Consider the following 1,153,433-nt stretch of genomic DNA (forward strand, 5'->3'; position numbering starts at 1 on the left):
CTGGGAAGATGAGCCCCCCAAGAGCATCTGGCTGTGAAGGCCAGTGGGACTTAGCTTTGAGAGTCTCAGGGGGTAGGGGAGAACCTACCTGCTGATCCTGGAGAGTCTCCCTGAGAGACAGGAGGTAACTGCAGCTCACCCTGGGGACGCAGACATTAGTGGCAGTCATTTTTAGAAGCTTGCTCTACCACGTAGACTGGTGCTGGCAAGTAGCACTTTGGAACCTTCCCTGTAGCTTATTAGCCCCAGGACCCAGCCCTGCCCTGGCACCCAACAGCCTGTACGCACCAGTGTTGGGACACCTCAGACCAAGCAACTAACTGGGTGGGAACACGGCCCCACCTACCAGCAGACAGGCTCCTTTAAGAGTCCCTAGACATTGCCCTGCCCACCAGAGGGTCTAGGACCTGGTGCCACACACCAGGCACAGGCACTAGACCCGGGATTCCCAGAGCCCTCTAGCCAGAGACTCAGGGACCCAGCTCCACCCACCAATGGACAGGGACCAGTCCCAGAATCCCCTGGGCCCTGGCCCCGGCCCCGGCCTCCAGGGAGACCGCTCTAGCCCAGAAATAAACCCATGAACTTATGGTCAGTTAATCCATGACAAAGGAGGGAAGACTATACAATGGAGAAAAGGTAGTTTCTTCAATAAGTAGTGCTGGGAAAACTGGACAGCTACATGTAAAAGAGTGAAATTACAACATTCTCTAGCACCGTATACAAAAATAAACTCAAAATGGATTAAAGACCTAAATGTAAGACCTAAAATCATAAAACCTAGAAGGCAACATAGGCAGAACACTCTTTAACACAAATCACAGCAATATTTTTTAAGATCTGTCTCTTAAAGCAAAAGAAAAGCAAAAGCAAAAACAAGAGGGACCTAATTAAACTTAAAAGTTTTCACACAGCAAAGGAAGCCATCAACAAAATGAAAAAACAACCTGCTGAATGAGAGAAAATATTTGCAAATGATATGACAGATAAGGGGCTAATATCTAAAATATATAAACATCTGATACAACATCAAAAGAATAAACAACCCAATTAAAAAATGGGTAGAAGACCTGAACATTTTTCCAAAGAAGACATACAGATGGCCAACAGACACATGAAAAGATGCTCAGTATTGCTGATCATCATAGAAATGGAAATTGAAACCACAATAAGGCATCATCTCACACCCACCAGAATGGCTCTCCATCAAAAAGACCACAAATAAATACTGGAGAGGATGTGGAGAAAAGGGAACCCTTGTACACTGTTGGTGGGACTGTAAATTGGTAAAGCCACTGTGGAAAACAGTATGGAGCGTCCTCAAAAAATTAAATAGAACTACCATATGACCCAGCAATTCCACTCCTGGGTATATATCTGGGGGAAAAAAATTACACTAATTCAAAAAGATACACACACCCCAAAGTCCACAGCAGCATTATTTACAATTGCCAAGATATGGAAACAAGTGTCCATCAACAAATAAAGGAAAAATACATGGTGTATATATACAATGGACTACTCAGCCATAAAAAAGAATGAAATTTTGTCATTTGCAACAACATGGATGAACCTGGAGGATTATGCTAAGTGAAGTAAGTCAGAGAAAGCCAAATACTGTATGATATCACTTATATGTAGAAATCTAAAAAAATAAAACCACCACATGGATTTCTATACTAGCTCCACCACTAGCTGTGTGATACAGGTGAGTCAGAAGGCTTTCGGTACCTCAGTTTCCTACTCATTTGTTCCAAGGATTAAGTTAATAAGTGTAAAATGCTAGAACAGTCCCTGGCACACAGTGCCATCCAGTCATCACGGTTCATTGTTGTTACTATTTTATTAGGGTTTTAAATTAAACTTGCTAAGGATCATGAAAACTAGGACTAACCTGACTCCTATATGCCATGAGTATCTTAACTGATAATCTCAAAACCAAGCATCTTTAAATGCTATAGAAGCATCTAGTTAAAAGATAGTTTCAGCAATTAAAATAAACTCATCAATATGAGAAAACTGCAACCCAAGCTGTTTTAAATGTTGAATCAAAACTTCAGTAATATATAAACCAAAGGGAAGAATCTGACTTTTGATTGTTGGAGAACCGTTATCAAAAAATAAGAGTTCACTCATTCAAGAAGTTACATGTTTGAGGGTGTTATTAAATGGTACTAACTCTACTTCCTAGAAATGGAACCTAATGACAGTAGACTGAGAATAATTAGGAATAGTTTATCAGTCTTTTTTTTTTTTCAAATGTTGTCAGATGGAAACATGTTTCTCTATTAATAAAACGACAGAGTAAAGATCAAAATTCAGATCATGGTCAAAGATAATCTGAAATTGAACTTCACCTCCACTAGGAGGCATTATAGACCGTTGTCTGAAACCTCCCAGAAAGGTTAGTCAGTAGTCTTCCAGAGAAGACAATTCTTTGGGGAGAATTAACTATGTAAATTATAGCTGCTGAAAACACAAGATGTAATACTGAATAATCTCGATAAAAAGGAAAAAAAAAATCTTAGTTGAAAGAGGCAACAGAACCCCCTAGTCATCCTCTCCAGTGGGTGTCTCCTGGCCTCTGCTTAAGAACTAGTGATGGACAGCTTACTACTTCTCAAGCAGTCATTTGTGACCAGTTCTGTTTGTTAGAAAATTATATTAAGCAGACTGTTTTTCTGAAATTTCCCCTTTTTGTGCAAACTCTGTCTTTTGAGGCCACAGGTGAATTCTTCCACTTGATCGCAGTTTTCAGATAGTTCAAAGGCTATCACATATCCTTATGTCCCTTGTCCAGGCCAAACTCTCCCAGTTCCCATAGTATGTCCTTACAATCTCCAGAGCCATTGTCATCCAAACTTAAAACATGACAATCCAGTTTTAAGTCACATAAAGAAAAAAGTCAATTTGGGGAAGCAAAGTGACTAGTGTCTAGTTAAAGAACTGGCATTACAATAGTGACTGCAGATCCAGTCTCAAAAATATAAGTTGTGCAAGAATTTTTATAGTGTGCTTTTTATTTTCATGACATTAAAAAAAATTACCAGTTATATACACAAAGCTCTTCTGTCATAGATTTTTCAATTTTAAGACCTTTTACAGAGTAAGACTTTAAGTTAGTGTTCTTCAAATTGAGGTATCCCTTGGTTCCATGAAAAACTGTTTCTTTAAAAATATATTAATGTTTGAAAAATACAGTTTTAGCATAACGCATGGGTTTTAATGCTACCCCACTTAAGGACTTACTATGCCTATTTGGCAAAAAGGCTATTACATTTATGAATTAGGGGGAACTCAGATTCAGCACATTGATATGTATTTGCAAGAGCAAACTCCAGTGTACAAAAAAAAAGTCATGTGTTTAATATCAACCTGATTGAATCTGAATCTGTTTCACAGGAGTGGCAGGGAAGCTTTCCTATCTCTGGTGCACACTAATGACTGATGTCAAAGCCCCATTGTCTCCTGAAGTCCAGGGCTCCTATGCTTCCATACTGTGTGGGGGAAATGCAGGTGTAGTCTGGGGACCAGCACTTTTCTGGGTGCAACACCCAGCTATTTCCTGGTGAGGTCATCTCTCCCTGAGGCAATGTTACCGATCCACAAGCAGTTTTCCCAAGACTCCTGGGTACCACCCTGTGCCCATCATCAAATGTCCTGTCCTCTCCTCACTCTCAGGCAATCTCCTCTCCCTCAGGTCCACTATTACAAATAGGAGGAATGTAGTCTAACTTTTTCCTTAAGCTATTATTAACAAGGTGAAACAGATGGGGTTAAATAATTTGCCTTACTTTAATAGCTTGCATTTGACATAATTATTTAAAAATGTTTTATCTTTAGGAAAGAATCGTTTATAAGTGGAATCTAAAAAAAGGGACACAAATGAACTACTTATTATTTATAACTTAGATGATTGATTTCCTGAATATGTGTAAGGACATTTGACTGTCCTTTATGATTGGGTTACTGCATTCTGTTGATTCTTATTTCGTGGTTGGCTTTATTCTTTTGATAACTATGTAAGTTTAAAAAGCTAAAGCTCTAAACTGTTCTTAGAAACAATGCAGTACACATATGTAAATCTTTAAAAAGTTTATTAAAGAAAGAACTTAAAAAAAACCTTTATATCTTAAGAAAAGAGTCAGATGCTTTTAAAGTCAGACCAAAGGAAACTGACTCTGTAAGTCCAATGACTTAAGGAGTCAGTGGAAATTACTTTGTTTCCTCAGCCTCAAAGATGATGTTCTCTTATTTGAGAGAAAAAAATCCTTACTATAAAAACACTCCTGTTCTGCAGTAAGAAACAGCAGAAAGGAAAAGAAGTAAAAAGAGAAGGGTATTAAAAATCCTCCAGGAATTAGTTCCAATTACTAGTCAAGCAAAGAGTAAGGGACCATTTATTTATTGAGCACTTACTATGTGCCATACATTAGAAGCTGAGACAGCACACTGCTTCCTTTATAAAGTTAATGACAAAGACTAATTTCTAAGAGTATGACCAGCAGGTTATAAGCTCAGAACTAAAAGTAGGCAAAAGCCAAGTATCAAACGGAATGGCAATCTTTCACCTGAAAGCAATTAGACAACTGGGACTGTTCCCCAAAGAGGTCCTGATGCCATTCTGATCCAATATCCTGTCAGTATCATCTCAAGGAGGTGGTGGGATTTAAAATTCAGGGAGTCAGTTAACTGACAAGCTTACATTTGTGATTATATTTTCTTATATTTTGCTTTGGAAGTTTTTTTGTTTTTTTTTTTACACTACTCTTATATCATGCTTATACGCTTTAAAATTTTTATTTCAGTAACACAGCAGTACAAAAGAGAGCTATAGTCTTGAACTCCTATTTACCATGCATATAAGCCTTGCTTTTTGGACAAGGCCAAATAATCCCTCCACCTGTGCAGCTTATCTGAATCATGGGCAACATCATTACATTAAAAATCTCTCCTTTACTGCATATGAAAGTATGTACCTACCCAGAAATCGTTTTGAAAAGCATAAACCTATAAAATGACAGCAAATTCCATAAGACATTTACCTTAGTAATTTAACCAACATAAACTACTAAACTGGTTATCTCTAAACAACATTGTGTTTGACTTTTTGTCCTCTGCTTTAAAAAGACAAAAAAAAAAAGCAGAAAAGGCAGAATAGTGATATAGTTATTCACTTATGACATTAACAACTCTAATTGTAAACTAAAAACGTGTGCAGGTGTGGGATTCTATAAAAGGCTTGTTATGTGACAATATAGACCTAGACCCCTACATTTTCTCCACTGGACAGATGAGTAGACTGCAGTCACATCACTGTATGCAACTTTAAATTATTAGTCTATGTCTGCAATCTTATTTGTGTGTTCCAAAGTGTACCAACTACATAACATGTTCTCAAAGGTGAAAGTTTCCTGCCCCAATCGAGTAAATTTTTTTCTTAAGTAAATTTGGTCACATAGTATTTAGAAGCCAGAATTTAAAATATGCATGCAATGGCTAGCCAAATTAATTTTTAAAAATTTTAATTCCATGAAAGGAAAATATAAGCAAAGAACGCAAATTATTTTAACTGCCAACATCTACGACAGATTTCACATGAACACTTTAGACTTACCATTTTCCCTCTGTGATGACAATTAGTTGGAGCTGAGCAGTGATGTCCACCTTACCAAGGGCATGAGCTCTGTCCCCAACCTCTTTTAGGTCTCCACGGTCCTGAGATCAAGTCAGTGGCTATTTACTAAGGTGCTCTGTGCTGCTCCACTTTTCTTAGAGAGAAGCTGAGAAAACTCACCAATGTACGAAAACAGCACAGATAAAGATAAATGGGAGAAAGTAAATGTGAAAGTAAATATTCCCGTATTTAATATGTAACTTAAGTGTGTCTAAAAAAGCATTAGGCCACTAGAAAACAAACTCATGGCTTGCCTCACTGATTTATATTATAAGCTTAGTTTCTGTATGCATTTTACATTGTTGACTTCAATTTTTTAGAAGTATTTTTTTTAAAAAAAACCTACCGTATCTGATTTCACAGGTACATGAGCACCTCTGGTTACAGAAGCATGAACTGTAACAAATACTCAAGTTGATCACTTCAACATTTTGTCCAATTCTAGAAAAGGAGTTTACTTCAAAAGAACATCTAGATTAAATGAGGTATTTTCTTTGCATGTTGTAGCTAGTAATGTTTATATCTGAGTAAATGATTGGGGGCCTTGAGAGTAGAAGCAAAGTGGCTTTTCCAGAAATGGAGTCTTCAATGGGCTCAATTTTCTGGATAATTGTTCTAACCTTCTGCGAAGTCCTAGATTTATAGCTTCAAAACTGATAGCATATACTTGGGACACAAGCTGGATAGTTCAGTCCCTATCACCAACATCAAAGATAGGATAATACTAAAAGTCCCACATGGACCCCAAGATTACATGACTGTTCTAAGAAAGGCCTTTCTTATAAGCAAAGGCTTATGTTTTTAATAGCTCACTGAAATGTGGGACACTTTCAGATCAGAGACTACTATTTAGAATGAACCCTAACTAGGCAATCATTTTGTCTAGTTAATTAAATCAGCAAAATCTGGAACTATACTTTAAAGACCAAATCTTATCTTCTTAAATTCAGGATGAAAATAATATGAATTTTAAAATTAGCTGCTGTAACTAATCAGAACATTGTTAATTTAGCAGTTAAGATGGGTACAAAGTATTTTTAAAAATACAAAAGGGAATCATTCCTAGTAACAGCTATGACACAAGACTCTCAGCTATGGGCAGCACACTGTAACTCCCAGGCATCCTACCATTAGGATTGTCAATTTAAAATGAAACTATGGCCTAACATTCAGTTTTCAGATAAGAGAGAGATGTGTTTAAGTTTCCACATTTATGAGCTAAGGACTCATGGGTGGCTCTTCTACTTACCAAACTATCAGCGGGATACTGCTGATGTAGTTCTTATCCAACTCTGGACATAGGATCTGGCTGCCATGCCAGACTCCACACTCGATCTGCCCCCTTCCCAGCTTGACACCTCTCATGCTGTCTTGTCTCATGGTGACCATTCTATACTTTGACTGATGTCCCACAATTCCCTGGAACTAATCTGGTTTAGCAGTGTTTGGGTATGGTATCCCCGACCGCAAAATCCATTCCAGCTGACTTCATCAACCTCTTCCCTTTTTCTATTCTATACAATGAAGACAGTCAAAAAGAACTGTAATACTATGGGCCTTCTCATCTCCATCCTCTGAAAGGAGAGTGGTTAACAGAGATAACTGCTGTCAATGAAAATAAACATCAACATTTGGCTTAGAATACCTGGAACTGTAATTATGTATATTAGGTATGCAGATCTTAAAATTTTTAAACTGAAAAAGTATAGGGTTATTACAGAGTTATTAGCTTCTATCTCCAATAAGAAATCAGTAAGTAAAGCAACTACAACTTATTTTTGGTGATCCCTAGATAACTTTGTGAAAATTAAGATGTACATATATAGATGATCAAAACTCAGAAAAGGTCAGAGTAATGAGTTTTCACTGGAAATGGTTCCTCAATGAATAAAGAAGCTATTGTAAAATTGATACCCAACATTTACTGAAAGTGAAGGGTAGCAAAACTAGTGAGTCAATTCCATCCTATTATAAAAATGGCCATTACATTGCTGAAGGGAAATTCTAGGCTTGCATTTTTTCCTATCACCTACTCTTTTCTTATTTGCTCTGTACTGAATATGGTGGGCTGTGGCCCCCTTTAACTTTCAATCTACAAAAAGCCATTCCTAACTCTCTATAAGATGATATCATGATACAGATCTCACAGATGACTAGGCCAGGTCAGCACTAGAAATGCAGCCATCCCTTGGCTAGCCCCAGGACATGGACCAGACTCGAGAGTCCTGTTTATAGGACAGAGTCATTAACTAGCTGATATTTCTAAGGACCCACAGTGGGCAATTTGAACATCTTTGTCTTCATCATTGCCAGGTCCACTTTGGCAAATACAGTTCTATCTCCAGATAACTTTTAATTACTGAAGTTGAAGATACACCCTCATTTCAGTAAAAACTCTAACCAATTATTCTATATCCTGTCTACATCAAGAAAGACATCAGTCACATGCTATCTATACCAGAAAGCACTAACAGGTTGAGCAAGTTAATTCATCAGGCTTTTAAGGATTTCAACCCTATTTCTATAATTTAGCCCTTATCTTCACACTGAGTCTTTAATGGATATAATAACCTCATTTTATAAGCCAGTGAAAATCAAAGAATGGCTACTCACAGACCAAAGGAATAGTCTGATCTCAGGTCAGTCCTTCTTCATTTGGTAACAACGGCAATTCCACTTACAGAAAACAGACTCCCAAATGTCAAAGGTTTAGTTTCATTAGAAAAATCATACACAAAATAAAAAATATATTTATCAAGAACAATAATGGTATTATTTCATTCATCAAATTCAGCAAATTCATTCAAAACATGAGTTACAATATAGAAAGAAAAATGACAGCATGAAGTCTTACACAACCAACTGATCTGAAAAACCAGTCCCTTAAAATGCAACTGCAGTTTCATTTTCCAAGCAGTCTTCTTAAGTTGAGGGTTTTCTGTACCTGATTTTACATTAACTTTTCTCCATAATAAGTTTAAAGCTGAATGTCGTTTCCTCACCAAGTACCTTATTCCCCAAAATGTTTAAACCAAGTACCTGATAACCAGGTGTCTCTGTTGCCTTTGATTATTTTATTTTGCTAAGGAATATGAAACTGCTATGAAAGTCAAGCCAAGGTCAAGTACACACCAAAGTTCTACCACTTGGGTATCTGCCCTCATTTGCTTCTTAGAAGTATGATTAAGAGTCATCCATACTTGCACAGCTGATTATGATGAGCATTTTTTTCTCTTTTTTTAAGTCTGCCTACTAGGTTCTCTCTCTTCCTCTGTCCACCCCTGGGAGCTCCACCTCCCTGATCCGATTTAGATTTGGAAGGAGGTGATATCGTTCCAAGTCTCTCAATTTCTTCTGTAGTCAAATTACACGACTTCAAGAATTTTGAAAAAGAAAGAAAAAAGAAGTCTCTTTTTATTGCTTCATTAAGAAAACATTAAAACCCTAACAGAAATTTACCATCTGTTCCAACTCCATTCCTTCAAGGCTCCCAAACAGCTTCCCGCTTGCTGTGACGGCAGTGGCAGGATGCCCATTACCAACTACTGTCAGCGCTAGTATGATACTCCAGATTGGGTCTTTTTTCACTGTTCACTTTCTTTCTAAAAAGCAAAAGCCTTGTTAATTAGATGAGCTCTATCAGAATAAATTAAGTCCCTGAAAGTGAAGGTATTCATGTTGTTCCATTCTGTTCAATTACATGCACATGACAAAAGACAGGATGACTCGTTTATCCTGGACAAAATTAGACAGTCACAACTTCAAGGGAGGTTGGCTAAAATATTCCTGCCGCTTAGAAAAACTAAAGCAAAGTGCAAGCTGAAATGGAGTTCTAAATGACATCTCCCAGTTGAAATGCAAACTATAAAAAGAAGGTAAAGGGGCATTAATAGGATCAGTGTCCTAAAAAACTATCGAGGTGGAAAGCCACCTCTGTGTGCTCCTCCACGGCCCCCCCTGAAGCCACCTCTTTCTCCTCGGAAGTTGGATCGATTTCTTTCTCTCCCACGGCCAGCAGAAGTTCCACCTCTTCCTCCTCCTCTGGGAGCTCCACCTCCTCGATCAGATTTAGATTTGGGAGGAGGTGACTTTGGTCGAAGTCTCTCAATTTCTTCTGTACACCCAGTCAAGTAGGAATTCGGGGCACTGAAGTAGGATGCGTATGTTTCTGCATTGTAGTTGCTATTTGTAAGAGTCGGTCCCACTGTAAGCCAGCCTGAAATGGAGTGGAAAAAAAAAGGTTACTTTTTTTTTTTTTCCAATTCTCTTATTGATCCGTTAGGAGCTACTTCAAATTTCCAATGCATTCTTAAAGATGTTCCTATCACTCACCCAACACTGATCTTTTTTTTTTCAAAGAATGCATGGCATTTAATCACAGTCATAAAGATTTCATATGTATACATTTTGTTTCTCCTCCTAGACCGTAACTTTTGTACCATAACCCTCCTCACTGTCTCCGTCCATGTTTCACATTCTGTGAGAACAGTACTTAGGAAAAAAAACATACACTACACTAAGTTTGGGCTTAGTGAAAATTTAATAAATTTTATATCACCTTTCTACTTGTAGAAATGGTACCATAGTTTTCTGATTAAAATCCTGAAATTAACTGTTGCCTCTACTCTTCCCAACAACACTAACCCAGCTAACAGATCTTAGAAATTCAACCACAACCATGTTGCTCCTATTCATTCCTATCTGTCCATTTCTACTGCCGCCCTTAAATTTAGGTCTTTATTTTTCTACTTCACTAGTCCCCTACACATTTAACAGACATAAAAATACACTGTAATGCTCTCCCAACATCTCCTCCTTCCAAAAAAGGAAAGCCTAAAGCAAAGCTTAGTTCATAAATATGGAATCTAAGCTCTTTTATGAGGCTTGAGCTAGCTTTCCAATCACACTGCTCATTAATGCTTTTCATAACACCTTCACTTGAGTAAAAGCAATGAATCACTTCAGTAACTGTTCCCATACTCATCATCTCTGCCTCTGTGCCTATTTTTTTTCCTATCCTGTCAACCTGTTAAAAAGTCCATCCTTCAACATCCACTTCAAATATACATCTTACGTAAAATGAAAATACTTTCTCTCAGGATTTCCATTACACATTGTATTTCTTTTGGTAAAAAGGTATTTCTGTCAACTACTTGCTAGACAATTTTGACTGTATAGGAATGACCTCTGTCTGATTAAACTGTATCTGGAATGGGAGGAAATACAAATTAACCGTAATGCCTGATAGAGACATCATGCTTGGCATTCCCTGAGTGTGGCGATTCTTGCTCATTGGAGCAGGATGAGTAAAACCTAAGAACTAGGTTCTTCATTTGAAAAATTAGGTTCACAATATTTCTACCCTATCATCATCAAGGTTATTTCTTAGACTATTAAGTCCATTATAAAATCCTATAAAATGTAAAATATTTTACTAAGATCACATTCTAGAACGTAGTAGCCATTTTTGTACAAAATTTTGCTCATTTAAAAAAGTCTTCAGTATCTAACAGTGCATAGATATAAGATTTATAATATCTGAAGAAAAAAAAAACCAGGTGAATCATACTGTATCTTTCATGTCGCATCTAGCAGATAACCTGACAGGCAGAGAAGCACCTCATCAGTTGAAAGAGCACACTGCACACCTATGTGGTCTCACTGACAATTGAATCTTTGAGATTTTTACTTGCTACCTTCTGGTTTGTTTTTTGGCACGTATGTGGTATGACACAACACACAAGCAAGGAATGAGAAAGAAAACTTAAAGATTTAATAAAAATAGCTAATACTGTTTCTTTCATGCTATATTGCCTCTTACATAAATACGATATGCACATCTTCATAGAATGAACTGTAAGGAACTCTGCCTCCCACCCACACGTTCTTTATTCCTAGTGTTTTATTATACTTTCTAAAGGCATTACTAAGAACCAAGTAAGTTTAAATTAGCCTAGCTTCAGCATATTTGACACACATAGCAATTTTTAAACCTTTCAAAGCAACAATATATAGTATTCCTATGGTATGTATGATATCCCTTAGACTATCTCCTTAAGGAAGAAGTGTATTTGAGATTCAAACCAAATAAGTTAAGGCCTTTAGCAGACTTCTCTCAATTGCTCCTATTATTATTTATGTGGTTAATCTCCAACTACTTAATAATCTCCCCAAGCAGATATTCTTTCTTAGTTCTGTTTTACTATAGCTAATATTAGAATAATTTTTCTAAGAATGGGCAAAGATAAAGAATCAGATGGTAGTTTACAAGCAAAAAATAAAATCTGCACCTCCAAGACTCTGTTCAACTGGCATAGATACAGACAGAAGGATATCCTACATGAAAGAGATAATGTATAATCTGAAGTGGGTTAAGTGGCCACGGCTAAATGGATGGAGAAAACCCCCACTATATTTACAGTTATAGAATATTCGAGTTACAAATACAAATTGGCATCAAGCAAAATCTCTATTTTAGTTGCTGCTTATGCTTACACCTATACTTAACAATGATCTATTCTCTCTACTCAGGTTCTTCTACTCATGCCTCTATAACAAAAAAACTTTTGATGAAAATTATGCTATAAAGCCATTAAAATGATTAAAACTAATTATTTTAAATGTAGAAATATATTTAACATAATATTGAGAAAAATACAAAATGACAACTACAGTTATGTAAAAATTTGTATGCACAGGACTGGAAAGTATTATGTAAAAAAAATGAAAATACTTTGAAGTAGTGAGACTGAATCCTTTTTCCTCTTCAAAATTTTCATTAATGTTATACTGACTTTTCACTTATTAAAAGATTAGCATTTGTTTGATGTTTGCTTTTCCTCTTCAAATAGTTTTGCTTTTTCTTTAAAGTCTTCTACTTCATTTAAACAGCAGTTGCCACTGGAGATTGTTCCCAGATTCAGGAGCTATTTTTGCGTAGGACAGGTTAATGATGGAAGACAAAAATCTGTTCATTTCCTCACATGCTAGAACCATAATCTTGATATTCAGTATCTATGGACATCTACACTTTCTGAAAAACACACCCTTCCAGTTGAGTATCTAGTGATGTTAGTTTCTTTTAAGCCAGTGAAGAGGAAACATTTGCTTGCCATAAGCTCTGCTGACAAAATATTTTACTTTGATAAAAGTAAAATCATCCACAAAAATCCAAACAAGATGTTCATGTATATGTACAGCGGAAAGCTATAAACAACCCAAAGCTCATTTTATAGCTGTATATGGTATGTATATAATAACTTATACATGAACTGTACATGTACTGAGAAAACTGGTTTAAAAAAAGTAAGAAAACTATGAAGTTTAAACCACAGCATTCCCACCCCTTTAAAGAAAAAATCAATAAACTACTTTAAATTAGAATTTAATAATTCAAGGATTCATGCTGCAAGATAGCCACTGAAGGTACAATAAAAGAATACCTAACTAACAGGCTAATAAAGAAAAATTGAATAATATAAGAATAGTTAATCAATCCAAAAGAAATAAGAGAAAAAGGAACATAAAACAGTTGGTACCAATGTAAAGCAAAACAGTAAGATGGTAATTTATGCCCAAATACATCAGGAATTACATTAAATATAGACTGACTAAACAACTCAATTGAAAAATAACGATAAACTAGATGAAAACCAACTATTTTTGTTCACAAGAGATACACCTTAAATGTATGGATATGGAAGATTATAAAGAGACGGATGGAAATAATACACCATGCAAACACAAGCCAAAAGAAAGAGGAGTAGCTATAATAATGTCAGATGAAGTAGGATTTAAAGTAAGAAATACTGGATATAAATAAGGACATTTCATAATACTTAAGAGGGTTAATCTACAAGGAAGGCATAAAAATTCTACATTTTATAAACACCTAACAACAGAATCTTAAATAGCTCTAAACATAAAACTGATAACTAAACAAAACCACAAACCCATAATCATAATATATTATAACATACCTTTCTCACAGAGTAAGTAAAATAAATCATTAAAGACATGGCCAATACAAACAGCACACAATTAGTAAATATTATCTACCAACAACAAGAACAATATACATTCTTTTCAATTGGACTTGCAATATTTATCTAAATGGGTCAAAAACAAATCTCAACAAATTACAGATAATTAAAATCTTATGGTGCATGTTATTTGACCACAACATTAAACCAAGAAGCAATAACAGAATGGTAACTTATGCAAAACAATTCTGAATAACAAACTGTCAGGAGGAAAAACATTTATTTTTAAATATAGCAAAGCCAAGCCTCACAAACATTTCCCATGCAAAATATTTCTTTATATAGAGAATATAGTTTTACTTTTCCTTTATCATTTTATACAATTTTATGAAATTCAAGACCACCAGTTCCTACAAGCAAAATATTTCCAAGTTACTGTGTTCATCAAAGCACACCTGAAAGAAACAGCTGATGGGGCTGGGGGGATGGGGAGAGGTAATTACGTTATGTATATAAGGCAACTTTAAGAATTACTTTTTTTTAGAATGAACATCAGAGTTTCTTCTAAATTCTTAGGTACTTTTAAGGCCAATTATTCTACTGTAACTTCTTCAACTTTTACTTTTTATGAAATGTAGATTAAAACAAATAAGATCCTGACTCCTTCCATCTTTAAACTTAATTTCTAGCATGGTAATGCCAAACAGATCGATTTTATATATTGTGACTGAAGTAATGCAATGCTCTTAAAAGTTACTTTTATATTTTCTGAGAAATAAAAGAAATAAGATGTACTGTTATTTCAACAATGATTTATAAACAAAAGCTGTGCCCTCTGAAAGAAAATCCTAGTCCCATAAGTTTACTTTTTACTCATTTTTTTTCAAAATAGTAAATTCACATTATACCGATTAAGTTAAAAAAAAAAAAAGTTAGAATTCTGAAAAAAGCAACATCATGATACATGTAAGGAAACAAGCCAGGTACATTAGTTTCTAATAAAGCTGAGATCTGTATTTCACAAATGCATGGTTATTTTCTGCAGGATCATTTGGTTGGTAGACTTAGTCCTATCCAAAAAAGTCAGTAAGACATTTGGTCCATGCCACATGGTCCCAAAAATTTAGTCCTTGCCAAAACATTCATGAGAAAATTCGGTCCATGCCAAATGATTTTGGACAGGGCCAAATATCAAGGACCTTTTGGCATGGACTTTACAAACCGATAAAGAATAAATGCTATGAAGAAAACGAAAACAGATTAAAGGGAAAAAGTGGTGGGAAGAGGGGAGTGGAGTGGGAAGCTGCCTAATTTAGACAGGGTTGTAAGAAGTCAGGTATTTGAAAGGAGAGAGGACCATGGAAAAGGACTGACAAGAATGAGCTTGGCAGGTGTGAAGTACAGCAAGAAGAGGAATCAAACACATTAGATGAATTTTATGCTACATAGCACTGTGTGCTATTTCTTAACATCTTTATCCCACAGAACTATACTGCTTTCTTTTTTCCCCTTACCTGGTCGAATTGTACTATCTCTCCCAAATAGATGAAGGCGTCTTCTACCAAGACAAAAATGTTCAATTATATGAAAAATTTCTACAGGCTTCTCTATATTGCCAATTTCAGGTTCTTCTGTGATAATCAAGTCAATGTCAACATTAGCATGAATGAAGTCCCCGTCTGTGCTACGCTTAACGGTTCCTTTGATCCCCATGAGGCAGTGTTCCTAAACAACAGTAAGAGCAGACCAATGAATCTCTTTTCATTAACAGTCATAGTTCATAACATTTTACATTTCTGATGTTCCCAATTCAAAAACAATCCTCGTTTCTCTGAATCTTTGGGATATGGTTCTAAGGGCAAAAGTACAATAAGAAAAATCTGGATCTCTGGATATGGGAAGATTGCCAGGGAAGCTAGGCAATAGAATATTAAACTTGGGGTCATCACATTTTAGAACTGAGTCAGTGACCATGGAATCTTCTTTCCATCTGCAACACTTGATAATAACTTGTTTTCAGCAGTTATGGAAACATGGCACTTGACTTTGGAATCTTCAAATGTTATACTGGGCCTCACATAATCCAAGATCAAAACTATCTACAAGATGTAAGCCTTTTCATATGGAGCACGGACTTAAAGGATGGACTTAAAAGGATGGATACAAACTTCTAAATACTCAACATAAGTAAATGTGAAAAGTCAGTTTCTCTCTCTCTTTTTTTTTTTTTTTTTGACCTCAATTCAATCTGGAATGATGGGAGTATGGTTTAAATAAATGTAATCTCACCTGACTGCATGAATTAATAATAGTAAGGATGGCTTAGATTCCTTTCAAGAGAATTTCTAGTCTAAAAATATCCTCCATCAGTGGGTCCCTGAAGAATGCAAGACTGGAGCACAAACTATTAAAGCCTGATAACTAGTAAGGCAGTCCTAAGAAGCAGAGGTTCTCAGGGGTGCTTGTTTAGGTTTTTAGGGTTCTTATGTAGGAAGAAGAAGCAAAGGGGAGAGAAGTATTTATCTAGCTGGCCAGCTATGAGTCCTGCTGCCCTTTCTTTACTAGGCCTAGATAAAAGGAAAAAAATCTGGGGGTCAGAAGTACCAAAAGCCCATATTTGACTCAGTATTACAGCAGTTTAGGACACACAGGAATACACACTGCCTTCTCCAGCACAGTATAGGTTGATCTAACTGAGTGAATAAAATATTTTAAAATTAACTTAGATGTATTACTTTACTGCTCAATGCCATTTTTTGTACAAGTCTAGGAGAAGGATCTTTCCACTAAAATTAATTAAAAGTATACAGTCATTTGGAAAAGCTTAAGAGAAAATAACGAAAATAAAGAAAACAAAGCAGTAATGGCAGTACCTTTGTTCTCTGGAAGACAGCCTTTGGATCTAAAGTCTTAGTCTTCCCTGGATTGTTTTTATTGGTTTTAATCCAACAAATATCTTCACATCTTCTATAACCCCACTTGCGTAAACACTAGAAATGAAAGAATTAAAAAAAAAATTCTTAGCTAAAAGAAATAAATAACACTTAAAATAACCAACCAGCATTAAAAACTTCCTAAAGATCTGAGCCACTAAATTCCAAGGTGTCACAGTAATTTTGTTTTAGTGCAGGAATAAAGAAATACTAGTCTTTAAATATACAGCCATTATACAGACTTCGTATATATCTTTTGGATATTAATGTAATAGATATAGTTAATATCAAAACATAGAAAGGATTACATAATACTCCAATTATTTAATACTACCTTCCACTGTCATCAGTAGAAAGTGGGTTTTAAGGGATAAAACACTCAGCCTCTCTTTAATCAAAAGTAATTCAAAAGATAGTTTCCTTCCTGCCACCTCAATTTTCTATCCTCTGACAAAGCTAAAAACTGTTGAAAACGCTCTAATCAATAACTCATTTTCAAGTGAGAGCCTTCTAAAATGTTATTTTTAATATATTTAATACTAAATCTCAAAAATTCAGACTTAAAATTGTTATGGATATTTCTTTATTGGGTAAATTTTACTTTCATCTTTTCACAACCTAGACAATAGAGAGATCTGAACCTTAGTGTTCTAGAATCAGTCACATGTGAACATGTAACAAATACTAGCTAACTCATCACTCAGAGTGGCATTTTGAGGCCTGTCATATGTAGGTGTTGGCTAGCTGCTCGGAATGAAAATGTGAGTAAGATATAGTCCTTATCCCTAGCTGATTTAAGAGCCAAGTAGGAGAAGTAAGTTAATGGTGGCACAATATTGTTGGTACTATGATCAAGTATAAATAAAGATATCGTGCAGCATAAAACACACTTTTCAGGAATGCTCTCATTGTATAAGCTGAGATACACCTCAAGATGAAACTTAAGATTTTTATTTTAAAATCTCAAAAATCAAGATCAGTATCTCTTCCAGCTGCTAAATATCTGTTCTGTATTGAATGTTCATTAAAATCCAACATGTCCTAATCAATTTACTAAAAGCTTGTCAGTATTTCTCATGCTGAATTATTTTTGTAATCATTTTTGGCCAAAATCTACTTTCACCGATATAATAAACTGCTGCATAAACAAGTAAGACAAATCCTCCTAATCAATTTCAACCTAATTTGGGGACTAGGGGGTTGGGGCGAAAGCTCCAAGCCAGACGTTAAAGCTAAAAAAGGTAAATACGAATATACCTATAAAAACATACAGGATGTTTCTCTCACTTCCTTGGCTTTTCTATTGCATCTTGGGGAGGTGCCAGCAATAAAACAGATACACAGTTGGAATAGTTCTAGTCTTACCATGGAGTTAATAAATGACAGAGGTAATGATGTTCTCCAACCTGCTATTTATATAAATACAAAGCAACTGCAGAATTTCAGGATTTGAGCACAAATATATCTCAATATAATCCTACTTAAATTCTTTATCTGTCAAATGGACACCTCCTAAAATTGCCAGGATTAAATGAGATCATTTATTGTATATCAAGTAATATGTCCTAAAAATGTAAAGTATTATCCAAAGACAAGTGAGGGAACTGAAATCCACAAGAGTAGTATCTCTTTACCCAAAGTTTCACTGTTGGACAACAGAACTGAGAGCAAAACTGAGGACTCCCAACACCTAGCCACAATGCTCCTATTATTCTTGGATAAAAAAGTTTGTATTATTTTGTTTCCATTTAGAATCCAAAACACTCCATTCAAAAAAAAAAAGTTCTGAAATACAATAAATATATGTACTTAAATTGAGATTTTGTAACTCCTCTCTTACTTTCATTCATTCATTTAAACTATGTGTTCCAGATACTGTGTTATTTGTCTTATCTGATTTGGCTTCCATCTGGAATGCAGGAGTTAATGCTATTCAGAAGCATACTTCTCAGCTACTGATAATGAGCAGTAAATGACACTAAGCAGCTTGTTTTTGAGCTATAATTTAGTTTCAAATCTCTAAACTGTTCTCTTCCTGCAGTTATAATGAATCATATTTTGATTTAGTCATTCCTAACACTAGTTAACTAAGGGGTACTGCTGCCTCTTGCACATTCTTTTCTAAACATTTTTCTTCTTCTGAGTACTTTAGTACTATTCAAGAAACAAATGACAAAATAACATTAATCTTCAGACTTCTTATGCAACATATCGTGTTATATTTTTTTCTTATGAATTTAAAAATCCACCAAAAAACACCACCTTACCACTCTTCCAAGGTCCAACCCCTCCCCGGAACCACACCAGAGAAAAATAAATGACCGAGGTGCTGCAATCTCATCAATCTCTAACTTCATAATCTGTAAGAAACCAAGACAATATTGCATAAAAATATGCAATCATCTCAAATCTATTTTCCCATTCATCCTAAATCCAAAAGAACCACCATTGAGATTTATCAAGACTTGGAGTAGATATGTTCTTTAAATGTACTCATTTTCACTAGGAAATGCCATGGGAAATAAATCTCATCCTTAAAACTTGCTCTACTGTTGTTTTCTTATTCTGTATTAGGACAACACACACACATGCACACATACACTACATACAACTTGATTTTATATGGAAAGAGGTAAAGGGAAACCATATTTATAGAATTATGTAGCTTTATAAGATACAGTTTAGAGCAGTCTGTTACTATTTACAGAAAAAGAAACTGAAATAAAAAGGGATTAAATTACCCCCAAGTTAGAGCAAAATTAAAACATAACAAATATTTGGGAAGGACTTGGTTTCCAGTAGAACAGTTCTAAAGAAAATAAATCAATTCACACATTTCATTATAATGATTGCTTTCAGTCTGAAATGTCAAAAAAATCGAGATTACAATTTGTAATGTGTTGAGTGTATCACATTAAAAAAATCTTCAATACTTAAACCTCTAAATTTTGAGAATACTGTATACTTATAAATATGACTATGAAAGCAACCATTTTATATGGTATTCTTTTCCTTTTAGCTTTCTGTCAGTTAAGAAGTCCCAGAGATCATGGTTCAAGTAAATATTTATTAATTTTATTTATTAAGAAAATCTTAACTTCTACCTGAGTAAATGATCATAACCATATCATCTATAATTTATCTAAGTAAAAAAAAAAAATACTTGACAGTAATAATGGAAATGAATTACAAAAGGTATAAACCTATTCAGTTTTATACTTCTTACTCTTTAAATCTTGATATCATCTCATCTAATATTCTCATAGGAATATGAATAATATGTAATACACACAGGCACACACATATATTCCTATATACATGTATACACGGTATTGCTAAAGGTAACTGATGACACACATCAGTGAAGAACATTAAGCAAGTTACTATCTTGACACTGCAGTTATAAATGCTAAATGTTGGTATTTTAAATAACTATCTCTATCCTTAATCAAAACACACTTACCACTACCGACTCTCTAATGTGAAAAAGAATACTTGTGCAACCCAAATGCCTTTCTTATTTATATTTTATTAATTACATTAGCTAACAGCACTTTCTTTAGGATATTATCACATGAAAGTTAAAAGCTTAGGGCTCTGGGGCCAGACAAAACTTTTTTCTACGCTTGAAATTCCTTTATTTCAAAGACTCTATTACCTTGTCATATATAATTGAATCTCTTGCATCTTCTCTGACCAAACCTAACTACTAATCAAAGATATCAGATTAATTTTTTTCAATTTTCCTTTGACTAAACAGAGACTGTTTTTATATTATTAATCAGTTTTGATGAGGATACAGTGCAATAGACAATTCTTAAACATTCCTGAAAAGAATGTAAATTTGTGCAACCTATCTGGAAAACTTCTCAGCAATAAATATCAACAGCATTACATCTTTAACCTTAAGTTATGGAGATACTATACACTGTACTTTTCTGAATTTCAACAATATACACAGATCACACTTATCAAAGGAGAGGAAAAACTTCTGTAAAGTAAAATAAAATAGAAATAAAAATGTAGATAAAAGTGCCGAAGGTATTGAACCTGCTAAGGGAAAGCTTCAAGGAAGAAAACCGTAGGTATATCTTGAAAAGTAACATTAACAATAACAACCATTAACTCAGAAAGGAGGTGCAAGATTCAAAGCAGCTTCCTATGAGACACCAGTCTCACAGTTTCAGTCCTTTCCCTACCTCTCTTGTGTTCAGTGCTCCCAATCACTCTCTCCTTGAAATGCTCTATTCCCTTGGCTTCCCTTACAGTCACACTCTTTGTTCTCACTCATCTCGGACCTATTCTTTTCACAACTCTTTTATATGTGTATCTCACATGTAAGTTTCCTGAGGCTTTACTGTCAATCCACGTTGTATCTTAATTGAGACACTAGCTCAAGACAAATTCATTTATTCTCATAGGTTTAATGTGGTAATCCTCTAAAATCTGCTTTTTGAGATGACCAGATCTGTCTGTCCTTCAAGTTTCATACTGCTGTTACAATCTATGCTTGAATGTCTCACATACACCTCAAAATCAACACATTCAGTATTACCTAATCCCTCTAACCCTGCTCTTCTTCTTAAATTGACTCTCAGCTGATGAAAACTCACCCCACTTATCCCAAGACTCAATCCTTTGAGTCATCTTTAACTCCTACCCTCATCCACTAGACCTCACCAAAAGTATCTACTAAACATTAGTGAATTTATAATCTCCTTCCTATTCTTACTACCATCACCCTAATTCAGGTTCCTTCATCTTCAAACGAGGCTACTGCAATAGCCTTCTAACTGCTCTCCCCTCTCCAGACTTCATTTTTTCTAGTCTATCCTCCTCCACATACTAATCTGACCATTTCACTAAACTGGTTAAAAACCTTCAAACTCCTTAATGCCTTTGGGATAAAAGTCCGACCCACTAAGACAGCATCTCAAGAGAGTCCCAATCTGTGTTCCAACAACATCAACTTACATACAGACCTCCCCCACCCATCTCTTTGCCTCCTCCATTCCTTCTGCTCTTGCTGTTCCTTCTGCTTGGAATCCCCATCCCACCCCTTCCTTCATCTGGCCAATTCAAACTAATATATTTACACTGTTCATGTGTCATTTCCTCTTTGTTTATGTTCCCCAGCTTCCTAGGCTTGGTCAGTTTTTTGCAAATTGTCTTATGCAGTCCTCTATTACTGAACTAACAAAATGATAATGCAATTACTTGTTTGGGTCAATGTTTATCCCATTAAACTGTGTGCTCCTTAAGGCCTAGTATATCATGTTTTTAGACTTATTTCTAGCTATACATCCAAGGACCCTGAGACTGGAATTGCCAGTCTACAGACTATTTATTCATTACTTGCTCAACTTTTGCCTCAAAAAGAAAAATGAGACTAAAGATGTCTTAATATTTGTTAATGTACCTTAGACTTTCAGCCATAATATATACTATAAATTTATATTTATGATTCCTAAATCATTAGAGATATTTATAATCTTATTTTCTGATCAGGTAATCATAAATTCATTTGAAAAATAAATAACTCATTACAATGTAGAAAGGTTCATCGTACATCATCCCAAGTCCAGCATTTTTCATTAGCAGTGATGCCAGTCTCTCTGTAATATTCTTCTAAAGGGGGTTCCAGAAGAATCACATCAAATTTGGGCGTTAGTTCTCTGATGTCAAAAGCTTCTATATCTGCTTGTAAGTACCTATTTGGTTAAAGCATAAAAAGTAAGAGATTTTTCTAATACTTTACAGATACTACAGAGAAATTTTTAAAATATTTCCTAATCACTGTTTACAAAGTGAACATGAGCTAATTACTGAATACCTTTTTATGGAGGGGCATCTTTCTTCAGTACAGATGTAAACCATCTACCAATGCTCTTCCCTAGGAAATGGATCTAATCACACTACAAAGTAAAATCCTAGTCCCCCACGAACATCCAGAACATAAACTTCTCTCATCTTTACATGGAAAATCCATATTGTGATGTAAATCTCTGAGCCCTTTTCTGTTATCATCTGAAGTTTCCAAGGACTATCACATTCTTCCTCAATTATTATTAAGTTAAACAACTAACTGTGAGTTTTCAATTCCTTTTAAAAAGAGCTTCTAAAGATGGACATAATTTTTTTTTTAGTTTGTTAGTAATATTATTTATATTAATCTTTTCCAGCTACTTAGTAAAAGTTACTACTAGCCTTTACTTAAAGGTTATTTCCACATAGTATCTAAGTATTTTAAACATAAATACAAAATACTTTAAATGTAAGAATATTTTTAAATAGGATGAATATTAGTCTGCTAATCTTTTTCCCCACAAACTCGTACTTTTTGTGGTTCTTCTAATCATTAACAGTATACATTTTAGCAAACTGTTAAACATACAGAATGCTCAAAGCAAGCTAAATATGAAATAAACAATGTCTCCAATTTCAAAGATCTTATACACGTTTTTTTGAGGGAAACATTCTGTTTAGCAAAGGTTAAAATGAATTTTTGTATTCCAAAATATTAAGAAAAGTATCCCTGGATGCTGAGTTATAATTAATTTTCATTTTCTTCTTTTCCTTCACTAAGCTTTCTAAACATTTTTTCAGTAAGTAACTTTTGAGAAGAAAAGTCATTTAAAAACATTTTAAGATAGTCAAGAATACAAGTAGTATGACTTTCCAAGAAAAAAATTTAGAGACACTTTAAGTAAATTAGCTAGAAAGTTGAAAAAAAAATTAAATGAGAACCCACTGTGTACTCAGCACTGGAGTTTCAAACTAATATAATTTTACTATACAGAAGAAAGTGTGTGTTAACCTTACAAAAGTGCTGAATTTTTTTTTCAAACAAAGCTTGCAGGATAAAAAGACTGATATTTTAAGCCTGAGTTGGGAACAAACCCACTTACATAGGAGGAGTGTTAGATTTAGCTATTAACTCATCCTTCAGCCTGATGAGTTCCCTCAGTTTAGGGTATTCTTCAAATCTGTCGGCCAAACCTGAGGAGGAAAAACAGTAAATTCTAAATGTCAATATAACTGAGTATCAGTGAATTTACAGGTGGTGAGCCCTCTCAGGAAAGCAAAACCACCTCATTATCCTCACATCCTTTTAAAAAAGTTAATTTAGGGTGTTTAAAAATAATTCATATATACACTTTATACCTAATGATCCTATCCCCATATGCAGGCAAACACCCAAATCACTCAGATGTTTTAAAGCCCAGATCAAGTCAATAAACAATTTAATTTCTCATATTTATTAAATAATCTGCTTATAGCACCAAGTTTAGCCATTCTGTTCTCAGGAAGAAAAAAATTTGTATCATGCTTTTTTTCCCCTTTTCTTTTTACTAAAAAAATTTCTTTCTCCCAAAGAACCTAGTTATTGAATCAGACTTTTACTTAGTTTCTTAGACAGTTACCCAAAGCAAAAAAATGAGGATTTCTTTTCTTTACTACTGATGATCTTAAATTAACTGATGATGCCTTAAGGACACAATCAATCCCAGAACAAATCAAGTTGAAAAGATAATGAATTCCTAATAGTAGATTACCAATCACTTCACTCACTCTGATTGCTTATCTAAAACTGTACTACCAATTCTAAGACTAGTTACTTTCTCTAAGAATATTTCCTATATCAATACTTACAGTTTTAAAGATCTCAGATTTCACATTATTATAAACAAAACCTCACATATATTTTCAAGCTGAGGACCTTGAAAAACATCCACAAGTTCCATAAAAGTTAAAAATAGGAGACTCACTATTCCCATATCCTAAAAAATATTTAAATCTTTGAGCCTCAGGAGAGATTTTAGATAAAACAGCATAATGCCTGTTTAAACAACTGTAGAGGTAAGTAGGGCTTTGAATATCAAGGATTCCTAAAAGTTCTTACTTGGGTTTTTTTTTCCCTACAAGAAGCATATTCATAACAATATGAATTATGTAAATATTTTAAGTTAAAAACCAAAAGTACATATTAATACCTCTAATGTTAAAGAGTAAAAAATGTGAAAGATTTTGTAAATCTTCCTTAATTGGTGGCTATAGATCAAATTGCAAATAAAACAAGTTTGAAGATTTCATTACAGTCAGGTTTCAGTCACAGTTGGGTCAGCTCTTAATCACCTACAAAACAGAAGGTATAACTTTTTCTCAATCTATAATATTTTCTTAAGTACATTTTCTTTGCCTTGGAGACAATGTCTCAAAAGCAGAAAGGCTGATAATGAAATTTGGTTATACAACTTATAGCTTTAACAAAAAATAGCTTTATTGTAGTTGACAAACAAAAAACTTATATATTAAACTTATACTTAATGTATACCATTTGATGAGTTTGAACATATGCATACATCTGTGAAAACATCACCACAATCAAGGTAAGACATTATCCATCACCTCCAAAAGTTACTTTGTGTTCCTCTGGTTTTTGTGTGTGTGTAGTAAGAACACTTAAGATTAGACCTACCCTCTTAAAGTTTTTAAAGTCTTGTTGACCATAGTCAACAGTACTGCTAACTACTGGCAATTTGCTATACAGCAGATCTCTAGAATGAATTCATTTTGCATAAATGAAAACTTTATACCAATTGAACAACTCCCCATTTTCCCTTCCCTCTAGCCCCTGATTACCACTGCTCTATTCTCTGCTTCTATGAGTTTGACTATTTTAGGTATCATATATATTTATATACATGTACTATTTTAGGTATCTCTATGAGTGCATGCATATTTGTCATTCTGTGACTGGCCTATTTCATTTACCATTATCATAACCTTTTGTGCTACATCTAAATTTTGCCCATGAAAACATTAAAATCAGTTTCTACATGTTGCTTACAAGCAAAAGATAAACTTGATTAACATCAAAATTAAAATTTTTGTGTTGCAAATGATAACATCAAGAAAGTGAAAAGACAACCCACAGAATGGGAGAAAAGACATGCAAATCATACATTTGATAAGGGACTTGTACTGCGAATATGTAAAGAATTCTTACAATGTAATAATAAAAAGACAAATTATCAATGAAAAAATAAGCAAAAGGATTAGACATTTCTCCAAAGTAGGTATTTAAATGGAAAAATAAACATATGAAAAGATTCTTAACATCATTAGTCACTAGGGAAAAGCAGATCAAAACCACAGTGAAATACTACCTCATAGCCACTAGGATAGCTATAATCAAAAAGACAGATAATAAGTGTCAAGGATGGGAAGGAACTGGAACCCTCACATACTGTTAGTAGGAATGTAAATGGTTCAGCTGTTTCAAAAAGCAGTTGGGCAGTTCCTCAACAAGAAACACAGAATTACCACATAACCCAGAAAATCCAATCCCAGGTATATACCCAAAAGAAATGAAAGTGTACAGCCACACAAAAATTTTACACGAATACTCATAGCAGCATAGTTTGCAACAGCTGAAAAGTGGAAACAACCCAAATGAATGGTTAAACAAAATGTGGCCTGTACACACAATGGAATATTATTTGGCAATAAAAAGAAAAGTACTGATATATGCTACAACAGCAATGGTCCTTGAAAATGTAAGTGGAGAAAAAACCCAGTCACAAAATATTGTATGATTCCAATTACATGAAATGTCTAGAACAGGCAAATTGATAGAGACAAGAGTCAATTAATGGTTATTGAAGGCTGGGGACAATTGTGGAAGAAGGAATGGGAACTGACTGCTAATGAGTTCTGGGTTTCTTTAGGGGAGATGAAAATGTTCTAAGAATGTGGAGAAAAGGGAACCTTTGTACACCGTTGGTGGGAATATAAATCAGCACAACCACTGTGGAAAACAGTACCCAGGTTTCTCAAAAAACTAAAAATAGACCTACCATATGATCCAGCTATTCCACTCCTGGGTATATATTCCAAGAAAATGAAAATACTAAGTGGAAAAGATACATGCACCCCAATGTTCATAGCAGCATTATTTACAACAGCCAAGATAGGGAAGCAACCTAAGTGTCCACTGACAGATGAATGGATAAAAATGATGTGATATGCACACACACACATACAAATACACACACACCCAATGAAATACTACTCAGCCATTAAAAAAAAATAGATTTTCCCATCTGCAACAACGTGAATGGACTTGGAGGGTATTATGCTTAGTGAAGTAAGTCAGAAAAAGAAAAACAAATACTGTAAGTTACCACTTGTATGTGGAATCTAAAAAATAAAATCAAACTAGTGAATATAACAAAAAAAGAAATATAACAAAAAAGAATATAACAAAAAAGAAATAGACTCACATATGTAGAGTACAAACTAGTGGTTACCAGTGGGGAGAGGAAAGGAGGGAGATCTAAGATACGGACAAGGGATTAAGAGTTATAAACTTCTACATATAAAATAAGCTACAAGGATATATTGTACAGCACAGGAAGTATAGCCAATACTTTTTAACTATAAATGGAGTATAATCTTCAAAAATTGTGAATCACTATTTGTATACCTGAAACCTATAAAATACTGTAAATCAACCATACCTCAATTTTTTTTAAAAAAGTTCTAAAATTAGATTGTGGTAATGGCTTAACAAACCTGGGAGTATACTTTTAAAAACTGAATTATATTCTTTAAATGGGTAAATTGTATGGTACATGAATTACCTCAATCAATTTGTTTTTTTAAAATGCAGAGATAATGCCTTTGATGAGCTTTTTGGTAGACTGGGCACAGCTAAGGAAAGAATTTGAACTTGAGGATATCTCAATAGAAACTTCAAAAACTGAAAAGTAAAGAGAACAAAAATTGGAAAGAAAAATAAAGCCAGAATATCCAAGGACTATGGGACAACTACAGCTACAAAAGGTATAATGTGTAATGGGAATATCAGAAGGAGGAAAAAGAGAAAGAGGAACAGAAGAAATATTTGAACAATAATGACTGAGAATTTCCCCAAATTAATGTCAGAAATCAAGCCCCAGATTCAGGAAGCTCAGAGAGTACCAAACAGGATAAATGCTAAAACAAAAAAACAAAAAACAAAAGCAAACAAAAAAACCCAACTATACCTAGACATATTTTCAAACTACAGAAAATCAAAGATAAAGAAAAAATTCTGAAAGAAACCAGAAAAAAAAAAATACTGTACCCATTGAGGAACAAAGATAATTATACCCAACTTCCTCAGAAACAAGAAAAGAGTTAAGTAAAATATTTACAGTTTTGAAAGAAATAAAACACCAACCTAGAATTCTGTATTTTGCAAAATTATCTTTCAAAAGTAAAGGAGAAATAAAGACTTTTGCAGACAGACAAAATTGGGGGAGTTTGTCGCCAGTAGACCCTCCTTGCAAGAAATGCTAAAAGAAATTTATAAAAAAGGAAAATAATACAGGTCAGAAAATCAGAACTACATAAAGAATGGAAGAGTATGGTAGCAAGGAATAAGTGAAGATAAAATAAAAATGAGGGAGACTAACAGAACTAAAGTGAAAGAAAGAAAAGAAGGAAAAAAGTAATACCACTTGATGGAAAAATGTGTACTAGAAGTACTAAGAATGGAAAGTGGAAGCCAAGCCAGGAAAAAGTTTTGTTAGAAATAATCCAAAAAATGAATAAATTACATGCATATAATCAACAGCTAGCCATAGCATATTCCCAATAAATCTGACATACCTACATCCCTGATGAAATTCTGAGGTCTGTGTCCAGTGTCTACAAAATGTTGGCAGTAATCATTATGGGGATTTAAACTCTGTGTTCCCTAAAAAAAAGTCAAAATTAAATTAATACCAATCACTCTGATGACAGATATACTAATTTTGTACTTTATTTTTTATTATGAGGGCATACAAAATATAAGCTGATTGACAGATTTTAAAAAACTGAAATCATCATTACTAAAATGATGGTATTATTCTTCAGTATCTACAGACATTAATAAGGCATTATCTCATCCTAAATGACCAAGCATCAGAAGAGTATTTCATGAATAATTTTAAATGATCTTTATATTATAATAATGATTCTTGAATAACTGAAAAAAATCTTGAGAACAAGCAAGTGTTTAAAATCTTTTCAGGCATAGGGCTGAAATGTAAAGATTTTTAGATTTGAAAATGATTTATTTACCTTAAGAAAAGTACTAGAATCTTTGTAAATCTCTTCTTCATATGGCAAATTCTCTTCCTCCTGCTGCATTTCTAATTCATCCTTGGAAAAGAAAGATTAAGGAAACATTTTATGTATAGGAGGAATATTTTATATGTTATAATATCTTGAGTATTAAGACTCACATAATTGTTTTATTTCCCTCAGATATAATAACTTTTTCAAATTACCATTAAAGTCAAACACTGAAGCTATTGCCTTCACATCATTAGCTCTAACTAGTTATGTTTACAATAAAATAAAATTTTCCTTTTCATTCTCATCAATAATTAGCTATAACTACTGTTTGTTGACTAAGTTATCTGAAATTATTTACCTCAGATATACTATAAATATTAGAATTTAGCCCAAATCAATTTGATTTCTACTGGATTGAACCATATAAAACTGCTATTTCTCAAAATATACTTAAAAAATGCTAAAATACCAGGAACTATATATGGTTTGACCTAATATAATCACAAATATTTAAGTTACATATTAGCATATATCAAAATGTAACACATAAGATAGCATTTAAGAAATTAGGTAATTATATTGTTGAAATTCCTAGAGACTTAGTGAAACTATTCATTCCCTTCTCTATTAAATATAGTTGCACGACAATTAATTTGAAAACAATGGAAGCAGGTTTTTTGTCCTTAACTTTCCTTTCCACTAAATATTGCAATTACAAGTTTAGGAGTTGTGTTTTTTCTTCGGCCTCTGTCAGAAATGGTTCTACACTTTATTTGAATTGTACTACCCCATATTGTTAATATGGAAAAATGCAACTCAAAAAAGAGTACTGTAGCCTCTTGAAATATGATTCAATTATCCAAAGTTTCTGATACATCTACCTCCTCACTCTTATTTAAGAATGCTATTGCCTAGTGCTTACTAGGCATTATGCTAAGCGCTTTATACATAACATACTTCTTGTGTTAAAATGAGGAAACTGATATAAATGTCTTTATTTACTTGATTCCATGTATGTCGCTGACAATTATTTTAGACATTCTAAAATTCAGCTTTCATCAAATTGTTTTCCTAAATAAGCATCTATGGATTGTAAGGATTTAGTTTTTCTTGACCATAAAACTGTCCCATTTTCTACTTGCCTTATATTCTTCCATTTTGTCTTCATCTGTCTCTCCTTCATCCTGATACTTACGTTTTGCACTTGGAGTATCATAGGAAGCCCTAAAAATTAAAACTGAAGTATCACACACAAATAAATACAAGATGAAGGGGGAGGGTATAGCTCAGTGATACAGCGCATGCTTAGCATGCACAAGGTCCTGGGTTCCACCTCCACTACCGTTAAAATAAGTAAGTAAATAAACCCAATCACCTCCTCCCAAAATAACAACAAAAAACGATCAAATATATACAAGATGTATAAATGTATGCATTAATCACAGGTTATAAAAAAGAATAAAGCAAATTTTTCCTGACTAAACAGTATCTAGTCACCCAGTTTATAAATCTTAAAGTACCACAACCTGATTAATAATTCTGTACTTTATTTTTATGAGAAAGCAATCAAATGAAAAATAAGCTTTAATAAGGCATGTACGGCAAAAAGAAACTTCTACATTACATATATAATCTGTCTTGAGCAAAACTGATGTTCAAATTGATAACTACAATACCGAAAGATTCTAAATGCTTTATGAACTATCAAACAAATGGCACTTTTAGGGTAAAGTATGTTTTTTTAATAAGAGTTTTTTGAATAAAATTATTTATGGTTCATAAGCTAATTCTCAGTCTAACATTCCATTTTCTAACTATCTTATAAATGAGAACTTACTATTATTCACAAAATGAGTATTTCATAATTCATGAATTAACAATAAAAACCAGTTTCTGAAATCTTTATGTTGATGCTTGCCGTGACAACACAATTCATACTTAGGTTACTGCTTATTAAAACAATGATCTTTTCACAATATTAACATAGCACTAAAAAAAAAAAAGTTATTTGACTGACCTGCAAGTTTCTCTTGTTTCAGCAATCTCTCTCTGTTCATCTTTGCTATTTAACACAGCACCAATGCTGTCAGCACTTTCGGCTCCCAACTGAGAGAAGGCAAAAACCAAAAATTAGATCACAATGCACTGAACAGTCTTTTCAGCCATTTGTAGCAGCATTTAATCTATCAAGTATTAAAAAAAACAAAAAACAAAACACGTAACTACCTCAGCAGGCAAATGGATTAATTACCATGCAGGAAAACAGGAAACACCCTGGAACAAAATCATATTAATTAAGAATGATTTTAACAGCTGAAAATATTTTATGCCTTCTGTTATTCTGAAATGAAAACAATTTAGCCAATTCTCCACTTTTAAAGTAAATAATAAAACCATAACTACCTCAGCAGGCAAATGGATTAATAACCTTGCAGGAAAACAGAAAACACCTTGGAACAAAATCATGTTAATTAAGAATGATTTTCACAGCTGAAAGTATTTTGGCCTTAAGTTATTTTTGAAATTAAAGCAATTAATTTAGCCAATTCTCTATTTTTAACGTAAATAATAAAACTGTAACTACCTCAGCAGGTAAATGGATTAATTACCTTGCAGGAAAAATAGAAAACACCTTGGAACAAAGTCATGTTAATGAAGAATGATTTTAACAGCTGAAAGTGTTTTATGCTTTCAGTTATTTTGAAATTAAAAAAGTTAACTTTAGCCAATCCACTACTGTTAAAGTAAATAATAAAACACAATATAGCAGTAGTAGCAATAACAAACAAACAAAAAAAAAGCAGCTAACATATAATGTTTACAGTGTGGCAGGTACTATGTTAAACACTTTGCATCCATCAGCTTACCTGCTGTACTTTATCCCATGCTGTAACAAATACTACTATTCAGTTTTATTCAAGCCAAGTTTTTATATAACGGTTACTGACACATAATAAACTTTATAAATACCTGAAAAATGGTCATGCAAATTCTGGTTGGCAGTTCATGAAATTTTGCAAAATACAACCAATGTAAACAAATCACTAGTTGGGATAAGCTTGGCTACACAGAGTGGGATCAATTCATGGAAACCATTGAAAGCCAAACCAAGTGTTGAATGCAATTTGTAGGCCATGAGGAACCACTTAATATTTTTAAGTACAAGAAGGGCATAAGGAAATCTGCATTAAATAGTCCCTTTAGCTCAAGAAAGGGGAGAAGCATACTAAAATATTACAGCTGGAAGTCCCCAGCCTTGATCTTAAAATATTATCACTGCCTCTTTAGACCACCCACTTCATGACTCCTCTCAGGCTTCTCCAGTGGTAAGTCTCTTCCAATATATCAACTGTTTGAAATTTTAACTCTTCCAAAAAATTTTCCTGACCCCTATTCTCTTTAATTAGAAGACACCATCTACTTCCCACTGGTGAAATGCTTTCTAACCTTCTTCCCATGACTGACTCCACTCCCTTCAAAAAGTAGATAATAGACTTTCCATTGTGGTAGCACTAAATACATTATTTGAATAATCACGACAATTGGTATCATCTGAAAGCATATATGATTTTTTGAAACAAGGCCACAAGTTAAATAAAAAGCAGGTGTAAATTGTTGGTGGTAGCAACACTTGCCACAATCATGGTCTGGGCCTATATACAGCATCTAGCATCTTCATCCAACAGTCAAAAGCACATCAATCAAATCATACACATTGGATTATGCTCTACTCTGATAGTTCATCAATCAACAAAAATTTACTAAAAGCTTACTTCGGGCAAGAAACGAGGTTAAGGCAGAAGATTAACCCAACGGGAATTAAATGCAAAGACTTAGCACGCAAACTGTTTATATCCTGTGTAACAGTAAGTAATATACAGCCGTGAACTCAATAGTAAAAGGACAATGGAAGCTCAGAGGAAGAAGAGACTAAACCAGGGAGATGAGGATAGGTTTCATCATGAAGTTCTCAACTGAGCTGTGCCATAGAGGACAGAGGGAAATCAGAAAAGACAATTGTAAAAAATCACAAAGTATATATTGCACAAATCATGTTCTGGAGAGTAATAAACCAGTCTGTCTTGCTCATACAGAGAAAAGTAGGTGAAAGAAAGGCTGAAATTAGCTGGTAAAATGGAAATCTGTCATTAATTATAGCAGACATCCTTACTTTTAGACATTACTCCAGAGAAAATATTGTAGACCTATTTCACAATGAAGCCACAATCTCAAGAATTAGGTGCTGACTATGAGGAAAGACAAGACACAAAACGACCATTTAGATAGTGAAAAGAAATTTAGGGGAGAGCAAGTCACTTTTACTTGTGTGAACTGCGGTAATTCACTCACAAAGGCCAAAGTTTTGTATCCCCCACCACTGAGCACCGTGCCAGACACTTGGTGGGCATTCCATTAAGGTTGCTGAAGACCAATCGTGGCGTTCGGTTTAGCACCACCACAATGACCTCGCCGCAAAATGGAAAACATCTGCGGCACCGCGGAAGTTGAGAATAAGAGACTAGGTAGGCCCAGGGATTAAGGTCGCGGCACCAGAAAGGACTGCAGGTAAGGAGGAAACAAAAGGCCAGGGGAGGTAAGAGGACGCCACGCACGCGGATTCACGATCCCTCCCTGGGCCGCGGACCTGCTGCGCGAGGAGCTGTCGCCGTAACTTCTGCCGCTCCCGGATCTCCTGCAAGCGGCTGTCCATGTCCCAACTCCTGTCTTCCACTACCCGGAAAACTTGGCAATTAGCGCACGAACCCCTACCCACTTATTTTTCCGAGTCTCTGGAACACAAGACCCTCCAGAAGCTTCAAATGCCGGGTACCCTATGTCCTTTCCTCAATAAATATTTCCGGCGCGGCCGGATTTGGCCCGACCGGCCCGGAAGTCCCGCCTCCTTCTGGACGCCCGCGATTGACGCCACCTGGAAGGGGCCCAATGAGGGTCCAGCGACTCTGGCGTGGGCGGGGTCTTGGAAGGCGTGGGCGGTGCCCAGCCTGGGCTGTCACAGCCGTTGCGGACGAGTCTCTGGTCTTCTCTTTTATCGTTTCTTTCCGGAGACACCAGCTCCCTTGGCGTATCAGTACTGTTTCCAAGTTATGGGTCGTTTGGTTGATTTCCTGTTCCATTAATTCCCCAGTTGCCAGTCCTGGCGTTTTAAAAATCGCCAGGTACCAGTTTTCTGCTGAAAGCACAAACCCTGACTACTTGAACCCTGGACTCTCATTTACTAGCTAAGCAGTCTTGGCTGGTTAATCACCTCCGTAAGCCTCGGTTTTCTCATTGGTAAAACGAGAGTTAATAAGAGTGCCTGCCTCACAGAATTGTGAAAACTGAAAGAATAAACAGAGCCAAACACACACCGCCATGGAGGTGTTTATTATTACTCAAATCTTTTATTACTTATTTTACCCTTCAGGCAGGGAACAACTGCATCTGCCACTGCTCTTCTCCAGAACTCATTAGCCCTTAAAAATGTTCCTGCTTTACTATAATGCGTTTTATGGATTCTTTTCCTTAGAGACATGAGTGGGTCGTAGTAAAATGTGTCTTGGTTCATGTAGAGGTTAGAGGCAAGGGGACCTCTTTTTGTGCTGATATATCTGTCTTAGCTGGAAATAAACCCTGGGATAGGAAAACAGCCTACTGAAATTCCCTGACTGGGGCAGGGAGCAAGGAAGAGGCGTGATGGTGATGATTCACCTCTCTTCGTTAGAAAGCAGCAAAGACCAAAGTCTTATATACCACGTTCATCATCTTATTCCAAATTCAAAGTGGCAGAAGCAGATTGAGACATGTTGCCTCAAGTTGAATCGGGAAATTGTGGCAAGTACCTACGAACATTAGTAACAAATCTTCATTCTTTGAGAGAGGATTTATTTTTTGAAAATAGAATTAAATCCTCCAGATCAAAACAGGCAATCAGTCTAGGCCAAAAGTGGGCAGGACTAGACTTTACTAATTGTCATGTATTTCTCAAGAACTAGCTCTGAAAGGCAATTTTAAAAGAGGAGTCCTAAAAATCCCTTGTGTAATGGGAGCACTACTTGAAAAAGTATGTTAACTTCCAAGGGCCTATATTGTAAAAGACTGTACTAGTTTGTACATATAAATTGAAGTGTGTTTCTTTAAAAATCGGTTGCATCACCTGCTAGTGATGTAAGCTGAGTATTAATTTGAACTATTTATCAGTGATGTGAATAGGTATTTTGCTCACTCAAATATTTATTGATATTTACTAAGATTTTATATGGCAGTCACTGTGATGGACCAAAGGTTTATCAAGTCTATCAAAGACCAAAACCAAATCAGTCAGTTTTTCTTTAGGGAGTTTACTGTCTAAAGGAGGGAATTTTTTTTTCTAGCTAAGTGCAGTGCAGGTTATTTTCCTGTGGTATTTGAGCCCTATACTCACCTAAAGTCTGCTCTGTGATAATGGTTGAGCTGGGAGTTTGCAAACTACATTTCCCAGCTTTCCTTGTCAGATGCCTTCTTGTGAGGTTCTACCGAGAACTCCGCACAGGCATAAAATCAGAAGGTGGAATGTGGGAAAGGTATTGTTCCTTATTTCTCGTACTCTCTGCTTCTGGTATCCAGGGGGAATGGCTGTGCCCTTTACAAAGTCTCAGAGCCAGTTGCAGCAGCCCTTTCTTAATGGTTCTGCTTTCCCTTTCCCTTTCCCTGCATATTTATGCAGCATCCACAGAAGTGAGTTTGCCTTGGGCTTTGATAATACCACCTCCACCTTCTACCAGCTCCAGGACTGGTAGCCACTTTCTGCAATTAGGAATTTCTGATTTAATCTCACCTTCTCCTTTTTGCTCTTCTAGCCTTCAACATTTCTTCATAGCAAATGCTGTCTCTTTAGCCTTCTTTACATGATTTCTGTTTCCCTGCCTGGAACCTGTACTGATAAAGATGCAAATGTATACTTTCTTATACTATTTACAAAGCCATTGGAATCCAGCAGAGGGTTGTTGCAGTTTTCACAGAGAAAGGAATATAACTCCGAAATCTGTCTCCCAACCAATGAATTTTAAAACACTACACCACATCAGCACACTTGTAGAACATGCCTATCATGACATTCATTCATCATGGCAACACGAGGGCCACTAGGGAGTGTATGTAGTAGGGAGAGGGGAGAGAAGAAATTTGGAAACTCTTTGAAAAAGCAGTTTCAGTTCTAGGCACTTATTTTAAGGAAGTGATAAGAGATCCACATAAAAATTAATGCAGCTCCTCTTAAGGTCCTTGAGAATGTCTCTTCCAAACCTATGTATCCAACTGCCTACTGTACATCTTATTAAAATGTCCTCACAATTTCAAGGTTAACATGGATATAACCTCAACTCATTAATCACCCACATCCTATCAAAGACAAATTTAATTCCACTCCTTCGGGGTTTTCTATTTCAGAAAATAAGATCAATATCCACCCATTTTCCTAAAGAAGAAGCACTCTGCCTCTCCTTCAGCTTCCTTATCTGCTCTGTGACTGTAGTTCTGCCTTTGACCTCAACCTTCACACACACACACACACACACACCATTCTTCATTTCTGCAAACACAACCTATGGATGATACATATCCTGATTCACATAGTAAGTGCCCTACCAGCTTCTGGTCTATCAAATTCTTCATAGAAATTTGTGGAAAATTGTGATTTTATCACTTCCAAATCTGCTCAAAAGTTTTACATGTTTCCTCAATGTCTGGGGTAGTGCTGTCCAATAGAACCTTCTAGAATAACAGAAATGTGCTCTCTGCACTAACCAGTACAGTAGCGACTAGCCATATGCACCCACTGAGCACTTGAAATGTGGCTTGGGTACCCAAGGAACTGAATTTTTATTTGGTTTTAATTAGTTAAATTTAAGTGGCTGTATTTGGTCAGCAGCTACCATGTTAGATGACCCAGGTCTAAAAATCTAAACCACTCAACATTGTATGCTGAGCAGTCCTCTGCCACCCTGCCCAGCCTCATTCTCTTCTCCTTTTTGCACCCAATTTTACAGGCAGATTAAAGTTTTGGTCTCCTTTGGTCTCCCAAACATACTTTCTTTCCTGTACTTTTTATGAATTTATACTAAAGCAAGAGGAAATTCTCCTAAATACAGAGAGAGGCTCTAAAATGACTTTAAAAATTACAACATTTGGTAAGCAGAACTTTTCAAGAAAGAACTAAAGAACTACAAATGAATGCTAGAATCTGTTGAAAACTTGCTTTCTCTCAGTGCCTTGTAAAGAACACTCAGCAGATGGTTATTGATAAACTCGTTGATTGAAGCTAAGTCTCTCTAACTTTTCTGAGCTTTGTTGGAGAGATTGGCTGTAAGTAGCTGTGTTGGAGAGGGACAGGAGACAGCCAGTTAGCATTCTACATCTTCTACATTATCCTTGAAAATTCACTTATAGCCGTTAGGTGCAGAAGGTTTCCTAGGATGTGCATTTTATTGTGTTCAACAGGACAACTGTTAAAACCTAGTCCAGCTGTGACACAAGAGAATATTTAACAAGCCTCATGTGTCAAATAAATAGACTACATAAGAAACAGGCATTAAGATGGCTTTTCTTATCACATATTAGTAGATTTTTTTAAAGAGTACTGTGATTAAAGCATTGGTTTCCTGTAATATAAAATAAGAAGAAAATTTCACAGGCTGTATGTCAGTATTAAATGAAAATATGTGGAGAATTGAATAAGTATGATCTACCTGGGGAATTTGCATAAAATATCCTTACTGTCTTTTCAAAATGACCAAATTGGGAGGAACATGAGAAAAGGCAAGGGAAAAAATAGAATAAAATAATGCAGGGCTAGTTTAAGTAATGTTAATACATTTAATTGAATAGATAAAGAAAAATATTTAAATGTTGGTGATGTAACGTTAGTTTGCTGTATTATTTGAGAAAACCTGTTCTGCTAGAGAGCACAAAACAGGATGGATGAATCCCATAGGTTGTGTTAAGTACAGATAACAGAGTGCAGAGTAAGCAAGTAGCTTGTGGGACACAGGCAGAATTTATAAGATATGCTAAGTATAGTTACTAAGTAACTCTGTAACCTGAAAGCTATAAAGCTAGACAGACTCAACGAAATATATGATGGAACAAACAAGAGTGTTATTTACAGATGGAAGGGGATAGAAAGATCAAATCACGATCATTCTACCCCTGGACTGACAACCCTGTCACCATTTCATCAGGCATCCTTGGTCATATTCTGGACTCAAATACGGTCTACCTAAGAATTGCTGATAGTATTTATAGCTGTCGGCAGGAATTGGCAAGCTACAGCAATGACCAGGCATATTTGTCACTGCTTCTCTTTACAGAGCAACTATGTATCATTGGCCCCCAGGTACCTTCTGTCTGTTGACCTTGCTCAATGTCAGTCTGTACCCCAGTTATTAATGGCGAAGGCTGATGTAGCAGAGAATGAGAAGGAAGGAGAGAGAGAGAAAACATGAAGATTGCATAATTTGGGATTTGTGTAGTATGGTGTTTCCTGTTAGCACCCTATCCTAAGTGTGTAATGTATCCTTTTTCCTCTTGCTTTAAAGGGATATGTGATTTGAGAATCTCCTTTTGATCTATGAGCCTGTCTGTCCCATGACTTCTGGGATAGCTTGGCTTGTAGTGTACTTGGAGGCCACCATTGCACCAAGGTAATAACCCATGACAACTTCTTCTAGAGAAACTTAAAAAAATAAGAACACAGGACTGTATAGTGTAAGCTGAAGTAATATGAGGAGGGTAAAGAAAGATTGTCACAAATTTGTAAGTTTTTCTTTAATGTTTATTATATTTTAAAGCATTTAAACTATCAAGAAGAGAGAAGAGTAAGAGGCTTTAAAAATACTTCTAGATAACTAGCAGAAAATGCATGTATAGTTCTACTTTACATGAATGTTTTTATTACTGCTATACAATTTCTGAAACATTCCCTGTAAATTAATTCCTATTTTAAAAACACTAAGAATTCAACTACTTTAAAGATCTATGAGATAAAAGATTTAGTTAAATGAAATATCCCTTTGGAATGAAAGTAATTTCCCCCTAATTTCTCTTTTATAATTTATTTTCTTTAACACGTCACTGTATTGCTATGTATTACAGAAAATGTTGATTTAGAAACTTGTCAAGGTCATACAAATGGCCAACAGACACATGGAAAAATGCTCAATATCACTAATTATCAGAGAAATGCAAATCAAAACTATAATTTGTTATCACCTCACACCATTCAGAATGGCCATTATTAAAAAGTCCACAAATGATAAATGCTGGAGAGGCTGTGGAGGAAAGGAAACACTCTGACACTGTTAGTGGGAATGTAGTTTGGTGCAGCCATTATGGAAAACAGTATGGAGATTCCTTAAAAAACTAAAAATACGCTTACCATATGATCCAACAATCCCACTTCTGGGTATATATCTGGAGGGAACTCTAATTTGAAAAGATACATGCACCCCATTGTTCATAGCAGCACTATATACAATAGCCAAGACATGGAAACAACCTAAATGTCCATTGGCAGATGACTGGATAAAGAAGCTATGGTATGTTTATACAATGGAATACTACTCAGCCATTAAAAAAATTCAATTTGCAGGAACATGGATGGATCTGGAGATCATCACTCTAAGTGAAGTAAGCCAGAAAGAGAAAGAAAAATTCCTCATGATATCATGCCTGTGTGGAATCTAAAAAAAAGAAGAAAAGAAAAAAGATGGTAATGAACTTATCTACAAAACAGACACAAACTCAGACACAGTAAACAAAGTTATGGTTACCAGGGGGAAAGTGGGTGGGAAGGGATAAATTGGGAATTCAAGATGTGCAAATATTAACTACTATATATAAAATAGATTAAAAAACCAAATTTCTTCTGTATAGCACAGGGAACTATATTCAATATCTTGTAACCTATAATGAAAAAGACTATGAAAATTATATGTATGACTGAAACATTATGCTGTTCATCAGAAATTGACACATTGTAACTGACTATACTTGAATTAAAAAAAAAAACAACTTGTCAGGTAAGTGAAATGCCTATAACAGCATGTAGGGTTTTCTCTAAGAAAACCACCATACTTACATAAGAAGTGAAATTGTTTATGAGGCAAATACTTCCTGGAGCTTACTCTGTGGTTTTATTAAAAGAGTAGGAAGTTTTGTGGTGTTCCTCATTGAAACTAATAGCCTCAATATTTTATACTGTTTTTTAATTTGTTTGTTTTTATAGCTTAATTCTTACTTTGAAGTTGAGTATTCTCTCCCTCCAAAATTTGAAATGTTAAAAACAACTAGAAGAAAGTGCATTCTGTGATGAATCAAAATAAAACCTATATTCAAAGGGAGATTGATAATATAATAGCATTAAGTGCTGCTTATTTTTTAATGATCTGTTTGGGATTTTAAATATTTATATCATTTTGTAACATATACACAAAACCAGTAGAAACAAAGTACTATTATAAAGAAATCCACTATTCTAGATATTTGGACCGTAAAAATACTAAAAATTATTTTTGTAACTTTATACCAAACTACCATAATGATGGATTTAGTTGTATACATTCTTTAAAACATGTGACATATTATTGTACCCAATGCAAATATTGCAATGTTTAGAATATTTAGAATTAAATTTCTAAATTCCAAAAAATTAAGTTTCAAATGAATATGAAAAGACAATCCTTGTATATATGCTCAAAAATAAAGATATTGAAACCAAATCATAGTTAACATGGTAAATCTGTTTCAGATTATAAATCAGTGCATCCAAGAGAAATCATTGGAGTTGCCTTACTTTCTCCATTCCTGGTATTCTCCGGGCATTTGTGTCAAATAACTTAGGAATGTGCAGAATTAGTATTCACTGGCTACTCACTGGTTGTTCAGAATTTCCTCTGATTTGAATCATCTCTGCATTTTTTTCCTCCCATCCATTTTTAGGTCAGATGTACAATAAATCAAAGCATGTTGATCCTAGTGAAATTTAACAGAGAAAAACAGCTTTGGCTACAGAAACTTGAAAAGCTTTACCGAAGGGGAAAAAATTGGACATTTTCTCATCCTGGAGAGAAACTAGATTCTAACTTAAATTTCCAACTGTAATAGTTTTGCTATTTCTCTAAAGGCTGAACCTTGCATATAGTAAGACTTACCTTAAGCCAAAATACATAGTTTCATATTTGTAGCACAGTAATACTGCTATGTAAGTTAACTAATTCAGGAAAACTGGAAATCATATTACAAAGAAGCAACTCTCACATCTATATCCAAGTCTAGGCTGCTAGTTGCTGAAAACAGATACTATATTCATACTAGGGTCGGGGAACACATGATTCTGTATATATGTATATATACACATGCACATATGCATATATAGCAATAGTAAAATTTGGAAAATTTTTGCTGAGTATATAGGAAGAAGACTTTTGTATTTAAAATATTGAATAAGGACTTGTAGTATACATTCATAAAGCAAATTAATTATTTTCTTCCACTGCCCTTTCTTTGAGGCTGGTTCTCTCCCTGTGGCTGGATACAAACTTAAGCAGTCTTCATGCTTTTTCTGGTTATTTTTATTTATTAGAAACAGTTATTTGATTGTTTAAGCTCCAGTCTTGGTTTAACAATCAAAATATGAGGTCAAAATTTAATTCCAGCCTTCAAGTTAAGGAATATCTCCTTACGTGGTCTCCAGGCCACTTGCAGGCCTGAAGCTAACACTTCCGGAGGTAGAGAAAGGAGGACACAGTCTGCTGCTTCTCTCTTTCCATTGGGGATGCTCCAGCTCCATCTCCTTCAGGCCTACGGACCCTCCCAAGGCTCAAGTGTGGGGGCTGGGGGGATTTAATGGAAGCCACTTACAGGAAAAGTTCTTACTAAATTGGTACTGTCTTCATGACCTAGCACTGACACATTTTGGACTTGGCAGATATTTAAAACTGACTCTTTCTGGTGAGCATTTTCATGGGTTCTTCCAAAACCCACTGTGCTCTCCCTGTGGGTTCCCATGACAAGAGCTGATGTGTTTCTGTTCCTGTTGGTCCTTGGCTTTATTTATTTATGTGGCTTACTTCTTCAGAGGACTATTCACCCCTCTTGGCCATACTTTTGGACATAAACTAAAAAGACCCCACTCTGGCTTTCTTAAGTGAGTGGCCCACATTTGGTTCATGGAAAATCTCATTGTTTGCCCCAAAAGACTCTGGGAGCAGTGATTTACTGCTGGAACTCAGGAAAACCAGATATCCTATTACTAAGTGGTCACTTTACCCCTTTTGTGTCTGCTTTCTGAGCAACTAGCCAGCCATTCCAAATGGGAAGTAAACTCTCCCACGTCTCCCAGAACTTAAGTTCTCCCAGTGGTCTCCTTAAAGCCTCCTTTCTTGATTTAGGTAAAGGGGGACTAGCCTCTACCTCTCTTCCCTGAGGGGAAGGGTGATATTGCATCACAACAACAGTAAACTCTGAAAACTCTCTCCTTCAATCTGTAACTCCTCATCATTTGAGAACTTTGAAGTGGGTTAAGTAATTCAGAGCCTTACAACCAATTATCCTCTACTTCTTGTATAAGCCCTACAGGGTGGTTGTCATCTTCACTTGGGAATGTTGTATTTACTCTCTTGAGGTCCTAGCCAAAACTCCCACAGGTACTGTTGTACACTTCAATGAGAAATATATAAGTATATATACACACCCTGTAAAATAGTTCAATTTTTAAATTAAACTTTTATTTTGAGATAACTGTAGATTCTCATGCAGTTGTAAGAAATAATAGAGATTGCATGTACCATTTACCTGTTTCTCCCAGTGGTAACAATTTGCAAAACTGTAATTCAGTATCACAACCAGGATATTGACATTGATAGAACACTTCTATCTCCACAAGGATCCTTCATGTAGCCCTTTAATAGCCACACCCACTTCCCTCACACTCCCACCTCCTCCCTTAACCCTTGGAAACCACTAACCGGTTTTCCATTTCCATTATTTTGTCATTTCAAGAATATTATACAAATGGAATAATACAGTATGTAACCTTTGGGGATAACTTTTTTACACTTAGCATGATTCTCTGGAAAATCAGCCAGATTGTTGCCTGTATCAATAGTTTATTCCTTTTTTATTGTTAAGCAGTATTGCATGATATGGATATACCGTGATTTGCTTAACCATTTATGTCCAATGACAAGTCTGATGATATGACCAATGAAGGACATATAGTTTTTTTTCCAGTTTTTGCTATTATTAATAAAGCTACTGTAAACATTCCTGTGCAGATTTTTGTGAATATAAGTCTTCATTTCTTTGGGATAAATGCCTGGGGTGCAATTACTGTGTCATATGGTAATTGCATGTTTAGTTTTTTTTTTTTAAACTGTTTTCCAGAGCATTTGTATCATTTTATACTCCCACCAGGAATGTATAAGTGGTCTGGTTTCTCCACATCCTTGCTGGCATTTGATAGTGTTATTATTTATTATTTTACCTATTCTGATATTTTATTTACATACACACACATAGTGTGGCTTACATACCAATATGATGAGAAAAAACACTGCAGACATATTTCTTATTTTGAAGTGAAAAAACTTTCTAATACTAAAACTATCTCATTGTGGTTTTAATTTGCATTTCCCTAATGAGTAATGATGTTGAATGTAATTTCATGTTTATTTGCCATCTACATATCTCTTTTTGGTCTCTTCATGTCTCTTTCCCATGTATTAACTGCACTATTTGCTTTTTACTGTTGAGTTTTGAGAGTTCTTTATATAGTCTAGATATTAGTCCTTTGTTAGTATGTGGTTTTCAAATATTTTATTTCAATTGGTAGCTTGTCTTTTTGTCCTTTTAGAAGAGTCTTTCACTGAGTGAAAGTTTTAATTTTGATGAAGTCTGAGTTTTATTTTTATGGATCGTACTTTTGGTGTAAAGTAATAGTTAACATTTTTGTCTGTGTGGAAATAAATACATCATCTTTTTCCCTCACTTCCCATGTCGAAATCATTGGCAGTTCCTGTAAGAAACAACTCTACAATAATAATCTAAATATATCTACTTTTCCCTGTTTTTACAGCTACCTCTTTTCTGTTTGTCTTTCAGACACAAGTGCCTTTTTACTCTTGGCCCCAGCATCTGCAGGTCCCTCCTCCAGTGCTGGTAGCTTTTCCTTAATAGGTCTCTCCACAGTCAACTGTTCTAAGGTGACTTCACTGATGACCCTATTCAAAGAAGCTTATGTTTCTTCTATCACTTTCTGTTATTACTCTTTTTCATAATTATTTTATTTTGCACTTGACTAGCTGAAGTTATTTACTTCACTTGCCCCCACTCAAAGGTAATCTATCAGGGCAGTGGCCTTGACTGTCATATTCATCACATCTCAAACACCCAGCACATAGGGATCACTCAATTAATATTTATTAAATGTTTAATATTTCTATTTTCTGCTCAACAAGCAAATTGCCTTTTGAATATTCAACTCCTGCTAGTGGATGCAGTATGTCCTCAAAAAGGACTATTTATAATATTGCTATTGAATTAGAAAAACAAAGAAAAGTGAGTTCTAGTTTCTGATAAATTCAACTCATGTTACCACTAAGTCATGTTTTTTATTCCTGGTGCATGAAGCACACAAACGATGTAGGACAAAATATATCTCAAACATATCTTGATTCTAACTGTAAGAGAGGATACCATTATTGTGTTTCCAAGTTCCAGAAACCGTGGAAATTTTTATCCTTTGACTTCACCAGTAATTCTATGATTTAACATAAGCAAGTCTGAACAGATCTTTACTGCTTAGTGTCTTGTTCTGTTAAAAGAATATAAAGCAAGCTTACCTCATCAAGATGCTATGTAAAAGTTTCTATTTATTCCAAGTACTGTAGGATTTTTGTGTCTATATTTGTGTGGAACGGCACATTTATTACATGGTGGTATCAAAAGACTTTGTGCCACAAAGGATGCAACATTCTTAGAGATACTAGGGGATTATATTACATATGTTCGATTAATTTGGGGGATTGTGTTGCAGATAAATCTAAAGATAAAATTGGAATTTAGCTAGACTGAAAAATTGTCTTAGATTATTTTAAATTGTGTTTTTAGAATACAACTCAGATATCTCAGGATAGCCTCAGTGAACTATACCTTATAAACTTAAAAGTTTATAAAGTTTATGTGTGTGTGTATATTAGAACATTGAAGACATTCCTTATTTTGAAATGAAAAAAACTTTTTGATATTATTAGTATTCATTTACTTGAGATCCCGTGGAACTCAACACAATAATAAAACACAAGAATAGGGAAAAAAAATCATCAACTTATCCAAGATATAACTCGGATTCTTAAATAATTCTAAAAGAAAATGAAATTTGAAATATACTATATAGTTTCATAAGATACATTGTGTATAGAGTTTTTAAAAGAATTTTAAAATGTCAAAACAGTCTTACAGTTACCTTAATATAACTAGGAGTATTTTAATAGAATTCAGTAAAATAAAAAATATAATTTAATTTATAAAATTAGAATTTTTATTTATAAATATAAAGTAGGCTTTTGAAATTCTGGAGCCATGAAAATGAACTAGCTTTATGACTTGGATAAAATCACCTAACCATTTTGTGTCCCAGGTTCCTCAACTGCAATTCAAAGGGCATGAAATAATTCAGTGGTTCTCAGACATTTTAGTCAAGGACCCCTTTATCCTCTTAAAAACTGGGAACCTCAAAGAGCTCAATTTATGTTCGTGAGGATTATATCAATCATTATTTACAAGGTTAGAAATTAAAACCGAGAAAAACTTAAGAAATTCATTCATTTAAAAATAACTATCCCACTATACGTTAGCATAAACAATATGTTTTATGAAAATAACTGTATTTTCCAAAACAAAAGATTCTTTTGAAAAGATTGGCATTGTTTTACATTTTTAAAAAATCTGTTTAATGTTTGGCTTAATAAAGAATGGCCAGATTCTCATATTTTTTCCTGCATTCACTTCGCTGTGTTATGTTGTTTTGGTTGAGGTATATGAAGAAAATCTGGTCTCGTGCAGATATCTGGAAAGGAATGTAAGCCTTTAAAACTTCAATATTCTTTTCAGATAATTATGGATATTCTTCTTCATACTACATGGAAACTTGACATGTGGTAATTTTTTAAAGCCTAGTTGCTATGTGAAATCTGAAATCATAGCAATGAATTTTTCATATCAAGAAGTTTGCCTTTTGTTAAAGTTTCATACCTTTTTGGGGAGTGGCTTGACAAAACTAATAAATGTTATGCCACCCTTTAGTATACCACTGAAGAATGATGTGATAAGAGTTTTTTTCCTTTATCTTTATTTGACTACTTTTCATTAATGAATATTCTTTCATTGTCTTGAAAATATTTATTTTTGGTGAATTTTCTCAAGGCTAGATGATAGATAGTTAAATAGATATCATAGATTTCATAGTAAATAGATATCTTAGTAAAACGACGAACACTGAATATCATTAAGTTAGTTAGAAATTCTGTGAGTCTCTTCAAACTGAAAGATAGAAGTAGATTGGTGGGGGAGGGGAGAAGGTAGAACATTATTATTAATATATTATTCTCAGGGTTATATTTTCAGATGCCTATGGACCTATATTGAATATCCTAGTGTGAACATCTCTGATGGGCAGGACAAAGAGGAAAGAATAAGAAGACATTGCCTAGATTTATAATAATAGTAGAAAATGAAACTTGTGTATTTGAAAGCCGTATGACTCATGGATAATTAGTATGTTTGCCTTGATTGGGCAGAGGAATAAGTAATGTTGCTAGCAAAAGAATGCATGTGTTTTAAAACAGATTCTGGGAGGATTTGAATGGCTGTATGTAGAAGACAGATGGATAGCTGATTAGCATAAAGTATTGCTTTAAATATATTCCTCCATCAAAAGTGTTAGAAGTCGATCTGAAATTTGCCTCCAGCAGTCAGTCTGGGAAAGGAGAGGAAATGTGAAAATGTGATTATTTAATATTCAAAGAGGATTGCTCTGCAAATCTGGAAAATACAAAGATTCTCTATCAAAAGTTTGCCTTTTGTTAAATTTCATGTAATCTGTGAGGCAGTGGTTTAAAAAGCATCAGTTTGTTCTGATAGCATTATCTCATTGTACATACTCACTGATTAAACCTTTTATTCACCAATAAAATGTTCCCTATCATTAATTTTCATCAGAACAATATACTACAAATGGTAGCTTGTAGATTCTGCTCTGTCATGCTTAACATATTGCATTATTCAATCGCTTTGGTATTCTCAGTATTAATCTTAGACTCTTAAATAATATCTTCTGGGTATTATGTCATTTCTATCCATATTGTACTTAATAAATCATAGCAATTTGAACTAGATAATTAAATGAAGGTTGAATACTATGGACTAGAATATTCAAAGGGCACTACTTTTTGTTGACCAACCTTATTTAGAAGGTTTCATGGATGTTTTTCTTGGTTAAAAATAAATGTTCAATATAACCACTTTTTCCTATGACTCACATTTTAGAAGTAATAAGATTTTCATTATTAATATATTGAATAATATTCTTTAAATCATAGTTAAATATCTCTACTAAAATGTGTTGGAACTTGTCAAAAATGTTCCTAATACAGTTTTTTAATTATATATATATAATTTTTTCAGAATTTTGTGACTTTTTATTCAATATTTCATGTTCTTTTCTAACTTATGGAAAAGTGAGTCAGTATACAAATGTTCTGAGCATATTAATGTTTTTCAATTGTTTTTCACGCCCTGGCAATAAATGTGTTTGGCCCTGTGCACTTTATTTTTTCCCAAGACATCTTATTAACCCCTTCCGGATACTGGAGTTTTTTTGTTGTTTTTTGTTTTTTCAGTAAGAGTAGGCCTACCTTACTGCCTTAAAGTGTATTATTAGGAACAATATATATCAACTTTGAAGACTCTAAACTGGTAGTGGTAACCTATCCTTGAGCTGGATCAATAGAAATGTTTTTCCTTTTTTTACATTTTATTTGTCTTCTGTCTCTGGTCAATACCTTTTAATACATCTGTGACATGAAGTAAATTGATCTGTAACATGTTTCTCAATTTATGTAGCTGATTTCATACATTTTAAACACTGTAATCAATCTTTCTAGTAGTTGCAATTTTTCCCTACTCAGGGAAAATGTTGGTGGAAAGTTATAGCCATATAAATATGGCTTTTATACCCTTCTAGCATTAATTTTATGTGCAACATTTAATTTTTTTCTAATATGCTTAAGAAAATGTAGAGGATTAGAAATTAATAAAAACTGATTAATTTAATTTTACTTTACAGTAAATTTAAGTCATTAAATTGTTTTGTATTTTTGATGATTTATTCTTTTTATGTTAATGTTACAGTTTTTCTAAATTTTCTATATTACGTTCACAGTGAAAAATCAGACTTTATTTTATTTTGCTATATGATATGTAAAATATAAGGTCCTAAACAACTGGAAGGAAATGTGCAAAATATAACCTCAATTATCTTGGAGTGGTGAGACTTAAGAATTTTAAGAACAGATAAACAAGATTATACTGTATAGCACAGGGAAATATACACAAAATGTTATGGTAGCTCACAGAGAAAAAAATGTGACAATGAGTGTATGTATGTCCATGTATGACTGAAAAATTGTGCTGAATGCTGGAATTTGACACAACATTGTAAAATGATTATAAATCAATAAAAAATGTTTAAAAAAATAAGAAAAAAAGAATTTTAAGAACATATAACTATTCTGGATAAATAAGGGGGAAATGTCTTTTAAATTTAATTTTATATATGCAAGTCTTATGTCGAAATAATCAGAGAAAGTATCCTGAACTGTTTTATTTTACTTAGTGGTGTAGAAATATACAGAAGGAAATCAGATGAAGATTACACTTGTGGAATTGAGATAAAGAAACGAAAATACTCTAAAATTCTTTCCTACTTTATCTGGTGAATATTGCAGTTAATTACTTTATATCTTTTCAGTGATTATTTTGCTGAAGACACAGATCTCACTTCTGAGAGTAGGTAAATAAACATAGTCAAAGACCAAAGGTATTTTTGCGTTAATGTGGCTTATTCCAATGCTTCAGGAATTAGCTTGTTTAAAAGTAATTTATCAAGTACATGAGAAATCATAACTTCAGTATGGCATTTCAGAAGTTCTACCTAAATATTTTAGTTAGGTATTTCTTTTTATAAGAAATATACCTCTTCAGTTTTGATCATTTTGACCCCAATGTTTTGGCCCTGAGGAAATATTAAATACAATTATTATAATTGGAGTACACAACTTGTGAACCAACTTAGACAATTTTCCAACCAGTCAGTACTTTCAACATTACACTACAAGCCAGTTAGTTCCTCCATCAATTTTCTATGTAACTTAGTTAACATTTCCAGTTTTCTCATTTTTAGTTTCACTTTCACTGAAGTTACTCTCACATTTTATAATCAATATTTTTAATTCATCTAAATTGATTTTTTTCCTAAATAAAATGAACCATAATTTTACTGTGAACTTTCCTTTTGTAACTGTTACAGCCATGCCATTTTTTTCTAGCCTAAATTTTACTTGATTTTTCTATATAAATGATTATTTTTGAAAAGATTATCTTGGAAAGAGTCACTCAATGCCTCTTCTCATAAGACATGAAGAAATATAAGAGACCCATGGAGAACTGTCTTCCAACAATAAGGCAAGAGGCCGAGAGGCTGCAGCTGTTCTGGTAAATTGACTGCTAAACTTTGGAATTAAGGGTGGCATCAATTCTTCCTTTTTTTTTTTTTTTTTTCTTGTCTATTTCTGTTTCCCAGAGGGGAGGGTATAGCTTAGTGGTAGAGCACATACTTAGCATGCATGAGGTCCAGGGTTTAATACTCAATACCTCCATTAAAAAAATAAATAAAAACCTAATTACCTCTCCCCTCAAATTATAAAAAACAAAAAAACAAAAAAAAACCCTCTTTCCTTCTGTGTGTCCCTTCACTACTGTTTCTTGCATCTAGCATAATGCCCCAGCACCTAATACACTGCCTGGCATAGAGAAAGCCCTTATTTTTTTGAAAGACTAAACGAAGGAATTCAGTTTCCTTTCGCTGCAGCAGCAAATTACCACAAACCCAGCAGCATAAAACAACACAGATGTATTATCTTACATTTCTGTTTCAGAAGCCCAGCATGGGTCTCACGGGGCTAAAATCCTGGTGTTAATAATGCTGAGTTCCTTTCTGGGGGCTGTAGGAGAGAATCTATCTTCTTGGCTTTTCTAGCTGCTTGAGGTCACCAGCATTGTTTGGTTCACGGCTCCCTTTTCTCCATCTTCAAAGCCAGCAACATAGCATCTCTCTGATCCCGCTTTCCTTGTCACGTCTCTTTCTCACTCTCTCCTTTTTTGGCTGACTTCCACTTTTAAGGACCCTTGTGCTTACATTGGGCCCACATGGATAATCCAGGGTAATTAATGTCAGCTGATTAGCATCCTTAATTCTATATGCAGCCTTCATTCCCAGTTCCCATGTAACATAAGATGGCAGCAGGTTCCAGGGATTAAGATGTGGACATTTTGGGGGGGGGGGGTCCATGTTATGCCTAAATCTTGCAGAACAATGCCTATTTTGGCCAGTCAGATCTAGCTAGGGGGCAAGGTAGCAGCAGAGAAATTTAACTGAAGAAACCACTTAGAAGGATGTTATAAACAGGGCAAGCTTGCTGTCTTTTGCTTATCTAGTGAACCCAGTCATTGCACTGTGATTTTAAAAATACCACTAAACTAAATGATGCATAAATATATTAAAATGATTATCCCTTGTGTTAGGATTATGGATTACTTAAGTGTTTTTTTTTAATGTTTTCTTATATTTACAAAGTTCTCCACAATAAGTGAGTTTTGCGTTTATAATGAAAATAATTTTTCTGAATTGCCAATCTCCACAGACTGCGAAAGTTACAAACACACAGAAAAGAAATAAGTGAAATCGCACATATAAAATTGCTATAAATGACAAAGGCTAAATACACATAATGACCACAAACTCAACATAAGTTTGCCAATAAACATATTAAGAACACTGTGGATCACATTTCAAAATATGGTAAGATTATCAAGTCATCCTGCTCTTACACTTGGCACAAGTTATTCATAGCATCCTACTTCTTTTCTGAATTTCTAGTAAATGTACCATGTAGAGGCATTAAAATGACTTAAAAAATTAGATGGAGTAAGTAAGAATTATTTCTTCTGATAAAGAAATTGGTGAACAATGGGTTAAAACATGGTCAGAGGACAAGAATAAACTTGGCAAGCACTGGGCTTCCTAGTGCTTGTCTCTGTCTTAGGTTGAGTTGTGAAGGGATCAAGAAGTAACCAGGTTCGGCTTCTAAAGATGCTCCCAGCTAGACTCTGGCTGCAGGTTATGGTTACTGAAAGCCCGCACATGCAAGTTTTGAGCCATTCCAGATGAAGCAAGGAATGTACCCCACTGGCTGATGAGACTCGGGTTTTGATGATTGATCCAGTACTTGGAGTGCCAGGGATAGGTGCCTGGAACATGGAAAACTGGTTTTATGCCTCAGTTTCCCTGTTCAGCACTCCTTCCCCGGACTAAGACTAGAGTTCTACCCAGAACCTCAGCCTGTCCCAGATGGACTGGATCACCAATGCTATGCCAGCACCAACCCTAGAGCACTGATTCAAATCTGTCCAGGACAGCTGAAGTCACGCCGTGGAGGGTATAATTTTCCAGAACCACTATGCTTTTCTTAAATATGGCTATAAGTTTTTTTCATTTTCAAAGTCATATAATTACATGACAGAACCTTAGAAAATTTAGAAAATAAGGACAAATTCAATACACAATACCCCAACCCCAACACAATCTTCTCATGGAGTTTGGTATAATTATTCCTAGAAAGTTTTGTATGGGTAGTCATTTTTATAAGCAGGTAGAGCAAAGTTCCCAGCTTGAGAATAAACTGCTTACCACAGAACTCAGATACACCTAGCATGTCCCTAGGTCCTGCTGAGACCTGCCAGGAGACAGAATTGGGAGGAGGACTCTCAGATGGGATTCCTTCCAGCCTCATTGACCCATAGATGAGTTCTAGGGAGAGGGGACAGCAACTAAATATCAAAAACCCTTCTCACCAACCAACCAACCAACCAACCAACCAACAAATGGAAGCCAGATCTCGTTACTGTTTGAGGCCCAGGTGTTACTTTATCACTAAAGTGAGAGAAGAGTGATTCTCACAGCTTCAGCAGTGAATGCAGTGGAACTTCTACATTAAGGGCTTGGGGACAGCTTCCTAGGACACTAATATGGGGGAGGAGGAAGAGAAGAAGCAAGATCTGATAAATGAGATGACTGAGTTCTTGAGCACACAGGTGATAACTTCTGAGAATGTGCAGAGATGGGCCTTTTGAAGAAGGACAGCCGGCCTCACAGTTGAAGATAGAGGAGAGGACTGTTACTGCGAACTTGTTATTCTGCCTCCAGACTGGAATGGCTTGAAGGAACTCGGGTCCATTTTGGAGGCTTTGGAGGAAAATGATATGCCAGTGCATTGTGCATGTGCTCCAACGACTGCTTTGTCCCCTAGAATTCATGGATATATTTGAGACAATGGTGCAGACGTGATTAGAAGTCTGCCCTGTAGGCTCCTGGAAGGCTGGGACTGTGCCTACCTCATTTTCTATCCCAGCCCTTTGCACAGTGCTGCACACAGGAAGTGCTCAGTAAACATGTGCTCAGTAAATGCCAAATAAATGCCAAATGAGGCCTGGTGCATTTAGTTACATGTGGAACACTCAGAGGTTATCACTGATTTGGGGAAACCAGTGAATGCTCTGTGACGAGGCTAAATCTAAAGAGATCCAGTGGACTGCTTTAAGCTCCTCAGAGGGTGGGAACTGATCTAATGGCCACAAATCACTTGTGTCCTTGGTGCAGATAATCTGCACAACTGTGATGGAATACCGTGGCTGGACGTGGTGGTTTTGCTCTGAGAACATTAAAAGAAGACTCTTTGTACAGTTAGAAACCTGAGAACCAGGTGCTGATGACCCAAGCAGGATGTCCACTGCCAGGAGGGAGGGTTTGTGGGATGAATGCTCCCTGATATGTCTGCCACCGCCGCTGTGTCTGTGTCCCTGGGGTGAGCTGCGGCCACCCCTTGCCTCCCCGGGAGACCGTCCAAGACCAGCAGATGATCTTGAGCTTCATGAGGTTAAGAAACTGACTTGAAAGCAGAAGAAACAGAAATGACCACCACATAAGACTACTTCATGCAGATTCTATGACTGAGGTTGTATGAGTCAGAGAAGTAAATTTAAACTCAAAATTTTAGCAGCTTAACGTAACAAAAATACTTAACTTCTAGGGAGTGCAAATTCATACACACTGTCTCAAGGGTAATTTGGTAATGTCATAATAATTCACCATGTGCCAGTCATTAAATGAATTTTCTCATTTGCTTTTCTCAATAGTCCTACATAGTCCCGCATCATGTACTAATATTAACTCCATCATGCAGATGGGGAACTGTGAGATGAAGTAAGTCATCCAAGAATGGACAGCCAGTGAGTAGCAGAGTGAGGCTTTACATGCAGGCAGCCAAGCTTTGGAAGCCAAGTTTTCAGTCCCTACACTGATCCATCTCTTTCTGTAGTGAGAGGTAAGGGCCCTCTGAATCCCTCTTCTGTGTTTTAGGAATTTGTTATAAGCACAAATAAGTATGTTTCTGAAAAGATTGGTGTTGCAACCCGGACTATAGTGGTGAAAGACTGTAAGCATCTAAAGTGAGGCAGCAGCGGGTGTGGGGGGAGGGTACAGCTCAGTGGTAGAGCACATGGTTAGCATGCACGAGGTTCTGGGTTCAATCCTCAGTACCTCCATTAAAACAAACAAACAAACAAGCAAACCTAATTATCTCCCTCTCCAAAAAAAATTTTAAAAGAAAAGAAAAAGAAAGTGAGCAGCAAATCTTAGATATTAAGCCTCTGCAGGTCCTACAGTCAGTAGATCTGATCACCTACCATGGGACTTTGTGCAAGTCACTGACCTGTTCCAAACCTCTTCTGTATTGGAACAGTAATGTGCCAACCTCACAGGAAATTAAAATAGGAAAATACTGCTTTCTGGATGGCTAAACTAAAGATGTGACTGCCTGCATTAAAATTAAAGTCCTTTAGAAAAATCTCCAAACTTATGATAATATAATTATATAAATAAAGCAGTGTTTTGCTACGAACATGATCAGTTCAATCTTCAGTGAATTATAGTTTGAGAAACCTAGAGGGAAATTGTAAAGAGTTAAATTTCTAAATCTGCAGCAGCTCTGATGAAACGATGGCTGTCCAGCCTGCCTCCCTCTGCTGTCTATCTGCATTTTTACATAAAGCAACAGTCTACGAAGGCAGAGGTTCTACAGGGTGTGTGGTGTGTGTCCACTAATACAAGGTCTACTGTTGTTTGACTTTAGTTCAAAGACGGAAGGTTACTTTTTTGGTTTCGATTCTAGAAATCATCCTATCTGGTTCTACACCACTTTGACATCCAGGTAATTGTTCATGTTCCACCACAAGGGTCGTAAAAGGAAGTAAACAGCCTTGAGGCAGTGATGTTTCAGACCAAGGGCAGCTTTGAATCTCACCTCTCTCACACTGGCCCACCAAGTGAAATACTGAGTTCTCTGTGTACTGGTAAAACAAAATGAAGGACACTTCTTTAAACCTTTTATCTTTACTGGAACTAATTTTTACTATTATGTTGTCTTTCTTTTCAATTTAGAAAGGTAATAAGAGAAAGAATTATAGGGGGAACTATGTTTCTGTTTCAATGTTTTGAACAGAGTAATCTGTTGAGTCTGACATTTTTTTAGAAACCTTGCACATGATTTTTAAATAAAGTTTGCTGCTTCTTAAGGCTCATTTAAAGAAACTTCAAAATACAAAGAAATGTATGAAAATTATCTTGTGATTTCTACAATTCAGTGGGACTTATTTAAGATTAAAGTGCCAGTAATAATTTTTGCTGCCCAGCGGAAACACAGAACCTAGATCAGATGGTCCTGACTATGTATAACACTGACAGTAGCGTGTAGGAACAGGCACTGTATTCTGGAACATGCTGCTCCTGTTTTGAAATTTTGGACAACTTTTAAGAGAGGGTTTTTTTCTCCATAATCTTTCTGAGATAGAGTCAAACTTAAAAAAAGATGTTTTTTTCTTTTATTAAAGTACTGTTGATTTACAATGTTGTGTTAGTTTCTGGTGCACAGCATAGTGATTCAGTTATACATTTATTTATATATATATTCTTTTTCATTGTAAGTTATTACAAGATATTGAATATAGTTTCCTGTGCTATACAGTAGGACCTTGTTGTTTATCTATTTTATATATAGTATCAAAGACTTTTTTGATCTCAGTCCGGATTTTATCCTTGGTGGGCCCCTGGTTTCTCACTGAAGATAGCCAGCAGCAGATGCAAAGGGGAGACATTGCACAAAGGCAAGAGCAGGCGGTGTTTGGTACCCAGGAAGAGACAGAGGAGTGATCAATATACAGTTAGGGGTTTTTGCACATCTAATTTTTGTTATTCAGGAAGTACTGCTTCTTAGAAGAAAAGTACCACAATTAGTCAGGATCCAGTCAGGAAAATAGGGCCCACACCAGGTAGTAAAATAGAATGTGATATAGGAACCTGTTACAAAGGTCCTGAAATCTGAGGCCAACATGAATTTTTGCACATAGTGTCTTTAACGTGAGGCTGTTTCTTTCATTTAGGGAAGAATGTAGTAAAAACAGAACTTTTTCAGTTATTTCTTTCTTAGGACTATTATTTTCCCTGTATATTTTTGAAAATATGTTTAACACAGTTATTCTAAAACCCTTTCCTTATTTACTTTTCCTACTAATGCAACTCATACTCTTTAAAATATATAAAATATATATATTTAAAAAATATAAAAATTAACAATGCAGATTTTAGAAATAAAAAATGTTGGGGGGGGGACTTTAAAATACCAATTATTCTATACCCAGAGATAATACTTTCAAATTTTTGGTTGAAAAATTTATAGAAAAATCTGTATAGTGTCATATAGCTTGTTACTAGCTTTTTTCCCCAGTGAACTTATTTTGTTTTTTCCCTACTTCATTAAATATTCTTCAGAAATTTTCCCTTTGGTGGGTTCAATATATTCCAGTTCTAAATTTCTTTACCCTTTTATTGCTTTGGACATTGAGTTCATTTCCAGCTATGTTATTTCAAATAAAGCTAAAATGTAAAATTCTTATAAGCTTTTTCCTGCCTCTTTGATTATTTCCAAAACTAAAAGGAGTCCTACCTTCTTTTTGTCTCTTCTTAATTTGCAAGAGAAAAATCAGCTCTACTTGTGCCTTAAATGACATGGCTTCTTAAAAGTTAAAGAAAATTGTAACTTTAACATACAATTATATATAAAAATAATCAATTTCAGCAACCTCAGGCTTTCATGCCCCTTAATCCCCTCAATAGCCTCTTTGTTTTCTCTTTGTTTTCCTCTTAATGAACCTGATATTCTGCAGTATCATCGTTCAAGAAAAAGAATCTGATTTTTTCATATAGACTTTCTACTTTATTCAATACTCTAATTGGAGATAATATTATTTTCTACTATTTCAATAAACTATATTTCAGCTAAGTAATAAGCTTGGATATATATCCTTATACTTGATATTGTTTCTGTGGGAAAATGTATTCAGAGATCCAAATGCATATACATAAATGAACTTTAACAACACAATTTGCTTTTAAGTAAAGGACTTCTAGTATCTCAAAAAGTAAACCATATTAATTAACCTCATTTCATAATTCATATACTACCAAATAGCATTGTGCTTGAATATGTAATTCATCATCTGGTCAAATATGACAAACCATCTTTTCTAAGGAATATATGTGTCTGTGTGTGTGCATTAAATATTAGATATGGTAGATTCTTTGAAATCTAGGCATTGGAATTATTAGCATGACCCTTAAATTATATTGATCTCTAGAAGGAGACTATAAACTGTATCAGTGAAGGTCCTGAGCAAACTATATAAAATAGCGTAGTCACCTCTGTTGTTACTGTCCTTTTGTCCTGCTTTATTTTCTTTTTATAACATTTATCACCTGGCTTATAATATATTTATATGTTTTATATTTTTTGTATGCCATCCTTCACTAGACTGTAAGCACCAGAACAGGACATTTCTTTCATTCTCTGTTTTATTCACAGGTACATAGTATGCGCTCAATAAATGTCTTATATGAGTAAATGACTATTATGTGAATAAACTGTAAGATTCTTTGTTTCCCGATTTGATACGATAAAAAAAACATATGACAAAATATTGAAAAATTTGTAAAGAAGCCCAAGTTTAAAAACTTGCAAGTGTCATATTTTTATTAGCCTTTAAAATATTGAATGTGTCACATCTTGAGTTAAATCTATACAAAAAAGAAATATGAATCTCAAAGCCTATATAGAAAATACATATTTTTTCTTTCCAAGTGAACTAAAGAGTTTTGTTTTAAAAAATATGAGAGGGACATAATTCTTTAAACCAAGTAGCACTGCTAATGACTTTAGAAAGTGGTTGCCCTGAACTTCATTGAAAGTCACAAATATGTTTTTCATCTAATACAGACTTCACTTGCTTTATTCTTAATAAGTTAAACCTCCCACACCATAGAAATTATCCTTGGACAATGCATAACATGTAATTCAAAATTTCTGAAAATGAAGAATTCTCAACAATTCAAAGATAAACTGCTTAGTCTTGTTTTTTGGAGGAGCAAGGCTACAAAGAAATAATAATAAGATGACCAAGGTCAAACCTCGTCTGGCTCCCCACCCCCAACAATTCTTAGGCATTTGTCACAGTGTTTAACAGAAGTTCCCAAAGGTAAATGGGGGAATGGAATTAGAATAGATTCTAAACAAATATTTATTAAGATCCACAACTGTATTCATTGTTAGTAACTGGACCTCCAAAGCAGAGTAATGAATTTAAATACAAAATAGCAGGAGTAACTTTTTAATATTCATAAAAGGAACTACAAGTTGGGTTGGAAACAGTAGAGAAAGAATCATCAAAATCAGTCAGTCTTACAACCGAAGACTTTGTTTCATGCATCCCTGAGAGGTGAGCTTGTTAATGTACCAATGCCTGCACATTTCTATTATCCCTCTTTTCTCTCTTTTTCACTCTACCCTTCCCCTTCCAGACCCCTTCCATCTCTCTCAACACAGCCACACCACACACCGATGCACATGCTTATCTGTTTTTGGTATGAAGCTATTGTCTTAATTTTATTGTTGGCAAGTTATCTTTACTAATGGATCTAGTTACAATTATTTCATTAGAACAATTACAACAATAGCTGCCTATTAGCACAGAAAGGCATAGGAATTAAAAAAGTAATTCCCTTTTCTTTTTCTAAAGTACATACCTCTTAACAAAAGCAATTATTTTTGCCATTTCCTGCAGATATCAGAATGTTCGTATCACTAAAGAAGTAAGATTTTTTGTTTAGTTTGGCCTCTGGAAACACAAGGAAAGATATTTATATCAAAGACCAAAAAACCACCAAGAAATTTTACTCAACAATACTAATGCTAGCAAATCTATCCTAAGAAAATATTCTAAAATATGGAAAATTTTGAATGCAATTATTGCTGTAGGCAAAAAAACAAAACAAAACAAAACAAAACAAAAAAACAACTCTGGCTAAATCTAGCAAATAGGAGAATTTGTTGGAAAGAGAAATCACAAATTTGATGGCACATTTGTAAAATAGCTTCAGGAATAGACAGGAGCTAAGGAACAACACTAGAGTAGGTCCAAGGTACAGGAATTCCTAGAATCTCTTGTCAGTGTGCAACCACTGAAATTAGTCAGTTCCAACTACTTTTTCTTTCTTGATTTCAGTATGCTTAAGATTCAAAAAGAGAGAAGGCTGAATTAAATAAAATCAGAAATGAAAGGGGAGATATTACAACTGATATCACAGAAATAAAAATACTATGATAATTATATGTCAGCAAACTGGATAACCTAGAAGAAATGGATAAACTCCTAGAAACATGCAACCTACCAAGACTAAAACATGGTGAAACAGAAAATATAAACAGACTGATTAACTACTTAGGAGATTGAATTAGTAATCAAAAACTTCCCAATAAACAAATGTCAAAAAATTCACTGGTGAATTCTACCAAACATTCAAAGAATTAATATCAATCCTTCTCAAACTCATTTCATGAGGCCAGCATTACCTCAATATCAACATCAGACAGGATGACACAAGAAAAGAAAACTACAGGTCAATGTTATTGATGAACATAGATGCAAAAATCCTCAGAAAATATTAGCAAACTGAAAAATTCAACAATACATTTAAAGACTCATACATCGTGATCAAATAGGATTTTTTCCAGAGGTGCAAATATCATTCAACATCTGCAATGCAGTCAATGTGATATATACCACATTAACAAAATGAAGGGTAAAATCATATGATCATCTCAATAGATGCAGAAAAAGCATTTGACAAAATTCAATATCCATGTATAACAAAAACTCTTAACAAAGTAGGTATAGAGGGAACACACTCAAGATAATAAAGACCATACATGACAAGCTCACAGTTAACATCATACTCAATGGTGAAAAGCTAAAAGTCTTTCCTCTAAGATCAGAAACAAGACAAGGATGCCCACTGTCACCATTTTTTTCCAACATACTATTGGAAGCCCTATCCAGAGCAATTAGGTGAGGAAAAGAAATAAAAGGCATCCAAATTGGAAGGGAAGAAGTGAAACTGTCACTATTTACAGAAAACATAATATTATACATTAAAAAAAAAAAACCCTAAACACTCCATCAAAAAACTGTTAGCGCTAATAAACAAGTTCAGTAAAGTTGCAGGATAAAAAATCAATACACAAAAATTTGGTGTGTTTCTGTACACTAATAAGAAACTAACAAAAAGAGAAATAAAGAAAATCCCATTTACAATTATATCAAAAAGAATAAAATTCCTAGGAATAAATTTAACCAAAAAGGTGAAAGACCTAGATATTGAAAATTTTAAGACATTAATGAAAGAAATTGAAGAAGACACAAATAAATGGAAAGATAGTCCATGTTCATGGATTGGAAGAATCAATATTATTAAAATGTCTATACTACCCAAAGCAATCTGTAGATTCAATCTAATCCTTATCAAAATTCCAGTGACATTTTTCAGAGAAACAGAAGAAACAATCCTAAAATTTGTATGGAATCACAGAAAAACCTGAATAGCCAAAGCAATCTTGAAAAAGAAGAACAAAACAAGGGGCATCATGCACACTGATTTCAAACTATATTACGAAGCTACAGTAATCAAAATAGTATAGTACTAAGTGGGGAGAAAACCAGACACATAAATCAATGGGACAAAATAGAGATCTCAGAGATAGACCAACACATATATGGACCATTGACTTATGACAAAGGAGCAAGGATATACAATGGGGAAAGCACAGTGTCTTCCGTAAGTGTTGTTGGGAAAACTGGACAATCATATGCAAAAGAATGAAACTTGACCATTATCTCATACCATCATAAAAATTAACTCAAAATGGGTTGACGACATGAACATAAGACCTGAAACCATAAAACTCCTAGAATAAAACATACTTGATAAACCCCTTGACATAGATCTTGGCAATAATTTTTTTAAAAAAAAATCTGGCATCAAAAGCAAAAGCAACGAAAGCAAAAATAAATAAGTGGAACTACATCACACTAAAAAGCTTCTACACAGCAAAGGAAACGATTAACAAAATGAAAAGGCAACCTACTGACAGGGAGAAAATAATTGCAAATCATCTACCTAATAAGAAGCTAATATCTAGAAAATATAAAGAACTCATACAACTCAACAGCAAAAAAAAAAAAAAAAAAAAAATCTGATTAAAAAATAGGCAGAAGAGCTAAATTGACATTTTCCCAAAGAAGACATATAGATGGCCAATAGGTACATGAAAAGATGCTCCACATAGTTAATTATCAGGGAAATGCAAATCAAAACCACAATGAGATATCTCCTCACACCTGTTGGAATGGGTGTTATCAAAAGGCAAGCTATAACAAGTGTTACAAGGATGTGGAAAAAGGGGAACCCTCATGCACTGTTGGTAGCAATGTAAATTGATGTAGCCATTTTGGAAAACAGTTTGGAGTTTCCTCAAAAAACTAAAAATAGAACTAACATACAATATAGCAATTCCACTTCTGGGTATTTAGCTGAAGAAAATGAAAACACTAATTCAAAAAGATAAACAACTCTACCTTCATTGCAGCATTATTTACAATAGTTAACATGTGGGAACAACCCAACCATCCATTGATAGATGAATAGATAAAGAAGATGTTTATATATATATATATATATATATATACATACACACACACATACATATAAATATTATTCTGCCACAGAAAAATGAAAAAAAGAAATCTTGCCATTTGCAACAACATGGATGGACCATTAGGGTATTATCCTAAGTGAAATAAGTCAAACAGAGAGAGAGAAACATTGGTATGATCTCTCTTATATGTGGAATCTAAAAAACAAAGAAACAAAACAGCTCATAGATGCAGAGAACAGATTGATGGTTGCCAGAGGTGAGGGATAGGGACGGGAGAAATGGGTGAAGGGGGTCAAAAGGTAAAAAGAAATTGAAAAGAATTATTTGAGAAATAGCCAATAAAGTCTTCTTATTCTATTCATAAAATTTCTTTATTTTTATCAAAAGGAACATTATTAATTTAGACTTCCTATAGGTATTTAGATGTAGAAGAACATGATTTATAGACTAATTCTTTAAAACATACTTTTATAACTTTGAAGTACACACAATAGCTAGAATCCATCTAGGAGAGGATCACAGAAGACCCATTGCTTCATTAATGGATTAAGCTGCTTTGTGATGACAATTTAAAATTTTCATTTTTTCAACAAATGATTATTGAATTTTTTCCTATGGCCAGTTTCAGAGGTAACTGCCAACATATAATTGTTTTATAGAGGTGGTTGAAAAGATAAATATTATAAAATGCTTTTTGGAGGCAGGTTTATATGCTTAATTTCTAAAGTATATTTTTTTTTAAAAAAGGTAATATCAATATAAATTTAATTTCACTCTATGAATTATGATGGTTATGCAGTCTGAATTAGTAAAACCTCAGGTTCTCAAAAGTGTTACCGAGGTTATTCTTGGTACAGGAATACCTTGTTTTATATATTACACTTTGCTTTGTTGTGCTTCAAATATAACTGTGGCAAACCTGTGTCAAGCAAGTCTATTGGCAACAGCATTTGCTAACTTTGTTTCTCTGTGTCTCATTTTGGTAAATCTCGTAATATTTCAAACTTTTTCATTATTATTATACTTGTTATAGCGATCTATGATCAGTGATCTTTGATATTACTACGGTAATTGTTTGGAGCAGGGGGCACCATAAACCACACTCATAAAGATGGCAAACTTAATAAATGTGTATTCTGACTGTTCCACCGACTGTCCATTCCTTTGTCTCTCTTCCTCTCTACTGGCGTCCTTATTCCCTGAGACACAACAGCATTGAAACTAGGCCAATTAATAACCCTACAATCGCCTCTAAGTGTTCAAATGAAAGGAAGAGTCCACACTGCTCACTTTAAATAAAAAGCTAGAAGTGATTAAGCTTAGTTAGGAAGGCACGTAGAAAGCCAAGACAGGCCAAGAGCTAGGCCCCTTGCGCTATATGGTTAGCCACATTGTGAACACAAGGGAGGCTTTCTTGAAGGACTACTCCTGTGAACACACAAATGATAAGAAAGCTGATACGGAGAAAGTTTTAGTGGTCTGAATAGAAGATCAAACCAGCCACAACATTCCATTAAGCTACAGCCTAATCCAGAGCAAGACCCTAACTAGGCTGAGAGAGGTCAGGAAGCTGCAGAAGAAAAGGTTTGATGCAAGCAGAGGTTGGTTCACGATGTTTAAGGAAAGAGGCAGGCTGGCTGACTCTGGCTGGTTATCAACAAGGGGCAAAAAACACCACCCTGTTGAAAACAGGACATTTTCTCTTATCCCGCAGCTGGCTCCTCGGTTCCAAGGACACAGCCACACAACAGGATGTTTTATGTTCCACGACTGCCGCATCAATCCCAAGGACGTACCCCTCTATCTCTTTCTTTGTTCTCTTTTTCCTGCGAAAGTTTCTATTTTAGGGCTGAGCTCCACGGGAGGAAAGAGCCAATAACAGAAGATGACTGGTATGAAGGGAAAATACTGCAAACCTTTATCAGTAAACAAAGAATGCTGAAGCCATCAAGTCATCAGTGGCTGCCCCCCCCCCCCCCCCCCCCGCAAATGAAGACAAGCCTGCAGCCTGGCCTCCAGCCACCCATAATGGTGCAACCTGAGGGGACTCAGAATAAGAAAGGACAGGATACTGGTCCTAGATAGCTAGATGCTTGTCAAAGGAATGAATTCAATAAGCCCATACGCCCATACGTTTTCTCCCTCCCATACACAGAAAAACGCTAAATTCTTTAATTTGGCATGTCTGGTTTTCTTCAGTTAATTAAAAATAATCTTTTAATGTTCCAACTATCTGGTCTTTGTTGTAAAACTCCTATATATCCTGGCTCCTCCCCTACCTCTTTGGAGCAGTCCCTCAGAGTGATCTGGGAGGCTGTTATCCAGGGCTCAAAGAGGTTTGGGCCCTCAGAAATGCCTGCCAAATAAAACACAACTCAACTTTTTGGCTGTGCGTTTATTTCAGTCAACACTGGCACCACTGGAATGAAGACAACGATAGCAGAGCCTTCAATAAAAAAGACTCCACACCCCTATTGAAGATAACCTCATTGTGTAGCCTGAATGTTGTCAGTGATCCTGCTGCTGCTCATCCTTTGGATGTTACTGATTACACTCCAAAATCGTGTGACACTTTAACTCAAGCAGCTCCACTTAAAAATAATTACTAAAATTATAAATTAAAATACACAATTGTTTCATGAGAAGAGGAAATGTTTTCAGACACTATGGTATCTATAAAATAGATTTTATCTAAACTGGCAATTGCATTTAAATATAAAAGGCATGAATCCTGCTATAAAAAGTAACATCAAAAGTACAATCTTGATTTCTTCTCATAAATTTTGGGATCTTGAATGCAAACAATGGTCATATGTTGCAGGAAATAGATCTTAGAAGTTAAGGTAAATTTGCTTTTCCAACTTCCTGACTGATTGCTGGACTGGAACACCTCTCCTCTCTCTCTCTCTCTCTCTCTCTCTCTCTCTCACACACACACACACACACACACAAGTAAAAACATTTTGGATACATTTAACTTAAAAATTTTAGAAAATGTGATAGGAAATTGTTAGTGGGTTAGCAATATACATTTCATGTCTTCAGAGATTCAAAGTGGGAAGACCCAATAGGCAGCTCTGTTCATTAAGAAAATAGTGGGATGTGACTCGATGAGGTAAAAAGCTTTGATTTACCGCACTTAAGTTCCATTTAGGGATACTTGTACAGCTGTAAAGTGCCTTTTGTGGATGTAGTTAGTCTATTTGATTTGTTACCATTTCTCTATAGGAATAAAGATAACATAAAGGGAGTCTCTGAAGAGGTATTAGAGACTTCAGTACTAGCCAACCATCTTTCTAATTATCCTTTTTCTCTTCTCTGTATTTAGACCACTTAATTCATTTAGAGTCCCCACTGAAACTCCCGCACACCCTCTACTGTGAGCCATCTGTGGAAAGACTTCCTCTATACAACCCATTTTGCATGATATAATGAAAGGGCTGAGCAGAAGGGATTTGTTAGGCATAATTTACATCTACTGCATAGTCAAACCTTAATTATTTAGTGGCTGATTGTCCATTTAGGGGATTATAAAAAGCATTTTGTTTCTACTCTGTCTCGCTGTTGCTAACCGTTTAGCCATTTCACTAATTATTGGCATGTCTCTTAAGAGTGATCTGGGGATACAGTAAAGCTGAGAATCACATTGTGATCCATCATTTTGCTACTTCTTAGAAGATCTAATAAAATCTTTAATGACTCAGGGGATTGAAGCTTGTGTGTAAATCAGTGGACTTTGATGTTTTCATTATCCGTGTTATTCTCTGTCTCCTGAGAACAATTAAAAGTTTTCTTTCTATATGTTGAAAACCTTAAGAATAAGAACAGGTATCTTAGTGGGTATCTTAGTTTATTCAGGCTGCTGTAACAAAATACCACAGACTGGGTGGCTTATGAAGGCTGGAAGCCTGGAAATTCTGGAAGCTGGAAGTCCAAGATCAGGGTGCCAGCTCTCTCTGGATTGGAGACATCTCTCATTGTATCCTCCTGTGGCAGAAGGGGCTAAGGAGCTCAGAAAGATCTCTTACAAAGGCACTAATTCCACTCATGACAGCTCCACCCTAATGACCTCATCAACTCCAAAATGCCCCTCCTACTAATACCATCACCTTTGTGGGATAGGATTTCAACATATGAGTTTTGTGGGAATGCAAACTTTCAGACCATAGCAACATAGTTATGCACATTTAAAATTTTAATGAGTATTGCTATATTGTCCTATAAGAAAGCTTTACCAATTTACACTTCCCATAAATGGTGTATGAGAGTGATTTTCCTCTCTAAACTTTTCCAAACAACACTATATTTTTTCCCAAGAAGACAGGTGAAATGATCTTTAACTGTTGAATCTTTCAGGTAATATATTTTTCAGAATACTTACATAAATGCACAAAGACATTTCCATTTAAAGGGATAAAATATATAGTAGAGAAGTTTGGGCAGGGGGAATGTTAGAGGGAGAGGAATATTAAATAAGGTAAATTTATTTTATTTTGTTTTTTAAACTATGGAATGCATCACAAATTTACATGTCATCCCTGTGCAGGGGCTTATGCTAATCTTTTCTGTATTATTTCAATTTTAGTATATGTGCTGCCATTTCAGTGATAGAAAATGTTTCCTTAGAGATGCATTTTACGTTAAAATTTTCTTTCAGAAGTTGAAAAATCAAGTGAAGAACTATAATTTCACATTGTTACAAATATTTAATATGAATATATAAGCTTACATTAAGTTATACTGTCATTTTAATATAAAATGCCACTAGTAGTTAATTCAGTAAAAACCATCCAGTTATATAACAGGATTATAAACTAACTGGAAAATTAGATAAAGGCTACTTGCTATTTTGTAAAATGAGTGAAAGGAATATTTCACAAGCTCACCGATATTCATACTAACAGTAGCATTTTCTTTCACCATCTAGATGCTTTTTCTCTGAATCATTTCCTTATTATAATTGTTTATAACAGACGACATTTGGAAATGGTCAAAATATTCAGCAAGAGGGCAATGTAACTGAATACCATGGAGCCATTAAAATGGAGGTTTCAAAGAAATTTTAATGGCAAGGAAAAGACTCTATGATATAATGAACATAAAAGTCAGAACAAACTGGAAGTACAAGGTGACTTCAACTTAGTATGCCCATGCACGACTGGAAAGAGAGAAGCTAGAGAGCATGAAGGAGAGAGAGGTAGAAAGGAAGGAAAGAAGGAAGGCAGGCATCTATAAAGCCTAGAAAAAAGACTGGAAGGAAATCAAGTCGACAGAATGTTAACAAAATTATCTGTGAGCGATGGCATAGAATAATTTTAATTATCTAAATTTTTCTTTATTTTTTGATATTTTCTATAATGTTAGTAATTTTTATTAGCAAAATTCCCTCCCTATTTTCTGTGTATTTTTTACACCTATATTTATGCACACTCATCAGCATATACTACAGCACTTTGATCATGTCATCTCTTCCACAAAACTAGGATTTCCTTGAGGAAGAAAAGCTTTTTTATTTATCTTTATACTCCCAGCACATAGTGCTTGACAAATGTTTCTTAAATTTTAACCCTTCAGAAACAGTGAAAAAAACTCACAATGCAATGAACACCTGTCAGAGTACTCATCCCCTGGTTCAAGTGTTAACATTTGCCACATTTCTTTTATCTATCTATCTGTCTATCTATCTTTCTATATCATTGCTGAAGTCATGACATGTCACCCTCACAGAACACAAACACTCTTCTACACAAACACAATACCATTATCACAATGAAGAAATATAATACTATATAATAACATTCTATTCAAATTTCCCTAATTGCCTAAATAATATTTACAGCTTTTTTTTGTTTAATCCAGGACCCAAACAAGGATCAGGCATTGCATTTAGGTGATAGATTTCTCTAGCCTCTTTTACTCTAGGAATGTTCTGGGTTTTTTTCTTTGACTTTCATGACCAATATTTTTTAAGCATCCAGGATTGGTCCACAATTTCAATTATTCTGTTTCCTCAAGATTAGAGGCAGTCAAAATATTTTCAACAGAAATATTTAAAAAGAGGATACGTCTTTCTCAAATACATCACATAAGAAGGCACATAATATCAATTTGTCCCATTATATTTGTTATTTTCTAATGTATGTTTTTACAGTTTTGTAACTCCTTCCAACTGCCGTCATGGCTGTATCTCACAAATTTGGATAAGCAAACTCATTTCATTCAGTTCTAAATATCAACTTCCATTGTCACTTCTTTAACCTGTAAATTACAGAGATACGTGATTTGACATTCCAAACAAATTTTCCGGTTTTTAAAATTATTTTTTAGACTTCATATTTTGAAATAATTGGAATTACTGGAAATTTATCTAACAGTTTCAGAAACAAGGCTCCATACACCCATAGTTTTGAGCCCTTCCTTGCTGTCTGGCACATCCAAGTATTTAAAGCTTGTACTTTCCCCTAATCTTAACCTGAAAATACACAGTATGCCAAGGATCTTGGCCCCTTTTATAATGGGATTTAAAAAACAAGATCTGGGCACTATGTGTTTTCTTCTTTGTGGTTTTAAATGAGTATAATGAGGCAGCCTAAGAGGGAGATGAGTGCCTGAATTTCTAAGTGAAAGCACAGGGTTCTGATTTGGACCAGCTCCGTTACTAGATGTTTAACCCAGGGGCATTTTCCTCTCTGAGACTTGGTTTCCTTATCTTTAAAATAATAGCAACAACAAAAACAATAACCATAACAAAGAAGTGAAGGATAATGGTATATGATTATTGTAATCTCATAGGTACTGCTCTAAATTCTTATATAGATACATTTAATTTTCACAATTGTTATTATATCCATTTTAAAGATGAAATAATGAGGATCATAATAAAATATTCACATCAAGAGGTTATGAGGATCAAATAAAATGAAATATGTGAAAGTCCTAGGTAAAAAGCACTATATATGTATATGATAGATATGTATGTGTATATTTATACAGTTGACCCTTGAAAGAAATGGATTTGAACTTAATCCACTTACATGTGGATTTTTTTTTTTCAGTAGTAAATACTACAGTACTACACGATCTGAGGTTGCTTGAATCTGGGTATGAGAAACTTCGGATTCAGAGAATAGCATATTTGGACGGCTAACAATAAATTATACAGATTTTGGACTTAACTGCTATGTTGTTCAAGGGTCAACTGTATATGATTACATGTAATCAATTATTTATTGATTCAATCAGTGAACATCTATCTATTCAGTATCTACTAAGTACCATATGCTACATTTATGCTAAGTATAAAATAAAACAATATATGTGTTGTTTATTTACATACATATTCATATGTTTTTACCCCACAGAAAATTTCTTTTAAAGTGCTGCACAATAGAAATACAATGTAAGTCACATCTGTTATTTTAAATTTCCTAGTAGCCATAGTAAAAAGGCTTTATTAAAGGTGAAATTAGTTTTCATTATGTATTTTATTTTATGCAATGTGTCAAAAATATTATCATTCTTACATGTAAATGGGGAACAATTATTAATGATATATTTTACACTTTTTTATATTAAGTCACAAAATCCATTGTGTATTTTATTCCTTCTTTTTTTTTAACATTTTTTATTGATTTATAATCATTTTACAATGTTGTGTCAAATTCCAATGCATTGTGTATTTTATGCTTAGCATATCTCAATCACAACAAGCCACATCTCATCCGTTGAACATCTCAGGTCTAAAGTAATATACAGAAAACTGGTTGGGAGATGAGAGAGAGAGAGAGATTTACCTTTTACTATATATCCTTTTGTACTTTTGATTTTTACATTCTGTGTACCTGTTGCCTATGCAAAGAGATTTGAAAAAGTAAATTAATAAAGTAAAAACGTCATGTTTTTATCTATGCATGTGCGTGAATTCTTCCACGTCAATGATTTTCAAGTGGGGGTGATTCCTCCCCCAATCCAGGGGACATTTGGCAATGCTGGGGATACTTTGGGTAGGTGGGTGAGGACCACTGGCATCTAGTGAGTAGATGTCAAGAATGCTGTTATTTATCCTACAATGTATAGCCCAGCTCCCCCCAATCCACTAATTAAGAATTATATGACCCAAAATGTCAATAGTGCTGAAGTTGAGAAACTTTGTTCTTGTGTATGTTTTAAAATGTAAAAATTTGTCTCTACTTCTTAGTAGGTATTCTCATGGTCCTGGGTGTACAAAGAGGGATCGCACCCAGCACCTGCATCCTGATAGCTTACAGTCTAGTGAGGAAGAGAGATGTAAGTAAGTACTTGCAGGAATGTGCTAAGTTCTAGAGCAGAGTAGAAACAAAGCATTAAGCAAGAACTAAAATAACTGTAAACATACACCTGCACTGCAGTGTTCATAGCAGCACTATTTACAATAGCCAAGACATGGAAACAGCCTAAATGCCCATCAACAGATGACTGGATAAAGAAGATGTGGTGTATTTATACAATGGAATACTATTCAGCCATAAAAACTGACAACATAACACTATTTGCAGCAACATGGATGTTCCTTGAGAATGTCATTCTAAGTGAAGTAAGCCAGAAAAAGAAAGAAAAATACCATATGAGGTCGCTCATATGTGGAATCTAAAAAAAAAGGAACATAAATACAAAATAGAAATAGACTCATAGACATAGAATACAAACTTGTTGTTGCCAAGGGGGAGGGGGGTGAGAAGGGATAGACTGGGAGTTCAAAATTTGTAGATACTGACAGGCCTATGTAGAATAGATAAACAAGATTATACTGTATAGCACAAGGAAATATATACAAGATCTCGTGGTAGCTCACAGAGAAAAAAAATGTGACAATGAATATATGTATGATCATGTATAACTGAAAAATTGTGCTCTACACTGGAATTTGACACAACATTGTAAAATTACTATAACTCATTAAAAAATGTTAAAAAAAAAAACTGTAAACATGCTCATTAACTAGAAAGCCACTTGTTTGAAACGTCAATTTGAATTGAATAGTTGGAATTGAAACATCAACTTCAGAAGTTATTTTTGACCAAATCCTCTAGGTTGAGAATGGAGCATTTTATTCAAAGGCTTTAATGTCCCTGTATGCCAATCTACTGTCAATAAAAGATGTCTGAGAGGAGCCCTTAATTTGGTAATAACATCTGTTACTCTATTTCTGTGCTTAGTAACACATTTTAGAACTTTAAATGGACTCTGACATATTTTAAAAAGAATGTGTAAGTCATGACTAATATCGTTGCTGAGAGAGATGGCTATATTTTATAAGAACAACAGTCCAAGGGATTACCATGTTTTGCATATTTTCTCCCACAAATGTCTCTGTTTTTCTGAGAGGCTCACGAGTTCAACCATATTTCATCACCAATCAACGAAACCAGAAAAAGCTCAGACTCTGAAATCTGTTGTCTTTGTTTAGGTTGTTTTAGAACCTCAGTGCTCTCATATTTTTGCTTTGGTTTAGTTTTTCACTGGTGAGCTCATGAGTACTGTACACATCTGTTTAAAGGTCAGAAGTAATCTCATGTCCTCACTGCAAGTTGCCTACACAGAGGAAGGCAGCTCAGGGCAGTGGTTGAAGCCCAAGCCCTTTGGCAGCTGGGAAGATCCAGGTTCAAGTCCTGGCCTCGCCTCTTATGGTGCAGCATATCACTTAACTCCACCAAACCTCAGTATCCTCACATAAAATGTCAATCTTGCAAGGGTTGCAGGATTGATTAAATGAGAGGACACATTAAGTTCATTTATCCTTGCTAGGAATTAATCAAGTGATGGGAACTGTTTTATCCAAATGGCGCAAAACAACAAGCAGACCTTTAAGCCACCGGTCAGAATAGAGCTCATGTGATTTCTCCACTAGAATTTATTTATGTATTTATGATCATCATTTTTCTTAGAAAACAAGTGATTCCTGATCTTTTTATTTGACATCTTAATTAAATGATGAAATTTGAGAACTGTTTTGGCACTCTCGGTTGAATTATTTCACATTTATATACATTATTCATTTCCTACCACATTTCACCACTGTGCTGTTAGAACACTGAACCAGCTCTTGTCTTATGATGTCTATGCCTCTTCCCGGCTAAGTTCACTTTGTCTACTTAAAACGCAACTTTTTTTTTGAAGATTTCCCTTGTGCCCTCATTATCTCACTAACCCTCACTAAATAGTAACCCAAATCTCTTTAGCAACAAGCCCATCCTCAACAGCTCAAGGAAATACGCTGCCGTTCTACAGACTTCATTTAGAGACAGAGACAAAGGCTTCTCGTTAATTGTTAGTTTCAACAAAGTGGTTGCAACGTTACTAAGGTAAAAAAAAAAATGCAGCTGCATTTTTTCATGCTTTCTAGAAAAGTTGAGATAAAATCTTATGATCAGACCACACATATTTTATAATTTAAATTTCAAAGAGGTTTTGTTTGATTCAGAAAGCCGAAATTGTAAATTTCATTTTGTTCCTACAAAAAGCTATATTGTAATCAATTATTTTCGTAGAAAATCTTACATTTCTCTTCTACTATGTCAAAATATCCACTGCATGCCTAACTAAAAGATGCAATTGTTTTGTTAATCTTTTAATGTGTTGATATTTTATACTACCCTACTTTAGTGATGGCAAAAACTTAATGAACGGATTAGAGATTAAAGTTAAATAACAAAGAATACAGGTAATTTCATTGCTTTTCTTTATTATGATCGATACTAATAATGATAATATGAATAGAGTAGAGCACAAATAAAAGGCAAACTAATTCTTTAATAGCCTAGTGACTTGAGACTGATAATTAAGGGTCTAATCCGTCAGGGGAGATGAGGAAAACTCCAAGGTTCATAGGTTTTGCATAGAGAGGGAGGGCTTGGTTTCTGTCTTCCCCTTTGCCCCACAGAGGGAAGATGAGATCCAGGCTCCTTTCACTTGCCTTCCTTCTGTTTTTCCCTTTATTCCATGCCTGAGGGGAAAATTTCAGAGCTGGTATGTCCATTACACGTTCACCAGATTTCAAAAGAGGGATTTTTCTCCCCCAGTGGTAGAGCACGTACAGGAACAAGGAAAATCCAAATGGAGCAGGGGAACAATTTCAGGCTGAGTAAGCTCCATAGAAAAGAAGTATCACCGAAATGGGCGTGGGAAGAGACAAAGAGAGCATTCAAGGGGAAAGCGGCTGAAAACAACGAGGGGAGAACCATTGAATGTAGATGTTTAGAAATCACCATAGAAAATCTAAAGCATCAAGTGGATCATTTTATTTTTTTCCCAGAAGAATGCGCTGGAGTCGATTCTTCATTCTTCAGTTCGGAAAGCTGTGAGAGAAAACTGTTGGCCACGTACCCAGAAGCACTGGAGCTGCTGAGCAAGCTGCTCTTTAAAAGCGTCTGACTCAGCCTGTTACTCACCTTCACTTCTTAGCTGGTCTTGAATGTTAACCTCTTCTCTCATTCCTTTGGGTGACACACCAAAGTGGATGGTTACCTTACAAAGCTACAATTAAGACTACTGGAGGTAGAGGAGAGGCCCTGAGGGTTCTTTTAGTCTAGCACAAAGGAATTTACCAAATCAACTGCTGGCAAACACCAAGAGCCTGAGATTGTCCTGAGACAGTGTTTGTGATAAGGGAGCTGCAGGGAGAGGAAAGTTTGCAGCCCAGAGGGTGTACTCCTGCAGCCATTGTTCTGGGCATGAATAGCTGAAAACCGCCACACCTAGGAAAGCAGACTCAAGATCCCATTTAAAAGGCGCACTCCTATAAGGGCGGGAGGGTGCCCAAAGTGAAGAATATGGAAAAGCAAGAAGTGCAGGGCTTATTGATTTCTTTTTGACTTACCTATTTTACATAGGGCTTACCTTAGTTTGATGTTAGTCAACAGCCCAGATTGGAATGGGACTGGATGTGACACAGGAAAAATGGGGTGAGAGAGGATGGCCATGTCCCAGTTCCCAGGCAAGTGCAGGGTAGGCCCCACCAAATGAAGGTCCTTGGCTTTGCACAGGAAAGAATTCAAGACGAGCCATAGTAGAGTGAAGGCGGCTCTATTCAGAGAGATGCACATTCCACAGAATGTGGGCTATCTCAAAAGGCAAGAGAAAGGCCAAGGAGATACACATTCCATGGGCAGAAGGAGGGTCGTCTCACTCAGAAGAGAGAGCAGCAGCCTCAGAGCATGGGATCGGTTGATTAATTGGTAAGATTTAGCTAGGTGGGGAAGAAGATAAAGGCAGTCATTGATTCATTCATTTATGCCTTCAAGAAATTATTTGTGGGGGGTGGGGGGTGGCTCAGTGGTAGTGTTAGAGCAGGCACATAGTTAGATATGAGCAGAGAAAGGGGGACACAGATCAAATGGCAGGGATTGGGCAGAAAGGACGAGCACAAGCCAAATGCAGGAAACCATACATTATGTAAGCACCAGGGAGTCTCTGGGCAAAGAAAAGCAGGAAACTTTGAGCTGATAAGTGGTCATATATTTCGAGGTGATAAGTGGTCTGGAGACCGACAAAGAAAGGTGAGAAAAGGCAGGAATTTCCAGTGTATGAATGTAACCTTTTGCTCATTATGCCGTCATTTCAATAAAATTAGCCTTGCAGATTAGAAGTACCCATTATGCAGCGACACCATGACACTTCCTATCCAGACTAAATAAGGACAAAAATCCTTCCTCCCTTTGGGAAGGTGGAGTTGGGGTGATAATCAGGGAATATGACCCCAAACCCTTCCCTCCCCAATGAATATTCCGCCCATTCATTTTTACACCCTGCGTAACTAACTTGCCAAAGAAACACAGGGCATCTGTTCACCTGAACCTGCCTGCTCTCCCCTTGAGAGTGAACTATCCATCCTTTAATAAATTCTCACTTTACTTTTTTAACCACTATGTCTTGTTTCTGAATTCTTTCTGAGACTGGGACCAGACAAGAACCTGGAACACCAGTTGCATCTACTGGCAACGGTAGAGTGTGTGCTTAGCAGGCATGAGGTCCTGGGTTCAATTCCCAGCACCTCCACCAAAATAAATAAGTTAATAAATAAAATATTTAAAGGAAAAAAAAACCCAGAAGTTATTTGTGAAGTCTCTACGCGCAGGCGCTCTTCCAAACAGCAGGGTTTGTGGGGACAACAAAAGTGACAAGATTCTTGCCCTAATGGCGCTTACCTTCCCGAGTGTGGAGTCAGACAACAAACATAGTAAAAGACAAAGATCATTTCCGATAGCAGTAGGTGCTATGAAGGAACGAGAAAAATTTAACGGGCTAGAGAGTGACTTAGGGGGAGGTTTGATGGCACGTGTTTTCAGTAGGGAGTGGAGAGACTTACCTGGGGATGTGATATTTGACTGAGATTTAGGTGTTGAAGAGCTGGCCCTGTGAAGAGCCACAGAAGGGACATTCTCTGAAGGGGGAGTAGCAAGTACAAGAGGCTTGTAAGAGCAATGAACTGGATACATTGGAAGGACGGTAACAACAACAATGAAAACACAGTGCCAAACACAGGGGCCAAAGAAAGTAAACAAAGGACAAAAAGTCCAAGACAAAGTCAGCAGGATAGGCCACACGGAAACAGTTTCTTTGAAATGCAAAGAGAATTTAAAAGGAAGATTAAAGTAGAGGACAATTTTGGTCTGGAGAAGATTCAGAAAAAGTCAGAATCCCTTACACCAGCACTGTTCTATGAGGGTCTAGAGGAAAGAGGGCAAGCCTGGGTATAGAGCCCCCATAAGGTAAAGACAAGAGCTAAAAACTGGGTGACACTCAGGGTCAGCAAACTTTGGTTTAGAAATTTGTGCTCCAGAAGAAAAGGCAAAACCCTTACTGCCACTGTTGGCAGTACGTAGGGAATCCCAGCGATCAACCCAAACTACAGTGTTGTCGGTGCCACAGTTGGTATCTGAAACCCAGAGGAAAATGGAGATGATTACCACAGATACAGCCATTAAGCAACAGCTAAAACTACATAGAGAAAATTTAATAGCCGAAGTGTTTTATATTTTTAATAAAGTAAAAATGTTAAAACTCCTGTGTGAGAACTTGAAAAATCATCAGAGCACAATTTAGTCCTTAGAGGTAATATTTCATTTGTTTTATGTTTCAAAGGCTTGACAACACTTTAATCTGGTCTGAATTCCTTTGTCTACCAATTTAAAAGGCAAAGAAAGTTCACTGCCTTCCCAAAGAAGCGGAGATTTTAATTAAGTTCACATTATTTGCTGGACTTCACATACACACTGGGTGAGATTTTTTTTTTTTAAGGTTAGTGAGCTCTTGAGGGTCTGTAACTTTTCCTGACCAGTTCTACTGCGGTCTGGATTGTGAAACTGTCTTGACTCAACATGCTCTGGGAGGGAAAAAACTGTTAGTCCTTTAATAATATTGAACAAACCTTGAGCTTAGACAAAGGGGAAGAAATGAAACAGAAAACATACTATCTGTTGAGTGTCCATGAAGTAGCCAACACAGCATTTTTCACGTCCCTGCACAACGTCACTTCGAGGTGGCATTGTCACCCCCAGATGCAATTCAGAGAGAAACTAGCAAAGGTCTGGGCTGTTAAATGGCTGACAAGAATTTGTATAATGTCCATTGGTTCACAGTCTACATTGCCCACAGGACAACACAGTATCTCTTTATTTAGATGTTAACAGTGACAATACAAAGAATTTATTTACTAATGCTAGGAAAAAATTAGTAAATTCAGCATATAAATGGTTACCTTAATTGTAACACCCACCTCCTTTTCCAATGGAAAAGTTACCTGTTAGACATTTGCAGAGTTGGTGATGGAGAAAGAGAGGAGAATAAAATGGACGGCAGGTAGGCAGAGCCTGCATGGAAGCCGTGGAAACAGTATCCATCAGAGGGTGAGGAAAGGGAATTTCTTCCAATCCCTCTGGCCTGTTATTATTCAGCAATTCATACAGAAACCTAAGGTGAGCACCTCAAAATTTTCAGAAACCAGCCATCTGTTTTTCCTTTCTTCACGACAAAATAAGTACAGAAGTGTAGGAGTTCTTTCAGGTGACATTTTTGTTTATGGATGAATATTTTCCCTTGGCAGAAGATTGCTATGCTTGCTCTTAAGTATCTAACCACTTGAGATCAGAGAGCCTTGTGTTTACTCAGCAGGCTGAGTCTAACTGTTACTGAACCCGTGACTTCACTAAACCATGTCTAAACTTCTCTGCCCTACCCTCTTCTCAGAAGACAGCCTAGTGACCTAGTCTGGGACCAAATACAATTGAAAGTAGTAGAGAAAAGCCAACGTTCTTTTCATATTCCTTCATCTGAGCTTTAGAGGTCCTTTCTTGTACTTGTTTTTTTAATAATAATATTAATAGCCATCATTTATCCAGAACTTCCTGTACAGCAGGTATTTGCTGTTATTGCATTATTTTATTTATTCATCAAACAATGATTGCCCTGAGGCAAGTATTAGTTATCTTCATTTTATAGTTGAAGAAACTGAGCCAAAAGAAGTAAGTGACTTGCCTTACGTGATAAGTACATAACTTCTTCAAAAAACGTTTCTGTTAATGAACAGCAGTTTTCAAATAACTATTTTTACTATTTTCAAGAAGAGCAGTTTATGAACTAATACTTCCCCCTTTTCTCTTTAATAAGTACTTTTTTGATCCCTTTCTCTCTCGAACAAATGAACAAAAGAGCCAGACCCAAATAAATGGTTTACAAAAATCATCCCCCTTAATTCTCATAACAATTTTAGAAAGCTTATAGAAGCTACGTAACTTGCCCAAATGGTCAAATTGACAGTAAACTACTAAGATGGATTTGAACCCAAGCTGTCTGAGCCTGGAGTTTGCGTTGATAATAGCCAAATTACGCCACTAAAACTTGCCTAGGTGATAAAATCATAACCAGGTCAGGTGTTCAGCTCAGTGGCCAGTGGTGGTTTCCCCTTAACTGTATTATTCTCCATTTGGTTTTTCAGCTTTTCAACAGGTTAGATCTATATATATTCAGCTGGTGCTAAAGTGTGAAAATCTACTTGTTAAATTCAGTCACTGAACTCAAATTAGACAAGTCCCTGATATCTACATTTCCATGGCTGCACAGCTGCAATTAACTGAAGTCTGATTCCAGCCTTCAGTTTAATACAGCTTTGTAGGTTAATGAAGTCTACTAAGATCTTTGCTTTGCCTTTGAGAAATGGCAAATTGAATGTCTGTACTGAAATTTATGGTGGAAGATAATTATTAGGATAATTCTGGTGAAAATAAGACTTTTCTATAACATAGTGGTTAAGGGCCTGCCTAGATCTGATCTTAATCACTTACTACCTGTATAGATTTAGGCAAGTTAATTAAACTCTCTAAGCCTCAGTTTTCTCTTCTTTTCTCTTATCAACGGGATAATAATGCCTGTATTACGAAGTTTGAGAAATATCAATATGTATTAAATGAATGGTTGATAATGTGGTTAGTGCAGGAACTTGAACATAGTAAGTGTCCAATTAATGTCAACTCTTATTATTTAACCTACATTGTGAAGACAGTTACTTTGACTCTTCCCCTGCCTATAAATTATATGCTGCTAACAAGCTTTGAATGTGAGGGTTCAATAGGCAGGCAAATCTGAAGGAATAAGGATGTATTTTTTAACCTAGTGTTTATTTATTAGGTTTATTGTTTATAATTCTTCTTGATACTCTGCTCCTTATTAGTTCATTTAAAGTTTGAGTTGGCATTCATGACACAGTTTAGTTTGGAACAAACCATGGTAGATACTTAGTGAGTTATACAAAAAGAGAAAATCTTGGCTCTATTATTTGCAAATAAAAAGTAAGCAATCATAAACATTCTCAAGCTGTACTACAGAGTTACTGAGGTTTAGGGAGAGTCAAGTATCCAGAATGAGAGTTTCTCTTTGAAATACAGATCTTCCTGGACTTACCACGGGGTTACATCCAGATAAACATGAGTTGAAAATTCCGTACATCAAAAATGCATTTATAACACCTAACTTACTGAACATCATATAGCCTCATCTACCTTAAATGTGCTCAGAACGCTTATATTAGCTCACAGTTGGGTAAAATCATCTATGCAAAGCCTGTTTTATAATAAAGTGTTGAATAGCTCATGTAACTTATTGAATGCTGTACTGAAAGTGAAAGATGGTCATTTTTCTGTGGTTGTGTAGGGACAGAATGGCTTTAAGTGTGTTGTTTGTTTACTGCGGTGATGGTGGGGCTGTGGTCCCTGCTACCCAGCATCACGAGATCATACCTTATAAGCTAGCCTGGAAAAAGATCAAAGTTCAAAATTTGTGGTTTCTACCGAATGCATATCGCTTTCACACCACCTTAAAGTTGAAAAATCATTACATGGAACCATTGTAAGTCAGAGACGATCTATGTCAGCATTGTTAATACCACCGCTTTCTTTAAATACAGCAGCATTGTTCATAACTTTTCTTTTTTCAGCTTTATAACTTCCCAAAATATCGGATCTGTTTATTTGCTTTTCCTGAACATAGTATATGTTCATTTTTGCTGATTTAAGTAGAACAATTTATTTTTCATTCATAATTGTGTGTAAGATTGTTTAATATTCTGCAACTTCACGAGCCCTGCAGGCTAGAGTGAAGCTGTATAAAACACAGCAAAATCTCAGCATTCTCCAGTATTTGCAAAAAGAGAAATACAGTGTGATTGTGTGAGTTCCCTGACTGATTTTGTATTTGTATGATTTACTCTGGTCACCAAAGTACTTTTCAGAAAATTGTTGTTGCTCCAAATTCATCTCCAGACACTTACAAATTGTGTTGGTCACACTCTCTTGAGTTATTAATTCAGTCCATTTTCTGAGGGAGTCAAAAAGAAAATGTAATGGGAAAATGCATGTTTGTAGCAAAATAAAGTGTTCTAAAAAAAGTGAGCTTTCTTCGTTTTTATTAATATTTTCCATGAAAACCCATTTAATTTGCAGGGGAAAAAAACTGCAGTCCATTGTGTCCTGTGCATTTAATTACAGCCAACCATCTCACAAAGGTAAGCCACTGACCATCAAGAGAGCTAGATAAGAGAACTAGATAAGAGACTAGAGTCAGTGGAAAATATTTACGGAGAAGCTTGTACTAAATAATGAGGATCCAGAAATGAGTAAGACCCAGTGCCTCATTCAAGAGCTTACTTAAGGCCAGCAAAAATCCATCCAGCCACTTGAGAGAAATTCTTCATTATTAAAAAGTCAGTTTATCTTTAAGTGATCAACTGGATGCTATGAAATTAGTGTACATTAAAGATCCGTTTACTCTTTGTCCTCTTTCTTTCTAAATATCAAAAATATTTTGAAAATAAAAGAATGCAGAAAATTATGAAACGCAAAATCATAGCTTTCAAAGATTGTTTTGTACCACAGTCAAAACTGAGAATCATGGCATTATTTATATTCTTAAAACGGATGTTACTATTCAGTTTTTGTGTGGCTTTTCAGTGTTTAAACATTTTAAACACTTCAAAAGATCTATTTCTTAACAGGTTTCTTCCTTCTGCTTTAATTATTATATGCCCTGTTGAGCTAGTTAAGTTTCAAAGGTTAATATTGTTCAAAGTTATTGTTGATTCTTTGAAATAATTTACCTAAAACATTTCTGGAGAAAAGCATTCCACAAGACCTATGTGTTACATTAACAGCCACTCTCTGGCAGATCAAAACCTTACTAGTTAACATGTCTTATTTTAGGCTCCTAGATGGAACCCAGCATCTTCCATATCTTCCAGCTTGTTCTTAGACTCATCTGTGAGCTCCAACAGAACTGATGTTATGTGCCAAATACTGTTTTTCTAGTTGATCGACTGACCATATTTCATTTTTCTAATGACCATTTGATAGCAAAGAACATTTAGTCATACACAGAGACTTTTTACACTGAGTAGAGGTTTCTAAGCCTTCTAAAAATAAAGACTAGTCTAGAGTAGCATCATATTTTTAATGCTCTGAGTTTGTTTTATTATACAACTCAGCTATAACTACTGCCAATGAGCCTCTGTTTCAAAACTGTATCTATCTTTCAGTCCCCAAATGAGGGCATATGTCCTTCACAATGTAACTGCTTTATGGAAGAGGGAGAAAAAAAGAAATTCTTTCTGATTTCAGCTCCACCAGTAAATTTTGTTTCTAGTTTTCATAGCAATGTTATGCATAAATGTAAGCCTTTTGAGTCTTTGGGGTTCGTTGGGTATGTCAGAAAGCAACAGTAATGTACGTAGCTAATTTCTTGGACAAGAAACTGTTGCATTACCAGATTTTGGGAGTTGTTTTACAGAGGGTGAATACAATTTAACTGAAAAAGTTTGTAACGTTTTCATCAAATTAAATCATGGCTATTTTTGTTTTGCTTTCTGTTACTTTGTCTTCAGCAATATTCTAATACAGACAGACTTACAAGTGATATAATTGCAGCCTTACAAGTGATACAAAGGCATCTTCCTTATCCAAATTCCTACTCTCCTGGAACTCAGTTCAGAGGATGCCTGAAAGTCCATAATTCGTTTGTCCACTCCATGCTTTCTTTTGTCCCTGTTAAAATGTTAATAACTCCAGCCCTGTTGACACATTAAGTCTTATTAGGCAACAGGTACACTTGGGAATCTTTTGCTAGGAGTCTGGATACCTAAATTAATTGATTAAAAAATTTTTTTTCTTGCAACCAGACGAAAAACAAGACCGAGTCTGCTAATATTGTAAACAGAGATTCTGGGGAAATTAAGACATCTTTGCTTATAGCTGACCCTGTGTTTCTGGTAAAGTGATTGTTTTATTGACAGTACACTGCCAAGATATTTGGCATTTGGAAAATTCTTACAGTCACACTACAAGTAAGTATCTGTTTAAATTCTCTGTCAATAGAGCAATTTTACAGAACATATCTGTGGTAGCCAGCCTCAAAGATGGCGCCTAGTGATCTCCACCTCCTGGAATTCACACCCCTCCTGCACTGTACCAGGGCTAGGTTACTATGTGAGTAATAGCATATGGCAGAAGTGATGGTATGTCACTTCTGAGATTAGGTTATAAGAGTTTTGGTCATTCTCTTGCTCTCTTGGATCATTGGCAGTGGAGGAAGCCAATGCCATGTTGCGAATGGCCTTATGGAGAATTCTAAATGTTGAGAAACTAAGGCCTCCAGCCAACAGCCTCATCAGTGAGCTTGGAAGAAGAGCCTCCAGCCCAGTCAAGCCCTTAGATAACTGCAGTCCCATCACCACTCATTCATAAGAGACTGAGCCAGAACCACTCAGCTTAGGCACTCCCAGATTCCTGACTCCCAGAAGCTCTGTGAGATAATAAGTGCTTATTGTTTTAAGCCACCAAGTTGTGGGACAAAAGTCTGTTACATTGCTATAGACATTAACACAATTACCCATTCATCATTAGTCTCTAGAATCTATAGACTGAAATACCTGTGAAATATAATTTAGCATGAAATTCCTGCCAGATAAAAGAATACAAACTAGGTGTAGTAAACTCAAATGCTTACAAAGTCCAGGCAGGTAGTGCTGAACTGAGGACTGTTTCTCTAAGTCTAAGGATGGAAACAGCTATAGACATTTATTGCTATGTGGGAATTAAGGTTGCAATGTTGCCAGATCTTCTGATTTTTCAAGATGCGGTAAGGGGTTAGGGAGGGATAAACTGGGAGTCTAGGATTTGCAAATACTGACTACTATATATAAAATAAATAGACAACAAGGTCCTACTGTATAACACAGGGAACTATATACAATATCTTGTGATAGCCTATAATAAAAAAGAATATGAAAAGAATATTTATGTATAACTAAATCACTATGCTGTACATGAGAAATTAACACAATATTGTAAACCAACTATACTTCAATTTAAAAAAAATGTAGTATACATAGGTTGACCTTTTCCCAAGTTCCCAGATAATTAATCCAAGCTAATCATAGCAAGTCTATCCTCCTAGCAGTGAATGTTTCAGGAACAGGCATGTGACCCAATAATGGCCTATAAGGTGTGAGGGGATATCTCCTAGGAAGCTTCTAGGAAAGATTACTTTGCTCCTGAAAAAGAGGCACAGAAAGAACAAGTCTCTTTTCCTCTTCTGAGCAGGGGCTCTATCTACATGTAATGTCTTGTTATTTGCCGGCAGTCTGAAGATGAAGTCAACACTAAGATGATCAAGCAGAGAGATAAAGGGCCTGGCAGCTCAATGGCATGGTTAGGCACTGAAGCAACCAACCTGGAGGACTTGGTGCTTCCTATTGCACCAGATCATATAGTCCTTTAAAATACCTGATTTTAAGCCAATTTGAGTTGAGGTGTCTCTTACTTGTAGCCAAAGCTTTCTAACAGATATACAAGGGAAGCTGGTAATCCATTATTTTGTGGATGAGCTACTGATTTTTAAATAATGCATGAAGTTTAAATATTTTTAATACTTGAATCTCTACCAAATAAAATACATCTGGATGGCATGCCCATCTTGCTGGCTGCTAGTTTGTAATCTCTCTCTCTCTCTTTTTTAAAACTAATTAGTTAATTTTTAACAAAGTTTAGGATTTTGTGGGGGATTAATTTTATTTATTTATTTTTTATTATTATTAAAAAAATTTTTTTTAAATGGAGGTACTGGGGATTGAATCTAAGACTCATGCATACTAAGCATGCACTGTATCACCCGCCCCCTGTGATCTCTCTTCTAGACAATACACTACCATATTATAAAAATTTTAAAAAGCTCATTTGCATTTTTTTAAGATCTCATTTGTTCAATGACTGCCATTAAAAAAATAAGATTTTTTTGGTGGGGAGCAGTTTTAGATTTACAGCAAAATTGAGGGGGAAGGTACATGAACTTCCCATGTATCTTCTGCACCATTCATGCATAGCCTCCTCCATTATCAGCATCCCCACCAGAGTGATATATTTGTTACAGCTGATGAACCTACATCATCACAACATAATCACTGGAAACCCAGAGTTTACAGTACAGTTCAGTCTTGCTGTTATACATTCTGTGTGTTTGGACAAATGTATAATGACATGTATCCACATTCAGAGTATCACACAAAGTATTTTTACTGCCCTAAAAATTCTCTATGCTTTGTCTGTTCATCCAGCCATCCCCTGGCCCATCTCAACCCTTGGCAACCGTTGATCTTTTTACTGTCGCAATAGTTTTGCTTTTTCCAGAATGTCATATGGTTGAAATCATAGTCTTTTTCAGCTTGGCATAATTCACTGAGTGATAAGCATTTAGGGTCCCCTTCATGTCTTTTCATGCTGAGTAATTCTTTTCAATGCTGAATAATATTCCATTGCTTACTGGCTGCCATTTAAAGGCCAATCACTATGGAATACATAATTCTTTCCATTGCAGAGTTTATAATGAAGAGGAGTCTGGAACAATGTGACTGTGATTGTGAAAATTCTGTGTGTACAGCATGCCAGGCTAACACACATTTCAAGAGCAGAATTTGGTTAGGGAAGATTTCAGTTTGAACAGGGCTTTAAAGGATATGGGAAATTTTGTCAGACTGTCAAGAGTTTTGGTAACTTTGTGTTTATTGCAAAGAGCCAAGTGTCATGTGATTGTAGAAACGTTAATGTAATCATAGTGTGGTATTTGAAGCAAGGGTGACATTGTTTTCCACTGAAATCTGCAATGGGCAAACATCTGAGTTATTGTTTTCAATTCTATGAGCTGCAGTTTACTGCCTTGATAATTGTCTTCACATACTTAAATGATAGTCATTTGTTCTTTGTCCAGCACTTAACATACTGTTTCTAGTTCTTACAACTTTGTAAACTAGAACTATCTCCACATTATAGACAGGCAAACTATATTTAAGAGAGGCTAGCAGTGATTGATGGATGACTGGGGAGCCAGGATCCCTAAATCCTATCTCCACGTCTGCCCGTAGGCCCCTCCCTCCCTTGCCCCAATCCTCAGGCAATAAGTTTCCCAGAGGGCATTTATGTGAGCAGGACAAGCCCAGGCAAACATAGGCTTTTACAATTAGCTGGGGCTTTTATCCCAAACTCCAAAGTAGTTTCCTAGTAGTATGCCAAAAGCCAAATAGCTGAAAAGCTTCTCTCTCTCCCTTTCAACCTCAACCCATGCCCCAATCTCACCTTTATGGTCCTTAAGATTGCAGTGATGAAGCAGGAAAAACACTAAGCAAAAGGAGGGAAAATAGTGCATTGATCATTTATGCTTATGCAGACTTCTTTACGTCTCATAAAATAATATTAATAAGGGAGTCTAGTAATGTGAATCAATTGCTTTTCTTTGGATTTGTCTGCTCCAAATCAGGGCATCTCTTTCCTGAAGATGGATAGAAGTAGGGGAGAAAGGAGTTGTTAGTGCCCTCTGCAGGCGAAGAAGATAATAAACAATTTAACAGGGATTTGAACTCAGGTCTGCTAGATTCTAGATTGACAACAGAATTTGGGATCAGTAGGAGGGTAGAACCAGAATTACAGCTAGATAAAAGTAGCTTTCCACCTAGAGGCAACTTCTGGCTCAGTAGATGGGAAGATTTTCCCAACAATTTGGATTTTCTAGAGATGGAGTGTGCTGGCTTCCAAATAGGAATTTCCCCCATCAATAGTTTTCAGGAAATACCTGGAAGTCCGCTTGTCAGGATGCTCTGGGAAGGATTCCTGCAACTAACAGAAAGTCGGAGCTCTAAGTCTTTTTCAACACACAGATTCTGTGCATCCCAGATCCCTGGCAAGCAGTCCTAGCCAGGCTTTTCTTTCGATCTGTTTACACTTTTCGTCTTTGGCCACAGCCGACTTGCAACCGAGGGACTTGAAAACCACTCATGATCCTTAGGTAAACTCCTCAGGAGAAGTGTTCTAACTCAAAATAGTTAGTATTTCACTGGCTTTCAGGGACTAAGCTTGTTGGGAGGAGGAAAGAGAGAACGTATCAGAGAGGACTAGCGCTCAAGTGAGCAGAGCTCAGGCAGCCGCACATTTGTCATCCATCTTCAAGGGGAGCTGAGGTGCAGCAAGAGCAGAAGCATGACCGAAAGGGGAACCTGGACAAATTTCTTACTTTGTTGAGGTAGGTTTTCTTAATCTGAGGGGTTAAGAACTCAAAAGCAGTTACTGAGGCTGCTCTACCATAGTGAGTTGGCACGGACTGAGTACTAGGCTCACCAGTTTACATGCATTATCTTAGTAACCCCTCACAGAGATCCATCCTGCTAGCAGATCACTGTCCGCTTTTCCCAGATGTTGAGCCTCTGGCTTAGAGAAGTAATGAAGCTTGCCTAAGATCCCACAGTGAGTAGGTGTGAGAGCCAGATGAACCAGCGATTTCAAGGCTGAATTCACCTTTTTCTTTTCTTTTTTGGGGAGATATCTATAGTCCTCATATAGAGTATGTATCATTTGGATAAGCCTGGAAATGAATCTCTAGAATTAATTTCTATACAGGGATTATATTAAAGTTAGATGAATTTTTAGAAATAAGTTGAAACTGGGTGAGAGAGGGGGTATAGCTCAGTGGTAGAGTGCATGCTTAGCATGCACAAGGTTTTGGTTCAATCCCCAGTATCTCTATTAAAAATAGACAAATAAATAAATAAATCTAATTACCTCCCTCCCAAAAAAATTAATAAAGGGGAAAAAAGAAAATAAGACCAAGAAAAAAATCATTAAAAAAAAGGAAATCAAAAAAGATTCTGTTTTATAAAATTCAACTTTAAACAATGAGGAAAATAGAGCTCCAATGCCCCCTTATGAACAATACGAATATGATTAGTCAGGCAGAAATTTTCTTTTGTCGTTGGACACCGTATGTAAGGTCAGCAGCCCTTATACAGGATTCTATATGTAAACATAGAACAGCTCCTGTAGTTAGGGGTCCTCAGACATCTTCTTGGCGGAGGGCTGGCAAAGACGAGTGCGACCAATACAAAGCAGAGGGATAAATTTTACCTCCACTGCCAGAGACCTCCTGCCACCAGAGGCCCTCTGCCCAAATAACTGAACAATTCACCCAGCAGTTCATTACTTATTTTCTGAGTCTTTCTTTCACTGAACTTTTAACTAAATATTATATGTTCTTTTATTGTATTTTCCCCTGCTCAAGGCCTGATTATGTTTTATAATTTCAAATCCTCACAGTTCCTAGACAGGGACTTATATTATTGATATTACTTGATATATTTCTTCTTGTATATGAAAGAGCAATGCTCAGTGTTCTTTTAACTAATTTTTTTCCCTGGGAATTGTACAAGTAAGTACTGTTCTTATGCCATATGTTTAAAACTTCTTAGCTTTTCCAAATGCAAGCAGTACCCAAATTGTGAATGGAACTTTTCCAAAAGTTAGTTGGTATACTGGTTTTTGGAACTCTAATATGCATCTTGGTTGCATTTCTGAATCGAACTACACAAGAGCTATACAGCCCATCATGTATGTGAAGTAAAATGATCTCCTAAACCACCATAAAACCAAATGTTCATATATAACAGAGTTGCCACAGGAAAGTACAGATGTGCAGGTGTGTCTGTGTCCCACCTCCATCCCCAAGACTGCACACCTTCCTTGCTGGGACGTGGGCAGGCAGACTCCCCTCATCACTTTCCAAGGTTTTAGGCTGAGAGGCTGGGGAGAGTTGAGCTCTTGGGCCCCGAATCACTGAGGTTGCAGAGGTGACAAGAGGGATTATGGGGGCCTTCTAAGTGTAGTGGGAAATGCCTGTAAGATGTCATTTGTTTCTTTCTGTTCCCTCTCCTTGCTCATTTGTTGCTGCTGAAGGGGTTGGAGGGCAAAGGAAAATCGAGGGGAGTTCTCACAGTTATAATAAGGTGTTATTGCCTCCCCCTTTCCTTTGGCTTTGATGTTGGTGACAGAGGGTCAGGAGACTCTGAGGAGGGAGCTTTGGCTAGGTAGTGCCTAATCGAGGCAGAAGGAAAGGATCTCTCCCTGCAAACACCCCCCACCTCCACACACACACACACACACACACACACACACACACTGTGATGTGCCTGTAGTGGGAGGGAGAAATACATCTCAGGGATTGGATTGGGAATTGGAAATCTTAAACAGCTGCATCTTGGTAGCAGCAAGGAGGAATGAAAGAAGAGAAGGAAGAAGGAAAAGATTAGCAGAGGAGGGGAGTAGTATGTAAAGAGCAGTTCTGTTTAAGTCATACTCTGCCTGTAAAACAGAGGGCAAAACCCACATTGAGGTCCCTAACTTCACAGTCCAATTACATACCTGCCATTTTATCTTCTAAGAAAGGTACGCTTAAAAACTTGAAGCGATTAAAACCAGATGTGGAATTTTCTGTGGGTAACTCCACTTTGTATGTGTCAGCTTTACAGTATGTTAAATGTAAGCAGACCTTGGAAAATCTCTTAGGTGTCCAGAGAGCTGGAGGAGAGGCCAGGCTGCACCAGGGTCCCTCCTTTCTGGACCTCAGACCTGAATTATACGCTATCTTCTCTTCTACTTACTTCTTTCTCATTATTTCCCCCTCTCTGAGGTACAAAGGTGTGTGGGAATTGGGTCTGCTTACAGACCCCCAGGAAGCCATGGGTACAGGAGCCACGCAGGGAAGGGTTGCAGATGGGTCTAAGCAAGGCAGCCAGAATCCTAAGATGAGCCTTCCCTGGGCCATTAAGTGAACGGCAGAAGGTCTGAAGGAAAAGGGTGACTCCTCTTAGAATTGTCACCTATTATACCAAGAATCTGTGATCGGTGAACTCTATTGACCCACACTAAAATAAGGAAACAACCTCCTCCAGATAATGTATTTTACCTTCACTCTCTTCCCCAAGTAGTTTTTTTGGTGAGGGGTGGTGATAATTAGGTCTCTTCCTTCCTTCCTTCCTTCCTTCCTTCCTTCCTTCCTTCCTTTTCTTCCTTCCTTTCTTTTCTTCCTTTCTTTCTTCTTTTCTTCCTTTCTTTCTTTCTTTCTTTCTTTCTTTCTTTCTTTCTTTCTTTCTTTCTTTCTTTCTTTCTTTCTTTCTTTCTTTCTTTCTTTCTTTCTTTCTTTCTTTCTTTCTTTCTTTTCTTCCTTTCTTCCTTTCTTCCTTTCTTCCTTTCTTTCCTTTCTTTCCTTTCTTTCCTTTCCTTCTTTCTTGTTAGGGGAGGTATGGGAATTGAACCCAGGAACTCGTACATGCTTGCTCCACTGAATTATACGCTACCCCCCCCAACCCAGGAGAGTTTTAATTATGCTTTTGGAACCAGAAAAGTATTAGTTAAAAAAAAAAATTAGTAGGTAAAATCATCTTGAGTAAAAACACCTTGATAAAGATTTGATAAATACACTCCTTGATTCCTAATATTATTCATTTGCCCATTCTCTCTGAAGTAAAATCAAATGTTTCACTAACTGGAGAGAAACATTTTAGAAACAGTAAGATGATTTGAAAACGTTACACGAAGATAGATTATTTGAGATGGGCGTAGGGAATTCACTCCTGTTCTAACTGAAATCCAGGTTTAAACAATAAACATTTAAGTCATGCTGAAGTTTCCTTCAGAGTACAGTATATTATCGTGCAGTAGTCCTTTTCCACACTGCAACATAATTATGCCAGCAAATAAAATATTACCTTCTTTATGGCCTTCCTTTTTCTTGTTTCACTTCAGTGGCATAGTCAGCAACAACTGAAAGGGGAAATCCTAAAATCTAGTTCTGTGATTTTTAAAAATTCTAAGCAACATTTTTTTTTTTTTTTTTTTTTTTGCGGGGGGTCACTAGGGAAGCTGTTGAAAGGGTTTTGCTAAGGTCGAGCCAACAGCTACGAAATTGCAGCAGGCAGAGTACAGTTTGGAGTGGCAAATGAATAGGCTTAACTCAAGTCCCTTGCCGGGCAGAAACGAGGCAGGTGTTAGAGGGATGGACTTTTTGGATAGGATGGAGACCCGAACGGATGAAGTCTTCTCTGGTTAGAAAGGAAATTTGGTATTAAGAGGGCCTCACTGAATCCCAATAATAACCAAACAACTGGTGGTATTTCAGGACACCGGGTGGAAAGTGGGAGGCAGGAAGCAGAAAGGCTCAAGCTACTTTCCCTGGGTGGGTTCAGGAATTTAATTTCAGCAAATGTTTATCGGAGCCTAATAAGTGTTGGCCACGGTGTTAAGCACTGGGATATACAGCGGAACGAAACATGGTCTTGTCCTTGAGGAGCTCACAGCTCAGTAAAATGGCTGCAGCATTCCGCGTGGGCTTTGATAACTTTTACCCCGGGACTTATCAGAGGAGAGTTTCAACTAAATCCACCCCCACTTTTCTTCTAAAGATTTCAGAACAGAGGAAACGAGGGCGGCACGGAGCTGGTGGCAGGCTTGGCAGCCGCCAGACACGGGACTATGGTGATGTTGCCAGCTGGCAAGGGGCAGCCAAGACCGTCCCCCGCGTTGGCACCTTCGGGCTTGGCTCGGGCAGTGAAGCCGCGGCGGTGCCAGCAGCTGGTCTGGCCGGGCCGGACGGGCTGACAGCCCGGAGCCGGGCAGGGACCGAGCTGAGGTCCGGCCCTGGGGCGACAATGCGTGCCTCGCGCCCGCAGCCAGGGGGCAGAGTTTCCGGGCTCGTGCCAATGCCGGCTACCTGGGGCTCGGGCCCCGCCACTGCCCGCCGGGTCTCCGCCTTCTCCTTCGCTGGTCCTCTCCACCAGCCCAGTCTCCGCGGAGCCCAAGATTTCCCCGCCCGCGACCACTCCCAAGGCGCAGGAGCAGAGGCGCGGCAGGGGACTCGCGGCGGGAGGCGAGCTGAGTAGAGGGAGGCGGTCCGCGCGCGGGGGACGGGAGGGGGCTAGAGTAGGGGATTCCAGGGACCCGCAGCCCCGCCCCCTCCTCTCCTCTACGCCCGCGGAGCCGGGGAGCATGGACCAAACCCCGCTGCTCTGGCACCATGACGCTCGCCCGCTTTGCGGTGGCTCTGATTTTCTGGGTGCTCCCCGGAGTGGTCAGCTTTGACCCGGTCCTCAGTTATCCCCTCCACCACCACCATCGCCATTCGCCCCCTCCGGGTCCCCAGTACCCCTATTACCTGCCTACCTTGCAGCGGCCACTGAGGACGCCTCCGCCTGCCCCTCTTCCGCGCGTCCTGCGCCCCCAGCCGGCGCTCCATGCCCCGCGCCTGCACGCCCTCCACGCGGGGCGCACGCCCGGGCCACACCCTGGGGGCTGCCCCGCTGGCGAGCCCTGGGTCAATGTGACAGACCTCGGGGCCCCTTGTCTGCACTGGGCAGAGGTGCCACCTTTCCTCGAGCGGTCGCCCCCGGCTGCCTGGGCTCAACTGCGAGGGCAGCACCACAACTTTTGCCGGAGCCCCGACGGCGCGGGCAGACCCTGGTGCTTCTATGGGAACGCCCACGGCAAGGTGGACTGGGGCTACTGCGACTGCAGACACGGTGAGTGGCCTCGGGGCAGCGGCGGCGACTCGGAACTGGCGGGGAACAAGCTTGGTTAGGAGAGGGCGCTAGGTGTTGAAGAGGGGGAGTGAGAGGGTGTGGGGTTGCGGGTTTGCGTTGCTCAGTGTGGTGTTGGGCTCTGAGTTACCAGCTAAGTACATTCCTACCTTGACTCTAAATTAGCAAAGCCGCTTTGTGTGTGAAAGTTGTCCGGGGTGATAGTTTCTCGGCAAGTTGCTGCGCTCTGGCTTCCTGGATAAGGTCGTGTTTCTGGCCACTGTTTGTATGTGTGTTTGTGTGCGCGCGTGCGTTGCGAGTGTGTTCTCTGGATCAGCTTGCCTTGAGAATTTTACCATATTTATCCATATTTACGGAGAAGAAGTAAAGCAAAGGAGGGGATACTTTCTAATTACTTGTTTTGGAAAGGGAAATATTAAATCCAATATGACAACCAATAACCACCCTCCCCCCACCCCCGACCCCCGTAGACCCGATTTGGGAAAATGTGGTAAAATTTCTGTCTTAACTCCCACCATTGACATGTATTTGAAAAAGTCTGGCAAAATATCCGGGTGAAAATACAGCTGGTCAAAATGCTGTTCACGGTTCTTGGGCACAGTACGGTAAATATCAATAGTGAGTGAAGAAAAAAGAAAGGGAAAGAGATAGGAATAGTAACTATCATAGGGCAGGAGCAACTTGTTATAGTCAAGTGCAGTTCAGGAATGCCCCTATTCAGCTGTATACCTTATTTGTGGACAATCTGGGTTAGTTGGTAAAGAATAAAGTTGGTAAGATATTTTGGTTTTGTGATAATAAAAGTGTCACATTAATATATTTAAATGCAGGTGAATAATTTGCCTTTGAATCATGCTTCGTTTTGAGTTGTTGGGGTTTTGTTTAAAATTCGGGCTTTCTCCCCCTCTCCTTTTATAGCTATGGAAGAAAAACCTTATGACCTTCAAAGTTGGATTTCCCTTAATAAATTTTTTTTTTGGCAGCTCTCCACCCAAGCTGTGGGGCAGAGGTTTCGTTAATCGTGACTCTGAGATATGTCCTGCTTTGTACCTTTTGGAGGTAATTTGGAGGTTAACTTTCACAGGGCCATTCTTTCCCTTCAGAAATTTTTATTTATCTGTGCCTTCAATTGCATTAGTGCTTTGAGTTAAAGGAAAGTGATGGGAAGGTTAAGATCAATTATCCTTCATCCTAGAGAATGAAGTCATCGCTCTACTTGTGTTTCACAGACAGAATGCCAATGTGGCTATAAAAAATTTGAGATAATAGCAAGCAGAGAGCCCTAGCATTGTTTCATTATTTACTGTAAGAGATAATTTGTAATAGAATCTCATGTTTGGCAAACATTGACAGTTTTTTCATTTTACTATTGTATTTCATATTTCCTATTATAATAGAAGTAAATGGAATTCAAAGTTAAAGCACTAGAGTGATCTATTGTGTTCTTTCTGATATGTAAGTGTTTTAACTTTATATTCCAGAGGAGAGTAGCTTGTCCTTTGATTCTCCCCAGCCTCTTGTATTGAAAAGAAATTTAAACCTAACAACAGCATGGACTGTTTGTGGATGTCTTTATGTTCATAGCTAATTGTCACTAGACAAAACTCCGAACACTGCTTAAGTCTGTGTACTTCCTGGAGTAAAGTGACTGAACACAAAAGAAGCAAAAGAAACCACCCAAGATGGGAGATAAATGCCTCCCCCTGCCAACAAATATAAAAACACAACAACAGCAACAACAACCAGGAAAGCAATCTGCTGGCTATGTAATAATTTAATTACTTTCATAGACTCAGTCTTGATAACCCATTCTGTCATTTATTCCTCATGTTCTGATTGGGCATAATTCATGCTTTCAAAATGACTGGCTATTCTGAACCATATAGCTTTCTTGGTTGTACATTTCCCTTAGGAGTGTGAACAAAGCTGTCATGGAGTGGTGAGAAGAATATGGAATTGTGCTTTAGAAAACACTGGTATCCGCTTTGGATCTGCCAGTAGCTACTCTGTGTTGAGTAAGATTCTTAACCCCCAGAGCTTTGGTTTCTTTATCTGGAGAAAGGCAGTTTTGGAATAGATTTATTGAAAAAACTTTCCCAGTTACCAAAACAACCTGGCCCGATAATAGCAGGTAGGATTTATTGAGCATTCACTCTGTGTTGGATGCTTAGCTAAACATTTTACATATTAGTCTTCTCATTTAATTCTCATAGCAACATTATAAGATAGTGGATATTTTTACTCCACAGCTTATTTTGTTCTTTAATTATATAAGCATGTAGAAATATCTGTGCTGTCTAATGGTCCTATTTTTGCAGCTTAAGGGCTAGTCTAAAAGGAAGGAGAAAGGAAATTATATTTGGTCCAGTGCACATGATTTCTAGTCTCTTATGATTTGAAAATATCTAGTTTTTTTTCTTTCTTTTCTTTTTCTTTTTTCTTTACGAGAAACAATTAGAACAAAAGGAAAGAAAATTTATTGTAATGAAATCCCTCCTTTAATAAACTGGAGACTAAAGTCATGTATCTGGTTACATTGAGAGAAATGAGGAAGTTGGTGCTCTTGAGGTGGAGAGTTGGTTGAAGGCTAGTGGAAGGGGTGGTAGGGGATCTCAGGTAAGCCAGGTGGGGCGTGGACACTCCAGTGGCTCCAACGTCTGAGAACGAGAAAGAGGATGCCTGGGCTCTCATTGTGTAAAACTTGCAAATTAGTAGTAAAGAATCATTCCAGGGATTGCAACACCCTGAATCAGCCCAGGGAACTAGTTCTCACAGTGAGCATTAGAACCACGTGGGGGCTTATTAAAATGCAGATTCCTGGGCTCCAGCCTCCCGAGACTCCGATTATATAAGCTTAGGAATCTGGCTCAGGAATGTGCATTTCTAATGAGCCGTCAAGATGATTAGTGCTGAAGACCCTTTGTCACAGTCAGGGAAAACCTTGGCATCAGAACCCACCTAAGCTGGGTAGTGGTGGGTGATCCTGTTGGCCGAGTCCACCATTCTGTGATCAAATCCTGCTAGGTTTAGGGTCAAGCATAAGTCAGCTATATGGTCAATTTTGTGTGGTTTTAGAAAATGGCCCCACTGGTTTTTATTTGACCAGTGTGGGATAATAACAACTGAGTTCACCAGGATATGATTATCAACTCAATGTGAGCCAGGTTTTATCACATTTCTACAGGAGGAATTAACAGACAACTGATTCCTCCCAACAATACCTTGTAATAATTTAGAGCTTCCTGACTGGAAAGGGAAATCACTTTTTCAGTCTCTGGTTGGCGTGGCTGGGCAACTTGCTTGACTGTGCTAGGAACTCCTCTTTGTTGCAAGTAGCCAAGTGGAACTCAGCCATAGGGGACTGAGGACTTATAGCTAAAGCAGGTATCTGCACGAGAACGCTTTAATGCTTGAGATTCTACCAGAAAGACTAATTCATAGATCTGATTTTTTGTCGTGTCATGCCTGTCTGTTCTCCTAAATCTCCTGATTCAAATAGAGATAGCTGATTTGTGGGACGGATGCTACTGTTTACAGGCTATACTCTTTGAAGTCCATCTGGTGTTTGACGTGAATGTTAATTAAAAAGTTGGCTGAAAGCTGTCCCTTTAAAATTTTTTTGAATGCTGCATCTTGATTCGATGTAGCAGGTGTCGAAAAACATTTATTAGTGATAACAGATTTGATAAATTTCCTGGCTGGATTTTAAATATTGAGCTCAATCTGCTTTTCAGGCTAAGGCAATTATAAAATAGCTTTGACTTGGGGCATTTTCTGACTCTTTACTAGTGTGAAGGTTTTTTTAAAGAAGAAAATTAGATATCCAGTTACTATTGCCTTTTACAAGTGATTAACTTGAAATATATATACATACACACACACACACACACACACAGAGTCCATATATACATATATATATAGTCTTTGAGTGTGTGTGTGTATGAAAGTAATCTTCGTAAACATAATTTGGTTTATAACTGTGAAGGCAAACCTAAATACCCAGCGATAAGGTACTACTCAGAGGTCCCTTCATTTGATGAATACTATGCAGCTCTTAAAGTGATAATTGCAAAGATTATATATTAAAAAAATGGAAAAATGCCTCTGACAATGTTTTTTGTAAAATTCTTATTTTTTATTGAAGTGTAGTTGGTTGACAACGTTAGTTTCAGGTGTACAGCAAAGTGATTGTTATACATATACGTTTATGTATTTATTTTTCAGATTCTTTTCCGTTACAGCTCATTACAGGACATTGAATATTGTTCCTTGTGCTATACAATAGGTCCTTGTTGTTTATCTGTGTTGTGTATAGTAATGTGTATCTATTAATCCCAAACTCCTAATCTTAGCCCTACCTCCCTTTTCCCCCCTGGTAACCACAGTTTGTTTTCTGTGTCCATGAGAGTCTGTTTCTGGTCTGTAAATAAAATTTATATCTTTTTTTTTTTTAGATTCCACATATAAGTGACATCATATGATATTTGTTTTTCTCTGTCTCATTTGCTTCACTTAATATGATAATCTCTAGGTCCATCCATGTTGCTGCAAATAACATTTCTTTTTTTATGGCTGAGTAATATTCCTTTGTGTATATATGTATACACACCACGTCTTCTTTATTCAGTCATCTGTCTATGACAATATTAAAGGAGAAAAGATGGATGCAAAATTTATATACATTACAACTAACTGTGAAAATAAAGATAGCTGTGAAAAATTTGGAAGAGAAAGCAAATGATAATTATGATTGTGGTATGAGTGTGGCTTGTTTTGTTAGGGTGGTTTTGATGGCAAAGAATAGAAAACTCAATTCAAAATAACTGAAGAAATAAGGTGATTTATTGTTCATATTACAAGAAATCAGTCTTCAGCATGGCACAGCACAGCTCTATTTCTCTGCAACTTTCTTGATTCCTTTATTCTCAAAGTGTGGCTTTTATCCTTAGGCTAATGGTTACTCTGGGTTTCATATGGAGCTAGAACAACTTGAAGAAGAGAGACAGGGCTCTCTCTTCATGTATGTCCCATTGAAATAGCAAGGAGACCTTCCCAGAATTCCCCTACAGATGTCCTCTCGCATTTCATCAGCCAAACCTGGATCACATGTTCCTGCTTGGCACTCTCTGGAAGGGAAAATACAATTACTACGCTTGCCTAGATTAGTGTTGACTTCTGAACACATGGGGATTCTCCTTTCAGGGAGAAGCAGGTGGTTATTGAGGAGAACCAACAGAGTCTGCTAAGAAGTGTGGTTGAGATTTGTCCTTATACAGGTATCCTCCACTTTTTGAAAGTTTGCTTTATGTCACCTCACTTTTACATAAGACCTCATTAGAACCTGTTTTTGTTAACCAAGAGAGATCCAAAGGGAATTTTTGCTTTTACGAAAAAAGGTGAAAACTGAAAAGAGCATTCAGTGTTTGTTTTGCAGTGAGCCATTACAGAAGCAGTGTGTACCCTGAGCAGTGAGAGTAGCACCGCCAAGCTTCTTCTCCAGGAGCTACATGCAGCATCTCAGCATCAGTCCCCATAGCTTTGAATTGTGTCTGTGAACATCTGGCTTTATCTTGATTTATTTTGTGCATCTGTTAGCAGATGTGTCCTAAGGTTAATTGCTTCTTTGCTTTATGCCAGTTTGGCTTACAAAAGGTTTCATAGGAACACTCTCTTTCGGATAGCAGGGTAAAACCTATACTGGGGAGATGGCCAACAGGCACATGAAAAGATGCTCAATATTGCTAATTATTAGAGAAATGCAGATCAGAACTACAATGAGGTATCACTTCACACCAGTCAGAATGGCCATCATTAAAAAGTCTACAAATAAATGGTAGAGAGAGTGTGAAGAAGAGGGAAACTTCCTACACTGTTGGTGAGAATGTAAATTGGTGCAGCCACTATAGTGGACAGTATGGAGATTCCTTAAAAAATTAAAAATAAAGTTACTATAGTATCCTGCAATCCCACTCCTGGACATATATCTGGAGAACCTCCAAGTGGAAAAGATAGATGCACCTCAATGTTCATAGCAGCACTATTTGCAATAGCCAAGACATGGAGGCAACCTAAATGTCCATTGACAGATGACTGGATAAAGAAGATGTGGAGTGTGTGTGTGTGTGTGTGTGTGTGTGTGTGTGTGTGTGTGTGATGAAATACTACTCAGCCATAAAAAAGAATGAAATAATGCCATTTGCAGCAACATGGATGGACCTAGAGATTATCATATTAAGTGAAGTAAGTCAGATAGAGAAAGATAAGTATATGCTATCACTTATATGTGGAATCTAAAAAAATGATAAAATGAACTTATTTACAGGACACAAATAGACTCACAGACATAGAAAACAAACTTATGGTTACAAAACAGGAAAGGGGGTAAGTAAGAGAGGTATAAATTAGGAGTCTGGGATTAGCAGATACAAACTGCTATATATAAAATAGATAAACAACAAGGACCTACTGTATAGCACCAGGGGCTGTATTCAATACCTTGTAATAACCTAAATGGAAGATAATTTGAAAAAGAATATATATATGTATAACTGAATCACTTTGCTGTTCACCTGAAACTAGCACTATATTGTAAATTAACCATACTTCAATAAAAAAGAAAAAAAATATGCATTGGGAAAACATAATGCAGTTAAAAATAGCTATAAGTACTTAAAAATTATGCTGTGAAATGCTTCATTCATTGTTTTAGCCATATGTAAATGAGTAACATTTAGACATTGATTTGATCAGTGAAACATATTTACTTGTTTTAAGATGCTATTTGCTGTTCTAGCAATTTATGTCTGAAACGAGTAATTCCATTGTTAAGAATATGAAAGTTAGTTCACTTGTTGGGTAAACATAGTTTAATTCTAATTTTTAACTTTTTACCCCCTGAATTAACCCATAAAGAAAGCAGTTCTCTGAAGCCTCCCCCTTTAGTCTGCATAGATGACAGGCACTCAGTTGTGCACTATACGAACAATTGTAGGCTGCCTTCTAAATGGTTGACATGCTGTTGTTAAAAAATCAGAAAATGTTGACTTTTGCCTCTTTTGCATCTTATTTTTCCAGAGCAGTCTCCTTCTCTCACTCCTCCTTCTTCCTACAAATCAGCATAACAGTATTAATAAAAAATTTATTGTTTGCAAAGCACTGAGGTAATGAGGTTTTCCCCCCTACAAGCCACACATGTACATTCAGTCTCATACTTTTTATTAGGATCATCAGAGGGACACAAAGAGAGGGAAATGCTGATTCTTGTAGCAGGGCAAGGGTAGATATCATTAAACATTTACTTAGTTCATACTGGGAGCAGAATTTACAAAAATAAAAAAAGACATCACCTGTGTTGTCGTCTGATTGAGGACACCCACTCTCTAGCTGAGATATCAGAAGAATATTAAGCATTTTTATTACCTTTCCTGTGATATGTACTCTGGGAGACAGAGAAGGAGGTTATCATTAAGTACAGTTTAATTTTGTCATTCAGTGCTGTACAATGAAATTACAATGTAATATCCATGCCATTTGTTTATGTGTGAATAGTTCAGAGACAAACAATTTGTGAAATTTTCTGCTAGAGTTATGTATATGCAAGTATTGTTAGTATACCATAACTTAACTATGCATAGAGCCTTCTTCTTTTGCATAATATTGTATAATGTTCTAATCCCAGGATAATCGATGAGATTTATAAATTTCTAATAAGCCCAATGTAAATGTGTAGAATCACTTATTCAGAGGATACTTTCTCATTTTGAGCTAGACCAATTCATAATTTTTTTCTCAGTACTAAAGGTATCTACATGAATAATAAATGAACAGTTATATGAATTATAGATGTGAACTAATGGGGGCAAATATAGTTCAGTTGGATATCAGTTCAGGAGAAAGCTCCATATGTTAAAAGATGCTTTGATTTCATTTTGACATGGGATGGTTTGAATAAAATCTATAATTTCACAATGTTAAACTGGTTTCAGTTATGGGTAAATATAATCATAGACAAAAATAGAATACCTTAGTACTGTCACATACGGTATAGGAAAAAAATAACATCAAAATGAACATAGCCTCCCCTACTGTACTTGAAAAATTCAACTAACAGCTTCCCAATTCAGTTGTTTTTAGGAATTGCGAATTTTTTTTGCCATATTTTGTAATTAAAATAGGAAATGATCATTTATTTTCCCAGTGTTGCCTTTGGTATAAGATATAAGATTACATTTAAGTCCTTTGTCAAATATGTGTACTAAATTGTCCAACATGTAATGGCCTCTTTCTATTCTTCTAAATAGCTCATAAACTGAAATTTCTGCATCACTTTCAGCTTTAAGCATACTTTTTGTCAAGGATCGGAACAATAGCTTACTATCACCAGCACAGGCGTTTCTGACTCCACCAGCATGATAGAAATGACTAAAATTAATTATTTTGTGCCTTTGTGAAGTTCCATAATCGATGAGAAAGGGTTTGTGTGATAACATCAATTTTCTTTTGCTCATTTATCAAATTGCAATTTTAAAAGATTTTAAAAATATTTATTATTAATTCTATTCAGAAAACACTGCTAGTATGGGCCTTTGTTTTTGCTGTTTTTCTTTCCTCTTCAAATGAGAGAATGCTATTCTGTAAGTGTATTTTAAGAAGTTAACTACATAGGCGTATCTTTTCATTTGGCTTATTTTGGAATGAGCTGTATTTAGAGAACAAAGATAGCTGACCTATGTTTCCTTTCCTAATACTTCTTTTAGGCCTCCTTGAAGTATGCTGTATAAAAAGGGAGGTTTTGCCAGCTGTCCAAGGAGGGGTAATACCATAATATCTCTATTAGTTTACTAGGTAAACTGTAATGAGTACCACAAACTGATGGCTTAAGCAACAGAAACTTACTATTTCACAGTTCTGGAGACTAGAAGTCCAAGATTAAAATGTCAGCAGAGCCATGCATACTCTGCAGGCACTCGGGAAGCGTCTGCTCCAGGGCCCTCTGCTAGCTTCTGATAGTTCCTTGGCTTGTGGGAGTGTAACTGCAGTCTTCAGATGGTGTTCTTCATATGTGTGTCTCTGTCCAAATCTGTCCTTTTTATAAGAACATAGTCATATTGGATTACAGCCTGCCCTAATGACCTCATCTTGACTTGATCATCTGCAAAGACCCTGTTTTGAAATAAAGTCAGATGTGTTCTTAGGCACTGGAAGTCAGTACCTCCACATCCTTCGGGGGAGTAGTATTTAACACGTCCCAACAGCCTTAAAAACCTAAACACCAAGGAGACTTGTGAAGAGAATTTTAATCTAGTCAGCTGTCCTCTAGACTACTTTGGATTGATTGAGACTGACAACGTGGTTAAAGAGTAGCCCTCTGGAATGTCTCTTTGTTTTGGGAATTCCTCTTTTTTAGCAGAGTTGTCCATAAAGTGAATTTCTGTAACAAAAATCTTTTGTTTCTTTTCCTTTATAAAACTGGAGGTATGTTTACATAGAAGAGAAATAATAGTAAACTAAAACGAGAGTAAGTTCAATGTTTTCGGCAGGGAATTAAGGTTGTAGAATTCTGAGTGTTGTGCATCGGCACACTTTGCCTTTAGGTAGTTGTAATACCAGCAGACTGGTACAGCTGACTGTTTTAAAAAAAATTTTTTTTGCAACAATTTGTTCCATGAACTCTAGGGGCTTCTCTCCATGACATGCCACCATGCATAGCTTTATCATTCCAGACTTTCTTCTATTACTGGGTTAGTCTGTAAATTTGTAATGCCTATTGTAGTTGACCTAAAACCTCTGTTTGAGACTTCAAATTTTAAATTATTGTTATTAGCACATTTCAAATATAGGAATCTGTAGAATAGAATATTTTCCATCAAATTGGCACATGAGAGGCTTGAAGACAGTGCAGCCTGGATTTACTGGGGTGTAGCTGGCAGATGTTAGCTGAGACTGTGAAGAACATTGCAAAGTGCTGGGCTGGAGCAGGAATGCGTGAGCGAAGGAGGATGGATCAGTTTTTCACAATAAGAGATTGTGACAATGGAACAATATTTGCCAAAGAATTTGGTGTAGAATGTATCTGAAGAACTTTATTGTTAGTGAGATAGCAGTAGAAATGAGTTTACCAGGCTATGACCTTATGACCTTTGTGGATTGCTTTATTGTTTCATCCCCCCTCCCCCCACATTGAGCTAAGGGTATTGCCTCTTGTAATTATACACCTACAAATTTGTGCAAATGTATAGTCTTCCTACAAATTTGTACAGCCCATGGGCCAAATACCCTGGAGGGTCAGCCTCAAATGTAGACCACCAGAAAGCCACTTCTCTCCTGCTGTGCAGTGTAGAGAAACTCTTCAAGTTTCTTAGCTTCAGCCTGGCTAGTTTGTCATCATGTAGTGTTTGGTAGATTAGCTGCAATATTTCAAGAAGAAAGGTTAAAACCAACATGGCAGAATGCATAAAGTGGTATCTGAAGTAGTAAAAGATGCTTATTACATCACAGGGTCTTTGCTAGGTTTAGAGACAAGAGGACAGTGGCAAGGGTGGCAGACGAGGAGATAGTTGGTCATGGCTCTGCAGCTGCTCAGTTGATTGGGTGCCTAGCTTCCTCATCCATGAATTGAAGGAAATGAATTACAGTTTTTAAGATTGCAACCATCGCAACCATTCTATGAGAATCAATGAAGCAAGAGCAAAGTAAAACCAAAACCAAACAAAAACTACTGCCTATCTTAAATATATGTAGTATGAATTGTGTGTTCATGTTTTATTGTTTTGGGCATATTATCAGGCTGATAATTTTTAAAAAGCTCTTTCAAAAATCACTAGAAGAATTGTGAACTTTGTGGAATTATGTACCAATAAGAAATACTCTTGAGTTCAAGGTAGATGATTACTCAGAATATTTTAGAGATGTTTATGGCCTTAAGGAAAGGATAAACTATGTGGAGGAGCACTACTAGGGTGGGTGTGCTTTGGGGAGGCTGGGGTTGGGAATGGATTCTGACAGAGAATGCATTAGTCATTGACATGCAAATTGCTCTTCCCGAATTGCAAATATTTGTATTCATTTGTTAAAGGAAAATTGGCTGAGCATTCCACATTTCTTGCCACATAGCAGATACAGCTAAATGAAGCCAGGCTTTCACAGCATGTTTGGAGCATCTGAGAAATGATGGTGGAACTGATAGCTGACCTGGAAACTATTTCTAGCGCTATCATTTTCACTATAATGATGTTATGGTAACAATTATACCTTATGCAGAGTTTTCTCCATCTCATTTGGAGATGCCTTATTCATTTCAATAATACACATGCATCATTTCTTCTTGACCAGTTCTTAGTGAGTTAGGCGTATTTTACATTTTATTATGATTATTTAACATGCATAAGTAGAGTTCCAGTTTGTTTTCTAGAACTTTCTTCCAGCCTTTTGACATGAATAATTTGGTGGTGGAGAGAGGATTAATAAACAGATAATAGATTAAATCTTATTTCAAATAACGTTTTTTTGAACTGACCAAATGAAATCCTTGAATTGAAATAGACTGCTGGCACTTGTAATGTGCATAATATTATGTGGGTCTCTATAGAAGACATTTGTGATTAAAAAATCCTTAAAGTTCAGGTAAACTCTTTAGACATATGTTCTACAGTTAACACTTTTCACTGAGCTAAACAGGGCTTTCTCTTGCTTGGTCTGAATTAAAGAAGTTTAAAGGAGGAGGGACAGCTAAGTGGTTATAGCACATGCTTAGCATGAACAAGGTCCTGGGTTCAATCCCTGGTTCCTCCACCAAAAGAAATAACTAGATAAACCTAATTACCTTCCCCTTAAAAAATATAAAAAAAAGAAGTTTAGAATATATGAATGACATTTAGGTTGTCTGCCATATGAATGACCCAAGCCCATGTGCTCTCTAGAAAAATTAGGATTTGGCAGTGCAATGTTTGCCTTCATTTATTATTGCTTTTTGTTTGAATTAAATGACACTTTGTATTTTCATAAGAAATAGGATATGTTTTTCTTAAGTACTTACATTTTTTAAGGATGATGATGTGGAAAATAATAGTGGTAGATGACTAGGCTAGTGCAAATGAAATTTGTGATGAATTGTGAATCTAATATTTTTTGAAAGTTATTGTAAAGCCATACATAATGAGTTTGAAATATGCTAAACATGCCAGAAATTTCTGGTAGAATTTAATTTCTCAATTTCTTTACATATGAAATAAAGGCCATCCTAAGTGACTTTTCACAAAATTTTGTGAAATTCTTAAGTAGTCCGAGTTTGACTCTATCTCTGCTGGTATCCCACTTGCTGCCCCTCAGGACCCGCCCTGCAAACCAGTGCCAATGAGAAGAGACAGTAAGCCTTTGATCCACATTTTTAAAAAATGGAAATATATTTCACAAACAACATTATGTTAGTTTCAGATATACTGCATAGTGATTTGACATCTGCATGCATTATGAAATGATCACCACGATAAGCCTAAGTAACCACTTCGATCCACACTTAAGGGATAAGACTTAAAATATTATTTTTCCTAGGGGTGCTTGAATTTTAATTTTGACTCTTTTAAGACTGAAAAGAATGACTCAAATAGTGGACTGTGGAGCAGCTAAATGGTGATGATATGTAAAGAGAAGTAAAGGTTCTTTCAGGGGCATTCGATTACACCAAAGCACTCTACTGAGTGGCGGTTTCCCTGAGACTAATATCAGGCAGTGTCTTTAAACACTTAACCCCTCTCTGAAATGATAGGTATAATCTTTCGAATTGTCATGACTATTGTTTGAGGCTAAAAGGGGGAAAGCATTTTATTCTTCATTAGTGGAAGAACCAGTCAGTTAGAAGGAAGGTATAATAACCAGTAACAGCTAATTTATAAGCAGAGCATTGAATTGTGTTTGTGTTTTTTATCTATGACCTCATGTGAAGATGGAGAGTGATGCATAAATGATAAGAACTTCCTTTGTGATGTGATCTTGTATTTGGGATGCAACATTAGACATTAGTCATACTCTTACACTTTTCCCCTTTGAAAATTACAATTGGACTTTTTATTTGCCTAGATAAAACAAAGTATCATTAGCAGTGATATCAGAATGTTAATTACCAAATAAAAAAAAGAGCCTGCTAAATCCTCATTGAAAGAAAGACACACTTTCTGTGAACGGTGGAGGCCAAATCTGGATCTGACTGGACCTCTCGCCACTTCAGTGGAAAAATCATGTTACCCAAGGACTGGTTCAGTGTATTCAAAGGATTATTTCCTATTAAAGGATTTTGGGATTCTTTTCCACTTCAGGGTCAGTACGACTTCGCGGTGGCAAAAACGAGTTTGAAGGCACAGTGGAAGTCTATGCAAATGGAGTTTGGGGCTTAGTCTGCAGCAGCCACTGGGATGATTCTGATGCATCGGTCATTTGTCACCAGCTGCAGCTGGGGTGAGTTCCCCCAACCTTGACCAAATCAGTCTGCTAATATCAGAGAGCAATGCTGTTTCCATCATTAAGGTGGAGAGGTTACATCTTCCTTCCTCATTCTCACTTCCCTCACTCTCTGCTCTGCAGAGTTGTAAAGGAAGAGCCCCTAATGGAAGGAGTGAGTTCTTTTACATATACGTGCACTTTACTACCTTTGCTGACTAAGAAATGGGCAGATGCTAAGTGGTCAAAAGTTAAAATCATCTTTTGGTCTTTGACTTTAACAAAATAATTGTTTAGTGCTAGGAAGCAAGAATTGTAATTTCTCAGTAGCCCTTGCAGCCTGAGGTTGCTTGGAATTTTTCTACCTGTTGACTGAAAAAATAGTGCACAGTGTGAGATCTGGGAGTTAAGTAAGGTTTTGTTTAGGGCCAGATGAGAACCATGGTCTGGGAGACAGCCTCTCAGATAGCTCTGAGAAACTGCTCTGAGCAGGTGGTGGGGGGAGGTCGGTGTGCATATGATTTTAGTGAAGGGGGTACATGCAGTCAAGCACACATTCTGGCAGAAGGTTGCTGCTAGTCACGAGGAGCAGATGTCACCACTAATGATTTTAGTGCTTTTCTAGATATGAGAAGATAGGAAAAATTAGGCTCATAAAATATCCTGAAAATACCTAACGATCTGAAGGCCTGTTCTTCCAGTTTTCCCAGAGCACCAGATGCCTCATTCCTGATCTCTGTCCTGACTCCTTTCGGGGTGTGTTGGAGGTCTGCGGCTGCGGTGGCTCATGACTTCATTCTTGTAGAACCAGATGACGAGTGACAATTTTCAGTTGGCAACCTTGAGCCACGCACACATTCCGTTTCTGTGTGTGTGCAGGAAGCGATGTTCACCTGTGCTCTTGTCCTGTGCCGGGTGAGGGGTGGTGCAGGTTTCTGCGCTGAGGAGATCCTGTGAGAGACGGCAGCTCCCCTCAGCTCCAGCAGCGTCCCCCATCCTGAGACGCCGCAGGCTTTTCCAAGACCCTAGACACTCTCCTTAAAACAGATCCATGTACGCTGACTTCCACTAGGCCCTACACCTTTGTGCCTCGTGCCAAGGGGCTTCACCACGAGCGGAAGTTTCCATTTTGGAACAAAAGGGCTTATTTTTGTTGTTATTCTTACTGTTCTGTTTTCGTGTCTCATTGATTTTTTTCTAAGTAGACATGCCATCTGTTTTTCCTGGCCTTTTATCACCAGAGATCTTTAGAAAGCATGGAAAATTCTTGTTATGAAAAATGCGGGTCAAAAATACTGAAAGAAAGATTTGCAATTTATAAATATTTTGGATTAATAATCAGTATCTAAAGTGATGACACAAATGAAAAGGTTAGTCAACTCCAGTCAAATCAGTAAGGATTTTAATTTGCCAGCTTCCTGTCTTCCCACTGGGAAAGTGGGAAATGAGTATTTAGAAAAGATAAACCTTGAGGGCATTAGTTTTGTTCAGACTTTTGATGCTATTAGAGCAGCAAATAGGGATAATGTACTTAATTAACTAATTTTTAAGAATGAGGTTTGGAATAAATCAGATAAAAGAAGGAGTAAGGCATATATAAAATAGACAAACAACAAGGACCTACTATAACAGGGGACTATATTCAATTTCCTTTAATAACTGATAGTGGAAAAGAATCTGAAAAAGAATATGTATGTATATCTGAATCACTTTGCTGTACACCTGAAACTAACACATCATTATAAATCAACTATACTTCAATAGAAAAAGGAGTAAGGCGGGAGCCTATAAAGTGTTGTGGTATTTAGGTTGTTAATTACTGATTTTTATCAATGAGTGTTTTGTCTGGCAAGCAGTCATTAGCAGGTGGGCAGGTCACGAGGTATGCTGGCTTGATGCCTTTTCTTTTGAGGGCCTGAAGACGGAACACATTTGTAGGCTGTACATATCTACTCGTGCTTGTATTACCTCTGAAAACCAGGGAAGAAAAAAGTTTCCTGTGAGAGTCTGACATAAGAAAACAAGAACACAGTGATGGAGATGTGAACCACAGCAGTAGGTTACTACTCTCTTGATTGATGGAAGAACCTAAACTATCTTTCTGCAAATATACACTTTAGATATAAGCCACTCTGATTGCTTCATTGCTTCTGTCATCTCTTAGTAACCCATTTAAAAAAAAAAAAGAATTACACAATAAGAGCAAAATAACCCAGTTTTATTGCTGTTAAGACATATTCAAATTTTAGATATTTCCCAAATAGTTACTGTTTGGTTAATGGAAGCTGTTGCATGGAGATAATTCTAGAGATTACCATGTTATTCAGATAAACATTGAATCTTTTAACATTTAGTGCCAATTTGTGCATATCAGAGGTTAAAATATGTAGATTAGATGAGTTATTATTTTATTAATTGGTTTCAAAGTCTTTCTAGCAAATACTATATAGCAGGTTTTAAAAATGTGAATGGGTTGCCTCCATTGCTATTATCCTGATTAGATGTAGTAATAATAATCATTGTGAAAATGCTAGCCTAAAATATTGGAGAAGGAAAGAATCTTCAAGCCTCTAGACTTCTCTTTTTAAATATTAGGAGACAGTGCTTAGAGAGACTTTAGAGTGATCTGCAGCTGAGTTTAGACTGGAATTCAAGTCCCACTGGGCCACAGGACATGCTTCTTCCACAGAGCCACTCATGCTCCCTCTTTCTATCTGCAGTATTTGCCCATTTCTTCTAAAATCAGCCATAGATAGTAAAGGAACATGTCTACCATTAGTTATTCAAGATTAATTAAAAAGATTGCCATAGGTAATCAACCCAAGTTCTGATCTGATGTTTCGATATCCTTGGAACTTACATAGCCCATTATGTTTTTCTTTTTCTTCCATGTCCATCTTTATTTCTTCCATTTAAAAATCCTTGTGCTTTGATAACAATTCACCTACTTTTGATAAACCTAACCTCAGTCACTGTTCTTCCAGAGGAAGAGGAGTAGCAAAACAAATCCCGTTTTCTGGACTGGGCCTTATTCCCATTTATTGGAGCAATGTCCGTTGCCGAGGAGATGAAGAAAATATACTGCTTTGTGAAAAAGACATCTGGCAGGGTGGGGTGTGCCCTCAGAAGATGGCAGCTGCTGTCACGTGCAGCTTTTCCCAGGGTAAAAAGAAATATTTATTCTCTTGTTTTACTTTTGTTGTGTTTTCAGCATGATTCAGTTAAACCATTTCCTAAAAGAGTTTAAATATGGACATCAGTCTGAATCATCATAGTCTATCTGCAGTCTAATGAAATAGTCTTCAGTAGGAGTGCATCTAACAATTGGATTTCCATTTGACTTCACTTTTAACATATTTTCTGTTTTATCTAATTTGCTGACAGGAATACTATATATGGTGTATAAAACACTTATTTTGGTAGTGGAGAATCATTATGGAATCAAGTTAAAAATAATTTTGAAGCCAAATATAAAATATGGCAACTGCAACTAAATATGTTCACTTTATAGAATGGAATAGAATTATGGTGCCAGGGTTCTCCTTTGAGTTGTAGGTAGCACATTCCACAAAACAAGTTGCTACCTTGGATAGGGGCTCCTTCTAAGCACTGTATACTAAGCATGAGGTGATTAAGGTACAGTTTCAGTGTACAAGTATGTGTATGTTCATATGAATGGAAGCTGAGGAGGGAACAGCTGCCTTTCAAAATGGCTGAGGGGTTTTCTGGGGACCATGGTTGTTTTAACATGTGACCACAACCTGATGCTACCACATTGTCACAGTATCCCTTTTTGCATTTTCCTTGGAGATGCCCCATGACCAGATATCTCAGGTCTTAGAATGCCAGCAGCCAGCCCAGGGCAATGGTTTCTGTTTGAGTGTAAGTATCAGGGGAGCAAATGAAAAGCTCCTACCTCAAAACAAAGAGACCTAGTTTAGGGTCATTCCAACAAATTGGTGGGAAGAACCAATGGAAGTGTTGCAGGATACAGTTCAGGTGTGAGCTTGGAGAGCTGCAGTCCTTTTGTGGGTGGGCAAGGTGCGTGTTAAATCTTGACGTCTTGTTAGTTTTTCCATTTTTTTTTTTTTAAATGGAGTTACTGGGGATTGAATTTAGGACCTCGTGCATGCTAAGCATGCGCTCTACCACTGACCCATACCCTCACCTCCAGTTTTTCCTTTTCTTCCTTTGCTCTCCACCTTTGGGGAGTGCTACTTTTGGCAAGTACATGTTTACACATTGCTACTTCAGGAATGATGTGAATTGGGCTCAACAGCGCACTACTTTTTGTGGATTATTGCTTGTATTCTGTGTTCGGCCTAATTGATAAAAATGTGTTTTAACATTTTTCAAGTAGTGAAGTAAGTAAAATCTTGGAAACAATCTTTTTTTCCCAGGCTCTCTACCTACTTTTTAAAAAACTCCTTCTTTTCTCTATAATCTATCCACTTGTTTATACTCTGGTTGCAAAGATAAATTTAAGGTTAGTTATAAGCATATATAAAATATAGAAGATTGAGATAAATTAGAAGTGAGAATGAGAAAAGATGCCTTTATGGTGAATTAAATGAGGATGTAAAAGCAAATAGCTCAGGTCAGCAAACACTGAGTCTACCTTAAGGCACAGCGGTAGACCTTTAATACATTCTTTCAGTTTGGAATTTACATTTAGTGACTTGGCATCTACTACTTTTCCAACACTTATCAAATGGAAGATCACATATGAGTACTGGATGTAGGAAATAGCAATCTAAATGAAACTGTCTGGGAGTTTTATTTATTCATAAGTTAAACCTAAGTCAAACACTTTACTGACTTCTCTTTCAGATGATCTTTTTGTGTGTTTCTTGTGGGGACGTGAGATGTTGACTGAATTTTGTCATTGAGTGTCTCTATATTTTCACAATTCCTTATAAAACCAGTAGAAAAATTACCTGTTTGAAAATAAAGCATGACATTAAAAATGTAAGGTAATAGGTCATAACGTTTTTAGGTTGTAGGTGATTTTAAATTTCCTCTTAAAAATTTTTGTTTTTCTGTTTTCTCCAAGCTTACCATGGTGGTAGGGAAAGGGAGGCAGAGAAGAATATAATGATTTAAGAAACTTACACATTTTTTCCATAATTTTTTCTATATTTTCCAAGCTTCCTAAATGAAAATACACATAAAACATGCAAATTTAAGTTTCTTATCATAATTTAGCCATCAGTAATTACAAGAAGCTAATATACAATGTTGAGAATAGTTATGTTTATTGAAGCTTCGTTTACCCTTTTACAAGGAAGAAGTGCCGGTGGACTTATGTAAGAAAACTATATTACGAATATCAGAATATGAGTATCTGCAACCGTTTCACTGATCTAAGTCCCTGCTCAAGTGTGATATTTGATTATAAATATGAATATCCAAATACTGTTTATTGACAGCTGCTTGCACTGTGAGGAATTAGAAGCATAGTTCATGGGGATAAATGATTAGCATTTGGCAAATGGTGTGACTAAATTTCCTAATAGAGACCCTGCCTGCTCTCTACCTTTTACCATTTCACATCCTTTATTCTAGAAAAATTAGACTGCCTTGCTGTTTCCCAAACACATACAGCTTTGTGCTTCTGGGCTTTTGCTTATGCTGTTCACTTTGCCTGTCTGACTTCTGAAATCCCATCCATCACCTTGGCCCTCTTCGGCTACCAGCTTCATCAGAATAGACTCCTTAACTAACCCCAATGGTGAGCAAGCACCCCTTACTTCTGAACCCCTGCAGGGTCTTTCTGATGGTCTCTCTTCTGCACTCATGTTGTCCACGTCCTGAGGTGTGAACTTCTTGTGGGTGATGTCTGTGCGGTGCCCCTTTGAATGCCTTGCACACAGCCGATGTGACACCTTGCACACAGCCGATGCCTAGCCTAATACCTGTTTATTAAACAGAATCGAATTAATAGATATTGCTAATATTTTTCCTTGTTTGAGGTATCCTTTCTAGGCTTTTCCCTATCACCTGCCAATCTAGTCAGTCAACAAATATTTATTACATGCCTTATGTATGCTGGGTACCTGAGGTACACGGATGAAAGGGAAAGGCATTCCCTGTGTCCTCAATTCTAGGCTGGGGGGAGAGAGAGAGGGGGGGGGGAGAGAGAGAGAGAGAAAGTCAGAAACTGACGAAGCTAGATCAGGGCATTGTAGGCATTAATAAGGACTTTGCAATGGGAAGCCTTGGGTGGTTCTTCACAGAGAAAATGAATCTAAACTGATTCACACCAAAATGAATTTCCAATATTGTTTTTTGAAGCTGCTGGCTGTGATGTCCACCAACTTGTTGTAATGTGTTAGATGTTAATTTTGACTTGATTTCTATGAACGTAAAAATAGTTCTGTGTTGAAAACAAGTATGTTATAGACATAAGTGCCATTCTTAATAATTACATGTTGGTAATTCTCAAGTTACTGTACATAAAAAATCAATGTCACCACCACAATACCATAAAACATCAAATGGGTTTCCAATAGCTGGAGTTTTGAGTGTGGCTTTTCTGGTTTCTGAGGTTGCTGGGGAAAAGTGAATTTAGACTATTTCCTCTTGAGAGCTATTTGATGAGTGTAATTCAAGTTGGAGTATTTTAATTGGTCGAGATGACCATAAAATATATCAGACATACGCGGGTATGGCCATATCACAGAAGTGGCTTGATGAATATTATTTAATGATGGAGAAAGGCAAAGAAATGGAATATAGCCGATCTTGTGGCTGAATGCTAATACGTAGGTTTAATTTCTTGTTACTGTCACACCGCGCAGGCCCCGCGTTCCCCGCCCTCCGCCTCGCTGGGGGCAGCAGCGCGCGTGAGGGCCGAGTGGAGCTCTACCACGCCGGCCAGTGGGGGACTGTCTGTGACGACCAGTGGGATGATGCGGACGCAGAAGTCATCTGCAGGCAGCTGGGGCTGAGGTTGGTTTTCCTTGTTCTTGTTTGCTTTTGCTTAAATTTCTGAGTTTATTATTTCCGTACGCCAAGGCAGGTGCTGTGTGTTTAAATTGCACATTTCTCTGAACAAATGGAAAAGGCCACCTTTTGATCTTTGTATGAGGCGTGTAGGCTCCCTGAAGAGAATGTCTGCTTACTCTTAGGTCTAATCCGTTTGTATCAGAATTCAGCTGATTTTCCACCCCTGAGAATCTAAGCTTTTTGCCACGTTTCATCAAGAACTTTTCCGTAACTCCCAGGAAATGACCGGCACTGGCAGCCGTCGCGACTTATCGAAGTCATATGATGAAACTGGTTGTTAGGTTTTAACTGAAGTTCTGTTCTTCTCCCCCAGATACTGCCTCAACTTTTGACCTTTGCTTCCTTATTTGTTAGGTGTGTGCTTAAACAAAGGATGTTTATTAATGTACAAAGGAAATAATTCCTGTACAGGATCCGGAAATGAAGCACGTGTGACAGCAACACGAAAATCAACATTCCATGCTGCCTCAGTTGTGACTATTTTGAATAGTATGTTGTAATTTTGTATCTTCTAAACCCTATCTTTAGTGATTCTGAACTTTGGTATAGCAAGCCTAGAAGTGTCTCTAAAATTGTATTAAAAAATCGTTTAAAAGTTGATATTTTACTTTAAATTTGAAAAAAATTATTTAGCACTTTCTGGGGGGTGGGGTGGGTTGATGGGGAGGCTTTTTGAGATAAAAGCTTCTCTGTCCATGTATCATTTTGTTCAATTAAGCATAATCTTTAGCCCTGAAGCATGATTTTTGAACCTTGAACCATTTATACTAATTTGTGTGTGTGTGTGTGTGTGTGTGTGTGTAGAGGTAATTAGGTTTATTTATTTTTAGAGGAGGTACTGGGGATCGAACTCTGGTCTCATGCATGCTAAGCACACACTCTACCACTTGAGCTATACCGTCCCCTCATTTATACTAATTTTTTGCAATTGTTTTTGCAACTGACCCCCCTCTTTTTCAAAACTGTGTTAATATTGACGTATTTTAAAGTAAAATATAGACATTTTAAGATTTTACCTCTAAATACTTCAGTATGCATCTCTTAAAGATAAGAACATTGTCCTACATAGCCCAATTATCATTCTCACAACTAATAGAAGTGATAATCATTCTTAAACTTTCTAATACCCTGTCATATTCAAATTCCCCTAGTTGTCACCACCATGTCCTCAACAGATGGTTTGTCTGAAGTAGGATTTAGTCCAGGACCTTGCAATGCATCTGCATGTGAAGTCCCTGAAGTTTCTCTTAGTCTCGAACAGCCTCTTGTTTTCCATGACACTGACTTATTGAAGAGACTGAGCCAGTTGTTCTGGAGAATATCCTACCTCCTGAGTTTGTCTCATTTCTTCCTCTCAGTTTACTCCTCTGGTTCTTGCAACTCCTGAAATGGGAGACTTAGGTCCAAAAGCCTGGTTAGAGCAAATCAAGTATTTTGGCTAGAAATCATCACAGGTGATGTGCACTCGTCTTGCATCTCATCAGGAATCACAGAACAGCTCTGGTTTTCTCCGTTGGTAAGGATAAGATTAAACACCGGGGTAAGGTGGCATCAGCCTAATCCTTAACCGTGAGGTTACATTTCCCCCTGTAACTGATTCTGGGACCCAACTGCTCTTTCATGGTTCATGAATGGGACAGGAACAAGCATGGAATGTCCTGTGTCCATGGGGCTTTTAATTACTGGTGGTGTATGATCTGACTGGTATGGTCATTTTCTTTGGGTGGGTCAGGAATAGGGCCAACCAGCTCTTTTTGAGAAAACTGTTATTCATTAAGTTTTGAGACTAAATTTTTAAAATGTTTTGACTAAGTCTCAGTTGTCAAGAACAATTTTTCTCAAATGTTTAGGTGTTGCTGTCAGAGTCGGCATAACATAAGATCATGAGCATGTGCCCTGTACTCAGAATGACCTGAGTTTGAGTCCTATTTCCAGAGATGAGAAAAATTGCAGACTATCTCTTAGTTGCAGTTTCCTCGTCTATAACATATTTCCCGTTGTAGAGGGTTTAGTGTTTAGAAAGCAACTAGCACACATGGGAAGTATATAATATACACTGACTATCATAGAAAATTTAAATGACAATTTAATTATATCTATAGTTATAGCAGTGATTCTAAAAATTTTTGTTGTATTGTGGAGTTCTTTCTTGAGAGCCAAAGGTTTTCTTTTTCACTGATATAAACAGTTCTTAAACAAAGACCATGTTGACAAACAATTGTCTGTTACATGACAAGAGTGTGGAGCTAGAATCACAAGGAAGACTATAATAAGGTCAAACACATGTGGGGATTCAGTGCAGTGTTTACATCTTTCTCAAGCATTGGCTCATTGCTATCTTTTGTATGAGGAGATTCATGTTCAGAAAAGTGATTAAAAGGATAAATATCTCCAGATATACAAAGCAGCAAAGATCCTCCACAAGCCTATGTAATAACCAACAATCCAGCTTGGTGGAGATTTGTTTTTATTATAAATACTCTAGGCTCTGAGCTGACATTGTTCATTTGCTTTTCTTTCACTTGATGTTTATACTTCTTTTCTTTTAAGCTTGCAGGAAAGCAATATTCTGCAACTGCTCTTCCTCTTGAATTTGTTTTGCTCACTTAAAGTAACAGAACTTTCAGAGGAAATGTTCTTTAATGGCACACGGTTGATAGCAGACAGAATAATTGTTGCTTGTCTCAATTTATGATTTGTTCTTAAGCAAATTTCATCTCAGCTGTCCTTGCTGTGTTGAATTCCCAAAGGGAAACTACATCATGCCTCCCTGTAGTGGTGGTTACAGTTTCTCTGTGAGATGCTGTCTTTGTTGACCCTCATCTTCTAATGGTGTCTGTAGATTTGGGTAGCTGGCAAGCTTCCTAAAACACAAAAAGAATTACTGAATTGAAGATACCTAAATTTGATTAACTGGAACTCAGAGAAAGATGAGGAGCAGGAAGGAAGGCAGCCAGATGTTAGAAAATTGAACTTGAGAATACATATGTACAAAGTGATGTTTCAGGTGGAGACATTTGAATTGGCGTTCCTTTTGTGCACTTAATATTAAAGCATTTCCTATGTTTTGCAAAACTCTTAAAAGTGTAGCTTGGAACTGTGACATCATATTTTATTATGTGGATATGCCATAACTTACATAGGAATTTACAATTTCTGGGCACTTTTTTCTTAGCCTTTTTTTTTTTTTTGGCTATAAAATTATCATATAGAGCCATATTATCTAGTGGTCAGAATAAAAATTCTTCTGGTTTAATTTTTTAAAAAAATGTTTCTTTCTTCTTTTTCTTTACTGTTTGTTAATTTTTAAAATACTTTATAAACATTGCCATAAAGATAATATGGTGGGTGGAATTATTGAGCAGAAAAGAGGCCTTATTTAACAAATGAGAAAGTTAGGCCTTCTGACGTTACTCAAAGCCCCCGAATCATACTGTGAATGAGGACCAGAATCTTGAGATTTATGGCCTCCAGTATAGGATTTTTTTCTATCATGTTACATGGTTTGCAAAATAGCCAGATGTTAATAAGAATAAATACAGGGAAGAAGGGTATGGCTCAATTGTAGAGTGCCTGCTTAGCATGCACAAGGTCCTGAGTTCAATCCCCAGTAATTTCATTACAAATAAACAAACAAACAAACAAACCTAGTTACCTCCCCTGACAACAACAAAAGAATAACTATAAATATAGGGATGAAAGAAATAGGGAAGTTAAGAGAGAAAAGTTAATTGCAGGAAGAAAATGATGATGAACACGTTTTAGGTAAACTGTATTTGGGGTGCTACTGGCACCTTACTGAAGGTGCCCCAGGAGAAGGTAGGATAGCAATGTGCTTCTGAGTCAGCTCCGTAGGCAGACAGGCTTTACCAGCTAGTGGTGGTGTAATCCTGGACAAATTATTTTGCTTCTGGAACTCAGTTTCCTCATCTGTAAATTGGGACTAATAACTTGATGGGGTTGTAGGGAGGTTTAAAAGAGTGACTGCGCATAAAGTTGTTAGACCAGAGTCTGTTGATCATTAAAAATGAATTTTTTTGTCCATGTATTACATATGTCACAAACTGATATTTGCAGTCAAAGGATCAATCCTTTATAACCTAACAAGTAATTATCCTGCACAATAGAATTGCCTAACTCTAGTCTGTGTCTATTCAAAGTAGTAGTTAAGCTGGGGGATTGAGTTAGTCAGATGGTACTATTTGCTCTTTTTCTGTGGAAAACAAACAAACTTTATATGAGTACAATCAGATTAGCTAAATAGGTTTAGGAATGTTTTGGATAAGGATCAGACAATGAATCAATTCCGTGTTTATTGGGGATTGCTGCTATGTATGTAGGTCAAATAGCTTTACAAAAAATAACCTAATAAATCAGTGTATTAGATCAGAGCACCCCTATTCCACAAATTTCTCTTGTGGTCATAGGGTAAGAAAGTAGGCAACACCGGGATTATTACGGCAAATGAACTGCCAGGCCTGGTGTAAGAAGAATTTCCATAAAATGAGGACAGAGAACACACAGCTTTATCGAATTCACACAGCACTTGTTTGACTTTAACAACGCATGAGCTGTATGTTGCTTTCCCCAGTATTACACAGTTTCTCAGATGGCCGCGTCATCCGTTTCTTTGGTGTTCTCCTGAAAGCCAGTGCAGCCCAGGGCACTAGGGAGTACTCGTGACCGGCTGAAGGAATGTACGTATTTGTAAATATTATCTTCTTGATTCTAGTAAACTTAAAACTTAGCTAGAAAACCTAGTTTGCATTACATTGTAGTTTCCTAGTTTATATTTCTTTCTTCGTTCTCAAATTTATTATACTAGTTTTTTCTGATTATTTTAATTGAACATTTTTGTGATAATTAAAATAATGTTCATAAACAATGGAACATATGGAAATATATAATGAAGAAAATAAAAATACCCAAGCGGTGTTTTAAGACTGCATTATAACAGAGATAACTTTCCCCAAAGTCACTGTTTGGGGCTTCTACGCTCCTATCCTGTGTCCTCCCTTAAGGAAGGGACACTGTTCAGAGGGAGATAATCAACCTTTTCCTTTTTCCTAGGACCTCTATCATATCATCTTTAACATATTTGAAATACAATATATTTCAGTTACTCTGCCTGGCCCATCTCAGGTCACTCCCAGCTAATGAATGTTTTAGGGTTAGTTTGTTATTTTTTCGTGGTGAATAAAAAACCTTTAGTTTGTAATCTTTTAGCCTAAATATTTAGTGGAAATATATGAATGATATGTAAGAATGCATTCGTATTGTTTTAATTTGACCATTATAAGACTGAGCATCTTACCATGTGGTCCACAGCCATGGGTATTTCTTTTGTAAATAGCCTGGTCCTCTCCATTACCCTCTTTATTTTAATGTTGGTTGTTTTGTCATTTATTATAATAGTGATAAGTGATTATTATTTATCTCTAGGAGGTTTTTTTTTTTTTTTTTGGATTGCTGTTACATTTTACAAATATTTTTACCAGCTTGTTGGTTTGCCTTTTGACTCTATGGTGTATTTTGCTATACAGTAGTTTAAATGTATGTGAGAAAGTTTAACTTTTTTAGCCTTTGTTTTCTGACTTCTGTTTTTTTTTTAAATCTTGCTCAGGAAATCCTTCTTTTTACCAAAGTTATAAGAACTATGTTCTTATTATTTCATTCTATTAACTTTTTAGCCATCTTTCTTCCTCCCTGTCTCCCTCCTTCCCTTCTTTCCTTTCCTTCTCTTTATTTAGGTCTGTAAACCATCTGGAGTTTATTTTTTGTTTCTGTTATGAGTTTGGGGTTAAATTTTGTATTCTCTCTTATAGGTCCCTGGTTTTTTAATAGCATCTAATCTTGGCTCAGTGAATTATACCCACTGAAATTTTCTTTAATAGATCGTTTTTCTTTCCTAGCGTTTATCTCGGGGCAAAGATCCAGGGAGGCTGTTAATCTGCCCTTCTCCTAAGCTTTCCTATCTGGCTTCCCCATGACCTACATTAGTCATCCTGTCTCCTCCTCCTCTGTTCTCCAACTTTCAGTGTTCTCTAAATCAGTTTCCATATTTGCTTTCATTAATCTCTTTCCTCTAGAGCAAGGGTCAACAAACTTTTTCTGTAAAGGGCCAGATCGTGAGTATTTTAGACTTTCCAGCTACTCAACTGTGCCTTTGTGTAGTGCAAAAGCTGCCACAGACAATAAGTTGGGAATGAGTGTGGCTTTGTTCCCATGAAACCTTATGTTTGGACAGTAAAATCTAACTTACATATGTGAAAATTACATTCTTGTTTTGGCTGTAAATTCTCAAGATAGTTATAATGTTATGAGAAAAGGGCAACTTAAGTAATGGGAAATAGATACAGTATCATTGAAAAACAAACTAAAAATAAAAATGTTCTAGTCTAAAAATTAAAAGGCTAAAAGAGGCTGAAAATGCAATTTCTGAAGTCATTAATCACTTTGACAGGCAGTTACAATCTTCAATGAAATCTGGAATTCTAGAATATGGTACTTCTTTGACTAGTGGGAGAAGTAAATTTAGTACAATTAAATTTGAGTGAAGAGATATTTGGTGGTATTTCCAGAGAACTGAAAATAAGAGTGGCTTAAACAAGACAAGGGTTTATTTCTCTCTCAAGAGACCAGAGATAATCAGCTTATGGCTGGTATGGTGGTTCCACAGTCATCAGGGCCTCAGGCTCTTTCGTGCTTACTGTTCTTTCATTCTTAAGTGTGGTACCTTATGGACCAAGACAGCTTCTCAAGCTCCAGCCATCACCTCTGCCTTACAGTCAGCAGGAAGGAGGGAGTGGAACATAGATAATTCCTGGAAGTGATACATGACACTTTTACCTAAATACCTTAATTATCTAAAATGGGTACCGAGTTTCAGTTTGGGGTGATTTAAAAGTTCTGGAGATGGATGGTGGTGATGGTTGCACAACAGTGTGAATGTACTTAATGCCACTGAATTGTCCACTTAAAATGGTTAAAATGGTACATTTTATGTTATGCATATTTTAAAACAAACTATGTCAGCTGGAAGGAAGGGAGGGTGGGAAATGTGATCTTTATACTGGAGAGCCATTGTCTTCCTAAAAATCGGAGGTTCCATTACTAATGAAGAAAAGGAGAGTAAATATTGGAGAATAACTAGCAGCCTTTGAAAGATTTCTCATGGCCAGAAATATAAAGGGCAACAAACAAAAAAAAAAAAAGAGAAATTGCACAAGTCGTATGTGACCTATGGAGTGAATTGATAAGGGGAAGTATGGATTAATCATGATTTTGGAAAGTATGGATTAATCATGATTTAACATTTGCTGGTAAGAAAACATATGTTCTTATGTTTGTTCAGTGGCATTGCCAAAGCATGGAGTCAGGCGTATTTTGGGGAAGGAACTGGCCCAGTAATGTTGGATGAAGTGCGCTGCACTGGCAATGAGCTTTCTATTGAGCAGTGTCCAAAGAGTTCCTGGGGAGAGCATAACTGCGGTCATAAAGAAGATGCTGGAGTGTCCTGTACCCCTCTAACAGGTAGGAGTTCCACCCCACTAATCTACTAACTCTTGACCCCAGCATTATTTGGGCTTACCTTCCCTTCTCCTCAGTTTAGGTAATATTACTGAATGAGCATACACATGAATCCCCCAGATAAAACTTTAAAATGCAATTGTACCTTAAAATGCTGTCTCCCTATTTCATAGATGTTTCTGAATTTTTGATTTAAGGCTACACTGTCCTCCTAAGCTAGATCAGAAAATATGATTTTATTGTAAGATATAGTACTAGTCAAAATCAATAGTCAAAATCAGTGTAATGATAAATTTGGGGTATTAGGTATTATAAAAGTTTAATCCATTTATCTGTTAACTTGCCTCGACTCTCAGAATGTATTTATAACTGGTAAAACTGTATGGATGGGATTATTGTTTAAAGCACTTCATTAAAGAACCAAGTTACCTTTGCTGTGCTCAATATTCAGACTATGCCAAACTGTAGTGTGCTTGTCAAGATACGTCATGTGTTACAAGACAGGAGTGTCTGAGTGCAAATGAGCATGTGTGAATGTACGTATGTTTTAGGGGAAGAAGAGGGAAAAGGACAGGCAAGAGAAGTTGGGTCATTACAAATTCATTGTTTCTACAGTAAAAAGAGCTTGAAGAAAAAAATTTGGGGGTTTAATTTTACTTTAGGAAAATCAAATGAAATACTTCTTAGGGCTTGTGAAATACCGAGGTTCTGCTTTTTCATTTACATAGTTCTATGTACACTGTTGTTTTTATTAGAATGACACATTTATATAAGATAGAAATATAAAATTTACACCAGATTTTAAGCCAGAGCACTTCATCTTCTTGAGCCTCCATTTCCTCCTCTTTCAAATGAAGATAGTCTTGTCCTGTCACTGTAATGATCAAATAAGGTAACGCTTTTGTAACAGTGCTTTGCAGACAGTAAAGTGTTACATTAATAAGTGTTTCTGTTGCTAGAAGACCTTCATTTACCTTAAGAGATCCCAGAGATTCATGAAAAGTATGACCTTAACACAGGATTATTCATACGTTTCATTTGGGGGCTTATTAGGTTATTTTGGGTGAAAATAGCTTTTAAATATACTTTTTGGGGAATAAATTTACTGTATTGTGTATCTGCTTCGAAGCTTTATATGGGGTTCTCTGGAAATTATTCATTGAATTCACAAGATTCAAATTCAGATCTGTATTATCAGTAAAAGAACAAGGGTGAAGCATGTATCCCAGTTTTTATAATTCATGAATGCCTAAGGAATAATACATGCATTGATATTATAAATCACTCTTTAAGCAGAACAGCTTATTCTGTCTTCATATTTCAGTGTTTTTTCCTTTACAGTTAAAATTTTGAACTATTTCCCAGTTACTGTGTTTTTTTTACTCTTTAAATTTAAATGACTGGTATCACTCATACTTAAAAAGATTGAAGCTATAGGAAATTTCCTAACATTATTTAATCCAGGGAAATGTAAATAACTACCTTGAAATTATCAAAATATATTTTTCTACTTAGAAAGTAAGAGTACAAATAAAAAGGAAAGAATATTTGTTAGGATCAATATGTGTTATGACTTACTTCTGAAACACTCCAGTGATCTCGGATCATTGAGCGCAGTTCTAATGTAAGTTTAACAAAAGGCACAGAGAGAGATCTGAGTAGGGTGATGTTTCTCTTGAAATTAAAATGTTGTTTTACCTTCTTTGGATAATTATTTGCTTAGTCTCTGTGTCTCCTTCTTGTCACAGATGGGGTCATCAGACTTACAGGTGGTAAAGGCAGCCATGAGGGTCGCCTGGAGGTGTATTACAGGGGACAGTGGGGGACTGTCTGTGATGATGGCTGGACTGAGCTGAATACATATGTGGTCTGCCGACAGCTGGGATTTAAGTAAGGTCCATTGTTATGAGGCAGCTAAATGCCAAGTTACATTTTTAAACGTCTCATTTTGTAATCCTTACTTATAATTTCTGTCATACTAAAAATACATACATGTTCTCTATCATTATCTACCTACTTAGCTTCATATCTACCTGTCTATATATGGAAGTTCAACAATTTAAAAAAAGCAACATTTTCTTTGATGATGAATAACCATATCTTGCTATTTATCTCATTTGCCTTTCCTACCACCACCCCTCTTCTTGGTTGGAGCCATGGATGACTTTTAGGTTCATTGTGTCTCTTCAAGTAAGACTGTATGCTTTGAATGCTCAGTTTTATTCTGATGCATCACTCCTACTGGATGTTGTTAGTACTGACATCACTGTGTCAGAAATCACAGAGAAGTCCAGTGTCAGATGCTTTGGTATTACATTATTTCCTTTCTCAGAATGGGCTGATAATTATCACTTTTATTTGAGAAAAACAGCTTTCTTGTCATGAGGTGACCTTTAGAACTCACCCTTGACCTCACTCTCTTAAAAACTGAGTATCACACTTTGGGCGCTATATTTCATGTCACACACAGTGCATTCCGGAGTAAAGACTTAAGTTGGTTGAAGTAACTGCAAATGATGCCTTTGAGCTAATATCTGAATGAAGTCCATGAATGCCCATTCTTTCTTGTTTTCCATATTTCTATGTCATGCTTGAAGTAATTGTCTCAAGCTTGAAAAAATGAGCAAAATTATGTCATTTCAGCCTGAGATAGAGCCAGTTGCAAATATTTACTAAACCTTAGAAATATACTTTCATTTGCGCTAGGTATGACTATGTTTAAACATATGTCTTAAAATATGTAAAAGTAATATAAAATGTTAGAGAAAGTTTGGAAAATAAAGAAAAAAAACTACCCATAATTTTTCCATTCTTACACCACCATTGCTATAACTTTGTATAACTTTATAACAGCTCTAGTGTGGATATATAATTTTTCCATCCATGCTTTTTACTTTTAGATTACTACAGTCATAAGTTTTAATAACATAATAACTATTGAATGTTTATATCATAATTTACTTAGTTAATATTTTCTGTTAAAAATAATGATATTATGAAGATATAGATGCATGTTATTGCACAATATTTTGAATTTGCATGGGCAGTGCAGTTATAATTATCGAGCCAAGGGGTATGACATACCAGGCAAATAAATATAGATGTTTATAATGAATAAGAATTACTTAATAAATACTGTTTCATCTGTGAGTGAATCTCTGTTAGTTTGAGAACTATATTCTGTTTTCACAAATTTAGAAAGATTCAAAAATACTATTATTTACTATTTGCACATTTTTCCTTATTAATGAAAACCGTTGAGTAACACTGATTTTTCTCCATATTTTACTTATTTTGGTTCACAAATACATTCAGTTTTTCTTGCATATACAAAATATCAGAACTTAATGGTTCTAAAAATGTTCTCAATAATATTTGATAATAGTTCTAAACAATTGTGTAGAATTAGCTTGTGCTACATTTAAATTTTAATTTACAGAGGAATTTCTGAAAAAAGAGTATACTCTTTTGGAATGAGAAAGAGGGTGAACTTTGGGTTTCTTTGTACAAATGAAATCTTGAAGTAAAATGACCTCTTGTTTTCTGTTGTATAGTTGATATGGACAGATGGTAATCAGATTGATGCATTTTGTGGAAACACGGTGTAAGTTGAAAGTGATAGCAATATGAGATTTAGGATAATTAATTTTCTAGCTAAGACTCGATTAATCAGCAAAATAGAAGTCTTAGGATGACTAATTAAAAGTTGCATTGTTTTAATTTATTAAAATGTTCATCTTGCTTAATAAATGTAATAAATAAGTTCATGGGGAAACAATTAGGATAATTCATGGGGAAATGATTAGGAAAACTCATCTTTCAAATGGGAAGATCTCTTCCTATTCTTCATACAGAAATAATTTTAAAAATCCAGTGATGGAAGTGATTGATGTAATATGAGTAAGAGTTTAATTACATAGACTCGTAGAACTGAAAGACACTTTAATTATCTTTTGGCTCAGGGATTTCTGGAGGTTTGGATTTTACAGAACAAAAGAAAATAACATTGGGGGGAAGATGAATGAAGGTACAGACTGACTTAGTTATCAATATTTAATTTTGCAGATCTTTCCTATTTCTACTGCATATATATTTATTATAATACATTTAGGTTTTTTTTTTAAATAATGCAGTGTTACAAATAAAGTCAATTGGAACACAAATATAATTTATAAACATTTAAAAAATCAGATTTATGTAATCTTATGAAAAGCTAAGAACATTGTCATTAATCTGATTTTGATGAGCTAAAGTCATGGATTCATCATGGATTGGATACAGTGCTTGAGAAATCACTGAACTAACACACACTTTTTTTGGAAGAGAGGATACCAAAGAAGCCTAGAGAAGCTAGTGAAATCAAATGAGCTCAGAGGGCTCTTCAGAGAATGATATAAGACAAGTGTTCTCACTTTTTGGCCCACTGTGTTATTATCATAGTCAGGAATTTGAGGTTGATCTCTTTGTCTGCATTCTTTCTGGTGGGTTAAATTGTAGACAGAACACAAAAATAGATGAGGGAAAAAGGATTATCCATCCACTAGTTACCCATTCACTCAATCAAAAATTGTTAAGATGATCAAAATAAGTGATGGACCAAAAACTGCTCTGAGAACTGAGTTCTCAAGATAGGAGATAGGACAGATACCCTCTAAAGTCATGATGCTTACTTAAGTTGTTCCTTGTTCCTTGAAACAAGAGACAGCAGTTGTATGCACAGTGTTTATTTTATTGCCACAGATATGGCAAACAAGCCTCTGCAAACTACTATGAAGAAAGCACAGGGCCCATATGGTTGGATGACGTCAGCTGCTCAGGAAAGGAAAGCAGTTTCCTTCAGTGTTCCCGGAGACCGTGGGGAAGGCATGACTGCAGCCACGGGGAGGACGTTGGTATTGCCTGCTCTCCCGATGGTGATGGACACAGACTCTCTCTGGGTGAGGACCTGCTACAACTTTAAAGCATTTCAGTAGCTACTGAGCCTCTATCCACTGGTCTGGAAAGTGGAGCATTTCTCATCTTTGGCTTTTTCTTAGTTTCTTAGTTTATTTTTTCTTAGTTTATTTCCCATAATAATCTAATTTTCAGTAATTTCCATGCAGAGAAAAATAATCTTTTGAGTCTTTCCACCAATGTTAAAAATATCTACTCCTAATTTTCTATAAGCCCAAGTTTCTCACTAAAAATGTTTATAATCACATGTACCTGAAAGATGGAATAAAGAAGCTGCAGTGTCTGTTCCCCCACTGATTAGTCACCTCTTCTGATTCTCATTTACCTTGAATTCTAATGAACTATTTGAGAAAAGATTAAAAAAAAATTTGGAAGAAATGATAGCTCTCTGTCCTACTGCCCATGATTCATTTCTTCTTCAGTCCTGAGTCTTTGTCTGACATTGGTTGCCAGCCATCCAGTGCTCCTGTCCTAACCTAGATCTTTCAGGTTTCCCAGTGGGCTCCTTAGCTGGATTTATTGGAGTAAGTAGCCCACTATCTTTTTAAGGTAACCTGTAACTGAAATACCATCAGCGTCCTTTATTACTTCCTAGTTCCAAATTTCTAGAGACTTACAGTTGGATAAAAGGTTAGCTCATCTAACAGTCTTGAATATTTATAGATAAAGATCTTTTTGTGAGCAGAGAGCAGCTACATATCCTTGACAGACTTAACATCTGATGAGGAGGGCAGAATAAATATGAATGAAAAATATAGAGGGAGATTTTCAAAAGACTTGCCAGGGCACTACCATAGCTCTGTTTTCTACCTATGCAAGTATTTTTTTGGTGCACAGATGTAAGAATAACCACAGGTGGGTCTTTTCACTCAGGCTTGAAATCAACCCCTTTTGTTTACTCCTGTTTTGAGACTGTGAAGCTGGACTCTTTATGTTATAAAATAATGGAATGTGTAGAATCCCACAGTATTAACTCTTTTGTATACTGAAATCAGTCAGAGTATATAGTTGATTCCTCGTGTACTCTAAACTGTGAGACCACAATGACTCACTGCCCTGATCTAGCCTTGTGCCCAGTGGAAATGCAGCATTTCACCCCATCCCTTATAGGTCAACTTTGTCTTTTTTCATGTGTTCTCCTCCCTTGCTCCTTTCTTCTTATGGAGGGTTTATAATCCTCCCAGGATTATGTGATGAATGGTTGCATGTGGTTTGGGGAGTTAGGGTTTATTTGCTAGAAACAGATCCTTTTAATGCCAGACATCAGGTGTTCGGATCATGGAATGATCTATGCAGGCACACTTGATAAATACTCTAGGTGATAAAGTATTACAAATACTACACAAAATACCATAATCTGAGTTCTCTGAAGACCTGTATCGTTAAATATATGCATATAGTTAGGACAACTAATCCTTTCAGTTCCCCTAAAAATCTTTTTATTTTTAGGATTATAGATATATTTTTAAAAAATTTAAAAAGCTGAGGGTGATCATTATTAATAAAATATGGGATCATTATTATGAATCTATTTGATCCTGATTTTGGGGTATATCTATTAACTACACATTTGTCCAAAGAACATGATATCTGAGCCAAATTATCCTTCTGGAATAGAATCAGATTACCAGTTATTCATCCAAAGAGATCATTACTTTCTCACTTATCAAAAAGGACTGTATAATTAAAAGAGAAGCTTAGAGAAGAAGATCGTGGAATTGTGATATAAACAATAGCATTTTAAAAACAACTGAGATTTTTTTAAATTTCTTTGGCACTGTGATAATGAGCTGTTGGACTATTACAGTCTTCAGCTATTTGAAGGGTAACTTGTAGACTTTAAATGTGAGTAAATTTTTCTCAAAATGAGTAATAGTTCAATAGATACTTCCTGTTTTTGGGTGTGTGGTAGATAGAATGCTCAAAAACAATACTGTAGGTCAGTAAAAGTAGTTTTAGTGAGAATGCAGTTAATGCCTATGTGAATTGGGGGAAATTTGTGGGATGGTAAATATGTGAATTTCTCATTTTAATATTGCATTAACTCTTAAGTTCAGAGTATTACATCTTAGCAGAGATTTCTTTCCCAGTGATATTGTCTCTTACTCAATTTTACAGCATAAAATTTGACTTTTTATTCACATTTATGCTAGATTTTATCTTTCTTCTAAGAAAAATATTATTTTATTAATAATTATGTATTAAATCAATATTACAGAAAAATTAAAGAAAATTATTGTAATCAAAGTTTGAAATATATAATTAAAGATACTGTATAACCATAGGACTGTTTAGTTTTCCCATGAAGTTTGTATTTATTTAAGATTTTAGAAATAAAACACGTATATTATTATTGCCATAACAGAAAGAACTTAAACAGCGAGGTGGTATTGATAGGATGGCTTCTGTCATTCAGTTTCCCTTCAAGCATCGAAAATCCAATGAATTGATAAAATAAATGGCTAAAATTAGATTCAGAAATATTGTATGTATTGTTTTCACACAGTATGCATCTTAGGCTTTAAAAATACTTTATCATTCTTATTTTTATATGACATATGAAAAACTGCCCATAAAACAACTAGGATAGAATGTGCATATGAATTCTTAATTTTGCACCAAAGATCCAAAAAATGTAAAAATTGAGAACTTTAGGAATTTCCTCTGTTTAAATTTTTTTTGAGGATCACTTTTTCACCTTGCTCCACTTACAAAGATCCCTCAAATTTCAGATACAATAGTAAGAAATGTGAAGTTTCAAATATACTGTGTTTTGTGACATCCCTAAAACATCAAGAATTTTAGCTAAAGTAAGCAGTGCATAGAGTCAGCACTCTGCAAACATTTGCTGATTTTAACTTTTCCCCATTGATTCTACTATGATGCCTGTTCCATGAAGTGAGTGTAATCAGGGGCAGGAATTAGCCAGCAATTCTGCGGGCAACAAAGAAGAATCAAAGGCGTCAAAGTAGGACGTGTCCGTCTTGCCAACAGTATTTTCCTTCAGTGAAAAGAAAAGAATTTAGTGATTGCATGTGTTGGTTTAAAAAAAAACTGAATCATACTTTGTTCATTAGCTGCTTCCTTCACCTGCTTAGTTCTGATAATTTCACCATGTTTGATTGTATTCCCTAAATCCTTATCAGTAAACCTTAGGGACCTCAAAGCTGGAGACTCTTCTAGTAACTGGGTAATCTAAAGTGTGTATATTAGTTGGCTTCAGTTTCTGTGACAAAGTATCCACAGACTGGGCTGCTTAAACAATGAGTATTTGTTGTCTCACACTTCTGGAAGCTAGATGTCCAAAATCAAGTTGTCCACAGGGTGGGTTCCTTCTGAAGGATGAGAGGGAAAGATCTGCTCCAGGCCTCTCTCCTTGGCTTGCAGATGGCCGTTTTCTTCCTATGTCTCTTCACATCATCTTCCTTCTGTATAGCTCCGTGTACAAATTGGATTAGGGCCCACTCACTATATTACCTCACAATTCAACCCATGATAGTATGCAAGTCATAGTGAGAGTTTTTAATTAAACAAAACCGTATTTATTGGTGTCGACAGAGATGTGTGAAAAACTCAGTGACAAATCACTTCATTTGCATAATTTAGATAAACCCCAATTTGCTAGAGATCAGTCTTAACTTTCACATCTTAGTAATTTTTTGGACTTAAGCCCTTCCTTTGGAATCAATCATAAATAGGACGCCTGAGATGGAAATTGTCCTTGTTGGTGCTTGCTTTTCTTTTCTTTTCTTTTCTTTTTTTTTTTTTTTTTTTTTTTGTCTTTCATCATTCAAGTTACTTGTACGTGCAGGTGTGTATCTAAAAATCCTAAAAATTCTTCCTAAAAATCCTAGTTTTGAAGTATAAATTTCTAGCTGTGTTCATGGATAAATGAGTAGATATAGAACAAAAACAACTCCAAGTTAATGTCTTTTATTGTCTAGAAGTTAGGGGTAGTAATACAATACACAGTTTTACAGTGCTATTTATTCGTTTATTCAGCAAACAGCTATTACTGTTCTCTATTATGCCAGGTGCTGTTCCAAGTGCTGGGAATACAAAGTTGAGCAAGGTCAGCACTCTGACCTCAAGGCTCCAAAAAATATTGCAAAAGTAGATACAGTTTTTTTTTAATGGATATTCTCTCTCTCTCTAACTGCTCAGCTGATTTTTAACTCATTTTAAAAAACAAGTAAGTGTTTTATAAAGTCCCTTAAGCTTTAGCATCAGTTTGCTTGCTTTGGCTTTTCTAATGCCTTTGAATCATGACTTAGGTTTTCCTATCAGACTGATGGATGGAGAAAATAAGAAAGAAGGACGAGTGGAGGTTTTTATCAATGGCCAGTGGGGAACAATTTGTGATGATGGCTGGACTGATAAGGATGCAGCTGTGATCTGTCGACAGCTTGGCTACAAGTAAGGGAAACCTAATTATTTGCAATCGTTACTTGATGAACGTTTCTGAGTTTTCACTCTTGTCCTTGCCAAAAATTAATATGATTCAATGGAAAATGCTGGCAGCATGCTGATTTGATTCAGAATTATAAAGAAATATTAAGTAGTAAATATCTAAATTTTTCTATTTTTTCATAAGAAGTATATACATTATGTTAGTCAAGAAATGTAGCTTTTGTCTAATAATAAACAGTCTGATAACACTTGACTATTCATAATACTCCTGTCAGCCAGAGGTGTTAACCTTTATTCTGTGATTTATGTTTCAACACAGTAGCCCTTTAAGGGATTCTGCAATTACTGAAATTACTGTTGGTTCTTGTCATTTGCAGTAATTATATCCTATAAAGTCACTGTGAACACTGAATTAGGAAATACTGAGCCATTGCTTCTAGAGCTGAGTTGAACCAAGGGATGTTCTGCCTTTTTGTTTTAGCTCTTGTGATTACAAGCAATTGTCCTTTTTGCAGTCTACTGGTGCCTTTTTTTTTTTTTTAATTTTGTGCCTTTTTGTTGATGAGTTCACTGTTTAAAATAACCCTCTGGCGTTTTGCTGAAGTGCTTTCTATCATTCCTGAATGAAGGAAGGCTGTGACTGCTTTACGGGGAAAATAAATGTGTTAGAAAGGCTTCATTCAGGCATGAGTTACAGTGCAGAAAAACATAGCACTAAATAAGCTGGGAAAAGGACCCTTATTTGCAGTTTGAGAGCTGAAGTCAAAAGGCAGTTGATCTCCTTTTGAGAACTCAACTGGGCAACTCTAGTGTTTTGAGACTTTACCCATGTCTGCAAATGACTATGAAAACTCTGATTTTGGAGTAGGAAATATATGGAACATGGTACAGTTTAGAGGATTATGAAATTTGAACTAATATACATAAATTGCCTAGCTCATAGTGTATTACTAATAGCAATTTGGATTTTAAAATGTATCCTTAATTATGCATCTATGTGTATCTTAAGTATTGATACATTTAACTGGTTATTCTTTTGCTGAAGACATCTTTTTTTAAAAAAGAATACATCTTTATTTTTGAAAGTATTTCTATTTTAATGAAAGTTCAAATGTTTTTTTCTAAAGTTTTAAGTCAGGATTGTTTTTGGTTGCTGAGATACTACTTCAATGTACTGCTCAGTTTTGGACCTGGTTGCAGTTCTAATTGTCTTCTGGTCAATGTGTCCATTATTTGTTATATAGATTTTCAGTATTCAGAATTGGTGGTGTGTAGAGGGGAGGGAATAGCTCACTGGTAGATTATGTGCTTAAGGTGCACAATGTCCTGGGTTCCATCCCCACTACTGCCACTAAATATATAAACAAACAAACAAACCTAATTACACCCCCCCAAATAAACATAAAATTTCTAAAAAATAAATAAATAGCCCCCAAAATTGGTGGTATGTGGGGTTGGGGTAGTAGACGAAGGTAGGAGAAGTCTGCATTAGATGCCTAGGTGAATTTAGTCAACAATTTAAGTTTCCTTTTTTGCTCACTGTATTTCTAACCTTGTTTCCTCCATTTGAAAAAAAAATTATTATTCTTACATTATATTCCCAGTGAATTTCCTTACCTAAAATCATTCATTAAAGTATATTGCTGCTTGAGACTGGTATTTTGGCTTACTTTTATTTTTATTTTTTTGATAGTGGTGATTTAGGACACCTGGTATTACCTTTGGAAACGAAGGAAAATAGGAAAGGAAAGATCACATTTGATCCTTGACTTGTGTGTCTAAGTCATGCTTAAGGAGAGAAAAAGTCTGTAAGAATATTAATCAATGCATTTTCACTTTGTTTTCTTTATACATTTTTCGTTGCTTTTTTACTTATCATTTAGTCCATTTTATAATCAACTCAAATAGTGAATTTAGGTGAGAAACAACCTAGATTAAGTGGACAAAGTTTGTAGCAATTTTCAATAATATTTCTGTAACTATTATCAAGAAAAGCAAAGAAGATCTTACTTTGTACTTGCTTTTTAAAATAAAGCCTCTTAATAAATCAGTAATTTAATGTTACTATAACAAATTGAATAGTCATCTTTTACGATCTACAGTTTGCCATCAAATAGTATTTACGAGAATCATTTATATATTTGACCAGTCTAAATATGCTTGAACGTCTTTATAATTTCCCACTGAGGGGAAATGGAATTTTATATAAGAACAATTATGTTCAATATGTTTCATATATGTATATAAATATTTTACATATAAGAGTTAAATATAATTGTAAATAGGTATGTGATTAGAATGAGACTCTTTCTCTCCATGCCAGCTTTGAATTATTAAAAATCTTTAATAAAGCATTTGTTCGTAGAAATCAATCCAGAAAACTTTGAAGCTGTCAAAAGGCTTGTGCTTTATTAATAAGAATTCCAGAGGCCTGTCTCTCAGCCAGCCATATCACACTTGAGGATTAGTCCTTGGAAACACTGAGAATCAAAATAGCATTAGAAAGCTTTCCCATAATGGGAGAAACAGAAATGAAGTAATGAATACCAGGAACGTGAATGGTAACTAATATAGATATATTTAGAGTGAACAGAAAGTAACAGGCACTCTTTAATGATCTATTACATAATGTCTGACAAAGTCTAGCATATGAGCACATTGTTTTTAGAGGGTTGAGAGAGAATGTGTTGATATCAGTAAACCTTGTTAAGACAGACTAAGTAGCCAGGATGGAAATTCCATTCTATTTGAACTTTGTGTGAATCTATTAGCATATGTTTCAATATAACATTGTTCTTGAACTGTGTATTTTTTAGAGTAGTATCTTTTAGAAGAATTTTAAAAATAATGTACCTTATTGTTGTAGTAAAGACCTAAAATTAAGTATATTTAACTTCTATCTTACATTTAAATAGCTGCAAAGACATTAATTCTGGCATGTTTGTATATGACATTTAAAAATAGAACAGTTATATAATCTTTTAATTATATCCAATAAAATAGAAATATCATAGTGCTTTGATACTCTATCATTCATTTAAAAAATACATGAACAGGTTCTTCTTTGATGTTCACAAATTTTACATAGTTCCTTTTTCTCCTTGAAATTGTGTTTTAAATTATCTTTCCCCACATAATCCTAATGTTATTATGCTTTTAAAAATGTGTGTGTGTCTGAGTACACACATGAGGAGAGCAAGAGAGAGAAATTAATTCTTCTAACAAGTTCCTGTTAGGATTTGATGGTTTCTCGTACACAACTAATTAAAAACAACAACAAAAAATAAAATTTGATAAATAATTATTAAACATAGGGAAGAAAAGTTGACCAAAGCTCCCATTTCTTAGACTTAGATAGGTTGGGTTAAAGGAGGCTTCATTGCTATCATTTATTTTGAATTGTTCTTTTGGCCACTTTAGAGGCTTTTAAATCTGGGAGCAGTACCCTGTGATCAGATATGGGATGAGTGAAAGAGGTGCCTTTCTTTTGTGAAATGGGAAAAGGGAAATTTTGACAGAGAGGTTGATCTTGACTTTAGCAAGACCAGTTTTAGGAGAGAATACACATAGATTTTCTTGATCTGCATATCGGTTCCTGTAAAGCCCTTACATCCCTTGGAAAGTCATCATCTACTCCTAGGAGCCCTTGATACCCAGTTTAAAGACTAATGTATTAGAGCGTATTGTCTTGTGGAAATTCTCAGCTGTGAATTACTGCACGCGTGTAGCCCACCGAGAAGTCCTTTCCCTTTTCTTTACAGATGACAGAGTCCTTAATTATTTTTTAAAAAGTCAAAGAAAAATTTATTAGATTTCACTATATCATTGAGAATGTCTTTAATTATGCACTTTTGTTAATGTTCTCTATGTCATGTATCTAAAGTGATACATAGTCTACACATTGATTGGTAAATTGCTAAGAAATCATCCTTTTGTTTTATTTAATGAGTCTAATTTTATTTTCTACCAGTTTACTTCCACCCGTCATCTACTTTTATGCTATTTATCATGCTGTATTGTCTGTTCTTTGTGTAACCTTCCGTTTTTTGATTTGCAAGCAATCTAATTTTCTATTTTCTTTCCTTCCTTTGTCTAGTGGTTTGGAATTTCAGCATTCTTATTGTTTTACTAGGAATTCTCTTTAAATTTTTAGCAAACACGCTGGCATATTTTCTTAACAATTTCAAAAACTTCCCCTTTCTGAAAAATATCAAGACATTTAGCATGCTGTTAGTTACTTTCTACCTCTGCTCATTCTCACTCCCCAAGCTGATGGGAATCATCTAGGATTAGTTTCAAGATGCTATTAATTTTTAATTTTCTTCAAATTATGCCTATTTGAATTTCAGGTTGCTTTACATTTACATGTACATATCAGCAATTATTTGCATTGTAAAAAAGATTAATAAAATAGCACTCTCTGGCAATTCCAATTAAAAAAAGGAGAGAATACAGGTAGACATTAGAGAAAAGGCATATAAGCACAAATACACAGTAGGTTAAAAAAATTGTAGAATACTGCGAACTACTTTTAGTTAATGGATTTGGAAATCTAGATGAAATGAACAATTATCTCGGAAACTATATTTTCAACAAAAATATACTTATAAAAATTGATACAAAAGATAGGAAGCCCAAATAGATTAATGACCAAGGAAGAAATGACTCTGACTTTTTGCTGGAGAGTTTTGACCAATCTTTAAGACAGATGGTTTCGAGTTATATAAATTATTGTAGAGCAAAAAAAGAAAAAAAGATGAAAATCTTTCCATTCATTTTATGAGGCTAATATAACTTTGTTTCAAGACTAGACAAGATAGGTACACATATGCAAAAGAAAACTATCCCAATCTCATGAATCTACATTAAAAATTCTAGGTGGGTATGGTACAGCTCAGTGACAGAGTGCTTGCCTAGTATGCATGAGGTCCTGGGTTCAGTGCCCAGTACCTCCATTAAATATATAAATAATAAACCTAATTACCCCACTACCACTAAAATTTAAACAAAATATTAGCAAATTTAATTCAGCAGTGTATTTAGATAACAATACCACAAACAGAGTCTATTGCAAGTATAGAAGAATGTTTTGAGCTGAGGCATTCAGTAGACGTATTTCAGTGTGTTGTTTATAAATGAAAACAAATACGAGCATCTTAATAATTTTGAAAAGATACAATAAAAATCAGCACTCCATCATCACATCCCTTAGGAAGCTGAGAATAAAATAAAACTACTTTGACTTTATATCACAGACAAACATCAAATAGGAATAAAATAAGTGTACCTGCTATTACTGCAATGACTCAATATTGTCTGGAGCTCCAATTTCATGAATCATTAAGAATTGAGGTATTGGTATTAAAGAGAAAGCCAAAATTGTTATATGAAGAATATGATTATTCACCTAGGAAACCCCAGAGAATCAACTGGAAAGACACTAGAGCTAATGTTTATTAATGTAACAATATAAAATATAAATGTTTTTAAAAAAGCAATAGTGTTCCTATATGTAATGCAGAAAATAAAAAGAAAAAAAATCTCATTTATAGAAGATTCAAAATTAAAAAAAAATTAGGAATAAACTTCACAAGAATTGAGGTCTATGTGAAAAAAAAAACTAAATCTTTCCTAAAGCTAGAAGACTTCGTAAATGATACACCACAACCCTGAATGGGAAGACAAAATAGAAATTAATCTATACATTGAATGAATGCTATCCTCATAGAGATCTTTTGTTTTTCTTGGTGTGTGTGTTGGCTGGGGAGGGTGACTTGACCTCCAAATTCACCTGAAATCAAATTCATGTGATGCTGGCGCAGAAGTAGGCAAAGACATCAATGATGCCAACTACAGCGGTGGTTAACAGTCTCGGTTGTTCATTGAAATCATTTTGGGATTTAAAAAATATTACCCATGTCTAGCCCCACTCCCACTTTACTTGAAGTCGTAATGCTACTTTAATTGACATCAGGTGGGGGTCAGGTTTTGCTTTATTTTAAAAGCTCCCAAGGTAATTCTAACGTGTAGCTAATTACTAAACTATAAAGACCAAGAAATGGCTTGGGTACTTATATGCATGGTAAATAAGTAGATTAAAAAGCCCTTTAAATCAGTAGGAAGAGTTACTGGGACAACTACTTTGGGGACCAAAATAAAGCTAGATCCTTTATTAACACTAAACAGAAATATATACCAGACAGATGAGAACTCTGATAGACAAAGTAAAACAGAAAACACCTTTTTAAAAATTGTTACATTTTAATTATAACATTTCAGATGTATAATTTGCTTTCCAAAGATGTGCCCTGTATTTAACAGTATATATCCAGAACACTAAAAAATGTTTATACCTGTTGAATAAAAATTCCACTTCTGGGAAGAAATCTCAGCTGTCCACCAAGATTTTATATAAGGATGTATATAATTATAAGAAATCTAAAATTTTAAAAGTCAGTGTGCAACAGTAGGGAAATAAATTCTATTTTTTCTACATTAAAGTTTGATGCAGAACCACCTGCATAAGAATCACCTGGGGCTTGTTAAATACTAGATCTAAGACCTACTTAGTTTGAAATCCACTAATTTGTACAAAGAATTTTTTTAACCATTAAAAATTATAGTTAGTATTTTCCCCATAAATGTGTACCTAAATATTAGCAGTGGGTTGGGATTTTTTTATACTTTTATTTTGCAAATTTGATAAAATGAGCTTTTATTACCTATAAAGCTATTAAAAGAGTTTTGTATAAAAAAGGATTTACTTTAAGAGTACCTTTAGAGTCACCTGTTGGGGACAGAGATCTTGCATGACCGAGCATTTCTGATGGGTTAAATCTTATTTTTACTTGTAATTATGTCATAGTAGCAGTTACCAATACAGAAGAAATGACAGGGTGTACTTTTGAATTTATTTATTTTTTGTTTTGTTTTTCTTTTGGAGGCGGAGGTAATTAGGTTTACTTACTTATTTACTTTTAGAGGAGGTACTGAGGATTGAACCCAGGCCCTTGTGTATGCTAAGCATGCACTCTACCACTCTCCCATAACGGGGTATATTTTTGAAATGAATGTGCTGCCAACTACAAGCATGTGAGGCCAAGTCTCATTGCTGAAAGGGGATTATTCAAGCAAATTCCTCAGATAATCCATATCAATAAACTACTTTGCCTGAGTTCCTTGCATAACTGTAAGGAAAGTATACTAACCTTATCTTCATTAAGTAGAATCTATTTTGATGTTAGAAGTCTGGTCCAAATTGTCAGTTTTAATAAGACAGTTTCTTTGATTTAAAACTTGTCTTTTGCCTGTTTTTCTATCGGGTTGTTGGTTTTTTTATTTTTTAAATGAAATTTGATAATTATTTGTATATTATATGCTATTCCCCTCTATTAGAGAATGTATTCACCAGCAAATATATATGTAAATATGTATTGCAAATATACTCATCAACTTTTATATTTGTCTTTTCACTTTCCTTTGGGTGGTTTTTAGCAAAGTGGCGTTCTTAATTACATTTTTTTTTTGAAATTTATCAGTCTTTTAATTTAAGGTATTCCATCTGTGTTTTGTTTAATAAATCTTTCCCTAACGAGGTTATAAGGACAATTTTCCTATAATCCAAATCTTAAAACCTTGCCATTCGTAATTACGCATTAACTGATCAGGAATTGAGTTTCGAATATGGTATTAGTTTGAAATATCTCATTTAAAAGCTTTTGTTTTTAGATATCTAAAGAGAAGCAATATATTATTTTAAAAAACAGAAAAAAAAGCTTTTACCAAAAGTAAATAATTTATTAATGATTTCTGGTTTTCTCTTCCTCAGTTAAAAATTTTACTTTTTTACTTCTAAAACAGGCTTTAAGTAATTACTTTTAAGAGAGTATTACGCTCTGCAAGGGAGTAGAAAATTTTGAGACAAATTTTTTCCTGCTTAAACTAGGGTTCAAGACTACATGAATTTTTTGTTTGTTTCTTATTTTTCTGTTTAAACATTTTTTATTAAAATTTTTTATTGAAGTGTAGTCAGTTTACAATGTTGTATTAATTTCTGATGTACAGCATAGTGATTGAGTTGTAACACATATATTTTCCTTTTCATATTCTTTTTCATTATAGACTATTACAAGGTACTGAATATAGTTCTCTGTGCTGTACAGTGGGACCTTGCTGGTTCATCTATTTTATATACAGTATCTGCAAATCCTGAACTCCCAATTTATCCCTCCACCCCCTCTTACTGTGACTTTTTCACATGCCATTAAATATGACATTCTAAGCAGAAGCTAAGATGTAATCAAGAGGCTGTGGGGTATGAAAACAAAGAATGTATAGTTGTTATCTCTCTTTAGCTTTTCTTGACAGTCATGAAATAAATGTTTTTTAAGCACATATAGATATAATTTCAATGTATAAAAGTTAAGAAATAATAGAATGAGAATATATGCTGTGATTTATTCAAATGTATGATTGACTTGGTTCTCCACATCCTCAAGAATGCTCTGTTTCCAGGGGTCCTGCCAGAGCGAGGACCATGGCTTATTTTGGGGAAGGAAAAGGACCCATCCATGTGGATAATGTGAAGTGCACAGGAAATGAGAGGTCCCTGGCTGACTGTATCAAACAAGATATCGGAAGACACAACTGCCGCCACAGTGAAGATGCAGGAGTTATTTGTGATTATTTTGGCAAGAAAGCATCAGGTAACAATAATAAAGGTAAGCCTTCTGGGGCCTCTACAAGTCAAAGAACATTAATCCTCACTTTATTATTATAAACAGTATTTTGATAACAAATATCCCCTTTCGTAAGAATATATTCAGACCCTTGTTCCTCCTGCTGGTTATTTAGAGGCAGTGGCTCTTGACAAAAACTTGCCTGGGTGAGACTTACAGGGAGAGCAGGGTTCAGGGCAAAGAGTGAATTTACAGGATTTTGTAATCTCTGGGATTGCCCCCTTTTGACATTTTCAGTCATTTCTAAACCTTCCATCTTTGAATATAATAAAACTGTCAAACTTTTTAGTATCCTTGAAGATTCAGAATTGATATTTATTTACATCATGAAAAGAAAGAAAGTAATGAAAATTTAAAGATGAATCATAGAAAGGCACTTCTGCTCTTATTAGTATCATAAACAACAGGGATAATTTTTAAAATTCATTGCAAAAGAAATTATTTTTTGTAGGTTTTATTCTCAGATTTTATAAGGAAAATGAGAAGTAATCTTGGATATAATATAGTAATGAATGTTTCATACTTATATAAATAGTGGAGTTAAAAGCAATGAGTTCAATTTTTATAAAACAAATAAATACTGCTTTAAACGAAAAGGGAAAAAACTAGCTATTTGGAAAAGTCTATGGTTATATTTTACGAAAAGAACAATCACTTATGTGGATTGAAAGTTCACAATTTTGATATATAAGATTTTCTTAAAATCAAATGCATCTATATCTGAGCATTCTTTTTCTGTCATCTTTTAACAACCATTAAAGACAATGCAATAAATAAGTTGGATGTTGTTAATATGATTCTTCACCATCTGAGTGTCTTTTGAGTGTAGAGAAGAATACTTCCAACCCTTTATGCTTTCTGCTTTGTTTTATATTTAAATATTTATATGTATATTAAATAGCTATATAATAAATTTGACTTGGTAAGTCAGTTTTTTCTAAGTATTGATTGTAACTTAATTTATTAAATGTCCTTCAATAATTTAAACTACAGTCACAAAGTGAGCATAACTAATTTTTTGGGCTATGTAAAATTTCTTAAGCAGTAGAGAAACATAAAGATTCAATCACTGTACATTTTTTTTTTTACCGTATTTCTATGTTAACCTATTTTAAAGTATGAAATGCCGAGTTTATTCTCACATTATTAATACACTTGTTTTCCTAGAGTTGTAGCAATACGTGATATCTTTCCATGGTCCTAATGTTTCCATTTGTCAAATAAAAAGATTTCATCTTAGACCAGCTGAATTACTGAATTGGCTTATTAACTCATTGATTTTGGGTGGAGGCTTAACACCTAGTAACTTCTATGAAGTGATTCAAACTCAAGCCATTGGTTATTGGTCATCTGCCTTAAATACAGTCTGCCACTTACACTGGCTTAGTCAAGCCTTTCCATATATCAATATGCTCTATGAGTAAATGTAAATTTATCTCAGAATTCCACCCTGGGAATATACTCTGCTCCTCTGAGTTACATTTGTTTATGGCTTGGAAGAGTGCTGTCTGTGAATTCAGAGCGTCATTGCCTCTGGTAGCCCTCTTGTTTTGTTTTGCATTTCTGAACTCCTGGACAGTCTGTATAATCAGCAGAGGAGGAGGTGTGGGTACCCACAAGGATGATGTACTGGACGGGGCCCCACCATTCAGCAGCCTGTTAAACCTCTTCAGAGCTGATTGTGGAAAACCTCAGAAAGTTCCTTGTCTACTTGCAGGTCATCATTACCTTGGTTAAATGAAAAAACCAGTTTTAATTTTTTTTGTAAGGATTTGAAGAGAGAAGGCATTTTAAACTTGAGGAAGTAGTAACAGGGGATTGTGTTGCTTGTCTTTACCCCACTGTGAGCAGTATGCAAGTTTGATTAAAAACCTCTTTCTGCTTCAGAGTCCCTGTCGTCTGTTTGTGGTTTGAGATTATTGCACCGTCGGCAGAAGCGGATCATTGGTGGGAAAAATTCTTTAAGGTAAAATCTTCTTCAGAGGAGATTTTCTGTATTACAGTTATTCATATACATACCAGGTTATGAACTGGGGGGCTTTCTACTATTAAATAAGGTATTTTACTTATTTTATTTCCTAAATTAAATACAGATTACACTGATAATTTCACCATCCTTGGCTTATGTTTGCTTTATATAGACCCTGTTCTTCAAATCACTGTTCCCTTATTTATGAGATGGATGGGTTGCTGAAAAGTTGTGTGTCAGAAACAAACTAATTTAACAGGATGTCTGAAAAAAATGTTTAAGTACAAAATTCATTTAGTTTAGAATGTAGTTCTCTTGGACTTGACTTATTTTAATGTAATTTTTAATTTATTGAATTTACTAATGGAAAACAAGCACTTTGCTTATTAAATACTTCTTCAGGCTGCTTAGGTGAGGTTGAGTGAGGAGGGAAGATCTGCTTCAAACCATGAAATATCAAGAAGACAGAAATTGTCTCCAAGGAGGTCGGAGATGGGTGGGGTGCATACAGATGCTATAAGCAAATCTTCCGGGGGGTCTGCTCAAAGTTGTAGGGGCATCCTTCTCAAAGCAGGAAGGGGTCCTGCACCCTTGAGTTCTTTTTATACGCCTTTCCTCTCACCTGCAAGCCTTCCGAGTCATTGTTTTAGTGGATGCTTTTCTGCCTTTTACTGATGTGTGGCTTCCTTTTGGCTTAGGGGTGGTTGGCCTTGGCAAGTGTCCCTGCGGCTGAGGTCATCCCATGCAGATGGCAGGCTGCTCTGCGGGGCCACGCTCCTGAGTAGCTGCTGGGTCCTTACGGCAGCACACTGCTTCAAGAGGTACGTGCCCACCTTTCCAGACGACTCAGTTTGGCTCTTATTTACCAGTTCTTCCAGCCCCTTCCTGCGCTCCAGCATGATAGACACTTGGGGTGTCAAAGCCAGGCTATAGGCTTTTCTGTCTGTGCCGGCCACACTGTGGGAATGAGGGAGGGAACAGAAGGAGCCACGAGAGCTCTCGGGAGGCCACTTGGGACCCTGGTGTTAAAGCAAAGTCTAGATTTAGGGAGAAGAGAAGATAGGTTTTTGGAGGAGAGGCTATGTTAGTGCTTCCTCCCAAGAGCATATCTGAGGATGAAATCACCTCCTCCCAGAATCAGAAGAGACCTCAGGTGATTTGATTATGAATGCTGAAGAATCGGGAGTTGAATTTTAGTGTTTTGATTTTTAGTGTTTTGATTTGAGTTTTGCATCCTTTAAATCTTCTTGATGTTTTAGATTTCTCTGTTCATACCTTCTAGAGAGTCAGGTTGCATCTTGAGTATTTCCGTTTGCCCCAAACATTTTATTAGTCCAGTCTGAAGTCTTCCTGGTTCAGAGGGGATGCCACGCAGAGAAAGTGTGTCAGTTACACAGCTCCTAGTGGCATCATCTGCTCTAGAATCTGCTGTCCTTTCTCCTGTACTGTCATTTTTTGTGGGCCCTGGCTAATGGCCACTTCCTCAGCTTGAATTTAAAAATATATACCAGTGCTTGGGAAATATTGATAATTATTGAAGCTATCTATCAAATGGAGAGAACTGTGCTCCATTCTGGGTGCCGTCCATGAAAAAGTGACGAGATGCACCAAGGAAGGCAAGCAGAAAGGAGAGATTGTGTGGAACCAGATTAAATTCACTACCTGTTGCTTCAAATACCACAGATGCTAATGGGACGATAATTTTTGTTTTAACATAGGAAAGAAGTCTGTTGTTTACTTTTTATTTCTTTAGCATTGGGACAGTTCAAAGATGGAATGGGCTGCTATATGTGGGAGGAAGAGTGGGCTCTGTTATGGGGTCTGTTCAGGCAGAGAGGCTGCATGTAGATAACGTGTAATGTTGAGCACGTGGTGAGGAAGCATGAAGCGTAGTTGAGGGATGGCAGGTATTAGTTAGGACAGTGGACCTGGAATTTGTGTAGTGGACTTGCACTAAAGAGGAAAGGAGAGATCTGGAATGCCAGGGTAGTGAATCTTTGTTTCCTTTCCTAGGCCTTGGGAAACCACTAAAGGTTTTTGAGCCTTGACCTATGATCAAAGAGGAGTTTTAGGAGATGAGTCATTTGGAGATGTAGGGGATAGATCTGAGGGGGGAAAGCAAGGTCATTAATTTAGGGGTCTGTGAACGAGCTTCAAATTATATGAAAAATATTTGCATGCATGCTTATATGCCTTTTCCTGGAGCGACTCAAAGTGATCCACGTTACCAAGCAATTAAGACTCACTGTGGGAGGAATAGGAGGGAGATTGGGTATAAGGCTGTTGCAATAATGATGAAAGGTAGAAAAGAGAAGGAGGGAAGGAAGGGAGAGACACTGATAGAAATCATAGGACTTGGTACTGGGTAACCAGAGCCTTGGATCCGGCCATCAAGACCAAGGTTGCAGTGCTAGTTCCTCCAACTGGTAATTGTTTAACTTTGTGGAAGTTATTTTAACATCTTGGAGCCTCAGCTTTCTCATTGGTAGAGTGAAGGCAATAATGTTCCACAGAGAGGAACAAATGATTTGCAAAGTATGTGGAAGTATTTTATAAACTGTAACATTCAAAACAAATGTTGGGGTTCAAAAAAAGGAATCAAATATTACTATTAGCAAAGATAGGGAATGCAGGATGATTTTATTCCACCTACTAGTGGGTAAGAATAAGGTAGGAAACTGCAGAGAAACAGAAGCCTGTCTTGGGCTTAGAATTTTTGTGAAATAATTCAGTACATTCAATTTAGATTATCTTCCTCTTGTTCAAGACTCCTTGTCTTTCGAGTAATTCTTTCCCTTCTAAAAGTTAGAGACTTAGGGGTTCAAGGCTTAAAGTATTAAAGTAAGGAAATTGCCCAAGAACTCCACTTGAGGTTGAAAACTTTGATCTGACTTTTGAGTTAAGGTCTTTTTTTTTTTTTAAAGGTGCATTTTTGGGTTTGCTTGTTTACATGTCATTATTTCTCCCTTGTCCAGCTCCTTCTAGATTATTGCTTAAAGTCAGTAATCGTCTCATTTGTGTTTGCAAACCAAGTGTCTAGTATCTTACTTGGCACATAGTAGACCCTCCTAAATGGTTGCTGCATGATTAGAGTGCGGGCTCAGTTGCCAGATAGTGGATATATTTAAGAATGTTGAACTCTGCAGAGGATGGTGGTATTTGAAACCTAGCTCAACAGATAACTCCTTCCATATGTCATTCTGAATTTCTTACCATTGTCTGCACAGTACAAAATACAGACAGTTGATTAAAAAGCAGAGAGCAGATGATGATATGCAGCGTTTTGGTGTGCTTTGGATAGAGTGCGAGACTTTTTTAATGTGAGTAGGGAGATAATTGTTTTCCAGGTATGTTACATATCCATCTGACTTAGTCTGTAACCTTTACCAGATTTCATAGACTTGTTTTGAAGTGCCTAAGGAGGCTACAACTCACATCTTTATTGCAGTAAGTTTATTGAAAGCCATAAAGACAGTTAGTTACCAGTGATTAGAACAAGCTCCAAATTTTGTCTTCTGGGTTCAGGGACTTTAGATTAAAACAACCCTCCTTTAATCAATCATCAGAAACTCTGGAATTTGCAAAACTAGATAGATTTCCTCTGGAACTGTAGACACTGTAGTGCAGAAGCAGTGAAGTCAGGTTCTGAGAGGTTACCTTTCTTTTAGATTTCTCGGGAGTCTAACTTAAGGCCCACTGGTAGGGGATTTAGATTTCATATTTTGAAATTAGCTCTCTCACTCCCTTTTTCTTTCTAATTGTATGTCTACTGCTTTAACTACTGGACTTCAATGCATACAATAGTTTCTTGTTCATCGGGATTGCTTTGGTGCCTAATTCTTGCAGCGATGATACAGACCAGTCCTCCTGAACAGCCATTTCTGAATAATAAGGTGTAGATTCCTGTCACCCTCTGTGTTATTTTAGTCTGTGGGATAACAATTTTTTAGGTTTATTTGTTTTCCCTTTGTAGAGTAGTCACTCTTTTATGTAATCCTATCAGAATAATGTAGGTATGACAGCCTGGGGAGGATGAGATCAGAACACAGTTGGTCACACCCACTGTCTTGTTACAGTCATCGTCTATAGAGTACTCTCTTTCTAGGATGAGGGTACTTTATTGGAAGGCTCACGGAGTTCTAGGAATCCAGCTCTATGTTCATAGCTTTCATATACTCTGAGGTGTCCAAAGCATTCTTTTATGCCAACTTTTTTTTTTTTTAACTTTAGGGCTAAACTTTAATAGAATGTGAAAGTTTGAACTATTACACATTAAACAAACAAAACCTAAAAATGACTGATTGGTTCAAAACGGTTTTATGGAAAAACTAATCTGTAACAAAAACTTGGCATTGAGTGTAAAGGCTCCACTGTTGGAGCAAAGCCTACAGAGGTTCCCAGGGGATAGGGCAGGGCAGGAGAGGGGACCAGACATTTACAATAGCAGGCATTTTCTCTTCCTCTTCTTGACGGGAGGTGGGCAGCAAACCTCTCGAAAGCTTCATCAAACACTGTCTTGAGGCCTCGCTGCATGAGTGCCGAGCCCTCCAGGTTTTTTTACAGCACCGATCTCTTTGGCCATGGCTGAACCCTGCGGGTAGGTGATGGGGTTAGTTTCTTCTCCTTCAGTTTCTCAGTCGTGCTTTTAGCATCCCTAAATTCAGGCTTCATCCCCACCAGGATGATAGGAGTGTTGGGACAGTGGTGTCACACTTCAGGATACCACTCTGCATAACCATTTTCAAATGTTGTAGGACCCAGAAGAGAAAAGCAAGTTAAGAAAACATCTGTGGGTAGGAGAAGGGACACAGTCAGTCATTGTCTTCTTGTCCAGCTGTGTCCCATAAGCCTGGGTTCTCTGGCTTTCCATTTACCATAACATTGGCAGACTAGTTGTCAAAGAAAGTGGGAATATATTCTCCAGGAAATGGTAGAGGTAGAGGTAGTTGGTGAATCACCATTTAAAGGCCTTCTCCCTCATTTTTCACATTTTTCTTAGTGTTAATGTAATACAGACTTTGGAATACAATATCTCACTGGCAATTTGAGGTGGAAACTTGGATAAAATTTTTTTTTTGTAGTTGCTCTGTAAATCTTGCACAATATAAATTGCTCACTTTGGCTATTTTCTACTCTAAATCATGACTACAAGTACCATAAAATGACCCTCTCTCTATGGTGGTAGGGCAATATAATTCACAGAAAAATTCCTGAATGTTAAACTAATTTCTTTTAATTGCTTATTCTAATAACAAACACCATTTTGGAGGGCATAATGTACCTGAAACAAGGACTCTTTTATTTCTGTAATTCTTCTGCAAATTTGGTCAAGAATATAGTTTTACCTAATTTTATCTTTTTGACTTTTAGCCTAGAAACACCAGAGCAGCTGGAAATTGTCAGAGACTGTTCCTCTTAAAATTGGAAATATCTAGATTATTAGACATTATAATTAGAAGGATGAGCCACAGAGGTAATGGGACTTACTTTTTAAGAACAAAATGTGCCAGGTAATCTACATATGTTGCACCATGACCTGGTAGATGGTAGAGTTCTTCGGAACATGGTCTTCGGTGATTTATGCATCATGACACCACTCATGCTAAAATCATTTCCCGAACACACACTACATATATATAATGTACAGTGCAAGGTTCTGCAGAGGTCACTGCTCCCTAAGCAACTGGAACCACTTACACAAGCAATTTCAGTCAACTGCTTTTTGAGTTTCATCCAGGCAACAGAGAAAAACAGATTCTAGTTGTAGCAGATGTGCACTGGCTGATGTAAAATACTGTCTTTTTGTAGAGATGAATCTATGTAGAGAAATCATATAGAGATAATGACCCTGCACCTGAATTAACTCTTCTATTTTTAATTCTAGAAATGTTTTGTTGTTGTTTATTTTAACTCTAAACTCTCAGAGAAGTTAGGATAGTGGATTTTACTAACTGATGTGTCTCAAATCCTCCTTGCTCAACCTTGTCTGGGAATTTCATCCAATTTTTATCTGAGGGGGAGTTGAAGGCATTTCAGCAAAGCAAACAACTGAATGGTATGTCAGCCAGAACCTGAAATGTTTGTTTTAGAAGAATTTTTGAATATAATAAAGGCTATCAAAACAACACAAGCTCAACTAGAAAGACCCTAAAATACATTGAAAAAGAGGATTCCTTGATATGTTTTCCTGAGAACCCTAGAACCTTAGTAAGTGCTTTCAAGTCCACAGCCATACGGGGAACCTCACCCAAAGTCTTATCCTTGAAGTGAATAATCACACCCACTAGGAGAGGTGACACTAGAAGACAAATACTTGGTTAGCAAACTCATCCTGTCTTGCTCTTCAAATTCCAAGCGTAAATCTAGTCTGAGAACAACTGGAGTGAAAGGATTGTGGGAATCACTGCTTAGGTTTAGCTGGTCCATTTCCTTAACTCCGGACAACTTTAAAAGTCTAGATACTAATAAGGAAGTTCATTTGACAAGAATGGTGCATTTTTCTTTCTTGTCAGGCAAATATTTTACTTTTATTCTCAGTTTAATATCAACTTCTGATTGGTGGGCATATTAATATGGGGGTATACTAAAAAAATAACTGCTGAAATCTGCTTGATCTGAGAATGCAGTATATGTATGGAATGTGTATGGTGTTTGCATTTTTACAATCTATTTGTAGTCTCTCAGGATGCTCACTTCACCCTGTGAAATTCCAGGCATGACGGGGCAGGAGTTATGCCCGTGCCTTTGAGTCTTTGGTTCAGTGGTTCTCAAGCTTGACTGTGAATTTGAATCACCTATGGCCCTACGTCAGCCCTATTAATTTAATACTCTCAGAGTTTGTGTGGCTTGGACATTTGTACCCTTAAAAGTAGTACAGGTGATTCTGATGAACAGCCAGCATTGTTGAGAACGTTAGATCTCTATGGGGACTTTTTTTTTTTTTTTAAATACAAACTTTTGTGATGGTGTTGTTATAACTTGGTGAGGAAGTGTCTTTTAGTTAAGTTAGGGATGAGAGTGTATGTATGTGGACATACATGTCTTCCAAAAGAAGTCATCTAATATACATTCCTTAGGAGCTTTCTCTGTGCCAAGCAGTTTGCTTGGTGCTGAGGATACAAAAGTGAGGACAACACAGTCCTTACACTGGAGGAGCATTTAAGTGGGGAGACCTGACATCTTAACAAGTCCTAGAAACTTTTATAAATGCTATGACGGTGCTACTGGGAGTGTCCAAAAGAAGGACTGGCCAGTGTTCAGGCACGGCAGGAAGAGCCTCCCAGGAGATCAAAGAGACTTAAAAAATAAAATCAGTTTTTGCCAGATTAGGAAGGGGGTGGTAATACTGCCAATAGTTTGAATAAGGACAGGTTTGTGAGACACTTCTTCAAGCCACTAAAATGACATAAAATGACAGGAGCACAGAGACCAGGGTGGTATCAGAGAGGTGGACAAGGGCCATTCTTCGATGGATTTGTATATCATTTAAGGAGTTCAAACTTTAAGGATGGCTTGAAAAAGTTAAACCTTGAAGAAGCAAGGCCATTGAGCAGACTGTTACAGTAATCCAAGCATGAAGTGACATATTAAGGCAAGATTGTCCAAGACTTTAAAACTGGCATATTTAAGAAAATAAATTTCATTGCTGTGGTAACGTCCTATTTCTTTGTTCACTGGCTAAAGACCCAATATTTAGATAATGTAGGAAATATTTATACAGCCAGTTTAGATGCAAGGATTATTTTAGCTAAATGTCACAGCTTTTTCAAAGAATGGAAAATATTTTTGCAATAAACCTTTTTTTTTTTAGCTAAACAGTAATGTAATATCTCCAAGGATATAAAAAGTTAACATATAAAGGGAACGTCTCATAACTCAAGCTTAGTTATAAGCAATCTAAGAGTCTGCATTAAAGAAACATAATAAAATAGGATGCCCAGCTAATGCCAAACTATTTCTCTAGGCCAGTGCTGTCTAGTAGAAATATGATGTGAGCCACAAATACAAATCATGTATGTTAACTGTAAATTTTCTAGTAGCTACCTTAAAAGATAAAAAAAACTAAATGGATGAAATTAATTTTAATGATATATTTAACTCAGTATATCCAAAATATTATCATTGCAAAATATAATATAGAAATTGAGGTATTTGATATTCTTATCTGTTTAGTTATCTATAAAATATATTTTATATTCTTTTTTCATACTGAGTATTCAAAACTGTGTGTAGTTAAGAAAATCACTTTTTATGTTGCAGTGTTGCCAGAGCCCCACATAGGGCTGTTAGAACTTACAACTTCCAGTAATATTATAGGAGTAAATGAAAGGTTTTATTTAGACTAGGCAGTCACTAGAAAATTTCAGCTTTTGAATACCACTTCTCTAAATTCACATTCAAGTACAGGCCTTATATCCAGTAGAAGACACTGAAGTTTTGATTAAAAAAAAATTAAGATGAGAGCTGTTACATGTATGTTTGTCCCTTTCAACAGTCGGATGCTAGCAGAAAGTAGGTGGTGAGTTGATGAAAACAGAGTCGGAGTTTTGGCAGATAAAAGGAAGGACTAAGTGTTTGCAAAACAGTGATTGTGGACTCCAAGCCTGGTAAGAAGGGTGTGAGAGTGAGATTGAAATGGAACAACTGGTGGGGTGGAAAGACTGAAGTCCAATGAGGCTGAAGAACCGTAGAGTTGAAAACTGTAAAGATAAGAGGTAGTCAGTCAAGTTTGAGATGCTTGAAATTGAGACTTTATAGATTTGTAGTATTTGCTGAATATTAGCTCTAGGTGGGGGGCTGAATGAATACACTCCCTGTAGCTCAGGAAGTTAGGGAGCTGAAAGGGAGAAGTGTTGGGAATTAAGTCATTGAGAATGTTTTAAGTAGTGGTAGAATGGGCTTGCTCCCTTAGCAAGGGGCTGTACTCTTCAGGGAGAAAGAGGAAGTGATCAGGAGGTGGGCTGCATTATGCATTCTAGGTTGGTGGTTCTCAGCTGGGGACAATTTGCATCCTACGGGACATCTGTCAATGTCTGGAGACATGTTTGGGGTGTGTGTGTGTATATGCGAGTGTGCACGCTACTGGCATCTAGTGGATAGAGGCCAGGGATGCTTCTAAACATCCTGCAGTGCACCAGACAGTCCCCTACCACCAAGAGTAATCTGGTTTCTGATGTCAGTAGTACTGAGGTTGAGAAACTGCTCTAGGCAGATGTATCAGAATCAAGGTATATTGGTTGAAAAACTGGCTGAGAACTCTCAGTTAAGTAAATATTGTGTTGCTATTTTAATTGAATAGTTCCCATGGAGAAAAGACACATACATTAAAAATATACATTCATCCATTCATTCATTCACTAAATCAACAAATGTGTGCTGCATTCCTGCGTAACTGGCATCACCATTCTAGGTATTTAAGAACAAGAAATACAATAAATAGTAAGTTAGGTAGTTTGTTAGAAAGTAGTGTTTTAAAAAAAAGTTAAAGTAGATCAGATTAAGGATATTGGGAATACTGGGGAATGGTAGGATAAACAAGGGTGGGTCGCAATTTCAAATGAGTGTCAAAGTAGGGCTCGTGGAGGTGATGTCCCAACGAAGATTTAAGGGATGAAAACACATTGGGAATATATGTTTCCCTGAAGATAGAGTTTTGGTTTGCATTCAGTTCACAGGAAAGGGGAGTCAGGTGGATTGTGCTAAGTGCTTTGTGGGGGATACAGTTAGATCAGACGTGGTTTCTGCCCTCATGGAACTTCATGATGAACTAACAACCTTGGAAATGACAGAAAAATGACGACAGCAAATACAGGGTAATTTTGCCCTGTATTTGTTCCTGTTTTGATCCTTTTTCATGGTGGGGAAATGACAGGTTAATGATTACCCTTTACTTTTCATTCATTTTCCACATTTGCTGCTTCTCAGAAAAGAATTAGACAGTAGGTAACCTGGATTAGTGAAATGAAGGAAAAAAAGATGACAGTGGGTTTAGAGGATGAGGCCGAGAGCAGAGAAATGGAAAGAAAGGTTAAACTTATAAAAGGGGTTAATGATTTGGAAGAGAGCCTTCCAAGTATCTCTGTTAACCTTCCTGGCTGACAGTGACCGATTTTCAGCCTCTGAAACAAGCCTCCCGTTTGCTCTCTCTGCCCCTCAGGTACGGCAACAGCACTAGGAACTATGCTGTCCGGGTTGGGGATTATCATACTCTGGTGCCAGAGGAGTTTGAAGAAGAGATCGGAGTTCAGCAGATTGTGATTCACCGGGCGTATCGACCGGACAGCAGTGACTACGACATCGCCCTGGTTAGATTGCAAGGACCAGAAGAGCAGTGTGCCAGGTTCAGCAGCCACGTTTTGCCGGCCTGTTTGCCACTCTGGAGAGAGAGGCCACAGAAAACAGCCTCCAATTGTTACATAACAGGATGGGGAGACACAGGTAACATAAATAACACAAAGGAACAAAGATCTGGGCACCTTTCAGTGTCCTGGGTTATCCACATATTTGGGTGTCCAATGGATAGCAAAATCTTAAAGGGATTTAGGCTTAGTTTGGAAATTCTGCCTAGTGAGATGCATACATGGAATTTGGATTTGTATCCTGAGGGTACTGTGGTTCCCATTAGAACTCAGGCCCTACCCCTACCAGCAGCCTGGCTGTCACATTTTAAAAAGGTTTCCCAGATGACTTTGATGTAGCTATCCCAACAAAGGAGCTTTGGGTTTTTTGGTAATGGAGCTCTTTATCGAACTAAATCTTATGGAGAATTCCTAAATAATGAATAGACAAAAGCAGAGCTGCTGAGGTTTAAGTGGAGGAATCCAACCCACTTGGGTTTTCTCCTTCACAACCCCCCACCATCCCTGAGCAGGAGTATAGTGTTCAGCTCATGTGTGTCAGGCAACTTCAGCTGGAATCTGATTCACTTTATTGTGTCTGTATAGGACGAGCCTACTCAAGAACTCTACAACAAGCAGCCATCCCCTTACTTCCGAAGAGGTTTTGCGCACACCGTTATAAGGGCCGGTTCACAGGAAGGATGCTCTGTGCTGGAAACCTCCATGAACACAAACGCGTGGACAGCTGCCAGGGAGACAGCGGAGGACCACTCATGTGTGAACGTTCAGGAGAGAGCTGGGTTGTGTATGGGGTGACCTCCTGGGGGTATGGCTGTGGAGTCAAGGACTCCCCTGGTGTTTACACAAAAGTGTCAGCCTTTGTACCTTGGATAAAAAGTGTCACCAAACTGTAAATCCTTCAAGGAAACCTCAGTAATATTTGAAGAGTCTGTTGGAGAGTTTTCAACATTAGCAGTCAGAGATACCAACTAATGGGAACTGAGCTCCATGTCTGTGTTGTGATAAGTTATGTACCCTTTGCTGCTTTTGAGAATTTGTGAACATTTTGGTTACAGATACCTCAGTGTAGTACCAATTACCCTGAAAGTAGCATTGTTGCCTACACAAATTAGTTTCAAAGGAGACTAAACCCATTATTCTCATTTGAGTCTTGTCTCTGTCTCTTTCTCAGCATCTCCCACACATTATTGTATACTGATTGTACAGTAAGGCTGTTTTTACATCTGTGAATTGAGAACTCCTTCATAATGGAATCGATATATATTCATATTAAGAGCTCACATTTGATTAAAAAAATACTCTTACTACACTCAAAATAAGAGGGACTGTTTTCCTGTTTAATTTTTGAGCTCAGTTTTTTTTTTAAGAGGCTGACAAGAAATCTACACACTGGGTTTCTCTAGCCTTTGTGAAGTGAGGAAATCAAGGGCCAAAAAGGTAAAGGAATTCCATTATAAACCTAGACTAGAACAGGATCAGTGTCACAAAACATTCCTGAATGAAACCCTTGTACCAAGCACTATAGCAAACAGAACATTCTAGCCACCTTCTATGTTGCTGGTAAAATTTAGAAAAATTCTGGTAACAAGATAAAAGAATAATGCCTTCAAGTTGTTAAATACACAGCCTAACTTACCCACCTTATTTGCCAGCATCATTTGCTGATTACTTTTAATCACTTCAAATTTTATAGCTTCGTAAAGCAAGTATTTCCTTAGCAGCTGCCATTTTCCAGACTATGATATAAGAGTGCCATCTATTGCAACTTTCGGGTAACTGACTTCAACCTGCAGATTTCCCAAGACTATTCTGGTACAGTCCCATCTAATAAAAATACACCTTTAAAAATGTTTTACCTGCCTGGATAGTGGGGAAAGCTCTAAAATAACTTAATTCATATAATGCGCTAGGCAATGCATTGGGTGGCTATGTACCTCATTGACAATTTGCCAAGATTTTATACTACCCCTGGTTTGCAAAAGCTTAAGAGGTCAAGGTGAGGCAGCTGATGGAAGGCTTTGAATCCAAACTCCGGAACAGGAAGGAGCCCCAATGCCGACAGCGGTGTTCCCCCAACTCCCTCACAACAGTTCTGTCCTAAGGGAAATTGTGCACCTCTACAGGGCCATTCTTGGTAGCAGTGCAGTCTGCCCAAATATAGAAGATAAGCCCCTTGGGATACTTGAGTAATCCTCCTCAGAGGTGAGAATGATTGCTAGTATCTTATGTCCGTCCCAAAATCCCAGATAATTTCAAACAATTTTTGTATATCCAAATTATAGATGCGTAAAAATAGGTGAAGAGGTGAGTGCAAACTAACATTAAGACGGGTTACACAATCCTCTTAAATGGCTAATCCACCATGGAGGAACTTCACCTCTTTCCTTTCTGCAAATTGTGTCCTTTTTGTAAATTTATAGCTTTATAAAAAACTGGTGCTAACCTAAAAGTGCTTTATAGGTTACCTGTTACAGAACTGCAATACTATGCCAGGTAAAATAGCATGAAAATGTTTGTAAAAGCTCATGAATCTGATTAAGGATAAACTTTAAGAATTTGCATCTAGACTTATTGAGGGGTGCACACTTGCACAAGAGCTTGGGAAAAACGTGCAATACAAGTGAGAAAATTTATTTTATTGAGTCTTTCTCATGGGCCACCCTTCTAATTAAATTACAGTGCTGGTATAGGCAATGTTCATACTGAAATGTTAACTAGACCCAAGATTGGCAAACTTAAAGGACAGGTAATTAACAGGCAGCCTGCAGTTTGCTCAACCTTAAAGTAGAATACTGGTCCGTAAAATATGCCTTCATTATAGCCAATTTTTTCTTGTGAAATATTTAAGTGTGACTTTTAAAGATACTAGTGTTCAGTGAACATTTGTGTAAATAAAATGCATAGCTTTTCACCTTGCATAGTTCCCTTAATTGTCTGTGTGGTATAAAATCACTGTGCTCTCTCCCTTAGGGGTAAGGTTTTTATGTGTAAGTGTTTTCCCCTAATGCTGAAATACCTTACAATATTCATGCTACTTCCAGAGTAGAACAGAAGGTAGTCTGTCCACTATTTCTAACTATCTTTGCACTTATTAATCATTCAGTCAGGGAATACTGATTATCTGTACAAATCAAGCATTTTTTTATTTAGTTATGACAAGGAAGCACTCATTTATTCTACACTTTAAATACCATATTACTTACAAATAATATTCAGGACTATACTGAAAATAGTTTCCAGAACATTACTCGCCACACTTGATCCCCAAGCTGCTGAGATTTAAAATCGTTTGGCAGTGCACCGCAGGATGCTAAATAAGACTTCACCCATGCTGTTTTGGATTTCTTGATACCTGCAAAAGAAAAACCAGCTTTGTAAAACTGTTTTGTGTACTTAACTCACGGTGCTGAGATCTTAGCAGCTATTTCAGTTACCTTCTATTTAGTTGGACATTTACTCTTTCAAATTACAAAATGGGCCAATTTTGGCCTTTCAAATCCTTAGCACTACGGGTTTCAGGTTAGCTAAGAAATATGAACAGAAAAAAATAAAAAGGGAACGTACCTTGTTATGTCTTCCATCTCTCACAGGAACAATTAGTTCAGGTTCCTAGAAACATGTGAACAAGTTAGATGTATGCCCAATAATCCAGCAACCTCCAGGTTTTAGAAGTGAAGAATGTTACTTGTGCAAGTCAGAATCTGATACCAATTAAATGGTGACAGCTTTGCCAATAAACAAGAATATGCTCTTCCATGGCTAGGAAGGGAGACTGCCACAGCTGACAGGTCCCAAAGACACATGGAGATCCATAATCCCAGGAACTATCAGCAAGCACAAATGCAGATACTACTCACCACCTGGATCAAACTGGCGGGTCATCAGGGCACGGTGTTACTATTAAATAGTGGCGGAGGAGATTCAAGATGGTCACATGACACCGACAGCAGAGCTAACGACTTCTACACCAGAGGCATCAGCTGCATTTAACCCTTGCCCGAGGGCCCACGGCCCACGCGCGCTAGGCTTCCGACTCAGCTCCCCGGGCTGCACGTGGCTGCCGAGCGAACTAAGGGACGTCTCAGTCTACTCAGGCTTTCCAAAACTGACCTCGACCTACCACTACAAGATTGCTGAATCTCCTGCATCTTAAACTAAGACAAAAAGTTCCGTCCCAAGTATTTTAGCGCACAAAACAAGAACGCGTACCTTAACCTAAACTAGACGCTCTCCGGATGTAAAAGACCGAGCCCTTCTGCACACGCTCTCTTATAGAGCTGATGACGCTATTCCGGGGAAGCGCCGCGAGGAGCGCGGCCAACGCGCTTTCTCTCTCCGCCCCGCCTCCCCAACCCCAAGCCCGCCGCGTCCCACCCACATCTGTGGGCCACTGCCTTCCTGGTGGCCCCGCCCCTTCCTCCGCCTCTTCACCTCCCCCGCCTATCCTCTTGATCTGTGCTGCTCACCTGGCCTCCGATTCCGACGCATGCGCACACAGAGCCGCCAGAAAGTTCTCGCGAGACCAGGAAATCCTCACGAGGGCGGGCGCCCGCTGACTGAAGAAAGTGGAACGGGTGTGCTGTTTCCTGTTTACTTCGGGGTAGTTACCTTAGAGGTCACCATTGTTACCGAAACACCAGGTTCGATAGTTCTCTGCTTCTTACCCTTTTGGTAGGTTAATTTATATGGAACTAGCTGTTTTTTGGTTTTTTTTTTTTTGCCTCTCTGCTAAAAAACTCCGTATCCTTCGTCTTCCCTTGAAATTGCTGTTCTGAAGCGCAGGTGTCCAATGGTCTGCAGTCAGTTTTTGTTTTATTTTATTTTTTTTGTTTATTTTTGGTTTGGGGGAGTCTAGTCTCTTAGGGAAAGCCTCGCCGACTTTTGTAAACACAAGAATAGGAAAAGGAAAAAGGATGTTAGACCCGACGAGTGTGTGGGAGACCCATTTCCGTGCGTCTGTACGCTTTTCCGTGTTGCCCTGTGATCCCAGTTTGTGGTCGGCGGGTAGCCGCTCCTGAGCTTCCGTCGGCTCTTGAAAGCCAGCGCCTGCCTGCTCTTACCTCCCCTGCCGTGCGTTTCTCAGAGTGCAGTTAAAGAAATGGTAGCGCTGCCGCTTGTGAAGGGGAATTACAGATGTGTAGGAACATTTTTAGCCTTAGGCATGTGCTCATTAAATGCCACTTCTTTTATTTTTTACTTTACCATTTTATTTTCCTCCGGTGTGAAAACAAAAAAAGAGGATGTGGGTAACACTTTTATTTAGTGGACCATTTGGGGCACTACGTTGCAGCAGTTGTAAGGGGTAATGTTTTCAAGAGGTCTGGTGAATAAAGTGCTACAGTAGAGATCCACGAAGCTTCATAGAATCACTACATACTTTTCTGGTGGAAAGAATTTAATTAGTAAGGGCAAAAGTTGCTGTTATGGTTAGGGTTGGAATGGACAAGTTTGTGGGACAAATTTTAATTTGATAGCATTAAAGCTTTTTCTAAGGCTGACCTTATCTTACCATATCTTACTTTTTCTTACTTCACCTTACTTCACTGTCTTCATCTAACTAGTGAATGGAAAGGACTATTCAGTAACAAGGCTTAAATACCAAATCACTGTGAGAAGTTTTGCCAAATTAGATTTTATTTAGAATCTCTAACTGACCATCTGTGTTATTTTGCTGAGGCTGGTATACAAAATACCACAGAGTGACTGGCTTAGACAACAAATTTATTTTCTCACTGTTCTGAAGATTAGAAGTCTAAGATCAAGCTGCCTATAGTTTTGTTTCTTTAGAGAACTCTCCTTGGCCTGTGGATGACCCTGTTTCTTCACATCCTCTTCCCTCCGTGTCTTTCTTTATCTTAATACCTTCTAATAAGGACACCAGTCATATTAGTTTAGAGCCTGTCCTAATGACCTCATTTAACCTTAATTATCTTTTTAAAGACCTTGTCTCCAAATATAGTCATATTGTCAGTACTGGGGTTTAGGACTTCATAATAAATTTTGGGGGACTCAATTGCAGCTCATACCAGCCACTTATCCCAAGCTGTTAAGATTTACTGAAGATTTAAAATCAATGTTTCCATTGGATTAAAGTGCTAAAACACTGCATGAAAGAGAGGGAGCGAGCGAGAACCCTCATATTTTTGTTTATGCCCTTTTCTCCATCTTGAATGTCTTCCCACATATTTCCCATCTATTTTTTCCAATCCCATTTTTCTTCCTAAAGTTGACAAAACAGTTATATTAGGTGTACAACATAATGATCTCATACTATTGTGAAATGATCATCATAGTAAGTCTAGTTAACCTCCATCCTCATACATAGTTACATTTTTTTTCTTAGGAGAACTTTTAAGATTTACGTTTTTAGCAGTTTTCAAATATGCAATACAGAATTATTAACTATAGCCACTATGTTGTACGCTGTATCCCCAGGACTTATTTATTTTATAACTGGCATATTGTACTATGAGTTTATTGGTTGTCTTGTTTCTCATTTTAGAGGAAGAGTTTTCAGCTTTCCACCATTAAGTATGATGTGAGCTGTGGGCTTGATATACATACATGGTATTCATTATGTTGAGGTACATTTCCTCTATACCCGCTTTGTTGAGAAGTTTTTTTTTTTTATCATTAGTGGATGTTGAATTTTCATCTGTTTTCATCTGTCAGAATCCTACTCAGCTTTAAATACTTTGCATTTTTAAATATCTCTTGTTCTATGAAACTTTTCATTACACCAACTGAATTTGATTTCTCCCTTTTTGTGACACTATACTACTTAACCAGCATTTTTCTTGTGGTACTTTATCATATTATAAACTCCTCGTGGTGAGGACTGCGTCTAACGCTTATTTGAGGTGCCTAACTAAGCAGGGTGACTCACATTAAATGGGCACTAAATTACACTGTCAAATGCTTTGAGGTACTCAGTATGTTTTTCAGTAATTGAGTAAGTTTTATATTTATTTTCAAAAGACGGTTCTTTCCTGGAGGTGGAGTTTAATCCCTCTTCCCTCCCCCAACATTGTCTTGCATATGGGCTGTGCTTAGTTACTTGCTTTCAAAGGGTAGGGTAAGGCAAGAGGGGAAAGCATAACTTTCCATTGGAGAAATCTTGCAAGCACTACCTGGGCTGGGTAAGAAATACCAGCGTGAGTGGTAAGTCGTGTTGATAGTGTGTACCCCGATAAGATGCGGTGAGAAGAGTGCTTCACCTCCTTCTGTGTTATTCTTCCTCAAAGCCCTAACCCCAGTCTAACGATGAGAAAAAATCAGACAAAATCAAACTGATGGACGCTCTACAAATTTCCTAACCTGTCCGGAAAACTGTCATGGTCATGAAAAACAAAAGTCTGTGAAACTGCCACAGCATAGGAGATGAGACGTAATGACTGCATGTGATGTGGTATCCTGGCTGTATCCTCAGGCAGAAAAAGGACTTTAATGAAAAACTAGAGAAATCTGAATAAAGTGTGGAATTTAGTTAACAGCAGTGTGCCAGTGTTGGTTTGTTAGTTGTGACAGAGGTACATGATATTGTAAGATGTTAACAATAGGGGAAATTGGAAGAGGGATGTGTGGGAACTCCCTGTTCCATTTTTGCGACTTTTCTGTAAATCTAAAACTATTTAAAAGTAAAACTTAATAAAAGCAATCGTACCTTTACAGTCTATTATGTTTTCATTTTAAGAAGTGGTGCTTTAATGATGATTTCTGTCTGTTAGTGTGAAATTTGTGGCTGTGACGGCCATATTTCTAAGTTTGGAGGAATTTGAGATCATACCTAATGAATTTAACCACTGTTTAAGCCAAATCTTGAAGGCTTAGAATAATGTAGTAATAGAAGAAGTATAAATTGTAAATAAAGGTTTAAGTATTTTCAAGGTAGAATGTGAGGTGAAGCTGTTAGACTGATAAAATGATGGACAGTATTTCATTTGTGCATTTGATACATAACTGAAACAGTTTGTTCTTAAAAACTCATTCTTCAAACTCTGCTACTTCTCCTTACTCTATTTCCTTTTTTCTTGTAGGGTTTTAGTATAGACTCGATGGTAATCATCAGGGAAACAAAATTTACATAACTGCACATCTCTCATGTGACTATTGAGATAAGTGGGAGGATATATGATCAGGAAATGTCCTGTGGGCTTATTTTCATCTTAAAATACTTAGGGTACTTAAACTTGCAGTTGGTGTGTACTAGCAATGTGATAACCACTGCTGAGAAAATTGTAATAAAAGTGTAGTGTTTAGGTGAGAGGAGATAAGAAGTTCTCCCCTATCTGTACTAGAATATTCTTTTCAGTTCTGAACACTTTTTTCAGTTTAACATTTACAAGACTCTAGCAAATGTTTGTTGAGCAGACATGACCCTTGCCTCAATACTACAATGGAATCAAGTCACTTACAGTCAGTTATATCAGAGTTTTTCCAAATTATTCAAAGCTCAAAACCTTGGAGTTATTTTTGATTTCTTCAATCCTTCACTTCCAATTTTTAGTGTGTTTCTTTATTATTCAGTGTATTTATTATCGACTGCTATGTATCAAATTAGCTTAAGGCATGGTGGATTAAGACAGTAAGGGTTTATCATCTTATATAATTTCTGCAGACTGGAATCCAAGAGCAGTTTAGTGCTCTCTGTGTATCTCATTAGGTTGCAGTCAGGAGGCTCACTGGGGCCGTAGGATCCTCTTCCAAGGTGGCTGGCTCACGATCTTGGCAAGTTAAGTAGTTGTTAGACTCCAACTCCTCATCCTGTGGGTCTCCATAGGACTGCTTGAGCATCTTCAAGTTACAGCAGCTGGTTTTCCCCAAAGTGAGTGATCCAAGAAACAAAGGCCCAATGTTTTTTTAATAACCTAGACTGAGAAGTTATACGCCATCACTTGTTAGAAGTGAGTTACTAATTTCGGCTCACAAAAAAGGAAGGGAAATTATGCTTCATCTCTTAAAGAGGGGAATGTAAATATTTGTTGAAACAAGTTAAAACTGCCTCAATCAAAATGGGTGAGGTTGTGTTGCAGTTACAAACTTCCTTCTTCCTACCTGCTCATTAAGACATTTCAGTTTTTATTTATTTTTTTACAGGAATCTTTCTTCTAGAACATCAGTGATTAGTCTCTTCCTTTTCTTGTCGTCTTTGATATTTATTCTTAGTGCCTTATGTTTTTAAAATTGTTCATCAGTAAATATTTAATGAATTCTTACTATATGCCAGGCCCTGTTCTTGGTGCTGGGACAAGAGCAGTAAACAAAACAGACAAAATGTTTTACTCACAGTGCTTGTGTTTTCATGGCAGAAAACAGACATAGTGAGTATTAGAGTTCTATCAGAGGAGCAGAACTGCTGGCCGAAGGTCAAATCACATTGTCAATTGGAGGAAGCAGGAAAATCGGCAACTGCAAGGATGAACTGGGATCCATGAGAATGGACTGGAATCTGCGTTGGTTTCTCCCTGGTTCCAAGGGTTCAACTTTGACTGTGGAGGTGATCTGCAGGAGGAGCCAGTCCTTTGTCATAGACCCAAGTGTTGCTGAAGTTTAAAGAGAAGACCTGGCAGGCGTTGAAGAAGGTCTGGGCCTGGCTGTCACCCCACACCTACAAGATGAGCTGGCAGAATAGGTGACAGTTTGCATGATCTGCAGTATTGCCTTGTGCCCACTGATCTTGGTATAAAAAGTATAAGAATGCTGTTCCACTTCCACCTTCCAAATCTCAGGCAAAATGTCTCTGTGGCCCATGCTATCCTGGAACTACTCAGGAGAAAGTGGAAATGTAGTCCTGCTTATCTAAGTTGACAAAATAAAAATTAACCACAGTAAATAAATTGTATGGTATGTTAAAGTCAGTAAATGCTGTGGAGAAAAATAAGGTAGGGGATGAGAAGTGCCTGGGGGGTAGAAACTGTAATTTTAAAAAGAGTGCCCAGGAACGGTCTCACTGAGAAGGTGACATTGAAGAAGATGAGGAAGTGAAACATACTGGTATCTGGAAGAAGAATATTCTAAGCAACCACTGCTTCCTGACTGCACCAAACCTGGTGTGGTAGACAGCCTTTTACAAGGCTCCTAGTGTTCCTCCCCTAAGTTACTCCCTCCCTTATGCAATCCCCTTCCTTTGAGTGGCAAAGTGATGAGACGTCACTTCTGGGATTAGGTTTAAGAGACTGACTAGTGTCTTGCTACCATTCTTTCTCTTGCCTTTTGGGCTTGCTTGCTTTGACGAACCAAGCTGCTATACTGGAGAGGCCTATGTGGCAAGGGACAGAGAGTGGCCTCTGGCCAGCATCCAGTAAGGAACTGAGGCTGTCAGACCAACAGCCTGTGAGGAACTGAATCCTGTCAACAACCAGGTAAGCAAGCTTGGAAGTGAATCTTTAACAAGCCAAGCTGTGAGATGACTACAGACCGAGGTGCTGATTGCAGTCTTGAGAAACGCTCAAGCAGAGAATCCAGCTAAGCCATACCTGGGTTCCTGACCGACAGAAAGTGTGTGAGATAAGGTTGTTTTAAGCCAGTACGTTTGGGGATCATTTTTATTCAGCAAGCAGTAACTCATATACTTGGTACAGTCAAGGAACAAAAGTGAGATCAGTTTGGCTGGAGTGGGGTAAGCAAGTAGGAAGTGAAGTTAGAAAGGTAATAGGCTACCTAGGGCCTTATAAGTCATTGTACAGTTTTTAGATTTCATTTTGTTTGTTTGAGTAAGCTTGGTAGCCATTGGTGACTTTTGAGTAAAAGAATGTTATGATATGACTTTGGATTTGCATGTTCTTTCAAAGGCCTACTGAGAAGAGAGAATAGTGGTGGGAATAGGATTGGAGCAGGTAGATTATTTAAGCTAGTGCAGTAATACAGATGAGAGAATGGTGTTGGCTTGGTACCAGTGGAGAAAATAAATGATTCAATTCTGGGTATATTTTTATGGTACAGCTGACAGTATTTGGTGACAGATTAGATATAGGATGTAAGAGAAAGGGAAATAGGGTGTGAGGAAAATGGCTTCACGATTTTTTGATTATTTGCTGAGAGGGAGATGACTGTGGGAGTAGGAGTTTTGTGGGGAGGCGTACTCAAGAACATAGCTTTGTACCTATTAAGTTTGATATGTCTTTTAGACATCCAAGTAGAGCTGTTAAGTAGGGAGTTGGTTATATGAGTATGGAGTTCTGGGGAGAGGTCTGGGCTGGAGAGACAAATATGGGAGCTGTCATGGTGGCACTTAAAGCCATGAGGTAGGATTCTAATGCCAAGAGACAAAGTATAGATTGAAAATAAGACCCAGTCCTTGGGCCTGTCAACATCTACCAAGAAAAATATCAGGAACCAGCCAGGGAGGTTGAGAAGTGAGGCAAGGATGAAAGCCAGTGGAGTGCTGTGTCCTGAAAGTCAGGAAGAAAGGTTTTCAAATAAGAGGGCGAGATGAACTGTTCATGGTACAAGTAAGATGGTTGTTGAGAAATGACTATTGGATTTGCAGTGTGGAGGTCATTTGGGACCTTGTTTAGAACTGTTTCAGAGAAAATGGAAGGAGAAGTGTCGGTGGCAATGGATTTGGATAACTCATTTGAGGTATTATAAAGGGGAAGAAAAATGGGGCAGTATCTCAGAGGGCTGTGGGATGAAGTGTGGATTATTTTTTAAGCATGGCAACATGTGAAGCATGTTTGTATTCTGATGGGAAAAATCTGGTAGAAATGAAGGAAATTGATTATGTAGGAGAGAGTTGGTAAATTACTTGGTTGAGGAGGTGGGATTGTGTGCACAAAGTAGGAGTTAGCCTAAATGGTGGTTCAAGCAGTTCATCCACTGAAACAGGAGTGTCTGGGTAAATATATTGGTAAGTGGGTCATGTGGTATGAACTTTTGAATGTCTTTTCCATTAATTCCCCCTCCCCCTTTTTTCAGAGTAATAGAAAGCAAGGTCATCAAATGAAAGTGCAGCTGGGGGAGGAAGTGTGGATATTTCAGGAGAGAGGGGAAGGTGTAGTTAGGGGCTAGTGTGAATAGACTAGGAAGTGTAGTAGGATTCCTGGGCCACATTAGGGGCCCACTTCAATACTTGTAATGAATTTAAATTCATTTAAATTAAAAATTAGCATGAGTATGTATTTCCTCCACACCAAGCTGTTACTGTTTTATAGTGTCTATAAAATAATATTTGTAAAATATTTAATGCGTTTATACTGGACATATTAAAATAAGTTGAAAATTGAATGATAACTAACTAAAATTCTCTTTTTTTATTTTCCCCTGTAATATACTTTATAGATGTTTCGTGATGTCAGACATTTACTCTAGTACTCTAAATATTCACATCTGTATGGGTGAAAAGATAAACTTACGTTTATGTAAAAACTCAATGGAAACAAGCATCCAATTTTTATGAGGCCACTAGGTGGCGCTGTTAACCTATTGTTTAGGTCTATTTAACCCAAGGTTTTAAATTAAATGCACTCATTTATTATTGTGCATGAATGTATAAATGAATGTGTGGATAATAACATGAAAATTTCAGCATATATAATGGCTCTACCAACTTACCCTCTGGACTCCACTTTTATATAATAAATATCCAAAGTGAATATTGAAAACCTTATTCCACTAAAAAGGAACAACTTTCCTCAGATGCAGATTCTAAGAATGTAATTGAAATAGCACAGATCTTTTTTTTATGTGAACTCGATGTGCAGGTTTTTAAAGTACTAAATTAATCAAGTGAAAATTTAATTCATTTTCTATTGTCTGAAGTGTTTAAGTTGATACATTTTTAATTTGGAGTGTATCAGAGTAGAAAGTGATTCTGTTGGAGAAATGACATATTTCTGCCCAGTCTACCAGAGGGCAAGGATGTAATTGTAATCATCTTACCTAAATAGTACTTGGTCCATGGTACACACTCAGTGAATGTTTGTTGAATGAGGAGACTGGGATGATGAAAGTGAAAAAAAAATTTCTGGGAAATTATATATACAGTATTCAAAAGGAAAAATGAATTGCCTGTTGGTATATCAAAGCAAAGATGACAAATTTTTTTTGGTTTTGATTTTACAGATCTTACCTCTGTATTTGCCAGAAGTTTTACATTGAGGATATTTTTTTTCTCTCCTGTGGGAATGTATTTCAAATTTTATAATGGAAATCATTTTATAGAGAAAATTTTATGACATTCTTTGGAACTGGTTTCTATTAGTCATTGTTTATAATTGAAATAGATCTTCACTCTCTTGAATCTCAGTATTAGAGGGTTGCATTCTTCATGAGACTGTAAGGACTATATTGATTAATTTCTGTTTGATCCTCAAAGAACTGGCAGGAGCTCTGAAAAATTTTAGCTTGAGCTGAATCTAGAAAACACCCTTTTTAAAAGAGTAACATTAAAGACTTCAGATGATATGTGAAAATACTCCAATTTACTATATAAGATGTTTTAGTAGTTATTTTTTAATTCTGTCCAAGTAGATTTATAGAAAATCATGTGGAATTAAAACCAGAGAAATTTCTTTTATATTTCTTTAATGTAAAACCCTTCTATTTGTATGATAATTTATATAAGTGTACAGTATGTCTTAGAAGTCAGAAGAGTCCTGAAAGAAATCCCTGGAATTCCGTACATTTGATAAAAGCAGTAAGAATTTTGGAATATTTCTCATTCTTTAGGGCACTGGACAGTAATGACTGAGAAGGCCTAAGAAGGAAAATATAAAGTGAGCAGACATTAAAGGGGCTCTGAAAAGAACAGTTACTTGTTATTACCTCCTTGAGGTAGTAAGTATAATAATAATGATAATGGTAATAGATAATGTTATTGAGTGGGCATGTGCTCATTAACTCATTTTATCATCAAAACAGTTGTATAAGAATGTACTGTTATTATCTCCACTTAACAGATGAGTAAATTGAGGCACAGAGAAATAATATGATAAACTGAAGGTTAGGCCTGGGATTTGAGTATAGTCTGACTGGCCCAGTGTCCACGTTCTTAACTGATATGTTTTGTCAAGGAGGAAGAACGATATTAAGTATAAGATAAATATAAATCTGAGCTCAAATCTCAGATTTTGACATGACTTCTTGTGTGACTTGGGAAAGTTATCCTTCCCAAACCTGTTTCTTCATCTGTAAGCTTGCAATCTCCCTTTTAGTATTATTGTTAGGATCATTTATATGAGTAGTCCAGAGCAGTCCAGTAAATGGAAAGCACCACTTAAGCACACATGATCACAATCAGGAAGAACTAATGTACACAGTAAGAATGAGAATGGGATAGGAATGAATTTCTTATAATGCTTATATAAATGAACGCCACATGAGTAAAAGTAAAAGACTAGAGCTTTTTTTTTGTCTTACATTTAAAAATTAATTTGCTGATTTTAATTCTTTATTAGGAATTCATTATTATCTAAAGTTTGAATTTGTTTCTTCTTATTTAAAAGAAAGACATAGCATTATTAAGTCTTTGTGTGGTTGGGGAAGTATATATATTTTAGTCAAATCTACTGATTTATAAAAAGTTATACTTTTTTCTAACACTTAACTATATGAAAATGTGCCATGTTAAATCTCACATCCTTTACCTTTTTTCCTTTGCCACTTATTTATTGCTAAATTAATTAATTAATTCAACAAGTATCTATTGAGCACCTATTGTGTGTCAGAGACTAGACACATAAATGTGAGGATACATTGGTGAAAGAAAATAGACAAATACAGTTGCCTTCATGAAGCTTATTTGAGCAGAAGAAAACATGTAGTAAAATTAGTTAATTTTATAGTTATAAGATTATAGGTGCTATGGCAAAAAAAAAAATAGATCAAGGTAACAGGAATTGGGAGTATAAGGGAGGGGGGAAAGGTGAAATTTTATGTAAGGTTGTTGGTGTTGGCCTTTTTTGAAAGATGACATTTGAGCAAAGACCCAAATACATTTCAGGAGTTAGCCATGTGGACATTTGAGGGAATGTCAGCTCAAAGGCTCTAAGATAGTCAGTGAGGAAACCGTTGCATCTGTTGCAGAATGAGAGAGGGGAAAGGACAGGACCTGAGGTCACAAAGGCAACAATGTCGGATCACGTAAGACCTGGTACTCTGACAGAAAAGGAGAGCTATTGCAGGATTTTCAACAGAAGAGTGCTCTGACCTAATTTGTAACAAGATTATTTTGGGTGCTGAGCTGACAGTAGATTATAGAGCACAGGGATAGAGGCAAATATCCAAGATAAAGGGGATGTTAGCTCAGAGCAGGGTGGTGGCAGTGGAGCTGGTGAGAAGTGGCTGGTTTTAGATAGAAACTGAAGATAGAGCTGACGGGATTTCTTGACAGCTTGAATGTGGGGTGTGCTAGTCAGGAGAGTGACTATCCCAACATATTTACAGGTTTTGCCCCCACTCAAGGCAATATTATATAAGGGCATGACTCTTAGGGTGTGTCTGCCATAGGATGGAACAGGCCGTCTTGTAGGGAGATCAGAATCTGCAGATGTGCTGCAGACTCATGTCTAGTAAATGCCTCCCCCAGCTCTTCTTAACTGAGGCAGAGTCTGTCAATACTCTTGACCCTTGTCATTTGCTCTTTTTCCATGCGTCTCCATTGTTGCTAATTGAACCTGGGGTATAATGCTTGTATAATGGGTATAAATTCCATGATCCACAACCTATGTAGAAATGTAGTTTCTTTAGTTTTTGCTAACTGTCTCCATTTAAGATATATTTCATCACTTTAGGGGTTTTAAATTCTGTTTTAGAAAAACCCAGTCAAATTCAGGATTCATCTCTCCCTTTCTTCTCAAGGTGGTCTTGGCAATGGACACGATGTTAGAGGGTGACACTTTGGCCTCAGCCATCATCCGTTTTCTGCTGGCATAGTATGAATCTCGTCAAGTGCAGTCTTAGGTAAGTGGGCTCTTCCCATGCCCTGCAGGCATCAGTCTCCAGGTCAGTAGGTGTCCTCTTGGTCCTAGCTACTGGGTCCCTTTGGATCTAAATTCTCAGAGGTTTCTACAGCTCCTATGGAGAATGGGGATTTTTATATGTTGTCCTGTGCCACTGTGGACACTGTGTAATCACTAGAAATACCATGTCCTGTTTCTACGATTTTGCTCCAATACCATTGATGGGCAGAACACACAGATGAGATTGCTGCTTGTCTAACTTTTAGATGGAAAGTAGGGCACAGCTTTCTCTCCTCTTGGAGCCTCAGTCTTAAAGAAGATCTGTCAGCCTTTCATTTTTAGGACTTGCTTTGGTGACAAGGCGGAGGGGCAAGGGGAGAAGAATCTCATACCCATGTCCCCCTCTCTTCTCCCTCCCTAGTATTCCTCCATCTCCAGCCAGGCAGCTTCTAGTCTGGGAGTGGAATGGGAAGGTGATAGGAGGTGTTGTCTGACTTTCCATCTGTTTTCTTTCTAGGTTATTTTTTATGGTTTAAGTTTTGGCTTTTGGTACTTAAATTACTTACAATTCCTATGCCCACTAGTGGTTCTCACACTCTTTGGTCTCAGGAACCTTTACAATTTTAAAAAATTGTTGAGGACGCCAAATGGCTTTTGTTTATAAGGGTTGTATCTCTCAGTATTTACTATATTAGGAATGTAAATTGAGGAACTAAAAAAACATTAACTTGAAAGCAAGAAGAGCAAGCCCATAATAAGATCATAGTTTTGTTAAAAAATAACTGTTTTCCAAAACAAACAAACAAAATTAGTGAAAAGAGTGGCACTGTGTAACGTATTTGCAAGTCTCTTTAATGTTTGGCTTCATAAAAGAAATCTGGATTCTGATATGTATTTTTGCATTCAGTCTATTTTGATATGTTGATTTTGCTGCGGTATATGAAGAAAATCTGACTTACCCAAGTACTTTTTGAGAAAGGGAAGGATATATAGCCTTTTCAGATAATTGTGGATATTTTTCTTTGATGCGACACTAAAACTTGACAAGTGGTATTTTCTTAAAGGATATTTGTAATGTGGAATCTGAAACCAAATCAATGAGCTTTTCATACTCTGCTACATTAAAAACTGTTAGTTTATCTTGCCCTAGGAATAGGTCTTCTACCATTGTAATGGTTGTGCCATGTATAATGATTTTTTAACCTCTTGCATTGGTTATTTGGAAAATACTGGTTTACGGAGTTGTGTAGATCTCCCAAATGTTGATACATTTCATTATTTACTATTAGAAAATCATTTTTGTTAATATCTCCATAAGTCTCATCAGAGAAAGTGTTTAAATAATAGTCTACCATTAAGCTCCGAGTAGCAGATACAAGTTATAATTTTCATTGAAAGCTCAGATTTTATCGGTGGCAATACCGTTAGTTGTTTTTCTTAAAGTGACAAGCTCACTGTTCAGTTTTTAAAAAAAATGTCTGCCAATTGCTCAAGTCTGAATAACCATATCTCCCTGTCAATCATTCTTTCAAGTAAAAATGATGTTCTTTGACTACAGTAGCTGTTTTTTTTTAAATTAAATAAATTGAATAAAAAAATAAAGTAGCTAGTTGAAGTTGCAACTCAAACAATTGCTCGGGTGCTTGTCTTTGAGACAGCTATGTACTTCAGTATGTAGTGGAGGTGCCCTAGGCATGTTTCATGTTTTGATGCAGAAAATATTAAAAAGACAGATACTCAAGGGTTGAAATTTATTAGTATTACTAATTCTTACTGCTTCATTAAGGGCATTCTTAAGTGAAGCTAACTTTGTAAATGAGTGTGTGTTGGTGGAGAATATAGTGATGATGAATGTAGACTGATGTTACTGACTTGATTTATGTTAAAGCACCAGCAGTTTTACCCATTACTGCTCTTGCAAGGTCAATGAAAATATCAACACAATGACAAACGAATATGATAAATTGGTATTATTTTGAAAACAGTTTTGACCTTGCAGAGTCCCTAAAGAGGGCTTGGGCCTGCCAGGGGTCAGACTAGATCTTTAGAACCATTTCCCTACAGCACTAAGTAAGGCTAAGCACCACGAGAGCTCTTCCCTGTTAGTTCATCTCCTGGATAATGTCCAACATCTGATGCTAATGTCAGCTGCTGGTTAGATCCGCCTCTGTGATCTTCCCATCCGATGGGATACTATTGGGGCTGCATATTTAGCCTTACTCTTTAATGATAGATTATTGCTGTTGTAATAGAAGTACTACATGCACTGGGAAATAACAATTCAAATATTTCTTCTTGGTCTCGCACTCTAGCCCGAACTAGCAAAGATAACTAACTCCCTTTTACCATTTTTGCTCATGTTGTGTTGATTCACCCATAATTCCAACCATTGTTGACCTTGATTTCTTAGTTTGTTATCTCTAAGCAGTATCTGTTGGCTCCCACATGAAGGAGGAGACATTTGGCTCCTTTGTATCATTGTTCCTCACTTACACTCCTGATTTTTGAGCATACATTTATATTTCTATTTTTGTTTCTAGTCCCTTTTGTTATGTTTGTGGCTTTGAATAATGTACTTAAATAGATTTCTGCTGAACTTACCATGGGCCAAAAGCAGACCAGAGTGTTTTCCAAAGGGAAGTGAGGGAGGAGAGGTTGAGTTCCTCAGACCCAGTTTCTGCTTCCAACTTTACCTCCTAGATAATTCATGGCTCCTGCCCTGTGGCAGAATGTGTGAGAGATAGGAAGAGTCAACTGTTACAATAACTGATGATAAAATTAAGCAAGGGGGAAAGCAGTTACCAGTGAGCACATTTGACTTCTTCTCTTGATGGATGAGGAAATTGATGACCCCAAAGGAAAAATGAGCTACCCAATGTTATTTAGTTAAAAACAGAGTCCAATCTATCCTCTTTGCTATTCCAGTTGTACTGAGGACATCCCTGTAATTAACTGGGAATCGAAGCAACATGGTTTTATTAAGTTGATCATAGGTGGAAATGAGAATTTGTCAATATTGCATGTTCATAGCTTTTTATTATTTTAAAAATTAGAATCTTTAACTTTTTATAAGTTTGTCAATTTATTCATTTGTATGTGAAACAAATGCTATTTTTTGATAGTATGTTCTTTGTGGACTTTTTAAAGTATTGTTTGCTTTGAAAGACAGAAATTAAGTTCTGAAAAGATACACCACAGCCCTAGGAGTATATATAGCATTTTAAGTTTGCATTTCTGTTTAGAGTGGTTGAAACTGAAAGAAAATTCAGATGCAGAATTTTATTTACCAAATAGAGAAAAGAAGACCAGTCTTCTCTGGTCCAATTATATAAATTATGCATAATATTTAAGAGCAAGATCTGGTTTCCATTTCAGTTATTGATTTGAAATAGAGCATTCTGGCATCAGAAATGCAGACAGCCGGCATTTCCTGACTTAATTTATTCCCTCAGAACCAAGAAACAGCTTGATGTAGACAGTTTTATGTAAGATTTGTCACAGTTCCTGTGTGCTTTGGAAATGTTTCACTTTTCATTCAGTTTATTTCAGTTTTCTGTATGCTAAAACGTGGGCAAATACATTCTTAACAATATCATGGAAGCTTTGTGGTGTGAGTATTTAATTTGTGAAATTTGCTTTGACTTCTGTGAAAGGGATTGCTGGGCAAATAAAATATTTGACCTGAATCTGGCAAGTGAATGTCTTTCTTAAACACATTTTGACACTGTTCATGATTCTTCTTTCTCTAAAGAGGAGATGATGAAAATATAGCAGGTTCCATTTTCAGTGATTCATTAATCTTTGTATATATAACTTTTGGGACTATACTGAGATTATATATATATATATATATATATAATAGAGATATAACCCAAAGATTAAGATAGTTACAAGATTAATGGAAGAAGGTAGAAGAGGAGCTTAAAAATAAATTTCATATGCTAATAAATAAGTATATAAATTCTCTGTTACTTTTGTTAAGAACACTGAATATATAGAGAACCATATAGACAACAGATTGAGGACAAAAAATAGCAAGAACTAATAGTAGCACTGGATGGGGAAAAGTGGCCCTCAAATTCTGTGAGGCCCCCTGGCCACAGGTGAGAGGCTTACTTGAAGCTGACTCTAGATTTTCTTGGGAATGGAATCAATGTCACACTATGTCTTTAGCTTTCATCCTCAAAGCTAAAATTCATGGCTTGACCTTGTGAAATTTAGTTTGCTTTTAAATAAAGTAAGTGAAGAGAACGTAAACATTTCAAGCCAACACAAGTAATTTCTTAAGGATTATCCACCTCAAGTATTCATTGCTCTTTCCATGACTGCCAACTATTTGGGGATGGGTGTGTGTGGTGAGATGGGTGGGCAGTAAGAAGACAGCAGCTATGTTGTAGGTGGTGACCAAGCAGAGTCAGCTCTGGCAGAATGGAATTCAGCTAGACAGTGTAATTTGAAAGCAGAGAAAGCCCTTGAGGTGTGAAGTGCCTCTTCATTAGTGGGCTTTTGGGCTAAAGTGTAACTTCTTGAAATTGCAGATGTCTTTGGAAAGCATAATATTATAAGTCATCATAAGCCACTAACATTGACAGCATTGGATTATTAACTGGTCATCAGTTGGCCCTGGAGTCGATAGAACGTATGATGGCATATTTAGATAGAAAGTTGGGAGTCAGATGTGTTCTAGATTGGAGAACTGTGTGTGGGGGAGATGATCCTGTGAGGAATCGACTGGTGCATGTGGACAGGATGGGCTGCAACATGAGAAAATCTGATTTCTAGAAAAGAAAGGACAGGAATAGAGAAAAGAAAGTTTGTGGAAAATGTAGGTAAATATCTAACTCTCCTGGTCCCCCCCCCCCCCCACTTTGTTTTGCAGAGGTGGTTTTGCTAGATTTTTAATAAAAGAGAGACTAGCTAATATCTTTTAAAGCTCTAAAGGAAAGAGTCCATTTTGGGGGGCAGAGCAGAGTACTGGGAGTAAGAAATGCTATAATTATTCAGGCTCTTAAGTCTGTTAAGTAACAGCTGTGTGGTTTGCTTATTCTCTGGTCCCATGAATGATCCTGGGACCTGCTTTTATGTATTAGAACTTAAAAAAAATACTAGCATTGATAAAAAGATCTATGAAAGGTTATTTATTAAAAACAGACTTACTGGTTTCCTACTGGGAAGTTTTCCATGCAGCTCTCGATTTTAAATTGCATTAGTGGTATCTATGTTTTATAGCCACCTCCTGCTCTGTCGCAGGCAAACACAAACCATCAAATGCCCACTTATTACCCGAAATCACCAGGCCCAAACTCTTCATTTTCTTATCATAGTTTATTGTTGTACATATGAGGTACCATGCTACTATCAGAATTATATCCAGGTTTTTTATTTTAAAAAACTCAGAGAAAAAAATGTTTCCAGTAATTATCATTCAATGTGAATGATGAGGATACTATAGCTATAAACATTGAAATAACCATTTCATTTCTTCCTGAGGAAGTTTCATATTTTAAGCAATGAAAAAGGAACTCTATACAAAGCTAGTTGAAAATCACATTATCTCTCATTCTTTTCTCATGTGTATTTATGTTACTTTCAGAAGAGCATAATAACCGGCTGGAAGATATAATGTAGAAAGTAGGCATGTTCTCTAGAATTTGATGTTTCCTTTCAGATATATGGAGTGGTCAAAATTCCTTTCAAAGGTTTGCTGCTCTCAGTAGCATAATACCTGTATTATGAGTGAGCACATTGTGGTATGATCTCTTCTTGTTTCTCCTCTCATTACACAAGCATCCAGTGTGTTTTTAACATTTCTTAAAGGGCAAACTGTGTAGTTGACTCAGTTTACCTAGATGAAATTATGCCAGTAGCTTGGGCTAGAAGTTTAAGTGCACATCTCATCCTTGAAACATAGCGTATCAGTTTTTCTTTTCTTTTTTATCAGTAGAAATGTTGTTGTCAAAATGAAAACATGATACTGTATGTAACTGCTGGGGCCTAGTCTCACTATGTTTGACCCTCTTGAGACGGTTTCTTAAATTAGTGGAGACAAAAGACCATGTTCATTTTCCCAGCATATTGAACATGTGCTGCTTCAAAACAGGCAGCATAAGCGTGAAGATTGAGTTTGACATATTTTTCCAAATGACTTTGATTTTGCTTTTCAGTCAGGGGTCTTAAAAACTGATTGTTTCTGCCAATAGCCTGTTTGTTGCAAAATCAGTGTGTCATTTGAGTTCATAACACTTAAAAATTTTCACTAATAATTATAATGTAATTTAAAAAATTTATAGTGAGTGGAAGGATCTCAAAATTTGTTTTCTAGTTAATGAATCATCAATAGAGTTTAGTTTTACACATTAAAATGACAATGAAAATATCTGGGCATATCTTTTTTTTCTAATCATACTTTTGATAACATTTTACAAAGGCTTATGTAATCATAGCAGGGAATTTATTTACTACTTCATTTCCTATGTGTACAGTATATTTAAAATTTAAGTAAATATAAACACAGGAAAATAAGCATGACATTTTATTTTTTGAATGTCTTATTAATCATATAATCATTAAAAATTTAAGTGTAAATATATTTTAAGAACTGTGCCTGGTTCATCTTTGTACTTCTTCCATTTAATTTAGTAGATAATCGCCAAATTTAACTATTTCCTATTATCTTCCATAAGAATGATGTATGAAATACTCTAAAAAAATGGGATTCAGCTTTGCTTATATTTTTCTGCATTGTATCATTGCAAATATCAGATTAAAAATCATATATTAATTTGTTTTTTGTAATAGATCTCTACATTACATATTTTCATTCTGAATTATCTAAAGAAATGTAGTTTTTCTATAATTTAACATAAGTAACCCAATATATCATCTAGAGAAATTGTCCTTAGTATTCATTTAATAGGTTTTATGCTGGGGAACATTAAAAAACAGTTATTTACATTGTAAATCAATATGTTTCTGGAGATGATACACACGTCAGATTCTATGCAAGCATTTCTATAGAACCAGTAAGGACTACTGGAGTTGATTTGCAGCTCAGAGAAAAGGGACATAAGTTGTCAATCATATATCTTTAGACACCTACAATTTGTGCTGTTAGAGGATTTGGTTAGTACACTTTAGATTATTGTTTACTGTTTTGGTATACTCAGTGTGTTTCTATTTCTCAACCAATGGCTTCACAACATATCTTTCAGTATAACAATTACGTTATGATAGAAAAGTTAGTAACTTTTGCATAAATGCACTAGACTATATGTATGAAAAATCACTTTTTTTTGCTATAGCACTTATCTTTTTTTTTTTTTTGGATGCAGATAAAGCTCATACGTAACTTTTCCAGTCTGCTCTAGCACAAATTGTAATTGACAATTCTTTCTAAATACTTCAGTGAATTTATATTTTGGCAAGCATTTTTGATGAGTATTACGCTTTGGCGTTTTATGCTACATTGTGATGCTTACTTTGCTTTTTTGTAGGACACTTTATAGAATCAAAGAATAAGAAAACATCGTACAGGCAAACAGCGGTCTAAAAATCTACAGAGACACAATCTTAGTTGATACATAAAAGTGTAAATATTACTACGAAATGGAACAGTTCTGCATCTGTGTTTGATATTTATACTGGTTGCTATTGATTTCCACATGAGTGCACAGTAGTCTGTAATAATCCCACAGGCTCAGACACCAGTTAAGAGAAAGGACCTGGGCCTCAAGGCTTGTAACTTTCTCTTTTTTGTTTCTAATCATCCAAGTGCCAGCACATGGAAGGAACTTTGTTCTTTTTTTTTTGTTTTTTCTCATTTGAAGAGGTATATTTTTTTACACAGCCTTTTGGTAGCTTCTGGAAGCTTTGGGAGAGGTGAGCATTACAATGAGGGCCGAGTCTCGAGAAGTTTCCTCTCAGTGCTATCTCACTTTCTGCAGCTCCTGTCTCAGCCAGGCCGGCAGAGGATGCCCCAGTTTGTACAGCAGCTTGGAGAGTTCCACGTTGTGATCACGATAGTAGCTGGACAGAAATGCTCTGCTCTGGGGCCAGAGGAGGAGATGAAAGGATATTTCATTTTGATTGTCAAAGTATATATTTTGTATACTTGGACAATATTTAAATCTGTATCAAGTACGCGGTACTGGTTTAAAACTGCTATAAAGCATATGGACTGTTTATTTAGCACAATATAAACACAGGGACTCTATTCTTCAAAATACATACTTTGCACATATAACGCTGTTTTTACTAGGGAAAGGGCTTTCCTACCAGATATGTGACCTATCTGTGCAGAGTTAAATGTTAAAACAACTAGACTGAGTTGCTAGAAATATAGCTGTAGCAACTGACTGGGCCTAATATTACGTTCTATTAAAATCATCCTGGCTTTGGAGAAAGAGCTGGTTTGGTAAATCTATAAAATCAAATATTCTTTTGTCATCATTAATTTACATTTATATTTTAAATATAATATTTTCTTAAGAGATCTTTTAAGGCATATACAAAGTACTGACTGCTAAAACAGTACTTTGGTAAACCTTAAAAAAAGGTTGTAGGTAAACAAGGTAAACCTATAACCTGGTATGTTTTATTATTTGACACAAGGAAGGGAAGGAATGCCCTGCAAACTATTCTGACTCACAAGGAGGCAGATTTCCCTTCAATAAAGACAAATAACTGAAATGGTCAGAAGTGGAAAGTGCTGATGGCATTTAGTGGGGTTTATATGCAGTTTAGATGACTGTTATTAGGAATGTTGTGAAGGGGGATTTCTGCATCTGTATCTGTAACCTCCCTGCTTTAGACTATTCTGAGATTTTTTAGTTGAGCTGAATCTTTAAAAAGTTTTTATTTAATTCCTGGTGTGCTGTTTGTTTTAAACACATAGAAAAATATTTCACCTTGTATTGATAATTTCACTATAACATAGTGATTTTTGCAGTAATTATGATCATTGGAACGAGACTGAACATTTGTACTATATTCTAACATCGCTGTGATCAAGGGAGAACCCAAACCTTTCTGTAGTTTATGCGTCAGTCTGTCTCATTTCTCTGTTTCTGGTCTTCAGTCATTAGCTCTAAACCACTGACAAGCCCAGCTGGCAGACCCAGGCCAGGGGACGGTATGGATAAATGATATTTCCCAGATACCCCACCCAGGGGCCTGCTCATCCTATGCCCTTTTTGCTGCCAGCCAGGTCTGGACTCCATGAATAAGCTCTAGGTCTTAATGCAGAGTCTGAGTTTCGAATTTACCCACTGTGTTCTCTCTTACCATCTCACTTTGCATTGTTCCTCTTTACAATGGAAGCCTTGTTTAGAAAAATAGCAGCCCAGGGCTGCCCAGCTCCTGCCAGCTTGCCCCCTAATATTTCCCATATGACAAAGGATTATCTAACATCTTAACTAACTTTGGAATTGAACCTTCTGGGTCCATATATACTACACATCCCTTTGGCTCGTACCTTTTAATACTGAGGATTATCTTACCTCAATTTATTGGCCTTTTTGGCATTATCTTCAAACCTCGCTGCTGGTATCAGGGCTGCTTTTGTAGTCACCCCCTGGTCCTGTGCCCCATTATGTGTGTATGTCTGTCCTCATAATCATGTCCCCATAATCAAGTACCCCTTCCTCTTGTTGCTCTGCTCCCTCATGCGGCAAGATAACTGATACAGGATTTGCAAAGTACACCATGCCCTATTTGAGAGTCTAATATGTTCAGGCCAGAAGTTACTAGGACAGAAATCAGTGATGTGCAGGATTCATCGTACACACATTACCTGATGATCATTCAAAGAGGGAACTATTTTAGATGGTGAGATCACAGATAATATATATGCTAATGTATGCTAATGTAGTCTACTTCATGAAAACTCGTGAAATTAACGTAATAAGAGGGAATAATAATAATATACACTTTTATCATATAAAATATGATAAAAGAAGGAATCACATAATAACTTCAATTATCAGGTTGTTTATTGTTTAAAGGATCTATCATATGCTTTTGATTTGGAGAGGTGATAGACTTAGTGGTTAATATAAAATGTCAGTTTTTATTCCTTTCGTATAATATATTTTGATCAACAAAGTCAGAGTGGAAGCAGGCCAACAACGTTCTTAATTTCCAGGATGAAATGCATCCTTTGATGTTTTAGAGATACTTGTAGGGAAGGGTGCTGGTGTTTTTCTGTAGTAGAAGGAGAACAAGCAGTGTGGTGACAGTTCTCCCTACTCTGATGTTCCACACGTTTATGTTTCTAGTACCTCCATGAAGTGTCCTGAGAGGTCACTATTTGTACGAAATCAGCTACTCTACTCCCTCAAGTAAACCTAGTATGTATGTGGTATTGTGATATAATAAGAAATACTTATTTGGTTTTTGTCTCTGGTTTCTGGCACAGAGCTCCTACAACCCTTGTAATTTCCTGAGTGACAGGGGTGAGAACAGGGGTGTCTTTTGTTATTTATAACAAGTTCCTTTAAACCTTACCTGAGTTTCTGAGTTTATGCTCATGAGGTGACTCTTATGGGCCCCTAGATAGCTTCATATAGGGGCTGGTTGCTAGAGGAACCAAACATGTAATTAGAGGGTTGGAACTTTCAGCCCCACCCTCTGACTTCTGGGGAAGGGGAAGGGCCTGGGGTTTGAGTTAATCACCTATGGCCAATTGCTGAATCAAGCATGCCTATGTGATGGAACCTCTATGATGCCTCAGGATTGGTAAATGCATCCATCTGCTCGGAGGATGGTACACCCCAGACTCCTGTGCTCAGGACCCTTCTGGACCTTGTCCTACATACCTTCATTTATAATAATAGGAAGTGACGTGTTTCCTTGTATTGTATGGATGGTTATAGCAAATTATGAAACCTAAAGTGGGGGTTGTGGGAACCCCTGGTTTGTAGCCAAGCTGGACAGAAGTATGAGTAACCTGGGAACCTACTACTTGCTACTGGAGTCTGAAGGGGGGCATTTTTGTGGGACTGAGCCCTCAACCTGTGGGGACTTTGCTATCCCTGGGTAGTTAGTGTCAGAACTGAATTAAATTGTAGGACAGCTAGTTGGTGTCTGCAAAAAATTATAGAAAACCCACACATTTGGTGTCAGAGGTATTTGAGAAAAAACATCTTAGGAATGTATTACGTTGTTGAGAGGTACGGAAATACTGATATCCTGAAAAGTTATGTTTTTCTCATCTTTCTCTACCACCAAATTTAGTATTATGTCCAGTATGTCTGTGTTTGATAGGAGTAAAGTGAAATGCTACGAAAGATGTTCTAGTGTCTTCTAAATGTTTTAGTTTTAATAAATATATAGAGAAATAGCTTTGACATACATGAAAACAAGGTATTTTATATTACTGTGTTGAAAGACTTTGGAAATCACCCTTGAATATTTATGTATAAGGATTGTTTTCATAGTGCTTTGAAGGTATATTTTAATAATCCACTGAAGAAAACTGGAGTTCTGAGAATGCAATTTGTTCATCAAAACAACAGGAAGAGCCCACACAATGCCTTTTCGATAGAATTTAATTATGAGCTTAGTGAGGACAGGCCCGATCTCTATCAGGCTGGAATAAAAAAAAAAGGTCCTCAGAGTCTTCAAGTATTAAAAAATACTCAGATAAGTTCAGACCATGTTAGGATTCTAAGACCACTATAGGATTCTTAGTTAACATAATGTATTAAACATTGTGGGAAAACAATACCAAATAATATTTAAATTCTTTAGTTAAAAATTTTTTTTTCACACAGTCAACCTACTTGCATTCTTATGTCCATACTGTATGTCAACTGGATTGATTACAAAATCAAAACAGTTAATAAATTTTAATATGTGTGAAATAAGCATTAAACTAAAACAAAATAGGGTTTACAAACTGGGAAAATGGTAACATTAAGTGATCACCATGTCACTATTCTGAACAAAATAAACATGAGGTACTAGACACCTACTGCAAAGTTTGGTTTCTCCATTCTCCAGAGCCTAAATTATCTGCTAGTATGTTAAACATTTGGGAAGTATATTCATTCTTTCATCTTATTAGCCTATTAGTGGTTCCAAGCTTAGCCTACCAGTAGTTAATATTATTATGCAGGCCACCCTTACTACTATAGAGTGACTTAGGCAGTGGAAAAAAAAATCTTTTGGTCCTATTTTCAATTTCCAGTTGATGTATTTCCTGTCTTGGTTTCAGTTAACATTTTCAGTGCTAAAATTTCTGTGTATCATTCTCCTTGGAATGAGATGTTGCCTTCTTTGTTCTGACTCAAAATGGCAAATTCTATTGTTTTCCTTTATTCTTACATGACAGGTAATATATCACTGGAAAAATCCAAACAAGCAACCTGGATGCATTCAAGTTCAAATGTCACTTTTAATTTTTATAAAGAATGGATTTTTACTTTGATCACTTTTCTAAGAAACTTGATTTATTATTATTTATCACTTTGCTTACTTAGTTTGTATTTTTAAGCTCTGTACTTACATCAGGATCCATTGGAGGGTATTTTCTTCCTTTGCTCTTTCCAAGGCATTTTGTTTTACCTTCTTCCAGTAACTGACACCAGAAACCTTTATGAGAATCAAACCTAAAAAAATACAAAATACAAAGCACAAAAAAGTATTTTTTTAAAGTTATAAATTATTTTATTACCATAAAAGGGCAGAATTTTGGGAATAAAGAAGGGGTGGGACGGTAAACCTTCTTCTAAAATTTTCATATGAAACTTTTGCCCTGAGTAATTATTGGTTAGTCAATTAAATTTTTTTCTTTTTTCTTTTTTAAACTTTTTTTTATTGAGTTACAGTCAGTTTACAATGTTGTGTCAAATTCCAGTGTAGAGCACAATTTTTCAGTTTTACATGAACTTACATATATTCATTGTCACATTTTTTTTTTGCTGTGAGCTACCACAAGATCTTGTATATATTTCCCTGTGCTATACAGTATAATCTTGTTTATCTATTCTGCATGTGCCTGTCAGTATCTACCAAAAAAGTATTTTTAAAGCAACTTATAAGATATAATGACCAAAAACATTAATCTTTTTATTTGGATAGTAATCTATAACCAGGGAAACTGGCATGTTTTTTGACCACATCACTTTGCATAAAGTCTTTTGGCATATTTCTGAATTCTCAGTCCATCTGTCATATTTGTGAGTTTGCCAGATTCCTAATAGAAAAATTGTCAGCAGAAGGTCTGCTATTAATAGAAATTAATAAGCCTACCTCCTTCATCTGGAAGGAAAAAGTTTTATAAATTGCAAGCCTCGTCTTTCCCTTTGCAGGGTTTAAAAATGACAAGTTAGTCTTCATCCATATCTATGGATTTACATAGTACTTGTACCATTCAACTGTAGGGTAATAGAAGAGAGAGGGTTTTGGTGTGCCACGGAGTGAATAATTTTAGGATTCTTTAGTTATAATCCAGTTAATTTTTTTCCAGAGCCACTTTCTTATTTTGGTATTCTGTATTAAAGTAATAACACCCAGAAATGAGGATTTTCATGGCATAATTATAATCAAAATAATAGTAGCACATTAAATTTATATTTCACTTTACCCAAGTATTTCATATAACCCTTTCTTACTTGAGCTCTCCTTATAACCTCTTGACGATATGGAGTATAGGATTTGTCCCATTTAATGGCACTTAGAATAGTGTTTGGCTCTTTGTGAATGTTCACCAAATGTTAGTTAAATAAAAAATGAAAAAGAAGGAAATGTTTGTCAAGGTTTATTTATTTTGGACTATATGCATTTTCAGTATGCAGGTGATGACTCAAGTTTAGGCCTCCAGACCCTAGGTCCAGGGTCTTTTCTTCACTGGTCTCTGGGTATGTTTTGTATTATCATTCATTATGAAAAAAATAATAATTTCTATGCTTGAATATAGAAGTGAAAGTAACAGTCAACAATGAGAATTCTTTCATGTTGCTTTTGTTATTCAGTGATTCTGCTGCTCTAATTTCTTCTTCATTAGGGAGAATTATCATTTAGGGCCACTTTTTCCTTTTGTCTTTAATCCATATTACTTCTCAGAATACTGCTTCTAACTTTTTCTTAAAACTACAGTGTGAACAATGAGCAATGGAAAATTGAAATAAAAACATTTAAATTAGCATTAAAACATGAAGTATCTAGGGATAAAAAAGAATGAAATTTTGCCACTTGTAGCCACATGGATGGACTTGGAAGGTATTATGCTGAGTGAAATAAGTCAGACAGAGAAAGACAAATACTGCATGATATCACTTATATGGGTAATCTAAAAAATACAACAAACTAGTGAATATAACAAAAAGGAAGCAGACTCACAGATGTAGAGAACAAACTAGTGGTTACCACTGGGGAGAGGGAAGTGGGGAGGGGCAAGATAGGGTAGGTGAGTAAGAGGTACAAACTATTAGCTATAAAATAAGCTACAAGGATATATTATACAACACAGGAAATACAGCCAGTATTTTATAATAACTATAAACTATAAATGGAGTATATAACCTTTAAAAATTGTGAATCACTATATTGCACACCTGTACCTCAACTATACTTCAATGAAAATATTATAGCCACTTTGGAAAATTATATGACCCACCAATCCCATTTCTAGGTATTTACCTAGAAGAAATGAGAATATATGTCCACACAAAGGTCTGTACACAAATGCTCACAGTAGTTTTGTTCATAATAGCCCCCAAATGGAAACAATCCTATGTCTGTCAACTGGTGAAAGGCTAACCAAATTGTGATATATCTGAAAATTGGAGTACTACTTAGCAATAAAAAAGAACCTAGTTACTGATAAGTGTAACAACATGGAGGAATGTCAAACGCATTACGCTAAGTGAAAGAAAGAAGAGTGGTTACTAGGGGTCAGGGGTGAGCAGAAAGGATTGACTGCAAAAGTGCATGAGGAAACTTTTTGGATTAATGGAAATGTTCTATATCTTGATTGTGATGGCATGTATACAACTGTACATGTTTGTCAAAATTCATCAAACTACAATTAAAATGGGTAGATTTCATTATATGTAAATTATACATTAATAAAGCTGATTTAAAATATACTATGATTGTGTGATTTGGAGTTGTTCTGCAGCTAATCTTGTAGACTATAACTAAAGCTGTGTGAAAAGAAGGCAAACCTCCATTTCTGCCTCTGCACTGCTTTGGGTATTAGAGACGCTAAAGGATTACTCACATCCCACTTATGCAAAGCCCGTTTCTGCTCATTATTAAAGCAGTTGTGTGAGATCAGGACACAACATGATATGTCTTCATGTTGTTTATACTGTTTTTGGAGTCAGTAAGGCAACTGAATAAATTGTTTCATGCTCAGAGACAGAAGAAAGGAGAGCATTAATAAAGACTATGATTGAAATAATCTATACATGAAAGCTGGAAAGCTCTAATACAACAGCATTTCTGGAATTCTGCTATTGATGTAGTATTTTTCCTGAACATTTTGTCTTTAGTAACTTCCATAATTGAATTCTGACTGATTTGAAGTATTCAAGTGATAAAATTTAGAATCCAGACCAGCTATTATAATTTTTTTAAATTAAAATACCTAACTATAGATTCATGTGTGAAACATGCACCATGCCTTATGTTAAAATGAACAGCCTTCTGACAGAATATTTCTTTAAGAAACACTAAACTTTACACATATTAAAGTTAAAAATCAAAAGAGAAATAGGTTTTTCTTTCACCTCTGCTAATTGATTACGTCTCATGCAGTGGGCTGTCATGCTCAGTTTTACTGAAAAAAATGTGTGCATGTGTAGCTGACACCTAGCCCAGATATCTGTATGCATAGGTTCGCAGGTGGCGGTATAAGTGTATCACAGTGGAAATGAAAAGGAGGTGAATGTAGAAGGGAGATCATATTTATTTTCCAGGTGGCCTGAAGTAGAAGGTGGAGGGATTAATGCTGATGAAGGATCTTGTGAGTTTGAGGACATAAGCAATTTAGAGCCCCTGTGAAGAAGCATGAAAGGAGATGGAGAAAGATCTTCTCCCACATCTGTTCAGATTAGCCTCAGTACTACTGCAATGTGGCAGAACAGCAAGGAAGCCTTTCTGTGTTGGCTGTGGCAGCTAGTTATTTCACACAGACACTAGTAATGGCTAGGACCCTCCTTTAAAGGCTTTCAGGAAGTGAACATTTTGGAGAAAATTCTATGTGCTGTTGAGTGTCTCTCCATGGTTACCCCTTCTTGGAGGTAGGGATACTTTATCATTGTGTCCCCAGAGTCTTGCACATAATAGTCATTCAATAAATCTTTGTTGAATTAAAGAATAAAACTAGAATGGACTGGTTCTTAAGTTTGTGGAATATCACCTGGGGACGTCTAGAAATAACTGGAAGACACTTATGGGCAGGGACAATCAAGATTCTCCAATGATTCAGCCTCCAACTGGTAATATCTCTATGTTAATGAAAATGTGACTTTAATTTTACTCTTGGGAAGGTGAATCCCAGGGAGCATTTAGATTACACTTAGAAAGTTCAAGAATGTTTGAAATATCTTTAAATTGAAATAACATGTCTGTGAAAGAATACTGAATTGCAAATAGTGCAAGTAAATTTCAAAGCCAAAACACCATTATTTAGGTGTTACTAATATGGAACAAGCACAGAAGTTTTTAAAAGTCTGTTCCCTCTCTATAAACAGAATTTTATGATGTAATGAACCATTTTACTGATACATATTTTATTTTTAGCAGCTGTTTTAGAAAAATTGAACTATAGTCAGTTTACAATGTGTCAATTTCTAGTGTACAGCATAATAGTTCAGTCATGCATGTATATACATATATTCGTTTTCATATTCTTTTTCATTATAGGTTACTACAAGATATTGAATATAGTTCCCTGTGCTACAGTAGAAACTTGCTGTTTATCTGTTTTATATATAGTAGTTAGTATCTGCAGATCTCGAACTCCAATTTATCCCTTCCCACTTCCTTCCCCCACTGGTAACCATAAGTTTATTTTCTGTATTTTAGCAGCTTTTTTGAGATATAATTTACATATCATAACACAGATTTTAAGTGTACATTTCAGTGATCTGTAGCAGATTTATATAGCTGTGTAGTTTTAGAACATTCCAGTTTTAGAACATTTCCACCTCCCCCTCCAAAATTCCTTGGAGCCCACTGAAGTTAATCCCTATTGTCACCCCCAGTCCTAGGCAAGCACTCATCTGCTTTCTTTCTCAAAATTTATCTCTTCTGAACATTTCCTTTTTTTTTTTTGAGGTGTGGATATGCCAATTTTTTAAAAATCTGTTAACCAGATTGGTTCCAGGTTTTGGCTATTATGAATAATGCTGCTGCGAACAAGTCTATGTGGATGTAGATTTTCATTTCTTTGGGGGTAGATTCCTAGGAATGGAATTGGATTAGTTATATGCTTCTGTTTAATTTTTAAGAAACTGCAAAACTGCTTTTCTAAAGTGGCCATATATTATACATTACTTTCAGTAACATATGAGGTTTCCAGTTTCTTTACATTCTTGCCAACATTTGGTATTGTCTTTTGGATTACAGCCATTCTAATGGTATTTCAATGTGATTTTAATTTGCATAGTGCCATGATTACATATTTATTAATGCAAACTGACAGTGTATCTGGAGATAGATTCTTTTTATAATAGTGTCTGAGACAACTTAAAAAGCTGATTTTAAGGTTTCAGTTTTTTAAAGGAAGTACTTTCTGTTATACTATTCATTAGTAAAAATTCACAATATTGTTTTTCTCTAGTTCTAACGTCTTGTGCCAATATGAAGAGCCTAATAGATTGGCACTGTAGGCTTCAGAGGACTCCTGCCTCACTTGCTGAGTGACTTTGAGCTTAGGTTTTCTGTGCCCTGGTTTTGGAAAAGGAGCAAATAATTCCTATTACATAGTGTTATGAAGCAATACATATGAAATAGTTAGAACTTATAAATGTATACTGATTTTGAATTGCTATAATCACTTTTAAAAACAAATTTGTAAGAAATTGGAATAAAAATTATTTTTTTTATTGCTTAGCATTTCTAGTTGCTGTTTCACAGGTTGTCTAGAGACCCAACAGATTTTCGCTACAATGGGTACTGCTTTTGCTATTAAAAAAAGTTTTAATTGGGCACAATTTTACTCAAACTCATCTGAAATGGGAAAGAATTCCCATTGATTAGAATATTAATTTGGTTGCCAGGGGAAGTGATACTAGAAACAAGTGAAGCAGCTTCAGTTCTTTATGATTTAGTTAAGCCCCATCCACAGAACAAAACAAAATAAAGACACAATCTTCATTCAGCTCCTGGCCTTAAAATCCTTACTGTTCATTTATTAGTTTTCATAGTAAATTATTATTAAAAATTCATATAACTCAGTCTGGTTTCATTCATGCTAATAAAGAGGTTAAATCACTGAGAAATAAAGATGTCTGGTTCAGGTATTTAGCTAACTAGTATTTGTAATTGTGAAGTGGTCATTGATGACTAGATATAATTGTGAATGGATATATTCATGGGAAAAATAAAAGTTTATAGTTTTCATTTTAGTTTATACAAATTAGCGAAATTCTATGCTGAGCATTATTTTTCCTATTTTTTTCTTAAATGATTAGACCGTTTTGAAACACTTGATGATACATAACATGCAAGCTAAAGTAATGTCAGTTTATCAATTCTATTTATAATTTAGAGATTAAGGTTATATTGAACAAGAATTATAAAATGTAAATTTACGTAATTGAATGAGAAAGTTCCCATTTATATATTTTAAAGCTTATACTGCTTATTTCAGATCACAACCACACTCAAGAAAATCAGATTTTTTTTACATCTTCAATATGTCCTCTAAAATCCTTGATGACGGCACTAAGTGATTTTAAGATATTTTAGACTACCCATGACTGTATGAACACTTTCTGTAGTGATTGTGAAAAGGAATAAATAACACTCTTAACAATGGAAATTTATTGCTGTTTTTCTTGAAAATACTTCTGAAACTGGATTTCTTTTTTAGTATTAAAGATAATAAGTTTATAGATTTCTTAAATTGGAGTACTCTTTTATGCCAAGATTGCATGGCAAACCTTTGCACAGACCTAGTTTCATTCATTTATTCTACTGTGTGCAAAGAACTGGATTTATGTGGTTAGTTGAGAATTCATATCTGTTTGGAGTTCAGTATATTCTTAGAGGACTTTAATTTTTTAAAGCAGCAAAGAGGTAGTTTTCATCACTAGTAGGAAAAATATGAAGCAACAAATGTCATTCCTGAGAACATACATTTAATGCACCCAGTCATCTCCAACACGTCCGACGTACCACAGAAACAATTTACCTGTACAGTTACTTCAGTGAGAGTAACTAAATTTTAAGGGCAGGATTCAGAGTAACTGCAAAGGGCATGGGTGAAGGAGGATTTAGACCTAAGTCAATGACAGGAAATTCCAAATATTCTACAACAGGTACACTGCTGGTTTTTACAAGGTGTGTCAGGCCAACGGATTGACAGGAAAGCATAAAAAGAAACTGAATGGCAGTACATTATCTCTATCAGCAGGGTGAGTGACTGGGCAGCCCTGTGGGACCAGATACTGTGGTTTCAGAGACTACACACATCTTATCTTGCTGCTTCACCCACTGAGCCCCCAACCAGGCTAGACAATCACATAAGGGGTAATTTTAGCCAGGTATATCCCAGGTGCAAAGTGACCCACGGTTCTTTGTATATAGTATGTTGCTTTGATACTAATTTCTCTTAAGTTTACACTCCCTTAACTTGGCAGTGGCAGTGAATAAAAAGCTTGCCGCTGAGATGGATGCGAAGGGGACAAATCCACAGCATGCAGGTCAAGGACCATTCCGTAAGAAAAAGAGATTATGTCTTTTTGGAATACTCCACTCCTTCTTCCTGAAATACAGTGCTTTGCTAGATACTCTATAAAAAAAAGACCACCCAAAGATAAGCTAACTTGAAATAGAAAACTGTTTAGAAAATAAAAGCTTTCTTTTCTAAGAGATCCTTAAAAAGATACAAAGCAGAAAGTGGACTTGAATTGCGAATTGAAGCAAAAATCACTCGGCTTTCTTTAAGGTCAAGCTGAAAGTTAAATACCTGAGGCTGGTGTCTGTGTTAGTACTTCAACTAAGCTCTACAAAGCTCTGATAGTACTCACACGACAGAAAACACAGAGGTCAGACGGTTAATAGTAACAACAAAGTAAATGACTCTTAGGAGGGAAGCTCAAAACTCAAGTACCAACTATTCCTTTGTTCTTGAAATCAAAATGTCTCTCTTACGTCTCTACATATGATTTGTGCAAGATGTACACAGTATTTGATGTTTTTCTGCCAATCTTTTACTGTAAGGGGTGGTGAAAGGAATCCTGCCTCTCACTTTCTAAACTGCTGTAGCATAAAGAGTGCGATGAAAAGAGGATATCAGTTGACCTATAGAACTGCATTTTATACTGTGAAACACAATGGATGAATTCCACAATAGAGTCTTACCTGGTTTCTTTAAAGCTCAGTCTATCACTCTAAAATTAAATATATATATATTATAGTGAGAGCCAGGCCCACGGCTCATCCAACTCAGGATCTAACAGTTAACTTGTTCCAGTTGCATATGAAATAGGAACAAAGGCACCCTCGTAACTGATTGGCAACCATTATAAATGGACAAAGCAAGGTGGAGGTCTGATGTAAAATGCCAGATCAAGTCCAGAGTGAGGATTAAGGTGAGGTAAGAGAGGCATCCACTCTCAGGCATCTGTAGAGTCCTGACAGGGAGTGCCTGCTTAAATCCTAGTGCCTCTCTTGCCTCACCCTGGTCCCCACCCAGATGAGAGTTGATTACCTAGGAAATTTAGATGGAACCAGTGAAAGAAAACCAAACAGGAGCTGAAGCTGCTGAGGCCTGACAAGGTCAGACCTACAGTGGGAAAAGACAAGGAAACAATGCAAGAATGTGTAAGAGTAATCATAGCACATTTGTGTCTGCCTATTCAGTCATCTATTGGGCTATTTCTTGCTGTATGACATTGTTTTTGAAAATTACACATAAGAGAGAGGAGTTCATAAATCACCCTTTTATACTTCCAAGACGTCCCAGTATTGTCTTTTAAATAGACTCAGACTTATTTTAAGTAGCCTCTTATAAGATTAGTTGTAGTCTTAAGAGTTACAACAGTTTTGTTCCTCTACTTTCCTTCCAGGGGAAATCTTTCATAGTTAGAAATCAATAGAGGATTTTGGACATTTCTTTGCCACACTGTTGAAATGTTCTTTCCCAAGTGGTTAAGGTCAACTGGAAAATAATCAGGAGGTAAGGAACAGGTAACTCAACAGTTGCATCACCAAACTACAGTTTCTTGAAAATCAGGTCTTTGCTGAAACTTCAATAAATTAATTAGAATATAAACTTACGTTAAAGCTTCTGAGTAATTATAATGAGGAGAAACGCCTAGAAACTTCTGGACTTCATCCATCACAGTAGCAGGATCTGTTCTTAGCTGTTGTCCATCGATAATTAGCAACTAAATTACCAAGGAAATAAAAAAAGACAATGCACATTGAAAAAAGACATGTCACCGTACAATAAAAAAAATTCTGCACTCTGAATTTATTCAACGAGAGACACTGTACCAAGGGGATTTACATGCGTTGTTGTTAAGACATAACCAGGCCATCCTCATTAATGACCTGGAATAAAAAATAAATCACACTAATGAAATGCACTCATGTTTTGTAGTCTGAGGAGTCCTGCAAACACAATGAAAACAAAAAAGCCATTTGAAGGTACCAAGAGAACTTAAGAATTGGGACTACAAAATCACAAGCGGAAACCAAGTTTAAAAAGAGACAAAAAAAAGATTCAAGTCGGGAAGGAGCATTGTAGGAAACGAGAGGTTATAAGACCAGGTACAGTGAGACTGAGGACTGTCACTTTCTGTGATTCCATTCAAAGGAGAAGCACTGTAAAGTTTTTAGAAAGCTTTGAAAATCCATTTGGAGTAAAAGATAAGACTCTCAGAGAACCTGAAAGGGAACGTAAGTTCCTCAACAGACTTAAAGTAGGAATTTGCTTATTACTCTGATGAAGAAAGGGGATGAACTAAGCAAGATAAAATGCCAGGAGCCTGGATGGAGGACCATAAAGCTTGGAAGGCAATTCTTGCTTATACCTCTTCTCCAATATTTCTATTTAGTTTATACCAACATCGTTCAATAGAATTTTCTGCGATGATGGACATGTTCTCCAGCTGTGGTGACTAACAGGTCACTACTGAGCATTTGAAATAGGGCTAATGTGATTGAGGAACTTAATTTTTAATTTTATATAATTTTAATAAAAATTTAAATAGCCATATATGGTTGCATATATGGTATCACTTTGGATAGCATGGCTCTAGACACTTAGGCATACCCCATGACTGATGTGACTGGACTGCTTTATGCAATCCAATGTAGGGGCTAATTTTGTAATCTAGGCAAAAGAGGGAAGCAGGGAAGCCAAAAAAAACAGAGGACTTATGAAAAATTCAGCAATGTGGTTCAAAGGGAAATAATGGCACTTAATTAAGCAAAACAGTGTTTGCCTTGTTAAGAGATTCTCAAGCTTTATTCTCAGAATAAGAATCAGGAGTATCACGCTTCTGAATCTCTTTACAATCAGGAAAGGTATGCACTAGAAAATAGGACAGGGAGAATTATCCTGAAATACTTCTAGAGAGAAAATTAGATAGTTTTTTATTTTTTTTTTTAACCTCTGCCGATATTCTTTGCCAGGGTCTCATTTACAACTAAAGAGTAAAAGCTAGTAATGTTTTATTGAGTAAAAATTTCCTCTCTCCTAGAGGCAAAGTCATCAACTTAATGAGATTGTAACATGATGTAAATTCTTATTGCTCAATACCTGAAAGGGAGGGAAATAAACAAGCCATCTCTCGATGTGGCTGGCATACCACCCTGGGACCAAGCATCTCTTCTGCAAGGCTCTAAGCTCGGAGGGTGCACGGGGCCCGGCTGAGATCACTTCGTAGAAGCTGAACTTCAGAGCTGCGGGGTCTTCATGTGATCGCTGATGCTATGATGAAAAGGTGGATAATGAAACTAACTTGAACCCTAGGTATAAATAATTAAAAACCAATCTCTGTGACAAGTCACAAAGCTAAAGGAAGGAGTGCCTCTCTGCTGGAGAGTTACTTGTTTTGCAATTAATAAAGGATGGAAATGTTTGCTTGGAGCATCAGGACTTAAAGTTATGACGCTGATGAGAATGTATTTTTGAGAACTATTTGGTTGAGGTGGAATTCCTGATAAGGATTCCTTCACCAATTTTACGGAGTCATTTCCTTCGTGTATATATTTTATTCTGCAAGTAAACTTTTGAAAGTTGCATTAATGCCCTCTTTTCGGCCCATAAGAAATCATTTGTTATGTCCAGTGAATATCCTTAATGCACAGAGCACTCTACCAGTTCTGCCAGACAGTTTTGCTCCATCTGGTAATGCAGTTTTAGATTAGAAAAGCCCTATCAGCCATATAAATGGAGAAACTACTGAAAACTCTGACATGTTCATTATCTGAAATCCACAGCTTTTATCAGGTACTACCTAGCATCTAAAAGCCAAGGTTATTTTACCTAATGGTAACCTTTGCGATGAATCAGAATCACTTATTGTACAGAAAATGCAGAAAGCAGCAATCCAAATAGGAAAGTGTTTCATAATAGCTCAGGCTAAGGCCCAGGGGTTTGAGGAAATCACCTTTTCCCTAAATTGACCAATAAATATTCAGGCTTAGTGGTGGGTTTGTGGATGTTTTTACCACATTGAGTTGAATAGCAAATTTGCCGCAATTGAGATTCAAATTACTATACTACAAACTCTACTAGACTTTGTTAAGGCCTGCGTTTTGCCACTGTGGAGTGATTTATTTGTAATATTTAGGACATTTTGTTAGCTTGCAGCCCTGAAATTCCTTTTTCAGCAAATTCTCAATTTTTCAAGGCTAAGTGGTTGCCACACTCCAATTTTCTTCTTTCTCTTTGAGTCAATTAGGGCTTATTTCTCTTTTCTCCAGATACCCAGTGGAAAAGGTAAAAGGTGCAAGATCAAATCAGTCAGTTTGCAATTTGCTGTATTTTTGACTTGATGGCTCCAGGAGTTTGGCATGACTGATTAGTGTGGAATTGTGATTTTGGCTTTCCGGGATGTCTCATTCCCTGTTATGCAGAGTATTATCAACATGCCTATCTAAGATCCCATTTGCTTTATATGACCTTTTCCCACTCTGTCCCAGCCACAAAACCTTTCCTGACAATCTTCTTTCTTTTGTGAACCTGGGGAAACTGTTTTTTTCTTTTTTAAACATTTTTTTTTTAAGTATAATCAGTTTACAATATGGTGTGAATTTCTGGTGTATAGCATAATGTTTCAGTCACGCATATACATACATATATTCCTTTTCATATTCTTTTTTATTATAGGTTACTACCAGATATTGACTATAGACATTGTATGTGCTATACAGAAAAAGCTCATTGTTTATCTATTTTATATGTAGTAGTTGGTATCTGCAAATCCCAAATTCCCAGTTTATGCCTTCCCATCCCCTTTCTTCCCTGGTAACCATGAGTTTGTTCTGTATGTCTGTGAGTCTGTTTCTGTGGAAAAACTGCTTTTGTTAAATAACAAAAGGACCCCATGCTGAGAAACTTTATTCTCTAATATCGACTGTCAGGGATGGAGATGTTTGAAATCAGTGAGGATGGAACCTCCTGCTCTTGCCTGGAGGATCAGAGCTCTGTGGGTCACTTTGATACAGAGAAGCAGCCTTTTTTGCAACCCCTGTGCAGTTTCAGATAAGAGATTTTTGGACATAACATTCCGCATTTATCTTAACTTTATAGTTTCCAAGGAAATAGGACCCTTCGTCTGCTTTTCAGCCCTGACCTCCCTATAACCCCTTGGACACACAGCCCTGCTTGCGCTATCAAATATTCCAATTTAATTTTACCTAAATTTTCCCCCTTACAAATCCTTCCCTTTTTTAAGGAAATGCCCAATAGTTCTAGTGTTCAGGCTCCTCTGCTGCAGCCTGTTAATATACCTAACTTGTGTCCCTGGTGGTCTTTATTGGGTGGGCTTTATCACTCTGTAGAAGTCTGTCACTTAATACTTTCTGATTTATACACTGGTTATTTTTACATATTTCTCCAATTAGACTGAAGGCAATCTTGAGCACCGCATCCATATTTATTAATTTACCTTCAAATCACACTTAGAACAATACTTTGCACAAGGAGGTCATTAAAATAATTGAATGAATGGATGAACACATGGACATTAGGAAGGTGGTTTTTAAATTACAAAACACGAATGATAATTAAGGATCCTAAAGACTAAAGACACTGACTGTTAATTTTGTTATGTTCTTATATTTAATTCTGACTGCTTTTTATTGAACTTTTTCCATTTGATGATTAATAAAATATCACTAGGACAGTTTTTTCATGTTATTTTTAATGATTTATTAAAATAAAAATGTATTTAATGTACAAGTATTATGATTAGAGTCTGTTAAATTATTTCAAAGTGATTGTTTCTGTGCTAGGTTCTGACCAACATCAGAAATATAACAGCAATGAGTATATAAGAAAGAGGCTTAGAACAGGGGACAATGGGTGGGCTTTCAGTATGACAAGTTCATATATATATTTATTTTTTGTATCTATTCTTTTTCAGATTCTTTTCCATTATAGCTGTTACAAGATATTAAATATAGTTCCCTGTGCTATACAGTAAATCCTTATTGTTTATCTATTTTATATATGGTGGTGTGTATCTGTTAATCTTACATGCCTAATTTATCCCTCCCCCTTGTTTCCCTTTTGGTAACCATAAGTTTGTTTTTTATGTCTGTGAGTCTGTATCTGTTCTGTAAATAAGTTCATTTGTGTCATTGTTTCAGATTCCACATATAAGTGATTATCATATGATATTTGTCTTTCTCCATCCAGTTTACTTCATTTAGTATGATAATGTCTAGGTCCATCCATGTTGTTGTAAATGGCATTATTTCATTCTTTTTTACAGCTGAATAATATTCCATTGTGTGTGTTTGAGTGCATGCACACACACCACATCTTCTTTCAGAGAATTCCTATATTTTCTTATATTTAGTTTTGCTATTAAGTTATTTCTTGAGTACAAGCAGTTATTTAAGTTCTTTTAGACTCAAGGTCATCAATCTATGGCCCATGGGCTAAATTTGGCTTGCTGTTTGTTTTCATAAATAAAGTTTCATTGGAAGACAGCTAAAGTCATTCATTTAAGTATTTTCTATGGCTGCTTTTGCAATAAAATGGCAGAGTTGAAACCACATGGCCTGTGAAACCTGAAATATTTACTCTCTGGTCCTTTTCAGAAAAAAACCTGTGACTTCTGCTTTGGGGAATCAGTTATATTCCTCATCTGTCAACTGAGATGATAAAAGCAGCATTATACACATATTAGATGAAAATAATAATTTTAGGTTACATTTTACTTTTCAAATGCAGATGTACAGAAGCACAGATATGTGTACAAGTATATAATATTTTGTTTGCTCTATTTTAATTTCTTCATTGCATTTATTAAATGCAAAATTAATAAAAACTTAAGGAGTAAGTTTCACCACAGAAACAGAGAAAAAATTATTCACGTTTCTGCAGATATAAACTAGCAAATCTTCTCTTTTATTAAATCCTAAGGTGGTGGCTACTGCTGAAAACCATCTTCTCCATACTCCGCTTCTACATGCTGTATTCTGTCTGTATTTTCCTTACCTGGTACCAGGAATATGCTCGGTCTGATGGGTCAATGAGAATGGTGATGATCTTGGCTTTGGGGACCAGAGAAGCTGCTCTTTTAGGAGCTTCCTCTGAGTGGAAGTAATTGGCACTCTTCTCGAACAGAAAGTCAGTAGTAACATTAGATGGGACAGGGAAGAAATCCATATACCTAGAAAAGGAATATTTCTCAAAATAAGACTCTGGTTTATATTCATACTCTGGTAACTGAAGATGTTAAAGGTGTCCCACAAACAAATTCATTTGTTTCCTAAACAAAAGCCTTTTTCTTTAAGGCATTTGTCCCACATAATTAGCAAGGAAAAAATATACAGGAACACTAACAATGTATTTTGAAAATGCTTTCCTAAATACATTTTTTTTTCTGCTTAATATCAGGAAGAAAGGTATGAGAACGAAAATGTACATGTAGAATGATCAAACTGCAACAATAATCAGTCTAGCTGTATAAAATGGATCTAAATACAGAACTGTTTTACAGAGAAAAATATGAGTGCTCAACCAAAAAGAAAACTTGATCAAAACAAATAATATGTACAGTTCAAAGGCATTTTAAAAGAACTTAGACAAAACATTTTTTTTAAATTCATCATAAGTAAAATAATTTCATTCCTACTAATGTATTATGCTACTGCTACATTCAACTATAAAGTACCAAAGTACAGACCAGATCTGGTATAAACACTGCCTATTTGGTTAATTTTTTCCGTGTATAGCCATTTATATCCTTTAGAATAATTATAAATTTTAAAAAGTATGTACATATTTCCAGATGAAAATCCTATCAAAATTTCCAAGGTCAGTTCCTGTATCCTTAACTGAGGTCAGAATTTAAATCACCAGCAGAGTGAACACAGGAATACCTGTGGCCTCAAGCTCAGAAATGTAGGACATAATAGATTTTATATAATATTCTATTTGTGTAAAATGTCAAATATAAATGAATTCAGCATATGATAATAGGTATTTCTGAAGCACCAAGGAAAATCTTTCAGAGGAAAAGGGGCCTTATTAGAGAGAACATGCAAATTTAACTTCGATATTCCTTACATTTTATGATAATGGCCTCACCCTCCACCCACACCCTCTTCAATTCATAAGCCACTAAGATTTTGGGCTACGAAGATAAGGTAGTTCAATAATTACTGAATGAGAGTCATTAACATATATGTGATGACTTCTTTTTGCAGTGTGCTGTTTTCTTTCAGTCACATAGTAAAGCTTCTAGTAGGATTCCAGTTGTCATATTACAGAGTTTGACTGGTACAACAAAGTGATATCTTGAAACTCAGGGCAGTACAGAAATCCTTTTATGTTTTCTGGAAATTGCTTTATTGGTGATATGTCATTCTGGAGTCCTTTTCTTTTGGGGTAAAGACATGCACAAAAATTTTTGCAAAGTTTGATCTGCTGTCTGTTCTGGTGTATATTCTATTTGTAGAAAGTGCCAAATATCAGGATACTTTTTAGATGCCCACACTGGTTCCAGGGGTGCTAAGGTCATACCAAATGTCTGGTGGTATCTTATTTGGTACAGGCTTGTCTCAATCTTGCTTATTCTGAGAAAGGCTCCAAAAATCACAAAAGAAGGGCAGAAGGTACTGAATTCAGTTAACTTTTAATTTTAAAAAACTGTTCCCAGTAGTCCTCAATATCTACAATACTTTAGGCCTTGAAAACATCATGCATTTCTGGATCTTGGACCTATAATGTATTGGTTTTCCCCTGGGCCAGAGGCTCACAGAGAAAGCAGGGTCCAGTTCTTGTCTGCTTGTGTGCTCATGTTTTTCTAGTATAGTGGCTGGTACTTATAGACTCTTGAAAAATGTCTGATGAATAAATAAGAAAATAAAAAGAGTTCAGCTTCCTATCTTCAGGGCGGAAATGGGTCCACATTTGGAGAATATGAATTCAGGTTGCTCAAAGAACTGGTGAGCAAACCAGAGTGGTTTAAAATTTTGGGTGTCAAAACTAAATGCCTGCCTCATTTGCTACTCCCATAGTACCTCAGCATTTTTTTTTTTAACTGAAAGATGTGATTTTTGTAACATTCCACACTTATTTATTTCTTAGGTTGACCCTGTATTTCCAAGTGATTTTACTCAAAGCCGGATTAAGATGTTTAGAGGTCCTAAATGTTAACAGGATTTGATGGCTCTCTATATATCCCTCCAACCTGCCACTGCATCCCCATGTAATTATAAAAAATAATACCAAACTGTAAAAGTAGAAAATTTAACTGTTCGCATCAAACAAACATTTTCTTAGGAATCCTGATCACAAATCTTAGCTATTTTATCTAAGATGGAGTTTTCTCATTTTCATTTGCCCTGCTTTGCTTGTGCCCTAACCCTGTGTTTAAGCTGCCTGTTAGTTAAGGCAGCCCTGATTCTACCCCATTCTCCAAGAACAGATCCTTGTCTCCAGATTAACTGTGCCTAGGCTAATTCTGTAAGTGGCCCTGATACACAGAGACACGTAATATCCAACCCTGTGGCTCTGTGGTCCTAAAGGGACTGCTGAGGGGCTGATGCTTCATAGAGAGGCAAGGCCAGCCAGAGGACAGTGGATACATTTGATGTCCTTGAGAGCAAAGCTGTAGTTATTGCTAATAGACTGACATTTGCAGTTACTATTACTTGTTATTCGTGTTAATTGCCTTTTATTAAACATATAATTTGTCAGTCAAAAGTATTTGCAGTTGGGATGTTTTTACTGATTTGTAATTAAAATCTTTCATTGCTCCTTTGCTTTCAACCTACTTATGCCATTTCTTTGTAAACTGCTTAAAGGACTTTTTGTTCCTGTTACAGTGCCTATACACTGGCTTATGAACAGCTTTTTTAAAAAAATTGAATATTCTCAGAGATATTCTTAAGTCCTAGGGAATCCAAGTAGCATTGCATTCCTCTCCACTTCTAAAGCAGGTTTTAATCACCCCCTTTAGTCCTGATGTTAACGTCATTTTATTCTACTATATACAAGCATATATATTTGAGTCAGTGGGCAAACAGCAGCTGAAGCAGTTGATGGTTTCTTGGTTCTCACAGCTGTTGCTTAACACCACCCAATTAATCAGTGTCAAGCACTGTCCTGAAAAACTGGCGCGGAAATACATAACAATTAAAATGTACGTAAATCCTAGTAGGTACTCAGATTATACTCAGTCCACTTCTTTAGCTTTGCATTTGGACTACTGACAAGCAAACCTTGAAGGGGTTGATATGTATAAAATAGAGATCATACAATTTGACAAGAGGGGCTAATATAGAACACCTTTCTGCTAAACTACATGCAAAATGTTTATGCTCATACTCTAGAATTATTATAAGAATTTACTCTTTTATACCACTTTCTGCCCAGAATTTATACCTTAACAGAAAGACTTCTAGATACATTTATGACTAACATGTTTGTTTGCCACACCTCTTCCTACTATATTAATATGTTTTGTGTATATTTGACATTTTAACTTTTAATTTTAATTTAACTCTTCTCCTAAGATGGTTGATGTATTTCTAATTTCAAGGCCAAAAATTAAATTTTGTATAGTGTTGATAGCTTTTTGATAGCTTCTACTACTCATGAAATACCTACATATGTCTAGTTCTGTTTATTGACCTTTTGTACCAAAGCAAAGTAGACAATTCTGTATGTGAATTGTAGCATCACTTTAATGCAAAGGGCACAAGAACAGAAAGCTATGAAAGTGCTTTCTTAAGAGTAGAGAGGAATGAAATTCCTAGGTATTAGGTATTTCTCTGACTTTATATCTGTGATTACCATCAAAGATAATTAATGCAAATTGAAATTCCATGTAAGTCTTTTGAGGCGACAAGTCCCTTCATAAAAACTGAGAAAAGTTTGTTATGAATAATTTTTGTGCTCCTTCATGTTATTCCATCAGTTTTCGAGGTGCAGAGGATAACGCTTATTTGTGGCTACAAACTTGTATGCTTATATTAAATATTAGCGCTAATTTTATACTGTGCACAGTACATATACTTTTAGATTTATACTAATAACCCATCTTACCAATCAATCCCCCTGTGGTAGTTATTTCTATTAAAGAACTGTACCTCCTCAAAGGTTTTTGGGCTGGGGGAGTTACTAAGGATGGAAGGATGCATAACCAGGAACAAATACAAAGCAGTGGTTCCTGAAAAGACAACAGAGGTTTGGAGATTAATTAAATGAAAACACAGTGTCCTACTATTAGCATTTCAAAGTCATTAATAAGCTAAATATTACAATGATCCAAACAGATACATATAAGTACCCCTTGAATTAAATTGAATAGATAACCAGCATTTAAAAGAAGTGAATTCTAAAATACAGGGATAGTGTGATGTGAAAAGAGGCCTGTTGCAGGAACTGGGAGGACTGCTTTGGACCTCAGCTCAGTCACTGACTTGGTCTGTGACTTTAGCTTTTAGCTTTTCTGTCTTGGCTTATTAGTGGAAAATCACCTGCTGTGCTTATTTCCTAGGCTTTCTCTGAGGACGAAGAGACATATTGTACTTAAATATATTTTGATATTAATAAAGCATCATATAAATGAAAGCTATCATTATTTAATATAAGATTATATTATCAAATTAATACTTGGGCTCCCCTATGAAGTTCTTCCTAGGCCTATGAAAGCTTATTAACATTTTTTTTCATTTTCATTTGTTGTATTTATTTATTTTTTACATTGACGTATAGTCAGTTTACAGTGTTGTGGCAGTTTCTGGGATATAGCATAATAGTTCAGTCATAGACATACATACGTATATTCATTTTCATAATCTTTTTCATTATAGGTTACTGCAAGATATTGACTATAGTTTTCTGTGCTATACAATACTAAGCTTGTTGAATTTGAGACAGAATTTAAACTTTCAGCAAGTTTAACTGTGAATATACTTACATACCTATAAAAAGTAGTGTCAAAATTGTTTAAATTGCTAAATTTGAAAAAAAATTGGTGCCCTTTTTTAGTGACATAATTAACAAAATTTGCATTTTTGGAAACAGAATGGCATATCACAGGTACCCATATAGATTTGTGACTAATTGGAGAACAAGGGTGTGATTTTTTTTAAAGTGAGCAATGTATTAAATTGTTAAATTAGTGTTTTAGAGCCTAAATTACAAGCAAAAGGTTGTAACTTAGTCATATTGCTACAGGAGAGATTAAGGCAGTCTGAGTTTAGGTGCTTAACCAGATGCTTGCAACTGTAACTGTGTTTATAAGATCATAATAAAAAATTTCTACTCTATGTATTCAGTATCCCTGAGGGAGAAATATACCCTCTGTTTCCACTTCTCTACTTTAACGTGATTTACATTCTTATACAATCTGGTGGAGCAGGACGTGTTAATTGCCTTCCAGGTCAACAGCTAGCAATGGCCTTATAATAGATCTCTCACTTGGAGAAATTACTGTTCTAACTTTGCTTAGTTTTAGTATTTTGCTGCTATCTGTACCAAATTTTAAATTTTCTCATCAGTCTGATAAGCTTTGTTTAGTACTGTACTTATATCTACCGTATCAATACAACAACAAAAAATTGTTAAAATAACTCCGTCAACAGCAGTATTGTCTAAAACAATGAGGTGGAAGAGGCAGTGTTCCTAGATTATATCTGAGCCAAACAATGAACATTCTATCTATGATCATGGATAATTATAGGGAATGAAACATAGCAATCCACGATAAAGAAGTAAAAATGTTCTTCACAAGCTTGACTTAAAACAGTGGTTCTCAAACTTTAGCATGGATCAGGTTCACCTGGAGGGCTGTTAATACAGAGAACTGGGCCCTATCCCAGAGTTTCTGATTTAGCACAGTTTGAGAATCCTTGACTTAGCAGAAATGTGGGACAAAATCCAAAACTTACTGGGAAACAAAAATGTTCCATTACTTAAAATCCATAGTACAATAAAGCTTTCTAGAGCATGATCTTTAGAGTCAGGTAACTTCTAGGATCAGGGGTTTTATTTCTAGCACTTACCAGTTGTGTGAACTTGAACGAAAAGTATCTAACCTGAGTCTTAGTTTTCTTATTTGTGTAATGGGGAAGAAAATACTTAGCTATCAGTGTTTTTCTAGGGTCAAGTGAGATAATCTATGTGAAAGGATCTAAATAGCTCCATATCTGAATATTAGTGAGGTATTTTTTAAAATTACAATTTTAATGAGATGAAATTCAGTAATGCATTTTAAAAATGGAAAAGAATATTGTTTGTAAAGATAGAATAGCTATTACAGTGAGAGAAAAGGAGATAAATTCCTTTCTTAGATCTACTGATAACATTCTTTTCTGAATTTTATTTTTAAGAACTGTCTTAGATTATGTTGTTTGCTCTTTTAATAGCATGATGAACATTAATAAGACAAATGGAAAATGAATATGATCTAATCATTTGCATAATCAGTAAAAGGTATACTGTAAATTATCAGTGGTCAAAAAATTAAGCTGTGAAAAAAAATTAAGTTGTGGTTTCTGAATTCTGTCTTTACCTACACATATTCTTGGGTCTGAATAAACTGTCCTGTGTGTGTGTCTCAACTACATAATCATAGACAAACACATTCAAAAAAATGCTTGAGTTTTTATATTTCTGTTAATTTCAACAGTGAAAAATTTGGATATCCAGATGATTATACATCTATGCAACATTATTCAGAAAAATACTTTTGGCAAAACTAAAGTTAAAAATGAAGCTCTTTAATTTTTATGGAACTGATATAAGAAGATATTTTTGTCTATTTAAAAATAATCTCATAAAATATCAATATGTACAACAATATAGATGAATCTCAAAAGCATTATGCTAAGTGAGAGAAATCAAACACAAAAGATTACACACTTCATGCTTCCGTATATGTGAAATTCTAGAAAAGGCAGAACTATAGTAGCAGAAAGTTGTCTGTGACTGAGATTGGGGTGGGGAATTTATTGGAAAAAGACATGGAGAAACTTTTTAGGGAGACAAAAGTGTTTTAAACCTTGAGTATTGTAGTGGTTACACCACTGTGTACAATTTCCAAAATTCATCAAGCTGTGCATTTAAAATGAATGAATTTCATTGCATGTAAATTATACCTCTAGAAAACTGGGGAAAAATTCAGTTTCTATAAAAAGGAGGTAAAAATTCCCTTCCAAAGGTAAACATCATATACAAATTGGAACAAACATTTGGAAACCCAGTTGAGTTTCAGATGACAAGTACTAATTCTGCCATCCAACCGTGATATTAACATATCTGCATATCTGGCGCAACACCAGAGGAAGCCTATCCTGCAGGGCTTTCTGTAGCAAACTTGACATGCCAAGCTTCAGAGAAGATGCTCATTAACGACAGAGCAATGTGATGACAGTGGGAGTTCACAGAGGAGACTTCAGTTTAAATGTTTTTCTAGTTGCTCCTTGACTTTAAATAAATAAGGACAAGTGAAATAAGGACAAGAGAAGTGTTTGCCATGTTTATTATTGTTTTCAGATTGATATTTGTAAATGGGACTATGAAAATGAACTGGCTAAACTTACTGTCTGTGTTACATAGAATTCTCCCCAATTATGTCTAAAGAAATGAGGAAAGGGAGTGTATTCCCCTTTGGAAGGGATGTGGTGAAATGACTGTTTTCTGTGAAGCTAGAAATGAAGAGCCCCAAATAATTTACTATGCGGGCTACAGCATGAATGTCTGGCATTTTAAAGCTTCTGCTGGGCTTCATTTTAATACTGATTCTTACAGAAACAAGAAGTTTATGGGGAAAAAATTGCACACTAGTTTAAGAAAATGTGTAAAAGATTTCTCCTGGGGATGGATAAATACCTTTCTTAGTGCAAAGTTTTGTTTATGTCTGGGAATTCTGCTTGTCAAACAACCTTTACAGACTTCTAGAAAATAGTCATCCCTGCAAGAAATAGTTTAGAAATAAACCATATCAGGAAAATGCTAGAAAGAGGCTAAAGTTCTGGACAAGTCAGAGGTATTTATTATGTCTCCATCTTGACTTTTGATGAAATCTTGCCAGTCACTCTCCAAACACATGATTAGTTTTGATTTTAGAAATGTTAATAACAACACTTTTCAATTAAGATCTTTGGGGAAAAAATAATATTTGCCACCAAACTGACTGCTGGATATTCAAACTGTGTGACATCTATTTTTATCCTTTCTACTTTAAAACTTTGGCAAGCCTTTAAGCACATTATTGAGCTCAATGAAGATTATATTAGAGAATAAAATGTGTTACACATTCATCAATGTTTATAGGAAGTTTGAGATGTCATTGTGACAAGAACTCATTGTCCAGTCATCAAGATTTTTACACTGTTTGGTTAATCATAACATAAAAAGTTCTCACCAGTTTTCTGGGGTCCTATTACCAAGAATTTTGGTAAGCGATCGCAGGTTTTTTCTTTAGACCAAATGTCTCTGTGGCGTTTGTCATCACAGGGATTCTAAACAGGAGAAGAATGCAGAGATGTATTTTTTGTGAGTGCCCATTGTGTACTAGAGTGTTTCATCTTCTGTCCTTGAAAAACGATCCAAGGAAACAAGGGTATGTGGCTCCTTCTTTTAAATGCAAGCCTTGAAGTGGCTTCATGGAAGATTTCAAATAACTCTTTTCCATCCTGAAGCTGCGTGTCTACTGAGGCAGTGGGGGAGGGGTGACATTTCCATTATGGGTTAACAGCCTCACAGCACTGAGGGTTTAATATATTTTCTGCAGTTGGCATGTCTGTGTCTTAATTTTGTGTGTGTGTGTGTGTGTGTGTGTGTGTGTGTGTGGTATCTGTTTTAAAACAGTGAGCGTTGGGCAGAGACTGTGCTTCCCGCTAACATAAAAGAAGATACACTCTCAGCATTCAGTAAGTAAGTGAAATATAAGGTGTCAAATTTTTATTCTAAGTAACTCTGTTTGAGCTTTCCTGCTGTGCTTCAAAGGGATATGGATCTCACAGTAATAATACTATTTAAAGAGATAGTAGATTCCTTTCAGCTGCCTTCAAAGATCAGTAAATGTATGTGTAAAACTATAACATTACAGACTCTGATGCCAAAAAGCAGTAAATTAGAACAAAAGGGTAAAATGAGAGTGAATTACTACGTTAGGGAATCTGCTTTTGGTCTATGGTACTTAAACCAAACTTACTGTGCAGGATGTATCTAGAATGTCCTTAACTTTAACTACAACGTACATATTATGTAAAGAATTAACAGCACCCTTAAAACTATTTCAGGAATAGGCAAATAGGACAACACTCTATTTCTATTCAATTATTACTGTAAATTTGAGCAGTTAAACAAACTTGCTTATTTAGTATGAGGCTAAAGTGAGGGTATTCTTTTTGACTGTTGTTCTAGGAAAAAAGTGGTTTCACCTAAAATAATAATGATTTCAGTTTAAATATAAGGGATTAAATTAGCAGGGAAGTTGCATGTCTTTCCAGGGGCTAACATTTTGTGATGTTTCATCATGTTTAAGATAAAAAATATGTCTTTTTTAATCTTAACTGCAAAATAATATGCAATGATAATTCTGTAATCACCAACTTTAACCTACTAAAATGTGTAGTTATGTTTCTTTTGGGGGTTATCTGTTTGTGTCCAGGAGGTGATAAGCTCAAGGTCAAACTAAATGAAGAGAATGTTAGTGCTGAGCTTACTGCAAGTTCAATCTGTGAATTTACTGATTTCTACTTCTGAAGATTGTTATTATTATTCCATCAGCTCTGTCAGTAACATTCTTTGGAGCCAGGTGGCCTGAAACTCGTTCCCACTCTGTCATATAGTAGCTGTGTGACCTTGCTTCAGTGTCTCAGTCTTTCTGTACCCCAGGTTCTTCACCTGTAAAATGGGGATAATAACTATACCTACCATATAGGGTAGATGTGAGGATTAAATGAATTAACATATGTAAAGAACCCAGTCTGACACACAATAAGCATGATGTGGTTAGGCGCTAAGATGATTACTTTCTCCAGGTCCAGGAGTGGGCAGTTTAAGCTCAAAGTATGTTTTTGCAATTCTAGGACACATGAGAGTATAAGTTTTGAAATCTGGGTTATGCCTAGAGCAGTCTGAATATGCCATATTTATGTGACATTTTCACTTAAGAAGCTCAATGCTTTTGCCACTAAGCGTCTTCCCCATGTCCAAAGTAATTCCTGACCAATACTTTTGAAAGCTGCCTATATTCTGCAGCTGCTGACGTGCCCTCTAGTTCAGAGGCAGTTCTCAGTTCTGAACTCATCTCACCTACCATTCTAACGTCATTTAGTCATTGGTATGGAATATGCTCAAGGCTAACAAGCTGGTAACCTGCCTAACACACTCCGAAACCATCTTCTGCTGTTTTAGCCTATTGCAATCTGCAAATTGATTCCTCACTCCTGACTGAAGACATTGCATCCACTGAATCCCTCACTGAGCTTTCAGAATTCCATAATTTCTAATGGGCATGCGCACAGAGAATTTGGCCCACTATGAAGTTTCTCAAATCTACTGACATTTTCAAAATGTACGTTATTTTCTCCTCCCAGATGCCTTCACTTTTCATATTTGGATAACCTCATAGAACTCCAAGATATGTCTGTGGGATTTATTAAGTATAGAAATTATTGACCCAATCCTACCTGCCAGAGAGGGTCTTTTTGATCAGGAAAGAGCTCAAAATATTTGTGAGCCAGCTGCACTGGAGGCAGAGTCTGAAGTCGCAAGTTGGTCCAGCTCTGCACGAAGTTGGCCAGATTCACAAAGGTATACAATCCCAGTCGGTCATTTCCATAGTTGGACAAATGGGTCATGAAAATGCTGATCTGAAAAAGGCAAATGAATTTCAGTGTAAACACATTATTTTAACCCTAGGGGGCAGTGCAATCATAGCAATGTTAGTTTTTCTTAAGTCTTTGCACAGGGTTTAGAATCATGACATGTTTTTGAATTTTGGACATATCCCAAATATTCTCACTATATTAATGCACACTGGAGGATTTGTTATTAGCAAGACCTAATGAGCATTTCTTGTCTGAAGTTTTAATGTATTTCATAACAAAAACTGCCTTATACCCATGTTGATGCAAGTAGATTGATGCCTCATGATATGTGAACTATGCATAATTCCAAGGCAGTAGGATCCCAGGAGACTGGGATTTTGTAATTTCAATCAACTTAATTTAGTTTGTAATGCAGTACGTAGAGTTAAGGGGTATAAATTATCAATGAATTGTCATTATTAGCATTAATTAAAAATGCTCTGATTTGTATTTATTAGAGGTCATAATGACAAAAGACTAGTGACTGAATTTCTACTAAAATAACTCTCAACTGTTTTCCGTCAATGACACTCTGAAACCCTTGTACATATGTATTGCATCTACTATTCCCAATAAGCCTCCTTTACCTCCTTTAAGAAAAGTTTTCAATGCTCGTCTAGATAAAATAAACTTTTCCTATGAGAGCAGGTGTCCTAGATTGAATCCATGCATTGGAAAAAATTATAGCAAACATGGGGAACTTTTTATTTATTAAAAAAATTTTTTATTGAAGTATAGTTGATTTACAATGTTGTGCTAGTTTGTGGTATACAGCAAAGTGATTCAGTTATATATATGTATATTTGTTTCATATTCTTTTCCATTATGGTTTATTACAGAATATTGGATATAGTCCCCTGTGCTATACAGTAGGACCTTGTTGTTTATTTTATATATAGTAGTTTGTATCTGCTAATCCCAAACTCCTAATTTATTCCTCTCTCACTTACCCCCTTTCCCCTTTTGTAACCATAAGTTTGTTTTCTATGTCTGTGAGTCTACTTCTGTTTTGGAAATAAGTTCACTTGTATCATATTTTAGATTCCATGTATAAATGATATCATATGGTATTTGTCTTTGTCTGACTTACTTCACTTACTATGATAATCTCTAGGTCCATCCATGTTACTGCGAATGACATTATTTCATTCTTTTTTGTGGCTGAGTAGTATTCCATTGGATATATGTACTACATCTTCTTTATCCAGTCATCTGTCAATGGACGTTTAGGTTGCTTCCATGTCTTGGTTATTGTAAACAGGGCTGCTGTGTATCTTATTGTAAACAGGTGCATGTATCTTTTCAAGTTAGCGTTTTCTCTGGATATATGCCCAGGAGTGGGATTGCTGGATCATATGGTAACTCTGTTTTTAGTTTTTCAGGGAACCTCCATACTGTGTTACATAATGGCTGCACCAATTTAGATTCCCACCAACAGTGTAAGATGCTCATGGGGAACTTCTTATAATAAAGTAAATTTGAATTCTGTAGGTTTAATTAAATTGGCAACGTGTAGAACAGAAATTTTTAAAGCTACTAATTTTAAGTGAATGCAAATAGTTTTTGTTGGTTAGTGTTAACAAGTGGAAATAATTCTGTATAAGATTTTCAATGACAATGAAAACCACTGTGGCATTTATGCTGCCATAAAAAGATCATAAAAATAATTCATGTGGTAATAATACTTTCCTAAAATATATAGCCATATGAGTGAATAGTAATAATGGTTATTATAATCATCATAATAATATAATAGACTCATTCATTAAGAGACTGTAAAAAAAACATTCAAGAAAATGTATTGAGGTAAAGTGGCAGAGATGAGAGAAAGGTCTGATATAATGAATCAGAAAAAAATATAATTACAACTATGAATAAGAGGAAACAATGATATCCTATATTCTACAGAACAAATCCTGCAGACTTTCACATGAAAACCTTCAGTGTGATCAAGGATATTTAATTGTGTTTCTATTCACTCTGCCTGCATATATTTTAAATCTTAGCACTTTCACAGACAAAATACTTTGAGGGTGATTTTAAATAGCTGCCAACAGACTGATGCAGTCATGGAATTGATAAGTAAGACTTTTGGGGTATTTGTGAAAAATTAATCTTTTAAAATTTAATCTTCTGGTTATTTTTTTATAGTAGCTTCAATTGTTTGACCCTCCCCACCTCCTTTTTTCTTCCAAAATTTATCAAAACAGTAGGCTATTGAGAGACTTAAGAGAATCATACTTAAATTTGGAAGTTCTTTTTTTAATGTCTGTTAGAGGCAGTCTTTCATCATTTGTTTTATATGCCACATTTTTTAATGGCGCCCAATAACAATGGCAAAATGATACTTCAAGTTTCCTTTCTATTAACATTTTTTTCATATAATGTAAAAAAAAGTATATGTTAATCTGGTTAGCCAGTAGTTCAAATTTCTTGCTTTATTTTTTGAAAGATTTATCAAAAAATCTATGTCTGTATTTCACTTGAATAATATCTGTATTGGACAGACAAAGAAAAATTTAGTGATACTGTGTGACTTCCTGATACTAATATGTTTGATCTCCCTTTGAATTTACTTTTCAACTTTGGAAAGCATTTTATGCTCTGACATTTACAGCAGAGTGCCACTTTTTTACTTCTATGAGTTTAGAAAGTGAAAAAGGCTACTTTCTCTGGTAAAAACAGAAGTGACCCAAAGTGAGTTATAAGCTAGCTAATGACATTGCTTCTGCTTAATACTTATAAGGTGTTGAATTTAATCTTATAAAAGAAAAGCTACTTAACCTCCAACCATGAGGAAAACTTTCCTAGGTTTTCAATTCTATTTTTATATATCTACCTTAACTTAATGCAAAGTGCACCATGAACAAAAGGAATGTTTCAAAGTGATGGTTTTGTAATGCGTGTCACCTTGCGACACTTCTAGACTTTGGACTCAACTTGGGATTTGCTTTGTGTTCTTAAAGAAATACAATGCTGTAAGAGGAGTATAATTGGTCAGGATATAAAACACTTCAGTTTCTTTTTAAACTTATTTTTGCAGGGTGAATCACAGTTTTCTCTTTACCCATGGAGTATTTATTGTATGTATGTTTTGCTGAACTAATAACCTCTCCAAGTTTTCTTTATTATTTTTCAGTTAGAAAGGTATGCGCAACAAATAATAGGACAGGTGCAATGAGAAGGTTTTGGTAAAAAAAAAATGACACAAATGAACTTATTTACAAACCAGAAACAGACTCACAGATATAGAAAGCAAACTTATGGTTACTAGAGGGGAGAGGGAGTGGGAAGGGATAAATTTGGAGTTCAAAATTTGCAAATATTAACTACTATATATAAAACCGATAAACAGGTTTCTTCTGTATGGCACAGGGAACTATATTCGATATCTTATAGTAATCCATAGTGAAAAAGAATATGAAAACAAATATATGTATGTATATGTATGATTAGACTATTATGCTGTACTCCAGAAATGGACACAATACTGTAAACTATAATTCAAAAAAAATTAGCTTGCTTTCCAGACAGTATTTCTTCTTATTTCTGTTCTGACGGACAACAACTGTAGTGTCACTTTACTTCTTGGCAGTTCCTTACCTGACAACAATTTCTGCACAGAATAGAAAGAAACAAAGAAGCAGCCTGAAAAGGTTGCCATTTCGGGGAAAGTAGATATTAGTCTTTCTCTAAAGAAGATGCCTTTATAATTTTAAGAGTGTTTCAGAACTTAGGGGTTTTGTTTGTTTTGTTTAAAAAAGGATTGGCTGTATCAGAGTAAGTTATCTTTACTATACATAAGGAATTCAATGAGAAGGAAAATGTCAAAAAAAAGGTAAATTGCATTTCCATGACAGGTTTTGCTGTAAGCACCCTACAAATAATTAGTTGTTATCCAAGACACTACCCAGCTAGTTAAAACTCAAATTGTTGGAAACTGCTAAAGTCATAAAGTTTATCTGATTAGCAGTTAAAAAAAATCTTTCTAGCTTGATAGACATAGATTTGTATAACAAGATACTTATTTATGATTTTTTTTCTGTAAAAGGTAAAAGGTAAGTATCAAATACCATCTATACTGGCATTTATGAGAAATGTAAACCAATTGTAAGAGTGTAGCTGAGAAAAGATATGGGAAGCTTTATCTACACTTTGCAGCCACGGCCACGTGAATCTAGTGAGTTCCGGGTAGCGGAGATAGATGAATCATTACTGAGAAGAATAAGGAGCAAAACCATGGGTCCTGGTGCAAAATCAGTTGAAAAAAAAAGTAATTATTCTGTTTTTTAGGGGGAGGGGAGAGGAAGTTAAGGTGTATAAAAAGTATGTTACTTACAACATTTATTATAAACTATGCCATTTCTGACCCTGTTGCTCAGTTCAAATCCACAAACATTTTTCTTAACCTATTTGCCACATGCTCCTCTGACTGGTTCACGGTGGGGCACGATTCTCTTTTTAAGTCTTGTTTGTGAAAAATTCAGAATTCAAAAGGCACAAAAGAGTTTACAGTAAAAAAATTTGCCTCCTACCTCTGTCCTTCAGCCAACCAGTTTTGTTTTGTTTTGGTATCCTTCCAGGTGACCAAAGATTCAAAAGCCTTAGCATATATACAGACCATCTAGAAAGTTTATAAAAGTTCACTGGGCCTTATCCTCAGAGATTCTGCTTTTCTAGGTCTGGAGGGTGCCCTGATACCTGCATTTTAGAGAATCATCCCTGTGTTTCCTGATGCAGGAGCCATTGGAATACCACTTGAAGAAAATGGGCCAGACCCATCGTTTATCCTCATTGAAAGGATTTTGTTCACCAAAAGCCATCATTTTCTGTAGTGGTCTTTTTGAACACATTTTACAAACAAACATGTCTTGTGAAGTTTATAAATACATTTTGATGTTTTAGACTTAGAGCTAACCCTGGCACAAAGAACAACTTAGTAAGTGCCCTTGGCTGTGACTTTGGAGGGCTTCCGGTTGGCTGACAAGTGTGTGGAGTTGCACAGAAGATTGCTTAAAAAAAAATCCCCAAAAAACTGGTCCATACAGACATGTACAATTAGTTCCCAAATCCCCTTCAATCCTGTTTATTATTATTATTTTTTAACCAAGCAAAATTCGTCTTCATTTCCACATGCATCTCTCAGATGCATATTATCTTACAACTTCTCTATGTAAAAGAATGCTTTTCAGCTTCATTTTTACTTTATTTCATAGCATTTAAAAGGTCCTGTGGAAGAAGACAAGCATACTGTAGTTAACCTCGTTAGGGGAAAAAATAAGGAAAACAGTTTATTTTTATGGGCTTGTGATCAAACTGTAGAAGTTTCATTTTTATTACCATGAAAACTATATGAGTTTCACCACTGTCAAGATACTACTTCATTACACGAGCACGTCTCTGGAAAATAAGTAAAACATTCTGAGGAGAAGGTTATTCTAATGAGACACTGGGCCTGAGCCTCCAATTCTGTAATTTCCCAGTTCAAACCTCTAATAACTCTGAATAACTAAAATTAAAATTGTAGTCTTAAGAGCTATTAACTCTTCTGAATTAACTAAAATTCAGGATGTCATCCTAAATTACACCACGATCCCAGGATACCTTTCCAGTCTTACCTGTGCTCAGGGCACCAGTCAGCTTGCCTTGCTTACTGCTCCCCAGTGTCACCTGGACACACCTACCTCCACGCGTTGCTTGTGCAGTGTCTTCTCTCCAGAATACACTGCCTTACGTTTATACTTATGCCAATCCTATGAATCCAGAGTATTACATCTACATTTTCAGATCTCTCTAGGCAGATGCAAATCTTTTAAAAAATTAAGCCCCCCAATTTTAGTCTTTTTGATATTAAAAACAATAAAAATTTTTTTTTGTTGTTGAGGGGAGGTAATTAGGTTTATTTCTTTCTTTAATGGGGTGATCATGGGGGTTGAACCCAGGACCTAGTGCATGCTGAAGCATATATTCTACCACCGAGCTATACTCTCCTCTCCATTTCTGACTTTTTTTTCACTCTAGCTTGTATTATGTATTTTAAAACTACTTTTATTTGTGTCTAGATTGTAAGTTCCTTGGGGGCTGGTGTTGGGCCTTTCCAGCTTTATTCTGTGAACTGCCCATGAGATATAGTATGTGCCTTGAGTCGGCACCAATAACCTTATGTTCATTCTGGTAATCCTTTAGCATCATTCAAATCATGTGCCTCCTCAGTGATTTATTTTTGTCTCTTCCAACTTTGGCCCCATTTGCCCTGTACTCTTCTCCCTGAACTCTGCCTGTTCCAGTCTCCACTTATTTTTTTACCGCCCACTTTCTTCTGTTTCCTGTGAAACTTCCTTCTTTTGTAAATAAATGGTATGTTTAGGTCTTTGACTTTGCATGGTGGTTAAGAAAGTAGGTTCTTTGATCTTAGCAAGTTATTTAAACTCTCAGTACTTTAATTTACTTACAGAAAAGGAAAAAAGGGGTATAATAATAGTAACCACCTCATAGGGCTGTCATGATGATTAAGCATAATAAAAACATTTGAAGTGCTGCTTGGCACACAGTAATTGCTTAATAAGTAACAGCTATTTGTTGTTGTTGTTGTTGTTGTTATGTTACTGTGGCTTTGAAGGAACATAATTTCTCATTTATCGCTTCCTTCCAGCAGCTTATCAACCTTACCTACACCTCTAGTCTCCAATCTCCTCATTTTTTCTGCATCTGTCAATGTTCATCTGATCACTTCCTCCACCGGGCAAGATTGTATGGTCCACAGTTTGAACTCCTCCCCCACCTTCACCCTCAGATTCCCAAAGTATCTTTCTGCTTTCAGTGTTCTACAGGTCTGAGACTTTGGATCAACTTTTCATTCAATTTCTTCACTCCCACGTATGATCTGTTCAGCACAGCTAGAGGGAAAATATACAAGGGGAGCTCTTCAGGTGACAGCAGCACATGGTCCCCAGTTTCAGTGGAATCCTCTGCACTGTGGGATAGTCTTTTTCCTCATTCTCTATCTCCTCACTCTTCAGTTCCCTTCAGCAGCTGTTTCAAACTCTCATTCTTCTCTTGCGGCCTTTACTCATCTTCCACTCTCCCTAATTTCCCTAGTTCATCATCCCATGATTAACGGGGAGTAATGGTCATTAGGCAGCAACTCTTTCAACTCCCCTCTCCATATGCATTTGTCTTTTAAAAAGTACCCTTGACACCTTCAGTGTCAGGCAGAGGTGTTCTATTTTGTATTCAAGACTAATATATCCTTAAGCGCATTTTACCCCATCTACTTTCAACTCCAGAGAAATCTCATTCTATCACTTATTTCTGTTTTCCGCTATTTTTGATCCTCTGGACTGGTCCCTCCCTAATACCTGAAAACATGTTTGTCTCTCCCATTGTGGGCTCTCTCTTGAGCTTTTTTTCTTTTCCAGCCACTGTTCTTCCCTGCCAAGCTCTTCAAAGGAGCAGTATTTAGGTGCTATCTTTACTCCTCATTTCTGTTCACATTTTAGTCCTTTGTAATCTGGCTTTTGTTCCCACTGTTCCACTGAAAATACCTCATCAAAGGTGAGCAACTCTAAATATAATATCTGCAGTCTTAAAAATCTTGTGTAATGCATACATTAAACACTTCAGATTCATGGGATATAATCACTGAAGTGATATCATCACTTTTTTTTACACATCCCTTTAACATTTATTCAGGGTGGGTGGTTTTCCCTTATCCTTGGATGAAGGCTGGTGCAGGCAGCGTGGTCTCCTTAGCTTCTTAGGTGAACAGAAAGCTCTCATGTAGCTTTAAGTTGCTAAACACGGTCCTGATTTAGTAGTTTAAATCTCCTGGTCCAGAAGATAATAAAAACTCCAAACTTGTTGCCATATTAAATCTTCTTCTCTCTCTCAGCTGTGACCTGGTGCAGAAAAGAATCTGCAAGGGAGGCTGGGAAGAGAGGCTGATTTATCCTTCTCCAGTGGGTGATTTTATTCTTGCTAGCTCAGGTTTTGGATTCCTTAGTGTTTGGGACATGGAGATGAAGCAGGGAGAGGGATGCAGGGAATTACTATGCGATTGATAATGTCATCAGATGGCATATGTTTAAAGCCATTTGAGATCTTTGGAGATACTCCTTCTAGGCCCCACCCATGCAATTTCCTTTACAAAGTTACTGCATCCCTGAGTCCTTTGTTAGGAGCCCTTTTAGAAGGATTCCCGGATAACATTCCTACTAAGAATTCCACATCTGGGCCCTGAGATGTTGGGGCCTTTGGTCTGACTTTGGAAAAGAGGGCACATACTTCTTAGATGTGGCCCCCTCCTCTTCTGACGCAGACCATTTTAGCCAGTCTCTTTCTCATGCTTTGATTTTCTGAGTCACGAGGCAGACACCAGCCTAACATGGTCCTCTCCTGCAGGGAACACATGCCAGGCTCTCTGATAGTCCCAGGGACCCTCACATAGGAGCCGAGATGAGCAGCAGGGCTGTCACTCACCCTCTGCTCTCCCCTGGGGAGAAAGCGGTGGGGATCACACTCCCTGCACAGCATAACTTTCTCTAAAAATCTTCCTCACAAATTCTCCTTAGTTTCCAGGAACTTGATCATTTTATCTTAGATGTAGCTGAGACATTTGAAATTTTTTCATGGTGGTCCCATTTACAGCTCACTTTGGTGCTAATAGTCTTCATATTTTTGTGCTGTTATAACTGTTTTATGCTAAAAATTACTTCCATTAATTTTATCACCTTGTCCAATGGGAGAAAAAAGCTGTCACTTTCATTTTTAAAGCTTAAATTCATTGAGTACCGTTTTTCTACCTGGCTTGTGCCTTAGTCATCATTTAAGAATCTCAAAGGAAAACTCAATTGCAGAATAATTTGGCAAAGAGCCCGTTTGAATTTGGGATTTGATAGGCCTTACAGGAAAGCTGGAAGGGTAAATCAATTGCTCTCCATTAGGGACAGGTTTCAAAGGTACAGGGATGAGGTCAATGTAATTTAAAGCAATTTAGCTTGGAACATTTATCTTTTTTATAACATTTCTGTCTCACTTAATTTTTCTGACTATACACTCAGAACTGCAAGTTCAGCCCTTTTATTACAAGCTAATGATTGATGATCAATTAACATTTCTGTTAGGTGCCAGAAGAAGTAATTCTATTGGTTTAATGCATTGCTATTACTTCGGCTGCTGAACAAATGTTTACATGCACAAGAGTGTCTCCAGCTCTCAGACCACCAATTTCCAGGGAATTCTGCGCCGTGTACCTTGGGTGTGCTGTTCTGATACTGAAAGACCATGGTGCTGTTATTTATAAACTAGACAACAGCTGTTCTTGTTCTGTTAGACTCACAAAGTGACAGGATAATGAATACAGTTACAGCTTATGATGGATTTAAAAATGATTAATTAAGAGAAATCCTTATTTAAGCAGCAACGTTGTACAAAAGTTATATTCAATTTTGCAATGAAAACGTTTTTTTTCCTAGCAGAAAACATTTTGCTTCTTAGTTTTAAAGCACTGCCTCCACAGCATAATGAAGATATAGAGAGGAGATGAAGTTAAACTTCCCTGAAGGTGTTTAATTTAACCAAAAAAACCTGACAGAATTAAAAAACAAAGACTCTTTAAGTAAATGGACCCGCACGAAAATCTGATTTTGGCTTATATGTGAATGAATTAAATTTCGGTAATCACAAAGATCAGCTTCATTATCAAGAGGCTTCAATGAATTGATTTCCTCATAACACTGAATTCACCCTTGGGAGGAAGTAAACAAACCGAACTAGTATATTCATTTTGTGAATAAAAATAGCTAGGTTTTTAAAAGCTAGGAATTAATTGTTGTCAAGTTTCTAAGTAGACAAAAACACCTAAAAATTCTTTTAAAATATTTATTTTAAGGCAGCCCCTCTAATAGTCATTTGTAAAATTTTGAAAGATTTTGAGAGTGTCAACTTTGTCCAGAAATTTATGTAGAGGGTGAAGACTCAAAGGATGAGGAAGAACAATACTAAAGATTAAACACTCACTAGATTTTAACAGAGTCACTTAGCTGTCTATACCTTTGGGGAGATAAAAAATACCAGGGCTTGACTGGGTCTACCCAGGCCACAGCTTACTGTTTTGACTGAAAAAAGACATTTTAAGAAATGAAGTTTGGCACAAGATAGAATAAGTGAAGTAGTTCTTTCAGAGCTTCGAAGGAGACCAACCCAGGTACAAAAGTCAGCTAAGGTACCATATGAAACTTAATTAAAAGCAAGATTTCTAGAAGGGCATTTCTGCTGAGATGGAGAAAGAGAAGAAATATAAAGGATTCCAAACCTTCATGATCAGCACGGGCAGAGGCCACCTACTGCCAAAGCCTCTGGCAGCTGGAGTGGGAACAATACCATGGTAGAGGTTTCTAACTCTAGAGGTAAAATGTGGTAAGACCATAAAAGATCATAACTAACCCAAATATCTACTTTAAAAAACTCTGTAGTAGGAACCCCCTACTTGGTCTATAATTTTTTATTACTGCTCTAAGTTACAAGTCCTTTAAAATAACTTATTTATAGATAAACTAATCTATACTACTGTTACGGAATAAGGGGTTACATTTTCTAAAAGTGAATTAGCAGAGGAGTCAGGTAAACCATTTGGTTAAATAGAACTGGAGTTTATCAACGTTTCCTTTCTGAAACTATCAACCCTTTCACATAGTAGAAACCACCCAGAACCACACCTCACGGGTACAAGGAGACTCAATGCGGCTCTGAAATCTGAAGTGTAGATTCAGTCTTCTATGAAAGGTCAACATTCTCATATTGACTTAAAGGGAAATCCTAAAAATATTGTTTGGATATTATTATTATTATCATCATTATTATTACAATCATACAGGCTTCAGACACGTCAGAATTCTGAAAGGACTACAAGGGTTTTTTTTTTTTTTTTAATAAATGGTTCCATTCAACACCAATGTCGAGGGAATAGTGCCTGCTAAATAGGAAAATTCACCTTATTAGGGAGGGGAGGTGGGTAACTGGGCAGCGAGGAGGAGGGCAGGACTCTCCTGTCTCTTCCAGCTATGAAGTCAATTTTCTATACTTTTCTAAATATTGCTCCCATTTAAAGCTTTACAGAGAACGCTATGATGACACTCAGTTGTGCTACTTGGGGTGAGTCAGTGAACCTCCAGATGTTTAGGTGCCTCATCTGTAAAGATGGGATGATAGTTATATTCCCCAAAGGCTCAGGCTGCATCACAAGACTTCTTAAATTCTCTTTCTGCTTATGGCACACAGACTAGTACTAGGCTGTCCGCACCTTTCTGTTCTTGGATGTCTGTATTCTTCCTTTATAAAAATTTGTCTGTTGCTATCAACTTCTGGTAAGTTCTTTCCAGCTCTCTAGGTACCACTCTGACTTCAGGCCTCACTGCTTCTAACACTTATTTTGGATAGGTAGTATTGCATCATATAAAATTCTAAAGGTGCAAGAAGGCATACAGTAAAAAAAAATAAATAAATAAAGTCCTCTTACTCCTGTCCTTCAGTCACTCAATTCTTTTACCAAGAAGCCACAATATCATTGTTGTGTGTGTTTCCTTCCAGAAATAGTCTGCGTATACCAAAGCTGGTATGTATATGTATTTCTTTTCTTCTTTTTTTATTTTTAAAACACAAATGGGAACAAACTACACACAATTTTATGCTTTGATTTTTTTTAACTTAAATCTTGGAAATTGTTCAGTAGGAGTGCATAAGGGACTTCCTTATTCTTACTGTATAGAAGTACTATAATCCTGCTCTGTGGATTGCTCTAGTTTATCCAAGAGTCCTTGTAATTTTACGCTACTGTATATAAACTGGCATGTGAATCTGCTTGCTCTTTCACAAGTATATCTGAGGATATGTTCTTGGAAGTAGAATTGCTGAGGAAAATGAGATGTGCATTTGGAATATTGATGGATATTGCCAAGCTACCTTTCATAGAGATTGAATCAATTTACACTCCTACTAGCAATTGGTAAGGGTAAGGCTTTCTTTCTTTTTGCCTGAAACCACTCTAATAACTTCCTTGCTTTTATTTCTCTCAACTCTATTACATCCCATATGCTAACACCAGAGACATTCTTCAAGGCAAAACTCTTTTGCTTAGAAAATATCAATAATTTCTTATTTTCCATTCAGTTAAACTCCTTTACCAAGCACTCAGAATCCTTGATAAAATAGGCCCATATTCCTTCCTGGGTCTCCTCTTCCATCACATACACTCTCTAAGGAGAAAACTGAGCTACTCCTTATTCTCCAATGCTCAGGCCCGATATTCATTTCCTTTGTAAAGAATGCTTTTCTCGCTATGTGTCTTTCAGGCTAAATTCTACCCACTTTTCAAGGACTATCTCAAATATTACTGACTTAGTCAAGATTGATCAGCCCTTAGACTTATGATCTTTATTCTGCTAATAGTCAATGTACTCAGAATAAATAAATACTTCTACCATAATCATTGACTTTTGGTTCAGACATAATTCAAACCTCCTTGGTTGTGTAGTTGCCTAGTTCACTGGTGACAGGAAGGAAGAGGTAAGAAGCAGGATGGGTGCAAGGTTTTTAGTGTGAGTGCTGTAGAAGGTGGTGGCAAGGAACACATATGCAGTGAACACTCACTATGTGGTGAATAGTATACATTTGTAATCTCATTACTCATAAGAAGAACCTTTACGGAGGTGGGTATTATGGTCCCCATTTTACAGTCAGACAAGCCAAATAGCTAGGAAACAGCTGAGTTAGGATCTAAACCCAGCTGTATCTAAATGCAAAGCCTGGACTCTCACACACTGCACTACACAGACAGATCTGGCCCAGGACAGTATCAAGAAATGGCTACTATCTCCAGCTGTATTTCCAAAGATGAAGAAAGAAAAACCTACAAAAGAACTGATATAAGAACATTAGCATCACTGACCAGAACCATCTATTGTAAAATGCCCTACACTCTGTGGATATTAAATTATTAGAGCACAAAGAGATAAGCAAATCACATGCAGACCACTCTGATGTAGAAGGCAGGGAAAGTTTCACTATATCTAGCAAGACTTTCATTCTGGTTTTTTTTTTTTTTAAATGACATGTGAATGGGTGAACTCTATCTGTAATGAACTCACTTGTCTGTCACTCTGTAAACAAGATAAAATGAGTAGGGGTGTGTGTATGTATGTGTGTTACACTCACTCTTGAGTATTTGTCTTTCTCTTTGAGTGTCTGTATGTCTTGAGGCCCATCTGCAAAAGTGAAAATTTTCCCTATTTACAAATAAACTGATTTCACTATAAACTGGGAGGTAAGGCCTACTCAACTCTAGATAAATGTTAAGCACATAGGAAATAGATGCAATGATAACATCAACAGTATTATTAAATTAAAAATAAATTAAACAAAATTAAGATAATATTTTCAGAATTAAGTTTTTTTTGAGTTACCAGAAAATGAAGGTAAAAGCCACTTTAATATAGGAGGCCAATCAATTGTACCCAAGAATAGAGTGGGTGAGTGAATGTTCAAAACCATTAGCTTTGTTGACTCTACTTTCAGATTAAACTTGATATAAATGACTGCTCATGGAAGAATTAGTTCAGCTAAATTTCCTTGCCTTCCAGACTTATCAAATCCAATGCTTTTAAGATCTAAATGTTATTCAAACATCACTTAATAGGAAGTGATAATATCTTAGAGGGTTTCTGTATCTATAGCTTACATACCTATATATACTATGTATACACACATATTATGTTATAAAATTACTATATATAATTTATGATAAATATGTAATACATAATAAAATTGTTTACCATTTTGATTTAATCTTGTACTTATTGGCTTTGACAGAGACTTACCATCTCAGATCTTATATATTATGGTAATTTTGGTACAGTTGATTACTTTTCCTGTTAAGATGAACTAAATTTGTTAAGCTTTTCTTATGTTTTCAAAATAATTAAAATGAAGAGACTATTAAAATGTTTTCGTTTGCATCTATATATGACATGAAGCAGAATGCTTTCTGGAATATTAAATAATGATAAAACATCTCTAATATTTCTTTGAAATTCAATAGGCATTTAAAAATACACTTTAGCAGCTGTGTCTATTATATTTCAATTATGTTTTAGTGCTCTTTGGAGATGTAATTAAATAGCTATTTCCCATTACATGTTTCTTTAGCATTGTTACTCCTTAAGAAACATAAAAAGCCAATAGGATATTTTGTACAGAAATTTGGTGATTCATATTTACTGTCCTTGAAGTAAAGTAAAATAGTGTTACTCATTTGTGCCTCATTTCATTTGCCAATTGAGTATGAATGCAGGGACAAAAAAAAAAAATGATAGAGAATAAGGCACCTCTTGGAAAATTTAAAGGCCTAGAGATGATCTGTAATCATTCAGCTTTCATGGTCAGAGGGCACAGGTGAGAATGCAGACCACCAACACAGACATGCTCATGGTTAGAGCAGATAAGTATCATTTCTTTCTTTGATATGGAGAATAAAAGCACATTTATACTAATCAGTCATGGATACTTGATATTGTATATTATTACATAATATTAAGTGTGTATGAGGAGGGAGAGTATAGCTCAGTGGTAGAGCATGTGCTTAGCATCCACGAGGTTCCTGGGTTTAATGCCTAGTACCTCTGTTAAAAACAAACAAACAAACAAACAAACAAACCTAATTACCTTCCCCCAAAATAAAAAATAAAAAATAAATGTTTATGAGTTAGAGTTCTCCAGAGAAGTAGAACCAACAGGATGTATGTGTGTATATGTATATATGGTAGACTGGTAGCCTGGAGACCCAGGGAAGAGTTGCAGTTTGAATCCACAGACAGTCTGCTGGCAGAATTTCCTCTTCCTTTTCAGGCCTTTAAATGACTGGATGAGGGCCAACCCACATTATGAAGAGTAATCCACTATGCTCAGTCTACTAATTTAAATGGTGTGCCATCTAAAAAAATATTTTCCCAGAAACGTCTGGAATAATGTTTAACCAAATATCTGGGTACCTTGGCCTACTCTGGAAGTTGTAAAATTAACCATCACAGAGAAGATGAATACTTTTATAAAAAAAGGTTTCATTTTCTTTTTCAGTACCAAGTGTAACATAACAGTTCATTAAACTCTTCTGTGTCATGCACGTTCTCCTTAGAACTAGTTTTATGACAGGTTTTGCTAGGAGAGAAGAGGGAGAGATGTGCAAATCTCTGCAAAACTAAAATTAGGACAGAGGTTCTGTGAGTGAAGAGGTGCCTTAGCCACCCTTTGACCAACCTGGGTCACTGGCAGGACCTCCCATTTGAGTCAATGCCTCTGTGTACATCTATGGAGGCTGGAGCCTAGGCTTCTGAGGGCCAAACTCAGTCAAGATTCTCTTGTCCGAGCCTGACATACATGGATCTGCTGGTCTTTGTATAATCATGCAGGCTTAGCCAATGAAAAATTTTAATTTTAAGGATGTGAAAATGCAGTTCTTTTAGTTTCATTTTCATCGGAGTTCCAAAGACAAAAGCTGTTAAGTCCTAAATTTCCAGAGTGAGATCCTGGATAACTTGTTTTCCCAGGGAAGTGGTTTATAAACCTTTGGCTACTCATCCTCTTGAGGATTGTTGTGACTAAAGAATTTGACAGGTACTTTGTCCCCAGTTCCTAGGAGGAAAATTCCAAACCCTTAGAACTTCCCAAGTGATAGACATTCTTTGTTATTCATGGTGAGTCCTAATAGTTTATGCTTTTGAGGTGACTCATAGTGGGCCCTACATAGTTTATGCTAATGAGATGACTCAGTATAGGGAGAGGCTAAGCCAGAAAGACCAACCTTGTAATTAGAGGGTTAGAACTTTAAGGGATATGGTATCAGATGAATTCCTCTGAAGGAGGGAAGGGCTGGAGATGGAGTTCAATCAAGTGGCTGGTGATTTAATCAAATGAGGCAATGTAATGAAGGCCCAGTAAAAACCCTGAACACCAAAGGTCAGTGGAGCTTCTTGGTTGGTGAACACATTGATGTTTCAGGGGGGTGATATGCCCTGATTCCACCATGAGCGGGCAAGGAAGCTTTGTGCTCTTTCCCCGACCTTGCCCTCTGTGTATCTTGTATAATAAAACTATCATCCTAACTGCAGTGCTTTCCTGAGATCTGTGGGTCTTTCTAGCAAATTATTGAGCCTAAGGGGATAGTGGGAACATCTGAATTTGTAGCCAGTTGGTCAGAGGGCTGGGTGGTCTGGGGACCCCCCCAGCCACTTTGGCTGGTATCTGAAATAAAGGCAGTTTTCCTGGTAATAGGCTCTTAAATCTGTGGAGTCCAGTGCTAATGCCAGGTGGTTACCATCAGAAGTGAATTGAATTACAGTACACTTTGTTGAGGTGGAAACAGAATAGGCTATAGAAGAGATAATATTGAAGTGGTTGAGGGAGTTTGAAAATTAGAAATGTTCTTTAATGAAAATGTACCATGAGTGGCCTCTTTCTGATGCCAATGGAGGAAGGGGTGCTATTTCTTCATCTCAAGGTTAGTGAACAGAGCATCAAACCGACACTGCAAGACTAATACATATTTTCCAGCATTATTTAGGGAACTACAAGTGAAAGCTTAATAGAAGAGACAGCAACTTTTAAACTAGAGAGAGTAGTAAAAGTGGGCAACACTTGGATGAGTAATAATTATCACTATATGAAACTGATTTGATATTGAGAAAAAAAGAAGGGAAGTAAATGGAACTGAGAGCAAAAGGAGCCTGAAGTTAGTAGAGGAATCAACACTGAGTGGAAACTAGACAAGATAAAGGTGGGAAAAAGAAGAAATCAAAAGAAGAAAATTATGGTTTCATGGGTAAAGGGAGTTTAGTTGGTAATACTGGCATGGATAGGCTATGAGATAAAAAAAAGGCAGGTAGAGTCAGTCGGGTGGAAGTCTTTGAGTACTCTCTGTGAGGCAAGAAAACAATCAGTGAAATCAAAAAGCTAAAATTGATGCACTGAATTGATGAAGTATCGCCATGTCTGAGAGAGGGATGCTGGTAAAATATGGGATATTGTAAATGCAGCGTGAAGTCCTTTGTAGATTGTGATGAATGACTAGGGTTCTGGTCATGGATTTCAGCTGTTAATCTTATGAGGGTCATGCGATGGTAGGTCAGGGCAAAAGAAATGACAAAATTATAGGTGGCAATGGGGAGGCAGGTAGAAAGGAAATCACAGCAAGGGATTCTTAAAAAAGCTACCAAAGATATACTCAAGGATATTTGCACCTGGGTGAGTGACTATGGAAGGGATTCTTTTGAAGCTCAGAGAGTCAAGGAGAAGGAAAAAAATTAGAATGAAAACTGTGCCGAACATTTGGTGAATGTTCATGAGTCTTCCTGAATTGGAAATGGTGGTGGGAGCATTTAAACACAAAAATTACATCTGATAGAAATGTTTAAGTTAGCATCATGCTATCAAAATATTCCATCTCCTTTCAGTTGGAAGCACAAATGCTCAGGAGCATACTGGGCAGCGCTGTTGAGATCTCTCTCCAATGATGGTTAGTTGGTTCACAGTCCAGCCAGCCATGCAGAGTTATGAAGATCTATTTTAAAATTCTGAACAAAATGGTGCGTTACTTCCTATATACTTCATCAGATCTGATTTCTCTTGTAAATATAAGTAGGGATCATTTGCAAAATAACAGAGTAGAATTTCCTGTGCAGACAGATGCTTTTTATATTTATAAAGCTTGAGCTGCTTTTTTTTTTTTTCTTTTTAATGCTCGGGGAAACTGGAAACTGATATGATTTTTCATATCAAGTTTAGTTTAACATATGGCAAAGAGCTGTATGAGACTATCTCCAAACTTTGCAGTTAACAGTTTCCAGCCTACACAGGAAGCGAAGCTGTGCTTCTGACGCATTCCCATTTTATGGGAAGACCGCAGACAACAGCCTAAAGTTAAACCACAAAAATTATGTTTATACAAAGCGCAGCATTCAGTTTAAACCACAGCAGCACAGAAAGCTTCAGTTGAGGCTTCAATTCCATTTCTAAGTTGTTCTAGCAAAATATTTCAAGGCATATTGATAACCAGGTAGCTCAGTAAGTCTATTCACATAAATAAAAAACAAATTCTGAGTTTGGATAGTGCCTCGTCTGAAGGGCCTCAGTTTAGTAATCACCTTGTATCTGTAAGTCTTCTACTAGATTCTGAAGTATCACAAAAACAAGACAAACTAACACCTCATCTACTCAGAACCCTTGGAGAAGAGAGCCAGGATGACCTTTACGCGAAATAATTTTTAGGGACTACATTCCTCCTGTATTACAGAGTATGTGGAAAATAAAGTACTGTATATGATAATCACCTCAGCATTGCAGAGAGTCATAGGTCTCGTAAAATTGTTCTGTACTGCCACATAGCTATGCCTTTTGAGTTCTTGGGTGCTTTTTAATAGGTGTTTTTTTGTGGGGGTGGGGTGGTCCTACTTTTTTGTCAGCTTTCATTTTCGACTGCTATTGCTTAGCATTTTTTTTCTTTTCTCTCATGTTCTAATGTCTGTGGATAATAGGTCCCTTAGGATGAGAAACCAGACTGAGAAATGTGGCTTCATTCTGTTTAAAAACTAGGCTATTCAAGGCTCTGGCTGTGGGCCAGGAATATTCTATCAACAAAGCACAAGGACAGTGGAAAGAATGAAGACCTTTCTCTTACTTTTTGTTTCTCTTTGGTCAAATTAGGGAATCTCTTTGAACTCCAGTTTCCTCATCTATAAAATGCCTCATAGAATTGCTGTTAAAGTCAAGAAAGATAATATACACAAAGCCTCACAGAGTTGTTGCTAGAATGAAATAAGGTCCCTTATAAAAAGCACGTAACACATGGCCTAGCACAGAGTAGTTCCCTAGTTCTTGCTGCGGCCCGTATAGTTGTTAAAGGGAAAAAGCAGAATTACAGATAGTTGAAATATTAGTTAGTGTTTTACCTCTTATCCTGTGGAATTTTAGAATATGTTAATTTTTGAAATTTGAAGTAAAGTACTTTAGATACTCAAGAAGTATTGTTGAACTGAATCCCTTAATATGATACTTTGTCTTAAAATAATTTGTATAAATGGTCATCCATAATGAAACTGATTTGGACATCCTTTACTAGTAGGAACTCTAGTGTTAGCACTTTAAAAATCAGTGCTTCACCCTTCTTTTTAAAAAGGTGATGAAAACTCATTAAAGAAAAGCTGTAAAATGCAGAAAAGCAGAAAGAAAAAAAATTCTCAATTTCTAACATCCAAAGATCCATTTCTTTTCAGTATTTTTATTTATAGTATTTTTAAACAAAATTTTGATACTTTATGTATAATTTTATATCCTATTTATACGTAATATATCTTTTTCTTCTCACATTACTGCCAAATTATTCATACACATAAATTTTAAAATCTGCATGGTAAGTGGACATAATTTATTTACCCATTTCCCTTCAGTTGGACATTATTTATTTCCATTTTCTTTCCTCATTACAATTAACACTTTTTTTCTGGTATCTAGGATAGGTTCCTAGAAGTGGAATTATAGTATTAAAGGATAGAAAGATTTTTTTTAAGGCTTTTGCCAAGTCGGAAAATGGCAATCCCAGAATTATAATTTTAGTACAGAGGACACCTAGCCAAGCCTCCCTGGCATTTAACTGTCCTGTTTCCTCCAAAAGAATGTCTCAGCCTTTTCCACTGTGGATGGCGATCTCACCTGGGGTTTGCTCACTTTACTGATACCAATGCTTTGAACACTCAGGTGGCCTGGTAATACTTTTTGAACTTTGACTTCTAATGCCTATTAAGTATCTAATTTCTAATAAGAGGGACCTATGTTGTTGTCATTGTTATTATTACTCCCAATGTTATTGACATTTTACAAAAGAACACAAGGGAGCACAGACTCTGCAGGAGAACCAAGGTGAGTACGCCCTTCCTCTGTTGTCCCAGAACCTACACTGCTCAGTGGCCCCTTATCTGCCCATGAGTTCCTGACACACTGAATTTACCAGCAAGCCCTACTTAACACAGGGTTCACTGGTTTGGAAGGAAGAATGTGGCCAGCCTACTCATCTTGGGAATCAAAAGGCCCAATTATCTGTGAGACTAATTCCTTCCCTGGAGACAGTATCATAAGACCTTCAGAAAGAACCACAATCCTGCTGAGACCTAAGGCCGAAACACCAGGAACAAATATATCCTATGAAAACATGGCTTCTGTGACAGCCTCCATCCAAGAGGGGAAATCACTGATGTCTGTGACAGGCAGCACCATGCTCTAGGGCCACAGGCAAGTGAGGTCCGACAGAGCACGGAGCATTAGCCAAAGGCAGCCAAGCAAGAAAGCCAGTGGATTAAATCCTGCAAAGTAAAATCTTGTTAAGAACCTACTGATTACTACAGGGCTTGCTTAGACAATCTAAACCTCAAATATCATACAAGACGATATGCCCTGGAGGTAAGATTAAGACTGGGTATCAAGCATCCTGAGTGGAATACCAAGTAGGTGAAATCCCAATTTGAATGCAACTGGGAACCTTCTTAAAATTTCCTGGCTGGCTCTGATTTCCCTTTCCTAAACCAAATCCTCAGGCATTTTTGGGATAGTGAGAAATGGCGTGGCTTCAACTGAGTTCTCTAGGGCTGAAGTTCCTACAACCAAGAAAGAAATGAGTAGGCAGGGAATTGAGGTTTCACATCAGGTTGGAAACTCTCTAAGATGCGCGCACAAGGATTTACGAAGAAGGTGTTTAAGAGGCATCAACTACAAAAGGACATTGTAAGCAACTTGCTGTTTCTCATCATGCCAAGTGCACTCAAGGGGCTTTTGTACTTGCTGTTTCCTCTGTCTGGAGATGGTATCAGGGAGGTAAGGTCTGGGGACCACATGGGATCTTGCAGGTCATGATAAGGAGATTAGCTTCTACTCTGAAGAGGGAGGTTTGGAGGATGTGAGCAGAGACGTAACGTAATATGACTTACATGTTATTTCCCACTCAATTATTTGAGAAGCATATTATAAACCTAAAGAAAAGCAAATAATTAGGACAGTGAACATCTGTACGTTCATCATCTATTCTCCACTTGCTTACATTTCACTACATTTGCTTCATGTTTTCTTTCTTTCTGTCTTAAATATACCTGTCATTTTGCTAAATCATATGAAAATAAGTTGCAGATATCAAGACACTACCACTAAATCCCTTAGCATGCATCATCTAAGAACACATACATTTTACTATAAAATCAAGTATCACCTCTTCTAGAAGACATAATTAATTCATATCATCTATTGCGCAGTCCAGATTTAAATTTCCCTGTCTCATAATTATCTGTGGTAAGTTATATTTTCCAAAGATGGCTTCCACAATCCTCTCTCTTCTAGGACTTTGTCATTCTCATGTAAAAAGGTGGAATCTAACCTTTGAATGTGGGCAGGCTTCTGTGAAGCAGAAATGCTGCTGTGACTTCTGAAACCCAGGCGATTCTGCTGCTGCCTTTGTTGCCCTGATGCTTCATGAGCCCTAAAGCCATATGACGGCCCCGAGGCCATCCTGCTGTGAGGAAGCCCCCAGAAGCCCTTGGGGAGGGATCCCATGACAAAGCCTTGAGACACTGTGAAGAGATGCCCTGCCAGCTTGCAGCTGCTGCAGCTGCCTGGATTCCAGCTCCAGTCACCAGCTGACTGCAACCTCAAGACACTGGAGGCTAGAGACCCCCAGTCTAGCCCCTCCTGAATTCTGACCTACAGAAACCATGAAATTAATAAAATAATTAATTTTTTTAGGCCATTGTGTTTTGGGGTATTTTGCTATCCAACGGTAATCATTAGAAAAATGACTTTGTGGGAAGGTATAGCTTAAGTGGTAGAGCACATGCCTAGCATGCATGAGGTCCTGGATTCAATCCCTGGTACCTCCTCTAAAAATAAACAAACAAAAAAAACAAACAAACAAACCTAATTACCCTCCCCACAAAAAAATAAAATTAAAAAAACATAAGAAAAGAAAAATGACTTTAATATATTAAAAAAAATTCAGGATTCAATGAATGCTTAATATTTATAAATTATATTAGGTTATTACGTCTTTTGGTTTCTTTTACACTAGAATAATCCCCCTTCTCTACTTTTTAAAAACATGATACCTTTTTGGAAGAGTCTGGGATGTTTGTTTTATAGAATTTTTGGATTTGTTTCTTCATGATTAGATTCCTGTTAAAAATGTACCGTCAGAAATACAAAAAGATATTTTTAAGTTCTTTTACTTTAAAAAAAACTGTAATTAAAAAAATATAACAAGAAATCTACCCTTTTAGCAAATTTTTAAATGTAAGGTAGAGTATATGCATATTGTTGTACCACAGATCTCTAGAACTTTTGTGGCTGAAACTCTGTACCCACTGAATAGCAACTCCCCATTTTCCCTTCCCCTGGCTTCTGAAAACCACCATACTACCTTGTTTTTATGAGTTGGACTACTGTAGATACCTCACACAAGTGGAATCATGCAGTATTTGTCTTTTGGTGACTAGCTTATTTCACTTAGCATATAATGTCTTCAAGTTTCATTCACATTATAGCATATGACAAGAATTCCTTCCTTTCTAAGGCTGGCTAATATTCCATTGTACATATATACCACATTTTCTTTACTCATTCATCTGTTGACAGACATTTAAGTTGTTTTTACCTCTTGGCCATTGACAACAATGCTGCAATGAACACAGGACAGCGAATATTTCTTTGAGATCCTGTTTTTAATTCTTTTGGAAAAATAATCAGAAGTAGGATTGCTGGATCATACAGTAGTTCTATTTTTAATTTTTGAGGAAACTCCATACTGTTTTCCATAGCAGCTGTACCATTTTGCATTCTCTTATTAGGGATTGTACCACTTTGCATACCCACTAGGATATACGAGAGTATTTGTTTTCCCTCAGCTTAGTTAACAGAATATTTTATCAGCTTTTTGAACTTTCGGCAATATGATGGATAAGAAATGGTATCTCAATACATTTGTCCTTGCATTTTTCTTCCTATGAATGAAACTGACATCTTTTCATAAATTTAATGACTTTCAAAAGGATCCATCCCTCTGGATGCCATATTGGGAAAAAATGAAAGCCCAGGAATGCAAAGTCTCTTGAGTCAAGTGAATTCTGTGATTAGGTACTTCCAAGGCAACTAGATTTTCCTTCAAATTAAAGGAACAGTACACATACAGGCATAGTAAGTTAATGTACTGTCATTCATTAGGAACCTACTATGCACCAAAAATTTTGCAGTCTATCTTGATTGTAAGATAGAATAAGACATGATACTTTCTATCAAGGAATGCACAAACTATTGGATGAGAAAAATAACTGATTATAGTACTGGGGGCAAGTTATGTTAGGGTTAGGGTTGGGTGCTATGAGAACACAGAGGAGAAACTGGAGAGTTGGGGGAAGTGTTCTATAAAAAGATGATATATGAGCTCAGATTTACTGGAAGGCATTCCAACCCAAAGCAGTAGCACTTTAAGGCACAGAGCGAGATAACAGGTCCTGTTTAGGGAACTATAAATTCTTCTCTATGGGTGGAATGAAAGGTATGTATATGAGATTATTGAAAGAAGAAACCATAAAGGGTAGGAGCCAGATTTAACTTTTTTTCCAAGTGAAGGATTTTTAAAATTTATCCTCTGTGTTATATGAAGCTATAAAAGGATTAAATAAGAAATAATATAATATTGATTTCTTTAACTTAATATCTATTTTCTTAGATTTCTTAAAAATATCCATTTCAATGACTTGAGTTTATCATACTCCTGTTTTTCTTAACCATAGAATCAAAAAGACTGAATCATGCTTTCTTGTGGTATTCTAAATCTCACAGTGTCAAGTAATTATATAATACCACAGTTAGTCATGAAGAACCTTGATAGAAAAATAGGGCTGATATAGAAAGTAGGAAATAAATGAAATAAAAAATGTTGAATTTATAAGTTTAAAAATCTAATAAAAATAAATTTTAGAAATTAAAGAATAAAGTCTTATCAATTTATAAGTAATGTCAACAAGTATTGCTTTAAGATAAAAAAGTGCACAGTTAATGTTCATAGTTCTTGAAAAGTACAGTCGACATTTTCCTTTAGCTATAACTGCTTATTATGGCTTTTTAAAAAAGCACTTATTTTTTTGGTTTTTACTCAACATGGAGATGGGTTGCTTTTTTCTAGATAATTGGCCAGAGATTTTAAACCATTGGCACATTTTCCTGGTGCAGACCACTGAGTCACATTTAGAGGTAATGTGTATCACATTAAGGCCAGTTTACCCAGGAGTGCAGAGGCACCGTGGTGTAGAGGTAGAAGCCCTAAACTCAGAGTCAAGAAAGATGGGGTTCTCAGCAGAAGAACACAGGAGTGACCTTGAGCCTAAAATGAGATGATTGAGTAGATGAGTTTTGTGGTTCTTTCCAGCTTTAATTGTCTATTATTTCATGTCAGGCTAATTCACCATCACTTGTAAAAACCTGCCAAACATTTAGGGCCACTTAAAAATTTCCTGGATCCTGAATTTCACTCTTTCTTGAGAGCAGAGAATCTGCCAGAAATATACTGTTTTATTAAAACCAGCCTTGTTATTACTCACATTTGGATATGCTGTAAGTCAAGTGTTGCCCCTAAAGCATAACTATCCTGGCATTTAGTAAATCATTTAAAAAACACTTAATAACCTTTTACTAGAGTTAAAACACTGATCTACACACAATAGGAAGAACAAAAATGAAACGCACATAAATCATTCCTGCCAGATGCCCCCTCATATAGGAGAAAAGATGTATATATACCCAAATAGCCATGCAGTGAGGTAGGTGTTAGGTGATATATGAGACTTACAGATAGGGAACAACTGGAACTGAGTAAGTATTAATTCTACCCCTGATATAGCACTAAATAAATAACTACATTTATATTCTTCACTGTTAGTGTTAGATAATTCTTTATTATTGTTGTTTTTAAGTGTGTGTGTGTGTTTGTGTGCGTGTGCGCTGGTTTTAATAGTAATTGATGTTCAATGTAGACATTTTACAAAAATCAGACAAAAGAAGACAATGAAAACCATCTTTAATCCTGTGATCTAGGGCAACCATTGCTAACGTTGTGTTGCATTCCTTCTAGTTTGTTTCTATGTTCATATCTAATTTTCTAGTAACTTACTTTTTTCAGTGAACATATCTGAATATCTACCTATGTCATTAAAAATTATTAAACGATATGTTTTAAAATGTCTGAATGTATTCCACTATGGCGGGGGCATAATTTGCTCTTCTAGTACCCCCACCCCTGTTGTTGGATATTTAAGTTCATTCATTCACTTATGAAATTTTTTTTTTTAAGCACATACTACATGCCAGGAACTTTTCCTAGTCTGAGGATAAGAGAAAACAAAACACAAGATGTACATGCCATCTTGGAACTTGCATCCTAAAAGCAAGACAGATAATAAAATGATGAATGTAATGAATTGGTCCTACCTAAAAGAGCTACTTACTTGAACATTACAAGCTTCATAATTAAGCTTTAGGCCTTCTCCAGAGAGGTTCAGCTTACTCCCAAATCTCTGGAATTGGCTGAGACCATACTGGTTTTTCCCACAATATCCAGATTCAGGTGAGACTGTAGTCACAGTACCTGCCCCCTCCAAGATTTTGCTGAAAGAACAGTCCTCAGGGAGCCCACTGGCTAGTCATAGTTTAGAATGGGGATTGGAGGGACTTGTGGGGGTCCATAATCATGAACAGTCATTTCACAGCAGGCCTGACTGACACTGGCTGACTCAAAAAAGTAAGCTGGGCCAGATTTCCTTGCTGGGGAATTTGACCTGAGGCACCACAAGAGGATGAGGCCCCAAGTTAGAAATGAAGCTGAATCTTATATGGAAAATGTTTCATGCAGTCACATTGGGCCATGGGTAACGTGAATTAATGAAGGTGCAGAAGCCATAAACAAGCAGCACTTTTGAGGCAGACAAAGAGTATGGAGTGTGGAGTTAGTAGTAGAAAAACAAGATACTCAGACACATGAAAAGCATCTGTTGTGTTTGTATTAAAGCACTTAGGCAAGATCAAAATCATTTTTTGGACCCTGAATCCGCTTTAGACTCAGAAGAACCCTTCAAATCCTATGGATCCTGAGTGTTCAGCCTTCTGGAATCCCACACTCGCATTAGCTGAGGTGACTGGAGGGACTCTCCAGTCCTTCACCCAGATGAACTCCATGAAAACAAGAGTCTGTACGGAAGAGACAACTGCATGTGTGCAGAACAGTACACAACAATACATAATTCAGCTGCATCCAACTCATGATACAGGCTTTACTTATGCTTTTGATTTGAGAATCATCAGGACCCAGATTTCCTTACCTTTTAGATTTACTGTTGTTTTTATTTTTATTTTTTTGTTTTTGTACCAGGTCATTAGAAAAGTCAATTTCTCTTCCTTAATATATGACAAATAGAAACTAGGTACAAGGCATCATGTTGAGGCACTGGGATGGTTTTGGAGTTAAAAGACACATTCTCTACCACAAGAAGCAAACAGCCTAATAGCAGACCCGCACTTACAACGCAGAGTAGTAAGTATTTTGAAGAAGTCTGTAGAGGATGTGGTGGGAACACAAAGAGGTGCTTCTAAACCAGAGTAGAGATGGTTTCCTGAGAAAGGTGACCCTTAAGCTAAGTTTTAAAGGATAAATAGGAGTTACCTCTATTTTAAACTCTCAATCAAACTAGAGTTCTCTGGTCACCAAGAAAGATACTCATTCTCATTGTTTTTTTAAAAATCCTACTGCACATTTGGGCTCATTTTCAATTCTCATACCTTGATCATAGGCCCACAATTTTCATGGCAGTTTTTGGTAATCTCTGATTACCAAAATTATTTCTCCATTTTTTTCTTCTGCAGTATTTCCCAAATTTGCCTGACCATAAAAATCACCTAAAGGTCATGATAAGTATGCAGATTCCCAAAAGTGTCCACAGGAGGTTCCGACGCATTAAGTCTAGACTTAATACTCGTAATTAGGCATGCTCGGGAATTATTTTTCTACTATTCAAAATTGTTTTTGTTGATCATTTATTTTTCAATAAAAGGTTTTCTGTTATTAAAGTGTTTTCCAGGATTAGAAAATAAGCAAAGAAAGAAACATAAAATTTCCTGTTAGGAAATAACATTGTTTCCTGTTAGATAGATTTTATAGACAAGCACATATTAAGTCCTATACATGTAAATTATAGGTTTTTAAAAAATTCAGTGTGGGTTAATATCTTCTTGTGTGAATTTTGTTGTTTTATTTTTATTGTAATTCTCTCATGTGTTACTCCCAGTTCAAAACATTCATCATATTCACTGTGTTTATGATTTCTCTTTGATTAGAGAAACACAACTTAGATTTGGCTTTCAGGGAACTGGGTAGGAGGGTAGGGAGAGTATGGTGGATGGATGCTGTATCAAATTGAGAAACATAGAGACAAAAAGTATTCAATAAAACATGAGCATAAGGGAATTAGTTGCTGTTTGTATGGGGTGTTTAGCAGTTTGATGAAGGAGGTATAATATTGCTATATTGTCAGGGATTTCTCCACTTGACTTCCAAGCAAGTGTAACAAGAATATGAATCTTCTGGCAATCCACAACTCTTCTGGATTATTAAGTAAAGGAAGCACTGACTTTATTATCAAGCATGTTGGAAGAAAGCAAAGCGTTCCACAGATATCAGTCGTTAATGACTCAATACCTACAGTCTTTTTATTGAACTAGAACATAAGCAAGGACTCAGAACGTTTTGTAATTAGAAATAAGAATACTGGAGCAGGAAGGGGCCATCTTTTTTCAAGGCAATAGAAGGTATTTATGGCTCCCACAAGAGGAACAATCATGTCTAATTCAGAACTATTCCATTTGTCACACTAATTAAGTATTATCACATCTTCCTAAGATAGGTGGAACTGGAAACTCATATTAAGATGGACAGTATACTTTTACTAGTGGTTTTTTAATCTAAGTATATATGTCATAAATTTATAAGGTTCTATTTATTGAGGGCAGGAGCAGTCATTGTCAATGAGTCTTTTTTGTCATCTTCATATATTTCAGTTCTTAGTACCCCCTTACATATTATTTTATATAGGTGTGTCAAGTAGACTTTTTCTCACATTTTTCGAAGTATATATGAGGATACTTGACGCACTATAAATTGATCAAGAATACTGTTTGTAGGTGTAGTACATGATTTGTAGAAATGTTGTGCTTGTGTGTCTGTAGCTAACAGTGACTCTGGGATAGTTCTAGTAGCACTCTACCCTGGTATATCTGTAAGGTATTTCTCATTACCCTCCTGAATCAGTCAACAAACACTTCAGAGTCTGATGGGGTCTAAAATCTGATTTGGTACACTGAGACAGTGTCCACCTCTCAGGGGCAGAGTCAAATTAGCAAAGCCAGTTGAAACTTATGAATAAAGAGATGGAGAACAGGAAATTATAGAGGAACTGAAATATTAAAACATGTACAATTAGAGGGTGCTCTCCTCGTTAACAGGTTACATGGGAACTATTCACCAACTGAAAGATTTATAAAATTGCATTGCAAATTACTGTGCCAGTGAGTACAAATCTATATAATTCCTATATAAGCAAACTCTAATCAGAAAGTTGCTGGTTAAGTTTAGAATCAGAAAGAGAATTAGAAGAATTGAATTCTTCGTGGTCCCAGGCTCAGATAGTCTGATGGGCCCACCTCCCAAATGCACCTGAACCTCAAAATCTGTTAATCAAAATCTCTACATCCAACTCACATCAGAGGTGTGTAGGCTTGTGACTCTGGAAATGCTCAGTTGGAGAAGGCCAAGGTTTTCTCTCTCCTATGCAGCACTAACATTGTCTTTGTAACTCTTTGTGTTAAATTTACATGGCTGACACTTTCTTCTTTAGCAGTGAAAAATACTTTGGTAACAGTAGAACATTTTGGGAGGGAGAATTCATGGGAAACAGGCCACCACTCCTCACTCTGTTCTGCAAGACAAACATCACTAACTAATGATAGCAGTCTTCCCTTGGGCAAAACTTGAGCTGAGTCTAGAAGTGAGCTTAACCATAAATCTCTAGGGAAGTACAGCTGCTTCCCAAAATTGGAGTTGGCATATCAGGTGAAGTTGATTTGGATTCCTTGCATATTTTATGGTGTCTGACAAGATGTGTCATTTATTTTGAATATCAGTGTTTATCTGAAAATAATTACCTAATGAAAGTTTCCTGAATCAGGAAAGAACAATTTTTGTGGAGAAATTCTTTTCCCCTTTATTCCTTGTAGATCCCCTCAGTAAGACAAACAAAATTGCCAAATATGATGGATAAAGTCCTGAAAAGTAGCAAGGTCTGCTAAACATTTAAAGAGTTTGTTCAGTTAGTTTAGTCCAAATTAGTGTTCAAGATTAACATAAATAAGCTTTATTACAAGAATTTTTTTCAATTAAGAAAAGGATTTGCTTTTTAATTAGTAAAAATATAATATTTATTGTAAATCTATTGAACATGAATGATCTAATTTTGAATTTCTTCCATGTTAAATAAAACTAATTTGGTTTAGAAAGTTCTGAAACTACAATACAACCAGGAATTTGTTAAGTGCCAAAGCAGATTATTACCTGTTCATAGTCCTATTGCTCTATGATGAAAGGAAATATAAAACATCAGAATTTTACAGATTATGGAGTAAAGGAGTCTTAAAATTATTGGTGAAAATGTTAGCATATTTAAAATATTTTAACTGAATTTTCAGTTCATAATTAGGCATTGGTTTAACTCTTTTGCCTATATATTACTGGCTGAATTGAGAAAATAGAGAAAAAGAAAGCCATATGAGATAATTCCAAAGGTATCTATTCTTTGTAAAGAATAGGAAGTTAGAAGAATCAGATTATTTCTGACATATAAATCAGAATTATTTATATTTTGGAGGTATGAAGGTTGATAAACTTCCAAAAGGCCAAATGTCACACGACCTCACATTGTCCTAATTTTTGAATACATATGCTGATTTTGCCCAAAGATGAGTTACCCTTACTTCTACCTCATTTTCTAGGAACTGAGAAATAGTTATTGAATACAAGTAGATGATGAAAAATACTTTAATATTTTCCCTAAAACCTATACAATTAAGGTCAAGAGAGGGGTCTTTCAAATTTTATTCTCTTTATCCCTATCTTATCCAACTTTCATGCTGATAGAATTTTTTTCAACATTTGGAAAATTACAGTTTTTTTGTCTTGAATATTGCTAATGTCAGGGACAAATTTACTGTAAATAAACACAGCTTTACTTTTATGTCAGTGGTTTTCAGAAGGGAAATAAAAAACTCTTCTTTTCCTTATATATCTTACTTCGATCAATTCTTTCTCTATACAACTTCATAATACTTGCCTCAAGCAGGAATAAGTACAAATGGTTCATTTTGGGGCTGGCACATTGGTATCGGAAGGAGGAACAGTGGCCCATTAAAACAGTCTGCTCTGTCCTAGCCTAAGGACCCAGCAAGACAAGAGCTAATGTGAATGTACCAACAATTACCATATTTGCTTACCCAATTCCTCTCCCATTTTGTGTCTACTTTTAGTTTAAATAGGAAAAAAAAAAAATAGAGGTAATGGTTACCTAAATGGAAAAAACCCCAAAAAACTAGTCCCATTGAGGATAAGAGAGTTTTATAGTTTATATTTAAATATAGATTTATAGTAAAATCTTACTCTGCATAAAAGCAGGAATCTCTGATTTTGATCACTTTACATGCAGAAGAGTGTTTGCTGGAGCACTTCCTTGGCTCTGCTGTAAGTTCTTATGTCATTACCACCTGTAGAATTAGTTTGCCCCCATTTCTAGATGTGGTTCCACTTAGTTTTTACTGCCGTCTTAGAACTGAGACTTCATATTGATTTGGCTGATAACTACCAAAACCCTGGCCTCTTTGTCATCTGCCCTGTCATTCTTCATTATTTATTTGGAAAATAACTCAAAGTACTTACTGGGTTGAGGACCACAGTGAAGAAAAGTTCACCTCCTTGGATACTCTTATCCAGCTCTTTTGGACCTCCTGGATATTCTTTGTAGAAAATTGTGTGAGTGAAAAGCCCACAGGTTTGTCTTGGAAGAACCTAAAAGAATGAACAAGTAAGGAAAAAGTTCCTTTCAACCAACTAATAAGTTGAAACTTAGCTTCTTTTTTTTTTTTTTTTTCTCATGGAAGATTATGACAAGCTGCTATCATTATTCAACTCTTAACGAATATCCCGAAAATCTTTCAGAATCTGGGAAGGTGGGGCTGACATCAGTATAGCTGGAATATTGAAGATTGAGTTGAAGAAATATGTTAAAACTAAAAAGGACGTTGAATTATTTTAGCCATTTATCTATTTTAAACCTCCAAGTCAGTACTTCTGTTATGAAGTCTCGTATGTTCCAGAATCTTAAGAAATAAAACAAAAGGGAAGTAAAAAGGAGACTTTAAAAATATTGGAATTGCCTATGTTACACTGTAATTCTAATAGGCAAAAATTTTAAGGATGTCACTTCTATCAAGTTCTACATGTGCATTAGAAAATGAAGTCAATTATTAACCTAATGTGATTCTTAGGAAATGGCATTTTAAATTAGAACAAATATTTGCGACACAAATCATAGTTTCTGCTCTAGTCTGAAAGAACTACTGCAGGCTGTAGTAATTGCCCTAAATTCTAAGTCTGAAGCATGCCAGTTCCAGAAGTATGAAAGACATTATGCATTTGATTAGTAATTTTTATAAAGAGTCACAAACAAAATGATAAAAGATCACTTTGTAAAAAGACTTCTCTTCATCCTTTGTATGTGAAAGCCATTATTTGCTTCAATTATCCATATTTGTGATAAGGACATTTTTTCAAATTCTTACAGCTTTCCTGGTTAAATATCAGTACAATTATAAAAGAAGGTGTGAACAAAAGCTGTGCAAGATGGTCCACTCTCGAGCTAGATTTTATAGAATGATTTCTTTAAGATATGCACTTGTCATTATATACTTGAAGTAGCAGAAAATTAATGAGTATACTTTGGAGAGATACAAGTTTTACAGAACCTTACCCAGGTGGGTCTTCTGCTTATTATCCTGAGCAAATTGATCTTCATGTTTTCGGTCTTGATTTTAAAGCATATTTGGTTCAGTAAGTGCTTTAGAAATAGTACCTGTATTGGACTCCTCATGCCTTGTGACCCTCTATACATATACTAGTTCTTTTTCTTTTATTTGAATATATATTATAATAAATTTCAATCTAGTCCTTGGAAAAATTTCCTAGAAAACATACTTCTCAGCTCAATCAGTACATTATATATATTGCTGTGTAATTCAAAACTTTATATATCCTATTTATTTTGGTAAACTGACTAAAGTTATACCTCTAGAAGCTATTTTATCTTGATGAAATAGTTAAAACAACTTCAGTTTAATTGCAGACTATTAGCTCTGATGATGTTTACATTTTAAAGCACTACACAGTTTCATAGTGTTATGCACAAAATCAATGACAAAAAAGAATAAAGTGCAAAGGTATCCTAGCTGAATCAAATATATTCCTTAACAATTCATGGAAATGTAATTTTCTAAATTAAATTTTATATAGCACTTACTCATTTATTTAACAAATACTTTTTCTAAACTCTATGCAAGTCCATGTGGGAGAACACAAAGATATATCCTTTCTATTTTTGAAGGAGTTAAGGTATGTTAGGGTAAAGAGAAATATGTCAAAGCCACATAATGAGATGCCCACATGTAATTAAATGCCAAGTTTACATTCTGAAAGTACGTGATTCTGAATTGCTTTTAAGATTCCATCTGAGTATTCATGCTTGAAAAACTATGGCAACATACAGAGCCATCTTTGGGATTTGATTGCCTAGATGATTCTATGCAAAAGAGAGAGAGAAATGAAAAGAAATGTGAGTTTTGTGTACTTCTCAAATTATTTTTGAGGGAAGAGAAAGTGCCAGGCTGCACCCTGCAACTCTGGGGAGGATCACCCTTGCGGAGAGGGTGAGAGTCACTGTGAGCCCTAGGATGGTCAGTGGACCACCAAAGGAAGCTGAGGAGATAATCTGAGTGTAAGAGGGTCATGCCCATTGCCTTGCTCCCTACACACAATGCTACAGGACACCAAACATGTTCCTTGAAACAGCTCTCCTGTGTAGAGAAGGAATAGGAGGGTTTTAGGCATTCTGTTGGGAACTGCCTTCTAGAATTGTTTCTGGGAGTGTAACACTATCATATTCAAACTCTGGGCCATTGATGAGCCCCTGGAAGCCTTATAGCTGCTGACAATAACTAGGAGATGGTTATGAAAGCCATAGCCAACAAGAATCTTGGCCAATGGGACTTCAAGCCAATATCCTGTTACCTAAGGCCTAAATCTGGGATAACTGCCAATAAATGTCCCCAGTAAAGATCACGTAGGAGGCTGCCAGCAGGATTAATGGGAGTCTCTATCAATAGGCATCTCTGTTAGAAAGAGTAAGCAGATAATCAGGATCTGTAGTTTAACTGCGTAAAGGTCTCTGGCTCTCTCCACAGTCACATTTAACAACCAGCGGGTAGGATAGAGAGTGCTGGTTTTCCATCAGTTCCTTATTGAGTGAGGATAAAACTTACCCAGTAGACAATGCACTAGGACAGAAGCCTCAGAGACTCTGGTTAGGGCGCAAACACCTTGAAATCTTGTAAGTTTTTATGTTCCTAATGTTACAAGATGATCTGTTACAGGAATTGGGAGGAGATCAGTGTAGGCCTGACTTAGGTACTGAGCTGCTATACATATGCCAAGGTGCTTTACAGTAAATTCTGTAAGTTATGGGACTTGACATTGAGGAACAAAGGGAATAGGAATAGGTAGAGAGTGGTCAGAAAGTCTTTCAAGGTGGAAAGAATGACAAAGTCCTGGACACAGCAATGTTGTTGTGGACCTCTGTGGCTGGAGTGAATCTGTGTGAGCTATAGGAAAATAAGAAATAGAAAGATAGACTTAGTTTAAATTGTTTTCAGGTCCCTGAAGAGCTTTTAAAGGGTATGGAAAGAACTAGAAGGAATGAGGTTAGGAAGGCCAAGATGAAGGCAGCATTTTAGAAGGATTAAAAGGTTGGCACTGTGTACACGATGGACTGCAGTGAGGGGTGGGGAGACGCTGCAAAGTCAGAACACAGTCTACACATGGAAGTCAGGGCAGTAAATTAGGCTGTGGGAAAGGAAGGAAATAAAATCTGTATTATAAAGGAATTATTAATGGACTGTACAGACTGATCGGAAGGATCCAGTCAGTGTGATGTTCAAATGGCAGAGCTGAATTAGGGACAGTAAGATGGCGTAAGCTGGTGGAAAGGGAAGATAGTAAGTTTCATTCAAGGCATTATGAGTTTGATTTGTGAATAGATCATAAAAAAGCACAGTTTCCCTCCTCTCATACAATAGAATATGGGTGTGATCCAGGTAAGGTTCACTCCTCAGTTCCCTGCTCTTTTTTCTTGGCAGTCTGTCCCCAGGAGGGCATATTGGCTATTGTCCTCTCAACTTACAGCTCTACTTGGATGACTCCAAGCCCTGTCCTCTCTCTCTAACTGCACAACCAACTGCCTGCTGAACATCCCCCACTTGGAAATTCTCATCCAAGGGCTCACAAAGCCATAAGAGTTTCCATGGATTGTTGCACAAAAGAAACCACAGGGACAGTTCCATCAAAGCAGGAACTCTGTTAGAGCCCCTATTACTGCAAGATTCATGCATTTACGTACAGGTTAAACATGTTTTCAGGAGAGACCAAAATAAACGTATCTCATGTGACATATCCAAGCAAGTCCCCTGGCAGTACAAGAAGAAACAGAAATAAAAGAGAATACCATTCAATAAAGTCCTTGAAGACTTAAGTTTACTGTTCTACTATGACTGCATGTGATTTAAAAATGGCAGGCAAGTATTGGTCTGCTTTTACATTATAATACAACCCAGGTCAAAAAGACTGGCAGCTGGAGGCACAGTGAGTTCATTTTCAGTAAAGGGGAATGGCAGACTGCGATGAAATGTGGCCATTATGTCCACATTGAGCATTTACAACAGGTTTTATTGAGGGGAAAGTTAAGATGGAAGTTGATCCAAGTTAAATGTCATTATCCAATCTGGAATTTTTGCAGATCTAGGAAAACTGTCTGAAAAGAAATCAGTTACACCTAATTTTAAGAGTAGACATCTGTTCAAACACAGTTTGACAAAGTTATAGGGCCTGAACATGTAGTGTTCTGCATGGCGCTCCTTCCCCGTGCGGCTAAATCAGAAGGCCCACTCCTAACTTCACCAGTTCTCTTTGGATTTTCTGAGTTGGGGAAAAGTGGGATTTAATTACTTACTTTGCGAGGTCTCACAAAGTATTAGGGAATAATATATCTTGACACTATACATTTGTCACCAGTGTAGAAACACAACACAAAATAGAGAAGCTTTGGAGAGAATTTGACAGTGTATATAAATGACTTAATTAACACCCCCTCTCATTTGTACTCTGTATTCTGATCTGTTAATGATTATGGAGGACATGTGGCTTCTTGCTGTAAATAGCTGAGTTTCTTTTTGGTCTGACATGATAAAGGGAAGGACATGGTTTGGCTTGTAAAAGAGTGGCACAGTTAATACAGAGAGAGATGGAGTTAGTTTTACTTGCTGAATAACCTTTTCAAGAAATGATGGCTTCTATAAATTATCCGCAACTTAGATGTAATGTTTCCTTAGTATTTTGATATCAGTGTCTGCTTTATAGCAGTAGTGTCAGTAAAAAACATTTTAAAGTTATATTTGAAGAACTGAAAAGAAGCTCCTTTAATTAAAACATCCTTTGCTTAGATAAAAATATGTTTCCTGCTTGTATGGAGCTTTTCTTAATGCTGGGGACTGAGGCACTGGGGATTGAATCCAGGTCCTTGTGCATGCTAAGCATGTGCTCTACCACTGAGCTATACCCAGCCCCCTATTATGCTTTTGATATTTTGCTCTTCTCTTTTGTTCTTTCTTCCAATGAAGAGTATAAATCTGGCAGAATTAGTTGTACCTTATGCAAACCAGGGGAAGCTTACCATAATGTTTTTGTGGATGAAGCCCCTCCGGTATCTGGCTGGTTTCAGGTGTGGATATTCTTCAGTGCTGGTGATTCTAATATTCCAAACCTTCTTCCAGGCCTCGTATAGCTGAACATGCACAGGGTAGACACCTGAATGGTGAGGGGCCACTGCGTAACCCATGTCAGTAGGAATGCCGTGCTCCTAAGACCAAGCAAGTGTTAGTTAGAATGTGGTAAGATTTTTTTTTAACTTATGATGATAGTTTTATTATAGCAAAAAGATACAAATTAGAACCAGCCAAAGGAAGATACACATAGGGCAAGATCTGGAAAGTCCCATAGGTGAAGCTTCTTTTTGTCCTCTCTCCCTGGAGTCCAGATATTACCTCCTCCTGGCTACACATAAGGTGTGACAATACTCAAAAAGACAATTGTCGACTATACATCAATAAAAAAACAACAAACAAAATAAGACAATTGTCAACTAGGTAGCTCACCTGAGCGTCAGTGTCTTGAATTTTTATTGAGGCTTCATTACAGAACCATGATTAGTTGAATTGTTGCCCATATGGTTGAACTCAATTTCCAGCCTCCTTCCCCAGAGGTTAGGTTGATGTCACTTTGCCTAAAGCACTAATCTTTTAGTCTTTTAAAAATTGAAATATACTCAGTTTACAATATTGTGTTAATTTCTGCTGTGTAGCATAGTGAGTCAGTTTATCTATCTATCTATCTATCTATCTGGTAAAATTAATGTGATAAATATTAAGACCTCTAGACTTGGTGAAGCTGGATAGCCATTCCACCAGTCTTGCTGGTGATACATTTATTGTTTTAGAAGTGGTGGGAAGGACTAGTGATTTTAATGAATAATGTGAAAGAGGCTGCATTCAGTGCATCTTGTCCCAGCCACCTGTTTTTCTAGTCTCTCAATTTCGGTTAAGTTAAATGGCAAACGCTTGCTACAAACAGCACTCAGCACTTATAAAACTAATATTTATTAGAGGGGCAGAACTCATTCTGAATTCGTTAGACTTGCTAACAGGATTTTATTTTGCCTGTAGCCCAGTTTCTACCAAGTTTGTCGCATTTCTGTTGGTCCCTCAGCTAGGGGGCCAGTAAGAGACAATGTACCCTGTCTCGATAGGAGCACACACTTTTGATTAAGAAATGTGGTCAAATGTTATAGAACAAATTTATTTGAAGTCAAAGCCCTAGTTACAGTGAAAGTAGAAGGTATTGAAAGAGCCAAACAATCTGGAAATTTAGTTGATTTGAAGTCCAGCAGCTTTAACACATAAAATGAGTCTAATTTAAAAAAATAGTTTCAAAATTACACACACACACACACACACACACACACACACACACACACACACACACTACTTTCTTCTGTTTACTTGGTCCTAATCAGGGCTGGAAATTCCAAAAATAAAATCTCTGGACAATTTTGGAGGGAGCTTGGGACAACTTTGTATAATTGTAATCATTTCTCTTCGTTTGAGATGGTCCATTAATCCTGATAGTCTGTTTGCAGAAAAGATGAACTATCTTTTATTAAAAGAACACTCATGGCTTCAGTAGTAGACGTGCATTTTTTCCTCCTGAATGATACTTTATTTTTCTATCTGTATTTTTCAATTGCTTTATAGTCTTCGAAATTTCCACCCAAACAGACTTCCTTTGAAATACTCATGGTTTTTCTTCATGCCAAAGTGCAATTTCACATACAGAGAACCATAGTAATGGGCTGCTAAATGCCTGAATTGTAGAAATATGCTACAGATGGATATGGAAGAAGTGGAGAAGGCATGGCTTTGTTTTTCAGTGTAACTAATGACAGGAGCTGAAGGACATATATGAGCACCTGAACACAGGAGGAAAATGGGTTGCCAATGGTTTGCCATTACCTAAGTGACTGTCAGACTCCTTCTATATGGCATAAGAGGCTCTCAAAATTTGACTTCAACCTACCTAACATAGCTTATCTCCTATCAGTGTTCATCTTCCCCACCCCCAATGATTCCCTTCACAGCTTTGCTGTCCATTGTGTACGTTGTCTACCCAGTTGGAATGCCCCTTTCGTCTTGTGAACTCTTCATCTTTCAAAACTCAGTTCAGTCAGCTGGAGTTGAGGATGCTGGAAAGGGAGCTGCTGTGGTGGTATTACAGGTAGAGTGGATTATACCTGTGTTTCTGAAGGATGAGAGGAGCATTTCATGTTCTTCATTTTATTTGCATCTTTGTAGAAATGACCACAACTAGGCAGTTATTGCTATATCATTTAGAATTTTGCTATAAAGTCAATGGAAATATCTCATTGCTTTTCCCCCTTTGTTTTTAGAAACTCAAACTAAAGCAAATTACTTAACAACACATACTTTCTGTGAGAAAAGTCAGTGAAGTATTTATCGGAAGTGGTTTAAGAATAGGGGTGCAGTGATAATGGACCAATTGAAAGAAAACGAATTTCAATCACAGAAATTTAGAGAAAAATAATGAACAATTGCAGGTTAATAGTTTTTAAAAGGGTAAAGGATGAAGCCAGGATGAAATTCACAGTAACAGGAACTACATTATAAAAGTCAAGTATCTCCAAGTTTGTGAGGAATTGTGCTGGTAGAAAGCTCAAGGTAGTTTTGAATGCCTGTTAGTGGTCACCTATGTCTTCAGAACACCGTGTAAGAAAAGGACGGTTCAGCACAGCAGACACATTTCCCTTATTTTGAAATATTCCCAAATATTTGCAAACCAACATATATCCAATTTTTGTTTTTATTTTTAGCTTTTAATACTAAAGAAATACTGAGATTTTTTAGTCTCCTCTTTTATTCACGTATGGGCACAGTGTGACCCAGTGGCAGAAAAACCCTGCTTCTGGAGTTAAACCTATCTGGCCATTTCAGTCTTGCATTTACCACCTGTGTGGCTTTGGAGAATGATTTATGACCTCTAAGCCTCATGTCATGGTCTCTCAAATGCTAGTCATATGAGTACTTACCTCCAAGGTGTTCAGAGGAAATTAAATCATATAATACATGGAAAGCATTGAATGCAGTTCCTGAAACATAATACACATTCAGTGGATGTTGTTTCTTATTGTTGTCATCACTGCCCTGCTTCCATTTTAAAATAAGCTATGATTCTACTTAAGTCAACTATAATGTGGAAGTTATGAAAATACTGGGCCATTCTTTTTTTTTTTTCAGCAGAGTTTCTGTGACTTCTGTCCCACTGTCCCTTCTCGGGCTTGCGTTCCCCTGATCTGTCTAAATACTCTGAACCAATGCCGTGTGGCTCTGGCCTGTGAATCACTGAGAGTTACAGTTAGTAGATAAAGGCAACAGAAATTGACCCCCAAATTTGCATTCAGTACCAGCGAGAACACCTGAAATCTTACTGCATAGAAAAGTTTGGGCTAAGACTGCAGCTAGTATGTTCTGTAAGGCAGACTATTATGTTTTAGAAGATTTAGTCATAATGCTAAATTCTTGACTGATTATTCTCTTCCAGATCTTTTAACTTGCAATTAACATTATCATTTTGTAATCTGGGGCAGAAAGTCTAAAATCGTAGACATTTCAGCCTAAAAAGCTAATTCTCTTTATCCTTTTCATTAATCCTTGATTGAAAGTAACATCTCAGATCTAGGAATTTTGTAATCTGTCAAGATTTCCATAGTAGAGGACATACACTGAAAAAACTGGTGAATATGGCTATGTTACTATAAAATGTATATGAAGTATTTAGAACATAAGTGGGATTGATTAGTCTCACAATTGAACTCGTCCTCCCCACCTCTCAGCTCTACCAGAAATGCTCCCTGCCCCAGTGTTCCTCTGTGTCACTAAGTGACACGATCAATTATCAACCAACTAGTTGCTGTGTCAAAAATAGAGGCTATTCTTGACACCTGTTTCTTCATTCGCTCATAAATCTAGTTCATTATCTTGCCCTATCATTAAAACTCTAGTATAAACCTTAAATCTATCCACTTTTCTCCAGTTCTGTCATCATCATCATCACGCTAATTCAATCTACCACTTTGTTCCCTGGCTCCTAACTCTTCCACCCATCTCCTATCTTGCCAGCTTCCAATCCACTGTCTACATAGCAGCCAAAGTAATACTCAAAAGACTCAGATATGACCATGGGACTTCCTACTCAGAATCCTTCTGTGGTTTCCCTTTGCACTTAAGAGAAAATACGGAATCCTTAGGATGGTCACGGGCCTTACCTGGTAGGACCTTGCTTCACTTTCTTGCCTCATTTTGCACCACTTCCACCCTTCATTGTAGTCTAGTCACATTAATCTTTGCCTAAAACTCACCAAGCAGTTTCCTACCTCAGGATCCACCCATATGTGGTTTTCCCAGACTGGAATTTCCCTCCTTCAGCTCTTCACCTAGATAAATGATACCTCTTTTAGGTAATTAATTCTGTCATATCTTCATAGAAGCCTCCACTGACAAGTTATAATCTATATAAAGTCCACATTAAGACTTGTTTTAGTAGCATTCATCTGGTTTTCACAGTACACAACATAGCTTGTCAATATTGCTTCATGTAATGACTTCTCAATGTTTCTCTTTCTCATTAACCAATAAGCTCCATGAGTTCTGGGTTCTGTTTTATCCACAGCTGTATGCCCAGTGTCTTGCCAGCAGCAAGCACTCAACAAATATTAGTGAACAAGTGTGTAATATTAGTGAAATATTAGTGATTCTGACCACCCTCTTCTCATTCTAATTTTTACTTTCTCAATTATCTTAACCTGTCAGTTCATCTGCAAAATGGACATATAGTGACTTACAGGGAAATTTAACACCTATGTAAGTAATACCTGAAAACACTTTTGAGACTATAGTTTAAAATTATTATTCAAGTGAAAAACAGACATTATTATGAATTTATATTTAAACCATACTGTATGGAATTAAAAATTGCAGTATTTTCCTAAATTGTGCATTCAAATGTTTCCAAATAGAGAATGTGAAGATGATACAGTTTTATCAAGCAAATGTGATGTGATATTTCTTAGAAAAATTTCCCCAAAACTAAAAGAAAAAAAGGAAAAAAATTGTCATTCAAGTACTTGAGCAACACAATAACTTCATTCCTGAAGAATTCATTGTTTATTATTGTCTTTGATATTTCTTTATTTAAATTCTTGCTAGTAATTAAGAATAGCATTTTACTTTTAATATTTTTCTCTATTTCCATCTTTCTAAAAAGACAAAACTTTTAAGTTTTCAAAAATAACCTGATGACTTGTTTCCTATTTCCGTATTTGTCAGATTAGCAAGTATACAAACTAATGTAATTAAAAAACCCATGATAGGAAATCAAACACACATTCTACACTCTATAGTAGAAAAAATCTAAAACTTCATTACAAATGTAATTTATAAATACTTCTAAATGCTTTTCTGTGGTTCATTTTGGTTAGAATGTCCCATTCCCTCAGTTCATGCTTTGGTTAACTTTTTCATGGTACTGAGAATTTATACTTAAAATTAAAATGGGCTTACGTTAAAGCTTCTCTGTGTTTACATTTGGTGGTATATTTTAGAGTTGTTTCTAGACAAAAATTGTTTTGCTTCGATTTTTAAAAGTGTCATCCTTAAAAGCTGTGGTTGTTTGAGATGTTATTTCACATAGAAAATAATACATTTTTACAGGTGACAGGAGTATGTTTGGAAAGTGGAATTAAAACCTTTCACATAAAAGACACTTCTGTACACACACACACATGCACGTATATACACTTACACACTACGTGTGAAGCAAAATTTATAAAACTATTCTCTTGAATTTCAGGAGCATTTTAAAGCTTTTAAAGACAATGTTGGTAAAATTAATGGACCACACATGAACCTGTTGGGCCTCAGGCACTCGAAGAAGGAGTTCTATAGCATTTGCTGTGACTTGGGGGAAGTAAGAAATGACAGTGATGGTGGCTCAATATATGTAAAATTACTATTTAAAGGAATCTTCCTTCTTCCCTAGACCCAAACCAGGCAAATCAGGATTTATCTGTAGGTGAAGGAATTAGGTTTGGTACTGAATGCTAAGAGTGTAAACATTAGAGTATGTTCCTGTGATAAATGATATTTCTGGTATGGTTTGAAGTGAAAGATCTTGAAAGAAATAATTACCTTAGGTAAGTATAGGAATCTGATTTTTCATTTTTTTAAATTGTGAAATTTATAAAGGGGTTGTGCAAGTAGTCACTAAGGTTCAGATTTAAAATTCTGTGTTTCTTTGACATAATCTTTGTGGTTTTAGAAGTGATCTATTTGGATGCTAAATATAAGTGCACTATTTTTAATCCATGATCAAATCTTAAACAAACATGTATAGTTTTCTTCCTATATATTTAAGAAAGTGAAAACCTCCTAAAATGTGATGGGCATATTTACATAAATTTGGTTAATATTTATAGATTTGGCCACTAGATTTCTTTCTAGTTTTTTTTTACAGGGTACTCTTTAATTCATAATATAAATTGTTTGCTGGCTGGTATGTGAAAATCTGCAGTGATGATCATATTTTTAATAGATTTGGTTTAAGAGTTTAAAATCATCCTTTGTTGGCAGCTGTTGTATAATTTAAAAAATTGGCTGGTCTTTATCATCCCTGGTTCCCAGGAGGTAAGCCCTAAATCCTTGGAATTTTCTGAGTGATAGGAATGTCTCTATTATTCATGGTGGGTCCCTGAGATCATATCTGAGTTTATATTAACTGGATGACTCAGTGCAGAGTTTAGCCGTGCCAGAAAGACCAACTATGCAACTAGAGAGTTGGGCTCTGAGCCAGGTTACATCAGCGTTTCCTCTAGGTAGGAGACATGAGTTGGAGACTGAGTTCAAACACATGGCCAGTGACTCAATCAATCATGCCTATAAAATGAAACCCCACTAAAGACTCTGCACACCAAGGCTGAAGTGGGCTTTCCTAGTTAGTGATATTCTTATGGTCCAGAAGCCCCAGGAGGATGATATTATTTGTCTCACAATTTGGATTTAAAAATAAAACCATGGCTATAGTAACGAAAGTTACATAAGTCTTTGGATAAAGGTGTTAATAATGAGCTCTTGTGAAACAGAGTGGCATTATGGTAACTCGTAAGACAGAAGTGTGACCTTATCACTCTGAAGTTACTCAGATCTGCAGAAGAGTCTGTAGTGTTTCATTAACTATATGCTCTTTTTTTTTAGAATCCACATATGAGCGATCTCATATGGTATTTTTCTTTCTCTTTCTGGCTTACTTCACTTAGGATCATTGACTATAATATACAGTGAGAGAAGAATTTTATTTTTCTCATATTCAAAGATAGCCAAACCCATGACAATAAAATGATCAAGTGTCTCCCAGGAAATCTTGGGGACGGGAAGCAGCTTAGTGTCATGGAGAAAGCACAAATTTAGAAGTCCTGGGCTCAATCTCAGTGATGCCCTTCATTCGCTGTAGGACCTTGGGCAGGTAATACTACTTCACCACACCTCAAGTCCTTTATTTGCCAAGTAAGGGTAACGAAACAAATTATCTCCCTGTGTTGTAGAGAATGAAAGATGGAAGCAACATTATAGGTCAATTACCATTTAATTTCCTTTCATCTAATTAACATTATTCTCTTTCTCATTGAAACAATAACAAATAAAACAAGGAAACAAAGGTAAACAAGAATCCTTCCACAAAACTCAGGATCTTATTTCAGAGAGGACACTCCTTAAAAGAAGATGCATTATCATTGTCAGTCTTATCTATAAAAGTTTTACCAAACCGTATACAGTTCTTCTGGAAAAAGTAATTGATATTATGTATAAAGTAGGAGGTAGACATATCCTTAGTGAATGATAAATTTGACAAGGCCGTAACAATGACATTAGCATGGTCCTCTTCAAATACTGCCCCAAGTTAACAGCTGAATTATTTGAAGAACTTAAATGAATTTAGTAAGCCAAATGCATTAAGAAATTCCAGAAACAGGTATAGAAATATCAAATCACTATGTTCTATAACAGGAACTAACACGGTCAATTATACTTCAAAAACAAACAAACAAACTCATAGAAAAAGAGATCAGATTTGTAGTTACCGGATGTGGGGGGGGGGTGGAGGAAGGGGAAATAGGATGGAAGTAGTCAAAATGTACAACCTTCCAGTTATAAGATAAATAAGTACTAAAGATGTAATATACAACATGATAAATATATAATGAAAATTGTTAAAGAGTAAATCCTGAGAGTTCTCATCACAAGGAAAAACATTGTTTTCTATTTCTTTAATTATTGTATCTATATGAGATGATGGATATTCACTAAACTTACTGTGGTAATCATTTCATGATGTATCTAAGTCAAATCATTCTGTTGTATACCTTAAACTAATACCACGTTGTATGTCAATTATATCTCAATGAAATGGGTAGGGGAAAAAACAGAAATTCCAGAAACAAGAGTTAAGCTAATAATTCAGTACCAATACAGAAAAAGGGTTACAAAAGGTATGTATACTCAGCTTTAACCTTCATTTTCACTTGTAACCTCTAAGGTAAAATTATTTCGTGGAGAGTGACAGATCTTCTTCTAGTCTTCCCTAATAACTATGTAATTTACTTAAAGTGAGTTTCCATTTAAGAGAGCATGCTGGTTTCCTCTCTCAGAGTTCCCTTCAGAATTTCTGAAGTGTCGCCGTATCTTTGTTGAGTGTCTCATAAGTAAACACATCACTAAAGCGTGCACTTTTGTAAGAATACTCAAAAGAATGATGTAAACACTTGTACTTTTCACAGGCCAGGCTAATTTTTTTTTAAATTGCTAAAATTTCTTCAAGTAAACACATGAAGGAGTTTGTAGAAATGTTAAAAGAAAGAAAAAAAAAGCCCCAAAGAATTTATGAAGCTTATTTTAGGCTGTAGCAAAGTAACTGAAAATAAAATTATCTAGAGGCACAATGGAGGAATTGGAGGGTTTAGTTTAATTCAGCTTTCTCAGAGTTTGAAGCCACGAATTTAATGTGGACCTTTGGGGGTCCCTGAGAGGTAATAAAACTGTAAACTATTCAGGGACAGGCTTAAATTCCCAAAGTACTTGCCAACACATTTAATCTTTCTGAAGATATGTAAGGTTGATTAGATCGGGAATCTTAAAGTCTGTATGGTACTATTAAAATTTTTTTTTAATTTATCTTTTTTTGAGGGGGAAGTGATTAGGTTTGTTTATTTATTTATTTTAATGGAAGTACTGGAGATTGAACCCAGGACCTCATGCATGCTAGGCACGTGCTTTACCACTGAATTATATACCCTTTCCCCTGGCACAGTACTAATTTTAACTGAAGTCATACTACTGACAGTATAGAAAAGTTGATATTGATCTTTGTTATAACTATTGCATATCCTCTGGTATTTATAATAGCCATCAGGACAGTTAACACTTGTGGTGCTGGTTGCACAAACACAGGAAATTACATGAATCATATACACAGCAATTTAAAAGAAAAACATTGTAAAAAGTCAGATTTTAATATTCTGCATTTGTTTAAAAATATAACCCTTCAGGAAGGTAATAACATTTTCGTTATGAGGTTTGTGTAATAGTGATCAACAACACTATCAATGGCATGGCAATTTGCAGTTATACAAAACATGCTAGTTATTCAGGCTTTGGAGGCTGACAGATCTGAGATCAAATCCTTTCTCTAGTTTCCACTGCCTGTGTGATTTTAAGAAAATTATATAAGCTCTCTGAGCTTCACTTTCTGCATTTTAAATATGACAATAACTAGGCTCACAGGTGGTTGTGAGGATTAATTGGGGATGTGGGGAAAGCACTAAGCACAATGCCTGGTAAATATCTGGATCTCAAAATGTTCTCTTCCTACATTTCCTCTGGAGAGTCAATAATCTTCCTAAAAACTGAAATGCTACGTTCTATTCATGTAGGGGAAACAGAATAATAGAACTTCAAGTTTCACAGCTTTCCCTGATTTGAGCATCAACTAAAGGAAAAGAATGGGGAATTGGGGAGATTAGTTTGGACGCTGTTGTCATGATCCAGGTATGGGAGAAAAAATTTGAAAGTGGAATGGGGATGGGAAATTTTGAAATGGAGTAGGATGTGGTACAAAACAATGAACTCATAGAAACTGGGGAATGATTGGGAACAGTGAGTAGGAGATATGAAAAAGCTAAAGCAGACACAAGGTTAGCAGTTGTGTGGATTTTACGCTCACTGACTGACTGATTATATTCAGGGATAATATTCAAGGTATTTACAGCCAGTATGCCACGCCACTGATCAGTCAGACCTGTTGCCAACTGCAAAGCTGGAGCTGAATGCTGGAGACCTGAGCCGGGTCCCTTTAGTTGCTGAGTAGTTGGGAGGTTTGGGACATCCTGGGGGAGGGCCTGCGATCCAGGTGTGGGGAGAGGTAGTAGTGTTGACACTTTTCAATATTGTAGTAACTAGCATGGCCATACCAGTACTTTTAAGTTGAATGTTAACGCTGATAACATATTCCTTAGTCTTCTCTCCTGTCTCTTATCTTCTCCAAGTTCCTTCAGCCATTCTCTTTGTGAAGTAATTATCTACTTTACCATATTGGTTATCGTGCTCTGAATAATGGCTAGTGTTTTTCTTAAACTGAGCTGTTTGCATTACTCTAGAAGTGATCTACCAGCTCAGAGCAGACTTTTTGCATCCTGATTTGAACTCTGTTTTTACTAGGACCGTTAGAATTATATATACTTGTTTTCAATATCAATAAAATGAAAATCTAATGCCCTTTTTTAATAAAGTGCTTCACTGAGGTAAAAATGATAAAATTCATTCTCTAGCTGGCAAGTGAACTAATTAAAAGATTATTATATATTCCTTGAGCCAGCAAGTCTTTCAATATATTTTAAATTACATTTTGATACTATAATCTTTATTTCCATTTTAGAAAAGTTAATGTGCTCACTAATCTAAAATGTTGCATAATTGACAGTAGACATTTCAGCTAATGTAAATTAGCAGGTTCTGCTGAACTTGGAAAAGAAGGGGGAAAAGGACACTATTTGAAAGAATAAAAATAGTGTAATCAAAATTACAATCCCAGGCAAGATTTTATGTTTTCAGGATCAGGACCATCATTCCATCACTACTAATTTTAATAGTATTGTCTGTAATAGTGTTAAGTATCACTGATATTGGCAGTGAATTCAATGATAAAATTTTCTACTAATTGTTTTATCACTAAAAATTAAACTACCATAATTCACAGAAATTTTAAATCCAATTCTTTGATTGAGAGTATATATATTGATGATTTTTTTGAGGTTTAAATGTAATAAATTGTTTTATTTTTCTAATGGAATTCTGTCCAATTTTAAAGCTGTACAATAGATATTTCAAACTGTGTTGTAGATCAATAATGTTACAATTGATCTTTGCCTCAGGAATGGTACCTTTCCAGAAAATCCCCTGTTGAAATTTAATTTTAATACCTGAAATAGCCCATATTTGATAACTAAAAATATTTTATAATCGACCTCTAAAACTGTATTTCCTGATAGTTATAATCATCAAATGCAAGTATGCTTAAAGGATTTGCTTGACCTTCCACAGTAAGTAATTAGACAGAGCTTTCAAAGCTAAATTAAAATGAACATCAAATCCCCTTGTGAGACAGAAGTGTCCACATTGTGCTAAAGGATAATAGATCAGATGTGCTTGCTAAAACTCAATGAAAATAACACGTGTTTGGCTGTAGATGGTGATAGGACCCAACCAAAGATGTTTTTTTAACATCATAGTCTCAGATTCTCTTAGTTGGAAAAGTACTTTAAATGTCCTTTAATTCAATCACTCATTTGAATACTGAATTTTATACATGACCTCCAATTTAGTTGTTTGAACACTCAGTTGCTTCTTAAATTTTTTATTTTATTCTTTTCAATGGAGCTTCTGGGGACTGAATGCAGGACTTAGTGCATGCTAAGCATATGTTCTACTACTGAGCTATACCCACTCCTACCCTGCAGTTGCTTCTTTGTATTTTCTCTCAGGACCTTCACTGGTAAACATTCATGCTTATTTTAAAATTTAGAGCCTCTAAGCTGCTGAAAAAAAGCATGATGTGGCCCAATTTAGAAATGCAATATTAGCACAGGTCAAGCTTTTGTTTGTTCCATCTAATAAGTTGACAGTTAAGGCAGAATTTCCTCCAAGATAGTTTCTTTGAATTAAAGTAGACTCTATATCTATATATAACAAATGATATTCAGACTTGTGGAAAGCTCCTCAGATTTAGTTGTTTGTCTCCTTTACCAACATTTTAGGAACTCTAGCTACTTAGGGAACCTATTGGAACCTAAGGGAGAATTTGCCCTATGAATTTCCCCTCTAGTTATCATTTCCCATGTGTTTAGCAGAACTACCAGTTATTCCCTTAGATTACCAGGCAAAAGAGAAATCTAGACTTATATCTGTGAATTAGTTTGGGAAGTTAATGAAGAAGTGTGGAGATCACAATTTTTGCAGTTTTAGAAAACCAGAATTTCTGGTTTCAAATTCTACTACTAGTGAGCTTCATAATCATTAATGTCACTATATTTCTCTGACTTTTCAGTTTACTTCTCTGTAGTGTGAGAGTAAATATTCCTACAATTAAAGGTTGTTGTAAGGATTAAAGGAAATAATACAGAATATATAAACAACTAAAATTAAACTCTTGAACTCTTCTTACTACATCTTTAAATTTAGCAGCTTTGTGACCCTAATGTCTTGATGGGAAGTAAGAGTTAACACATATTTTCAAAATGTGTAAAATTCATTAACCAAATGTCATTCCAATACAAAATAAGCTTCTAAACTTGAGGACTTTTTCCCCCTTACCTATCACTGTAAATACCTCAGGAACCAAGACAAAAACTGTAGATGGTAGTTTTATGATACTGAATATAATGATAATAAAACAACAGCTGTTATCTACTGCATGTTTGTTGTGTACTAATCACTCCTCCCAAATGCTCCTTTCCTCTTCCTTGTTGTTATGGCTGGGGAGGGACTGTTCTTGGATTCAGTCTCTTCATATGTGTCCTCTCCTGACAAAAAAGCTGACTGGTCCTGTATTTGATTAAACTTTTATGAATGTTCTTTTCTGCTTCAAGGACCATAATTTGGGTTGTCAACCTGAAACTAGGAATGACACTTTTGAGAAATGTCCTCTGCTTGGCACTTGGGGTTTAGGATGACCAAATTTCAATTTTGAATTACTCTTTCAATTCATCATGCCTTTTAGTTGAGAATTCTAAAAAAATATGGACAACTGTGCATGTCTGTTCTTACTGTATGTACTTTCAAGTATTTATGCTTGTTTTAAGTATAACCATAACCTTGGCATGCAGATGATTCATTCACCCAAGTCAGAATAGAACACCATTATTCTAGATCATGTTCTATTTTCAAGGGGTTATAATAGTGAATGTCACATCTTTCATCAAATGTACCTTGATAAACTTTTTAAAAGGCTACCAAAACAATAACAATAAACATAAAAACTTCCCTCCTTACTTCTCAGTCTATATTTTACTGTTACTTTCTTTCATTTTATGTATTTTCTTCTTTTACAAATTCCTTTCTTTTTCCACAGATTTAAAAAGAAACTACAATTTTCTTCTCCACACCCTCTCTTGCTGATTAATATTGCTAATATCAGCAGTCTTTTAGATTACTGAAGATGATAGAATTGATGTTTGCTGCATTGAGAGGATTTTTAGTGCTCTCTATTACAAATTGTGGCAATGTTTACCCACTTTTATTTGCCGTTTACTACTCTTGTTTATATTTTGGTGGAAAAAATTGTAGCTCTCTGTCTCACAGGAGTTTGCAAATACTGTCAAAACATTTTCACAATATCGGCATGGAGGGTACCATTTTTGCTTTCTTGACAAAGTATCAATGCATGACAAAGGTACATTTGAAGCTACCTATTTTGGAGAGTAGACTGAAGTTGAAAGACAAGCATTGGCTCCCGATGCTACCCGTAAAGTATCTTGTCTTCTATATCCTCAAGAAAAAAAACTCCAATACATTTTATAAATTCTAACCTTTTCTTGTATAAATTTGAGTAAGATACCATGTGGATCAACTATTCAAACATCTTAGGGTTTTAGAAGTTTATGTAGAACACATAACATGACAAGTGGACATCAGTACTTTCTTAAATTCTGATTAGCCAAAGAACTAATAGTTACATGGCTGTATTTCTCTCAAAGAAAGATCCATGAGTCTCATGATATTTGCTCTTTTTCTCATGAGACTCTGCTTTCTACACTGGCTAGAGTAATCTCAGCTCTATTACATCGAGTTTATCTTAAATCACAGGAATAACTCTATCCATTGCTTGAATCTTTCATATTTTACTGGGTGGCCAGCCAAAAGAGATGTTAACACTTTCATATGTTTGTGTGCCCATTAGAATAATTTATAGAAACAAAAAACACCCTACTACCTAGACACGTGCCTTATTGGCTTGTTTATCACTGTATACCATCTCTGCTCATTACAAGCACATTTTCTCATGTACTGTACTTAATAGAACTTGTACAAGTAAGTGTTACATCTGGAAAACTGGTGTTTTCACTAAGCCTCATTTCACTCCAGATTCTCCCTTGATACCTAACTCTTTTTTTCTTTTGGCTTTGAATCTTTTTGTTTATTTATTTTTATAAAAAATTTTTCTTTATTGAAGTGTAGTTGATTTACAATGTTAATTTCAGCTGTATAGCAGAGCAATTCAGTTATACATATACATATATATTTTTTCAGGTTCTTTTCCATTATGTTACTACAAGAAATTGAATATAGTTCAATTTCTATACAGTAGGTTCTTGTCACTTATCTATTTTATATATAGTAATGTGTATCCATCCAAACTCCTAATTTATCCCTCCCCAGCTATTTCCGCTTTGTTAACCATAGTTTGCTTTCTATGTCCATGACTCTATTTTTGGTTGGTAAATAAGATTTATATATATATATTTAGATTTGACATATAAGTGACATTTGTCTTTCTCTGACTTACTTCACTTAATATGATAATCTCTAGGTCCATTCATGTTGCTGCAAATGGTATTATTTCATTCTTTTTTTCTGGCTGAGTAATATTCCTCTGTGTGTGTGTGTGTGTGTGTGTGTGTGTGTGTGTGTGTGTGTGTGTATGTGTATGTGTCTGTTGATGGACATTTAGGTTGTTTCCATGTCTTGGCTACTGTAAGTAGTGCTGCTGTGAACCCTCTGAACTGTGGGTTTGATGTCTATATGGTTTGGCACTAGGTCAAGGAATAACTCATTTTGTTGGAGAATTGTTTTATGTTGGTATTTTGCTTTTGCAGTGCAGCAGGAAGATCCTTCTGGACAGGAGCCATGTTTTATGAGCTCTGACCACAATGTCATGTAACTAAATCTTATGAGTGTCTGGTGAAGTTCCTCTTAAATGAGACCCCTCTAAGCATTAAGTACCCAATACAAACTCAAAAGTCACATACTGAAAGGGGGCATTACCAAGTTGTTCTAATGGTCACATAGAAAAATCTGCTTAAAAAGTGCCAATATGCCAAAAACCTCTAAGACATTCTCAACATAAAAAGCCAGTCATTTCTATAGTCAGTTTACATTAGTTCATTGTTATGTTCAAAGTAAGTTACTTACTAAGGCGAATTTTTTGTTGAGAATCATCTGCTCCACCAAAGATGACTCATTATGGAAGAGGTGGGGCTGCATGTGGCTCCACATGTGTGGAAACCACCAGAACTCATCCACAGATCCCAACAGATGGTCATCCCCTTCATCTTCCTCTTCAGTTCCTTGGGTTGGGGGGGAAGAGGGGGAAGATTATTCAGTTAATTTCAGTTACACTAATCGTCTGTTTATCTGTCTATATATCTGTCTATATATCAATCCACCCATCCATCCAATTATATATTTAGAAGTTACCATTTATACTATCTTCAATACATATAATTGAACATGAAATGTAACAAAGGAAAATACATGCCTCGAGGAACAACCAGAGAGTGTGATACAGTTCCTTTAAAAGTTTTTAAACATGAGATATGGCTGTAAAATCACTGCAAGATGGACGTACAGAACCATTCCCAAGGATGTTAGAACTTTTAACCTTTAGCATCTTTGTGTAATTTGTAGTTTGGAGAGAATAGGGGCTGAGCAGGGAATGCAATCAAGGGGATGTGAGTGAGGAAATGTACAGCAGAGCCCCAACAGTAAATCGTTCTGATGGGTTGTGACACAACAGTCTCAACAAAATAATTCCATAATTTATCTGGTTTACTCCTTAAGTCTGAGATGCAGCTGCTCAGTCATATTTAGAGAAAACTAAGGCACAAAAAGGAGAAAAGGGGGAAATGTAGCAACTGTTATTGGGAAAACTAGAGAAAACTGAAGGGAAGAAAGAAGAAAGGATGACAGTGATGAAAAGAAGCTGAGAAGTGGTGAAGTCAGAGTGAAACCTTCCAAGCTGCTCCTTGGTGGTACTCCTGCTCCTCATGCTCATCCTTTCTGTCAAGTTCTTGGAAGCAGACTTTCCACCAAGAAACTTCTATTTCCCTGAAAGTCAAAGCTTTGTTGTTGTTCTTCTGGTTTTTCAAACATGGGTTTGTTTTATTTCCTCCATTCTCCCTGACCTGCAGTTTAGTTGCGTGTGGGAAGTCACAGCTCTCTTAACTTGCCTGCAAGGGTAGGAGTTTCTTTTTGTACTTCCCCAGGCACAGTTTGCTAAAGCATGAAATCAGAGCAGTGTAAGGGGCCTGTCCTGGCATAGCATAAGATGATTATTAATCATTACAAAATTAGGCAGCTGCACTTGAATTTCAGCCACAACACTGAATCTAATAAGGTCCTAGAATAGTGGATTCTTCACATGATGTCTGATTTGGGTGAAGAAACGCTCTCTCCTGTTTTCAATAGTAGTTCTGATGTGACTGGTTTTAATAGGATCCTACAGGCTAAAGATGGAGGATGGGCTGCTGCCCTGGCCCAGCCAACTGAGCCCAGTGCTTGTTACCACTGTTCTCTCATTTAATTTTTCCAAGAGAAGGAAGGCAGAGCCTACTGGCAGGAAAAGAATCAGATCTGATGATTTATTGGGCAATAAAGGAGATTTACCAAGGATAAAGTTGTAGTATGAGGCTGCTTGTTTGCTCTAATTTATGCAGGAGGGACAAGATTATATAGAATGAGTGGAATAATAATCCTTCAACAAGGACCGTCTTCAATGTCACTTTCCTATGCTTAGGTACTCTGCTGATATGAAGGAATTTTTTTTTCTCTCTCTCTAAAGAGCATCTTTAAATCTAATCTGTTTTATTTCCCTTAAGTTTTTCCTCTTCATCATACACTCCTGTTACCATAGTATAGTTGAATAAGTATAGCCTTTGGAGTCAGATGTTTTTAGGTTATTTGTAGGTTCCAACACATTTGAGTTGTGTGACTGTGGGCAAGTCACATAACCCCTTTAATGTTGGTATTCATGCAGGCAGAAATATGGACAGCAGTACCTATTTTATTCTTTCTGGGAACAAGTGTCTGCACAGTCCTGTCACACTGGGTAATCTAAAATGCCTATTTATTTATTTATACTTTTTTTCTTGAAGTACAGTCAGTTACAGTATGTCAATTTCTGGGGTACAGCATAATGTTTCAGTGATACATAGACATACATTTATTTGTTTTCATATTCTTTTTCATTATACATTACTACAAGATATTGAATATAGTTCCATCTGCTATACAGAAGAAACTTGTTGTTTATCCATTTTATATATAGTAGTTAGTATCTGCAAATCATGAACTCCCAGTTTATCCCTTCCCAGTCCCCTCCCCCCGGTAACCATAGTTTGTTTTCTATGTCTGTGAGTCTGTTTCTGTTTTGTAAATAAGTTCATTTGTGTCTTTTTTTTTTTTAAGATTCCATATATAAGTGATATCATATGGTATTTTTCTTTCTCTTTCTGGCTTTCTTCACTTAGAATGACGATCTCCAGCTCCATCCATGTTGCTGCAAATGGCACTATTTTATTCTTTTTTATGGCTGAGTAGTATTCCATTGTATAAATATACCAAACTTCTTTATCCAGTCATCTGTCAATAGACATTTAGGTTGTTTCCATGTCTTGGTTATTGTAAATAGTGCTTAAAATGTCCATTTTTTCCCCCTCCTATATTTCCTGTTCCTGTTTGTCTTGTGTCTCTTATGTGTCTCCTTTTGTGTGTGTGTTTAGCTGTAATACCGCATGGGGTGGAGGTGGGTCTCCCCTGAATGTTATGTGGCAGAGAGGACACTGTATTTAAGAAGTTAAGAACTGATCAAGCTATTGTATTAACTAATTGCCCTGATTAATGAGTCACCAACATCGAGCATTCTTGGGGCTTCTGAGTAACTATCTTATAGCTCAGGGAGGCCTTCTAGAGAGAACTGCAAAGGAATAGCAGATGGAGTTAGGGGTTTAGAATCTCTGATGACTCCAATCATGGCAAAGTCTTGGGTCCTGTTAGCTTTTAGGTAATAAATAAGGCAGCCCTGGTAGAGAAACACTGGTGACATGTGACTGGTGATGCCTTAATACTTTTTTTATTTTTATTTTTTGACATAGGGATGACATTTGGATTCCCTACAATTAAACATCTCAGCTTACGTATGCTCCTCTTGCTTAATATTTTGTATGTCCTCAGGACAGCATATTGATTAAAATTACAGTCAGTTACCTGTTGAAACTTTACTTTTCCGTACTGAAAACAGCAGATGTCTCTTGGGGTTTCCCAGTAAACAGTTCATTTCTGATTTCCAAATCCCCTGGGTAAAGTGAGCTGAGATTTCCTTGTTTATGAAAAGTCACCCCTCCTACCACCTTTAATCTCTATTCCTTGTCCTCTATAATTCCTATCTTTCCCTGCATCCTTGTTACCTCTATTCATTTTTCTAGTTGGCCTTCACCCAAAGCTTATTTATCAGGACATTGCAACAGATTTCAGAGTTCTTTGGAACGAAAGCTCAGGAATTTGTTGTCCTTCCCTGAATATTATGGTGAAATCTGGTATTAAAATATTCATACATTTTAATCATGCAGCAGTTAGACAAACGACGTCTGCCCTCTGACAGATTTATGTAAATTCATAGTAGGCATAATTGTACGCCTCTCTTTTTTTCTTTATTACTCTTTCTTATCTGATTTCCTTTAATCCTACTTTGGGGATGTTTTATATCAGAATTAATTATATTGAGAACAAGTGTCTATTGCTTATTACTTTAAACCTTATGATAAAAAGTAGCTGAAACAGTTGTTCATGGTTGGATTGTCCTGGCCTCTTGCCACTCCTTACACCCCCACTTTCCCTATTTCAGTCAGAACTGGAGAAAGAGAAATGAACTGGGAGTCAAATTCCACAATTTTAACTGTCATTTCTTAAGTTGTTACAAAACTATACTGAACTCTTATGATTATTGAAAATTATTTTATTATGTATCTATTTAAATAACTTATGTCTCTTCAGTATTTTATTTGTAGTATTTCCTATTCTGATATTATATTAAAAACACCATCATTGACTGAGACTGTGCTAAGTGCTTTTTAGGATCATCTTATTTAATTCTCACTCCAACCCTAGGAGCTAAGGACCTTGCTAACTCCATTTTACAGATAAGGAAATTGTTATTAGGAGAGGTAAAGTAATTTGTTCCACATCACTGGGAATGATGGGATAAATCCTGAATTCAGAGCCTAAATTCTTACCTAGATTACACATCTCCAGGGCCCTTAACTATCATTCATGAACCAAACGTGGAGTGTAAAAATAAGATTAGGATTTACTAATTCATATAACATTGCTCTTCACATTGTTAATGAATTCTATGATTATAATTAGAATTTACAAATACTATTGGCTCTCAGTGATTTGGGAAAATATACAAACCTAAAGAACCTATAGATAAGGGGAAGTAACCTTTGCCATTCAGCTTCCTTAATCAAGGATTGACAACTGAACAACAAAAATCCATTTTTTTTCTAATGCATAAGAATTAGGCTCTGACTGACCTAAAGTTAAGACTTTTTTTTAACACTTAACTAGCTATATGAACTTGTGCCCCTCTAAGTTTATGGGTTCTTATCTAGAAAACAAGGTAACATATTCCTTAACTCCTAGGATTTGATGAAAAGGTACATGAAAAGTGCTTAGTTAAGTACCTAAAATATGGTGTTGCTCACTAAAAGGGAACTAGGGAACTGTAATTTTTATTCCACTATATCTTTACTTCTCACAACATGCACAACTCCTTCAAAAACTAAAATAAATCAAACAAGATGAAACTCTCCTGAAATAAAGTCTACTATTTTGACACTGCTGTTTTCCTCCTTTTCAAGACTGAATAAAATAAAATGTTTACTAGAAACAGAATTACTCATGTAGAAAGAAAGACAATGTAATTCAATTAAACTTTACAATACCTAATTTTTGAAGGATTCAGAATATTGATTTTTATATCTGTTCCCATTGAAAACTGATCTGACTGGTTTTAGACAACCCTGGTCAAATTTCTGTGGTAGCTTTCCTACTGTATACAGATAAAAAAATTCTTTCAAGCCTTAGCCTATGTTCTACTTTCCCTGACTTACAGAGAGGACGTTCTTACTACGAGTTGTGGAAAGTACTCACAGCAAATAAGGAAAGAGGACAAGTCTTTGAGAAACAAGAATGAAGGAGAGCAATTGGCTAGAGTCATTCTTTAGCATTCAGTACTGGGCAAAACCTGAGTTATTAGGAGTGTTTTCTTATATTTCTATCATGTTTGGTAAAGAAAGTGTTAAATTATTCTTAATATTTAGAGTGATTTTCTTTCACAGCACAACATGCTCAAATTCTATTCTCTAACCGTATTCCATATACATACTAATAGTTCAAATAAAGGTGACTTTATTTTCACTGAATCATTTTTTCATTCATTCCCTTTCTTCAATAGACAGTTTTACTTGCTGGTGTGACAGCAGTAAAGCCTTTGTGGAGTGTTCATTTTAGTGAGGGAAGAAAGACAACAGATAATTTAAAAATAAAATGCATTCAGTATCCATTCACAATAGAACACTTCAGCCATCTAGAAATAGAAGAGAGCTTCCTTAAGTTAATAAAGAGTATCTATAAAATAGTCTATTGAAAGAATTCCCCTAAGAACAGGAACAAAACTACTGAAGTATTTCCCCTGAGGTCAGGAACAAGATATGAGTGTCACTATTACCACCTTTATTTAATATTTACTGCAGACTGAAGCTCGTGCAATAGGCAAGAAAAGAAACAAAACTCATAAAGCTCAGAAAGGAAGAAATAAAATTTTTACTCTTCAAAAATTATGTGATTGAATGGGTAGAAAATCCAAAAGAATCTATAAACTATAGAATTAATAAATGAATGTAGCAAGGTTGCTGTATACAAGGTCAACAGACAAAATTGTTTTTTGCATAGTTGACAGAGAAATGGAAAATAAAAATTTAAAAAATACACCATTTACTAGTGCATCAAAAAACCTGCCAAGGAGTAAATATAAAAACAATAAAGTTTTATCAAGTGTAATTAAAGAGGACCTATATATGTTAGGAATATGATATTAGAAATATGATAGGAACACTCAATGTTTAGGATACTAATTCTCCCCCAAATTAATTAATAATTTAATATAATCTCAATAAAAATAGTAGCAAGTTAATTTGTAGATACCGATAAACTGATTTTAAAATTTATATAAAAATTCAGATGGCCAAGAATTGCCAAGGCAATCTTGAAGAAGATGAACAAACTTGGGGGTTAGCAGATATTACAATGGCAGATATTCACATTAAAGTTATAGTAAACAATACAGTATAATGACACAAATAGATCCAAAGGAAAGGAGAGTCCAGAAACAGACGTTGTGGTATGCAGAGATGTCTTTAAACAGACACAAAAAAGGAAAAAAAGATAAAGTAGACTATAATGAAATTACTTTTGTTAAGCAAAAAGTACCAGTAGGGGTGTAAAAAGACAACCCACACATAAGGAGGAAGCATTAGCAACACATATAACTGACAGAGAGCTCATTAAGAATTGTATATATAAAACAGATAAACAGGTTTATACTGTATAGCACAGGGAAATATATTCAATATCTTATAGTAGCTCATGGTGACAAAGAATATGAAAATGAATATATGTACATTCATGTATGACTGAAGAGTTGTGCTGTACACCAGAAATTGACACAAGATTGTAAACTGCTTATAACTCAATTAAAAAAAAAAGAAAAAAAGAAAACCTCAAATAAAAAGAATATATAAAAAATTTCTACAAATCAATTTAAAAAAACACCCAGGTATTTCCAAAAAGAGGATATCCAAAAGGTCAATAAATATATGAAAGAAACTCAGTTTCACTACTCATCAGTGAAACGTGCATTTAAACCATAAGATGATATTTCTACATGGCCACCAGAAAGGCTAAAATTAAAAAGACAAACAATATCAAATACTGGTGAGAATGGAGAGCAACAGGAAAACTCATAAATTGTTGGAAATATAAATTGGTACAAGCACTTTGAAAAACGGTCATTTTCTTCTAAAAGCTGATTATAAGCATCCCATGTAACTTGCAGTTCTACTCCTGGTTGATAATGAACAGAAAAGAATTCTTATGGCCTCTGAAGGACAGATGCAAAAATGTTCTTAACACAACCATTCAAAAAAAGCCGAAGACTGGAAACAACCCAAACATCTACACTGTAAAGTAATGGAATAAAGAAATTTTGGTAAATTCAAACAATGGACTACTTTAAAGTAGTAAAAATGAAAAAATTACTACTATACATAATAATATCTGTGAAACTAAAATAACATTGACCAAAACAAGCTGCACACAGAAGAGTCCATGGAATATGATTCCTTTTAAATACCTCTCAAAGCCAGGCAAGCTAATTTATGATATTAGAAGTCAGGATAGTGGTTTTCTTTGAGGGAAGCTAGTGACTATAAGGCAGCATAATGGAGGGGGTAGGTGAGATTCTGGTAGTAGTGTCTTTTTTTAAATTCTTATGTTTTTGTTGAAGTGTAGTCAGTTTACAATGTTAGTTTCAGGTGTACAGCAAAGTGATTCAGTTACACATATACATAGATACATATATATATTTTCAGTTTATTTTCCATTATGGCTTATTACAAGAAATTGAATACGTTCCCTGTGCTATACATTAGGTCCTTGATTTTTAATCTGTTTTATATATAGTAATGTGTATCTGTTAATCCCAAAGTTCTAATCTGTCCCTCCCCTCCTTTTCCCCCTGGTAACCACAGTTTGTTTTCTATGTCTGCGAGTCTATTTCTGGTTTGTAAATAAAATTTGTATCTTTTTTAAAAAATTCCACTTAAAAGTGATATCATTTGATTCTTTTTCTTGATCTGCATGCTGGATACGCAGCTTTCGCTATATTTATTACTTATGCACTTCTATATATACAAATTATAGTTCAATAGAAAAGAAAGGTCATTAGAATGTGACATGGTGAATAAACTTTCAAACTATGAACATTTTGTGAAGGTTAAAAAGTAATAGGTTAAATGAAACTGAATAATATGAAGAAAATAAAATAGGAGAGAGTCACAGGGAACATAGGAAGGTGTGAAGAGGAGGGGTCATGATTTTAAAGAGAGTGGTCAGGGAGGCCTTAATGAGGACAGTTAAGCTCCTTTTTCTTACCTGTATGGTAAAATTTCCCTGAAAATCCCAGGTTGAACGTAAAATTTGTGATTTGTGCACGCAAAAGATTCTGAGTATCAAGCAGGGCCTGAAATACATAATTTAAAAAAAAATGTATCAAGTAGAGAATGGCATTGAGAGGATATCTTCCTTCAGCATTCAAAAAGTAAAACTACTCCTTTATACTTGAGAGAATTCAATGATGGAAAGTAGTTTCCTTATCACTTTATAGCTAGAGAGATGCTTTTGAGATTACATAAACCCATACATATATTTATCCTTTAGCTTGCAATAAATCAGCAAAGAGTGTCAGCTAGAAAAAGGAAATTAAGTGAAAAGTTGATTCCTCATGTATCAAAGGAACTAGTACCTAGTACATACAATACGTCTCCTTTTACCCCCCTCAGGGACATAGTTCACCATCTGCCAAAAGAGGGAAACTCTAAGGGGAACTATGCAAGAACATATGTTGAAAGAAACAGATTGTTATTTTTCAGATGCATCTCTTGTCTTCAAAATCCAAGACTTTTCAATCTTTAAGTCTTAGATCTCCCAAACATAGTGACTTTTCTTCAAGAATGGATATCGTGGTAAAGTAAATCTCTAATTTGCCCTTTCATTGAAAAACAGAGAGACAAACAGAATCCCTTACTTCCAAGAGTATTTTGAATCAGAGTTTTACTTGTTATATCCCATAAAGTATTTATCATGCTATGAGTATTTAATGGATTTTTTTCCTTTCTTCTTCTCCTTTTCTTTCTCATTCATATTTAAATTCCCATTCTTATATTCCTTCTCTCTCTGCCCTGCCCCCAAGTCCCTGCCCCAGACCATGGTAGTATCCACCCCAACTAGGCAGAAAGTTAACACTGAATGGTAGATGTGTAAAGGCTCTTAGTCACCACTTCTTTTACACATGAAGAAACTAAGGAGAAATGACTTGCTCATTTTTACAGATAAATTCATGGTAGATCCTAGGTTAAGGATATAGATCACCTGATTCCAAATTAGGGACTCTTTTTTTTTCCCTCTACTACACCAAATCTTTCCCCTCCTCTCCACAGTACACTGGCTGGGTCCACAACAAAACCTTTTCTTAATAGTGTAGCCAACACCTGGAAGTCCTGCCTCATCATGTTCATTCATGGTCTCAATCTTTTTGGGGGGATAAACAGATAGACATTTTATTCAGAGACCGTGCCATGATTGTATGCTTTCTCTGTGAATGCAAGTGATTCTCCTTGTGTAAAAGCAGAGGAAGAGAACTTTTGAATCTCAAATTTAAATTCATGTGACAAATGGTAAGTTTTGAAATTTAAGTATCTAAGTCTTCTTTTTCTATCCTTACTCTGTTTACATGAACAACTTCCTTTCATTTCACAACTGAACCATGTGATATGTGGGTCCTGAGGGCACTCATATATGGAAGGCAGGCCTGTTTGTGGACTTCCACACCTAACTATAGAAGCAAAAGGGTTAAACTGATGGCAGTGTCACTGGGGACTGGTTAGATCCCATCCTCACAAGGGCTAGGTACAGTTTGGGCAGGGGAAAGAGAATTTGGCTAGCTGAGGAGTGACAAAGTGAGGAATGGGACACACAACCTTGGTGTCAGGAGGTGTGGGGAGGGGTGCTGCCTGGGTGTAAGGGCTGAGCTTTTCTCTTTCTCTCCTTATGGAAGGAAAATCAGATAAGGGATCAGAAGGTATGGATTTAAATGCCAGCTCTGGGACTTAACAGTGCACTCACTAAGGCTTGGACTCAGATTGTCTCAGCTGGAATTCTAGATCTGTTCTTATTCAGCACTATGTATGTTATCAAATTTTCCAAGCCTCAGATTCATCGTATATAAAGTGGGAATCATAATAATTAACTAAAAACACTGTTGTGAAGATTAAGTCAGATAATTCATTTGTGCTTTGGCATAGTGACTAGTATATGATACGTGTTCAACAATTATTAGCTGCCACTCCTCTATAATTGCTGCTGCTACTATTACTACTATTAATATGGTTGTTGTTATTGTTAGTGATAGATAATAATATGTTACCTCTCTGAACTTTCCCTTCAGTTATTAAAAGTGAAGACAATTATCTAACTCATGGAATTGTGATGAGGAATGAATATAAAAGAGGTAATATATGCAGGAGTGCTTGATAAGCTCTAACAAAATGGCATAAAATATTAGGTATTGACATTATAATTACCAGCAATATATTATATATACATGTATATGTATATAATTACAATTATGTACATATTACTGATAATTGTATCTGTATCTATATAGTATGCATCTCTCATTTACTTCTTTCTTTACTGAAATATAGTTGGTGTACAATATTATGTTAGCTTCAGGAGTACAACATAGTGATTCAGTATTTAAACACGTTATGAAATGATCAACACCCTAAGTCCAGTAACCATTTGTCCCATATAAAGTTATTACAGTATTGTTGACCACATTCCTTATGCTATACATTACATCCCTCTGACTTATTTATTTTATAACCAGAAGTTTGTACCTCTTAATCTCACTCACATATTTTACTCATTCCCTACCTCATCCCTGCCATCTGGCAACCACCCATTTGTTTTTTGTATCTATGAGTCTGTTTTCATTTTTTTTTTTTAGATTCCATATATAAGTGAGATCATATGGTTTTTATCTTTCTCTGTCTGGTTTATTTCACTTAGCATAATACCCTCTAGATCCATCCATGTTTTCACATGGCAAGATTTCATTCTTTTTTATGACTAATATTCCATTGCATATACATATATATACCACATCTTCTTTATGCATTCATCCATCAATGGGCCTTCCATATCTCGGCTACAATTGTATACTGCTACAATAAACACAGCAGTGCAGTTTTCAAGTTAGTGTTTTTGTTTTCTTTGAGTAAATACCTAGAAGTGAAATTGCTGGGTCACATGGTAGTTCTGTTTTGAATTTTTTGAGGAACCTTCATACTGTTTTCCATAGTGGTTGCACTAATTTACATTCCCATCAACAATACCTGAGGGTCCCCTTTTCTCCACATCCTTGCCAGCACTTGTTATTTCTTGTCATTTTGATGATAGCCATTCTGACAGGTGTGAAGTGATATCTTATTTTGGTTTGATTTTGTATTTTCATAATAGGTTAGTGATGCTGGACATCTTTTCATATGTCTTTGGTCATCTGTATATCTTCTTTTGAAAAATGTCTATTCAGGTCCTCTGCCCATTTTTAAGTGGATTGTTTTTGGTATTGAGTTTTATGAATTCTTCACATGTTTTGGATATTAACTCTTTATTGGATATGTCATTTGCAAATATCTTCTATTCAGAAGGCTGCCTTTTCATTTTGTTGATGGTTTTCTTCAAAAATTTGGATTGATGTAGTCCTACTTGTTTATTTTTGCTTTTGTTTCCCTTGCCTAAGGCGATGCATCCAAAATATATTGCTAAGACTGATGTCAAAGAGCATACTACCTATGTTTTCTTCTAGAAGTTTTATGGTTTCAGGTCTAACATTTAAGTCTTTAATCTACATTGAGTATATGGTGTAAGAAAGTAGTCATTTGCATGCTGCTGTCCACTTTCTTCTACCCAACTGAACATTCTAGTTGGCTCTTCCTATCTTTTCTTCCCCTTAGATCTTAACTTTCTTCTTTATCCATCTTACTTCATTCATTTCATTCTCTTAATTTTCTCCTTTCAGTGGTAAAAAATATGGATTAAAAGTCCATTTAAAAATTATTTCTTGTGTGTTCAATGTTTTAATCTTAAGATTGGAATAGTTTTTCTTTCTGTCTCCCTGAAAATAAAATCCCCAAACTATGGAACTTGAACTTTCCTTTGTGACTCTAGATAATTTTTTAAAATTTATATTTACAGTATTTGATAGGAAAAGAATCCAAACAAAACTATCCTGTTCTTTGGACTTAGAAGCTAAATAAAGTACCTGTGAACTAACCTCTAAATCAACTATAATACATTGATTCAAATTATAATTAGCTCTGATTTTGCAGGTTTGATGTGGCATTTTACCCATTTATTTGATATTCTAGAAATAAACATTAAAACACATAAAAGATGTATTGAAGCAAATGGCAGATACTAATATCAAGAGTATGTATAGTGAAGAGGGAAACTTATTTCTAGATAATAGTTTATATACTTAAGCAGTAATATTTCTTATTTTTTATATTGCTTTTATGACCAAATTTTGGCAATATCTATGAGAACAATGTTATATATTTATCCATTATTTCTATATATATTTCAAAATATGCTTTTGTACCAGAAACTTGAGTACCAGCAATATCCTTAGATCACATCTTTTCTATTAAACTCTTCATTCCTGAATGGTTTTATGCAGCATTGTTCTATTTAAAACTGAAATAGTCTATTATTCCTATAAACAAAATACAAGATTGTAAAATGACTATAACTCAATAAAAAATGTTTAAAAAAAACACAAAATATAAAATGATATAAAATGATACTTTGCTATATTCTCTATGTGCAACATGTCTAAAATGCAGTGATAATATAAAAAATCTACTCAAAAGAACCTAAATTATTATTCTAATACCAAATTCAGAAAACCACATGTATTCTGGGCAAGAAAACTCTCTCTGATGTGCATAGTACTTTGGCCATGGAGGAGTTAATTAATCACAGCCACTTGCAGAGGTACCATTTACTGGTCTCCTCCAATCCAAGAACCCTAAGAACATAGATGTCTACTATCAAAGGTGGTCTGATTATTGAAAAGTGGTGCTTTATTTTTAAGTGTTCTAAAACTTTGTATATATTTAGGGTAATTTACAATTCCATGCATCAGTGATTATCTTTAAAGTAACACATTATTTTTTTCCAATTAAAAAAATTAAAGTCACAAATAAATCTACCTCTCAGGATAAATTAATATGATAAAAATCCATTCCATTTTAATCACTAACTACTTATACTTATGTGTATATAGAGATATAGATGTATAAATAAGTGAAATTAGAGCTAGAAAGTAAAAATTAGAACTGTACCAATTATGATTAAAAATGCAGAGTTGTGAATTTTGCCTTTTTCATTTAACAGTATATCATGTGCTTTCTCCTGTCACACTAACCTTCCAAAACCAAAATTTTTAATGGATGCCGAATATTACATCAAATGGGTATAGTATAATTTATTTAACCATTATATTCTATTGTGGTACATTTAGATTGTTTACATTTTTTCATGTAGTATAAATACTGCTCTGCGTATCAACACATATTTATATAGCAATGAAATAGCCATTTCTGCAGGAGAAAATAATTCTGCTTACTCTTCAGCAAACAAAACAATTTTTGAGCAAATTTGAAAATGCTTGTGAAAGCATTAAAAGAGTACTAGTTAATATTAAGTATTAAGTATTAATATCCAATTAACATTATAAAAGAACTGTATTATGAGTATAATTTAACATGAAAATTTGACTATTTCCAAAAGTATTTTTTCAAATTTGAATCTGTATGCTACCCCGTTAACTTAGTTTTTCAAGGCTTCATTCTACAAAGGCAAAAATACTTGTAAGCATTAGAATATCTAGTTGAAGGTTAAAAAAAAAAGGTCTAATTTAAAGAAACTGAGCTCTGAGAACTGAGCAAAATGGGAGATTTTATATGTCTTTGGGTTTTCTCTGACTTTCTTTAATGGAATGAATGTATCAATTAAAGTAAATTGAAAAGATAAAAGTTAAAAAAACAACTGCAAAAAAATTTGATGTGGAGATTCATGTTAGGACTTGTTATGTATGTGACATTCTGTGGGAAAACATCTGCTAATTTTTGTTTCTTATCTGGGCTTCCTAGATTATATTTTGACCTATTTTATCTTCTGTAAGTTAACAAAAAGAGTTGGCAAGCCAAATTAAGGCTGGCTGGGAAAGAAATTTTAGTGTTAAGTGTAGTTTTTCAGCAGGAGGCAAAAATATAATATTTCAGCACAGAATTTTTAGAGTTAAATGTTTTCTTAGTCAAGGAAATACTAAGTATATATAATGTACATAGATTTACTAAAGTAAATGAAAACAATTGGGCAGCTAATTATAAGCTCCTGTATCTATATATTTATCTACCTATCTCCGCCCCCCCCCCCCCCCGCAGGCGGCATCAGAGAAACTCATGGGTTTAGTATGAAGATCAAATGAGAAAATAGATACGTGGCCCTAAAACCTTTCTTAGCACACGTAAGTGGAATTTTAGCCCTAGGAATGGAATCCTCCATCCCTTCCTCAGTCAACCATTAAAAACTCCTTACCATCCTGTCGCAAAATTCCATCTTCTATTTCTTACTGTTGCCCAGCTGGAGTAAAATCAGGCATATGCCTAAACTTTTAAATGATATTTTCAAATTGAGCTTGACACTTTCGGAGTTGTCTAATCAGCACTGAGAATTCTGGACAAAAGATGAAGATGTTCCAAGTAACTATATTACAGTAACTTTTACAGGGCTTTGTATTTCTTTCTAAGTGACCTAGTGAATTCTCTGTTCTCCAACTCAATGTTCATGTATTTTATTGTTTGAATTATGTTAACAGGAAGGACAAAGGTTGTGTGAAAGCCAAGGAGAAAAGAATAACATAGTAATCTTGAATTATTTGGTACATACTTAAACTGGTTCAGAGCATACATTATACATAACCTCTAAACTATACAGGTGAGAGATGGTTTTGCTAGAAAATTTGTTGAACTGAAATTGGCAAATAATGATACATGAGTGGGGAAATAGAAAACAAGTACTGTTCTCACTAACCATTCATTTGAAATTGTTATGCATATTCTATTTAGCTTATGGTCGCTATAGTCAAAATACTACTGTACCTTTTTTAAAAGAATAGATAAACATAAAAAGTAATTCACAGTTCCTTACAATGCAGCACCTTTAGGAAACTATAAGCTTCATCTCATTCACTCAATTATACTGAAAAGGGTTTTTATGTGTTGCAATAAACATAATTTTAACACCTTAATAATTTATAAGACTTGCTTCTAGCAGCAAAGCAGAAAAGGAAGGAGAGGTACAGGAATCCATATGAGGGGACTGAGGCATCTCAACCCACCTATTTTTATTCCAGAGCAAATTAGGTTTATTTCAGCAGTTGCACAGTTATATTGGAAACCCCTTAAGTAGCATATCTGTTCTGCTTAAGAATGGAAAGTGCTAAATACTTTTTAAAAAACACTGAAAAAATGTTCCCTAGCCAACCCCCCACTACATAACAGTTTGAGTTATATGTTAATAAAATGTGCAATTGAAACTGGACTATAAATTCCGTGAGGTAGTGATTCTGTCCAGTTCACTTGTAATCCCTGAAGCCCAGCATGATGTCAGGAGCAGAAGGGCAAGTAGCTGTTTGTTGAATGGTGACATGAATGAATGTCTGATCTGACAGTGCAAAAAACTCTTAAAGACTTGACACTAATATTGTGGAACATTCTTTTGCTATTTTATTTTCATAAACTGTTTTGAATCTTGATGAATTAATTCAACATATTTCATACTCAAAAAGGTAATTATAAAGCATTTTCTTTTCAAATTATTTGTAAAAGTGCTAAAGTGAAAGCATTCCCTATTTCAGTGCTTCTCAAACTTCTATGTATATGAAGATCATCTGAGAGCTTAATAAAATGCAGATTCCTGGGTTTTAACCCAGAGATTCTGAACAGTAGTCCTGGAGCAGGGCTAAAGCATCCCAGGTGATTTTGATGACAGGTGACATCATACCACACTCTTAAGAATCACTGTCCTATTCCTTGATTTCAAATAGTTCAATGCAGTTTCTCATTTATTTATTTATAGGCATGCTTTTCTTTGAGAATATGAAATCTTTGATGCCTACTCTATAGCACAATTCTTGGTACACAGTAGGCATTCAGCTAATCAATGATTTTATGAGCCACATAAGTAATGGGTACTGTGAATTCTAAAATCAGAAATATTCTAGAAAAAAACAGAACATGTAGGTTCATCCAGAATTCAGTTTAGGTCCTAGTAACTATGTTGGCCCCAAAGCACTCCATCACAGCTAGAGTAATCTGGGTTAGAAATTATACAACATAGATTGTAGCCTCTAAAGTTTTTATTTTACGTCTTTATCAATTTTATCTTCTGTAGTTTTTCTAATAAAAATTCCTCTCAGCTGGGTTGGATGAACCCAGCTAATCAGGCTGCCACTTTAGGTAAAGGGTGGTAACCTAGGGTAACCTGCTCCAGCCTAGGGAAGATAAGGTGTGAGGAGGCAAGTGCTAATAGAGGATAGAGATGTCTTTTAAGAATCACATTGTCATGGGACTGTAAGATGGTTCAGCTGCTATGGAAAACAGTTTGGCCATTCCTCGAAAAGTTAAATATAAAATTATCATATGACTCAGCAATTACACTCCTAATTTTATACTCAAAAGAATTAAAAACAGGTGTTCAGACAAATATGTCTTCACACACAGCAGTACTATTCCCCACAGCCAAAAGGTAGAAACAACCCAGGGTCCATCAGTGGATGGACAGATAAACAAACTGCAGTTCATATATATACAATGGAATATTATTCATCCATAAAAAGGAATAATGTGCTGATACAAGCTACAATGTAAGTGAATCTTGAAAATATAATGCTAAGTGAAGGAAGCCAGACACAAAAGGTCACATACTATATGATTCCATTTACATGAAGTATCCAGAATAGGTAAATCTATAGAGGCAGAAGGTAAACTGGTGTTCCCAGGAGTAGGTAGGGGGAAACTAGGCATAACTGCTGAATGGGTATGGGGTTTCCTTTTGGGGTGATGAAAATGTTTTATATGGGGGTTATACAACACTGTGAATGTACTAAATGACACTGAAATGTTTATTTTAGAATGGTTAATTTTCCAAGAGAGTAGATATAACCTTTGTCTTTACAGTGGTAGATCTGCAGTGCTTGGCACATAGTAGGCTCCCAATAGCTACTTGTTGAAAGAATAAATGAATGGATGGTAATGCCACAATAATTTCCAACCAGAAGAGGAGATAATAACATTTGACTGAAAAATTTTGCAGGACAATTAAAGAGTAAATAGGGGGATGGTTTCCATGGAGAGGACATATTAAGGGTGCTCCATTACAAGAGGCACATTTTTAATCATGCTGCACAAAGTGGGTAGATCATCAACATTGGATGAGAGCCCTTGCTTTGGTAGGGGTAAGTAGTGCTCACACAAACCTGTGGGTTCTTCAGGTAATGAGGGCTGGGTTTGGTGGAATGAAGAACATTTCAGGGTGGCTTTAGATCAGATCATAGAACCTGTTTGGGATGGACTGAAATGCTTTTATATATATATATAAATTTTTTTAAAATGAAAGTTGGGGTAAAGGCACAAGTGTATACTTAGCAACTTAGTCCACTAGAGCCTAATTATAAATGCATAAAAAAGAAAAATGCCTGTGAAATCAAAACAACTGTCAGTATTAACATTATTGAACTTATTCTTTAATGAAGTGTTTTATGTGCTCATTTGGAATCACTTTATTTTACATTATAGGTCTTAATAAGCTTTGGGATATGGTTTCCAAGAATATAGCAGATAAGATAAATTCTGAGTCTACAGAAACTAACAAGGAAAGATGCTAAAGGACTGAATGGAAGAGTTAGGCAGAAAAAGTATAAATCACCACAAAAACTAAATACATAAACATATTAGACTGGAGGATGGCCTGACACATCTCCACAGCCTCTGAGGCTTCACTGCATTAGAATCCAATCACCGATCAATAAAAATGAGCATGATAGAGTTGAAAAAGAAAAGTTGTGCCATCAAACTCATAAGTCAACTTATTAATTCAATATACGTTCACTGAGTGCCTACTATGTGTCCAGTGCTGTGTTAGTGGCTGCGATAGTCAAATTAGACCCACCACTCCTACATAGGATATTTTAAGGAGAAAATGAGATAATATCTGAGAAGAGTCTTTTTACCCTGTAAAGTAACAAACAATGTAAAAAATATTAATATTGTCTAAAATAAGTTTTCTGGAAAAATGGTTTATATTTTTAAAGTAAAATGCGATTCCTGAATGACTTATCCATGAGTCAAGAAATTTCAGGCATCAACTCATTCTTCTCAGCCAGGTTTTCTGATTGTGAGGGGAACACTCCCAGCTTCCTTCTGCTTCTGGGCCTTTCCTCTTGCTGTTCCTTTTTTCTTCCCCATATAGTCACATCGTTGATTCACATTTCTTTTATGTCTCTGCTCAAATATTACCTTATCAGAGAGGCTTCCCCTGACCATCCTTATAAACTTGGCAACAACACAACTCCGCCCCCCGCCCCCGAGGCCCAGGCTTTCCTATTTCCGTTGTCCTACGTTACTTTCTCCACAGCGCTGTCAGTGTCTAGTATGTTTTATGTGCATACTCATTTATTGTTGTCTACTCCCACCAAGCATAAGGAACACGAGAGCAAGGGCTTTGCCTGTTCATTCACTGAAGACTGCCCGCTGCCTGGCGTGTGGCAGGCACTCATAAATACTTGGTGAGTAAATAAATGAATGAGTGGATGCTACTGAACTGAAATTTGAGCTGAAGCTGAAGTGAAATTCTAGAGCCAAAAAAGGAACTATAATCGAAGGAAAAAAATTATTTGGACCAGTCCAGCTTCTCTGAAACAGCAGTAAAAGCAAAAAGGATCGAGGCTTTAAAGATGGAAAGAGAGAGAAGGCCAGCTGACTTAGAGAGACCAGAAATAGAAACGGCCTAACATCCGACAAAGACTTCAAGCCAAGTCAAGCTACCAGAATAACTTACTGTGACTTTCTTACAACATTCTAATTGGGAGGCTATTCGGAAGGATAATAGTGTGTGGTTTCTGGAGGAAGACTCCTGGGCTTGAATCCCAGCTGCAAGGTACTCTGAGTAACTTTTCACTTTGACAAGTGCCTTTCCTGAGCCTCAGCTTTCTTATTTTGAAAAAAAAAAATGTGTGACAATACCTACCTCATAGGATTGTCTAAGTTTTGGATGATGTGATATGTGTAAAGAGCAGTGCCTGGAACATGATGACACAATAAAATGCTGGGTCCCTTGCTTGTGGCCAAACTAAGGATGCATCATGAATAATGATAAACACAGAGTAGAATCACAGAATATGAAGCTGGAAGAGATTTAAGAGACTGCCAAACCCAGTATTTTTAAAACTGTGGCACTGAAGAATCTATCTTTGAACAGGAGGATAAACACATTACTGCCAACCCCTCATACTCCTTGGACTTTGCTCTATAGATTGACGTTTCTTACAAAAAAAGGCATGTCTTTGGAGTCTTATCCTGTATCTGAAAAATTTCATCACCAGTTAAGTGATAAAACCAAACCAAACCAAGAAAAATTCATTTTTGTTACATTTGCAAAATATAATTCTACTCATTTATGTTATTTTAATTTTATCTTTTCATAGCTGATCCAATCAGACCGTCTCATAAACCTGTTCTACCTCATAAATCCTAGAATTTGGACCTGGAGTTATTTTATACTAAAAAAGCCTCTTTTAATGCTGGGATTAGTTCACAAGACTGAAAATTACTTACGTCTGATTAATTTACTAAGGGGAAGTACTTCTTCCTTTCCTGACTTTTTTTCCTTCCTTTTGAGTGAATAAAATTACGAAAAGTTACAGGTTTCAAATAAATCGTTAAGATCAAAGTCAGAAATAGTTTTAGCAGACTTCAGCATCAGGTTTTATAATACTTATTTGTTAATGAAAAAAAATAGTGGCTTGTTAGTAATACTTTCCCAGCCTTGGATGATTTCAAGTTTTTGTATTCGGTGAATGTTAGCTTGCTTCCCCTTCACAATTAGATGCCTTAGGACCAGCCTAGAAAACAAAAACAAAAAAACCTATATTCTATTTTGACCATTGCTTTAGTAACTGCAGATAGCTCTAAAAATCTGATTTCATCACAACTCTGAATAGTTATTAATTTGATAAGGACTGATTTAAAATACTATTTCCAATTCTCTCATTGCTATTATTTTTATTCTCCGTTAAAAAATTTTTTTACCACTGGAGATGCCTGTCATTTCTGTGATTTGACTGGTACTTTCATAGAAAACCCAAGTGGTGACTAAGGTTTTATTGTCAACTGTTCAACTTATTTTCAACTTCACTCAGAATAAGGGTGGGAATTGAAACCAAAGAAAGAAAGTGATGTAATATTGTAACTTTCCTCTAACATCCCTGATATGGTGAGTTTCCATATATATATATATATATTTCCTTATATATATAACCTGTGATAATATCTCACAGGTTGTACTTGGGGAAGCCTATTCTAGTTGAGAACTGTTAAGGTTGTCTCCCTTTTGCATTAAAATCTAGGCTTTCAAACTTGGAATTCTCTCTCCTCCGAGAAGTGAGGTAAGCCTGAATTTGGCCATAAGTGTGCACACTTCTGTCGTCATCTGTGTGCTGTCCTTTGTACCATAGACAGAAAGCCTGATATGCAGACTGAAAAGAATCTTTAAAAAGCAGTCATGCTCGGTGCACTGATTTATGCTTTTCAGAGATACCTTCAACCCCTTACCCCCAACCCCACCCAAACAGTCCAAGTATGAACACCGGAGAAGGTCTGGGTTGGCAGCCAAAGCTCCAGTTCTAATAGGTAGTGGTGATCTGTGTTACATACTGAATTCCTAGGATAGTCTGGACCTGATTACAGCTTCTCATGGCTGAGAGAAATCTTACCACCCTGAGATATCATGGCAGGGTGTCTGGACAACCTCAATGGGATTTTCTTTGAGGTTCCATGAACTTGTGAATGTGTGGGTGAGGGGCTGATGAGAAAGAAAGGAAGAGTATATGCAACACATGGGGCCTTCTGGGATTCTCTATCAGCTAGAAAGAGTTATGACTTTCCCAGCCTTTCTAGTGACCTTCACAACTGCAGCCAGCTCAGGGGTCCTACAGCCACCCCCGAGAAAAGTCAAGAGCTACAGAGGAGCCAACAGAAAGGAGTGACCTGGCACTCCATGTGTGCACATGTGCTTCCATGGAGCACTATATTTTGTGCCAGCAAGAGAATGATGACTGAGGATACTAGAGTGCTGCAATTCTGACTTTGAGATAAAAAGAATGTAACTTTACCTTCATATTATAGCTTATAATTCTCAAAAAAACTTTCACATATCATCTCATCTGATCTTTACAACAACTCAAGAGAGTCAGGGTAAGCACTTACTGCCACTTTACATTTAAGGAAAGTGAAGCTCAGATACGTTGTTAAGTGACTTGCTTAAATCCACATAGTAAATAAGAGGCAGGATGGGGGATTTAAACCCATCTATCCATATGGTATAAGCTGTCTTGTCTAGAAACAAGAAAACTAAAAATATCATGACTAATATACTTTCCAAGTGTAACATCTTATACAGACAAGTCTTTCAATTTTTTTAAGACTATGAAACAGACTTTCTTGTCACAAACTATGTCTTTTAAATCTTTCCATACTAATATTTTTGTAATGCTGTGGAAATATAATGTGTTTTGTTTGTATGTTTATTTATTGATCTGTATTCTCTCCTTGTATTCATATGTTCTTTTTCTGTGTGTGTGTGTTTATGTATATAATTTTTCTTGAGTATGAATTAGCCTGTCATTTATGTATCACAAAAAAAGCATTTAAGGTTGAAGAAGCTTAGACCAAACTGACAAAAGTATAGCAGTTAAAAGTTCACTCATTCGTAGTATGGAGTATATAGATTAAAGACTGATATCCTGAGAGTTAAGGTCTTAAAAGTGCTCTATTGTGATTTTCCACAAGCAACAATGGCTTTCACGTTGACACTGCATGTGATTTTCTGTCCTTAGGCTGAGCTGGTAGGCAGATTGCTTTTATGTAATTCCCGTGAAGCTGGCAGGAGGTGACTCATATACATAAATGCCTCTTTCAATCAGGAAGAGAGTGTCAGAGGGCCGGTGGGTGGTGTCTGAATGACTAAATTTTAAGATTAGGGTACTGAAAAAAATCTCCTAAAGTGAGGGTTTCTAGGGGGATGCACATGTGAGAATCTGGATCACATCAATGAATCAAAGGAAACTTTGATAAGATTTTATTACATTGTTGAATATCAGTCTTAACTTCATAACTCAATGTAAAGAGAAATTTCTTCAACTACTCGTAACTGAAAACAGCCCAGATAGTTTAAATAAGCTCTTGGAATGAAACTTGATTCCAAGATGCTCAAATTGAAATATTAAGTACACTGTATGAAAGGGACAGAGGAGTTATGGGAGTTATGGGTATAAAGTTATGAGGAAGTTACAGAAATGTTTGGAAATAGCCAGGTTGGAGGAGGAGCATGTTCCCGAGAAAATGAAGTGCCAACTTACTATCTCATTCAAGTAAAATAAAACTTTCCTCCAAATGGTAGTGGCATGGAACAGAATAAAAATTTCTGCTGAAATCCTTGAAAGGATTTCAGATAAATGCAAAGTAACAATATGGCCAAGTATCTAGCTAGTCCATAATAGCTGATGCTCTCAGGAAATGCTCAGTGGAACAGAGAAAAGCCAATACAGTAATTGAACTCCTAGGGAAAGCCGAACAGGTTGACAGAGTGAAATTTCATTTCATGGCTTTGTGTGTTCTGGTTTTCTCACAAGGCCATGTTATATATCTGTTGTTTTTTTCCTCTAAAAAGTTTATTTTAACGGGGGCAGAGCAAAAAAATCCAAGCGGGGACCATGTATGAAGTTGTTAATAAAAACAAGAGTGCTCATCGTGAGCAAGGGTAGGAGCCTGGATTCAACAATGTTATCAACAAAAGACTGCAATGTTTTTTTTTAAAAAAAAGTTATTTTTTATTTTTAATGAAGGTACTGGGGATTGAACCTAGGACCTCCTGCATGCTAAAAGCACGTGCTCTACCCTGCTATTCCCTCCACCCTGCTATTTTTTTTTAAACTCATTTATCTCCATATATTGTGTTGGCTGATTGGTTTTCCAATACTGTTATAACATCAGTTTATTATTTTCAGGGACTGTCTGATTACTTTCAATTACAGCACCAGAACATTTTCCCCTTCCATATCTGTTTAAGATTATATACATGAATTCTATTTTTCCCTTCCATATCTGTTTAAGATTATATACATGAATTCTAAATGCCTTCAGGCAGTTCTGGGACTGTTGTCTAAACTCTTCTATCAGACTTTTAAAAATTTTATTTTGGGGTTTTCTTGATGGGATGAATTTCTGAGAGAGCTAGGAGCATTATTTCTGAAGACTTCTGATATGGTCCACTACTGTCAGTGAAGATTTCAGAAAATACAGAATCTTAATTCTGCTGCAAATCTATAGCTAATTTTATTCCATGGTTAAGAAGCAATCATTACTTCCCCCAGCCTGATTTTTCTATGAGTTGCTCTGAAAGATGTGCAATTGATTTTCTGTGCAGAGTTGCTAAGAAAGAAAATTCCTATGGAACTGTTAAAAAGGCATATTTTCACCTTTGTTTCAGTGTAGCATTAAGAGTCTGTCTTTTAAAGTTACAAATGAGTTTGTATGATTTACCTGAATGAGGGTTTTATTGTTATTGCAGGGTTTTTTTAATTTACTTTTATAATGTCTGTTTAATATTGGCTCTTTAAAAAAAAAACAAAGACAAATGAACTTATTTACAAAACAGAAGCAGACTCACAGATATAGAGAACAAACTTATGGTTGGTTACCAGGAAGGAAAGGGGGTGGGAAGGGATACACTGGGAGTTCATGATTTGCAGATACTAACTATTATATATAAAATAGATAAACAACAAGTTTATACTGTATAGCAGAGGGAACTATATTCAATACCTTGTAGTAACCTATAATGAAAAAAATATGAAAATGAATATATGTATGTATATGTATGACTGAACTATTATGCTGTACACCAGAAATTGACACAACATTGTAAACTGACTATACTTCAATTAAAAAAAATAAAGTGTATTAAAGCAAACAAAAAACCCCGAACATACTACAGGAGTTATATGCTTGCATTTCTCAGAGATCTCACACTGTCATTAAGGTTCCTGAGAAAGAGCTGAAAATCACCAAAACCAGGAATTGTATTCAAAAAGAGTGAGAAAAACCATGCTGATTGAGCTATGGATCTAGCAATAGGCTGTGGTATAAAAAGTGGCATTTGGGGACAAGTATGGCTCAGATCTAGCAGGTTGTATATATTATTGTCCCAAAAGATAGGGAGATAGTAGAGGGAAGAAAGATTGAATGGTTAGAAATCAAAAAGGCACAGAGTCAGACTAGAGTCAGACAGGGTTTGACTCCTGTTCCATTTACAAGCTGTACTATGTTAGTAATGTCTGAGTCTCAGTCTCCTCTTTTGTAAAGTGATGCCTTCTTTCTGAGAATGCTATGAAGAATGACCGAAATAATACATAGAAGCACTAGATCAAATGATCAACGTAAAACCCACAACAGGCCTTCAAAAATGTTACTTCCTTTAAACAGTATGGAGATTCCTCAGAAGACTAAAAATAGACTTACCATATGATCCAGCAATCCCACTCCTGGGCATATATCCAGAGGCAGCCTTAATTCAAAAAGGCATCTGCACCCCAATGTTTATAGCAGCACTATTTACAATAGCCAAGACATGGAAACAACCTAAATGTCCATCGACAGATGACTGGATAAAGAAGTTGTGGTATATTAATACAATGGAATACTTCTCAGCCACAAAAAAGAATAAAATAATGCCATTTGCAGCAACATGGATGGATCATTCCAAGTGAAGTAAGCCAGAAAGAGAAAGAAAAATACCATATGATATCACTCATACGTGGAATCTAAAACAACAACAAAGACAAATGAACTTATTTAAAACAGAAGCAGACTCACAGACATAGAAAACAAACTTATGGTTACTAGTGGGGAAGGGTGTGGGAAGGGATAAATTGGGAGTTCGAGATTTGCAGATACTGACTGGCATATATAAGATAAACAAGTTTATACTGTATAGCACAAGGTACTGTATTTGATATCTTGTAGTAGCTTGCAGTGAAAAAAATATGAAAATGAATATGTGTATATTCATGTATGACTGAAGCATTGTGCTATACACCAGAAATTGACACAACATTGTAAACTGACTATACTTCAATTTAAAAAAGTAAAAAAATAAAATAAAATATATCACAGGGAAAACAAACAAACAAACTTACTTCCTTTTATCTCTGCCCATTCCCGACAAATGCTTCTACAGCAACAAAAGGCAAGTGAGCCCTCCCAAGGTATATTTGGAATTGGGTCTAATGGTGTCAGTTTAGTGAAGGTGGTATCTTAAGTACCTCTCATCAAACTGTACTTATAGCCAGTTCTAATTAATGCTAACATATCTGGGCAATGGACACTCAGTGTTTACTAGGTTCTGTACTAAGGATGGACCATCTCATTTAACCTCACTGTTGTGGATTATCTCACTTATTCTATTCAACAGGTAGATACTATTTATTATTTAATTCATTATACAGATCAGGAAACTGAGGCACACAAAGTTTAAGTAAATTGAGCAGAAGTTAAAAACTGAATTTTGATTCAGTTAGAAAAAGGAGTATGGGATATTCCTTTGCAAGAGGGCCATGTGATTTGGGGATTTTATGATAGCACTAAATCCAAATTAACTTTAAAAGCATGTATTGAAAACATTAATAAAATGTAGCACAAGTCCATGGAGAAAAGCTTGGGCGGTGTTGGGAAACAATTCTCCATGGTATTCTGGCATTCCTGCATGTCTTGTGAGCAGAGGCACTGACTGCCTTTGCTTGGAACTGTCTTTTTAAGGATGTTTATTGAGCAGACAGCCTTGCAAGATAGAGTTAGCATCTTCTTTCAGAGCAAAGGGCAAGTTTGCTTACTTCCCAGTATAAACAAGACCATGTCTACCTCCAGGGCAAAGGTCATGTAGGATTACTGCCCATTATGAAAGATTCGGGTTCTCCAACATTAGGATTCCTCCATGATGCAACCCACTGCATGTGTGGGTATCAATCATTCAGACCTCTTCACATCACCCTGCAGCAGCTGGGACTTGGAGAATAAGCTCAAATGTGAATACTCAGGCTACTGCTATTTCTGTGAGTGATAAAATACTTTCTCTTTGACTCAGGACTCTTGTCCTTTCTGTCAGCATCCATGAAACTGTGGCAGGCTGACTTTTTGGCTTACAAATAGGATGAAATCTCAGACCCTTCCCAATTCTTAACTGGCAAAAGGAAAATTGTACACATCTATGGACAGGAAAAGATCCAGTTTATTTAAAGTACTATCTAAAGCAACTGCACAAGGATGTATGTGGGAAAAATAATTATCCCCAAAGACTGTTTTACGATGAACTAGAGAGGCTTTGGGGTAAGAATTTGTGTGCGCATGCAAAAAAAAAAAAAAAAAAAAAAAAAAAATTAGGAGAGGGCAAAGAAAACATACTGCTTGAAACCATGGAAAACTAATAAATATACATGACAGTAAACAGCTTTCTAAAGACAGGTACACTGTGCTGCACATGATTTGTACAATTGCCCCTGGCTTAAAAATGAGCACCAGTACTATATTCACAAAAGCTGTTAAATTCTTCTGATGTTCAAAGCTGCAGGAAACTGTTTCATATCTTTATTCTCATGAAGCCAGTAGACTGCATTATAACTTTATGCAACTATTTTATCTGGCAAATTGAGTGGAGAAAGAAGAGTTAACTTACTATGAGTTATAATTCCTAGTTAATAAATTGTAACACACAACAGTAAGTAAAGAAACAATAGTTTAATGAGGATAAAGCAAAGAGGCATTTTTTCACTTTAAATGTACTTCATTAGCACAGTTCATCCTCTGGGGGGCAGGGAATAATGAGACCATACAGCCTTTGCCTCTGGATCTAAGTCTGTTTAAAAGCAACAAACAGTCTGATTAAAAAATGGGCAGAAGACCTGAACAGACATTTTTCCAAAGAGGAAATGCAGATGGCCAACAAGTATATGAAAAGATGCTCAGCATCACTAATCATCAGGGAAGTGCAAATCGAAACCACAAGGAAGTATCACCTCACACCTGTCAGAATGGCTGTCATCTAAAAGAACACAAATAATAAATGTTGGCGAGGATGTGGAGAAGAGGGAACCCTTGTACACTGTTAGTGGGAATGTAAATTGGTCCAGCCACTGTGGAACAGAGGTTCTTCAGAAAACTAAAAATAGAACTATCATATGACCTAGCAATTCTACTCTTAGGTATATACCTGAAAAAACCAAAAACATTTATTGAACAAGATACACACACCCCCAGTTTTCATAGCAGCATTATTTACAATTGCCAAGATATGGAAGAAACCTAAGTGCCCATCAACAAATGAATGGATAAGGAGGATGTGGTAAATATACATATATATACAATGGAATATTACTCAGCCATAAAAAAGAACAAAATTTTACCATTTGTAACAACATGGATGGGCTTGAAGTGTATTAAGCTGAGTGAAATAAGTCAAGACGGACAAATACTATATGATATCACTTACATGTAGAATCTAAAAAATACAACAAGCTAGTGAATAAAACAAAAAAGAAGCAGACTCACAGGTATAGAGAACAAACTAGCGGTTACCAGTGAAAAGAAGGAAGGGGCAGGGGATTAGGAGGTACAAACTATTATGTATAAAATAAGCTGCAAGGATATACTGTACAACACAGGAAATATAGCCAATATTTCATAATAACTATAAATGGAGTTTAATAACCTTTAAAAATTATGAAATTAAAAATATGAAAAATATACCTGTAGCTTATATAATACTGTAATCAACTATACTCAAAAAAAAAAAAAAACACAAAACAAAACCAAAAAGCAACAAATAACTGGCTAGCACAGAAGGAGCTCTCAGCACCAGCTGCAACTTGCTGCAAGCCAGATGAAGTGTGAGGCGCTGAGCCACTTGGCGGCAGTTCAAGATGGCAGCATCAGAAGATTCTGACTCACCTTCTTCCATAGACACACCAAGTCCACAGCTACATATGGAACAATTCCTGAAAAAGACCTGAAATCAGCTGAACAGTTCCTCCACAACAGGATAAAAGAGCCACACTGAGATGGGTAGGAGAGACAGAGATGGAGTATCACCACCCCCTCTCCCCACTGCAGTAACTCACAGTTTGGAGCTAGCCCATGAAAATGGCACTTTTCCTTCAGGAGTGAGAGGTTTGTGCCCGACATCAGGCACCCCAACCTTGGGGACCTACACTGGAGAGACAAGCCCCTAAAATGCCTGGCTTTTAAGACGAATGAGGCTTATGTTCTGGAGATTCACAGGACTGTGGGGAACTGAGATTTTGCTCTTAAAGTGCGCATGCACAGACTCATTGGCCCCAGGACCCAGTTCAAAAGCAACTGTTTGCAAAGAACCTAGATCACATGTGGAGGAGATTCATTTGCTAATCTTAAAGCATTTGTTGGAGGGGCAGGGGCCTCTTGGGACTTTCTCTGGGTCTTGAGGCACTTTCTTCTTTGCTAGCTGTGGTAAGCACGTGGTCGCAGCTCTCTCCTGCTGCCCCACTAAAGCCAGCAGACATGCCTGATTCCTGTGCTTCCCTGCTAAAACTGGCTGGCATGCCCAGCCCTGTACTCTCCTGCTATCTTGCTAAATCCCTGGGCACATGCAGTCCACAAAGGGGACACCCCTTGAACATCAGATTGACCTATATATATAAACATTCTATCAAAAAGCAGCAGAATACATATTCTTTCTTCTCAAGTACACATGGAACATTCTCCAGGACAGATCATATGCTCAGCCACAAAACAAGTATAGATAAATAAATTTAAAAAGACTGAAATCACATAAAGCATCTTTTTGGATTCCAATACTATGAAACTAGAAATCAACTACAGGAAGAAAACTGGAAATATCACAAATAGGTGGAGAATAAACAAATGCTACTGAACAACTAATGGGTTAGTGAAGAAGTCAAAGGAGAAATTTAAAAAAATACTTTGAGACAAATGAAAAATACAGTATACCAAAATCTTTGGGATGTGACAAAAGCAGTTCTAAGAAGGAAGCCCTACCTCAAGAAACTAGAAAAATCTCAAATAAACAATCTAACTTTACACCTAAAAATACTAGAAAAAGGAGAACAAATGAAGCTTTAAGTTAGTAGAAGGGAGGAAATAATTACAATCAGAGTATAAATAAATGAAATAGAGACTAAAAAGACAATAGAAAAGATCAATGAAACTAAGAGCTGGTTCCTTGAGAAGATAAACAAAATTGACAAACCTTTAGTGAGACTCACTAAGACAAACAGAGAGGGTCAAATGAATAACATGAGAAATGAAAAAGAAGTTACAATGGATACCAATAAATACAAAGGATCATAAGAGACTACTATGAACAATTACAGGCCAACAAACTGGACAACCTAGAAGAAATGAAAAAATTCCTAGAAACATATTCCAAAACTGGATCATCTTCATGAAGCAATTTTCCAAGGCTGAATCATGAAAATAGAAAATCTGAAAAGACTGATTGCTAGTAAGGAGACTGAATCAGTAATCAAAAACCTCCCAACAAACAAAAGTCCAGGACCACGTGGTAAATTCACTGGTAAATTCTACCAAAATTCAAAGAAGATTTAATACCTATCCTTCTCAAATTCTCCAGAAAAATTACAGAAGAAGGAATGCTTCCAAACTTATTTTATGAGGTCAGCATTACACTGATACCAAAACCAGACAAGGACACTACCAAAAAGAAAATTATAGGCCAATATCTGATGAACATATGTGCAAAAATCCAACAAAATATTAGCAAAACAAATACAACAGCACATTAAAAGAATCGTACACCATGATTAAGTGGGATTTTTATGAAGGATGCAAATATGGTTCAACATCCACAACAATCAGTGTGATACACCACATTAACAAAATGAAGGATAAAAGTCATATGATCGTATCAATAGATGCAGAAAAAGCACTTGACAAAATTCAACATTCAACAAAGTGGAAGAGCCCAGAAATAAACCCACCCATATATGGTGAATTAATTTACAACAAAGGAGCCAAGAATATATAATGGGGGAAAGGAAAGTGTCTTCAACAAATGGTGTAGGAAAAACTGCACATCCATATGCAAAGGAATGAAATAAGACTACCTTACATCACCCAAAACTATAAACTCAAAATGGGGTAAGGACTTGACTAGACCTGAAACCACAAAGTTCTTAGAAGAAAACATAGGCGGTAAGCTCCTTGACATGGTCTTGGTGATGATTTTTTGGATTTGATTCCTAAAGCAAAGGCAAACAAAAAACAAAAATGAGCAAGTGGGACTACATCAAACTAAAAGGTTTCCATATAGCAAAGGAAACCATCAACAAAATGAAAAACAACCTACTGAATGGGAGAAAATATTTGCAAATCATATACCTGGTAAGGGGTGAATATCCAAAATATAAAGAACTCATGTAACACTATAACAAAAACAAACAATCCAATTCAAAAATGGACAGAGGATCTGAACAGACCTTTTTCCAAAGAAGACACATATAGGTGGCTAAGAGGCACATGAGGAGATGCTCAGCATCCCTAATCATGAGTGAAATGCAAATCAAAACCTCACCCCACACCAGTGGGATTGTAAATTGGTACAGCCACTATGGAAAACAGTATGGTTTAACTCAAAATAATTAAAAATAGAGCTACAATATGATCCAGTAATTCCACTTGAGTATTTATCTGAAGAAAACAAGAACAATAATTTGAAAAGATATATGCATCCCTTATGTTCACTGTAGCATTATTTACAATGGCCAAGATATGGAAACAACCCAAGTGTCCATATGGATGTATGAAGATGTTTATACACACACACAGAGACATACACACACACTGGAATACTACTCAGCTGTAAGAAAGGAAATCTTATTATTTGGGACAGAACTTGAGAGTATTATGCTAAGCGAAATAAGTTAAACAGGGAAAGACAGACAATGTATGATTTCACTGGTATGTGGAATTCAAAAAACAGAACAAATGAACAAACAAAATAAAACAAAACTCATGGATATGGAGAATAGACTGGTGGTTGTCAGAGTGGAGGTGAATTGGAGGACTGGGAAAAATGTGTGAAGAGGGTGAAAAAGGTACAAATTTCCAGTTATACAATAAATAAATCATGGGGATATAATGTGCAGCATGTTGACTACAGTCAATAATATATTGCATATCTGAAAGTTGCTATGAGAGCAAATCTTAAAAGTTCTTATCATAAGAAAAAAATTTTGTCACTTTTTATGGTGACGGATGATAACTAGACTACTTGTGATCATTTTGCAGCATATACAAATATTGAATCATTATGTTGTACACTTCAAACTAATATAATGTTATATATCAATTATACCTCAATTTTAAAAAAGCTCAAATTACTACACATGTAACAAATCTCACTCAACAAATTACATATGAAAGATCTTGTTATACATATATTTTAATTTAGAAATAAGTAAATTTATATAAAACTAAACAGCACATTTTTATAACTCAATATACTTTTATATCAATAGATAACAATCTACCACTTGTATGCATCATTCAAAAAATAAACTGAATTTTATATGTATGTAATTGTGATGTGTACTGAGAATAATGCAAAAAATAAAAATAACTGCAAAAAACCTTCCATATGATGCAGTATAATTTGTGGGAAAGAAAAGGAAAACAAGATGTGAGTATGCAATTTATGCCAGGCATAACCTCATCTAGACTTCTTCAAGCTTTATGAGAAAGGTATTATCATCATCGCTACTTTAAAGGTGAGGAGACTGGGGTTCAGATTGACTGAGTAACTTGTTCGGGTCTCTTGACTTGTATGGATCTGAGATTTGAGCACAAGTTTGCTTTAGTCCAAAGACTCATTATCTTTTCATTTTACATCTTCCCTGTGCAATAGAGAAAGATAGATCCTAGGAAGATAAATTTATTCATGAGCCTGGATTCCTCTTTGGTTTTCCAAGGGGTCACTTTTTTTTTTTGCAATAAACTGGTTTCAGTTAATCTTCTTCCTTAGAGCAAAATAATTAATGTCCTCAATAACTAATCATCCATACAGTAACATGGAAAAGACAAGTTATCATTATAATGCTTTAAATATATGATGTTCAACAGGCATTGAGAGAGCTTCTGTGTATTACTCTGTAGTAGGGACAGAGAAAGACATGAAAAAAAAGTATGTTACATAATCTTACCTTGAGGAGCCTACAACAATCTGATGGAAAAGCATATATGTGAAATGTGAAATGGAGGACAGTTTGTGATCCAGAACTTCAAATGAGACTTTCATGAATTAATTTAGGAATAAGATGTCCTCTAAAAATAAAGTATGAGATAAAGAATTCATTTAGACTCTCATCCATTTCTATGACATCTAAATTTATCTGAGCTGTGACCTTAATGTTGAAGTGCCCCAGGGCTGGTCCTGTTTTATTCTCTTCTCTACTGTCTTTTCCTAGGTGATTTCATCCAGTGTCGGGGCTTTAAATACCATCAATATGCTAATGCATTCTCGACTTATATCTTTCCACCTGACTTCTCCCTGAACTCTAAGCTTGCCTGACCAACTGCCTGCACACCTCCACTTGGACATCTAAAAAACATCATAAGCAGGTCCAAAAGAGAACTCTTGATTTCCCCCGCTTAATAGTAATTAACACTATGAGACAGGCACTGTCCAAAGTACTTTACATGTATTTAATCATTTAATCCTTAGGACCACATCTATGAGATGGGTGTTGTGGTGGTTCTAATTTTACACAAAAGGGAACTGAGGCACAGAGGCTAAGGGACCTGGCCAAGGCTGGTAGGTGAGGAAGACGGGATGCCAGGTCAGCCAGTGTCCTCAGTGGATGCCCTCACGGCCCCTACAGGAGACTCCTCTTCTCCCCATGGTCCTCAGCTCAGGGAACACACCATTGTGAGGCCAAAACCTTAGGAGTTATCCTTGATTCCACCCTTTCTTGAAGCTCCCCATGTACCATCCCTTGGCAAGTTCTTTCAGCTATTTCTCCAAAACAGATCTCAAACCTGGTCTTCTCACCATCTTAACCACTGTTATTACTCACCTTCTTTCGTTATTTTCCTACAGTCCATTCTCCATATGACAGCCAACATGATTTAAAACCAACAAACCTAAATCTGACCTTATCACTACCTTGCCAAAGATCTCCAGTAGCTGCTACCTGAAATTAGAATAAAATCCAAACTCCTCTCAAGGAGAAGGGCAGGGATCTGCCCTTCTGGAGTAATCTTGCTGCAAGCCCCTTCCTGTCCCCTATGCTCCACTCCTACTGGCCTCCCATTCCTCGCTCTCGGCCACGCTAAGCTTGTTTCACAGCATCTCCCTTTGTGTGGAACTCTCTCACCACAGATCTTTTTATTCACTGCAGGCTTGTCTCTTCTTTCAGGTCTCAACTTAGATGTCAGAGAAGATGTTCCTATCCAGCTTCTCCCAAATCACAAGTCTCATAGTGCCCTGTCCCCTGCCCCCACTTCCTCTCCACTCTTGATCTCTCTTGTCTCATTTTTTTCATAGCACTACCTGAGAGTATTTTGTTCATTTGTTTATGTATTCACTGTCTGTTTCTTCTCTTCAGAGGGGTGAGATGTATGGGGTCAGTGAACTTGTCTGTCATGGTTACTGCCATCTCCCTAGCTTCCAGAAGAATGCCTGGCCCACAGTAGACACCAATTAATACTTTTGGAGTGGATAGCCAAAAATGGTCTCATTTTCTTCCAGCTAATTTTTTTTTTTACCTCTAAGGTATTTAGAAGAACTAGTTTTACTCATTTTAGAAATTTTTCCAAAATGTTACTCAAATAATCTCTCCTAGTACATGATATGTTCACATAAAAATAGCTTAAATTTATTGTGGGCCTACAGGAATTAGGCATTTGACATACACTGTCATTCTCACAGGCAACGTACATGCTGTGAAGTAGGTGTTGTTCTCATTTTAAAGATATGGAAACTGATGGTGCGAGGTTGCCCAGGGTTACTCAGCTAGAAAGGGAACAGAGTTGAGATTTGGACTCGGGTTGATCTGTCTGACTTTAGCTTCCAAGCTCTTTTCAGCAGGAATACTATGTTCAGCTATGCAACTGGCAAGAAACAGTAAATAATCAGAAAGATGAAGTGATGATGAGCTTTTCAGTCTATGAAAATGTGAAAGCCAAGTGGAGAATGGTTGAGATCTACAAATGGTTGAGGTTGAACATAGTGATCACAGATTTTGTAAGGGCTGGGAAATTTAATTTTATTTCAAATTAAAAGTAAGCTTACAGAACGGACTCTAATAACAGCCGGTAAAGAGTAATTATATAAATACCTTTAAATATTTTAAATGTTACGTTATAAATTGATAATGAGTTAACTCAGGGAAACCAGAGAGTCCTGGAATTATATCTCTCACCTGAGGAGGCTGAAGTCAGGGAGGCCAACCACACCTTCTCACATACACCCTTGGGTAGAGCAGTGAGGGGAAGCTTACCATGTGGATGGAGGGCAGAGTTCTAGCTCTTGGAAGAGGGTGTTCTGCTCACCGTCCTTCCCCATAGTTACTCTGTTCCAATCAGTTGGTGCTGGGCTTCCCTTAGTAATGTTTTTAAAAATCTCACAAGTTTGCATATTTGAAAACAAAGAAAATTTATTTTCATTTTGGACAAAATGAACAAACAAGCCTAGCCCACTCTAACTGTAGCTTCTAAAAGACAAATGTTCAAAGCTTCCTAACGTAAAATTTCTTTTCTTCATTCAAAAATAATCCCCTTGTTAATGACTTTTTTCTTTTTGGAGGGGGGAGGTAAGTAATTAGGCTTTTATTTATTGATTTATTTTTAATGGAAGTACTGAGGATTGAACCCAGGACCTTGTGCATGCTAATCATGTGCTCTACCACTGAGCTATACCCTCCCTCAATTAGTGATTTTTTAAAATCATCTGGTGGGGTACCTCTATCCCACCTATAATTCAGCCCGAACCTTTGTGATTCCTTTCATATCTTTGTATAAGCACATTCAGTTAGACTTGAAACACAAAGAATATGTCCCAAACTTCTCTCTCGCTCCCCACCTCCTGCCTGTCTTTCTTTGGTCCTTCCTCTTTACTCTTCCCCTCCCCCCACAAAATACCATTTCTCTAACCTCGTTCTTATAAACCTGTTACTCACGGCCCTCTTTGCCTCTGGAGTCATTCTTCCTGAAAGATCACAGAAGCAGTATACTTTCATTACTTTGTCAAAATTATCCACTGCCTTCCTCTTAGGCCATACAAAGCCATCTATTTATTAGAATCACTCCCTCAAATCATCTACTTCTTGTGCCTTCAAGTAACATCTACTCTGTTCATCTCCACAGGAAGTTTCACATGTATACATATTGACTGAAATACTGTCACACAGTCTTGGTGTATGGCTCAAAAATAAGTGAAAGTAGGTACTCTTCAAGCATGAGGTTGAAATCAATCATAAGACTATTAATTCTGTTATGGCCGCTTTCCATTATATATGTGCTTTTATATGTAGAATTAAATATTTCTATACAAAATTATTTTAACATGCTTTCTACAGAGGAAGATAATAGGGCCCATGTCTTTGGATTTTGCAGGAATAGTGAATACAATTTATTGAAGCCAGCATTTCTCCACACTTGCATGTCTGCCATCTACATTAGAATCATCTAGGTGAGCATATTGGACATAGATTCTTCTATTCTCCCCAGATCTACTAGGTCAAAATCTGTGAGTGTGGGATTGGGAAATCTGCAATTTAAACAAGCATTTTTAAATGATTATTTTGCCTTTTCTGATTTGGAAACTCATGAAAATAGTCTCATCTTGATGAATGATTAAATACATCTAAACATTTCCGAGTGAAAGACTGTTTAACATGAAACTAGTGGCAAATTCTAGGACTGTTCCTTTAAAAAATACTATGTAGCACTCTGCTTTTTGTTCATTTATAAGTTATAAGTCAATTCATCACTGGTGACTTAAAAAATATGTCTGTTTGGGGCTCATCAACAATAAAAATTCAGTTATAAATCATTGACTGTATCACATATGAGTGGCTTAAAGGGGTGGCTTATGTTCAGTAATGATTTTGCTCCTTAGAGGCATTCGGTTGTAATAGAGAACCAGTGTGAAAGCTGGGATGGCTTTAAAAGGAAGATCTGCAGTGTATCACCTTCCTAGGCTGTCCTTGCTCTTAAAGATGGTGCATTGACATTGTATCAATTTCCAAGCACACAGCATTGAACACCGGCCTCTGCTAAGGCTCTGAATTATCCTGAAGGGCCTCCTGTCACTGACATCCATTAGAGACTGATCCTATTTAGGGAAACAGAACTTTTTTGGGTGCAATGAGCTACTGGGTCTTCACTGAGAATGGCAATTGAGTCTTCGTTCGTTCTTGTGAAGTTGCAAGTGACAATGATTTTGGAGATCTAGTTATAGCAATAAAGTTCTAACAAGAATGAAAAATTCATCTCTCCTTTTCCATTATTCATTTGCCCCTCAGTCAGACCAATGACAATGCTTCTGTATCAGATAAGAGATAACAGAGATTGGGAAAGTATTTTCTCTTCTCTCTTTAATCCCTTTAAATGCTTACTATATTTCTAGAGCAGATGAGCAAATTATGCAAAAATATTTTGAATATTAACTTAAACTACTTATTTGGCAAAGCAAATACACTAGAGTTAAAATGAGTCTGCATTATAATGCCTTCTTTCTCTTGAAAATATTGTCAGATAATTTTTGTTAAAATTTTATATACAAAATTTCTTAAAGGTATTTTTCAGTAGTATATCAGAAATCCAATTCTGACAGGATACAAGTATTAACTATTTTGATGACAGCAACTTTAACCTTTGAATGGCTTATTGTCGAAACTACTCAATTCATTTACTCAAGGGTATCAAGTGAGTTGTCCTTCTATGTGAATTCACTTTGTTTCTTAGGATTCCTAAACAAGGAACAAGGAATGGCTCTGTTATATGTTGTGCTAGTGTATACAGATTATTGAATTCAAGATAAAGAGTAGTGAAGAGCTTCTTCTTTTTCTTCTACTTCTTTTTTTTTTCTTTTCTTTTTTTTTTTTTAAGATAGATCATTGTTCAGTGCCCCAACCAGCTGGCTTAATGTGTACATGCAGTTTTTTCTTATTTTGGAAAGCTGATTCTACTCAGTATATATAGTTCAGAGAAAAAAATAGAGACAGCAAGTTACGTAAAAATAAATATGTAAATCTAAAGGGGGAGAAAAGCATTGCTGTACCAATCCAAATCCCAGGGAATCAAAGCAAGGGAGCGAAAGAGAGAAAGGAAAAGCAGATGGACTAGAACTCCATTGTTGTTTTTGGACTGGGGTAATTAAAGGAGAGCTTCTGAAGAGGGAAAAGTAATAAAATAAGGACCCAGAAGCTGAGGTGGGTGCAGGAACACAAAAGAAGTCAAAGAGGATAAAATGGAAAGAGGGAAAAAAAAGTATAATGCAACTGGCAACCAGTCCTTAAGTAGCCGGTAGTCCTGGTAAATTGGCTTTTAAAATTGTTTTTTAATTAGTTTCATAATGGATATACTTTCAGAAAAATGACCTTAGAAAGTACTGAAACAGTGAATTGGTGATAATCACATATCTGCTCCTAAGGAGCAATCTTTGGAGAGCTAAATTTCTGAAACTGCCCAAGTGAATAAAGGGTACTTGCTTGCTGGTGTTAACCTGCAGAGTGTAAGGGGATAGGAAGAGTTTATGAGCACAATGATTTAATCTTTGGTTAATTACTATTGACTCAGAGAGCTAAATTAATTATTTGGTCATATGTATGTCACCGATGAGAACAGGAGCTGTCTTTTGGGGGATTGAGCAGCTACAAGAACTGCTGGTGTGATTACATGAAGAGCATAGTCTGTGGCAGAATATCCACAGGGAAAATCCCTTCCCTCCCCCCTGTTCCCTCCCCTCCGCGAGATAAACATGTGCTGATCCCTGAAACCCGTTATCTGGTGAGAAGGATCTTACAGATGTGATTAAGTTAAGGGCTCTGCGCTAGGGATTTATCCAAGTGGGCTAATCTAATTACATGGGTCCCTAATCAGAGGGAGATGGGGCTATGAAAAAAAGGCACAGAGAGATGTAACATTGCTAATTTTGAAGATGAAGGAAGGGAACAGGAGCCAAGAAATGTGTGCAGACTTTAGAAGCTGGAGAAGAGGCAACAGATTCTCCCCTAGAGCCACCAGAAAGGAACACAACACTGCCAGCACCACGAACTTAGCCCAGGGAGACCCACATGGGACCTCCAGCCTCCAGAACTGTAAATTAATAAATCTGGGTTGTTTTAAGCCACTAAGTTGGTGGCAATTTGTTACAGCAACAAAAGAAAACGAACACATAGCTATTTTAGTAATTGGTGTAATTAATAATTGTAACTATGAATTATTATTTATAATAATTATAATTATTAATATGGAAATGAAAAAGCACCTAATCTTTTAAGGGAAAAGTTCAGTATGTACCAAATGAGTAAATTAAAAAAATTTTTTTAATTAAAAAGTTTTTTTCTATATATATAGTTTTATTAAAGTATAGTCAGTTTACAATGTGTCAATTTCTGGTGTACACCATAATGCTTCAGTCATACATGAACATACATATATTCATTTTCATATTATTTTTCACCATAAGTTGCTACCAAATGAGTAAATTTTAATCCTTTAAAACTTTTAGTACACTTAGAAGTTTCATAAGACTAGTTGACTATGTTTCCTTAGTCTACAAATGTCAAGTAGGTCTCATAATTTATTCTAGATTAACATTGTGATTTTAAGATCTATTTAGTATCTGAGCTACTGTTTCATTACACATAAATGGTCTATAAAAGAATAAAAAAAATGTTTAGCTATTAATTCATTCTTCCTATAGACTAAGAGACAATATACTAGAATTTACTTCATTTTTAAAAAATTCATTTGTGTGCTCAAAAAAAATGTTAGGAATGCCTATATATAAAGCATATTAAAACACCAAAGGGACTGTAAAATCTGAGTATGTACAGAGATAAAAAGTTAAATTATCTGAATTATGGGCAATTTCTATTCTTCAGTTGAGTTAGCACCATAATTGTATCTGTCATTATTGCCACCCTAATTCAATCAAAACTGCTAAACTGATAATAGTTACCAGAACTGCGAAGTGCCTAGAAAGAAGACACTAGTTAATAGGAAGGTGAACTTGTTAGTCATATCTTCAAGTAAGATCTGCCTTGGCCAAATCATTGCAGTTACTTGAGTCTAAGGTATTTCAAGAAGTGATTGATGCTAATTTTTGTTCCAAACTTATAATGAAATCCAGGTCAAAGCTTCAGATATAACCCATCAAATTACAATAGATTCTATCTTGTATATAACTTGCTATAAAGTAGAATTTAGGAGGAAGGATTTGACATGGAAACCATAGTACTATATTAGGGTACAATTAGGGAGCAGCGTGTGGTGGGAAAGCTCAGTTTCTGGAGCCAGGTGGAGTAGCATTTTATATCCTGGAACTGTCACTTGCTGGTTGAAAGATCTTAGGCAAGTCAATCTTAGTTAGTTTGTGAACCTCATTTTCTTCATGTAAAGTGATGGTACTTATAGTCATTGTTTTATAGGATTTTTCTGAGAATTAAATGATAATAAATATAAAACACAAAACAATGTATGTACTTAATAAATGTTACCTAGTTTGGGAGTAGCTAAGTACCCCCAAATATATCATCATAAAATAATTACATCTTTTATGAGCCTATAAGCCATCAGCACAGAAATTCAAAAGAAAATATTTTGATTTTATTGTTTGATTTATTTCCAAGAATTATGGAATGTTTGAAAAAAATCAATCCAATGGAGGACATAACCCAATAACCGGCATATAGTAAAAGTTTCTCCTTTTCTTCACTTCTTTTACAGAAAATTGTGTTTCATTATTCATCAGTGTACTCCTCGAAATCCTTATCACAGCACCTAGTGACTTCCAGACTGAGCTGAATATATCTAGAACCTAACTCTGTACTCAGGATTTTCTTCTTGTAATTTTCTGCTTACCCAGTGTGTAAAACTTGTCATTGCCTAGTTGAACTTTAGTACTGCCTATGATGGCCCTGTTGTTTATCATGCTTGGGAAGGATTCATTGTATCAGACCTTTAAAATGCAATTAGTCACCAGATATTCTGTTTATACATTCATGGAGAGTTCAGTAACAGCATTTTGTATCCTTTAAATAATTTAGAACTCATTATCTGAGAATGCCATTTCATAACAAATAATTCTTTGATATTAACAGTAACAGAGATACAATCCATCCCACAATGTAACAAATTTAATAAAATGTTTTAAGTGTAAGTAGATTATGGATATGAAATAGTTTTTCCCTTTGCTAAACTATTTTCTTACTTCCCCATGCTAAATTATTGTCAAAAATTATTTCTGGAAAATTATTTCCTTAATATAATTGTTTTTTAGTTGTTAGCACACTATGGCTATTTGATTTTGATAATATTGAGAATGATGTATTTTCCTATATATTATAAATCACATTATATCAAATTTAGAAATAAGTATTCCACCAAACCAAAAGAAAGAGAAACATGTCATATACATTCATAAGAACAGTCCCAAATAGCCTAACTTTTGGACAATTATTAAACAATTAGGGACCAGTGGGATTCTGACACATTTTACAACCACAAACATTCAGGTGACTTCTTGGGAGCCCTATTTTTCCTAGAACAAGCAGCAATGGTTATCCATGAGGGAACAATCAACTAAGCATTGTAAACTCAACAAAACTATCTTTCAAAGACAAGGGCGAAAAAAGAAATTTGCATTTCATAAAATTGGAGAGAGTTTACCATGAATAGACTCTCATTAAAGGAACATCTAAAGGATGTGCTCCAGGAAGAATGAGATTCATTCATTCAGCAGATATATATGGAGCTAGGCACACTTCTAGCTGCTGGGGATACCTCAGTGAACAGACAGATGAGAAAATCTTGCTGTAGTCGAGTTTACATTTTAGTAGCCAATGCCACAAACCAACATAAATAAGTAAATACATATAGTATGTCCAGTAGTGTGCTGTTGAACCTTTAACAACTGGCTGTTTGGGAAAAAAAAAAAAAGCCTGAATTTGTAGCATTTGCCAATTTCTATGGTAATACTGTGCCCATGCCAAAATGTCGAACTACTGCCATGTTATTGAAGCTGGGAAGAGATGTACACAATTGACCTGGTGAGCATGTGTGTGCTGATATCAGCACGCTATTGATGATCATAGGTGGCAGGGGTGAAAATAGCAGGAAAAGATGAGAAGGTTTGTGGATTGCAATTTTAGAGAATGGTCAGAGAAGACGTCACTGACAAGGTAACATTGAGCAAAGACCTGAAGAAAGTCAGGAAGAGAGCTATGTACCAATTTGGGGGAAAACATTTTAGGCAGAAAGAGCAGTGTGTGCAACTCCCTGAAGCAAGAACTGGAACAGCAAGGAGGATAGGGAGGTGAAGAGTGAAGAGTAGGGGAGCAGGGCGTGTGACCAGGGAGTTAAGGAGAGGCTATAAAAGACTAAGAATTTTGGCTTTTAGGGTTGGGGAGACCGGAAGTCACTGGACGGTTCTGAGCAGAAGGAGGACATGAATTGAATTATATGTTAATGACATCACTCTGGCCTATTTATTGAAAAGGAATAGGTTGATCTAATCAAAAAGTTGATGGTAGTACAAATAATAATGTCTAATATCTGGGATTAAACAACAACATAGTTAACATTCAAAACAGGAATGGTTCATCAGTCAAAGGAGAGTGGACACGATTGGAGATAAAAGTACTTTGTACTTTTTGACTAAGGTGTGAGGATATTAATGTTAGCACTTGCTTAGCACATATGTTTACATTTCTTGAGAAACTACTAGTGGAGATAAAATATATATATTTCAAACCAAGAATGGGTAGAAAAAAGAAGAAAACTGACAATAAAGGCAATAAAGGACAGAGGGAGAGAAAAGAAGAAACAGAACAACTGGGACAAATATAAAGCACAAAATAAAGTAGCTGTGAAATTAATCACATCAATGACCATATTAAAAGTATGTAGACTAATCTTGTTAATTAAAAGTCAAATATTGACATAGTAGATAAAAAGCAAAATTCATAGAAAGTTGTTTTCAAAACTAATTTATGGGGGGAGGGTATGGCTCAGTGACAGAGCACATGCTTAGCATACATGAAGTCCTGGGTTCAATCCCCAATACCTCCATTTAAAAAAGAAACTAATTTATAATGTAAAGACAGAAGAGAGAACAAATATAAAGATGAGATAAAGTATAATTTTTACAGAATAAGTAAAAAAAGGTAGTGTAGCTATATTAGTATTAAGATAACCACAGAATAATAAAATATTAAATTAATATATAAATATGTACACATACACATCCTTAAATAGCATAGCTTCAAAATACATAATGTAAAAATTGACAGAAAAACAGAAATATTTACAATCCGCTATCAGAGCTAGAGAATTAAACACACCCAATTTGGTAACATCAAGTAGCATACCCCATTCCTTCCCCTCCCTCCAAAAGAGATCAAAACAGGAAGAACACAGAAGTTAGAACAACACAGTTAACAAAGTTGAGCTGATAGGTACACCTTGACTGGAGACTATGTTGTTGTCAAGTACACAAGGTATATTGTGTCTGGTCATAAAGTGATTCTAGCAAATGTAAGGTATTGGTATCAGACAGACACATGCTTCCAGAGTATAATGCAATTATAATGGATATTAGCAAATAAAAGATGAGAAACATCAGAGATAATGGAAAGGAATTTGAGAAATATGAGTTTGGAGGGAAAAAGAGATTGGTGCTATGAACGGGCCTTGACATCCATCCAGAGCATGGTCCATAGAGAACTATCTGGAGAAATTTGTTTCCCTTCTTTTTCACTTATGACAGAATAACTGATAGCAGTCGCCTTGCCCCTGCCAAACATTTGGAATGTCAGGTTCTTTCTCAATGATTTTCCGTAGCCTCTGGCTTGATCGCAGCTGGGGCAGGGAGGGTTCTCGTGAGAGGGTGAAGTCAGGCAGCACGGAGGTCCCTTCACACTCCAGTTCCAGCCCTGAGGGTCAGCTTTTAGCAAGATGGAGAAGTCAGCCAAGTCTGACTCCTAAGCCGGATACCGCTTAGTTCACGGGTCTGTACGGCTTCCTACTGCTATTTTCAGCACTTTCTTTTCCCTAGGCGCTCTGAGACCTTCAGTTAGCGTGGAAAAGAATGAAAGTCACTCCTGGCATTGTATCAAAGATTGAAGAACTGTCCTCTCTTATACAGCCACTTAAAAATGTAGATTTCAGGGGTAATCTACAACCAGCCAAATTAAGGAATAGTGAAGGGCGAGGGGACAGTGGGAAAGGTTGGGGTGGTGAGGAGAGGGAATGGCCGCGGGTCCCTCCAATCGGACTAGAGGCTCTTTAGTGTGTTCGGTTGCGGCCGGGCTGGTTCTTCATTTTCTCATGGATGTTAGAAAGTTTGTCAAAGTTAGAAAGAGAATGTGTGCCTATTACAGAAAGAGAAGGCGGGAGAAACAGGCGTGATCATACAGCTCTTCCATTTGTTCCAAGTCTAGCCGCAGACAGTTCTGTAAAGCCCTGAAAGTCCACTTTTATCAGAGTCTCCTCTCTTTGCCACTTCCCATCTATCTTAGGGGTGGAACGTTACATGAAATGGTGTAAGTCTAAAGCTCTAATGAATCTTAGGCCAAGAGCGAATTCATTCTTGTAAGAGAGAATTTGAATTGTTAGTATTCATTCGGTCGTGCTGTGCTTTCATGTGTAACTTTAAAATGCTTTCACGGGAGAAGCAGCTATTTATACACCACTTTCCCTCTCCAGAAGCCCTTTCTGTAAGCTTAGTCTCAGGAAGTTTGAGGATAGGTCTTAGAACACTAGGAACTTGAATATTCTAACATCACAAAACTAGTCCATGGTGAATTAGAGGCAAGCCTTGTCCTTGTAGTTCAATCACACACACACACACACACACACACACACACACTCCTTTTCCTGACTTCAATTTAATTGAAAGTAGTACTGCCACTTTTGAAGAATATTTTAATTGTCCAAACTATGTTCTTTGGTTCCTTAAGGGCTGTGGCTTGTGGGTTGTAATTTCTGCAACTAATGAAGACAACACCTTAGGTCTGTCGTTTATTTCCTTCCTCTTGAAGAGCCATATATTTTGTGCCACATCACAGTTTCTTCTGTTGCTTTGAGACTCTTTAAAACATGCTCATATTATTCAGTAGCTAGGCAGGTAAAAACTGTTACTGCATTGCTAATTCTAATTTTCCAATTAAATAAAGAAACAGATTTTTTTTTGGTTCCACGTAAGGAAAAAACCCCCCTCTTGCAGTGATTAGCATAGTAGTTAAAATTTATTTATATATATATATAAATATATATATAAATATATATGTGTATATAAATATACACATATATATATACACCATCCTTCTAATTTTGCAAGAAACATTCTATGTTACCTTCAATTTTCTCACATTCCTTTCAATTTTCCAAATACATCAAATAGGGAAAATAAAACACTTGCTCATTAGTGGTAATTATTAAATAAAAGAATTTGATTAAAATGTTTCTATGAATTATGTACTATTAATCACCACATCCATGACCTTTTCTTAGACCACCTGCTCTTGGACCTTCCTAGGAAGAAATCCTTCCCTTGCCTTGGATATGAAGACCTATCATTCCAGTTTGCCTGGGACTCTGAGTTTTAGCATTGAATGTCCTCAGTCCAAGCAAACTGGGATGGTTGGTCACCCCAACTGCAGTCCACCCTCCAGCTAACTACTCTTCTCCCTTTTATATCAAAATTTCTCCACTGAGTATGCCACACTCTCCTCCTCCTTATCTTAACCCTCTAATTTACTCCTGAACTTTCTGCAGCTGTGCCGCGGTCTTGATCACTCCATACCCTGGATTTTGTAAGAGCTCCCGATGACCTTTATCTTTTGCCAAAGGAGACTTGCCAGTTCTTCCCTCAATGGACGCTACTGTTAGAGTTTACACTGCTGGTCACACCCTCAATGAAGCTCTTCATGCCCAAGGTTTCTGTAGCATCATAGCTTTCTGGTCTCTGACTGTTCTTTTTGATTTTATTCATGGGATCCTCTCTCTCCACTTGGTTTCTGAAAGGTGATTTTCCTCAAGATTCTGCACTTGATCTTCTTAAGCCCTCATCACTCTATAAACCCTTTCCCTGGCTGATCTCACATATTTTCACGCTTTGAGCCATTCCCTATATAGAAAGATAATTTCAAGACCTATACTTTCTGCTCAGACTTCTCTTGTGAACCAACTACCTGCCAAACATCTATACCTGTATATCCCAGATGCACTTCAATAAAACTGAAAATTTTAATATGACCTCTAAAGACCTCCACGATGACCTTCTTGTTCTCTCCTCCTTCTTTGTTGTTGGAATACTCAACTGTCATTCACCTATGCTAAACTTTTAATGTAGTCCTTGACTATATGCTCTTTCAGCTCCACTGATCCAACTACCGAGTTGTTCAGTTTTACCTTCTGTATGGTTCTTAAATTGGTCCTTCTGTCTGCTTAGTCTCATTTCCTAGTTTCAAGAAATCTCCTTCTTTTCTCTGAATATCATCGCTCCAGCATCCCAAATCATCATATCACTACAGTCTTGCCTTCTAAATCTGTTCTGCTTAATAGGACTTAATAGTTTTCTGGTGCGCAGCACACAGTGTTGTGTTTCACACAGCATTACTTGTATAAAACCATGCAGGCACCTTTACTGTTGTACTCATGACATTGCAAATAGATCTACCTATTTATCACCCCTACCCCCCCCCCCCAGCAAGACAGTAGTAGTGTGCTCATTAAGGGGGAGCCACGCTTTTCCTTTGTATCCCTAGTGCCTGCCTCTGTGCCTGGCATCATGTGATTTGGCCATTTCAAGTCCTGAGCAGGCAGCTGCTCAGCACGATCTTCTGTACTTTCTGGGCTTCTGTAACTGTACTCCCCTCCCCTTCTCTTCTAAAAGGATGAGATCATGGTTTATGACTCTATTTACCTACCACCAAAAATACTTCATATGTAGTACACGCTTAATAACTAGTTACAGAATGAATCAATGAAAGAATGAATGAATGAGTGAATGACTATGTTTAGGCTATTGTTTGAGACACAATCATAGATACAGTTTAGAAGTGGTTAAAAAAACCAAATAATTCAAAATACACTTTCTTTTAAGCCTTTAGGTTGACTAGAAAATATATCCCCATCTAGGTGTGAGCAATTCACAAAATATTTTACACATATTAAATTCTTAATGAATGTATTCAGTAAGGTTTTAATTTTTTATACCACTTAAAAATGGCTTAACCTTTAGACCACTAAAGGCATTTTGTATTTTGTATAATTTTAGAGGATATAGTAGGGTTGGCATAAAAAACTCAGAGATTTATCTAGCATATTTTAAAATGGCATAACAACATATTTTGGCAGTTTTAAAGACATATTTCAGAAATAAAACCTTAAAAAACATTTTTGTCATAACATTTTGAAATGGAAAAATTAGGAAGAGAATTATATATTGTTTATAATTTTCAAGGACATAATCAATGTTTAAACTATCAGCTTGGTTTTAATTTAGCTACATTTTCAAAGACTATTTTAGAAGACTAATGAAAACTTAAGTACAACTTCTTTATTAATTCATTTATATTGACTTAAATGGAAGAGTTTATAATGTTGCCAAGAATATGAAGGTTTTTTTTTTCTTTTCAGTCTTCACACTCTCTTGTGGTAACATTTAATAACATTTAATGGTCCTTCTGGTATTCTTAGCTCATTTAAGTAGTATGATGAACATTACTATTATTTGCCAGATGCTTAGTGTCTGGAGAAAAGAATACAGTTTTCAACACTTTTTATCCCCATTGGATTTAGTTCTTTATATTTTACCAAAAGGTCAAAGCTGTACAGAAAAAAAAACTACGTATCAAAATCTCTCCTTTCACTTTTATGAGAAATCAATACATAGTATAATAGAGATAGAATCCAAAGGCATTTTGAATGGGAAATGAAGATAAATGAGGATCATTTTAATTTTAAATTCCATTCATATTAAACAGCCAGTTGTTTATGCAATACAATCCATCCACAATAATAACCACCTATCTTTGGATAATTGTTTTCTATCTAGAGGCAGCAGTTTTACACAATGAGACATCAAATCCAATATAAATGTAGCATGATAGGCTTCATATGTGTACCAGAGGTGTTCAATGAATTTTGAAAGTTAATGCAAACCCTTATGTTTCTACATGAATAAGTATGCTTGTGTATTCACAGTGCTCCATATTTAGTAGTGCTAATTTTTAGAGTTTCAAAAAAGTCATAAGAGAAAATGAGCTGCACATATGACTTCCAAAAATATCTGAACTTGCTACTTATAAGATCTTTAATTCTTGAAAATTTGTGGGAGTATTTATTTTCATTAAAACAAATTCACCTTGATTTCATATTTAAAGGGACTAAAGTCTTAGGTTAGTAATAGTTTACTAAGGTAGATAACTGCACTGGACAGTAATTAAACAAAGTGGTTTCCACTCTGTAGTTTTAAATACACATAGAAATATACAAAGAAATGCATTTCCGGATTCTGCCACACTCAGTCCTTTTGTACAATCTTCATTTTTTTCTTGATTCAAAGAAAAAATATATATCTAATTTGTTGTTCTAAGGCTGAGATATGGCCCCATGTCTCAAAAAGAGCTGAGGGTAGCCATCTCATTCCAGTTTGCCTAAGAATCTCCCAATCAAATCAAGTCATAAAACATTATGTCCCGGAAAATGCCTAGCCCCAGGCAACCTACTGAAAGATGAACCAAACTCTGACACTTTGAGATAAGACAGCCTTACCTTCACGTCATTGGTGTTCATTCTTGTACCTTCCTTTCCCACAAAGATATCATCAATATCCACAAGTATGTACCTGTCCAAGGACAATGTCAGCCTCTTCCCTGACAAGAAGGAAACAGCATCTATGAAGATGAGCTTGTGCAGCCAAAAGTTCAAGTTGTTGCCAAAAAGAACTCTTTGAATTCCATCATGGAGCCCCAGGTCATGTACAACGGTGGCATAAAAAGCACCTTTAGAGATGGGAGGAGAAAGGTTTTCTGGGGTCTTTACTTTGGCAAATATTACTGGTTGGTAGGCTGAGTGATTAACCTGGAAAACTGTCCAGTCACTTCCCGGTAAAGAACCTTTTTCAAGCTTAGAAGATTTGGTCACATGAAGCAACGGAGAATGAGGATTAATACAACAGCCTTTCACAGCAAGGTTTCCATAGAGAGAAAAAGGGAAACCTTTCAGCTGAAAGCTCTGTAGGCTCTTCTCACTGGTTTTGTGGAATCCAATGACGCCTACCCCATATTCGGCACAGTATTTATCCAAAAGGCTTCGATTCCAAGAGTCCATATTTATATACTTTAAAATATTCTCGTAAATAATGAGAATATATTTGCCTCTAGTTTTTTCTATAAGTGCTGGGAGATCCCCTTTTCCGGGAGCAATTTCAATGTGATACTGGAATCGACTGGATTCTAGAATCATAATGATGTCTTGACCAAGTGACGAGTACTGGCTTTCCACAAACACCAGCACAGTGGGGTCTGTCCTCGAGGCATCCGAGAGCTTCCCTGTCTTCACTTCCATTAGCCTATATGGTAAGTGCTGGAAGTCCCCGCAGTCTACTTCTGCAGCCATCTCAGACAGCTCACTTTCCTGCTTGTAGCCACTGTACAGGTAGTACGCAGAAATAATAATGCTCACCATACAGAATGTGGCAAGCAGAAGAACCGTCCTTTGAAAGTGTCTGTGCAGCTTCAGGATAAAACTCATGTTGTATATACTTTGCTCAGGCCGTTCCAACAGAAGCACCATAAACAAAATGAAAGAAGAAAAGGTGGTGTTTTGGATACTTCCAGTCTCAGTCAATAGTTTATGTCACCATTGCAGCACATTTGTGTCACTGGATCAGGACTCACAGAAAATATAGTCTGAAAAGTAGAATAGAATAGAAAATCAAACATTCAGTCTGCAGCATTAAAATGAGCGAGTTTTCATCCTGTTAACTGGTCCCAGGGGCAACCTGTTAGGCAGATGAACTGATGTATGAGAAGTAAGAATGCCTCTCTTTCCTTCTCCCAGATCTGGATGAGGACATGGGACGGGTAAAAAGAGGAAAAGGACTCCATTGAACATAAGGTCTCTGTCCCTAGTGTAGAAAAGGCATTGGGCTAACAAGGAATTTCCTTTTACTCACTGAGCTTTGCATCAAACTCTAGATCAAATAGACCTGAGACCACAGAGAGGTCACTTGAGCATACACTGCTACACCATGTAATACAGGCTCACGCTATTTGTGTTTAACTACATGTGCTGAAAATTCATAAAAGCTTGGATATATTTCATTAAATGCTACAATTAAGACATTAGTTTCTGCTTTTTGGAGAAGCTCAATAATTGTATGAAAAAAGTACTGTAAAAGTGTTTTCAAAAAACATAATGAAAACACCTGAAACTTCATGAAACACCTTGTTATGCTATAATTTCAAATCCTTTTCAGGTTTTAGTAACCTCTGAAAAATAATAGGAAAGAAACATGGGTGCTTCCTAGAGCAGAAGTTTATTTGAGTCTTCTTGGTCTTGGCACTTTTCAAGGAGATATCATGGAATACAGAAAAAGTTAAGAGGGGTCTGATTATTGTCCAGAAGGCAGGCTGAAAGCTAGCTGTAAGACAGCTGAAAGCACTGGTGGAGAAGATCATAGCTGGTGTTTTTCATAATATTAGGGTTTATTGCACTTCTGCATTTTATTCATTGCCACTTTGGCCCTGACACCCTCTGAGTAAAATGATAAGGTTAGAATAAATGATCACCAAGACTCTAAAATTTTCTGATATTCACCTATGAAATATGCAATGAGCAATATTTTGAATAATATATATTTATATTTATGAATAATATAATATTATGCATTATAACTGCCAGATGTTTATAGGATAAATATCCCATTTCCCCTGTAAATTATGTATTGTACTTTATTCATCCAAATATTTAGGGAATCTATATCATTCATTCAAATTTTTATGCGGTAACTATCTTTGTGTTTAAAATATAAATTTCAGCAGAATGAATTTCTTTAAAGGGTCTAGAATTATTAGGTAGAGACGGTGACTCAAATGACAAACAATAATGTATGGGTTGTTGATCAGAGACAAATGTCTGTCACAGGATGTGAGAAGAAAGATGCCATGGCAAGTAGGGGAGCATGTAGTCTGCAATGCAGGGAGGGGGGTGTTTTGTGTTGGATGTGGGGCAGAGCCTTGAAGGATGAGGGGAATATGAATAGGCATTTGAGATAGGTAGAACTTTTAAAAAATTTTTAATTAAGTTAAAAAAATTTATTGATGTATGGTTGATTTACAGTGTTTCAGGTATATAGCAAAGTGATTCAGTTATGCATATTTACATATAAAAACACATATTCTTTTTCAGATTCTTTCCCATTTTAGGTCATTACAAGATATTGAATACAGTTCCCTGTGCTGTACAGTAGGCCCTTGTTGTTTATTTTATATATAGTAGTTTGTATCTATTAATCCTAAATTCCTAATTTATCCCCGCCTTCCCTCTTTCCCCTTTGGTAACCGTAAGTTTGTTTTCTATGTCGGTGCATCTGCTTCTGTTTTGTAAATAAGTTCATTTGTTGAGACAGAGGGAACTTTACAGAGGCAGGCGTAGTACAATATTGGGCAAGGGACACTCTGATGAAGAGTTGAAGGAAGGAGTGAGGAGGACCTAAAAAATAAATTGTACAAAGTATGGGTAACTCAGATTACAGAGAGTTTAGACAGCACAGAAGTTCATCACTGAGAAATCCTGTAGGGAGTCACTAAACTTTCCTGATTGGGGAAATAACATGATAAAGATGAGATTTTCGGGGAAAATGGATTAATCAAGAATGTGGAAGATATTACAGAGCAGGGTTAAGAGAGTCAACTCTGGCAAGCCAGTACAGGCTCATTTCTCACAGTCCAATCATCTGTAAGTGATCACAGAGCAGAGTGAATGGGGGTGGGGACAAGTCTGAGGGACACCCCAGAGGGAGGAGGTGGGGGACTGGCTACGTCAGGGGAGGTCTGTGGCACACCACCCCTCTGTAAGGTAAAATGCCATTAAGTGATCTGACACGCTCTAAAAGAAATCCTACTCTTTTAAACACTTTAGCACAGGTTTAGGTGTAATTTAAGCAAATCAAAATTACCAGGACAACTGTGAGTTTTTCATTGTAACTGGAGTTATTTCATTTTGAAAAGTAATTGCACCTTTAAATTTAGGTACATGTTTATGAATGATATAATTGTCTGAGGTACAACAGCAGGATACAAAATCTCACATCGCTCTATGCCTCTGTTTCACTTTTAGCTGTAAAGTGTTTTTGGCTGGATACAAAAGGTCTTAGCACATTTTGCATTTCAGATGGCAGTGTCTCAGTTTGTTCCTATTGTCAGAAGTGAAAGATACATAACTCATACAGTTCTTAGCTGTGAGGAGGCAGAGTGGTGAGGAGTGTTTGCTCTCACTCTTTAGGATGGTTATTAGGAACCTATCAAAGCTACCTTCTCCGTGAGCAGGTATAAAACACTGAAAGACATGTCCTTTCCATTAAACGCTGCAAGTTTCCTCCTGAAGCCAAAGGGAATTCTAGTGTATGTCCCCGAGTATAGGATTCAGTCCACCATATTTAAATGGATACATTAAGATTCTCGAAGTCTTCTGCAAACCTTTTCCAACCACATATCTCACTTTGCTGTGGCCAAACTTAGTCTTTGGGGTGGACTTTCAAAATTTCCTGTCCCTACTGCAAACTTGACCATTACCAACAACAATGGGAATCTCTCTGTCTCTGTTAGCTCTGAAAATCTCAGGATGGACTTAACTGTCCATCCTGTTACATGACACTGTCACTCCTTCTTCTGCATTAGATGGCACTGTAGCAGCTTCTCCTGAGCCTTTCAGTGGTGGGGCAGCTCTAGGAAGACAGGGACGTGTGGAAAATTAAGCTCCTCCACACAGTTCCCCTGTGAAAACTTCTCAGTATGTGGCTGACATTCCAAATGTGGTAAGACCCCGCAGTCACACACAGCCACTGTGGAAAGTATCTCTCCTTTGTACTTCTTGGTGCTACTGTAATTAAAATTTTTTTAAAGCCGGTCTCCCTTGTCTAACTGTAAACTCTAGGAGGGTAGAGATAATGCCTCTTTTGTCTATCATTGAGCCCAGAGGCACAGAGTAAGCACCCAATGGCTATTTGTGGAGTTAGTTGACTACAGTGTCATATTAAACTCACAGGTTAATCTGACACTTCTGCTTTATTCTAATACCATAAATTATTTTTAGCATTACATATCACTATTAATAGGGTTATACTTACCTGTAAATTTGCTGGAGTTAATGTCTCTTTTATTTAATACTAAGAAGATATATTCATACCATCTCAACATGGAACAAAAAAGTAACTATGGTAGATGATAGATCTTCACTCACTCAAAGATACCTTTCAGTTAATCATTCTTCAAGCAGTTATCATGTATCCACTGAACACCTGCTCTGGGCTTAGTGCTGTACTAAGTGCTGGGGACACCACAGTAGTGATGTTAGGAATGACCGTCTGCAGAAGCAGGTCCCTATTGGAGGAAATAAGACTCGGGAAGCAACAGCCAGTACTATGTTGCACATAATAAGTAGTGGTTTGTGCTGTGCAGACTGTATCTGTTACAAGTTCTGCTAGAAAACGCAAGAGAGATAACTGAAACCTAGGAAAGTGAGGGGCGTCTTCTGAGAGACATGGTATGTTGGGGGACATGGCGTGCTGGGCCGGATTTGGATACGAGAACAAGGTAAACGTGTCAGGCATAAAAACCCGGCAAGGCTGAAGAAATGGTCACAGTGTGCTTATCTGAGAGTTAGACTAAACTAATTACAAGGCACTAGGTGCTGGGTTGAAGATGGAAATAATATTTCATTGGAAGAGGGCTGCGGACTGATGAACATCCTTGGAAATGACTGTGAACACAACAGTGTTGACTTGGAAACAGCACTGGATGTATCTGAACAGATGAGAGACAATAAAAATACTGTGTACAGATGATCCATTAAGCAGAGACATCCAGAACAGACCAAGAGCAGTAACATGAACAGAGAGCGTACAAGCCGCGTTGCACAAAGTGAAGAAGTGGGTGGGGTCAGGACCATCCCAGCCAAGATGGCGGGGGTGGTCTGAGTCCAGACTGAGGGGTTTCTCAGGGAGAATGGAAACAAAGAGAGACTTGGGAGGAAGGCAGAAGAGGACATGATTACTGGTTGGGGAATGGGCAGGCCAGGGAACTAGAAGAAGAAAAGTGCCAGTAATAACAACACCATAGCTTAGAGTGGAAATTGGCTTGAGCTAGTGACGGACTCTTAGGGCTCAGGCAGGTGACTAAGTGATGCTTGGGGAGAGAGCAGAATCACAATCTTCCACCAAACAGTTGGATGCTGACAAACAAGAAAGTCAAGGGAATATTCGAAATTGATGGGTCACAGGCAAATCTCGATATGCTGCACAAACTCAATTCCTCAGGAGAGCCTTTCTGACCAACTCCACTCCTCCCCCTTTAGACCAGGCCCATAGATTATATGGTCTAATTAGAATTCCTGTCCCTCTGGGGACTTTATCACCACTCTTACTAAATATTATTAGCAACATTATTTTTTAACGTCTCTCTGTTTTGTTAGCCTGCAATTTCCAAGGATATAGGACTCAAACAGGATCTTTCAAACAGGACCCAGGATAAAAACATTTTTAAAGGCCCACAAGATCAACAGGCAAAAACTTCAGTATAGTGACGACTGTGTTCTTGAAGGGCTCTCACAAAAGTATATTGAAAATGACAGACTTTTGCATGGTCTGAAGGGCTCTCTGAATAACCAAAGGGCAGGCACACTAGCCTGCATGTCAGTCTCCATGGACACAGCCATCTATCTTGGAGGTACAGAGATGACAGTTGTGGTTGAATATGGCTATCCATTTAATCCATGGTGAGGAGTACGCTGAATGACCAAGAGACTGTATATTAAATTTAGACTATCAACGGACCATTTAGGCAGGCATTTTGGAATAGTCACAGTAAATACAGGAAAGCTGCAAGGCTGGGCTAGTTACAAACATCGCCACCTCATCAGGATTTCCTATAAGGCACACTGAAGGGAATCGCATCACATGAGAAGGCAGAAGAACAACAACAGCAACACAGCAAGCACCAATGAACGCTGCTGTGAGCCAGCATGGTCTTGGGCCCTTTAAAGGCTAAGTAACATGCCCAAGGTGCCACAGCTTGTAGTAGCTGAACTGATTTTGAACTTGACAGCCTACATCAAAGATACCGTACACCTGGGAAGGCAACAGCAGCACGTCCCTTTCCTGGTAGGAACATGTAGGAGATGGATATCAAGCAGCTCTTACCTGTAGATGCTGCAGTTTCCTCATGAAATCGGGGATACTTGGGGTACCTACTTAATACGGTTTTGATGAGAATTATAAGATAAAAGCATAAAAAGCTCTTAGAAAACTGTCTGGCACAGAGAATGAATATACTAAATGCTACCTGTGATGATGATGATGATGATGATGATATAAATAACATGAAATAAGAGAATATCCTGAAGATGGCCAATAGAAATGGACCAAGGTTCATAAAGGGACAGCTACAAGTATTCCAGTGTGAGCAGAGTTGTGGGAAGTACAGGAAGTCCACCTTTGATGCAGGAATCTAAAGTCAGATGGGTCTCAGTGCAGAAGAGGTCCAATAAGAGGCATAACCAGCACCATGTCCATCCTTGGGCTTCTTCTAATTCCTCCCCCTTTTCCCAGATGAGCTCACATACTCCCTGGCTTTCATTACCATCTCTGCTCCCCAAATTCCAAATGTTTATTTGTAACTCAGACCTCCTTCCTTTGAGCTCCAGGATTTCAACTTGAATTATTAACTTGATACAATAACAACTCACAGTAGTTGTGCCTTTTCTGATTACACACCAGCCACTCCTTGGCTCCACTGGAGTCATGCAGAAGCAAACGCAACCTGTCCATAACTGAAGTTCTGATCTACCCTCTAAACTCATTTTCATCTTCTCATAACCACCTAGTGCTTCAACCTTGACACCTTCTTTTCCCTCGCTCCTGCTTATCTAAACAGAGCCAAGTCCTCTCATTCCTTTTTCCCAAAACTCATTCAACCCAGTGCACTTCTCTGCTTTTCCAGGCAATGTCCCTCTCACTAGAGCTACTGCAATGATGAGCCTTACCAGAAACACTTCTGGCCTCCCTCGATACTTTTCTCAGTCCAGCATCAAAGTACAAATCTGATTCCTTCTTCCCAGCTGAAAATCCAACAATGGCTGCCCATTTCACTTACTGATAAAACCCAAATTCCTACACATGTCCCACAAGACACTGAGGTATGCTTCCCGCTCTCACATTGCAGGCCTGATTCGACGGTGTGCTCCCCACTAAGTTCCAGGAAAGCGGGTCCTCTTTCAGTTCTCCCAAAGGGGTTACCACCTCTCTTCTGACTGAGGGTCCTCTCACTCTTACCTGCTGTTCTCCTTGTGTGAAAGTTTTCTCCCCTCTTCTCATTTGGCTTCATCCTCCAAATCCTATGGCTCTAAGCCTGTGTCCCCACCTCACAAAAGCCTCCCTGATCCCTCAGATCTGCTAGGTCTCCCTGTAACACACTCTCACATCACCATCTACTTAAACTCTGCAGCACATTCCAGGGTTATAATTAATCATGTGATTTCTGTGTACTTACTATTCCTTCATAGATTGGAAGCATCTGTAAGTACCTTCCCTGTTCACATCTGTATTCTTAATATCAACACACTGCTTGACGTAAGAACATCCCCCCTGAAGAGTTGTTAAAAGAGTGAAAAAGAGCCTCTGCTAAATTTTACAAATAGCAGCTGCATTCACAAACTAGGGCAGCCATGAAGTAAAACCATCTTCCATGGCAGGATACCTCCATCAGTCACACTGGCCTCAAACAGTCAGGGTGATAATATAAACACAGTGAATGGCAGTGACCACTTTGACCACAGCCATAAATCAGGCACATCCAGAATGTAGCTTTTATTGACTCTCACTCAAGTACCTATTTTTCCCATTCTGATATTTTTCAGAATTCAGAGTGGTTGGAGCTGTTTTGCAACACATCTGTTTTTACAAAGAAAAACATCTGTTTCCACCAAGGAAACATTAGCCATTATTTAATTATCTACCATTAATGAAAGGCAGAGGAAGCAATTATTTTTTAGAATCACAGGCAATACCATCTACAAAGTGAAGAACTGAATATGTACAAACATACATTTTGCAAAGCATTGCAAAATCTGCAAGGGGAAGTCCCAACTTGTCATTATAACCTATCTTTCTTCTTCCACTAACACCCACCATCATCCCAAAGTAAAAATCAATTTCTAAATGGAATAGAATCATGTTGGCAGTACAAGGAATGTGAAAAAAGATTGCCATCTGGAAAATGAGTATTAATAACTAAAGAACTTCAGGTTCTAACATAAATGAAATATTTTTAAAAGATCTTGACAATATTCCTCTTCCACAAAATTAGCTATATTTTATAGTGTTGAAAAATGCATTGGGAGGCCTCAAAAACATTACATGAATTTGCTAAGAGTAATTTAGTAATATTAAAACTTGACAAAGAACTTGCTTTTCTCTGAGAAAGACTGTGTGAAATTGTGTCAAATTAATTGAACCCTGCTGTGGTAGGCAGCAAGATGATGATTTGCATGGAGTACGACCAAGACTATATTCTGTCTCTGAACTGGGGTTTTTTTTTTAAGATGGATGTGAGAAAAACTGCACTTGGGGGTATTAGCTTTGCTTGATATATTAGATGAAAAATGACTTTCTATTGCAATTTTCCATCCTTCTTTTTATTTAGAAATTACGGAGGAAAGAATACCTTTTGTTCATGTCCCTCAGTGTTATACTGTCCAGTGAGGCAAGAGGAGAAAACTATCCCACTGTTGCTTGCCGTCTGTTCTGCCTTATGATTTAAAGGGGAAGTCTGCCTGGATCCTCTTAAATTGAGCTAGAACGTGTGCATCCAGGTGCACCCAACAGCAGGGTATTATGATTACTGCCAGTGCAGTTTTCAGGATATAATCTAACTCTTGTCATTTTTATCCTTCTTCAGAGTCCTGGGAATAAGAGGTTATTAACCCAGTCTCTCACTATTTGCCTGGACCATAAGATGTAAAGTTACAGATCAGTTTTTGGCTATGTTTGAGGGAGGGTTACATGAACCGGAGAAGCAGAGGCAGCCAGTCTGCAGAGACAGGGTAATGCAAAAGGAGCAGAGAAGAGCAATGAAAAGATGTAACGGGAAGTCCTGAGGCGGTCAGAGGTCCTAGTCCTGTTACTCTCTACCCTGTGGGTGTGTCAGTGAAGAAGTCAGACAGATTCTTCCTCTGTTACCTCGGGCATCTTTCAGAATAAGTGATCCTCAACCCAGTTGGGGTGGTAAGAGAGGAGAAAGTAATCACCTAAACTAGAGGTACACACCTCATTAGGGAAGGCACCACATGACATTGTCCTGGGAATGGCTTTAAGCCTGGCACAAGAGTAGGTGCTGAGTAAACATTTCTTGAATAAATGAATGATCATTTCATACAGCAGGGTAGAAGTGGCAGACATAATTGGACTGGTGTATGAATTTCCTATGTTATATCAAGAGGCATATCAATCACAAATATTTGAAACCTATAGACAGACAATGTAATTTAGTTGTTAAGGGCCTGTGCATTGGAGCCAGACTCAAACTGAATTCCAAGTTTACCACTTGCCAGGGATGTGATTTTAGATAAGTGGGTAACTTTGCTCACTGCCTCACCTATGAAGTGGAAATAATTACAGTATCTATCTCAGATAATCTTTGTGAAGATTACATGAGCTAAAAATGCATATGTAAAGTGCTTAGAACAGTGCCTGGTACAGGTAACCATTCTATGAATGTTAGCTGTTATTTTAATAACTTAACATATCTACTTCTAAAAACCTAGACGGTAGCACTTATCCTCAATAAGTTTAGTTTTGCATTATTCTTTAATCTTTTCTCACATCTATTTGTCCTACCCTCCAGAACAATTTCCACAGCATTGGCCAATAAAAAGGATTGGAAAGGCTCTCTGAGACTGATTTTCCACATGAGGGACCAAGGTCGAGAGCCAGCAAGGGAGTCGTCCAAGATTATGGCTCTCATGGCAGAACCAGGCCTAGACTCCAGATCTAGCTTCATGCTATTCTCCAACACTGTAACCAAAGAAAAAGATTTAAAAATGAAATAAATGTGAAATAGATACTCATCACTGAGGTGCTAAAAGGTTTTAATATAGGACTTCGATACTTGATTTTTTTTTGGCACCAGGTAGTGAAGAGTTACAGCCTTCAATCCTTTGTAGGAGTTTTCGTGAAATAACTTATCATACACGTTAATTGCAGCAGGGCCTGACTTTTTTTCTAGTTATGCAACTTATGTGAAATTGATGAAGAATGTTTAGTGCAACAGGAACAGATAAATCACTCACTGTGACATTCCAGAGCCTAAGAATATAGTTTTTTTTTAAAATTAAAAACAAAAAGACAGACAAACCAATTGATTTTCTAAAACCAATTCTTGGGTATTTTAAGAGACACTTCAATTATAAAACAATTTTGAGTATTGTTCAGACTAGCTATCTTTACAATGCAAGCTGTTACTTTTGTGGCCTGGCAGCATCCTCTAATCTGGACAGGTGTTCAGAGTTAGTGCATTTCATTGTGAATGCTTATCTCCAATAGCCACAGCCCAGGATAAGTAAACTTCCACTGTCTTTCCCCTATTGTCTAAACTGTCAAGCAATTAGAAATCCAAGGCAGTTATTTAGTTGAGAATCATGTTTTCATCACCAATTCCATTTCCTTGTTTTTGTAGTGCAGACAGATCACAAAGTATTTAAATATAGTTTTATTTGAATATTCCTCGAATTTTATTTAAATTTAAAAGTTGGCACTAATCACCAAACAGCAGTTGAAACTCAGTCAGGATTCAAGGAAGTCACATGAGTCCCTGAATTAAAAGAAATATTTGCAATTTCTTTATGGTTTTAAAATTGTTAAATGACAGGTCAACTTTAGAATATACAGATTCTAGCTCATACTGTCTTCTTCAGCAGAAGATATTGTTCAGAAGAAAGAATCTCAAATGCCTGATTATCTCTTCCACTGTATTTTTTTCAACAAACCTTTCAGTTACACCATAAAATACTCTTAATATTTGCTACAATCTTCAGAAACAATACTTTTCTCAAGGAAATGTATTAAAAGAGAAGCTATACTATAAGTGAGCTGAACTGAACTATAACGAATCTCTAGAAAGAGATGGAAATTTCATTTTATTTTAGTAACGAGAATTCTTCATTCTAAAGACTATGAAGAAAAGTAACTCACGTGAACAGTTTAATATCAATATTTACTTACAAAAAGAAAGAAGCCTCCTGTTTCACCATCAACACCATAAAGAAAAACAATGAAAATAACAGACAGATACTGTCTATGTTAACTAGAGAAAGAAAAGAGAAAGCTTGTTAAGGCAAGCCTCTTAATATCTTCAGTACTCTTTTCTTTCAAATTTATTTTTGAAATCTCCTTCTCAAGTACAATATTAATAGGGAGATATGGTTGAAGAAAAAGGGGGAAAATGCCCTTCAGCTGAATATCAGATGTTTGAGGGTTTCTCTTCCATATCATTCTGCTCTTGTGGTGAGTGGAATAGCTGATAATATGATCTTTTCTAAGAAAAAGAAAAGGTGGGTTTGAGATATGTTTCACACACGTCTCAGGATTTGATTTGTATTTTAATATTAAGAGGTAGCTGTTTACATTACTTAGGGGTGATTTCTCCCAAACTCTTCCAGATTACATATGTTGCTATACTCCAAAATGTTTATAAAGAGTATGGATAAAATTTCAACTTTAAATAAGTTTGTGGCTTAAATAGTTTCCAGATATTAGAAGAACTAGTTGGAAGATGATATAGGTAAACCCCTTAAAGAATGTAACTTGGTTCTTAAAAAAAAAAGTGGACATATTAAATGAAAGATATATGCATTTTGTTTTAATTTAAAGCTTCTACATTCAATACTTTAGCTATTTCTAGCCAGTTGCATTTAATTTAATTAAATGTATAATTTTAAATAATGTTTATAAAATGAATTGCATCAAACAGAAAAACATATTGAGGATCATTACTATATAGACAGGTAGTTACAGTTTAAATCTCTGTAAATTGCTTAAAAGTTTCTAGTCCATCAAGCAACAGACGTGTTCTGTTTAACAAATCTGCTGCAGAATAATTACAAGTTGTTGTTGGGGATCTTAAATAATTACAAGGGATCATCTCCTTAATACTTCAATTTTATAAAAGAGAAGCTTTAAAATAACACCAGAATAAGATATTTCTTTGTTTCACCTAATTTAACTAAATGCTCTATTTCTTCTATAAGGGTAAAATTAGGCACTTGTTCAGTTCTGAAATTCTTAGATTAATTAAAAACAAAGTTGCTACTGCTACATTTATGAATGAGCCATTAATTTATAGCATAAATAAACAGATACACTTACCTGGAATTAAAATTGAGAGATGCTGAAAACGCTTGAGAAAGTTTCAATACATAGAAAAGAAACTGTAACCGCAGTATCCACTACCCCTGGCTCAGGCTTTTTGGCTTTACAAGTGGCAGCAATACCAGTTCAGGCCCAATACCCTTGTGTTATGTAACATCTCATTAATATTGGCCATCAAACTGCTACCAAGCTGGTGAGGCACTAGAGGGCAAGAGTGTCACATGCAAGACCCGCCGCTAAGGGACAGGCTTTGGTACCACTTCGAGAAGACAGATGCTAACTAAGCTGATAAATAACACGATGCCTGAACGCAGCAGCGAACTTGTGATGTTCCTCAAAGAATATATTAAATGTCAATTTTCTGTCTAGCTGAAGGGTTAACAGGTTAATAAATATGCATAAGCAAATAACCACACCATGCAAAACTTTCGGGATTGTATTTACAAACCTACAGTCATCCAAAAGTCTAATTTTTTTTCATTATCTAAATAAACTTATTTAAAACAGGAGAGGAAAGGCTGATTCAATAAAACGAGCGGCGGTTTCAGGACCCCCTTCAAGCCGCGAGAAACTTGTCCTGACCGTGCGCGCCACCTCTGGAGTCTGCATCCCAAGTCGCCGGGTCCGGCTTCTGGGCGAGGACCGCCCGGTCCCTGGTGATTCCCTCGGGCTGCGGGCGTCCCCGGGACCCTCCCTCCCGGGTCCTCGGCCTCCGCTGCGGCTCTCGGGGACAATGCGGTGCCAGGAGCCGGGCGGGAACGACGCGCGGGCGGCCGGTCCCCGCGGACGCGGCGGGTGGGCGCCTCGGCCGGTCCGGGAGCGCGGGCGGCGCCGGGCGGGAGCGGCTGCGGGGAGAGCGCGGCGGGCGCGCCGGGGACTCGTGCGCTCGCTCCGACGCGCTCCGCGGCCCCAGGACCCGCCCGGCCGCGCCGCCGCCGCCCTCACGCCGCCTCCCCGATCCCGGCCCGCGCGCGCCCGCCCGCCGGGGGAAGGGGAGGGGGCGGGAGCCAGGGACTGGAGGTGCCTTCATCCGCCCGCCTCGCACTCGGGTCGGCCCCGCGGGTCTGGCCCGCCTGGGCTTCGGCTTGGGGAACCCAGGGGTCCCGCCCCAGTCGGCCGGTTCCGACGGCCACTGCGGGCAGGTTGGTGGCGGCCGTGAAGGATGAGACGGGTTGCGCCGTATGGGAAGTGGGTGCGGGTCCTTAGGCGGCGCCGGGAAGGTGGGGCGCACCCACATCGTCCCCTCTGGTCGCGCTCCTGCGGGTGACGCTTGACCTGGTAGTGAGCTGCGGGCGTCTTGGAGGTTGTAAGCCGGGAGGTGCCTCTGTTTGCTGGCTTTCTAAAGGCCATCTGCTCCAGCTCCTGAGGACAAGTGGAAGGCTAGCAACTGGAGGGACATTTTGGATACAAGGTGTAAGGTTACGCTCTTCAAAACTACAAGTTAATTAGGAGCCTCAATCGAAAGACCCCCCCCCCCCCCCTTTTAATTATCATTTTGATCCACTGACATAGCATATGTAAAAGTTTCAAATGTGGACAGGGGGTGGGTCTACTAACGATAACTTGTAGTGGGTATTTGTGGCTTTGCTTCCCAGCTCCTCATTCCTCTTCATGTAAACGATACTCTTTCTGGAGTCTCGAGCCAGCCAATTTACTTCAGGTGATGTCAACCACTGCTCTTACTCACTGGGTGACCCCCAACTCAGGTCTGGCCATTGGAGGCATTATGTCTTCCTGGTAGCTAGGACTGATTTACAGAGAAATGTGTGACCCCAAGTCTAGACAATCAGAGACAAAAAAGTACTGTTTTGGGGACTTTTTTTTGGCGCCCCCTTAAGGACGTGGACTCTCTTCTATGGGACTTTGCAGAATGAGATGTAATCTTCGTGTCACCAAGTGAAGTCTGGGAATGAAGCTACTACTCCCAGGTAGGCATACGAGAGTTGCGGAAAAGCTACACACAGGTAGGGATATTTGAGCTCTGAATCCAGCAGTGGCCGAAACAAGGTCTTCACTCTGGATATTTTCAAATATGAATCAACAAAGTCAGTTTTATCTTGAGGCAGCTGAGTTAAAATTTCTGCCTGTTGGAATTGAAAGAGACCCAAATGATACAGAAATTAAATATTTTGGTTGTTTATTAATTTCATGGAGGTGTTTGGATACTATATACAAGAGCTTCGATTAGATCCTAATGCTTGAATTAACGTGGAATTTTAAAAAGCTCAAAAGTTGTATATTCTCTTTGCTCTACATGATAAAAGAGTTAAGAAAGTAACTGAATCAATTACTCCTTCTGGAAGCCTATGGAAGTGTCAAGATGGTAGGATTCTTTTGCCAGGTGACATGTATTAGATTGGTTTTATTTATTTATATTTTTATTTTTTTGTGGTTCCTCCAGGAGTCTTGTGCCTTTCAGGAATTTTAAGAACCTACATTTATTATTTTTTTATACTTCTTTTCCAGAGAACCTGCTTTGTCATTCAAGCACCTTTACATTCATCATTCCAGTTTCAAAAAAAAAAAAAAAAAAAAAAAGAAAGAAAGAAAGAAAGAAAAGGAAAAAAAAAAAAGAAGAAAAGTAATTGAACATCTACTTAATAGCCCTGGGAGTACAATAATATTTTAAAAAGAACATAAAAGCAGGAAACTTCCTTGCCCTTTAGTTACTTACTATATATTCATATAAGGGTAGGTGAGGTCAGGGCCTTCTACAGGATTTCAGGAAATAGAAAAGATTCATGAGTTGATATATTCTTGAATATTTCTAGGTATATAGGTAGGTTCAGAAATTGCACACACTTTTTCTTCTTTCTTTTTCTGTCTTCCCTGCACAAAAACAGACAGAAAAACAGAAAACTTCTTATACGAAACGAGGTATTTAGTATTTTTTATGACTATATTTTGGGGTATTCTTCAGCTAGGTTTGACTAGAGGCACAGATTTCCTGATGCTTTGTGGAGAATTTCCACCTTCACCAGTGACTGCTACTTCTAACCATCTCTCCGAAAGTACAGACACTTTAGGGTTCTGCTGTTTTTTCCTATGAGATAGTCAAATCTTGTAGCTCTGTTCCACAAGTTTCCATCCGTGCACATGTGAAGTTGAAGACAGCTGAAGCAAGTTGGTATACCACCTGTATTTCCTTCCTGTTTACTTGCCCAGCAGAATGTAAAGAGTCAACCATTGGCCCCTGTACACCTGTCTTCTAATTCAGGAATATTAAGGTCAGGAATAATTTTTCCTCCCCTGAAAATTCCAATTTATGGAACACTCATTATAAACAACAAAGGACCTGTGGCAGTGGTCAAGGCAGAGGTAGAGAAGGTGATCTGGCCCAGTGCCTCACATTTGCAAAGTACCTCAAGTTTAGCATAATCTACAAATGAGCTTATATGATATTTTTTAATGTGATAAATGTGTTAGGTTTAGTTTAGACTTAATGGGATATACCACAGTTTTTGTATCTAACTTTGGCATATCTACTATTACTATTTACATAAACACTGGGGACCTCAAAAAATGGAAGAAGTTCAGGCTTCTGTCAACCTCTGAGAAGCCCTAAGACAATATTGAATATATTTATCAGAGACCCAGCTTCAGATCCAAAAGGAAGGGTCTGCAAATTAAATACCTGTGGAAACCATTAAGAAGAGAAAAAGAACAAAACTATGCACTTTTGTATATTAAAATATTCAGTCCTTATATTTAGTGACTCCGAAATAAGGCATTGAATGATGGAGATTTAACAATTTATATTTCATATAGGTTAAACATCATTTCTATATTTTGATAGATCTTTGTCCTTCATTTAAATACTTCTATGTGGAGATGATGATTATGAAAGAATTTGGGGAAATTCATTTCAATCTTCAGTCTTCTATTTTTCAGTGTCTCAATCAAAGCAATATATTTTTCTAACAAATTAAAAAAATGCAAGTGTTAATAAAGAACAAATAAGCATTTCTCACCTCAAATAGCTAGTAAGTGTAAGTACTACTTTTCCTGAAAAATATTCAGCTTGGGTTTATAGTAATTAATGACACTTAAGCTGCTGAAAGGAAATGGGATGAAGATTTAAAAGAAAACATATTCTAGCTAAGAACTGCTAACTCAGCTCAAGGAAATGTACCCCAACTTTCTTTAGTGTCTCAAGAGATGTTAAGTGAAGATAGATCAAAACGGAAAATCTCGACAAAGTGATTGGTTAGGAGGAGGGAAAATGGAAGTGGTATCCGGCTTCTCAAAAGCCCCAGAGAGATGTTTTACCCGCCTCTAAGACTTCTTGCAAACATGCCTGTGACAAGTGTATGAGGTTGAATGAGTAGTATGAGAATACTGCGTGTCTTATTTTATAAAATGTCAACTTGAGGAGTAATAGACTAGATTAAAGCAGTGGTTCTCAAACTTTAGCATGCATCTGGAAGGCTTATTAAATCACATGTTGCTGGACCCCACCCATAGAGTTTCTGATTCACTAGGAGTTGGGTGGGACCTGAGAATTTGCATTTTTCACAAGTTCCCAGGTGAAGCCAATGCTGCTTATCTGAGGCTACACTTTAAGATCCCTTGGATTAGAGCATTATTGAGAACAGATTGTGTCTTTCTGTGGGTCTATAAGTATGAACATTTATTATTATATAAATTATTTGGTTTTCAAAACTAATTCTCTTTTTTAATGTTAGCCATAATAAATACACAACAAAGTTAGGATTTTAATTGGCTTTCTATATAGTCAGTTAGGTAAACTATCAAAGAAAAGAAAATGGCTTGTTAAAAAAATGTAGGGCCTTTGGCATAGTAAAAAGTAGCAAGATTTGGAAACAAGAGAACAGATACTGCGTTCTTACCTCCTCGAGGGCTGCCTCCCTCACTGGTTCGCTTTATGTCTTCCATCCAGGTTCAGGGCTTTGCACAAGAGTGGTCATTTAAAACACAGGAAAGAAGAGAAAGAAATTATTTTCTTAGATAATAGGTAATGTTTTATGCTGTCCCTGATAAAGGAAATCACCTTATTATATCCTGTGATTAAAAACTGTTTTTATTCCTAAGCCAAAAAATACCTCTACATGTTATTTTCTGTCATTTCTGTTTAATTTTCAAATGCTTTGTCCTCAAAAATAGCTTTTTCCCTAACGTGCAACTAGGTTGAGTTCTGTGCTGATCATAATGGATGTGGTTAATTACAAGCCTTGGGTGACGACTATTTGGCAGTATAAACATACTCATATCTATAGGTTTAGCATAAGCTGTTGAAATAACTGTTGTTTTGTTCCATTTTAATGGGGGAATACAAGTAATCAGCAGATTGTAGAACATACTGTGTGAGTCTTCAAAGCTATCTCTTAATATTCAGGCAGGACCAAACATCATTAAGGTGTTTCTTTGATCTAGCTTGCAACATTAAAACATCATTTTATAGCTTGGCCTCATGCCATGTAGTACAAGAGAGATTCATTGTGAGAGTAAAATGGATGATTTCTGTTTCAATTTGTGTGAAAACAGGCTTCATAAAAAGACCCCAGAATACTTTCCCTACCACCTTAGTATGATGTTTCTCCGTTATATCTGATGCTTCGATTTCAAGAGGTTGAAGAAAATAATAAATATTCAAGAAGTAGGAGTTGTATGAATTAATTTTGTTTTGCTGCTTGGAAGGTATGTCTTTGAAATAGTGATATGAGAACTTGTTAGGAAAAAGGGAAATAGCAGAGAAAATTGAGGTGCCCTATACATGATGGATTGACAAATCCAATATTCTTAGGCTCGAGGCTTTTGGACTGAATTCTCCGCCAAACATTTGAATTAGAGAACTGTGAGTATAAAAAATGAAAATTTAATTGGGAAAGGGAAAATCTATGCATATGGTTTTTCTTCCTCAGACATGAGCAAGTACCCTCAGTAGTAATAGAAGAAATAGAAAATGGAAACTCAGCTCACTTGGCATTACATCTAAGTGCTTCTCAGCACCTTCTGCATTCTGAGAGAAAAGGTAGCAGATGCTCTCATTCATTTTTCTTAAAACTCACACTTGAAATCAAACACTTACACTTAAATGAAATGAAACTACTGAAACTTAATGGTTAAACCCAAAGTATTTTCCTCCAAATTCTCATTTTAATTGTTGGGAATCCATGATCATTTTATTTTCCCTCCACAGGATACAGCTCAGCCCTCTAGAAAAGATAAATAAGTATTGATTGGACAAATGAATCCAAATCTTAAAATGTTCTTTTCCTTAAGCCCTTTATGTAAAATACATTTAAGAATTAATCTTTGAAAGATTCCATTAGCGGCTTGTGCCTGTAGTTTTATATATAAGTTATACAGTTAGAACTTAATTCTCTTGTTGATCAGGGCAGGGAATCAGGTTAATGGATACCCTCTAAAGTTCTAAAACTTAGCCTTGTAATAGCCTTGTGTTTACAGCAAAAGAAAAAGTTTAAAATCAGGTTAAAGGGCTTGTGGTGGTAACAGAAGTATTTTTTATTCAAGCCTGACTACTCTGGGAGCAACAGCTTTCTGGCTCTTGTGAAAAATCTTAACTGTAGCTAAATATAGAAAACTGTTACTTTTCAGCATAGGATAGAATTTAAACCAAATGAAGCCAGAACCATGTCAATTTAAGTTATATTATTTTACAAATAATAAACTATGTATTAGCTTTCCTTGAAGTCAGTCTTGGTTATTTTATATACATAATCCGTCTGTGTCAGTTTTGTATAGCACCTTTGCCTAAAACCTTAACCGTTTTGACGAATAGTAATGATAGAAGCTCTACACAATAATAGCAACAGGGATGGCAATGAGAGAGAAAACACAATTAGCACTTGTCACATGTCAGAGCTTTGTATATGCTGTGTTATGTAATCCATGTGAAAGCTCGACGAATTTTAATGTAATTGTGTAATTGTAATGTAATGTATGTAATTGTGTAGAAGTAGAAAACCAAGAAGTAATGTTCTGAAGTCTAAGTGTTAGGTAGTTAGATAAGTGGGAGCACTGGGCAGATAAGGTGGAGGGGAGGAAGGATGGTCTGGAAGATGGTGGTGTGCCTGCCTTCAGCATAAAGATGCTTTATTTCCTCTAAATGAGTGCCAGCAAAAAACCAGTTAGAACCCAAAGGCTGCAACTGGGCTGTAGCAACAAGGACCTAACTGGATATGATCCAATGCTCATTGTAATATAATTAGCATTGGGGTTCAGGTCCTCCCCCTCCCCTGTGGGTTTTTCCGTGTGCATCGTGAGTAAGGACATGCACAAAAGGGGATGAGCATGACTAAGCACTCCAGGGTCAAGAGCCGTCAATCAATCAAGAGACCACTTGTAAACCAGGGTCTAAGAGAAAGGGCAAAGACCACTGCTATCCTCCCTTGGATCAGCTGGCTTCCCGTTCTTGTAGGTGAACTTTCCCTTTGCTAAGTAAAACCTTTAAAATTCATCGCTACACAGTGCTTTTGTCTCCCATCTGAATTTTCTTTCGGGTAAGACAAGAACTGGCATCTTTTCCCCTTCTCATTTTGGGGTAACATAAACATACTGATGATGACCTTTGAGGTTGGGTATGGGATGGGGAAGAGAGAAAAAAGAAAAAAAGACTGACAGAAATTTAATTCCGAAACTCAGGCTCATTTCATTATATTGTGATGCTTTCTCAATGGGTTGGTTATATTTAAACCATCAAATATGCATGGGGTATCTATACGTATGTATATAATGTGCTGCAGAAATACAGTGCTGAGCTAGAAAGACTACAGCAGCCCCTGACCTCCTGATTTTCACATTGTCATTACACTGCTAAATTCACAACTTAATTACAACACCGCTTGTAATTACCATGTACTGTTGTTAAGTGCTGCAGTGAAAACATAAGGGGTAATGAGAGTGAGAAAGGCAACCTGACCTAGTCTGGGAGGGGTGAGGGTGGTTAAGGGGTCAGAGAAGCTTACCAATGGGACTGAATTTCAGTGAATCATGATACCAAGCCTAATTTCATTCTTTCCCTTTGCAGGAAAAACCACAGAGGGACCAGGGTAATAGAGAGTAGAAGTGAAGGGTGAAAAGTTTATATGAAAGAGTTTAATTTCAATAGTCCAGCAATAACCTGTTTTGGAAAGGTCTCACTGCTTGCAACCACCTGACCCCACTTGTTATCTGAAGGATTGGATTGATTCTGTAACTAACATATATGTTTTTTACTTAAGCTTTTTTCTTCATGGTCACGTATTCAAATGTTAAAGCTCTTTCGATGTGCAGCACCCTTTAGTAACCTACTGTCCCTGCCTCTGACCTGCCTTCTCTTCCTGTCCTTCTCTCCTTTTCATCAGTCCTTTTGGTTGGGGTGAGGTCAGACACAGCAAACAGAGGGATCAGACAAAAGTCCATCAATTGCCTGGATACTTCTACACTTCTGGAGCTTGCCCAACATCTAGTATTTGTTCAACTGCATAATATACTCACATTTTTCAATAAAATTGATTTCTTGACAGTATAGTGTAGTATAATCTGTGTAGAGGTATACAACCTTGCCACCGGCTCAGGCTGTGCCATTTGCCAATTACTTAACTTTGGGCTAATCCCTCAACTTGCCCTGGTAAATAGAGTAATGGATACTCACTGAGCGAATTGAGAATGAAATGAAATATGTGAGAAAGTGCTATGAAATTTTCTAAGGGTTATATACAGACTTTTTCTAAAAACAGGGTTATCAGATTGATCACGTTTATAGGAATAAAAAAATAGAAGACTGGATTGAATTGATTTACCTGAGACTTAACTTTCAGTGTGCAAGTGAAATGTATATGGTTTTCTTTTCAAACACTTCTCTTCTTCTGAGAGAGTTTAATTTCTATTCTTCTACTAATCAAACTACAACTCATAGTAAATTTAGTAGATGTAATCAGAGAACATCATTTGGCCACCTCCTAATCTGTGCCAGTTGCCCCATCTCACTGAATTGCTGTAAAAGTTCTGATGAAAGGTCTCTGATTGGAAGGCAGTCTGTTAGTTGTCTCCCAATATTCAGTCTCTTCTTCCACAAAAATAGCACTTGTATCAGGACATATGGCTACTCAGAAAAAAGGTTGCATTTTCCAACCAGGTGTGGCTCAGTTCTAGCCAATGGGATACAACGGGAAAGATTATGTGATTGTTTCTGGGAAACTTTCTGTGGTGGACGGACACTAGAGAAGCCCTCATTATCTCTGTCTTCTGGTATTCAGGCCCTTGTATAACCCTCTCCATTGAATGTGGATAGGATCAGTGACTTGTTTCTAACCAATAAAATATGGCAAAGGTGAGGGCATGTCACTCCTATGGTTAGGCTGCGTTACATAGGACTCCATCTTGCCAGTAGACTAACTCTAGAGGCTCTCCTTCTCAGCTTGATGAAGTAAGTGGCCACAGTGGGGAAGCCCATGGGTCAAAGAATTTCAGGAGTCCTCAAGAAAATGTGGGAGGCCTCTAGGAACTTTGGGCAGCCTCTAGGAACTCAGGCCTCCAGGTGCTGAGGGCAGCCTCCACGCAATAGCCAGGACCCTCAGTCTTACAAACACAGGAAGCATATTCTGCTAACAATCTGGATCATCTTGGAAGTAGATTCTTGCCTAGTCGAGCTCCCAGATGAGAATGCAACCTGGCCAATCATCATGAAACCCTAAGCAAAGGAACTACCTAAGCTGTATCTGTATTCCTGACCCATGGAAACTGCAAGATAATACATACCTGTTGTTTAGGTTGCTAAGTTTGTAGTAATTTGTTGTGTGGAATAGATAACTAATACACACCTTCAGAGACAGCTGACATAACCCTTTGCCCTCTTTTTCATTTTCATGTATTCTTCCATCCTGTTGCCTTAAACTCAGCTATAACTTTATTGATCCAAGAGGTTAAGGGCCACATTTTGGGATGGGGGTGCCTTGAGCTACAAGACATCTAGGTTCCTGAGGGGGAAGGGGATTCATGTGAGTATAACCATTTATCTTGTATGAGGCATTACCTTGCCTTTTCTACTTCTTTTTCTATTATTCGATGTTGAACTATTCCAAATAATATAGTAAGTATTATTAACTGGACTTTGTTTCATTTTACTGTGTACTACAATAAGAATTCATGTTTATTATAGGAAATTTGGAAAGTACAAAGTATACAAAACAAGGAAATGATCACTTGTTACTTTTCACTTAGGGACCCACCATTAACATTTGGTGGATTTCTCTTTAGTATTTTGATGTAACTGTTGGAAAAAGAAGACTTATATAGCAAATATTTGTGACATTTAAATGTCATGACTTCTCTGTCATTAAGATAAAGTTTATTGAAATTACTTTAAAACATCTGTTAGCAATGTGAATAATTTAATCAAACAAGCATTTGGCAAAAAAAGAGACAAAACGTCCTATCTGGTTTTTTTTTCTTTTTATTAAATTTAGGCTTTTTTTTTTTAAGTTAATTTAGGCCATTTATTTTTGTGTTCAGAAATGTGACCTCAATAGCTAAACAGATAAGTCAGATTCCCAACCCCTGGCTATTGATGTAGATGTCTATTTTGGGTTCCTAAAATATCTAGATACTTTGCATTCACTGATGAATCTCAGAGTATTGTTTAACTTTGTACAGATATGAGCTGTGATTTTGCTAATATTTTCACATGCTAGTTAAAAATTTGTATGAACCTAAACTTACTATTCTTTATAGCCTTTTAAAAGTTCAAGACATGCTAATCTTAGTTTGAGAGTTTTCTTTAAAAAATTTTCAAGTCCAAGGTACTTAGTAGGTATTGTTCCTCTACATAATGAAGCCATTATGTCTATACAAACATGTCTCCCAAATCACCCCTTAGCTCCAGGCATACTGATCTACCCCAAATAAGCTTTTTAAAGTCCCCTCCTCCACACCTTTACTCAGCTCTCCAGGTTATAATGTTCTCACTTCCTCTGTACTTACCTAAGTGGACCCTTCCTTCAAATTCACTTGAACTCCTAGCTTCTTCACAGAATCTATATTGGATTAGGTCAGATCTCTGTGATTTCTCATTCTCCACCGCCAACCCAGATTATTTCCTCTCTACACTACCCAGATGACATTAAGAACCTACTGCTTTCTTATAATAAGACTTTCTTATCCCCACCTCTCTTCTGCTGGTATGCACAGAGTAGAGATTTGCTAGCCTTTTTGTTGGACAGTTAATTGATAAATATAGCCCAAGGCTCTATTAATGACTGTATTTTCCACTTATTAAAATAAATATGATCATTTTCAATGAAAAGCCTATAAATTTATTTCATGCACGGGGAAAGATTTAAGGAGAATATATAAAGGAAATATAAGGCTGCAGTTTGGATTCTGTGACCTTATCTTCTGAACTAAAGTCATGTTAAAGAAATAGGATTCGTCACTGTATTTCGTGTGCATTGTCCTGATGGAGGCAAACCTGTCCATGTAATCTTACTGTATTTCCTTTGGAAATGAGGAAAACTGAATAAAATGATGTGAGGAGTACAAAATGACATTTTTCAAAAACTCTCTGATTCCAGGCAAACATGTCAATTAGCACTTGGAGGCTTTCCTATTTAATAGTACTTCACAGAAAACAGATGACCAAATTGAGATGCTCCTCTTCTGAAATCCTCCCAGGGTGTGTAGCTGCGTCTTTATACTATAAGGCCACAGAAGCACTGATGGCAGGATCCCACGGTGCACATTCAGGCAAACCTTGTTTGATTGTGCTTCCTATTATTGTCCTTCACAGATACTGCATTTTTTTGCAAACTGAAGGTTTGTGACAGCCCTGCATGGAGCAACACTATTGGCGCCATTTTCCCAACAGCATTTGCTCACTTCTTTCTCTGTGTCACATTTTGGTAGTTCCTGCAATATTTTAAGCCTTCCACCAGCAAAATTATTATGACTTGCTGAAGGCTCAGATGATGGTTAACACTTTTTAGTGTGAAAGTATTTTTTAATTAAGGGAAGCATGTTGGTTTTTCAGACATAATGCTATTGCACACTGCCAACTAAAAATTGGCACTTGCCATCTGCCTCTATAAGGATTAAATCACAGGCTGCTGCAGCTACTGACCTGCAACACACCCTGAAAGGTGTTCAGGGTGGAGTCAAGAATGAGACACACTGTGCTCTGGGAAAAACTGGCAAAATATTTTCAGATTTTATGAGCCCAAATCCTTGCATCTCATATCTAAAAAAGCACTAAAATTGTTAATGGAGCCATCTGCTCCTCATGATTAGTAGTAACCCTCATGAGACTACCAGCACCTTCTGCAAAAATGTGTGTTTGATTGAAAATATCCCCCTCCACCAAAATCACACGTATACTGACCTTCCCTGCCACCTCTTCGGAGCAGTTCCTTAGAGCTATCTGAGAGGCTGTCTCCTGGGCTATAGTCCTCATTTTGCCCCAGATAAATCTTAACTCACTACTCTCACACTGTGGTTTTTTTTTTGTTTGTTTGTTTTTTTTTGTTTTTTTGTTTTTTTTTAGTTGATAGCACTTAACAGACTACAATTTAGTGTGAGCATAACTTTTATATGCACTGGGAGACCAAAACATTCATGTGACTTGCTTTATTGCGATATTTGCTTAATTGTGATGGTCTGGAACTGAATCCACAGTATCTCTGAGGGATGCCTGTACTTGAGTAAGTTGTAATGTTTAAAAAATTAATAAGTCCTCATAATTATATTAGAACTTAAAAAAAAACTGAAATGGATTTCCTAATTAGAAAATTTAAATATAGGTAGGATTGAAAAATGTGACTTAATAGTTTGCAAAATATTTTTATAATCCAATTTTATTAAACTCTTAGATGATTCTATGTATTAGCTACAGGTGAAGCAGAGGTTCAAGGTACAGACTTTCAGGGGTTCAAGTTAGTGGTAGAAAGAAAATTTAAACTCTGATCCTTTAACTCCTTTGAATAAACTTCTCTCATTCTTGTCAAAAGGAACTTTTATTTCTGGTAGTGTGACATTGTAAATCCATGCTATATAATTAAATTAAAGAACAGAAAATGCATTGTTATTTAAACTGCAAAAAAGCTGGTGATTATTCTAAATCCAACAACTCTGTTTTCCCTCTCACATTATGAAAAATAAAATTCTACAATGTTTCTTACATTTGGTGCAATTTTAGCTATAGTCACTTTTCTGCTTGATGAAGGTACAGTGAGTAGAGGATTCTGCCTCTAGGAAGGAGGTAAAATAAAAAGCTAGTGAAAGGTGTGAAAATTTGCTTTTTTCCTGTTTATTGATGACTTGCTTTATACATTTGATGTACAACTCCAGATTCCATTTTGTTGCTGTTTTATTTTCTAAGTTTCTATGTAAGGTAAAATAATCTAATGATTTGCCATTTTAAGAAAAAATTTCAACTTCAGAGAGAGGCAGCATTTTCTTTAATTTTTTTCTTTTAACCAAAGCACATTTAATGATAGTAACTCAAATGTTATCACTTGGGTGTTCCCAGGGTAGTTCTTGTTCAAGGTGTTGGTGTCCTTGTAAATCTCACCATTAGACTGTGGTTGTGTTCCAACCCAAGGCTCATGTTTTGAGTCCCCAGCTATATCTTTGACCAGAAACCACATATCAAATGTTAGTCATCTTTCTCTGTAGCCAGAACCACAGTAATATGGTTCTGGTGACCACTGTGTAGCTGAATAGGTAGAGTTGAGTACACCCAGCAAGAAAGGATGATATTTCTAACGACTGATTTCTGTAAATCATGGTTGAAACTCAATGGACACTGTGTAACTATTTCCAAATAATAACACCTTGTTTAAAAATGGAATTAAAAAATTCCATAAAAGTCAAGGACGTGATATGGCAGAAACAATATTGAACATGGAATCAAGGGTCCTGAGTTCTGCCCATTTATTTAAGTATTTCTCAAACATACTCTCTGAATCAGAATAATCAGTAATATTTGCTAAAATGCAGATCCCCCAAATTCTGCCTAAATGCATTAAATTAGAATCTTTGAAGGAGACATATTGGGAAGCTATATTTTTACCAATTGCCTTAAGTGATTCTCTATTCGTATTTGTTTCCTCAATTTTCCTTATTTTAAGTTTCTTTTATTTCCTACCTCTGTTGATCCCATTAGTCTTTAAGTACCATGTTTTTGGGCACAGTAGTTATTTTGTTTAAGTTATTATCACTTCTATAGATGAAAAAATTACAATCTACAAGTATAGTTAATGATTAACCTTAACAGCATTGTATTCATCTTTTATTTACTTATCTGCTCTTTTTGACATAAACCTTCAGAAAAATTTAGTGCTATGTGATTTCCCTTGCTCTTGATTTTAGAATATACAGGAATAACGTTTCTCCTCATAAAAAATATAATATTGGTGTTATGTTATGCCCTTCAAAGAAGATATATAACAGAGATGAAGGAGATACTCATACAATCTTAACGATCACACTGCCAACAAATCCTATAATGATTCCACAGTCAGATTTTATTTCAACAAGATTTTGGTACTGAAGAAAAGCCCTGAAAGTAAAACTGGAATGATTGAAGAGCTTTGAAGAGGGATGAAGAGAATAATAAAATGAAATTATTGAGGGAGGTACTAAAATCAGGGATGATGATGAATCTTCACTCCTCTAAGTACCACAGCTTCCCAAGAGCAGTGGATTCTTGTAAAATCCCTCCGAGTAGCATTTTAGCTTGATTAAAAAAATGTATATATATTACTTCTTCTTATTAACATCACGTCCCATGGCATCCTGGCTGAATTGTGGGGGAAAAAACACATAAACCCTTTGTAAAAATAAGGACACTGTAGTATGAAATAAGTTTTTTAAATGTGGAGGAAGAAAGGAGACTATAGACCTGAAATTGAGTGTGCTCTACTTGGTTGTCTGAGATAATATTTGAGGCCTGTGATTGAGACAAATCACAGTGTGACTGGTCCCCATGCCCCAAACATCTTCATATCTCATATGCCAAAAGTTTTACATTGGAAAGATCAGATTACAATTTTCCATCAAAGATAATGGGAAAAATATAAAAACAAACATTCGGCCTGAGGCCTTTATGCAACAGTAGGAAGAAAGAATATAATCTTTATGTCTTGGGAATAATGTGATTTCTGTAGATCAGTCATTTGTAAAAAGCACGGGCTGAACATTAATCTTCCTTTTCCCTCTATCATTTTGGTACTGGAACCCCAGGATTAAGTTTGAGATTTTTAGCTTTAGTTATTGGCTTCCAATTCAGGAGGAAATGATTTTCCTCATCTCCTAAACTGCAAAGTTAAAATAATAAAGAACTTAAATTGGAATACTAGATATCCCTAAGAACATTTCAGGGTGTGTTTATCACTGCTTAAATACTGGCTTATAACAACCAATTAAAAAAACAAATCACAGCTCTAGGGTTTTTATAGTGTCAGATGTCAGAAGCGTTGTTTTTTGAAAGTGGGTAAACAAAAAATTACAAAATATTTGTAAGAATGTATATAGCAAAAATCAACAGAATTGAGGCACTTTTTCCAGGTGCCCTCTTAAAAGCTCATCAATCTATTTCACCTCTGTTTATTGAACACATGATATTAATCAGCATGTTTTCTACAATGAATTTCCTTCTAATCCTTGTTATAATAGCTTTAAAGCAGACCTCTAAGGAATGCCCCAGTCAAAAGACAGAAGTATAGTAAAAGAACAAGAAGGAACTCAGGAATAAACAGTTGAGCTAGAGTTTCTAATAAATTATTAATTATTAAAAGTAATTAATTCATAATCTGCGTATTATATATGTTATCTACAGGCTAAGACTGTAAGGTTTTCACCTACCAAAAATGATTGACTGAATTTGTCTCTACTTCTGTATTACCTAATAAAAGATAGTTAAGGTAAATTTAGAACAGCTAGAATTTGAAGCATGTTTGTTTTATGTTTACTAAGCTATATTGTTTGCCAACATGAGGTCTTTTTTGAGCATGAAATTTCTGGTTACATCATGTCTAATTTTTGTAATTCCAGCAACCATTTGGAACTTGTTCCCGATCGTAGATTAGTGAAAGTGGATTCTGTGCCTTTAGCAAAGGAATATAACCTTTCTTTGTGTAACTGCTGTAATATTTCTTCTCTTTGACACCAACAATGTCCAAAGTACTCCTATCAAGGTACATATGGTACAAATGGAACAAACATGAAATGATTTATGCACTCTTGAGTGTGTCCTATCCCTTATTAAATGAAGACAAATTACTGTACTTTGCAGGGATGCATTCTCCACCCTCCTACCCCCTCCATAAATTCATTCTTTGTAGATTTCAAGAGCTCGGTCTTAGGTCTAATGGAAATGTGTTTTAACATACTACCACTGTTTTCCCACTTTCTGATGTCTGCTATGTATATGATCAGTGCAGTGTTCCTGTAGGGAATCTTGGTTGGATTCCATTTTGGACAGAACCCTGCATATATAGGTTTTAGATTTTTTTCTTTACATTACTTGTTCTTAGATAATTTCTACTGAAAGATTTCCAATGGTGTATGTGATATCCAGGGTTTTGATTTATATGCCTTTACTCTCTATTTTCCTTTTACATGTGTGTCATTTTTATGAGGTCATTAATGAACTTTCTACTAGGTCACTTCGGTTAAAGTACTTCAGTGCAAAGAATGGCTTTTAGGGATCAATAATTATGGTGAATAAAGTAATGTATTAATGTAGAAAAGGAGCATTTATATTAACTTCATAAATGAACACTATCTGGTCGTTTAATGGACAAGCTCACTCCAATCACTCTATAGATTATTACCACTCACAGTCTGCTGTTTTATCAGCAAATGTTAAAGCAAAGAATTAAGAATTTTTGAGAAGCCAAAGAAAGACGATGTGATCTCATCCTTAAGCCTCAGGGAAATATTTTGCATAAAATCTGTTTCCAGACGCTTGCTCTTAAGTTTAGGATTGTGGAGGTCCTTTGATTTTCCTTGTTTGATTCTGCCAATGTGCTGAAAGGTCAAACGGGAAAGACAATTAAGTAATTTGGATACTGAAAGGCTTATTGTTCTAAAATTAAGTAGAACACATTCCATTGCTAGAGAAGTGAATAGTTGTTTATATTTATGTAAAAAGGAAACCTTCAGCTAAATCTGTATTACAAATATGTAACAGTATAATTGTCAATCTATTTAGGAGCCAAAGATTTAATTTTAAAGTACTTAAAAAATCTTTTAATATTACTCTGTAATTGAAAGGCCAAAAACATGGTCTGATGTGAACAACAGAAGACGACCTCTAAAATTTTTGCAGATCAATTAACTGGACTTTATTTTTAATAACAATTCTTGTTCCTTGTGCAGCAGAAAGGAGGGCATCCAGTTGCTAAATGTGTTATCCAATTCTCATCTCATTTTAATAATGAAGCCATCAAAATTGGAGGAATTAACCAACTTGTTGAATTCTACATTTTAAGTAAAGCGATAGAACAATTCAAGTATTTTGAGCTGAAAGGAAAATCTAAAAGGCACAAAAATCAGAGGAAATTATAGATGAGATAATCCCCAAATCCAAAATAACGATACAAACTTTGTCTCCAGTTGCTTAGAAAAATCCTTCTACTACTTTTGTATATTCTGGAAAATTATCAATTCTTAACTTCTCAAAATAAGATTTCCTTCTTTATGTAATTATTGAGTATGTTCTAAAATGAATAAATAGCATTAAATTAAAATGTTCAATTTCAAAATTTTTTCAGGCACCAAAATATTTTATGTTTTACTTTGATTTATATTAGTATTTACTAATAATTATTGATTATCATTTCCTTGAACCTGTATAGTATCTGGGGATGATTAATGTATCCAGAGCTTTGTCTTTCATTCAGGAATATGCCTGCATTTGTTCCAATCTTTTCAAAAAATCTATCTCACAATATTTTTAAAGTTTTCTTCATAGGTCATTCATATTAAGCTTATATTTTCATATTTCATGTATTTTTTTTGCTATTGTGAATGTGGATCTTTTAAAATTATTGTTGATTATTATAATCTAAATATTTGGAATATTTCTGCTTTTTCATAATGTGCTATTGCATTTAGATCATTTTTAATCCATTTATTTGGTTCATTGCAGCTATGTAGAATATGCCTTTGATTTTAGCAAAACCTATTTGTCAATTTTGACTAGCAGTAATTTATAAGAGAAGTGTTTCCCACCAAAGGATTAGTCACACTAAAGACTACTTGTAGATGTTTCAAAATTATTTTTCTGTGTAGTTTTACTTGGCTACTTTTTTGCATTTTCTTAATAAATCTAAGAGTTTTATGGTTGGATCTCTTAAGTTTCCTAGGCAATCACATAGCATAAAAAACTGTAACTTTGATCTTTCTTTTCCAATTGAAATATATATTTGTTATTTTCTTTTTTGATTTATTTTTGGCAGTAAACAGAAATTTCAGGATAAAATTTTGGTATTGATAGGTGACAGTACTGGCTTGTTTCCAGTATGAGTAGGATACCTCTGGTATTTGGCATTGGGTAACTTTTTTTTTATAGGTTGTATTTATCCCATTAAAAATGGCAAATTTTACTCCAAGCTTAATATACTTTTCTTTTAATCAAAAGCCTTTTCAACATCTGAGATAGTATTATATTTTCAAATTTGATCTATTCATTTAATTATTATATAAATAATTCTTATTTATTAGAATACTCACACCTTCCTTCCTCCCTCCCTCCCTTCTTTCCTTCCTTCCTTTTCTTCTCCAGTAATCAATGCATTATGTACCTGCCATAGATTATTCTTTAAATGTAAACATTTTAATCTTTAACTATAAGTAATATTAGTTGATAAAAAAGATCCTTGATTGGACATTATTTTCTTTGGCGTATTCTTCAAAAAGTTATGTGAAACACTTACTGAGTTCTTTTTCAGAAACTATATTCTGTAGTACAAATCTTAGGAACTATGTTTGTTGTGCCTGACAGCTCTTCCAAAATGCAATTAAGGGTTTTTTTAAAGGACATATGGAAGCCTACCAAACAAAAATAAAGAACAGTTTTTGCAAATTACATACTTAGTGCAGAAACTTACCTCATTTTCAGCATTATAAAGACATATTTAATATCAGTCCACTTTAAAGCACTATTTTAAAGAAAAATAATGGGAAATAAAGTTAGATAACTAACATTAATGTTTAGATTTTTTTCAAATCTGGAACCCAATTTCATGACTATTATCTTTAAATGTGCTGTATTTATTATTTATTTATTATTATTATCTATGATTTTGGTTAAAGCAAACTACACAGAAAAATAATATCGGGACATCTGCAAATTGTCATTTGTGTGATAATCCTTTATGTGGGAAACACACTCTTCTCATAAATTACTGCTAAGTCAAAATTAGACAAATAGGCTTTTGGAAATCAATTCTACATAGCTGCAATGAACCAAATAAACAAAGAACTATCCAACTGCAAAAGCACTTGAAGGAAAAACAGAAAGTATGTGTTTTGCTGGTGGCAAATGAGAACATCTTGCCTTTGTAACCCTCTTAAGAATATTTTGTGTTTAGCTACAATTGTAAAGTTGAAGCTACATAAAATTTCCTGAGTTGTTTCGCAGTTATTATGAACCCAACCTATTAAAAAAACACTTTGTTTATTCAAGACAGCCATTAGAAGGAACTTTAAATGCATCTTATTTAGAAGATCAAGTATGTAGAACTATTCCAGAACTAAATGCAAAGGAAGGGTATAGCTTAGTGGTAGAGCACATGCTTAGCATGCATGAAGTACTGGGTTCAATCCCCAGTACTTCCATTAAAAACAAAAACCAATAAAACAAAGAAAGAAAGAACTAAATGAAAATACCATGAACAGAGTTATTTGACAGTTGAGTATATTTAGAATACTAGAATATACTTGAATATTAGATAGTTGAGTGTATTATAGGTATCACCTTTAGAAAAAAATAATTCCATGTAGTTGGCTATTTCATGATAAATTATCATGTTGATAGCAGTGCATGTTGGGATAAACTGAGGAAAGTTCTTTCTCATCTCATTTTTTTATAGCATCCCTGTGGCGTTAGGACTCATCACGAGGGTATCGCATTTCTACTTTTTATTTTGGAAAAGAAAAATTATCTGTTTGACCCAGTATACCGAGTCCCATGTTAAAATTTCTGGCATTAGTAATATTCAAAAGAAGGCAAATTTAAACAATAATGAGGCCATTTTAGCATCTTTTAAATTAGTATAGACATTAAAAATGATAATAACTGAATGCTGGCAAGTTCCCAATAAAGCTGATACATTAAATGTGAATTCATATACCTCTTGGAAAGTAATTTGGATATATACATATATATCCTACACCATAGAAAAGTTTATGCTCTCTGACTCTGTAATTCTACTATTGAGAATTTACCCTGAGGAAACTCCTCAAAAGAAGTTTTAAAAAAAGCTATGAACATAAAGAACCTTATTGCAACCACGATTATAGTGAAAAATCGGCAATAAGTTGAATACTAAAAACATGGTAAAACTTAAGTAAATCAACGTCTAGATGGATGATGTTATATTCTGGTGTCATCAAGTAAAAATTATGAAGATTGTTGAACATAGAAAAGTGTTTGGGATGTCAGGCTAAATGACAAAATGTGAGAAGCAAAATTTTGTGTACTCAAACCATGAACTCAAGTCCATATGTACGTATCCTGGAAAAAAAGCTAAAAACTGGCTTTAGAGAAGTAAATTATATATTTTTTCTTTTAAAATATATGTTGACATTTTAAATATGTGTGTTGCATTTCAGTGGCTAATTAGCCAATGGTTTATTGATAATTTATTGAAATATTCATGAAAAAGAATTCTTCCTGAAGTTCATAGCTGAAGCCCCATCCACTTTATATTTAACATTACGGCGTCATCACACTATCGAAAACATATGCAGAGTAGGATGGTTTCAGTGAATCTACTGTGAAGATATGTGTGATCTGACACATCACTTAAGTTTGCTTAGCTGATAAAATATGTTCCATATATTACATCTACATATATATAATTCATTATTTTGCCAAACACATTGGTATTTGCTTCAAACAAAATCGTATATATAATCACGAAGGTAGTTAAGCCTTAGAGTGATAAGTAAAATTGTAGAGCAGGGTTATAGTATTTGGTAAAGAAAAAGATGTACAGGGAAAATAACAAAATAAATTATTTATAGAATTGAATGAATACATATACATGCATGAACATATACATGTCGAATCACATTCTGCCCTTTCTCAGTGTATATCTGAGGTACTTAGGCATTTGGGAAGCTCAGCAATCATGTAGATCAGGCGTTGTAAACTCAAATCCTCCAAGGGCCAGACTACTGCACTAAGAAGCAAAGCTGTTTGGGTTTCGTTTACAGTTTGTGACCCATCCGAAGAGGGTCAGCATTAAAATGAATTTATATGAAGAAAATGAAAACACAATGGGTCAAGCAAAATACATTTATTTGCATGTCATACCCAGCTCAGAGCAGCTAGTTTGTGATCTTGAGTCCTAGTACAAATTCTATTTTATCCTATCCTATCCTATCCTAGAACTAAAGCATGACACTCTGAAAAGAGAAACGACTTGTCTAAGAGCACAGCAAATTACTCACAGGATTGCTTCTAGAACCCGGGCTTCTGAGCCTTTGGTTTTTCTGGTGAAACTGATTTTTTTTTTGGTTGGCTAAGGAAGAATTCTATGTTAAAAAGTAAAACTACAGAACATGGAGAATATTTTATTTGTATGGTACATTTAATTTTAGTGCTATGCTTCTAAAACTACTTTTGCCCACATCTCCCAAAACTCAGATTTCCCCTGAAAGTCAAATAAACAGCAACCTTACTTCTCTCATGTATACACATACAAACTGAGTGTGAAGTTTGCTAATATCTGCTAATTCTGCTAATATCAGAGCAAATGATTCCTTTCAAAATAGGGCATCACAAGGAAAAGTAGAAACCTGGCCATCTTTCTATAACCCAAGTGACATTGGCTTTTGAGACCCTATTTTTGTTTGTTTGTTTGTTTTTTTAGTGACAGCTTAAAGATTTATTTTTAATTTTTTTAAGTGACAGCTTAAAGATATATAGAGATAATTCACACACCACAAAACTCACCCATCTAATGTACAATTCATCAGGTTTCAGTATATCCAGTTACACAGCCGTCCTCGCTGTCTAACTCCAGAACATATTCTTTACCCCAAAGAGAAACACTATACTCACTGGTTACTCCTAATTCCTCACAAACCCTAATTTTTAAACACCCATTTACCTTCTGTCTCTGGACTTGCCTATTCTGCACATTTCATGAATTATAAGATACATGGCCCTTTGTGACTGGCTTTTTTCACTAGCGTGTTTTCAAGGTTTGTCCATGTGGATGTATCCGTGCTTCATCTCTTTTTATGGCCGAATACCATTCCATTGTATGGATATAGCACATATTTTTTATCTATTCACCAGTTGATGGACATTTAGGTGGTTTCTCCTTTTTGACCATTTTGAGTTATCTTGCCATGAACAGCGGTGTTCTAGTTTTTGGGTCACTCTATGTTTTCATTTCTTTTGGGTATATACTTGGCAATGGAATTACAAGGTCATTTAACTTTCTGAAGAACCACCAAACTGTTTTCATAGTAGCCGCACTGTTTTACATTCCCACCAGCAATGTATGGGAGTTCCTGTAGCTCCATAATCTCACCAACACTTACTGTCCAATTTTTTGATCATAGCCATCCTAGAGGCCATGAAGTCAAAATTGAGTGATTTTGCACTGTGGTTTTGACTTGTATTTTCTTAATGACTAATGTGTTGGACATGTTTTTATGTGCTTATTGGCCATTTGTATATTTCTTTGGAGAAATGTGAGACCCTATTTTGAATGGAGTTGTTGGTGCTGCCTAACTCATTTGTCAAATGTCTGCTCCAAGGAGGAGGGCTTCAGAATGTTGAACTCTGGATCTTCTAGCAGTTTCAGAATAATGAATGATTTGCAATATTATTCACATTTTAACATCTCTTATGTCTAATAAGTCACATTCTCTAACCCAACACAGTGCTTGCATTATAATTTTTTTCTCTCATTAACATAGCACTCCTAATTTTGCCAATCAACTCAAAGGCCCTCCGTTTACAAGAAATTTTCATATACATTAAGCAATGATTATCATAAAAAAATCCTTTAGAACCAAATACATAATTCTGGGTCTCCCTTCTTTAGTCTTCTTCTTTTTCAGCCTCATCTGTCTTCCAGTCATCAATAAATCTTCCTAAAACATGGCTTAGATTAGGTCATTTCTCTGCTCAAAAACTTTGAGTATTTGTCATTAGAGATTATTATCTAAGCCAATGGTTTCCAGACGATGAACACTTGGAGTACTGCAGTAAATTCACAGAGATGCCACAGAATTTTTGTAAAAATTGAAGGAAGGACAGTGTACATCTTCCTCACACTGTTGAAATTACTATCTCAAGGTAGTTTGCAATATTAATATTTGATTATGCTACAGTTCCTTTTGGTGACATCTTACTTTTTCAAAGGTGAGTTTTCAACAATTGCTGTGACAAGAAGCAAGTACCTCTTGGAAAACAGTACAGGACATGAATTGAGGATGGTGGCATCCAGTCTGATTTTGACTCTTTAGAAATTGTGCAGGGCCAGGAGGCATACACATCCCATTAGTAAAACTGTGATTGCTTAAGAAAGAAAGAAAATAGAATTTTTTCTTTAAATGTATATACACTTATTTTTTCAAATAATTACTAACTTGTTAGGACATAAATATATATTACGTTGTTTGAACCTAACTACTTAATAAATGAAGATATTAAGCACTTCTTTTGGTCTAGAGTTGCCGTGAAAAAATTACTGATACAAAAAGGGTACCAGGAACCGAGAAGATTTGGGAATCTCTGACTAAGCCTTTTAGCCTTGTGTTCAGTGGTTTTAAAATATTTCCCCAATTCTTTTAAATTTATGTTAGACTGTTTCCTTACTTTAGTACTCTTTTATTTCTTGAATCATGCCTTCATTGTCTCTTGATCCTGGTTCTTCCAGTCAGTACTTTGCATATGTACCTCCCAACCTGCACTTTTGCCCATATGCTTTCCACACAAAATATTAATTTGCATTTTGTCATCTCTTTTTCCCTCCCTTGTCCAAACAGGTTCTCAGGCTTTTGTAGATCCTTGAATAAAGAGGGAGAAGGGATGCCTTCTAGTCCAAAAGTAGAAGTTGTTTATAGACAAACTGTTTTCCAGATTTTGTTTTATTCAGAAGGTCACAGTCCTTGAGAGATTTATGTTTGGGATTGAAGGAGAACAGGAAGGGGACTGTGTTGAAGGTGGAGAAAAAAGAGAAAAGGAGAGTGTACTAGTTCCCTAGGGTTACTGCAACAAATTCACATAAACTTCTTAACTTTAAAAAACAGAAATTCATTCTCTTACAGTTCTGGATACCAGAAGTCCAAAATCAAGAAGTCAGCAGCATTGGTTCCTTCTGGAGGCTCTGAGGGAGAATCTGTTCCAGGTCTCTCTCCTAGCTTCTGGTGATTGCTGGCAATCCTTGGTGTTCCTTGGCTTGGAGACACATCACTTCATCCTTGGCTTCCATCTTCATGAGGTAACCTCTATGTCTCTGTGTCCTCTCTTCTTTTTATAATGACACTTGCACTGGATTTGCGGCCCACCCTAAACCCAGGATGATTTCACCTCAAGATCCTTAACTAATTGCATCTGCAAAGACCCTATTTCCAAATAAGGTCATATTCTGCGATTTCAGGGAAACATGGATATGGGGGAACACTAGTCATCCCACTACAGAGAGTGATACTCTCTGGGAATGTTAGGAGATTGGGTGGCACAGTGTGAAGAGGAATGAAGGGGTTCCTGTCTCACCAAGTAGAAGAAAACTTGGGTATCAGGACTCTGGCATAAACCAAGATTCTCCTGTCCAAACTTGGCATAGAAATGGCAGTCACCTGCCTGCAAAGAACCACACAGACTTGAGTCATATTTGATTTGAGCAAAGTAATTTCATGATCTTTGCACATTCGAGTCTGTAGAACATAGTATGTCACTACCCTAGTCTAAGACTAAGCTCAAATTCTCTTTCTCAGGGAAAACTCAGGCTGAAGTCATTCTTTTTCTCTTTGTAGTGATTTTGGTAATTAATACTGTGTTGCTTCATCTCATTTTTCCCTTTTGAAGTGTTTGCATTTTAAACATGTGAAACTATTTATCATTTCATGTCTTTATATTGTTTCCCTCCTATATTAGATTTTAGCTCCACTAAGGAAGGGACTGTGTAGCCATCATGATTCTTACCATCATGCATTCACTAGATGTGGATTTAATTTTTTTATACTTTATTTTTAATTTTTTTTCTGTTTTTAGCCTTATCTTTTTTTTAAACCTTTTTTTTTGGGGGGGGGTTGTAATCAGATATGTTTGTTTTTTCATTTATAATGGGGGTACTGAGGATTGAACCCAGGACCTCATGCATGCTAAGCATGCATCTACCACTGGGCAATACCCTACTCCCTTATGGACTTAAAATTTGATTTATGGCTTTTACCTTTTGTTCCTATCATTTCCTATTTCTCCTTTTGCTATAGTTTAAACATATTTCTTAAATGTGGTAGTATGTGGTATTTTTTCAATGCAAACAAATTATTTGAGGAGTTTTTTAACAAAGCGTTCAGCTGGGAAACATTCTTTATGATTTTGACCCACCCATCCCAGGATAAAAGGCAAGTGAAAAAAGTGGGTTTTGTTGTCTCTGTCCCTTGGCATCTCAGGTGCACCAAGATTGCTTTCTTTTGTGTTGAGCAGTGTTGCTAGTTGACCTTAGCAGTTTCTGAATTTCACAGTCTAGTTTGTTTTATCAGAAGTATATGGCAGTGAGCTCTGGGTAAGTGCGAAATGAATTACAATCTGATGTACAAACAGATCTTCTGGGGTTCAGTAGATGTTCTTATGGGGATACTCTGCTCCACTGGATTTCTTTCCATGGTGTGCAACTTTTATATCATGTTGGAACTCAGAATAATACAAAACTTAGGAAAAATTTTAATCTCAAAATGTTTAAGTCATTTTCAAAGAAAACTCAATTAGTCTTCCATGTCCAGGACAAACATATTCACTTTATTCTGTTTTATTTTAAGAAGTGGCAGACTTAAACAGAAAGAGAGAACTCCTGATATCAGTGCAACTTTTCTTCAGTTCCAGAACATTCTATGCTGAGAGTGGATTTGAATATCTCCCAGGAAATCTATAAGCCATGTTCTATGGGTAGACTGTCAGATTCCAGATCTGTCATTATCTTTCACTTGACACAAATATTTCTTGTTTAAATCTGGGAAACTTAAAAGACAGTAGTATCCTTGTTAAATACCTAACTGTGTTTATTTAACTGCACTTCTCCAAAATACTATTATTTAAAATATCTTTAATCAGTATAAAGAAAAGAAATATCTTAGATTTTCTTGCCAAAGTATACATTCTTTGCCACAAAGACATTAAGTATATTTTTCTCCTAATTCTAATGTAAAAACCCATTTTTCCTTAAATTATAAAAGTGAATCTACTTCTGTACATTTTACTAATTTTTAATTTCTGCTCCATATCCAGTCTGTACAGTAGAATCCTTCAGCCTTTACCTCTAGGAAGAACAGTGCCTAAGTTTTGAATTGGTAGCCAACATGAAATAATTGGTAATTTTACATGAAATTTGTTTTCTCTTTAAAAGTTGGAAAATCCAAAACCACATGGTTAACATTCCCCCAAAGCATTAATCTGATAGAATTTACTCCTTTAGACAGGTTCTGAAATAAATAAATTATATACTTAGTCCAGGACTCTGGGGTCCTTTCTGCCAGGACTGCACTGGCCCAGAGCAGGCAGGAAGACTTTTGATCCTAAGAACAGCTGCTCCTTGAGAAACTGGCTTTAGTGACTGGTTGCTGTCTTAATAGTCTTAATGATAATCTTAATAATTTGTCTAGCCCTTTAGTTTCTTTGTTTATACTTCCATAATACCCTGTGTTGTCTGCTAAACTCCACTGTGTCCACTTAGTGCTCTGTGATGTCCTGTATTCCTGAATTCTGCATGTGGCCTTTTTCAGACCCCTCCCCCTGCCCCTGCAGACTTGTACTCTGCCTTGTAATGATTTTTTAAAATATTGGTTTCGATTTTGTGGTCATAACTTTATTCTGAAATTCAGCTAAACTTACAGAGGGGATGAAGAAAATGGAACCGAAAGAGAGGTAAGAAGTAAGAGCACAAAGCAGCAGCATATGAGAGCAGATTCCCCAAATTTGGAAGGATTGGGTGGCTGTGGAAGAGGTCTACATTAGAAAAGTGGTGGTCTTCTCACTGGTCTTGGCTCTCACTGCTGGCTCTCCATGGCTTTGACAACCTCCTCCATGGGGCTCCCTTTCATTAGCCTACAGACCTTGTGGTTTCTGTCCAGTTAACCAGCAGGACAGATGAAACCTCTAGAAACCACTTGGATTGGGTCCAACATTTGCCTTCAACAAGGTGTCAGGGCTGATGTGCTTCCAGAAGTTCTCAGCAGCGTATTTCTCTTGGAAGATGGCTTTTCTACCAGAGTCATGGTTGCATGTGAAATCTCCACTCAGGTATGAAAACAGAGTAATCATTATGTAAATATAGAAATCCTTGTCACACAGCCCTTTCTCTCTGGTTCTCGGAGATTAAACATTTTTTGCTATTTTTAGAACATTGTCGGAAAAGACCTTCATCAAAGATGGGGCCTCAGTGTCAATAATAATACTGAACAGTAATACTGAATTATGCGACACTGAGTAGGTCCTGACTGGAGTCAGCCGAGGATTTATGTGGTGGCAGCTCTAAGAGGTAGATGCACAAAGGGCCTGGACCCCTTCTGGGGACCTCCACCTACATCTGTTATCTTCTTTTGGATGTTGTGCTCCCTCCTGGCTGGAATCTCAGCCCTGCTGCTTCTCAGTGAGGAAGGCTGGTCCCCAGGTTCAGTCTTCCCCCATCTGCTGTGAACTGCTCTGTCGTATACTTAGCTGGGTCAAGGGATTTAACAAACTTCAGGTCCCTAGATCTTGTGTTCTGGTTTCAAATTAAAAGAAATGGAGTGCATGAGACCATGGCACTGACCGTGGAAAAGTGACAATGGTTACAAGAGTGGATGGAGGTACAGTAAAGATTAGGCAGTGGGGAAATAAAAGAGGACTCTCTTTTGTGGGCTTGAAGGGAAAAGCATCAGTATGTAGGACTTTGTTTCACATGATCACTTTTGTAATTACACATGTGGTTTAATGTAAATACAAACGATTAACTGAAACCTAATAGAATTTTTACGTTCACTCACTGAGTCTTAAATGTTCCACATTGGCATGTTCTGGATCATGGCCCACGCCTGCTCCATTGTTTAGAAACCCAGTTTTCATTGGTGAGGAAATAGTCTCTGTGCATAAAATACTGAGAAGTATTAATAAAGAGAAGTAATAACTGAAGTTATGAGTGTTGGTATTCTGACTTTTATCAGCTCATCTCTACTCTTCCCACACAAGTTTTAGAGCTTGCACAGATTGAATGAAACTGAGTTTAATGGCTGATGTTGAAAATTTTATGTAAAAGTCCTGATATCTGTCTTTTCTTGAGAACACTGGAAGCTGGAGCCATGCGTGGTCCACACTCCCAGGCTGTCAGTGCGCCCCCTTAGGCCAGAGCGTGTGCTTCTATACCCTGAACATCGCAGCCCTGGACACTCCCTATTGCTTCTGGATTGTTCTTCCACTGGGCCTGCTTCACTTATGCTTGCTACTCACCAGCCACCTTCTTGTATTCATGTTGGCCTTCTGAGCCCGCTGAAAACCTCATGGTGTGTTTCACTTGTATTATACAGGTATTGCAGAAAACAGCAGCCTCCTTAATATAGTAATACCCAGAAACTCCAGTCTTCTAGGAAGAGGAATCAGAAGCCCAAAGCCCCAGCTTTTTCTTTATTTCCATGCGCTAGTGAGTTGTGCAGGCACTGCAGTCACCGACCCCAGAGCACACTCTCCCTGCTTAGTGGGCACTTGGCTCCCTGGCCACTTGCATGGACTTTAATTCTGACTTGAATCTTTTTCTTAATGCAACTGAGAAAACCTGAATTTTCAAACAGCTTACCCAATAGTGAGAAATAACCAAGAAAAGATGCAGCTTAGAAGAAGTCTAAATGTTCTTGTTTACAAAGGTATAGCTTGCTCCTTGGAGAGAACAGGCCCCATCAGATTCCATATGAGGTGATGATCACAGCTCCTGTTTTCTGAGTGCTTACCACCTCCCAGGTACTATATTGGGGTGAGATTTGTTTATTTGTTCACTAAAGCTTTACAAAAATCCTATAAGGTAATGATGTTTTCTCCCCTCTGCCAATCAGGAAACTGAGGTCGAGAGGCAAAGTAACTCTCGGTACATCATACAGCTTATTGACCAAAAAGCTGGGCTTTTATCCCAGATCTGATTCTAAAGCAGGCACTCTCTTATTTCACTACACTGAGAAAAATATTAGCTTAAGACTTTTCCTTCTTTGCTACAAGCCTCAATAGGCAACCAGACTGGCAGCCTCTTTATTATCTGTTCCCTCATCTGGCAGACTTGGTATCTTGAAATCCAGAATGAATGATACTCCTCACCTCTAGAAGAGGCTTGTCTTTCCAGTTGTGCTTTCTATATTGAGATGCATCCTTTTTGAATCTTTTGAGTCTTCTGGCCCCACCTGCAGGAGACTGGCCTTGTATGGCCCTGATATCTAACAAATGCAGTGTGCGTTTGTGCTGAAACATGTGGAAAGTGTTTCCTCACAGGTCCAGAGCGGGAGAGGGGAAGTCTGCCCATCCCACGCTGAAACCCGGGTGGGCTCGAAGGGGACGTGGCCCCTGTTGGAGGAAGGTCAGGCCTTAGTTGCTGAGTGTTCTCTAGAGGGCCAGGTGGGGTGTGTGGGGGCGGAGGGACAGGGAAGACGCTTTCCCTCTGGAGAGGCTCTTGGGCTTTCCTAGTTTCCAGGTCTTGGGAGGATCTAACACAGCAGCAGAAGCACTGTCTCAGAGCGATGGGAAGGCACATTTTAATTCTGTGTTTTCTGCCTTTCCCTTTCATTCACGTGTGATGGTGCTATGGTCTAAACCTGTTCCCCCCAGATTCATGTGTTGAGATCCTAATGCCAGCTGCGATGCTGTTAGGAGATGGCACTTTTGAGATTTGCTCGGGTGATGATGTGGAGCCCTTACAAATAGAATTAGTGTTTTTATAAAAGACACCCCAGAGAGATCCCTCACCCTTCCACCCTATGAGGACACCAGGAAAAAGGCCTACCCAGGCAGGCACCCTGATCTTGGATTCTCAGCTTCTGGAACTGTGAGAAATAAATTTCTGTTGTCTGTAAGCCACTCAGTCTATGGTATTTTGTGATAGTACACCCAGTGGACTAAGACAATGGTTATAAAGTGAAGCAGTTGTGTTCCTAACCCAAGGGCACGTGAAACCATTGTTCTATCACCCAGGGGGCAGGCATGGAGGAAAACCAATGCCCCAACAGCACACAGACCAGGTTGTGGTTGGAGACGCTCAGACAACACAATTCTGACCTGAAAGTAGCTTTTATGTTAAGGCTTCTAATATCTTTGCCTCTTTTTTCAGTGAAGGGTATATCCTGGCGTCTCTGAGTAGCAGGATCACAGAGAAGATGGAGAATATGAACAGAGAGGAAGAGCACAGCCATGTGCTGGGGGCCCACAGGGGTCCTGGGGTGATACAGCATTACTGACAAGGGCCATGTGGAGGACACTGTGATAAGCCACCCGGATTTCCACTTTAGGATTGAAGGGTTTGCTCCCCAGTTGCTAGGAATGCTGTAGGCAGAGAGACCTCAGCTATCATCCGTCTGCAGAATATGCTTCTGCTGAGAAGCAACTCACCCAAGGTCACAGTCCATTTCTTGGGTGGCCTGTATCCAATGATGAATTGACATGAGATATAAAAATTTTGGCCTTATCTCCTTAATTCAGGACAACTCTGAAGGACCATTCCCATCTTACAGCTTCCCAGAGAGTTGGCTGAGGCCTCTGCTGAGATTGCATCGATGCTCAGCCTCTCCTTTTGCCCCGTTCTGATGTTTTCCTACTCCTTTCCATAGATGTTGAGCCTAAGAGCACTTCCCAATAACCGTCTTACACACTAAACTCTGTCTCAGCATTTTCTTCCTGGGGCACCTGACATGTGACAGCCACAAACGGTGTGGAGCAGAGGGGGCTTCTCCATTCACAGCAGCAGATGGTCCAGGGGTCCACCTGGGTTGTTCTATGTGAGGAAAAGTCCATTAGCTGCAGAGGTGGAGAATGATTCTGCCTGGAATGATTACTGGCAGAGGCTTTGAAATGTTCTTGCGAGCACTGTTTCCTCACTTATTGTCCCTCCATAAGCTTCTGAGGGTTTTGGAAATACGGGGTAAGTTTATATCTTGATTTAGAGACCAGCAGAGGAGACCCAAGGATTTCTCTGCAGAAGACTACAGTAGATTCCATCTAGATCCCATCTGAAGTATGAAAATTTTTCTGATTACTCAGTCCATATTGGCTTCTCTTGTTTCTAATTCTGCACCTCAATTTGTATTTCAAAATTTGCTATGCACCTCTAGGCTTCTACTCTTTGCTATTCTACTGTGAAGTCTTGTCTTCCCAATAAATTTATGCATTTTCTAAGGATGTTTATTGTTTAGATTTATATATCTCCATCACAAAAAGTAGCTCAGAACTGGGCACAGAGGAGACATCAATAAATATTTTCTGATTAAGTTCAGATGAACCTCTCATTAATGGTTTGAACAATGGATGAGCATGTGATTCAAAAGGCTATATCATGTTGGGAGCAGAATTGGGCCGTTGGGGCAGTTTGTCAAGGAAATAGCCTTGGACCATTTCAAAAATTTATTTCCAAGTCTCTATTACTTGCTTTCTCCTCACCTTTGCCTCTTTTCTTTAAAAAATATTTTATTTTTATTTTATAAATTTCTGTACAGTATCAAAGCTTTTTTTTTTAAACATACACACCACCCCCCTCCACGCACACAAATCACTTGTATTACCACAACACAGATAACTGTTATTATATTCTTCCAGGGATTTTTATATTCATGGCTCTACATGTTTATATCACACACCTAAAGCAATTTTGGGCAAAGTCACCCTCATTCATCATCACTAATCTGACTGGTGGAAAATACTGCATCATCATGTTATATTGTCTTTCTTTTGTTACTGGTGAAATTAAACATTGTTTACTAGGTGTTTATTGATATTCCTTTCCTCTTATTGAGAACCTCCCGAGATCCAGACAATGTGCTAGGTCTCCTACACCTGTTAACTCATTTAATAAACGTCACACTTTAGCTGATGTTCCTTTATGTCCGTTCATCAGGAGACATCTTTCCTCCTACTGTGTTATGATCCGGTGATACAGAAATAAAAGTTGCTATATATTTTGTTCCTTAACAGCTGAAAACCCTGCTCAACTTACTGTTACTCCAGTGAGTCTTGTAAAGATGGATGTTCTCTTAGGAGTGAATTTCACCATCTTCCTTCTTGTAACATTTCAAGAAACTGAGCCACAGAGAATGTGAAGACCCAAGCTGCTAGGACTGGCTGGGGAGCTGGCCTGGGGTCTGGGCCCCCTGATTGCTGGTCCTGTCCTTTCTCTGTTACATGATTTCTTCTTGACACACATGGGTGCCATCCAGAGACTGATTGTAGGGAAGCCTCTAGATTAAAATTAAAATAACCATCATGAATAAAAAAGACAGGAACTATCAAGAAATAACTTGGTATTTGAGTACACAGTGCTTAGAGCTAAAGGTCATGCTTACTTCACAGCACAAGTGGAATAAGCTTGTTTGATGGGAAAATACACCTCTTATTTGGTTGGGGTGGCAGAGATGAAAGATTTAAATGGCCTTTAAAAAATATTGCTTTCCTGAACTCATAGAAAACATTTGTCAAACAGCTATTGCTCTTACTCTAGTAAACTATAGTTAGTAAAAAGAGAGCAAATAATTTGCATATTAAAAGAATGATAAATCAATGAGTAGCAAATACATGCCATGTAGTATGTATTTATCTTTCGCTGCTATCCAGTATCTGTTCCATTTCCAATCAATGCCTTGATTTTCCTGGGAAAGATATGAATTTCTCTTATTCTAAATACTACCTTTCAAACTTTTCCACTGCAGTTCATAGAAAAAAATTACATCACTCCATATCAAACAAATGCATATTTAAAACTAAGCAAGTTTCAACAAAAAATATTACTAATGGTGTTGCACTCTGATACTTTTATTTCTATTTTATGTTAGTCTATTCTTTAAAAAAGTTGCTTGTAGTCCATTGTATTGAGTGTATGGCCCACAAATGAGATATTATTTACAATTTGAAAAGCACTACTCATCTAATTCAATATGATTTGAGTGAGGTTGAGTTGATCTCAGGAGTGGCCAAATTACTAGCAATAGAGAACCACTGAGGGATGGGTAAATAACCCAGGCAGAGTCAATGAGATGGAAGGAAACTTTTGCTGGGATGCGAGGGTGTGACTATTGTAAACCCACAGGAACTTCCCTATCATCGAGGTAGAGTGTATTTTAGGCCGGTCATTGTGTGGAGCCTGAAGTGGATGCTTTTACTGCAGAAACAAGAGTGGAGATGTGGAAAGAAACAGATCCTGGTTGATGTTGTCGGAGTCTCTGTATCAGGTCTCTTTATCAGTCACATCTCTAGATAGTTTGGTTACATAAGACAGTACATTCCCTGTATTGCTTGCTAGGCAATCTCACAGGTGGAAATCTTTAATTGTATTTACCATTTTCCATTTGATTATAAAAGGACTTTTTTTTTTATGGATAACTTCTTTTTTAAAATTTCTTAAACCTTTATTTTTGTTGGGGGAGATAATTAGATTTATTTATTTATTCTTAGAGGAGGTACTGGGGATTGAACCCAAGACCTCATACATGCTAAGCATGTGCTCTACCGCTTGAGTTATACCCTCCCCAGGACATGATTATTTTAAGGCTCTAAATTACTGCTGGGAATTACTTACAGGATGTGGGATTAAATGATCCACTTCAATTCATTGCTTGCGTCAGTGAATTCTGAATCCAAAAACATCTCTGTGGCATTGACAGCTTAAGCTCCTGAGGAGGAACATGCTCTCTGAGGACTCATTCTTGGGAGAAGTGAGAGCTCTGCTCTGAGTACAGGAGTCACATCCATTAGGAATGAAGGTGATGCCACACTGGACATTCATCATGGACAGTTCAAGAAGACTGTGTGTTTCTAAAGACACAGTAATGGAAGTAATTGAGGGAACAAAGGGTCTGATCCTTCTGCTCCCAAGGAGAGAGGGTAGTGATTGATGGCATGGAGGACACATACCCAGGGCCATGATAAGGCTTTTGAAAGGATTACAGATCTGTAGGAGGCACCCTACATCACAAGTGCATAGGGCCCCTTTAAGCCTTGGGACGGTAGGAAATTACAAAACAGAAGGATATGTTGCTTCCCTTAGTGAATGGATGGTGTAACTTAACTTGAATGTTAATTTGTGTTCCAAGTTTGACAGAACAGAATTCACACATATCATACATAGTTTTGACTTCTATCTTCAGCCAACAGTGTAATTGAACTTTTTGATTTAGGCTGTGAAGTGAAAAGTACTTTTGAAATCTGAAAGTCATATTGGGAATGAAGGTGGTGAGACATCATCTCCAGTACTTACTAGTTTATAATCTTTGGTTAATTTTGGACTTTAATAAACCACTCAGACATATCTATTTATAAGGAGAGTACACTTATCTTCCAGAGCCTTTCTGGGAAAGCAGCACAAGATACAGAAATCATGCTTGAGGTTAGAGGTCCTGGCTTTGCTTGCTATCCTTGTGACACTTAGGGGCTCTTGCTGTTGCTACCTAGGAAATGAGGATAACACCAGTGCCCGTTCTGCTGATTTCACTTGGGTTATTATGGCCACTTGATGGAAAGTGCAGGTAAAAAGGCTCTGAAAACTGCAAAGAACTGTATAAGTAAAAGAAATTATTTATCTACCTTTACAGGAAGAAATCGAACCCTGCTCTTCCCAAATGCCCTGTCAGTATTAAAAAAGAAATTAAACAAATTGTTAATTAAAGAGGGCCAGAAGTGAAAGGTTCTCAATTTTTGCAAGTTCAGTATCCTTGATTCTGTCTGATAATGAGTATGTTATGGGACTTTTGTTTTTAGGTGACTTTGTCATTAATCTTGGCAATTAGTTACTGAAAATGTTAGACAGTCAAGGCTCCTTAAAGGGTTGGTGCAAGTACAATCAGCCTTTTTGTCTATTATTCTATTCTATCCAAAGTACAATCACATCACCTTAGTCAATCCTATGATGTTAGAAATAGAAAGGATTTTAGGGATTACAAATCCAGTCTCAGCACTGTGCAGATCAAAAAAAACTAACCAGGCAGCTAAGTGAGTGGTTTAAAGATACAGCGAATTTTTGAGAGAGCTGGTATTGATCTGTAGGTCTTTTGTTCCCAGTCTGAGGTTCTCCTAATGATCCACGTTGGTTCTCAAGGAGAAAACAAAATCCCAGCTACAGGGGTTGTAATCTGTGAGTTTCTCAAACCTAAATGCACATATTGTTTCTACTGTCAGAGGAAGAGCTGAGGTACAGAATGAAGGCCGTCACAGAGGATGAGAAGCAGCATCTCCTAATGTGTCCCGGTTGCAGAAAAGCTAGTGACTGAGCACAGGACCAGGGAGAAGAGTCCCATTAGGTGGCTGCTGATCATAAAGGCACCTTCAGTCTCAGAATAAAAGAATTAGAAAAATGATGCTGTTACTCCTTGTAATATTTTCTTTGCTCTGAAAGTTAGTGGTGATTTCTAAAAATAGGGGCTGAGGCCTGAAACTATGGGATTGTTTGGAAGTCCAAAAAGATTAATTAGACAGTATGGTTCCCTCCTGTATTCTGTGTGGGTAGAAACCTGTCCTTCACCACTTTGGGCAGGAATCTAGGATTTTCTTGTTTGGGGAAATTAAGCCAACAGACTCCAGGCCAGGGACAGCGGGCATAGCAGAATATAAGCAAGAAGTGCCGGACCAGAGATGATTTCATAAAAGCTTACATACTGAATAGTGAGACCACCCAGATATATTGTACCTTTTGGACTTGTGCCTCTTGGCAAATCATTGCTGGTAGGCTAACGCAACTCAACAGGTTCTTCCCTGGAGAAATTGTCTCCAGGGAAAGACACATGATTGCTGACATATGCAGATATCTCAACAAATTGGCAGGGTTCCACTAAACAAAATGCACCCACAAAGGTAGAACTTCCAATCTGATGGCTATTATCTCTTAAATATGAATAAATCAAAAATAATAATTAAACATTTGAGAGACGTCTCCAACATGAAATACTAAAACCAAAACCAAATCAATAGAAAATGGAACTCAGAGAAATAAAGACAATGCAGGGAGTAGAAGAATACTTAAAGGGAGAGAATACTTAATCATAAACATTCTTAAAGACTCACAGGGATAATCAGAGCATACTTACATATTAAAAGTCCATAGCTAATCAAAAAAATCTGTTATTTGGAAGAATATGTTGGCTAGAGACTCAGTTACTACCCAGCAATTTGGGGGAAACATAACTAGACAGTTTGTTAGCTTTTCAATTCAAAAAGACACTAAGTTGTGTGATGCCCATGTGGTGTGTCATCTTTTTATAATCAGTGATCCCATGCGGGGGAAACTATTCATGTTGCTTGCATGTACAAAATAATTTAACCTTTAATGTTAAAATGTGTGGCACCACCCAGAACACATCCATCATGCTTGCAAGATACTTTCAATATGAGGTAAATTACATAAAAAGTTAAATAAATCTCTCAGAAAGTAACCAAAATACAAAGAAATCTAAAATTGTAGGGAAAGAGGGCAAGGGGTTAGTTCAGTCGTAGAGTGTATGCTGGGCGTACACAAGGTCCTGGGTTTAATCCCTAATACCTCTGTTAAAAACAAACGAACAAAGTTGTAGGGAAAAGGTAAGAAGTTAAAAGAATTAAGACATTAAAAAACGTATTAAGAGTATCAGAAAAAGAAAGCAGAGGGGATCTATTTAGAAAAATATTGAAGAACTGAAAAACATGTATTTTCACATTCAAAGCTTTGCCATGCATACCATGCCATCTCACCAGATTCGACAGTATTGGTCATTAATTTATTAAAGATCTATGGCGTGTCCACTGTGTGCCAGGTTCTATACTAAGTCCAGGGATGAGGTGGGAGCCAGATTATTGGGAGCCTGTCCTCATAGAGTTTACCCTCCAGGGAGGCAAAGAGACAGGAATAAATCATTCCACCAAAAATTATAAAACTGCGATTGTGACATATGATAGGAGGAAGTACGTTGTGCCAAGAAAACTCTTCTAGGGGCTTTGACCTAGTCAGAGAGATTAGGAAATGTTTCCTGAGAAAAGAGTGGTTGAGCTGTAGTGTGAAGGAAGAGTAGGTTTATCTGACCACGGAGGGCAGGGAGGAGCATCCCAGGCAGGGGAAATTGCACTACAAAGGTCCCCTGAGATAAGGGAGCTTGGTGAGTGCAAGTGCCTGAAGGAAATCCAGTGTGGATGGAATGGGGAGGACATGTGCCGGCATGGGGTGAAATGAGGCCAGAGGTCAGAGGCCAGCTCGGGGCTGACAAGGCAGAACTTCGTAGGCTATGTTAGAGTTTGCCTTTTTCCTATGGGACCCCTCTGGCATTCATTGAAATGTTGTAAGCAGGGGTGGAGATGGAGTAAAATTTGTGTTACTGTAAATGTCACTCTGCTGGCATGTGTAGAATGGATTGGAGGAGGATCAGGGAGAGATACTGCAGTGCTATTAGGGAGATTTCACAGTTGCCGTACAAAGGATGATGGTAGCTTGGACAAGTGTGATGATGAGGTGAAGAGAAAAGGAAGTTCTTGAGAAATACATAATGGGTTAAATCGGCAGGATTTTATGATAAGTTATATCAAGGGTTGATTCTTTGAATATTCTAAGGAAAACAACTTGGCTTGTCTGACCAAAAAAGCCAAAGAGAGGGAAATATAAGTTAAAGACTTGAAAAATGTCAAAGCAAATATATGAACATATAACAAAAGTGTCTACAAAATTTACCAGTGGTGGAGGGAGAGTATATCTCAGTGGTAGAGTGCATGTTTACCATGCATGAGGTCCTGGGTTTAATCTCCAGTACCTCCATTAAAATATATAAATAAATAAACAAGCAAACATAATTACTCCCCCAATTTTTAAAAAAAATTTAAAAAATTAAAAAATTTTAATTGAATACATATTGTAGGTATTGTAATTCAATACACTAAGTTTGAAAATCTAGATAAAAGGTAAATTTTCTAGGAAAATAAAAATTACTATTTCTTTTCATGATTTATGACATCCTAGGTCTCCAAGCTAGAAATAAAAGACCCAGGCTCAATGGTGGCTTCTGTGAGGGGAGTGCGAGGATTTGGGTACAATTGTTAGTGTTCTAATCATGGCATCCAGAAACAGCTCTTATATGGCTCTTTAAAAATAACTTTGATTATCACTCCATGGTCCACATTTACTCCCCACCCTAGTGAATAACACACTTGGCATTCCTCTGAGGAGTTACTGGACAGAGGAGCCATGATCTTTGCAGCATTCTTTCCTGATTCAGAGCTTTAGAGATGTGCTATATTTCTCACGTATTTTTCTGACATTTCAGCAAGACAGTAGGGAAAGGGAAAACAATGTATATGTTTTTTAGTCCATTATTTTAAACTAGAAGGAGTAGTGGGTTTTTTTCTAAATATGTCTTTAGAGTTAAAATTCATTATTTTCGTGATGTTTGAAAATTAAATGTATATGATAATCTTAAATATTTCAAGAAAAATACTTCCCCTACATGTAGATTCTCTTTATCTTAGTAGTCTTATTTATGATAAAGTTTATTTTGACATAAGGAACATCACCATTACTTATTGGTATGCAAATATTATGTCTGTATAATTTAGAATTTGAATTTGTGGAATTAGGAACATAATTTAAATAATTTGAGAGAAAACAGTTCATAAAGTTGTGAATGCCAAAGAAGTTTTTGTGTCTCAGAACTTTTGGTTTCTTTGCTTTAAAAGATCTGGCAGAAATGAACTCCAAGTACAGCAGGATAAATAATTAAATTCCTCTTCATGCAACTACAAGGTATTTTGGAATAAAAAAACAATAACAACCATACAGCAATTTACATATTTTATAAGTTACAAATTTTGTGGTTGTACAAATCAATGCTGTGGTGTGCTAACTTGTCATTAAAAGGCTAACAGCAGCATACTGTAAAAAAATGATTTAGTTGAATGGTCCTGATGCAGATATACTTAAAATCCAATAGCTTTCACCTGCTTTCATAAATGGTGGTCTGACCCAGCACACGAAATCAGGAATCAGCCTAAAGCAGGAGGAATTGAAATATTTAAAATATCCACCCTATGCTACTAATTTGCTATTTGCTTCAAAAAAACCATGTTATAATGTATTCTGTATCTTCAAATATCATATTTGGGCCTCAGAAACTTTTACATGGATTTATTTAATTTAATTTTTCTGGAATACTCTCAACTATTTTTTTTTTTTTTTTTTTTTTGCTAGGAAATTATCTGTGTGTCACCAGAAGAGTCATGCATGACTCAGAGGGGAAAGGAAACCTTATACTTCTCTCTCCATCACTGAGGACCATCAATTTTACCTCCCAAATGTCTCTCAAATGTCTATGTTGCCCCCTCTCCCTGCATCCATTCTAGGCCGAAACCCCATTGACTCTTATGCTGGTGAAACACCCTTCCAATTATCCTTGAATCCATTTTGTCCTAACAAGCAATTCTTTAGGGAGTAACTAGAGTGACTTCATTACAATGAAAAATTTATTATGATGCTGCTAGCTTATCATTTATTCATTTCCCATGCTCTTGAGATACAATTCAAAATCCTTAGCATGTGCTATAAAACACAAATGACGTTGGGCGCTGAAGATATGATGCAGGAAAAACGGATGTGGGGCATGAGGACGGCTGTGTCCCAGGTCTTGGCTGAGCCCCTGGGACATGCCCTGCCAAGTGTGGGTCTTTGGCTTCGCGCAGTTAAGAATTCAAGAGCCAGCCACAGTTGAGTAAAGTTAGATTTATTCAGAGAGATACATTGAAAGGCAAAAGAAAGGCCACGAGGTGTGGGTGTTGGGTGCTCAGATTAAAAGTAGGTATGCACTCTATAGACAGAGTGTGGGCTGTCTCTGAATGGAGAGAGAGAGGTGGTGAGGGGCAGTGCTGCCCATTCTTATGGGCTTTGGTAGCTTCATATGCAAATAAGTGGAAGGACCAGTCTGACTAGCTTGGGGTAGGGGCTGGGATTCTCAGGAAGTTGGCCATTTCCCACTCTTTGACCTTTTGTGGCTAGTCTTGGGACTGTCATGGCACCTGTGGGCATGTTATTCACCATGCTAATTAATATAGTACAACAAGCGTATAATGAAGCTCAAGGTCTACTAGAAGTTAAATCTCCCATCATCTTGATCCTGAAGGCCTACTAGGGGTTGAATCTTTCACCATTTTGATGTTAATTGCTGTAGCATTCCTTGAATGGCTGTGCCCTTCTCCCTTTCTGTCTCATTCCCCTCCCAGAGATTTTACTCCCATAATCTTATGGGGTTGCAGAGGGGCGAAGGTCCGTCTTCTGAAACTGCTTCCATGCTGAGTAGGGGCGTTGACACTGCCTAATGGAGTAAAAATCTCTGAATGTCTAATCTAGGGGCCCCAGGGGCAGGACAGCCATTTTTTTGTTTGTTTGTTTTGTTTTGTTTTTTTGCTTTCGAGGTTTGAGGGTATGGGCTGGAATCTCCGCATAGCCATCATCTGATGTGGGGCTGCTGTAACCCACTGTTTCCACTGACTTCTGATGAATTTTCTTTAAGGTGAAGCACCTTTGTAACAACAATTTGACAGTCTGTAATGACAAAAAGACTTAAAAGCCATGGTTAAACGTCTGCAATCGATAGAGACTTGTCTGTGATTATTAGAATTATGACTGATTATATTTAAATTAACATATTAAAAAAAATCCCAGTTAATGTAGCACCTGAAAAAAACCCTGAACATCTTCATGGCACTTATTATGGTTTGTGATTATATATTCATTTGTGTAACTATTCCCCTCGCTCTGTGTTCCCCTTTTGTGATTGTTTGGTCATGGATTTCACTTCTACATACGTATAAATCTTGCAATATTGTCAGTATTTTAATTTTAGACAATTATTTTTTTAAAAGAGTCTTTAAAAAATCAGATAGAAATGGCTTTAAATATTTACCCTCATTTTTACCATTTCTGTAGCTTTTTATTTCTTTATGTAAATTGCAAATTTCAATGTGGTATCAAAGTCGTTGCCTAAAGAATTTCCTTGGATATTTCTTGCAGTGCATGTCTTCTGGCAATACATTTTATTTACTTTTGTTTGTCTAAAAAAGCCTTTATTTTGCTTTCATTGCTATAAGATATCTTTGTTGGGTTAAGATTTCTGTTTTGACAGTTTTTTCTTTGAGTATTCTATTTTTGACTGGTGTATTATTTCTGACAAGAAGTCTGTTGAATACTTTATCTGTAGGTAATGCTTATTATTTGGTTGCCTTCATGATTTTCTTTTTAGCTTTTTTTTTTTTAGCAGTTTGACTAGGATGTGTTTAATTTTAAAAGTATGTATTCTACTTGGGTTTCTCTGAGTTCCTTAGATCTGTGGTTTGCTTGTTGTCTTTCATTAATTTTTGAAACTTGTTAGCTATTATCTCTTCAGCTGTTCCTCCTGCCCATTGTCCCCATTCCTCCTCCTAGAACCTAATGGTACATTTATTAGGCCAGTTGTTACTGAACCTCAACTCTTGGATGTTCTGTTCTGTTTTTGGATTCCTTTTTTCCCTTATGTTTGGATAAATTCCATTGACCTATCTTCAATTTTACTGATTCTTTCCTTAGCTTTGCCCAATCTGATGAGACGCTCATTCAAAGAATGTGTCTATAATATCATGTTTTTATTTCTAGCATTTTCATTTGATTTATTGTCTTCATTATTCTGCTAAATTTTCCCATTTATTTTATGGGAATGTTATCATCTTTACCATAACAGGTTTTAATGTAATAAGCATAGTCACTTTAAAGACTTTGTTTATTAGTTCTAACATCTTGGTCATTTCCTTTTCTGTTAAACATTTTGTTTCTGGACTGTTTTTTCTTGATTTTTTTTTGGTGTGTATCATAGTAAATAACGTTTCTTTCTATAATGTATACCCCTTCTTTTCCTCTCTGGCCATCAGTTTTGGGGATTGAACCCATCTAATCAGTAGTTGAATTGGGTCTTGGTTTTTTTTATTGCTATAACCAAATTTAGTGCTCAGCAGACTTCAGATGCTTCCAGGCATGAACCACTGCTACCTTGTACTTCGGTTGGATTTGAGATACTGGATGGGTTTCTCCATGTTTCTGGTCTACTCTCCCCTTTGAGCAGTCTTGGCACACATGTGCCAGTGTGAGGGGGTTCTCCATCCTCTTGCCAGCTGGCCTCCAATAATAGACTCCTGTTGCTCATTCCTCAGTGTTAGGTTTATGGTTAGAATGATGAGTTCTCGCCTACCCTGGTCCAGCAGTTAATCTTAGGCAGGCAGGTGTACCTGGGACTCAGGTATATAATTTCTCAGTATTTCTCTCACAGGAGAACCAAATTCTTCCTCCTATCTCTATATATTTATGTGTGGATGTGTGCATGCGTGTGTGTGTGTGTGTGTGTGTGTGTGTGTGTGTGTCTGCGGGTGGTTGATCTTGGATGGGAGAGGGTTTCCTTCTGCTTTCCTAGTGTTAGCTGATGTTAGCTTTCTATCAGTCTTGATCCTAGGCCTGAGCCAATGTCCTGCCCCGGCTCCAGGGGCAAACAGCTGTTTTTTTCTACTCTTCTCCACTGAGGCATTTTGTCTTTGCCTGGCCCCTGAGAGAAATGGTTTACACCTCCTCTCCCAGTAGCTTAAAGCTTTTGTTTGGTGTGAGATAAGGGTCTAGGCACTGGGTTGGGTTTTATATCTATGTATCACTGAGGAGTCTCATGCAGTCTTGCAGAAGAGGATTTTTTCTCCTCTTGACTTAGATAGAGAAATGGAAAGAGAAATAGAAAGCTATTTTGTGTTGAAGTAGGTTCTATATTGGACACAAGTAGATTTTAAGGAAACACTGTTAACTGCAAGATGAAATGCATGGTCTTTCTGTAACGCTCTATTAAAAAAATAAGAAACAAAATAAGTCAAATAAATGGTAGTTTAGGACTCTTCTATATTGTTCAAAAAACAGTAATTTTTTTGTAATCTTGGAAATTATATGCAATTATTAGATAGTTTTGATCTTCTGTAATTGTCTAAGGATTAGCCATCAGTATCAGTTTTTAAATTTCCAAGTGCTGTTAAGAAGCTTCTGCAAACAAGGATTTTCCAACTCTGCTTCTCGATGTGCTTAGAAAGTCTTTTGGAATTTAGTTCAGGAAGTAAAGAATGTTCAGCCATCCCTGCTGTCTGTGTCTTTTTTCTCATTTCCCTCTAAAACAGCAGCAATAACCATTGTCACTTACTGAGGACTTGCTGAGTGTCAGGACCTCCTCTGGACACCTTATTTGCACTAACTTGTTTACCCTTCACAACAGTCTTGGGTGGGGGGTGATATTTAATCCCTTCACTGAGGAAGTAGCTGTGATTTGTCCAATGTCCTATAACCACTGAGTGGCAGGGCTCAGAGTCAAGCCTGAGCAATCTGACTGGAGTACTTAAGCACAACAACAAAGCCGTTTGTTTGTTAATAATTTTGTGAAAGTTTTAGATTTTCTAAACAAACGAAAAAAGAGACACCGTGGGAATTCAAACTTAAATAATATTTTCTTAGTGCTATCTCATATAAAAAATAAATAAAATGTTTTTTCCTTACTCTAATTTTCTACCTTAATGATATTTTATGCTTTACATTTTACTTCAAAACTTTCTTAGAACTGAAAGTCTTTTCTAGGTATACCAAGAGTCATCTTAATGTGTACTACTAAATATAGTTTGGGGCAAACAGAAGAAATAATTATTCTCACTGACTAGATACTAGATGACATTAAGGAATAAATATTAAATTATTTTGGGTGTGATAATGGTGCTGTGGTTATATTTAAAAGAGTTCTTAGCTTTTTAGAATTCATATGAAAACATCTTAAGAGGAAGTAATAGCACTTAGGGATATGCTTCAAAAGAAAATTGGTACAGGTAGGGGATGAAAGTATAGGTAAAAATAATTGCCACGAATTAACCATTTTGAAACAGGGTGAGGGGAGCATGGAGGTCATTATTCTATTCTATTTGAAATTTTCCATACTAACAAGCAAAAAGAGAAAAAGAAATAGTTACATTAAGGGGCATCACTGTAACATACCAATGTTCAGTGTTCAAGGAATTGTAATAGCCTTGTCTGCCTAGTATGTTCCAGACAATGGCAATACAAGGATGGCTAAAATGCATGGTTCTTGCCATTCGATTATACACTCGTAAGAGGGAAAGTAATAATAAATTATATTTCAAGACAGCATGGTATGGGTTATGATTTTAAAAAGTAGTAGACTGCTAAAGGATTAGCACAAACCTAGACAAAATGTATTCTATCTCAGCAATCCTATGAAGATCTGATTATTATTCTGTATTTTAGAAGAATATTTAACAAAGGAAAATGTTCACTTTAAACTTTTAAGTAAGAAAACGTACTTTAAAATTTTGTAATTAAAAATTAATTTTAATTTAAAAGTTTAAAGGCTACATACCAAAATAGAAACTTAGTTATCTTTGGATGATTGAGAACATAAATTTAAAAGAAAATTATTTTGAGTTTTCAACTAATATACATTTAACCTGTATTTTTATAATAAAATTAGGCATTTCTAAATATTAATATAATTTTATTTACAATGAGTTTTTTAATCATATGTTTATGCTATAAGGAGAAAATAGCATGAGGTCATGTTAGAGGAACTGTAAATTTTTTATGCTTATGGGAAGGGGGAAAAAAATCCACTGGGCAAGGAGGGTATAGCTCAGTGGTAGAGTGTGAGCCTAGCATGCACAAGGTCCTGGGCTCAATCCCCAGTACTTCCACTAAAAATAAATAAAAACCTAATTACGCCCCCCAAAAGCCACTGGAAGTGGCTAAAAAGTGTTAAAGTAAAATGCATAATTTCCTAGGAGTGGCTAATACGATATTAGCTATTCCACACACATTGGAATTTTATTGGATTTGAAGTATATAATATAAAGATTATCAGAATGAGTTTATCAATGTGATAAACATGTCAACTTATTAATGCTACAAATGTGTCTGAAGGAAATTTTTAAACCTCAAATAATACGAAATAAATAATGGTCTTTATACAAAGGTGGGAATTCTAACATGTCTCTTTCATCTGTATTTGTAACACCCTTTAATTTGGCAAATATACTTTTTGTAGTGTATGTGTATATTTGTAGTATGAAGTAGTTTATTGGAGAGTTTATTGCTCCATTCATACAACTCATTTAATTTCTTCTGCAGTTGTATCAGCTTTACTGTTTATCCTATTTGTGTTCTTCACTTTATTTTCATATTCTATTTTTTTAAAGATGCTAAAATAGAAATTTGGAAAGTAACACTACATTTTATTTTTCTACATTGAAGAAACCATATTATACTGTTTTGGACATAACTCTTAACTTAAGGAGTTGTGTCATTTTTGTTTTATTATTTCATGAAGTGTTTTTAGACCAACCAGACAAGCATTCTTACAAAAAAGGATATTTTTGCCTTTTTATTAAAGGTATTCATTTTGCATAATATTCTGTCACTTGAATGGCACTGTTTTCTTTTTTTTCCCTTAAAGAATAATGTGGAAAATGTCTGAGTATTGTGTTAGAATTCAGAGTCATTCCACATACCATGTAATTTATATGAAAGAATCAGCTTTCCAAATATATTTCAAAAACCCTGATACTCTTTCCAACCCTTTGCAACTCATTTTTTGTAATAAAAAAAATTTTTTTTTAGCTCAATTACTTGGCACTATTTATAAAGAAAGAATTTGCAGGATGTTTGTTGCCAAGTTGTGTTATGCTCCAAAGTGAACAATTTGTTTCAGCTTTGGAGAAGTTCAGCATTTTTCTGTCTCTAGAGATAAGTAGGAAAAATGATACCATTCTATGCATTTGCTACCCCCGATCATAACTCTGTCTAGCACATGTATTAAGATGATCTCTTACTGGAACTGAATCTTAAAATTTCTTCTGTATTTGCTAAGTTGTTTCCTCTTTTTAACTTTCTACATTATATATTAACTAGAAAATAATATACATCAAAGCCATTCAATTAACAAATATTTTTGAATGAATATGATATGCAAGGCATTGTTCTGAACACTTGAGATACAACTGTGAACAAATAGGCAAAATTCTCCACCCCTCAAGGAGCCCACATTTTGGTGGAGGCTGGAGATACCATAAAGGAGTAAAAGTGATGATGCCATTTGGTCACTGTCTTAGTCTCTTTGGGCTGCTATGACAAAATACCACACCCTGGGTGCTTTATACAATTTATTGCTCATAGGTCTGGAGGTTGGAAAGTCCTAGATCAAGGTACCGGCGTGGTGGTCTTCTGGGAAGGGCCCCTTCCTGGTTCACAGCCAGCACCTCCTGCTGTGTCCTCACTTGGTGGGAGGGGCTGGGGGGTCTCTGGAGCCTCTTTTATAAGCACTGATCCCATTCATGAGGTCCCCGTCCTCACGACCTAAGGACCTCCTGGAGTCCCCACTTTCTAGTACATGACATAGGGCTCTAGAATTTTCAACATATGAATTTTTCAGGGACACAAATGTTCAGGTCATAGTAATCACAAATACTGTGGGGAAAAAAAAGAGATAGTGAGACAGTAGGGTCTGGGGACTGGGAGCTGCAGTTTAAATGAAGATTAGGAAAACATAAACTGGCTGTCATGCACCCAATCCCACACAACTGTGTCCATTTAGTTGATCAATTCTGATGCTGTATATCATGTAGGAAAAAAACCCTTTATAAATGACTGTGTTTCTTATTGAATTAACTCTAACAATTACTGCTGTAATAAAAAGCATGTCCCCTTGGGGGCTTAGAGTAGGTCTGGTCATTTTGAATTTGATAAAAAGTAAATTTGTAAAGGTCTTCCATGAGCAAAAGGGTGTTCTGTGTGCATTAATGACCTAAAGCTGTGAAAAGAGCCCAATGGTAGCTCAATTAGTTTCAGCTGTGGGTAATAAAAAAGGCCTAAAAATAGTGGCTTCAGCTAATGGATGCATGTTTCTTAGTGATAGACATGGAAAAAAAGCTGGGTGATCTAGCTCTAGAGTGACAACCCAACAGTATTGTGGACCCAGCTCCTTCTCTTTTTTTCCCTTTTTTTCTCTTTTTTGTAACTTCATCCTAAAGTTACCTCATGGTAAGTAAATGTGCAGTGAAGGTCCTCTCAGTGGGGGAAGAGGGGGTGCTTGCTCACTGTGCTTTAAGGGGTGACACTGTGGGCTTGGGGGGCTCAAGTCCTGCACATTTCAAAGGAAGGACTGGCCCTTGACTGGCTTCTGGGCAATTATAACCTTTGAGTCCTCAGAATATTCCACCCAATAAGAGTGTCCCTGAGCGTTTATGGTCATAATGTGATTTATGGTGAACACCTGGTTTTGTTCCCTAGGACCCTGGGCTGCACTATCAGTTTGCCCTCTGTCAGGGCTGGACACTGAGTCGCCAAGGTCAGTTGCATGGATGTTCCCAGCCTACGGTGACCGATTCCCAGCAAAACCTTGGACACTCAGGTGAGCTTCTCTGCTTGACGACACTTGATACTTGTCACACCTCATTGCTGGGAGAGTGAGGTGCTGTGTACGAAACTCTTGGGAGAGGATGCCTGGGAACTCATGTCTGGTTTCTCCTGGACGCCGCCCCCCCGCCCCCCCCCCCATGCGTCTTTCTCTTCTACTGTTCCTATTCTGTGTCCTTTTGTTGTATAAACCATGCCATGAATATAACAGCTTTTCTAGGTCCCGTGAGTCCTGCTGGCAAATCATCCAGTGGTCTTGGGGGCTCCTGACGCGGCAGGTAATTACTATTACATCTGTGCCACAGATCGTAGGAAGAAGTCCATGACTTTTCCAATAAGAATACTTCCTGATTGTTGAACACAATATTTCCGTTTATGTATTATTGGCTAACAGCTGGTTACAAGGCCCCAGTAGCTTTAATCCTCTATAGTTCGGCAGTAGCGTGTTCATGCAAAACTTAGATTCTTGTCACTGAACTAAAAGGGGAGAGTGGATACTAAGAAGCAACCAGCAGTCTCTTCAGCAAGTGGACTACATTTGCTGTATAAGAAAAATATACTTTCCAGCTACTTTGGTGTTTTCTCAGTTTTTTAACTTCTACTTTTCCTATTTAATATCTCACAGTTTTAATTGACAATTCAATTGACAAATTGACAAAATTGATTTACTTATAGCTATCAAAATCTTCATTGAAAATTTGGTGTTTTAATGTAGATTTTTCTGTTCTCCTTATTTATTTCCTTTTATTTGGTATATCCATGCTGTAAGCTTTACTCAGGCCTGTGAACTAAATTAATGAGGCACTGCTAAGGGAGATAATGACACATGATGAAGACAAAGTGTTGGGCAAGAATTTAGCTGCTTTCTTTGAACCAAAATGAAATAGTTTTGTGCTTTATCCATCTATTGTCTGTCCATGTCTCTATGTATTTATTTTCTTGTCTATCAGCTCATGGAGCTGACTTTATGGTCACATTCCTCACCAATTCAGGGCTGTTCTTATACGTTTTCCTTAGAGCTAACGCATTCTTTCTTTGGCCTTGATGTGGGTCCTGTGACGCCACATCTCTGCACTCTCCCATGTAGCAATCTAAGATGGTCTCTTTTCTCCTCCTCTCTCCTTTTTGAATCTATTTCCCTGTTTCCCACCACTGCTGTATTAGACAGGTTGGCTAAGAGAGAAACTGCCTGAGAGAAACTGCCTCACAGCCCCTGCGCAGGGAGGAGGTCTAAGTCATTCTAGAGATGGAGGTGACCACAGTCTGTATCATGTGGCCCCCTCCAGTCTTCACCGAGAGCTCTGAGCTGGAGTGGGTACCTGACCAACCCATAGGCTTACCCAGCAGGTGATTTGACACAAAAATTTTGCCCAAGTAAGGATCGGCTGAGCAAATTAGACTCTTTCTCCTGTGAATTTAAACTGGAAATATGGACCAGGAGATTAGGTAGTTGAAGCAGAAGTTGAACAAAACATTCAGAGAAAGTGGTAGGACAGGAAGGCCATGAGGAAATAAGTAAAAAGTAAGGGTGCTGTTGCTGATAGTTTGTGAAAGGAGGAAAAACAGAGACAGACAGGAGCTGAATATCATGCAAGCAGAGAGCAATAACTTCTGCCACCCAGATAAAAAAGGAAAGCCACTCATTCCCTAGAAGCCACTCATTCCCTAGAATCTCCACTTCTGGGTTCCAGTCTCTGTGAGGTTTTACGCCCCAGGATTGCCTTGAGATTCCCGTGGTCCTCATGTGAACGTTTATCTTCGTGATAAACTTCTGGTTACTTGAGGTAATCCTGTATGAACCCAACTCACATCAGTTTTTACCATTTTATTTTTTATCATGATTCTCCCTCCTTTATCCTCAAATGGTTATTGCTAGTTCTGAACTCAAATCTTCTCCTTTAGTTCTTCACAATTTAGCTCTCACACTGTAGGGCTCACGATTCTATTCTCGCGAGAGTTCCCTTTTACTCTCAGCATGGTCAGGCACTCTTTATCTCTGTATCTCTACAAGGACTCACAATTTATATTGATGTGTTAAAGCAAACCCTCACTGGCTGCCATTAAACATTTAAACCAACCCCACCTTCCCTGACCCCTCGTTGCCTCACATTTTTATTTTAAGGCACACTACCCAAAATGGGGAGTATTCCCCATACTTCACGATCTCCTGGAGGAGTAAGACCAGTTCCCTTCCTCCCTTCCTCCCTTCCTCCCCCTCTCTATCTCTCTCTCTCCATATAAACAGATAAGTTTATATAACCTCTACAAAACTACAGCTGTCATGTGGTTTATAAATAAGATCTTGGATGCTGGAGTGACTCACTGTGCTAAGTGATATGCAGACACATTAACAAAATGTGTGTGTCAAGGGATTTACATTTTCATTTCTAAAAACTTTTCTTATGACACTGTCCCTAAGCCAGTGGTTTTCAACAGTTCTTAAATGGTTGAGCCACTTTTTTTCCAAATGTGAAATCCCAGTGTATAAAACATACAGAGAGGAGCAGCTCTGCTGTGAACTGGAGTGAAATCCCTAAGACTCCCTGTTTCAATAGCTTCCTGCCAAATCCCTGCTAGCTGCTCTTTAAGGTGCCTTCTCTGAGCCATACAGCTCTTTGGAGGGTGGTTTGAAAACCATTTCCCTGACATTTGAGGCCTAAAAACAAAGGCTATGTGGTGTTACCTGCTGGAAGTGAATGGAATAGTTTACCACTATCCAGGCTCAAACTTCTCTTCAGCCCTGGGGAGCCCTGTGTCTCACACTCTCCAAGAAAGGTATTTCCCCCTTGTCCACTCCTGACTTGCCCATCATCTTCTACATCTGATTAGACCATTCTCACAGCTCTATGGATGATTCTAATGGACCTTTCATTTGCTTCTTGAGGAAATATAGTACCTTGTTCTAAAGCATCGTTGTGTTTTTCCCTCAGAGCATACTGGACTGCTTAACCAGCTCCCCAACATCGCCATCCCATCAGAGCTAGAATATGTACCCCTGAGCAGTAGTGCTGAGCCTCGGGTTTCTGTGATGTCAGATGCAATAGGAGTCTACCGAGACAACTAAGAGGCACTGAACAGCAGGGGCACCTGGAGGAGGTGACTTAGTTGGTGTCCCACCTCTGCAGACTGCTTGGATTTCAGTGAGCCATCGCTGAGTCTCTGCTTTGCACCAGGATCAGTATGGGCAGGGGATGCCCTGCAGAGCCCTCATCTCTGAGGGATTGCTGTAGCATTTGGCTGGGAAGATCTTCCTTATCACAAGGCTGGAGTACTTCGGGGTCTGACCTGTCTTGGGATGCTTCCCTCCTTTTCTCTCCTGCTGATACATCCTTTCCTCTTCCTTTTTTGTTATTTAAGCATAATATAAATAGCTCTTTCACTGTTTGAGTGACTTGCAGAGCTCTGTACCAGAAGGCAACTGTGAGTTCCCATCACAGCCTTCACATCTGATCTTCTCCTGCTCTGTCTTTGTGGGAAGTGATAGCAGAGCAACACCAGTTACTCGTGGGGAGTCCTAGGATTGTGAGTGGCAGTGTGTGAGCTTGCCCTTCATGGGGAACTTGGGAGAATAAATGGGAATCACTTGTGGGGCTGCTTGAAGGTCCAGGAGGTATTAGGGGATATGCCAAGGAATAAGGTTATGTTAATCTTGATAGAAGAGGATCTAAGGATGATGTTGTGACTGGTATAGTTTGCTGTGGAAGCAGGATGAAGTTACATAAGGATTGAAATGGAATATATACACATACATCTCACTGAATGCAATGCTTAGGACACTGATCACTCGGTGAATAGTAGTACTTGTGGTTGTTGTTGTTGTTGTTGTTGTTGTTGTTATTATGATTATTATAGTTTAACATCAACCTATGTCAGATTGACAATATGATATCAGATCTTTGCAAAGACTCGTTAATTTTGTCTTGCATTCTGCAGGTACATTACCAGCATAGTTTCAATAGTACACATCATAATAGGCTTTCAGACAGTTTTGTGGAGTGACTGAGTGAGATCCTAACCTTGGCATATTGTTTCCCAAGTGTGGATTCTGGCATGTCAAGGAATCCATGGACATCTATCACCATTAATGGAAAAAGAAAACAGAACAGCTTCCTGGAACTACTGTCATTTTAACTAAATTTTGGATTTGCTTTTGTCCCATGCTGTTTCAATGCCAGCTTTTATTGTTTTAGACCCTGCACTGGTAGAGGGGACTTCAGGACTGCTATGGGAAACGTCAAGAGGAGAGCTACAGATGTTTTCGGTCTGTGTTTATTAAGCATTGACAGCCACTTGAGGATGGCTCTTGGCGAATGTGTAGTTGCTGGAACACAACAGTTGCACCATATGCAAAGCATTGTGCCTCTGCCTGCCCTTTCTTTGCTTGCTAACAGTTTGGAGCCAATAGCTTAGAACACAATGGCTGTTAAAGCTGGGTTTACAGTTCAATAAAAGGGGAACATTTATCAGATGATAAACTTTTATAGTTCCTGTTCACGGTGTGGTTGGCAAAGGAATAATTAAAATCGACAACATATTCTATCTTTTTCTCTATTTTCTGTTAACTCAAGGCCACCTAAATGCTCCAATAAATCAGTCAGCTATGGGTTCAAAAAGTTTTCTTCCTACATTATAGGTATTCTTGCACTTTCTGGGGAAAGTTACAGAATATTTTTGCAGAACATCTAACTGTTCTCGATGCTACTGTTTTTCAGGGCCTCACTGCCTGTTTGAACGGAAGCAGTGAGCCTTTACAGGGCAAAGAACAATCAGAAAAACCATATCCTGTTGAGTTTTGCCTTGTGGTTATGGGGATGGAGGAAGAGACAGCTCTATAAGTAACTGTTTTGCCAACCACATTAGGAGAGGGGACCGATTCCTGTCTTTGGTCATTGCAAATGCATCCTGAATAGACAGCCCTAATATATTTATGCTGTTTTAATTTTCTGTGCAATTTCAGTTGTACAACATTGTTTGCCAGCTTTATATTTGGCTTCAGGTATTCAGTTCAAAAATAGCATAATTTACAAGTACATTCTGTTTTTTAACATTATCAAGCCCAGTTCTGCAAATACTTGTAAGCCTGATAAAATTACAAGGAAGGATGGGAGATTTTAAAGAAGAGCTTAATATATTGACACCCACAACATAAGTTTTGGTCATGAAATCTTGTCCCCACTTATGTATAAATTTAGTTAAGACTTGAATGCGGACCCTAGAAATAGTAGATGGTTTTCTTTAAAATGAAATAAGGATTTTTAAAAATTCCTTTTTAAAAACAAAATTATATTATAATGACTTGGCAATAGAAATTGGATGATTAGTGCTGGGATTTCAATTTTCATGCTGCCATTAACCTTGTTAGCCAAATAAATTAGGCTTTATCTAAATGATCCAAAAAAAGCTATGTGTAGAGTAAGATAATATTTTGCATGGTTCTCAATTCTATCATCATTATCCCTGGCTAATCTATAATAATTTGCTGAGCATTTGTTGTGTGTCTAGAACTGGAATATGAGGAGAACAAAAGAAATGGAGTATACGGTTTTATTGCCTGATAGAAATTCAAAGGGAAAAGATATTGAACATTTTGACTGGTGACTTTCAATAAATGCTGTCTGGTGAGGCTTCCAAGTGCTGTCCTGCTCTGACAGTCCTCATCAGTGCCCCCAACCCTCCCCAAACACACATCATATTCAAATAAAACCAGGGTCAGACATAACTTTACCCCTCAGCCCCCTGCTGGCCTTCCCATGTTCCAAATAATGAAGTCCAACAGCAGTTCTGAAGCTTTCTCTGATGCTGTTGTATTTTTTTGGTAACTGAAAACTTTGCTGGTTTTGTGCTTGTGTTTCCTTATGGAAGGAGGGATATCTCTGAAAGTTCTCCAGTCTCAGAATGATGAACTTTTTCCATATCTAGAGGAATGACCCCAAATAAGTGTTTTTGTTGACATAGTATAAGGAATTTTACCCAAAGAATAATTGTATGAATCTTATAAGTGCTTTTTCTGATTCTATGCTGGTAAATGACTTCTTAATACAAAATTAGGATATACTAAGAAAGGCAGGGCACTTGGAAACAGAGACTCACTCTTCTACCATCACCTTCAGGAAGAGCGGGTAATAACTCTAAATTGCCACATATTCCTGAGTAAGATACATGTCTTTAACAAGGGGTCTCTGAATGTAAAGGTGATGCACAATTGTCATTAATTGGAGAAGATATGGCTGCAAATCTCGAAAACCAAGCACTTCATCTGAAAAGCTAAGTGTTATTTCAGATGAGAACAATGTAAACATTTCAAAGCCATAAAATGTTGATAAATTACATAAAATCTCTTGTTAGAATAATACTACCAACAAAGTCAGAAGATAAATGGCAAACTAGGAGAAAATATTTGGAAATAAATGAGAAAGACCTAATTAAAAATATATATAGAAAGCTCCTACAAGTCCATTAAAGGCAATTAAAACATGAGGAAATCACATGGCCAGATTTTATAGAAAATAATAAAAATTATTTTTAAGACAAGACATTCAACTTTACACATAATAAATATGTGAATTAATAATAAATCAAAGCCGCTTTTTCACCTATCAAATTCATAAAGTTGTTAGTAACAAAATTGGTAAATATATTGGCGGGAGATTTACTCTTTTATTGATGGGAGTGTGAGGTAGTTAAAGCTCTATGGAGAAATACTTGACGGTATCTATTAAAATCTAAAATGTATATCTCCTTTTACCCAGCAAGTCTGCTTGGAGATTTAGTCTTACAGTGTGTCTCACAATGTATGTGCAAATACTAACTTCATTAACTAAAGACTTTTTGATACTGCCAAAGATTGGAAACCATCTAAATGCCAAAGTAGATCATAGGTTAAATAAACTGTGGAACACTATAATGTGGAGGCTTGAGCCATCATTAAATGGTAACAAAACAGTTCTATCTCTGCTATATGGAATGAGCTTTAAAATCTATGGTAATGAAAAAAAGTTAGGCATAGAACAAGATGCATAATATGTGTGCTATTTAAAAAATAATACATGTATATATTAGCATAGGAATATAACTAGAAGAATACACTAAAACTGATAACATTTATTGCTCTGGCAGCATGGAAAGAAAGACGAGAAGACAGGATGGGGAGACAGATTTATTTTTTTCTCTGTATCTTTTTCATGCTTCCAGAGCAAATGGGGTTGTGTGAACCAGTATTTACCGACCTTTGAATACAGTATTATTTATAACACTATTATTATGTAATTTAGAAATCATATTCACACAGATAGTATCCTATCTGTTTTTCAGATAAGGAATGAGAAACTAAGAAAATTTAAATAAGTTGCACAGGGTCAAAAAGCTTGTTGGAATCAGAATCAGGAAGCGATTCCTAAAGGCATTGGCTGTGAGCAGGCACAGTTGTCCTTCATGGCTCCGTCCAGTGTTAGTTAAATCATGTCTTTTAGTTATTGCCATACCTCTTAAAATTCCTTAGCATGGCTTTCCCATCCAATGGCACATGTTTAACTTTGATGATATCAAAGTATGAGACTACCACTTAATATCTGGAAACACATACATGCATACACACACACACACACACACACACACACACACACTGCTGAATTTATAGCTTACTTAAGTAAGGGAGATCTGTGCTATTTAGCTACATCCTCTCTGGGCATAATATTGGACTTATTCTATACAAGGCTTCTGGGGAATATTGAAGCAGGGAGTGAGTGGGGTTTCAAAGATGGGTTGATGTCAGCAATAGAAATGTGGTTACTTGAGTAAGCGCATAATCGATAAACTGGCTTTTAGAAGCTTGTTCATTGGGGTGAACCTACACCTAATTGTCTGACTTTCAAAAGAGAACTGTCACTGATTATTTGGATTATACAAGTGTGTTCACCAAAGCAAGTTAACACTGGTTGATTAAATTGAATTAAAACCAGTTCTGGCGGCTATCTGTTGTCATGGCTACAACATAATCAGATTTTTCCTTGGTATATAGGAACTTTAAAATTTTCTATTCTCCATGATTTTAGATATTTCTTATTCTGAGTGGCCTATCTAGTTGACCTTCTCATTTCCAGAGGACTCCTGCTCTTCAGTGCCATCCGAGTGTGTCTCCTGGGTCACTTAGTATATAGACAGTCATGGCTTGTTGCTCTAGTTCACCTCTGTTCATTTTCTTCTCTCATGTAAACGGTCTGTGTCAGAAGCAATGACATTTTAGGGTGTAATACTCTAAAATTATGACATTGGCCTAATCTTTATGTAGCCAGAATGCTTGCTGAACCTGGAGAGAATTAAGATTTCCTTGGCTCTATCTGAGGAATTTGTAATTACAGGCAATTAGAGGTCTATTTACAAGGCAGCTGATTATTTTGGCTGTGGTCGGAATTGAGAGGCTGATGCACAGGATCCTTGAGAAAGGACAGAAAACAACAATGGAGTCATTAAGAGTCAAGTCCACACTCCCTACACATTTTGTTGAGACCTTATTGGAGAAGCATAGGATGGAGCCCTGTTTTCATGGAAAATATTTTCAGATAAGAGGAGAAGTAGCACAAGAAGTTGACTGAGGTCATCCTGGCAGCAGAAATTGATAAATACAAGAGAAGGGCAGTTTCACCAGTGCCTTTCTGATTCTTGTAGATTGGTGGCTTTGGGACATGGAAGACAGCATCCTTGATGACTTCTCTAAGAAGGCAGCATCAGGAATTGCAGCATTGAGGCCCCCTTCAAACAGGTGAGAGACTAAAAGTTATTGCCAAGGAGAAGCGAAGACAAGAGAGGAAGGCAGGGAAGGTGTTATAAGGTATTATAGGTTAAAGGAGTTTGAGAGCACAGGTGACCTTTTACCTGTGGAGGCCTACAAAACACTAGGGGGTGCACTTTCAGGAAGGCTGGAGATTTTGTGGGTAAATGGGGTCAAAAACAGATTATTTGTATGGTTGTCACTTGTGTCATTGTATTTGTGTAATTGTTAGTGACTGTCATCTGCATTGAGTCCTAGGGACACTGAGGTTACATTTATTTAATGCTGACTAAAACCAATGTTGATCTTGTTATGATTTTGACTTTTTTTATTGCTTCAAGATGCATTAAGAACTTATTTCAGTTTCTGTGTATAGCCAGTTCATTGGTTCATTCATTAACCTAGTCATTGACTCATTCAGGTTTCAAACTAACATTTAATAGGTGCTCACAGTGATGAAAGGACAGTGTCTACACTCCTAACATGGTGTTTGTGATCTAGTTGGGAATCAGCAGTGACATTGACCATTAGAATATTTTGATGTGTATAATGGAGTTATATGCAGAGTAAAAATGTTGTGCAAAGAAACAGGAGCTCCAATCAGCTGGGCAGAGTCAGGGAAGTTCTCCCACAAAAGGCGAAAACTGAGTCATAAAAGAAGCGGTTGGTTTCGAGATGGTGATGGTTGGGGAGCATCCCAGGCAGAGGCACCTGCCAATGCCGATGAGATTTATCAGGGACCAACAGGTGGTTTAAAATTACTTGAGTATTTAGGGTACAAGTGAAGTGGTGAAAAATGATGTTGGATTAGTGTTAAGGACATGTGTAATGAAATGATCCTTTGGGCCACAGCACAGAGTTTATTATGGGAAGCAATTGAAAAAGGAGTAACAGGATTAAACTTGTATTAATGTAAACCACATTGATGACATTTTTTAATATTATAAATGTAAGTAATTGCATATGAGTATACATGTATTCTTTATTCTAGTTATCCATTTCTCTGTTTTTTCAAGCACTCTCCCTATCTTTTTTTTTTAATTCAATACTCAGTTCAACTTCCCATGAAACTGTCTCATAACTTTTTAAAAGTAAGGTAACAGATCCTAGGAAGGCATGTCAAGATGCCCTCATATGACAGCCAGTGTCATCTTCCAATCAAGGAGCAGCAGTCCTATTTAAACCAGACACACTAAAAGTACATCTGGAATCAGCAACTTGAGAAACATATTTGGAAAAGGCATTCTTCACAGAAGAATGGCCTTCTCTATTGTTCCGACAGAGCGTGTAGTTTCTGAGAGCTCATTAAATAAAAGCCCAACTCCACATTTTTGCCTCTGGGCACAGCCTTTTTCTTCTTTTTCCAGCTTCTCCTGTCCTCCTTAGTGATGTAATTTGCTTGGGAATCCTTGTATAAAGAAAGACATCTGTTTCCATTTTCTTCTTCCTGGAGAGAGGAACAGGATCCCTGTACATCATTGAATAGATCAGTATCATCATGAATGTTAGCACTTTCTGTGAGGCATAAGCCCAAAGACCAAGGAGAATCAGGGACTTGAAGACAAGAAGCAAAGTGCTTTCCTCACATCATAGGATGTTTTACCGCTGCTACTGCTCAATGTGAAAGGAATGCATTTTTTTTTCTTTTCTCTCCCTGCCTCCCTCTCTACCTTTCTTCTCTTTTCTTAATGTGCAGAGTTAGTAAAGAGACCTAGATATTTTGTTTCCCCTCAAAGTGTGAGTTTACATTTACACCTGGCTCTCTGCATCTGTTGGTTCTGCATCTGTGGCTTCAACAACCAGGGATCAAAAATGTTTTTAAAAAATTTATAAAGTTCCAACAAAACTTGAATTTGCTGCTCACAGGAAGCTAGTTACATAGCATTTACATTGTATTAGGTATTATAAGTAATCTAGAGATAAAGTACACAGGAGGACGTGCATAGGTTACATGCAAATATTATGCCGTTTTATATAACGCACTTGAGAGTCCTTGGATTTTGGTAATTGCAGGGGTCCTGGAACCAATCTCCCATAGAAACTGAGGGATGACTGTACATTCAAAATTAGAAAATTATAATTTTATTTTCTATAACATATTACAAGTAAAATGTGTCTCAAATGGTTTTGCAACTCAGAAGAGAGGTTTAAATCTAAAATTAAAGAAAATTATGCAGGGAGAGACAAAAAAATAATGCACGAGAAAAAAGAAATGGTATATTTTTGTCTCAAGCATCATGGTTAATTTAATTTTTTGTGATTCATTTTGGGTGAAGTACACTATGAATTATGAATATTCAGTTATAAGGGATGAATTAATTTACTATTACAAATGAATTATTTTCAAAACTATGCATAACTTCAGCTAGGTTAATGGTTTGATTAGTGGCTTGTGACTTTTTTTTCCTGCAAATTACTTAGTTCTATCAGCAGGCCTTGTGAAAGTTCCCTTGACACTATATATCAGTCTAACTCATAAATTTCATGAATAGCAGGTAAGAAATATATCCTCTTAAGCATGTTGCATAGATAATATTTAAATATATATATTAACAAATATTAATATTGTGTTTTGAAGAGAATGTTGATTTTTTAAAAAAAAATTTAGTTTGAATCTAACAGTTGAAAGCAACAAGGAAATCAGCATTTGCAAAGGCACATCATATACTAGGCCCCGTATAAAATATACATCATCTAATCCTTACACACATTCTAAATTAGCTGTTGTTTTCTCGGTTTCACAGATGAAGACGCCCAGGTTGAAAGAGGTTCATAGGTTTGGCACTGTTTGTAGAAAATCCAAGTATTGGCGCTTTGAATAAAATTCATACCTTCTTTTGGCTTCAAATCCATGCTCTTTGCAGACTGTTACATAAAAGTTTGGAGACTAATAACACTGTTCAGTAAATTAAATGTTTTGTGCCAAATTCAGATGACTTTTCATACTCCCAGAACTTGTTTCCCAGACAGGTTTATCCTACAGTATGATTCAGTCGTCGTCTTAAGTGGTCATTTTTTTCAAGACAGGGACTGTTTCCTTTGCTCAGCTTTGCCTGATTGACGTTGAAAACTGGTGAGATGCCCAGGAGCTCCTGATAGAGAAGGATTTCAGGATATAAGTAGACTCTGGAGAAGGAAAGAGAACAGGCCAACACTGTTAACCTTTATGGCTGGTGAGGCCAGTGACAAAATAGCTATGTCCCCCTCTTCCAAGTCCTGGCACACACGTGGTGGTTTGACTTATCAACTGCTATCTGATCAGACCCACATGTACATTTTAACTTAAGTTTTTGGCTGTGAGCTAAATGATTTTGGTGCATTGCTTCCAGAACAGAATTGTTCATCAATTCAGTGATTCAGGTAGTACTGCCTTGTGTACTTTTACTAGAAGTAAATAATATACAAATGAAAAGTTACTCCTTGAATTCTAGGCTTTTTTTCTCAGAAAAACAAAGACATTTTTATTTACAAGTCCTGCCTAATGATAGGTTTCATGGATAGTCCTTTAGAAGATCCTCCCCTAGTTCTTGTTTCTCAGTCTTGACACTGATATTTTGGGTTGAGTACTTCTTTGTTCATGCAGCTGTCCCGTGCATTGTAGGATGTATAAGAGCATCCCTGGGTTCTACACTGGAGGCCAATAACACCTCTCCCTTCAAGCTGTGACAATCAGAAATGTTTTCAGGCGTTGTCACAAATCCCCTGAGGGCCAACCACTTTGAGAACCACTGCCACAGGCTCCTTAAACTTTATTTCTGGTCAGTTTGGGTTAGGAAAGAGAAAGACAGTCTTGAAGATATAGAAGGGAAAATAAAGAAAAAAGTGAAATAAAGAAATAAAATTAGATGCAAGCTAGAAGGATTATTGCTAACATAACTAAACTGAAAACAATCTAAACAGTCATCAGCTGATAAATGGACAAGCAAATTGTGGTACCTCCATACAATGAGGATTTAGCAATAAATAGGAATGAACTACGGAGCCATGCAAAATGGTTTTGGATTTTTAATGAATTTCAGAAACACCGTGCTGAGTGAAAGAAACCAGATACAAAGGACTATACACTCTGTGATTCATTTATATGAAGTTCTAGGAAAGAGAGAATTCTAGTGGCAGGAAGCAGTGAAAGCCTGAAGCTAGGCATCGCGAGAGGGACTGACCTCAGAAGGGCATGAGGAATCTTTGGTGGTGATGAAAATGTCCTGTGTTTTGACTGTCGTGGTGGTTACATGACTGTATACATCACCAATATGCATGAAATGCATAATTAAAATGGGTTAATTTTACTGTATGTAAATTATACCTCAAGAAATCTGTTAAAAAATAGATGTGAAGACAGAGGAAGAGAATATACTCTAGAGGGTAGGATGGGGAAGCCATCTTCAGACTCATCTTTGTAAATAGTCTGTGACAGCTGACCTCATGGGAGGGGATGTGGATGCCCAGGGCTGCAGCTGACTGGCAGGTCTGATTTTTGTCTTGGGATTGTCCCCTGGCAGTCGCTATTTTTACACAGTGGTTTGTTCCAAGCGGGGCCAGTCAGAGTTGTCTCAGAGAAGATCTGGCGACCCCCAGATCCTGGGGACCTATCATCCAGGAACCCAGAGGCTCCTTTCAGAAACTATGAATAAACAAGAGGTAGGAGGTTTAAGGGGTCAGCACAGCACCCACATCAGGGAGTCAGCCAGGAGCCCCTCAGACCTGGGATGCCAAGCCAACTTGAGGAATGACCTTTTAGTGTTCAGTCACTAAGCAGATCTTCAATGTTTCTTTCCTCCTCAAATCACTTTGGGAGCTTTCAGCATAAAACAGTGTGAACTATCCATATGAGAACTTAATGCACACTTAGCCTAAACTTACTCACTTTTTCTAGGCAGTGGTAAGCAAATTGTAAGAAAAAAGCAAGAGAGCTTCTACCATGAAGTTAGAAGAAGGAAGGGCGCTTTCAAGGAGGGTTTAAAATTGGTTTTTGTTTTTTTTTATTTTTCAAAAAAGGCCTTAGCCCTGGACAGATCTGTGTGTAAATCCTGGCTCAGTCACTGTCTTGCTCAGAGGACTTGGGTCAATTACTTTGCTTTTTGAGTTAGAATTTCTTGGGATAGAAAATGGGTCAGTATATTTATTTACAGTTACTATGAGAATACTTAAATACCGTAATACTAAAATACTGTATTGTTGTAACAAACTGTCATAAACTTGGTGGCTTAAAAAACCAAAAACTTGATTCTCTCACAGTTCTGGAGAACAGAATTCCAAAAATCGAGGTGTTGGCAGGGCCACACTCCCTCTAGTGACAGAGAGGCTAGGGGAGAATCCATCTTGCTTCCTCCAGTTGTGGGTGGCTCTTAGGATTCCTGTGGCCGCATCATTCCAATTTCTGTTTCTGTCTTCACGTGGCCTCCCCCCCCCACCCTGTGTCTCTAATCTCCCTCTGCCTTGTATTCTTGTATCTGTTCTTGTATTGAGGGCCCTTCTTAATCCTTGCCTCATGATGATCTCATCTCAAAGTCCTTCGTGATATCGACAAAGACCCTTTTCCCAAGTAAGGTCAGATTCATAGGTTCTGAGCAGACACATCTTTTGGGTGGAGCGGGGGCAGAACTCAACCCCCTGCAAGTCCTTCTGGGGAGTGCACAGCGTCAGCACAGTACTCAGAGCTGTTATTATGCTCATGACCTTAGTGTGATGATTTCATCAGGGCTGAAACAAGGGCTTCTGTACTCATTGTGTGAATGCCTCAAATTTCGTGTAATTCTACGCCTGCAGGCACCATCCTGCATCAAGATGAATCATTGCTGAGCTTGATGAAAATTCTCTAATTAATTAGCCCTTTTTCTGATACTGTGACAATGTTTCTGTCTCCTTCCAGTCTTCTGTGTAGCTTCACTTCTCCCAGTAGGGGTGAACATTAGGCTGTACTGTCGTTATTTTCATTTTATATATTATTTTAATAAATATTTAGTGAACAATTATAATGAGAACAGAGAGTTCACAGTGTAAGATTGGATGATGTGTGAATTTACTCTGGATCCTGGAATGGAAGGAGTTAATCTGTTTAGGGTCTCTAGATACATTACCTTATTTGCTCCTTTACTGAGCCATAAGGTACCCGTTGTCACACCACTTTCCACACAGATTCACTTATTCAAGGTCACATAAGTGTATGAGCGATTTGACTGCCTTAAGGGACATCCCTACAAGTGGAACTATTACTATAATACATAGAATATATAAATAAGCTCATTATCCCACCCCTCTTTCCAACTCAGAAAATTTAATTATGTGCCCCTGAAACAATAGCTTTTGAAGCACTGATTCAAATGGATCTCTGCTTTGCTCAGCAGTAGGATTCCTCCCAGTAGCTTAAATAAGCTTCCAAGAAGCTCTTCCTCTCCCGTTTCATCGGTCTAATAACAATCTTTTCTCCCTCACTGTCCGTTTCTAGTGATACACAGGCTGGGTATTTTTTTTATAGATAACACAGCACAAGATCAAAACGCGCGCAAAGGAAATAAACGGCTCGGGGGGCGCATCCGTCGTCCGCGGGCGGCGGCGCGGCGGCCCCGGTGCCGTGGGCTTGACTGCGGGCCTGACGGGCGTCCTGCTTCCCGACGGCGGCCGCGGAGCGGCTTCGGGTGGTTAAATCTCAGTCTTTCTGTCAGGAAACTGCCATGACGTCTTTTCTCACAACTCCTCATGTCTCATTACAAGCCTCCTTTCTTCTCTGCAGAGTCCGCTCTGGCATTGCAAAGGAAAGTGCCCACGCGGCACATCTTGCTCTCAGACCCCTTACCTTTATATTTTAGATGACAGGATGCTTCATTTGCTCATTAACAAAGAAGCTGAAATAGTTCTGAAAATATTGAAGCTTGCACAGGCATTGCTACTACAAATATAAAGGCTTGAGGTTTTTGTCTCCCCAATAGATTATAAATACATGTCCTTGCTCTGTTTTCACTGATTTAATATTTTCTAAGCAAATATTAGAGTATTTCAGTAAGTAGCTTAGTGCTTGTTATGTAGTGGATTTGTACCGTCCATATAAATATACAAAAAAAGCACAGGAATTTTATCAACAAATTTATGTGTGATCCAGCAAAAGCATAGATTTATATTCACAGATAAATATTGTAAAATATATATATATACGTTCAGTTTGAGAATAAGAACAGGCTTTTGGATGGAGGTGATTTGTGAAAAAAACAAAAAACCAAAAACACCATGAAGGTTATGAATAACTTTGAGCTGGGAGTTGGCCTGAAGCACCGCATCTATGACTGGATTTATTTAAAGGAAAAAAAAAACCTCAAAACAGTCACAGAAATTGAAAAATGCATTTTCCGTCCTTTCTTCTATTTCACCTTCATTGCTTTCCTATTTTCATTGACAAATGGATGTGATGTTTTTATTAGATGAGTCAGTGCAGGAGTCAATGGAGCTGAATGTCAAGTTATCCTAGAAAAGAACAAGTATATACCACTTCAGGTTTTATTTCCTAGAAGCAGAGCCTGAGGCAGAAATTCGGCTACATGTATTTTGCTGAGGGAGTGGAGGTGTTCAGGAAAACCCTCTAAGGAAGTGGGAGGAGCAGGATAGAGGGGAGAGGACTGGGATATGGTCTCAGGTAAAGCCCAGTGTCGGCCCTGCCTGCAGCTGGCGAGCTCAGGAGTGGACCTCATCCCGCAGCCCTTCCCTTGAGGCAGTGGGGCTGGTGTATTATTATTCATTGCTGTCAGTTTGTGTGCGAGGCTGGAGGTTGAGCTGGGAGTATAATTTTCCTTATCTCCCATCATCTAAGTCCAATTCACTGCAGGAAGGGGCAGCTGTGAGCGGATAGGAGCCAACACTTACTCTTGGTAGCTAGAGATGAGTAGGCAGGCCCAGAAAATGGGGTTTGGACTGGCATGCTACTGTCACCTACATATAACTAACTAGGGTCTATCATTTTATAATAATGTGTGTGTATAGTAATTTGGCTGGAAAGGACCCCATACCTTCATATATAGGCTAAAACTTTGCCTTTTTGAATTCGTTCTATGAGCCAATGAACTCACTGTTGTTTAAAGTGCTGACATCTGGGGGTAGGTAATACTGCACACTCTTCATCTCACTTTTGTATTTATGAATAGATGATTGTTCTTTTAAGAGCTTGATACATTTAGTTGGAGGAAATGGATTTGAATAACACATAAGAAATAACTTCAATTCAAACTGAAGATACGGGCATGAAAGATAATACCGTGGCAGTTTAGGCAGTCAAAGGGATGGAACTGGCGAGGTACTGGCAGCAGCCTCCTTGCTTTGGGTCAGGCGGTGCTTTGTCTGGCTAAGTGAAAAGACCTGCACGTCATCATGAAGTTGTAGGTCAGTTTGTAGCTTATTATTAGTTACATTATTTTTTTTCAATTCCACATGTAATTAATTCAGACTGGATTATTGTACGTTTAATTGGTGTTAGATTTCTCAAAGACATTTAGCAAGTGTAGGTTGGAGGAAGCAGGTTTTCCCTCAACCCTTTCAGTATATCGCTAATATTTCAGTCTAATTTAGGTCGACATTTACATTAGTTGAACTACACATAGTCAGTGTCAGCTGTAAAGAGAGTATCTACAACTATGTATACATGGATTTTGGGGAGTGTTTCCCTTTCTTTCATAAACTTCCCAAAATTAAAATCTTTTAAGTTGATCAAAGAAAATATGTGAAACATTCCATAATAAAAACTTAAAAAAATGAAGATGGGGTAATGTATTTAGGTTGGCTCCAATTTTTATTATTATTGTTAATAATAATGCAATAGATGTGCTTATACACCAGCCTTTCCCCATTGTTTCTGATAATTGTATCCTTTTTGCCAAAGAGTACATCAGTTATTTTTATTTACTGTCTCTTGTTTCAGAGCTTCTAGGAATAAACTGCAATGAAAAGAGCACACTTAAATATTAACCATTTATTTACAGTGAAATTCATCTATTGTTGCTATGTGTGATTATGTATGTGGTATTAAGTTCAGGAATAAAATGAATGGAACAGTTTTACACAATTTTCTAGGCTCTAGAAGTGATTACATTTTTAAAGAGTTTTCTGCTACTCAAAAATTTAAAAGAATTTGTTTAAATTACTATCTATGTTCACAGCTGTGTTTAGAAGTAAACTTTTAAGGTACATTATTATATTTCAGTTTATTCCATAATTTATTTTTCATCTGTTTAGATTCCTGATTAAATCAGTTTTAGAACTTTTCTTTTTTCCTATCAAAATGTCTATTATATTAGAATTTTCAAGTTTATCATACAACTGTGCATTATGTTCTTGTGAAAAATAAGCAACAAATCTTTAATCAATCTCAAACTCTCATTTGATATCATCCATCCTCTTTCTCATTCTCAGCTTTGTTAATTCTTTCTTTCTCTTTCTCTCATAATTTTTTATTCAATTCCTTCTGCCTCAATGATTTCAGGATTAAAAGAAAATTAATGTTTAAACAAAAACTTACCAGGTTAGGTCCAAGCTTTTTGTATCATTGAAATTTTCTGGAATCCAGCAAGCCTTTTTGGTTTGAAGAATCTGACTTTTCTTTAGATGAGAAAATTTTCATTTTATTATATTTTTGAGTATTATTCTTCTATTAACACATTATTTCTAGCTTAAAATCATTTCTTGCTTATGTTTGTTTTTGTTTTTTCTCTTTGTATTCTGAGCAACTTTTGTGTTTCTGTCTTTCTCCGTAGCAATTCAATTTTAGGCTGTGTTTTTTGTTTTTTTCAGCCTTCAATGATCATTTAAATTGTTACTGAATTTTAAATTCCCTTTTTTTATTCTTCATGCAATTCTACTTTTATCCATGATTTTTTTTCTTGTATTATCCTTAAGGCTAAGCTTCTTGAATTTTATTAAAACTGTTTCTTGCTTTAAAAAATGTCAAGGATGCCAGGCAAATCTTTCCTAAAAAAACTTTTTTTCATACACTTCTTGAGGGAAGTCATTTTCACAGACGTGATTTTCTTTTTCACCTGTGTCTTTAGGACAATGTTCCTTGCTGTTATGCTTAGCAGTTTTTACATTCCTTCTTTTTCTCCCTTATTACTCATCCTGAAAGTGAGCGCTACCCAAACTTAGCATTGACGGGCAAGGTAGATGATGTGTTCTTAGCCTTCCAGGTAATCACTTGGTTAACAGCAGCCCCACCTTCCTGACCTCATTCTGAAAATCAGGTTAATGGCCCTTTTTCTGTTTAATATGCAACACTTAGTAGGCATTTCTCTACTTAGTGTATTGAAAGTGGGTTGTCCCCTCCCAGCAATGTTGGGGTTCTCCGACTTGCTCAGAGAGTTAGGGAGCTCACGTGTCTGCGTTCTCCAGCCTGCTCTGCTCTAGGCGCTTGTTTGTTCTGTGCCCCTGTTTATACCTTCCCTTGGGATCTCCAGGTCTCAGAATTTGATAAAATTTTGTCCTTCTCCTTTTCCCTTTTGCTGGACAACTGGAAGTAGTATATGTGGTGACAAGGTCGAAGTTACCTAACTCCTAGGAACTCCTAGAATTCCGTGTACTCCCAGAAAACAGTAACAACAAGAGATATTCCCCCACCCTTTTGTGATCTGGGAAATGGCTCACTGTGAAGAACCACTCTTCCCCATGTGGACTTAGGTAAGTCTCATAGATGCCCTCTTAATTACCTATGACAAAGCCAGATACAGACCCCCCAAATTTGCATTCTTTGCTTTGTTGGCCTTAAAGAAATGGACTGCCAGATATTTCTCCAGCAAAGACAGGTTTATTTGGGATCAGCAGGTAATTGCAATTCGGGGTCTACAACCGTGGCACACCCCCTATAAGTCTTGCAAGGCAAAGGAAGAAAAGTGCTACTTTTGAAGGGAGGAAGAGGAAGTTGGGTGGGCTAGAGTAAACAAAGGGTCCTTGGCTTTTCATTGGCTGAGTACCTGCCAGGAAAGAGGAGGAGGATTTCTTCTTCCAGTTGGACTTGGGTATCTTTGCAGGGTGTGAGAGCTCCCCCTTCTGGTCTCCCAACTCTAATTGTGGTTTCTGTTTTTAAATTTTTAACACCTTCATAAATGATTGGCCGAATTATTTTGTCCCTATTGATTAATCCTAACAAGGTTTATTAACCAAATTTGGGGAAGTTTCCCTTCTTCCCCCAGACCTCTGAACTTTGACCCACACACAACCTGAGGCAATTCTCCTTAAGGATCTCTCCTAAGAATAATCTGACCTCAAGATAAAACATTCTCTGATACACACAGTCTGATCCCACCACCTGTGGTCATCCCACTTCCCCACTAATACATTCTAACCTTGTTTATTCCTCTATAAAAGTCCCTTTCTTCCTAACCTTGAGATGCTTGCAAATCTCATTGTTGGAGTATTCTCCCTAATACAATATTTTACTCCATCGAATTATCCTGGTGCCCCTGTCAACAATCAATGGACCATAAAGATAAGAGTTTATTTCTGGGTTCAGTTTTATTCCATTGATTTATCCTTATGCCAGTACCACACCGTCTTGGCTTCTGTAACTTTGTAGTCCGTTTTGCAATCAGGAAGTATAAATGCTCTAATTTTGTTCTTTGTCAAGATTGCTTTATTCTTCTGTGTCCCTTGCATTTCCAAATGAATTTTAGAATAAGTTTTTCAATTTATGCAAAAAAATCAGCCTGGGGTTTGAAAGGGATTGCATTGAATGTTTAGTAATTTGTAGACGTGTATAAATGTGCAGAAAATCTGGGGAATTGTCTAATCTGAACAATGTAAGTCTTCCAATTACCAAATGTAAGGTTTCTTTCCATTTATTTAGATCTTCTTTAAATTCTTTCAATGATGTTTTGTCATTTTCAGTGGACAAGCCTTGGAGCTCTTTTGGGAAATTATTTCTGAATATTTTTTAATGCTGTTATATATGAAATTTCCTTAATTTTATTTTCAAATTATTCCCATTGTCCTTTTAACATTTATTTGTTGAGGGGAGTTTTTCTCTTACTAAGGTTTGAAAGTTATGGCAGGCCCTGTACTGGGGTCCTACAGCTTCCATAACAAAGTACCATGAACTAGGTGGCTTAGAACAATGGAAATGTATTGTCCCACAGCTCCGGAGATTAGAAGTCCAAAATCAAGGTGTTGGCAGGACCATGCTCCCTCTGGAACCAGTAGGGAAATCCTTCCTTAACTCTCCCTAGCTTCTGGTGGTGTGCTGGCAATTCTTGGCATTTGCTGGTTTGTAGATGCATCACTTTAATCTCTGCTTCTGTCGCCACATGGTCATTGATCCTGTGTCTCTGTCTTTACATGGCAGTTTCCTCTTCTTATAAGGAAAGGACACTAGTCTTATTGGATTAGTACCATCCTAATGACCTCTTTATAATTTAATTACATCTGCAAAGATCCTGTTTCCAAATAAGGTCACATTCACAGGTACCATGGGTTGGGGCTTCAACATATTTTTGGGGGACACAGTTCAACCCATAACATGTTCCATGAGGTTTCTAGGTTCTCTTAAGCACTGGAAAGTCCAATGATTTCTTTAAATTACAAAACCTAATTTTGGTTTGGAAATAGAACATCCAGCCCATGTCAAAGGTAAGGTGTGTACAAGTTGAGCATCTGGGGGGGTTTCTGCCCCTGGAGACAAATATAAGGCAGGTGTCTTTTCTCTTTCTTGCTGGGCTCCATTCCCACTTGCAAGCTGCTGTTTCTGACCTTCTGGGTTTGGAATGGAGGGAGAAAAGGAAAAAGGGGGCAGGAAGATTCTATTTTGCTGGGATGGGTTGTAAGCTGCCATCATTCTCCCTGGGCCTAGATAATACTTAAAACTGACCTTTCATGGATTCTTTGGAGACTCCTTTGTGAGCCTTTTGACTATAAATCCTGTGGCGTCTCTCCTATGCATACACTCATCTGGCTTTTTCCTCAGCTCCCGGTTTTCCAGTAGTGACTCCAAGCAGGTGTCACTGCTGGAGACCCCTTGTTTGTCCATGCTGGCAACTTTACTGCGAAGAAGCTTCCCTCATGTCACCTTTCTGAACGGGGTGCTGCACATCTGGTTCTTGGGAAATACTAAAGGATTTTTGTTCTGAAAAGCTCAGCTACCTCTCTTCAAAGGAAGGAACTAGCTATCTCTTTTTCTTTCGGATTTTTCACATAGTCCGGTGCTTCTAAACTACAGGAAATTCATACCGACCTCCCCTCATTGTAGCCCCTCTTAATATACTTTAGGTGAAGAGATGACAAAGGTTCTTTCCTTGACTGAACTCTGGCCAGGCTCTTCTGAGTCATTTTCTTGGGCAGGCTTCACATCTTGGCCATAAAAACTTGAACAAACATTAATATAGTTTTTGGCAGCTCAATGCTGCATGGCTACGATGATCCTAGTCCTTCTTAAAGTGCCTGCCTGAGGAAAGTCAGAGATTCCAAAAGAATTTACTGTTGTTCCAGCCCACACCTGAAGATAGGGCCCCGATTCCCAGTCTTTGTGGGAGGGAAGGGGCCTAACTTCCGCAAGCATCAGTTAGCAAATCCAGATGGCTTTCACGTGTACTGACTCCCTCTTCCCGTCCTGCTTTTTGTAATTTTTCGCTTTCCTGACTGTGCTGAGCCCCTGCTCAATCCCTCCCCACTCCTTCATTCATCCCTTAAAACACCCAGTCACTTCTGTAGAAACCAAAGGTGGGTTCAGTTCACACTGGACTCTTTCCTGTTTGCAGTGGTGATTACTGATTAAAATCAGTCCTTGCCACTTTACATAGTGTCCAGCTTTGTTCATCTTTGCTAGAGGGAAGCAACCTTTTCCTCTCCCTCTTTTCAGGAGGTAAGACGCCCAGCAGTTGAATGTCTTTCTTCAAAGATTCTGCCCCCCATTGTTCTCTTGGGCCTCCATGCTTTCATTGACCTGAACTCAGTCAGAGACATCTGCCTAAAGGGCCCAATTGCCATATAACTGGTTATTATAGTTTGAGTTCCCCCAGAAGCAGCCCCTGGACAGGGATTTGAATGCAAGTAGTTTATTGAGAAAGGGCAGAAAACATTAGCCAGGGAGTTGGGAATGTGGAAAGGGAGAAAAGCTTCTCTTCTAGAAAGAAGATGTATATTGAAACAGCTACCATGATGGAGGACTGAAGTTTAATCTCACAGGAAAACTCTGGGAAATTGTGTAAAATGCTGGCTTCAGAATGATCTCAAGCAGTGGTGTGAGAGAGAGTGATATTTATGCATCAGAGCTGGTCAAATGATGTTTCTTTCTAGCAAGAAAGTGAAAGAAAAAAGGTGCTACTTCCCTGGCACTTCCAGCTTGCTGTGCCTGTGAGCAGAACTACTCTGCAGAGATTGGGAATAATCCTTCACACTCAGATGGACATCCTGGCAGCTGGAAATCTCCCTGATAACAATGAGATAGAAGACTCCAGGGGTACAGGTGGGACCCTGGCACTGTCTGCTATAGTCTGTGCCTTGCATCCTCAAATGCCATTTGTGTCAAGGTAATGCAGGTCACTATTTCTTAAAAAAAAAAAAAAAGGAAAATATTTACAATACAAAGATTGAGAGGCTAAACTACAAGCTTGATCTCTGCTAGTACCATTGGTCCCATGTCCATTTATCATTTCCCCCTTTTTCCTCTTATTTATCACTTTGTTTTCTACCACCCATTCTAGATCGTCCCGCACTCGCACCTAGCACTTCTGCTCATCTCTGCTGCTTGCCCAGTGGGGTAACCCAGACAGACTATAGCAGACGCCTTGTTCACATCCCCTTGGATTCTTTCACCATTGTGTTTGTGTGTGTGTGTTGTGTGTGTGTATACACTGAGTTTCAGTGTTCTTTCCTGCCCAGCAGTCAGTACCTGAGCCCCTTTGGCACTGGGCTGTCATCAGGCTGCTGGAGCCCACTTTGTCTACAGATAAGGAGACTTGGAAATACATGGAAATTGACATCCACGTGGGGTCAACTCTTAACCAATGACTGATGGGTTCAAGAATGTAAATACTCCAAGTCTCTTACCCTGTTCAGTACCACTGCGAGATGTCACATCCACTGTCTCCAGAGCCCTCCTTTGGGACAGAAACACTGTTTCTCTGTATCAGTCTCTGTTTGACGTCATACTGTTGCTTGGCCTCCTTCCTTCCTATCTCAATGACTCTCCTCTTAGTGTTTCCTGGGAACATCTCCCTAATAAATAATTTTTCAGAAGAATCCTTGTCTCAGGCTCGGCTTCTGGAGAAGCCCAGCCTTAGACCTTGATGTGAAAGGTTGGAACCCCTGGTGGCCATGCCTTGGTTAGCTGTGTGTCAGGCAATTGCACATTTGGGTTTTAGAAGCACCAAGAAAACTAATCAAACTCCTGGGTCCCAGAAATACTCACCCTTGTCTGCTGTGCAACAGTAGCACTATCTCCTCATGGTACTCAGGGTCAATTTCCCCTGCCATTATAGTAAATCTGTTTTTTCCTTTGTTTGTTTGTTTTTACCTGCTGATCACTGACATACAGAGCACCAAATGACCAGAGAGTAGCCTAGCTGGAAGTTCGGTTTTAGTGGATGCTTCAGCATGGCCTCTGCTAGTGCTGCTTGTCACGTGGGTGACTGTAATGATGAAGGGATCACTTCTAATTCTGTGACTTAGGATACTCTATTTTTCAGCATCATGTAATGGCTATTGGATTAAAGAACATACAGCATATTGAATGACAATGTCCCAACATTGCATAATATCATCTCCAAGCTAATGCCTCAGCTGAGCCTTTCAGAGGCCCTTCTAAAGTTCTGGGAGGCAGCTATTTCTGGGTAATGTGATAAATTATAGGACCAGTGAATCTGTGACCATGGATTCACAGTGGCCCCTCTTTAGCTGAAAAAAATGGACCTCTTGGTCAGGGATGGTAGGTGGGAATCCCATGATGACAAATCAGACACTAGGCGAGCCCTTAACATTCTTGAGCTAAGTCAAGTTACTGCAGGCAGGAAGGCTAAACCCAAATCTGAGATAATGTTATTCTTGTTAAAATGAATTGCTGTTCTCTGTTACCAAGTGGTTGGTTGGTGTTCTTGAGGGGAAGTTTCCTAGAGGTGGCCCATCTTGATCTCTGTTTTTGATCGTTAAGCAGCTGTAGTAGCTAGATCAGCCTCAGTGAGGTAGACCCCTTACTGTTGAGCCCATCATTAGCCTCTGTATCTACTTCTGCCTTCTGTTAACCCACTCTTCTTCTATTTTGGTTGTATAGTATGAGCAATACCCTTGCTGCCTGTGCATCCAGTTTGCCTGAAGGCACTCTCTGCACTATAACTGATCTTTAGATCCCTGAGGGTCAGGTCTCACTGTTGCCACTCTGTCTTTGATGTTTGTTATGGTAATTACGTCTACCTTGCCTCCGGTTAGTTACATTTTGCCAAATGGCTCCTGCTGTTTTGCAAAAAACTGCTACCTCCATTGACCCTTGGAATCCCTGTTCCATTGAATTTAGTGTCTTGATACATATAATCCTCTTTGATTCAGACATTCTTTTATTAGCCTCATCTTTGTCTTCAATGTTTTAAATGGAGCATTTTGCTTCCTAAAAGGAAGCTCTTGGTATTTTTTCCAGATTGGATAAGCTGTAAACAACTGGGCTAATCAAGTTCTTAGATTTATTGCTTTCCCTTCTTAATTTATTTGAGAATATCTAGTATCTGTGCAGCTACTCATTTATGAGAAGAAAACCCAATCAAACTTGGTAGGCTGACAGAAAATTGAAAGATAAATGAAATCTTCAACCTGCCTATTCCTTTCTGAGAACTCACTAAACTGTCACTTTAGTGTTTCAATCGTCTATTTAAGATGCTCTTTTTATTGGTTTATTTCGTGTAAATTCCGATCCCTGATAAGCTCCTTTATAAGACAGTCATTGAGACCTCATCTTCTCTCTCCTATACCATTTTGCTTGTAGGTATATCTCATTGCATGCCTGTCTCTGTCATGAAATTGCCAACACTCTGTGTAAAGCAAGCTTATGTCATTTTAATTTCTGTATTTCCTCTGCCAAATATAGTAGGCATTCAATAAATGTCTATTGAGTGAAATGATTACATGAATAAATAAGATGACTGTTGCCACAATTTCTCTTACACCTTGTTTCTGGTCCTCTAAACATCTTATATTCCTTTCATCTGGTTTTCTAGTCTTGAGTAGAAGTCTAGAGAATAGACTGGAAGCAGCTCTGCCAAGCACCTTCAACTTACTCACTTTCTCATTTGCATTAAAAGTCTCATTTTTGCAACAAGTCTTCCATCACCCACCCCACTGAGCTATATTACTTGTTCACTCTCACTCTATAGTGTTAAAACAGGACTCTTTTCCCCCTCAGTTTCAGCTGAGATATCAAAGCCCAAGAAACGTATAGCAGATATAGCATTCTCATACAAGGACTCACATAACCTAAAGGGAACCAGCTAGGATGAGTTAAAATTCTATAAATTAGATTCTGCCAATATTAGAAGTCCTCTGCCTTGGTCCTATAAAAGAGCAGGCACTCGGGAGTATCAGGAGATTCCACTGGGAAGAATTTTTGGCCTGTATGACATATCCCACACCTACCTCTCACTCCTAACTGTAGGAGAGGAGTGTGTTGGCAGGGTTCTTTAACTACACCTGCAGGGAAGGAAGGCTTCAAGAAAACTACTCAGAAAGATGAACAGGTGTCCCCAGAATTTAAGATTATTTAAGGGTTAATGTGAAATGCTATGTCTAGGTTGGCCTGAGACAGCAAAGCAGAAAGACAGGGCTAAGTTGGAAGTCAACAGCATTTCCAGCATCGGGTGGGGCAAAAGTCTTTCTTGGCCATGGATCTGATATGGGCAACTTGAGCAGGATCTTTTCTGAGACTTTCTCCCAAAGGGCTCTTTAGATGGGTAAAGTGAAAGAGATTTCTCCAAAAGAGCTATCTAGATGGGTGAAGTGACCCAGTTAAATGAGGACAGACCTTCTGAATGAAGGTCCAGATGATGTGGAGAAGTCAAAAGCAGCTAGCTTGGGGAATGTCGCTCTGGTGAAGATACTTGCAGATGGAAGTTCCCGATGGAGGACAGTCATATGGACCTATCTGTGGGGTCTGTGGGAGTGAAAGTGAGCTGTGAATACCCACCAAACTTGGAGGACACCAAGGCTAGATCACAGCTTGACCAGACACTTAATTGTATGAAAAAAAAGTTAATAGAGGTACTGAGGATTGAACCCAGGACCTTGTTCATGCTCAGTGTGTGCTCTACCACTTGAGCTATACCCTCCCCTCTAATTATACCTTTTTCATTTAATCTATTTTTCTCTTTCAGTTATAGAGGAGGAGCAGAAAGTTGGGGTGGGAAGAGGCTACTGTCCATGAGTGCAATATTATCCCCAAACTGGTCTAGAACACCAGATTTTTGTGTCATACAATTTATAGTCTCCTTCTCATAAATAATTAGTATTCTTGATGGAATGCTTCAATAATTTTCTAATATTTAATGGGATTAATACTTGTTCTGGGAAATCATTCACCTGTCTACTCAACTGTCATTCATCTAGTGATCCCTATTAAGAGTAAATCTTTGAATTAGCCTACTGGGGGCCTTATTTCTTGTAGTAAGATTGTAATAAAACTTGGGCACCTACTCACAACTACATTGTTAGAAGTTTTGTTTGTTTGTTTATTTTTTCACCACACTTCCTTCCCACTCTTTAGCTAGATCTGAGCTGGGTTAAGAGATTTGTTTATATTGAATTAAACTTAGAGACATAATACTACATAAAATTGGACTGAAAGTTTTAATTATTGAAGTGAGATGAGATTACTCCTGTGACTAAGATGTGCTGTAAAGGCTAAAGTGCTTATAGGAAGAACTAGAGCCCACTGAGTACTGGAGGGGTAAAAGGGGAAAGAATAAAGTAGCTTTTTCATTGTGCTCTACTAAACAAGGTTATTATCATTTAGTTATCCATATAAGTCTTCATACATACCTGTGACCCCCCACACTGAGGTAACTTCTCTTTCCGTTGATTCATGAGCACGGCTCACGTTGCATTAGTGCAGTGTACTAGTCAGTGTGTGATTGTAGGTCTAGTCACCGGCTTTTCAGTGATAGATGCTTGAGATAATGTACTGAAGGCAGAAATTCCCTGTTAGTTGGTGGAGACTCTAATATGATGCAAAATGTCTGAGATCATTTGTATAGTTAATAAAAACTATTAGGCGATAACTAGATATTCTCTCAGCTTTCAGATACTTCACCATTTCTTTTATTCACTCAGACCTTTATATGCTACCAGACTCTTTCCTATCATAATTATGGTACATCAAATTCAATTTGCAGGTTTTTTTTGTTTGTTTTTTTGGTTTTTTTGGTGGAAGTTAAAGAGAAGAAATGTTTTTAAAACTTATGTTAATATTTTACTCCCTGATCTTCATTCATTTCTAGTTGAGTGTCTTGCCCATATTCTATGTATAATAATTAACAGTTAAATTGGATGAAATAACATGATCTCATATGCAAAGGAAAACAAAATCCTGTCTCTTAGTTTGGCTGGTAGAAAACCACAGTCATTGCCTCTGTGCTCATTACTCCAGCAATGTTTCACAAATCTATCAATTTTATCAAATGTTTGTCTTCTGAAGTTTGTACTTTGTTGTTTGGTACATAAATCTTTGTATCAGTTTGGGGGATTTATGTTTGATTGTTATTAATACCCTTCTTTATGTCATTAGTTCTTTGAACCTGAATTCTGTTTTACATCCTATGGACAATGCCACAGTCCTGCTTTCCTTTTGCTGGCAGTTATTTGATGTATCTTGATTCATCTCTTTATTTTTAACCTTAAAGAAAAAATGCTTTGTTTTAGACGTATTTTCTGTAAACAGCCTTTCTTTTCAGTAAGCCTTCTGTTTGTTTTTTTCCGGTCATGATTTGTTAAGTATGTGCCATGTGTTTGTTGTGGGATCCTTCCCCTATTTATCATCCAGTGCTCTGATTTGAACTTTGGTTCTAACTCAGTCTAAGGGTCATGGATTTTGATAGCAGTGCTCAGCCTATTCATGGTTATTTGGTCTTGGGGGACTGGTTTGAAGTGACCCTTCATTATGTTTATTTAGGTACCAGTTTATATTTATTCTTAAGTTTACTTTTTCATGTTACTATTTTTTATTTCTTTATCTTTTTTAAAGAATGACAAGGTGATATTTCATCTTCCACAACTTTGTTCAACTTCATCCATTTAGAAATTCTGCTTTGCATCCTGCCTTGCATTTATAAGTAATTTTCCCCCTTTCTTTTGCTTAGTGGTTACTTTCCTATTTCTAACTCTCATACATGTAAGTATAATTTCCAGGACATTTTACTTGCCACTAACTCCCCATCCACCAATAAGATTCGACTTTTTGCTTTTCTTATGCACTTATCAAGATGTGCAATACTTTATTTCTGCAAACTCCTAGGTTTTGCTCAGATAATCTAGACTTTTATTTCCAAGCTATTATTAGATTTTATCTTAATTATAAAATATCTTTGATTTCTAAAATCCTCACTTTTCACTTAAGCATTAGTTTCTACTCATATTATCATCTGCGTAAATTTAGTAAGAATATAAGAGTCATTGCTCATCACTCTTTCCTTATATTTTGTATTCTCCCAGCTTGGGATCCTATTTTTGAATTCATTTTTATTCCATTGTAGTGCCTCCTCAAGTACGCTCCCTAGATAAGTCCATGGGTTGTGTACTCAGTAAGCTTTGAATGTCAACTGTGTTTTAAAAAATCTTTTATAAGAATGATATCTTGACTGATGAGTGTGGGATTCTTCAATAATGTGCCTTTTCTTTGCTTTAAAATTATTTCAGTATTTTCAGAATTACAGATAAGAAGTCTGGCATTTATACAGTTATCATTCCTTGGCAAGTAATCTTTTGCATAAAATTTGTTTTTATAGCTCTTTTCAGTTCAGAGAAAAATTGAGCGGAAAGTATAGAGTTCTCATACACCCACATCATTCCCCACAGCTTCCCCGACTCTCAACAGCCCACATCAGGGTCCAGTGTTTTTATAAAGATTTTTAATTTAAGTTTGAAGTTGAGAAGGCTCATCAAGAAATATCTCAATATGTGTTAAGAAATTAGTTATGCTGAAGAATCATTCTTTAAAGGCAGGAAGCTTTCATCCATCATTACTTTCATTACAACTAACTCATCCTCATTCTTTTTTCCTTTTATTTTGAAATGCCTAGTACTTGAATATTTATACATTAACTCTCCTATTTTATCTTTCAGGTTTAATATTTCATTCATTATTTTTTTCATTTGTTTTCCCCTTTGAATTATGATGCATCTTTTCCTATTTGACTTCCGTGCATCTGTAGGAATCATCTGTTCTGGTTGTTCAGTTTGTTCCATCTTTTTCAATCTATTATGTCTCCTTAAGTGGCTTTAAAATTTTTTTTTTAAAGGGAGGTATTGGGGATTGAACCCAGGATCTCATGCATGCTAAGCATATGCTCTACCAACTGAGCTATACCAACTGCCAGTTTGTGGTTTTTATTTACTTGTTTGTTAGGATGTAATGTGACCCTTCAATAACCATGCGAGTCAGTGTGTTCAGCCTCTTCGGTAGTAGGGGACAAAAGGCAGTGAAAGATGGGAAAGATGGAGCTGAATTGTTGTTGTTGTTGTTGTTGTTGTTGGTGGTGGTGGTGGTGGTGGTGGTGGTGATAGTGTGTGTGAATGACCAGCAGGCAATCTGAGATATTTCTTTTCAGTTATTTTGGGATGAACTCTGTTTTCAAGTAAAGGTGAGCTGGGGCTCTCCTAGGCACCACACTGTTATCTCTTGACTGTGCCGCTAGTGTGAGGGAGAAGCAGGACACAGCAAATGGACAGGGCCAGTGAGGGAGGTACTCAGGCCAGCCAGGTGGCCCCAGGTTGTCTTTCTGCACATCTGCTCAGCAGGCAAGTCTCTTCCCATGCTCCGTCATCTGGGCTACTCCTTCTCCTGCTGTAGCACGGCCCTTAATTCCCAAAGATGTCCAGGCTCAAAGCTGTCTGTGTTAGGGTGAAGTGGGGGTATTGTAACAAAAAGATCAAAACCCAGAACAGCCTAAAAAGCGAGTTTATTTCTCTCTCACACAACTGTGATGAGTGACTGAGGGCAACTGTCAGCTCTGCTTTACTCTGCAGATGCTTCCTCCCCTCAGGTGATTGTCATCCGAATGACCAAAGGCAAGTTACCATGAACTGTACCTGCGGGAAAGGGAAAAGCTTAGGGTACGTGCATGATTTTAAGCCAGGCCTGGAAGTGCCACACATCACCCTATACACATTCATCAGTAAGAACTCAGCCAATGGCAACATGTGGCACAGAGAATGCGAGGAGGTATATTCCCTAGTAGACAGCCTTGAAATAGCTAAACCCTATTTCTATGGAAGGAGAATAAATTGGACTTTTAGTCCAGTGAGACACCTTAATCATAGTGTTCAAACTTTTCTAGAAATGAATCCAGTGGTTAGCTTGTTATTTTATTAGTTGCATCAATCACTCCAGGAAGGAGTTGGGAGAGACAAAGGGTTGGTGGCAACTCACGTACCCAGAACATTGCATAGTTTCTGACTAATGACTGTATGAACCTGCTGCAGGGACAATGCTTTACATTTAGGACTTACTAGCACTCTGTAGTGATCTGTAATTTATAGGCTAAATAGGACACCTTTGATAACAAAGGGGGCACTACTAATAAGCACACTAAGACACTGGGAAAACTGCAACAAATCTATTGAGTTCTTGACTCTGAAGACTGAAAAATCAGTTTTCTTCTGGAACTATTATTTTGCTGTAAAATTTAGGCTGGGAATGGAGAGATTATTATCAACCAAACAAGGGTCAGTTCTGCAGATTTCCATGTTACTCCTGCTGACTACGTAGTCTCTAGGACTAAGCAGGAGAGTCCTGACCCACGGGCTTACGCACGATTGAAATGACAGGTCACAGTGCAGCTCTCAAGGTGCTTTCACACACACTGTCTCTTTTGACAGTCACACGAGTGCTATGTGGTAAGTGGTATTAAATCCATTGTATTAGTGAAGAAGAGACCCAGGAGGATGAAGATTATGAAATGTAGAACCAGAACCAGACTTCACGCCTCCTACGTCCACTGGCTGCGCTCTTCACCACACCAGGAGGTTCGCTCTCACTCGGACCCCAGCCTTTCTTTGGAGGGGACTTCTCAGCGAGAACGGAATGTATTCAGCTCCTTGAAGTATTAGCTGAAAAAGAGATACTGAATGCTGGCAATATCGACTTTGGAATTTAGGATTGAAGAGATCATCAGGGACTCACCATTCTCCTTTGTCTCAGGTTCCATTATGGATACATGTGTGGAATTTGTTTCTAGGAAGAAACATTTATGGTTCTCCTTTATTGTCATTCCTTCTTCATTAATAGTAATAGTCTTTTTGTTATTCTTTTTCCTCTGAAATTGTTTTCCAAAAAATTTAAAACCTTGGGAAAATATTTTTAGGCTCTAATGTTACAATGTTTTGTTGACTATTTTGTGAATACTTTTAAACCAGTTTGAGTTTTCACACACAATATGATACAACTTGAGTATCTCTGATTACGTGACAATTGTTTGTCCTGTTTATTCATAATTTCTAATACTATCTATTTTTATTCTGTTTATATAAACTATAACATCTGGAAGAGATCTTAGAGATCAAATAATTTGTCTCCTAAAGCCCCACTTTATAGGTGAAGGCAGACTCCAGATACCTAATTCCTTCCAAACAGGGAAAAAAAAACGCAGGAAAAAACTACCAAACCAAACCAAATAAAGATACCCAGTATCAAATACAAAATAAACTGTTAGGACCATAAAATAATAAATCTTTAGTGCACTTCCTTTATTCAGTTGAAATCCAGATCTTTTATTTCAGTTTTGCTTGCTGATATTGAGGCTACCCCAGATATAGAACAGTTTCTAAAAATTACAGGTTTTAAAATCACTTGATTACATCTCTTTTACAACAGCATCAATGGTTCTAATTTTTTTCATTTCTTTAACTTTCTGAAGACTCTTACAATTCTTACAATCCACATCACCGCAAAACTAAAGTGTTAGAAAATGGTCTTAATGTCTGAAAGACACTGGTACTGCCTTGCTCATTATCTCTTAGGCATTTACCATTTCTGGGCATGTTAGTGTCTTCTTACTGCAAACAGCTGCCACTCTCATCCAGAGGACTTTCTGTTTGCAGAAGTCAGCTTGGTTCCCCGAACAGGGAAAGCCAAGGTGCCAGGCAGTAAGTGCTCCTGGGAGAAGCCTTCAACCTGTCATGGATAGGGGTGGATAAAATCCAGCTTTTCTGCTACTGAAAATCCACAAATAGTGGTCCTGGCAGAAGTACTATGGGCAGAGAAGACAATCTTTGCCCAGAAAATGTATGTATTCCTGTGAGGATGCAGCACTGCATCCTCTGGGAAGGGTCAGTGTAATCAGTCAACCTAACACATGGTAACTGGCTGGTTCTGCCAGAGATATTGACATTTCAGGGGCTCAGCACTGGTCTGGCCTCTACCATTTGCAGGGTGGGCAGACAGCAGTGATGGTATCATGTAGCTGAACTCACCTATGGCCTCCATCCTCATAACTTGATCAAGTCACGTGAAGGCCCACTGAATAAGGAGAGGAAGTGCTGGGGAAGAAAACTGACATCTTTAGGATGGGTCATATTGTGCCCTGTCACTGAGAGCCTACTCTGCATTGATGTACCTACAGTGGCGTTCACATGTCACATGCTGTTTGCATTTTGAAATCATTCTACCCATACACATAACTTTCCCCAGACATCCTTGTCACAAATTTTCCGATTTTTTTCTCCAAGTTCTTGATTGCCCAGGTGGCCCAAAGTTTTCCTCCACTGCCGTTCAGAGCTACCCCTGAGTGTGGTTGTAGAACAGTGGCTCCAAGTGTGACTAGAGGAAGAAACAGCAAAGCAAAAGAGACAATTACCATGGAAGTCTAAACTTTCTGTTCATAAGGTATACTAGTGCCTTCTTCAGCTCCAGTCAGTGAAATCTTATGCAAAAAACTAACACTTTTCAAAAGGAACAACCAAAAAAAAATTCTAATTTTCAAAATTTGTGAACTGTTAGCCAAGTTTGTGTAAGTGATCATAAACTTTCTACACTTAGACATATCAAAACACAGCAAAGTTTGATCCTTTTTTCCTAGGAAAGAGCACCTGTCTTAATCAATTTAACAAATATGAAGTGATTAATACATGACTAACACTCTCTTTGTCTACTGTATGCATACAGTGCTGTACAATAGAATGTATGGCTACTGAACACTTGGGATGTGGCTGGAGTGACTAGGGAATTGCATTTTAAATTTTATTTCATTTTAATGCAGCTAAATTTAAAATTCAATGGTCACATGTGGCTAGTGTCTGTTATATCAGAGAGCGGAGCAATAGATTAATCATTTTAAACATTTTGCTAATTTGTAAATATTTTCTCCCATTCCATAGGTTGTCTTTCACTCTATTGATTGTTTCCTTTACTGTGCAAAAAGATTTTTAGTTTGGTATGGTGCAACTTGTCTTTTTTTTTTTTTTTTTTTTGGTTTTGTTGCCTGTTTTTGAGGTCATAGCCATGAAATACTTGTCAATACCAATCCCATAAAGCTGTCTACTATATTTTCTTCTAGGAGTTTTATATTTTCAGGTTTAAATCTATTTTGAATTGATTTTTGTGTATGGCATAAGAGTCCAATGTCTTTCTTTTGCATGTGGCTACCCAGTTTTTCCAACACCCTTTGTTGAAGTCACTGTCATTTCCCCATTGTATAGTCTTGGCACCCTTGTCAAAGACCTGTTGATCACACATGTGTGGGTTTATATCTGGGCTCTCTATTCTCTTCCATTGGTCTATATGACTGTTTATGCCAGTACCATACTATTTTGATTACTATAACTTTGTCGTATATTTAGAATTCAGGAAGTGTGATGCCTACAGCTTGATTCTTCTTTTTCAAGATTGTTCTGGTGATTCAGAGTCTTTTGTGGTTCCACCTGAATTTTAGAATTGTTTTTTCTATTTCTGTAAAAAATGCCATTGGGATTTTGATAGGAATTGCATTCAATCTGTCCATAGCTTTGGGTAGTATGGACATTTTAACAATATTAATTCTTCCAATCCATGAACATGAGATATCTTTCCAGTTATTTTTATATTCTTTAATTTATCTCATCAATGTTTTGTACTTTTCAGTGAACAAGTTTTTCATTTTGTTAGTTAAGTTTATTCCTAAGTGTTTTCTTATTTTTGATGTTATTGTGAATGGGATGAAAAGCAAAAACAAAAGGCAAGTGCTGGTGAGAATATAGAGAAATTGAAACCCTTGTGCACTGTTAGTGGGAATGCAAAATGGTGCAGCTGCTGTGGAAAACAGTATGGAGATCCTCAAAAAAATAAAAATGGATCTGCCACATGACTCAGCAAACCTACATCTAGGAATTTATCTAAAAGAATTGAAATCAGAATCCTGAGTAGATATTAGCACTCCCATGTTGACTGCAGCATTATTCATGATAGCCAAGATATAGAAACAACCTAAATATTAATTGAAAGATGAATGGGTTAAAAATATGATATACACATACAATGAAATACTATTCAGCTTTTAAAAGAAGGAAATCCTGTCATATACAATAATGCATATGAATCTTGGCGACACTATTTTGAGTGAAATAAGCTAGTCACAGGACAATGACTGCATGATTCCACTTATATAAGATCTAAAATAGTCAAATTCATAGAAACAGAGTAAAATGGTGGTTGCCAGGGGTTGGAGGGAGGGAGAAATAGGAATTGCTAATCAGCTGGTATAAAAGTTCAGCTGTGCAAGATGAGTGTTTTCTAAAGGTCTACTGTACAACACTGTGCTTAAGATAATAATGCTGTACTGTGCACCTAAAAATCTGTTGAGAAGGTAGAGCTCATGTTAAGTGTTCTTAGTCACAATAAAAACAAAAAGAATATTTCCCATAATGAAAGATAAACTGAATAGGCAGATTCAAAACACTCACTGTATTTCAGTGACTCAAAAATATTAAGTATAAAAAGAAGAGAGACATTTTCTGGTAAACTAATTGATTTAAAAATTTTTTTTTTAAATTCGCTTTTTTTAAGAACAGTTTTCAGTTTACAGAAAAATTGAGAGTATAGTACACTGAGTTCCCATATAACTGCCCTCTCCCATTCTATACTTATATGGTACATTTGTTACAATTAATGAACTGACACTGATATACTGTTATTAACTAAAGTCCAAACTTTATTTATATTTTCTTAGGTTTTAGCTGCTGTCCTTTTTCTGTTCCAAGATCCCATCCAGGGTACCATATTTTATTTCGTTGTCACATTTATAAAAGCTCCTCTAGGCTGTGTTGGTTTCTCAATCCTCCCTTATTTTAGATGACTTTGACAGTTTTGAGGAGTACTGGTCAGGTATTTTGTAGCTAAGCAAATAATTAAAAAAATTTTTAAAAAACAGAAGTATAGTTGATTTATAATATTATATTAGTTTCAGGTGTACAGTATAGTGATTCAGTATTCTTATAGATTGTACTCCTTTAAAAGTTATTACAAAATAATCGCTATAATTACTTGTGCTGTACCATATATCTTTGCAGCACTATTATACATGCATATATACACACATATATATATACACACAATGGAATATTAGCAAAACAGAAACAGACCCTCAGATATAGAAAACAAACTAGTGGTACCAAGAAGGAGAGGGGAGTGGCGAGGGGCAAAATAGGGGTATGGGATTAAAAGATACAAACTGCTATGTATAAAATAAACTCATTGATTTTTCAAGTTTAAAGAAGGAAGCTTGCAAGCATCCAGGGAAAAGAAGCAGAAGGTCACATGCAAAAAGTAAGATGACGTTAGAGTTCTCAGCAATTTTAGGTGACAGATGACAACAGAGACACCTCTACAATGTATAAAAAAGAAATAAATATAACCCAACATTCCCATCACCAGTTGACTTGTCATCCACTGCAAACACAAAATGAAGATGAATTTGACAGACCCAAGATCAGGAAGTAGAGCATTTATCTATTTGCTGGTAAAATATATACTGATAAATCATGTCCATTTAATAGGATTATATTTAAATAATCATGAAAAATAAAAATATGAAATGAAATGCAAAGGCCATAATTTTTAAAATAAAAATGCCTAATATGAATAATAATTTAACTCTAGAAACAAACAAAAAAAGAACAGTTAACTATAACAGGATTTGGAATAATGGAGAAGTGGCCAATAAGAAGTGAAAAAATCAGAAATGAATGAATATCAGTTATAAAGCACATTAGCTCCTATCTCTGGGCTGAGATAGAGTCATCCAGCAACCTTCTACTACCCCTCACCTCACTCCCTTCTTTAGACTGAGAACCAGACCTCCTTGGAGAGGGCAGGGCTGGGCTCACTGAGTGATGGAGAAATCAATGAGGCTCTGCACCAGTGAGACTTGCTGGAGTCAGAGTTCTGTGGAAGTCATTTGCAGGGCTGTGCTATGTCTCACGACCTGCTATAAAATCATTGGAGGAGATGCCATCGGAAGCCACTCATGGGTGGCCACTGCATGCTGCATGGAGTTGGAAAAATTGTTCTCTGTGGAAACTGGGTGCTGATGAAAGTTACACACCTTGCAGGTGCCCAGAGCTTGAAAAATAGTGTTCTGCAGGAACTTGGCATTGGACACAAGGTACTCTGCAAGGGGCAGAAGTAGAGAGAGCTGCACCCTGCAAGACCCAGCACTGGAGAAATCTTGCTTGGTAGGACCTGAGTGCTGACAGGTGGATGCAGAGGGAATCATGGCATCAGAAGCTGGCCTGCTGGCAGAGCAGCACAAAAGCAGGCAGGTGCAGTGTTCATGTCAGAAGGGGCTCAATGAAATGGTCACACGATGGGCATGCAATTGGAGCAGAGAGACATTGAATGTCTTTGTACATAATGACATAATGTCAACTTTAAAGGAGGTGCAAGAAAACCCCCTAAATAGCAGCACACTGGGATTGGAAAGAGCCTCTTTCTTGTGCAGTCTTCCTCCTGCTCCCTCTAATGATAAAGCCTAATGTGCTTGTTGCAAAAGAAGGACGCTTATAAGATCTATAGGTCTATTATCCCAGAGCAGATAATCCCAGAGCTGAGAGGCCATAGATTGATAACTGGCATACAGGTATATTGTGACTTTAGCATTAAAATAAATCTGTAGCCTCAACTGTTAAATGTATCTAATGTTATCTAAATAACATTGTGATTTTCCACCATCTTCATCCATTTGTAAATCACATGAACAAACTCTTCAATAGTCAGAAATGTTGTCATTCCTTTTTCTTTTTCTTTAAAATAGTATTTCCATTTCACTTCTGGATAACTTTACTGTGTTTTATTTGTAATTCTTTCATACTTCACTGACATAAAATATGTCTGTGAATTTAAATGAAATATTTGGATTCCTTATTACGGTAAGGGAGAATATGGCATTTTAAGGAGCCTCGTATTAGCAATGTCATTCAACTCTTTTCAGTCCTTCCTAATTAAATACCAAATATCACCGAGTGATCTATAAACTACTTTTAATACTTTCCTACCTGATGATTTGACTAGGTTCTCTTTCATTTTGTTGAAACAAAGAACTGGAAATCACAGGTTTTGCAAAAGAACGTGTAACCTAGTCATTAGAGTCATTCGCTTTCTCAATTTTGCCAAAGTATACAAAAAAGCCTTTAGGGTAGACCACAAAAGGCTCCAATTTTACCTGTCACTCTTTCACTTAGAATCTTAGAATAGTCAAAGATATAAGGGGAAAAATCAACCCTATAAAATTCGAAATTGTGTTATTTTCTTATGAACTCTGAACGAACACATATATAGTCATCCAAGTTTCAAACTGCCATAAAAAGGCATAACAGATGGACAAAGAAGACACTTGAGAATTTTTACAAATAGGGACATATTAATAATTTTATTTTACAGTTTTAAACAATTGAGATAATAATTACACCCATGAAATAATCAGAACAGCATAATAGTTACTGAGTGTGAGTCAGCACATCTCAGATTGCTCTTTGGAATATTGTATGCTACAATTGTACATAAATAGACGTTCTGATACCCATAGGTTTACACTTTGGGTCAGGTTTTCAGAAATATTGGCCCGGTAGCTATCAGATAAGTGTTTCTTTTAGGAACTAATAAAAGCGTTCTGGCCTTTTCTCAGATTAGAGATGCCAGAGGAAAGGTAAGTTAACTTAAAGATAGATCAATAAAAATTATCCAACTGGAAGAGCACAGACTAAAAAAGATTCAGGAAAAATAAAGAGCCTCAGTGATCTCAGCAACTTATCAAAAGTCTAGCATATGGGTAAAGTCCAAAGAAAAGTGAGGAAATATTTGAGGAAGTAATAGTATAAATTTTCCTAAATTTGATGGAAAAAAAAATCAACTTATAGACCCTAAATGGAATAAATATGACTAGGCACAACATGGTAAAATTGTAGAAAACCAAAGATTAAGAGAAAATCTTGAGAGCAGCCAGAGGAGAAAAATATTACATACATTTGGACAATTTCATAGACGATATCTGACTTCACATCAGGAACAATGGAAGGAGAAGATGATAGAACAAATTTATTTAAAGTTCTGAAAAATTTCTGTCAATCCATATTTCTTTATCCAGCAAATTATCTGTCAAAACTGAGGTAAAATAAAGGCATTTTTAAACAAATGAAAGCAGAGAGAATTCAATTCCATTAGACTTGCACTATAAGGAATGTAAGGGGAAGTTAGTTTTTTCATTCAGCTGAAGGGAAATGACATGAGATGGCAGTTCAGATCTATGGAAATGAAGCACCAGAAATTGTAATATGTGAGTAAATATAAAAAATGCATTTATTCTTTTCATTTCAGGAAAGGCAACCGATAACTTAGAGCAAAAATAATTACATTGTATGGGGGTTTTATAATATATGTAGTAGTAGATAATGTTAACAATATATCAAAGAATAAGAAGTGACAGTATATGGAATTATACTGCATAAGGGGTTTGTATTTGTAAAGCAGGAAATGCAAAGTGATAAAGGAATAATGCAAAGAGACTTTGATTAATATAGCATGCATATAGTTACACATAAAGAACATTAAATAGTAAAAATACATCTGGCTAAAGCACTAAAATCAGATGTGAATGTGTTTCATTAACCTAATGTAGTCAGGAAAAAAAGCAATAGAGGGAAAACAATTTGGAAAAAATAGAAAAAAAGTTGCAAGATGGTAGATTTAAATGCACCTGTATCAATAATTATATTTATTTGATCTAAACATGCCAATTGAAAGGCAATGATTGTCAGACTGGATAAACAAGACGCAACTAAATACTAACTACATGAAAGGCACATTTTGTAAAGAGAGTCAGAAAAGTTGAAAGTAAAAGGATGAAAAAGTATATATTACACAAACAGTGGTTGATATAGCTATATTTGTTTCAGAAAAGATAGTCTTCAACATAAGGATTAATTTATCAGGAAGACATAATAATCATAAATCTGTATGCACCTAATAACAGAACTTGAAAATACCTGAAGCAAAAATTGATAGGTTTAATGGGAGAAATTGATAATTTCACAAGCACAGCTTTAGATTTTTAACATCCTTCTTTCAGTATTTCATAAAACAGGTAGATACAAAACCATCAATGAGCACTGTATGTATGTATATATCTTGTCATTATGTTGTACACCTGAAACTAATATGATATTTTATGTCAATTATCTCAATGAAAAAACAGTAATAATATAAAAGATATACAGAACATTATCACCAAATCAATATTTATATAACAATACATCCAATAACTATGGATTATAATTCTTTTCAATTAATTTCTTTCCAAGTACACACTGAACACTCGACAAGATATAACATATATTGGGACATAAAATAAGTCTCAATAAAGTTGAAAACATTGAATTCTTAGAGTTGTTCTTGGACTGCAAGAGAATTGAATTAAAGCATTAAAAAGTAAGTTATGTAGAAAATCCCAAATATTTGAAAATTAAAAAGCATGCTTCTTGGTAACTTATGGGTCAAATAATAAATATTAAGAGAAATGAGAAAATATGTTGAACTGAATGAAAATGACAATACAGCGTATCAAAATTTGTGATGTTCAGCTAATATACGTCTTAGAGTGAAATTTATGTCTTTAAATACCTATATTAGAAAAGAAGAAACATTTAAAATAAATTTTAAAATTTTCACTTTAACAAACTAAAAAAGAAGAGAAACTTGAACTCAAAATAAATATAATAAGGAAATAGAAAAATTAGAAGAATCAGTGAAATATAAAATAGGCAAATAACAGAAAATAAACAAAGCTAAAAGTCATGGGGTTTTTTTTGAAAATATTAATAATGATGATCTAGCAAGATTGATTTAGAAAAAATAATATACAAATTACTTATATCAAATAAAAGAGGATGTCACTATAGATCCTATAAACATTAAAAAGAAAATAAAGGGTTAATTCTCATAACTCTATGCCAATACAGTTGAAAGCTTAAATGAAACAAATTCCTTAAAAAGTACAATTTACCAAAAGTACCTTATGAAGAAACATAAAATCTGAAGAGTCTTACAGTGATTAAAGAAACTTAATTTGCAATCAAAAGCCTTCATGCAGTATATGCATGACTGAGACATTGTGTTGTACACCAGAGATTGACATGTTGTAATTGACTGAACTTTAATTAAAAAGAAAAGTCTTCATAAAAAAAAAAAATCAAATGTGGATGGCTTTACTGGTGAATGCTAGAAAACATTCAAGGAAGAAATAATTCCAATCTTGTGCAATATCTTAAAAAACAGATGATATCACTCATATGTGAAATCTAAAAAAAAAAAGACAAATGAACTTATATATAAAACAGAAACAGATTCAGACATAGAAAACAAACTTATGGATACTTGGGGGGAAGGGAGTGGAGAGGAATAAGCTGGGAGTTCAAGATTTGCAGATACTGACTGGTATATATAAAATAGATAAACAAGTTTATACTGTATAGCATAGGGAACTACATTCAATATCTTGTATAGCTTATGTGAAAAAGAATATGAAAATGAATATATGTATATTCATGTATGACTGAAGCAATGTGCTGTACACCAGAAATTGATACAACATTGTAAACTGACTATACTTCGATTATAAAAAAGAAAAAAAACCTCAAAAACAGATGAGTTGGAAACCAATCCAACTCCTTTTATGAGACCAGTGTAACCTTGATGCCAAAATCTAACAAAAACATTACAAAAAAGAAAATTATAGATCAATATCTCTCATGACCACAGGCACAAAATCCTTAATGATATGTTAGCAAATCAAATATAGAATTATATAAAAGAGGCAGTACATTCAAGTGGGGTTTATCCCAGGGATGCAAGATTAGTTCAACATTTGAAAATGATTGATGCGATTAACCACACTAACAGAATAAAGGAGAAAAAAGTCATTTGATCATATTAATAGAGGCAAAAGAAGAATTTGAAAAATTCAACATCCACTTCTTGATAATCGCCCCCAGACAACTAGAAATAGGAGGAATCTTGTTTGATTTTATAGAGAAAATCTGCAAAACATATTAGAGCAAAAATCATGTTTAATGGTGAAATATTGAGCGCTCTTCCCTTAACACCACAAAAAAAGACAAGGATGTTTGCACTCATCATTTGCATTCTGCACTATAGTGGAGATGCTAGCCAGTCTAATAAAGCAAGAAAGAGGGGTGAAAGCATAGAGACTGGAAAGGAAGAAGTAAAACTGACTTTATTTGCAACCCTAGGGAGTCTAAAAGACAAAAGAACAATAACCTATTAGAATCCCTCCCTCCAAAATCCAGCATCAAAAAACATAAGAGCCTTATAGAAATAAATTTACCAAAAGATTTGCAGACCTCTATATTAAAAAGTACAAAACGTTGCTGAGAGAAATTAGAGGAAACCTAAATAAATGGAGAGCTATATCATATATACAGATTAGAAGACTTACAATTTTTAAAATGTCATTTTCCTCCAAAATGTATCTGTAGATCTCTCATTACCCCAGTCAAAATCACAACATACTTTGTTTTTGTAAAAAAATCTTTTCAACAAATGGTGCTGGTTATTCTTATAGAATAGAGTAAATCTCACCCTAACTCATGTCATATATAGATATTATTTAAAATTGATCATATGCCTAAATGTAAAAATCATTAAAAGTAAAACTTCTAGAAAAAGTATAGGCAGAAATCTTGCAATCTGAGGTTAGGCAAAGATTTTTTAGACAGGACATAATAAATACTAGCCTTAAAATAATAAAAATTGATAAACTGGACTTCACTGAAATTTAAAACTTCTGCCCTTCAAAAGATACCATTAAGAAAATGAAAATGTAAGCCACAGAGAATATTTACAGTACATAAATCTGAACAAGGACTTGTATCCAAAATATAAACAGAATTCATACAAATCAATAGTTTTGATTACAAAATTAAAAGTCTAGAATTGACACATCACAAAAGAAGATATGCTAATGATTAATAAGTATATGAACATATCATTGGTCATTAGGGAGATGCAAATTAAAGACAACATGAAAAATAATTTCATACCCTCTGAAATGGCTAATACTAAAAAGACTTAATACCATGTGTTGGAGTGGATGTGAAATAACTGGTACTCTAATACATTGTTGGTGGGAGTATAACATGGTATAATCAATTTGGAAACTGGTTTGGCAGTCTCTTGTAAAGTTTAAATGACCATGTACTATATATGACCTGGTAGTTCCACTCTTCTGTATTTTCTTAAGGATGTGAAAATATATCACACAAAGATCCGGAGGCTAATATTTAGAATAGCTTTTTTGTAAATCCCCAAACTGGAAATAAACCAGTGTACATGTACATGAATACATGAATAGATAAGCAAATTGTGGCACATTCATATGATGGAATACTACTGAAAGCAATATAAAGAAATGAAATACTGATAGATACAACATGGATGAGTCTCAAAAACATACTGAGCAAAAGAAACGAGCCACAAAAAAGTGCTTAACAGATGATACCATTTATATAAAGTTCTAGAATAGGCAACACTGTGTCGTAGTGATTAAAGTCAGATCCGTGGTTTTCTGGAGGTGAGGATGGGGGGGATTGATTACACAGAAGAGAATTTTCTAGGATAACAGAAATATTCTGTATCTCATTTGGGATGGTGGATACATGAATGTATACATTTGTCAAAATTCCTTAAACTGTTTGAAAATGTATGCTTTTGAGTGTATGCTTTAAAAATATATCTTAGTAAAGTATCAGTGGGAATGTTTTGCTTCAGTCCACTACTCATAGTCTGGGAGTGGGTCAGCAGGTGTGACAGTGGGGAAAAGAACTGGATGTGGACTTGGGAGACAGAGGATAAGTTAGAACCTGTGGGACCAGTGCTCCTTTCTGTCATTCTGAGTAAGCATAGTGCCTGCAGAGGTGAATGGCTGTTTTTCAAATCTTGTACAAATTCCTCTAACGCAGAACCCTGCAGGGAATTCTGGGAAAGCAGGTTCCGGATTAACCAAGCTGACACAACACACCTTGGTAACCATGAATCACTATAATTCTATTTTTAGAAGAGAAAAAAACCCAAGCCTTACAATTTCACCCACCAAAGGTTGAGAACACTGGGGGAAAAAAATCTAAAAGTGCCACAGTTTTCCAAAGGGTAAAATTTTCACCGATGTTGTTTGCTGTCAAATTAACTTTTCTTACCTCATTTGCACATATGAAGTTTATTCATAAAGACTGTGCATGGTACACTGAGCAGCAGTGTGTTTTCTAAAGTCTCTGAATTCACTACTCAGTTTTTTCCTCCCTCATTTTAGCTCCTTAGTGTTTACCATCCGGCTATTATTATGCAGGTCTTGTAAATATATATAATTACACATCAGGTTTGCATGTGGTCCAACAAGCCTCTTTCAGTGGGAGGGAGATATTTATAAGCACAGCTGCTGTTGTTACCATATTACTGTCAGGCCTCCCACCGAGGGATGAGGGAAAAATAGCAATAAAAACACACACCTCTCTTCATTATTTTTCTGGAGCTGCACAGTGAATTTGTGACCAGAAAGCCCAATTTTCTACCAGGTACAGATGCTAGATGTGACTGCTCTCAGGCAACGAGTGAGCCTCTCTGACGCATGTGAGTGAACTGCTGGAGAGGCAAAATATTTATACTTATCCCGGTGTCCGGAAACGTTTACTCGTTATAAACTGCTTTCCCTCTACTTTTTCATTTTGCCTTTAACCTTGATAACTTCTTGGTTTATGAATACTTCTAAAATGTGAAAATTATTTTCTTTATTTCCTAATTCAGTTAATCACCAAATACCACGGATATGTATTCATTTTTCAATTTAACATTTATTAAACGTTTACTAGCTGCTGGAAAAGAAAGTGGGCACAGAGGATAGGAGGAGAAAAGATGAATTTAATGTGGCTACAGCTCTCCCCACCCCTCCCACCCCTCCCACCCCTCCATGCCTGTGGCTGCTGGCCTCCTCTATACCTCATGGCACCAAGTGTGGTTTGTTCTTGATGTAAGACTCACCAGGAAAGTTTCCTGTACCAATGAATCAAGCTTCAGCCCTGCTGCATACATCTTAAGGCATTCCCCCCCTCCCCTTCTGTCCCTTGCTTCCTCTGTAACAGCTCCACCCACAAATTTATTTCTACTGCTCCCATCCAAATTCAGTCTCACCTTATCCCCGTCACACTCCTACTCTCTTCCTCAGTGCATTCGGTTCAAGCCCGTCTCCCAGACTTTGCTCTGCTAGGGCTTTCTTCTCTTTCACATCCTCTCCAGGCATTCTGACAATTGTGTTTTTTTGGTGGGTGGGGAGGCAATTAGGTTTATTTATTTCTTTATCTAATGGAGGTACTGGGGATTGAACCCAGGACTTCATACATGCTAAGCCGGCACTCTACCACTTGAGCTATACTCTCCCCCTATTCTGACAGTTCTTTGTCCTATATATGAATTTCCAATGAGGAAACATTGTGTATTAATGGAATTACATTAATCTGTTTTTCTCACTCTGTTTCATGGTTGTATGTTTTCCTAACTAAATTGTTAATTAAAATTTATCTACTTTTTTATGCTATGAAACTGCTGGCAGGCCATTTAATTCATAGACATCTGCAATGTAGTGATTAGGAGCCCAGATTCTGGAACCTTATACTGGATTTATATCTCAGCTACTTGCTATCTGATCCCCGGCAAGATATTTAATTTCTCTGTGCCTCAGTGCCTTCATCTGGATAGAGTGGATTATAATTTTACCTCTCTTATAGGATTGATATGAAGATTAAGTGATAAAAATACTGGCAAAGTGCTTAGAAATGTGCCTACAACAAAGTAAATATTAGATTTTATTAGTAGTAGTAAGTAAATACTTATTAGTTGAAAACAGAGAAGCACATACACTACAATTAATAAAATACTTAAGAGCAAAAGGATACATTAGCAAGAATGATGACATGGAGAAGCTACTGATTCTGTATTTAGTCAAAAATATATAACCTTCAAAGCTTCTCCCTTTGTCTTACTGACCTATCAACCCCCTAATCCTGCTCAAACCGTATTCCCCACTGATGATGATCACATCTTCACGACTGACGTTGCTTGGAGAAAACACTCAGTCATGCTGGCCAGTCGTGGTTTAAATTCATGGGCTCTAATATTTAGTCCACCATTAGGGCCTCCTGGGCAATCCATGTTTTCCTAGTTTTCCCCTCTTTCCTTGCCCTCAGCCAAACATTTCATACCTTCTCTTGGCTTCCTAATCCTTTATCAGTTTCTCCCCTGTCCTGATTCCCAGTGGAAAAATGAGCTTCCTATTGTGGTAAACAGAAGAGAACTTCCACAGTTTCTCACCAATACATCCCCCCACCTTCCTGCCCCTGAACCTAAAAGACTCTGCCCTCCCTCCTATTACTGAGATAAGCAGTTAGTGCTCCTGTCTAAGATCAACCCCTTAAACTGTGCACCAGCTCTTGTTCCTCCTGAATACTTAAGAGCATCCTTCCAGCATTCCTCCTCCCTCTTGCCTGCATGGATACTATTTCCCTCTGTACTGGATCGGTCTCATTTATAGACAGACATGGCTATTTCTCTCATCTAGAATATCTTCTCTTCACCACCACTTCTTCCTCCAGCTATCAGTCCATTCCTTTGCGTCCTTACCACAAAATCCCTGAGTTGTCTATCGTCTCTATTTTCTTTTACCTTCTGAACGTAATCTGATCAGTCTGATGCTCCCACTACCCCACGAAAACTGTTCTTGCCAAGTTCACTAGTGACCTATCGGTAGTATTTGGTGTAACTGATCACTCTCGCTTGAAAACCTTTGTGGTTCTTTTTCTACCACATTGGCTCCTATTTTTCAATCTCACTTCTTCTTTCTTCTTGTAAAACTGACCTTTACAGAGAGACTGACTCAGGACCCAATCTTGAGAACCCTTATTCTCTACAGTTATACTATAATCTCCAGGTAATCTTGTCTAGCTCCATGGCTCTGAGTAGCATATATATCACTTAGGGTTTGACCAGGGAAGCAGCATCCCCATGAGTGATTTGGAATAAGAGTTTACTATAGGTGTTAGGTCTTTTTGTGGTTGCTGGTGAAGAGGTTCCTTGGAAGGCTGTTGGCTCTGCATCTGGTATGTTTGAAGGTCATTGTAAATCAGTGAGGGCTGATAGTCTGGAAGAAAATCTGGACAAAAAGCTTGAGAGAGTGAAGGTGGCCCAGATCCAATGAGTCAGGGACAACTGGAATTCACCAGGACAAACTGGAACCTGCCTCCAACTTGGACAAACTGAAAGAAGATGGTGCCCTGTGCCAGGGAGTTGCCCTCATGCTGGCCCAGGACTTGGAGAAGCTAAAGGAAGAAATTCAGTGCAAGTTAGAGGAATTGTGTGCCTGGGTGTGGCCCATGCCTTCAGATGCACGGGCAGATCAGCAACAGCATGTGCAAGCTCATAGCAGTGCCTGGTGTGCCAGCCTTCAGAGCTTAGGGCCAGCTGGTACACTTCTACCTTCCAGATTTTACACATACATCTCATGTGGTCAACCCTAGCACAGAATTCACTCTAAAAAGGTTTTGGCTTATAGTAAGCATTCAGTGAGTATTGTTGAATGAATAAATGAATGAATGAAACAGCCATATCAGTAAATAAATTGAGCTTCTGATTTAGTTGAAAAATCTTTGGTAATGACTAAGTCCTTGGAATGGCATAGAAAGAGATTAATTCAACATTGTGGGGAGATAGTGAGGAGAGAGAGGAAACTATGATAGCACAGAGATGCCAAACTTGTCGTAAATTAAAGAAGAAAGGAAAAGAGAAGAAAATCATAAAAATCAGGAAGTAATAATTTCTTGATTTGCATTGTGCAATTTAAAAATTGATGATAGTTTTTCCTTGCCTCTGCCTAGAAAAGAAAAGCAGTCCAAAGAAAAGTTAGCATAGAGAAATGAAAACAGAGGAAAGGACAAAAATTTGGGGAAAGCAAAAGGAAGACAAATGGCTTTAATGAATGCCACTGCTTGGCTATGATTAGGAACCACAAATGCTAATGTCACCTATTTACATAGATTCTAACACTGCTTATCTGTTTGCTGAGAAGAGAAATTAGCTTATACTAGAAAATATGAAACTGAATAAAGCCCTAAATATTTATAGCCTGAAGAATAAAACTGAGGAGAAAAGCTTATTTGTGGAATTTAAATATTTAATGCATTGCATTTGAAAAGATACTCTGTACCACAGTCCTGACAGAAACAGATAAAATAAACTAAAAAGCATGCTCACTCCCTCTATATGAGATATGCGTCCCAGACAATTAATCACAAGACTAAGGTGGCTTTTAAAGTTCCACTCATTCACTTCCTCCTTTATTCATTTATTTGCCAAAGATGAATTCATGGCTTTCCATCTGCCAGACACGGCAAAAGGCACTGTGTTTAAGAACTTATCAGATATGATCCTCGACTTGTGAGCTTAGAGACTACCACAGTAGCAGATGCAAAGAACTAACCAGATACATAAATAATTGCAAACTGTGACAAGAGATAAAAAGGGAAAATGTAAGATGTTATGAGCTATTAAAACTGGGAGACTTAATTTAGAGAAGCCTGTTCTGGGTCCAATTTACAATAAGAGCAGAAGGATCAGTAGGGCTTAACTAAGCAATGAATGGGAAGGGTTTAAGTTTGGGGTAAAGGAACAAAAAATCTAAAGCAGGAAGAAAAGGCTTGGTGCATTTAGAACTGAAATCAGTCCAGAATGTTTGGGAAAGAATGTTTCTGAAGAGAAAGGCAGCGGTCAGGCTCTGTATGCCATTGTAGTCCTTGTTAAAGGATTTAGGAATTCATATTTGGTACTTCAAATATCAACACTTTTATGTGGAGTTGAAAAAATACTATCAGAAAATTTTACACAAAGAGACAAGAATATTTGCATATGTTTTATTGCCAGAATCTAGGGAGAGAGACTTTGTAAACGATATCACCAATAGATAATTGTAGCTATCCTAGTATCACATGCAAATTCTGGGATTAGCATTTAAGTGCAAGTTGTTTGAGAGCTAATTCCAAGAAGCATGGTAGGGACATGGTGAATGAAATGAATCAAACAAAGAGCGGAAGCTGTCATGGATTTGTTACTGAACCAACTTGGGTCAGATCCATGTGTGCAGTAAAGCCAATCTACTGACGCTGGGCTGTGGTGAAGGAAAGTGTAGTGTTTATTGTAAAAGTGCCAATACAAGAAGAAAGGGTGGCTCATGCTCTAAAGCCCCCGAACTCCCTGAAGGATTTCAACAAAGCATTTTTAAAGGCCAGGTGATGGACGGTGGTCTCAAGGTGTGATCAGCTCCCGTGCAATTTTCTGATTTGTTGGTGTTGAGGTAACAGGACGGTTAACATTATCAATTCTTAGGTGCCCGTAGGTCTGGGGGCTTATGATCATCAAGTAGTTAATTTCCTCCATTTGATGGTGGTTTTAGCATCTGTAAAACAACTCAGGAAGTGTGCATCAGATACTATTATCTAGGTACTTCAGAGAGGAGCCACAGCAGAGGATATGGGGGAGGGATCTGTCCCGGGAAGGCCGCATAGGGTCCTACTTGGTCACAGGCTGAATAGTGATCCCCACAATATCCACAGTCTAATCCAGGGAACCGGTGGATGTTACCTTATATGGTAAAGATGTCTTTACAGATGTGATTAAGGCAAGATTCTTTGATGTGGACAGATTATCCTAGATTATCCAGGTGAGCCCTAAATGTTGCTGCAAATGTCCTTGTAAGAAGGAACCAGAGGGAGATTTGACTACAGAAGAGTAGGCTTCTGTGACAACAGAAGCAGAGATTGGAGTGAAGCACTTTGATAATAGAGGAAGTGGCCACTAAGAAGTGAAAAAGGCAAGAAACAGATTATCCTTAGAGCCTCCAGAGAGTGTGTGACTCTGCCAACATGAGTTTTGACCCACTGAAACCCATTTTGGACTTGTCATCTCCAGAACTGTAAGATAATACATTTGTGTTGTCTTAAGCCACTATGGTTGTTACGATTTGTTACAGCAGCAATAGGAAACTAATACAGAAGCAGATACAGAAGGATAGACATTAATAGGCAGATTATTCTGTAGGCAACTAGGGCTTAACGCTACAAATGATCTCTGGGAAACTATGAAAAATACCCCTCAGAGTTGTCACAGCCCAGTAGCCAGGAAGCTGGAATGATCATCAACCTACGTCCATTCATGACTCATTGAGTGTGGATTTCAAAGGTGTAACTGCCTGGCACATCTAGACTTCATCTAGTGTGCTAATCACACACGCGTCTGAAGCCAGAGAAAGCCTTCAGACAGAAAGTGGCATATGCTTGCAGTAGGAGACCACTGGCATGTGTGGAAATGCTGAGGGATGATGGCACTGACAATGTCTGCAATAGTCCACCCCTTATAGCTTAAGCTACTCATGCTCATGTTAAGTTCTCTCTGTTCTTTCATTGATTTTTCAAATAAATCACAATTTCTTTTTTTTAAATCTCAAAACAGAGAGGACAGTGACACAAACCACAGTTCTTAGCCCCGCCTTCTGTAGTTGTTTCAAGGACCGTATTTGACGTTTATTTTGTCCCTCCTCTATTACTCATTCTAGATCTCTCTACCCTCAGGCAGCAATTCTGTGGGTCTGGAGTTTTTTGGCCTAGTGGGTAGTTAAGATCTTCACCAGTAAGGGATTTAAACCTTGTTTGCTGTGCCCTCATCAGGCTGTGAGGGCTGCAATTGCCATTGCCTATTCTTGCCTACTATCAGGTATGGACATTACTAATGAAGACCCAAAGAGTCCCCTTGGTTATGACAATTTCCTCCCTACTCTCATTGTGTAGAAACAACCTTACCTTCTTACGATGATCAGAGATAGATAATTACCCCTAACAATGTAGTAACTCCCTTTTCTGTTCGATGATCTGTAGCCATATAAAATAGAGGGGCATCTGTAGCTTTAGATTTTGTGAAGTCCTCACTGTGTCTGCAGGTAGAAGCATTTGGTCACCTAGAAAGCCCAATTTTCCCAAGTGGGACCTCAAGAATGATGCTGAGGGAGGTCACTTCTAACTTTTGGATTCCAGACCCATATATTGCAGCTGTCAGCAGTACTACACCATATAATAGTTGCTTCAAAGTACATACTTCATGTTAAGGAAAAATTCCCAAATATACAAGGCGTCATCCCCAAACTGATGCCTTAAATGCACCTTTGAGAGTTCATTGCAATGTTTTATTAGTCTGGAAACTTCCAAGTGAATCAGTACCTAGTAGGACTGGTAGATTCCAGAGTTAGGTGCACATTGCCACACCTCTTATATAATAAAGTAGTTCTCCTCATCCAAGTCAACATGCTATGGGATCCTGTTTGATAAATCAGACACTCCATGAGGCTTTGAATAGTGGTATTATTTAAGCCAATGCAGAAAGAAAGGCAAATCTACATTCAGAACACACATAGTCTCAGTAAGGACAAATTGTCCCCTTCAGAGCAAAAGCAACTCAAAATAATCCATTGCCTCCCAATGACTGGTTAGGCTCCATATGTGATAGAACCATACTGAGTTTTCGTATCACCCTCTGTTGACAGTTGATAGGTTGGACTTTTAGCACCGACAGTCACTTACTAATCCTTGCTGAGAAGGAGCCTTATTGTTGGGCCCATGGTTAGCTTCCACACCTGCCATCACATCTATCCCATTTGTGGGCCCTTTGTGAAAGCACTGGGGTAGATTAGGACAGAGGCTGGCTGACATCCCCGAGGCAAATCATAGTATGCATTCTTACTCCGTGGTAGATGTTCTCTGGTGAATTTTGTTATGAGATTCAAAGCTGCACACACTTTGTCTCCACTCACATAAGTATGTGTACATGCCTCATCTGTAGATTTCCTCGTCTCCGATCTCCCAGACTTGTTTCTTCCTGTCTCCTGACAAACCTCAAAAAACCATGCGTCACTGCCAAATTGTCCATGTATATCCTTACCTCTGACTACTTCTCCCTTGGTATCCAGTTGATGACCAAGTGTGCTGCTGAAAGCTTGGCCACTGAGGAAAGAATTTCCCCTGATCATTGTTTTCTAGGGCCACCATTGAGAGGAGCTGGAGCATGGCAGCAGTTAATTTCAGCTGGCACCAACACACTAAGTCAGCCAATCAGTAAAGTATGCCTGAGTTTCTTCCTCCTCCATCAGCCAGTCTTTGGGATTCCTCTCCAACCCATACCCCACCATGAGGTCCTAGTTATGAGATGAGGGAAAGGCATAAGTGCAGCAAGATTAGGTTACACGGGAGTCTGGTCCACATGTTGTGTCACTTACAGTGCCAGTGGACCTGAGTGTGTGCAGTGGTGAATCTGCCATTTCCATTATGTCATGGACTGCTGTTATGTCCACCCAGTCTTATGACTAGATGGGTCTGACAATATCAGCTCAAAAGAGGAAGCCCTTGTCACATTTAGTGTTCTGTAGTCAGACACTTATTTTCCCTAGGACCCGGAAGCATGCCAGAATCTGCTTTTCAAACAACTCATAGTTCTTTGCTGCAAAAGGCATGGTCTAGGATTCTAAGCTATGAGCACCTTACCAGGGCCTGCTAGAAACTCCACACAGCATCTTAACGTGGATACCTCTAGCACAATTGGATCTATCACATCATAAGATACAAGCCACAGAGTGTAGCAGTGGGGTCCATGTTGTCAACTGGCTGTAAGAAATCTAATTCCAGATTCTCATTTTAAGAGATTGCTGCCTAACATCACTTGCAAATTGAGAAACTGACTCTGAGACTAAGATGGTTTGAATAAAAGTAGTACCTGAGATGTCATTCTAGGAAGCACTGGTAAGGGAAGGAATAAGTAAAACCAATAAGAGAAAAAAACTCAGTACAAGCTGTGTTAATGAGCAGGTTATTGCTGTCAGTAATGGTGCTCACCCCGCCGGTAGCCTCCAGGAGAACATGCCTTAGCTGCCCTCTGTCTCTACTCAGTGGTCATTGGGGTAGATTAACTAAAGTACCAGGAATGGAGGCAATATCATCTGATCAATACTACCACTGCTGGGTGCTCAGACTGACAAGAGTAGAAGCCAATACCTTCTGGCAGAACCAGCCAGCTACATTTTGGAAGGTTGATTACATTGAATACTTCCCATCATGTAGGGTATGGTGTTTTGTCCTTCCAGGAATAAACACATTTTCTTTTTTTTTTTTTTTTTTTTAAATTTTTAAAAAAATTTAGTGGCTTTTTTTTTTTTTTTTTGGTAATAGAGGTACTGGAGATTGAACCCAGGACTGTACTTGCTAAGCATGCACTCTACCACTGAGCTATGCCCACGCCCTCCACATTTTCTTGACATGGATTTGTCTTTTCTTCCTCCAGTGCTTCTGTGTTCCTGTCACACAGAAACAGTTGGCATGGGAGAGTAACAATAAACTGCTAAGATTCAGTTCTGGAGGAAGCTGAGATGCAAGTGTTCTGAGAGGTTGGGGACCTGTTGTATAGCATGTGGTATATGTCTTAAACAAACAGCTAGTACATGGTGCCACCTCCATATATACAGAGAGTGTATACAGGTATGTCAAACAAAGTAAAGAGGTGCAAGTAGCCATATCTCACCATGATAACTTATAATCTGCTAGAATTTTTGCTTCCTTTTTCCATGACCTTGAGTTCTGGATTTGGACATCCTACTCCTCAAGCTAGAACTTCTTCCACTAGAAAAAACAGTCATGGTTCCAACAAATTAGATGAGGCTTCCTCCTGGACATTTGAGACTCCTTATGCCAATAGGAGTCCAACTTTCAGGGTGATTAATCCTAATAACTAGATGCAAATTGGTTTATTGCTAAACAGTGGGTGAAAGACAATTTTTAGCATCCACGGGATTCACTGAAATGTCTCTTATTATTCTTTTGCCCCAGAGTTGCAGTCACTGTAAAATAGTGGTAACCATAAAAGATAACATTACCAAAGACACATATCCTGCAGAGGTAAAGATTTGGGTCACCCTACTAGGGAAAGAATCTCATGCAGCCAAAGTGCTGGTGAAAGTAAGAGGAATCGCAGATAAGTGTTGGGAAAAAGAGTTCGTGTTACCAAGTTTGTTGTCATGAAAGTGATAGAATTGTGGGCCGTAACACCTATGTGTTTGGCTACTTAATTATTTATTTTATGCTTGCTTTACTCATTACCTTATATGAAGAATATCAGTTGTATCTAATGTTCTAGGATTCACATGGAGTTATAACCAAGTTAATAACACTCTGCAGTTATACATTAACTGGTAGGACTTTGTGAATTTCTTGTGTTAATGTTTTTCACCAGCAAAGGATTGGAGTGGATGTTAAGGAGGAAAGAGTTGTACTGAATATCTTCTGTTTCCTCCTCCAAATCTGCTCCCTGTCCTTCTTTCTCTCCAGCAGGGCTGACCTGTACGGACGTGAATAGACTTCAATGTTCTCATCATTATACATGTTTTCTCCTTTCAGATTGCTTTATTTCATTAACCTCTCTTCTCAGTTCTTTCGACTTGTGGTGGTAAGCTTTGTGTTACTGGTCTGCCTTTCTTGGTCCCCTTGTACAAACACATTTGTAAACAATGTCTTTATAATGAACTCTCCTTAAGTTATTGTATTTCAAGTATATTGGCAATTTCTTGTGGGGACACTAATAAAGATGGTGAGTGGTTTTGGATGTGTTGAATCTGAAGGTTCTGGAGATTTATATTGATGAAATTTTCAAAGAGATGGAAAAGGTCTAGACTGGTGACACACATTTGGAAAATCATTAGCAGATAAATAGAAGAGGAGATCACCCACGTGGAGCACCAGGCTGATGGTAGACTCCTGGGACACAGACACTGAGGTGGCAGGCATAGGATGGGGAATCTCACAAAGGAGGGGAAGATGGCACAGGCATCAAATTAATAAAAGAAGCAGGAATATACAGCATAGTGGGAATAAATTGAGCAGGGGAAGTTTCTAAAAGGAGAATGTCATCAGTGTCAAGATGCAGCTTCTACTTCTCCTAGTAAGATGCTAATTAAAAAAGTGTGATTGTATGTGATGACTACAAAGTCAAAATTATGGAGGAAATTGAAAAGTCACTAAAGATCCAGGAATGCTGTAGGGGAGAAATATACCGAAGTGAGTTGAGAAATGGGTTGGAAAAAAAGTAGAGCCACTTTTAAAAAAGATACTTGTAAAGGAAGGAAGAAGAGTAACCAGACACAGTAAGATGGCATAAAGTCTTGGAAGAGATGATGCTTTTGGGGATAAGGAGCACATCAGTATGTTTTTGGCCTTGAGAATACAATAGAAAGGGAGAGAATCAAGTTACGTGAGAGAGCTCAGGGCAAAGGAAGTGATGGTCCAGAATATGGTAAGAGAAAGCCAAGGGAGCATGAAGAAAAGTTGAATTATTATTTTAACAAATTTGCAACAGATACAATAAGATCTTTTTAACTTCTATGAAACCTATGTACAGTGAAAGTATTATGCTTAATGTTGATGACTCTGAAAGCACGTCTATATTAATTAGATCAACAAACTTAAACTAACCTTAATACCAGATATTAACTTAATATTGAATATTTTTCAGTTCATGTGAACCTGAAAGTCATTTTGGCCAGGTTTTACTTTAGAAATGTTTAATTCATAAATGCTTACTTCTAAGTCAATTAAATAGAGCTCTTTTATAAATTTAATTTTGATAATATTTTTTAGAAGTAGAGACATCTCATATCTATAACATGTAAACAGACAAAACTAGAGATCTCATAGCTCCAATTCAAAGCTTAGTTCTGAATGAGGTATTACAATATCCATTTACTGGTTTATGAATGACAGTTGGAAAAAATTGAATCAGCTTTTTCAAATCACTAAGGCTTACTATTTATGGAAAAGACTTTTAAGATTTGAACTTGATTAGAAGGAGAAACTCCTCTGCTTCTGGACCTTTAAGTCAGGCACAGATTTGGATGTAGATTGATTTCTAGGTAGAATGGCAGAGCACTGAAAGTTCACTTTATGGTTTTGATTTTCTTACTAAGTTTCCGTTGTGAGTAAAAAGTGGGCTGGAAAGAAAACAAAGTAAGAAACAGATATGGGAGGACATGGGAGGTAGCACTGACCACAGACAAATAAAAGGATGGGTAGCACTGAGGGCCCAGGTGGTGTTAGAAGACATGAATTTATGGAGGCCATTATCTATATATTTGTGTTTTCTCTAGCAAACCTCATATTTCCTCATTATAAGAGAAAAAAGGCAATAGGTAACACTGATCCAGCTGCAAAGTATTAGGAAAGAGTAATACTCTTTTTTTCCTTCCTCTCTTTCTCCTTTTTTTCCCTCCTTACCCATTTCCTTTATTCCCTTTCCAGCTTTTCTTGCCACTTTTATACCCTCCTTCCCTTTTTCATTCCTTTCTTCCCTCTTTTGTTCTTTTCTTTTTTCCTCTAACATTGATGGTGCACTTTTGTGTATTGATATTGTGAAAGCTGTAGAAGATGCATTTTACAATGTATTTGTAGTGAAAAGTTCCAAGAAGTTGGCAGTGTCAACAGATTAATAATGGTTATTAATCTTTGCACAGTACCAAGTGGGAAGGTAAGAGTGTTTGCTTGCACATTTTGAGCTTTTGTTAGTTTTGTCCTTTTGGGAGTACAGGGAGTCAGGTGTGGATTATTCTGAAGATTTTATCTTTAATATGTTTTGGTAAGCCTTCCAAACCCAACAGCACTTCTAGTTCTCCACTCTGGGACACTTGACAACTTATGAAACCCCAGGACACTGATACCGCTAGAACTACTGGGAGCCAGTGCTCTTTCTTCTGGTTTATCACATCGCCACCTTCCTCAACCAACACTGCCCTACTGACACGTTGATAACGTACATGTAAACGCTGGTCTCCTCCTTGAGGTCTGTGGCCTCTCGTAGGCTTGCTTTCCCCAATGTTCTTGATTACATTTGTGAACAAAAATAATAAGAATAAACAGAAACTTCAATTAAATAGAGTTGAGAGCAGAAAGGGAAACTCTCAGGCCCTGCAGTGATAGCAGAGCCCAACAGGAAAAAAAAAAGATTCCTCTTTTTTCCTGTCAACGACTCATCCAATGAAAATTCATGGACTCTTTGTTTACTGTAGCCCACCCAACTTTTTCTTCCTCTATGAACGTATTCTCCTTTAGTTGCTGTGTGGGAACTTGCACACGGCTCATCGGGGCTGCAGACCCCAAATGGCAATTCCCTGCTGATCCCGAATAAAGTCATCTTTGCTGGAGAAATATCTAGCATCTATTTGTTTCAGGTTAAAACATTTATATATACTTGGAAATGTGTTTCGAATTGATCACTCTCCTCCCCTAGTCAAGGGACAACAGAAAACTTGGCATCCTATCTTCTCACTCAACCTAGTCCTGGATACCTTGGTGTAATTAAGGAAAAGAAGAAAAGAAAACAAAACAAATAAACAGAAATTCCATCTGAACAGATAGAAAAATACTTTTTATTAGAATACATCATGAGGAAACTCTATTAAGGTTTGTAGCCAGAGAACTAGAACTTGGAGAGAGGGAGGGGGTGAGAAAGAAGACAGGAAGACAAATTTGATTCATGTACATGTCATCCAATTCTTTTAAGTATGGAATTGAGGATGAAAACAATAGGAAAGAAACCTCCTTTCTAAAAACTTTGGGGTTACACGTGTTTTTCACGACTTGGCTCAGAGATCAATGGTGGCAGACACAGAGAGATGAGGTTACATATTCTTGACCTTCAGATTTTCCTCTTCCAGCCCATTTAGAATGTATCTTGTGACTCTACCAAATTTTTTTCCTATTGTAAAGTTGAAAATGAAATGATCATTAGTGAAACATTTCATCTACCTTTCACAAAGTTAAATTGTTGAAAAAGTAATTTCTGGTACAATAATCTAAGGGTAAGGATGACTTTCAGTGATTTGAAAGTATAGATGACCAAATCCTTTAATTGTTAAAAAATCAAACTGGTATAGGAAGTTGCAAAATTGACCCTCTTCATGGCCCAAATTTTATGGCTAATTCCTCGGTTCTGTTTCTCACTGATTTGGTTACCTGGCAAATGAACAATGTTTCAAGGAAAAAGGATCAGGTAATTGTCCCTTACTGTACCTGTTTTTGGCCATGGTCTCCCACCCCTTGAGTTAAATGATTTCAAAGACATCTTTAAACTAAAGAAGAGACTATCCCTGGGGGCTGGACAGTGGCAGCATCCTTTTATCTGAGAGAAAATAGCACTTACATTGTCAGAATCCTTTCTTTTTCCTCCTCTCCCTCTCGTTAACTGAAATGTTTAGATAGTTAAAGCCAAGAACTGAGTGTGTTTTTCCAGTGAAATGACAGATCTCCATAATCTGTATTTTGTTTTTGTTTCCACTTGACCAAAGTGAGAGCCATTACGGAGGTGGACAAGGCAACAATTAGGGAGTGTTATTATTAAAAAATACTTGAAAAATTATCATTTTCCTCATTGTTTTACTGTAACTGCATTTTCTTTGTCAAAGTAGAATATGTATTTAAATTGTGTTGGCAGATACATACTGAGCCTTGTTTATGGGTTTATGCTGCTTTAGAGAAGGCTGGCTGGGGAAAAAATCTAAAGCACAAACAACAGGAATCTGTTCATAATCCTATTCCTATTGGGCATTTTAAAAAATATTAAAAAATTTTTTTTAAGGAAATAGCTGCAAAGCCACATAAATCAATAGTAGCAAATAGAAGAGGAACTGTTTGGATGTGCTGCCAGCACAGAGTGTTCAGGCAGTAAATGTGATGTAATTGATTCATGCAGCCCTTGCTGCTTTCTAGCATCTTTATGTATATTTATACATTTACATGTGAATAACAATCAAGCAAACTAGTGACACTGGCAAGTTCCTCACTTTATTTTCGTGTGTTGGTTTCTGTCCCATGCCCTCATTTTTTGGTTTGTGTCTGTGTATTAGATACTATATAAGCTGCCACAGCTGTTTGTCAATTCTCTCTAACAACCTTTTCTTTCTGTGAGAAGGCAAGATCGTTCTGGATACTTGATTCCTTGCAGATGCCCAGAATTCCATCCCAGGCCCCCTGTCTCGGTGATGAATGATTTTTGTTTCAATTTGTTAAAATATAGCTTTGGGAGGTGACTGGTTTCAGGAAAGACATCTCAGGGAATCACTCAATGTTTGGATATTCTACTTTCAGTAACTTTACAAATGCAAAACATAAACAATTAGTGACATCACATAATTTCAAAATTCTCTTCGTGAAGATATTCAGGAATAGTATAAAACATCAAGAGATTTTCTAATATTTATCAAACATTGTTACTCTCTTGACTGGGAGGGTAAGGGAGTTTTTGGACGATGATCTTACGTGGAATGTAGTTTCTTCAGATATATTGTTTTAATTGAGAAGACCTGGAAGGTCAGGCTATATTCATTTTGAAAATCCCCAGCACATAGTTGATACAGACTTATGTTTGGACCATAAGGGTTAAACGTGGCAGAGTGCTTACTTTTGCATCCACTCACTCCTGAAACCACACTAAAATGACACTAAAGGAATTCTGGGCTTAAAGCTATGAAAGAAAACTAGAACAGAAGAGGAGAAACAGCAATCAAACTTTTGAATGTTAAAAGCAGGTGGACAAGTGGTAAATAACTTTGCTGAGCAAAAAGCAAAAAAATGGAAACTGAAGTTGGCTGTGGGAAAAGTTTAGAAATAGCTGTTTCCCACTAAGCAGTGCCAGGAAGTTTCAAGAATTGGAAACAGTGAGAACCTCTGAAAAAGGAGATGGCAGAGGGTGCTGAAATCCAGAGGTCTGTTTGGAAATCTACATAAAAAGCAGTTTGACCTTGTATATCGTAGTAGTCACCCGGAAAAAAACGGGTCAATGCATGTACCCTATGCCTGCAGGGGACTCTGGAGAGAAATAACCTGCGGGACAATGAATTCAGGGACACAAGTCACATGTTCCTAAGTAGAGGCAAGGGGAGTGGGGACTGTTGCCCCTCACTGGCTGGAAAGGAGAGCGCCACTGTGGAAAGTGGGTAGGAATCATGGCTTAGGCTCCATCTCTGCCTCATTAAGGTGAACACTAACCAGGAGGAACTTGATGAATAAGACTAACCTACTTGGTATAGGAATAATTTTACTTTTTGGTTTCATTCTGTTCAGTGGAAACTCCCAAAGCAAATTATTTTACTTTGGACATTTTATCTGGCGACCCTCAGAAACCTCAATAAATATATGAATTTTCAAATGGATCCCAAAATATGAGGGGTTATTATCTTAGTTTTAGAAAGTCACTGGACCTTGGCCACTAAAACCCTGCCTGTAACTCTAAGACCATCTTTGTGGGAGAAACTTTAGAAACCTTTAGGCTTTGGTGTGATGTAGATGCGTTCAAGCAGTTAGTCCTCCTTGTAACTTTGTCTTCAGCTTCACTCCTTTACCCCTGGAGCAGACACTGTTTGGTGTGACCTCATCCCCTCATCCCCCGTAACTGTGGTGGCAGCTGTGGTGGGATGCTCCTGTCACGCTGACGACTTTCCACCTCCTTCCTGTGCCTCTCAGCCTTTCTGAAGGCTTGTGCCGCTCAGCCCCCAGCAGAGCAGCCTGCAAGTGCGGGGAGTTCTTGCCCCTTGGGCAACCGTAACCAAAGAGGATTATTATTGGCAAATACATGTCTCAATCTCCCCACCACCAGAGGAACAAGACAGAGGTGTGGTCTCCACAGTTCCTCATAGGATTTCAGCTGGGGACTGAATCTCAGTTGCCGGAAGGAAACGGTAATCAGCTCAGCAGTGCACCTTTAATTGGCTTTCTTCCTTTCCCTGTGTCACTTTTCAGGGGTCCTCACCTCTGCTTCCTGAGATCCCCTCCCATAGCAGCTCCCTGCACTGAGGTCCTTGTCTCAGGCTCTGCATTTGGGGAAAACCAAACTTAGATGACTCCCATATATGTATTTAGTGACCTCATGAAGACACTATCTGTCACCCTTCTTCCATTCCCTGTATAGAAGGGGGAACCACGTGCTTAGAATTTTGCAAACGTATGTGTTTAGATCTTCATTTGACTTGCCTTAGGACTGGTAGTATGAATGATATGATTATTACCATTTGTGAAAGATAAAACTTTTCTTGTTTTTGACTCAATTCATAGTAATACAAGAATTGCAGTAGCTAGCACTTCATATTAATTTAAATACTGTTATTAAAATAAATTGTAATTTGAGCCTATAGTAGTAAAGAGAATACTTAGAGATACAGCCACTCCCATGGAGAGGCCTGCAGGACCGGCAGGTTCTGGAATGAAAGGCCCACCTTCTCTGTCTTCAGGAATGATGGCAGTTTGGATTGGGAGTTATTGCTGATGTTTGCAGAGTGTCAGCCTAAAGAACCAGAGGAATTAAAAAGGGGTCTGTACCAGACATAAATTTCACAGCACTTTTTCCTTTTCTGTGTCTTATCTTGACCTTGGAGTCTGGAACACCGTTCATTTTTTTCTTTAATGTACAGATTGGCAGACCCTTAACCAGGAAATATTTCAAATTTATGGCTCTATATTTTCTGAATCTGATCTTTTCCTGCTGAGGAGAGACAATTTATCATCCCCACCAGCTTCCCATTGCTCTGCTCTCTTCACGCACAGAGACGAGTACAGGAACCCAAGACAGGGAGGTTAAAGGGGAGAGATCTTTTATCAATGACATTTGTGTAATTAGAGCTTTATATGTGTAATTAAAAGATTCTTCTAATTATTTGTGGCATAGGTAATACAAACAGTATAAAATACTTCTTTCAAGGGCAACCAGTAATACCAGTTGTTTTATGTGTACTCAAATGTATTATGTGCGCATATATGTTTATGGACATATATGTCATTATACATGTATCAAATATATAACCATATCTCATAATTTACATATGAAAGATTATATTAATATATAATCAGTAGGAATGTGCCTGTTTATACCTTTTTTTTACTTAGAGTATCTTAGAGATTTTTTTCACACTAAAAATATTTAATAAATCAATATTTTAATATCTGCAAAGTATCAATTTTAGGAATATGTCATCAATTATTCAGTCAACCTCCAGGATAGGGGTTTAGTGTAGATCTTGGCATTCTTTGTCAATCTTAGCTCATACAAACAATGTTGCAATCAATATCCTTCTATGTGCCCGTTTTTCTCATACGTCCCCAAGTCAGTAGGAGAGATTTCTAGTACAGATGCTGAAATAAAAGGTCTGAGAATTTATAATTTTGGTTAAGATTGTGAAATTGCTACTAGATGAAAATATAGTTAGATGAAACTATGGATGTTGGATAAAAACATATGGTTCATTGGCTCAACAGTTTACTTTGGTTTCTCTTATTAAGTAAGTTGAATGCTCTCTTGTAAGCTGAGAGCCATTTGTGTTTCTTTTCTTGTGAACTGCCTTATTATTTACCTTGTTCATCTTTTTCTATTGGGTTATTATTTTATTGATTTGTAGAATTCTTGTAAGAATATTAGTCCTTTGTAAGTGCGTAATGTAAGTTGTAATTTTTTCCTGTTTTTTATTTGTCTTTTGATTTTTATGATTTTTTTATATGCAGAAAATTTAAATTTTTGTGCAGTTAAATGTATCTTTTTTGCAGTTTCTGAGTTTTGCAGTGCACTCAGAAAAACGAGATTATTAATTTATTTACTTAATTTTTTTTAGTACTTTTAGAGTATTTTTGTTTAATTCTTTGATTTGTTTGAAATTTATGTTGAGTAAGACATGAGTTAGGAATATATCTTAATTTTTTGTGTGCTAAGTTATCTGAAAACTATTTGTTAAATAATCCATTTTCCCCGTTAAAAATGTTATTTTTGTCAGAATACATTCCTGTATGTATTAGATCTAATTCTGTATTTTGTCATGTCTGTTCTATTGGCCTATTTTCCAGTCATGCATAAATATCACATATTCTTAATTACCGTAGTTTAATAAAATATTTTACTATCTGGACAGCTGGTCTCCTATCTTCCCTTATTTTTAACATTATCCTTGCTTGTTGATTTTGCATATGTATTGTAGAACCACCTGGTTTAATTTTTTTTAAATGGTATTTTTGAGGGGTCATATTAAGATTTTGATTAATTCGTATAATTGATATCCTTATGTTATAAAGGGCGGCAATTTAAGAACACAGTATATTCTTTCATGTTTTCTATTTTCTGTGTCCCTCAGTAATATTATTAAGTTATTATTTTATTCAGATTTCACATAATCCTTCAGTTTACTTTAGAGATTTTCATTTTGTTCATATTATGACTGACATTTTCTTCCATTAAATTCTTAATTAGTTGTTTGCCTCCATGAGGACTATTGATTTCTGGACATTAATTTCTTACTCATACTTAATAATTTCTCTTAAAATTTATAAAAGTTCTTCAGTTGATTTTATTGGCCTTTCCAAGCAAATAATCATATTATCAACAAATAATGGTACTTTTATTTCCTCTTGTCCAGTTTTGTGTCTCATGTGTTCTTTCCCTAAATTTGTGGCTAGTACCTGTAGTTAAAAAATAGAAATGAAAAAGGGTATCCATCTATTTTTCAGTTTGTTTTGGTTTTTATTTTTTGCATTAATGAGAGTTCATTTTACTTTTTTCCTTCAAATCTTCTGTTATTCCTTTTTGGTGAATACTTCAGAAATAACTTTAAAAAAAATGAATAGACTATTTTTTAGAGCCGTTTTATGTTTACAGAAAAATTTGATGAAAAGTTCTGAGCCATTATGATTTTACTGTTTTTCCAAATTGTCTGTTTTTCTTCATGATGTTTCTAATTTTGTCCTCATTTCTGTATTATTATTATGTGTATTCTTCTCATCTTCCTGAGCTCTGACATGTCACAATTCCATCTCCTGTTGTTGTCCTGTATCTTCCCTGAGATGCATACCCCTTACCTTCCTGAGGCCATCATGTCATAAATTTGTCTGAAGTTATGACTCTGCCATGGGCCACAATTTTCATTGGTAACATGATAACATTTTGAAGGTAATGTATTTTTGTTTGGATTTTCTCCCTGTTTCTTTTTTTCTCTAGTCTTTTAATCTTCATATAAGACCAACTGTAGTTTTTAAAAAATTAATACTCTTTTTTGAATGAGATAAATTCTTTATGTACCAGCTATTTGCAAAATGTCCATGTGGAGTTGAGGCCAAGAGTGTACTCCCTCCAGTGGGAATTCTCCCATCGTGTGCTATGTTTGTAAGTGAATTCTTTTCAGTTTTATTTCTCCACTGCTCACTGATACTGACACTTTACGCTCCTCCCCTGTCCAACTGACAGATGCTTTCTGCAGATCTGGCTTGGCTGTGTGGATCCCTGTGCAGTGCCATCTTCTCAGCTTCTCAAAATTTTATGACAAGTCTAGGAAATCTCCCTCACCTCCCTGTGTCTCTGTTCTTGTTCCAAACAAGACATTGTTGATCTTACATATCAAGTGCTCCTCTTATTTAGAGAGTTGTGATCTGAGACATTCTCTCTCTCTATTTTTTTAATTGAAATATACTTGGTTTACAATGTTGTGTTAATTTCTGGTGTACAGCATAGTGATTCAATTATACATAGATACATATATATATATATATATAAATACATGTATTTTTCATGTTCTTTTTCATTATAGGCTATTACAAGATGCTGAATATAGTTCCCTGTGCTATACAGTAGGACCTTATTGTTTTATCTGTTTTATATACAGTAGTTAGTATCTGAAAATCCCAAACTCCCAATTTATCCCTCCACACCCTCCTTTCCTTTCTGGTAACTATAGTTTGTTTTCTATGCCTGTGAGTCTTTTTCTCTTTTATAACTAAGTTTATTTGTGTCATTTTTTTTTTTTTTTTGGTTCCACATATAAGTGATATCACATGATATTTTTCTTTCTCTTTCTGGCTTACTTCACTTAGTATGACAATCTCCAGGCTGAGTAGTATAAATACACCACAGCTACTTTACCAATCATCGATGGACATTTAGGTTGTTTCTATGTCTTGACTATTGTAAATAGTGCTGCTAAGAACATTGGGGTGCATATACCTTTTCAAGTTAGAGTTTCCTCTTCATATATGCTGAGGAGTGGGATTGCTGCTGGATCATATGGTAGGTCTATTTTTAGTTTTTTTAAGGAACCTTCATACTGTCCTCCATAGTGGCTGCACCAATTTACATTCCCACCAACAGTGTAGGAGGGTTCCCTTTTTTCCACATCCTCTTTAGGATTTATTGTTTGTGGACTTTTTAATGATGGCCATTCTGCCTGGTGTGAGGTGATACCTCATTGTAGTTTTGATTTGCATTTCTCTGATAATTAGCAATATTGAGCATTTTTTCATGTGCTCGATTGGCCATTTGTATGAAACATTCTCCCTTGAGTCACCCTGTACATCCCAGTTGACTTCTGCATTTAAAAACATTTTCATCAAATTGCATAGTTCTGATTTGCAGAAATCTTCTAGTTTCATTGCAGATGGAATGTGCATTTCTGTTTCTTTTTTTTCTTTTTTCTTTTGGATGGTTTCTAAGGAGAAGTGGGATGAAATTATCTTTTTAATGATTATATTAAAATAAAAAACCTGGACGACTACTGAAATTCAATTTTTAAAATCTACTAAGTCCAATTTGACTTGCTCTTTAGTTTTGAATCTTGGCTGGAAATGTTACCAAGGCCAAACTCATTCTCTTCACGGTATGACAGGCCAATAAATCTGGAGACGAGGTATTGGGGCAAGGAATAAAGACTTTATTTGGAGAGATGGCAGACAGAGAAGATGGCAGACTCATGTCCTGGAGAACCATCTTCCCCAAGTCAGAATTCAGGCTCCTTTTATACTAAAAGGGAAGGAGATATGCTTGATTGTTGCAAACTTCTTGGTGAAGGAATTCTTCATTCTTGGAATTCTTTATTCTTGCAGCTGTCCAGGTGGGTCAGTTCATGGTGTCCCTGTAAACGTCCAACAAAACAAACATTATTTTCTATTCTGCAACTTGTTATCTTTATGTAAGTGGAAAAGTGTTAACATCCTTAAAGATTAGCACCTTGAGAATGGGCTATCCTATATACTTCAGGCTATAGGCAACATTCTTTTACAAAAGGTGCAGAACCATTAAGACAGCCTAGGAGACAGAGCACAGGGTTAAAGGCAAAGGAACAGATCTAATATGGAATCAGAGACAACTTTTCAGGACCGGGTATCTGTATACCTATGTAAATGTAAAGAAATGCTTTAGGTGAGAGGTGGCGGGACAGCTTTGAGGGGGAGTGCGAGGGGTGGGAGAAAGAAATATGATACAAGGAGAAGAAAATAAGGTGTTTATACTATGTTCTTTTTATTCTAGAATTAAGCTAGAACTTTGGCATGTGTGTGATTATTTGATGACAATAGTTTTATAATTTTGTAATGTTATGTAACATTCAATATGAGGTTTATATAAACAAGAATAAAAACTAATGATCCTTCCTTTCAATTAAACAAAAAAATCAGCAATAGTGACTATAAAAGTCACTATTTAAATATAATTTAAAATACAATTGCCAGTATCTTACAAGTTAAGTTCTTCAGACTGAGAACACATATTATCAGGAAATATCCTGATGAAGTTATCTTGTTAATTTTATTTTGTTAGTTCCTTTGTTGTTCTCTCTAAATTAGTAAATTAGAATGTTTATTTCAAGAGTGAAATAAATTAAATGTGAGGCTTTTGTGGAGGTGTATCAATCTTTTCATTCAAAGTTGAATCTGAATGCTTCTTCCCTCAGTTCTAGACTGAAGATCTAGGCACATTTTGCTTTAATTTCTGCTCGCTTGATATAGCTGTTTAATCTTAAAGGTGTATAATCAACTTCTGGTGATTAAGACTTTTTCAAAGTTAAAAGGAAATGTGTTCGATAGAAGTACTTATGAGGAAATTTTTTTAACTTTTTTTTATTGAGTTATAGTCATTTTACAGTGTTGTGTCAAATTCCAGTGTGCAGCACAATTTTTCAGTTATACATGAACATACATATATTGATTGTCACATTTTTTTTTCTCTGTGAGCTACCACAGATCTTGTATATATTTCCCTGTGCTATACAGTATAATCTTGTTTATCTAATCTACATTTTGAAATCCCAGTCTGTCCCTTCCCACCTTCTGCCCCCTTGGCAACCACAAGTTTGTATTCTATGTATGAGGAAATATTTGATAAATATAACCATAGAATTCTACACATATTACTTGTGGAAGATAAATTTTATTTATTGCAGAGAAATTCCCAATTATTTATTGACTACTTGATTTTAAACAGGGTGTGCTGACTTGAGTGGAAAAGAAGTAAAAATTTATTATGACAGAAAAGTATAGTTAGAATTTGTTAATAATTTGAGTATTAAATTATAAAATATATGGCATGTTCCCTCCCAAAGTCTTAATAATTGTTTTACAAGAGCAGCAATCTATCATATACAGAGAACCAAAAGAAATAGTACACAAGTTGGAAGGAACATGGGCTTTGAATTCGATCATGTCTATGTCCAAATCCTCAAATCCTGTTTTACTTCTTATATGGAATGTGATCTTGGCCCAGTTACTTGAGAGTCTCCTTATCTTTGAATTAGTGATAATAGCACCCAGCTAACCGCATTCTGAGGAGGAGGGCAAACTTTAGGCCATTTCCATTTGAAAGTAAGTTTTGAGCAAGGGAGAGAGTCAGACAACAATCATAATCTATCCAAATTCACATCATCACGGGACACAGCAGTAAAGGGTTTCACAGTAATCAATTTCCTGCTTGTCTTTAATATTTTATCTTATTTTCTATTGGTTCAAATCTTAGGCATAAAGAGGTGATACCTGAAAAGCTCCATAGTTAAAACCAGAACAATAAATTAAAATGAAGAGAATGGGGTGAGGAGGCTCAAATTCTGGCTCTACCACTTACCACCTGGGCAGATTGCTTAACCAGACTGTGCCTTAGGGCCTTCATCCATCAAATGGAGATAATGGTCGCTAACTTCTTGGGATTTATTACAGACAGTAGCAAACAGTCATAATTTACTGATTTATTTGTTCTTGGCAAAAATAGGGAAAATCATTTATTGTTCTATGAGTTTAGAGGGCTTTAGTCTTTAAAAGAGGAATTAGATCACAAGCTTCCCAGAATAGAATCTTAAGTAGTAATTATGAGTGGACTTTGATGTTTGAAGTTTGTGGCACCAGAAAGTAGTGTTTTTGGTTAGAGCAATTTTGGAGCCTTGGTGCTAGGGAAACTATTCAAGCAGTAGATTTCTGCTCAGCTAACAGTCTGATACTGCCAGGAGATGATTACTAAAAATGTATAAATGAAAGCTTATACAAGTTTAAAAAATGAAACTATTAAAAAAGAAACTTACTGAGAAGGCAGGGTTAGAGAGTATTAATAACCATCATAAAAGGTAACAGTCCAAGAGACAAAAGAAAGAGCAATTCGGGCAAAACTAATCATTCTTCTCACCCCTATTCCATCTGAACATCTTGTGTTTGAATTGCAGTTACCAAGAAAATAGTGAATGTTTTGAATAAAGTACACTGGAATTCTACTATGTTACAGCAACAGGAGAAATGTAGGAGCTATTCTGTTTGATAAGTATCTTTTTCATCTAAAATAGTAAATACATGTACCAAGTGTGACAAGGTAATATTTCACTAGAATTCATATCTAAAGGCCAGATAATGCCTTTTCGTTCCTACTGGTAATGTGATCTTCATGGTTATTCTGTTCTAGTGCAGCTGAGATAATGCCACCTGAATTCTCTGTTTAGATCTAAAGAATATGCCCTATGGATTAGATGAGAAGTACCTTCTTAGAAACAGAAAAGCTTACCTTTTCATTTTGACCTGTATATCAGGACATGTGTCCCTTGTCATAGTTATGTATTATAAATATCTTCTTTCAGTGTGTGGCTTGTCTTTTCATTCTCTTAATGGTATTTTTGATGAACAAAACTTCTCTATTAAAAAGAAGTCCTCAACTTCAATGATGTTCAATATATCATTCTTTTATGATGAATGCTGTTTCATGTGCTGTTTAAGAAATCATTGCCTCCTCAAGATAAAGGAAGAGGCTGCTAATATGAATTCACCTGAAGCATAATTTTATCTGATAGATGACATATAAATTAAAGACATGACCATTTAATCACTCTTATTGACACTACAATATTGCAAGTTTATTAGAAACAAATTATTGGTGCAATAAGTTATAAATTTTGTGAGTTTACTGGCAGCAATAAGTTTATCCTTATTAAACATTTAATATAAATTACTCTAAAATTTCTCATGAAACCTTCCATGTTTAGACTCATCCAAATTTTAGAAAGAAAGTGCCTGAAAACCTACCTCTCCCCAAGACTCTCTTCACTGGTACAGGTGCCCTTCTGTGATACTTCATATGCTGTCTAGTGTTGCCTCTATACACCAGTTCTCCAGATACTTGGAGATAACTCTTGTCTTCCCGTGAAGATTTTGCTTTTAAAGGGCATCACATACTTAAGGAGGAGTGAGCATCTGGTTTTGGGGTGAAAGAGGAAGACAGCCAGCAGGCATGGAAACCAAGGATCTGGAGATTGGAAAGAATTTCAGGCATCTAAGTAGAACTGTGAGACTCATCTAACCTGGGGATGTATGAGCTCTGAGCATGAATGCTCAGAGAACATTCTTTTTTGGGGGGGTTTTCAGCTTTTAAGTTAGAGTCAAAGAGGTACAGGGGAAATTAGGAATGTGGAATGATGAAACTCATGTAGTAAAGTTTATAGAGTAACATCAGTGCCTCCAGTTGAATTGAGTTAAGGCCTAAGAAAAGGTCTCCGCATCTGTTGATTTTTAATTCATTGGTGTAGGTATACACTTTTACTACAGTGAAGGGATCAAAAATCATATATTGTGGGGGTTAATGATAAACTAGTATAGTTAGTGTGGGTAAAATCAACTTTTCTTTTTTGTGGCAATAGAAAAACATTGAAGCCTGGGGTAGCTAAAAGTGAAGCTGTTAAGGCTGTTGGCTCACTGGTGAGAAGGAAAAATGTTAAGATTGTTGTTGTATTAAGAAAACGTGCTGCTTACATTCTAGAAAAATATTGGCAATGATGAGAAGTGTTTTTACATTCACTTGAGGTGCTGTGTACTTTGTGGAAGGTTGCCACTTCACATCTTGACAATTATGAGAGCAGTTACCCATAGAAACCTGAGCTAAATTCTGCAGTATTTGTGATTATTCAAGCAATGCTTTGCTGTCCTTAGAGAGCAGTTTATCTGGAAATTCCCTTATGTATCCTCTGGACCTTTTGAAAACATGGGTAAATTAGAGGTGGGATATTCCAGAAAAGGAAGAGATAATTGAAAGGAAGAGGTTCACAAAAATATGGGAGGATATTTAGGGCCCAAGAAGAGCAGAACTTAGTCTTGGGAGAAAAAAAAAAAAACAACTTTAAATCAGAAAAAAATTGAAAGCAAAATAAAATGTGATAAAGAAAGAGCTATAGAGCTTATTATCACTACAATGGCAATTACATTATGATACAAAAGTGTATCAAATTAACATGTTGTACCCCTTAAAAATTCACAATATGACATGTCAAATATATTTCAATTAAAAAAAGAAAAATAAGGAACTACAGAGATATGTAAGGGTAGAGAAAAGCAAAGCAAAAGGTAATTAACATTTAATAGTATCAGTCTCCTTGTAGGGAAGCTTGACTGCTGAGAGGAAAAAAGTCTCAGTTATATTTTTTTATTTAGTTTTGAAAACAGTAAATAAAAATACAAGATTTGCAAGAGTCATAAGGATCATGAAAGACATGTTATGGTATGAATAAAAGGAATTAGGTAAAAGTTATATTACTGATTGAAAAAAAAAGTGTGTTAATACCATAGATTTATGTAGAAAATAACAAAGCACGTACAAATATTAAGTAATAATAATAATAATATTTTGTTTAAAACTAGACCCTAGGAATGAAAGCATTCTATTTATTGTCTGCCTGCTCTTCTGAGTTAGGACTTTCTCTGATGCAAATCAATCCAGGACCGATTGTTGGTCGATTGTTCCAGAGAGGCCCAGGTCTCCTCTCATCAGGAGAGATGAACGTTTCCTAAACATGGCGCTGTTTCTGGAAGGACTCTTCTTCTTGCCAGCTAGTCCACTTAAATTTGGAGACTTTCTGAAACATCGTCAATCCAGACTAAGCATTAGTCCTTCCAAGAGACTTGAGTCTTCCTTATCAAATGTGCTGGTGATTCTTAAAATCTGACAGGATCTCATCTTCTTTCTAACACATCCCACATCTAGAACTCTTTGCAAAGTCATTTGGTTTCCTATGCTTCTAAACACTGTATCTTTTCAAATTTGCATTCTGTCTTTCAGGAATCACTTAGGCTATCTTTCACTCTTTTGCAGTATAGATAAAGGCTACCTTTCAGTAACTTAATACTAGAAAGACTCTGGTTTATTCTGTGTAGGCCTCTGTTATATTATGGAGTTGGTTTACAAGTGAAACAACCTTCTATCTTCAGTGAAATTGGGAGATCAGTATAATGCTTGCTAATATTTTTCTCAGATGTGAAAGGATATTGCTTCACTTCTCCTCAGATCTTTGTGCTAAGTAGTACTTTTCCCTTGTCCTAATTTGCCTTTTCTGGGCTCTGGCTCTCCCCCATGCCTTTCCCAGAACAGAATCCCATCCCTACAGAAGAATGAAAAGTTTTGTGACTATACTATGCTACCTACCAGATAGCACTCTCCCAGATAAATGTACATCTGGGGTTCTAAGCACTTACTAGTTTGTGGCTGTTTGCCAAGAATCCAACCAGGCATACAGCAGACATTTATGGAGTGCTGACTATATCACAAGACTAGATACTAGACATATGGTGGAGAGGATGCCAAACCAATCATTGCTTTCTTGGAATGAATAGACAATAAGCTGGAGGATTTCAAGTAGTTACGTTGCTATGAAGACAATAAACAGGGTTATGGGATAGAGAGTGAGTGGGAGAGGCTACGTTAGATTTGGAAATCAAGGAAGACTGTTCTGTGAAGTTGCAGAAAGCTGAATGATCAGGAGCTGGTCCTGTGAATAGCTGAGAGAAGTATCCTCCAAGCTGAGGGAAAGTGAGTGCCCTAATATGGGATCAAGTTGGTGTATTCCAAGAGCACAAAGAGGCTAGTGTGTGTGGAGGACCATGGACAAAGGGGGAAAATATGAGAAGGTTAGGTAGGTAAGCAGAAACTAGTTGATACAGAATGTGAGAAATTGGGATTTTATTTCAGGTGCACTAGAATTTTGACCAAGAAAATTGTATGGTTTAGTTTTGATTATAAAATGATCATTCTGGATGTTATGTGGAGAATGGGCAAAATAGCTGATTCAGGACGACCAATTAAGAGGCTCTGCCCATAGTCTATGTGAAAAATTTAGAGGTTTGTACAAGGATGTTGGTGGCAGAGATAACAGAAAATGATAGGTTCAGGATTTATTTGGGAGTTAGGCTTGACTGATTTGTCAATTGATTGGATACAGAGAATGAGGGAAAAGAGACAACTTGAGGTTGATTCCTGGGGTTTTGGCTAAGGAAAGTGAGAGGATGGTGGTGATATTTATAGATTACAACTAAAGCATATATTCTAGAGACAAGCGTTCCAGCATGACTTTCCGGTTATCCAAAGTTCTGACTGTGGTAACTCTGAAGTATTATTCTGGGAGTCATTTCAGGACTTAGAGAGTGCCTGTTCCTCCAGCCTCTCTATCATTTGGACAGCATCTGATTTTCTGTATTACATCCCTTTATCTTTTCTGTGCTAAAGTGATTTCTACTTTTTGCAACTGAACTCTGGCAGTATGAGCCTGGAGAAAATCAGGAAGAATACAATTTTGTCAAAGACAAGGGAAAAAGCAAAAAAGCTTTGTGATAGAACTGTCGATTTTGTTGAATTGTGGAATGAGGCTGAGAAATCAAATAAAATGAATCAAAAGAACTGCTCTTTGCATTTAATATGGAGTAATTGGTGCTGATGGTAACTACAGTTCAGTTAGAATCATTACCCCAAAAGGGGAGGGGAAAAACAACCTCAGTTCTTGTCTTGCCTGAAAGAGAATTCAGATGGGAGGCAGAAGCACTGTGTAGCAAAAGATTTTAAAGATCTTATTAGCAAGGTGAAAGTACGCCCTCAGGACTGGAAGCGGGCTGATCCAAAGGTGGACAGCAGTATCTTTCTTTGCCCCTTCTCTTATACCCTCGCTTGGATGTAGTCTTTTGGTTGATTGACGGCTCTTGCCCCTGGAGTGCTTAGTCATACCCAGCCCCTCTTGCGTATGTCCTTAACCATGATGCACACAGGAAAACCCCCGAGCGGGGCCTAAACTGCAATGCTAATTAAATTACAATGAGCACTCGGTCCTGTCCGGTTTGGTCTTTTTCATTACCACAGGGTCATGGTCTTCGGGTTTTAACCAGTTTCTTACTGGCACTCATTTAGAGGAAGTAAAGCCCCTTTATGCTGCAGGCGGGCATATCACCATCTTCCAAACCATCCTCCCTCTCCTCCACCTTATCTGCCTGGTGTCCCAACTTATCTAACTGCCTAACAGAATGTTAAAGGGAAACCCAAGTAGATGAGTTTGAGGAGCAAACAGGAAATGATAAAGGAACAGAGAAACTATATAGATAAGTCTTTTAAGTAGTTTTGTTGTGACATGGAACAGAGAAATGTTATAGTAGCTATAGGGGGGCATGGGGTCAAGGAAGGATGCATTTGGAGAAGAGATACTTTATATTTCAGTTATCTTGCTTTTGGTTGCAAGTTGCAGAAAGTCTAATTCAAACTGGCTTAAGCAATTAAAAAAAATTGGAATGATTCATGTAACTGAAAAAGTCCAGAATTAAAGATTGCACCTGTATTTTTCTGCAGCTCTCAGTTCTACAGTTCTCTACAGTTTTCTTTATACTCAATTTCAGCTTTTATTATAATAGCAAAATAATATCAGTAATTCTGGCTTTCACATCTTTATAGCATACAGACCAGAGCGAGAGGAAACACAAGTCCTGACACTCATTCTGATTGGGCCAACATAAATCTGTCATAATGATACAGGAAAAAAATGAATGTGGGGCGAGAGGAGGGCTATGTCCCAGGTCTTGTTTGAATCCCTGAGACGTGCCCCACCAAGTGTGAGTCCTTTGCTTCATGCAGGAAGGAATTCAAGGGCGAGCCACAGTTGAGTAAAGACAGATTTATTTAGAGATATACATATTATACAGAGGGTAGGCTGTTTCAGAAGACAAGAGAAAGGCTATGAGGTGTGGGGGTTAGGTGCTCAGGTTAAAGTAAAAGGAGATACACATTCCATAGACAGAGTGTGGGCTATCTGTCTCCAAAGATGAGGGAGCTACAAAGGGGGCTGTGAGGCACAGTGTTGTCAGTTTTTATGGACTCAGTTGCTTCACATGCCAACAAGTGGGAAGACCATTCCAACTACCCTGGGAAAGGGGCTGGGATTCCCAGGACCTGGGCCACCACCCACTCTTTGACCTTTTGTGGTTATCCTTGAAGCTGTCATGGAGCCTGTTGGTATATATCACGAGTGTATAACAAAGCTCAAGATCTACTGGAAGTCAAATCTCCCGCCATCTTGGGCCTCAAGGCCCACTGGGAGTTGGCTCTTCCACCATTTTGGTGTTAATTGTTGTGTCATTCCTTGAATGGCTGTGCCCTGCCCTCTTCCCTCCTGGCTCAGTAATGTCCAGAGAAGTTTCATGGATTCATCCAGACAGGGGTCTGGATTCCTGCCACTCCCCAAATCAATACCTGTGTGAGGGGGAGTTGCATTACCTGAATTGCTTATACCTTGAAGCTGAAGGTCAAGGTCAATCTCATCCAGCATTTGGCTGATGGACAATGAGGGTGGACAACCAGTATGTGTGTGGTCTGTGTGCTGTGGGAAAGAAGCCAGAGGAGGAAATCAGTAGCAGAGCAGAAAGTAGAGGTAATTTCAGAGTGAGGCTTGTGAGGGAGCAGGAGGAGTGCTTCAGAGCACAAGTGCAGAGGCTGGACTTGGGTAGGAGGAGTGTCATTTTCTCCGCTGAGAGGAGAGAGGAAGAGAGTGTGGCTGGGGCAGAGAGCAGCCGGATGAATTGGGAGGAAGGGGTTCCCATATGATGGCTTCTATTTTCCCAGAAGAGTGTGAGATAAGACCATCAGTTGATGGTGAAGGAGGTGGGGGCAGAGGAAGGTTGTCATGAGAAGGGAAAGTGTGAAATCCTCATTTTGGAGGGTGTGAAAGTGAATTGTGGGGGTATACAGGATCTACAGAGAAGGAGTGAAGGACTGAGAACCACTCTCATATTCCTATTGTTGCCGAGTCCAAACTCATTCTGCTCACCGCAGGACAGGCCAATAAATTGGGAGATGAAGTATTGGCGCAAGGAATAGTGACTTTATTCAGAAAGCTGGCAGACCGAGAGGATGGCAGACTAACCATCCTGCTCTAGTCAGAATACAGGCTCCTTTTATACAAAAAAACAAGGGAGGGGGTATGGTTGATTGTTGCAATCTTCTTGCTACAGGCATTCTTTGTTCTTGCAGCCATCCCCGTGGACCAGGTCATGGTGTCCCTGTAAACCTCCAACAAAACAAAGGTTATTCTCTACTCTACTATTTCTGTTTTGAAGTGTGAACAAAAGTTCGCCTACCTGCTGCACAGTGAGGGCAAACAAATTGAAACCACAACGTCAGAATTTGGAGCAGGAGAAGGTTTATTGTGGGGCCAAACAAGGAGAATGAGTGGCTTGTGTTCACAAAACCTGGACTCTCTGGTGGTTTTCAGGAAGACGTTTTTATAGGCAAAATTTGGGGTGAAGGCTGCAGGATATTTGACTTTCTTCTGATTAGTTGGTGATGAGGTAACAGGATGGTGTTCCAGGAGTCTTGTGCTCAGCCTGAAGTTGCCATCCTCCACCAGGGTGGGAGCCTTAGTTCCTGCAGGAGAAATCAAGGTATTGTGATGTATATTCCTTGAGGAGGAACCAGGACCCATCCCCCCACCCAAGGCTGCACTTTCTTGACTGTTCCTCCCTTGTCTCTGTGCTCTCTCCCATCCCTGATTAGCAGCAACTCTTTGAATCTGCCCTTTGAAACTAAGAGAAGGTCAAGAAAGCTGAATGAAGCCTGTCCTACTAACAAGAAATGGAGGACATGGAGTATTTGTACCAGGGAAGATCCCATAGGGTACTGCTCTGTTTCAGAGGCTTGCAATTCTCCCAGACACTCAAGAACAAATTTGAAGTGTTTATTTATTATCTCTCTCCTTTTTCTATTTTCCTTAGTCCTAATTTCTAGAAAAGATTTTTCTTAAGAATTAAAAAAAAATCATTCTTTTCCTCTCATCCCACCTTCCCTCCTCTGGTACAAACTGTCATCCTTGCACAGGATGATTATTCTGGCAGCCCCGGTAAAACTCTCCTTATCTTCAGCCACTTCCTCCTTTGATCCAATCTCAGCGCTGTCAGAATAATCCTCCCTAAATACAGCTTTTGTCAGGTTGCTTCCTCTTTCACCACATCTGCCTGAGTTCCAAAGGTCTTCAGGCAAGGTCTTCCTTGTATTTCTTCCCTCCGCTTTCCAATACAGAAATTTCTAGTCGTGTCAATCTAGTCTTTTCCTTTGCCCAAGACCTTAATGTCGTATTCCTTTCCACTTTTCCGTGTTCACTCATGGTCCAGGTGCAAGAAATTGCAAACCAGGCCTTTTCACTACATCCAGTCAGACCCACTCTTCAGGACTCTGCTGTGGAGCTTTCTGGGATGATGGAAATGTTCTATAGCTCTGTCTGCACAGTCACATGTAGCTATTAAGCACTTGTTGTGAGTGAGGAACTTATATTTAAATTTTATTTTTAGTTATCTTTAATTTTACTTACATGTAAATTTAAATGTAAATAGCCATGTGTGGCTTAGTGGTGGCTGCGTGGACACACAGTTTTAGGACCAACTCATTGCTTCCTTGAAGCCACTTAGCCAGTTCAACCTTGATAGTGTTGATAAAAAGCTAATCCGTTGATCTGAGAAAGAAATGGAAAATTTTATTCAAGCCAAATTTGAGGATTATAACCTAGGAAGAGCAATCTCAGAAAGCCCTGACAAGTGTTCTGCCAGTTGGAAATCAAAGCACAGTTATGAGTTTTCTGAGACAGAAGGCTGCACATCAAATGACATATTTATTGATAGTTTACATAATCCAGGTCTAAGCATCATCCTGGTGGGTCATGTGACCCCTTACAAGATCAAGAAGGAATGTTATCTTCTAAGGAGTTGTCCTGTTGATGGTGGGAGAATGTTGCTTTTTGTGGTTGAGCAAGAATTCCTTCTGATGGGGGAGGTTTGGTCCATGCATAACACAGACACATCGAGCACAGTGAGGGGAGAGAAGGGGCCAAAGGACAGAGAATAATTTTTTATGCTTAAATTTTTCTTATCTTGCCATGAAATATGTATTTTATTTTACAATAGAAATTTCCCCTTGTGGGAAGTCCTGCAGCTTTGATGCTCTACACAGCGGAGTTGTACGTTTAGTTCTATATTTTCCAGCTTTCAAGTTTTCACAATTGCTTTGTTTCTCCCTTTGTCTTATTTTTCTCTTCTACCTATAATGTTGAGCTCAAAACATAACCTTCAATATATACTTGACTAAAATTTTGAATTATTTATGTGTAAGGGGCCGCTCCTCCCCTACTGAAACAAGTTAGGAAACTGAAGATAAAAATGGTGAACAATCTTTCTGGTCATCCTTTTGTTATTTGAAAACTGGGTTCTCCTCTTGGTAGGAGTCGAGCCAAAAGACACAACTAAATCAAAGACTGGGAGAAGGAAGGATTTATTATTACTTGCAGCAAGTAAGGAGAACACCTGGGATCTTTCCCAAAGCAGTGTCTCCCTGAACAGCAAAATTGGGAAAGTTTTAAGCTAAGGGTACACGCACATTCTTGAAGCAGAGGAGAATTCAGCATAGAATTGGGGCCAAGGTCAACAGAGTCCACGCTTTAGTTGATTGAAGTCTGGAGGGCCAACATCACCATTCCATCCTCCACCTGGGTGGGTGTATTAGTTCCTGCAGAACTCAAAGATATATTATTATGTATATCCTTTGAGAAGAAACTAAGACTCTGCTTTATCACTGCACTATAGGTTGACTGTTTTCTCTGTTTGGCATTCCTTGATTCCCTTAAAATCACTGATTACACAGGCCTGTTCAAGGGCAAGCATTGTGGCCAGGCTTAGATTACCAAATGGCTTAGGCCAAAATGGCTTCTCTCATGTCAAAAAAGTCATGCCTGGTTCTCTTTCACTGGGGACCCCCTAACCTATCTACTTCCATTCCTGACAGGAAGAGAATTCAAAATGGCTTCCGCTTGTTCTTTCTGAGTTCCTTTTTGTCCTTTGGATGGCTCCTCCACCTGCCTGGAGGAATTAAAACATCATTATTATTAGATATTTCACAAAGACTATTTTCTGATATAAGGAGCAATAGCAGTTTATAACTATTGTGACTGGTATTTTAACTACTGCTCTGTGATATGTTAAAAATACATTGTTAGTTTTATTAAGGAGTTACTCAGATGTATATATCATTTTCCTGCAAGTTGCAGAACCACCTGATTTCCACCGTTTACTAGTCTAACTTGTCCTCTAGCAATAAAACCTGAAAGTGTTTTAATTTGAGGACATCGACTTTTCAAGTAGGAAGTAAAGGGCCATGTTGCTGGTCTGGAGGGAAGTTAAATGGATTACTCAGTAATTCTGTTCCGCCCCTCTCCTGAGGGGTTATTCAAATCCACTCACATAATACATGGATTTTTCTGTAGTGATTATCCCACAAGCATTTAGCTGAAAGAAATGTAGGTTCTCCTTTTCCCTCCAATAGGAAGAGCGCTTTCACTTATGCAAATGAGAGCGCTCACGCTGGGGCCTCACAAGACAGCGCCTGACACAATCGCATCCACAGAGATACAAATCCCTCCACTTGCCTGCCTTCCTATTCATGAAGCTGCTTCAGCGTTCAGTGATGTTCATTTGCAATTTTAACACTAGCAAGAAGTATGCAAAACATGAATGCCCAACTTTTCAAAGGGGAGGAGGCTTGCCAACGGAAGAGGAGGAGGAGGAGGACAAGGGCGGAGTAAAAGCCCAGGACAGACGGTTGAGTTTGGTTTTGCTTTCTAGACACTGAAAGCCATTTTTCTTAAATACAGAAAGTAGTCAATTCTGTTTGCCCCTGCCAGATCAGGCAACTTGATTTTCTTTCAGCATTTTTAAAAACTTGGGCTTAAAGTCTTAAACTTGGTTGTAAAGTATGTAGCTTCGAATACTCACTGTTGCTAGCCCGTATCAATCTTGCCCTTAAGAATAGGATTTTTATCTTTCTCATTTGCCCCTTCATGGGTACTTCCTTATTTCTCTCCCTCCCTCCCTCTCTCTCTCTCACACACACACACATACACAAACACACAGCCTCTATCAAGTAGATAATATAATCTGCTATATGCTACACAGTAGCATTCTGAATAATGATAATTAAGGTGGTTAAATTCCGTTATTTATAATGATTAACACTATAGTATTTGAATACCTCTATGATTTAAATGCTTTCCCTTCTACTAGATGATACAAATACAGGTGCAATCAAACAATGAAAGAATATAAAAAGCAATGATTTACTTGCTTAAATGCAATTTTTTGTTTGTTTTTTGGGGGAATAAAAAGAGTACTTCAAGAATGATAGAACAAAAATGATGTTTAGTTAAATCCTGAAAAAAAATATGGAAGAGAAAAACGAATAACAAAGAAAAAAATGCTAAAAAGAGAATAGTTGAAGAGAAATCTGATATTTAAACCTAGGCCCCTACTGGTGCCCATGGCAACTCCTCTGACAACTTGGTTTAAAAAAAAAAAAAAAGACAAAAAATCTATTCTTTTCTTTGCTTTCAAGGATAATCCTTGCTTTTTTATTTTTTCTCCCTGGGAACCATGACAATTTTTTTTTTTCTTTTTTGGGACCATGCAGGAATTTCTTTTACAACAGACCTAATAAATAATGGAGGGTTAATGTCCTTCAGACAACTAAATGGGAAATTTGATCTTCCCAGAACACATTTCACACTCATATGTGATCTGGGTGCTGAGAAGCATAAAGTAGGGTTAGTTGTTTTATATTTAGGATTTATGCTATTTTACAATTCTTAAGTTGATACAGTATTAAATGCAATTCATGTAAGATGAGGAACTTATTTTAATTGTTCTGTTGAACCCAGCATGTGATAATCATTCTCTCTAAATTGGAACACAGTTTCTTTCTACTCTGTTGTCTGGGTGTACTCTGGTTATTATCACCCATGATGAGATAAAAATACTAAGTGAACATTAAAGCTATGACCTTCACCTTCTCTTTCAAATATCATGTCCAAATTGAGAGTCATTTTTCAAAAGTTCTATCACCATATCAGAATGTAATTCTAATTTCAGAGTTTACACCTTGTGAGCCTAAACAATGTAAGGTGAGATCCATGTAATGTGAGATCCACCACTTGCAGAAAAGTAGCATTGTTACCAGCCAGCGGGCCTGGCTGCTAGTTTTTATGCAATTTGCTCAAGATTTGTACATTTTTTTTCCCCTTTGAAGTGGGGAATGAGAGGAATGGTTACTTTCCACTGCCTTGTTTGCAAACCTTAAGTCTGAATTACAGGAATGCCAGTTTTTACTTAAATTTTTTCTTTTTTTCTTTCTTTTAAGATATAAATGCTCATAACTCAACAAAATTAGCATGGACTCAGAATACAGATAGATCTTTTTATGTTTTGGAGAAAAATTTCCAGGGAGGTTTAATGTCTGTAAAGTGTTACTGTTTGTAATCTCCCAGAATTTTGAGATTATTTCCTGAAAAGATTCATAATCTTTTAACAGTAAGAAGTTTTTTGAGCAATTACTCATAATGTGGTAATGTGCCAGGGTCATTTACATAAATTATTTCTTATCTTCTTGACACTTTGGTAAGGTAATATTTTAGGCCCATCTTACTGATGAAGAAAGATAATAAGGGATTTGGCCGATATCAGATATTCATAAGCAGCTGAGCTGGCATTCAAACTGGTCTATTTAAATCCAAATTCTGATATTTACCACTTCATATGACATCTCAGAATCAGCAGCGTAAAAATCCATTTCTCTTCTTTGACGGAAAAATTAAAGCAGGGTGCAAACAGATTAAAAAGGAGGTTGCCTTTTTATTTTTCTTTTCCTCTCTCTTTTTTTTTTCTTTTTTGGTATAGGCTTACTATACTTTTATTTTACTTTTATTTCTGTCAAAGAGTGAAGTGGAAGGAATAGAAGGAAGAGGGGAGGGGAATCTAGATTCCTGCAAAGACCTGCCCAAGCATGGAGAGCTCAGAAATGGCAGGGGTTTTTTGCAAGAAAATATCAGTGACTGATCTGCATTTTCATCTCTGATATCAGCTGCACCTGATGTTCTCCGACAGTGAGTTGAAAATTAGTCACAACCATGAAAACGAGAGAGAGACAAAGTGTCATGACAGTTTGAGTCCTGCAAACAGAATTGGTTTGAATGATTATATTAAAAAAGTATGCATTGTAAAATAAGTGCTGTGTTTTGAAATGGTCGTGGAAATGTGCCACTCAGATCATGATTGACTGACAGCCCTGCCTGCTGCTCCTGTGTTCATCACTCTGTTCCTCTGCTGAAGCCACATTTCCTCTGGCTGCTCTCAATCCATAAATGAGCACTGCAGGGGAACTAGAGCAGGTCTATACCTCTATGACATGGGACCTCTTTAAGTAATGGCTTTAGTTACCATCTGCCTGGTTGAAACATTCTTAGAACTGCACTAAAGCTGTTCCTGACGGACCCTCCTTTCTTTCCCCTCTCCTCTGGCTGGTGTGCGACTTGCAGCTATAGTGGGAAGACTTTCCGAACCTACTCTGTCTCCTCTTCTTTATCCATGATAGGTGCTTCCCCTGATAAATCTCTTCAGTATCTAATTTCATCTTGGCATCTTCGCCTCCAAGGACTTGAACTGACTGTGCTCAAAGTAGTTGACCTGGAAGGCTAGCCACTTATACTGAAGATGTGTTCACATCTCAAAACACTGTTCTTTAGAGGTGTCATCAGTGTTAGACTAATGACCTAAAGAAACATAAGATATTTTATAACTAAAGATGTATCCATGAATTCAAATCCAGCTTTCATCAGTATATCTGTCTTTAAATAATTGCCTGCTTCTATGAAATCAAATTTTATATAAAAAGATTAAGATTTCTTAAAGGTATATACTACTGTGCTCCTGAAATTCTTTATAGATGATTTATATAGTCAGAGATGGTCGTGATGGGCGCAATAAAAGTTCTGTAATTAGCTCTAGAATGATTTGAACCATCTACTAAGATTTTCCCCATTTGAGCTTCAGAGTCAATATCACTTTTTGCCCAAACATCATCTAAGTGCTTTCCCTATTGGGAACCGTATTTCTAGTTAATCCAGTTTATACTCTTAACACTAACCTGTTAGTCCCCAGTGTAATTTTTCTGCCAAATTCCTTTTAAATGGTATCCTTAAATCTAATGATCCTTTTCCACAGTCATCAGTTATAGACTGTCACTACCTTTACAGCTAGCTAATTTTTCAACCAGTGTCTCTTTCTCCTGAGGGTCCAGGAGAGGAAGACATAAATTTTCCCATCATGAGGAATTAGTTGGCCAAGTTGTACATCAGTCCAGAGAAGCAAGTCTGTACAATTCTGCTGCTGTAAGTTTTTAAGAGTTACACCGACACCTGATAAGTGCAATAGAGTGGTGTCTCTGAAGTTATAAAATCTGGTCATTCTTACTCTGCTATTTACTGATTTTGTGACTTCAGGCAAGTTAAGGAATCCTTTAAGTCTTAGATTCCACTTGCAAGTATCTATTCTTAATAGCATCTACTTATAGTGATGTGATAATGGTTGCATGGTGATCTACAAAGAGTATTTAAATAATTCTTATGCAGTGAAAGTCCTTAATAAATGTTCATTATTATTTTTATATGTTATGGCTCAAAGTTCCTAAAGATAAAAATTTGCTTTTTTCTGATCTAGATTTCAGGAAATTAGATAAACTAACCTGAAAATGTGAGTTTACTATATTAGTTATTGATTCAAGTTCTGGATTTGCACCGAAGTTTTGCTTTTTTACTCTTGTTTATAGTATATAAACCTGAAATGTGTGTGTCTTTAATTTAATGCAAATTCCAAGATGTATTTTAGTAAAAGAAGACGGATGAGTGAATTATAATATGGCACACTGTCAGTCTGCAGGTGGTTCTACCTAAAAGCCAGGCTGAAGATGAGATGGTACCTGGAATCCTCTAGCTCTCAAATCAGGACATGTGCAATTTCTTTCAGTAATTATTCTCATAGTGGAATTTAATAATACTTAGTACTCTTCATTTAAAATGAATATATTGAGAAATATAAGATTTTCCTCTCCCTTGAGTTTTTAAATGGCTTTTAAAATGTATCTTTTCCACGTTGCATTAAAATTTGGAGAGTTAAAATGGTGACTATGGTTGATAATACTGTATTTTATAATTGAAAGTTGCTAAGAGAGTAGAATGTAAGTGTTCTCACCAAAAAAGAGAAATATGTGAGGTGATAGATGTGTTGATAAACTCAGTAATGGAAATCCTTCCACAGTGTATATGTGTATCAAATTATGTTGCACACTTTAAATATATCATAATTTTACTTGTTAGTGATACCTTAAAAATGCTAAAAACAATTTTTGGAGAGTTAAACTCTAAAGTTTTGTTTGTCAAAGCAAATTCATTTTCAGATATCTAAAAGAAACAGAAACCAATCTGATTGTGCAAAGCTCTATATGCACAGTGTTTATGCCATTTGAGCACTGGGTTGAATGGGACTTTCACTGATCTGTTTATTGCACTGTTTGGAGGCTAATGATGTCTTTTTATAACATCAGCCACACAAATGAACCAAGCACCTTCCCTTCCATCAGGACTGTTGGATAGCATGTTGTCCACAAGTGGTATGTTAGCGGAATTGGAAGAAGAGACATTGAACTTTCAAGGGCAGTTTAGAGCTTAGGTTCTTCTTTCCCTTCTTACTTTGAAGATACTATTTCCTCCCTTCCTAGTCTTCTCTCATCTCATTTTGTTTTTTATTCTTTCCATATCCATTGTTACCTAATCCTTGGGGTGGAAATTGAATCTGCAAGCAGTATCATTTCTGTGCTGTAGTCAGTCCAAAAGCTTTTCTCAGTCTTTACTTTTGTATGAATTGGAGTTGCTTTTAGGGTTCCAGTGAGGAAGCTAAAAGGATGAGAATTGAACAGAAAATATAGGCAGATTAATGCTAACATTTCATCTTTGGCTTTTACTTATTGTTTATTATGGAAGTATTCAAACTTCAAACATACAGAGAGTGGAGAGAATAGTATAAAGAATTCTTGTGTTGTTACCACTCAGCTTCAGCAATGATAAACACAAATAATTTTTGTTTCATTTATCTCCTTCTACTTTATCTCTGTTATTGATCCTGAAGCATTTTAAAGCAAAACTCTGATGTCATACTATTTCACCCAAAAATACTTCAGTGAAGGTTTTAGCGGATAAAGGCTTTTGCTTCCACTGTTGATGCAAGTATCTAAGATAGAAAGTAGTGTAATATTCTTCTGTACTCTATGGTAACCTGGGGTAACTTGCTTTGTTATCACAATGACATTAAGGGTTTGGGTCTGCTTATCGTGCTAGCGGTACTGACTATTTAATGAGAAATCTTTTAGAAGACTTGAAATTCTATATTACTAAATCCCCTAGAGGATAAATACAGCTTTCTCATTTTCCAGTTATAAATATTACAGTTGAGGTCCTAGCAAATACAATCATGCAGATATAAAATGCTGCATACAGCAGGCTTTCAGTTCTTAAGTTTTAAGGTCATTGATAAGTAGGTGTTTTCAAAAATCCTTCCAAAGATTTGAAATTTGATAGGTGAAACATTAAAAAAAAAGGGGGGGGGGATAACTGCTGTGCCCAGAGACACATGATTCTTTTCAGAAGGTAAAGGGTTAATGTTTTACCCTTTAAGGTGGAGGAGGAGCACAGACTCAACATCAGTCCCAAGAAGGGTGTCACCATCTCGCCTTCTTCTGGTGCAGTTAGAACGACTGACTAATTCCTAACAGTTGTAGATGTGGTTACCCAGCAGAAAGCACAAGTGGGAGTTTGATTTCTGTGTTTTCTTTCTGAGATATTGGTAGGATGTTTTGGCAGGTCAGTAAATTGACTTTTGACTATTGACCTCACTCTGCAGGAAGAGTTTTAGTACATGCAGCTTCTGAGCTGACACATGTTAGTTTCAACCCATAGTGACAATGCTGGAATTTCTGTATCTGCTCAGGGTCACAGTCATTTCTTTGAGGGCAAGGGTTTTGTCTCTTTTTGATACATTGATCTATTGGGTCCCTGCTGCATGCATTATCCTTTACTGACTGAGTCTTAGTTAAACTCTTAATTTTAGATTTGACTTCCCTACATGCCTCTTTAAAAGGTTGTTTATCCTGTGGCTCTACTTTTCCAATTACTTTTTAAAAAATTATACAGTTGATTCATATATATATATATATAATTTCTGGTGTATAGCATGGTGATTCAGTTGTGTATATATATTCTTTTTCATATTTTTTTTCATTATAGGCTATTACAAGGTATTGAATATAGTTCCCTGTGCTATATGGTAGGACTTTGTCATTTATCTATTTCATATATAGTAGTTAGTATCTGCAAATCTTGAACTCCCAATTTATCCCTTCCCACCCCCTTTCCCCACTGGTAATCATAAGTTTGTTTTCTATGTCTGTGAGTCTGTTTCTGTTTTGCAAATAAGTTCACTTGTGCCATTTTTTAGATTCCACATATAAGTGATACCACATGGTATTTTTCTTTCTCTTTCTGGCTTACTTCACTTAGTATGACAATCTCCAGGTCCATCCATATTGCTGCAAATGGCATTATTTCATTCTTTCTAATGGCTGAGTGCTTTTCCATTGTATAAATATACCACATCTTCTTTATCCAGTCATCTGTCAATGGACATTTAGGTTGCTTCCACGTCTTAGCTATTGTAAACAGTGCTGCTATGAACATTGGAGTGCATGTATCTTTTCCTATTGACTTTTGATCATTTGTTTAGTTGGTCATGAATGCTTACAGAAGAGATATCGTGTCTTGACTATTTTATTCATTCCAAATTTTACTTAAGGGCCTTTCCCATAAGCCTGTTAAGATTAGAATAATAAAATATGATGGAGGAGACATTCAACTGGTTTCCTCTCTGTAAGTCTTCCTCTGAGGTCCTTGACATTTTTGCTAAAATATTTCAAATAGACCTTTGTTTTATAAACTCAGTAATGAGAAGCTTTTAAAAATAATCCGTTGTGTTATTGAAAAACTCATTTTGTTAGAAAGTCATTATTTTTGCTGTATGAAACTCCCTCTTTGTTTAGCTTATACCATTCATGCTTTCCGTGGGAGAACCCCTCAGACATTGGAAGGCATTTATAGCATTCTTTGCTTAACTCAAGGTCAAATCGAGACTAGAACTCCTACTAAGTTTAGTTATTGCAAAGACTATGTTTATACATAGGCACTCTCTTAGTCTCATAGTTTAAGTACAACTTATGTTTTTTAAACAGTACAAAGTAAAAAAAGTATCCTTAAACTTAAAAAAGAGAAGAGGAGGGGGAGAGACAGAGAGGAGTTTAAATTGTGGTCCCCTGTATGAATCTCTGTGTAATGCTACTTGAGCATATTTATAATTAAAGATTCACATATATATGTGTATATATATATGTATGTATATATATCTATATCTCCATGTGCAAAATACATTTAAAAGTCTTCAAAAAGTTGAAACATGAAAGTGGATTTAAAATGCCAAGAAGTTAAAAAAAATCTAGACTGTTGGCTTTGTGCTAAAGATTATTATTTATTTTCTAAGGATAAAAATTTGTTAACAAGATTAATGACTATTTGTCTAGCTTTACTTGTTCTCTGTGCAGAATTATAAAATAGCATAGACACATCTGCTGTCTCTTTTCTTTCTACTTTCTGAGACTTCAGAACTTTTAAATATTTTAATATCTACGTTTTTTTATCTTTTTCCATGATGTCTTCTAAAACAATGATGTTTTAAAATGCTTGTGATTGATTAGTGATGGGACACTGCCCAGCAACCAAAACACAGCTATTCTTAGCAAATCACACTGCATTACATTTTGATTTCTAATTTAAGAAGAACTGTATTTACTTTCAACAGCAAAGGCTAGACAATGAAAAAAATTTCAAGAGTTCTAAATCTTTAACAAACAGAAGCATTCTTTAGTATTTGGAATGTGTTTTGAAAGAGTTTTATTTTTTATAATTTTAAAAGGTGTCATTGAATAAAGAGAAGATTTCATATAAACCTAGGCTTTTGTTTTTATTCTTTTTCTTCCCTTTTTTTTTTTTTTTTTTTTGATTAAAGAGGGAATCTTAAACCACATCTTAAAATCAAGATGTGGTTCAAAGGGCCAAGAACATTACAATACTTGAGAAATCGTATTATCTCAATCTGTCCTTTTCTTTTTAACTTCTGATGCAATCAGGAAGTGATTTAATGTGTTCTTGTCATTAATAATATAACAGGCTGTAACTAGAATGTACTAAACCACAATCAATTCATTTTGTTTTCTTATAAAATGGAAAAGAGAATGAAAAATAGAACCCTTCAACTTGCCTGGTAAATAACCATCCTTCCAACTAGCAGCTTCAATTAATTCAGTATGCTGGCCCTGTGTTATTATGGTGACATTTACTAGGTTATTATCTTTCTTGGAAATCAGCTTATTTGGAATATAAGAGAGAAAAAGAAGAAAAAACGGTGAGGTTGTGTTTGTGTTCTTTTTCACTTGGTAGCAATGTATTTTTCCATGTAAATTCTTCATCATACAAGTATATCTCTCTTGTCTTCATCTACTTTTGCATACTTATGTTGTTTATTTATATACATTTTCTTAAAACTTTGGCAGATATTTGCTTTCTAGACCAGATTTATCAAATTTATGAACTCAGCACTTCATCTTCTATTAATATATTCATATTTTTTTAAACCTAGGAGGAAAGATAATGGTGCTGGGTCAGAATGATTAATAACCTCTAATTTGTTAACAAGCTTTCTTGACAATTTGTCTATCTTTATGTTGTCTTTGTGCAGAATTATAAAATGGCAAAAGATAAAGTCGGTGACCATTTATCTCTTCCAACTTGGCCGTGTTTGTCTTGAAAATTTTTCCATCCTAAGGGAAACTGCCTTTTTCATTACACTATACAGTGCAGAGTGTTTAACAATGTTTCATAGAGTAGGTAATAAAATGTCTTTGTCAAGCAAGTGATAAAAGTGCTTTATACATATATTTTGTTTACAGAGAAACTGGGGCCCTAGAAGTAGAAAAAGAATATGAGAATTCCTCCTTAAAGCTCATCCTTTGAAAACATTAGTTATGGCTCCTAGTGATGTGTTCAATTGTTTCTCAGACAAAGTGTTTCATCTTAAGTGAAGACAAGGACTGATTGAGTAGTTCTATTTAACAACAGTCTTCTTAAGTTACCTTTTTGTAAACTGGAGCTATGAATAATTCAAGTTTCTCAGTAGATCACAATGACTCCTTAACAATAAACAATGTTTCACGTATCACTCAGGCACCTATATCTGCAAGGAAACACTAAGATGAATGTGTTTTTCAGACTCTTTATTTTATAGATTCAACTCATATTCAACTTGGAAAAGTTTAATGATACCACATCTCAGAAATAACTTAGAAAAATTAAGATGATCTAGTTTTATATCTAGAGAGAATCTTCCTATAATAGAATTTTCTTAAAGCTATTCCAGGAGCTGACTCAGTATGGTTTTTAAAAAATATGTCAATTTTATTGCATTGTAGTAAAAGTAGTTTTAAATATATTTAAATGTGACTACAGTGGGAATGGTTTTCATAGACGTTTGTTGCACTGCTGGGTAAAGATATAGGTTAAAATTTCAGAGTTTTAAATGTTAATGTTTAAAACTAAATCAATTAAAAGAATCAAGATAAATGAAACAGACACATTCCTTAAAGATATAAATTCAGTATTTTTGTCATAGCCCTTTTTCTTAACTTCATTCTTCTCCTTTACTTTGCGAAAGATTTCCAGGGAATTTCTTTTCTGTATAACTCATCTTTCTAATTTTCGAATTATCTTCCCATGTTTGAATAGAGTAGGCTGATTCTGGATACTGGACTTAAAAATAATATTTTTGATAAATTGTGCTGGATCAAGTACGTATCTACATGATAAAAAAATCACCACTCTGCTCCTCTATTTCACTTGCATTTTTTTTCAACAAAGGTAGCTGTCTGTCTACAATGGAAAGTCTGTATTAGCTATTGAAAAGATATGTTCTCCATGATATTTTCTAATATTTTAAACTGTTAATGCATCAGTGGTATGCAGCTATTAAATGCATCTTTAAATATGTCTCTGATTCTATTATAAAATTCTAGAATTTGAATAGTTAGGTTAACAGCATGCAAATATATGAGTAAGCTTCTTCAGAAAAGTTGAATCAATTTATGTCGCCAGTAGCAGAGGTGGAGCCTACCTGTTTGCTCACACCCTAATTAACGTTGGCTAATATTCATTTAAACATTTTCCAACTGGTGGATTAGAAATGATATATACCTATTTAGAATGTATGTTTTGAGATAATTTATATTTGAAAATTAGCCTTTTTATGATATTTTCCCATTTTTCTCTTCAACGTTTATTTCTTACTGACTTGGAGTTTATATACACACAGACACACTCACACATGCACACATATGTTAAGGGCACAACCTCTTCTGCCTGTCACATATGTTGCAAATGCTTTTTCCAGATTTCCAACTGCTTTTTAATTTGATGGTCTGGCATGTCCTATAAAAGTTTGAATTTTATACATTACTAAACCTATAGGTTATTTAGAGGTCTTGACAACCACTCCAAAATTTACCTTCATATTCTCTTTTAGTGCCTGGAAAATTACATGTAAATCAAGTCACAGAAACTAGTATATCTCTATAGATCCCTCATTAAACATTCCTATTATATCTATTTATGAATATGAAATATACAAAAGTAAAGAGGATCATTACACTAGTTTTTTAAGCAAATGTTTATTGAAAATAACATGCATATTGGTATGTATGCAAACCATTAGTGTAAAAATTGATAAATTTTCCTAAAATAAAGTATCATCCACGTTAAGAAAAAGGACCTTTCACATTTTTGCATTTAGGAGCCCCATTTGTGCCTCTTCCAGTCACTATTCCCAAGGAGTCACCGCTATCCTGGTTTATGACACCAAAGACTGGTTTTCCTGTTTTTAAGCTTTGTATAAATGGAATCAGTGGGTAATCTTTTGTGTTAGGTTTCTTTGACTTTGTACTGTGAATGTGAGATTCATCCACATTCTCCTACAGAGTTGTAGTTCTTGTATTTTTCTTGCTGTCTAGCATATCATTGGGTGACTATAACACTTATTTATCCATTATGCAAATTAGAGATAATTGGTAGGCTCCAGTTTGGGCTTTATGAACAGTACTTTTAGAAATATTGTGGAACATGTTTTGTGGTGAAGATGTTTAAATGTTTGAGTTTGATATATACTTAAGAGTTACGTTGCTGAATCGTAGCATGGAGTGTATATATTTGGCATTTGTAGACAGTCCCTAATAGTTTTCCAAAAAGGTTGTATCAGTTTACAGTCCCTCAGGTAGCACATGTGTGACCCAATTCTCCACATTTTTCTAGTTACTTGATGTATTCATTTTTAATTGTCTAACAAATTACCACAAAGTTAACGTTTTTAAACAACTTACATTTATTACTTCACAGTTTCTGTAGGTCAGAAATCAGGATGTGGTTTAGCTGGATTCTCCCTTAGGAATTCATAGAAGTCAAGGTGTTGGACAGGCTGTTTTCTCATCTAAAGGTTTGACCAGGGATGGCTCCTCTTCCAAGGCTCTCACATTTTTGACAGAGCTCATTTCCTTGTGGCTGCACGACTGAAGATCCTGGTTTTTTCCTGGCTTTTGGCTGGAAGCTGCTCATAAGTCCTAGAGCCCAGTTGCAGTTCCTTGCCATGTGGCCCTTTTGATTGGCAGTTCACAACAGGGCTGTCTGCTTCTTCATGGCAGGTGGGATGGTCCCTCCAGTTGGCGAAGATGGAGTCTTATATAACAAAATGGAAGTGCCATCCCATCACCTTTGCCATATTCTATTGACTAGAAGCAAATTGCGGGTCCTTCCAGACTCAAGGGGAGGAGATTATACAGGGTGTAACAGTAGGGAGTGGAGATCATGTAGCTGTCTTAGAATTTGTCTGTATTAACTTAAGTGGAGTCTACAATTAAATTTCACTTCTGTATATAATAACTTCGAATGGAATGTGTACATCTAGTTTTAGTATTTATTTTCTCTTCTCAGCACCTTGTGGCCCTCATCAAACAGTGTATTTCTTCACTGCTTACTTGGACTGCATGCATGATATAACTTCTTTTTTTTCTTTTTATTGAAGTATAGTTGATTTATAATGTATTAGTTTCAAGTGTACAGCAAAGTGATTCAGTTATACATATATAAATATATATACTTTTCCAGATTCTTTTCCATTATAGGTTATTACAAGATATTGAGTATTGTCCCCTGTGCTATACAGTAGGTCCTTGTTGTTTATCTGTTTTATGTATAGTAGTGTGTATACGTTAATCCCAAACTCCTAATGTATCCCTCTCCCCAACACCTTTCCCCTTTGGTAACCATAGCTTGTTTTCTATGTCTTTGAGTCTATTTCTGATTTGTAAATAAGTTTATTTGTATAACTTTTTTTAGATTCCACACATAAGTAATATATGATGTTTGTCTTTCTCTGTCTGACTTCACTTATTATGATAATCTCTAGGTCCATCCATGTTGCTGCAAATGGCATTATTTCATTCTTTTTATGGCTGAGTAATATTCCATTGTGTGTGTATACCATATCTTCTTTATCCAATCATCTTTCAATGGACATTTATGCCTCCATGTCTGGGCTATTGTAAATAGTGCTGCTGTAAACATTGGGATACATGTGGCTTTTTCAGTTAGAATTTTCTCTGGGTATATGCCCAGAAGTGGGATTGCTGGATCATGTGGTAAGTCTGTTTTTAGTTTTTGAAGGAACCTCCATCCTGTCCTCCGTAATGGCTGCATCAATTTACATTCTCACCAACATTGTAGGAGGGTTTCTTTTTCTTCACACCCTCTCTAACATTTATTACTTGAGGACTAGGAGACTTCTTTTTTAAAACAGTATTTCTGCATTATGTCTCTGAAGTAGATGCTCTTGCTGTTTCACCAGGTTCCCTTTCACAAGGCAAGTGCACTCATCCCTCTGGCCCAATAAGAGCTAATGTGCCCCCGGATTATACACTTCCCACCTTCACCCACCTTGAAGGGAAGCATCAATGACTAACTAACACGAGTATACAAAGGGCTAGTCCCTTGTCTCCAATGAGAACCAGCTTGGCGCAATTTATGCTCCAGAGTGCCTTGTGGGATCAGGCTGAATTGAGACTTTAGCCAAGACCTCACCTTTGCTGAGCTTTCTTTCCTGATCTGTCCTACCTCCGACATCCCAATTCTACTGAAATACTCCTCTATAAGTCCTCTTCTGGCTTTCAGGTACTTAGGGAAATCTCCTAACTTTTCCTTACTCTATTATTACAGTTTGCATTATAGAAGTTGTATGATTATCTTGAAAAGCTAATGAAATTAAGTATCACAGAGTCACAAAATAGGGACATTGCAATTCTCCTCACTGTTTTCTCACAAACACAGATGGGTATTTCTTCAAAAACTGCATTTCTCTTTTCCTTTTTCTTTTTTGGTACAGAATACCTTTAAATATGATTTTATATATACTTAGTACAAAAGACATTATCCTGTTTATTAATAACTCTTTTGCAGAGTGATGTTGATCCTTTGAGAGGTGTTTGTTAAATTCAGTTGTCACATTGACTCACCTCAGCTGTTTCCTAGTTTGTGCAGTAGGCGGTGGTATCCTTGGTATCTACAACCAGTACTGTGTGGCCACACGCATCACAACAGCCATGATCAGTGAATAGCCAGTATCCCTGTTCCGGTGAAAAACATCTATCTGTGAATAGATGTATATATATCAATGTATCTTTCCACCCAACTGTAATCTTACTTTGAAATCATTAAGGAATACTCTATCTAAAATAACGCTAAGGAAAGTTTCCTGTTGAGGCAAATAATTCATTTTTTAAAAAAGGAAATAGTAACATTGATCACTTATATAAATCCCAATTTTATGGTAACAGGTCTTTAAAGGAAGGAAACTTTTTTTTTTATTAATTTATACAGATATATAATACAACTAATGTACTAGAAAGTAAAATTTAAACCATACCTTATGATCTTAAATCTACCTTAATTTTTCTTTACTTACCAATATATGGGTATCCCCAGGGTAAGCCTGAATAGATGATTCAGACTTGGAAACTTAATATCCAAGTTGATATTAGATTTATTTTATAGATATTACCATGATACATTCTCTGTTTCTATAAATAGACCCACCAACCACTTGGTCACCCAAACCTGTCACCTGGAAATTAATTTTCACTTTACTGCCTCCTCCATCTCCTTCATCCTATACCGTATTATTTGTCACTAAGTTCTGCTGATTTTAATAACCAGATATTGCTGTCCCTTTATTTATCCCCTTTGACTTCAGGGAAAATTCTTATCACTGAATAGACTATTGCTATAATCTCATTTGTTGGTTTCTAATGGCTCCATCCTTCTACATCACAGTGAATTTTTTTTTGTCTACATTATAAATCTGAATATGCTACTCACTTGCTTAAGACACATGAAGAGCTCCATTCTATTCAGAATATATTAAAGACCAAAATCCTTGTGTGACACATAAGATCCTTCACAGTCTGATCCCTGCCCCTCATCTATATTCATGCTTTGTTCCAGTACAAGTCTTTTGTTCATAAAACACGTCACACTTTTTCATTCCTCTACACCTTCGCACATGCAGTTACCTCTGGCTGCAAATTCTTTCTCCTCTTCCTTTACCAAGTGAGAGGCCCTGCTTATCCATCCTGACACTGTCTAAAGGTTAACTCCTGAGTCAGTTCTGCTTTGGCATCTCTGGGCAGGGTTGAAGCTTCTTTATGCTTTCCTTGCACGTTGTGAGCACATCTCTTATAGCATAGGATTACAAGTTCCTTTAGCCCCTGGACTGAGTTTTCTTGATATTACCAGTTCCAGCCTAGCAAATCGCTTGTCACACAATGCTCAATAAGTCATTTGCTTTTTGAATAGTGAATGATTATATATTCATAGTCTACTTGAAATCACTAAGCTGTTTCACGACTCCAATTTTTTTAACACTTCAAGAAATGGATGGATTTCTCAGTCATCTTTAATCTACTATAGGGCCTTACAATATAATATCTGACAGGCACTAAATAATCAATACATATTTTTTGAATGAATAAGTGAATGACTAAATGTAGGTGCAGAACCCTGCAAGCAAAAGAAGTCTGTTAGATTCCTCCTTTGTGACTATTTCTGTTGTGGATTTAATAAGTTTTAAGAATTTATGCAGTTTTTGTAAAATCATATTTTACTGATTTAATTACTGTTTCTTTTGAATAATTGGCTACTGATCTCAAACAAAGTTACTCTTTTAATGTCAAAAGCTGTTCCTATTCAGCTCTTTCTCTTTTCTAATTTTTACCTTTTAAAGAGTAACAGATTTAAGGTTAGGGTATAAAAATTTTTCCCAACTGGAATTTACAAGCATTATCACACTGAATGTTGCAATATGTAATTTGATATAGAGATATCGTCTCTAAATGCAAACTATGCCCAAGACTACCAAAGACTACTAAACGATAGTACACCCTCCCCCTAAAAAAATAAAGACAAGGTAGAAAATGTAACAATTTGTGTCCAGAAGTTCTTGGCTGAAGAAATCATGACAATATTTGATGTTTCCTTATATATTTTAGCATTTACTTATTGTTTGCAATGTTTTCTGATAGATGCCACAGTGGATTCAAAGATAACAATTTAGTCCCTGACTTTCAGAAGTTACCAATGTATTAGAAAAATTTGGATAGGATGGTAACTATTATGAAATGCTGTATGTTAAAAGTGGATTAGAAGATAAATCAAGGATAATGGCCAGTGAGAGCAAAGAAACTTAATTTCTGTTGTAGGAAATCATGGAGGCAGTGAAATTTGGTCATATCTTGAAAACTGAACAGAATTTCGACTTTTGTAGATAAACAGGCTGACGATATATTGTGATTTCCCAGGGTATAGAACTGTTTTCTACTAATGTATGAGGGTTCTCTGTCTCCATCATCCCCCACCTGCCAAGCAGATTCTTTACGTCTTTCTCCTCTCCTCTGACCCCCATCTCCTGATAGAAGTTCTGTTTCTTTTTTTCCCAAAGAAGATGCTAGACAGCATCAGAGAAAGAAAATACCTTACTATTACTAGCTTTGCTTACATACAGAAATGACATAATAAGCAGCTAAGAAACCATGGACAGTAGAGAGAGAAAGATATGCTTCATGGACTGCACTGGGGAGGGTTGTTAGGGGTTTGGCATGTAAGAGACTCCAGAGAAGCTGTTAGTGCTGGAGAATCGGGTATTAGAGGGAGAAGTTAAGGTGGGTTTGCATAGTTGAGAAATTAGACCCCCTCTGATATTCCTAAAGACATATGAGTAGAGTGAATTTCCATTAAGACTTATTTTTGGTCGTTGGAATGAGCTTCCATAAATATGACTCTGTATATTTATTATTATTATTTAGTCTTTGCATGAGGGCCTGGCTTTTATTAGGTTTATCCATTCATAGACCTATAGAGGTACTTGGTAGGTTTTAGGTAATGATAGATGGTTTAATTTCATTGGGATGATGAGATCATGAAAAGGAAGAGTGAAAGTTATGGCTGGAAGAGTAATGAGTGTTTTTGTGTGTGTGTGTTTGGAGAAGGGGGCTGGTGGGCATGTGATTGACCTTGAGGGCCATGGTACTGAGATTGGGTTTCACTGAGGAGGCGCTAGAAAGCCACTAAAGAACTTTGTTCAGATAGTGAGGTGAACATTGTTAGGCCTAGGAAACATTCATCTGGTGATTATGTGCTCATGAGGTGGAGGCTAAATACTGAAGGTAGGAAAGCTAATTACCTTTCAGGGGGCTGTTGAAATATTCTTTTAGAGGCATCTAAACATTTAAATTGTTCATTCCTGTCATTAGAAAATTGGAGCACACATTACCATATATGTTTGTTTATAAATTACATATATATTAATATCTTCTAGATATTATAAAATATTAACAAAAATGGAAGTACAAATGCCTGATTGTATTGCCGTGTTACCCCTTTTAGCATCCTTAGGCCATTTTGAAGACTGCTGTAGAGCATGGTATAGAGAGATGACGAGGTCTTCACTGTAACTGTGGAGGTGGAAATAGCCAGGATGAGGACAATGTAAAGATTGTAACATTTGACCAACTGGATTTTGGGCATAAAGGAGAGAGGTGGAAAAGATAATAGCTCTCACATTTCATACTTGTTGAACACGTAGAATGATAGTTTGACTCATAGAAATATGTTTTTGTTTTAATAAAAATTGTTTTCAGGAAAATGTAAAAAAAATGGATTCTGACAACATTACTTCAGACTGCTGGTAATAATAAAATAGAGCAATCTGGCAAAAAATTAAAATTTCTGCATTGGAACCTCAAAGTGAGATTGTGATTGGAAGTGCAAATTAATTAAGTCCTTATGTTGTAGGTCAAACTATAGAGCTACCTAAATAAAAATGACTGAGGGAGGAAGCAAATCAGTGAAGACCACTTCCATTTATGGGGCAGGTTTGGGTTTAAGGGTCTCAGTAAGGAGAAAAGTATAATTGTGTAAAGAACCAAGGGAGAAGACAGATTCCTAGGGAAGATAGTTTTTTTTGTTTTGTTTTGTTTTTTGTTTTTTTTAATAGGACTGGTGTGTTCAACAACATCATCCAAGGTTGCAGGAAAGTCTATAAGCAAGAACCTAAGAGAAGTTTACTGGATTAGGGATTAAAGGCAGCTTTGGTGTGATTAAAAAGCTGTAATCTTTTGGAAATCATGGAACAGAAGATATCTCAAAAATCTCAAGATGGTACAGCCTTAATTTTCTGAAAAGAAAAAGAATGTTCTGTTAAATTCAGACTTGAAAAAGGACACACTTCTAGAAAATTATTAAATAAAATCTTTAATTATAGACAACTCATAATGTTTAATTATTATTAAGCATAATCTTTTAGGACATTTAAATAAAATTCAAGCTACAGGCATGTCATTCTAACATAACTTTATTTTAATTGTTCTCTTACTTGTATGTTAAACTGTTAAAAGAATACAGATATGTATAAATAAACTTATACATTTATTAATATTTTAATATATGATTATATGTTTTTATGTTCATAATTCCTTGTTTTAATAGTCATTATAATTGCTATATTAATGGATGTATGACAGTTCATCTAGAGACTAATATAATTCTTCCTGAATCTTGAAGTGATTTTCTGTGCATGAGTGTAAAGGATCATCTGTCAAGAGGGACGGCAGAGGGGAAATGTTAATTTTGCTTATTTTCTTTGGATACATTGAGATTTGGTTTCTACCTCAAGCTTGCAGTATTTGTTTTCTCTACTGAGACTTGTTTATTTTCTTATTGCATTGGATGAAATAACATTTTTCCCTAAAGTCCTTCATGATTTATTTCTGCACTTGATTAAAACATTGCATTTAGAACTTTATAATCACATACTGACATTTTGTTTGAAAACAAGATGCATTTCAAAAACAAATTTTAACACATTTAAAGATGTTTCTTGATCCACCCCTGTGTTTTTGCATATGTGGACAATTACTTCATATTCGTGTTCCTCATTCTGCTTGATTTTGAGATGGATATCAAATTATGTGCCTAAAAACAAAATTTCATAGAATCTTAACATTGTGATAGAACTTGTAAGGTTATTTACTTTTTCAGACTTAGAAATCAGTCATTTGAGAATCTAGTACCAATAAAAATCTACAAAGGAGAGATTCTCCATCAAAATATTGATGTCTCCACTCAAGATATTGGTAAAAGTATATGAATATTTTTGCATTAAGTTTTTAGTTCGTATTAATTCTGATTGCTGTAACATATCAAACTGACCACAGTAATGAAAGAAATCACCAGGTTCATGATGCCTGATACAGTTTTTTAAGATCACATAAGAATAACTTTACTCTTAGGCAAAGGAAGACGAAAATCTTCTTTGCTATAATTCAAACCCATTTCCCCTTGTTTGATTTCCAGGGGGTAACTTCCCCAGTTTGTTGATGTGTATTATGTGTAATAGAATCATAAAGTTTACTAATAAAAATAAAGATCAAATCTATCACTTCTCTTTGATCCATCAGTCCTGTCTCTTTGTTATAGAGTTAGAATAAAGAGAACGCTATCCATTGATTAAGCATTGTGTGTGGGCATATGTGTCTTTATGTGTGCATAAACAACTTAAAAATAGACATTAGAGAAGGCAATGCATCTATAGTTTCTACCTTTAGAGGAATGACAAGCCTCATTTGGAGTTAAGATACAAACACATGAAAGGACTACATTGCTACCAACTGCACAATCTGGTACATATCACATAAATGCATGAGGCACTGACTAAGACATAGGGGCTTGGAGAGCAAGGGAAGGCTTTGGAGAGGTGAGTATGGTACTAATTTTGGAAAAGATGTTAAACGCACATAAACACATAGGAAACAGGAGCAGAGGGAGAGAGTGTAAAAGGAAGTGAGAAGGAGGGAGGAGATGCTAAGGAAGAGATTACATATCTTCTATGTTCCAGACCCTGTGTTCCATGTTTTATAGATTTTATTTAAGTACGGGTCAAATAAGAAGTTAACGTGTTTTTATTTAACAAGTTCTGCTGATTTTTTTCCTGGCCATTATATTACTGTGTGTGTATATTTTCCTCTAGTAGCTTAGAGTTGACTTTTCTTCTGTGATTTTTTTTAACATATGCAAATAGGGATTACAAGTTTACAATTTGTGGTTTAAAATTCTGTGGCTCTTGGTATTTCAGAACTCGGCAACTTAAGAGAGATTCCTTAAGTATCTAAATGCTGTCACCCAACTCTTTTGCATAAGCATACTTTTATGTAAATAAATTTTGTAAGATAATCATGTAATAGCTCATCAATAATGTTCCCCTTTCACTTATGAAAGATATTCTCTAGATTATTCAGTAAAGCAGTGGGAATGTCTATAAGAACACCTTTTAATTTTTGAAGATGCTCCAAAAATTCTACCTAAAATATCTTTTAAAGAGTTTTTAGATTTCATGGTTGCTGTATCATGTTGTGTATTCTCAGGAGCAAAAGATTCTTGACTATTAATTAGTATAATGTTGCATGATTGCCTTATCAAGTATGTTGGATGCAAGGTCAGTTAAACAAAATGACTTTCCAACTCCTGACACTGTCTCTGATTATCGAAGCGCATCAGACTGCAGCTGCATTAAGATGCTGGAACTAGACAGTCCATTTTAAATGGATGATAGAATCACGTAAGAAAGGAACAGTCTTTTTAGGTTGTTTGCTTGTTTTTAGGAGAAGATGATATTTAAAAAGAGCTAAGGAGAGCATGAGAAGATTGGGTAAAATTTCAAGATGTTTACTGAAAAATTGGATGCTCTTTATTTTACAACAGAAAGCACTCTGAGGGAATGATCGCGGTCTTTAAACATTCTTGCAATAATTGCCACTGACCATGGGAATCTCTGGTGTAATTTGTTTTTGCTTTTTTAAAGCTAAAGGATAGCCCTTCTCTTCTCTTGTGCCATTATAGTATTTCTACCAATATGTGAAGTCTACCTACCTCTATAATCTGCAACATGCCCTAGTAGTTGACAGTCAAGTTTTCAGTAATGAATGATTTATCCTGGGAACCTGTGTACTTAGATTTCATCTTGTTTACTTTATATATTTTCACTTTGCCATTTAAACAAATTTCATCTAAATATTATTATTTGTTTTTAAAGTCTTTGCTTTTCAGTCTGTTACTAATTTACTTTCATATTCACTTTCAAAAAATGAATCTTCATTTCAGTTCTAAACTCTAAATTGTAATTCCAGTGATTTTTCTATTTGTAATGCTCTCCACCATTATTCCTAAGAAAATCTCAAGAACCTAGCTTCCTTGATGTTCCAAAACAAAAATTTTGAAAAAGTCTTTGAGTGTTCATACAGAAACTTTATAATTTTTGGTAATAGAAAAAAAATTTCTAGATTCCTGAAAGGATTAACACTTATTATATTTTCCAGAAAAGGAAATAGTAACATTGATGTTTTCCTAAAGAAAAATCATGAGGGTCCAACATTGATCTGTTTATCTTTTTTTCACTTGTACCAGAATGAGAATATTTGTTTAAAATCTGTCACTACTCAGCTGTATACTCTTGTATCCTGTGTGATCTCATGTGTGTGTTTAAATAGAAAACCTGTTTAATTTTACTTTTGAGACTCCTAAAAAGGATAGTTAAATCTTTGCTATTTAATTTATATTTCTTGTCTAAAATTTTAACATATTAAAATACAAACCATCTCACCAATTTTTTAATAGTTAATATTTATTATGAAAATTGCAGTCTTAAGATAGGGATACTTTTATAAATACATGGATTAAAGGTATTTAAACAAGACATGTCAAATCTTAGCCAGTCATAACAACAGTGGTCACAGTGACTTGTTTCTTGATTACCCCAAGGCTTATTGGTTGAATTTTGACCATTACAGCACCTTCCCATATGAACCATATATGATTTCTGCAGTTAAATGTCTATTTAGGCTGCATCTCTTGTGATTTTATCACAGCTGACTTCCTGGCTGATTTCTTCGTTTTCTTGACATAATAGGTGTTGCTCAGATATTTCACTTATCTGTAGCTTCCTTGTGGGTCCTTGGAGACATGGGTGGTAAAGAAAATTTCTCACCTTTGAGATTCTCACTCTTCATGGATAGTGTTAATTCTATCTTCTCAAACATCAGTTGCACTAAAAGTGACAGGTTTCTCCTTTGTTCCTTATAATTTGTCTTTTCAGATTGCTAGGAAGTGTGACTTCTAAAGCATGGTCACTTGCTAGGTCGCCATTGTTCCTAAAGTAGAAATTGCTTTAATGGCACAATAAGTTAGACTTTTCTTATGGTTTTCACCTCTTAATTTATTTTGGTTCAAAAACCACTTAGCAAATGCCAAATGCCAAATGATGTGACGGTCAGGGTCTTTGCAAAGTAGAGAAGAACAAGATCATCTCAGTCTCAAAAGCATATCCCTGGTTCAGCAGAAGACACAGAAGTCAGAGACTGATGACTCAAGCCTTCATGATCATTGAGGCATCTCCACACTGCTCCTCACCCTCTTGGAAAATTAGATGCTACTGGTTTAAATTTTGCTTAATTAACAGAGATGTAAATATGTAACTTTTATGTTTTTTTTAAAGAAGGTGATCACATGAATGAAAAAAGATCAAATCTTTCTCTTAGAGATAAAGTTATTCTGCTTTTTTGGATATTCTGTTTTTTAGGATAACCAGCTAATAATGCACTAAACTTATCTGTGGTTCAGTTTTGGGACCTTGAATAGATTAGATTTACAAAGTATTTTCCATTAATTGCTCTATTTGTAAGCCATTTCATTACTCTAAGTTATTTAATTACTCTGTTAAGAAGACCACTGAAAGTGGAATATGATTATGTAGTATATTGCCAATGGATATTTCTGACATTCTGAGGATATACACCAATTCAAGCTAAAAGTTCTCCTCTGGTTAATCTCGGAAGTTATGTGTTGAGCCCATTCTTCCTTCCTGCTTCATTATTTCCTATTTACTATTCTCTGTAGACTTGCTTTTATATATACTTCCATCTTTTAAAAAATGAGAATATAATCTGTAATGGTTAATTTTATGTGTCAACTTGACTGGGCCACAGGATGCCCAGATACTTGATGAAACATTACTCTGGGTATGTCTGTGAGGATGATTCAGAATGAGATTAACACGTAAATCAGTAGATTGAGGAAAGCAGATTGCCCTCCCCTATAGGGCTAGGCCTCATCCTGGTGCTGGAGAATGAGTTCTTGTCTCCACAGGAAAGAATTCAAGTGCGAGGTATAGTAATGTGAAGGCAAGTTTATTTAGAGAGATACACACAGGGTGTGGTCTGTCTCACACAGAGGGAGTATGGCTGTGAGGTGTGGGGATGTTTAGTTTAAAGTAGAAGTAGATACACATTCCATAGACAGAGCAACCATGGGGGTTGTTAGTTTTTATGGGCTTGATAATTTCATATGCTAATGAGTAGGAGGATTATTCCAACTATATTGCGGAAGGGGCGGGGTTTCCAAGAATTGGGCCCCTGCCCACTTTCTTACCTTTTTTGGGTCAGCTCAGGAACTGTCATGATGCCTGTGGGTGTGCCATGAGGCTCAAGGTCTACTAGAAGTCGAATCTTCCACTATCTTGGTAAGAACCAATTTGTTCTCTCCTCAATTTCTGTGTCATTCCTTCAGTGGTTGTGCCCTGCCGCCTCCCCTCCTGTCTCAATCCAATCCACTGAAGGCCTGATGAGAACAAATATATATATATATATTTACTCTCCTATTGGTTCTGTTTCTTTGGAGAACTGAGACTAATACATAATCGTTTCCTTTAGACTATGTTCTTAAACACTGTAGTCAGAGTGCAGTTGGGTAAACCCAAATCCAAATAGTTCCATTTCCCTACACCCATTTGCACATCTTTTATCAGCAGGTTTTCCTTAATATAAAACAGGCACATGTCAAGAGAAGCATTGAAGACATATATATAAAGTAAGGTGTTTTTAAACAGAAACACATATGAAACAAGATTGTGTATTGATTGCTTGATGAAAATGTTGTGGCTAGAGACTCACAGGAACCTAATCCTGTATTTCCCCTAAGAGTAGAAGTTCTGTATTCACAAATTCCATGTTCGTGGCACTTTTATAAAACATAATTACCATGAATAATGAGAATTGACTGTATGGGGTCAAGCATAAGAAGAAAAAATTAGTTAATTTTTCTCCAGCCTCTCTCAGTGTAATTCTTAGGTTTGTTATATCGGATTTAACTTCTAGGCTAGAGTTTCTCCATTTGTTTAATCAGAATGATAATTTTTGAACTAGTCTAAAAAGTGTTGTTTTAAAGATTAAATGAAGTAATATGTATGAAATTGTTTTGTAAACTGAAATGCTGTAACAGGAGCAGTAAGCATAATTTATTTAAGGAGTGGAAAATATGCTAGGGATTTTATAATTACTACTGTTTACCAATGTTGAATAAGAGAATTCAGGTTTTTCTTGATTTAATAAGACTACAAATCACATTGTTCAGCTGTTAAAAGAGTTTACATCTGAAATTAAAATTTCATTTTAACCAGAAGCATTGTCTCTTCTCTATGTTCTCCAACTTGTTAAAATATATTACATTAGACGGGAGCAAGACTGAATATTAAAGAATACTGTGGGCTTGCATGGATTTGTATCTTTTGTTTTCTCTGAGCCACCTCTGCTTAATTTACTAACACATAAATCTTTCCTATTTTCAGTGCTGCAAAGCCAATTTAGCAGAGGAAGAATGAAGCTGAATTCTGTTCTGCCTCATGCATCACCAAGAAAATTGCTAGGCCAGTTAAGTTTTGATTGCAGAATATTTATTTTTGGTGACAGATGTTGCTGATGTAAGAACCTAGGCTATCACAGCTTGAATTAGTCCTGAGTTGAGGTTGAAAAAAAACTGAAATGGAAAGTCTTAATGAAAGTAAACATGCAACATCAAGACGGCATCTTTGGAATTAGGTTTCTGACGGTATTTGTGTGGTGGGTATGTTGTGCCTACATTTACATGCAGACAGTGACTTTTGGGCAGAAATGTGGACACAGCCTTTTACGAAATCATATTCTTAAGGTCATGGTAAGATTGTAGCACCGAAGAGAAGTAAGTTTGGTGCATTCCAAGCACTTGTTTGGACTGAAGCAGGGTCTAGGGCAGAAGGTAGTGACTATAGGAATCCTGTGGATTCTGGCAAGAAAGAACTGCTTTATTATCCCTATGCTTCTGCCTGTCAAACCACTTATCACATTGTATTACAATGATTGTTTGCTTTATCTCTGTGTCCCATTCACAGATGACCATGAGGATCTTTGCATATAACATATTTGCCATAAATATTGGATGGAAGAAATCTCATAAGACATAATTCCTCACCTGTGCACTGAATGCACATGCACCTCCACATCAGAGGAAAGAGTCATTGGTGTTCTTGTCTCCCAGGCGAGACCCCCGCATAGTTCTATGCATACTGGTTTTGTGGCTCCCAAATGAATTGCTGATGGAGCTATGTTAGGGAAGCATCAGAGGGAGGCCACTGAAAAGGCCATGGCAGTAACATTTTCATTATGATCCCACCTTCCCTCTTTAAAAATCATGAAATTTAAATTTGTCTAAACGCATAGCACGTACAACACTAAGAATGAATGGCAATGAAAACAGTGGACTCTGGGTGATAACATGTGTTAAAATAGGTCCATCAGTTGCAACAAATGTATCCCTCTGGTGTAGGATGTAGATAACGGAGGAGGCTATCCTCATGTGGGGAGAGGTTTATGTGAAATCTCTCACCTTGCTGTAAACTAAAACCACTCTGAAAAATAAAGTCTATTAAAAAATAGCAAATTTGTTGACCAAAATGATCTTCGATTCTTGGTCTGCAGTTCTTGAACATATGAAAAAGTCACTAGAAATCCTATGTCTTACTCATTCCAATGGTGAGTCAAGGATGACTCCTATGACAGAAATTAGTAAGGGAGAAAAATCACTAAGTTAATTTGATTATCTGTCTCAATAGAACATTAGCTTTTTATGTGCCAAAGTCAAGATTCATTTGTAAGCTAAATTGTTCATGTTTAAATATAAATAAAAATTCAATCATTATTTCCTGAGATATATTAGAAGCAATCATAATTGGGAATATTTAGTAAATAATATTTTAATTTTGCAAAGTATATTTTAATTGTTGTTCATTCTTGTCCATTTCAAGGATTACATGTCAGGTAGCTTTGCCAATGCCTTTTATTGCTTTTTCTCGGTGGATGGCATTCACCCATTTATTCCTGGAAATCCAAATGATTGTGAATGAATCATGAACAAAAAGCTCAATGAATTGTTTCTCTGCCGGAGACAATTTTCTGCTTTCTAGTGTTTTTCAATAGATACTTTCCCCTTGCTGGGATATGGGACGATTTTCTTGGGAATTTTGTTTGGAAGTGAACTTTTAAACATAGGGAATGAAAACACTTACACACATGCATACACACATGCACACTCCTGAGTGCAGGAGTCAATAGTCATAGTTACGCCACCTGGCCTCATGATAAGCAGTACAGGACGGGGGTAGATGATACCCGCCTTGGTGATGGCTCAGGCTGAGGTCATTGCAGGTGAGCAAAATCACTGATTTGATGTAATACTTCTTGTTTAATGAATGGCTAAGTCTCAGTTGTCTGACAACTCCACATCTCATTTCCTTTGGCCTGTGAAAGGAGAGGAATAATGTGCAATTTAGTAAAACAAAAAGCTGACACCGAGCTGTCACATGTTCCAGCCCAGACTCTCTTTCAGAGGAGGCACCAAGTTGTGTTGGTTCTAACTTCCCCCGAGGTTACTGATTTTCTGTTGCCAGATAGACTGGTGTCCTCAGCTCAGTGAGGCAAGCTCTTCCTGTGCAGGTAGAATTACAACTCCTAATATTTAGGCGTGATTACGTTTTATGCACATTTATTGTTTCCTATTGTGAGGGGCTACTGATATAAATCCCAAGCCAAGAGTCATTTCCTGGGGCCCAATTCAAAGCTAGGATTTAGATTCACTATTAATCCCAGTTGCATATGTCTGTGGTTTACCTGACAATTTTTGTGATGTCAATAAATGGTCACTGTGTACTGAAGAAACCAAATCTGTTTATTAAAGTTGCAGCTGATAGCAACTGTTTAATTGAACTGGGCTGATACACCAGTGATCTCAGAAGCAGAGCATTGGGCAAGTGTAGTTCTTGCATATTTAAATGGTTGGACAAGCCAATAACAAATACTGTATTAGATTAATGTGGATAATTTAGTTTGTTGCTTTCAATTATTAAAAAGCCTCTTCATTGCACAGAATACTCGGGTTTTGCTGGCTTTGTGTGTGCACATGTGTGTGGAAAGCCTGTTAGCCTATTGTCTGCTCATTCACTTATAAAAGCTGCTAATTCAGCTAGAAAGTAGATACAATCTACACACCAAATGAATTCGAGGCAAAGCAGCAGTTGATTCTAGATGCCAGGTAACTTACTAGGGATGTTTTATGTAGCTTTGTTCTTAAATGGATTGTGTAGGTTCCTTCATTGTATTGACACTTGAGGAAAAAATTAAGGGGATGTAAATGGTTGTTAAATATTTGGTGTAAATAGTAATAGCATGATGGGGGAGAATATTTTAAAAGGCACGTCAGAGAGGAGGGTATAGCTTAGTGGTAGAATTCAGGCTTAGCGTGCAAGAGGTCCTGGGCTCAGTCTCCAGTACCTCCATTTAAAAAAAAAAACGCATGTCAGATGAATGTCAGGTAGGTGTGGCGCAAGCTTGAGTATCATCTGGTTGCTATCAAAGGAGCAGAAATGTCAAACATTTTGCTTTTGTCCCCCTGGATTTCTGTTCCATCTTTTCTCCCTCTCTCTAAGAGAGTGAATTTAAATAGAAATGCTTGCTTTAGCTAACTGGAAATTCAGGAAAATCTGAAATAAATATTGTGAAACTGGTATCCAGATGCAGAAAACAGAATTAACCATGACCCCCTGTCGAGGAACTGTAATTAAAAACAAAATTTCTTCCCAACCCAGACAAACTCTCCACAAAGGTAGAAGAGAAAGCAAGCAATTTTTTATTGAATAATCATTTAACCAGACTGCGATGTGCATCACAGGCAATCTGCTAAGAGATTAGAGGCAGGAAGACTTCACCCTTTCGCAGTCAAGCAGATACACACTATTGCATATGTAGTGCATACCTATATATATTGCATATGTATAAGATAAGCAGTAACTAGTTTTCAAGTAGGAGGACTTGACAGCACCATTTGTCACACATAGTTCATCCTAGATTCACCTGGTAATCGGGGTGATCATCTGTGTTAGCTAAGGAAAAAATAAATGTCTCATATCTTTATGACAAGCTTGGTGCAAGGTGCCCACTTAATTAGGCTCCTACAGCCACAGAAACTGGGAGGCGGGGGCTCTCTCCCCCTTGATGTTTACATTCCAGAGATGATTCCTTTGAGAAACTCATTCTAGGATCTTAAAGCTCCCAAGAGGCTTATTTAGCTTTTAAAGAGATTTGCATACATTTCAAAAAGACAGAGAAGGAAATGACAATTTTCCTAAGTAAATACTCTAAGTAAAGGGGAGAGGGGCGTGTATCTTCCCTTATTTTCAACAGAAGTAATTAAGCCTCTTATTTATTTTTTTAAAGAAGTTTATATTTGTTCTCTAAAACCTCCTCCCTGTATTACTATAAAAAAGCAACATTATATATTTTTAACTGAAATACAGTCAATTACAATGTGTCAATTTATGGTGCACAGCACAATGTCCCAGTCATGCATGTACATACATATATTCGTATTCATATTCTTTTTCATTAAAGGTTATTACAAGATGTTGAACATAGTCCTCTGTGCTATACAGCAGTAACTTTTTAAAAATCTATTTTTATATATAGTGGCTAACATTTGTAAATCTCAAACTCCCAAATTTATCCCTTCCCACTCCCTTTCCCCGATATAATTTGTTGAGTATCTCTATTATTGTTTCTGCCTTACTCTGGGCAAACTGCAGTCTAGGTCTAAATATCCACCAAGTTCATAGTAAAATATTGTGGGCCATTATCTAGTGACAAAGTCTTATTACAAGGCACTCATTACAAGGTACAGAAACACCCAGTGTTTATTGTAGATGGTTCTAAGTGTTTTAAGTCTTGAGGACAAACCTACTCTATAGGCTATTTCTCTTTCCTGTGTTGGTTCTAAATTAATAATTACATGATTATAATAGTCAGCTGTATCTCCAGGCATTCACCTTTGTTTACCTATCTGTACTGGGATTGGACAGAACTTGTCATCCCAAAGTTAATAGAGTAATATTAGACCTGAGTTTTGCAGTCACTGTCTGTAAGTTCCAGATCTCTGTTTTTTTCTTAATTAGATGTTTTCCCTTTTTTATATTATCCTTCCAATAAAACTCATTAACAAAACATCTTTGCTTGAAGTTTGGGATTTGAGTACCTGGGTGCACATTAATTACTTCTACTTTGTTAGTATCAAAAATTGCTCATGAAAATGGTCCTACTTTTACTCTGTCAATAACAGTTAGATTGTTGGACTTATAAATCCAGATCCTGTTTATATGGAGAGTACAATTTAGAGCAGATTGGAGATGAGATTGTGAGGAACCATTACTGGGAGTACAGAAGGAAAGAAATGCAACAAATAGCACATTTGTTTTATATTAAATGTGATTCTTAGAGTAAGTGAAATTACCCTACATAGTAGATGTGTTACCTTGAGGAAGCTATTAATCTTTATGAATCCAGGTTTATTACCTGTAATATGGGAATCATAATGCCTGTATCATAAGATTATAATAATGATGAATTGAGGTAACACATGAAGGTACCAAGAACAGATTCTGGCACAAAATGAATGATGACTAAAAAGATTATCAGGACAGGGCTAACTCCTCCATCTATAGTTTTGAACCTTCCCATCAAGTCCAGGACTACGCTCCATCAGTTTTCCCTCCTTCTGCTCATACCAACATGTTTTCTGATAGTATCTTTCCTTCAGTCTTCAAATATATTTACATCTCCATTGTCACAAAACAAATACATATGTAAATGCACATTGCAACTTAATCTGACCTATTTAAAAATTCACATTAGTGAAATATAATACATGTACAATCAAATGCACTCATTTTAAGCACAGCTTAGTTTTTGTGACAAACATATATGCCTATGGGCGTATATGGTATAATCACCACCACATTCAAGATTTCCATCACCACAAATATCCCTCATGCCCATCTGCAGTCAATCCTCAGCTCCGTTTTTGCCAGAGGCAATACCAAATATCTACTTTCTGTCTCTAGATTAATCTTGCCTTTTTAAGATTTTCATGTAAATGGAATCACATAATATATTCCACTGTTTTGTGTCTTCCATCCTTTTCTTGGTAGAATATTTTTGAGATTCATCCATGCAGTTGTGTGTATAGTTAGTATACTCCTTTCTTTTTTTTTAAACTACTATTCCATTATATTGTTATATCATAATTTGCTTATCCATTGAATTGTTATTGTATATTTGGGTTATTTCCAGGTTGAGCTATTATGAACAAAGCTGCTATAAATATTCTTATGCAAGTGTCTGTGTAGATGTATATTTTTGTTTCTTTTGAGTAAATATTTAGGAATAGAATTGCTGAAGTGTAAGATGACATACATTTAACTTCATAGGAACAATCAAGTTTCTCAGAGTTGTAACATGAAGTGCCCCCATCGTGTATGAGTTTTAGTTTCCTCAACAACACTTGGTAACGTCAATCCTTTTTACTCATTCTTATTACTATGTATTAAAAAACACATGGTGGCTTTAATTTGTATTTCTTTTTCAGTGTTTCTGAGACTTGGAACTTTCTGCTTTATTTTTTCTGGGGAATAAATCATTCATCGCTTGCCTGGTTGGGCAGTGACAATAGTTGTCTGTGTGGGATGAGAGAGGGGAGCTGGGTAACCTAACTTCTATGTAGACTTCTAACTGAGGATACCCACATTTATCCTCCTCACCCTGTGGGTTCTGTGGCTCAAAATCTGAGCCTTTCAGGAGAGTTTCTGCAGCCCAGACAGCTTGCTTCATCTGGTCATCCTCCTCGACGGGCACTTACATCCCAGCTTTCTCTATGCTACATCAGTTACCCCTCATCAATCTGCCTTCTGTTGTCCAAAATTTTGTTGACACCTCTCAATTACAGCTCTCTTCTCTCTAGTTCTCTTTGTGCATTGATTCATTTAAAACTTTTCTTTAGAGGAAACAGAGAACAGCAAGTTCAGTTCTGCACATTGACAGTCACTTTCCTTTTCACCTTACTTTCTCATTTGTTTCTTCACTATTCCACACAAAAGTTATCAATGATAAAGCTAATAATCTCTTTAAGTTTAATTTTAGTTGATTTAAGTGTCTCAACTGAACCTCCTTTCCTTCACCCAGACTCCTTTTGTCCTTGATGTCCATGCTCCAGCTCTGTAGGTTTCCTCAAATTTCTTTTTCTTTCCATTTTTCTCTCGGGCTCCCCTTTCTCTAATGACCCTTAAATGGGGAGATGTCAGCATAGTTTGATTTCCAGTGGCTCTATGATACGAGTTATTTCAGTAAAACTCCATGAAGATTTGGCATTGCTACTCTTCAACAGCAGCCTGATTCTCTAAGGGGAGAGAGTTATTGTTCTATACGTGTTGCTGCCTGAGCGCTGCGAGATAAAATGTAGAGAGAAGCGTTGTGATAATTCTAAGGTTCTCTGGTTTCTTGGATTCCAAGAAACTGTCTCTTATATATAATGTGTTGACAATAATAAAATTGACCATTTCAAGCAAGATCTAAACCTGGGGATAAAAACAAAAAGGAAAAATAGTGTCTTTTTTTTTTTTTTTTTTTCATTTCCTTTTAGGAAAGCACAATTTTTAAACACCTCTCAGCTGGAAAGAGAAGATCCAGGTCATGCCAGTCTCACAAAATTCCACTCAGTTTTGCTGCGAACCTGAAACTTCTCAAAGTTAAAACTTATTAAAAAAAATAAATAAATAGAAAAATCTCAAAAGAATGGTACTATAACCAGAAAATATGCTTTAGGGAATAATGAAGCAATTAGACTACCAGTCAATTTTCAAAATACCTAGTGTGTCATTAAAAAACTTGATGATTGTGTTGTCTTAAAAGGTATTTTCTGAATTCTTTCTTTCTTTGCAAATTGAGAGAATTTCAGGGGCATAAGACAAATCTAAAATAATCTGAAAATACCAGTTTTGAATCTGGATTGCTTAGCAGTATGTTTGTTTGATCATTTCTGAGAAATTATTATTATTTTCTTTTTTAGTTTTTAGCCCCTAGTCTTTTATTCATTGGTGCACTATTAAGACATTGACTACAAAGATGGCAGTTAATTTGTAGTAATGGTCAGCTTTTCTGACTGACACTAAGTGTAAAATGTACTGTATGTTCCTATTTCTTACCATAGATGTCAGGTGACCAAGTCATACCAAGCTGTCCTGTATTTTAAGAAGAACAAATCGTTCTACGGAAAATGAAGGGAGCCCAGAAAGCTCAAGAGCTTGGAGACGGTATATGGCAATTTTCACCTTGAGGTAACTGGTCTCAGTCATAGGTGGTGGTGGTTATTAGAAACTGAATGACAGTCTCTGACCTATGCTTTTTCCAAAAGTGGGGTAAAAAGTATACTATGATTATTTTAATAATAATGTGCTAGTCTTTAGCCATGAAAGCTCTGATTGTTAGAATTCTCAGTAAGGAAAAATATGTCAATGCAGTTTTCTGTAACATACATAGGGGTCCTCCAATTTTTATGTAGCTGCATTTCTAGATAAGACATTCTTGTCTACAAAATATGAAATTTAATAATTAAAGAGAGTGATTTTATACTTTGTCTAGTGGAAGTGATTTTCCTGTTCAGGGAGCATTTCCTATCAGGATTTCCCTCTATACTGTGGTTTTTCCACTTTTTATCACCTGCGGGGAGAATATAATGCTGTCATCTTTAAAGAAAATGATCTGATTTCATCTATAAAATGTTTTTTGTAACCATGTATATATTTTTGACTGGTGAATAAATAAGTGAAGTGTTTTACATAAATTTACCTTTCAGTTAGCTCTTCATAAATATTCCTGTTTTCCCAGCATAACCAGTGTAGCTGTGGTGGCAAACTGTACTTGATTATTATTATTATTAATTTTTATTTTTTATAATGAATGAATCTGAGTTTAGTGAATGGTAATGATGAATAAAATTTTGTTGGGACAGAAGTCCCCATTTATAATGAATGTGTCTAGGAACGCTGTCAGACTGAAGCTCGAGCCTATTAGAATAACTACCATCTAAGGGTAAATCAGGGGTAGGGAGGCGGGGGTGGGTACAGGAGGTGGTGTGGAGGGAGGGGAAAAGGAGGACATGTGGAAATCCTGTCCAGACTTCCCTTTTATTATCAGCTTGCATCTACTTTGCATCCAGCTGGTTGTTATCAACCTCTATTTCCATTTCTTAAATCCTTCTTAAGACAAATTGCCTCATCCTTACCCCTGAAGTGTCCTCTCTAAAACTCTTTTAATTGGCCCTCCTGTCCCAACACCTCTTGCCTTTGGCCGTCACAGTAAACTAAGACTACTAAATACAAAGTGTCTCCACTTTGGGCTTTCTGTAGTGTTCCCCAATTTTCTTTCTATTTCTTTTGTCTTCTTTCTGTAGCATTTGACGGTGTTTACTTCTCCACTTTCAAACTCTAACATCCCACGGTTGTTTTCTTTCCTCGATATATAGCTGGGCAGTCAGAAGCACAGGTGATAATCTGGGTTTGTGATTGGTATCTAAAGTGTGGGGTTGGGGGATGGGGAGGGAGGCACAGTCTTGTAGGATGGAGCCCTTAAGCTGTGCATCTGATGCCATCTCTGGGTAAGCAGTGTCAGAAATGAGTTAAATTCTAGGACACCCAGCTGGTGTCAGAAAATTACTTTGTGTGGGAACTTCCCCCTTCCTCCTTTGGAAATTGGGTGCAGGATCCTAACTGAGTGATCTGAAGTTTTGATTGGTACTAGAATTATTTTATACCACACTTATTTTGAAAGCCCAAGGAAGAATCAGCCATGTGGAAATGGAGAGAGGGTGGAGTGAGCTGAATGTTCCAGGCAGGGGAAACAGTTTCTTCAAAGGCTAAGTGAAGTATGATATCTGTTGAACTATAGTGGACTAATATAATTGACACATAGAATAAGTCTGGGGAAGAGAAGAAAAATGGGAGTTGAGTTAGAAAGAAGCCAAAATATGAAAATTCTTTTATGACATCCTAAATGTATGTGTCAGCTTTTAACTGTTACCCTTCAACCTTGATCTGAGGAACATTTCTTTTATTGTGAAAATACATTCACCAGTTTAATAAGGAGAGACCCACTAAGGAAATAGAATTTGCTTTTTAATGCTTTTCTGCAGGTCTATTTCATGAAATTACTGAACTTTCCTAATAACAACCAAGTCATTACTAATTTAATTCTTTTGATCCCCCCATTCCACAGTACGTTTAGGATTAAAAAAAAAAGAGTACTAACATCCCATACATCATTTGAACTAGTTTTAGGAATCAGATTTATACAAACAAAAGTGAAAGGACTTAAGTATATTTGCACAAGAATAAATGTCCTTGAGTGTAGCAGCAAAAAGGACAAAAGAGAAACCCCAAATATCCATCAATAGCCGAATGCTTGAATAAATGTGATACATCTTTTTTATGGTCTATTATGCAACTGTTAAAAATCACGTATTAGATCTATTGATTCAGGGGGTTACTATGGTGTTTTGTTAATTGGGAAGAGAATGAGCTGGCAATGACCTTAGTATCATGCCCTCCTTACCCAGATTTTGGGATGACAACCTTAGTCAGAAATGACCTGAATTGTATTTCCATTCTTGTTTTGGTTGATAATTTTTTCCCCATGTTGGGCCTCATTTATTTTATTAATGACGACCTTTTCCACATCAATAACTCATGCTGGCAACATATCATTTCTTACTGATAATAGAGTTGCTAAACTAATTTTATAAAGAGCATGGTTTCTTCACTTGAAATTTTTCTGCATTTAGTTTTTAAAGTACACATTTTTCCCTTTTGATCTCATCAAATTCCAACCACCACATTCTTATTTCTCTAGATGATATATTACTTGCATCTGCACAGAGCCACATAATGCTAAAACCCTGGAGGTGTGATTATCCCAAAGAACGAGTTAGCATTTGCATCAGTCGTCTGCAAGAGTATCTCGTGCAAAATACTTTTTCAGTGTTGCTGCCCTGGAAGGAGTTTAATAAATATCCCTAAGTATAGACAGAGAACAATTTCTGACCTGAGAACTACCTGTAAAAGTTTCCTATTGTTGGGGTGCCTTTCCTTCTGACTGTTTTCACTTTTTCATCACCATATGTTACAGGATGAGAGGTTAGAATTATTTTACTTTGTGTTTTTGCTGTTTGCATCTTTCAATGAACATCATTAAATATTTTACAGAAATTGCTCAAATTAAATAGCAATTAAAAGAGCCTGTTTTCTAAAGCCATGCATAGTATTAATGACCTTTCAGATACAATTTTCAAAATTCTAGTATTTTTCTTTCTTTTAAATTTCCTACAGGATGTTGTATATGTGACCTTGAGCCTGTGAACATGTAGAAAGGAAAGTACCTTTCGGTCCAGGATTCAGAGTGGGGTCTTCTAGACTTGCACTTTCTTTGTCCTTCTTTCTCCCCACGTGTTTGGTTGTGTTCTAGCTCTCGGCACCTAATCAGACACTGAATAAGACCACAGGAAAGAGCCCAAACTCAAACAGACTGTAATTATGTGCTCATGCCTTTTAAAAGTAGATCAGTGGTAGAAGAAAGCGTGAAATTATTTACTGAAATATTTTAGGTTATCTGCAGTTTGAAGTTGTTCTTGTTACTCCTCCTCCTTCTTTATCCTGGATAACTAAAAGTACTCCATCATTTAAGCTGATTGTATTTTCCACTTTGTTATGTTTTTTCCTCAAAGGACTGCTTTCTTTATAGCCTTGGACCTGTTGATATAGTGTAATTTGCATGGTCTTTAGGTATTTCTGAGAAATCTATACCCAGACAAATCTTTGTTTTTCTTCCAGGCTCTATTTAATAAAGATTATGAAGAGGCTTGCAGTAGCATGATCGATTATGATTTCATGATGGTTATTAATGGTGTTTGAATGTCAGTTTTTTTTTTAAATATAGTCATTGATAATTGGGGATTTTAGCTATTTTATAATGAGACTAGAATTCTTTCAAAAATACTGCCACCTTTGAATCTAATTAGTTACAGAGGGCTGTAACTAATTAGATTCATTGTTAATGGATGCTTTTTTTTTTACTTCAGTTTAAAATCGAGCTTTTCTCTGCTTCTCTAAATAATTGGACTTATGGTCAAAAGCATAATAAGAAGTAAAAAATGGATTAATTATGAAGAAAACTGTAAATCTCTTTCTTAACACTCTTTACATTAATAATGCCATAGAAGATTCAGATGAGGGCAGAGACCTATCTTCACAGCATGGACGAAGTTGTATGTAGTCAATAACTTCAGGTTTCTCTGGGATTCATACATGTTCTGTCTGAACTTTCAAGGCCAACACTAAGTGCAAGGAGGTCAAACCAAGAAGCTCTGATCCCAAGTTACATTACTCAGGCACTAGAAGCACCTCATCCCACCCAGGTTTTCTTTTGGGAGTCAGTGCTTGATTGAAATGGTTAAGACATGTGAACGTGGATCCTTCTAAGGATCAAAATGGAATCAGTTAAATATGTGTTTATGGGGTCTGTTAATATGGATTAAGCACTTTATTTGTGTTACATTCTCATCACGGTAGAGGAAACAGACACATAAAGAGATAATTATTACACCGTGTGGTGAATGCCCTGGTGGAGGTACTGGGTTAGGGTGACAGGGCAACACAAAACACGCCCACAAATCAGCCTAGGAAAACCACGTAGGGCTTGTGGAGAAGGTGAAGTCTGATTTGTCTTTAAAGTTGATTAGAAATCAGTCAGAAGCAAAGTTAGAGGATGGCAGAGAGAACACACCAGTAACAAATGGAAATAATAAAAAATATTAATATTTTAATAAAATAATACTTTAATGAAATAATTTTAAAAGTAATAAGAATCTCATCATTTATTTAATCAAGAACTGTTTTAAGGGATGCTTTAAACCATGTCACCTTCCCAACAAACATATGGAGCAGCTGTTACTATTCTAATTCTGTGTGTGGGGAAACAATGGCACTGAATGTGGAAGTTCCCCAAGGCTACACAGCCAGTAAGTGACAGAGCTGAGGTTAAGATTCAGTGTCCGGTATTTTAATCACTCCGCTGTGGTTAACTGATGGGTGTACTAACCTGTAGGTGAACTGAAATTGCTGGATAAAAATCTTAGCTTGGGAAATCAGAAGACACAGCTGGAGAGACTGATGGGAGGTAGGTATTGATTTTGTACATCTTGTTAAGATTAGACTAGGGTTTCTCAACTATCTATAGTAAGGGACCAGTTTTACTTTATTATTATTATTTTGAAATTTCCAAAATGATGGCGACATAGGTTTATCAAATATACAACCAAATGCTTGGCGTGGTAAGCAGTGGCAAATTGCTATAAAAGATTCTAAGTGCTTGCTCTCAATTTCTGTGCTTTCCTAACCATGAATTGTTGACAAACAATTGGTGGAACCACATTTTGATTATCACTTATTTACACGTTTTACTTTGTACCGTGTGTCACTAAGGTTTCTAACCAGTCAGAAGGTCAGGTTATCATTCTAGGCACTGGTGTGTCTGTGAAGAAGGGATTAGGGGCTGACAGGACTGATTAGTGAGGCTAATTATGAGTCAGTGACTGTAGTCCAGTCAAGAGATGGCTCGGACCTAAACTGGGGCTGTAGATGCAACAGTGACAAGTTGAGACAGATGGTTTGAGCAACACTAAGGAAATACAATTAGCCTGGACCCATGAATATGCTTCCCGCATCGTCAGCTCCACTAAGAAACAGCTCTGTGTGATTGTCTGCTCAGCTTTCCTCCTGAAGTTAATTTTTGAAATATCAATCTCAGGAGCTACCCTCTATGTACTCCTTAAATCAAAAATGATTTTTTTCTTTCAAGCTACATGAGGCATTTAAAAATATTTTATTTATTTATTATTTAATTATTTTATTTTGGTGGGGGGTAATTAGGCTTGTTTATTTTTAGAGGAGGTACGTGGGAATTAAACCGAGGATCTCACATGCTAAGCATGCTAAACATGAGCTCTACCACTTGAGCTATACCCTCCCCTCTTACATGAGGCATTTTGTTGACGTGAAGGTCTTTTAGACCCTGGGTTCCAGAGCTTGAGAGACTGGCGGGGCTGAGGAAGGCAGGGTGACCTGCAGGGTTGAACTCAAGTGACATGCCCTCCTCTCATTAAACAGGTATCTTGTGTGGAAACAAGGGGCCATACTAAAGGGTAGTGACTTGAGAAATGAGCCTTGAGAGGAAAGGACAGGTGACCCAAGAGCTGAGGCTAAGGCTCTTTAAGCAGTTCAAGAAATGAGCAGCGTGTCCATCCGAGCAGAGGGCCAGCAAACAGTTCATGGAGAGCCCTGCAGCCCGGAGTGGGAAGAGGTTCGGGGCGGTGAGTGGTTTGTCGCAGGGGGGTAGAGGGTGGGTGCCAACACTCAGTTAAAAGGTCAGTGTTTCTGGCTTGGGCATTGAGATTTTAAGCAAGGACTTACTTGTGGTAGAGAAGGCTAAGAATTCAATTCTTGTGGACTTGAGTCTGAGGGCAAGGGAATAATCAATTTCTGAATGTGCCTAGCTCTTCAATAAATGCTTTATGCCTATAATCTCATTTCATTCTCACAGTAAATCTGCCAAGTAGGTAATACCCTTATTTTGAGAAAATTGAGGCTAAAACATGTGCCTAAATGTGGGCAGTTACGAGGTGGTGAAGCTTGTTGTCCTGCACTCATGTGCTTGCTTTTTTCCCAGGACACCTGTTCCTTCCAGCTGCAGTTGTCTTTAGTGTCCAGGTGGTGAGCCATTGCCCTCAGGGTTTCCTTCTGTAAGGAGAGCACAGAACTCAGTATCCGTGACTGGGGATTGCGTTGTTTGGACTTCATAAATATCCAGAACTTTTTTTCACTACAGAGCCCTTCCTAAAGGAGAAAGTCCAAGAGAAATTCTTGAAAATTCATAAATTAAAAAAAATTGTTTATTTTGGGGGGTTCGTAACTAGGTTTATTTATTTATTTATTATTGTTATTTTTTTAAATAGAGGTACTAGGGATTGAACCCAGGACTTTGTGCATGCTGAGCATGCACTCTACCACTGAGCTACAGCCTCCCTCTTCTTGCCCCAAGAAGTTTTATTCTTTTAACAAACTTTATTGATCCTCTTCTGTGTGTCAGGTATTATTTTAAACACTTAAGGTATATTAGTAAATGATACAAAACAAAAATTTACAATTGTAGTGGAGCAAAGATAGACAGTAAAAAAATAAACATAATATGTAAGTAATATAACAGGAGGTAATAAATTGATGGAAAAAATCAAGATATGAGGCATCAGAATTATAATTTTAAAAAAGATTTTCATGGTAAGCATCACTGATCAGTTGATATTTAATTTGAAAAAAAAAAAAAAAAAAGCCATCCCTGTACTCAAAGACTGCTAGTCCCACAAATCTGTATGCAAAGTGCCATTACACTTTTGAAGAAGCCTGACTGGGGATTTTTCTTTCAGCCAGTGCTACCTCTGCCTATTTTAGCCCTGTTCAGTGTCAAGACTAGTGTCCGGACACATATAGTCCCAGCCCTTCTTTGAGGTTGAATTAATGAGACAAGTTCAGGTAATCTTTTGGGAACTCTTCCCCACTGATGAGAGAGCTCTGAAAATAACTAGGGCTTAGCTGGGCAAAATGAAATTTTAGGAGATTATGTGAATATTATGCTGCAGTCTTCCTAATTAAATCCGTCCTGCTTGGCCCGGCCACATGATTTGACTTCTGCTCAGTGCCCTGAGTGGTGGATTACCTGATTTATATTCTGGCACCCATATGACGCAGAAGACCACACTAGCTGAGAAGCATCTGTCACCATTTCTAACTACGTTCCCTTGCTATTTCTCTTGATTCCTTTAAGATTAAACCAATATTTTGTGAATGTAATGTTGTATACAGATTTGTGAAGATTTTTTTTCCCCCTGAACTGTATCATTGTTGACTCTATTTAATGAATTCTGGTGACCTTGGGGAGTATATTTTTTCCCCTTTGGCACCCATCAGGAATAGAAAGACTCCAAGAGAATGTTGTGTTGATAGGAGGCAGTTTGAATGTAACTGGACAGATGTTGCAAGAACATGTTCTTCTTAATCAAATATGGTCTGTGATGCACAGAATATCAGAGGGCTTGAAAAAAGCCAAAACAACAGAAGCCTTGTGGAGCTGAAATGCAAGTGTACCACGGCTTGTTAACGGGGCTTAACGGCTTGTGTACTCTTTCACCCTGTTATGTGCCTAATAAAGTAATAAAAATGCATGAGGGATAAAAACGGTTCTGACAAAATCTCTGCTGTGAATTAGGATAGTTTTTGGAGTTACAACTACATTTTTATATGTGATTTAAACTACAACTAACAATTTGTGGAAATTATGTTTAAATGCGTCTATTTACCTTCTCCCATCATTACTTTATATGCACACATGTATTACCGAGGATAAGGTTTGGTTTCTAATTAATTTTCCAGTAAAATGACTAGCTGTTCTATTGATATATTTCTAAAATCACTCACCCCCCTACACCAAAGAAAACAATCCACAACGTTTAGAGAAGAGTTTTAAATAGATGAAATCTTTGTTAACGTGTCTTATTTGGCCACTGCTGGTAAGAACAAAGCAATGTGTATTATGAAACATGAAAACACTTTCCAAATGTTGGTTATGTTCTCAAACTCTTAAAAATAACTTACATGCAACTCATAAAAATTTGTATCATAATCTTTTGAGTAGTTACTGCATGTCCATGACTATTGTCACCGCATTATGTTTGTCATATTAAATTATAAAGGACAGAAAAGTTACTGTTTAGTAGCTTTTCTATAGTAGGCTGAATCAATCACAGAGGCTGACTAACTTCTTGCTGTGGGATGATCCATTATAACTATTCTGGTCAAAATTGACTTCTTTAATCAGTGAAGAGTTGCAAGTAAAATAGTAGTTAAATATGTGTGAAACAAAATACTTTTCCCCCCTTTTTTTCCTTTTATTTTTAGTATTCAGAAACATGTAGGTGACTCGTGTTTTTTTCCCAAACTGCGATTTTGTTGTAAGTTATTACTGTAATCATATGATGTATATAATCATCTTTTCTTCTAAATAACAGGGTTTTCAAAATTATTAAATTAGTTCAAGTTTGTATATTCAGATCTTGATAGAATCAGAGTTAAAAATATTTTGTTTGGAGCCTTTCACTTCCTTTACGACTATTTGTCTACTTATTTTTTTTCTTAGAAACTACTGTTAATTTTATGGTGGACTGAAATATGAATATTTTACTATGTAAATTTTAAATTTTAGGAATTAGTCTTTTTATGAACTTGTTATTTTTCAGGATTATGAACACAATTCATGATCACTGGAAAGTAAAACAAAATAAGAAGAATCATTAATCAGATAAAATTATGTCTATTACCTAGGAATAACCACTGTTAAGGTTTTTTTATATATACATCCAGACTTTTCTCTATATGTTATATATGTATTAGTATCCATATAATTCTTTTATTTATTAACATATGTGCAATGGCATGTATTTTATACATATATATTCACATGTAAACATATGTACCTATATATTACAAAAGGGATTCATAGTATAATTTTATGACCAGTCTTGCTTTGCTTATGGAAATTAGGAATAAGAAATATGACTTGAGACCCTTGAACAATAACAATGACAACAACACAAAAGAAATATGACTTGAGTCTTTATGGGTGGAGAAGACAACTGTGCCATTAGTTTAACTTTTTGTTTTATTGTTACAAAAAATCCTTTTCATATAATTATAATAAAACAAAACAAATAATTATATTTAAATTAATAAGTCTGTGCTCCCAATTTCACCCATTCTGCAATTCATATACAATCTCCATTTGAAACCTTTATTTCTTCCCTTTCCTGGTAATATTACAGGGCCATGTATAGTCTTTCTTTATATTATATTCAATGTTTATGATGGTGGAATATATGGTAGGTGCTTAATAATTAATTGATAATGGATTGTATACCTTTCTGGGATGGAGCACTTGTATTCATCTAGGCATGAAGTCTTCAGAAGCAATGACATTTCTTTTACTTGTAAATCCCCTGTGCGTTTAATGAATGAAATATTTATTTAAATCCTTCTATGACTTTGCAGAATGTCCCATAATATCCTCAAAAAGCATATAGAAGAATCTTTGCTTTTTTGGCAAATTGTGCTTTTAGGGGAGTGAGGGGATGTGAGACCTATAAATCTCTTCAGCCTCTTAATATTTTTATTTTAATGTAGATATTTTTTATCTTTTAAAATTATAGGTATACAAAAATAATGGATAATTCAGAATCTTCTATCTTGCAATCAGAAGCAATGCTTATTTTTAATTATTAAATTATTTTATAGCATGATGTATATATAATGCAAATTTAACTAAATAATGAAAACATGGAAACTAAAAAATTCTATTACGTTAATCCAGATGCATTACTTCTATCTGTAGCAAGCACTGAAACCTTTTCTGTAAAATTTATCCTTAAATTATTCAATAGACCTTGTTTTTAGGGTAGTTTTAGGTTCATAGTGAAGTTGAATGTAAGATACAGAAATTTCCTATGTCCTTTGCCCCCACATACACCTGGCCTCCCCAGCTATCGAAATCTCATACTGGAATGGTACATTTGTTACAATCAATGAACTGCATTGACGCATCATTATATTTAGCTTGGGAAAAAACTGCCAAACTATTTACCAATGTGACTATACAATTTGGGTTTTTTCTTATCATTGAAATTTAAGAGTTCTTTGTTTATTTTCCATAACAATCCTTTGTCAGATATATCTTCTGCAAATATTTTCTCCTTGTCCATGTCTTGTCTTCTGTTTTCTATTTTTTCTTGGTATGATTATTGACAGATTGTTTCTTTCAAGGAATTTGTCCACTTCATCTAAGTTACAAATGTTTGAGCCAGAGCTAGTTTTACTTTTCCTTTATTATCCTTTTAATGTTCATGGGATCTTTAGTGATGTCTCCTTTTAAAATTTCTGGTGTTAGTGATTTGTATCTTCTCTTTATTTCTTAGTTATCGTGGCTAGAGGGTTATCAAACTTATTGATCTTTTCAAAGAGCTAGCTTTTATTTTTGTTGATTTTCTCTATTGATTCCTGTTTTCAATTTTATTTTATTTTTCTAATTTTTCTTCTTTTTTGCTTACTTTGGCTCCTCTTTGGATCTAATTTGCCCATTTTTTTTAGTTTCTGAAAGTGGAAGCTTAGATGACCAATTTTAGATCTTCTTCTTTCCTAATGTATGCATTCAGTGCTATAAATTTCCCTCTAACCTGCTTTCCCTGCATTTCACAAATTTTAAGTATTTTCATTTTCATTTAGTTCAAAATATTTTTTAAAATTCTCTTGAGATTTCTTCTGACTCCTATGTTATTTAGAAGTGTGTTGTTCAATTCTCCAGTATTTTGAGATTTTACAGCTATCTTTGTTACTGATTTCTCGTTTAATTCCATTGTGCTGTGATAGCAGACATCGTATGATTTCTTTTCTTTTAAATTTGTTAAGGTATGTTTTATGGCCCAGAATGTGGTCTGTCTCAAGTGAGCTTGAGAAGAATGTGTATTCTGCTATTGTTGGATGAAACAGACAATACATAGCAATGATGGTGATGTTGAGTTCAACTATGTCCTTGCTCATTTTCTGCCTGCTGGAGCTGTCCTTATCTGATAGAGAGGTGTTGAAGTTTCCAATAGTAGTGGTAGATTCATTTATTTCTCTTTGCAGTTTATCAGTTTTTGTCTCACATATTTTGACACTCTCTTGTTAGGTGTAAACACATTAACAACTGTTATGTCTTCTTAGAGAACAGACCTCTTTATCACTACACTATGTCCCTGTTTATCCCTGACAACTTTCCTTGCTCTGAAGTCTGCTCTGTCTGAAATTAATATAGGTACTCCTGCTTTCCTTTGGTTAGTACTAGCACGATATATCTTTCTCCTTGATTTACTGTTAAATCTTTATGTGTCTTCATATTTAAAGTGGGTTTCTTATAGACAACATATAACTGGGTCTTGGTTCTTGTTCAACTCTGACAATCCCTGTCTTTTAATTAGTATATTTAGGCCATTGATGTTTAAAATGAATATTGACCTAGTTAGAGTAATGTCTACCATATTTGTTACTATTTTCTATTCCTTGTCCTTGTTCTTTGTTTCTATTTTTGTCTTCCACTCTTCTGCCATTTATAGTTTTAATTGAGAATTTTATATGATCCCATTTATCTTCTTCCTTAGCATAATAGCTATACTTAAAAAAATTTTTGGTGGTGGTCCAGAATTTGCAATATACACTTACAACTAATCCAAGTCTACTTTATGATAGCATTCTACCACCTCGTAGGTAGTGTGAGGGCCATTATAATAACAAAATAATCCTAATTCCTCCCTCCTGTCACTTATATTATTGTTGTCACACTTTTTATTTATATATAAGCATGTATAAGCAGATAGATAAACATATAATTGAATACTTTGTTTCTATTATTATTTTGAACAAATGTTGTATGAATTAAAAATAAGAAAAATAGAGGTTTTAATTTTATCTTTACTTATTCCTTCTTCAGTGTTCTTCGTGCTATCATGTAATTTAAAATTTCTGATCTACATCATTTTCCTTCTCTATGAAGAACTTCTTTTAACATTTCTTGCAGTCAGGTTTACTGGCAACTGATACCCTCAATTTTTGTTTGTCTGAGAAAGTCTTTATTTCTCCATGTTTGAAGGATAATTTTTCAGGGTAAAGAATTCTAGGTTAGTGTTTTGTTTTTCTATTAATGCTTCAAATATTTTATTCCACTCTCCTTTTTTGCATTGATTTGCAGAATTCAGATGTAATTATTATCATTACTCCTCTATAGGTAAGTTTTTTCTCTTCTGGCTTTATTTTCCACAGTTTGACTATGGTATGCCTGAGTATAGTTTTTTAGATTTTTTGTTTTTTTGCATTTATTCTACTTGGTGAAATGGGTCTGTAGTTTGGTGTCTAACATTAATTTTGAAATATTCTGTCATGATTGCTCAAATATTTCTTCTGTTCTTTTCTCTCTTTCTTCTCCTCCTAGAATTTTCACTAGGTGTCTGTTACACTTTTGTAGTTGTCCCACAGTTCTTGGATATTCTCTTCTTTCTTTTTATTCCCAGTCTTTTTTTCTCTTTGTTTTTCTGTTTCGGAAGTTTCTATTGACACTTCCTCAAGCTCAGATATTCTTTCTTCATCTGTGTAGAGTCTACTAATGGGCCCATCAAAGACACTCTTCAGTTTTGCTACAGTGCTTTTTATCTCTAGCATTTGTTTTGATTCTTTCTTAGAATTTCGGTCTCTGTTTTCATGATGCATCTGTTCTTGGATTATGTCTGTTTTGTCTGTTAAAGACCTTTGCTTCTAATCACAGTTGCTTTAAATGCCTGGTCTAATAATTCCAACATCCGTGCCAAATCTGAGTCTGGTTCTGATGCTTGCTTTGTCTCTTCAAACTGTGTTTTTTGCCTTTTAATATGCCATGTAAATTTTTCTTGATCACCAGACATGATGTACTGGATCAAAGTAGCCCAACACTGGTTTCTGTGGAGGTTTCTGCTTCAGCAAGTTGTGATTCTCTGTATTTGCCTGTCTGTTTCTCCAATTTGAGGGGAGTAGTCTTGCCAGTGACCTCACTTTCTGGAGGATCCAAGAAGAGTACTGACTTTTTAGTTTGTTTAGCTTTTTACTTGTTGTTATGAGTGACAACTTCCAAGCTTCTTACATACTGGCCTGGAAACTGGCAGTCCAAACCTTTTACTTGAGGTATGTCATACAATAATAGATGACATGTTTTATAAAACAGCTAGCTAGTTTCTGGCAGGCAGAATCTTTGATTTCCAAAGTTAGATTTAAAATAAGTAGTACTCCATGTTTGTTGTTATGAATTTAAAAACAAACAACAAAAGTCCCCCTCCTCCCAACCCTTGAATATTTGGCTGCCTTTTTAAAATTTTTGAACAAGTGTTTTCTTTTTTTGGTTTATTGTATTTTGTTTTGGAAAAAAAAAATCCCTTGTCACAACCTCTCAACAAAGTGACAAGATTTATCTTTCTAGATACATGGCAAGAACAAAATGTGATTTGTAATTATAAAAATTAATTTTATTATTCCAAGTACACAGCAAACTCTATTTTGTTAATGCCTCTTGATTATTTACATTCCTTATAGTCTTCTTTTAATAGTGGTCATTTTCCACATTGATTTAACTCTTTTTATATAGCCCATTGTTTATTTTTCTTTGTAGCTCAGCACTAATAATAAGTAGCATTCATTAAAGTAATAAACCTTATAATTTTAAGAGAATTTATCTTGCATGGTATTTGTAGGTCCCTCCTTGGGCAAAAATATATCATTTCATGGAAGTCTTTATATAACGCTAATATTTTGAACATATAATTTGCATCTATTCTGATTTTGTAAATTCTGTTCTCTGATCGAGCAGGCTACGAGCTGCTCTTGAATCATAGTGGGCTAGCCACTTTTTCAGAATACCAAAAAGGGAAAGCTCAAGAATTGCTGCATCTATTTAAATTTTCTGTTGCTGAAAGATTTTCATTAATGATACTTTTCATTGATTGTTTCAAGTTGCCTGTCGCTAGAGGTCTAAGCAATTCAACAAGTATTTCCTGCATAAGGCAAATTCTCAGCATGAAGAGTTATTTTTAAATGAGAAAAAAAAAATCTCTAAGTAGTGTTGAATGATTTTGCAAGCTCCATTTCCCCTCCCCCCCAAAGTCATATAAAGCATGATTTTCAATTTGTAGGGAAAAAAAGTACTGTGATACTATAGTTCACAAGAATAGTCAATGTTTTATATTGAAGACCTTTATGATACATATTTTTCAACAAATATTGTTAGGGAAAATTTTTCTCTCTTTGGTAACTGGCATATTTTATGATTTTTGGATATGGGATTTACTTTGCTACCTCCCCTCCTTCTTTTGATTGCCAGGAAGTTAAGAGTGAAATTTAAAGATCAATTACTATGGTAGGCAGAATAATGGTTCCCTAAATAAGTCTATGTCCTAATCACTGAAACCTATGAATATTAGGTTGTGTGGCTGAGGAAAATTAAGTCTGCAGATGGAATTAAATTTGCAAGTCAGCTGACTTTAAGATAGTGAGATTATCCTGCTTATCCAGGGTGGGGCCCAAAGTAACCACAGAATATTCAAAAGTAAAAGAAGGATAGAAGGAGAGATGGCAACATGAGAGGGACTTGGCCTGGTGTCACTGGCTTGAAGAAAGGGGACCACAAGCTCAGGACAGTGAGTGGCCTCTAGGAGGTAAAAAATCAAGGAAACAGAGTTCTCCTCTAGAACCTGCAGGAAGTAATGGACTCTGCCAAAGTCTTGATCTTAGCTCAGTGAGATCCTTGTTGGACTTCTGATCTGTAGAACTGAATGGGAATAGATTTGTGTTGTTTTAAGTTACCAAGTTGGTGATCACTTGCCATAGCAGCAATAATAAACTAATCTACAGAAAATATTTTGACAATTTCTCTTACCAGAGTTACATTTTTCTTTCTCTTTGATCCAGATTTTCTTTTTCTAACCTGCCTTGTGTATGTCTTATTTTAACTGACCTAAATTCTTCTTGAAAAAAAAAAGATAATGCTGGTAAATAAATGAACACACAGAAAAGTGCAGCATACTGTCCAAGATTACACTGTATAAAATGTAAAATTGTACTAAGGTAAACAACTTTAAAATGTTGCTTAATAAATAAAATGTCTTAATTTAGATCACTGAGAGATTTTAAAATAGGAAAAATGCCATCACGTTGTGTTGTTAATCAAATGTGTCTCAATGAAAACTTGAGTCAAGCTCTTCTCTGAAAAAGGTGAAGAAAGTGACTTGATGAAGAGATAAAGAAAGTCTTGCTAAATTCTCTGAAACTTCCTCTGCCTGGGCAAAACTATAAAGAGGACTGATTACTAAGATGTAGATGAAATAAGAAGTGAGGTGACCACATGATTTATTGTCCTTACATTGCATGTCCTTACCCATGATGCATACAGAAAAACCCTCCGGGTGATGAGTGGGGCTAAACAGCAATGCTAATTATATTACAATGAGCATTGGGTCATTTCCCATCAGGTCCTTGTCACTAAGTAGCTTATAGTCTTGGCTGTTGGGTTTTAACCAGTTTCTTGCTGGCACTCATTTAGAGGAAGTAAAACCCCTTTATGCTGCAGGTGGGCATCACACCATCTTCCAGATCATTCTCCCTCTCCTCCACATTATCTGCCTGGTGCCCCCACTTATCTAACTTCCTAACAATTTCACTACTGAAATCTTATAATCACACTGAAAGGAAAACTATTTCTCTACTAGTCATGACACTTCTGACATCAAATGTGTTTTTTCCACACCAAGCAATTCTGACACTAAGTGGAGCTGGTACAGATTCCACAAGTTTAAGGCTTGGGCCTACAAGACTTCAGATGCCAATCATAAGCAGTGGGTCCCCAGGTTACCCACACTTTTATCTAACTTAGTTACAAATCAGGGATTCCCATACCCCCCTTCTCAGTTCCAATAATTTGCTATAAATGCTCACAGAACTCAGGGAAACACTTTTGTTTACAAGTTTCTTACAAAGGATGTCATAAAAGATATACATGAGCAGCCAGATGAAGAGGTATGTGAAGTACAGTCTGGAAAGGTCCTAAGCTTTTATCCCTGTGGAGCCACAGGTTCTACTCGCCAGACATGTGGGTGTGTTCATCAACCTGCAAGCTCTCTAACCTCATGGTTTAGAAATTTTTTATGGAGGTTTCATCATGTAGGCATAAATGATTATTAACTCATTCTCCAGCCTCTCCTCCCTCTAGAGGATGAGGCTTGGGGCTGAAAGTTTCAAGCTTCTTATCATGGCTTGGGCCTTCTTGTGACCAGCCGCCATCCCCAAGTTATATAGGGACCCCTATCTCCTGACATTTTCTTATCATACAAACAAACATCACTGTGGAAATTCCAAGGGTCTTAGAAGCTCTTTTGTCAGGAACTGAAGTTAAAAGACCAAATATTGGAACAAAAAATTCTTTTAGTACCCATTATTCAGGAGATTACAAGGATTTTAGAGGGCTCTGTGTCAGGAACTAGGGGAAGAGACTAATACATATATATGTTTCTTATTACTTCATACATACCTTTTTATTTTAACATAAAATTTTCAACAGTCTATTGTTGACATCCCTTCTAAGGGACATTAAGAGATGGCAACATTTTACACAAGTTGGTTTAAGAGGAAATACTATAAATACTAAAATGCTTTTCTTTTAATAGAGAAATCATTTCCTTTATATATTCTACCCACAAATATTAGTGAAAACATAATACTGATTCTTTGTGAAAATTATTTATAATCCCTTTAAAATAGCATATGATTAAGTACTTGAGAATATTGTAAAAGGAGATTTCAGTGCTCACTTAAAGATGCAAGACTTCAGTCTCAGACCTGACTTTGTATTTAAATCACGTCATAAAAGTGCTTAGAGATACAGTAACTAATGAATAGCTAATTTGTTTTATAATATTTTAATCTTTACCATCAAAATTAAATATAGGCCATTAACAACCTTACTTCTTATTTTTAAAGAGTAGTGGAAAATGATATAATTGAAATTCTTTAGTACTATAAATTTTCCCTTGTCTGATACTACTTTAGGCTAATAAAATTTGTGAGGTTTTGGTTTATATAATAAAATTCTTAGTGCTCATAAAGGACTTAAAGAGAGTAACAGAAAATGGGGTTAGAGAGATGATGATTAGATCATTAGAGCTTTACAGGAAGTTTTGAGAACTCTGGCTTTTATTCTGAAAGCCATGGGAAGTCTTTGGAGAGTTTAAACAGAAGAGTGACAGACTCTTAAATTTTAAGAAGATCCTTCTGCTTGCTGTGTTGTAAACAGATTATATGAATGTAAGGTATAAAACAGGGTGGATTGTTATGTCTTGGGATAGAAAGAGTAGAAATGGTAAGAAGTGATTCTAATTTTATATGTGTTTTCTTTTTTTAAATATATATTTATATTGAAGTATAGCCAGTTTACAATGTTTTATCAATTTCTTGTGTACAGCATAATGCTTCAGTCATACATGAACATACATGTATTCATTTTCATATTCTTTTTCAGCATAAGGTACTACAAGATCTTGAATATAGTTCTCTGTGCTATACAGTATAAACTTGTTTATCTATTTTATATATAGTAGTTAGTATCTGCAAATCTCAAACTCTCAATTTACCCCTTCACACCCCCTTCCCCCTTGGTAACCATAAGTTTGTTTTCTATGTCTGTGAGTCTGTTCCTTTTTTGTAAATACATTTGTTTGCCTTTTTTTTTTTTTTTTTTTTTTAGATCGCACCTAAAAGTGATATTATATGGTATTTTTCTTTCTCTTTCTGGCTTACTTCACTTAGAATGATGATCTCCAGGTCCATCAATGTTGCTGCAAATGGCATTATTTCATTCTTTTTATGGCCAAGTAGTATTCCATTGTATAAATATACCACAACTTCTTTATCCAGTCATCTGTTGATGGACATTTAGGTTGTTTCCATGTCCTGGCTATTGTAAATGGTGCTGCTATGAACATTGAGGTGCATGTGTCTTTTCAAATTAGAATTTCCTCCAGATATATGCCCAGGAGCAGGATTGCTGGATCATATGGTAAGTCTATTTTCAGTCTTTTGAGGACTTCAACAAACTACATTCCCACCAACAGTGCAGAAGGGTTCCCTTTTCTTCACACTTTCTCCAGCATTTATCATTTATGGGCTTTTTAATGATGGCAGTTCTGACTGGTGTAAGGTGATACCTCATGCCTTTCATTTTTATTACCTTCCTAAATTTCAGTATATTACTTTCTTACTCTGCTTCATTCAGTAAAGTCAACCTCTCACAACTGAGCACATAGAGTTTGAAGATCTTGGACCTACTGGTAGAGTATAGGTCCCCAAGGGTTGACAGTCCGCTGAGAAGTGGCATGCTGTTTCCTTCCCTTGAGACACTTCAGCTTATATTCAATCCTATGTGGATTGACTACTGACAAGGTAGTTTATAAGAATTGATACTAGGCACTGCTTGCTATCTTAAATATTTTTAAAAATAAATGACAAAGAATAAACTGAGAAAAAACCTATTATCAATTAGGCCAGCAGTCAGATTATCTGTGTTAGCCACTGCTCCCAGGTATGATTTGCTGGTTTTATTATTACTCATCACATGTCTGCTAACTTTTTCTTGGATCAAACACAAAGACTAGAATTTTCCATGGAAGTTAGGAGGTTTAAAATTTTCTTCTCTTTAATGGCATATAGAGATAGGAAAAGAAAAACAAAAACACTCCAGTGGTCAACCAGCTGTACCTAGTCAAGTGATTAGGACTGATGAAATGATATCTCTTATACTGTGTAAAGTAAATTGAATGGTGGAGAGTATGTGCACCCAACTAGAATTTCAATGAGATATTTGTATGCTTAGTGAGACCAACCAACTGAAATATTTTCTATTTCCATCTCTTCTTTGAGTGAAACCTAAATCTGTTTATCAAAAAGCTTTGTCATACAGTGACAAGATTTCAGACTTCCATCTTATAATTCCATTCAGATTCCAAAAAGAGTTGTTGAAAACTGATGACTCTCTAAAGATAGTCAGCAATTGGATGATACTGGGACTCCGAGTATTTTCTGCTCAAACACTTCAGAAAAATACTACACATCACCATTTTATTCAGCTTAATTTATCTACAATCATGCTGTGTTTAAAAATAAGAATATTTTCTAGTAAACATTTTATTCTTTTAAAAAATCCCTGTATAGATGATTGTTTTCAGTGTATAATCTTTTCGAATTAATACTGATGAATCTTGACAAAACACTGATAACTATGTCAGTTGTAATCTGTTCTGTTATAAATAGATGCTACATTACTTTGCTTTGGAGCAGTAGTGAATCTGAATAATGGTGCTATATTTTCCTGACTGTATTTTGCATAAATTATTAGCATTTTAATTGCCCCCAAATAAAAACTAAACAAATCTTAACTTCATTAGCCGGGAAATCAGTGTAAGTCATGATATCCTGTTTTTAAACTTTTTATTTAAGTGTCAGTAATACTATAATTTTTATGTCTACCACACCCTAGGATTTCAAAAGTCTTTCACATATGAGTCACCATATTATAGCTTTCAGAAGAAATGAACTATGAAAAGTTTATTCAAAGTAAAAGTATAATCAATTAATCATGTGGATAACAGAGCATCTAATCTAATAGAAACATTAGGTTGCATTACAAAGGACCTGGAACTCTTGGGCAACTTCTTCCATTTCAATGTGCCCTTTTCTACCAGAAAAAGAGTCTTTTTTTTTCCCCCTCAACATCTATTTCACATGGACACTATGAATCCCAGCTAAAACATTCATGTAAAGTGTTTAGATTTCCTTTCATGAAACATACAACATAGGCATTTTTGTTATGGTCATGACAAAATACTTTGATACGTCTCCGGCTTTGCCTACTGGTAACTACAAATATGTCTAATTTATAGCAACATCTCAAATCTTACTGATCTGAGTTCTCCTTACCTACTTAATGGGACTTTAAGTTTTAGACTTTTCTAAGGATCTTCTCTAAAATATTTTAAAGAATTCCCATGGAATTCTGGAGAGGGTGTGGAGAAAAAGGAACCCTTCTACACTGTTGGTGGGAATGTAAATTGGTGCAGCCACTATGGAGGATAGTATGGAGTTTCCTTAAACAACTAAAAATAGACTTACCATATGATCTAGCAATTCCACTCATGGGCATATACCCAGAGAAAAATATAATTCAAAAAGATACATACACACCCCAGTGTTCATAGCAGCACTAGTTACAATAGCCAAGACATGGAAACAACTTAAATGTCTATCAACAGATGACTAGATAAAGAAGATGTGGTGTATACACACACACACACACACACACACACACACACACAATGGAATACTACTCAGCCATATAAAATAAAACAGTGTCATTTGCAGCAAATGGATGGACCTGGAGATTGTCATTTCAAGTGAAGTAAGCCAGAAAGAGAAAAAAAAATGTCATATGATATGGCTTATATGTGGAATCTAAAAAAAAAGAGACAAATGAACTACTTATTGTTTATAACTTAGATGATTGATTTCTTGAATATGTGTAAGCACCTTTGACTGTCCTTTATGATTGGATTACTGCATTCTGTTGATTCTTTAAAAAAATAAAATAAAATAAAATAAAATAAAATGCTCTAGGGAAGAATTCAATCTGCCCAGCTAAAGTGAGAGACCTGATAAAATCATATGGTTGAGGAGAAAGCAGGTAATTTCCAGGAAAAGGGAGGGCTGTTGTACAGAAATGTATGAATGCCCAGTGTGTTATATCTGCTCCTGTGCCTTACTCTCATCTCTGCTTTTTGTGGTTGTTCTACTTTGGCCTGTAGTCTCATTTCTCTAAACTTTGGTAGAACATGTTAATGTCAATCACCTGGTCCTTGGTTAGAGCACCATCTTCCTTTTTTGCTTGGCTATTTCACAGGTTTATTATTTTGTATGCCAATGACATTGTAAGTGGTTTGGGGAACAGGGACATACCTTGTAATTCTTCAGAGTCCCACCATTGTTTCTACAACTGTTCTAATACATGGAAATTGCTCACATGCTTGCTGAGTTTAACTGAACATTTATTAGATTTTTATGGCAGAGAAACTGAGATCCTGAACAAAAATAACTCATCTACCCACTCCCAGCTCTAGCCAATGAATGGAGAGAATAGTATTTTATTTCATTCTGTCCATTCATTCATCGATCTGTTCATTGGAAAACATTTAATGAATTATTACTCTATTTCAGTCTGTGTTAAGTGCTAAGGATACAGAGATTAATTAGATAAGACATCTGCTTTGGAGGGCACAGTCTAGCTGGAAAACAGACATGAAAAAAAAAAAAAAAGAATTTCCATGCACATTTATTTGTTGCCTAGATACCTGTTAGGCACTCCCTGTTTTGGGGTAAGTCATTTTCCCTTTAAGGTCCCTGGTGGATGGAGTGCTCGACAACTGGTGGTGTTGCTGCAGCTCTGCACGCACGGTCTTGGTATCTATGACATTTGCTCTCACTGCCCTTCCCCTTTCCCCAGTGAGAAAGGGGAAGGGCCCTTTCCATTCTTTTAAGGCAACAGGGAAATCCCCTCTACTTCTTGTCAGGTTGCAGAGCTGCTGTGCAGAATGAGTGCAGAATGCCTCTAAAATTCGAGGGAAATCATACAAATGGAGGCCACATGCCATTGTCCAAATGTTTAAGTCACAAAATCAAACTTAATTAGGTTCTTGTCTTCTTCCTCAACAAATGCCTTGTAACAAATAAACAGCACATGATGCACATCTTACCCTGTGATCCTCAGCCTCCAAGTGCGGTGTTGAAAGGCGCTTGCTGATTTGAGAGTCCCTACAGAGCTGTAAAAGGGAACCCAAAGAGAATCAGGGATATCTAGAGCCCTGGGAATTTACACTCAGGAATTACGCTTCCCTATTGACGAATCTATTGCAATTGTGACTTTTTTTTTTAATCTTCACAAGATAATTGTTTTTGCTTTTCCCTTATGCACTTCCATTGCTCAAAATCCTCCCTGTGCTCTGAATTGCTGTGTGTCTCTGATGTCGTCTCTGATGGTGACACAAATACCCTCAGTTTTTAAATGTAGTTGCCTTTGTTTTGAGGATGTAGCACAAGAGATTGGGGGTAGTGATTCCCTGAGGATTAAAGGTAAGAATTTTGAGGATGGATTTTGGGGGTTATAGTTGTGCTGTGCCAGCACAGAGGGCCACAACCTGAGTGACTCAGGCATCCAAGGTTCTGCAATAATTTTTAGTGATTATTTGGTATTACTTGTGGGTTTGATAAGGGACAGGTCCCAGGGCTGAGGCCCTCCTGGCAGTACTGCCCTCATGGGTTGGGTCCTTTCTTCATGGCTCTCTCCCCTGCTCTAGGATGCTTAGCACCACCTAGTGTCACACTTTTTGTTCAGCCGGTGCTCCCATTGGTGTCAGGGCCTGTGCTCAGACAAGTCTCCTCCTCTCTCCATCCCCCGGAGGCTTCACAGGGATCCTTGCTGTCTCCTCAAACTCCAGCCTTCCATGCAGCAGCCCCTGCCCACAGTTATTCACCCAGAATGCGTCTAGGCTCATTTGTTTCCCACTAGCTTTTTAAACTCCATACAAACTGGAGGTGTGCCTTCACTTTGTCTTAAATGTCCCTAAACGTTTCATGACTTATAGACATGTCTCAAACCTGTCAGCCAGTTTCATGGTAGGTCTGTCTAGGACACAGGGAGAATTTTTAGTGGGTTGTGTTGCATAACTCCACTAGCCAGCCTAACTTTTTGATTCTCTGAGACTGCAAAAATTGTCTCATACTGCATGTGAGTTTCTCTCCAATACTGTAAAAATGTACTCTAAAATAAAATCACATGGCATCTTCAGTTCCTGAATTCAGTGTTACTCTCTTCTTAATCTAGTCAACTCTACATAGGTAACTCTTCTGATACTGCCATTATCATTAACAGTATTAGTAAGGCGTGCTCCAAATGTACTAAACATTTAGAGAAAAATACAGTTTGGCTTAATCAATGGTCTTAATATTAATGTATTGTGTTTGGCCTCGGACTCCCTGTAACTCACTTGGTAACAGTTTTAGATGAAAACTGCCTACATTTTAGGACCTTGATTTTTCTTCAACTACCAATCTATATACATTCCTGAAAATAGAAAAGCATATAATACAAGGGAAAGAGAAAACGATATGTTATGTTAAAAATTCAAAGAAATGATTAAAAATTTTTATCATGAGAGTTTTCTGTTATAAATGACATTGAGTTAGAAAGTACTGTATACTAATTAACCTATGTAAAGACATCTTTATGAGACCACTCATAGAAAAGTGATTCCTGAAAGCTTAAGTGGTAACTGCTACCTTAAAAATTGAAATGATCTGCTGGATCTTAGAAATAGTAAGAAGAAGACTGTCCTCATTGGCATTAGTGTTTTAATTTCTTGGCCTCTGCCCACATTACAGAGGATGTTTCTAAGAATGGAGGTGATGATTCAGAAGAGCAAAATGAAAGGTTATTCAATATACTCATTTCACATTTTGGAGGGCATAGGTGATGACAGCTGACCCCTCTCTGTTTTGGCATTTTATTTGTGGTAATTGGGAAGATGATATGACTTTCCATTCAGTACTACTCTGAGCAAATAACAAATAACCTGATGAGGATATAATAGATTATCAAGTAATTGCATGTTTTTAAAGTAAATGATATAGCTTTGTGTGTCAGGTGAGGATGGGAATGATATTTGGCTGTTAGAAAACTTTTTCTGTTTCTCTTGCTGGACAGTTCCTGCACTGTTCTCCCGGACAGTGTGGACTCGGTGACGGGAATGAGCATCTTCCATGGGCTGATCACGATCTTCTCCCTTGGGATGAAAATAAACTTGGACAATATGATTACAGTTATGGTGATTTTCAACTTGAATGATTTTCAACTTGACTGATTTTCAGCCAAAAAAATGCCATTATAAACACTATTTTTTTGAAAATTTGGAAGTTCCCTTATAAAACTGGCTTTAGGTTGAATCTTGGTTAAGAGGGTTTTATTTACCAAGTTTATCATTAATTCTTAGTGCAAAATCTTTCCAATTAGTTAAAATAAAGAAGCATCCTCTAAATAAAAACTTCAAGATTTTTTCATTCCAAATGTACAGAAATATTATGCTACTTAAAATTGTACTATAAACCATAGTATTGAAATCTAGAATGTAATTCTGATACTTAAATATTTAAAACACTTTGATGGCTTTATTAAGTTATAATTGCCATAAAATAAACTGCATGGAAAGTGTACAGTTTTAAGTAGTTTAAAATATGTGTATACCTGTGTATGAACCACAGTAAAGAAAGCGAACACACCATCGTCCCCAGAGTTTTCTCCTGCGCCTATATCATCCCTCCTTCTTACCCTAGCCCTTTCCAGGCATTCACTGATCCGCTTTCCGGTCACTATAGATTTAATTCACATTTCATAGATACTTATATAAATATAATTATACAACATATACTCTTTTTTTGTCTGGCTGCTTTCATTCAGCGTGATTGTTTTGAGATTCATCCATGCTTTTGGAACTATGTTTTTATTACTGAGACATATATATAATAAATTTTTAGCCATTTACCCTGTTCATAGGCATTCAGGTTGCTTCCAGCTTTTGACTGTTACTCAAAAGTTTAAGCAGGAATATATCAGCAATAATATTAAAACAAAATGGAATGAATATTCCAATTGAAAGGTGAAAAATTATCAGACAATATTAAAGAAATTACTATGAACTACTTATAAGAGGCACATCTTAAATGTAAGAGTACGTAAAGTTTGGCATATGTTTTCACTTTTTTCAGGATAAACCTAGGAGAGGAGTGGCTAGGTGACATGGTAGTTGTATACTTGAATTCTTAAGACACTGCCAAGTTATTTTCCAACGTGATTGTACCATTTTACATCCCCATCTATAGTGTATGCGAGTCTCAGTTAATCTGCATACTTGCTAACACTTGGAATGGTCAATCTTTTAAATTTTTGCTATTTTAATAGATGCATAGTTTTATATCATTGTGGCTTTAATTTGTATTTATCTAATGGATAATGATGTTGCGTATCTTTTCATATGCTTATTTGCCATCTATATGTCATTTTTGGTGAAGTGTCTTTTGAAATATTTTGCCCAGTTTTTATTGGTTTGTTTTCTTATTGTGGAGTGATTGAGAGTTCCTTATATATTGTCAGTACAAGTCTTTTAATAGATACGTGATTTACAAATATTTTCCCTAGTCTGTGTTTTGTCCTTTTATTTTATAACAGTATCTTTCAAAGAACAGAAGTTCTGAATCTTTATGAAGTACATTGTTTCTTAAAATAAGTTATACTTTGCCTTTCTTCTAGGAATTTATAGTTTTAGGTTGTACACGTAGGTGTATAACCCACTTTGGGTTCATTTTTGTACATGGTGCATAGTATGGGTTAGAATTTGTTTTATGTTTTTGCATTTGGATATGGCTTTTTTTTCCCCAGGACTATTTGTTGAAAACACTTTCTTCATTAAATGACCTCTGCCAAAAATTAATTGTTAATATATGTTTGAGTATATTTCTGGAATCTCTTTTCTGTTCAATTAGTCTGTTTGTTTATCTTAGCACTACTGTATTGATTGCTGTTGCTTTATAATGAGACTGGAAGTGAGGTAGTGTGAATTCTCCAATTTTTTTGCTCTCTGTCAAAGTTGTTTTAGTTCTTGGTCTTTTACATTTCCATATGAATTTTAGAATCAATGAGTCATTTTTATTAAAAAAAAAAAGCCTGCAGAGATTATGATTGAGATTGCTTTGAATCTATAATTCAGTTTTGAGGGGAGTAACAGCTTAACAAAACTGAGTATTTTGATCCATGGACACAGTATATTTTTCCATTTATTTTTGGGTTCTTTAATTTCTGTCAGCAAAGTTTTGTATCTGTCAGTGCACATATCTTACACAGCTTTTGCCAGAATTATCTTTTAAGTATTGATTGTATGATTTTTGATGCTTTGTAAATAACTAAAAATTATAAATTTCTGATTATTTGTTGCTATTATATATCTATACAATAGATTTTTATGTTGGATCTTGTACTGCATAACTTTAAAAATTAATTTATTAGTTCTTGTCGCATGTTTGTAGATTCCATAGCAGCTTTATATAGACAATCATGTTACCTGAGGGTAAAAGTCTTCTTTTTCTTTCCAGTCTGCCTGCCTTTTGCTTCATGCCCTTGTTTTCTGCGCTAGTGAGGACTCTAGGACAACTGCATCAAAGTGGTGGTGTTGGAGGTGCTTGTCTCCCTTCAGATCTTAGGGCGAGAGCATCCAGCCTTTCACTACTAGGTATATTAGCTGTAGGGTTGTTTTTTTTTAAATACTTTTTATTAAGTTAAGAAAGTTTTTTTTCTCTTCTTATTTTGTTTAGAGTTCTTATAAGACACAGCTATAGGATTTTGTCAAATGGCTTTTCTGCATCTATTGACGTGATCATATAGTTTTCCTTCTTTAGTGTGTAAATATGATAAATTGCACTGACTGCTATTAAAGTGTTAAAACAAGCTTGTATTTCTGGAATAAAAGCTTTTATCCTCTTAGGTCTTACCCTAGGCTTCCTTAGGCAGTCCAGAACAACATTCAGTCTAATCCCCACTCCCCCCCCCCCCCCAGAGATAAAACCCTTCTAAGTAATCCTCCCTAAATCCATCAACTAAATTTTCAACTCTGGCTGATAAGAATGTTACTGAATTGGTCACTAACCTGGGCTGAAACCCTTTGTCTCAGCCAGGGAGATTCTTTTTCTTTTGGGATTGCCATAGCCACTAATGAAACCAGTGCTGAGATTGGAACAGCACAATCTTTATACAATTTATTTTTTCAGTTTATTCTTTTGGCTCAATGGTCAAAGAATGGAGGAGCAAGAACCTAGTTTGCAAATCAGCTTCTCAATCCAATTTGGGTGGAGACACCATATAAATAGGAGGGTTGAGGTAAAAGGGAGGGAGTTAGAAAGAGGAGGAAAAATGTTCCTGAGTTATCTGACAACAGAGGTGTGGTTTGGACCTAGAACTAATGCAACACTCCTTTTCAGTCCTTGTTTGGGCTTTTCCCATTGTCATGGCAATTGCCAACTGCCATGGTGCTGGTGGGTGTGTCATTTAGCATGCTAATGAATTACAGTGAGCATATAATGAAGCTCAAGGTCTACTAGAAGTCAAATCTTCTGCCATCTTTGGCCTAGTTCTTGTTTTTTTCTTTTTGCGGCTTCCTCCTGAAACTTGGATAAGAGTGATTGGTTTCCATTCCAGGGAGGAGCAGGGGTATGACTTGGGGGCAACAGCTTGGTAACAAAAACAAGGAATATTCTTAACTTTGTGCAATCTTCAAGTAATGTTCTTTGTTCCCTCTTATCCTTTCCCAGCATAAGGCAGTTTCTTTAATTGTATGTGCTGAGAAATACTCAGTTCAAGACTTGAGAAGGACCCTCTACGTATCTCTGGGGTTCCATCTCTGAGCTGTAATCTCCTCTCTGACACTCTGTCTTATGAGCTCTAGCTGCTTTGACTCCCCCAGACTTCCATCTCTATCTTCTTCATTTCTAGTTTCCCTCTCCTTGCACCACAATGTGGAAACTTTCTTAAGGCAGTAAATTCAGGCAATTTTGTTTCCTTTCTCTCAGGTATTATTGTATTATTGCTTGAGTTCATTTCCTTGAAAGTTGTTTTTTCTTGTATTTTGCCTGTTTTTTATTTGTTTTAGATAGTAGGATATAGGGGATCAGAATTTGACACCCAAAAATATGTCTCTTTGGCCTAGTAATTATTTTAAGCTGGTTATTTTCTAGGAAACAGCAGACTTGGGAAAAACTCTGAAAACCAAGTAAGAATTAGCCTTTTGTAAGAAACATTAATATTTGAAAGAGAAAGTCCATTTGTAAGGGTGTTTCTCTTGTTGTACCTGAAAGGAGAGGATGACCAAATCTCTGGAAACTCTCATCAGTAGGGGAGGCAATGACTTAAATCTGTATCACAATCTTATTCTTGTTTACTGTGCTTTTTCCAGTTACTTCCCATAACTGACTCCTCCCATCCTCAACATCCTCTTTTGTCTTTATTAAAGTGAGGACTTTGGCTATTTTGGTGAGTTCCTCAGTTTTCCTGGGTCTCTCTCCTGTGTATACATGTTATTAACTTTTGTGTGATTTTCCTCCAGTTAGCCTGTCTCATGTCAATTTTAATTCTAAATCAGCCAGAAGAACCTAGAAGTATAGAGGAAAATCCTCCCTGTCCCCCGAAAAGGGTAAATCTAGTTCCACTGTGACCAAAAGAAAAAGGCTCTATTAATATTTTAAAAGTACAGTTGGCCCTCCATATCCATGGATTCCATGTCTGTGGATTTAATTGGTTGTGGATAGAAAATATTAAAAAGTAAATTCCAGAAAATATCAAAAAGGAAAATTTGAATTTGCCACATGCTAGCAACTATTTACATAGCATTTACATTGTACTTACCATTTACATACAATTATATTGTGTTAGGTATTATAAATAATCTAGAGATGATTTAAAGTGTATGGGAGCATTTACCCAAGTTACACACAAATACTACATCATCTTATGTAAGGGGCTATTGCCGAATGCAAGTTCATGTGCTCATGTGCCCAATGCACAGTGAGGCCAAACAAACCGAAACAGTGGAGTTTGGAGCAGAGGAAGGTCTATTGCGGGCTGAGCAAGTAGAACAGGTGGCTCGTGCCCCAAAAACCCAACCACCCCAGTGGTTTGAGGGGAAGAGGTTTTATAGGTAAAATTTAGGGTGAGGGCTGCAGGGTGTGTGTCTTTCTTCCAATTGGTTGGTGGTGAGGTAGCAGGGCAGTGCTCCAGGAATCTCAATCATCAGCCTTCTGGTTCCAGCCAGTCTGGGGTCTCAACATGTAGTTACCATCTTTTACCTGTGTGGGAGCCTTACTTCTTGTAGAAGAACTTAAAGATACGTATCAGATTGCTATGTATATCCCTTGAGGTGGAATTAGGACTATGCTTTATCACTGTGCTGTGGGTTTTTTCCTTTTTTAAAAATGGAGGTACGGGGTATTGATTTGAGCCCAAGACCTCATGTGTGCTAATCATGCACTCTACCACTGAGCTATACCCATCCCCTTATCACTGTTTCTTGATTGCTGGTCCTTTGTCCTTTGTTTCTGCATTCCCTCACTTCCTTGATTAGCAACTTTTTGAATCTGCCCTTTGGTACTCAGGGAAGGTCTGGGAGGTAGAAACCTTTCTCTTGCAAATAAGAAACAGGGCGCATAAAAGGCTTTTGTACCCAGGAGGGCCCCACAGGATCCTGCTTGGTGTCAGGACCTGGGCATCTGCAGATTTGCTATCAAGGAGGGAGGGGAAGGGTCCTGGAACCAATCCTCTGAGGATACTGAGGGACAACTGTATACCTTTCTCCATCATGGAAATCTATTCTTTCACTCTAAAAGTTGTTGACTGAGGTTAAAAAAACACACAATGTAAGAATTGTGAGTTACAGTTTTATTTAGGGACCTTACTGAGGACTGTAGCTGGGGAGATAGTCCCTCAGATGGCTCTGAGAAATTGCTCCAAAGTGGTAGGAGAGGAGCTGGTATATATATGAAATTTTTAGGTTGGAAATATCTATAGACAAGCATACATCTTGGTAAGAGATTATTACTAATCATAAAAAATAGATATCTTAAGTTAATGATTTTAGTGCTTAGCTATGTATGGGAAGATGCAAGAATTAGAGATCATTGAAATTCTTCCTAAGATGAGTATCTCAATTATCTAAGGGCCTATATATCCAAAACACAAATGCTTCATCCTGTTTTTTACCCTGATTTCCTTTCAGGTAAGCGATTGCAGTGGCTAATAAGTTGATCCTTGTAGAACTGGGTGGTGGGCAACATTCCTTGCTTTACAAAGTCTATGTACTTTCTGGTAAGGTTAGTAAATTTTTATTTTTTAAATATTAAATTTCATCAAGTGAAATGGAATTTGCCTCAATTTTTAACTTTTAAAAATTGGGATTTTTTTTTTGAAGTTCACAGAGACTTTTATAATAATGATTTGATAATATGATCTGAAACTGGCAAACCTGACTTTGAAATTTGTGACTCCATGCATTTCATATGCTTGTTGTCTTCATAGTGTCAATAGCTCCATTTCCCTTGAAGAGTTTTATTATGCCCATTTCACTAAATACACGACAAACTTTAGGAATAAAGTAATAAATCAGACACAAGGCTGTGCCCTGTAGTAAAGGAAGGCCAGGCTATTAACAGGTGAATGTAATAAAATGCTGATTTTCAAACAGTTAAACACAACTTCTCTGTTAGTCATCGCAGTGTTTTGGTGTTCAAATATAAAATGCAGTGACATCCAATAAAACTTAAGCTGGTAAGGTCATATTCTTTGAGGATGCTGCTCACTCATTTTATTTTCACTGAGCACTACTACTGTAAGTAAAATATTTACCTGTATCTAACATTATTTGGTATATTATCTCCTTTCAGTTTATAGATAGTTTTGTAATCAACATTAATTTTTTTAGGGGGGATAGTCAGGAGATGAATACAAATATGTTCTTTAAAATAAAACAATATGTGGAGAGGTCTTAAATACGAAACTTTTAAGAAGATGGGATTTTTAAAGGCATGTTGAGAATAACTAAATGTATATTCTGAAATATTAAAGATACTCATTTTATAGCAAACTTTGGTCTAAGTAAATTTAATAAGTAAAAAGGTATTTAGTGGTGCTCTGGTATCAACATCTAGTTTATATTAAAAAGGCACTTGTTTTAACTTTTAATTAGAATGCCTAATGGACTAGTCTCTAATCTGGTGTGATCTCTATAGAGTTTTTTCTGACTTTGTCATCCATGTCTTACAAATTAGGTTGCCTGTTTCTCATTTCAGTCATTATTAAAAATCACAAAAAATCCTTGATCTTTCCTTAGCCATTTATTTTCAAATTAAATACTTATGTACCCAGTATTTATCAGTTGCTCTCTGTGGAAGTTGCTCTTACCCTCTGAGACTCTGCAAATCGATGGCCGTCTGACCTTTTTAAAAAACTTTCCATCCTTATTAATGATTTGTTTTTGTTTTGTTTGGGTTTTTTTTTTTGTTTGTTTTTTGTCCTTTTAACTTTTTTTTTCACTTGAGCATTCTCCCAGCCTGTATCTTCCTACCACAAGCAGCACTGTCTCCTGGCTGAACTTCCTGGTTTTTTTCCAGCACATGGGGGCAAATGTTATTTTGTCCCTTTTTCTTGTCTCTTTTGGGGAGTAAAAATTGCTCGTTTGGTGTACTAATGCTAAAAACAAATCTCCCACTTTGCTCAAGGGACCTATCCTGTTTATTGCAAATTAGTAATGCCAGGATGATTTACTAAAAACGTCACGGCCTCTATCTTTGATCTAAACAGGCACTCAGGGGACAGAGAAGAGAAAAGGGTTAGGACTGCAGTGTGGCCAAGCGCGCATTGCAGTTAGAGGGAAGTTAGGGTACTTGATCCTAATCTTGCTGTGTTACACACGGGGTTATTTTAGAAAGTCAAACTCATTTCTTCATTAGTAAACTAAAGAACATAAATCCTCTTTAAGGTACATTAGGCCTCAGAGCTAGAAAGAATGATGGATTATAACAAATAACATATTTATTTAGGGCAAGCAGTTCATAAGATTCAGAGTTTATGGTTGGGATGGTCAAAGATTAAAATTTCAGATTCCTAAATGTGAATCACAGGGAAACAAAACTTTACAGCTATTTCTCACTGTAGTGTTCTGTATTCTTGACACATACTTAAGAATGAAACTGCAGTGTCACAAAGAACTCCCTTAAATGATTAATAACCAAAAGTAAATACAAATGAAAAGCCAAAATAGATTCTCACGGAATTCTATTCAGGAGCAAATGCAATGATAATGTTGCAGTATATGCTGGTAACTTCATAAATAAAATGCTCAGGTACTTTATTCCTGCTGGGTCAGAAGAAATCTTTTTTATTGTCTTCTACAGGCTACAATCTCTTTGAGGGATGGTCTGTTTCAGTATATAAATATCTTCAACAATTAACACTGTACATTATTCCTAGAAGGTGCCTGTAAGTGTCTGTTGGATGAATTAATTAAATTCGGAAATTAGGACACTTCTAACAGATTTTGTGGGTACAAATCTGTCTTTAGAAGTGTTACTATCTAAGGGGGATGAGTATAGCTCAGTGGTAGACTGTGTGCTTGGCATGCATGAGGTCCTGGGTTCAAAAGCCCCAGTACTGCCACTTAAAAGATAATAAAATAAATTAAAAAACCTAATTACCCTTGTGCAAAAAAAAAAAAGTGGTTCTATCTAACCATTGTGTAACAGAATGAACAATGTGTCCTGCAGAAGATGGTATCTATCACAGATTTCCCCAAAGAAGGAGGCAGATGAGGGCTATTCTTCATCAATCATCCATCATCCAATAATCAGTTAGTGTTAACTCTTACAATTAATAATCACCCAAGCTTTTTTAGATCATTTCTGGGGAAACACCTTGCATACCTTCTATTAGATTTTTGACTCACCCTAGGAAAAAAAAAGGTTACAGGCCCCAAGTGAATTTTATTATTTAATTATAGGCTTTAAGTGACTTGTATTATTTACTGGCTATCTTTGAATCAAATAAGAATTAACAATCAGGTTTGCTCAGCACTTAATCTTCTGGGGAAGAGCCTAAATTGTCTTGCTCTGCATATATGGGGACAAAATGACTAAGAGGAAAGAGAACTACTGCAGAAAATGCTTTTTGATTTTCATCTGCAGTTGATAAAAGGAGATTTAACAGTCTGGATAAATGTCATTAAATATAAGCATGATGGAGAGGAGACTGAGCAGGGAACTGTGCAGGCAGTCATACTGTTCACATCCCGGTACCCTCTTTCATTGTGTAGTCACACAGTGAGCAAGTTGTTCATTTCCTTGCTCCTCAGTTTTCTTATACGTAAAGTGGAGTCTCATACGTAAAATGAAAATAACAATATCTACCTCATAGGACTTTTTTTTAAGGATAAATTGTGTTAACACTTGCAAAAATGCCTAACACAGCTAGGTAAATAGTAAATACTTGTCAGATATTAGCTATTATTTTATGAATGAAAATCTAATACTAGTTTTCAATTGGATTTCCTCCCCAAATTGGATTTGAATACAAAGTCTTCACTTTTGAGGTTATGGGCTTTATAGCAGTGGTTCTCACACTGGACTGCTTATTGAATGGAAACTCCTGGACAGTTTAAAAGAATCTGTTTACACCTAAGTCCCCACCACCAGGGATTCTGATTTAACTGAAATGAGCAGTGGCCTAAAGACCTTAATTATTCAAAGCTCTGGCAATGATTCTAACGTGTAGCGAAATGTGGGAACAGTTCTATAGAATGTTTCTCTTCAGTCACAGGCAATAAAAACCAACCCATTGTTTTCAGATATTTTCCCTTAAGTGTCTGGGATAATACCATAGAAAAAGTCAAGCTTCAGGAACTCAACTGCATTTTGCTTCTTGTGGTCTGCCTTATTTATGTAACCTGCTCTCAAATTTCCAAATTGAAATATCAAGTCTGCAGAGGGTTTAAGTCCTAATAACACATTGCCTTTACTTCTGAGGTATGATGCCAGCCTGAGTGGGTTTTCTGTTCTTTATAGTTGCTTCTTAATATCGTCTTCATCACTTTCCCAATTGTATCAGTTTCTATTGCTGTGAAATAAATTATCACAAATGTGGCAGTTTAGTGTAACACCCATTCAATTTGCTAGCTCACAGTTCTCTATGTAAAAATCAGAAATTGGAGTGGCTGGGTTATCTACATAGGTTCTCAGGCTAAAATCAAGGTCTTGACCTGGCTGAGTTCTTTCCTGTAGTCTCTGGAGAAAGATTCATTTCCGAGCTCATTCTTGCTGTTGGCAGAATACAGTTCCTTGTGGTTGTAGGATTGAGGTCCCTACTTCCTTACTGGTGGTCAACTGAGGTTTACTTTCAGCTCCTAGAAGCTGTTCACAGTCCACAGTGTGGATATTTTCTTTCTTCCAGGCCAGCAGGAATATGCTTTTCTGACTTCCAATCACAACCCTCTGCAACCAGCCAACAAAACCTCCTTGTATGTAAAGGACACAATTCAGCAGCTGTTGCGGCTAACTGTTGTCCAAAACTTGTTTTCGTGATTCTCTCAGTTACAAAGTCTCATGTTATTGTCCTGGATCCCCTTCAACTCATATTCTACAGTTCCAATTACCTGTCTGTTTTCCCCAAGTCCTTGCTCCATGAGCTCTAAGACAATTGGCTCATTTGGTAAAAGAATCTGCTTCCTCCGCTACTGGACCGAGAGTAGAAGGTCCCACAGACCTCTTTTACCCACCACAGGGCATACCTTTTCTTATTTTAAAGGTTTACGTATTTTAAATTCTACTTTCATTGTTGGACTTTAGTGGGCCCTTTGAGAAGACACTTTATTACCAGAGGGAAGACTCTTTCTAGTTAGAGGAAATATGTTGAAAAACTTCATTTTTCAAAAAAGCATTTTGAAAGCATTCCAAGTGAAACAGATCATGAACATTCTGCTCCTCAAGGTAGAGGCTGTAAATAAAGATGGAGATTTCTTATGCTGAAAAAATGACACTGATTAAATATAGACTGAGGTAGTTTATGTGAATATTTTGGCTCAGTTATAAGCATTTTTTCTTCTCTCTAGCATAGGTCTAGCTATTAATTTTTCCTATATGCTGACAGTCTTACTGTTGCACAGTGTTAACAATACAAGATGAAAAATATGCTACTGTAAGAGTTTACGACTGTGAACCCAGTGGTCATATATTTCAAATTTGATTTCTAGTTTGGGTTTACTACTTGGTCCTTATGTATTTCCAGCTAAAGAAGACCATATTAAATTCTGATTGACTTCTCTAAAACCTGTGGCTCTTTTGTAGAAACTTGCTATAATTAATGCTAACATCTTGCTGCAGATGTATTTTCTTCTATGACATAGATTAGTAGAATAAGTAACTTTCTTATCCATATAGTCAATACCCTTAAAGTGTCAAAACCTGATGTCTGCTTTGCTATACCTCTGGATATATCCTTGGCCTTTTAAGCATTTAATTCTTACAGTCAATTTTAGATTAGTGAGCCACAAAATGTCTTATCTTTTCTTTTGTTCCTAGACATTGAAGCAGAAGCTCATGCAATATTCACATCCCCAAAATCCTTATAAAAATCAACAGATTATCTTTCTTCATTTGGTTTGCTATAGAGTGTGTAATCTTTAGAAATTTCCACTTAGGATGTAGGTACTAAAGGAAAAGCTTGCTAGGCATGTTGGCACTTCTACCTCTTAGATTCCTTTCGTACATCAGTATTTCTTCTGCTACACAACTCTAAGGAAGCAATTGCTTTTTATCTGTCCTTATAGTTTAATAAATTCCTTAATTTACAATCCCTTCAATTTTACTATTTGAATTACTGGATTAATGATTTCTTCTGAAAATTTATTCATAGCAAATAAATTAAGAAGAAATATTGTATGTACATCCATTTAATCTTCATCTATTTGTATTTCTAATGATTTAATAGCTTGTGCTACAAAGCAACTTTCTTTTTTTTTTTTTTTAACATTTTTTATTGATTTACAATCATTTTACAATGTTGTGTCAAATTCCAGAGCACAATTTTTCAATTATACATGAACATATATATATTCATGGTCACATTTTTTTCTCTGTGAGCTACCATAAGATCTTGTATATATTTCCCTGTGCTATACAGTATAATCTTGTTTATCTATTCTACAATTTTGAAATCCCAGTCTATCTCTTCCTACCCCTGCCCCCTTGGCAACCACAAGTTTGTGTTCTATGTCTATGAGTCTATTTCTGTTTTATATTTATGCTTTGTTTGTTTGTTTTTTAGATTCCACATATGAGCGATCTCATATGGTATTTTTCTTTCTCTTTCTGGCTTACTTCACTTAGAATGACATTCTCCAGGAGCATCCATGTTGCTGCAAATGGCGTTATGTTGTTGGTTTTTATGGCTGAGTAGTATTCCATTGTATAAATATACCACATCTTCTATATCCAGTCATCTGTTGATGGACATTTAGGCTGTTTCCATGTCTTGGCTATTGTAAATAATGCTGCTGTGAACATTGGGGTGCAGGTGTCATCCTGAAGTAGGGTTCCTTCTGGATATATGCCCAGGAGTGGGATTTCTGGGTCATCTGGTAAGTCTATTCCTAGTCTTTTGAGGAATCTCAATACTGTTTTCCACAGTGGCTGCACCAAACTGCATTCCTACCAACAGTGAAGGAGGGTCCCCTTTTCTCCACAGCCTCTCCAGCATTTGTCATTTGTGGATTTTTGAATGATGGCCATTCTGACTGGTGTCAGGTGATACCTCATTGTAGTTTTGATTCAAAGCAACTTTCTTATACCCAGAATTACTTGAGATTAAGAAAATTATGACTCACTTTATCTTATAGATTTATATCAAACAATTAGAAGTTTAAAAAGGAAAGAAGGAAAATTCTTCAGGTCCATTAATGTAGTAGGATTGTCTGCTTATATTGTTTGAACATTTTCAAGGAGATAATATTAAAAATGAGAGTTAGGTATAAAGAGCTAAGAATAGAAACAATGGATGTGGTAAATAGAAGGGCCATACTGAGAAGATGAGAAAGAATGAAATTTTGTGAGACTTGTCAAAGGAAATCATGTTTGCAAGCAGTCAGTTATGAAACTCTATTATCCAAACCATCAATTATTTTCATCTAAGACACCAACAGTAATTTAGGACACTAAATTACATTAAAATTTTCTAATTAAAAAAATGAGAATCTTCATTTTGAAAAATTATTTTTTTAATTGAGGTACAACTGACATACAACATAATATTAGTTTCAGGTATACAACATAATGATTCAGAAATTGTATAGGTTGCAATATGATCACCACCATAAGTCTAGTTACCATCCATCACCATAAATAGTTATGGAATTTTTTTCTTGTGATTAGAGCTTTTAATATTTACTCTCTTAGCAATCTTCCAGTGTTCAATACAGTATTATTAACTATGGTTGCCATGCTGTACATCACACCCATATTATTTATTTGATGACTAAAAGTTTGTACCTTTCTTTCAACTCTCTTCACTCATTTCGCCACCCTCACCTCTGGCATTCCCCAGTATGTTCTATAAACTTGTTTTTTGTTGTTTGTTTGTTTGTTTTTAGATTCCACATATAAATGAGATTATGCAGTGTTTGTCTTCCTCTGTCTGACTTATTGCACTTAGTGTAATGCCCTCAAGATTCATCCATATTGTTCCAAATGGCAAAATTTTATTTTTTATAGCTGAATAATATTCCATTGTGTGCATATGTGTGTGTGTGTGTGTGTGTATCATATTTTCTTTGTCCATTCATTTGTTGATGAACACTTAAGTTGTTTATATAGCTTGGCTATTGTAAATAACAGTGAACATGGGGGTTCAGATATCTTTTCAAGTTATATTTTGTCTTTTTTGGATAAATATCCAGAATTGGAATTGCTGGATCATGTGGTAGTTCTGGTTTTAATTTTTTGAGGAACCTCCATACTGTTTTCCAAAATGGCTGCACCAGTTTACATTCCCACCAACAGTACAGGCGAGTTCTCTTTTCTCTTCATCCCCTTTAGTTATTTCATGTCTTTTTGGTAATAGCTATTTTAACAGGTGAGGTGATATATTGTGGTTTTGATTTGCATTTTCCTGATGATTAGTGATGTCGAGCATCTTTTCATGTGCCTGTTGGCTGCCTGTATATCTTCTTTGGAGAAGTGTCTATTCAGATCCTCTGCCTGTTTTTTAATCAACTTTTTTGTTTTGTTTTATTTATTTATTTATTTTTGCTGTTGAATTGTCTGCTTGTTTTTATGAAGAGCTATTATAATATCTTCTCACTTGAAAGGTGCTGACCTATGGAAATACTAACCAAGTGATGATCACAATTGGAATTATTAGAAATGAAGTAGGTCCCTGGTCTTGCGAGGAATCAGTGGTGTTGGTAGTGGGGATTTGCTGAAAATGCCTAAGGATGAACAAACAGGATTTGCTGGGCAAAGCTGATGTTCAGATACTGGAGGAACTGAGTCTAAATGCCAAAATTCCAGGTCAAAGGCAGGAATAAACACATGGGTGAATCTGGGCAGGAATGGGGCCAGAATTGGAGCTGATTGCAAAACAGAAAAGGGGAAACCTTAGAAAAGCCATACAAACACCAAAGAATATTTCAAGTTTGCCATTATTAGCCAGATGGAGATCTGAAGCCAGACTGTCTGGGTAGAAATTGTGACTCTCTTATTTACTATATCTGTGACATTGGTCAGGTTAATTAATCTTTTTAAGTACTTGATTCCTCATATATAAAATGAGAAAATTATAGTAATAATCATCTAGGGCTATTGGAAGAATTAAATAAATCAGTACATTAAAAGTGCATAAAACATTGGCATCTACCTAAAAGATACTACTTTTATATTATTGTTGCTGTTATTATTTTTATTAAAGTGAATAAAGTCAAATTGATTAATGTTCTAGGCACTATGCTTCCTTTAATATCTCCAACATCTCTGAGACACGTTATCCCTGTTTTGACAGGTGAGGAAACTAATTTTCGGAGAGGACCGTGACCTCTCCAAGGTTTCATAGCATTAAAAAGAAGATACGAGATTAAAATTAAGGCATCTCTGACTTCCTAGATGATATATATAGTTTTATTTGCAGTACTTTACAACTTATGTAACATGAAAAGTCTCACTGAAGACCATATAATTTAAGATGAAAAATAAAGTAATTCTGCTGAATAAAGAGGGAAGAAATGAGCAGGAATTGTTTTGAAAAAGTTCAGTGTATTTTAATTGGATCTTGACTGCACATGCATTTTAGCCAGGACTAAAGAAAACTAGGAATAAAGAAAGAGCACAGTTTTAAAAGCAAAAATAGTAAAAAAAAAAAAAAAAAAAAAAAAATCACACTGCAGTTGTTTCTTGCACAGTCATGCAGGTATGATAATAACTGATACATTCAAGTAACTGTGAATTACTTTGTATGATTAGAACATGGAGTGAATGAAAGCAGCAATTGGAAGTGAGCAATGTGGGGCTACATTACAAATATCCTTGAATTCCATACTGAGGATTTTAACCTATACACTGTAGATAGTAGGGAAACTTACAAGATTTTTAAAAATGGAAGAGGAATATAAGAAAATATATACTGAAAGAGAGAACTCTCGTAGCAAGGTGAATGGTATTTTGTGTGTGTGTGTATGTGTTCAATTTTATTTTATTTTATTTTATTTTTATTGCAATGTAGTTGATTTTAAATGTATTTGTTTCTGGTGTATAGCATCGTGATTCAGATATTATATATATATATTCGTTTTCATATTCCTTTTCATTATAGGTTATTACAAGCTATTAAATATAGTTCCCTGTGCTGTATAGTAGAACCTTGTTGTTTATCTATTCTGTATATAGTGGTTTGTATCTGCTAATCCCAAACTCCTATTTTACCCCTCACCCACCTTTCCCCCTTGTGAGAGGTATTTTTGCTGTGAGAGGAGGTGGGCAAAGGAGATCATCAGACTCTAGAAGTAGTCTTGATGCTGAGTTTTTTCATTAAGATAATGGAAATATAAAGGATGGAATCCTTAGAGAAGTATTTAAAAAAATAAGACTCAAAAGCTGTATTTAATACTGGAAGTTAGGAAGGGAGAACTTGTGAATGGTAGATTTTTAGCTGTGGCAACTGAGTAAATGATGATTTATTATTACAGGGGAAGACAGATGGAGAAGCAGGCTTTAGAGGGAAAATGAGGAATTCAGTTTTGAACAGGCTAAACTGGAGGTACAGTGGGATATTTAGATAAAGCAGCCATTTGGAAATGTCTCTGATGCTCAGGAGACTGGCCAGGACTAAGGATGTAGACTTGAGGATTCTGACTATTGCAACTGATAGTTAAGTTCATGTGAATCATAGATTACTCTGCATAGGAAGATAGAGGGAAGAGACTATAGATGGTAACAGAACCCTGGGAGACACCAGTATTTAAGTAGCAAAAGGAAGCAACTTGCTGGTAAAGAAGATGAGGTACAATCAGAGATTTAATGACGCTATGAAAAGGGGGCAAAATAGAAGATAAAGGAATGGGAAGTTTTAAAGAGAGAATGGTCAATTTTACAAAATCAGACCATGAGATCAAGAAAGACAAGGACACTGAAGAGGTCATTGGCCTTCACAATTACGAAACAATAAGAGTTTTTTCCCCAAGAACATTTTTAGTGCAATAATCAGAGGAAAGATAGATTCTGATGAGTGGAAGAATGAAGGGAAATGAGAAAGAGGAGGCAGCAGATAGAGATGACTCGTTTAAGAAAAGCTGAGTGGAAAGATGAGAATTATTAGAGAAATAACTATTGGAAAAGAGAGTCTTGGTTTTCTTTGAGAAAAGAGCACATGAAACCAATGTAAGTAAATTTTCGGTATGCTTGGAGGTGGAGAGGATGTTTGAAAACATTTGCTCCTGATGGCTTTATCTCCTCATAGTATGAAACAAGGACATCTGCTGGGTAGCTTTGGAAACAGATTTGGAACACTCCACTAGTATTTGATTAAAGAGTTGGGACAAGGAATGGAATTGGTATATACATGCATTTTTTAAAAACATAGTGAGAAAGTTGAATAACAGCATTGCTTTTACTGCAGTGTACTCTTAGTAGTCTGGGAAAAGGAACAAAGGAAATGGACAGATGGGTTGAGCCATGGTTGGAAATTGTCAAGGCAGATGTGTAAAGACAAAGGGTAAAAGGAAATGAATCCAGAAAGATTCATCTAGGTAAGAAAAGCTGGTATCAGAGGACCAGCTATATCCAGTATCACTGCCAGTGATCTGGTGGTACAAGTGAAAAAGTGGAGTTAAGCATAGGGATGGTAACTTGTCTGTCATCTCTTAGCTCTTCCGTTCTGCATGTATGAGGAGTACATTTAAAAATTATAATTCCCAAGAGTTGCTGAAATATGACTAAATATTTTTGGTAAGGAGATGAGAGAATTGGCATAGTCTAAATAAAGAAAACAGCATCTTAGCTTATACATGAACTGCATGAGACATTGAAAGTGAAATATGTGGATTTTCTCCCACTTGCCTGCCTAGTGGCCTTAGACAAATTTTACTTTTCTGGGCTTTAGTTTCCTCATTTGTCTAATGTATTTTTGTACAATCATTGGCACACCAGCCTCAAAAAGTTCTTTGAATCATCAAGTTTACTTAAAGCAGAATTACTCAGAGTACTGCCGCATGGCAGAAAAAGGGAGGTGGTGGTTCCAGCATGAAGTGAGTTTGAGGCTCCAGTGTGCTTTCCTCTTGGAGTGTTGTACCGTCTACTAGCACAGCAAGCTCCAAGGTGTACTCCACTTTTTATGAAAAGAAACTGATTAATTTTATTTCGCTTGTTGTTACTCAGTTTTATTTAACAAGGCTATTTTAAATTAGGGAAAAAAGCGATTATCTTTATGGTCTTCAAAACTTGCACCAGAGTTCTGCAGAGCACATCTTTTACTATATGTAATCTCTTTATTTATTTATTTATTCAATGGGCACAAGAACTGTGAGGAAAGCTACATCAGGAAATATGCTGCACATTATGACCAGAATATTAACAGTATTTGCCCAGATTTTGTTTTATTTTGAGATTTCTATTACTTCATATGTAAATATAAACCATCAAATTATACTTGAAACATATTTTGAATTGGGATCAATCATCATTTCAGACAAATATTATTATTATTTCTCTAGTAGCCATCGATTTCTCAAGCAGAGAAACCACTCCATGTAAGGATATAATTTTAATTTATTTTATATGGCTGGCTTTGATTAGATAATATTTTTGTTCAGAATTTCTTTTCATTCTTTTTTATGAGATATATTGGTTTATAGATTCCCTTTCTTAATATATCTTCATCAGGGTTTTATATCAAGGATATGCTGACTCCATAAAATGAGTTGAGAACTACTCCTTTTTCTATTTTCTGGATGACTTTATGTAGGATGTTACTTAAATATTTGAGAGAATGTTCTGGTAAGGAAATTTAGGGCTGGAGATTTCTTTATACAAAGATGATTTAAGTAAAGATGTAAAATTAACAGAAATACTTAGATTTCCTTTATTTTGTAAGTTTTGGTAAATTGTTTCTCTAGAAATCTTTCCAGTTCATGTAAGTTTTTAAATTAATTGGTATATAGTTGTGTGTATAACAACTTACATTAAAAAATTTTTTACTTACTATATATTTACCTTTTTTTAAATTATTTTCTGTTTTTACTTTATTATTTTCTTCTTTCTTTTTGTTTAATTTCTATTCATTTTCTAATTTCTAGAGATGGATACATAGATTGTGGATTTAAGCTTTTTATGTGTAACATGTACATTCCAGGTTATCAATTTTCTTCCAAGCATAGGTTTAACTGTGTCCTTCAAGCTTTGACAAGTTGCATTTTCATTATCTATTAGTTAAAAGTACTTTGTACTTCTTATTGTGATTTCTTCTTTGACTGGTTTTTAGAAGTCAGGGATTTTCTTGTATTGTGATTCTGCTGTGGTCAGAGATTCTGTGCTAGATGCTTTCAATCTTTAGAAATTTATTTAGACTTGAATCAACATATGGTTAGTTTTGATAAATGTTTATTTGAAAATAAAATGTATTCTCTCATTGTGGTGTGTGGTATTCTATACCCATTAATTAGGTCAGGTTTGTTCATTGTCTTTCTTTTATATGCTTACTGATTTTTTGTCAGCTTATTGGATCAGTTAGAGAGAAAAATAAGCTATTTCTAAATATAATTGAGAATTAATCAACTTCTCCTTTTAGTTCTGTTAAATGTTGTTGAATATATTTTGAAACTAAGTCTTCAGATCAATAAAAATTTAGAATTTTTCTCTTCTGACTGTGCTGACCACTTTATAAATATTTTGAAATGCCCACCTGCATCTCTGATAAAACATATTGCCTTAAAGTCTACTTTTTCTGATGTTTGTATAACTATAAAATTTTCTTAGACATGGAAAACAAACTTACGGTTACCAAAGGGGAAAGAAGAGGGAGGAATAAATTAGGAGTTTGGGATTAATAGATACAAACTCCCATGTATAAAACAGATAAACAACAAGATCCTATGGTATAGGACAAGGAACTATATTCAGTATCTTGTGATTACTTACATGAGAAAGAACATGAATGAATCACTATGCTGTACATCAGAAACTAACACAACATTGTAAATCAACTATACTATACTCCAATGAAAGTAGTTATTTCTTTAATACTCTTATGTTTTTTCTTTCAATTGGAATATTTAATCCATTTTCCATAAATATGTTGGTGATATATTTTTGTTTAAAGTTATAAATAACTTTCCCCCACTTATACTATATATTATATTACTCTTTTTCTATCTTTTCTTATCTTTTTTGAATTAACCAAATGCAAAATATTTTATTATTTAATCTTCTTCCATCTCAACACAAAATTAGCTTCTTAGCCAGACGTTTCTTACTGTTCTTTTAGTGGTTATCTTAGAGGTTACGATATGCATTCTTGAGTTCATACTGTCTACTCTAAATTAATCTCTTTCCTGATATTACTGGGACCTTAAAACACTGTAATTTCACATATTGCTTTACCATTTACAATGACAATCCAGAGTTGCCTATCGTCTTACCAATTTTCCACCTGCCCTTCAGAGTAGATCTGTAATTTGAGTCACATGTGGTGTTGGATGCACAGAAACATAATAAAAGTAAGTGGAATATTTATGTTATGTACAAGAGTGAGCTCTTTAAGCTTCCGTCAATGCTGCAGGTATTTTACTCTATTTTTCTATACTTCACAGAAATTTATTTTAGGATCAGAGAAGTTTGAGAAAGGTAGAGTCTCTGAGGGAAAACACAATAGGGACATTCAAAGAGCAGACCATTATTTTACAATGGTATTGTTTTGCTGTGGATGCCAGGGCCAATGACAGAATGACTACATTACTTTTAGAGAAGGTTTTAAGCAGTTTTGATTTTCATTCACAGAAGGAAAAGGCTCAAAACAATCCATCCCACTGGCTAGTCCCAGACTGAAAACATTGAGAACACTTAACAATCTCTGTGAAGTCAAGCAAACTAGGAAACCCTAAATTTCACATGCCATTATTCAGTAAAAGTTGTACATGCATTTGAAAATAAGCATTCGTTTTCTCATTGCAAGAATACTTTCAGATAAAAAATTTCTAGTCTCTTTATTGTGGAGAAGGGAAAGGAGATAGTGTAAAATTTCCCAAAGACCTTGTGTGTGTGTATGTCTCAGTGACAGCAAAAAATGGCTGGACAATTTGGACTGAATCAGGAAAGAAAAGGCAGGGCAAGAAGAGTTTGACCTTTAGATGTTGTATGCTGTTGTTAGTGTAGCCAGCGTGTGCCATCTGCTTTCCCTTATATCTCTGCAAGTGTCTCACTGATCTGGCTAATTCCATGAAGCAGCCTTCTCACTTCCTCCCTGCTGCCTGACATTTTCTCCCTTCTACATGTGCTCCTTGGCCAGTGCAGTCGTACATAGACAGACACTGGCCTGGGACGTTGCCTGCTTTAATTTCAAGCCATCAGGCTTTATAATTTTAATTTCTTTGGACTTATTACATTTACTTAATTATATTACGCATTTTAATAACTGTAAAGTATATTCTTTATTTTATCCTAGTTACTGTAACTAATATTGTGTTGTAGCTTAGACATATTCCAGGCCTGGATCTTAAAGTGTGACTGTCAGATGAAAAAGAAAGTCAGAGAGACCAAACGTTGCACTGAGTCTCTCAGGAGGCTTGTGCGTTTCAAATGTGTTAATGGAACTGTCCAGCTGGAAACCAGAGTTGTCATAGCTGGGCTCTTCCCAAGGGACTCCATGAATTCTGTTTCCTGGAAGACTGAATTGCTTTCTGAAGTTGCATTTTGTAAAAAGTTGAGTGTATTTAAAGTTGTTTCTTGAAGGATTGTCTTTTTGTAAGTAAACTATTTTTATTCTCCCAGACCACATCTAAAATTATTTGAAATAATTGGTTATTTATAGGAATCTTTTATGTTGCTCCACTTGGATATTATACAAAAGCAGTTAACAGAGAAGCAACTATATATATTAAAACTCTAAAAATAAATGTCTATTTTGATTTCAAATATATGATATAATTTTTTCCACAATAATCAAGGCAGTTAGATCAGACAGAAAAACTATTCTTAGGGATTATGAAAAGAATTATTTCTGGCCCAAAGGAAGTCTTGATTTTGCTTACATTTTAATAAAAATCAAAAGCAGCATTTGTTTATTGTAGGTTTTTTGGTTATCTCTTTTCAACAACAAAAAAATGGCACAATTAAGTCTGAAAGTGAGTATAAGTTATACAAAATCTCAAGTATTTTATTTGCATTTAGACAGCTGCAAAGGTGAAGAAAATTTATTTTTACTAGTTAAGATCTCGATGATATATGTTTGTTTCACACAGTAGGAGGAGCGTTCTTATATAGTAAATAATTGTCATCAACTTATATTCTAGCAGGTCAGATGGATCACTAGTTTGTCTAAAAATAATCAATTATAAACAAAGTGAACAGAGTTAAAGGAGCTTTATAAAAGGAGCTCTTTATATTGCTAGGTTCAGCATATATTGAATATTTTCCCATTATTGAACATACAGTTGAAACCGTGGCTATTACAATATTTTAAACTTGGTGACAGGAGTATAATAGATTACAAACAAGAAATACCCTTAAGCACAAGTTCCTTTTTTAAAAAATATTTTTTAAAAAAAGTCACAGGCTTTCTCAAATTCTCAGTAAAATATTGATTTTTATCTTATTATCAGTTTCATTTTATAGATGAGGAAACTCACACTTGGAAGGTATAAATAAGTCTAGTAAACGATTAGGCCTAGATTCAAATCTATGCGTTGTAACAGATGGACTAGCATTCTGAATTGCCACACTACATTTTTTTAAAAACTGCCCAATAATATAAACATTAGTTTCCTTTTTTGGGGGTGAGGAAACTGATGCTTAGAAAGATTAAGATTTGTAGATCAAAAGCTCATAATTATCAGAAATGAGGTTTGAATTCATTCTATCTGAATCTAGAATTTGCCCCCATACATCCTATTATAATTTTTCAATGTCTTTGATCCATACCTCTTATTCTATTTCTTTTGCAAGTATGTAAGCAAGAAAATAAAGTATAGCAAAATAACAACTGTAGTTATCTCTGAACTGGCTGAATCAATTGAAAGGATATTTTCTTTTTTATTCTTGAACACTTAAAGCATTTACTCCAAATATTTTTATTGAAACAAAAATACCAGAGCCTCTGTGCATAGGCTTAGGTTTATAGTGACAGACTTTAAAGATTGACCTAGGAAGATAAATTACTGACCGCTGTGCTTAAAAATCTATAACTCTTAGTGGTAGTTAAGGACGATCATTAAATAATACATTGTTATTCCCTTTAACAGTGACAGGACGTATTCCCTGCCTAAATTTATTGATTTCCGACTACATAGCAATGTAATCAAATTATCAGAAGAGAATTGGCCATTCGTATATTGGAATAAATGAGTTGTTGGAAGTGTGAAATGAGGAAATGGGAAAATTTTGAGTTATTAAGAAAGTACGTGTAGACTGGAAAAGTTGAAGATCTAGTGAATATGTTAGGTATTAGAAGACGGATATTGAAAGAAGAAAATGTGTATCTTTTTTGAATCCTGATTTGAACGAGACGATTATTAAAAACAACTATGAAACAGTTGGGACGTTTTGAAATTTGTTAAACATGTATTAAATGATATTAAGGACTTATTTTTATTTTCTTTATGTGTGATAATGATATTTTGGGAGTACCTACTTAGACTGGAATGCTATAATGTCTGGGATTTGCTGGTGAGAGGGATGAAGGATGGTAATGGCTGCATATACGTATGGGGACATAATACTATTCTCTCGCTGTTTTTATGTGTTTTATAATTCTTATTAAAAAATTAAGAAGATATATGTATATAAATGGATTTTTTGAAGTTCCTTCTGTATAACACAGGGAACTATGTTCAGTATCTTGTAATAACCTTTAATGAAAAAGAGTATGAAAATGAATATATGTATATACATGTATGACTGAGACCAGAAATTGACACATTGTAACTGACTGTACTTCAATTAAAAAAAAGTTAAGAACAGAAAAAAGGGCAAAGATTGTAATTTAGTTAGTAGTGAACTTGTGCGATTGTGAGAGGACTTTACACTAACGGAAAGAACTTAGACAAACTGAAGGTATGTCCTGAATTCTTTAGGTGACACTTCCTTTAGTGACTCCTTAGTATGAGCACTGTTGGAAGTGTTAAATGAGATAGAAATATGTAAAGCGCATAGGACAATGGCTGAATATAAAACAAATCCCAGACTTAATAATTATTAGTTTTATTCCTGTAACAGTTAGGCTAAAATCAATATTGCCTACAACTATATCTGTATAGTAAAGATACCTTAGTAGTTTGATGGACATTCTTATTTTATCCATAAGTTTAGTTAGGTTGAAAGAACTTGAATTGAACTCCTACAGTTTCCTACTAAGCCACAGGGAAAAGAAAGAAAAGTTAGGCACAGTGCCAGTGTCCCTGTATCTGTGTACTTCTGCAAGGTCAGGGCCATGAAGAAAAACACATGACAAACATATAAAGAAACAAAGACACAAAGTTTAAGTGGCTCTCCTAAATTTAAACTCGTGATCAGTATTCGGAATGAGAGTCCAGATTTTCTAAATACAGGTTTGCCAAATTGCAGGACCATGACCTTCTTGTATGTTATGCCTTTTGTTTCAAAAGAGCATGTTGAAAGGGACAGTAACAAAATATGGGCAGACTACTATAAGTGTTTAGCCAGTTGAATCAAATCTGTGGCGGTAGCTTTATTTTCTTATTTACCACTAGTGTCTCCAGGCCAGCACAGGGCCTGACCACAGATAAGTGTACAATAAATATTTATTAAATAGATAAACATGCATCTGTATTTGGTTATCCTTTGGGTGGAAGGTCTGTTACTATTATTAATAAAACAAGTCCTCTGTGCTTTTAGTTTAGTTTGCAAGATAAACATAATAGGCACTAAGGTAGATGACAATGGAAGATATTGACAAGAGTGGTAACTGATAATTTTCTGATAGTTTTCTAAACAAGTAAATTAGTCAAGTCCAAAGAGACAATTCCAAAAGTACCTAGTCTGAAATCATAACTACACATAAATTTCAAACTGTTTACTATAAAAGATAATTTTACTGTTTACATTATTTAATATTTTATCCATGTCACAGAAAATAAGGGAAATAGTTAGAATGATTATTAATTAAGAAGTCAATACAGTGATATTTGTGTATATTAATTCCAAGGGTGGGCATCACAGTTCTTTATAGTTATTAAAATTCTTACATAATTTTTTTGGAGTTTTTAATTTTAAGAGTTGAATGTATTTAGTGTGTTTTTGCATAAGATGAGAGATAATGGGTGTGTGGGGTTTTGAAATGGTGGTGTGTTGACTTAGATGAGAAATTATAGATGCTAATAATATCCATGCATGGCTTTTGAATAATTTTTAGATTTTACAACTATATTATTCTTTTCAATTCACACGAAGGTGAATCTTTCTTACCCTTATATATATTTTTTGGTTTTTTTCTGAGTCTGGCTTCTAATTGAGCTCCCTCTGAAGGACTTTGTCAGACCAATGTGATTCTTGCTCACATATGTGCAAAGACTTCCTAGGAAACAAGATTTTCCAACTATAAGGCTTGGCATGTGCTTATTGTGAGAAGTGGGAAAGTGGCAGATGTGGAGGACATTTCTGAGGAGTCCAACTGGTCCACAGGCGAGTATAACCGTATCTGATTAGGCTGACAGCTCTGACTATCCATTTGTGCATGAGCCTGGAGCTCTCTAATTGCTTTTCAGATCACTTAACAATTAATGGTGCCATTGTCCTTGGGCAACCCATTTGCAGATCGATATTGCTGGCAGGATCGAAGCTTGGGAGGACATAATGAGAGTAACCTGAAGTGACTCTATTAATAGATAAAGCCCTCAAGCAATGACTGTGAGCCTAGAAAGTCAGGAGATGGTGATTCTTCTACAAATAAGTACCACTTATGTTTTTTCAGAAGAAGGTCAAGGACACTGGAAATGTAATTAAAATAAGCTCCTTGAAAAGTTATTTGTTCTTCAACTATGATCATTAAGTATATTTCTTTGCCTTTTGATAATCTAATATTTGTTAAGACTGTATTCTGAGAGATTATTCTCTTGAAAACCTTTCACTTATTCCTCCACCCATCAAAGTATTCGCTAATATTAAAAAAATTCATATAAGCTCATTAAAGCAACACTATTTGCCATTCCATTTAAAGTTATAAAAGTGAATGATTCAGAATCAGGATAATGCCCCTCCATCTCCATAACTTTGCTTATTCATTCAAGATGTGCTTCAGGCTAAATCTTGGTTTGAAATAATTAAGTCAAGTTCTAAATTAAGTAGAAGCACTCAATGTTCCTGGCCACTATTAGGTTTTATCAGTGTAAAGCATGATTTAAAAACACCCAAAAAACTCTACAATTGAGGAACTCCAAGTGGGTATATTACCAGGAAAAAAATACAATTAAAACCAATGGTTTTGTTTAAATATAATGGCTTTAGAGAATTTGAATATCAAAGGAAGGAAAAAAAAGACCTTAAATGCTAGTATCATTGTGTCAAAATAATATTTAAGGTTATAATAATTGTGAAGAGGAATATTAAAGTATTCTTTTCTCATAGAGTAATAGTCAATTTGTTTATGCCAATTTTTAAAAGAAAATTTTGTCTCAAAATATTTCACAAAAGAAAAGAAAGCTCTGTCTTAACTTTATAAATGCAGACAGTATATCTTTCATATGAGTGGGAATTAAAAGGAATTTCCAGAATATCAGTTAATTGTCTCTCACAGGATAAATGGGCAATTTTACTCTTTAGATAGGAGTAGTTTGTGTTGATTAGAAGCCCCAAACTGTCAGTCTCAGAGCTAATCAAATGCTTTTACACTTGCCTAAATGAATTTATGTATTTTTGTCTATCCTCTAAAAATTTATATGAGCAAAGTAACACAATTTTTACCTAGTCATGAAGTTTGTACTCTACAAATGCAATGAGGAGCATTTATTGCAAGGAAACAAAGCAGTATTTTGAAGCAATCGTCAATCTGACTTGTTTAGAGGAACTCCTAAAGAATAAATTCAATATTTATCATATGGTATCTATATAATAATGACAATATAATATTATTAAACATAAGATTAAGAAAGGGCAGATAAATTGGATTAAGAAATGTTGTGGGAGGACTAAAAACGGACAGATTTTTACTTTTTGCTTGTTACTACCTCTCATTTTACTTGCTGATTTTTCTATTCATGAGAAAAAGCATGAAAAGACAGTAGGTAGACTATGTGAAGATGATGAAATACTTTTTTCCTTAGTAGATTCCCAGTGAGTTGATTTTCCTCCATCACGTAACTTTTATAGGCTTCTGATCATTTACAAATAATTGATGGTGCTGATACTTAGTAATCTTTGAGGGGTTAGGGGTCCCTGGGCAAGTCAGCAACTTAAAGCTTTGTGAATGTGATTGGACAAAATTCATGTTCAATCTAAAAGACTAGAATTTTAATAAAAATGTAGCAAGCAATAGTCGAGATGTAGCAGAAAATATTAAGTTCTGAAATGATACAAGCTTGACTGCTTTGTGGTAGAGTCACAGCTGAATGACTTCCATGTGCTCAGTCCTGATACCTCTAAGGATCTCACAAAAGGCTCACCAAAGAATAATATTAACCTTACTATCTATGCATTTCATAATTTATTGCAAAGCTAGATTAAATTTGTTATTAGTAGAATTGTAGACAGTCATCAAAGCAGTTCTTCTCTTTCTTTTTTTTTTCCTTTTTATGTTGCTTATCTTTCACTTCTGATACTCATTTCTTAAACTAAGTTGTCTGTTGATAGTTTGAAACAGAAAAAGTAGTGGGCTGTGGAGCCAGTTGGGCCAAGTCCCGAAAATTTTCCAGTGCTATCTTGCTATTCTGTAAATACATAAGATATGTTTTTGTGTCACATAGTCTATTAACACACATTGCATATTAAAAAAAAATGTTTGTGTGCATGTTTTTGCTCTAAAATTGATTCACAGATATTTACTAGGCAATGATATGTTAGAATTTGTTTTTAGAGTTTGTAATAGCATTTATTATAAAATATAAAATATTATTATTTTTTAAACTGGTATTTAACCACTTTTAAACTGATGATCAACTGAATAGAGAATAGTATCCTAAAATTATGATAATACGTAGTCAGTAGGAGCACATCAGGTATCAGGTATAATCATTTTTATCTGAAAATATGTTGAAGTATAACTCCTTTACTTTTTTAGTATTTATATAAGAGCTATTTCCAGTCTTGCCTCTTCTTTGTGTTCTTCCCTTGAAATCAGCAACAGCTTCACCACCTATTTGTTCATAGTGATTTTTAAATTTACATCTCTATATCCAGCTTTCTTTTGAGCCTTACCATGCACACCTCCCTGCCACCAGTTTCACGTGGACATTTTCACTGAGTATGTCCTCTTATTCCACCATGGGCGTTTACAAAATAAATGTGTGGTCTTTCTTCTGGTTTTTGCCTTCTGACTACACGAAATGTCTTAATGTACTGCCTGCTTGTTGACTACCAGATTTGATTTGGACTTTTTGCCTGACCAGTCTGGTGTGCCCTCCTTCCCACTGACACACATGCCTTCCTTTCTAGGTCATGTGTAAAAACTCACATAAGAATAAAATGTCTTATAGCTAATTTAATTAGCAAAGGATAGCAACAAGTTTGTTATGCCTGTTATTTACTTCTGAAACACTAAGTGTTCCTTCTTCTATTTATTTATTTATTACTATTTTTTTAAATTGAAATATAGTCAGTTCACAATGTTGTGTCAATCCATGGTGTACAGCATTATGTTTCAGTTATACGTGTACATACATATGTTTGTTTTCATATTTCTTTTTCATTATAGATTATCACAAGGTATTGAATATAGTTCCCTGAGCCACACAGCATAAACCTGTTGTTTATCTTTTCTATATATAGCAGTTAGTATCTGCAAATTTTGAACTCCCAGTTTATCCCTTCCCAACCCCTTCTCCCCTCACTGGTAACCATAAGTTTGTAAGTGTTCCTTCTTTTGTAATATCCATTACTAAAATTTATTTTCCTGGTACACTTCAAGTCCAAGAGCAGGCTCAGTGTCTGTAAGACTTGCCATTGGGCACATAACACAGCACCTTGCACGTACAGGTGCTTAATAAATGCTTGGTGATTAACAAAACAGCCTGGAATGCTGTTTAATAATATTTAAAACTTTCTCAATGTTTCTTACAGATTTTTATCTCCCTATACCAGCAAAACAGCTTATGACTCTTTTAAAAATGCAACCTACGTTATGTAGCTAAAACTCAAACTCTTTGTCTTCTTCACTAATTGGTATTTCCAACATTTTGCCTTTAACTCCACCAATGATATTTATATAGCACCTTCAGTTTTCTACTTTTATTAAGATAGTTGTACACTTACAAATATTGTGAATTTCAGCCATAATCATGTAATATCTTTCCTGTGCGTTCTCCAAGTATTTTGGGTTTGGTTGGGCCTTGTCATTAGCTGCTAAGCAATAACTGAGCTCTGGATTGTGGCAGTGAGGTGCATGAGCCTGGCATGGGGTCTCAAGGAGCAAATGTCCTCCTCCTGTAGTTCTCCTTTTGGCCAAAGTTCTCAAATTCATGGTTCCTTTAGGATCTTACTTTCAACAAATACTATTTAATGTTTAGAAAAAGCTGAACTTCTAAGAAAAATGTGACAAAAAATGTATAGCAGTGCCACAGGTTCAATTTAAGGTGCTGTAGGTTAGCAGTTAATAGGAAATCATGTGACAGTAACGAGATGGTCCAATTTTTCACTTGGATGATTCCGCTCCAAACGTCTAAATAGCAAACTCCACAGAACATTCTGCTTCACACAACAATGTTCTGACTTAAAAAAGATCTAAATAACAAAGAGTAAGACATAATAAAGCCTGGTATTTGTTAAAAAAAAAAAAGGTGACTGATCATTTTTTAATCTTACTCGTCTGTTGGTTTCCTTGTTTAATTTTAGAGACTCTGCATGCATTTCCATGCAGATGCTTAGCAAAGAGCAGTCTGATGAAATGCAGTGAAATGTGGTTCCAGCTCACTAGAAGCCTGATCCTGTACGCCTGAGTGAGTTATAGGATCGTCAGGAGGTGAACAGGAGCATCAGGCTGTTGGACAAAACCAGAAACTTTCAGGTTTCTGAAGACAATGTACAGTTTGCAGATGTGCTTTTAGTAGTTTCTACTCTTTGTGGTGTTATGTGAAGTACTTAAAATTCTTGGAGTTATATGTGAATATTTTACTTAAATCCTAATTTCATAGGAAGTTTGAAAAAAGTATATTTATATTATTTGACTGTCTTTTATTAAAATTCAATTACTTTTATCATCAACTTAAGCATGTGTCTTGATGTTTAAAAGTTGTGGGTTGAGTTACATAGCTGCAGAATAATAGAGAAGCACATGCAAAAACCTAAGAACATTGATATTTGATTTTGTGTCAACATTTTATTTACCTTTAGCTAAAAAGCAACCTGAAAAAACCTTAGGTTTAAGAACTAATGAATTCATTAGAACCTGAAAAAAAAATGAGTCTTTATTGTGTGGAATATGGTAGAGATACATTATGTGGAATATTTTCCTCTAGCATAATAAATACACCCAGAAAAATCAAGATTTTGGAAGACCTGGGTTAATTCATTATTATTTACATCATCCTAAAGATTTAGACACTCACATGCCTGGGGGCATTATTTTGACCATTTTTCAAGTAACATACCATGGAATAAAATATGTACAAATTAGAGCTAGTTGCTAAAATTTTAAATAATAATTAAGAGTAAATCACATATAAAGTGTGTGCCATGCAGGCTACAGAGACCTATATGACCTTCATTAAATATTTTGCTCTAGTTAACCTGAAGTGTTTCGAGAAAAAATGAAGTGCCAATGTGTATGAACTTCATTTTAAGTACAGTAGAAATGAAGGTTATGTCTTTTATGCAAAGTCAATTTTGTGTACTATCTTAATAATTTTAATCCTGACAATAATATTGTAGGATATGAAGACAGGGAGTCTCAGAAACATTAAGAAAATTGCCTGGAGCCACAGGAAGTAGTGATTGACAGGGCTAAAGTTTATATGTTCCTACTGTTCTCTAAAGCGAACGCTATTTGTATATATTAGTAAGTATATATTAGTATGTGTTATTAGTAAAATATCAGTATATATTAGTAAGAGTTCAGAGAAGAAAAAAATAATGTGGGATCTTGGAAGCAGCTTAAATTTAATGGAAAAAGTGGGATTTAAGGCTCTCTTTCTAGGACTGGAATAATTTAGATAAGGGGAGGGAAAGAGATTGGGGTCTTCAAAGGTAATGGTGCAAGCCACAAGATAGGCATGCAGGAGCTCTCTTCTGAACAGTGGCTCTTAAGACCCCTTTTATTCTATTCCTGTGCTCAGTTTCCTACTGCAGTTCCTTATCACTTAGTACTTGAATGATTTTTAGAGGCTTCAAGCTAAATCAGACTCTTCAGTAGTCTCTCTCTTCTTCATCTAATATAGACATCATATTAATTCTTATAAAATGTGCATTCATTCATTCACTGTACGTTTACTGAATACCTACCACCTATGTGCCAGGAACTATAGTTGGTGTTGGAAATACTACAATAAGTCAAAACATTGTCTCAGCCTTCTTGGATGTCTTAGTTACTATGGAGGAAATAGTTTAATATATGGTTCTAGAGCTTAGATGAGAAATCTGTGGTACCAAAATAAAATTTTAGGGTCATCTTCAAATTGGTGTTCATTGAAATTATATGTGATTGCTTGGGTGGTAGAAATAGAGAAAAAACATATGAAAACTAAAGGAAGACCAGAATTTTTTGAGGGTGACGAATTTGTTCAGGAGAGAGAGCAGGGAAAGAAGGAGCAAGTTGTAACCAGGAGGTCAAGGAAGATAAATTAGTCAACAGAGGGAATGCTACGCAGGTGTCAGTGGGATTTGTCTTCCCCAGCCACACCAAGCAGCACAATGTACTTAAAAGTGTGCTGGATGAGAGATGGAAGGGCTCAAGTTCAAGTTCTTGCTCTGCAGCTTTCTAGCTGTGTGCAGCATATCCAGGGTAGGCAAGGCAGGTCCTTGAGACTTTAGCTAAATGTGCACATCAGTTTTCCAGGCTAGGAAACGCAGGCTGTGAATCAGATGTGATTAATGTTTCATATATGATGGAGAACAATCGTCTGCTTTAAAAAAAACAGTACAGTGATGACTTTTCCCGGGACTTGTCTCTGTGACTTTAAGGGTGGTTATGGAAGGGTAAAATAATAATAGCTGGTGGGGGGCTATCCATGCAACCACATTAGGCTGGACTTAGCTAATGACACAGAGCTCTGACATATATAAGCTGTACATTTAGAGAATATGTACTTGAGGAGAAAAATGAATTTTTAAATTTTTTTGGAGACAATTTCTGAAGAATTATCTTAGAGTGTTTCTAGCTGAACTTAACTCCTTGTTCTCATTGATTTTTGGAAACAAATTAGTTGGACATTTTAAACTCCTTTAGAGACTGTAGACAGATGTATTTGCTTTAATCTTTGGTCATCTTTCTATATGTAGTAAAATGGCTTTTATAAGAAAAAACTACAGAGATTTGAGATGTTTGTTTCCTAACAAACTTGCTTCCAGACAAAACTATCATGAAGTTATTCACTTTAGAAATTTTAATTTATAGCATATCTGGGACCACCTGGCTTAATAGGACAAAAAATTCCTAACAAAGAATAACTTAGCTGTATTATTCTTTTTTAATTTTTAACTTTTTCAAATACATTTTATTTTTTAGAATAGTTTTGGGTTCACAGCAAAATTGAGTAGAAGGGACAGAGATTTCCCACATACCTCTTCCCCCAGCACAGGCACAGCCTCCTCAGTTATGGACATCCCCAGCCACAGCGGTACAGCTGTTAGAGCTGGTGAAACTGCATTGACGCATCTTTGTCATCCAGAGTCCATAGTTACACTAGGGCTCACTCTTGGTGGTGTGCACTGTATGGTTTTGGGAAAGTGTGTAATGACATGTATCCACCATTACAGTAACGTAGAAGGTAGTTTCACTGCCCTAAAAATCCTCTGTGCTGTGCCTGTTCATCCATCCGTTTCCTCTAACTCCTGGCAACCACTGAGTTTTTTGTCTTTTTTTTTTTTTTTTTACTGTCTCTATAGTTTTGCTTTATCCCAGATGTTATATTTGGAATGATATAGTATGTAGGCTTTTTCAGATTGGCTTCTTTCACTTAGTAATATGCGTTTAAGCTTCTTCCATGTATTTTCATTGCTTGAAAGCTCATTTCTTTTTCATACTGAATAATATTCCATTGCCTTTTTCTTCATCCATTCATTTGCTGAAGGACATCTTGATTGTTTCTAAGTTTTGGCAATTATGAATTAAGCTGCTATAATCATTCATGTGCAGGTTTTTGTGTGGACATAAGTTTTCAATTCCTTTGAGTAAATACTAAGGAGTGTGATTACTGGATCTGTGATTACAGCAAAGTGATTCAAAGCGATACATATATATTTTTTCAGTTTCTTTTCCATTATGGCTCATTATAAGAAATTGAATATCATTCCCTGTGCTATACAGTAGGTCCTTGTTGTTTGTCTATTTTATTAGTAATTTGTATCTGTTAATCGTAAACTTCTAATATAGTAAGAGTACGTTTAGTTTTGTAAGAAAGCTCCAAATTGCCTTCCAAAGAGTCTGTACTATTTTGCATTCCCACCAGCAACGAGTGAGAGTTCCTGTTCTACATCCTCCCCAGCATTTAGTGTTGTGAATTTCTGAATTTTGGCTGTTCTGATACATGCATACCTTGGAGATATTGCAGGTTTGGTTGCAGACCACTGCAATAAAGCTAATATTGGTATAAGCAAGTCACAATTATTTTTTAATTTCCCAGCACCTATGAAAGCTACATTTAAACTATACTGTAGTCTATTAAGTGTACAATAGCATTATATCTAAAAAACAATGTACATACCTTAATTTAAAAATACTTCAATGCTAAAAAATGCTGAACCATCATCTGTACCTGCAAGGAGTGGTAATTTTTTGCACTGGTAACATCAAAGATCACTGATCACAGACCATCATAACAAGGATAATAATAAAGAAAAAGTTTAAAAAATTGTGAGAATTACCAAAATGTGACGCAGAGAGATGAAATGAGCAAATGTTGTTGGGAAAATAACACCAATAGACTTGCTTAATGCCAGGTTGCCACAAACATTCAATTTGTAAAAAATACATGATCTGTAGAGTGCAATATGAGGTCTGCCTGTAGTTGTGTAGTGGTATCTCGTTGTTGTTGCTGTTGGCATTTTGCTGATGACATATGCTGTGGAGTATCTTTTCATATGCTTATGTGCCTTGTATACATTTTCTTTGATGTCTTTAAAGACCTTGACCCATTTTTTAATTGGGTTGTTTGTTTCCTTATCATTGAGTTTTAAGAGTTATTTGTATATTTTGGATAACAATCCTTTATCTGATATGTCTTTTGCAAATGTTTTCTCCTAGTCTATGACTTATCTTCTCATTCTGTTGATATGTTTTTCACAGAGCAGAAATTTTTAATTTTAGTGAAGTCCCACTTATCAATTCTTTCTTTCCTGGATGGCATCCTTGGTGTTTTATGTTATCACCAAACTCAAGGTTATCTAGATTTTCTCCTATGTTATTGTCTAAGAGTTTTATAGTTTTGTGTTTTACATTTAAGTCTGTAATCAATTTTGAGTTTGATTTTGTGAAGAGTATGAATAATCTGTATATGTAGATTCACCTTTTTTGCAAGTGGATGTCTGGCATAAGGAAATGGTTCTAGCAGCATTTGTTGAAAAGACTATTAGCTTCATTGTATTGTTTTTGCTTCTTTATCAAAGATGAGTTAACTATATTTATGTGGGTCTATTTTAGGCTCTCTGTACTGCTCTATTGATCTATTTTTTGGTTCTTTCACCAATACCACACTGTCTTGATTACTGTAACTTTATAGTAGTAGTTCTTGAAGTCAATTAGCATCAGTCCTCCAACTTTGTTCTTCTCTCTTTCAATATTGTTTTGGCTATTCTGGATTTTTGCCTCTCTGTATTAACTTTAGAATCATTTTCTCCACATCCATAAAATAACTTGCTGGAATTTGATTGGAATTATATTGGATATATAGGTCAAATTGGGAAGAACTGATATCTTGACAATATTGAGTCTTCCTTTCATGGACATAGGATATCTCTCCATTTACTTGGTTCTTCTTTGATTGCATGCATCAGTGCTTTGTAGTTTTCCTCATAAATATCTTGTCTATATTTTGTTAGTTTATACCTAAAGTTGTCACTTTTGGGGTGCTAATTTAAATGGCATTGTGTTTTTAAATTTCTAATTCCACTTGTTCATTGCTGCTATATGGGAAAGTGATTATATATTTAACCTTTGATCTTACAGACTTGCTATAATTTCTTTTTAGTTTCATGGCATTTTGTCAATTTAGGATTTTCTACATAGAAGATCATGTCACCTGTGAGCAAAGACAGTTTTATTTCTTCCTTCCCAATCTATATACCTCTTATTTCCTTTTCTTTTCTTATTATATTAGCTAGACCTTCTAGTACAATGTTGAAAAAGAGTGGCAAGAGGGAATATCCTTGCCTTGTTCCTGATCTTAGGGGGAAAGCTTCTAGTTTCTCACTAGTAAGTATGATATTAGCTATAAGCTGTTTGTAGTTTTTTTAATCAAGTTGAGGAAGTTTCCTTCTATTCTCAGTTTACTGAGAGAGTTTATCATAAATTATATTTACCATGAATGAATGTTGAATTTTGTCTAATGCTTTTTTCTATACCTACTGATAGGATGTGTATTTTTTATTTGTTAGCCTATTTATGGGATGTATTACACTAATATAATTTTGAATGTTTACCAAGTCTTGCATACCTAGGATAGGTCTCACTTTGCTATAGTGTGTAATTCTTTTAAATGCATGTTATTCTTGATTTATTTAAAATGAAGTAAAATAATCTCAAGTGACAAAAGTTTTCAAGATAATGTTGGACAAATTAAGCCTCAAATTTAAGGGTAAAATGCAGAGATATATAAATAGATAGATCTATGAAGATCTAAAATTAAATAAATGGAGAAGAGTGACATCTAATGTGAACTCTATATATTATGACATTGATATGCAATGGAAGAGTCTTAAAGGGAAAGAAAAGAGTTTTTATATAACTAAAATACATTATTACTATTACTATATCCATTCTCTGTATTTACATCCGAGGAGTTAAAAATAATTCATGTATCATAATATTTCCTTTAATTTCACAGATGTTTATTATAAAATATTGTTTTGGAAAGGCATAGTCTTTTTAATGCTTAAAAATTTCTGTGTTTTATTTTTAACTTTCTTGAATTCTTTGACAGTGCTAACATAGTTTTACTTTTAAATATGTGTTAATATTTTACTTACTCATTATACTAAAAGTAAAATATAGGTTCTAGTTTTTTTTCATCATTTGATCTTGGCAAGAATTTTTTTACTTTCCTGATTCATCATAATACAGATAAATGTGACCCACTATACCGCTTAAGAATAGGCTTAACTTATACAAAAAACAAACAAAAAAAAGAGATAAATAAAATGAGATAATAAACACTTATTTACAATTTTAAAAATTGATAGTAAACTAAACACGTAAGACAGACTTTGTGGCAATTATAGATCTATTGTTATATGAAGGAATTAGAGCACTAGTCAGAATCCTTTTGATCGTACATCTATTGTTAAAGGAAGGAGAACAGAAATGGTAAAGTGTAAGTTAGAATTCTTTTGGTTGTGTGTCTATTCTATAAAGAAAAATTGGCAGAAATAATAGTGTAATAGTAAGAATTATTTTGGTTGCAGATAATTAAAAAAAAAAAACCAAACGATTCAAACCAACTAATCAAAAACCCAGGCTTTTAGCAGGCATTACTCACAGCAGCTGGGGAGTAAAGATGTCGATCTGATAAAAGGGATCTGGGTGGACACCAACAGTATTTGTTAATGTAAATATATAAAGCATTATAAGAGCAGTGTGTTCTGCTTTGTGTGATAGACTGAGTCATACTGGACCTCAGTTTATTCATGCCTCCCTGTACCCACATCCTTTGATAGTCCCCTCCCACATGGACTGCTCATGGCCATAGGGCTGGCTAAATGGGACAACAGTAAAGGTAACATACATAGAAATTTGAAAATTTCTTACACTTTGGGAATTGTCCACTCTTGTTCTTGGAAATACGTCCACCATCATGTAAAGTGGCCTTGACTAACCGACTGGAGGATGACAGACCAGGGAGAGAGAGTCACCAGTCATTCCAGGTGAGGCCCAGACATGCGAGTGAGGAGATCCTAGACGTCCAGGCTCAGCTTAGCTGATTCTGGCCAAAAGAATTACTCAACCAACCACAAGCACTATGAGAAATAATAGGTGTTTTATTTGTGTAGTACATGATACATTTTGGGGTGGATGGTTACTAGTTAGCAAATTCTAACTGGTACACCATGTCATGCTATACTTAGTTCTTTCCCTGAGGAAATTACAAAAGTGTTTTACTGATGTTAACTTACAACACATTAAAAGACTGAAAAAAAAAGAGACTGGAATCTAATATTGACATTGCATTCTTGCATCCTAAATAGTTTAATCAGAATAATCAATGACTCATATTTTAATTGATGCATCTGTGAGCACACGTTAATATTCAAGAAATGAGGTAATATACATATTACTAAATATGATAATGCTGGTAATTTTCTCGCTCAATTTATGTTTAAGGAAATGTCACCAACAGTGGTATTCAACTCCATTTGAAATTCAAAACATTGAAGTCACTTTTTAAACATTTTTATTGTGTTGAAGCTAGAGAGTTAAAGAATGATTAAGTTAATTAAAGTTTGACTACATACACATGTAATGAATATATTTTGTAATAATGTGATTTAAGGGTTTAGCTTGGTATTAACCTAGCAAGACTGAAATTTTAAGTAGTGGTCTAGTTATTTTAAACCTACAGCTTTGAAAACGCATGAAACTCATTTTAACATCAACTGTATAATTTAAAAGCTGATCTCCACCATACTGCAGTCTTTTCTCTCATCGTTTCCTCATTACAGTTATTTGTATATTTGTTAAACCTTTGGCAAATTGAGTAGGTCTTATTTATGTGTCCGCATATGTGCAGTAAGTAATGGACATTTAAATTTCAAAAAGATTGTCAGATGTGTTTCTATAATGAGATTCAAATTTCCTTATGTTTATTTTATTTCTATTTTATTTTTATTTTACAGATGTAGGAATGGAGGCCCAAAGATATTAACTAACTTGGTCACATAATTATGTAGCGGACACCTAGATCTTGAATCCAGGTCTTCTGATTGTGAAAGCCACTCTCCTCCCAGGTAGGTCATGCTCACATGTTTATTTTCTCTCCCTCTTTCTCTCGTATACCACAGAATATGGGTATTGATGTATAGTCTTTTACCTTTTAATAAATATTTAAGATGTACATCTAGATCTATGTAATATATCAAACACAGAAAAGTAGCTGTTTAACACTGGGCCATTTACGTGCCATTAAGCAAACTATATATTTTTGCTCCCAAGTGTAAGGTACTCTAGTTAAACTATTAAGATTCTGTAAGAATATATCCACATGAAATATTCACATACGTGCCTGTGTATAGTAACACAACTCAACTCAGGTAATTGTATTGAAACATCTATTCCCTAGAAAGATTAAGAGGTGTAGAGAATGACCAAATATGTCATATCTAGGCATCATTTCCAGCACATTTTTAAGGCAAGAAAGAGTAAATTAAAGAGGAAGTGTAAAAAGTAGACGGTTGGTGGCCTGAGGAAAGAAATGACTGCAATTGTAAACTAAAATGAAGCTCCTATCTGGGAGAAAAGTAATTTAGCTTCATGAACAGCTGTACCTCTGAGGGTCAGGCATATGAGCAATTAAAATTAAGCAAGTTGATTTTAATATGCCTTAGTAACTGTGATTGATCTTGCAGAGCTGTTGTTGACTATACATCAAGAAACAATTTAGGAGTCAGTTTAAAACAAAGTTTATAATCCTTGTTTAATGGATTTTGGTACCTCAGGCAATACAGTGCTGTAAAAATGATTAAAATGTGCCCTGTCTCTGTGTAATCAATAAAACCTCTCTCTAAAATTAGTTAGGTCCCAAAGACTCCTCAGCGGGCTTGGCAGTGCCACGTCTGTAGAATTCCAAATAAGCCATCTATCATTATTTCCATACGCAGGGTTCATTAGACACCTCATTCTCTATCTTATTAGCACCAAAGTCAGCTAAACAATCCAATCAAAAGGTCACCTTTAACAATACCTAGTTAAACCAAAACATATATCAAGATGTTATTAATATGATACATCAAAATGCAGAGATTAAGAATACCTGGAATTATGTCTAGAATAAAGGGTTATCATTAAAAAGGTGAAAATATACACATTTGTAAATTTAAGAAAAAAAATTTTAACTGACAATTCTATTTTAAAGGAGTTGATGCATTCAAGGACATTTTATGGTTTATGTAGCTAAAGAAATTTAAAGTTTAACTTTCATGTACATTACAGTTCTAGTCACCTAGTACTGAATTTTCTGCCTTTAAGTGAAACTAATGACAAATGTACATACGCTCTGAAAATGTGCTAAACTTATCACCCTGTTTATTACAGGAATAAAATGATAACTTTAACTTCATACCTCTTTATATGTTCATTATTCATAATATACTCAGCTCTTTTTTATCTTACTCTAATTTTATATCCTCAGATAAACTTAGTGGTCAGTAGTAATTAATTCCTACAACCATAATTAGGATGAATGTGGGTATGTTTCATGCTTACTTCAATCTGATGTCCTTTAATTCTCTTTCCTGATTGTAAAATAGATTAATAAATACTTACTTATATTTCTCTTGGATCAATTTGGGGCCTATAATAAAATATTTTGATGGTTATTAGGAATGAAGAAAAATATCTCTTGTTGAATATTTATAATAACTCCACTGAAAGCTGTGTCATAGCTATGTGTATGAAGAATATGAAATATTTATTGGTGACATTATGGGCCACACACTGTTCGGTGAACTTTATGGCTTTTCTAATCCCTCCCAAGTCAGCAATGTAGTTTTACTGCCATCATTATGTTTATTTCTACTTGGTACTTTCAGATCAAAATGTTTCCTCCTGCCCTCCCCAAATGCCCCATTTCCACTGTGCTGGGATATATCACTTAATTAAGAAATGTAAATCATAATAATATTCAAAAAGGGTTTGTTTTTCATTTTCTTATCATACTTAGGACAACATATTGGAAGATATAAGAAGGGAAATGTGACACTCAATGCTGTTTTAAAAGATGTTTTAAAAAAACTTAAAGGATGGTCAGGGCAGATGACAAAGGGGTGAGGGAGAGGAGAAACTTAAAGAAAAAATATCGCCTCACAAGGTAATGAAGAGTTTAGGAGAAGAATGAGAGGCTTAGCTTTCTTAAAATTGATCTAGGACGTTTTGGAAAACCATAGCAGAAAAAGCATTATAGACATCAAAAGCCTGACATTCATATTAATCTAAATCAGTTGAAAATATAAAAAGACAGATGGTATAGGTGTTTCAGTTTTTATTGTGTTTTCTTTTTAGGGCTTAAGGCTTGCTTAAAGAACAGAGCGTTGTATGTTGAGATTTTAATATTATGGCACTGGGTCTAATCAAATTACTGGAAGATACTGGAACATTTCTAGTTAAGTATCATAGGGGTTCAAGTATGCAGAATTAAAGATGTGAAAGAATTTCTGGATTTACTGTAAACTTGAATAATTGATAAAATATTATGACTGATAACAAAGGGAAAAAATGGAAATAAATGGTTGGAATTATTGGTAATTAATATGGGAAGTAACGGCATACTACACAGAACGGCACTAGACTTCTTTCAGTTGCTTGGATGGGTTGTGTTTTTCAAGGGACACGATCACTGTATTGGGTTCCAAAACCTATAGCCCAGACCCCACACACCTTAGAACAACTCTGAGTGGTGGAGGGATACATAACCCCAAATCCATAATCCATGATCTATGCCCTTCATTTTTTCTTTTTCTTTTTCTTTTTTTGTAAATGTCTTAGAATAAAAAAGATGCCTCAGCTATACTGTATTTGTGCAAACCAATGTCTCTTTCTATAATTGCTTTTTGGGCTTTCAGCTGCATATCTTTAAGTGAGTATACTTTCATGTCAGATAAACCTATTTTGAGTGCTAGCCATGTGATTGCTTCCTCATCTGTAAAAGGTAATAATGCTTATCTCAAAAAAAGTTGCTTGGAGAAGTAAGTGTAAACTGCCTAGCAAAATATCTGGCCCATATTCAGTGCTCAATAAATATTAATTATTACTATTACAGTTAGTCCCTGAATTGCTTTTTTTATAGCATTTGTAGCTCTTCACAATACCTATTACTGTTCAAATGCTGCTTCAAATTTTGTTTGCTTCACAGACAGTTTTCCTGACAGGCAGCAACATTCAACTCCATTTCAAAGTAAAATCAATCAATCAATCAATCAATCCTTTTTGAGTTAGGTGGGAAAGAATAGGAAATAAGGAATACAACAAATGGAAACTGCCAATGACACAACCACCAGTTGCACTGGGGGCAGAGATAAAGGGGACGTTTCAAGAGCAAAGGTATCCTGCTTCTGTTTCCATCTTTTCCCGTGAGTCCCACTAACACAGGTCTTCCCTGAATGGCAAAAGGGGAGAAGGACAGGAGTCAGGGATGGGTCCCAGCCGTGGTGTGCTCTGCAGCTAACCCAGAGAAGGAGCCACTGCAAAGAGAAACACCAAGCCCTGTAGATGTAAGAGGAATGTTTCTATCAGCCATTTACTTAAGGTTCCAAGCCCTTCATTTATGTATTTAAAATATGTATTAAATACCTTGTGGATGGTGTAGGTCATGAAAAAATAAGACAGATTGCCTGTCCTTAAAGAGGTTCTCAATCTAGCACTACAGATGGCCAACTAAATAGAAGTCCAGGGTGTGAGGAGAGCACATAGTGAGACCAGGAGGAAGGCAAGGTGGGGAGGATAGGCTCAGGTTGGAAGGACTTAAGTTTGTGACGCTTGTATCACTTCAAAAATGCAAAGTCATCATACCTATGGTCGTGGTTGTTTCTAGTAAACTAAAAAGGACTCGTGGAATACTTCCCTCCATAATCCCTTTAACCCAGTATAATTAGCTTTTGTAGGATGAAACAAGACAAGGGAAAGTTTAAATGTTAAAGAGCATATTTAAGGACTGAGGGGAAATGGAGGAAATCTGTTAGGAACTGGTTGAGAGCAGCTGTGAGCATGATTTCAATGCAAGAGAAACTTTTGAATGTCCCTTTCTAGGGGCATGGAACTAAAAGAAAAACTCTATAAATTTCAAAAATTCAGAAGACTTTTCCTTTTTAAGTGGTCAGTTGCAAGCTATTTTTCCATTTTTCTACATGCCTGTATTCTCAGTATTACACTCTTGTGTTTATAAAAATGCACCAAAGTCATAGGTTTTACTTGACTTGGGAGTGGTGGTGGTGGGAGGGATCTGTTGGGTTTTTTTCTTCACACAGTCTCTTCCCCAATGTTTGTTGAGCATTTACGTTTTCTTTTCCACAAAGAGAACAAAATTTGTTAAGTCCCATTATCTATTCAAGCTTTTAAAATCAGATGCCTTTTACCAAAGAAGTGAGGTTACTGAATATTTTTTCCTAAAGAGAACTGCAGAGCAGAATGTCTTTTGATGCTTGGGCATCAGCAACCCGATAGAAAGTACATTTTCAGGGTCAGGAAATGCTGCCATTCTTTAGGGTGGCTGCGCTCAGTCCTACACTCTTGCTGGAGTGATACGTAGTGAACTCTAGAGATTCTCGTGAGTGAAAGGATGGTACAACCTACTTTTTCAATTGAATAATTCTCTTCCATCCTAGACTGAGAACGATTAAATCCTTATTAGATATCAGAATATGAGCCTTTCAGTTATTTCTTTTCTGTTTGAAACCTTAGGGAAGGAAAAGTGGGTAGCTCAGCAGTTATGATTCCTTTGCTTGAAACTATAGATCTAATCTTATGTAAATAGAAGGAAGCTTTGAAAGTAAATAAAACTATTGTATATGATTTTTAAATTCCTAGGTTTTAATTTTTTTAGCATGATAAATGTCAAAACTATTTAATGAAGAAAAAGTAGTATGGAAGTAGAGATGCTAAAATAATTTAAGAGTTTACAACTTTTTCTTATTCAGTTGTTTACTTATTTCTTTGTTAAAGTATTTTAAAGATCATTGCTTTAGTTCACTTAATAATCTTATCTGGGTAATCAGAACCTATCAGTTTATAGAGAGATTATGTGTCCTCTTTCTGGCTGCATAGTACTCTTTCATATAGGTAGCATAATTGATTGTCTTTTGCTTGTTTCTGATTTTCTACTATCAGTAATGAAATTGATGCACTTGGAGTACTGTATTTTAAGAGGTTCATATGTCTTCTAAATAAATTCCTAGAAGGATTCTAGAAGTTTGATTGCTGGTTCGAATGCAAATGTCATTTTGGGTTTTACCAAATTCCCCTCCAGTGTTTCTCTGTTTGCCTTGCCAACATAGTGAGTTGTCAGTTATTTAAATTTCACCACTCACAGGCAAGGAATGATATCACAATATCATTTTCATTCACATTTCTTTTATAAGTAAAGCATTGCATATTCCATATGTTTATGGAAATATAGTCTCCTAGATTGTCATTTGTATTTTGAATTTACTTATAAGGTTTCTTGCAATGACTTTTAAAAAAAAGTCATCATATTTATTAATCCCCTCTCTTATCATTTCTGGATTTGGCATCATAAAGTATTTTCCTTTGTTTTGTTCTAATACTTGTAAATATATATTTTCTTTTGCATTTAATCACTGATTTATTTGGACTCTCTTTTGGTTGTGATATGAGTTATGAATCCATTTTTGGGGGGGCAGATGTTGCATGTAGTTTTTGGGAAATGCCTTTTATCAGGTTCAAAATTTACGTTTTATTTATAGTTCACTGAGAGTTATGATGAATGGGTGTGGATTTTGTAAACTGCTTTTGCTGCATCATTTTACATGATCATGTGATTTATGTCATTAATATTATGGATTATATAATTTAATTTTTAGATACATCACTAGCCTTATATTCTCAGGAGAAAATTCACTTCATTGTTAGATTTTTTTTTTTGATTTGATAATATTTTTGAGGAGTTTTGTATTTCTGCTTATGAGATGCTATTATATAGTTTTTTACTTCCCCTCTTCTTGTTGTATTGTCTTTTGTCTGTTTTTGGTACCAGGGAAATATTCATTTCATAAAATGAGTTGAAAAGTGTTCCTTTGTGTTTTATTTTCAGGAAGAAGTGGTTTATAATTGGTCACAGTTACTCTTTAATGTTTGATGAAATTCTCTATTGAAGCTATCGTAGCTGGAGATTCATTTTTTGAAAGGTTTTTAATTCTAATTTTAGTTTCTTTAGTAGTTACATTACTGTTCTGGTTATGTATTTCATCTTGGTGAGATTTGGCAGTTTATGAATTTTGACGATTTGGTCCAGTCCATTTATGTTGTCAATTTTATGTATGTAGGACTTCTTCAACCTGATAATAGATATTAGAAAAAAAACAAAAAACTCAAAGGCAACACTGTATTTAATAGTTTCCTAACTTTGTTAACCAGTCAATGATAACTACCCTCACAACTTCAGTTGTACTAATGGGTCTGGGCATTGTAAAAAGGCAAGGGAAAAATCTACTTGAAGTGATAAGAGTTCAACACATCTCAGTATATAACATTAATATACAAAATAATCTTTTTTTAAATACTAAAATAAGTGGAAATTGAAAGAAAAAATTATAATAGCATCAAAAATGTGAAATATGTTAACAGCAGATATGCCACACTTGTATATCTGAAACTGTAAAACATTTCTAAGGTAAACTTCAGAAGAAGTAAATAATTGAAGAGATATACCATATTCATGGACCAGAGAAAAACAAATTGCTAAGATTTTTTGTTGCAAATTTATCTGTTGAGTTACAGCAAATCCAATCAAAATCCAAGCAGACTTTTTTTTAGTGGAATTGTCAATGATTTTAGAATATATATGAAAATGATTGTGGAGCTAAATGTAAAACCTACAACTCTAAAATTTCTAGAAGAAAACATAGAATAAATTGTTTGGCTTAGAGTTTTCTTAGGACACCAAAAGAATGAATCATAAAAGAAAAAAATGATAAATTTTGCTGCATCAGAATTAAAAACTATTTTCAAAAACATTAAAAAAAATGAAACAATTGTCTAGAGGCTGGGAAAAAATATTTGTAAACGTATTTCCAAAAGATTTGTAATTGGCATATAACAAGAACTCTCAAAGCTCAACAATTAGAAAGCAATTAATTCATTTAAAAAAAAATCACCAAAAACCTTATACAGACACTGAGCCAAAAAAGAAAAATGGCAGACAAATAAACACACAAAAAGGATGCTTATCATTATTAATCATCAGGAATGTGTATATTAAAATACAATGAGATACTATTAAACACCTAAAGACCAAAACAACAACTGAGAATACCAACAGCTGAAAAGTTGCAAGGTGAAAATGCAAAATTGTACAGCCATGAACATAAACCATACAACTGAGAGGTCTCACGCTTAGATATTTACCTGAGAGAAATAAAAACCTATGTCTATACAAAGACTAATTTTTATAGCAGCTTTATTCATAATCAACAACATTTTGTGTATTTATTATCAATTGATGTGTAACAAATTACCTTAAACAGTGTTTTAGAACAAAAATGGTTACTATCTTACTTTTTTTGTAGGTCAGGAATTCAGGAGTGGCTTACCTAGGTGGTTCTAGCTTGGATCTTTCTTGTGGTTTCAGTCAAGGTATTGGCCAGGATGTTGTCACCTGGAGTATTAACTGGAGATGATGGATAGACCTCCATTATGGCTTCCTCACACAGCTGTCCAGCTGGTGTTGGGTGTTGGCAAAAGGCCTTAGTTCCTTACCTTGAGGCCTTCTCCGTAGGGATACTAAGGGATACTAGAATATCCTCATTGCATGTCAACTGAGGAAGATGGACCAGGTGATTAAAAAAAAAACAAAAAAAAAAAACGAAAGTGGGAAACAAGTTATCTTCCCTGCATCTTAACTCATTTATGACCATATTATTCTTTGAGTTAGCAACATGCATCAGGAATCTGCTATGTACTGCAAACCCTGCTAGATGGTGGAAATAGCAAAATAAATGAGACACAGCTCCTGCCTTTAAGTACTTTCTAGTATGGTGGGGAAAGATGGCATATAAACAAAAGAAATAAAACAGAGTTCTTAAAATACACCTTTATACATTTATTAACTGTATCTGTTTTTATAAAATTATTTATCAGTGCAGTAAGCACATAATGTGGTTCCTTTTTAAAAAGTAAACACCAAAATATTATTTAATTAGCATAAAAGTTTTAGTTTTTCTACAGATATTTCAAAATCATTTCAAACACATTTATAATTTTACTGTGGAAATTTAGAATTTAATATGCAGTAAAAATTCATATTGTTAGTATTGGAAGTTCTCATTATAATAAGTTTGTTTTTCCATCTCCATGGAAGTCAGGAATATCTTGAACAGCAATCTCTAAACATAATGGGAAAATAATCTGTGAAATTTTATGGTAGTTCCTTTGTATTTCCCTATAATTAAAAAAAATACATTTGTTAAACTATAATATACATGTGGAAAAATACAATTATTGTAATTGTAATTTAAGGAATTTTTCCAAACCAAACAACCTGTGTCACCGGCCCCTTACAGATGAAGAAACAGAATATTATCAATACCCAACAGCACCCCGTGCCCTCTTCAGATTACTTCACCTCCCTGAGGAAAACCTTACCCTGAATTCTACTGGTGTAGGTTAGTTTTGTTTGTTTTTGATCTTTATATAAATAAAGTTATATTGTGTGTACTCTTGTTCTAGCCATTGTCATTTAACATTAGGTTTGTGAGATTCATTCCTGGGCTACATAGGGTTTTAGATCGTCAATTCTCATTTCTGTGTATTCTTTGTGCAAAAACACAATTTATCAGTTCTATTCTTGTGGGCATTTTGAGTAGTTTCAACATTGGAGATGCAGCAAAGAGTACTGCTATAAACATTTGATTGCATGTTTTTTTGGTGCACATTTCTGCTAGGCATAAACCTAGTAATAAAATTGCTATGTCTTAGGACAGGTAAATGTTCAGATTTAGTGCTAAAAAGTTTTCCAAAGTTGTTATTATATATAGTATATTTTTAAAAATTTCCTCTTGTTTGCTTCTTACACTTTTCCACCAAAATGCCAAGCAAGCATGATAGAGCAAATACAGGGACAGCCCAAGGTAACCTAAGAGAAGAGAATTTCTTTGAAATCCTACAAATTTATATGAGCTTTATTTCTTATTTTTTCATTTGTCTGAGTTTATTTTTTTAAGGTAAAATTAGTGATCATTTACAGTATTTAGTATCTCTCCAAAATGTGAGTAAAATTGCATGTCCTTAAAGAGTCATTGTCCCAAGAGAGTTACTGTACCTCATCTGGTATACCGTCTCCTACCCATAGGGAGAGCCCAATCGAGAAGCATGGGGGTAGATTAATACAAGGATATAGTTAAGTGCAAAATGGGGCTAATGTTTCTTGAGTGTCTACTGTGTGATAGTCATTGACTGGGTGTAGCATGTTTGTAATCTCATTTACCCTTCATCAGACAAATCTTCATGAGATGGATATTGTTATCCTCATTTTTATAAATAAAAAAAATAATAAGATATGTAGGTAGGTGTATCTGATCTGTTGAGTTTGCATAGCTTATCAGGTTTTAGTCATGGGAATTTTCACTGTGTTTTGTATGGGAAGGAGTGGGAGAGGGGACAGAACATGTGCTTGAAAGTGTCCAGAACTAGATTTAAAAGACCAGGGTTTAGAGTTGGCTGTGTTGCATAAGACTTAAATCCTTCTGAGTTTCATTTATCTTTACATGAAAATATTAGATAATATTATCTTCTCTCCCTACTTGCCTGAGTTTTTGTGAGAATAACACATGAAAAAAGATCAAAATGAAATGTCAAAATGTTAAACAAATTAAAGTACTCAGCCTAATGTGAAAAGATTGTTAACATCAGAGAAATGCAAATTAAAACCACAATGAGATAATCATCTCACAACTGTCAGATGGCTATCATCAAAAAGACCACAAATAGCAAATGTTGCTGAAGATGTGGAGAAAAGAGAACCCCTGTTGTTGGTGAGAATGTAAATTGGTGTAGTCACCAGGGAAACAGTATGGAGTTTTCTCAAAAATGGAAAATGACCCAGCAACTCCACTCCTAGGTATTTATCTGAAAAAATCAAGAACATTAATTTGAAAAGATATATGCACCCCAATGTTTATAGCGGCATTATTTATAATTGCCAAGATATGGAAACAACCTAAGTGTTCATCAACAGATGAATGGATAAAGGTGACATGGTATATTTATATACAATAGAATATTAATCAGCCATAAAAAAGAATGAAATGTTGCCATTTGCAACAACATGGATGGATTTGGAAGGTATGCTAAGTGAAATAAATCAGACAGAGAAAGATAAATACTGTATGGTATCACTTATGTGTGAAATCTAAAAAATACAACAAACTAGTGACTATAACTAAAAAGAAGCTGACTCACAGATACAGAGAACAAACTGTGGTTACCAGTGTGGAGAGGGAAAGGGGGAGGAGAAATATAGGGGTAGGGGACGATGAGGTACAAACTATTATGCCTAAAATGAGCTAGAAGAATATATTGTACAACAAGGTAATGTAGCCAATATTTTATAATAACTGTAAATGGAGTATAACCTTTAAAAATTGTGAATCAGTATGTTGTACACCTGTAACTTTTATAATGTTGTACATCAACTCTACTTCAATTAAAATGTGTATTAAAACATTAATGATTAAACAGAGGCCAGTTAAACCCTTTGAGCTATTGTGACAACTATAAAAAGAATGAACTCCACACACATTTTGGGAAAAAGTTCACAAGAGACACTGTACTTTCCAGTTTCATCCACAAGCATAAACAAGAAATTATCAAGAATAAATGATGTTTTCCCTGTGTTTTTAACAGTGGCTTCTAAAAATAAAAATAGCATTTGTATTTTCACTTGAAAATAAATTCTCTCGTTTTAGAAAATCTTCAATTCTTGACAAAACTGTATGACTAGGGGAAATTGCCTTCCCCTCTTTTTCTCAGTTTCTGAATCTTTAAAGTGAAGGGAAAGGTAACTAGAAAAGAACAAAGTTCTGCGTTTTCTTTTGGTACAATTTATATTTCTGATAATTATGTCTGCAAAGAGGCAGTTGAAGTGGGAGTGACTTGGGAGTGCTACCTATCCTAGTCTTAAAGAAAGTCACATTTGCATGTCAGTTCATGTTAGAGAATTAAAAATTAAGAAATACTTGCAGGAGGAAGTATTTCTTAGAAATAGAATTAACTACAAGTTTCTTTTTATAAGGAGAATAATTGGTTTGCTTATAAAAAGAAATATCCTAAAGTGACAGCTTATTTATCTACATAGATAAGTCTTTCTTCTAGATCTGGGAAAACTGCAGAATATCATAAATCAATTCTTGCTAAAAATCTTCAATGCAGTTCTGTATAGGATAACACCCAAACTCTTCAGCAAGGCATATTAGCCTCTTGATCAGTTTTCCACCCATCATTTTCAACCTTCCGTCCTAAAGCTCATCCACATCTTCCTCCTACGGTGTTGCTGAAAAAGCTGTGTGATGCTGCCTTGGGAATCAGATTTTGCTGCTTCCTTTGCCTGCAAGCTGTTCTCTGCTCACTCACTTCTCAAAAGCTCATTTTAGACAACCTCTCCTCTGGGAAGACATTCTTCTTTTTATTTCCTCCATAGATTATAAGCATTGGGCTTTGCTCCATTTACTTTGAATTACCCATGCATTGTATAGTGCTTGGCACATAGTTGACATATATAAATATGATAAATTTATATATTTGATAGATACATGAATTATCACTGAATACATTGATAAATACATGAATATTTTCATTAAATAATGTTGGCATAATAAATAACATTTAGGAACTCTTTAATGAATTTCACATGACTTTGAATGTGAGTTTCCTAGAAGTGACATTGCTTTATCCCCGATTACATGCTATATCCATTTATATTTAAATTTCACATTATTAAAGAATAATCTGTAGTAGAAATACTAATCTCCAGTGATTTTTACACAGGTCAACATACTTTTATAAACACCAATGTTAAAAATAAAATGCAATTCTTTATTAGGCACCAAATGACTAAAGGTAAAGGTCTTTTTTTTTTTGATATGACTAAGTGACAACACTACATTTACTAAAATGATAGCTCGTGAGATAACATCATTTTTTCCTTCAGTGATTTGATTTTTTTACTTTAACAAAAATTGGCAAAAGCTAATGTGGATTTAACTAAATTAAAGATTCAATTTGATCATGAACATCTGGGAGTACAATGCACAGGGTTAGTTACGTGCTTCCAGAAAGAGAAAAAAGGGAGTAATTATGAAAAAAATATTTTAAGGAGTAAAGAAATATTTTTAAATGAAGATCTTTTCAACCTTTTGGTCTTTGTTTTAGTGAAGTTATTTTACTTAATTTACCGTTATTCTTTTTTTTTAACATTTTTTATTGAAATTTACCCTTATTCTTAAATAAACTTATCCACACACACTATGTATTGAAAAAAATCAAATCAAATGTCTAAGTACATTGTTATCGATTAATATCTGAGAGCATCTGAGTAAGATGTGTTCCTACTTTTTAAGAAAGATAATACCTAAACATTGTGCTACAGTTTGATAATGCTTTAGACACAGAATTAAAACAATAAGCACAGGCTATACATTTTAGTACTGTTGATTCTTGTCCAATGTGTTTGAACTGCAAGGATCTGCTTATATGTGGATTTTTTTCAATAGTGCATACTGTGGTTAATACACAATGCTGTGGTTGGTTGAATCTGTGGATGTAGAACTACCGTATGGAGGGCTGACTGTAAAGTTATATGCTTATTTTTCTACTGCATAATGGTCAGGACCCCTAACCTCCCCATTGCTCAAGGGTCAACTGTATTTATTAATGGCAACATTAATTTTGAATGCCAATGACAAATTTCTCTGAAGTACTGTTTAAAAAAAACGACATAGAATATAGTGCATTTGCAACTCATCAAAGTTTTATCATGCTAAATATATTTGGAACTTATTATCATATTTCCTGTTCTTATTTTCCATGAGTGATTACAGTCTGTTCTCCCCCAGAACTCCTTAAGAGACTTTGGTAAAGTACTGACACAGAAGAAATAAATTATGTACTTTGAGATGTTCACAATATGTTCAGGAACTTCTCCTAAACTCTTAGCCAGACAGTATGCTTGAGAATTGAAGTTACCTTTAGTGTTTGTTAGTTCTGATGAAAACAGAGAGAATTTTACTCAGAAATTTAGCAATTATTTAAGACTTCTGAAGAAGGTGAGGCTAAGTAGGAAATGGATGCAGGCACATTCATGATTGAAATGTTGCTCTTGGGAAAAAGAGAACAGACAGAAAAGCTTTTAAGTCCAACTTAGTGAAATAGTAGCAGAGATTTTCAATTCTTATTTTAAAGTTCAGTATCTGATATAAACATAGCCCCATACTCATTAAGCATAAATCCAATACGATAATTATATAATGGAGCTGTATGGAGTACTGTGCAAAGTCTTGGGGTTAGATAAAATAGTTTAATCTTTAGCAAAGTAATATATGTGCATAGTAAAGATTAAATGTTCAGAAGAGCTTATTGTGAAATAAGAAACCTCTCTATCCTCTCTTCCTTAATAATTGTCTTATTCCCTGTAGGTACTTGCAAACATTTTCCATCGTTATTTTAGTATGAACTGATATAACTCTATTATGTTTAAACAGTTTATTTACCACCTATAGATCATGATGGATGCTGTTTTTATGCCTTTCTCAAAGCTCTTGCTTTTTATTTTGTCTAAATTTCTCTGCTCAGCATATCTTTCCTTAAATGTCCTGTCTTTACATCATTTCACTCAGACTTCTGTTCAAATGTCACCACAATTGAAAAGCTGATATGTCTAAAATAGCTCTCCTCCTCAATGATTCACTTTTCCTGATCGTACTTACCATTGCCTGACGTAAACTTGTTGCATGTCTATTTATTGTCTATCTATTCCACTTGTAAGTTCTGTAACGGAGGCTATCTTTTTTGCTTATTGGTGTCTCGAGTGCTTAGAACAGTGTCAGCCACATTGTAAGAACTCATTAAATAACTGTTAATTAAATCAATGAGTACAGTGCTTAGAATAATGCCAGACATGTAATGTTATTCATTAATGTTGGCTAATAATAATAATTATAAAATAAAATTTATAAACTCAAAAATGTTTGTAACATTTTTATTATAGGGATATCAGTTTTATTAAAATACCAGATGAGCTTCAGATAATCAAATCTACAAATGCTATTTATTTTTGAAATCTAGTAGATGTGATTTGTGTTTATATGTGAGTTATGTCTTTATCTTTGTAGCTTTTATAGTAATGTTAATTGTGGAAACATAGTGAATAAAATGTCTTTTAATCATTAAAGCAGTACAGAATACCTAGTCCTGAAAGATAAAGGGTACATAGAAATATGTTACAAAGAAAACCACTAAATTTATATTGTATAATATATGTTTAACAAACTTTTATTTTGGAATAATTTCAGATCTGTAGAAAAGTTGCAAGGATGGTATAGAGAGTTTCTGTATACCCTTCACCTCGCTTCTACCAAATGATAATATTTTACATAACCATTTGTCAAAACTAAGAAATTAACATGACTCCAATACAATTAACTAAACTATAGACTTTATTTAGATTTTTCCAGTTTTTCCACTAGTTGTCGTTTTTCTGTTCTAACATCCAATCCAGGATATTCCATTGCATTTAATCCTGACGTCTCCTTTTTCTCCTCCAGTCCATGATCATTTCTCTGTTTTGCTTGTTTCTCATGACCTTGACAATTGTAAAGAGTCAGGTATTTTTTAGAACTTTTGTTTGATATTTTCTTGTGGTTAATCTAGGGTTACGGATTTGGGGCAGGTAATATATCTTACTTAACATGCTAAACATATTAAAGAAGTTATCTAGATAGCAGTCCTAGTATAATTGTAAGCTTACTAAAGGACCATTTAGATTTTTTTTTTAATTCCTGTTTCCTAAGGGTCAGTGAATTCTTTTCACGTCAATCAACAGCACACCTGAATTGGGAATATATTTTTTATTTAAAATATAGATCTGCTTTATGTCTGAAAGTTCTCTTGGGTCCAGATTTAAGCAATGGGTATTATCTTTACATTGGCATTGATGTTTGCCAGTGGTCCTTTGAAAGAAAGAGTTGCAGCTGCTGCTTGTTTTATTCCTCCTCTTCCTCTCCCCCTCCTCCTCTTCTTTCTTTTTTATATTAGGCAATTGCTGTAATTTTCGTAAACTCTACACAGCCTTAAGATTTAGTGAAATATACTTCATTATAACCTCCCACATGCTTTCTATTTTGAATAAAATTCTTTGCTGCAATAACCAGCATTGATAAAGATAATTCTTACGTGACAGTTTATTTGTTCATTTCCACCGTAGGTGTGTTTTTCTCAAGATTCTATTTTTAAGATGTCGTGTTCTTGAAAATGTGTCTCCTCATTCAATTTATACGTTTGGAGCTTCTCATATTCCCTAGCTGAGGTAGATAACATTAACTGACCTACGCAGTCTCTTCCAGGATGTCTATTGTCTTCACCTCCTGAAGATACTGTTAGGCTACTCAGAGTGCTTGTCTCCTATCTCCTCACCACAACAGCTTGCCAAGTGGCCATGACGAATTCTGTAATAAATCATAATTCACAAACAAAATGTGTCTAAGTTAGTAAGAGTATCAATTTGTCAGCTGGAATTGTAAGAAAAATTAAAGTAAGAAAATAAAACCTTCAAGAGGTTTTTAAGGGATTTTTTTTAAGAGATTAGGGCTAGAAATTCATAGTTAAGGAGACGCACACACAATTTGGTCAAGACAAAACAGGAAGTGAAAAATGGTTAATTGTGAGCACTTGTTGGTAACTATAAAAAACATGTATTCATATTTTATCATGCTTTTGATTATTACATGTTTTTAATTTTGTCATATTATAGGTTTTTAATATGGGACTTGTTCAAAAGCACTTTCTTGGCTAGGGTGAAAGGCAACTCATCTGAATATCATATGATATTCATACGATATCAAATAATAATTTGCTATTAAAATAAAAATAACAATGAACACTAATATGGTGCATACCATGTACAGAGACTAAAGTTGAGGGGATAGGAAGAACAAGTTCCCCAAGGGAGGCAATATGAATTTATAATAAGAGGGAACTGTCTATGTTTAACCCATGGTTTCCAGTTTCACATTTTATACCTGTTAGGGACACAGCCCCATATAATGCTTGTTGATATAGGGTGTATTCTGTGTCATGTGGATGGACCACAACCTCTCAAGTTCTCACTCCCAAGCCGATGCCTCGATTGTACCTTCAAAAAGCCTTTCAATGGCTCTATCAGGCTGGCAGCTCCTGAACAGTATGATATGTGATGAAGGCAGTGAATCCAGTGGGAATGTGCCCACTGTCACACCTCCTTTGCTCTACAATGAGTGCCTTGTTCCTATGCAGGATTATATGGGGTCCTGTCTATGGATCAGACACTGTGCTTTTGGAGAGAGGTGCTGGCTGAGGCTCTACTGGCAGCTGTGCACAGAATGCAATCACTTTTAGTGTCCAAAAATTTTGAAGCAGTAAGTTTTTTCAAGATCTAATAAGCCATATTACTAGAAACGGACACTGCCTGGGTCTTTGAAAAAAAATAATAAAATAGATCATCAGTTAGCTATTCTAAACATGATATAAAGTGTAATCTATGTGCATTTATATACAAATCAAGATAGTGAGGAGATATAAAAGAAAACTAAAACTTCATCTCCAGATTGCACTTAGATCCATTCCCTAAATTTTCTAGTTCTGCTCTGTACCAGTGGGAATGATGTTTTTCTAGCTCCCTGGTGGTCTTTCCCAATGGAAAATCCAGGATATTTCTGACTACCGCATTCAGACAGTGCTTTAGAAGGCATCCACATCTTCTCTGTGATTCTAACGCTCACTGAGCAGTCCCTCCCTGTCATGGTCTTTGCTTCCCCCAGGCCTCTCCTGCTGGTTTCTTGTTCTCACTTTACAGCCCTGGTTTGTGGGCTCTGGTGACAGTACCTGTTTCCTCTGTCCCTCTAGGGTAGCAGCTTCCTGCTACCGCTTTCTTTGGGGTTCCTTACTGTCTTCTGTTTAGCCATTCAGCTTTTCCATCACTTATAAAACCAATTCCCTATATTAAATGTCCTCTATTTGAATACCTAGAGTGGTTTCTGTTCTCCTGACTACTAGCTAACATGAATAATTTGCTCATTTCTATTGAAACTTGAAACCTGAATGAAAGGAATAGCTTTCAAAGAAAATACAGTTTAATCAAATTAACGTCAAAAGAGATGAACTCAACACAAGAATCTACAAGAATCAGACTCATTAAAGATTTAAGATCACCTCCTCCCCCTCAACAGAACAAAACTAAAATCGAGGCCCAAAGTTCTTTCTGTGCTATAATGTCTAAATAATTCCATGATATTTCAAAAATAAAGTTTCCAATTTACTTTTATGGAAATTTTTAGACTCTAATATAAAAGCCTGACAAAACATTAAAAAGGGAAAACCTGACAAAATATCAAAAAGGGAAATATAGGACCAATCTTTTTTTTGTCAAAAGTAAATGAACACATGCATTGTGTCAATGAAAAGATTCTAAACTATCAACTAAAAATTACAGGACCACGTTAACAAAGTAAAATCTATGTGAATGGAAAACACTGTTACATACATTTCTTTAATATAAGGAATCCAGCAAAACCACCTTCTTGCCCACCCACCCTTTATATACAAAAGGAAATTAGGCAAATCAAATTAAGATTCACTTATTAAAAATAAAAAAGCAGCCAATACCCTGAGTCTTGGTATATATGTAGGTATTTTTGAAACATGTTTTGGAAATATTGAAATAGAATAGTTGTCAATAACAAATACTATCCTCATCAGTCAGAGATTCCAATTTGGACTTTGTTACATAAGATAACCAATAAATAAGCAAGAGCAATTGATATTAAAGATTATGTTCTACTGGTTCTAATAGTAACTATTAAAACTTCAAGGTCTTGGGGAAAAGTCACTTATTATGCAAATAAATTACAAATACATTTGTTATGACTGCAGGAAACAAAGGAGAATAGTTAAAGTTTAAATTTTAACACTATTCTGTGTTTAGGGACAGAGAATAGTAACATTGATACTCTCTTCTCAGTGTGACATCTCATCAGTGCAGTCTTCAGCCTCAATTTGTAATCTCAAGTAGCATTGGCCTCTATTGCTGTGGCAGAAAGCATTTTCTCCCTTCTTAATTCTCTAAAGTTCTTTTCCTAAATGTTGCAGTAAAAACTACTTGCATTTATACATTCACATACAAAGCACTCTGTTTGTTACATACTAGATGGCAAAGTTGAGAAGCTGAATAAACCTAAATACTAACCGAAATGGGTGGTTTGAGATAGAGTACATGGATTATACTGAACACATTAAAATAGTAAATTAACACAAACTACTGATATCATTAAAGGTAACACACATAACCATAATATGTCACTTTAGCAGACATTGGAGACAAAGTGGTGAATAGGCATCATCCATTCAAGGAATAGTTAATACTGGTCAGTACAGAAGAAAAATTGAAACGGTAAAATATTACAGTTCATATAAGAAAGAAATTTGATAGAAAATTCTGCAAATTTGACAACTGTCCTAAAAACTTGTAAGATATCATCAGGATCAATTTGTTATATTGAAAGTAACTCCTAAACTTTCAAATAGAAAAAGCAAATTTTCATCACCTACGCAAGGAGACTTGTTTCTTTTCCCCACAGAAAAGTTATTACAAAATTGTTGTCATGTGAAGAAACAGAGTGTATAGATAACAATTGTAGGAAAAAATATAATAAAAGTATTTCAGACATTTAATAAAAATATTACTTTTATGGACATTGTGATGATGTTTGTGGAATTTATCAGCTTTCAAAATGTGCAAGTTGGCTGTGATTTCTTCTTTCCTCTCAAGTGTGAACTTTTATGCCTTATTATATATTAGTACTTTTATGGTATGTTTTCTTAAGGAGTTCACAAAATTAAATAAGCATAGGGGCTCCAAAATATGTCTTTTCTCTACCCTTTCTCAGATCCTTAAGGAGTGTGTGAAATTTTGATAGTGGCGTTAGACTTTCAGAATCCAAAGAATGAGAGTTCACATTTGAGGCAATGTCACCTAGGAATCGAGGGACAAAAGGACTCTAGCAGAGGAGCTAAGAATATATATTGGAACAGCCACAAGCAGTGGAGCCCTCCTGGAGACCAATGGTGCTCATTAGCATATTAATATGTCTGAGGATGCCTATGCCAAAGACAAGGATTTAGAGTGTTCATTCCAGCATTTTTCTGAGGTATTTAGCCACAGAACCCTGAGTCTTGGTATATATGTGGGTATTTTGAAACATGTTACTGAAATATTGAAATGGAATAGTTAGTTGTCAATAACAAATACTGAATTATTTCAAGAGATTTTTAGAAGCCAAAATGCATAAAACTAGGAAATACCCATTCAGTGGCATTTCCATTGATCTATGCTTCACTGCATGAATAGCCAGTGTGATAGTTGGTGCTATTTTCCTACAGGGAAAAGGGTTCCAACAAATGCCAAGATTCTTCCACAGGGGGTCTTTAGCTAAATAACTGCCAAAAAAGACGCTCCTTGTGGGAGTTTGGGGGATTAAAATTCAGCTTTCACTGTTGCTTTTTAAAGCCAAGAACAGTGCCAGTGAACATTGTCAGTAAAAACTTACCAATCATTGATAGAAAATAATTTTAGATATGAAGAGGAGACAATTGGAAAATTAACCTCCACTTTGGGAGAATTTTATTTTTCTTGATTTCTGCCTACTTTGTTTCGTTGGTGTTTGATAAGTTGATTTTTACTTTTCAAGGAAAAACAGTAAGCCCATTTTAATTGGGAATGGTTTGATTGCTTGTTCAGATGACAATGTAGGGAAACTGGTTTTCAATGGAAAGCTAAGCGGCCACCTTTTGCAGACCTTATTTCTAGTAGTCCTCCAGTATGCACTTACCTCCAAGAGCATGTGGAAGGAAGAGCTTTTGAAATTTAAGGCGTACATTTTGAAAAGCTAAACTTGACAAGAGAACCAAGAGTTTATGTGTGTGTGGATAGTTATTTTGATTTTCAAACTGCAAATGTTATTGATAACTACTTTAGAAACTTTCCTTTCATTTTCTTTTCTTAACTGGCTGTGTTTTTCGAGACTATTGGCTCATGTACTTGGCATGAATATAAACAACATAAGGATAACCAAAAGGAAATTAATCCATCACAGTTCTAATTTCAATTTGCCTATTTTTATCATCCACATTTTTACCATCTGGAAATTTTTCCATCACTAGCTAAAAATACGATGCTTCTTTTCAAACACTTTGGAGCTTTATAGACAGACACAATAAAATTTTATTCTCATTGTGTATAATAAATATGCTTAAAGAATCTGTTAATTTTAATGACTACATAAAATATATTACATACGTGTATGTGTGTGAAAAGATTAATATTTGTATTTATGTGAAAGCAAAAAACAATGAGGAAAATTTATATAAATATCAAGATACTGATTTTGCATGAATGTTCTTGCAAAATTAAAAAAAATTAATTTCATATAAAAAGGTTTTTTATCATGAAAATAAAATTATAGTTATGAATATACATGTACTTTTAAAACCTGACCTCATGCTATCGAACAAGTAGATATTTACAAAATGGTTAGAAAAAATGTAATAACAGAGAATTTTAACTAGCTAGGTGTTTAACATTTTTACTTGAAACAAATGTAAGCTAATAACAATAGGATTAGAATTTCTTCCTTGCTTTTGTGAATAATGTGTATTGTTGTGAATGCATATATGAGTGGTTGTGTGTGTATGTGTGTATACATAGTTACATAAGATAATGACATAATTACAAATACAACACATTTTATTCAGCTATTAAGTTGGTATTGACTCTAGGGCTATTAGAGTCTTGGATTTTGCGGAAAGTTTCTAATTTTTATAACAAGAGTTCTAATGTCTCTCTGCTGTATTAAAGATTTTTTAGTCAATGAGTTGTTTTTATACACTAGAAAAGTAAATGGTGTGAGATTTTGCTTGAACATCTATGGACATGTGCCCGTGTCATCCATTAGTGAGGCAAAGAGTAATTTCTAGAATTAAAAAGAACAAATCTCTCTCTCCCCTACCCCATTTCTCTCTCCTTTTCTCTCAGATATATCTCTAAGATATTTTTTCTTCTCATTATCAGTGTAAATGCTAAATGCCTTGTATTAATAAAAAAGATGTTATTTTCCAGAGTGACTTTCTTTACTGCCTTCATTTTTTTTCCTCAAATTTTCTTAAATATTTGTTTGTTTGTTGATACTTCCCTAAATATTTTTGATACTATCAGATCAAAGTCTTCCTGCACATGCATGACGTATTATTTCCTGATTCCACAGATACTGTTCCTTGTTAGTTTCCATTATTGCTTCTCTCTGTTTTATTTTCATCATATGTGGGTACTTCCCCCTTTTTTTTTTCTTAATGTATAATACAACCTTCTGGAAAAGAATTATCTATGTTTGTTATAATATGTATTTATATTTTTATAATATTATTAAGTCTTCTGAAGATTGAATGATAAAAAAGAATAATATAATTCTAGTTGAAGTTAGAAAGTCACAAAGTTTAATAAGCAACAAAGGATCAAAAGTATGTTATTTTTAAAATAAAATTCAAGTAATGCTTATTTTTTAATTAAAATGACACAGAATGATTTTACACAAACTTATGGATAATGAAAATCAATTTCATGATGATATTAAATTAGCCTTGAAAAGTAAGACATTTTCCTATATTTGCAAAGTATAATCCATATAGAACATGTATATGCATGTGTATTGATGTGTGTGGGTAGATATCTACATGTGTATGAATGTGGTACATATGGATATAAGTGTGTTAATTGACTTAAATTCCATTCCTTTTATTAAAGAGTCAAATCAGCTTTTTAAAGGCATATTATTTTTATAAATATTTTTCACTATATCCTTTGTTCAGTGATCAAGATATTCCCCAATTTTAACATATCTCATTAAAATAAGTCCACTAGTCCACAAGTCTTTCACATTAATTTTCTAATAATGGATATTTTAAAAAGTGTTTTTCTACATCAGAATTTGGTAGACAGGAGCAGGCTTACCATGTAGTTCTTTACAAGAACTCTTTAGAAGTAATACAATGTATTGTCTGTTTCTATAAATCTTGTAATGGGAATGAAATGCCTGAGGCAAAGCATGTCTTCTGTGCTTTCAAAAGTAAAACATCAAAGAAAGATTCTCTTTGCATATAAACATATGAAAATGTTCATAAGTGAAATCTTTATTCATTGAGATAAAGCAAAAAAAAGCATTCTTAAAATTTTCTTTCAGAAGCAGTTTCCTAAAATCACAATATACGGACCACGGGTATAATATAGTTGACAGTGATGTCTTGTGATCTTTATGTACTCAAAATCCAGGCAGCTTATTTGGTGAGTAGTAGAACAAGAAGAAATTTCTGGGCATATGACATTTCAGATTCTACATTTTAGTTATGATCAAAGGTAGAACTTTTTTTGGTTAAATATTAAAACTAGATACATCAGTTTGGTAAGATTATGAAAATAGTATAATTTTTATAAAGTATATATTAAAGAAGAGAGAAAAATTACAGAGGAGATAACATATTTGAAGAGTGTTACTAGATATTAACAAATCAAAAGTCTCTGAGTGATGAAATATCTAATAAGGGCCCCTGTGCACGCAGACATGTAGCATGAAATAGACTCATTGTGCTGACCTGCATAACCATACGAGATAAAATGATTATTTGAAGTCACTGAGTTTTGAGTTAGTTTGTCATGCAGCACTATCATGGCAATTGCTAAATGAGAAAGAAACCTTGGGATGCAGGAATGAAATAATGGATAACACTCCCTACCCACATGTTTTAATAAACATTGTAACTATATATAATAAGTAGCTTGGTTAGCTATTGGGCCACAGGGAAAAATTAAGCAGGGAGAAGGACTGGGAAGTGTTGGAGGTATCATTTTAAATACAGTAGTCAGGAAAGCTTCCCTGAGAAGGGGATTGTAGCTGGTCAATTGCCCTAAAAAAACCAACTCTGACAAGGAGATTTGTCTTCGGGCTAATTATCCCTTTCATGATGGCAACTGGGTGGTAGCTCTAGTTTAAAATTTAATGATATATTTACTGTGTCATCTGGTGTCATCTCCCCCTTCTGCGATCCAAGACTTCTAAACCTGCAGGACCAAGATTCACAGTAAATGGAAATACAAACTCTCTAAAATCAGTCGTTTAGATGAGTGTGGTAAATGGGACCACTCCCACCCTCTTGGTTTCCTGATTTATGTGTTACATCAATTAATGTCTTAGTGTTGGTAGGTCGAGCATACCCTCTGCTGGCTGAAGCCCTGTGGGTAGGAAAGGCAAAAATATGTCGATTCCAGTTAATATGAGTAACTGCCCCTTTTGTGTTTGAAGGGATCCGATGTGTTCAGTTTTCTACCATGCAGCTCTTTGGCCTTCGCCAGGCTTGGTGTCATACTGGTGTCTCAGTTTTGATCTCTTTTGCTGGCATGTTGGTATCAGTGGTAGCTAGATCAGCCTTGGTAAATGAGAAACTATACTGACAGACCCATGTCTAGTCTCCATCCTGGCCACCATGGCCACTCTGTTGCCAGATTCAATATTCAAATATTTCTACTTCTGGGTCCTGGATCAACCAGTCAAGCCATTCATCATCGCTCATACACTTTATATATTCTAACATTGAGATGCTTCTCTTTCCACATGGAATAGATGAGCAAATGTAGTGTCTGAGCTTTTCCCAGTGGTGAGATCAATACTCCTAGTCAGTATTATTTAGCGCTCTAGTGGTCAGGCAGTAGTGTAGCTGCAGCCCGTTTTCAGAATGCACACATATCCAAAGCTAAACCTTTTGACAAAACCAACTCAGATTTTTTACTTTTGTCAGCTAGTCATAAAGGACCCCAACTCATGAGGCCATAAGAGGGACCCGAGGGAGCAGAGCTGGTCCAACCGTGACGGATTAAGTGGCCCATGAGATAACATAGCTTCCTCCTACTCTCTTGTCTTTCTCAGGCTGAGTCACGGATGTAACATTTCCAATTTACAATGAATTGCTCCTGGACTTCTCTAAATTTATGACTGTCAGAACCCAGCTCATATTGGACAATTCACATGCAACGTCACATGGTGGCCAATGGTCAGTATTCTATCAGAGTCCAGTGGCACACCAAGAGCGGTTTTTAAAAAAAGGTATATAATTCTCTTGAAAGTGGCATAGTTTTGCTCTCTAGGGCCTGATTATGATTCTCCCATGAACTTCACCTTTCCGTCTTTTTTTCACCATTGACACCTCCAACATCGTAAGATGCCAAGAGAATGAGTCAAGGGATAGGTCTTGTACTATAGTCTTGATCCGTGGCAGATCCCTTTCTTACTCTAGGGGCCCCTCGAATCTGGCAGCATTCCATGTGATTAGGCATAACGCATTATTCCCAAGTGTGGAATATATAGCCTTCAGATACTAAAGAGGCTGATCAGGTGTTCAGGTGTTGGGCATCCTTCTTTGGATCCCAAGATGCAACCATTTGCCTTTTATTTCATAGTGGATGTTTGGCAGGTTTCTGACCTCTAAACATTTTATTGAAGAGGCAGAAACCTGAATCTTCACAGGGTTTATCTTCCATTCTTTGGATCACGTGTGTTTTACCAAAGCTCCCAATATACTTGTTTCTTGCCTAACTGGTTTAATTATGTATATGATATTCATAATATCATGGGCTGAAGTGAAATTTTGTAGTGTATCTGGCTGTACCAGGTCTCTTTGAACTATATGATGGCAAAGGGTGGAAGAGTTGACATTGTCTTGGGGTAAGAATGTAAAATATACTCATGCTTCAAGCAAGTTGCAGCTGTTTCTGATCCTCTTCTCTGTAGGGACAGAAACCAGTACGTTCTCCAGATCAGTGGCCACATATCTGAAACATTGTTATCTATTCTAGCAAGGAGAGCTCATCTGGCACAGCACTGCAACTGGGACCGCCTCAGTGAGTTTATGGTAGTCCATTGTCATCCTCTGGGACCTGGCAGCATGAGACCCGTGCCTAGTGGTGACACTAAGGATACCACAGATGCAGCTATAGGCAGCTCATTTCAGTCCTCCATCAGGAGGTAATGTCTATATTTTCCTGCCTCCAAATGCTCTCTGATTACTCAAACAAACAAACAAAACAGCACAGGCCGTGCTGGCAACATGTATTTTTCCTTCACTCCCCTCCTTTCACAAGCAGAGGAAACCCACTGAAGCCAGTGGCTCTAAACAGAGCACCAATCCCTCCTTCCCAGTTTGACAGCGGACCGCTAGGCAGCCGAAAATTACGGGGCAGCGCCATCTGCTCTTAGCTCCCTAGCTTGGCAGGAAGTTGTCTTCAGCCAAGTCATCGCTTGGGTTTCTGTCTTGTTTCTTCCCCAGGAAGATGTTTATCTTATTCTTAAGAAGATATGCCTTAAAAAATTAAATTGTTAATGCTAAGTGTTAGGAGAACAGAAAAGTGTGTTCAGTTGCAAAGATACAGAATCATCTCAACTACATATCTTCAGATACTGTTTTCACATTCATATTATTTATTTCTATCACATTCTCAAATCAGTAAATATTAAATGGAGTGACTTCTATGTCATTCTTTCTCCCCTCCATGAACGTGTTCCTTGGAGTTCTTGTTGATATCTCATTGATTATTGCTAGTCTTGGTGTCCTGAATATATGGAGCCAAAAACATTTTTAATAGATTAATTCTTTGGTTTAAAGTTTTACCTAATTAAAATCTAAGGCTACCTTTCTATATATTCTTTAAATATTCTCTAGCTTTGTTGGCAAAGAGGCAGATGAAACTTTCAGGAGTCATAACTTCTAGAGAAGTTGGAATCTGTGTATATTTATACAGGACATTTTCCTACTCATGTGCAGTGAGAATTTCTGGGTTTTTTTTTTTTTTTTTTTTTTTGTCTGTCTAATTTACACTGTCTCTTTCAAATTCCCCATCAACTTTTTTTTAAGACAGCCAGCTAAAGTTATTTCTTCAAATGAAAGCTAAGTTGAACCAAATACATTTTAGTTTTGACCCAAAGAAAGAATTTGACAGATACTATAAATAAGTTTTTTTACAGATAAGAACAGGAGTCATTTATCAGATGTCCTGAGGGTATAGAGTGAGTTGTGAGTAATCAATGTGTATTCCTGGAGGTTGCCTTTCAAAAATTATTTGAAACACTTATTTTTAAATTGCATATCAGTCTCACAAAACCTATGATGATATCTCCAAAGTGTGCAAAAGGCACTGAACAGCCGCCAATCAGGATGCTGATTAAACAAACATACATGCGTTTATTAAAAATAGGCCAATAGTATATACAAACACACCAATTTATTTTTTCAGAACCTAGAAAGGATTTCATCTTTGACTCAGATGTAGCAGTTAACAAATGTTTCCCCCTCACGTAGGTGAGCAGCACAGTATACAGGGCCGGAGATGGCAGCTGACAGGGCAATTCAATTGTTCCTCTCTTCCGGGATTTCTGGTTTTCTGAAGTGCTGTTTTCTGTGTTATCACCTGTTTTTTGGTTTCTTTTTTTTCTCTAAGACAAACATCTTCTCCAATGCTTGTGCTTCTCTGAAAGCAAAACCAGTTGATAGCAAGAGTGTGCCAATAACTGCAATGATAGATGAAATACAGCCTTAGAGAGAGATGGCTTTGATTTTGTTGTTGTGAACAAAGAGAAATTAAACATTTCCCATTATTTTCACTCTTGCCTAATCTTGATCTCCTGATTTCATGTAATGTATCTCCAAGTTTTCTAAAATGGAATGGACTTTTCATACAGCTTGGAAAGAAACAGCTAGCTAGGTACCTGGCCCATATTAGAAGCTCAATACGTGGTCACTTATATGCTTACTTTTCCCTTTTCTTCCTTCAGCAGCACCTGCAGTGTGATTCCTTCTCTGTGGGACATCAGCACTGAAATGGATTCAGAGATAGCTTTTCATTTGAAGGGAAAAAGTGCTTAGTATGATGATCAGGTAGAAGACTGTAATAGATTTAACTAGAACTGGAGTTAACTATAAAGGAAGAAGATAAAAAAAATTAGTTTTTTTAAAAAGCACATTTTTATACTAAAAAAAACAAAGTCTTTTCTTGTCATTTTTTTTTCAAGACCATGGCTGAAGTCTCCTTCTCCACAGTTGAATTATGCTCAGCAGAGAATGCTGAACTGGATTGCCAAAAGTCAGTCTAGTTACTCTTGATAGTAGAAATAAAGTAAGTTCTGAAGCAAAAAGCTGAAGTGGATTTATTTTCAAATTATAGTAGAGTTGATTTTCTAAAGGAAAAGATAGGAAGTTAGAGCCTGTAAGTTTCTAAAATTGTATTAACCAGTATTTTCTTGATGGAACTTAGGTAATGTATCATCTGAAACTAAAATATAGTAATGGGAAGTAATTCTTATGGGATTTTTGTTTCATTTTACTTTTTATTTTGAATAAAACAGAACTAATTGAACAGAAAATACGTTGATAGAAAGTAGTTAGAATGAATAGTCAACAAAAAATCTAGATTTAAGTCTACTTGCAAGCAAGGCAAGTAATTTGACCTCAATATGTATCTGCCATCATAGTCATGTAACATTTTACATAATTTAAATTTACTAATAAACAATCTTTTAAATAACAGTCAGCAAAGAAAAATCATGAATTAGTTTATGTCTTGCTTTCATTTTTATTGACTGCTATTAAAATTATTTAAACATTTGTAGGCTTACAATTTTAAAATGTTGTTGATATTATTAGTAATGGCTAGCTCCCTGCTGTGTCTCTGTGTGCATTGCATGTTTTGGCCATAGGAAAATGGATCAAAACATACAGAAGAATTATTTGAAATGTCCTGTATTTTTCAAATTATTATTTTGAAATTTTCATAACCATGTCACATGACTCTTTCTTTTTTTTTTTTTGAGGAAAAGAGGGAAAGGGATAACTGTTCTTCTCCACATGCTTGAGAATTAGAGGCGCTTATTGGGTCCCTGTAATACTCTGACTGTTGCAGCCCTCCTTTCTGAAGCTGTACTTCTGGTGCTGCCACCACCATACTGTTCGGATGGATTCTGTCCTCCAGTAATGAGGACATGTGTAGCTGTGTGGGTGTGTGTGTAACACACAGAGGGGCTGCTTCTTGTGAAGCATTCTCCTGCATGTCTGTTCCTCCTGGCGGACCGTGGGTCAGATTCCTGCCTGACCCTGCCTTCCAGAGGCATGCAATGGCTTAATCCATGGTTGTGCTGTTCCTGAAGAAAAATCACTGTTTTGACATCTGACCAGCCTGTGAGGATTTAGTTCTTGTGGACAGCTTTTTCCAAGTATTACTTTTACTCCTCCCTCGCTGTGTAAGTGTTACCGACTCTAAACTCATTCTGTTTGCTGCATGACAGGCCAATAAATCAGGACACGAGATGTTGGGGCAGGGAATAATGACTTTATTTGGAAAGCCAGCAGACCGAGAAGATGGGGGCTAATGTCCTAGAGAACTATCTTCCCCAAGTCAGAATTCAGGCTCCTTTTATATTGAAAAGGGGAGGGGTGTGTTTGGTTGTTGCAAACTTCTTGGTGTTGCACCTGTCTGTATAGGTCAGGTTGTGGTGTTCCTGTAAACCTCCAACAAGACAAAAGTTATTCTCTGTTCTGCAACTTTTTTATCTCTCTGTGAATGTGAATGGAAGAGTGTTATCCTTAAAGGTCAGAGCCTTGAGAATGGACTATCCTGTATATTTCAGGCTCTAGGCAACATTCTTTTAGAAAAGGTGCAGAACCAGAATGACTAAGCACAGGAAACAGAGCACAGGGTTAGAGCTAAAGGAACAGATCTAATATGGAGTCAGGTTTTTTCTTCTCTGTTACATAAGTGTGGCAAAGTTTTCTTGAACACCTGAAAATACATTAAAATGAGCTTGGAGCAGTTATTGATATGTAAGAGATCCTATATACATGCTAGCTTCAAAATGTTAGCTGTTAGTAGATTCTTTCCCATGTATAAAGAAATGGACATGTAAAAATGTATTTTAATGTTATTATCTTAATATACATTTCTCAAAAGTTCACTGTGACTAACATGTCATTTCTACTTGTTTTTAATTGTTTCTTTCAGTCTCCTAAATACTGTATTTTTACTTAATTATTAATATCCCATTTTACAGATGAGGAATTTGGGGCACAGAGAGATAAAATTACTCACTCCGGGTCACAGAGCTGGTGAGTGGAGGAGCCAGGATTTCATCCCAGCTGTGGCTCCAGACCACATGCTCTTAACCCCTGTGATAGCCTGCCCTGCCTTAGCCTGACATTTGGTAGAACACCCTATGTAGATTCATTCCTTCATTGATTTATGAATTAGCCAATAGTAACTGTGCATTTACTATGTGTCATGCTCCATAGTAAATGGTAAAGATAAATTGCCAATAAAGAGAAAAAGTGACTATTTCCACAAATGACTGCATAGTATATATTATTTCTTCATGAATGAATTCTCAACATTATCTACAAGCCACAGCCAAAAGAAAGAATTGAGATAAGGGATCCAATCTTATCTCAGAGAGAGAAATACTTCACAAAGACCTGTGAAGAGAACTCCCTATATTTTTCCAGCTCCCTTTGGTACTTGTATTTCAAACTTAAATTACTCCATGCTGCATTTTGAGCCCACTCCATCTTGCCTTGTCCTTAGATGGAGGTATTTTTTGTCTACCATTCCCTGTGTGTGCACAATTTGTATATTTGAAAGTTATTAAATTATGTATTCTAATGTCAAATTTGCAATCTGATTAAACTCAATTACTTTGGTTTTATCATACATTTTATTTCCCAAATCCTAAGATGTATTTTAACCAAGGATTACTGGTTAATATTTGTGTTGAAATACGATTTTAATCAATTGCTCACATGAGGAGAACTGCATAAAACATGTTTAGTATCCACTTTAATGTTGGATTCTTTCTTTGTTCAATTTTTTAAGTATATAGGAGGAGGGAACTGTTAAGATTATTTCATAAACAGGAAAAGTAAATGAATAGATAGCTATAAAACTGTAATTTTAAAGAAGCAGAGGAATGTTCCATGGTACATTGAAGTATCTGTTTTATTCTTGTTCAATGTCAGGGGAAAGTCCTTGGCAGTTACAACTGTCAAGGTCTCAGTGGTGGCTCTGAGGTCTTGCCAAGATGTTTCAGAAATGTAATCATACTTATTTAAATGCTCAACACAAGGGCCTTGGTGTTATCTATGCATATAAAAATCATAGCAAATCAAAGTAATGAATATTTCACAAAGAAAATTAATGCTCTTTTACATATTTATCAGAATTACTTACTTTAGAACAGGAAACACTTTCTTTTCTGGCATGTATATAACAATTATATTATATCCTGTATATTAATCAGATAGCCCATTTTAAAGGATGCAGAGCCAAGGTAACCAAAAACAAAGTTTCATCTTAAAAAAAAGATTTTTGATATTCTGAGAACAAATTCGAAATGATGAAATAAAAAGAGATTCTTGGCTTCCAGCTTCCCAGCATCACTGATAACACAGTGTTTCAAGTGCTCTGAAAGAAGTGATTAGAGACTTGATGGATGAACCCCTCAATTTATTTTTTAAAAGAAAGCAGTTCTCTATCTTAAAGCTCGAGCCACATGAATTGCTCAAATCCAGATGACTAGATGAATTCTTTATTGAAATGACAATAAAAGCAATTATATTGTTAATTGTCAACTTAAAAAAAAACCTCCTTTGGAAATCCAGACACACTGACATTAGCAACAAAGATAATGAACATTTCCATAAACAGTGTCCCTTGAAACTCTCCAAATGTGACATTGTTGAAATGCCATTTTGGTGTGATTACTCAGAAATAAAGAGGGGATTTTTGAGACATATCAGGTAGTGTAAGGACAAATGTATCTTTTAACTAATAGATTATTTAAAAATAAGGAAACACATTTTGATTGTTTAGAGGGTTTTTCTTATTTTCAACATTCCCTATTTGTATGAAAAAAAAGGCATAGTTAAATCTGGCTAGCTAATTTCATATGTAAACATTAGGAAAGGATGAGGTTTATCATTGTAGCCTGTTCTGATATACATGGTAACAATGGAATTTTAATCAGAATATAAATATTGTGAAAAGAATGATTAATATATATTAAGAAGGATATTGAGCAAAAGAACTACTGTTTTATAAAATCCTCTCTCTTTTCATTCTTTCCACCTTTATTTCAAATATTAAAAAGGAAATGGAAAAATAGGGTGAAGATGATAAATTATTCATTTTATTTCGATACAACTGTCAGTCTTTCATGCTTGATATACATTTTTTTTTCTTCTTTTTTGGAATGTAAGCCTATAGGATCCATTAATCGCATAGTTTAAAAAGAACATTGGTGAAGAAACTGAAATAAGGGTACTCTTGTTTCATCTTTATGGTCTAAAGTCAGATTTCCCATTTGAAGTTATGTCCTTCATTTCTACATCAGGATTTGGGGCATACATGCAGTACTTAAAATGTGATTGTTTATAAGCAGATTCTGGACTTCATTTGTTCTAACTGTGGATGATGTCTAGGCTTTAAAATAGATACTCTTAGTTTAAATAGCAAAATCTTATTTTCAGAGAAAAATGTAAAGGAAATGCTGTTTTCATGGAATACAAGGAAGTAGAAACTAGTAATTTCACGTTTGAAACCGAAGTCTTAATGCAACCTTTTATATTTCAAATGTTTTCTTATCAGTTAAAAAAAACCTTAAATATGCAATTTTCCTCTATATAATCTTCAGTTTAAAGATAAAAAGAAACTGAGTTTATCTCCTTTTTTCATGTTATAGAAAGTTAAGGGATTGACCGATTTCCTTGTGTTAATCTCTATCATTTTTAAAAAAAAATTTATTGAAGTGTAGTTGATTTATAATGTTAGTTTCAGGGGGACAGCAAAGTGATTCAGTTATACATAAACATACATATGTATTTTTTCTTTTCAGATTCTTTTCCATTATATGTTATTACAAGAAATTGAATATAGTTCCCTGTGCTAGCCAGTCGATCCCTGTTGTTTATCTGTTTTATATACATTAATGTGTGTCTGTTGATTCCTAACCTCTAAAAATTTATCCCTCCCCACTCTTTCCCCTTTGGTAATGATAGTTTGTTTTCTATGTCTGTAAGTCTGTTTTTGGTTTGTAAATAGAATTTGTATCTTTTTTTTCAGACTTCACATGTAAGTGATATCGTATGATGTTTGTCTGTCTGACTTACTTCACTCAGAATAATAATCTCTAGGTTCATCCATGTTGCTGCAAATGGCACTGTTTCATTCTTTTTTATGGCTAAGTAATATTCCATTGTATATATATATACCATCTTTTCTTTATCTAGTTATCTATTGATGGGCATTTAGGTTGTTTTCATATCTTGGCTATTGTAGACAGTGCTGCTGTGAACATAGGGGTTATATATCTTTTCAAATTATAATTTTCTCCAGATACATGTCCAAGAGTGGGACTGCTGGATCATATGGTAAATCTATTTTTAGTTTTTTAAGGAACTTTCATACTGTCCTCCATAGTGGCTGCACCGATTTACATTCCCAGCAACAGTGTAGGTAGACACCAGCATATATCATATTTTCTAAATGTATACTTATAAATATACATACTTTTCTTTAATCTCTGTTTGGGACACAAGAATCCATCAGATCTTCCAAGCACAATATCAGAAAGTCTTTGTAGATATCATGCTTTTCTCGTGTTAGATCCAGTTTGGCCATTCTGCTTTTTTCCCACATATCCCTTTCTCATCAATTCCATTGTCAATGCCTTCTTTCAAAGTTTTAATACTTCTCTCCTGTATGATAGAAATTACTATTATATGATCACTCTGACTCCACTGAGGATGTCTTCTGTATTGTCCTCCATAATATCACCAAAGTGAGAGTTTAAAAATTAGCATTTGAGATATGATCATTCATGAGTAAAATGTCAAATATAATTTAAGGGAATTAGATGTAAGATTGGGTTTTGCTTTCACAAGTACTTAATTGGAAGAATACATTTTTGTAACCTTTCAATTAGCCCTATTTTAAAGCAAGTTTGAGTCAATCATTACATGAGGTAATGGGACAAAATTAGATTATTAGAGTAATTAGAGAAGATTCTGATGTTTCAAGGAAAATTGAATGAAATTCTTTGAATGATAGATACTTGCCACCATTAAAGCTCTTCATGGCATTTGTCACTTTAGAAACTGACCACCTAACTATGCTAACCTAACCTCTTCAGCATTTAGTTTCAAAATATATTATTATAAATAAATATCTTTCCCATCATTAGCCAGTAAGAGCCTCTTCAAATTGGCTCTTTAATCATTTTGACATAACTGTAATAATCTTTGAAGGCTTCTTTGCTGTCTGATATGGAGACATTTTACTCTCATTTTTACATTTCCTGCTTCAGGTCTGAATTGGCTGTTTCTTTATGGAGTCTGTTTCTTTTAATGATAAATAATAATTCAAGACTGCAGTCTGGGAATTAGGAATGCTTATTGCAGCTGGACTGCATCCTTAACTATGCATTCAGCAAAGTACAGTAGAAATGAGCATCCCAGTAGCATGAGTTCATATAGGTATTTCCAATTCAGTAAGTTAAGTTTTTAAACTTAATTCTTTTCTATATTACAACCATATTTCCTTTCTTCCACTCTAAAAAAATCCTCATTCTCAGTATCACAAGTGATGATAGTTAGAATAAATCATAATTTATTCATTTGCTTTATACAACATTAGACATCCAGTGAGCTCAGAATAACAGTATTATAACTACCACCTCCAGTATAATTAACAAGGATAGTTAAAATTATTCTTTTCATAAAAGCTCTCCTCCTTTTTTCCATAATTTAAAAACATCTGAGCACATAGCTATTCAAATAATACTCTCTCCGTTTTAACCTTCATTTAGTCTTAGTAAGATCTGCAAATATCCATAGGTTTAATGCTGGTGACCAGTCCTTATGGTAATGTTTTATAATCACTTTAGTAGTCTGAAGTGCATTCTCTAGTGAATTCCTCTGGAAGCACTCATGGGAGCAATATTTCCTTAGTTCTTTTATGAGACAACAGTTTGGACTTTCAGAGTTGAAATCAGTTTTGCTGGGTATAAAACTGTCACTTTTCCCCCTTGCATATTTATATTACTCTATTTTCTTCTACTTAAAATTTATTGTCAGAAAGACTGATAATGAAATAATTTCTTTCTCTAATAGGTCAAATTATATTTTTTACCTAATGTCAAATTATTATTTTTTCTTTTTTTCTTTGAAGCCCAGTATTTCTTATCATTGGTTCTTTTGGAACTGTACTCATGTAAGTGATATGCTTTTTCAATATGTAATTTTAATTCTTCTTTATATAAAAGAAGTTTCCTGAATGGGAATTTTTAGCGTTTCCTTTTCTTTCCCTCTTACCCCACCTTGGGCTACTATTACTGCTTGTTGGGCTTTCTTTCTTGGCCTTCCTTTGCCTATCTTCAGTATTTATCACTTTCTAATTATTATTATTTTTTAACCTCTTCTTTCATTTATCTCTGGTTTTTACAATTTTTCAATTTTTTACCTTCTATTTTTTCTAAGGTGTTACCTATGTTTGTTTGTGTTTCCCTAATTCATTTTTATTTCTGTGAAAAACAGTTTCTTTTACTTCTTTTTTTTTCCCCTGAGGTCTATCAATATGCTTGAGGGTTTTTTATGTTGTTTTTAATGTTGTTTTTTATGTCTTCAGTAATTTTTAATGTACTTTATCTCATTTTGAATTAGCCTGTTATAGTTCATCTATACTGTATTTTGGCATCCATTTTTCATATAAAAACTTTGTATAGAATTTGACCTCAATACTTTTTATTTCCTATTTTGATGAAAAATTATTTGTATTTTGAATTTTTAGTAGGAGTTCTGGTTCTGAGAGACTTTCTAAACTTCTCTAAATTCCTTTTATTTTCATCTAATACCAAAACTATAGAAGCTTGCTTTCTAAGATTTCCTGGTTTTGTTTTCTCCCCACTTTTCTCTGAGGGTTGTTTTTCCTTCATCTCTATTTTTATTGTCCTGCTCAATTTTGATTCCACTGCAGGCAGTTTCTGCCCAGCCTAGGAGATCTAACTGGTCAGTTTTTAGATTTCCAGATGTCAAACTGCTGTAGTCTTCTCAAATTATTTTCTTGTGGGCCCCTCAGCTCACCTCGTATTGGATTTGACAAAAACACTAACAGTTTCAGCAGCTGTTTTCAAACTGCAATTCTAGTTTTTCAGCATGTTGCATATTTTGAGGTTCTTTTCTTAGTTCTGTCAGACAATTTGTTGCTTGTCTCTGCTTTCTCATGCACGGATGCTGATATAATACGGGTCCTCAACCAATTACATTTTGAAGTTTATGGGGATACCTTGTTGCCTCGATTTGTTATAAATATTTCCTATGAGTTTTGGATATACTATCTAGCTGTTTTGTGTGTTTTACTATCCCATTGGTTGCTCAGTCTTTATAAGAATCAAAATTTATTTTTGCTATAGCCATCCTTCCACAATCTCCTCTTCCTAATTTTTTTGACAACACAGCATAGTGGTTAAGAGTACTGACTCTAGAATCAAACCACCTATGTTAATCCCAGGGAACTCTACCACTTATAAACATTGTTACCTTAACACACTCCTGGACTCAAAAATTATGATAAGAATACAATTTGTCTTAAAGGATAATTATAGGATAACATGAATTAATATTTTTAAAGCACTCATAATTTTTCCTGGTACTTGATTACCAGAATATGTGTGTCTTAAATAAATTTTAGTATTAATATATATTAGTCACTTAAAAATTCAACTAATATTACAAAACACAAGAAGATACCATCAATGCCATTTCTTTATTACCTTTTAAAAATTGTAATTCATATTCTAGTTGATTTGATACATAGGGTTGTTTTGTCTATGGAACAGGCCACTGAGTCAGTGAACGGTTGGGTGAATAAACTAAATTGCTAATAGTTAAAACAGAAAAGATTTATATAGGAGAATAAATCTTAAATAAGTTTCATAATTTCCTAGCAACAAAGACCTACTTAGGTTACTGATGCTTTAAGTATTATTATTCAAGGAAAGAATTGTTAACCTCCTAAAGTTATTTAGGTATTGACTTGAAGGATAAAATGATGAACATTCAGGATCTCTTCAGTCCTTATGATTCATGTGTCATCTGTCAAATTTAAATGGCTCCCTAACAGTTTCATCCTTAATGTCACTATACAGAAAATGCAACCAGCTGTTGCCTATTTCCAGGGACCCACAGAAAATGGTTGTAGTTTGTAATAGGAGAAATTTAGGTTTGATATAAGGAAGAACTTTATGAATGTGAAAGAAATTCATGAATGTGTAGTTTAGGAAATGAGACTGTAGACTCCCCTTCTGTTGGCCTATTGAAGAATAGGATAATTATTATAGGATATATTGGGATGGTTCTTTGATAATCACCATTTATTAAGAAAATAATAATAATACTAATAACAATAAAATAGTAATAAAGAGGGCTATTATCCATTAATAAGCTTTATTAATTATAATAATATGCAAAGGTTAAATAAGTATGGAGAACGAGGAAAAAGCATAAGCATTCTATGAAAGCTCATAGAAAACTATCAGAGGGACATTTGGAAAAGAAGATATAAAATAGTTTTAAAAGAGACTAGCTTTGTAAGCATGTGAATTTAGAGGAATGAAAGCAAGCCAGTTACTTTAACAAGGACCATAAATGTCTTGTTAGAGAAAAGCATGGTGAATCAATCAGAGTTATTGTGCTGGCTAATATGTTGTCTTTGAATTGGTTTCTCCATTGTTGGCCTATCGAGGTTAATTTTGTGTGTGTTTGTACTTACCACAGGTTATTGGTTTGTCTTCTCATCCACAGCAGAGTTCAAAATGAGCACCGCTTCCCCACAGAGCAAGTGCTCTGAGCAATGGAGCAGATCACCTGCCTCCGGATTTTCTTTCTACTATCAGGTGTGTTGCTCCACATGAGGCCAAGAGTTTGGACTCTTTGCACTGAGAAAATACAGCACTGAAATTTAAAATATTAGCATGTGGTATGAATAGCAGTCACTTCTCACTGTGGCTGCATCTGGTTCTCTTCTGCATGATATGCTGCCTTCAAGCTCAGGATAAAGGGGTCAATTTCTGTTACTTGCCGCTAAATCTCTTCCCTTCATTTTAGTTTCCAAATGCCAGATTTACAATTATGGCCATGATAAACCTGCTAACTTCTGTGGCTTAGAATTCCAGGCATGTCCCATGGCGCAGATGATGAAAGAATAATGAGGATATGTGAAATAGAGCAGTGGGGATTGGCAAGTAATTCCAACTCACAAAATTGCTAATTTTAAATATTTGTTCTGAATTTGCCATGATGTTCAGAGGTATGGGACACTCCAGCACCAGGAAATATGTAAGACTATAATTTTACATTTTCACACTCAATCTGCTACCAATATATTATGTGAGCGAGTACTTTTGTCTGATAATGTTGATGGAATTGTGACATGAGCTTTACTGATGTAAGCCTTACACATTTGAGTGAGTAATAAGAAAGAGAATCAATGATTTGCAAAATGTCAAAATATTTTTGCCACATCAATATTTTGAAATATGTCTTATAGTTGAGATGTGTTGAACACTTTATATTTCATCATCAGTGGTTGATGTTGGTCACATTTTGCATGTGACTTAATTCAATAAGATGCAGCAGACTCAGAACATTTCTTATTGTCACTGCAAAGCCAGACTAATTAAATTTTTTGTCCCTCATTATTAGTATTCATGACTATTTCTCAGTTTCAGCTTTGAAAATTAAGTAAGAACATTGGATACTAATATAATGGCAATTGATTTTTCAAAATGTTGTCATTCTAGAAAATATAGCATATTTTTTTTTTAGTTTCTTCATGTCCATTGCTTGAATTAAAATTAATCTTTGTATTTCCTATGGAGGGCCAGGGAGTAAACAATACTTTTATTGTTTTCTATTGAAGATAATTAATTGAATTTGTCTTTCCTTCTTATCATGAATTAGCAAAAGATTGGTACTTGAGAACTTGTCATATCATTTTTACACATATCACATGCTTTAGAAATTTAAAAAAAAAAACCAAACAACCCAGTTAAAAAATGGGTATAAGACTTGAATAGACATTTTTCCAGAGAAGACATACAGATGCCCAACAGACACATGAAAAGATGCTCAACATCATTTATCATCAGAGAAATGCAAATCAAAACCTCAATGAGATATCACCTCACACCTGTCAGAATAGCTATCATCAAAAAAAACCCACAAATAACAAATGTTGATGAGAATGTGGAGAAAAGAGAGCCCTCATACACTGTGGGTGGGAATGTAATCTGATGTGGCTACTATGGAAAACAGTATAGAGATTCCTCAAAAAACCTAACATAGAGCTACCATATGATCCAGCAATTCCACTCCTGGCCATATGTCTGAAGAAAACAAAAACACTAATTTGAAAAGACACATGCATCCTAGTGTTCATAGTGGCATTATTTACAATAGTTAATTTATGGAAGCAACCTAAATGTCCCATGAACAGATGACTGGATAAAGAAGATGTGCTGTATATAAATACACAATGGAATACGACTCAGCCATAAAAAGAATGAAATTTTGCCATTTGTGACAACATGGATGGACCTAGAGGGGATTGTGCTTAGTGACACAAGTCAGAGAGTGACAAATACTGTATGTTATCACTTACATATGCAACCTAAAAAATAAAACAAATGAATGAATATTAAAAAAATAAATAAAAATGAGACATATGAAGTCCATGTAGAAACAAGAACAGTATTCTAACCTTATGTGAAGGAAGTCTGACCATAAAATTTGCACTTAGCATAATGGTAACCATATAAAACACACACACACAAATGTTATAAGGGAGTATGTAAAAATGAAAAATAGTTGCAATAGTGGGATATGAGATTACTGCATCTAGACTTTGAAAAACTTTCTTTACTGCCTTTATAATTGAGAAGTAAATTTATTAAAATTTGGGAAAACTAAATAAAAAAGAATATATCAGAAAATTATTTGCTATAAGAATTATTTGCTATGTGAGTATATGTGTTTATATAAACACTCCCATACATGGTATACATATTCATACACAATTTCTAAGGGAAAATAGTTATGTCTTTCATAGCAAATTATAATTTGCATAAGCATAAATAATAATAAACAAAAAATGTACTGTAAACTTAAGCTATTAGGATTCAATTTAATTTCTTTCATGCATAAATAACTAGGAATATTTTGGTATAAAGCTAAAATGTGGTTGATGGGAAGTTGGTTCAATATAATTTATTAGAGAGTTTTGCAGTGGTGAGATAACACTCTATAGTTCTTCCAGGCAAAATTTTAAAGGTAGTAAAGATCTTTGCAATTTCCTAGCACCAACATGCACTCACTGATACCCCAGCCCCTTTTGGTACATGTTTTAAAAGGCATTATTTTCCTGTGATAATTTCTTTTCTCAGGGCAATTGACCCAGGTCTCAATTCACCTGGAACTACCGTTTCTGTTTTGAGCAGAGGTTCAATCTTCCTAGGCAATGATCCAATAAATGAGAATTCAATATCAGTTCATACCTTCTAACTCACTTACTTGGGCATTAAGATGACCACTTACCCATCATTTAAAGTTTATTATCATCTTCAGTTTCCTCTTCATCAAAATTACATGTACTAGAGTAACTAGGAACAGCATGAGCCCCATGCCTGGCAACTTACTATGTGGTAAGCTCATTGCTATCAGCTTTACCTATTGTATTTCTCAAGATTCTTTCAAATGCAAGCTTAATATTTAACTTATGCAAAAATGAAGGGAATTTATTGGCTTACTAAACAGCAGAGTCCATGTATGAATTCAGACATAGCTGGATCCAGGGGCTCAAGCAATGATATTGGGACCACCTTTTAACTTTCATTCTATCTTTGTTTTGGTTTCATTCTACAGGAAGTCTCCATCTACATGGTTAGGAAGATGGATGCCTAAAGCCACAGATGCAGATCCTCCCAGTGGCTACATGTAAGTAAATATAATTATATATATAAATGAGTAATATAGCATTTTATGTCTTAAATCATTTGATACTCATAACAACCCTTATGAGGCAAACACATCTCAACTTTGGATGTGAGGAAACTGGAACACAGAGAAGTCTAACTTTCTCAAGGTCACACAGCTCCACAGTGGTGGGCCCAGGTTCCCAATCCAAAAAGTCTGACATTAGAATTGATGCTTTTTACTACTCCACTATACTCTGCTTGGCCAGTGTCTAAATAGAAGTACAGAGAAGGTCTTGATTGCTCAGCAGTATTTATGTCCTGTACTGGAAATGATCACTCTGTGGCTGGATCTTAAAATCATGCTGAGTGAAACACACCAGGTTAAAAGAGTTTACATAGAATTCTCAAAAATGGAAATTGATCTAGAATTACAAAGTAAAACAGTTGTTATCTGGGGCTGGGTGGCATAAGAGATGGATAGCAAAGGGAAGAAAGAACTTTTGGGAAAATTTCCGAAATATCTTGAGTTTGGTGGTAAGTAAAAGAATGCATATTAACCACATTTACCAAACTTGAAATATTTAAAAGTGTCCGGTTTATTGTGTATAAATTATACCTCAGTACATTTGTTAAAAAAGAATACATGTATGTAGCAAATCAACAGAGTTACAAGCAGTAGAAAATTGAGAATAAAAATAAAAATAAGGGAACAAGGAAACTACCGTCTTCTGATCAGCCATTAAACAAAGAAAAAAAAATTGGAAATTAAAAACATTCCCCCATACATAATATAGATTTGTAGAATTTATATAGGGATCTTCCATTGTCAATAATTTATAGACATCTTTGTCTTCTGCATTAACTTAGATATTAATTTCCCTTTTTTGACAAAATAATAAAACAATTTGAAAAATTTCTAACTTACTGTTCTAGGTACCAACATCGTAATGGGTTGTTGGAGTTATTTCTTAATAGATGGGTATATTCCCTTGGCCTAGTGTAATCATTTTCTAGTTCATAGTGAAAGGAATAAATTATAATACAGATAAGACCATGAATCCAGCAGAGAATACAGTGTATCCAGTTCATAAATTTGTGCACACATAAGACAGTATTATAGTTGTAAAATATGTATAGTGGATCCACCTTTTCTCAGATCATGACATATTTACAAATTGTAATTTCCTCTAGAGATGTACCGTGACTAAATTATCGTCTGCTTTTGCTCCAATGCCTCAAGGAAAGAAATACATCTAATTCATCTTGGTTTAGACTGTACTAGTGAAATACGTAAACTCAGTTCTTTTCCTATAAATTTCATTCCTTGTAAACACCAAAGCAAATATGGAAAATTGATCTTTACCAGTGTAGAATGCATAATCTGCAAACTTGGAAATGATATTAAATACAAAACTGAATATTTTAGGAAAATCTTTGTCATGAGGTCACATTATCCACACTCAAGAAAATAAGATTTATACAAATTCCTGTAAACTAGTGGGTATTGAATTTTCTACAACAGGAAATCATGAATGTATAATTATAGCTATGACTAGCTTCTTGTCTACTGAGGCCTATGCTAGCATGCAAATTTAGCTACTCAGTTAATTATACGGTAGGCACAGATTAGACACATATGGAGTGTGAATTTATGGAAAAAGAACATATTTGGTTTGAGAGAGAATTCCATATGACTCTCTACAAAGCAGTGATTCACAGGATTTTACAAAGGAACTCAGGAGTTTGCTTATTCACATTCACCTCCCCTCCCCTTCTCTCACTCCCTGCATTTCTAGCATATCTTCTACAACATGACAAATACATTAATTCATCATCTGAACTAACACTTCCCACGTGGGATAACTAGTGCAGCCAACATTTGAGTGCCTTCCATGTGCCAGATGGTAAGAGATTTTTATATTCATTAACATGGATAGAGTTTTTACAGCAAAGTATTTTGTAACATAGTAACTCATTTACTCCTCCAAACACCATGTAAAGTAGGTGGTATTGACACCATCTCACAAATGATGAAACAGCTTGTAATCGGTAGGGAAGGGAGTAAAATTGTGGTCATCTGTGTCCAGTGTCTGTGTTACTCTCCTGCACTACCCTGTCCCAGATTATGCTGTGCTCTTACATGTATTGTCATCGTGTAACTCATACAATAATGTCATCACGCTCACTGGAGGCTGCTGTGTCCAGTGTGCAGAACACAGGACTTGGAATAAGGATATCAGTACTTGAGATGTGGCCTTCCCACTTGCTGTATGATCTTATAACAAATTGCTTAGTCCCTCTTAGCTCGATTTTCTTATCTATCTCATGGGAACAATCACTGCTTTGCCTCTCATTTAGCAAAGTCCTAGAAGTTGAAGAAAACACTTGGTGTTAAAACACAATGCAACCCTTAGGGCTATATTAATGTAACATAGCTATGTTTATTTCTTACCAGGTAGCCCATGTGAATACCTCTAATTGTTTAAATATTGTTCTGAACAGAAACTTACCCCCTGTAGGGGCAATGTTGAAACTTTGTTACTTTTTTTTTTTTTTAAGGGATTAAGTGCTCTGAACCCATCAGAGTTTTTCACTAAAGCTTCATCTTCTTATTTATACTCTCTGGGTTAAGCGAGATGTCCAGTTTTAAGTATAATACTCTAGAAATGGCATGACCAGTATAGAGTATTATGATTTGTTCAATTATTATTTTGTATTCTATCATATACATACCAGTTGTGCTGGATAACATTTCTATTAATTAAATAAAGCTCAAATTTTTAAATATTTTGGCAATCTCATCTGAGGGACAATGGATTTTGAACTTGTTGCCAACAGAAAAATCAAATTTTCCTTCATAGGAACTGCTGATGTTAAACTATATGTAGTTTTATCCCTCTTATAGATAATGGTTTGGGTGGTAGGACAGTGTAATTTGGGGAAGGATCTGTATAGATTCTCAGTTTTATTCTGGATACTTAAAAATTTTTTTTTCTTATTTTTTGGCCATAGGCCCAAGTTTGGCCTCAGCAATGTGAATTGTAGAAATCCAAATAACTCAAACAGTCTTTACATAAATAATAAGTAGAAGGACTGCTTCTTCTTCCTCTTCTTCTTTTTTTTTTTTTAATGGAGGTACTGAGAATTGAACCCAGGACCTCGTGCATGATAAGCGTACACTGTACCACAGAGCTATATCCCACCCTCCTGACTGCTTCTTATCTAGTCTTTTTCCTCCCTAATAAAGGCAATGGTATTTATATGCAGCATCTTCTACTGTCTTCCAACCAGCAAACCATGAAGAGCAATAACAAGCTAATTTTATAGCCAGTCGTTTGCGAATTCTTCCATGTGTAGTGTTTGAACTAGAGTCAAGGGAGTGAAAGGGGAAGCACATTCCATTTCTTACAAGGACAGCAGTAAAATTCTTACTACCTTTTAAATGGCTTGCCTACAAAGACTGTGCTTAGTGGTAAACCATTTCACTTTCTTTTCCCTCCTTAAGAAATAATAAACTGGGTTTTCTTTTAGAGTTTATTCTTTGCAGTTCTGGTGGGAAAATGTTCATTATATTACCATGTGACCATGCTGGAGAAAGCATCTCCAGATCCTGCATTTCCTTTTTCGGTAAAGTCTTTAAGAATCACTACCCAATGTACAGAATTGCTCACTAAACCAACCTGAATTTTTTTTGTGAGGTTTTAATGATTAACAGTAACACAACTTCTTTTATGCCATGGCGCACATGACAGGAAGGGGGTATCTGAGGTGGAGGCTAAGTCTGTGATTTGGCTGCAAATGATAAGGAAAAATCTCTGCTGAATTATTCAGGCTTATTCTCTTGAGAAAGATTCACCAGAAATGATAAACTACTATAAAAACCTAATGAAAATGGTGTACACAAATAATTAAGAACATTTTAGAAATCATATATCCATTCAGAATAGCTATTAGCTCTGCTGTCGACTGGATAATATTCACTGTATCATATTCACTGAAATGATCAGAAGGAAACTGTGAAAAAATTATATAGAGTCAATCAAGATAGGATGGCAAATAAAATATGACCATATGGTTAATAATATAATTTAAAGGACTAAGCCTTTTTTAAAAGCTGCTGGCAAAAATTAAAACAAAATTCCCTTTTGTGTATTTGTAGTTGGAATAATGGTTCCATGCCCCAGCTCTGGGGAATTTGGGACTATGTTACCTTATATGGTGAAAGCACTTTTCGGGTGTGATTAAATTAAGCATCGAGATGGGGAGGTTATCCTGGATTATCTGAGTGGGCCCAGTGTCATCACCAGGCTCCTTTTAAGGGAAAGAAGGAAGCAAGAAAGTCAGAGAAGTTGTGGACGCAGAGGTCTGAGTGATGAAATTGCTGAATGTAATGATGAAAGGGGGCTGGGAGCTAAAGCAGCTGGAAGAAGAAGGAACAGATTCTCCCCTAGACCCTCTGGCAGGAACCAGCCCTGCTCGCACCTTGATGGCAGCTCTGAGAGACTCATTTTGAACTTCTGGCCTACAGAACTGTAAGAAAATACATTTATGTGGTGTTAAGCCACTAAGTTTGTAATAATTTGTTATAGCAACAATAAGAACCTAATATAACGCAACATATGAGTCTTATTTTAACTCTAGAATATAAATTCTTTGAATACTAACAATCTCGATATTGTTTTTAAATTGAAGTACCATCTATTACAATGTGTCAGTTTCTGGTGTACAGCACAATGTCCCAGGATCTCAGTATTAATTCTTCCGTAAGTCATGGAAATAATAACTAACTTTTTTTCTTTCTTTTTCTTTCTTTCCTTCTTTCTTTTTCTTTCTTTCTTTCTTTCTCCCTTTCTTCCTTCCTTCCTTTCTTTCTTTCTCTTTCTTTCTTTCTTTCTTTCTTTCTTTCTTTCTTTCTTTCTTTCTTTCTGTCTGTCTGTCTGTCTTTCTTTCTTTCTTTCTTTCTTTCTTTCTTTCTTTCTTTCTTTCTTTCTTTCTCTTTCTCTCTTTCTCTGTTTCTATTGAAGTATAGTCAGTGTACAGTATTGTGGCAATTTCTGGTGTACAGCATAATAGTTCAGTCATACATATACATACACATATTCATTTTCATATTCTTTTTCATTATAGGTTACTGCAAGATATTGAATATAGTTCCCTGTGCTATATAGTATAAACTTGTTATTTATCTATTTTGTATATAGTAGTTAGTATCTATAAATCTCAAGCAAATACTTTTATGCATGGGCATGTGCTATGAGTTTTAGATCTCTTGAAATGTTAAGAACTGTTCAGTTGAAATTCTCAATTACTAAAGTAGGTGTTAACTTTGTATATGAGAGCCTCTAACTTAACTTCTTTAATAATAGTGATCTGAATTAGCTTTTCAGATGAGCTAAAATAACTGCATTAACAATTCCATAGTCAGGAATTTGTAGTCATAATACAGTGTCAGGAATTCTATATGTGTAAATTGCCTCTGCTTTAAAATGTATTTTTTCCCATTAAACTATGGTCAAAAGCCAGAAGAAAGAAGACATCATGGAAATGAGTTTAAATTATTAGAAAATGTAAATGAAGTGTCTAACTCTGTAAGATTTCACCATAATTGCAAATATTTTACTTTATGTTATGTAGGCTCAGCTTTTAAACATTTTAAAACTATTATTATATTCTAATACTGCCAAGAGGCTTATAAGATATTTAATAAACATCTTGAAACCCATTTATACTAGTACATTTCAATGAAACTATTTCCAGAAAAATGGAATGTGATAGAATTGATTGCACTGCTGAATGTAAATAGCATTTCTGCTTGGACTTAAACCTCCCATGAAAGATTAAAAACAAGCACCTTGTCAAACTTTGCTATTAGGGATCACATTTAAAAATGTGTTTTGCATGATTTATTTTTACAAGAAAGTGACTGTTAGCATATTGTTGGACAGTAAATGATATTTGTTTGTGTACACAGTAAAAAAAATCCTCGACTATAAAGCCTCCTGGCTTATTAGATATGCATTTGAAACATTTTCCTGTCAATAAATTTTGACATGTAAGATGTTAGTATTAATATTACATTGTTCATTGATTTACTTTTTAATTTTACAAGAAAAGAAACATGCTATACAAAACTCTACAATTCCTGGTTGATCATGGCTTTATTTTTCAATAAAATAATTGCCTTAAGTATAATTATGTATAGGTTGTTTAGAACTAAATATAATTACACATGTAGAATTTTTAGAAATAAAAGTACTTCACAGTGCAACTATCTTTAAAACAATTTTGTTATTTTGTTTATCTGCCATCCTTGAATCTAAACAAATAAGCAAATGGATGGCACCTAACTTATATTACCTAATTTTAAAAAAATTGAAGTATAGTCGATTTACACTGTTGCTTTTGTTTCTGGTGTACAGCATAGTGATTCAGATATGTATATATTCCTTTTCATATTCCTTTTCACTATAGGGTTTTGAATATAGTTTTCATTCAAGATATTGAATATAATTCCCTATGCTATACAGTACTATTTTGTTGTTTGATTTATATATGGTAGTTAGTATCTACAAAACCCAAACTCCCAATTTATTCCTTCCTACCACCTTTCCCAGCTGGTAAACATAAGTTTGTTTTCTATGTCTGTGAGTCTGTTTCTGTTTTTTAAAAAGTTCATTTGTGTCTTTTTAATTTTTTTAGATTCCACATATAAGTGATGCCATATGGTATTTTTCTTTCTCTTTCTGGCTTACTTCACTTAGTATGACAATCTCTAGGTCCATCCATGTTGCTGCACATGGCATTAATTTGTTCTTTTTTATGACTGAGTAGTAGTCCACTGTATATATCTTCTTTATTCAGTCATCTGTCGGACATTTAGGTTGCTTCTATGTCTTGTCTATTGTAAACAGTGCTGCTAGGAATATTGGGGTGCATGTATCTATTCCAATTAGAATTTCTTCCAGATAAATGCTTGGGAGTGGGATTATGGGATTATGAATCTATTTTCAGTTTCTTAAGGAATGTCCATATTGTTTTCCATCATGGCTACACCAGATTACATTCCCACCAATGGTGTAGGAGGGTTCCTTTTTTTCCACACCCTCTTTAGCATTCATTGTTTGTGGACATTTTAATGATGGCCATCTGAGTGATGCGATGTGGTATCTCATTGTAGTTTTGATTTGCATTTGTCTGATATTAAGCATTATTTTCATGTGCCTATTGGCCATTTGTTTTTCTTCATTGACGAAATGTCTGTTTAGGTCTTCTGCCCATTTTTGGATTGGGTTGTTTGTTTTTTTGTTATTGAGTTGTATAAGCTGTTTGTGTATTCTGGAAATTAAGCTGTTGTCAATTGCATCATTTGCAAATGTTTTCTCCTTTTCTGTAGGTTGTCTTTTTGTTTTGTTTGTAGTGTCCTTTGCTGTGCAAAAGCTTATAAGCTTCATTAGGTCCCATTTGTTTATTTTGGCTTTTATTTCTGTTGCCTTGGTAGACTGACTTAGGAGAACATTGCTAAGATTTCTATCAGAGAATATTTTGCCTATGTTTTCTTTTAGAAGGCTTATGGTGTCTTACATTTAGGTTTCAAGCCATTTTGAGTTTATTCCTAACTTTTTAAAATTTACAAAACCAGACCATGAAAATTGTGAGGTTTTAATCTCAGATCAAAGTCTATTTATCTCACAAGTTATTTACAAATATGTTTTTGATGTGTTGAAGAAAAACATTTAAAGCAGTATGAAATTTTGTAGGTATGCACAATGACAAGAAAGTGACCTTTTCTTCCTATACTTATGAATTCTGTGATTCCTCCACAGTTTCAGCTTCATTGTAGGTGAGGGGGCTGACTTCAAAACCTTAGGAAAGATGCATGTTGCTGCATCCAGCACTTTGCTAGATACTGACGTTGGCTTTTTAGCAGGTACAGAAGATCTGCAGTGTAGAGGAAGATTGGCTATTGTGAGACAGACATCTCAATAAATACTGTTTCCAGGAGTTTTATTTGTTATTTTGTCTTTAAAATTTCTAGGGAGTGTAACACAAATGCTATCCAATGACAAAGTAAGAACAAACACTAGAAGGAGCAATTTGAAATTATCAATAATTTTACTGTGTTAGAAACATTGAGTCAGAAAGTAACAAATCTAGAGAGATTCTTTAAATCACATAAGAACTCCCAGTCATGATTCTAGCTGTATTTATAGAAAGTCTTCAAAATTTTCTCATTCTTTTAAATGTTCCTTCAACAAATATTGATAAGGCATGGCCTATTTGAGGAGCTAGGAACACTGGTGAAGAATACAAATGAGAAAGCCTGCCTTTTAGGGGATTAAATCCTAAAAGAGATAAATACAATGTAAATAAGTAGACTATTATGTTAAAATGTGAAAGTTGATGAAGAAAAAATGCTGGTTGATACCAGGCTCCTAATTGTGCCTGGCTTTGGTTGCTTAGCCAGTATTTTAATTTTCTTATGAGTTGATAGTTGAGAAGCAGAAGGACAGCAATCAGCTCTATCTACTTACTTGTGAAAATAATTCTACAACAATGTATGATTTTTAATAAAACCCAGAAAGAACATTTATTTTTACTTATTGGAGCAAAATTTGGAAAGAAAATTTTGCTGTCACCTTCTTTAAACTTTTTTTTCTCTCAGCTAAAATACACATAGTATGAGCTTGCACTCACCCATTTTAGATCTTTACTTTTTAAGTTAGTTAGCTTCCAAAATGAGATGATATTCCAATCTTTGAAGATCTATATCAGTCCTATGTCTAGAAGAAAAGAAGGATCTCCATTAAACTGTTACACTCAACAATAACTTTTGTTTTTGTTTTCTCAAAAACTAGGGAAAACCTCTATCTTGCTTTGCATATTGGCACTAGTCCTCTACTTGTAAGCACTGTAGTCATGATAAAAGATAATTTACTTAGAAATTGGTAAAGATAACATTTATTTATATACCATTTTATACCAAGGAATAAACTTGCTGTGTAGCTATAATAACAGCATTCAGTTACCTACATTCACCTAGATGCCATTGACTGTGAATGAAGGATGCTTGCAAGCTCAGGTTCTGCACGAGTCATTCTCACATGGGCTGTCACATTGCTCAGTGCTATTTTTGTCTGCTCATTTATCTCTGTTGATGAGATTTCCCCTGTGGTAGGGGTTACTCTGTTGTCTGCTAGTTCAACTCAGTGTCTTCTGGCTGGCATCCTGCTTCAGTCATCCGGGGAGACACGGGGTCTTTACCAGAGCCCTCAAAACTGTGTTGGAAAACAGAAAGTGTTTTTTCTCTCCTTATCAATGATTATAGCTCTTTCAATATAACCTGCAGCAAAAACAAAACAAAACCCCCAAGCCCCCAAAACTCAAAACCCAAACTAAAACAAGTAACAGCAAAAACAAAACAATAAAAATATCAGATCAGGGAAATTCCCTTAGAAAAAGGACTGTTATAGATCCCCAAAGACTGGAACATCATCTCTTTGTGGAAGTGAACTAATTAATAAAATAAAGATCTGTAGTGGGTGAGTGCAAACTCGTACTATATGTATTTTAACTAAGAGAATAAAAGCTTTAAGACGGTGACAGAATTTTTAAAGTGCCTGGTGAAAAAATAAAAAATTAGAAAAATTTCTGTCTCCTGATCATCACTAAGAGAACAATTGCCTCTCCAAAGTGATTAGAGATGTCACAGCTCTTTGGAACATGTCAGTCTGGGTTCTTCTTTATCATCTGTTCTAGGAAATATTTGTGGGTATACAGAGATCTCAGTTTGAAGATATTTCTTTTGTATATGATCCTTTTATTGAAAGTCAATGTTAATATAAATGTGTTTCATTAGACATGTAAAATATTTTCTTCTAGATTATTTCGTAGTATTTTTTCCATAATTTTCTAAGCTTCTTTTATGACATTTTTCTGTCATGAATTTGATGTCCAGTATTTGAATATGGCAGAAGCAAACTATCTTTAGTGTATGACTTTGTATTGTAGATTTAAGCCTTTGAAAGAATTACTTTTTTATTCTACTGTCTGTCTTACTCCTTTTTTCATTTCTGAAAATTAGGTTTAAAATTAGTCACATTCCTTTTCAATGGTTGAGAGGGATTTTTAAATGATTCATTTCCTAAGAGAGCAAAGCAAAAAGAGGAAAAAGAAATAATCACTTAAGTGTGGATTTTAAGTTATAAATTTAAATTTTAAATTATACATTTTAAACTTTTTGAAATACTTTCTATTATTTTAAAAAGTTCTAGGTAGCAATTTTACTAATACTTTAAAATTAGTAAATGAAGACTCATTATTCTTTAAAAAACATCTTAGAGAAAGTAATGATAATGAAACTAAGAAAAATTTGCACAAATAAAGAATTATGGGGGAAACTCTAGCCAGTTTCATAATTTGCGAAGATAGAAAGACTTTTAAGTTTTTTGTCTTATTTCTAAGTTTAAGAATCATACATCTCTGGCATCCTATTTCTGATTGCTCAAGTTTGGAAGATTAATTATTTCATTAAGTCCATAGTCAAATTTCAGCTTAGCTATAATCACTTAGACAATCTCTAAAATATTTTTACATTTTTGATTAATTAATATCTACATACTATGATTACTGTGAATTTTTCTAATGCATGACTTTCTAGAAACCCTGAAGCCGTTGCCAGTGGGGTGGGCCATTTTGTTATGATAAATATAAATGGACTTTGATCAGTATATGTTTTTGTTTAAATGGCTGATTGTAATATATAGTAAAGTAAAAACAACTAAAATTATAATATTTATATAACATCTTGTCTTCAAGAACCTCCTATTATCAATATTATTCCACTTCCAGGAACTTATTATTTTTACATCACTGAAAACTTTGTTTGCTCAAATGATAAAACTATTAAAATTTAGAAATTGAGTAATTTTCTTTATCTTAGATCAATTTCTCCTTCTACCTGAAAGCATAAAAAAATAGACTCTGAATTAGTTACAACAAAGAATAAAATGTAGATTTTCCTGAGCATATTGCAGTGTCTTGATTATCAACAAGTTTAAACCAAAGTGGATATCCCTGTCTTAACTTTTAATGGTATATATTAATATTCAAACATTAATTTATAATTGTCCTATTTTCCCAAGTTTCTGATTCTCAAGTATTAACTAATTTTTAAAATAGTTGGAATGTATTTTATTGTGAGTTAAATTTATAAATTTTAGTAAAATATTCTATCAGTTATAACATAGGCATATACCATATAACTACCACTCAGAGAAGATATAGAAAATGTCCTTCACCTCAGAAAATTCCCATGTGTTCTTTCCCATTCAATAACTCACAATTCTCTCTCCTGTCTCCAGAATTAACCACTTTTCAATTTAACTTAGTTCTATTTTGTATTTCATATACTTGATATACAGCACACATTCCTTTTTGTTTGACTTCTTTCACTCAACATATTTTTGAAATCCATCCATTTTGTTGTGTGTACTAATAGTTCATTCATTTTATTGGTGTTAGTATTTCTCTCTCTCTCTCACTTTATTCATAACAGCTCTTCTTGTTCCATTCTCTTTTGATGGGTTTTTGAGTTGAATCTTGGATATTATCATAAGACCAGTGTTAATTTTGTTATGCAGCTGTTTTTGTAGACAAATGTACTAATTTCTGTTAAGCATATACCTAACAGTGGAACGGCTAGGTTAAGGTTAGAGGTGTGTTCAACTTTAGTAGAAAATGTGTTTTTCCCAGATAGTTCTATCATTTTATATTCCTCCCAGAGTGAGGGACAGATTCATTGTCTCTGCATCCTTACTAACATTTGCTATTGTCAGTTTTTAATTTTATCCTTTCTAGTAAGTATGTAGTATTATTTCATTGCAATTTTCATTTGTATTTTTATGATAATGATGCTAAAATATATATATATTTATATATACATATAAAATGATTATTCAGCATATTGGTTTTTTTTTCATGTCTGTTAAAGTTTTTGACCATGTTTCAAATTAAGTTATCTTTTTCTGACTTACTGAAATCCTTTTTTCTGTTCTGGATTTAAGTCTTGGTCAGATATATGTATTGCAAATATTTTCTCTCAACCTGTTTCTTGCCTTTTCACTCTCTTAATAATGTTTCTTGATGAGTGAAATATTTTGATTTTGATGACTTAAATTTATTAGTTAGGTTGGGTTTTCCTGAGATTCTTGTATATGTATTGGCAGCATTTTAGCCATCATCTTCTCTAATATTTTTCTGCTTCTTTTTTCCCTCATCTTTCTATGATGGCTCAGTTTCACATAAATCATACATGTTGTCCCTTTGTCTCTCATATTCAGTTCTGTTTTTTCCTCTTATTATTTTTTTCTCTGTGCTCCACTTTGTGTAATTTCTACTGACACGTAGTTTCCTGATCCTTTCTTCTGCTGTGTCCAGTATACCACTAAACTCATCTGATACATTCTTAATTTACATTATTGTAAATGCTTTAGAATAGATTTTATCCATACACGTAAATGTTTTAGGATATCCAAAGTTTCATTTCTGTTTAAATTCTCCATCTCTTCATGCTAATAATTGGTAATTTAAGTACGCAGTTTTAAATCCCTACATCTGATCTGTGTTTTGCATCAGCTGACCCTTCTGTCCCTTGTGTTTTCTTTGCATATCTTGAAATGTTTTATGTACACTGGACATTGTATATAAACAAGCCAGCAAGCCCATGGAGGACATCATTTTTCCCTAGAAAGGGCGAGCATTTCTCTATTAGGCAGCTAGGATAAAGGCCAGATCACTTCAAACAGGAATTTATCTGACTTGGGGATTAGTTGCAACTTTACTTCATTTTGGCTCATGTCTGGTTTCTAATAACTTGATATCAAAATTTATTTTCCTTCTGAAATTCCAAAACCATGATGGCAATCTTTGTCCTGTATGTATTGCAACATGCAGGGCTTTGGGATCTCAGCACTGGGAGAGTGATATCTATCTGCTTTTCCGTCTCACGTTGGCACATTACTCAGCTAAAGTCTAGGGCAGAGAATCAGCGAACAGGGAGAATAAGTCTTGAGTTTGGTTGCCCTCCAGATTCCTATTTACCATATCAGACTAGGTGGCCCTTAAAGTCCCTGCTTGGTTTCTTTTACCCCTCAAGAGTTCCTCTACCAATGACAGGCACAGTTTCCCACCTATATTTAGAAAATATCCCACGGAGCTAAGAAGCTGCCAATTTTTGTTAATTTTCTGAGCACTAGTTATTTTAGACTCTTGCACGTAAAATTCATAGGTGCCTTAAAAAATTCTGTTCTAATATATCCTTTTCTAGTTTTTTACAATGAAGTAATGGCCTGCCAAACCTTATATATCCAAACCAGAATCTCAACTCCCAGTATGTATTTTTAATTATTGCCCAAATTATTTCATTTTTTTCAGTTTAATTTTTACATTTGGCATGTAAATTCTTGTCTCTTCCTAATTTGGAAAAATATGGTCCTACTCCTTATCACAATTATTATAAGTAATAAAACTTAGTTAGAACGAAAATATGATTAACATGTTTTTGAGTTTGAGGAAATTATTGAAGAGAAGAGAAAATAATCTCTAACTATAAATTACAATGAGAGTAAGTTGAAGATGAACTCTGTGCGGATTCAGTTTCACACCATTATTTCCCTATCTGCCATTTTATCTCATAGCACTGTTAATAGGTAGATAGAATATAGAAAAAGAAATGTGGTATGTGCTTCTTTACCGTCAAAGGAATGGTATTTGTTCAGAAAGAAAGCAGACGCCCCCTTTGTCCACAGCTCTAGGACTGTGACCACATCAGACAGAAGTGAAACAATTGATTCAGTGTTTTTGCTACATCAAGGCACCCAGGAGGCATGCCCTTGCCCTGCTAAATGGATTTCTGGGCTGCAGGGAGATCAAAATCTTTAGGCCCAAACTGATTTTTGCTGTGATCATCCAGATCTGGTTAATAAGAAGGGGCGATTCAGCTTCAGGGAAGATTTTCAGACTGTTAATCACCATATTGTTTTTCTCTTCAGAACTGTCATATTTCTCCCTGGGATATATCTCTTGCATTGATGAGTTTCTGATTTCTTGGGGGAAGTGATTGATTCAGAAAAATTCTAACCAGCGTGTCACTGGCAGAAAATATATTTTTGTTATATAAAGAACACTCATTGTGTTCTGACTCCCTGAGGCACAGCATGTTACTGTGGGACAGATACAGCATAATTTAAAAATATGTGTTATTTGTTCTTTCTGATCATATTAACATGCATTCTTGAAGTAATGTGGAAAATGTCGTAAAGCAGCTAATCCAGGACTTACAGCAATTTATTACAAAGAGAAGATCTGAGAATAAAATAGTTATCTGCATGTTAGGTGATAATTTGTTTAGGGAACCAGAACAGAGTCCTAAGCTTGGTTTTGAAGGAAGCATTTGAGGGTAACAGTGAGGCAGAGTTGAAGACGACTGTAACACCAAAACAGACACAACACAATGATATTTTCATAAAGATTAGTTCCTTCTTAAGCACTGACATGTCATAAAACTAGACATGAAACAGATAAATACCAGTTATGTAAGGTCTTATACCCTTTTAAAATAATCAACACTAAAAACCAGTCTATAGTCTATTTACTTTTTCCTTGTAATCATCTAGAATTTTTATAGAAAGGAATTAAGAACTTGGTTAATAATTATATCCTATACAATTATGTTCACAACTAACAGTGCAGATTTCAAGTTAAAAGGTTCTTTATAATCACATAATTTTTAAAATATTTGGACTTGGAAAAAATAAATGCTGAATGGAAAACACATTGGGAAATAATGCAAAATTAGGGGAAAAATCAAAGAATGTCCTTAAGAAATTCTGGAAAAACACACTTTTTAATGTCCTATTATAAACTAGTTGAAATATCACAGCGTACGCATTTGATGTCAAGAGTTCAGCTCATTTCATTTGGTGATACTTCAAAGACTCATTTCAGTGTAAACCAGCATGCTGAGGCTAGCCAGCATCTCTGTCAAGATCAGACATAAGTCTCTCCCTGACTTATCTGATTACACATTTTCCTAAGTTAAAACAAAACAACAACCAAACAACTGGCAAAAACTAAATGGAAATCTTTTTAAGGAAATGTTTTGGTTCATAGGCTAATTTTGGTTCATAGGTCAAGTTTCAGAATAACCACCCATACTAATACTGCTATTTCTATTGCTACCTTAGTCATAATTTGTCTCTATTGGATTAGAGACTTTCTCAGTCATTGTGTTTCTAGCAGATATACTGTTGTCACTGTTTATTCACAACAATAGAGTTTATTTTATCACTATAATAACAAAGAATAACAGAATGAGAATGTCCCCCTCAGTATGAAATCCGGGGTAGGAAGCGTAACTGTCTAACACACAGTGGCGCTGTGCTGATGAGCTGAGACATGAATGCAAGCATTATTGTGTACTCTTTTTCCTATCCTGTTTATCAAATGAAGTCCCCGTAGGCACTATCTTCTTTCTAATAGGACTATTTATTGCAATTTCAGCTTTCTCCTTCCTCTGTAGAGAAACAGCATAACCTTTTTCCCCAGGCCTTTGTACTCTTACACCCCATTTTCAGCCTTTGTAGTGCTGTGACTCCCCAAGTTTTTGCTGAGCACACTAGCAGGGAGAGGACAGGGCAGCAAGCCCCGGCTGTGATCTCGAGCTCGGGAGTGTGAAAGGGGTATTTTAACGAGCTCATTCACTGTAAGCCAAGCCCTTAGATTCAACTTCAGCAATTTCTGACAGTTCTGACGATGAAGGAGTAGCTTGACATTTTCTTCTCGGGCACATAAGTGCCATCTATCATCCTGGGGATCTAGTGACTTCAAGAGCTGCAGAGGAGACGCTGACGTGCCCTGTCAGTGGAACACATCTCGGCGAGAACACTGAAGATCAAGTAGTGTCAAACAGAACTGGGATTCTTCTGTAAAAGTTTGGAAAAATAAGCAAAGTTATTCTGATTTGGAGTGTATAAGGATAGACTTTGTAGAAATAAACAGCATTGGGATTTATAAAAATTGCAAGGATTCAAAGACATTATTCAGGGGATTCCAGCATCTGGTGGGAATTACAAAAGATTATCCATATTTCGATGCATTAATTCACATAATGTTAGATCATCTTTGAGACTGAAAATTTAAACCTACAGGGTGTAATTTATGTCTATTTAATCGTTCAGTTTTGAAAGCACCTATGTTCAAAAGGGATCCCATTTCTAACCACACACGGTTGTGGTCACAGTTAGACAAATTATTTGACCCTGTTTGGTCCCAGTTGTAACATCTGTAGACTAGTGGTATTTATGGTAAAATTACCTTCACAGAATAAATGACATTATTTCTGTAAAGGACTTAGAAAGTACCTGCTGCAAACGTGCCCTATACATATTTGCTACCAGTTTGATTATTAACCAAGCATATTTTGCATTGTAAGCGTGCTTTAAATACTTCACACAAATTCCTCATTTGCAAACCAGAGATTGGCAGAAGCTCATATAGTGTGTTTTTTTGTTTTGATTTTGAGTCTTTATGGTTATTTGAATAGACTTTTAGACCTAAGCTTCCTAAGAGTGTAGATGTTAGTGACTTACAATCGTATAAAATAAAATATATAAAATGTAGTCTGGCAGTAATTCCTCTAGTCCTTTTCTATCTAAATGTCATTCAAAATATTTTCTGTTCCCGTTTGTTTTTCAGCATATGATGCATTTTGAGGAGTTCAAGAGTTCCCAAGGTGTTTAAAGGAGACAGTGCATGCTAGGACTCAGATACCGGCTCTTCCATTATTTCAAAGGTGAGGGAGCAAGAGAATGGAAATAGAAAGTCACAGGTAACTCTGAGGAATTTCATCATCTCAAAAGAGGCACTTTCATTTGAAAGTTTTCAAAGAATAAAACAAAAATGCCTGGAGGAACTCTCTTTGCTAAGAGAAGACTTCTTTCCTAAGCATGGTTATTAACAAGGAAGACATTTATTGAGCCTTACACGAATAGAGACTAAAATCTATCAGTCTCATATGGGGTCAGAAGTTAAAATACCGTAAATCAAAGATCTCTGATTCCTGTTCACAGAAATCAGGCCTGAATAAAAGATTCACTCAAGCATGGATGTAACAGGGGAGGGCGCAGACGTTCCTTTGGGTGCCCCTGGAGAAAGCAGCTGGACTATCGTCTGGTTCTCTCTGAAGTTTGCTTTCAGGCAAACACCAGATGGATTGCACATCAGATATGATTTTGTCTGGAACATTTCCTGATGTCATTGTCCAGAGGTTTTCTTAGGTATTTTTACTGCAGTACTCTTGAGCTGGAATTCCTGATGGGAATAATGAAAGGGTTTTTATAATTTCTGTATTGATACTGACAGCTCTGCCTTTTTTATAAAAAAAAAAAATCCCTTTCAATTTATTTTGGGAATAGAATTTATAGAGTATTTAATAGTTTGGCTTGGTGTTTAGAATATAAATATAAAAGATGCTAAAATAACCACATCAGTTACAACAGAATATTTATTGCTTGGAAAGTACTGGAGTCAAATGGCATTGATTTCTGGCATAATGTACTATGACCCTCATCCATCTGTTCAGAGCTTGATGCAGAAATCAATATAATCTCTTCTTGGGGAAGCCCAAGGCATTCTCTGCATTGAGACGCAGGGCTTCCAGATTGCTAATGTGATTAAAAATAATCAAGGCCTTATAGAAGCTTCATTTTCCATCATCCTCTAAAATAAAAAGTTTTCCCTGAAAAGAACTCTTTCTGATCAAATTTTGTTATTCAGTGTATTTCTTTCATTTTTTGCAATTCAATTATAGTGCAGTTACTGATTATATCTTTCGAGACTCCCAACTGAGTTCAAGTAAAAGTGCACTGGCAGACTGGTTTAAAATCTACCACTAGTACAACAGGACTCCTCTTGAAGTGTCAGTAAGTATTCATGGTAGAAGATTTCAAGGTTGTTAGGAAAGTGTGTCTGACCTCAGTTTGGGGTGGCAGGAGACATTTGTCTTATTTTAAGAAATGGTCTAAAATCTTACAGATTTTGACATTGTTCCAAATGTATCTCAAATTGCTGATTTTTTTCTTTTCGATTAAAGACAAAATTATTAATTTACAAACGTACTAAGAAAGTTTCAAAAATTGTATCAGCTAAAATAATTTTATGTTTGCTAATGCAAAAGGTGGAGACTCTAAATGTGATTTGCATTTCAGCAGTTAAAAAACAAAAAATGTTCACATAATTCTGAAAGCACCATGTTGGCCTCAATCAAAGAATTGAAGTTTCACTGAAGGGGGAGAAAGTGGTGCCCACTCCTTTATACGGTAAGGTCATACCTGATTTTTATTTTCCTCTCTGACCTAAGTGGATGTTAGGAACAGGACTTTTATAAACACTGGAGACAATAATTCCCTCAGCACCCTTCCTATTTATCTGTGCTTCAAGACATTTTCTGTCATGGTGTGGTTTTCAGTGTTTATATTAGGGTTTCTAGAGAAGTCTTTATGCAAAAATATATAGTTAAGGAAATAATGTTGATTATAGAGCCAAATTCTTTGTGAACAGATTCATAATAATCGTTGTAAAGTATGTATTACAAGACCTTTGTTTGAAGTAAAAAATGCAGTTATGTAATAATTTATGTAAATAAATAATCACTTCCTGTCAAATGAATGATAGTCCAAGAAAAATGCAGAATTGCCCATGCTACAGATGCCTATGTCATGAGTAGGTCACCTTTCTGAATTAGCGTTTATTTCACTTTAGTATTTATCAACAACCCTATAATCCCTTACATTAGAAAGGTTAGAATCTACTTGAGTGTGATGTCAGTAGTCTGAAAATAGGTATGGTCGGCTCTCATTGTTTGCAGTAGTTAAGCTTTAAAAAATCACTCTGAACCCTGAATTAATTACTATTGAACCACTGCTCCTAGAAGAAATACAGGGTTAGGTTCCTGCAGCTTCTGCTCATATAAATTACATCAACTGATCAATACACAATCTCATTTTGTGTGTATTTCTGTTTAAATACCATTTGTTTAACGTATGCTATTGATTCTTGAACACCGAACTCACAGCCCGCAGCACTGTAACTCATGCCCAAGTGCAGCTCATCCCACATGTGTTTTCTCCATAAGGCACGTCACAGTCTTCTGGAGCTTAGGAACGCCAGGCAGCATTTCAGCACTATGCTTGGGGGCCGTTTTAAACAGCAACATCGCCAACAAAACCCTCAAAAATGTGGAAAACATGGCTCTAAACAGACCACAAGAGGACACTTGTTTGTAGTATGAGAGCTGAAACAACTAGGAAGGGCAGCACATTGTTTGATCTCAGCCAGGAAAGTATGGGTCAGGTGATTCAAATTTTTTACAGCTCTGTGCATGTCCAGAAATGATCTTAAAGCACCTTGAGTATTCATTTTCAGGTTACAAATACATTTTAGCAAGTAGGTGAATTCACAAATAGGGAATTTGCAAATCATAACGATTGAGTATAATCGGATGAATCCTAATAGTTTTTTAATCCCCACTATATATTCGGGTCCTGCATTGAATGCTACCTTTATAGTTGCAAACTGAAACTTACAAACAAAAGTTTCCAGTGCAGCATTTTGTCATGGAAATGAGAAGCAGGGATAAAGTTTTTTGTTTGTTTGTTTTACCATATTTTGTTTAGTGATGGTAAATGATTGGACTCTAGGCAAATTGTCTACTAAGCAGTTAGAGAAAAACTACTTTGTTGCAAAAGTTCTTTTTATTCCGTCATACTTTTAGTTTACTACTAAAAGATTTTAGTTTTATAAGGGTGACTGTACATTTGAATCAATGAAGAACTCATGGAACATGAGAAGCTTGTTAAACAAAGTGAAAATTTCCAGAGCTATGTATCTTTTACTAAAAAAATAATGAATTAATGCATGTGAAGAACAAAGAAGACAGAGGATTTTTACAGTTAAGTCGCTGCTTCAAATCTGATTCAGTTGATAGTAACTAAAAATTGCTCCCATCTGTTTAGTAGCTGATGATTAATCTATTGATTAATATATTGATCTATAAATTCTCTTCCTAGTGAACAGGTGGCAGGGAGTTAAAGGACCATTTGTGAAGAGACCTCCACTGATGCTAACTACCAGCCTTGAACCAGCCAAGAATTGAAGCAGAGCATCCATGTTAATCTTCTTCAGAGCAAGATGGAAACATACTGGTAAGCTGGATCTGAATTCTTTTCAATCTTCTTACACATATTATTCATTAGACTAAAATTTTGTACATGATTTAGAAGACATAAAGTGCTGTTTGTGGATTTAGGCATTGGATGCTGCAGACATCCCTAATAGCTACTAAGCTAAGACTTAGTTTGTAAGTAATCCTCTGCTCTGTGGTTTGGGTGAGGGGTGGGGTTTCTATTTAATCATAAATGCTTGCTCCATACATTTAGCTTGTACAGTATAAACTGATGATCCAATTTCAGAATTTTGAATGTAAAATTTATGTAATAAAATTGCAATAGAAACTTACATTTTTTAAAACAAAAATATTTAGCAGTTGCTTTTATATCTCGTAGCAACTTTGAGTTACAGCAGTTGGTTTTATGGATTTTGCACATACCAGTTAAGTAGTTAAAGGATTTCCATTTTCCAGAGTAGTGAATAATTTAAGTGCAATTTAGACATGTGCTTTATATAGTAAATATATACAAAGGCTCATCTAAGCTATACTATAAGAAATAATTCTAATTTTAAAATGCTATAACAGCAAAGCATATGCCACATGTAACAAAAAATAAAATATCAAAAACCCATGACTGTGCTCTTTTGGGGAAGAGAAAAAAATTGAATTGTCTAGGGTATTTCTTTTTCAGTGGGATAGGATTGGCAATAGTAGTCTGTGTCTGAAGATCTCCTCTCTCTTGAGTCTAATGCTGGTGAGATCAGCTATCACAAAGTACCTGACTCAGAATCTTATCCTTCTCGCCTGCTATGGATCAGAGCATTTGTTCCTTCCTAGACTGATATCACTATTTCTAATTGAGAAACTTTAAATATAAAGGCCACAAGAACTGCTTTCAAAGTCCTGATGAGACTAAGGTCATGATCAACAGGGTTCCCATTCATTCCTCATTAGGACAATCATACTAAAATTTCCTATCCTCCTTGTAAAGCTTGAGGAATTTGTGAATCAGTACTTTGCATTTAGCCATTTCATAACTCACTAAACTAACTAGGGGGATTGAAAATAACACTTTCCAAATAATTCCTTGTTCATCTCCATAGTTTGATCCAATTGAACACTTAAAAAAGACTGTTAGAAAAGCAGGAGACAGATGTAGGGACACAAACAAAAACGAAGGAGATGAGATTTCTAGTTCAGTTCTGACAAGCTTAGAAATTGTTACTCTTACTCTTACAACAATAAAAAGTAGGGCAAACTGAAAGTCAGCTTTTCTTAGACCCATAGGAGAGCTGATCTTTGGGCAAATGTTCACCCTAAATGCTAGAGAGTCAGGCACCAGGAGAGAAACAACTCCTGAGATTGACTGACCTGGAGCAGAAGCCTTTGGAATTTAAAAGATGGTGGGAAAAGTTAAGTGGTTATTTTGATGACTTGCTGAGGCTGTGTGGGCTAACATAGGAGCAAAAAACTCCCAAAGGTTTCTGTCATAGGTGGGTCCCACCCTTATTAGGCTTTTACACCAGGACCCCCAGCAGGTTAGCCAGTGAGCCTCTGAGAAAAAGCTTCTCCTGGCCCTGGCTGGAGGAGGGCTATCACAGCCACCTTGAAACTTGCTCAGACTTTTTTCCCTACAAAGCCTAGTCTCCAGGGGGAATGAATTTGCCAGAGGGCAATTCTGAAAATGTATCGCAGTTAAGGGAAAGCAATTTCACTCCAGCTTCAGCTTTTCTGTATCACTTAGGGGAAAAACAAATGTGTAAGAACAACAAAAATCATTCAAAAGAAATAAACAAAAAACCAAACTTAAGAGGGAAGATGTTTTTAAGAAAGTATATTGGGAATACTATAGCCAGGGAAGAGTGTAAGGGGGAGGGAGAAAACAAGGTTTCCCCCTGGAGGAGGGACAGAAATACTTGTAAAGACCACACCCTCAAGACACTGGCCCATTAAAAGACTGAGTCTTAACTAGAATGATATAGAATGCGCCCTCTTCCCCATGCCCCATCATCACACCAAAACTTCCAGTTTAAGAGTGGATGACAACAGAAAGAACTGCAAGACACAGACAGTCTCTGAGGAGCTGTATAAGGAGAAGCCTAAAATCTCAAGTCAAGAGACAAAGACAAGAACACTAGAAGAATTTGACATGTCTGGTACCTAATAGCTATAACAAACTGTAAACACAACCTAGCTCCTAGCCATGTTAACATAAAGCCTTGTACTAAAAGTCCTATTTATTTGAGTATCTAATACAACACGTCCAGCTTTCAACAAAAAATTCCAACATAAGCTAAAAGGCAAAAAAAAAAAAACAAAAAAAAAAAACCCAAACAAAAAACATTTTGAGGACCCAAAGCAAGCTTCAGAACTGTACTCAGAAAAGACACAGGTGTTGGAATGATCAGACAAGGAATTTAGCACAGCTATGGTTAATATGTAAAGGTCTCTAATGGGAAAGTTAGATAACATGCAAGACCAGGTGGGTAGTGCAGAGAGATGGAAAGTATAAGAAAGAACCAACAGAAAATGCTAGAAATAAGAAAAAAAAAATAGTAACACAAATGCCTTTGACAGGTACTAGACTCCACAGAGCTGAGGAAATAATCAGTGAACTTGAAGACAGCTCAACAGAAATTTCTCAAACTGAAACATAGAAAGAAAAATAAATAAATAAAAGCAAGCTCAACAGCACACCCAGAATGTGTGGGATAGTATCCAAAGGTGCACCATACGCAAAATTGAATTCTAGAAGGAGAAAAAGAGAGAGAACAAGGCAAAATAAATATTTGAAGTAATAATGGCTGAGAACTTTTCAAAATTAGTGAAAGATACCAGACTACAGATCTAGGAAGCTCAGAGAATATCAAATAAGATAAACAGAAAACAAAGGGTATTGTAATATCAAAACCCTGCTATATATCGCTTTTCTCAAAATGTGGTAACAATTTTTTGCTGTTTTCTCTTGGTACGAATAATTTTCCTAAGTGGATCTGATGCTAATGGCCCTTGCTGGAATGTGACTTGCCAATTACTACCTTCTTTGATGGGGCAGTCATAACTATTGTACTGGCATATCTTGTTTCATTGTGTTTCACAGATACTGTGTTACTTACAAATTGAAGGTTTGTGGCAACCCTCTGTGGAGCCAAGTCTATCAGTGCCATTTTTTTCAACAGCAGTTGCTCACTTCGTGTCTCTGTGTCATATTTTGGTAAGTCTCACAACATTTCAAACCCTCTATCAACAAAAAGATTACAACTCACCGAAGACTAAGATGATCATTAGCACTTTTTAGCAATGAAGTGTTTTTAATTAAGGTACGTACATTTTTTAAGACAATGCTATTGCACACTTAATAGACTATCACATAACTTTTACATGCAATGGGAAACCAAACAATCTGTGTGACTTGCTTTATTGAGATGTTCACTGTGTTGTAGTGGTCTGAAAACAAACCTGCAATATCGCTAAGGTACGCCTGAGTTGGTTCTGTAGGTATCATTTGAACAGATAGGATACGTGTCACAGCAGTCTCTCCCCAGCCATTCCAGCAGAACCTGTTGCTGATTGATTCCTTTTCCCCGAGGTTTATTCAAAGGGTGCTTAATTGGTCTTTGACCTCCAAGATCCAACTTATTTTTAAGATCCATTCAGGGAAGCACAGGTTATCATAGTACCATAATCTTAGGTGCATTATCTTATCTATGGACAAGAAATTTAGCAATACAAAGGGATTAAAGTACTCTGTGGCCAAACCTCATTTATCAATACAAATGATCTCTGATCCACTTACTTTAAAACTCTACATTCTATAGGTAACACTCTACAACTTATGACCTTGTACTATTTCTCAAGGTGAGCACATTATAAATCATATACTGGTATATACTGGTATTTATTCTGCATATACCATCCACAATCTGCTCTCCTTTCATTACCACCCAAATGGGATAGTTACAAACAGAACTTTAAGAAAATATTTAGAACATACCTGGTATATGTGAATTTGACCACTTTTTATTGTTATATGGCAAAAAGCCACGTTTTTCTTGAATAAGGATTCATAATTAGTTTACCAAAGTAGTATGAATTCTCAAGAAGATATATCCATTCAAGATCCTGGGAATATATATGTGTGTGTATATTCCCAGGATCTTGAATATTTAGAGAATGTTACTTTTACTGAGTAATTTTGGGGAATTATATTTCCAAATGAATGATGATGACCTCAAAATAGTTACTTTAGTAGGTTATATAATTTTAAATTATTCAGGTAATACAAGCAAAACTTCATTACTTTGGAAAATAGTTTTTAAAAAAAATTTATAAGTAAAAATCTAAAGATTTTATAAAAAATCTATTTCTGAGATTCTCTCTGACAGCTACATGTAGTAATTTGCAGGGAACTTTTCCATTCTTTGCCTCTAGCTCCACTTTCCACCAGAGAAGTAATTTTGTAGTAGATATCTCTTTTCGGGCTGTGAAGTCATCAACTTCAGTGATGGTAGAAATAATGGAAGCAAGTTTGTCCAGCATTCCCTCTCCCTCATTTAACTGATGAAAAATTGAGTCTCAAATTCAGAAAGTGGCTTGTCCAAGTTGAAGAAAATTTGGATGTTCTTAGCTAAGTAAAATAGAATGAATTTAAAATAAAATTTATTGCTGAATTGTTAGAAGTAATAAATCAAGGAAAATATTTCAAAGCATCTGATGGCCACAAAAAACAAGAATTTTGGATACCATACGAGAGAACGAGGTATAATATTGTACTTTCCTTTTTAGAAAGAAGATAGTGGGGGATACCTAATTATAATAGTTATTAAAATTGTAGATTAATACTTAGGCTATAGATTCTGTTCTATTGATGGAACATGACAAAAGAACTGATTTGTCACCCTTCTGGGCTCCAAATTCTCTCACAGATCCCACTTAAATGTTACTATTTTTTACTTTCTGTTTGTGGTTTTTATATTTTATTGGTATGTTCTCAGATTAATATCTTACAGCTCTTAGGAACTATTCATAGATCTATTTAGAACAACTCATTTATTTTATAAGTTAAAATAAATTAAAACTCCTGGAAGTGAGTTAAAACCCAGATTGAGTGATGTCACATTAGGAAATATGTAGGGTCTTATTTTTCTCATGTGTAAATGCTGTGCTTTTTCAAATTGACGCGGCAGATATCTTTTCTTTTCTTATATAGTTTTCATCTTATTCTTCACTAATCATTTTTCTTTTTCTTTCTTTCTTTTTTTTTTTTTTTTAATGGAGGTACTGCGGATTGAACCCAGGACCTTGTGCTTTGCTAAGCTTGTGCTCTACCACTGAGCTATACCCACCTCCCTCACTAAACATTTTAATACTATTTTGAAAACCTAAATAACTTTAAGAAAATATTGACTAGCTTTAAAATTCTGGAGTAAATCCTGAATGAACAATAAGAGTGGCAAAGGGAGCTCTTAGGAGTTAAGGTCAAAATATCAGAATTTGGAATTAGAATTTGGGTTCCCTATGCAGATACATTCTAAAGGCAAATATTATAAACAAAAGCATTTTTGAAGTCAAGCATCAGCTGAATTATCCTATGGCAAAGCTCCCTTAACTGTGACAGTGGCTCTGCATCTAGAATTGAGATAAGTTACCCGGAGAACTTGGCAGTGTGTTCCTTTGGAATCTCTCTTTTTGAATTTCCTGCCTGACATGTAACTTTACAAGTGTCACAACAAATTAGCTCCAAAAGTAGTGAACAAAACATTACCTGCAATATCCTACATTCCTTTCAATATATATTTAAATACCATATACTAATAATTAAAAGAGAAACTGCTTTAAGATAAAGAAGCATTTTAAGAAACATGCCTAATTATTTCTTCCACTAGTAGAGATAGAGAGAGAAAGCCTTCTAGGTCTTTCCTCACTTCCTCTCTCTTTTAAAAATAATTAGATATATTGCATTTATGTAACTTTTTCCCCTAAAATTCTTCATTTAGAGAATGCCTTGTAATTTCTACCCATGTTTATATATTATAAATAAGCTCCACGCAGGAGCACTTGAAGAGGTAGCACTTTTGCTGGGGCTTTTAGCAAGCAATGTGAATGAAAATTACAAGATTAATGTCATTATATGATAATTATTTTCATTTAAAAAATTTGTTTTACCCTAGTGGTTTGGAAATTATTGTTAGTCAGAAGAAAATATTCTCTCTTCCTGAAACACCCTCTTCTGCAATTTAAGAAACATTTTTCTTTTATGAAGATGAATTCAATGAGGAGAACAGTTCACTGATCTTGATAATAGGACTGCAGAATAGCATCGACGGCTGGAGAGGCAAGCTGACCACCACTGTGGTTATTGCCTTGGCTATTTTAGGAATAGCCGCTGCTGACTCCTGGGAAAGCTTTGGTGTTGAATGGCAGTACACGTCTTCCATCTGAGATAACACGGACTCAGAGGGACCACCGGCTGCAAGAACATTGTTAGGCTGACCTTTCATGTTGGTGTGTACCAGTTGGGATGCTTCTGGCTCTAAATAACAAAATGCCTGACGCAAGTAAGGAAATACCAAAAGTTCGAAAGTCGTGGGGGTTCACGACCGATAGATTCAGCAGCTCAGTTATATCCTTAAGGAATCAGATTCCTCCTTCCCTCCGGTCTGCGTTTACAATACTCATTTCTCTCTGAGGTTCTTTCCCTGGGGTGAGATGGCTGTGTTTTGTGTCGGTCTCAGCCTGTGAATTACCAGTGTTGTGGCTGCACCTACGCTTGTGGTTCTTACTGTGACTGAAGACACCCTCAGCACTAGCCATCAGGAAACTTTGGGAAGAAAAAGAGAGAGAGAGAAATGTTTATTACTTACAAGTCCTGGAAATGACAGTGTACACTTGGGGCCACATAGGGCGGTTACAGGGGAGAAAGAAGGAGGGCACGTGACAGGGTTCTGCTTTTATTGGAGTTGAGGGTGAGGGTGTAGGGTTTTTCAGATTCGCTCTGTATTGGTGAATAAAACCTAATAGCAGGAATTTAGAGCATGAGAAGAGAAAAAGCAAGGGCCCAAACGGCCAGTTACCGAAATCAACCAAGAGCTCTAGAACAAAGGGTCCTGGGGTGCGGGGCTGGTGTAGGGGATAGAGAGGCCCGAGGGTGGCCAGCCTCTTTATCTCCTCCCATGGGCTGGTGAGGTGTTCTTTGGAGACAGCCGTCTTTGAAGTGGATGCCTCCTCAATCAAAGCTTAAGCCAGGCACTTGCATTTTAAAAAAGATAAACTAGCTGACAAGGCTTATACTACAGGTTACGGTAAGAAAAGACTCCACATGCTTTATTGTATCCACATCTCCTCTTTTGCATCTATAGAATACATTTCCCCCCAGTATTCTAATTTAACACAAGTTGCTTGCCTGTTGCTGTGGGAAAACCCTGCAGTGATTGATCTGGGTTCCTTAACCAATTACTGGCAAGGGAAATGGGTATTGTGAGTAGTTTTATTAATAACGACCATTCCTGGATCTGAAGTCAATTCCTAAAACTATGTTTGTATCAAGGAAGGCTAGAATGAATACTGAAGACTCAAATACAATGGGTTCTTTTTTCCTATTTAACGGTCTCCTCTTATAGATGAACGTAAACAAAAGAATTTAAGAAAAAATTCCTAAGAAAAAGCTCCTAAGGGAACATGAATATGAATAAATATGAAAGCCACAGGGTTCTAAACTTCCTTTATGTTTAACAAAGGATATCATTTTGCACATAAACCCCCATTTCCCTAATGGGAGATAAACAATAATGATTAAATATGTCATTAAATTCCAGTTTAGAACTTTTTTTCCTCAGTCTAAATGAGTGCCTTTTGGGTAATTTATTCAATGAATTCAAAGTTTAACTCCTTAGCACATCTGCCTCTCCAGCCTCCTAGGGTCCTTCTTGTTTCCCTCCCCTTCTGAATAGTATCTGAGTACAGGGGAAACTAGTATTTTTGCAAGTCGTCAGCAGGACGCCCCTGTTCACACAAAGCCATTTCTGCAACTCGGTCATGACTCAGGACTGCTGGGCTCTGAGTTAGAATCTGTTCTCACTGCCTCAGAGCTGGAGTCTCAGTCTGCTCTCTGAGCAAGAAAACTGCTCCAAGAGACCTGGGCCATTGCTCTTTGTTAACTAGGCACTACCCGGGCTGTTGATGACTTGCAGATGCCCTGATATCCGGTTGTAACTCCTTTTTGGTCCCTGGCTCTGGTGATTCCCTGTGTATCTTCAAATGTAGCTTCCCATCATGGCTTCTTGATGTTGGGACTTCCCTGGTGTCTGAACTGGGACTTGCAGGGCATCATGAATCTTTGGGTAGCCAGCAAAGAGCACTTTGAGAGTTCTGAAGCCCTGTGGAGCTTCTCAGTGGAGGACTCATGGCATTGGCATGGGATTGGATGAGTAAGAGCCAGTATACTTGAGTGAGCTCTTTTAGGATGTTAACTCTGGCAAGGACCTGAGGGGATTCAGTAAACTCACTGGGAGGGTGGCTCTTAGAAGTCTGGAGACAGCAATAGCTCATACTGAGCAATGTTGAAATGCCTGAGTTATCACGGAGGATGGGGGGAATGGGATTAAAGGGCTCAGAAAGAGAGGCATGTTGGAATGTGGACATTATGTGAAGCAGTAAGACCCACCAGGATGCATTTATGAGAGTCCAGAGGACATACCACTTGTGAAATGCACGAGGGATATGTCGCCTGAGAGAAGTATCAGGTCACTAAAAACAATGGTGGCTCTTATCTGCAGGCTAGGACCTGTATTAGGAAAGGTGGTCACAGAGCTTGACAAAAGGGATGATGAGGCCCTGAAGCAATAGGAGCCAGGAGTGGCACTTCAGCACCAGAAGCCAGGGGCTGCAACTGTTGTAACGAGATCAGCAACATTTATTTTTTTAAGTCACTGAAATCTTGATGCATGTTTGTTTTAGCAACTAGGATTCCCCTAACACAGAACGTTGAGCATTAAGGGGGCTACCATCATAGAAAACTAATACATATTTTATTAACTTAGACATTGGATGCCAGATGGTGAGGAAATATGAGAACTCTCATTTAGTTAATAATCCATTTTGGAAAACCAGATGTTTTGGGCAAAAGAGCTAACCAAGAGCCTATATCCTATTTTGTGTAAAGGAAAAAATTTTAAAAAGAATTATTAACCCTAATAGAAACCCTAGGGAAATATTAACCCTAAAACTTCGACCAATTTCCTTAAATGTAATTAATCTTAGTTAAATGTCTGTATATAAATTTTAAAAAATTTTAGATGAGAAAGCTTAAAATTGTTGCTTGGCAATAACTAGTGATTGCTTTGTATGTAAAAATGGTCTTCAGTATGCTTACATCTAATTCTGACATTTTTATCAGTTATATTCAGAATATACCTTGAAATTTACCTGCACTTTTTTCTTTGTTGTTTAAAATGTTATACTAAGTTTTGGGAACTTAAGTATATGTTTTTCCCATTAAAATAGAAGCTGAAAAATGTTTTCTTGAGAGATATGCCTATTAAATATGTGTGCTGAAAACAAGATGTTTCCTACTGAAAAAGCATTTAACTGGAAGATAGTGTTCAGGGTATGCTTGTAAATTCCACAGGAGAAATGCTGGAGGTATTAGTTATGCATTGAAAAGGTCCTAGTCGGTTTAGAGAATTTTCAGAGTCGGGGGCTGGACGGAGTGAACCGGAATGGTATGAAGAAGTAGTCAGAAATGTTTAAACTTGAAAGATTTCATTTGGCATCAAATATATTCAAACCTAGTAGAAACCAATACCAGATAGTTAGTAGTCAAATAAGACTTTTTTGTGTCCCATTACCACATCTCACTCACCTTCCTCCAACCCGGGGGCTTGAGAGGTCACGAGGCATGAGTGGATGGAAGCTGGGGGGAGGGGGTAGCGCCAGGACAGGCTCCCAGCTTTCTCGGTTCCAAGGCAGAAAAGTGAAGTTTTAACTTTGAACAAGAAGTCTTTCCCACATATTTAGAAGTAGTTACTTGACCCCTTCTCGGCATGCTTTTGTGATTCTTCAGCGCTCCCCTTAACGCCTCTCTGTGCCTCTCTCACCCGCAGTTCTGCCGATTAGGACACTGCCAGATCACTGGCCTGGAGTGGGGCTTTTCTAAGCCCTGGATTCTGCAGTCCACCCCTGTTAAGCTGCCTCTTGGTTTTCGGTGTCCTCTAGGAGGCCTTCAGGCACAAAACAAGATTGCTTTTATCCTTTTTTTTTCCCCCCTCTCTCATTTTTAATTAATCAAGATGCTATTAACCCCTCCTCTCCCTGCTGTAAAAGCTTTTCTTTGCCTCTCCATCATATTCTTACTTACTTTCCCTCTCCTAGGTCTTTCTGGTGTGTTGAGAGCTTCAAATATATATTTATTCCCTTTCTCCCATTCCTTGTTCCCTATTTCTTTCTCCCCAAGGGAAAATTTGAAAAATTTTATGTCTACCACCTCTTACCCCAACTCTTGGTTTTGGGACATATAGAGTATTGAGGGTTTCCCTTAGAGTATGCCCTCTTTTGTTCCAGGTTTTATATTTTGTTTCCCCAGACTATCTACCCGTTAAAATATGACTTAATAGAGATAGACACACTGACTCTGTGTTTGTATGTATATATATTCATTTATCATTCCATTTTTCATCATCCCCATCAAGTCTCGGTTCAGTTTCTTTTGTTATTTGGATGGTATTTCTTTCTTTCTTTTCTCTCCTGGAGATAAAGGGCAGTTTATTGCTCACAGCAATAGCAGTGGCCAGAGTTTCATCATTTCTCTTTTTTCACTTCCGCCAAATCCAATTCCTGCAGGGTGACAGAAAGAGATCATGTGACATATGCACACGTGGGGATGCTTTACAGGAAAGGAATCCTGAGCTTAGGGAACACACAACTTTTAAAATGGGTGATAAGCCTACCTTGACTTTACCGTATGGAGAAACATTATTTTCATTATAATGGCCAGTAAACAACTCTGCCCTTTATTATTTCTATCTTCCAAAGCTGTTCCCTATATAAACATTCTTGAATAGATGGTCCAGAGGAAAGGCAGTCTGCTCAGGAGACGCACAGAAATGCAAGAGACATTTGGGGATTGTCCCCCAGTCCTCCTTCTATGCAGTTTTCTCTCTCTCCTCCCTAAACACCCCTCTATGGAGCTGGTACTATCTGATAACCCTTTCTTGTTGCAGTCATCTACAAACCTTAGCTTACTCCCTCTCATTTTCTGAAAATTTCTGAAGAAATCAGTGTGTTGATTATCCTTTTGATACAGTGGCCTTTTGGTTCCATGACTTCTTTTCCTTGATCATCATAAACTTGACTCTATTTTCTGATTATTTGTAAAACAGAGCATCACTTCAAACATTAGGTATTTGATGCACAGCATTTTCTTTTAGATGCTTTGGATAGTCTTTTAATTTTCTGAATGCTATGTACATATGTATGTTTACTCGTATTCAGGTGTAATTGACATGCAACATTATATAAATTTCAAATGTACGACATAATGATCCAATATTTGTAAATGATCTTTCTTATTCCTTGGCAGATGTATATAGTATTCTAAATTCTGGTATGGCAAATAGGATTGATGTCTGATGTCCACGTTCTTTTCTTTTTTCCCTATTAATTAATTTGTTCTTTCTGTCAAAGTATTTGAGGTTTTTTTTTTTTTCCAAACCTTTGGTTCAGAATTGTACTGAGCTATGATTTAGGCATGTGTAATTTTTCATCCTTCCACCTGAAAAAGAGGTCAGCCCTTCTAGTCTGCACACTCACATTTTTCTTTTACTTAGGAATTTTTATTGTTATTAGTTGTTTAATTATTGCCATTCTTCCATACCTTCATCCCCCCTCCCTCCTCATTTTGGACCTATTGTATTAGATCTCCTGTTTCTTCTCGCATAAGCTTTCTATCTCGGTATGTGTGTGTTCTGTGACATATTTTTTGAACTTAAAGTTTCAGACCAATAAAATGAGTCTTGGCAGGGGTGGGTATAGCTCAGCGGTAGTGTGTGCCTAGAATGCATGAAGTTCTGGGTTCAGTCCCCAGTATCTCCATTAAAAAATTAATTAATAAAAATTTAATCCCCCCACAAATAATGAACTAAATTTTAAAAGATGAGTCTTAAAAGTAACATACTTTCCTTAAAACATTTATTGATTTCTTTAGTTTGCTAAGATAAATTTGGCTCTAGAGTATCTTATTTTTATATGATGCACTGAACCTTAAGTGCTTTATTATTTACTTAGATATTTGTACAATTGACTCTTTAAGCAATTTTATATCTTTGACTTTTGTGTTCTGAAATATTTGCCTCACCTTGCCTCTCTATTAGACTCCCTTACGTAAGTTATTTTTTGTCTGTAAAAAACTCATTTTGGCTCATAGCTGGTTATTATAGTATTCTCAGGATTCCATAGGTGGTGAAGGGTTTTATAAATAGTAATTTAAAGAAATGACCAAGATGGCCTTAATGTTCCCCTCAACTGGACTCAACTTTAGACAGGCTTATTCTTAATCATAGACCCCTGATCTCCCTCTTCTTAGAGCATTTACCTTAGGAAACTGGTAGTTTTAAATTCTTTTGATGCTTCTTTCTAAAAGCTTCTTACCATTTTTATAACCTCTTCAAGACCTAGGGGATATCCCTTTGAAATATATTCATTAAGGAAGATAGCGCCCCTATCTTCCAGTCTGCAGTAGTGCAGGAGCCTAACTTCAATGAGCTCTGCTTAGCAAATAGGTGACTTAATCACAGAGAAAAAAATTGCAGATTTAAGAAAACTCAATGTGCTTGACACATCTCATTTATGAACTTAGCCCCTAACATCCTCCAGTACTTTTTTACCAGCTCACTTCAGCACTTAAAAACTCTCTTGACTTTTCTTTTAGCAGAAAGCAGTTCAGTCTCTCTCTTTTTCTGCAATAGTCTTGAATAAAGTCTTGCTTGTGTAACTTTTCTAGTGCAGTTTTTGCTTTGATAGAGCCTAGGAAGCCTTATCTTCTACATTTTTTGTCTCCATGGCAGGAGAAGCTCAGCTCACCAGTCAATCTCCCTTTAAACTCTAGAGAGTCAAGGATACCTGTTCTCCTCTTATGGGGTCTCTATCCCATAATGTATGAATGTCAGGCTTTCCAGTTATCTCTCTAGATTGAGATGCTTTCCTCTGGACATGCCCAAATTTATTTGTACATTTAGCCAAACTGCTGCCTGTTCACATCAACTATGTAATCTTTAAATTATCAAAGTGGCTAAATGTTTATAAGTATTCTAAATAACATAAAAAAAAGCTACCAAGCAAAAACGAGATTTCCTACTCTATAATTCCTTAGCCCCAATACTATTTGTTCAGAGCTTTGTCATAAAAACAGACTTTTGTTTTGATTTGTTCTGTTTTGTGCAAATGTAGACTCCTGCTAATCATATTTTTCTGTATCTTGTTATTTTTACTCCAATAGATCTTAGATATAATTTCTAAAATCTTGTAAAATTGGTACTTTTGAGGTCCTTGCATGCTACATCCTCATATTAAATATCAGCCAATATTAAAATCACTCATAAATTAGGTTATGTTGCACACATAGTCATTGAATCTCCTGAAAGGAATGGAATCTAGGGAGCAGATAAAAATGTACTTCTTGGAAGACATTATGAACATTCACTTTGAACCAAGTTTTCTCTCTCAGGGGCTTTTAAATTTCTGTGCTAACACGGGAAAATATAGAATGATTCTATTAAACTATAGGTGAATTGGTTGAAAATAAACTGGCTGATTTGACAAATTGATCAAAATGACAAATTGCTCAACATGACAAATTGGTCAAAAATGAGTATTTCTAGGCATTGGTTTCCAATTTTTTGTGATGTTGTGCACCATGGAGATAATTTTGCAATTTTTATGCACCTTTAAGTATTTTCATCTTTTAATCAAAAGTTGGGAGGAGGAGTAATTTTTTGTGAACTCTGAAAGAGTTTAAAAATGTGTTCATGTTTCTTAGCATTTTGATTCAATTTGCTTCTCTAAATGTGTCACTGAATGTGCACTGAGATTGCACATACTTCCTTCTATAGCTTCAATCTTGAAAGCAGAAACTGTTTGAAATCACAGCAACATAATGGCATGGAAGGGTAAAAATTATCCTTAGAATGTGGCTGGAAAACCCTGCATTAGAGTGAAATATATATGCAATGGGAGAAGAGGACAACATGATTGAAATAAATGAAATAGATCCATTGACAGAATACTAATTAATTTTAAAATATAAGAACTTGAGAAAATAGAAAATGTTATCCAAATGATGTTTAAAGTTTTGAAATTTGCCTTTAGCTCATTCACCTGAAGCTAGAAATAAAATCAAAAATTAACACAAAACAAGCATTATGGTTAAAAGAGAATTTTTAAAAAGTAGAAGGAACACAAGTATAAAAATACATGTTATACCTCTGTGCTCACAAAGTTAATAATATGTGAAAGTAAATAATTAGTGCTGGAAATACATTTGTGATTTCAAGTAAAATCACTTCATCAACTACCTTAAATTTGCTTTTTGTGTAAATCACTTAGCCATGAGCTGGCATGATGCCTAACAGTCCATAAATAACCTTAAGTATATTTTTTGTTTCTGTGGAAGTAATAAGATCTTTCTTATCATTTATTTTGATAAAGGGAGAGTGTAAATTCAAATCTCCATGGAAGAAACTTTGCTAACCTTTCATATATGATTTGAAGTCATTAAATATATTTTATTTGTGGCTTATGGGTTGAATTTTATCTTCATAGACAAAATTACATATCCAATAAAAGGAATTAAAATTAAGTTCCTGGGAAATATCATGTTTTCAGATGCTAAGATGAACAGATTTAACTCATATTTACTCTGTGTGTCATCAGTAAGAGTAGAAGTGCCCATTATCTGTCTTTGTGCTCTTGTCTCCTTCCTGCATCTGGACAGGCAGCACATCGCGGAGCAGGCACAAGACTAACAATGGAACTATTCTGGGCAACATTGTCATTAGAGACACACTACAATTTCCAAAGAATGCTCGTTTTAGAAACAAGGGGGGAGAAAACTGTTTAGAGAAGATGAACTGATTTTTAAATTGAAAGACAGCATTAAAGAAAAATGGCCTTTCCTTAAAAACCAGGTTATTTTGAGAAATCTTTGACCATGTCAATGAGATTCAATTTCTAAAAGGTCATCAGTGAGAAATGTTTCCTTTCTAAAAAATGTTTTGCCTCCAACAAAGCAGATATAACATAAAATGGTACTTTAAAAAATTATACACTTTTAAGCCAACATATTTAAATTTGTCCACTCAATATAAAGAAACTATAGAAAGGCAGGGTTCTCTTTATGTGGTTTTGTTGCTTTAGTTTAGTGAGCTGAGATGGCAAAGAAAACATTTTGTTTTGTAATAAGCAAACAGGAACCTAGGAAAACTTTAAGGAAAAATGGAAGGCAGTTCACCAGTTGATCTTGGAATAGTGTCTGTATAATATTAATGAAGCACAATTATAAACTGTCTAAGAATGTGGCTGGTTCCCCTTTTCATCTTACTGTTCTTATACTCCATTCTCAAGTGCTTGTAAATCCTCACTCCGTTGTAGAAAATATTTTTAGATAAATAATTCATCACTTTGACTTTTTTGAGGTATCAGATAGGAAAGGTCTAATGCAGAATAATCTCTCTCCAAATAAGCAGAAAAGGGACAAACTAGAAGAATGTGAAAAATGACTATCAGGCCTTTATGGAAGCTTACTGGTTAGAAAATTTTCTCTGGGGAATAATATCAGCTTGAGAAAAATAAATTCTTTCAGTTAAAAGATGAGAGAAAATCAATTAGATTCAAGTTTAATAACTCTCCATTTAGAAAGTGTGTCTGTGTGTGTATGTATACTCTAAGACAAGACAGTTTGATAGACAGATATAATACTCTCATTCCATAGTGACTGAAATCCATTTTGCTTATTGAAAATCACCAAAGAAAAAGAGCTAACAATAGCATCTGGCTATCAGCAACTTCTTAGGATTCTGTAATAGATATGTTAACTTGGGTTATTCCACTGAAAAACTGAATAAAATCGGAATCTAATTTTCTTCACAAATTTGCTCAGTGTATTGAGCCCACTTGAAAGTCCTCAGAAACATCACCAGCCTGAAGTGGTCCCAGATAAAATACACTCTGGCTTGAATGGGACTTTTCAATTCAGTCTGGTCATCCTTGTAGAAAGCTTTTAGTACATCACTCATGTGAAAGCATAAATGTGCCTGTCTAAGCAGTTAATTTACTAGAATTTCACCCAGGTGTCTGCACACCACCGCAAGTCATCTTTTTGACTTTTCACATTTTGGAACGCTCAGAAATGCCTTATACTCTTAGATGAGACAGTCAATAGTCCAGGGTATTAAGTTAATATTTTAAACCAAGCACATGATACAGGTATAACTTCTAACAATGCCTTTTAAATTCTTGAAAATATCCCCACCTATATTTTTATTTTCTTTAAGACACATGCAGTCATTCCAGTGGAGGTTTTAACAAACCTATTGTTGGGTGGAAATGTCAACAGACGACTTATAACACTGCTTTGGAAGACATTTGAGGGTGGAAGCAGGTCCTTATCCTGGAAGACTCACTGGGGTTGGAGCTTTAAAACAAAAAAGAGGATTTGAGTCTCTGCTCTCACCTGAAGTAAACAAAACAGAGGGCTAGGAACAGATGACGGGCACTGTGTTCTAGACGAGATGGGGGGTCAAACATATATCACAATGTGATTCTTCATAGAGAACTAATACATTTGTGGAAATCCTATGTGTATGTTTTGAAAAAGTATCAAAAATAAATTTCATAAATAGAATCGACAGCTTGGTTTGGAGTCCAGTTTCTATTTATAATGAAAACTTGCTCTTTCTCAAAATTGCGATTTTTGTAAATTTTCTAAATTGTATGGTGTAGCGTGACCTTTTAGAATAGTTAATAATAATATTCCTCAAGGGTACAACTCCTCCTGAAGAAAGAAATCTAGCCTCTATAGCATCCTTGAAAAGGCCCTAGGTGCCAAATTGCAGAAATTAAAGGAGCAGCTCCTAACATAAACACAATCTGTAAATCATTTGGAAAGCTTTTGCTCGAGGATTTACAGAACACAGGAAAAACACATTCAAGGATGTACAAGGCTTAGAACAGCCTTTCAGGCAGAGGAAGGGGAGACTCTGCTCACAGTTTTAAGCTTAATAGACTGCTGATCCTGACATATGAAATGTCATCTTGCGTGAGTAGGAAGTTTCAAATTAAACAGGATGGAGCCCAAAGATAGCTTAGCACTTCTCATGATGTGGCCTCAGATGCTGGCAAAACTTTTGCTCATTACAGGGTTGAGTGAGCAGGGACAAACAGAACACCATGAGATAAGTTACTGTGTCAGATTTTAACATAAGAGGGGGAAGTTTGTGGCTCAGGTTAGGCAAATGCACATGGATATATTGCACTTCGCATAAAAGGTAAGCTGGGATCTGGGATCTGCTCTGGTGTACTGTGTTGGGTGAGCACATGGTGCGGATGTCTGCTCACATCTAAGAGAAAGGCTGGAGGCAGCAGTGGTGGAATTTTTATAACAGAAATCACCAGATCATTAGCTGTGTTTGTCTGCTGGCTGCAGATTGGGTGGTTTCTGTTTCATAGGAACTGATTCGGGAAATAAAGGATTTTCAAACAAATCTATCCATTGGACTTAAATGTATGCATTTCATTATTTTTTAAAATAGATATTCATGCTAATTGCAAACAATTCCTAATCAATGCATATTTCCAGGTATATAGAATTTTAAAAATGTATTCTACAGTTAATATGAAGTGAATGACTAAGATGAATAGCCCACGATCTTGGGATTCTTTCCAAATTTTGCTTCAATTTAAAACTAGAAAATGCTTGGCAGATTACATTTGCATAAACAAAGATAACTCTGGGAATTCAGTTAATGCTGCTTCTAAAAATATATATATATGTATTTCAAATTACAAATATAACAAATTTCTAGTCAATATGATTAACCAATTAATGTGGAAACACAAGCCCACTCACTGCAAATACATACATACACATCACATACATATGTGTTAGGTGTAATATAATACTTTAAAACTGTATACTTTAATTTTTTTAATAAGAAAAGGAATGAACAATTTCTAGGACTAAATTGTAACTGGAAGATAATTTGGTCAATGTGCAGCAAAGCAGGAAACAGAAGGCTGTAAGACTTAAATAAAGGTCTTTGAGGTTGGGGTTTTAATGTTCAGACAGAAATGAGGAATACAAGTGTAATGCTCAAACTTGTACAATATGGGTAACAGGTATATCCCCGAGTAAGTCAAGGATTCTGTGACTATCCCATGTAGGGGCAGGAACTTGGAAGCTGTGTATAGGTAGCCATCTAAGTAGGGATATGGAAGGATGAAGACTCACCAAGGAGGTATCTGAACCTCAAGTATGACTCATTGCTGTGGGACATGGTATAAAGCTGTCTCCATAGTTCTGGGACACTGAACCAAGAAACTGGCACGCAGCTGGTTCTTAACAGGTGAAATCCACAGGGCCCTGGTAAAAGCAACTTTAAATCCAGCCTGGACAACTCAGGGTTTGGAGAGTGCTAGTAGAAAGTAATCCTCACTGAAAAGAAATTTATAATCAAAAGTTATAAACCATGGAGGATAAAAACTAAAAAACTTACACTTCATGAACTGGAGATAAGAAAAAATATGAAATAAGTTGTTTCAAATATTCAACAAGATTGAAAATAATTTTGGCCATCTGACATACTTGCTGTCTGAGTAAACCATTCCTGAACAGAACAGCTAACAATTCTGGATAATAAATTTAAAATATCTTTTTAAATGCATAACTGAACTGGTAGGAGGTGAGAAAGAAACATCAGAGGTCAGAAATTGTGATACAGGTGGATCAGAAGAGTTAAGAAAGGACAAAAATTGGCATTTGCCCTGAAGCATCTGTCCATCTGTGATGATGTGAGGTTTTGTTTTTTAAATAATTAAATCATGTTATTCAGGTGAAGGAAGATTGACTTTTTGATGCCACGGTGCGTATTTATTACATGAAAAAAGAAAAGACAACCCCCTTGATAATTGTTAACTTCATAAAGAGGCAGCAATGGGAAGGTTTTAGTCATGTTGAGTAAGATTTTAGGGGTTTGAGGTTCAGTTCTGCCATGTTTTAAAAAGAAAAATATACATAAAGTGCCGAAATTTTAAGCGTATGGCTTAATGAATGTTTATACAAGTGAATACTTGACTTCCACATTATGGAAGAATATTAGAGTAGATCAAGATACCTCTCACATATATACCCTCCCCATTCAATACCCAACCATGGAAAATGTTGTTATGACTTCTATCAGCCTCTATTTATTTTTGCCTGTTATTGTGCTTTGTAAATATATCTTTTGTGTCTGTCTTTATTCATTTAACATAATGACTCTCAGATGCACACGTTGTGTGCAACAATACTTCATTCTCATTGCTGTACAATACTCCATTATATGATTATATCACAATTTAATTATAACGTCTATTCTTCAAGAATATTTGGGTTGCTTCCATTTTTAGAAAATATTACAAACAGGGCTACTAAAAACTTTCTTGTACATGTAGTTTGGTGAACATCTATTTACCCATTTCTGTTGGTTGTATACTTAAGCCTGGGAGGGCCAAGTCGTCAGGTGCGTAAATATTGAGCTTTAGCAGATACTGGCAAACAGTATTCCAGATGCCTGTTTCTCACTGGCGGTGTATAACGGTCCAGTTGCTCCATATCCTGCCCAATATTTCAAAATGTTAGGCTCTTTTAATTTTTCCATATTAGTGGGTGGGAAGTGACATTGCATTGTTGTTTTAACTTGCTTTCCCCTATGATGAATGATACAGTGTAGTGAAATTCTTACTGACAATTTGTATATCCTCTTTTTGAAAATTACTTTTTCAAATCTTCTGACTAGTTTTTGAAAGTTTTTTTTCTTTTTGGTGATGTCTGCATTTTATTAATTGATTTGTGGGAGGTCTTCCCATATTTTGGTTGTAAGTTGTTTTTTAGTTAAAATATCTATGTATGAAAATGTCTTCTTCTGCCCATGGACTGCATCTTTACTTTCTTAGTGGAGTCTTTGGATAAATTGAAGTGTTTAATTTTAGTGAAGTTGCCCTTATGATATTTTATTTATAGTTAGGGTGTTTTGTGTCCTCTTCAAGAAGAAGGTTCTGGCCTAACGAGAACAAATTGAATAAGCTATGAAATCCTAATTTTTTTAACCCATCAGAGAATGTAGGATGAATAGAAATGTAAATATTCTAAAGAGGGAGGAGCCCATCCTAAGAGTGGAGAGGGACCCACAGATCCTTTTTTCTTTGCACATATGGTGAGAACAGAGTGAACTTGTGGTTGAATAACATAAGGAGAAACCAACAGAACTTTTAAGGAATTATAATGGCTGCATTTGGCCTGAAAAACTTAATTTAATATACCAAGGAATCTCAATGTGTGACCATCCTCCAATTGTTTCACACAAGTGCCTAATTGCTGTGCATTAAACGTCCTAGGAAGACAGAACACCTGATTGGGTACTTCTTAGAGCCATGGGACTTTCACCAGGTACATAACAGGTGAGGAACAGGGCAAGAAAACTGAAAGAAATTTCCCTCAGCTACACAGTCATTGAGTGCATGGAAGTAGTGAGTTGAAGACTGGAGGCAGGGTAAAAAGGCTGGGAAATTTCCTTAAGATGTACAGGGTTTACACTGAGTTGTTGAAGAATGAGAGCAATGGAGAAGGGCTGTGAAAAATTCCCTCGAGGTACACAAGAGTTTTGTCAAATGTAAACAGTGCTCTTTGCTGGGAGAAGGGCAGGGTAGCTGAGAGCAATCCCCACAATGCAAAGCAGAACTTTATTGTTAAAATTAGAGCCCACAGTAGGCTAGGAAAACTGAAGCAAGGTGGAGAAATGTTTCTTAAATGTGAAAAGCTAGGGGCAGGCCTGGAAAAGTAAGAGAAGTCCCCAGTCACTTGAAAGGCTGAATACTAAACTAGAAGGTAGAGAGGGATCTTCCGTAATTCAGGAAAGTAGCTTTTAATTGGAAAACAGAGAGAGATCCTCGGAGTCTTGCCAGTGCTCAGATCCCAAGCCATGCTGAAGGAAATACTCTGATCTCAAAATCAAAACATTTGAAGCCAGTGGTGAAGTGAATCTAACAAAATCTGCAACAATGCCCAGCACCAGCTGAAGCATATGTTATATTGATTCCTTCTATCACCCTTGAAGCAGCTCAGTAGTGGAAGAAACATGTCATTTTCTGGGGTTAAATATCATTGGTTTTAATCTTTCTTCTTCTTTAACACATAATTTCAATATATGATAAAATTAATCAGATATGCAATAAAACAAGAACATGTAAATCATGAATAATAGAGGAAAAACAGTCAATAGAAGTTAATCTGTAGATGTTTCACAGATTAGTATTATAAGACAAGGACTTTAACTATGGTTAATATAGTAAATGATCTAGTAGAAAGGTGAGCAAAATGCGTGAGTAAATGGGGAATTTCAACAGAAAAATGTGAAGTGTAAGAAAATAAAATACTTGAACAGAAAAATAAAGCATCTGAAATGAGAAATTCATTCTATGGACTTAACCACAGACTGTCCATAGTGAAAGAAAGAAAATAGAAGAAAACAGAATACCTAAATTAATACTCAAAGAGGAAAAAATGAATATTAAAAAAAACTGAGCAGAGCTTTCTAATACCTATGAGATAGTATTAAATTGCTAACATATTTGTAATTAGAGTTCCAGAAAATGAGAGAAAAATAGGGAGGGAGGGAGATAGGGAATTTTTGAAGAGATAGTGGCTGAGAATTTTTCAGAACTAATGAAAGATATTAATTCACAGATCTGATGAGCTCATTAAACCCAAGCAAGATTTAACTGCATTCACACCCCCAAAGCTCATCATAATCAAATGTCTGAAAATCAAATATAAGGAAAAAAATATTAAAAGTAGCCAGAGATTAAAAAAAAAAAGCTACATTACAAAAGATGGATAATTATGAAGGCTGTAAAAAAAATGAGGCAACTTTAAGATGCAGAAAAGAAAATCAACTCAGAATTCCATACTAAATAAAATATTCTATAAAAATAAAGGTGAAATAAAGATGTTTTCAAAAACAAAGGGTGAAAAATTTTAGTACCAGCACAGGCACTTAAAATTTAAAGAAGGTTCTTTAGGCTTAATGAAAAAATTTTATTTTCTTAAAGACCATTGGCTGTTTAAAGCAAATATAATGAAAATGTATTGTAAATTTGCAACCTACATAGAATTAAAATATGTGTCAGCAAGAACACAAAGGCTGATGGTGGGAGAAATGAAATTACCTCTTTATGAAGTGATATAATGTTATTTAACATTATTCTGTGATAAATTAAGAATGTATGTAACTACCTTTATTTGTCTTTTAAAGGTTTTCCTGGAAATACACTTCAGTTTTTCAGTGCTATGATACTACATAGCTTTCTTTATATTTAGTCCAATCAATTTCTATTTTATGATTTTTTGATAGTATTATGAATAATGTTATTAACATTTATTTTCTATTTTACTATATATAATATACATGTGCATATTCATACACACATTTATATCCAAAGACTATAGAAAATTTATATATTAATTATAAGAGAATGTCTCTAGTTCTTTACTTTTTCTGTGTAGACAATTATATGAACTTAATACCTATTTTATTTCCTTTCCCTGCATCCTTATATACGTAATAAATTTTGCTAACTTTATTATGCTGGCTACAAACCCCAACGTAATGGTGAATAAAGAGGCAACGGTGATATTTTTCACTTTTTACCAAACTAGAGGAAAAGTATTCACTGTTTTATCATTAGGAATGATGTTTTTGGTAGTTTTTCCTCCCCATTTCTTTTATGTTGTAGACAGTCTGTGGATTGTCTTTATCAGGTTAAGAAAGTTCTATTGTGTCCTAGGTTGCTGAGAGGTTTTTGTTCATTTTGTTCTGTTTTTACTTGGCTTCTCTTTGCCTATCCAATCATAGGACTTTTCTATCTTTCTATTTGTTAATGATGAATTATATTAGTTTTTGAATGTAAGAGTCATATTTCAATCATTAGAAAAATATCACCTGGCATGATGTATTTTTCTTTTTCTATATCACTAGTTTAACTTTGCAGACATTTAACTTAAAATGTTTGCATTTATAGTCAGGAGAGAGATTGTTCTGTGATAATGCCTTTAATGATATTCTTATGTAGTTTTGGTGTTAAGTTTTTGCCTTTCTTATAAAACATGATGGGAGGTGTCATCTCTTTTTCTATTCTCTGGAAGAGTTTGTATAAGATTGATTTTTTTTCTCATAAATAATATTTGGAAGAATGTATTGTTGAATCCATCTCTGCCAGGGGACTTCTTTGCATCAACGATTTTAGTAACATTTGATTTTTTTAAATAGATATAAAATTAATCTGATTTTTAACTTTCTTCTGTCAGCTCCAATAAGATGGGGATTTAATTTGAGAGAAACATCCATTTTACATAAATTTTCAAATTCATTATCTTAAAGGTATTTTTCATATTTTTATATTATTTTTCTGATGTCATATCTGTAGTGATGTCCCCTTTTCTGTCCCTGATATTAAAGTTGTATTTTAGCTTTTGTCTTGATAAGTCTTGCTGCTAAACATTTATAGGTTTTATTAATATTTTCTTTTTTTAACATTTTTTATTGATTTATAATCATTTTACAATGTTGTGTCAAATTCCAGTGTTCAGCACAATTTTTCAGTTATTCATGGACATATACACACTCATTGTCACATTTTTTTCTCTGTGAGTTATCATAACATTTTGTGTATATTTCCCTGTGCTATACAGTGTAGTCTATTCTACAATTTTGAAATCCCAGTCTATCCCTTCCCACCCTCCACCCCCTGGTAACCACAAGTCTGTATTCTCTGTCTGTGAGTCTATTTCTGTCCTTTATTTACGCTTTGTTTTTGTTTGTTTGTTTGTTTTTGTTTTTGTTTTTTAGATTCCACATATGAGCGATCTCATATGGTATTTTTCTTTCTCTTTCTGGCTTACTTCACTTAGAATGACATTCTCCAGGAGCATCCATGTTGCTGCAAATGGCATTATGTTGTTGGTTTTTATGGCTGAAAAGTATTCCATTGTATAAATATACCACTTCTTCTTTATCCAGTCACCTGTTGATGGACATTTAGGCTGTTTCCATGTCTTGGCTATTGTAAATAGTGCTGCTATGAACATTGGGGTGCAGGTGTCATCCTGAAGTAGATTTCCTTCTGGATACAAGCCCAGGAGTGGGATTCCTGGGTCATATGGTAAGTCTATTCCTAGTCTTTTGAGGAATCTCCACACTGTTTTCCATAGTGGCTGCACCAAACTGCATTCCCACCAGCAGTGTAGGAGGGTTCCCCTTTCTCCACAGCCTCTCCAGCATTTGTCATTTGTGGATTTTTGAATGACGGCCATTCTGACTGGTGTGAGGTGATACCTCATTGTAGTTTTGATTTGCATTTCTCTGATAATTAGTGATACTGAGCATTTTTTCATGTGCTTTTTGATCATTTGTATGTCTTCCTTGGAGAATTGCTTGTTTAGGTCTTCTGCCCATTTTTGGATTGGGTTGTTTATTTTTTTCTTATTGAGTCATATGAGCTGCTTATATATTCTGGAGATCAAGCCTGTCAGTTTCACTTGCAAAAATTTTCTCCCATTCCGTAGGTTTTCTTCTTGTTTTATTTCTGGTTTCCTTTGCTGTGCAGAAGCTTGTAAGTTTCATTTGGTCCCATTTGTATTAATATTTTCAAAGAACCAATTTGTCTTTTGATTTTTAATTGTTTTTTATATTTTTAAAATTTATTTTTGTTTTTGTCTTTATTTCTTCTCTCTTCTTTATTTCTGTTCTTTTTCTTTTTGAGATTAAAAGCTTAAATATGTAATAAAAATTATATAACTTACCCTACATTCTCTATGTAAGGATCAACTACAGTCCTATATATTTTATATGTTTCCGATCAGAATCATTTACTCTTTTTAGGTAATGTAGTTGAGATATGTGGTTATATGGTTAATTGAAAAATAATTTAAAGATGGTGATAAAATTTATAGAAGCATATTTTAAGCATTAATTTTATCTTAAAACATATAAATGTGAATAGAATTTATTAGCTGTACTCGGTTGAATACTGTTCCTCAAAAATTCAGATCCATTCATAACATGTGAATGTGACCTTATTTGGAAATAGGGTTTTTGAAAACATAGTCTCATTAAGATGAGGTTACACTCAATTATGGTAGAATCTAATCCAATGACTAATAAATATCCTTTTAAGAAGAGGCAAGGCCAGTCACACAGAGAAAAGAGGGGGACGGAAAAGTCATGTAAAATGGAGGCAGAGATTGGAGGATCTACAAACTAAGGAACACCAAGGAAGTAATTAAACAGATTCTCCCTAAGTACCTCCAAGAGGAACCAAACATGCCGATGTCTTGAGTTCAGACATATAACCTCTGGAAAAAACAAACCAATAAACAAACAGAAAGAATACATTTTTACTGTTTTGGTCCTAGCTTGTCTTTGTTACAGCAGCTCTCAGAACTAATTCATTGGCTAATCACTTGATATGGGATGAAAGCTTTTTCTTTGATTCGGTTTCACTGACTAGAATTCCAAAGAACATGTTTTTGCTTAAACTGCAGTTTCAATTTTTAAAAGTAAAGCTGTTGGAATTCAGAATTTATTGAGATTTTTATGATTCATCTCCTCAGCCCCCTGATCTTTTATTGTGATCTGGCCAAGACTATTTTGGAAACATTTTAAATGACATACTTTCATTTATCTAATGTTGCTAAATAGTTCAACTTAATTTTTATAAAAACAACCATCTTTGTTTCACATTAATGATTTTTAATCTACATAATGTTTACTTAAACAAATAAGGGTTGATGTAAGTACAGCTGAGTATAAACATGCAATTGGTGAGAGCCGACTTGTTTTGAGCATCCACCTGCTGTGAGCATCAGCTGGGGGGCCTCACAGCAGAATGGAGAATAACTGTGAATCCAGAAAGTCTGCTTATTGGAAAAGACAAATCCATTTTGGTTTTCTTGAACTTTATTATTTTACTTTATTGTTTTTTCTTTTTCCAACATACGGTCTTTGGTAAGATGACTATGGTGGGATGCCAAGGTGGGGTGGACAGAAAGGAAGGAGGCTGGGAGGAAGTAGGGGAGTGGAAGGAAAACTATGCCCATGGGTGATCCATTCCAGTTACTGACGTCAAACTTTAAATTCTAGGCTCCCTTTTCGCAAGCCATTTAGCTTTCTTCTGATCTGCTTTTCTCAGTTGCTAGGTGTTACAAAGCAGGGGACACAAACATTGTTTTATCAGTATAATGGAAACAAAAATAGCTAGAAAGGTATATTGGTTCCATGATGAGACCATAAACTCCAAATATGTGCCAGATAAGTCGGGATTACACTTTTTCCCCTCTAGTGTAGATCTGATGGTATGAAAATACCTTAAAATCAGTGACTGTGTTTTTCTTATTGAACAAATGATAGCTAAAATATACTCAGCACTTAATATATGCCAGGAAGTGTTCTACTTGCTTCATTGTTCTTAACTTATTTAACTCCCAAAATAATGTTTGATGTAGTTATGATTTATTCATCCCCATTTTACAGATAATTAAGAAGTAAGTTTTAGTAATCTACTCGTTCTTAGCTTAAAAGACTAAGGTGGGCTCTAAATTAAGAATTTGTGAAGATAATCATCACTCTGTAAGCCTTCTCATGTAGCTTCAAATAGTGCTGAGCACAGGGTAATTCTCACTTGATATTGATATATGGAGTGGATTGAATGGTGAGCCTCTAAAACCTGTGTCCATGTCTTAGTTTTCAGAACCTCTACAAGTTACCTTGTTTGAAAAGAGTCTTTGCAGATATAATTAAGTTAAGGCTCTTGAGATAAGAGGATCACCTTGGATTATTTATGTGGGCCCTAAATCCAATGAAATGTATCCTTGTAAGAGGTACAGAGAGGAGAAGACAGAGACAGTGTAAATATGGAAGGAGAGATTGGAGTGATGTGGCCTCAAGTTGAGGAACGTCAACAATCACCAGAAGTTAGAAGAGGCAAGAAACAGATTCTTCCTAGAGCCTCCAGAAAGAGTACAATCTGGCTGACACTTTGATTTGGGACTTCTGGCTTCCAGAACAGTGAAAAAATTAATTTCTATTGTTTTAAGTCACTGTGTTAATTTGTTACAGCAGCCCCAAAAATCTATATTATAGGAAATAAAAAATATAAAGAACTGAAGAAGTAGACTGAGAGGCAATGAGAGATAATTTATTGCATAAAATGCTTCAGCTCTCATTTTCTATTTAATAAATATATCCACCCACCTCTGAGGTATTCACTGATATGAATCTGTAAGTTATTTTTAAGAACTTGTCATTTTCTATTTTAAAGTAATAACTTCCTAAAAGAAATACATAAAATCTTCCAAATAAAAGCAAATGTAATAATAATTATCTGGGTAAAATCTTATGTAAGGATGCTATGCCTTGAGCAAATTGCTTTTTGACACCGAGTTAGATGAGTTAGGATGACTATCATTTCTTTCATCTACTTTTATTGAATTTTTTTCTCACAGCTTTGGAATAAAGGAGTAGTATTTAGTGGGAGAAATCACTGAACCTCCTCTGCCTGACACTCAGGCCTAAAATAATCAAATTACGTTTTTGCCTTTTAGGATGCCTTGTAATCGTTTCCTTGATTGCCAGTCATTATGTACTGGCACACCTTGGAGCTATTCCTGGTTTAGTTCCAGACCACTGCAACAAAGCAAATGTCACAATAAAGATAAGCCACAGGACTGTTTTTTTTGATATCCCAGTGCATATAAAAGTTATGTTTACACAATACTGTAGTCTATTAAGTGTGCAATAGTATTTTACATCTGAAAAAACAATGTACATGCCTTAATTTAAAAATACTTTGTTGCTAAAAAGCTCTGACCGTCAATCTGAGCCTTCACAGGTTATAATCGTTTTGCTGATTAAGGGTCTTAGTGTTAAAGGCTGCTGACTCAGTAGGTGGTGGTTGCTGAAGGGTGGGGTGACTGTGGCAATTTCTTAAAATAAGACAACAACGAAGCTTGCCACATTGACTGAGTCTTCCTTTCACGAACAGTTTCTCTGAGCATGCAATGCTGTTTGATAGTATTTTACTTACAGTAGAACTTCTTCCAAAATTAGAGTCAATTCTCTCAAACCCTGTTGCTGTTTTATCAACTAAGTTTATGTGCCATTGTAAACCTTTTTTTGTCATTTCAACAATCTTCATAGAATCTTCGCCATGAGTAGATTCAGTCTCAGAAGCCACTTTTTTTTGCTCATCCATTAGAAGTAACCCCTCATCTGTTGCAGTTTTATTATGAAATTGCAGCAATTCAGTCACATCTTGAGGCTGTTTCTAATTTTAGTTCTCTTGCTATTTCCGCCACATCTGTGTAACTTTTCTCACTGAAGCCTTGAACGCCTCAAAGCCATCCATGAGAGTTGGAATCAACTTCTTCCAAATTTTGGTTATTGTTGATATTTTTAGCTGTTTCCAGGAATCAGGGATGTTCTTAACGGCATCTAGAATAGTGAATCCTTTCCAGAAGATTTTCAGTTGACTTTGCCCAGCTCTATCAGAGGAATCACTATCTATGGCAGCTAGAGCCTTATGAAATATATTTCTTAAATAATAAGGCTTGAAATTCAAAATTAGTCCTTGATCCAGGGCTGCAGAATGGATGTCATGTTAGCAGGCACAAAAACAACACTGATGTCATTGTACATCTTTATCAGAGCTCTTGGGTGACCAGGTGCGTTGTAAATGAATAGTAATATTTTGAAAGAAATTTTTTTTTTCCTGAATAGTATTCAGGTCTCAGCAGTGGGCTTAACATTCAGTAAACCATGTTGCTGTCATCTAGGCTTTGCTATTTCATTTATAGAGCACAGGCGGAGTAGATTTAGCGTAATTCTTAAGGGCCCTAGGATTTGGGGGATGGTAAATGAACACTGGCTTCAACTTAAAGTCATCAGCTGGGTTAGCCCCTAACAAGAAAGTCAGCCTAGACTTTGAATCTTTGAAGCCAGGCATTGACTTCTTCTCTTTAGCTGTGAAAGTGCCAGCTGGCGTCCTCTTCCAATATAAGGCTGTTTGACCTAATTGAAAATCTGTTGTTTCATGTACCCGTCTTCATTAGTGATTTCAGCTACCTCTTCTGTGTAACTTGCTGCTTCACCTTGCACTTCGATGTTGTGGAGACGGCTTTGTCCTTCAGTCTCATGAACTTACTTCTCCTGGCTTCAATCTTTCCTTCTGCAGCTGCCTCACCTCGCTCAGACTTCATAGAATTGAAGAGAGTGAGGACCTTGCTCTGGATTGGGCTTTGGCTTAAGGGAATGTTGTGGCTACTTTGATCTTCTATCCGGACCACTTAAAACTTCCTCGGTTAGCTGCAACAAGGCTGTTTCGCTTTCTTGTTATATGTGTGTTCACTAGAGTAGCACATTTAATTTCCTTCAGAAGCGTTTCCTTTGCACTTACAACATGGCTAACTGTTTGGTACAAGAGGCCTACTTTCTGTCTATCTCAGCTTTCAACAGGCCTTCCTCACTAACCTTAATCATTTTTAGCTTTTGATCTGAAGTGAGAGACAGGCAACTCCTCCTTTCACTCAAACACTTAGAGGCCACTGTAGGGTTATTCACTGGCCTAACTTCATTATTGTTTTATCTCAGGGCATAGGGAGGCCTGAGGAGAAGGAAAGGGATGGGGAACAGCCAATCAGTGGGGCAGTCAGAACTCACACAGCTTTTATTAATTTAGTTTGCTTTCTCATGTGGGTGCAGTTTGTGGTGCCCCAAAACAATTATAGTCGTAACATTAAAGATCACTGATCAGAGATCACCATGACAAGCATAATAATATGAAAAAGTCGGAAATATGACAGAGAAACAGCGAGTGAGCAAATGCTGTCAAAAAAATGGTGCCGACAGACTTGCTCTAGGAAGGGTTAACACAAACCTTCAATTTGCGAAACACACAATCACCGTGAAGCACACTGAAATGAGGTGTGCCTGTGCTAGGGGAAAGGGGCTGCGGGAAACGGGCCTTTCATAATGTGCTCGTGCGGTGTGGGGGAGGGAAAGCGGCCTGTGACTAGGTCTCAGCTGTTAGCCTGTGCCTCTGATTGTAAACGTCACGAGTGTTTCTCAGTTTTTTCTCTCCCCTTAGTTAGGACAGGCTGCTAGCGTGGGCTGGGACTGGGTAGGTCCCTTCTCCCAGGTGGGCTGGGCTCTGCTAAAACCGCCGCGGGCTGGGCTCTGCTCAGTTAGCTTCTCCTGAGGGCAGGTGTGTGAGCGCAGAGTTCTCCCGTGGTTCGAAGTGGTTCCTCTCCTGCTTCCCTGGCCGGAGGCAGGAGGGGAGTTTTCTCTGATATTTACTGTGAGACCTGGCCAGGCTCCTGGAAGTAAAACTCACAAATGTGGGGGGACCCTGCTGTGACTGGGTCCTCCGGAGTTTTTACCCCAGAATTGTCTGCGCTGAGCCTCCAGCAGTTTGTGAGCCACAGTTTAGGTTTCCCTGCCCCAGCACTGGCTCCCGCGGGCGTTTCGGCTTGAGTTTCTGCTCTGGTAAGTTGTGTTTCTCCATATCTGCCTGTCTGTCTGCCTCTCCGGTTTAAGGGGGCGGTGTGTTCCCCTGTGGCCTAACTTCTCTTAATGGATTCAAGAAGGGTTGATTTTTCTGTGTGTTTAGCTTCTCACTTGTTAGGGCAGTCTCAGTCACGTCAGTGTTTTTCATTTGGATACCCCTGAACCCTAGTCATATCAAGGAGGAGGTTACGGGGAGAACCTGGTTGGGTTCCCAGAAGTAAAACTCACAGAAGTGTGGGCCCCCTGCGACTGGGTTCTCTGGAGTTTTTAACACTCAGAATTACCTGCATTGAATTGAATACTAATGATATTAAAATAAAAAAAGTTTATTGGCCATTCATATATCTTCTTTTATAAACTGTTTATCTTCTCTCTCTCAATTTTTATGAGACAATAGTCTTTTTATGATTAATTTGTTAAACTGTATTATACATTCTGGATGCCATTCCTTAGAGATCTGTACCAAAATAACTTCCTGTCCGGGCTTTTCTTTTCATTTCTTATATGTTGTCTTTTGATGAGCTAAAGTATTTAATGTTGATGAAGTCCAGTTTATCAGCTATTTTTAACAGTACGTTTTGCACTTTCATTAATGTATTTTGCTTACCCCAAGTACTCAAAGGTGTTCTTTTACATTTTTCCTAAAAGCTTTGCAGTTTTAGCTTTCTTTTTTATGTCTGTAATCCACTGTGAGATAATTATTGTGCATGGTAGGAAGTGGGGGTTGAAGTTCACTTTATTTCCTACGAATTTATTTTGTTGTTTCACATCATCTGTTGAAAACATGTTTTATTTCCTATCATTGAATTTGTTTGGTGCTTTGGTTGAAAAACAATGAGCTGTGTAAACATGAGTGTTTTTTCTAGACTTTCTACTCTGTCCCGTTAATATTTTTGTCTAATTTTATGCCAATACCACAGTATCATGGTAAGTATAACTCTCTAATAAGTATTGAAATCTTATAATGCCTATCCTACAACTTTGCTCTTCTAAAGATTATTTTTCCTATTTTCCTTTCCACACACATGTTAAATTGGATGGCCACTTTTTACCAACTAAAACCCCATTCAGATTTTGACTGAAATCACATTACCTCTGTAGGTCAGTTTGGTTAGAATTTGTGACATGTTAATGCTGTTTCAGCTGGAAAAGTCTTGCATGTATTTTGTTGGATTTAGTTACTTCAGCTGATGACAGAAAAATTGGGCTAGTAGAAAAGTTAGGGACAAAACTGAAAAAGTCGTCATTAATATATTATTTAATTAACATTTATCACTGTTAACTATGTGAAAATCATGTGAATCTCAGTGAAGAAATAAGGTTACAAACATGCATTGTCTCCAGAAGTTACAACTAGCTTGATGTATTTAATTCTAAATATAAATCTTCCCATCATATAAAATTTTGTGTGATAAAACAATGCTTTCAAGTAGATTCTCTTAGAGAACTAAGAGAATATTTTTTCTTAAAATCGTTTTCATTAATCACAGAGGCCCCATTATTGAAGAGCCACAGTCTAAATTATCACTGGATCAAACAAGAGTTTGCTCTTTGAACACCAGCCTTCATGTTGTCAGCTGAATTTAAATCTTCTCATTTGTCATTATACATTGAAAAGAGGACATTTTTTTTTTATTGCATATTGAGAGACCGGATGTAGAATCTCAGGATGCTGAGAACAAATCATGCTTCCTTGTGGATGCCTCTGTGTGAACTGCCTCCATTTAAACTGTATGAGTTTTTACTGCTGAATTTGATCACAGTTCTAACTCATAATGTTTCTTAACATTGGAAAGTTCCAAGTGTACTATAAACATGAACTTTCAATTGCTGCACAACGGTAGAATTATCATCTACTTTAATCTGTGCCTGAACATTTATAGATGATGATATAGTTGGAGAAAATTATACTAGACTCATCCAAGTGATGATCTTTTTAAAGTCTTCGAAAAGCTTTGGAAAGCTTTTTGAACCTTGGAAATTCAGCGAATGATAGAAATTGCCTTGATATTCTTTCTTTTTCTTCTGAATTAATAGTAGGAGTTTCTCATCAGACTCATCTCATGCAAATGGTATCATATCTCATCTCAACCATTTATCCAACAAGCGTTTACAGCTTACCCACTTTATTCCAGGCAATAAATGTCATTTTCCTTCACATTGCTTAGAGATTGGTGAGAAGAGATATAAAACTACTGAGTAAACCACAAGTTAAACAAAATGTTGTTGGTGGCATGAAGGAAAGAGGGTTATGGGATTGAGTTCCCAAGAGAAGGGGGGTGCTTTAGATACATGTGCCCAGTACATTTGTGATGAGACCCAAGCAACAGGATGATGTACTCAAATCAGGGAAGCTGGCCTTTAGGCAGAAGAGGTAACTGTTGCAAGGGTTATGAGCCTCAAGTTAGCTTGATTGTTTTTTAAGGCACAGAAAGAAGTCTCGTGAAGGTCAGAGTGCAGTGGTTGTGGGGAATGATTTTACCAAATGGCATGGCAGAGAATAGACTGGCAACCAAATTATTTGTTGGCTAAGTTAAGGTATTTAGATTTTATTCTGTATTGGAGAAAGCATTGGAAGGTTTTCAATAAAAAGCCAGATTTTGGTTGGTTGACAAGACTAGTGGGTTTGAGAAATCCTGAAACTGAGACACAATGATTTTGAAAGTTAGGATGGGCAAAATGATGGAAGAATAAACAAAACTGTCCTTTACATTTGCTCCCGGGTCAAATGCAATCCTGCTCCTCATCGTCTTTGTTCAGGTCCACGCAGATGGTGTCACCCCCTTCTAGACAATGCTGGTGGCCATGCAGAGTCAAGGAGAACATGGTGAATCATGTGCTGATTCCTAAGGTGTCTGCTCAGAAGTGACACCTGTTACTTCCACTAAACTTTCTCATGAAAGCAAGTCATCTAGCCAGGCTTGAGTCTGTGCAACAGAAAAGTAATAATACTCCACCAAGTTAGGAAACAGTATTTTTGAGGAATACAGTCTACCAAGTAACACCTCATACTGAAGTGCTTCAGTAGTTGTAATACACAAGACTGTGTGCTAAGATTGCGTGTTGAAAGGCAACACATTTTTTATCACTTTACAAGAGCTGGATTTGGTCTCATTCCTACAACTAATAAAAAACATATACATGGAAAAATTTAAGTATGTATTTAGGAGCATTAGAGGTAGTATCATCTCTTTAAAAGTCTGCCATAGAAAAGTACTAATGTTAGAGAATTTCATAAAATGCCAATGGCTTTCCTGTTTTCTTCTGTCAACAGAGAGTATGGGTTTAGACAGTTAAAGATCGTATTTGGGAAAAAGGGGAAATAAAAACAATGTTCATCCAGAAGGAAAAGAGAATGAAGAGAAAATACGTTAGAGAAATGCAGATGGTTCAGTATTTATCACTCCTTTTCCAGTGTGATAGAGCTGCTGATTTGAGGCGAGGCATATGTTTACCCAGAATGGCGAGCACATTTCCAACACTCCATTCCAAGTGAATGTGTATATTTGGCAGAATTTTGGCCAAAGAAATGTAACTAGAGGTGTCTCATGGAAGTTTCCATAAATCTTTCTCTTAAAAAAAGAGGGGGGAAAAAGGAAAAGCTTCTACTTCTTTTATTCTTTCTTTATTTATTCTGCTACCTTTCACACAGGTGCTTCCCTAAACTATGAAGATAAGAGATACACACCAGTGAGCTGGAAATATTGTGGGTCCTTGTACGTGTAAGCCTTAGATGACTTTCCTCTGAATCCATACTTACATGGGAGGGAAATAATTCACTATCTTTTATTCTGTAACATATCTAAAAGAGAGTGAGGAAACAACCTCACATCGGAAATATATATTAATGTTTTACAGGAAAAAATTCGTGTCAAAAATTATATATCAAGTGGTATCAATTTTCAACTATTTGCCTCTCTTATGGATAAAAGGGACAGATTATGAAGTTAGAGGTCCTTTCAGTTTTAATTCCTGAGATGAGCACTTAATTTAAGACATTTTCATCTTGACACAGAATTCAAATGAAATACTTCACTTGTCATTTAAAATAATCATAGTAATCATTGAGTTTCTTTATGTAGATTATACATTTGAAACTTGAATGACAAAGATTAGATAAAGACCAAATTCACTACATGATTGACAGCCAGCTCTATGGTTCAGAGTCTTGAAGCCACAGCCTTACTTTCATTAATCTTACTCACTTCATCAGGGTAGGAAAACAGGAAAATAACAACTAGCAAATGCCTTAGAATATTAGCCTGTCTGGATGATTATATATAGAAACATTAAAAATTAGCATTATTCTCATTTCTGTCACAAGTTGGTATATTTTTATTTGTACAAGTAGAATGAAATGATGGGGTTTGTGTGAGACAGGACAGTCTCCTGACAAGAAGATGTGATATTTTGTTCAAGTCAAGGGAGAACTAAAAATAAATTGAAAGATTCCATAGAGTGACTAGATTTATTTCCTTTTTTATCTTGGTTTCCTTAACACTTCCCTGAAGTTCGATATAGCTAAATCAATATTTTCAGTTTTGTTTTTCCCACTTCTGTGTCCACATATACTGAAATTTCTAGAATGTCTGGTTACATTAGATACAGTGAGTAGAGTTTAGCTCATTCTGGCTTTTACCAATTTATCTGTGTACTGGGAATCAATGGTAAAATTTGACTTTCAAATGTATGACTTGTGCCTTGATAAATATTGATAAATGACTCTGAGTTAAGAGCAGTTAATTCTTTTTAGCTTTAAAATGGTAGTCTCTAATTATAAATAGCAAAAGATAATTTCAGAACACATGACCTAATTGTTCTATTTTCGTATTAATTTCAGTCTCTCCCTCTCCACCCCCCTCCTGCTCTCTCTCTCTCTCTCTCTCACACACACACACACACACACACACCATATTTCCAGAATCTTCCCAACTATAATTATTTTAATGGTACACTAAAACCTGACCAGAGGCAATTGAGTTTAGGAAGCAGAAACAGTCTTTCATTATGTCTGGGGGAAATTTAGCCACTGAAATGAAAAGGAAGAATACAGCTGATTTTGAACATTCACATCAATTTGAGTACCAATGGATGATGAAGTTATTGTTACCATTGTTGTTTCTGTTACCAAATCCAAACTTGTCCTGCTCACCACACGGACAAGCCAGTAAATTGGGAGATGAGGTGTTGGGGCAAGGAATAATGACTTTATATGGAAAGCCAGCAGACAGAGAAGATAGCAGACTAACGTCCTGGAGAACATTTACTCAAGTCAGTCTCTTTTTATACTAAAAAAGGGGAGGGGGTGTGGTTGGTTGTTGCAAACTTCTTGGTGTTGGAATCCTTTGTTCTTGTAGCTGTCCATGTAAGATCTTGGTGGGGTCATGATGTTCCTGTAAACCTGCAAGACAAATGTTATTTTCTATTCTGCAACTTTTTGTCTTATATGAATGGGAAAATGTTACACCCTTAAAGGTCAGAGCCTTGAGAATGGGCTATCCTGTATATTTCAGGCTCTAGGTTATTTATATATATATATATATATATATATATATATATATATATATATATATATATATATATATATATATATATATATAAAATTTTTTTTTTTTTTTTGGAAAAGGTGCAGAACCAGCATGACTAAGCACAGGAAACAGAGCGTAGGAACAAATTTAACATATGGAGTCAGATTTGTTTTTCCCTATTGCATTTCTTCTCCTCATTCTCCAGTCTCCTTCTGCTCTTCTTCCTCCTTCCCCTCTCTCTCCAATTCCCCCTCCTTATCTTCTTCACTTTTTTCTTCCTCTCTCTCTCTTTTTCCTTCTGCCCTTTTATCCTGCTGTTTCCCCTTCTCCCTTTGCTCCTGGTCCTCCTTACCCTCCTCTTCCCTTACCCCTTCCACCCTTCCTCACTTTCATTGTTCCTCCTTTTCCCAATCTCTCCTAGTTTCTTCTTTATTCCTAAGAAGAACCAAAATCCTAAGATTAGAACCATCTGATCAATGACATGTTGGCCCTCATATTTTCTGTGAATTGGGAGCATATGATTCTGACAGTTTATTTTTATCCTTTTTTCTCCCTTTTTTTTCCTTCTTAGAAGTAAAGTGTTGCATGATTATTGCTATGAAATATTTCACAAGCAGAGCACTAAGAGATGGAGATTAGAAAATTAAAAAAAAAAAATAAGGATATAGGTTGTCCCAACACCCAAAGCCTTTAACGGCATTTCCTACAATATTTTCTTTACTGTGTTCCTAATAATGTATTTTGGCATAAAACCTTTGTATTTGAAGTTAGTTATTTCATAAAGCTTGTCCCTTGTATCTAGATGCATTTTTCCCCCTTAGCTCCAGGCAACTGCTTCATTTTCTGAGGTATAATAATACTTTCTCTCTCTTATTTTTCTTCCTTGTAGCTTTTTAAAATTTATAGCCTAATGTTTATGCTACTCTTACTAAATTTTAATAAATTTACCATTTCCTTACTAATACACACACACATTCTCTAATCTTCCTCCACAGGCTAAAACAAATGTGTTGTAAAGAATAGAAAACCTCTAAATCCCAGAACTTTTCTTTGTAGATGTTCCCAAAATGCTAGAATATGTTAAAACACAAGTTAGAAATTTTAAAAATTGTCTTATCTAAGTAATTAATATTACATATGAAAATAAAACAGTGGCAGAGAGGGGAAGGGATCTGCTTAGAATAAAATTATTTGTGTGTGGAAATGCCATGACTTGAACTCCAATATGTGACTCATCAGTCCTCACCATCCTCCAATCCTTAGCACCTCTATTTAAATGACAGGCCATTTGCAACAACATAGATGGACCTGGAGATTGTCATTCTAAGTGAAGTAAGCAGAAAGAGAAAGAAAAATACCATATGATATCACTTATAAGTGGAATCTAAAAAAAGAAAATGCCAAATGAACTTATTTCCAAAACAAACAGACTCAATGACATAGAAAACAAACTTAATGGGGGCAGGAAAGGGGTGGGAAGGAATAAATTGAGAGTTTGAGATTTGTGGATCTAACTAATATGTGTAAAATAGATAAACAAGTTCATACTGTATAGCACAGGGAGCTATATTCAATATCTTGTAACTTATGGTGAAAAAATATGAATATGAATGTATATATATGTTCATGTATGACTGAAGCATTGTGCCATACACCAGAAATTGACACAACACTATAAACTGTACTTCAATTATATATATATACACAAACACACACACACACACAAAAATTAAAAAGAAGTGACAGGGTCATGGCTTCAGCTGACTCTAGATTGCTGGTGATTGTAGATTTCAGGAGGCTGTCTTGATCAAGAATATGGTACCATATCTGCTAGTGTATTTACCATTAGTGTGGAGACTATAAAAAAAAAATAAAGACTGTGTTCCAAGCTTGCAGCAAAGATTCTAGTTAAAGCTGAGATTCTGCCAATAAGATTTACTCACATACTTGATTTTGGCACTAAGTAGGGGAACACACAGTAGTTTGTGAGATTCATTTTGCTTGTTCAGATCTTTCAGTAAACTGTAAACTAGAGCTGACGGCTCTAACAGTAACTTTCTGATCTTGCTCGTGGAGCTCAGTCCTTTGATATTATTTTGATGATGCCCATATTCCTGATTTTAATAGAAAATCAGTTTCCTTATAAGCACAGTTCAGTCATGTCATTCTAGGAGTCATTCCTAGAGGCACAGATTAGCGCATGCTCATCCAGTTCTTTTAACATCTTTGTATGTAAGTAGCTCATTCTCCTTAAAATAGTTTGAGACATTTTTGTCATCTGCAACTGAGATCTGTTTAACAATTCTTGTCATGGAATTGGTTATAAGCCATGTTTCTTCAAGGTTTGGGATCTGGCAAATGAAGACATTATGTGACTTAGTTTTGTCCCGATGAAGTACCGATCTTGGAAGGGAGGATGCTGGTAGTCTCTTGCTGTGACAAAAGTTACTGAAATGATCACCTGTAGTCATTTGAAACAAAGTGACTAGTGCCTGATTTTGGCAGACCACGTAGGACCTATCATGGAACAGTATTATTTCCAGGTGAGGTGTCTGCTTCTCAGTGTATTAAAGTTTCTGAGAAAGAAAGCAGCAGAGTTAGAGTTCACACAGCTCAAGTCATCTCAGAGAATGAGGTACTTCCCATGATCTCTTTTAAAGTATACTTACTGAAGCTCTGTGTCTCCTCTATCTAAAAGCAGATGTATGGTTTTGTTGACACCTAAAGCACCAGATGGGTTAAATTCATAGCAACGTCATATTTGTTGTGTAAAGATTAAGGCATTGATTAGGAAACAGTAGGATGCTTCAGATTGGAAGGTTTAGATAATTCTAAGGGCTCTGACTCCAGAATGCCCTCATGTATCTCTGTAGCAGAAACATACTTTCTCCCTGTCATATGAAGCTGACCCTGTGTTCTATGGAGATCCTGTTATGCTCACACAGCAAGTCATTATCTTGCAAGGAAATGTTACTGTACTGTACCTTTCCCAGCAGTTATTATCTCTTGACCTATTACTAGACACAGATCCCTGCATGTCCCATGCGTTTAATACAAAGTCAAATTCAGGAGGCAAAGTGTTGCAATGCCAATGGAGTTTCAAGACTTCCCAATTTATATTAATAATCCTGAGAAATAGGTGTGGAAATTAAGTGCTAGATAAGGAAGGGGGAGGATGTAATCTAGGTGGGACTAATTTGTAATGAAATGTGCTAACCAGTGACTCTGGGTTCGGTTTGCAAAATTGATCATGGTGGAGCAATTTCATCTGTATGGTTGTTAAGGGAAATCCAGAACTCGGTGATGGCTTACAAAGAATGAGTAGAGAGGACAGGGCAGTCTTAGATGTAATGGACATTAAAGGACTAAATAAATTAGGTAGATGGGGTGGTGCAGTGGATTCATCAAGAGTTACTTCCTCAACCACTTCCAAGATGATTTTCAGAAAGTACTTCTTTTACCAAGGCATCCAGAATACATGGTAAAGGGAAGCAGTTGCGTCCTCAAAAAAGGCTGTAATGGTAGTAATAAAGGTTGGGTATACCACTATTTTGTTTTAATGGCAGTACCTCTTATATTTTCTGTGTAGGTAATCACATTTTCTCCAATTTTAGGTTTTGTTTTTTTTTTTCGCTTTCCAATGATTACATTTTGCTTCTCTTTTCTTATCCTATATGGCCAGTGTCTTTGGTATAGTGTTGAATAAAAATGTCGGTATTAAGTATCCTTATTTCCTGATTTTAAGTGGAGTGCTTTTAATATTTTATCCATAAATACATAAATAGGATATTTGCTGTGTTTTTTTATTGATACATTTATCAGATTAAAAGAAGTTCTCTTCTGCTCCTATTTTGCTAGGATAATTACCAAATGATTTTTTTCTGTATAAATTCCAATAATCATGTGGCTTTTTTCTCTCAACATTTGAATTTACTGAATCTCATAAGGAGACCTCTTAAATTAAATTATACATCTATTCCCAATAAAAACTGATTGATCATTATGCACTTACAGTGTATTGCTGTATTTGGATTGCTTATATTTTGTTTTTAGTTTAATGGTTTCAGGTCTTATGTTCAAGTCTTTAATCTATTTTGAGTTAATTCTTATGTGTGGTGTAAGATAGTTGTTGAGTTTTATTGTTTTGCATGTGGTTGTCCAGTTTTCCCAACAGCATTTATTAAAGTGACTATCCTTTCCCATTGTTTATTCTTGGCTCCTTTGTCATAAATTATTGAAATGGGGTCCTTAATTTTAATGTAGGTGTTTAAGATATTGGTAAGAAAGGGGCCAGCAATCCTACTTAATAACCAGAAAAAAGGGAAAAATTGTTGTCATTCAGTGTAGTGGCACGGGAGTAGTAACTGGAATGGTCAACTGACCAGGGAGTCCCTGGGATGTAAATAGGCCATCTTAAAAGGTCCTTTTTGATCCATACAACATCATGAACTACAAATCTTGTGACAGTCTTGATAGGAGTCACAATGATGGAGAGTCTTTTCCTCTTACCTAATCATTGTCTTCAGTCAGGTTATGAATCTCAAGTCCTCTGGGGAGGCCTGGTACACACCCGAGTACACACCATAAATCTTTCTCTTGATTGTCAGTGAATTTGCCAATGTCTTATTAAGAAAATGAGCACCTGGGAAGGGAAAATATGTAGAACTTCGGGGGAGGATAATAGATTTTGGCTTTAGATAATACTAGTTCTTGGTGATTAAGAGGACTAGTGAGGGTCAATATAGTATGCATTATTTAGGGGGTTTTAGGTGATAACATTTGGACTAAGAACAATTTTAAATTTAGTGTGGTGTTTCCCAGAAACTATTTTTTTTTTTATTTCCCTCATGCCTGGATGTGATCTGTTTTCTCCAAAATTGGTAGACTTATTATTTGACTTCCAGATGCCTAGGGTTAGGGCTATTAAAGTAGGGAAGGGAAAGCTTTGAATCAATAATTTGAAAAAATACAGCAAAGTCAATATTTCCTTAGGGGAAAATCAGATATTAATATCACCCTAAAAATCTTGGAAGAGGAAATGTTGATTATTCCTACTGCATCCACATTTTACTTGCCTGTTTGCCCAAGATAGAATGTAGAGAAATGACAATCATTTTGGTGGCATTTTCGGTGCTTAGTACAATTTCATATACAGTCTTTGTATTGGAGCAAATCAACATAACCTCTGTCATCTGGCATGTGGCAACAGGATTTAAAAATGTTTTATCCATCAAAACCCTCCAAGATACTAGAAGCAATACACTTCACCTGGCAGGTGTGGAAGTGACAGCTTTTACTCTTAGATCTAATGACCCCTAGTCATGAAAACATTAAAGAGGGAGCCATTGCATTGGCTGATGGTTAGTCCTGATCATTGCAGGGAAAGAAAAACTGCTGTAACACAGCTGGACAAGGGAACTATGTCTGGAACGTAGGATCCATAACACCCTAGAATTGTCACATCCAGTAATAAAAGTTAATTAAAAGACTTTAACAAAATAATTCAGGCAGGGCCACTAAGACACATTTTTCAGGAATGAATGTTTTGTTTATTTCACCAAGCAAAAAGTCCATCCAACTTAAAGCTGAGGAAAGGAGGAACATGCAGTTGTAATGTAGAAAGGAAGTTATAAATACGAGCTGTAGCCTTGCGACAGAGTGAAGAAATAAGGTGTATAGGAGTGTGATAGCCGCCTGTCTGTCTGTCTCCCTGCTTCCTTCCTTCTCTCCCTCCTCTGAGAGTGTGTGTGCTTATTTATGTTTGTGAGAAAAAGAGAGAGATGTGGTGTAATATAGAATCTCTCTATCAAGAGCATATGCTACATGTACGTGCTGTGTAAACTTATAGTTGGGCCCACAGGTTAGAGGTATTAAGAGGAGACTGTGACTGAAGCCAGGGCAATGAATATTATTCAGAGATGAATGCCATGATTGGGAAATTGGGTCTTTCCTTTTGGAAAGAGTGTGAAGATGTTGTTATTTTATGCAGTCTGGCTGTGGTATTTTAAGCTGGAACGTGTTATTACTAGCATGGTACACATTAGGTACAGGAAGAAGTCTGGGAGTCCTGCGAAGTCATCAGAGATGTGAAGTGTGGCATGTAGGTTAGGTGGGTCCTCACCCATCCTGACCCACTTCTGGAGGGTCATCTTGTACCACATATCCTGACAAGGTAAATGCCAGGTACTTTGTAACTAGTGTTCCATATGTGTGAGTTGTATTCCATCAATCAGATGCTGTTACACAAGACTTGGGTTTGGAATCTAGTCATGACAGGGGACCAGGGGCTACGTGGGCCACTTCTTCTGGTGGCAGGAATAGCCTGGCCAGTGTGATGCTGGGGCCACCAGTCATGGCATCTGATGTCTGAGTGACAGGTGAGGTGGAGTGTTCGTGGAGCCAGTGGTTGAGTTGGTATCTCCACTTTCCTAATTGTTAAAATCTGGAATTGCTTATATAAAAGTAAAAAAAAATTATTAAAATTAATTATAGGAACTCAGATGACTGAGTCTTTTGCTCATACGGCTCTAGTGGGTGGCATTAAAAATAGATTCCTTACGCTGTTTTTTTAATTGATACTGAAATTTAATTTACCTAATTTTTATATAACATCTTACCAAGTGTCAACACATCTAATAGATTTATCAACAATATACCTTGACCAAAACTTCTGAATACCAAATTATACAGACATACCTCATTTTACTTTGCTTTATTGCACTCCACAGATACTGTGGTGTTTACAAATTGGAGGTTTGTGGCAACCCTGCCTTGAGCAAGTCTTACTGGTGCCAGTTTTCCAACAATACTTGTTCACTCTGTGTCTCTGTGTCACATTTTGGTAATTCTCACAATATTTCAAACCATCCTCCGGCAAAAAGATTATGACTTGCTGAAGGCTCAGATGATGGTTAGCACTTTTTAGCAATAAAGTATTTTTAAATTGATACATTGGTTTTGTAGACATAATGCTATTGCACACTTAATACAGTATAATATGAAATTACTTTTATATGCACTGGAGTACAAGAAAATTTTTGTGACTTCCTTTTTGTGATACTCACTTTATTCGAATGGTAGAGACCAGAACCTGGAATATCTTTGAGGTATGCCTGTAATTATGTCAAATGTCTTTTGCCTTTTAAATACTTACTTTTAGCTGTTTTATGTATATAATTGTATTATGGAGAAAATTTTTTTAAGTAGACACTCTATTTCATATAATATGGTAATTACATTTAAATATCACTATAGTATAAAGTGTTTTTATATATATCAACTTTGAGTTTTTTTGGATTACGGACCTGTGAAATGTGATGCATATGTAAATATCATGTGTATTTTACAAAAAAAAAGTAATGAAATTCAAGAAGTTTCTCTCCTACAATTAGGCCATAAAACTTAAGAGTGAGAGACTTCAAAGTGTATTTCACTGCTTTAACAAAAATTTCCAGGTTTTTATTAAACTCCAAAAAAAAAAACCTAAACAAAAAAACTTCTTAGTTTCTTACAATTTTTAAATGCATCAAAACTTGTTTATGTATAATAAATATAACTGATTAGAAGCTCATGATTTATTTTTCTAAAGTTGCACCATATATTTGACTCATCTGTATCATTATGTGTAATAAAAAGTGATTTTGTTTTGCAGTATTGAAAAGTAAGTGATTTTTAAAGATTGAAATATGGTTTACAATGTGTTAATTTCTGGTGTACAACATAGTAATTCAGGTATACACTTATATATGTACATATTCCTTTTCTTGTTCTTTTTCATTATAGGCTATTACAAGATATTGAATGTAGTTCCCTGTGCTATGCAGTGGGACCTTGTTTATCTAGTTTGTATATAGCAGTATCTGTAAACCCCCAAACTCTCCTAATTTATCCCTCTACCCCCTGCCCCTTTTGCCCTTAGTAACTGTAAGTTTGTTTTCTATATCTGTGAGTCTGTTTCTGTTTTGTAAATAAGTTCATTTCTGTCAGAAAATTAAGTGATTTTTTAAAATGTTATTTGTGACTGTATCAAAACCACCTGACTTTTTTTTTCCAGTAATATTGAGAAATCACGTACCCAGATAGATGAACCACTAACCTATCATGGTTTGGAAACTTTTACATTTTTATTTTTACTGTTAATTTTATTACTCCCTCCAGAATCATTTTGCTAGATACTCAGCAGTCATTATCTCTGTAAATGAAGTATACCTAGGCAGGTAGGTAGATAGTGCAGAAATTTGACACACAGGTATGTTTAAAATAGCTACACAGAAATATGACTTACGTGGTAATTATGTTTTTCACTATTAAGAACTTATTGTTGCTGTATTAGGATGGAACCTGACACACTGCATGGAAAATACAAATAATCATCAAGATTCAGATATACTTCCCTAATGACTTCATAGGACCTGCCACAGACTAGATGTTCACTAAATGTGAACTGAAAGTTTATGCAAGCTACCTTTGCAAATTATGGTCCCTATCCCCAAGCTTACACAGAGATAAAATAAACCACTGATGGGTCTGATTATCTATTGAGTACTTTGTATGGCTCCTTTCATGCAATAAGCACTCAAGTGATTTCTTGTTAACAAATCGCAATAACCCACACAGCCCTCACTTATCTTTGTCTCAGTAGCAACAGACTATATTTTCTTTCCTATATGATTCAATTTATTTTGTAAAATAGTCACATGAGCACCCCTCCATTTCTTTCAGTCTCTGAAGAGAAAGCAAAATATAAGGAGACACTAAACTCAAATTGAAGTCTTTTATTTACACAAGTTATGGGGTGTATGTGTGAGTATATGTGTGTATACACATATACAGGTGCAAACATATATATAATTTTAGGAAAATAAGATTTTATGCTAAAGGGCAGTCATTGTCACATGACGTATTTCAGTGATACTAAGAGCAAAGAGTTTTATAATGCCTTTCCTGTCATTTGTAGAAATGCTTTAATAGGAGAAAAATGATGTATCTGTTACATATATAAATTGTTTATAATTCTATATAATTTATAAATGTATATTATTTATAAATTTCAAATTTATTATAGATGTAAAATAGATGTAAAATATTAAGGCAGAAAATATGATTAAATAGGTACAATTAGAAAAGAGTACAATGTTGGCATAAACAGGGTACTGAGATATGAAGAAAGATATTTATTAGTAAAGTCATCTTCAGAATGAATGTTGTCATTACTTGCTTTTTATAAATTAAATAGTTTAGGCATGCATAATTATTACTATGGATTTATAGACTTCAAAAAAAGTGCTTATTATGTTGGTATAAAACTTTGGGAATAATGAGAATTTAAAAAAATAAAACGTACTCTGAAGTTTGTTTGACTTGAAATGTTTTAATAGTTGGGATTTAGCTATGAGGGATAGTGTTATCAGTTCCAAGCCTGTACTGTTTGCCACATGACAGAGCAATAATCGAGAGATGAGTTGTTGGGGTAAGGCATAATGACTTTTTTCAGAAATCCAGCAGATTGAGGAGATGGTAGACTAGTATCCCAAAGAATCATCTTTCCCGGATTTGAATGCTGGTTTCTTTTATAGAACAGAGAGGAAGAGGTGAGGAGGTAAAGTTTAAAAAAGAAAAAAAAGGCGATAAGTTATTGCAAATATTTCCTGGTTCCAGTCACATTCTGGGGGAACATTTTAATTTCTTCTTTCCTGCAGCCATTCACAGATGGGCCTGGTCAGGCTGTTTCCTGTGAGCTAAACAAAGGTATTTTAGCTTAACACTCAGTATAGGAGGCAAGGTTCCAGGAGATGGGCCATTCTGTGTACTCTAAGCTATAGGAAATATCCCTTTAGTGATTAACTCATAGCAAAAGCAATAGAATACAAAGGTTGAAGTGAAAGAAACAGATCCATTATGGAATCAGATTTGTTCTTCCCTATGACAATAGCCTGTTATGGGGAACACATAGTTTTTGGTAAATAGTCTTTTGGAAAGTAAAAGTACGATGTCTTGGTTAACGTTGTGAGCCAATAAATACTTGGTGAATCATATTTTTGTTTTTTCTAATTTATCAGAAAATAGGGATATTACATAATACATGCTAATAGGACTTTTGCAAAGGCACTTCTCCAGGGACTAAGCCTTTTTAAAAGTAGGATATTCTAACAATAGAATATTTGTCCTTTCTAAAACCTGACTGAAATGACAGAACAATTGGTTAAATCAATTCACTCAGTCTGAAAAAAACCAAAAAAACAAACCCTTCTGTTGAGTAAGTGCTTAAATCATGCATACGTCAGTGATTAATTAACTGCATTTTACATTTATTGATTTATACTTTAATTGTGAAAAAGCAAAATTAAATAAAATATTAAGCATTTAATTCCATTTAAAATTAAGTTTCGGTTCAGAGGAAATACTACTACCACCTATCATCTGGCAAAATCCTGATTTTAAATAATCCATAAATCTTACATTTAAAACAAAGGAATAGATAGAGGGTGAATGGAGTGTCTCTAGAACTTGAATGTTTTCTTAAGCAATGAAAATCTACATTTTTCTCTGCATTCCTTTAAGTGCCAAGTTTTAGCAGAGTAAAGGGACAGTAGTGTGAAGTGAGCCGTTGCATTTAAGTTGTTTAAGAAGAGCTTAAATCAAAGAAAATATGAATATCCTTATGGGGACAGCTATCAGTTGAAGCAGCGCATGAAACAATGCACCAACACACAGTTTATCAAGAACAGTTGATCTACATTAAGGCAAACACAACAATCATTATATTCATTTTAATTTTAAATCATGAAATATGTCCTAAGAAGTGATTATTTGAAATGCATCTTATTTGTCCCTGCAGACTTGCCTTAGTAAACCATTTCTTCCCCTTTCCAACTACACTTCTGAAATCTATCTTCCTGCCTGTATACACAAACCGTCTCCCAATGTGACCGTGAGTTCCAACCACTAGATTACTTCAAAATATTTTTTGGTAACAAAAATAACTGTATTGCTTTATTTAAAAATTTATTGAAGTATAGTTGGTTTATAAGGTTAATTTCTGGTGTATAGCACAGTGATTCAGTTATGCATATGTATTACTTTAAATTAGTTTCTTAAGCTACACTCACATGCAACATTTTCCAATTATTTTAGACTGACTTTCTCTATTTTATTCCTAACATATGTAATAAAGGAAAATTTCTTTGCCTTTATACACATATGCTCTTTTTCCTACCCAGAATCTTTCCCCCACTGTGATGCCTCAGTCTTCTATGACTTGACTCAAAAATCAACTTTGGGAAACTTCCCTTGGCTGCTCTAGGCAGAGTCAAGTGTTTTTGCTTTATTAATTTTGTTTTATTTCTTTAGTTTTCTTCTAGATTCCTGTAATTCTTTTGCTTGAGCCTCCTACCTGGACTTTAAAATGTGAGGGCAGGGACTTTGTCATCTTTGTGTCTGCAGCATTTAGCAAAGCAACTGCCACAATATAATCACTTAATACATTTATTTTTAAAAATCCTTGCTAGTAAGAAGGAAAAGGAAATCATGATGTGAGCTATAGTATTCTCGCTATGAAGTTGCATAGCAGAAGTAATGTTGAAAAAGGCAGAAAAATACTTCATTTGTGCAGGGCTTTTCCCCTAACTTTGGGGGTATTCATTACGCGACCCTAGCTTACAACATTTTATATGTATACATATGTATGTATACACACACACACATACACACACATCCACCTACATATATATGTATATATATAAACTCACTGTGATTTAGGAGAAAAAAATCATGCTAGGTAGTATTTTGGTAGAATTTAATGCTAAGAACACCATTCTAGTGTGATTGCTGGTTAGTGTGATTGCTGGCTACATTTCCATTAGCAGTGATAATGAACAACAGAAACTTTAAGTTGTCACACAGCTGACATATGTTTACTGATATTTCAGGGAGATCAAGCATTTACTTAGTATTTCTCTGCACAAAGGCAAAGTCCTAGAGAATCTTATTGCTTTGTTCATGGTCAAGCTGAATGGCTGAAAGATAATTAAAACAGTAGTTTGTCCCATGGCAGACTAAAAGAGTTATCAGGGAAGGTTTCATTACTTCTCATGGTTTTCCTAAAAACAAATCCCTTATGATTTCAGCTGTGAAGATATGCTGTCTGTCTGTGTGGTGGCAACTAAATGAGTGTCTTTCTATATGTGCCTCCACCTTAGTTGGTTCAAGTAAGCACTATGTCTTTTTGTTTCCTAAGCCAATATGTTAATATGTGAAGTTTGCCTCTAATCAACCGAGGTTCCCTGTTGTCACTGACACTTACATGTTTAACTCCACTAGCTACAGTCCTATGATGGTATTTATGTCTTATTTACCTTTCTATAATAGTTTCATAATGAACTGACTCTAAAGACTTTATAATCAGTACTCTGATCCAAATCTCAAGTACCAATGTCTTCACTATTTATAGCAATGATTTCCATAGGATTTTTATTTTTCCCTGAATTTCAGTCTATGGTGCTTACCATCACTAGCTTATTTTGCTTGACATTGCTTTTATTATAGTATTCTCCTGCTTAAAAATGTTGAATGTCTCTTATTGTCTGAGAGATGAATTTGAAACTTTTATTTACATCTTCTCTCTTCTCACTCTTGATCAACCAAAATGTCATTGCATCTTCTCAATGGTACTCGTATATGCAAGTTAAAACCCTTGATTTCCCTATTTTTTCCACATTCCTATTCCTGAGTCTTATGCCATTTTTCCTTCAATAAACTGTTTTTGATCACCCAAGACCTAGATAGATTTGATTTTTTTATAGTATTTCTTGTTTGCACACTACTTTGGCAAAAATTGTAAAATGAATTCTAAAAGCAGTTTTCTTTTTAATTGCATGACATATCTCACTTGTATTTTAAAAAGATGAGGTGGGAGTGATCCCCACTTACAATATATTCTGTACAAAGTCAGTATTCTTAAATATTAAGGTTTTTTATAGGGCCCCTTTCATTCCCCACCATTACTTTTCTACCTTCCATTGGGTGAAAGTTTATATCTAGAGAAACAACAATTCCTGAAACAATATTTAACATGAGAAATGCTAAGTTAACTTATAGTTTAATGTGTTAAGTCCTCATCCTTCCAAATTAATGAAAGCTGATGATACTGTTTTAATAACTTTTACATAAGATTCTCTAAAATATTTTTCAGCCCATTGCCATTACGCCAATTGTCAACTCATTGCCCTCCAGCTCCAAATAGAACCTCAACTACTTGCTCTGTGATACTGGAACTGAACTCTGTAGATGTTCCTTCCTTGCTAGCTGGCAAAATGCTAAGCTTTGTCAGTGTAGGGTGCTGGCAGAGAGGAAGGGCTTTCCTGTGTGCTGCTCCAGGTGGATTTCCACAGGGAGAGACTTCAGTGGCACCTCGCCTGCAGTAGGAGGGTCTGAGGATTTTTTTTTTTAATTTATTGAAGTGTAGTTGATTTACAATGTTGTTAGTTTCTGGTGTATACAGAAACCAAACTTATGGTTGCCCAAGGGGGAAGAAGTGGGGAGGGATAAATTAGGAGTTTTGAAGTAGCAGATACAAACTGTTATATACAAAACAGATAAACGACAAGGTCCTACTGTATAGTGCAGGGAACTATATTCAATAGGACAGTCTGGGGGTGTTAATGAGGAACATAGATTGCTGTTTACCGTCCTCATCTTGTCAAGTAATGGCACCCTGCCAATAGCCTACACGTATGAAATTCCAGAGAAGAAGATTCTGAAACTTTACTCTTAAAAAGAATCTTTTCCTGAAAGGAAACCCCTAATCTTACTCTTTTAGTTTATTTTAGTGTTTTGTGTGTGTGTGTATGTGTGTGTGTGTGAAAGCAGTCATTATTTTTTATGTTGTCAGCTCTTATATAGTATCAATTCACTTTAAAGATTTTTTTTTCTGTTATTTCCTGATCTCTCTTTAAGTCAGCAATCACTGCCTGCTTTTGTTTAGCTGTGATGCATTTAAATACAATTTTTTCTTTTTCTATTTTTAAGATAGTTTACTTTGTATTTTAGCAATTTGACTATAATGTGCTTTAGTTTGGTTTTCTTTGTGTTTATGACACTTCTGGATAATTGAGCTTCATGAAACTGTGGGTTAGGATTTAGTTTTGTAAAATTTAGAAAAGTTAGGCCCTTATTTCTTCAAATAAATTTTCTGCAACTTCTCTTCATTTGACACTCCAACTATATGTAAGATCTGCCTCTTGGATAATCGCACAGGTAGCTGACACTTTGTTTACCTGTTGTTTTATTTTGAATATTTCTTCTCTTTGCTTTAATTTAGAAATACCTAATGAATTATCTTCAGTTTTACTAATCAGTATTTTTGTGTCTAATCTACTTTAAAGCTCACATTGATGTTTGTAGATACATATTTTTTAGAGAATACTTTTCTTTTATAATTTCCATTTACTTCACTCTTAGTTTCCGTTTTTCTTCTGAAATACATCATCTGCTAACTTTTAGGTCTACTTGATCCTGTAATTAAAATATATACATGTATTAGTAATAATTGTTGCAGAGTCCTCATCTGCTAGTTCTAGTAATTTGGTTGCCTGTGCTGATGCTTTGTGTCCTTTCTCCTGATTCCATGTTATATTTTTGTTTTTGTTTTTGGTTTTTTTGGTTGATGTTTCCCATCAATTTTATTACTTATAGTCACAACATTGTATATAAAATAACTATATATATTGAAGCAGAATATTTCTTTGTTTCATTCATGTATCAGAGAGTCCAAGCTCTTTCCTCTGTGTGGCAATTTGGGTGGGCAAGTGAAGTTTGAGATTCCTTCTAAAGTCAAGTTGATTAGATCTGAACCATGTATTTAATTAGAGCCCCTACCACTACTACATTGTTTGGAAAAATGTGTGATGTGTGAGGCCTTTTTTGGGAGGCATCTGAATGAGATGATAGGCATCCAAATGATGAGATTTGGAGAAAATTCAATATGTTGTTGACCCTTGAACAACAGAGGTGTTAGCTGCACAGGTCCACTTACATGGGGATTTTTTTTCAATAAATATGTACTATAATACTACACAGTCCACTGGGTGGTTGCATCTGAGAATGTGTAACCATGGATACAGAAGGCCAACTATAAAGTTATCTGTGGATTTTCAACTGCATGGGATGTTGGCACTCCTAACCCCCACATTGTCCAAGGGTCGACTGTACAAGTAAAATAATCAAATGAGAGATTTTTAAAAATAAACAAAATAAATTCAGCTTGATAGAGGAATATTTAATACAATCAAAAGAGTAGGGCAATAGAGAACAGAAAAGAGACAGATTGTCTCCTGGTGTATTAGCCAGGGTTCTCCAATTGGGAACAAACCAGTAGGTGATATGTGTGTGTGTATATATCTATGTCTCTCTATATAGATGTCTTATTATATATTACAGGCACCAGTAAGTCCAAAATCTGTAGGGCAAGCTGGCTGGCTGGAGATTCAGGTAAGAGTCTTGAGTCTGGAGGTGGAAACTTAGGCAGATTTTCTCTATTGCAATCTGGAGGCAGAATTCCTTTCTCAAGTTCCCTCAGGTAATCTGTTTCAGCTATTATTATTATTCTAACAATATAACAGTGTAACATTAATATTAGTAATATAACAATAATTCAAAAAAGTAAGATAACATTACTACATTGATGCAAGATGCCATTCACCGTATAGTGGGGTTAGAGCAGGATTAGAGCTAATTCTGCTTTCACAAGAAAATTCTTCTGAAAATAATCTTTCCTACTCTAAACATTTTTAATTCATTCAACTATTCATAAGATAGTTTCTATTCAAACTTTTGTGGTTCTAGTCTTTCTAGTCTTTCTTCAGGATGTACTGCATTTGTGAATGTCCTTTTTTGGGGGGAGGGAGGTAATTAAGTTTATTTATTTATTAAAAAAATTTTTAATGGAGGTATTGGGGATTGAACCCAGCAACTCATGCATTCTAAGCATGTGGTCTACCACTGAGATACACCCTCCCACCATGTGAGTGTCCTTCTTGAAATGTGTTATGTAGAAATTAAAATTTTTCCACATGTGCTCTGATCAGACTGCAGCATTCAGAACTGTTTATTTCCTTGAGAAAACATTTTATTTCTACTTATACATCATAATCTTGCTTTGTCTTTCCCCACACCTTCCACTGCACACTTAGTGAATTGATGGCTCCATGGGATTTATAATCACCTGAAACTCACAGGTCTTTTCACATGATCCATTATTATGTCAAGTTCTTTACTCTCATTTATCAGTAGTTACTGTGCAGTTCATGGGTTCAAACCAAAAACAGGAGGGTTTTTTTTTTATATCCATACAAAGTTCCTCCATATTCATTACTTATTAAATAAGCCATTTATTAAAGGTTGCTGAGTGTCTATGTCTTTACCAATTCTGATTCTATTACCTTAATAAACTTGACTCCACTTGGTGGCAGTAAGTTTGATCAATAAAACTTCTACATCTTAATCCAAGGCATTTAAAAACATTTCCATGAGTACAGGATCAGGTTTAAGTCCTTCAGTACACCATTAGGGATACCTCCTCCAGACTAGTAACTGATTGTTTAGACCCTTTTGGGGAAGGTTTTTAAAATAGGTAATAATTTATGTAACTCCTTTGCAATTTACTTCTCATTTATCTCTCTTGAACAATAGAATATCTTGAAATGCTTTTCCAAAGTCCCTGCCAAATAAGATATCTAATTTAGGTAACCCCAAAGAAAGACAGTGTGTTAGTTTTTCATGACTAATTCTTAGTACATCTGTGTGCACTACCCAATGACATCCTGTCCCTTCAATGTGCACATAATCATTTGGTTGACTATGGAGTGGGCTCACAGTAGAAGGCAGTATCGATGGCATTCCAGGGAATGGAATGGTCATGGCTCATCAGCAGAAGCTGCTAACTCCTCAGGAAAATACTTGCTTTTCTTTCTTTCTGAGCCTCAGTTAGCTTCATTTTCCAGCTTCCTTTACAGGTAGATGGAACCAATGATTGGTTTCTAGACACTGGAATTTGGGTTGAAACGATATCTGCTCTTCAAAGATCAAGACTTTTAAGAGGCAGATGTGTCCCCTCCACGTTCTTCCTCTTTCTACCTATTCTGGGTATAGAGAATTATAATATTTTATGAAATGGCAGTACTTTCAGGTGAATGGATACTGTTTTTGAATCAGGACTAGCTAAAAGCAGCCAGCTCTTCAGAAACACTTACTTTAAAAGGTTATGTAAGGGAGAAATACACTGATTCTGTGTTTGCACCTTTATATATTTTTGAGTTTATTTGATATAGCAGTTCAACCAACCAAACTAATACAGCTTGAATTCCTTCCGTAATTACCATACAAAAATATTTTTAGTCATGCTTAAAGAGCTTTAATAATGCCAAAAAAAACTCACTCAGTGAAGTAATGTGCTTAGCCAATGCAGAGCTCTGATGGTAAGAAAATTCATCTTTGTTTAGCTGAAACATTTTCCTGAAGAGGCTTTATAAAATCCTGCCCTTTTAAAGGACCACTCTTTAAGTTTTTTCACAATGAATACATCTATTGTCTGCTTTCTAAATGATGTGTTGGTGCCTTGCTTATCTCAGCAAAATTAAAATAGCTCTACCTTCTAGACCAAGCAACCCAGGAAGACCTGCTTTCACAGTCCCCAATTACCAAGTTTCCAACATAGTAATTCTGTATCCCTATGAAATTACAGTTAATTCAAAATAATTTGCAGCATACTGTCTAGAATACTGTGAAGCAGTAAAGACCATGTACCAACCATCTTTGGGCACAATAGTGGCCAACTGTGAGGAATCTTCTGGTATTTGATTATCTGAGCAGTAGAAGCCATCTGGCTCCCCTTCACCCAACTGATCTTGACCCAAACCAATGAACTACTCTTTGGGTTTCTTCATTAAAAGTAAAAAAGCCATCATCCATTAATTCTCCCCCTAGAAATCTCAGAAGCTCCACTGTGAAGCAAGAGGACCCCATTCCAAATTACTCTGCCAGGGGAAAGGTCTCTGAGAAAGAAGATGCTTATTATTTGATTGCCTAGCCTTTTAATTGAATGACCAAGTCATTGGAGGTTCATTGGCCCATTAAAACAGGCCCCAAACTCTTAGGTTTTCTGAGAAATTGTCCTAAAATTTCTGTGTGTCCTGACATTACTCCTAATATTGTCCTCCCATGTTTCCCTGACTTTCTGGCGCAAGATTATTACTTTGACATTTGTAAGGTTCAGGAATCCGCAAGATCACTCACTTATTAAATAAGTTTTGGGGTTCCCAAGATTACTGTCAGTTTTGATAAATCATTAGAGGAACTCAAAGAACTCACTGAAAGCTACTATATTCATAGTTATAATTTATCATAGTGAAAGGACATGGATTAAAATCAGAGGGAAGGGGTGCATAATGCATGGTCCACACAGGATCTCCCACTTGTCCTCTCCCAGTGGAGTTGTAGACAGTGCTGATTTCTTTCAGCAACACTGTGTTAATTCACATGGAGTACTGACAGCCAGGGAAGTGCCCTTGAGCTTTGGTGTCCAGAGTTTTATTGGGTCTTGGTCACATAGATATGACTGACAGCCCAGGTGGCTGGCCTTAGTCTCCAGCAGTCTAGAGGCTGAGCTGATACTGGTGACCCAAAGCCCCCATCATAAATCACACTGTTAACATAGACTATCCAGTGTGGCCCAGAGGCCCCAGGTGAACCAAGACATTCCAGACACATAGAGATCACCTCCTAGAAGCTGAGGCCAAAGGCCAGAACTCTCTCTGGATAAGATTAATCCCCTACTGCAAAATGCTTTACTCTGGGCTTCTTCTCATGTGGCTTAATAACCGCATATATGAAAAGTTATAGAAGTCTATTTAATCACCGATTGATTCGTTCAGCAAATAACTACTGAACACTTACTAGGTACTAAACTTTCTTCTGTACCTCTCCTGATCTTTGGATTTTAAGTTTCTTTATGGTTTTTCCTTGCTTGTTCTCTTGAGTTTAAAGTTTTCCATTGACTTAAGCAAGAATATGTCTGTCTTGATCCTATTGGAAGGAAGACTATCCCAGCTGGCTTCCCTCATGGAATTCTGTTGGCACTGATTTGCCCGGCAGATACCTGACACCTAACTCCTGTGCAAATCTGGCCAATGCTGTCTGTCTCATTTCCTACTACTCCCCACCTCCTTATTCCCCACTCAGCCCGGTTTCCACCACACTCACTTCCCAACATTCTTCAGATACTTCCACATTAAGGATTTTGCACTAGCTGTTCTTTCTTTTTGAAGTTTTATTCCACAGATATCTCTTTTATTCCCTTTCACAATTCCTTCTTGCCTTTACCATAGAGTCTTCTCTTTTGGGAAGGCTTTCCTAAAGCTCTATCTGAAATTGAAAGCTTCTTCCTAAACTTTCCATCCCCTTTTCTCAGCTTGATTATTTTTCTCCTTAACATATAATTCAACTTTTAACATATTACATATTTTAGTAATTACAATGTTTGTTAACTGCCTCTTCCTTCTAGAAATAGACATCAAATACCAGGAATTTTTAGCTATTTTGTTCACTCTTTTATCCTGAGTGTGTAAAATAGAACCTGATGGATAACCAGTGTTGAACACTTGTTTAATGAATGAACCTCTGTGCATTTCACAGAATGTGTCCTGTTATTAAACAGTATCTTTTTTTCTTTTTCATTCAATTAAGTGCTTTAGATGTATGTCTTCAAGTGCATCCCTTTTCATTTAGCCCATTTAGCCACATCTTTGAGAGCTGAAGGTTGGTAGTTCAAGTTAGTTCAGACTTTGAAGTCAACAAGATATAGATTTGAATCTCAGTTTTTCCATTACCAGCTGAATGACCAAGTACACTTTCATAATTCCCTTAAACATTCAATTTTCTCAACTTGAAGTAGATAAAGTATCTACTTCACAGAATTGTGAGAGTTACATCCCATGATATTTTTGTAATAAATTTGTTCCTTTTTCCCCTTTTCACTGGCCTATTTTAAGATATTGATTTCATCTTTGTATTGCTTCCACAATGCCTCACATATACTCAAAAACCCTGAAATCTTGCTCTCAGTCTCTCTAAGATCATGACTACAAATTCTTGAGAAGGTGATACATACTGAGAGAAAATGCTATGCATGTGTTCCTAATGAACCCGTTTGGCTTCTGGTAGTCAGCTGTTCTTTTTCAAAATATTAGTTAATCTTGTATGTCCTTTTGGGAGATTATTTTTCTTTCAAAAAAAATTGCAACCAAATTTGCCCATCCCCAGTGTTTTGGTATTCATGATTACTCAAATTCCTTGTGATGGCCAGTCCACCCCACTTACGGTTTCTCTTAGTCTCCTGGGTTAACAGGTTTTTTCTAAGGTAGTAGACCTTATAGAGAACAGTGAGGTATTCTCTTCAAACTACTTTTTTTGCCTTAGTTTTTTGTGTCCCCTTACAAATGTTTGCTGTATATATTTTAGTTTAAAATTTCTCTTCCTTTATGGAGAACACAGAGACAATAAGATGGTGTGTTTTTGCAATGTTATCCATCAGGTTTACACCATCAACTGCAGGCAGTGAGTCTAGCCATTCATTGCTAGCTTTGTTCTGTATGCATTCAACAAAGGCAATCTTTGAGCTTTTAAACATTATAAGGCTTCAGATGACATTATTCTTACATTCTGTAATACTCTCTAATCTTCTTCATATTGGTTTTATGTCTTATTTCCATCTTATTAAATGTTCTTATTTCCATCTTAATATATTCTCCCAGTATTTAATTTCCACAAAGCTCAGGTGCAACTAAAATGATTTTTAAGCTAGACTCTATTTTTCTTCCTCACATGTAATTGCATAGCCAGAAATACTTTTTCAGAGAACATACCAGACTGCTTGAATCATTGTCCGCCTCTGAGGCATGAATTAGTACCTTTCTTACACCTGAACTTTTAAGTCTGTCTTCCAAAAGTCTAGGATACATTAGTCATTATGCTCAGTCTTCAATTTCATGGCTATCAAAATTCTGTGATGACAAAATTACTTTCTCCCCAGGTTGCCATCATTTCTTCATCACTAACTAATTCTTGCTTTTTCATTGGTATTAAGTCATGAGAAATGAATCAGTGAGTAATTCAGTAACTTCTCTTTCCCACAAAAGACCCTTTCTCATTATTTCCCCTGAAACGCATTGTTTTCAATACTTTATTTCCAGACTAAAACAGTAGCTTGTACATTCTTATTCTTAACTATTCAGTTGCTTTTAAGCATTTGAAAGTTCTAAAAGCAAGCCAAAGACCGCCATAACTATTTTTAGAAGTCCCTGGTTGTGATGTCTCGTTGCACATGTTTCTAATGCTTGGAAAGTAAAACTTGCAACAAAATTGGAATTTTCAGTGGATGTCTGGAAAACTGGAGTCCCGTAATAACTATAATAGCTTGCCTCTGAGTCAGTTTTGTTCTGTGTGAGGAAGGTATTAGTATAGTCTTGACAGCTGAGTTCTTTAATGCAGATTTCTGCAATAATACCACTCTGTTTCTCTCTTGAATCTTTCTTACACATTGGATTAATGATGGTAAATAATGTGGTGACAGATAAACAGATTGCCCTCACCTAGAATCGAAGTACTCTTCCTCAGATTTCACTGTTTCCAAGATCTCATTTCAGCTGTATATGTTCTTGATATATTTTCATTCACCTCACTTTCTACTGGATCTATTTACTTTAAATAAATAGGAATAGAAGTGTATTTTCATCCACTGTTAGCTATGATATTCATATTTATATTTATAATATGTCCATAAAATAAACTTTTTATGTTTAAATGAGAATCATATTTAGCTTTATTTTTGCAGACCCAGATTTGTGATCAGAAATGTTTGGAGGCCACTGATGTAGCCATTGCTGCACTGATGCTGTTTCACAGGGAGTGGACAGACAGAAGTGTTCCTAGTCTGAATTAATCACTCAGTCCTAAGTCTTCTTCTGCTTTTGTGTCATAGTTATTATGGTTTTGCTGTCCTGCCTTGTAAAGTTAATTGAGCACATATCTGCCTTTGTACCATTGAGGTTTCAGCAAAATTGAGCAAAATACTTCCTTCTTGAAATTATCACAGTCTCGTGATTTTCATTCTGCTTCCATATTCTCTGTCTCTTCCTCTTACACATGGCCTTTACATTTTGTTTTCCCCAGGATTTGGTCCACTGCTGTTCTCACTGTACTGCTCTTTCTTGGTTGTTTCTTGAGCATCACTGGGGACTCAGAAACCATGTAAATGCTGTCCACCCTCAGATCATCTTTCTCATAAAATTGTCTGTTCCTCCGTTTCTCCTTGTCTCAGTGAATTAAACCACTACCGATGGTTCAAGCCTCAACCCCTAGCCTCCTAGCTCTCAATAAATTCTATGCTCAATTGGCCATAAATTGTTATAGATCCCACACTCTTAACATCTCTAGCATCCATTTGCCTCTCTAATTGCCACCTGCCATTGCACTAATTCAAAATTCATCTGTTTTTACCTGGATCACTGGAGTAACTTCAATGGATTTCATCCCCACTGTCATGTGGAGCAGATTTATGGTTTCCAGTTTCAGCGAGGTTCTCAAAATTATTTGGCAATCTTTTTACTTGTCACTCAAAAGAATCTTGGGTTTATAGCCTTGACCTATGAAGTAGTGTGAGCCCCGCTGTCTCCCCCACAACGTCTAGTCGTGATTTGGGGGAATCTAACAGTGATGCTTTACAGGTAACCGTGTGGGAATCTATAAGCCTCTGTCTTCATGCCGAATTGTCCCAGACTGTGTGGTTTGCCCGCAGCTGCTTCTGTGTAGCTGCCTGTAAGGAGCCTCACCACCATTCCGACCCGAACGCCAACATTCCTGCCAAGGAAGTTGTTTCTAGGTATTCAGAGGACTTCTCATCTCTGGAATAATGGAACGACTCTGACTTTGTACTGAGGTAGGGAGAACGCTACACTTCATCACCTGAGCCCTAAAGCATGATAAGCAAAGTCCCTGTGCTAGAATGTGGAAGTTCCTGGGCCTCACCCCATAATGAGGTGCTCTCTCTCATTCAGTCATGCTGCCACAAATGAGGCAGACAGCTACCCACTTCCCCTGATTGCTCTTTACTGTTCTTTCCAATCTTCCCTTAGCCCAAATCTCGTGTCTAGTTAACAGATGTAAGATGGAAGAAGGTCTTTATTTCAATGGAATCTGGTAGATACTGAGACATGTAGAGGGGGAATGGAAGGAGGGAGCAGGGTTTTTACTCTAGAACAGAAACAGGGAGCAAAAATATTTTTTATCATTATCTGATTTCATCTTCCTTGTGGACTTTCCTTGGCTTATTTTCTGAATATGGAACATTTTGTTCTAAACCTACTTACCCTTCTTTGCTGTTCATTTACCATTCTCCTTACTGTAAGTTAATACTATTGCTTCCAACTTCAGAGAAAAAACTAGTTCCTCAATTCATTTATTTATTCCCTCAACAAGCATTCATTGATGGTCTGAAATATACTAGAAACTATTCTAAATACTTTGGCTCTAAATATAAGACATACCTTTTTTTCCCAAGAAGCTTATAGTGCTATGGGAGAAACACTAGTCAAGAAATAATAAAATTAAGTGTTAACACTGATGTGGTAAGAATCCACATAGAATACAGGGTACTTGCAATGAAAGGAGAGGAAAATTATGTTAGGGACAGAAATCAGAGGCTTTGTAAAGGAACTGAAATTTCAAAAGTCTGAGTTTGATTACGTAAATATTGGATATTTGTTCCATAAATATTATAAAGCCATTTTGAGAATTTAGAAAACAGATGGAGTCCATTTGTAACATTTTAAACTTGAAATGTATGGTTTTATAAGCATGTGTATGTGTGAATAGGTTTGTGTGAGTGTGTTTTTGTATGTTTGTGTGAGTGTGTGAAGGGAAGGGGCAGAGGGACAGAAGTGGGGAGGAGAGGGAGAAGATATTCTTGGCCACCTGTTTAAGAAAAAAAAAGTTTTGTCTTTCTGTTCTTCTAATTATGCTGTGGATGGATGGATCCTATCAATTATACAAACATCATATAATTTGATATTTTTCTAGTCTTTATATTAAAGAACCCTTAAACTTTCTATGTTTTCACTTTTATTTGCTGATTGATTCGGTAAGCTTTCCTAGTATACGTATTTATGGAAAAGTACTATGAGGAAAATGAAGGTGATTATCTAAATGAACAAGTTTGATCCTAGCATTCAAAGCAGCTTACGTAGAAGGGAAAGGAAAAAACAACAGCTGAGTGTGAAACAGAGCCGTCCAAGTTTTCTGAAGTTGTAGCATTGTTGTTACTGTAAAAAAAAAAAAAAAAAAAAACCCTTTTAAAATTCTCTCTTAATGAAGTAGTGAGCATGGTCCTCCTCTGCTTTGGGAGAGCATCCCTGAGGGAGGAGTGAGCGGCCTTAAGCGTTATAGTGGTGTGCTCACAGTAGAGGGTCTTGCTCCAGGGTCTTTACTCACACTCACGTGTATCTGACTGATAGCAGCTTAGAGAAATATCACTTCACACATTTATATGCAATAGAAAAGAAAGTCTTACTTTCAAAAAACAACCAAGACCTCTTGTGGAAGTCATTCATTTCTTAAAAGAGGGAAAATTTTAAATTTTCGGTTGTTGGTTTTTGGTTATTGTGCCAAATGCTGCCTTGAAATCACACCCCTGTAAGGGTATAATATATAGCGTTGTGATATTGTGCTTTATAATAAGAAATATATATTTGATCTTCCTCCCATTTCTGGTACAAAGCTCCTAAAGCTCTTGGAGTGTCCTTAGGTGATGAGGACCAGAAAGGTGTCTTTTATGTTAATGAGGTAGCTTTTGGACCCCACATAAGGATGGAGGCTGGTTGCCAGGAGAACCACCCATGTGATTAGCGGGTTTGTACTTTCAGTCCTACCCTCCTGTCCTTCTCTTGGGACAGGAAAGGGGCTGGAAATTGCCAATGGACAATGATTTAATTAATCATGCTTATGTAATGAAACTTCTATAAAATCCCAAAAGGACAGGGTTCAGAGAGGTTCCTGGTTGATGAACAGATAGAGGCTTGGGGAGAATAGTGCACTCAGAGAGGCTGGAAGATCCATGCCTTTCCCCCACATCTTGCCTTGTATACCTTTTCCATCGCTATGTCCCTGAGTTATATCACTTTATGATAAACTGGCAATCTAGTAAGTAAAATGTTCCTCTGAGTTCTGTGAGCTGATCTAGCAAATTAACTGAATCCCAGGAGGGGTCTAGGGAACCTCTGATTTATAGCCGGTGATTCCGAGGCACAGGTAGCAATCTGGGCTTTCCACTTGCTTCTGAAGTTGGGGAGAGGGCAGTCTTGTAGGACTGAGGCCATAGCCTGTGTGAACTCTAATACTCTCACTGGGTAGATAGTGGCAGGATGAGCTGAATGCTCAAACACCTTGCTGCTGTGGGAGAATTGCTTGGTGGTGGGTGGAGAAGTCCCAACACCCCGTTCCCCAGCATGTTGGAATTGGATCCAGGGACCCCTAAAGAAGCCTCTATTATATTATTGAGTAAAGAGGTATTCCTCTGATTTTGGTAGAGAAACCAGAATTGCTGTAAGGACTAAGAGAATAGAATGATTCAGTATAGAATTTGGGGCTTATGTGAATATGGGGAGAGGGGCTAGAATGAGGGCGTTAGGGGTGGAGGGGTGGTGATGAAGGTCAGGAGGGTCAAGAACCAGCCACTGATGACATCAGCCTGAAGCACTGAATAAGAGGACTCCAGAGTTGGTTAGAAACTGCTGACAATTCTGGAAAAGATCCTCTGAATGCTATCAGTCTTCATCGGAGAAGCAGGAGATTAGAGAGAAGTCTGAGAAGTCATCATGACCTCCTGAGAGAATCACAAATTTCTTCCGAATCTGAGTCCCCCTCACAGTTACACTCAAACATGGAAACACATTTGGAATGGTATTCTGGAAAATGTAGTTCCTGGCTTGTCTGCGGTGTAGAGGGGCCCTTAGGACTGGGAGCCCATAGTGCCGGGTGTACAGCAGTGATCCAATGAGTGAATCATGTGAGCAGGACTCAATGTTTGCAGCTTGATATTTGCTTTTCAAGAATTTAAAAAAAAAAAAGGAAATTTGTCTTATAGTAAAAAAAAAAAAAAAAGAAAGAAAATTTTGACTATACTTTAAATTTACATAGTTTCTCACCATATTCTGAATATTTTGAAATTGACCAGTGAAGAATCTTACGTTTTCTTCAGCCTGTAAAAAAAATCACAAATAAGCCTAGTGCACTGAATAGCCTTTTACTGAAAAAATACTACTTATCTGACAAAATTAAAACTAAAATTATCTTGACATATTTAAATTTGGTTAAGTTGATGATATGATGAAACTTTACTGATTCTGCTCATCACTAAATATATTATGGCAAGAATGTATGTGTGTATTCGCTCACCTATAATTAAAAGGCCATTTCTATTTCTAAAAATATTTTCCTGAGCGTATGTGTGTGTGTATACGTGTGTGTCCACATGTGAGTCTCCCTGGATACATATATATGCACGTAGATGTGTCCGCATGTATGGATAAGTATATTCTTATATATCAAGCTGATGACACTTTTGTCCACATTGCTAGCTAATTCTTTCTAGTAATGGCATTTTTTATTTATAGCAGTCTAACTTCTTTAATAAACACTGTTACTGTCTGTACTCCGGAGCCAAATCCAAAACCCTAAACTAGTCAAAATGCATTATTTTTAATACTCAGTATTCTCGATGGTAGAGCAGTGATTCTTTTCCTATAAAAATTCTGCCTTTAGGGGATCAACATTTTTCAGCTTTAAATAAGACAAAATTGATTGTGTTGCAGCAGCCTAGTTTTTTTGCGTAGACCTATGTTAAGATACTTTTTAAAATTAAATGTCAAATCCAGCTTGGCACTGGAAACATAGTGCATGCTTGATGTTTGAGGAAAAGCTGTCAGCTTGTCTCTGCTTGTCAAATTGCCAGTTGCCTCGTTGTGATTAGCTTAGGCTAAGGGGTCACCGTTGGGCAGGACTTCCCGTCACAAGCGGCTCAGTACTGTGTGACTTGGGGGAGAAATGGGAGACAGCCTATTTGTCTTCGGGAGATTGAGTTTTATACTTTTAATTACTTAAGGTTATTTTAGGTAGGTTTCTCACAGATGAACCAATACATCAGAAATCCTATTCTGAGTTAGGCATGAAAAGAAAGCTGAAATCTTTTTAAGTAGTAATTCCTATGAATCTTTGTGTCTGCTACTGGAGTTGAAATGGAAGATTTTTATTCTATTTGCATGGTGATATGTGATATTAATACCTTTTACATTTGGAAAAATTTCAAGCCATAATGTAATTGGTAGTCAACCAAAGACTTGGTGAACTGGACTGTCTCTGTTCTTTAGAATAACTTGTTCCTTGTGGTGATGGTTTTTTGTGAGATTGTGTGATCCTCTAATAAATTAGAAATCAGAAACAATTATCCAAATAATTAAAGCTTTCCACTTCCCCTAAATAAACAAACCAAAGAAAAAGAGAGCAAATCTTACCGATATTTCTCTACTCCGGAATCCAAAACAGAATAGACACTGCTTCGACTATTCGGATAGCTAGGGGAAAACCAGAGCTTGGAAGTAAAATGAGTGGCATAAAGAGGAAAGGGGAGATTCATTCCCTGAGGTGGTACCCAGCAGCCGTGCGGAAGACATCCTGTGATAGCCACCACAGCGTCCGGGGGCAGGACTGGAGTCCTACTTTGTCTTGAAATCTATCTTTTTTTTCTTCTGTTAACATAACTGGTTTCTTTTGGTTAGAATGTGCTTAGTTTATCATTTTTTATCCTTGTGTTTTCAATCTTCCTTTATCCTTTTGCATCTCTTCTGAGTATAAAACTGGATTTCAAAAAATTCAGTCTGATAACACTTGGTCCATTTACATGTAATATAATTTCTAATAGGTTTGCATTTTTATTTATCATCTAATTTTGAGTTTTGTATTCATCTTACTTGCTTCAGTCTCCCCCTCTCCATCTCTTTGCCTTTTGGGGATTGAGCATTTTCACCATTTTCATTACTTTTCCTTCTACTTGGGTGTGTGTAGATCTGCTTTCAATGGCTCTAAAAATTAGAGTAGACATATTAAACTTAGCAAATTCTAAAGTAAATTAATGACTTTTTCTTCCTCCCAGAAAATACAAGGATTCAGACCCATTCATCGCTCTATGGAAGTTTTTAATTATGTTTCATTTTTACCCTGCAACATACTATTTTTATTATTTCATAAAGTCAGTGTTTATTTAGCTTTACTCACACTTTCATCCCTCTCTGTGCTTTTTCATTTCTTCCTAACAGACTTTCAATCTGAAACTACCTTGTTTGAGTGAAGTATAAACTCAGAATTTCTTTAGCAAGGATCTGCCGGTGGCAAACTTTCAGTTTTTGTTTGAAAAAGGCCTTTCTGCAGGCAGCCTGTAAGAATTATCTAAAAGATCTTGGTTTACCCTCTTTATAACATTTACGGGGATCATAGCAAGAGATGAAATGGAAGGCTGGGGTTTATAGCATACCCTGTATCATACTCTCTTCCCATCCCCAGCTTTGAATGTCACCACGAGGATTCTTAGGGTTTGGCGGCCCCAGGCTGCATGTCCAAGTTCTGTGCCTAGAAAGTCTCCATTTGAGGGGCAAGGGAGGGCCAAAGAGGGGTCTTGTGAATTACAGGGGGCCAGGGAAGGGCTCCTGACTACTCCTGTGTAAGGGTAGGAGTATTTATTTTGTAGTCATTCATTCCTGAAAAATAGTTTCACGGTATAAAATTCTAGTTTAATACATTCTCTTGTTCCTCAGTCACCAGGAGTCTATCATTTGCTGCCCAGAGTCAGCTCTCAGCCTAATGTTACTCATTTGAAGGTAATCTGATCTTGTCCGACAGCTTTTAAGACTTTCTCTTTGTCTTTCTGAAGTTTCACTATGATGAGTTTAGTACGGCTTTCCTTTTGTTGATTCTGTTTGGGGTTTAGGGGGCTTGCTGCATGTGAGGATTCGTGATATGAGTTAGTTCTGCAGTATTCTCCACGGTTATTTCCTTAAATGTCACCTTTAACATTTATTGATTTAATTCATTCATTCATTATGTGTTCACTGTTTCCCATCCATGTGACAAGCACTCCTCTTGGCACTGGGGATACAGTTCTGACCAAAATAGCCAGAAAGATCCCTGCCCTCTTGTCGCCTGCATTCCACTGGGGAAAAACAAACAATGAACATGCAAAAAAGCAAAATCCACAGCACTTCAAAGTGATGGATTAAGAAGAAAAAAATAGCAGGAAAGAGAGTAGAGTGTCAGAGGCAATGTTAAAATTTAAATAGTGTGTTTAGAGGAAGCCTCAATGAGAGAAGGTGATATTTGAGTAAATATATAGAGGATGGAAGGAAGTGGGCTTTTCATATACTTGCAAAGAGAGTCTCAGGAAGAGGGATTCACAAGTGTAAGAGTCTTGATGTGGGAGGAAGTCTTGCCTGTTCACAGATCGGTAGGGAAACTGACCAGGCTGATGCACGGTAGTATTTTCGTGTCTTCAGTCCTTTCAGAAGAGCAGTGAATTAAGATCCTCACATATAGAAGAAAACAATACAACTGTCCATTTTCAACGAAGAGGCACATTAAACACAATATTCATACTGTAATAAAGGGCTGCAAATACTGATACAATACATATGCTCCCCATACACATATGACTATATCCTTTTTGGTTAAATGAATGAAAATTGCTTCATAAAGCTGGTGGTCTATTTGAACACAGAGTAATATGTTTTGCTTTTTAATGATTATTTTTGTATTATCCATCTAACCTTAAACTATTGGACATTTCATCCCATCAATTAAAAGTTCTCAGATGTTAAAATACATTTAACATTCAGTTAACACAATTAAAAACTATTTTGGAAATTTTGGCAATGATTTTTCTCCTTTGGATAGAAGTGCATGTTCTTTTTGAAATTCAGTCAAATTTAATCAAATGTGAGGTAATTTAGAAGCTGTACAGAAAGTGCATGACAGTCTTGAAGGGCTGAGCATTAAGTTTGTGTTCGGCTGGCTTCCTCATCTCTGATGGAGTTGGTACTAATTAAAATTCAGTTAAATACTTTAAAAGAACTGCACTTGAGGAAAACCCTTTATCATCTTAAAAACGTATTAGCTACAATTAATTTACTTTAGATCTTTTGTGCAAATGATTTGTAGAATTTTCAGAGAAATGAGATGAAAAGTATTCTTTCAGGTCTAGACTGTTTAACCAAGTGAATGGCTCCTTTTCTTACCTAGGAATATGTATTTCCTAGTGTCATAAGCAAAAGAGGGTCCATGTATAGAACTTACTGTTCTTATTGCTATACTTAAACCTTTGCCTTAGCAGAGATACCATCCTCCATCCCTGGGCATCCTACTGTGGTTCCTTGGGTTTCTTTTGCTGGCCACTTAACCTTTTTCATGTACATACCATTAAAGGTTTACATATGACACAGTAACTAAAATTAACGTCTGTATGATGACAATTCTGTAGTATCTATCCCCACTCAAGATTTCTCTCCCCTTCTAGGGACCTATATATGCAACTGCTTATTGGTCATCTCTGTTTTGATACCTCAAGGTTGTTTTAGGTTTTACCTACCCACTTTATTTTATTTTCCAAATCCATTTCCTCCTGCTGTATTCTTTATTTCAGTGAATGACATTATGAGCTACTATGAGACTTGAGTGTAATTTATCTTTAACCCTGTTTTATTTACCTATCATATTAAGAAGCACAGGATCTTTCAGACAATAACATTTTAATTTATTTTAAAAAGATTTATTGGGATAAAATTCACATTCCATGCAAATAACCCACTTAGAGTGCACAATTCAATGACTGAACATAGCAGCAGAGTTGTGTACCCAACCCCACAATCAACTTAGAACATTTTTATTCCATAAAGAAACTCCATGCCACTGTGCTGTCACTCATTAATCTTGTCATTTTTCACAGCCCTAGTCAACCATGAATCCACTCTTATTCTCTATAGATTTATCTATTCTGGATTTTTCATATAAGTAGAATCACTTCGCATGATATTCATCCCTGTTGTATCATGTATCAGTATTTCAATCCTCTTTATGGTAGAATAATTATCAGTGTATAAATATAACCACAGTTTAGTCACTTATTTATTCATGAACATTTGGGTTATTTCCACTTTTTGGCAATTATAACACTGTAGTAGTCATTCATGTAAAAGTTGTTGGGGGACATGTGTGTTCAGTTCTCTCAGGTGGATACCTAGGGGTGGACTTGTAGACTCACATGTCTAACCATTCGAAGAACTGCCAGATGGTTTTTCAGAGCAGCTGCAGCATTTTGCATTCCCACCCACAGTGCATGAGTGTTCCAATTTCTTCCCGCCTTCTGAGGGTTTTTGTTACTTGTCTTTTAGGTTATAGTCATCCTCACGAGTATGAAGTGGTATCTCATTTTGGTTTTGATTTGCATTAGCTTGAAGGTTAATGATTCTGAGAATATTTTTTCACGTGCTTATTTGCCATTTGTATATTTGGGAGAATTCTATTCAGATACTTTGCCCATTTTTAAATTGGTTTGTCTTTTATTTTTGAGTTATGATAGCTCTTGATATATTCCAGATGCAAGTACCAGTTACGTGTATCAACCAAAGAAGGCCTGTGTCTTTGCCTCTACATTGTTTTATTTCTTCACTGCAGGTTGAGACTCGTTAGCTCAAAAGCTCACTGGTGGTAACTCCAATTTCTACATATCAAGTCCTTTATAAATAGCCCAACAGCCCATTTTTAACCACTTAGAGTCTGCTTGCTTTGCACACTCTGCGAGATCTCACCCCACATTTGCTAACAATAGATGATATAAACGCAGGGTTATAAAGACACCAAGCAACACCCACACTTTAGCCAGCAGAGCCCAATAAAGTTTGTATGGTCATATCTTTTTTCTTGATCAGCCCCTCAAACCCTCTAAACCCCTATAGTAACTTGTCAGATATATGATCTGCAAAATTTTTCTCCCTTTCTGTGGGTGGTCTTTTATTTTTCCCTTAATGGTGTCCTTTGAAACACAAAAGTTTTAAATTTTAATGATGTCCAGTTTATATCTCTTTCTTTTTTCTTTTGTTGCTTGTGTTTTTGATGTAATATCTAAGAAACTGTTGCCTAATCTAAGGTCACTAATGTTTATACCTGTATTTTCTTCAAGGAATTCTGTAGTTTTAGCTCTTATATTTAGACCTTTGATCTACTGTGAGTTAAATTTTGTACGTGGTATGAGATAGGTGCGCCATCCTTTGTATGTGGGTTTCCAGTTGTCCCAGCACCATTTGTTAAAAAGATGATCTTTTCAACACCACGAGTATTGAGCTTCTTTTCCCTATTCTTGTTGCTGTTGCTTTAGTTCATAACACCCATTTTTTTCTACAATCCCCTAATTGACTTAGATTTCTTTCATCTTTTCCAATTTACTTTCTGTACTACAGCCGATGATGTTTCTCAAATAAAAAATTGATTGTGTCCCTCTCTTGCTTAAAACTTTAAGTTTTACTGATTTCAGGTAAAGTACAGATGTCCTAATATGACACAGAAGTTTTGTCTTTTCGCCTACCCTTGGCCCCTATACTTCAGCTATAATTTTAGTATATCAAGTGTACCTCTTCCAATTCTGTGCCTCTTGTATGCTGTTTTCTCTTCTGAGACCCTCTGTCAGTGTTCTTTAGTTCTAACTTAGACTTCAATTCTGTGAGAACGATTTCCTTAAACAGCATCAGTCAGTTTCTTCCAGGGATTTGGAACTTGTCCTTTTGGTGTTTATGATAGACTACTATAATTGCCTGGTGATTGTCATCCCTCTCCTAGTTTGTAAATTCAGTGACTCGAAGGACTGCCTCTTTCATTCTGGTATTTTCAGGGCTAAGCATAATATTGGGTACAAAGTAGATATTAAATGAATATTTGCTACATGGAACTATTTCTTTTGTGTATGAGACAAAGTCTGTAAGAAAAGATAATTTGAAGCCAATTTTGAAAGGCATGATGCTGGCGTGCCATAGAAGTAAAAAAAAAGAAAAAAATTTGATTATTTAATGAAGAATAAGATTGATACTTTCAAACAGTTTATTGTGTAATTTGCCATGCTAGGTGTAAATCTATAGAGTAAAATGAGCAATAAGTCACGTATTTCCAGAAAAAGCATTGAAGATGTATAGCTCTTACTTTTGAGTAAATTTAGAGCAATTTTATATTTGGTATTTATATGTATTGGGAAACAGAAAGAAAGGGTTAGATAATTATAATATGTTACAGTAATTGGAATGATCACATTTGTCAGCATAATAGCAGGGCCTAGTCTAGCTTAAGTATCTATGAATCTGTGATATATCTGGGAAAGTTAATGGTAAAAATAATTATTTTTAGCAACTGGATAGTAATACATGAAGAAAATAAAGCATGAATATAATCATTATGAGTAGTTCATCTACATTTTTTTCTCATAATTAAAAGCAGACAAACTTGTAATATTTAAAATATTTTCCATAGTTGGTAAAATACAGATACTTCAGAAGTTGTAGAGGTAATGGAGGTTGTGGTAAATCTCAATTGCATTGTTAGATAATTAGATCTCATGATTCTTCACTGTGTGGATTAACATTCAGCAAAGCCCTATATTACAGACTGGCTGTTTTTCTTTTTACTTTAATCATTCTGTGCCACAGGGTAGAAATTAACCAGAAATTGAATGATGGTGAAACCTTAATAGTTTTAGTAGTTTAAGGCAATTCAAATAATTATACAAAGGAGGTTCTGGGAAAAAAATCCATAATTTATGAAACTGTAATTGTTGCAAGATACTTCTTTCTTAAGAGTTATGCAATATTATAAAGACCTTTTTATGAGTATGTGTGTGTGTGTGTGTGTGTCTATGAAATCCTGGCACAGCAAGGGTATTTTCCTTCTCTTTTAGTATTCTTTAACTTAGAATAATTATTTTCAGTTGTTTTTGAACCAATATTTAAGCCGTTGTTTTATATGAAACAATCCCCAACTCTCTGCCAACCATCTTCCTCTAGAGGAATAGTTAGAAAATAGCATGACTTTGGAAAGGCAGTGATGTCATATTTAGGAAACTAAGCATGAGTGATGTCATTCTCTATGCCCATAGAGGCTTTGGGAAGGCAACTGTTTTCCTTCTCAACTACCTTAAAAACAGATTTGAATAAATAGTTTCAGCAGGAAGTAGAATTAATCTGTGGAAACTCAATAAAATCCATGCTGCTAGCCATCAGCATGTATAAATGATGCTGAATGAATTTGGAGGTCATCTTGATACCAATTCCCCAGTGGAGAACTTGTTGGCACATTGATATAGATTTTCCTGCCACAACCTATTACTGTTTTGCACTTTTTCTTGATCCGGTAACTCTATCTGTCCCCAAAGACTACAACTTGGGATCAGCTGTAACTCTTTAATAATGTCACATTCTAAAGAATGTCTCAGAGGAGGAGACTATTAAAGAGTTCAGGCATTCATAAAAAATGGTACTCTAGGAAGATAGTAAGTAATATGATAAAGTCATAGCCCCATCAAGGGATCCAATAATTAATTCCAGCAGATTACAGGATAATTTGGACATTGGATGGATATAGATAGATACCTAAAAAAAAAAATTATTTCCAATTTTCAAATATTCCTGTGCTGACAGTTATTCCCAAAAAAGCTTGTTTTAAAATAGGATTGTACTTTAAAATAATGAAAATACAAGCTAAAAACTGGGAGAAAATATTTGTAAACTGCATATCTAAAAAAGAAAGTAAATTTGTATCCAGAATATATCAAGAACTTTCAAAGTTAAATAATAAGAAAATAAACAACCCAATACAAAAATAGATGAATAGTGTGTATACACACTTCATCAAAGAAGATAAACAGGTATCAATAAGAATATAAGAAGATGCTCAGTATCACTAATCATTAAAGAAATGCAAATTAAAAAATGAGATATTACTACACACTTATTTGAGTGCCTAAATTAACGACCATACCAAATGTTGGTTATTATAAATATTACTGATAAGATGTGTAGCCCATAATTTACAAATAATGATAAACTACAATACTCTTGGTTGTAAATTCCATATAGCTATTGATTTTCATAGAATTCCTTTGCGGACTTTTGCCAACGTATTCTTAAAAATGACAAATGAAGATAATTCTGACAAGAGTGTTGATTGATATTTTTGTTTATGCTAAGGAATAAGATCAAAGTGAAGCAAGATGATGAAGACATATGTCAGAATTTCACTCAATGGTCAATGTCAGGACGGTGTTCTTTGCAGAATTAGATAATAGTTTTTGAGTACTACAAGAATGACTGTGCAATTTTTTTTGTTCTTTTCACAATGCAAAGACTACAGACATGATGAATCTTAAGTTTAACCTGAATTTATAACATTTTTCTGTCACTTTTTAAAATTGATGATCAACAAAACAAATCAAGCCTTGATTTGCAGTGTATGCTGTTAAATACTCTCATGATGCTTGAATCCAAGTTACCAACACAATGTCACTGAATGAGGATTGGAAAAAGAGGCTCAGAAGCACACAATTACATAGTATTTCCCCCATACAGATGCTACTCATAGATATAATGTAGGAAATGTTCAGAATTCATTTTTAAAAATAAAACCCCTAACTCTCATACACTGCTGGTAAAAATGCAAAATTCTACAGCCATTTGGGCAAATATTTTGGCAGTTTAAAAAAAAATTAAACATATACTATATGACCCAGCCATTCTACCCTGAGGTACTTACCTAAGAGAAATCAATGCATACATACATAAAGACTTCTACATGAATGTCTATAGCAGCTTTATTTGTAATAGCCCAAAACAAGTGAATGGATCAACAAATTTTGGTACATTCACACAATGCAATATGAAGAAATGAACTATTGATATATGCCACTTGAATGGATAGTAAAATAATGATGCCAAGTGAAAGAAGCTACACACACAAAGAATACATACTGTGTGATTCCATTTATATAAAATTCCAGAAAATGAAAATGAATATATTGATAGAAAACCAATCATTGGTTTGCCTCCGAATGGGGTGAAGTTGCATAAGAGGCAGTGAAAAAGAAGAGATTACAAAGGGACATGAGGAAATTTTTGAAAATGATGACTCTTTATCTACCTATAGATCAACTTTGAGGAAGTGTTTATGCGTTATCATTGGTTCATTTTATACTAGGTAGTTATATATATACTTATATATATTTATATATGTGTATATATAATCTTGATTGTGGTGAGGAGGTCAACAACTTATCAAATGTACCCTTTAAATATGTACATTTTATTCTTCATCAGAAATATAGTTTTACCTACATTTAGGTTAAAAACTCCTTAATTTTCAAAATTGTTTCCCTATGATATCTTTTTAGTGGATGTTTTGTTTTTATTTGTTGGTTCAATTATCCTTTTGTAAAAAAATAAATAAATAAATATCCAGGACTCACTACTCAGAGGATAAATGATTCCTTCAGGAATTTTGTGATCAGTTCAGCTCTTCTGGAGTACGACTTCAGAAACCTAGTAATTCTTTGGAGTTTTCGTCCTCTCTCTAGAACAAGGATTGAAAAACTTTGTCTACAAAGGGCCAGATGGTAAATATTATCAGCTTTGCTGGCCAAATATGTTCTTAGTTGCTGCTGCCGCTTCCTCTTCTCTCTTCCTCTTCCCCTGTCTCCCCTTTCCCCACCCTCTTCCCACCCCCTTCCCTTCTGGCTCCCTTTTCTACCTCCTCCTCCCCCTGCTCCCTCTCCTCCTCCATTTTTACAATCCCTTAATAATATAAACCACTCTTAGCTATAGGCCGTTCAAAACCTGGTCATGATCTGCACTTGGCCTCTGCACTGTAGTGGTCCTACTCTTGAGGACCTGCTCACATATAATCACAAGTTTGGTGGCATTTTTCTGGCTGCCACTTCCTCTTTGCTTCATGCTGGTTCTCGCATGCTCACGGCCACAATGTGCTGGTTCTCCTGGGTCCTAGCGTAAACCTTTTCCTCCACTCCTTTTTCTCCTGGACTGCTGCTATACTCTGGATGGCTGATGAGCTCTCTCTTTGTCCCTTTGTGCTCAGCACTGCCAGTTTTGCTCACCTGTCTGCTTGAAACTTACTTGGGGGAGGTGTGTAACCACATCTACCTCTTCTGAACTGGTCAAACCTTTGCTGAAGGCGCCATGAAATGTTACATGGACCAGAGCCATTCACTCTGCAAACTCAAACACGAGATTATAGTGTTTTTAATTTCTGGTGACTACTTGATTATACATTTCTAGATGGCTTCGAGACCTTGTGCTAAATTAGATTCTTTAGCTGTTACTGTCATGTAATTACCAAACTCCATTTGGCTATTTATTTATCTAGTAATTAGCATAGAATTTGTCATTTATGCCACTAAAGTTCATCTTTCATCTGAAGCTGGGAAAATTACTGTCCATTTCAAGTTTTATACTCTTTTATGTGAACAGCATAATAGAAGCACTAAAAATTTAGTAGCATTTTTTTAAAAATCCATATCTGTCATCTCCAGACAGAGTTTACACTTGCCAACCAGGTAAATGAGTTGGAGCAGATTCAAGTAATGGCATAACATTTTATTTGGAGCCACCATTCCTGGCAACCCTCAAGTGCTGTTGCTGACAGTGATTATCCGAGAAACCTCCCCTTTGACGCCCAAAGCCCTTATTTGCTATTTGTTTCTTTTATTTTGGACCTCTGTCTCCTATCTTCCCCACACTCACATAATTTAGCAGCCATGCCATATATACCTGAACCTCAAGTATAGACAGGAGCTGGGCTATTTACCTGGAGTCTCCACATGCTTTTGAAATTAGTGGATACATACAAATACGGGGATAAGCAGTGTTCAGAAATTTTACATAGCACATCAAAATATCAGGATGATTTTTGTTACATTTATAATTCTACATGGCTAAGAAAAAGATGAATAAAATTGTTTATATTGTGGGTTGTATATCCTCAGTATTGAAAAGCCCCAAAAGTCAATGGTTTTGCAAATACCTTTCTGTTGTCCTTTTCTCCTTGACCAAAGTTTGTTTGGTTTTTCTTATAATTCTTCCACTCCAGATACAATGAATCACTTGAATATGGAAGGAAATGACTGTGGCTATTCATATAGATTGTTGCTGATCACTTATTGTTGCTGTCTCTTTAGAATAACTGTGTCAGCAGCACAGCAAATGCTACGTTTAATTTGACTATTACCTCTTATTTCTATAGTGAGGATCTGTCTCCAATAGTGAGGATCTGTCTCCAATAGTAAGTATCTGTCAAAATTTCAGCTGGGCATAGGTTGAAAAGAATCCATTTAGCATAATATCATGGAGGCAAACACTGATCACGTGAAAACTACATATGTTAATTTATAATGTTGGGTGCTAATAGATGAAAAAAGCAGTACATGTAAGATTTTTAACATATCTCGATGTTATTAAAGGGTTACCAATTATAAATGCAAAAATATCTGAACTATATGTAAAAATTATTACACTTGATGGAAGACATGCTAATGAAGCATTAGAAGAAAGTAAAAAGAAATAATTTGCTGAAAATGAAACTGCTGATCATGAAGATAAGAGATCACTGAAGAAAGATAAGAAGTTTGAAATTAGAGAAAAATAAACTCAGAACTAACCAAATGGAAGGCAAGTAACCAACAAATTACAATTAACTGGACAGAGACCAATAATTAGACTACATATTTTCCCCGTTTAATTTAAAACATGATTATTAGATCATGGGGATTGACATTTAAATATGGACATAATATGCCTATGATTTCTGAAACTCATATTTATTTATAATCAACTTAGCATTTGTTGCTTTTTTGGGCTTTGATTGTTAGACCAGTAAGTGGTTTTTATGTCAATAGTTTGAATGGGTTTCTATGGAGATAACCATATAAATAAAATGCAATAATATTATTCAAAGCTGATATTGCCACATGATTGCTATAGATTTGTGAATATATATGATATATGTTAATACTCATATGCACATGTCAATATCCATGTCCATATTTAGTATTCTAATGTGGATATAAATAGAGTTGAGTGTCATGTGTTTTGAAATGAGAAAAATTACATTCAAAATATTTTTGAGCTGTCTGCCCACAATAAACTTCAGAAAATCAGACTCTGAAATATAGTGCAATGAGAATTTTAAAATAGTCCTATCAAGTTTCACAACTCATTGGGAAGTTTTGCTGTCATCACGTACTATGCACATGAATGTCTTGAACAGGTTTTTGCCTTCTTGGTGTAGGTTTTAAATAAAGCCTTTTTCAAAATCATAAGTTGTGTTTACTGCCAGCAGTGGTGATAATTAGAGTAAAAGAGTAAACCCTTATATTGAAACTGAGATCTAAAGGTATCCAGGAATCTACCAAACACCGGGACCCTTTGAAATCCTTTATATTATCAGGCTTTGTCAAAAGGAGGAAAAGGGTGAAGGTGTTAGGTCAAGAGGCACAATAAAATAACAAAAGCTCCTTTGTATTATAGCTAGTGGTCTGAGAAATATTGTCAGTTTTTTTCAAGTATCTGATGTAGATGTGACTATGTAACATTCACTGAAACTTAGGATCCTGGCAATCTCACAGATACATCTGTGTGATTTTTCTTAAGAAAATATTACAGTTACTCCTAGATGTTGGCAGCATGAGTTCTAAGTACAAGATTAAAGTTAGAAATCCCCCCCCCCTTCTTTTTCTAGTGATTTTAAAGACATGAGAAGCTGAACAGAAATAAATTTGTCTTGTCAAGGTACTTATATTGTAACAAAGATTTTAACTCTGTTTTATGAAGGGATATAAAATTGAAGGGATTACATTACACCGAGATAGATATTTTGAGCTTCTCAGTTTGGGATGTACTGAGAGTATAAACAACTCCAGAAAATGTGTGTGTTTGAAGCCTCTGGGTTTTGTGATTTCATTTCCTTGAAATTAAGCTACTTTCTTTTGAGCCTTAAAAGGAATCCAGCAATTACTGTTTTTGCTTTCAGTAAATATCCTGGCTACACAAATAACCAGGAGATATAGATAAGCCTATGGAGTCAAAGTTTAATGCTTTTAACAAATAAAACTTATAAAAATGAAAGTATGATATATATTCACAATATTCATAATTATTATTGTGCTGTACTATCAGTAAAATTTTTAAGGTGAATGCCTACTATCTAAAATACTCTTAGGGGAAAAGTTGAGCTCTGGTGAGAATCAGGAGTAGTTATGAGTATTTCTTATTTAATTAAATTACATACATTTTTGCAAGCATTCTTCCTACTCCTTTCATGGTGACTTGGAGTTCTGCCCATGGATATAGACTCAGTTGGAGTTGACGAGTGCTCACATACTGCCCAGGAGACATGTATTCCTGGTTTCTACAGAGACATGTGCATTTCCACTTGACATGTTCACTAAAGTAAGAGGCCCACTGGAAATGCTTAGTTCTGTTACTTCATTTGGATAAATGGATGGTAAGAAAAATTGCTTAGATTAAATTGAAGCAGCACATCTAGTACTAATGGCCAGGAGGTTACTAATGCCACACTTTTAATTTCTAATTGGTTTTTTCTGCTGGGATTTTAGTGGTAATAGTGATAAATTTAATAAAACATACTAGGCATGCAGGAAAATACAAAACTGCAAGGATATATATCTGTTAAAATTTGTGATATTCAAATACATCAAATCTTGTCTGACAAAGTGCATCCTCAAGGCTTGTTTCAGAAAATTTAAAATTGCTATTTAAAAATCAGAAAGCAATGTGTGCTTCAACTTTTCCACTAGACTACCAATCTGGCCTCACTTCTGAAATTGTCTTTTCTGTGCACTGTCACTGCATTTTTGAATTATTTTTTGAAACTTAACACCACTATACAATTATTCTGTAATATTGCCCATCTTATGAATAAACAAGCGATCCTCTCTTGATATTTCCTTCTTTGACTATCATTTAATGCAATGGTTTTTCTCTTTCTTATTTCTCTTCTCCACTTCGGAGCCACTTTTCTTGAAGATGCCTCCCCTTCCTTGCCTCCCATCTTCCTCTAAGCCAATTCCAATAAGAAGTGATTATCCCTGAAGCTCTCCTCAAACTGATCTTGCCAATATCTTCGATTACCCCGTGTTGACAAATCTGGAGGTCGTTTCATTTTTCTCATCTTACTTGAACACTTTGTACTGTTGGATAACGTTGATATACTATACTTCATCCTCTTGATGTCTTTTTCTTCTGGTTGTTGTAATTCATTGAATGTTTTGTTTTCCTCCTCCGGCACTAGCCATCTGTCAGTCTTCTTTGTCTGTCCTTACTCCTAGGCTTGATGTTAAATGTTGGGATGCCCCATGGCTTGGTCCTAAGCCTTCTGCTCTTTGCTATTTGTACCCTCTTCATAGATTATCTCATCCAGTGCCTTTGCTTAAATAATTGGCTTTATGCTGTTGGTTCCCAAATTAATGCTGTAGCTCTCACCATTCCTCTGAAACACCAACTACCTACTAGGATGCTTAAGAGACATATCAAAATGAACTGACTGGGGGGATGAGGGTGTAGCTCAGTGGTAAGTGCATGCTTAGCATGTGCAAGGTCCTGGATTCAATCCCCAGTACCTCCATTAAAAATTAAAAAAAGAAAAAAGAAAAAACCAAAATTAACTGACCAAGACATAATCTTGATGTTCATTCCGACTCATAAAGATGCTTCTCCTTCATTGTTTCTTAGTACATATTTTCATTATCCTTGCTCTTTGAAGTTATGTAAGTAAAATCCGTTATCTTATGTCATCTTTATGACATCAGTAACCTAAGTTATCTCTCTGATTCTATCCAGGTGCATTGTCGAATTACAAATCTGGACTTAGGTGAGGAGAGACTTTGAATGAAGGATGAATGCAGGAAGAGGGAAAGGGCAAGGGGGGAGGGCAACTCTTACAAATAGGGGGCGCTCTCTGAATGTGAGCTCTGCAAGCAGCTAAGCAATTAGGCTGAAGAGGTTTTCTTCTTGAGAGAAGGAGTAGACAAGACGAGGAGGAATGGAGGGTGGGGAAGGAGAGTGGAAGGGTGGCTCGATGGCATAGTAAATCAGAGAATGTTTTATCATGAAGCCAGCCTGTTTTCAGGAGAGGGTGTATGCTGGCTCAGGCTAGAGGTGCGGCAAAGTTCAGGAGTCTGGAGGAAGGAGAGAAAACTGACTCGCACTTTCTGATTGGTCAGAGGGGCAAGCAGTTCAGCCAATTATTTATAAGGCAAAGAAAGGGAATTGGGAGGGTTTGCGTGTGGCCTTGTCAGAGGTAAACATGTTGTGGGCTATCTGTGAGCCTTACCTAAGTCTTCTGGGGAAGGATGTTCCTTTGTATTAACCATTTTCACGAACACAAAAAAGGGGATTTCTTTATTTATTTTTTTATTGGAGTATAGTCAGTTTACAATGTTGTGTCAGTTTCTGGTGTACAGCATAAAGTTTCAGTCATACATATACATACATATATTTGTTTTCATATTCTTTTTCATTATAATTTAGTACAAGATATTGAATATGGTTCCCTGCGCTATATAGTATAAACTTGTTAACCTATTTTATATATAGTAGTTAGTATCTACAAATCTCGGACTCCTAATTTATCCCTCCCCCTACTTCTGCCCACCTGCCCCCCAGTAACCATAAGTTTGTTCTCTGTGAGTGTATTTCTGTTTTGTAAATAAGTTCATTTATGTCTTTTTTTTTCTTAGAGTCCACATATAAGTGATATCATATGGTATTTTTTTTCTCTTTTTGGCTCACTTCACTTAGAATGATGATCTCCAGGTCCATCCACATTGCAGCAAATGGCATTATTTTATTTTATTCTTTTTTATGGCTGAGTAGTATTCCTGTGTGTGTGTGTGTGTGTGTGTCTGTATATCTTACATCTTCTTTATCCAATCATCTGTCAGTGGACATTAAGTTTTTTTTCCATATTTTGGCTATTGTAAATAGTACTGCTATGAACATTGGAGTGCATGTATTTTTTTGAGTTAGAATTCTCTCTGGGTATATGCCCAGGAGTGGGATTGGTGGATCAAAAAGGGGAATTTCTTAACTGTCACTGTTTTCCAGGAACACAGGGCTCAGGCAAAATTCATCATGGACAGAATTGTCCCATCGTCTATTCTTCATTGATTGGACAGAATTATCTTTCACAGAGTATTTGTTCCATAATTAAAAGCTTTTCATCTTTTTTTTTTTAATTTTTCATTTACAGTGAAACCTAAACTTATTATCTTCAAGGCCCCATCTGATTAGGAACCTGCCTGTTTTCTCTGAATTCATTTTGGCATTCCTTCCCTCTTGTTCAGTATGCTGCGCACCCCTGGCCTTCTCAGTGCTCTTCAGACAAACCAGGTTCTTTTTCAGACCTAGAAAGTAAGCTCTGTGAAGGCAGGGACTGGTCTGCTTGGCCTCTGATAGGCTCTATTCTCAGAGATGAAATTCCTCTGGCACATAGTAGCCAGATATTCAAACAATATTTAATAAACACTTTATATGTTAATGTGGTTTTATGAGTGGTTCTTAATTTGTATTTCATTTGATAATACATTTTGAAAGAAATTCAACTTTGACTCAGGTTTACTCACTAATTTTTTGAAGTAGAGTGAAGTCATTTAAAACATTTTTTTTTGTGGCAATCATGTGACTCCTATAGTTCAGATTCAATATTTCCTATGGATATTTTAAACTTTTTCTTACTTTAAAAAGTAGAAATAAAAGGTGTGTTATTATGTGCACGATCATGGCAACGCCCATAATGTTTATATTGTACCTGTTGAGAATATTTCAGCTGTTACTTGATAAACCTAAAAAGCATATTTGCACCGCCCTTAGCCTGTTTTCTCTCCTTCCTGGTTTATAATAGTCAGAATACAATAGTTTTCACAGATAATTTCTCCTCCTCTTCACTCCCAGCATCAAAGGAAAAAATGTAAGTCATTTCTAGTCTGTAGCATTTTGATTGACCTCTTTTAACCAGGAAATAAGGATAACTTTCTTTTCATTCTTTCCCTAAGTACTTGGCAACCTTATAAGGTCAAAAGCAGTTTTATCATTAATGAGAGTCTAGTGACTTTTGAATGAATCTATAATATGGAGACAATAATTAGTGTTAGATGAATTCTATTCATTTTTCTTCTACAAAAATCTAATGGCACAGTTCAAAAGGCCATATCACTAAAGAATTCTGGATTATTGGTGATATGTAAATGTGAAATAAAGGGAGGAGTATTGGAAGCCAGAATTATCTGGGACTGTGTTTAAAGAATACTCACCTAAGAGAATAGCTAAGAGTAAAATATTTAGTGTCCTGATAGATTTGACATATTCAGGTTTGATGTGAGCCAATGTTGATGAAACAGATTCAATGCATTGGATGGAATTCAGCTGTATGAGAATATAAAGTGCTCACTGTTAGAATCAGTCAAGGTAAATACCTCATGGCTCCAGGTGGCCAGGCCTCTGGGAGCAGAACAGTAGCCAGAACTTAGGTGTGTGGGGAAGAGGCTCCAGTCTGCAAAGTCAAGTCTGGGAAGGACCGAGTGGAATGCCAGGGAAATAGCCAAGTAGTCCGGCATCCTACTAGCCAGACTCAGTGGATAATGTTATGTGGTTCTCTATGGGTAACTGGATCAAGCTGACAGATTGCGGGAAGGATGCCCAAATTTCAAAAACAAGCTTAGAAATGTACAGGTAGCAACCACTGGATAGGTTTCTTATCTTGGTCAGTGTTGGTTGGTAAGCCCGTAATACATTGAACGAACTCAATGCCAGCAGCCAAGTGGGGCTAAAAAAATAAAATAAAATCTGGTTTGGTTTCAATGTTTACATAATTCTAGAAAGCATCTTTATCAAACTTGAGCAAATGATTACTCTTACTTTATATTCTTAACTCACTTAACACTCCTACAATTAAAGTTTATGCAGATAGTGTCTGTATCTGCCATAAATGCATGCATATGTGACGTCCCTGCTTTTGGCAACTTAGTACATTTGTATATACTCTGCCATTTACTTTTTTTTTTTGGCTAATTTTGCAACATAATGGTAAAATATACCTGCAGTTTGCATTTTTATTATCTTTTGTCAAGAAAACATAGTTTACTTATTAAAAATGTTATCCTATTCTAAATTTTGCCGATGGACATGTTTCCTTCAGTTAGCAGAGTGCTGACAATAAAAAAAGGTATTTAGGAAGGTCATACATTCTCCAGTTTTCTAGAGTCCCCACAATGCTCTTTTGTGTTAACGCAGATTTGGCCTAGCCACAGAGCATTTATATTTTAAACCTTTGCTTCACATGCCTGGAATGGTATGAAGAGGAAAGAAGAATAATTTTTCATGTATTTGCATCTGAAAACCAATTTTATGCAATACCAAACTAAGCATCTGATACACTGCCTCCTTTTAAATAGAGGTAAAATTGTTTTGGAATTAAATAGGAAGATATCCTATATTTAGATAAAACTTTATTTACTTTTGTCTAGACTGTATGCCCATATTGGTTAATTTATTTTTCCCCTTTGCTTTCAAGATATCAAAGCAATGTGTACTCATTTGTGAATTTTCAAAGTTCAGAAAAGAGTGGAGATATGAGAAAATAGACTCATAAACACATCGTATAGAAGTAACCAGTGTTGAAATCATGGTATTTTTCTTATATTTTTTATACATCTTTATATATGTATGTATCTATGTACAGATCTTACATATCATATCTGTACAGAAATAGGAAAATGCCTATGTTTATCTTTGTTGAAAACTGATTAGTACAGATGGGAACAAAATGTCTCATTTTATTACTATTATTATTTTATGTTTGCTATTTTCTTTTGATTTATTTTATAGAGTCCAGATATAAGTGAGAACAAAGTATTTTGTCTTTGTCTGACTGACTTACCTAAGCATGATACTCTGTAGCTCCCTCCATGTTGTTGCAAATGGCAAGATTTCATTCTTTTTTTATGGCTGAGGAGTATTTCATCGTATACACATATGACATCTTTATCCACTCGTCTGTCAGTGGACACTCAGGTTGCTTCCAGTCTTGGCAATTGTAAACAATGCTGCTATGAACATGGAGGTGCATGTATCTTTTCGATTAGTGTTTTGGTTTTCTTTAGATACATACCCAGCAGTAGAATTGCTGGATCACTTAGTAGTTCTAATTTTAGTATTCTGAGGGACCTCTATACTATTTTCCATAGTGGCTGCACCAATTTACATTCCCACTAATGGTGTACGAGAGTTCCCTTTTCTCCACATCATTGCCAACATTTGTTGTGTTCTATTTGACGATAGCCATTCTGACAGGTGAGTTGATATCTCATTGTGAGTTTGATTTGCATTTCTCTAATGATTAGCAATGTGAGCATCTTTTCATGTGTCCCTTGGCCATCTGTAAGTCTTTGAAGAAATGTCTATTCAGGCTTTTGCTCATTTTTAATCAGGTTGTTTGTTTTTGATACTGAGTTTTATAAGCTGCTTGTATTTTGGATATTGTTATCATTTTCAAATATTGTCTCTCATTCAGTAGGTTGATTTTCTTTCTCTTTCTCTTTCTCTTTCTCTTTCTCTTTCTCTTTCTCTTTCTCTTTCTCTTTCTCTTTCTCTTTCTCTTTCTCTTTTTCTTTTTCTTTGTATGGTTTCCTTTTGGCCTGTAATTTTCTTGTTTTAAATGTCTTTGTCTTCTTTTGGTATCATTTGGTCACCTGGGCCGGTGTCTTCCCTGTCATGGGTGAAGCCAGGTCCTGAGGCTACTGCTGACCCACTGGCAGGCAGAGCCATGTCCTGGGCTCTCTGACCATGGGCCCAGGGGTTCCGAGCTAGTGTCTGCCTAAGCTGGTGTGTGGGCCAAGGCCCAAGGCTTTCGGGGACTACTGCTGGCTTATGGGTGGGCAGACCTGATTCCCAGGGTCTCTGGCTGCAGGACTAGGAGTCCTGGGATTAGTGCCTATTCAGTGATGAATGGGGGTGGGTCCTGGGCTCTTTGGTGGACAGAGCTGTGTCCTGGGGTGGCTGTGGGCTCAGGAGGTCTGAAGGCAGCCTGTCTGCCAGTGAGTGGGGCTGTGTCCCCTCCCAGCTAGTTTCTTGGTGTGAGGTATTCTAGTACTAGTGCCGACAGGCTGGTAGGTTGGGACAGATCCCAGTGTTAATAAGCTAGATGAAGGTTTCCAAAGTGATTCTTGCCAACACCAGTGTCCACATGGTAGGCCCAGCTCCCCCAGATGGCTGCCACCAATGTCTGTTTGCCCAGGGAGAGCTCCATTTGTCTCTTGCCTTTCTGGGGGCCTCTCCAAGATCAGCATGTGGGTCTGACCCAGGCTCCTTTCAGATTATTGCTTCTACCTTGGAGCTCATACTGTGTGAGATTTTGTGTGCACCCTTTAAGAGTGGTGTCTCTGTTTTCCCCAACCCTCTGTGTCTCCTGAAAGTAAGCCCCTCCAGCTTTCAAAGCCAAGCATTCTAGAAGCTTATCTTCCCAATGCTGGATCCCAGACTAGGCACCCTGATGTGGGAGTCAGACCCATTGCTCCTTGGAGAGAACCTCTATAATTGGGGTTATCCTTCCCTTTGTGGGTCACCCACCCGGGGTATGTGTCTTGACTATATTATGACTCTGCCCCTCCTGCCTGTCTCATTGTGGTCTCTTTATATCTTTAGTTGAGGGAGATCTTCTCCACTAGATTCTGATTTTTCTCATCACTAGTTGCTCTGTGAATAGTTGTAATTTTGGTGTCTCCCCTAAGTGGATGAGCTCAGGGTCTTCTTATTTTGGCTAGGCTCTTCCCAGTGTCTTATTTTAAATGGATATTTTTCAAACTGTAAGTGAAGGGGACAATTGTAAATAATTATGCATGATTATATTATTGTATATATAGTATATTATTGTATATATAAAACAGCTTTTATTCAATATAAATTACCTTAACTGACTTGAGTGATTAAAAGTGATTTGAGGCATTGATATGATTTTTATTTATTTGTATGTTATTTATATATTTTGGAAACATGATTGTATATACAATATTCACATTTAAATTTCTAAAATTTCCTAGAGCTGATGCATTTCAGAAAGTCAAAAGGTTATATTAAAATTATTTTTGCTTATTTATCTGTCTTAAACTATGGAAGATGGGGATAAATTAGAAATTAAGTGTTTAAATTTAATAATTTAGCAGACCCATGATCTTTTGCCATAGAATGGTTAAATAATCTAAGTTCAAATTACTAGGGGTAGATCTGGAACCAGGTATTGGTTCATTTTTCAACTGTATTTTTAACTAGTATAATTTTACTCACTTTATATAATTATTTAAATATAGAATATTTTTTAGAGAAAGTTTATCATATCAATTCTGAAGATTTCAGGTATCAGCAGTGAAAATGGGCCGCCTGATCTAGCGGTACCCTGCATCTTCCACTGGTGGTTATCTCCATTGTAGGTCTATAAATACGGAGATTATGTCAAGGGAACTAAGCTACTAGAAATGATAAAACCATAAATATTGCCTACTCTGGGGCAGTGATCTCTAATGTGGAGTAATGCCTCAGCGGGGCACAGAAAGAGACAACTGAGCTGTTGTTCAGAGTTATTTTTCTGGTAAGAGTAAGGAAAGAGGTATGACCCTGACCTAGGCGGGAAATAGTTACCTTCACAGTTCATGAATAGTCCACCTGTAAGCTCATCTGAGTTGCAGACTGACAGGTATTTGAGGTCAAAACACTACCATGTGTAAAAAGAAAATTACCATCTTAATAAAAGTATTCATTTTCCCCAAAAGACAAAAGACCTAAAACAATTTTAAATTCATGGTCCACCACATGCCCTGACACAGCTCTTTGTCAGATTGGTCACACCTCTACAGTGGCTTTTACTGTCAGTGACCCAGCAGTGGAAGGTCTGTTATTGTTTATGGCTTGCCTGTCCCTTTTGTCTTCAGAGCATTTCGACATGTTGCAATTTATCTGTGCCAAATTTAGCGCATATTTCAGATCTTTGTTTTATCTTTGTTACCCATCAGGAAATAGACAAATGGCATAAACTTTTCTGAAAATAAATTGTAGACTGGGAAAAAAGACTAATAATGCAAATACAAGTAAACAAGCTCAATGACTGAGTGTCATTTTTATTCTAATATTCTTCAATAATCAGAGTGTGAGAAAAAAATAAGAGTAACCTATACGTGTGTGTGTGTGTGTGTGTGTATATATATATTATATATATATGGGAAATATATATATAAATAAAGGAGTTGGTCAACATTCAGTATTATGAAGATGTCTATCTATCTACCTACCTACCTACCTACCTATGTATAGTGTTAAAAATCAGTCTTATTCTGAGGCATATTTGCCTTGAGATATCTATGAATTTCTTAGCACATTTACTTAAAATAAATCTACATATATATTGGTAATATATGTTTACTATTTTGATTTATAATGGTTAATTTTGTTGTTCCTATCTATTCAAGGTCTGAAACTTAAAAAAAAATTTTGCTCCTGAAACTCTAGTGCCTAAAACAATGTCTTGAACATAATAGAAATTCACTAAATACTTATTGAGTGAGTGAATATTATGCATGGGAACAAAAAATGAATATTTTGCACAACTATATAAATCTTAGTTAGAAATAGCGTATGTATATGTGTGCATATGCATAGATACACATATAATTGTTAACTGCTTCTGGCAATGTGAGATGCATAAGCCACTAACGTTATGTAAAACTGACCAGAATCAGCCTCACTGCTTGGAGAATTGTACGTAGGTGTCATGAATCAGATATGCCATTTGAGTTTATCCAATCTGGTAGAATACTTCCAGACCCTAAAACTTAATTGTAGTAAAGCAAGACCATGAGGTGACCTGAAAAAGACACACAAGCTCTAGGAATTAGATTGGCTCATGGTAGGTGAGGAGACAAGTTTACATAAGCTTCCTCTCAGGGAAGCTGGAATGAGTTTGGCCACAGTGGGGGGAAATGTTTGACAAGCAGAGCAGGTGGGATTGATCTACTGAGGAAAGAGAAGACCCTCAAATGCTCACTTACCCCCAACATTGTTCTAGGTGCTCGCTCATCACCACCCTCACCATGCGAGAGCAGTATTTTCCCTGGCTGATGAGAACCAGTCATAAATGCTATTCCACAGCATTGTTTTATTTAATTTAAAGTTCTTTTACACCTCGCTAATTTTCCCCAAGCATATTTTTCACCTTTTCTTTCCTACAGTTCCTATTTTTTCCCCTAATGCTAACAAATTTAGAGAAAGCATGTTGGTTATTATCCACTGACCTCTTCCTTTTGAAGTGTCTTTAGATTGATTGTGTAAAGAATTTTTCAACAGCAGTAAAATATAATATTTCCTTTTGCTTCTAAATACAGCTATTGCTATGAATATCGTATCTTAAATTCACTGGTAACATAAGAAATGACAGCCTTTTTCATTTATGAAGAATTTTAGTTGAAGCTTCACATTTAGAAATCAGATCCAATTTTTACTTATAAAAGCACTCAAGTTTCAAAGAGCTTAGCAAATCAATAATATTAGGATACCACACACTGAATTCCTAAAGAGAAGTCTAGTGCTTGGAGCCAGTTTTTTTTTCTTTTCTTGTTTTGAGAAACACTGATGAAAAATTGACAAATTTTTTAGTCCCAGAGAGTGGAGTTCAATGTTGTGTGGTGTATGTCAACCAATTAAAAGTGAACTGTAAGTTCATTTATTCATCAATAACAATTTTTCATTGTGCTGGTTGCTTGTATTGTGCTGATGAGTAAAAGAATCGTGGTTCCTGTCCTTGATTTGGCAGGGGTATGATAAACAAGTCAGAAAAGTGAATTAGTATTTATAATGAGATATGAAGACTTTTGAAAAAGGTGGCAATTAAGTGTGCCTTCTGTTAAGATTTAAGTTTACATCAATTCACTTCAACAAATATGAATGCAGTGATACACACAAGACTTTGAGAGATGCAAAGATACGAAGAAGAAAAGTGACAAACACTGACCATGAGAAGGCTGCCAAATAGCACCCACACCTATTTAGAAAGTTTGTTTGAGTTCTGTGCTTTGCTGAAATACATGTTAAATTCAGCTTTGAACTTACTGGGCATTACCTGTCTAATAAGAACTTAATTTTATCTTTTCACAGTAAGTTACTCAAATTCCTCCCTCTTTTTTTCCAAATAGAAGGAATTCTCTTTAGAATTGCTTTTGAGGGGAAATAAAGTATTTTTACATGCCCTTAAAAATTAGAAAAATTACAGTGAATTCAATAATGCTTAAAATAAATGTTTTATTCAGAGGATAATTGATATATATTGAAGTCCATATGTATGTAATGCATTTTATCTATGTAATGGGAGTATTGTGCATATTATGGCTGCAATGGCTTGTTATTAAAAACTTGCTTAAACTAGAAAACATATTTGAATTACCTCATGGTGATGGAAAATCTCTATATTAAAATTTGTATAATGATTCAAATATGTGAAAGATATATGTGAGTGTGTGTGTAATACACACTGCCATTTACATTTAAGAGAAGCATATATAGTTATATTTTATATGTGACTGAATTTTTTTAAAACTTACTAAATTTTAAAAGCAACACTGACACAAATTAAATGGATATCATTTCAGTGATGTGGAAATCAAGGCTTAGAATGTTTTGAAGACTTCTCAAGATCTCACAGCTGAGAATAGCAGAGCAGAAGATTGTCTCTTACTTTATTTGTTAACCATTATTCAAATTCATATTATTAGTTTCTTATGCTGGATTTCTGCTCCTATAACATAGAAACAGGTCTTTAAGAGACATTGGCATATTTTCTAAATTTTGTTTTTATATTCCTATTAACAACAGTAAGAGCTTTGCATTTGCTGATTTTATTGTGTTGAGGATTGAGGAAGGCAGGCAGTTCATTTATGAATTAAGCGAAAAAATAAACTAATCATCTATCTCGGGATATAAATACTTTGCGGTGTGTGATGATCAAGGTGAAACCCAGGCTGGCACTAGGAAATGTTCTGTGCTTTCTCAGATTTTCTTCAAGCAGTGAGTTTCTGTTCACTGGTATGAATGATACTGGCAGTGTTGAAATAGTGTGTTTTAAATTTTCGTTTGGGAAATTTAGTTGTCCTTGGCTTATGGTAGATTTTGTGCCTGAATCACAAAGCATTCTTTAACATGGACCCTGGACACTTCTAGGCTGGAAGGAAGATGTTCAGATCACCGCTGTGAACTTAGACTAGCTCTCTTCATCCTTAATTTTAAATGAAGCTTTAACCACATATGACATTCTGTTGTCATCTCAATTAATCAAGTATCCCCTTAAATTGGGAGTTGATACTTTAGTGGATTTAACAGATTGTACAATGAAAAGATTAACTGAAACGATTAGACACTATTCAGCAGCCTGAAAGCAAATAATGCTACCTGCCAGAAAGATGGAAGCAGCAAGTGCCTCGACCCAGGAGCGTATTTCTTATGCTCTGATTCTGTGTTATTTGACTACTCATAGCTGCCAGGGGCTGAAAAGAGCCTGAAAAGGACTTGCTTATAGGAATTAAATGGTGAAACCAACAGTGAAATGATAGAGAAAAATCTCAATTTAATAGTTTGGAAAATTATGTTTTTTTGTAAGATGGATTTGTAATTTTAAAAAATGTAATGGGAAAAAAATAGCAGCATCAGTTTTCCTCTATGGACACACTTCTCATAGGTTCTTTGCTTGACTGTTCAGAGTGAAATGTTTGAAGTAAACAATGCTTCCATTTCCGGAAAATATCTGCAGGTGGGAGAAACGACATTTTTTGAGGAGTACTTACAAATCCACTGTAACTTGTTTCCCAACCTAACCGGAATTCCATCTGCTCAGCAATATTGTCTCCACACTCACAGTCCTTTGTTTTTCCAACAAAAAAGCTTCTCTGACACACCACTGTAAAATATTTCTAGACCCAAAATGCCCCCTCCAAAGGCACATGCTCCACTGTGATATTTCCAGTGTAAGACATTAGGGGTAATGACTTTATTGCTGTTAGAGAGATGCCTTTTATGTGAGTAATTCTCACTGTGGCTAGATGAGGTCTTACCTTAAAAATGCATATCTGTTTTTCCAAATTAAAAGGTTATCATAGCCTCTTCATTATGACACTGAAGAGAATGTAAATTAATATATTAACACTATAAACACTATAAAAATCCATCACTGGTTAGGAATACGATTTGGAGGATGATATTTTAGCTCTTTTTATCCAAAATCCTGTTATAATTACAGCTATTATTTACTGAATCTTTTTTTTTTTTTTTTTTGGTTCCCGATATTGAAGAGTTTTTTTTTTCACATAACACCCTTTTCACATGTTTATTATAAAAAGCAAATAGAAGCTTAGGCAAAATCCCTTCCTAATGTTTCAGAGCTGTGGCAGTATGGTTAGACAGATGATAATATCAAATTGGCAATCTTGAGCAACTCTCATACTTTGCTGATGGGTGAATAAAATGGTACAACCTCTTGGAAATAATTCACTTTTACCTTCCAAGTCTGTATGTATGTACACCCTATGAAACAGAAATGTTATATGTGGATATAAACTCAAGAGAACTGAATTCACATCATGCAACAAAAGACATATAGTTACTATTATAATGAGAGCTTTGAAAGGAAGATAAGATGAGGAAAGTCTCTGCTTCAGTCTGACTTTGGCTTCTTAGAGCATTTATTTGTAAGAACCCTCTCTAAGAGAGTTGGTAGGTAAAATCACAAATGATACCTCAAAAACATGGTACTTGTTTTTGGTGTGGCTGGAGCTTTTAGCACCAGTCATGTATTTATTTAAGGAGTGATATTTTGTAAATACTAGAAAGCATAAATCAGAATAAGATCTTTAAAATTCAAGCAGTAGGAATGTGCAATCTGATACCTTTTCCAACTTTGTGATTAATCATCTCTATGCATGTACATAATAATGCTTGCTAAGGGCAAATACCTTGAATAGCTAGTAAAGCAAAATTTTTACTTTCACAAAATAATTTACAAAATAAGTTTCTGTAACGTACTTTGATGGAGTCCAAACCTCATATTAAGTTAAACTCTTAAAAAATTATTTTCTTTCATTTGTAAATGTAATTTTTCGAAAAAGGATCAAGCAACTTGGATGACATGACTTGAGTTTCATTTTAATGTTGCTTTGATAAGTTATCTGTTTTAATCCAGCATATGTTCTCTTTTCTCTCCATATTTATTGAACTGCAACAGAAGTTGGTAATGTATCCAACACCTTTTTCTTCTTTCCCTCCCAATAGACTGCATGTATGTTGCAAATGCATTGTTGATAGGAAATATGGCCATGTTCCTCAATTCACAGGTGAAGTGCATAATATAACTTAAATGAATCAGTGCAGTTATATACCCTTTCATCTAATGAGTCCAGTATGAGTAATATTTCAGAACTTTTGGTAGTAATAAAGGATACAGATCCTTTCTCTGGACAGTGTCTTGTGCACTTGTAAGGACTAGAAGTACTATGTTTATTTTGCTATGATTTGTCATGATCTGAGACTGAATCTCACTATGAAGAGGACAGAGCTAAGGTAGTCTCTTTCTTTCTCTCACACACACACACACACACGAGATGTGAAGTCTTGATAAACTGAATGCTAAACCTGACACATCTTTTGCCATTTAGTCATGTGGGACAATCATTTCCCTGCATTTTTTGCTAGTTTCATTTGATACCATTAAATTTTCAACCAAAGTATATGACTGATACCAAATTTGGTACCAAGAGTGAGGTTTCACAAGTAATGGGCTCTAAAGTATTGGATGGCCTGAGTTTTGTTAGAAAATGGTAGGTGAGAAATTGAGGATATTAGTTATTTAATTGCTCAACATATGGTTAAACATTTTTTCTTTTACCGTGGATCTCAGATCATGTGCCTCCCAAGGCTTCCTTATTAGAGGAAAAGAGTCAAAAGATTTCTAATGCTGGAATCTCTACTAAGAGCCATGCTTGCTTTGCAGCTGTTCTCTGAAGGCCGAGAGAGAAAGTCTTGCTGAGAGTTGCTCTTCTGCTCTTGGTCTAGAATCCAAATTTACTGAGAATCTGATAATTCAGGTACTTAAATGGTCAGACAAGCTTAATTTTGTACAGTGAGGTGAAGATAGAGTTAACAGGGAAATGGGAGACTTAGTAGGAGAAAATATGGGGAAATAAGAAATACATTATTCCACTGGTCTCACCCAAGACCATTATCTTAAGAATTCCCTGCATGATAAAGTAGGTAACAACTTATACTGTGGAAATGAAACCAAAATACAGGCTTAGGACAAGGATATAAATACGCATATATTTTACCAACTCAGTCATTACTTCAAATTGCTCCAAGAGGCAGACCTCTTTAAAAAGATCCACTTGAATGATCAGAGCACAGAACATCAATAACAGCTACTAGGAGAGAGAATCCTCCAACTCTAGTGCTAGGCTCAAGGTCTGTGATTAAATGTGATTTCTCATTTGCATTACTGGAACATGGAGTTGGGCAAATACAAATAGACTTAGAGCTAGCTGCGATTCTAAAGATGTATTTATAAATAAACCCAAGTCTGGTAACTAACAATGTATGATTGTTCCTATGTGTATTTCCTAGGCACCCAAACTTGCACTAACAGAGAGTGGGATGCTCAAAAAATATAGCCTCAGTTGGATGGCCTTTCAAATGCCCATTGCAGTTGCTTACATAGATTAAAACTGACAAAGGTTATTCTCAGTATTGGCAAATCAGGGTTCAGGGAGAAAATGAATCAAGGAGGCCGTCACCAAAGTTAGAACCAATACTGCCAAATTGGCCATTCAAGGATTCTGTTCTGTTTCTGGAGTGGTAATTGCCTATGACTTCTGTTTGGAGGTGGTATGTGATGGTCATCAGTGACTCCTGTGTGTTGTTTCCTGTTTTCCTCGTAATCAAATGAGAATTTTTCTTGGACAGTATTAGAGTATATTGGAATTCAACAACTTACCATGTATCCCTAATTTACTAGGTGATCAAGAGCTCAGTGCAGAACTGATAGGTCCTTCATCATCCAGAAATCCTGGATGCAGAGATGGTTGTGGTACATTTCAGTTATGGAGGGAGCCAGGAGGTTTCAAGTGGGTGCTTCTTATTGAGTGTGTGCTGGGGATGCAGACAAAGAGGTGAACCACACTGGCCACCTTTGCTTACTGTCCCAGCATCCATCACTCTTTCCTCTTCCTGCCTGCTCCTGTCTCCACTGAAGATGCATTTGCTTTGGGAGAGGCTGGCTTCACTGTTGGCTCCAGGGTTTGAGTACGTTATTTGGTTAACTATTATAGTGAACCACCTATACTATATAGGTATTGCTGAAACTTTCACAGACCTGGAAGAACCTTTGAAACTTCCCATCTTCTTCAAAGAACTTCTTGTGTTTTAGCCCCTTTGTTTCCTGTAAATGCTTTTTCCTAATTTGACCTAATAGAAGCCATCTACTCATGAAATACTACTTTTTAGCACTCTAGAAAAAGTATTTAGTAAGAGAGGTCATATTTATTGTTAAAATAAGGTGTTACTAAATGTACACATTATATTCTTTACTGAATGACCACAGATAATCCAAAAGTAGCTATAGTAGCGTTACTCTACTTAAATTATTTCCAAGCATCCTTTCTTAATGGGACCTCTAAGGCTAAATTCAAGGCAATGAGAAAATTTTAATAACTTGATTTTTTTAAATGTTTACAGAATGTGTCTTATGGAAAACAACTGTCAAAGATATTGTCGTGTGAACTCTTTTCTTGTCACGTTCCTTTCAGTGCTGGCTGAGGATTTTTAAAAATAGCTATATAATGTAGGATTTATGTGCTCAAGGGAAAAATAAAAAAAGAACTATTTTTGTAATATCATCCCTGAGGGAGAAGTTTTTGTTATTTATTGAGCTGCCAGTGATTGGACTCAGTTTACTGTAAAACGTAGGGGTGGACATGGTCCCTGAACCTGGCAAAGTATTTGAGTTTGAGAGATGTTTTAAATTTTTATTGAATGGTAAAACGTTTCTGTTTCTGATCTCATATGAATCAAATATGCCCTGTGATTTCTTGATGCTTTCTAAGCAGGATTCTGTTTAATTGTTCAACTTTAGGGATGTATAGCCAATGATTTCTCCTGTGAATCATAATCACACTTGTTAAAAGCGTTCTTGGGGCCCATTCTCATCTCATTTAGCACCTCCCATGGAACAGATCAGAGCGTGGAGTCTACTTTGCCTTCAAAAGTTCTTCTGCACTTAGATCTTCTCAGTGGGATGCTGAAAACATGCTGAGCATTTGGTCCTTCAGTTCCCATTACCATGCCTCTGAATTTCAGTTGGCAGATGATGAGACACTAACGTTTACCTCAGTTATATTTGAGGAGGAACTCTCTGAAGTACTTGAAAGAAAACTGCCAAGATAAAATCTTCTTGGGAAGAACTTTTTATTTTCCTATTTGCATCCATGAAATCTGGGTGTATACCATGAGATTAATTGTTTAACAGAGTGAGCCTAATTTCTTTCTCCTCCATTGGAAGGATAGTAGATGGGCATAAAAGCATGACCTGTGAGAAGCTTGGCATGGCTTCATATAGTGTTTGAGGATATAATTTTACCAAATGAACAATGTGCACCATTGGGCCGACTTCATGCGCAGTGGGTGGGAATTGATCAAGCTGCATCCAAATCTAGCCTTTTTGTGTGTTGATCCACTCCCCACTGCGTGGCCATAGAGTATGTCCAGGATTGAAGAAAGCCTTAGGGAATCAATGAGAGCATTTGCTTAGCCTATCTTTTTGGTCTCATGTTTAGATTTGGGAGGCTAAATTATTAACATACTTACGGGATCAGATTCTTTCTTTAGATAATAATTCATAACAATCATTCTCAGTCATTTTGAGGGTATCAGACAGGTTCAGATTTACATCGAGAGGACTAAATACGGAAAGGTGAATATGTGCAATTTTAAAAGTACTGATTTAAGGCCATTTATTTCTCTCCATGTCATTTCAGGTTTAAGGGCTGGGAAAAAACAAAACAAAACCAAACCCTCCAACAGCGAGACTGCAATTGTCACTTCTGTTCTTTATGAAATAGCACATGCTTACTATTTTATGGCTTCCTGTACCTGCTTCTTCATCTGGCTTCCAGGGATGTGGTTCATGAGGCTGGGACAGTTAGCTTCATATTGTTAAGGACGCTGAGGATTCTAAGCTCTGAAACATAGGCAAAGTACAAAGATTTGGGGTTAAAGTGAAGAATTGATGATCTATTCAGAGAGCAAACACTACTAGAAAATCAGTTAAGTACTGATAGTGAATAAAAACAAGTTTGACATCCTATCTATAATTCAGAATCCAAAAATCTCTGAAAAATGAGGTAGGTTTTTTATTTTTCTTAGATGTGTGTGATAAACTCACATGACGGCAAAATCTGAGCAGAATTGATTTGAAGATATGCGCTGTCTTTGTTTATGCTACTTATCCTCAGTGCAGAAATATTAGTATGTTAATGAGGTACTTCCATAGATAATTCTGAGAATGTTAAATAATGTTCTTGCATTTTTTTTCCTTTACAAAATCTGAGAAAAACCTGTTTCCTGATATCTATCTGGCACCAAGTGTAGACCTGTTATTCATCTCTGTGTACTAAAATAGGGCATTAATAAATGCCAATGTATTTGAAAATTTCACACTGAATCGTACATCTAGATTTTTTAAATAATTTTAAAAAATGCATCCCTTGCTCTTACCTTCTCTTTTCCTGACATGAGAAAGGGCCAACCAGATGGCATTATCTGCTTAAGAAGAGGAGCCTCAATGTAGCCTTGAAAATAGTCCCTTGAGAAGTCATGTCTGCTGGGCAAAGACAACCTGAAATAGTGGAGAAATTGTCAGATTTAGTCATAAACCATCCGCTTTTAATATTGTATACTTTTAACTGTCACTTAGATTTTATGACACTCAGTATTCACACTTGAAAATGTGAGGTAATTCATGTCACAGATGAGATGATTGAGAAAATTAAAGTCAAATTATAAAATGTATGTAAAATGCTTAGGCAATTTCTGTCTTACACACGTTTATAATCACCTCAGAGGGAGGTGGAAGACACATTAAAAATATCTGAGAACATTTTCATTATTTTTCAAAGATATTTTCATCAGTAATTAAGATAAATTAGATTAGAACTCCGATAGTTCTCCCTTGCAGTAATAATTATAATTGTGTATGCCTGTGTATCATAGTGTGCTATTCTAAGCACAGTGTATGTGTGTGCCTGTGTGTATACTGGCTATTAAATTTTCCTAGCCTCTTTGAGACAAGTAGTATTGTTATCCTATTGCTTTATTGCAAATGAGGAATTGGAGGCACAGAGAGGTTAAGTGACTTATCCAAGGTCACATGGGTAGTAAAAAGCAGAGCCATGATTTGAATCCTGACAGCCTGAGCTCATAATATTCATATCATGCTATATACACTATGCTATAATAGTTCTCACTGAAAGTCAATCATATGTGAAAGTCTTTTATGACAGCAGTGACAAAACATAAATTGAAAATAGTTCCCCTGGTGACAGAATAATTCATCAGTGAGAAGCTATTGTCCATTCAGTGATTGTACTTTGCTATATTGAATGGCCATTGCAAGGGTGAAGAGAACTAATTATTAGTTCATGGAAAGAAGATCAAAGTCCATAGTTTGCTATGTGGATCAAAATGAATTGTTTTTGACTTTTGTAGATAAAATTCGCATATCTTATATTTCACTTATCTGGTTTTGGATGTAATCTTTCTGAAACACAAATCTCAGAAAGTTGGCTTCTCTTGTAAATGATAATGTCTTTCTAAATTAAAATTCTGGATTTGTTATCTCATATCTCTTTGAACTTGAGACAATCACTTAGCTTTCTTGCATCTCTTAAAATCACAATTAGTGATGGAGTTAGGGTTTGAAGTCTGTATAGGATTACAAAAGTTGTAAATGATTCAAAAGATAAAGCATATATACCGTTTAGAGTCCCTACTTGTTTTATTTTCATTGTGTCTCTGCAGACAATGAACTGAAAAAATATTTAGCCATTTTGTGTGATTATTTTTACAACACTTAATGACATGCTGTGATCAGCAGACAGTGCTGCCTGCGTTTTCCAGAGCAGCCAAACAACTACATATGAGATTTGATCACAAAAAGCTTTCTTGATTTAAAGAAAGTACTGCAAATTGTTCTATAACATGAATATCCTGTGTCTTAAAATGCTGCTCATGTCATTCCATTCCTTTTAAGACTCTGCTGTACTATCTTTTCTTTTGTTTCCCTGGCTGTTCCTCAGCTCATGGCTCTGTCAGCTGGATTGTTGTGTGTTATTTGAGGTTAATTAAAACCAATGATAAATTATAAATTGAGGTGAAAAATCAGGGCAGCAATGAATGAGGAAAATTTCACACTAGTTAAATGCAGCCTATGGGACACCAAACATATTGGATATTGTCAAAGATAGAAGCAGATCCTTGTGGGAAGTGTTAAGAATTTTTATAGTGAAGTTGACACTTACTTTTTGGTTCTCATTATATTCTCAAATGTAAAATTCAGAAATCATATTTACAAACATAGATACAATACTCGATTATTACAGTTATTTAAGGGAGCACATAAAGTAAAATAAGAAATAATAGCATAACTCTGCAATTGGCAAGTGTGTTTATTATCAGTTTGAATATTAGTTTAGCAATATTCAAAAATATTGAACTGTGTACCTTTTCCTTAGATTTCACTTCTTTCACGTATCATTTAAATACAAAATAAAAACACTAATTTTCTGGAATTATGATGCTTGATTTCAGCTGGATTTTTTTTGAAGGATTATAAGAGGTACATAACAGTATTTCAATATTTTTGATACTTATATGTTTATTATTTTATGTAACTTGTATCATGGGATTCTCTACAGGTTCAACTCTGCACCTGTGGTTAAAAATAATTGTAAGAATTCAGTGCTTCAAATGCTAAGCTTCCCAATATGGTAGCCACAAGCCACAAGTCAAATTAATAAAATTAAAATTTTAAAAATTAATTTTCTCTCACACAGTAATCATATGTCAAGTAACACATAGTCACACATGGCTAGTGGCTAGTGTTTTGGAGAGTGCAGGGGCAGAACACATCTATAATGGCAGAAGGTTCTGTGGGACTGTGAACTTAATTCATAACAATTGTGCATGACTTTGTAAATACTGTATTGAATTATTTGGTTTATGTAATTTCATATTTATTGTTGAAAATAATCCATATCTTGGCATTGTAAATAATGCTACTCTGAACTTTGGGGTGTATGTATCTTTTTGAATGAGTGGTTTCATTTTCATTGAATATATACCTGGCAGTGGAATTGCTGGATCATATGATAATTCAATTTGTAGTTTTTTTGAGGAGTCTCCATACTATCTTCCATAGTAGCTGTACCGGTTTACATTCTCAGCAGGGTACAAAGATTCCCTTTTCTCCAGGTCCTTGTCAACATTTGTTATTTATGTTTCTTTCTTTGTTTTTTTTTTTTTTTTTTTTTTTGATGACAGCCATTCTGGCAGGTGTGAGGTGATATCTCATTGTAGTTTTGGTTCCCATTTCTCTGATGATTAACAGTGTTGAACATCTTTTCATGTGCTTATTGGCCATTATTTAATCCATGTTGAGTTTATTTTTGTATGTGGTGTAAGACAATGTCCGAATTTCATTCTTTTACATGTAGCTGTCCAGTTTTCCCAGCACCACTTATTGAAGAGACTTTCTTTTCTCCATTGTATATTCTTGCCTCCTTTGTCATAGATTAATTACCATAAGTGCCTGGGTTTACTCCTGGGCTTTTTATTCTGTTCGATTGATCTATGTGTCTGTTTTTGTGCCAGTACTATACTGTTTTGATTATTGCAGCTTAGTAGTATAGTCTGAAGTTAGGAATTGTGATATCTCGAGCTCTGTTCTTTCTCAAGATTACTTTGGATATTTGAATTTTTTTGTGTTTCCATACAAATTTGAGAATTATTTATCCTAGTTCTATGAAAAATGCCATTGGCATTTTGATAGGGATTGCTTTAAATATATAGATTGCCCTGCATAATATGGTCATTTTAACAATATTAATTCTTCCAACCTATAATTCTTTATATTTGTGTCATCTTCAATTTATTTCATCAAATGTCTTACAGTTTTCTGAATACAGGTCTTTTACCTCTTTAATTACATTTATTCCCAGGTATTTTATTATTTTTGCTGTGATGGTAAATGGGATTGTTTTCTTAATTTCTCTTTCTCATAGTTCATTGTTAGTGTATAAAAATTCAACAGATTTCTGTATGTTAATTTTGTATCCTGCAACTTTACTGAAATTAGTAATGAGCTCTAATAGTTTTTAGTGGCATCTTTAGGATTTTCTATGTGTAGTGTCATATCATATGCAAACAGTGACAGTTTTACTTTTTCCTTCCAACTTGGATTCCTTTTATTTCTTTTTCTTCTCTAACTGCTGTGACTAGAACATCTCATACTATGTTAAATAGAATTGTGGAAAGTGGGCATCCTTGTTCCTGATTTTAAAGGAAAGGCTTTCAACTTTTCATTGTTGAGTGTGATGTTAGCTGTGGGCTTACTATATAATGGCCTTTTTAATATTGAGGTGTGTTCTCTTTATACCAACTCTTTGGATAGCTTTTTTAAATCATGCATATTGAATTTTGTCAAGATCTTCCTGCATCTATTGAGATGATCATGTGATTTTTATTCTTTAGTTTATTAATATGGTATGTTATAATGATGGATTTGTGGATATTGAACCATCTTTGCATCCCTGGAATAAATCCCACTTGGTTACGGTGTGTGATTCTTTTAATGTATTGTTGAATTTGTTTACTCATAGTTTGTTGAGTACTTTTACATATATGTTCATCAATAATACTGGCCTATAATTAAAAAAAAAAATCTTTGTCTAGTTTTGGTATCAGAGTGATGCTAGCCTCATAGAATGAATTCTAAAGCATTCCTTCCTGTGTAATTTTTGGAATAGTTTGAGAAGAGTAAGTGTTAACTCTTCTCCAAATGTTTGGTAGAATTTGCCTGTGATGCCTTCTGGTCCTGGACTTCTGTTTGTTCAGAGTTTTTCAAGAACCAGCTTTTAATTTTATGGATCTTTTGTATTGTTTTTTTTTTTAAGTCTCTATTTCATTTATTTCTACCCTGATCTTTATGGTTTCTTTCCTTCTACTAAATTTAAATTCTGTTTGTTCTTTTTCTAGTTTCTTCAGGTATAAGATTAGCTTGTTTATTTGAAGTTTTCCTGAGTTAGACTTATATCACTATAAACTTCCCTCTTAGAACTCCTTTTGCTGCATCCCATAGATTTTGGATAGTTGTGTTTTTGTTTTCACTTATTTCCAGTATTTTTAAAATTTCTTCTTTGATTTCTTCAGTGAGCCATTGGCTGTTTAGTAGTATATTGTTTAACTTCCACATTTGTGTTTTTTTTCCAGTTTTTCTGTAGTTGATTTATAGTCTTAAGAGTTGTGGTCAAAAAAGACATGTGATAGGATTTCAGTTTTCTTAAATTTACCAAGACTTGTTTTGTGTTTTTTGTCATCCATGTGATCTTACCCTTATATTTCACCAAATTCCATTCTTACTGTATCTCCACTCAGTGGGTGATGTGATAGCTAACGGTTACCTTGTCCATCCACAAATGCTTAGTAGGAGATTTGTCAGTTGTGAAATTTTTTTTGACAGGTAAAATATACAATTGTATAATAGGGATGGTGTCTATTCGTCATCTATATGGCAAGAAATATATTTGTATTACTTCATTTTTCGTTTACAATAATCATAGTTTCCATTAGAAAAAAATAAACCAGTGTTCTTAAAGGACACGTGAGTTGCTAAAAATCACAAAATATAAGTACAGGCATTCTGATTCATCTCTCTGATTCTTGAGAGGGGTTAATTCCACTGCACCACACTACCTCCAACTTACAGACTGATCCTTCCAAACATATCCTTAAAAATACATCCTTATTTTGCTTGATTATAGCACATATCTTTGTTGATGTATGGTTTGTGAATTTTAGTTTTTTTCATGGCAAATGTCATTAAAATTCTTTTTTTAAAAGTCTTTTTTGTGTGTGTGGTATATCATGAGTGCTTGAACCTTAGAAACCATAAAGAGTCTGCCATCATCACTAGAGAAGCCATTTTATGTTTTCTTCTTCCCATTTGAAGTAAGAAAAACATTGTATACAAGTTTATAATGTGTTTCTATATTTTGCAGTCAAAGCTTGTGCCTATAATACATACAGCCTGAGTATTCTAGATTAAAGTTGCACATATCTTTATGAAGATCTGTATTTAAAATTCCTTCAAGCAGCCTATAACTTTCAAATGTGTAGATTTTAAAACTAAAATTTGCAAATTTGGGACTATAATGCAGTTTACAAGTATTCTAGGTAATAAGGGATAAATAAGATTTTTCTATAGGGCTAACTCAGAGGGTACTAAGTATTTAGCTTGATGTTAACAGTTACATTTGAACCTGAAAGAGAATAATAGTATAAAATGTATTTAAGTGCAATTTGGAAGCCTTTCTAAACCTAGATTTTGTTTATTAACATTTGTGTAGATAAATGTTACACAAAGTATTGATATGAAGGATTGAAGGATTGAAAAGAAGTCTATCCTTTTAAGGGATGGGATCCATACCATGCATTTTTAAAAGCATCTTCATGAAATAACTGAAATAGAAGGATGAGCATTTCCAAATCACCTTTCATTCGGTTACACTAACTTAAAAATAACTGGCTTGACAAGCCTTGATATTAATTTCATCTTTGCATACTGTCAAATTTACACTTATTCCATTGGTATAATCAGAATAGGAAAACAAGCAAACAAAGAATCTTCACAACATGACCAGAACTATGTTTATGTGCTCGTATAAGTCACTCTTTGTTACTTCATTCCAAATTGATGTTTCTTTCATGATTAATTCTGCAAATAAACCCGCATTACTCATTTAACTGTAAGGTTAGATATACTTTTCTCTGTTTTACAGTGTATTATTTATTCAAACTCCCCCTTTGCTATGGTCATTAAGTTAAGCCCGGTCACTTCATTTTTCATGTAGTAATTTGACTTGTTTTAGTTTCTATCCTCCATCATCAATGATCCATCCTGAAAAATGTAGAGATATCAGTCTTCCTAAAAAAAAATACCAATTTTACTCACCTGCTAAAAGTCTTAGAAAGGTTCTGGAAACAAATGTGTAGTGTATCCCAAATGCAGGAAATGGTATAGACATTTTAAAGACAACTGTACTGGATGGTAGGTGGGCTATGACTGCCTGGAAATCTGGTTCTCAGATCACTTTTTCTTCCATTCTTTCCACAGGGATGTTAGCTGAGTGTACCACAGGGTCACTGAAATAGTGAATAGTATACTCCAAAGATAGTGGCATCAGGACAGGTTCCTTTCTTTGAAGGGTTCTTTTCAAATCAGATGCTTGTGAGTTAGTCACTTCTGTCAGGTCTTCATCCATTCAGAAGATGATTCTTGAAAACACTGAAAATACCCTCTGGAGGTTTCTATCTTACTATATTTGAACACATAATTCTACTGCTGGGACCTGATTCTTCTGAGCTGAAAATAAATTATGGGTTGAAATAATTTGACCAAATGTTTCCTAGCATTGGAGAAGAAAAGCAACAAACTATACAAAAAACTTCAAGAGAAAATCGTTTCAATGACTTGTTAGATTCAAAGAATGAAGCCGTTATGCCTTAAGCTAACAGTTAAGGCCTTTCACTGTCTGCCCATAAATTGTTTTCTTCACTCCTACAATCCTATTACCCAAAGCCAAATTCCATCCATACTAATTCTCCAAATGTGCATTGCTCACCATATCTGAGACTGTTCACTCTAACAAAGCAATTGATGTTTGCTTAAACAGAGTTTCAGCCTAAAGTGCATTTCATTTCTGTAGCCTATAGCCTTAAAAAAAGGAAGGTGCTTTAATGGAAATGCCATTCTTCTCTGCACCTTCTATAAAAAATCTCAGCCCAGAGATACATCTGCTTGCTCATGTGGCCTATGAAAGTTACTGAGCATCTTTCTGACTTAGCACTTATTGCTTCTTATCTTTTATTATTAGTTATCTTTCCATAAGTTTATGTATTCTTTCCCCATTTAGAGTGTAAACTCGATAAAAACTGCACTGTGTGCTGCTGTGAATGCTTAACAAACACTAGAACAGCTCTTAATACAAAGTAAATATGTAGGCAATCATATAAAACTATCCTTCGTTAATTATGTTTGTGATATGGCTATCACTGTAAACTAATCAAAAGTTTTCTAATATGTTATATAATGAACAACCGTATCATAAACATTCCATTTTTTGGTAAATATAAACATGGGACACTATTGATTTAGTGGTATATAAGACATTTGGGAAACTGATTGTCGGACAAATTGGTATTTTAGCCCAGTTTTATAGGGCTGAGAATATTTTGTTATCTATATAAAATTTACATCTAAAAATATAGTCATGTGCACAGGTCTTTAGTGTTGCTTAATGATTAAGTTTATCCAAGGATTTCTGTGGAGAAATGGTGCTCTGCTGTGGAGGTTTCATGTGTCAAACTCAGATATACTTGAATTATTTTAACCTCATTTTTCCCTGTAAGTTATGAATCCTTTGAAGTAAGACAAGATAGAAGTATACCAGATCTGTTTTTTTGACTGAATTCCCATGCTGCTTTAGAGAATTTGAGGCTCTCATAAGCTAGACATCAACAGGTGTATCGGGAAGTACATAATTACACACATCTAGTATGATATTTCAATACTGGAAGGCTGTGGTTTATATCCAGAGAGCCAATTTTGATGGGAAATACTGTGGGACATGTTATTGGTGTTCAATATAATTTTAATGCTACTATCAGAATTTAAAATTATGTTTTATCCTAAATGATAAATGACAAAATATTTTACCCTAAGAATGCATTTTGCATAGCCATTAAGATTCTTTAAATTTAAATGTTTACCTCTGTTGGAAATGCCTTAACATTTTTATTAAAAGACCAAAGATTAGTAAAAATATAATCAAAGAGAAAACAATTTGTGAAATTAAATAATACCAAATTAGAAGTAAGATATAGTCTCAGCAAGAGTAATGAGACAGGGCTTTCACTGACACTTGCTTTCTCCTGTTAATGAAGTTATTTAAAATATTACTGTATAATTCACAAATAATTCAGAAAGATACATTTTGACAGATATAGTATGTTCTGGTATTTCTGATTCATAAATACATTTCTGGTTATTTCTTTTTTCTTAGGATACTCCAAGACATATGTGCTTTACCAAAATATACAACAGCATTGTAGTCTACACGTAATATAAAGTAATACTTACTTCAGACAGTTTACATCCTTGGTTGTAAGAATAAAGGAAGAAATAATCCTCAAAAAATTTACAGTTACATGGGGAAATAGGTAACACTGTGGGATCGAAATTTGAGAAGGGCCAAACTATGGTCCTTGTGTTGGCCTGACTCACTCTTGGCTCTGAATCTCTCCAGCCCACTCAAATTGAATGCATTACTGTCCGACTGTATGTCTCATTTCATATCTGAGGACCAATCTGCCTTCAGTCTGATGGATTATGAAGATTTCCATAGCTATAGTGGCATTTTTGGAAACACATTTTTCCTTTTGTCAACTCGTCTTTTTCTGCCAGACAAAAGATCCCTAAGAAATACAGCTGGGGCATGACCCAGCCCAACACACCTTCTTACCTTTGCCCCATCTCACCTTTGTTGATTGGCTCCATAGCATAGAGAGGAACCTGAGCTTTCTTGCTCAAGTCTAGGCCCTCAAGCAAGTTTTGAGGACTTATCTCTATCCTGGGCTCCTACCAGTCTTTCTGTAAAATATGCCCTCTGAAGAGTAAATCTCTCACTATGTGGATCCTGTGAGCTTTTGTAATCCCCACAGCCCTCCATTGTAAAATCCAACTGTGGAGTCAAACTATAGGTTCTGTGTAAACAGTCGTAGGCTGTCCATGTTCTCTCCTCTTGGTAGTAATTTTTGCTAGATTTTAATGCACTAATAAACTGTTATTATTATTACTTATATATTGCTGTGACAAATAATGTTAGTACAAAGAAAACCAATACCAAGCCTTGTTATCAGTTATATGATTGATAACAATATGCTATAGATATGTGTGTGTACATAAAAACTATGGACAATACCATTGTTTATAATAAGGTCTTAAAATGCTTAAATTAGTTTTTAAATTAGTAAAATTAGTTTAGAAATTATTTTTTAGCAAAATATTTACTTTTATTTAACCTGGAGTACCTTTCAGGTTGATACCAGAAGTTATAAACCCCACCTCTTACTCTTCTTATTCAGTGTATAGCACTTAATCAGTGTTTTGTTTTTTAAAGTTTGTTTTGTATTATTCAGTTATAATGATATCCACAATATAAGTGAGAAAGATAGACTCCATTTTTTACCATAGACCCTCTATTTATACTAGCAAATTTCATAAAGTATATGGAAATGGCAGTAATTGGTTATTCTTTCAGAAACTTGCATTAAAATATTAGGGCTTTGTTTGCTTTTGTTTATTTATTAGTATATTTTAAAAGATAACAGCCTCTCAAACCAATCTTGTTAATATAATTTTTTAATATAAAAATTAACATCTACCATAATGGGTATGCTTCTCTCTTATTTGTCTGTTACACTCTTTTCATCGTCAACTTGTATGAAATATCTGCAGGGCCTGTACTTACTTGCAAATATATGTTATCCATTGTACTCTTCAAATTAATATCCTATTAACAGATTTATAGGGGTGCCCAAATGGGGATGAAATGGATATATTTCTTAAAGTGCTGCCTGGAGAACGGCCTCACTTTTGGCCAAATGTCTAGTAAAGTGCCATATTGATTTTGTTATAAGGAACATTTGATATTCTGAAAAGAAATCAATAGGAGACCCAAATAATTTAGATACTATCTCTTAAATCAATACTAATGTATATTGCTTTCCATTAGCTATTTGATGTGACATTTTGAAGTCTATATTTTGTGATTTCTATTATTTATATAAGTCAGTTATAAACATTAAAATGCAATCTTTTATCTACAGTATTTTAAAAGCATAATTCCTTTAAAACATTGGCTCTGGGTCTGACTTTGTTAAATAATCAAAATGAGGACTTTGCTCTAGATTATTACTGTTTAATAAATCTTTCTCAAAATAAGACTAATATATCCATCCATTTATAATTTCAATTCTTTTAGAAATGTGAAGAGAATTTTAGAGTTCAATAACATTTGAAAAGAAAAAATAGGTTAAAAGAAAACCAATTAATGAAATTCATCCCAAGCCACTTTGAGATGACCAAAATGCATTTTATTAATGCTTATTTATATTTATGGTATTACTTAGCAGTCATGATAATTGACTGGGGTTACCAAATAATCCATTATGCAAAACAGAATGCATTTGAGCTAGAGCATGAAATTACAAAGTTGTTTGGACTTTAGTTTAAATAGCCTTGGATAATTCATTCATTTAGTTATTAGGTTTCTAAGTCATTTCCTTGTTACTGATAAGCTATGTTAATATATAAGCTTTTAAAAATATGCAAGTTTCTTAACTATGCATATCTAATATGTTTAGATAAGGAAAATTCCAGGTATTATTTTAAAATTCTATGATGTCAGATTACATTTTTAATATGAAGCCCTGCCTTAAGTTTAGCTCTTAAAAGAGGTTAATAGGGTCAGCTTACATATGAATAAATAAAAATTGATAAAAATAAAAATCAGTATTGGTAAGTTTATTTTTTTAATATATTTCTTTTAGTGACTAGCTAAGTAGCATGGAATGGGGGCACTGGAGCCCTTCATACGTTAATGTGAATCACAACAGTGACTTCATAACCTTGAGCAAGTCCTTTAGCCTTAGAGAGCATGTATCCTATTCTGTAAGTGATAGTAGCATCACTTTCCTCATGGGGTTTTGTGGGGATTTAATTAAATAATGCAACATTAAGATCTTAGAATACACCGTGGCAAACAGTATTTTTTTAAATGTAGGTTAACTTTTATTAAAATTGTCTCAGTTTTGAGAGGATAATCTTTCCTTATTTGTCATAATTTTAGAAGCAGTTGTTTCTATTGTACTTATCTATAGGTTTTTAATAGGCTATTAATCATCAGAAGATCAACCTTCTCCTCAGCAATGATTTTCAAATAGAATGACAAAAATTTGGGTGTATATCCCTTACTTTAAGAAGGTAATGGTACAGAAATTAAAACTGCTTATTCCCATGATTGTACTGTCTTCCATCATCACAGTGATGTGGTATGGCCTTGTGGGGAAACTGGGCTAAAGGCAGAATGGGACTGAGGCCAATTTCCCCCAGTGACTGTCACCCACATTCCTGGGAAAGACTGATGACACTGGACACAATGGCAGCTTATATAAAGCAGCTGTTACACCTGTTCTGGCCACTCCATATTTACTGACCCCTCTAGACATAGTAACCATATTGTGCACCCTAAATCCTTAGGGTAAATTATAGGACACCTTCAACTTTCTGTGAATTCCTTTTTTGCCCTCAAGCAAAAACATATCTGAGGATATGTTAATATGTGTGTACGTATGTATATATATGTCAGGATTCTTCAGAGAAATCAAACCAAAAGGAGATAAACACACACACACACACACACACACACACACATACACGAGAGAGAGCACGAGAGAGAATACGGGAGTGAGTGAAGAGATAAATGAGTATGGGAGAGATTTACTGTAAATAGTTGTCTCATGTGATTATGAAGGCTGGGAAGCCTAGCCCTAGGAAAGCCTGAGGAGATTAAATGTAGGAGAGCTGATGGTAGAGTTTCAATCTGAGTCTGAGTCCAAAGGCAGGAGAGGACCAATGTCCCAGCTCAAAGACAAGCAGAGAAAATAAATTCTTTCTTACTCAAACTTTTATAATATTTGAGCCTTCGACAAATTAGATAAGGCTCACCCACACTAGGGACGGCAATCTGCTTCACTCAGTCTAGTTAATTAAATTGATTTACATTTTTTAAAGATGATATGGGATCAGAATCCAAGCTCAGCTGACTGTAAGGGTAGGCAGGTGGCATAACGGGTGTGATAGGCTTGATGTACGCAGACAGGAAGGGGCTGTGATAGATTGGAGGGCACGTTCTCTTTCTGAAGACACTCAAACTTAATTAAAATTAAATGTCTCCAGGCTAGATGTGCATTCAGACTAGTCTGTGACACCTGTTTGGAAAACAAATTGTGGGTGAAGAGGGATGCAGTAGGTTTGCATGAGAGGCTACTTCAGCAGTCGAGGCTGAAGATGGTACAATCTGGGAAGACTGGTGGCAATGGAAATAATGAGAAGTGCATGTATTTTTAGTGTATTTTGAAGTTACAACCAGCAAAACTTGGATTGGAATGTGGAGAGAGGAGAGAAAAATGGAGTAATTAAGTGTAACTTTTAGGCTTTTGGACTGATCATCTGGTTTATGGGGGCATTTTCTAAAATTAGAAAGAATGAGGAAGAAACAGGTTTGGGGGATCATTTCAGTTTGGATGGGCTATATTTGAGGTACCTATCAAATTTCAAGAGGAAACTTGAAGCAGTTGGGTACATAAATATAGAAGTCTAGAAATTAGAGGAGATTCTAATGCTAGAACATGATTTTGGAAGCCATCAGCATGGAGCCATAGGACCAGGTGAGATGCTCCTGATGTTGAGAACGGAAAATTCCGGCACTGAAGGAAACTGTGGAGGAATATATTCAGCAAAGGAGATGAGGAGGAAATAGCCAAGGGATAGGGAGAAAACCAATAAAATGTAGAGTCAAGAAGTCCAAGAGAAGAAAATGCTTCAAAAAAGGAGGGAGTAATCAACCTTAATGAAACTTCCAAGAAATATTCTATAATGTCAACAAACAGGAACCAATGAATTGGGCAATATGAATGTCTTTGGAAGCCCTGAATAAGGACATTACAGTGACTACAAAAGACAGAAATCAGAGTAATTTGGATTAAAACGTGAAAAGGAAATGAGGATAGGGAGATGTACTTGTACCTATTTTAGAAGTTTTTTTTTTCCTGAAGAGGAGAAATGGGGAATATTTAGAAAGATATTCATGGCAAATGGCATGATTTGTCTTGATTTTTACAGAATAATACTAGAATTGTCTGTTTGTGTCTTGACAGAATGATATTAGAACACTGGAATATTGAACAGAAAAAAAATCACACAGTAAACCAAGTACTGAAAATCATAAGGTGGAAGGGGATGCATAAGGAGCACAGGGGGAAGAGGTGCTTTGAGAACCATAGAGAGATTTCTGCTCTGGAACAGGAAGACAGGGAATATGTGTACAGGTTTAGTCATATTTGTAGATTTGGTGGTAGAAAATGAGAGGGTCTGTTTAAACTGCCTCCCTTTTCTCAGTGACGTATGAAGACGAGTTCATCAGATGAGAGAGAGTTGAGAATGTTGGAGAACTTAGAAGAGCAGACTTAGTGAAAACATCCGTATAATGTGTGGGAAAGTGCACTTTCTAGGGAAGTATTACAGGATTGTTAGCAAGTGTTTCTTTTGAACTTCGTGGCTATGAATTAAAATAAGAACAGTCCACACAGTTGTGCGATTTTCCCTACCCTTTTGGGTGGTCCTATGTACCACAAGAAAAAAGCAGATACGTAGGTTGACCTGGAGTATTAGTTTCCTAAGGCTGCTTTACCAGAGTACCACAAACCTAGTAGCTTAAAAAAGCAGAAGGTATTATTGTTTATCACTGCTAGAGGCTAGAAGTAAGAAATCAAGGTGTTAGCAGGGCCACACTCCTTCTGAAACCTGTAGGGGAACCCTTTCTTGTCTTTTCTTAGCTTCTAGTGGTTTCCTGACAATCCTTGGTGTTCCTTGGCTATTAGCTGCATAGCTCCAATCTCTGCCTTTGCAGTCACATGACGTTCTCTCTGCATGTTTCCATCTTTACCTGGCTGTCTTATACGGACATCAGTTATATTAGAATAAGGGCCAACCTTACTGCAGTATGATCTCTAACTTAACTAATTGCAAAATGAGAGACTTGGTCTTGCTGATCTTTTGTGTCCCCCTCAACCTTGACATTATATGATGTATCTGTCTGTATTCATAAACTTCATTTTAGTCTCATGGTGGTAAATCTTTCCAATCACTTTAATATAAAATCTTTCATTTTTTTCTTGATCTATTTCTACAGCACAAAGCGAAATGGACATGTAGACTTTGGCTATTTTAGGGAGATCTCAAAAAATAAAACCAGTTAACACAGGTATAACAGGACTGAAATATTTAGTCTTCTTATCTGTATTCACTGTTATTTATCAGAAGATTGTTATGCTGTGTTGAGTAAAGACGACTACAGCAGAAATAAAACTAGTGGTTGAATTTGGGTCTTCATGCTAATTGCAGCCCTTAAACCGACCATAGGCCTGTTGCTGTTAAACTTACCTTTATGTGAAGCAGTAAACTGTAGCCTGCAGTTCATCGTTAGATGTAGATTGTAGTTTATTTAAAAAGTTACTCAACTATTATATACAATAAAAATGTATTGTTGTAATTTTTATGATTTCAGTACCAATAGAGAAAAGAAAAAATATTTCAGCTCGAAAAGCACATCGGCTATTGGGATGACATGTTTTTCAAAGAATGTAACTTGCTTCCAGTTTGACTTTTAATTTTAAATTATCTCGCTTGCTAAATAACTTTATCCTGCAGATTATTTTTAAAAGCCTTTTGGATTAACATATTGACTTTCATCTCAGGGAAAAATGCATATATCCCTTTTGATGGATCTGTTATTCAAATGACAGTGATGCTGTTTGGTTGGCTATATTGTGTATAACTTATGTTCCAAATTATTATAGAAATATTTATATTGAAAAGGTAGCAGAACATTAAAAATAGAGAGGTGAGTACCTTCTCTCTCCATCCAGTCAAGAGAATTAGCATCTTGTGTAGTGTAGGAAAGGTTCATGTTATTCTTCAGGCCCTGTGGTATTCTTAAAGGCAAAATGGAATTAAAATACCTAAATATGATTATTAGCCCTTTCAATATGAGAATTATCCCTTTAGTGTAGTGTCTAAATATTACTGTTGTGAAAATACATACCCATGAGAAAAATGAAGAGGGGAAAGTGGTTTCTGCGTCTCCCATGACTGTTTTGTCCTGGGTCAGTCTCTACTCTCTTCTTCTCTATCTGAGCATCTAAAGAAAACTTCAAATATGCATTCCTAGAAGTGCATGTTAGCATCCGATTCTTGAGTTTCTCTGTGTCCTTGACTCTATAAAGCAAACTTCATGGAACTCCAAAGTTGTGTTTAACCTTTTATTAAGGAATAAACTTGTGAAGTATAGACTTCCACCCCTGCTTATCAGCTCACATATATTTCTTGTCAATCCATAATAATATAACTAAAAGTATGTATGATAAATAATGTATAAAACAGTATGATTATAAACATTTCTATTATAGGTACACAGTAAATTACCATTATTGTTATTATTATAATTATGACACTTTTGATAGCATAATGTATATAAGGGCATTTAATTCAGGATTCTTATTAAGAGTTTACATTCTATTTAGGCAGAAAGTAAGAAACTCTTATAAAAACATGAACTTTGGATTTAGGCGGAACTGAGTTCAGATCCTGGTCTTATCATTTGCTATCAGGGAGACACTGATCTTTGCGTTTTTCAGGAGAAATCCAAAGCAAATTAGCTCAAACATAAATGGAATTATTAATTCACATACCTGTCATGGGTAAGACTCCTTGTAGTAACTGCTCAATCCAGGAGCTCAAACACATTAGGCAAAGTTTGGTTTCTTGCTACATGTTTTTAGTTCTTATTTCCTCAATGGATTGATTTCTATCTGTGTGTAGTTTCCTCCTTAACATCCAGAAGAGTGGCCACTAGCAGGCCCACACATACGCTGTATGTATGTACAGGATAAAGAATGGTGTGCTGTCTCCTACTACGCTCATTTCAAGTCTGAGAGAAAAGTCTGGTTGGCCTGGCTTGGGTCATTTGACTTTCCACATGGCATGAAAGGGCTGACATTCAGGATAGATTGCCTCTTCATGACTATGTGGAATGAGAGAGAGGAGATTGGCAAAGAAAACATGGTTGAAGAAATGGCAGGGTATAAAAGAAATGATGGGAATTTAAGAATAGCATGAGTCCAGCTACATGTTCAAAGTTCTAGCTTTTTCAAAAGCAGCATGAGCCATGGCTGGAAGTATGAACATGTGTGGTCTGTCCAAGGGACTAAGGCATGTATTCATCTTCTGTTGCTCCATAAATTACCACAAATTTAGTGGCTAAAAACAGTGCATGTTTCTTATCTCACAGTTTCTGTGAGTCAGGAGTCTGGGCGTGGTTTGGCTGGATTCTCTGCTCATGACCTCACGAGGCTGGAATCAAGGCAGCAGCATAGCGCATTCTCACCTGGAGGACTGGCTGAGGAAGAATCCGTTTCCATGTGTATTCAGGTGGTGGGCATACTTCATTTTCTGTGGTTGTTTGAAGTCCTCATTTTCTTGCTGGTTGTTGGCCAAGACACAGCTCCCATAGTTCCTGGCCATGTGGCCCTCTTCATAGGCTTCCACAACATGGTGGCACCCTTCTTCAGAGCCACAAAGGGAAAGTCTGTTTCTCTCTCTGGTCTGTTAAGATGGGGTCTTACATAATGTAATGTAATGATAGGAGTGACTTCCCATCACTTTTGCCATATAACCCAATCTAAGGCTGTGACATCCCATCATGTTTGCCATAATGTATTGAAGAAAAGTGAGTCACACTTGACGAGAGGCAATAACACAAAGGCATGGATCATTGGGGATCTTCACAGGAGATGTTTACCACAGGGCAGTTCAGTAAAGCTTGGGATGGAGATCCGTCGTGAGGATAGAAAAAAGTAAATAGGAGCCATATTATGAAAGGTCTTGAATTTTTGCTAAGAGATTTCAACATCATTTTCTAGGAAATTGAGTATTACAGGGTAATTTTAAGCAGGTAAGTAGCATAATCAGATCTGTGTTTGGGAAAGACAGCACTGCTGAGAAAATGAAAACTGGATTGGAGTAGGAACAGAAGAGAGGCTGGAAGGTAAGGTCAAAGGTAGGAAGGAGTCTAAGTGGGATATAAGAAATCAAAAAGTAGGAATGGAAATGGAAGATGAGTCATAGAAGATTCAGTATTCTGAATTTAAAAACGTAATTCAAATTTGTGCCTGGAATACCACATCAATAAATGGATAAATATTTGTTTCAAATATGTCCTTCTCTGAGTTACATTTAAAATTTTCTTTTAAAAATCTTTACAATATCCAATCACTTGACTTTGAAGATCCATTATAAAGTAATGAGTTCACTGAGTTTTCAGTGTGCTGTATTAATAATGATATGTTGCCTAAATACAACAAACTTTGTTTATTCAATAAATATTTTGTTTAGCCATTTACATTTTATATTAAAATTAAATACTATGGATTTTTTGATAATATTTTACTTCATAAGGCAACACTTAGAATTTTGTGAATCTTTTGGCTATGCTGGGTTCGCTTTGGCACACAAATTAGTAGTATGCATATTTGGCCTATTGTATTTCATCTTTAGATTTGGGAAATTATTTTGCAGCTGAAGGTACTTTACCTTTGAATTCAGGATTAAGTACAAAGATTGTATGTAAATTGCCACATTGCCCCTTTAATTCAGATAACATTTCATTTCCCTTCAGAGGCTAATGTTCCTTTGTCTTGCATATGCCATGAGGTCCTGTGCTGACAGCAAAGCTGAATACTAAAACCATCTGTCAGGACCCAGGGGAGTTAGCTATTATTCACTGCTTCCTCATGGTGTAAGGTCAATACTACAACAAGGTATGTTTCAATAAATATGCAGTGAGAAGAGAAATTGTCTCAAAGTAGGAACTACCAGCTGTCAATACAATTAGTGACAAAAGAGCAGGGACATAGCCTTGAGGGCTTCCAGACACATTTGGGAATTGATTTCCGTGGGGTTCTGAGCTTTGCTCTGCAGAATGTCTTTTAACAGAAAAGCACAGTGTGTTAAAAGTGTCATCTTTTAAAATATTGTCTTTCTCCATTATCTCTGGAGCATTATTGTTGCAGCATCTATGTACATTTTATTGTAGACAGATACAACTAGAGGATATGATGTATGTAATTGTTTTTTTCTACAAAGAGGAAAAAGAGTAACTATGTTTAAAAGAAACAAAGAAAAGAAAGGTTTGTGTTCAGCCATCTGTGGCGCTTGCTGTAGGTTAAGAATATTGTCATTGGAGCACTGACTCCTGAGATAATGAATTCTAAATTGACTAAGTATTAGTGGCTTTCGCGAGTGGGGAAGCAGGCTGAAACACGTCACTCCCACATTAAATATATCGTTTTGTCCCAAAGTGCAATAATCCATTGCAGTATTTTGAGGTAGGATAATATTTCTAAGAGAGAATAATCAAAAACACTCAAGGTCAAACAATGATACACTGTGCCAGTCTTAAATATCAAAACTTTCATGATGTCTTCATTTTTTCTTTACTCTTTTCCTGAGTATAATTCATGTTCATGGTGCAGTCTTACATAGTTGCCACTTTCCTTGGCAAATTACAAGCAAGTGTCTGTTTTTCTTTACTCTTTTCTAGACAGAATGGGTTATTTTGGCTTCAGTGACAAATACTTTAAAAGGAGTAAACAGCATGTTTCATTAGGCGTTTAGATGCTGCACAGTACTGAGTACCAGGACAGCTTGCTCTTAGAGGGAAAGTTAAGAGCAGTGGGAATGGTTGTCGGGTTTCCTGAAACTACAGTCTGCCTAGGCTGCTGTTCCCTAACTGCTGCTTCTGTAAAGACAAATATAAATTAAAAATAAAAGGCTTAATGCTCTCTATTGAAAATAAGGGAAAAGATTCAACTTCCTGTCTTTTTCCTTACAATATGTAATTGTAAGCATTTCTTCTCTCCTTGAAAACTTGGCAGGCCTTTTGTCAGCTTTGTGATCCAGGAATGTTCTTCTCAAGGACCTGGGCACTATCTCTTTGAAATGTAGTCATTAAGAAAGATAGTGTCCCCTAACCCAGCTTCTGTGGGAAGGTCAGAGTCTAACTGCAGTGGCCACCTTGCTCCAAGTTACAAAACATTCTCCTGTCATGAAAATAGAAGTTGGTTTTTCCTCAGGATAAAGCCAGTAAGCTAACACATGGTCACCCCAATTATCAGGTACAGTTAACATGAAATGTTTGTGACAAAAGGTGCTGTCAAATCATCTTTCTTGGGGACTAACCATTGTAGATCTTGATTAATGTATGTAATGAGTTGTATCTGCTTCTCTGTCTTTCCCACTAATTAGTAGACAGCCTGTGGTATGCGTCACATTTTGGTTTAATGTTTATTCAATAATACAGCTGTTTTCAGTCTCCACCACCTTTATGGAGATTTTTTTCTGGGTTGAGAGAAGTTTCTTTGTGTTTTTTTTTTTAAATTATAATTCCCCAATCGTTTCTCTACCTTTAACAAGCAGAAAGCATTAAGGATAAGGATTATTTACAAGAGGGCACTTCTTTATTTACAACTCGCTAAAAATGCATGAACATTTGTGCATAATTTTTTTGTTCATTTATTCCTGTCAGTATATCTGCTTTGAATATTTAAATCAGATAAACAATCGTACTTGTTTAGAAAGAACTTCAATACGTGGTTTGCTGTAGAGACATTGTGTCAATATTTATTACTAACCAAAATTACTCCATGTTGCAGATCCTGTCGAAAAATCTTTTGTATTTCTTGTGTGTGTTATAGGTACATTAAAATTTTCATATTAGAGTTGCATAATTCCAAGACATTCAAATATAAACATTAGAAGAGACTCTGATATTCTAAAAATGAATTAAATGTAGATGTTTACATGGAAAATCTTTCTTTCTTGAAGAGTCTACCTATACTGTTAAAATGCAACATTTTCTTCCAAGAATATTATGCTGTGGTTATGTGAAATTAATATGATGCTTTTAATGGAGTGGTAACATGGCATGATGGTGCTCTGAAGCCAGGTTTTCTAACTTAAAATCCTAGCTTTATTCTTTGTTATCTGTGTAAATATTAATGGAATACTTGGTCTCTAGGCTTCAGTTTCTTCATTAGTGCAAACAGAAATGTGTCTTAAGTCTGGCTCCGTATAATGAGGATCTGTTGTGGAGATTTGCCTGTAGGAGATTTTCTGAGGATTGCTCACAGGGACAGCACCTCTAAGGAAATGAGGGAAGCAGGGCTGGAAGGAAGTTGAAGTGAAAAGAATCTTTAGCTGATCCTTGGTAGGTATGGAGCTCAGGCAGTCCTTCTAAAGTCTCCCAGATTAATGCAGGAAGGTTGGACTGTTGTATCAGGGCATCAGTCACTCAATAAATGTGGGCTATTCCCCAGAAGGGGCATAAACTTGAGTGAGGCAATCTCTTTGGCTACGGAGGGGTCTTGGAGAAAGAATCAAGTATAAGTTTTTATCAGCCAACACTTCCAGCAACTTGGCCCTAAAAGGGGGCTGGAGGTGGCTCTATCTGGGCAACTTAACTCAGCATCCACAGCAAAAAGGTATTACTACCTATATATATATGTGTTGTTTTAAGGTTTAAAAGAAATCAGCAGTGCAAGTCCTTAGTGCATACATAGTAAATGTACTAAAAATGTTAGCTTATAAGAATCAATAATTTTCCATTCTACCTTATTTATTTAGGTTAAAGTGAAGATTATGTCTGCAACATATAGTGTTGATTTACTAGAAATTTTAATACAAACTTTTCGTTCTAAGAAATTTTCTTTGAGAATGCCATTTTGGCTTTCATGGTGGACTTGAAAATTTCTTCTAGGCTAAAACTAATCATTAAGGTGCACTGTTTGTATACTCTGCAGGAGTTACACATCTTCTGACTGAAATTATTGCAGAGATTTTCAAATTCTGACAATTCTTTAAAGAGTCAGGACAGAGTATCAAGGATGTTGCTCCTATATCGACAGCAATTTATTATGTTGAGGTATAGTCACTCCATAAAGGTGGGTCTGTATTACAATAGTAACTTTTTGTTATTTAAATAAACACTAGAACTAATTACTCAGTGGGTTGCTTGTTATCAATGGAGTCAATTTGAGAGGCATTATACATATTTCAGTTTCTCTTTTGGAATTTTCCATATGGCCAGTTTCCTAGACATAAATACACAAAACTCAAGATTAATATTTGATAAGACTTAACTGGGGGCATAAAGTAAACTGTCCCATCTTACTGACACCTATTTTCATCAGGCTTAGGTTAAACACTTTTCTTGTTGTGGTTTTTAAATTGAATGTACTGTAGCATGTGAACTTGAATGTCATCCCTGTTACATGGGAGGTGGCACCATGTAGAGATTTTTGAGTCTGATGACTTTGGTTTAAAAGTCTTACTTTGCTGCTTATATGGTAGGTGTGATCTTGAGCAATTTATTCAGTCTCTCTAGGTCCACCTTTCCTCATTTATGAAAAAGACAAGAATACATATTTGGTTTTTGTGAAGATACGATCAGATGGTGAATTTAAATGAAACAAACTAAGTAGTGTGTTTAATATAGACTTTCATAAATGATGGTTAGTGTTATTAACAGCTATTATGGTGACCGAAGCCCTGAGGGCAATTTTTAAGAGAAATTCCAGAAAAAAAATGTTTTAATAATGGGAAACATTACTGGATTAAGTATTAAGCCTCTGAATGTGACCAGTTTGTAAAGAAAGCCACTTATCCAAAGGTATAAATATTGGGATTTAAAAAAAATCATGTTACTTAAAGGCATAATTGCTGTAAAATGGCTTACCCTCCAAGGGCTGGATTTTCCTTGGAGGATCTAAATGCAATTTGAGATTTTTGTCACTAGATGGCAAACTTTAATATAAGCCCACCAATTCCTTCCTTTAAAAACTGTGTCAAATCTTCATTTTTCTTAGAGGAAATTCTCCCCTAGTGATTAGCCTTATTAGTGTACAAAAAAACATAACACTCAGAAAAATATCAGTAAATATTAAACACAACCTTATAAAAAGCACATAAGAAACATTATATCAATTTTAAGGCTAGAATATAATGTAAATGTGCTTGAGGATAATTAGTGCTTTATTTCTTTGAACAGCTTTTCTGTGCTGCTGTTAAACTCACTTCAGTTTCTTTATGTATTTTATACCTCTCCCATATGAAGACTTCATTAAGAGCCCTTCAAGGGGGGAAAAAAAATTCTCCCAGCTTTGGGGCTCCTGTTGAAAATTAGGAACCTTGCTGTGTTCCTAGTAGATCTTTATCATTTTATCCTTTAGGCAATCAAACACCGTAGAAGCTCATCTCTGCATGAAATAGTTCAGACCACTGACTGCCTTCATTACACTTGGGGAAAACAAACAGGAAGTAGATTTTTCTTTTCCACTCTTTCTTCCTTTTATCTTCCTGCAAAAAAATTAATTTCCTCAAGAGAGTTCTTTGTGCCTTTATTCTGAAGTGTGTTGTCTTAACTGGTAAAAAAGATGCTACACACAAAAAGATGTCTGGACATGTTCCTGTAGAGAAGTAATGTTGATTTCTATTTGTGTTCATGTGGAGTTAGAAGAGTGATCATTTCATGATGATGTCCCTTCCTGCTTCACTTTGCTGCTAACAAATGTAAAAGTTGTTTAAAGTAATTAGACTAACATTTAAATGCTGAAAAGGATCTGCTCATTAATGTGAAAGGCAAAAGTGTATTTTGGTTCTTCTTGGCATGAAAATAAGTGACTAAAATTATTAGCGAGGATATTAATTTGATTGATGATTACCTGCTCCCTAGGGTCTCAGCTCCGGCAGTGCTTCTCCCACACAGAGTGCACCTCTGAACCCTACCAACTTCGCTGTCCTGTGCTCTTCCCATAAAGTCATTCCTACAGCCTATTGAGACTTCACAGGGCCTGAGCTGCAGACAACTGGAGAGACATTTCTTAGGATAAAGAATAAAGAATTCAAATACAAAATTAGGGGTGAAAATGAATATTGGATAAATAGTCTAAATAGAGCTAAATAATGAAGTAAACATGGCAAAAATCTCAATAAATTGCAGATTTTAAAGAGTTGAGAAAATACCACAAACAGCAAAAAATTTAAAAAAATAGTATATATGCTATTAACTGACTCACCCTTTAAAGGTTTTTTTTTAATTTAATACTTTTAGTCATAATTATTTCTTTTTATGATCATGATTCTGTAATGTAATTTTCTATAGCGAGAACAGAGAGATTTTTTTTCCAGTATGAAATGGTCAAAAATTTTGTTTTTAGTATTAATAGCTTGTAAAAAATAAATATCAGCTTCCCAAATTGTAGCTAGTAATACCAAGTGATTTTTTTTAAATTGTCAAATGTGGAGAAACCTGTATCAAACTTCTTTCCTACGTAAGCCGAAAGGTTTAAGTGGCACCGTGTGTACCTGTCCGCTCCCCATCCACGTGTCCCGTCCACTTGCAGACACTGTAGGCTACTTCAGTGTCTCAGTATGGCCGCTGGCCCAGTGCCTTTGTGTACAGCTCATGGTGTGTGACAGGAAGATTCCTGGGAAACATTTTTATACGGGGACAGCTAACAGGTACCAAATATAAATGTGGCTGCAAACCACATACCTGCCTCGCAGTAATCCTGATATAAATGATGCCTCCCCAGTTCACTTTCACTTTATGTTGACTTCAACGCCACCTGGCGCCAAGGGCAGTAACACAAAGTGTTGGAAGGAGTAACATACATTTTAGAAAGGGAGAACTTAAGTGACTGTGGTTAAAATATCTTAATGATTTTTAAAATTAGAATCACAAGTATTAACACATGGCTATAGCCCCACCAGGGCCTTGGAAGAAGGCAGAACAAGTGAGGAGCTCTGAAGTTCAAGGTTTATTAGCTTCAAATTACATTCACCTCACTTAGGGTCTTCTATACCCAGCCTACAACCCATGACCAATTATTGGAATCACTGCCTTATAATCACCCGCTTTCTCTTCTCTTGCTTCATAATATTCACTTGGCCAAGCCGCAGTCCTGGTGAACCCAGTTCTGTGCGCTCCCACGTGGCTCAATCCCTGTTTTTACCATCTCTCTCTCCTGAATTAATACCCTCACCTGCTTGCCATCTTTCTCTGGCTTCAGTTTTATTTTATTTAATTCATTTAGAATGCAAATCAGATCATGCCGCTCCTCTGCTTAAAATCCCTCCTCTGTCCTCATGTTTTCCTAAGAGAAAAAAACTAAAGCTCAAAACAGTGATCTGGTGGATACTGGACAATTTGAACCCAATCTGAACTTCATTTATTATAAGAGTGACATAGTCAACAAGAGCAAGAAGAGTCACAACTTGAAATAGTTGACATTCCTATTTGGACTGCACTGGCTACAGAGTGAGACAGACAAATTACTTTTCTCTGGCTCTTCTTTTGGGGGAAAAAAAATGATCAATCTTCTGATAGTGTCCGGCTGTCTCTCTGACTCTATTTCTGCCCCTCTGGCCTCTTCCTTCCCATGTATCAGATGCCCCTCCACATCCAGGCCTTGGCACTTGCTGTTTTCTTTGCCCGAAAAGTTCTTCTTTTAAATACTCATTTCCTTGCCTCTACCACCTTTTTTGTTCAAATATCACCTTTTCTGATGATTCTATTTAAAATTTCACCCTTCAACTTTTCTTTTCCCCATTCCCAGTTTGTTTTCCCAACGTAACAAACTTATCACCATGTAACAAGCTATATATATTCAAATTGTTGCTGTTATTATTTTAAAAATTTTCCATCTCCACTCATTCTCAGGTAAATTCCACGCAGGTAGAAAATTTTGTCTGTTTCCTTTTTTTTTTTTTTTTTTTTTTCCAGTTTCCACAGCATTTAGAATTTTGCCTGGAAAATATTGAAAAAACTCAGTAGTTTTTAAATGAATGTGTGAATAAAAATTAAGTGAATCTTAAAATGACTCTTGGCATCTTGAGGGAAGTTTAACAGCCTAATTTAATAGATAGAAACCAAAGTTTTAAGAGACTTAGATGGAAAATATAACACTAGATCCTTACTGCATTCTAGATACCAAATTTACTTCCAGGTGGACTAAAGTGCTTCTCATGAATTAGAAAAAAGTTAAAAGCTAGAGGAAATTGAAAAGATAATGCCCATCTCATCTCTCTGGTGGAGGATCTATACGAATCAGATAAAGACATCTTAAATTTTAAAATATTTTTAAAATATTTTAAAGCAATGAAAACTACAATACAGGAAAGTATTGAGAGATGTAATTACTTCTATATATCCATGAAGAATGGAACTAAATTTTAAACTGAAAGTTTAAAACAAGTGAGAGACAGAATTTTAATAATCTAAAGGAAGATACTAAAAACCCAGCAGATAAATGAATATAGGAGATGAGTAGAAAATTCTGAAAAAGATATTTATAACCACTAGAAGGAGGATATAGGCTGAGTGTTAACCTTTGACATGGTTCTTAGAAAACAAACTGGCCGTATCGTTGAGAGCCCTGTTTCACCGTACCCTTCTGGGATGGGTTGAACATACCCTCTCATCCCATGCAACAGTAGGTCCACCTTGAACCTCTGAATGTGGCCTTTTTTGGAAAACTGTCTTTCCTAATATACTAAGGTTCTTGAGATGAAATCAGCTGGGATTAGAGTGGGCTCTGCGTGTAATGACAAGTATAAAGAGAAGAGAAGGGAAAAGGACACACAGAGGAGAAAGCAAAGTGAAGTTGGAAGTAGAGGTTAATATTTTGTAAGCCAGCAGGCCTAGGAAAGCCTGGAGCCGCCAGATGCAGGGAGAGGCGAGGAAGGATCATCCCCCAGAGTCTTCAGAGGGAGTGTAGCCCTGCTGACACCTTGATTTTGCTTCTGGCCTCCAGAACTAAAAGAAAACAGCTTTTTTTTTTTTCTTTTTAGGAATAATTGATATATAACAACATGCTAGTTTCAGGTGTACAACGTAATGATTCCATCTTTGTAAATGTTGTGAAATGATCACCATAGGAAGAATGGTCAACATCAGTTATCATACATAAAGTGTTTTTTTATGTGAGAATTTTAAGATTCACTCTCTTAGCAAGTTTCAAAGATGTGATACAGTATTAAATATAACCACCATGCTGTACATTATACTCTCATGACTTATTTATTTTATAACTAGAAATTTTTACCTTTTGACCCCTTTTTCTCGTTTTGCTTACTCTCCAACCCCTGGATCTGGCAGCCAACATTCTGTTCTCTGTATCTATAAGCTTGTTTTTTGTTTGTTTTGTTTTTTAGATTCCATATACAAGTGAGATTACACGGTGTTTGTTTTCTCTGACTTATTTCACTTTGTATAATGCCCTCAAGTTCCATCCATGTTGAAAATGGCAAGATTTCATTCTTTTTTTTTTTAATGGCTGAATAGTATGTCATTTTGTGTGTGTGTGTGTGTGTGTGTGTGTGTGTGTGTGTTTTCTTAGGATAAATATCCAGGAATGGAATTGCTGGGTTGTATGCTAGTTCTATTTTTAATTTTTTGAGATTACTCCATACTCTTTTCCATTGTAGTTGCACCAATCTACATTCCCACCAATAGTGCACGAGGGTTCTCTTTTGTCCACATCTTTACCAATACTTGTTATTTCTTTTCTTTTTGATAAATGGTCAATCAGTGAGGTTACATCTGTTCTGATTTTGATTTGTAGTACCCTGATGATTAGTGATGCTGAGCATCTTTTCATATACCTGTTAGCCATTTGTGTGTCTTCTTTAAGAAATGTCTATTCAGATTCTCTGCCAATTTTTCACTTAGATTGTTTTTTCCTAGAGTTGTATGAATTCTTTATATTTTTTAGATATTAATCCCTTAACAGATACATGGTTTGTAAAAATTTTATCTCATTCAGTGACTTGCCTGTTCATTTTATGGATGATTTCCTTTCCTGTGTTTGATGTCATCCCACCTGTTTATTTTTACTTTTTGCTTTTGCTTTTGGCATCAGGTCCAAAAAATCATTGCCAAGACAAATGTCAAGGATCTTACCCACCTACATTTTCTTCAAGGAGTTTTATGGTTTCAGGTCTTAAATTCAAGTCTTTAATCCATTTTGAGTTAATTTTTATGTATGATGTGAGACAGTGGTCAAGTTTCACTCTTTTGCATGTGGCTGTCCAGTTTTTTTCAGCACCATTTATTGAAGATACTGACCTTTCCCCATTGCATATTCTTGGATTCTTAATTCCTGTTGTTTTTAAGCCACTCAATTTATAGTCATTTGTTATAGCAACCATAGGAAACTAAAACCCCTCCTTAGACCTGAATGGACTTAGCAAACAAAACCAAGCATATACAAAGGCATACACACAGACACAAACATGCAAACATGCACACACGCATAAACACACACACAACCACTTTTTCTAATCTGAGGTGGAAAATGGCACCTTATTTTTTTAAACTAGTATTCCAGTTTTTCAAGATATTTTGATGGCTTTAGCATATGTTTGCTAGTGATTTGTATTGGGAGACAATTTTCTTTGGGTTTCTTTGTTTTTCTGTACATGCAGTGAACAAGCCTTAGAATGTTCTTATCTCCAGGCTATCTTTTCAAAGATGTTTGAATTGAAAACAGCCTTGGAGAACAGAGATAGTACTTCCCCTCTAGGAAAAAAACAAACATGTTTATTCTCCATATCAAAGATTGGCTTTCCTAAGCTCAGGGTCACTTTCTATAATGTGGCCCTCTAAGTGTGCAGGGGCCCTTTTTATGTGGCCTTGTGATTACTGGGGCTGTGGCATCGGTGCAATCTTGATACACTGGCTACTGTGTTTGACATGAGTAATAAACTGTCTCTGATCTGGGAGTCTCATATCTTCCACCACTATTCAAAAAACTGTGGCAGGATAACTTGTTAGTTTGCAAATAGTATATTAAAATTATGACAATTTATTCTATTTTTCAGTAGTCTTCTTAATTTGTATGGCCATCAAATATATAGCTCTGGCCTTTGTCTATGTTTTAAGTTGGTAACTAACACTTCTAACTGTCTACTGGGCTTCAGTCCCCAAAGGACCCATCATATCTCTTGCTGGACGTGTTCCAAAACTGAACTCATAATTTTTCCTTCAAGTACTCTTTCCTCCTTTTATGAAACCTCAGTTAATGTGAGCACTATTTCACACTTAAGTAGTACTTGATTATTCCTTCTGCTTTACCAAATCAGGTGATATTTTATGTTAATTTTACTTCGAAAATTGCTTGCATATACTCCTGTCTTGTCTCTGCACTTGTGTTAGTATTGGTCCTTTGAGAAACAGATGCTAAGATGAGAATAAACATATTAGAATATTATTAGGGGAAATATCCATGTGAGAAAAAGTGAGGTGAACTCTGGAAAGGCTAAAAGAGCCAATAGTCCATGAAGCAAGATTGCTCTTGAGAGAAAGAATGAAGGTTGGGTGAGAGCATCCAAGAATATTGTGTGATCTGAAAAAAAAGTTGAGCAGACAATGGGAAATTCTCAAGGCCAAGCCAGCCCTCAGAGGATCTTCCTGTCCCCCAGTAATGAATGTGCCTTAGTGTTCAGCCAAGCACTGCGGTACTGCAGAGCTCAGCCCCTGAGAACCCTGGGCTGGCATAAATGCCGCAATGGTGGCCTAAGTCACTTACTTTTCCCTTGTTTGGAGATCTGTAAAGTGGTTTCTCCTGATTGCCATGGCCTCATGCAGGATTATATGTTTTAATAAGAGTTTAATATTCAGCATTATCCAGACACTCACTATGCCACCCTGTCTGGAACTACATTGCTAGAATTAACTTCCCTAAAGTACAAATCTGGCCATTTACCTCTTCGTATGTAACTATTGGTACCTTCTTAATCTCAGTCCTGTCCTTCAATGTCCTATGTCTTTAAAAGAACATGCCTACCTTGGCATTTCAAACAAAAATATCCCAAGCTCTGCTCTCAAATTCAATCAGTTAATTGCATATAGCAACATTCTGGGGGCTGTTTTATCTGATGTTTTAGTGACATGAGCAAAACTTTGTAAATTTTAGCATTGGGCAGGAGTTTCCTTGTGTAATTTCCTCTGTTTCACGCATCAAGTTACAAGTACAGCACTTGCAACTGAAATCTCTTAGGGCCCCGAGCTCTTCTACTCACCTTATCTTCCACTCCATTTCTCTCAGGGTTTCTGACTTGGATGTTAAAGTCTCTGCAGTGACTTACCTGACAACTTAATTAGATCTGCAGACAGTTCTTGTGAAGAATCTTATTCTCCCTGGAGTCATGGGACTCCTACTTGCTGGACTTGAGATTCAAGTCCACATGGAAGTGTGTTCATGTTCTCATGTTTTTGCCAGTAATTATTTACCTAAATAGCCAAAACATGGAAGCAACCTAAATGTCTACTGACAGATGACTGGAAAAAGATGTGGTGTGTATACACACACACACATACATACACACTACACACACACACACACACAATAGAATACAACTCAGCCATAAGAAAGAATAAAATGACATTTGCAGCAACATGGTTGGACCTGGGGATTGTCATACTAAGTGAGGTAAGCCAGAAAGAGAAAGAAAAATACCATATAATATCACTTAGGTGGAATCTAAGAAAGGGACACAAATGAACTTATTTGGCACTCTGCTTGTGAATAGTAAAATAAGCATCATTTTACTTGCGCATTTGGTAGAAGTAGTTCATTGTGTGTGTGTGTGTGTGTGTGTGTGTGGCCATTTTGACAGCTGTGAGGCAGGATTTTATACGGTTCTGATTTGCATTTCTCTAATGATTAGTGATGTTGAGCATCTTTTCATGTGCCTGTTAGCCATCTGTATGTATTCTATGGAAAAATGTCTGTTAAGGTCTTCTGACCATTCTTTAAATGGGTTGTTTGTTTTTTTGATATTGAGTTGTATGAACTGTTTGTTTATTGTGAATATTAACTCCTTATCAGCCATATAATTTGCAAATAGTTTCTACCATTCCATGGGTTGCCTTTTGGTTTTGTTGGTGGTTTCCTTTGGTGTACAAAAACTTTTAAGTTGAATTAGATTCCATGTGCTTATTTTGCTTTTATCTCTTTGCCTTAGGAGACAGATCCAAAAAAATTGCTACAATTTATGTCAGAGATTTCTGTCTCTGTTCTCTTCTAGGAGTTTTATGCTTTCAGGTCTTACGTTTAGGTCTTTAATTCGTTTTTAGTTTTTGTATATGGTATGAGGCAGTGTCCTAATTTCATTCTTTCACGTATAGCTCTCCAGCTTTCCCAGCACCGCTTACTGAAGAAACTGTCTTTTCCCCATTGTATATTCTTGCCTCTTTTTTTTTTTACTAGATTAGTTGACCATAAGCATGTGGGTTTATTTTGGGCTCTCTATTCTGTTCCTTTGATCTATGTGTCTGTTTTTGTGCCAGTACTACGATTTTGACTACCGTAGCTTTGTAGTGTAGTCTGAAGTCAGGGAGCATGATTCCTCCAGCTATGTTCTTCATCCTCAAGATTGTTTTGCTTATTTTGGGTCTTTTGTGTTTCCATACAAACTTTTAAATTATTTGTTTTAGTTCTGCGAAAACTGACTGGTATTTTGATAGGGATTGCATTGAATCTGTAGATTGCCTTGGATGGTGTGGTCATTTTAACATTAATTCTTCCATTTCATTAGCACAGAATATCTTTCCATCTGTTTGTGTTGTCTTCAATTTCTTTCATCAGTTTCAACAGTTTTCTGAGTACAAATCTTTTTCCTCTATACTTAAAATTATTTCCTAAGTATTTTATTCTTTTTGATGAAATTGTAATTAGAATTGTTTTCTTAATTTCTCTTTCTGATAGTTCATTATGTGTATAAAAGTGCAACAGATTTCTGTATATTAATTTTGTATCCTGCAACTTAATTCATTGATGAGCTCTAGTAGTTTTTTGGTTGTGTTTTTAGGATTTTCAGTGTATACTATGTCATCTGCAAACAATGATAGTTTTGTCTTCTTTTTAAATTTGGGTTTCTTTTATTTCTTTTTATTGTCTTATTGCTAGGACTTCCAAATACTATGTTGAATAAAAGTGGTGAAGGTGGACATCCTTGTCATGTTCCTGATTTTGGAGGAAGTGCTTTCAGATTTTCACCATTGAGTATAATGTTATCTGTGGGCTTATTATATATGGCCTTTATTATGTGGAAGTATGTTTCCTCTATGCTCACTTTCTGGAAAGTTTATCATAGATGAGTGTTGAATTTTGTAAAAAGCTTTTTCTGCATATATTGAAATGATCATATAATTTTTATTTTTTAATTTGTTAATGTGGTGAATCACATGGTTTGTGGATATAGTATCCACCTTATGTCCCTTGAATAAATCCCACTTGATCATGGCATATGATCCTTTTCATCTATTACTGGATTCAGGTTGCTCATATTTTGTTGAAGATGTTTGCATCTATGTTCACTAGAGATATTGACCTATAATTTTCTTTCTGTTAATGTTATTGTCTGATTTTGGTATTAAGGTAATGGTAGCCCCATATAATTAATTTGGGAGTGTTCCCTCCTGTTCAACTTTTTGGAATACTTTGAGAAAGATAGGTATCATCTCCTTTTTATATGTTTCATAGAATTCCCCTGTGAAGTTGTCCAGTCCTGGACTTTTGTTTGCTGGGAATTTTTTTTTTAATTAAAAATTCAATTTCACTACTAGTGATTGCTTGTTCAGGTTGTCTGTTTATTTCTGTTTCAGTCTTGGCAGGTTGTATGTTTCTAGAAGTCTTCCCATTTCTTCTAGGTTATCCAACTTGTTGGCATAAAACTGTAGTATTCTCTTATAATTTTTTGCGTATCTGTGGTATCAGTTTTTATTTCTACTCTTTCATTTCTCATTTTTTTATTTTGGTCCTCTCTCTTTCTTCTTGATGAGCCTGGCTAAAGGATTATCATTAAAAAAAAATCTTTTCAAAGAACCAGCTCTTGGTTTTATTGATCTTTTCTATTTTCTTTTTCTTTATTAGGTCTCTATTTCCTCCTTGATTTTTATTATTTCCTTCCTTCTGCTGACTTTGAGTTTTGCTTGTTCTTCCTTTTCTAATTCCTTTAAATGGTAGGTTAGGTTGTTTATTTGAGACTTTCTTGTTCCTTGAGGTAGGCCTGAATGACTTTAATCTTCCTTCTTATAACTGGTTTTGCTTAGGCCATAGACTTTTGAAGAGTTGTGTTTACTTTCTTTTTTTTTTTGTCGTAAGTATTTTCTGATTTCTTCTTTCATTTCTTCACTGACCCATTGATTTGATTTTACTATGTTGTTTTAGTCTCCACATGCTATGTTGTTTAGTTTCCTTTGTGCTTTTCCTATTTTTCTTTCTGTAATTGATTTCTAGTTTCATACTGTTGTGGTTGGAAAAAATGCTTGATATAATTTCTATCCTCTTAAATTTGTAGAGACTTGTTTTGTAGTCTGGCACGTGATAGATCCTGGAGGACCTTCCATGTGCATTTAAAAAGAATGTGTATTCTGTTGTTTTTGGATAGAATCCAAGATATCTGTCAAGTCTATAAACATCTATCAAATCTAATTCTTCTATTGTTTATTTAAGACCAATGTTGCATTATTGATTTTCTGTCTGGATGATCTGTTCATTAATGTAAGTGGAGTGTTAAAGTCCCCTACTATTATTGTATTATTGTTAATTTCTCCCTAATGTCTGTTAATATTTGCTTTATATATTTAGGTGCTTCTGTATTGGGTACATATATATTAACGAGTATGATATCCTCTTCTTATGTTGATCCCTTTATCATCATATATTGCCCTTTGTCTTTTGATATGGACTTTGTATTAAAGTCTGTTTTTTTCTGATGTAGTATTGCTACCCCTGGTTTCTTCATCTATTTCTTGTCATTTCCTTTTGCATGAAAATCTTTCTCTGTTTCTTCACTTACAGTCTGTATATGTCTTTAAATCTGAGGTGAGTCTCTTGTAAACAGCACATTGATGGGTCTTGGTTGTTTTTCAGCTAGTCAGCCACCCTATGTCTTTTGATTGAAGCATTTAGTCTGCTGACCTTTAAAGTAATCATTGATAGGTATGTACTTATTACCATTTAATTACTTGTTTTCCAGTTTTTTTTTTTAGCTCTTCTCTATTCATTTTTTCTTCCCTTGTAGTTTGATGACTTTCTTTAGTGATATGCTTATTTTCCTTTCTCTACTTTTTGTGTCTCTATTGTAGGTTTTTGATTTTTGATTACCACAGAATGCATATATGTTGACCTATGACTATATCTACTTGTTTAAAACTGGTAGTCATTTAAGTGCAGATACATTCTAAAAGATCTATATTTTTTATTTCCCTCCCCTACTTTTTTTTAAACTTTTTTTATTGACTTATAGTCAATTTACAATGTTGTGTCAAAAATTTTTTTTTAAATTTTTTGGAGGGAAGGTAATTAGGTTTAGTTATTTATTTTTTGGAGGAGATACTGGGGATTTGAACCCAGGACTTTGTGCATGCTAAGCATGTGCTCTACCACTTGAGCTATACTTTCCCCCCTACACCTCCCCTACATTTGTGTTTTTAATGCCATACTTTACATTTTCACTGTTGATTGTAGTTATAATTGTTTTTACAGTTTTTTTGTCTTTTAATGTTTGTACTAGCTTATTTAAGTTGTTGATCATCAACCTTTACTATTTATTTGCCTTTACTAGTTAGATTTTTCCTTTTGTATAGATTCTTCCTTCCTGATATAGTCTTCTCTTATTATCTTAAAGAAAACCCTATAACATTTTTTTTTTTACAGTAGGTTTAGTACTGATGAACTTTTAGTTTTTGTTTGAGAAGTTCTCTCTCCTTCAACTCTCAGAGATAGTTTTGCTGCGTAGAGTATACTAGATTACAGTTTTCTCCCTTTAAATACTTTGAATATAATATGACACTTCCTTCTGGCTGCAAAGTTTCTATAGAGAAATCGGTTGATAGCCTCATGAGATTTTTTTTTTTTTTTTTTTGTATATGACTCTTTGTTTTTCTCTTGTTGCCTTTAGAATTCTCTCTTTATATTTAACTTTTACCATTTTAAATTACAGTATGTCTTTGTGTGGGTCTGTTTGGGTTCATCTTATTTAGGACCCTGTGTGCTTCCTGAACCTGCATATTTGTTTCCTTTTAGGGTCTGAGAAGTTTTCAGCCGTAATTCTATTAAATACATTTTGACCCCCTTCTCTCTTCTTCTTTTGTGACCCCTAGAACATGAATGTTGGTACACTTAATGTTATATCCAAAATCTGTTAAACTGTTCTCCTTTTTTAACTTTTGTTTTGCTTTTCAGATTGGGTAATTTATATTATTCTGTCTTCCAGATCACCTGTGTATTCTTCTGTATCACTTAGTCTGCTGTTAATTCTTTCTAGTGTGCTTTTCATTTCAGTTATTGTATTCTTTAGTTCTGATTAGTTCTTTTTTTTTTTTTTTTTTTTTACAGTTTTTAGTTCCTTGTTAAAATTCTCAGTGTTCGTCTGTTCTCTTTTGTAATTCAGTTAGAATTTTTATTGCTAATGATTTGAATTCTTTACCTGGTAAATCATTTGCTTCACTATTTGTTTTTTGTTAGACCTCTTCTCTTGCTCTTTCAACTAAAATCAATTCCTCTGTTTTTTCATCTTGCTTAACTTTCTCTGTCTCTATGAAATTACGTGAAGCTGTTACCTGTTGTGGTTTTGAAGGGGTGTCCTTATGCGAGAATGTCCCTATACAGTCTGCCTGTGCCCTGTGCCTTTGGTGGGAGAGCTAGGTGTGATGTGAACCCAAGTCACATCTCTCCTCAGGGTATGCTGGCAACTGTCACCTGTGTAGGAAGTTGGGCTAGAGAAAGAGGGGCTAGGGATGGAGCCAGCTGTGAGCCAGGCTTCCCCTCTGCTCACTGGCCATTGCTGCCCTATCAGGCGTAAGTTACTGTCCTAAGTCACTAGACAGAAGCCCTGAGGGGCGAATCCAAGCTGGTTCTGTTTCCTGTAAGTGCAGGCTTTCACCACTCACAGCACCAGCATTTTTGCTCCAGAAGAAAACAAAGCAGGTGGAAGAGGCGCCCACACAGGCTGTTGGTGTGTGATTGGGCACAGGCTGCAGTGGTCTGACTGCAGACAGAGGTCCAAGCTGCTTCTGATGCATTGTTTGTGCAAGCAGTAGTCATAGATGCCCCTGCCCTACTCAGAGGCTACTTTGGGGCTGAGTCTCCTTCACACCTTACAGCTGATCTCTCCCCTTGGCCTCTGCTGTCCCCACCTTGGTGTGGAGGTATGCCACAGGGAAAGTGGGGCCCATTTGTCTCCTGTTGTGGGTTGGGGTGGGGTCTTTGGTGTTCTAGCTACAGAGTTCAGAGCTGCTTCCGATGTGCTGCTTGTGTAAGGGCCAGTAATGGCTCCCCCTACCATGTTCAGAGGCTACTTTGGGTCTGAGCCACCTCCGTATCTCATCAATGACCTCTTTCCTGGGTCATAATAGCCTTTGTTCTGGTAAAGAGCTGCAACATGAAGTTAGCGGAGCTGGAGCATTTGCTTGGCTCAGACTGGGTCTTACACTAGAGCGATCATGGGAAATCAGTCAGCCACTAGCACAGTTTGAATGTCTCCTCTCCATTCTGTTTTGGGAGCAAGCAAGCATACACATACTCCTCACAAGCAGAGCGAAAGCTTCCCACAGCCCTCCTCTTAGTCCCACGTCCCACCAGCCGTCTTAACCAGCTGAGGGGGCTCATCTTCCTTGTATTTGTCCTCAGGGCTGGTTGCCCAATATGTGGCTGAACTGTTCACTCCTCTCGGGGTGGATCTCCATCCATGTAATCTTCATTTTCCTCTGAGTCCAATCCCAGGGGCACAGGTCCCAACGTGATTGCTTCTCTTCTCTTTCTATCTGATTCTGTGTAGACACACATTACTATATATAAAGCAGATAAACAACAAGAAACTGCTGTATAGCACAGGGAACTATATTCAGTTTTTTGTAATAACATATAGTAGAAAAGAATCTGAAAAGAAAATATATATGTATGTATACATTGTTTGTTTTTGTGAGTATACTGTTTCTGCCATATTTCACTGAGAATGTTGAAAATAAAAATATATTGCCAAGCAACAGGGAAAGAGTTTTGTTTTTTTTTTTTTTCTTTTATAGCCATCTGACCAATGGTTGCTGGTTTACTGGTAGAGGAAAACTTACTGACGTCTTCTGGATTCAATACCCAGTTTGACTGGGCTAGGTCAGTAGCTAGGCACCGGCAATTGGCAGATAAGTGTCAGAATCACATCCACTAAAACCTCTCCAAATAGCAGCAGACATTTCTTGTGATCTGCTATGGTCGTACCTCTACAGGGCATCTAATCAAGAGTAGCATTGCCTCTTAACCCTGGGCTATGGGATAGATGTAGGGGGTTTAATTATATGCCCAGTGTCTCCCTCATGGTGACTATTACACCTGACCACTATGTGGTGGGAGAGACACACTATTCTTACTCTTCCAGAACAAGCAAGATGCTCTGTAAAGTGTTTATGTCAACATGTTTGCCACATATTTTACATAGTGACTTGACCAAGCTCTTTCTTTCAAACTCCACCCTTGTTGAACAACTCAGCCACATCCAAAAGTCCAGTGACATACTAATTGACCATGCATTGTAAGATCCCATCCTCATTTTGTTGTCCTTTGTCCTCTAACCATAGATAGGACTATTTTTTTTTTTTGGTACTCCTGGTTAATATTAATCTCACTCTTCTGCAAGATCAAACTTTAAACCATCTACCTAAACCCATGTGCCATTACCAGCTAGGCTACTGAGGCAAGAAGGGCTATTACTGGCAATACAGCCACAGCACAATTATTGGACCAACAAAACATGATAGTTTTTTTATGTATTAATCCTGTAAATGAATAGTATTCATAAATGTTGTGAGATAATTGAACCTGGAGATGTTTTCTAAGTGTGGGTGTTTTTGACAGGACCATTTGGCATGGACCAAGTTTGTTCATGAACGTTTTTGATAGAACCAAATTTCAAAGACCTTTTAGCATGGACCAAATGTCTTAATAGACATTTTGGACAGGACCAAATGTATGATAATTGTGCAAAGCCGACTGTTCTCTTTACTGTGGGTAGGCCTCATCCAATTAATTGAAGGCCTGAATAAAAGAAAAAAGCTGACCCTCCCCCAAGTGAGTAAGGATTCCTTGATTCCTTCCACATGTGTTTCAGTCTTCCCTCTGGGACATTGGTTTTTCCCTGCCTTTGGATTCTAACAGAAACATTGACTCTACTGGGTCCTCAGTTTGCCAGTCACCCTGCAGATCTTGGGACTTGTCAGCCTCTGTAATCAAATGAGCCAGTTCCTTCTAATAAACTTCTATCTCTGTCTCTATTTCTCTGTCTCTCGCTTTCTCTATATGTATGTAGTTTATTTGATTTTGTTTCTCTGGAGGACTCTGATAACTATTGCATACACATTGTGTCTAAATTATAATACACACACAAGTTTAAAAATAGAACAGAATATTTAATACTGAAAAAAATTTCTCAGCCACTGCACACCATTGTGGTGACTGAGGTACTAAGTTGTGGTACCCTGGTATCACACTGTGGGGCACCAAGAAAAACAAGAAAGCAGATGTTTGACACAGTACCTTATTATGCAAGAATCTTTTACATTCTTGCCATCTGAGAGGAAGGATTTGACAAGTTAATTAAACTGTCTTTTATCTAAGCATTTCCATCACACAAGTCCTCTCTGCAATGCAAAATAGTATTTGTCTTCAACAATGACAGCAACACCATCTGCAAACTTTCATGACACACAGAGTTGTTTTCTTCTGAGGACTTAGAAGAAGAGGTATGAAGAAGTACTTCTTAGGACCTGAACAGCATAGAACTCAGGACCAACAACAGCAGACATACAGAATGTATGTGAGTGCTGGCTGGTGAATCCCAAGTGGAACAATTGTTTGTGGGTGTGGGGGTGTGTGCATGTGCATGTATTTGTATGCCCATTATTTCTGAGACCCTTAAAAATGTTGGATCTAAATCAGTTAATTGCCTAGGTTCTATGGTGGTGGTGATAGAATCAACTCATAGGTTTCCCAATTTAGTTAGAATTTTAAAACTTTAGGGCCATTATATTTTTCCTACATGCTGTAGACTGAATGCTTATGTCCCCCCAGAATTCATATGTGGAAACCTACTTACCCGTGTGATGATAGGTGGAGATGAGGCCTTTGGGAGAAGATCAGGTCATGAGGGCAGCAAGAGTGTTGTTGGGAGGAAAAAAATAACCTTTACCCTTCTAGGTTCTTCTGGCTGGTCTAAGAGTTAAATTTTCAGGAAACAGATTAACAGGGGAAAACAAACAAAAGGTTAATAGCATGTATGCCTTCTGTATACATGGGAGAAACTCAGGAAAACTGAATAACTTGCCAAAATAGCCAAAGCCCTCACCTTAACTACCGTCTTCAGCTAAAGATGAAAGAAAATGTTGGAGAAGTGGTCTGGGGCTTCAGAGGAAGGCAATTCATACAGAGATAGAAAATGGTAAAAAAAAAAAAAAAAAAAAGTTTCCCGGGCCCTGCAGAGACAATGGGGCAGAGTGGACTGATTTCTCCCCCACCGCACCTCATGCCTGTATTCTTTTTTTGAGGGGGGGTTGTTGTTTTTTATTGACGTATAGCTGATTTACAGTATTATGTTAGTTTCAGGCATACCCATATTCTTTGTTGATATCTCTGGTGATAGCACTCTTCTTGGAATAGGCTCTTTATCTTAAGTCTTTAGGCATCTAAAAGGAAGGTAAAAAGATAGACTTCCTGAGTCTTCTGTTTCTTAAAAATAATCCACCAGAGAACATATCTGGGGTGGCACCTTTTACTTCCCTGCTGCACCCTCATAACCGAGGTCCCAGAGTGCTCTCTCGACCCACTTCCACCATGTGAGGTTACAGTGAGGAGACTGTCTGTTCTGAGCCAGGGAGCAGGCTCTTGATCTTGGACTTTCTAGACTCCAGAGCTATGAGAAGAATACATTTCTGTTGTTTAAAGGCCACTAAGTTTATGACATTTTATTATAGCCACCTGAACATACTAGCATAGTATAAATAAGAGAAAGGAAACCTACCTGGGGGAGGACACTGTGTTAATCTTAGTGCTTCAATTGTAAGCAACAGACCTGATTTCTAACACTGCAGTTGTCACAATCTTATGATGTGGACACGCATTAAACAGATAATTACTTACAGGGTTTGTGCTAGGAACTATATAGTGAAGGTACAAGGTACAGTGGGCATTCTTACTGTTAGGGTGTGGGCCACTGATGGGCTGGAAAGGTGATGTATGATGAAGGTTGGTTTCTACTCGATACACTTACTAATATTGAAGAAGGTGGTTTCTCAAAGTAAGAGGATTACCTGATTAGATAAGGATGATCCTGTTACAGGAGAATCAACACTTAAGAATATTTCTGAACAGTGAGTGTGAGTTAGTCAGGACTGGAGTCTTACATTTTAACTTGAATGCCACAAAATTTGTACTTGGAGCCATGCGAATGGATGAGGGCCCAGTGACAAGGTTTGGAGTGAATATCATTAAGAAGACTGCCCAGAACAATTTCAGTATTTGATCTTCAGGCAAACCAAACTAGGTGTGCTAGCCAGAAAACGAAGTTTGATCAGAATGATTAAAGCAGTGTCAGAGTTTCCTTGGCAAAGGCTGCACCCCTATTATGTTTAGCTGAATTACGTACGAATCATGCTTTTGTAGCTCTGTAGACTTCCCAAGTGTCATTGTGCTCTGGGGACTGATGGTTCCAACAAGCATTTAACCATCCCTCTAGGACAAAAATAGTTCAGACAATTTAATGAAATCTTTATTATTCACTTGGGGAATTTTAGAACAAATTTCTGAGAGGAGATCAACAAATAAGTAAATCAGCAAAAAGAACTGAACATCAGAACTGTATCAACAATTTGGAAATGATGAGCCAAATATAACACGTTTAATATGTATCCATGTACAGCCTGGTACCAGAGTTCAAGAAATAACTACAAAATCTAAGAGAACATAATGGCATAATAGAATCCCATGTAATTAAGGCATTTAAACTTCCAGTAAGCTTGATGTGTGAGTCAGCAGTAAAAGATGATGGTCAAGCATGCTAATAAAATTTCAAAATACTTTAATAGAAGCATAAACCTCTAGAATGAAGGAGGTAGTATGTCCAGTTTTCTGAGTTTTAGACGGGCAAATAAGAGCTATGATGATAAGCTGGAAAGCATTTGGAGGACAGTTACAGGAATGATGAGAGTGCACAAAATCAGGGGATCTCTATCCTGTAACAGAGGAAACTCAGTTGTCTTTATCTGAAAAATTGTTCTGAGAAAACTTGGTTAGACTTGTTCTTGAGGTCTTGGCTTCTATTTAGATAAGATTGTCAAGAAAGAAAAGTTGGAGTAAGTGACATTTTATCAGAGATGCGAGGAAGGTGATGGACTGAGCAGAATAAAGATCTGGAGGAGTAAGTTTGCTTTGAGAAAACAGCAACGGCAGAGCTCATGGCAGAAACGAGAAAAGGATTTGGAAAATAGGAAAAGTTCTATGCACATATACATATGTTACAAATACCGTGTGCGTGCATAACACAGGTATATTCAACAGTATGCGTGCTTTAAAAAATCATTTTGCCAAAGAGCAGTCTGGAGTCTTAGGTTATGGATACACGCTCACAGTAGAAGAAAGATGATATGGAGCTTTTCAGCAATGACGTCCCTCAAAAAATCAGTGCTGCTTTCCTAAATGGTGGTTCAACAAGGGTAATTAACCCTTTAGATTATTTTCAGTGATATAATCTAGAAAAACGAGCAAAACTACTTTTTTTTTTTTTAGTTGAAAGAGTTGTAATGACCATTTGAAAATTCTTCCATATCCATTTAGGCAAAATTGTAGTGATTCAAGTTCATTTTCTATGTGAAATAGCAAGACTTAAAAAAAAAAAAACAAGAAAGAAAAAGAAAATGCAGTAACCAGTTGACTACTAAAAGACTTGCAAATTCTTCTCAAGTTTTTGGTTGACATGCTTGTCACTGACTTTGTTAAATTAACTCCTTTGTTAACATTGTCTCTCCTCCTTTGCTCCCAGAAGGTTATCTCAGGATAACTTTCTTGTGTGAATTTCAATCATACTTCTTTAGTCCAAAATTACCTCTTTCTTGATTATAATTTCCTGAGTAGAGTCTTAAAGATTATATCAGATCCCTTCCCATGTGTGGTACTGTATTCAATCTGATTAAATAAATGAAAAAAATAATTTAACATTTAGCAGATGAGATAGCAGAAAGGTAGAATCAAAGCAAGCCTGTAGTTAAAAAAAAACAACATTTTTCTAAAACATAAATATCTTCTTAAGTCATATGATATTTTATCAGAGTTATTCATATGCATACCAATCTGATCTTCAAAAAATGTTTCAGTAGAATAGGTATCATGTATATTATTTTGAAAATCAGGAAAGATATTCATAGACGATCAGCAGCCTTACCAAGTGACTAATAACTGGAACCATAGACTTAGTTCCAGCTCAAGGTTGTTTACACTTTTATTCAGTTACTTTTGTAGAAATATTTTACTGAAAAACAGAATAAAGTGATCAATTAAGAAGAAAGAATAATCTGAGTAAACTGGATTAAAGTATGAGCACAGATACAAATTTTTACAACATTCTTGACATTGTCTGCTTTTCCTACTTTTTGAAACATCTTCCCTTGGCCTTTCAGACCCTGGATTCCAATCAGCCTTCCTCCAGTGCTTTTTAATTCTTCTTGCTGATTTATCCTTTTAGGCTCTGACACTCAGTGTTCAACAGGGCTTTATTCTTGCTTCTCTTTGCAGCCTGCGTACTCTTCCTTAAAGATCTCAACTTTCTGTTTCCTGGAATTTACCTGCCTTCCCAATTTCCTGTCTCTCTTCTGAGTAAGATATGTTGTCTGTTGATGTAGGTGTGGCTGTGTAAGGATGGGAATTAGAGAAGCCTAGAAATGTTTACAAAAACTATTTACTGGTATGCAATATGAAATTCAACTAAAAATAAGTTAAAAAAAAAAAAAGTTTTACCGGTGAGGTACAAACAATTTGAAATCTAAGTCTTTGTGGTGAAACTGACCTCTTCCAAGAATTTTTAAAGTTCAAGAATAAGACGCTAAGAAAATTAGCATGATATTATTAACAGAAAGAGAGAGGACCTCAAGGATGGGGGTCCTTGTCACTTAAGTGGTCAGGACCAAAGAGAATCAAGATACAAGTTCTGTAGAAACATGGAATTGTCTGTTTAATTCCCAGCTGTAACCCTGGCACCCATAGTCATGGTAGCCTATCATAGTTGTTCAGTCAATATTTATATCAATGAATACATAAATAAAAGGCTGGAAGGAGGACTATTACTGACAGTGCCTATGATGGATATTATGGAAAACTTTTTTTTTAAATTAAATTTCATTTTCTTTAAAATGTAGTCAACTTTAAAAATGCTTAGTTTGGGAATGAACTTGTCCAGTGTAGTATTCTTCTTTCCTCTAATTGAACATAATCATCAAATTGTATGACAATATTAAAAACCTTGTATCTGGCAAGGGTAAATTTGAAAAAAAAGGTTGAATGATGAATAACATGCGCTTTTACTTCTTGACTGGATCAGATTAGTATTGATTTTCTTTGTGTTTAAAGCAAAATGTTTTACACCTCTTTGACTTTGCTCTTTCCAGCCCATTTATTGTTGATGGAGAATAATAAGTATAACCATAACTTTCTTACAACGAGATTATCCTGTTATCAATGGCAATTCTGAGATTATCAGAGTAAATATGAAGTGTGTAGAGAGGACTGGTTAGTAGTAATGCCTAAGAGATATTTAGGTGCAGTTTTTAGAAAGCTTGCTTTGACAAATACATGGTTGTACTTTTTATACTTTATTATTAATTAAAATTTTGTCAGTTTTTTTTGTTTGTTTGTTTTTAGAGACCAAAAAAAAGCTTTATTGCAGTGTTATGATTGGTCTAGTTTGACCACATGCTTGCTCTTTAGTTAGGAAAAGATGGGAAACCTAAGGGTCCCATGTGATTTTCTCCAAAGGCAAGGGATAAGTTTCCCAAAAGACAGTGGATACTTGTGGAGAAAAGAGTTAGTTTTTGGTCTGACTGTTTTATTAAGCAACTGTATTTTGTATGTATTATGTATTTTACATGGTGGTTAGAATTTCAGTTTTAGAGAACTAGGAAGCAAGAATTAAAGGAAGGGAATGCAAATCTTTAGCCAAGTGACAAAAAAAGACTGAAAAGAATTGGAGTTCATTCATTTTGGTGATATCTCTTAATGACACAAAGAATCCACAGTATTTTCCCTGCAAGATTGCAGTTTTGTGTTTCAGTTATACTGAGAGAGTATAATTGATATATTGTAATATTGATTATATAATAAAACACGAATTAGTCTACAATATTAAAAAAAAATTTTAATATTGAAAACATATGGTTATATATTTCTTTGACATTGGGTACAGAAACTCCACCCTTTTTTTGTGGTAAATTTTGTTTTTCTGAAAACATAACCATAGATAAGCAACTGTGGCATTCACATTACTGAAAGTATTTACTTTCATTTCAAAAAAGTTTCTTTTGAGAGAAAAATAAGATTTTAATTTCTTTGTTTTTTGAAGTTACTTGTAGGAAGAGAACTTTGAATTCACTGGCAACCAGTGTGTATTTTGAAGGGGAAAGTGGGACAACGTTAGAAAAAAACAAACCTGTCTTGTGTTTCCTTAGGCCATTAGAAGCATAGTAATAGTTTTCTTGAGTTGTACAAATCTCTGAGCTAATTCTTTAGTAATCTGCTTATCAGATTGGCTCTGTAAATTGTATATGAATGAATGAATGAATGATAGTTGAATTAATAAATACAGAAATTAAAATATAAGCCAATAACCTTTATAAAATAAACTGATTACTTCAAATGAGGGTTGACATTAATACATATGCATTGATATTGGAAAAACATTACTTTTTACAATGCTTAGTCATTTAAAATTTATCTGAGTGCTTTTAAAACGTTTATAATTATATATTTTGGCATGTAAAAATAGTATAACCTGTGCTAGACTATAAAATTTGCTGTAAACTCTTGCCTTCCCATCTAAGCTAGATTTTCTGCCCTTGTCTCTGGGTTGGCCAAGAGCTTTCTTTAGCCAACCTGCCCTTTTTTGAACAAGGCTGGTGTAGCTTCGCGGCAGACAAAGCTGCCCTCTGTAAGGCCTCCCTTTAGAGACCAGACCCATGAAGATCTGGCTGCAGATCCAAATGGGCCCAGGAGAGACTCAGCAGTGGAACCAATCAGTTAAGCTCATCTACAAAATCAAGAACTTAAATAAATGATGTGTTTTGAGCCAAAAATTTTGGAGGGGTATCTAATATGGCAAAAGCTCACTGATTTAGCATTATCCTGGGTTTAGAATTACTGACATTTTGTTATGTTTTCCTCCAACATTTTTTCGCTAAAAAATAAATAAATAAATAAAACAAAACATTACAAACTAACCTAAAGTGAGAATCTTTTTCCTTCTCTACCCAGAAGTAATCACTGTCAGGAAAGTGGCTTCTATCATTTTTATTATCATTTTTATTATCATAACATATTTCAACTTTTACAGACAATAATACATAATGGCGTTTTATAGTTTTAACATGTTACAAAATGATATCCACAGCACTTTTATTTACTCAGTCTTTTAATTTAGAAAAATGAATATGGTTTGGAACTTTAGTCATACATTCATTTTTTTTTAAACATTGAAAGATAGTAATTCGCAAGGACATAGAGTAGTTGATGAAAACTGATCTCACTGAACTAGTAGAAAGATCATACAGCTAGGATGATACCCTTTAAATTTTAAGTCCTTCCTCTGTTTGAAATCCTGCAATTTTGCTTCATTTCATTCAGAATAAAATTCAAAGCCCTTATGATGACCTATGAGGCCCTTTGCAATCTTCCCAGTCTTTTTAATCTCTCTTACTTTATTTTCTACTATTCCTATCCATCCTTACTCAACCAATAAATAATGGAAGACTACACATAAATTCCTTTACCTCCTGTCCTTCAAATGGGCAATTTTGGGAAACATTCTATCCATGTTTCAGAGTCCCTGATGGACAGGATTCGCACTACCTCAGTAAACTGCCTTTATATAAGCTTTGCCTCCTCCTCTGTCTCAGTCTCCCAGCTCTGGCATCCAGCTTCCTGGGGTTGCCTCCCAAGTAAACCTGATTCCCTTGTGCTGGGTACCTTGTCTTTGTCACTTCCTAAGGAGAGGCCATTCAATAATCTTTAATCAAGCCAGGGACTCACTGGGCAATGGGAAAAGCTTCTCTTTTACCCCCTACCTTCTGTTTGCTAGGCTATAGATACATATAACCTGCCAGGCGCATTTGCTCCTCAGCATCTTTGCATGTGCTATTTCTTCTACATAGAGTACTCTTCCCCTATTATCTATATGATGTGATGCTTAACTTCCATCAGCTTTCTGCTCTAACGTTGTCTTATTAGAGAAATGTGGTAGATGTGAAAATGTTCGGATTTTGTGCCCTAGGAAACAGAACTACCAGAATCATAGCCTTGCCTCAAGATGGCAGTGAAACATAACATAGATGGTTTCACTGCCATCTTGAGGCAAGGCTACAATTCCCGTGAGCTGTTCCCAGTCAAAGTGGCTGACCATACTACTGCTGGCCCATTTCTGCAGAATGAGAACCTCCTTAAACAGCTGACTGTAGGTTGAGAACTCTGTCTGCCTCTGTGTCATGTTTTAAAAAATCCTGCTGTAGCCTGAGATTCTACGTGTCCAAACATTCTTCCTTGGCCCTCTCTTTCGTAGGTGGTTTGAAAGCTCTCTCTTCCTTCTCTGGCTCTGTCTTTTAATCTGTCACAGGTATTTCCCTTAATAAATCTCTCGCTCATCCAATCCTATCTTGGTGTCTGCTTCATGGAATATCCAGATTATCACAGGGGCATTTCCTGATCAGTTTCTGTAAAGCTTTACCCCATCATTCCCGTTTCCTTAGCCAGCTTCATTGTTCTTAGCAATAACTATCCTCTCCTATCTATTTTCTGACCCTTGCAGGCAGAGAAGTTATCTATTTCTTTAGTTTCTATAGTGCAGCATCTGTATTGGTGCTTTGCCCGTGGTTGGCTGGAGATAACTGTTGAATGAATGAATGCATAAGGAAGGAGGCCTAATGCAGCAGTGGATCCTGCCTCTCCCAAAACACAGTCATGACAGCACCAGGTTCTGTGTTGCTAAACAGACCTGTTGCTAATCACCCCCACCACGTCCCCCAAAAAAGCATGTCATAAGAATCTTTCACTTGTATGATAATGGATAATGGTCAAAGTAATAATTTAAAACTTTGAATGAACTGTTAAAAATTATTTTTTAAACTCTCTAGGACTGCTAGAAGCAGTCTATGCGTATAAGAGGCCTGGTATTTTTGGTACCCATTAAAATGGTGTAAATAGTAAACACTGAATCCCCAAAAGATTACTTTAATACACACTTCTTTCCAAGTGACCACAATAAGTCAAAGTTTTGTCACTATGTGCAGTAGAATACCAACATCCCTCTTCTAAGGCTTATCAATTTTCTGTTTACTGACTTCAAACTCACTCAGATGAGATGACCAATTTCAAATTCCCATTTTGGTTTTTTTTGGAGTGCTGGATGCCTGAAACTTTCTCTGAAGTCATTACTATATTGGTCATTCTCTGTACTCTATTCTGCCTTCACTGCTTCAGTCACAATTAGAAAAGGGCCATCATAATCCTTTATCTTATTTTATTATTTTTTTGAATTGAAGTATAGTCAGTTACAATGTGTCGGTTTCTGGTGTACAGCAGAATGTCCCAGTCATGCATATACATACATATATACATTTTCATATTCTTTTTCATTAAAGGTTATTACAAGGTATTGAATATAGTTCTCTATGCTATATAGAAGAAATTTGTTTTTTATCTATTTTTATTTATAGTGATTAACTTTTGCAAATTTCAAACTCCCACATTTATCCCTTCCTATCCCCTTTCCCCTGGTAACCAGAAGATTGTTTACTATGTCTGAAAGTCAGTTTCTGTTTTGTAGATGACTTCATTAGTGTCCTCTTTTTTCATTTTAAAATTATTTTTAACTCTTAAATTGTTTTGTTAGTCAACAAAACTTCATCTTTAATTTTAGCTTTCTGACTCTGTGCTTGGGCCGTCATCAATTTCACAACGATTTTCTGTTTCTCAATAAGGAAAGCACACTTGGTCCTGTCCTGGACCCATTTAGCACACAGGCATGCAAAATGGGCCCCAGTGGCATGGTTTTGTTTGTTTGTTTGTTTTAAACAACCACATAAGAACTTCAGGTCTCACAGTGTAAACACCTTGAAGTCAGCCTAGGCATCGCCATATGCAGATTTCGATGCCTTTCCCAAACCTTGTGGTATAAAGGTAAACAATTCTATTACCAGGGATTCAGAACAGCCTAGGATTGCTAGAGGCTATATTGTAGGATAGCTTATATTAGTAGTCAAATGCTAGACCATTCTGAATGCCTTAGGCATATCTCTGGAGGAATAAAGGGTCTCCATGATTGCTCACCTCACAGTCACTGTCTTTGCTCCTGTGTATTCCAGCAAGTTGGATGCCCTATACCTGGCTGGTTTTCTGATGTGATTTATGAATCAGAGTCTTGCACAGATGCATCAAATCAGCAGAACCTAAGTCACACATCTATAAGCTAGAGGAAAAGGTGATTGGAAATGCAGTGTTTCTATTTGGGAAAGTGAGATTCACAATCTAGGGAGCTATTGAAATACAGAAAGAATATAGAAAGGGTGCTTAATAGCTTTTAGACAGCTGTTGGTTGCAGATTACTACTAAAATTAATTTATAATATCTAATAATATAATAGCAAACACTTAAAGAGTTTACTATGTACAATTTTGTTCTGTGCGTTCTGCATATATTATTTCCTTTTATTGTCACATCTCCCCTGTGTGATTGATATCATTCTTTATTCTGTTTTATGGATGAAGAAACTGAAGAATTGAGTTAAGGAATTTGCCCAAGGTCACGGTGATTGCATATGGCAAAGCTGAGATTCAGATGCAGGTAGTGGTTCAGAAGTCCAGATTCTCACTCTTAACCAATATATGCATAGCCTTTCATATATGTGTGTATAAACAGTATGGGCAAATCAATGTGGAATAGGCAGAAGTAAAAGAAAAAAGACCAGTAGATAGAATATATGCATAAGAAAATCACAGGAACTGAACAAAGATGATTAATAAAAATGGATTATTAATGTTATAGAGAGAACTGTGATATAATTATTTCATAATTCTTTGGGCCCAATGCTCACATACATTACCTGGATAAATCATATTCATCTAAGGAATTCCCTTAGACATCAGTTTCTCAAAGTTCATTCACTAATTATTCAAATACATATTTCAAATCCCCTTCAAGCTGCTCCATACTACTGTCAGAATAGTCAGTCCTTCGTTGTAATTATTTAATTTTTTTGGTATTAGCATCAGGAGGACGTTTTGACATACACTCAGTGGGGTACTTAGCCTTCACCACATACTAGTCGCTCAATAAAAATTATTAAATATTGTTAAATGTAATTTTAAAAAGTGTCTGCTATTGACTCTGTAAGGATTATTCAAAAATTCCAGGAACCCTCTCCCTTTGGAAAGTTCTAATATGTGATGGAAGAAGAAGTAAAATAACATACCTTCTCCACGATGGAACCTGCTCTAATCTCCTTACTTAGAGTTTTACTCCTGTAACAGACATTAGCATATTTATTAAACCAACAGAGGTTGAAGTCCTTGCAAAGGAGATAAAAAAAAATACTACAAATTGTAATGATTCTTAATCAAAGCAAAAGATAATGAATTCTTGCCAGACAGAAATTCACCCACCTAGTGGATTAAAATAAGATGAAGGGGGGTTAAAAAAAAAAAAAAATATTTTCATATGGAAAAAAAAGCTACCCTTGGAAGATTAAATCTTCCTTTGAAATAAAAGTGATTTAAAATCAGTCTCAATTAGGTTAAGTTGCACTTGATGTGATTTCCTTTCTCTAAAACTCCTTGTATTAACTTCTCTATTTGACTCTTGTGTGCTTTGCATATGAATATATTCCTGTGTTAAGCTGTCTGAATTAATTTAAATTTCACTTGGTTAACACTAATAGTCTGTTTTGACAAACTGAAAAAAAATGTTTTCAAAAATTGAAGACGTTGAAAGTACATGGACATTTTTCTATCCACGAGAAATGTATTGGCTATGAGATAGTATTAAAATTGCACAGGTGGGACAACTCTTGTTGAAATTTTCATTGAAACATATATGAGAAACAAGCAAGGGTGAGAATTTAGGACTACGGAGCAATCATAGCAGATTATGAGACAGATACTTTTGATTTCAAAACAATATCTCTGCTTTTGGGAGGAATTTGTGTATTTGGTTCTTTGTGGGAATACAGTCGGATTTTCCCAAGAAACCAGATAAAACCAAGCAAGACCAAGGGCTCTAGCAAAGCCCAATTGGAAATGTTGATACAGGCGTATGTATGAACATGACTGCAGGGAGTCTGCTCTCCTATGCTGAAGCCCAGGTTGAATTAAGTTCATTATCCCTAGGTTTCCGATTCTGGAAGTCTCTTCTCTCTAATTTCCAGTCTAAGTGGAAGAGTATGTTAGGACACAGCAAGATCCAGAGTGGAACATTTTCAGGAGGGTGAAAAAGTGTTACTCTCCAACAGTGTAGCTCTGGCCCTTTAGTATTATAGTATATTAAAGCCTGCAAGGTTAGCATGGAGCACCATCTGAGAAATGCTGTGTGCCTTGGGAAAGATGTTTGGAATTCAAGGAAACTATTGGGCAGAATGAATTGATTGATTAAATGGTGTGTATGTGCTTGATAAGAACAGATTCTATGAAAGCCTCATACTGAAGGGGAAGATAATATACGAACACAGGGAAACTGGAAGAATTTAAGGGACCACCTAGTAAGGAGAGACTTAGTAGGGGTGGGGGGGTGTCGGGGAGCAGAGGAAAGAATGCTTCCTATTCTCGGTACTTTTCATATATTTAGAACTTATTGTTTGGTTTTTTCCTTTTCTGGTATTCTGTCTCTTCTTCTCCTCTGCCCATTTTTTTTTTCTTGGGATTTTGATGTTTTTCTTACTCATTTTAGGAGTCTTTATGTTTTAAGAAAATTAAGCCATACTGTGATATGTGTTGCAAATAGATGTTTTTTCCGTATGGTCATTTCTCTTTTGACTTTATTTGTTTGTTTTAATTTAGATGGTTATTTTTGGCACACAGAATATATCTGTATCTCTCTCTCTCTCTCTATATATATATATATATAAAAAACAGAAAACTAAAGTACAACTCTTTCTGACTAGCATCAAATGGTGTGTGTGTGTGTGTGTGTGTGTGTGTGTGTTTGAAGGAGAGGGAGGGGAGAGAGAGAAAGGGAGAGATGATCCTTATTCTATTTGAAGTATAAACTTAATTCGAGGGCATTTAAAATTATTGAGCTTAGTCAATCATTTTCATGGTCATTTAAATCAGGAGTTGACTGATTTTTTTTCAAATGGTAAATGGTGTATACTTAGTACTTTACATTGATACTTATTTTGCTTTGTTTGTATTATGTATGTTAGAGCTGGAGGGATTGTGTATATTTAGGAGTTTAATTAGAGATTTGGGGATTGGTTTGTGCAATGGAAAGCTTGAACAGTTGGTTCAGTATACCTTTATGGGTAATTTTCTCAGCGCAGGACACATCACACCTTGACAACATCAGCAGTTTAGGATCTGCAACGATGACTAGATGTATTATCTCTGTCTGCCAACTTCTACTTTTCTAATATTCCACAACCACCATCGTGGTTTTCAGAGGCACGGTGGTAGGACTCGGAGCTTGATGGGCCGCCGCGCTGCTGTCTCGCCCTTAGCGGCTGGTGAAGTCTTCCTCTACTTCCTAAGCGAGCTGCTCTCAGGGAGGCGCGTCAGGAGCACTCTGTGAGCAGGCATTGCTTACTTTCTTTTAAGCTTCAGTAGAGCCTTGTTACATATTCCTTTTTAAAGTTCAAAGTAGTAAATTTTCAAATAATCACGTCAACTGAAAAACAGTTTAAATTACTACCATCTGACAGGATGTTTTAGAAGCTCATAGTTTTATTAACATGGTGAGCTCAACCAAAAAACACAGCTGTTTAATGTATACTACTGGCCAACTTCTGTGCAATTACACATATCAGTAAACCATAAAACTGCAGAAATTACATTAAAATAATGACATAGTCTAGAAATGATAATAAATCTATGCAATTCAGCCTCGTATAATGACAGTTGAATTGACAGTAACTTCAACTGCTTGCATTTTCATCATTTACACCATATTTGAGTAGAGGGTGGATTTTAGCTTGGATATTTAGCATCAGTGGAAAAGAGAAAATTGTTTCAAGTGGTCCAGAAACCAGTCACCTGGTGAAAGTTCTAACTGAAATATAAGAAATACTACTGGTGAGAAACAAAGATGTGCAAACCTTAACTAGGTTCTATTTTATTATTTTCAGTCCTTACATTTAGCTCCAAGATCAAGTTCACAAGAGGTAGAGACCATGCTTTGTGGAACGGCTGATTCTTTTATTTCATACAGAGGAGCTGAACTATCATAGATACACCACTTATCTAAAAATTATAAACACATATTTTGTCTTAAAAATAAAAAGTGTCATATCCTGTACTTTTTGTAAGCTAATTCCTTCTTTGTGCACTTCTTCTCTTTGGAGAGAAAAAAAATAAAGGCATATGCACTGGCTAATTAAAGTAAATAAAATGTCATCCAGCAGGCATATTGAGACTTACAATCTTATTATGCAGATTATTTGATGTCTATTTACAAATCTGGATTTTGAGTCTTTGAAAAATAATTTAGAGTCTGGAGTGCCTGATTCCAAGTCTTTACGGGAAATATTTTCATCCATTCAACCCTAATAAATAATGAGCCCTATGCTAAAACAAATAGGTTTTTATAGCCTCTTCAGAAATAGGACTACTGTAAGTGGTTCCTAACTAACCCTCCTGCTACACTTGGCAAGCTCAGGTTTTCTGTTTTCCATTTAGGAACTAGACTAATCTTTTTAAAATAAAAATCTTGACAATATCAGGTACCTGTTTCAAACATTCCAGACTTCATACCGTGAACTTCAAAGGCAGCATTGTCTGTCTCCAGTATTTCTTTATTACATTCTGTTCCATCTTTATCACATTTCAGTTTCCCTCTTCCCAGTTGCAGTCCACCACACTAGCATTCTTTTTATCTCTTCCAAACAATTGACTCATTCCTGCCTCTGATACTTTAACTCCTGCTCCTCACCTTGCTGGAAGGGCTCACTTTGCCAGAAATCTACAGAGCTCACTTGCTCCTTTGCTACGGATCTCTGATGACTGTCATATCTGAATAATTGATACATCGCCCCTCCCGTATTCAAACTCCTTACCCCGTTTTATTCTTATATGGCTATAATTACCTTACATTTCTGTTTCTTTATTATTTTTATCTCTCCACTGGAATGAAATTTGCATGTGAGAAGAAACTTTGCCCTTGCAAAGTTTGTATCCCCTATATGTGTTTGATACACAAGTGCTTACTAAACATTTCTTGAATGAATTAAATAGTGATTGAATGAAAAAAATAAAGTGGTTAATGAATTAATTATTTGTAGTTTACACAAAAGGTACTGGTATTTGAAATCAACCTAAGGAAATTTTTGTGACTGTATTGATGAGATTAATGTTGGTATGCCAAAATTAAATTTTGTTCCATAAAGAATGAGAGCTGTTTCTTTTCCCTTTTTCCATTCAGTTCTTTGGGGGTGGGGGGAGCAGAGGTGGTGTAGTTGGGATTTTTCTTTTGTTCTGAGTTGCTTATAATAACTCAGTTAGGTCTAGGAACTTTGTTTTCTCAAGTCCTCTTCCCTATGTGTAGCCAAAACAGAAACACAGAAAGTTTCGATGGTGAAGAGGAAGCTGTTACTCTTGGATGGTCACGATGGACAGACAGTGAGTGTGCATAGTAAGCATACTGATATAAGAATACCTGAAGGAATGTTATTTCAACTAGAATCTGACTGAAGGTTAGAAGGTACCCAGAGTAAGTGAGATGGGGAGGAGAAATATTCCAGTCATAAAATCTGAGTTAAGATGCAGGGATGATGGACTATTGGTCATCTGTCATTATACTTCTCCATCTTGTTTGATCCTGGCTGCTGTATATAAGTACAACCTCATGAAAAACAAGTTGTGATACATGTGTATTTACATATGTGTATGCATGGATGTATAACAGACAGGGATATGAAAGCATCTTAATATACCTGGAACATTAGTTAAGAGTAGGGAATGGCAAGCAACAAGGGAGATCAGAGCTAAAGTAGAATTAACAAGATTTGGATGGAATATTAGACTTTATCATAAGGCAATGGGAGACATAAGAAATGGCATACCAACCTTAACATTTATAATCAAGGTTTTCTGGCTGCTGAGTTGAGAATAGTGAGGGAGGAAGGGACCAATCTGGAGGCAGAGAAACCAGTTAGAGTGCAAGAGATGACTCTTCTAAACTCTGGTATCAAAGATGGGAATAATAATTTCTAACAAAAGATATTTACAAAGGGTAAATATATGGGATTTGGTAGTTGATTGCTCAGAGGATGGAGTTGGAAAGGAGTCAACTTTAACTCCTAGGTTTTGAGAGTGAGCAACTGGTCAGAAAGTCATCTTTCTATGGGATGTGGAATCTAGGAGGCAGGACAGGGCTGTTTTTGTAGCTGTGAGGGTAAAAAATTGTTCAGTCTGTAACTATCAAGTAGGATTTTTCTCTCTGTGGGTACATAACTAGGTATATTCTATAGGCAAGTAGAAAGATTGGTAAGTGAGGAATCATCTGGAAGGAAACATGAACTTCATATATACATACACATTAGAAGTGATGACCATAATCAAGTTAATTAGCACATCCTCCCAGCAGTGGACAGTGGATTACCTTTTCTCCATATCCCCACCAACACTTGTTATTTCTTGTCTTTTTGATAATAGCTATCCTAACCGGTGTGAGGGGACATCTCATCGTGGTTTTGATATGCATGTCCCTGATGATTAGTGATGTTGAGCACTTTTTAATATACCTGTTGGCTATTTGTATATTCTCATTGGAAAAATGTCTATTTGGGTTCTTTGCCTATTTTCAGTCAGATTATTTGTTTTTATGCTATTGAATTGTATGAGTTCCTTATATATTTTGGATATTAACTCATTACCAGATATGTAGTTTACAAATAGTTTTCCCCATTCCTTAGGTTGCCTATTAATTTTGTTGATTGTTTCTGTCACTGTGCAGAAGTTTTAAAATTAGATGTAATTTCATTTGTTACTTTGCTTTTGTTGCTTTTGCATTTAAGGTCATAGCCCCCCAAAAATTATTGCCAAGACCAGTGTCGAGGAGATTCTTCCCTATGTTTTCATCTAGGAATTTTATAGTTTCAGTTTCAGGTCTTACATTTAAATTTTAATCCATTTTGAGTTAATTTTTGTGTGTGATGTTAGAAAAAGGTCTTTAGCATGTGAATATCCAGTTTTCCTAACACCATCTATTGAACAGACTGTCCTTTCCCCATTGTATATTCTTGACCCTTTTGTCATAAATTAATTGACCATATATATGTGGGTTTATTTCTGTACTCTAGTCTGTTCCATTGATCTGTGGATCTGTTTTTGTGTCAGTACCACACTGTTTGATTTCTATAGCATTGTAAAATAGTTTGAAATCAGGAAGTGCGATGACTCCAGCTTTGTTCTTGTTCAAAATGTCTTTGGCTACTTGGTATCTTTTGTGGTTCCCATACAAATTTTAGGGTTGTTTTTTCTATTTCAGAGGAAAATGCCACTGGAACTTTGATAGAGATTGTATTGAACCTGTAAATATATTTTGGTAGTATGGACATTTTTACAATTCTTCCAGTTCATGAACAGGATATCTTTCAATTTGTGTCTTCTTGAGTTTCTTTCATCAATGTCTTATATGTCCACTGTACAGATCTTTTACCTCTTTGGTTAAATTTATTCCTAAGTGTTTTATTGTTTTTGATACTGTTATAAATGAGATTTCTTTTCAGATTATTGCTGTTATAAAGACATACAAGTGATTTTTGTATGTTGATTTTGTATTCTGCAACTTTACTGGATGTATTTAGTAGTTCTAACATTTTTTGGTGGGTGCTTTAGAATTTTTTTTTTTTGGCATAGCATAGTGTCATCTGTAGAGACTATTTAATCTCTTCCTTTCTGATTTGGATGTCTTCTATTTCTTTTCCTTGCCTAATTGCTCTGGCTAGGACTTCCAATACTATGTTAAGAGTGGTGAGAGTGGGCATTATTTTGTTCCTGATTGTAGAGGAAAAGCTTTCAGCTTTTCACTATAGAATATGATATGAACTGTGGCTTTTTCATGTTTGAACTTTATTATGTTGATGTATGTTCCTACTATACCCATTTTGTTGAGAGTTATCATGACAGAATGTTGAATTTTGTCAAATGCTTTTTCTGCATCTGTTGAGATGATCATATTATTTTTATCCTTCATTATGTTCATGTGGTGCATTATGTTGATTAATTTGTCTCTGTTGGAATATCCCTGCATCCCAGTGATAAACATCATTTGATCATGGTGTATGATACTTTTAATGTGTTATTGAAATAAGTTTGCTAGTATTTTATTGAGAAATTTTGCATCTATGTTTATCAGGGTATTTTTTTTTCTTATAGTGTTCTTATCTGGCTCTTGTATGAAGGTAATGCTGGTCTTGTAAAATAAGTTTGGATGTTTCCTTTTTAATTTTTTTGGAAGAGTTTGAAAAAGATTAACTTTAAACATTCAGTAAAATTTACCAGTGAAGCCATCTGGTTCCTGGGCTATTATTTGCTGTGAGGAATTTTGATTACTGCTTCAATCCCCTAACTTATTATTAGTCTCTTTATATTTTATATGTCTTCATGATTCAGTCCTGGTCAGTTGTATGTTTCTAGAAATTCACGTATTTTTTCTAGGTAATTCAATTTGTGTGTGTGTATAATCATTCACAGTAATCTCTTGTGATTCTTTGTATTTATGTGGTATCAGTTGTAGTATCTCCTCTTTCATTTCTGATTTTGAGTCCTCTCTCTTTTTTTTTCCTTGATGAGTCTAGCCAAATGTTTCTTTTTTGTATCTTTTCAAAAAACTATCTCTTAGTTTCTTTAAGTTTTTCTATTGTCTTTCTTGTCTCTAATTCATTACTTCTGCTCTAATACTTATCATTTTCTTCTTTCTGCTAATTTTGGGCCCAGTTTTTTTTTTCCTAATTACTTGAAGTATGAAGTTAGGTTTTTCATTTGTGATATATTTTTTCTAGGTGTATGCATTTATTGCTACAAATCTTCTTAGAACTGCTTTTGCTTCATCCCTTAAGTTTTGATCTGTTGAATTTCCATTTTTGTTCATTCTGAGATATTTTTATTTCCCTTTTTACGTCTTCTTTGACTCGTTTGTTATTTAGAAGTATATCACTTACTTGCCACATAATTGTGAATTTTCAATTTTCCTCTTGTTATTGATTTCTATTTAATATCATTGTGGTTAGAAAAGATACTTCATATAATTTCAGTCTTGCTAAATTCCTTAAGCCGTATTTTGTGATCTGACATATGAGCTATCCAGAGAATGTGCTCTTGCTCTGTGTGCTTGAGAGGTATACGTTCTCCTTTTGTTGGATTGAGTGGTCTCTATATGTCTGTTAGGTTCTTTGGTCTATAGTGTTAGTCAGGACTGAGTTTGGCAGGCCTGTTCCCTGAAGCATGGGTAGAAGTGACACCTGCTGGGTCCCTTTGGTAGATGGTGCTAGTGACAGAAGGACTTTGCCAGGTCACTGCTTGGGACCTGGGTAAGCAGGACTACCATTAGACTGCAGCTAGGTGGGGCTGAAGCCAAATCAAAGGGCTGTTTAAGGATCTGCAGTCATGCAGTCAATGGGCCTGCCTCTAGGGGAAAGGTGGGTAATTATCTTGATATTGTTTTTGTGGAGCAGTTTTTTTCATTTTATTAAAGTTCAGCTTATCAATTATTCCTTTCATGGATTATTTCTTTGCTGTTGTATCTAAAAAGGCATCACCATACTCATGGTCTTTTAGGTTTGTATTATGTTATCTTCTAGGAGTTTTATAGTTTTGCATTTCACACTTCAGATGTATGATCCATTTTGAGTTAGTTTTTATGATGGGTATATGGTCTATGTCTAGACTCAGTCCAGCCATTCTAGCATTATTTGTTGAAAAGACTGTCTTTGCTTCATTGAATTGCCTTTGCTCTTCTATCAAAGATCAGTTTACCATAATTATGTGAGTCTGTTTCTTGACTTCTGTTCTGTTGATCCATTGTCTATTCTTCTTGCTAGCACCACTCTGTCTTGATTATTGCAGTTAACACTAAGACTTGAAGTCAAGAAGCATCAGTCTCCAACTTTGTTCTTTTCCTTCAATATTGCGCTGTTTATATTGAGTCTTTTGTCTCTCCAAATAAATATCAGAATCAGTTTGTCAATAACCATGAAATAATTTGTTAGAATTTTGATTGGAATTGTATTGAATCTGTACATCAAGTTGGGAAAAACAGACATCTTGAAAATAGAGTCCTCCTATCCATGAACATGGAATATCTTTCCATTTATTTAGTACTTACTTATTTTTGTTTATTAATGTTTTGTAATTTTCCTTAATATAGATCTTATACAAATTTTGTTAGATTTATACTTGTGTTTCAATTTTTGTGCTAATATTAATGGAATTGTGTTTTAATTTCAAATACTACTTGTTCATTGTTGGTCTATAGGACAGCAAATGACTTTTATTTATTAGTCTTGTATCTTCCAGCCTTACTATAATTGCTTATTAGTTCCAGTTTTTGTTGTCAATTCTTTTGGATTTTCTATATGGACAATCATGTCATATGTGGAAAAAGACAGTTTTATGTCTTCTTTCCCAATATGTATATATTTTATTTCCTCTTCTTGCTTTATTGCTTTATTGCAGTAACAAGGACTTCTACTGCAATGTTGAAAAGGAGTGGTGAGAAGGGACATCTTGCCTTGTACCTAATCTTAGTTGGAAAGCTTCAAGTTTTGTATCATTAAATATGATGTCAGCTTGTAGGTGTTTTGCAAATAGTCTTTATCTTTTTAAAAGGTTCCCCTCTATTGCTATTATGTTGAGAGTTTTTGTCATGAATGGCTATTGGGTTTTGTAAATACTTTTTCTGCATCTATTGATACGATCTTGTTATTTTTCTTTTTTAGCCTTTTGAAGTGATGAACTACATTCATTATTTTCAAATGTTGAATCAGCCTCGCATATCTGGGGTAAGTGCCATTTGGTTGTGGTGTGTAGTTCTTTTTATACTTTTTAAGATTCAGTTTCCAATATTTTGGTTTCTTGCATCTGTGTTCTTGAAAGATATCAGTCTGTATTTTCTTTCCTTGTAAAGTCTTTGATTTAGGATAATGCTGACCTCATAGAATGAAGTAGGAAGCATTTCCTCAACTTTTATGCTCTGAAAGACATTGTAAGAATTGGTGGAGTTTCTTCCTCAAATATTTGGTCAAATTCACCAGGGAGTCAGTGTAGCCCTAGTGCTTTCTGCTTTGGAGGGTTATTAATTATTGATTAAAAATCTTAAATCTACATAGACCTGTTACAATCTTCTATTTCTTCTCTGTGACTTTTGGCAGATTGTATCTTTGAAGGAATTGGTGTATTTCATCTAGGTCATCAAATTGGTTAGCAAATAGTTGTCTATATTATTGATTTATTATCCTTTTATATCCCTGGGATCTATAGAGGTATGCCCTCTTTCATTTCTGATATTAGGAATTTTAGTCCCGTCTCTTTTCTTCTGCTTACTTAGGATTTAATTTGCTCTACTTTTTCTAGTTCTCTGCAAAAGAAAGTTAGATTATTGACTTCAAATGTTTCTTCTTTTCTAATATATGCATTCAATGCTATAAATTTCCCTCAAATTTTGATATTTTCCACCTGCTGGATGTGTTCATGTCTTTTAATTTAATTTTTTTCTTCTAGTTTAATTAAGATGTAGTTGACATACAGCACTGTATAAGTTTAAGTGTACACCATAATGATTTGACTTACATATATCATGAAATGATCATCACAGTAAGTTTAGTGAACATTCATCATCTCATATAGATGCAATATTAAAAAATAGAAAAAACATTTTTCCTTGTTATGAGAACTCTTAGGATTTACTCTTTTCTCTAAGTTTAAATACATGTTTATTGAAAGCATTCATTAGCTCACATACTGAATAGAAAATAATTCACATATTCTTAGTAAATATGTGAATAATAAATAAAATACATTTATGAATTTCTGAACTAATATTAATTAGAACATCACTTGTTCAATATTTTATTTAAAATAATATTCTAGCCCACTAAAATTTTTTTTTAATTATATAATTCCATTATGGCACAGAGTGACACAAAAATGAAAATATACCTGTAATTTCACAAGATACGGCCTTCCTTAACTATGTAATTTTTTTTTATTGTAGTACAGTTAATTTATAATATTATATGAGCTTCAGGTATACAGCATAGTGATTAAGTATTTTTATAGATTATACTGCATTTAAAGCTGTTACAAAATAATGGCTATATTTCTCTGTGGTGAACAATGTATCCTTGTTGCTTATCTATTTTATACGTAATAGTTTGTATCTTTCAATCCTGTACTCCTATCTGACCACTCCCCCCTTGCCTCTCACCAGTGTTAACCACTAGTTTGTTCCCAGTATCTGAGTCTGTTTCTGTTTTTATATATATATATATATATATATTCATTTTATTTTTTAGATTCCATGTGTAAGTGATAATATAATTTCATATTATAATGTATAACTTTATTATACATATATGTATATATGCCTCACATCTTTATCCATTCATCTGTTGATGGACATGTAGATTGCTTTGGTATCTTGGCTGTTGCAAATAATGCTACTATAAACATTGGAGTGCATTTACCTTTTTGAATTAAGGCTTTTGTTTTCTTCAGATACATACCCAGTGGTGGAATTGCTGGGCCATATGGTGGTTCTATTTTTAGTTATTTGAGGAGCATGTATATTGTTTTCCATAGTGGCTGCACCAATTTACATTCCTACCAACAGTGTGCTTGAGTTCTTTTTTCTCCACATCTTAGCCAGCACTTATTATTTGTACATGTTTTGATGATAATCATCTTGACAGGTGTGAAGTGATATCTCATTGTGATTTTGATTTGCATTTCTCTGATGATGAACAATATTGAACATTTTTTCGTTTGCCTCTTGGCCATCTATATATCTTCTTTGGAAGAATGTCTGCTTGGGTCTTCTGCCCATTTTTAAACTGGGTCATTTGGTTTTTTAATATATTGATGGTTTCCTTAGCTGGGAAAAACACTTTAATTAGGTCCCATTTGTTTATTTTTTGCTTTCCTTTCTTTTGCTTTAGGAGACATCCAAAAAATACTGCTACAATTTATGTCAAACAGTGTTCTATGTTCTCTTCTAGGAGTTTTATGATTTCAAGTCTTATATTTAGGTCTTTAATCCATTTTGAGTTTATTTTTGTATATAGTGTTAGAGAATGTTCTAATATTATTCTTTTACATGTAGTTATCCAGTTTTTCTGGCACCATTTATTGAAGACACTGTCTTTTCTTCATTGTATATTCTTGCCTTCTTTGTCATGGATTAATTGACTATAACTGTGTGAGTTTATTTCTGTGCTCTGTTCTGTTTTGTATCTGTTTTTGTGCCAGTTTCATGCTGTTTTGATTACTGTAGCTTTGTAGTATAGTCTGAAATCAGGCAGCATTGTAACTCTAGCTTCGTTCTTTTTCCCCAAGATTACTTTTACAATTTGGGTCTTTTGTGATTCCATATACATTTTAGGATTATTTGTTCTAGTTCTGTGAAACATTTTATAGGTATTTTGATAAGGATTACATTAAATCTGTAGATTGCTTTGAGTAGCATGGACATTTGAACAATAAAAATTCTTCCAATCCATGAATACAGGTTATCTTTCCATTTCTTTGTATTATCTTCAATTTCCTTTATTAAAGTTTTATAGTTTTCAGAGTATCAGTATTTCACCTCCTTAATTAAGGTTATTCCTAGGGATTTTATTCTTCTGATGTGATTTTAAAGGGGATTTTTCTTCTTGTTTTCTCTTTGTGATGGTTCATTATTTGTGTATAGAAAAGCAATGGATTTCTATACATTTCATAATGTTTACCACCAGAATTCTAGTTATATGTCACCATACGAAGAAATTACATAGTTATTGATATATGCCTCACCTGTACATTTCATACTTATGACTCATTTGTTTGCAACTAAAAGATTGTACCTGTTAATCTCCCTCACCTATTTCTTTCCTCCCCTTATCTCCTCCCCTTTGTTAACATCTGCTTGTTCTGTGCAGCTCTGATTCTGCTTTTTTATGTTTATTTATTTCGTTTTTTAGATTGCATATACAAGTGAAATCATACAGGGCTTATCTATCTGTGTCTGGTTTATTTCACTTAACATAAGATAGTCTAGGTCCATACATGCTGTCTCAAAAGACAAGAATTTATTATTTTTTATGGATGAGTAATATTCCACTTTATACTACATCTTTATCAATTCATCTTTTGATGGACAGTTTCCATTTTCTTCAGCTTAATACCCAAGAGTGGAATTGCTGGATATTATGGTAGTTCTATTATTAAATTTTTGAGCATCTCCATATTATTTTCCAGCAGGTGTACACATTTAGATTCTCACCAACAGTGCACAAGGATGCCCCTTTTCTCCTCATCCTTGCCAACACTTAATTGTTGTCTTTTTGATCATAACCATTCTAAGAAGTGTAAGGTGATATCTCATTGTGACTTTGATTTACATTTCCCTGATGATTCATGATGCTGAGCATCTTTTCATGTACCTTCTAGCCATCTGTATGTCTTTGGAAAAATGTCTGTTCAGAACCTCTGCCCATTTAAAAATTGTCCTTTATGTTGAGTTGTATCAGTTCTTTGTGTATTTGTATATTAATCCTTTGGCAGATATATCATTTGCAAATAACTTCTCCCCTTCAGTAGGTAGCCTTTTTGTTTTATTTGATTTCCTTTGCTGTTCAAAAGCTTTTAGTTTGATGTACTCCTGTTTGTTTATTTTTGTGTTTCTTTCCCTTACCTGAAGAGATATATCCAAAATAATATCACTAAGTCCAATGCCAAAGGCCCTACTCCCTATGTTTTCTTGCAGAAGTTTTATGGTTTTAGGGCTTAAATTTTTTAATTCATTTTGAATTTATTTCTGTGCATGGTGTATGAGAACAATCCAGTTTGATTCTCTTACATTTAGCTGCCCAGTTTCCCCAGCACCATTTATTGAAGAAGTCTTTTCCCCATTGTATATTCTTGTCTCTTTTGTTATAGATTAACTTCCCATATAATTGTGGATTCATTGCTAGGCTCTCTATTCTCCTCCACTGATCTGTCTGTTTTTGTGCTAATACCATGTTATTTTGATGAATGTAGCTTTTGTAGTATAGCGTGAAATCAGGGAGCATGATCCCTCTAACTTTATTCTTCTTTCTCAAGATAATTTTTGCTATTCAGGGTCTTTTGTGTTTCCATACAAATTTTAGAATTATTTATTCTAGTTCTGTTCAAAAAAACCCCATCAATTTTGATAGAGATTGCATCAGATCTGTAAATTGCCTTGAGTAGTATCATCATTTTAACAGTATTAATTCTTCAAATCCATAAGCATGGAATATATTTCCATCTGTTTGTGTAGTCTTCAATTTGTTTCAACAGTGTCTTACAGTTTCCCAAGTACAGGTCCCTTACCACCTTAGTTAGATTAATTCCTAAGTGTTCTATTCTGTATGCAATTGTGAATGGAATTGTTTTATGAATTTCTCTTTATGATAGTTCATTGTTAGTGCCTAGAAATGCAAGATTAATTCCTAAATGTTCTATTCTGTATGCAATTGTGAATGGAATTGTTTTATGAATTTCTCTTTATGATAGTTCATTGTTAGTGCCTAGAAATGCAACAGATTTCTGTATATTAAATTTGTATCCTGCAACTTTACCAAATTTATTGATGAGCTCTAGTAGTTTTTTGGTGGTGTCTTTAGGATTTTCTATGTATACTATCATGTCATCTGCAAAGAGTGACAGTTTTACTTCATTCTTTCTAATTTGGAGTCCTTTTATTTCTTGTTTATTTCTTGTGGTGAGGACTTCCAATACCGTGTTCAGTAGACCTTTCAAGAGTAAGCATCCTTGTCTTGTTCCTGATCTTGAAGGTAATGCTTTCTGCTTTTCACCATTGAGTATGATGTTAACTGTGTGCCTGTCATATATGTCCTTTATTATGTTGAGGCATATTACCTCTATACCCACTTTCTGGAGAGTTTTTATCATATTATGGATGTTGGATTTTGTTTAAAGCTTCTTCTGCATCTGTTGAGATGATTATAAGATTTTTATTCTTCAGTCTGTTAATATGGTGTATCAAATCGATTGATTTGCAGATACTGAATCATCCTTGCATCCCTGAGATATATCTCACTTTGTCATGGTGTATGATCCTTTGCCTCTGGACTGCGAACATTACAAGTGTTTCTCATTTTTTCCTCCTCACTTAGGATGTTTCTAGTGGGCTAGAGTTGGGTATTTCTCTTTCCCTGTACAGGCTCTGCTAATACCCCAGCAGGTTAGGATCTAGTTAATTAATTTCCTTCAAGGGCAGACCTCGTTAAGGAGAGCAGACTGCTCTGATGTATTTCAAATTGGTTCCTTCCCCTCCCCCTGCCAGAAGACCCAGAGAATTTTTCTATGTTTAATATGGGAACCTGGTCAACCTCCTCATAAATCTCACAATATTATATCCTCTTTTCTCCAATAATTGGGTCCCCTGGTGTTTTTATGTCTCAGAGGTGTCCATTCTGAGTCTCCAGCAATTTATCATCTACAGTTTAGGTTTTTCTATGCTGTGACTTTTTCCTGAGACAGTTTCCTCTCAAGTGTCTCTGCATTATGGATAGGGTGTGATTCTGTATTCACCAGTCTGTCTCTCCAACCTTAGAGGCAGTGGTTTGTTCTGGTTTCTCCGTTCTGTTATGGACCCAAGAAAAGCTGTTAATTTTTCAGTCTGTTCTGCTTTTTACTTGTTTGTAGAGTGGAGTGGTGACTTCTAAACTGCTTACATGTGGAACCAGAAACTGAGCAAGAAGTTTCTCTTATAAGTACAAGTGCCAGAAAACAGAATTCAATATCTGGTATTCATTTTCAGTGGCTCTCAGTCATGAATATTTGCTTTCACTGACTTTCTCTTCATAAGCCACCAAAACTAATCACAGTTTCAAAAATGGAAAAAATTGAAATTGGACTCTTTTGAATTTAAATAACAAAACAGAACAGATGTGAAAATGAAGTAGAAACATGGTGTAGATTCTAAGGAGAGAAGAAGTCCTTAAGTAATTATATTTTCTATGGCTAAGCAAAGTATAATTTTAAAAATAATGAAAATACAGAAATATTTTTAAACTTAATTTTTAGTTTGATTATGTAATACAGAATATCTTTCCTGTTATTGTAAGTTTGTAGTTAACAACATATGTTTTGGATATTTACACATGCGTGTGTGCACACACATGCAGACGTAAAAATCATTCGTTTTGTTTTAACTATTACATGTTAATATCTTGTTACACACTTTTACTATGGAGCTTTTATAAGAAGACTTTCTTGCCTATGGTATAAACAATTCATCTTAATTTGTCTTCCTACAAGACTAAAATAATAATTTATTATTAATACAAAATAAAATCTCAGTTTAAACACTTATATAGTGCATACCACGTACAGGTGCTTTTCAAAGATTTTTACTGATCTTAGCTCTTTTAAATTTTACCATAAACTTATAAATTAGATTATTATTCATCCTATTTTATGATATGGGAACTGTGGCACACTGAGGTTAAATAACTTGGCGAAGGTAAGTTGTTGGTAGTAATGGAGTCAGAATTCCAATCTACAGAGTCTGACTTTTGAACCTGTCTGCTTCCTGCTGCACTGCAGCACCTCGCCAGCTGTGAGTCAGATATGTCCCTAGGCTATAATCTTAGGAGTATAGGAAGAAGTATAACAGTTTCACTTTTAATTGTCTTCAAACAAAGGGAGATTAAAATGTGGGCATTTTTGCATTATGGAAAAAGAGAGCATTATCTCTATGGCTAGCAGGAGCCATGAGATGGAGTCTATTAAGTTGTACTTGCTTATCTTAGACATGAGTATAGTGATTTGGGGACAAAATATTTCAAAGCTCAATTTGTTTCCTTTCTGATTTTACTGGAATTCGTAAGTTCTAAACTGTTATTTAGAAACAGCAAATATTCAGCAGACAAAAATGAACACATTGAGCAAATATATTTCAGTTGAAGGCAGAACAAGGGAAATATATAGCAGGTAGAAAATAGTGTCTCTCTGGTGGTATCAGAGAAGAGTACATAGAAGCAATCTCAAGGTTGGGCAAAGTTATTCCAAAACCCAAAAAATAGCCTGCAGAAAGGCCCTGACTCATTCACCATTGCTGGGTTGCTGGTCATTTGCATGATTGCTCTGGAATCAATTTCTTGCCCTTCCTCTGCTCTACTCTGAGTAGCTAGAGGCTCACCACAGCACTGTATCCCAAGTTCCCTTGTTCATTGGCTCTGGCTAATGTCACAGGGAGAGAACAGAGGCTGGAAAGAAACAAAGAAGCCAGAGCACATCTTCCCAATTTTTTTTTCCTGATTCTGTCTGTATCCTTGGTAAAGGCTGTATTTCCTCTGTGCATCTAGTTCCTATGGAAGCCCTTCTGTTTGTTGTTTTGTTTTGTTTTGTTTTTACTGAAGTATAGTCAGTTTACAATGTTGTGTTAATTTCTGGCATACATTATAGTTATTCAGATATATATATATATCACACAGGAGACTTAGCATTTCTCTGAGGTCACAGGGGACTATTTAATTTATATATATATTCTTTTTCACTATAGGCTATTGCAAGGTATTGAATATAGTTCCCTGTGCAACACAGTAGGACCTTGTTGCTTATCTATTTTATATATAATAGTATCTGCAAATCCTGAACTCCCAACTTAGCCCACCTAGTGGCTATAAGACTCCTGGGCTCTGGTAAACTAGGGGATGGTAATGGTTTTCTTTTCTTACCAAACTCTGAAAGTCTGGAGAAATATGTTAAAGTTGGAGGGTATTTTTTTTTTTTTGAGAGGGGGAAACTGATAAAATAAATAGTTAAATGAAAAGTGTTAAGGACTGAAAAAGCATGATCTATTTTCATCCCATTTAGAATTTCTATTTTTGAGCATAATGTTAGATAAGGTCAGTTGTAGCCACAATACAAGTTGGGTTAACACCTAAAAATGCAAAAAGGAGGGCTGTTAAATGTTCTGGTGATAGTAGAATAAAAACAAACAAACAAATAAAAAACAGACATGGATCCATGATCCAGCAGAATGGAAAGCAAATAAGGAGTCAAAGCAAAGGAATACATCATTGGTCCATTTGGCTGGGTATCACTAGAGTGCAGAAGAGGTGTTCTGTCATCTAAAGGGAAGATGCCAGCACTGCGCGTGACTGATACAGCTGTAGGAGGAACAGCCACCACTGAAGATGGCTGCACGAAAAGTAGTATCTTTTAGGAACAAGGAGATGTGAAGGACAAGGGGATGTATAAAATCACCTGTGAGGAGGTAGAGGATTAGGGAGAGTTTACTCATGATGAACTTGGGGATCCAGTGATCATAGCGGCATGGATTGTAAGAAATGTCAATAGTGGAATGGTGAATTTGTGGGAGAAATGTGTAGAGCAGTACAGAAAGGATAGAGTGACTTCACCAATACAATCATGGTTATAATCCTGTCCTGTGGTTCTGAACTGCTCTAAGTTATCGAACATCTGAGGGCTCTCTCTTCTGATTGATATAGAGGCTCTTTAAAGTTATCCATATTGATTTTTATTTATCCTCTCACTATATCTTAAATTTCTATACACCTGAGTACATTTATGTGTGTATGTTTGCTTGTTTCAACCTGCCTCAGCCATTCTAGGAGATTTTCAAGAGAATGAAGTACTCATTTGCAAATTGTATGCTCAAAGTCAAGAGTGAAATTTAGGGAGACAGGGTTAGCAAGAACTTTTTTCTGTCAGTTTTGTTTTCTGTGTTGTTTATCAAGGAATTATTTTCTTACCTACAAATGTGCATAAACACACACACACGAGAGAAAATATATTATTTATGATCTCTGGAATGCCATTTAATGATGTGATTCAGGAAAACAAACAAAAAAAGCAAATTATAATTTAAGTTATCTACAGGAAATTTTGATGGTTTACCTTTTAATTGAAGTATAGTCTGTTGTAATGTGTCAGTTTCTGGTGTACAGCATAATGTTTTAGTCATAAATATGCATACATATATTCATTTTCATATTTTTTATTATAGGTTACTATAAGATATTGAATACAGTTTCCTGTGCTATACAGAAGAATTTTTTTTTGTCTATTTATGTATAGTAGTTAATATTAGCAATTCTCAAAATCCCAGTTTATCCCTTCGCACCTGTTACTCCCAGTAAGCACAGGATTGTTTACTATGTCTGTGAGTCTTGATGGTTTCTAACTTGTGATGACAGCTTGATGATCCTTTTATGTATATATTTTACCAGCCTTTTCTTTTTGCCAGGTGCCTATAGAGAAGGCCAACTTATCAAACCAAAATGTGTTTTAATAGGGAATCACTGGAGATAAAAGCATTATTTACCATTCCAAAAATAATTTGAAAAAGCTTTTGGATTAGGAACTTGGACTATTTCATACTAACATTTCCTTCCACTCAATTATCAATGACATTTGGCAGTTTCAGATAGACCACCAAAGCTTAAGTCAAACATTTGAATAATATCATCTCTATTCATGCAAATGATTCCTAAATACTGTGCAATAATTTATCTGCATTGCTGCCAAGAAAACATTCCAAGCAATGTTTGAAAGAAAATAAAATCCTAATCTTTTACAGTTCTGCTGTGGTGAGTTCTAGGAAGAAAACTCAAGTTCAGTTGTCCTTTTACACAAATTATTTACCCAAGTGTGTATCATGCAGGTATTTAGCTACATAAGCCTGGGCACAAAAGCTTGCATGTCCTCAAGGTGAAACAATACTTTCTGCACTCTTTGCTGGGAATCCCTTGTGCTTCTTTAGGCATGATGGCAAACCGAGAAATTAGGTCAAGTTCACTCTAAACAACAACAAAAAACCTCTTGAAACTATGCACAAGTTTTTTTTTTTTCCTTCTAATTAAAGGGAGACTAATAGTTCTGCCAAGTGTTTTTAATCTTGTTAGAGAAACTAGCAAAGCTAAAGTATAAAATAAGAAACATGGACCCTAGAGAGAAACATTATAGAAGTTTTTACTTTTATTTTTTTCTAACTATACTATTTTTCTATAGCAGATTAAATTTATTTGGAATTTATAGAGAGTGCATATGGTTGCTTACAGTGTGGAAAATAAAAACAAGATGAAAGGAAAAGAAAATATATGAAAACTTTGTGTACTAGGTAATGTGTTAGACATTTTTGTAAATAGTCTGCAGTTTTCTGAAATTTTTACTAGTTCCACCATAATTTCCATGGGGAAAATGTTCTCATAGAATTTATTTTAAATGCTAACCATCTGAAACAGAGTAATCGTCCTAAATTTCCTTTTTTGGAAATTATTGGAAATAGCATCAGTGGCTCTAGGTTGATGGATAAATTTCTGAAAATGTTCAAAAAGATGGTAGGACGTTTTAGGAGGAAGAATGTAAACATCATATAGTATAACTTTCTATCAGTGTTTGAATAACTTTTACATTCTAGATGAATGCTCATCAGCTTTGTGTTTCCTGTAGCTTCCACAACAAATTACCACAAACTTGGTGGCTTAAAATTACGGAGCTTTATTCCTTCATAGTTCTGGAGGCCTGAAGTCCAAAATCCAGTTGTCAGCAGGGAAGGTCTCCCTACAGACACTCTAGAGCCACATTCTTTCCATGCTTCTAGATGCTAGTGGTTGCTGGCTTCCTTGGGTTGTGGCCACAGCACTCCAGTTTCTCTTTCATCTTCACAATCACCTTCTCTTCTGTGCCTGACTTGTCTGTATGTCTCTCATAAGGTCCTTTCTCCTTGAATTTTGGGCCAGTTTGGAAAATCTGACCTGGATCTTAATTACATCTGCAAAGATTCTTTCTCCAAATAAGGCAACTTTAATAGGTTTCAGAGATTAAGATTTGGGCGTACCTTTTGGGGGGCTACTGTTACTGAGTCCCAGCTTATACCACTTGCCACATGACAGGACAGGCCAATAAATTGAGAGAGGAGTTGTTGGAACAAGGCATAGTGACCTTGTTCAGAAAGCCAGCTGACTGCGAAGATGGTGGACTAGTGTCCCAAAGAACCATCTTGCCAGGGTCTGGATGCTAGCTTCTTTTATAGAACAAAGACAGGGGAGGTTAGGAGGTAAAATATAAAGGCCATAAGTTGTTGCAAATGTTTCCTGGTTTCGGCCAGGCTCTGGAAGGGTTGTGTTAATTTCTTCTTGCCTCCAGCCATTCACAGGTGGACCTGGTTAGGATGTTTCCTGTGAGCTTAAATAAAGGTGTTTTAGTCTAAAACTCAGGCATGGGAGGCAGAGTTCCAGGAGATGGGTCATTATGTATACTTTCAGATATTGGCAATATCCCTTTCGTGATTAGCTTGCAGCAAAAGTAATAGAATACAAGGTTAAAGTGAAAGAAACAGATCCAATATGAAGCCAGATTTGTTCTTCCCTATTACATTACCTATTGGCCCACTCTATCTACCATCTGTAATGTCTCTTGTCTTGTGAAACTGATTTTTTTTCCAAGGTGACCTGCTCAGTCTATGATGCCTGGCTCTATTTTATTGAGCTGAAATCTATTTCCCTATAGTTTTATTATAATGATTTCAATTCTGCCATTTGGGGCCCCATAGGATGAGAGTACTATCTTTTCTACAACACAATTTTCCAAATATTTGTAAGTTGCTCTAATTTCTCCTGAAAATGACTTTGGTTAAAACTGAGACATTCCTGAATTCAATTTTCCTTTATTTTTGGATTTGTCTTTTTCATCTTGTTCCTAATGAGCCACTCTGCCTTCTGCAAGACTGACTTGAGGGCTACTGATAGCTATGACTGAGTGTCCTACTATCATATTAATCGCAAAATGCCACAGTGTATAATATAATATGCTGCCTCTGCAGTGCATTATTCTCTTCCAATATTTATAGAAACATCAGGATAGATTATATGCTGTTTCCCCCAGACAGACTGAATTTAGGGTTTCTTAGAAAAAACTAACTGCTGTTTCTTCTGTTTGTGCTAAATTTCTTTGGTAATTTATGACAGGTGTCATTCCTGTTCTCTCAAGAGTTGGTGAAACCTTAACAAAACTATTAATTTGATTCTCAAGAAATCACATTTGGTGATCTTAGAAACAGTGCACAGCTTCAGAAAAGTATTGTTAGACATATTCTGTGGGTTGAGAGAACGCTGCAGAAGGAAGAACACACAAACATACACAGGAAAGTTGATTTCAAATGGAGTGACAAATAGAGCAGTATGTTGATGTAAGTTTAAGGGAAAGCAAATTAGAAGTAAATGATAAAAGTCATTTGTTGAAATAATACTATTATTACTATTACTTCCATTTGAAATTATTCCTTTTTAAAGTATTTTCATTCAATTTGTGATAAATGTGAAGCATAGTTTAGGTTTAAGAAAAACAAAATCTGCCAAACTATTGTCACCTTAAAATATATCACAGGTAATTCTGGACTTTTGGATTTAAAGCCATACATTTATGGCAGTTTGGTAAAGCAGCAATAGGAAATAAATACAGGTACTCAATCTCATTTTTATTTTCATGAGTTTAAAAATCCATTAGAAATAATCCAATTCATATTCACTACTCATATAAAATGTAATTAAATTCATACTTTGCACATAATTATCTTAATTTTTTAAACTTATATTTTCATAGAGGTAGGAAGAATTTCAGAAGTATTTATGAAAACTTTTAGGAGCACTTGAGTCTTTAGAAACATTTTCATGGCAGATTCACCCAACTTAGTATGACTTTGTAAGACCTTTCCAAAACCATGAAATAGTTGACTGTTGAAAGTTCATATGCAGACAACTAGAAATTTTTATTTGTAGATGTACTAATATTGCAACAATGTAAAAACAATTTGTTCAGGATCTTAGCCGGGAAATTCTGGCTCTCACTTACTCTTTTCTTGAATGGAAATCACAGCCTATAGGCCTCTGAGCTGTTTAAGCAATGGACATCAACCTTCTCTAGAGAGCCGTCTTTCACATCAAGTAGACAGGCTGGGACCTTCATATAGATGTGTTTTAGAGAAACTCAGAAATTAGATCTCCTTGTTGTAGAACCATAAGTCTAAGTTGAATTACTCCTAAGTTAAAATTAAAGCATTCCTTTCTTTTAATTACCCAATTAAAAACTATAAACAATTTCTGGGACAACTGAGGCAATAAACCCACAGAAGTCAACTTTTATGTGTTGGAGAGCAAGAATGAGTTTCCAGGTTGGAAATCAATGGAAGAATGAAAAATATCACTAGGAAAAAAAAGACATGTTTTGGAGAATCAGGGCCTGCTCCTATAATGAATACAATGGTTGAGCCAGACTCCCACTAACTACAAAGGATGTGTACTGTGGAATGTAATTTTTATTTAGGAACTTGTGAATTTAAAAGTCTAAATATAAATACAACTTATAATTACAAAAATGTAGTTTATAAAACATGGCTCACTGACATTCACACTCCTCCTTTCATGGGGTAATTTTCCTTTAAAAATGAGTTTTTTAGTCAAAATGCCTTTAGTTCTTCATGTCATGGACTTTACCTTTATCTCCTCCCTTTGAAAAATTGTGTGAGTGTATTTATTTATACACACACACACATATATAAGTGGAAAATAATATAAACCACACATAGATTATTTAAATTCATATGTGTATTCAAATAATTCTCAATAAGTCTTAGTTTTATTCTTTTGTTCTGTTACTGTTAAAGATGAGACTGGCATAAAGGGTAAGTTTGCATTAAGAAAAAAATAGTTGCTAAGTTTCCCTTTTCTCCCTGGTAGGCTGGCCTGTTGCATTTCCGATAAACCATAGTTATCATGTGTTTAACGGATTTCCTTCTGGCAAGCTAGCATCTCTTTGTTTAAAACTATTCACTGTTTTTAGTTGAGACTGGCAGTTGATCACAGCTTTAGTGAAGCAAAAGAATTGTGTCCTATTCTTTCATCCCTTCCTGCTATTTTGAAACGGAATAATAGGCCTGTCACTTAGAAATTAGATAAATAATAGCTGTTGAGTTTATTGTTTTTGAAGCTCATTTTTTGCACTACCTTTGCAATGTCTATTAAAAAGCCGATCAACATCTGTTGAATAGAAAATATAAATTCTTGATAGAAAAATAATTGAATGCTGAGACAGAAGAACATAGATATAAAAAATACATAGCCTTTAATTCCTTTTCCTATTTCCAAAGTTCACAATCTGCTGGGAGATATTTGTTAGAATGATATATGTGTTTAATTTCAGCCAAATAAGCTAGTCAGGGTTTGAGATCTTAAACATACTTCGTGCATTACTACTCTACAAATTAGTTGTGATCTATAGTTTCACTCTTCTTTTAGAGAAACACAAGTTTGTCTTTTTATTCTTTGATTTACATTATTGATCTGGGACCAGCTTAATTCTCATGTAACCACATGTATCTTCATTATGTCGTTGGAAGCACTGGGCACCTTGCTTCTCTGTCGCTTTGGCACTTTCATCAGCCTTTTGCCTCGTGTGCTTCCAGCCAGGAAGCAACCAAAGATCAATGTGGAGAATAACAAGGACCTCTCAGGGCTGTAAAACGTCTTCTCTTGAGTACCATTGCTACATTTGTTCCATGAAAAGGAATTTATGAATACTGCTGCTGCATTTTTATGACTCCGTAAGCTAGCTTTAAGGCTTGGAGCAGATAATTTACAATACTTCTGTTTTGCTAAATCCCTAGCCCTGCCACAATTTTTGTCTCTGTTTGTGACTTGCACCTAACTAAACAAGTACACGTCAGTTATAAGCATCTCCAAAACACTTCCTGTGATAGGTTATTCATTTGCTTAAAGAGTTGACAAAATTCCCACATGAAGTTTTTCCAAAATATTGGCATTGTGTTTGTGGCGGGGACACCTACTGATGCAAAAACAAATCATGATCCCTCTTCACAGTGTAGAGTTACTGCTCAGAACTGGCAGCCTGACCCATATCAACATTTCCTAGCAACAAAAGCTGAATGTAAGAAATGCCTGTGTCCCCAGCCAAAGCAGTTAAAGTGTGAACTTTTCCACCTTCTCTCTTCTTGGTTCTGCTGGATAGTGATGGATGGCCTTGAAAACCACAAGTTGCAGATGTCAGACTCCGTCAGCCCCTGTTCCACTATGCTTGTCACCAGCCAGTTCCATTGCCTTTTCCCTTTCCTGCCACAGATCAGGAATACAACATGTACTTTTGAATTTGTGTGATTGAGAAGTAAATTTCTATTGTGTTAAGCCACAGATATTTTGAGTGTGTACTTTAATGCACTGCTAAATGTATTATCATTATTATTTATTATATAGACAGTTAATTTAGGTTAATAGGTTAATAAGATACTAATTTCCAACCTATATGTAATAAGTACAGAAATCTCCATTATTTCGGGCTCCAATAGTATTGAATTATGATCATTCAGTACTGTCTTGGTTGAAATTCACCTTTGGAATGTCAATGAATGAATGAATAAGTAAAATAATGAGCTGGGCAAACACTGTTCCAAAACATGGCAGGTACTACTGGTATACACTTAACATTGTCACAAATACAGAACATTTGGAGAAATTTAGCTGTTTGTGATGCAGATTAATAAACCCATTATCAAAGGCAGAGGACAAGGTTTGACCTCAGTGTGTGCCATCTTAACTGGATGGTTTTGTACAGGTCACTTAATTTCTCTACTTTATTATTTGAAAGAAAAAAGGATATATCAATTATACCTACCTTAAAATATTACTCAGCATTGACAGAGATCACTGTTACAACTGAAGGGACTCAATTCTGAGTCCAGTTACATTGAGCAAATTTGGGCGATGTCAAAGACACATTCAGTAGGAAGAGTGGCACATGATAACTCACTCATAAAGCAGAAATGCGATTATCGACAGCATGCTACGTGGAAGGAGGGAGTTCAGGGAAAGTCACCACATACACGAGAAGATTGCTTTACTCCCTGTGGAGTCGGTAATGAAGCCCTCTGAGTACCTCCCTACTCCCACTGCTGTGTGGGCCAAGCCCAGGGCTCTCTGGCTTTTAGACAATACAGGATGCTTGCTTTACTTACACGAGTTTATGTATGGAGGACCATTTTACAAGAAAAATCAGCATCAAGGTGCCCAGCAGGTGATAGAACCTTGATGAAAGAAGGCAAGGGCAAGCCTGAATAATGAGAGAAGTTGAACTGTTTATCAGTGGAAGAATAGTTAGGTTCCTGCCATCAAGGAAGTGTATGGATAATTAAGCAGTCTTGGGTTTTAGCCAATGGCTTTGCTGTATGGGTAGGCAAAGTAGACCCTAGGTAATTGCACAATACAACTCCCTTTTTGGGCCAGTTATGGAAATGTCTGTGAGAATTTTGAAGAAGAATTAGGATGAAGCCCACAGAGAAAACTCAGTTGTCAGCTCAGAAGCAATCGAAATGCTAAGACAAATGCTTAGTCAGATCCTTAGTGCTAGCTATGCCTGACTTCATGAAATGAGTAGGCATATTGGTGCTGGATCGACCATATGGGGAGAGTATGTTTAGTTTTGTAAGAAACTGCCAAACTGTTTCCAGGGTGGCTGTACCATTTTGCATTCTCACCAGCAGTGAACAAGTGTTCCCGTTGCTCCTCATCCTCTCTAGCATTTAGTGGTATCACTGTTCTGGATTTTGGTTTGTAGTGGTATTTAGTTGTTGTTTTAATTGGCAGGTCTCTGATGACATACAATGTGGAGCATCTTTTCACATGATTATTTGCCATCTATATATATTCTTTGGTGATGTGTTTCTTAGGGTCTTTGGCTCATTATTTAATTGAGTTGTTTGTATTCTCATTGTTGAGTTTTAAGAGTTCTTTGTATGTTTTGGATAACAGTTCTTTATCAGATGTGACCTTTAGAGAAATATTTCCTCCCAGACTGTGGCTTGTGTTCTCATTCTCTACTTTTTTTTTTTTTTTTTTTACAGAATAGAAGTTTTCAATTTTAATAAAATTCAGATTTATAAATTTTTTTTCATGGATCATGCCTTTGGCATTGGTATTGAAAAAGTCTTTATCATACCAAAGGACATCTAGGTTTTTTCTTATGTTATCTTCTGGAATTTTTGTAGTTTTGCATTTTACATTTAGGTCTGTGTTCCATTCTGAGTTAATTTTATTGAAGTGTATGAATTCTCTGTCTAGATTCATTTTTTGCATGTGGATGTCTAGTTGTTCCAGCACCATTTGTTGAAGAGACTGTCTTCGTTCCGTTGGATTGCCTTCCCTCCTTTGTCAAAGACCAGTTGACTATATTTATGTGGGTGTATTTCTGGGCTCCCTATCTTGTTCCATTGATCCATTTGTCTTTTACCAATTGATCCATTTGTCTTTTACCAATACCATACTTTCTTGATTACTGTAGCTTTATAGTAAGTCTTGAAGTCAAGTAACATCAGTCTTCCAGCTTTGTTCTTATCCTTCAATACTGTGTTGGCTATTCAAGGTCTTCACCTCTCTTACAAACGTTTAGCATCAGTTTCTCAATATCCATGAGATAACCTGCTGTGACTTTTACTGGAGTTCACTGAGTCTATAAATCAAGTTGGGAAGAACTTACATCTTGACAATATTGAGACTTCCTATCCATAAACATGTAGTATCTCTCAATTTATTTAGTTCTTTCATTTTATTCATCAAAGTTTTATAGTTTTCCTTATCTAGATCTTGGACATATTTGTTAGATACAAATCTAACAAGTATTTCCTTTTTTTAGTGATAATGTAAATGTTTTTTTTTAATTTCAAATTCCACTTGTTCATTGGTAGTGTATAGGAAAGTCAATGACATTTTCAGGAGCCTTAAGCATTCTGAAGAACTGGGTACTAAATCTTGCCTTAGAGATGACGGTTAATCATGACTTTCAAACTCTTGAATCAAATATAACATAACCTGGAACTAGCTTATAATTACTTGTTTATTAAAATATGCTGAATTAATTGTACCTTTTCTTTTGCATCTGCACTATATTTTAAAATACCTTTCCACTATCAATTATATGTACTAAGATAATCAGTAATTTTTGAAGATAAATTTAACTCTTATAAATGAATTATTTTATGCTGATTTCATTTTGTATCATATTTTTGAATTCATATGTATATTCAAATACATACAAATTAGATCTTTGCAGCGTACTCTATGAAGTTTGTGTGAATACAACCCAATTGTTATGTACATTAGCAAGTACCAACATTACTATGCAATTGAATGAAGCTAGCAGGCACTTTTAAAGTTAATTAAATTAACCTGCTATTTTTTTATATATTAAATATATTTTTATTGAAGTACAGTCAGTTTACCACATTGTAACCTGCTAGGTTTTGTTTTTTTTTTCTGTTTTAGAAAACATGGCTCACAAGTACAAATTGAGTTATTCATTCTTCTAGGTTCATAACATTTTATCTTTGTTGCCCATTTGTTGCTAGCTTTTGGTTTTGTATTTTATTTTTCCATTAACCATCCCTCCATTCTCCTTTCAATAGTACACATGCTTGTTTTAATGTATATTTTCCACATATTTATTTAAATACTTACATCAGTGAAATAATAGCCATTTAGTTTTAAATTTAGCCAAATGATATGTTAGTAAATCTTAGTGTTAGCTTTTTATTATATTGTTGTTTAACCATCTTTTTCAGATCTAACTATGTTTCTCTCCTGACCACTGCATGACAGAGTCTATCTCCAGCTGTTTCTTAGTATAAATGATGCTAACATAAATCATTTTGTAAAGTTCTCCTTCTATACATGTATAAGACCTAGAGCGATGAGATGATTTACTTTTATCAAAAAGTGCCTATTTCCATTCAGAAATCACTGATACCACTGGGTGAATATTCCCTTTTCTCACTTTCTTACCTGCATTCAGAGTCATGTGATTTAATAAATACCATGTGATGCTTATTTTCTGTCAACTCCCCTCCATCCCCACCACACCCATATTTATTTAACCTATGGAAGAAGAGGAGATTAAGATTATTCAGCCTGAGCAGATGTTGCTGCTTACCTGACTTCAGTCACAGGCTGAGAACTCTGGTCTCCAGTAGGGAAAAGGAAGAGCTGATTAGGCCAAGAGGAAACCTGGGAGACTTCAGGCCAGCCTTCAATCTCAGGTAGACTAGCAATCAATTCAGCAGTTGAGGAAGTCCATCCACCCTGACATTTTTGCTTGGCTACAGCTTTTTCAGCAACAACCTACGTTTTCTTTTTTAAGTTTCTTATTATAGCTGATGCAGGAAAAATGGATGTGGGGCATGAGGAAGGCCGTGTCCCAGGCTTTGGTTGAGCCCCTGGGACATGCCCTGCCAAGTGTGGGTCTGTGGCTTCGCGCAGGAAAGAATTCAAGAGCCAGCCATGGTTGAGTAGAGGTAGATTTATTCAGAGAGATACATTGAAAGGCAAGAGAAAGGCCACCAGGTGTGGGGGTTGGGTGCTCAGAGTAAAAGTAGGTACACATTCCATAGACAGACCGTGGGCCGTCTCCAAACGGGGGTGGGAGAGAGAGAGAGAGGCAGGGGCCCCGAGGCACCGCACAGTGTTGCCAGTTTTTATGGGCTCAGTAGCTTCATATGCTAATAAGTGGAAGGACCAGTCTAACTAGTTTGGGGAAGGGGCTGGGATTCCCAGGAAGCTGGCCATTTCCCACTCTTTGACCTTTTGTGGCTAGCCTTGGGACTGCCATGGTGCCTGTGGGCTTGTTATTCACCATGTTAATATATTACAATGAGAATATAATGAAGCTCAAGATCTGCTAGAAGTCAAATCTCCCATGTTAAGCCTCAAGGCCTACTGGGGGTTGAATCTTGCACCACTTTGATGTTAATCGCCATAGCATTCCTTGAATGGCTGTGCCCTGGCCCCCTTCCTGTCTCAGAGCTGTAGGAGCAGAGGTCAGGCATTATTTCCCACGTGTCCAAGGGGAATGCTGCTGCACAGACCAGGATTTTCTGAGCCAGCACCCACCACATGAGACCCATTGAGTATGTCCCCTTGTTGTGGCATGTGTGGCAGTGTCCACATAATGCAGAAGAGAATCTGTGTTAAACAGACCCATGATGATCAGGCTACAGTCAGATGCCTTGATGAGAGCTTAGCCTTGGAATCAATACCGAAGAAAGGGTAGGACTCTCAGAAAGCTGTCTGAATCTGCTTAGTAAAGACTAGGAATGAAGCATACAGCAATAGATGGGGCTCAGGGAGCAGCTATCAACTGTAGTGCAGCATGCTGGCTGGTGCTGCTCCAGGATATGACTCTGACATCAGCTGGATTTTCAGAGGCCACAATGGCACGAGCCCCCAGGCAGAAGCATTTCCGGTCTGCTGTATGTTAATGATGCAGGTGCCATCACTTTTCTTTCTGAAGATACACTATTCCCTCTGAAATTCAGTTTTAGTGACATATATCGCACAGGGAGGAATTTGTGTTTATTCTACTCCTTTTCCTGCAGGATTTCAAGGGCTCTAGATATTGAACATTTTCCTGAGATCAGGACAGGAATTGGTAACAAACGCTATATGGACCACTTTCTGAAAAGTGGAGAAAGGATTATGGGAATTTTTATTTTTTGTCAGTCTAATAGATAGAAAGTAGAATCTTACTATTGTAATTTGTGTGACTCGTTACTTTTTATCTGAGCATTTATTCATTTTCTTATTTGACACTGTTTTCTCATTTTTGTAATTGGCTGTTTAACTGCCTATTTTATAATTGGATTTTCTGATTTTTTGGTATGCTTTGCAGTTCTTTTCATATTCAAGATACTAAGATGTGTTAATTATAGATACTGCAAATATTTCCTAGTAGCATGCTAACTTTCCTTTAGTTATGTGATATGAGTCCTTTACAAAACAGAAACTCTTAATTTTGATGTAGTCAAGTACTATCATTTGGTTCCCCCCTGTTTTTCTGGGTCTTATATAATTATTCCTCCCTATATCAAATTCCATCTGCTGGAATACAGGAAGAATAAGGAGGATGGAGAGACAACCCAAAGACAGCAACACTGGAAGCTGCTGCCACCACTAAGCTAAAGAGTCAAAGGGAAGAAATATTGCTACTTGGAACCACACAAAAGGAAGCAAGGCCTCCTGGTGGAATCCTGGGTTAGGGCTGCCAGAGTAAATACAGGACTCCCAGTTACATTCACATTTCAGATAACATCTGTCCCTCCCAAGAGATCCTAACTGTCAGAAATAAGCTGGCTTCATTCTGTCTTCCATCCTCCAGTTTTCTGACAGTGACTTACATTGGCTGAATTCAACCAGAAGCCAGATGACAAAGTAACCTGGAAAATATAGTTCATAGAACCAAGGGAAGATCTGAGCGCAAGTGGGCTGAAGAGCTCATACGGAATCGTTTCTATTTGAAATTTTAACTAGTGTGGTCATCTGTGGCTATTCTACAGATTGGCCTGGTCAACAGGGGTGGTTTCTGCCAGTCATGTCATTCGCTATGGAGAAAAGCTAAAGCCAAAGTGTAAAACTGAAAGCTGGAGTGTCTGTGGTAGGCTGCAGGAGAGGCATAGAGGCCTGTGAATTTACCTCCGAATTACCTATATGTGGCAATGGGATTGTCTTGTGTTTTTAATTACGTATCCTGAAGGTGCTGCTAATTGCAATTAATCACAACTTCTCACAACCAAGAAATGGTGAAGTTTTTTTGTTTTAGTTGAAGTACAGTCAGTTACAATGTGTCAGTTTCTGATGTACAGCACAGTGTCCCAGTCATGCATATACATACATATATTCATTTTCATATTCTTTTTCATTAAATGTTAGTACAAGATATTGAACATAGTTTCCTGTGCTATACAGCAGAAACTTTTAAAAAATCTATTTTTATATAGAGAGTTTAACATTTATGAATCTCAAACTCCCAAATTTATCCCTTCCCACCCACTTTCCCCCGTAACCATAAGATTGTTTACTGTCTGCGAGTCTGTTTCTATTTTGTAGGTGAGTTCATTAGTGTCCTTTTTTTTTTTTTTTCTCCCAGATTCCACATATGAGTGATATCATATGGTATTTTTCTCTTTCTGGTTACTTCACTTAAAATGACAATCTCTAGGTCCATCCATGTTGCTGCACAGGAAGTTTACAATTTTTATTCACAGGTCAATTGAAGGTTTCATTTTTTACTTTCTGAAACTTTTTATACATTTTTAAATTTTTTGAGAAAATATTGATTATACTATTCTTCTTGCACCACCTTTTATGTCTTGTACTATTTGTTCTCGTACACCTCTTTTATTCATGATAATGATTATATATAACTCCTCTTTTTTAAACAGGCATTCATCAAATTCATTATGTTTTTCTGAGAACCAACTTTTTCCTTTTTTGATCTCCCTATTGTTTTATTTTCTCATGTATTATTAATGTTTTCTCTTGTTATACTTTGTTCTAGTTCTGTGGGTTTAATTTACTCTTATCTGTCAGTTTTCTAAAGATAGCTACTTAACTCACTGTTTTTTAGTTTTTCCTCATTGCTTATTTGCCTAGATCTTGCTCTAAACACAGCTGTTCCTCTATGTTTCCCTTTAAAATAAATCTATCATTATCTCTCAGTGCCTCAAAGATACCTATGTTTTCTCTGGATTTAAGCTTTTTCATGTGTTATGTTTCAACATGATGTTATTTGTATTTATCTGCTTGTGTTTCATAGAGTTTCTTTAATTTTGACTTGATATCATTCATTATTTCAGAAAAATTATCATCTCCTCAAATATTGCTATACTTCATTCTCTTTCCTTCTTTTGAGATTCCAATAAAATATGGTAGACCTTGTCACTTTCAGATTAATTAATTAGTAAATGATAAATCTAACTTGATAAACATATGAATCACTAGGCTCGAAGTTTGAAATATAAATGGGACTATTTACTGTCTGCAAAGAATAAGCCTGAGGTATATTCTGGTTGTACTAAATTGGTTTTTCATTAGATTATACTAAAATAGGAACAGTATATCAGTTCAGGCAAACTCCTTAAGTTAGCCATCACTTACATATATATCATAATACTAAATATTCCCAAGTTATTCCCTATGCTACAGAAAATAGTAAAAATATGCATTTTATATACAGAATATGAATTCATACAATTCATCCATTATTCACATATTAGTGGTTGAAAGCCAATATATACATAATTTTGTTGGAACAGTGAGACAACTGTATGGCCTTACAGTCAGAAAGGTGAAGAAGAACTTCATTTGGGGCCATATTACAAAGCTCAGTTCAGCAAACTCGGGTATTGCCAAATAATGCACACATTTTAGATCAGATCTGGTTAAACTTTCCATTTTTGTTGCTGTCAGTCTGTTGACAAGAGAGGCTTGTCATTTTGTTTAAAAAAGTAAAAGTGCTTTCAGATGAATGCTTTTTGTGACAAAGTGACTGTTAAATTCTTGCAGTTTGACCATTAATCATATAAATATAGAACAATAACACTGAAGATGCATGTTTCTAAGCTGTAACAAAAGCTAGCTTGTCACAAGTGTCAGTTACATGTTCAGCAAAAAATATGAAAGTAACACAGCGTTGTTTTGGCTCTAAGGAAGGACTTACTCATACTGTTCACTAGAAAATCCACTTCTAGACCATTTCTGTTGAGAAATCTGTTTTCTTTTTGTACCTACAAAAATACAAAATATTCTTAATTAAGGTAAAATAAATAAGGGGTCTTTAAATAGATTCATAAATATTTGCATATGTTTTAGAAGACCTCAAAGTACTAAATCTGAAAAATACAGACACAAGACCATAAACTAACTAGGATTTTTTTAACATCCGATTAGCTAATCCTACTGTCAAACCTTAAAACTTGTTAAAGATAGAGTTCCACAAAGATTTGCATTTATTTGTCCTGTTTTTCTGATTGCTGCATGTGTTTAGTCAAACAGTTTATTTTACCAGCTCAGAAAGTCTAGTCCATTTACACTTACATTGAAAAAAACTTAAAAGTTTTGCTAACAGTTTATTAATCTAACCAGTTTTATTACACTTCCTTTTTTCCATAGATTCTGGGCTATAGAGACTTTGAACAATTGTCCAGGTGAGGTCAGTGCCTCTCAGTGCCTTTCTGTCCTCTTTGTTTCCATTCCCTTCATTTAGGCACTTTAAATAGATTTTTTCCCCTAGACTTTGCCTGAAATTTTTATTAATGTGCTTTGTCCACATGTTATCTGAAGACAATATCTAAAGTGACACTCACCCATGTATCTTTTCCATATACGTTAGAAGTACTGTTTACAGAAAGAAAGTGAAATAAATATAATTTCATTGTAGCTTGAATTACTACCTTGATACATGTGTTTTCTTACAGAATGCACTAAAGCTTTAACATAATGGATAATAAACAATTATAATTTTTTATAATAATGTAGACAGTGAATATATCAATGCCATATATGAGAAACATCGAGTTCTTGAAACACTTGTTCTTACTGCTTTTTATTCTTATTTTTATATCCTTTACCTAGGTTCTCTCAGGACTAGATGTGATCCTTCAATCCCCTCTGTCCCATTTGACACATGTGAATCAGAGACAAACTTCCAAATGTGCCCTTAAAAACTTCCTTTTTCCAGAAATGGTGCCAAAGTAAAGTGGATGTTTTACCCCTCAAATTTTACGATCACTTATAAGCAGAAATATATAACTGGAACACTATTATTCACCTGACATTAGTTAACAATTTGCTAATTTCTTCTGCTTAATAGAAACTTCATAATTGTACTTTTTTTGTTGTTCTTTTCTACATATTTTTGAGTTGAGACATAGTTGATATATAACATTATGTTAGTTTCACATATAAAACAATGATTTAATATTTATATATTTTGCAAAATAATCACTGCTATAATTCTTGTTAATGTCCATCACCACATACAGTTAATTTTTTTTTCTTGTCATGGAACTTAAGATCTAATCTTTAGCAGCTTTCAAATATACACTATAATATTATCAACTATAGTCACCACACTGTACACTACAGCCCCATAACTTACTTATTTTATAACTAAGTTTATAAAATAAATAAGTTTGTATCTTTTGACCACCTTCACCCATTTCATCTACACTCCCCCATAACCTGCCTGTGGCAGTCATCAATCTGTTCTCTGTATCTGTAAGTTCAGTTTTTGTTTTTTTTTTAAGAATCCATATAAAGGTGAGATACGGTATTTTTCCTTCCCTTTCTGATTTATTTCACTTAGCACATTCCCTGAAGGTCCATCCATGTTTTCACATATGGTAAGATTTCCTTCTTTACAGCTGAAAAATATTTCTCTGTGTGTGTATACATATGTGCATGTACGTTGTGTGTGCATGTATATATACCATATCTTCTTTATCAATGTATCCATTAATGGACACTTAGGTTTCTTCTGTGTCTTGGCTATTGTAAATAATGCTGCAGTAAACATGGGGGTGCATACATCTTTTTGAATTAGTGTTTTTGTTTCCTCAAGATAAATACCTAGAAGTGAAATTGTTGGATCATATGGTAGTTTTATATATTTTTTAAGAAACCTCTGTACTGTATTAGTGATTGCACCAATTCACATTCCCACCAACAGTGTACAAGAGTTCCCTTTTATCCGTATCTTCACGAACCCTTGTTATCTCTTGTCAACACTTTTTTGATAATAGCCTTTTGAACAGATGTGAGATAATATCTCATTGTGGTTTTTATTTGCATTGTCTGATGATTAGTGATTTTGAGCACCTTTTCATGCATTTGTTGGCTGTCTGTATATCTTCTTTAGAAACATGTCTATTCAGATCATCTGCCTTTTTAACAATTGCATTATTTTATTTTTTGCTATCGAGTTTTGTGAGTTCTTTATATATTTTGGATATTAACCTCTTATCAGATATATGATTTGAAAATATTTTCCTCCAGTTGATAGGTTGACTGTTCATTGTGTGGATGGTTCCCTTGTTGTGCAGAAAATTTTTAGTGAGATGTAGTCCCACTTATTTATTTTTGCTTTGGGTCCCTGTGCTTTTGGTGTCAAATCCAAAAAAATCATCGTCAAAACTTTTGTCAAAGAGCTTAACACATTTTCTGTTTGATGTATTATGATTTCAAGTCTTATGCTCAAGTATTTAATTCATGCATTTTAAGTTATTTTTTGTGTAGTGTAAGAGTGGTTTATTTTCATTCTTTTGCATGTTGCTGTCCAGTTTTCTATTGAAGAAACTGTTTTTTCCCCATTGTATATTCTTGGCTCTTTTGTTATAAATTAATTAATCACACACATGTAGGTTTATTTCCAAGCTCTCTATTCCATTTCACTTACCCATGTGTCTATTTTTATGCCAATACTATACTGTTTTGATTACTCTAATTTTGTAATATACTTCAAAACCAGAGTGTGGTACCTCCAACTTTGTTCTTCAAGGTCTCCTGTGATTCCATACAAATTTTAGAATTGTTCATTCTATCTCTGTGAGAAAAAGCCATTGAAAATTTGACATGGATTACATTGAATCTGTAGATTGTTTTGAGTAGTAAGGAATTTTAACAATATTAACTTTTCCAATCCATGAGTAGGGAATACCTGTCCAATTATGCATGTTTTCTTCAATTTCTTCATCAATATCACAGTTTTCAGCAGGCAGTTTTTTTCACTTCCTAGGTTAAAGTTAACCCTAGGCATTTTATTCTTCTTTATGCAGTTATAAATGTGATTGTTTCAATTTTTCTGCTACTTTGTTATAAGTGTAAAAACATGTAAGATTTTTGTATATTTATTTTAATCCTGTGGCTGTTGAATTCATTTATTAGGTTCTAATAGTTTTTTTGATGGAGTCTTTAGGGTTTTCAATATATATACTATCATGTCAGCTGCAAATAGTGACAGTTTTACTTGTTCCTTTCCCATTTGGGTTCTTTTAACTTATTTTTTCCTGCCTAGTTGTTCTGGCTAAGATTTCCAGTGCTACACTGAATAAAAGTGGTAAGAGTGGGCATCCTTGTCTTGTTCCCGATCTTAGAGGAGAAGCTTTCAAATTTTCATCATTGAATATGACATTAGTTGTGGGCTTGTCTTGTATGCCCCCTATTATGTTGATGTATATTTTCTCTCTACCCACTTTGTTAAGAGTTTTTATCATAAATGGAGGTTGTATTTTGTCAAATGCTTTTTCTGTTGCACTGAGAAATATGATTTTTATTCTTCATTTTATTAATGTGGTGTATGGCTGTGATTGATCTGTGATGTTGAGCCATGCCTGTATCCCTGGAATAAATCTCACTTGATCATGGTTTATGATCCTTTTTATGTAATGTTGGATTTGGTTTGCTAATATTTTGTTGATGATTTTTACATCTGTGTTCAACAGGGAAATTGGCCTGTATTTTACATTTCTAGTGGTTTCCTTGTCTGGTTTTGGTATAAGGGTAAGTCTGACCTCATAAAATAAATTTGGAAGCCTTTCATCTTCTAAATTTTGAAAGACTTTTAGAAACATTGGTGTTAATTCTTTAAATGTTTGGTAGAATTTACTGGTGAAGTAATCTGGTCCTGAGCTTTTTTTTCTTTTCTTTTCTTTTTAATACTGATTCAGTCTCTTTCCTAGTCATCAGTCTGTTCAGATTTTCTATTTATTCATGTTTCAGTCTTACTAGATAGTATGTTCCAGGAATTTATTTGTTTATTCTAGGTTGTCCAATATGTTGACATACAACTATTCATAGTACTCTTCTGATTCTTTGTATTTATGTGATATCAATTGTAAAGCCTTCTCTTTCATTTATGATTTTAGTTATTTGGGTCTGTTTCCTTTATTCATTGGTGAATATAGTTGGTCATTTGATAGTTTTGTTTATATTTCTAAGGAACCAGCTCTTAGTTTCATTGCTCTTTTCTAGTTTTCATAGGCTCTGTTTCATTTATTTCTGCTCTGATCTTTGCTATTTTCTTCTTCTAGCTTTGGGCTTTTTCATCTTTTTCTAGTTCCTTAATATGTAAAGTTAGGATATTTTAAAATGTATTTTTCTTGTTTCTTGAAGAGTATGTTTATAGCTATGAAATTCTCTCCTAGTGTCACTTTTGCTGTATCCTATGAATTTTGGTATTTTGTATTTCCTTTTACTTATGTCAAGATATTTTTTTATTTCTCTTGATTTCTTCCTTGACCTATTATGTTCAGTTGCATGTTGTGCAATCTCTACATATTTTTGAGTTTTCCAGTTTTCTTTTATTCCAGTTATTCTTTTAATTGATACCTAGTTTCATAGAGTTGTGATTGAAAAGATGTTTAATATGATTTCAGTCTTCTTAAATTTATTAAGACTTGTTTTGTGGCCTAACATATGGTCTGTTATGGTCAGTATTACATGTGTACTTGAAAAGAATGTGTATTCTGTTGCTTTGGGGTAGAATGTTCTGTCTATGTTAAGTCCATCTGGACTAATGTGTCATTTAAAGCCATATTTTTCTTGTTGATTTTCTGTCTGGATCATCTACCTGTTGGTGACAGTCTGGTAATAAGGTTCCCTACTATTACTATATTAGTATCTATTTCTCCCTTTCAGTCTGTTAATATTAACTTATATATTAAGATGCTCCTGGGTTGAGTATATAAAAATTTACAAATATTATATCCTCTTATTGGATTTATCACTTTATTATTATGTAATGACCTTCTTTGTCTGTTATTACAGTCTTTTACAAATTCAGTAAGTCTCTAGATGTATGTTCAATTAGACGTCTTCCTGATTGGCTAATATTTTAAGATAAGCAAATAAGCCTCTTTCACAGAAAGTGTGGGTTCTGTCTCTTAGATGGAACCTGGAGTAAGTGAGTTCATGCGCGTGAATCCTTCAAGAAGCATTTCTCGGTTTTCTTAGCTTTATGGATCTTGTGTACATACGAGCCTTGTTGACTTTCAATGATAGGTGTTTTGGATGCTCATCTTTCAGGTGTTGGTCAAAAAATTGGGGTGTTTGCACTCCAACTCAAGGAGAGCTCAGGCAGAAGCTTAGGGATTTAAGGACTCTCCTGTTTGTGGATCAACATGTCAGGTGTGGAGTTCAGGCAAGAGTGTGTCTCAGCTTCTTCCACCTGCTTTCATGTAGTTTTTACTTGTTCGCCCAATGTGTAAGAGTTGCTCAGCTAGTTTCCCGCCCCCATCTCCCCTGGCACTTTTATCAAAAATCAGATGTCTGTAAAACTGCTTTCTTTTGAGACTCACTATTCTATTATTTTATTCTTATGACAATATAACATTGAGTTGATTACCATAGATATATAACGGCTCTTGAATTAAGGTAGTAAAAGTCCTCCAATCTACTACCCTTCTTTATCAAAATTGCTTTGGATATTCAACATCCTTTGAATTTCCATATAAATAGTTGATTTCTACAAAAACTTCTGCTGAAATTTTGATTGAAGCTGTATTGAATCTAGATAAATTTAGTTGAAAATTGGTAGGATAATAATACTGTCTTTTTGTCTATGAACATGATAACACATTTCTCCTGGGTTTTATTTACTTTGTCTCAATAGTTTTCAGTGTTCAGAGCTTATATTTATAAACTTATTTCTGAGAATTTTATTATTTTGATGCTATTATATATGTTTTTAGTGTCAATTTCTAACACTTTGGTAACATGTATATTTATTACATGTTACTGTATAAGTAATACATATACATGTAATTTAACACATACTTTTTCTGTTTACATTTTATACTATGATCTATATTAATTGATAGTTGTAGTAATTGTTTTGTGAACTCCTAATAATTTTCTATGTAGACAATTGTCATATGCAAATCAACGAAGTTTTACTTTCTGATCATTATGCCCATTATTTCTTTTTCTTGCCTATTGCAGTGATTGGCATCTCTTGTGTAATGTTGAATAGAAATGGTTAGGGTGTATTTCCTTTCCTTCTTCCTCATAATAGACTAAATTACTCAATAACTTACCATTTATTATTAGGTCAGCCATCAATTTTTAGCTGAGACCCTATTTTAGTCTGAGGAAGAAGAAAGTTTCCTTCTGTTTTTAAACTGCCAAGTGGTTTTCCTTTCTTTTCTTCTTTTTCAATTGAAAACTTCCTTTTGAAATTTTATCAAATGCCTTTCTGTATAAAAGAAAGGAAGATCATATGTATACTGGAATGATCACATGGTTTTTCCTCCCTTTATTTTGATAATATGGTTAATTACAACAAATGCTATTTCAAATGCCTATATATTCATGAAATTTGGGGGTAAGTCACAGTATTAATATATTATTTTATTATTTTACACATTAGTGGATTCATTGTGCTATACTTGCTTAGGAATTTTTCTAAATTCTTGACAACTGTTAGCAATAATTTTATTTTTAATAAGTTTTGGAATTATGATAATATGGCCCTGATATTCAGAAGTAGTCACACTTCTATTTGTTGATGAAATTTGTGTAAGTTAGATAGTCTTTGTCTACTAACGTGTTTCATAAAATTTCCCAATGAAGCAATCTAAATTAGAATTTTCTTTGTAGTAAAGTTGATCATGAATTAATTTAATAGCTGTAGGTAGGGGGTATTCAGACTATGTTTCAAATTATGTCCATTTTGTTATTTTTTTCAAAATTATCCATATCACCTGAATTGTTAGTTTTTATTATTCTCTTAATATCCTTTTAACACCTAATAGAAATATAGTGATAACTTCTCTCACCTTTCATTCTGATACTGTCAATTTGTGTTACCTCTTTCTTTTTTGCCTTGATCAGACTAGTTAGGGGTTTATTCATTATGTCTGTCTTTTCAAAGAACCAGACATTGTCTTTGCTAATATTATTCTATATATTTCTATAAGTTATATATTTCTATAAAGGAAAAAATATCTAATTTATTTTGATATTATGATTATTTGTTATTATCAATCTATATGAGATATTTGCATATTAAATAGAAATTATATTTTTAGATTATCAAATACTAATTTGAAGATTCAAACTTATAAATAAGTACAAGAATTTATTTTAAAACATTTTTAGGCAGGGAGTGTATAGCTCAGCAGTAGAGTGTGTGCTTAGCATGCATAAGTTCCTGGGTTCAATCCCCAGTACCTCCATTAAAATAAATTAGTAAATAAATCTAATTAGTGCTCCCCCCCAAAAAAAACCCCAAATGGCATGGATGAATCATTCTTTTTTAGACACTTGACCTTGAACCTCAATTCATACTTTTATTGTCAGTTAAGTTCCTGTTTTATCATAATCACTAAATGAAATAAAGCTTTTAGAGTGCTAGAAAATTACTTGACACATAAAGGTAAAATCTGAGATTTATTACAAGCTTTATCTTTTTTCTTCTTTTAATTGTCCAGTCTTCATAGAAACGTAAGCTTAGATTTCAGTAAACGTATGTTGATTAATTAATTATGGTTCTTTTCAATTTATTACTTTAGTAGCTTTTCTGGGTTATAATTGACATATAATAAGTTTTCACATATTTAAAGTGTACAGTTTGATATATTTTTGGTATGTGGATAAACCCATGAAACCATTACCACGATCAAAACAGTGAACATACTTAGCATCCCAGCAGCGCCCTCTTCCCCTTAAATACTTCTCTCCCTTTCCAGTTCCCCTCCCCAGGCAAACACTAGTGTGTTTTCATCCAGTATAGATTAGTTTGCATTTTTTTTAGTTTTATATGAACGAATCCATACAGTACATACTTTCTATTACATGACTCCTTTTACTTGGTATAATTATTTTGGCAATCATCCAAGTTGTAGTATGATACAACAGTTTGTTGCTTTTTATTGCTGAGTAGTAGTTTTTGTTTTTCCTTTCTAAAGCAATTATATAGGTTTCTCAGATCCTGTCTATAACATCTTAGATAATGTCCTAAGAAAATGTGTTTTCTCCAGTGTGATATATTTTGTTAAAAGACATTCTTACAATCTAGCCAAATTAATGCACCCTTTGAAGTAAGGTAATCTTATATTCCATTTGATAGCATAATTGGAACATTTGTTCTTTGCTGATTATGGCAAACACTGTATGTAAAGAAATGCACAATAAAATGAATATTTTTGAGAATATGATTCTCTGGAGATACCAAGCCATACTGAATTATAAAAATACCTGTTATAAATGAAATAAAGAATAAATGACCAAAGTAAAATAAGAAAGGGAATTTTATGTGTTGAGAAACATATCTAGGAATTTCTACTTTTCAAGTAATTTGATTGCTGTATCTTTTAATTTCCTATTTAAACATTATAAGATATGCCTAGTAAATGAATTCACTTGCCAAAAAGATCAATGTTACATCAAATAAAAAAAAAAGAATTTCAGATAGCAATATACTTGTCATTTATAAAATTAGAATAAAAGTGAGATTATTTGAATTGGTAATTACTGAGGGGAACTAAAACCATTTTCATAATGTTCTACTAGGAGATGATTTGGGGCCTGCTAGGCAATGTAAATTGTACTGCCATCTGGCTTTTAATAATATTATGCCTCTCCAATGACTCCATGAACAAACCGTACTTCAAGCTACTCAAATTAATTACGAAACCCAAACAGTCACAAGCAAAGCTTCTTCTCTTCCATATGATTGGCACGACCTAGCATCACTTAAAATATGGCAGTGCCAACTTGAAGGTACATAATAGTTAATGGAGAAGATTTTAAGAGGAAATGGAGAGCAGCTTGCAAATGGAGTATTCAGATTTTGAGAGACTCATATATTTATCAAAATTTAACTGAGCTATAATATATGATAACTGTCATGATAAAGTTGTTCATATCTGCCACACATGCTTAATATTCTTGGAAATCAGATACTTAAGTATCAGAACAGGTGTATGTTGAATAAATTACTTAGTAGGGCATGAGGTTTGTATTTTACTGGTTTTCCCACCAGTATTCATTCAGTCACTCAAAAATATGTTAAATTCTCCTTATGAAGAGACACCAAGTTAGGTGTTGATTTTACATTTGTAAACAAAACAGATACCACCTCTGTCTTCATGAGTTTACAGGCTGGTGGTGACTTAGGAAATAAACATTTACCCATATTAGAAGACATGTAATCATAAAAAGTGACAACTCTGATGAGTCAGAAAATAACAGAGGAGATTATATTGGGCTTTTGAGAGCCTGGCTTAGGAGTTTAATTTTAGCTGAGCTTTGAAAAATAAGAGGAAAGGATGAGAAGAGTGGGAGGAAGAGATTTCCATGAGAGAGAGTGGCTTATATGAATAAAATGCAAATATAAAATTAAATAAAGTACAGGAAGTGCTGCTTTAAGACCAGGTTTACCAAGGCAGTTTTCTTGTTTAGTTCACAGTCTTCTTCCAGTAATACATTGCATCTGTATAAATTTACTAAATATTAAACATGTAATTATAGGTTTTCATTAGAATCAAAGTTAACAGAACATTTAAACACACAATTAAATTGGTTCATTTTAAAGTTTAAATATTAAACACCATATTTTATCCTGAGTCAAATTAATTGGGAAAAAAAAGGAGGCTAGAGACTAGAAAGACTCAATTCGTGAAGCAAAGAAAAGTAAAAAATATATAGGGAAAGATACAATAGTGCTCAATTCTATGGGTCTACATATCACTTGACATTTTCAGTAAAGGTCCATTTGAAATCTAAGGTGTGTAAAATATCCCAGGGTCAAATTCATGTCTCAGTACTTCAAACTCAACAGAACCAGAATTAAATCCAACAACCACTACCAAAATAGATTCCCCTCTGTCCTAGCTAGTTCTCTTAAATGACACCACCCACAAAGTTTCAAAACATCAGCATTTGCAATAGCTTCTCCTCCTGTATCAGTTGTTGACAAATTTTACATTTTGGGTGATTTAGTTTTTGAATTACTGCAACTGATTAATTTTTATCAACAAGGCCCCTAATGTGCTTAAGAGCTTCTCTGTCTCTTGCCTCACGGCCTCCAACAAGCATTTGTTTGCTCACCTGTCTTCCACCACTGACTTCAGCCCTTTCAAAGAAACCACTCATACTAGCCTCAGAAAGGGTTGCTGTGTATTAAGTCTCAAGTTATAAACCCAGATTGATTAAATACTACTCCCTGGACACGTGCTATGCTTTTCTTCTGTCTTGTCACATGTTACTTTCCGTATTTCTGACTCATCTATCAAGAGCCAACATTACACACCCTTCCTTCCTCCTCATCTTGAAGTCTATATTATAGAATACATTTTTCATTCTTTAAATACCAGAGATTTTTATACTTCTCTTATAGAATATATGGATTTCACTTAAACTAAACTTAGTAGGATGCATGCAATTTCCTCCTAGTAAGTTGCAAGTTGTTTGAGAAAGTGAACTGGAATACTGTCTGCGTAAAGCACAAATCAGTGATGTTTTTTGCAGAGTTTAGTTTCAGGAATTAAGTACATTTCCAAAGAATTTTATTTAACATAAGCCATTTAATGTAATATCAGCTTGAAGTAGTGTGTGTTTTGATGAACAGAGATTTGCTTAAATGATCTTTAAACAAGAATAGGCTTGTTAATGGAGTCATCTTTAATTTATCCCCCATTTATTTATAGATCTCCCAGTATGTGTATGGTTCTGTTCTAGAAACTGATGATCCTGGATTCTGCAATGAGCAGGAAAGCAAAGCTCTCTCACTAAGAGAAATCATAAAATTGTAGTGGAATATTTTTCAAATGATAGATTTTGCAGTGTCTTCCAGTGTCCTCCCCATCAACTCAAATGGGGTATTTGTCAAGGAATTCATTGATCACAATATTATAATCCTCCAAATATAAATATTTTAAAAGGTTGACTCAAAGTTTTAATAGAATTTAAGAAACATGAATCTCCATACTCTCCATTTTATTAGTCTTTTCATTACTTTCAAAATCTGTAATTTGTATGCATATGTACAGTGTGTTCATTCAGTAAAGTTAGGATATTCTGTAATAACTTATTAAATACTGTACTTTTATTTCCACTCTAATATCCATCATATGTACTTTTTAATATATGTTCTTTAATTACCAATATCTTATAATAGTCATAAGTGAGAAATTAGTATCATACCTCTAAAACAGTTGCAATTAAATTATCCACTCTATAATTTATGTCAAAATTTCCAACAAAACTTGATTAACAAGGCAAATCTTGGGATTCTAATGTTAATTATTTTAATTAATTAAATGTTGCACTATTAAAGAAATTCAAGAATGTAATAATCTTAGACTAAGATTAAATTATTTGTTATCTTATTAACAACCCCTCAATATAAAATATGTAGAAATAGTTTCACTATGTTAGTTAAATGGTAATTCCCACATGGGATTCAATTTAAAATAACCAAATCAAAAGTAAATAACAAGGTTACTTGACATGAGAAGGTTATGACTTAGAACTCTAAAGGACAGTACAACAAAATCATCTGAAATTCTTTTGAATGATAGTTTGTAATCATTTACATTTTGAATCCTTGGGTGTCAACCCATAACTGTAAATGCAGTTTGAAATTCAAATTTTTCTATTTTCTTTTATTCTTTACAAATAATTAAATCCTAGGTCAATCCAGCAACAGATGCACTGTTTTTCAGTTATCAGCTTTATTGTATTTATTGATTTTAAAATCTGCATTGAAGAAGCTATTCAGGAAATCTGGTGCTGGCCTGCATTAGCGTTGCATGTGCAAGAGACACTTTAGGCACCAGTCGTTTAGTCATATTTCATAAGCAGAAATAATGCTGTTGCTAAAAGCGATAGACCTAAGCCTTAAAATAGGGGGAGTAAAGAACTGCCGAAATAATTTTCCATAGCTTTTCCTTTTCAGATAGGTAATTTTTTCAAAACCAACTAGATGATGACATCTGTTCTCTGGCATCTCATTAAGTCCTTAATTTTGTCATCTCTACTTTTTGAACAGACAGACACTTCACCAAAGAAAATGTATGAATGGCCATTGATCAATCACAAGAAAATATCCCCAAGTTTACTAGTAACCCAGGAAATGTAAATTAAAACTATCTTGGATACCATTTCAAAAATAGACTAAACTTCCTAGAATAACAAAATTTGGGAACACCAATAGTTGACAATGAATGAAAACAAGTGAAACACTCATAATATTTCTGGTAGGAGTGTTAAAAGTTAATACCATTTTGGAAAACTGATAACAGCAATTTCATTCCTAGATAAATAATTTCATTCCGAGGATAAATAAAATCTTATCTACAAAAAGAAGCTTTGTGTATAATATCCAAAAAGTAGAAACCATTCAAATGTTCATCAACTGGAGGGTCACTAAACAACTTGCTTTATATCCATAAAATGAAATACTACTCAGTAATATTGAACAAATTACCAATACTTGCAATAACATGGATAAATCTCAAAAGTATTAAGGAAAAAGCAAGGCAACCAACTTCTGCCTTAACTGGCATAGATTCTTATGTTCAGTTACAGATTACTTTGATAACCCCATTGTAATTAATACATACATATATCTTCTCTTAGTGAATATATTAAGTTTGTTCAAATATATTCATGTGTTCATTCAAAAACATTTAATACTTCCTACTGTGTTCAAAGCACTTTATTAGGTTTTTGTTATAAAGTGATTAATAAACAAGTTCCCAGCTGTCATATAGTTACATTCTAATAAAAGGGCTAGTAAAATAACTATGAAATGTATATATAATTAAAAATAATAACGCTATGGGGAATACTGTGTAGCCAACATTTATTTGGTACTATGTGTTTTTAAATGTTTATATATATATAATGTCATTAAATTCAACAAAAACATATGTGGTAAGTACCATAATTATAATCTAATTTTATGAATTATGAAACAGTATATAGTATTAGCCAAGGCTCACTTAACAAAGAGTGACTTAGCAAAGCTACACACTAAATACTGAAGCTGACATGCAGACTTTGGCCATCCTGTTTCATGCTCTGTAACTTTAATCATTACTCTAGAGTGCATTCTCAAAAAGTAAGATGAGAAGTGTCAAAAATAGTGATTTGAGGAGGAGTCACTAAACAGGTATGGCATTGTGTAGGATAATCAGAAATAGTGACATTTAAGCAGACACAAAATGACAAAAATGACAGGCCTAGCTAGCATGGAGGTAAGGGGATTCCTGGCTGTAACAGAGTAGAGTAGCTGGTTTCAGAATTCCCTTCTTGTGATAAAGAAGTATATTGATGAAATATATGAAGAAACTGTTTACAGATACTGTACACCAGAGAACACACTCATGTCACCTTTGAGAAGAAGGAATACATTAGGTGAACCCTACTTCTCCCTGTCTGGTGTCAATTTTCCAGGGTGGTACAGGAACAGAGAAGCCCAGGCAGAGTGATTTGAAGAGGAAGAAACAGGTGTTTGCAGTTGCTGAAATGGCGAGAGTTTATGGTACAAGTTGGAAAGAGGAGCACGTCAATAGAGATACTCAGACATCTGGGCACATGAGTTTTCAACTCATTTACTAAAATACCAAAGAGTGTGCTTTTGTGATCATATGGTAAGAATGAGTTTAGTTTTGCAAGAAAGCTCCAAACTGTCTTGCACAGCAGCTGTACCGTTTGGTACTTCCACTAGCAATGAATGAGAGCTCCTGTTGCTCGATATCATTGGCAACATTTGGCGTCGTCAGTGTTTCAGTATTTGGTCATTCTAATAGGTGTGTAGTAGTATTTCTTTTTGTTGTAATTTCTAATTCTCTGGTAACATATTACATAGAGCATCTTTTCATATGCATATTTGCCATTTATATATCTTGTTTAGTGAGGTGTCTGTTAAGGTCTTTGACCCAACTTTTAATTGGGTTGTTTGTTTACTTACTGTTGAGTTTTAAGAGTTCTCTGTATATATTAGATAACAGTCCTTTATCAGATGTGTTTTGTTTGTTTGTTTTAAATATTTTCTCCTAGTCGTGGCTCATCGTACTATCTTCACATTGTCTTTCATAGAGCACTTTTTAGTTTTAATAAAATCCAACTTACCCATTCTTTTTCCATGGTTATGCCTTTGGTGTTGTATCTAAAAAGTCATTGCCCTACTCAAAGTCTTCTAAGTTTTATCCTCTGTTATCTTTTAGGAGTTTTATCATTTTTAATTTTACATTTAGATAAATTAAATGTGACACATCTTGAGTTAATATTTGTGAAGAGTATAAAGTCAGTGTCTAGATTAAATTTTTTTGATATGGATGTCCAGTTGTTCCAATACCATTTGTTGAAGAAATTATCTTTGCTACATTATATAGCCTTGGCTTCTTTGTCAAAGATTAGTTGACTGTATTTATATGGGTCTATATCTGGTTTCTCTCTTCTGTTCCAATGATCTATTTGTTATTTCAAGGTACCATACTGCCTTGATTACTGTAACTTTCTAGCAACTCTTAAGGTTCAGTAGTGTTGGTCCTCCAATTTTATTCTCCTCTTTCAATATTGTGTTAGCTATTCTGAGTCTTTTGCCTCTTAGTATATACTTTAGAATCTGTCAGTATCCATAAGACAACATGCTGGGATTTTTATTAGCAGTCCATGGAAGCTACAGATCAAGATGGGATTAACTGAAATGTTGACAATATAAAGTCTTCCTATCCATAAACATGGAATATCTCTCAGTTTATTTAGTTTTATTTTATTTCATTCATCAGAGTTATTTTCCTCATATAGCTCTTGTCCATATTTTGTTAGATTTTTACTTAAGTATTTCATTTTCTTCAGTGCTAATGTAAATGGTATTTGTCTTAATTTCATATTGTAGTTGTTCATTCATTATTGGTATATAGGAAAGTGATTGAGTTTTGTATATTAACCTTGTGTCTAACAACATTGATATAATCACATGTTAGTTCCAGAAGTCTTATTTATTTTTACAATTTTCTACTCATACAGTTATGTCATTTGAGTTTTCTTCCTTCTCAGTCTGTATGCATTTAATTTCTTCTTTTCTGATTTCATTAGCTAGGGCTTCCAGCACAATGTTGAGAAGCAGTGGTGAGAGGGTATATCCTTTCCTTCTAACTGATTTTAGTGAGGAAATTTGAGCTCGTTACACTAAGTATGATTTTGGCTGTAGATTTACTGTAGATTTTCTTAATCAAATTGTGGAACTTGCATTTCATTCTCAGCTAAGTATTTTTTTATCATGAATGAATGTTGAATTTTGTCAGATGTCTTTTCTGCATTATTGATATGATCACATGATTTTTTTCTTTCTCCTGTTGCTGTGGTGGATTAAACTAACAACAACAACAGTAATAATAAATTTATTTTGAAATGTCATTCCAGACTTGGATATCTGAATAATTCACATTTGGTCATGGTGTATAATTCTTTTTATGCATTGTTGGATTCATTTGCTAATATTGAGAATTTTTGCATCTCTGTTTTTGAAAGCTACTGTGCTAGTTTTCTTTTTTACTGTAATGTCTTGGTCTCATTTTGGTATTAGGGTAATGCTGGCCTTATAGAATGAATTAGGAAGTTTTCCGTCTGCTTCTGTGTTTTGGAAGAGTTTGTAGAATATTGGTATAATTTATTCCTTAAATGTTTGGTAAAATTCACCAGTGAACTCATCTGGGTTTCAGACTTTCTGTTTGGATGGTTGTTAATTATTTAGTCAGTTTTTTTGATAGATATAGTACTAATCAGATTGTCTTTTTCTTCTTGAGTGAGTTTTAGCAGATTGTGTCTTTCAAGAAAAGACATTTGTCTGTTTTACCTGTGTTTTTAAACTTGTGGGCATAGAGTTGTTTATAATATACCTTATCCTTTTAATATGCATAGCATCTATAGTGACATCTTCTCTTTAATTTCTGATATTAATAATTTGTGTGCTCTCTTTTTTCATAGTTAGCCTGGCTAGAGACTTGCTGATTTTATTAATCTTTTCAAAGAATCAACTTTTGGTTTTGTTGATTATTTTCTGTTTATTTCCTATTTTCAATTTCTATGATTTCTCCTTTAATTTTTTTTATTGTCTTCTTACTCTGGATTTCATTTGTTCTTTTTTTTTTTTTTTTTTTCCTTCCTAAGGTAGATCTAAAATTGTCAATTTTGGATCTTTTCTAATATAGGCATTCAACTCATTTCACTCTAATGACTGCTTTTGCTGCATCCCACACATTTTGGTAAGTTGTGTTTTCATATTCCTTTAGTTTAGAATATTCAATTTCTCTTAAGATTTCTTTTTTTAGCTTATGTATTATTTAGAAATGTTTTGTATAATCTCCCAGCATTTTGGGATATTCCAGTTATCTTTCCATTATTGATATCTAGTTTAATTCCATTGTGATCTTACAGCAGACATTGTATGATTTCTATTATTTTAAATTTGTTAAGTTGTGTTTTGTAGCCCAGGTTGTGGTTTATGTTGGTGAATGTTTCATGTGAACTTGAGAGGAATGTATATTCTCCTGTTACTGGATGAAGTAGTCTATAGATGTTCATTATACTGGTTTGAGCAATAGTGTTGTTGAGTTCCAATGTAATCTTAATGATATTCTGCTAGCTAGTACTGTCCATTTCTGACTGAGCAGTATAGAAGTCTCCAACTATAATTGCAAATTCATCTTTATTTCCTGTTTAATCAGTGTTTGTCTCACATATTTTGACACCCTATTGTTATGCACATATACTTTAAGGATTGTTATGTTTTCTTTGAGAACTGACCCCTTTACTTTTTTTTAAAAATCACTTTATCTTTTTTTATTGAGCTATATTTGGTGTACAATATTATAAGTTTCAGATGTACAACAGTGATTCACAATTTTTAAAGGTTATATTTCATTTATACTTATTATAAAATACTGACTAAATTTCCTGTATTGTACTATATAACATTGTAGTTTATTTATTTTATACATAGTAGTTTGTAGCTCTCAATCCCCTATGCCTATGTTGCCTCTCCACCCTTCCCTCTCTCCACTGGTAACCACTAGTTTATTCTCTTTATCTGTGATTCTATTTCTTTTTTGTTATATTCACTAATTTATTTTTTAGATACTGCCTATAATTAACATCATACAATGTCTGACTTATTTTAGTATAATACACTCCAATTCCATCCATGTTATTGCAAATGCAAACTTTCATTTATTTTTATGACTGAGTAATATTTCATTGTGTATGTAAACCATATCTTCTTTATCCATTCATCCATTCATTGACATTTAGGTTGCATCCATATCTTGGCTATTGTAAATAATGCTGCCATAAATATTAGAGTGTATGTATCTTCTCAAATTAGTGTTTTTCTTTTTTTTCTTTTGGATATATATCCAGGAGTGGAATTGCTGGGTTATAATGCAGTTATATTTTTAGGTTTTTCAGAAATCTCCATACTATTTTCCAAAATGGCTGCACCAATTTATATTCCCACCAACAGTGTATAAGCATTCCCCTTCAACTACATCCTTGCAGCATTTTAAATTTTTGGTCTTTTTGAAGATATTAATTCTGACGAGTGTGAGGTTGTATCTCATTGTGGTTTTAATTTGCATTTCTCTGATGATTAACAGAGTTGAGCATCTCTATGTGCCTGTTGTCCATCTGTATGTCTTCTTGGGAAATGTCTAGTCAGGTCTTCTGCCCATTTATTAATCGAGTTGTTTGTTTTTGATGTTGAATTCTATGGGCTGTTTGTATAGTTTGGATATTAACCCTTTATCTGTCATATCATTTGCAAATATTTTCTCCCATTCAGTAGGCTGTCTTTTAGTTTTACCAGTGGTTTTCTTTGACTTGCAAAAGTTTTTAAGTTTATTTAGGTCCTATTTATTTTCATCTCTATTACCTTTGCTTTAGAAGACAGATCCAAAAATATTGCTACAATTTATGTCAAAGAGTGCTCCATCTGTGTTCTAGGGGCTTTATGGTTTCCAGTCTTATATTTAGGTCTGTAATCCATTTTGGGTTTATTTTTCTATATGGTGTTAGAGAATGTTCCAATTTCATCTTTTACATGCAGTTATCTAGTTTTCCCAGCAACATTTTTGAAGACACTGTCTTTTCTCCATTGTATATTCTTGCTTCCTTTGTTGTAGATTAATTGACCATAAGTGTGTGCATTTAATTCTGGGATGTTCATCTTGTTCCAATGATCTGTGTGTCTGTTTTCATGTGAGTACCACACTGTGTTGATAACTGTAGTTTTATAATATATTGTGAAGTCAGGGAGTACTTCCTCCAGTTCTGTTTTTCTTTCTCAAGATTCTTTTGGTTATTTGGGGTCTTTTGTGTTTCCATACAAATTTTAAAATTATTTGTTCTAGTTCTGTGAAAAATGCCTTGCTTGGTATTTTGATAGGGATTGCACTGAATCTATAGATTGCCTTTGACAGTACCATCTTTTTAACAATATTAATTCCTCCAATTCATGAACACAGTATGTCTATGCATTTGTTTGTGTCATCTTTAATTTCTGAGAACGGGTCTTTTACCTCCTTAGATAGCTTTATTCCTAGGTATTTTATTCTTTTTGATGTGATTGTAAATGGGACTGTCTTCCTTGTACTTCTGATAATTCATTTTGAGTGTATAGAAATGCAACAGATTTCTGTATATTAATTTTGTATCCTGCAACTTTACCAAATTCATTGATGAGCTCTAGTAGTTTTCTATTTGCATCCTTAGGATTTTCTATGTATATACTATTCATGTCATCTGCAAACAGTGCTAGTTTTATTTCTTCCTTTCTGTTTTAGATTTCTTTTTCTTGTATAATCGTTGAGTCTAGGACTTCCAATATTGAATAAAAGTAGCAAGGTAGGTTATCCTTGTTTGGTTCCTGAACATACTGGTGAAAAGCTAAAAGCTTTTTCTCTGAGTATGATGTTAGCTATAGGTTTGTCATATGTAACTTTTATTATGTTTGGGTGTGTTTCCTCTATACCCACTTTCTGGGGTTTTTTTATCATAAATGTTGAGTTTTCTTGAAAGCATCCATTGATATGATCATATGGTTTTTATTCTTCAATGTGATATATCACATTGATTTGCTAATATTGAAAAATCCTTGCATCCCTGAGATAAATCCCTATTGATCATGGTGTATGATGTATTGTTGGATTCTGATGTATTGTGGGGTTCATTTTGCTAATATTTTGTTGAGAATTTTTGAATCTATATTCATCAGTAATATTGGCCTCTAACTTTCTTTTTCTGTGATATCTTTGGCTTTGGTAACCAGTGATGGTGGCCTTAGAAAATTACACTGGAAGCATTCTTTCCTCCGCAATTTTTGGGAATAGTTTGAGGATAGGTGTTACCTCTTTTCTAAATATTTGACAGAACTCAAACCGTCTGTTACTGGACTTTGGTTTGTTGGGATTTTTAAAAATTACTGGTTCAAATTCATTACTGTTAATTGATCTGTTCATATTTTCTCTTTCTTCCTCATTTAGTATTGGAGTGTATATTTATAGGAATTTGTACAATTCTTCAAGGTTGTCCATTTTATTGGCATATTTTTCATAGTAGTCATGATTCTTTGTCTTCTGTAGTGTCAGTTATAACATCTTTTTACATTACTGATTGTATTGATTTGGGGTTTTTTTTGTTTTTTTGTTTTTTTGGGTTTTTTTGGTGAGTCTGGCTAAAGGTTTATCAATTTTCTTTATCTTTTCAAAGAACCAGCACTTAGTTTCATTGACCTTTTCTGCTAGTGGGTGGGCACAGCTGGTCCCAGGGCAGGGTCTGGTCTGCTGATGAGAAGGCTGGTTGACCCCTTTACTATTATGTAATGCCCTTCTCTATCCTTGACAGTATTCCTTACTCTGAAGTCTTTTCTGTCTGGAAATTAATATAGGTATTCCTGCTTTCTTTTGATTAAGTGGAGAAAGATACACCATGTTAACACTAATCTATGTATTTAATCTATCTATTTAATCACATTTATAGTGAGTTTCTTATAGTTTTGATCCACTCTGATAACATTAAATTGGTACATTTAGATCATTTCCAAAGTAATTGATATATTTTAATTAAAATTTGTCATATTTGTTACTGGATTTTATTTTTGCCCTAGTTGTTTCTATTTTTGTCTTCCATTCTTTTTTTGGCTTTTGCATTTTTAATCTGAGCACTTTATGAGTCTGCTTTCTTAGCATATTAAACGTCTCTGTGTATTTGTTTTAGTGGTTGTCCCAGAGTTTGCACTATACCACTTTACACAAATGCATAATAACAAAGACACCTCTAATTGCTCCCTCCTATTCTTCGTTGTTGTCATTCACTTTATTTTAAGCATATACATACACACACGTATATATAGTCAAATACAGTGTTGCTACTATTATTTTAAACTTATTTGTTAGCTCAATTAAGAATAGGAAAAGTAAGTTCTTACTTTTATATGTAGTTATCTGAGTTTCTGATCTGTGTAATTTTCCCTCTCTAAAGAACTTCTGTTAACATTTCTTGCAAGACGGTCTACTCCAATACATTCTTTCATTTTTTGTCTTTCAGTGAGCCTGTGCTTTTGGGCTCTTCACTGCACATATGCATCTCAGTCCCCTACCCCTGGGTGGAACAGAATGGCTCAAATGGGCTGGAGTTGGGCAATTCCCTTCCTTTTCTCAGAATGTTAGCACCACTTGGAATTGAGTATTTCCCTTCCCCCAAGTCAGTTAGGCTCCGATAAAACTCCAAGAGCTTATGCTCTGCTTAAATAATTTCTCCTAAGAGCAGACTTTGTTAAGAAAGACAGAATGCTCTTGGGTATTTCCAAATGGTTCCTCCCCTTGTGCCAGAAGTATAGATGAATTTTTTGAGATTGACTATGAGAACATTGTACTTTGTAGACATTTATGAGGTAAACTCAAAAGCATGGGAGCTCCCTCTCCCCCACCCAATGACTGGGTCCCTCTGGAGTTTTCAGTTCCCAGAATTGTCCACTGAGTCTCCAGAAATTAGTTAGGTTTCCCTGCCCTAATGGTGTTTCCTGCAGAGATTGCTGCTCTGGGTAGTTGTGATTCTCTGTATTTATTTATTGGTCTCTCCCATTTGGATGAAGGAGTGATTTGTCTTGTGACCTCCCTCACTTATCTGATGGATCTAAGAAGAATTGTTGATTTTTCAGTTTGCTTAGCTTTTTAGTTGTTTTAGGAGGGAGTCTTTTAGGAGGGAGTGGCAACTTCTAAACTTCTTTCACGCTGGACTAGAAACAGGAAACTCTGTATTACTTTTTCTTTCTGAACTTTCTGCTCCCCTACCTTTATAAACTGTCTCTTGTCAGCTTTGTTTACATATAGCCACCCCCTGAATCTTTTACACTGTTCAATCTCAAGGAATAGATTTATTCAGTCCTAATTCTAAACTGCTGGGTGAGAGACTGATTAGACTAACTTGAATCTAAATAATTGAAGTCAGGTGGGAAATTTACAGGCTAAACGTAGCCCCTTGGGTCACCCTAAAAGTATCCAACAGCTCATGAAAATAGCATTCCTACTTAGAAGTTACAGCTTTAAATGTGAGATGAAACAATGTAAGAAAAAATTACTATAAAAATATGTCATTTAAGAATAGGAAAAAAACTTTTTCCCAAAGAGGAATCTCATTTAAGAGTGGAAACTAGATTTGTAACTTGTAAGAGGCAGATTACAAAGTTAGCAATGCCAAATTATCGTTCTTACTGAAAATACTATATATTATCTACTAGCCTTTGTAAAATCTTGACACAGTAAATGTACTTTGACTTTTGAGTCCTATAGAGTGTATATAACACATTTCATATATTATTTAAGCTTTAAAAATCATACCTTGGTTATCTTAAATGGAAAAGATACAAGACAGTAGTATAAAGATACCAAAATCTTTTTAAAAATACAGATATATACATACATCCATTAATAAGTAACTTCCACTTTAAATCAAATTTAATTTGGATATCAAAGGCCAAGTGCTAATTTCACTTCAGCAATTATAAATTCATGTCTGAAACCTGTGACAAAGAGCAAGTGAGTAGGTGATAGGACAATTGTGACAAGCTTATCAAACTAACAATTGGGATGAAATGTTACCAACTCTCCTTAAATTTATCCAATAAGGTACCCCAACTGACCTATTATTATTCATATGACATCCCACAGCTAAGAGTTGTTTTTTATTAACATGTTAAGAAATCTCTCTTCAAGGTTAATGAGAGAGACTTTAACTTTGTTCTCTAAACTAGGAAAGCATCCTTATAAGTCAGAAGTTTTAACATGCTATTCTGATAGACACAATGAAGATTTGTTCATATTTTTGACTAACATAGTTAAAGATAACTAGGTTATTTGACTAAGATAACTTTATACTAAATTTCAATAAATTAATGTTTAATCAAGACATTTTTTATAAGGAATTATGCTTTAACAGCTTTGAAAGGGAGTTCCTTAATCACAATATAATTGTGTTTCATTTATTCAAAGTATATAACATATAAAGAGAGGTTTATAAGCAATATTCTCTTTGAAGTAATTTTCTACAGCTGACCCCAGAGAGTACCAGTTTGACAGATGGAAATAATAAGTAAAAGCAGCAAAGTTGTTTGCTGTATATAATATTGTTAATAAATCAAAATACCCAGCATATGGCAAGAGAATAGATGTATTTTCATACAGTCTGGCCCTCTTTCTTAATACTACTCTTGATGTCAGGAAATCATCTAGCTATAGTTAGCAAAACAGTCTATGAAAATTTGAAAAATGAATGAGAAAATTATAATTTCTCTAAGGCACTCTTTTTTTTTTTAATTTTGCAAGTGTGTGTGTTAAATGTTGTATGTAATGTATTTGTGGAGGCACTTTATTGCTTTGCCACAGTGTCTGAAGCCACCATAGTTAGCAGCCCTCCTGTGTATTTTCACCAAGCCCTAGCCTGTTCATCTAAGAACACTAACAAACACATTGTATACAGCCATATCTATCATAAACTTTCTTAACAAATATCACATGAAGTCCTCTGTCAAGTAGCTGAGAGCTTGGTCTGAGGACAGTAAGAACTTGATGGAAAAGGGCAAAGTTTTAAAGACCATGTCCCTTGCAGGAAAGTTGTATTCTGGCAAAAGAGGATCATGTCGCCAGAAGCAAATCCCTTAATTATTGAAAGCTCAAGAGTACTGGCTCTGAAAATGGTAAGGCCAAAGGGCATTTGTGTCCATGTTTACACACCCATTGGCCCAGAGGACATGGAGACATGCCAATGATTAATATCATCTATAGAGGGAAAAAGAAACCTATAAGTTTAAAAAAGACTAACAAATTTAGTAAAAAAAAAAAAAAAAAAAAAAGTAAAACTGGGCATATTTTGTCTGTTTCTTTGTACTGTGCAAACTGGCATAGGTAGATTTTAAAGCCTAAAATATAAGAAAATGTGTAGGTAGGTAGATGCATCCATTATAACTACCACCAATATAATCATTTAATGCCTAAATATTTTTCAAACTCCTGTGAAAGTGGGATTTTTGTCTTTACGTTTTAAGAGACATTAAAATCAATTCCTTCTACCTTTGACTAATGTTTTTTCACACTTTTTCTTAGAGAATGCAAACCCCGAGTGTCACAGTAGAGGTCATCGTAGACAAAGAGCAGTTTCTGAGCGTCATGTTTTGGTTTCACCAATTCCTTTTTCCTCTTCCTTCTTTGGTTTTCACTTTTAGAGGCAGTCTTTTATTTAGCAAACACCAGTCTAATATTTCTGTAGTTAATAGCTCTGGAAAATTTTTCATGAAGACATAAGCTACTTACAAAAGTTCTTAAACCTTTGCATTTTCTATCCTGCTTTGTATTTACTTCAGCATGGCTGACAGTTTTGTAAGTTTCAATCAAAAACTGTATAAAATCTCTGCCCAACAGATTCTAACTTAACATAGTCATTTCCAAGACAGGAAGAAGTCATGCCAATTATAAAGCCATACTGTTTTCATGGTTAGACGAAGACTCAGTTTGCAAACATAACTGCTGCACATTTACTTCATGTATTAAGGGCAGCCATGCACGATGAGAATAGGAATCAGTGAAGCAAAACATGAGGCTCCCATCTGTCACAGTGCAGATGCATTTCCTGTAAACTGTAAGATAGATATAATACAGAAAGAGGCAAGTAGAATGAAATAAAAATAAAGTGCAAATAAACAGTCATTTCTCTGTACCATATAATTAATATTATAAAATCTGGACTTTTTAAGAAGGTATAAGATAATTTGTAATACACAAGAACAGTGCTAGTTAGAATTCTTGAGTCATGTAAAATATTTATGACCTTATTAAACAGGGTAATATGTACTAGGGGCTGTATTAAACAACTCAACTATTTCAATTGCTTAATACAATAAAATGTTTCTCATACCAATTTCCAATGAAGCTCACATGACTTTACTGAATTCCTTCCAGGTGAGACTCAGGAACTTGGCTTCCTTCTCTCATGCAGCTTCTTAATGCCAGGGTCCTTTAGCCACACAGGTAGGAGAGAAAGAATGAACTAACAATCAAAGAAAAAAAATCCAAGAAAGATTCATCCATTGAACAAAACTATGCACAAACCCCAAATCTGTTTTCAGTGATACAGTGTACTATATTCTTCCTTTGGTCCAAGAAGAGATACAGAATTTGATAGTATTAAGCTAGTCAGTGCTTTATTTTGCTGTATTAAAACTGATTTTAAAAGGAGCAAAATACATTTTATTTTCAACACAATTTCATAAAGAAGGTTTAATACCAAAGAAATAGGGATGACCTAATCTTTTTCATTGAATATATTAAGATCTGCAAAAAATTAAGGCTTCTTAAATTTTCCTACACCAACAGGGATAAGATGAAGCTCTAGGTATCAAAGTAAGACTCCTACTATAGACTCATTTTTATCTTCAGGGGTCAAGACATCCACAGGTCTACACACCAAGGAGGACCTAGACACTACCCTCCTTATCATCTTAACGTTCACAGCCTTATCACCATTTTTTGCTTTCTATTGCCCAGGACTACATGGATGGTTCATTTATTGGTTATTTACTGCTGTAAAACCAATTATTACAAGATTTAATGGCTCATGACAAAGCCACTTATTTAACTCACAATTATGGGGGTCTCCACTTCGTCCATACTTAGCTGGAAGATCATTTTTGTCTCAGTGGGAGCCCCTCAAATGTCTGTTGTCATCTGAAGCTCAGGAAAAGGTTAGCTTTGTTGATCTTAGCTGGGTTTTCTCAATTTTCTGGGTCTCAGCTGGGACAACTGGGACTGCATCCTGTTAGATCACACGCAGGGACCTAGGTTTAACCATGTATACTGTCATTTTCTTAAAATGTTATTAAACCAAGCAAGTTACAAGACCATCTGAGATGTCAATAGTGCATAAATAGACTGATTATTGGTAGGTAGAACCCCCAAGGTCATATTGAAACAGAAATGGCTACAGGGAAGAAAATAACTGCAGACATTTTTGTAAATTATCCAGTATTGTGTCCGTTAATGTCATTCACCAAAGGCATGAGAACTCCTAGAGTCCTTTTATCTTGCATAATCTGTTCTTTCTGTTTCTCTGTCTGTACCTGCACTATTCTATCCTCATATTCATATATCCTCATATAGCACCTGGAAAACTTTCACTTTGTCCTCCAAATCATGAATCTTCAACAAAATCTCCTATAACCTCACCTTCTCTGAATATCCTTTTTGACCATACTTGGTATATTCCTTGAGGATCTTCTGTGTTTTGATTTAAGCAACTGGATAGGTAGCTGAGATGTTTGTTGAAATGAGAAAAAAAATGGAGATTTTAAGTAAAAGATGGAATCAAGTGTTCTGTTTTGATTAAGTTTGGTTTGAAATTTCTATTCACTGAAGTATAGAAGTCAAGTCGTCTATATATGAATCTGGAGCTCAGGTAGCAATTCAGGATTAGGGATGTGAATTTAAGTGTTATCAATTTATAATGTTATTTATAATTCTGGGACTGTGGTAAAATATTGTCTCTAAGAGTCCTGAAAAAGAAAAGACAACCCAGGACTTGATCCTGATAATACCAGCACGTACAGTATAATGACCGTGGCTTCCTATAGCCTGAGAGGAAATAAATGCTTTCATTGTTAATTAATGTAACTTCAGTTGTGACCTACAACAATTTTTCATAGTAGAGAGTTAGTGTCCTAATAAGTAAAAAGATGCAATCTAATATAAATTAAGTATAAAATATTGCTCTAATAAAATTTTGCTCTATAGTGACATAGTTGCATTATAACTTACATGTGCTTTAAATTTGTTGGTTTTAGACTGAACCACACGTTGCCAGCAAATATAGGCACTAAAAGGTAAATATCACTAAAATTGCAAACTTTAATAGAAATTTTTCTGTCATCAAAATTAATAAAATTGGGATTTACTTATTTATGATAAGGCTTGAGACAATAGCATATGTTATATAATCTATTTCAAAAACAGTCCTGCAAGATAATTGTTATCTCTAATTTATGGAGTAAAAAATATTTGTGCAACTACTTTAAACAAAAGTCAGTAATACATAATGCATGCATTTTAATAATTTAGCTTAGCATTCTAAAACCTAAGTTCTTTTAAAAATATAATGCTGCCTCTGGTTAAAATATAATTTCAGGTTTGATAATTCCTAAATTTTTCCTTCAAATCATGCACATTGTTTTAAAATTAAAAGCTTAAGAGAACTGTAATTGAAATCAATGAAGCCATTATAGTCTTTCCACCCAGTATCTTCACTGGGCATCACAGTATACACAGCTTCCTATGGATTATATTTTTATGGAGATATTTGATAGCTATATAGTGTGAAAAAACTGGAGCTGACATTGCTTTAGAATTCATCTATCTTCCAGTGGTGAGAAGTTGATATGAATACACGTTAAATACATGCTTCTTGTGTAAATGTACCACTTAAATACCCCAAATCCTCGACAAGGCACTGGATTTTTCCAAGTGAAAAGGAAAATCAAGTAAAGATTTTTCTTTAGAAAGCACTTTTTCAATCTGACATAGTAGCCATGTAAATTAAATAAGACTAAAATTTAATGAAGTCTTGATTGAACCACGAGAGTCCCTCATATTAAAAAAGAAATAGGGAGTTTGGGAGTGACACAAGTAAGATGGCAGTGTAGGAGGGCCCCTGCCTGTATCCCCTGCACAGTAACAATACTTTGGCAGCCCTTTGTGAGAGCTTCAGGGTTCAGGTAGGAGGTTGTAAAACTCAGGTGAAACTCAAGACTAAAGAGTGACCTTTAGAAAAGGCAGGCTCATATCCATGTGGCAGGCTCAATGGTCATGGTCCTGGCTACAGATCCATAAATACTTCTGTCTCTCTGTAGACTCAAGTACAGCCCAGTTTACCCATCATCAGCACCATCACTAAATGATTTGAGGAATAATGCCTGCTTCTTCCTTGGGTGTCAAGCTCACTAACTTCAGCCTTACCTGTGGACTCTGAAGCGTCCTGTGACCCAGCTCCAGCAACTCTCAGCTGTGGTCTGGCAAGCCTGTTCACCCAAGGCCCACTGGGAGACATGCCTATCCATGCCACTGGAAGCAGACCTGTTGATCCCAGTCAGACTGCGTATCTTGAAGTGGCTCTATAGCCTTGTTCCAGCCATTCCTAGCATGGTCTGGAAGCAGTCCTGCCTGGCCAGGTTCCCACACAGTAACCCAGAGGGAGCTTTTCCAGGGACCCTGCAGGAGCCACACTGTCCACAAACCTAGTAACAGTTCTACTTTCTACAGACCTTGCATACACTTGTCCTAGCATCAGCCCTAATGAACAGCGTCCTGGAATCAGCTCCACTTGCCAAGGAGTAAGACATGATCCCAGCCTGCCCAAAACCCTGGCAAAAGACCAGTCAACTACAGGCCATTCCACAGACCCAGCAGTAGGTATGTGATCCAACTTCACTCAGCTGTGACCCCAGAAGCAGTCCCTTCAACCCAGGAAACTAACAGGGAATGCCTCTACCTTCCAAAACCAGTCTGTAAAGATTGGAGGAAATGTTTGCTTCTTCAAGTGCACAGACATCAATGCAAGGCTACATAGATCATAAAAAATAAGGCAAACATAATTTCACTAAAGGACACTAGTAAAACAATGGTAACTGACCCCAAAGAAATAGAGATCTAATGGGTACTTGACAAGAAATCAGAATACTCATGTTAAAAAAGCTCAGTGAGATGCAAGACAACACAAATAACTAAATAAAATCAGGAAAACAAAGTATTAACAAAATGAGAAGTTTAACTAACTAATATATATAACACACATAAAGAAGTTTATGCTGTATAGCACCAGGAACAATATTCAATATCTTGTAGTAACTTATGGTGAAAAAGAATATGAAAATGAATAGATGTATGTTCCTATATGACTGAAGTACTGTGCTGTACACCAGAAACTGACACATTGTAAACTGATTATACTTCAATAAAAATATATATTAAAATACAAAATAAGGAATAATGGAGCTGAAGGGTACAATGCCAGAATTGAAAAATTAAACAGATTGCTCCAATGGCTAACTCAATCATGTAATAGAAAGAATCAGCAAACTTGAATATAGGTCATTTGAAATTAGCCAGTTACAGAAACAAAGAAAAATGAAAAGTGAAGAAAGTATATGGGACCTGTGGTGTAACATCAAGTGAATAAATGTACACATTATGAGAGTCCCAGAAGGAGAGAGAAAGGGGGCAGAGAGCTTATTTAAAGAAATAATGACTGAATATTTGCAAATCTTAAGAGGGAGACAGATATTCAGGTTCATGAAGCTGAACCCAAAGAAGATAACCACAAATAAAGTAGCATCAAATTGAAAAAATCAAAGACAGAAAATTTTGAATGCCACAAAGGAAAAGGGACTTGCCACATACAAGGGAATTCCTTTAAAGCTACAAGTGTATTTCTCAACAGAAAATTCTAGGCCAAGAGGGAGTTGGATAATATTGCTGACAAGAAAAAAAAAAAAAAAACCTGCCAAATAAGAATACTCTACATGGCCAAGCTATTCTTCAAGCACAGGCAACAAAAGCAAAAATAGACAAGTGTGATAGCATCAAACTCAAAAACTTCTTCACAGGAAACAAGCAACAAAATGAAAAGGCAATGTAGAGAATGGGTATTTGCAAACCATACATCTGATAGGCGATAGTATCCAAAATACTTTAGGAACTCACATAACTCAGTAGCGAAATAAACCAACCAAACAAAAACAAAGTAACCTGATTTAAAACTGGGTAAATGACCTTGCTTGTGTCTTCACAAAATTCATATTTTGAAATCCTAACCCCCCCCCATAGATAATAGTATTAGGAAGTGAAACCTTTGGAAGGTGTTTAGGTCAAGAGGGTAAGCCTTCCTGAATGGGGTTAGTGTTCTTTTAAAAGAGACCCACAGAGATCCTTTCCCTCTTCCACTAAGTAAGGACACAGTAAGAAAGCTCTGGCTATGAGCTAGAAAGAGGGCTCTCACCAGAATACAACCTTGTTGGTGCCTTCGTCTTGGACTTCCTAGCCTCTAGAGCTATGAGAAATAAACTTCTTTTGTTTAGAAGCTGCTCAATCTGTGTTTTATTTTTTATGGTAGCCTGATCAGACAAGACCTGAATATTCATTTTTCCAAAAAACACAAATACATAAAAGGTATATGCAATAATGTTCAGCATCACTAATCATCAGGGAGGTGCAAATCAAACCTACAAGATACCACCTCACACCTGTCAGGATAGCTATTGACAAAAAGACAAGAGATAGTAAGCATTGTTGAGCATGTGGATAAAAGAGAACCCCATATGCCTGTTGACAGGAAAGTAAATTGGTAAGCCATTATGGAAAACAACATAAGGTTTCTCAAAAAATTTGACATACAACTACTATATGATCCAGAAATTCCACTTCTGGGTATATATCCAAAAGAAATGAAATCAGTATCCCAAAGAGAAATTTGCACCCCCATGTTCCTTTTCAGCATTATTCACAATGGCAAGGCATGGATTCAACCTAAGTATCCATTATCAGATGAAGGGTAAAAAATGTGAAATTATATGTAATATATATGGCATATTACTTAGCCACAAAAAAAGGAAATTCTGCCATTTGTGACAATAAGGATGAACCTGGAGGGCATTATGCTAAGTAAAAAAAGCCAGACATAGAAAGACAAATACTATACAGTATTTATATGTGCAATCTTAAAAAGTTAAACTCACAGAAGCAGACAGTAGAATGATGATCGCCACGGTCTGGGGTCTGAGAGAAACAGAGAAATGTTGGTCAAAGTGCACATTCAGTTGCAAAATACGTAAGTTCTGGATACCTAATGGAAAGTATGATGACTATAGTTATAAATACTATATTATGTACTTGAAATTTGCTAAGAGAATAGACCTTAAGTGTTCTTACCACATACACGTAAAATGGTAGCTATGCGGGGTGATGAGTGTAATTAGCTGCATTGTAGTAATCATTTCACAACAGAATGTATATCAAGTCACCACTTTGTTCACCTTAAATATATACAATTTTTTTGTGTCAGTCATAACTCAGTAAAGCTGGAAAAAATACAAATAAAAATTTAATAAGGAGTTCAAGAAAATAACATCAGCTATACTGTCCACAAGCAAAACCACTGGTTGTATTATTTCAACACACTTGCTTTTGTCACAGAGAAAAACTCTGAGCGGTATAGAGATAGACTTTATTTGATCTTTATTTTACCTGATTTATTTTTTACCAAATAAGGATAGTTAATCTTACTCATTTCTAACTGAGAAAAAGTTTTGAGCCAAAATATAGTGTCCATACATACCACAGGGTACGACCATACGTATTAGATTGCCTGCAACCATCTTTTGTCCCACTGTAATTATTAACTGACTCTCAAGAGAATCACATTTAGATAATACTTTTCAGCAACAAAAATCAGGATTCATTGCAAATAAGTTTCCAAGATTGCTCAAATTTATATTTCAAAAATTTATGAGGTAGTGTTAGAATATTAATTTAAACACCAATTTTTTTTGCTTACATGAATATCAAAATAGTTGATTATAGACATAGCTTATTTGGCTTTGTAATCCTCAGGTGTTAATTTTCATTGGTTTATATAATTTAACACTGAATGTAGATCAGAACTGTATCTAGTGCGGGTGCTGTCATCTGTGTTGATAAGCAGCTAGGTGGTGTGCTTGTTTCTTAAATATCGACCTTGTGCTCTATACACAGTGGGGAGCATGTTCTGTGGTTTTATTAATGAAAGATTTTAATATTAAATATAATACTTAGGGAAATAAAGTTTTATAAATATATGCTTATTTGGCATTGTAAAATAGACATTAGATTGAAGTTCACTCTTTAAAAGTAGTTATTGAATCTATATTCACACATTCTATAAAAGCTTAATTCATGTACATATTTTCACTTTCAGAATGTTGAAACTGTGGCTGGGTATCAATAAAGATACTAATTTTTGTTCTCCATGCAGCAAGAAGTTATAAAAGAAAAATTGAATTCTGATTTTTTTCTCCATCATCTTAGAAAGGCATTAAAGCTTTTTTTTTTAAACCTCCCTAAGGTTAACTTCTTTTTACCTTTTAGTCTTGTTAGATGGTGTTAATGGCATTTTTCTTTACCAAAATAAGATTTTTGAGGAGGTTTAGAATGCTGTTACTTCTCCAAGTTTGCTTTTAGTGGGAAGGCTTCAAGTAAGGTTGTTAGCAGTCCCTTCTAATGCGTGCTTGATGCCCTTTGATCTTTCATGGTTGTGGAGTCCTGGCAGGGAGGTGTTTTCCCTGAGCTGCCACACCCCTTTATTGTCTTGATGTGGGGATCTGGTAGACTCCAGTGTGCTTGCTGTGTCAAAGGAGCAAAGTCTGCTGCCTTCAGAATGCCATGCAGCCACCAGCTGCAGAATTCTAACACAGTCAGTGCACATTCCCACATGTGGTGCCGTCAACTGAAAGGTGCTGGAGCGTACTTCCGCAAGCTTCTGTGATACAGGGAAAAGAAGTCTTTAAGTGGGTAATAACAGCTGGTGAGAACAGCATCTGAATTCCCCTTGAGTCCTTCGTAGCTTCTCAGTAGCATCAGCTTAGCTGGCAATCCAAATAGGACGGGTTAGTTTTCCTCACATCAGGATGAGATTAATTTTCCTCACATCGGGATGAGAAAAGTATAAATTATATGGCATGTTGGTTTCCTTTTCATATTAACACTCATCTGTTTAACACCTTATTTGTTTGCCTTTTCCCAAGTGACTAGTATAGCAACTCTCCTTTCTGCTGCCTTCACATGGGTGCACGGTCTCCTATCCAAGTTCTCCATTGTTCCTAAGGAGGTTTCCTTATCACAGATGCTCTCTAACTACATGGTGTGGGGATGAGAAGGGATTTTTGAAGGTGGAATCTGGACTAAGATATAAAGTGGATAGAGGGAGAGGCCATGGGGTGCACAAGCCTGTGTCCTCGAAAGGAGAGTAATCTTCACCAGCTGGAGAAGTTGTAGCCTCGTTCCCCTTCAGGAGGAAACCCACTAATGAAGGGAACCATGCATCCCTCTCTCCCCCAAGAGTCAGCGTGAGGCAGGGAGCAATAGAGAGCCGGGGAAGTGGTGGGAGTGGGCACCGCAGAGAAAGGTGAAAAGGAAAGTGCCTTTAATTCTTAGATTTCCTCTTCCATTTTTCTCAGTCTTTTCTTCCAGTTATCCAAATAGTTTTTTTTTTTCCTTAGAGTGATTTTCATCCCGTAGAGCCAGTCATTCATTTACTTGAGACAATTCCTGTCTTAAGAACCCCAGCAAATACATTAATTTATCCAAATCAAATGACAATCATTAGGTAATTGGACTCTCATTTATCCATTCCAAATATGACATAGAGTTATTAACTCTTTAAGAGGAAGTTCTGCAGGCAATGTTCCTGGCTTCCCACATATTATGACTGTATGGTGATCTTGATGGAAGATTAGAGCCCACATTACCCATGATTAGTTAATAGTAAGATCTTGAATTTAGAGAAGTTCCATTCAGCTAGTATTCCAAAATAATGGACACCTAGAGGGAGACTTTTCTTTTTTTTCAATAATTTAGGGTCTCTTTTCTGACTGTTGTGTGGCCACAGACATTCAGTTTATCTAATCAATTCAGTAGTTTCTAGACATCTAGTCCCCATCACCAGCAATATAACTAAAAATGAAATCTCCCAACTCAGAAAAATTCTCCATAAATATAGAAGAGAATGATTTTTTTTTTTATCAATTAAGCATTAAACCAGAATGTGATGTGCATCACAGGCAATCCACTAAGAAATTACAAAGAAAGAAACTTACCCGTTTAGATAGCTAAGTAGATAAACCCATTACATACATATTTTAAATATCAACAAAAACTAGTCCCCACGTAAAAGGATTTCACAGCACTATTAGTCACACATAGTTCATCCTAAATTCAGTTGGTTGTTGGGGTGAACATCTATGTTAACTAATCAGCTTTATACGTAGAAAATAAATTTCTTACATCTTTATGGCAAGAGGTAGTTTTGGAACTTGGATCAGGACACTCACCAAAGTTAGGCTCCTCTCCTACAGAAATTGAGGATAGAGGCGCGACCTTCCCTGATGACTGTATTTCAAAGAGATGGTCCTCAAGTCTTTGAGAAAGATATTACTGGGTTGTAAAGCTGGCAAGAGGCTTGTGAAACTATTTACATGTAAAAGGGGATGGAAAAATTTATAATTAAAAGCTATTTAAATAAAAGCTCTTGGAAGAGAGAGGAGAGGGAGCTCTGTAGTTAGGTCATCTGGATTCTGTTAGATTCTGGGAGGGTGGGACGTCAGGGAGACAGGAAGAAGTGTCCCTAAAATGAAGTGAAGCTTAGAGGAACGCTGAAGCCCTCCTGGTCACAGGCATCTTTGTATTTTAGCATCTTTTGCATGCAGACTATAGTTATTTCTTGGTTATTTTACAACAGTCATTTTTTAATAGAAGTAAATTATTTTTATCCTGATTTTCAAAGTTTTTTCAAAGCTATTATGTTGTTGTTAAATCTAAACCTAACAGCATAATATCTTTATTTACTTTTTATGTTTGGTGACATTCATTTCCTGGGCACACCTGCCCTTAAGCAAAGGCAAAGACAGAAATCAGAGTAAGACTAACCCTGTTATCTCTATATTAACGATTTATACCCCAAGGCAGTGTCACAATTTCAAAACAGAAATTAAAAACTGAACGTCAGAAGTCATAAAAATCTATCTAGGTATGTTTCATAGACTAATTAAAGCTATCATTAAGATATTTTTTTCTGTCTTTTTTTTTTCTAAAACTGGAAAAGACCCTGTTCTTTATCACTACGTGCAACAAAATGTATTTTGTTCTATGGTTGAAATTCAGGTAAGGTTCACCCTAAGTGTATTTGGGTAATAAAGACATCCAGAGCCTAAATAAGATTTATGTCTCTGAAATCTGAACCAAAAAAAAAATGTCTTTAAGAATGGCTGTTTTTATTTAGTGGACCCATTTTTTTTTCAGAATAGCTTCTAAGTCCTTCTTTTAAAGTTTAATTTTCTTGTAAAATTCCTGACATTTAAATTGACATCACCAAGAGAGTGACTGACTTCACTTCAGCTCATGAGTAGAACAACCAACAACCTTTCATGATCAAGACACCACTGAGAGAATCCTACAACATAGGGGTGAGACCAAATCACCCCTTGCGCCACAGAGACCAAGGGAGACTGCGTTAGAAGGCTAAGAGGAGCCCCTACACACTGACCACATTGCTCCCCTCTAGGCCTGGGCCCCATGTTGAGAGGCCTCTCCTGATCCTGCAGTTTCTCTAATGAGTAAAGAGAGCCCATTGTGAACCTCCAGCGCCACCAGTGTCATGGATCACTTCTTGCGAGCCCTCACTCCAGTCTCACTCCACGGGGATTGCAGAGGAATCTGTAGGGTTTGAACACTGGGAATTGGACTGTGATGGAGAAGTGGGAGAAGTTTTTAACAACCAGCACTTGGATCTTGACAGAATAAGTTCCTACCTACAGCACCCAAATCGTAGTCCCAACCAGTGGTTTTGTTCACTACAGAGCCAAGTCAATGGCATTTTCTGAACAAGGAACAGGGCAGGGTATAGGTCTGCTTCATTTGGGTCATCAAACAAAGTGCCTTGTCAACCCTGGCCTGGACTGAACAGAAATGCTGTCAACAACAGCTGGAAGCTGCATCGCCCAACAGTGCTCCAGCAGAATGGAGCAGACAGAGCTGATCACTCACAGAGCAGAGTAACTGGCACTGTTCAGCCATGGAGCCAGCGGAGTGGGTCAGCTTGATTCAAGACCCCAAAGAACTATCTGAGGTGCAGAGTGTTCCACTGCTCCATCCAGGCAGGGTAGCTAATTCATAACCACATCCACTGCTGAGTGTAGCTCCCAGCCCTGCCTAGCCTGGACGCCTGGCCAGGATACCTGGAAACCTGTGTAGCCCAGCAACACTTGAGCAGAGAGTCCTGCAAGCAGAGCTGATAGACTTCACACCAGAGCCAGTGGCCATGTTTGGGCAGGGCACTGGGGGCATGGGCTAGCTTGAGTCATGGTCACACACAAAGAGCCTTGCCAGGCTTGGAGCTAGTTCTTCCATGCAAAGGCAGAGAAACATATTCATAATCCCTCCCATTCCTGAACACAGCCTTCAACTTACCCAGCCAGAGAGTCTAAGCAGAGCACATGGACAGCTGTGTAGTGCATCCAGCAGCCCCTTCACAGCGGCACTTGCACAGAGAGCATGGCCTATGGCTTTCCCCATGTGCACAGTAAAACCGGTGGCCTTATTTAGCCAGGGAATTTAGTGCACAGTGTTACCTGCTTCAGGTCTCCAAACAGTGAGCCACGCAGGCCTTGGGCCCTGTCCTACTGCCCTGCCAGGCCGGGGAAGCTAATTTAGGCTCATATGCTCCTGAGTATAGTGCCCAGTTCTGAGTGTCTACTAGGCCTGACTAGAGAACCAAGGCAACAACAGAGCCCACCCTACAGTCCTGCCTGGGCAGGGAAGCAAGCCGGCAGTTCTAGCCAACTGCTCTCATCCAGCAGCACTCTGATCTGAGCTTAGGCAGTGGTATCATCCAAAATTAGGCCCTAAGTGCATGCTGCACCAATCCAAGGGCGACACTAACTAACGTCCAAAAACCGAAAGCTGATTGATGAAGAACTGTCTGCCAAAGCAAATATTTAACATCTGAGAGAGAAGACCACTTACTCAAATGTGCAGATAGCAATGTAAGGAATCAAAGATCACAGAAAATCAGGTAAACATGACACGAAAGAAAACTAATAAAGCTCTAATAACTCTGAAAAATGTAAATCTATACACTTCCAGACAAAGATTTCAGAATTACCTTCACAATGAAGTTTAGTAAACTACAAGAACTCATAGGCAACAAAACGAAATTAGGAAAACGAAGCCAATGCAGGAACAAAATGAGAAGCTCAACAACAAAAACAAAAGACAAAAGAAAAAAATTCCAGACCTCAAACATACAGGGACTGAACTAAAGAATTCAATAGAGAGTTTCAAAAGCAGACACAACCGTGCAGAAGAAAGAATCAGTGATCGAGAAGATAGCATTTGAAATTATTCAGTCAGAGAAATAAAGAAAAATAAAACCATGAAAAGCCTACAGAACTTATGGAACACAATGAAAAGAAACAATATCTGCATGATAGGAATTCCAGAAGAAGAGAAAGAGACAGAAAATGTATTTAAAGCCATCCTAGATGAAAACTTCCAAACCTGTGGAGCCAAATGGACATCCAGATCCAAGAGGACCAAAAAATTCCCCAAAGAGGTTGAACCTGAATAGGGCTACACCAGGGCACATTGTAATTAACTTGTCAAAAGTCAGTCAAAGAAAGAATTTTGAAAGCAGCAAGGGAACAAAGGAAGTTACATACAAGGGAACTCTCATAAAACCTTAGGTGGATTTGTCAACAAAAATATTTCAGACCAAGAAAGAATGAGATGATATATTCAAAATATTAAAAGAAAAACATGCCCAAATAGATTTCTAAAGCCAGCAAAACTGTTCTTCACAAATAAAAGAGGGATAAGATTTTCCCAAACAAATAAAAGATGAGGCAGTCCATGACCACTAAGGGGGGCTCTTTAAATGGAAGTGAAAGGATGCTATTAACATTGTGAAAACAGAAAGGGACAGCATAAAACTCACTGATAATGGTAAATACATAAAGTTAGATTCCATAATATGGGAATAAGTAGTGCTTAATTCAATTATAATAGATTATACAGATATCTGTATATAATTTAATGTTTATTAAACAGTATATTAGATAAATGATAGTTTTTGAACTTTAACACTAATTTTATAAGTATTTCTATAGCTGTGAAAGATTAAAATTATTTCAAATAGAAATCACAATATGTTTAATTTCTTATTCTTCCATATATCAGAGATTGGAGGTAAAAAAATGATTAGTATTTTTTGGAATATTTGTCAAATCAGAAAAACTAAAGTAGTTTTAAGTTTTTTTCATGCTATTTTTCTATCCACAATACATAAAATACCTTATTGTAGTCCACAAATTTAGTAGCATTATCTTAAAATTGGGTTACTTTAAAATTTCCTTAACATTTAAAGAAGGCTAAGGATTGCAGGGGAAAATATTGCAACTTCTCATTAAGTGTGTTTCAACTAAAATACTTGAACACGAAATGCTTCCTCAAGTATAGCATTAAGGCAATTGCTCTGTGAGACCCAGAAATCAATAGAATTGTGAAAAACATTTTAAGTGCAGCATTATAAAAAATATCATACTTTGCTGGATGAACCATGAGACTTCCTGCAATTTTTTAAACTGTCAACAAAATTGTTTTTAGAGTGAAAATGTTTCAACACATGTTTTGACACTTTTTTAAACAATTACAGATATGCAAACTCTAAATGCTACTGCAGTTAAATAAATAAATTCAAATATTACAACTAGTTTGAACTACTATTTAATAGAGCTTTCATTATCTATGCAGGAACCCCTTATTTTTTGCATGTATGTCACTTCTAGTTATAGTTATAAAAACACCATGCTGAAATAATTTTCTCACATTTTGTGATAATGATGTATTACTTTTCTTTCCTAAAGCATTTACATTCTGAACAACATTCTTTATGGCTTTCTATAAGGTGCCAATAATGTTAGTCTTTTGGCACCCTACTGCTTTCATTTAGCACCCTACTTCCACTCAGTATTTGCTTTGTCTTACAAGTTTGGGCAATAAAAATTTGCTACTGAATTTTTTTCTAGCTGCTAATATACATCGAGGAAGGTTTCACCTTCCATCTCTGTCCTTCATTGATGCCTGGCAGCAACATCTACAAAGAACTATCTTTAACCTTTCACTTATCTTACTTGTTTTTCCTTTTTTTTCCATTTTCTCCTTCTTTCCCAGCTTTTCCCCCTCTCAAAATGCCTCAAAAATACAGCTTTAGGTATCCAACTTGTAAAATCATTTTCAGACTTTAATCAGTCTAGTTAAGAAGAAAAAAATAACCAATAATAATAAGAGCAAGTGTAGCAGGCTGCTACCTAAGTTATTGTCAGTTAACTTCTCAGTGTTCATACCTTTATGCAGCCCCCACCACATTCATTCTAGTTGATTCTAGTCTGTTTTAATAGTAGAATAAAGTAGAAGCTACGTTGGACTAGTTTTGCATCCAGCCCTTGAGAGTGTTGGAAACTTCTGCTTTTTTTTTTTTTTAAAGCAATATTCTATCTAGGAATGCTCTCTCTTGGAGTCCTGAGCCACCTGAGATGAAGTCCAGGCTTCTCTCAGGAGAAAGAAAAAGCCATGTGGAAAGGTCCTGGAGAATGAGACACCATATATATATAGAGTCCAGAAAAAGAAGCACTAAGGCGCCAGACGTTCAGCACCACCTGCCATCCAAGTCACTATATTACTGTGTGTGAGGAAATTCAAGAGCGACCGGTAAAGGAACTGCTCCACTAAGACCCGGCTAGCCTATAGAACCATGAGATATAAGAGCAACAGATAATTGCAACAGCATTTGATACTTGAAGCAGATTACGGACATAACAAATATCTTAAATTTGTGGCTTTGACTTTGTATGCAGTCAGTGAGCAGAACCAGAAGAACCTCAAAATGACAGTGAAGCCTTGAAAAACAATTAGCAAATAGTTACTGGAGTCTGGAGCAAAGAGGACTCCAGATATGCATTGAAACAAAAATAGCAAAGCTATAACCTGTACTAACAGCATATGTAGAAAGGGAACCCAAGTGCTTTGTGGACTGAGCTAAGGAGATTCCTGGCAGGTGACTGAAAGCGTCAACTGGCTTCTTTTAGCTGCCTGTTACAGCGAAGTAAGGTAATCTTAAAAAAAAAAAAAAAAAAAAAGAATGCACAGCTTTAGACAGTCTCCAAAGGAAACAAAAGGGCTTGTTTAGTTTCTAAGGTAAAACTGTTTCTTAGTCAGAGCTGCCTCCCTAGAAAACAAGAATCCCCAAGAAGGAAATGGCTTCTGGAAAAAGATCAAATCCAGGGCTCTGATAGTAAGCATAGCCTCAGGGTAAAGTTCAGCTAAAGGATGCAGCTATATTTTATTGAGACCTCAGAAAGATTTAAGAGTACCTGGTATATGCTTGCAGCTAGACACAAAGACCTCTGAGAATATTAAGGCTGGGCCTTGTACCAACTAAGTAACTGGGGTTTAAAATTCTTCAGGAACATATCCCATAGCACCCTGACGCATAGCCCAAGGTAAACCACAGGTATGCTAATACAGTATTCTGTACTCTCATGTTTATCTATTAATTACTTGGAATAAGTAAAATAGAGATTTTATTAAGCTGTTAGGTTAATATGATGTAAATAATCTTAAAATATCAATTATTAATTTGAGTTTTTTCTTTTTTTTTTTCTATTTAAAGTTAATCCAGGGTCCAGTAAAAGATAATGATGTAGGAGGATCCAAAACTCACCTCCCCGCATGGACACACCAAATCTATAGCTACAAGTAAAACAATTTCCTCTGAAATAAAGTCAAAAACTGAGTGGCTCCTACATACTAAACAAACAAGAAAAAAAATCCACACAAAGTGGGTAGGAAAGGATGAGACACAGTATCACCAGAATCCTCATGCCTACATGGCAACCTGCAATTCGGAGGAATCTCACAACCCTGAATTTCTCCCTGAGGAGGGAATGTTTGAACCCCAAATCTGGCACCCCAACTTTTAAGACCTACACCTAAGAGATGAGCCCCTAAAACATCTAGCTGTGAAAGCTAACAGGGCTTGCCTTCCACAGAACACACAGGGCTATAGCTGTCGCAGGGAAGAACAAATCTGATTCTATATTAGATCTGTTCCTTTGGGTCTAACCCTGTGCTCTGTTTCCTGTGCTTAGTCATGCTGGTTCTGCACCTTTTATAAAAGAATGTGGCCTAGAGCCTGAAATATACAGGACAGCTCATTCTCAAGGCTCTGACCTTTAAGGGTATAACAGTTTTCTGTCCATATAGAGATTAAAAAGTTGCAGAGTAGAAAATAACATTTGTCTTGTTGGAAGTTTACAGGGACACGAGGACCCGACATATATGGACAGCTGCAAGAACCAAGGATTCTGACACTAAGAAATATGCACCAACCAACCACACTCCTTCCCCTTTTAGTATAAAAAGAACCTCAGTTCTGACTTAGGAAAGATGGTTCTCCAGGATGTTAGTCTGCCATCTTCTCAGTCTGCCAGCTTTATGAATAAAGTCGTTATTCCTTGTCTCAACACTTTGTCTCCCAATTTACTGGCCTATCATGTGGCGAGCAGACTGAGTTTGGACTCTGTAACATAGTGAACTGAGAAACAGATCTAAAGGGCTTGTGTACATAAACTCACACACCCCAGGGCCCAGCACAGAGGCAGGCAACTGAAACACACCCAGACTTTCTGTGAAAGAGGCTTATTTGCTTGTATTAAAACACCAGACTCAGGGGCAAGCGTCAAATTTCATACACACGTAGGCGCCTACTGAAATACCCTCCAACGATGGAGGCTGCAGGTCACCATTTTTTCTGTCTCCATCTGTCTCACTCCAGCTCACTAGTATCTCCTGGAAGACGCTTGCACACTCATCTAGCTCTCTAATTTTTGCAACTACTGCCCAGGAGATACTTCTATGTTGCCTGGCTCAGCGGCCACTGGGGCTTATGTTCATGGGTCCCACGGGATTGTAACAAACGAAGAAAGAGCTCTTAACTGACTACCACATCCAGGGCATGGAAGATAGACTGGGAGCCTCAGTCTGTTTCCTGTGAAAGAGGCTTATTAGTTTATCTTCGTAACTGAGACCTGAGAGGGTAGGCTTTTAATCAGACACGCATCTTCAGGCTGACCTTCCACAGACCTCAGAAGGATGCTGTCTTTGCACACTTCCTCTGCTGTGCTCCAGGGCATCAGTATCTCCCAAAGAGGAGCCTGTACTCATGTCTAGTACCAAGATTTTTAAGTTTGGTGCCCTGGTTTTTGTGACTTTCATCTAGGGGATGTTCCCTGGTTTCATGGACCTGATGCCCAGTAGTGCTTATGTTCATGAGTTGAACTAGTTGGTAGAAAGAAGAAACAGTTCTTAACTGCCTATCACCCAAGGGCTCAGTGCAGAGGGAACAAATAGAAAAACACATCTCTCAGTCTTCGCCTGAAAGCAGTATATTTGCATACTTTGAAAGCTGCCGCATGAGGGTCTGGCTTTCAATCAGCCTGAATCTAGGTGGTGACTCAGATCTACCCTTTGGGATAGCTGATAGGTCTTGTTACAGCCTCAACTAATGGGAACCTCTAAAAATAAAATAAGCTGCTTGGAAAAATCGCAAAATTTGAGAGTCAACCAAAAGCTATGACACTTGAACGGTACGTTTCATCTATACAAGACCACTCCTTCAGAAGGCAGAGGTTCTTGTTTTATCTAATGCTTAGAAACAAACACAGAGTCCAGGGACATAAAGAAACAAAGGAGTATGTTCCAAAGGAAAGAACAATATAAAACCTCAGAAAAATACCCTAATGAAACGGAGACAGGTGACTAACATGAAAGACTGCAAAAATAATGATCATAAAGATGCTCACTGAACTCAGAAGAAAATGTATGAACAAACTTAAGAATTTGAACAAAAAGATAGGAAATATAACAGAGTATCAAACAGAAGTCACAGAGATGAAGAAGACATTACACTGAACAATACACTAAAAGGATTCAACAGCACACTAGGTAAATAAAAGAAAGGATGAGCAAACTCAAAGAAAATGCACTGGAATTCACATAAAGCAGAAAAAAAAAAGAAAAAGAGAAGAGAAAGAGTGAAGATAGCTTAAGGGACGTAGGAACAGCCATCAGATGGACTAACATTTGCATTTTAGGTGTCCCAGAAGAAAATAAAGGGACAGAAAACTCATTCAAAGTAATAATGGCTAAAAAAATTCCATAAGCAGAGGAAAGAAAGACATCTAGATTCAGGAAGCCCAGATATTCCTAAAAAGATAAGCCCAAAGAGACCCACAACAAGATATGTTGTAAATAAAGCTTCAAAACTTAAAAACAAGGAAAATCAAGAGAAGCACAAGAGAAAAAAAAAAAAGAAAAACAGGAGAAAAACAACTTGCTACATAAAAGGGAACTCACATAAGATTATGAGATCTTCCGCAGAAACTTTGGAGGTCAGAGGGAGTAGCACAATATATTCAAAATGAACCGCCAACCAGTAATACTCTCCTGAACAAAGTTGTCACCGAGAGTAGGAAAGTAAGAGGTTTTTAGACAAAGAGCTAATGGGCTTCTTACAAAAAATGTTAAAGGGATTTGTTTGTTGTTATTTATTAAAATATTTTTATTGTATAGTTAGTTGATTTAATATATTATACTAGTTTCAGATGTACAACATAGAGTATAATCTATAAAAAACTATTTAAAGTTATTACAAAATAATGAGTACATTTCCCTGTGCAGTCCTTGTTACTTATGTATTTTATGCATAGTAGTTTGTGTCTAATAATCCCATCCCCCTATCTTGCCCTCCATCCTTCTTCTCATACAAAAAAAATCAATAAGGAAACATTGGACATAAATGGCACATTCCCAGATAGACTAAACAGACATATACAGAAAATTCCATCCCAAATCAACATAATACATATTCTTCTCACACCAAAGCCACAAAAAATATCTTAACAAATTTAAGATTGTAATTATATCAACCATCTTTTCTAAACACAATGGTATGAAACTAGAAATTAATTTCAAGAAGAAAACTGAAAATTCACATATAAATAGAGATTAAACAACTTGCTAGTGATTATAATAGGTCAATAAAAATCAAGAGTGAAATAAAAATGACTTGAGAAAAATGAAAATGGAAATACAGCATATCAAAACTTATGGGATGTAGCAAAAGCAGTTATTAAAAAGGAAGTTCATAGTGATAAGTGTCTATATTAAGTAACAACAAAGAACTCAAATAAGTACCTAAACTTATATCTCAGGAATTAGAAAAATAAAAATTTAACCAAAAGTTAGTAAAAGAAGAAAATAACACAGTCAGTGCAGAAATGAATAGAGGCAAAAAGCTAGAAAATATTAGTGAAATAAAGAGTTATTTTTGTGAAAAAATAAACAAAATCAGCAAACCACTCACTAGACTTGCCAAGAAAAAAAAAGAATTCAAATAAATAAAATTAGAGATGAAAGAAAAGATGTTACAACTGATACTACAGAATTACAATCATGAGACACTCTTATAAAACAATTATACAGCAAAAAATTGGACAACCTTGAAGAAACAGATACACTCCTAGAAACATAAAACCTATGAAAACATTAAGAAATAGAAAATCTGAACACAACTGTTTACCAGGTAAGGAGACTGAATCAGTAATAAAAAAATCTCCCATCAATAAAAGACTAGGACCAGAAGCCTTCAGTGGTGAATTCTACCAAACATTAAAAAAAAAAAATACCAATGCTATTCAAATTATTTCAAAAAATTAAAGACAAGGTAACTCATCGTAACTCATTTTAGCAGTCCAGCATTACCCTGATGCCAAAACCAGACAAGGATGACACAAGAAAAGAAAATGATAGGCCCAAATCCTTGATGAATACAGATGCAAAATCAACAAGATATTAGCAACCCAAATTCAAATGTATTAAAGGGATCATACGCTATGATCAAGTGGAATTTATTTCAGTGATGCAAGGATGATTCATTATCTGCAAAATCAATGTGATACACGATATTAACAAAATGAAAAAAAATCCTATCACCTCAATAAATGCAAAAAAAGCATCTGACAAAATTCAACATCCATTTGTGATTAAAACTCTTAAAGTGAGTGTAGAGAAAACTATCTTAACATAATAAAGGACATATATGATAACTTCACAGCTAACTTCATACTCAATGGTGGAAATCTGAAAGCTTTTCCCCTAGGGTCAGGGACAAGACAAGGATGGCCACTCTCACAATGTTTATTCAACACAGTATTAGAAGTCCCAGCAACACCAATGAGACCAAAAGAAAAATTGAAAACAATCAAACAGGAAAAGATATAAAACTACGACTATTCTTAGATGACATGGTATTATATATGCAGAAAACTCTAAAGATTCCACCAAGAAAGCTATTAGAACTAATACACAAATTCAATAAAGATTCAGGATACAAATCAATATACAGGGATCCTGTTAATATACAAGTAACAGAAAGAGAAATTAAGAAAAAAATCTTATTTACAATTGCATCAAAAAGAATAAAATAATGTAGCTAAGGAGGTAAAAGACCTGTGCTCTGAAAACTGTAAGACACTGATAAAAGAAACTAAATAAGACAAAAATAAATGGAAATATATTCTTTGCTCATAAATTGGAAGAATTAGTATTGTTAACATGTCCACACTATTCAAAACAATCTACAGGTTTAATGCAATCCCTATCAAAATTCCAAAGTCATTTTTCACAAATTATAACAAACAATCCTAAAAGCTGTATAAAACCACAGAAGACCTGAATAGGCAGGGTAATCTGGAGAAAGAAGAACAAAGCTGAAGATACCATGCTTCTTGATTTATAACTACAAAACAAAGTTATAGTAATGAAAATAGTATGATACTGGCATAAAAACAGACACACTTATCATGTGAACAGAATCAAGTATCCAGAAGAAAACCCAAACAAATATGGACAATTTAAAATAAAGAACCCAAGCATGTACAATGGGGAAATGATAGTCTCTTTAGTAAATAGTGCTAGAAAACTAGAAAGCCACATGCAGAATGGTAAATCTGTACTACTCTCTTACACTATATATAAAAATCAATTCTAACTGGATTAAAACTTAAACATAAGACATAAAGTAAAACTGCTTGCTGGAAGAAAACCTAGGTTTCTTGACACTGGTCTTAGCAATGATTTTTTTTTTTCATTTTAAATCAAAAGCAGAGATAACAAAATAAAATAATGGGACTGTAACTGAATATAAAGTTTCTGCACAGCAAAGAAATCCAGCAAGAAAACTAAGAGACAACATACAGGATAAGAGAAAACATTTGCAAATCATATATCTGATAAGGAGCTAATATTTAAAATATATTAGGAACTAATAAAACTCAATACCAAAAAAAATCAATCAATGCAATTAAAAATGAGCAGAAGTTCTGAGTATGCACATTTTTGTATTGAAGACATACAAGATGAGCAACAGGTATATGAAAATGTCCTCATTATTACTAATAATCAAGGAAATGCAAATCAAAACCAGTGTGCAATATCACCTGTTAGAACTGTTATCAAAAAGGCAACAAGCATCAAGTGTTGGCAAGGATGTTGTGAAAAGGGAACCTTTAGATACCGTTAGTGGGAACGTAAATTGGTTGAGACCCTAAGGAAAACAGTATGGAAGTTCCTCAAAATTTTAAAATTAGACTTACCTTATGATGCAACAACTCCATGTCTTTGTATTTATCCAAAGGAAATGAAAACACTAACTAAAAAGAACACCAACTATGGGCATCACAGCATTGTTTACAATAGTCAAGATAAGGAAACAAACCTAATGTCCATTGATAAACAAACAGATAAAGAAATAAGGTAATACATAAAATGGAATATTATTCAGCCATTAAAAATAATGAAATCTTGCCACACGTGACTAATGGATAATTCTTGAAGGAATTAAATTAAGTGAAATAAGTCAGACAGACGAAGTAAATACAGTATGACCTTGTTTATATGTAGAATCTAAAAAAAACCAATAAAACAAACAATAAACAAAGACTAAACTCATAGATACAGAGACAGATTGGTGATTGTCAGAGGTGGGGGATGGGCAAAATGGGGAAAGGTGGAAAAATCTCTAGCTTCCAGTTATAAAATAAGTCATGAAGATGTAAGATATATCATGATTAATATAGTCAGTATTGTAATGTATATTGGAAAGTTGCTAAGACAGTAGATCTTAAAAGTTTTCATTGCAGGAATGAAAAAATTATAACTGTTGGGAGATGGATGTTAACTGGACTTATTGTGGTGATCATTTCACCATGTATACAAATATCAAATAATTAAGTTTTACATCTAAAACTAACATAATGTAATATGTGAATTATATCCCCATAACAATCCATTGTCTAACTTGTTAATTTCTATTTATTTTTTTTGAGTTATAGTCATTTTACAATGTGTCAAATTCCAGTGTAGAGCATAATTTTTCAGTTATACATGAACATACATACATTCATTGTCACATTATTTTTTTTTTTTTTTGCTGTGATCTACCACAAGATCTTGTATATATTTCCCTGTGCTATACAGTATAATCTTGTTTATTCTATATGTGCCTGACAGTATCTACAAATTTTGAAATCCCAATCTGTCCCTTCCCACCCACCGCCCCCTTGGCAACCACAAGTTTGTATTCTGTGTCTATGAGTCTGTTTCTGTTTTGTATTTATGTTCTTTTTTCTTTTTTAAATTCCACATATGAGTGATCCCATATGGTATTTTTCTTTCTCTTTCTGGCTTACTTCACTTAGAATGACATTCTCCAGGAACATCCATGTTGCTGCAAATGGCGTTATGTTGTCATTTTTATGGCTGAATAGTATTCCACTGTACAAATGTACCACATCTTCTTTATCCAGTCATCTGTTGATGGACATTTAGGCTGTCTCCATGTCTTGGCTATTGTAAATAGTGCTGCTATGAACACTGGGGTGCAGGTGTCTTTTTGAAGTAGGATTCCTTCTGGATATATGCCCAGGAGCAGGATGACTGGGTCCTGTGGTAAGTCTATTTCTAGTCTTTTGAGGAATCTCCATACTGTTTTCCACAGTGGCTGCACCAAACTGCATTCCCACCAGCAGTGTAGGAGGGTTCCCCTTTCTCCACAGCCTCCCCAGCATTTGTCATTTGTGGACTTTTGAATGATGGCCATTCTGGCTGGTGTGAGGTGATAACCTCATTGTAGTTTTGATTTGCATTTCTCTGATAGTTAGCGATATAGAGCATTTTTTTCTTGTGCCTATTGATCATTTGTATGTCTTCCTTGGAGAATTGCTTGTTTAGGTCTTCTGCACATTTTTGGATTGGGTTGTTTGTTTCTTTCTTATTAAGTCATATGAGCTGCTTATATTTTCTGGAGATCAAGCCTTTGTCGGTTTCATCATTTGCAAAAATTTTTTCCCATTCCATAGGTTGCTGTTTTGTTTTACTTATGGTTTCCTTTCCTATGCAGAAGCTTGTAAATTTAGTTAGGTCCCATTTGTCTGTTCTTGCTTTTATTTCTATTGTTTGGGTAGACTGCCCTAGGAGAACATTTTTGAGATGTATGTCAGATAATGTTTTGCCTATGTTTTCTTCTGGGAGGTTTATTGTATCTTGTCTTATGTTTAAGTCTTTGATCCATATTGAGTTTATTTTTGTGTATGGTGTAAGGGAGTGTTCTAGCTTCATTAATTTACATGCTTCTGTCCAGTTTTCCCAACACCATTTGCTGAAGAGATTGTCTTTATTCCATTGTATATTCTTGCCTCCTTTGTCAAAGTTTAGTTGACCAAAAGTTTGTGAGTTCATTTCTGGGCTCTCTATTCTGTTCCATTGGTCTATATGTCTGTTTTTTATACCAATACCATGCTGTCTTGATTACTGTAGCTCTATAATATTGTCTGAAGTCTGGGAGAGTTATTCCTCCAACCTCTTTCTTTTTCTTCAGTAATGCTTTGGCAATTCTAGGTCTTCTGTGATTCCATATATATTTTATTATGATCTGTTCTAGTTATGTGAAATAACTTGTTAATTTCTTGCTAACTACTTTGATAGTTCCCAGTAATAGAAAGTTAAAGCTATAGATTTTAGATTTAAGTAATGTTTGGAAACTGGAAATGTATCAGACAAAAACAATAATGTGTTAAATGTTCAACTGAGAAATGCAAATATTAGTATAGGAGATTGGGGAGATATGTTAACAATAGTTATAAAGAAGTTAGCATTTCAGAAATATCAATGGACTAAGAACTGGATCTTTGAAATGATAAACCAAATTGATAAACCCCGAGCCAGACTCATCAGGAAAATAGGGGCCAAGACAAAACAATCTAAATTTAAAAAGAAGTTAATATCAATACTATAGAAATACAAAGGATCCTAAGAGATTACTGTGAACAATTATATGACAATGAAATGGACAGAGAAAAATGGACAAATTCCTAGAAATGTACAATCTCCCAAGACTGAACCAGGAGGAACTTGAAAATATAAACAGACTAATTGCCATTAATGAAATTACCAGTAGTTTAAAAAACTACCAACAAACAACTGTCCAGGACCAGATGGCTTCATAGGTGAATTCTACCAACTATTTAGAGAAGAGTTAACAACTAGGTTTCTCAAAGTATCCCAAAAAATTGCAGAAGGAGTGTTTTCAAACTCATTCTATAAGACCAGCATTACCGTGATATCAAAACCAGACAAAGATATCACTAAAAAGAAAATCAGAAGCCAATATTACTAATGAAATTGATGTAAAAAGCCTCCACAAAATATTAGAAAACTGAATTTAACAATACATTGAAAGGATCACACACCATCAAGTGGGGTTTATTCCAGGAACACAAGAATGTTTTAGTATCCACATATCAATTTGATACACCACATTAATAAATTAAAGAATAAAAACCATAGTATTACACCAATAGATGCAGAAAAAGCTTTTAACAAAAATCAACATCCATTTATGATAAAAACTTTTCAGAAAGTGTGCATAAAGGAAACATACCTTAACATAATAAAGGCCATATATGACAAACCCCACAGCTAACATCATGTTCAATGATGAGAAGCTGAAAATGTTTCCTCTAAGAACAAGGATGCCCACTCCCACCACTTTTATTCAACGTAGTATGAACGTTGTAGGCACAGCAATCAGATAAGAAAAATAAAAGGAATCCAAACTAGAAAAGAAGTAAAACTGTTACTGTTGGCAGATGTTAACTAGACTTACTGTGATGATCATTTCATCATATATACAAATATCAACTCATTAAGCTGTACATCTGAAACTAGTGTAATTTCATGTGTCTGGGTATTTATCCAAAGAAAATAAAACTGCTAATTAGAAAATATCTATTCACCCCTGTGTTCATTGCAGCATTATTTATGGTAGCCAAGGTTTAACCTAAGTGTCCATCAACAGATAAATGGAGAAAGAAGATGAGGTATAGATATATAGAATGGAATATTACTCAGCCATAAGAATAAGTGAATTCTTGCCATTTGTGACAACCTGGATGGATCTAGAGTGAAAAAACTCAAAGAGAAAGACAAATACTGTTCGACTTTACTCCTATGTGGAGTCTAAAAAACAAATGAATAAATATAAGACATAAGTAGAGTTATAGATACAGAACACAAATAGGTGTTTTCCAGTGGGGAGGGAAGAAATAGATCAGGGAGGTTAAGAAGTACAAACTTCTGGTTGCAAAATAAATCAGTCTTATGAAGTGCATAGTGTGGGGAATGTAGTCACCAACTATGTAATATCTTTTTATGGTGACATATCATAACTAGACTTATTATAGTGATCAGTTGGAAATGTATAGAAATATCAAATTACTATGTTGTATAACAGGAACTAATATAGCACTGTAGGTCCATTATACTTGAAAAACACACACACAAACTCTTAGAAGAAAAATTGGTGGTCACAGCAGTGAGAGGGGTGGAGAGTGCAGTCCAGTTCATCACTCAGATTAATCTAAAAGCCCCATGTGGACAAAACATTCCTCACTTCTTCCTGTAGTATCTCTTACTCTCTTTATCAGTACATCATAGGAAGGTTTTCTGTTTAGCAGTGGTAGGAAAATAGACTTCTACTCTTAAGACTGAATCTACCTTAGCAGCTTGGATTCTGTATCGTTTCTAAGAGGGTGAGGGAATTGGATAAAGGCAGTTTAAAAAGCTACAAAATTCCAACTATAAGATAATTAAGTACTAGGGATGTAATGTACAACATGATAAACATAATTAACACTGCTCTATGTTATATATTAAAGTTGCTACTAGAAAATCCTAAGAATTCTTATCACAAGAGAAAACTTTTTCTATTTCTTTAATTCTGTATCTATATGAGATAACGGATATTCACTAAACTTATTTGATACTCACTTAATCACTTCATGACGTATATAAATCAAATCATTTTGCTGTATACTTTACTTATATACAGTTCTGGTTATCAATTATATCTCATTAAAACTGAAAGAAAATACAAAGTTAGCATTTGAGTTCAATCTTAAATAACGCATGGCCTAGAGCGGAAATAATCCAACTGGAGTATGATAACCTGTCAGACACTTTGTTGGATCTGGGATTTCAGAAGTGAGATCTATAGACAAGATTACTAACTACATTATCTATTTAGTCTAGTGTGGGACATATAGATAATGAGTAAACAAAGAACTTTTCTTTAGGAAAATACAAAGACTCCTTTCACAAGAAAGTGATCAGTTTAGCTGAATTATACATGCTGATGCCACCCTGAGGTGGGAGGGAGCCTGGTCAGGTTTCAGAGGAAAGAAGAGCTAGCCTGGCTGCTTCGTGGTGAGTGAGAGAGAGGGAGACTCGGCCAGGTTCTGAAGCTCACTGTAAGGGAAGGCAAAGACTTAGGACTTCTATACAGTGTGATGGGAAGCCAGAGAGTGGGGAATGAGATGATCTAACTTTCCATAAGAAGTTCTAGTATGTGGATAGAGAATTCTGTGGGGTTGCAAACATGAAGGCTGGTGAACTTGTTGAGAGGGTATTGGGTAAATGATTTTAGTGTAGACTAAAGAAATAATAGGATGAAAAGGTATTAATATCTTCACAGGATATTTGAGTTTGAACTGAAAGAATTCACTAATGGGTGGAGAAGTTAGTGGTGATTATATTTTTGGATAGAGAATCTGTATGGTTTGTGAGGACAAATGAATTCTCGAGTTTATCTTTAAACTTGCTGAGATCAGGATGCCTGTTATACATACATCTATGTGGAGATAGATATAAAACAGGCAGTTAAGTCAACTATGTAGATACAGAGGGGTGGGTGTAGCTCAGCAGTAGAATGTGTGCTAAGCATACACGAAGTCTTGGGTTTAATCCCCAGTACTTCCAGTTAAAAAACAACAACAACAACAACACTCAAAAAATAATAACCAACCAAACAAAAACAGATACAAATGGGAAATGATCAGAAGCTAGCTTCTATGCCTTATTTCATTTTGTCTTCGTAACAAACTTTTGAACGTGATATTATCAAATATACTAGATAGGAAATGGACATTAGGAATATTAAGTAATTGTTAAAAGTCCTGTAGCTTAAAAAGGTAAAATGTAAATTTGGATTCCAGTTTCTATGGCTTTAAAAGCTATTGTTTTCCCATTGCTTTGAGTGGGTAGTGCAGGGTGTGGCTGGAGGAAACTCCTATGGAAACATCAAAACAAATGAATAAATAATAAATATAAAAAACAGTTAACTAAAAGCCATGATATAGTCATTTGCATTTGAGGAATATGTTCAGTATGGTTAGAACATACAGGTGCTAAGAGAAAATAAATCTTTGTAAGAGGCAGGTAAGGAACAGATTACAATAGCCATGCTGAGTACTTTTTTCACCTCTGTGAAGTTTCCAAATTATTTAAATCAGGAAAAAAAGACATAGCTCAATTGGTGTTTTAAAAATATTACTCTGGCATTTTGTGGGAGGAATGACTAGAAGGATCTTAGACTGGAAACAGGAATTTTTCTGTTAGGAAGAGTGAGCATTTGATTTGCACCAGTATCGATGGGAAGGGATAGGCATACATATGTTTGTTAGATCATTCAGAAGTTAAAAATGTTCTATTCTTTCCAATGACTGCATTCCCAAAATGAAAAAGAATTATAAGCCAACATAATATAATTTTCTAGATGGAGGCACAAGATTAATGGTGAGGAATTTAAATGGAATAAATATACAGGCAAGGAGTTAATTTGAAGGTAAATTAATGAAAACAATTCAGTCATACTGGCTCACAATAAAATATTTTTACCCTTAGGAGAGCTAAGAATACCTTCTCAAGATAGCCAATTAAGTATTTAGTTCATTTAAATTAGTTAATTATGTGGTAAAGAAAACATCTATCTTAAGAGTAAATATTGTAGTCATCACTCAGGTTAATCTAAAAGCCCCACATGGGCAAAACATTATTCTCTTCTTCCTGTAGTAGCTCTTGCTCTCTTCATCAGTGTATCATAGGAAGGTTTTCTAGGTTCAGCAGTGGAAGGAAATAGACTTTCACTCTTAAGACTGCTATCCTGGAGCTTGGATTCTTTATCATTTCCAAAGTGGTCTCTGCTTTTCTAATTTCATCGGGAATTTTTTTCTTCATTTTGATATGGATGAGAAGCCTTTAATCTGTGTCTTGGTATTACTGACATTATGCAAATACAACATGATATGGTGAGACAATAGAACGCCACAGAAATCAACTATAATAACTCATCTTGCAGAGGGGTTGTTATGTATCACAAGTGTAGTTCTATGAAATTTCCAAAGGAGCTATATGGACCAACACAGAAATTCCTGCAACATTAAGTGCACATATTCATTCAAATATTTAAGATGTGATCTATAGTCCTGAGAGATTTAAAATTATCTTTCAAGGTAAATGCCAAAGAGGAAATGCTGTGTTTGAAATGGTGGAAAGAAGAGACGCCTGTTTTGACATCTGGTTAAACCAATAAAAGATTGAAGTTACTATCCTTACAAATTTAACTATTTAACATTGGGACAATTGATAAGATTTGAATATGGAAGATAGATTAGATATAGTATTGTATCAAAGTTAAATTTTGCTTCATTTCATAATACAATGAAGTAAGGGAGAATCTTTTTTGAGAGGAAAAACACTGAAATATTTACACATAAAGGGGGTAAATTGGGCATTAGGGCTTCAACATATGAATTTGGATCCAGGAGGACACAATTCAGTCAATAGCAGAATCTTGGTACAATAATTTTTTCCATTTATTTTTAAAAAATCTGATACATTTGATATATTTGAATTTTTATTAACTTTAAAAGTGTGGTTATATATATAATGTAAAATTTACCATTTAAAACATTATTAAGTGTACAGTAAAAATGCAATGGTGGGGAGGATATATATAGCTTAAGTGGCAGGGCACATTCTTGGCATGCACAAGGTCCTGAGTTCAATCCCCAGTACCTCCTCTAAAGATAAATAAATAAACCTAATTACCCCCCCAAATAAAAAAAAAACAACTAAAAATGTAACAAATGTAGGAGCACTTCAATATATAACAAAATGTTAACAGAAATAAAGGGAGAAAGTGACAGAACACAATAATAGCCAGGGACTTTAACACCCTATGTACATCAATGGACAGATCACCTGGCCAGAAAATCAGTAAGGAAACACAAGCATTAAATGTGTACTGCACCAGATAGACTTAATTGATATTTATAGAGCATTCCATCTGACAGCAGCAAAATACATAATCTTTTCAAGTGTTCATGGAACATTCTCCAGCATAGACCACATGCTGGGCCACAAAGCAAGCCTTAGCCTTAGTAAATTTAAGAAAATAGAAATCATATCAAGTATCTTTTCCGACCACAGTGCTCTGAGATTTGAAATCAACTACAGAAAAAAAAAACAAAACTGCCAAAAACACAAACGTGAAGGCTAAACAATATGCTACTAAACAACCAATGGCTCAGTGAAGAAATCAAAGAAGAAAAAAATACCTAGAGACAAATCAAAATGAAAACAATGGTCCAAAACCTATGGAATGCAGCAAAAACAGTTCTAAGAGGGAAGTTTATAGCAATACAAGCTTACCTCAGGGAAACAAGAAAAATCTCAAATAAACAACCTAACATTTCCCTAGCTGCTTTACGTATAAGAACAAACAAAACCCAAGGTTAGTATAAATAAAGAAATCATAAAGATTAGAGCAGAAGTAAAGGAAATAGAGACTAAAAAATTTTAAAGATCAATGAAACTCGAGCTGGTTATTTGAAAAAACCAAAATGGATAAACCTCTAGCCAGATTCATCAAGAGAAAAAGGGTGAGGGTCCAAATAAATAAAAATCACAAATGAAAATTTACAACGGACATCACAGATATACAAAGAATTTTAAGAGGCTACTATGGGCAACTATATGGCAATAAAATGGACACCCAGAAGAAATCAACAAATTCTTAGAAAGGTATGATGTCCCAAGACTGAACCAGGAAGAAATAGAAAATGAACTAACAGAACTAAAATTGAGTAAGTAATTTAAAAACTCCCCAACAGAAGTCCAGGACTAGATGGCTTCACAGGTGAATTCTACCACATATTTGGAGAAGAGTTAATACCTATCCTTCTGAAACTTTCCTAAAAATTACAGAGGAAGGAGCACTTCCAAACTCATTCTATGAGGACACCATCACCCTGATACCAAAACTAAATAAAGAGATCACAAAAAGAGAAAATTACAATATCACTTATGAATGTAGATGTAAAAATCCTCAGCAGACTACAAGCAAACTGACTCCAACAATACATTAAAAGGATCATAGACCATGATCAAGTGAGATTTATCCCAGGGATGTGAGGATTTGTCAGTATCCACAAATAAATCAGTGTGATATATCATATTAACAGATTGAGGATTAAAAACCATATGATCATCAATAGATGCAGAAAAAGCTTTTGATAAAATTCAACATCCATGTAGCTAAAAACTCTCCAGAAAGTGGACATAGGGGGAACATACCTCAACATAATAAAGGCCATATATGACAAACTCATGGATAACATCATACTTAATGGGGAAAAGCTGAAAGCATCTCCTCTAAGATCAGGAACAAGACAAAGGATGGCCACTCTCCCCACTTTTATTCAACATAGTTTGGTAAGTCCTAGCCATAGCAATCAGAATAAAAAGAAATAAAAGCAATCCAAATTGAGAATGAAGAAGTAAAACTGTCACTGTTTGCAGATGACATGATACTATACATAGAAAACCCTAAAGATGCTACCAGAAAACTACTAGAGTTCATCAGTGAATTTGGTTAAGTTGCAGGATACAAAATTAATATAAAGAAATCTGTTATATTTCTCTACACTAACCATAAACCACCAGAAATACAACTTAAGGAAACAACCCCATTTACCACTGCATCAAAATAAAATACCTAGGAATAAACCTACTAAGGAGGCAAAAGACCTGTACTTGAAAACTGTTGGACACTGATGAAAGAAACTGAAGATGACACAAACAGATGGAAAGATATACTGTGATCCTGGATTGGAAGAATCAATATTGTTAAAATGGCCATACTACCCAAGGAAATATACAGATTCAATGCAATCCCTGTAAAACTACTAATGGCATTTTTTCACAGAACTGGAACAAAATTTTTTTTTAATTTTAAAATTTATATGCAGACAGAAGACCCTGAATAGTCAAAACAATCTTGACAAAGAAGAATGGGGCTAGAAGAATCAGGTATCCTGACTTTGGACTATACTACAAAGCTTCATTAATCAAAACAATATGGTACTGGCACAAAAACAGACACACAGATCAGTGATACAGGATAGAATGTCCAGAAATAAACCCACACACTTATAGTCAATTAATCTGTGACAAAAGAGGCAAGAATATACAATGGAGAAAAGGCTACCTCTTCAATAAGTGGTGCTGGGAAAACTGGAAAGCTAGATGTAGAAGAATGAAATTAGAAAATTCTCTATCATATACAGAAAAACAGCCCAAAAAAACAAAAACAAAAAAACTCAAAATGAATTTAAGACCAAAATGTAAGACTGGTTAGTCTAAAACTCCCAGAGGAAAACATAGGCAGAACACTCTTTGACATAAATTGTTGCAATAAATTTTTTTGGATTTGTCTCCTAGAGTAATGGAAGTAAAAGCAAATATAAACAAACCAGTTTAAACCTCATTAAACTTAAAAGCTTTTGTATGGCAAAGGAAACAAACAAAATGAAAAGACAATATACAGACAACTACATTCTTGTTATCCAAAAAGCAATTACTTGAATATAATTTGAAAAGACCTAATGATTTTTCTACATAGTTGTACATTTTATGGTAAATAAAATACTACTTTTTATTTATCAATTTATTTAATAATTTAAATTATGCTTTACTTTTTCATGAGTTGTCATTCTGCCATTTAATTACAAAATGAGTAGTAAACATCACAGATATGAGCAAAAGCTATACTAATAGATGTGCTTATATTTTAAGTAATGTAGATGCTATGCATTAAAAAGACTATATTCAATATTCTGTATCATAATAAACTGCTTCATTTCTCATCATACAATATTTCAACAAAGTTATTCTTTTTATCACACAAAAAGGAAGCCATGTTGAAATATGGCTGTTGGGTGGGTGGTCATTTAGGTACCCTTAGTAAGGACTTCATTTTATCATGTAGTTTTCAAAATTCATATTCACGCCTTATAAAGTTATTTATCATGTGTGCAACTGTAGAAATGGGTTAGTATAAGAAGATCAAAGTAATATTATCTGAAATATTCAAATATACGAGTTTAAAGTTTTTCATTTGCCTTACATATCTGCCAACATCACCACTTATTTATGTGCCCAAATACTGAAATGCTAAATTTATATGTACTAGTTGCAGAAGTTTTAATGTTGGTGGTAGTTTATTGAAGAATTGTATTAAGTTGTTAGAGAAACTTCTTTTGTTCAACAACTAGAGATTTCAAGTCAACTAAACCAAAACATAATTTAAAAAAAATGAAATCAGAGCACACTAAAACCCACAGTAGATTCAAATTCTTAAAGGATATAACAGCATAAATTTCCTAATGTGACATCAACACTACAGTACTACCTCATGTCAATGAAAAATAGAGAAGTTTTAGCAGAGCATAGAGAAAATAAATGAGAAAAGAGACAAATGGAAGGAAAAACTGCAAGAAAATAATACATACAAGACATTCATTTTTGAAGCAGAGCTAAAATAATTTTTATTAAAAATGATATAAAAATTATCCTATCATTTATATGACCTTTAGTGTTCTTTAAAAAGCTTGCAAGAGAAAAAAATTAAAAAGAATTTTTATAATGAATGTTTTTATATTATATTATAATATTATATATATTATAATGAATGTTTCTTTAAGGAAAATGTATTTGCTATGATTGAAATTCCTATTTTTTTTTTTCTGCTTCCCTAATTTTCTTCTTGGTGACTGCTATTAATTCAGTTTTAGTTTGAAGCTGAAACTATCAAATGACTATGGTAACACAAATTACTAAAAAAAGCATTTACTGAAATTTTATTGGATTGCATTTTTTAAACAAAGTATATTCCTCTGTCTGAAAATATTTAATGGAAATAGGAGGGTTAGAAAAGTGGTCATTGTATATGCCAAATATGTGATTTTCTGGCTTTATGGAGCATTAAACTACCTTATATAAGAGTCATTAAACAGTAAGGTATTACTGTTGAAAATTCATTGAATGTTTTCAAATTTAATGTACAGTTAATAAAATAAGAATTTATAAAAATTTTCTATTAAAATAGAAAAGCTATATTGACTCAAATATTCTATTTGAAATTAAAGAATATTTCATGTTATTATAAAGTTTATATTTTATGAAGAGACAAATGCCATAGGGGAAGAATGGACAGTTATGAGTTTGAATATTGATTTTATCATTTAGTAGCCAGTTAACTTTAGATTTTGCCTAATCATTCTGTATATTATGGTTGGTTTGTTTTCATTTGGGTCCTGACTTACTTCACAGATTTTGGGTTAATACTAATGGTATAATTAATCTCCCCAAAACACCTAGTAATGTCTGACACCTTTAGTTAATATTTACATTTTTGTATTCACAGAAGCTCTTCTTACCCTCTACAGTCCTACTCATTTCATTGACTGATGCTGTCTATACTTTTGATTTAAAAAAAACTGATGGTAAGTCAGACATTTAGGAAATAATTACAGCATTTTGTGTGGACAGGATAATGGTAAAAGACTGGAAAATCTTATAAAATCTATGAAAGATTATATACTTGTATTGATTAGTAGGTTGATTTACTCTGAGTAAACTGAAATAAACCAAAACTGAAAACTATAAATATGTTATTAATAAGGCTCAGCTAGAATTTCTAGTAATAAACCCATGTTTAAATAAAAAGCCTTGTCCCCTACATCAAACAATGGCCAAAGAGGTCAGAGGAATTATATTAGGAAGATGCCTAGTAGCAAGCCCTGGACCCTCGTTCCCCAACAAACACACAATTTCAGTAACAATTCATGAACACATTCCCTTTGTGAGAAGTCAGAAATGAATTCAAAGTCTCTTACACCCCAGGAGAACACAAAGACAGACTCACTGAACAAGTAGGGAGATTCAAGATACCTGCTGACTAAAGACTGCCTCTAGTACAGTGCCATGTGATCAGGAAGAGACTCTATACCTCTCAGCTTCATTCAAGAAGAGAAGGCTTTGCTTATGCATCTAGCACCCCAACTTCTCCAAGGGAGATACACAGAAGTCTGGCTTCTGTCTTGGCCTTCTTGAAAGTCTAATGTTCCAGCACAAGATAGCTGCCCAGGGGAGTACAGAAATGGTGACTTGGGCTGGCAGACATCATTGTTCCCACTCCCTGCCCAGCACAGAGTGAACAGGCAAAAATGACACGCTCAGCTTCCTCCCTGGAGAGGGAAAGAGTTTATCTGTGCATCAGTATTGAAACTTCTCTGGGGCTGCCCAGAGAACTAAATTTTCTCTTACCACCTTTGAAGCTCATTCAAGTTCAGCACTGAGACAAGGAGAGGTGCCAGTCTATGAAGACTACAAGAAGTGACTGCTTTGTCCAATGCACAAACATCAAAAAGAGAGTCAAGAAAAATAAAGAATCAGGCAAAGATATCCCAAAGGAACAAGATAAATTTTGAGAAACTGACTCTAATGAAACAGAGTTATATGATTTACCTAATAGAGAATTTTAAAATGACTCTTGTAAAGATGCTCACCTAAGTCAAGAGAACAATCTATGTACAAAGTGAAAATTCCACAAAGAGACAGAAAATATTAAAAAAAAAAATACTAAACAAATCATGGTAACTGAAAATTTGATTATAAATTTTAAAATAATATTAGATCAAACAGAACAAAGGATCAGTGAACTCAAAGTCAAATCAGGAGAAATAATTCAATCAGGAAAGAAAAATGATTTTTTAAAAATGTGAATATATTTTATGGGACTTAAGGGATATCTTAAGTGAAATAATATATGAATTATAGGAATTTGAGAAGGAGAGGAAAGGACCAGAAAGCTTATTCCAAAAAAATGGCTGAAAACTTCCCAAATCTGGGTATGGAAATTAACATATAGATACAAATAGCTAGCTGAAATGTAATCAAATAATAAAAACCCAAAGAAATTATCAAGTCAAAGACAGAGAATTTTGTAAACAAAAAGAGGACAGCAACTTGTCACATACAAGGGGATCTCCATAACATCATGGAAATAATTTTTAGCAGAAATTTTGCAAGCCAAAAGTGAATGGGTGATATATTCAAAGGCTGAAAGGAAAAGAATGCCAACCAAAAATACAGTATCTAGCAAAACTGTCCTTCCAAAATAAAGGAGTGATAAAGACTTTCCCATACAAACAAAAACTGAAGGAGTTCATAACCACTAGACCAGCCCAATACAAAATATTACAGAATATTACATTACTGAAATGGTGGTGGGTAGATAACTTAATCCTAGTATAAAAGTATTAAAAATAACTATAACTAAAATGTTAAAGATACACAACATAAATAGATGTTAATTGTGACAACACCTAAAATGTGGATAGATGAGACATTAACAGAGTTTTTGTATGGAATTGAACTTAAGTTTGTTATCAGCTTAAAATAAATGAAATATCCTATAACAACAATGTAAGTCCCAAGGTAACCATACACACATAAAATAGCTACAGAAGTTACACAAAAGAAAAAGAAAAGAATCAAAGCATATCAATAGCAAAAAAAAAAAAAAAAGGAAAAGAACCCCCCTCCAAAAAAAAAGAACTAAAAAAATCATGAGAAAAAAACAAGGTGACAATAAATTTTTTCTATAAATTATTACTTTAGATGAAAATATAGACTATATACCCCACTGAAAAGACATAGTGAGGGTAATCAAGATGTGGAATAAGAGGGTGTGGAACTCACCTCCCCCGACAAACACATCAAAAATAATCTACATGTGGAACAATCCTCACTGGAAACTAATGAAGCTGGCAGAAAGACTCCTGTATGACCGAGACGGTAAAAAAGATACACACATAATTGGGTAGGAAGGGAAGAAAAGTGATCAGGTCAGACCTATGCTCCTGGGAGGGGACTCAGAGGAAAATGAAGATTGAACTGGCAGACACTTACCCAGGGGAGTTAGTGGATTAAGCCATAGACTGGGCATCCCAGTTCTGGGGTCCTACATGGAGGAGACAAGCCCCTTGGCTAGTTGAAGAAATTATGGGACAGACAGAAAGACTGAAGAAGCTTGGATTCTACTCATGAGGAACTATACATGCAGAGAAATCATATGGGCCCTGCCTCATGTGCAGAGTGGTGCTAGAGCAAGATGGGAGTAGTGAAAGCTGGGGACAGTGATCAGCTATGAGACACAAAGGGATATATTGTTCCTTAAACATTTCAGAGAGGTGTGCTCTAGAGGCTGACAGGTTTCCATGACTACCTCACAGTATGCCTCAGCCTAGTACACCCAACTCAAACCAAGAAAATGCTCCAGTCCTACTCAGATCATACCATACAGTATGGCACTGGACATGTGACGGCCAGGACCAGCTCGACTATGGGCTGCATTTGAGCAGAGCTGAAGACACCTACACAAGCAGTGCATCAGACCTCTGAATGCATACAGGCTCTTCTTGCTTCAGCACTCCCCTCTACTGAGGCAAAGATCCTGGTACAGGGAGAGGAAAAATCCTACACTTAAAGGAAACAGAGCTAGCCCAAGTCCAATGCTCAGTGCTCTGTTAGCAACTTGGGATCAGATCCTATCCCTGAGGAGGTAATGACAGTCACTAACCAGAGACATAGTCCCACTTCACACCATTGCCAGTTTCTAACCACTCCACCTCCAACCCCACCCACTACCAAGGTGAGAGTTGCCAGCACATCCTGAGCAAAGACTTAACTGGCATCTGTACCAAATCCAGCCCTTCCACCAAAAGCACTGGGCAGTCTGCATAGGGATGCACTCACCTTGAAGGGGATGAAAACCCCTTCAAGACCATAATAAGTAACCATTTCACATAAATTCATAAAGGCAGAGAAAGTTAAGATGAAAAGGCAAAGTAACTACTCTCAATTGAAAGAGCAAGAAAAAAAAAACCCTGAAAAACTATGAAACAGAAATAAATAATTACCAATAAAGAACTCAAAATGTGGTAATAAAAATGTTAACTGAATTAGTAAAAAGAATTGATCTAAACACTGAATATTTTTCAAAGAACCAGGAAATATAAATAAACCATAAAAACAATTTCATAGCTGAAACACACTAGAAGGAATGAAAAGGAGATTAAGTGATACAGCAGAACACATAAGTGGTTTGAAAGACAGAATAACAGAAATCAACCAATCAGAACAGGAGAAAGAAAATGAAATTTACAAAATGAAAGCAATCTAAGAGATCTTTAGAACAACATTAGGCATTATAACATTCACAATATAGAGGTTCCAGAAGAAGAAGAGGGACAGGATCATAAATGTAGTTGAAGAAATTATGCATGAAAACATCCCAATGCAGAAGAAGGAAACATATCCAAGCACAGAAAGAATAGAGGGTCCCAAACAAGATGACCCCAAAGAGATCCACACACCAAGGTATCTCATGATTAAAATGGCAAAAGATAAAGAGAGAATTCTAAAGGCAGCAAGAGAAAAACAAAGAACCACATACAAGGCAATCCCCATAAGGCTATCATCTCTGCAGAAATTTTGCAAGCCTGAAGAGAGTGACACGATATATTCAAAGTCCCAAAGAAAGGGAAAAACTTAGAACTTAGGATACTCCACCCAGCAACATTATTATTTAGAACAGAGAGTGAAAAAATTTCTCAGGCAAGCAAAAACTAAAAGAATTTATCAATACTAAACCTACTCTAAAAGAAATGTTGAAGGGTTTCTCTAAATGGAAAAGTAGTAAGAATCTATAGGAAAAGAAAAATCCCAATTAAAAAGGCAAATATATAGTAAGAATTGAAGATATGTAGATTAAAAGAATAAAAGCAACTCTAACTACAGTAAACAGTTAAGAGATGAGCATGAAAGATGTAAAATATGAAGACAAAACCCCAAAACGTGCGGGAAGGTAGTAAAGAATGTAGATATCTTACGATGTATTTGAGCTTAAATTACTACTAGTTTTAAACATTATGGGTCAACATACATGAATCCATTGAACCACAAATCAAAAACCTATAGCTATACAAAAAACAAAATGAAAGAATCACAAGTGTACTACTAAGGAGATCATCAAACCTAAAGGGAAGAAAAAAAGAAAGAAATGAAAAGGGAAAACTGAAAACAAGTAATAAAAATGGCAATTACTTTCAATGTCAGTGGACTAAATGCTCTGATCAGAAGACATAGGGTGACTAAATGGATTAAAAAAATCCAAGACCCTTCAATATACTGCCTGCAGAAGACTCACCTCAGAGCTAGACCCACAGAGACTGAAAGTGAGGGGATGGATAGATACCTCCTGCAAATGAAAATGACAAGAAAGTGGGGAGAGCAATACTCCTACCAGACAAAATAGACTGTAAAGTGAAAACTACAACAAGAGACAAAAAAAGGCATTATATAATGATAAAAGAATCAATACAAGGAGAGGATATATTACATTCATTAACATATACAAATCCAATACAGAAGCACCTAAATATATGAAGCAAATACTAACAGACGTATAAGGAGGACTTGACAATAATACAGTAACAGTAGACTTGAATGCCCCACTGATATAAATGGACAGATTATCCAGACATAAAATCAGTAAGGTGACAGTGGTCCTAAATGATACAATAGACCAGTTGGATTTAATAAGTATCTAGAGGACATTGTACCCCAAAACAGAAGAATACACATTTTTCAAGTGCACATGGAATGTTCTACAGGATGGATCACATGCTAGGCCATAAAACAAATCTCAACAAATTTAAAAGGACAGATATTATAGCAAGCATTTTTTTTTTCTGACCACAACAATATGAAACTAGATTTCAACTATAGAACTCTAAGAAAAAATGAGAAAAGATCAAATACTTGAAGACTAAACAACATACTTTTGAAAACTCAATGTATGAGTATAGAAATCATATTTGAAATAAGAAAATACCTGTAGATAAATTAAAGTGAAAACACAGCATTCTAAAGTCTAAGGGATGCAGCCCAGAAGTGGCTCTAAGATGAAAGTTCATAGCGATACAGGCCTTCCTCAGAAAACAAGAAAAATCTCAAACAACCTAACTTACCTTCTAAAATAATTAGAAAAAGAACAAAGCCCAAAGTCAGCAGAATAAAGAGAATAACAAAGATCAGAAAAGAAATAGGGAAAAAAAATTAGAAAAGAAATAAAACCAAGAGCATGTTTTTGAAAAGATTAACAAAATTGATAAGCCTTTAGCCAGACATATCAGAAGAAAAGAGAGAAGACTCAAAAACAAAAACAAAATAAGGCATAAGAGGAGAAATAACAACTGATACCACAGAAATACAAATAAATCATAAGAGAAAACTATGAACAATTACATGCCAACAAATTAGACAACCTAGAAGAAATGGACAGATTTCTAGAAACATACAACCTGCCAAGACTGAATCAAGAAGGGACAATTTGAACAGACCAATCACTAGTAGTGAAATTGAATATGTAATTTAAAAACTCCCAGCACACAAAAGTCCAGGACTAGATGGCTTCACAGGGGAATACTACCAAATATATAAAGAAAAATGAATATCTATTCTTGTAAAACAATTTCAAAAAAATTGAAGCAGATAGAAACATCTCCAGTTCCTACCAGGAGACCACTGTTATCCTGATGCCAAAACCAGACAAAGATACTACAAAAAAGAAAATTATAAATATAGGAGAAAAAATTCTCAACAAAATACTAGTAAACTGCATCCAACAATATATTAAAAAGTTCATACACTATCAAGTTGGATTTATTCCAGGGTCATAAGGATGGCTCACCATTCATAAATCAATTTGTACGATACACCACATTAACAAAAGGAAGAATAAAAATCACACAACCATCTCAACAGATGCAGAAAAACATTTGACAAAATTTATCATCCATTCATGATAGAAACTCTAATCAAAGTGAGTCTAGAGGGAACTTAACTCTATATAATAAAAACCATTTATGACAAATTCACAGCCAACATCATACACATTTTTAAAAAGCTGAAAGCCTTTCCTTTAAGTTCAGGAACAAGACAAAGATGCCCACTCTCACCACTTCAATTTAACATAGTATTGGAAGTCCTAGCCATAGTAATCAGACAAGAAAAATAAAAGGCATTCACATTGGAAGGGAACAGGTAAAACTGCCACTATTTGCAGATGACTTACTTTAATAGAAAACTCTAAAGTCTCCACCCCAAAACTATTAGAACTATTAAGTGAATTCAGAAATTTGCAAGATAGAAGATTAAGATAGTGAAATCTGCTGCATTTCCATATACTAATAATGAAATATCCAAAAGAGAAAGTAAAAAGTCATGAATAAAATCACATAAAGAATACCTAGGAATAAACTTAATGTAGGAGGTGAGAGATCTATACTCTAAAACTGTAAAACACTGATGAAATAAATTGAAGATGATACAAAGAAATGGAAAGAAATCCTATGCTTTTTGATGAGAAGAATTAATACTGTAAAATGGCCATACTCCCCAAGGCAATCTACAAATTTAATGCAATCTCTATCAAAACACCCATGATGGTTTTCATAGAGCTAGTATAAATAATCCTAAAACTCTTATGGACTCACAAAAGACGAACAATTGCAAAAGCAATCTTGAGAAAAAAGATAAAGCTGAAAGTATTATCCTTCTGACTTCAGACTATACTCTACTACAAAGTTACATTAATCGAAGCAGAATGGGGCTGGCACAAAGACAGACACACAGAACAATGGAACAGAATAGATAGTTCAGAAATAAACCCATGCACTTATGGTCATTTAATCTATTAACAGAAGAAACAAGAATATTCAATGGAGAAAAGACAGTCTTGTCAACAAGTGTTTCTGGGAAAACTGGACAGCTACAATGTAAAACAATGAAATTAGAACATTTCCTAACAGTATATACAAAAGTAAATTAAAAATGAATTAAAGACCTGAATGTAAGACCTAAAATCATAAAACTACTGGAAGAGAAATAAGGCAGAACACCGCAACATAAATCAAAGCAGTATCTTTTTGGATTTGCCTCTTAAGGAAAAAGAAATAAGTGCAAAATTAAATACATGGGACCTAATTAAACTTAAAATCTTCTGCACAGCAGAAGGAAAGGAATCAATGACAAAACCAAAAGACTACCTACAGAATGAAAGAAAATATTTGCAAATGATTTGACTGATGAGGGGTTAATATTCAAAATATATAAACAGCTCATATTACTCAATATCAAAAAATAAACAACCCAATCAAAAATGAGTAGCAGATCTGAATGCATATTTTTCCAAAGAAAACATACAGATGACTAACAGAGACATGAAAACATGCTCAACATTGATAATTATTATAGATAGGCAATTCAAAACAACAAGATATTACCTCATATCTGTCAGAATGGCTATCATCAACAAGTCTACAGATAACAAATGTTGGAGAGGATGTGGAGAAAAGGAAACCCTTGTACATTGTTGGTGGGAGTGTACATTGGTGCAGCCACAATGGAAAACAGTATGGAGGTTTCTCAAAATACTAAAAATAGAGTTGTCATATGATCCAGTGATCCCACTCCTGGGCATATATCCAGACAAAACTTTAATTTGAAAACATATATGCTTCCAATGCTCATAGCAGCACTATTTACAACAGCCAAGACATGAAAGGAGAGGGGATGGATATAGCTCAGTGGTAGAGTGCATGCTTAGCATGCACAGGGTCATGGGTTTGATCCTTAGTAACTGTTAAATAAAAATTAATAATAAATAAACAAACCTAATTACCTCTCTCCTCCCCTCAAGAAAAACAAAATCAAAATAAATTTAAAAAATTAAAAATAAATTAAAAAAAAAGACATGGGAGCAAGTTAAATGTCCATCAAGAGATGAATGGATAAAGAAGATGTGATATGTTTATATACACTGATATACTACTCAACCACAGAAAAGAATGAAATTTTGCCATTCGCAACAACATGGATGGACTTGGAAGTATTATGCTTATGAAATAAATCAGACAGAGAAAGATAAATACTGTATGATATCACTTATATGTGAAATCTAAAAAAAATAAGACAAACTTGTAAATACAGTAAAAATGAAACAGACTTCAGACCTATGGAGAACAAACAAGTGGTTACCAGTAGGGAGAGGGAAGTGGGGAGGGTCAAGATAGGGTTAGGAAATTAAGAACTACGAAATGCCAAGTATAAAATATATGTTACAAGGATATCATGTACAGCACAAGGAATAAAGCCAATATTTTATAAGAACTGTAACAGGAGTGTAACCTTTAAAATTTGTCAATCACTATTTTGTACACCTGAAACATAATATTGTAAATCAACTATACCTAAATATAAAATAGTGTATTATGTATATAATTATGAAACCTACATTATGAGATAGTTGCTATTATTTATTTTTTCCTGATAAGCAAAGTGAAATTTAGTGGGTAATTGACTGCAATTGTAGTCATACAATTACTAATCATAGTAATAGAATTGAAACCAAGGTTTTGCTAATGCCAATGACAGATTATGATTTTGTCTTTTTTCTAGTTCACATCAATGACTTCAAGCAGATGGCTTTATTCATCTTGCTTTTTTAGACGTACCTTTCTTGTTTATTAAGAAGAGAGCTTATTCTTTGTTTAATATTCAGCACTCTATGGGTGCTCTTTGGTAGCATGGTAGCAGATGGAAATCCTGAGTCATTCCTCCTGGTATATTGAAGATCATCAAGATACCACTGAAGGCTTTAAACAGTTAAGTGAAAGAAATTGGGAAGATAACAGAAGATGGAGCATTATATGTAGAAAATGTAATTTTTAATAAATGCCAAATAATAGGCTTCACTGGTATGAGAAAAAATTATGACTAGAATATTCACCTGATGAAAATGCTTAAAGACAGATGTGCATGATCCTTAAGGCTGGACTTTTAAATAGAGTTGTGGGGAGTTCATTAATGCAGGTTATTTGGCACAGTCTTAATTTGAACAGTCTTAAATGAAAATAATTTTTTTTGTAGTGGTAGTGGCCAGGTTGGGTTGGTCTTTTTTAGCAGCTACATGTGAGGAATGGATCCAATGTAACATAAACACAAATTTTGTTCATTGGTTAATATCATGTCCTAATAACAGTGCCTACCGCATGGTAGATGCTTAATATTTATTTGTTAAATGAGTGAATCAATGAATAATGGATGGCTAAACTAATGTATATTGCCAAAAGCATGGTAGTAATACCAAAATATCACACTCATTTCTTTTAAGTAATACATTACCTGAATCTTCACAAAATTTATTAAAGAGCAATGTAAATAAAAATTAATCATTATATTCATAGGCCAATTAGAAACACTTATGAATGTTGAATTTTGTTTTCATAGTAGATAAAAACTTCTGTAGGCATTGCTAGAAATACCAGGTTAGGATAAGGGTAAAATATAAAAACTGTAAGACTTGTGAAGTTAAGTAACTTAAATTTCATAAGTATAAATATACCTACACATACATACTTCTTTGACTTATTTATATTAAGTCATGTTTTTACATAGTACAAATATTCAATTGTTTTAATTTCACTTAAATAAATTATAGCTCATATTTATAGACAAAATTATCATAATATTTAATACATCCTCAATTATTGTTTCTATCCTATTTATATTATTTTGGATTTGTATCAAAAGTATATCTCATTTTTAAGTAAAATTTCACAAGTTTATGTACACTATTTGACTTTTATATGAAATGTCTATAATTGTGCTTTTACATATTAAGCATAAATTTTAGAACAAAGTACTTTTTTGTAATTCATAATTTAATCTAAACTATTCTCTAAAATTTTAAAATAAAATCACTCTCCTTATGAAACTTTTTATATAAAAATCTGGGATAATATCAGTACTCAAATTTTAAAACATTATGGTAAAAAATACCCTGAATACCCAAACCAATTCTAAGGAAGAACAAAACTGGAGGCATCATGTTTCATGACCTCAAACTATATTACAAAGCTGTAGTAATCAAAACAGTATGATATTGGTATTAAAAACAGATCTATGGAACTGAATAGGAAGCCTAGAAATAAACCCATGCACATATGGTCAACTAATTTATAATAAAGGGGCCAAAAATATACATTAGGTAACTAATAGTCTAATAGATGGTGTTGGGAAAACTGGACAGCCACATGTAAAAGAATGAAACTGGACCACTGTTACATTATACACAGAAATTAACTCAAGATAAATTAGAGTCTTGGTGATGATTTTTAAAAATATGATACCAAGAGCAAAGGTAGCAATAACAAAAATAAACAGTTGGGACTACACCTCACTAAAAAGCTTATGCACAGCAAAAGAAAGCATTCACAAAATGAAGTCAACATACTGAATGGGAGAAAGTATTTGCAAGTCATGTATCTGATAAGGGGTTAATATCCAAAATATATAAAGAACTCATACAAGTCAGTAGCAAAAAACAAAACAAAACAAAACAAAAAAAACCCCAAAGTCCCCAAAAGATCTGATTAAAATATTGGCAGAGGACCTGAACAGACATTTTTCTAAAGAAAACATACAGATGGCCAACAGGTACATGAATCATTCTCTGACATAAATCTTAGCAATGTTCTCCTAGGGATGTCTACCCAGGCAATAGAAATAAAAGCAAAAATAAACAGATGGGACCTAATTAAACTTATACACATTTGCACAGCAAAGGAAATCATAAGTAAAACAAAATGACAACCTATGGGATGGGAGAAAATATTTGCAAATGATGCAACTAACAAAGGCTTAATTTCTAGAATATATAAACAGCTCATACAATTTATTAACAAAAAAAACCAACCCAATCCAAAAATGGGCAGAAGACTGAAGCAGGTTCTCCAGTGAAGACATACAAATGGCCAATAGGCAGATGAAAAAAATCTCAATGTCACTAATTATCAGAGAAATGAAAATCAAAATTACAATGAGGTATCACCTCACATTAGTCAGAATGGCCATCATTCAAAAGTCCACAAATGATAAATGCTGGATAGGGTGTAGAGAAAAGGGAACCCTCCTACACTGCTGGTGGGAATGTAGTTTAGTGCAGCCATTATAGAAAACAGTATAGAGATTCCTCAAAAAACTGAAAATAGACTTATTATATGATCCAGCAATCCCACATATACCTGGAGGGAAGTCTAATTTGAAAAGATACATGCATGCCAGTGTTCATAGTAGCACTGTATACAATAGCCAAAACATGGAAGCAACCTAAATGGCCATGGACAGATACTGGATAAAGAAGCTGTGGTATATTTATAGAATGGAATACTACTCAGCCACAAAAAGAATAAGAAAATTCCATTTGCAGCAACATAGATAGGCCTGGAGATCGTCATTTTAAGTGAAGTAAGCCAAAAAAGAAAGAAAAAGACCATATGGTATCACTCATATGTGTAATCTATAAAAAGAAAAAAGAGGCCACTATGAACTCATCTACATAACATAAACAGACTCACAGACATAGTAAACAATCTTATGGTTACTAGGGGAAAGGGGGTAGGAAGGGATAAATTTTGGAATTTGAGATTTGCAAATGTTAACCACTATATATAAAAATAGATAAAAATCAAATTTCTTCTGTATAGCACAGGGAACTATATTCAATATCTTGTAATAACCTTTAATGAGAAAGAATATGAAAAGTCAATATATGTATGTATATGCATGACTAGGACCTTATGATATACACCAGAAATTGACACTGACTATACTTCAATTAAAAAAAAGAGGCTCAGCCACATTAATCATTAGACAAATGCAAATCAAAACTACAATGAAATATCACCTCACACCGGCTAGGGTGACTATTATCAAAAAAAAAGAAATGACAAGTTTTGACAAGGATGTTGTGAGAGGGAACCCCTATGCACTGTTAATGTGAGTGTAAATTGGTACAGCCCCTATAGAAAACAGTGCGGAAGTTTCTCAGAAAATTAAAGAACTACCATATGACCCAGCAATTTTATTTCTTGGTATTTATCCAAAGCAAATGAAGACAATAACTCAAAAATATAATTGCCCCATATTTACTGATCCATTATTTATAATAGCCAAGATATGAAAACAACAGACATGCCCTCAATGGATAAGGAAGTTGTGATTATATATATTATCACAGCAGACTGTCTTTGATTCTAAGAGCTCTACCACGATAGATGGTGTTGGCATTTCTACAGAGGGAAAACAGTCACTTGGTGTAGGCATGTGCAGAGATGGACATACACAACTTTAATGACACAGCTGGAAGTGATTCTCATACATATATACACACACATATACACACATATACACACAAATATATTTTATTTATTATTCAGTCTAAAAAAAAGGAAATCTTGCCATTTGTGACAACATGAATGGACCTTGAGGGCATTATGCTAAGTCAAGTAAGTTAAACAGAGAAAGACAAATACCATATGATCTCACTTATATGTGGAATCTAAAACCAATACAAAACAAACAAACAAAAGCCTCAAAAAACCCCAGAACACCCATGCTCATAGATATAGAGAAGAGATTAATGTTTGGATGTTTGCCAGAAGTTGGGAGACAGGGGCGGTGGATGAGAAGGATAAAGGTGGTGTACAGAATCGTGACTACAGGTAATAATACTGTATTGCATATTTGAAAGTCGCTAAGAGAAAGGATTTAAAAGTTCTCATAACAAAAAAAAATTTGTAACCATGTATGGTGACAGATGTTAACTAGACTTATTTTGGTGATCATTTTGTAAAATGTACAAATATTTAATCATTGTGTAGTACATCTGAAACAAATACACCATGTCAGCAATACCTCAGTAAAAACTGATAAAAGCAAATAAATCCAACTGAATGATAAATGATACTTTCTATAATTATAACAGAAAGGTATTTAAAAAGAAAGATGACAAAATAAAATCTTAAAATAACAAGCTTAGAAATAACAGTCTTAAAGTCAATTAAAGATCTTGGAAATTATATTTAAGCACAAACACTATTGTATATAATTACCACTAATATTAAAACTTACCAGAATAATTCAATATAAATAAATTATACACTACTGTTAACTTTAAGTAATATATAATAATAGTATTGGCTTATATGATCTATAAACAAGTATAAGACAGGACATTCAGATTACCTAACCTCTTCATGAAAAACACACAAATCTTATTTTAAAAATTAAAATATACAATCTGATAAAAAGGGAAAGACATACAGCTCTTTTTAAAATTTAAACCTCAATTATCCAATTAGTTTGATTTCTCTAAAGATTCCAATGCATAGTGTGTACTTGGATTCTAACAGAAAAATGATTCTGAGCTAGTAGTTTCTGGAGAAGTTTTTCTGTTTCTGTATCATTCACCCGGGCACATTTAAAATATTAATAGAATTTTTTGGTGTGAATCAGGGTGGCATTCATCTCTTTTTTATGTTAAAATTGGGTTAGCCTTATTAGTGTGGATACTGATAAGATAGATCATTTATTTTATCTTATTACTGTAGTATAAGATCATTTAAAGTATATACCTAGAGTTAGAAAAATATTTTACTTTCATTAAGTGAGAAGTAAGTCTTTTATCAACGGTAAACTCATAGACCAGTTATGTTTGCCCAAAATTTAGCCCTTTAAAAGAAACATTTTTTATGCTTACCAATTCTGTGTTTCAGAGATTTGGAGAGGGGATGAATGATGAGGATGACTGTTTCCTCCATGAAGTCTGGAGCCTCCCATAGGAAGAATCAAAGCCTGGAGTTGACTTGAATGCTGGGAGCTAGAATTATCTGGAAGCTTTTTCAGCTCCATTCTGGCTCCAGGAGTAGGATGACTTGAGTTTGCTGACATGAGCACATGCCCTTCTCCTGTGGCTTGGCTGGTGTTTTGCTTTCTAAACAGCTGAAAAAAAAAAAAAAAAAGTTACAAACCGTGTTATCATAACACTTAGGCTGAATTTGCTTAAAAATTAATTTAACTCATTAATGAGCATACCAGCAGGATGATAACCTACATCCCCAATAAGACATTTTCTAAAGTCTCCCTAGCTCAAGAAGTTAGAATCTAACTAAAGTTGAGATTCCGCGTTTTGATTAATATGAACTATAAACACTATATAACAAATGGTGGTTCTAAAGGATACATGCTCATTAGTAATATAATATTCTAAGATTTCCTTTTTGGCTGCATTATGAATTATGTAACAGCACAATTTTTCTGTGCAAAATTATCAGTAGAGATGCAAACAATTTAATTATAAATGGAAATTTGGAATGCAACCATTTTTCATTTATAGCTGCTAATCTATAGAGGTAAATGGCTATCAGTCAAGAACACAGGTTTATACATATATCTTGATTACTTAGGTTTGAGGACTTTATTTTTCTTTTCACATAACCAACACCAGATTTCATAATCAAAATAGGTAGATTCTTTTGTAGTTTCACTGATTTTGCCATATGAAAAAAAATTTTTTTCTGCTGTGATATTTTCATGTGATACTAAGTCTCTAATGTCTATATCAGTTGCTTATAATTTCTAATTTATTTAAAAATTTATTGTTTGTTTCAGCTGTGAAATTGTACAGTGTAAATTTGTAACTTTTTTGGAGTCAGTCAGAACCAAAATAGATTTACTGTCTAAGATCAATTTCTATTTGTAGAATTTAATGCTAATGGTAGTATTATATAAAGTAGCTTTTTAAGGATTGCATAGTTTTAATTAAATATTCTCTTTACTTTTCCAAAAATCTATGGATTTGTTTTTCTTCTCTTTCAGTTTTGAATATCAACATAGGTTAAAGGGATAAACTAAACACACTGAATTACAGTGTAACAATGTGGCAGAGTAAAAGCCATTCAGTGTTAGCATGTAATCTAGGATGAAGAATTCTGTATTCCAAAGAACCATTAGATCTACATTGCAGGTTCTTCATTGAAATGACTCAGTTGTTTTTCTAAACAGAAAGTTATGAGACTCTTCACTGCATACAATAACGAGGGAAAATCTATTTAGTGATGGGTAAGGCGTATGTTGTCAGTATCACATATATTTCTGGGGTACATGTCCACATTTCTTCTTTATCATGATTTACTAGGAAATAGACCATCTTAAATATAACTTCACTTTTAAAACTGTTAGACTGACAATTTTCATTTTAAAAATTTCCTTTCTGTCAAGACAACATTTAACCCAGAAAGCTGAGTTCTTTAAGCAAATAAAAATCACTAAGTGAACTTGGAAATGACCATATCATGTACATAAAATACTGTGTTTCTCCCCTCAAGGGATATTTCAGTGAGAAAATAAATTCTATTATTAAGAACCCCAAACACAATTATCTATGGCTTGAGTTTTACAGAACAGAATATATCCATTGGAGGATAAAACCATCAATGTGTACAACTGTAAATTATATATAACATGTAATCTTCATACTTCTGACAACCAAGATGAGATGAAGTAATTTTAAGGCCATTCTCCTATCCTTTTTTGCTTAATTAATAAAGAGTAAGGTTGCTTATTATTTCTCTTCTAAAATAATAGCAGGATAGAATACTTTCCCAGAAAACTTCTGCATTTCGTAGATATTTTGGAATATGGATAAAGTAACTTTGAGGAAGGAAATGGCAATTCAAGAATTACATGGTGTAAAATATAGATAGCTTATTATGGTTACTTGTCATCTCAATATTTACAAAAACTATCTCAGTATATTTTACATAGTATGTAAAAATCAATACAAAAGATAAACATTGTTAAAGGATTTATCCACAAATTTGAAACCTCATTTGGGTCGTCATCATCATGGTATCTGTTACGCTAAAAGCTTTCTTATCTGCATTATTATTTTACAGTATTTTACACCCTCAAATCTGCTCTTAAATGTTCTCTAGGCGATAATTCACTGTGTACAGCTGACTTCAAATACAGGATTTATTCCCTTGCATGAGTTACAAAAATAAAAGACAGACAAATACCTTTTTAGCCGAATTCCAGAACACAAGGCAGAAAATAAAATATATCTACAATCCCTATAGTTTCTTGTAGATCTATGAAGATCTGTTTCAGAAGATTTATACATACAATGGGTCATAGAGGCCATTCATCTTTTTATTTGACAGATGTAAAGAACATAGATAGCCTAGGGAAATATGATTTATTTTCAGTATCATATAGCTAAAGAAATTCTTGTTATTCCCAGGGGATGCTCTCTCCACTACACTGTTACTCCACCTCCCACTCAAGAGTTAAAACAGCAGCAGCCAGTGATCCCAAGTGCTTAGGTGTACACTCTATCTACGCTTCATTTTTTTATAATAATGCATGATGTTTTGCACCACTTAATATATAATATTGATAACCATCTATAGTTATATTCGTAATTTATATACATAGTCAGAAGTTTAATAAGAGGCTATCAAATGAATACCTTACAATTTAATGATTCAAAGAATGCTTACATAATGTAAAGGTTTTCGTATACTGAAGACCATTACTGTATTAGCCTCTAATGTTATAAAGAAAATTTACTAGTCCAGAGATTTAAAGAGTAAATTGCATATACAGAACAAAAAAATGAATATTTGAAAAATTCATTCTCTAAAGTGTATAGTTTGTAACACTTCTTATTACCTTAGTTCATTCACTGTTTATTCTTTTAATAGCAAATATATAATGTACATTTTGAAATGGAAAGAACACAGGGTACAAAATAATGAAATTCTTACAATTACATTTTATGATTATGATCTTTGTTTCAACTATAATTTAACATTTTAACTATATCCACCTCTTTTCATTTCTAAAAGATGTCCTTAATTTTTTATTACTAAAATTTACTAAAGTGTTTTTTCATTGCAATTTAAAATAGCTGGCTATAAATTTTAATATAATTTCTCAGTGACAAACTTGGAGTATATAAAAATTATCAAATTAGTTAGCTCACACATCACACCTTGCTTCCACTGAGGATACTCAGTATTCTCTTTGGTCTGTTTAGAAGATTTCCACAATTTTTCTTTTATTGTATTTGAATCATTACTTCCTTTATTACTTTTATGTAGCTTCAGTAAATAATGCGTAAGAATTCTCCCTGGTGTTACAGTTTAGACATTTGTTCTTCCTACATGGTGTCCCTGTTGGGAGTATGGAGACCTGACTTTTTAAAAGCATATGCATGATCTCATTATTTCTTCAACTACATTTTCAAAATGTATTCCTGTTCATTATACTGTAGCACCAAACCATCATTATACTGTAGCACCAAACCATCTATGAAGAATAGACTTTGGATAATCAAATTTTAAAAACCATGGAATATAAGAAAAAAGAAATCCTGCAACATGGTCCTCTTGTAGCTTCTAAATATTAAAGCCAAACATCATTTAGTCATGCGTCCACACACATGGGCACACATACATATGCACACATGTGTCTTATATTGAAAATGTTGTTGCTCTTTTTAACTGAAAAAAGATTCTCTTGCAATTAACATTCTGTTGTGGCAGACTCTGAGATGGACTCCAGTGAGCTCAACCTTCTGGCATTCAAGCTCTTGTATATTCCCTTCCCCTGATGTGGGGTAACTTGCTTCTTAAGATAGACTATGGCAAAGGGGCCACTTCTGTGATTAGGCTGAAGGAGATTTATAACTTCCATCTAGCAAGTTCTCTTTATACTCTTTCCCTTGCTGGTTTGATGAAGCAAGTTGCCATGCCAGTGAGGCCCATGTGGCAAGGAACTAAAGGTGGCCACTTGTCAACAGCCAGCTGGGTTTTGAAAAAAAATGATATCCTCAGTCCAACAGCCCAAAATCAAGTGAATCCTGGCCAACCACCATGTAAGTGAGTTTGGAATTGAACCCTTCACCAATCAGGCCTTCAGATGAGACCCAAGGCCTGGTGATACCTTGACTGAGCTTCATGAGAGACCCTGAACCCAAGGACAAAGCTAAGCTATATCCAGATTCCTGACACACAAATACTGTGAAATTATAACTGCGTATCATGTTAAGCCCTTAAGTGTGTTATGGTTTTTTCACATAGCACACATAACAAATACACTTGTTTCACACTAGAGTTTTGGAAGGAAATCCATCAGTTTTATCCACTGTTTATCATGTCCACGCTAGCTTTTTGGTGTTTAGTCATTTTAAAATGAATCATCTCTTTTTAAGTTGTAAAACAGGGAAGTAATCACTATCATTATATTGGAAAAATCATGTGTATAATTTATTAATGTGGTTGGGTCCCTATTAAGAGAAATTTGATGAACAGGTTTCATTCCCATACTGTAAAATTCTTAAAACTTCGATTACAAAGAGCATATAATTTACGGGTATTAAAAGAAAATATACTTTCCTGGAGCTGAACAGATTCAGGCTTAATTTAATGGAGAGGGAGAAATAAATACTTGGAGTGCAGCCTGTCATAGTACTTTTCACAGTTGAGGTATACCTTTATGATACTGAATCTTGCTAGGAATGCCAGTCACCAAGTGTATGATGGCTTGTAGAGAGCTTTATTATTCAGTGATATTAAGAAACATGGATGTTCTTATCAAAGTCCAGCAGTTTTGCAGAAATTGAATATACTATTAATCAAAAATGCTGAATCATTGATTTCTTTCACATTCTTGCTAATCCATTATGTTCAGTCTTGGATCTCCTATCTTAATTTAGTCTGTGTATGATAAATTTAATGCTCCACTTGAAAATATATGGAATTTTAATAGATGGTGTTTCACAATTGGTTGATTCACTAAGTGGTTTAAAAATGCACGTACACCAGAACACGAATGCTGGACAATATATAAAAGTGCTCAGCTTTATCACTGAGAAAATTCTACTTTTAAGATGGGAAAATCTGGCTCAGGGAAAAATTCAACTTCTTTAAAACTGTTTATGTTATACAAAAGAAATTATCCTCCAAAAGGAGAAAAGTCTCAAAGGTAAAAATGTGCATGCCTAGTACAAGGTATCTCAATGGAAATGGACAAGGGGAACTGGCTGGCAGCCATCTGAATGACCCTTAATGGTATGCAGTCAAAACAAGTATGCGTCAGATCAAGGGATTTGCATGTGTTATTTATTATATAGGGAATTATTTAATCACATTATCTGGTAGTTATTCATTCCATATTTAATCACAGTGGACTTACACCACCCCAAAAGCTATTATATATGTTGGCTTATATTCTGGTCTCAAAAACCTCACCATCTGGAGGGAGAAATGTTAAAGATTTGCACGAGCTACTAGGCATTTTTAGATTATGAGCACATAATTTATGGTGGGGATTCCCTCATTTTTCTTGCTAAGTAGCTTTTTAAGCAGATCAGACTAATTGTGTGAGGGGGTATAGGTATGAATAAAAATATTAAATATTCTTGATGTTTACCATAAAAGAACAAAATGAATAATCGAACTCCAATAAAGGGGAATAAGAAATTCAAATGAGGTTTAAGAAATGGAAATATTATAGTAAAAACAAATTCAGAAAAGTTGGCCATCATTTTGGTAAGAAGAATTAAACTTCAAATGGGACAGAAATATTGTAACATTTTATTCCTTAAACTTACTAGTCAGGGAGAGATTTAATTATAATGTTGCCAACTCTCACTGTTCTCGTTAATGAGATCTCTGAATTTTCGATACAGAAAGACAAAGACAGGTCCTCATCCTGACTTTCACAGAGAAAATAAAATGGAAGATGAAGGTGCAAAGTTGATGTCTGTCTTTGGGACCTTACTCTCGTTGCATTTCCCACCACGTCCCTTGCATTCTCATCCTAGTCCTTGTTCCTGTGCTCCATCTTCTGTTTCCTGACGTTCCCACCTGGTTGGAAGGAGTCACCACAGAGTCCTCCACAACATCTGACCTACCAAGGTTTATTTATCCCCATAACACATTTTTTTCCTTCTAAAAATTATTCTATTCATTGCTTCAAGTTCAGGTCTGCTTTTTCTTTCAAATAATTTTTCTTCAACTGAGAAATAAAACCCACATGAACTCCTGAATTCACAAGTACCTCTATGCATAAGTCATTCTTTGCCTCCCAAGTTTTGAACATAGCCTTTTGATGAAATTGTGTACCACGTTTGTAGTTTAGTATTAAGAAATGACCATAGATGATAGTTATATGTACTGTAGGAAGAGAAAAATGTGTAACAGTAGACCAATGGAGAACAATATATTGGTACAGAAAAAGTGACATGACATATTTTAAATTCATCTATTTGACCACACCTTGATTTGGCTCAGTGATTAATAAACAAACAAAAAACGGGTTGTCTATAAGCTTAAAAAAGGATTATCATCTATGAATCAATTGCATTCGTTACAGAAAAAATAATTACAAGTTACCAAATTCACAAAGTAATTTGATCAGAGTATTAATTGTTGACAATAAAGTTGTTATCTACAAAAGAGATAAATTTTCAAATGATCAATTTCGATCTTTTATATGCTAAATGTTAATTTATAAAGTTTACTTTAAATATCATAAGAGTAAGGTAAAGCACACATTTGCTAATATATATTTTCAGATATATGTGTATATTTTCAGATATATATATATAAAAGACAATTGAATAGAAACCTGGAAAATAGAATAGAGGGTAAAAATTTATATGAGATGACTATGAAGCCTTTTTATAATCTGTAATGTCTAGTATTGCAAACTCCCTTTCAAGCAGTTTTCTGTGCACTCGAGTACACACATCAAATATTAGTGAAAATTTTTTATAGATTAAAAAATCTAAATTTAGTTAGCTTAATGCCAACTAACTAGTTCAACTGAATTTTCTACTTAGTTCCCTTGTTTTGACATTCTAGTAAACATTTGCTTTTAATTCTATTACTGTGAAGAAGAAAATGGGGGATGAAGAAAAAATGATTCACATCCATTATATTTTCAAAAAATACTTTAAAAAATTTTTTTATAGCTTCAGAAGCTCTTCTTGACTTTTAATAACATCACTTTTCTTGCTCATTTTTGATATTTCATGCATTTTTTTCTTGTCCCTATTGTCTTCTTGAATCCCTTCTGAGGAGTAAAAGTGTTTCCCAAATAAAAGAGGCTTTTCAGAACAGGCTGACAGATGGTTTTTAAAAAGGCTTCCTCAAGTATGTTGGGTAAATTAATGAAGGTCAATATTCTTCCTAAGAGGCCAAAAGCTTTTTAGACCTTTAGGAATACTTCAGTTCCTAAAACTATCTTGGAATATTTTCAGGTTTGTATAATTACTTTCACAGTGGTGTTCTTATTCATATTACTCTCTTACTGCCTGTAGACCCAGCTGAGAGTATTGCTCCTGAATGAGACATCTTGTCTCCTCTACAGAAAATCATACTCAACAATTTAGCAACAGCCTAGGGATTTTGTAGAATTTAAAGAAAATAATTTATTTTCCTCTACTGGTTAGTGAGATGAGAGGTGAGAAAGAGCAGCTAGAAGTTTTGAGGAAAAGCCCTCCCATTTTGTTTCTGAGAGATGGAAAATCACTTTCTATGAGGAATTCAGGAAGCCCTAGAACAGTTGCTTTAGAAGTTCTGTCATCAAAATCACATTTTCCCATTGACTTATTTTGTACCCTTCCTGCAAATTCATATGCAAGGATGAGACTGTTGTTCTGTTCATAATTACTTAATTTACAGCAGTGATAGTCAAATGATCCCGAACATAGTGAGTTATACTTATCTTTTAGTTATCCCATCTAGGACAAAGAAGAAGAAACTAGTCCGTGGTCATAACACCACAAAATGCATGCACACGCACACACACCAAGGAATGAGAAACTGGTGAGGAAATTAGTCATGCTTCACTAAATTTTCCATTTTTTTTAGTACACTCAATAGTGACACATTGGATTTTCAATAATTAAGTATGTGTTAAATATTGAAGCGTATCATAACACACTCCAATAAATTTTATACTAGATATTATACCTATGGCTTACCCATTCCTAAAACAAATTGATTGAGGTTCTTGTTCTTGAAATTGCCACTGAATACACTTGATATAATTTTGTTTCTGTCTTTCTGAGACTAAGACCTTCCAGATAGAGAAGACAGAACATTAAAAAGAGGAATGAATTTGGGGAACAATTTCCTTCACTTTTTCCTGTGATATTTCTAAGTTTTAGTCCCCAATAGATGTCATATCAGGTGCTTAGCCATAATTGGTGTCCAATATTTTATAAATGAGTTGATTATTTATAATGGGAGGGAAAATGCATTTTCTCAATGATAGGGTGCTCATAATTTTGTTAGCTACCTGAAACTTTGGTTAGCAATGATATATTTAGAAATACTTAAATTTGGCAGGGAAAAAACAATATTACTCATTATTTATCTTTAAAAAATTGATTAAGCATTGCCTGATTGTCAGGCTAGTTATCATTAGAAAAAGTTACCCTATGGGAGGCAAAATTATCTTTAAATATCTTAAAATCTCAAATTTTTATTATTTATCTCGATAAAATGTTTGTTTTAGCTGTAGTTACAAGATCAAGACTCAAAAAGTAGATTCAGGAGACCAAATAGTATGAGCAAATAGACAACTTGCAGTATCTTTGGCATTGCCTTGTTTTCTGATATTTTTCTATTTTGATCTTGGCCTCTCAAGCAGATAAGCTTTTTAAATATTTCTAGTATTTTTAAAGTAATGCTTGATAATTTGAACTTATTTTTAGACAGAGATGCACTTCTCTTAATTCATTTAAAACAAAAATTTGGAACATTCTCTCAAAAAGGCTATATGCTAGACACTAAATTACCTTCTAATTAATGCTCATTTTAATGCTAGTTTCTACATGAAGGGTCAACAAACTACAGCCCAGTTTTATTTTTAAGTAAAATTTTCTGGCAGCACAGCTACGTTCGCTTAATTAAATATTGCCTACGACTGATTTCCGGCTAAAAACAGCAGATTTGAGTGGTTGCCATAGCAACTGTGCACCCCCTCCCCCCCAAAGCTGAGCCTATTACCTGGCTCTTTACATACAATTTGTCAGCCCTTGTTTTATACCATTAATTTGACAATGCTAAAGTCAGATTTAACTACGTATTTGATTAAACTTATTATATTGTCAAAAAAGAGGGGTAAATTTTAATATACTTGTTTATATTTAAACAACAGTATAGAGAGCCCAGAAATAAACCCACAAACTTTTGGTCAAGTAATCTTTGACAAAGGACAAAGGACAAAGGAGGCAAGAACATGCAATGGAGTAAAGACAGTCTTCAGCAAATGGTGTTGAGATAACTGAACAGCAACATGTAAATCAATGAAGTTAGAACACTCCCTCACACCATACCCAAAAATGAACTCAAAGTGGCTCAAAGACTTAAACATAAGGCAAGACACTAAAAACCTCTTAGAAGAAAACATAGGCAAAGCATTATCTGACATAAATCTTAGCAATGTTCTCCTATGGCAGTCTACCCAGGCAATAGAAGTAAAAGCAAAAATAAACAAATGGGACCTAATTAAACCTATAAGCTTTTGTACAGCAAAGGAAACCACAAGCAAAACAAAAAGACAACCTACAGAGAAGGAGAAAGTATTTGCAAAAGAGGAGACAGATAAGGGCCTAATTTCCAGGATATATAAACAGCTCATACAACTTAATAACAAAAACCAAACAACCCAATCCAAAAATGAGCAGAAGACCTAAACAAGCATTTCTCCAGATGTACAAATGGCCGATTGGCACATGAAAAAAATGCTCAATATTGCTAATTATCAGAGAAATGCAAATCAAAACTACAATGAGACATCACCTCACACCAGTCAGAATGGCCATTATTCAAAAGTCCAGAAACAATAAATGCTGTAAAGGCTGTGGAGAAAAAGGAGCCCTTCTACACTGTTGGACTGTTGCTGGGAATATAGTTTGGTGTAGCCGTTACGGAAAATAGTAAGGAAATCCCTCAAAAGACTAAAAATAGACTTACCATATGATCCAACAATCCCACTCCTGGGCATGTATCCAGAGGAACCTTAACTCAAAAAGATACATGCACTCCAATGTTCATAGCAGCCCTATTTACAATAGCCAAGACATGGAGACACACCAAATGTCCATTGACAGATGACTGGATAAAGAAGTTGTGGTATATTTATACAATGTAATACTACTCAGCCATAAAAGATAATAAAATAATGCCATTTGCAGCAACTTGGATGGATCTGGAGAATGTCACTCTAAGTGATGTAAGTTAGAAGGAGAAAGAAAAATGCCATATGATATCACTTATACTTGGAATCTAAAAAAAAAAAAAAAAAGGCAATTTACAAAACTGAAACAGATTCACAGACATAGAAAGCAAGCTTATGGCTACCGGAGCAGGAGTGGGTGGGAAGGGGTAAATTGGGTGTTTGAGATTTGCAGATATTAACTAGTATATATAAAATAAACAAGTTTACACGTTATAGCACAAGGAACTATATTCAATATCTTGTAGTAACTTATGGTGAAAAAGAATATGAAAATGAATATATGTATGTTCACATATGAGTGAAGCATTATGCTGTACACCAGAAACTTACATTATAAACAGACTATACTTCAATTTTAAAAATATACCAAAAATTCCAATAGCATCTATGCCTAAATAAAACTAATGCAAAACTATACTTTATAGCACCACCTTTCTCAGTTAACTAGAGAGAAAACTATGAATTATCTTAGATTAAATGACTTTCAAATAACTAACAACTGTGTACATACAAATTAAACATTTATTTAAGCAATCTAATTACAAGTGTTACCCAGATGTCTTATTGATTTGACCAACACATTTAATTGTATGTTTCTTTAGCTTTTGCTGCCTAGAGCAATTGCAAAAATCTTTAAAAGGAATTTGCTAATCATAAATGTCCAGAATAACATTTCCTGAATAGATAGATGCTGATCTTATGCAAATACATGACTCATTCCAGGTTCAACTAGGAACATGTATATACTTTATCTCAAAGAACATTTAAATTAGTTAATATAGTCAACACCCCATAACTCAAGTTAGTGAGACATTAGGCTTACAGGTGAGGTTATTATTAATTTTATATCCCATTTCTACTAAAAAGCCACTATTTTCTGCTCATTTGAACTAGTTAAAAGTAACAATCATGACCCCACAAAGACCAAACTGGCAGAGTGCTGTTTTTTAGCACATAAGTAGCTTTTTTTTTTTTTTTTTAAAGTATCTGTCTTTGAAGATTATTTCACACAAAGTCTAAGTCTCAATCTTACCCACAGAGCGTCTGCACAATGCCATGTATATAAATTAAATGCTGTGGTAACAAAAAGATGGTGGAGAGAAATATGCAAATAAGTGATTTGATGATCATGCCTGAAATGAAAACGATTCTGTAAAATAAATGTCAGCATGAGTGTTGATTTTGCAGACTTCTGAAGTACTTTATCTGTTTTACCAAAACTCTCATTTAAAAATTTTTATGTGATGTAAATGTTTTCTCATTATTGCTAAATTAGAAGATGATCTTAACAGAACTGAAATTGTTCAATTTCCTTCAATTTAGTTCATTACCTTTATATGGAGACACTGTCACTCTCCCTGTTGCACACAGTTGCTTATCAATCTGTAAAGTCATTTAAACAACCTACTTACTGACTTGATGTATCAACACTTTGAATAACATTATTTTGGATGCACACCATATTATGTCAGGGACCCCAAGTATCAGTGAAGGAAGACGCATAAAGAAAAAATGTCATTTTGCAAGAAAAATTAAGTGGATTGGCAAAGAAAGACAAAAGTATGCAATTTATTTTAAAATACCTTTGATATTATGTAGATTATGTATTTTTTTTCTAGATGACAAAAAAGTTTTGGTCAAAATGGTTTTTGAATCACTCGATTCTGAACTCTTATCTAAAATGTTCTTTATGGGGCTAGGAAAATGGCAATCGTTCACAATCTGTATTAAACAAATCTGTAAATGATCACATTTGTAAAAGAAATTCAGATAATCTTCCTAAAAAGAAATTCAGAAATTTCTATCTATAATGACAGTGTCAATGTTTCATTCTCAGTTCCTTTGAATTCCTAAAATACCTTTAGCTATTTCAGATATAAAATGGTCTATGGATCTATAAATTCAAAAAAAAAAAATAAAGGAACATTATTTCAACTCTGGCAAGAAATTATTTTTTCTAAGGCCTAGTATTGTCAAATAGTAAAATCACTATTCTGCTGCTATTCTGATAATATGTCTGTTGACTGAATAAAATTCAGATTATCAATCAGTAGCCCAGTGCTAATCACTGCATAGCCATTCTACTGGGTTGCTGGAGGTGGAGATCACTGTGCATTGAGGGGTAAGAGAGTCGTAAAGAAACCAAAGTTGATCAATTGTGGAATAAGTTTCGCTGTAACAGAAAACTGAGGCTATGATTGTGAGGGTCAACGTAGGGATGAGAATATCCTAAGTACACGGATTGCTTATAAGGTGGAAGAAGTTAGTGGTGCTAGTTTAACCCATAAGATATTAAAATTTTCACTTCCATTATAGAGTTAGGAGGTGATAAACAAGAGGAAGAGCTCCAGGACATAGATTTTTTTCAGTTACTGAAAAAAGAATCAGAAAATTAGTGAGTGGGAATACAAATATATTTGTAGGCTTAATGGCAGGGAGTTGGATACTATTTTCTCTGTCAAGAGACTGAGTTTTCCTGCTGCTAGAGGAGAATTTGTAGGGTTCAATGCCTAGAGAAATTGGGAAACTATTTAAATAGCTATTGTGAAGACTGTGAGTGAAATAGATGATTATCCTGCAAGATTGAAGGCACAACTGAGGATGAATCCTCTGAATTCATACTGGCAAAAACCTTTAAAGTTTTATGACTTTAGATTGCCAAACAACATACGTTTAGAGTTTCCCATGACTAGAGATTTGCCAGGTGGGTTCAAAGGAAGGGCAACACTAAGTGAGAGTGAGGTTCTTGTTAAGAGTGTGCTTCAAATGATACACCACTTTACCTAGACTGGAAAGCTAAGACATACATAACCCAGAATTGTATGGACAGCAGCAACAAACAGAAACAAAAGAAACAAAAAACGTACAGGCGTCACAGATTGGAGTTCTCAAAGTTAAGGAAGAGATGTAGTAGGGGGAACTGAATGAGATAAAGTATGGAACTATGAGATGTTTGGACTTAACATTTCAAAAACCTAGGATGTTATTATTAAAAAGAACAGAAAGTAGACATAAGTTTGTTTTCTATGTCTGTGAGTCTGTTTCTGTTTTGTAAATAAGTTCATTTGTCTTTTTTTTTTTTACCCCCCTGATTCCATATAAGGGGGAAAGTGGGTGGTAAGGGATAAAATGGGAGTTCGAGATTTGCAGATACTACTATATAAAAAATAGATGAACAAGTTTATACTGTGTAGCATAGGGAACGATATTCAATATCTTATAGTAACCTATAATGAAAAAGAATATGAAAATGAATATATGTATGTATACGTATGACTGAATTAGTATGCTGTACGCCAGATTGACACAACATTGTAAACTGACTATATTTAAAAAAAAAAATAAAAGAGCAGAAAATATCACTGGGAACAGACATTCAGGGAGAAACAGTGGATGTAACTTTATCAAGTAACTGAGGCTGGGTGATGTTCAATATTCCAAGCAGATTTGAAATCAGCAAGGCTGATGGCAAATATGCAAGAGAGGAAAACATAAGCGAAGTTCCAAAATCAACACAACTTGAGTAAGTTTGCTTGAAAACAGAAGAGATGACCTTCCTTTCAACGGGGCCCAGCTATTTTACAGAGGGTGGAGAGGAGAGGTCTAGAGCAACATGACAGCTAGCAGGGCTCAGCCCCACCCTCCGGAGAGGGCAGCAGTGGAAAGAGCATAGGAGATCTCAGTCACAGCAGGGAGCTGAGAACAGTTAGGAGTGAGTTTCCAAGGTTTCAGAGCATGCAGTGAAATTATTTGGGTGTGTATGAGAGAGGATTTGGGTGACACAAAAGGAATTATAGGCTGAAATAAGGATGGAAATGTGGAAGGTGATGACAAATTGAGATTCTAATGGAGCGATCAGAGTTCAGGCAGATAGAAATGGAGTTAGAGAACCATCAACACCCAGCCTCAGTTACTTGATAAAGTTACAGCCACTGCTTCTCCCTAAATGTCTGTTCCCAATGATACTTGCTGATCTTTTAAGGGACAGGATTGAGGATCAGGTCTCAGACATGTCCCTGCACCACTGACAACCTGAATTCTCTCCGAACTGTATCAAACCCAAGGATACCACCAGACATATTTGGAATAACATCCACCAGCTGCAACTTTATGGTCTCAAGGTCCTCCTTGTAACTATCATTTTGGATGCCAACCAATCCTAACTTAACAGAACCCTGACTTCTTGCTAGCTCCAATTGTAATTCTTGACAAACAACTTATGTAACTAACCATGGCCTTGAAGTTTTTGCCTTTATAAGCTTTCTCCATTTTGTAGTGCAGGGGAACACAATTCACGCGCTCCTTGAATCTGTGTCTCCGGGCTCCAGTCCTAATAAACACCAAATAAATACTTCTTTGTTTCTGAAATTTTGGTTAACCAAGGGGACATATAACCAGAGACAACCCCATCACAGATAATCAATACAGATACCAGGAAAATAAAGTCTGATAGTTTAACTGGCCAGAACTTTTTTTTTTTTTTTAAAACAGTATTTGTCAAGGCAGTACCCTAAATGGATTAGAGCCCAAGAGGATGTTTAAAGGACTCACCAGCCATGACCTTGATGGGCTGTGCCTTTGGTAGTGATGGAGATTCCAGTCCACTTGGAAGGACAGTGGTCCGGGTTCGCGGCTTGTTCGAGGTGTGGGATGCAGCCCTCATTAGAGGTTCAGCGTTGACTGCTGCTTATATTCAGGCTCGCAGGATGAGGGCCCTTGTTTGTCCATATGACATTTCTCCTTTATCTGCATACCTATTTCATTCTTTCCTCACTGTAAATTGACTAATTTCAGTGTGCCCAAAGCTTCTGTTCAGCCAAATTTTTATTTGTATGTAGTTAGTATGACTTTTTTGGCCTCTTTTCCTCGAACCTATATACACTTCAGTTCTCACTGCTAATTGGCACCTTCTTCCCGCATTTCTTTGTTTCGAGACTGCTAGGCCTAGCTCCTTTTCCCCTTGCTAAGCTACAAAAGTATCCGGCAGTCCATGGTGACCCTTAGGTCAGATCTATTCAAGTGAATTGTGTACCAAGCATTGCTTTCTATCACAGCAAAGCCTGAAAGCAGGGAAGGTTTCATGGCAGACATTCAGATCAAAGGTAAGAGAATTCATGTTTTAAAATATATTGATCTTGTACCATATAAACTGAGAATTTACCTTTCTTTTTTCCTTGTACAAATACAAAAATAGTTCTAGGCCAAGAAGACACCAAGGCTTTCAAAAGCTTTAATTATACAGACCTTTTTCTGAGAACAATGTGGTAAATTGAGAAATAAAAAAATGCATTTTATTGGGCTCCCAGTAGAGGTGGGTAAGGTAATTTGTTTTTCAGAAGTTGTCTGTCCACCTGATTATTTTGGTGGAGCATTAACCCAAATCCAAGGTTGACTAAAATTTGAAGTTCTCACATTATTGGGCAACAGAAAAGCCATATTCCAGATCTTTTTCAGAGAATACATTCTTAACATTACTTAAACCCTGAACTTGTTGGAAACTTATTTTAAAAAAAATTATTGAAGTGTAGTTGATTTATAATGTTAGTTTCAGATGTATAGCAAAGTGATTCAGTAATGCATATGTATACATTTATCTTTTTATCAGATTATTTTCCACTTAATTTTATTACAAGAAATTGAATATAGTTCCCTGTGCTATATAGTAGGTTCTTGTTTGTCTGTTTTACATATAGTAACATGTCTTGTTAATCCCCAACCCCTAATTTATCCCTCCCCACCCTTTCCCCTTTGGTAACCATAATTGCTTTTCTATGTCCATGAGTCTGTTTTCAGTTTATAAATAGAATTTGTATCCTTTTTTAGATTATTTTTGAGAGCTATTGTCTAAAAATTTTGCTGCTTGTTTCTTTAAATAATCTACTATGTATCTGTTAACATAAGGAAGACTGTAGAGAACTGTATACCTGGACTGCATCTGGCTGTTTCCATACAAATACATTTAGTGACATGTATTTTATTATGTTAATAACTTTCTATAAAGTGTGCTGAGAAAAAAACCTAGATTAAAAAACTTCCTGTAATAAGGATGTTACTGAAAAAATTATTCAGTTCACTGCACAGAGTGTACCCAACGAAAATACAAGACAGACATTCCACTATCATATTTTTAAAATTGTATGTACACTGAAAATTAGGTAACAGATGCTGCAGAAAATAAAGCAGCATATTCAGAATTTAAAATGACTTTGTTTTCTAAGAACCAAATACATAAAAGAAAAATAAGAGTGTGAGTATCTATAGCCTGAAAAAGTTCATCTTCAGCTCCCTTAGCGACTGAGCGCCATCCTTTCCATGGACACCACATAGGTGTGTCTGCCAGAGAAATCTCCTAACGGTTCACCAGTTTTCCATTTTTTACCATCAATTTAGAGGACAATCTTGGAATGTTTTACAATGGTTATAACTTAGACAAAAGAAAATTGTAATGACAGCTGTGAGGGTCTGGGAAGGTGAAGAGGGGGTCAGGAGAAGAGTGGGTGGAGTCACTACAAAATGGGAGAAATGCAATCTGTGGTACGTATAAAATAGGGTTTGAATTATATGCTATTTGAAGATGAAGTGAAAACCTATAAGGCAATCAAAACTATTAGTGTAATTATTTGAAGGTTTAAAGAAAGGTGGAGAGTAAAATGTAGCCATATTCTATATATCCAAGTTTAAAAGCACTGTATTTTAAACAAGGCAGTAAATTTTATAGAGCTAAAAAATTGCCAACAGTGCTCGCCACTGGGGTGTAGGTTGGTGGGTGGTGAGGATGGACAATGATTCTCATTATGTAGTATTTGCTTTTTATGATATGAGAATGTGTTGCTTTGATCATTCCTGTGAGGATAAAAAAAGATCGGAAAGAGAGTTACATGGGTCTAAGTGCTCTTTTTTTAATATAAGGATAATCTTTGAGAGATATCCAGTGAGGCTCAGTGTAGTTATAGTACCTGCTCAACCCCTCAACATGTCACATTTACCTAAGAGAAATCTGCCCTTGATCTTCAAGAGCAAATCCAGCCTACCATTGACTGTAGATAATACACAGCTATATAACTGCAGTATATAAACGTGGGCCATGTTTTGTGTATGTACAAAATCAATTTTATTTTGAAAATTTATAAATTGTATCCAATAACATTGAAATATATAAACATATTAATAACTATTGAATATAAATGTTCAATAAATATTATAGACTTTCAGCTAAAACTCTTTAAAAATGCACATTCTAAACAAAATTAGGGTCACAATAATTTCATTCTATTTGATTTTTTTTCCCACTTCTAAGATCTATTTCTATTGTTGAGACCCATAGCCTCACAAAACCATGCTAAATTAATCTGATGAAAAGGAAACCAAGTTCAATGTAGCTGAGGGGAAAAAAAAAAGCCGGTATTAGTAAACATACCTAGAAATAGAAAGACTTCTTAGCCTAGCTGATGAAGGCAAAGAGACTGCTTCTCAGCCATTAAATAGATTTGTGCGTTTCATACCTAACCTCACCAAGACCGTCTCGTTAAACAAGTATCACTTCTGCATTATTACCATTGGCCATTTCGAGGCTCAGGGAAAAACTCTTCCTTCAGCAATGGTTATTTAAAAAACCACACACGTTTCATATTTGATTAACTGGTTGCTTAATTGATAGATTTGTTTTTCTACTTCAAAAGCTTGTGCATTATGGAGCACCCCAAACAGAGAGGGAAGGCCTGCTAGGTTTTGCCAGCTTATTGGAGGTGTACTATAGCTCTCTCCATGTGAGAGAACTTAGTGATCAACACAAAAAAGAGTGTCCAACCTAAATACTTAGAACTGAGTCAACTGAAATGGATTTGTAATGGCTGAATAGATTGCAGCTGTATGTCAGTGAAATAATAGTATTTCCTTCAGTAAGGCACTAGAACCCTGCTCACATTTTCTCTCCACGTTGCACTAGAATCCTCTAGGTTGCAGACTAGTGTAGCTCAAAAGGTAAAAAGTAACTTCATCTGACATTTATAAGGGATTCTGTGGTTGACTTTGCTCTAAATTGGGCATGAAATAAATGTATTACTGCAAAAGCCGGGAAACAAAATCTATTATGAACCTGCAATGAATCTTGAAACAGCAAATCATTTTCTATGATGCAGTATTTTTTCTGCTGTTTTGCTTCATTCATTTTTAAAGCTTCGAGAAAAGCAGTTACGTTATCCTTTCTCTTTGCTTTCATTACTTATGAATTCAGTATTAACTTGCTTCATCACCATTTGGTTTCGTTTTTAAAGGACTAAGAATTTTAAGGCATTTAAAGACTTTGACTTGTTGACAGTGTTATATATTGTCTCTTCAACTATCTTTCACAGATTTCTCTAGTGTGGTTTGATATTCTTAATATCTTAAAATGCACAATTTATAATAGAATTCCTTGATGATTACAAGATGATGGGTCAACTATTTACAACCATCATAATAAAAAATAACAAACACAAGCAAATTTCCAGAGCTTTTAATCTTATGGTTCCTAAATTCCTTTTTGTCTTAGTGGTGTGGTTACTTGTTAAAAAGCTGCAGGTCAGTTTATTTGGTTGTCAATTAGGTGAGTTTATGTAAATTCAGTGTATATTTTCAGTTTATTTTTTATTGATGAAAAATCAGATTAGAGATCAATGTATAAAATACATCTCCAAAAAATGAGTTAAAAGTATTTTCAAAGTTAATGGCATTGTTTGTGATTATGTCAGATGGTCAAATGGTACTGATTTTTTTTGAAGTATAGTTGACATACAATTTTGTGTTAGTGTCTGGTGTACAACATATTATACATATACATTATATCAGTTATACATATATATTCTTTTTCATGTTCTCTATGTTTTTACAAGATACTGACTATTGTTTCCTGTGCTGAACAGTACGACTTTGTTGTTTTTCTATTTTATCAAATGACCTAAATTTTAAAATCAGATCCATTGTACTCCTAGGAGTACAGGAGTTTCTGCACTAAAAATATTATTTGGGTACTCATGGAAAAGTCTTTCTTTGGAAATAGATCAGAGGGTCACTGAAACCTACAAAACTTTATGTCACTGGAGCATTAACTAAATCACAATCAAAATAATAATGCAGTAAAGTTTCTAGTAAATAAAGGGTATCCTAGTAGATATAGAATTTACTTTATAAAATAAAGTGTGAAGAGAGTTTGATAGATAAAGATGTGAAGCGGGACTGGAGCTCAGCGGGGAAAAGAAGAGCAGAAAACCGCCTCCAGAAAAGGCAGGTGGAGCAGCAGTGGTTTCTTTCACACACAGAAAGAGCTGTGAAGTAAGCACTTCCAGGGCAGAGGAGAAAGTCAAACTGACCCAGGGAGATCTTTGGGGATGTCACCATGCCTCACAATACTGTTCCAGCTGGACTGACTGCCTTCAGCTGTCTGAGGGAAACCTGCTTTCAGCTGCTAATTCTTTGTCGTTAAAAATTAGCGTCAGCGTGCTGAGAGAATAAATATGTTTGCATGCTATTTCTGAATTAGGATATCATTCATGTGCTGTAAATTGCGTTTATTATTTATCTTTTTGTTTATGGAGCTCTGCATTGCTGAAAAACAGACTGTATTTGTAAGGGATAATGCTGCATTCTCTCCTTTATTTAATATAAAAAAGTATGTGAATTTCCAACAATTCTCAAATTGATGATAGAGTCACACTTATGTTCCCACAAGAGCACTCAAGAGTAATAATGCCCTTACATTAATTTTAAGAAAAAATTGCCTGATCATTACCTGATCAGTATTTTAAAACCTCTTTAATAAAAGCTTATGAGGTAATTCCATAAAATATATACCAGTTGTTTTAGTATTTTTAGATTCTCTGTGAAATATCTTCATGCTGTTACAATCAAGATTCTAGGGTTAAAATTCCATATTGTAGAGAAATAGTGATCTTCTCGAAATTTTATTTATTAATGGAATTTATTTCCATATTCTAAAATTATACTATGAGTTAGAGATGGAAATGAATAAAAGATATACTGGGCATTCAAGATTGAAAACAAAAAATTCATGCAAACACTATAAGGAAGCTTTTGCATTTCATAATATCTCAAAGTATACTTCAAGACCTTGAGAAATACTAGAGATAAAACACATTTCAGAATGAAAAAACTGATCAACTACTTAAGTTATGAGAGACTAAATATTTGTATGCAATTAAGTTTCAAAATAATTTAAAAATTAGAATCAAGGGAGCATAAACTCATAACCATAGTTATTTTAACACTTCTCTTTTAATAACTGGTAGAACAAGTAAATAATCTTAAGGATATAGAATATTTTAAAAAATACTATTAACCGACTTGATTTAATTGATATTTATGGGACACTATACCTAATAGTGACAGAAAACACATTTAGTTTAAGTACACAAAGAACTTTCATCAAAAGAAACCATATACTGAGCCATAAAATAAATCTCAATAAATTTCAAACCGTACTGAAATATAGGACTGAAATCATACAGAATATGTTCTCTGCCCACAGCAGTGTTTCATTCATCTGTATTTAAAAGGTGTATAGAAAATCCCTAAGTGTTTGGAAATTATACTGTAAGAATTTTAATTAACACAGGAATCTAATTTTAAAAAATCACAAAATCCTCCAACATGTTAGCATATGACGCTACCAAGCCCATAAAAATTGCGGCCTCATGGCCGCCTCTCTTGCTCCCTCCCTCGTCTTGGGAGACGGCCCACACTCAGTCTGTGGACAATGTATTTACTTTTACTTTAACCTGAGCACCAACCTCTACACCTCACAGACTTTCTCTCGCCTTCTGAAAACAGCCTACCCTCTGTGTAGCATGTATCTCTCTAAATAAATCTACTTTTACTCAGCAGAAAAAAAAAAACACAAAGTAAATTTTAAAAATTTTTGAACTAAATGAAAATGAAATCACAATAAATGAATATTTGTGTCTATGGCTTAATCATAGGAAAACTTAAAACTTTATAAGTTTAGATAAGATGACTGCAATAGTTTCTTGTGGCTACTGTAACAAATTCCCACAAACTTGGTCACTTAAAACAACACACATATACTCTCTTACAGTTCTGGAGGTCAGAAATCCAAAATCAGTTCCACTGGCCAGAAGTCAGGATGCCGGCTGGGCTGCAGGGAAGGAGGCTTTAGGGAAGAATTCATCTCTTCACTCTTTCCAGTGACTAGAGCTGTTATTACATGCACCCCTTGCTCCCTGCCTGTTCCTCTAAAACCAGGAGCCTAACATCTCGCCTCAGTCAGCACATTGCCTCTCACCTCCATAGGCGGGGCCTCTGCCTCCCTCTTATAAGGACGCTTGTGATTACATCAATTGAACTCACCTGGATGATCTAGGCTACTCTTCCCATATTAAAGTCCTTAACTCCATCACATGTTTACAGTTCTTTCTGCCATATAAGATAACATATGCACAAGATCCAAGAGATAGTAATACCTAGATGTCTCGAGGACCATTCAGCACAGGAGGCAAAAGGGATTAAAATTAATGATCTAAGATTCCATTAGAAAAAAAGAAACAAGAACAAAAATTAGTATGGCAAATTAAAAGCAAAATGAAGTAAAGTCATAATGAAGATAAGAACAGAGATGAGTAATATAAAAGCAGTCAAACAAAAGAATTAAGACAAACCTTGTTCCTTTAGTAATAGAATTACTAAACCCTGAAAAATTCACAAAGACAATTAGAAAAAAACAATTTGTGAATGTCAGGGATGAAAACAAGGATATCATCATAGATCCTTCAAATGTAGAAAAAAAGGATATTAAGAGTATATTATAAGCAAATTTTTTTCAATTAATTTGACCACATAGAGAAATCATGTGCATTTGTATGTTTTAGTTATTTTGGAATGTGTGTTTGATTTTGGCTGTTTTTAATTTAAAAAGATCTATTGTAGAAGAAATAGAGAATAAAGTGAGAAAAAGAAGTTCAGAGGTATTAACGTCTGGTATCTGAAGACCACCAGGAGCCCGCCTGTAGCTTAAAAAATTGAGAGCAGCTGCTCACACACCACAGGGGCCATGAGTCATCTCAACAAAAGGGTGTCAGGTGCGGCACTATAGGGTTTGGGTTTGTGCTGGGTGGTTTGGGCAAGGTTCAAAGAAGCAAGGGTTTCCTCTAGAGTAGATGGCGTCAGAAAGTTCGGGTAATTCCATGATTGAGCTTCTTGATCACCGAGGAGACAGGTGAAACAAAGTGAGGCTAATGTAATGGGTAAAGAAGTGTTGTTTACCACGGGCAACTAAGAGAGGAGGATGCTTGGTCACTTTCTGGTTTGCGCAGTGTTCTTGTTTTTGTCTGAGGTCAGACATGATTACTGAGTGATTTGTTTTTGTTCTGCTCCAACACATTCATGGAACTGCACATTTAATGGTGGTCTGTGGGAGTCTCCATCTTAAGAAGGGAACATCACAGTGTAGCTGTTAGCACCAGGCCAGATACCAGCTGACAGCTATCAGGGCTGCCTTTGTCTTTCTCCAAGGCCTGAAATGGCTAGAAGTAATAAAGGAATTCTGTGAAAACTAGAGAAATATTCAGGTTGAAGTGGCTTGGACCACTGAATCTACACATGGACAATAACTGCCTGGACACATGGCCTGGATGCACAGCAGATTTTGAGCGAGTGTGAGTTATACATTTCCCGCATGAACCCACTGACATTTGGAGGTTATTTGTTACCATAGCATAGTCTATCATGATTTTATATTAAACAAACTAAGTTTTTAGAACAGAATTAAATCTGCCATTAAATTACAGGATTTTTTAAAAGTATATTATCTGTGCACTCATGTTTTTTAGGAGGCATTTGGAAAATTGATTAAAATAGTTAGACATCAGAAATGCTTAGAAATGTATTATCTATCTATAATGATTTGAAAGAGCCATGAAACTTAAGCTCTTATCGTCACTCACTGATCTCAGAATGTACCTTTTTCAAAATGTTGGTGCAGAGAGACCTCGGTCTGCCTGCAATGATGCAGATTACTAGTACGATTTTAATAAAATGGGGTAAAGGGATTTAAATAAAATTCAGAATAATAGTTTACCATTTTTTTTTTTACCTAGGTTTGTCCCAAATGTTGAATACAAAGCAAGTAACCTTTCATATTATTTCTAGCATATGTTTCCCTGAACTTGTAAAGATAAATATTTGGGACATTTACCTGAATCTATACGTTCACAGAACACCATGAAAAGGTTAGTAAGTTTGCATTATTTCCTTTCCAGATGAAATTATTATGCAGGACCATCCAGATACAAAGACTGCATTTCAGTGATGTCACTCTCTTAGGCAAATAGAAAAGTAGCTATTTCTGTATTCTGCCAATATTAGCCATTGTGCCTTGAAATCTCTCCTGTTTCTATAAGTGCAGGAGCTTCTCTTCTATTCAATGATCACTGTCACTAGGATTCAAAATTTATGATATGCTTTATTCCAAAATTTTCAGCAATCTTTTAATTTTATAGGGAATGATAGTATTTCAAATCGAAAAGATGCATAGTTTGGGAATATATTCAGAGAAAGGATTGCTGACTGTCACTGACAAGTCCTTGCCAGATAACATTACTGAATTTTCCACTCAGGTCAGCTTTCAGTCTAGCAGCCTTGAAAATGATGAATTCAAGACATATAGAGTAAATCCATTTATGAGTTATGAAACTTAACGTGTGAGACTAACTTGGACCTCATCTTCCTGCTAATTCTGAACAGGTGACATTACAAGTGTTTAATATACTTTGTGTTTTTCATTAGTGTGTTCTTAATATATTCATAATTTATACTACTAAACATAATATCCATGTGGGTTGTACTCCTTGAATCTGCAAGATTAAAATACCTTCTCCCATTATTCAGATCTACCTGGAAGCCAAATTAAAATCATAAATTTTCTGGCTGAATATACTTCCTTGCATCAGCCAAAAGTGACAGAAAGTCCAAATTAGCATTGTTTTAAAGAAAAAAAAAATCTCTCTCATGTTAAATCAAGGCAGTGGCTCCAGGGCTGGAATGATGCCCCCTGTTTCAGAAGATGGGCTTCTTTGACCTGGTTGTTGTAGTGTTCCCCTTACTTAGTATGCTCTTGGTTTAAAACTGCTGTTTCTGCTCATGCTATCATATTCACATTCCAACCAAGAAGCAGAAAGAAAGAGAAGTGACGGGCATGCTACTTCCATTTAACTATTTTTTTTCTGAAGGTTGCACATACATTTAATTTTCATTCCATTGGCTAGAACTTAGTCACATGACTGTTACTACTTGCCAGGGTGCTAGAAAATAAAAACTACATTCTGAGAGGCCATGTGTCCAGATATATTTTGAAGGAGATAATGTTTTTAGGGGATAATCAGCATAGCCTCAGAACAAGGATTTCATCATTAAAGTATTTTAAGAATTATAGTCAAGTTGCCTAACGTCTGCAATAGGAAACATAGTACTCAGCCTCGGTTAGATTGGAATACACTGGATCCTCGGTCAAGATTGCCTCTATCCTAGAGATTGCTCAGATGGGCACTGCCAACATGCAACTCTACTCAAAGGTTCTATAGATAACCAACCTCCCTTTGGATCACTATATTCTTAGTATACACTTTTTCCCCCTTTTTCCCAGATTTATTGAGATATAATTAACATACAGCACTGTGTAAGTTTAAGGTATACAATGTGATTATTAATACCGAATATGTTGTGAAATATTTACCCAAATAAGGTTAGTTAACACATACTTTATCTCACATAATTACTATTATGTTGTTTTTGCTCTTATGGTGAGAACATTAAACCTCTGCTTTCTAGCAACTTCTGGGTATGTATCTGAAGATGATGAAATCACTGTTTTGAAGAGATATCTGCACCCCCATGTTCTCTGCAGCATTATCCACAACAGCCAAGATATGGAAACAACCTAAATGTCCACTGACAGATGAATGGATAAAGAAAAGGAGAGCTATATACATGAGTGTTATTCAGCTATTAAAAAGCATGAAATTCTTCCATTTGCACCAACATGGATAGACTTTGAGGGCATTATGCTAATTGAAATATGTCAGACAGAGAACAACAAATACTGTTTAATCTCACTTATATGTAGAATGTAAAAATACCAGACTCATATACTAGGGTTTTCATTGCTGTTTGGTTTTGGTTTTTAAATATAATGCATTAACCACCAATGTTAGACTCACAAGATATGTATTTCATAATGAAGATTTTGGAATTTCACAAACTCTGGCATGTTGAACCAAAACTTAACTTCAAGACTTGATATTAATATTTTATTCACAGAACTCTTTGCCATTCTTTTATTTTTAATTTTAAGGATACTTTTATATACTTTCCTATTTTCACCTGTATTTATATTGTTTGGCTGCCTGGCAAGTGGTATTTTATATATATATATATACACACACACATATATATAACAACCTACATATATATATACACACACTAATATATATACTACTTATATGTATATGCGTATATATGATATGATATAGAATATATTCATATAGCATTCATTCATATAATATATAATATCATATATGTGTGTATATATACACACACATTAACCCACAGGGACAAGAGCCTTCACAGTAACAAGAGCAATCCAAAAACTGCAATATTAGGTGAGTAACTATGTGTTTTTATTGTTGATAGAAAAGTAATAGCAAAGGGAAAATAATGAAAGTACATTTCCTAATGTTTTCAAAGATTAAACATCCTAAATGTTTCCAAAAATGTGACATATTGTTTAGAAAGACATATATACATATATGTATTTGTCTTGTCTGATTCTGACCTACCACTACGAGCTTGGGAAAAGGATACAAGTGTGCCTACTGAGAGGAAAAGAGAGAAATGAGGGGAAAATAAAAGAAAACTGCTGACCTAGCATTGCGTTAGGGAAAAACATTAATCCAGGCACTGGGGCTCATCATAGAACAGACCTGATTCCTTCATTCAAAGAGCCCATAATTTCCAGAGAAATATACACTAGTAAATGAGCAGTTGTGGTATAATGCAATAGTGCAGTTGTCAAAAGACTCCGAACAAGGTTTGGAAATGAGTTGACATTGGAGATGGGTCTTCATTTTGGTTGGGAGAGAAAGCAGGGAGTCGACTTCAGGCAGAAGGAATAATCTATATAAAGCCCAGTGAAATGAATACAAGACAAGAAGTTTGAAGTGACTGCGATATAGAAAGCAGTTCATAAGGCGATGGAGACTTGTGGAGATCAGATTGAAGATCAAAGTGGAGATCAGATTATAAAAGGTCTTATATGTTTTCTTAAGTAATTTAGACTTTATGATTTGGTTATTGAAAAGTTTATACTATTGTGCATCATGAATTGAAGAAAATTTTCTTTTTATTGTTTAATTCTTTAAATAAATAACTCTGGCATTACTGCAGGATATAGTAGTGATATTAATAGTGGAGAGGCAGGCACAGAAAAGCTAAAGAAGGTTAAAGCAGAGCAGATCATTTGCATGAAACTTTCTAAAACCCTGCAGGAAAGGATTAACAGTGTATTCACATATTCATAAGTTTTTATAAAATTTGAGAAATTAACCCCAACTTGAAACCATTGTCACTTACCATACTGACTTTTTTCCCATCCCTTTTCTACTTTTCAGTTAGTGAATCAGTTTTCTTGGGCATTTTGTCCATTAGTTCAAATTCTCAGAAGATAAGGAAATTATTAGGCTGCATTAATATCAGGACAGAATGTGGGGAACAGCAGGAATGGTTTGTTTAACACTTTGGGTTTAATCAGAGAAGAAATGAGAAAGAGCTGAGAAATCACAGTGGAAATATTTCAGACCTCTAGGGTCTTTCAGTCATTTGTAATATTGTAATCTGGAAAGAATATTATATTTTGTACATACCTGGAAGAAAACCAGTTATCATCAGACATCACAAAGGAGCAAAAAGAGTAGAAGGTGTACCAAAGCACTGTTCATACTCAAATAAAGGAACAATTTTTTAAAAATGGAAATATGCAATTATAAGGAGTAGTCCTTTCAGGTGATTCTGAGCAAGGTACACTGGATAGGAAACCTCATGAGTAAAGAGAAAGATCAAAGAAATAAATGTATTTTGGTTTGAAATCAGTGTTATCATGACTTCTGTGACTTGTGTATCTACACTGTCCCAACTGCCCCAAAAAGGAGAAAATCACAGATTGGGAAATGCAGAGATGCTGTATTAATTGCCTATTTCTGCATTTTTTTTTAACCACAAACCTATTGACTCAAAACACAGATTTATTATCTGAGTTTCTGCAGGCCAGAAGTTGGGCACAGCTTATCTGAACACTGTATACAATGTCTCACCTAGCTGCAGTCCACGTGTTGGTCAGAGAGTCCATCTGGAGGTTGGAGGAGGACAAAATATTCTTCCTCAGCTCACATAGGGTTGACAATAAATCAGTTCTTCGTGGTTGGAAGATTCATGGTACATAGCCTCCTCACAGCCAGTGAGAGAGAGCAAGTGAGAAAGGCTGACTCTAGTGAAACAGTGCTCCTCTTATGTAATCACTTGCTTGTAACCGCACACATCACATCACCTTGGCAGCATTCCACTGGCTAGAAGTAAGGCACTGGTTCTCAAAGTTGCAAGCACCAGGAAGGTAAACCATGACTTAAAGTCTGTTGGCCAGAGTCTCCTCTCCTCTGTTGAGGAATACTGTGAATGACTTAATGTAGGCTTCCTGTTGGGCAAATGCCTCTTCGAAAACAAATAGGTACAGCCCGAAAAAGTAGTATAATAGTGACTCGGTAACTTGGAATATTAGCTGATAGTGTCAACCAATTAGGATTGTTAAGAAATTTAACACCAAGCAGTCAGAACACTGAAGGTGAAGAGAAACATCTACATCTACAGGGCATTCAAAAGACTGGACAAACCTAGATACGAGTACCATCTTTTCCAAAAAGACATAGGCTTTAAATTGATTGGCTTTTCCGGTATGAAAGAGAAAGTCAAAAATACACCACAAAGCAGATGATTTTGAAAGAATAAGTGTACACATTTTAAGGTAAAGTTAACTGATTTTCAGGAGAATTTCGCAGAGCATTTTGAAAATAGATGATGGGAAGAGTTTCCATCAGCTAAAAGAGATCTTTGTAAGATGTGACATTTCAACCTGCTTAAGGGCTGCCAGGAAATTAACTTGAGTTCACCTAGGTTTAAGTAAACATGCAATAAACACATAGGGAGGTAATGTTGTTTCTAGTCATTTGCCCCTGGTGAGCAAACAAGGGATGAGTCCAGGCTCTCTAGAACAGTGTGGGAGAGAGGAAGAGGAAGGAAAAAATACTGAAGTTAAACTTTAGGAAGAATTGAATAGGCTCTTCCCTGGCAGGTGTCCAGAGAATGTGTGTCACTGGGGTCCCTTGTGGGGACAGGGATGTTTGTCTCTCACACTGAGTGCCATTATTATGTAACTTTTACCTAAAGAAACTTGTATTATTTTATTTTGCCTATTAGCATTTCTCTATCCACTACACGCTGATTTTGATACCAAAAATAATAGAAATTTGTCACCCCCCAAAAAAATTTCATAATGGAAAACTATAGAAAAATGGGTAAAGAAATGTTCTACTTTCTTTCCAAGTTTTGTTACATGAAAACTTTCTGTGGGGTTCAAACATATTTGCTAAAATTATTAAAATGCAACACATTGGTTCTTAAAGAACAATTGATTGACATCAAAAGCGATAGTAATTCATGAGCTTTGTTTCAAAAATTTCTGGGTGAAACTTTGCAGAGCTGATGAAGAGAATTTAAAGCAAATGTCTTGAATTAGTACAATGGAGCTAGTGAGGCACTTACTCCATTTGGATCAATATATTTTGATATCTTTCTCAACTACAACAGTTGTTAAATTCACATGATGATGTAAAATGAATTTAGAATCTGGTATCAGAATCATTGTATCATACTGAATTAAATTGGAATTTTCAGACAAATGAAGCATATTCAGTTAGTGATTTTGATACTGTATAAATTGAAATGAAATTCATTTAAGATTACTATAATTACTATTATTTCATCTACTTCTTTCAATTAGATTACACTTTGTTTTGCAGTACAGTGATAGTTCCATAGTGGCACACAAATAGAGTCACATAAATGGGGGGTGTGTGTGTGTGTGTATTTCATGTATGACAATAGTGGTAACATACAAAATATTTGGAGGTGACTATTAGACAATTAGGCAAGACACTGAAGTTGATTGATAGGTCAATCAGAACAATTAGGAGGTCTTTCCTCCAGAAAATACATACATACATACATACGTACATACATACATACATACATTCATACATACTGTACTGATGGAGAGCTATCAGTATGAGGTCGAATTTTATAATCATTTCTCTAATGGCGTTGATATGCCTTAATGTATATTGCAAGTATAATTCTAAGATACTTAGCTTTGTGATGCCATTAACTAAAATGTAAAATATAGAAAATGAGTCAGATGAGAAATACTGAATATGGAAAATGTGTTTAGAGATATAGTCCATTCTGCTTTAATGTTACCTATGCATTCTTAAAAATGACTACACTGCAGAACAGAAAGGTACACACAAAAATCATAGAACTTATTGGGAAATGTTATTAGAGGCACGATACTCAAAAATTTCATTATGGATCCCATAAAGAAGGTAGGAAACTAATAAAAACAGTGGCACAGTTATTCATATGTCAAATTGTTAAAAAATGCATAAATGCTATAATAAATATGACATTTTATCTTGAAAAAGACCTCTGAGTTGCTTGTGGAGATGGGTTTGGGAAGGACTGCCAGCTGCAGCTTTTGAATTATTGAGGAGTGCTCAGAGGATTTTGTCTATAACTGGAGGGGGAGCTGTAATACCGACCAGATGTGGGTGGGTATGGCTCACACATGGTTAGCAGGTAGATGTTGGAAGAATGTGTGTGTGTGTGTGTGTGTGCGCACAGGCTCATTTTGTGTAGCCCTACTTGGCTTGGTTTGGTTGAATGCAGTTAGTTGCTTTCAGGAAAAGTTTATTTTGGGGGAGGGATATAGCTCAAGGCTAGAGTGCATGCTTAGCCTGTATGAGGTCCTAGGTTCAATGCCTCGTACTTCCATTAATAAACAAACAAACAAACCTAATTACCTCACTCCCATCCAAAAAAAGAAAAAAGAAAGAAAGAAAGAAAGAAAAAATTTATTTCAGGAGAAATTGCAAACAAGTAAATGCAAAGTTGTGTTATGTTAAAGTTATTTAATATATCAATCACATTGGAACTCTGTTCAAAATAAGCTGTACAGCAGACCTAAATGTATGTTATAGAGGTTGAGAAGTAGATGAAATCATCCAATTTAAAACATTTAAAACATTAATGAGATCCAAGATTTATATCCTGAGTTATTGCCATGCATACCCAATTTTTTTTAACTAAATTAATCTAAAAATAAATACAGAAGTGGAGACTACAAAGGACATAAAGAGCTGTTCTTCTAGGGAGAGTACACTGACTGTAGTGGTATAAAGAAAAGTATTTGGAATCAGAGAGACTTAGATTCCAAATAATTAGCTTTGTCAGTTGCTACCTTTGTGACCAGAAGATTGTTTAAACTCACTATCAGCTCTGGTTTTCTCATATGTCAAAGGGACTGTTAACCTATTGTGAACATAAAATAAGTTGTGACATCCTTAGTGCTGGGATTGTAGTAGGCACTGTCCACCTCCATGTCCACCCTTCACTCACCGTTTCACTGCACTGCAAGCATGCCTGCAGCATTTACCCACCCACACAGCAGGCTGCAGGTGCTGGTGGATTATGTTCCTTATGAGAAGCCATACCAGTGACATCCTAGAGTCGGCATCTGAAAACCTCAGTGTTCTCATCTCTCAGGATAATTCAACCCATTAAATATTTTGACTCTGTTGAGGAATTATTAGGGATCCTTTAATAAAATCATGAATGCTATGCAGCACTCCATGGTTATTTGTGTATTTGTTTTAGTGTGTTTGCCAAGGAATGCACATGGAAATGTTTCTGTAGTCACATTATAATGATAATTTTACTAGACATTTGTTGTTCTTGCATCTTTCTTTTTTATACATAATCTAAATTCTTTTCCAGTTAAATAGACTTGTTTCACACATGTATTTCAATCAAGTTCACTCAGGCCTCTTTTTGAAGCACATTACATAAAAATTGGAAAGAGAGAGGAAGAAGATACGTAGGGAAAAGAAAACATGAGAAGCAAATAGTCAGCTTAACTATTTGTAGGTCTCCCCCAGGTCCTGGGAATTCTGAGATATAAAACATGGGCATTGGCTCAGATGATTTCAGATTTCCTAGGAGGGGAGGTGGACTGGAGGTTGAACTTAATCACTGGTCAATGAGTGAATCAGTCATGCCTGTGTCATGAAACTCCAATAAAAACTCTGAACATAGCTAGAGTATACTTGCTGGTACACACTGATGTGCCAGGAGAATGTCACATCCGGAGGACAAGGGAGCTCCATGTTTGGAACCCTCCCATCCTCACCCTTTGAGTCTCCTTTCGCTGGTCTTGATTTGTATCCTTTAAAACAAAACTGCATTCATAATCGTAGTGGTTTCCTGAGCTCTGTGAGTCCTTCCTGCTGATCTGAAAGGACAGTGGGAACCAATAGATTTGTAGTCAAGTAGCCAGTTGTGCAGGTGGCTGGCGAACCCCAGAGCTTTCAGCTAGTGTTTGAAGGGAAGGGAGTCTTGTGGAGACTCAGATCTCAGCCTGAGACATCTACAGTAACTCCAGGTCATTAGTATCAGAATTACATTGCAGAATTTATAAGAAATGATGAGCAGAAAGAGGGCAAAATTGTGTTCAAAAAACAAGCAAGAAAGGAAGAGGTGGGGATGGGGGTGTGCAAAATATGGAGTTTGAATGTTTGTTCTAAATGAAATAGCTTTTGAAAGATTTTAAGCTGGTGAATAATGGAAATAGAAGTATGGTTAAAACATTACCCTGGAAGCTGTGTGGAGAACTACAGACTGGTTGGAGGCTACAGTGATCCCCCAGGTGAAGATGATCCAGGAATGGATTTGTGCAGTCCCAGTGGAAATGGAGATATTGGGATTCTTGTTGGTGTTAGAGCCTACAAGTCTTGCAGCTGGATTGGATATGGAGGAGAGGAACTGAGAGGAACCAAGGGGTTACTTATTCCTAGGTATTGGCCATGACAGTAGTAATTACTCAGATGGAGAAGTAATTACTCAGGGGCAGAACTGATCATTTAGGAGAAGTAGAGAGAATTCTGTGTATCTTAAGATGGTTTATTGTGGTAGCAGACTAATGACTTCCCTAGAGACATTTACATTCAGCTTTCTGGAAACTCTGAAGATGCTACTTGATAGAGTAGAGGGGAATTAAAGTTGCTAATCAGCTGACCTTAAAGATAGAGAATTAGCCTGTATTATCTGGTTGGGCCCAATGTAATTACAAGGCTCTTCGAAAGTGGAAGAGAGAGGCAGAAGAAAGAACTTAAAGAGAAGGCAGAGTGAGCAGGACTCAGCTCAATGATGCTGATGTTGGAAATGGTTAAATGGACCATAACCCAAGGAATGTGGGTGGCTGCTAGAAGCTGGAAGAGGCAAGGGAATGATTTTCTCATAAAACCTCCAGAAAGGAACTCAGCCCTACTGAAACCTTGACTTTTAGCCCTGGGGAAACCAGTGATAGGATTCTAATCTTCAGAAATGTAATATATTATGTTTTTTAAGCCAGTAAATTTGTGATAATTTGTTACAACAGCAATAGGAAAAAGATTCACTTATTAGTCATCCAGTTAGAGGCTTTCAGAAAGAAGTTATTTTATAAATCTTTAATGCAGAGAAGAGGTTGGAAAAAGAGAGGTAGATAATAGGGTCAAAGGCATGTTGATACAAGGCAAGCAAAGAAGTGGCCACTTTAGATAACATATGTCTTGTGACATAGTTTTGCATTTTGAATGCCTAATATTACACAATTACTTTGTAGTACAATGAGTGAATTACCTAAGGTACCTATTAAGAGACATGTAGAAAGCCTTAATTCCTGATACATCTTTCACATTGTGAATTATTTTGTTTAGAAGTATTCAAAAGTATGCTTATAAATATTTCATGTTTTCATCCACCATATTTTTTAACATAGAAGTAACCATCAGAAAAATAATTAACATGGATGCTTAAATACAAAAGAAAATTAAAAAAAAATTCTTTAGTAGGTAGATTGGAAGGTTTTTTGTTTTATTTCTCCTCTTTGATATAACTTCATACTTGACAGCTGCTGACGAAATTTCTAGATAGCATTGAAGAAGTACAGCATAAACAATTTTCTGTTTGCCAAACAGTAATTATTATCTCTCAGAAGATCACAAAATGAATACTAATATTTTTTTTTTTTTACCGATTTTGGACTCTGCCATGTCAATTATTTTGAGAAATGATAGAAGTTATTCCACACAAATGGTCAGCAATCCAAGTCCATTTCCCTTTGTTTAACACACATATTACATGCTCACCCGGAGTAACATTATAATTAACTAGTGAAATTGTTTAACTAATTGTAGTTTGAGGGTTCTCTTCCCTAGCTTTAGTAGTATCTTACTGAGGCAATAATGAATTCTGTGGAGCCAATCTTATTCTCTCCGGTTGAAAAGACTTTGTTATTTCTCACACATAGAAAAAAGGTTGTTTTCTTCCCTGAAAAAGCAAATTAAAGTGGAAAAAAAAAAAAGATTGTTGGAACATACACCTCGAGAAAACTGCTTCGTGAGAAAGCCGGCTGTGAAAAGAAGCTGGCCCTTTACAGTCAGACGTTACCTTCCATTGGCATCAGTTAAATTTAAAGACACCATGAAAATTGTGTGACATTGCATTAAAACGGTTTTAGACCTCTCTTTGGACACAAAATGCAGGTTGCATGAAACTTTTATCTCTCCAAACTAGTGGAGGCCAGGTCAATGCTGTTCGTGCTTTAGCGGACTGCAAGTCACCGTTACAGAATCCAAATGCAGCCAAACAAGAATGGAGTACAGCTTATTTTAAATTGTATTTTTTTTTAAACTGTGATGTTTTAAAAATTGACATTTCTTTATACTAAGAATTAGCTGCTCTATGAACATTTTACTCAAACCCGGTTGCATTATTTATGTCCTATCAAAATTAAAAAAATTTCACCACATCTGTCATGATGTCTTTTTAGCATTTGCAAAAACTCTTGCAACATTCAATCACAGGAGAAGTTTTGACCAAGAAGGGAGTGTAACTCTGATAACACTTGTTTATAATGAGAGGTCTGCTTTAATGAAAAATGAACTCTTACTGCATTTTATTCATGTTTCTGGAATAGCCTCAAGTGTTGAGAAAGTAAAAGCACATCTCTCTCCTAGACAGAGGTCATTTTCGGTTTATTTTTATTTGCTTGTTTTTATGAGACTATGCTGTTTGAAGCACATATTTAAAGCATACCATTTGAAAAGCTTGAATATATGTATACATTTCTTTAACCATCAAGATAATGATCACATCCATTTTGCGATGCCTCCCTCCTGCCCTCACACCCCATCCCCAGGCAACTACTGATCTGCTTAGTTAAAGTGGATCAGTTTGTATGATTTCAAATTTTATCTGAAAGAATTCATAGACTATATATCCTTTATTTTGGTCTCATTTTTTTCACTCAGATAATTATTTTGAGATTCATTATGTTGTAGCATGAATCAATAGTTAATTTATTTTTACTTCTGTGTGGTATTCTATTGTGTGGAAACCCTACAATTTGTGCCTATTCCTATGTTGATGGATATTATAAATAATGCTGTTGTGTGACTGTAAGTTGCATTTGCCCAGAGATTAATGATATTGAACGTGTTTTCATGAGTTGGTTGGTCATCTATCTTTGGGAAAGTGTCTAAGTCTTTGGCCCATTTTGAAAAATTGGATTGTATGATTTATAATAGATTTCATTAAGAGTTGGAGTTTTTAGCGTTCTTTCCAAGGAACATATTCTGGATATAAGCTCTTTATGGGACACATAGTGTGCAAATAGCGAATATTTTCTCCCAATCTGTGGCTTGTCTTTTCATTCAACCATGAAGGAAGAAGAAAGAAGTGTTAAATTTCTTTTTGTTTTTTTTTTCACTTGGCCAAGAAATTCTACAAGTGTATCCATACTTCCTTCACAGGAATACTCAGGAGTCAATCATGATATTGTTATACCAGGCAACAGCTGTAACTGTAGAATCTGGATAGTTAGAAGCTATTAACTGTTTAATAGCAGAATAGATTTTAATCTCTGCAACCTAGGCATCTTAAAAGACTTATTAGTTCAAATACTTCCAAAGAGAATTTTGCAATAACAGAAAATAAAACAGAGTTGTACATTTTTAAAAAATGCATCTTCCATATTTGAAAGGAAATAAGCCTGGTATTTTGAGAATATTCTCAACTTAGTATAAGCTCTAACTTTATGAATTTGAATTGTGTTTGCACTTCTCTAGCTGCAAGAGGAGAAACAGTATATTCTCTCTTTGAGATTATTTTTCACTATCATTATTTTCAAGGCTAAGCAATGGAATTCAACATTAACAGTAGAAGAGAGAACAGGCTTAAAACATTTACATTTACGTTATAAGTAAAAGAAAAGGCAGAAAATATTGTGTTTTGCTTCTACATCAGGAATCATTTGTTTGAAGGAAATAGACGTATATCCAAATGAGCCTAAGTAAAATATTGTAAGTAAACTGATGCATATCTTGGAACTTACGGGCAAGAACCATAGCAAGCAAGATCCTTAAGACACAGAAAGTGTAAACCTCCAGAAAAATGAATGCATCTATTTCTTCTTTTACTTGCTAGGGTCAAATGATCTACTTCTTAATCACAATTGAATATGTTTATTCATTTTTTTTGTTTCTACTAATAAGCTCCCTCTTCATGCTTTTAGACTAGCGTGGCCTGAATGTTGTGACTCCAATATGGCAACCTTAGCAAATGGATCAATACGTCTTAAAGGACTAGGTCTTATATATAACTGAAACATACCTCTCATATTCCAACTCTATTTCCTAAGAGTTAGAGATTATACCTTGGTCTAATTTCAGCAATATCTTTCTCTAATGCTATTAGCTGTGAACAAGGTAGAAGGTGGTGTTGGAGGGAACTTGGACATGTCGTTCTATCCATACATCCGTTATGTGAGAGCTGACTACTGAGAGAAAGGAATGGATAGTTAGATGAAAAATGAATGGCTTTCAGAGCCAAGTTCAATGTAGGTACCCCAAAACTAACTACTTCGTGAAGAGTGCCCCAAATTTTAAAATGTGTAAAAGTATTCTCTCAGGTTCAATTTACAGAAATTATTTACATTTTTATTGTTTATTTCTCCATTATTCTCTTAAAGCCTTTTCTGTCTCTCAGCAGAAAGATCAATTGGGATGGGAAAGAACATGTTATATAAAAGGGTTGGCTTTTGACAAAATCAAAGACTTGGGGGAAAATGTAAAACAATCAATGTAGGAAGAAAGAAGAAAATCACGAGTAACTGGAGTATATCAGTTTGTTATATTATGCTAATTTGCTAAAATTATACAAAAAATAATAAAATCACAACATATTTGCATTTCCTAATTTTCTTTTTAATTTATCTCCAAATGTTTTCTACTTTCTACTATATACTAGCATTTTTTTTCCTGGCATCTGTCTTGAAATAAAGAAACTACACATAAAGAATAAATTGAATGGCATTTAACAGTCTCTTCTACTTATGTATTTTCACTTATTTAAAGCTGAACGTGTATTACGATGGCTGAAGACAATGCCTTGTTAGATGAAAATGTGACTTTTCAGATTCTGTAATTTTCACTGAAGTGTAATTAGAGAACTTTCAGAAAAACAGCTAAAGTAGAATAAGATGAAAAATCATATTGATCAGTGTCAGGAAAAAGCTATTCTCAACACACATATTGTTGGCAGTTTACATCAGTTCAAGTGAATGTAGAAAATGTCTAATCTGTAAAGACCATTTACAGACAGAAGGGTAAGTGCACATCAATTCATAAACAGTAGCTGTGGTCTATTTCCATTATTATTATGTATTTGGCACTTTTTCTTCCCTGAGAGTCCATTTCTAATGTCATAGTTTACTATAGCTCTTACCTCTTTAAAATTTAAAGATAGTCTCATCTTAATATTGGAGGACACTTAGAATAGATTTCAGGTAAGTATAGACTAAGTAACATATTTTCTAAAGCATTGTTTCTTTCTGTTTCTTTTTTATGCTTTAAAATAAAGAAAAATGTGCTATGTAAAGTAATGAAAAATATCAGAAAAATTTTTGTTACTATTATTGTATTATTAGACATGGCATAAGGAATCTCTTTAAGTTACTGACTCAAAACACATTGAACAATCCAAATTATATATCTTAATACATTTATTCAGAATGCATTTATCAAACCTTATGATTTTCAAACATTGCAAAGAGGACAAATCAGGTCCTAAGTTAACAATAAGATTTAAAATAACTTACTTTTTTTTAATTAAAAATTCTAAAGATTGGCAGTATGGTATGGTGAAAGGACTTTGGACTGAAAGAATGATCTGTGTTCAAACCTTTTTGTCATCTGTTTCTTGCTCTGTGACTCTGTATAAGAGATAATTTAGGTCTTAAAATCACAGATTGTTTCTCTGTAACTTAGGAAAGATACCATATTTCCTCATTTCAAATATACAACTTTTCAGCATCTCTCATAATTGGGATGGAGATTATATAACTCACAAAATCAACTTGTCAGTTTACAGGCAGAGAATTAAGTGTTGTGAGGTTACTGTCTTTCTGTAATGAACTGAAACACTGATTTGGGGACATCTATTTATTTGATTGTTAACTGAGTTAATTTTTTTTTTTTTGCATCAGTTTCAGTAGAAATTGTCAAGTCTCTTGGGAGAGATCAAAACTTGGAAAGATGTAAGAATGATTTCAAAGGACTATTACTTAGGTCTTAAATATATGTTAAAACTTATCAACTGGGTTAGAGAAGAAATCAAACTAAATTAAAGGAAAATAAAACCCAAAGTTAAAACCTAAAAGCGATTTCCAAATAGGAAGTGCAAACAAACTGCAGATAGTCTCCAATACATCTATCCATATAGATGTTATGAAAGAAGTGATACTATGTGTAGAAATGTATCTAATTGTCTGAAGTATTTTTTTAAAAACTACATATTTCTTGTAACAGTACAAGAAACACAAAACTGTTTTGTTTTACGGAGTGATCAATCCCATAAATATAAAAAACAGTGAGATAATACAAGTACACATTTTAAATATGTATTACAAAATAATCGTGGTATCTTCCACTCCAGTGAAGATGGAGTAATGATACACTGCTGCGTAAAAGTAAAAACAAACAAAAAATCAGACAAAATATTTGAAACAACAGCACTTGAGGGCCTGGGTATCAAGAAGTGAAAGACAAAGAATGGGAAATAAGGAGGTGGCCCACTTTCCAGGCTGTAGTACAGGAAGAGGAAGTCCAGACAGAGCCCACACTCTCCCTGAATTTAGGAAATGGAGCTAGATGTCTTGGGAAGCCAAGGAGGGTAGAATCTGCAGGACAGAGTACTACAGAAAAGAGAGGTACCCAGAGAGAGAAGTTCAAATCCATTGAGAAGAGCTTCTTGAATATTCAGTTGATTACTGGTCATAGAATGAAGTAAAGACACCACCTGGTGCCAGGAAAAGAACCCTCCAGAAGATTAGAGGTAAGAGTATCTGCATTTAAAGGGGATATAGAACAACACATGTTCTTAACAACCAAAGTAGAAAACTACAATTGGGGGCCACTGGTTACAGTATTAAGCAGGGTCTTGCCACAAAGGTGGTAGAAAAATTAATCCTAGATTAAACACAGTTCTAATCCAGATTAACAAAGTTTAAGAGCAAGATTCAAAAGGATAAAACTATTTCCAAAAAGCTTAACTGTATCCCCAAAACAAGCTCAAGAATATAGTAACATAAAAACATTCAGTAACAGTTGAGGTAGAATTCATGATGATTGGTGCCCCACAAAATGACCAGATACGCACATAAGGAGGAAAATAGAAAATCTAATGAAGAGAAAACAAAAACTGACCCAAAAATTATACAGAGAGTAGAAAGCATAAAAACAAACACTAAAACAGTAATTACAAAAATATACCCTATGTCCACTTTGGTTAGTGTGGTATCTGATAGGTTTCCCCTTTCTAAAGTTACTGTCTTTCTCTTTATGATTAATATCATGTTGATGTATATTATTCATGTAAATTTATGATGTGTTTCTAATTATGTATAAATTGTCATAAATTTTAACATTCATAATGAAAAATAAACCATATTCTCCAAAGGACACTAGATTCATCTTCATATTTATTTAATCCCACATGCACTTACATACTTACTTATGTTTTAACACACATCTAAGTTTGACAAAGGGGGAAAGAATCTTTCCTTTTGTCCCTTTAATTTCTGAACTCTGCACTTAAGGAACAAATATCTCTCCCTCTTGATCATCTACATAGTATAAGCTACTTGATTCGGCCAACTGATAAGAATGTGGTCTTAGGACAGGTTTCTTCTCAATCTTAGCTCTTCTTTTTACTCTTTCTTTGGCTTGAGACAAAAACACACTTTCTTTGAGACACCTCACCCAGAAAGTGGAAATCATACTTGCTAAAGAGGAGAGATACAATTAAAATGCTTAGGATATAGTAGGCACTCATTAAATGTCAACTTTTAGGGAAAATGATGATGATGAAGAAAAGAAATGAGCATGAATAGTTAAAGAAATGGAACTTGAATTTTTTAATAAGGCCATGTGTTTAAACAGAAGTCACCTGTTCTTTTCCTGATTGGCTGCTATTTATCTGTGTGTGTCTGTGTGTGTGTATTTTGTATTTATAATATATTTTACCCTCCTTTCAAGAGTTCTAGTTTAAAAATGCAGACTGCTAGAATCAATGTCTTACCATAGAGAGAACTTTCTACTTGACCCTTGTGTTTGGAAGAGGTACAGTGAATTTTCAAACTCTTTTAATATTTTCCTATTTGGTCCATTGCTAGAAAATTCAATGACATGTGAGTTGAAGTGCTCTGTATAATCTATAAGGCAGCATATAAATATAAGCAGTTTTAACAGTACTTATTAATATGTTTAACCATTCTAATTTTGTTGAAAACTGTTTTACTGTGGAGCTCCTTGACTCAATAGACACAAACACACAATTGCTTTTAATGGGCTACTAGATAGAGTAATATGTAGCAGTGTGGGTACTAAGACTTCAAAATTCTAGGGGAAATGGAAGTTAAATAGTAAAAATATTACACTGATATTAATCTCACAGTCATGTTGATAGCTCCTAAAAAAATCAGGATTGATGAATTAATCACACTAACATAACCTAAGAAAGTGGACTTGATTACTTTGCTTGGAAAGGATCGTTTCTTTAATCTTACAAGTGTTTACCAATTCAGAAAAAGGTTAAATGAACCTTATTTTCTTCAGCTATATTCATAGCTATTTTGGGTGATTATCTAGAGCTAATGAGGTTATGGGGGCGATTCATTAGTTTGGCTTCTATGTTAGGTAACCTGAAATTTATACAATTTATTGCATACCTTTGAAAGACTGGTGATATAAGAAGCCTGTTGGTAGCTAGAATATACTTCAGAAGACTGTGGGAATTTGGTTATTCCTTATAATGGTTATCTAAAGGTGTCTGCTGAATTGGAAAAAAAATGTTTTCTACAAATAAAATTCACACTTTCATCAAATTATTGATTATAGTTTAATTTTATATGACTATGTTTAGTCATATAATATGAAGGCATTTAATCAAGTAAAACAGCAATTTATACTATACAGATCATAGTACCCACACTTTAGAATCCAATGTCATTTGCCTAAGACTTTAATAACGGGCTCAGAATTTCAAATTTTGTTTATTTATATGTGTATTTCAATAAGGTTTTAAACTATTTCCTTACAATCAAATTTTTATACTTAATTTTAAATTTATAAATACTTAATTAGAAAAGGATACTGGTAAGTGACTGAAATAAATAAACTAACATGTAATAACAAATTCAGTTTGCCACCAAAGGGATGTACTCCTGCAGGAAAACTATACGAATTTTGATTTGAGTTGAAATGGTTTATGGTGCACTGCGAGATTATAATTTGCATAGCCTAGACTGAGGTAGATTAGTTTGCAGTGTGGTTTAAGTATAGTTTCTGGTAAAGCAAAGGATTACTGCTTTTTGTTCTTCCTTTTTGAATGCTTGTAACTACACATTTTACTGGGTAGATGATGTGTTATCCTGAAGCTGATTGTAAAAGTAAATGAATTATTTCCTTAACCAAAAAAAGAAAAAAAATCTAGTTTATTCTGCCATAAAGTAAAAAGTAAAACCACATCAAGTTATTATAAAGATACATTGAATTTCAGAACCCAGAAAGTATCAGTAGAAATGTGTAGGTATGTATTTGTATAAAAATGCTCATATTTTGGAATGAGGAGTTTTTAAAGCATCTATTGGCTATGATATGCTTAAATATACAATTAAAATATGAAAAGGTAGCATAATATTATTCTGATTGTTTTATAATACTGAATGTAGTAGTTTCCCAGGGTTGCCCTAATAAATTACACAGACTGGGTGGCCTAAAACAACAGAAATGTGTTCTCTCACAATTCTGGAGGCTAGAAGCTTTAAATTAAGGGGTTGTCAGGGCCATGATCACTCCCTGAAAGCTCCCAGGAAGACCTCATTGGTTCTTATAACTTCTGAGGATTCCCCGACTTGTAGGGTTATCATTCCTCCATTGTCACATAGTATGACCCCTGTGTGCCTGTGCCTCTGTGTCTGAATTTCCCTCTTATATGGTTCCAGGTGGGCATGACACAAATTTTGAGTGGAAACTATTCAACCCCAGTACATATACATATACATACTGAGATCCAAATTATAATGCTTACATGAAGGATCAGTCTTCCAGGTTTCTGCTGAATTTATTGATTGATGATCTTATGTGAGTTTCTAAGGTTTTATCAGATCATTGGAAAAATTTATTGTATGTTCAGTAGTGGTGAATATATCAATATGGTGAAAAAACAGGTAAGAATATAGAAACAAGAAGGAGAAGTTTAAAATCTTGAAACTTAAATAATTGTGTTTGCAACATAATCACGTAGTATCTTGGTATCTTGGGAAAAATAAATCAAATTCATGGAACTATTAATGTTGTTTTTTCTAACCCTGGAAATTGATTATAATAACAAAAGAGAAAAATTTATGTTTAAAGTTAGAAATTGTGAGGTGCTTCTACATTATATAAACATAGCTAAATTACCTAACATTTAAGTACTCTTTTCCATAAAGTAGGTCTTCTGATGGTCAATCCATCAAATGGGACTGGTCAGACCTTAAAATATATGTTGCACAGTGTCATCAAATGACCTGAGATATTTTGTATTCATGAGCTTACTGGGAGATGCTTGTTGCAATTAATGTTTTAAGGAGAGGAGAATTACCTCTGTCAATTATACATCAGCTATAATACATGCAGCTCTGAGATAGCTAGATGAAAGTTATTTATAAGCCTTTTAAAACCCAGCAACAAAATCACTTCATACCTGAGTGATGGGTGTATGCTGCTAGCAAGTATTTGTTTTTCTCCCAGAGTATTTTTTGTAATAAATTAAAAATGTGGTACTTAATATATTCACATTAAATAATAGATCTCTGTGAAATTTTAAGGTGCTTATATCATTTTCTAACTATGGGGGAAAATATTTTAAGTTGGAAGAAGAATAATTTTGCACCAAATGTTAAAGTAAAAATAAAAAAGCGAAAATGGAAAAAAAGTTGTTTAAGTAAAAAAATTAGACATTTTAGATTCATGTAATTTATATAATTTCATACAATTCTTGGTTTGGTTTGAAATAACTTGACATATAGTGTACATCTATTATCAAATTATTTCAAAAGCAAAATTTAAACAAGTATTTCAAAATTTTACAGCAAAGTTTAATAGGGGATGCATGCATTTTAAGATGTCGGAAAAATATGATTGTCTAGTGATGCTCTCCTATCAAGAATCATTTGGGAATATGGAAAAAGATGAGGAAAAAGTCATCAAACCAAAGGCTTTGGAGACTTAAGAAGGCAAGAAAGAATTATGGGCAAGAACCAAAAGAATAAGGAAAACAGAGATGTGAGCATGGCATTTAGGGCTGCATTTCCCCTCTGCTCTGCTGACTCAAAAAGAAGCAAATGAGAAACTCTGAGGCTGAAATGAACTTTTCACTGTTTCCTAGGGCTAGGGAGGGTTTTTCAATATTAAATTTTTGCACTGGATAACTCTTTGTTCTGGGGCTGTCCTGTGTATTGTAGAAAGTATAATAGTATCCCTGTTCTGTACCCACTAGATGCTAGCAGCAACAACCTTCCTCTACCAAGATATGATAACAAAGTTGCCCCCAGGTAATACCAAAAATATCCTGGGACAAAATAGTGCCTAATAAAGACCTGCTGGGCTAAAGGAACTAAAATTTTAGTTTGCAGCTCCCAAAGAGGGGTTTCCAGATAAATGCTTCATGCTTTTAACTGAAACCTAAAAAGATACTATTCTACTTACAGATATAACTATAAACTTGAAACAAACTGGGCCTGGAATGGGGTAAGGCCCAACTTTAAAATATTTGGACCCCTAAAATTTTAAGTGGTTTGAGATTGCTAGTACACCAAGTGTCTGCAAAAAGCAAACTTAATGCTTACCTCATTCTAGGCCACAAATAACGTTTACAAATGTTCAATTCACTGTATACCATTTAATCAACCTAAGCAGGCACTCAACAAGAGTAGACACCATGATCAGAATTCAAAGAGATACTATAAATTGTCTCTTCATTACATTGGAATTATCACACACAGACTTTTAAAATGTGTATGCATAATATATTTGAGCAAATAAAAGGTGGGATTGCCAAAACGGTGGTATTGGCACAAAAGTAGACATATGAATCAATGGAACAAAATAGAGAGCCCAGAAATAAACCCACACAGCTATGGTCAATCTTTGACAAAGTGGGTAAGAATATACAATGGAGACAAGACAGTCTCTTTGACAAGTGGTGTTAGGAAAGCCACATGTAAATCAGTGGTTAGAACGCTCCCTCACACCATACACAAAAATAAATTCTAAATGGCTTAAAGACCTAAACATAAGACAGAACACTACAAATTTTCTAGAAGAGAACATAGGCAAAACATAAATCACAGCAATGTTTTCCTAGGGCAGTCTCCCAAGGCCATAGAAATAAAAGCAAAAATAAACAAATGGGACCTAATTAAACTTATAAGTTTTGCATAGCAAAGGAAACCATAAGCAAAATGAAAAGACAACCTGTGAACTGAGAAAAAAATATGTGCAAACAATGAGACTGACAGGGGTTTAATTTCCAGAATATATAAACAGCTCATACAACTTAATAACAACAACAACAACAACAACAAAAACCCAATCCAAAAATGGGCAGAAGACCTAGACAGAAATTTCTCTAATGAAGACACACAAATGGCCAATAGGCACATGAAAAAATGCTCAATATTGTTAATTATCAGAGAAATGCAAATCAAAAGTACAATGAGGTATCTATCACCTCACATGGGTTAGAATGGCCATCATTAAAAAGTCCACAAATGACATACGCTGGAGGGATTGCAGAGAAAAGGAACCCTCCAACACTGCTGGTAGGAATGTAATTTGGTGCAGACACTATGGAAAACAGTATGGTGATTTCTTTAAAAACTAAAAAAGAGTTACCATATGATTCAGCAATCCCACTCCTGGGAATATATCCAGAGAAAACTTAAATTTGAAAAGATACATGCACCCCAATGTTCATAGCAGCACTATTTACAATAGTCAAGACATGAAAGCAATCTAAATGTCCATGGACAGATAATTGGATAAAGAAGATGTGGGGGGTGTGTGTGTATACAATGGAATACTACTCAGCCATAAAAAGAAATAATGCCATTTGTAGCAGCATGGATAGATTTAGAGATTATCATACTAAGTGAAGTAAATCAGTCAGGGAAAGAAAAATATATAGTATCACTTATATGCGGAATCTAAAAAAAATGATACAAATGAACTTATTTACAAAATAGAAAGAGACTCACAGACATAGAAAAGAAATTGATGGTTACCAAAGGGGGGTTGGGGGGAGGGATAAATTAGGAGTTTGGCATTAGCAGATATAAACTATTATACATAGAATAAATAAACAACAAGTTCCTACTATATAGCACAGGGAACTATATCCAATATATTGTAATAACCTATAATGAAAAAGAATATGTATGTATAACTGAATCACTATGGTGCACACCAGAAACTAACACAACATTGTACAGCAACTATACTTCAATAAAAAATAAATAAAAGGTGAGATTGCAAACTTTCCTTGAAAATTGGAAAGCACAAAAATAAAATAAACAGAAGTTCTAGAAGTGAATGAAAAAACTAAAATTAGAGAGGTAGCACTTATGGTGAAAAACTCCTCAGAGGCCTCCAAAACAATAAAAAGCTATGGAAAATAGAAAAAAATAAAGAAGATACAGAGTATAGAAGACTTTGCTTCTGGTAAAGAAGAGTTACAAAGGACAGATTTACCTGCCCTCTCTGTGCCTGAAAAAACAACAACAAAAGAAAATTTTAAAACGATATATAAATCAACAGTCTTCAAGATAGTGTACATTGGGCAAAGAAGGACATTGGTCCTTGAGATACAAGAGCCAAATGAGGTGTACCCTAAAATTGCCCTTACTGCCTTGAGAGAGTTTCCAGACTTTAGTGTAAAGAAGAGAAATTGATGTGGAGCCCTGGGAACTCCCTGAGTTGAGAAGATAGAGCTGAGTGCAGGGAAACCAAGGAAGCTAGAGTTTGCAGGGCAAAGTACCAGAGAGACGAGAGCTGTACAAAGAGAGATTGGCAGGTCCATCTTGAGTATTCAGAAGAGTATTTATCATATATGCGAGGAAACACTTGAGGCCTGGGGAAGCACCACCCAAAGGATTTAAGGAAACAGTGCCTGTAGTTCCACCCGCAAGCCAGGCTAGAAAATTTTTTAATCCAAGGGGCACTGGGCAGAGTCCTCAGGAAAGTCTTACATCAGTAGTTGGGAATAGCCCTAGCTGGAGCATTGCCCCAAAGCTATGTTTAAAAAAAAGAAAGAAAAAAGCAACACCCAGAAGGATAAAACTGCTTTTAGGTACTTTATTACACCACAGAACAAAGCACAAGGATATTTATAGAAATACAAACATATCCAACACACAATGTCTACCATCCAACAAAATTTTTCTAGCATACAAAGAACCAGAATAATATCTCCTATAATAAGAGGAATAATTATTCAATAAAAGTTAACATAGAACTGGGATGAATGTTACCAGTAGCAGATAAAAATATTAAAACTTTTTATTATATTCCATTTGTTCAAAAAGTTAGAGACATGGGGAATGTAAGAAGATAGTTAAACTTTTAGATATGAATGCTATAACATTAAAGAGGAAAAATACACTACATATATGATAATTTGGATAATGTGGATAAGGATAATTTGCCTAATAGGCATATTACACATTGTAGGAGTGAAAAATAATGAACCTGAAGGCATAGCAATATAAAGTACGCAAAATGAAACATATAGGGGGAAATCATTTTAAAAAATGAAAAGAGCATCATTGATCTGTGGAACAATATTTCTAGATATGACATCTATAAATGACAAAAGGGTATCCATCAGGGGGTAGCTTCTAATTGATCTCCCCAGTGACAGTAATGCCATTTCCCTCTCTGGACAAATGAAGCAGTTCTTGTTAACGAGATAGGAAGAAAAATCTGTTGGAAGATGTATGGGAAAGCTTTTCTTTGTCTGAAGGAGACACGCCAGACTATCTTCCTCTTTTATGTATGTGGTATCAAGAAATGTTGTGAGATGCTGTGACCTTGAAGGCAGTCAGCCTGAGGATAAAGCTCACAACCAAGTACTGCAGAGAAAACTAAATGGAAAGAACCAGAGCACCTGATGATTTTACTGAGTCACTGAATTAACTAACTGTCATCCATTGGGACATAGTCTGTGTGATAATTTTTCTCACTGTTTAAGCCACTTTAAGTAGAGCTCTCTGCTACTGTGGCTGAAAATATGTTGGCATGATTGTCCAAGTCCATAAACTAGAACCCAATATCCACAACTGAATTAAACAACTCTGAAAACTTCCAAAGATACATTCAAGTATCTTTTAAAGAGAATATATTCTTCTTGCCAGCAGCTGCGCTAATTCCTGGATAAAAGAAGGGGCTTCCAGATTCTTTTCCATTATATGTTACATGTATGTATGTGTATAACTAAATCACTTTGCTGTATGCCTGAAATTAACATTGTAAATCAACAACATTTCAATAAAAAATTTTTTTAAAAAGAAGTAGCTTCCAAAGTCCTTAAACCTAATCTGGTAATTCTAGTCCAACATACTTTCCCAAAACTTTTCTAAATACAGCCCTAGAATAACAAAACTAAAATGTCAATATTATAAAATCACTCTCCTCTAAGAAATTCTCCAATAGTTTTGTGCTAACTGAAGGTTTTCCTTAGCTTTCATGCAGGGAATTTCATGAGGTGATATGCCTCTCTAGTGTCATTTTCTATCACCTACTATCAAAATGTTTTATTTTTAAGCTACTAAATTTAGATAATTTAATTAGCACCTTCTCTTGTTTTTATTTAACAAATACAGTTAGGAATATTTCAAAGATTTCTTGAACTTAGCTCTAGTATATACTGCACTATCTCCATAAAATTCAACTTCTAAGTCTCAGATTCTTTGTCAATCCTTCAAGAAAATCTTTGTAGATGATCACTGGACTACTTCTTACTCAGTAGAAATTTCTGTTCATTGCATGGTATAATTTTACTACTCCATTGTTTGGATGTGTCTTGTAAATGCCTTTTTCTCAGCTGAGGAATACTTTATTGGGGGGGGTCAATGTTAGTAAATCAATCACTTTTTAAAATATACAAACCCTAGATTAGTAAATAGAAAACAATAATTATTTAGTTGCTTAGTGAATGAATGGATGATCTATGCATCAATTTATGAAAAATTCTGTGATAAAAGATTATTTGAATGTCTTGGCTTAAACGATAATAAAGTATTGAACAAATATTTTTCTTATCATTTTGTAAATATTGTGCTGTACAAAAAAATATTTCAATATACTGTATGTACCTGTATTAAATCCAAGAATAATATAAGTCAATAAAATAACAAAGGTATTAAAAACAATAGATACTATCATTAAAATGGTAGAAAACAATTTGGACTTGCAAAGAAGTTTGCTTGGTTGCCATCATATTACAATCTTACTTCAGTTTCTATATGCAAATAAAGATAAAATTACAGTGATATATTTTTGTGAGACTAAAATGAGATAATTTATGTTAAAGTCCTTTGTAAATGATTATTAGCTATACATGTTAGCTCTAAATTTACCAAGTCCTACTTAACATATAATCAAAATCACTTGTCATAGGCCGCATCTGCCGGGCTGGTACATGGTATATTCTGCTATATACATTTGAGGTAATCTAGCATATTTACATAGAAGAAAGAAAATAACAATTTTCACTGACCAGATGCAAACAAAGCTTTTTAAAGCTATCTGTATCCATACGGTTATCTTCCTTCCTTTCACTCTAGATAAAGATTAACTCATAGCTTTCATAATTGCTAAATTATAAAGAGGATACTTGCTCTTCTCTGAAGTTATATTGCTATCAGATCATATAAATTTGCATGATCTTTCTCCTGGGATGTGGTGAAAAAATAACTCACTTCTACAGAAAACAACAAATCATTATTTAAAGACTGGTTCAACCGGCAGCTCATGAATCATATATGACGCAGCACTAAAAATAATAGCTTTAAAAACAACACTGCATGATCATTGTGTTAAGAAATGTAGTTGAAGACATATGTAGGCTCTGCAAGTTACGTGCTAAAACAGAACTGTCCAATAGAACTTTTTGCAAGGATGGAAATTTTCTAGATCTGTTCTGTCCTGAGCTCTTGAAATAAAGCCAGTGTGACTAACAAAATAACTTAAATTTAATTTAATGCCACTTATATGAATTTAAATATTGCATGCTGCTACTAGCTACTGTATTAGACAGCAGAGATCTAGAAATTTAATTTGGAAAAAGAAAAATAAGCTTTCTGAACTTGAAAATCAGTAAGAAATCCATCATACATGCCCCAGTAAGCTCTCAATGGAGAGAATTTGTAAGTCACACAAACAAGTCACAGGCTCTTAGACTATCTCAGAGATGCTAATAACAAGCAGACATATGATGGATGGACTTGGGTTTTAAGATATATTTTCGATGTATATGTTTGAAAACTAAAAATAGTTTTGAGATTAGAGCATGTGCTAAAATAAATGAATGATGGACTAAAGAAAGGGAATGCAGTAAAATGCCAGAAAAAAGGAAGGAGACAGAAAATAAAACAATAAAAATGGTGAAGCAAAAACTAACTTGGTTGGATCTGTCAAAGATATCTGAGCACCATAACCGTAATGTCTTGTACTGAAAGGAGAAATACCATCTGGGCAGTAGAGTGATCACTCAGGGTTGGAGAGAAAGCTATTGCAATAGCAGTGACAACTCTATTACAGCAGCTCACTTGAAGGATAACAGGGGTGGGAAGGCGAGCCCGTGCTGAGCAGCATTGCTGTATATAGCTGTCCAGGTTACAGCCTGCTCAAGATACCTGGATGAAGGCAAGTGAGGGCTGGAATTCAGCTGATCCTCCACTTATCAAGCGATGAGACAGCATTTGTTGGAAGAAAACAATGCTATGATTTCTAAAATTTCACCCCAAAGCAGCCTCTTTTCTATACTTTTATGTAAGGGTCCTATTTTTGTATTCAGCCAACGGCATAGTGTGCATTTAAGCAGAAGCTCCAAAACGAAGATTCCACAATTCACTGCGGAAGTAACATAAATGGAGGGTGGTATCTGACTGCATGCAAGGGACGAGGAGAGGAAAGAATGACAGGTGCAGTTTCACCGTCTACCTGATATGAACCGTCCCAGTTACATTCGTTTAAATAAAAAACAAAACAAAGCAAAAAATAGAAAATAGGAGCAGCCTAGGCGTGAAAAAACTTACACCTACGATTTTAGTTTAATATCCATCTCTGCTTTCTTCTGTGGCTACTCCCTGGCTTAAGAAGCTTCAAGTTATAATTGTTCCATAAACATGGGACAATTCTGCCAGTGCTTTGGAAGCTGATTATTTTTCTTCCATTTGTATGTACAAAGAGTTATATTTATTCTCTTTTTCATGACTAGACATAAGATAAGAATAATTACCATGATTCACAACTAAAAAGATAATTCTCTCGAGTGTATTACATTTGACAAACACTTAAATACTATTTTATAAAAGGCATCCTGCTATCTTTTGTAGACCATAAAAGCTCTCAATATAGTATTAATAAATGTGTATAATAAAAATTAAATATAATCATTATTTAAAAAGTTAAAGTAAATGAATTGACACAGGAAAGATGGACACACTCATCCTATAGACTTCAAGGAGAAAGAGAATAATTTAGGGAAAACTTTGAGAAGGAAGTAATATTTGAGGTAAGTATTGAAAAATCATCAGGACTGATTTTGATTGCTTGACGTGAGTGGATTTTCAGTCTCAGGAGAGGTATGAGCTAAATGCATGGACGCAAAACAAAAAGTATGGTTTTAGGGAAATGTATTAGCCCTGTTTGACTGGACAATAGGAGAGAGAGAGAACACAGGAGGAGAAGAGGCAGACAAGGCCGAAAAGATACGTTGTCTCACTGTCATAAAGGGCCTTGAACTGAAAAAAGAGAAGATTGTTATTATTCAATCAGCAATGTGACATCATGAAGTCTGATCAAAACGGTGCTTTGGGACAGAGCATCAGAAATGTTGTGTGGTCACTGGCCAAAGGTGGGTAAAAAAAGACTGAAGAAATAAGGGGAACTTTGTATGTACCATATGAGAATTAAGTTTCATATATGGAATAAACATTTGTTTACACAGAGAAATCTAAAAGGTAAATTTAGAAGCTATCTGCATGGATTTACAGTCCATTATACAGAAACAAACCCATTGAAATGGATTTGATAATGGAGGCATTCTTTTCGTTTGTTTCTTTATTCGATTAAACTATTTGAGAAACTACCACAAACCAGAAATACAAAGATAAGAGCCTGTGACACCACGGGAAAAGCTTGTAAGTGCAGGAGGGATTACTAGCCTGCTGCGGTTCCACATGACTTATGTTTGCTTTTAATACATATTCATGAAAAGTCAAAATTGAAATTATTGATACTATTTACAAAGGCAAATTAAAATTAAAATTTCTTAAAGTTACTATGTATTATGTTCCTCAAAACCTAAAAAGTGTTCATTTGGACTTACCTTGAATCTTCTTAGTATTTTCAAAGAATTTCTAGGGTAAAATGCAACTCTAAATTTGAAAATATAACTCATAGAGTGATATTGTATTTCATTTCACTTTCATAATCCAAGGACTGCCTTAGTGACTTTAGAATTTCACAGGAGAATGGAACTCTATTAGCAAATATATAACAGTAGAGGGTACCAGTAATTAGTTTCTATTTATATTTCTCTGTTTATATAAAAGGGAATTTTAAAGATATGTGCAATTGGTCTGAATTCATATTTTTTGTAGTTTTACATTCTTTTAGTTCATCTTCGGAAAATTGAATTTATCAAGTATAAAAATATTATCTATTGGTCATTTCCATGATCAAAAATATTCGCAAGCTTTCACATTATAATGTCTCTTTCACATAAAACTATGCAGAAAGAGAAGAGAAAAAGTTGATACAGCTCTCTCCACTCTCTCTCTCTGTCCTTCTTTTAACATGATAGCAGCATGAAATAAGAGCAAAGTTTGAAGCTATTTTTCTTTAAAGAAATCACCTATTACACAGATTTTGAATTAAAGTTCACTTTAGCTAATAATGTGATTGTGTTCTAATTTTTGTTTTAAAAGAGATTGTCTTATCTAAATGTAATACCAATCTCAATGGTTGCTCATTTGCCACTTTTAACTAAGCATTCAAGGACTTGAGATAAATTGCAAATTGTCCGGCTTCTTCATAGCATTTATAAGCTGACAGTCAAAAAAATATTTTCACAAATGTCAACAAAAATACACTGAAAAAATACGTTTTCCAAACAATAAATTTTGGAGGTTGTTTTTCCACATTAATTTTAAATTGCTGGCAATCTTAGTTCACATTAACATTATTTGAATATCAACTAACACTGGAAATCTAATATTCTGTATTTTACCTATTGAAAGATTACAAATTGAAAATTGTAAGTTGATAATAAAGAATGTGTCAGAACTCTATACATCCTTAAAAAATACTTGATCTTGTATTACACATGGGTAATGTCTAATGTTTAGATTGAGAATATATATTGATAAAATTAAAGGATCTTATTTAATAATCTGTCAAAGTAAGCTTGTTAAACCTGTGAAGAGAAGAAAACTAGCTAGTCTATTGTCAAGTTGAATAATGGATGCTTAACAGCTTATTATTCATGTTATTGATCATTTTTGAGGGTGACGCTGTTAATGATGTTCAATTTCTTGCATGCATCAATCACAGAAAAATGCTGCTAATGATCTCGGCTGACTGGAGCACCACAGCCAGTGATTCACCAGTGAATGTCTGAAGCCACTATGAATCTCATGTCTGCTGTCTGCTGTCAGCCTGCACAGCGGTCTGCCACTGCCAGAGGACAAGAAGTGGCTCTTTCCTTCATGCCTTCCAAATCTTGTGTGAGTGTCTCTCCTCAACAGCACCCTAACTGGAAACCAGCTGGCAGGGTGTTCTGGCAAGTATCGTTCAGCACACTTTTCCAGGGTAAGTAATGCAAAATGCAGAAAAGGTGAGAATGGTGTTGGAATGACAAGAAATCATCTGCTCACTGGTTGTGACAAAATGGAAGAACAGACAATAAGAGGCAGTTGACTTTCATCCTGATGATCACATTTAGGAGAAATACTTAAATGCTAACTAACTTAACCAAATCACGTAAACATGAAATCTGAGATGTCACTGGAAAAATGTGGAATCCTAAGGACATGGAGGTTGAGTTTCTAGCAGAGTTGTTAAAAATGTGCTGGAGGTGAAGCATCCTGCTCCCCCAGCTCCACCCCTCTGACCCATTTCCACACTTGCAGCTTTTTTTTAACACTGTTTTCATTTTGAGGGTAAGTTGTGACTAGCATGAAAACAAGTCTTAAACAGCTGTAAGGAAGAGAAAATTATAATAAAGAATAGGCAAATGATTATACATCAGAAGAACTATACAAGAAATCAAAGGTGTACACATTACCAAGTCCAAGCTGGTACTGGTCAGTGAAGGACCAGCCAATAAATCAAGAGTAGTCGGGGCAAGAAATAGTGACTTTATTCAGAAAGCCAGCAGGCCAAGAAGATGGTGGACTAGTGTTCCAAAGAACTATTTTAACCTGAGTTAGAACTCAGGCTTCTTTTATACTAAAAGGGGGAGGGGTATGGCTGGTTGTTGGAAACTTTTTGGTGCTGGAATCTTCTGTTCATGTAACTGTCCATATAAGTCTGTACAAAATGTTCCTAAAAACCTCTAACAAGACAAATGTTATTCTCTGTTCTGCAACTTTTTATCTCTGTATGAGTGGGAAAGTGTTATATCTTTAAAGGCCAGAGCTTTGAGAATGGGCTATCCCGTGTATTTTAGGCTATAGGCAACATTCTTTTACAAAAGGGGCAGAGCCAGCATGACTAAGCACAAGCAACAGGGCACAGGGTTAGAGCTAAAGGAACAAATTCAATATGGAGTCTGGCTTGCTCTTCTGTTACATACATAGAGATAACATCAATTGTTTAAGATAAAATAAATATCATACAATCTGTTATTACAGAGAATCCAGACTCAGTTGTATGCGCAACAACATTGACTTAAGAGGGATTCAAGGAAACCTGTCAGTGAAGGATGTGGGTCCATCTAGAGGCAGGGGTGTCAATGGTGAGGCAGCAGTACCTGTGTCACCATCTTCTCTAGCATAGCATGGGTTTGAGTATGGGGGAATTAGTTTCCCTTGGTTCTTTCTCAATTTTTAAGCAAGGTAGTTAAATCTTCCTTCTGATTGTGAGTCATCCATTTTGCTCTCCAGGAGTTTCATTTTCTTCAATAAGTTAAAGAAACCTCAGTAGCTTTCTGGCTAATATCAATATTGGACCTCTGGAGTGAATTTCAAGCCAGAGGATCTGAGGGAAAAGGGTTAATTTGAAATGGGTTATCAGCACATTTGGGGCTGATGGCAGTGCAAATTCACTGTATTAAGAGTAAAGAATATGGCAATTCATGATATGCAGTGATAACACATCTCATTACATATATATATATATAAATACCTAGAATGAAGGGCCCTTTCTTTGAAAGGAAGTTCTCTAGGGAACTGAGAGCTATTGGTGTTTGTTTGACTAGCAAAAAGAGAGTGAGGAACTCTTTTTGTGTTGCTAAACTAGGAGAGAGAAGTGATCTTTGGAAGATTAGCTCAGAACAGGAGAGAGCAGAAGTCACCATTACTGAGAGGTGAGGTCTATTTCCATATTCCACGCTTGTGAGAAATTCTCACCTCTAGAGAGCAGAGTACAGTAAAATATATCTTAACCTGGAGTCTCTTAAGGAAGATTTTTTTTTTCAAGCTATAGGAGTCACCTATTTTTATTAGTAGGTTGTGAAATCAGTTTAGTCAGTTTCAATAGAATTTTTTGTGAAGTAAAATAGAATGAAGCAAAAATAAACACATATGACTGTACATCATGTATTAAAAGGAGGAAAAACATTACATTTTGAAACTTCAGTTTCAGTTACATTTGTACATGATGTGAGTACTTGTGAGAACATTTGTGCTTGCCTGTATTGGGTTGTGATGAAAGATGTGTTTCTAGCAGCAGATCTTGGTAAAAAGAAAAAAAAAATATTTAAAATTATCTTCCTAATGGAGCAGGATAAGGTAGAGGTAATATGGAGTCATGAGATTTTTTTTTAACATTGCTGTTAAGGTATCTACCTAAGAGTATTGCTTGCTTGTCATAAATTTTTTAAATAGATTTTTTCTTCATGAGATAAAAAGTTGAATTTGGACTACATCATGAGATGTTTCTCTAGGACAGGAGAGTGAGTGAGGAGAATTCAAACGTGACATAGTTCAGGAAAGTCAACTGACAGGAAAACCATCTGACAGAAATTTGCTCTTTGTGAGTGATCATGTACACCTTATAGTCTAAAATGTTATCCATGAAAAGAAAAATGATATTAGAGAATAACTATAAATCCCAAGCAATCAGAAAAATTATATGTATATATATATAAAATGTGTGACACATATATATATATATATTTGGCCCTATAATAGATTATACAATATTATAATTATCATGATATGTACATTATTTATAAGCCTTCATTGGGGAATGTGAAACAGTATATAGACTTTTTGATTATAATATTATGAGACAATATTGTTACTAAAGATTGTTCACTTAGGCTACAAAAAAAATTCCTAAAATGTTTCTAAAAATGAATTATAGCATTCTGTACTAGGCAGGATGGTCCCTCAAAGATCTCCATGCAATCCCTGCGCCGTTTGAGTATAATATGTTAAAAGGCAAAAGGAGCTTGTAATTAGAGTTATTTGCATTAAAATTGAGAGATTTCCTGAACTATCAAAGATGGTCCAATCTGATCACATAAACCCTGAAAAGTAGAGAACTTTCTCTAGCTGGAAGCAGAAGAGATGTGAAGGAGAAGTCAGAGGTGAGAAGCCTCAGACACACTCACACCATTGCTGGTTTGAAGATGGGGGTGCAATGTGAGGAGGAAAGCAGGGGGCCTAAAATAGCTGAGAGAGGCTGCCAGTCAGCAAGGAGAAGAGACTTCAGCACTAGCACCCCAGGGATCTGACTTCTGCCTCCAGCTAAAGGAGCCTGGAAGGGAAGTCTCCCGAGGCCTCCAGGGAAGAGCCCAAGCCAAGGAGACTTTGACTTCAGCCTTGTGAGAACCCAAGTGGAGGAATCAGCTGCACTCTCCCAGAATTCTAACATACATAATTGTGAGACAATCCATTTGTGCGGTTTTAAACTGTTGAGATTGTGGTAATTTGTGATAGCAACAATGGAAAATGTATGTACACTCAGAACTTAAATGTTTATCCTTCATATGCTAGAGTGATTGCAGAACTACACAGTGACGACTATTCCACGAACATAAATATTGTTATGATTACACGTTTTCCATGTCTACAGTGCTCCAAAAGTAACCTAGACTTTGCATCAAGGAATCAATGGTGTGAGAGGGAAATGCTAAGACTAACACTTTCTGCTTACAATTCTAATAGGATGAATAGTTAAAAACTTACTTTTTGGTGATTTCTCCGTTGGATGAGTTTGTGAAATTTGTTCCATTTTTAAAAATGTTCAATCTGGAAAAGCTGATTTTTTAAAAAAATTAATTATACAGATATTTGGCAATGCTGGGCTAGCATGAAAGAAAAGATCATCTACAATGAAGAAAGAGCACACAAAGTTGTTTCTTCTGAGACAGTCGGCTTGAGGTTACATAAGATAATAAGAGCGACGATGAAACATTGGAGGTGATTTTTGTTAAACATGTACTTTGACCTTAACATTTTTAATACCATGCTCTCTAAGAAATAGATAAATATATATATCTTATTTTCTGGCTTAGTTAACTTTCTTTTTCCCCCGTATGTAGTATTTCTTTTTCTTCTTCAAAGTGCTTAAAATTAGAGAATGAGCATTTAATGAGATAACTAACAAATGAGTGCGTATTTCTTACATGAAAACTAAACATTATGACAGATTTTAACTTTTATTCATGTTCTCATTTGACACAAGCACAGAAATAACCTTATGTGTGTCCTCTGAGTTCTGAAGCCATCGGGTTTGCTGTGGTCTATCTTGTTCAGCATTCCACCTTTCTTTTGTCCTTATAGAAAGGAGGCTATACACATACATACAGAGGCTAAATCATCATTTTCGGAAAAGGAGCAATGTCCTCTAGATTTCATGAAAGAAAAAGGTGAGATTTGGATACAGGGCTCCACAGGGGAGAAGCAGACCCTTAGGAGCAGGGAGGAAGACATTGTAAGAGGTTGCGAGTGTGGATAAGGTTACCTGAGCCTAGTGGCGCCTCCAGCCTTGCATCCCAGGCTTTGAGGCAGGATTGAAATATTTGCATCATTTTTAATACGAATCAGAAATTCCAGTTAGAGAAACAGGTCAAACTAATTTGAGAAAATTAAAAAGTGTTTTGCATTCTACCCATGCTAAGCTGCTGGCTATAGCCCTATGATTCAGAAAAAAATTCCTTTAAATTGTTAGTGAATTGAAACTAGATCTAGGATTCTTTAAAAATATCCTAAGAGAATTGAAATAAATGAATAATCATTTTTAGTTCTGTGATTCTTTTGGACAATGTTTGCCAACATAATTTTAATTCACATGATTTATTTAATGTGCTTTCCTTCTTATTTAGTAGGAGACTTATTTTTGCCCCTTATGTATTCCTTATTTCTTGCTCCCATATTTAAATTATCTGGCTTCTAGTGTATTAATATTTTAGAGCTAATTAATGCATGCAAGTAATATGAATATAATGATAAATGTCATATGCATTTGTTTCATATACAGTTTGGAGCATTTTGATACATCTTTTATCTTTAGAATGTTTGCTATATTCAAGTAATAAATTTTTCTCTTTCTAAAGTCAGAATTAAAAAATCAAAAGATTCAAATGCAATGCTTGCTTGTAAACTATTTATAAACATGATAAGAAACGGATAACAAAAAGAATAGCATGATTATCATAACCAATAAGTTATGTATACTCTAAGCCACTCTGCTGAATGACTAAGAGAGAAAAAAAAATGATTTCTTTTATCATAATGTGTTACTAAAGATAACGCTGTCATAAAGATAAAAACTGAAATCACACGGTCACAATGTCAAGAAATGACTTTGTCTTAACCCACAAACATTGCTTTTTGCACGCTGATACTCACAGGACTAGGGTCAGTACATGAATGTATCTTCCTTTCTCTGGTCATCTGGCAGGAAGGCAGGCTTGGGGCCAGAGCTCAGATGAGTTGAAGGCACTGGGAGGATTTGCTCCTGGTAAGGGATCTCATTCTCAGTGCTCCCATTTTTATGAGGTGAGATTGGGAGTGACCCTGCGGGTAAAGAACAAATTGTTTTATCAGCTCCAGCTGTTTACAGAGATGCCATAAACCAGTTTCTAAGAAGAAGCTGTGGATTTTGTGGAAACCTTCCCTTTAGTTTTAAGAGAGCTCAGGGTAGCAGCTCTTCATGGGGTGGAAGCATTAATTCCGATATCTATATTTGTCAGGCAATCCGGAGACAACTCCCTGAAACATTCACTGTGTGCAGTCCTACCTGTGTCCATACTTAGCATGATAAAAGTTTACTTTTTGCTTCACAGAAAGGTCAACCAACAGGGACAAAGGTGTATGGAAGTTTTGACATATTCTACCTGTGGTTTTCTTTACAGGCTGGATATTGACATCTACTTGGAAAATAAAAGAAAAGATAGAGAAAAGGTTTACACAAGAGGTTTTTTAGGCAAAATGACTCAAAGTGTAGCACATCACTTCCACCTACTTTTCATTGGCTAGACCTTACTCATGTGCTTACACTTAACAGCAAGGAAGATACAACTAGTTCCCCTAAGAAAAGGGACATGGGTTCAGTGAATAGCTGGATGGTTTCTACCACAAGAAAAGTCAGATAATCCATTGCAAATTTGTTTTACTTTCTTTTCAGATTATTCTCATTTCAAATTGGTTGTTGTTGAGACATTTCTTTGAAGCACAGTAATAGTATCGCACTCACTCAACATAATTTCTTTATCACAAATGTTAGAAACTGGTAAGTATGGATGATAATGTTACTTGTTGTAAAGAGGTGTTTTGCACATACACAATTGTACTTGCACATGGTGTCCTCTGAAAATGAAATGCTTAATGCAAGATCTTTTTATCTGAAGATTTACTGAAGATTGGCATTTCTAGTTAAATTCAAATTATGGAATACTTTGTAAAATTATCTTCAAAATCCACATCAGTATAAAAAACAAATTTCAGTTGATTATATGCTGGGATACATCTCACCTTAGGTCTACTCTATGTAAGTAATGACACAAAAATTTATTTTACAGCTTGAAACTTTTCAAAAAGATTTTTGTTTCTAAACATGTAAAAGGTTTGAAACAATGAAAATCATGCTGTGATTTTTAAAAAATAATTCTACCTAACTAAAACAACAAGAATACAATTTAAGGAGAAAAAAACAATGAGAAAATTTTTAACAACTATTAATAACATATAAGAAATCAAGAAATAAGTCCATCTGTGCTTGCTTTTTATGTATTAAGTATAGTAGCTACATCTCCCAGTCTTGAAAGAGTGGCCTTTTAAAGAAGGTGTCCTTTGGAGCCTAATGACACAATCCCAGTTACCAGAGCCAGATGCTCCAGGGATATCCCCTGTGTGGGCTGTGTGTGCCCTCCTGTTGTGGCTGGTGGGTGGGGCTGGAGTTGCTTTGGAGGAATTGGACAGGATAAGAAGGTTGGGTGGGGCTGGTCCTCAGGAGAATGGCAGATCAGGGGACACAGTGTTAGCTAGGTTGATGGAGAGTGACACAAATGGCATCTGCCAGTGCAGGGCCAACTAAGTGGAAGGAGAGGTTAAAAAAAAGGAAAAAGAAAGAAAGAAAAGGAAAAGAAAATGGTGCCCACCAATGCTCCTGTCCCCAGAGGAAGTTCCACTAGATGCTTGTCTCTCTAACACATGCCCTAAAATGTTAATGACTCTCATTCTTCTGTGACCCAGGTGTTTTTCATGCTGCTGCCTCTGCCCTGGGACTTGGAATGAGTTGTGTATGAGCCCTTTAAGAGTGGAGTCTTGGTTTCTCACAGCCTTCTGGCTTTCCTGGACTTACGCTCCACTGGTTTCCACAGCCAGCCTTAGTGGGGTCTGTCTTCCTGGTGCAGGTCTCCCAGGCTGGGGAGCCTGCCTTAGGGCTCAGACCTCTCGCTCCTTGGGAAGGGCCTCCTGCTTGTGGGTTGCTGCACCACGGATGTGTGTTCTGACTAGATCAGCTCTGTTCCGCCCACCCATCTCAATGTTGCCTTTTCTTTTTGTCTTTAGTTGTAAAAAAATCTGTTCTGTTAGTCTTCAGGTCATTCTTGGAGACAGTTGTTCCATATGTAGTTGTGGTTTCTGTGTGTCCCTGAGAGGAGGTAAGTCCAGGAAAGCCCTACACCACCTTTGATAATTAACTTTGTAGACAAAACAATAACAATGTTATGTAGAGTTTATAATACAAAAATATGAAATGTATGACAACAATAGTACCAAAGCCAGGAGGAAAAAAATGGCAGTATTCTGTTCTATTGGTCTTATAGTAGACGTGAAATGGCATAACATCACTTGAAGTCAGACTTTGAAAATTTAAGAATGTATATCACAGCCCTAGGAAAGCTACTAGTGAGATAAAGTGATGTAACTAGTAAGCCACAAGGAATATAGAAAAGAGAAATTTAAAAGTGAATTACCCAAAATAAGGCAGAAAAGAGAGAAAAACAGGGAAAAGAATGAAGAAAATAGAAACAAAGGTGATATAATTAAAACTAAATGTATCAAATATCACAAAGAATTGCCTTCAAATCAGAACTGCATTTGATGATGTACCATTTTTCTAAACCTTTAAAAAGGGACTAAGAATCAAAACTTTCCGTAAGTTCCAGGACACCTGGAGTTCATTCTTTATCTGATTTACTTTCCTCTATTCTCATTCATCATGTAACTTTCCACATCTACTTGGAAAACTGCCCAGTTGAGAATAAGCCGCCACCTGGCACACATTTGCGTATTGTCATCATTATTTCACACTATGGTGGGTAAATTATGTCTGCATATTTTGCATATTCTTCTACCATACTTTTGTTTTTGTACCAAATCTAGTACCTGAAATATGTCTTGATGTCAAGGAATGTGTTATTCAAGTTCCATATTTATAACAGAATGTCACTATCAGTATCATTGCTCTTAATCTAGAATATTCTAGAATGAGATGTGTGCAGAATATGATACACATATAATTGGATCTTGGTCCTTTGTTTCTCTAATGAATTTGATTTTATTCTCTATTTAATTCTTAATATAAATTTAAAATAGAATCATTTATAACTTCATAAATGTGAACAGTAAATATTTGCATAAAAATGAAATTATTCTTGGCCTCATCCCATGTTATTTCTTTTATGTTGCATGCAGTTTTCCTCATATTACATTTTATTGATTGTCTGTTAAATATTTCCAATTGTCAGAAAGTTTTTATTTACCCTTACTTTGGCATTACATATGGCTGAAAACAAATGGTTCTCTACAGCTGGAGAGGACTCCAATTTCTGAAGGGGCTGCATTGATGCTGGTCTTGTAAATGTGAGGTTCATTATATCAGGAAATAAAAAAAATCCATCTGCCCATGTTAATTATCTCCCTTAATAATACATTAAGTACTAATAAAACAATCTTAAAATATTTTCTGATACAAAAAGCATACATATAGTGTTTCTAAAAATAGCTCAGATTTGAATGAAGAACCAATCAAAATAAATCTTTGAGTTAATCAAAATATTTTAAAAGTTTTTCCCTTTTTAGTTTGAAAGTTCTATGTTAAAGTTTAAACAGAAATGTCAATATAAAATAATAAAGATTTAAGAATGCTTTTTTATTTTTAAATGTTTTATAGGGGTTTTTTTTGGTATTATATAAATTTTGTAGATCCCTAAGGGAAAAACAGTGTAAGTATTATATCAATTTTGTAGATTCCTAAGAATTTTTTTTTTAATCACTGACTGTTGGTGAATCATACTACCTTGTGTACATGAGGATAGGGAGTACAGGCTCAGGAAGATGAAGTGATTCACACAGAGTGCTAGTTGTCAAGCTGCTTCACAATTGTCTGGGGGAACTTGCCACAAAATAGAAGTCTCAGTCCCACTCCAGTCCTACTAAATCATAATCTTTGACAACGAGGTCCAGCACCTGTAATTTTAACTGGCTTCCCAGGCAATTCTAAATTGTTCATACTGCATCACTGGCCTAGAGATTCAGTTCTAGTACTCAAGCTGCATATAGATTAAAAAAAATACAAATCAATTATGTTTAAAGTGTATCTTGAGACACTGAATGTAAACAGTAGGGTTTCCTAGCATAAGCACTAGCACCGAAGCTCTTAGTGTGCACCATATGTTTGCTGCCTCATACTGTGCTCTGTCAATGAATCCAAAATAATTTTCAAATTTGTTTATGTAAACTGAAATACTCTACTTTCAGGTGTCGTAACACAGGTCTGGGATTTTTATATCACAGGTTATTCTTCCTGTTTGAGTCATGAAGTTACAGAAACTTAGGGAAGGTAAATGCAGTTTTCAAAATGTCATGGCTGATAAGTATAATACACTGAAGATGTACATTTACAACTTTTCATTTTACTTGCAGTATTTTCTCTTGTGGAGCATCTTACCACGTTATATTCAAATGAGGAGAAAACAAATTTGTCTATTGAGGTAATAACAATTTTTAAATAAAATGTTAACTTTTAATTTTGGTGAGCGCAGTGGATGAAAAAGTCATGCACTTTGAGATGTTATAATTACTCGTAACAAATTATTAGTCACTCACTCCCTGAATGAGAGATTACTCTACTTTGTGCTTCAGTGTGACCTGGAGTTACTTAGCCATTTAGAGGAATAGCAACAAAACAACAATCAGCTTTAGAAAAATGTTCTGTAAAGGAAAAATGCATAGGTATTAAGATACTTGTTCAGTATGCACTACGTTATTTGGCAGTGTAGTTGCAAATTGGGAAATTTTATGAGACTGCATAGGAATATAATGAGTGCAATTTGTTAAATAAAAGTGAATCGAAAATGAGTCTACTTCATATTGAAGAGTGTTACTACGGAATTAACAATCAAGTTGTCTGTGTCAAAAACTAAAGGGGAATTGTGGGCTACAGGGAATAAACCTGGCGAAATACCTGAGGAAGCCACTTTGTGAAAAAGCAGAATGGAAGACTGCACGAGGCCAGCAACTCAAGGGGTAAAGAGTAACAACAGAAGAGCAATCAAGAAAATATCAGTGGAAGTATTTATAATCACACTGTGTGTGACAATGAAAGTGCTTGAGGGTAAAGGTAGATTTGCTCATGAGAAACCCTCTCTGGTGGACCCTGTTATGCAATATAAATTTACTAGGGAATATTTTCACAATGATGTATTTGCTTTGGTTTCATGTAAAGTTGAAGGGAAACACAATTGTTACATTATGGCTGGTAGAATGGTATTAATAACCTTATGTAAATTATTTTTCTGACTCATTCTTTTGTATCCAAACATATGAACAGAGATAACAAGCAATATAGATTTCTTCTGTCTTGTGTGTTGAGGGGGTGTGGTGTATGTATGCGTGTGTGTGAAAATATGAGAAATATATTGCTCTTTTTTTTTTAACTTAATACATACACAAAAAATTTAATCGGTGCTCACTTCAGCAGCACATATACTAAAAAATTTTAATTGAAACTAGCATCAATGTATAATCTGTACCTTGACATTATTGAATAATAAACATCAAAATATTGTTTGTGATGAGAAGCGGTAACAGGAGAGATGCCTGCTACTCAATCAGAGCATAGATTCTACACATGACCTAATATTTCCTTCGCTGAGAAAATCCTATGTCTTTTAGGAATTAGGTTTTGGTTTTGCTTGTTTTATTTCTTTTGTTTTGCCTTTTTAAGATGAGGAATCACTGCAAATACCTAGCCTGCATTTGTTCGAAGGATAATTCCTTCTGAGCATTGTGCAACTGATAAAACCTAGTGTCTGTGATCAATCTCACATGCATGGCACTTATACCACAGTCTTCCTATCCCACAATGAAAACCCGAACCTTCAGTCAGTAAGGGTGTTATTGATGATGCTCTGAATCAGTTTATCACTTCTGCCAGTAACTTTGCTTAGAAGAGAAAAAGTGAGCGAGAGACAGAAATGAAGACACACACAAACATACACTTATACAAACACAGGAAATAGAAAGATTGAGACATAGTGAGCTTATCTAAAAACGTGGTATATTTAACCAGATTCTGAGAAATAAACACAGAAAACTGATCTTACAACATGTTCATATATACATATATGTAATACCTATATTTTATATGTATATTATATATAATTAAAATTGTGCACAGTTACATATTATCAAAGTCTAAAAGATGCCACTACATTGCTTTTTAGGGACAAAACAATCAAATTCCTGAAGTTTGCACAAATTTTGAAGATTCCCACAATAAACTTGACCGACTTAAATCTCAACCTCAAATTTTTTCACTCCTCCCACAATACTCTGCAAAGACTTTCTCACCATTCTTCGAAATTTTAATATCCATTCATAATTACATAGCTTTGTGAACACTTTTAATCTTCTAGAATAAACTTTCATCATTCATTTTTCCTTTCAGACACCTACTCACCTCTTCAGACCAAGACCATTTGTCATTCCTTTCTCACAGTTGGCTTCCACAACCAGATTATGTTGAGTATTTTATCACCATTAAAAATTAAACTAAAATATATAATTATGAACTTCATTATTATAGCTTCAAATTTATCTCATTCTCCACCATTTCTACATTAAAATCTGTTCCTTTCTCCTCCTGCCTCACGATCAGTTTAATCAATTATTTTGTTCCAGGCAGGATAATTTTATTCCATTTTCAGAGCATTTCATAGTATTTATTGCTGTGATTTATCTCACACAGCTATTCTGCTTCACACTCTTTTTTTTTAACCCATCCCACATTGATTCCTGTACTTCTCATTTTATCATTCAGTTCTTAGCATAAACATCAGTTTTCTCCAGGAAAACTGGAAGTATTAGCGGCTTCTCTCTCCTCTTATGTAATTCTGAAAAAAAACAAACATTCTCTATAATCACACACGACTGTAATTGCTTGTTTTACGGTCTAATGCCCTCAACTAGACTCTTAATGCTTGCAAATAGTGTCTTCTAAATTGTTCACTGTTATGTTCTGACTTCCTAGCACAGTGCCTGACCCAATTATATTTGCTAAATGTATCTTGTAGCAAGGCCTCACACGTACTGCAGGTCACTAACCCAAAAATGATCTATGACATTAAGTGACAGACGCATTTGATTAGCAAGTATTTTAGTAAATCATTTAGGAGTCCATCTCTGAGAATAACACTGCCTGGGTTTAGATCCTAAACTCTACAATATGAATTTTTAATGTTTAGCAACTTATTTGTTTTACCTCTCTTTCATTATCTGTAAAATGATATAATTATATTATCAACTTCATAAGGATATTTTAAAGGAAAAGGAAATACAATTTTATATGTCAGTTATACCTTAATAAAGCTAAATTTTTAAGAAGGGAAATACAAAATGTCTATCATATTTGCAGAAGTGGGATGATAAATGAAGTGACATGCTTAGATCCAGACCAGGACCCCCCAAAATAGAACATAATATTCAAGGGGTGCAGAGCCCGCACACAGTGAGCTGGTTATGGGATGGAATGAAGGAAGTATATCCGAGTGGGTGACAGAAAACGACTTCTCACTCTGTTATCCTAGCAATCTAACTGGAAATGTCTTCTGCCACCAACTACTGGAGAAGTTGCCCAAGTCAGGAGTTCTGGTAGGAAAGGGATCTCAGGGAGGGTACAAATGGGGCAGGTCCCAGTGGTGTTTGTAGGAGGTCAGAAGACCAGAGTATTTGAGAATGTAGCATCCTTGCTCTTTAACATAGTCTATGTCGTTTATTTTTTATTGTGTAATTGTCATCTGTGCCTCTAATATTTGCTTATGCGCATTATAACGGGAGTTTCTTGGAACTCAATTATCAGTACTGTATCCTACAAAATTTTTTAATAACTTCTTATTTTTAATCTATAGCTTATACTGTTACTTATGTGAAAACATTTACCTTACACCAGATAAAAATATTTACATTTATTGTATTTTAATAAGACTGCATCATTTTATGTTAGAACTACATAGTACATTTGTACTACATTTGGTACAAAATAACAATCTTTTTCTATATTCTGGACCTGCCTTTATAGTCTAAATTGTCACAAACCAGACCTCATCCTTCTCATTTAACTATCTATATAAAATAATTATATTTAGAAAACTATAAAATTAAATACGAATTTAAACTTTAAAATAAAATACTAACAAGTATGTGCTTTGCATTTTCATATGCATTTATATTTCAAAGAGAAAGTATAGAACATAGAAATCTTGTTTATGTAATGAAAAATATATCAAAGGCCAGAAAAGCTTTAATGTTTTTAATAATGAGTAGAAAAAGATGCAAACTCCAGCATGGAAAGATATAATAAGCAAATAAAAAGATAATTCACAAAAGAATAAAATACTATTAAGCAAATGCAAAAACTCAGTCAAGTCCACAGAGTAAATTACTGGCAATGCTATAATAGAATGTAGATTCTCTTTCTGTCCAGATTTCTTTCCATTGTATTTTATTATCACTTTTCCTGTAATTACTCAAACTATCTACTTGTGGTGGGGAGTAATGAACTCAGTACTGTGAAACGTTTATGTATGACTTTCAAAGTTAAAGCTCTTTTAGAATATTATCTTATTCTAGCAAAGAAATATTTATCAGTTCTTAGTTCCAAATGATTGGTTCATACAAACTAAGCAATTTACCATAAATTTATGGGATTCAAAAGACTGTGCAATTTCTTAAGTTATCATAAACATGGAATACTGTTTTATAAGGTGTAAAGATTAAAATAACTAATGGGTTTATCTATCAGTTTCTATATAGTAAAGAAAATTTGTTGTGTTGTAATATTCTTATGCACAAAATAGTTACATTCAGATAATTACACATTTATTCAATCTTACTATACTGCATAAATTTCTTAAAATTAAATTTATAATGCCTGTTAATTAAGAAGGTTATATATTAAGTTTACATAGTAAATGTAAAGTTCTGTCTTTTAAAGAGTCATCAAATTCTGCATTGATGTCTTAAAATAACAAATGATCAACTTCTTTAATATAAATGCATCTACACAAAAGTTGCTGCTCTTTGTTATTTTCTATTTTTGAGCCAATTATTCTATTGTGCCAGAATAAAATCTCACTTACAAACAGTTAAAATGCTGAACATAAAAATTACTGTAAATATAAAAGTATTTTCTCTTTTAAGAGATGATACTGTAATTTTTTCTGTTCAACTTGCTACTCCAAAAATACTGTGATTTGGAACTTTGCAAATTTGAAATTTTAATTATTTCAAAATATTAGTTTGACTGTGGTATATTCAGGGACCTAAAATACTATTGACACAAAGGCTTTCAGAAAAGAATACAGATAACCATTAATTAAAATTGACTCTTATCTGTAGTTATTTTGAGTGGATCTTTAGATACTTAACATCCAAAACTAGCTTTTAAAAACTATTATAATGTGTAATATATTTTAGAAGTGATATTTACAATGTCTTTATATTAACCTGCTTGTTAGTATAATACTTAACACATACACATTTTATAATTAAGAAGTACCCCAAATATCTAAACATGTATCTATTCTTTCTGTCACAGAAAATTATTTCTAATATTAGCCAGTCATTATGCTTAAATAATGTTTCTGATTAATAACATTACACATATATCCACACAGAGCAAGACAGCTATAGTCTAAAGAAATAGTGCAAAGAGCACACACAATGTTTTGCACAAGACCACTCAGTGTAAAATATAACAGAAAGTCTTGTGTGCACAGGTAAAAAAAAATATCACATTTAAAATTTTTATGTTTCTGAAGTAAAATCGAATTCAAGGAAGAATTTAAATCATTAACTTAGCTATTGATGATAAATAAATAGTAATTTATTAAAAAGTCATGTTGACTGGAATTTAGCAATGAGAGCTGAACTTGTTATAAGAGGAAATACAGAAGAGAACTTTGTTTTCCCTTCATGCAAGCTTCTGGCCTGTAAGCACATCATTTCAATCCTTCACTTAAAATCATGAAGCTACATTCTAATATGAAAATAGATGGGGCAAAATTATGTAGGCATGAGGAGTTAAATATCAAAAAATAAAATGTTTAGCTTGGGAGATTGTTCAAAGTTGATGAAAATGATAAAATTACGCATTCCTCTTGATTCTCAGTGATATATTCAAAAGCATCTTTCTTACTTGATTAAAATAAGCTGTAGAAATGCTTTTATTAGAACATTTCAAATTATCAGCTGCTGATTTTCCCAAGACATAGAATAGAAAAGGTCATGTTACATCACTCCTGATTTTCTCTAGCTTGACACAAAAATAAAATTTTTATTAAGATTAGAAAATAAAAAGCAAACTCCATTTAACATGCAAAAACCCTGTGAAATAAGACAAAACCTTTTATCAAACCAAAAAGGATTCTATTTACTTTACTAAAAATATATATAAAACCAAACTCAAGACTACAATCAATTTTTCATCCCAAATCTTTAATGTACATTGATCCAACATGTATTGTCCTAGGATTTGGGATGTGATATTAAACAGCAATATAGGATTAAGCATCAGGAGACCTGGATTTCTAGGTACATTGTTGCCACATACTAGCTGTGTAAACTCCGGAAAACTATATGGACTCTCAATTTCTCACTTTTTATCAAAACTAGGAATAAGTTCAGCACTCCAGGGTTTTTGTAAGAATGGAATAAGTCTAATGTATATGAAGTTTTAATTTCATAATTATTTTATTTCCTCATCTTTCAATAGCAGTTCTTAGAGAGTGTTATGAGGATTTATTGGTAATTGTAATTGTTTGTTTATTTTATTATCTGGCTTTTATTGCATGCTCACTCTATTCTAGTCATTGGATTCAAATGTTATATGCATTATTATCGTTTAACCTTCTCAATAACTCTATGACCTCAGTACCATATTTCTGATATTTAGAGTTCCAAGAGCATATGTAACTTCTCCCAGTTCATATAGTTAACAAATGACTCAACATGGTCTCAATTTTGGGTACATCTCACAAAAATAAAAGATTATGCTTTTAACCATTATTTTATAATAAGATAATACGAACGATCTAATAAGAAAAATAATGTAAAAATATTCCCTGCTCCAATCCAAAAGAACATATTCTTCCTAAATTAATCCCTAGATTTTTATTATATAGACTCTTCAAATGGACAAAATCAATCTACAAATAAAGAACTGGAAGAGAAGAAAGACGAAAGGAGATGCTAAGTGGATTGAGGGTAAAGAAGAGCTCGGAGCATTGGGAAGAAAGATAGGTTCAAGAGAATACAATGTGTGGGGAATTAGGGAGAAGAGTCTAAGGCTTAGGAATTGGATCTCATACAATATCCTATGAAAGGATATTTCTGTGTTGTTTTTGTTAGGCTGTTGAATGGAGCTTCTTAAACAGAATACTATCATACACTCAACTGTGTGGCTCAGGACTCCAAATGTGTTACATTTCAGAAAGTATCCTCATGATTTGTATCCTAAAGTAGGACACACAGCTATGAGCTAAATTAAATCATTCTTCTAGTCTTCTAGTCCTAGTTTATAGTGATACAAGCTTACCTCAACAAACAAGGAAAATCTCAAATAAACAACCTAATATCATACCTAAAGCAAGTAGTAAAAGAAGAACAAATAAAACTCAAAGTTAGTAGAAGGAAAGAAATCATAGAGATCAGAGCAGAAATAAAAGAAATAAAGACTAAAAGAAACAATAGAAAAGATCAATGAAACTAAGAGCTAGAAAAAGATAAACAAAATTGAGAAATCTTCCTCAGATTCATCAAGAAAAAAACAGGGAGCCCAAATCAATAAAATCAGAAATGAAAAAGGACAAATTACAACTGACACCACAGAAATACAAAAGATCCTAGGGATTACTACAAATAACCATATGCCAACAAGATGGACAGTCTAGAAGAAATCAGCAAATTCCTAAAAATACACCATCTCTCAAGACTGAACCAGGAAGAAATAGAAAACATGAACAGACTAATTACCATTAATAAAATTGAATCGATAATAATAATTTTTAAAATCCCACAAATAAATTTCCAGGACCAGGTGGTTTCACAGGTGAATTCTGCCAAACATTTAGAGAAGAGTAAACAACTATCCTTCTCAAACTAGTCCAAAAATTTCAGAGAAAGAAACACTTCCAAACTCATCAAAACCAAAGATACCATAAAAAAAAGAAAATTACAAGCCAATATCACTGATAAACGTAGATATAAAAATCCTCAATAAAGATTAGCAAATGGAATTCAACAATACATTAAAAGGATCATACACCATGATCAAGTGTGGACTTATCCCAGGGATGCAAGGATGTTTCAATATCAGCAAATCAATCAATGTGCTACACCACATTAACAAATTGGAGAATAAAAATCATATGATCATCTCAATAGATGCAGAAAAAACCTTTGATAAAATTCAACATCTACTTTTGATAAAGACTCTCCAGAAAGTGGGCATAGAGGGAACACACCTCAACATAATAAAGACCATATGTGACAAACCCACAGCTAACATCAACTCAATGGTGAAAAGCTAAAAGCATTTTTCTAATATAAGGAACAAGACAAGAATGCCCACTCAACCACTTTTATTCAACATAGTATTGGAAGTCACAACAATCAGACAAGAAGACATAAAAGGAGTCCAAACTGGAAAGAAAGAAGTAAAACTGTCACTTTCTGCAGATGCCATGATACTATGCATAGAAAATCCTAAAGACTCCACCAAAAAACTACTAGAGCTCATCAATGAATTCAGTAAAATTGTAGGATACAAAGTTAATATACAAAAATCTATTGCATTTTGATAAACTAACAACAAACTGTCAGAAAGAGAAATTAGGGAAACAACCCCATGTACCATTACATCAAAAAGAGTAAAATTCCTAGGCATAAACCTACCTAAGGAGGTAAAAGACCTGTTCTCAGAAAACTATAAGCACGGATGAAAGAAACTGAGGATGATGCAAACAGGTGGAAAGATATATTGTGTTCATGGACTGAAAGAATTAATACTGTTAAAATATCCATACTACCCAAGGCGATCTATTGACTCATTGCAATCCAATATATCAAGGGCATTTTCCACAGAACTAGAACAAATAATTTTAAAATGTGTATGGAAACACAAAAGACCTCAAATAGCCAAAACAATCTTGAGAAAGAAGAAAAGACTGGAAACAAAAATTCCTAGAAGACAACATACGCAGGACACTTTTTGACATAACCCATAGCAATTTTTTTTTTATTTATCTCCTAAGATAAAGGAAACAAAAACAAAAACAAATGGGACCTAATTAAACTGAAAAGCTTTTGCATGGCAAAGGAAACCACAGAGAAGATGAAAGGACAATCTACTGAGTTGTAGAAAAATTTTGCTAATGATATGACTAATAAGGGACTGATATCAAACATATATAAATAGCTCATGCAATTCACCATTAAAAAATCAAACAACCCAATTAAAAAATGAACAGAACTGAACTGACAGTTTTCCGAAGAAGACATACATATGGCCAACAGGCACATGAAAAGATGCTCAGTGTCACTAACCATCAAAGAAAAGCAAATCAAAACCACAATGAGATATCACCTCCCAGATGTTAGAATGATTATTATAAAAAAGACCACAAATAACAAATGTGATGAGTATATGGAAAAAAGAGAACCCTTGTACACTGTTGTGGGAATGTAAATTGGTACTGCCACTGTGGAAAACAATATACAGTTTCCTGAAAAAACTAAAAATAGAACTACCATGTGATCCAGGAAATCCAATCCTAGATATATATCTGAAGAAAACTAAAACTAATTTGAAAAGATACATGCACCCTGATGTTCTCAGCAGCATTATCTACAATTGCCAAGACATGGACGCAAACTAAGTGTCCATCAACAGGTGAATGGATAAGAAAGAGGTGGTGTATACAATAGAATACTACTCAGCCACAAAAAAGAATAAAATTTTGTCATTTGCAACAATATGGATAGATCTGGAGGGTATTATACTTAGTAATATAAGCCAGAGAGGAAGTCAAATACTGTATGTTATCACTTACATGTGGAATCTAAAAAATAAACAAATTAGTGAATATAACAAAAATAAACAGACTCACAGGTACAAAGAACAAATTAGTGGTTACCAGTTGTGAGGAGGAAGGGCGAAGGTGCAAGATACGGCAGTGGAGAAAGAGGTTCAAAATACTATGTATAAAGTAAACAAGCTACCAGGATATATAATACAGCACAGGGAATATAGCCAATGTTTTGTAATAACTGTAAATGCAGTAGAATTTACAAAGATTTTGAATCACTTTGTTGTACACCAAAACTAATAAAATACTGTAAATCAACTATATCTCAATTTAAGAAAAGAACAAAAACACGTAACTGATAAGCTTAAAAAAGAAGAAAAAGAAAAAACTTCACACAGTATCTAGCCATTCTAACTATTAGATAAATGGCAGCCATTTTTTCCCCCAAGTCACCTGATGCAAACTCAAATCCTATAAGCCCCTCCTTACTCTCTCTCATTGAGATATCTCACAATTACTCATGGAGTGTGATCTCTATTGCTGTAAGTAATTTTATTATTTTTATTATTATTATTATTATTATTATTATTATTATTATTATTATTATTATTTCTACAAGTATGTTTCTGGTTGTCTTCGTGGGTAAAAATATAGTTATATCATAGGTCTTTACAAGTTCTCATCTGGGTATCAAACCTGCATGGTCAATCAGTAAATTCTTCTATGAACACTCATACCACATTCATGCTTTCAACATAGTAAAAATCACATAATATTTTAATTCTTCATTTGAATGTCTTTCTCTTCACTGGACTAAATCTATTCAAATAAAGTCAGAGTCTTTTCATTCTTACATGTTCAGAAACTATTTGGAACAGTGTAATCACTCTTGGGTGATTTGTAAATGAATGAATATTCTTGAAGTACCTCTTAAGGATTCCATTTTGAGTCACTAAATCTGTGCACTAAAGACAGTGAGGTCACATTTTTTTAGGGAATAGTGTCAGAATATAGCAAAGACATTTGCTAATATCCATTTATTTTCCTTTAAGGATAGACTGTAAATTGCACATTTTTAAAACAGGTATTCCTTGAGAATATATTGAATTTTAAATGTATTTTTTACCCATATGAAAATAACAACTTTTTATTATGTATGTATAGAGAAAGAAAGAGACAGAGAAGGAAGGGTGGGGGAAGAAGAGGGAGAGAGAGAGAAGTAGCTAGAAGGACATTGAGATTGAAACCAAGAAGTCAATAAAATACAGAGTGACTAAGTGACTAAGAGACTGGAATAAGACAACTGAGGGTGAAGGCTTTAATGCCATATACAAATGACATGGGAATGAACAAAGGCTATGGAGAGTTAGAAAATAAACACTAAAATTAATGGATATCCTTGGAAAAGATAAATATTTATTAAAAAGCAAGGAATCTGGGGAAGATTCTATGAAATACATAAGAAAGCATAATAGATTTTCTTTTGGTCACCATAGAATGCATCTTCAGGGGACAACAGAAAAGACAGAGATGGAAAAGTCAGGATTGGGATAAATCAGTGGATAAAATTTAATCAATATAGAAATCATAGTATTTGAAAGACTATATCACTATATGGAGAATATTTATTTGTGACAAAGATGATAGATATTAATGGAATTTTGTAATCAATGAATGTTAGTGTTTCACCTGCATGAACATATGGCCAAATAATGTTGAAGAGCAGATGTGATTAACACATCTTCAATGTCTGCTAATGGCAGGAAACAGAATCATGATGCAGTGTTCTTTGTTTTCCCTCAAGGAATTTCTCCCCAGATGGTGTAGATGGGTTTCAAAATAGATCTTAAAATTAACTTATGCTGATATAAATTGCATCACATTTTTAAAGTTCTCATTTAGGTGATATCAACTATTGCCAACCTTTACTAAGAAAATGTCCAAATGTGGTATGCTTTAAGTTTTATTTGTATTCACCTTCCACTATTATGATTTAGAGACTACATATTTGAGTACAAAACATATATATCCACACTAAATGCATTCACACCTTGACAGTTAAACTGCAGATATTCTTTTATTTTATTTTTCCTCATATTGCTAAGTGAAAGAAGTTAATCTGAAAAACCACGCTACATGATTCCAATTCATGGAAACGCAGAAATATAAGAGATAGTAAACAGATCAGTGGTTGCCATCAGGCTGAGGCTGGGTTGGGGTTGGGGTGGCATGAAGGTGAATAAATGAAACATAGGCAATATCATATAAACTTAATGTATGCAGACTTTTAAAAATTTAAGTGGTCGTGGGATACAAGAATAGACATCAGAAATCTTAACAAGAGTTACTTTCACTGGGCTACAATAAAGGTGTCAATAGGACTTCATTCCCTCTGGAGGTTCAAGGGGTGAATCTGTTCCCCTGCCTTTTCCAGTTTCTAGAAGCTGCCTAAATTCCTCAGATCATGGTCTCTTCCTTGATCAATCCAAATAGATAGTACTTCTAAGCAGAGATAGTGTCTCTAAGATATCTTCAAGACAGACACTCACAGAATGATTTGGAAACATAAAATCCTCTCCTTCCCCTTCCTGGAAACATTTCCTCATATTCCAAAGTAATAAGCTTAGCAATGCATTCCCTCTGTCCATCAGAGAATTTGTTTAATGAGAAATCTTTTTCTTTGGGAGAAAGGTTGGACAAATGTCTTAATCATTGCCATATAAGCTCTAGATCTTGTAATTTGGGGGAGCCTCTCCTTTGTTGAAACTTGTTGGTGAACATTTGGCTCTCACTGTATAGTTCTTTGGGGAGCTTGGGAGCAGGGAATCTATCACACTGTCAGATGACCTCTCAGATCCTTCACAATTTCAAAGTTAGTATTTAGAACTCTATCATTACTCATAGATATTATTTCTGTTGCATTTTCCTGTTATTCAATGACGATAAAGATCTTCTTTCTGTTAGTTATTCCACAGAGATTTTTTTTATTTCTCAGAATTACATATTTTAAACTGTATACACACATTGACATGTAGGAAAACATATCTTAAATGATCATGAAAATAAAACATGATTAGCACGGACACAGTGAAAGTCATAGGTTACATGTAGTCGCCATCACTTCAGATATTTTTTAACAGACCATGAACTCCCACAGTTTTCCTTCCACAACTAAACCTTTTCTCCTCAAAGTTAGAAGCCTCAGTGAGATTTCTGGTTTGTGAAATTGCAGATAAGTCAGTTCTCTTCTTAGCCAGTTAATTAAAAGTTAGAATAAACTTATAAGTGACTTAGACATTATAAAATCTAAAAACAAATTAAAATGGAGTTGTATTTATGCTTCAGCAATAACACTAAATAAAATATTCTTCTGCTTAACCCCAAACATGGCCAAGTTTATATTGCAATTTTTATTAATATTAATTTTCATTAATGTTAGCTTTCAGTGCTCTTTGTGTGTGTGTGTGTACACATGTGTATCTATATATCCGACTATATCTAATTTAGTATGTCTCTTCATCTGTCATTCAAAATTAGTATTAATTTATTTTGACCATATTATATATTTTTAATGTCAAATAAAATTAGATTGATATTTTAATTTTTTAAAGAGATGGGTTACACATTTTTTAATATACTTTCATAAATACTTCTCACATTATCTCATTTTTCTACCTCTGTTACTGTTTGATTTGCTCAAAGCTCCACAACATTTCTCCTAATAAATAGCAACCCTCTCCACCCAGTATCTCTGCTTCTATTCTTAACTCATCAAATTAATTATCCACTTAGCTACCAGAATAATATTGTTTAAAGAATCAAGTTTTATTATTTAATCTCCAGTAAAATAATTGTAGGCCCACAAGATTAAAAAGTCCAATGTTTTTTCCCTAGTACATCAAAACTGGTACCTGTCTATACTGTCAGGCTTAGCTGCTTCTCCACTGCTTAGCGTATCAACCACAAACCAGCTGCTTGGAAATGTTCCTTTGTTGACTGTGTTTTCTCTTCTGTATCTTCATTTGTGGCTATCATGTGACAGGCTCACATTCTCTTTTTTTCTGTTTCTAGAAAGTGTAGCCCAATCCATCCATCGTGTCTTTCTCCACCACACACACACACAAATCTTACAACTCTGTTACTAGACTTTAACCTCTTTGAAGAAGAGAAATTTAATTCTTTCTAACTTGTATATTTATTATCCACAAATATGTACTTCATATATATATGAAAAAACATAAATTTTCCCTCTTTAAGTCATCCTTATAATAAAAAAGATCATACTATTTAGGAAACATTTTATTAAAAGTTATTAAAGAATGATGCTATAATTTATACTGATTTCAAAGTAAATTTTAAAAATTAGTATCTGTTTTATGTCAAGTAGTATTTAAAACCATAGGGAAATCCAGCATGCAATTACTAAGTATTTTAAATATATTAAGCAAAATAAAGAAAATTTTAGATTAGAAAACAGAATATTTCCAAAGAATATAATGGCATTATTTTATAGTATAGTAAAATTTATATACTTTAGCTGTTAAAAATTGGCCATCTATTTACTAATATAATGCTTTATATAAGCAAGGACTATACTCTCTGGAAATGTGAGCCATTTATTTTGTTTTCAATTCCGTATGCAAATAACTCTTTCACCTCCAAAATTAGGATAAATACATTTATCTGTTAATACTAATACTGCTTCCTCCTATTTGCCTGCATCAGCCTCAGGTTCAATTGCTAACATCACAATGGGAGATAATAAAGTGATTGAAAATGTACAGTTTTGTATATGGTCATGAATGAGGTAATCAGACACATAAATGTAAATTTAAATCAGAGTAAATGTAACAATTTTTTAAAGGGAAATTAACTCCTCTTTTCACATTGTCAGGTTTTCTTCGGTCTGTGCAGAAAATGAATTGGTGTCATAAATCTAGAGGCAGCCAAAAATACAAGCCCACGTATAACATCCTACTTATGCAAATAGTGCATCTGTTGCTGTGTGAGCTGGCCAAGACTATTTCCAACTAGACTTATACACCCACAACACCATGAGGATTAAATCAATCAAAACCACATTCTACTAGAAATAATAAAAAATCTTAATATATTCATGTAATATAATTATGCACAACCATCTTCTGAAGTGTTTTAATTACCCAGTACATTTGAATGCCAATTCATATTTTGACTACCAATAGCCAGTTGGCCACAAAAATGACTTTATCTCTGCATTTCTAGTATCTTTATATTTTCAGTATTTTTATTTTCTGAAACTGTTTTAACATATTCAACATACTAACTTTTTTTCTATTCCAACTATATTAAAACTCTTCCATTATTTAACTACCAAATTTGGAAATTAAATTAAGGGTAGCAAAATATGAGATTTTTCTTACATTTAAATATTACATAGAACCAATTTATTCATTTTATATAAAAGAAAACCTTATTTATAGATGTAATATGCTTTATTTTATATATGGTTAAAATAATGCTTACGATGTCAATGTAAATAATGTTTTGTTTAAAAATGCATTTTACTTATGTTATTAAAATAAGTCTCACAACCACTCTATGAAGGAAATAGATTAACTTTTAATTTTTTTACCAAGTAGCAAGTGGGAAACACACTCTCTTAGTAAATGATGTAATCTAAACTCAAAACAAAGTTTTCTGAATTCAGAAACAACAGCTTGAACCATGCTGCATGAAGCCACTAGGTTTGTTCTACAATCAATGTTTGTAAGTTTGCTTATTTGCTGACTTAATAACAACAAAGTAATTAATGTCTATCAGTTAATAATAAGTAATTATTACATTATTTGCAGAGTAAATTACTCATAGGATAAACTGATTCTAGTGCCTATTTTGGTCTTGACATTATTCAGTAACAAATTGTGTTAATAATTACTAGATTATGTAATTTATGAAAATTCTTTAAATGTCAACTTTTCTTTATATTTATATTTTATTTTATTTTATATTGTACTTCATATTTTATATAAAATAAAACCAATGTATTTTATATATTGATGTATATTTTACTCCCATAGACTTCTAAGACTACCTACTACAACAGCTCTTTACCTAAAAGCATAATACTTTTATATCAATAACTGATAAGAGACAGAAGTTACTGTATTTTCTTTTTAATTATAGGATAAGTTTTTAAGGAAAAGTGGACAAAGTGATAAGAGATGCATGCAATATTTTTTGCAAGGTGGCAAGAGGAATTCATGGAGGTAAGTGAGGTATAGCATTTTAAACTAAAAACAAAGTAGTGGCAAAAATTCTGAGACAGGAAGATGCTTCATATAATGAAGAAGTAAGTCCCATTAAATTTGGAGTCCAGACTGGGCTTGGGGAGAAGAATGAAATAGGGAACATATTAGAAAACTGATGAAGGGAAAAAAAACACAACTGCTAAAGATGATGGTGTTATGGACAGGGATAAGTAATGAACTGACTGGAAACTGGTCTAATCAGAACATATTTGAAACTGGATTTACTAATGGATGTGAACGAGAAAGATGTTAGAAATGGAGGAGTCAACAATAACATGAAGGTGTTGCCCTGTGAAATTATAAACTGCAGTAATTAGAGCAATCTAGAAATGGGATTTTTTTTGTTTTTGTTTTTAAGAGGAGGGTAGAGTTCAGTAATAGATGGCTATTAATTATTTAAATGGAGTCAAGCAGGAAGTTAGGTGTATGAGTATAAATGTCAGGAAGAGGTCTGAGCTGTATGTATGACTTTGGAAATGCTTAGAAAAGAGATGATATTTAATGACATGGACTGGATGGAACTATCCAACCAGTATTGGAGATGCAGAAGGAAGAACTAAGGACTGATTTCTCAGAATTTTTCTTATTTGGAAATCTAACAAAGGGGATTGAGAAGAAGTAGCCAGTGAGGTTATAGAATAGAAAGTTAAATAGCGTTGGGGGTAAAACTAAGAAAATACTTCAAGAAAAGAACGATTAACAGGGTTTAACATGGCAAATGGGACAAAAGAATGAAGGCAAAGAAATGACTACTTGATTAAGTAATGTGGAACCCTATGGTGATGTTGAAAAGCATAGCTTCAGTAGAATGAAAAAGACGGAAACTGGTTAAGTGGGTCCAATGTACAAATGGAGGAGCACAAGTGTAAACAGAAAATACACAACTCTAACAGGATTTTTTACTGTTAAATGAAAAACAGTGTAGCATTTAAGGATAGAAGACTGATAATCTCCAAATATGATTTGTCTTCCCCTTTACTTCCATCAATTTTTGCTTTATGTTTACTACAGTGCCTCTGTAACTGAACAGGGCCCTGCCCCTTGGGGCTTTTTAGAGACAGATCCCTTCCCCGCATGTCCTCTGCCTGCCTCTTTTTTATAGAAGAGCAGTAGTCTCCCAGGCCTTCCCTGAGTTACAAAAGCCTGGCCCAAAAATTAATGATTAAAAGGATGTGAACATATAAGCAACAAGAGTAGCAGTTGGGCCAGGAGAACTGGTAACAATTAAAAAAAAAAATTAGCCTATGGCAGTCACAGAATCTTTAGTTCCTCCCTGAGGTACACAGATAACAGTAACTGATGCACAGTCCTGAGTTGTTTGACAGATACTGAAACCCCTACCAAATGGAAGAAGTTAACTACATGTTGATTATGAGCATGTAGCCCCTAGATTGGCTAGAACCAGAGGATTAATTATGTTAACCCTTGTGTCACTGCCTTGTTACCCCATCATCAGCCAGTCAGAGAATTATGCGCAAGCTGATCACATACCCTGTGACTCCCCCTCTCATCTTGCCTTTAAAAATGCTTGCCTGAAATCCATTGGGCAGTACAGAATTTTTTTACCATTAGCTGCCCTAGACTGCTTGTCTGGCACCTACAATAAAAGCTACACTTTCCTTCACCACAACCCAGTGTCAGTAAATTGGCTTTACTGCTCATAGGTGAACAGACTCAAGTTTGGTTCTATTATAACACCTCTAATAGATATATAAACACGTATGATTTTTTATGCCTTCTTAATTCATTTATTCTTTTATCTAATTGTATCTAACATTTTCTTTTCTATTAAGTGAATATTTTAAAGTATGATAATTTCTTTAATGATTTCTTTCACTTTTTTTGTATTTTCCTAGGAGTTGCACTAAGGCATACCAAATACATATTAACTGATCAGAACCTATTTAGATTTATACTAAGTTAATTCCAATGAGAAATTAAAAAATTATTTCTATATAGTTTTATTTCCCCTTCTTCTTTTGTATTATTTTTGATAGAATTATTACATGTATGTATGTTATAATCTAAAAATAGATTTTAAAATTTATTTATATGTTATAACTATTAATGAACTTGAGAGAAAAAAGGAAAACAAATATATATTTATAGATTTGTTATATTAATCTCAAATATTTCTTATTTTTCTTTATTTTATAAAATCAGTTCTTTGAGTATCTTTCTCTGAAAATGAGTGTGGAAGGCAAAATGTTTTAATCCCTAACAGGATGGAAATATAATATTATTGATAAATCATTATTCATTCTTTAATCACATCCCCTTTCTTCACCTGCTAAGGTAACTATTATCTTGTATTTTATGTTAATAATTTTTATTGGTTTTATAATTTTAGCACCTGTATAAAAATCCTTAAGCAATTTATTATTTCTTATATCTCATTTTGAATAATAAATGCAATAACTGTGAATTTGTCTATGATATTTTTATTCAGCATTTTAACTTTTAAATATATTCATGTAGGTATGAGTGGCTTTTATTATGCACTGATGATTTTATTATGCACTGATCTTATTAATTGTAGATTTTATAGAGAATTTTTGTTATTATTAAAAGAAATGCTACTTTGAATAATGTTATACTGCCTCCCAAAGCACATGTTTAAGAATTCTTCAGGGATTTTATTCATGAGTGAAATTGCTGGGACTCAAAGCTATGTTCATGTTGAACTTTACTAGCTATTTTAGCCAGGCTTCTTTTGAAATTGGAGCCTGGAGCAATGATTACAAATGAACATTTTGAGATGTGCCAGAGCTGGACAGTTATGGTAAAGGCAAAAGAATTGTGAGGTAAAGTGTGGTTTCTGGCCAGCAGAAGTCCCACCGAGATGGAATGAATTACTCAAGACTTGTGGAAAACTCAAGAGAGCGAGAGAGAGTCTGGAGCTAACTTCTCAAGCCTCTCAAATCTCCCATATTTACTGAGTACAGTCAAAGGAGGAATGCAGGAATTTAGGGAAGGACAGGGTGGGATCACAATGAGTACAAAGGCTTTGTTTATTGTTGGTGTTTAGCTCAGGGTCAGAAGATCCTTTTTGGTGAATCATGTTCATGTTGAGCCTTTAGGTTTATCAGGGCGGAACGTATGAGAATCAGCTGCTTAACAACTTTGACTCAGGCAGCCGTGCCTGTCTTAGGTTGCCCCCCTCAGGGGATCTTACCCATCATTGGCTAACCAGCCTTCTCACCTCTCAGTCTGCAGCTTCTTACCATTCCAGCCCAAGGCTGTTTTGGGGATAGAAGACTAACACCAGGCATGCCCAGCGTTTATAGCCGGGGGCCTGGATCATTGCTAAAACCACAAGGCAGTTACTAAGCTGTCTTCTTTAAGGAGATAAGCAGCTGGGATCTGTTACAATTTGTTAACCTAATCATAGGCTCCCACAGTAAAGAATGATGTCAAACAGTACATACTCTGTGGTTAATTGCTTTAAAAATGTAACAAAAATTCATAGTAGTTGTCTTAGCAAGCATGTTCCCTGCAAATTCTCTAGAAAGGTTTAAAAGGGAACATGGAGTATGCTTGGTTATCCTCCGACCATGAATATATAAGAAATTTTGTTGTTTTACAATCTTATCAATGATTTTTATGAAATCAACTTTTGAGTATTTTTTCTAGGTTGATGGGTATAACAAAACTTCTCTTTATCACTTAGTTCACACTTCAGCAACTGTTTTATTTTCCAAAGATTATAGTCCATTTACACTTTTCTTTACTGTGAGATGACTCATCATATCTTTGCCAATTATTTATGGATTCTTTATCATTTTTTCCCATTGATATGTAGAAGTATTTATTCTGGTTACCTAAAACCTTGGTCAGTGTATTTATTACAAAAATAATTTTCCTGTATGTAACTTGACTTTTTACTTTCTAAAATGCTGTAGTAGTAAGATGTACACAATTTTACAAAAATGACATTGGATTTTGTCTATGATTGAAATAATCATTTTTCAGGAAATTCTAAATTAGAGGTTTTAAAACATTTTCACATGGATATATAAATGATTTGCCCTAGTTTAAGAGAGAAGTCATTACAATATATGATTTACTAAAAAAAAAAACTTGTTATTTTAAAGTAAACATATGTATTCAGTTTTCTTTATTTACAATCCTTACATGTATAGCACATATACTCATGATAAGGAGAGGCGAATTTCTCTTTTCTTGGAATTCGTTATGATTTTCATAGCTGCTTAGCTCATTTGGATAAGTCCATTATTTTGTCGCTAAACTGAATAATATTTAATTTAATCTGAAAACTTGTTAACTTCAGCCTGAGTTAATTAGCTATCTAATCACAATTTCTGAGAATAAAGTAGCTTGTTGGTGGGGAGATTTGTCACCTCACAAAGGAAAATCACTATTATAGTTGCCAACATTTTAATTCTTTCAACTTAAGCCTGGTGTTTCAGGACCTCTTCATGATCGTACTCCCTCTTAATATTGAAGGTTTATATCTGAATATCATGCTGTATTCATACTACATTAAGTTTTAAATTTCCCAAACCCAGTAAGATTTAGTCCTTGAATAAAATAAATAATTTATCTATTATATAAAACAAATGTCTCATTACAGAGCTACTAAGCAGCTACATTCTTCATAATAAAAATGATGTTGCTATAATTAACACTATGAGTTAGGAAAAATTAGAATTTGCAAATAACATTCCCATTTGAGCAAATCCCTTTTATTTTTTTTTTAAACATTACTATTTAGTGGATTAAAAAAAAGAAGCCATGCATGATACGGTAAATGAACTTATTTAAAATATCTGAACACTCAATTTGTAAAACACTAAAGCTAATATATGACTATAAGAAATAAAAAATATTCTAAAAATATAGGAAATTATGGTTTGTAGAATTTTGACTTTGGAGAAAAAAAGTGAAGTGACAATTATGTTAATTTTAAAATTTTAAAAATACACAGTGATTAACCCATTATTCAGTACAATATTCAGTACAAATATGAAGACCATTAGTTTTTTAGTTTGAATTTTAATTTATATGAGTAATTTGATAATAATGAGGAAACATCTTAAAAGACAAAAAATTGAATATACCTATATCTATATTTATATATATGTGTGTGTATATATATACACACACACATACAGATACAGATATATATCTGTATTATATCTGTGGCTGTATCTTGCAAGCTTCCAGAAATGCAGATAAATAATCAAAATTGCTATTTAAAACATTATACTTGTTTTGAGAAACTTATATTAACATCAGATAAAATTACTGTATAATAGCCTCCTTTATTTTCTCTTTTATTTTCATGCATTTTTCTAACAATTGTATTTGACTAATTATGCGTCTCATTTTTATTTCAAGAACAGTGTTAAGGAAAGGCAGTATACTTACATTTTAGAATTGGACAATGTGATAGTCAGAGCCACATGTGGCTATTTATATTTAATTAAAATTAAATACAATTTAAAATTTAGTGTCTCAGTTCAAATGGTCATATTTCAAGTGCCCAATAGTCATCAACTGCTGATGGCTATCATACTGGAAAGAGTATATATAGACTATTTCCATTATTGCAGAAAATGTTGTTGGTCAGCACTGTTCTAAAAGTAACCAAATACAATGATGAACAGTTAAACTAGTGATACGAAAGGAATAGAAAAATGGCAATATAATAAAGTGATTGAGAAACCAGGCTATAAAGTAGGATATATAGTTTGAATTCTGGTTCAAGCATTTACAAACTGTGGAGCATTGAGAAAATCACTTGACTACTCCTCTGAACCTGTTTCCTTACTGATAAAATGAGCCTCAAATTGTCTGTAGCATGCTACTAAAAGGGTTACTTAAAATAATACACACAGCGTGTTTAGTGAATTGGTAAATCCAGAGTAGACACCCAATTAAAATTTTTTTTTACTATTTATTAACCATTTATTTAAAAAGTTATTTATCATATCACAAGAAATATGAAATGGTAGGAGTAGAGAGACCCTTAAAAAGCACTAAAGTGATTACTGTTCAACAAATAACCATCACTGCATAATGCTCACAAACAAGCAGTTATATGTTAAAATATGTATTAAAAATATTTTTCAAAAATTCCTGGATTTTTATTAATTAAATTATTTGATCCCTCCTGTTTTTACCTCAAATTTCTAGTAATATTTTAAAATGAGAATTGTTGAAGAAAAAGAAAAGAAGTAAATTCACTAATTTATTTAAACAATAGTGAAATAAACACAATAAAATTCCTGCAAATCATAGCCATCTCAAAGAGAAGCAATCAGATTACAATCATTAGTCAGACAGACACTGTGCTGACCCTTCTACTTCCTGGGGATCTTTCGAAGCTCAACTGCCTCTTAAAGTAAAACCTTTCAGAATACAGTGACTCCATTAGAGTGAATTTTAAGCCTTAATCTTGGCCTGATCTGAGAGCCTGTTGGGCTGCACCCAGCAGCTTCAAGACCAAAGAAAGAGCCCAAAGTCAGCAACAGAGACATCAATGGTTTCATGGATGGGGGAATCTTACTTGTCTGAAGCAGGGTCCTGGAGCGACTCCCCACCGAGTGCTGCAGGTAGTGGGCAGACATGGCGGCAGTCTTTGCTCCCTGGGGCAGGAGATTAGCAGTTATAGGGGGAATTAGCTTCAGGTTGGCTCATTGGTTACCAGGAAAACCAGCAGAGGGGCATGCCTCTCACCATCCCTTTGATAAGAACCACCACCAGCTGGGGCCTGGGAAAGGTATGTAGAAAGATTAGTCTTGTGAGCAGGTGTAGGTGAAGCAGGCACTGCTGGAGCAGGGGACATACCAAGAGCAAGAGGACAGCCATCTTGAGTGGCCTGACCATACAGAGCCATTCAAAATTTTTTCCAAAGCTTATACAAGTTAAATAGAAAACTACAGAATTTATAATAAATCCAAGGATCCTAGATCTACTTTATTTATTTCTATATTTGTAGGCTCTTCAGATAGGAAGAAAAAAAAAGGCAGAGTGATTAAGATCTGAGAATAACTTGTGTCTCCAAATATCATAGGAAATCAGGGGTTTTAGAAAGACTGGACAACATAGGGAGGGCTATCCACAAAGTCCTGTGAAAATAAGTAGATGGGTTATTCTGTCATACTGTAGAAAGGATCCTTAACACTTTTATACAGTTGACCCTAACACTGATGTGACTACAATTATTTCCTTACATTTGGTGAATATCGTTAACCAAGAAATAGGAAATTTAAGTGTGTAAGAAAAATGGAAATCATAAACTGCCCATTGCTAAATCTCCAACTTTTTCTAAACATTTGACAGAGCCTCATAACAAAAGCAGAATAAGACAGAATAAACTGGTGGCTTTCAGATTAAACAATTAGATGCCCACACCTAATCTTTAAACACCAGGGGAGGAAGTCTTTTGATAAAGAAACCTATAGATGTTGTAAGCAAATAGGCTTTGCAGAAAGAATTGAACTATGCCGAAAGACAAAGAAACAAATAAGGTGGTTCAAAAACAAAGAGGTCCCAAGAGGAGAACAATGATCTGATTCCCCATTTTACACTTAAACTCATAAGATGTTTCTGAAAATATTAAGGGGAAAACTTGCAAATTACATATTGATGGGATCACTCCTATACCAATCTTAAACTCTTTTTCATTTTACAAACTTTTGGTTATGGTCAGTAATCTACTAATGTGATAGATATCTTTCAAAAGTTTTAGACATTTACACATCTCAGGCTGTAATTTTCACCTGCAAACTTTTAATCAAGGGAAATGCTTTCCTCCTTTGTGACAGAACATTGGCTAATTTAGGAGAGAGAAATCACCTAAGAAGATGGAATTGCCAGACTGGATGGTACCCTGATGACTTCTTCCTTCAAATCTGAGGACTCTGTCATAGAGTAGAGGTTAATATGAATATTGATTTGCTGATATCTTTATATCTTAAAAAAATGAAGATCTCCAGGACCTACAGATCCATTAAGGGCCAAATATTCTACTCATTTTGACAGAATTACTGAAGCAAAACCTCTCAAGATTCAGATGGACCCATTACAACCCCAATCAAGTTTTTGCAATACTGTCTAAAACAAATAGCTAAGGAAGTACTAAAATCATTAGCTGATGGCCTAAAGAGAGAGATGCCTCTTCACACCTTGTAGCAAGTCTTATGATACTCCTCTCCTTTCAGCCAAGAAAACCAATGGAAGAGAGGATAAATTTGTTCAGAACCTCAGGGCCATACATAAAATTGTCAATATTGACTTTTCTGTAGTACAGAATCCAAACACTATTTTATCTTCAGGATCAGTTGAGGCTACACATTTTACAGCCGTAATAATGTGTTCTGCTTACTTTAAATGACCTTTTAGATCAAGGTCGTCCACACCTGTTCATTAGCTCCTGGGCAGTCACAATATATCTAGAATCTCAATCTCAGAAGTTGACTGAGGCACTCTTCTTTCTATAAACCATTAGTAAAAAACTCAAACATCCCCGTAATTTTATACTTATCCAGTATGTGGGTGATCAATGGTTATGTCTGAAGGATGAGCTAAGCTCTAAGATAAATTCCACTGATCTCTTTACTGTTTTATTTCAGAGAGAAAAAGTTTAACCAAAAATAGTTACCATTCCATGAAAGCAAAGTACATTACTTAGGACATGGTTTATCTGAAGAAGGTAGATTCTTCAATCTGGACAGACTACATGCCATGCAGAACTTTCCCAGGCCAATCATTTTGGTCAATCAAGGGTGTTTATGAGTTTTGTCTGCTGCAAGCAATAGTTTCTCAACTTCTCTGATATTTCCTCACTGATGAAACTACTTGGGGCTCAAAACATGAGCAAGCAATTTAAGACTTAAAATAAGCTCTTCAATAGCTTTCTTCCTTGCACCTATCTTATTATCAAATCTTTCTACCTATACACACATGAGCAATCTGGATGTTTGGTTTAACCTCACAGAAATCATCAGACCTGTAGGTTACTAACATCTCTCTTGACCCAGTGTCCATAGCCAGTTAACGATGTTGAAGGACAAGAGCATGTTTATCTCCACAGGGTAGAGGTTAGGGACTGAGGTGTATGTTAACTCAAGATGATGATGTTGGGGGCTGCTTTTATCTCTTTCAGTGAGAACAACTTCTCAAGTTCACGTTGAAGAAGCATCTCATCTCTTAGGATTTTGATCGTGCACCCTCATATATTCGTATATTAATAGTGCACTCAAAATGCCTTCTTGAAGAGTGATCAAATTGATATTTAAAATCATGCTTTGTAAACTAGTTCACACATCTAAGGATTTCATATACTTTTTTGCAAAACAGTCATCAAACAGGAGACATAAGGCTGCCTAAGAGAAAAATTTGTGACAGCTTATGGTAGCAGTGGAAGTATTTTTTTTAATTTCAAATCATGGCATTTGCAGTATTCCAAGAAATACATTAGGTGATATAGAAGTAGTCAGAATATTTTTTTAAGTTTCTGATGATCTCGATAGTCTTTTTTTCACACTTTGTGTTTTTATGTATACATAATGAACATTCATGCTACAAGCTCTGAATCACATACCTGCTGAAGGAAACTCTGACAAGGTGATACATAACAACTGTTTACAGCAGCTTTAGATTAGGCCGAGAATATCATTTCCACATCATTGCTCTCAGCCAGCCAAAAATGGGGAAAATAAATCAGCTTGCTTAATTTTAAAACCTCCAGTAATGCTCAAAGTGCTAAACAGCACCAGTTATACCTTTATTGAAGCCAGCTATACCTTAAAAAAAAAGAAAAAGCGTAGAGTGAAATTGTAAATGAACATTAAGAGCTTCTTTACTTACAATTTTTAAGAACTTTTCAATCATCTTGAATAACTTCATGGCGTTCTTAAAAAAATTTAAAGAGCTCTTACTTAGCACTGTAAATAGCAAATAATAATATTAGTAATGACAAAAGTCAATAAATGTAAAAGAGCAACTTTTTATAAGGGAAGGGAAAGATTCAGTATTCTAGCAATACTCTAATAAAGTAATCAGGATTCAGTAATGTATTTAAGAGAAAATGTTATCTTCTGAAACAGCCATTCCTTGTCACAAAGAATTTTCAATATTATTTATATCAAAAATCGTAATAATATTTTAGAGACAAATCCTAGGTTACCCAAGTCCAGTGGAACAATTTATCAAATTTTGAGACTGTCATGTGTACATGTAGTCATATAACATACAGTATTTCAAGCATATACCTTAACTAATATAGGTATCATTTTAATTTTAAAGAAACAATAAAACATAACCATTATAGATTATAAACAATGTAAAACCATTTGTATTTTAATTTTTGAAAATTAGTATGTTCTTTTTAAAAACAAAAATAATTTGGTATATCTGTTATGTAATTTCCTCCTGCTTTATATTTTTCTAGATTGAAATGTATACCATCAAAGCTATGTATCAACATGGAACATTTTCATACTTGTTAAATGAACAAAATTTTCAAATGCTAAACACAAAGTTTCTAGGCTTTTACATTCAATGGATATTAACAATCAAATTTTACTAAATATAATATGTAAACTTTCATCTAGAGATGAAATATCTAATACTGTGACTGATCATATACAAACGCTGTTATTTCACAGTGGTTACAGTATTTACAAAAAAAGGAACTCAAGTAATGATGCAAGTTAGAATGCCTTTAGTTTGGGGAAGATTTTTGTTTTGTTTTTAAATTTGCTTTCTGTTTTCTACTTTGAAAAATTACCATAAAAATGGCAAAAAAAATCCTTAAAAATGTTTCAAAAAATACCAGGAATGCTCAATAAGAAGTCCCAGACAAATAATCTCTGCACTTAACAATTTTATTGTTACTCGAATTAATTCTCCAATCATTAAATGAATTTATAAAGAAGGGATGGACCAGATATGTTGTGATTCTGGTGGTAATTGTCTATTTTAGGATCTGATGATATTTCCACTGTAAATACCAATTTTGATAGACTTATTTATCTTGTTACTTTATACAAGATTGGCTTTTTTATGATAAATGTGAGACTCTTTGTCCCAGATTTAATTAGTGCATTCTGATCTATTCTACATGTTGTCATAAATTGTAGACTAATAGCCCCAAGAACAACCTGTTTATTACTTTGACAGGAATAAAACTATACTTAAGTCAATGCATATGGTTACCAGGAATTTAATATTCTCCTCTGAGACTATACATTATTTGAGACATTTCTTTTGGGGAAAGTAACTCAAGTGTATGTATTATTTCCTAGCTTGTTATGAAAGAGACATACTGATTCAGAAATTGGGAATTGTGACAAAAAATATTGGTGTCATGACACTATTGTGGGCCAAATATGATCTTGCAGGATATATTTTTTTAGCAATGGTGGCAACAGTTGCAGTGGATAAAAGATATGCCTTCTATATTGATGGATCTACTGATGTTTCCAACAAATCTTGCTGGATTATTTATGCCTAGAATTGCAGTCATCAAAATGACTTTACTGGTGAGGTTATGGTATTAAAAACTGGCCAAGACTACAAATAAAAGATGATTTTTAAAAATATTGGACAGATTTATCCAAGGTGATACAGTGTTATCTAAGAATGATAGGTAAGAAGCTTTAAAGGAAAGGATACTACAGAGATGTGGCACCAGAATGGACTTGATTGTTCTTCATGCTTTAAACTTTAATTTGGGAATATCTTTATATGCATAAACAAAGACTGGTTAATAAAAATTGAATTCTCCTCTGAACAGAGCCAATATAAAGGTAAATGTTATTAATTCCAAGATACTGAATTAACAATTAACATTTTAAATACTGTGTGAGAAAAAGAACTTATCTCACACCCAGCTTTTGCTTCATTCAGAAATGTGCGTTTCCTATGGGATATATATATATACATACTTAATTTGAAATCTTAAGTCGGACCATATATGATAGAAAGTAAATCTGATAAGCTTTTTGATTTTATAACAAGGACTGACTTGAAAATTTAAGAGCAAACACCTTCTATAAATTGAATAAGTAAAAGCTACAGTGTTTGTGGATCAAGGACAATAATTAACTAAAGAAAATATGACAAACTGCAATTCATGTCAGTTTAGGGGTAACTTGGTGGGCTTATATACCTACCAATAATGGTCCCAATGTTCCCCGAGGGCAGCTATAGAAAACTTTCAAGCACAGCCATACTGCAGTATAGTGGGGGATGACTATAACTCATATACTGTCATCCAGGGAAACTCAAAACTTGGATGTCCAAAATATATACCCTAATTGTAATTGAGCAAGAATAATTCATTAGCAACATGCTTGATGGATAAATCAACAGAGGCCAAAGTGCCCTTAAAGAACCTTGAGTGTAACTGTCACAGGTCTCGTACTCCTATCGCGAATGAGGGAGTTTTTCTTTACTTAAGAGCGACATTCTGAGGAAAACAACTTATTATCACATACTGGTCATTCAGGAGGAATATTATTTCAGAAGGGAGGGTAAGTATGACAAGCCACCTGAAAAATATCACAGCTTTAGAAAACTGGACAAAACACATGCAACAGATAGTCAGACCGCATGCTAAGGAAGAAAGGTATAAGCAAAAGAAGTTCAAGGATCTTGACAGCAGAAACACAAGAAATAAACCTATGGGAGACGTGCGATTGTTCTCGTCTACCAAACACACACATGGAAGATCCAAATACAAAGCATACTCTGAGCGAGGACACTTTCAGACCTCCCTAGGAATACCTGCATTTTCTTCCTCATGTTTTGCCTTCATCTTTATTAAAACCTTATGTAAGTACACCCCGTGGAACCTTGGAAGCTGTTTTATGTAACTGGCCCCGTGCAACTGGAGCAGTCCTGGTTGCGCAGCTCTTCAGAGTCAGTTCTCAGGTCTGCACAGACCACATGCGAGGCTTAAACAGGGATGCAAAATAGACACTTTGGATAACCAGGCCTTAAAACTATGAACACTCCCCATTTATCTGTAATAACCCCAGGAAACATTGAAGGGAGGAAAAGGTAAAAATTCTCCCCACGTGCGTGTGGGCCTGGGGGAAATGGTCCGTTCCTCATTGTGCATTACCTAGAGATGTCCAAAAAGTACTGAGGGGAGGACATCCTAAGAAAAATGCTAGAGGATGATATCCCAAAGTTGAAGAAATTCAGTTTGAGGGGGGTTCTGTGGAATAATGACAAGGGTGAAAAACAAGCCAAAAATACCTTGATATACAATGACAAAATTTTAAAACAATGAGAATCCTAAAAAACTTTTGGTATTTGATGGAGGTTTGTATATATTTTAAAAACAACTTGCCAAAAAAGATAAATGTCATTGCAAATATTTGTATGGTCACTAGAGCATCCTCTGAGAGGTTTAAAACAATCTAATTTTCTGTATCTAAAAAAGTGGCTAAGTAAATTTTAGTAATCTGATATTATGGAAAATTGTATAACTATTTAAAAATAAAACTGATAGATACTGATACAGAAGGAATTAAGAGACAAAATAGGTTAAAAGACATCATAGCACACAAAAATAAATGTATTGTTTCCACTTTATGTTTAAGAGGGTTAATTTATTATGTATATGCATTGAAATACAAAGTCATATTTATATATTGTTTGAACTTTGAAGAACAAGGATATAATAATATTACAATGGTATAATAAAATTATAAATATGGGTATGTTTAGCTCTCTATTGATATACAGAGAAATGCTAAAGTGTATATATGTGTGTGTATATATATATATGTATATATATTTTAATGTATTTTCCCTGCTATTATTCTAGGTTAATACATATGATAAAGGAGATATCTATGTGTAGTAGGATTTTATTTGACTTTTACTTTATTCTTTATAGCTTTCTTTATTGTTTAATTTTTGAAAGCCTGTATTCTATTTTTAATTATATGTATATAATTATATAATATATAATATATATATTTGTATTTTATTGTTTAAAGAAGCTCTGCTTTTTTCCGGAAAATCTTTAATTATATCCTAAAGGAAATACCAAAGTGTGTAGTTTCCAGTTAAAAATATTTCACTGTCCAGAAATATTTCAAAGGGTAGTCTTTATGATTGTTATCCATCATATCGTATCCCTGAATTTTTACTATTATTTTATTGCCTAACCATAAATTTATTGTTAACTTGCTTTAAAATTAAGGGTATGGCATCCTGTTCCTTTTTCTGAAAAAGTATAGATTAGGAATAAAGCTTGACTTCTATCAACTGCCTTTCAATATATTTTAAATTAGAATAAGTAAATAAATATATTTATTTGTACATATCCCAATGTAAAAAAGCACATGGTTATATACATATATATTTTATACATACATATAATTTTTATATTTTCTGTATATATTTATATAATTTTATATTTAATGCTACTAGGATATTAATTTCATAAAGCTCAATGAGGAAAAGACTTTGTTTTAATGAAGTTTTTTACTCCAATATCTCAAACAAGATCCAGTACATTCAGGCACTCAAAAACACACAGGAGTCGGGGAGTGGAAAGTACAAATTACTGGGTGTAAGACAGGCTCAGGGATGTATTGTATAGCATAGAGAATATAGCCAGTAGTTTGTAATAACTGAAAATGGAATATAAACATTTAAAATTACATAAAGTTTTTAAAAATATTAAATATAAATACATATACTGAATGATCTGATTATCACTTTTATATGACTCTGGATTTGATTTCCTGATATTTCTAGTTTTTCCTTTAATTTGTATTATTAAATAATTGGAAGTTTTGGGACACCATCTTTGTCAAGTTTTATTTTTTAACTACACTAATCACATTAAATTGAGATACAGCATTTTTGTATCTTTTCTTTAGATTATATAGATTGAGAAAATAGTATTCTCTGAAACTTAGCAATTCTACCTATAGAACCTTGAGCTCTTTTCAAGGTTTTTTTTTTTTTTGCAAATAATAAAGATTTCTTGAGGTATATTTGACATAAAATAAATGGCACATATTTACATTAGCTATTTGAGAACAGCATGGACATGGAAGATATACAAATAGGCAATAAGCACCTGAAAAGGTGAGATGTCACTTCACATCTATTAGGATAGCTGTTATCAGAAAAAGTAGAAAGCAACAAATGTTGGCAAGAATGTGGAGAAACTGGAACCCTTGTACCTTGCTGGAGGGAATTCTACATGGTACAGCTGCTATGAAAATCAACATGACGTTTCCTCTAAAAGTTGAAAATAGAATTACCATATGATCCAGCAATTTTCTTTTTGGGCCTACACCCAATTAATTGAAAGAAGGAACTCAAACAGATGTTTGTGCACCCATGTTCATAAGCAGCATTATTCACGATAGCCAAAAGGTGGAAGCTACTTAAATGCTGATTGATGGATAAATGGATAAACAAAAATGTGGTATATAAATATAGTGGATTATTGTTCAGTTTTAAAAAGGAAGGAAAATCTGACACATGCTAGAACACAGATGAACCTTGAAGACATTATGCTAACTGAAATAAGTTAGTCACAAAAGAACATATATTTTATGATTCCTCCTATATAAAGTACCTAGAGTAATCATATTCATAGAGCTAGAAAGTAGAATGATGGTTGCCAGTTCCTGATGGGGGACAGGGACTAAGGAGTTATTATTTAATGGTTTATTCGTTCAGTTTAGCAGGATGAAAAAAGTTCCAGAGATGGTTGCCTAACAAAGAGAATATAACTAATATCATAGAATTGTACACCAAAAATGATTTTAAAAGTACATTTTGTGATGTATATTTTGCCAGAGTTAATAAGAATAAATTATAAAGGAAAGAAATATTTCAACTATGCAGAAAAATATATATACATGCAATTTTATTAAATTTTAATTAAAACTTACTGTAAAAGCTATTTCACCTAAATTACCTATTGCTTTTGCATCTTCTTTTGAGGCATATTTTATTTTACCCATCAAAACCTATTTTTCACATTTATACATTTTCTGTCCTCATGATCTCTATTATGCAGGCAATATATGCTATTTCATATTTTAAGTCACTGTTTCACCATACAGTCCCTTGTCTTGTCTTGTCACACCAGCTCTATTATGCGCTCCCTACTAATGATGCTTAGTTTTGACACTTCTGTGTAAGCAAGTAGAAGTATATTGACGTGCATGGTACATACAAGGAAAGCAACTATGCATGCTTTCATTCTATACACCTCTATTACAAAACCTTTAGGATCGCCAAATTCCAAACCAAGCTACAATATTAAGTGGCATATCTATAAGAGAGAAAGACTCAAACTATTTAAGATTATTTAGTGAATAAATAGTGACAGGCAGATGGTAGCATTTAGTAAAAGTTACCAGCTTTTGCATAAGAAGCTCTAATATCTTACCAAAATAATGGGAAAGGCACATGGAATGGTTGTATCCTATGTATAAATTTACCTAACCTTTAGTGGTTTTGTTTTTGCCATAATTTCTTCTTCTGAGATTATTGTTTAGAAGTCCTTAAATCTGAATAATAACTGCCAACTACTTTCTAAAATAGCGATTGAGATCTATCATCACAGGAAAGAAAATTTTATGAGCCTTTTGGTAGCTTTCATTTTAATGTGTGCTTAATGTTGTATGCCCTAAGAGACAGATGTAAAGACAAAGAATTAACTCAAAGATCATAAAATATAGACAGCAACTTTCAAGCACGTGGTACATCTCGCCCATTGATTGGATATTTTCATAATTCTTACTTCATTTTTAATTTTCAAATGGAGTATTATTATCCTCCTTCTACAGATGTGGGATTAGAGACCCAGGATTAAATAAATTACCTAAAATCGCACAAGGCTTGCACTTCAGATTTGAAATAAAGTTTTTAAAAATGTTCTTGTTGCTCCTGGTTTTTACTAGTGCTACCTAGTTGCACTTTGTGCCACATTTACTTCTTCCACAGGCGCATCAGTGTGTGTATGTGGTGTGTGTATGTGAGTGTGTGTGCACATTCACAATAGCTCCTTTGAAGACAGTAGTACATAGGAATCCTGAAGTATTTCCTAGAAATTTCATACCCATAGATGATCAGCAAAGGCAACATTCATCTTTAATTTTTTTCTTGAATGATGTATCTTACTTCCAATGTACCAGTTAGTCACTAGAAGCATGCCTTAACTTGGGAATAGTGATTCTTTTAAAAAAAAAAAGTATTTTTAATGTCAATAAGCAACATATAACATGCTTAGTATTCGCTTCATGTAACTTTTAATTTAGAAGTGAAAACTTATGTTCCCAAAGGAAATGGCTCACTTTCTGCACAAAGTATTACATTTTTGTGATTTACTGAGATATTAACATGGAAATGGTGATGTTAAACAATATTTTTGATAGCTCTAAAAGTGTAGTGGGAATCATGATTTCATAAGAAGAAAATTAGTTATGTAGGTAACATTATTGTATAATTTCCCTCAGGATCTCTACATCAGGATAGGTTTTATTATATCCTAAAACAAGTTGCCTACATTTGCTTTAGCTATAAAGTAATGCTGAATACAACAATATCATAAGGCAGCTCACAGTGCGAGCAAAGACATCTGTTAATGGTACCATGAATAGTTATGAACTGAGGTGCTCAAATGACTTTGCCAGCAAAGCATTGCCTCCTAATTTATTTTTATAGCAAATGGAAGCCTCATTTTTTATGGTTGGGTAGTTTGCATTCAAATGTACCAATAACTTCAAATGCAATCAGTTCTACACAGCATGTTTTATTGTGGCGCATAAGATGGAATTGCTAATGGTCCATCAATGGGTAGACATCTTCTCCATCAGCAGCTTTTTCTCATTCTTTATTTTTCTGTGTTTAAAATAATTTTTAAATACTATGCCTTTATTTATAGCAAAATTTTAAACACTGATCTTATATGGAGATTTAATATAATTCCAAATTGTATAAATTTTGAAATAATATGTATATTTTCTCTCTTTGAACCCTGGAACTGTTTAATATAGATTCAATTATGCTATACCGAAACTTAGCTTTCAAAGGATTTTTACTTAGGAAAATGTATCTAATTCCTGTGTACTGAATTCTTTATCCCTCAATTCACATGTTTAAGCCCTTACTCACAATGTGACTATATTTGGAGAGAGGACCTCTCAGGGAATAATTAAAGGTAAATGATGTCATTAGGGTGGAACTCTAATCCAGTAGGATTAGTGTCCTTATATGAAGAGACACCAGAGAGTTCAAAAGGTGTTGTATTTTGTCAAATGCTTTTTCTGCATCAGTTGCAATGAGCTACAGTTATTATCTTACTTTATTCTATTACTTGGTGTATTACATTGACTGATCTTTTTATGTTGAGACACCCTTGAATTCCTGACATAAGTCCCACTTGGTAATGTTATGTAATGCTTTTAGTATGTTGCTGAATTTGGTTTGCTGTAGTTTAATTAAGGATATTTATATTCACAAGTAACATTGGTTTATAGTTTGTAAACAGAAGAGGAGAACATAAGAAGCTAATATCTGACAAAGTGCCCAATAGCATTAACATATGCTTTGGATTTAAAACTATAATTTCTGAGTAAATCATTTAGAATCAGACAAAAATAAAGGTGTTATCAAAAAAGGTTTTTAAAAAGAAAAAGATTTTGACTCACATTTACTCTCAGTGTGTCACCAGTAGATACTGTCCACACCATCAAAATCAGATAATGGTCCACTCAATGCATAAGGTTACTTTCAGATAGAATTGTTGTCTTTTTTTTTTTTTTTTTCTGATGAGCCTTTCTTTTTCCCTTTCAGAGAAAACAGCCACTTATAAGAACCTTAAAATTGGTTGGGGTATGAAGGCAGGAACACCTTGGCTATATTTTTGGAGGAAAATCATTTTCTAGGGAGCAAATGTAAAAATTATCCTGTAAGCAGTGGATCCTAGGCAGCCTAGTATAACTTTTGCAACAATGTCATAAAGGGACCACAAACCATATCTGTTTTTCTAAAATAGGCAAAGAACATAATTGGTAGTCCAGTCTAAAGTCTAAATCCTAAAAGGCTTTCATGTTGGGTACCTGATCAAAATTAAGTCAAATACTACGAACATCAATTTTCTATCACCAGCATGTGAACTGAAGATAGAAAATCTGACAGCAGCAAAATAGATCAAGGGCTAGGATAATGATACTCCATTCACTCTTTCTTGAAAAGGTTAAACATTATAAGTAAAGCAAAGAAAAACACATTTTTAAAATCCAACTTTTTATACCATAAGTTAGGTTTAGAGGAAAACATGCCCCGTAAAATTACAGACAATGTTAAATTGAAGATTTTTTTTTTAAAATTAAGAACTCAGGAATCATGAATGGAAGATATGATTAAAAAATAAAAGTGTCCATGTTCCTATTTTTAGTTAATTAATCTTTGTATATTGTACATCTCATAATTGTCAAGCTACTTGACAGCACACTGAATGACCTAGAAGTCACTAAAAGCAATACACAGTACTTGGTTCTCAGCAGCATTCAGACCTGCAGACCGCTGTAGACCATGCCCTGATTCTTGAGGGTTTTTTCTCCTCCTTTTGGATGTTTTTGATAGAAGATATGGAGGAACATAATGCTAACATTTCCAGCTCTATTATCTGTTGAGTTTTCTGGCAAAACTGGTATCTTGATATCTTTGTATATTCTGTTCTGCAATACTGTATTTCTAGCTGGGAACTTTACTTCAAATACTTTGGCAGAAATGAAATTGAAACTGAAATAAGCATGATTTATATTGATGGACCTGTTTTGCTTTTATGTAGAAAAATAACTGAGGCTAAATTAGGTGAGCAATGCTTATGTTTCTTTAGTAGTTTCACTTAATGTCTTATCAGAGCCAGTACACAGTTGGAAACTATATTGAATCAGTTGACTTTTCTGAACTTGTGCTGCCTATATTACAATTCCTCAGAATCTCTTATTCTTAATATGATCAGGCCTTCCAAGTCATGTACAATCAAGCTATTCCAGAATTTGGTCAAGCCTAGACTATGGCTTAGATTACCATTTCTGCCATTATTATTATTATTAATTATTATTATATTTTCCAATGATACAGATTTACCTTCCTTGAGTCTATAGCAAAAGAAAGAGCAAAGTTGTAGTACTTTGAAAAACAATGACGATACCTGACCAGTGCTAGTTGTGGTCTATTGGGAAGCCGCCAGAACAGGTCATCTCTGTTACTTCTTAGTACACTGTCAGTCAGGATACGGTCGGCCCATTGCCCTGCATTAACAAGACAAAACCTTCGGTCTTTGAACAGTTTTAGTAAATGAATAGTTAAGTGAATTTATTATATAGAAATTTTTAGCTGATCTGAAATGGCAAAAATAATTTTTTTGTGTTAATTTTGGATTGGTATGCACATTTTTTGCACATACTGCTATTAACTCTTCATGCTTTTTACACTTAAATGTTGCATATTTTGTACATATAATTTCAAAGTTAATAGTCATAAATCTAAGCAGTCATATGAATGTTAAATATTGATATTTTGATATATATGTAAAATTATTGTAAAGTAGTCCTTAATAACATTGAAATTTCAATGGGATATTACCAAAATAAGTCTAACATTTTATTTAGAAATTGATATGATGACTCAATTATCATCTTGGATTTTTTTAAAAAATCAACTTTATGTACACATAAAGATATTCAGCTAGAGACTGAAGTCATGAATTTAAATGAGATATAGAACTAAAAAGAAATCTAGAACAATTAACTCTACACTGAAATTGGTTTATAAGTCTTACTATTTTTGATTTGATAGGACATCTATAAGTCACACTTGATTGAGCTTGAAGGTATTTTCTGTTTTTTTCCAAAGAAACAAATTAATTAATTGGAAAGAAAAGGTAAAGACAGTTCACACATTAAAATCACACACACAGTTCACACATAACTGCTTTCTGAAATCTGCTCCTCTGTGTTCTATGCGTCATCTTCCATCTTTTCAACTCTTGCATCTGACAATAGTATCTGGTGCCAGTGTGAACATTTGAAATGTCAAATGCTCACATTCTACCCCAGTGTTATAGAACATGTCATGTCCATGTCATTACACAGACACCTTCTGGTACAAGATAATGTGCTCGGTGGATTCTGACCATCAAAACCAATTAAGTTAAATTAAAAAATATATTTCAGTTTAAAGAGTCAAGTGTTCTAGATTTGAACTGAGCTTCAGATCTCTTACAAGATCTTATAATTTGCCCAGAAGTTTCTTATTTTGATGAAAATTGAATCATAGCCAGTAAAGCCAGTAAAGGTAGTATTTAATATGTCTTAAAAATGATAAGATTTGATATCTTGGTTTATTCATATTTTTATAGCAGGTTCTCCTGGCTAAAGGCCTGCCATCAGCCTGTCATAAGATGTTAGCGCCATTGTAATCATAGCTTATTAGTATCCCTAATATAGCCAGTTAGTCTAACAGTACATAATCAAATATTTTTTCAAAATTAATTTTTAAATAAAAAACAGTAGCACAGTAAAATGAAAACAAAATTTTAAGATAATTAAGTACATTTAAATAGTAGCCTTAGGGATTTTAGAATACAACAAAAAATTTCAACTTTATCTATTATTTTATGTCAATTCATTTTTATAAATTTTAACAGTGAATTTTCTGTAAAAGGAAAACTTTTTCTAGTGTTTCCTCTTCAGACAGAAAAATAACAAGAGAAATTTCACCCTGAGAAAGCAGAACATTTCTCTGACTCTTCAGAAATATGTATTCATAAGAATATTTTGAGTGTGTCTTTTTAATTTTATAATTTCTGGGATGGTACTTAAGAAAGGTTTGTCAGCATGTTTATTAATAAATACTTCATTTAATTAATACCTTTTCAGTTTTATGCTTCAAAGATCTTAAACCCTGTAAAAATAGATACAGCTTGCAATAGTATTTTAAAATGTTGGAAGATGAATTTAAGTGTCTATCAGAATGCACAACATAGCATGAAACAGTGCAATTTTTTATTTAACAGTTAATAAGATTTCAGAATTTTCACTAATACTTTTATAAATAAGAACAAGATTAGGAAGAGAAGATATTCTACTTATCTAAATAAGTAGATTATACAAATGTATTCTGACAAAGTAAACGATAGAATAATACACTTGTAGAGAAGTCTCAAAAAGAGGGAATTGTGGAAATATTTCAAACAAAACATTGTCATTTTTTGAGACTGTCTTTGGTCAATACTGAAAAATAATCATTTCAATCTAGAGACCTCTAAATATGGAGCCAGGTTGACATTAAAAATATATTGCTGATGGTACAATAACAAAGTTTCAAACTTATTTGTTACCCTTGCCCCATTCATGATTCCCCCTGTTCCTAGAGAGTTTTGGCTCTTCCAGTCAGTGCAGAATAACTAGAATATAATCATACCATCATTTCATTTTACCTGAATAGAAAATAAGCATTTGACTGGCTGGACCAGACTACACATGGGTCTCCACCAAGGAAGTGAAAATCTGTGCATTAAAATTAAAAGACACTGATAAAAGAAATTAGTTGCAAGTAAAAGGAAGCATATCCAGTGTTCATGGTTTGGAAGAACTAAATTGTTAAAATGTTCATACTACCCAAAGTGATCTGCAGATTCAATGAAATACCTACTTCAGGAAACAAGAAAAATTTCACATAAACAACCTAATCTTACACCTAAAGGAGCTAGAAAAAAAAAAAGAATAAACAAAATCCAAAGTTAATAGACATTAGTCTTAGAAATATTTTTGGCTATGTCTCTTCAGGCAACAGAAACAAAAGCAAAAATAAACATTTGGGACCCCATCAAACTAAAAAGCTTTTGCATAGTGATAGAAACCATCAACAAAATGAAATGGGAGAAGTTATTTTCAAATGAAATATCTGATAAGGGGTTAATATTCAAATATACAAAGAACTCATACAACTCAACATCAAAAAACAAATAACCAAACAACCCAACAATCCAAATGAAAAATGGGCAGAGGACCTTAATAGATACTTTTCCAAAAAAAGACATAAAGATGGCCAGCAGGCACATAAAAAGATGCTCAATATCACTAATCTTCAGGGAAATGCAAACCAAAACCACAACGAGATATCGCTTCACACCTGTCAGAATGGCTTTCATCAAAAAGACAACAAATAACAAGTGTTGGTGAGGATGTGGAGAAAAGGGAATACTTGTGCACTGTTTGTGGGAATGTAAATTGATGCAGCTACTCTGTAAAACAGTGTGGAGATTTCTTTAAAAATTTAAAAATGGAACTACCATACTATCCAGTAATTCTACTCTTGGGTACTCATCCAAAGAAAACAAAAACGCTGATTAGAAAAGATATATGCACCTCTATGTTTATTGCAGTGTCATTGATAATAGCCAAGATATGGAAGAAATCCAAGGGCCCATCAATAGCTGAATGTACAAAAAAGATACGATATCTATACACAATGGAGTATTACTCAGCCATAAAAAGAATGAAATATTGCATTTGAGACAACATGGATGGACCTAGTGGGAATTATGATAAGTGAAATAAATCAGAGAAAGACAAATGCCTTATGATTTTGCTTATATGTGGAATCTAAAAAATAAAACAAATGAATAAACATGAGAGAATAGAAACAGACATAGATACAGAGAACAAACAGGTTGTTGTTAGAGGTGGGAGGGTGGGGAGAACAGAAATAGGTAAGAGAGATTAAGAGGTATAAACTTCCATTTGCAAAATAAATGAGTCGCCAATATAAAGTGCACGGTGTAGGAAACATAGTCAATAATAATGTAATATATTTGTATGGTCACAGATGGTAACTTATTGCAGTGATCATTTTGAAATATATGGAGATATCAAGTATACATGTTGTATAACAGGGGCTAACATAGTGCTGCAAGTCAATTACTCTTCAAAAACAACCAACCAAGCAAACAAACAAACTCACAGGAAAAGAAATCAGATTTTTGGCTACCAGAGGCCAAAATGGGCCTCTGGGATTGGGCGAGGGGGAATTGGATAAAGATGGTCAAAAGGTACAAACTTTGGTTATAAAATAAATAAGTACTAGGGATATAATGCACAACATAATAAATACAATTAACATTGCTATATGCTGTATATGAAAGTTAAGAGAGTAAATCCTAAGACTTCTCACCACGAGGAAAAAGGTTTTTTTCTATTTATTTAATTTTCTATTTATGTAAGATGACAGATGTTCACGAAACTTATTATGACAATTATTTCATGATATATGTAAATTAAATCATTAGGCTATATACCTTATATAGTCCTCTATATCAATTATATCTCTATAAAAGTAGGAGTAAAAATGAAATTGGATCCATTATCTTACACTGTACACAAAAATTGATTCAAAATGTATTAAATACTTAAATATGTCTTAAAACCATAAAATTTCTCGATGAAAACATAGGGAAAAACTACTTGACATTAGTCTTGGCAATGTTTTTTGGAAATGACACCATAAATATGGGAAACAAAAGCAAAAATAGACAAGTAAGACTATATGAAACTGAAAAGTATTTGTATAGCAATGGAAATAGTCAACAGAGTGAAAAAGTAACCTGTGTACAGAATTGGAGGAATATTTGCAAACTATATTATCTATTATGGGGTTAGTATCCAAAATACACAAGGAATGCATGCAACTCAGCAACAACTGAAAAATAATAAAAGCAAATAATTCAATACAAATGGATTTGAACAGATATTTATCGAAAGAAGACTACATATAGCCAACAAACATATGAAAAAGTACTCAATATTACTATTTGTCAGAGAAACATAAATCAAAATTACTAAGAGATATGATCTCACACCTTTTAGGATAGTGATTAAAAAAAAGATAATAATATTGAGAATGATGTGGTGAAAAGAGAACTCTGGTACACTGGTGGCAGAGCTGTCAATTGGTACAGCCATTAAGAAAAAGAGTTTGGAATTTCCCCCCAAAATTAAAAATAGAAGTAGCTCATCATCCAGCAATTCTACTTCTCTTTATATATCCAAAGGAAACAAAATCAGGGGTTTGGAGAGAAATCTGCAGTTCCATGTTCATTACAGTATTATTCATTGTTCAAGATATGGAATCAACCTAAATGGTCATCAATGGATAAAAAGATGTTTACAAAGTAGTATATACACACAGTGGAATATTCAGTCCTGAAAAAGAAGAAAACCTTGCTATTTGTGACAACATGGATTGACCTGGAGTGTATAATGCTAAGTGAAATAAATCAGAATAAAACAAATACTGAAAGTTTTTACCTATATGTGGAATCTAAAATAGTCAAACTCATGGAAGAGAAAGTAGGATAGTTTCAGTTATGCAAGATAAACAAGTTCTGGAGATCTACTCTTGAACATAGTGCCTATAGCTGACAATACTGTATTGTATACTTAAAATTTGCCACGATGATAGATCTTAAGTGTTCTTACCACTATATATAATACATGTAGTATATTATAGATAGTAAATAAATATATAGAAAATAATAATAAAATGGCTGAAGGAAACTCTGGGAGATGATGCCTATGTTTGTGGCCTTGATGATGGTGACAGTTTCTTGGGTGTGTTCTTATGCCCAAACTCCTAAAGTTATGTACATTAAATATGTAAAACTTTTTATGTCAATCATACGTCAGTAAGTGGTTTTTAGAAAGATAAGATTGAAGTGTTGAACCACAATTTTAGGTAAAGTTTGTAAAAAGTAGAGTCAGAAGCCAGTTTATACACTGATTGTAAAGACAGAGTTGATTGTCTCTATAAAGCTTAAGTTTAGATACAGTGGAAATAAGGAAAAATTAACAAGAAAAGGTAGCTGACAGGCTAAATTGTAAGATTTCAGGGATTAAGTGACTTAAGCTTAAGGCATAGAAAGTTAAGGTGAAGTGGAATTGAAGTGAGATCCTTTAAGTTTCAAGAAATGTTTAGTTCAATGTTGGAAAAATTATCCAAATCCCTAGAAATAGTCATAAAAGATTATTGGCTAGTACAGTTTTGAGCATTTTATTAAACAGGCAATTTAAAACTCTGGGGCAGAAATTAACTTGTAGAGTTTTGTCTGGCAGAGATTTGAATAAGCGGAGAATACACAAGGCCAGTCAGATATAGCTTACTGCCCTGATGGATATTAACCAGTTTTGTATCCAACTCTGAATCTGTACTTTTCCTAAAATTTATTTATTAAATTGCCTGTGTATACTAAACTTCTCAATTTTGTTTGAATTTCAACACCTATTGTTTGCCTTATTAATAAGTTAAATAAAATCTTTGGACATATCTATTTTGTATTTGCTTCCAACAAATTAACCATAGCATTCAATCTCATTATCAAATTTTGAACTAGAAAACAGAAGAATCAGAGGAATGTTAATAATGATCTTTTGCCTCCTTTGGAACAGAGGTTAGATATGATCTGTGAGTCTTTATGTGCTAAACAAATTCTAATGACCGAATTATATGGAGACACATGTAACCCCAAATCAAGAACACATTTTCCTGGCAGTCGACACATTACAATTCTGACCTTACAGTTGTCTCAGATGCTGTGAGACGTATCTCACTTAGCGGTTATATACTGATACATTAGGTAAAGATGGCATTTTAGCATTAGAAGCATATTTTTACTACATGGCCATTAATATTCTTCATGACTGAATTACTGTGTAACTTGCTTGTGCCAACTAATTTGCCTTTGGAAACATTTTATGTATTAATAAAATAGAATGATTGATTTCATTACTTATTAATATAGTTAAAATGTTGGAAACAGATTGGAGCTTATTTCTCAACTCTGACACTTAAATTATCACAGCCTGAACCAGTCACATATTTAATATTTCTTATTTTTAATTTTTGGGCTGTAAAACTCAATTATTAATGGTTTTCCCTCCTAGGATTATTGTAAAAATAAATTTGGCTACATCTCTAAAGATTTTAGGATGTTACCTAGCACAAAATTACATTTCCAAAATTGTTACCAGCTATTATAAATTTAATTGTTCTTAACAAAATATATTACACAGTGACATAACACTATTATCCGTATTCAATGTGCATTAGCTACTGACATGAAATATTGGAAGCCTTAAGTATAAAATTTTCAGACATAAAAATGGAGATGGCTAAACAACAAAGATAAAAGATAGAAAATATCTTTACCAGCTTTTCTTCAAAATTAAACTATTTTACTGAAAATCTTTCCAGAAAAATCATTCTTTAAGTTTTAATAAGTATAGATTTTTTAAAAAGATTAGCATATTGCTTATATATTAAGGAATTTTATTTAGTAAACAATAAGATTTTATTACTGTTGGTTTGTTCAAATAAAACAAAACATTAAGTACTAAAAACATATCTCTTAAATTATATTGTCCTAAGATTAGAGATGTTACTTAGTAAATTGTCTTCAAATATGGTCTAATACTTTGTCGAAGTACTTTGCAGTAATAAACGTGTCTGCTAAACATTGCTCCTTTAAAAGAGTATAGAACTAAAATTATCAGCAGTTAATTCAAGATGAATCAACAAAATATTTTGTTACTCTCCAACTACTGCAAGAAAGAAATCCTTATGGCTGTTAAATTTCCATAAGCAGTCATGTGTGCACTGAATTTGAAGTTTTTTCTGCTTTGTGCCCGTAGCCTTCCTTTAATTCTGAGCTTTTCATGCAGTTTGGATAGTTCCAATTATCTTGGTGGTGGATTATTTGGAGGAGTGAAGGATGAGGAGCAGCACATCATGGGCTAGAGGGCAATAACCAAAAAAATTGGATACAGTAGATAAGCAGGCTGCATCATGGTCTGACCTAGGAGATACAGAAAGAAACTTGGAAAGCCCTAGATAAACTGAGGTCTCATGACTTCCCACTATGGTTGGAAATGGGACTCAGGCCATTTTTGTATTGAAAGAATGACCCCTAAACATTAAGTTGTTTGAAGTTGTCCAGGTTGGAAACTTCTGGGTTACCTTCAATTGAGAAAGAGTTTTTGTTAAGCCACAACAAAAGAAATTTATTAGTAGAAAAAAAGAAAAAAGAAAAAAATCCTTTTTTTTCTTATATAAATAATTATATCAGTTTTCCTAATTTATTTTGGCTTGTACTAAAACTTATTTTTATCAATGAATCCAAATTGTGTTAGCAAAGAATACTGCACTCTGAACTTTGTTCTTAATGATGGACAATGATTTTTAAGCAAGAAAAGAATACCAAAAAACTAAAAAAGTTTAATGTAAATTTTATAGAAATCTAAATTAAGCTTTCTATTTTCATAGAACTATGATTTCAAATCAGTCCTTTTGTGTACAAAGGCTTATACAACTGGATCAATTTTTAAACAGATAATTACAAAAGACTGCACATTAACTTAATTCTTGACTCATTTTGGCTCTCTTTTTGACTTACTATTTGACTTTTTGTACAAATATTTATTCATTGACATTTAAACTATAACAGCATTTTACAGATGCCATTCACATCATTGGTCCCTCTAATGGATTTATCTAATTCTAATCACAATTAAAGATTTTTTGTTTACTATACAATGTTGTTAATTCTCTATTTACATTTGCTGCTTACGTGCACAGAATAAGCCCACTGAAGTATAGCATATGCATTAAGTGTACATTTGAAAACAATACTCTAAGCTTACTACTGTTAAAGTTAAATACAAAATGGAGATCAGAATTGAGAATTCCTTGAGCAGACAAACCCATGTAAGCCATATAAGCAAAATTAAATCTAGCTTATTTCATGAACATAACCAAAACTTAACCTAGGCATTTCTTGTGAATGCTTCTGACAAACATAAGAGACACAAGTCATCTTCCTAAATATGGTTATGACTTTTAACCATTCTCCTGCATCTGGAAAACCCCCTTGTAATAACCAGTCATTGTAAAGGTTAACAACTTCCTCAGTTTTATTTTATAAGCCATCCCGTAACTTCATGCCCTGAGCTTCGTATCTGTTTTACTTTTGAAAGTTCCCAGTGTGAGAACCATTTTTACATACATAATAAACTCTTACTAAATACTATTAATGATTTGGTGGTTTTAATTTTGCTATTTCTGGATTTTTGACAGTATTTAATTTAGTAGCATATCTTCTTGCTCACCACTCCTGTTGGAAAGAAATGAGCTCTTCATTAGCATTAATATTTCTATTAAATATGGAAGAATAAAGCAGTGATATATGCATGTTTTCCATCTGATCAAGTATATTGATATCAGATTGTTGGGCTGCACCATGCAGGCCTAAAAGCCTATGCTTGCCCAGCTTCAAGACCAAAGAAAGAGCCAAAGTCAGCAACAGAGACATCAATGGTTTCATGGATAGGGGGGATCTTGCATGTCTGAAGCAGGGTCCTGAAGTGACTCCCCACTGTGTGTGGCAAATAGTGGGCAGGCATGGCGGCGGTCTTTGCTCCCCAGACAGGAGGAGATTAGTAGTTATAGGGGGGAGTTAACTTCAGGTTGGCTCATTGGTTACCAGGGAAACCAGCAGAGGGGCATGCCCCTCACCACCCCTTTGATAAGAACAATCACCAGCTGGGGCATGGGGCAGGTATGTAGGAAGATCAGTCATATGAGTTAGGTGTAGGTAAAGAAGGCACTGGTGGAGCAGGGGATGTACAGAGAGCAAGAGGACAGCCATCTTGAGTGGCCTGATCATACACGATGCATTATTGCAGGGAAAAAGATCTAATAAGTAGAATCAGTTAGAGTTTTGGGGGCACAAAATAGGTTGGTAAGGTTTAGATAAATAGAAAAATGGGAACCTTTGGAGAAACAACAAGAGAAAATAAATAGACATGGAGAGCACAGAAGAAAGTTAATAGCAAAGGGCAGAGGACATGAGCAGCTAATAGAGCCTTTAAAAAGTAGGCATAGAAGATAAAACTTGATGTATTCAGTTGTTAGTTAATTCAAGGTAATATATTGAAAATGATATTTTAGGGGGAAAAATCCTTCCCATGTTTTGGATAAAATTAAGAACATTCTGTAATATAAAATATCTCAGTTAATATGCATTTGGATGCAAGTAAAAAGAAACATACTCAAAATAACTTCAAACGGGGCGGGAGGCAACAGCTCAGAGCATGGGCTTAGCATGTACCAGGCCCTGGGTTCTATCTCCAACACCTCATTAAAAAAAAAAAAAAAAAAAAAGGAGGAAAAAATAACTTAAAATAATGTCATTTATTATCTCATATAACAATAGTCTTGATAAAGTGTAGTCCCACAGTTGGATCATTTCAATGGCTCAACAATATTCCCCAAAGCCCAGGTTCTGTTATATTTATCTGCACTAACATCCTAAGCATCATCCTCTTATGTTTCCTTCTCTCATGGTTCCAAGATGGTTGTCACAGTACCAGGCATCACATGCAGGCAGTAACACTGTCGAAGAAAATGGGAATGCTTTTGTCTCTCCTTGTGTAAGTGTAAGAGAGGCTTTTTGAAAAAAACTTCAGCAAACTTCCTCTATTGTTCCACTGAGCAAATGTGCATTGCATGACCATGCTAAAGCCTATTATTTGTCAAGGGGATTAAGGTCAGCAAGAACAATTTAGACCTACCATAATTCACTCCCTATGGGTCCAGAAAGGCCCAGCATTTGTTGGTGGCTCACAGAAGAATGAACACAAGTGGGGTTCTATTTATAAGGAAGAAGAAAGGGAACAGATGTAAAGACAATCAATAGTGCTTTTTCTAAGCAAAGTCGCTACAGGGTTGTTCCATAATCAGTTTTGGATGAACAACATTTTTTACAATTTTGCCTTCTCAACTGGCAAATAATTTAAGAAGAATTGGAAAAAAATAGCTTATAGAAGCACAGTAAAAATATGTTGTGGATGTCGGCGACATAATTCATTCCCTTCTCTTTCCACTGGAAAGATAAATATTTCTTAATTGGGACTATGATAAATTTCATTCTAGCTCTAAAGAATATTTGTGTAACATCTTTAGTGTAGGACTTGGATCACTGCTAGAGGGATTAAGTAAAAGATGTTGTCTAAACCAATCTCAAAGCAATCTGTGGCACAGCATTTCTATTAGGCTTTTTATTTCAGAACAAATACTAACATATAATTGGACACTTGCAATAGTTAGTTAGTTTTATTTTACAGAACTTAGTTATTTTCTTACCACTAGCACCACTGTATAACTTTTTGATACTATCTTTGCTGTTGGTACACTGATGTGAAAACCTATCTCAACCTATTTCCAATCTTCATGTGACATTAATTCTAAGATAATTCTAAGACAAGCACAGTAATACAGAAACAACCTCAGTAGAATAAGAAAGGTTGAGTGAAATTATTTCACTGTATCCTATTCTAATATGTTTTACTGTGTGTATTCTGTAAAATGTCTAACTTAAAATGCTCTATTATTTGCAAGACAATATTTATCAAGTCTATAAACAGTTTTCATTTTTAAATGTACTGAATATTTGCTACACTGCTGAAGCCCAGAAAAATTTAAAATGTGTTTAAAAGCAATATTACTTTTATCTCTGTCCCTTGAACTCTGCTCTTTTCCTTGTATTAGATAATCTTTTCTTTTAAATTTTGCTTATTCTATTTTAATATAAGAAAATCATATTGTGTCATATATATCATAATATACGTGTATGTGCATATACAAATAAGTACATATATGTGTTTGTATTAACATCTCCCTAACAGTATTAAGGGTATAAAGAGCTTTATCAACTTTGCTTTTTTCAATTAATAATAAACACTGAAGATCATGCTATAGTGGTACCTAGCAATATTCTAAGATTATTTTTTGTCTCTTTTTGCTCTCAGTATTCTATGTTCTTGATGTGCTATTGTTTATTCAGCCAATCTTCTAGTGATGGCTACTTGCTTTGCTTTCAGGCTTTTGCTATTACTAGGTGTCTTAAATATATTGTATTTTCATATTTTTGCCTATAGATCTCTGAAACAGATTTCTAGGATGGCACTGCTGGGCCAAACAGTAAGTAGATATGCAATTTTTAAAGTTATGATCAAGTTCTTTTTCATAGAGATTGCATTAATTTATATTTACATCATGTGAGAATTCCCCACAGCTTTGCCAAATAATTTTCAGATTCTTTTGTTTTGCCAATCTACTGGGTGAGAAATGTTTTCTTAATTTTGACTCATTTCTGTTATGATGAAAGAGGTTTTGTATCTTTTCATGTGGTTAAAAGTACATTTGTTCTGTTCATGTTTCTAGTTCATTTTTCTTCAGGGTTAGTACCTTTTTATCTTTTATTTTTAGATGACTTTTTCATGTTAGAATTGTTAAATTTTTGTCTCTGATATACATTATTTACTTTGGTTTCTTACTTTGCTTATATTGATATTTGTCATGTATTTAAAATTATACAGTCACATTTATTAATATTCTCCATTAATTCTAAATTTTGCCATGCATTTTAAATAATTCTCTACTTTTGTATATACTTAAATACATACATACATAAAAAATTTTCATAATAAAACATTTTAAAGAAAGGTAGCATCCTTACTTGAGTTGTAACTCTTCACAGTATTGCTTCCTTTGTGAAGGTTACTGTACTGAGTGCTCTGCATAGATTATCACACATATCCAGAAGTGATTTTGCAAGGTGGATTCTATCATTATTCCCATGTACAGGATGAAGAAAATAAAACTCAGAAATTTAAAAAAATGCCCCAAATAAATTAAAAATAAATGAGGAAATCTGAATTTGAAATCATGATACCAAGCAGGTATCCTGCCTCTCATTTATAGAAAAGCTGAAGTTTCCCAGTCCTCCTTGAGTCACAGAAGAGCAGGCTCAAGCAGTTGGTAAGACAAGCCTGCAGGCACTGGGGGATGACAAGGACTCTGACCACCTATCTCAATGATTAACTGAGAGTATGCCTTCCTTTCCCTTTAAAAATTTCATGGCTGAACAAAATCTTTGGAGATTTTTTGTTTATTTGTTTTTTGGAGGGGGATGCTGGGTCCACCAGATTGCAAGCATTCTGATTAAAAGCAACTTTCCTTTTTGTTACCAAGGCTGTTGCCCTCAAGATGATACCTCTGCCCCTCCCTCAAATAGAAACCAAATACTCTTATCTAAGTCTCAGGAGGCAGTTGCAGAGAAGAAACAACTGGTTAGAACCCAAGATGGTGGAGGATTTGATTTCCAGTGAACCTTGAGCCTCATTATACACTCATTGCAGTGTATTAGCATGCTAAGTGACACGCCCAACCAGCACCATGACAGTGGCAATAACCAGAAGCCCATACAAGAGGACTGAAAAGCTTGAACAAAGACTGATTGGCTCCATCACACCCAGAAAGAGGACATAGTGGCAGAAGTCTCCCATAAAAGTACACGTGGCCGAGCCGGCTGGAGCTGTCTCTACCGCCCATCTTGCCTGATGGCTCCCCGCTCAAGTGCTTCCTTTCCCTACTCGAGCACTTTTCTTACTTTTCCTCTTTTGAGGAATAAAAATAGTTTCACTCTGCCCCTCTGCCTCATTTGTGAATTCTTTCCAGCTGGCAGGCAAGACCCCACACTTTGGTGGGCTTCCTAATTTAGGGGTCTCACTAGTGGCTAACAATCATGTGTAAGACTTTAGAGCCCACCACCCAACCTTCAATATCACGTGTAGAAATGAGACAGGAAGGGGGCAGGGCACAGCCATTCAAGGAATGCTACAGCAATTAACATCAAAATGGTGGAAGATTCAACCCCCCGTAGGCCTTGAGGCTCAAGATGGTGGGAGATTTGACTTCTAGCAGATCTTGAACTTCATTATACCCTTGTTGTAATATAGTAACATGGTGAATAACGCCCACAGGCACCATAGCAGTCCCAAGGCTAGCCACAAAAGGTCAAAGAGTGGGAAATGGCCAACTTCCTGGGAATCCCAGCACGCTCCCCAGGCTAGTTAGACTGGTCCTTCCACTTATTAGCATATGAAGCCACTGAGCCTATAAAAACTGGCAACACGGTGCCTCGGCCCCTGCCTCTCTCTCTCCCACCCCCTGTTTGGAGATGGCCCACACTCTGCCTATGGAATGTGTACCTACTTTTACTCTAATCTGAGCACCCAACCCCAACACCTTGTGGCTTTTCTCTTGCCTTTCAAAGTATCTCTCTGAATAAATCTATCTCTACTCAACTGTGGCTCGCTCTTGAATTCTTTCCTGCATGAAGGCAAGGACCCACAATTGGCAGGGCATGTCCCAGGGCTCAGCTGAAGCCTAGGACACAGCCCTCCTCATGTCCCATATCCGTTTTTCCTGCATCGGAAACAGTAATTTCAAACTTGGTAAACATGCTACTTCTAAAATTTCTTCTTTTAAACTATAATATTGAAGATACTCTTTATGTAACTTTATTTTACTTGAGTAATCTTGGAGTCCCTTCATACATTATTTTTTGAAAAGTCACATTTTTAATTTAGATTAGACTCAGAAAATACTGTTATACATAAAAACATGCAATTAATTTGCTTATATTTTTAGCTAATAAAGGCAAACCTTAAAAAAGAATCTGAGTGAAGATACTTCAAAACTAAGTATGGCTATTAATTTTCTGTTTAAAAGCCATTATTACCTGAGTTAATTAACTTCTAAGTCGTGACATATAGTTTCCTTTTACAAACAAGTTTCCAGAAAAGTCAAGATTCTCCCAATTTACAACGGCAAGTTTGAACTTGTTTTCTAACATAGAACATGTTCTTCTGCTAGACTTCCTTTAGTAGCAGTAATAGCTAGAGCTTCCATAAATATTGTGTGCATTTAAACAAGTCTCTGATTTCTCTAGGATTGTAAATAATTGATTAGTAGCTCATAAATGTGTTCCTAAAAGCTAACACCGCCTTACTTAACACTGCCCCGTCAGTGATAATGATGCTGAAATAGGACTCAGGAGGAAAAGACAAGAGGATAGGGATTTACTGCTGTGTGATGTGCATGCAAATAAGCCTATGTGATTTGCATATTTGCTTTATTTCAATACTGTTATGAACCACCTGTATCTGAAAAAGATAGCAAAAATTATTACATTTGTGACTTGCTTTTTTTTTTGACCTACTATATAGAGATAAATTTTATAAATTTCATGTAGATAAGATCAATGATAATTTGTTCTCATTTAAAAAGTATCCAAAGATGATTAGATAATGTAGCCACTACTTTGTTAGTATGTTTGTCTATAATGAAATATATTCAATGTGAAATAATATTTCATAAATAAACCATTTGATTTATCTTATTTGTGAGCAGTTTTGGAATCTTTCCAAAGATTCTAAAGGAATCTCAATGGCAACTAATAATCAACAATAACGTATAAATAAGTGAAAACTTGCTATTCTTGTCCACATCTGGAATTTAGATGCAGAGAATAAGCCTTGTGATTGACTAGAAATATCTGACCCATCAAAAAACTATATGGCACCATAGCCCAATTAGAGTATGGTTTAACTGCCTTATAAACACACTAGGCTTTGGATAATTCTAATCACCCTTATTTTTTCATAACCTATCTGAAGCCCCACAGACACTTAATTGAGCAGTTGGGATTCAATTCTAGATGTTTTGGCTCCTGAGTCCATGATCATAATCACTTTATAAATCTAAGCAAACCCTAGAGGCAATAGGGTTCAGTCCCCTCTTTTTAAAGTGAATCTCATAAGCTTTGAGCACCATATGGGGAGAGGAGGGTAACAGTGCTTTCATGAAAATCAGCACATTTGATAATGATGCATCTGGGAAAGGAGGGCTACTCTGCTCTCTGTAGAAAGTCAGTAAAGATATTGTATAGTTTCTCAATTGCAATCTTTAAAAAGTTTTATGAATATTCATTTTAACACCATTTTTGTATTTATTAGATTGTATTATACCTCGATATAGAATTTTGCATATTTCAAATATGATACTCCATTAACCACTTCAATTAAAAAAGTCAAAATTGAAAGCCCCCTCAAAGTAAGAGAAGATATATGTTGAATAAGTATTTCCTGTACTCTAGTACAAGATTCACTTCAACAAGCAGATTGTTAATGAATTAACAGTATTTCTCCCATAAATTATTACAATTGCTCCTAACAGTTTTTACCATTTTCACCTTTAACCAAATTTCATGCTTCATTCTCTACAAGTTGCCCCTGTGATTCTTCTGAAAGCTAATCCCACTATATTACACCCATTTTTAAAATTGACATAAAAATATGGCATAATTTGACATGCTCACTACTCTCATGACTCCACCTATTTTTCTCTCCTAAGTCAACTTCCTGTAACCCGCTCTTTGATGACAGAGACATGTTCCTTTCTCAAGGCATCTAAATTTTCTGCTCCTACTACCTGGAATGTTCTTCCCTAAAATCCATGTGTTTCGTTTTCTTTGTTCAGATCTTGGCATTAATGCAATGAGAACTTCCCTGACTACCTTCCTCCCAAAACTTCTAATGTAGTTTATTATCCTTTATTTTTCTCAATATAACTTATTGTTATCTGAAACATTAAGTACTTCCTTGTAGGTTTTTTATTGTGTTTGTCTTTCTTCCTCCAACTGGAATATAAACTTCATGAAGAAAGAAATTCTGTGCAGTTCTATTAATGTACCTCTAGTACTTAGAACACAGTAATTAGTTAATAAATATTTGTTTGATGTAAATGTATTCTGAGATAATAAACAATTGAAAAGACATGATAATATGCAAAAGTTTTATCAATACTAAGCATATTTTGCATTTACACATATACACATACATATATACATGTAAGTGGATTGACATGATTGAAATATATTGAGAGATTTAGAATGAGTATCTCTGTTCACCCATATTTCTGTGTATCACTAGCTGTCTATGTATCTTATGGTAATACACTAAGAGAGAAATAAGGATATCCCTGACATCAGGAACTAATTCCTGGTTCATAGCTAGGCTATGTTTTTCTCCAGTCAGATATAAACAATCTTGAAGACTATCAACATCATGCAACATGATAAAGTGAGACAAAAACAGCGTCACAGTGAAAACCACAAGATACCAAACGTCCCCATTTTTCAGGTAAAATGAGTGCTACTACCTGTTCATTAATTACAGTTTCATCCAGGCTCTAATTTGCCCTCCACATAGATAAGATTTATTAAGAAACCCAAGCATAGAATTGTCCCCACTTTCTGAAAGCACCTGATCTAGAGCATATCTCTGCTTCCTTAAACACTCCCCCAAATTGCCAAGCCAAAATACCAGGCTTATGATGGATTCTTTCTCATACCCTCTTCCTGAGCTCCCCATCTCCCATGGTGATGTTTCTCCCTCACTGCAAGGAGTCATACACCCAACTTGATCAACCGCTGTTATATTCCTGGTGATTTTCAGCTGAAGGGCTTTGACAAAGCACGTTTTTAAAAAATAAAATATAGATAGATAGATAATACATAAAGAAATATAGAAGTGTCTTTCCATCCATTATCCATTTTAAACAAATATGGAGTTCTATGTAACTATCTGTATATCAATTTTTTGAAAATAATACTTGTTATAATAGCAGCAGCAGGATTTTGTGTGTGTCAGTGTACAGTTATTTACAGTTCGGTATGGACTAAAGGAAACCAAGCCTTTCACATTCAAATAGTATGTCTCTTTTTTGACTGCTTGAGTGAGCAAAATAATGACAATTCATGTTACATTTAAAATTTTCTAAACTCATTGACTTAGTCCCACTCGAATGCAGTATCTACATAAAAGATAAAGTTCCAGTATCATTCAGGGTAATCTAATACTAATTGAGTATAAATTGTATCAAGATAGAGTGGGTCATTCAGTTACCACCCTCTAGCAATGTCTGAAGAGATTAAATAATGACTTAAGAAGACAAAAGGATGGACTATGCATTAAGCAAACATTATGGGAAATAGTATGACAATTTTATGAAAATTCACTTACCGATAACAATTGAAGTTAGTATTTTGAGTACTCATTACAAAGGAGATGTTACCATCTTCTCTATTGTTTTTAGATAAGACACTTTGAACCACAGTGTTACACTGGTATATTTGCACAGAACTTCTGCATGTAACTAGAGCATACTTCTAGAATTATTGACTGACTTCACAAAGTTATTAGTAAAGCTTTTGGAAAAGACATGCTATTATTACTGGACCTGGTCCAAGCCTACGGAGAATTATTAAAATGAGGCAGGAGAACAAAATCTAGCTTTGATGATTCTAACATTTTTATTTCAATCAAATTGTACACCTCATGTCCCTATGATGTGTAAGGCATAGTTTTAAGGCTTATGTTTGTAAGCAATGTCAAAATATCAAGTTCATTCACTATGAATAATGATAGCATCAGTCAATTCAGTGGAAAAACCATTTTAACTAAACTTTTGAGGAAGAAAAGCAGTGATAATAGGAAAGAAATTATCAATTTTTTTCTGACAATATAAATCTATACTTTAATTTTACCATATCATGAAAATGTGAAGGCAGAATAGTAAATAACATAATTATCATTATACAGAAAAGTTAAGATTTTCTTAAGATCTAAAATGCACTGGATATTTGCCTATGTTATGAACTTTTGAAAATATTAATTACATAATGTAGTAATGACAGGCAATGCAGTCTGTATTTTTCAATTTAAAAGTAAAAATTTTTGCTGATGGTTTTAAAGGAAAGTGTTCAAGTTTAAGGTATTAAGGCTTTATTACATGTAATGAATTTGTATCAAAAAGCATTTCACCATAATTTTTCCTCTTCTATGGATTTTTTTTCTTCTCTCCTTTACTGTTACTTTTCTGAATGTACATTTTTTAAAGTATCTTAATGTCTTGTCAAGTTGTTTTATCTTTTTAATGCAGGGGAAAAGAACAGCTTTCCTTTTTTCTCAAAGGCTAATTATTTTCCTTTGCAAAACACTATGATCAATGCAGATGCAAGTAGCTAAATGTGAAAACCTTAGGCAATTAGTGGAAAATAGAATGTATCTGATTGTTTCCTAAGTGAGATACTTCAATTTGTTTCTGAATTATTCAAATTTGACAGAAAAGTGTGAGATTATAGCATATGCATGCTGATATCAAACATAATTTATAGAAAAATGCTGCTAATTAAGAAAAGCCAATTTCTGTATCACTTTGTTTCACTCAGATTTGGCATAAAACAATAAAACTAGATAAAAAAGTTATTTAAGCATATTAATAATAATTAAATGAAATAATTTGTCAGAATCTTCTTGTTATAGAGATATAAATGTTAGTTAACATTATAGCTCTTAATAAGAGCAGTGTTATATTTGTTGCCATTATCATAGTGAAAATGCATTTCTGTTCCTAAGTTGTGTCCTGTGAACACCTGCTGGTTGCCTTTTAAACATTTCCTTCAAGAGACTAATTTTTTTAGAAAATCTCTGTATTTAATATATCTCATTACATAGAATTATATTTTAAGAATAGTAGGAAGATATTAAATCAGTTACTTTGCTTCTTCTGGTTCACTTTTTTAATACTTGAATTATAACCTTAAACTAACATATTTTATCTAGAGTTCTATGGTTTTCTTTTTTTTTTTCTTCTTAATGAGGCTCATACTGATGTTTTTAGAGTCATTCTGATTTGTTAGAACTAGAGAAAATCCATTTAGTAAGCAGGCTTTTTTTGGAAATTACTCCAAGATTTCTAGGCTTCTAAGCATAATTAAAGTTAATGAAGAAAAAAATTAATTGCTCTACTTAAAAGTGCTATTTAGGGTCTTACAAAACTTGAACAAGTGGATATATGAGATACTCAATCTCTTAACAATCTCGAATGATAAATATGCAATTGCTCTAAATCCACATTCCCTTTTTCTCAGGATGCCAGATGCACACTGAAAACCAAATAGTGTTGGCAGCTCACCTGTGATCTCCACTTTCTTAATCCTTCTAGCTTTCAGAGATGCTTTCTGTTGACATGTAGGGGTGTTCTCTTTCCACTGTTCAGTGTACACTTGCCTTCAGAGGCAACATATTTTGTTTTCTGCAAATTAATAAGGGAATTCTGTGTCGTTATCAAGTAAAGAAATATTGAAAAGATCAACAAGACAAATAGGTCACCATAACAAGTTGCAAAACGAAAGAAACTTATTTTCATTTATGCTTTTCACATGTTACATACATTTGAATAAGAATTATGATTTTATTAAATTATTTGTTCATTGGAGCACAGGGTCCAGGATGGTGAGCTGTGTGTTGTTTTAATAAAAGACCACAAGAGAAACTGAGAGTGAGAAGTTTATTTTCTGCACAGCCTGGAGGACGCACATGGACTATTTCAAGGGGCCTCTAGAGGAGGTCAAGGAAGGGTCTGGGCAGAGAGCGACAGGATCTGGGGCCCTTCATTATGGTCCATGGATGGAGTTCTTTGACATTCCCAGGTTAAGGCAGGATTGGTCAATTCAAACAAAAGAGAGCAAGGTTTTAATAAGCTCCAAGGGGGTCTTATCTTAGGGGCATATGGGAGAAGGCCCTGCAAAGCAAGGAATACTTTTGATCACAAAGGCTGTTGGGAAATTTGTATCAGGAAATTAAATTTGCTTGTGACTTTGTAAGCTGGTAGGTAGGGCAGGGGTGCTTGCACGAGGGACTAGTGTCAGTTTAAGATCCTCGCCTCTGTTTGGCCAAACAAAATCATTGCCAAAGCAACAATCCCATGGAGCAGCTTAGCTAAACTCTCAACAGTAAGTAAATATATATATTTACATTTATACATGCATAAGTAAGAATACATTTGTGTGTGTGTGTGTGTGTGTATGTGTGTGTATATATCTCAAAAGAATATTATAGCCAAACAAGATAAAATGATATCAAAAAAGGAGGACAATAAAGAATAGCAGGTGATTCTTCCTCTGCCTACATTCATTTGTTCCTCTGGGAACTTTCTACTTTTTCACCTCCGATAGGGTATAATTTACCAGGTAAAAGCATATTTGCTAACTTTAGCCCATATTTAACAAAAATATTTATGTTGCAACTTTCTCTATAAAAAAATGTTTGGTAGAGAAGGTGACACATCCTACAAATGATAAACTTTATTTCTATATTGTGCATTTTCAAGCTTCCCAGCAAAATAAAAATATTGCTCAATGGCATGTTAAATTTGTTCAATATGTTCAGTGGTTTTTGAAAGCTGCAATTAGACTTAAAGATAGACTCTGGAATATTTTATATCTATTCTTCCTAGTATAGATTTATTACTTGTTTCTAATTATTTGCAATTGAAAAGCTATTCTTTTTTCTAAAATTTCTCAGGCACTATAGTTTCAGAAGTGGTAGAAGAGCATTAATTTCAAGAGTTAGAGGAGAGTCAAGTTAGTTAATTAACTTAACTCATTATTAGATGATGATTTTGAGGCATAAATGAAAGTTAAATGACTCTACCACAACAACCCCACTGCAAGGTTAAATATAATAATGATAATAATAGATAATATCTATTAAGTGTGCCATTCACTGCTTAAACACTTTAAATATCGCATCTCCCTCAATGCTCAAAATACTGCTAGAGCAAGTACAATTTTACAGACAAACAGCATAAAGAACCCAGTTACAAAGCAGATTATTTTTCTATTAATCTGGCTCCCACACTTCCAATTTTACTACTGTGCATTAGTCTGCATATAAATGATTTGGGTTTTAAAGATCCCAGGTATAACAAACTGCCTTAGATATTTTTAAAACTGAAAGGACGTGTCTTTCCTTCTGGATTTAGTTTTCATGAAGAAATTATCCATAATCTGGAGTTTCCAGAATTATTATTTTATTGATAGAATACCACATTATGCCCTTGTACAAAATGTTTTTCATTTACATATACATATTCTATTGAATGTAAAGTTGTATATATTTTTATTCTTTTCATGAACAGATTCCAAATTAATTCTACTGCAGAATCCTGGTCTACAGAGAGTTTAGGATATTTGACACTGATCTCTAGCCCAGGTTTCCTCAACTTTTTTAACTAATGATAAGTTTGCCCCATTTCCCATCCCCAATACATATACATCCCGGAAGAAATGTTCCAGGTATGATTTTCAAATAGGATGCATTCATTGTATGTCACTTTTTAAACACTTATCACTTTTTTGGTTAAGAACAGTTACCAGCTGGGGGACCTGGGAGGAGCATCTCCTACTTTGTACACTGGGGGTTTCCACCCCCACCATAACTAACACCACCACTGCTGCCAGTGACAGCCTACTGACTCTTAAGATAAATTAATCTATATGGCGTCATATTTGAAAGGTGACATTCTATCATGAAGACATGCTGCTAGGGATAGGATACAGGAAAAAAAAATCAAGCCAACTGGATTCTTCCCCTAGCTGCACTACTTATTAGTTACATAAATTTACGTACTAGATCTGGCCCATATTAGCTGATACGCAGTCACAATTTACAAAATGGCTTAATATACATGAATTTATTTGATTGCTATGTTGTGAGTTAGTCACCATTATTATTAATGTGCCTACATATCTGAAACCTAAATGTTAGAGAACTTATATGATTTCACCCAAAGTTTTACCCAGACAAGAGAAGGGAACCCAGGGAGAACTCTAGGACTTTGGACTCCAGAGAGAGTCCTTTCTTGGCCATACTACACTTTTCTTGATTATGTAGGGTTGGGTATGCTGCTGATAATCAAGTGAAATATTACATCTAGAAGTAGTAGGTAAACTCTGAAATAATACACAGGATAAAATATCATTTTTTCTAAGAGGTCAATTCCTAAACAAATATTACATTTATTTTTTTACTTTATAAGTGCATTAATTTAAAATATATAATTAATATGTATTTCCTATAAAAATAAAAATCAAATCCGTACAGAAGTTTAAAGAAAAACACTTTCCAATCCTTCCTCACTGTTTCACCCCTCAGAGAATCTACTGTTAGCCTGCAATCACACACAAACATATACACATTAATGTATCTGCTATGTAGTCTTAGTTACTGAAATATCAACAGCTTAAAACTATCTATTTAGAAATTACAGACTAATATTTGTGTTAAGGTATCTATTCTGGTAACTAACTGTTATTCAGTAGTCATAGGGTGTGATGGTGAATTTTATGTGTCAACTTGGAATGTGTCTTTGAATGACATTATCATTTAAATGGTGAACTTAGAGTAAGTAGATTGCTGGTTCATAATGTGGTTGGGCCTCTTCAAATTAGTTGAAGTTCTAAACAGAGCAGAAGGCTGGTCTCCTAGAGCAAGAAGCAACAAGAAAGAAATCTCAAGCAGATTTCTTTTGGACTTTATCTGCAAATCAGCTCTCCTGAATCTCCAGCCTGCTGTCCCACACGGCAGAATTTGGATTCACCATCCTCCATAAGGTATGAGCCAATTCATTACAATAAATCTCTCTCTCTCCATCCTATTGATTCCATTTTTCTGGAGAACCCTGGCTAATACAGAGATCCTTGTTTTGTAATAACCTGCAACACTTCACAGAGAGTGAACATTTATTTCTGAAATAATTTTTAATTGAAGTATAGTCAGTTACAATGTGTCGATTTCTGGTGTACAGCATAATGTTTCAGTCATACATATACACACGTCTTCATTTTCACATTCTTTCTCATTGTAGGTTACTACAAGATATTGAATATAGTTCCCTGTGCTATAAAGAAGAAATTTATTGTTTATCTATTTTATACATAGATTTGAAATAATTTTTTATAATTGTTACTTATGCACTTTGAAATAAAATTTAAGATAGAAATTCTGAAAATTATTTACAAGTGTCTATGCTGCTTCAAACTTGAGTCTCAATCGAATATTTCCACATTATAAAGGCATCTTCTTTTTAATGAAGTTTCTCTTTTTTTAAATAGGTGAAAAAATTAACTAGAATAATTTATAGAGTGTGTCACATGATTTAGAGATTTCTGTTTTCTTAAGATTGCTTTATTATGAAAACATTTTCCCACTTCCTCCAAAAGGTATATTTCTTTTTCTGTAAGTAAAGGTTTGTATTTTTTTTTCTATTTTTGTGTATTTTTTTTTTACCCTTTAGTAGTTTCATAAAGAGTATCATGGATCATGACAAATAAAGTTTTTTTTTAAATGTACAAGCATAAATGTCACCTAGTCTTACAAGTCTATCAAAATTTTTGAGCAAAATGTTTTGAAGAAAGGCATAATTGAAAAGAAAACAAAAAACCAGAAACCTTTGGAGAATCAATGACCCTAAGAATAGTTCTTAAACCATTGAAGTGAGTTCTGCTTCTTGAAAGTAATTACACTGTTTGAGCTGGATTTTTTGAAAACTGATATATAGTGTGGAAAAACAGTTTAAATATAACACAACTTCTGTTTCTGTCAAGTGTAACTTAACTGTTATTATAAAAGTAACAATGATAAAATAATTTGACAGAAACAAAGTGCATCTCTATATCATTTTTAAACTAGTTGAGCGTGTAACCAGACCCACGTGCCCTTAACCTGTGGAGTCCACATTAACTCCTGCAAGTTAGCGTCCGAAGTCATTGTAGCTACCACAACAATCTCGATTTTCCCACTTTATACACTGTACACCTACTGTCAGGTGCCAGCTTTTGGGTCTGTAACTGATTATTTCCATTGTCAAGTCAGAGCATTTAGTTGAATAGTGTATAACCTTGTATTTGATTACTCTGGCTGCTAGTATGGATAACATGTCCTCAGTAGGTAACAGAATCAGTCAAGACAAGTTTCATTTCTACACAGCATTAAGTACTTTTGTCTTTTCCAGTTTAATAAACTGCCCAGTATCTTGCAATTACTAAACACGCTCTAATTGATTCAAATGGCAGAGTCAGAATCAGTTAGATGCTTTTGAAGCTGGATTTACATCACTACAACATGAAGGTATAATTTAATTCTCTTGATCAGGCTCTATTAGAGACCTGGAAGGCTCAGGGAAACTAGGAGCTTAAAGTACATTTGTAGAATTATTTTTTAATCAAATTTCTCAGTAAAATGGAGCAAAACAATAAATATTGGATAATAGGAATTTTAACAAATTGAATTAACCTGTTTGTGAGCAAAAGAAGTTGATCACACATTATAACTTGAATTTAGCCAAAATACACTTCAATATATTTGAAGATTGTTAACCATAAGTGTAAATTTTAAGATTTCCTTGACTCCTTTTTGTTTCTCTTCATTCCTGATTAATTTGGAATTTCAAGCTATTTATTTGGTTTTTAATCTAATATGTTTACTGTACCCACATTTTGAACCTCCTCTCCACATTCTTTGGATGCTTCCCAATTATCCACTCAGAGACAAGATCCCCTGGAAGGAGGGGAAATGTCATTGAGTTTGATTTTTGCCCTAGTTTAATGGAAGAGAGTAGAGTGGATATGTAGTGTTGTCACTCTGATCACTGGGAAATAAATAAGATTGCACATATAAGAACACTGTCATATGCAAGCTACTAATAAACTTAAAAGGCAGTGCTCAAACTCTCTTTTGAGGTGCTAAAGAGTTATTCTCTCACACGCCGGAAATAAATACACAGAAACGGTGGTTCACTAAGTATTTATACCAGCAAATCCTATTTAAGTTAATAGGTTACATTAGAAGTTCAATGGAATTTAATCAATCCAACTAGGCCCCAATGACAGAGACTCATTTCTACATAACTCATAAGTATTTCATTCAAAATTAAGAATATCTGTACCATCATGGAGAAAACACTATCATTTTACAATAACTAATAAAAATCATTGGAAAAATCTCACCTCATATAAATTGATTTCTATTTTTGTTCTTTAATAGAGAGAAGACTATTTCAACTTCAGGTATATTCCACTGAATTAACTGTGGAAACACACACTTTCATACATGCTAAATTTTTAAAAAGATGATTTAAATGGAAAAACATTAATTTACTAGAAGCGTATGGCTCTCCTACCTTGCCTAATATAGGGCATTAGACCATTCTGTAGGATCTGGAAATGAATTAATCTTGTCATAGGTAAATTTAATTGTATGAATAAGCCTTATGTTCCCCATATGTTTCATTAGCTTAATTTTTATTACCATTAGAATAGAGAAAAGTAGCTAATATTCAAGTTTTTGCAAATCACTAACACATCAAGAAGCAACATGCAAAAAAGCCCCCCCTACTGCCTTTTTAAAGTACACACATATGTATGTGCCATCTTATTAAGTGATAAATATATTTTTACATTCAAAAACACATATATTTATCAGTTTCTTTGCCCTGGTGGAATAAACAGTTCATCTCGAATACAATTGAAGCTCTAAATTAATGGTATGGTTTAAAATAAAACCAGAAGGTATTTTTACAAAGGAGACAGGTTATGATACTGGTTTCCATACTTTTTGTAAAATGTAAAACATTATTAAAAATCTGAAAGAGAGTGTATGATAAATTTGTGAACATATTCTTACTATTTTATTATTTATTATCTAGATTAGAGGAGAGATGCTATAATTAATGAGGCAATAGAGAAACATTTCACATTAGGTTACTAGCTGTTATCACATCTAAATCAAATATTTGACTTAAAGGTAAGTACCGAGGCTGACTATAAATACAGGAGCTGTGATGAGTACCAGAAGGAATACTAAGGCTGAAACAGGCAAGAAGGCAAATAAATGTGCTACTTCCTTAGATCTGCAAAAAAATGTATATTTGTGTATATATACATATATATAATTTTTGTAATGAAAGAGAATTTCCTTTATCCTTTTTCTGTAAATGTATAATTTTATTGAAGTATAGTCAGTTTACAATGTTGTTTCAATTTCTAATGTACAGTATAATGCTTCAATCATACCTGAACATACATATATTCACTTCCATATTCTTTTTTACCATAAGTTACTACAAGATATTGAATATAATTCCCTGTGCTATACAGTATAAACATGTTGTTTATCTATTTTATATATATTATATTTATGTTTATATATATTAGTTAGTATCTGCAAATCTTGAACTCCCAGTTTATCCCTTCCTACCAGCTTCCCCTCCGTAACCATAAATTTGTTTTCTATGGCTGTGAGTCTGTTTCTGTTTTGAAAATAAACTTGTCTTTTGTTTGTTTGTTTGTTTTAGATTCCACATACAAGTGATATCATATGGTATTTTCCTTTCTCTTCCAGGCTTACTTCACTTCGAATGACAATCTCTAGATCCATCCATGTTGCTGCAAGTAGTATTATTTTATTATTTTTTACGGCTGAGTAGTATCCCATTGTATAAATATACCACAACTTCTTTATCCAGTCATCTGTCAATGGACATTTAGGCTGTCTCCATGTCCTGGCTGTTTTAAATAGCACTGCCATGAACATTGGAGTGCATGTATCTTTCTGAATTTCTTTTGAGAAATCTCCACACTGTTCTCCATAACAGCTGCACATCAACAATGTAGGAGGGTTCCCTTCTCTTCACAGCCTCCCAGCATTTATCATTTGTGGACTTTTGAATGATAGCCATTCTGACTGTTGTGAGGCAGTACCTCATTGTAGTTTTGATTTGCATTTCTCTGATAATTCACGATATTGAGCATTTTTTTCAGGTGCCTATTGGCCATTTGTATGTCTTCACTGGAGAATTGCTTGTTTAGGTCATCTGCCCAATTTTGGATTGGGTTGTTTGTTTTTTATTACTAAGTTGTTATGAGCTGTTTATATATTCTGGAAATTAAGCCCTTGTCAGTCTCATCTTTTGCAAATATTTTCTCCCATTTTGTGGGTTTTCATTTTGTTTTGCTTATGGTTTCCTTTGCTGTGAAAAAGCTTATAAATTTAACTAGGTCCCATTTGTTTGTTTTTGCTTTTATTTCTATTGCCTGGGTAGATTGCTCTAGGAGAACATTGCTAAGATTTATGTCAGATAATGTTTTGCTATGTTTTATTCTAAGAGGTTTATAGTGTCTTGTCTTATGTTTAAGTCTTTAAGCCATTTTGTGTTTATTTTTCTGTATGATGTGAAGGAGTGTTTTGACTTCATTGATTTACATGCAGCTGTCTAGTTTTCCCATTTATTGAAGAGACTGTCTTTATCCCATTATAAGTTCTTGTCTCCTTTGTCAAAGATTTACCAACCAAAAATTTGTGGGTTTATTTCTGGGCTCTCCATCCTGTTCCATTGATCCATATGTCCATTTTTTGTACCAATACTACACTGTCTCAATTACTGTAGCTCTGTAGTATTGTCTGAAGGTTCCATTATCTTTTAAATGGCATTTAAAATTAATAAACATTAAAAATATCTTTATATTTAAAACAAAGAAAACAAAACCAAAACTAAGCATAGAATATTATTAACAAAAGCTACATGATGCTAGTATTATTAATATGAAATAATGATTCTCACTATAGATATATTCTTTTTTCTAAATGTTTTATTTGTAAGACCACTCTAGCTTTATTCTTGTATAATTTTGTATTTTTTTAAAGGCTAAGTGGTTATGGATTAATCAATTGGAAGACTTTATCAGTAAAATATCAAATGATTAACTTATATACAAGCTATTAAATTCATGAAGTATTACCTTTAAAGAATAAGTTGATCTTAGTAGCTTGATTTACATAATGTTATACATTTTTCATTGCTTTTGGGTACTTACAGTAGGAATGTTTTGCATTATATATATATTTAGTGAATCTAAATATATTCTGAACACATGCCAATAGATTACATTCAACTTGATGAATAGTGCTATTCATAGAAGAAACATTTTCAATGTGGTTTTAAAGATTCATCGTCCACATATATTTTTAACTCTAACTTACTTGATAATTCTTCATAGACAGAAAGAGAGCTACCAAACTTCTCTGCATGGCTGCACAGAATTACATGAAAATTATTCTTATAAAACATATATAGTTCACATATATTACCATGAATCACATCACTATGATGATGATAAAGTGAAAACGTTTATTTTAGCATGCCCCATAAGATGCCAATGATCATTCAGAAAAGGTGATCAGGTACCACCACTTTCACTTTAAAGAATGTGTTGTACTGGCAGGCAGAACTGTCTCTGTTGAGACTCTGTTCTCTCATCCTTTCGCCCTTTGAAGATCACATATTCTTCAAATTGATGACAGAATATCAAGAAAATAAAATTTCCATTCTTATGGGAAACAGTCAATTTTATATACATGTGAATCCTTAAAGCATATGTGATGACAAATTGCTCCAGACTAGGATGGATAATAGAAATAACAGCTCCACCGAGAAAAAAAGACTAGTGGCAGGGATGGGGATGGAGGAAGAGCTATAAAGATTGTACCAAGCAATTTTGAGTCTTTCGCCAATCAAAATAAATTCCATGCAGAAATGGATAATGAAAACGATTAAAACCTCCCTACATGAAAATTTTAAAATGGGAGCAGTTAGGCTAAAATAACCCCTTCAGAACTAATACACACAAGATTCCATTTTCATGGTCTAAGTTACTTTTTGTTTTCTGGAAAAATGATACAACATCATATACATGATGACATTTTAAATGAAAAATATCTTATTACAGAACTTTAAAAATAAATGGACAAGTTCATTTCAATATGAGTGGTTAGCAACTCAGCATCTGCCTTGTTGCTCAGTTTAGCTTCTTCATTTCATGTCTGATATCGCTTGCTAAAACAAAATCATTCTATAGCTATTTTAGATATTTATGCAAAGGGTAGATTTTGAAATTTGGTACCTCAGTTTAAAATTACAAAGACATTAGAAAATGTATGTTACAAATAAAAATGGTCTGCATTAACACTTTTTTTTTTTTAATCTGAACTCTGGACCTATTCTGTATACAAGGTCTCTCTTCAAGGTCACATTGATTTCAGCAACAAAAGACAATTTGTGTTTATATTCCTGCTTGTAACCTTTATTGTTAAATAATATTTAATTGCCTGAGAATTTGCTATCTATTTTGTAATCGAATCATTTGCCACTCTATCACCTACATTGCCTATTGCAGACATGGGAAATGAGGTTTAAGGTACATAAAAGCAAATTAGAGCCCAATTTCCCTCTTCCTAGTGTCAGGCGTACGTGTCTTCAGGCTGAAAGGCACTATGTCTCTGAACTCTTAGAGAAATTTAAATGAAGGCAATTATTCAGATTACTGAAAAATGATTAGTGGTAAAATTAGGCAGAATTGTGCAACTCTGTACCTGCTTGATTACTCTATACTCTTAACTGCCTGAATGACAAAGATAAACCCATCTTTGTGCTGTGCTTTATAAAACTATTGAGTAGTTCAGAGCACTTTATTTTTGTTAACCATTAGTAATGGAACAAAGAGTATAATGTCTTTATGAGTTTTCCTTACCAGGAAAATAAAAGCCATTATCAAAAGAAAAACAGTACATAATCCTGATGCAGCACTCTCAGCACTTTTTACACATATGATTAGTTATCAGTTTGATAAATGCATTTCCAAAGTCAAATAGATATCAATGAAATTAACAGGGATTCATTTCTTCAATTCCAATATCTAGAAATACTTTCTAATGTTCTGTTTTGTTCTTGATGGAAATTGTCTCTAAAAGAATTCTTCGTGTTCTATGAGATAGTAACACAATTCTGAACTGCTTAGAAAGGAAAAATCAGGGTTAATGTACTGACAGAAAATGGACAGAGGACAAGGGTCTTGCTGTCATAATGATTAATTCAGCTCAACACAGACTGTCTTTACTGTGGTAAGTGGTATCAATCATGAAGATAGTTGAAATACATGGATCAGTGGTGCCAGAAGCAAGCTGACTACTCAGTATAAAGCAGGCCCACCAGGGAAGTTGTACCAAGCAATCCATCAGAGATGCTACCCATTAGCATCCGTGACCTTAACCCACTATCCACATGACTGTGTATACAGAATAGAAGATACACACTTAAGAAATGACAGATTAAAAACCATATAATCTAAACATTGCATAGAGTTCAAAATAAAAAGGTATACCCTCTTTTCCCAGTAATAAATGGAAATGTTAATATAGATCATTAGAATTCTTGATAGTAATGCTATTTGGGTTTTAATTGTGTTGTCATTATTTAACTACATAACTATTACATTTAAAGGTTATTAGAAATTATTTCTTTACTAACTTATTTTACCTTCTTTACTGTTTGGGAAATGTAGCATCATATAGTTTCATACCAATCACTTCTATCATTTTATGCAGCCAAGTGTCTAAGAAAAAAAAAAAACCCTAAGTTCATCTGTATGGACATTTTCAAACTTGTTAGGAGTTAACACTTTAAAGGGAATGTGAGAAAGCAGTGACTGTGTTCACTGATTTACATATCATACCTGTTTAGGACTGGTTCAGTTGCACACCAGAGAACCCAATCTGGAATGGTTTAAGCACCCTAAAGGACACAAGAGAAAACCCCGCACTTGTTCAGTGAGCGCTACAATAGTATCAGTATTCAGAGTCTTTCTATATCTGCTCCATTGTTCTTAAGGCTTGACACTTATCCTATGACCCTCAGAAGTCATTTGTCCTGTAGATATCATAGCAATAGTCTAAGTAGAAGAACAGGGAAGAACAATCAATGATAGTGCTTGCCAGGTGAGTCTACAACTCTAACCCCAACTAACCTTTATGAGCTTCTGGGAATGAGTCAGCATCCAGCGGTTTCTGCTGTCAGTCAGATCTGCATCACTTAGTCACCATGCTCCTCAAGAGCATCTAGGAGGGGCTCCTTGAGCTGGCACATTGCTGCTTCCATCCAAACTGGAGTTCTTCTCTGCTAAGGAGAAAATGGAAAAATGGATAGAGGACATGTAGTGATCATCCAACAATATCTGCCACACATATATTGCTTCATCCAATCCTTAATAGGTGTTGTTATAATTCTATAACAGAACTATATAAAGTACATAAAATAATATAGTAAATATAAAGTATATAAAAGTATATACAAATTATTATAATTTTCATTTTACAAACAAGGTAACTGAGGCAGAAAGAGATGAAGTAACATAAAATCAGAGAGCAATAAAGAGCAGAGGTTAGATCTGATCTAGGGTGGTCTGGTTCCAGAACCAAAGCAAAAACCTACATTTAGGGAACTCTTCCCAAACTCTTTCCAGATTTTCATTTTTAAAAAACAAATCTCTTCTCTATTTATTACATGTCATAGCTGATACTAATTCTTCTACATCTAACATTATTAGTATGTTTCTGTCCCAAGAAGATAGCATATTTTGAAAAACATCTGGTATCATTCTGAAATAGGCTGACAATATTTGGTAAAACTCAACAACAATTTCTATTTTAAATAAGTGTTCAAAATTAAATATATTTGTTAATTTAATAAGAATATCTGTTTTAAACTAAGAGCCAAGAATACACCTAATGTTAAATTTAATTGGAAACATTGGTTTCCAACATTGTCAGTAATGTCTTAACTGTATTAAAATTTTAAATTATTATTAAAAATTAAAACCAATAGAGAATAATGCAAATTAGGAAGTAAAAAAATCTATAATATTCTATCATTACAGCCTACACATGCCCACATACAAATACACATCAAATCCTATCCACCAGGAATCATTACTCTTTACAGTTTGTATTGGCTTGTATGTCTTTAGAGATTGATTCCTTCCTTCCTTCCTTCCTTTTCTTCATTCCTTATTTATCTTAAAATTAACTTACATAAGGGTGCCTCTATGTGTCTAGGTATTTGTGACAGGTAATATAGACACAATATAAAATTTACAGTATATATATTTACATGCTGGCACATTTATGTATACTTTTACCAAAATAGGCTTATACTGTACTTAAAATTTTTTAAAATATTTTGGATTGAACAATAAGATAAGGATAACTTTTTATATCAATACATAAACATACTCCTCATTATTTTACTTATTCATTCATTTATTCACTAAAGATATTTATTAGATATCAATATGCTCCATTCAATTTGCCAGTGCTGGAGATATGACAGTGTACAAACAAATAATGATCACAGATATTGTAAGATTTCTATTTCATAAAGAGAAATAGAGTAATCCTATTGGTGCTTTTGGAAACAAAAGTGAAAGCATGACATGGTTTTTAGGGGGAAGAACTCCAGGTGAGGGGGATGCAAGAGCCCAGTCCCTGAGACAGAGCATTCTTGTTGTCTGAGATTAAAAGTGGCTGACTGGGGTGGCGAAGGCACAACAGATGAGGCAGGGAGAGTGAGAGGTGAGGTCAGAGAGTCAGAGTAGAGAGTTGCTTAAGGCTTTGAGTCTTGATTTTGGATGTTGGAGAGTGCGAATGAGATGGAAAATTACTGGAAGATTTGAGCAGAGGAGTGAGTCTGATCTGACTGCAGTTTTTATAATAGACCCCAAGAACACAATATTTCAAATAAGGAAACTAGTAAGTAGGAGCCTCTTGCAATAACCAGGAAAGATGTGTTATGGATTTGGACTATGGGAAAAGCAGGAGATATGATAAGAAATGTTCAATTCTAGTTGTATCTTTACAGCTGACATGATTTGTGGACAGATTAAATTGTAGGTTGTGAGAGAAAAATAAATCTAACATCATCTGGGTTTTTGGTATGTTTATTTTGAACAAAAACAGATGCTGATTTTATCCTAGACCATTTCAGCCTAAATGGATGGGGAGTCAAACCTTTTCCCTCTTTGCCACTATTGCAAATTTTATTGACAGTTATTAACATTGACCCATCACTGTGATCCTCAGATATGGATGAGGAGGACTGGTCTGTAATCTTCTGTGACCATGAAAGAGTACTCCAATTCTGTGGTCAGCATTTTGATAAAGACTTGAAATGAATTTCAAAGACTTTTGGTTTTATTTTTCCTTCTCTATAATCCAACATATTTGAAATGGCACTGGAATAATGATTTACTTATAGTTTTGGTAGAAGTTAAATGTGAAATTTTGAAATTCATGCTTTCAAAGAAAGGAAACTTGAAAACATTTTTCTATTTATTCAATGACCAAAAAGATCCATTTAGGACTTTGTACTCTTCTTTGGTCAGTATTTTTAGTCTACAGTTTCCTGTAAATCCTCTATTAAGTGTCTTTATATAGCACATACAAAAATCTCTCTTAGGATTATTTTAAAACTTTCACTGAATGTTCTGTTATTTCCCGAATTTTATTTATTAGTTCACAAATTTGAATGTTCTTCACTTTTTCTTCTTAAATGAATTATATCTACGTGTTAGAAAATTTAAAGACCAAAATCGTAAGTGTACTTGGGAGTGTTAGTGTCTTTCTGTTTTTACATCCAGTACTTCCTGATTTAATCATCTATCCCTGCCTTTTTATTAGATTATTTTTTTCTCTTCTAAATTCCCTTTGAACTTTGTATTGCTCTATTGCTTTGAAGTATCTGACATTGCAGTAGAGAATTCTCACTCCTAATATTCTTCCCTCTATATGTACAGAGGAGATATTCAATTATTGAGTAACTAAAATGGCCCAGGCACCAATCAATCAGAAAAGGCTCTTGGCCAAGCACAGTGAGGCTGCCCCAGGCTGTAGAAGTGGAATATCAGCACTGTTTATGGGTGCTTGAATCTTTCTGCTTGAATACTTCAAGGAATTTTTCATTCTCTCTGAAACCCAGGAACTTTCCTAAGACCTGTGTCAATGCTAAAGATCCATATATTTCAAAATACGATGGGAACTCTTTCAGCATATTGATTAACTCCTCAAAAGTTTGCTTGAGAAAAAACTTTTAGATGCTTTTACTTTATTTTCCTCTTGATGGATGTTCGGTATAAGTGTATATTCTCCTTAATTTGTTCTCTTTATTTTTTTCCTATATTCTTTTTCACGAGTTATTTTGGATTCCATTTTTGTTGCCTTTTATCCCTTACTTTTTTTTTTTTAGCTACAGCCATTCTGCATTTTTTAGTATCTCTATGAAGTTTGGCTTTTCTGTGCTGATTATTTTCTCTTTATTTTCTTTGTTGAATTCTGAAAGCTAAAATTTTGTCTTATCTATCCACCCATCATATCTTCCCTGAATTCTTATATCTAAGCCTTGAATTCTAGAATATTTAAATAAATTTTAAATCAATTTTTATCTTGACTTTTAATTGCTTTACTGTCATATTCTTGCAAAGTGTTCTTTGCCATCAGTTTGATTGCACTGTCCCTTTATCTTTTCTTTTTAAATTATGCACCATCATTTGCGTGATTCTGCGCTGGTTCCTTTGATTTATTAATAATTTTTGACTAAGACTGTTCCTACCAGACCAGCAGTTGGTAGCTGCTTCATGTGAAGAATGGAAGACATAAGCCTATCAGTAGTGAGAATTTTCCCTCATTTCTGGTGAAATGTTTTTTCACTTCGTGGCAATGGGTGATTGGGGGTGTGTGTGTGAGAGAGAGAGAAAAGAGAGATAGAGAGACAGAGAGAGAGAGAGAGGGAGAGAGAGAGAAGGTGTGTTTAACTTTACTTCTTCCCAAATAACGGAGCTATAGACTAAATACTATTCATAATTTTACTCTTTAGCGTGTCCTTACAGGTTACTTCCTGCAGAAAATAATGGTTTCCCACAGATTGCTTCTTGCAGAAAATGATAATTTTGTGGATTAAAAAAATTCTTACATAGTATATAGCTATAATTATTTTACAAAATAAATTTTAATAACATTTTTAGTACATTTGTGCAATTTATTGCAAGATTGTAGAATGCCTAATAGAATATTATAAAGTAATTTTTAATGATCCCTCTATTCCTTTTGAATTCTCAGTTTCTTCTCTGATCTTACATTTTTAGCTTCTTTGTTTCAGGGTTAGAGTTTTACTTTGTGGGCTCTTATAAAGTCACATGAAGTCATCCAAAATTTCCTTCTCCTTTGCCTTCCTCTTATATGGATTCTAGAAGGCTGAAATATTGGACTTTAAGACTCCTTTTCAGCTAGAAGTGGCGACATACACATTCTTGCCATATGATGTAGGAAGAAGTCTCTGAAGAAGATTTTTCTCCATGAGGAGAAGAAACCAGTCACATTTTTCTCATGCTTTCTTTCTACCTGAATTACAAACGTTCTTGGAGCTGCATTGCCACCATGAGGCCACAGGGGAAAAATAAGTCAAATGATAAGTATTTCAGAGAAAAAAATAGGATTCAGAGTCTCAAACTATCTGAAAGGCCTACTTTCATACTTTTTCTGTTTGAGAAAAAATAACTCCCTCTCTAATTCTGTTGATGATTTATGGCTTTTCTATCACCTGAAGTGGTACAGAAATTTCCTGTTTCACACAGAACATTTTTTAAAGTTCTAAATATCTTTCCTAGCCCTAAAAAATAACAAGTTCTTTTGGACTCTTGAGCCTCTCTTGAATTCTGCCAGATATACAGTTTTTTTGTAACCACGATTCCCCTTGCTTTGCACATAATCTAGGTCAGTATTTCTCTCACAATGGTCCTTTATTATAACTCTTTGTTCACACTCCTTCTCTAAAGAATTTTTAATTTCATCTCTGGTGGACACTTCATTCTCTTTGCTGCTTTTATACTGCATATGTTCCAATAAAACTTTACTGCTCATCATTCTTTTGTTTTGATCAACATTTTTACTTGGTATCATTTTCTTCCCCCTGGAGGATATCTTTTAACATTCCTTGTAGTGATAGTCTGCTGGAGAGGAATTCTTTTCACCTTCTGCCTCCTAAACGTCTTCACCTTGCCTTTGTTGTTGAAAGATATTTTCACTGAGTATAGAATTCTATAGATTGATGGGTTTTTCAACATTTTGTCCAAATCCTTTATGACATTCATTGCTTTGAAGAATTCTGCTGTCATCCTTATCTTTGCTCCCGTTTATATAATGTGTGTTTTTTCTGTGGCTGCTTTTAAGGCTTTTTATCAATGTTTTAGAGCAATTTGATTATTATGTGTCTTGATGCAGCTTTCTTCATGATTCTTGGAATGATTTTGAGAGTTTCTTGAATTCAGAATTATTTTTGCCATTTTTTTTTCAAATAGTTCTTCTGACACTCCTTTCCTCTTTCAAGGACTCTAGTTATATATATGTAAGGTTCTTGAAGTTGTCCCGTGATTCATTGATGGTCTTTTCTTCCTTCATTTCCTCTGATTCTTTTTTTATTTTTTAATATATATCTACCCTTGTTTTGGATAGTTTCTGTAAGTATGTCTTCAAGTTTACTATTTATATACTTTAAAAAATTCTACTTTAAGTGAGTCTAAGGAGAGGGGCTATTTTTTTTCCAGTCATTCCGAAACTAAAAAGCCCACTTTGCTAATGGCAATGTAATAATATATAAGAAGGAAATAAAGAGTACCAATACTGGGAAGAGGAAGCAATTTCTCTTTTTGTTTTCTATCTGATATCTGTGTATGTATGTGTGTGCAGGGGTGTGTATGTATATAAAGTATATAATATAAGATATATAATAGTAATACATAAATTGGTTTAAAACATTTTATTAAATTTATATTTATATTATATATTATACATATATATTTATAAAGGGGGAGAAATTTGCAAGTAATATATTGGTTTTGGATGGTAAGAATGAAATAACAATTTTATATATATCAGTTTTTTATACCAATCAAAAATATTTCTCTAAAAATAAATTGATTTTTTATTTTTTATGACTTGAAAAACCATTTTTAATTTTATGTAGAAATATAAAATGTTAACTTTACCAGGAAAATTTTGAAAAAGAAGAAGATTATAAGAAAAATACTTAAATATATAACAAGTCTTGTGGAAATTCAAGAGTTTGGAAGGAAGATACACTGTAAAGTCCTGGCCAAAACAACACAGACAAGACTTCAGTACGTAAGACTTCCAACATTATGTTATATAGAATTGATGAAAATGGGCATCCTTGCCTTGTTCCTGATATTAGAGGAAAGGCTTTCAGCTTTTCACCATTGAGTATGATGTTAGCTGTCAGTTTATCATAAATGGCCTTTATGTTGAGATATTTTCCATCTATATCCACTTGAGGAGAATTTTTATCATGAATAGAGTTTGAATTTTGTCAAATGCTTTTTGTGTCTACTAAGATGATCATGTAATTTTTATGCTCCCTTTTGTTAATGTGGTAAATCACATTGATTGATTTGCAAATATTGAACCACCCTTTCAACCCTGGAATAAATCCCATTTGATTGTGGCAAATGACCCTTTTTGAATAGAGTTGGATTCAATTTGCTAATATTTTGTTAAGGATTTTTTGCATCTATATTCATTACAGATATTGGCCTGTGATTTTGTGTGTGTGTGTGTGTGTGTGTGGTGTCTTTGTCAGGTTTTGGTATCAGGGTAATGGTGGCTTCATAGAATAAATCTGAGGGTGTTTCATCTTCTGCAATTTTTTGGAATGGTTTGAGAAAGATAGTTCTTAGCTCTTCTTTATATATTTGATAGAATTCCACGATGAAGCCATATGCTACAGGACTTTTGCTTGATGGGACTTTTTTAATTACAAATTCAACTTCACTATTAAGACTCTTGAGTTATGAGGTTTTTAGTACAGTGTGAGTCTACAGTATCTGAAAGAATATTGAAACAATAATGATAATCTGTAAATATTCACTATTTTTGACTGATTTTATAAAAAAAAGTTTTCATAATATGAAAATGAATTGTACAGTATTATAATAATGATAATCTAAACCAGTGACTAATAGACTTATTCGCAAAAGGACAATTTAGTAAATATTTTAGGTGTTGCTGGCCACAATGTCTTAGTCACAACTACTCAACTCTGCCATTCCAGCAGGAAAGCAGCTATAGATGATACATAAACAAATGGGTTTGGCTGTTATTTACAAAAACAGTGGTATGTACAATTTGGTCTGAGGGTCATAACTTGCCAAAGCTTGATCTACCAGATGAATGTAATGTGAACCAAGGATTTTTTTTTCTGTTGTAAAACCACATGACCAAATTTGACATGTGTGATGTAAAATTTCATGTGCTCTAGACTTGCCCTCACTTGAGATCAAATCACAATTCTACCTCTTGCAAGATAGTTGACCTTTGGTAATTACTTTACTTCCTCTTCTTACTTTCACCTACAAATGGACATAATAGTAACATCTACCACACAGAGTTGCTATGAAAAGTAAATAATATAATGAATTTAAAGCAATTGAAAAATATCTGGCACATAGTCCATGCTCCACATATTAACTGCTACTGTATTATCATTTTAATAGACATAGACTCATGATAGAAAGGATGTCACAAAATTAATTGCTAATGTTATGCAAACATACTTAGCATACTTTTCAGAATCAACTATGTAAGTAAATTACAATGTTAAGTACAAACTAGAGAAAGATTTTCAATACTGAAAATCCTAAATATAACTCTAAAGGTGACCTGAACAACGCGTATGTTTCTTAAATTAAAAAGTAACTCACTACAACAGCATTTTAATTACGTGAAACCTATGTTACTGGACATCTGGGTCAGTGTAGATGAGACAAAGGCATTAAGAAACACATATCTACATATGCCCAAATCAATTCCCTAGAGTCTTTGGAGGGATCACAGCCCTGCTGACACTTTGATTTTAGATTCTGACCTCCAGAATGGTAAGAAAATAAATTTCTGCTGTTGTAAACCACCAATCTGTAGTAATTTGTCACAGCAAACAAATACAGTTTCTAAGCACCTTAAAAGCAGAATATATTCATTTCTAATAATCAATTAGTTGACATTTTTATCTTCTGGCTATATTATGGGTTTATTCTGAGTTCTGATAAAGCAAATGCATCCTTAGGAAAGACATACTGGGATTTCAGAAGGAAAAAATATTTAAAATGTTGTCAGTGAAAACTACAGGAATTTAAGGAAGCCCAGATCTTATAAATCAAAGATTCTAAGATACATAGTTAGGTAGAGTGAACTACACATAAAACAAACAATTTTAGACAAAGAGCTGAAATTCTTATAAAACTAGAAAAATGTTAATTTAAGAGAATTAATAAATGTAAATCACTGTTTCCTGAAAAATGAAATAAGCCTGTCTCTGTAATTTAAATAATAATTTCAAAAGAGATACATTTTTGCTATTTGGTATTTTATGTTTACTATATGACTAAGATTTTTAACATAAAGGAAATTTAGTCTATATAATTGTAAATTTACAACAAATTATTTAGTGTATTTTTAGCAGTTTTAGATAACAATATTAAATCAGACTTGTTAGGTATTTAATTATTTATACCATTCATATTTTTGCAATTAATATTTTTTAATCACCACTGAGTCCCATTTAATGTAAGAATAGATGCTTTTCAGTTGGAATAAGCTTTGGGGCGCTCCCAAAATTTCACAGCAGAATATTGTGCATTTTTACTCTAAAGTATAAGGCCTTAACTTCAGTCAATAACAAAATATTTGCAAGGATATAAGGCACTCATGTGATAATGTGACAATAAATTGGTTTCTTTTCATTTTATGCCAAAATTGTCACTGAGATCATTATTATTTGGAAGAAAGTCTGGACAGATTGCTGATTAGCTTTTCTTTCAGATCTCTGGTTCTCAAGCGTTACTGTGCTTGTCATCTGTGAGCTGTGTTAATATTCAGTCTTTGTTCTCTGATTTAATAAAGGTTGAGGAGAAGGGGAACATTTATGGTTGCTCTCTTTTTTAAAATTTCCCTCTTGACCCATGGGGGGAAATTTATTCCTTTTCTATTTTTTTTAATTAAAAAAATTTTTTTTAACTTAAGTACAATCAGTTACAATGTGTCAGTTTCTGGTGTACAGTACAACATCCTAAAAATATCAACTGAGTCCAACTGTTTAATTGTGTCATTTAGTATCTCCATCACCTTATTGATTGTCTGTCTGGAAGACCTGTTCAACGGTTAATGGGGTGTTAAAGTCTCCTACTATGATTGTGTTCCCATAAATTTCTCCCTTTATGTCTGTTAGTATTTGCTTTATGAATTTAGGTGCTCCTGTATTGGGTGTATATATGTTAAAAAGAGAAATAACCTCATTTTTTGTTGCTCCTTTAATCATTATATACTGCCTTTTTTTATCTTTCTTAATGGCCTTTGTTTTAAAGTCTGTTTTGTCTGAAATCAGAATTGCTACTCCTGCTTTCTTGTTGTTTCCATTTGCATGAAATACCTTTTTCCATCCTCTCACTTTCAATCTATGTGTGTCCTTCTCCCTAAAGTGGGTATCTTGTATGCAGCATATTGAGGGTTCTTATTCTATTATCTAATCTGCCACTCTGTGTCTTTTGACTGGAGCATTTAGTTCATTGACATTTACAGTAATTATTGATAGATGTGTGTTTCCTGCCATTTGAACTTAGTTTTCCAGTTGATTTAGTATTTCCTCTTTGTTCCTTTTTCTTTTTCTTTTTATGATTTGATAATTTTCTTTCATATTGTCTTGGTTTCTTTTTGGGTTTTGTGACTCTACGTTATGCTTTTAATTTGGGGTTACCCTGTTTTTCAAGTATATTAACCCATAACTATAGCTATTTGCTTTAAATTGATATTCATATAAGCTCAAACACATCCTAAACAGAACCAAAAAAAAAGAAAAAATTCTGTATTTTTTGCTCCCCTCTCCCACTTTTAATGATTTTGATGTCCTCTTTTACATCTTCATGTTTATTCTGTTGCCACTCATTGTAGTTATCACCTTTCCAATTATGGTTTTCTCCTTTCTATAGTGTCCTGTTTCTTTTCTATTTAGAGTAGACTTTTCAATATTTCTTTTAGCATAGGTTTATTATTGCTGAATTCTTTCAGTTTTGCTTGTCTCTGAAATTCTTTATCTCTCCTTCTACTCTAAAGGATAGTCTTGCTGAATAGAGTATTCTAGGCTGCAACTTTTTCTCATTCAGGGCTTTGAATATATCTTGCCACTCCCTTCTGGCCTGCAATGTCTGTGTTGAGAAATCAGCTAAAAGCGTTATGGGGGTTCCCTTGTAACTAATTCTTCGTTTTTCTGTTGCTGCCTTTAGAATCCTTTCTTTATTTTTGACCTTGGCCATCTTAATTATCATATGTCTTGGTGTAGGTCTGTTTGGGTTCTTCCTGTTGGGGACCTCCTATGCTTCCTGTACTTGGATATCTGATTCCTTCTTTAGGTTTGGGGAGTTTTTAGTCATGATTGCTTCAAATACCTTTTCTATCTCCTTTGCTCTTTCTTCTCCTTCTGGGACCCCTATTATGCATAGGTTGGCACGCTTTATATTATCCCATAGGTCCCTTATATTGCTTTCATTGGTTCTTACTTTCTTTTCTATCTGTGACTACTCTTATATTGTCTTCTAAGTCACTTATTCATTCCTCTGCATTATCTAGTCTGACATTGTCTAGTTTTGACTTCCTTTAGCTCAACTCTTATCTCAGTCATTGAGTTGTCTGTTTTTAATTGGCTCCTCTTTATAGTTTCAATTTGCTTTTTATAGTGTTCTCTGTCTCTATTCATAGTCTCTTTTATTTCCTTCAGTGCTTTAGTAACCTCCCTTGTGAAGTCATGATCTAGTAACTATCGAGGTCTATTTCATTGATTGTTCTTTCAGGGGATTTTTCTTGTTCTTTTAATTGGGAGTAGTTCCTCAGCTTCTTCCTTTTACTTATATCTCTCTGGCTCTATGGATTATGGAGTAGCAGTTATCTACTGTGGTCTCGAACGGATTTTTTTGTTGTTCGTTTTATAAAGAAGATGTGCTCTTGTGTAGACGGTGCACCTCTAGTAATTTTGTTGCAAGGTCTGTTTTTATTATGGATGGCTGCCATGTCTTTCTTCTGTGTGTGTTGGCTGGTATCCCTTTGACTGGGGGTGTGGCCGGTGTTGTGGTGATGAGAGCCTGCCCTGGTTGTTGAGTGGGGCCTCTTTTTTGTTCTGTGGTTGTCATAGACCTGACAGGGACCAGTTCTGCTCCCCTTTTGTTGGAATGGAGGCTTCCAGACCCATTTCTGAGCTGTGGTGTGTGGTAGGTGGGTTTGGAGCACATTAAGTCCTCTTTTGTTGACCCTGTCCTTGTCCCTGCTTTAGCCACAGGAATGTCACTGCACTGCTCTGGTGTCCCCCAGGTTCTCTGCCCTCAGAGCTACCAGTGCAGTTTTGCTGACTTCTGGGTCACGTACCTGATCTTGGTACACTCTCCAGTCAGCGCCGTTCCCAGCACCAAACGCCGGCCCTGCACTCTCCCCGCTGTGTGAACTCTGCTCATTCATCTTAGTCCTGCGCCGGTAGGGCCCCCGGCCCCCAGCCCCCAGCGGCTGCGCCCTCGCGATACCGCGTCAGCGCCGACCGCGGGCCCTGCACACACCCTCCTGCGTGAACTCCGCTCGTTCGTCACGGAGGTCCGCAGGTCAGGACACAGGGTCGGCGCCGTCCCCAGCGCGCGTCCACGCACGGTAAGTGGGCTCCCAAAAGACGGCTGCACAAGGCCTGGTCCCAGCTGTGCAGCAGAACTCCTCTCCTTTCTCGTTTGTCTTAGAGGCACAGGCACACAAAGGCACCCCTGGAGCAAAATAGTCCCCTCTGCCTGGGGCTGTAAACAAATCTCAGTCCTGCCTGTAAAAAGTTGTGGAGCCCCTGGGTATGGATTCAGGTTTCAACCCCACCTCCGCCTCAGAGCCCAGCGGCGCACCAGAAAATATGGTGGCTGTGGCCGAGCCCCACCTCTCTTCTCCAGAGAAGCGCCGGCGACCGTGCCGCGGGTCTGAGGAGACAAAGGCTACGGCCCATCCGCATTGCGCCCCTCCCCTCAACCAGCAGTGTGGGTTTCCTTCTTTTTCTTTTTTTCTTTCAATGGGGGACCCAGGGTGTTCTGTTCTGTATAAACTCCCAGCCACAGCGCACAGCACACACCAGTTGCCTGAGGCTGCCTCTGCGCCGTCAGCCCACAGCCTTCCGCCGGCCCCTCTCAGGCAGCCAGTCCCAGCCCACACCCCGCCTGCTCGCGCCTAGGGCTGAGGACCACAGGGACCCTTTGTAGCCGTTTCACTTAGTTCTGTTGGCGGAGGGCTGCTGTACACAGATCCAAGCCTCGGAGGATCCCCCTCCCCAACCCCCATCCCCTCTGACCTCTGGGGGAGGCCCAGCATATGAGTCCTGTTTCTCCTTTGCTGCTCCCTTCCCGTGGGACAGGTCCCACACTAGTTTCGTTTTTCTTCTTTTTTTGGTCTTACCAGATTTTCTTTCGGAGAAGGTGATATTCTGTCAAAGTTCAGCAGGTGTTCTGAGTGAACGGGTTGGTCCGTGGATGTCTCTCAGTGTACTTGTGCGAGAGGGTGAACTAGTGGGAGAGGGTGAACTACGACTGTCCTCCTTCTCCGCCATCTTCGCTGCTTCCTAGTCCTCTGTTTATCCTCATTCTCTTGTTTCTGCCTTGCTCTGTGGCCAATCATCCAACACCAGCTGCTCTAGATTGTCTAATTGAAGGTTTCTAAGATGCTGAGAAGCCCAGGTTTTATTTATTAATGATGTTAACATTTCATAGTTAAGAACCAAAGTCTACCTATCCTTTTTTTTTTTTTATAACCTATTTAGATTGTGTTCAGAGGATCTTCTTTCTTTTTTATCTCCAGATTATAATACCATTCTGGGTACCACTTTTCAGAGGTGAGCTCAAGCACATCTGGTAGGTCCACATAGTAGATCTGCCCTTGGGGAGCTGGGAGTAGAGTAGTTTCTGTGAGAGGTTTGTCTGGCCATTGATTTGGCTATATTGGAGATTTATTTTCCTGCATCTGTTTCTTCCCAAGACTGGAGCAGAAATGAAATGTAGTATTTGCAACTTAAAACTCAACACTCTAACTTGAGCATCTTTAAGAGTTTTATGGTATTACTGAAATAAATATTCAAATGTAGAATATTAGTTCAAAATATGATCTAAAAATACTTACTATTTTAGTTAACAGTCTGTGTGTGTATCTGTCCGATAAACCACGATAAAAAAAATTACTCATGAATTTTTCTAGTGGGAAAGTTTATATCTCCAGAGAGACTTATACACAGATTTTTATTAAAGCATTGATATTATGTGACAGATTAGCTTACATTTTGCTCTGTTTTCTATGAAACAAAGTTAAATATTATTCTCAATTTCAGTAACAAACGTCTGCCAAGTTACAGAGAGAAATTCCTCTACTCTTTCTAAATGTTTCTTGGAATACCTTTTCACGGCGCAGTTATCAGCAAGCTCCTAAGTGCTGCTGAGACTGCCTGGAAACATCCAACAGCCTCATTATTCGGTGCCACTGCAAGTCCTAGGGTCTCAATCCCAACCGGACCCTAAACTCCACCTTGCAGTCTTTCTGGTCAGAACTCTTTCCCATTTCTTTATCAAATTGGTTTCAATTTTTTTTTTCCATTCACATCAAATTGCCTAGTTCTCAACAGAAAAGCTCAATTCCTACATTTCAGAGAGACCATTAGGCAGAACCTCCTAAACTCCATATATAAGAAATCTGCTTCCACAACTGTTCTTACCTTCTTGTTCTCTGTACCAAAGGAAAAGAGCTTTCTTCTGTTTTATATGAGTCTCAGTGCCCTTGTCAAGATCACATGTGCTCCTGGCTCCACACAGATGTTGTTCCATCAGTTACTCCTTCTGATTCTCCACCTTCATTTTCTCTCTAGCGCTTTCCTAGCAGCAATTTTGTTTAGCCTTTTAAAATTTATGCTATTTATTAACTATAATACACTTTTTACTATAAAATAGCTGTAGGAAAAAAATCGCTGAAATGTCCACAATCTAGAGAATACAATAATTAACGTATTTTATTTTGAGAAACAGAGTTAATTGAGTCCAAACGACCCAAATAGGTGAAACCTAGAGATCCAAAAAGACAGCAAGGGTGACTAATGGTGGCATCATCAGGAGTCACATTTATGTAATGATTAAGTCAGGAAAGGAACAAAGGGAAACTCCGGAAGAAGTTTGAGTGTCAAAATGTAGGTCAAGACAAAATATGTGAGTACAAAAACAAAAACCCTATCACTCTAAGGTCAGAAATCAGTAATAGGAAAAGTAGAATAAGAATTGTGGGTTTGATAAAGTCTGGATTTTGTCTCAATTCTACTCTTTTTCCCATCAATATACGATCAGTGCCTAGATTAGAGGCTGACATATAATATGTTCAGTATATATGATTTAACTGAGTTACCAAGATAGCAATGTGTCAATTTCTGGTGTACAGCATGTTTCAGTCATACATATACTTACATATATTTGTTTTCTGATTCTCTTTCATTATAGGTTACTACAAGATATTGAATATAATTCCCTGTGCTATGCAGAAGAACTTTGTTTTTTAGTCTATTTTTATACATAGTGGCTAGCATGTCATATTTTTCATTGGTCAAAAAAATATAGATGATCAGCATATTTGAAATGTTGAACATTCTAGTAACTTGGATAGAGAGATTTGTGGAGAATTTTTTCAGACTTTTTATAAAATTTAGAAAATAATAATAATTACTATTTTGCCAATGCAGATATTTTCTTAAATAGATAAAAATGAGACTAAGTTGAAGTGTTATTTCTTTATGATTATTATAAAGAGAGATCAATATTTATCAATATGGCAACAAGTATCATCTTATTGACTACTTATCTCACTGTTCATAATGTGTTAGATGATTCTTGGTCCCTTCATGTGTGATAACTAAATCAAAGCTTCCTCTCCACTATTCCTTCCTTGCTTTTGATTTGAAATATAAATATAAAGAGCAAGAGAGGAAAGTTAAAGAGAGAGTTGGTTCAATCAGAACGGCTGAAGAAACAAGGGTACAGAATAACACAAATAGGAGTAAGGAGTAACAAGGAAAACTGGTTCAAGTAGATGTTAGTCTATATTATCCTTTTTTCATCTCTATATTAGTATATGTATTAAATAATAGAGTAAGAAAAAATTTATCGTTTATCATTCATGATTTTAAGGTTTTTATGCATTATGTGTGAGACATTATTTATCAAGAGTAAAATGACAACAATGAAACTATATTATAATTTTCTTTTATGTCATCAAATTAGAAATATGCCTTGGTGAGGATCACATTTTAACTTTTTAGAGATGTTAACGTGAACAGAGAAAATTGGCTGGATGCTTAAAACCTTAAATCATCTTTTTCTAACTGTGTCTAAATGTCTAAACAGGAAACCATTATGGCAGGAAGCACTGTAAACTGTTTCACTTATTTGGAGAACTGCCCAAACTCTCATTTAGACAATTAATTCACTCCCAAGAGCTGTTATACTGAAGGAAATATTATAAAACTAAGCAGATTAATATGGTTTTAGTGAAATGTTGAATTTTCTTTTGTATAATGATAAATGCATAAGTTCCCTTGAGTTGATTCCAATAGTTTGGTGTAATAATTTAAGAACAAATGCTACAGCAATCTGAAAAAAATGAAAATCATTAATAAATTTAAATTTTAGTAAGTACAGTTGATAAATCTGGGTGTTAGAAGATTCTGAGTTAGGGTACATCTCGGGCATCTATTTTAATGTCTTTTTTTAGTTATAACGTTCATAATGTCTGCTAAAACATACTCCTTATTTATTGTTCTATAATTCAGAAAATTGTCATACTTCTAAGTATTGCTCAATCAGAAGATGGGCAGACTCTGTTCTGAAAGTGATGACTAGGGATGATTGATGTGTGAGGCAGAGAGCGCTCTAAGAGATCCTTGGGCAAAGCTGGCCAACCCTTATGTAGATACACAGTGGGGATAGTTGGGCACTGCAGAAGGGAGATCAAGCTTGTAGGTTTCCCAACAGAAAGTGATCTGAATATAGTTTGGGTTTTGACTAATGTGAGAAAGCCTTCCCTTGAACTACCATAAATCTGTGTTTACTTTCTAGTACATTGTTGAATATAAAACTGACAATTGAGACAAGCTAGGGCTTGTTAAACCTAGAAACATAAACCTTCAATAAATTTTTTTTATAAATATAAATATGTCGCATATATATGCAATATATAATCATATATAGGATTAATGGTCAAATAGCAAGATTCAAAAAGTGATTTAAGACCTACTTTGTCAGAAATAAATTCACTTGAAAGCACTTTTACTTTCTCAGACAGAACTGACAAGCTGTTTTTGTCAGAAGATTAACAGAAACAAAAATGAAAGGTTTACCCAGATCTGATATGAATCGTGTATTATTTTGCAATTCAAAATTTTGCTAAGCTGTGCTTTGTGATTAAGTTTTGGAGTGAAGTTTTTTTCCATTGTCTTGACTGTAAGGCCATGCAGCTGTCTCATTGTCCAATAAAATTGCATGTACATTAACTGTCTTTCAGCTGACAATGTGTGAATCCTGGCTAAGCAGTATGGGCTGTATTCTTAATGGAAAATACATGATTTTTAGTAAAGAAATCTTTCTTTATTATATGAAACACAATTTGAGAATATTTAGATAAGATTTTTCTTAGATATTTATAGGTGTACCCTATCTTAAGTTGCTTTCTTGACCTGTTTTTGTGCTTGTTTTTAGATTGAACTTATTTTTGAAAAATCAACAATTATTACAACTGGAATGGGAATTCCCTACAGAGTTACATTGTGCAGAGAATAAGTAGTGCCATTAACAAGTCAAACTCTGAGCCCAGTGATTCACGTGTTAATCAGGTTAGATTTATTGCTTATTTATCAATTGATCTGAACTTAGAGTCTGAGCTGCAAGAGTCTGACCATTGTAAGAATTCAGAAAAGTAAATAGATTTCAAAAAATTAATCCAAACATTTGAGGAACAGCTAGTTATTGTCTCTAGAGATAGATGTTCCAAGCAGTCTCTTAGTGGTTGCTCAGCTCAGACATGTTAACATCTCTAAGCTTCCTCCTTCCCAACAAGATAGAATCTGGAGGGCTAAAATAGATCACCTCTGTAAACGTCTTAGCATATTGTCTGATATATAAAAGAAGTGTATTACATTAAATGATAATTATTTAAATGATTACATATTGTCTTTCAGACTTAGGATCCATCCACTTTCTATTGTTTTTTCCATTTGGTGAAATTGCTGTATTCTGAAGAGTTTGTTTGTTTCATTTTTATTTCTCACCATGCCTTCATTAGATAGAGATCATCACAATTATTTTCCTTCTCATTATATATATTATTCTTGTTGAATTTATTAATCCAACAGGTATGTAATTGAACTCCTATGTACAAGAAATTACACCACTGAGATGGTGTAATTATGGAATAAAACTATTACTATCATATAATCTCTGTTGCAAGTCCATTGCCAAACATTGACCCAAATAACAGTTAAATACTGCATTTATTTAGTAATGGAGACCTGCATATATTCCTCTCTTCAGGGCTGCTCATTCACATTTTTCTTATTCACTCACACATCAAACTGCATTTGAGGGTCCACTATGTATATAATATTGTGGAAGGTAATTTATAGTTATAAGTAAGGTACACACCTAAAGAATTTATACAAAAAGTTATTTAGAGACTGAAACTTGGCTTAAAAAAAACTTAGAATGAATATAGAATGAAGTCAGAAACTTATGACCTTATAATTAAAGAATACTCAATCCAGTTAAATAGCATTTGCTTAGAAACATTTTTTTCATAATCAACCTCGCAATTGTCCTTCCTGTGCCAGGCACAAGCACTAACAAAATACAATTTAAAATACAATAGCATGAAAACTATAAATTGTCTGGAAATAAATCTAAGAAAAGTTATATAGGACTTCTTTATATAATAGTACATAATATACATGTATATGTATATAAGTGTATTATATGTACATAATACTATTGAGAGAAATTAAGAAAGATGTAAGGAAATGGAGGGGTATCTATTGGTTGTGATTGCCAAAGGGGTCAGTGCCAATAGCAAACAGAAGTGCAAAGTTAGAGCCCTGGAATACATCAATGTTTAGAGACCATGGGAAAGAAGACAAACCATTATTTGAAACTGACTAGGAGAAGCCAAAGAAGTAGTAATAAAGTAAGGTTAAATATGATATTATGAAAGCCAGTTGAGTGTTTCTAGAGCAAGAGATTGATTATCCTTACCAAGTGCTGCTGCTAAGTCTAGTGAGATGAGTCCTCAGTACCCACCCTTAGAACATAGGTCTATTTTTATGTGGTGGATTTCCACATGGAAGTAACTCATAACCTTAAAAAAAAAAAAAACAGATCAGTGACATTTGGAGTGTTCAAAAGAGAATGGAAGTTTTGCTCTAGAAGGAGGAAGAAAAACTGGGTGGCAGCCTGAGAGAGAGAAGGTTGTCATGAGAACTTTTTAAACATATGTATATTGATGGGAAACTTTCAGTAAGAGGAATGGATGATAATGCATAAAAAAAAAATAGACATTTGTTAAAACAATATCCCTGAGTAGGAGATAAGTCATGTGATCTAGTTCAAAACTGGAGAAATGTGTCTTAGCCAGTGATGTGGATAGTGTTTCCAGAGTAAGAGTAAAGAAAATAATCTCTGTGGCAGACATGCATGGACGCATACATCTGTGTGACTGTGGCATTGGATGGTCTGTTCTTATCACTTACATTTACTGAATGAAATAAAGAGCAGTTTCATCATTTTAAGGGTGAGAAGAGGAGATGGGTACTTGAAGATTTTAAGAGAGGAGAAGGCATGGAATACACAGCTAGGAGAATGGGGAAATGAATGGACTAGGGAAGTTTTAGTATAATTTCCAAGCAATGTTAGTAGCCTTTGAGCATATTCATAAAGAATGCAAAAATGGAAATTCTCAAAATGATTACAAAATCAAAATATGTTTAAAATGCACCTTATGTCTAAACAGCAGGCTACAAAGCCATATGTACATAAATTGCTCAAAGAAAGTATATGTGGGAATTTCTATATTTCAATATTTTGTAATGAATGAATATTGAGTTAATAACAAACATACATTTCAGAACTTTTTATGTGAAAATTAAGAAGAAATAAGATTATGAAAATAAACACATGTATCCTCTACCTAAATTTAAGTGGTTAACATTTTATCTTACTTACTGAATCAATCTCACCTTTCTCTCTCCCACGTAGAGGTAAGCTATAGACATCCTGACACTTCGACCCTAAATATTTCAATATATATGCAAAAAATGTTCAATATGTTCAAAAAAAGGACATTGTCTACATAGCCATGATACCATTATTACACAAAAGAAAATAAATGATAATTTTATTACATTATGTAATATTTCTAGACCATATTAAATATTACTTTTGTTCCAAAATATATTTTATACCTTAAAAATTCAATCAAGACTCTAATTGTTCATAAGATATTTATTTGCTATTTTTCTTTCATCTTACTTAGTCTGAAACAATCTCTATATTTTTCTTTCAAACTTGTCACATTTGAATAGTTCGGATTAGTTGTCTTGTAGAACATACCTTAATATAGATTTTTCTGATTGTTTCTTTATGACTAATAAATACATTAAAATATTTACCCTCACAAGTAACAAGAGATTTATAAAAATTTTCAAAGTCTATTTTCATGTTAATTTTGTGACAAGGAGAAATATGACATTATTCGGTGTTGAATAGGGTATATAAATAAATCCAGTAGGCATGAAATGTACAGCAGCATTTTAAACACTGGGAATCAGACCCCATTAATTGTTCTTGAATCCAAGTTAGTGGTCATAGCCAGGAATTTTAGAACAATCAAATAGAAAAGAGAAAAGAAGAAAGGAAAAAGAAAAGACAAAGGGAAAAAAATTATCGTTCAAGATGAGATAATGGTATCATTTTTGATGCTAGTTCTCAGAAGTCCTGATCTAATCCACCAAGATAAACTCTGTGTGTGTGTGTGTCTGTGTGTCTGTGTGTCTGTGTGTGTGTGTGTGTGTGTAGTTTGGCTCCAGGATTATAGATCGCCACTTTAAACAATCCCTTTTTAGCTTTATATCATATATGCCTCACCTTTAATATATGGAAATATTTTCTGTGGATTATATTTAAAGATGTAGATTCCAAAGCAAAAAATATTTTCACTCACTCAGGCACTTTGAAAAATTAACTTGACTTTGTTCTCTGTCCACATATGTCCACAAGGTAATTAACTGACATTATTATATTCTATGTATATTCACCTGCTGATATCCCAGCATCCATGTCAATGCATCTTAGGAACAGAGAAGAGTTATACAGAGGTGTGGACTATTGTAGTAATCATAAAACTTATATTGTGAGAATTTTGTCCATATGTATATAATTATCAATATTTTGTTATGGTTGTCAAAAACTATTTCAATGTAAAAATGTCTGCCATTATTATTATTTTCTAATTATAATTAATATAGTGCACAGGAGAAAAGTAAGAAAAATTACAGGAAAAACATAAAAGTCATCTGCAATACTATTAATCCCCTAGAATAATTATAAAACACATTTGAAGGTGGGAATATACAGTTAAATTTTTCTGAGAAACAACTTTTGGAAATAGAATTTTCAAGTTTAAAGCCTTTTGTTGTGCATGATCAAATAGGAATTAAGGAAATTTGCACTGATTTTTATTCCTGCAATCAAAGCAAAACAGCTGTTTCCAGAAGCATGACTAACAATACTTGGATTTACTAATTTATTTTTACATTTATAAAATGGGTGGTAGTTGTCTGAATTTACATTTTTTGAATGTACTAATTATTACCTATTAATATTATAGTTAATATATGTGCAAGTATGTTGATAACTGAAACTATTCAATAATATGAGTTTGTGGTATAATTGTAAGGAAAACTGTTTTATATTTATATATAGGGACTGTTTAATATTTAACACTGCTCACATACCTCAAATCTATCTTTACCTAGAGTTTCAGTGATAAGCATATAGAAGCATTACATGATTAAAAAAATATGAACAGGTGTAATTCTTGGTATGATAAAATAATTAAGCAGCTCATTAAATAAGTTATCAAGCATATCCTAAAGACAGCACATGGTTGGGCCCACTGAATAGGCAAATTATAGGCTGTTACAATTTTGCTTATGGATTTCAAAGTCTAGCAGTTTAGAGGGGTATTTTTTTAATTAAAAAAAAGGTATTATGAAACTAAACAATGAATTGGATGTGTCTAAGCAAGTAACAGGATGTCAAGAAATGTTTTCATTTACTAGTGATTCTTCAGCTTGATCTTAATTGGCTTTAATCAGTTAAGGTAACATGGAGGAGGGAAGAAGTGTTTTCAGGTAGGAAGAAATGTGAAGGATGAGAAACGATTGGAATTTTTAGAGACATTCAAGGCTGTGTAAATGAGTTGATGTAGACAAAGAAAGGGGTTAATACTGACTTTAAGGGAGACGAGATTAGAGGCTAGTCAGAGGAGGGATAGTAAATCTAATTTATTAAAAAACAGCAGACACTATAGAAGCAGTTTAAGTCAGGAAGTAACATGATTAATTCTTCATTTTCAAAGAAATTATGCTAACAGTGATGGGACAAACCAGGTAGGTAGACCTTCAGTCTCAGGGTAGCTTGATATTACAATTTTAATTAGGTTTCATTGGCAAAAGATATCCTGGGCATTTGTGTTTTGAGGATAATGAAATGCTTTGGCTCTATGGAAAAGGCTAGAAGATTGTATCAGGGGCTTCTATTTATCTCTATTTTCCTTCCCAATTATTTCCTCTAATTGAAGAATGGACATGAAGTACCGAACTATAATTGTCTTCGTCTTTGTAAGCCTAACAAATGAGCACTGTTTTATCTGCCTTGCCTACATGGGCCAATGACAGTAAGACCCAGGAAGCGTTCTATTGTGATTATAATGGCTGAAAAGCACGCCAAGAATCCATTGTGTGCTGTTTACTGCTACCCTAAAAATGAATTTTATTGCTGTCCTAGTCCCATTTTGCTATTATGTATATTGATTATGTGATTTGGGTCATTTAATAGTTTACCTTCTATGAAGATCATACAGTTTCCTTTTACCACAATCTACTTTCATCTGTTTTTTTTTTTTCCAGCCCAGCAATTTAAGCTTAAATTGTTAGAAAAATTTAAAAATGAGCTATAATTGGCCCTAGAAATGGATGGAATGAATAAGCACACTTAGCTTAGTTGTGATTTGTAATATTTATCCCAGCAAATGCTAAATTTAAAAATAATTTCAAGAAAAATGAGAATGTTCAGCCAAATAACATCAAAGTCTATTCTAGTCATGATTTTATTTTTCTTGCAAACTGATTTTTCTGGCACATATTTAGTATAAAGCAAACAAGCCTCTCTCCTCAAATAAATAACTGGATGTAGTAATTTTTTTAGAGAATATGTAATTTTTTCCAATTGTGAATATAAATTGAGGAGAAGCTTAGAAATGCAATCCACATTCAAATTCACATAAAGAATATAGTAGAAAAGTTAACATCTGGTACCAAAGAATGGTAAATACTAAATAAAATCTATGTTTAAGTTAGTAAATAATGTTTTTCAGAAACTACCTGTGATGTAAATTGATAACAACACTATTTGTTTATAATGAATTTTTAAATTTTAATTGCTTTATTTGTCCTTCAAATACATTTTGAGGAGGTACTAGGCCTCATGATATAGAAGGTAACAAAAGAGACTGAAAATGTATTTATAAGAGAACGTAAGGACTTTTGGATTTAGGCAAGAAATACAAACAACTATATAAGATATACAGCATAGTGAATGATAAGGACTCTAGGGAAAACAAAATAAAGAAAGGTGCAGGAATTTCTGAGGAAGAAATTGCTATATATTGAGTAATCCGCAGAGGGGCAATAAGGTAATTATTAGAATCCCAGTGTAGCTGAGAGAGAAAGCTGTAAGGTCTAGAGGAAGAGTATTAGAGTCAGAAAGTCAGTGAAAGGCCCTTGGGTCTTGTAATATTTGAGGACTAGAAGAAGCACAATGTTAAAAGATACTGTGAGTGAGGGGGAGAATGTTAGAAGATGAGGCTGGGATATAAGAAAAGAGCTGATTATGAAGGGTTCTCTAGGTCAAAGAATCTTTTTCTTTCACTGATTTAGGTGAATTGGAGAGCTTTGAGCACAGGGGCGGCTTACACTTTAATAAAATCACTCTGGCCGTTATTTTGAGAATAGCCTGCAAGATGGGCGATGGCAAAAATTGCAGGGATACAGTGATGGCTTGGTCCAGAGTTGCAGCAGAAGAGGTGGTAAGAAATGCTGGATTCTGGATATCCTAGGAAGAACCAAAAATCTGTCAATATATTAGATGTGGCACACGAGGGAAGTCAAGGATAATGCTAAAACATCTTACCCGAGTAACTGAAAAATGAGATTGCCTTAATGTAATAAGAGAAAGATTATGAGAGGAACCATTTTGAAAGGGAAGGTCAGGAAGTTCAATAGGTTACATTTGAAATGTAGAAATGTCTATTATGCATATGTCTGGAGTTCAGAGAAAAGATCAATACTGGGCATATATTAGGTAGATTTCAACATGAAACTGGATGAGATTACCTCTGGATGAGTGTAGATGGTAAATAGGAGTGGTAGGAGTTATGATTCTGTTATCACTCAAACAAGAACCTTGGGAGACTATTAAGGACCAGTAAGTGAAAAGGAGACACCAATAAATAAAGAAGAAAACTGGGAGACTCTGAAGTACTAACAATCAAATCACTGTATCAAAGGCTAATACACAGGCAAATGAAATACGGACTGAAAATTGATCATCACATTTAAAATATGGAAGTCTTTGGTGAAACTGGTAAAAGCATTTTGGTGAAATGACATGGCCAAATTCCAATTATGGTAGTTTCAAAAGACAGTGTTAAGAGAGGAATTGGAAATGGATAAAATTATTCTTTTTAAAAAAATATATTATAAAAATAATGCAATAAAGTGATATTAGTTAAAGTATGACATGGCTTTTTAAAATTAATACAATTTATTTTTTAGGGCAGTTTTAGGTTCACAGCAAAACTGAGTGGCAAGTACAGAGTTCCAAAATATTCGTGTACAAACTTTCCCACTATCAACTTCCCACACCACAGTGGTATTTTGCTACAGTTGATGAATTTACACTGACATAATCACAAGAGGTCTATAGTTGACCTTGGTATTTATTCTTGGTGTTTTACATTCTATGAATTTGGACAAATGCATAATGAAATATATGTACCATTATAGTATTTCACTGCTTTAAAAATTCTCTGTACTCCTCCTATTTATTCCTAGCTCTGTAAACTTTAGAATTAGTTTGCTGGTATCTGTAAAGTAGCTGGCTGGCTTACTTGGGATTGCATTTAATCTACACAGCAAATTGGTAAGTACTAACATCTTGACAATATTGAGTCTTCCTTTCCATGAACATGGATTATTTCTCCATTTATTTAATTGTATGATTTTTTTCATTAGACTTTTGTAGTTTTTCTCATGTAGATCGTGTACATATTTTGTTAAACTTAACCTTAAGTAGTTCATAGATTTTCATCCTAATGTAAGTGGAATTGTGATTAAATTTCAGATTCTACTGTTCATTGCTTTTATGTAGAAAAATGATGGGGTATTGTATATTAATCTGGTATCCTGCAGATAATTGCTGTAATTGCTTATTGGTTCTAGGAATTATTGTCAATTTTTTTGGATTTTCTACATAAATGATTGTGTCATCTGTGAACAAGACAATTTTATTTCTTCTTCCCAATCTGTATACTTTTTATTTCCTTTTATTGCCTTTCTCCATTAGCAAGGAAATCCAGTACAATGTGGAAAATGAGTGGTCAGAGGGGACATCGTTGCTTTGTCCTTGTCTTTGTCGGAGGTCTCAAGTTTCTCACCATTAACTATGATGTTAGTTGTAGGTTTTTTGTAAATAATCTTTATCAAGTTGAGAAAATTCCCCTCATTATTGGTTTACTGAGAGTTTTAATCAGGAATGGATGTTTGATTTTGTCAAATTCTTTTTCTGCATCCATTGATACAATCATGTGGTTCTTTGTTCGTCTGTTGATGTGAGGGATTATACTAATTGGTGTTCAAATATTGAACCAGCCTTGTAAACCTGGGACAAATCACAGTTGGTCATGGTGTATAAATATTTTTATACATTGTTAAATTCAATTTACTAATGTATTTTTGAGAATTTTGCATCTTTGTTTATGAGAAAAATTGTACTATAGTTTTTCTTTTTTAATGTCTATTTCTGATTTTAGTACTAGGATAATGCTATCCTCATGGAATGAGGTATAAAGTATTTCTTCTGCTTCTATTCTCTGAAAGAGATAGTATTGGTATAATTTCTCTTTTACATGTTTAGTAGAATTTATCAGTGAACCCATTTGGCCTGGTGCTTTCTGTTTTGGAAGGTTGTTAATTATTTATTCAGTTTAATAGATATAGGCTATTTAGATTGTGTATGTCTTCTTATGTAAGTTTTAGAAGATTATTTTTTAATTTATTTTCGCTGAAAGTAATTTTTAATATCTCTTGAGATTTATTCTTTTACCAACGTGTTATTTAGAAGTATATTGTTTAATATCCAAGTATTTGGCGATTTTCCAGTTATCTATCTGTTACTGAATCCTGGCTTAATTCCATTGTGGTCTGAAAGCAGACATTGCAAAATTTCTCTTTTAAGTTTAAGGTGTGTTTTATAGCCCAGAATGTGGTCTGTCTTGTTGAAAGTTACATATTAGCTTGAGAAGTATGTGTATTCTGCTGTTGTTGGATGAAATTTTCTCTGATGTCAATTATATCCAGTTGATTGATGTTGTTATTGAGTTCATCTATGTTTTTACTGATTTTCTGTCTGCTGTATCTTTCAATTTCAATAGAATGGTGTTGAAGTCTCCACCTATGTTAGTGAATGCATCTGTTTCTCCTTGTAGTTCTATAGTTTTTGCCTCATGTATTTTGACATTCTGCTTTTAGGTGTATACACATTACAGAATAAGTCTTCTTGGAGAATTGACCGTCTTTATTATATGTAATACTCTTTATCCTTGATAACTTTCCTTGCTTTGAAGTCTTCTCTTTCTGAAATTATACAGCCTCTCCTGCTTACACCTAATTGATCTTCACATGGTATTTTTCTCCCATCTATTTACTTTTAATCTATATGTCTTTATATTTAAAGTGAGTTTCTCGCATCCAACATATGGTTACCTGTTGTTTTTTGATCTACTCTGACAATCTCTTTTAATTGGCACATTTAGACCATGGATATTCAAAGTGATTATAGATAATGCTGGATTAGTATATATTATACTTTTTTACTGTTTTCTATTTGTTTTGTTTTGTTTTCTTTTTGTCTTTCATACTTTTTGTATCTTTGTGGTGTTAATTGAGCATAATTATACCATTATTTATAAATACATTATATAAAATGGAATTATACTATTCCATTTTCTCTCCTTTATTAGCATATTAATTATACTTACCTTTTTGAATTTTTTTTTAGTGATTGTCCTGGAGTTTGCAGCATATACTTACAGTTAATTCAAATCTCTTTTAAATAACACTATACTACTACACAGGCAGTGTATCTTACAATAACAAAATAATTCTAAGTGTCCTCCCCATCCCCTTTGTCATTTCTCCCATTCATTTCACTTATATCTAAACATACATAAGCATATATGTATACATGTACATATATGTGTATATAACCATGAGCATAAATAATGGAATACATTGTTGCTTTTATCATTTTGAAGAAACTCATCTGTTAGATCATTACCTCAATTAAGAACTTTTTAAAAGCTTTTATTTTACCTTCACCTAATCTTTCAGTGCTTTTTCTTTCTTTATGTTGTTCCAAGTCTCTGATCTATATTATTTTTCTCCTCTCTAAAGGAACTTCTTTTAATATTTTTTTCCAAGTAGGTTTACTAGAAACATATTTCCTTACTTTTTGTCTGTTTGAGAAAGTCTTTGTTTTTCCTTCTCTTTTAACACATGATTTTGCAGGATACAGAAGTCTAGGTTAATGGGGTTTCTTTTCTTTCAGCCCTTTAAATATTTCTCACTCTCTACTCAGTTGCATGGTTTCTGGGGAGAAGTCAGATGTAATTCTTAGCTTTGTTTCTCTATAGGTAATTTGGGGTATTTTTCCCTCTGCCTTCTTTCAGGATTTTTCTTTATCTTTGATTTTACATGTTTTCAAAACTATAGTCCACGGTATTTTTTGTTTGTTTGTTTTTGACATTTATCCTGCTTGTTACTCTTTGAGCTTTCTGAATCTGTTGTTTGGTATCTGAAATTAAATTGTGGAAATTCTCAGTGATTATTGTTTCAAATATCTCTTGTTTGTTTTGTTTTTCTTCTCTTTCTGGTGTTTTCATTATGGATATATTACATCTTTTGTAGTTTCTCAAAGTCCTTGAATATTCTTGTGGTTTTTTTTTTTTCAATTTTTGTCCTCTATCCTTTTCAGTTTTCAAGATTTCTAGATACCTTCAAGCTCAGAGGTCCTTTTCTCAGCCTTGTCCAGTCTACTAATAAGCCCATCAGAGCATTCTTCATTTCTGTTATAGTATTTGGGATCTCTAAAATTTTTTTTTTTTAGTTATTTCTTAGGATTTTCATCTCTCAGCTTACACTGCACATCTATTTTTGCATGGTTTCTACATACTCATTAGTGACCTTAACATAATAATCATAGTTGTTTTAAGTTCTTGGTCTGATAATTCCAACATCTCTCTCATGTCTGTTTCTGATGCTTGCTCTGGGTCTTCAAATTGTTGCCTTTTGCTGTGCCTTGTAATTTTTTCTTGAGAGCTAGATGTGCTGTTCTGAGTAAAAGAAACTGCCAACTTCCTAGTATGGTAATTCTGACATTTCTGCCATGCCTGACTCTGGTTTTCATGTTTGTCCAGGTTCTTCAAACTATGTTTTTTGCCTTTTAATATGCTTCGTATTTGTTCTTGTTGTTGTTGTTGAAAGGTGTATATGATAACCTGGGTAAGTGAATCTTTGTAAGTAGCCATGGGAAGGTAGTGGAATGAGAAATCATTCTGTAGTCCTGTAACTTTTGGTGAGTCCCTGAACTGTGAACTTCACCAGTGCCTCTCAACTTCTCCCCCATCCCCTCTATGTGGGATAGGATAACTAGAGAGGGCTGCAGCTGGGCATTTTCCTTTCCTCGTGTGGAACATTAGAGCCAGCTGGAGTTGGGTATTACCATGCCCCAGCGGTTCAGGTTCTAATAGAATGCCAGCACGTTGGGCTCTGGTAAAATTGCTCCTCCTGAGGGCTGGCTTTGTAAAGAGAAACAGAATTCTCTAGAATATTTCAAAATGGTTTCTTTTCCCCTCCCCCTGCCAGATGCATGAGGCTTTTCTCCAGTATTTACTGTGAGGAGCTGTAGAATTCCTGGGGGTAAAAATTGCTACGTGGAGGTAAAAATCCTGCAATGACTGGATCCCCTTGGATATTTTAACTCTCAAACTTGTCCTGACTGAGCCTCCAGAAATTTTTCGATTATGGTTAGCTTTCCCAACCCACACGGCGCTTACTGCAGAAATTGCTGCCCTGATTAGTTGTAATGCTCTGTGTCTGCTTGTCTGTCCCTCCAACTTGAAGGACAGTGGTTTGCCCTGAAACTTCAGTTCTCTAACAGCTCTAAGGAGAAACTGTTGATTTTTTTCTAGTTTTTTCAGCTTTTTCTTGTTAGGAAAGAATTATGACTTCTAAGCTCCTTATCTGCTGCATGACTGAAAACCAGAAGTCAGATAGTTTATTTTTTAAGTTGGGAAAAAGAAAAGTTTGTTTGAACAGTGTAGAAAAAGTGCAATAGATAGAAAAAAAATGGTGATTCAAGATAATCCTTGAACTAAATATTTGAGTAATGACTTGAGGTCGATTGTAGGGTACAATTGGGTTTATCGATTAATAATTTGCATTGTATCTTTTTGAGTTCTTAAAGTATTAACTTCTCTGCCAATGCATTTAGAATGATTCATATTGGAATTTAAATGCTGAGTTGTATTGTATATCTTACATTCTTTACATAAAAATGGTTGCTTTGAAATTAGAATGCACATTTTTTTTTTCTTTTTACTGTGATAAACTATTTGTCTCTTTACACAAAACATTTTCTGCTCTTGGAAAATTAAAAATATATTTCTGTTGTTTCCTTTTTATAAATAATTTTATAGTAAAAGGAGTGTAGGATGATTTTTAAAAATTATTTATTGATGATCCATTGCTACCTTTAGCATTTTGTTCATCTTTGAGAATTTTAGCTTGATTTATTAAGGAACATTAACTCATGCAAATAAACCCAATACTTAAAAGAACAATTCATTGGGTTTCATATATTTCTAAAGGTCTTCTTACTTCACCAATTTATCATTTCTTAGAAAAAAATAAGTAATATCTTTTAAAATCAAGGGAATTGGAAAATATTCATGTAAAAACTGACTTCTGTGATTCATTTTATCTCTTATATGGAATAAAAAAGAAAAAATGTGAGTAATAAGAGAACACTACATCAATACATTTTTTTTCTTTACAAGGTTGATGCTAGAATTACTTAAAAGAAATACAATTAAACCATAATTTTATTTCAAAGTTGACTTATCTCTATAGCTCACATGATAAGATTTGTCAAATCCATACTGTAGAAAACTACTAAAGAATAAATTTGAAAAGAGTGAGACAACAATCAAAGAGGACAGATAAATACACATTTTTCATAACACCAACCTTTTCATAGGTCTTGGGTTCCTGCTCTTGGATCGCATGTTTTTTCCTTGTGAAAAATGCAATGAACTTTTTCATTTATTTCTGAAATCATTCCAAATCAATGAATTGTACATTCCCTATATTCTGGGCAATTTTATACCATTTATGAAATGATGAATAGGAAGTGATCTCTGCTCTTCCAAAACTCAGATAAGGGCTTGCCTTTCAAACTCATATTATTTCTGACACATAACTCTTACTTTTACTATTTGTATGCTAGGTTGTCTTGATCAACTCTAATGCTGAAAACAATTTGTAAAGGTGAAAATTAGTTAAGGAAATGTGCTCTATGAGATTAGAAAGCTGCCAATGAAGTGTGGAATTGGGGCTCAAATCCATGACAGCAGAGAGGGAGCCAGATATTAGCTGTGATTCCTTCCTACAGGCAAACATTCCCAGAAGGTTTGGTAATTTTAACAGCTTTGGTTGAGAAGCTAAAAACCTGAGCAGAGCTTTTGACAGATCTGAGGAACACAAATTAGAATTTAGGATCTACTAAGGAGTAAGGCCTCTGGAAAATACTCTGTTTTAGTTGGTCCCCTAGCACTACAGCTGAACTGGAAATAGATTAATTTTTCAGGGTCAGAAGTCAGCTTTAAATTATCTCCATATCTTATTGAATTAAGACAAAACTAGTGTCTCTAAATTAAGTGCCTATTAGAAGAAAAGAAAATTAATATTGGGATGCAAAGAGTATCATACCAAGTTTCAACCATCAAGAAAACTTTTATGTAAAATATCCAGTACACAATTAAAACTTCTCACTCATGCGAAAGTATGAGTCATGACAGAAAAATAAGAGAAAAAAAGAGATAGTAGGAACATGGCTCTTTTTCTGTTCTTTTAAGTATTGGGTTTATTTATGTGAGTTATTATTCTTTACTAAATCAAGCTGAAATTCTTGAAGATAAAAAAATGCTAATAATTAGGATTAATCAGATACTTCAAGGTTATTATATTCAAGCAGTGAAAGTTACAAAGTTGAAATTCCAAGAAAGAACTGACAATTATAAGAGTAATTAAATGGAGACCTTTGAAATGGAAAAAAAAAAAACACAATAAAATCAATTCTGCAAAGAGAATTTCACTTCTGCTTGGGATACAAGTGTATACGTTATCCTTCATGCTTAGGGTAAGACAAAGAAAAAGTCACATAAAGTGGTGGGTGAATCAGAGTCTTCATGACTGATCTGCAGCGGGCAGAGCCTTTCACAGATGAGTAGCAAGTCATCTTAGTTTAGATGCTAGGTGTATGTGCTGGAGAAGCAGGGACTATCTTGCCAAAGACTTCAAGAGTTCATTGTGTCTAGAAGAGGCAAGTGAGATACTATGAAAAGAGAAAGAATAAATACAATAAATGGTAAAGTGTAAACCTGTTTTTCACTTTCCAGTACTTGCTACATAGATATTAAAAGTCTTCTGCTTATAACAAATGGTTTATATTTCTAGTAATTCTCTATTGTAAAGCTAGGATCCTGCAATGGGAATGCATTGCCAGAGCGCAGTTTACAGACTTGGTTCTCCGAAGGGCAAGAGGAAAAAACACAGAAACGAATAATATTAAGAATAAAACCAAACATCTTAGTGAATAAAGGAAGAAAACTAAGTGACTGCTCTCTTCTACCAGTAACACCAGCTGGGAGAGCTGTACTCTGTGCCCGGGAAACCCACACTATCTAATTGTTTTAGAAAGAAAAATTAATGTATTTACCAAAAAGGCTACAGTATGCAATTCATTTCCAAGTCTCCTGGGGTAGTTACTCTGGTGCTTTTCACAAGTTGTGTTATGGTTTAACTATTTCTTTGTGTCTAGATTGAATTGTTTCCAAAACAAAGCGCTTAACCTATGTAAAATCATCATTTAAAATTAATAATTCACAGGCAGAAACCAAGGTTTGCTGAACTTGAAAATTTTGTTTTTCTAAGCAATGGCCATAATGAAAGGTCTTACTTTAATAGTTTACTGACTTACCTTAGAAAATCCCATTTAGTGTTTGGACTAAGTTCAAATACTCTTTTTACTTAGATACTGTTTAAAATTTCATGTCAGTTTTGCAGTCTACAAAGAATAGCATAAGTTACAAAGTAGAGTAATTTTTTTAAATTAAAGTAGATATACCACTTAGAATAAATATTAACTAAGTCAGGAGGAAAATAATAGCACAAACAGAGCAGAGACTGGACTATGTGAATCATGTAAATTTTGGTAATTTTAACCCAAGTGCTTGTATATGTGTTACAGACTCAATGGCGTTCTCTCCAAATACGTATGTCAAAGTCTTAACCCCAAACATGATTGTATTTCAAGTCAGGGCCTTTAGGAAGACCGTTTGGGTTAAATGAAGTCATAAGGGAGAAGCCTTGACCTGATAGAATTAGTGTCCTTAAGTGAAGAGAAACACCAGAGTTCTTCCTCTCTGCACTTGTGCACAAGGATAGGCTATGTGAGGAGCAGCCAGAAGGCAGCTTTCTATAAGCCGGAAAGACAGGAGTCCCCAAATCCAACCCTGCATTACCTTGATCTTGGACTTCCAGCCCTCAGACTGTGAGAAAATAAATTTTTATTGTTTATGCCTCTCAGTCTATGGTATTTTGTTCTGGCAGCTCTAACAGTCTAATAGAGTATGTTAGTCACAAATGAGTATCTTATGGTGCTGAGCTGTGTTTGTAGGTTAGCACCACCAGTCTAGCTGTTTACACACAGTTATCGGTAAGGGAAGGATGCCTGGAGACAGAATTTGATCACAAGACTGGAGCTGCTTGGAGAGTGGAAGATTCATAACTGGATACTATAAGCAGAAAGATAAAACTGCTTCCTTGTGTGTTTATCAAAAAAATCCCCTCTGGGGATCTTGTTCCAGGAATAGGAAAAAAAAAAATTTCACAAAACAGTGGGTGTTAGTTATAGCCCTTTATAAATGGGCCTCAGAAATAACCACACAATCATGCCACAGGAGATACTAGGTGGCACTGAAAATATGGGGAGTAAGTGGTCACAGATGATAATGATTTTCTGTCCACAAGTACAGAAGTTATTCAAGGAAAATTTGACATTGCTATTCCTTGCAGTTAGTGAAAAATACAGATTACCAAAGCAAGCTATACAGTAAGTCAGTAGATCAGCAAGCACTTCAGTGTGCTTTGTTTTTCTTTACGAATCAGAGTGCAGTTGCAGACAATATCCAGAATTTAACAGAGCATTGACTACATTTAGAACCTGTTCTCCATCATGGCCCAGGCATTCATGGAGACATTCTCTTTGGTGTTATAGACCCTTCCAAGTGTTCCAACAAGGAGGATACTGATACTGTCAAAAGAAAGAAGGAACTGAGTATTGGTTGCTTGTTAAAGTCACACATAATTTCATGCATAGATAAATCCCATTACAATAATGGTAAGCCTATAAATCAATGCCAAAGGGAATACAGAGTGTGGTATTACTTATTTAGAGTTTAAAACATGTATAAATGTTATATATCTTATAGATGTATACAAATTTAATGACTTATGAGAAATGTTATAAAACAACTTAAAAATAATTGTGTTCTCTCAATAGGGAAGGGGGAAATAAAGTTGAAGAGGGATACACTATTATCAATGATACCAGAATAGTCTCTTTTCTTTAAAAAAAATCTCATGCAGATATGAACCATTGATAGAATTAAATAGATTTAGAATGCTATTCTTTGTACTTAAAAATCAGAAAGTAAATAACTCAGAAATGTTTTAATGCACAAATATAGGTAACATATTAGCACAAATCTTCTTTCCAACTTGTCATTTTTAAATCATAGTACTCTTTCAGAATATATTTACTGTTGATCTTGTTGCTATCATTGTAACTGAGCCTAACTATTCTTTCCTAAAAATAAAAGTTTTCAAAGTGTTATATTTAAATTCCTATTCAGTTCAGCCATATTTTCTATTTTTTCTAATGGTTTGTCATTTAAAACATAATTTCCCATTTGCAGGTCACATTGTTTTTATTTTTGCTGTTTTGTTGTAGTTCAGGTAAAGTTTAAGTATAGTTAGTTATAAAGATCTTAAGCACAAGAGTCCAGTTTGGTAAAATTTGGCAACCCATGTGTACATGACCATGTATCAAGAAATACAGAATGTTTTTATCATCCCAGAAAGTTCCCTTAAAAGTCCATTCCAGCAAATCCCATCTTGAGAAGAGAGAGAATCTTATGATCCTTTATTCTGTTTTACTGTTTTATTGGTCTATGGTCTAGCCTTACAACTTGAAATTAGATGTTGTAGGATATAAAATGTTTTTCAAGATTACTTTTGCTTCTAAGTCCTTGTTTCAGCATGTGAATTGTTCAGTTAGCTTCTCAATTTCTATAAAATCCTCTACTGATTTTTATTGGAATTGCATTCAGTCACAGATCCATTCCATTCCATGAATAGTCTCAGGATATACTTCTTGCATGTCTTTTGTTAACTTTATTCTTAAGCAACCTGACAATGAAAGTGTTTTGACAACATTTGTAATTGAAATTTACTATTTTAATTTGCCAAAAACATAAACAAAGAGACAGAATGTTAGGAGAGTGTGGGATTTGGCAAAGCAGACTCTGCGGAAACATTCAATTGAAGTCTTAAAGCACAGGGTTTGCCGAGGTTATCTGATCATAAAAGTATAACAGTGGTGGTCATAAATTCCTTGTCACAGCACACACACAACAATGGTACTCAGGAGTAAAACATTCTGCAGTTCTAAGAAGTCCTTGTTATTTTCCCCATTAATCAGTACTTGCTACCAGGCTGAAAGTGCAAATTAAAAAAGCTGATGGAACGCCCAGTGAAAGAGAGATAAGGAGTTAGGTGCTTGTGATGGCAATGAAGATATATGTGGCTATAAGTGAGTTAAGTTGACTCCAGATCAATAATGTACATTTTTGAAAATTGCTTTTGCAAAGGAAAGGATGAAGAGGTAGGACCCAATTCTTTTTGCAGCACAAAAACTATGCTCAAAAGCCAATTTCTATATTCAATAGCTTGTAATAACCTGTAATGAAAAAGAATATATATATATATGTAAAACTGAATCACTGTGCTGTTACACCAGCAACTAACACAGCATCGTAAACTGACAATACCTAAATTAAAAAAAAAATGAAAAAAAGTCAATTTCAAATGAAAGCAAAGACTAATTGCAAGCAAAGGAGTTATGAGATCACCAGAGGGAAGTTAAACACATGGCAACATGGTTTGTTAGAAAGTTTGTTAACAATCAGATTTCTAAGGTGTTGTTGTACTTTTGCGAGTCTGCTCTCTTCATCATTGTTAACACTAAATGGAAGAAACTGGGTATTTTTTTTTTTTTTTGGCTTTTTACATTTTGGTTTCTGATATGGATAGTATATTTTAGTGGGGAGAGAAAGGTACCATTTGTGCACTGAGTGGGTGGAAGTTATGATTTACCAGATAAAAGTAAACACTCTGGAAAGTAGTTTACATTTATTAGAAGAATTTCCTTGTGATGATAAATTTGAATGCAAAGTAATCAAACAAATTTTCATGATTTGCATATGTTTTTATTTCAACTCCTTATTGACATGAGTCATTTTCCCTAAATAAAATTAACACCCAGAGCATGTTTTCTGTTTTCTGCTTGAGGCTGCTTTAGCTACTGAATCCATCAAATGAGAATGCCATCAATTCACCAAAACATGTCTTTTATTTAGTTTCTTCCAGAAACACTACTCATTCTACTTAGTTTATATGGGTTTCCAAACAGCAAAATTAATCTTCCACACAAAGATTTAAAATTTATCTCTCTGAAATTACTGCTTCAAATCATACTCCTCCCCACCTTTAGTATGTAACATAGGCAAAAGGTCATTCTTTTTAACACTGCTATTTATATAGAATACTTTTTAAAATAATAACATCTACTTGCTTATTATTGTGCTTTTATTATTTTATTTTACTATTATATGTCATAGAATTTTAGAAAGTGGAACTGAAGCACACTTTAGAAATTTTCTAGTCTAAATTATTTTCTTTCAGTTTAGGAAAACCCTATAAAGTTAAGCAATTTATCTAAAGCTACTCAATAAATTAGTGCCAGAACCACTGTAAGAGGTTAAGATTTTGAGGGGTGGGGGAATAGCTCAGTGGTAGCTATTCTCATGCATGAGGTCCTGGGTTTAATCCCCAGTACCTCTATTAAATAAATAAAGTAAAAAATAAAAATAAAGTCTATTTAGAAAAAGAGGTTAAGATTTATTCTTAATTCAATTTTTTTAAAAATGAATGTTGAGAACAAATTTAGTGCAATAAAATCTAACCATTTGTTACTACTACCACAGTCAAGACATAACACTTCTATCACTAGAAAAAGTTCCCGAGAAACTTGCCTCAATTCTTATAATCTACCACCCCAGGCAACTCCTGATTGTATGCCATCATGCACATTTGTCTGAATAGATTTGTCTTTCTTTAGCTTAATAGAAATAGAATTGCAAAGTATGTACTATGTGTGTGTGCTTCTTACGTTCAGCATATTTTTAGATATTAATCCATAAATTATCCTTTTCATTGCTAAGCAAAATTACACCCTGTAGATACAGCACAATTTATTTATGCATTCTTCAGCTGATGGACATTTTGGTTGTATCCAATTTTTTGTTGTTATGAATAATGTGGCTATGAATATTTGTATATGTCTTTTCTGCAGATTTACATGTCATTTCTTCTGGGTAAATGCTTTGTGAAGGAATTGGTGGATCGTGTTGCAAGTTTATGTTTAAAAGTAAATTTATGTTATAAAGTAACTTTATGAAAATCCCATGAACTGTTTTCTAAAGTAGTTGGGCGACTTTATAATCCCACCAGGAATGTATAAAAGTTCACATCACATTATATCTTTGATAATGTTGAAATTATCAACATTTTAAAAATCTTTGCTATTCTATGAGATATGTAATAGTATCTAATCATGATTCTAACTCTGTAACTGCCTGGTGGCTAGTGATACTGAATATCTACTCTTGGGCTTATTATCTATTTCTGTATCCTCTTATGAGAAATGTCTGTTTAAATCATTTAAAAATCATATTTCATTGCTTTTTTAAAAAATAAATAACTTACTAGAATTCTTTATATAGTCTGGATATAATTCTTTTTTGTCAGATACCTATAGTTTCTCTATATTCTACCAATTTATGCCTTTTTATTCTCTTAGTGGTGTCTGTTGAAGATGAGAATTAATTTTGATAAAATACAATTGATCATATTTTCTTTCATGATTCATCCTGTTGTGCTCTTTCTAAATATTTTTGCCTACTCTAAGACCACAAAGGTGTTCTGTATTTTTTCTTTTTTTTTTTTTTTAATTGAAGTATAGTCAGATTTGCAGATACTGACTGGTATATATAAAATAGCTACACAAGTTTATACTGTGTATTTTTTTTTATCTTGAAAGTTTTTTAAGCTTTTAAGTTAGGCCCAACATCCATTTTGCATACATTATTTTTGTATATGATGTGAAATAAGGGTCAGGGTGTTTTTTTTTTTTTTTCATATGACTATAAAGTCATCCAGCACCCACTGTTAAAAACAAAACAAATAATATTCCTTTCTCCATGCAATATCATTTCCAGTTTTGTAGAAAATTAATTGACTACATATGTTGTGTTCTGGTTCTGGACTATGTATCCTGTTCCGATCATATTTATGCCTACCGTTATACCATACCATGTATATTCATTGTAAGTCTTGAAATCAGGTACTTTAACACATGTAACTTTTTTCTTCTTTTTCAAAATTATTCTGTCTATTCTAACTGTGTCACATATCTATAAAAAGTTTAGAACTAGTTTAAATTTCTACAAACAAAACCTTACTGAGATTTTGATGGAGATTGCATTGAATCTATAAATCAATTTCAGGAGAAGTGACACACTAACAATATTGAGCTTTCTGATCCTTGGACAAGTTATCTCCATTTGCTTAGTTCTTTAATTTCTCACTGCAAGATTTTGTAGATTTCAGTGTACAGATTATGTTTTGTTACATTTAACACTAATTTTTTAATATTTTCTGATACTAGTAATTAGTATTTGTCTTAAGTTTTTATTTTTAATTTTTGGTATTATAAATGATATGCATATAGTCTTGTATATTGATATATAGTCTTATCCCTTGAGTAATTTATTTTTTCCACTAGTATTTTTACAGTGCACTTAGGGTTTTTAATATAAACAATTATGTTGTATTTTAATAAACAACCAGGGTGGGTGAGGGTATAGCTCAGTGGTAGAGCACTCACTTAGTGTACACAAGATCCTGAGTTCAATCTCCAGTACCTTTATTTTAAAAAATATGGATAAAAGGCCATAGGCAAGACATAAAATTCTGAGGATGTAAACACAAACCACTACCATACTACTTAAAAAATAATAAATAATTTAAAATAAATGAAAAATAATAATAGATAATAAAATAAATTATTAAAAATAAACAACCAAAATGTCTATCAACTGTTGAATACATAAATAAAATGTGCTATATCTAAGTGATAGAATATTATTCAGGAATAAAAATGAATGAGGTGCTAATACATGCTGTGACATAGCTGAGCTCAAAAACATGCAAAGTGAAAGAAGCCAGGCATAAAAAAATACATGTTATATGTTCCACTTATAGAAATTTTCAGAAGTGTCATGTCTGTAGAGGCAAAAAGTAAAAAGTGTTTAGAGAGAAGGTGGGAATGGGGAGTAACTACTGATGGGCATGAGACTTTTTTGGAGTGATGGAAATATTCTGAAATTAGATTGTGTTGATGGTTGCACAACTCTGTAGGTATACTTTACGTGAGTGAATTTTTGTAGCATGTATAATACATATTACTAAAACTGTTATTTTTTTAAAAAGTAAATGCCCAATGAATAGATTTAGTAGTTATTTCAGATTTGATTGTGTGTATATCTTTATGTGTGTGTATATATATACCTTTTGTTTACATTTTGTTTACAAAAAGACCTAAGCAATCTTTGTAATTCATATTTTGGTGAATCATTGTGTGAGCCACTAATATTCTTGCATTGTATGATCTGGTTTTATACTTAAGTTATTATAGCTTAAGCATAGTTATTATATCATAGCTTAAGCATATTCAGGAGACTCTATGATTAATGTTAATCATCTACAACTGTAGTAACTTCATATTGACAGTAGTCTGGGATTTTGATGTATAATAACTAACTTCCTGGCACTGTTGGCCTGAAATTAGCTGAATACATCTGGGCTGAGCAAAAAGAGAACATTTCCTTGAACTGGAGGAAGGAATCACCTGGAGGAGGACAAGCAATCGAGAAGTTTGCTAGTTGCATCATATTACTGTGTTGTATGTCTGTTGAAAGTGGATAGAGTTAAATTAAGGCATTCGAACGTCCACCTGTATCAGTGGTTCTTTAAACTTTGCTGTGCACAATCATCTAAGGACTTCTTAAAAAGAAAAGATCCTTGAACCCTAGCCATCATTAGACTGCCATGGAGCCTCTTTCCTAAATGTTAAATGATGCCCAAGGCTATTTAACGTATACAATTTAATCAATAATAACATGAAGATTTAAAGTAAATTTACAGAAAATGGGGGATATTCAAGCTATAATATCTATTTATTCCTGACTCATATTTTATTATATGATATTATAATGTTTCCAAAAGGATGAGTTGTAAAGGAGGATTTATAAACTGGAAGACAATATGGCCCTCATGTCATAATTCCTTACATAATTTCTAACAATTTAAAAAATTATTTTAAAGAAATAATCAGAAATAAGTTATCCACAAAGAAAACTGTAAATGCATGTTGGCATGTGTTAACAGGAAGGAAGGAAGGAAGGAAGGAAAGAAGGAAGGAAGGAAGGAAGGAAGGAAGGAAGAAAGAAAGAAAGAAAGAAAGAAAGAAAGAAAGAAAGAAAGAAAGAAAGAAAGAAAGAAAGAAAGAAGGAAAGAAACAGAGAAAGGAAAGGAAAGAAAAGAAGGAAAGAAAGAAAGAAAATAGGGAAACTTAAGAAAATAAAACTAGAAGAATCTCAGAAAATATGCTGTGATCTGGAAGACTGAATAGTAGCCAGCCACTAAACACATCTTGAATTATAATGTCCAATTATGTGATAAAATACTGCTTAGGAGAACATGGAGCTGGCTTTCAATCTTGCCTTGACCTGCCTTTAGTAAGATGGAAATCTGGGTGATTTACAGAACTTACCCAAATCTTGATTACATTTTCCATGGGAATGGTGTAAACAATTGCTTGAGCATTAAATAAGATGGTATTTGTAAAACATTTAAGTCATTTCCTGGTATAGAGTAATTGCTCATTACATGTTAGCTATTACTATCTGTTCTCTGTGAGGTAATGTATGGGATATGTTTGTGTATATGAGAGCTAATTTTATGTGTCAACTAGACGAGGCCAATGGAATGCCCCAATATCAGGTTAAATATTACTTCTGAGTGTGTCTGTGAAGGTGTTTCAGAAAGAGATGAGCATTTAAATTTGTGGAGTGAGTCAAGCAGATGGCCCTCTCCAGTGTGGATGGGCATCATCCAACCTATTTATAATTCAAATAGAACAAAATGGTGGGGGAAAGCTGAATTCTCACTCTCTGACTTCTTGAGACTTTGATCTTTTCTTGTTCTTGGACAGGCACTTATGCCATTACCACTCCTGGTTCTCAGGCATTTGGACTCAGACTGAAATTTATACCACCAGCTTTCCTGGGTTGCCAGCTTGCAGACAGTAGATCGTGGGACTTAGTCTACATAATCACGTGAGTCAATTCCTTATGTTAAATATCATATGTTTATTTAAATATATATATTACATGTATTCTATTTGATGTTTCCTTGGAGAACAGTAACTAATACAGTGTGTGTGTGTGTGTGTTTCTAGAGAGAGGGAAAGGCAGAGCCAGAGAGGTGGAAAGAGACAGTGACAATAAGAGCTATATATACCAAAAAATAACAGTAGATGTACTCAAACTGAGAAGAACAAATGTATTTTTGCTCTTTATTTTCCCAAAGTTTTACAAAATATAACATGATGCTATGGAAGGAAAAAGCCTTTATTTTTAAAAGAAAAATTGGAGAAAAGTGTGTTTTCCTGAGAAACTTAATTGCTATTAATATTGTGAGGAAGATAAACTCTGTGTATACCACTCATTCATATAAACAAATGCAAAAGAGTTGGAAAGCTATTATATTTGTATCTTCTAATTATTTAGAAAATATTGTATTGTCTCTATTTACATCCACTTTTTTTGCAAGACAAGGACTCTATTAATTATAGCTCTGTTTAGAAGCATGAAAGGGTATCAGATTTTGCCAAATGTTTTTTCTGCATCTACTGAGATGATAATATGATTTCTATCTTCCATTCTGTTAATGTAGTGTGTCATATTGATTGATTTGCCATTGTTGCATCCCAGGGGTAAATCCCACTTGATCATGGTATATACTCCTTTTAATGTGCTTAACTCGGTTTGCTAATATTTTGTTGAAGATTTTTGCAACCATGTCCACCAAGAATCTTGGCTTATACTTTTCTTGTGTTTTTGTCTAGTTTTGAGGTCAGGGTGATACTGTCCTTACAGGATGAGTTGGAAATGTTCCCTCTTCTATTTTTTCTGAAGAGTTGAAGAAGGATTGATATGAACTCTTCTTTAAATGTTTATTAGAATTCACTGTAAAGCCATCTGGTCCTGAAGTTTTTTGGTTAAGAAGTTTTGTATTGGCAGTTCAGTCTTATTTGTTACTGGTTTGTTGAGGTTTCCTACTTCTTCATGATTTAGTCTTAAGAGATTCTGTGTTTCTAGGCCTTATCTATTTCTTCTGGGCTAATCTGTTGGCATAAAATTGTTAACGAGAGTCCCTTATAATATTTTCTATTTCTGTGACATCAGTTGTAATGTCTCTTCTTCAATTCTGTTCAATTTATTTGAATATTCTTTTTTTCTTGATTAGTCTAGTTAAGGGTTTGCCAATTTTATTTGTCCTTTCAAAAAACCAATTCAATATTTCTAGTCTCTATTTTATGCATTTCTGCTTCAAGCTTTGTTATTTTCTTTCTTCTGTTAACGTTGGGCTTCGCTTATTCTTTTTCTAACTCATTAAGGTATAAAGTTGGGTTGTTTATTTAAGACCTTCCTTCTTTTTTAATGTAGCTGTTTATCACTATAAATGTCCCTCTCAGAACTGCTTTTGCTGTACCCTATAAGTTTTGGTATGTCATGTTTTCCTTTTCATTTGTCTTGAGGTATAAGCAGACTGATGTAGCAAGGCCTCCAAGAGCTAGTGTAGCATTTTGAAATGATTCAGTCATTTTAATAACGAATTTGTTTTGGGACCTGCATAAATTCATGTACCTCTCTAACTCCCTTTATATACACTACTGCACTGAGTAATTTGGATTTTCTTTCAAATATTAGAAACTTGGGTATGTAGAAAACAGAATTATAATCATCTAATGTGTCAAAGAAAACAAAAAGCAAAAAATACAATGTCCCATATCTTGGATTTTTTTAAATACCTTTTTTTTTTTTTAACCCCTTGGATGGAAGATTAGCTTATAGCAGATCTGAATTACTATGAAGTGTGATTTTAGGAGCCTGGTTTTTGGACTTCCCAAGAAAGTCACTTTTACTTCAAGTAAGCAATCTGGGACTGGGCTATTAATGAGTTTTACAAAATTAAATTGAGCACTCTGGCATTAGACAGGGAAGAAGTTCTGTTATATCCCAGGTTAAAACACGCATCACATGTTGAGCTCTTCTCATTAAACTCAAATATACTGGCCAACATTTAAAGGGTGAAAATAAAAGCTAAGCAGGCTTTTACTTCCAAATATAATCAAGTAACAGGGTCAGGACTTACATTCCACTGTGCACAACTAGAAAACTGAGCAAAAAATATATTAAAAAATATTTGCAGATATTGGACAACAAGCAGCACAGAATTGCTGTGAGTCTTGTACCCTGCTGGCTGTCACATCCCAGGCCAGGGAGCAGGGGTGTGGATCCCAAACAGAGTCTGATGATCCCCCTAAGGTGAGGAGATCAGAATTTGGAGAGGCTGAGTCAAATGTCTGTAAGTTGCAAAACAGAGTCCCACAGAGATAGAAGCCATGCTGGAAAAATGCACAGGCATCCCATTGAGTCAGCCGACGACTAAGCCTTGCAGGTATCAGGCAAGATTACACGAAGCTTTGGAAAGAACTCACTTTGGGCAGAGACATGTTTAACCTGCTGAGCAGAAAGTGCTTGTTCATCACCTGGGGCTTGGAGAGGAGATCCCAGAAGGGCCAAATGTTAGAAGTAAGGGCAAATGATATCACTTATATGTGGAATCTAAAAAAAAAAAAATGACATGAACTTATTTACAAAACAAAAACAGACTCACAGACATTAAAAAACAAACTTATAGCTACTAGGGGGAAAGAGGTGGGGAGGGATAGATTGGGAGTTGGAGATTTGCATATACTAACTACTATATATAAAATAGATAACAACAGGAAATTATATTCAATGTCTTGTAATAACATACAATGGAAAGTATATTCAATGTATACTACTGTATAGTACAGGAAACTATATTCAATGTCTTGTAATAACATACAATGGAAAAGAATATGAAACTATATTACAGGACTGTATAGTACAGGAAACTATATTCAATGTCTTGTAATAACATACAATGGAAAAGAATATGAAAAGGTACATATATATGAATATATGTATAACTGAATCACTATGCTGTACATCAGAAACTAACACAACATTGTAAATTGACTATACTTCAATTAAATTTTTTTAAAAATTAAAAAAGGAAATAAGGGACAATTATCCCTAGATTGAAAGCTGCTATGGATCCACCCGCTGGAAGATTTAACGTAAGCCTCTAAGCAGGGGTGCACCGACTTCATCATGGGCCAGCCAGGAGACATTTCAGGTTTGGCAGGCCACAGATATCCATTGTGTGCTCTTCTTTATTTTTGTATTGCTTTGTTTTTAAAATCCTTGAAACACATGTATTGGTTTTGGGGGGCTGATATAAAAAATTACTACAAACTGGGTGGCTTAAAACAATAGAAGTTTATCCTCTCCCAGTTTTGAAAGCTAAAAGTCTGAAATCAAGATATCGACAGGCATGCTCATTTGGAAGGCCCTAGAGAAGAATCCTTTCCTGCTCTTCAAGCTTCTGGTGGTTACTGGCAATCATCAGTGTCCTTGGTTCGACAATGCCTTACTCCAGTCTCTGTTCCTTCTCCACATGGCCTTCTTCCCTGTGTGTATCCATCTCCCTGTGTCTTTGTCACTTTTTATATGGAGATGAGTGACTGGAGTTAGGGCACGCCCAATCCAAAGTGACCTCATCTTAACTTGATTACATCTGCAAAGAATATTTCCAAATAAGGTCACATTAACAGGATAGACATAAATTTGGGGTGGGGGGAGAAGACACTGTTATGAAAACCATTCTTAGCTCAAAGGCCTTACAGAAACTGGCCACAGGATGGATTCAGCTCATTGGCCATGGTTTGCTGACCACTGGTATTTGGACTGTAACTTTAAAAGAAACAGAGTAAACTGAAAGACTTCATTTCCCAATATGTGACTTAACTGTGGAAAGCTCAAATATTTCAAAAAATCATTTAAAAATACTAGTGTATTTTGTCACGTGTAGCCTACCACGAACTGCTATCCAGTTAGAGAAGCTCGAGGCAGAGTAAGGTAGAAAGCACCCTAATAATACTTAATTAGAACAGTTCTGTCAAGCTAGGGGAAAGCACCACAGACTGAAGTGGTTAGGACACTTATTTTTAGCTCAAAAACCAAAAATAAATAAATAAGTAAATAAATAAATAAATAAATAAGGTGTCTGTAACATTGAATTAACATCTGAGTTTGCCACTGAAAAGCTCAGATAAAAAAAATTCTGACATCAGAGTAAAATAATAAAATTTTAGCACTGTAGTTTCACTGACAGAGTCAGAGATGATATTAAATAGTAATAAAAGTGCAATAAAGAACAAAAGCCATTCCTTGCTTTTTAATAGCAGTTACTAACCTGCATTGTTCTCTTCTCCAATGAGGCAGCTAGCTCCCTAACTGCCGGTTGAGACTAACAGTTTCTTGACTTTATCCTAATCTCGTGTAGATAACATTCTAGACATGTACACTTGAGTCAACCTCACTAATTTTTTAATGAAATTTCTTATTTAAGAATATTTTTACATTTACTGAAACTTGTCAAGGCAGTTCAGAGTTTTCTCATATACTCCGTATTTGGTTTACCCTAGTACTAACACCTTACCTTGCTGTTCTACGTTTGTCACACTTGGGAGGTATTAATGAAATAATATTGTTAACCAAAGTTCATGCTTTATTTAGATTTCCTTGGTTTTTATCTGAGGTCCATTTTTTTTTTCTGTCTCTAATACTTCATTACATTTAGTCTTTGTGTCTCCTTAGAATTCCCTGGGCTGTAAATATTTCTCTGATTTTCCTTGTTGTGATGGCCTTGACAGTTTTGAGGAGTACTAGCTCGGTATTATGAGGTATTGTTTATTCATATTTGTCTGATGTTTTTCTGATGATTAGACTGAGGTCATGGGTTTTGAAGAGAACAACTACAGGGGTGAGTTGTCACATCCATCACATCATTGCAGGGTACATAGCATCATCACTGGTGATGCTCCCTCCGTCACCTGGCTGAGACGGTGTCTGGTGGGTTTCTCCCGTATCAGAGTTACTCTTCTCCTCCATTTGCAGTCTGTACTCTTTGGAGGGAAGTCACTCTGCACAGCCCACACTTAAGGAGTAGGGGGTTATACTCTCTTTTCTTGAGGGGATGTATCTACATAAATTATTTGAAATTTCTCTGGAGAGCATTTCTATATTTCCCCCTCATTTATTTATTTATTCAATGATTTATTTATATCCAAGTGGATTCTTGTTCATTTACTTTAACCCTTGTATTGTAGTATAATACTATGTTTATATTCTTGTAAAAATTTTTCCAGTTTTGACCATTGAGAACTCTTTTGGTTGGCTGTGGTGTCCTTTTGACATATACTCATTGTTTTTGTTGGTTGGTTTGTTTTATTTTGAGCACTTTCTTGCTTTACATACTATAAGGTGCTCCAGATTCATCTTGTATATTCCCTGCCCTAGTCTTTGAATCAGCCATTTCTCTAAGGACCACTTGTTCCTTTTATAGGAGATTGGTTTTAGAAAACAGGAGCTGGAGGCTTCACCCAGTTGTATTTGCTGCCACTTTGGTGTCATTGCTTTTGAATATTAAATGAGTAACTATCTGCATGTGTACATATATGCTATGGACTAAATGTTGCATTTTATTTTATTTTACATTTTTTAATTGAGTAATAGTTACTTTACAATGTTGTGTCAAATTCTAGTGTAGAGCACAATTTTCAGTCATACATGAACATGTATATATTCATTGTCACATTTTTTTTCACTATGAGCTACCACAAGATCTTGTATATTTTTCCCTGTGCTATACAGTATAATCTTGTTTATCTATTCTGCATTTTAAAATCCCAGTCTGTGCCTTCCCACCCCCAGCCCCCTTGGCAACCACAAGTTTGTATTCTATGTCTATGAGTCTGTTTCTGTTTTGTATTTATGTTTTTTGGTTTTGTTTTTTGTTTTTTTAGATTCCTCATATAAGTGATCTCATATTGTATTTTTCTTCCTCCTTCTGGCTTACTTCACTTAGAATGACATTCTCCAGGAACATCCATGTTGCTGCAAGTGGTGTTATGTTGTCAGTTTTTGTGGCTGAATAGTATTCCATCATATAAATATACCACTTCTTCTTTATTCAGTCATCTGTTGATGGACATCTAGGCTGCTTCCATGTCTTGGCTATTGTAAATAGTGCTGCTATGAACATTGGGGTGCAGGTGTCTTTTTGAAGTAGGGTTCCTTCTGGATATATGTCCAGGAGTGGGATTCCTGGGTCCTATGGTAAGTCTATTCCTAGTCTTCTGAGGAATCTCCATACTGTTTTCCACAGTGGCTTTCCTTGCTTCTCTCTCTCACTCTTAATGATTTAGATGTCTTCTTTTACAATTTTGTGTTTATTCTTTTTGTAATTCATGGCAGTTATCTCCTTTCCAGTTATGAGTTTCTCATTTTTGTAGCATCCTGCTTCTTTTCTATTTAGAGTAGACTTGTCAATATTTCTTTTAGCATGGGTTTAGTGTTGCTAAACTCTTTGAGTTTTTGCTTGTCTGTGAAGTTCTTTCTCTCTCCTTCTATTCTAAAGGATAGCCTTGCTGGATAAAGCATCCTAGGCTGCATCTTTTTTTCATTCAGGACTTTGAATATATCTTGCCACTCCCTTCTGGCCTGTTGTGTTTGTGTAGAGAAATCAGCTGAGAGCCTTATGGGCGTTCCCTTGTAACTCACTCTTTGTTTTTCTCTTGCTGCCTTTAGGATCATTTCTTTTCCTTGACTCTGGCCATCTTGATTATGATATGTCTTGGTGTGGGTCTGTTTGGGTTCTTCCTGTTTGGGACCCTCTGAACCTCCTGTACTTGGATATCTGATTGCTTTAGGTTTGGGGAGTTTTCAGTCATGATTTCTCAAATACCTTTTCAATCCCCTTTGTTTTTTCTTCCCCTTCTGGAACCCCTATTATGTGTAGATTGGCATGCTTTATATTATCCCATAGGTCCCTTATATTGTTTTCATTATTTTTTACTTGTTTTTCTCTCAGCTGTTCTGATTGGGTGCTTTCTGTTGTCCTGTCTTCTAGGGCGCTTATTCGTTCCTCTGAATTATCTAGCCTGCTTTACATAGACTTTAGGTGAACTCTCATCTCAGCAAATGTGTTTACTAATTCTACTTGGTTCTTCTTTATAGATTCTATTTCATTTCTGACGTATTTTATATCTCTTAAACACTGTTTCTTTTAGTTCCTTCAGTACTTTGATCAGACCTTTTTTGAAATCTTGATGTAGTAGGCCATCAATGTCTATTTCCTTGGTCGTGCTTTCAGGGGATTTCTCTTGATCTTTTAATTGGGAGTGGTTCCTCTGCTTCTTCGTATTGCTCATATCTCTCTGGCACTGTGGCTTAAGTATCAGTTATGTAGCTCTCTTGGAGATGGTGTGATCTTAATGACTTTATCAAGAGGTCTTTGTGTCTTCACTGTTTCGCAAACTCAGCTTGCTGTTTCCAGAGGCCCTCTGTTGGTGCCCTTGTCTGTGCTGCTCCCAGTGGCTGTCGGCTAGCAGATCGTGCCCCCTCCTAACACTGGGTCAGGAGCTGAGCTCTTACCCGGTGGGCGGTGGGTCACTCCCCCATCCCGATGCCACAGTCAGATGCTGCGCTCTTGGGTAGGCAGGTGGGTGGATCGTGCCCCCTCCCAGCACTGTGGTCAGGTGCTGCGTTCCTGCCAGGAAGAGGGGTGGCGCCCGCCCTCTCCTGGCACTGGTCTCTCCGCTGCTCTGTGCAGCTGCCCGCTCTGCCTCGGGTTGACGCTCCAATGGTGGGGTCAGGGAAGACCGCGGAACGGTCCTGCCCCTGCTCTGTGCCAAATCTCAGCTTCTTGTTTGTCTTGGTGGTGCATGTTCTCTGAGGTGCCAGGGCAGAAAGATCTTATCTGTCTCAGGCTGTAAACAATTCTCAGTCCTGCCTAGGAGGTTGCTGAGCCCCTGGGTGTGGATTCAGGTCTCGGCCCCGCCCCCGCCCAGGCACTGCTCACAGGAAGAGATGGTGGCTGTGGCTGCACGCCGCCTCTCTCCTCGCAAGATGCGCCAGTAATGGCGGAGCAGGTCTGAGGATACAAAGGCTATGGCGCCCCTACCCCCAGGGCACACCAGCCATGTTACTTTGCATTTTTTGCAATTTATGGGTGACCGAGGTTGTTCTGCTCTGTATCCCCTCCATGCCACAGCGCACAGCACCCTGCAGTCCCCCTGGGCTGCTGCAGTGCAGCCGCCCCAGTCCTCCGCCCGGCTCGGGCGGCCAGTCCCAGCCCCAGCTGCTGGCTCGCACCTCGGGCTGGGTGTCGTGGGGACCCTTTGTGCCTGTTTAACTCAGTTCTGTTGGTCAGGGGGTGCTCGGGGCAGATCTGAGCCTCAGAGGCTCTCCCTCTGTTCCGCTGGCCTCTCCATTGGAGAAGGGGGACCCAGCGAATGAGCGCCAGTCCTCCTTTGCCTCTCCATCCCCGTGAGACTGGTCCCACACTGTTTTTCTTTTTCTTCTTTCTATTTTCCTTTTCTCCTACTAGATTTTTGGTGTCTTTATCTTTTGAAGAGGGCGATGTTCTGTCGGAGTTTGGCAGGTGCTCTGGTTGGCTGAGTAGATCCGTAGATGTAAGTTTTGGTGTATTTGTGGGAGAGGGTGAGCTACAAGCGCCTTCTACTCTGCCATCTTGTTTCTCTCTCCCGGATTAAATGTTTGTATCCCCCTAAAATTCATATGTTTAAACCCTAATCCCCCACATGATAGTATTTGGATCTGACCTTTGGGAGGTAATTTGGTTTAGATCAGGTCATGCAAGCAAGGCCCTCATGATGAGATCAGTGTCCCTGATAAGGAGACGAAGGAACCAGAGCTTTCTCTCTGCCATATGAGGATACAGTGAGAAAGCAATTTTCAGTGAATCAACTTAACCATGTTGGCACCTTGATCTTGGACTTCCAGACTCCAGAATGTTTAAGCCACTCAGTCTATGGTATTTTGTTATAGCAACTTGAATTGACTAAGACAATCTGTATCTGTATTTATATTGAATTGCACATGAGTTGATAGTGGTGACTCCAACTCTAGTCCATAAACACATGGATCATTCTAGACTTGTCTTCTTGCTTATCTGTAAACTACCACTCCAATAGTGAGTAGCCTGCCCCACCATGTACCATCCATGTATTTATCTGGTAAATCTCAGTATGCATGTACAGTGATCGTACACCTTACCCCCTTGGGAAGCATTTACCAGCTAGAATGCAGTGACTATATGTATTTCCTTGTGTCTTTAGTCCTACAGTCTTTGCTCATTTCCCAAGTTACTTAGATCAGTTCCTCTCTGTTTACCCCCTTCAGTGATATTATGTTACACATTTGTAATAGAGTCAAATTCTTTTGTCACAGTCTGCATTCCTTCCTGGGATCCCCACATCTCATAATTGATTTTTTAAATTTGCATACACAAAGTTCATTCTTAGTGCTATGAGGATTTCTATGAGTTTGTTTATCCATCTCTACAGTATCAAACAGATTAGTTTCACAGTCCTGTAAAGTCTCCTGTGCCTCACCATTCCAACTCCCTTCCTCTCCAAAACTCTGATTTGTTTTCCATAAATAGTTCTGCCTTTTTCAGTCACATGAATGGAATCATATGGTATGTTGCTTTTACAGACAGACTTACTTATAGTAATATTCATTTAAGATTCATCTGTGTTGTTTAGGTTAATGATTCATACCTTTTCTTTGCTCAGTAATATTTCCTTCTCTGAATGTACCATACTTCATGCACTCACCTGTTAAAGGACATCTTTGTTGTTTTAAGTATTTATGATTATAAATAATGTTTCTATAAACATCTCTTTGTGAGTTTTTGTGTATTCTATAAATATCTCTGTGTTAAGTTTTTTTAATCAGTTGGGTAAATACTTAAGAATGCCGTTGCTGACTTACATAGTAAGACTATGCTTGGCTTTATACAAAACTGCTAAACTGTACTCCAAAATGGCTATACTGTTTTGCAGTCCCACTAGAGACAAATGGGAGTCTCTACTGCTCCTACCCTTGCCAGTAATTAGTATTGTCAGTTTTCTGGATTTTAGCCATTCTAATATACGTTTAGTAGTGTTGCTGTTGTTTTTATTTGCATTTCCCAAATGATATTGACCGTCTATTCATGTATTTATTTGTCTTCTGTATATTTTTGTGATGAAGTATCTGTTCAGATCTTTTGCAAATTAAAATTGTGTTCTTATTTTTAATGTTATGAGTGCTTTTTATATTCTGGATAGAACCCCTTTATCAGAATTCATCAATATTCTCTACCTGTCTGTGGCTTGTTTTTTATTCTCTTCACAGTCTTTTGCAGAGCAGAAAATTTTAATTTCAATAAAGTCCAAATTACCACATTTTCTTTTCCAGAGTCTGGATTTTGGTTTGGGATCAAAACTCATCAACAAATCCAAGGTCATATAGATTTCCTCCTGTGTTTTCTAGATGTTTTATACTTTTGCATTTTACATTTAGTCTTTAAATTCATTTTGAGTTAGTTTTTATAAAAGATGTAAAGTCTGTGTCCAGATTACTTTATTTTTATTATTTCTTTCTTTTCTTTCTTTCTTCCTTTCTTTTTTTTTTTTTTTTTTTTCCTTTTTTTGCATACAGATGTCCAAATAGTCCAGGGCTGTTTGTTAAAAAGACAACCGTTTTTCTCTGAAGTGCCTTGGTGAAAAATCAGTTGACTATCTATGTGTAGGTCATTCTCTGGGTCTTTTGTTCGGTCCCATTTATCAGTGTATCTACTCTTTCATCAATGCCATATTTTCTGATTATATTATCTTTATACTTATTCTTAAAATCATATAGTAATGTAAATTATTATTTTTGTTTATGGTCAAGTTCTCAAATTTTGCATCAATTAGAAACTAAATCCTTATTTTTTTCTATGCACTGGATTCATATTTTACTACAGCCCCTAATTAGGGTCAGACACCTGCCTCTATGTTGTCATTCTCTCACACAATTGAAATCCTTATTGTGAACCCCATGTTGAATGACTAAAGTATTATACCTACTAACAGACTTCTTTCTAATATTTTTCAAGTATAAATTAACCCTGAATTTTGTAATGTCAGGTTGTACATGCCTATCATAATATGTCTCTTAGAAATCTTTATTTAATATTCAAATATGTTTCTTATTAGACAAATAGTTATTCTACTTTAAAAATGTGCCTTGGGGTAGTACTGGGGTAGTATTGAAGAGAATTATTTAAATAGATCTTAAATTGCAAAATAAAATATTCAGTGAGCCCATTATTTGCTACCCAAAATCATGTTGCAGTTTAGATAGCTAGTAATTAAGAATGCATTGGGTAAAAGATGAATTAGTACTAAAAAAAAAATAGCTTGCAATTGTGTAGCCAGAAATCATTTCACATTCAAAAACTATTAGTTGTTTTGGAATAAAAGCCACAAAAAGTTATAGCACAAGATAAGACCACCTCCACCTGAATTATTTGCAGAATCATAGGTCTGCTTTGTAACAGAGAAAATAATAAAGATTCCTCTTGGCCTTGGGACCTTTACGCAAAATATTTTGACTTTTCTTATGATGGGGTTGTTTTTCCTTATTATTTAATTACTAGATTGTGTGAAAAGGATGCAGTTCTCATCTGTCCATTTTGTCACATCTCCAATAATTTTGGTGGCAAGTTATCAGAAAGACAATAACATCCAATGGTGGTGAGGCCAAGGAAATGGAGATAGGAAATGGATTTCTGCCCTCTTGCAGTTGTAGGTTATAATTGAAACTATTTTAGGGCCATAACTGAACCTATTTTAGGGCCTGTAAAGTAAGAGAGCTGTTAGGAGGAATACAAATCATGACTTCCACAAAAGTGACATCCCCTGATTGATGCACTTTATAGATGGGAATTTGTGAGAAAGATTTTGGGTTAGGGACATGAAAATCATTTTTCTTGTCAGAAATAAATGGTGCACAGTCTTCTTTGTCCTTGACAACATGTGGTGGACTTAGTTTTTCCTTTGTCTTTTATGCTGCTGTCTATGAGACAAGTTTCAAAAAATTTAAAAGTTAATACCACCCACAATCTGAATTTTTAGAGAAAAAAATGTGAAGTGGTGATCAGTAATTAATTGTTCCTAGAACCACTATGTAAAAGAGAGATTTCTTCTCTGGGTCAGACTTCACACTTCCCTTTTCGTATTTATTTATTTAATGGAGGTACTGGGGGTTGAATCTAGAACCTTGTGCATGCTAAGCATATGCACTACCTCTGAGTTATACCCACCCCTATTATTTCAGTATTTTTTTTCAAACTTCACTTTTGATTCAGCCTATCAAAAGTAGTTTTTCATACCCTCTGTCTTAACCAGAAGCTGGGAACACCTCCATGTCACTTAGTGCCACGGACATTGCTGTGATCAAACAGAATTTAGCAAGAGCAAAAATGTGTATAATGCATGGCCATTTTAGCAATTTCTTAACAAATGTTTGTAATAAGTAAAGATCAACATAAGCCTAACTTTCCAACATATTTTATAGATGTAAAATGATCCATACATAGCGAACTTTTGTAACAGATTTAAACACAAGTCATCAAATGATTTATTTCCTTTTATGATAAAGAAAAAAGTTATGACAATCTCCTCCATTTGTTGTTAGTACTGGTCACCGTAAGCCATCTTTTAAAAAATGCATTGATAGCTTTTCACTCTCAAAGGAAAACTGTATTTACTGACCTGTGTTGTCTGTGTTACCTTCTTTGAAGTATTGAGAGATGTCCTATGAGTCATGAACTTTTTTCAGAATATATTAATTTGTGAAATCAGAATTTTTATAATGAACACAAGTGGGTATATGGTTAAAAGTGCTACATTTCTATATTCTAGCAGAGCAGGATTATAGCATATAGAAACACTATGGTTTTCCAATCCCATTTTTATATGCTACTTTCATAATTTATACCATGATTTTATAACTACATGATTCTAGCTTTACATTAGTGGAAGATAAGCTGAACAAGCTGTGTAGATATGCAAAGCAAAAACAATAGCATGTATCACCACATCTGTTATCTCTTTAGTATAAATCAGTGTGTGGCTCTTTGACTGTTTAGAGTTTATACTCGGCATTGAAGGAAAATAAAAGCAAACTTGGAAAAGTTTGCAAAGACAAAAAATCTGATTAAAAATATATATATGTGTAACTGCTACTTCCCTTTCAAACTTCCTCCACTATGGAAGCACATTTAAACTGCAAAAGTGTTCTCAATTTCCACACCCTATGTTGGGATCCAGCTTTAAAAATGGATAAGATATGTGACATTTTGCTAGCAATTCCAAACAAATTTTAAATAATCCTTGAGTATTTGTGGCTGATGACTGTTTCTCTTAGGATTACTTCTTGCTTCCTGCTTGAGCCATATTGAAATGCTTAGAGATTCCTGAACATTCACCCAGGTCATTTCCTATGATTGGAACACTTCCACTATTTGGATCCATACTCTTCTTCAACATGTGTGTGCTGGTCTGAATAATGACTCCCCCCACCCCGTCAAAAAAAAAATCCATGTCCTAATCCCTAAAACCTGAGAATATATTACCTTACATTACAAAAGGGACTATGCAGATTAACTAAATTAAGAACTTTGACATGTGGATATTATCCTGGCTTATCCTGTTGGACCCAATGTAATCACCAGGATCCTTAAAAAGATAGAAGAAGGAGGCAAAGGAGGCAAAGTTGTGACAGTTAAAGCAGAGATTAGAATGATGTGACTGTTGGCTTTGCAGATGGGGGACGGGACCATGAGCCAAGGAATACAGGTGACCTCTATAAACTAGAAAAGGCAAGGGGGTAAATTTTCATCTACAGTCTCCAGAAGGAATGCAATCTTGCCAATATCTTGATTTTAGCTCAGTGAGATCTATTTTGGTATTTCCACCTCCAGAATTGAAGGACAATATACTTTATGTTGCTTTAAACTATAAAGTGTGTGCTAATACTTTTTAGCAGCAACAAAATAAAATACAATGGATAACATCAATCTTTCAGTTAGCTCCCAGGAAAAATATCATTTATATCAGGAACTCTCTTCTCCAATCTCTTGGCTCATTCTTTGACATAGTCTGTTTCATTCCTTATACTATTTGCCTCATTACATGAGAGCAAGAGTGTTTATTATGCTTTGATTATAACCTCAGTGGACAAGAGATGAAAAACTATCTCTGGCTTATAGAATATCTGGCAGAAAAAGATTCAATACATCCATTTGAATAGGGGAACAAATAGGTAAAAGGATAATGACTCTACTATTAGAACATATTTATGAGTGTATGCTGTGTATGTGTGCAGGCATGTACCTGTGTGCCTGTGTACGTGTGTGTATGCAGCTTTTGTGACTTCAGTTATGGTCATCACAGAAGACTGTAAACTGAAATGAATCTTTATATGATCTCCAACACTAAAAGTAAGAATATGGAAAGATCACTCAATGAGGTAAATATTAAAACTTACAGGATGTGATAATACAATGCTAGTGTTTCTAAGGGTTTCTAGACACTGTATTCCAATGAATTAAACCAGTTCTTATGTGAGGTAACAAGGTAAAAATGGCAGTGAGATATCACTAGACAGCCCCAAAGAATGGCTACAATTTAAAATATCTGACCATACCAACTACTGGTGAAAATGTAAGCAAAGTAACTGTCCTTTATTGCAACCACTTTAGAAAACAGTTTGGTATTATCTAACAATATTGAACATATATATTATCTTGAATCTTAACATTTCCATTCCTAGATGCATTTCCATGTCCACCAAGATACCTATACAAAGATGTTAAAATGGCCAAATAATGGCCACTCTCATGCATCTTCACTCAATGGTCATATTGGGTGGGGGCTGCCTGACTGTCAGCTGGGGTGCTTCAGTTCCCCTCCATTGAGCACCCCTCCTGTAGTAGGCTGGCTCAGGCTCATTCACATGATGCCATGGGTATTTTCAAAGAAAGAGAAGAGAGCCTACAAATCCTCTTGTGGTCCAGGATCAGAATTTGTACAGCACCCTTTTCACTGCATTCTATGCACAAAGCAAGTTGCAAGGCCAGCCCGAAGTCAAGGACTGGAGAAGTCAACACTGCTTCCTGATGGGAAAGACTCAAACATCAGGGACCATTTTTACAATCAACCACACCCAGTGATCATAGCATCAGTATAAGTATAGACATGTTAGTATCCGGGATTTTACTTTCAAAGGCAAAGCTCCTAAATCCCTACTACTCTGCTGCTACTTTCTCCCTATTTTGAACTATGGTCCAATTTATATGATTTTATGTCCAATCTATACGTGTTGAGGAAAATTATTGGATTGTTTTCCTTCTTTTGCCATTAAGACAACTAAATACTAAAATGCAGCAACTCAGGATATAACTATGTTTATAGTGACAAAAATCTTTCATTTTATTTTATTTTTCCCAGTTAAATCTAAAAACTGTAATTGTTCTAGTACAAAATATTTTCAATGTGTATTGGGTTGTTTTAGTGAAAGGAGACAGACACAAAAGGCCACATAATGAATGATTCCCTTTTTATGAAATGTTAATAATAGACAATTCCACAGGGACAAAGTAGGCTAATGGCTAACGGCTATAGGGGTTGGCGAGGAGAAAGTGATGAGTGACTGCTATAGATTATGGGCTTTTTGTGGGGAAGGTGATAAAAATATTCTAAGATTTGTTAGTGGGGATGGTTGCACATCTCTATGAATATACTAAAATTCACTGAATTGAATATTTTAAAAGAGTGGATTTTATGTTATGTGAATTATACTTCCATTTAAAAGACATTTGATTTTTTAAAGATCAGTGTTTCAGTTACTTAAGAAAGACCACTGTTGGACAACTTTTATCTTATTTAACTTTATTTTTTGTGATTCAGCAAAGTTCAGTGATGTGTCAGATCAGAAGTTTGACCAGTATCTGTGATTATATATCTATATAATGGATATATATTCTGCAAGATAATGGTATTAGCATCATAAAATCATTGAATGAGATACTTCTAGTAGAAGAAAGGCAAAAGATGCTATAAAATTTGCTGCCTTTTAATCATTTTAGGCTTACTAAAATTAAATTTTAATGTGTTTATCTGCATTGTAATTTCAGTGAAAACTTGATTTTTTTCCTTACAGTTGATTGCAAAATATATGTTTAACATGTTTATTCTTATTGATAGCAACCATGGTGGAATGATATAGAAAAGCACATCCATAGGTGATACGTATTCAGCCATAATTGGTGTACTAGTCTGTATATACAGGAAAATAGCAAATGCATGCTTTATGGGAACAAATGATTTACAACAGAAATTAGAGCTTACATAAATGTAGGAGCTGGGGAAGGGAAGGTCTAGAGATTTTGGAAGATCAGAGAAAGTCAGCAACCATGACAGGCTGAAGAGTTTGGGGAAGATGGCTGGTAGGATTTGGTAAGAAAATTCTAGATTCTTTGTGTGTCTGACCATCAAAGAGAGATCATAGAGAAAAAATTCATGGAGAGATGTGCAGAAGCTGCCATCTCTAAGAAAACTGCAGTGAAATGCTTAGGGGTTGGTCAGTGGGGCCAACAGTCAGGAAGAAGACCTGAAGGTTGTAGTCTGCTGGGCACAACCACATTGGTTATCGCTCTGCCTGACTTCTGTGGTCTTTGCAGAGCAGTGGTTTCTTCTCTACCACGTTCACTTAGTTAAAAATGAAAATAAACTGGATGGGATTTTATTTTCTGTAAATGTTGAATAAAGCAAAATTAAATTGTGTAATAATGTGATATTATATATATAACATTAAAAATTATAAAAAATGCTCTTCATTGATTATGGCAGAAAGGGTTTAAACTGAGTCCAGAATGTCATAGCTTCTACAAAAAAAAAAAATGATCACAAACAAATATTTCAGCATGTTAAAATTTTTTAATTTGCACAGTGGGAACATAAATGTTCTTTATATTATCTGAGGTTTTTTTTTCATGTTAGGAATATTTTGTAAACATTTAAAAGAAAAAGAATCATTCAGGTAGGAAAACTACACAGTGGCTTTAATTACTGTTTATCATCATGGAAAATATAAAAACAAATACTAAATAATCTGGAAATTGTACATTCATACTATAGATTATCTTTCCATCATTAAAAGTGTGTTTTAAAAAATTCCAACATGAGGAAATGCTAATTTTATAATATTAGAGTTTAACAGAATTCAACTGATTCAAATGTCTTTATTAATGATGCGATTAATATGTATTAAAATACATAGGAGAATATACATATTTTAGGAGTATAATTTTGACACAGTAGGAGGAAACTTCAAAATCACCTAAACATCTGATATATAATGAGCTGCCGGTTTAAGTAATGAATTCCCCCTCTGGGAAATGACTCAAACAAAACTCACTATCTATCATAGGAGTGTGGAGAAGATTCATATATTAAGCAAAGGTTTTGATCATAAGACCTCCTTTCCAATTTCCCAGCCAATCTGTAACAGAAATACTATTACGGTAACTGACCATAGCATATTCTGTTCTTGCCTATTTTGGCAACTGATACAATGCCAATCAGTTTCTCTTATTTATTCATATATTTCATTATAAACTCAATTATAAATCTCTTCTCATACTTAAGTTACCAATTTCTAAATAATTTACTTAACAACATATAATAAGGACCTTGTGCCAGGCATTATTCTATGCAATAAGATACAGAGATGAATAAAACTGAAATGCGGTCCAGTTGTTGCTTTTGATGAAACAAAGTCCATCGATCTGTTTTAAAAAATTGTTGAGAGTCATTGAAGTGACTAAACATAAAGGAAAATATCACTTTTGATGATGGAAAGCATTTCCCCGCAACACAGGTGAATATTCAGGAGATAATGATATGCAGGCTTTTTGCTGTGCTCACCTACTTTCTCGGTTGTCTATTACCGTTGTATTTTGCACCTGTCTTTTCCAATCATTCCCTCTCATCAATGATTCTACCATTGTCACTGTTGAGGTGCAGTCTGGTCCTGTGATTATTTGCTCCTTCAGAATTTATTCTACAAATTCTACAAGTCAAGGCATTTTAGTACTTAAAATATTTAAGGTTTTAAGTGAAAAAAAGTTCAAAATACATACTTATGCATTAATTTAAAAGTATTGAAACATTATTCATGTAAATACATGATACCTATCAGGACAAACTAGATTAATATAATCCATAAAAAGTCGTAAACTTGTTCTCAAATTTTATAAGTGAATGAATTCTAAGGAAGCCACATTCAACTCCATATTACTTGTTGTTGTCAATAGTTATTAGTTAATAGACATTGCTTTGAGGGGCTTATAGGAAGTTGAACGTGCCGAGAGTGTGATCTAAGTACTTAGTGTGCCCAGGACGGGGACAGTTCCTGGAGTAGTCAGTGAATAAGGAATAGCCAAAGCCTGTGGAGTGATCATGATGTTCAGGTTCTTCCTGCACTTTGTCCCAGCCATTTGGGTACTAGGGTCCAAGGAAAAACAGCCTCCTCCCCACTCTCCTCTCCCTCCAGCTTTATCTCCATGTTCACACCACACACAAAGAGGATGCTACACAGACAATCCATCTCTGCTCATAATTTGGCTTGGGCTCCAGGTGATCTTGGAGACAAGAGTGTTCTTCCTTCTCTCCAGCAACCCTGAAGCCTCTTAATCCCAAATAGTCCCAACCACTAACACCCCATCACCCGTCCTCTCCCACATGATGTTCTGTTCATGGAGTTAGTGGCTAGCTGCCTGGTACCCTGACAACAAGATGCTCCATCCTGAGTTAGATTGCCCAAGTTGGGTTCCTGTCTTGCTATCTAGTTACTTGCTCTCTCATTGTTTTAATTTGCTATCCTTTATGGCCTCAGTTTCCTCGCTTTTAAAGTGGGGGAATTGGTACTTATCTGATGGGATTGTTACGGGGACTAAATAAACTTCACTATATACAAAGAACTTAGAAGAGTAGGAGGCCAGAGTAAGCTCTCAATAAATGATAACTCACATTCCCTTCTAACTATGTTAATGCACTGATGTTTCCCTAAGGCTCACTTACTCATAGTTTTGCCTGATAATTAGCTGCTTACATGTTCACTGTATAGAAAAAATCCATGAAATTATGAAATCTAAATCTTGGAGGAGTATGCCTGAGAATTTTGTGTGGAGAGATCAGGTGTAACCAATTCTTCCATATGATCTGAGGACAGGAATCGCTTTTACATCATGACTTAATAAACTTTCAAAACTCAGAGTAAATAAATTTAAATATTTTTTCATCCAAGTTCATTAATAATATAATTCATTGTTTACACTTACTTGCCTTGGGAAGTTTGCATGAGAAGGCTTTTTCCAAATGAATGTTTGTTACATTATATAGCAGAATTTTTAGGTGGGGAAATTCAGTAATAGTCTGGGAATTGAACAGAAGAATGAAAGAGCTGAACTTAATAAGCCTCTCATTGAATGAAAAGGTCCTTTTCATCAAGAGAAAGAACAGTAGAAAATGCCAGTCTGCTTACAATTTGCTAATACTATTTGGGCAATGATATTGTAATTTTGAATATTTCTAATAATTAGTATGTGCTTTCAAACAAATAACTAGGAATAAGTACTTTATTACTAGACTTTGCATATCTAAATTAATCATAAAACTGGCTATACATAAATAGTAGTCTCCAGCATATATTTTGAAGCATGGTTTAATGGATCGAAATGCAAGTAGATTAGGTGTAAAGAAGAAAAATAAACTTCAAAGGATATTCACCTTCAAAAAATTACTTAATTCCCCTTGCGTTTTATGACTGTAGATAGGTCTACATCATTATACCCTGAAACAGAATCTGTTCATGCTTTAAATAGTTAAAAACTAATGGCACTTACAACAAGTATATTAAAATAATTTTTATACATATACTTTGTATGCATGGTTTACTGAAGGTTAGTTAAGTCTGGTCAGAAAACTGATAAAACAGTTAAGATACTATTCTATCACCCATCTGTATTAGCATTGAAATATAATGATTCTGAAATAATCATTTATTTCCTTTCCATGTAACTTTAACTTTTAATTTTATATACAGATCCCTAGAGAGTTAAGGAATTTTAGAAACCACATAGAAATCGTTAGAGAGGGAATGATTCTATGAAAGAGGAAGTAGGTCTTTTGAAGACATCATCAAGCAAATGCCCACAGCTCAGTAGAACATTCCTGCCAGATACCAAATAGCCATCACCTCAGCACAGTCACTCTGTCCTCCGTGCGTAGAAAATCATACAAGGTGGTCTTTCTGTTATGTTCTATGTCATGTACATTAGAAAACCAAGTGCATCGGGGAAGAATACTAGGAGTATAAGAATACTCCTCATCAGTCTAGTTACATCAAAGGTTGTACCCAAACTTAATTATTAAAAAAAAAAAAGGAAAACAAAAAGAGTAATGAAATATAGTAGTTCAATTCTAATGTTTACAAATTGCTGTGATGTCTTTGTACTTTTGCCCCTTCCACAGATAGCAGTTCACGCAGAAGCAAAAGTGACCCATTTAAAACATTGCTCGAAGGGTCTTCCCATCAGTCTTAGGCCAAACTTCAGCGTCGTTACCAGGCCTCTTGGGCCTTACGTGATATGCCCTCTACTGGCCTGATCTCTCTTCTCTCTCTCATCCATCCCTCTTCTTTACTTCACTTGGTCACCCTGGCCTCTATTCACGGAAGAATCATTCTTGATCTTGCCTCAGAGTATTTGGACTTGCTAGGTCCTAGCAACTTCTTCTTTGGATATTTTTGCAGTTTTCTCTAACTTCATTTAAATCTTTATTCAAATATCACCTATTCAAAGAGGCAGCTCCTGCTCCCTGCTCTGAAATCACCATCCACATTTATTCTTTATCCTCTTACCCTCGTTTTCTTCCTAGCATTTTGTCACTAGCTAGCTATAAATTATATATCTATACAATATCTCTGTCTTCTCTTTCTCCCTGAGTATTATGCAAGCTCCGTGAGGGTGGGTACAGGGTTTATTTTGCCAAATAAATGTAGCACTTGACAAAATAAATGGCTGAATATGGATTTTAATTTTTATCAATTCTTATATTTTAATGAGAGACTGCTTCTATTAATCTATTCCAGGAGTTTATCCTTAGACAATGCTTCATATTGTTTTTACATATATATTTGTAAATAGGCATTGTAGAATTTGGAAATGTTTTGTGTAGGTTTTTCCTTATTCCATTAAATATGCAACCATATTGCTTACTGTAGTTTTTTAAAGCTTATGTTTTAATATCTTACCCAGTATGAAAATGATTTAAATATAAAAACACCTCTTTAATTGGATTATTCAAGACTGTCTGAATCAGTCAAATCTCAAGAGACTTTGTAATTTTATGCACAAGCTAAATCATATTATGTTTTGTTTAATGGAGTTAAATATTTGGTACTCTCAGTCAATTATGACTGCTAATTAGAAACATTGATTTAAAGTGACTTGCGTTTGATCTTTTGAAGTAGTTCTCTTCCAACATGTCTTGCTCCTTCAAATGCTATTGAATTCTACCATTTGAATGTTCAATTCAATTACCTGAATTATCCAAATTTAAATTCTCAAAAGATAGGTATGGTAGAAGTATTCAAATATATATTTTTTTCATTGTGAGATAGAAAAATATCGAAAGATGAGGCATTGTCTGTATTACGAAGTTCCTAATGTACTTTGCAATTTTAACAAAGTCAGAATCAATGTCAATTTAACTCTTTTGGGAAATTATATTTTAAAAAGCTGCATCAGTCATTTAAAAGAGGTTTTTGGCTAAGCTATTTATATAAACAATAGTATTAATTTATAAAATACAGTCATGGAAAGGTTATATCATATAGATAATGGAAATGACTATTTGTATTTATTTAATATATAGTACCTCATTTATAATACAGTGTTCTATTGATTTTTTAAATCAAATGTTTCTCATGACAAAATCAATATGGCATTTTAAAAGATATTTTGTCCAATATATGGCAGTCCTCTGGACAGGACACTCAGACACTGATCCTTCTGTTCCTCTCTTGGTTCCACTGTAAATTCGTTAAAGGGATGTTAATTCCTTGAAGTATAGTACTATAATTGATACATTCAAATTAATTGTCTAATCCACTATTATATCACAAAGATGAATATTTTTGTAAATTTTTCATTGACATATAGTTGATTTACAACATTTCAGGAGTGCAGCAAAGTGATTCAGTTACATACATATGTTCTTTTTTAGCTTTTTTTTTCATTAGAAGTTATTACAAAATATTGAATATAGTTCCCTATGCTATACAGTAGGTCCTTGTTGTTTACCTATTCACAAAGATTAATAGTAATACATTAGCATTATTTGGCTTCTAGGTTTTTTCTCTTTTAAAATACGCAAACCAATAAATAACAAACAAATAATTTGTAATATTTAGTCTGTATTTTAATGGACCAAAAAAAAAAAAAAAAACTTCCACCATTTCCTAGGGAGGAAGACAGAGTTTAAATAGAAGAGCTAGGGACTTTTCCCAGATAAATCTCATAATTATATTGTCCATTGACTGCTGTATACATCCCTTTTGCCCATGTCTTGTATGAAAGTGTCTACTGCATTTTTCCTATTTCTTGAGTGTGTGGGAGCCAGACACCTTGTTTCCTTCCATTGCAAGTTTTCAAATGAAGAGTAAGTGTAACAAAGGAGAGGACCTAGAGAGCCCTTCTGTGCCTGGATCTAATTTAACTTAAATTCCTGGGTAATGAACTCAATCCTGTTGCTGTATTGGCAGGAGACTTTTGTTTGCATTGAAAGGATACAGTGTATATTTCATGTGAGAGGAAAGAAAATTTGCTGTCAAAAGAAAGAATATGGCTTTAAAAAATTTAGCCACAAATATCCTGGTACACTTCTTATTAAGAGGTGATGTCTAACAAAAAACCAAACAACCCAATCCAAAAATAGGCAGAAGACCTCAACAAGCAGTTCTCCAAAGAAGACATACAAATGGCCAATAAACACATGAAAAAATGCTCAATATCGCTGATTATCAGAGAAATGCAAAACTACAGTAATGTATCACCTCACTCCAGTCAGAATGGCCATAATTAAAAAGTCGACCAGCAGTAAATGCTGAACAGGGTGTGGGTGAAAAGTGAACACTCCTACACTGTTGGTGAGAATGTAGTTTGGTGCAGCCATTATGGAAAACAGTATGGAGATTTCTCAAGAAACTAAAATTAGACTTACCATATCATCCAGCAATCCCACTCCTGGGCATATATCCAGAAGGTATTCTAATTCAACAAGATACATGCAACCCCAATGTTCACAGCAGCACTATTTACAATAGCCAAGACATGGAAACAACCTAAATGGCCATCGACAGATGACTGGATAAAGAAGTTGTGGTATATATATACAATGGAATACTACTCAGCCATAAAAAGGAATAAAATACTGCCATTTACAGCAACATGGATGGACCTGGAAATCATACATTCTAAGTGAAGTAAGCCAGAAAGAGAAGGAAAAATACCATAATACAGCAATCATATGTGGAATCTTAAAAAAATAAAAGACACAAATGAACTTATTTATAAAACAGAAACAGACTCACAGACATAGAAAACAAATCTATGGTTACCAGGGGGAAACGGAGGCAGGGAAGGGATAAATTAGGAGTTCGGGTTTTGCAAATATTAACTACTACATATAAAGTAGATAAAGGACAAATTTCTTCTGTATAGCACAGGGAACTATATTCAACATCTTGTAGTAACCTATAATGAAAGAGAACAAGAAACGAATATATGTGTGTATATGTATGGCTGAAATATTATGCTGTACACCAGAAACTGACACAAGAGTGTAAACTGACTATACTTCAATTAAAAAAAAAAAAGAGGTGATGTCTGTGTTCCCCACCCTCCCCCACCGCACTTTGCTCCACCTTGAAGTTAAAGTACCTGCTCTGACAATGAAAAGTATATGATGTATCTCCACTGCTGGGTCATGAAAGGCCATAAAGTTTCTGCCTTTTTTCACTAGAAAACTAGGTTGTAAGAGCCCATAGCCACTGTTCTGTGTCATTGCCAACACGTCACAGAGAGGCCCCATGCAGGCATTCTTGATAGACAGTCCCAGCTGAACATAGCCTTTGCCTCACAGTTTACTAGATGCTAGACAATGTGAATTTCATATTGTTGAGGTGTGGATTTTTCTGGCAGGCAGGAAAGTTCCTTGCACAGCACCTTGATCATTTAAAGGCTTCTTGAAAACTGTGTGGGCAGGCATGAATTAGCTTTTTCCCTAGGGCAAGTTCAGCCTTACTATTGACTGTGACTCTTCTTAGATATCTACTGAGCATAGAGTCTCACAAGTGCTCCGAGAGTATTCTACCTTCTGACTTTTCCAAACTTCCAAGTCTCCTAGTCCTGTCTGAATTCTTGGAAATTTCGAATTTAGATTTCTCCTATTGTTCATTGCTTGGCTTCATGTAGTCTAACCTTATGCATGCAATACTTCGTATTAGAGGCAACTCTAGGGCATGTTCATGCAAATTTCTAAAGCACTCTAATCACCTAATGTTTTCTGCAAAATTACTCAGCCCAGCAAGCTTCAGTGGCCTCAGCTTCTCCTAACTCCTCCTGTCTCACCTCAATTCAGCAAGACCTCTAGGCTCTTCTTGGGTTCCCCACCCTGTGCACAGTGGACTAGAAAGTGCATCCAGGCAAAAACTTGGGGCAATCGTGGGGCTCTCCTCACCTGTCTCCCTTCTTTCTTGTTTTCCAATATCTAGAAAACAGAAGCTACTTCATATAATTTGTCTAGTTTTTCAGTTATTTACAGTAGGAGTAGAAGTTCAATTGCAGTTACTACCTCATGGCCAAAAACAGAAATCCCCATTTGAATCTAATACTTATTTGTACCAGAGGCATAAGTCTGGGCATAAATAAAGAATCCCCCCATATATTAAATGATATAATAATCATAGTAGTAGTCAAAATTTTAACATATTATATACATTTTGTCCTTTGTCAAATAGTGCCGTTAAATCTACTGAACGCAAACAGCATGTTGTATATTACTACAATACCGTTACAGATTCCAATAATTTCAGAAATTTGACACATTTTTATATTTTTATGATGATGTTAATGTGAAATGAAACTAAAATTCAAATACATACACTATCATTCATATAAAATGTATTTATTGCATGTTAAAAGATGGTTGGAAGGGGAAAACTATCCATTCATGGAAATGTTTTTGGTTGCAGATCCCACAACTGAATTTCCTCACTTAAGTAGATAAGAAACTCCTGTTTCATTATTATAGTTTTTGCATATAATTTTGCTAACATTCACATCACAAAAATAGCTCCTTTTGTAAATGTTGATTATCTCATTTCAAAGTTCTATATCAGTCTTCAGATTTCTCTTTGAAGGCAGAGCAATTTTCCTGTTCCGTGTTGCATGGTACCATAATCATTCCTGCTAGAGTTAAGGTTTGAACTTTGGAATTTACATTTCAGAAGAAGAAATGCTGCATAATTTAAGGAGCAAAGCCCACATTAAATTTAGAATACCTAGTTGCCTTTTATCACCGTTTCTCTGTGCTCTTTGCACTGACAAAAGATGCAGTCCGAACTGGGTAATTACTTTAAAGATGTTGAACGAAATACTCTGATCGATAGACAGTGTTCCTGCATTTCCTAAAAAATCGAAACAATTGTGTACAGAGTTTGTTGTAGAAAGTGTTCCGGTGTTAAGAAAAGCAACCGCATATTCTTCTCAAGTAAGAATTCTCTAGTTCTTGAAGAATTCCTTATTGGAGGGTTCACTTTTTTTTTAAAGGATCAGCTGCACAGTATTTTATTTGGTTTTTCCTGGCTGTTACTCAGTTCTTGCCTCTGACAACTCAATTTCGAGTGTTTTACGAGGTTAACTAAATCAGGGAGGAATTATAAATAGAGGTGCCAAATGAGGGTGTGAAGAAATGAGGAACAAAATCAAACTTGAGGGCAGTTGGGAGGGAGGAAATAGTCAAAGAGAAGAGCGGTGCCTAGTGGGACGTGTTGAGTTTATTCAGGAAAGCACCCATCTCCTTTTTGAAAAATAATCATAATGTCAAATATAGAATTAATCAGTTTTCTTAGAGGCACAGACAATATGACTGTGATCATTTTGTGACATACTTAGTGAAGAACAACCAGAGTTGTACCGCTTTGTCCTGATGACTAAGGAAGTTGCCAGGGGCGAGTCATTCAGGGGCACCTGCGCGGTGACCGTGGATTTCAGGAGGCGCGGGTGACGGTGGAAGGCGCACGCTCGCAACCCCGAGCCCGGCGCGGGGAGGGGGCGCGGCGCTCGGTTTCCTTCCCCGCCTCGGCGGCCCCTGGTGCGCATGCTCAGTCCTGCTCGGTCCGCTTCTTTGAGTTTTTTTCTGGGCGGCGCGGAGACCAGGGACTGGCTCCGGGATGGGAAGCGAAGCCCGCGGAGGGGCGGCGGCGGCGGCGCTGTGAGGAGCAGCCGGCGGGAGGCAGCTGCCGCTCGTCGGTGAGCATCTGGGCAGCGCCACCATGACGCTTCGTAAGAAGAGCACCAGGAGCCCCCCCCCCCCCCCCAGTCCTGAGCCACGAATTCGTCCTGCAGAATCATGCGGACCTCGTCGCCTGCATGGGGCTGTTCTTCGTGCTGGGGCTCATGTTCGAGGGAACAGCAGAAGTATCCATCGTTTTCATGACTCTCCAGCACGGGGTTACCTTCCCTGCAGCAGACGCAGAAGAACAAGCTACGGAATCCAAGTTCCTCTACTATTACGGTATCAGAGATTTGGCCACGGTGTTCTTCTACATGCTGATGACAATCGTCATTCACGCCACAATTCAAGAGTATGTGTTGGATAAAATTACCAGGCGAAGACAGTTCCCCAAAGCGAAACAAAGCAGATTTAATGAATCTGGTCAGTTTAGTGTGTTCTACCTGGTCTCTTGTATTTGGGGCACATTCATTCTAGTCTCCGAAAACTGCCTGTCAGACCCAGCTCTCTTATGGAGGGCTCGTGACATGATGACGTTTCAGATGAAGTTTTTCTACATCTCTCAGTTGGCTTACTGGTTTCATGCCTTTCCAGAACTCTACTTCCGGAGAATAAAAAACCAAGATCTCCCACGTCAAGTAGTCCACATCGGCCTTCACCTCTTCCACATTGAGGGAGCTTATCTCTTGTACTTGAATCACCTGGGGCTGGTGCTTTTGATGATGCATTATTTTGTGGAATTCCTTTCCCACCTTTGCGACCTGTTTTATTTTAAGGATGAAAAGTACCAGAAAGAGGTTTCTCTGTGGGCCATTGTGTTTATCTTGGGTCGACTTGTAACTTTAATTGCTTCCGTCATCAGTGTTGGGTTTCACCTGGCTGGAGGGAAGAATGGGAATCCAGATGCCTTTACTGGAAATGTAAACGTGTTGGCAGCTAAAATTGCTGTTCTGTCATCCAGTTGCGCTATCCAAGCATACATAACATGGAATTTATTTAATGACGAGCTTCAGAGGTGGATGGAGGAAGATGCTCCTCTTCAGGCCCCAGGTATGAAGAAGAAACGGACTAAAGGCAGGTCTTCTAGAAAAGGAACAGAAAACGGTGTGGTACCTTCATAAAGAGGAGACTCTCCACATAAGAGGAAAGAAAAATCTTCATAATGATAAACAAGTTCATTGATTAGTGTCTCCAAAGAAGACTCCCCTTTTCTATAAGTTACCTTTTTTTGCTGAAGACTTTTCTGTTCTTGAAAACTGTGCTTTCTTTGATTTTTGCTTTTGTACTATGTAATGCATTTTTTATAAAGACCTTTGAGGAGAAGATGATTATTACGAGTGGGAAAATTTTTGGTTTAGACTATCATCAAAATGGTTTAGGTTCACCACGATATTTTTCTTTTTTTTACTTTTGAATGTTTTCCTAATGATTTGTAGAGAGAACTACAAAATTCCGCATAGTTCTTGCTCCCGCCAATCTTTTATAACATTAGCAAGGTGGTTTGTTATGGGAATGACATATTTTTAATGTTCTCTTCCAGGATAAAATAGAAATAATACGAAGGTGAAAATCAACATCATTAAATTTTCAGTATTCTCTAATTCTTAGAATTATTTTTGAATTTACAACTGTAGAAAAGATGTGAAAACCACCAAAATAATAATATTTATAAGTAGTGGTTGTTAGTATTACATCTCACTAAAAAACCAAGATACTAATGGTTAACAGGTGGAGACTTACTGCTATATATCAAAGTATCTTGAATTAATATAAAATTATTACTGAGAGGTAAAATCATGCTTGTCCATTTTAAACACTTGTAAACTGGAAATCAGAAAATTAAATAATGTAAAAAAGGAAATCAGACTTAAATAGCTTTTTCTGATATGTTTATGAAAATTATTCTTAATGAGGTTTGTTATAAGTTTGGTATCTGCAGCATCTTAGAATAATATTGTTTAACCTCAAAATCATTTTGAAAAATAGTGCTTACTTGATTTATATCTATAAAGAATGTCAGCTAATTACATATGGAAAACATTTAATGTACTAACCTTAAATAATCTTTAAAGTCATAGTCTTATGGAAGGCTTTTCAAAATAATGTTATAATTATAGCTTTGCTTCCATCTTTAATTGGGAAACATTTATCTGTATGAGACAAATTTTGGTGATACATATATATGTTGTGTCTTTACATAAACCAGTACAAACAATGGGCTGCAGTGGGTGAATATTTATCATATTTATTTTCTTCTCTCAACCTACAGTTTGATTTTATTTCCATAATGTGCGTGCTTATATATTTTTTTCAGGAGACAGTGCTTTAAAAATGTGCTATGATAAGGCCAAGTATTTCCTATTCCCCTCTAGTTTCTTCTATTATGTCTTGTATCTCTCTGCTTTTAATAACATTCTGTTTGGCTTGTACGTAATTCAGCTTTTTCAATTACGGAGGTCCCTGCAAATTAAACTTAGCATAGGTGTATTGCAGACCAAAGACAGAGGAGCCATTCTTGGCAAAACATTCTTTTCTGTTCTTTCTTCTTTGAGAGATATAATCTATCATCCTACTAATTTTTTTTTCTCAATTGCCTAATACTATAATTTTATTACCATATACTCTAGGTCCAAAGTACAATAACTCCACTTTAACCAACCAGTGTGCAATTATAAAACAAAGATTTTCAACTCCTCATAACAGAGGAGAGTGGTCTTCCTCATTTTTAAAGAATTCTCCCGTTACTTGTAACTCCACTTTTGATAACAGGTTTCTTATGCATTACATACATAATTCATTTGCCAATAAATGCAGGCTTGTCTCAAAGTGGCCAATAATTGGAAAAAAGTGTTTCCTCATGTGATTGATAATGTCAAGAGTTAAACTGGGATTGACATTAAATATGATTAGGGCTCAGATTGATTTCCCTGGGATTTGCTGGGCTCTGTCCCCCTCAGATTGACTTTCCACTTGGCAGTAGATGACCACAGATGTTTTAGGCTTGATGTCTGTACACCATATACATGGTAGAAAGGAAGAGAGGAAACCTGATTTCTAAAATTCCTGAAACACTGAGTGTTACCTTATTTTGTAAAGGGGTTTACTCAGCTGATTGGTTAAATTAGGTTATATGTTTTACCTGCACAAAAAGGCAAATTCCCTTTTGTGTAAAATAGGGGTTCACAAGAAGTAGGAAGTTTACTGAGGAAAAAGGGGAAGGATGCTGGGTACATCTCAGACATTCATGAGTTCAATAAGTGTTTCAGAAAATAAACGTATGCCAAGTAAATTATGAAAGCAACACTGCAAATGAAATTCAGCACAATACAAATTGCTAAGTCTCTCCCTTTTAAAATTACATTCTGAAAAACTCATGCTACAGTAAATCTCAGTGTGACAATTTGGTTTCTGTCAAAATCGGATTGCATGGAAACAAGTTTCCATTATCATTATTCAAGGTTTTATTAAAACAGGCATTAGTTAACCCTGGGAAAGGCCAAATAACCAATTAAGCAACAAATGTTACGAAAGTCATAAAGATATATCTGATATTCGAATTTCCTGAATTTGAATACTCTGCTCTGATTTATTTGCTTCAGTGCTTGCAAAACTTTATTCTTTAAATCTATAGGTGTAGACTTTCTAGGATGAATTTAGAGTGAGTTTTCTTCAAAAAATATTTTGCTGGCAATTATTCAAAAGTACATCTCAAGGGAGGGTATAGCTCAGTGGTATAGTGTGTGCTTAGCATGCACGAAGTCCTGGGTTCAAGCCCCAGTATCTCCACGAAATCAATCAATCAATCAAATTCCCCCTCAAAAAAAAAAAAAAAACAAACAAACCAAAAAACTCAATAAAAGTATATCTTACTTTTCTTAACAAATAGTAGAAATGTGTTTTTCAACCTGCTTTATTTTGTAAGAAACAAGGAAGTTATTTTCGAAGTGATCAGAATAATTCTTCACTTCATTTCAGTCAGAAAACAACCTGTAGCTATTTCTTCATTTCTTTCTCATCAGTATTTAACCATCAGTAGAGGAAATATGTATCGCCAATAGTGTATTAACTCAAAATGGATTCAAGGAGATTTGAGTTACAGCATTAGTTTTTAAAGTTTTCTTGAAGACTTAAAATATTATTTTTTACTTTTATTGAAATGTAGTTGATTTACAATGTTAGTTTAAAGTGTATAGCAAAGCAATTCAGTTATACATACACATACATACATATTTTTTTCTTTTCAGATTCTTTCCCATCATGTGTTATTATAAGAAATTGAATATAGTTCCCTGTGCTATACAGTAGGTCTTTGTTGTTTATCTATTTCGTATATAGTAATGTATATCTGTCAATCCCAAACTCCTAATTTATGCCTCCCTCACTCTTTCCTCTTTGGTAACCATAGTTTGTTAAAATATTCTGATAGCCTTTTAATTTGGAAAAACATGGATAAAGTTTTAAGTTCTCACTCAACTAGACTAATGAGAATAATTTATATAGAATAAGAATAGATTTACTACTGATGCTTCACCCAGGTAATGACATATTGGAGCAGTTCCTGAGATGAATTTCTTGGGGAGAAGTAATTTTGAGAATGTGGAATACGGACTGGGCTAGGACTTTGGTACTTGAAATCAGGGCAGAAAATGCATTCCAGTGGGGAGCACAGACCACTGTAATCTGGTGACTTCTCTGATGAAGAGGATAGACAGTGTGCTGGGTATATGGAAGTAATTGAGGCTTAATGACAGACTAGATTCCCAGAGAATTCACAAATACTCCCACTTCCTGAGTTTCTCTGGAAATAGAGGGGTTTTTTTTTCTCTGTCATCTTTCAATCAAATTTACATCCTGTGTGAAACTTCCATACTGAATAAGACAGACTAGTGTCTGCCAGTTCCCCTCAAGCATGTAGAAAAATGATCACAAATCCATCATACAAAAGTCCCTACATTTCTAGATATTAAATTAGAATTGGTCTCATGATTATACAGCCACATGACACCCTAAATTTTGCCATCTAAATCCCCATAAGCAAATCCTACATTACATCCCCCCAGACCAGAATATACAGTCTTTTCAAGTGTGCATGGTCTATTCTCGAGGACAGACCACACACTTGGGCACAAAAGAAGCCTCAGCAAATTTAAGAAGATAGAAATCATTTCAAGCATCTTTTCTGATCACAATGGCATGAAACTTGAAATAAACCACAGACAAACAAATAAGGGGAAAAAAAAAAAAAAAGCAAATCCTTTTTAGGCCCTGTACTACATCTGGCACTTTTAAGTATACAATAAATGTGGTCATACATTAAGGAAGCTGCCTCTGAGGCAGTTGACCTGCTTTGTTCTATTGTGTTTGGCTACTGCATTGTGTCAGCTAATCTTTTTCATTTTACAGTTTGAAAATACATTGATATATAAACCAACCATTTCAGGGGATATTTATAAAACATAGGAAATGACAATGGGATGTGTTATGTAGTTTAAGGTTTGCTTGAATTTTAAAATGTAAAGAGTTAAATTAACTTCACAGTAATGATGTGTGCATCTTCTGTCCATTAGAGTGATCAGAGTTGCTATTAAGAGATATGGCTACTCAATAATTAAGGCAAAATATCTATTTTAAATAAAGGGAACGTGAACTCTCTGAATTCAAAATAAAAAAAAAAAAATACTCCAATACCAACAGCATCATTCACCAAATCAAGTAAGGTCAGTGCACAGAATATCATGGCTTGAGGAAAATTTAAGAAAAGAGCTCTTTCCTCATATGCCATTGTAATTTCACCTAAGCCATTACACACTGAAAAGCACATCCAAAGACAGATTTAATATTCCTGCCTTGTGCTGCGTTTATTGTCTAATTAATTTTTAAAAAGCTGTTTCTCAAATAAGGAAAACCAGTAAAGTTGCCACAGTTGTCGATATAAACATTAAAGTATAATTTTTAAACTTTAATGAATTGTTTCTTTAAAAAGATGTTTCTAGTTGTATTGTTATAAGTTCAGCAGAGGAAGGTAATAATAAGATTATAAATAATGGTTAACAAAGGAAGTCTGGGTTAGGCCCTTGCTGTGGCCCTTAGAGCTGGGTGAACTTGGGAAGACACCTCAGCATTCTCAGTCTTGGCTTGCATGTCACTAAAATGAGATATTGATATATTTCAAAAAGAAACTACTCTAGAGATTAAAAAGTTATGTGTTTACAAAGTCATAGTGGGTATGAGTGTGTATGTGTGTGTGTGTATATACTACTGTTATTAAGGGATGTGGCTTAACAAGATAACACTTGTTCATGGAGTGTCTGTCTATATACTTATATATGCTATAAATGTATACAGTCTCATTTAACCTATACTTACATATGCACTTATGCATACAGATAGATTTTCCCCTATACATTTACTTATTTATTTTTCAATAGACCTTACTTTTAGAGCAGGTTTAGTTTTAGTTTATAGCAAAGCTGAGCAGAAAGCACAGAGTTTTCCTATATTCCCTGATCCTCACTTCCCCTTCCCCGCCCCGACACAGAGAGCTTTCCCTACTGTCAGCATCCTGTATCCCAGTGATACGTTTGTTACAATCCCTGAACCTATGTTGACACATCATAATCACCAAAAGTCTATAGTTTACGTTGGGCTTCACGCTTGGTGTTACATATTCTATGGGTTTTGACAAACATATAATGGCACGTAGCCACCATTATCAAACAAAATAATATCATTACCTAAAAATCCTCTGTGCTCTACCTACTCGTCCTTTTCTCCCCTATGCATTTTTAAGTACTATACAACTGTATGGCATTGAGTTTTCCCTCATGTCTGGGTAGGAGGCACTAGGAAATTCAAGGATAGCCATAGTTGCACCTCTGTGCAGCTAGTATCTAGTTGATATTTTACAATGAATTCTTTCCCCAAATGTATGAATTATTGTTGACTAAATAAATAATGTACATTACAAACATTTATACTACTATACTTAAAATATACAGAAATTATCTTCTGAGTAAATGCACACTTGTTTAATTAAAGAGTTAACTAAATTCATCGTAACCGAAGACTATTTTTTACATAAATAACAGAAAATACAATGATATATGAAAACCCTCCATATATAATAATTTTACCTTTTACCTGAAACATTTGAAACCATTAGTCTGGGTAAATTATGATAATAAAACTTAAATTCTCATATTCACAATTAAATTTCAGACTAAGCAAATGAACCAAGCATTAATTTTGGAAAACCAAAATGTATCAGCACACAGTTTAGTAGTTATGAGTACTAAACAACAAGGTCCATAGTATCAGGTAATACACAAATTTCATCATTGCCTTGGCATTATGTAACACAGTGTCTCAGAGTTAGTAGTTATTCAAAATTTGTTGAACTCAGTTAAAATAACCTTTATTATTATTAAAACAAATAAGCAAGCAAACTTAGTAGAGCTTTCCTTTGCTTGCTCCTGTAACACTGACTTTTTTATCCTACAAAAACTAGGATATGTAAACATTAATAGTTTGTTCTTAAACCTTGTAAGTGAAAACCCTGGCTCCAAATATTAGACTTTTATTTAGAAATGGCTGCATGTTATGGGTCACCCAAGTGACAGTTGTGATTTGCCAAACTTTTTGAAGTTTGAGTCCTTTTCCTAAGATGAGAATGAAGTTAGTGTGTTCTAAATATGAAGCTAATATTAGAATCCTTAACATATGAATCAGAATGTCATTTTGAATGTGCTCATGTATAGAAGACGTGACATTTGTTCTGCATTCTCAACAGCACTTTCGTGATAGTGAAGGACAAGGAAAACAAAGCCCATTTGAAAAGGTTTATTCTATATTCTATATAACTGAATTGTAGTAGGTTTAATTAGATTTATCATTACTGCCATTTTTTTTTTCTCTCAGAAAAGAAAAATAAAATCTATTCAAATGGGGAAGACAGTGAACTCAGCATGTGTAGCTGACCTCTCTCTTTGGCTAATAATTGACTAACAATTCATATTCTGTGGGGGCTGTGGGGATGTCTATCTCGATCAGTCAATGAAAGAATTTGTCAAACCCAACAGAGGGTGATTGTCCCCCCCAAACGGCAGACTGCCACCAAAAACTTGCAAAGACTGTGTGCAGCTATTATTTATTAAACTAGCCAAACTCACCACTTTCGTTAGCATTTATTCCACACTTCTCAAATCCCAGGAGTACTTTAGATGCTCAGGAGTCCTCTTGAATTCTTCCTAATAATGCAGCACAGAATCATTACTCATAACAGTAGCCATGTGTCACACTGTAACATTTAAACTTTTATTTTTTGAAACACGATTCTACGATTTCACAGGTTCCACCATCATACCTAGTTGTTAGGGCAGTGAGGCCGGTTATTCAGTGAAACTCCAGCAAACTAAACTCTTATCAGAAAACAGCTTAACCTAAGCAACCGTAAACTCCCTGCATTGCCTTTAGCCACAGAACTACTGCTGGAATTTTTATATATTGCACCACATTCCAAGTTGGAATTGAAATCTACTATAGAGGCTTGCTGAAAATGGGTGGAATATGATCTCCTTAAATTGTATATCTATTCATACTATTAATTAAAATCTATATTAAAAGACAAAATGCACATTTATAAGACATATTTTTTTTTTCGTTTCACTCTCTATATCTTTACAATACCTATAGCAAATTTTAAAATGTTATCCTTAACCTTTTGTGTAGCAGAGTCAAAACTGTGACCAAATCTGTAACTTGTAGGGAAAAAAAAATCAAATCCATTAATCATGAAAAAGTCAGTAAGTGAAATTTCAGCACATACTGTATGCATTTACGTTATCAGCAGATGATACAAAGATATTGAAAGTAATATGTCTCTAGCTATAATGCACAGATTTTTTTTGCTTTATTTTGCCTCTTGGTCTTAATTTTTTTTGTCTCCACTTTACTTTCCAAAAAATTCAAATAATATATTTCAAAAGCACCAGGTGTTCATTAGATTCTGAGGAAACCGAAGATCTGAGATTTTCTTTTGAATTGAAGTTTCTATCTTTCCATTCAATTATTATGACTAGGACTAAACAGCGCTTATGACAATTGAAAAAGAAAAGAAGGGAAAAAGGAAAGTATGCTTTATTGTAAATCCACATCAAGAAGAAAAAAGCCTCCTGATATTTTTAATCAACTTAATTATCCTTGCCAGTGATGCTAATTCATAGTAAAACATCCAAAAGACTCTGGAATTCATTAACACTACTTAAATGTGCAATTTCACTGCATTTTGCAGGCTGGATTTTTAATATTACTGTGTGTTAACAGAAATGAAATTTTTAATGTGATTTCTCCTATTTAAAAATAGTTTATGGCACACTCTATCATATATATGCACATATATGTATTAGAATAAAACAACACAAACTTTACAAATAGTTGAGGTTCATATTTACACAGTATGTCTGATAAAATCATGCAGCTGGGGACGAGGGGAAAAAGGGATCCAAAAGATGGCAAGAAAAAAGTCAACAAGGGAAGGAAGGCTTTAGTGTGCCTTTCTTCCTAGGTGACCAGCAACAGTGCATGGAAGTGCCACATGGAACAGGTAAAACAGCATCGCTGATACTTGCTCCAACTTTGGAGACAACAAAGCTCTGTAAAGTAAAAGGACTGTCCTACTGACCTCTGTAGGCCTAAGCTTCTACTTTGTTGTCTTTATAAAAGAATACCCGATAAAGATTAGGGAATCATTCCCCTGTCTTCAGAAGAAAAGTAAGTCTCAACAACTAAAATAAATTAAGCTCCATTCCTTAAAGATTTATTGGGTGCTTGGTATATTCCTGATCTGGTGGATACAATGTGGGGACATGATGGTAAGTAATATGCCCACTGCAGGTTGTAGTCAAGTGGCATCTAAGCTTGAGAATCAGCCCTAATGCAATACCAGAGCTGCCTAGGAGAGCAGAGAGTCAGATGACCTTGGAAAGACAAATACCTAGTACAGTGTGCTTTGGCATCTCTAAGGTCTCTGATAGCCATACTGTAGTGAGAGGCTCAGATGCAAATAAAATAAATCCTGATTCCAGCAGAGTTGTTGGAAAAGCAAAGTCAGTGTGCTCAGCACTGTTGCACCGCTGGGAGTCCTCGGCCTCTGTGTGGTCAAGAGGGGCAGTGCTGAGGGCAGTGGGGTAGCCAGAGTTCCCCAGCCGTGCAGAGGCATCAGTGGGCTGTGGGAAAGGAAAGCATAGAGGTGGAAATGGTACACACCCTTGCTCAAGGGGCACGTCTCATGCTGACCTGTAGCAAAGTGGGGATGGTGGAGGAAGAATAGCTGGAACCAACTTGGGAGAGTGTGTGGGACCAGGCATTAGAGCGAGGAGGGCAAACGCAAAGGAGCCAGTAACTCTAGAAGTGACACTTGTTGGCATTAAGTCGCTAATGACGTTCCTGTGCGAGTGATGTGGTTGGTGCAGCTTGGAGAAAACAACTAGCCCACTAAAATGTCAAAATAAAGACAATTCAGTGTGATAGGTCACATGGAAACCATTTTGAAAACTACAAAAAAACAAGTTTAATCTACCAAAATATAGGCAGACGTAGAGTTTAATGTATGAGAACAGTTGACAGCATGAGAGAATTTGTAAATTAGAGGTGGAGTCACAGATGTCCACTTCGTACTTTGTAAGAAATTCTGTGACAGCTGTTTGAATTAATTCCTGGTGGTGCCCTGGTGGGGACATCTCTTTACTGTATCACTTATTATCTTCCTGCACGATGGTCCTTCTGTGAGTAACTATGCCCTTTAATAGTCCCTGCGTTGGAGTCACTCTCTGGAATGTGACATTATTAAAGAAATATACTCCATCCCAGAAGAAACTGTGACTGGGTCAAATGAAGGTGTCAGACAGGAATAGGGTATGGCAGGGAAGTCTATAGTGAAGGTCCAATCATTTTCCACTAGGGCAGTGCTATTAGGATGACCTCCAACTCACGCTGCAGAGTTTTAATGTGCAGTGCTGCTGGCCCGCAACACGTATCTTATGAAGTTCTGAGATTGACTTTGCTTCCTGGAGAAATGCTATTTATTTGCATCTGGGTTCAAAGTTGTTAAGAAGAGAAACATTTGCCTTGCCGGAGCCTACAGGCAGTCTTGGAGAACGGCACCACCATGCCTTTTAAAAAAAATATTGGCGTTAGTTGTCTAATAATGTTTTCTTCTAAATTATTCTGAAAAGAAAGATAGTTGTCATGTATTGGGGAGTGTTTTACATAGAAAGCAACTTCAATATTGACTCAAATTAATTTGAGCCAGTTGTTCTAGTTTCAAACTATAAAACAAGGAGGAAAAAAACTTGTCTTTTTATTTTCATGAGTTTTACCTAAGAAATACTTTTACCAAATTTGAAAACTTACGAGAAAGAAATGTTTCATTATCTTTACAATGATACTATAAAATATATTATTTTTATTTTACAAAATATTTTACTTTCTACATTACAGAGTCAATCTTTTTAGTGATTATGACAATAGCCTTAAATTCTTGACGTTAGTAAGATTTCCTCATTATTTAATTTCTGTTTTCCCCAGTACCTAATTTTAAAATATTGAAAGAAATGAACAAATAAACAAATCCTGTTATATAAGGTTTTGCTGAAATTAATATACATGTAAAAATTTATAAGACAAAATTATTCACAGATAGTTAAGGCTTAAATTCTCCATTTCTACTATCATTTTTGAAAGCTATTTTTCATCAACTTAAAGACATATAATAGACAGGTTAGTAGTTTTATATGCTTAAGTAAAGCAGTAAAACCAGCAGAATCTATTCCTAGGAATTCTCTTCCATTGGTCCAACAAAATGCACATTCTGCAATAAGAATTAGAGATGTTAAATTGGTAAAATTATTTTGCAAAAAAAACTTATTTCATTTAGTTTTCCAGATAATTGTTTAAATCACCACCAAAGCAGATTTACAGATATATAAGCATTTCACAATAAATCATATAATAATTTAAGTACACAAAGAAACAAAGCATCATAAACATATGATAGATGACAGAAAAGACTTTCACACACTAATGTTAACAGATTTTTTGTACTAAACATAACGAATAATACAAGCTTGAACATATTTTCAGGGCATAGGAAAATATAAAATGTGATGTAGCTGACTTGGAGAGAAATAGAAGTTCAAGAAAAAATATATATATATGATGAAGAAAATTTAAACTTAATGAAATAAGCAGCAAAATTGAAAACATCTGAAACTGGAGGCGATGTTAGAAAAAAATAAGGCAAAGTAGCACAAGGAAACAGGGGCCATAAAGTCTAGAATGAGAAGGTTTGGTGTGTGCTTAACTAGAGTTCCAGAAAGGTAGGCAAGAGGAAGCAGAGGCCATACGTTAGAAGCTGGTAGCTGGGAAGTTGCCAGAGCTGTCAAACAACACCAGTCTTTACATCCAATGCACTCAGTAAATCTCAGGCACAATTCAGACACACATACACCTACCTAGTAATATCATAGTGTCACTTCAGAGAACTAAATGCAGAGAGATGGTCTTAAAAATTGCTAGAACAAAGTGAGAAATTAAGAACAGAAAACAGTCTGAGAGGAGATTGGATTCTCCACAGTGATGGTGGTGGTAGAAGCCTGAGTTACATAAACCGCAGTGCTGAGAGAAATTGTCAAGCCAGGGGTCTATATCCAGTAAAAAAAAAAAAAAAAAAAAAGTGCTTCATACATTTAGGTAATCACCTCCATTTTCTGAGATACTAAGTATTGTATAATTTCCTGAGAAATATATGATCACATAGAATGAGGGGTGTGGATGTGTGGGGGTGTGTGTGTTTATGTGTGTGTTTAAAAACAGAAAACAGAACCAAAGCATCCTGCCTACCATTTCCTCTCTGTGTTCTGGCTACACAGCCATATACTCTCACACTCCCCACCCACCCCCGACACATTTATCTAACAGTGTTAGTCAGTCAAAATGAAGTGAAAGATTAAGATACACTATTGGTCTAGCAAACAACAGAATAAGAACTTCCCTCAAAACTATAGCCTGAGGTTCAAAGATTCCATTTTTCATGGAAATTACCACTTGGAAGGAATTCAACTTACCTTTTCATGTCTAACCCTGAATGGAATTTCTGAATTTTCAATTCATCTACAAGGATCATTCCTAAAATAATCTTAATAATTAGAAGAGTGAAGTTTAGTTTCCCAATAACAAATAGTTTGTCTCTTCTCACACTCACTTCCAATAAACACACACACACACCATACAGTATAGAGACCTTTTTATATGGAACTGTGCCTAGCAGTCCTGGCTTAGCCTAAACTCGTCATGAAGAAGCAGCTGGCAATTTGACAGGGAGAGGAAAGTTGACAGCTTCTCATCAAATATCAAGCACTGCTGTGTTTCTAATGTCAACCTGGATTTGACATTTAATTTTAAAAGTATCTTAACATAGGTCTACACACAGTAAAGCAGATAGCAGCTACAAGACTGATTTTGTTCTATTTAATGCTGAAAAAAGCCTCCTGCCCAGCAGGCAGAATTATTTTAAGGAAAGTATCACCGCTATGCCTCTGGGAATATTGGCAGTACTAAGAATAAAGTATTTTTACTAGTTCAAGGTATTGGATTTAGCTCAGAAAGAGAAAATAGTGGTGTGTAATAGAAAAAAATGGATTGCTGTAACTATAGAATTTCTGTTGATATGTTTAGTTACCAAATTGGATAAAAGTATACTCCATCGGGGATGTGTGTGTGTGTGTGTGTGTGTGTGTGTGTGTGTGAGATCACTCATGCGGATGCATGTATACACATAAACCACACAGATACCATATAAACACTGTCACATTGCATCTTCTAGACTGTTTCTTTTTGAAAAATAAAGGATTTATCCACTCGTGAAAAATACTTAGCAAATAGAGATGACAATATTCTGATTTTACAGAAAAACAAGTACATTCTTAATACAACATAATTAGTGATAGAATCCATTTTTTCACCGTATTATCAACCTAATAAAATATTTCAAAATATTTAAATGTGGCAAGCTCTTAAAAAATAACTTTTGGTAAATAACAGCAGATTTCAGTATATGATTTTCAGTGCATTAGATCATATTAGGAAATGAAAGTTTAACATCCTTCATTATTCCTTAAACTTCAAATTAATTGGATTATAAAACACTAAGGCTAAATTTAGCACGATCAAATTATTTATGACCCTAAAAAGACTTTGAGTAGGGATATCTTAGGGCAGTAAATATCAAATCCTGTTTAAAATGCCAGTTCCTCGGGGGAGGGTATAGCTCCAGCAATAGAGAGCATGCTTAGCACAAGGTCCTGGGTTCAATCCCCAGCACCTCCTCTAAAAATAAATAAATAAATAAATAAACAAACAAACACACCTAATTACCTCCCCCCACCCAAAAAATAATAATAATAAATAAAACACCAGCTCCTTCCTGTGCTAGTAGTAAACCTCACATTACTGTCTTATCAGGTACAACATTTCTTAGAGCCCTCTCCTTCAATGGTTCCAGATCAGTATTTGTCAATGAATGGCCCTCACATCTGTTATGAAGAGCAGAGGAAGAGTCATTATATTCTCATGAGATGCTGATGGCCAAATGTGGCCACTACGCAGACTTCCCTGCAATTTCCAGCTTTCCTGTTTCAAGTTGAGACAGTTGGTAGGATTGTATCCAGACAAGTGAGAGTTGTGGCGTTTTCCCTGCAAACTTTGAAAAGCCATTTCACTCAGTTGGCCAGGCTGGTATCTTCAGTGACTGTGTCTCCGCCCTTCCAGCTGCAGCCTCATGATCTACATAGTCCCTGCTCTTTCTACATGTGTGGAAGCCCGAACCCTGTTACAAACTCTTTTGTCTCATAATACTTAGTGTGGTTCTATTTCCTGAAAATTCAGAATGATGACCTTCACTAATAGATACAATGCTTAGACCTTAATGACCTACACTGAAGGTCATGTTACAGACCTGTAACAGTAACGCAAAGTTGCCGTAAAACTCTTAGATATTGACTCTCTCCATGTGCCATCATATAGCAAGGCTGGCCCATTATCCAAATAAACAACAGTCAAAAAAATCAAAGAGTAACTACCAAAACAGCAAAAAGCCCTCCTTCCACGTGGAGGTTAATCACCTAAATTTTATTTTTTAACATCTCTTCTAGATACATTTTTGTTTCCTCTTACATAGAAATATTTGAAGTGGTATTATCCTAAAAGACAGCATTCATATATATTTTATTGTGAATAATAAACTTAGGGCTGTTTTCCCTACCACAGCATGCCATTCAAATGTGCTTTATTAATTCTACTTCTATCAGATTCTAATAACTCTTCAAGCAGAGAATGGTTGTCATCTTTTGGCTGAGACAAGACTTAAAAAATATACGAAGGTCTAACTAATACTCAGAAAATAAGTATTTTGTCCTTTACCTTCTAATGTAAACTGCTTGTGGCCAAAGACCAAGCCCTGTCTATCAACACACACACCTTTTGCCGTCTCAACCACAGGATACAACACAGTGCCTTACACACAATTAGGTGCTCTCTAAACGTTTGTAATTAAAATAATGAAGTTTAAATTCATGTAAGGTGAGAGACAGGGTGGTTGACAGAGCCATACATCTGGGTGAACCAGAGAAACTATAGTCACATTATACTTACTGCACAGATGTGGTGAGACTGATCCACGGCATGATAAGATTAAGGACAGAATGATGAAGATATGCTGTTTTCAGTAGGAGGCAATTCACCTTCTATCACATATACTTGTATAATTTGTGTACACTCATCTGTATAGGAAAAAAAGAAGCCATTATATTTTACTTCCTTAAATTTGTCAAAATGATTCTGTATGTTTCATAAAATTTGATGCTTACAATTATTTTACATAGGAGAGATAGCCTCTACTTACATAATCAAATTCAAACTTCTCATCTATCATGTCCTCTGGGAAACTTGCTTTCCACCTCAAATCAAATTCTTCTGCTCTTTGTGACCTCCTTTTATATTACATCAACTTTTACCATAGCAATGTTCACATGTTATTGTATTTATTTCTCTGCTAAACTGCTGTGCTCCTACATCGTGCCTGCCTTGGGGACAGAAAGTGCACACTGAAAATTTGTACCTGTGCATCACCTAGTATAGTCCCAAGAAAACTGCGTGTTCAATGAGTGAATAAATGTTTTTGAATGAATGTAAGGAGAAACTTTTTTTTCCCTATAGGTTTGTACATCCAAAATGATTCTGATTTGAAGGCTTGGATAGAATGTTCTTCATTTATAATCAGTGGGAGAGTGTGAAGGGAGAGGGCACAGAAAGGATAACAAAAAATATTTGGCCCATTATATCCAAAGTGAAATAGGCACCATCAGTTTACCTCTGCACGTCCATTTCTGTTTGTCTGCAATTGTCTCTTTTACATCTAGTAGTAGAGAAGATACTTTTGTTGGAGGAAGAGCTGGAGGAGAAAAAGAGAGAATATAGGGTAAATCATGACCTGTCTATTTCCTTGGTGGCTCCAGGGAAGAAACCTGAGTGGCTACAACGGATAGAGAAGTGAGAGCCACAGGTTCCCAGGATTGCATACGAAAACTGTGCAAGTCTCTGGCCAGGAGCCCAGCTGCTTTCATGTTCTGATGACCACATGAGATAGCAGGTTGAGAGGAAACCCTTTTTTTTTCTGCCACCAGGATAAACATTGCATCACTCAGACCCTCCAAGGAAGAGAGGCACTCAGAGCATTGGGTGACAGCGATCCTAGTAGGGGTGCTGGCATTTCAGGATGGTAACTGGCAGTGGTCAGGTTTCCATAAGCAATTGTGTGTGAAGCAGGGTGGCCAAGTGGAAGCTAAGGCAGGATGGGGACTAGGGTAATGCAGCGTGGGGACTACAGCTCATAAATCCACGACTGGGTGTGTGCGAAAGGCTCCTCTGAGATGCCCAGGAATAAGTACAAGATGCTGTGGAAGGGAGAGCTGTTCTAACACCATTACATAGGTCAGAGCTGTTAAACTGAGAGTAAAAGGATTGGCAAGCAATTTTGGGGACCCAACTGAAATTGGAAACTATAAATCTGCCCCACCTGGCAGAGTTATGCGATTTTTCTCTAGGACAGCTCAGCAGCTCAGAAGATGGAAAATGTTTGTGATTAGAGAGTTCTAGGTTGAGAGTGTGTTCAGAAGGAAAGCAGGAGAGTAGGGGATTGAAGATAAGAGTACCGGGAGGTGGGAGGAGGAAAGAGGGAGGGGAGGGATAAATTGGGAGTTCGGGATTTGCAGATACTAACTACTATATACAAAATAGATAAATAACAATGTCCTAATGTACAGCACAGGGAACTATATTCAATACCTTGTAATGGCTTATAATGAAAAATAATATAAAAGCAATATATATATGAATAAATGAATCACTATGCTGCACACTAGAAACTAATACAATATTGTAAACCATATACTTCAATAAAAAAGAAAAAAATGGTAAGAGTGACCAGAAATGACCAAACATGATGATGAAGTTCATCGGAAGGTAAAGCCAAGAAGCATCACATGAAAAAAAAAAAAAATACTGAGAAGTTTAAAGACCTAAGTGAGTGAATAAAAATATTTAGTGGCGATAAGCATTTCTTATCAGAGAGAGGGCTTTAGATGTAGTTCAGTTTACAGGATTGTAAAACCTGCCTTTGGCCTCAAGAATTGTTTATTGAAGCAAAACGATGTGAAATCATAGTCATTAAAGATACTAAGAAATTCAGAATGCAATAAAGTTACTCGGGTAATGAAAATTGTGGAAATAGAAACAAAATGAGTGAGCGATCACATTCTTCTTGGAATGAAGGACGGCAGCCTAATATTTGGAATAGCTATTAAATAAGAAAAGTAACAAAATCTATTCTTTATATCTTCAAATTCACTCGTTAAAACAAGAAAGTTCTCTTTTCCATTCACAGCGCAGTGCAAATGAGTATGTGGCAGGGTGGTAGAGGTACCCAGGGTTCGTCCATGCCCTGGGGCCCTCGGCAAGATCCACCTCATCTGGCTGGGAGGCGAGGGAAGGGGGAGGGGGCGGTTCCACAGACCAACCCAGGAAGCGGTACATTTCAAGTACACTCTCCATTGGCCAGAACTCGCAAGGCACAAGGCACTTGAAAGAGAGCTGGGAAGTGGAGGTGAGCTGTGTGCATAGAGAGGAGAAATACGAATATTGGAAAACACCAGCATTCTCTGTTACAGCAGGCTATGGTGAAAACACTGCCTGCCGTGTAGGAATCTCCAAGAAAACGATTTCACAATGACAAACAGCAACAACAACAAAGGCTATTGTCCGGAAGGATAGTGTAGATCTAGGAAAATTCTTAGCTTGTTGCCAGACCAGGATTTCACTGGAAAATGTCATGCTCTGAGACTGTTGTTAGCAGCAAATATTATTCAAACTGAGGGCTCCAGATACAATCTGCCGAAACAATGGGAATAAATGAGGGTTTTACGGGTTGCAGTATCAAAGGGAAGATTTGTGTTGTGTGATGGAGGATACTCAGAAGAGGGGAGACCAGATGAGGAACTGAGATAAATAGATGAAGGCAGGATTTTCCCCTTTAGCATCGTGGGCTGATACAGGAAGGAGAAAGGATGGTCTGACAGGGAAGGAATAGAGAGGCGACATAGGCCAATGATTTCAAACACAACTACAGTGAAATACATTTTTTAACTGCCTGTGACTATTACTGTAACCAGGTGCCCCACGTGTCAATGGTTATGAAGACAACGAGCAAAGAACTTCTCCCAGGCATCACCATCATTTCTGGTGGTATATTTCTGTGACAAGGGAATAAAACAATACCTTATTTACCTATTTGCAGAAAATATTTAGATATGATGTATTGTGATGAATCTTGAGATATTAATTTTTATTCTCTATAATTTTACTTATCATTTCCAACAATCCATGTTTATGGTCTCTTGCTTTATGTTTGACTTTCCTGGAGAACAAAAACATGGGGAGAGTCTAGCCTCAGAGTACTTAAAATATGGTAGAAATAATCTTGGATATGCGGTTGAGAGCCACAAATGAGAGAGGTGCACACAAGGAAGTATGCGCGTAGCTATGACTAGAATAACAGAAATACCACCGAAGTGGATAATACACGTGCACGCTCTTGTACACATGCACACACACACGTGAACTAGAAAGCTTGTTTGGCTTTCCAGGAACTGCGTGCGTATGTTGTGGGACAGGCAGTAGATACAAAGCAGGAAGAGGAGTGCAGGATAACATGCCTTCCCAATAGCAGACCTTTCTAGGGAAATTCCAAAAATTCTAGAGTTTTATATCAATAAGAAAGAGGAAATTCCTGAAGAATTGTCAGGGGACAACGCTATAAAAGTTGGTTCCTGCCAGATCATGAAACACCTTTGGCTCCATGTTAAGGCATTTCAGCCTATAGGAATCCACTGAAGAACTGCGAATGGAGAAATGGCTTTGCCAATACACGTTATGGGAAGATCCCCCTGGCTGCTGGGTGAAGAGTGGAGAGGAAAATAAGAATGGTCGTGAAATTTGTTAGGAAGGTATTCCAGTTGCTCAGGTAGAACTGCCAAATCCTAAACTAGGGTAATGGCCCATGAAAATGAGGGAAGAGAATGCACGTAAGAAATATTGAGAATGTAAATTGTGTAACTCTTTGTGGCTGATTGAAAGTAGAGGATGAGTGAGTTGAGAGAGACTAAGAGTGATACTGGTTGAGTGAGCCCATTCACGGAGACAAGGGAAAGAGGAGGACAAGATCATATCATAAATACCTTGCTTTGAGATACCTATGAGGAGTTGCTTTGTGTGTGATTTGAACTTTAGGTATGGTACTCAACAGAGATGGTTTGGTCAGAGATCCTGCTCTGAGAGTCATCAACATTTACATGATACTTAAAGCCATCTTGTGGATGAGGACACCAAGGAAGAGACTTATAACAAGAATAAATTCCAAGTACAAGGATTTAGGAGCAGAAAATGTAAGGGATCACTAAAGGAAGACAGTAACGTGAAAAAATAAAATAAATGCAGGAAGAAAATTGGACATTGTAAACTTTCAGAAACAAGAAGGGCGTTTCAAGAAAGAGGGAATGGTCAAGAATTACAAATAATGGAGAAAGCTTCAGGAGGCAGGGATGTGTTGAATCGACTTTATGAGAAGGGTGACAAAACTGTTCAAACTGCAGACGCATCACAGAGGTCAGGGTGATACACTTTTTTTAAAAAGAAGTGCTTCCTCTGTCAACACTTTTTTATAGTAATATCTAAACCAGTAGTGTCCAAAATTTGATCTCTTTCTTTTGTAAAACATTAAACATACTCCTCATGTATGTATATTGAATGGATAAAGAGCAGAGATACTGCTCCCAAGCTCTGTTAAAAACAAACAACAGTTAAACAGTTGCAACAGAAAGTGTGATGAGAGCAGCAGAGAATATCAAGGAGATACTTAATTAAAATTATATCCGGAATCCAAGAATAAAGTACAGTAAAAAGTATCAGAGTTCTATGTGAGGGTAATTTATTTATATTATCTGCCTCAATTACTCCCCATAGTTGATTCAATGTTCAGGAAAGATTCAACGAAGAGATGAAAGTAAGTAATTTTATCATGGATGTAGACTTAGAACAACTGAGCCTTTATGAGGATATGGCTAATATTTCCCTAAAATAGATTACAAGACTGACTCCAAGGCAAGCCACTGTGATCATGAGGAATATCTATCCATCCAGAAATTGCTTGAGAGATCCTATTTGGCTAAAACTAAATAATCTAATTCCTTATATCACTAAAAGTTTTACTTTTTTTGAGAGTGGCACGTATGACTACAGCAGTGTTCCTAATACTGAATATTAGCACAAAGGTCTTCCAGTAATTATGGAAGTCACGGGTTTATTTTAAATTTTAACTTGCTTAATGACAATCGTGTATTTTCTGACGATTAGGATAAGGTCATACTTTCTATAATGTTAATTTAAAACTCTTTAATTCTAATAGGGAAACTAAAATGTCTCTTTTTGGTGAAAATATTTTTCAAGGAATCTCAAGGAATAAACAAGAAAGACTGGTTGGTGAAAAGGGACTGATGGTCACCTGGGGAGAGAGTAATCAAAATCATGGCATCTTCACATTTATGATAGCTATGCAAATGAAGACAGACCATAATTACTCATGGACCCTAGAGTTTAGGAAAACAGGCTTTAAAAAATTCAAACACAAGTGATTTATTTCATACCTCTGAAATGGACAATATCTCAAGCAGTCTAGATAGCACTAAAATTTTTTAAAAGTACATCTCTCTGTGTGGTAATATACGACTTTAGTGTGGAAAAAAGAAATGGAGGTGTAATTTAAAAGTTGAGTGCAGCTGCACCTGAGCTCGGAGGAAATTAAAGGGTGAGAAGATATTTACCCAAGATGCAAATAAGGAACTTAAAGCATATGAAGAATTTCAGAGTAGCACAGAATTTTAAGAATTACATCAGAAGATCAAAAGCCTCAATAGAGCGGATTTTATTATATGAGCTTTAATAATTACTGATAATTGCAATGCTTGCTTTTTAAATGTATAAAAAAATTAAATGATGAAAGAATAGTTGGATCACTGCTTGACGCTGATGGCGTAATGTTTATGGATAATATTGCATTGGCAGAATCCACCAGCTTCTATTTGCTTCAGTTTTTCCTAGAAAAGAAGATTCTTTGAATTGAAGAGGATATCAGAAGCATTTCTAAGAATGAATTGCAATCTAAGATGAAATAAGTGATTGTAAGATAACTCTGCCTTCTCTTTATAAATTCAAGTCTCCTGGCTAAGAATAATTACATTTCATTATACCGAAAGTAACGGCAAATTAATTGTTTGACCATGGCAAATAATCACCAAGCAATGTGAAAAAAAAAAGTAAAAGTTACCAGAACACTGAGAGCAGGCAAATGTGATGATTTTAATCTACTCATTTTTATGTTGGTTTAGACATAGATGATTAATGATTGATTTAATAAAAGGTGATATAACCACTATCAATTGAAATAGATTCATATTTATAAAATATCCTATTCTTCTTTCCTAATCTTGCTCTATTAAACAATTGTGGCAATGATATGATCAAAGAAATAGAAAGCAAGATTAACAATTTTTTTGTGTGTACATGTAGCTGATGTTAAGAATATTTTAACAGAAAGAAAAAACAGTCATTTAAATCTTAAGCTTTCATTCTCTAGCGCTTAGTATCTTCTTCCACCTTACCCTCAAATTAACCCTATAAATTAGATACAGGCACATTTCATTTAACTGGGCTTCAGTTTATTGTACTTTGCAATAATATATTTTCTTCTTTTTTTATTGAGTTATAGTCAGTTTACAATGTTGTGTCAGTTTCTGTTGTACAGCACAATTTTTCAGTCATACATGAATATACATATATTCATTTTCATATTCCTTTTCACCATGAGTACTACAAGATCTTGTATATATTTCCCTGTGTTATACAGTATAAACTTGTTTATCTATTCTATGTATACCTGTCAGTATCTACAAATCTCGAACTCCCAGTCTGTCCCTTCCACTCCCCGCTGGCAACCACAAGTTTGTATTCTATGTCTATGAGTCTGTTTCTGTTTTATATTTAAATTAATTTACCTTCTTCTCTTATTTTTTTTAGATTCCACATATGAGTAATGTCACATGGTATTTTTCTTTCTTTCTGGCTTACTTCACTTAGAATGACATTCTCCAGGAGCATCCATGTTGCTGCAAATGGTGTTATGTTGTCAGTTTTTATGGCTGAGTAGTATTCCATTGTATAAATATACCACATCTTCTTTATCCAGTCATCTGTTGATGGACATTTAGGCTATTTCTGTGTCCTGGCTATTATAAATAGTGCTGCTATGAACATTGGGGTGTAGGTGTCTTTTAGAATTAGGGTTCCTTGCAATAATGTGTTGTTTTTTTTCCCCCAAATTGAAGGTTGTGGTAACCAAGTACTGAGCAAGTCTGTTGGGACCATTTTCCAACAAAATGTGCTTACTTCATGTCTCTGCAACACATTTTGGCAATTCTCACAACATTTCAAACTTTTTTCATTGTTATTATATTTGCTATGATGATCAGTGATTAGTGCTGTTTAGTGTTTGTATTTTAACTGCAGTTGTGGTGGAAATAGCACAAGAACTAGAAGTAAAAGTAGACACTGAAGATGTGATTGAATTGCTGCAATTTCATGATAAAAGCTTCATGGATGAGGAGTTGCTTCTTATGGATAAGAAAAGAAAGTGGTTTCTTTTTTAAATTTAATTAGTTTTTAAATTTTTTATGGAAGTACAGTCAATTACAATGTGTCAATCTCTGGTGTACAAAAAAAAAAAAAGAAAGAAAGAAAGTGGTTTCTTGAGGTGGAATCTACTCCTGGTGAAGACGCTTTGACTATTGTTAAAATAACAGCAGAAGATTTAGAAAATAACGTAAACTTGGTTGATAAAGCAGCAGCAGATTTTGAGAGAACTGACTCCAATTTTGAAAGTTTTACTGTGAGTAAAATGCTATCAAACAGCATTGCATGCTTCAAAGAAATCGTTCATGAAAGAGTGAGTCAATGCAGTATACTTTGTTGTTGTCTTGTTGTAAGAAATCATTGTGGTATCCCAAACTTCAGCAAGCAACACCCTGACCAGTCAGCAGCCCTCAACATCAAGGCAAAACCTTCTGCCAGCAGAAGGATTATGACTTGCTGAAGGCTCAGATGATGGTTAGCACTTCTTAGCAATAAAATATGTTTAATTAAGTATGTACATTGTTTTTTAGACATAATGCTATTGCACACTTACTGGACTACAGTATGAACATAACTTTTATATACACTAGGAAACCAAAAAATTTGTGTGACTCACTTTATTGTGATATTCACTTTATTATGGTGATCTGGAGCTGAACTTCCAATGTCCCTGAGTTATGCCTATGTCTCATACCATACATACTGTGATTGGCCACAGAGTGCCCAATGTTTAGTCAAACATTATTCTGTGTCTGTGAGGGTGTTTTTGGATGATTTCAACATTTAAATTGATACACTGAATAAAGCAGGTTGTTCTTCATAATGTGGGTGGGCTTCATCCTAACAGTTGAAGACCTGACTAGAATAAAAGAGTGAATCTCCCCTGACAGGATGGAATTTCTTCTGCTTGACTGCCTTCAAGCTGAGACATTGATTTTTTTTTTCCTGCCTTCAAACTCAGCTAAAACATTGGCTCTTCCTGAGTCTTGAGCCTGATGGCTTTCAGAGTGAAACTCCACCATCAGCTCTCCTGGGTCTCCAGCTTGCCAACTGCAGATCTTGAGATTTTGAGCTAATTCCTTAGACAATTTCTCTCTCTCTCTCTCTCCCCATATATATGGAATTGGAGGAGAATGTGCAATGTGAGTTCAGAACCTAGTCTCATTGCTTCCCTTATACCTAAACATTCAGTCGTTGTTCAGCTAGACCCTGGAACACTACATAGGAAGCTAAGCATAACTTTATATAAAGGGCTGACTTGTGAAAAAGAAAATATTTTAGAAAATCACTATGTGGATGTATTTCAGAATAGCAAAGAACTTTCTTTTTCTCATATTCTGGGCTTTGCATTAATTAAATGTGTCCATTGGAGGAATTAAGAATTTGATCAATAAATTCCTTAAGCATGAGCCAAAATCTTTTGGTAGAGAAGATATATAAAGGATTCAAATGACATTATTTGGTTAACTTCATTTCTGTAACAATAGCCTCAAATTAAATAATGACTTGAGATCCAATCTCTTACCCATAGACACACACACATACACACACACAAACACACATACTTTGTTCAACTCTCTCTCTCTAAAAGCAGCTGTTTCTCACTGGAAAATTATTGTTCTCAGTGTGGTGACTCAGGTGCAGGGTGCCTCTGTGATGTGGCTCTGTCATTCCAAGAGCCCTATTTCCCACCCATCATCCCCACCCAGAACTGAAGGAAATAAACACATTCTCTTAAAGACTGTGCTCTTACATAGTGGATGTCACATCTGCTCACATTTCGTAGATTAAGACTCAGTCATATGACAATGATTAATTGCAAGGGAGGTTGTAAAAGGAGTCTAGTTATAGTTTAAAAAAAGAGGATACATTTTAGGATGTAACTAGCAGCATTTGTCACACTGTGCATGGATCATTCATTGTCTAGATGACCATAGAGATTCCCTTTTACAAATACGGGTGCCATGTTTAACCCAATGATTATGAACCCATTGGCAATATATTGGTTAGTGATGAGTTATAATTATAGGTTTACTATGAATAAAAATTAGCCCTATGAAATTAATCTAATTCTTTTTATAATAGAGTGTTTGTTAGGTTATAAATTTGGGAACATAATATAAACATCATATATCTATTTTTGTCAGATGTTTGGCAAAGTTCTTCAAGAGATTATTTTGTCTGGGAGGTAGAAATGTGAAGATCTCAAATGAGTTAGATAAATTAACATCTGTTACAGCAACCACATCCAAATTGTATAAATAAACACATCAATGTTGGTATCTGCAGATGTCTCCAGGGATGTGATTCAGGGCTCAGTCTTGACCCTGTGCTCATTAAATACTTTAAAAGCCAACATATTTATTTTATCATCCTTTTCCACCAAGAAAAGCAAAAGAATATGGGTATATAGGCAAAATGCTTAAAAGCTCTATTCAGTCTATAACTTGGTGCAAAAATAAAATAGTGGGACTGTGCATGGATGAACAGAAACTCTGGTTCTAGTTTGTTTGCACAGCAACTGCAGATAACGATCAATGAGAACCTTGGCCTAATTATGAATTTTCAGGTGGAAAAAATTCAATAAGCCATCAGTATAAAAAAGAAAAAAGAAAAGGAAATAAAATAGTTTCCTTTGAACTTGTACTCCTATCAGAGGATGTCTGGCTGACTTTATGTTCTGGGCATTGTGGGTTAAGAGAGACAGTGACACATGTGTCCAGAATGAGGTATATATGATGATGAAGGTAGGAAAGCACATGTTATAAAGATGAATTGAATAAATAGAACTGTATTCCTTGGAAAAACATAAGATAAAGAAATAAATATCAAAAGCTGTTCAAGTGACATCTGACCAGGAACTAGTGTATTAATGTAATCTTAAAATAATTGTATGACAAAGAAGACTTGCTAATACAGATTGTTATCCTAATATTGTGCTTATCGCTTTTGGTGGGCTGTCACATTTGAAAGGGCAAATATAAGATACTCAGCTATCACTAGTTCCTCTCCATTCTGAAATCCCACTGGACAAATGTTGCCAGATACTACTGCTCCTTGCAGGAGCTCCCCAGTCCATTTTACTGTTTGGCCTGCTCCCTGTGGTTTGGCTGATTTGGTGATGGCCTGATTGGAAGGACACGGTTTAGCTTCCCATAGTCTCCCATCCTCTAGCCATCCAGATCAGCCTTGTTCACATGGTGGTGGCAATGCCTGTTGAGGCCTGGATGACAAATGGTGTGCTGTCGGTCCTGCTGCCTTCCATGGGCCAATAGTCACAGGGTTAGCCTAGATTCAAGCAAAGCGACATTGTAATTCACATAATAACAGGGAAGGATGGAGAACTGGTGCAGTTTTCAGAATTCATATGCAACAAGAAGTATGAGAAAATTATCATGTTTAAGAGAAGCAAATATTTTGATGGTCATAAGCTTAAAACAATTATTTGGAGCTCTAACATTCAAGCTTTGGTTTTGGTTTTTCTTATTAATTAGGAAAGATGAAAATATGTAAAAGCTGTTTAATCTGTACTTTTAGCATTCCTCATGAGAAACAATTTTCAGAAACAAGTGGTTTCTAGAGACAGGAATGTTAGTAAAAAGGAAGAAATAATTTTGAGATATGTTATAAAGGGTATAGAAAAGAGATTTTCATGGAAAAATATAAGTTCTGGTTTGTACAAAATCTATGGTATATTTAATATGGGTAAACTTCTAAGATTTTCTTTCTCTCTCTAATTTATTTAAAATCTAATTTAAAAAAAAATCTTACACAATTACAAAGAAAATCAGTTGTACTGGCAGTAGATTATGTGTCAAATTAGTTGCACATAAAAAGAGTTCTGTAGAAATTCAAAGGGGGATGGTTTAATTAGTCTGTCTGTGTAATCAAGAGAATTTCCTCTCAGATAAATAGCATAGCATAAGCCAAGGCTCAGAGAGTAAATGCATAGGTCATGGCCAGAGGCCACTGAGAAATCTAATTAGAGTGTGGGAAATAAAGAAAAGGAAATGTTGGCTGAAATTTAGATTAATCAAATTTGAGAAGTTTTAAATGAAAGTTAGAATTATCAGGCTTTTAAATTACCAAAATGTGAAGCACTACCAAAATTATTCAGGGGAATTAAATAATAAAGATATTTTAAGAACACTTTAATTTAGAAATTTTTGAAGTTAATTTGTTTAAACTAAAAACAGAAAACCAAAAAACAAAAATAGTTCACCCATTTCTCATTCTCTTCCCCCAGCTTTGGCAAGAACTAATCTCATTTTTGTATATATGATTTGGGTTTGTTTGTTTTAGATTCTACATATAGGAGAGATCATACAGTATTTGTCTTTCTCCATCTGACTTATTTCACTTAAAATAATGCCCTTGAGGTCCTTTCATGTTTTTGCTAAGGACATGATTTTATTTCTTATGGCTGAATAATATTCCATTGTGTGTATGTTTATATGTGTGTGTGTGTGTGTGTGTGTGTATATCTCACATTTTCTTTATCCATTCATCCATTGATGGACATTTGAATTATTTTCATGTTTTGGCTCTTGTAAATAATGCTGCAGTGAACCTGGAGGTGCATGTATCTTTTCAAATTAGTGTTTTCTTTGGATAAATACCCAGAAGTGAAATTGCTGGATTATACATCAGTCCTACCTTTATATATTTGAAGGGCCTCCGTACCTTTTTCCATAATGGCTATACCTATTTATATTCCCACTAACAGTTCTAAAGGGCTCCCTTTTCTCCACATTTTAATAGCACTTGTTATTTCTCGTCTTTTTGATAATAGCCATTCTAACCGGTGTGAGATAATATCTCATTGTTTTGTTTGCATTTCCCTGATAATTAATAATGTAGAGCATGTTTTATGTGCAAGTTGGTCATCTGTATGTCTTCTTTGGAGAATATCTATTCAGACCTCTGCTTTTTTTAAAAAAATTGAATTGTTTGCTTTTTTGCTATTGAGATATATGAGTTTATTATATATTTAAATATTAGCCCCTTATCATATATATAACTTGAAAATATTTTCTTCCATTCAGTAGGTTGCCTTTTCATTTTCTTGATAGTTTCCTTTGCTGCAGAGACTTTTTCATTTACTGTAGTCTAAATTGTTTATTTTTATATTTGTTTCTTTTGCTTTTGGTATCAGATTCAAAAAATCATCACCAAGACCTATGTCAAGGAGCTTACTGCTTGTGTTTTCTTATAAGGACTTTTAAAGTTTCATGTCTTATGTTCAAGTATTTAATCAATTTGGAGTTAATTTTTGCAGATGGTCTAAGAAAATGGTGTAGTTTCATTCTTTTATACGTAGTTGTCCAGTTTTCCAAATGTCATTTATTGAACATTATTTATTGATTGTCCTTTCTCCATTATATACTCTTGGCTCCTTTGTCGTAAGTTAATGGACCATTTATGTGTGTTTATTTCTGGGCTGTCCACTCTATCCCATTGATCTATGAACCTGTTTTAATGCTAATACTATACTGTTTTAATTACTAAAGCTTTGCAATATAGTTAGAACTAAGGGACCATGATGCTTCCAGCTTTTTCATTCTTCTTAAGATTGCTTTGACTGTTCAGAATCATTTTTAGTCCCATACAAATTTTAGGAATGTTTCTTCTATTTCTGTGAAAACTGACACTGGTATTTTCATAGGGATTGAACTGAATCTGCATATTGCTTTGAGTAGCATGGACATTTTAACAGTAATAATTTTCCAGTCCATGAGGAGGGACTACCTTTCCAATTATGTGTATCTTCATCAGTTTCTTTCATCAAAGTCTTGCAGTCTTTGGGGAACAGGTCTTTCAGCTTTGTGTTTAAATTTATTCCTAGGTATTTTATTCTTTTTGATTCAATTGTAAATGGGATTTTTTTTTTTAAATTTCTCTTTCAGGAAGCTTGTTAATAGTGTATAGAAATGCAATAGGTTTATGTTTATTGATTTTATATCATGCAACTTTACTGAATTCATTTATTAGTTGCAATATTTTTTTGGTGGAGTCTTTATGGTTTTCTATATATAGTATCACGGCATCTGGAAATAGTGATGTTTACTTATTCCTTTTCAATTTGGTTGCCTTTTTATCTCTTTTTCTTATCCAATTGCTGTGTCTAGGACTTCCAATACTATGTTGAATGAAAATGGTGATAGTGGGCACCTTGTCTTATTCCTGATCTTAGAGGAAAAGCTTTCAGCTTTTCACAGGTAAGTATGATGTTAGCTGTGGACTTGTCATGTATGGCCCTTATCATGTTGAAGTATGTTCCTCTATACCCACTTTACTGAGAGTTTTATCATAAATATATGTTGAATTTTGTCAGATGTTTTTTCTGCATCAATTGAATTGATCATATGATGTTTATTTCCTGTCTTCTTAATATGATTTATTACACTGACTGATTTATGGATGATGAACCACCCTTGAATTCCTGGAATAAATCCCACTTGATCATAGTATATAATTCTTTTTATGTATTGCTGAATTCGGTTTGCTAATATTTTGTTGAGAATTTTTGTGTCTGTGTTCATCATGGATATTGGCCTGTAATTTTCTTTTGTGGCATTCTTGTCTGATTTTGGTATCAGGGTAATGCTGGCTGCATAAAATGTGTTTTGAAGAGTTCCCTTCTTTACTTTTTTGGGGAAGATTTTGAGAAGCATCAACATGAATTCTTTGAATATTTGATAGACTGCATCACTGAAGCTGTCTGGTCCTGGACTTCTGTTTGTTGGAGGTTTTTGATTACTCCTTTAATCTCCTCACTAGTAACTGGTCTGTTCAAATTTTGTATTTCTTCTTAATTCAGTCTTGGTAGCTTATATGTTTCTAAAAATTTATCTATTTCTTCTAGATTGTCCAATTTGCTGGCATATCACTGTTCACAGTAGTGTTATGGTCCTTTATATTTCTGTGGTGTCAGTTGTAATATTTCTTCTTCTCTGGTTTTTTAGTTCCTCTCTGCCCTTTTCTTCTTCTCTTGCTTTTTCCCTTTGGTTTTTTTTTTTTTTTTTAATTGTTGAAGTACAGTCAGTTACAATGTGTCAATTTCTGGTGTACAGCACAATGTCCCAGTCATACATATATATACATATTCATTTTCATATTCTTTTTCATTAAAGATTGTTCCAAGATGTTGAATATAGTTCCCTGTGCTATACAGAAGAAATTTTGTGTTTTGATGCCTTTCTTTAGTGGTATGCTTATATTCCTTTCTATCTTTTGTGTTTTTACTATAAGTTTTTGCCTTGTGTTTATGATGAGACTTATATGTAACAAGTTATTACCTATAGCAGTCTATTTTAAGTTGATAACAACTTAAGTTTAATCCCATTGTAAAGCTCACTATTATTACTCTTCCCCTAAACACTATGTTTTTGATGTTACATGTTACATCTTCTTATATTGTATACCCCTTAACTAATTATTGTAATCATAGTTATCTTTTACTACTTTTGTCTTTTAACATTTATACTAGCTTTAAAAGTGATTAATCTACTACCTTCACTGTATATTTACATTTCCTGTGAGATTTGTTTTCTTCATGTGTGTTCTTATTACTAGTTAGCACCCTTTCTTTTCAGTTTAAAAAAGTCCCTTTAACATTTCCAGTAGAGCCAGTTTAGTGATGATGAACTGCTTTAATATTTCCTTGTCTGAAAAATTCTCTCTCTCCACTTCTGAGTGATAACTTTGCTGAGTATTCTTAGCTGAATATCTTCTTCTCTCTGCTTTGAAAATATGGTGCCACTCCCTTCTGGCCTGTGACATTTCTGCTGAAAGTCTGCTGATAGTCATATGGGGGGCTGCTTGTGTGTAACAAGCTGTTTTTTTCTTGCTGCTTTTAATATTATCTCCTCATCTTTAACTTTTGACTTTTTATTGTAATATGTCTTGGTGTGTGTCTCTTCAGGTTCCTCGTACTTGAAACTCTCTGGGATTCCTCAATCTGGATGTCCTTCTTTTCTCAGGTTAGAAAAGTTTTCAGCCATTATTTCTTCAAATAAGATTTCTGTCCCTTTCTGTCCACTCCTTCTGGAAGTCCTATGATGCATATGTTAGTCCATTTGATGTTGTCCTATAAGTTCCTTATGCAATCTTTGCTTTTAAAATTCTTCCCCCCACCATGCTCTGATTGAGTGAGTTCCACTGCTTTGTCTTTGAGTCAACTGATCCTTTCTGTTGCTTCCTCTAGTCTGCTGATTAAAACCTTTAGTGTATTTTTCTGCTCAATTATTGTATTCTTCACCTCTGTGACTTCTGTTAGGTACTTTCTTATATTTTTCATCTCTTTGTTGAATTTCTCACTGTGGTCATCTGTTCTTCTCCCCAATTTGGTTAAGTATCATTATGACCATTACTTTAAACTCCTTATCAGGCAAATTATTTTTCTCCATTTTATTAAGAATTTTTCTGATGTTTTATCTTGTTCTTTCACTTGAAACATAGTCCTCCGTTTCTTCATTTTGCTTAACTCTCTGTGTTGGTTTCTATCTAGTCAATAAAACAACTCTCTCTCCCAGGCTTGAAGGAGTGGCCTTGTGTGGGAGATGAACCTTGTCATTAAACTCCGCCTCAGCTCTTGACTGTCCCCCAAACCTTTGTGCTTGTCCAAGCAGGCTATTGTATTTTTAATAGCTCCTGGAAATTGAGGATGTGCTAAGACCTGTCAGTGTCCCATACAGGAGAATCTCAGCACCTAGATTCAGGCTGTTGGGAAACCAGACCCTCAGGCATCAGCTTTTAAAAGTATATGAATATGTACAGTACTGTAGAACTTCAAGCATAAGATCCATTGTCCATCAGAGCCACGCCATCTGGAGGTGGTCCTGGGTAGCAGTCACAGAGATCGTGATTCCAAACAAATGTATGTGCTCTTTTCTGGGTGATACTGGTGAACTGGAGCAAGGCAGAGGGAGAGTGCCAGGATGGCATTCACAGCCTACGTTCCTTGAGAGCAGCTCCCTAGGCCACTAAATGTGTGCCAAGTCTGAAGCCTGCCCCTCAGACCAAAGCTCCAGGACAAGCAAAGAGGCCTCTTTCACAGAAAGATTGGGGACTGTGCCTCAGTCCACTGTCTGTGAAGTGTCTTGAGGGATTAGCCTGCCAAGAATCGCCTCTACCATTGCCACAATCCAGTGCAACCAGGAATGAAAGCTTCCTCAGCCACCAGAGACATGATCAAAAGGTGTCCCTTGGGGGAAGCTGCAACAAATAGGGCATCAGATGTGTGTAAAACTCCCCTCCAGGAGACACTGGTGCTGTGGATCATTGCAGAGGATAAGCATGAAGTTAGCTCCCACTGTGTGAGGTCTCTGTGTGAGTCTGAGTTCAAGAGCCCTTTAAGAGCAGTTTCTCAGACTGTATAGTCTTGTGGGTTTCAGGATGAGAGTCTCATTGGTTTTCAAAATTAGATGTTTTGGGAGTTCATCTCTCAAGTGTATGTCTTAAAAGTTGGGGTGCTTTATATAGGCTTTGAACCCTCCACTCCTAAGAGAGAAGCTCTGGGTTCTGAGTTCCCTCTTTTTGTGGGATTGCTGTACCAGGGGTGGCATAGATTTATGGCAAGATTGTGTCTCAACCTGTCTTCTCTACTTCAGTGTGGCTTTCTTCTCGTTTGCCTAATGTACAGTTACCATTCAGCCAGACTTAGGTGTTCTTAAGAGGAAATTGATCTCTTTGTAGCTGTAGACTCACTGTATTTGTGGGAGGAAGTGAGTTCAGGATCTTCCCACATCACCATCTTGAACTGGAATCATCTAATTTTGTCTTTAAATTAGAAGCTAATAAGACATAGAGATCAGTAGGAAATTGTTTCCATAAATTATCGACTTTGGCATTAAATATTGGGATTACAGTTTCAGTGGTGAAATAGAGTGATTTTATTATGGAAATTTTTATTTCACATAAAGAGAAATAATCGTAAATACCAGTAAGTACTATCATCGGTAAAGTTACTCCTGTACCTCTCAGTTGTCTGATTGGAGCATATTTGCTGAGAATGCAGCCTGAGGAGAATGGTGCAGGCGTGACCTAACTTGGGGGAGGCACTAATAGGAAGAAGCTTTTGTTCTTGCCTTCACAGATCAAAAAATAGTGTCAGTTCTTCCTCTGTGAAACCATACTGGGAAACCCATAATGAGCTCAAGCTACTTTCCCTGATAAGTCTGTTGGCTTGTTGAAGAGTTAAGTGCCTTCCTCAAGAGCTTTCTGCCAAAAGTTCATCAACAAAATGGAACACTCCCTTTTCCATAGACTGAATTTTGCCTTTATGTACATTACATATGCCTATAATTACAGATATAAACTATACCTAGTTGATATCTTTGGGATAGGAGAATATTCAGCTGTACTCTAACTTCACATCTTTGAGTTAGTTATTCTTCGACATTGCTGATAAAAATATGGCCAATGATGGTTTTCACAAAAGACACTACCTGGTAATGCTTTTTTCCCCCTAAATCCCAATGAAATTTTTTTGACCAATATAACTCACATTTCCATAAAGAGATTCAGATTCTGAATGATTGGATGGTAGTGGAGGTTTTTTAATATGATGTTCAATATATAAAGACAAATACCAAATATAATCAAAATATTATAAAAATGTACCCCCAATAATGAGTATCCCAAGAATAGTAAAATATTTATCTATCAATCACATTTTTTCTCACATTTTTCAATGTGCCTCAGGCTATACATAACTACGTATCAAATTGTTTTAAGGCCTCTATTCTTTCCCTTCTTTTTTATAACTAGAACAATAAAATGCTGATTTTGACAGTTCATTTAATATAAACATTTAATATTTTATAATATTTTTTTCTATAACTTCATTGAGTATTTAGGAAAATTCAGTGACTAATCCAGATGTTGTGGACACTGAGATGATGAAAGTCCCGTCTGTAAGCATCCCACAGTCCTGATTGGAAGCCGCCACCAAGGACATACTGAGAGCTACAAGAGTAGACATTAGGAGAAGTGGTACTTACTGTGTGTAGAGAAGTGAGGAGAATTGTCCCAGGAAATGTGACGCTTGAGTTGAGATTTAATGAATAAGTAATTTCTCTAGATAACAATTGAAAAATAATTCTGGATGGAGGAATATTGTATTAAATATTCCTTAAAGCAAGCTGTTTTTCTCTTGGACATAACATATGCACACTACGTACAACCATTATAGCTAGTTTTAACTAGTATATCTAATCTGTTACCTAAAATATTTAGCCAGATCTGATATTTGGGAATTACTGAGTGGATTGGTAAGACAGTGTGTGCATGGGGAGAGGGAACACCAGGTGTACGTGAGAAGAAAAGGGAAGAGATAGATAACTATGTTCAGTTTATAGATACAAATCGGATGTAGATGTTTTCCAGAGATTTAGCCTCTCAAAATATTTTCTCTTTATATGGCCTGTAAGAGAGAGAATACAGAAACCTTCTTGTATGACCTGATGTATATTTTCTTAGTTAATACAAGTATAGATAGATTAATTAAATGAAACTGATTGCTCAATTGCCAAATATCCCCCCATAATCGTATTTTTATTTAAGCTTTTGTTTATGCAAAATACAATAGATTTGAAAGCCTCTTAATGAATTCCTTTTTCTTTCTGGAGGTTAGGAGAATGTACAAAACAGAGTCTTAGGGCATATGCTAAACTCTACACCTGTCCCTCTTTTAAGTTTTAAATTTAGGAATTCATGACCCACAAGCAAATGGCAGCTGTGAGAAACATCTACTGTGAGCCTAAATTTAACTGTAAACCAGCAATATAAAGTTTAGTTTTTATTTTTTTTTATAAAATTCATTGTTGGGCTGCACCCCACCGGCTTACAAGGCCTATAACTCACCCAGCTTGAAGACCGAAGAAAGAGCTTGGACTCAATGATAGAGTCATCAGTGGTTTCATGGGTAGACTTACATGTCTGAAGTAAGGTCCTGGAGCAACTCCTCACCGTGCGCTGTGGACAGCAGACATGGTGTCCGTCTTTGTTCCCCAGGAGCAGGGGGAGGTTAGCAGTTATAGAGGGAATTGACATCAGGTTGGCACATCCATTACTAGGGAAATAAGCAAAGGGACACGTCCCTTACCACCCCTTTGGTAAGCATAGAAGAGAGTTCTGATCTAAAGTTAGAACAATCACCAGCTGGGGCCCGGGGCAGCTATGTAGGAAGGTTAGTCATGTGAGTAGGTGTAGGTGAAGCAGGCACTGGTGGAGCAGGGGATGTACAGAGAGCAAGAGGACAGCCATCTTGAGTGGCCTGATCATACATACATTAAAAAAAATGCTTTGTGTTATTAAATTAAAACATGGATTGTATTACTTGATTTGTGTACATGATTTAACAAATACATCTTACTGCATGGTTTCTGATGAAAAGATTTATTTGGTCAATTGTTCTATATTGCTGTCAGATTTTAGAAAGCACACATGTTTAATTGTTGGCTTTTTCTACATTAAAATAGATTCATTTCTCTAAATAAGAGTATTAAACTGCTACAAATACAATACAGAGTATCCCCAACTTTCTGACATGTTGCTAAAAAATAAAGCACAAATAGCCACCACAGTATTTATTATTTTATAAAACTTATCAAAATCTCCCCTATCTCCTTTATTAAGTATATTAATAATAGATGAAAATCATGGTGTTTACTTCATGATTAAGATAAATTGAAACCAACCCAAAAAACTCCCTAGTGAATTTTTAATTTATAGAAAAATCTTTTTTGTGAAATTTTATTATTCCCAATCTAACAACTAATTTAAATCCCTTACTTTGCAAAATTGCACTGATAATTATACAGGCCTAAACTATCTGCTGTAATACATATCAAAGTGATAGGTACAGCCAAACTGTGTCATATAAATGAAATGCATTCTGCATAGCATTACACTGCTAATAACATTCCTCTTTATTTTTAGTGGCGCTCTTAAAACGAAAATGTTTTGTGATTATATCCTAATGTTTTTCTACCTTGATATTTTCATCTTATTAAGGCATGTCTAAAAATGACAGGGGAGTCATTGCAAATCTCATTAGTTTTTATACCACTAAAATCAATTTCATAGGAGACCTCTTGTGTTTTAAGATACATCCTTAATTTTATTTCCTTAGCTGATTTTAAATAAAATCACCCATTTGGGGGAATAAATGTTTGCAGTTTGAGTCTAGCGTCTCTTTACCTTTTGGTGTATTTCATACTCTGTAGTGATTAGAATGGGATGCAGGTCATGTGAAATATTTTAGAAGATTAATTATAATAGTTAATGAAAAACTTTTACTTCAATACTGGGACAATGTAGTGAGGTGGTGTAGCTGCCTGAATTTTGAGATTTGTTTTCATTGGTGAATTATTCAGTGCCTGATGCATGCAGGGAACTGTTGCTTGAATCTAGTGGAAAAAAAATTAGTCATATTAATCAATGGTTAATTGCATTTATGTGATCACAGATATAGAGAGGCGAACCACATTTTGCAAGATGTAGCTCTCATAAAGTTTTGAAAAACATCTGTGAGTCATCTGTTGTGGACCAGGCAATATAAAAGCAGTGGGGAGTCTTACAAAGATGAAGTGTTCAGTTTCCTTACTTTCAAGAACTCACTAAATTACTGAATCTTGATGATTTTTTCCCATGGGCATTCTTCTATACAGATTCTCTCTCTATATGGCAACAATTAATTCTCATGGGGGAAAAAGACAGCATTATCATACAAGCCAACTTTGTGTAGCACAAATCTCTGCTTGTTGTTTTGACCTACTCACCCTTATTTTGTTAACAGAGGTTGTGTTTAGTGTTCACCTAGCAAAGAATGAAAACAATAAAATTAATAATCAAGGAAGATATATAGGAATTCCCACAGCATAAGAGCTCAGTAGTTCATCTGGTTGGATATATTTCTTCTGAGTATTTATTTCCCAAAATAACTAAGACCAGATATTTCAGAGAAAAGCCCAGCACTGACAGAGCATAACCTAATTTGCTACAGGGAAAATCTCTTCTTTATTCCACTATAAAGAAGAATGATGCACTCAAAGTCATGGTAAAAATTATTGTTCTATCTGCATAATGAATAAAAATACTTTTGAATTTAAAATATATATTCCTTTCAATCAAATCTTGAAGAATAAATTATGGACTTTTAATCACTTTTTATCATTACACATGTGAATATACCTGATAGAATTTAAAAGTTTGGGAATGGGGAATTATAAAGCAGCAGACGTATATATTTTTATTAAAGTAAAACAGCCTTTGATCATCTGCTGTATGACTTAGGTGCATGAAAGAACTACTCTGAACATTATTTTGTTCCTTTGTAAGTTACTTATGCATGCTGACTTTTTTCTTAGCTAAAGTAGGGAGAGGCACTTTCAAACTACAGAGTAACATCTAGATATGATTACTGTACTATGTAAAATAGAATAACAATCTCTAATCCTCCACAATAAATTAATAATGTCTGTTAGTTTTTACTAACAGAAATTGGATCCTGAAAAAAAAACTTTTAAATTTTAATATGCTTTTGGGTAATGGAACTGGAATTAGTTTTCCAAAAGCAACGGAAATTTGGTATAAATACAGTGTATCCTGTCAATGTCTGTCATCTCGTGTAACACATACTCCGTAGTTCATGTCACCCATATTAGGCCAGCTGTTTCTTGGTGGGAAGTATGTGGTTATGCTAATGAATTCCATGAGATTAAGACCATTGTCTGAATGTTGTTGCAAAATGACTTTTCTAATCAGCGGCATTTCTAAATCAGAATCAGTGCTGATTAATATGATAATCAAAAAACTTAAATCCATGGGTAGAAGCCCTGGGAAAAGCATTATCACAGGAAAGGGAAATATATATTTAAGTGGTATGTGAGCAGTTGTTACATAATATACTCTAGCCTTCCAATCTACCTTGGCCTTTGGACAGCTTCCTCTCTGCTATAGCAAGGAAGCGCTGTCGTATCATCATTATTTGGTATAGACTCCTTTTGGTTCTAGGATTCAATTAGCCAGTCAAAGCGATTCAGGCATTTCTATTTAATTCTGATACATGGACTACAGAATTTCTATTTAGTGCATGGTGTCAACACATTTTAATTGATCCAAGATTATATATTTTTTCCACCTTGATCTAACACACTAGAATTCACTGTCATACATATTCCTCATAATTTGTCTACATTATTTGGCTAAATCTTGCAATTATTTTGATATGGTCCCTCTGACTCGGTACCATATTGGTGTGCTAGCTCTGGCTGAGTCAGACTTTGTGCCTGAACCCCTTGGGCCCTGCGTGGTGGGGGAATGAGTTGAATCAGCAGTCTCATGCCTGAAAACTACCTCAGAGGAGGCTATTACTGTTTCTTCAGGCAGGAGTAAACTAACCACCTCAGACAAGGGGAGAAGTGCTGCTTCTATTGGCAAAGAAGGCTTGTAGAATCAAAAGGTTCAGGGTCTTTACCTTCATCAGAATCTACGCACATACAAGCCAATCTTCATTTTTAGGCTCTTTCCCCTTCCCAGTCTGTGTCATTCAGTAGTGCCATATTAGTGCTCAGTGTTTTTCTCTCCTGCCAATTACTAAATAGTGGTATTAATCAGATCAGCCTGGTTGAAAGGAAGACCATGGTGATGAAACCATGCATGCCCTTTATTTCAAATATCATGGTCTTTTTGTCTGTGAGCCCACCAAGTAATGTGAGATGATTCAGAGAAAAGGGTGATGGACATCCACAAATTGGGTTACCATACCTACCTGAGTTTTGACAACCTTCTGTTCTTTGGTGAGCATTCACATGGAACAGACTCAAAGTCCGTGCTAGGAGGTTCATCTACATAACTTTTCCTATTTATCATCAATCTTCTGCTCTTCTTTTCAAACCTGCAAACATCTGTGTGACCCAATAGTATGAGCTAAGCATACAGATCTATGATTCAGCCTAGAAATTCCTCAAAGGCAGAATAAAAGCAAAACAAACAAACAAACAAACAAAACCAGATCTATTACTCCAAGTACTGCCCATTGCAGAATTTTCTTTCCTAATATCTGTGAGGAGAACCCAGAAAGGGCAATAGCAGTTTATTTCTAATGTCATTACATCATGAAAAAAAAACTATAAATCATTAAACTTGTCATATTGAAGTCTCTGTAAAGACTTATGTGTACTAAGGGAGAGTTAATGGCATAGAAGAAACACCTTGGGAGTAAGAATCATCTATTCAGGCAACTTACTTTTGTTTCTAGGACCTGCTTGAGTTCAATATTGAATGTTATTTGAGATTTGCAAGTACTAACTACTATATAAAATATAGATTAAAAAACAAATTTCTTCTATAAGCACAGGGAACTATATTCAGTATCTATCTTGTAGCAACTTACAATGAAAAAGAATATGAAAATGATTATATATATATGTATATGTATGACTGAAACATTACACTGGACATGAGAAATTGACACATCCTAACTGACTATATTTCAATTTAAAAAAAAAATTGAATGGGATTGGTTTTAGTTGCCAGGTAGCACATCAACTTTCTTCCAACCTGGCCCAGCTGAAAACATTTTTCTTTCTCTGAGCTCCACTCAAAGACATATAAGAACATACCTATTTATATTCTCTCCTCCCTTATTTAGTAACATCAAAATCTGTCCCCCATGCCAGGATCACCAACAGAAATAAAGTATTATCATCTCTTTGGCATGTAACTCTTTTGTTCTTAGGTTTGATTTAGTAATTGATTTCTTAGGACATAGACAATTCTGATTCTATTTATTGGTCAAGCGTCATAAGGGGTTGGTATTACCTTGCAAAAAACTGTTTCATGTGATGAGATCCTCATGGAAGACAGGAACAGCCTCAAATGACAGGGAGGAAGAATGTTTCTATCAGCCAAGAACAGCCCACTCTTTCCCAATCCAGTGCTCTTACTTCCCCATATTCCTAGACATTCACAGACTCTGAATTCTATCTGTTTTGTGGCTCAGCAATCCACAAGATTAAATTCTTCATCTGATTCTGGTTTATCAGTTATGTGACTTCAGATGGACTATTTTCAAGTTTTGCTGTGCTCTGAGCCAAGCAAAGTAGGTGTTATCTTTTTTAAGAGCTCTATCACAGGTAAAGCAGTCATCTGACCACATAGTCAGATGTGGCTACATGGTTTTTTAATTTGGCTACATGGTTGCTACATTCTGGTGTATTAAACCCATCCTATATTTCAGATGAACAAGGCAATGATTTAAATAAGTTTTGCACGGCCTGTTATTTACTCTACTGGTCTCATTTCCCAATGGCAACTGCATAGCTTCAATATAGCTGAACACTTTTTGAGTGGATAAATTCTAATTTTGGATAAATGGGCCTAGAAAGCTGATTGCTCAAAACCACATTTGGTACTAGGTATTATGTAACAATATGATTGGTAGTAAATAACAAGACCATTCTAGCTATTTTACAGAGAAAATATTTTTTGACAAACAATTGTTTAGCTGGAGAATCAGGAAGGCCCTGGCTCAAGGCTTGACTCCAGGAATACAATGGCTGTGATGCAAAGGACAGGGCATTTCCTTGAGAAGTCTTCTCTCCAATTTTTTAATATTTAGAGTTTAAAAAAAATAATATTTACTGCAAGTCTGGGTCATATATTTTTTTTTCTGCATCTCCTTACCACAGATTTGTTATAACTTGTGGAGTAATATTAGATAACTTGTGTGTATCCATTTTTTAAAATAATGGAATGTTACATTTATGAAAGCTCAGAAACTGTAGAGTCAAACACTGAACTCACTGGACTATAAATTTATAAATAGCTACAAGGTAAAACACGAGTAAAGATACACTATTTTTATGTCTCAGGAAAATAAGTCCTTGCTTAAAGCCAAAACAACAACAAAAAAATTACATTCAAATACAAAAGACAAGTTTCATGAAATGCCTAAGTTTAAACACAATGGTATGGTACCAAAGATACATATAGGAGAAACATTGATCAAAACATAACAGTGAAAAATCATGGAAAAGCTTGGTATATTGAGACAAGGTTAAAATTCTATTTTAAAATGTTATAACTTCTTTTGATGCCAGTCAGCAATTAAGTAGCAGTGTTTTGTCAGGAAGACTGTAATCTTGAAACACTGTATTTCTAAGCAAAAAGAAAGGAACAGAACCAGCTGTCAGAATCAAATACTGCTTTTGCACAGAAAATAGCCAGTGAATCATTAATCATGTAGTCCTGATCTTAGTTATTTCTGGCATTTGTGGGAATTAAGAAAGAAGAGAAAGAGGAAAAGGAGGAAGAGGAGAAAAAGGAAGATGGGGAGGAGAAAGAGAGAGACAAGAAAGGGAACAAGGAGTAGGAATGAGAGAGGGAAAGTGAAGAAAGAAAATCAAGACAGGAATGTGCCCTATTCTCCTGATTTGCCTCAGTGGACATTTGGAAGAGGATGCAGTGTGACAGTAGAATGTCTCTTTTTCATCTGACTATTTTAAACACAATCTTTTTCTTATTTAAGGTGAGAAGATTGTGTTTTCCTTTCTCTCATATGGTTAATAACTGTAAATTCAGGTCATTTTTCATTGGGCTTCCTACCATCCTGAGTTGTCCAGACAAGATTTTGTGTTTGCCTTTGCCAGGTTCTGAAGGTTTCACTATTCTGGACTGACATTATGTTAATTCCTGGATTCCTATTCTGATACGATGTTGGTAGTGGTTTATTAGTGGCCTCAAAAAGATATGTCCAAGTCATCACCTCTGGCACTTGTCAATGTGATCTTAATTGGAAATAGGATCTTTGCAAGTGCAGTTAAGTGAAGAATCTCAAAATGAGATCATCTTGGGCGTAGAGTGGGCCCTAAATCCAATGACACATGTGCTTATAAGAGATGGATTTCAGATACAGAGAAGGTGATGTGAAGAAGGAGACAGATTGGAGTGATGTGACTACAAGACCAGAATTGTTGGGCAGCTCCAGAAGCTGAGAGAAAAATATAAATTCTCCCTCAGAATCTGCAGAAGAAACCAACCCTGCCAACACCTTGGTTTTGGACTTCTGTTTTCCAGAACAGTGTGAGAATGAATATCTGCCATTGTAGGCTACCATGTTAGTGGTATTGTGTTACCACAGCCCTTAGAAACTGATATAGTAGCATTATTTAAGACCCCACAAGGCATATGGGGCAAGCTTACAGTTCACATGGGTTCTCTGTGATTCTTCATCCATCCACATCCCTGTTAGACTGTCTTTTTGTATCCTTGCAATAAAGAGGCTTAGTAATTGTCTAATGTTGTGTGGTTATTAAAACTGGTCTCTAAGGCCTATACATATGTGTTTTTTAGAATCACATACTTCTTTCTACTTCAGCTCCTATTGACAAACTTTACTTTTCTGAGTTTCTATTTTGTTTCTGGAAGTTGTAAATTCCTTCATCTTATTTTAAAGCTCAGCAATGAAGTTTTTTATTTTTTAGATCACACACACTATATATAATATGTATATGTGTGTATATATTATATATACACACATACATAGACAGAGCTGTGTGTGTAGGGATCTTTTCACACTGGTTTTGTTTATCATGCAGAAAAGCATTTTAAAACTGAAATTAGATAAACGGAATCATATTTTATAGAGGAAAACAGTCTGATTCCCAAAGATGCCTTTATTTAACCAAATGTAATTTTTGTTCTATATAAACATTTAAAAAGTATGCAAAATTTGAGAACAGTCCTGGGACTATTTGAAGATTCATCTTTATATCCTACTCCGTAGTAGTTGCAGAATATGCTAAGAATTCTACGTTCTGTGGCTACTATGTTCACGGATTGGAAGATGTAATATTGTTAAAATGTCTGTACTACCCAAAGCAATTTACAGATTCAGTAAATCCCTATCAAAATCCCAATGACATTTTTTTTATAGAAATAGGAAAAAAGCCTAAAATTCATATGGAATTTCAAGGGACTCCAAATAGCCAAGATAATCTTAAAAAAAGAAGAAAGTTGGAGATCTCACATTTCCTGATTTAAGAACATTTTACAAAGCTAATATAATCAAAACATGTGGTACTAGGATAAAGACAGACACATAAACCAGTGAAACAGAATAGAGAGCCCAGAAATAAACCCTTGCATGTATGGTCGAATGATTTTTACAAAGATGCCAAGACCACACAATGGGGAAAGGACAGTTTCTTCAACAAATGTCTCTGGGAAAACTTGATATCCATATGCAAAAGAATGAAGTTGAACCTGTACCTTAAACCATACACAAAGTTTAACCAAAAATTGATTAAAGATATAAACGTAAGACCTAAAACTATGAAACTCCTAAAATAAAATATAGGGGAAAGTCTAAAGATTGGATTTGGAAATCATTTCTTGTATATGACATCAAAGCACAGGAAATGAAAGCAAAAATAGACAAATAAGACATTAAACTCAAAATTGTGTATAAAGAAAACAAAAACAATCAATGGTGTGAAAAGTCAACCTACAAAATAGAAGAAAATATTTGTAAATCATGTACTAATTAGGGGTTAATGAGCAGAATATATAGATAACTGCTATAACTCAATAACAAATAAACAAATAATTCAATTTAAAAAATGAACAAAGGATTTGATTAGGCATATCTTTAAAGCAGACATACAAATGGCCAAGAACCATGTGAAAAGATGTTCAGTATCACTAATCATTAGAGAAATGCAAATAAAAACCTTAATGTGATATCATTTCATAGCCATTAGGATGGACACTATCAGAAAAGAAAAAAAACAAACAACAAACAGAAAATACCAAGTATTGTTGAGGATTTGGAGAGATTGGAACCCTCATGCACTTCACATGGGAATGTAAAACAGGGGAGTTTCTATGGAAAACAATATGGAGGGTCCTCAAAAAATTAAAAGTAGAGTTACCATATGATCTAGCAATCCCACTTCTACATGTATATCCAAAAAATTTGGAAATAGTATCTTCAACAGATATTTACACACCCATGTTCATTGCAGCATTATTCACAAAGGCAAAAGTTGGAAGCAACACATAGGTCCACCAATGAATGAATGGATAAGAAAATGTAGTGTATACATACAGTGGAATAGTATTCTTCCTTATAAAAAAAGAAAGCACGTCATCACATGCTACAACATGGATGAAATTTGAGGATATTATGCTAAGTGAAATAAGCAGTCATAGAAAAATACTGTATGGTTCCAGCATATGAATCAAACTCTTAGAAGCAGAAAGTAGAATGGTGGTTGCCAGGATATGGGGGTGGGGGGTGGTGCAGAGATGAGTACATGAGAAATGGGGAGTTGTTCAACAGGTATAGAGTTTCCGTTTTGCAAGATGAAGAGTTCCAGAGATTGGTCGCACAACAATGTAAATAGAGTTAACACTACTAAAGTGTACAGTTAAAAATGTTTGACTGTGATTTTTAAAATTAAAAATAGGTAGATAAATAGATAGATCAATCTATTGATCTAGGGGTGTTGTCAGTCCTCTAATACAAACAGAACAAGAAAAAAAAGAATTCTGGATACTTTGGACAGCATATTAATTAGTTGATTCCTACTAAATTATTTGCAATTGGCACAATTCTTTAGATACTCTCAAGAAACGGGCACACATGAAAGCAATGTGAACAGGTTTATTGGAAAATCTCACATGTCTTATCTCAGTATCTGACATTTCACTACATGTAGAAGCAGAATCCACTTACTCTGAAGCCAGCCCATAAACTCGGCTGATGCAACGTGTTATGTTAACCACGGCCATCCGCTGCTGCGTCCAGCCTTTCTGCAGGTGATAGGTGCCAGCATCACACTCTGAGCTGCCTCCCTGGAGCTGTGCTCATCTGTCAGGTTTCCAAGTCACCGCGCTTCGCAGCACGGCCCAGCTCCTCATTTATGCACGATGCATTGTGTGTTGGGCAGCTTGCCTAACACATCCCTGCTCTTGCCTTTTTTTCTGACCTAACACAGAAACGTCACACATCCTTTTCTTTAAAAACATCACTCATGATCTTCTGTTCATCTCTTCTCTCCCAACCTTGTGAAACGTATCTGCTATAACAACAGGGAGCCTCTGATTGTGATTGTGAAGGTAAGTTCCTTGGATGGCAGGTTGTGGGAGTGCTAAGATACTGATTAGAATCCAATCCTTTTTAAAAATTTGGAACTGAGGGGCTCTAGGACACATTACCCTTGCCAGGATCTGTGGTCTCGAAGTCTGAACCTCTGAACAAGTCTTGCTGTCACCTTCTTCAGGATGAACAGGCATCTGGAATGTGCTTTCTTATATTTTACTGATTTCTCTTGGCAAAAGAGTTTGGCTAGCATGGGCTGCATGGCATTTACGCGAGAAACTGCTTCTCCAGTTGCTATAATGACAAGTGCTTAGATACTTTTTTTTAATGATTTTTTTTACTGGTCAATTTTGTTTCAGAAAAATTTCAAAAGTGAGAGACTTTATCGTTAACTACATGTTAAAGACAATACTGCAGCATATTAGGGCATCTCAAATATCATTTTGATAAAAAGTTATATTATATAGATAGCAACCTTGTCTCTATCCAGAGAAAGTCTATTTTCGAAGTTTACTTATGTTGCTACTGAGCTATACACAGAGCAGATAGCCACAATTTTATTGTCACTGAGAAATCAGCTTACATTTATTCGGGTTCCATATAGGCCAGAACGCAGCACAGTGTTTTTCTGCTTTTGTTTTGTTTTGTTTTTCTCTGTTTTGCTTGTTTCAGGTTAGACTGAATGTTTTAGACCAAATGAATCCCAAGAAGAAGGAGAACTGACATCAAACTCTTCAGTAGGCCTCAAGGGAGCTGTTTTAAACAACCTTGATTTCCAAAGTCAAGAATATGTTTAATTATTCAACAGCAGCTTTTGAGAATGTGTGTCTACACTCTGATGTTGTCAAAGTTGACCTTTGTCAGAATTCTAACCTCAGTGGTAAAATGTAGTATTAGTAGGAGCAAAACAATCCAGGAATCAGCAGATTTTCCACACAGAACGCTGTCAGGGTCAGGTACGCAATTTGTGGGGCTCAGTGAGAAATGAAACAGTTCAAAATGCAGGGAAAAGCTGCTGTTGAAGGTATTAACACGTAGAGATTTTCCCAGGTTTTTCTGCCCTTTCTCTCTGACTTCTCATGATGTTTTTATTTGCTATTTAATGTCACTCTAAGTAAAGAACATTTAACATTTTAAACAATTAACATGAATTTTACTATTCATTTCTATCATGTACAATGACCGTTTTAAATACAAATATCACTACCATCAACTCACATGCAGAACCACCAAAATTACTCCACTTGTGTTTCCTAACTTGTACCTATATGTGTATTCCATTCTTACCAGAACAGTGGAAACACTACACAAAACTCATTCAAGTGTTTTCGTTTTAGTTCTTTATACACTCACCGTCAACCCCCATCCTCTACCTTTTCGGCTTTCTGATGATGAGAAAGGAAGAACTGAGAGGAAAAGGAATGAAGGGTTGTCCTACCTTCCCTTTTCCTTCTGTGTCATCAATTTCAGCAAAAGGGGTTGGTTAATATAGGGAAGTAACATATGAGTAAGAAGGAATATGGAGGGTTCCTTGGTTATCCATGTAGCTTAGAACCCCATTGCCTTCTTTGTGCATTCAAAGCAGGTTCTGTTTCAGGGGAAAAGCGTGGTTTCTTGATGCTGTCGGTACCCAGGATGATTCAGGCCTCGAGTTTACACACACTTACCTTGGACTTGCCGTGAATCTTGGTGAACCTCTTTCCTGTGGACCGTGGGTCCACTGGATCCTGTGCTCACGGGGTCTCCTGAGCACACATGCAAGTGAGATGGCAGGGAATTCCTGACACACATATCGAGTGTATCTCCTCTGCTTGGTCCATTGTCCTATTAGATTCACTTGCAAAACAGCAGTTCTGAGATCAATTTATTAAAACTGTTAGGACAATGACAGAGTATTAACCAGGCTGGGGCCCTCCCAGTGCCGGGTTCTCTGCTCTTGCCTGTCTACAGGTCACATGCCCAAGAATTCAGCCCTAATTGTTGTATTAATCCAACCTGGCTCATGAGTAATTTTATTTTGAAATCGCTGCAGCATATGATTTTGATAATAAAAACTAATGGCACTCACGGTAATTGTTAATACCTCCTGTAAACAAGCCAGGGAGCCTTGAGCAGAACACTAACAGCTAGTTGTGAAATAACAGAAGTTCAGCTCCCATATCTGAGCCTGGCAAGCAGTGGGCACCAGTAATTATTTTAGTATTTTTATTATTTAATTAAATCAAATATAATTTGTCCTGGATCATTATAATTCCTTGTTAGTTTTACATTGTTGTATGTTTAGAAAATAACTCCTTTTAAATAACAAAATGCTAGAGAAAGGCATATACCCCATATTAACTTTTTAATATAAAAAGTGTTATTATATTTCTGATTGAGTAATAGGCTTTATTCTAGTTTAATTCTTTTTCTTTCCCTTTGGATTCCAGAATGCTGCCTATGTTGTAATTTTAAAAATACCAATTTACATTGTCTTTTCAATTCCTGTGTTTTTTCTTTCTTCCTTGATGGCCCCTAGCTTCAGGGGAAGGTGGCAAATTGTCACTGGAAGGGCCCTCTAGTTCTATGCTCTTCTCCAAATCCTTACTGAGACCCACCAGGGATGTAATGCATACAAACCTCCCTCTGGGTGTGTGTGACTCTCTACTCCTGGTGTCTGTCATCACTCCAAATGCCCCTAGTTTTGACATCTCCATGTTTGGGGCTCTTTTTATCCAAACCCCAAAACCTTTAGATCTGCTTGCCTATGCAGTTTGTCTAAGCCTTTTCTCCCACTGTGGCATTAAAGAACATTCAAGTTTCCTGCAGACCATAATCAGGTCATGAGAAACAGGAATTATAATCCTCAGCCTTCCCTTTGTCTGTCTAAGCCATTCTTCCTCGGGCAGCCACTACATGTTGGCACTGATACTTTTCAAGATTTTCTTCTGTCTGAGTGTCAAATGAGAAGCAAATTCTTTCTCATTGGAACTCTCCCTAAGGCTGTCGCATTTTCCCAGTTTTGGCAGAAAAGGGCGAAGGGTGGTCACTGGAAACTCGCTCAAAGGGGAGGATCTTCTCTCCAGTTTTATCCCAACTAAATTTCTCCCTGAAATTCTATTCCCACAAAAGATGAAGGACTTTTATCTCCTCATATGAGAAAAAAATGTTCTTATAGAATTTTGATAATTTATCCTATTTTATGGCATTTAGGAAAAACTTGGAAGTTTAGAAAAAAAGGTTCTCCTCTCAAGTGGATGGTTTTGGCAGTGCAACACCATGCTATTTTGCCTGAAGTCTTTTTACCAGGTTCTGTTTTGAAAGGCAAGTATAAACACAATTTTGTTTCCTTTGCTGGATTCTACCATCCCTACAAAGAATTTGATGCCTCTGGCTTTGAGCTGTAAGGAACTAAAAATAACAAACCCCATTTATAAGTATGAATCCATTACACTTTTTGAGCATTGACCAAGATAGCCTTAATACTTTCCTCAGCTTAACTAAACTTGAGACAAGTTGGTTTCTGACTGTAGGTCACTGACCTCCCTTTTCTTAGAGCATTTACTTTTAGAAAACTTGTAAATGTTAATTCTTTCTCTGTCCCTTTAAATGTTTGTAACATTTCTTCCAGCTTTCTTCCAGTTTTAGAATGCAGGACTGTCTTTCTCAAGGACCTGGAAATCATCTCTTTGAAATGCAAACATTAAAGGATGTAGCATCCCTACCTCACAGTCTCCACAAAAGGATAAGCGTCTTGATGGGTACAAATGAGCAGACACACATGGCCTAATCACAGGGAAAACGTTTGCCAACTAAGGAATAACACAATGTGCTCAGATTGCATTTGTCAACCTCCCCTCTAATGTCCTCCAATACTTTCCCACTGGATCACGCCAGGGCTTAAAACTCCACCCACCTTTTGTTTTAGCAGAGCTGAGTTCAGTCTCTTTTCCCTGTTGCAGTAGTATTAAAGCCTTTCTTGCCTACTTAACTTTTATCTCATGCAGTTTTGCTCTGATAGCATCCTCGAAAGACCTACAAATCTTATAAGTGAAGACCATGAGTCCCCAATTCTTTTGTTCAAAAGCAACAACCATTGCCAGACTTCAAAGAGGAATATGGAAAAGATTTTGCAGGACTGACAAGTGTTCACTGTAGAAATAAAGACCTTGACTTGCCAGAGCTTTTCTTCCCTGCCATTTTTAACATAACAAAACATCCTATCAACCACTGCTAAACTGAAAATGCATTACTCCCTCTTCTGAAAACCAGTCTTAATCAACTATTCCTGGAAGTATCTCATGCATCCTCGTGATTAAGTTTTCTAAGTACCCCACCTTCCTTCCCCCAAGGTAAAATCCTCCTTTGGAATTGCCTCAGTATTTAGAATGAAGGCTCATGCTTAGTAATGCTCTAGGTAATTTTGTTGTAGCTCTTCTCTGAATTGTCTGGGACATTCCTACCCAAGCAACAGCTTGGTAGCTCTAAAGAAAAGATGGATACAGGCTGAAATTTGACAGTGTATACTTTGCAAGCATATTTTTATAGGCCATACATTTTCATGTTACTTTAAAACATTATTTGTCCTTAAATTATTCATCTAATCCCAATTCATATTGAATTACAAGTTCAAATGAGCCTAAAAATTATTGATCCTCAACCAGGGATGATTTTGTCCCCTTGTCCAAGGAGACATTTGTCTCCAGACAATGTCTGGAGACAGTTTTGATAATCATAACTGAGAGATGTGGGGCTACCTACTGGTATCAAATGAATAAAGTTCAAGGATGCTATCAGTATTTTATACTGCATAGGACACCCTCTCACAACAGAGAATTACTTGGTGAAAATATCAGTAGTCTCAAGGTTGAGAAACTCTGGCCTAGAAAGCAGATATGGTGTGATTTTTGTCAATACTTATACGTCTCAGTGAAACTTGAGTAAATTAGTTATTTTATCAAGCACATTGACCCTTTGAAAGCACTAAAAGATGAATATATATAATTCTTCTGAGGATTAATACGTTAATAGGAAAGTTCCATTCTAGCCAGAAGTCGATAAAAGTTTGTATGTTAAACTAGCTCAGGATTATGGAGTTTCTCACAGCTATCAAGAGAGCTTGGTACATGATAAATGGACCTCTGCACCAATTTTACCCAAATATTTATTTGTTGCTTTCTGTAAGCAAAAATCACCAGCAGCAGAACTCAGGGTTATGTACTTAAAACTTAATAGTAAATTTAAATCTAAAATGATTTCCTTCCTTCTTTTGTTCACAGAAATATCTTTCAGGTTGATTTAAGTCTATAGTAGATATAAATCTCCCAGGACAAAGTTTTAACATTGCATCTTCCATAGACTCTTCGATTTACCCTGTGATACTGTCTTATTTTATGAGTTTCATAGTTTCAGTTTCTCTCTCATAAAAGAGACTTTTCTCTGTTACAAAGCTCCTTTTTGATCCCATGAGAAAGTCACAGTACTGAAATATCTTTTTAAGGATATTTTCACAATAGATTGAGGATTTATAAACACCTGAGAGTTGAGTGTAATAATAGACAGATGAATAGGGGAACAAGCAGGAATTTAAGAGAAAAACAAACACGGTTTATTAATAACAGGGGAACACTAGTCTAAGATTCACTGGCTGAGTGCATTCAATTTCCCTTAAGCTTTCTGTAGTCAGGCTATAGATTATTTCAGAATGTCAGTTTGGTCTACTGGAGAAAGGCAGCCATTAAGAAGGAGCTCTCCCTTCTATATGTTATCCACTGTAAGTGGAAAAGTTTGAATGAGTTAGATGATTTAGTTAAAAGGAAGAAGAATATGTGAAGTTTATTTTTTTTTAATATCTGGGGTATTTAAAGTAAGATATTTTTGAAGAGATGATATTTATTTAATAAACTCCTAGTATTTACATTCTATTCAGTTACAACTATTTTGAAACAATATTAATACTTATAGTAAAACTATTTTTCCTGAAGTTCTCTAACATTTTAAGGAAAGATTTTATTTTTCCTAAAATTGAATGGCTTTAAGTTTTGTAAAAGTGCATCCTGGGAATTGTAGTGTACTCCCTAATGACAGTAAGTCACAGGATTTCCATTGTTTGTCTTGTCTCTGTTCTATAATGTACTGTCAGCAACCAGAAGCCAGAAAGAATAAAAGGCACAAAGATAGATAATGGAAGTTTCTATAGCAGCAGGATCTCAGACAATAGAAACAAAGAATGATAATTTCAAGGCATGATAATTTCAAAGGCTTTGAAGGCATGGTAATTTTCAAAAGCTCACAGTTAATCTATTGATGAGTAAGATGTCTTTAAAGGTATTATATAAGTCATATGACAACAATAAAGATTTGTTTCTGTTTTTGCTTTACTGTCACATATCCAAAAACAGCAAGATTTGCCTGTGGACAATTGAACTTAGTCATTTTTACTGTTATGGTGAAAATGCAGATGTTACCAGAAAATAAGTAAAGGCAGTTAAAATATTTATATTCAGTTACTGCAGAGTCAAAAACAGTTTGGTTGCAATTACAAATGTATTTTTAGTCACTAATTGTTTTTATATGTGTGAGTGTATATGTGCAACTTGGGGATGGTTTCATGCCATTTTAGATTTTTGCCTCTTTTTCTGATTGTTTACATTTAGTTTTCATTCAGTTGTTTTTGTTCTACTGGTTTTCATGCACTTTATTTTTTATTGAAGTATAATCAGTTTACAATGTTGTGTCAATTTCTGCTGTACAGTATAATGTTTCAGTATTAGATACATACATTCCTTATCATATTCTATTTCATTATAGGTTACTACAAAATACTGAGTATAGTTCCCTGTGCTATGTAGCAGGACCTTGTTGTTTATCTATTTTATATATAGTAGTTAGTATCTGCAAATCTTGAACTCCCAATTTATCCCTTATCACCCCTTTTCCCCATTGGTAACCATAAGTTTGTTTTCTCTAGCTGTGAGTCTGTTTCTGTTTTGTAAACTAGTTCATGTATATATTTTTCTTTTTAGATTCCATATATAAGTGATATCATATGGTATTTTTCTTTCTTTTTCTGGCTTACTTCACTTAGAATGACATTCTCCAGGAGCATCCATGTTGCTGCAAATGGTGTTATGTTGTCAGTTTTTATGGCTGAAGAGTATTCCATTGTATAAATATACCACTTCTTTATCCAGTCATCTGCTGATGGACATTTAGGCTGTTTCCATGTCTTGGCTATTGTAAATAGTGCTGCTATAAACATTGGGGTGCAGGTGTCATTTTGAAGTAGGGTTCCTTCTGGATATACGCCCAAGAGCAGGATTCCTGGGTCCTATGGTAAGTCTATTTCTAGTCTTTTGAGGAATCTCCATAGTGTTTTCCACAGTGGCTGCACCAAACTACATTCCTACCAGCAGTGTAGGAGGGTTCCCTTTTCTCCACAGCCTCTCCAGCATTTGTCATTTGTGGATTTTTGAATGATGGCCATTCAGACTGGTGTGAGGTGATACCTCATTGTAGTTTTGATTTGCATTTCTCTGATAATTAGTGATATTAAGAATTTTTTTCATGTGCCTATTATTTGTATGTCTTCCTTGAAGAATTGCTTGTTTAGGTCGTCTGCCCATTTTTGGATTGGGTTGTTGGTTTTTTCCTTATTAAGTCGTGTGAGCTGCTTATATATTCTGGAGATCAAGCCTTTGTCAGTTTCATTTGCAAAAATTTTTTACCTTTCTGTAGGTTGTCTTTTTGTTTTACTTATGGTATCCTTTGCTGTACAGAAGCTTGTAAGTTTCATTAGGTCCCATTTGTTTATTCTTGCTTTTATTTCTATTGCTTGAGTAGACTGTTCTAGGAGAACATTTTTGAGATGTATGTCAGATAATGTTTTGCCTGTATTTTTTTCTAGGAGGTTTATTGCATCTTGTCTTATGTTTAAGTCTTTGATCCATTTTGAGTTGATTTTTGTGTATGGTGTAAGGGAGTGTTCTACCTTCATTGTTTTACACGCTGCTGTCCAGTTTTCCCAACACCATTTGCTGAAGAGACTGTCTTTATTCCATTGTATATTCTTGCCTCCTTTGTCAAAGATTAGTTGACCAAAAGTTTGTGGGTTCATTTCTGGGCTCTCTATTCTGTTCCATTTGGTCTATATGTCTGTTTTTGTACCAACACCATGCTGTCTTGATGACTGTAGCTCTATAGTATTGTCTGAAGTTGGGGAGAGTTATTCCTCCAGCCTCTTTCTTTCTCTTCAGTAATGCTTTGGCAATTCTAGGTCTTTGATATAAATTTTATTATGATTTGTTCTAGTTCTGTGAAATATGTCCTGGGTAATTTGATAGGGATTGCATTAAATCTGTAGATTGCCTTGGGCAGTGTGACCATTTTAACAATATTGATTCTTCCAATCCAAGAGCATGGGATATCTTTCCATTTTTTTAAAGTCTTCTTTAATTTCCTTCATCAATGGTTTATAGTTTTCTGGGTATAATTCTTTCACCTCCTTGGTTAGATTTATTACTAGGTATTTTATTACTTTAGGTGCTATTTTAAAGGGGATTGTTTCTTTATTTTCTTTTTCTGTTGATTCATCATTAGTGTAAAGAAATGCAACTGATTTTTGAATACTTTCATGCACTTTAAATTTTGTCCTCTTATTGAATTGTCTGAAAGCAAAAAACTACCAATGATTGTTTTGAAATTATTTAAGTATTTATTTTCATAAAAATGGATGACTAAGAAACTTAAAAACCATTTGAAAGGAATTTTACATTTTGTGAAGTATTTTTATTTTAAAAATTAATTTGTAAGTGCCTAATGGTGGCTATATTGTCTCTATGGAGATGTTCTTACCTTTTTCCTTGCATTTTTAATTCTGTGAAAGCAGGGCTTCAGGTAGCATTTAAATATAATTTACACCACTCAGTGTAGTTGCTATCCTGTAAAACAATTTCTCCTTTCAAGACTGATGCCTTAGGAAGGAATCACGTACAATTTTAATCACATTCAGTGACATGTTTACACATACGAAATTGAACTATGATCCTAAGAATCATGTGTAAATTTTCAAAAACATCTCAGAGTTTGTGAAAATGTCCCCCAGATTTAGATACAAGGATGAAAACGCTGAAAGGTCCAATACAGTGACAAAGCACCCCTACTGTGCACAACATTTTAAGTTCTTGAAAATAAGTGGCTAGAAATAATCATTGTTAACCAATTTGACTTTTGGAGCAATGTGTCATAATTTTTGAGTCAATCAGCTCTTTTTCAACTATTTCATCTTGAATTAAATAAGGTAGGGCTATGTTTGTCAACACCAGCCCTGGAAATTCAAAGCCACTAGGAGAGAAAATTCAATTTGAGGCAATTGTTCATAAAAAAGTCTCCTGAGGGTATTCCCCCTTTTTTCCCCCTCTCTCTGTTTACTCATTGAGGCATAGTATGGAGTTCCCTCAGAATTCTCAGTTTCACTATACTTCAGAAATGAAAGATGACTAAGAATATATTGCTGAGTAAAAGTAGCACTTTTCCAGGAAAGTATGGTTCATATGACACTGGTTTCATACAAGAAAGAAAATTAAAAACATCTGTATGCAGTTGATTATCATTCTTCAAGATAGTGAATAGTAGTGGTAGGAGTATTTGACCAGCTCTAGGGCATCCTTTAGCCCAGTCAGTCACCCCCTCACGGCCCCAGATAGCAGGCTCCTGGATGCAGTTTTGAGGGAAAATTACCTGCCTAAGGATTGAACCTTAAGACCCACATATTTAGTATAATACTTAAAAAGTTTCAAAAGAGCAAGTGAACAAGTGGAATGGCATACAGTGTTCTTAGAAAGGGAGATTTAATATCACAGAAAATAAAATTACCTTTTTTATACAAATTTCCTTTCAGAATTTAAATAAACATAGGGGGATTGTATAAAGTGATATTAAAATTAATAGGTTAATAAGTGTATTAGATTATCCCACAATATTATCAATTAAAGACCCATAATATGTACTTACTTGCCTTACCAAATTTTACAATGTATGATAAAGGATTTACAATGTAATCAACATGATTTAGGAATAGAGAAATGAGTGAAGCAGAGTAAGGTATCCAGGAAGAGATTTCAGTATATATGAAGATCAATATTCAATATCGCTGTTAGTTTAATCAGTGAGAAAGAACGGGTTAAGTTAATATATGTTGCTCAAAAAACTGGCAATCTGTATGTAATTATATAAAACTAGACCTCATCTCAAGTCTTTTATGGAAAGTACATTTGCAGTGGAGTAAATAAATATGAAAATACTGAAATAATTTTATGTCAAGATACTTGAAAGTTAGCTTCTATTGAATGAGAAAATCCTTTATTTACCAGGACCAATATTTTGATGTCTGACTATACACACTCAAAGTAGAAAGAACTCGGTGTATGCTCACACCAGTTTCTTCTTGTCTGGGGAGGAAGAGGGGCGTCCTTGTAGATGGTAGGGCTGAAGACGGGAGTGTGAAGAGAACTGACCTGAAGGAAAGAGAGATTATCAAGCACCCAGGGCACCCTACATAGGGATAGTTTGGGTATTGAGATGGGGAGGCGGCAAAAGGCTAAAGGAATACCTGCAGATTTCCGTACTTCCCTGCTGACCACAAGGTGGCACAGGAGAGGAGAGTGGAAGCAGACGGAAGTGTCCTCTCAGGAGGAAACAGCACTTTTCAGTTTCTCTTGCTCACTAGTGGCCAGAGGACTACAAAAATTCCGGGGACCGCATAAAAGATAGCTGACTTGACTGGTAAGGTACCAAGGAGGTCCCATCATTAAAGGGCTAAGGAATTCTTTAACTGAGAGCGGCAGGGAGGATCACCAAGCCATGGACTATAGTATTTGCAGCCAGACATCAGAGGATCTGAAGGCTAGCGAGAGGCTAAGTGGCATCAAGGCAGGAGGGAGCTAGAGGCTCAGGTTCCTGGGGGCTATGGCCCTACCCCAAGAGCACACTGCCAGTTCCCTGTACTGCAACCACCAAGGGAGAGCTCGATCCACACTTAAAGCAGTCAAACACAACTGGAAGTCAGTGGCAACTTACATAAAGTGATTGAGATTTCTTCTTAAAGGAAAGTAAGTGTTTCTGTGTCCTCATACACATTAGGAAATGAGGAGGGTGGGGAGTACCCCAGGGGACAGATTGCATAGGGAGTTTGAATGTTACACTTGATGGAGTAAAATGTCCCTAAATAACTCATTTAGACTGAGGGAAAAAAGGTGGGGGGATAATGATATGTTTAATCCTCTATTTTTTTTTTCCTTTTCCCTTCCATCAGTGGAAATTAGAGTTTGTGAGTAAGATGATATTTACTATAGAAAATAAGTTCCCTAAGAGATATTTTGAGAGTATGGATTCTTCTGTGTAAATGTTAATCTCATTAAAATTTATTGGTGAATTCTTAGAGCTTTAATTTCACATTTTAATTTGTACAGAAACTGAACAAAAGCTGTTAGACATCAAAGAGATAAAAAGACATTTTCTATACTGAATAAAAATATCTCTTCCTAACCCCACTAACTGTGGAAAATTAGCAACAGAAAATACTTGCTTGTTAATTTCTATTCTTTTATATGAAATGTATCACTTGCTTTGCCATCACATTAAAAGGAGAAATATGTAAGAAAGAAAAAAAATTATATATTAAAAAGAAAACACCATTTTGGTTGTCAGTGAAATTTGAAAAATGAGTAAAAGTCATAGAGAAAAATCTCCTTTGTCATATTTGTGTGATACTTTTCTTTCCTTAGTCTTTCACAATGCTGATCACTGTCTTCAGTGTTCGTGTGTATTTGGCAGGAGGTGGGGGGTGGGAGTTTCCTCATGTTGTTTTGTTACTTTTCAAGTTTCTCTGTTTCTGATTGATCCTTTCATGTTATTGTTCCTGAGGCGTCTATAAACTGAGAGATGTAGATGGTGAATATGTTAGGAATAGGTGACGCTTGGAGGGAGCCTTTGATCTTTTAAGATAGCAGAGCCCTGAGAATGTTTGCTTGCTCAGGAAGGCAGTTAGTGGTGTGCAGATGATTGAAGAATCATAGAAGAAGGAGCAAAACTGAAAAGAAAAAAGAAAAACACACCATTAAGGAAGGAATGGAAGCCTAACATGGGCCGCAATCCCGGATGAGAAGAAAAGTCTGGAGGAGAGAATGCCCACAGTTTTCTTTAACCTGAGCGAAGAAATAAATTGAAATGCTATTATGTAGCTTGCGGATGGGCATCTAAGTGCCTGACTCACATTTAGCAAACACCCAGAGGCAACATTAAAAATGATTTGAGATTCTGGATTTTAGCTCAATCTAGACCCTTTCATATGCCATAAAAACGAATTAGCAAATTTCATATAAATAAATAAGAAAATATATTTTTCCACAAGAGAACAAAAATAGGTGAATAGTAGCTCCTGAGAGTTTGAATGTCTGAGATTCCTGAATAATTACCTAATTGTGACAGTAACTTACTCAAGGATCTCACTTTTTGATACCTCTGTCCTAAAACAAGACCTAATTTTAGTCGTCCTAAGCACAACTTTGAGAAAAAAGTCTATTTCTTATCAAATCTCTATTGGTTTATTTTTTAATCCTACATATTCTGCAGAGTAAGAGTCATCATCTGATTTTAGAGACGATAAATTTGAGGAAGAGAGAGATTAAATAAGCTATGCAAGGTCACACATATTGTATTGACGGAGAAGAGATTCAATGACTGTTTTTCCTAAATCACAGAGTACTTTGGGATAAAAGCTTTACTCTTGTGTAACATTTGTAATTCAGAAAAATTCATTGATTGACTACATCTTAAATTAGTGATTTATTGATGTCCTCCAAGTTAGATTTTCTTTGATATAGTAATACCATTCTTTAAAAATTATACATTATGTATTTACTATTAACTTAATACTTGAATTCAACAACAACAAAAATAATACCCTAAAGAATAATCGCTTAGCTTCCCCCAAATAGAGAAATTAATTTGTGTTTAAGATACTTGGAAATAGCATTTCCACTTACTGGCGGATTTCTTCACTGACGTATTCTTTTCCTAACCAGCTTCTTTATTCCTTTCACTTTCATGTTTGACTATAGAGGATGCTCGTGAGTAGGGAAATTGCACTGCTGTAATTGAGACCTTTACCCTCACTTCATCCCTCTCTCTCCTGGAACAGCAATTACAGTTTTGGAAAACCACCTCCAATCCAGGAGTGAGTCCTGAATCGTTGAGCACAGTCACGATACCCATCTGCCTTGTCTGTGTTTGGCCCACTGGTCAGAAGAGGATTAACTCAGCAGACCTGGCTTGCTCCAACGCTGCATATTCCAAAGAAGGGCCTTCGGTTGGCTCCTAGCAGACAACCTCTTAGCCCTTGTAGTATTCTGCCTGATAAGAGGTTTGCCTGAGGCCTTGGGCTGGGCTGTATGAATGGATAAGTATATCCTAACTATGTGATAGACCATGGATGCTGGTCATGGGTGGGTGGGGGTCCGTTGGAGTCTGAGTAGCTGAGGTCAGTCATGTAGGCACTGCCCCTGTGAGCTCCCCGAGTTGGCAACAGTTTGAATGTGGTGTTACACGTTGTTGCTGGGAGAATTAAGTGCATCCTGAGGTGCCTCCAATAGGAGCAATTTTGAGAACGGCTGGAAACATGTGCTGGTTTCTCCTGGACTGCGCCCCGTGAACTCTTTCTTTTTGCTGATTTTCATTTGTTTCCTTTCACTGTTGTAAATTGTAAACGTGAGCATAATAGCTTCTGAAATCTGTGAGTTCTTCTTTTGAATCATTAAAATGGAGGATTGTTTTGTGGACTCCTGGCACATTCAGGAACCCGAATTAAGATCATCATTGCAGTATTTTCTTCTTAAAAATAAATAAGCGTGTAGCCCAGTTACCCAATCAGAATAAACCAAACTTACCGCTGGATTTTGTATTATTTCGACATCAAACTAATAAGTTTTGTGGTTTGCTTGTTCTGTCTTACAGCCAGAAAACATTCTAAGTGAAACACACAAGATATACTATATCCATACAAGTAGGCCCTTTTTGGCTCAATGTTATTTCAAATAGAGGACTTATATTAGCTTTAGTAGCAAAGCTTTTATCGGCATTTAAGAGGCTATAAGGCTATTTTTAGAATAGCATGCTAGTAATTGGAGTGCTCCTTTAATTAGGGGTGAATATTTTGTAGCTATTATAAAGAGTATCAAATTGGTGTGTATATATATATGTATGTATGTGTATATATATATGTATATATATATATGTATGTATAAATAAAATACATATATATATATATGTGTATTTTATTTTATTAAAAATACATATCTTTCCCAAAATGGAGAATCATGGCATTGGGAACGTATCTTCTAAATAATAAAAATCTGCATAAGTTGCCTCAGCTAATAACACATTTGAAATAAAAAAATTTGTTTGTTAATGAAATTAACCCTGTAATTTGCATTCCTATTGCCAACAAAAATAGCAACAACAAATGTATTACTTCTACAAAATATTCTTCATGGCATTCAGTTTTAATAAACAAACTGAGCAGAAGTAACTCAACAGGGCAAACTTACAAGAAGAATATTGGAAGGAACATTTTTACGAATACAATGTATTTAATCTTTTACGTAAAATATACATTTTGTCATTAGCAAAAGAATAGTTTCCTTTGGACAGTGGAAAATAAAATGATCCAAGTGCTCATTCCTCTGTACCAGCAGAGGAAATAATTTAACATATGTTTACAGAAATATTCTTTTGTTTTAAAATACTTTTTCCTTTGATCTTTAATACTGAATTTTTAAAGGCAGTTTCTAAAGTTGTGTATCAACTTGCTAGTGATTATTTGTATACTATAGCATGTAAACCATAATGTATTGTTGTATTTGTAAAGTATCATATTGGATAGTAAATTAAATTCTGAAAGATTCCAGGAGAATACTCTATTATATGTTCTTGCTAACATATCACTTTGATGTCGATAGTTTAAAGTTAATTGAGTGTGGCATTTAGATAATCCAGCTAAAAGACCAAATTTTCTCCCCTCTATTGTGTACATTTTTTTCCTCTCCCCTCCCCCTCCTCTCCTTCTCATCCCACTGCTTTCCCTTCTTCTCCTCTTCCTTTATCTCTTCCTCATCTTTTTCTAACTTGCATTTAAATATACTGTGTGTCCTAAGAGCATTTCTACATAGCCAAAGCACCATCTTAGTTATAAGATTTTTATCTTAATTTCTAAGAATTCACAAATGCCTGTTTAATATCAACTTTAGAAGAACATTCTTTAGAGTCAACAGTTTCTTGATGTCATTTTGAGGTTGAAGAAAATAGTTTAATTTTTGCCTGCTAGATTAAATGCTATTAAAATAGACCCCTTGTTTAGATAGGAAAGTTGATCCTCTTTGAAGGAAGGTAATATCCATACATGAGAAAAGCAAAAAGTATTTATGAAGCAAACTAAAACATGTGACTGTAGTACCAGAGGAACTTGATTATATTCTGGATTTTATTAGTAAGTTGTTGGTTTAGTTATCTGTTTATGTAAGTCTATAAAATAAAGACTAAAATAACACGTGTCATTTCCATTTATATAGATGATTTCATTATTCTGATATATGAATAGAATATAATGACAACTATACCAATTCTTAAATATAAGGGAGTGGTGACAAAGACTCTCTCCTTGACCAAACGTTGGTCGTGTTCCTCAAAGTATTCTTTTTGACTAGGCTTGGACCTTAGTCCCCGTCCTGTCTTTAAGCTGTCTATCCCAACCTTAGCAAAGAATTCTGCTAAGTCATCTCCCCACCCTTGATATCTGACCATTCGTGATATCTTCTCCAGTTACTCATCGCTCACTTTTGATGTGTAAATCTTTCATCAGCCTTTAGCAAGAATCCTATTAGGCCAGTTTAGCAAGAATCTCTTACCCTTGATGTTTCTTTTTAGTGATTTTCCATCCAATGACCCTCTTATTCTGTTCATTGCATATAAATCCCCACCTGTATTTGCTGTATCCAGATTTAAACACAAGCTCTCTCCCCTTATGATGATGTCGGGGTGCTAACTGGGATCTTTTTTTTTGCAAGGGTACCAATCCTATTCATAAGTGTTTGGTTTCACAAGGTACAAGACCTTATTGAGATCACCCTAAATTAGAACAAGTACTATCTCCGTTCCACGTGCTCCTGACATCATCAGAGATGTGAAATTATTTATTCTTGCTTTTAGATTGAAGTTCCCCAGATGGTACTGTCCCTCTGATTCTAGGTAATAGAGAGGATAGTCTCCTGAGTTCAGCAGCTAAGGGAAAAGTAGGGCTGAAGCTCAGCTACACTGACTACTGTTACCAAACCAATCCCTTCAAAAAAGAAAAAAGAAAAAAGAATCTTGATAGTTTTTCTCCTTTCTCTCCTTCTAAAGCTTGTGTCTAAGATTTTGTACTCCGTTTCTTGTACAATACATGGCATCCTGTTTTGTTTTCCTCCCCCAGCACTTTAAAGACTAGATTATCTCTCACGATATTATGTCTTAAATGTAGAAGTTTATTTTGGTCAGAAGTTTTGTAGTTTTTCCCATAAGCACTGTGTATTTTTCAAATTCAAATTACTTTTAAATAATGACTTTCTCTGGAAAGTTGAAATTTGTATGAATTTCTGAACATCAGAAATAAAAATACCAGGGTCTACCTATGATAATTGATTTTTACAAGTGGAAAGGCCATAAAATATCCCAAAGCAACTTATGAATAGTATGTTTCCATGTTGTTATTAATTTATATATTCAAAATTTTATTTTATACTTTTTGATATTCAAATTTTTAATGGAGTCCATCCATATAAAGTCTACATGTTAAATTACTAAGTCTTTGTATTAAACAGACAATTCTATTTTCTGATCATATAATAAATTGCTATGTAAACAATCTCAGGCTTATTGGCAATCAATGATATCGATGTCATAAATCAAGGGCTGAATCCAGCAGGTAGTATTCTGCATCTTTGCACCATACACAAAATATTATAGCCCAGTGAATAACCAACTACTATGGTTAAAGATCTCTACCTATATAAGAAAAAGTGAAAATTCAAAATCTTCTCATTTAGTAGGCTTATAAATTCTTGACAATTATTAACATGTCTTCTATTCTTATTCCACATAAGGCCTCTGAGATCAATTGTCTTCGTCTTCTGTCTTTAAATTCCTTCAATTTTTGTTTTCCACAAAATTTCCTTTAACATCCTTACACCATATGTCACCAGGAACAGAACTGATATCACAGACAGATTTCTTACCAGCTATTAAATAATTCATCAAAGAGTAGCAACTGCTAGTCTCTGTGAAGCCTGGCAGATGTGGAGCCGCATGGTGACGGGCGAAAAAAATCTCTGTCTTCCATTTGTCCTTGATGGTAACTATGGTTCTGTTTTGAGTAAAAGTCCCACACAGGATCTCATTTTCTGTGAAGCTTTTAATTGGTATCAATAGGATACACACTAATATATAATTAAAATCTGTGAAAAGTTTTCTAAAACTGTGACATAATTATATAGAAATCTGTAAGAAAATATCACTTCTTTATAGTCAGTTTGTGTTAAAAATAGTTGGAATCATTGAATATGAAATGGTGTGAATATGTTTAACTTTGCTTTTTATCTTCGTTCCAAATTACTTTTGGGGGGGTCTGTCTGTCTGTCTGTCTATTTACCTACCTACCTACCTACCTACCTACCTACCTACCTACCTATCTATCTAAATGTTCTCTAAATAAGACCTAATTTCATATGGAAAGAAAGAAGGAGGGAGAGAGGCAAAGTCTCGGAATTTGTTCAGTCACTTATTTAATTATCTCCAAGCCCCTCCACTGTCCAGAAGAAAAGTATGTATTGCAAGCATTCTTATATTATAATCATTTAATGACAGGCTTTTAATTTTTCTTTGACCCAGAAGAACAAAGTTCTTTCTGTTTTGTATGAATTTACTTTATTTGAAGAACAATCTATGCTTCAGATTTCTAGTGTATTACAATAACATACATAAACTTACTAAAGCAGTATAAAAATGTAATGGTTTAAAATTGTCCTGATATTGCAATAGAGACTTATTTAATAGTTTTTATTTTTCTTCCAGAAAGAAAATACCCTATCAACAAATTTAGATGCATCTGAAATAATCCCCAAATCTACAAAATTGTGGGCAATTATTTAAAGCATATAATGCTCCATGGTTCACAAAGTAAGGTCACAAAGTAGTTTTCAAGCTGCATTGTAATATTCCATCATAAATATTTATTGATAATTTTAGAAAAGTTGCATTGTACTGGTGCTGGGTTTTAAACCAGTATATATATATATGTCTGTTGCTTGAACTCAGTTGGGAGTCTCAAAATATGTAATTCATAAAACTGTCCTATAATAAGAATTGTAAGAACTGAAACAGACAAAGAAAAACTAAAGTTGCATCAGAAAGGCTTTTATGAAGTAAAAACTTTCTTTCTACACTATGTTGGTAAATAAAGCTTCTAAAAGAGACTTTGATTATAAATCACATCAGCAGTCTGGAGATACTATGTCTGAATCCAGGGAATGCCTTAAAATTCTCGAGGCAAAATGTAAATTGAACTCTGCATCAGGACCTTAACAGATGGATGAAGGCTACCAAGCATTACACCAGAATCAATGCCATTTGGCTCTGTCTCTTTCCAGGCAATAAATATAGATTTATTTTGCAAGTCATATTTATCTAGGATATTTTATTCTTTTAGTTACAAGTGAATGCCAACCTATTAAATACTTATTTTACAACTTACAAAATAGATTGCTTGAAAGAGTTAATGGGAAAAAAAAAAAACCCAGCCTTCCAGGAACAATAAAGTCACATTTTATTTCATTCACTCATGGAGATAATAAAACATCCTTGCTCGGGTGTCATTAGGGAGTCAACCTAGATTGTTGCATTAAAGACTCACAAGAAAGTATCTACGTGATGGCATCTGGAAATGCTCCAGACAAAATCTCTCCCAATACATAATCCATGTGGCACTTGCCTGGGAAGAGAGCTTCAAAGAGAACCAGACTACAGCCTGAATGTTCTCTCAAGTGACACCCAAAAAGATCTGCCAAATCATTTGGTCTATCTCTGCTTGAGTGAATCTTTTACTCCGGTTGGTATTTGTTGGGGTGAATTTTTTTTATCTTTCCTGCTTTCAGCAGAAGGTTCTATCTATGGAATTTTAGCCTATAACCTCATCAGTGTGTCTAAGTTTTAGCCTCTATTATTTAGTAAATGATAATAAATTATTTCTTTGTAGGAAGAACACAAGGGAAAAAAATGTTTGCTCCATCTTTTTTTTTTAAACTTTTACACAGAGAACTTGTTTTGAGATGATGAAATTGACATTGGAGAGCTTGTCCTACCTTGTATTCCCTTCCCTTTGTCCTCCAACTTTGAATTATTGCAAGAACGGAACACAATGGTACTGGGAAACTTTGTTTCCTTTTTCTATTTCCTAAAGCTGTGAAAATGTATCACATGGTTAGGGAAATACAGTAGATTTTTCACCCACTTAACACTTTATTTCATGTAATTTGTATATTTTGTAAAGTTGTATATTTGGGGAGCTTAGGTCTAAAAATCTTACATCGCAAGAACTTCTCAAAAGTGAAGGAGAGTCATGCCGTTTGGGTTTCTGACAATCAAAATTTGCAAATTCTGAATGTATATAAACTATTGGCACCATGACTAGGATCATAAATAGGGGTAATATATTTCACTTCACTTAGTAATAATAACACATCCCTTACTGAGCACTCATGAGGCAAGCATTTTCTAAACTCCTTATATGGGTTATCTCTTTAACTATATCACAACAATTTGAGGCTAGGACTGTTATTCTCAATCTACACACAATGAAACGGAAGCACTAAGGTTTTATAATCTAAGTCTACATTGTATAACCAATAAATGGTGGAATTTGCATCCAATCTGAAAAATGAGTTAAGTAGTCATGAAAAACATTCCACTGGACTAAAAATTTCATCTCAAAATTATTCATATTAATGTGAATTAATGAGTCAAATTATTAAAGTCTGAGGCTGAATGAGTTTTTTATAAAGTATTTACTTGGATATTGGAATCCTCTCAATTGTTTTTTTTTCTAGTGCTGTTTATTTCTACAAAGTTCATCTTCATATACTCCTATTCACCCTATACCCATTTATCTTCTTTAATATTTATATGCAAATACCATTTTAGTTTTAAACTCTGGGCTCGTTCCCTTTTTCACTGTGATCTGTTCCCAAGACAGAATGCAGCGGTCTCTGCTTTGCAACACCTGCCTTTGAAATCATTAATTTCTAATGACAGAGAGCACTTAGACGCCCAAGAAGAAAATGTCAAGATTCTTGTTCATTGTCAAAAGGTTCTGAATCTATTGACATTGAATCTAGAATCTTGACTTAAAATAAACATGTTCTCTAAGGCATCCTCATCACATTCCTGGTCTTGAAACCACACTAAGGACTTACAGAACTATCCTTCTGCTTCATTATCTACAGGAATAGCAGCTGCCCCAGATGCTGCATGGGAGACCCACAAGGACAAGAGGGTGGGGGGAAGGTCATGCTATTTCCCTGCATAAGGAACAGAGTAGCTGGGGCGGTAATAAAATAATCCTGCAGGAAGTAAGATTGCCTGTAAGGATTCTATTTGATGGACAGTACCAAGAAAGACAAAAGGAAACTGTATTCACAATAAAAAGTTTTTCTTAGTCAATAAGCAAAGTCCCACCTTGGGTTAAAGAGAGAAATTTTTCCAACAGACACACACACACACACACACACACACACACACACATACACGCACACACACACACACACACACACACACACACACACACACACACACACACAGAGTTTTTCCTGGTGCGATTACTCCTTACCATAGGAATAAAATGTAAATAACAGACTTCTGGGTACACTGGTACATTGGACAGGTATTACTGAAAGAGATACTATGACTGACCAAGTCTCAGTCTTGGAAATCTCTGTCCAAGAGAAAAAATAGACTAAGTATGCCTGGGTGCTCTATGTTTGATTTATAACTATCTCTTAAAAGAGGACTTCTATTTGGATTTTATTATTTCATAATATAGGACAATTTACAATGATGTAACCAGGGTGAACTTTGTTCCAATCATGATAGAGACCCTGACCTCTGCTCTTTGTTTTGAGGACTAATATGTATCTTTGTATCAGTACCTAATTAGATAAATTTGAACTTGTCAACTCATTAAGGTGGCATCTTCCAGTTAACTTATCCTATGACAGTATAGAGTTAGTTTTTATAGGATGATTTTTTTCTTTGGTTGTTTTTTTAATTCATTCATTGTTCCCCATTTTTTTTCTTCAAATGAACATTTATGATGTTTTATTACTGTCCATGTTCTTAAAAAAAGCTATTTGCTTAAGTCAGTAGAAAAGTCTGAATATGAACCTTGTTACTTTTAAAGGAGTAAACATTGTTACTTTTAGAAGAAATGATCTAGTTGATGCAAAGACTGTTTCAGCTGATTCACATCTTTACAGGTTGTACTAGTGAATACAGATTTGAAATTGTAACATATAGGCACACACACACTCATATACACACACAGAGACAGACACACACACAGGTGCTGGTACAAATTTGGAAATTTTGACATTCCTCTCTCTTTGTCTCCAGATCCTTCCTTTGATAGGTGTGAGAATTCTGTTTAAACTTACCTGTACATAGAGTGTACAAAAGTGTATCTAGATTTACAGCAAAGGTTTAGAGATTTCAATAGACACATTCAGAATCCAGAATTAATGAGATGCGAAGGCAAACAAAAAAAGTAAAAAAAGAAAAAAAAAACACTGTAGTGGTAAATATATACACCTGCAACAGCTGAGAAACTAGGTAGATTCTCCAGAAAAATGTGGAAAATGTCTGCACTGGTCACACTCAGGTTTACTTTGAGGTACTGCTTTCAAACTGGAACTTATCTAGAGGAATATGTTAAGATTTGGGGAAAAAATGTTGAAGGATCTGGAACAGTGTTCAAACCTAAACTTATCAAGAGGAAGATGAAAGATTTGGTAAATATGTTGACAAAATTTGAACTTTTAACACCAAAAAGGGAAAAAAATTAGTGAGCTTGTGATATTAGAGAGGCATATTTCTGTTTAGAAGAATACTCTAATATTGAAAATTATTCCAACAGGCTACACTGTAAGAAAAATGTGTTTTAAATTGTTGTAATCCTTTACAGTTTCAACGTTTTTACATTAACCATTTCACTGCACACTTACAACATTATTGAAGCAATGCAAGACAGATTTTTTTTTTTTTTTTGCTGTCTCATTAGACGAAGAAACTGAAGACAAGAAAGATCAAAAAAGCCATTACAGGCTCAAATCTTAAATACTGATTTAATATTCTAATCATGTTTTCTATTCACTACATCACAGTGGTCTCTAGTGGGTACAATGGCTTAAGTATTTTGGCATAATTTTTAAGAGCCCGTAACTGAACGTAAGGGGTATTAGAATGAAGTGAATAAAAGCGTAGACTCTGGAACTAGATGGTGTCAGTACAAATCTCAGTTCTTCCAATTACTAGCATTTTTCTCACTTGTGAAATTGTGTTAATAAATTTGCATGCCTTAAAATATAAGTTGTGGGAATTAAGCAAGTCAAGGTATGGAAAGTGCTTAGCAATGCGTAAATCTCTGTGTTAGGTAAAATCATCACCATCACATCATCTGGCACATGAAATTTACCTCATATATGTTAGCTTCTTTATATAGCCTCCAAAATGTGACTTTGGAGGACAAATTTATACTTTATTGTGAGATCTCTAGAAATATAAGGATGAGAGGGTGGGTAGTGAGCTTGAAAAAGGTAACATCTTGAGTTCCCTTTTCATGGTGGCTTTTTACTATGCATATTATTGTGTCATCAGTGTCAAACAGAAGTCATCTCCCAAGCCAGATATGTCCTGGATTTTTTTTTTTCTTTTCCCATACAAATCAATCACATAGATTTCTAAACTAGATCTGAAATATGTGTGGGGGCAGGGGGAGAATTGGGGATACTGATATACTGATACACATTGGAATGCTAATACAGGCCTTAGTAGATTTTAAAATCTTAGGAGATTTAAAACTCTTATTTAGTAATTATCTGTATAATGTGTGCTAACTAGAAGAATTTTTCCTGAAATGTTTAGTTTTGTTCTTAATATAATTTCCAGGCTTGCAGTCTTCTGACTTACTGAAAATAAATTCCTCATACTTGACTTATTGTTCATAGGGCTGAAATTCTCTAGGAAAATAACCAAATTTACATATTTGAGTTATGCACTCTAAAGCGAGGTGAAGTGAATGCATCTTTTCCTACAGGTGATCAAACAAAATGGAAGGTATAAGTGAGTCAACAAAAATTGAAGGGAAATGACAATCCATTAGGGTTTATGGACTGCGAAAAGATGGATGCAGTGTATGTGTAATTCTAGCTTCTTTGTTTTCAAATGCATGAACCGTAGATATATCCTTAGCTTCATCTGTGTTATAAATTTATTTATCTCAGTATTATCAAGAAATGGCTAGACCGAATAGAATACTTTCATCCAATACAAGCTAGCATCCACTGCCCATTTAAATATTAGTGTTTTGAACTGTATGTGTAGATTTTTGAAACAGGTTTTATTGTTCTGCTGAGCAAGGAAGGTAATATTTTAGCCAATGTGGGGATAAAATCCTGTGAAATAATGACAGTGGATGGATAAATAGTAGCCAATATGGCTCTCCTATGAATGAAGAATAATCTAACTTCCATAAATTGTAAGGCCACTAAGATGAATCAAGAATAAAATAAATAAATCTCATGGAAAAATGCTGATAGAACAGTATAGATACTTCAGTGTGGAAAAAAAAAGTAAGAATTTGATTTAATAACCACTTTTGGTGCAGCAGGTAAAATTCCTTCTCTACTGTCTTAGGATATACAGCAGGGACTGACATAAAACAGATTAAGAGAAGAAAAGCCTACAGTTTTTTTAGTAATTTTTACATGTACATGATAGCCCTCACTAGAAAAATGAAGACCCTAGAAAAGCAATTAGAGCTGAATTCTTCCAAACTGGAACTTATCTAGAAGACTATATATGATTTGGGGAAAAATGTTGAAGGATCTGGAACTGTGTCTAAACCTGAACTTAAGAAGGGGAAGTCGGACCAAGATTTTAAAGGTGGCCACTTATGAAAATGTTACAAGAAAGAGGGGTTTAGGCTGGCAAAGTTCTTGGAGGAAAAGTAACTAGGAAGATAACGCTTAGTTTAACCAATTTGTTTGTGTAGATTTCTCTCAGCCTCAGCTTCCCATCTCCAGTTACAAGAATGGCTGCCTTCCTATGTGAAAGGTACAGGGAGGGTACCTTTCACATAGGAATTTTATCTCCTGCTTTTAGGAAGAAAAAAAGATTAGAGAATTCCTCCTGCACCTGCTGTTTCTCAAGTGCCTTTAACTCAAAATATTCAACATGCTGAAATGGGATATTTTGGCGTAACATGCTCTGAACCGGTACACTTTCAACAGAAAACAAACAAAAAAAGTGCTATCCACGGTGAGATCTATCGTCTTAATAATAGCAAATAATTACAAAGCATACTTTAATTCTAATAATTGGAATTAAGCAATAGCAAGAATAATGCTAAAATGATAAAATACTGTATTTTTTCAAATGAGAATACATTTTTATAACTTTATTATATGTAGTATTTAGCTGACAATTCAGAGACTACGATATGATCACCAACACTAACAATGAAAGGGTAAGGTGAAATTAGACTTGCTTTATATGAGATTAAAACTGCTGCTAATTTTGTGATTTCTCATTCAATTTGCCACTTGCAAAATATGACAACATTTATTAAAGAAGGTTAAATATACAGTGATGGACAACTTCTGGAAGAAAAGCGATGTTTTAAAGTACTGATATGGCCAAACATTCTGACATTTAGCATCTGGATGGTTGTTTATTTCTTTTTCTTTTTTAAAAGACTTTTAAAATTAAAAAAAAAAATTCCAGCTTTATTGAGATATCATTGACATACAATACTGTATAAATTTAAGGTGTACAACTTAATGATTTGATTTGCACACATCATGGAATGATTATCACAATAAGTTTAATGAACAACCATCATCTCATAGAGGTACCCAATGAAAAATATAGAAAAAACTTTTTTTGTGATGAGAATTCTTAGGATTTACTCTCTCAACAACTTTCATATATAACACACAGCAATGACCATTGTATTTATCATGTTGTTTATTACATCTCTAATACTTATTTATCTTAAAACTGGAAGTTTGTACCTTTTGACAACTTTCATCCAGTTCCCCCTCCCCCTATGCTTGCCTCTGGTAACCACAAATCTCATCACTTTTTCTATGAATTTGTTCACTTGTTTTTGAAGTATAATTGACCTGCAACACTGTATTAGTTCCTGTTGTACAACATAGTGATTTTTTTTTCCCCTTTACATTTCAAAATGATCGCCACAATAGGTCTAGTTATATGCCAGGAAACAAAGGTATTATTTAGTTATTGACTATATGCCCCACTTTGTTCATTTTGTATCTGTGACTCATTCATTTTGTAACTGGAAGTTTGTACCTCTTAATCTGCCTCATCTATTTCTTTCCTCCCCAACCTATTTGTTTTCTGTATCTATAATTCTGTTACTGTCTTCTTGCTCGTTTGTTTCAGTCTTTTTAGATTCCATGTATAAGTGAAATCATACTTTGTGGGGCCCCCAGGCTGGGGAGCCCGATGTGGGGCTTGGATCACTCCCTCCTGAGGGAGGACCTCTGAAACTGTTATTATCCTCCCAGTTGTGGGTCACCGACCTGGAGTGTGAGTCTTGATTATGTTGCATCTCCACCACTTCTACCCGACTTGTGGTTTTTCCTTCTTTACATCTTTGCTTGTAGAAGATCTTTTCTGCTAGTATTCTGTTTTTTTTTCTCATCAGTAGTTTCCCTGTAAATAGTTGTAGTTTTGGGGTGCCCAAGGGAGGACATGAGTTCAGAGTCTTCCTACTCCATCATCTTGATGACTCCTTTACTATTTAGTGTGTTGTTTAGTTGTTTTACTATTTGCTCAGAAATATGTGTAAAATATTGGTAGGCATCTTGTTATTATAAAAATTAGAGTTTACCTATATGGTAGTGTCTTGTTTTTCTAATGATTGTGGAAAATTTTAATCAAAATTTTAAAGGTGGCCTCTTATGGATATGAATTAGTCAATTTTAAAATGTCTAATATACATTTTCCTTCTGTGCCTGGGAAATGTTTGAAAACAGAAGTAAGAGAAGACAGCTGGGTTTTCTTTGCCACAAATGGAGATTCAGATTTTGGAATCTCTATACATGGAGGGTCTTCCATCATGTGCAGGAGAAATAAATGCAACTCCAGAATGCACTTCTGTTTAGAGACACTAAGAATAGTTCAGATTTCACTGCCATCTTTTCAGAGTGCAAATAGTCCCAAGTTCTTGGCATCATACGGGGAAACAAAACCAGTACTAAAAGAGGATCATGAAACAGCTGAACATTTTGGCTGTGGGGAAGCTGAGATCTTTGTGAGATCTGCTGTGGATGGGATGACACAGCAATGACCTGTGGTAAGTGGAAACACACAGGAAATGAACTTTGATAGACCAATAACAGAGAAACCATTCATAAAGTACTTGTCTAATCCACAGTGGTTCTCTCTAAGGAGGCAGTAATGATCCTTGTTAAAATAAGCAGCATCTTTTCTTTCTTTTCTAAATACTTTTCCAAACAATCCTATTTAAAAGTATTTTATTTAGATTTTCTCACAAATGTTAAATTGGTTATCTGCTGTGATCTTTCATCACGTCCCTATTGCCTACTTTTTAACAATTATTTGGTATTATATCATCGGTAGTGTAGTAGTAGTAGTATTTTATTCTTAGTATTATCAGCATGACTTTTTCCTTACTAAAGAATTAGCATCAAAGAACCATCACTGAGATTTTCTCTCAAATTACCCTAAGCTGACTTTTTTATTCTTAACAATACTTAAGAAAGGGGATTCTACAGTCTTATCTGGTAATATACATATTCATGAAGGTTTTGTTTTTGTTTTTGTTTTTTTGCATTTGTGAACTTCTTTATAGCAAACCTAAATTGCTCTTGTTACAGATTATACCCATTTCCTGTAGGTCACTGGAGATAAATGCAATTGATGATTGACATTTTCTGTGTACTGACATTGAAGATGAAACTCATTAGGGAGCCATGTAATTATGACAAATGGAACAGAATCATGAAGAAAAGATGGAAGCTTATTGATATTCTTCAGGTCAATATCAAATCACTTCAAAAAGATTCATAAGAATTTTCTGGAATGATACTCCCCAGCCTCAGTGACCTATTAAAACTCTTGTTCAGAAAATTATGATAAACTTACTCAATAGAGTGGAGAGTATAAGAGATTTCAGTACACTGTCTAGTCTTCTTGTATTTTTACAGGTTAGCCTTTAGTTTATTCTTCTGCCCATTTAGTTTATTCACTGCCATCAACACTTTCAATCTCCTCCCTGTACACAACACAGCTAGGAAATAAATCACTTACAATGTTATTAACAGTTGTCCTGTATTTTTGAATGTTATGCCTTACATATAAGTATACAAAATGACTGGAATTAATTGGAACCATGTTTAGTTATTCAGTAAACAAGTATAGAATGTACCTAATTCCTGTGCATAAATAAAGCCCTTAAAATTTTTTCCCGCTGAAACTCACCCAAATATTGTGGGGTGGATAGCATTATTGTCCCATTTTATCTTTGAAGAAAATGAAAAGGGAGGGCTGTTTGAAGAAGCTGTGGCATAGCCACTTAATGACCTACTATGCAGCTAGAAAAACAGGAATGAAAAAGATCACTTACAAAGTCTTTTATATATATATATATATATATATATATATATATATATATATATCTTATCTTATAGTTTTGGCTTAGAAAATCTATGGATGATTTACATATACAAAAATAAAATTAAAAAGGAAAACACAATTACTAAAAATTGAAAAAAATAGTAACATAACCACATTAAAAATAATTATTTCAAGTGACTTTGAACACTGAATATTGATTGTATATTTTTAGAAGAATGTAGTATGAGGATAAATAGGTCTACAATAAAAACTTAAAACTGTGTTCACTGGTTTAATTAGTGAAGTTATATAGATATTTTGAATTATGATATTGTAAAACTCTGCATATACTTCATAGAATAATACAAATATTTAATTAATCTTTTTAGCAATCAAAATGTGCATTGTGATAGACTGATATATTATTAAACATTTTAAAATTATATAATATTTAGTATAAATTGGGAATGCCACCATATATATACATATTATATGCATATTTTTAATACATACCATTTTTTGGCTTTGTTAGCTGAATTCATCTAAATGTTATTCCAATCCAGTTGCAACAGACACACCTAATGCATGAATTGTTGCATCTCAATTCTATTCTAGGTCTGAGGAGGAAAATTACACAAGAAGATTCTGAGACTCTCCTTTGCCAGAAGGTAAGGAAGATATTAGAAGTTAATGAGTATTAATGGATTTGTGTCAAGGACAGCAAAGATCTACACTGAAGTCCCCAGTGCCAAAGGTAAGTCACTTAAGCATTGGAAAGAATCATGAATGCAATGAATGGAAATGCATTGCATATATAAAAATCAGTGAGCTTATAATGATAGTTATATATAAAAAGAGGAAATCACCACCACAACAGTAGACCATTCTGAGCCATTTAACTAAAGTGTGAATACTTTATTCTGAAAAGTAGTTGTTAAGAGGAAAAACTAGGCCATGTCGTATAATATCCTACATTTCCTGTGTAAGTTGCATTTCAGCTTTCATGATGAAAAGTTCTTCTGTATAGAATTTTTTTCATTTGTAAATGTAGAAAAAAATGATAGAAACAAAAAAAGAAAAACCTGTCCATCATGCAGCTTTTTTGGAATAACTGATTCAGACAAACGTTACCAATAGATGAATAATTTGATAACAGGTTAATAGCATCAAGGGTTTCAAGATGAGCCTCTTAATCAAACTAAGTGTGGTTATGAAAAGTTAAACTTTCACTTCAGATGAATTTGCTGAACCCCTTAATGAATTTGTTATCCTTGAATTTTTGCCTGCTTTTTATAACTTAAACATTTGAAATTTAATATTGTTAAGAAATTATATATAATTATGTCTGAATTAATAGATGTCATAGATTCAGATTTTAAGGTAGAACTAAACATTGCCTCCTTCATTGAAGTGATTAGCAGAGAACATAGGACATCTATTTCATTACGAGGCAATAAATTTGGTCTTACCTACTATGTTATGTTACGCCATCTACTAGGTAACATGTCATGATATGATACCACACATTAATCTTTTAATCTCTCTTTTTGTCCTAAAATATTTTTCAGTACAATTCTTTAAATAGATTGTTTCCTAACAAATTCACTTACCTTATTTATTTCAATTTAACAATTATATTAAGTTCAGCCTTAGATGATAAATAGAACATGCACAATGTGATGTAATATTTTCAGAAATTACTTCCTCCTCCCGTTTGCTGAGCAGATTTCATAGAGATCTGAGAACGAGAAGGCACATGCCAATACTATCGACTCTTTCCTACCTGCAGTCTCTAAAGCTAAGTCAAACTGACTTTATGAGACAGCTACAGAATACACTTTTCAAGAAGCATTTTCCTTTTCGCTGAATTCATAAATTTTTCATCTGTGAAAGCTGCAATGCATTTATATGCAAATAGTGTCTTCCTTTGATGTCTCACTTTCTGAAGGCGGAAGGGACATGTTTTGCTATAGGCATATCATTTTCATGAAAAACCATATGGAACCAGACAATATTATATCATATTCTTAAAGAATTCTTCTAAATGGAGCAAGATTAAAGTTAACCATCCTATAAGCTGCTCTCGTTTATGCTACTGTGGTGTGACAGCATGTTTAAAAAAAGATTCTTACCAAGAAAGTTAATTTGAAGTATATATAGGACTGTTTGTTTTTAGAAGCAATAAAGTTAAAATTTTGAGAAACATCTATTAAAAACAAGGTATTTAATGTGGAATGTTGTATTTTTAGAAGTTTATGCTAACTGGTAAAGTTTATTTCACACATTAATGAAGGCAATATATTTGGAACAATTTACATAATACATGCATGGACATCCATTATGGTTTATAGTATATAAATTAAATTCCTTTTTAAGTCTAATTGAATTTTCTTGTAAAAATTGACTTGCATTGCCTCAGACGTTATATTTATTGAAATACACACATATTTATATATTCGTGTTATATTATTTTCATATATGTGTTTATTAATATATATGTTTATATACACATAAATATATGTGCTTATTTTTATATATATATATATATATATATATATATTTGAAGGGAAATTGGAATAGAGAGGAAGTTAATGAAGTTAACATGTGTGAATTACCTAGAACATTTCTCAAAGAGTCAAAGAAATAAAGATCATGAAAGATCAAGAGACATTAAGAATAGAAAAAAGAGCCTGTCACATTTTTAATCTGGATTCTGAAGAGTATAACGGAATATGCAAAAGCAGAAAAAGATTAAAATTGTCTAGTATAATAAAAGACACCAATTTATAAGTTAAAAATTCTCTATAAATTTTTAGTCTAGAATAGTAGACCCAATGAAATTATATTTCCAACATAAGTACAAATATAACACTTTAAAACAAATATAAACTGAGTTTATCACCCACCCTTGCATACAGTAATTTCCACAGGATACAATTTGAGAAAAAAAGGAAAATTAATATTAGATCAAAGATTATTCTTAAAAACTGAGTTAAAATTCATACTGAATGAAAAAAATTATTACATACAAAAAAAATTATGCCACATTGTTTCAGTTACATAAAATTCTAGAAGAGTCCAAATTAACCTATGATGAAAAAAAATAAGACTTTCAGCATCTGAGGGTTGGACACATAATTGACTGACACAGGTTTGAAGAGTTTTTTGGGGTGATGCTTTCTCTTCATAGATGTTTGGGTTACACATGTGTGCACTTGTCAAATACATTGAATGGTACAGTAGTGATTTGTGTATATTATTGTGTATAAATTTAACCTCACCTCAAGTATCAACACATAGTAAAATTGCATTAATGTGTCTGCTGCAGCGTTTAGTGTTGAAATGTGCTGATATCTGCAACTCACGTTAGGGAAGTATTAAAGTGCATTGATGGATGGATAAATAATGAATATATAGCTATTTATGTGTTAAAGCAAATTTGACAGTAACTATATACGTATTCATTTTGTATCCTTTGACTTTGTCGACATATCCTGGATGAGTAAATCAAATAATTTACCTTAAGAATCAACTCTGTCAATGTTCGTAAGTGCAGTGAAAATTTTTTGCCCCCAAATATCAAAAGTATGTGGGATTTTGTAAATGTTTACTAAGTTTTAAGGATGTGTAATTATATGCCTTGAAATTTTTTAATTAATATTTTAATAAGCAAAAAACCCCACTTTTTTCAAATGGGAAGGAAACAGTAATAGCAAGTTCAATTTCAAGATATTAGCTTTACATAAATTTGACTCAAGCAAAATTTCTGAAACAGTTCTGGCCGTCTAGGATTTTAACCAAAACTAATAGCCTTCCCTATTGCAGTGATTATCATTTGATATGTAAAGACATATACTGAAATGTAGGAAATTAAAGAGAACATAGAAAATTATTTTTGAAGTAAGATTATCAACATGAAAAAATTAATGTGAGCTGCATGGCTGACATGACTAGTCAGGGCTAATATGTTTCTCTTTAGTATTTTACTATTTATCTCTTGCCATTCAAATCCAAGTAATATTATATTTGTTTACTTAAGAATATTCATTGAGCACCTCTTTTATCCACTATAATTCGATTTTAATACTATTCCTTTAAGAATAATCCTAAGAGATATAAATATATATAAAGATACAAAGATAAAATCAAAAATATTATACACACACACACATAAAGTCAAAGAGGCTTTATTTCAAACAGAATAAATATAAATGAGAAAAGTAAAATACATAAAGTATGTTAATGACTTTCAGATAAAAGAGAGAAGCTTGACCTCCAAATTAGGGCTTCAAATTCTGTGACAGATTTCAGCTACATATGATTATAATTTAAGTCTTCTTTTGGGTTTGAGCAATGGGTAAAAATACACAATAAGTATTAAGTCTTTGAAAATCATTCAATAGGAAACAGCAATAGAATAAAACAAAAAAAAATTTGAAATTTTGTTATCGATTGTTTCCCAAATTTCTTTCTCCTTGGGATGTTTTTGTACAGGTGCACACGTTATCTACTGCTGTATCAAATCCTCACACAAATCTAGTGGCTTACACAGTAAGCATTTATTATCTCATAAAGTTTCTGAGGATCAGGAATCCTAGAATAATACACTTGGATGCCTCTGCCTCTGGCTCAAGGTTTCTTTTGGACTTACAAGCTATTGTTTTGAGCTATGTAATCTAAAGCTTTTACTAGGGTTGGGGGATTCACTCCCCAGCTCACTCACTTGGTTGTTGACTGGAGTCCTCAGGTCCTTGCTGGCTGTTGGCTGGAAGTCTCAGTTCTTTGTCACCACGGGCTCCTCTGCAAAGTTGCCCACATGTCCTCACATAGCAGCTGGATTCCCTTAGGGCAAGTGATTACAGAGAGAGAAAGCTCAAAATAGAAGCAGTAGATGATTTATAACCTAATCTTGGAAGTATCTTTGTTCCTTTCCATTTGTAAGAAGTGTGTCCCTAAGTTCAATCCCTCCTCAAAGGGAGGTGGTCACACAAAAGCATGAATAAGAAGAGACAGGCATCACTGGCAGCTTAGAGACTCTCCACAACAGTTTGTACAATTTCAGGTAAATAATATTCCTTTAAAATAACATTGATAATCAAAGCCCTGAATAGCATGTCTTTGTTCATTTTACCACATAAATTACATTCTGTTCTCACCTTTATGATATTTACATGTATATTTTAATTATCTCAGATATAGTTGTTTACTTACTTTTCAAATATTGCTTTTTTATGAATTAATTGGAAATAGGTACAATCAATGTATTTATCTTTGGAAAATGCTTTCAGACTAAACTGTGTTGCTTTCAAGTAGGATTTCTTAAGGTCTTTAGCATATTAATCAGATTAGAATTTCTAAGAGTGTAGACAAAATACGCACTTTTCCTGACTTTATTCCAACACTGTGAGTTACTCTTTTACTGTAGCTTCAGATCCATTGTGCATCTTTCTCTGTCATTCTGTGTCTCAGGAGACTGAGCCCTAGACTGAATCACTATTGTCTCTGCTCTATGTTTGGGTTCAGCCAATAGCAGATGGAAACAGGATATGAGAGCATGTCAGGAAAGAAAAGTCAGACTATTGCTGATTCTCAGGGTAATACAGGCCTCTTTGTTCAAAATGTAGGAAAAAAGATAAAATATAAAGATTTTCTTTAAAAATACTTTAATAATTCATTAAATATAATAGAATTAATAGTGATACCTGAGTAACAATATAAATTTTAAAACTACAAAAATATTTTAGCATCATAATTTTACATGTTACAATACATATTTTTATTATTTGATCATATTTTATTAATTTTATTAATTGATCATAAGATATTGTTGGCTCACTTCTCTGCAAATATTTTTACTAGATTGTCAAGTTTTAGTATAACAATTTCATTTTCATTCTGTATAACTGTGACACCATTTGCCCATGGCAAATGCACGATTGCAAATATCTTTTGAAAATTTTTCATTCTAAGTAGAATATTTCCATGAAGTGACTGTTACTAGAGCTGTTATTTTATAGGCTGTGACAACACTGATATAGATTTTGACTTTTTTAAATATATATTTTAGTACATCTAGAGGTGATGGTTCTAATGAAACAATTTTCTATAAAGGTAGAATTCATACGAATCAGTTTCGTGTAAGTCTGAATTTAATTTTAAACATAAATTAATTAAATGCATTTTTACATTTCTTTTGACATTTCCTGTAACATTTTTGGTAACTTGTAGGAGTCATTCAAGAAACCAAAAGTGGCTTTATAATCAGTATTTAATTTAAAATTCCTCTTTATGCTTTCTATTGCTGCATCTTCAATTACAAATATTTAAAACATATTTTTCATCATTAATGATTCATTCAAAGCTTCATAAGAGATGACTGTTATTTTCTGTCAATATGATCATCTTAAATTTCTATTTCTAGGCTTATGAATATTTATTTTCTAATATTCTGGTAGTTTTCAAAACCAGAGATTCTAAACTCTTTAAGGAATATAATAACCCCTTGATATGCTTTTTTTTTTTTTTTGCAATGTTCATGTGTACACTATTTATTTTGTAATAACTTACTGACAACACTTATTACCTGGTGCAGGGTGGACAGGTCCTAGCTAGTTGTTCAGGCCCAAATGTAAACATTTGAGCATGTGATACAGGGATGGATTTCGGAAAAGGACAGGCAAACTAGCCTCCTGCTGTGGGCCAGAGCTGTTCCTACACAGAGAACCTCTTCTCTCTGGAGTCCATGGAGAGTGCCACCACTGATGCTCCTGCTGCCTCCACACCTCCATCAGCCTGGGCTTTGGCTGTGGCCCAGGCTGCCTGTCTCCCTGTACAGCCGTAGGCATGATGTGCATGCCAGGTGGCCAGGTCAGCTGTTGGGTGCATGATGCCCTCAGTTCACTGTGTCCATGGCTCCGAGTCTGAATGAGCGTTGCCATCAGATGGGTCTTTTCTGATCAGTATGTTCTCATCTGTCCCATCAACCTCACTTACAGTATGCTCGTTTAAAGATAAAATTATTATTAAGAACTTCACAGCAGTCACTGCAGAGCTTTAAATCAAGCATGAGTATCCTGAGAGTGAGGCTTGGTGCAACTGCACGTGATGCCAAGCCCAGAGTCGTTTCACATTTCTGTGGCTACAGTCCCTTTTGTGCGGACCCTCTTATGTTCGCCTAGCTCTCTTCAGGCTCTGTTAATACTTGATCTTTGCCTAGTTGTCAAGACTTCCTGCTCTTCCAAGTTCCTAAGTTTTCATTATGCTTTACTTCTGTAAATAGTCTTCACCAACTTCGAATGTGCCATCTCTATTTTGTTACTGCAAATGTGCAATAATAAAACCCCTTTTAGGTGCTCCATCTCAGAACTAACACTGAAGTATAATCTTTGGGAAAATTTGGTGGAAGGAAAGGGTTGTTGTTTGTTCTGTAGTCTTTCTTCCAGCCTCAGGTTGTTTAAGGATTTAACTCTTGAGTAACCCTCTCTCAAAATCTTAACTCACACTGTTGGAGTACAAGAGAAATGAGGTTCTGCTGAGTACCCTTATCTGGAGCAAGCTGCTATACTTCATTGTTGAGGTTGCTATCAAATAATTGGTCGCCAGTATTGATGGTATTCAGTTGCACCAGAGAATGGAAGCTTTCTTATATCCCTGAGGAAGCTGCATGATGACCTGTGCTTCAAATGAGAATAGATGTTTTAAGCTCCCAGGAAGATGGGGTAAATATACTTCTTTTTATTCTTTGCACTAAATCAAACTAAAACCCCTGGATATTATATTTAAAAAGTAAACACATAAGGAGATTCTGAAAGGGCCTTGAGACCCAAGGAACAGAACAGTGATGAGTTCCTAGGGTTTTCTCTCTGTCTCACACATCCCAGACTTAGAGATGAAGATGGCAACCCAGAAATGTCAAGAGATGCAGAGAAAAAAGACCCAACAAAAGCCTGCCCAAAGAACCAGGAAAGGGGTTCTGGAAAGATAAAAGTAACTTTCATATAATAACTGCTCTGCTCCAGCCAAACACCCCCACACACACACACACACATAAGTCAACAAATAAGTTGACCCCACTCCTCTAGACTTCCACAATCTCCTGGCTATAAACAGGCATCCGAATCCTCCCAGACGGCTGACCTCAGAGCGGCTGAGTAGAGACTTTCATCCCCATCAGTTACACGTGCCTTCCTCCTTCACACACAATGTCGAGGGAGACAATATGAGGAGTAAGAACAAGGCACTTTTACTCCCCGCACCAGGGGTATCAGCAGAGGCCTAGAAGGGAGCTAGAACCTCTGCCTCTGCCTGGTAGTAACGATGAGCCCTTCCTTTGGATGCTAACAGGGGCCAAGTGGGGAACCTGGACCCAAATTCCTAACCCGCCTTACAGCAGAGAGGTGGCTGTCGCCTTTCTCTACTAGACCCATTTCAGAGGAAGCCAGTTAAAACGAAAGTTTTAAATATGATACAGAGTCTCATAACCTAAAAACAAAAATGTTCAGGGTTTAATAAAAAATTCTTCATCCTACTAAGAACTAGGAAAATCTCAAGCTGAATGAAAAAGGCACACGATGAACGCCCACACTGAGATGACAGAAGCATTAGAATTATATTACATAGATTTTAAAATAGTCCTTTAATAATTAACACTTCTACTTTCCCTCGTGAGTATTAGTCATATTTAGGATTCCGTTCCTCTATGATGTTTTTAATAATCTGCTGATCCTTAACAAAATGCTGTTTTGAATTATTTAAAATTTTACTGATCTAAAAAAGTAATATTTTAATTTATTTCTAAACTTCCTGCTTTAGGGCACTAACATAAATAATTAAATTATACCTTTAAATTATATATGTCATGTATTTGGTTTATGATTATTAAAATTAAAAGGTTTAACAAAAGAAAGTAATAAAACACCTTTGAATTCTTTAATATTTTCTTAACCTAAAAACAAATTTGATGTATAAATCCCATTCTCTCACTCTTGCATTCCCTCACTGTTGCTATATATTTCTCTAAGGAGATTTTTTTATTATATATTTATGCCCTCATTGGTGTTTTCCTCTATATTTCTGTAGCTCTCAAAAACCAAAACCAAACTTTACACACGTGCTTCCTTTGGGATGTCACCTCCTCTTTTCTTTCAGTTCCTTGAAGAGGTACTCAAAATTGTTTCAACTCAAAATGCCTTCCAAAGTCAGAGAATTTTCTGTTTATTTTCCTACTATATCTTCTGTTGAACTTATTTTGCACTCTGTCTTGTAATCATACTGTATTTCTCTGTATTGCAAGGATTTTAGCATCTGTATATCTATTTGTACTATACATATATATATTTCTATATATATTATGCATTTATTTACATGTTTATGTTTTCATCACTCTCTTTGGATAATAAAAGTATTTACTTACTCTATTCTTCCTACAAATTTATGTACCATATAACTTGTACATATACATGTGCATATACATGTGCATAATTCACTTTCTTTCAATTTAAAAGAGGCTACTTCATTTATTCAACCCCAAAACATATATTAAATGCCTATATTCTATTAGGAAGTGTTCCATTTGCCTGGGAAGCAGAGTGTGACTGAAATCTAGTGAGTGAAAGGAAAAGGGGGTGGATATTAGGCTGAAAGGCTAGGCTAGTGCAAGATCACAGTTGGCTATGAAGAACACGATAAATAAAGTATAGGACTTTTATTATGACAGGAAACAATTTCAAACAAGGTCACAAAATGACCTGAGCTACGTTTCCAAAGATCATTCTGGCTTTTGTGTGGAGAATATTTTAGGATTATAAGTAGAAGCCTGTTCAGAGGCTGTTGTAACAGTCCAGGTACCAACTATGGGGTCCTGGCTAAGGGAGGGACAGTGCACAGAGAGAGGTGGGAGTTTGTGGTTTGAGATCATTTGGGAGTGAGAGTGCTGGGTATGGAATGAAGAAGTGGGTTTTGACTGACAATGAGGGCTCACAGCTGCTGACTTCTAGGTTTCTGGCTTAGGAATCTGTGATTTTAATAATACTTTATATTTGAATAGCACTTCAGAGTTTATATGTTTTTTTAGAATTATATATATACACACACACACACACACACACACACACAATCTTTTTGGGGTCTATTTATCTTTGCAGATAAGAAAACTGAAGTTCTGAAAAGTAGTGTTTGTCAAAGTCACATTGACATTAAACAGGGAAATCAAAACCTGCGTCTGACTGAAAGCCCATTAGACCATCCACCGTCCCACTAATGTTTTACAATCCCAACCATTTTTCTTCAACAACAACAACAAAATAGCCCTCAAACTGGTCATATCAGGAACGTGGGTAGGGGGTGGAAAATATATGGATGCTCGAGGATTTCAATGAAGAAATCAGGGCACGAAAACAAGAAGCAAAGTCAGTTGAGTTGCAAACTTTTTGAGTTATTTATTGATTATATTTTCTGTAAAAGCACAATGCCTAAGGCACAAATAAGTCTTACAAACAATTTCAAAAAACATCAAGGCTGCTAGAAGACAGTTTAGTTAAGATCTATTTCTGTGTCCTCCTTGACTTTTATCTTCTGTAAGCATTTTAGGACTCCCTGCAGGCACAATAATACAGTTAAACGATATATCTAAACATGTCTGTTACCAGAACATTTTACCAGAAGTAAATTTTTTTAAATGCTAACATTTCTTCTTTCAACACACACGAAAAAGGACATATTACTACATAAAGTATAATTCAAAAGTATATATTCAGTGAAGTGATCGAAAGAACTGTGAAAATTTGAAAATAAATGTCTTTGATATCTAAAGTCTCAACAAAAGTAAGTAAAGAAAAAGAAAACCATTTCTTGAATCAGCTAGAACTGAAATTGGCTTCCACTATTTAGATAGTGGGTTGTCAGAGAAAGCAGATATCAAGAACTTCTATTCCGAAGAACTAGAGTTCCATCATTTTTTATTTCAGTTCTGCAGGAATTACTTTTATTCCCTTAAAGAATTTACCATGTTTGGAGAAAATAAATAAAACATATAGAAGTTGTGATGATGTGATTTCAGATACATTGTTACAAATAATATTAAGGATTATGAATGAGAATATTCAGGTTTAAATGAAATTAGTAGACTTTTTGAAAATTATAATGAATGAAAATATTTTGAAGATGTACATGACTAAAGACAAATATCACACTGACTAAAAAGGAGATTTACCTAACTCAGAATTAGAAAATAGAAGAGTGACTGAGAAGATTAATAAAAAATTGGTGAAAATTATTTGACATTCCTCTCTCTTTTGCATTGTATTCCTATTTCTTTCTACTTTGTAAAAATTATGCACACACAGCATTTCATTTTATTATTCCAATCTCCTTTTATCTATTTCATGCCTAATTCTGTGAGTTATATATTTATACATTAGTTTACATATATTTACATACATATATGGTTAATAAAATATATAGTTAAAGGCAATGAATGATTTCCAGTCCTCCATGGACATATAAGTTATTTGGGGTCTCTTACAATTTGAGATTCCTGAATTCTACTAGAGAATTAAGGAACTAAGAGTAGAATTTAGCAGTTTTTAAAATTATCCTGATGATTTGGACCCAAACCTAACTCTTCGAAATCACTTGTTATAAAGACTATGTGAATATTTCCATTTCTCCACATCATTACCAACATTTGGCTTTATCCAACTCTCAGAGTTTGCCAATCTATTGAGTACATACCACTATCCCCCTGTTGTTTTAGTTAGTATTTCTAATATAAGTATGTACATAAATTTCTTCTTATTCTTGTTAGCTATCTGAGTTTCTTCTGCCAATTGCGAATTATTTATACCTTAAATTTTCACTTAACTTTTCTTTCTTTTTGTCTTTTATTTGCAAGATTCCCTTTGATATTATAGATACTTGTTCCTTTTCATATTTCTATGATATGATTTGGAGGCTCTTTTCTACAACCTGGAGAGAAAGAAGACCATAGGAATTCTACAGCTCTACTTCTAAACATGTCTAGAGACCTTTGTCATTTCCCCATGTGTGGATATATCCTTCCTAGTCTTTGTCATCAGTCTCTGCTACTAAACTGTATGCCCTTTGTGGGCAGGGTCCATGTATGTTTCACCTCTGGAATCTGCAATGTACCTAAAAAATGTCACCAGAGATTTAACACATTTAATATTTTGACATAAAAAATAATCACATTCTCAACTGATGGCTCGTTAAGAATCATCTTTAAGGAAATATCACTTTGCAACTTTAGCAAATAACTTAGAAGAGTTCAAAAACTGAGTGACATTGTGGTAACAAAACTTTAAAAAATATTTTATTTATTTATTATTATATTACATTATCTTATTTTGGGAGAGGATAATTAGGTTAGGCTATTTTTAGAGGAGGTACTGGGGATTGAACCCAGGACCTCATGCATGCTGAGCATGCACTCTACCACTTGAGCTATACCCTCCCCCAACAAAACTTTTCGATTCAATCCTGCTTGTCTATATAAAGGGGTTTTTCTCTACACTAATTTTTTTAAAAAGGAAAAATCATAATAGAATTGTATTGTTATATGTTTAGATTTAAAAGGGTAAATCCCAATACATGACATCAATGCCTAAAGATTTTATTGTAAACACCATTGGAGTCTCACAATATTTTAAGATTATCAGAGGATTACATGTCTTAAAAAGCTGGGTCACATCCAGTAGTTTCACTCCATTATTCAGCCATTTGAGAAGGAAATGATTAGGTTATACCTAGACAGATAAATTCCACTTAATATGTATATAAAACTGGGTATGTCAATTTACCATCTTTTATGAATATTGCCTTGTTTTCACGATCTTCTAAATCTCGTATGTATTTTCCTCATGATTCAAGATTCACTAGTCATTTGACAAGTATCAATATAATGTGGGTTTATATCTATTGGGCTGGAAGAGACTTGAAAAATTATTGCATTTGGAGATTACCCATGTATTTGTAAGAAATTCTGCTAGCTAATGAAACCAACCACTTAAGCAGGTGTTTTCAGATTGTTAAATTAGCCACAGCAGTTACTTCTAAACATTTGTTTTATACTTAAATGCTCGATATAGAGTCTTTTTATCCAACTAACAATCTATCTTGTAAATTATCTTATTTTTGTTAATACAAGCAGGAAAACAAACAATTTGTTTATCTGTTTTGTTATAAAAGATGATTTGCCTTCATTTTCCATGACATGAACATTTGCCATTGCTTATTAAACCATGTCACCAAGGTTCTGCTGCAGAAAAAAAAAATCTACTTAAAATATTTCAAGTGAAAAGGAATTCAATAATATATTAATAATATAAGTTCTCATTCTATTATTATTAGAAAGGCTAGAGGAGTTGGCTTTAGTCTCAGTCTCCAAGAATGACTGCAAGATGCCTTGGGACTGTCCCCTGCGGGAACTGCTGCTCTGGCTTTATCAGGAAGCAAGGGAGAAGAGAGACCTCCACTATCCCCACTGCAGTTGCTTCATGACCACTTCCCTCCTCCCAAAAGAAAGAGGCTGGACACTGAAATCTTGCTCAGAAAAAAGCATTTTTTCACACAATTGTGTTTGCTGCCATAAAAACAACCAAGCCAGAGACATTTCAACCTTCCACATCTCAAGTGAGCCCATCTAATTGACAGAAACCAGTCTTCTGATAGGAGTCTGGGGAACATTTTAACTTTTCACCCTCTCCAGAAGAAGGCAAAGTGAAAAAAAGGGTGAAGATAGGAGAACTAAGTCCCCATATTCATCATAATTCTAAATTTTTACTTCACATCATTACTCATTGCGTTGTCTTTTCTAAAGTAGAACAGCAAAAGGAAAATGAAAATAAACTATCTCGATAGGAAATTGGGATGTTTCTAATGCATTTTATGTATGAAATCAGATTGTTTTAAGAGGAAATGCTTTTACTGATATACATGTTGACTCCATATGCGATCGTTAAAAAAGCCCATGTTTTCTAACGCGCTACCCTCGGTTACTTTCGATTGCATGTTCGATTAATTGAAAACGCGTGATGGTGAGCTTCATACTCCCTAGAGCCACATGCAGAGTCAGAGGTTTTCCAGAAGCCATCACACTTTGAAAACATTAGAAAATGGAAGGGGTATAAGAAAAATGAAAGGAAAGTAGAAAGAAAGCACCCAAATTAGGAAATGTATTCAGCCTCCAGGGACAGGGCACAACAGGTGCGTCATACAGCCATTCAGCATTGCTTCTGCTCTGCCTAACTCAGTTGATCTTCCTGACTATAGGGATTCTGAGTCTCCCCAGCTCATTTCCTTCATGTCCTTTGTGGGGTTTTGTGTAGATGGGGCAATTTGGTGCAGTTCTTAAGATCACAGACACTCAAATCCATCTGCCCAGGTGTGCATCTTGGGTTTGACTATTTACTAGCTGTGTTTTCTTGGACAGCTTGTTTATTCTCTGTGCCTCAATTTATTCATCTATGAAATGGGGAAAATAACAATACAGAATTATTGTGATTGTTGTGAGTGTTAAATATGATGTCAGCCGAGGGAGGCTGAAGAGGGATTCCAGGAGGTGAGCTGCCCAACTGGACGAAGGCGCGAGGAGCTGGCATGGAGTGAAACAGCACTTTATTGCAGCACAAGCGGGTGGCGTGGGCGCTTCAGGTGTACCTACTTGTCCTTTTAGAATGCTAGTGGCGCATGCGTATTGTTCATAATGCTGACTCACGCTACTAGCGCATGCATACATTTCCTTCTTAACACATGCAAGTTATTGTGAACTTTGACCTGGGTCCCACGGCCTACTCACTTAAGGCTGCTGACATATGATAACCCTGTAAAGTTATGAGTATAATGAGAACTCAGTAATTACTTTGTATTTATCATAACAAACCTAAAGCAATCAGTTAAGTTATTATAGTAATTCAAGAGGTATTTTCTCTATTTCTCTTTAAGGATTATGGGAACATTATGTAACACACCCCTGTTACATACAAACAGATTTTGAAATCTATTTCAGAACCATAACTTAAAATTGCATTGAAGTCCAACAATACACATTCACACTCATATATACATATTATACCATGAAAATAATGTAATTATTTAACATTAAATTTATTTTAGTATTTATAATTATAAACAATAGAAAAAGAGTTAAGTGATGAGGCACAGATATCTAAAATATTGAGGTGATTTTTATTTGAATGAGATAGTATATTATTATTAGCATAGTTCTAGAACATATATGCATTCTTATTAAATTCATTACATAAATGAAAATTCACCAAAAGGCAGTTTCATAGAAACTTTATACATGAAAGTTAAGTTCCAAATTTTTGTGCTTCATAAATCATAAAATTTTCCTGAAGATAAGAACATTTTTTAAATAGACAGTGAGCATGCAACTTAAAATCTATATACATTTGTATATAATCAAACTGTAATATAAATCATATTACCACAATTCTTAAATGTTGACAAAAAGCGAGTATAAATTAAAAATCATGACAGTACAGGAAGTTTCATTATATAATGTGTAAATGTATGTATAAATGACTCATTAACACTTAAAAGGAATTAATAAATTCCAGAAGTTAGCTTTGTGCATTCTTTGAAAACAAAATAAAACTTAAAATTTTAATGTTATAAAAGCTGAAAGGAATTGCTTTTAAATAATACATCTAATAGGGAGCTAATAAGCTGGAGGATGTGATGTTTAATGAGTCAGTATTTAAAAGTAATAATAAGTGGTTTAGTTGGAATTCTCCAAATACAGCAAGTCAAATATTTTGAACCTAACCTATTTTAGAGAGAAGTTTTTATGAATGTTTTGAACCTAAACTATTTTAGAAAGAAGTTTTATTGATTACACAGGAAAGGGGCATTTTAAAATCATTTTTACATCCCTGTATTGCCTGAGGCATCAACATCCATTATGTGAGGATTATAAACTTTGTTTTCTACTGAATCCTAAATTGATTCTTGATGTATTGTCAACAAAGCTCTGGAAGATCAATCAAAACTACCAAGTCATATTAAAATTAACTTATTTATATTTAATTGTTCATATCGCGGCTCTCTGTGATGTTACTGTTCATAAATCTAAAGTACTTTCAGGTAACGATTGCATTTTAGTACATGTTGCAAGAATCTTCCCCACAAGGCTAATGATATGTTCTATCCTTTATATTTTTTTTCTTACAACTTCCTTCCCCAAATACCAAGTTTACCAATCCCTTGAAATGTGTATTCTATTCTTCCTATGATCTTATTAGTTAAAAAAATTTAAAAAGAAATAATTATAATTGACAATTAAACAGATTGAGTATACAAGTGCACACAATTCATATTTTATGTAGGTATATCTTTGCAAAATCTTGATTAGTTTAACTAGTTGAAGGTACACATAGGAATTACATTTAGTGTATTTGAATGAAACAGACATTTAAAAGTATAGTTCCTTATTTGGTATAGTGCATAAACAAATGAAATATGTTATAAATATTTAACTATTATAATTTGAAAAATTCTAAACCTATTCCCTCATACTATGTCAGAGAATAATCTATGAGAAAGGGAGAATAAGAACAGATGAACATGAATAAAAGGCTAATCTTTGAATAACGTGGTTTTGGAATCAGAAGACCTGGATCCAAAATCATGATTCCTCACTAACTAGTCACAGTTTTTAATTTCTTAACTTCTGTTGGCTCCTCAATTTCTACATTTCTAAAAAGATATGAGTGAATAGAACCACTATGCCTTATAGAAACTTTCAATCCCAATATAATAATTTTTGACAGTGTTCTGTAAATGTTGGAGATTTTCATACGTGTGTGTATAAAAAGTGTTGTTGATTCTCAGGATATATACATAAATATATATACTTTTTGATTTGGATACAATGACTCCAGCCGTCTATAGATTTTAGTCATATGACTAAATGCAGTTGATGGCTGCGGTGCTCCCAGCATCCATCTACAGCTCTTTCTGGAAAAAAAAAGCAACCATGCATAACCCATTCTCAAGAAATAGGGGTTTAATGCTGTTAATTTTATTTTGAAATTCATTTTTCTTACCCCCAGTGACTGGATCAGGATAGCCTGGTGCAATGAAAGTGTAGCCCAAGACATTTGTAAGACTCTTTTGCTGGGTTTCTATGGGGCAGGAATGGCCCTAGTGTTACTGAAATCCATCTTTGTAGCACAAAAGGGGTAAACAGAATAGACTCTGAGGCTTGTCTGAATCCAACATTCCTAAAAGCCACATCTTCCCATAAAATGTTCAGCTAGTTTTCCAGTAGCATACTTCTATTTGATGTAAGTCAAGAAGGAAATTGAACCTAAATGGAAAAATTGAAATGCACAAATGAATACCGTGCAGGGAAAAAGAAAATTTGGAAGGAAAAACATGTGAGTAAATCTAAATAAGTTATAACTATAAAATAAAACAATAATAGCTGATTTGAGGTTGGCTAAATGGTAAATGATTCTATAATTCTGGTCCGATTTGAGCAGGATAAAAATAATGAGTAGCTTGAGAATTCATTAGAAAAAGAAAACTGAAACTAAGAATGCATGTTGTAAATTTACAATAACCACTAAAAATAGATTTAGAATATATCTGATTCAAATTGATAGAAGAAAAAATTGGCAATAATGTAAAGTGTGTTCAATACAACAGAAGACTCTAATTCAGAACGGCATCATAAATTCACACTTTGAACCCTATGACGTAAATGATGCTTATAAAACATTGCAATAATAAATAAACGTTAAATGTCAACATTGAAGAAAAGACAATATCCGTACTCTAACACAAAATAAATACACTGTGAAAGATATGCCAAAGAAGGACAAGAATTGTGGTCAGGAAGTGTTATCTAGAAACCAGACTGATGGTAACATGGACTAATTTTCCGTATGAAATGGGGGATCACAGCTAAGATCACTGTTTGCACCTGGGGCCATGGGTTGCCTTTCTCATCACTCTTGCTAGATGATCTAACAGAACTGTTGCCAGTGATAACGTGCAGTTTCAGAAATATGAAGCCAGGGACCTATAAAAGCCGGAGAAAATAACACAGCTCATTGCATCAGGAACTGAGCCTACTGCTCAACTGTCCAGTTTCTACATATGTAGTACTTATACTGTCTCTAATGAGCAAGAAGCTAGAACCACATTATAAAATCTAGTCTTAGTTGGTAATAATAGATGGGGAGGGCCAATAACAAGATTATAAGACATCAAAAAGCAAAGATAGAAAAAGAAATTTAAACATCCAAGAATATATTAAAATATATCAACTTGTATTCAAAGGATCAAATTGTCTCATAATATATGAAGTATACACACATACCTGCACATAGAAATACTTCTAAATGTAACTTTTAAAAGTAACAGAATGATCAAGTTTGCAAATATGGAGAGTTTAATTTGCCTTTGAAACAAATCTAACATGTAATATAATTATAAATATATAAGCTATTGCTCTGATGATTTTTTTGGCATGTCAATTTGATCGAAGTCCAAGAAATCTTTCTAGTATGTTTCAGGTTAGAGACCTACAAGAACTAGCCTCTTACTTCACTTACTATGATAGTCTCTAGGTCCATCCATGTTACTGCAAATGATATTATTTAATTGTTTGTTATGGCTGAGTGGTATTTCATTGTATATATACACACTACAACTTCTTTATCCAGTCATCTGTCAGCAGACGTTTAAGTTGCTTCCATGTCTTACCTATAGTAAATAGTGCTGCTATGAACATTAGAGTGCATGTATCTTTTCAAATTAGAGTTTCCTCTGGATATATGCCCAGGAGTGGGATTTCTGGATCACATGATAAGACTATTTTTAGTTTTTTAAGTAATCTCTATACTATTTTCCATAGTGGCTATACCAAACTACATTTCCAACAACAGTGTTGGAGGGTTCTCTTTTCTTCACATTCTCAGCAGCATTTGTTATCTCCTGTATACTTGATAATAGCCATTCTAATAAGTATAAAATAATATCTCATTGTGGTTTTGATTTACATTTCCCTGATGATTACTGATGTTGAGCACCTTTTCATAGACTTGATGGCCGCTTGTACATCTTATTTGGAAAATTAACTATTTAGGTCCTTTGACCATTTTTTAAATTGAGTTATTCGATTTTTTCCTATTGAGTTGTATGAGTTTCTTGTATATGTTGGCTATTAACCCCTTATGAGATTTGTAGTTTGCAAATATTTTCTCCCATCCCTCAAGTTACCTTTTCATTTCCTTGATGGTTTCCTTTGCTGTGCAGAAGCTTTTTAGTGTGATGTAGTCCTACGTATTTATTTTGCTTTTATTGCCTTTGGTTTTGGTGTCAAATCCAAAAAAATGTTGCCAAGACCAATCTCAGGGAGCTTATCCTCTATGTTCTCTCTTAGGAATTTTAGTTTCAGGGATTACATTCAAGTTTTTAATCAATTTGGAGTTTATTTTTGTGTATGGTGTGGGGTAGGGGTCTAGTTTAATTTTTTTACTTCTGTCTGTCTTCCCATCATCATTTACTGAAGAGACTATTCTTCTCTCATTGTATATTCTTGACTTCTTTATTGAAAATTAATTAACCATATATGCATGGGTTTGTTTTTACGGGCTCTATTTGGTTTCATTGATCTATGTATCTGTTTTGATCAGGAAGTGTGATGCCTCCAGCTTCATTTTCTTTCTCAGGAATGAGTTGGGTTTTCATTTTAAAATTTATGACTTGGCTTCCTCATCTGTGAAAGGTTAATAATAATGTCTACTTCTGTAAAATTGACACCTATCTGAGGTTTAATAGACTGAGAAGTACAGATTGTTGTTAGACAATATCTGATTTGCTTGTTGATATGTTTGCTTGCTCATTTCTTCAATTACTCATTTATGAGATATCTTCTGAAAACTCTCTTGTTTGTCAGTCACTGAAGCAGGTACTTGGGATACAGTAATGAACAAAGAGACAAAAGTCCTTGTCCTCCTACAGTTTATATCCTGGTGGCTACGTGATTGTAACAGCAATGTAGGCAATTATTCTAAATGAACTAGAAGAAAGGCAAAAAGAGTAAAACGTTGTAGACTTAAAGAGTGCTGATACATCATGCAATATATGACAATTTTAGATTTCTAAATTCATTGCAGTTGACATAAAGGTTGAGAGGATGGTCTTTGATTTACTTGTTATTTATTTGTTTATGTTCCATTTTCAATTTTCAGTCTATTTTAAACATTATTCTCATTATAAACTGATTTTTTCTTCTTTTGATTAGGTTATTATCATCTGTTTTCTGTGCAGTTCGCCATGATTAGTGTCAATGTGCAGAATGATTATTGCTTTAAAGGTTGTTTGACAATCTACGTTGGCCTGAAATTTGTTTAAACAATTAGACAATGAAGTATCATTTGTGTTTTTCTTCACATTTATCGTATCTTAACCTAAAATGAAAATGTAAGAAAAATAAACTAGCATTTTTAAGTTCTGATAATCTTCTTAGTGAACCATTGCATTGAAATACTGATAGTAATAATGGGACATAAACATTATTAGCCCTGTATAAAGATAAGAAAATGAAGTCTCATCAAGTATATGGTGGAAAGAAGATTTGAACATTTCTTTATCTGGTTCTATAGTCTCATTAATTTTCTTCCTCCAAGTTGACAATGGATAGGTTAGTTTGAGAAAATCAGTATCTTATTTGGATGCATAAACACCAAGGAAAAAGAAGGAAGATAAAGCAAGGAGATAACTGACATGATACTACTACATGTACATGATAAACTGAGGTTCATATAAATTTAAATCTTACTTTGCAGCAAGTATAGAGCACCTAGGTTGTAAGGATAACATTGATCCTTGATGAAATCTTTGTGTGATTTCTGGGCTAAGCACATGAAAGTGATTGAGCTGTACCCACCACAAAACAGCCAAACCAACACCAATTCAAAACTTAATGGTTTTTGCTAAAACTTACTTTTAACTAATGCTTTATTTAATAAATGATTATACAAATTCTAGTCTCATTGACCCACTGGAATTATAGTGTAGGCATGCTCATAAGGCTTTTCATTGCTCTCTTGTCCACAGACCCGTGGACTGAAGCTCCTAAATATTTTTCAAGGAACGGCTTCATCAATCATTTTGACAGCCATTGGGATAGATGGGAGACCCATAAAAGGTTGCATTATGGATGAAAAAAAAAAAACAATGCAGTAGAAAAGTGTTATAAAAAAAAAAGGAAAGTGTTACAGATGGAAACTTTTCATCATCCTATATATGACCTATTCGAATTTTCATTCCTTAGCAAAAAGAGGATAATGAGATCAGCAAGTGCAATGACCAGTGAGGACTGAAAATGTAATGATATTTCTAACTTTTTAAAACCTATAAATATGTCTTTCTGAAACATGCCTTTCACAATACTTTATTGCTTATTATGATTTGGATGTTTATATAATTTATTTCTTAAATTGTTCTAAAAGAGTCATTGATGATTCATTCAAAACATACTTTTAATAATGATTTCAACAAAGAAAGCAAGACAGTGAAGAAACTTATTTAATGGTAATTAATGAAGACAAATACCTTTTTTAAGTGCTAAATTCATGTATCCCTGATAGTCCCATAGAAAATAGACTTGGTACTTATTTACAAAAGAATCACAATCTCCTTACTTTCTAGGCTCACAGTCACTGCCTAGGGCATTATCTAGTCATAGAGTCAGTTCACTTACTCTCATTATGTCTTCCCAAGCTTTGAACCCCACCTCCACAACAAATATTGGTCTGCAAAAGGGCTGCCCAAGTAATTAAGTGATCTGAGAACAATCTTATACAAATTGGATGGTCAGAGTTGTCAACCTGAAAAGGTAGACTTGCGGAATCCTCAGAAATGCCCTCCACATCTGTCCTTTTCCTACTCCTCACCATGAACACATGTTATGACTTATATTTCTATAGTCCTTTTTTCCTAAGAGATCATTTGTAACGATTCTTTGTGCATATATAAGAACAAGAATAATGTTGGTTTACAACAGCTCTTTAACAAATACTCAGTGAAACATCAGGCTCAGAGTTAAAAAGCAAAAACTATGAGCATGAGAAGGGCAAATCATACATGTATGTTAAAAATATGTTGTAGTAAAAAATACAGAAATATTATTCAAAATGCGTGCTGAGATATGATTAGTATCTTTAATTTCTGGACTAAATAGAATCCACCTCTAGAAACCTCTTCACACAGAAAGTCCTATCTTGGTTCAAAACTGAGGCTTCTCAACTTAAAAATGTAACATTTATGTAAAGATTTGAATAATTGTAAAGCATTTTCATACCTCCACCTCTATAATTAAGAAAGCTGAGAAAAACTTTTACTGATGTAAGTGATAGACATAATAATTAGTTTTCCTTCTTATCTGTAAGGTGGATTAAAATACTCTAGAATATAAATAGCAAACTAATCTTTTACACATGTTCACTAAAATAAACAGAACGTCAGTTATTTCTCCAACAAAATGGGAATGTATGGGATCAGTAAATAATTGCAATTCAGAGTCTGCAACCATGGAAAGCCATAGGCAAGTCCCTAGCAAAAATGAAGAAAAGAACTCTTTCATAGGAGGGAAAAAAGGAAGTTGGGTAAGCTATAGTAAACAAAGAGTCCATGGCTTTTCATCTGCTAAATTGTGACAATCTTCTCATTGGCTGAGTCCTTGCCAGGAATTCTCCAGTCTTGTAGCAATCTGACTGTAAACAAAATATGTGCACTTACGTTCACCTCCACTCACTGTCAGATCTACAGGGCACAGGATATGTCAGTATCCAAACCACCTATAAAATAAGCAGATGGTTTATTTTTCCAGTTTCTGTTAAATATCCAAATTACACATAATCAAAAGGTAAATGTAGAGCCAAAAATAATTTATTACAAATGCCACAAAAGTTATCTTTCTTTAGGACTTAACTGCTTTACTTTTTAAACAAAAATATATTAAATTTGAAGAAAGACATATACATTTATTTTTGAATTCCAGATTTTCAATTTATATAATTAAATTTGCATTATAGTTACTCTCATCACACAGGCAGGATAGCATAAAATAATCCTGAAAATATTTGCTAATGCTTTAAATATTTTGAGTTATATTCTAGACTCTAGAAGTAAAAGATTGATTTTAACAAGGAAAATTTTTATGCGGGACTTTAAACGCACTGGAGACTTTAAAAATGCATCCTCAGAAAGCAATTCAGAAACCCAAGAAAGAAAATAATTTTAGCCCCCAGAGAGGGGGCCAGGTATAACATTTCTTGTCTGTATCTAGGCAGTTCCCTTAACACCCTGGAAAACGTGAGCTTCTACAGAGACCAGGGGTATGGTACTATTTCTTTGACATCAGCCTTTCTGCTTGAGAGATACCTTTTGTAATTTAAGGCTTGAATGTGCCTAAACCACAACATATTAACTCAGGTAATATCAAGAATGTATTTTTAATTAATTAAAATGTATAGTAAAGTCACTAAATATCATAAATCCATGAAAGATACAGAAAATAATTTAACATCACAAAGTTCAACCAGTCCAAAATTAAGGCAAGCTACGTCCCAGAAAATATGTAGGTACACATGACTCAATTGGGCAAGGGGCTTGCCCGGAAGGTGAAATATGGTGGCCGTGGTGGATGAGGTAAAGAGGAAAGGCTGATAGCCAGTCAGTGAGATACCTGCAGAGATATAAGTGCAAGCAGATGGTACTCCCAATGATACAGACATTATGATGATCATAATCATCCCAATGAACTTGGGGAACAAGTAATTTAATAACTCACCCAAGGTCACACAGCTAGTGAGTGACCTGGAGCTGGAATAGGATCAAATAGACACTCTAACTCCAGACCTCACGCTATCAGCAGCCAGACCTTGTGGCAGATGTTTAATGTCATTTATCAAGGATATCCCTCCTCATTTTTTCCCTTACCAGCTGAAGAAGAAAAAAATAATGCACATTCTGTATTCTCTTTCCTCTGAGTCTTCCTTTTTTTTAACCCAATAGAGCAAAAACTATTTAGGCTTTACTAACAAAAGTTATGTATTAAATATGACACTCTGAATCTTTTAATATTGATTTTCTTATAGGTAAAAATATAATTTACCTAGAAGCAATAATTTTAGAGACATCTTTTCTCTCATAAGGAGAATTAAAATCTAACACAAGAAAGTAATCAGTAATTGAAATTTTTCTCAACAGAGAGTAATAGTAGAAAATAAAAGACAATGGTGATGATTCATGATATAAAAAGCTTGAAAGTCCTCTCGTCCTTACAACAAGAAAAAGCTGGGCAAACTGAAAATCAACAGCTTTTCTTGGACCCATCAGAGAACTGTAGTCACAGGCAAACCATCACTGCCAATCTGGGGAGGGGGCACACCTGGAGATATGCAGCAACTGAGACCTGCTTACCTGGAGCAGAAGCTACTGGGGCCATGAACGTGTAGAAACAAATGGCAGTTTTGAAGACTCTCTGGAGACTTGCTGTGGACTAGCATAACAGTGAGGAACTCCTAGGAAGCCATAGTTTCAGTGAAGCCACAAAGGTTTCTTGGGTTTTCTCTCCAGGAACCCTGCAAGGTTCTCACAATGAGGAGACAATAAAGATTCCCTCATGGCCCTGGCAGGAGTGCAGTTTTTTCCTAACTTCTGTCTGATTTTTTTTCACTAGTTGTGTAAATCTTATCCTGGTTATACTATCTTATCTGGAACTGAACAGCCCATTGCATTTTAATGAGATACTATTTAAAAATAGTTATATCTTCTCATCATAAAGTAAACGTTGCAGCTTAGATTGCTTGGAAAGCTGTCTCTGATATGTAGTTTAGTGTAATGAATGTGTATTATGATTAACACTTTTGAGGAAGGGAAGAAGTAGGATTGGACAAAAAGAGAATTTGATCTGCAATATAATCTCAACTAAAACCTCAGGCAACCTCACAAAGAGCTCTCCCTGGTTGGAGGGAGGTGCTAGGTTTTTATACTCATTGAAATCAGGCTACCTCATAGGGTATGTGCTTGGGGTAATAGACTCTGGTCAATGACAGTCCACGTTTGGTTTGACAGCTGAGTACTAACAGTTTGTATTTTTCCCAAAATAGGGGGATCTGGATGGCACAACAGAGCAATCACTTCAAAACAGTGGATTATAATTCACTGAGAATTAAATAATGGTCTTTGTTTCCACTGATGATGAATTATTACAATGATGTTATAGACTCAAACTGTAAATAAGATGAAAAACTTAATAATTAAAAATTGTTTAAATTCTTTTTTGAAATATATTTCCCAAATCCTGACTATTTAAAATGTTTTGTGGTAAGAATAAATAATTAATTTTTTAATTAAAAATTTCCAAACAACTTTCAGCCTAAAACAACTTTTTTTTTAAAATAAAATATCAGCAAGTTTTCAAAACGTGGTATTGTTACAGAACTCAGGTTCGACTGCTTGCTGCTCAAAACTGGTAATTCAAGAGGCAATTGTCATTTGAAAAGAAAGGTGCCTTAGTCAGAAAAGCTGGTAATCTGGGGAGATGGTGGGCTCCTGTCCCGAGACTAACTCTGAAGATTCTGCTCAGGCATGGCAGTTTTTAAAGGGAAAAATGGAGAGAAGGGGAGAATCTGAGTGAATCACTGAGGTAGGAGGTTGGGTTTTGCATCATTCTCCTTTGTGTGCCAACTGGCCGACTCTCTCTTCAGATGTTATCTTGCCCCCATGATCTACCTGTAAGATTGCTAAGGGGACTATTGAGGATAGAGAGCTAATTATTCTTTAACTACTTGGTTCTTCATTCTTACTTATTTTAATCTAGGAAAAGAATCAACAGGTTAGGCAAGGCATGGTGTGCCTTCAGGAGACTGTAAGTCAGGAGTTAGTTCCAATTGTTTACTGATTTCATTCCTGTAATTAGGTTTTTAGGATTAGAGGGGGACAGAAATGGGCAAACAAGAAAGAGGCAAACAGGCTGCTTTTAGTATCAATAGTGGTTTGATTGGAGTACTGTGAAATCCATAGGAACTGACACATTTTTAACTGAAACAATTATTTAAAATCATTCTCGTACTTAAAATGCAGAAGGTGCCAAGGAAGGAGATGATGGCCTGAATCAAGCAGCATGTAAAATATTCATAACCATTATCTGGTCTACATTTGGAAGAAGTCTCTGATGGGAGATGCAGAGACATTTCTTCAACAGTCAACAAAAAAATTATGATTATTGTTATTTGACACAGTAGCAGTATCATTTGTTGGAGAGCACACCACGGCTTTAAACGCCATGTGTTCTGTCTGATATAGGAGTTCCTTGATTGCTCAGAGTGAAACTGGGATGACAGTCAGTAGTAACATCTCGCCAATTAATATGGAGAAAATGTAAGAGGCCATTCTATATCCCTAAAACCTTGACATGAATATTTTAATAATCTTTACTTTCATCTTCCAAATCATCTCTCCTTATGATTACATGTATCTTTCACATAGCAAGCAGGTGTCAAGAAACTGAAATGCTACTGCAAATGATGATAATGTGCTTATTATTTCCAAGATGCAGCAAATCATTTTGACATTATAAATAGAAATATGATTAAAATCACTTTGTGTAGACTCATTACTGCATAATGCTTTATGTCAAAACATATTAGTTACCTCACAGCCATCTTAGAAACACAGTCTCAATAAAACAGCATTTCTTACCTTCCTTTTCTTGTTAAGCCTTTGCTCAGGTAATGTCATTCTCCCCTTACCTGGGTGGAAAACTTCTCTTGAGATGCTGCCACTTTGAAGGAAGGTGCTCAAGTTACAGGTGACAGCATTTCCTCAGGGTCTAAGGGCAAAAGTACCTGCAATAGTTTATAGAATTGAGCATCGTGTCTCACTAGAGTTTCTTCCCATGGGCTAAACTGTGGAAATTTGAGAAACTTCGCACAAACTACAGATTGATCTGGAGCACTTAAAATGTTAGCCTGGGCATATTTTAATTTGCATGGAATACAGAAATTCTGTAGAGCAGAATTTAAATTGAGTCTCAATCTGGTTCAAACATGTGCTTGCTTGAATATTAGAGGGGTGAGAGGTGGAAGGAGGAACGAGAAGCCCCTGGAAAAATTATGGGTGGAAAAGACTTGCCTAAGCTAGAGACCAGGATACAAAACAGCTTTGCTTCCATGGGCTGTGTGAGCTCACCAAGATACCCTGAGGAGCAGAGGAAGCTGCATTTGAAGGAAAGAAGCCTGTTGGTAAGGCTGTAATGGCAAGAGGAGATCCTAACCTGGGACCTGTGGCTTAGAGTTTCTTCAGATCGCACACACATACACACACACTTGTACATGTGCAGTCACACATGCACAATCTCACACACACGTATGAATGATGCATTTAATCTGGCACTTTCAGGATCTGGCACACAAGCCTGGTATAGCAAAGCAGTAACCATCAATACCTACTTTAGAAATGATTGCGTTTCAGCTTTAGGGAATTGAGTCTCCTGACACTCTGAGAGCTGGAGCTCAGGAAAAGGAGTGGAGGTCTCTTGAGTGATCACTCAGCTTTAAAAACTTTTATGGCTTGCCTCTCATGAAATTTGTAGCCTTGGAAGCACGGAGTATCCTGAAGCTTTCCTCAGTCAGCTGTGCGTGGGTCCCTAGAGTATGTAAGGCGGTGGCTAATGCCTGACCCGGGAGATGATGATGGTGGTGGTGTCAGGCCTAACTGTTACTAGAAAGTAGGTTCTTGTCTTGTTGCAGAATGAATTCAGAGATGCACAGATCAAGAAAGTAAGGTAAGGATTTATTAAGCAGTAGTACGCTCTCAAGGGGAGAGTGGGCAGACTCGGGTGAGCAGTTGCTCTGAGTTTCTTTGGCAAGCTGTTTATGTAGGGGTATAGAAATGAATGTGTAGAATATTCATTGGAATGGGAGGGATTTGGGGCCATATTCCCTGATTTCCATCCCAGCTTCACCCTCCCAAGGGGAGGAAGGATTTTTGTCCTTATTTTGTCTGGATCAGAAGTGTCATGGTGTTGGTGCATGGTGGGTACTTCTAATCAGTGAGGCTAATTTTCCTGTAATGAGGGCATAATGAGCAAAAGGTTACATTCAGATATGGGACATTCCTCCCTTTCCCCACCTTTCTTTGTCTGCCTCCAAGACACTTGTTACCCCAAAATATGTGATTTCTTATCAGTCCAGAGGTTCTTGTTTTTCTCTGTCTGCCCAAGGATCCCCTGTTGTTCACAAGATGTATGGTTTTCTGCCATTTGTCCTGTGCCCCCATTTCTCTGCTCCTATCTAGCTATCTGCCTGCTCTAACATTACTATGGTTCTGCTAGAGGTGAATTAACTGGAAGGTGATGAAGCTTAAGCCCCTTTTTGTTGCTGTTCTAAATAAATACTTTTAAATAAACAAACAGAAAAACATATCAAAACAACAAAAATACTGAGAGCTTTGTGGCTCGTGCCAAGGTCCACACGACAAATAGACACTGTATTGGATTTCAGGGAGGACATGAGTGGGATAGGTGCTTACAAAGGGAAGTGACAAATGATTAACACGGCAAACTCTTCCTCCTAGGTCACATTACAGCAGTGCTTGTGTGCTGAATCACCCTTTTTGAAGGGTCTCCTTTCTAGCCCTTTGTGCTCCAACACATGGTTCCAGTGAAATTCGTAAATTGACAAGACATTTCCAACAGCTGCACATGGTGACTGAAGATGGAAGTTCAGTGTTTACATTGCATACTCTTTATTCTTTCTGAAGGCATATCAGCTTAATAGGATAGAACACATTCTATTTACATTCATTTGCTGATTTGTAACTTTAAAGTATTTAAGTGTGTGTGTGTGATCCTTTATTTGTATCCACATGCTGCTCTACGTTGTATAAAGATGACACTGTTTCCCTGCTTTACTATTGCTCCAAACCCAAGCAACCTAGACACTATTCATTGAAAGAAAGTTGTAACTTAGATAGGTCCTTCTCTTAGTACTAATCAATATATTTTGACAGGATAATGCACAAAGAACAGTAAACTGTAAGGATCTATTTTTACTTACTTACTTACTTACTTATTTATTTATTTATTTATTTATTTATTTATTTATTTATTTATATTGAAGTATAGTCAGTTTACAATGTGTCAACTTCTGTTGTACAGCATAATGTTTCAGCCATACATATAAAACCATATATTTGTTTTCAGATTCTCTTTCATTATAGGTTACTACAGGATATTGAATACAGTTCCCTATGCTTTACAGAAGAAAGTTGTGTATCTATTTTATATATACTAGTTAACATTTGCAAATCTCTAATTCCAAATTTATCCCTTCCCATCTCTTTTCCCCTTCAGTAACCATAAGTTTTTTCACTATGTCTGTGAGTCTTATTTGCAGATAGAGTTGACTGGTGTCTTCATTTTTCTTCTTTTAGATTCCACATATGAGTGATATCATACGGTGTTTTTCTTTCTCCTTCTGGTTTACTTCACCTAGGATGATGATCTCCAGGTCCATCCATGTTGCTGTGAATGGCATTATTTTATTACTTTTTATGGTTGAGCAGTAATCCATTGTATAAATATACCACAACTTCTTTATCCAGTCATCTGTCAATGGACATTTAGGTTGCTTTCATGTCTTGGCTATTGTATACAGTGCTGCTATGAACATTGGAGTGCATATATCTTTTCGAATTAGGGTTACAAATTTTAATACTAATTTGTACTCCTGGAGAAAAGAACTGGTATTTGAACTGAGCATAATCTGATTAAATTAAGTTGACTGTAAAGGAACAACTTTTTCATTCTGGTCACTTTTTTGCAAGAAATACTCATCATCTCACTACAGTACAGTAATTGACTAGCTTCAGGTAGCAAGTATTTTCCAAGAACCCTTATTGGTGTCTGTTTGCAGATGCAAAATTAAAATCAGAAGTCTTGTTACCATGTAACAAGCTGTTAGAGTCTGTGAAAAGTGAGATTTAAATTTCATTCAAAGAGAGAAGAAAAGTAAAGACTCGGCTGGATTGACTTCATCTAGTCAAATGATTATTTTATTGAAGACCTAAAAAGTGGCATATGCTCGCTGCCATTACACTCGAATTTCCTGTGAAATGATGTCACTTTAGTAGTACTAAATTGCTTAAACCAAGGAGTCTATTAACTACTAGGATTTTGTTTTGTCTTCTTATCTCATCCTTACCTCTTACAGACTAAGACTGTCAAAAATGATAACTGGTAACTGCTATGCATAACTTTGCGTTTGGGCCAGAAGAAATTTAAGTGGTATGTGGTAAAAATAAAAGTTAAAAAAAATCACCCTTCATGAGAGTGGTTGGCACGTGTACAGCTGTCAGCTTAAATGATATCAGCACCTTTCTCTGTGCGAGATTTAATTTTCTTTTATATGCTAGCAATCTAGTGTCATTTCTTTTAAACAGGCTTGTCAGAATTTGGCACTGAACATGGTGAGAGGCTTGCTGAAATTTACCGTGGGGCAGAAAAAGTGTGCTAAATCTCAGCAGTCTAGTACCAGGAGACCTGATTCTATACTGCCAATAGGTCTAAAGTTAATTAGATATAGAAATTATGGCCGTTTAGTCTTGAGAACCATCCTTTAATTTCCTGAGGCAAAGAAGAAAGCATTTGTTGAAATTTATAAAATTAAGAGATAAGGGAATGCCAACTAGAGCAGAAGCTGTTATATGATCATGCCCATCAGTTTTACCTAGTGTGACATGACTAGAATTAATATACAGGCCTAATAGTTCCCATCCTCAAGATGCCAGTCCTTAACAAACCACCTCCTGTTATTCCACCAAAAGATAAATTTCATGATAGAAGGAAATTTTGTTGATTGTTTTTCACTGCTTAATCTCCAGGAACTAGAGTAGTGACTGACTACATACAGTAGGTGTTAGATAATGATAGATTATATGAATGAATGAATAACATAATGTCAGCCAAAATGTCAATTGTGAAGATGTCCCTCATTGAGCAAAAGTGAAATACTCAAAAGACTAAGCAAAAAGATTAAGATGAAATTCCTTATCATGGCATAAAATGTTGCAATGATCTAGCCCCTGCTT

The 1,153,433-nt window shown here is 35.4% G+C and overlaps 4 protein-coding genes, 3 long non-coding RNA genes and 2 other non-coding genes across 11 annotated transcripts; 3 read left to right on the forward strand and 6 right to left on the reverse strand.

Moving 5' to 3' along the window:
* Positions 1–8,378: 8,378 nt before the first annotated feature.
* METTL14 (methyltransferase 14, N6-adenosine-methyltransferase non-catalytic subunit) lies at positions 8,379–33,575 on the reverse strand. The gene is made up of 11 exons (XM_010985521.3): positions 33,349–33,575; positions 30,721–30,809; positions 29,846–29,927; positions 28,707–28,787; positions 28,251–28,338; positions 23,501–23,591; positions 22,162–22,303; positions 18,860–18,952; positions 16,533–16,649; positions 15,174–15,384; positions 8,379–9,893 (listed from the first exon to the last, which is right to left on the reverse strand). Exons 1-11 carry the CDS (start codon positions 33,412–33,414, stop codon positions 9,589–9,591), a joined length of 1,365 nt encoding a protein of 454 aa, XP_010983823.1. The 5' UTR covers positions 33,415–33,575; the 3' UTR covers positions 8,379–9,588.
* Positions 33,576–39,083: 5,508 nt separating this feature from the next.
* Positions 39,084–90,323, reverse strand: LOC135319010 (uncharacterized). The gene is made up of 3 exons (XR_010377572.1): positions 90,280–90,323; positions 40,612–40,709; positions 39,084–39,418 (listed from the first exon to the last, which is right to left on the reverse strand). It is a non-coding gene; the product is annotated as an uncharacterized LOC135319010 (long non-coding RNA).
* LOC116149170 (U6 spliceosomal RNA) lies at positions 65,733–65,836 on the reverse strand. The gene has a single exon (XR_004132807.1). It is a non-coding gene; the product is annotated as a U6 spliceosomal RNA (small nuclear RNA).
* PRSS12 (serine protease 12) lies at positions 90,102–151,946 on the forward strand. Its single transcript, XM_010985520.3, has 13 exons — positions 90,102–90,635; positions 103,964–104,102; positions 107,069–107,247; positions 110,885–111,035; positions 118,447–118,625; positions 120,371–120,512; positions 123,363–123,559; positions 127,850–127,991; positions 136,500–136,705; positions 138,611–138,689; positions 139,391–139,513; positions 148,849–149,129; positions 149,636–151,946. The coding sequence occupies exons 1-13, from the start codon at positions 90,134–90,136 to the stop codon at positions 149,941–149,943; spliced, it is 2,628 nt and encodes an 875-aa protein (XP_010983822.2). The 5' UTR covers positions 90,102–90,133; the 3' UTR covers positions 149,944–151,946.
* Positions 142,170–153,369, reverse strand: LOC105093639 (uncharacterized). Of its 2 annotated transcripts, XR_004141507.2 has the most exons (4): positions 152,908–153,369; positions 152,615–152,659; positions 152,254–152,402; positions 142,170–143,283 (listed from the first exon to the last, which is right to left on the reverse strand). It is a non-coding gene; the product is annotated as an uncharacterized LOC105093639 (long non-coding RNA). The 2 variants fall into 2 exon arrangements; XR_837574.3 differs by lacking the exon at positions 142,170–143,283 and having other exon boundaries at positions 152,168–152,402.
* LOC116149002 (small nucleolar RNA SNORA24) lies at positions 152,727–152,857 on the reverse strand. The gene has a single exon (XR_004132648.1). It is a non-coding gene; the product is annotated as a small nucleolar RNA SNORA24 (small nucleolar RNA).
* Positions 153,370–153,592: 223 nt separating the features above from the next.
* LOC105093636 (uncharacterized) lies at positions 153,593–851,206 on the forward strand. Of its 2 annotated transcripts, XR_010377608.1 has the most exons (21): positions 153,593–153,721; positions 158,359–159,411; positions 164,849–164,950; positions 340,090–340,262; positions 363,528–363,648; positions 372,318–372,411; positions 475,887–476,013; positions 538,225–538,335; positions 575,480–575,598; positions 578,624–578,695; positions 580,473–580,580; positions 595,429–595,525; positions 596,940–597,050; positions 598,800–598,934; positions 602,001–602,114; positions 753,297–753,359; positions 793,622–793,675; positions 803,794–803,832; positions 836,025–836,103; positions 845,186–845,391; positions 850,345–851,206. It is a non-coding gene; the product is annotated as an uncharacterized LOC105093636 (long non-coding RNA). The 2 variants fall into 2 exon arrangements; XR_010377607.1 differs by lacking the exons at positions 158,359–159,411; positions 803,794–803,832; positions 836,025–836,103 and having other exon boundaries at positions 850,345–851,197.
* LOC105093638 (N-deacetylase and N-sulfotransferase 3) lies at positions 172,295–303,970 on the reverse strand. Its single transcript, XM_031466854.2, has 13 exons — positions 302,742–303,970; positions 262,636–262,723; positions 254,557–254,711; positions 238,869–239,054; positions 233,753–233,881; positions 202,471–202,653; positions 200,196–200,292; positions 195,869–195,992; positions 191,810–191,984; positions 187,895–188,065; positions 186,406–186,515; positions 177,455–177,557; positions 172,295–172,994 (listed from the first exon to the last, which is right to left on the reverse strand). Exons 1-13 carry the CDS (start codon positions 303,762–303,764, stop codon positions 172,875–172,877), a joined length of 2,664 nt encoding a protein of 887 aa, XP_031322714.2. The 5' UTR covers positions 303,765–303,970; the 3' UTR covers positions 172,295–172,874.
* Positions 851,207–1,048,865: 197,659 nt separating the features above from the next.
* Positions 1,048,866–1,049,947, forward strand: TRAM1L1 (translocation associated membrane protein 1 like 1). The gene is given in 2 exon segments (XM_031463065.2): positions 1,048,866–1,048,895; positions 1,048,897–1,049,947. Coding segments are annotated over 2 exon segments (1,080 nt in total). The 3' UTR covers position 1,049,947.
* Positions 1,049,948–1,153,433: the final 103,486 nt, after the last annotated feature.

Source organism: Camelus dromedarius, chromosome 1 (assembly GCF_036321535.1).
Source record: "Camelus dromedarius isolate mCamDro1 chromosome 1, mCamDro1.pat, whole genome shotgun sequence".
Taxonomy (NCBI): domain Eukaryota; kingdom Metazoa; phylum Chordata; class Mammalia; order Artiodactyla; family Camelidae; genus Camelus; species Camelus dromedarius.

Excerpts from the sequence above, each read along its gene's own strand:
- METTL14 (XM_010985521.3), bottom strand. The coding sequence starts at position 33,414 with ATGGACAGCCGCTTGCAGGAGATCCGGGAGCGGCAGAAGTTACGGCGA. Across the intron at positions 29,928-30,720 it reads GAAACAAGAGAAACTTGCAG|GGCTTCCTATGATACTCCAA; the intron begins GTCAGTCAAATA and ends TTTAATTTTTAG. Across the intron at positions 28,788-29,845 it reads ACAAAATGGAAGAATATAAG|GATGAATTAGAAATGCAGCA; the intron begins GCAAGTAGAAAA and ends TTCTTTTCCAAG.
- LOC105093638 (XM_031466854.2), bottom strand. The coding sequence starts at position 303,764 with ATGGTGCTTCTGTTGGAACGGCCTGAGCAAAGTATATACAACATGAGT. Across the intron at positions 254,712-262,635 it reads AGGGAAATTTTACCATACAG|GAACTGAAGAGGAAGATGAA; the intron begins GTAAGAAAAAGG and ends CCCCAACCCAAG. Across the intron at positions 239,055-254,556 it reads TCAACAAAAAATTCGCCTTA|GAGCACGGCATTCCTACTGA; the intron begins GTAAGTAACTTA and ends GCTTGGTCTTAG.
- PRSS12 (XM_010985520.3), top strand. The coding sequence starts at position 90,134 with ATGACGCTCGCCCGCTTTGCGGTGGCTCTGATTTTCTGGGTGCTCCCC. Across the intron at positions 107,248-110,884 it reads CACGTGCAGCTTTTCCCAGG|GCCCCGCGTTCCCCGCCCTC; the intron begins GTAAAAAGAAAT and ends CACACCGCGCAG. Across the intron at positions 123,560-127,849 it reads TGGACACAGACTCTCTCTGG|GTTTTCCTATCAGACTGATG; the intron begins GTGAGGACCTGC and ends ATCATGACTTAG.